General features: G+C 37.7%; 5 protein-coding genes and 1 pseudogene across 15 annotated transcripts; 3 read left to right on the top strand and 3 right to left on the bottom strand.

Annotated features, from left to right (window-relative positions):
• Positions 1–32,785: 32,785 nt before the first annotated feature.
• On the bottom strand, positions 32,786–227,727 carry ADAMTS20 (ADAM metallopeptidase with thrombospondin type 1 motif 20). The gene is made up of 39 exons (XM_065932168.1): positions 227,637–227,727; positions 226,695–227,056; positions 207,647–207,809; positions 181,391–181,650; positions 167,737–167,820; positions 167,092–167,216; positions 165,725–165,765; positions 155,033–155,138; positions 153,063–153,209; positions 151,058–151,199; positions 148,842–148,946; positions 140,509–140,654; positions 139,185–139,366; positions 138,952–139,088; positions 135,419–135,536; positions 132,799–132,894; positions 129,714–129,880; positions 129,426–129,555; positions 124,528–124,654; positions 122,732–122,942; positions 122,429–122,593; positions 121,551–121,715; positions 119,137–119,256; positions 118,426–118,533; positions 117,524–117,688; positions 117,138–117,428; positions 116,183–116,344; positions 114,452–114,628; positions 83,892–84,059; positions 75,385–75,558; positions 75,139–75,309; positions 68,124–68,324; positions 67,328–67,457; positions 67,025–67,119; positions 66,843–66,937; positions 66,182–66,315; positions 58,384–58,475; positions 37,511–37,615; positions 32,786–34,299 (listed from the first exon to the last, which is right to left on the bottom strand). The coding sequence occupies exons 1-39, from the start codon at positions 227,725–227,727 to the stop codon at positions 34,210–34,212; spliced, it is 5,748 nt and encodes a 1,915-aa protein (XP_065788240.1). The 3' UTR covers positions 32,786–34,209.
• Positions 197,625–198,624, top strand: LOC136167201 (nicotinamide/nicotinic acid mononucleotide adenylyltransferase 1 pseudogene; annotated as a pseudogene).
• Positions 227,728–377,223: 149,496 nt separating the features above from the next.
• PUS7L (pseudouridine synthase 7 like) lies at positions 377,224–400,584 on the bottom strand. Of its 5 annotated transcripts, none has more exons than XM_065934585.1 (9): positions 400,462–400,584; positions 396,043–396,968; positions 393,206–393,365; positions 391,405–391,597; positions 388,624–388,722; positions 387,439–387,520; positions 385,642–385,922; positions 381,377–381,430; positions 377,224–380,200 (listed from the first exon to the last, which is right to left on the bottom strand). In XM_065934585.1, exons 2-9 carry the CDS (start codon positions 396,953–396,955, stop codon positions 379,874–379,876), a joined length of 2,109 nt encoding a protein of 702 aa, XP_065790657.1. In that variant the 5' UTR covers positions 396,956–396,968; positions 400,462–400,584; the 3' UTR covers positions 377,224–379,873. The 5 variants fall into 5 exon arrangements, with proteins under 5 accessions (XP_065790657.1, XP_065790655.1, XP_065790656.1 ...); XM_065934583.1 differs by lacking the exon at positions 400,462–400,584 and adding an exon at positions 400,195–400,327; XM_065934584.1 differs by lacking the exon at positions 400,462–400,584 and adding an exon at positions 399,707–399,860.
• On the top strand, positions 400,412–426,200 carry IRAK4 (interleukin 1 receptor associated kinase 4). 3 transcript variants are annotated; one of them, XM_065934586.1, is made up of 12 exons: positions 400,412–400,512; positions 406,338–406,507; positions 408,890–409,035; positions 409,687–409,869; positions 410,259–410,419; positions 411,624–411,688; positions 415,266–415,380; positions 415,817–415,926; positions 419,275–419,458; positions 420,580–420,642; positions 424,781–424,939; positions 425,055–426,200. In XM_065934586.1, the coding sequence occupies exons 2-12, from the start codon at positions 406,347–406,349 to the stop codon at positions 425,088–425,090; spliced, it is 1,383 nt and encodes a 460-aa protein (XP_065790658.1). In that variant the 5' UTR covers positions 400,412–400,512; positions 406,338–406,346; the 3' UTR covers positions 425,091–426,200. The 3 variants fall into 3 exon arrangements, with proteins under 3 accessions (XP_065790658.1, XP_065790659.1, XP_065790660.1); XM_065934587.1 differs by having other exon boundaries at positions 400,495–400,628; XM_065934588.1 differs by lacking the exons at positions 400,412–400,512; positions 408,890–409,035 and having other exon boundaries at positions 406,379–406,507.
• A 14,866-nt stretch (positions 426,201–441,066) lies between these two features.
• TWF1 (twinfilin actin binding protein 1) lies at positions 441,067–453,969 on the bottom strand. The gene is made up of 9 exons (XM_065934579.1): positions 453,850–453,969; positions 451,928–452,005; positions 449,730–449,908; positions 448,135–448,230; positions 446,922–447,026; positions 445,147–445,272; positions 444,752–444,902; positions 444,453–444,574; positions 441,067–443,157 (listed from the first exon to the last, which is right to left on the bottom strand). Exons 1-9 carry the CDS (start codon positions 453,872–453,874, stop codon positions 442,987–442,989), a joined length of 1,053 nt encoding a protein of 350 aa, XP_065790651.1. The 5' UTR covers positions 453,875–453,969; the 3' UTR covers positions 441,067–442,986.
• Positions 453,970–454,087: 118 nt separating this feature from the next.
• Positions 454,088–1,050,746, top strand: TMEM117 (transmembrane protein 117). Of its 5 annotated transcripts, XM_065934575.1 has the most exons (10): positions 454,088–454,368; positions 455,704–455,747; positions 479,920–480,080; positions 501,977–502,281; positions 589,980–590,112; positions 780,573–780,672; positions 856,108–856,205; positions 936,419–936,578; positions 1,036,124–1,036,253; positions 1,049,017–1,050,746. In XM_065934575.1, exons 4-10 carry the CDS (start codon positions 502,005–502,007, stop codon positions 1,049,661–1,049,663), a joined length of 1,545 nt encoding a protein of 514 aa, XP_065790647.1. In that variant the 5' UTR covers positions 454,088–454,368; positions 455,704–455,747; positions 479,920–480,080; positions 501,977–502,004; the 3' UTR covers positions 1,049,664–1,050,746. The 5 variants fall into 5 exon arrangements, with proteins under 5 accessions (XP_065790647.1, XP_065790648.1, XP_065790649.1 ...); XM_065934576.1 differs by lacking the exon at positions 455,704–455,747; XM_065934577.1 differs by lacking the exon at positions 454,088–454,368 and having other exon boundaries at positions 455,072–455,747.
• The last annotated feature ends 102,687 nt before the right edge of the window (positions 1,050,747–1,153,433 follow it).

Below are 1,153,433 nucleotides of genomic sequence, written 5' to 3'. Positions count from 1 at the left end.
CCAAAAAATTAATAAGGAACCACAAGTTTAAAATGACACATTAGAACAGATGAACCTAATTGATATCTTTAGACATTCTATCCAAATGCAGAAGAATACACTTTCTTCTCAAGTGCACGTGGAGTTCTCTCCAGGATAGATAACATCTTGGGTCACAAATCAAGCCTTGGTAAATTTAAGAAATTGAAATTATATCAGAAATCTTTTCTGACCACAACACTATGAGACTAAATAAAAATTACAGGAAAAAAAAAATCTATAAAAGCACAAACATATGGAGATAAAATCATATGTTTCTAAATAACCAACAGGTTATTGAAAAAAATCAAAGAGGAAATAAAAAAATCTGGAAACAAGTGACAGTGAAAAACATGTTGACTCAAAACCTATGGGATGAAGCAAAAGCAGTTCTGAGAGGGACATTTATAGCAATATATCCTATCTCAAAAAACAATAAAAACATTGAATAGACAACCTAGCTTATATCTAAAGCAACTAGAAAAAGGAGAGAAAACGCTGAAATTAGTAGAATGAAAGAATTTGTAAAGATCAGAGTAGAAATAAATGAAAAAGAAATGAAGAAAATGATAGCAAAAATCTATAAAACTAAAAGCTGGTTCTTTGAGAAAATAAACAAAATTGACAAATCATTCACCAGATTTATCAAGGAAAAAGGGGAGAAGACTCATTCAACAAAATTAGAAATGAAAAAGGAGAGGTTGTAACAAACAATGCAGAAATACAAAGCATCATAACAGACTATTATGAGCAACTATATATCAATAAAATGGACAACCTGGGGGGAAAATGGACAGATTCTTAGAAAAGTTCAACTTCCAAGACTGAAGCAGGGAGAAATAGAAATTATGAACAAGCCCATCAGAAGCACTGAAATGAAAAGTGTGATAAAAAAATCTTCTGAGACACAAAAGCCCAAGATCAGATGGCTTCATAGGTGAAATCTATCAAATGGTTAGAGACGAGCTAACATCTATCCTTCTCAAACTCTCCCAAACAATTGCAGAGTAAGGAACATTTTCAAATTCATCCTACAAGGCTACTATCACCCTGATACCAAAACCAAACAAGGAAAACCCAAAAAAAGAAAATTACAGGCCAATATCACTGATGAACATAGATGCAAAAATCCTCAACAAAATTCTACCAATAGAATCCAACAACACATTAAAAGGATCATACACCATAATGAAGTCAGGTTTATTCAAAGTATGAAAGAGGTTTTCAACATATGCAAATCAATCCATGTGATACACCATATTAATAAAAAAAGATAAAAGTCATATGATAATCTTGAGAGGCAGAAAAAGCTTTTGACAAAATACAGCACCCATTTATGATTAAAAAAGAAAACTCTTCAGAAAATTGACATAGAAGGAATCTACCTCATCATAATAAAGGCCATATATGATAAGCCCACAGCAAAAATTATTCTCAATGGTGAAAAATTGAAAGCATTTCTTCTAAGATCAGGAAAAAGGCAGGGGTGCCCACTCTGGCCACTATTATTCAACAGAGTTTTAGAAGTCCTAGTCTCAGCAATCAAAGGAGAAAAAGAAATAAGAGGAATTCAAATTGGAAAAGAAGATTTAAAACTCTCACTGTTTGCAGATGACATGATTCTATACATACAAAACCCTAAAGATACTATCAGAAATTACTAGAGCTAATCAGGAAATTTAGTAAAGTCACAGGATATAAAATCAGTACACAGAAATTCCTTGCATTCCAACACACTAACAATGAAAAATCAGAAAGAAAAATTAAGGAATCAATCCCATTTACCATTTCAGCAAAAAGAATAAAATACCTAGGGAAAAACCTACATAAGGAGACAAAAGAGCTGTATACAGAAACTTATAATACACTGACGAAAGAAACCAAAAATGACATAAACAGATGGAGAGATACACCATGTGCTTGGATTGGAAGAATCTATATTGTGAAAATGACTATACTATCCAAAGCAATTTACAGATTCAGTGCAATCCCTATCAAATTACTAATGGCAATTTCCACAGAACAAGAACAAAGTATTTCACAATTTGTATGAAAACACAAAAGATGCTAAATAGCCACAGAAATCTTGAGAAAGCAAAAGGGAGCTGGAGGAATGGACCTTCCCAGCTTCAGACTATACTACAAGGTACAGTCATCAAGATAGTATGGTATTGGCACAAAAACAGAAATATAGATCAATGGAACAATATAGAAAGTTCAGAGATAAACCCATATAACTATGGGAAACTTATTTTTGACAACAGAGGCAAGAATATACAATGGGCAAAAAACAGTCTTTTCATTAAATGGTGCTGGAAAAACGGGATAGCTATGTGTAAAATAATAAACTTAGAACACTTCTTAATGCCATTCACAATGATAAACTCAAAACAGATTAAAAGCCTAAATGTAAGATCAGAAACTATAAAACTCTTAAAGGAAAATATAGGCAGAGCACTGTATGACATAAATCATAGTTATATCCTCAATTACCCACCTCCTAGAGTAATGGAAATAAAAACAAAAATAAACAAATGTGACCTAATTAAACTTAAAAACTCTTGCACAGCAAAGGAAACCACAAATAAGATGAAAAGACAACCCTCAGAATGGGAGAAAATAATAGCAAATTAAACAATTGACAAAGGGTTAATCTCCAAAATATACAAGCAGCTCGTGTAGCTCTAACCAGAAAAACAAACAATTCAATCAAAAACTGGGCAGAAGACCTAAAAGAACATTTCTTCAAAGAAGACATACAGATGGCCAACAGACACATGAAAATATGCTCAACATTGTTCATTATTAGAGAAATGCAAATTAAAATGAGATCCTCACAAAAGTCAGAAAGGCCATCATCAAAAAATTTACAAACAATAAATGCTGGAGAGGATGTGGAGAAACAGTTGGTGTCAATGTAAATTGATATAGCCACTAGGGAAAACAGTATGGAGATATCTTTAAAAACTAGGAATAAAACTACCATATGACCTAGCAATTCCTCTGCTGGGTATGTACTCTGAGGAAACCACAATTCTAACAGACTCATATACCCCAATGTTCATTGCAGTATTATGTACAATAGCTAGGACATGGAAGCAATCTAGATGTCCATCAACAGATGAATGGATAAAGAAGTTATGGTACACATACATACAATCGAATATTACTCAGCCATGAAAAGCAACGAATTTGAGTCAGTTCCAGTGAGGTGGATGGACCTAGAGTCTGTTATACAGAGTGAGGAGAGTCAGAAAGATAAAAGCAAATATTGACACATATAAAGGGCAGCAACAGAAACAAAAACATAGAGAACAGACCTGTGGGCCACAGTAGGGGAAGGAGATAGCTGGATTGAGAGAGTAGCATTGAAAGATATATACTATCATATGTGAAAAATAGACAGCCAATGGGAATTTGCTATATAATGCAGGAAACTCACCTCATTCTGTGACAACCTAGAGGGGCGGGATGGGGTAGGAGGTGGGAGGGAGGTTTAAGAGGGAGGGCATATATGTATACTTATGGCTGATTCATGCTGATATGTGGCAGGAACCAATACAACATTGTAAAGCAATTATGCTCCAATTAAAAATAAATATTTTTTAAAAGATTAAAATAAATTAAGTTTTTAAATAAAATAAATACAACTTTAAAAATAATTTTTTAATTAAAGATAAATTTAAAAATAAATAAAATTTTTAAAATGATACCAAGATTCTATACAACTCTGAATATTCATCTGAATAATTTATAAAAAAGTTATTTCAACAAAAATGAATCTTGAAGTGAACATATGCATACAGATTTATTCTATTAACAGTTGGAATGAAACACAATAACTATTCATTTTAATTATTAAAATGTTGTCTGATACAGAAAAATATAATGAGCTTATCTCAATTTGTGTGAAAAATTACATCAAATATATACATATATTTTTTGAAAAAGGAACAAGTTGCTTAGATTTACTGAATCAATTGTAAAAGTTACAACCACAAGAAGGAAACTTTGTGAAATATACAAGTCACATATTTTGTTCCTAAATTACTGATACAGTGATGGCAAAGAGCCAAACAAAGAAGGAGGTAGTGAACAGGAAGTGAAATATTAAATCTACTGATTTATGTTTCATTAAGATGTTATCTAAAAACATATTGTCAATTGTTAACTGACAATATTTGTTAAATAGGCTTAGACCTTCCCTTTTACTTGTATATTATTAAATTATATCAATATATTATTAGCGATGGCAATAGCAATAAAAACTACATCTTATCAAGCTTAATATTTGTATGAAGTGTCAATAGTGTACAGATGATATACTATACATAAAATACATACATTATATAACAAATGTATAGTTTTCTTGACAATCCTTTAAGGTAGGTTTTCAAGGGGGGTTTTTGTTTGGTGTTTTTTTATTTTGTTGTAGTTCTGTTTCATCTTATGGTTTAGGAAATTGAAGTTTAGAAGGGTTAAGAACATTTTTCAAAGTTACCCAACTAATAATAAATGGCAGATTCAAATCCAAACCTATGATATTCTAAAGTAAGAGTGCCAAATTTAACCGATACATGTGTGACAGCCAGTTATTTTGAATTTCAGATAAACAACTAATAATATTTAAATACAAGTAAATCCAATGTAGAATTTGGGACCTACATGTGCTAATTATTTGTTGCTTATCCAAACCTTACATTTATCTGGGAATCCTGTTTTCATGGGAAACACTACTCTAAAACTAATTCAGAGTCTTAATCTGTTATTTTGATCTCAAAAATTAGGAAGTCTGTCATGGATGAACAGCCATTATTTTGCTTGTCTAGACAAGTGAAGGGCAGTGATCTGGGTCTAGCTGCCCTTTCACCATCATCGAGTAGTTCATTGTTTCCCAAATTTTAGTGGATGTAAGTACCATCTAATGCGCATATTTTAAGTCCACATTCTCCAGCAGCCTTTGGCCTGTATACTCCTAGAAGTAAAATTTTAACAAGACTCCAGATGTTTCTGATGTAGGCAGTCCTTGGCCTATTGCTTGAGAAACAGTGAAATAGCTGGTTTACTCGAGAAAAATATAATGACATTGGAAAATGTGTTAGAAAAAGTAAAAATCATTTTTAAGGGCAAGGTGAGACACCCTATGAAGTCTGACTAAAATTATTAGAAGTGCAGTTTGAAAACATATAAGCTGAGAAAAAAATCTAATTGAATGTCATGCTATCATGACACCCAGAGGTCAATAATATTTCTTAATGGAGTAACCAATTAAATTCAATGTTCCTTTGATAGGCTACTAACTCCAGTACTCTTGCCTGGAAAATCCCATGGACGGAGGAGCCTGGTAGGCTGTGATCCATGGGGTTGCTAAGTCGGACACGACTGAGCAACTTCACTTTCCCTTTTCACTTTCATGCATCAGAGAAGGAAATGGCAACCCACTCCAGTGTTCTTGCCTGAAGAATCCCAGGGACGGGGGAGCCTGGTGGGCTGCATCTATGTGGTCGCACAGTCGGACACGACTGACACGACTTAGCAACAACAGCAGCAGCAACATTCTTCTGGATCCTGGCCATGGGAATTAAGGTTGATATTCTTGAAAGTGCAATATACATCAAAATTTAATGTTTCCTTTTCTTCACTGCAAAATTACTCATTCCCATGACAAAGTCTACTTTTACTATTTAGGTTGACCATTCAGGGCAGAGATGATTCAATCAATCTGACCTTCTTCCAGATTATTAATTACTTTGTGATCCTGAGAATCTTCATGTAGATTAAGAAATTAAAATGAGAACCAATTTAAATAAATGAGTGAAACTAATTGTTTTTCTGCTAAATGGTATAAAGGAGCCCAAATCCCAAGAAATCTTAGGAAGATATCATTAAATTACCTTGAAGTTTTATCTCTCCATATTCTTTCAAATGCTGCCTGCAGGCATTCTAGCATCTGTGCTTTTAACCCTTTTTGCTCTTTCAGTAAGGTAACGAAAATGAGGGCAAGAACCAGGGGAGATATGCTAAACACAGAGATGAAGAGTAAATACTAAAGACATTTTAATGTTAGAATGAATAGAACTTGGAAATTTATTCAGTATGTAGAATGAGAATAATATCAATTTTTCTTTACTGTCATCATAATGATCATTTTATTAGTAATTCTTTCTAAGTCATATGATGTCAATTTTGGTATCTATTGGACTGTGAACAATTCAGTTTCTTTTTTCTTTAATTAGAGGATGGCCTGATGATGGCTATTCTTTTAAAATGTCCACTTTCAGCAACAGTCTCACTTCCCCTGTTTTGCTCTTTTCTCCCTCCTAAGAAGAACTGAAAGCCACTGGCAGGTGACAGTTGATCAAGACATTTACATTAATAATCTTAATTTTCTACATTTTCCAAAGAGTTTTCACAAGTTGTGTATACTTAAAGACAATGCTGGATAGGTTTTGACTTGCAGTTAATCTCAGAGCCGAGGCTCAGTTAACTAGGCACCATGAGCTTCAGAGAGGTAATGACATGTGAATTATTTTCAGCCATAATAGACACTGAAACCCTTTTTTCTGAGGTTCCTGTCATGGACCTGATGTTCCATCAAATACACTTGCACAGACATACTCACTTAAAACTGTGTATTTTATTTATGTTAACAAATTTTGGACTTACAGCAGGAGACTTGCATAGGCATTTTATTCCTCCATGAAGATATTTTGTTGTATGTCACTACTCTTTCTGGATAGTTGAGTTGTTGGGTAAATGAGATCATTCTGTCCTTGTTAGGAATTATAGATTCCCATCAGTAGATAACACGTGTAACCCCACCAATCTAAAGAATTCTGGGTTCTTTGCCTTTCCACATGAATTTTTTAGTTGGCTTATCAATTAAAAAAAAAATAGTTACTCAGATTTTGAGAAAGATTGCATCAAATCTATAGATTGATTTAGGAAAGATGGCCAGCTTACCAAATTGAATCTTCCAATTCATGAACATGGTCTTGCAATTTATGAAAATATTCCTCTACTTGTTTAAGTCATCTTTATTTCATAAAGTTTATTTTTAAGTTCTAGAGTTTCCATTTGGTTCTTTTTTTTTTTTTTTTTCAGCTGAATTTTCATTTCTCTTTTGAGAGTTTTATCCACTGAAAACATGTCTTTTGGGTTTTTTTTTTTTTTTTTTTTCCTTTCTGTTTGGTGTTTCGTTTTACTTTATTGAGAAGAGTTATAATATTACTTTAAAATCCTTGTCTGATAGTTTCAATGTATAGTTCATGTTAGGTTCAGAATGGATGATGTTTTTTTCTCTTGAAAATGTTTCTTTTTCTTGGTTTTTCCTATGTTGGGTAATCTTCAGTTGTATCCTGGGCTTGATGAATTTTAAGTTATGAGGATTCTAGATTCTGTTCTTTTGCTGTGATAAGCATTTGCTTTTAGCAAGCAATTTTCTCCCCTGATCTTGAACTACAAACTGCTGAATTTCTTGAATGACTTCTTTCATCTCGGTTCAGGTCTTTTGCCTTTACCTGGGTTGCTTGACTCTGCTTCATGCATGCATTGTTCAGGTGTCAGTCAAAAGTGTAGGCAGATAGAAGTTAAGGATTCATATTTTGGCTCTTACCCTTATGAGGTTTATCTGCTCTCCTCAGTGGATCACATTTTGGGGATATATGTTTCTAATTTCACTGGCCAGAATGTCTGGATCTTTCCACAGGAGCCCCTACTCTTTCTCTGTTTATTCCCTGGAGTGCACTTAGCCCAGGATAAGAGCTGCTGAGAGGGGAATGTATTTAAAGAGAATGTCCCCTGTTTGCTCCTTCAAGCGAGCATAGACTCCCCATCAGTCTATCTTCTCCTCACTGTCTAGTACCTTCAGGTAACTGTTTTATGTGTTACTTCCAAGTTTTAAATTATTTTCTGCCGATTTTTCTTCCTAGTAGTGTCTTAATCCATCGATCTAAGAAATGAAACCCTCTACATAAAAATCTGTTCTTCCAAACTACAGAAACACCATTGAATCCATGAATTCCTCTTGGAGTTGTTTGAAATACCATCTCTATCCCACTAAAAACAACTCCCTAAAATTCTGTTGAGTCCAACATGACTATATTCTCTCAATTATTTAGTAATGGCCATTCTTTAACATCTAGTTTCCAGTAATAATTCATGTTACGGTGATATTACATTCTTTCTTTCATCAGTATGGTCATCAAATGGCAAAAATTTCAAAGCAATAAACTCCTGGTCTTTGTTTTCAGAAGACTTTAAAAAAAAATAGGAGAGATGCTGTATAGTTTTGACTTCTGTGAGATTTAGAAGTTCCATAGGAACTTCACGCTGTCCTTCATGCTTAGCTCTGTTCTAGGTGTACTACCGTGTTCTACCGTTTCTTCTTGACACCAGTTTTAATATCTCTTTTTATGCATAGGATTCACCAATTTACTCATTGCATATTTATTTTCTAAACTTTAGCTTCCTTCTCCTAATTGCATTTTTTTCTCTACTACTTATCTGTTTCCCCTGTTTTCTTCTCTTTTAATGGGCCACCCACAAAGCCAGTACCCTACCTTTGCTATAATTTTTAACTGAGCAGTTTTTGTATCATTCTTCCATTCTCAAATCTCTACCCATTATGACAGAGACTGGTTGCAAAAGTCTGTATTTCTTTCCTTCCTTGACATTGTCCATTTCCCCCCAACAACTGACTTAGAGTTGTTCTTGGAATAGTGTAAATATTTGCTTAGGATTTTATCCTAATATCCCACGCTGTGAGACATCCATGCTGATAATACAGCAGAGATATGTCACAGAGAATTTTTGACATTCTACAACTTAAACTTAATGGGATCATTCTTTAATTAAAAATTTTTATCTTATTTCTGCTCATAAACAGCACTGAATTTCTCAGGTCCCTTATTTGCATTTTTCATTTCCTTTATAGTTATCATGTCTTGAGGTCTTGACTAGACATCATCAGAAAAGTCATTTTCACTTGAGTATGAGTAACAAATGGAACATCTCTCTTTGGCATACTCTAGGTTTCTCAACAGTTTCAGAACAGAGCAGATCACTGTCAGGGCCATTATCCTTGAGTATCCAAAATCACACAGGTCTGGACATGTAATCAGAGAGGTCAGACAGATATAAACCAGCTATCAATAATTATTTTAAAAGTATTTTTTACCTGTAGGTTAAAAAAAAAGATAATGTATAGTTCTATATGGATAGAAAATAGTTCTGCAGTACTTACAAAGGAAAACCTAATAGTAAGTTGTAATTAAAAACATTAGCTGTTTTAGTAAAGTCTGGGAATTAGTGATGTAGGGCTGGTGAGATGGCAGAATTAAAATATTCTTACAGTTTTGCTCTGTCAACAAACAAGTGTGGGCAAGTAACAATGTGCAAGGTCTTATCTTGGTGAGGAGACACGAAGCTGGGAACAAAAACGACTTCATGTGGTGGGCAGTGGGTGAGTGTCTTCTACAGAAGAGTGGAGAAATATGTATTTGATTACAAGCATCAAAAAAAGAAGGGTGTTTCTGGGAAATTGACCTCCGCTGCAGGCATGTAGCCAGAATCTGCAGAACAGGCTGGTCAGAGAGGGTGGTGGGCGTTCAGGGCTCAACCCTTTACAAATCATCTGGGAACAGCAAAAAGGAATTTCTCACACCTGGTGGGAGCCTTGCGCTCTGTGGGTGGTATGGTCCACAGCTGTACATAATCTAAATATGCTAGCATCTTTTATGAGCTGCCTGTGGTGGAACACAAGAACATAAAAATATTGTGACCTAAAGAAATTGCCCTGCTTTGAACTCTGGGAAAAGTTGTAAACATTGCTGACATTTCTTGATGTCAATTGGATTGTAGTTTCTAGCATTCTTTCTTAATTGATTTTGACTTGACTGAGACATACTGATAACTACAGTATCCTTAAGAGTTATATCTACAACTGTTCAAAAGTCTTTAAGAAACTAGAGCACAGTACTAACACTGCTTGAGATAAAAGTGTAAAAATGACTTTAATAATCATGAACATAAATAGCCTGAAGGAGAGACTTTTAGGCAAAATCTGAAGATTTTTATTTGTCTCTAATGTCCATTGCCTATTGAACTGGATGCTGTCTGAGCCATCATGCATTCTGTGCTTGCTTGCTGTTTGGAGTGCCCTTGGAGAGGGTTGGGATTTCCTTTCTACTTTTCATACAAAATTAGCACACTTAATAGAGACAGCATGCCTATATTCAACTCCAAGGTCATTGAAAAGGGCAATGAATAGTTCAAAACAAGGAAAAACACTAATTTGAACACATTGTTTGATATGTCTATTTTAGGATAGTATACTAAATCTAGTGAAAAGAGGGGGGGAATGTATTAATAAGCTATTATATTCGAGCAAAGTAAAAAAGACACTTATTTGAATTGGAAGTAGCAGCATGACTTATGACCTTCTGGGGAAAGGGAGGCAATTGGAATAGGTTGAGCTTGGGACAGGCTACATATCTATGAGGATGCTTGACAAAGACAAAAAATATTAAGCATGCTAGAGAAAAGTTGTACCTACTGATAGGAGTCAAAGGATCAATGTCCAATGTCTGCTAAAAATTGAGAAGATTTAGAGAACAAGCCATTCTATTAATAACAAGGATCAAATATTTTGATATGTTTAATTGATACATCCTCTTTCCTATAACTCTGATTGGGAAGTGAAAAATATTAAGGAAACAACCAAAGAAATAAAGAAAGAAGCATGAAAAGAAAGAAAGAGAAGGAAAGAGCTGAGTTGACACAGATGGCAGTTGGGATCCTGGAATGGGAAAATAAAAGCAGTCTTCAGACAAACTGAAGCCTCAATTCACTGAGGAGTACTCTGGGCTTTAGGAAATTGATCTTTGTTTTGCCCAATATCTCAGTAAACATTCTGGAATGTACTGGAATTGTTTATATGAGCCACTTGCTTCTGATGAGTGGGCCAGTCCTCAAAACAGCCAGATGTGAAGGAGATCAAGGAAGAAAGCCCTGTGAGAATTACAAAGAGCTTCTTCTGGCCTGGTAGAATCCTCACTCCTGCGAGTGAGTGATATCACTCACATCCCATAGCTTTTGTTACTGAAAACATTTTGCATCCTCGTCTGCTGGCATCTGTCAGTAACACCATTACCTCATTGTAACAAAAGATAAATTCTAACTACTAGTAGAGGAGATAGCAGAATTCCCTTCTAAGTTAGCAAGTGGAAATTTTTTTAGGCAGCAAAGTCACATATACAGGAATATAAAGAGAGCAGAAATAAAATCAAATGTATTAATGTATTAATATAACTAAAAGATGCATTAATATTACAAAATTGCAATTAATTACAAAATTAATTACAAAATTAAAAGTGATCAAGATTAATTCCCTTCTTAAATGATTTTTGAGATTAGGTTAAAAAATCAGAAAATATTTTTTAGGTTAAGTGTACTAAAAACTAGGTAATAATAAATAGATACACACAATGGAATGGGCAAAAAGTGAAAAGCAAAATGATAATATTAATAACAGAGAAGGTATTATTTAAGAAAATTACAAAATAGGGTAATGATATCATATACTAACTAAAAGTCATAACTCATATACATCAAATAAAAAGAAGATAAATATGCAAAACAAAAATAACATAAATCCATATGGAACTTGATTAAAAACTTAACCTACAGTGTCAGATTTAGTACAACTCCTTCAGAATCAGACATACTTGGTAGAATACATAAAAGAAAGAAATATTTTTTAAAAACCAATATACTCCATTATTTCTCCACAAACAAGCCTAGATGAAATAAAAAATAGTAGAACTTTTACAGGCTACATTTTTTTTCATCATAAATCAAATAAAATATAAAAAGGTAATGGGAAGTCTTGATATATGGAGCTACCTGAAAATTAGGAATTATCTTTCTAAAGAACCTCTAAATAACAAGCTAAAACCAAAAATTATAGAACTATATACAGAAAAAAAAGAAAGCATTATACCAAAATCTCAGATACAGCTAAAACTGGAATGCCTTCAAATTTAAGGAAGGAATACACTGTAAAACCTAAGACTGGCAGAATTAACCAAAAAGCTACATGGACAAAAATCAAATACGAAATTTCACAGCTGATTTTTCTCTACTCTTAAGAACAGATAATCTCAGGATATATTGGATCTTTACCTGACTATAGTAAAAGGATATAAATATTCTTAGTTTATTTTATCAAACCAGACACCTCAATACCAAAGCCTGATATGTATGCTCTGTGCTTAGTCATTCAGTCCCGTCCAACTTTTTGTGACCCTGTGGACTGTAGCCCACCAGGCTTCTCTGTCCATGGGCATTCTCCAGGCAAGACTACTGAAGTGGGTTGCCTTGCCCTCTTCCAAGGGATCTTTCCAACCCAGGGATCAAACTCATGTCTCCTGCATTGCAGGCAGATTCTTTACCATCTGAGCCACCAGGGAAGCCCTGATATAGTACCAATAAAAGAGGAAGAGAGAGACAGAGACAGTGAAAGAGATATAAATAGAGACATAGAGAAAAAAGCGAGAGAAGAGAGAAAACTATTGACCAATCTCTAAATACAATATTAGTTTAAAAATCTGATTTGTAACTCAAAAACTGACCATTCTATGACCAAGAACAGTTTATCAAGGAATGCAATGTTAGTTCAATACTTTCTTCTGCTTCTGGCATACCCATTCGATGTTTATTAGACTGGTAACATCCTACAGCATTTGAATGTTCTGTTCTACTCTTTTCACTCTTTTTTCTCTTTGTGTTTCAGTTTGGGTAATATTTTTTGACCTCTCTTCATGCTCACTTGTACTTTGCTTAGCTTATTGCATCTACCCGTGGGCCCATCAAAGGCATTCTTCTTTTCTGTTAACACACTTTAGATTGTTAGCATTTCCACTTGATTTTGTTTGAACAAATGTATCATGCATCCCTGAAAAAGATGAGCTTATGTTCTTGTTGGGGGTTGTGTTCTATGTATGTTAATTACTCCTTCTGCATTTTCCATATTCAGTTGAGAAAGGTGTATTACAGTCTTCACTAAGATAGTAAATTTGTCTCTTCCTTTCTTTATAAACTGTTATTGGATGCATACAGATTTATGATTTAGGTATCTTTCTACTGGAAGAGATCATTATGTAATGTTCTTCCTAATCTTCAATAATGCTCTGAGCTTTAAAGTCTATATTTTCTATTGTAAGAATAGTCACATCAGCTTTACTTTGGGGAGTGTTTGCATGTTATAGTTCTTTTTTTTCTTTCATTTTCTCTTTTTTAATTTATTTTTTAATTGGAGGAAAATTGCTTTACAATGTTATGCTGGTTTCTGCCATAAAACAATGTGAGCCAGTCATAACTTTATATATGTATATATATGTGTGTGCATATATATATAAAATATATATAGCCTCCTTCTTGATATTCCGTCCCCTCCTCACAACTCACCTCTCTAGGTCATCACACAGCACCAAGCTGGGCTCCGTGAGTTATACAACAACTTCCCACTAGCTATTTAATTTGCACATAATATTGTACATACATCAAGGCTACTTTCTCAGTCTGTCCCAACTTCTCTTTCCCCACTGTGTCCACAAGTCAGTTCTCTACATCTGCATCTCCATTACTTTCCTGCAAATATGTTCGTCTGCACATTTTTCTAGCAACCACTATATGCATTAATATACTATAAATTAATATACTATATTTGTTTTTCTCTTTCTAACTTCACTCTGTATGACAAGCTCTAGATTCATCCACATCACTACAAAAGACTCAAATTAGTCTCTTTCTATGGCCAGGTAATATTCCATTGTATATATGTACCCATCTTCTTTATCCATTTATCTGTCAATGGACATCAAGATTGCTTCCATGTCCTGGCTATTGTAAATAGTGCTGCAATGAGCACTGGGGTACATGTGTCTTTTAAAATTATGGTTTTCACAGGGTATATGTCCAATAGTGGGATTACTAGGTCATATGATCACTTCATTCCTAGTTTTTTAAGGACTCTCCATATAATTCTCCATAGTGACTGTATTTCTTTTTAAACTTTCTGTGTATTTATATTTAAGGGGTCTCTAGTAAGCTGCCTGTAATAATCTTTTGGCCCGTCATCCATCTGACAATCTTATTTTTTTTTTAACTATTTAGTCCATTTACTGATAGACAGGTAGATGTATTTCCCACATCTTTAAGACAGAGGCCTGTCACCCTGCGACAGGAAGCATTACCAGAAGAATGACTTTCAGCAACAGCTCCCTCAGGGCCTGCCTCCGTCGCAGGGGACAGTTCACCTCATTTCCCTGCTCTGTCCAGGGCTGCAGCATTTGGAGATTGAGCTGGTTATAAATGCCTGGCCATTTCAACACAACCTAGGACAACTCTGAGGGCAATACCTGCCTCAAGAGCTCCCTGCCAAGTTGGCAAAGAATGTGTTGCACCTGAATTTCATTTTCACCTATTGCTCTGCCCAATTCTCCTCCCTTCTCCATTGTTAAGCACCGTTCTCATGATACTAGTTTTCAGCTAGAAGTTTTCCTTGGCTTTTTGCTGTAATTGAATGTCAAATTTTTATCCCAAGATATTTCTTGTTTTATGATTCCTATTGCTTATGCTTCACTCAAACCAGACTCTTTAGCGCCCCATTAATGCATCCCCTGGAGAAGGAAATGGCAACCCACTCTAGTATTCTTGCCTGGAGAATCCCATGGAGGGAGGAGCCTGGTGGGCTACAGTCCACGGGGTCACAGAGAGTCGGACACGATTGAGTGACTTCATTTTACTTTACTTTACTTTAATGTATCCCCAAAATCACCACTACTTCCCATTTTCCACATTATATTCAGCCATTTTCTCTCTAAACATTTGCTTTAGAAATCCTACCTGTTATCAAAGTCACTATTTAAGTATTACTTCTGTTATGAAAATTTCGTTTATGCTCCAGCAAGATCTCATGAGTTTGCTTGCCTCTACATCTTCCTGTTGTGTGTGTGTGTGTTTAGTCGCTCAGTCTTTGAGACAGCATGCAGTGGCCTCTGTCTATGGAATTTTCCAGGCAAGAATACTAGAGTGGGTAGTCATTCCCTTCTCCAGGTGATCTTCCTGACCCAGGGATCAAAACCAGGTCTTCTGCATTGCAGGAAGACATTGTAGGAAGATTTTTTTTACCAGCTGAGCCACCAGGAAAACCCCATCTTCCTGTTATATAGCTTTAACTTGTCCTTTGGTGCTTAGTAAATTCTGTCCAACATTATACTGACGTGTATATCTCTACTACCAAAATGTAAAATTTAGAAGTCAGGTACTATCTGGTAAAATATATACATTCATTAATCACATTTTACTCAACAAAGAATAATAAACATTGGTAAATGAATAAAAGAGTGAGTCACGTAAGTATTCAAAAATAAACTGATGTCAAATTGTATAGAGATTTTCTAGTGTGGGAGCCTATTCTCTCCCCCTTAAACTTTGCTTTTCACTATATCTCTGCAATCTTGGGGGTGGGGCTATTCAGACTACCTGTAGTTATTGCTTGGACCAAGGTCAACCTCTTCCTTGCCTCTTCTGTTTTAGCCTAACCACCTTCAAACCCATCGCACAGACAGAGATGATTTGGAGCAAGTACAAAACATTTCGCAAAGCAAGATAGTATGTTTGTTTTAATTTACAGCCAACCTTAAAGTTTAAAAATTCAGTATTTATCCACAAAGTGCTTTCAGCACCTCAGAAGGATAACATAACTCAAATCCAAAGTTCCATTATGTTGTTATCTTCAGTTTCTCGGGTTATGAGGTCATGTTTATTACTCATGTAGTTGGATACTTTACATTTAACAAATACTTCCCAGAAACAGTCCCACCCTAAATAAAATTGTTCAAAGTAAAGACCCTTAGTTTTAAAGTATAAATAAATAAATGATGAAACTTGGTAAAATGGTCTTTTAAACCCTATTTGAAACAAAAGAAGGTCAATGAAAAGCTTTATAAATGATGCAGAGAAACATTTATTTCTGCATCAGCTAAATTCCTTTCTCTTTCACCTGTGAAGGATCAATTGTCATGTTCTACAAAACTATATGAGTCATGAGTTTCCAACAAGTACTTGTCATTACCCATCATCAGCTTATGTGGACTTGGAGTTGAAGAAAACAAGTACAAGAGTCTCAAACTTGAAACACTAATAATACAGTTGAGATTATAGCAGGAGATCTCTCTCCCATTACTGGATAATCTGATAAAAGCTATTTGGGTTGTATTTACATAAGAAAAATAAAACTATTTAATTCAGCAAATCTGATTTTTGAAATGGGTAAATTAATAGCTAATTGATGATGTGCAGCCTGTATTTAACACATATAAATCATGTAAATAAAACAACATATATGTTGTGATAGGTATAATTTTAAGCACTCCTGCCTCTACATTCCACTAGTAAATTGAAAAGTAGCTAAGGATGAACATCAAGGTCAAGAGTGAGAACTCTGAAACCAGACTGTCTAGATTCAAATGCCAGCTCCCAAATTAACTATGTGGTCTTAAGCAAATTAGTTAAAATAAAGGTTCCTATATATTGCTTACCTTGATTGGAGAGTTGGTTACTGGATGTAAAAATTTATCAAATTCCATTTAACTGAACATTTAAAATGAGTGGATTTTACTTTGTATAAATTATATCTCAATTAAGAAGAACAAAACTGGTTAAAAATCAGCATTCCTGTAAGAAGTGGGGGGGGAAAAATCACAGTAGTTATCACATAGGTTTGTTTCATGGATTAAATAAGATAATGCATTCAAAAATTCCCATCAAATCATAACTGTTATCCTTTGAATAAGTCATCAAAATTTTGCAAGGTAAAATTTGTTTTGAACTAGTGAGGAAACAGTCCCAGAAATGTGTACTAACTTGCCAGAGATTTGAAACAGAGCATTAAATCGTGGTCTGCTGAAGGCCAGAGTTTTCTGCACTCTAAGAGAAAATTACAGTGTGGATGTTTTAAAGGAAGTTTAAAATTAGATTGAATGAGCAGTTAAGCGGAGATTCCGGTTTTTCTTGCAGTTTCACCATGAGAAAAGAACTCAAAGATTCAAATGTTTTAGTTTAAAATATTCTGCTTGCAATAAATTTTAGTTTAAAAGTTTACAATTGAAAATCTTATAGTAGTAGCAGTGTTAATTGCTCAGTCATCTCCGACTCTGTGATTCCAGAGACTGCCGACCGACAGGCTCCTCTGTTCTTGGGATTTTTCAGGCAAGAATACTGGAGTGGGTTGCCATTCCTTTTTCCAGGGAATCTCCCTAACTCAGGGATCAAACCTAGGTTTCCTGCATTGCAGGCAGATTCTTTACCATCTGAGCCACCAGGGAACGAGATATAATAGAAAGGAATAGTAATATTAGGGAAGATAGGAACTTCATTCTTGCTTTCTGCTAGCTACTAAAGGACTATTTCTTTGTCTCAAGTATGTTTAGAACTGGTAATTTTCATACTGGCAGCCTAATGGATGATACTACAGAACAGATAAAGAGGCTCTATTTCCTCATCAGGCATATGGAGAGATATACATAAACATATGAAATTGGCTGCAAACATATTGGTTTTATGGTCTGAAAAAAGAAAACCACTATGAAATATATGGTTTGTCTACATAAGCATATCTCCAAATGACACTGTGTAGGTTATGAAATATCTAAAATTACTTATCATTCCTATATTTAAAAGTTTTCAAATTTCTGCTAAACTACAGATGAAGCTAGCTCCACTGTTTAGCTCATCACCTTTTGCCATATGATGAGCATGATCTTGGGAATTAAGCAACACTTTAAATACTAAGTTATAATCTTTGATTCTATGTAAGTATTATGAACTCATTTATATATTATTATTCATTCTAAGTTTTGTAATTCTAACAGCTTTTAAGTTTTTTTATATAGACCATTTTTTAAAGTCTTTATTGAATTTGTTACAATATTGTTTCTGTTTTATATTTTGGTTATTTGGCCAAGAGGCATGTGGGATCTTAGCTCTTGGAACAGGAATCAGTCTCACCCCCTGCATTGGAAGCTGCAGTCTTAACCACTGGACCACCAGGGAGGTCCCTGAAATTCCAACATTATAAAGAACTTATTTAAAAGATTTGACTATTTTTTAGAAACCTTATTTAAAATGATTTTTATAACGCTTTGTTCAGTTGCTGTCGTGTTCAACTCTTTTCAACCTCATGGATTGCAGCACACCAGGCTCCTCTGTCCCCCGCTATCCCTTGCAATTTATTCAAACTCATGTCCAACTGAGTCAGTGATGCTATCTAACCATCTCATCCTCTGTCGCCCCCTTCTCCTTTTGCCTTCAGTCTTTCCCAGGGTCTTTCCAATGAGTCAGCTCTTCGCATCAGGGGGCCAAAGTTTTGGAGCTTCAGGTTCAGCAACAGTTTTTCCAAAGAATATTCAAGGTTGATTTCCCTTAGGATTGACTGGTTTGATCTTCTTGAGATTCAAGGGATTCAAGAGTCTTCTCCAGCACCACAATTCGAAAGCATTGATTCATTGGCACTCAGCCTTCTTTATGGTTCAACTCTCACATCTATACAAGACTACTGGAAAAACCATAGCTTTGAGTAGATGGACCTTTCTCAGCAAAGTGATGTCTCTGCTTTTTAATACTCTGTATAGGTTTGTCATAGCTTTACTTCCGAGAAGAAAACATCTTTTAATTTTGTGGCTGCAGTCACCATCCACAGTGATTTTGGAGCCTGAGAAAATAAATCTGTCACTGCTTCATTCTTTATCCTTCTATTTTGCCATGAAGAGATGGGACTGATGCCATGATCTTATTTTTTTGAATGTTGAATTTCAAGTCAGCTTTTTCAATTTCCTCTTTGACCCTTGTCAAGAGACTCTTCAGTTCCTCTTCACTTTCTGCCATTAGATTGGCATCATCTGCTTATCTTAGGCTGCTGATATTGCTCCTGGCAATCTTGATTCCAGCTTATGATTCATCCAGCCCAGCATTTTACATGATATATTCTGCATATAAGTTAAATAAGCAGCGTGACATAATAGAGCCTTGTTGTACTCCTTTTTCAATTTATATAGCAGCATCTTAATATAAAAAAATCACTATGTTTCCTTTATTCATCCATTAAATAGCACTAGTAATCACATTCAGAAAGAAAATACCTGTACTGAGTTTGGTATACAAAGGCATCTTCAATGAACTTTCAGTTTAGCGAGGGGAAATCAAATTTATGCTGAAGGGACTATGATAAAAATCAATGACATCATTTAACCCAAGACCCGTGGGAACAAAGCAAGAAGATATTTAGGAAAAGGCAATTTATTCTGAATAGAGAAAGTTTGTATGTGAAAATCTTATCTTTGATACAATAAGAATACAGTAAAGAGTATAACTGAGGATGATCTGAAAAGAGGAATCAAAATAAGCAGGTGACACAAGAACAGAGATTCAAGAGGAGAAAAATAAATAAGAAGATTAATAGCAATTGGTATAGCTAAACATTTCGGGTAGTAGAGAAGTGAGAGATAAGTACTTGAAAGGATGGTTGGAATCAGAATTTGAAGGTCTGAGAATGCTAAGATAAAGAATTTGCACTTTTATTTTTATTCTCCAGCCTCTGAAATCCCCGCTTTATCTTTAGTCAAAGCAGTGGTTCTTTTTATTTTCATTTATTTTTATTAAAAGCAGTATTCTCAAAGTGTTGTCTAGGAAACATCGGAGCCTCCATGAGGTTTTCAGAATCCATGAAACTATCTTCATAATAATACTAAGATATTCATAGCCATTGTCACTCTCATTGTCCCACAGGTTTACTGTGGAGTTTCCCATGATGTGGGACATCACAAAAGATTAAAGGGACAAGCTGATGTAAGAATCCATGTGTCTTCTCTTAAGGCAGACATTAAAGACATTTATAAAGCAAAAACACATGCCATTTTTCTTGACAAGTGTATTTTGTTTTGGAGAATATAGTTAATTTTTATAAAAATATATAATTCACATCAACATGTATTGGCTTATTCAAGTTAATTTATAATAAACTAATAAATGTTTTTGAAGTTATCAGTTTTATTTCATATATATATATGTATATACATATACCTATATCAATGTAGATGTAACTCAGCTGAACCAAAACTCTTTGGAGTCTTCACCAATTTTTAAGAACTTAAAGAGTTCCTGAAACAGAAAGTTAGAGAACTGTTGCTGTAACAGTAACTTGGCCTTGGTACAATTCTATCATGGCCTCTAGAGGGTACATCCAGCCATTTTGTAAACATGGGAAAAATTGATTCAGTCACCAAAATAAAAGAACATAATTAAAAAATTTTAATAAGCTCATATATCTAAAAGTATAATTTTGACATGTAATCAATGTAAAACGAGATATAATGAATTCAAAAGAACATCATTTGAAATCCCACTTATCAATTCTTCTTGAGATTTCAGTGAAAAAGCTTTTCTGCCAGAGGTACCAAATCCAAGTTCAGCTCATTTGGCTCAGACCCAGGTCTCTTGAGGCCTCCCTGCTTCAAATCACCTGAGCAGCTGTCTTCAAAGGAAGATTCCTAGGTCTTACCAGAACTTCCAATCATCTCTTATGGAAGATCCCATATACATTCAATCAAGAGTTGCACATTGTTCTTACAAACACTGCCATTTAAAATTCTTGTTTTAGGATATTTGTGGTGTACTTAAAGATTTGACACACACAAAAAAAAAATCACAAAAAGGTGGTTAAATCATGCATGGTGTCAGACATTTCACTTAACTGGAATTTCAGTTACCACAGATACAGGTGTTTTTCTACTAGAAGGTATCTCATTGTCAGGCAACAGTTGAGAACCCTGACCTTTACAGAACTTGTTCAGAGAAAAATAGTTACTCATGGGTCCCTGAAAGTGAAAGTGTTAGTCACTCAGTCCTGTTCAACTCTTTGCATCCCCATGGACTGTAGCCCATCAGGTTCCCCCGTCCATAGAATTCTCCAGTAAGAATACTGGAGTGAGTTGCCATTCTCTCCTCCAGGGAATCTTCCTGACCCAGGGATTGAACCCAGTTTTGTATTGCCAGATTCTTACCATCTGAGCCACCAGGATAGCCTATGGGACCCTAGTGAGACATAAATGCATCAGACATCACTCTGCCCTCACGGAAAAAGAAAGTGTGGATAAAACCTGAGCTTTTGAGAATTTAAGGTATACAAGAGAATCACCAAAGATTACAAAGCCAATATTTACTATATGATCATTTACAAAAAAAAATTGCTGTTTCCTGCTCTAAATAAATACTTCTTAAACGTTAACAAATTAATCTTTCAGGACTCTTGTTAAAATGCAGGTTCAGTGGATCTGGAATCAAGATTCTTATTTCTAATCAGCTCCCAGGAGATGCTACTGGCCCACTGGCCACCTCAGAGCAGGTGTGAAAGGCAAGACTTCAGGCCAACTTCAGTCCTACTGAACTGGAAGCTGTTCTTCACCGGGATCCATGGATAAACCTCATGCCCACTAACAACTAAACCAGAACTGACATAGATTACAAAAAATGGTGTGACCCTTGACTTCAGACAAAGCAGAACCAGAATCCCTCCTTATTAGTCAGGGGGTACATGTGTGCATGCAAAGTCACTTTAGTCATGTCCAACTCTTTGCAACCCTATGAACTTTAACCCACCAGGCTATTCTGTCCATAGGATTCTCCAGGCAAGAATACTGGAGTGGGTTGCTGTGCCCTCCTCCAGGGGATCTTTCTGACCCAAGGATCTAACCTGCATCTCTTATGTCTACCTGCATTGGCAAGTGGGTTCTTTACCACTAGCAACACCTGGGGAGCCCAGGCATGGGGATGTCTGCATGCAGCTCAAACTCTCCAAGCCCCCATTTTTTCCACTTCTAAAGTGGGGACAAGAAAACTTTGTTCACCCACCTCATAACTATTGTGAAAATCAAATATGACAATGGAAACAATTTATAAATAACACTAAAACATATTGAAGCTTTACTATATCCAAGCTACTATGGAAATTAATTTACAAATAAAGAGATTGAGTATCAGCGAGGCAAAACAACTTGTCAGGATTCACACTGCAAACCAGAGAAGAGTTAAACTGATATTCAGTCCCAACCAGTAGTTACCTGCTCCCACACTTTTTATGACCATATGATTGTGCAACTTTGAAGTTCTTTCAGCCCTATTCCAGTGTCTGTGTTGATGACTTCTATTTTTTTTTTGCAATCGTACTCCAAAATATATCTCCATGAATAAATGAAAGAAATGTACAATCTGGGGAATAGGGAAAATGCTGCAAACCATATTGCACACATTTGACCTTGCCAAGAAGTCAAAAAACAATGAAATAAATCAAATTGTCTGAACCCATATATTACATCAGAGCAACTTTGCTAATTAAGATCAAGCTTCCAGAAATCCAGGAATGGTCAACTGTTAGGCTGACTAAATCGTATATTGAAGGAAATAGCGGTATACACATGCCTCAATTATACAGTCTCCTGATCTTTGAAATCACCTTTGAGCATTACTCTCAGGACAGTTTTTGGCAGCAAAGCCTCCATCTGCTTATAATTTCCCTTGCATTTTCATGGCCTTTTCAGTCCTTGCTGCTTTACCCAGCAGGAAGTCAAATTGAGTGAATCATTTTCACCAGGCAATCCCCATCTCTGCAACTCACTTTCATTTTCCCTTCATGCGCTTAGTAGAGGGTCATAGCCCTGGAAAACTGTCTTTGAAAGAGGAGCAACAGCATCCTCTACTGACTGTGGGTTACAACGTCAAAGGGGCACGAATTCACTTCAGTATTTCAGTGTGATTTGCATCATTCTTCTCTAGTGCCCTTATCAGTGTTTTTTATGTCTTTATTTTAGGCTGTTTAAGAATGAAAATAAAACCTTGGTATTTAACTTTTAAAGCCACTTTATTGAGGTATATAACTGACATGGAAAAAACTGTACATATTTAATATATACAACTTGTTGAGCCTGGAGATAAGACTAAAATCATCACCACAATTTATACCGTAAACATACAAATCAGGTCACAAAGTTGCCTTCTACTCTCTATTATTATTATTATTATTATTTATGATAATAATGCTTAACATAAGATCTGTTCTCCTGAACACTATTGGTGGGAACATAAATTGGTAGAGCCACTGTTGAGAACAGTATGGAGGTTTCTCAATAAACTAAGAATAGAACTACCATATGAACCAGCAATTCCACTCCTGGAGATATATATATATACCAAAAACACTGATTCAAAAAGATACCTGCACCCCAAAATTCATAGCAGCATTATTTACAATTACCAAGACATGCAAGCAACCTAAGTGTCAATCAACAGATGAATGGATATGGATAAATAAGATATGGTTTATTTATATATAATGAACTATTTAGCATAAAAAAGAAAGAAATTTTGCCATTTGCAGTAATATAGAGAGCCTCAGAAGGCATTAGGAGAAGAAAATGGCAACCCACTCCAGTATTCTTGCCTAGAGAATCCCATGGACAGAGTGGCCTGGTGGGCTGCTGTCCATAGGGTCGCACAGAGTTGGATACAACTGAAGCGACTTAGCATTCATACATGCATTGGAGAAGGAAATGGCAACCCACTCCAGTATTCTTGCCTGGAAAATCCTATGGACAGAAGAGCCTGGTGGGCTGCCATCTATGGGGTCGCACAGAGTCGGGCAGGACTAAAGCGACTTACACGTGGAATCTAAAACATACAACAAAGAAGAAGCAGACTCACAGATATAGAGAACAAAGTAGTGGTTACCAATAGGCAGGTGAGAGGAGCAATATAGAGGTGGGCAAATGGGAAGTACAAGCTATTGGGTGTAAGATGGCTCAAGGATGTATTGTACAACACAGGGAATACAGCTAACATTTTGTAATAACTGTAAATGGAAAGTAACTTTTAAAAGTGAGTCCCTGGTAGCTTAGCTGGTAAAAAATCTGCCTGCAATGCAGGAGACCCCGGTTTGATTCTGGGTCGGGAAGATCTGCTGGAGAAGGGATAGGCTACTCACTCCAGTATTCTTGGGCTTACCTGATGGCTCAGCTGGTAAAGAATCTGCCTGCAATTCAGGAGACCTGGGTTTGATCCCTGGGTTGGGAAGATCCCCCAGAGAAGGGAGCAGCTACCCACTCCAGTATTCTGGTCTGGAAAATTCCATGGGCTGTAGAGTCCATGGGATTGCAAAGAGTCAGACACAACTGAATGACTCACTTCACTTCACTTCAACTTTTAAAAATTGAATTAATTTTTTTTTGTTTTTTTTTAGATTTTAAAGTAAACAGTCTCTCTACTATCCCTGAGACTCTAGGTTTCCAAAGAGGTACACACCCAATCTCTTTATACATATAACATGTTTGTATACTGTGAAACTAGTTCACAAAAGCATTATCCATGATCCCCTAGATCATGATAAAAGTACTAATGACAGTTAACACTTTAAACATTTATTGGAGAGAGAACTCTAGGAAATTGGTGTAGTAAGAATCATCAAGAATCTGTTTTCCCACTTAGAAAACAATTGTACTGGCAGAACCTGTCTGATATAACCATTTTAGATCTCTGGCACCTACTGAAGCTTTGCAACTTCCAGGGGATAGCGTGGACAGTAAATTGTGATCAATTTCAGTCAATTTGGGGGCTTCCCTGGTGACTCAGATGGTAAACAGTCTGTCTAAAATGCAGGAGATCTGAGTTTGATCCAAGGGTTAGGAAGATCTCCTGGAGAAGAGAATGGTAATTCACTACAGTATTCTTACCTGGAGAATTTCATGGACAGAAGAGCCTGGTGGGCTACAGTCCATGGGGTCATATAGAGTTGGACATGACTGAGTGACTATCACACATACTCAATTTCAGATTTAACTCAACAGCATACCCATATTCCCTCCCCGTTCCCAAGGAAGACAGTCATGATATGTTCCTGGAGCAGCTTGCACATAGCTTGAGGAATCAGGGTGAGCAATAAGGACCTGTCCTGAAAATGTGGAGGACATATGTTTTGTTCACTATGAGCTGCTTATGATCATGACAATACAGATATGGAGACAGGCAGTTGCTATGAAACACATCCCCACATACACACCCACTGTTGCAATCCCCTCACCCTCAGCCTAAAGAAACTTCCAGGAGATTTAAAGGGCAAGATCTTTTTCCCTCCTTTGCTTTTCTCTTTTGCCCCTATTGGGAGTCAGACATTAATGACCAAGACATTCAAAAGCAATTGTATTTGAATTTAGAAAGTCACTGTGCATGGTTTGGAAAAGAGGCAGACTCAAAAAAGATCTGAGAATAATTTACACTTACATCCAAGTTGACTGTTGGCTCAGAGACAGCCTATAACTGTCCAAACCAAGAGAGAAACAACAAAAAGCAAATCTTTTTTGAAAAAGAGACTCTGATTGCCAGAATTTCTACATAATTAAATTTAAATGTTCTATTTTCAACAAGATGTCACAAGCGAAGCCGCTCAGTCATGTCTGACTCTTTGCGACCCCATGGACTATAGCCTATGAGGCTCCTCTGTCCATGGAATTTTCCAGGCAAGAATACTAGAGTGGGTAGACATATAAAAAAAACATGAAAGTACAGACCATTCGTTGGGAAAAAATAAACCAACAAAACAAAAACGCCCCTGAAAAAAGACTAGATGGCAGACCTACTAGATAAAGATTTTAAGAAGATGCTCAAAGAACTGAAGGAAGACTTAGAGAACGTTAAGAAAATGGAAATAAACAGAAATAGCAGTAAAGGCATAGAAAACTTGTAAAGAAATTTTTAAAAACTATAATTGAAAAGTAAAATACACTATGGAAATTCAAAGGAAGGCTTGAGTGGCAAGATAACCTGTTAACTTGAAGACAGGATAATTTAAATTATCAAGTCTGAGAAACAGGAAGAAAAACAATTGTAAAAACAAATGTGAATAGAGCCTAAGGGACCTGTGCCACATCATCAAACAGACCATCATATTAATTGGGGGAATCCCAGAAGGAGAAGAGAGAAAGGGACAGAGAAGTTATTTAAAGAAATAATGACCAGGAACTTTGCAAATCTGATGAAAGACATGAACAAAAGTGTACAGTAAGCTCAGTGAACTCCAAGTAAGATGAACTAAAAGAAACCCAAACTGACACACATTAAAATCAAACTGTCTAAATTCAAAAAGAAGGAGAATATTGGAAGCAGCAAGAGAGAATCAACCCACCACATTCAAGTGATCCTTAATAAGATTTAGGACAGATTTGTCACCAGAAACTTTGGAGTTCAAAAGGCAGTGAGCTAATACATTCAAAGTGTTCAGAGGGAAAAAAAATCAACCAAGAATCCTATATCTGGCAAAACCAGACATAGGTTAAGACATTTCCAGATAAACAAAAGATGAGGGAGCTTATTACCACTAGTCCTGCCCTGCAGAAAATGCTACAAGTAGTCCTGAAATTTGAAATGAAAGAACACTAGCTGGTAATTTAGCTATAATAAGAAATAAAGATGTCAATAAAGGTAAATAAATGACTCATTATAAAAGCTAATATTATTGTAAAATTGGTTTGCAGCTCTCATTTTGTTTTCTACATGATTTAAGAGAATAATGCATTATGAAAATCAATTACTGATTTATGTTTTAGATCACATAATGTATAAAGCTATACTCTTGTGACATCAATAACTGAAAAACATGGGAAGGAGCTGTAAAAAAATGCTTGTGTGTTTTTGAGGTTAAGCTGGTATAAATTCAAATTTGAATATTGTAACTTTAGAATATTAAATGTAATCCCCATGGTAACCACAAAGAAAATAATTATAGAATATCACAAAAGGCAATAAAAGTGGAATTAAAATACTTTACTAAAAGTTATTGACTAAATACAAAAGAAGACAATAATTCAGGAAATGAGGTACCAAAAAAGCACCATAAGGCATACAGAATATAAACAGCAAATAACAGAAGTCCTTATCAGTATTTACTCAAAATGTAAGAGAATTAAACTCTCTAATTAAAAGATAGAGATTGGAATAATAGATAAAAATATGATATGCTGTTATGTTAATTATATGCTGTTTATAAGAGACTCACTTTAGTTCAAAGACAAAAATAGGTTGGAAGAATGGAAAATAATATTTCATGCAGATGCTAAACAAGAGACAGCAGGAGAAGCTATACTAATAAACAAAATGACTTTAAATCAAAAAAAGGTATAAGACAAAGAAAGACATCATATATAAGTAAGAGTTTCAACACAGCAGGAAGATAAAATAATTAGAAGCACTTACACACCCAATAACAGATGACAAACATACATGAAATACAAATGGACAAAATTGAAGAAAGAAATAGACATTTCTGCAATAATAACTGGTGACACCAATGCTCTACTGTCAATAGTGGATAGAGCAATCAGACAGACGTAAGGAAATAGAGAACTCGTAACACAATAAACCAATTAAATCTAACAGACATACACAGAACACTGTAACAACAACAGAACACACATTCTTCTCAACTGAACAGTGGACATTTTCCAGCAAGGACTATATGTTAGGCCACAAATTAAGTCCTAATAGATTTAATAAGACAGATATCATACAGAGTATTTTTATTTTCATTTAACGATCAAGTTAGAAAACAAAATAGAACTAAAACTGGAAAATGCACAAATTTGTAGAAATTAGACAACACACTCTTAAACAACAAATGCATCAATGAAGAAATCACAAGGGAAATTAGAAAATACTTAAGAGATTAATACATTGAAAATTATGTGAGTGCAGTCTCATCTGACTCTTTGAGACCCTATGGACTATAGCCTTCCAGTTTCTCCTGTCCATGGGATTCTCTAAGCAAGAATACTGGAGTAGGTTGCCATGCACTCCTCCAGGGGATCCCATCCCAGGACCTAACCTGTATTTCTTGCATTGGTAGGTGGGTTATTTACCACTAGCACCATCTGGGAACATAACAAAAACAGTGCTAACCAGGCAATTTATTGTTACAAGCACATTAAAAAAGAAGAGATATCTCAAATCAACAAACTAAATTTGCAACTTAAAGAACTAGAAAAGAACCAACTAAAAATAAAACTAGCAGAAGGAAGAAAATAATAAGGATTAGAGATAAATGAAACAACAGAAAAATAATAGAGAAAAATCAATAAAACCAAAAGTTGATTCTTTGAAAATATGAACAAAATTGAAAACCTTTATTTGGCCTAAGAGAAGAGAGAGTAGCACTGAATAACTAAAATAAAAAATGGAAGTGGAGACATTACAATCAATAATAAATATAGACAACAAAAAGGATTATAAAGAGCAAGATGAATAACTTTGTGCCATCACATTGGATAATTTAGATGAAATGGACAAATCTGAGGAACAAAAAACCAATCAAGATTGAGTCACAGAGATACAGAAAACATGATTAAACTGATAACTAGTTAGGAGGTTGAATCAGAAATCAAAAGCATTCCAACAAAATTCCTGAACTTAATGGCTTCACTTGTGAATTCCACTGAACATTTAAGGAAAAACTAACACCAATTTCTCTCAAACTTTAAAAAAATAATTTGAAGGTGAGAGAACACTTTCTAACTTCAAATTTCTCATTCTCTGAGGTCAGCATTCCTCTAACACCAAAGCCACTGACCAACACCCTTATGAACATTGATGCGAACTATGCAACAGAAAATATATACTTGCATATAAAGGACTAATATCCAGAATAAAACCCAACAATAACAGCAAAACTAAACAGCCTAATTTAAAAATGGACAAATAACTTGAATAGACATTTTTACAAAGAAGATATATGAATGACCAATGAGCACATAAAAATGCCAAATTTATTAATCATTAGTAAAATGTAAATCAAAACCACAATGAGATATTACCTTGTATCCATTAGTGTGGCTACTATCGAAAACATGAAAAATAACCACTGTCAATGAAGATATGGAGAAATTGGATCTGTTCATGGGATTATAAAATGGAGCAACCACTTTGGAAAACAGCATGAAGCAGTATGGTGGGCCCTCAAAAAAATAAACACAGAACAACCATATTATCAATAATTCCACTTCTGGGTAAACACCCAAAAGAAAAGAGACCAGAGTCTCAAAGAAATTCTTGTACATCCATCTTGACAGAGCATTATTCACAATAGCTAAAACATGAAAGTAACCCAAATGTCCACTGACAGTTGAATGGATAAGCAATAGATGGTGTGCACAATGGAATATTATTAGCCTTAAAAATAGAAGGAAATTCTGATACATGCTACAATATGGATGAACATTAAGTAGGGAATTATTGTTTAATGGCACAATGTTTCAGATTTCCAAAATGAAGAGTTCTGAAGATGGATGGTGGCAATGGCTGAACAAATAATTAATGTACTGAATATCCCTAAACTGAGTTTTTTTTAATGGGTAAGGTGGTAAATATCATGTAATGCATATCTTACCACAATAAAAATGTTTAAGGAAAAATAATTTTTAACCTAACTTATGAACCTGACCTAGTGCCAAATTTTTATAGATTAATATTTCAGCTACAAAGTGAGAAAGATACTCCTAACAGCTCACATGTATAGTTACAACCATAATGTTCATAAAAAGTTTGTGATTTTCCCAAGGTCATAGAGCTTACATAAGCAGCAGAACTGGAGTGTAGAGCTTCAGAACCTGCTGTTTGTTCACCATAGGCCTTTGGGGATTATTTTCTATGTCTAGCATTAAAGAATATAGCTAAGTTAGCACTTTCTACCATTCAAGGCATATTCACAAACTATAGCCCATTTAATCTCATAATTTATATATTAGGTGGGCAAGCAGTGAAATTTTTCTTCCCACCATTTTACAATTTACAACATTGAGGTTAAAGTTGTGTGTTTATTATGAGACCCAAAAGATAGAAAATGCAAAATACATCAAAAACTCAGGCAGACTTAACTAAGAAACACTGTGAATGAAATCTTTTTGCTTTGTTTGGTAAACTGAACAGGTTTTGTGCATTAAAAGTGCTGATCTACTCCATTCCAGGACTGGAATTAAATACACAGTTAAATACTAAATAGTTTTGTTTCTTCTGGTTCAAAATGGCGGAGTAGAAGGACAGGCACTCATCTCCTGCTAGAGGATCAAAATCACAACTAACTGTTGAACAACCATCAACAGGAGGATGCTGGAACCTACTAAAAGACAAAGAATAAGCCTCAGCAAGATGGTAGGAGGGGGTAATCATGATAAAATCAAATCCCATACCTGCTGGATGGGTGACCCACAAACTGGAGAACAATAACACCAAAGAAGTCCTCCCACTGTTGTGAAGGTTTGGAACCACATGTCAGGCTTCCTAGCCTGGGGAAGGGACTGACAAGGCCGCTGGGAAACCCCAGGGAAGCTGACCTTGAAGGGCAAAGGGATTTGATTACAAAACTCCCACAGGACTGGGGCAAACAAAGACTCAAGTCTTGGAGGGCACAAACAAAACCTTGTGCACATCAAGACCCAGAGGAACGGAGCAATGACTGCTCAGGAGACCGAACCAAAACTACCAGCTAGTGTTGGAGGGTCTCCCGTGGAAGCCTGGGTCAGCAGGGACCCACCACAGGAACGGAAGGACTGGCAGCGGCTTTCTGGGAAGGTCCCCTTTGGCATAAACCCTGTTGGAGGTCACCATTACCCGACCATACAACCCTTAGATCCAAGAGCTGGGTTGCCTCAGACCAAAAAACTACTAGGGAGGCAGCTCAACCACACTCATCAGCAGATAACTGGATTGAGTTTTACTTGATTAAGTTTTCATTGTGAGTTTTACTATATAAGGCCCTCTCAACAGTTCAGTTCAGCCTCTCAGTCCTGTGAGGCTCTTTGCAACTCCATGGACTGCAACACTCCCGGAGCTTACTCTAACTCATGTCCATCGAGTCGGTGATGCCATCCAACCATCTCATCCTCTGTCGTCCCCTTCTCCTCCTGCCTTCAATCTTTCCCAGCATCAGGGTCTTTTCCAGTGAGTCAGTTCTTCCCATCAGGTGGCCAAAGTATTGGAGTTTCAGCTTCAGCATCAGTCCTTCCAATGAATATTCAAGACTGATTTCGCTTAGGATTGATTGGTTTGATCTGCTTGCAGTCCAAGGGACTCTCAAGAGTCTTCTCCAACGCCACAGTTCAAAAGCATCAGTTCTTTGGCACTCAGCCTTCTTTATGGTCCAATTCTCACATCCATACATGACTACTGGAAAAACCATAGCTTTGACTAGACAGATCTTTGTTGGCAAAGTAATGCCTCTGCTTTTTAATATGCTGTCTAGGTTGGTCATAGCTTTTCTTCCAAGGAGCAAGTGTCTTTTAATTCCATGGCTGCAGTCACCATCTGCAGTGATTTTTGAGCCCAAGTAAGTAAAGTCTGTCACTGTTTCCATTGTTTACCCGTCTATGTGCCATGAAATGATGGGACCAGATGCCATGATCTGTTTTTTGAATGTTGAATTTTAACACAGCTTTTTCACGATCCTCTTTCACTTTCATCAAGAGGCTCTTTAGTTCCTCTTTGATTATTGCCATAAAGGCAGTGTCATCTGCATGTCTAATGTTATTGCTATTTCTCCCAGCAATCTTGATTTCAGCTTGTGCTTCATCCAGCACAGCGTTTCTCATGATGTACTCTGCATATAAGTTAAATAAGCAGGGTGACAATATACAGCCTTGACGTACTCCTTTCCCGATTTGGAACCAGTCTGTTGTTCCTTGTCCGGTTCTAACTGTTGCTTCTTGACTTACATACAGATTTCTCAGGAGGCAGGTAAGGTGGTCTGGTATCCCCATCTCTTGAAGAATTTTCCACAGTTTGTTGTGATCCACATAGTCGAAGGCTTTATTGTAGCCAGTGAAGCAGAAATAGATGTTTTTTGGAACTCTCCTGCTTTTTCAATGATCCGATGGATGTTGGCAATTTGATCTCTGGTTCCTCTGCCTTTTCTAAAACCAACTTGAACATCTGGAAGTTCACGGTTCACATAGCGTTGAAGCCTGGCTTGGGGAATTTTGAGCATTACTTTGCTAGTGTGTGAGATGAGTGCAGTTTTGGTAGATAAATATAAATTCAAACAGTTGACTACTACTCTCTACCCCATCAGATAAAAAAAAAAAAGTTGACATGTCACTGAGTATGTAGATATTCTAATATTTGTACACAGAGGCAGTGATAATTTACATTTATTCCACCCCTTTAGAAAGCAGTACTTCGGCAATTTCTGATAAAGTTGAAGACAGGTGGACATAAAATCTTACTGTTCCCAAGGATCTTCTCCCTCCCTTAGGAGAAGATTGTGAGTCCTCATTCATTTCCATATATCTGGCCATCCTACCCTGTAGGGGAAGTATATTTCCCTGTCCCATTGCCTAGGATTTGGTCATGTGATTTAATCTGGCCAACTGAATATGAGTATACATGGTATCCCTTCTATAAACAGAAGCTTTTAAAGTCATCGCAAATTTCTGTCAGCCCCATGCCCACATTTCCATAAGGGTGTACAGTAGGCTGGAGCTATTTCCATCGAAACTGCAACAATTATAGTAAAATGTTTCAGAATTTCTGAAGTGATTTTCGAGTTATAGGCTTTTTTTGGTGAAGAATTCTATTTTTTCTTTTTTTTACATGTAAGGAAAATGAAAGCAAAGTCCCAATGTATCACACAAATATCTTTATTATTCAGATGCTTATAAATTATATGATTTTACTTATGAATAAAAACATTTCTAGAACATGTTATACATTTCATAATAATGTTTGAACTGGTTTCAGGCACATAGTGCAAAATACTTCTTTTCTGATACAGAGATCCCTAAATGTTTATTTAACCACATTGGTACAAAATTGCTTTAGTACCTTATATGGTACATCACACCCCTAATAGTTTGAAAAAGAAAAACTTTGTGGGTAAAACTATACACTACTATTTACTGGCAAAAAATTTATTATTAGATTCAGTTTTCTTGGTTTATAAAGTAGGTTGTCATAGAAAAATATTATCTATGATTCTTTTAAAATCAAATGGTTGTATAATACACAATTAAATTATTCGCCTAAAAAAGTCTCTTAATACCTGAGCATTTACTCATGAATAGTTAATTTTTATACTATCTTTCATGTTCTGGATTTGAGAGACCTCAGATATAAAATAATTTGAACACTCTAGTAGAAATTTTGCATATGTAAATATCATTTTATGTTTACCAAAATAGGCTCTTCCAAATGTCAATTTTTCTTAATCTTCTACTTGATTAATAAAATACAGTACAAAACTTTGAAAAAATAATTTTTTTAAGAGTAGACATATAGGCATATAAGTTATAAAGACATGATACAATATAAACATTTTAAAAACAATGTATTGCTCTTATAAGTACAATCAAATTAGAGGTAGGTGTTTTTAAGTGAAATTCTACTATATCATATCTTATTCTGTATTATACCCACAAAATTTCATGTTTACTATTTAACCCAACTACATACTTTAATTACAAAACTATACTATATTTTAGGATGATTTTTTGAAGCACCATAATGCACAATTAAAAATTAAAGGAAACATAAAACAAGGTATCTAAGCTGTATCAGTAGAAAGTATAATGGCTATGTACTTTTTTGATGTGACTATTGATTTGCTATTCTCCTGACAAATTCAATAATGTTTATGATTTAAGTTTGCTTTCCTAATTTTTACTTGCTCCATTTTAACAAGTAGAATAAACATTTCATTGTACAGTAGGATGTGAGCAGAGATTTACATGTGTGCTTACAGGCATAACATAATTCTGGTCCAGTGTAATCTGTTACCAGCAGTATTATCTTAGCACAATTCAAACATCCCTGTATGCCCAACCATAAATTATTTCATCCTTTTAAGGATCCTGACTAGAACCATGTATCGTTTGGTTTATTTCAAACGCCTTGAAAAATTAAGCAGTGACTGATTCCTCATGAGCATCCTAGAAAAAAGGCACAAATATTTTAGACATAAATCTCAGGAAGGAATAAAGAAACAAGCACCAGCTATTTGCAAGTTCCAGAGAATGTCTCCTCTTTGGGACACACTTTCCTTCTGAATGTTCACACTACTTGAATTGGGAGACCAGTAGTCATGTGAGGAATACACTTCCCACAGAACCCTCCACATCTGCCATAGACTTTGGTTCCATCCTGAAAATAGAAGAGGCAGAGATACAGGAGAATCTGTTACATGCTGGTATCTGTGTGTACAAGGCAGAAAAGCAAACACTTTGAACCATGTGGCTGAAATAATCAGCCAAGGTTTCCTATAACAATTACACTTGAGGTCAAAGATCATGCCATTTCAGGATTAGTTGAAATCTGTGGTCACAGGAATTAGAGAACCCGAGATTCATATTATCCACTTGATGATTATAAACCACACTCTATGTTAGACAATTCATTTCAATCCACATATTTTTCATCAAGGTATCTATTTGCTTCAGTGAGTTTATTAAAACCTCTCCCAACTTGTTGTCCAGTGTTTATCATCGACTGAATGAAAGAAAAGTACTTATGATTTGCCACTTCTGGGCATACACACTGAGGAAACCAGATCTGAAAGAGACACGTGCACCCCAATGTTCATCGCAGCACTGTTTATAATAGCCAGGACATGGAAGCAACCTAGATGCCCATCAGCATGGATAAGGAAGCTGTGGTACATATACACCATGGAATATTACTCAGCCATTAAAAAGAATTCATTTGAATCAGTTCTAATGAGATGGATGAAACTGGAGCCCATTATACAGAGTGAAGTAAGCCAGAAAGATAAAGACCAATACAGTATACTAACACATATATATGGAATTTAGAAAGATGGTATCAATAACCCTATATGCAAAACAGAAAAAGAGACACAGATGTACAGAACAGACTTTTGGACTCTGTAGGAGAACGCAAGGGTGGGATGTTCTGAGAGAATAGCATTGAAACAAGTATACTATCAAGGGTGAAACAGATCACCAGCCCAGGTTGGATGCATGAGACAAGTGCTTGGGGCTGGTGCACTGGGAAGACCCAGAGGGATCAGGTGGAGAGGCAGGTGGGAGCGGGGATCGGGATGGGGAACACATGTAAATCCATGGCTGATTCGTGTCAATGTATGGCAAAAACCGCTACAATATTGTAAAGTGATTAGCCTCCAACTAATAAAAATAAATGGAAAAAAAAAGAAAAAAAAATGAAACAAAACAAAACAAAAACTTATATGAGATTAGAAAGAAAAGATTCTCATAGACTAAATAAAAGAAGGATTTTATGCAAACTTGACCTTAACTTCAAACATTCTCCTGGAAGCATTAGAAACACAGCTTGAAGAAAATATAAAAGGTGATAGAATGGAGGGAAAAAACTGGATTGAAAGTAATAATTATAATTAGACACAGAGACAGACACAACTTAACGACTAAACAACAACAAAAAGGAGATTCTTCTTTTATTTTTGAAAAGCAGAGCTGCTAACTGAGGAATGGGTGGGCAGAGGCTGGTGGAGGAAGTGATGAGAACAGGATAGATTTTCTCTCCAGACTGTCTTCCACCTTTAGGTCCAAAAGTCAAAAGGCCTTTTGATCGGATGAAACAAAAATAGTTTGAACTCCTATGGTTTCTGAAGAAGATAAGTTTTGCTTTATTTATGTTTTTGTTTTTTTAATCTAAGGAGGGAGGATAGAAAAGGAAACTGGGTTCCTGAAACTTTTGAGGATAAAGAATGTTTTGAGATCAGGGGCTTTTGAAGTTGCCTCTTCTTTCAGAGGCTTTCTATACTCTAGAGAATCTGAGTAAACAAAGAGGATGGCAGTAAAAATTCCAATTTATATACATTCCTGTTCTCAAATGGATTAAGTAAACCCCTAATCTTGTTTAAATTTACTAGGAAATGAAAATATGTGTTCATTTCCATAAGTACATTTGGGTTTCATAAGTCAGAGTTTCACACCATGCATCAGATCTCAGGAAATACCTTCATGCGCAAAATCTTTGATTGAGGGAGAAATTCTCAATTAAGTAAACAAATAGTCTTTACAATAAAACTTAAATAGACATGAAAGGAATGGTTGTACTAAATATTCATTTTTACTGCTGCCCGTGGCCAGCTGTCATTTAACCAGAAGATACCTAACAACTAGATAAAGTTAGAATATCTCATTGCACTAAATTTTATGCCTGCTCAGAACACATTTTAACTAAGTAATTGATTTATTTCCATTCTTCTACCCAAAAGGATGAGACCTAAATTTGCCAAATAAATATTTAGAAATAAATAGCCATTTTAAAAGCCTACTGTTTACCCATGTGATAGAAATAATAAAAATCGAAATTCTTTAATTATTAAACACAATTTCATAATAGTCAGAAATAAACTATTTTAAGGTCTGCAAATATCAGAAAATTGAATTTCATTTACAAGTAGTATTCATATATAGGAATGAAGTCACTTTTAGCAAAAGAAAGAAAAATTATAAAACCTTGGAGTAGACAGGGACTGTTGATGGTACTGATTTAAATGGTGCAATATAGATGAGAACACAAATTATAACACAGATTCTGATTTAATGTAGATAGAGTCATGCTATCTAAGGTGTGGTGATTCTAAGTACCAGGAGCCATCTCATAAATTTTATGTGCTAGCACACTACACCAGCACCAAAATTAGGAGGATAATACATTAGATAATACATGTGCTATAGGTAAAAATAAAATCCCAGTGCACTAACCCTGATTGCCCTGAATCATGCATCGAACGTGGATTGGCGAACTATTTCACACATGGTAGTATACATATTTCAATGCTATTCTCTCAAATCATGACAATGTTTTCTAAATAATGATAGATAAGGAAAATATTCATACAACCATAAAAATATTCCTAATTCTTGAAGAAACTATAAAGGATGTTTGTTAAATGACAAATGACTCCATCACTAAATCACTAAATCAAAGCAGTGAGGTAAATAAACCAAAAATTTACCTTTCACTTTGAAGTATTAAAACATAAAAGTCTTTAATAATTAGAGTATAGCTAAAAAGACTACCTCTTTGTGAAGCTCCATGTTTCAAGCCATTAGCCCCAAACTTGAACTACTTAAATCTATATGCTCTGGCACTTGATTTCATGTACAGATACCTATAGCCTAAACATGAATGTGAATATATATAAAACCTCCATAAGCACATGAATAAAAATGAACCCCATTCCATAATTTCATTAGTTATACCTCGTCATAATGTAACATACTGCATTATACGAAAATTAGTCATTAACTTCATATAATTCTGAATTTAAGGTAGAGGAATTTAACAGTACTTCACAGCACAGAAGTATTTCAGACAGGCTTTTTGGTCCAGCAGGACTTACCTGTGATCTGTGAATGATCACAGAGGCATAACTGCCCTGAGCCAGCCACTTTGCTGTACTGGATATCTTCATCCCAGTTCCTGCCAAATTAATGCTGAACTGTCCCTGGATTATAAATAAAAAATAAAAATAAAAAAGACCAGATGGAATTAGCATAAAATATTTAAGCATGTACTTGGTTGGAAACACATGAATTGGCATGATCTAAAAAACTTGCTTTCCTAGATTCTTTAGAAAATGAAAGAAGATTGATACAAACCATACACTTTCTTACACTAAAGGAATGAACAAGCTAAAGAGTTTTTAAACTGACTACAAATAAATCTTTTCAATTACGAGGGACAACTGAAATAAAGCCAGATAGTGTTATTTGTTGAAAAGTGATTCTGTCCAGTCCTAGGACTCTAGTGATTGACAGTTAGAGCTTATATTCCTGTCGCATCAGCAACAGCAAGTCTAGACAGAAAGGGCGTCATAGGGACTGGTACCAGACTAGCACTTATCCAGTTTCAATTTTTGACTCCTCACTGCTAACTTCCCTATTTAATGTATTTCCTTCTGTTACTGTGGCCTTACATCTATCACACAAAAGCTATTGAATATGGTATTGTGGTCCCAGCTATCACATCCTTTTAAGTCCCCAAAAGTGTTATGCAGATGTGTGATGCCACATGAATTACAGACATAGTGTGTGAGCCCCCTAGTGGCATTATGATCTAATTATTTTCAAGACACAAGAACCATTTTATGTCAAAATATTCTAGACTATCACTGCTAAAAACTACACTTTAAATATCTGTTAAGTAAGAGAGTGCATGACTAAAATGGGTAAAATTTGTGGCATTTATGTATATGATCTCACAGTACAGAATCACAAAAGGAAAAGCTGAAGTATCTAATGAATGCTAATTAAGCCTATACCAATGTTCAATATACATATAGATTTAAAGCAATATTAGGACAATCTTAGATCATATCACAATATTCCATGGCCTAGGGCACAGGAATCTTGAACAAAACTGTGACAAAACATTAAGGGTTATGTTACGTGACTGGAAATATTATTTTTCATGAAAGCAAAAGTAAAATAGATTTCACGTATATTTGTAATATAAATTACTACAATTGCTAAAAATTATGCATCAATTCAGTTTATTAAGTTATATTTCTTATCAATCACATACTTATTTAAAAATCAAAATAGATTCAAATGTATTTATAATACAATGATAATATATGCAAAATTTTCCCCAAAACAGAAATAATTTGTTCTAGATAAATTCTAAAGAAAGTTTATTATTATATACATCATTTGGTTATGGAATTTAAAATACCTATAAGTTTGCTTCTCTGATGTAATCCTAGAGTTCAAAAGAAGACCTAGGAACCCAGTGTGTGTGAGCACAACTCAGTCATGTCCAGCTCTTTGCAACCCCATGGAGTATAGCCGTCCAGACTCCTCTGTCCATGGGGATTCTCCAGGCAAGAATCCTGGAATGAGCTGCCATGCCCTTCTCCAGGGGATCTTCCCAACCCAGGAATAGAACCCAGGTCTCCTGCATTGCACGCAGAATCTTTACTGTCTGAGCCATCAGGAAGGCCCATTCAGGTACTCAGTAAGTGTTTTTAAATGGATGAATTAAGCGTAACATTATAAATATTAAATTTTAGCATCATAAAAGTTAATATATAAATACATATCTAAACCCTTTATACTTGTGATAATGAATGACGTTAACACTAGACACATCAGAAGTTTATATTAGTAAATATTTAAATTAAAACTAATTCTAAGGATATATTCTACTATTTTATACTTACTCATCTGATACAGATTTTGGACTAAATACTTAATCCCACATTAACTCATAAGTCAGCTTCTTACCAAATAAAAGAAAAGGAAATATATTCTGTGAAGTAGCTTTCCTGTAACTAATCATTTATGGCACTCTCGTTGTGTTATGCAGTATTTTCACATCTTAATATACATCATTTACCTCCCTGCTCAGTGTTGCTGGGAAGCATTCAAATGTATATACACTGGAAGTGAAAGGAAAAAAATTCAACTGAGTAATGAGAGATTCAAGTGGTCATTAGCACAATCAGTTGGGTCTAGAAATATCTATTGCTTCATTTCTCCAGATTAATTTTCAAGAGCTTTGTTTACGTCTTTAGTCCTTCTTCAAAAGTTACATAATTATATCAAGAAGTAGAAAAACAGTTCATCTGAAACTGGGGATGATATCAATTGAGGTAAAAATACATTTCACTCATTTGTTCAAACCTGAGTGGCAGACTTGGTGTCAAGTAGCCACAGGAGTGGAAAGGTCATTCCTTATCCCCATTCCCAAGAAGGGCAGTACTAAAGAATGTTCAAACCACTAAACAATTGCACTCATCTCCCATGCTAGTCAGGTTATGCTTAAAATCCTGCATGCTAGGCTTCAGCATTATGTGCACCAAGAACTTCCAGATGTTCAAGCTGGGTTTAGAAAAGGCAGAGGAACCAGAGACCAAATTGCCAACATTTGCTGGATCACAGAGAAAGCAAGGGAATTCTAGAAAAACATCTACCTCTGTTTCATTGACTACACTAAAGCCTTCAACTGTGTGGATAATAGCAAACTGGAAAACTCTTAAAGAGACAGGAATACCAGACCATCTTACCTGTCTCCTGAGAAACCTGTATGCTGGTCAAGAAGCAACAGTTCGAATCTTGTACAGAACAACTGACTGGTTCAAGATTGAGAAAGGAGTATGACAAGACCTATTTACTGTCACCTTGTTTATTTAACTTATAAGCTAAGCACATGTGAGAAATGCTGGGTTGGATGAGTTACAAGCTGAAATCAAGATTGCCAGGAGAAATATCAACAATCTCAGATATGCAGATGACACCACTCTAATAGCAGAAAGTGAAGAGGAACTAAACAATCTCTTGATGAGGGTGAAGGAGAAGAGTGAAAAGGCTGGCTTAAAATGAAATATATAAAAAACTAAGATCATAGCAACCGGCCCATCACTTCATGGCAAACAGAAGGGGAAAAGGTGGAAGCAGTGACTGATTTCCTCTTCTTAGGCTCTAAAATCACTGCAGACGGTGACTGAAGCCATGAAATCAGAAGACAGCTGCTTCTTGGCAGGAAAGCTATGATAAACCTAGCCAGTGTATTAAAAAGCATAGACACCACTTTGTCAACAAAGGTTCATACAGTCAAGACTATGGTCTTTCTAGTAGTCATATATGGTTGTGAGAGCTGGACCATAAGGAAGGCAGAGTTTCGAAGAATTGATGTTTTTGAACTGTGGTGCTGGAGAAGATTTGAGAGTATCTTGGACAGCAAGGAGAACAAACCAGTCAATATTAAAGGAAATAAACCCTGAATACTCATTGGAAAAGACCCTGATGCTTGGAAAGATTTAAGGCAGAAGGAGAAGAGGGCGACAGGATGAGATGGTTGGATGGATCACCAATGTGATGGACATGAACGTGGGAAAATTCTGGGAGATGCTGACGGACAAGCAAGCCTGATGTGCTGCAGTCCATGGGGTCGCAAAGAGTCAGACACAACTTGGGGACTGAACAACAACAACTATGGGAGTACAGAGAAAGGTCTTAGTCTTGATCTGAGAAGGGAAGCATAGATTGGTGGTTGCCAGAGGTAGAAATCAAGGGGAAGGGAAGTGTGTGAGGGTGGACAAAAAAGAAAACCTTCTAGTGACAAGATAAATCACAAGTGGAAGGTAAGGTGATTCAAAAGAACTAAGAATTCAACAAAAAGGAATGTCTTCCTTGAATAATTAACATCAAAAAGGAAAATATACTTATGGATACAGAGGGAAAGCATAGAAATAGATGCAAGCTTTAAAGTTCCACTTCTTTGACTGACTGCTTGGTTCGTATGTCCCCATTATGTCATTAGGTTTTACATTTTAAAGTTTGTTCCACCTGTTTTACTATGAAAGGGGTCTATAAATCTAACGCAATTCCAAAAAGAGAACTGATTCTAAAATTTATGTAAATTTATATTTATATTTCTTTTATAAAGAAACTAAAACAAGTTTGAAAAAAAAGAATAAAGTTAAAGGACCCATACTACCTTGTTTTAACATTTAGTATAAAGCTATCACTGAAGAAGGGCATGGCAACCCACTTTAGGATTCTTGCGTGGAGAACCCCAAGGACAGCCTGGGGGGCTTCAGTCCATACGGATGCAAAGAGCCAGACACAGTTGAGCCAGACATAACTTAGCACACATGTGAACATAAAGCTGTCACAGGTGGTGCTAGTGTTAAAGAACCTGCCTGCCAATGCAGGAGATAGAAGAGATGTGGGTTTAACCCCTGGGTCAGGAAGATCTCCTGGAGGAAGAAACAGCAACACGCTCCAGTATTCTTGCCTGGAAAATTCTATGGACAGAGGAGCCTGGCAGGCTATGGTCCATGGGGCCAAAGAGTCGGATGCAACTGAGCACACACACACATCCACACACAAACATAAAGCTCTCATCACCAAGACAGTGCTGTGATGGTGGAGAGACATATGTCGCTCAATGGATCAGAACAGAGTCAGAAATAGACTCACACAAATACATCCAATTGACTTCTTTTGGCCACACCACACGGCAAGTGGAATCTTAATTCCCTAAGATTGAACCTGTATCCACTGCATTGGAAGCACAGATTCTTAACCACTGAACCCCCAAGGAAGTCCCCTCCAATTGATTTTTGACAAAGGTGGAAAGGAGAGAAATAACTGCCTTCTCAACAAATGATATTAGGAGAACCGGATGTCTATAGGCAAAACTCTTCCAACTTTATTCAAAACTAGTTCAAAATCAATCATAGGTCTAGATGTAAAACATACAACTATAAACTTTTTTAAGAAAACACAGCAGAAGATCTTTGTAACTTGGACTAAGTCAAAGAGTTCTTAAATATGACATTAAATGTCATAAAGGGAAAAAACGGTAAATTTGAATTCATTAAACTTTAAAACCTCCACTTTGTGTAAGACACATAAGAAAAAGAAGAGATAAGGTCCAGACCATGAGCGAAACATTTGCAAACATTATACACAACAAAAGATTTGTATCCAGACTATATACAGAACTCTCAGGACTTCACTGGTAGTACAATGGATAAGAATCTGCCTGCCAAAGCAGATGTAGAAAGATTCGATCCTTGGTGTAGGAAGATCCCACACGCCGTGGGGCAACAAAGCCCATGCACTTAGAGCCCATACTCCACGACAAGAGAAACCACTGCAATGGGAGGAACACACACCACAACTAGAGAGGAGACCCTGTCCCCACAGCTAGAGAAAGCTGGTGAGCAGCAAGAAAGACCCAGGGAAGCCAAAAATTAATTAACTAATTTTAAATAGGAACTGTCAAAACCATAAACATTAATGAACAATTAGGAAACAAAAAACTCAATTTTCTAGATGAGAAAAGACTTGAATATACACTTCACCAAAGAGGATACTCAGACGACAAATAAGCACATGAAAGATGCTGAACATTATTAGTGAAATATAAATTAAAACTACAAAAAAGATATCACTGCAGATGCGGAAACAAAAAACTTCACAATACTAAGTGCTGACAAAGAAGAAAAACAACTAGAAATTTAATCTTTGCTGATGGGAATTAAAAAATGGTACAGTCACTATATCAAACAGTTTGGATGGGGGCGGGTAGGGGGGAGGTCCAAGAGGGCAGGGATATATGTATACTCATGACTGATTCACATGGCTGTACAGAGGAAAACAATACAACATTGTAGAGCAGTTATTCTCCAATTAAAAATAAATTAAAACAACAAAAATAGTTTCCTATAAAGTTAAACATCCATACAGCATATGACTCTACAGTCTCACTCATAGGCATTTCTCCCAGAGAAATGAAAATACATGCTCACACAAAAACCTGTACACAAATGTGCATATCCGCTCTATCCATAATTTCCAAAATCTATAAACAACCCATTTTCTTCCAACAAATGAACACTATAGGATAACTGTATGCCATCTGAGTGATGGAACCATGCTTAGCAATGAAAAAGAACAAAGTACTGACACATGCAGCATGCAAAAAGACAGATGGACCTCAAAAGCATTACGGTGACCGATGTAATGAGAAGGAGGCCAATCTCAATAGGTTACACACCGTGTGACTTCATTTCTATGACATTTCTATGTCATCCCAGAAAATGCAAAACTAAAGCAATGGAGAAAAGATCAGTGTTTACCAGGAGGTACGTGGGAGGGAGGAACTGACTCCATGGAGGAAGTATGAGGGAGTTGTTCTATATTCAGATCATGGTGATAACAACATGAATTTGCATATATGTTTAAAACTGTATACTAATAAAGGCAATTTTACTATTATCTTTTTTCAACTTAAAATGTGAATGGGTATAACATCTAAAGAAAAAAAAAATTCCAGTTGACTTGAAAACAAAACCCAACTACATTCTATAGGTAAGAAACACATTTCAAACAGAGGGACTCAGAAAAGCCAAAATTAAAAGTATGTGCGGCAGTGAAGAGAGGAGTCAACTGTGTTGACTTAAGGTGATCGTCTTTAAAAACAATTAAGATAAATTAATTAAATTTTTAAAAAGTATGTGCAAGACTATAAGGACTTCCCAAGTGGTGCCAGAGCTAAAGAACCTGCCTGCCAATGCAGAGAGACATAAGAGACGTGGGTTCAATCCTTGGGTTGAGAAGATACCCTGGAAAAGGGCATGGCAACCCACTCCAGTAGTCTTGTGTGGAAAATCCCATGGACAGAGGAGCCTGGTGGGTTCCAGTCCATAGGTTGCAAAGAGTTGCACACGACAAGGTGACTTTGCACACACACCTGCATGCAAGAGTATACCTGGAAAATGGGCATAAAAAGAGAGCAAGTGTAGCAAATACTGATAATGTAAAATAGAATTCAAGTCTGAAATCAGGAAAACATGACAAACAAGTGCTAAAAACCATGATCCACAATGAAGATATAACACATGAATATTATACATCAAGTAACACAGCTACTTTTATGAAACAAAACTACAGGAGATGAAAGGAGACATAGGCAGAAACACCCTAATAAGAGAAAATTATAATATACCACTTTTAGCAACAAGATAGATCAAGAGGACAAGAATAAGCAGAAAGAGGACCTAAGCAATATAATCAAAAGGGTAAGCAAATATATCTAACTCGACACATTATAATAAAGAATACACATTCAAAATATTTAAAAACTGGTTCCAAATACTCAAAACGTATGCTGGCCATGATCCTTTGGCACTGGGTATTTCTCCTGCTCTTGTGTAATCAATATTAATTACAAAATAGATAAAGAGATACACATTGGGGATTTCTCTTTTTTGTGACTCTGTGAAAAGTACTAAACATTTTACTTCACTTCACTTTTGATATGTGTATTCTATAGTCACATCACACTCCTTAACTTCATCTTATATTACAACATGGCAAAGTTTATTTTCTCTAAAGATTGCCATGTGTGTCCATTCTCTTTTTAACATTTATGTCCTGGGGTGCCCCTATCATATGCAAACACAGAGGATGTGGTTTTGATGAATGCTAAACAACAGAATAAGTTCTTTCTGTGACATGAAACATCTGGAGAGTATTCATGAAAATGTTGTATAAATTAACACAGAATCTGGTTTATATATTTGACAGAATATCTTCAAGAATACTGGGCAGTTTGTATTCTTAGTAACAGTAACTTCAAGCAATTGCATACAGACTGGAAAAAAAAAACAATGGGCATATCTTTCTTTGACAGCACATACCTATGCCTAATAACATCTAATTTTGGAAATAAAGCTTTGTGTTCCAGAAATGCCTAGAGAACTCTGTGGGGAAGACATCTCACCTTGATGAACAGGAGGAGCATTTTATTACTATAATGATTCTGCCTTTGACTTTCTCTAGGATCTTAGACAGGTTGTTGACAGAGAATGTTTCTTTCTCCAACTGTAAACTGGGGTTACCTAGTTTATAACTACAAAACTTTCTCAAGATATTGTATGGGAAAATGACCATTTATTACTTATTTGTGTATCAGTCTCCTGTGAATTTTATTGATGTCTCATTGACCAGGGGCTTCCGAGGTGGTGCAGGGGTTAAGAATCTGCAAGAGATGCAAGAGACAAGGGTTCAGTATCTGAGTTGAGAAGATCCCTGGAGAAGGAAATGACAACTCAATCCAACATTCTTTCCTGGAAAATCCCATGGACAGAGGAGCCTGGCAGGGTATAGTCCATGGGATCACAAAGAGTCGGACACAACTGAGCGACTGAGCACAGCTATAAAGGTTGGTTTACAACTCTCTGTGTGAACATACATCATACATCTTCTCATTTGCCAGACCTTATTCAATTCAACATGTTATAAAAAGGACCAGATTTCCAGAACTTCATGATCTTCCCAAAATGATGGTACCTTGTAGCAGACTCTTCACATCTCTAGGAGTCATCTTCAATTTCCTTCTCTCTGATCATATCAAGTATATTACTGGAAGGAAGAGACTAGAAGGAAAATGGATTATTGGACAAAGCTGACCAGTCTTGACGTGACTTGATCATTAGAGAATGAATAATCTCCATTTAAAAGAGTCAAAATGGAAATGTTATTTAAAAATACGTATGTGAGGGAAAAGATTGTTTAGAGCAGTAAAAGTTTTAGATTGCACATCCTTGACCTTAGAACAGGTGTTCAAAGAGATGCAATATAAAACTTCAGAAGGGGAAGTTCATCAGGGGAAACAGTCCTGGGAAGAGAACTAAATAAAAGGTGTAGGTCAGAGAGTCATCGTCTTGGAGGGAGACCAACTGTTTGGTAGACCAACATGAGTGAAGGAGAGAAAGAGAAGAATGGACATGAATCAAGCTAACCAGGCTCAAAGATTGAGTGAGAACTTGAGATTCCTCTGAAAAGTTATCTACCTTAAAAAATAGACCCAAGAGAGGGAGCACTTTTGGAATGGCAATTTGAAGAGACCTGTGGACTAAAGAGTGAAACATAGGGAACCATAGGAATAGAGGGGAATTTCCTCAACTCAACTTGATAAAGAGCACATACCAAAAATCGGTAGCCAACAATACAGTTAATGATGGAAGTTTGAATGCTTTCCCCCTAAGATCAGAAACAATAAAAGCATATTCACTATCGCCACTCTTCAAAATGCTAGAAGTTACAGACATATGTACTAATATAATTCTACCTATATAATAGACCAAAAAAGACAAAAACTATGGAAAGGAAGACTAGATTAGTGGTTGCTAGGGGATAAGGTGAAGCTGGCGGTGCAAGGGGAGTAGTTGTCATTATAAAAGTCCTTGTGATGAAAATGTTCTGTATCTTGATGTAGTGATGTCAACATCCTAGTTGCAATATTATACTATAATCCTATAAGATGTTACCATTTGGCAATACTGGGTACATGGGATCCCTGAATTATTCCTTAGAGCCACATGTCAACAGTTATCTCAAAACAAAATGTTTCATTTCAAGCATTAAAAAATTATAAAATACAACAACCATTTAAATTCTCTTGAAATTGTCCTAAGGTTATGCAACAATTGGAGAAACATTTATTTAAGAAAATCTATGAAATCTAGGTTAGAAGAGTAAGCATCTATGACATTTGAACCATGACCTGTCTATGACCTGTCCTCTCTTTCCCCCACCTCAGCAAGATGATAGCTCCACTCTTCATGGGTACAGCTAAGAACAGAGGACTTTATTTCCCCCAGCTAGCTGTTAGGGATAAGCTTTCTCCCAGGGCAGCAGGGGGCAGCTGAGACACCAGCACTCATCTCACACAGCTCTGTGCTACAGAAGCTGAATCAGAGGTAAGAACTACAGAGATCTGAAGCTCCTTTCCGTCACTCAGTCCTAACTCATAGATCAGGAGATCTGCCCCAGGTATGGTAGGCCAAGAACTCAAGGCCTGAATCATTCCCACTTAAAATCACCGGTAGGGTACAGGTTTCATGCTGAGCAGTACAAGCCAAGAAGACCAGGGAATAATGTCAAGACCCAGCATTCTGCTTATAGACTAGGGATGATATTCTGCAAAGTGGGATCTGCCCACTCAACCCACAGAATGGGTGCAAAGGCTCTTCCTCGGGGAAAAATCAAGTTGCAAGAACATAAAGTTTCACAGATTTTCCTAAGTAACCTGAGTATTTGGGACAGAAAATGGGGAAGTTCAAGCCTAAAGGTGCTATTGAAAAAAAAAAATTTAGTGGTGTGTAGTTAAGAGGAGCATGGTGATAACTGGAGGAGAGCAACAAGCAAAATAGTAGGCCAGATCTCAGTTTAACAGAGAAAACCAGGGAAAGAGATAGCTAAGAATGTCTCTTTTTGAGGTTTTGCTGACCTGACCTCAAAGACTGACCTATAAGCCTACGCTGGCCCTGGGGCTTGAGTTTAATTGGCTCAGACCATAGAGTAATTTACGCCTCCAGGATGTTATTGAAAGAACAGAGCCATCATCTACCAATTAGTAGTGGGTAAGAGTAGAGTGTGATATCAGTAGAGGCAGACCAGCTAGAAACTCCATCAAAGAGAGCCCGGCTAAAAACAGTTATCCCAGAAGGATTGGGGGACTGTGTACATGTCCAAGGCTGAGCCCTCTGACACTAAAGGCTACGTATCACATGGGAAATAGATGTCACTGAAATAGCCCAGTCAGGAGCCAAACAAATAAACATCTAAGCAAACAACAAATCCTAAAGGGGAAGGAAAACTTAGCATCCACTGTTGCTGAAATATACTATCTAAAATGATCCGTTTTCAACAAAAAATTGTGACACATACAAAGAAATTGGAAAGGATGACTCATATAACAAGGGAAAGGCAGCAAAACTGCCTTTGAGAGGTTTCAGATGTCAGACTGTGCAGATAAAGATTCAAAGCAGCTATTAAAATATGTCCAAAGAACTAAAGAAAACCCATGCTTAAAAAAGTAAGAAAAGTATGATAATAATGTCTCATCAAAAGAGACAATCAATAAAGAGAGAAAAATTATATTTATAAAAAGATCTAAAGGATAATTCTGGAGCTGAAAAGTACAATAACCAAAATAAAAATTCACTAGAGGGGATCAATCAGCAGATTGGAGCTGGCAGAAGAAACAGCAAACTTGAAAAGAAACCAATAGTGATGATACAATCTGAAAAAATAGCAAAAAAAAAAAAAAAAAAAAAAAAAAAGAGGAAAAATGAATAGAGCCTCAGAGAAATGAAGGGACACCATTAGTACACCAAACCATGTATGATGGAAGTACCAAAAGGACCAGATAATATATCTGAAGAAATCCTGGCTGAAAATTTTCTAAGTTTGGTGAAACTACATTAATCTACACATCTAAGAAGTCAAAGACTTCAAGTGAGTAGACACAAAGAGATCCACATCCAAATATATGACAAGAAAGATGCTGAAAGTCAAAAACAAAGGAAATAATCTGAGAGCATCTAGAGAAAAATAAGCACATATATGGGAATCTCAGTAAGATAAATCACTGAGTTCTGTTGTTCATCTAGAAGCCAGAGGAGAGTGGGATGGCATATTTAGACTCACAGACTTAGGGAATGATCTTACAGCTGCCATAGAGGTAAAACATACAAGTAAAGATAATTTTATTAATAGCAACTATAAAAGACATTATAATTGTATGTTTCTTTTTATTTATTCTCAACTTATTTAAAAGTAGTTGTATAAACCAGCATGTATGTAATTATACCATTGACCAGCAATATACAGAAATGTGGGCTTCCCAGGTGGCGCTAGTGGTAAAGAACCCACCTGCCAAAGCAGGAGATGTAAGAGACACTGATTTGATCTCTGGGTGGGGAAGATCCCCTGGAGAAAGGCATGGCAATCTACTCCAGTATACTTGCCTGGAGAATGCCACAGACAGAGAAGTCTGCCGGCTGTGGTCCATAGGCTGCAAAGAGTCAGAGATGACTGAAGCGACTTAGCACACATGCATACAGAAATGCAATATACTTGAGAAGATTGCCACAAATGAAGCAGGTGGGACCAAAGACGTTTGGGAATAATTAAATGAAAGCAGCTGATAACTGCAATCCACAGGAAGAAATGAAGAGAATCAAAAAGTTTCATACAAAAAAAAAAAAAAAAACCTCTATGAAATTTAAGTTCTCTCATTTCTTACCTCTAAAAGATATAATATTATATAGTGAAAGTCACTCAGTTGTGTCTGTCTCTTGGCGACCCCATGGACTATACAGTCCATGGAATTCTCTAGGCAAGAATACTGGAGTGGGTAGTCTTTCCCTTCTCCAGGGGATCTTCCCAACCCAGGGATCAAACCCAGGTCTCCTGCGTGGCAGGTAGATTCTTTACTAGCTGAGTCACAAGGAAAATCAAAAACCCAAAAATTATATAAAGTAATATTATAAAAATGTATTGTATGTTTGTTATATATATAGATGGTATATGCATTACAAATATAACAAAAAAGGGAAGGGGAAAAAGTATATGTAGGAGTAATACTTCTATGTCACTGCAATTAGGTAATATAAATCTGAGTAAATTCTATTAAGATGTACATTGTAAGCCCTAGAGCAACTATTAAGAAAGCAATTTAAAATATAGTGAGAAAATTATTAAAGATATTAAAATGTTACACTTGAAAACATTCACTGAATTTTTAAAAAACAGTGAAAATGGGACAGAAAATCAGAAATGATATGACATATAAAAAACAAAATGGCAAATGGCAAAGATAAATTCAGATATATCAATCATAACATTAAACAGTCTAGTCAAATGGCAGAGATTCAACAAAATGTTCTCTGTAGGAGACACTCTTAAGAGTCAAAAATATATAAGTCAAAAATAAATGGGAGGAAATACATACACCACGTACTATAAAAAAGTTGAGCTGCCACTATAATATCAGATAAATTAGACTTTAAAACAAAAAATGATACTACAGATAAAAGGGAACATTTGATAATGACAAAAGTGTCTATACATCAGGAAATTATGACAATTATAGACATACAATCATGTGCAATAAAAATCTCAAAGTAAATAAATTACATACAAAGTAAATGAAACGAAAGGATTGATGTGAGAAGTAGATAATTCAGCAATAATAGCTGCAGTTTCAATAGATAAAATAACTAGGCAGAAGATCAACAAGGAAATGGAAGGGTTGAACAATACTTTAAACCAACTAGCCCTGACAGACATCCAGAGAACACTTCACCCAACAACAACAGAACACACATTCTTTCCAAGCACACACTGCACATTTTCCAGGATAGCCATATGCTATGCTATAAAACAAACCTCAACAAATTTCAAAAGATTGAATAATACAAAGTGTATTTTCCAACCACAATGGAATGAAAGTAGAAATCAAAAACAGAAGGAAATGTGGGAAATTCACAACAGAGGTTAAGAAGGTTAGATAGCATCACTGAGTCAATGGACATGAATTTGAGCAAACTGCGGGAGATAGTGAAGGACAGATAAGCCCGGTGTGCTGCAGTCCATGGGGTCGCAAAGAGTCAGACAAGACTCAGTAATGCCAGAACAAAAACACTACACTCTTAGATAACCAGTGAGTCAAATAAGACATCACAAATGATAAGAGAAAACACTCAAGATGAATGAAAATGAACGCACAACACCAAAACTTCAGGAATGCTGCAGAAGAAGTGTTTAAAGGGAAATTTATAGTTTTAAATGCCCATACTAAAAGATAAAAAGGCTCTCATGCCAATGACCTAAACTTCTACCTTAAGCACTGAAAAAAAGGAGAGCAAATTAAATCTAAAGCAAGAGAAGGAAAGAAATGATAATGAGTGGAAACTGAAGAAACAGATGAGAAAAATTACAGAGAAAATCAGCAAAATCAAGAGTTGGTCTTTTGAAAAGAACAAAATTAACAAAATCAAGAAAAGATGGGAGATTAAAATCACTGAAATCAGAAACAACTGTGAATCTTACAGGAATATAAAGGATTATAATGCAATACTATGGACAATTGTAAGCCAACAATTTAGATAACTTTGACGAAGTGGACAAATTCCTAGGGAAAAAAAACTACCAAAACAGACTTAAGAGCTAGAAAATCTGGAAAAATCCACAATAAATAAAGTGATTGAATTAGTAAATAAAACAAAATTCACAAAGGAAAGTCCAAGCTCAGATGGCTTTGCTGGTGAATCCCACCAAACATTACTTTTTCACAAACTTTTCCAAAAAACTAGAAGGGGAGGGGGGTACTTACCAATTTATTCTATGAAGCTAGTACTTCCCTGATATCAAAACCAGACAAGGACATCACAAAAAAAGAAAATGATAGGCCAATATCTTTTCTGTAAACAGACAAAAAATTCTCAACAAAGCATACCAAATCTAGTGACATACAAAATGGATTAGATATCATCAAGGATTTCCCCCAGGAATGCAAAATTGTTTCAACACACAAAAATCAGTGTGATACACCATTTCACTATCACTACAGTAATGAACAGTAAACTCAGGATTATCTAAACAGATGCAGATGAAGCATTTGATAAAATCCAACATTCACGATGGCTCAGCAGTAAAGAATCTGCCTGTCAATGCAGGAGAAGCAAGAGACACAGGAGATGGGTTTGATCAGGTCAGGAAGATACCCTGGAGGAGGAAACGGCAACCAATTCCAGTGTTCTTGCCAGGAAAATCCCCAAAACAAAAAAAGCCTGGTGGGCTACAGTCCATAGGGGGTCACAAAAGAGTCAGACACAACTGAACACACACACACAACATTTATGATAAAACCACTTAAATTAGGAATAGAAGAGCACTTCCTCAAATTGATCAAAGGCATCTACAAAACACTCATAACTAACACAATAAATGATAAAGGACTTAATGCTTTTCCTCTGCAATCAAGAATAAGACAAGGATGTCCACTGTAGCCACTTTGATTCAACAGTATACTGAAAGTTTTAGACAGTGCAGAGGCAAGATAAAGAAATTTTAAAAATATCCAGACTGCAAAGGAAGAAGTAAAACTATTTGTAGATAACATTCCTCTGTACACAGAAAATGCTAAGAAATCCAACAAAAAATTATTACAACTAATAAATGAATTTGGCAGGCTTGCAGAATACAAGATCAATTTACAAAAATATGGACAAAAATTAGTGATTTACTGAGGCCTCCGATTTTGCAGAGTGTCTCCTTACTGGAAAACTCTGACAAAAGTCTTCTTTACCTTAAAGTGGAGTCTTCTGTCTCATTAATATCTCCTTAAGTAACACATACTGATGCCACTGCTCTCTCATGGCACTCTCTACATATTTAATGATAGTTATCATAACCTCTCTCTCTTTTCCTGGCTACCTTCTTCATTTTCTTTACGTACCATGACTTAAACCTTCCCCCTTTCTCCCTGATTCTACTCCTAGATAGATTAAAATTTTATCTTTCTCAGACAGAAAATTTTAAATTAGTATAATATTCCAGTGCCAAGTACAAATAAATCTTCTGGTCTCGACATTGTGTTTTGGTACCTTACAATTACACTGCGCAGTTTAGACATTACTACGTGGTCTATATGAGTCATATTGAACTCAGGGTGGTTGAATAAAAAAACCTAAGTCACTTTCATATCACTTTGCTGTGTGCTATGCTTAGTCGCTCAGTCGTGTCCAACTCTTGGAGACCCCATAGACTGTAGCCAGCCAGGCTTTTCTAACCATGGGATTCTTCAGGCAAGAATACTGGAGTGGGTTGCCATGCCCTCCTCCAGGGGATCTTCCCAACCCAGGGATCAAACCCAGGTGTCCCGCACTGCAGGTGGATTCTTTACCTACTGAGCCACCAGGAAAGCCTAAGAATACTGGAGTGTGTAGCCTATCCCTTCTTCAGGGGAACTTTTCGAGCCAGGAATTAAATCTGGGTCTCCAGCATTGCAGGTCGATTCCTGAACAGCTGAGCTACCAGTTCAGTTCAGTTCAGTTCAGTCATTCAGTCATGTCCAAGTCTTTGTGACCCCATGGATTGCAGCACATCAGGCTTCTCTGTTGGGCACCAACTCCTGGAGCCTGCTCAAACTTATGTTTCCATCGAGTTGGTGATGCCATCCAACCATCTCATCCTGTCATCCCCTTTTCCTCCTGACTTCAATATTTCCTACAATCAGGGTCTTTTCCAATGAGTCAGCTCTTCACATCAGGTGGCCAAAGTATTGGAGCTTCAGCTTCAGCATTAGTCCTTCCAATGAATATTCAGGACTGATTTCCTTCAGGAACCCCCAGGGAATCTGACTTTGGAGGCCAGTGGGATTTGATTACAGAACGTCCACAGGACTGGGGAAACAGACTCTTGGAGGGCACAAACCAAACCTTGTGTGCACCAGGACCCAGGAAAAAGGAGCAATGACCCTACAAGAGCCTGAGCCAGACTTGCCTGCGAGTGTCCTGGAGTAGCCAGTGAAGGTGTGGGTCGACAGTGGCCTGCCATGGGGTCAGGGCACTGAATAAAACAACCCTGGCGTAAGTCCTTTTGAAGGACGTCGCCGTTATCACCATTTGGTTGAGTTGCTAAGCTGTGTCCGACTCTTGTAACCCCATGGACTGTAGCCTGACTGGTTCCTGTCAGGACTTTTTACTGACTGAGCTAAGGGAAGCCCATTACGCCATCATAGTTTGGCCTCAGGCCAAACTACAGGCAGGGAACACAGCCCCACCCATCAACCGAAAAGTGGATTAAAGATTTACTGAGCATGGCCCCACCTACCAGATCCCCCCACAGTCATTCCCTCCAATCAGGAAGCTTCCACAAGCCTCTTATCCTTATCCATCAGAGGGCAGACAACTAACCAAACTGATCACTTAGATCACAGCGCTGTATAACTCAACGAAACTATGAGCCATGTCACGCAGGGCCACCAAAGACAGATGGGTCATGGTAGACAGTACTGAGGAAACGTGGTCCACTGGAGAAGGGAATGGCAAACCACTTCAGTATCCTTGCCTTGAGAACCCCATGAACAGTATGAAAAGGCAAAAAGATACGACACTGAAAGATGAACTCCCCAGGCAAGTAGGTAGTATGCAATATGCTACTGGAGAGGAGTGGAGAAATAGCTCCAGAAAGAATGAAGAGGCTGAGCTGAAGTGAAAACAGTGCCCAGTTGTGGAGCAACTGGTGATGGAAATAAGGTCCTCTACTATAAAGAACAATACTGCATAGGAACCTGGAATGGAAGGCCCATGAATCAAGGCAAATTGGAAATGGTCAAACAGGAGATGGCAAGAGTAAACATCGACTTTTTAGGAATCAGTGAACTAAAATGGATTCCAGACGAACTACTTCAAATCCTAAAAGATGATGCTATTAAAGTGCAGCACTCAATATGCCAGCAAATTTGGAAAACTCAGCAGTGGCCACAGGACTGGAAAAGGTCAGTTTTCATTCCAATCCTAAAGAAAGGCAATGCCAAAGAACATTCAATCTACCACACAACTGCACTCATCTCACCTGCAATCAAAGTAATGCTAAAAATTCTCTAAGCTAGGCTACAATAGTATGTGAACTGAGAACTTCCAGATGTTCAAGCTGGATTTAGACAAGGCAGAGGAACCAGAGATCAAATTGTCAACATCTGTTGGATCCTAGAAAAAATAAGAGAATTCCAGGAAAACATCTCAGTTCAGTCACTCAGTCGTGTCCAACACTTTGTGACCCCATGGACTATAGCATGCCAGACCTCCCTGTCTATAATCAACTCCCAGAGTTTTCTCAAAACTTATGATCTGAGCATTTCCTTTGCCTAGATTCGTGCTTGTACAGGACTGAATGCATTTTTGTGGGGAAAGAAAATGAACACAGGCCACATCTTCATTAAACACAGTGGAGGATGGATAATTAGTATTACAAAAGATGCTCTTTTCAATCACTTACTCAGTAAAGGAATTTTCCTGCTTGGTATCTGGCATTTGTGTTTCTCTACAAACCATTAAGGTACAGTATGCCAAATTAATATCAGTTCAGTTCAATCGCTTGGTCGTGTCCAACTCCTTGTGAACCCATTGACTGCAGCATGCCAGGCTTCCCTGTCCATCACCAACTTATGGAGCTTACTCAAACTCATGTCCATCAAGTCAGTGATGTCATCCAACCATCTCATCCTCTGTCCTCCCCTTCTCCTGCCTTCAATCTTTCCCAGCATCAGGGTCTTTTCTAGTGAGTCAATTCTTTGCATCAGGAGGCCAAAGTATTGAAGTTTCAGCCTCAGCATCAGTCCTTCCAATGAATATTCAGGACTGATTTTCTTTAGGGTAGACTGATTGGATCTCCTTGCAGTCCAAGGGAATCTCCAGAGTCTTCTCCAACACTACAGTTAAAAAGCATCAATTCTTCAGCACTCAGCTTTATAGCTCAACTCTCACATCCATACATGACTACTGAAAAAAACCATAGCTTTGACTAGACAGACCTTTGTTGGTAAAGCAATGTCTCTGCTTTTTAACATGCTGTCTAGGTTGGTGATAATTTTTCTTCCAATGATCAAGAATCTTTTGATTTCATGGCTGCAGTCACCATCTGCAGTGATTTTGGAGCCCCCAAAAATAAAGTCTGCCATATTTCCACTGTTTCCCCATCTATGTACCATGAAGTGATGGGACCAGATGGCATGAACTTAGTTTTCTGAATGTTGAGTTTCAAGCCAACTTTTTCCCTCTCCTCTTTTCACTTTCATCAAGAGGCTCTTTAGTTCTTCACTTTCTGCCATAAGGATGGTGTCATCTGTATATCTGAGGTTATTGATATTTCTCCCGGCAATCTTGATTCCAGCTTGTGCTTCATCCAGTTCATCATTTTTCATGATGTACTCTGCATATAAGTTAAATAAGCAGGGTGACTATACAGCCTTGAAATACTCCTTTCCTGATTTGGAACCAGTCTGTTGTTCCAGAAAGGAGTAAAACATGGTTGTATATTGTCACCCTGCTTCGTTAATTTATATGCAGAGTATATCATGGAAAATGCCAAATTGGATGGAACACAAGTTGAAATCAAGATTGCTTGGGGAAATATCAATAACCTCAGATATGCAGATGACACCACCCTTATGGCAGAAAGTGAAGAAGAACTAAGGAGCCTCTTGATGAAAGTGAAAGAAGAGAGTGAAAAAGCTGGCTTAAGGCTCAACCTTCAAAACACTAAGACCATGGCTTCCGGTCCCATCACTTCATGGCAAATAGATGAAGAAACAATGGAAACAGTGTCAGACTATTTCCTTCGGCTCCAAAATCACTGCAGATGGTGACTGCAGCCATGAAATTAAAAGATGCTTGCTCCTTGGAAGAAAATCTATGACCAACCTAGGCAGCATATTAAAAGGCAGAGACATTACTTTGTCGACAAAGGTCCGTTTAATCAAAGCTATGGTTTTTCCAGTAGTCATGTATGGATGTGAGAGTTGGACTATAAAGAAAGCTGAGTGCCAAAGAATTGATGGTTTTGAACTGTAGTGTTGGAGAAGACTCTTGAGAGTCCCTTGGACTGCAAGGAGATCAAACCAGTCAATCCTAAAGGAAATCAGTCTTGAATATTCATTGGAAGGATCGATGCTGAAGATAAAGCTCCAATACTTTGGTCACCTGATTCAAAGAGCTGACTCTTTGGAAAAAGCCTTGATGCTGGGAAAGACCAAATGCAGGAGGAGAAGGAGATGACAGAGGATGAGATGGTTTAATGGCATCACCAACTTGATGGACTTTAATCTGAGCAAGCTCAGGAAGTTGATGATGGACAGTAGAGCCTGGCATGCTTCATTCCATGGGTCACAAAGAGTCAGACATGACTGAGTGACTGAATTGAACTGACTAAAATGTACTGAAATGAGCTACCAGGGTAGCCCTCATATGCCTTTACCAGGTTTTATTTGTATTTCTGAATCTAAAATTTATATATTTACTCAGTTAACTTTTTTCACATTCATTTGAGCCTATAATTCTAGTGACCACCTTTAAGTGCACTTCTCTAATACAGAAAAAATCCTCTTTTTTTTAACATCAAGCATATCTTCCATGCCATTTGATGGAAATTGTGAATATGAAATTCCTAGAAGAGACAACACTAGCAAACTATTGACTACTTCTCTTCAAAATGATATCAATATTATAATTAGTCTTCCTGTGCATGATTTTTTAATTTTCTATAAATCTACCCAATGATGCTGTATTCATCTAGATTTTATCTCTCCAACTTATTATAAAAATATTGCTCACTCATAACAACTTTGTAAAATCCTTTATTAAAAATGAGATAGTAAATTTCTTCCAGGAAACACACTTTGTACTAAAAATCTCAAAGGAGACATAAAAAAATATATGAAGAGAACCTTGGAAAAGAAAGAGTAAAACCAAGAAGACATGGAAATATATTACTTCGCAAATAATAGAAAATTATTCTGAGAATGTTACAGGCCCAGGCAGCTAAAATAACTGATGTTAGTAGCAGTGTAATGAAAATCACATGCTTGTGATGCATTTCTTTACCTTGTAATGTATGTCTATTCATTTCTAGGAACTAAGTGGAAAGATTAAAACTAATAAAGCATTGTGGAAGGAGAAACAGGATCTAAACTATTTTAAATTCTCATATTATACCTTTCAAATAAATGCAATATTAGCAAAGATGCTTTTCTTCTAAAGTTTCTCTATAAACTTTGCAAATAAACTTCATCTAAGAAGTTAACATTTTCTATTTACTTGTTTTTTGCAGTACTGTGGTCAAGAAAATAAATGAGAAATATTATTAATTTTTTTCAGAGAGAAAATAATAAACAAATATGAAATACCTGTGGGCATCTGGCAGCACTGTAGCAATCTCCAGCTGTGGCAAATGGAACTGCATTTCCAAATATTGTCTGGGCAAAAAGAAGGTCTGTAGCTAGAAAATAATAAATGAAACTCTTCAGCACTGAGACACTGTATTCAAATCTTCATTGACTACAAAGCACATGGTCTTCACATTATATTCTTAAATACATTCATATAATTAATCCAAAACTTTAAGCAAAAATGTTGTACAATTGTTGTACATAACATAGATCAGGCTCTCAAATTTTTATTTAATATAAAAATATTCATCTCAAAAACTGCCCTAGAAATGGCAGGGACATCTATAACTAATCCAGATGTTTTAAAAGCTAAATATATGCTCTATTGTATTTTATATCACAGTGAATATCTAAAATAGATAAAGTGGGGTCAAGGAAAAAAATTAGAAGCAGCATTATTTAAAGATAAATAGGTGTGGAGGCATGGGTTGGCAGGGGCTTACTACAGGGACGGTGGCACTGGAAGGTCCCCTGGTGTAACCTCCCTTGGAGTTCACCATTAACCCTACCATAGAGTCTGTAGACCCCAGGCTGGGTCACCTCAGGCCAAACAACTACCAGGGAGGGAGCGCAGACCCACCCATCAGCAGATAATTGAATTAAAGCCTTACTGAGCAAGGCCCTGCCCACCAGGGCAAGACCCAGTTTTTACCATCACCATTCCCTCCAATCAAGAAGCTTACATAAACCTCTTAGCCTCATCCATCAGAGGGCAAATAGGAAGAAGCAAGAATCATAGTCTCAAAGCAGCCAAAACAAAAACCACATTAAATAAAATTAATCATGATGAAAAAGCATAAAATTATGTCCCAGATGAAGGGACAAGATAAAACCCTAGAAAAATAAGTAAATGAAGTGGAGATAGGCAATATCCCCAAAAAAGAATTCATAATAACGGTAGTGAAGATGATCCAGGATCTTGGGAAAAGAATGGAGGCAAAGGCAGAAGGTGAAAGAAATGCTTAGCAAAGACCTAGAACTAAAGAACAAACAAACAGACATAAATAGTACATTAGATGGAAACAACAGCAGAATAACTGAGGCAGAAGAAAAGATAAACGACCTGGAGGACAGAACGGTGGAAATCTCTGCCACAGAACAGAATATAGAAAAAAGAATGAACAGAAATGAAGACAGGCTAAGAGACCTCGGGGACAACATGAAATGCACCAATATTTGCATTATAGGAGTTCCAGAAGGAGAAGAGAGCGAGAAGGGACCTGAGAAAATATTTGAAGAGATAATAGCTGAAAACTTCCTGAACATGGGAAAGGAAATAGTCAACCAAGTCCAGGAAGCACAGAGAGTCCCAGGAAGGATAAACCAAGGGGGACACATACTAAAGAGAAATAGGAAATTCCAGTGATTAGGACTCAGAGCTTTCACTGCCCAATGGCCCAGGTTCAATCCCTGATCTAGGAACTAAGATTCCACAAACTGTGTGGTGTGACCAAAAAAACAAAAAAATTTTTAAAAAGATAAATTATGACAAAGCAATACGCGAGTGCTTATAGAGAGAGTACACATATCAATTCATTTAGGGAATTCAAAAGCACCCAGCTAAAAAGTATGCTATTTCTTTGACTTCTTATATTATTGCATTATATTATTATTTAATTCCTTTCTATTTTATTTTTGCTAATGGTGTTAACAAAATTTCTTGATTGGCACAAACGCTGGGGATTCTACATGAAGTATCAAAAAAGTAGAGATCTTGGCTCAAAAATAGGAGAAACCCTGAAGATAAGCTGGCCCAATCACTTTTTCATGCTTAAATCACTAAATAATATTCCAACTAATGTTCATTCAGTCTGTGGCTCTCACCTCTGCTAATGTTGTTTGAAATACTTTTCAAGAAGACTGCAAGACCATTGCATGCCCTAGTGATGATGCCAGTCCCCTAGAGGCTATCCCCAAAGGTAGCATTTCTGGAAATATTTATCATATCTCTAAGGGCAGTTTCCAAACCCAGGAGGCCTTCCGTGGTGTGCCAGGTCAGCTTGTACCCAATCATGAGAACAAGTTGGGTGTCTCTTTTCCTACCTGCATGCAAAATGAGCTCATGTTAGTAGCTTAAAATTGGTCACGGTGGGAATATATATGCCAAGAAACTGACAAATACTACAAATCAAACTTTTTTCCTGGTTTTTAAGAGTTGGTTGTTGGACATTTACCCATTGCTTACGCATGGCACTTAGGGTTAGGCTGAGGCAAACAGACAGTTTTCAAATCATCCTTTGCTATGGTCTCCTACACCATTACCTGGATAACCCAAAAATAGCTTTCACTAAAAGGGTCCAAAGAAAGATGAAAGCCGAAAAATTGATGCTTTTGAACTGTGGTGTTGGAGAAGACTCTTGAGAGTCCCTTGGACTGCAAGGAGATCAAACTAGTCAATCCTAAAAGAAATAAATCTTGAATGTTCATTGGAGGGACTGATGCTAAGGTTGAATTTCCAGTACTTTGGCCACCTGATGCAAAGAACTGACTCACTGAAAAACTTACTGATGCTGGGAAACACTGAAGGCAGGAGGAGAAGGGGACAACAGAAGACAAGATGGTTGGATGGCATCAACAGTTCAGTGAACATGAGCTTGAGCAAACTCCAGGAGAAGGTGAAGGACAGGAAAGTTTGGCATGCTACAGTCCATGGGGTTGCTAAGAGTCGGACACAACTGAGTGACTGAACAATAACAGGCCCCAAGCTAAATGCAATTATCCTTTCATGCCACGATTAACATTTCATGCCACCAACCCCCCATATTCTGCTAGAAAATCACAGAGTGTGCCTCTTTAATATTCCTCTCAGGTTCTCAGGCTCTCTGTCTTAAACCTCGTCCTTAATAACTTAGACCCTCATCACTTTCTGTCTGAACTATTATATTACTAATAATATTCGCTTTCTAATCATCTTCATGGATAAAATTTGTTTTCCCTCCTACTAAATCTGTTTCATCCTTTGTTTATACTTTTACCCCAAAAGTCCTCATAACTTATAAGATAAATTCAATTTATAGTTTAGTAAACATTGTTCATGATCTTCTTTATGGGAAATTCTTTAACAAGCTGCTACAAACATCCATTCAATTTATGCTTAGGCAAAATTGGAGGACTTAATCTCTGATGGAACCAAGATGCTTCACCATCCCATGCTGTGTTCAAGATGTCTCTGCCTCCTGAAACTCCATTTTCTCTCTTTGGTTAATACAAATTTGGCTTCAAGATTTCCTCAAGATAGCTTCTTGAGGAAAGTTGACTCATTCAGCAAATATTTCTTTTTTGTTTGTTTGTTTTTTATTCTTGTGGATTTTTTTTATTATTATTTTTTTTATTAGTTGGAGGCTAATTACTTCACAACATTTCAGTGGGTTTTGTCATACATTGATATGAATCAGCCATAGAGTTACACGTATTCCCCATCCCGATCCCCCCTCCCACCTCTGTCTCCACCCGATTCCTCTGGGTCTTCCCAGTGCACCAGGCCCGAGCACTTGTCTCATGCATCCCACCTGGGCTGGTGATCTGTTTCACCATAGATAATATTTCTATAGAACATATTATGTATTGGGCATTATTATAAGTACTGCAAGTGAATGAAATAGGGCCTGGTGGACCCTGAGTGCTACCAAAGAGAGAGATAAGTAACAGAGGAGATACTATCATATGTTATAGGTGATTATTGCTCTAGGAAAAATAAATAACCAGGAAAAAGACAGGGGAAAAGGAAGTTTAGGCATAAGAGGGTCTGGGATGCATTCATTGGGAAAGTGTATTTAAGCAGAGACCCAAAAAACATTAAGAGGTAAGTCCAACATATAACTGTGGGTCAGTCATTCTAGGCAGATAGAACAGAAAGTGCAAAGGCTTTAAAGAGGGATGGGGTAGATGCTTTGCAAGGAACAGCAAAGGGACAAGTGTGTCTGAAGCAGTTCATGCACAGGAGGAATGTGGAGGGAAGGAGCAGAAAGGTAATGGGTTGGGAAGGTCATGTTGAGTTTCACTGGCCACTGGCAAGGTTTTTATTTTACAGGTTAGATGGCAGATGTTTGGAGAATTTTGAGCAAAGGTTGGAGTTGTTAAAAAGATGAAATGAGATCATGTGTGAGGCATGACATGGCTTATGTTTTATGGATCACTCTGATTCTCTGCTGAGAAGAGAATCTAGGTCAGGAGTAGGAGGAAAGGTGAAAAGGAACTTGAGTGCTACCAGAGTAATGGGATGCCAGAGGGATGCCATTCCATAGGCATAACAATTCAGGTGGAAAAAATAATATAGACCTCCATCAAGGTGGTAGCTAAGGAGGTAATGTCAAAGTGGGACTTGGTGTGTGTCTTAGCTCAAGCTGCCCTAACAAATTCATAGATTGGGTGTCTTAACAGAAACATATTTCTTCCAGTTCTAGAACCTAAGGTCAGGTGCCAACATCATCAGGGTCTGATGAAAGGCCCCTACCTGGCTCGTAGAACTTGGTAATGGATGGCATGCAGGTGTGAGAGAAAGGGGGGAGTTAAAGATGCTGCTGTGTTTCAACAAGAGTAACTAGAAGATTATAGCTGCCATTTATTGAAATGATAAAAATTAGGGGTAGAAGGAGTGGTTGTGAAGAAACACTGAAAGTTGAGTTGTGGATACCTTGTCAGATGCCTGTTAGATGTAGGTATGCTGAGAAAGGAGTTGAATCTTGAAATTCAGGGCAGCAGTCCAAATTGGAACTATACATTTGAGACTGTCATTTACTAGATGGTGTTTGAAATCTGTAAGTTGAAAGAGACCTCTAAGGAAATGATGGAGTCCTGAATTGCTTCAATATTCATTGTTGTAGAAGATAAAGAACCAAGTTGAGAAACAGTGAGAAAAATGGAAGAAAGAGTGACCAAGACAGGCACCAAATGATGAGTGTGTGAACTCCTGGAAGCCAAATGCTGCTGATGGATTAAGTGAAATGAAAACTAAGAATTTGTCATTGGATTTAGAGAAATGGAGGGAAAACTGGTGATGTAAGAGAGAAAGGAAAGCTTGCTGAAATAATGTTCTGGAATTGGTTCAAAGCAAGAAACCCAGAGCACAAGTAGAAAGGGCTGCCTCAGATGGGAGCGGGAACAGTTCATCCACAGTAACCAGGAGAGAAGGCAAAGTCTATAGGTCAAGGTTTAGGTGGGTTAGTAGTTTGTGATGTTACCAAAAGTGGGATCCATCTGCTTGCCACTCTAAAGCCAATAAAGAGTCAAGGGTGGTGAAAAAGAAATATTGCTTATTTCAGAGGCCACCAACCAGAGGAGTGGGCAGGCTCCTATCCACAAACCAATTCCCCCACCACTGACAGTCAGTGGGCAAAAGCTTTTATAGACAGAGGGAGGGGTGACAGTCAGAAACAGCACAGTCAGCTCTCAGAGTGGAATTAGTCGTGCAGTAGTCTGATCAAAGTTATCTTGATTGTTTTAAGCACAGTTAGTCTTTAGTTCCAGGCTTTCCAGGTGGTGCTAGTGGTAAAGAACCTGCCTGCCAAGGCAGGAGACATAAGAAACTCGGGTTGGATCCCTGGGTCAAGAGGATCCCGTGAAGGAGGAAATGGTAACCCACTCCAGTATTCTTGCATGGAAAATTCCATAGACAGAGGAGCCTGGAGGTCTGAAGTCCATGGGGTCCAAAGAGTCACACATGTCATACACACACACATACACACACACACAGTCTTTAGTTCCAGGATCAGCTTCTTCCCATTTCTTTGAGGCCAGTTCTCAAAATTGTGGCAGCTTATGTGACAGCTACAGTCTGATGATCATCATGTAGTTATCTTCTTCAACCTGGTGGGAGTTTCAGTATCTATAAGACACCTGAAAGGATATGGCTCAGAATATTATCTGTAGCCCTTGGGAAGGAACTGAAGATCCTTGACTTTGCTTAATGACTATTGGTCTCCTTTGACTGTTTTCCTTTGTTTCTGCATTTTCTCACTTCTCTGATTAAACTTACTCTTCGGCTAAAGTTTCTCTACAGACAGAAGGCAGGCTGAGGACATGAAGGGCAAGGACTAGACAGGGTCCTGCTCCATTTCAGTGGTACTTTGCAGAAACTCCATTCTCGTTGTTCTTAGTTTCTCAGTGAGAGAGGAAAGGAGATCATCAGCAAAGATGGACTAGATGGAGGTATCAGAAATTTCAGAAGCTTGAAGCTGGAGAAGACGCTGTGAGTTAAACATTGAGAGGAGTGGGGAAGGAATGGAGTAGAGTCCATGCAAGCTCAGGAGTCAGCATTTAAAGTATATCAGTCAGGAGCCTGTGTATTATTTGCCATACACAGATTTCATGGTGCAGATGCAGAGCAGGTAGAAGGTTTAATTTAATCAAGCCTGGGGTTTTGGCACACCAGTTTGAGGAAGGACAAAAGAAAGCAAGTGGAAAGTGATTACATTTAATATTGTATCTTCACAGCCCAGCCCAATGCCTGGCAAAATGGCAGGTTTGTTAGACAAATGAATGAAAAATAAAAAGTTAATGAACAGCAAAAAAGTTCCTAAATGTCCATTATTTACTCAGCAATGCTGACACAACATATATTATTAAATAATAAAATTATTTATGGCGCACTTACTAACTACAGGGAATTTACTAGGTATGTTGCAAGTATTATCTCAATTCTATCCAAAAACAAAAAATAAATAAATAAAAGAAGGAAAGAAAACATAAAAAGAAAGAAAAAGCTTGAGAGGCATCTTACTTTAGAAAACAGGGGATTGAGGCTTAGAGAGAGATGCCCAGGGTCACAGACTAGTAAGCGGATGAAGAGAGCTTACACTCAGGAGGCTAACTTCAGATTATGATCATATCCAAAGCAGCATAATACTTCCCCACTACAGTAACGGTGGGTGTTTAGCAAATGGTAGCCACTATTACTGACAGTAATAGTTCACCATCATATGACTGCAAGTTAGAGATTACCTATTCATGCATTCACTGTCTCAACAAACTTTTTTTGTTTCTTTTTATGATTTAGGGACTATGCTAGACTTTGGTGATTTAACTTTGATTTAAAGTTTCTGCTTCTGAAATGAACTTTGCCTTTTCATGTCACTATGTAATATCCAGGAGGGTAGACTGTCTGCCGGTCAGTGTATGTCACGGTTCATAAATATACTTAAATGTTTTTTACTGTCCTATAAATTGCTTCCTAGAAAGGCAGCAGGTCCATAATCTGGGGTGGGTAGGAGGGACTTTATCTCTGCAATGCCAGTTACTAACTCCAAGAAGTGGGGCAAGTCACTTAATTCTGCAAGTGCATCTTAATTTTATCACTTGCAACAACATGATGAAATACTGCCTTATCTAGTATAAGGTTGTTTAAAAAAATCAAAGGAGACAAAGTATAAGAAAATATTAGACAAATTGTCACCTGAAACTAATGTTAATTATTACTTTAAACCTTTGCAGAAAGCTTATACGACTACATCTAAAATATTGATTTCCTTATTTTTAATGTAATTTGGAATTTTAGGGTGGAGGGTTATATCTTGGAAGGTGATATCTTTACTACCACAATATCTTTATTAATAACAGTGTCATTACCACATTTTTATTAAGAATCCCCAAGGTCCATGTTATTGCATTGAAGTATGTAGCTAATAATATTTTTTTTTAATTTTAAGTAATTATTGTACAATGCTAGACCCCAGTTACTACATACACCATATAGTATATTGTTAAACTTGCAGTAGCAAATAAATGTTTCTCATTTTACAACTAGAGATTCAGTACTTACTTTTAATTTGCATGGAAGTAAGATCAATTCTTATTTTGCTAAAAACAGTGTGTCCAGCAGCCAGATAGTCATTTTTACATTCACAGTCTTGCCTCCTACTTCCATTAAAAGGACATTCATATGGATTTCGTAGTCTATAACAACATTAGAATATTTTAGTGTTAGGTACAGTTATTAGACCATAATGTAAATAGTAGCTTTGGAAGTGGAAGGGATAAAAGAAACCCTCTTCAATATTTTTTGTGTCAACAAGCTAAATGTGAAAGAAGTAAAAATCACTCAAGGTTAACATACAAAATGATCAATGGGAAATTCAAGACCAGTTTGTAGAAAAATAATTCAGCTGTAGTTCTCCTAGCTTTTGTTACCAGAATCAACTTGATTTCTATGAAAACATACACAGGTCTTAAATTCTACTCTCTGTTGTCCCATTGCTCACCCACAGCATCCTTCTTATTCAGTCTTTCTGTGAGTACATGTTAATACCCAAAGTTTAATTACTGAACAGGCATGGACAACATCTGGCTTATGTCCTAATATATCCACCTGCTCTTAAATTACTTGTCCCACTGCGAGCTATTCAACTACCACTCCGAACTCTGGAACTTCTAATTCTCTTGGACCATAAAAATGCACAGAGAAGGCAAAATACAGCTCATACCTAAAACCATACACTTCAGAAAAGTTGTCTTCTTCACCTTTGACCAATGATATATATTCCTTAGGGTTCTGCAAGTGCATGCCAGCACAATAGATCTAAAGGGAAAATGCAAAGATCTGGAAAAGCTTGCTTCAAAGTCAATGGTCAGTGTTAAAATCAAATAGGAACTGTTAACATAATACCTTTGTTATTCTTCCTTTAATGTTAAGGTAATAGTCACCATCCTTGGTGATGTTGTTTTTCACTTGTATTTCTTTACAGCTGGTAAATGTTTTACCTTCAAGGATAAGTACAACTTATCAACAATGAACATATTACAGACACAACCTGAATTTAACTTAATTACACCAATATTGTTATATTCTGAAAAAAGAAACCTTAATTTCGTGGAGTGTATGACTACTCTAATTTTTTTTTTCAAATTTGCATTAAAACTTCTTTAGAACACCTAGTTTCTAAATAGATTTTTTGAAGTCTTTACTTACAGTCACTGACATAACATTTCTTTTGAGCATCTGGTTTTAAATGCTTTAAACATAAATCACTGGACAGACCATTATCGGCCATGCATTCCACTCTTCTCTCCATCATCCCAACTCCACAAGTCACAGAGCACTGTGAATAGAGTAAAATTGGAAGGTAAACTATAAGACGGATAATAAGGCCACTAAATACACATCTCCTCCTCCCTGACTAGGTCTTTTTGGAACAAACTGATGATCAGTAATGGCCAGGAGGCTGGAGAGTCACAGGGAGTCTAATCCTTAAGAGACTGAATCTATTCTTTCCCAGTTACTGACTTCTTTCCCTTCATTTTGTATAGTTACCTCAGCAGTATGTTGTAAACACTTGATAAATATTATTTAATGATGGTTATTCAAACTCCTGAGTTTTTACTCAGTGATACATGTTAAGTTTGCATAGCAATATTTACCTGCTTACAATCAATTAAATTGGAAATGGAACAGGGTACAAATAACCTGTATTATTCATGTGTTAAATTTATTTACTTTTTCATTGAACTAAAAAATACTGCTTAAGTATCTGCTCAAAATGTAAGTCACTGTGCCAAGCTCTCTGAGGAACAGACACAAGGATTAGTTATAAAGCAAGTTATAGGAAACACAGAGACTAAATATTTGTCAAATAACTGACATAGTGATTGTTAGAAAATAGGGGGATGAGACAACTCTGATATCTAGATAGATGTGCAGATAACCATGCACCCCACAACTAGAAAGTCTCATTCATAAGATTTTAAATTCATAATTACATACTGACCTTGCTCCATTTTCCAACTTTCCAAGTGGCCATATGCAAACAGGTCCTAAAATTGCATTTGTAAACCTGAGGGGAAGGCATCACAGGACACACTCGATAGTCTATAGGCCACAGCTCATGAAGCTTATGTTTCTCAGTAGATTGGACCCCAACGCAATACGTAATCCTTTGTCGATAACTAAATCCACAGTTACCTGCACACTGAAAAATACAGTGTTACAAGGGGTGGAGAAGATGCCTTTAAACTTAACCAGGGTTCACTACTTAGGGTTTCCCCACACAATCCTATTTATTAGCCTCATTTACAGATGGGTAAACAAAGGTTCAGAGACAGTAGGCAACTTTCCCAGTAAATGGAAAGGATCCAGATTCAGGACTGACTGTCTATTTGTACTGCCTATGTTTTTTGCTTGTTTGGGTTCTTTTTTTCTTTGCTTATTTTTCTTGTTGATATTTAAGAATAGCTTAACTGAATGTAAAGTTATCTCCTGATAAGCACAGATTTGGAAAAATGAAACATCAATGGTTCTTAACTGAAATAAAGGACATTTATTAGTCTTAACACACTTGTAACTCTATATAAGTTTAGCATACATCTATCTTCATAGACACAATGTGATGTATATCGCCACTGACTAGAATAGGTAAGTGATTTAGATATAAATGAAAGATCCAGAGCAAAAATGGGCAAATAGATTTCTGACTCCAGAAAAAAGGAACAACAAGGAATAGAGTTACCATCTAATCTAAAACAACAGAAACACCTGGGCAAAATATATAAAACAATAGCTCTTAAGACATTGGATATTAGGCAGTAAAGGACAGTGATCCCTGGGAGGTGGAAACAAAGTGACCCTGTAATTCCTCCAGCTTCCTGCCTTGAGAGAGCACCCAGCTTTGGGGACAAGGAAAGGGACGCCAATGGGACAGCTTGTTCAGACTAGTGTAAACATGTGAGGACACCAACTGAGGCCAAGGGTGGACTGATTAAAAACTCATGAATCACTGTATCTGACACTCACACAGGACCAGATATAGTGTCAGTTCCCCTCATTCAGACTGTAAAACCTTATATACATGCAGTAATAGGTACCATTTTCAAAATGGTCTTGTGGCACAGTAGAGGGAAATAGCTAACCTTAGACTAAGCAAGGCACTGTGCAAGCATGTTAAGTCACTTCAGTCATGTCTGACTCTTTGTGACCCCATGGACTTAACCCACCAGGTTCCTCTGTCCATGGGATTCTCCAGGCAAGAATACTGGAATGGTTTGCCATGCCCTCCTCCAGGGGATCTTCCTGACCCAGGGATCAAATCTTAGGTCTCCTGCATTACAGCCAAATTCTTCACCATCTGAGCCACCAGCGAAGCCCTAGCCAATGCTTTGGGATTTTTTTATGTAAGATCAGTGTCACAACACACTTGTCTCACATAAAAAAATTGTAAGAGCTAGACAAGAGCAAATTGCTTACAAACAAAATAACTACATTCTGGAACAAAGTTCAAAATATACATACAGATACAGATACAGGAATAAAAACTATCTAGTAACCAACACAATAAAAATCAAAATTCATACTAAAAAATAACTGGCATGGAAATAGACAGGAAAATATAGACTATGATGAGAAAAATCCATCTATCAAAGCAGACTCCGAGGGGTGAGTGACATCAGTGAAAATAGCAGAGCAAGGATGTCTGAAAATATTCTCTTCTATAAAGGCAGTCAGAAAACTGGCAAAACAAAAACTTGTGAAAATCAACTTTTTCTGAGCTCTGTAAACTAACCAAAGGCTTGTAGCAATCCTGAAAGCATTTATTAAAGAAATAAAGCTAAATTTTGGTAAGAAGAGTTTTGTATGTTTTAGTTTGCCCTATTCCCATTTCCTCTCTTCAGCCCTATCGTGGCCTTAAAAATCAATATCTCTGCAAACATAGTGAGGAACAAAAGTCTGGAAGCCACCAGAGGAACTGAACTGTCTAAGCCTCATTTCCAGAAAACTATCATTATTTGAACTGTTTGGTGGTTTTCTGAAAGACCTCCCTTGCAAGTCTCTCTTTATTTGACTTTACTCAGCACTTGCCCAGTGCCTTCTCCTTGGGGGTATTCTTGGACACAATTAAAGGCTATGTTTAACTTTGCAACTTCCACAGGAGGTGGATAAGCAGGCAATCAATGGGCAACCCAAAAAAACTTAAAGGCAAAAGCTGGGAAAAGAAATGTCCACAGGGCTTTAAAGGCTCCAGCAGAGTCATAAACAACTAGGAGGCCATGGACATCCACAAGTTTATCCAGGGCTGTCGCAAATTTAGGAAATAACTGAGAAGTGTCTACACTCGGACTCCTGACTGATGTCAAGGTTCTGCATAAGCAGGAAGTAAAGTTAAGGAATAGTTGTCTGTTGAAGGTGCTCACACATGTACACAGAGCCCCTTGGCAAAGACTGGAGATTATTGGCTCCAAATAACTCAGAAAATAATTATCCAGTCATAAGTTTAAAACTAATCACACAGAGACTTTAGTGACCACATGTGACAAAGAAAACAGACATTACAGCTAGTTCAGAAAAGTCACAAACAACAACAAATAGTAGTAAACAAACTATTGGGAGATGGGAGAACATGTAAAGAAAGCCATGTAGACCCATAAACAAGTAAATACGTTTAATTAATATCAAAAAATTTCATGCAACCAAAAATCCAGGACTAGAGGCTTCATTGGTGAATTACCCCAAATGTAGAGAGAAGAATTAACACCAACTCTTCCAAAACACAGAATAGAAAAGAACACTTCCTAATGAGACCAGTATTTCCCTCACGCCAAAACTAGATGAAGATATATCAAGGAAGAAATACTACAGACCAATATCTCTTATGAATATAGATGCAAAAATGCTCAAGAATACACTAACAATCCCAGAAGCAAATAAAAAGGATTGTACATCAAGACAAAGTGAGATTTATCCCAGGAATGTAATATTGTTTCAATATATGAAAATCAATCAATAGACTACATCATAGGAATAGACTCCTATACAAAGATCACAGAAGTATCGCAATAGATGCAGAAAAAGCATTTAACAAAATCTAACACATTTTTATGATATAAACACTAAGAAAACTAGATATATAAGGACATGATAACAGAATCTACAAAAAAATTCATAGCTAACATATTTAATTATGAAAATTAAAAGAAAATTTCCCTCAAAAGAGGAAGGTGTCTGTTTTTACCATGTCTGCTCAACAGATTTGGAGTTTCTAGCCAGGGAAACTAGGCAAGAAAAAGAAGTAAAAAGCATCCATATTTAAAGGAAGAAGTAAAACTATCTGAATTTGCAAACGATATACTTCTGCATATAGAAAAGTAATCTACACACAAAAAGAACTGGCCTCCATAAATGTGTTTTAACATACAAAATTAATAATATTTCTGCACATTATACATGGATAAGCAGAAAATGAAAAGAGTATAATTCCATTTTCAGAAGCATAAAAAATTAATAAAATTCTTAGGAACAAAATTAATCACAGACGTGTAAGGTCTGCACAATGAAAATTATAAACTTTAAAGCATCCTTGAGAGAAATTAATAAGACTAAATAAATGGAAAGACAGGTCATGTTCATGGATTAGAAGACATAATTAAGATGGCAATATTCCTCAGCTTGATCATGATTCAGTGATGCTGAAGTTTACACACAATATAATAAGTTGATCCTAAAATTTACATAGGAATGTAAGGGATACAGCATAAGCAAATAATCCTGAAAAAGAAAAGCAAAATTTGTTCTCTCCAGTTCCTGATTTCAAAACTTACTATAAAACTACCTTACTATAAAACCATGATTATGTGGAACCAATATAAGGATAGACACATAGATCAGGTAACTGAATTGAGAGTTCAGAAATAACTCTTCAATGACAGATAATTCAATGCAGAAAGAATAATTTTTCCAAAAATTGTGTTGAAACATCTGGATAGCCACATGCAAAAGGATAAAGTTGGATCCTACTTTACATCATATACAAAAAAATAATACAAAGTGGATCACAGACCTAAATATAACAGCTAAAGTTATAAAATTCTTAGAAGAAAAAGCTTTGTAACCTTATTTTCTTAGATATGATACCTAAAGTATAAGTGAACAAAAATAAATCTGACTTCATCAAATTAGATACATTTGTACGTGAAAAGACACTAAGAAAATGAAAACACAGGATGAAAATTTACAACTGACATCACAGAAATACAAGTATCATAAATGATTACTGCAAACAATCATATACCAACTAATTAAACAACCTAGAAGACATGGATGGATAAATCGATAAATTTCTAGAAATGCACAGTCTCCCAAAACTGAACCAGGAAAAAACAAAATATATGAACAGACTGATTACCAGTAATGCAATTATATCAGTATTAAAGCTACTCTTAAAAAACAACAATCCAGGACCAGACTGCTTCACAGGTAAATCCTACCAAACATTTAGAGAAGAGTTAACATCTATCAATTCAAAATATCTATCTATTCAAAATATCCAAAAAAATTGATAAAGGAGCACTTTCCAATTCATTCTACAAGGCCAGCATTACCTTGATACCAAAACTTACAAAAACTAGACAAATATCTCACACACACATACACACATACATACACACAAATACAGGTCAATATCACTGATGAACATAGATGCAAAAATCCTCAACAAAATATTAGCAAACCAAATTCAAGTGAAGTTTAGTCCAGGGATGCAAGACTGTTTCAATATCCACTAATCAACATGCATGATACACCATATTAAGAAAATGAAGGATAAAAATCATATGACTATCTCAATAGTACAGGCAACATACCTAAATATATTAATAACAAAAATTATATATGATAAACCCATAGTTAACATCACACTTAATGATGAAAAGTTGAAAACTTTTCCTCTCAGAACAGGAGCAAGTCAAGAATTCCCACTCATCACTTTTATTCAACCTAGTTTTAGAAGTTATAGCCATAGTGGTCAGATAAAAAAAGAGACAAAAGGCATTCAAATTGGAAAGGAAGAAGCAAAATTTTCACTCTTTGCAGAGGACAAGATATTATATATAGAAAACTCTAAAGACTCCACCAAAAAACTATTAGAACTAATAAATGAATTCAGTAAAGTTGTGGAATACAAAGTAAATGTACAGAAATCTATTGCATTTCTATACATTAATAATGAACTGCCATAAAGAGAAAAAAAATTTAATTCCATTTATAGTCTCCTTTAAAAGAAAAAATATCTAGAAATATATTTAACCAGTAAAGTGAAAGACTTGTACTTTGCAAACTATAAGACATTGGTGAAACAAACAAAATAAGACACATAAAAACAGAAAGATATAGCATGCGCATTTGGACTGGAAGAACTAATATGTTAAAATGTCCATACTACACAAAGCCATCTACAGATGTAATGCAATCCCTATCAAAATATCAGTGGAATTTTTCACAGAAGTAAAACAAAGAATCCTAAAATTTGAGTTGAATCATTAAATGCCTGGAATAGCCACAGCAGTCTTGAGGGAAAACAAAAAAAGTTGGAGGTACCAAACTCTTTGCTTTCAAACTATAATATAAAGCTACAGTAATCAAAACTCTATGACATTGGCACAAAAACAGACACATACATGAATGGTCCAGAACAGAAAGCCCCCAGATAAATTTACACTTATGTGGTCAATCAAACAACAAAAAAGCTAAGAATATACAACGGAGAATAGACAGTCTTATCAATAAATGGCATTGGGGAAACTGGACCGCTACATGCAAAAGAATGAAACTGGACAACTTTCTTACAACTTATACAAAAATAAACTTAAAATGACTAGAGATTTAAATATAGTGCCTGAAACCATCAAACTCCCAGAAGAAAACATAGGTAACATATTCTTTCACACCAGGTTTAGCAGCGTTTTTTCTTTTTTTGTATATATCTCTTTAGGCAAGGGTAACAAGAGCAAAAGCAAATAAATGGCTCCTCAGCACATTAAAAATCTTTTACATAGCTAAAGAAACTATGAACAAAATGAAAAGACAGTCTACTGAATGGGACAATATATTTGCAAATAATGCATCTGATAAGAAAACACCAAAAATAAATACATCTAGACAACTCAGTATCAAAAAAAAAAAAAAAGCAAAAATTCCAGCTACAAAATGGGCAGAGACTCTGAATAGATACATTTCCAAGGAAGACATACAGATGGCCAACAGACACATGCAAAAATGTTCAGCATTATTAATCATCAAGGAAATTCAAGTCAAAACCATGATATCACCTCATACTTGTCAGAATGACTATAATCAAAAAGATAATAAAAAAAATACAAGAGTTGGCAAGGATGTGGAAAAAAGGTAACCCCCATGCACTTCTGGTGGAGATATAAATTGATACAGTCACTGTGGAAAATATCATAGAGTTTCCTCAAAAAATTGTAAGTAGAATTACCATATGATTCAGGAGTTCAATTTCTGGATATTTTTCTGAAGCAAATGAAAACACTAACTCAAAAAGATATATGCACCCCAATATTCATAGCACCGTTAATTCTAACATCCAAGATATGACAGCAATCTAATTTTCCATAAATAAATAAATAAAGTATATACTTCATATATACACCTTAAACTTGTACAGTGCTGTGGGTCAATTATACCTCAATAAAACTGGAAGAAAAAAAAATTTTTAAGCAGCCAACTAGGCAGGGCCAGCTGCCAAACAATTCCAAGTAGTTGATTTCACAATTATCACCAATTGACACTTCAGAAATGCACCAGAGTTTAACAAGCATGTGACTATTCCTGTAAGTGCACCATCTAATCTCCCAGCGCTTTTAATCCTTAGGTTAATATACACACTGTTACCTGCTCCCATGTTCAAATTCAGACCCAGTTTCAACTGTATCAAAGTTGAGACTCAATTTTACTTTCTAAGAGTGAAAATCCTCAACTTCCTTTCTTGGCCTTACCTGCGATGAGTCTCCTGTTACCACGATATACTTGCAGGGAGAGTTTCTGCACTTTTTCATCGTGAGAGGTCTGGCTGCGAGGTCACAGAAACTCTCACTCACTTGAACGTTTTGTGCATCCATGCACTTGACTTGCCGATATGTCTCTCTCTTCTTACACGATATTGAGCACTAGAAATACAATGATGAAGTGAAGAACACTCTCTCACGGAACGGCTGGGTGAAAGTTTACTTGACTATACTCACATCAAACCACTCTCCTGCCACCCAGCGGTACGGCATGCAGTCCCGATGCAAACACTCTCTCTGAAAATAAGGCCGAGTGGACGGATCACACTTAGCTTCCGCCACTCGACCAACTCCTCTCTGTCTGCAGTACACATCCCTTTGCTGAACTCCGGAGCCGCAGGTCACAGAGCACTGTGAAGAAGCCCAAACGATTTAAATAATCAACTAACAAATATCAAATTATGTAAAAAAAAATCACAAAATAGAGTCATGACCTATTTTCTTGTTTCTTTTAACATAGCCTGATATTATGAGTAAGAAAATACATGCAGGAAGTATTTTTAACATTGTCTTGTCTGGAGCAGCTATTCGAATACACAAATAGATGTTCTTTATTTTGCAATACTTATTCAAGTTGTATAGAAAGTTTGACCTGATACTCCATCCGAATTGGTAATTCTCTTCTGACTTAAACATGCTTAACATCTACAAAATTTGCCACAACATTCAAACTATTGTACTATTACATTAATGTTGAAAATTATTTAAATCCTTACACAGTATGCATAATTTCCCTCAAAGCAACAATAATTTCCAAGTTTGGGTTCCATTCATCTTTATACCTACGGTAGGTACCATAGCTTGGGAGTCCAAATATTTGTTGACTCATGATTATATTTCAGTAGAGAGGTGTTTGAGGAAACTGCCTCAGCTTACAGTTTACCTAGGTAACCTTGCCTTAACCTCTCCAGGTCTCATTTGCCTTATCTGCACAAAGAAGATTTTGCATTGTTTGTAAAATTTCATAGAACTCGTCCCACGCATTTATTCCTGACAGTAGATGTCCAAAGAAGTACCAGGACTGAAGTCCTGAGACTCAGAGATGTTAAGTCATTTGCCTGAGCTGCTGCCTGGAGTCACTGGTGAAGCAGATTTAAGCTCACTTCTTTCCAAACTCCAGACTTTGAGCTGTCTTGAGAACAAGACAGCTTGTGCTGCCTCCAGGGAACGGAGGACTTGGCAGCATCTCAGGGCTTTTTCAGCTCCACAAGGCCAAGCCATAAAACAACAGAGCTTGACCACAACCAAGAGCTGTGATGCCAACAGTAATAAAGTATGGACAATGCCTAAGGGTATTTATTTAATTTGTGAGCTTGGTTTTTATACTCTTTGTTATTCCAGAAGGGATTGGAGGTCATATTGAGTGTTATGTGGGGCCTTATCATTGTTCCCAACTGTGATAGTATCAGGGCAAAAATTCAGATTTTTCATTAAGGTCTTTATTTCTACAAGATTCCCAGAGTCATTGATCTCTCTTTCCTAACAGTAAATATTTATCTGCAGAATATGGTTTCATCATGAATTTTAAAAAAGATTTAAAGCCCCAAATGCTAAAAAATTTAGTTTACTTGATAGATTCAAATTTCTCTTATAGACTCTTATAGCAGTTTTACTCTAGAGGCCCCTTTAAATTTAGTTTTTTGTGATGTGTCTGTAAATAGCAACCACTGACTCAAAAGAGAATTTTTATATTATTTTTTAACTTACGAAGAATATTCTGCATATCTTATACATGCATGCTAAGTTGCTTTAGTTTTGTCTGAATCTTCATGATCCCATGGACAATAGCCCACCAGACTCATCTGTCTGTGAGATTCTCCAGGCCCTCCTCCAGGGGATCTTCCTGACCCAGGGATTGAACTCTTGTTTCTTATGTCTCCTGCATTGGCAGGCTGGTTCTTTACCACTAGCACCACCTGGGAAGGCCGTAGGTTACTTATACTAACCCTCAATTAATGCTTTGGCAGCTGAATTTTGCCAACTTATTGAATGTTTTATAAAAAAAAAAAAAAAAAAAGACATGACTCCTTTGTATGCAGATAATAATCACATATTATTTTGTGTATTTTGTCCAGGTACAATTTTAAGCCCATGAAGATGTTGGGATGTGGTTTTGCTTATTTGAACCTCTGGTGAAAATGTTTAGCCTATAAAATAAGACTCCTGCAAACATTTTCCAGCAATAGTTACAGACATATAAACTATATTTAGAAAACTTTCTACTTCTAAACCTGAAAAAAAAAATTCCTGAAAAAGAAATTCACAAAAGGCAGCTTAGTAAAAGCTTGTCAGACAAATATAATATTGTGTTATTCAATAATCCAAGTTTCTGATTGATCCTGACTGACCATGGCACAGGTTTAGAAGGCATCTACTGAGGCAATGAGTAACTACTATTGTGGAGCTCATCCTCAAGGGAAACAAACCAACAAACAAAAAAATGAAAAAACTGGACTACTGGACTACTGCTTGCTTTTCTTTTCTTTCTTTTTTTTTTAAGAGAGAAGAATATAAAAGGGCAAACTGATGTAGTTCAGATTTGAACAGAGAAGAGAATCCATTGCTTAAATGAAATATTTCTTAGCGTAGTGTCATCCATAACCCTAACTGCCATGTCCAGCAAAAACTTTTCATGTCTTTTCTTAGTTAATCTCACTGACACATTCTGCACCACTAACCATGTTCTGTTGAGCCATTCTGGCTTCAATCCTATCTTGTCCCAGGTATTCTCCTCTTGGAGTCCTTAATTGACCCTATTTTCTTTGTTTAGCCTTTAAATGTTAGTGTTTCCCAGGGTCTATAACTTGCTTCTCTTTATATGTTCTGAGACCTCTCTGAGCAATTTCTTCTATATACCAATAATTTCTAAATCTGTTCTCTCTAGCTGGAATGGCAACCCACTCCATAATTCTTGCCTGGAGAATTCAATCGACAGAGGAGCCTGGAGGGCTACAATCCATGGGAATGCAAAGAACTGGACACAGCTGAACAACTAACACTACTTTTTACACTTTTTTATGTATTGACAAGATTTTCATGTGTATTCTACATAGATTTGTCAAAGGCACCTCAAATCCAACATTTCCAAAGGAGAACTTACGGCCTTTGCCCATCAGCTCCTCTTCCAGTTGTAAATGCTGTAAAGATATGATAACTCACTCTTAAGTTCAGCAATGTATTACTATTAGAATGACCTCCCAAGGTATACCCCTAACTCCAAAATAGGCACATTTATTCAGCAGCTGTATAGAGCCACATATTTATAAGCATGTTAAATTTTGTCTTTCTTTAAAAATCCAAGTAACTCATATGAAGGCAATTTGAGGCTATTATTACAAGTATGACAAAATAACTGATTTAAGGCACTAACTCGCCAACACAGTATAATTTAATTCAGAAAGGAAAAGTCTGCCAAATTTCCTACCTATGCATAAATGTACTACAATACTACAACTGTCCAACACAAGCCTGGATAGTGGAAGTGTAGAAGATAGATTTTAGCCAGTCCACAGGTAAAATAGCCACGTTAGCTACTACAGAACAGAGATGAAGAAATGTTAGAACATGCTTTGCCAAAATGGGTTCATTAATGCTAATTCACTCTGTCATTTACTAAACAATCATTTAAAATATAATAGTAAACTCCTTCCTTGGTGCATTATTTATAATTTCTTGTTAATGGAATAAGATTTTGATTTTATTATAGTCAGTTATTGGAATTATTATAGTCAGTTATTGAATCAGTATTGGAGCAATAGTAGAGGATTTTGAATTAAAAAAGACTGTAGAAATATCTAATTCCAATTTCTCTTCAATACTGAAATCTATTTTACAGTAGTGGCAAATGAATGAACATCAAATCCATCCAGACTTCCATAGCGTCAATATAGGTACATTCACTATATCCTGAAAGCATTCTGATTTTGGTTTGGCTGACTCTGAAGTTAACAAATTCGCTCCTATATTGAGCTGAAATATTCTTCCTTAAACTTTTACTCACTGTGTAGAATCTGTCCTCCCCACCAACATAGAACAAATACATACTGACTTCCATGTGAGAAAGTATAAAGATGTGAGGCCTGGAACTGTGGCAGCTATTTTATGACCATTAGCAGTTGATCAACAGAACTACAGAAATCTCAATCCAGCACACTTGCCATTGTAGAACTCCAGAATCTAACTTAAATCTAGTGACTTTCTGATTTTATTATGTAAAGAATAAAAGTCTTTGAGTTCAAGCCACTAATAATCAGGGCTTTTCCTGCTTGCAACAGAATACAATGGGACTTATACAGAATAGTTACAATTCAATTGTGCTTCTCTGGGGATTTGGTAATTTGCTAAGACTCTTCTTTTAGTGCAGATCTCAGAATAGGTACTACTCCAAAAATCTGAGCAGAATTTATTAGTGCAAAGATATGAACACTTTATCTATTAATGTAATCTAATATGTTGCTAGTGATTTAATACATGATCAGTAGAACCTTCAGTTGTTTACCTATGATGTGTGGCATCCATGTATACCTTAAATTGATGCAACAGACTTTATTATATATAAATAAGCATGTAATGAACTCAACACAACATAGAAATTACATTTCTCTTGAATGCATTATTATGTGTAGCCCGGTGACATTCTGCAATTGTTGACTTTAGATGCTTTGTAAGATGAGCAATAGGTTGCTAAGGAAGTAAAAGACGTTGCTAAGAAAATATAAAGACAAGCTAAGGTAACATAAAAATAAAATAATTATGGCAGCAATTACAGTAGGGAAAACTCAGACCAGTATTCAAATGCTTGCCTCCTCCCCATCACTTCCTGCCAGTGACCTGCACAAGCTACTTAAACCATTTAAGCCTTATTTTCTCATATACATAATGAATAATACCTACAATTGTGAGGAATATAGAAGTCTCTCACATAGTGTTAGGAGGTCACTGACCCTTGCTGCTTCCTTCCTATTCCCATTTTTTTCACTTTTCTTACAGAGATACAATTATCCCTGCCTTGAAAAGTTTCTCAACACATGCCTCAAACCAAAGAGTATTAGTCATCTCAGCTCACTTAAAGACTATCTTAAGTATCAAGAAAGATGATAAAGGAAGAGATTTAACAGGCAGCAGACAAATGCAAAAACAGAATTGCTGGCACTAGCTAGAAAAGATTGAGAAGCATATTCACCCAGTCCCAGAACAAAGAGACATCCTCCTTCACCTTGGGCTCCAAGCTGTCTTCCTGGAAGAAACACTCAACCTGGGTATAAAGATGAGGGGGCCTGTGGGAGCTTAAGGCTTACTATCTTTTTGGATTATAAAAGACATATATGTATACAGTGGAACTTTTTCAAGTATGACTATATACATATGTGCGTGTGTGTGTGTATTTTGGAAATATAGAAAATATGGAATTGCAGAAATACCAAATCACTTAAACATGCCAGCATTTAGCAGAGAGTTTCCAAAAAAGTTTTTTCCAGATCAGGGGATTTGGGAAAGGGGACACTAACCAATAGATCTGTGAGATTTGGGGAACTCATATCACCTTTGGATCCAGCTCTGATCTTAAAATACTAGAAAGAAAATGATGGGTCTCTAAGAAGGGGAACCAAGTAAGTGAATGCAGTCACAAGGCTTTTGATTCAATAGCACGCCTGAGATTAGGTCCTTTCTCAGCTGTCCAACAGGTTTCCCTTGTTCAAGGGGAGGGGAGAATTCTGAACAACTGTTTTCTGAGCGTGTAAACTATGTTTGTATGGCACTGAACTAACCATGAGACATGAGGAATCTAACACTAGTCTAGCCTTAAAAACTTGAATTTATAAGTAAAGCTGGTACTCTCAAATGGATAAAATTAGGTGAAAACATAAACCAAAAATGTCTGGTTCCTTAAAGAAGAGGATGAGCCTTCTTTTTTTTCTTTTTAAATGATTCTAGTATTTCTGTTGCATCTAATGGCATACATCTGGACCTAGGAGACAAAGAACTCTATGCAGTAATGTTTGTTCCTGTTTGGTTGCAGTCATTAAAATGCATTGGTAAATCCTTTCGTTAAAAAAAAAGGATATCAAATACCAAATCAGAAGTGTTAACTTCAAAACTCATTAAGCACCGCTGTGGTCACAATTTGCCAAACGAATCTTTCCATTAGAGGTATAGTGTAAAATAGTAATAAAATGAAATTATTTTCTAGTGAGTACTATTAAAGCAATGTTACAATTTATGCAGTAAGAGCAAAGTAGCAACCAGCAATTATCTCTTAACTACCTCTGAAATTACGCTTCTGTTAAATATATTATTACATGTAGTGCAGCGACAGCCTGCGATTGTTAACTCCATGTGAGTACTTTTTATAGAATAAATCAAAAACCAACGACTTCACAAGTGGTCATTTGTTTCTAGCAGAGTTTTGGGTTCTGTGTGGGTGTATGAAGCTAATTTCTATGACAGGAAAACCAATTCAAAGAGAAGAAGGTTGACTCTGTACAAAAGCATCTGTATTTTTTATAGTCTTTACATATTCATATCTGTATCTTAGAAACCCCTGGAATATGTTCCTTTAGTGAATCTTATATAATTTCAGACTTGGTGGCAAGCCAAGGCCAAGTTGTTAGCACCAGTGATTGATTCACTATTGCGGGACTGGAGGTCAAGGGTCAGGAAGAGTCCCTCATGAATAGCAACCACAGCAGCTGCACGGCAGCGAAAGAGTCCTGGGGATTACCAGGGATACTGGTGGCCAAAAGGGGCGTCTTTCCCACTCCCGTCCCCCAGCATCTCCCACCTGACATCAGAATTGAAAGGTTTCTGCCACGTGCTGGGTGCAGTGCCTTTGAAATGTTTCTCTCTCCAGTGGAAAGCGGCTTTGTCATTACCCTGCCACATCTTGGTCCAGATAAAATAAAGCATACCCCTGCTTTAAGCAAAACCGCAACATGACAAATATATGAATTAAGACATGGCAGGTCCTTTTTTTTTTTTTTGCTACTGAAATATAGAATTCAAACTAAGAAGTCTCTAGTTCCATACTAAGCTGGGCACTTAGTGAAAAAGATATCCATTGTATCTAAGATTTCGAGGCCTGTGATAATGCTGAAGAAATAGGCATGGTTAGATTAGTGGTAAAGAACCTGCCTGCCAGTGCAGGAGACACAGGTTCACTCCTTGGATTGGGAAGATCCCCAGGAGGAGGAAACGGCAGCCCAGGCCAGTATTTTTGCCTGAAAACACCCAAGGACAGAGGAGCCTGGAGGGCTACAGTCCCTGGGGTTGCAAAGAGTCGGACACAACTGAGCACGCACTAACAAAGACTTTAAGTCATAGAAGGATTAAGACTTCTTCCAGAGCTCATGCTATATGTAAGTAAATAATGGCAAAAAAATATGTTAAGAGGTCACCTGGAAACAGATGATGATGAACTAGACTGGGGTGATTGCCATGGAACTCAAGAGTGACTCTGATGGAAGAATGGAAAGGAGCTGGGGAGTAACTAATTCTGGGGTCAAGGGAAACAGGATAGACCCAGTGTTTCTTGAACAACTTAGCGGGTAGTAGTGGCATTCACTAAATAGAACAGACTGATGTGAAATCTTTTAAATCATGAACTCTGCTAAACCACGAAAAATAATTTCATTTACTGGGTGTTCATGCTCAGTCACTTGGACATGCTCATGTCCGAGTCTTTGCGACCCCATGGACTGTAGCCCACCAGAATCCTCCATCCATGGATTTTCCAGGCAAGAATACTGGAGTGGGTTGCCATGCCCTCCTCCAGGGCAATCTTCCTAACTCAGGGATCGAACCCTTGTCTCTTGAGTCTCCTGCATTGACAGGTGGATTCTTTCCCAGCAGTACCACCTGGGAAGCTCCAATCTCAAGGAGTGAAGGATAAAACTTAGGGGCCCAGGGGAACCCCACTTCCAGCTCCTGTCTGAGCCCCTATCTTCCTAATGTAGCTCCTACATCAGACAGAGACAAGGAAGTTCCATCAACATAAGATGGGTTTCTTTTTCCCATGGCAGGACTAGCTCTTTTAAGAGATGGATACATACCTTGAAATACAGCAGCAAGCAGCCAGGTAGCTTTGCTGAAAGCATAGCCCCACTGAAATCAAGGCTCAGGAAATTATTCTGGTTAACATTTCTGGCCTCATTTATGTTTTTCTCCTCTTTGATTTTGCTGAGTCTTCCCAAGTGTGTCCACTCTGGCCTTAGACCAGCCAGGCCCCCTGGTTCCATCATGTCCCTAACTCTCAAACCATCTCCAATTACAATCCATCTGGAACTTACCAGTCCCTTTTCCAAGTTGCTACCTCAGTTCAAATCCCAGACTTTAGTGTGGTAACAAGGCCGTTACTAAATACCTCAACATATGTATTTTACTGTTAGACCACCTGGAATAATGTTATAATCATTGGTAGCCTCCCTAGTATTCAGTAACAGAATTTTTTGTAAAGTTTATAGCCCCAAAAATAATCAAGACTAATTTTTTTATTAAACTATGAACTTAGCAAACGTGTTAACACTGTATAGTATCAATTCAGAGCATAGTGCAAAAAAAAATGTGTAATAGAATAAAACACATTTAGTGGCATAAAAGTTTCAAGGTTATTGAAAGCATACAGAATGAATTAAGATTTTCTTTTTAAATGCAAGAATACATATATAACCATAAAACACCTTACATACCTCCTTCCATCTGTTGGCTTTCCATGAAGGGCATCGGACAGATCTACAAGCTATATGTGTTCGAGGTTTCCGTAGATGACTGCAATATTTTTCTTCTAATTTCCCATGGAATTGGTCAATGCAAAGCACCTCGCGGTATTTTAAACCTTTACCACAGGAAGCTGAGCACTGGAAGATAAATATGAATGCCCTTGATTCATTTTACCTTGACTGGTTTATCTATAAGAAGCGGGAAATGAAACAATCAAAACATCATTGCTTTGATATTTTCATCAAATTATACTTTGATATTTTCAAGAAGAGAAATTAAAATTTGCCAGTCTGCCCTAGACCATAAATTGATGTTGGTATCATAAGGTAATCATTTATTTTATAAAAAGTATTGATTATCTACCATACACCAAGCACTCTTCTGGCACATAAATGCTTTAGATCTTTTAAGGTTAAAGACTATCTGCAACTACCTACCATTACCACGCATATTCCAATAAAAAACTTGCTTTCAATTTTGTACAGTCATGTCCTATTCTATTTTTAACCCTATATGTCTTGCCCCAGTGCAAACTATGTTTTGAATGTTAAAAAAAACTCTCAATGTAGGAAAATATGAGAAAGCAGAAATTTTTTTTCAATGCATTAATTTATTTGGCAGCATTGGGTCTCAATTGTGGCACGTGGGACCTTCCATTGCAGTGCACAGACTCTAGTTACAACACACGACTCTCCAGTTATGGCAAGAGGGGTTAGTTGTTTCATAACGTGTGGGTCTTAGTTCCATGACCAGGGATTGAACCTGCATCTGCTGCATTGGAAGGCAGATTCTTAACCACCGGACCACCAGGAAAATCCTCCAAATTTATTTTTTTTAAGCATGATTCAGTTGATTTTTTTTCTTTTAATCAATCTGGCAATGGTATCATTCCAACACAAACCCTCCAACTCTCAGGATGTTGATAATTCTCAGCATGATATATGCACCAGGGAAGAGTTAAGCTAAGAAGACATGGATTCCAGATAACTCCTGTCATTCTTCTGGGATAGCTGGTCACATATGGTTTCATTTAGAAACATATACTGAGTTCTGAGAACATTAGATAATATATTATGCATTTTATGTGTGAGTTCAAAGACTGTATATCTAATATAGACTATAAGTTGCCTAAATATTTTAAATTAAAAAACGAATAGTTTGAGGATAATTTACCTTTATTAAATTTGCAATGCTATTTCCCATTTGAATAGGCAATTAATTGAACTTGTTGCCTTGATTATTAAGGCTTATTACCATGTCTGAGATGTTCTCTTTCCATTAACACCTACACCCTTATGTGTGACTTAAAACATTCTTAATTCTGTGTGAATTGCTAATGGATCTTCATAAATTGTATTGTGTTCATTCTTTCTTGCTATTGACCTTCTCTTTCATATCTACCTTTTTTTATGATGTACTTCTCCTGGCTGTTTATCTTAGCCACTTCTCTGTCTGCTTCTTGACTTCAGTGTTTATTTTTTCAAAGAACATAACATATTTTATACTTTAGTATAAAGTATGCTAAACTTTTAGTATAAAGTATACTAAACTTTTAAAAATCACGTACTGTTGAATACCAGGCATATATTATCAGGGAGTATACATACATGTTCACAAATAGTACAGAGAACTATATTCAAAATTCTGTATTAACCTATAAAGGAAAAGAATCTGAAAAATAATAGATATACATGTATGTATAACTGAATCACTGTGCTTTACACCTGAAACAAATACAGCATTGTAAATCAACTATACTTCAATTAAAAATATATTAAGCTGTGTTGTAACACACACACACACACAAAGAAAGTTTTTCTTCTCAGGTTCATATTATGTTTTCTAACTTTTCAACTGTGACCTTTTGAACAAAAGAGCATTCATGACTCTTCCCTGAATGTCCCTTTTAAACAGTAATCATTTGTGAATATTCATGATATGAATGCAGCAATACTTATGGAAGATGGGAAAACATTTATTATTTTATTCTCTCTATGAATATTATTGAGTTTCTATCATGTACCAAAAGTAGCATATAAATATAGACTCATTAAACAACTCTTGCCTTTGAGTTATCCTCAAAGTGCTTATAATCCAGATGACACATATCACCTATTAAATGAATAATGCCAGAGTACATCTTAAATAATATTACTCAGTAAAGATCAGAATAAAAATACAAGACAGTAAAAAACCATTAAAATAATACAATAAAATTTATGATTAAATTAAGACAATCATGAAAAATAGCCATTTCTTTATGGGATATTTGGTAAGAACTCAGGAAGGCGTGATATTTAAACTCAGCCTTGAAGATGTAGGTTTATTGATGGGCAAAGGAGGATGGTCTTATATATTTGTTTGATGTGTCTTATCTAGACATTGCCCTTGTGTCTCCGTTTTTCAGCATTCTCATAGTTCTTTTATCAGTGCAAAGAATCCAAGAATCTCACAGTAAACATGCAGTAAGTTGTTGATATTTCTTATAAGAATGACCAATTCACTTATGAAACTATGTAACACAAGAGGAGACATTCAGCCAAAGATACTACTTTAGAATGAACAATGCATTTCCTCTATAAGCAACACCTTTGTATGGAACATAAACTGTGACACTCTAGTTCACTACTAAAGTGAAGACCGACTTCTCCTCCTCTAACTCAAAGTCTCCTTTGATTCTTTCTCTTCCTTGTTATTCTAATCTGTAACGAAGACTATTGTTAAACATAATTTTAAGCATACTGCTTTTTTTCTTTGCTCAAGAACTGACAATGCATCCTTATTGTCTTTAATAGTAAGCCAAATTTACACTCTTTGCCTTCTTGATCCACCGAATGTCAGTCAACATCCAACCTCGTATTCTGTTTCTTTTCAACACACAACCTTTGCTCTAAGTGGGCATAATATGATTACCTTCCCTTTAAGGTGACATCACTCACAACAATGCCTGATTGATATTATTTCCTTTTACCTGGACTACTCACTTGCCCTGGTGTTCTAAATAGTATTTACCTTTAAAGCTTAAAGTCAACTCTATGGACACATATCATTCACTTCCTTGAACTCTTCTGTCTCACTCTGCTTTTAGCACTTCATCATTTTCTATTTTTGTCACATCCTTTATCTACCCAAAGTTCTACAGGTCAAGGACCTTTTAGATCACCCAGGTGACCCACAACTGGTAGGTACAATAAATATCAGCTGATTAATTGATGTTGACCCTGGGTGCAAGCAGTTCTTTGTTTTTATTAAACTCTAAAATGATTTATTAAAACAGCTTATATTTCATGAAATATATTCATTGGTATTAAACTCAAGGTCTTCTAGGAAAGATAGACAAAAAATATAAAATCAAAGAAGTGCTAAGTAAATTATGCTTCAATAACACTTTTAAAGAACTCTTTCCCCAGGATCTGAAATGGAATACGTATATTATTTTGTCATGTCTGATGAATTTCATGTGGGGATTTAAGTAAGAGAATATGTTACACAAAGAGTCATGTTTTAGTTGGAATGAGGCAGTCACACTGTAAATAGGTAGTGAAATATTACTTTCTTTCTCTCAAACCACAATACATTCCGAGTTGTAAAGATTCTAAAAAAATAGCTTATTTGGTAGAAAGACTCAACTTGGCCATTCTTTTCTCTGGGATCCAGTAATTCTTTTCATTGCTTTTCTCTGTTTTATGTCCCTGATACAATTTTATCTCCTTGAAGATATATTAACACTGTATAATTCATTTCCAGCATGCTTCTCAGAATTTTTTCGTAAAAATCACCTCTACACCTTTGACAGATAATCTCCTTCCGAGATTTTTCTGTAAATACTGTAGAGGAGTAGTTACAGGAAGTGGTGACATTAAATACAAGTAACCTGAATTGACTATTCTTATAAGTTAGGTGAAGACATGTGCCTATTTAATGAAAACAGAACATTTGAAACAAATGTAGAATTTGCAAGCCCTAAAAATGCAATGAATATCCAGAATTGTGCAGGCTGGATGGCACATTCAATACCAAAATGGACAGTTGGAATTAATGAGCCCATTCTCACATGATTAACTTTGGAACAAGTCTAGTTTTTCAAGTGAAGTTGTATATAATTACAGAATAAGATTCCTTCCAATATTATAAATGTGGATTATTGCTCTGTTTGTTTACATATAAGGATACTATAGAAAAATAAATAGACAATTTGTGAGAAACTTTTTGATTAATTCTACAAACTTAAAGTGCAAGACAAAATAAAGTAAGGAAATTAAGTTCATCTAACTCCAGTTCTAGGAAATGGAAAACCATGGGGTCTGTGTGTGTGTGTGTGCACACACATTAGACTTTCATAAATTTTAATGGTGATCTAGGTCTCTATCATCTCTGAAAGAAGTGGGAAACAGACTGATACTGGGTTGATTAGTTTGTATCCTAATTAGAAAAAAAAAAATAACCCTGAAAAGTAACTATTACACTGTACATTAGCCATGTGTAAATTGCCTTCTATTGACCACAAACTGGATGACTTTAGGTAATTTTTAAAATCTCATTCAACCTCTATTTTTCATATGTAATATTAGTAAAAGAATAACTATTTCATATAAAGTCTGGGTAAAGGTAAGGAATGGAGGAGGAAATGGCAACCCACTCCATTATTCTTGCCTGCAAACTTCCACAAGACAGAGAAGCCTGGCAGGCTACATACAGCCCATAGGGTCACAGAGAGTCGAACACAACTGAACACATGTCATGACATGACACAAAGGTGAGGAGAAAGGGATTTTTTACATAAGAGAAATGGCCAAACGCAGAAAACTCTAAAGAATTTATAAAGCTATAGCAAAATGCAAAAGTAAATTAAAATTAATAAAGAATCCTGCAAAATATAATGTTGATTACATGAAGGACAACCTTGAAAATGTCTCTCATAATGTAAAAGAGAATGGGAAGATGACATAAAGAATATCACTTCCTAGAAAATGCTTTAGTCGTCCCCAGATCAGGACCTTTGTACATGTCATTTCCTCTGATCTTAACACCTTTCTTCCATTGCAGCCCTATAAATTTTTCAGTGCTAAATTTTAAATCGCATTCCTCCTCTCCTTTCCTGATATCAGAGCCCAGACTAGATTAGGTGTGGCTGTTACACAGCTTTTATACCTCAATACTCAATTACCTGTTCCATGTCTCATTTACCTGCTAGACTATAAATTCTCCTAGGAACAGACCTACTGTAGGAAATCATGAAAAATAGAAAGAACCCAGAATCACTTGTTTCTAACTAAATGTGTTATGAACTATTCTTCTCAAAGGAAGAAGTTAATTCCTGTGTACCATGAACCATAGGTCTTCTAAAATAATAGCTATTTCACTGGTGGTACATGAGCTGATTTAGATGATATGTTTTAAATTTAATGCTTATTTTACATAGCAATGGTCACCCTCAACTTTAACTAAGTAGATTTAAAAAAAAAGAACGTAAAGTTTGGCCTACTGAATAACAAGCAAAGTCAAAGTTAAGTGTATGAATTAATTATTAATTATTTTAATTAAGTTTGACTAGAAGGAGCCTGGCAGACTACAGGCAATGGGGTTGCAAAGAGTCAGACAAGACAGAGTGACTAACATACAATTTATAAATACATTTAGAAAAGTATCTAGACTAGAAATTTGCCTAGAAATGTTTATTTCATTGCTCCTGCATAGTGTTCTCTATGAACGAAGGAATATATTATTGTTTCTATGTTCCTTATATAAACTTTAGCTAAATAACTCTAAGGATAAGTATTAAAACTGACATTTAATTCTTCATATTTGAAAATTATTATTATTTTTAAATTTTTAAAATTATTATTATTATTAAAAAATTATTATTATAAATACCTAATATTAGAAAAGAGCTCTAACATCAACTGCAAGTTCTACATTAAATATTTTTAATAACTATCAAGATAAGCAACCAATCAGTGAAAGTACAGATTTTAAAGAAAAACAGCAATTCATATAGATTCTTGATTTTCAATTTAAAATTTCTAAATTAATTTGATATATAACCTAAATAATTTCCAGTTTTCTAAATGGACTTCAGTCAGTAAATTTGGTGATGACCCCATTTTTAAAGTGAGCAGAGTTAGTCATTCATGGTCAATTCATCATAACTAGAAGTATCTTGTAACAATAAAAGTACAGCTTCCTTAATGCTCTTCTTCAATTGCTGATAAGGAAAATATTGAACTATTATCAAAATTTGACAGTACTATTGTAAACATTTTATTCAATATTGCACTTTTTCACAAACTATTTCAGGGATGGTTTAAGTTATGGCATTTGGTTTTTCAGCTGTCAGAAATACCTTGACTTTAGTTTTATAATGATGTTATACAAAAAATGATTAACAAGAAAATATAAAACTGAATATAAATAAGTTGAAAGTGAAAGTGTTAGTCACTTAGTCGCGTCTGACTCTTTGCGACCACATGGACCGTAGCTTGCCAGGCTCCTCTCTCTATGGCATTCTCCAGGCAAGAATACTAGAGTAGGTAGCCTTTCCCTTCTCTGGGGGATCTCCCCAATCCAGGAATCGAACCCAGGTCTCCCACATTGCAGGCAGATTCTTTACCATCTGAGTCACAAGGGAAGCCCTATTAATCAATTTATCTTTGCTTTTCAAAATTTTTGGACTTTTCTGATTGTTTTTCGAAACTAATTCTTAAGTCATCAGGCAATCTGATGAAGAAACAATTGTTTTACTTTATTTCTTCTAGATATTGCATCATCTCTTTGTATCATATACAGCAAGGTTCACAGTTGTTAGTTGAAAAAGTAAAAGCTCACAGCCAGATGACTGGATGTCATGTCTACCTGATTGCTTATGGTGTGGCAGATATTAGCTAATTTCTTCAGACAACCGAGAAAAATCTGCTACCAAGTGACAAAGGGGTTCACACAGAGTCTGTTTTAGGAGAGCTAAACTCACAGATATGCAATCATTCAATACACCTTCTTACTACAAACCCAAAATGCTTTCCATCAAGACAAGTGCAACTGAATGAAAAGCATCAATTTACAAGGAATAAAATGGAGTGATGTAGATTCAAACACAAACATATCGTAGTAGCGAAAAACATAATCAGGTATTTGAAGTGTCTTTCTTGAAACAATTTGAAAGGATTAGTTGTGTTTTTCTTAGTCCTTGTGGCAACTCCAAAAGTATCAATGGATTTCTCACTGTAAGAACATTATTATTTATCTTTGTTTTGTACTTTTCAAAATTAAACTATCATATACTTCTGTAGCAAAGCTAAATTTAAAAACTTTTTCATGGAATATTTTTGATCATTATTTTTCTAGAGAACTTTTTAGAATGACATTTTGGTGATCATGTTAAATGTCTCTGTAACATTTATGAAACAAACGATTTGTCTATGAAATGACATATTACAAAGGGAAATAATAGAGCTTCATGTTAAACAGACCAGAAATTAGATATCCTGCTGAATAAAACACTATATATGTTTCATTTTTTCCTTATGATTTTTAAGAACAAAGAAGCTAAACAAACAAATAACAACAACAAAAACAGGCCAAACCTAAACCCAGGAGCAGCGTGGTTTTTGAAATTTCAGGAAGCCAATGATAACTATCTCCCTAAGAGAAAAGCCCCACTACAGAAAAATTGCGGGTTTCCCAGGTGGCACTAGTAAAAAAAAAAAAAAAAAAAAATCTCTGCTACCAATCCAGGAGACACAAGAGACATGGATTTGATCCCTGTGGCAGGAAGATCCCCTGGAGGAGGGCATGGCAATACACTCCAGCATTCCTGCCTGGAGAATCCCGTGGACAGAGGAGCCTGGGGCTACAGTCCATAGTGTTACACAGAGTGGGACATAACTGAAGCAACTTAGCACTCATGCATGCACAGAAAAATGCTAGATGTGAATTTTGTACAACTACTTTGTAATTAAGAGCATTCCCTACAATGGTAGAATACTATTTAAAATTGAGCGCCTAAATTATTAGAGAAGTAAAACATTAACATAGCAAGAAACAGCCAAAGTATAGTAGAGCATCTCTGTGTTTAAACAGAAGCACACACAAAAAAGTCAAAATATGCATATTAAATGTAGTGTCAACTCTATAAAATAGTACTGCTACTATTCCTTTAATTCAATGCATATGTGCAGTAAGGAGTAAGATACTAAATCTATCAACAGGGACCCCATTCACAGTATTTCCTGAAAGATTATACTTAGAGTTTTAAAGTTTAATGGAGTCTGAAAATTTCCTTTTTAACCTGTTACAGACACCCTTTGACTATGTAGCTTTAACAACCTAAGACAGCATTTGGTTTCAAAACATGTACTACTGAAATATTTTATTCAGTTGTACTGCATCTGATTATATTTAAAATTTGCAAATTCAGACATCTAAAATATTTCAGGTCAGGTTTATTTGCAAAGATGTTTGAGCTTCAACTTAAAGGACAAAGAAACATATGCTTAATAAGAAACATATCCAATAAATTTTCACTACACTTATATCATCATAAAATTAGAACATTTACATTTCTATTTCATGTTCTAAAATTTTATTTTTGAGTATACATGTATATATTTATGTACACACACAAAATACATTTACAGTTCAAAGCTAATCAATGCAACATGATTATCATGCATCATTTGGCTAATTCAATCGTAAGTAATGTTTAAAGATAATTTACTATATATGGAAAAGTTTTGTGATTATTTTCATTTTTAAATGTAAAACCCAAAGCAAAATTGCATTAACTCAAGCAAGTACTTTATACAGAAATTTTCACTTATCATACATTATTTTCCACACACAAATATTAGAAAATCAGAATGAAAAATCATCCCAGTAAATGATAACTAAAATATTCAATAATTGGATTCATTTTCTTCAGCAATAAGACTTGGTAAACAATCATTACAAACCCAGAAACATAAGTTACTGAACTCAGGTTTATTGCATTAGAAGCAGCAGTAAATGTAATTCTAATTCAAAATGTAAGCACTAGCAAAAAATTATCAAGAAAAACTGCTATTAATATAAAGCTTATAGTTTATTGTTTTAACTTTCTAATAGTATGGTTTGTGTGTATTACAAAGGAATAATGCACACTTCAGACTCTATAAAATCTGCTTAGCAAGTGGAACTCATCTAAAGAGTTCCTGTTCAGAGATTTTTATCAACTCTCTGAGTAACACAAATCCTTACAATTATATGGCCACAGGACTGAAAAATGTCAGTTTTCATTCCAATCCCTAAGAAAGGCAACGTCAAAGAATGCTCAAACTACAGCACAACTGCACTCATCTCACGCTAGTAAAGTAATGCTCAAAATTCTCCAAGCCAGGCTCCAGGCTCCAACAGTACGTGAACTGTGAACTTCCACATGTTCAAGCTGTATTTAGAAAAGGCAGAGATCGAATTGCTAAAATCTGTTGGATCATCGAAAAAGCAAGAGAGCTCCAGAAAGACATCTATTTCTGCTTTATTGACTATGTCAAAGCCTTTGACTGTGTGGATCACAACAAACTGTGGAAAATTCTTCAAGAGATGGGAATAACAAACCACTGGACTTGCCTCATGAGAAATCTGTATGCAGATCAGAAAGCAACAGTTAGAACTGGACATGGAACAACAGACTTGTTCCAAATCAAAAAAAGGAGTGTGTCAAGGCTGTATATTGTCACCCTGCTTATTTAACTTATATGCAGAATACTAGAGAAACACTGGGCTGGATGAAACACAAGCTGGAATCAAGATTTCCGGGAGAAATATCAGTAACCTCAGGTATGCAGATGACACCACCCTTATGGCAGAAAGCGAAGAAGAACTAAAGAGCCTCTTGATGAAAGTGAAAGAGGAGAGTGAAAAAGTTGGCTTAAAACTCAACATTCAGAAAATTAAGATCATGGCATCTGGTCCAATTATGTCATGGCAAATAAATGGGTAACAGTGGAAACAGTGGCAGAGACTTTATTTTTTTGGACTCCAAAATCACTGCAGATGGTGATTGCAGCCATGAAATTAAAAGACACTTACTCTTGGAAAGAAAAGTGATGACCAATCTAGACAGTATATTAAAAAGCAGAGACATTACTTTGCCAACAGAGGTTCATCTGGTTTTTCCAGGAGTCATGTATGGATGTGAGAATTGGACTATAAAGAAAGCTGAGCACCGAAGAATTGATGTTTTTGAACTGTGCTGTTGGAGAAGATTCTTGAGAGTCCATTGGACTGCAAGGAGTTCCAACCTGTCAATCCTGAAGGAAATCAGTCCTGAATATTCATTGGAAGGACTGATGCTGAAACTGAAACTCCAATACTTTGGCCACCTGGTGTGAAGAACTGACTCACTGGAAAAGACCCTGATGCTGGGAAAGATTGAAGGCAGGAAGAGAAGGGGGCGACAGAGGATAAGATGGTTGGATGGCATCACTGAGTCAATGGACATGAGTTTGAGTAAACTCTGGGAATTGGTGATGGACAGGGAGGCCTGGCATGGTGCAGTCCTTGGGGTCCCAAATAGTCAGACACTACTGAGTGACTACACTGAATTGAGGGAAGAAAAAAAAAAATGTTATTGTCAATATGAGAATAATATAAATCTTGTCTATTTTTAACAATTTGTTACGGGCCATTATTGTGCATTTACTTTTTCTCCATGTTTTTATACAAATGACAACAACTGGGACATTACTTTTGTTAGATGGTATGGCACATTCCATGATGCAAACCCACTCCTATTTTATCCCCTGTGAGCTTACATTCAGAACCATGAGCATCTGCTTTCCTGAATGGAACAAAGCAGAAAACTATTCAGTGTGGGTGGACCATAAAAAGTTAAGGAGATCAGAAAAATATCAGAAAAACACTAACTGATACCTTTAAAAATATATTGACTTTCAAGGCATTACTTACTATGGTAACATTTACAAAATTCTTAAAATCAACTGCTAACAAAATAGCAGGATTTACCATTTCAAGTTTCTTCAAATGTTTTGCACTAGCTGTGGGAATTAACAGAAGTCAAGCCAAGAAGTTTGCTTTCCAGTAGGGGTATAAGGGTCTGAAAAGGAATATGTACCAAGAACTCTCCCATGAGACATAAAAAATGAGCTCTGTGAAGGCTTTGATAAGGGAAACGTCAAAGTTAAGTTGAAATTAAAGGAAGAATACCCACAGCACCTATTTATGTCTATTTGTGATATGCAATAAAACTTGTGAGAGAGTGTTATAGGGATTAATTCTGAGTGATGTTAAGCTAATTTTAAAATTATCTTAATCAGATAAAAGTAAATTATTTATGTTCAAATTTAAAGTTGTGTTTTATAGTTTTTACCATTGTGGTGTGGAAAATGGAATAATAAAAAAGATATGAGATTAGAATCACAGACCTACACTTGAACCTCAACTGTCAGCTGTTGAACAGCCTTGGGCTAGATGCTTAACCTTGCTGGCCCTCAGTTTTCTCAGCATAAAGCGGCAATAACAGCACCTATACCTCAGGGTGGTTGTGAGGTTAAAGGTGATAATGGATGAATGAATCTAAAACAGTGCTTGACACAATACTCTAAAGTCATATTAAATCTCTTTTCCCCTGTCAGGAAATATAAACTAGGTCATGAAAATACAATCTATGGTGTAGGTTTCTCTATTAAACACTTGAATGGAACAGCTGCATTGTTCAATGCTCTTATATTTTACAACCCATTCATAGGTGAGAGAAGGAGGGTATCACTTCAAGTGAATTTCAGGAAGACCCTATCTTATTTTTCCTGTAAAATAATTCTGTTTACCAAGATACTAAAAAACACATCAGACACACCTCAAGTTATTTCAGAGTGGAGAGAAAGAAGAGAAAGGGCAATAGAAAGAGAATAGACATACGGTCAAAAAACCATAATCAATTTCAGTTAAAAATGGTGGAGTGACCATATGTATTCATTTCCCCTCCCTGATCGATTTTCTTTTTCAACCCACAATATCAAAGTAAATAAGCTAGATTTGGAAGATGCAAGAAGAGAAAAGAAGACCAACGTGAAGCGATACAACCTTGTACCATCAGGACCAGAGTGGCTCAGTACCTGGATGCACCAAGGAAAGCTGCAACTCCTCCGCTCCTCTTTAGGCAAGGAGTGAAAATCACTCAATCCTGTCTGACTCTGCAACCCCACGGACTATACAGTCCATGGTATTCCCCAGGCCAGAATACTGGAGCGGGTAACCTTTCCCTTCCCCAGGGGATCTTCCCAACTCAGGGATCAAACCAGCTCTCCCACACTGCAGGTGGATTCTTTACCAGCTAAGCCACAAGGGAAGCCCAAGAGTACTGGAGTGGGTAGCCTATCCCGCTACCCACCAGCGGATCTTCCGACCCATGATTCAAACCAGGGTCTCCTACATTGCAGGTGGGTTCTTTACCAAATGACCTATGAGGGTAGATTAGGGGTTTATTCTACAGAGAAGTTAAACATGGGAGCCCCAGAGCTGAGGATGCTGGAGGACAAATAAGGGAATTCTGCACATTGAATTCTTGACCCTTGGTCTCTCAGCGCATAGTACTCTTGCTCACAGGCAAGCCATTCTAGGGTCCTTCTTTGAGAAACAGGAGTCTCCAAGAGAAAAGATCTAAAATACTGACTTAGAGGGAAAATCACCAGCCTCTAAACTCTATCCAAATGCAGTTTTATATCAATTCTCTATTGCCTAACTCTTAAGTAAGAATGAGCTGCAGAGGATTATCAACTTTAGGGGGGAAAAAAAAAAAAAAAACAACTTCCTTAGGAAAACCAGAAAACCACTTCCACTCTTACCCTGAAAAAAAGGGTCCAAAGGATAAAGAGACAATTAAGAAAGACTCTTCCTTCTAAAAACAGTTATTAACGAGAGGTAGACTAGTGTTATATGGACAAAAGTATAAACTAGTATGACCCCAAACAATGAGAAGGCGAGAAAAGATTTTGAATAATTAAACATGTAATAACATTAATAGTTCAAGAGATGGCTTAGACATTGACAAAGTTACCGATTAAGTAAAACCAAATGATAGAGATAGAAAATAAGGTAATGAAAACAATGAAACTGGAGTCCATTATACAGAGTGAAGTAAGCCAGAAAGATAAAGACCAATACAGTATACTAACACATATATATGGAATTTAGAAAGATGGCAATGATAACCCTATATGCAAAACAGAAAAAGAGACACAGATGTATAGAACAGACTTTTGGACTCTGTGGGAGAAGGCGAGGGTGGGATGTTTCGAGAGAACAGCATCGAAACATGTATATTATCTAGAGTGAAACAGATCACCAGCCCAGGCTGGATGCATGAGACAAGTGCTCAGGGCTGGTGCACTGGGAAGACCCAGAGGGATGGGATGGAGAGGGAGGTGGGAGGGGCAATCGGGATGGGGAACACATGTAAATCCATGGTTGATTCATGTCAATGTATGGCAAAAACCACTACAAGATTGTAAAGTAATTAGCCTCCAACTAATAAAAATAAATGAACAAAAAAATAAGATAATAAAAACAAGAGAACTAGAGGATCAATTCAAAAACTCTAATATTCAATGAGAAAGAGTTGAAGAAAAGAAAAACAAAGAAAATAGTTGCATAGATATTCCAAAAGAAATAATAGAATTGATTTTCTCAGCACAAATCTCCTTAATGAAAAGGACTATAGAATGCCCATGGATTTCCCTAGTGGCTCAGATGGTAAAGAATTCACCTGCAATGCGGGAGACCTGGGTTCAATCCCTGGGTGGGGAAGATCCCCAGAGAAAGGAATGGCAACCCACTCCAGTATTCTTGCCTGGAGAAATTCCATGGACAGAGGAGCCTGGTGAGATACAGTCCGTGGGGTCGCAGAGTCGGACACGACCGCGTGATTAAGCTCAGCACATAGCATAGCACAGAGTGCCAAACAAACTGAATTTTAAACACACACACCCTGAGCCACCTCACGCAAAGCAGAACAAGGACAAGGATACCACAAGTTTCAGTGGCACAGGCACGGAGTCAAAGGCACTTACAACAAGGATTCAGAATCACCAGATTTCTCAGAAGGCTAAAGAATCAGGTAATGCCTTAAAATTCTCAGGGAAATTATTTTTCTGCTAGAATTCTATAACTGGCCAAGTTATCAAGGAACTATGAGGACTGACTAAAAACATTTTCAGATTTGCACAATGGGAAAAATGAATCTCCCACTTTTCATCTTTTAAGAAGATACAGGGAAAAGTGTTTTCATATAAAAGAGCAAATAAAAGAAAGTATATGAGATGCAAGAAAAAGTCATCAAATAGAAATTGAGTGAGAAGACTTCACAGGATGAGAGAATGATCAGCAAGTTTAGTTCATCCTAACCAGATCAGAGGGAAAAGATCAGGGTTTGGGGGTGGGTGGCTCTGGGAGGAGTTTAGGAAAGACAAACTATCTGAGCATTTAGGGAAAAAAAAATTCATAAAAGTTTTATATAACTGTTCAAGCTTGAGAGAAAAAATAATAATTGGAATGTTAAAAAAAAGCTAAGCAAATTTTTAAAGGAGGCAATTATTAACTCTAGGAAAATCAAAGAGTTATTCAAGAAAGGAGCAGTGCTTCAAAGTACACTACTTGACTTCACAGTGACATGAGAAAAACTAACTATTGACTGAATCAAAATTCATTTGGGGTACTTCCCTGGTGGTCCAGTGGTCAAGAATCTGCTTTACAACGCAGGGGACATGGGTTTGATCCCTGGTCAGGGAACTAAGATCCATGTGCCATGGAGCAACTAAACCCCCATGCCATAACTACTGAGTCTGCATGGAGAACACTATTTATTACTTTATGAAAACATGAAAAGCATGCTTCCCAATTTACTTCTGACATAAAATTAGAAGGATTTATTTAACTGACAAAGGCTTATTCTCCAAAATACACAAGCAGTTCGTGCAACTCAATATCAAAAATACAAACAACCCAAGCAAAAAATAGGTGGAAGACCTAAATAGACATTTCTCCAAAGAAGACATACAGATGGCCAACATGAAAAGATGTTCAACATCACTCATTATTAGAAAAATGCAAATCAAAATTACAAAGAGGTATCACCTCACCCAGTCAGAATGGCCATCATCAAAAAATCTACAAACCATAAATGCTGGAGAGGGTATGGAGTAGAGAACTCTCCTACACTATTGGTGGGAATGTAAATTGGCATGGTCACCATGAAGAACAGTATAGATGTTCCTTAAAAAGCTACAAATAGTACTACTATATGACCCACTAATTGCACTGCTGGGTTCATAAGCTGAGAAAACCATAATTGAAAGAGATATGTGTACCCCAATGCTCATTGCAGCACTATTTACAAAAGCCAGGATGTGGAAGCAACCTAAATGCTCATCAATAGATGAAAGGATAAAGAAGTCGTGGTACATCTATACAATGGAATAATACTCAGCCATAAAAAGAAATGAGTTGGGATCATTGGTAGTGATGTGGATGGACCTAGAGTCCGTCACACAGAATGAAGTATGTCAGAAAGAGAAAAACAAGTATCAGATATTAACGCATACAGGTGGAGTGGAGAAAAGCAGTACAGATGAACGTATTTGCAGGACAGGAATAGAGATGCAGATGTGGAGAATGGACATGTGGATACAAAGGGAGGGAGAAGGGGAGGGATACATTGGGAGAGTAACATTGACAGATACACACTGCCATGTGTAATACAGAGAGATAATGGAAAGTTTTGTATAACACAAGGAGCTCAGATAGAGCTCTGCGATGATCTAGAGGAACGGCATGGGGCGGACGAGGCTCAAGAGGGAGGGGATATGTGTATACTTATAGCTGGTTCACCCTGCCATACAGAAAAACTTACACAACATTGTAAAGCAATTATACTCCAATAATAAAATTTTTAAAATAAATAAAATGAATCCTGTCACTGGAAAAAAATCAAAAAATAAAATTCAGATATAAGAATTTAAAAAGATATGTGAACCCAACATATTACAGAAAAATAGACGTTCTGTACTTGTGCTTAAAAATATCTACTGCTATGGATAAATAAAATGATTCATAACCCTATCATATACTGATGTAAGACTAGTATAAAAAAAGGACTAGGTGACTACTAGGAACTGAATTTTGATGCAGTATTGATTATATTGGGCACAGTGTTCATATCAAAGGCAGCAATATTCTTTCTAGCTATATTCTTAACAGACCATTTTTGCCAATGAATGAAATTCTAGATGTTAGATTTTGCAAGAGTAATGATAAGGCAATTGTGATGATTGAAGAGTTGAACATAATAGATATATTTAATGAGGAAAACAGAAAAATAGCTGCCTTCAAAATTTGCCCTGTGGAATCTCTTTAACAAGTGGTGCTGGGAAAACTGGTTAACCACTTGTAAAAGAATGAAACTAGAACACTTCCTAACACCATACACAAAAATAAACTCAAAATGGATTAAAGATCTAAATGTAAGACCAGAAACTATAAAACTCCTAGAGGAGAACATAGGCAAAACACTCTCCGACATAAATCACAGCAAGATCTTCTATGACCCACCTCCCAGAATATTGGAAATAAAAGCAAAAATAAACAAATGGGACTTAATGAAAATTAAAAGCTTTTGCACAACAAAGGAAACTATAAGTAAGGTGAAAAGACAGCCCTCAGATTGGGAGAAAATAATAACAAATGAGGAAACAGACAAAGGATTAATCTCAAAAATATACAAGCAACTCCTGAAGCTCAATTCCAGAAAAATAAACGACCCAATCAAAAAATGGGCCAAAGAACTAAACAGACATTTCTCCAAAGAAGACATACAGATGGCTAACAAACACATGAAAAGATGCTCAACATCACTCATCATCAGAGAAATGCAAATCAAAACCACAATGAGGTACCATTACACGCCAGTCAGGATGGCTGCTATCCAAAAGTCTACAAACAATAAATGCTGGAGAGGGTGTGGAGAAAAGGGAACCCTCTTACACTGTTGGTGGGAATGCAAACTAGTACAGCCACTATGGAAAACAGTGTGGAGATTTCTTAAAAAACTGGAAATAGAACTGCCATATGACCCAGCAATCCCACTTCTAGCCATACACACTGAGGAATCCAGATCTGAAAGAGACACGTGCACCCCAATGTTCATCGCAGCACTGTTTATAATAGCCAGGACATGGAAGCAACCTAGATGCCCATCAGCAGATGAATGGATAAGGAAGCTGTGGTACATATACACCATGGAATATTACTCAGCCGTTAAAAAGAATTCATTTGAATCAGTTCTAATGAGATGGATGAAACTGGAGCCCATTATACAGAGTGAAGTAAGTCAGAAAGATAAAGAACATTACAGTATACTAACACATATATACGGAATTTAGATAGATGGTGGCGATAACCCTATATGCAAAACAGAAAAAGAGACACAGAAGTACAGAACAGACTTTTGAACTCTGGGGGAGAACGTGAGGGTGGGATGTTTTGAAAGAACAGCATGTATATTATCTATGGTGAAACGGACCACCAGCCCAGGTGGGATACATGAGTCAGGTGCTCGGGCCTGGTGCACTGGGAGGACCCTGAGGAGTCGGGTGGGGAGGGAGGTGGGAGGGGGGATCGGGATGGGGAATACATGTAACTATATGGCTGATTCATGTCAATGTATGACAAAACCCACTGAAATGTTGTGGGGTGATTGGCCTCCAACTAATAAAATAATATTAAAAAAAAAAAAAAAAAAAAAAAAAAAAATTTGCCCTGTGGAGGAGGAATTTGATGTATTCTTACTTCAGGGTGCAGAATGAGAGTTACAGATGGATATTTCATATATATCAATTTCAGCTCAAAATACAGAACAGAAATCACATAATTTTCCTAGAAAGAAGTGGGTTATGTTGTGTTATGTAGTTATGTAGTCTCCAACCTTTAGAAATGTTTGTCAATAGAGAAACTGTGTATAATTCAGATGAGGAACTTACTAATGTATGCTTTCTGTAGTAGGATAGGAAAGAGGAAATTGCAAGTCTTTTCCAATTTTAAAGATATAATACCCAAAAGTGTAAGAAAACAGTATTTTTAAAATATTTCAAATATTACAATAATCTCTTTAGATATATGTACTTAGGGGTTTATTTTAAAAATTGTATTATTTACTAAAATGAGAAAATGCAAATTCAGTACATGTGAATTATAGGACATCCTTTGGTTGGAGAACATGCCATCCTTTAATTCTTAAGAATTTCAAATCAATTTTATAGTTTTATGTTGCCTTATTTACTATGACATAGGTATCAAATGAAATCCTGAAGTTATTCCCAGACTTTTAAATTTTAATTTCTGATAAAGTAGTTTTTAAAAAATAATCTGCTTTTTATCACAACAGACATAAAATAAAAACATTCCAACTAATTTCTCATTTAATACATTTTCTAGAAATTTCCTAAGCACTCTATATGGAAACATTTTCCCTATAGATAAGGAAGTGAGTTTTATTTACAAGGTTTCTATATATTTTGACTTTAAAAGTAACTATAAAGAAATCCTCATAGTTTGATAGTGACCCAGTCAAAAAAAACTTGAAAGTGAAAGTCATTCAGTCGTATCTGACTCTTTGCGGCCCCATGGACTATCCATCCATGGAATTCTCCAGACCAGAATACTGGAGTGGGTAGATTTTCCCTTCTCCAGGGGAATCTTCCCATCCCAGGGATCGAACCCAGGTCTCCCTCATTGCAGGCGGATTCTTAACTTGAAGAAAATATTTAATTTCATAAAATACAAAAAAAAATCTCCAGAGCTCTTCTCAAGATAACCATAATCTTAAATGGCCTATTTAATATATCTAAATAAATACCATATCCTTCTTAGCACAATAGAAATTTAAATATTAGGATGATTTTCATGTTTAAATTAGGCATCAACAAAAATAACTAGACTTTCTATCAAAGTATGCATACACATTAAAGGTGCTGAAATAAAGAATAAATGAGAATTCTAAACTTTAAATAAAGTCAGAAACCATATCTATAAGTGTTTACTGAATAAATGCTATATAGAAAAAATGTATGAGCAAATACACACAAAGATTATTTAAATATGAAGTTTATGTTATCTGAATGAGGTAGAGTTGGATGAACTTTAGTTCCATAAAACTTATACAGAAAGGAAAGCTTCATCTAATTTAGATCTCTTTCCTCAAGATTTTTGATGTTGTTGTTCTGATTCTATGGGGTACCCTGTGGGTCAGCAGAGATGAGAAGAATGCAATCTTCTGGTTGCATCTAAAATTAAGATCTTGCAGCAAAATGCTGACTTGGAAACACGAGCCCATATGAACTCCTATTGTTCTTTGGAGCTTGGACACTGATGTGGGAGAAGTCAAACCTGGTTATCTTCCCTATTCCGAGATGTGAAAATGCTCCAAAGGCCTAAGAATAAATAGTAAACAAGTTTCCCTTAGATAGAAGGGTGCAACCTTTGGCGGTAGAATATGGAATATGTTTTATTCCATCTGAATGAATATGAAAATATGAAATATGTTTTACTAGTGTGGCAGTAAAAATTTCCTTTTATTCTTTCATTCTCCTATAAAGACTATATTCTCACAGAGCACACATCACCATTTATACAGTATAATTTGCACATTTTAATTCTCACACTATATCTAAGATATCCCATAGTGAATAATCTTTAATCACAGAAAATGATTTTTGGTTCTACCTGTCGAATATTATTATATTTCAGTTTGTTTATGATGGGTAAAACCTACAATAAGAAAGAAACTTTTGTGAATCCTTATATTGTTGTTTAGTTGCTAAGTTGCATTTAACTCTTCTGAGACCCTTTGGACTGTAGCCCACCTGGCTCCTCTGTCCATGGGATTTTCTAGGCAAGAATACCAGAGTGGATTGCCATTTCCTTCTCCATGGGAATCTTCTCAACCCAGGGATCAAATCTGTGTCTCCTAGATTGCAGGTGGATGGTTTACCACTGAGCCACAAGGGAAGCCTGAATATGTCTATACCCTGAAAAAAATTACAGCCTATAAACAAAAATAGTTCTACTGTGGATGAGCCTTTTTCTGGCAATCTTAATAACTGGACCAAATTCCCCATAAATCTGATTACTTGTCACAGTATTTCCAATTCTGTTTTTATTTAGATTTTGGAACTAGGTTGAAAACTGGCCTTGAAAAGGTCAGTTTTCATTCCAATCCCAAAGAAAGGCAATGCCAAAGAATGCTCAAACTATTGAACAATTGCACTCATCTCACACGCTAGCAAAGTAATGCTCAAAATTCTCCAAGCCAGGCTTCAACAGTACGTGAACCGTGAACTTCCAGATGTTTAAGTTGGTTTCAGAAAAGGCAGAGGAACCAGAGATCAAACTGCCAACATCTGTTGGATTATCAAAAAAGCAAGAGAGTTCCAGAAAAACATCTATTTCTGCTTTATTGACTATGCCAAAGCCTTTGACTGTGTGGATCACAAAAAACTGTGGAAAATTCTGAAAGAGATGGGAATACCAGACCACCTTACCTGCCTCTTGAGAAATCTGTATGCAGGTCAGGAAGCAACAGTTAGAACTGAACATGGAACAACAGACTGGTTCCAAATAGAGAAAAGAGTACATCAAGGCTGTATATTGTCACCCTGCTTATTTAACTTATATGCAGAGTACATCATGAGAAATGCTGGGCTAGATGAAGCACAAGCTGGAATCAAGATTGCCAGGAGAAATATCAATAACCTCAGATATGCAGATGACACCACCCTTATGGCAGAAAGTGAAGAGGAACTAAAGAGCCTCTTGATGAAAGTCAAACAGGAGAGTGAAAAAGTTGGTTTAAAACTCAACATTCAGAAAACTAAGATCATGGCATCTGGTCCCATCACTTCATGGCAAATAGATGGGGAAACAATGGAAACAGTGTCAGACTTTATTTTTGGGGGCTCCAAAATCACTGCAGATGGTGACTGCAGCCATGAAATTAAGACGCTTACTCCTTGGAAGAAAAGTTATGACCAACATAGACAGCATATTAAAAAGCAGAGACATTACTCTGCCAACAAAGGTCCATCTAGTCAAGGTTAGGGCTTTTCCAGTAGTCATGTATGGATGTGAGATTTGGACCATAAAGAAAGCTGAGCACCAAAGAATTGATGCTTTTGAACTGTGGTGCTGGAGAAGACACTTGAGAGTCCATTGGCCTGCAAGGAGATCCAACCAGTCCATCCTAAGGGAAATCAGTCCTGAATATTCATTGGAAGGACTGATGCTGAAGCTAAAGCTCCAATACTTTGGCCACCTGATGGGAAGAACTGACTCATTGGAAAAGACCCTTTGGCTTGGAAAGACTGAAGGCGGGAGGAGAAGGGGACAACAGAGGATGAGATGGTTGGATGGCATCAGCAACTCAATGGACATGAGTTGAGTTAACTCCGGGAGTTTGTGACGGACAGGGAAGCCTGATGTGCTGCAGTCCGTGAGGTCACATTAGAGCCTGATACGACTGAGTGACTGAACTGAACTGAACTGGAACTAGGTTAGAGTTATATTTCCTGCTGTTGATAAATTACACATTAAAAGAAACATTTGTCTCAAAATTATGAGAGTTATAATTAAATGTATGATTTGTGTAGCTTTAGTCTTTTCTTAACCAGTTGTAATATGTACTATCTTCTATCTCTTGATACATTTGTATTTTTACCCTCCACATATAGTGCTGTATCACTAACACATTCTAACTGCTACATAAATATCCAGTACTTCTTAGTAGATCCATGATAATACAAATCAAAATATATGAAATCTTTAAGTAATGAGCCCTATGTCAACCACTTTACCTATTGTTCCTTTTAATACTAAAAAATGTCCTCTTTAGATAGGCACTATTTTATACTTTAAGAAACAAAATCTTAGAAATGTTAAGAAACTTTTCAAAAGTTACTCTGCTAAACAATAGCAATTTCAACCCAAACCTAGGCGGTGCTACCATAACTAATCTCAAGATGTAGGAGAGACTTAATATTTAAAGATTCAGTAGGTTTAAGAATAATAGTATTGCTTGAAACCTTTTTTGGTAAATGAAAAATTATATTTCTCTTGGTGAAATCAAGATTATATTCTCTTACATGAAACTAATACCAAGCTACACACCATCAAATGGGCTCTTCAATCTGCAGTTTGTAATCTTAATACTCAAGTCCTTGACTCATTGCCCCAAATGTTTACTCTCTCCAAACCCAAACTTAATTGATCTGATAATTACCAACCATGACTTTTCTCAGCTTTATTATCTTGACAATAAAGTACTTGACAAGGTTTTCTCTTATACATCTTTTCCTCCCATTTGTGAAGTCCAGTAGTTCTGTGAATCTCTCCCCTACCGGCTTCATCTACTCCACTACAGTTTGAGTGCTTTGAGTCATCTGTAAATATGTGATAATAACTGAATGGTCCCTAAATTTTTAGAAGAGTCATGTCCTGGATTTCTCTAGTCTCTCATGTTCTGAATGTTTTCATGATGAGAAATGACTATTATAAATCTTCCTAAAACACCACTATGATCCTACTCCAAAAAATTCAATGGCATATAAAAAAACTTACAGAATTTTTGATTTTTAAAACTCTCAAGTATAATACTCATTGCTCCTCCTTGCTGCGGCCCAACTCATATTTCTAACTTTATTCCTGCCCCTTGTCTCTCACAAACCAACTGACACCAGTCAAACGAAACTACTTTTTTGGCCTCTGGCTTTGCTCAGAGTGGTCTCCAATCTGGTACCTCTTTTCCCATTTAAATCCTCTCTATCAGGGCTCATGCCTTCTTCAGAAAGTCTTACGTTTCTCCAACTGGATACATAATATTTTCTGACTTTCCATGACATTTATTTCTGCCTTGTTGCAGTTACTTGTGTATTTATTTTTCCCTGAACTGCGAGTCCCTTGAATACAGTATGTCATTCTTATTCATCTCTAACTTTAAGGATGGACTCTTCTTGAATGAATTGATGGGAGATTTTTTGGCAGCTCAGAAGCCACCATTCCCTTCATAGTTACTTCCAAAGTCTCAGTTTTCCTGGGTCACAACTGCAAAATGTCAAAAGTTCAAGAAGATTGAAAATAGCTCAGAGTGGTCTTAGAGGGTCACCTTAGAGCACAGTTACAACTGGTATAGAAGAATTTGTTGTGATCTACCAAAAACTTTGTAGTCTTTCATTGAACTATCACAAATATATGAATATAATATGATATATATAATTATATATGATATATATATATATATATATGATATATATAATTATATCACATGATACCAGTTTTAGGACATCATAGAGTAACTTCCTACTGGATTTAGGCACATTGGTGTGTTTAAGTACAATCTTAGGGGTGGGGGAGTACAACCAGGAAGCAGATGATAGCGTCTATGAAAACAAATTACATAATTACAGTCTTTACTCTGTAGTGTTTGAGATTTTAGAGATGTTACTGAACCTTTAAGTTTTAAGTGTATCTCAGAGACAAGGTGATTCAATGGAGTACCCAAAACATTTTTAATAATTTCTGTTCACATTTGTTTTTACCTAAAATAAGAAAACAAGCTTTACTATATGGAGTTATATGTCAGCCTGATATGTCAAGCATATATACATCAGGTATCCTGGAAGGGAGATCATCACTTGCAACTCACCTTCAGGGTACTCACCAGATGTCACACACGCCCACTGAGAAAGATGAATGGTTATAGTTACACATTTATACATTTGTAACACTCTAATGAGATGAGTGTCATGAGACACTGCTGCTTTTTTCTCTGTTTTAGGCCCAGTGTGCTAAATCACTTCAGTCATGTCCAACTCTGTGTGACTCTATGGACTGCAGCCTGTCAGGCTTCTCTGTCCATGGGATTCTCCAGGCAAGAATCCTGGAGTGGGTTGCCATGCCCTTCTCCAGAGTTTTACACATTGTATTCAAAGTACCAAATGGGCTCATGAAGATGAATTAATTACTAACTCTATTACAAAAAGAGGTTTGTCCAAAATTTGCTGAATTTTTTCTGTGATAATGATAAAAATGTGATACCTGTCACTTAAACAAATAGACTCATAATCTCTCTTTAAGGTAAAGGAGACATTTAACACTGGATGAGAAAACAGTGCTTCTGGGGGACTCCCCTGGTGGTCTGGTGGTTAAAAGTGAAATCCCAATGCAGAGGATCTGGGTTCAATCCCTGGTCAGGGAACTAGAGCCCTCATGCCTCAATTAAGAGTTTGCATACCACAGCTAAGACCTGGTGCAGCAAAAATAATAATAATAACTGCTTCTTTAAAATCCTTCTTCTACGGAGAGAACATTTTGAAATGCTTGGAAGTATTTCTAGTTTTATGGGATTTGTTACCATAAATATACCAACTATAAAAAGTCTCCATTGTATATTTTTAAAACTTTGGAGCAAAATTTTCTAATATGTTTAAATTGTTTCCAAATCATTCAAAGTTTCACTGAGTTTTAACACTATTTGTTAAAATACAAAGATATAACTACTTTTGGTATAATACTTTTCAAGAAGTAAATGACAGAATGGAAAATTGAAATTTGTAAAATTTCAATAATTTTTTTTCAATAACTAGAATATTGGATTTAAATTGAATTACTACCTTACAACAGGAACATTCAGTGGTAATGCTACAGAGAGATACGCACTTTTGCAAAAGTAATTTTTTCAGCTATGGAAGCTATTGAAATCACATATTGGAATAAACCAGACTTTTGAGCCACTAACTGTGCTGAACAAAGATTTCAAACTAATGAAAATAATGAAACATTCTACCACTTTTTAAAAATGAGATGACGATAACAATAGCTCACTATTGAAAAAAGAGAAAAATATTATTATCCATAAAATAAAAAATATATTAAATATTCTTCTTATCCTCTTAAATTATTTGTATCTATTCTATAGATTACATTTATATATTAGTTTATGCTTATAATGTATAGATATATAATAATATATAAGGGTATATGATCAAACTATTTTACTGAGAAATATACATGTAAATAAAAAATTAGAAATTGCCAAGGAATGTCAAATAGACTTTTAAAAATATTAATGTTTGACTTTGTTGTTAATTATATAGGCACTAAATCTTATTCTCAAGCTACTAAAAGTTGATACAAAATTATAACAAAAATTCAGAGTATCTAATAGATATGCTAATAATGCCTATATACCATATATATAGTCTTATATAGCACATAGATATTGTAGAATACTGAGACTATGTTCTTCTAAAACATCCAAAAATCTATTTCCAGAGATTCTTAAATATTCTGAAGCACTATGCCTGGAAAAATAGAATTACAACAGAAACATGATTCTATATTTTTTAATATTAAGAAAAATACATATATCATAATTTAATGATATAGTTAATTTTAGTAACTACAAACTATAGTTAACTATAAAATATATAAAATTTTAGTTAACTATAAACTATAATGATAAAGTTAACTTTTTAGTTATTTCAAATTACATTCTAACTTCACTCAACCAAACACACATACAAATGTCTTTTTTACATTCTCATCATTAGATTGTCTCCTTCAATTTTGCCTAGAACGCACATGTCAAACCTGCAAGGCCCATTTGTGCCTCCAAAACTGTTTTCAAAGCATCACAGCTATGGAAAACTATAAATCAGTCCACATCCTCCCTTTTGATTATTCATGAAATCTACGCACACACAAAAAAGAGAAAAAGATGTTGCAATTACACAAAAACTAAAGTATTCTTCTAGCATAGAGACTTCAACACCACTCATCTCTTGCCAGGTTGTAATGGAATATATCATACTAGTTTAGGCTTTCTAGAAGGATTTGTTGGAAGAATAATTATGTTGTCAAGTACAATACTTATTACAAATTATTGAATAATTATAGTCTATTAAGCCCCTAATATTATGAGTCTTCAATATCATAAATCACAAGATTGTTACTGAAAAGAGATAGGCATCCCATTCTGCTTCTGATCATCTGTTTATTTAGTACATTCACCACTAAACTGCAAACTCCTTGTACACAGAGATTGTGCCCGACTTACTTCTAGTGACTAACACAATGCCTATAAAATGTAGCGAATGCTCAGAATTTAGGGGAGTTACTGAATGTACCATAGAATGGTACGGCAATATAACAAATAGAAACATTATTTCAGTAGATTTCCATGATAAATTGGTAATGAAGTAGATTTCCAGCCCTTTGCTATACTTATATGTGTCTTCTCCAAATTTAAGAAAATAACCAGTTACTATGGTTTTACTGAACACTGCCCTTTACAAAGAATTGACAGCTTCTTGAAACCATCTCCCCACACATTACCTTGTTCCCCTGGCTGCTGCTGGACTTAGGAGCAATGGAGGCGGTAACAAGTTCCTTTCTGAGTGCATTCCACCTTGAGCGGGAGCCCACCCACTCCGCTCAGACCCTCAAGGTTCTTTTGTAACACAAAACTGTTAAACAGACAAACTGCACATTTACTAGGTGTGTGCAGTTATCCCATGCTCATTTCCGAAAGTGTTTTTATTTGTCACATTCCATTGCATCTTAATGGAAATTCAGTCACACACACACACACACACACACACACACACACGTATACATATATATGTTTTAACACAATGTTACAGGAGGGTACTATTTTAAAAAGAATTGCTTTTGGAAAAGCACTAGGATCAAGAGGGTTCAAGTACCAAGCTTTCATCTTTTTAAAAAATATTTTCTTAATTCTAGAAGAAAAAACAATCTTAAATGAAAAAATGACTCTTTACTTCTGTTGGATCATCATTAACTCCAGAAAACAAAGGAATGCACATTATTTTCTTACCAAATATGAACTGATTTTATGTACAGAATGAAAACATTATAGGAAAATGAACCACTTAAATGAGGCCTACGGGGAAATATAGAAAAATTAATATAAATTTATTTAAAGAGGATTTGCTAAAATAGTTTATGTTACATGTAGTGCCGCTCACTTTATAAAAGAAAAATAAAAATTTTACTCACCTTTTAAAGACTATCCTGGGCATGAGTACATCTATTAATTTACTAAGTTTGCTTACACCATAAATTTTTATTTATTTATAATATATGAATATTAAAATTCCTAGTATTTAAAAATTGATAGCTCAACAATAAATCTTATTTTTAAAAACCAATGTTAGTTTCTAATAGGGTTATATAAAAATAGCAGTAGCTTATATACATACTCAGTAAAATTATGAAAACATATACTATTCAACAATTAAATGTTTAATAAGAAAAATTAACAATTTGTTATTTAAAAAAACCATCAAAAGAAAAGAGGCATTCTTTACAATACAGAATCGGTTCAGTGATTTAAAACATTTTAGGTATTGGTTCAAGGAATAAAAATACAACATACATGTGAACTAAGAAAAGCACAAGGCCAACAACACATCATTAATAAGCAAGGGTTAAAATACAATCATTTCACATTGACTAGTCACAAAAATGCAGTCATTAACAGATATATGTTAAGCGTTCTTTCTTTCTTTAATCATGCTTATAAATTGTTACAACACAAAGTTTCCAATATGGAGAAAATTTAAATGTATATTTACAACTTTATTCCTAGCTACATTTTAATTATTTAGCAATTGGTATTTTAATTTTCCTTCAAAATGAAAAGTGTTTAAAATTTCATGTCATTCGTATATGTATACTTATATACATATACACATATTTTCTTACTTTTCTAACCTAGTAAATAGGATCTTCTGAAATTAAAGTTATGCATTAAAGAATATTAATATTCTGATATGTTAATAAGAGGTATTCTGAAATCTGGCTAACACATAGCAACACTGAAAGAGGTAAATTAAAAGGTTATAACTGGTTTTAACAATAAAACTTCAGATCCCTTAATCCCTTTTAATATAAAAGGCTAATTTAAGGATTAAAATTCTTCATATAATAAGAAATCCAGGAACTTTAATGATATATATTTACTTTATTAAAAGTTAATAAATAAAATTATTGTAATTTTTTAAATTATCTTCAATTTATCAAAAAATTTACAGTTCTTTACTAGTGCAAAGACTGAATTAATCAATGAACTCCTTTGTGGAACAGGCATGTAATAAACAATGAAGAATTATATACTCCTATTTTACTATTTTGTAATTTGAAATTATTGTTTTCTTGGTCACTTGTTTTTGTGAGGTTGACAAAGTTATCTCTGCAAAGGGTCTTCAGTGAACATGCAGATTTTTCACTTATGACATACCAAAACACATCATGATATAAATTATTGGAGTATAGCATTTGATGCATTCCAACACAATCAAAATTGTGTGAGGTTGTACACTTTAAACTTATACAATATGACTACATACCTCAATAAAGCTGGGGCAAAATTATGTAAATACTATAGTGAATATGTAGAAAAGATTGATAAACCTTAAAATATTTGAAAATATTAAACAAAGGATGAAAAAATCTAAAATTGACCCCAAATGAATATTTGCAATTCCAACATGCTATAAATTTAGGTATGTCAAATTTTTAAAGTTTCATGATGTTTATTAAATAGAATAGGAATCAACAAACTTTCCCCAGAAAGACCAAGTAGTAAATATCTCGGGCTTTCCAGGCCAATCTCTATTGTAAAAGAAAATCTCTTTTGAGTCTAAGAAAGTCTCAAAAGCAGCCATAGATAATACATAAAAAATGTGCATGACTGTGTTCCAATAAAAGTTGTTTATAAAAATAGACAATGGGCCAGGTTTGATAATTTGCTGATCCCTGATATAGAAGATCTGATTCAAACCATTTAATTTTAGGAACTTCAATATATAACACAAAGCAGAAGCCATGAGTAAATGTTTAATGCTTTGTGAATGAATGAATTCATGAATGAATAGGGAAAATAAAACCTTTATGTCTGCTGTCCTAATTGAGGCAAATTCCAAGAAGGCAATCTATGGGTTAAGTCTTATTAACGACTAGGCTTATAATTAAACCAATAAAACAAAAGAAAATGTAACAGATATAGTACAGAGAAAGTGAATTTCCAACCAAAAACGACTAACAAAAAAAATCTATAGTGACTTTTTACAGGACTTCAAATCTCTCCAATTAGATTGTAAACTACATAGGGTAACAAATATGTCTTTATATTATCATGACAGTATAGTCCCTAGGATATAGCAGATGGTCAGTGAACATTTTAAGTACGTATATGAATGCCTTCCATAGAAAAATGCTTTTGTTAGTTCCCCAAAAGTTATGTCTCTCTAATTCCAATGCAGCAATTTAAGATCTTCCCATAAAGTTAAAATGCTCTGCTGTTTTGTATTAGTCATAGGGACTAAAAAGATGAATTTAGTCTGAACTAGAACTTGACATGTTCTTCAAATAGTGTGAATTGAAACAGGTTTACATTTTACTGTAAAACTTTGACCTGGGTGAAGCAAAACAAGTGTATACATCAGGTTTGGATATAAAACCAGAGTTAATTATTTTCCAAATAAAGAACTGTTTAACTTTATAATCTTAATTATAAATTAATTTAATTTAATAAATTTATTATAAAGTATAGACTCCAATCATTTTATCACCTGAAAGAAGTATACTTGGTTGTATGTGATTTGAAATATCAAAATTGACCAAAATGCTAGTTTCAATATATCTATATATTAATTATTCTTCAAAACCTGGGTAGTTGAAAAATACTAGAAGAAATTAATCATTCATGAATATTTATGAATTTTTGTCTATGGCTTCAAAAAATAAAAAATTAAAACAGCCCACAACACAGTAACTCCACACAGTGGAAGATATATGAACATTCATATAAATTACTATATAAATCATACTTTTTCATGATGTATGTAACAAATTGTAAACAATTAATTTACTTTGTATAAGTAAATTTCTCTTTTTTAATACAATATTTTCACATTTCCAAATAAAATATTAAAGTTTAACAATGATAAAAATGTCATTTGCTTTTAGATCAGTTACTGGACATTGACAGACAAAAGCCACAAACAGTTATACACTCAAACAAGACACAGCCTTAACTTGCCATTGTTACAAGCACAATGTTAACATTATGTACAAATGCAAATAGTAAAGCATTTTCAATTAATTTGTGGCAAGCCAAAAGTGTACTGGAGAAACACACTTTCATTAGATTAGTGCTATGGTTCAAAATTCACTTATAAAAAATAAATACATATAAAACTATTATATATATATGTATATATTACAGTACTTGAATGAATTCTCTTTCAAACTATCAAATTTAATGACACAAGCCAAGATGTCCAATGTTCTGCTTTAAAAAAAATTGTAAGATAAAATGTGTGCATCACAATTTATAAAGAGAGAAAATTAAAGTAAAAGGGACAGAATAAAACAAAACAGAAAGATAAAAATAAGAGTACTATCGTACCGATTTCCATGGTCCCCGATGCCATGATACATCATCAGGGCAAGATTGTACCTGACACTGTACCACACTAGGTGGCTTGTTCAACATTTCACAGTTTTGCTCTTGTGACAGTTGGCCATTGGGAAACTGACATATTACAAATCTTGATTTTATTCCTCCTCCACATGTTTGTGTACACTAAAAATAAAAAGGAAGATAAAGACTATGTGGCTTCAAAGAGAATATTATGTTGGTTTATTCAGTGATGAGTACACAATCAGAACGGCTAAAGCTTAAAGGTTATCCTTTCTTCATAACTCTCAACATTTCTTCAAAAATAAATCAAAGTTGCAGTTACATCCTTTTTTTTTAAAAGACAAAATTTTGAAAATTAATACTGTAATAGGTAATAACTACATAATGTATGATATCCTATCAAAAGATGACTATGTATCCATGAAGGGAAATCTAAATTTATAAAGACAGAAAGATGTTCGGTATATCTATTACATGAGAACAGCAGGTGGCAAAGCAACATTATAATTAATGAACCGATTTCTGAAACCCACACAGAACTAAAGTCTGGCAGGAAATGTATCAAATGTTAAAAGTTCATATCTTTTCACAATGTTTCAAATTATTTGAATTTTCACAAGAATTAACTCACAACTGAAAAAGTTACTTTCATTTTGGAAAATAGTAAAAGTATATTTTAAAGACATACTTTTATATTTGTTAACACCTGATCAGAAGTGTATCTTTAAACAATGATTTCCAAATTCCCTATGGAGAGAAAATAGGTACTGAAAATCATTAAATAGGGGACTTCCCTGGTGGTGCAGTGGATAGGAAACCTCCTGCCAACACAGGGGACAGGGTTTTGATCCCTGGTTCGGGAAGATTCCACATACTGCAGAGCAACAAAGTCTGTGCATCACAATTACTGAGCCTGAGCTCTATAGCCTATGAGCCGCAACTGCTGAGCTTGCGTGTTGCGAACTACTAAAGCCCATGCACCTAGAGCCTGTTCTCTGCAACAAGAGAAGCCACTGCAATGAGAAGTCTGAGCATCGCAATAAAGAGGAACCCCAGTTTGCTGCAACTAAGGAAAGCCCGAGCGCAGCAACAGAGACCCAGTGCAATCAAAAATAAATGAATTAATTTTTTAAAAATCATTAAACACAAATATTTGACTAATTAAATTAGGTGGCTTGTTTTATTTATCCAAAGCCAATGTAAGTCTTTCCTCTATCTCATGCATAATATAGGTGGAATTAGTATTCATTGCAACCATTTAAAAAATTATCCTCATAATCCCAGTGCCTAAAAGGTCAGGATGTGAAGAAAGTGCTCAATAATTGATAGCTATTCATTTTAGATTCATCAAGTGAATGGTTCCATAATTAGGATATTAACTTGGCCTACATATCACTATTTTTCTGTCTTTATATCAGTCTAATTTTCTAAGAAATTAAAACAATAATATATTATAGAGAGGTATTAGGAAGTCAACTACTGACTAGCACATAGGATTCTGAAAAAAAGCTGAAGTATGTATTTCCTATCATAAATGAGTGATTTATACCATGACACAATGTTTATTAAAAGATTATAGCTTTACTGACTCAATTTTTTAAAAATCTGTCTAGTATAGTGAAGTAAGATTATTCAACAGGAAGGGTATGAAGTGCTGAACTTTCGGTCTTAGGGGATGTCACAATTTCCGCAAGCTTAGGAGAGAGTAGGACTTACTTCTCCCCAGCTACCATAGTTCCACTGTGGACAAGGTCCTGAATCACAGTGCGCTGACTCTGGGGGTTTGGACGCTGCATCGCAGTAGCTGGCACTTTGTCCATTTTCGTCCTGGCAGACCACAGCTCTGCGCTGAACGCCTCCAGCACAGCTGCTAGAGCACTGGAAGGACGGAACACGGGAACTCACAAACTGAAGACTCCACGTCACAAAATTACATCATAAGACACTAGAGCAAAAGAAAACCGCTTCTCTGACTCAACTTCAAGCTCTCTAAATTAACCCCCCCCCCCACCTTTGGCATCATAATTTGAATAACGAATATCTGTCCAAAAAACCTGGGTATTACTAGGGGTTTCATTAAAATTTATTGATAGGAAGGTAAAGCTTTAAAGTTTGCCATAAAAAATTCACCCTTGTCCTAGGTGTTAACTAAAAAGGAATTCAAGTTTTCAGGTCTCACTAGAAAGGAAAAAAAACAAAACCAAAGATAATGTTATGTTTCTCAACTATCACATTGTTTTTCTTTATTTGGTATAATTAATCTCATACAAAATACGAACCACAATTGTACTTTTTTGTACAAAGTAATCATGGTTTTACACCAGCTTACTGCACTGCTATCATAGTAATTTCTGGGTTTGACTTTTTTTCTTCACAGACATTGGTAAGTTTAAGACTTAAAAGATTTCATTTTTACTATAATGTACTCTTAAGATTTTTTTCAAATGGATTCCTCTGTAATCATAATATCACATTAGTGTATAATTCAATTAGAACTCTAGAGATTTGCAATCTGCATCAAAAATTGCTTAATCTTTTTAAGATTTAAACTACTGATCTTCAGAAATAATAAGCATTAAAAGCCTCTGATGTCATTAGGTACATATCTGTTAAAAGGCCATATAACATAACAAAATTACAGAATTAGTATAACTCAATAAAGAGGGCTTACTGATCCCCATGGTCCTGTTCTCCACTGGTTTCCTCTGATTGATGGATGGACTCCCTGATTTTGATTATCCTCTGGTTTGTGAGTTAATGGAAAATTCCTGCCTGGAAAATGGCTTGGCTGCTCAGAGGAACTCGGAAAGTGGCTGTACGTGGGAGGGCAGGCTGCCAGATTACATTCTTGTTCTATCACAGGGCGGACTTCAGGATCACAGTAATTCTCATTAACTGGCTGATGATAGTTGATGCATAAAACTTGTCGAGTCATTTTTCCACGGCCACAGGAAGCTGAACACTGATCACAAATTTAGCCAATAAACTGCATTACCTCAAAGTTCAAATATTATACTTAAATTTCTCATTTCACTTTTTTTGCATAAAAGTACTTACAGGTGACCAATTCCCTGTTTGCCACTCTCCACAAGGGCTAAAACAGACAGCTATTTCAGCTGGTCGGGGTAAGTGGGCACAAAATGATTCATCTGCTATTCCATCGTGAGCATCACGACAACTTACATAGCGGGCTTGAGCTCCTCTTCCACAAGACACGGAGCACTGAAAAATCAAATCATACCAAAGCATTATATAGGACACTCCCGCATCCCTTACACTTGGTTGTTGTTCAAATTTCTGAACCTCAAGATTCTTGAAAAAATTTAATTTATAAATATTATCATTTCTGAGTCAAAGACAGGGCAGTGAGTATTCCAATGAGTTTAAAAAATAAACTTCACAAATCAGATGCTTGTGATAATAAAACAAAACACTCAACCTTTCAGAACAGTGATTAGATATTTGTCAAAATTAAAGAAACAGAAAAGATTATAGATAAGAGAATCTTAAGATAACATTTAAGACAACTCTGAAAGACCTAGGTAATAGAGAAGATAGGATCTCATAGTTAAAATATTCAGAGAATATATGAAACTTAAAAATATATCTTTCATGTAAGACTAAAGCAAGTTTATATTCCAAATCTAATAAAAGTCTAATATCACATCTGCTTCTCATAACAGCCTGTGACATAAATATTATCATCCTCATTTGGTAGGATTAGAAAACAGACCTAGAAAACTTAAATTCTTGCCCATGGAAACAGAGCTCTTGAAAGACAGAACAGGATTTAGTCATTAAATTACCTAATTCTAAACCCTATGCTCTTTCAATACCATCTCCATCAAAATACCTAAGAATGAATGCATATATTAATTTGGCAAATCTGGAGCAACTATTTTGTGGATGCCTGAAAGCCTCCATAGTAGAAATACTGTCTCTTAAAGAAATTCACTTACTGGGGTCCAAGAACCATATCGCCATTGTGCTATCTTTCTCATGGGAACAGCTGGCAAGGAAGTGGCCCCAATTTTAGGGATAACTGGGCAAGGTGTAACAATACAATCCTGTTCAAAAGAAAAATGGACCTCATAAAACATTAATGAATTAACCACTCTGATTGATACTAAATCCTATACTTCTTCTTTCAATTATGTAAGTCAAGAACAGCTGTAGAGTAAACTACAAATAAGCGATATAAAGGTTTTTATTTTCCAAAAATACAAAGTACTATCAAGGGCTAGAAGCGGATAGTATGACTCTGAAGGCTAAAGTTTGGATCATTCTGCCTGATGATTTAAAAAGAAAAGAGTATAATAGTCTTTCAAAAATAGCACTAAGCTGAAACCTTCTGAATGAACACAGATCACTACCTTAAGCAACACCACACACTTGAGAAGTTCATTGTACTCCTAATAACGCATCATCCTTCTGTAGTTCAAAGGATGGAAACATAAGTTATACAAGTTATCCAATATCAGATAAAGAGTAAAAACAAATCCTTCAATAAAGCTGGCAAAACCAAGAGCAATAAACTCTCTGATGCCCACATACATTTTTAAGGCATATACGATTAAGTGGAAAAATACATATGGAAATAATTTTGACACACCAATAATCTTCCTATATCAAACCTTGTTGGTTATAATCCATGGAGAGGTGTCGTTTACCTGCCTGTCACTCGGGCGACCAGCTCCATGGCACTGTCTGTCATCTAGCATTGCACTATGTAGCTCGTTGACACATTTCACAGCACGCATCTGGTAGCCCTGTCCACACGTGGCTGTGCACTGAAGAATATAAGCAGATGCCAAACACCATTGCTCAGACATTACACAAACTTAATTTTCTTAACATGTACACAGTTAAGAATCTTATTTTCAGTAGATATTTTTATTAGTCCTTTATTCCAGATTCTAGATTTAAACTGAGCAAATTTAATCAATATACATCTTTATTCAAATTTATATAGATACTAATAAAATAGGCAATACCAAAGAATGCTCACTACCGCACAATTGCACTCATCTCACACGCTAGTAAAGTAATGCTCAAAATTCTCCAAGCCAGGCCTCAGCAATATGTGGACTGTGAATTGTTCACGTTTTCAAAGTGGTTTTAGAAAAGGCAGAGGAACCAGAGATCAAATTGCCAACATCCACTGGATCATCAAAAAAGCAAGAGAGTTCCAGAAAAACATCTATTTCTGCTTTATTGACTATGCCAAAGCCTTTGGCTGTGTGTATCACAATAAACTGTGGAAAATTCTGAAAGAGACGGGAATACCAGACCACCTGACCTGCCTCTTGAGAAATCTGTAGGCAGGTCAGAAGGCAACAGTTAGAACTGGACATGGAACAACAGACTGGTTCCAAATAGGAAAAGGAGTATGTCAAGGCTGTATATTGTCACCTTGTTTATTTAACTTATATGCAGAGTACATCATGAGAAACGCTGGGCTGATTGAAGCACAAACTGGAATCAAGACTGCCAGGAGAAATATCAATAACCTCAGATATGCAGATGACACCTCCCTTATGGCAGAAAGCAAAGAAGAACTAAAGAGACTCTTGATGAAAGTGAAAGAGGAGAGTGAAAAACTTGGCTTAAAGCGCAACATTCAGAAAACTAAGATCATGGCATCCAGTCCCATCACTTCATGGCAAATAGATGGGGAAACAGTGGAAACAGTGGCTGACTTTATTTTGGGGGGCTCCAAAATCACTGAAGATGGTGATTGCAGCCACTAAATTAAAAGATGCTTACTCCTTGGAAGGAAAGTTATGACCAATCTAGACAGCATATTAAAAAGCAGAGACATTCCTTTGCCAACAAAGGTCCATCTAGTCAAGGCTATGACTTTTTCAGTGGTCATGTATGGATGTGAGAGTTGGACTATAAAGAAACTTGAGCGCAGAAGAATTGATACTTTTGAACTGTGGTGTTGAGAAGACTCTTGAGAGTCCCTTGGACTGCAAGGAGATTCAACCAGTCCATCTCAAAGGAGATGAGTCCTGAGTGTTCATTGGAAGGACTGACGTTGAAGCTGAAACTCCAATACTTTGGCCACCTGATGAGAAGAGCTGACTCATTTGAAAAGACCCTGATGTTGAGAAAGATTGAGGGCAGGAGGAAAAGGGGACAACAGAGGTTGAGATGGCTGGATGGCATCATTGACTCAATGGACATGAGTTTGGGTAAACTCCAGGAGTTGGTGATGGATGGTGATGGACAGGGAGACCTGGCGTGCTGTGGTCCATGGGGTCGCAAAGAGTCAGACATGACTGAGCGACTGAACTGAACTGAAAATAGTGAAATTGAAATGGCAATTATTCTTGTATCTTTAAAAAGTTATCATGTAAATCTCTCAATAGAAGCTTCATATTTTGGTGGCAGAGTCAATGCAGTTTAGGAAAACTAACTAGTTTTCAAAATTGACCTGGTGTGTGCATGTCACTTAATATACTAAGTAAATTTTGAAGAGATAAAGAAAAAAAGAACAGAACAGTGTTAAAGGGTAGATGAGAGCAGGTTTCCTGACAAGTGTGGCAATCTGCACAGAATACTAAACTGCCCACAACTCATCCATCAGATTATCTCCTAGCCACCTGTTTGGCAAAACTTCCCAACAACACCTACTCTAAGTACAGTATACAGAATAATTTAGGATGTGAAAATGCTTATAGTTTACATAAAGTTGATGGAAGCATAAGTTGTTCACTGAAGTATAGTTGATTAACAGTGTTATGCTCATTTCTGCTGTATAGCAAAGTGATTCAGTTATTCATATATATATTCTTTTTCATATTCTTTTCTACTATGGTTTATGACAGGATACTGAATACAGAAATTTTTGGTATTGTGGTTAACAAAAGTAAGTTAAAAGTCAAAGCTAGAACATTTACCACAGCAAAATTAGCAGGACTGAAAAAATTGTATAGGTACGGATTTACATTTCAGGAATCTTTCTCCAAAAGCCACCCCAAAATTAGATGGAGCCACTAAAAGACTGAATATACTATAATTCTGTGCTATTCTGTAATGATGGATCAGAGCAGAAATCCATATACTGTCATATACTCACAGAACCCCAAGGTCCTACTTGCCAGGAAGTACATGCATGAAGCTCACAGGGTCTCTGAGACTCAGGCTTGGTGCTTGGGTCACAGAAGCCATCACTCAAGTGATCTTCATTCAGTTGACACCATACCTGCCGCTGTTTTGTTCCTTTTCCACAGGTAACCAGACACTGGAAAAATACAACTGACCATTACTTTCAGTATTAGTCAACACAAATACCCCCAAAAAATGTAATGAGCAATTTGTATATTCAAATACAGCTAAAGATCATTCTTAAGGACATTTTCTCTCCACACCTCAGAAAAGCCAGAGATATTCATGGGGTAAAACCAGCCACCCCAAACTTCTGCTGCCCAAATCCCAGCACAACATCTATTTGTTCCAGAATTAAAGGTACAAAACTGACCTTAGAACAAGTATGTATCTCAGCCTACTGTGCACACCATGAAAAAGTACTTAGTCACTCAGTCATGTCTGACTTTTTGTGGCCCCATGGACTGTAGCCTGCCAGGCTCCTCTGTCCATGGGGATTCTCCAGACAAGAATACTGGAGTGGGTTACCATGCCCTTCTCCAGGGAATCTTCCCAACCCAGGGATCGATCCCAGGTCTCCCACATTGCAGGTGGATTCTTTACCATTGGAGCCACCAGGAAAGCCCACTATGAAAATGGTTACAGATTAAACACCAATTATGTCATTGTTGGCCAGACATTGTAAATAGCTTAAGGATAAAACATTTTTAAATTTTACTACCTTGATAATACAGTTATTTACCAAATGATAAAGCAAATTGAAATATTTTTTGAATTACATAGCCTTCCATTACAAAGATCTCTTGTACAATGTTATAATAGTTCTAAGCCTCAAGTGTTTAATGTTACCTCACTCCACTCACTAGTGGCCCAACTGGGACAGGAAAATTCATTGCAATTCTCTATTGTCACTCGGGGAAGTTCCTGGCATTCTCTGTCAGCAAGACGGTGGCCAAAGTTATTTATACAGTAAGATTCTCGAGACCTCTCCCCTCCTCCACAACTTCTGGAACACTGATTAAAAAAAGAAAAGTGGTGAAAAATGGACACAAAATAAAAATTTTAATAAAACGCTACTCTGAAGTGACAAATATTTAATTAGAAGGAAAATGAAGGAGCAGCTTTTCTTAAGCTATACTTTTTTCTTTGTACCTGAGACCATTCTAAATAATGCCACCTTGTTAAGACACAATCACCACGGCAGGGTTCTCGGGTTGGAGGTTTAAGCTGGTCACCGCAGTAGTGGTCATCTACTGGAACAGTCTGTCCTTTATGAATGGAATACTTCATACAGTGGACGTCCAATGACTTGTATCCTTGACCACAAAGGGTTGAACATTCACTTTTGCCAATGATGTGCCACCTACAAAAAGCGATGTTATCATGCTTAGGAGGTATGCTGATGAACACAATTTAAAACATGGATTCAGAAAAATTCACACATATTATTCAATTTTAAAAATTATGTTAGAATTTATGGACAAGCCACAATAAAAAATATTTGATATATCATTGATTTAGTGATGAAAACTTCTTAGAGATCATAGAGTCCAAACTTTCATTATATAGATGAGAGAATGAAGCCCAGTGATGCTGTGCATTCAAATGGTATATATGCTTGGCTTCTGTCAGAAATTTTACTTTTCTCTAAAGAAAATTTAACATTTACTCCAAACCCATAAAAATGGAGCTGTCTGGTAAAAGCTGGAGGTAGGGAACTAGCACTACACCCAGGCATTAGGAGGAACCCCAAGCCTCACCCTAGAGGAACCCCAAGGAAATATGGGTTCTCTTCCTAGGAATCCCAAGCCTCTCCCAAGACTTTTGAAAACAATTGGTTGAGATTAAGATTGAGATTAAGGTTACTTAGTAGCAGATCTAAAACTACAACCAAATATATCTGACCTGTAACCAGGTGGTGTCTCCCTATGCAACATCTTTATTTGACTGAGGATCAGAAAACATCTGGGAACATGACTACATCAAAAGCCTTTAAAAGTTGGTAAACTTGTCTTTATAAAGCATATCACATTTTCTCATTAACTCATATAATCTACTTTTAGACATGCTTTCAGAGAGAACATTTTTTTCCCACAAGTAAAATCTGCCAGCATTAGCCAAATTATCCCAATTACAGTCTAGCAATCTCTCAGACAATATGAGTGCAGCAGTACTGCAAAGAAAAGAATTCATGGAGCTTCTTTCCATCTGAAAAGCATCTCAAGGATTTCATTGCACTTCACTCTTCTGCAAGGCAGTAGATGCAACTTGTACATGCCGTTCTACCACTAGCCTTCTACCTTATGTCTCCAAACACCACCACAAATACATAAAAACTCTCATCCTCGCTGAGTAAAGGAGATTCTGGTCATCCATGAATGTTGGCTGTCACCTGCTAGATGGGGTTATTGCTCTTAGCTTCACTGTAAGACCCACCACAAGAAAACAAATGACAAGAATTTTAGAAGGAAAAACTTGCCTGCCATGATCTAGGATCTCGTTACTTACTGTTTAATGGACAAAATGCTGATAAGATAGACAAATAAATATATTTTTGATTCTCTAATCCTCAAACTTTAAAAGTTTATTGGTCATGACTTCAGTGGGAATTAGAGGATCAAGCTATTAAATGTATTGTTCCAGAGCTTTAAATCATAGGTTTTCAGATTAGAGTTTTTCTGTATTTATTTTACAGACAAATTTGTTTCCATTTCTTACAAAAATATCAAGGTCTCTATACTGAAATTAAGCAAATACTATGAATAAAAATCTCAAACCCAATTGTTGAGTTTCACAATAAATTAGCAGGTCTAAAGTTTTTTAAGGGAATGGGAAAGGACAGATATTAATTACATGTCCACCTTATACCAGGCAGTAGATTCTTTATATCTTATCTCAGTTATTGATTTTTATCTGGTTACATTATACATTATTTCTCTTTTACTTACCTTAGTTCACAATCTGTATTGCACCTTTCAGTCACCAGCAATGGAAGTGGTAAGTGGTCACAGCTTTGATCAGACATGACCGTATGATCACTCTTACGTATACAAGTAATTTTTCTTCTATGAAGACCTTGGCCAAAGTCAAATGAAAATTAAAAATTAAAGGAAAACTCACATAAGGATATGTTCCATAATAATTTACTTCTGCTAACAGCTTGAAGGATGCAGCTAAGAAAGCAAAAACAATTCCAACATAGGATACAAATAGGCAAGCATATTGAACTAGTCAGGAATGACTTTCTACAATAAGCAAGCTGAATCCTGAAACATTGAGGAGTCTGCTGAGTAAGGACATGTAAGGAAGGTGGGACAAGTGTGTGAAGTAGGAAGAAATTTATTACAGCTGGATGGAAGGGTTGCTCGTGGAGCACTGAGTGGTCAGGGGCCATGCTAATATGATACAGTATGCTACTGCTCCCATTATTTGCTTGCCTTTTTGCTGTAACAAAATCACACATCTCTATTTGCTACAACATTTCTATAACTTTCTGGGGGAAGAGCAAACTTCCCTGCCCATTGACAGCAGGTTTGTGCCAACCACCTGGAAGGGAATGTGACTATTCCAGTTCCAAGCAGAAGTTCTAAAAGTCTTTTCTTGCTTCTGCAAACTTTTTTCTCTGTTTCCAAAACACCTTCTCCCGATGGGGCTGATCTTTCAGCCTGAAATCATGAATGAAAAGGTAGCATGGTCAGACTTCAGTTGATAATAATGGAGCAACTGGAATAAATGTGCCACATGAATGCAAGATGGTAATAATAGGGGAACTGGGGAGGGAGGGGTTGTGGAAGAAGAGAGAATGTGAGAATTTTTTATAGTTTTTGCTCAACTTTTCTATAAACCTAGTGTGAAAGTGAAAGTCGCTTAGTGGTGTCTGACTATTTGTGACTAACTACAGCCTGCCAGGCTCCTCTGTCCATGGAATTCTCCAGGCAAGGATATTGGAGTGGGCAGCTGTTCCCTTCTCCAGGGGACTTTCCCAACCCAGGGATTGAACCCAAACCTAAAACTCCTCTAAAAAAAATAAAGTCTATTAATTTGTTTGAAAATGACATGGATGCAGATAACAAGCTGAAGAAGAGTCAGAACCAATTAGCAGCCACCACACAGTATAAGCAAGAAATAAACATTTGTTGTTCTAAGTCATTGAGATTTAGCAGTTGTTTATATGGTACATAACCACAGTCAAGGAAACTTAGAGAAATCAGAGAGGCCAGAGTAGACTGAACTTTGCACTTTTTGCAATGAAGAGAAAGGGAAAAGTTCAAGCTGTCAGTGGCATGATCAAATTTCTGTTTTCTCCAAGTTCAACTGTATACTTTCAGTTGGCGAAACATGAACATGCATGTTTATCTCTGCATGCATACCATCTGAAATAACTATAAAGAATTTTGAAAAGGCAAAAACCTGAAAGAACAAAAAGAATAAAAGAGGAAACAGTAGGCAGGAAAAGGGAATTTTAAATATGAAAAGAAGATGGAAATTACTATTTTAACAGAGCCAAGGAAGCTGAAACCTGAGCCTGTGGAGGAAGAAAGTAAGAAACAAACCATTCATGCCACAGAATCCAAGCAAAGCCCAGGAATCAAAAACACCTTCAGGTTCCTCTGAAGAGGTGAATGTGTGAGGCAGAGGCCTGAAAAAATGGAGAAGTGATCGAAAAGTAGTCATGAAGAACAGCCAGACTTCCACCTAAGAGTCAACAGTAGCGCCATCTAATAAAAACAATGTGAACCACATGTAATTTTCCATTGTCTTGTGGTGACATGAAAAAGTAAAAAGATACAAATATCCAAATAGGATCATTTCCACACAGGGTCAACAGAAACACTATCAATGATATATTTCACATTCTTTCTTCATACTAAGTCATACATACTTCAATGGGCTAGCCACACGTGTCTAGTAACTACCATTCTGGATAGCACAGCTCCAGAGCAGGTGAATTTGGGGGCACAGACACAGCAGCTGAGGGAAGCTGGGGAAGCACTGTACTGAAAAGAGAGGGACTCAATAAAAGTCTCCATACTGAAATGATGAGATTCAGGCCCACTGGGCTCACCCTCCACTTCCCTCTGGCTCCAAGCCAATTTTTATAGTTTCTCCAGTCCCCTCACTGGCCAGCAGAAGATGGGAGAATTCCTTTCTTGGAAAACTCTTTAGCGCAAGAAAAAAAGATTAAATGACAGCGACATTTGAGCCTTTCCCCCAAAGACATAGTAAAAAACTATAAGAAGACTTATTTAACCCACACAGGACTTTCAATTAGCATTTTAGTCCTAAATATGAACAAACATCAAAGGATCAGTAGGCAATTTAGGAAAGACACTCACACAAAAGAGACCAAAATAAGCAGAAACAGAATTAAGAGGAAACACATATGTCAGGGAGCAGAAGAAAGTTCCAAAACTACAGTCAATACTCTCACAGACACAGGTATTGCATCCATGAAACAAAAGCAAGCTGTTGATGAGAAACACTAAGAAAAAAATGTACATTTGGAGAGAAAATCATGAGATAAGAGATCAGACCAGGAGACTATATATCCAGACAATATAAATTTTATAAGATAGAAGAGAAATTTTAATGTGAAGAAATTATCAAAGATATCATACATAAAACTTCTCAGATCAAAGAATCTGTGTTTCCAGTTTGGAAGGCGTCCTAATTACCAGGAAAATAGAGGAAAGGAAAAGCCAAGCCAACACACATTGTCCTGACATTTCTCACTCCCAGAATTTAGGAGGGGAGACACAAAATTTCCATACCAGGAAGTATCACATCCAAGCACTGGAAATTGGAAAACAAGATTTTCAGCATTCTAAAGGAAAATAATCTATCTCAGAAGTTTATACGAGCCAAGCTATCAATCAAGGGTGAGGACAGAATAATGCCATTTTCAGACAGGAAAGGTCTCAAAAACCTGCCTTGCTTTCTCAGGAAATTTCCGACAGATACGTTATCCTCCGTGGAGGAAACAAAGAGAGGAATTCACAGAATTTGGGACGCAGGGAATCCAACACAGAAGAAAGTTAAAGAGACCTCCCAGGATGATGAAGAAGGGAAAGTGTGTGATGACAGCCGTGTCACAAGCCTGAAAAGCAACATGGCCAGGTTAGAGCGGAGAGAAGAGAGCCAAGGGAGCAACAGGCAAGAAAAAGGAAAGGAAAGCTGAAACCAATTGCACTGAATACAGAGCTCCAAAACATTAACACAAAATTTACAGCGTTCACAAAACGTTTGTAGCCTGATCATTTTCAGTGACAGGGAAACAAGAAAACAAAACTAAAGAAACTTCACTTTAGAGAAACCCAAAGTGATACAGGTACAAAAGGAACTATGAGCATAGTATATTCTTTGTGGCAACCAAATTACTAGCTCCTTTCCCTCTATGGGAAAGAGATCTTTCCTGGTCCAGACTCTCAAACTATCTCAAAATGCCTTTTCAAGCCTTTCATTTTGGATCTTGCTATGTGTTTATTTGGTGTGTCCCCCAAATTTTAGAATGTTCCTTCATTCAGCTATGTATTTAGATTTCTTCTAGCTCCCCATATCTACTGCCACAGACCAGTTTACCCAGTTACGCTGGAATGCTAGTCCCAGATGCCCAAACCACTTCCATATGCTCTTCTATAAAGCACATTCAGATTCTTTTTGTCAAAATGAATGCCTCCGCCGTCTGTGTTACCAAAGCTTTGTTCCTACTTGCAGTGTTTGCTCCAGTCAGCCTGGCATCATCTACTTCAGTCTCCTTCCCCGGAGACCCTGTTCAAACAGGAATGCCTGTTTCCACACCAGCATCCGGGCACTGCTGTCCTAGACCCACAGGACCAAGTCTGTGCCTTTTGCTGGGATGGGATACCTCCACGCCTTTGGTACCTTGGGGTCAGTTTGTTAACACGTCCTTCAAGCTCCCATCTGTGATTACTGCCTCTGCCACCTGCCTTCTCTCAGCTCATTTCTGTACTGTTCTGAGCTGCTTCTCCTCTGACTCACTGCTCCCCTAATTCCCAGACCTTGTCTCTTGTGCCCCTGGGAATACTTTTCCACTCTGCACCAATTTCTATCTTCCCATTTCACCTCCTCAAACTGCTCACTCCATCTTTCCCGGGGTCTCCTCGATGCATACTTGTGGCATGGCTTTTATCATTTAAAATTAAGAAAATTTACTCATTCTTCTGTTTCATCCACTAGACTTTAAAACTTGAATGCAAAATCAGGGTCCTAATAATCCAAAACAAAATAGTCTGTTGATAAACATTTACTGATTCAAACAAACGTAGCCTCACACAGCCAGGTATTCATAGTTATAGATTGCCCAAAGATACCAGTCTCTTCATTTGCTTTTCTACTCTAACTGCACAGCTTTTTCATCCCCGCTGTACTCTTTTTAGTTATTCATCCATCAGTACAAACACATTTCCCTGGGGTCAGAGAAGGGAAATAAGACAATGAGAGAATGTTGACCCCACAAGACTAAAAGAAGGAAATAGGTGTCTGGGAAAGTGGATGGAAGGAAAAGTACAAGAAGGTGAGCATTTCACTAGAAAACAGTGTCACGGTAAGGGACCCTTTCTGTAACTGCAAGAAAGAGATTGAGGACGTGGTAGGAAAGGAGCTGTGATGGAAAATGTTGAAAAGGGTTGAGATAAGAGAGGCTGTTAAGCATAAGAAGCCCAGAATGAGTGGAGAGAAAAGCAGACAGAGAACAAAGATGGGAAATCTTTGTAAGTCTGTGTAGTGTAAGTATGTGGGTTCCACAAGCAGCCAGACTCAAGAGCACCCCAAATTATACCAGCATGCCACAGCTGAACTTATGTCCTTTTATTTAATTCTAGTGTACCTTGACACATTTTTGTACAGTCTTGCCATGGTCCATATGGGTCCCATGTGAATAGATCACTCTTCTCTTCCACGGGGATATTGAAGGAATAGCGTACATCAGGGTTGTATAGATTACCCACACACAAAACCTCAATAAAAATACAAAGGGGCATACAATCAATTCATAAAAGATATATTCTTAAAAGACATCACTTTATGTTTAATAACAAATACAAAACACTTACTGAAGCATCATATTTTACTAATATGATTAAAACTGTCTTAGTAACAACTACTAAGAATTTACCTGCAAAACAAGTTCTTCTTCCAGTCGATCAGTACTATTAATCCTTTCAATTGAGTTGTTTGAACCACTGTATTCAAAAATAGCTCCTTGTACGTTGATTTCCCTTTTGGACATACTTACAACAAAATTCCCATTCAAAAGAAAATTCCCTTGAGTGTCCGATAATGCTGTAAAAGGACAGTGCTCATGAAACAGCAAAACCAGTCAACGGTCCAGAAACAGTTTTAACTTTTACAATTCACACTCTTTTCTTCTGCAGTTAGAGAATATAAATATAAATTAATATGGAGGAAATAAACTTTATTTTACTATAAAGTGGTATCTAACCCATAAGCAGCAAAACTGCAGCATATTAGCCAAACCCATGAAAATACATTCACTCTATAATTTTTCTTTCTGAGAAGGTCATCGTCCACAAAGCATGCAGCACCAGGAGAGACACACAGGAAGTGGAAAAACAGAGAGAAGTCATGCAGACAGATCAGCTAAATCAATCTTGGTCATCCACGGGGAGGAAAGAAAGGGCAGCCAGGCTGCTGTAGAGTTCTGTTTACCTTGGAAAACATGCACAAAGCTTCGACATCCTAGGGTCAATATTTCAAAAGCCCATGCCTCTCCACTCCTCCCTCCGTAAACATCTGGATCTTTTTCATGGGAGGCACTCATCATTGCTCACGCCTGTGTGAGTGGCTACTTTTTCAGAACCCTCCCACCGCCCCCTCTGTTCTTGCCCCTGGTGATTCTTGCTCTTTCCCATGGATAGGTATTAACATCAGCCTATCAATTAAGTATATGTGTGTCTCTCTATATACTAATATTTGCATGTGTATGTGAGTATGGAACAGAGTATGTATTCATAATTTGTTACTTTTGTAAATACAAAACTGCATGCTCTCCACAGTGTTGTGTTAGTAAAAAGAACACAGGACTTAGTACAGTTGATTTAAATTCAAATTGTTCCAATTAACTACTATGTGATCTTGGATAAACTACTTGCTTTTTAATTGCATTATAGGAATAATAAAAATTCCCAACTCACAGGGTTTTAATTTGAATCAAATTTGGAAAATGTTTTTAAAGCACATAAATTGTAAAGCACTGTGCTGTTAGTTTAAATTTTCGAGAGGGTGTCTAATATTTTAAATTTTACACTTATAAAACCCCCATGTTAATTAAATACATCTTTGCTGATTTACTATACTTCTCAATGAAATAATCTTTTTGGAAAACACTTATTTGGTCTTCCAAGAAATCTTACCCAAAGCACACAAGTTACCATGACTAAACTTAAATACTACACACCTTGAACCAATGCTAAAGGAAATACTACCAAATATGTCTGGTGATTCTGTGTCTATGTAGACTATTGTGATTGTCTTTATACACTACACTGAATTCAGGGAAGAACCAACAAAATGAAAATCACTCTGTAAATTTGCACATTATCAGAAGTAGACAGGCTTGTTTAAAGGACTGCCTAGTACACTAAAACTAAGGGAAATAAAACTTTACTGAGAAAAACTACATTTCATCATTTTTAGTTACCAAAGCAAATCACAAGTCCTTTCTAAACACTCCACACATGTATTTTGCTCCCCTATTTAGATTTTGATTTTTCCATTAGTATTTCTTTTACAAAGTATACTGATATTTTAGTAGTAAACATTTCTAATCTTTAAACTTAAGCAGAACCAAATACCTACATTTGGATCCTAACAGAGACATAATAAATTATCTATAATACATATGGCATATGTCTATACCATATGATATACATGGCATATATCTATGTATATGCAAAAGAAAAAGAAGTGCAATTAAATGTAAACAGTTAAAACATTCACGTTTGATTTTCCTTAGGAATTTTTTTTGGTTTTTTTTTTATAGAGGTGAAATTAACAAAACCAGAATTAACCATTTTAAATTGAACAGCTTGATGGCATATAGTACATTCACAATGTTGTGCAACCTCTACTAGTTTTCTAAATTTTTCATCACCCTGGAAGGAAAATCTGCATCCATTCAGCAGTTGTTCTTTCTACAATTGACTTTATAAGGCCAAAGATAATTTCTGAAATGGGCTGTTCATTATAGATTCAGATTCCCAGTCAATTCAAAGCATTGATTACTTGAGCCAATATTTCACATTTCATTAATTTGAGGCAAGTGTTTTTTCAGTATCAGCTTTATATCACCTGCTTAGTGAATTACATGTAAGTCAATATTAAGGTAAAGTAATGTAAGACAATATGTAAGTCAATAATTAGAAACAAAGATTTGTAAAGCATTCTTTTCATCTCTGGGCCTAAGTGAAATGCTTTAAACTATAAGTCAATTTCGAAAAAGTAAATAACAACTGAAATGTACACTCTAGAAATAGCTAAAAGACAATATATTAGGACTATGTTCATTAACATCTAAAAATATGAAACTATAGTTCTCTTTCTGTAATATAAGAGCAATAAAAACACAATCACAATAAAAATTGTATTTAAAGACTTGTGCTACATGGTGAAGACATTTAAGAAAACAAATTAAAAACATTCCCTTTCCCTGGTGGCTCAGATGGTAAAGCGTCTGCCTACAATGTGGGAGACCCAGGTTCAATCCCTGGGTTAGGAAGATCCTCTGCAGAAGGCAATGGCAACCCACTCCAGTATTCTTGCCTGGAAAATCCCATGGACAGAGGAGCATGGTAGGTTACAGTCCATGGGGTCACAAAGAGTTGGACACGATTGAGCAACTTCTTTCTTAAAACCATTTAACTCCAATGAGGGTTACAACTAGAGAACTGTTTTCTAAATACACACACAACTTTAACTGAATATAACCTCTAGTTATCTAAAACACCCTCATGGGGAAAAAAGCTTAATTTGTCTTCCAGAATTTAATTCAGTATCTTTAAAATAGGATATGGTATGTAATTCAAAAAGAGAACACATATATGTGTTCTCAGATGACTTGGCTTAGTCTGAGCTGAAATTGCATGTTTATTCAAGGGGCTCTTCTTGCCTTCCAAGAATTTACAACCACAGACCTCCATGAAGCTGCACATACTGGCTGCCATTTAACTAAAAATGCTTACCCAGGTAATTGTCATCTTCTGGTTTTCCAGAATAGCTGTGCTGAAGAATATCAATGTTTGTTGCTCCTGGGGGAATCTTTACAACGACATTATAACCTGCAATATAATTTTATACATGTTAACTTTCACAAAAAGCAGATGGCCCAGAGGCTAGTACTGCTGAGTGAAAAATCTGAATAGTATAGTCAGACTTAATTTCATTTTATCTCTGAAAGATGATATGTGCTTATTCTTTTTGAATCACTGTCTTATACAAATTACTAAGGATTAAGAAAAAGTAGTTCTTGTCTAGAAATACACAGTTTGGGATTCTTAAGGTGCACTTCCTAATTTCTCTTACTTTTAAAATTCTGAATATAGAATACAAATAAATCTAGTAGTTTAGCTCCTGAACTACTTAACACACATTAATTTTTAAATGTGACCAATTCTTTTACATTTTATACTTCCTAATGGGGAAAAATACAGGATTCCAAATGCTATTCACAAATCCGGGAGATATAAAAATAGTTGATCATTGCTAGATGTTTACACAGACTCAGTGAGCAGCAAAATAGTGAACATTAAAGAGAAATATTTTTTCTTAAGCTTTCAGGTTCCAGTGTAAGCAGAAATCTCCACAGCCATTCCCCAAATTTTACATTATTTTTAAAAGTCTACTAACAAATTGTCAAGAGAAAAGTAAAAAGTTTACTCTAGAGAAATGTTTTATGAGGCCAAATTCAATAACACTGGCACTTCTCAAAATATGAGGAAACACTATATCAAATATACATTACATTACATATACAAATATACATTAAACAAGAAACATTTTTCCTGCACTAAAACCACTCATGTCACATCGTTTTCCAAATACTCTCAGGTTTTAAGTCAACAATTAATTCTGCTCTAGCGATATTATTCTAACATTTTCCTTTCTCTTATTAGGATTTTCCTCTTTCATTTAATATAAAAACAAAAAGAGTTGAAACTTTTCATATACATTAACTTTTATAAATATGAAGTTAACTTTAGAAGAGGAAGTTTTAAAAGAGGTCAAGTCTCATATGAGATTATTTCGCGTTTTCAGAGCAGCCTTATTTATTTATATCTCTTTAAGATATCACATTTAAATATAAGGTGATAAATGGTATGATTATTCTGTATACATTAAACGCTGACTTAGATTATAAGCCAACAAAAATAATTTGACTCATGATTCTTTTTCACTAGAAAATGTTCCTACTAGCTCCACTATTTGTCTTTGCTATGCTTTTCAAGAAAGTATTCCAAGGCATTGCAAAGGTGACAAGATGAAAGCTGTCACTAGGGGGCAGTAATGTGACAAATGCTGTTCAGAACCTGCACATGAATTTACCCTTTTTCCATTTGCAAGCTGATTAATTCATAGCAGAATTTTAGCAAGGTTAAATTCTGATTTGGTGCATTCGGCTTTATATAGCAAAAATACTTTCAGTGAATACAGACCAGACTTTGATAAATGTGTGCCACTGGTGATAAAAAGGAATCAAATATATATAGGTCCCAAGAAATAAAGAATCATAACAACTAGAAAAATAGCATCAAATCATAACAACTAGAAAAATAATGTCAAATAATCTACAACCAGTATGCGTTTAATGTATACAGAATAATCATACCATTTATTACCTTATATTTAAATGTGATATCTTAAAGAAATATAAATAAATAAGGCTGCTCTGAAAACACAAGATAATCTCATATGAGACTTAACCTCTTTTAAAATCAAATAATGTCAAATAATGTTAAAAATAATGTCAAATAATGTCAAGTAACTTAGATGCATAATCATGACCAAAGTAGTAAATGTTCTACACTTTTCATATAAATATAGTGTTCTAAATGACACTGCTTTAATTGAAGCAATTCTTACTAACTTAAACAACTCTGTTCAAAAACATGTGAATACAATTTGAAGCCGAACAATAAAACTGTAAAACACACATCATTTATTTTGCAAAGAAAGTTTTAAAGGGTTGCTTTTATTACCATAAAAATAAAAAACGTTTCTCAGAAAATTTAATGGAAAATATCTGATATATTCTCATAAAAAATTTCGAGAAAAATGAAGCCATGGCCAAATAGCAATTATATCTGTAATCCAAACTTCCTGAAAAATCAAATATAATGATAATTCCAAATTAACATTTAAGTTAATGGCTTCATCCTTCACCTTCAATCAGTTTCAATATATCATCAATAAAAAACAACAGATAGGCCAGGTCACACAGAAAACATGTGGTTCAGATGATTAAAAATAATTGAAAGCAAATTTCCTGGAAAGATTATAAACATATACAATATAGATTACAGAAGCAGTAGTAAAAACACTTCATTAACTGGTACGACAGGGGGGCTATTTACACATCATTGTACTGGATTTATTCTAACAAATGCACCTAAATTTTTTTTAAGAATTAAACTTATCTTAAGCAGGTAAATTCATTAATTCAATCCTACAACTTGTACAAGATTTAATTAATCATTTTGAACTAAAATACAGAATAAACAAAACAAACCAACACTATTATTCTGTAATGATATAGTCCCATTATTATATCCAAAGAGAAAATTGGAAAAAAAATGCAAAGCTCACCATAATGTGCACTGTTGAAGACACCTGCCATTGTCCTGCAAGAGGAGTTATCCCCACCACACACGCCACATTTGTCTCTCCTGGCCTTGGAGTTCAACACATGATCACAGCCAGCTTGCTTCAAAATACAATAATTACAGTCAAGATTATTAAAATGACCAGCGAAACACTAATGGGGCTTTACAAAGTTCTTTCCAAAAATATTCTTTCAATTAACAGGAAATTCAATACAACAGGATTTTTTCAGGATATCTAATGGTCTTGTTATATGTACACCAGTATTTTCACACAGCTGTTCAGAGTTGAAAAAGCACTGTTTTTTAAAGGATCATCTACATACTTCCTGCATCAAAATCACCTGGTGTGGGATTTAAAGATAGATTCTCAGATGTTTTTAAAAATCCCTGGAGGTAAAAAACTAAGTCCACATGGTAACAAATATTGACAGTGATTCCTATTTCCATTATTTGAGAGTAATTCTTTAAGGACATGTGATTCAAATGGGACAAAAAGTAACACACTATAGTAACTTCAAAAAGAGGTCGTTCATGATTTACATTTTTTTTTAACTTATGACCTTAGAACTCTGGGGATAAACAACATATCTGACAGAAATAACTTATTTCTATAAAATTAATATCAAATTAATATCAAATAATATCAAATATTCATTTGAATCAGTTCTAATGAGACGGATGAAACTGGAGCCCATTATACAGAGTGAAGTAAGCCAGAAAGATAAAGACCATTACAGCATACTAACACATATATATGGAATTTAGAAAGATGGTAATGATAACCCTACATGCAAAACAGAAAAAGAGACACAGATGTACAGAACAGACTTTTGGACTCTGTGGGAGAAGGTGAGGGTGGGATGTTTTGAGAGAACAGCATGTATATTATCTATAGTGAAACAGATCACCAGCCCAGGTTAGATGCATGAGACAAGTGCTCGGGCCTGGTGGCACTGGGAAGACCCAGAGGGATCAGGTAGAGAGGGAGGTGGGAGGGGGGATCGGGATGGGGAATACATGTAAATCCATGGTTGATTCATGTCAATGTATGACAAAACCCACTACAATACAGTAAAGTAATTAGCCTCCAACTAATAAAAATAAATTTAAAAAAATAATAAAAAAATAAAACTCAAAAAAAATTAATATCCAGCATAATAAAGTGTTTAAGAAAAAAATGAGTAAATAACTAAAGGTGAGAGTACAGTGTGACCCAAGGCTTGGAAAGAACAAATGCAGCTCTTTTCCACACAGACGGTGCCCTCTGCATACACTGCAGTAACATTTAGTTCTTTGGAATACTCCTTAAGTTTAGTGATCAGGAGAGTAAGAAAAATTCATAAGCCTCATGATTTTGTATTTACAAGGTAAATGTTTCCAAAATGAAAATTTCATCCAGATATTTTCTGAAAGTAATAGGCATCTTTATGTTCAGACACGTCATATTTTCTCATTATATCTGACTCTCCGGGGTTAGCTTAGATAAAACAAGTTTTCAGGCACCAAGTGCCCTTTTTCTCACATTCAAAAGTCAAACGAAGTGAAGTGAAAGTCACTCAGTCGTGTCCAACTCTTTGCAACCCCATGAACTAGCCCATGTATTCTCCAGGCCAGAATACTAGAGTGGGTAGCCTTTCCCTTCTCCAGGGGATCTTCCCAACCCAGGAATCGAACCCAGGTCTCCCACATTGTAGGTGGATTCTCTACCAGCTGAGCCACAACGGAAGCCCAAGAATACTGGGGTGGGTAGCCTATCCCTCTCCAGGTGACCTTCCTGACCCAGGAATCAAACCTGGGTCTTCTGCATTGCAGGCAGATCATTTACCAATTGAACTACCAGGAAAGTCCAAAGCTATTTCCAATCTGTAAGTTATTTTCAGTTTCTCTAAACATCTCATTAGCCCTTTGAGTGCAAGGCCTTTATCACCTAGGTAATAGATGTTTGGTTATAGGGAGAAGAACTAGTCCTATAAAGTTCCACTTAAGGAATGACTTCACAAGATGATACTTATATTCTTTAGACAACATTCAATATCCTAGTTCTCAAACTCACCATCCATGTTTAGGATTGCCATCTGCAACTTGCAAACTTTAATTCAGGGGCTCATCTGCTCTCACCTAGCATCCTGCCTGCGTGCATGAGTGCTAAGTTGCTTCAGTCATGCCCAACTCTGTGCAATCCTTTGGACCGCAGCCTGCCACACTCCTCTGTCCATGGAATCCTCCAGGAAAGAATACCAGAGTGGGTTGCCATGATCTCCTCCAGGGGATCTCCCCGACCCAGGGATCGAACCTGCATCTCTTACATCTCCTGCATTGGCAGGCCAGCTCTTTACCACTAGCACCACCTGGGAAGCCCCACTAAATGGCCTACCTAACTCCAGTTTTCTAGCAACCCAGTACATTCTGAAGACTTTAATATGCAAATCAAATCACATCTCTTGCTTAACTCCAAATCCCTGGATCTTCAAGGACTTTAGGAAAACACTTTCACATAACATCAGCTGGTGGCCACCTCCAACCTGGGTCCTTTACTTCTTCACCTTTCTAAAACTTTCTTATCCTAATAATTAGATCCAGACTCACACCCTGCATGAGCCTTCCCCAAATCCTTTACCCACTTCCCCATAGACTAAGATGCTCCATCGACAACGTCCACAGGCCACCCTGCAGATAACCCCACAGCCCTGTGTGTGCCCATAGCCCCCACAGATCTACCACTGTGTCAGAGGCAGCAGTTCTTGTCTATCCTTACTTCTCGGTGACTGGAACAATAAGTTGCATTCAGAGTGTGTGCGTGTGTGTGCGTGTGTGTGTGTGTGTGTGTGTGTGTGTGTGTGTGTGCGCGCTCAGTCATGCCTGACTCTTTTCAACCCCGAGGACTGTAGCCCTCCAGGCTCCTCTGTCCATGGGATTCTTCAGGCAAGAATACTGGAGTGTCCATGGGATTCTTCAGGCAAGAATACTGGAGTGAGTTGCGATTTCCTACTCCCAGGGATATTCCTGACCCAGGGATCAAACCTGTGTCTCTGTGTCTCCTGCATTGGCAGGTAGATTCTTTACCACTAGGGCCACCTGGGAAGCCCACACAGAAATTTGGTAAAAGTTTGTCGAATGCATACAAGAAGTAGGAGAATGGACAGAGGGTGGGAGGATATCACTGCTTCCAACACAGAGAGAAAAAGCGTCACCACAGAAGGTCATGTTCAAAGTAGCAAAAGGACTTTGCATTCTTCGGGTCCTGAGACATCTTAGGAAGTTGACTTCATCCCTCATCTTGATTTTGAGCGCCATAGGCAAAATGAAAACAGCAAACTCTTCTTACTGCTTCGTGAGTCACTCCTGATGACAAAGAATAGCTCCTAACCATGTTCCTACAGACAGCAGGGTAGCAACAAGGATGCTGCACTGAAATTCATGAGAATGTACATCAAGTTGCAGAAGTAATATCTGGCTAGAAAAATAGAAGGAAAACAGTATTCTGAAAGTCATTTTAAACGCAGTAGTTTTACTTACCCGACACAGGCCTTGAACACAGATGTCATTTGTTTCAGTTCCACAAGGAGTACCATCGGCAACCCTGTCCTTCAATTGGTAGAAGTTAGTGGTCCCAGCCACCCGACAATAGAGTTTACAACGGTCTTTTATGGCAACTGTAAGAAAAAGTCAAATTTGGGTGGACAAGAACACAGCTGTGTGTTCCTTTGTCTCAAAACTGTTTACAGCAATAAAATATTCTAATTACTTACTCCCACTGTACTTTGGAAGCCACCTCACGTTAGGGGAGAGACCATTGATGTTGAAATGTTTACCATCAAAATCAGAACACTGCTTCTCACGGAAGTCTTGCTTGCCTTTTGGACATGAATCAGTGTTACATGATCGAAATTTCATCCTGCGGCCCACACAGTACTTGCCTCCGTTTCTTGGCCTAGTCAAATTCATTACAGTTTAAAGCGCATCAGTACAAGGTTATTTCTGCCATTTCATTCTAAAACTGTTCCATCCCTTTCCAGGATCTGGAAAACCACTGACGTCCCACTAACACTTTTTGTTTTTAACAGAAGTATGTAACATGGTTGGGAAGCAACTCTGTGGTTAATGAACTATAGAAAATCCATTTTAACATGGATATTGTGGCCCAGAGGGCAGAAATGATGTCTTATTCACAACTAGATTAACTAACAAGGAACTAATGGTGGGGATGTGTTTACTCATTTTAGAGGCAGAGAGACATATAGAGTGAGCCAAAGATGATAACAAAGGAAGATGACACCATGTTAAAACTAACAAGAAGTATATATGACTCTTTGTTGTGTATATCCTACGTATCACTCAGTTCAAAGAATTTCATGGTATCAATCTATAGACATCCAACTCCATTTCAATTTATGTTGGAAGATTAAAAACATATGAAGACTTTCAGCATAATTCAACTATTTTAAAATTCAAATAAACTAAGTCATATTGTATTCATATTATGTCATATTTCTGTATTAAAAACTCTTTCCTTATATCTATAATAAGAGAACCATTTTCTAAAATTCTTATGGAATCCCTAAATTCTTTTAAGTATTTTGGTGAGCAGGATCTGTGCCTCAGTACTTATTCAAGCTAAAGACACTGAAGCAACTATAAGATGAAAATAAGAAAAAGAAAATATGACATGACAAATTATACCAAACAGTAAGAAACGGTAACAAAACTACCTATTTTACCCAGGAAAACCAAAGCACAGTTGAAAGGGGCCCGGCTCTTTCAACAAAAGCACAGTAAAAGTAAAAATGCCATTATATTACTGTCGTTATTTGCAACTATTTCTCAAATTTACACTAAATCAAAAAACAAAAGAAAATGACTGTCTTAACTCAAATTCTTAAAAGTATTTTACTTTTTTTTTTTAAGGTCTGAATCTACCAAGATAGAAAGTAATATGGCTTAAAGTATTCCAGAAGTTTTCTGAATCTCAGAAACTTACAGACTGACCTCCAGTTTTAGAAGTGAATGAAACTGATGTTTACTTTCTGGTGCCTTGAGATAATCTTAATTTACAGTGACATAAAAAAGACATACTCGGGGCGATTACAGAGCCTGCTTGTGCTTTTGATTCCACCTCCACATGTTCTTGAACAAGAACTGTAAGGTCCCCATGGTCCCCAATCGCCATCTACAGGACGTGTTTCCATCTCTTTATTTACACATAGCCCATGGTGGCAATGCTATAAAGTGACACAAAAAGAAATGATTCATGTGTTATCTAGTTAGGACATCACAGTAACAATAACAACAGCAGAAAGACCAGTCGAAGAAAATGCATACTTTAAGCCGAATGCTATCAGTTCAGAAATGAAATTACATTTGATACCACTTTGTGACTATTTCCTCAGTATATACTGAGTAACTGTAAACAGAGCAACATAATGCAAAAAAGAACAGGAAATTTACTCTGCTTATGAGAGCTAGAGTCTCACTGGAGAGGGAAGACCTATACCTATGGGGAAAACTTAATAATGAAAAGTATTTTTTAAAAAGAAGCAAACAAATATTTGATTAATATGGTATATAACCATGCTTCTACCTTTTATGCAAAGGTATCTATCACTCTCCTACTCTTTTAGCTAACTTTCTACCCTATCTTATTCAAAGTCTCAAAGATCACTTTGTTTCTTGTTTTCATCAAGAAAGTGGAAATCTACAAAAGAATGTGTCCAAAATCTCCCACAACCTCGTCTACCCTCCCAACACCCAAAATCTCCCACCATCCCTTCTGCCCAGTATTCAGCCTTCCTGCCCATTAGTAGACATGAAAAATCCAAAATCAGTCCCTCCATCGTGCAGCTAATCTCATCTCTTCTCACCACTCCAGCAATTCTCCCATCTCTCCTACATCATCACTGTTCCAGTCGCCACACTATATGAAAGCTAATCAAACTGCAGTCCATGCACAGATGCTGGTCTTTGAACTAGTCACTGTCAACTGGGAGAAAATGAGTTACAGAAGATGAAAGTAAGCATTTAGAAACTTTCAGAAGACTTAGAAGATTTTGACAGATTGATTTTGTTTATTAAAGCTAATAATTATAAAATCAGCTTATATTTGCTTTATTTTTTAATATTTCTTTATTCATTTATTTTTGGCTGTGCTGGGTCTTTGCTGCTGGTCGTGGCCACTCTCTAGTTGTGGCAAGCAGAGTCTACTCTTTGTTGCAGTGTGTGGGCTTCTCATCGCAGTGATTTCCTTGTTGGAGAGCACAGGATCCAGGCAAGCAGGCTCAGTTGCCCTAAGGCATGTGGATTCTTTCCTGACCAGGGATCGAAACTATGTCCCTGTGTTGGCAGGCGGATTCTTAACCCCTGGACCACCAGAGAAGCCCTATTCTATTTTTAATTGTGGTAAAATTCACACAACAAAATGCACTCTCTTAGCCATTTGTAAATGTAGAGTTCAGTGGCATTAAGAACATTCACATTGTTGTGCAACCGTCACATAGAACTCTTTGTCTTCCCAAATGGAAACTCTGCACCCATTAAACCTGACAACCACCATTCTACTGTTACTATGAATTTCATATAACTGAAATCATACGGTATTTGTCTTTCTGCACACGTGCTAAGTCATTTCAGTCATGTCTGACTCTGTGTGACCCTATAGACTGTAGCCCACCAGGCTCCTCTATCCATGGGATTCTCCAGGCAAGAATACTGGAGTGGGTTGCCATGCCCTTCTCCAGGGGATTTTTCCCAAACCAGGGATCAAACCCTGTCTCTTGAGTCTCCTGCATTAGCAGGCAGGTTCTTTATCACTAGTGCCACCTGGGAAGCCCATTTGTCTGTCTAGGACTGGCTTATTTCACTTAGCAATATGTTCTCAAAATTAATCCATGTTCCAGCATGTGTCAGAATTTCATTCCTCTAACAATTGAAAAATATTCCATTGTATGTATATATCACATTTTCTTTATCCATATATCCGCTGATGGACACGGGTTGCTTCCACTTCTTGGCTATTGTGAATAATGCAATTCTTTGGGATATATACCAAGAAATTTTTGTGTTAGGTTACATGTTTCTTTTTTAATCTTTTTGAGGAACCACCATTTTGTTTTCCTTTTGTTTTGACTTACACTTGGAATGTCTTTTTTCATTTCATTTTTACCATTTTGTACAATAGCATGTTTATAAATGACCAGAAATATTTAAAAAAGAATACTGGTCCTTTACGAGAGACAGTTTGAGAAGTACCCCACTCATTCTTTTTAAACAAAAATATTAGACTCATTTCCTTCACCAGTTATTGTCCTACTTTTCCTCGAAAGAGTTGTCTTTGTTCATGGTCTAACGCTCTCCACCTCTTCTCTCTCATTACCCAGAGGCTTTCACATCCCACCTTCCACGAATCTGCTCATGTGTGCATCACAAATGGCCTCCCGGACACCATGACCAGTGGCTAGTTCTGTCTCTGCCTTCTTTGGCTTCTATGACATAGTGTGTGACTAGCTAATCATTCTTCTTCTTTGATACACTTTTTTTTCTCTTGGTTTCCAGGACTCCACACACTCTTGGTTTTCTCTTCTCTTTAATGATTTCTCTTTTGCAGTTTCTTCTTCCTTCTAACCTCTTAACGTCTCTGGGCTCAGACCATGGTCCTTTAACCATCTGTTTCATCGATCACTCCCAGTCCAGATCTCTTTCCTGAACTCCAGACTCTATGGACAGCTGCTTCCTCGTTTTCATTTCAATGTCTAAGATAAGGATAGCATATCCAAAGTGGATATGTTTTCATTTCAATGTCTAAGATAAGGATAGCATATCCAAAGTGGAAGCTGCCCCCTCAAAATCTGCTGAGTTGATCTCAGTTATCAGCCAAATACATAGTCATCCTATCTCTTCCTCCTCTAATATTCCATGGCTAATACATTAGCAAATGCTCTAGTTCCTTCAAAAACATATATAAAGTTGACTTTTAATCATCACCTGACTTGAGCCACCAATATCTATTTTACTCCAACAGCTCCCTGAGTACATCTCCTCCTCGTCTACTCTTGGCCCTTAGAGTTTAGCCTCAAAAGTTGTCAGAACAGCCATGATCCTTTTTTAACTTAGTTTAAAAATTAAATTAGGTGACTCCTCTGTCAAGTCTTTCAATTACATCACTTTGAGTAACACAAAATTCTCATAAAACCTGAAAGTTTTTCTAGTAATTCCCAAATACATCTCTCTCTCTCTTCATTCCACTCCAGTCAAAATGTCATCTTTGCTCTTCCCTGAACACTCTAGGAAAATTCCAGATTTAGAAGTCTGGTTGTTCCCTTTGCCTGGAGCCCAACTCCCCTGTAATGTCCTCATAGCAAACTCCCTCACTTCCTTTAAAACAGCTCATTAGGCAACTTCCCATAAGATCACCCTTGACCATCATATTTTAAATTGCAATCTGCCCTCTCCTACCACACAACATCTAATCCCTTTTCTACTCTATTTCTCTTATTCATGGTGCCATTATATTGTTTGTAATACTGCAGTATCCAACTAGAACATAAGCTCCAGGACAGGGGCAGGGATCTTTCTTCTTTTGTTCACTGATATACGAGCACCTAGAATAGTATCTGACATGTAGGAGGCCCTTGACAAATTTTTGTTGAATGAATTAATCCTATAACCAAGTTTATTAGCAGGAAAAAAATGCCTTGTGTCCTCCATTAGAACAAGTCATTTAATATGAGAAAGCCATACTAGAAGTGAACAAAAACAAAATCTCAAAATAGATCTCAAAATAGAATATACTGTGTGCATGTAAATTTTGTGGGCATCTTCCAGAAATGTTTAAATAATCCTGGCACATTCCCTTTTTATTTATTTATTTCTGAGGGAACAGAACATGAAAAAGAATGTTATGTTGTTCATCGTGTAGTAAAATTAACTCATTGTCAGATGGGTTCAGCATGTCTACATGCAAACAGATTTACTACAAAAAGCGTTTAACAGACATCACCCATGTAAGATAGTCACAAGATAAAAGAACTAAGGGAAAAATTATAGGATATTTGTTTAAACTTTCCTTGAATAACAGGACCTCTTAATACTTAATATGGCTAATGCATAGGGGTTCACTATTTTCAGTTAATGTTTTAAAGGTAATTTATACCTAGCATGATTCACATTTTATGCCAAATATCACCTCTACTTTTAATCTACATGGGTTTTAAAGTAGGTCTCAGTATCTCACCATATTTACCTGGATTTCAACAAACCCATGCTCCATACTGTCTTACTGGGGAAATAGTCAAGTGAGCTAATAAAAAAAAGAAGCTCAAAATTGATAATAATTAGGACAATACAAGTCAAAATAAGGATTAAATTCTATTTTGCACCCCCTAGAATAGCTAAAAGTTTGTTAAGGCTAACAAAATAAAAAATTGGCAGGGAATGCAGAACAATTCAAACTTTCTTATATTGGTTGGTGAGTCTAAAATGGTTCACATCCTTTGGAAAATAGTTTGGTACTTTCTTATGAAGTTAAACACACACCTACCCTATAACCTAACAATTTACTCAAGAGAAATACAAACATATGGCCACAAGAAGATTTATATAAGGATGCTCACAGTGGCTTTATACATAAAAGCCCCAAACTTGAAATGACCCAAATACCTATCAACAGAAGAACGGTAAACAATTATAGCACAGCTGAATTAAACTGCAATATAAAGGAAGAAGTACTGATGCACACAATGATGTGAATAAAATTCAGAAACATCATGTTGAACAAAAGAAGCTTGACCCACTAGCTCCTAGCCAAGAGACAGTATACTAGATAGTTTCATTTACTTTAAAATAAAGAACAGACAGGTGATGGGGCAAAGACAGCAGACCCTGAGTTCACCTCCTCCTAAGGATACACAAAAATTACAACTATTTATAGAGCAACTATCAATGAGAGTGACCTGAAGACCCAAAGAAAAGACTATAATTAAGGATATAAAGAAGAGATCACAACAAGATGGGTAGGAGGGAACATTGTATAGTTAAGACCCATACTCCTGGGTAGGCAACCCACAATCAAAAGAATAATTAGAATTGCAGAGGTTCTCCCCAAGGACTCAGAGGTCTAAACCTCACAGCAGGCTCCCCAGGCTGGGAGTCCTGCACCAGGAACACGAGCCTCACAGTGTTTGGCTCTGAATGCCAGCAAGGTTTACTTTCAGGAAAGTCAGAAAAATATAGGAAACAGAGACTCCACTCTTAAAAGGCACACACACACACACACACACACACACACACACACACAAAATATCACATGCTTCAAGACCCAGAGAAGATGCAGAAATTTGAAAGAAGCCTAGGTTCAGACCCATTTGCTGATCTTGGAGAGCTTCCCAAAAAGAAAGAAAGCATCTGGGACTCACCCTGGTAACACAGAAGCTGACAGAAGGCATTTTCGGGAGCTCATCCCACCACGAGGACACGGCTACTGGCAAGTACCACTTTCACTCCTTATTAGCATCAGGACCTGGCCGCACTCACTAGCGTGCTGGCACACATCTTGGGTCACCCCATGCCAAGCAGTTACCTGGGAGGGAACACAGACCCATCTTCCAGCCAGCCAGTTGCCATAGAACCCACTGAGACTCCAGCCACTCCAAAAGCCGGTCTTGCCCACCAGAAGGCCCAGGACCCAGCCCCCAACCACCTGTGGGTCATCACTAACCCCAAGGTTCCAAGGGATTTGCAGCCAGCCATCAGAGAAGACTCCACCCAGCAGGGGGCAGGTACCAGCCCTGGTAACCCCTGGGCTCCAGCCATACCATCTGCTGGTCCCACTGACTCTGGGACCAGCAGGGCCCTGAAGCCAGGATCCCAGACCAGACTCAGCCACCAGTGGACCAGCATCAGTCTTAGGGCTTCCTGGGCCTTAGCCTACCCACCAGGAAACTAACACCTGCTCCAGGACATCCCAGGTACCCAGGGACCCCAGAACCCAGCTCCATTCGCCATGGGCCACCACTAGCTCTGAGGCCAGATTCAGCCACTAGTGGGCAGGGACAAGCGCCTGGACTCCCTGGACCCCACAGACACCATCCCTCGGAGTACCATGGCTCCAGAGCCAGCTGTGTAAAGGCCTGGCCCACCAATCAGGAGGTCAGCACAGTCTGGGACACCCTTGGCCATCAGCAGGCTGGCACTAGCTCTGGGACCTCTTGGGAACCTCAGTCAACTGCCCTGGAATTGAGGTCCAACCACCACTAAGCCGGCACCAAGACCAAGCCTCCACTGACCATGCAGCCAGCCACATCAGTACCCCATCAAATGTGCAAGGGACCAGCTGTCTCCGCACAAGAATCTGGCAACCAATAAAACCAAGAAGGCTGAAATCATATCGAGCATCTTTTCTGACCACAGTCCTATGAAACCTGAAATCAACTACAAGAAAAGTTTTGCAAAGAAAAAAATAAAACAGTGTGAAAACTAAACATTGTGCTACTAAACAACCAATAGGTCACGAAAATAATAAAAAAAAAATACCTGGAGACAAATAAAAACACAGCAATCTAAAATCTATGTAATGAAAGCAAATGCAGTTCTATGAGGAACATTTGTAGCAACACACGCCTACCTCAGGAAAGAAGAAAAATCTCAAGTAAAACTTATACCTAAACCTTATACCTAAAGGAACTAGAATTAAAAGAACCAACGAAACTCAGTGTTGGTAGAAGGAAAGAAATTATAAAGATCAGAAAGAGAAAAAATTAATAAAATAGATACCAAAAAGAGTAGAAAAGAAACTAAGAAACTAAGATCAAAGAAACTAAGAGCTGATACTTGAAAAGATAAACAAAACTGATTATTTAGACCCATCAAGAAAATAAGGGAAGGCTAAAATCTGGTGACTCAGTGGTAAAGAATCTGCCTGCAGTGGTGGAGATCTGGTTCAATCCCTGGGTCAGGAAGATCCCCTGAAGGACGGCATGGCAACCTGCTCCAGTATTCTTGCCTAGGAAACTCCATGGACAGAGGAGACTGGCAGGCTGCAGTCAATAGGGTCTCACAGAGTCAGACACGACTGAAGTGCCTAAGCAGCAGCAAATCAATGAAATAAAAAATGAAAAAGAAGTTACAACTGCCACCACAGACACACAAAGGATCCTAGGAGATCATGATGAACAATTAATTACATGCCAATAAAATGGACAACCCAGAAGAAATGGATGAATTCCTAGAAATGTACAATTTTACCTGATTGAATCAGGAAGAAAATATAAAAATAACCAGTTTATGAAGTTCACTAGTAATGAAATTGAATCAATAATTTTAAAACCTCCCAACTCTTGAAAGTCCAGAACCAGATGGTTTCCCAAGTGAATTCTAACCAACATTTAGAGAACAGTAACACTTACTTTTCTGAAAGTTGTGAAAGTCGCTCGGTCATGTCTGACTCTTTGCGACCCCATGGACTATATAAGTCCGTGGAATTCTCCAGGCCAGAATACTGGAGTGGATAGCCTTTCCCTTCCCCAGGGGATTTCCCAACCCAGGGGTCAAACCCAGGTCTCCTGCATTGCAGGCAGACTCTTTACCAGCTGAGCCACCAGGGAAGCCCATTCTTCTCAAACTATTCCAAAAAATTACAGAGGAAGGAATTCTCTGGAATTCATTCTACAAAGCCAGCATCACCCTGACAATGAAACCAGACAAAGGTATCACAAGAAGGAAAATTACAGACCAGTGTCACTGATGAACATAGATGCAAAAATCTTCAACAAAATATTAGCAAACTGAATTCAACAATACATTAAAAAGATCATACACTATGATTAAGTGGGATGTACTGTTCAAAATCCACAAATTAATATATGCAATAGATCACATTTCATTATCATGGTGAACCCAGTCACTTCACATCATGTTGGCAGATTTACATAAGTTTATCACTGATGCTAGAATGGAAAAGATACAGTATGATTGACAGGTTTGTCTTAGAGATACAATGTATTCAAAAACACTAAAACCAATAAAGTTCTGAAGAAACCACTTAAAACTTTCATTTATATTTCTCTGAATTTTTTAGGAGAAATATATACAATGGTAAATCCTTAAATTTGGGAGCATTTCAGATATTTGCTGACCTACTTACGGCTAGACACATTTTTAATAACAAGACTATAATATGCTTAGATAAGCAAATGTCCACATAATTACGTAACTATAATATCCATCTGCTTTATCTTGAAAACAGGATAAAATTTAAATTCTAATTCACTTGAAAACATACATCAAACAAATACAGCAAAAACATTAATTCAACTAGCAGAAGAAAATATGATGGTGAATAATGAAGCGTGCTGAAACACAGAGCAATCACATCCTTGGATAATCTCTTGATACAAAACTCACCCTTGGAGAAAACCTACCATCCCAGGACCACAGTTTGTTCCATCTGCCAGTGGCATGTGTTGAGTGCGACAGCCCTTATGGACTCCTTCTGCACTGGTACACCAGAGACGCCTGCATTGTTTCTGCAGAGTAAGAAAAGGCAGGCAAGCAAGAGTAAAAATAACACTACGACCCCCAGATCAGGTCAGTATCATGCATTGATCTATAAACTGATCCTAGATACTTCCTGGTTTCATGGTCAGATAAGAAAATAATCAGTAATAATCTTTTACTAGGGCTTCACTGGTGTCTCAGATGTTAAAGAATCTGCCTGCAGTGTGGGAGACCTGGGTTTGATCCCTGGCTCAGAAAGATCCCCTAGAGAAGGGAATGGCTACCCACTCCAGTATTACTGCCTGGCAAATTCCATGGACTGAGGAACCTGGTGGGCTACAGCCCGTGGAGTTGCAAAGAATCAGACACGACTGAACAACTAACACAGATACACATAATAATCTTTACTAAGTCAGTCTTGGAAATCAATTTTCCTCTAAACACATAAAAGGGCAACATTTAGTTCTTAAAAAATTGGATTATCATCAAACACTGAACAATGGAAGAGATGACTTGGAGCGGAAGCATTCAAAATTACTGAGACACTTTACTCTCTTTGCAAGACATTTTTCTAAAGGATTTTTTGTTGTTAAATGTTATTCACAAGGAGTTTCCAAAAGTCCCTTTTGATCCAACAGTGGAATGTATGAATAATGTGCATAGAAAAACTGTATAATGTATACTGGTTTCCTATTTTGTAAATATAATGCATACTTTCAATTCTTGAACAAAGGGTTCTGAAGTCTTCACAATATATGAAAATCCACAGAGGCTCACAGGAGCTATGTCCAAGATAATCCCTTTCTTTGAATTTAAATTCAAAGTTCATTCAGTGTCCAAGTCAGTAGGAAAAAAATGCATTTTTTTTAATAAAAAATAATTGAGGTAAATCTTCCCCTCTTCATAGTGGATATTTAAAGACATAAAAATTTGTTATTTTAAATTTAAGATTTTAGGAATAATATTCATTATATTCATTATGGTTTGTCCATCCCTATGCTCACTGTTAAGTACCTTTCATTTATTCATCCATCCATTCATTCATTCATACATCATTCATGTATTCACTCATTCAACATTCACTAAACATTTCTATTTTTGGCTCCTATTATATGGCAGATCTGAACTAAATCCTGGGAATACATCTTTATTTATAATGAATGAACAAGGTGAGATTCCTGGTTCAATGATCTTCACAATCTAGTAGTATAGTAAGCAATTTGGCAAAGGTCTGTACAGGATTGAAGAAAATGAAATGCATATTCTGCTTGGAAAAGTAAGGCATGGATTCACCAAAGTACTGACATTTATTCGAACTAAATCCTAAATTCACCCCCAAAAGAAGACAAAATCTTGGCTACAGATTCAATAAAAATGTCAACTCAACTTTTTCAGTGGAATTTTAAAGAATCTAACCTATGAAAAATCCTTGAAACCAATTATAAAGTAATGATTAAAGAATACTAAACAATAGGCTCCAAATTTCATTCCTTTGGATTCAAGTCTGTATAAAGGAAAATATTGTCTATGACATTCTTGGGGTCTTTAATACAATTCATTATCAAAGCACTTGTATTATCTCTCCCACCCACAAAACAACATCATTTGAAAATAACTATTTGAATGCTTTTGATTTTCATTAACTTGTATGTGACTCTGTTTTCTGACTGAGGATATTTCATAGGATTTTGTGAGAGTTAAAGATAATTTTTAAGTATCTAACAGAGTGAAAGTGAAAGTGAGTCACTCAGTTGTGACTAACAAAGAGTGACTCTTTGCGATCCCACCAGGCTCCTCTGTCCATGGGATTCTCCAGGCAAGAACACTGGAGTGGGTAGGCATTCCCTTCTCTTGGGGATCTTCCCAACCCAGGGATCGAACCTGGGTCTCCCACATTGCAGGCAGATTCTTTACCATCTGAGCCACCAGGAAAGTCCACCTGGTGTATAATATGTATTCAATAAATTATAGTTTCCCTTTTTTAAAAACCTCTTTCTGACAAACACCAGATTTTTCTAATATTTAAAAATCAAGATAAATTCAGCATACTACCTGTCCAAGAGAATAAAGTACATTTTGAAATATATCTTAACTATAACTTTATGGTAGTTTTCAAACAAAAGAATATAATTTTCCTTACTAAATAGGGACACACTTGTGATCCAGGACCAAACATAAGTTCACATTGCTTGTTTACATCATACATTAATCCAGGAAGCTGTGAAGATAGATCGTATATTCTTCCATTTGGTTTGTCAAGGAGGCATTCCCCATGACCAGTGCTGCAACAACGACAGGGAACAAAATGTTGTGAATACACATGGATGTACTTCAGTAGAAGATTCTTTACCACATTTTTCTGTAGCTCTGCACTTTCAAATAGAACATCAGTATTTTTTCATAATTTAAAAACCAACTCACATCAAAGTCAATAAGAAAATCTCACAGTTTATAAAGGACTTATTCTATGTGTTTGTTCTCATTTAATCCCCACAACCGCCTTAAAGGTAAAATTTTTTTAAAAGAATAATGAAAAATAAACAAAAATTCATCAAATATAACATTTAAAACATGCATTCCTATGTTGATCACACTACACTTTTGGTCTGCTTTACTATCCAACAGGAATGTCCTATATCTAATGTCCAATCTGTCAAAATGCAAAAAGTAACATTTTCAGATCATCTGAGAAAGTTCGTTTATAGTTGACAACAAAATAAAGGAATTTCAGAAAGTGCTATGCTGTCTCTGTCTCAAAGAGATTTTCTTAGGAAAAGAATGTAATGCAGAGTAAAGAATGCCAGCTCTGGGACTTTGCATTTGGGTGTCACCACTTTCTGAATTGCATGGTGTGGACAAGTTAGTTAGTCTCCCCTGAGTCTAAGACTTCTCAACTACAAACTGAGAGCAGAAATGGCTGCCTTGCAAGTTTCTATTAAAGTGCATGATTTAATATCTTTAAAGGAGTTTGCAAAATAGTAGATAGTGGCAAAAAAGTGTATTTGCTACTCCTAGTTTGTCAAGTAATATATAGTGTATAGAAGACTGAAAATGTTCAGCCATTCCAACTCAGTTAAAAGCAACCATTTGTTCAACTTGAAATAATTAGAAGAAATATTTTGGGGGGAATTTTTTACTGGCTAGAGGGCAGAATAAATTTTGCCCAAAAAAATGAACATGTAACTTTTAAAATACCCATTGGCAAGAATCATAGCACCCCCTTCCAAAAATAAGCATACCTACTGGTATTTTTAATCAGTGCTTCAGTCAGCAATTGAACAAAGCTATATGCCACCATGTACAGATCAGCAACTATGTGCTGTGCTTTTAAATCAGTTCCCATACAAGGATAAATAGCCATTGCTAATCATAATTAAGGGATACATTTATAAATATATATTCCAAAAGATGGTTTCATTCATTCCCATAGTTCTCATAGAGATAGGGAAGTGAAACTGTATAAATTGGTGATTAGAATATGTAGAAGAAAAAAATCAAACAATATTGTGTTTATACCAAAAGACTACCTGGAAAGAGTTTGGCCTTGCTTTTAGAATGAGTATCATTAACTAGGATAGAAACACCATTTGGATAAGTTGGGAAGCAGAGAAATGTAGGAGATGAAGAGGCAAGGCCAGAACAATCTGAATCTGAGCTAGCAGTAGCCTCCAAAGGACAGGTAAACCCAGAGACTCCACATCTCTTTAGGGAACTATTTGAAACATTCATAATTTGACTTTAGCTATTTTCTGTCCTTCAAGGACACCTCAAACTTGAGCCACTAAAACTCCTCTCAAAATATTACTTAGCAGCTTCTGAAGAAATACACAAGGAAATACACAAGGAAGCTTTGATTCCCATTAAGCATCCGCCTAAGAAGGAGTTTTTATCATAACAGGAACCCAAATTTAAAAAAAAAAAAAAATGATAGCTCTGAATTAAATCCCCCACCAAAAAAATATAGTTAAGAATGAAATAATAAAACTCTTTGTCTTTAAACACCCATTTGTACAGTGGAAGAAAACTTAAATTTAAGTAATAAAAAACTCAACAGAGATTGAACAATTCTAAAAGAATACATGTTTCAAACTTTATAATCTAATAAATGTTCAATTATGTAACTAAAGTAACACGAAATTACTTACTCTAGGAATTCAGTGATATATTTCTGACTACATTTTGACCAGGTCCAAGGACTTGTGTGGTAATTTAAAGTTGGAGCCATGACATGATACTGATGTTTAATTCCAGTTTCCTTACATTTAAAACTATCATCGTGTGGAACATTAAATCTAAAAATAAAAATAAACACTTAAAAAAGAATAATAAAATGTACACAACATTTGAAACAGATCTCTTATTTTATAATATAATCTAAAATGCAGATCAATCTAATTATATCAGGATATGTACTCTTGATCTCTTCATAAAGTACTGAAATGCTAGGATTACCTTCATGTCTAGAAGTACATGATGTTTAAGAAATAGTCGATTATAACTCTGATCAATAGCACAGTCTGTTGCTTTGGTATGTCAGTTTCAACAATCAAACTATTTGGATTCTGACTCAGCTCATCACAATATCAACAAAGCAGTCATATAAAAACAATTATAATTTCCAACATGCATACCCGAGGCAATGTGTGTGGGAAGATTAGGTAAAGGCTCTACCACAGTAACTTCCAGACTACTGACTATCACTACAGAATTAAAAAACAAAAAAACTTCTTTAATTCTTAATTCCATCTCACTTTATGCTTCCCACCTATTTCACATGAAACAGCTTAACTGTTCTTTCTGGTTTATAATCTTAAAGCGAGGACTGACAGAACTGGAATAATAAAAATATTCCCAAATGGCAACCAAATCTTTACAAGGGCAAAGACATTAAATGATCAGCTGGCCAGCAACAGATTCTACATATTTTTTGAGGACCCCAGTAAAAATTACATTTAGAAGGAATATTGAAACCACTTGATTCAGTCCTTACCTGTCAAAATTTGTACTTAATATCAGTGTTTTAATTAAACTACTTACTGATATTCTAAACACACCTAAAGTTTCTCAGGAAGAAAATAAAAGGTAGTATCCTTTGCAAGAACACTGTACTAGTTAAGACTCGTGGTAACCAGCAAACACTGCCTTCGGGATGTTACCGCAATGCATGGTATACCTCGGGCATGCTGCTAAACCTGCTCTACTTCAGCAAACAACGTAAAAATCTGAGTGTGCATTTGGTGGTTGGTCATTAGATAGAACTATGTTACAGGGAACTGAAGAGGAACTAGCTTAATAAAAATTATCTCTGCCTGAAATTATTCCAGTTGAATACTCTAAGGATGTCAAGGCATGACCAGGAATAGACAATGCAGTTCAAGAGAAGCAGCTCCAGCTTCAATTCCTTATTAGCAAATAACCAAAAAATCAAAGGAGCACTGCGGGTACATAGGGAATCATTTTTCAGAGGATGAATTTCTAGGGGTTTCTGACTTTCTATGGGAGCTTTACGGGTATCATGGGAAATCATGGCCTCCACATTCTTAGAGCATAATACCCCAGTAGAATTTTTAACAATACAGGAACAGTTAGGAGTATTCCAAATGTTTACCAAAAAAAAAAAACAAAAACTACGGATCTGGGAGAAAAAGTTTTAAGAAAATATTTCAGTGATTAAGAAATTCCCACAGACCACATACTCTGTTGGGGCTCTGAGCAATAAGAACAAAAAATTAATTGATACTACAAATATTTGGGGGAGTTCCCTAGAACCAGGGGACCCTACAGGCCCTCCCATAAGACGGTAGAGCACAGTACCTGGTCATGCATAGGATAACAAGGGATAGAGGCCAGAAGTGCTGGTCATATAATCCAATACAGTAAATGAAAGAAAAGAGTTCCAAAGTTCTAGTTCTTTGCTTAGTCTGTTGATCTGTGTAGCCTGTCTGACCTAACATAGATCACAAAAGAGCCAGAGTTAGCATTTCAGGGGTTAACATTACACCACTAATATTTTGTAAAGATATAAAGATGCTAATTACTCAGTTAAAGACAAAACTGTAGACATCATGCAATGCTATGTCGAAGGCTCACTACTGGGGTGACACAAGATACTTACACATGGCCAAGTTCATGGGCTATGGTGAAGGCAGCACTGAGTCCATTTTCTTCACTAATAGAGCAGCTCCGCAAAGGGTCACACAGGGTACCTAGCTCTGCTAAACCTGAAAAATGTCATATTTGTATTTCAACAAAATGGGGAACAGCAGAATCACAAAGAAAGCACTAAGCATTTATCATGTGGCATTACTACTTAGAAATAAATGCAGAGTCAACTGTTAATACTGCACAGATGTTTTATAAGGCAAAGAAAAAAAAAAGAACAGAATGATTTATCTGTAGCTGAAACCATATACTTTTACTGAAGAAGATAATCCAAAATGTGGGATAAGCAAACAATTTTTTAAAAGACAGGAAAAACAAAAGGCCACAGGAAGAATGAAATTTTAGGCCACATTAATGTTATTAGTAGGAAAGGTAATGAATGTCTAAACTGGTAACAGTACTAATAAAGAAAACAGTCCAGAACAATATAAATTATAAAATTTAATTTTTTAAAGCTTTGAAGCAGCATACACTTATTCAATTGCCATATAATAATTAAATGACTAAAAGTATGTTAAATACTTAGAATAGTGCCTGGAGTTAATAGATGTTAAATAAGGCATGATAATGACATAATCATTGGAAGCACTTGATTTTGTAACCATTTCAGCAGTGGAAAACGTATCACACATCAAGATCTAGCCACTCATTTAAACAGCAACTTGCAACTGGAATTGCTGCCGAAAGATGATGACAGTATGAACTGGCTGGACACCAAAGAAAATAGTTACAACTGATATAGTCTTTTAATCTAGGATAAGAAATATAAAATAAATGCTCATAACAATATTCCATATTTCATCATCAAGTTAGCATTCCATTTTACTTTTTAAAATAACACCATGGCTTTTACTATTGTTATCCTTCAACATTTGCTTACAAATTTATCTTCTCTCTTATGATGATTCCTTTGATTAAAAAAAAGATTTTCATATATACAGTAACCAGTTTCTTACTGTAAAAATTTTGCCTTTAGAAATTTCTTAATATAAAATAAACAGACATATTAGCTACTGTGTTTTAGGTCTTTCCTATCACATGTGCCTAAAAAAAGAAATAGAAGCTAACTAAATAATCTAAAAATATGGGGAAAAAGTCAGACTGAGTTCACTCACCAATACATTCTTAACAAAAATAAAAGATGCCCTCTTTCTGACTCTAATGCCAAAAAGCCTTGCTTGGGCAAAGTCCCCCCCAAAAGAACTTTTCCTTAGTTAGAATCAAGACCAAAGCAAGAAGGAAAAAAAGAAAGATATTCTTTCTTTAATAGTCCTCTGAGAAAGAATGAGAGAATTATTATTTTCTTTAAGATTTTAAAATTCATACCATATGGGCAATTTTTAGTCAATTTCATATTTCTCCTTTGTCAAAATAAGTTAAACACTACACATTGCTTTTTAAGAATATGTGCTGTTCCCTTGCTCTCACTAATATTTTCAATTTGCTTAGTGGCTCAGTCCCAGTTGTACTATTCACTTACAGTGCTGGGTATTTGAAATACAATATTGACTCCATTGGGTTTCCATGGTGGCTCAGACCATAAAGAATCTGCCTGCAATGTAGGAGACACGGGTGCAATCCCTGGGTTGGGAAGATCCCCTGGAGAAGGGAATATACCCACTCCAGTATTCTTGCCTGGAGAATTCCATAAACAGAGAAGCCTGGCAGGCCATTGCCCATGGAGTAGCAGAGAGACATGACTGAGTGACTAACACTTCCACTTTTCACTTTGTTCATTGACTCCATTACCACCCAAACTTTGCTTCATGCTTAAAGATGGGTGGGACTTCCCCATAGCTCAGATGGTAAAGAATCTGCCTGCAATGTAAGAGTCCCAGGTTCAACTCCTAGGTCAGGAAGATCCCCTAGAGGAAGAAATGGCAACTCCTTCCAGCTTAAAGATGGATATATTCTAAGTTGAAAATTTTAGTCACATGACATATCTGTAAAAATTAGCATTGCATATGATTAAAGATCAAGCTCAAGCATCTCCATTAGATAAACAAGACTAACAAAAATCAAAATGAATGTATAGCCTCACAGTACCAAGCAGTTAGCTGAGAATTTATGCCTAGATTCACTCATTCTGATTCAGGGCTCTCTAAAACTTGGCAGAGATATTAATAGAATAAACTAGCACAGCCCAAATTTGACACAGATTCCCTGTATTTGAAAGTGCAAGAAGCTGCACAGAGTCACCAATCTATCATCTTGAAGAATAACGACAATTTTTAACTTACTTTGTAAAATATGCCCAGAGACTAAGACAACAAAACTTGCAAAAGGAGATATAAGCAGGAAACCTAGTAATTATTGCCAGTATCTTGTATTTGTTATTAAGAACTATTCTTAGTTATTTTTCCACATATTTTAGAAGGGAAACTAAAATACTAAAACTTGGGTTAATACAAGTTGTGTAGCCTTGGGCAAATTATTTACCTCATTTGTAAAATTGGAAAAATAGGTCTTCATAGGTTTGTTGTAAAGATTAAATCAGTAGTGTAGTGTTTGATACAAAAGCACTCAAATATATCAACTATCATTATAGTCACTGCTACTCTTGATTTCAAGGATAACAGGACTACTTTGATTTGCATAGTCTATGTTTCTAGACATCAGTATGATTTATGTGCACAGGAGTAGCTGAAAACTGCAAAAAATGAATGGGGAGTGAATAACCCAAAACGTCTAGCATTAAATCATTTTTTAAAAATATAGCAAATATATTCATATTAACTTTTAGTATAAATATGTGAAAACAAGGAAAAGATAATCTAAGAAATATAGAACATATATATCTGAGTACCAAGTCACTTCAGTTGTGTTCAACTCTTTGCGACCATATGGACTATAGCCTGCCAGGCTCCTCTGTCCATGGGGTTCTCCAGGCAATAATATTGGAGTGGATTGCAGTACCCTCCTCCAGGGGATCTTCCTGACTCAGGGATCAAAGCGCGTCTCTTATTGTCTCCTGCATGGCAGGTGGGCTCTTTACCACAAGCACCACCTGGGAAGCCTAGATATATAGAATAATACATCTAGATATATAAATATATCTAATTATATAGAATATGTCTACAAAGTTAGAGAATAGCTTGCAAGGAGAAGAGAATGAGGTCTGTTGTAAAAATTAGAGTGGCAGGTGCCTACTTCCACATTTGTGGAAGATTAACTTCTAGACAGTCCTTCTACCACAAAGAAACTCATCCAGTAATAAAAACTACTTTTTAAATGAATACTGAGCTCATGATGTATGAGAACTATCAAAGCCCCACACCTCCAAAACCTAAGATATATTCTCTCCCTGCCCATCTCATACCTAATAATGCATGCATATATACATATAAACAATTATATCATGTGAATGAAAGTCGCTCGTTGTGTCCAACTCTTTGTGACCCCATGGACTATACAGTCCATGGAAGTCTCCAGGCCAGAATACTGGAGTGGGTAGCCTTTCCCTTCTCATGGGGCTCTTCCCAACCCAGGGATCGGACCCAGGTCTCCCGCATTGCAGGCGGATTCTTTACCAGCTGAGTCACAAGGGAAGCCACACATGCTTTATACCATGTGCTAAATCCTAAATGGCAAGCAAGGAAGAGTAAGGATAGGAGTTACTCTGAGAGCAAATACTGATAAAAGCAATATGATGCAGAGAATAAGAGGTTGCTAGAGGAAGCTTCAAAGTAGAGGATCTGATTCTGAAGTCTCTGCCTTAAGTCAGGGACCTTGGTTATTAACACCCTTCAGATGATAGAAAAAACAACTGAAAATCTCTCTAGAGGAAAGAACACTTTTTAAGCAGTCCACCACTAACCTTATGGATGATTTTTATAAAAATATGAACTTACACTTAGAGATCATGAAACATACAAACAAGTAAGCATAGGAGAAAACGAGCAGACACCACATATTTTGCTATCAGATGTTTAGAATATTGGAACTGTCAAAGATGGAATATAAAATTACTCCAAATACAATGTTTCAGTAAATATGAAAGGCAATGAGAAATATGAGCAAATATAAAAAGAGTATGAACAAAATAAGTAGGCAGATTTTGAATAACAACTAAGGAGAATATTTGAAATTGCAAAACATGTTGAAATGGAAAATTCAGAAGATGAATGAAATACCAAATTAGATACAGCCAAAGAAAAAAACAATAAAATACACATTAGAGATAAAGCATGAAGGTAAAAAGAAATAAAAGGGTGGAAAACAATTATAATAAATGCAAATGGATTAACTTTGGTAGTAACAAAGATTATTATGGATATAATTTTTAAAATCCAATTATATGATGGATGTATCTAAAGAAATGAGACTCTGAAAAACTGAAACAAAAGATATATCCAGCAAATATTAAACAAGAAAAAGTTGGACTGGTTATAGTATTGCCAGACATAGTATTACAAAAATAAAATTATAATGACTACATTTTCTTTAAAAAGCATTATTAGAGATAAAAAGTCATGATACAACTGCACATAGTTCAAATCAAACTTATATGCGCCTAATAGGTTAGCCCAAAAATAGATGAAACAAAGTATCTGAATACTGTAACTGAAGAAATTTTAATGTCAAATTAAAAATAAACAGTAACAAAGATATATTCATGTTTCAGGTAAGTGTCCTACTAAGCAAAAAAAAAAAATAGTAAATACATAGCTGATTTGGACAGCATAACTTGATTTGACAGACACAGTTAAGAATACACATTCTGTTTGAACATCCACAAACATTTTTTAATTGACCACATAATAGATCATACAGTTGAAGTCTAGCATGGAGGATTTTGAGCATGACCTTGCTAGCATGCGAAATGAGAGCACTTGTGTAGTAGTTTGAACATTCCTTGACATTGCCCTTCTTTGGGATTGGAATGACAACTGACCTTTTCCAGTCGTGTGGCCACTGCTGAGTTTTCCAATTTGCTGACATATTTAGTGCAGCACTTTCACAGCATCATCTTTTAGGATTTGAAATAGCTCAGCTGGAATTTCATCACCTCCACTAGCTTTGTTGCTAGTGATGTTTCCTAAGGTCCACTTGACTTTGCATTCCAGGATGTCTGGCTTGAGGTGAGTGATCACACCATTGTAGTTATCTGGATCATTAAGACCTTTTTTGTATAGTTCTTATGTGTATTTTTGCCACCTCTTCTTAATATCTTCTGCTTCTGTTAGGTTCATACCATTTCTGTCCTTTATTATGTCTGACTTTGCATTAAATGTTCCCTTGGTATCTCTAATTTTCTTGAAAAGAACTCTAGTCTTTCCCATTCTATTGCTTTCCTCTATTTTTTTTTTTTTTTTTTTTTTTTTTTTGCATTGTTCACTTAGGAAGGCTTTCTTATCCCTCCTTGCTATTCTCTGGAACTCTGCATTCAGATGGGTATATCTTTCCTTTTCTCCTTTGCATTTTTTCTCTTCTTTTCTCAGATATTTGTAAGGCCTCCTCAGACAACCATTCGCCTTTTTGTATTTCTTTTTCTTGGGGATGGTCTTGATCACTGCCTTCTGTACAATGCTATGAACCTCTGTCCATAGTTCTTCAGGAGCTCTATCAGATCTAGTCCCTTGAATCTTATTTGTCACTTCCACTATGTAATCGAAAGGTATTTGATTTAGGTCATACCTGAATGACTTAGTGGTTTTCCCTACTTTCTTCAATTTACGTCTGAATTTTGCAATAAGGAGTCCGTGATCTGAGCCTCAATGAGCTTCTGGTCCTGTTTTTGCTGACTATATAGAGCTTCTCCATCTTATATACACATAGAGAGAGCTTACATAGAAAACTTCCAGATGTACAAACTGGATTTAGAAAAGGTAGAGGAACCAAAGATCAAATTGGCAACATCCACTGGCTCACAGAAAAAGCAAGAGAATTCCAGAAAAACATTCACTTCTGCTTTATTGAATATACTAAAGCCTTTGACTGTGTGGATCACAACAAACTGTGGAAAATTCTTAAAGAATGGAAATGAGACTACCTTACCTGTCTCTTGAGAAACCTGTATGCAGGTAAAATAGAAACAGCTAGAACCGGATATAGAATAACAGACTGATTCAAAATTGAGACAAGAGTACGTCAAGGCTGTGTATTGTCACCCTGCTTATTCAACTGATATGCAGAGTACAGCATGAGAAATGGTGCGCTGGATGAAGCACAAGCTGGAATCAAGACTGCTGGGAGAAATATCAATAACCTCAGATATGCAGATGACATCACCCTTATGGCAGAAAGCAAAGAAGAAATAAAGAGCCTCTTGATGAAAGTGAAAGAAGAGAGTGAAAAAACTGGCTTAAAACTCAACATTCAAAACGCTAAGCACATGGCATCTGGTCCCATCACTTCATGGCAAATAGATGAGGAAACAATGGAAACAGTGACAGACTTTATTCTCTTGGGCTCCAAAATCACTGCAGATGGTGACTGCAGCCTTGAAATTAAAAGATACTTGCTCCTTGAAAGAAAAGCTATGACAAACCTAGACAGCATTTCAAGAAGCAGAGACATTATTTTACTGACAAAGGTCCATCTACACCAAGCAATGATTTTTCCAGTAGTCATGTATGGATGTGACAGTTGTACCACAAAGAAAGCTGAGCACCTAAGAACTGATGGTTTTGAACTGTGGTGTTGGAGAAGACTCTTGAGAGACCCTTGGATTACAAGATCAAGCTAGTCAAACCTAAAGGAAATCAGTCCTGAGTATTCATTGGAAGGGCTGATGCTGAAGCTGAAGTTCCAATACTTTGCCCACCTGATGCGAAAAGCCAACTTATTGGAAAAGACCCTGATGCTTGGAAATACAGAGGCAAGAGGAGAAGGGGATGACAGAGGATGAGATGGTTGTATGGCATCACCAACTCAATGGACATGAGTTTGAGCAAGCTCTGGGAGATGGTGAAGGACGGGGAAGCCTGTTGTGCTGCAGCGGGCATGACTGAGTGACTGAACAATAGACCAACAGGTGACATCAAAAGACTTCAAAGAATGGGCATCATATAGATCATGTTCTGCAGCTACAATGCAATTCAATAAAAAATAGTAAATCTCGGTACATTTGTAAAATTTCAAATGCATTTCTAAATTAATAAGTCTAGTTAATAAGTGAAGAAATCATGATGGATTTATATATACTTAGAATTTTTAAATTTTAAATGTCATTGAAAATATCTATAAAAACATGTAGGATATAGCAAAATGATACCTTGACATAAACAGGGAGTCTTAGACAACAAAATTAGAAAAGAAAAACTTGGGGGGAGCTAAGCAAACATAAGCAAACTGGGGAAATATGAGAGAGAGAAAGCAGAAATTAAAGAAATAAAAATGAAATTAAAAGAAAGAGTTGATCCTCTAAAAAACTACAAATGTAATAGACAATTTTTCATTGAAATTTATCCATTTAAAGAAGTTCAAAAAATATCAGAAATAAAATGAGGCTTGTAGACAGCTATAGATGAGAGTTTAAAAGAAAATGCTATGAGAATAAGTTATAAATTTTACTACTGAAAGAAATGGTGTAATATCTAGAAAAAAACGTTTTTAATTCAAAAAGATTTTTTTTAAGTCTGATTATCCTTGGAGAAATTAAATGGCAAAGTATATTTCCACACAGGAAAGATAAAACCCAGATGGTTTTCTAGGTGTGATCTTCCAAGCTTTCAAGGTACAGATCACTCCAACACTACATAAAACCTTCCAGAGAATGGGAAAAGAAACAATATACTCCCAACAAATTTGGCCTGGTGGATAAAACTTTGGTATCTGTGTCGCTGTTCCTACTCTTGACACCAACTGTCTCACTGTTCACACTGTCCGCACTTTTCGCTGAACCCAGGCTAGACAAGGCGTGAGCTAAGAGGCTAGAAGGAGCCGTAGGAACGACAGACACGTTTATTCTCTCCTGGCTGCCACAGCAGCCATAACACAGCCACTCTCCTGACTCACGCGGCAGTCGGAGCAGCAGCCACAACATAACCATAATGCAGCGGTAATATAGCCATGACATAGCCTCATATAACATAACCATGATGCCACGCCAACGTAGCCCCAATGCCATAGCAGCTAGGGCTTTTATGGTGAAGCTCTCATGGGCATGAGGCATAACGCAGCTTGTGACCAAGTGATGCCCATGTGCAGTGCTAGAAGTGATCTCAGCTGTTACATAGTTATTATTCACAAAACCTGCCATGAGAGAGCCTGATCAGGCCATCTTGGCTAATTTGCTCTCTCCTCACAGTATCAAAATCAGACAAATACAGTCAAAGGAAGGTCATTTCACTCCTGAAAATATATGCATGGAATGAAATCTAGTGGTGTGTTTAGAAACAAAAAAAAGAAAGAAAAAAAACCTTAATCAAGATTGACTTAGTGTTACAAAACTCATAAAAGGAATTCATAAGATTAAAATAATCATATCATTTCTAGGTCTGCAAATTTTTTTAATAAAAAATAAACATTTTCTAAGTTTCAGAAAACTATGATAAGTTTATCAGCCAAGAAGATCCTGTGGCAAATATTGCTCCTAATGGTGAAACTTTACAAACTTTACAAACTCCCTTTAAAATCCAGGAAAAAAAGGCTATCATCATCATTTCTATTCAACATTCAACAAGGTTTTTCTCTTACTAAAAGACAAGAAAAAAAAAACAAGGAAAAGAAAAAGACTAAAAAAAAAAAGGAAAGAATACTATAAGGATTAAAGAAGGGGAAGAACAACAACCATGATTCACAATGATATAAATTCCCACGGGTAAATTATGAGATTAATTAATGAATCAGTTGTCTCTATTTAAAATCAATAATGCAAATAATTTGTCGTATTTCTATCAATCAACATCACACACCAATATACTAATAAAAGAGGTAAATGAAAGTTGGGCATGATAAACTCTGAAAGAAAATAATACATACTACTAAAAAATATTTTAAAAGACCTTCATAAACAGATAATTGTTCCATAATGACTTAACATACTGGCATAAAATTTTTATAGGAGATCATAGGTCCAAGAATAGCCACAAGCTATTGAAGAAAAATAGATGGAGTTATATACTTTATGAATTATGATGATTTATTATAGAGCTATATAATTTGAATTTATGGAATTGGTAGATGAACTAAATAAAAAGTATTGATTAATGAAATAGCAGGATGTTTGCACATGCCAGTACAAATAGAAATTTTATATGTGGCATTGCAGATTCTAAGGAAAGGCATTGCAAATTCTAGGAAACTAATAAAAACATGATCTCAGGAAACTGGATATCCACACAGAAAAGAATCTTACAAAACTGGAGCCTTATTTGATACCATATCAAAAGAAACTCAAATAGTATAGAGATTTAAATGTGAAAGGACAAATTTTTAAATCCTTATAAGGATACAGAATAATACATTCAGATTTTGCACTACAGAAGACTTAGAAGGCTATAATTTCATCAATAAGACATAAAATTTCTAACTCTAAAATTATAAATTCATCTACAGTATACATTTTCATACAAACACAACAATAATCACTAAGGAACTAATCATTAAGAGATATTTACAATACATATAATCCAAAAAGGGTTTGGTATCAAGAAGTTATAAAGAACACTAAAAGGCATAAGAAAATGAAAAGTACTACAGCAGAAAAACAGGCAATTTTTTTTCATTTATTTCATTCCTCTCAGAAAAGATATATAAATGGCTAGTAAATATATTAAAAAGATGTCCAGACTCATTAGTGACCAGAGAACTGAAAATTACTACTATCATGAAATACATTAAATTTAGATTGGCAAAAATGAGAAATTTGAAGATTCTTGTATTGATAAGAATATAATCAAAAGGAATGATTATACACTATTGATAAAAAATGCAAATTGGTACCACTTTAGAAAATAACTTGGTGTATCTTATAAACAACATGAGCACCCTTAATGACATGAAATTCTAATCTTAGGAAAATACCTTAGGGTCCTATAATAAAGTTCCTAATAGAAAAAAGATGGAATCAGCCCAAATATTCACTGACAGAATAAAGACATGTGAAGCGTGGTTGAAATATTGTGTAATAGTGAAAATGCATGAACTAAAGCTCAAAAATAAGCATAATCAAGCCATTTCTTTTAAGAATACATACAAGTACTATAAAACTATTTTTCAAAAAAATGGAAGGAACTGGCACATACAAAATGTATGCAACTGGTTATCTCTTGGGGAAATGCAAGGGCTAGAATAAGGACTTAGCACAGGCCATAGAACAGTACTGCTAAATTTCTAATTCTTAAACCTAATTCATAAATCTGATAGTGGATTCATGGCTATTCACTTTCTTTTTCTTGCTTTAAATTTGCATATAAGTTGTTATGTACTATTTCGTATGGATCAAATGATACACAATAAAATACTTTAATTTAAATATGTCAAGCTTTGCACAGCACTTAATATTTAGTCATTGTTATATAAATAGTAGTTCCTAATATTCTTTAAAACTTATAGAAGCAAAAATCAAATAATAGTGACACTATAATCATTAATCAAGACAACTAAACAAAATGATTAATATAAATTAAAAGATAATCTAAACATCATCCTAAATAATTCAGTAAACAATTACATAAGCTGTATTTACAAAATAACTTACCTAACGTGTCGCATTTCTCTCTAGCTCCACAAATGTCTTCCCTTAAAACAAAAGATTTTGAAGCATTTTCAGAAAATATTTTTGCAACAAGCCAAAGCAAAGATAAAAAAGCTTTAATTTTGACATGTCTATTGCCCTAAACTGACATAAGATCCAGTTCTCTCAAGCTCTCAATAAGTTTAAGTCTAGAGTAATTCACCATTTTTGCACACCAATAAGCCAATAGGTACAGTATGAAAGTGCTATAAACAGCTGGAGCTTAATCAATTTCAATGAAAAGCTTTCTTAATGTATTTTTCACCTCTCTGCCTTTACCTTTGCAGTAGTATATGTAATACTCTTTTCTTGATGTTTCAATATCATTATGAACTTCAGCTATTATTCTCTGCTGCAAAATAATGATGTTCTCAAATGTTACCAAGTTGCTTAAACTTTTTGCTTCTGCATTACTCAGTCTCTAACCATTCAATACGACAGTTCTCTAGTCTCTTTCCCCGTGGTCTCCTCTTAGAGCCCTTTTCTTCCCTCCCATTTTAATCTGTTATCTCTGGCCATAACCTAGGGCATTAGAATACAGTGTATAAATGTGAGTCAATTCTGCTTTAGTTTGGAAAACAGATAAAGCACATGCACTGCGTCAGTTGTTTTACATTGACTAAAGGTTTTCATTTCAGGGTTCTAGAAAGTCAAAATTTCTGAGTCTGACCTTCAAGTAAAAGATTTTTTCCCGCTTTGGCCAACCAACCAAGCAAAACAAACTACAAACCTGGGATTCTTATACCATGACGGTTGCTAAAACAACAGTGTGAATTAACAATGTACTTGTAAAATAATCATTTTATAATAATAGCAGCTCTTTCATATAAATAAACAGGGTTGAGAAAAAGCCTAGCAAAAGCAGCCTGGTAATTAGATACACACTAAGCAACAAAACCGGAGCAGATAGATTTTTTTTCTTAAAGTATAAGGAGTCCAAAATAAACTCAGAGGCTTTCTTTACCAAGCGACTGGAAGGTCAAATAGGGAAGAAACAAAATGCATTCTCAGTTCCATAACTATGTTAATTTTCAAATAATTTTCCTAATTCTGTTATTTTGTCACTAACATAATAAGGAAATCATTTTGTTTAGGTCAAGCCATTACTTAGCAACCTACTGCTGCTAATTTCCTAAGGAAATCAGGCCAGTGCTCTGGTCTGAAAGAAACAGAAGAATGCTTTCATTCAAGGGTATCTTTCATAATACAAGTTCTCATAGAACACTACTATGTACTACTGAGAGAGAATTAAGGTAACAGGAAGTACTAGTGACCATGCAGGAGAGAAAGGGTAAGCAATTTCAAAGGAAGGGCTGTTTCTAGAATCATACCTTGTGATAAGCACAGCAGTGTCATGGTGGGATGGGTGGGCATCGTCAAGAACGTTCTGAGTTTGTTGCCATAAACAGAAATTGCGTAACGTGGTCGCTGCATTAAAACTGATGACTGGTCCTTCCTACACACGAAAAAAATCAGCAATTCAATATTACATCAAAACATTCATGCCCTCTCCCTTCCAAACTTGTCAGTGTTTATGCAAGTCATTAAATAGCATTTTTATAGGCAAATGAAGAAGTCACTTCATTGCTCCCTCATACCTCAAACATATTTTAGCAATCCTTAAGCCGCTGTGATCAAAACAGAATTGAATTAGATGCTCCTCAACGTAAGCATCCAAAATGTTGGATCAAAAAATAACTTCTAAAAATTATCATATTTTAAATCTAACAGTAGAATTATAAAAAGTGAATACCTGATTGTTATCAACCTTAACTTTTTAAATTGTTTATTACTTTCTGTGACTTCCTCTGTTGTCATTTCATTTCCATCATGATGGAAAAAGTCAACCTCATTCCTTTCTGAATCAAGATTTTTAACATGTATTTTTCAATTATCCCATTTCATGATCTACATACATATGTTCCTGCTAAGAGCCTACTACAACTAGGAATATTAGTTTTAGAACTGTTTCTTACCTGTTCATCATGAATTATAACTAATTTTACAATTACTATGTTTATAAGATTTCCAATACTTGAGTCCTTGTAGATTGCTGCAACCTGCAAGGAAAAAGTATAAGATTTGATGCCTACAATCAATATTTTTTTTCTCAAAAGGAAATTAAAAGCAATCTGACAGCCTCAATTCTCCAATTCAGTTGCTTACTGGAATCTCCTAGGGAGCTTTTCACAAACCTTAAAGTTCAGGCCACATCCCCCCTTATCAACTAAATCAGAATCTCTAGGGTTGAGACCCAGGCATCAGTATCTTTTAAAACTCCCTGGCATTTTTCTGATTCCAGCAGTGAAGCCAAGTTTGAGAAACAGTATCCTAGATCTTGTTACTGAGATTAATGCATTGATCAGCCGCATCCATATCACCTAGAACTGATTAGAAATACAAACTCTCAGGCCCCACCTGGACAAGTGAGTCAGAATCTTTAGTTTAATAAGATCTTCAAGGCATCTGAATATGCACTGGGGCTTGGAAATACTGTTCTAGATGATTCGCCAAAATATTCACTCTATTCTGTGTCACAATTCACAATTTATGTGTTCAAAATATTCCATAAAAATAAACACATAAATTTTACCTATTCTTCGGCAGTTTTACCTAATCTTTCTTGCCATGGTTGGATATTTTCAATTCTGAATATGCTTATGGTTTTTAATTGCTTAGCACCATTAGAAGCCATGGAGACAAATTCATCAAGAATCACAAAGAGTCATCAGTTCAGTTTAAGCACTCAGTTGTGTCCAACTCTTTGTGACCCCATGGACTATGGCACACCAGGCTTCCCTATATATTACCAACTCCTGGAGCTTGCTCAGACTCATGTCCATCGAGTCAGCAAAGAGCCACAGAAGAAGTCACAATCTGGTCTTCCACTCTCAAAAATTGGAGAGTGCAATTCTACAAGGGACTCTGCATGGGCTCAGTTTGTGACTCATAGTGAAAGTGTAGTACAATTCATCAATTAAAATCCTCCTCCTACAGCCACCATGGAGGCTGTCAGATAGCAAGAGTGTATTCCATGACCAACACCTCTGCCTAGGATTTCTGTAGGGACACACCTTTCTGAAGCTGGGCCACCCATGCCATGAAAATTGCTTCTGAATGTGGATCACCATCTCCTGGACCGCTGCCCAAACCAAGACAGCAATTCCTTCAGGAGGTGCTACTTCTTTCATTTATTTAATTAATATTCAGCAACTATTCCTTCCTTTGTTGGCTACAGACCCAAAGACGGGGAAGAGAAGATGGTCCCTGACCTTGTGGAGCTTACAGTTTCCTAGAAGTACCAGTAATAGAGCCCTGATCCTATCAGCCAAAGTTGCTTCAACATAATGAATAACATGAGAACCATCAGAACCAGACCCAAAAGCATCTCTGGAAATGCTGACCCTGTAGGTCAGCATGAACTTAAATAAACTTTCTAGCATTTTTCCTATTGTTTTAGCTATACAACCACAAATACAGATTAACCATTTTACCTGCAGTGATGTCTTTTGTTCTAGCATTTTTTGGTAAGGGTGATGGTCACCCCAGTGGAGTTAAGTGTCCAGTTAAACAGAGACAGGAAGATGACTGGCAATTTCAAACTGATGGGCTAGTATTGCAGTATTGCTCACTTTAAAATGGCAGCTGTGGAAAAATCTATGGCTGAACTAATATATAGAAGGTTACATGGAAAATGAGCATCTATTATAAAAAACAAAGTATATCCATATGTGTGCCTCTGAGTTATCCTCTGATCATGTGAGGTTAAAAGTAGATGCTTCCCTAAGTCAAACTAGAAGGTAAACAAAGCACCTCAAATGTAGGCACAAAGGCTCTTTTAATGAAAGCCAATTGCAAAGACTTGTCACTGGCCAACATGCATTCCTGGTCCTCCAGAGAAAAAAGCTTAGGCACTGTGAAGTATCTAAATGAGTAATTGATCTATGCATTGCCTGAAATGTGCTGCCTACAAATGACAATCTGATATTTAATATAAACTATAAAATAACCACAAAAATGTTTTCAGTTTCAGAAGGAAACAGATGTGGCTCCTTGATTGAAAAGTGACCAACCAACCAGCTAGAATTTAGAAACACATCCCCAGTGTTCTGACACTACGTTTTTAAATATATTACTTCAGCAAAATTTCTTTTAAAATTTAATTTTGGGAAAAAAGATAATTCAAGTAATTATGCAATATGGTCAATGTTATGAGGCAGAGTCCTTTTAATTCAAATTTTAACTGCCACTTGTTGATAACACCTAATGACCAGGCTGCTATAAAGATTAAATGAGATGGTGTACAAAAAGCATTTAGGTCACCAGAAAAATAGCACTGATGAGCCTATTCTCAGGGCAGGAATAGAGACACAGACATAGAGAAGGGACCTGTGGATATCGGTGGGGGGGAGGGGAATGGAGAGGAGAAGGTGAGACAAATTAAGACAGCAGCACGGACATGCAATCACTACGTGCAAAACACACAGCTAGTGGCAAGCTGCTGTCTAGCACAAGGAGCTCAGATCCAAGCTCTGTGATGACCTCATGCGCAGGAGGGAGCAGTGGGAGGAGGCTCAAGAGGGAGGGGATATATGCATACATATAGCCCATTCACTTCAATATACAGCAGAAACTAACAAAACATCGGAAAGCAATTATACTCCAATTAAAAACAAACAAAAGCAACAATACTAAAGAATAAAGAACACTAGTTATTTTAAAGAAAAGCATTTAGGTCAGGGTCAACCTCAGATATGCAGATGATACCACCCTTACGGCAGAAAGTGAAGAGGAACTAAAGAGCCTCTTTTTTTTTTTTTTTTTTAATATTATTTTATTAGTTGGAGGCCAATCACTTTACAACATTTCAGTGGGTTTTGTCATACATTGACATGAATCAGCCATATAGTTACATGTATTCCCCATCCCGATCCCCCCTCCCACCTCCCTCCCCACCCGACTCCTCAGGGTCCTCCCAGTGCACCAGGCCCGAGCACCTGACTCATGTATCCCACCTGGGCTGGTGGTCCGTTTCACCATAGATAATATACATGCTGTTCTTTCAAAACATCCCACCCTCACGTTCTCCCCCAGAGTTCAAAAGTCTGTTCTGTATTTCTGTGTCTCTTTTTCTGTTTTGCATATAGGGTTATCGCCACCATCTATCTAAATTCCGTATATATGTGTTAGTATACTGTAATGTTCTTTATCTTTCTGACTTACTTCACTCTGTATAATGGGCTCCAGTTTCATCCATCTCATTAGAACTGATTCAAATGAATTCTTTTTAACGGCTGAGTAATATTCCATGGTGTATATGTACCACAGCTTCCTTATCCATTCATCTGCTGATGGGCATCTAGGTTGCTTCCATGTCCTGGCTATTATAAACAGTGCTGCGATGAACATTGGGGTGCACGTGTCTCTTTCAGATCTGGATTCCTCAGTGTGTATGCCCAGAAGTGGTATTGCTGGGTCATATGGCAGTTCTATTTCCAGTTTTTTAAGAAATCTCCACACTGTTCTCCATAGTGGCTGTACTAGTTTGCATTCCCACCAACAGTGTAAGAGGGTTCCCTTTTCTCCACACCCTCTCCAGCATTTATTGCTTGTAGACTTTTGGATAGCAGCCATCCTGACTGGCGTGTAATGGTACCTCATTGTGGTTTTGATTTGCATTTCTCTGATGATGAGTGATGTTGAGCATCTTTTCATGTGTTTGTTAGCCATCTGTATGTCTTCTTTGGAGAAATGTCTGTTTAGTTCTTTGGCCCATTTTTTGATTGGGTCGTTTATTTTTCTGGAATTGAGCTTCAGGACTTGCTTGTATATTTTTGAGATTAATCCTTTGTCTGTTTCCTCATTTGTTATTATTTTCTCCCAATCTGAGGGCTGTCTTTTCACCTTACTTATAGTTTCCTTTGTTGTGCAAAAGCTTTTAATTTTCATTAAGTCCCATTTGTTTATTTTTGCTTTTATTTCCAATATTCTGGGAGGTGGGTCATAGAAGATCTTGCTGTGATTTATGTCGGAGAGTGTTTTGCCTATGTTCTCCTCTAGGAGTTTTATAGTTTCTGGTCTTACATTTAGATCTTTAATCCATTTTGAGTTTATTTTTGTGTATGGTGTTAGGAAGTGTTCTAGTTTCATTCTTTTACAAGTGGTTAACCAGTTTTCCCAGCACCACTTGTTAAAGAGATTGTCTTTTTTCCATTGTATATCCTTGCCTCCTTTGTCAAAGATAAGCTGTCCATAGGTTCGTGGATTTATCTCTGGGCTTTCTATTCTGTTCCATTGATCTATATTTCTGTCTTTGTGCCAGTACCATACTGTCTTGATGACTGTGGCTTTGTAGTAGAGTCTGAAGTCAGGCAGGTTGATTCCTCCAGTTCCATTCTTCTTTCTCAAGATTACTTTGGCTATTCGAGGTTTTTTGTATTTCCATACAAATTGTGAAATTATTTGTTCTAATTCTGTGAAAAATACCGTTGGTAGCTTGATAGGGATTGCATTGAATCTATAGATTGCTTTGGGTAGAATAGCCATTTTGACAATATTGATTCTTCCAATCCATGAACACGGTATGTTTCTCCACCTGTTTGTGTCCTCTTTGATTTCTTTCATCAGTGTTTTATAGTTTTCTATGTATAGGTCTTTTGTTTCTTTAGGTAGATATACTCCTAAGTATTTTATTCTTTTTGTTGCAATGGTGAATGGTATTGTTTCCTTAATTTCTCTTTCTGTTTTTTCATTGTTAGTGTATAGGAATGCAAGGGATTTCTGTGTGTTAATTTTATATCCTGCAACTTTACTATATTCATTAATTAGCTCTAGTAATTTTCTGGTAGAGTCTTTAGGGTTTTCTATGTAGAGGATCATGTCATCTGCAAACAGCGAGAGTTTCACTTCTTCTTTTCCTATCTGGATTCCTTTTATGTCTTTTTCTGCTCTGATTGCTGTGGCCAAAACTTCCAACACTATGTTGAATAGTAGTGGTGAGAGTGGGCATCCTTGTCTTGTTCCTGATTTCAGAGGAAATGCTTTCATCTTAACAGAGCCATCACAAGCAAGGAAATCGAAACTGTAATCAGAAATCTTCCAGCAAACAAAAGCCCAGGACCAGATGGCTTCACAGCTGAATTCTACCAAAAATTTAGAGAAGAGCTAACACCTATCTTACTCAAACTCTTCCAGAAAATTGCAGAAGAAGGTAAACTTCCAAACTCATTCTATGAGGCCACCATCACCCTAATTCCAAAACCAGACAAAGATGCCACAAAAAAAGAAAACTACAGGCCAATATCACTGATGAACATAGATGCAAAAATCCTTAACAAAATTCTAGCAAACAGAATCCAACAACATATTAAAAAAATCATACACCATGACCAAGTGGGCTTTATCCCAGGAATGCAAGGATTCTTTAATATCCGCAAATCGATCAACGTAATACACCACATTAACAAATTGAAAGATAAAAAACATATGATTATCTCAATAGATGCAGAGAAAGCCTTTGACAAAATTCAACACTCATTTATGATTAAAACTCTCCAGAAAGCAGGAATAGAAGGAACATACCTCAACATAATAAAGAGCCTCTTGATGAAAGTGAAAGAGCAGAGTGAAAAAGTTGGCTTAAAACTCAACATTCAGAAAACTAAGATCATGGCTCTGGTCCCATTACTTCATGAGAAATAAATGGGGAAACAGTGGAAACAGCATCAGACTTTATTTTGGGGGGCTCCAAAATCATTGCAGATGGTGATTGCAGCCACAAAATTAAAACACGCTTGCTCCTTGGAAGGAAAGTTATGACTAACCTAGATAGCATATTAAAAAGCAGAGACATTACTTTACCAACAGAGGTCCGTCTAGTCAAGGCTATGGTTTTCCAGTGGTCATGAATGGATGTGAGAGTTGGACTGTGAAGAAAGCTGAGCACTGAAGAACTGATGCTTTTGAACTGTGGTGTTGGAGAAGACTCTTGAGAGTCCCTTGGACTGCAAGGAGATCCAACCAGTCCATCCTAAAGGAGATCAGTCCTGGGATGTTCATTGGAAGGACTGATGCTAAAGCTGAAACTCCAATACTTTGGCCACCTCATGCGTAGAGCTGACTCATTGGAAAAGACCCTGATGCTGGGAGGGATTGGGGGCAGGAGGAGAAGGGGACAACAGAGGATGAGATGGTTGGATGGCATCACTGACACAATGGACATGGATTTGGGTGGACTCCGGGAGTTGGTGATGGACGAGGAGGCCTGGCGTGCTGTGATTCATGGGGTCACAGAGTCGGACATGACTGAGCGACTGAACTGAACTGGGTCACAGTGATCAATGACAGCTATTTTTACTACATTCAGAAGAAAAGGCATATGCTATATATAATGTTTATCCTAGTTCATGTGTTTCAAATTAGTTATCATAGAATGGCAAATTGAAAGCAAAGGATCCAAAAGCTTCACAGTTTTATCTCTTTCAAAATTTATTAAATATCTACTGGCTTACCTAATACCATTAAAAATTCGGTCTTCCAGGGGTAAAAGACACAGATGGTTCAACTTAAATAATTATTCATATATACCTCCCAAAAAATCCTCAGGATGGTATTTTGTTTTTACACTAAAATGCCATGTTTTTATATACACTACCATGTGTAAAACAGATGAGCTAGTGGGAAGAGGCTTTGTAGCATACAGTTCAGCTCAGTGCTCTGTGACAACCTAGAGGAGTGGGACGGCGGGGGTTGGGAGGGAGGCTGAAGAGGGAGGGGATATACGTATACAGATAGTTGGTTCGCACTGTTGCATAACAGAAACTTACCCAACAGTGTAAAGCAAGTACACTCCAATAAAAATTAATTAATTAAAATTAAATGGCACATCTCTTCAAGGTCATTTTGCTTATTTAATTGTAGACACTTACTTCTTGCTGTTTTATGCACTGACGTTTATAATCTATGTGCTCACACTCCATACATATATATATTTTACAGTATTTGGATATTTAGAGGTACTTTTATTTAATAACTGTTCAATTAAGCTGAATGGTGAATCAAGCAGGTAAATGATCAGAAGGCCTACTTGTTATTTCAGAAGCCTTTCTAATTATCATGACAACATGCTTCTCTTATCCCTAAAACTGCCACCCCATAATAGGCCACCGTAATGATAGGGTATCATGTTTGCAACTTCCTCATAAATACATAACTAGAAATAATATTTATTGAATATTTACTGTGTATCAGATGTGATCTAAGTTTTAAATGTATTAATTCATTTAATAATTCTCACAAAAAATTTCATGAGCTGGAAACTATTTTGTGTCCATTTTACGTATAAGAAAATCAAGGTACAGAGAAATTCATAACACACTCAAGGTTAGGTAGCTGGAAGCAACAGTGTGATTTCCACCCGAGGCAGTCTAGCTTCAGCTCTGACTACTTTTGTCTGATCTTATGAAATTTCAGCACTCTATCCTAAGTACTTCCTAAATAGCTCTTGGCACAGAAGTTATTTCAGACCCGGATGTGATTCATGCCCTACCCCGAGACACTATCCTGCTACAGTCACGTGACCACGGCCTCAGAAGTCCTACACTGACAGCAGACCTAGAATTCAGTTCTGGCTCTTACTAGTTACAAGCCAGTTGGCCAGCTCTGGAAATAGATTTGTCTACTTTTTGTCTCTATACCCCCCACCACACTGAACACCAAAAACCCTTGGTCACAATGCCCTGGTGTATTGGATTAGTATTCACCAGAAGCTGTTGAGAAAAGGGTGTGAGAACATTTGTTTTAAAGAAAAAAATTGAAACTTCCCTGCTGGCCCAGTGGTTAAGACTCTGAGCTCCCAATGCAGGGGCCCCAGGTTCGATCCCTGGTCAGGGAATTAGATCCCACATGCTGCAACTAAGACCTGGTACAGCCAAATAAATGAATAAATATTTTTTTTTAAATAAAGAAAAAAATTATTCCACAGTTGGAGAAAAGTTGAGTAAAAAGATATCTTCATGGAGTCTTGACTAGGCTAATATACATACATAAATATTAAATCTACAAGAGAGGTATTTATTATATGCAGCGTCTCACTCAACTGCCTGGCCAAATTCTCTTTTCCCCTCCATGAACAAGCTTCAGGACTAGTATCCCACCCCACAGACTATACTGAAGAAAACACTAGATCAGATTTCTAAGGTATCTTTTCTGTTCTATAAAACCATGTAATATTACTATATATAACTGTAATCACTCCATTTTAGAGTGTTATGCATTAGAACTTTTATTGATCCAATTAAAATGTGTTCAATCTTTTATTCTGTGTTTTTTTCCCCGGCATATAGAATTCATATTGCTTTGCAGGCCTCATAAAATAGTAAACATTGCTTTATAGATTGCAAAAGGAAAATAAATGCTATAAATTGCTTAAATATTTTAAAGAAAATCTCAGGCAACATACAGTTCGTGCAAAGCATGAAGCAAATTATATCTCTATTAACTGACCAACTATTTTGAAACAGAGCTTCAGCAAATGTTCATATATAGCATGTTTACAGACCATGGTTTTTTGAAAGCCATTTAAGAAAACTAAGACAATTGACATGTATCAGTGTATTAGTTTCAGGCATACAATGATTTGATATGTGTGTGTGTGTGTGTGTGTGTGTGTGTGTGTGTGTGTATGTATTGCAAATGACCACTAAAATAAGTTTAGTTAACATCCATCACCATATATAGTTGTAGTTTTTTTTTCTAATAAGGACTTTTTAAATCAATCTCTTAGCAACTTTCGAATACAAAACACAGCATTGCTAACTACAGTCACCACGCTGTACATTGCATCCCCAGGAGTAATTTATCTTATAACTGGATATTTGTACCTTCTGATCACCTTCACCTTTGAAATTATCTATAAAAAAACTGATTTTAACAAAGTGAACAGATTTTTTTACAAAGATCCTTGCTCGTCAGAAAGATATTATTGTTTTTAAGTTAGAAAATGACATTCCACATATGTCCAAAGAAAATATATGCAAAGAATGAAGAACTGGTAGAGCACTGAGTTGAAGGAAAAGGTAACATAAAATGGTTGAACGTGATATACAAAAGCAAATCATTAGTTTTTATTCTAATGTGGTTGAAAATTTTCCCCATCCTAAATAACATCAGTAAAGACAACTCAAAGAATTGAAAGCAATGATATTAAGTAAGTGTAATGTAGGTGAAACTTTCTAGTTGATAAATGCCTCTAATAGCAACTGCGTTTTTAAAAATAGGGCTAATGCCTGACAAATGATGCTCTTGAAATTTACATTATTAAATCTGTAACAAGGTGAATATTATCACATCAAACTTTGTAAACAAAAGGAGTGTGGAGGCTTCTGACAATATTTCCAAGGTTTATTAAACAGTAAGTCATTGCATATCAAAATAAATCTGTTGAGAAAAGTAATTTTCCTAATTTAAATACATGTTAATAGTTTAATAATGAATTTAAAACGACATTTTAACCTGATAATATCACCCAAATTCTCTAAGGAAAAATTTTAGAGTAGTGAAAAACTGAACATCTCTGTTCATTTAACACATACTTGTTTCATTAGGTACACTATACACACAAATGTGCTTTTCCCAGCTAATTTTAATGTTATTTCTAGAAACTCTTTGAATGGAGATCACTAAGCTATTTTTACAACATGAGTAAAACGCTCTAAAAGGTGAATTAAATCACACATTATCTCTATATCCACTGCAGTCAGATATTGTTAAACTGTTGAAAGAAAAGGAAAAGTTTGAGAAGACAGCAGAATTGTTTACTTTGTATGGGATGAGTAAAGCTAGATAATCCCCTCTCTAACGTATGTATACAATCCATCAGCTCAACGCTGAAAGCATTCAGCCATCTCCCCCACTATATCTGGAGCTCAACACAAAATCTCTTTCATCACTTTGAACTTTTCTTTAAATGACTCTCAATCATATTCCAGGTCTAAATCACATGTTCTCATCTTTTTCCTAAATTACTATGACCAAAAAATATTAGCAATACGCCAAGTGTGTCTGAATAAGTACAGTTAATGTCTCTTTAAAAATTAGGACACACACAAAACTTGAATGGCTTCTTCTTCAACTGGCAACATTTGGGGACAGTTTTGGGGAGACAGCATTCCTCTTACTTCTTTAGAGCAATCTGGAAATGGACTTCACAAGTGCAGATAAAACAAGCTGGATTATATTTGACGAGTCTCCATGTAGTGTGACCAACTGTCCCTGTCTGCTCAGCACTCAGGGATTTCCAGGGATAAAGACTTTTAATACTAAAACTAAGAAACTCCCAAGCAAAACAAGTCTGTTGACTCTTTCTCCAAGTTTCTTTTTACCTTTAATATGGTTTACATCTACAAACATAGCTATAACCACTATTGTTATCTAATAAAATAACAATGCATGTCCAAAATCATAAAGTCTGCTGACTTTCCTATATTCTTATTTAAACATTTAATGAAAGAAAAAAGGAATAGAGAAAACAAAAAACCCAGGTAATCTGAAGTCATCCGAAATCAGACCTCTGAAGAGGAAAGAAAGCATGTACAAAACCAAAACTACCTCAAAAGGGAGATTTATCCTCCTAAATTTTTCCTCCTATAGTCCATGGGGTTGCAAAAGAGTCGGACATGACTTCGTAACTAAACAACAACATCTATATTTGGAATATCCCCCCATTCCTCAACTGTGGCAGTATTTCCCTGTGAAAGAAAGCTAAACACAAGCTAACTGACAGAATCTACGAACATTTCATCTTAACTGAAACGGGCTCTCCTAATGGGATTAAACACCGAGGGAATGGTACGTGCATGCATTCGTCTTCGGTTTCAAGCAATCTCAGACCAGATTTACCTTCCATGATGTCAGGAGGTTGACTTTGTCACTGATGAATTCTGATTTTAAAGCCCCCATGGACAACTTCACAAGGTACATCACAGTATCTTTTATTGATACTGTGATTATAATGATTTTTATCATAAAATACATATGACAAAACTTTTCTGAGGATGGCACCATCCCCAAAACTGTAAGTAACTATTCAAAAATTACTCTTGTGTTCCTTTACCTCTTAGAGTCAGTATTTCCAAAGCACTGATATGGGAGTGGTCACTTAACATCAAAACCTGTTGTACTTATAAAATCTAATATTTTTCTTCAGTATCTCTATCACCTTCCCAGTTTTCTTAATGAATATCTTCTTCAACCATATAAAATTTCCAAGTTTAACCCACACTATTCCATATAAATGATATAGTTTCTTATAAATCAATCAGCATCCTTCATGTCAATGTTCTCACTAGAATCCCTTCACAATGAACATGCGACACCAGTATCTAAATAATTACACATCTAGATAATTATACAGCTAGATAGTTACTTCACATTCAGAGGTTAAAAGGTAATCAACATAAATCTGTATGTAGAGCTGTGTTGTCACTTTAAAAATTCAATTCAAGTAAATAAAACACATCTACACTGCACAAATTTCAAAAAAATCATTTTAGATGATACCTGTTTGTTGCCCATCATAACGTCACTTATTCTGAAAAAAGCATTACCTTAATCATTTATTTACTTATTCTTTTACTAACTATTGAGTGCTCATTTCATATCAGATACTTTGTTTAGGCAGCAGAAGCAATGTATTCCTAGCACTTATAAGAGTTTAAAATAAAATGCTATATGTAAGGAAAATAACAAGGTCTTAGGGTCTTTCCATTCACAATGAAGTTGATGGGAGAGTTCTTGCTAAGTGAAATTTATAATAGATGTGTCCTGGTCCCATCTTTTCAGCCAAGCAGACATGAATTCCCTCCCTGTGAATATAACATATGATCCAATACCCTGAATGTGTATAAACAGAGGAAACTATAAATTTCATCAGCTAAACCAAGATACTCCTGAGCATGAAAGAGCTGCTTTTAGCAATTACTTCAAAAGAACAGGACTTAATCCAGGAAAGTCGCAGACAGTAGGTATATGTGTGTATATATTTGTGTGTGTGTGTGTTAGTCGCTCAGTTGTGTCCAACTCTTTGTGACCCCATGGATTGTAGCCCACCAGGCTCCTCTGTCCATGGAATTCTCCAGGCAAGAATACCGGAGTGGGTAGCCATTCCCTTCTCCAGGGGATCTTCTCCAAGAGATCCTTCCCACCCAGAAATCAAACCTGGGTCTCCTGCATGGAGGCAGATTCTTCACCACCTGAGCCACCAGGGAAGCCCATACATGTGTACATGTGTGCCTATGTCCGTTTATGTATATAGAGAGCTACCACTAACACAGAACTGGTGTTCTTCACTGGCACTGGAAATCTGTTCATATGCCACCACCACTGCTCAACAGAGACGTTAACATCAGATCAAAAGTTCTTACAGCTACTGTGATCTGATTCTTCATTGCTGTTGTTCAGTCACTAAATGACTGACTGACTCTGCCTGACTCTTGTGTCTGACTCTAAGACCCCACGGACTCGAGCACGCCAGGCTTCCCTGTCCTTCACTATCTCCCTGAGTTTGCTCAAACTCATGACCGTTGAGTCTATGATGCCATCCAACCATCTCATCTTCTATCACTCCCTTTTCCTCTGGCCCTCAATCTTTCTCAGCATCAGGGTCTTTTCCAACAAGTTGGCTCTTCACATCAGGTGGCCAAAGTACTGGGGCTTCAGCTTCAGCATGTCCTTCCAATGAATATTCAGGGTTAATTTCCTTTAGGATGGACGGGTTTCATCCCCTTGCTATCCAAGGGACTCTCTAGAGTCTTCTCCAGCACCACAGTTTGAAAGCATCAATTCTTCAGCACTCAGCCTACTTTACAGTCCAACTCTCACATTCATACATGACTACTGGAAAACCATAGCTATGACTTTATGGACTTTCGTTAGCAAACTGATGTCTCTGCTTTTTAATACACTGTCTAAGTCTGTCATCTTAGACAGACTTATGTCATCTGTCATTTTCTTCTAAGAAGCAAATGTCTTTTAATTTCAAGGCTGCAGTCACAATCCAGTGATTTTGGAGTTCAAGAAAATAAAATCTGCCACTGTTTCCATTTTCCCCTACTATTTGCCATGAAGTGATGGGATCGAATGCCACGATCTCAAGATTCTGTGGTCTTACATCCCAAGTTTGTTAAAGCAGCTCTATTAATAATAAAGTTCCTTTTATTACCATAAATACTTTTATAACTTAAAAGATGTGTCCCAATTTGATTTGGTGAATGCAGTAGTAGTAAAATTAGTATCCCCTTCATCTATACAGAAACAAGATTAAAAAATTCAGATTCAAAGGGCAAAAGATCAGTTCTGTCACTAGGGGGCAGAAGTCATTCACATGATGAAGTCAAGATTGGAGCACTTTCTCTAAGTGGTTTGTTCAAAAGGTTTTTAGATTTTTTTAAAAGTTGTCCAAGTAACAGAATGGAATACTTGCTATAAACAGCTATTTAAATTTCATTAAGATATTTTGGCTTAAATATAAACAATTTGCTTACATCTAAAGTTTGGGGAAATTGTCAATATATGTGAAAAAAATATTATGTAAAACATTTTAGAAAATACAAAGGACCCGTTAGGTTTACTTACAATTGACATCAGAGTTAGTACGTAGTGCTGCAAGTTCTGTCCATGATGATGAACCATTTTAGAGTCAGCTGTAACCATAACTTCCACGTATCTTGGATATGATAAAAAACGTTTTTTCCTGGAATGCAACTGACTTCTTTCATCTTCCAAAGATATATTTTTTGAAGTGTATCCTAAAACTCTTTCATCCTTTATATTGAGATTTTCATTCATGTTGCTGTAGTTATGAAAGGGTAAAATGGTTTTCTTTATTTCACTTTCTGGTGGGGAAAGAATATAATAATGTAGAGTCATTAAATTGGATGTGACTCAAAATACTGCACAGACTAGAAGGGCCAAAAATATTTAATACTTTTACATCTGCTTGCAATGTGAAATATAAGGACAAAAAATTTATTTTAAAGTCTTATACTGCATTACCATAAGCATTACTATTACTCATAGTAATATAATCCTCACATTTTCATAGATTGCACTAACAAAACCATATATAAGTCTTACTTTAACAGCTATGACTATTCAAAATGTGTATTAATCCCTGGGGAGAAAATAAAAACAAATAAAGGAGAACTTAGGCTTTTTTCAGTAGGTAAATTGGGTCCTCAAGCCACTGACTGCATCTAATCTCATTACAGAGAAATTATATTTTATAGGATAAAGCTTCATAAAGTACAGAAAACAAATATATTTTTTGTTATGCAATATCTAAAGAGCAGCAAAAGAAAATGAATCCATATAACAATAGATGGCATTCAAACCCAGAAATTCAAATGTTGATGTAAATTTTGTAATACTTGATTATATAAAATACCTGATTACTTTGACTATGTTTGTTTATATATAAATACAGCATTAAAATTGCTAAAACATTAGGGATTATTACGGCAACCACTTTAAGTCCTTCTATAAAAGTCACTTCTAAATTCACGATATTTGTGCTAATGGGAAAAACTTCATAGGCAGCTTGAGTGTTTTATTTCCTTCTTCAATTTATTCCTCTACTCTCTTTCTTATTTTTCTCTGCTAATTTTTCTGATAATTGTTTGGTGAAAGTATTTAGAACAGCAAAGTGGATCAAAGAAAACAGGTAAGAAGAAATAAAAGGTTCTGGATAGTTCATAAGTCAAATCATCAATACTACAACAATCAAGATTTAGCTGTATTACAAAGATTAGACAGAATATAAACCTGTATTACAAAAATAATTCATTTCCTTTAAAATTAGTAGCAACTCAATGGTTGTAAAAAATGAAACTAAAGTCCTTGAACAATGTTTCTACAGATGAACTGCTTCTCCTAATTTCTAAAACTATCCTGCCTTTTAATGTTACTACACTGTTAAGTTTTAAAATATAGTTCAATGGGAGACTATGGGCATCTGGCGAACTGAATATAGATTCCTAACACTTTGTCCTGCCATATTTTTCCTAAGGTGAGTCAGCCACCAAAATGTGCTGCGCTGTGCTAAGTCACTTCAGTCATGTCTGCAAGGCTCCTCTGCCTATGGGATTCTCCAGGCAAGAATACTACAGTGGATTGCCATGACCTTCTCCAGGAGATCCTCCCAACCCAGGGACTGAAACTGCTCACTTACGTCTCCTGCATTGGCAGGCAGGTTCTTTACCACTGGTGCCACCTGAGAAGCCCACCCACCAAAATATTCATGACTAATTATTTGACTCTGGAGAAGATCCTAGATATATCTGACGCATACAAATCCCAGAGTTATCAGGAAAAAGGTAAATATGCATGTTTTAATTATTTGTTCACTCATTTCATTCATTCAAAATAAACTTTCATTGCTTACATGCTCAATGTCAGCAAATATCAGAAATCAAGTAGCAAATAGCATCTAATAAAGTTTATACTCTAGTGGGAAGAGTAAAAAAAATGAACATATCGAAGGACCTAAAGTTATCTCAAATTAATCCTTAAATAACAATTCAATCAAAAGATTTTAAAAAGTGACTCTACCTTAACAAAATGGCTAAAACTTAAAAGACTGATAATACCAAGTATTGTTTCAGCCACTTCAGAATACTATCTGGCAATTTTTAAATTACACATATACCTATCCTATGACCCTGCAATTACAATCCTGATACCTAAAAGAAGGAAAACATATGTCCAGAAAACACTTGCATAAGAATGTCCATAGCATGACCTGCATAAATACCAATGGAATAAAGAACCAAGAAAGAAACCCTTACGTATATGGTCAAATGATGTTTGACAAGTGTGCTAAGGACAGCCCATGAAGAATGAATAGGTTCTGCAACAAATGGTGTTGGGACAACTAGATATGCCCATACAAAAGAGTGAAATTGGACTTCGTCTTACATCATATATAAAAGTTAACTCAAAATGGATTAAGATCTAAAACTTTAAGATTAAGTTTAGATTAAGATCTAAAAATTAAGATCTAAAACAAAGATTTAAAACTTTGAAACTCCTAAAAGAAAACAGAGGAAAAGCTCCATGACAGAGGGTTTGACAATGATTATTTGGATATGACACCAAAGTACAGGCAATAAATGCAAAAAAAAACCAGACAAATGTAACTGCAAACTTAAAAATGTATGTGCATTAAAGAGTGAAATGCAATGGGAGAAAATACTTGCAAATCATATCTGATGAGGAGCTAAGAAGGTAAAACCCACTACATATACATATGTACACATATACAAATATATATGTATATATTCGTATAACTCAATAAGGGCTTCCCTGATAGCTCAATTGGTAAAAAATCCACCTGTACTGCAGGAGACCCCAGTTTGATTCCTGGGCTAGAAAGATCCCCTGGAGAAGGAATAGGCTACCCATGGGGCTTCCCTTGTGATTCAGCTGGTAAAGAATCCACCTGCAATTTCAGGAGACCTGAGTTTGATCCCTGGCTTGGGAAGATTCCCTGGAGAAGAAACGACTACCCATTCCAGTATTCTGATCCATGGGGTCACAAAGAGTCAGACAAGACTAAGTGACTTTCACTTTGATGACAATAAAAATAACCTGATTTTTTAAGTGGGAAAAGGACTTGAATAGACCTTTTACCAAAGGTAAAAAAAATGGAAACAGCATATAAACAGATGGTCAATGTTACTTATCATTAGAGATATGCAAATCAAAACTACAATGATATATCTTTTCAAATCCATTAGGATGGCTAGTATTAAAAAGAACAGAATATAATAAGTGTTGATGAGGATGTGGAGAAATTCTTCATGAACTGATGGTAGGATTATAAAACGGGGTGCAACCACTATGGGAAATAGTATAAAAGCACCTCAAAATCTACATACAGAACTACCATATGATCCAGCAATTCTATGTCTCAGTATATATCCAAAAGAATTAAAAGCAGAGTCTTGAGGTAATATTTGCCCACTCATGTTCACTGCAGCATTATTTACAATAACCAAAAGGTGGAAGCAACTCAAATATCTGTTGATAGATAAACAGATAAATGAAACATGGTATATGTATAAAATGGATTATTCATCTTTAAAAAAAGAAACTGTTACATGCTCTGGTATGAATGAATCTCGAGGATAGTATGATAACTAACTATGAGCCAGCCACAAAAGTATAAATCCTATTTGATTCTCCTTATTAGCTATCTAAAACCGTCAAAAATCATAGAAACAAAATTGAATGGCTGGTTACCACGGCTTGTCAATATCTCTACTAAGATAGTCCCAAAGTTCTGTCTAGCCTGGGTGCTACAAAATTAAACATCTCACTGGTTAATAGTAACCTAAATAAGAACACAATCAAGGAAGTACTGTGGCTTGAAGGAGTCAGATTGATAGTAAGTTAGAATAGGTGACTCTGTGTAGGCTGAAATAATGAAAGAAAGAAAGATTAATTCCAAACTGGAATGAAAACATTGGATAAACAATATACACAGTAAAAAAAAAAAAAAAAAAAGAAGAAGAAAAAAAAGAATCCCTAGAATAATATACAAATTCAAATTTAAAGTTCAATTCTGGAGTAATTGTTTAAAAAAGGGAAAAAAAACACTAAGAAGATATTATAAACAACTTGATGCAAACAAATTAAGAAATGTTGTCTAGGACATTTCTGAAGAAAACACAACTTACCAAAACTGACCCATGAAGAATTAGAAAATCTAACAGCCACAAAACTTAAAAAACTTGAACTCTAATCAATTCTTCCCCAAAAACCCAGTCTCAAAGTGCTTCACCAGCAAACATGCCTAAGCATTTAAAGAAGAAATAGCACTACTTTCTCAAAACTTTTCTAAGAACTTTAAAAAAGGAAAAGATCTCAAAAATGTTTCATCTGTCTTTTAAATGATGATATATCAGAATATATTCATAATCTTGGTTTTTGTTTGAGAAAGGACTTTAGGACACAAAAAATACTAACCAAAAAGACTATTCATCTGAGTAAACTAAGACTTCGAACTGTGTTCACCAAACAAAATTATTATGGGAAAAGGAAGAGGTATCTGGAATAAATACAAACAAAGGACTTATATACAGATTATATCATTAACCACTGCAAATAAGAAATAAGATAATAATAAAAATAAGGGAGACTTGAATACTTCACAAAAGGCAAAATTCAAAGGCATAAACACAGGAAACAGTACCAGAAATTACCAATAATCTGGGAAACGCACATTAAAACACAATGAAATTTAACTGTATAGCCTCCCAAATGACTAAAATGAAACATATTGAAAATAACTAGGCATGGTAATATAATGTGGGACTCCTGAACCTCTCATATACTGCTGGAGACAGTGAAAAGTGGAATAATCACTTTGGAAAATTTCAGTGGGATAAGAAGGAACTGGGATATGTCACATAGCTTAGTGCAAAAAGGGATATAGTTATTATATTCCTTTAAAATCAGTAAGTATCAGGGGTGGGAGGGGGGATTGGGATGGGGAATACATGTAACTCCATGGTTGATTCATGTCAATTTATGACAAAACCCACTACAATGTTGTGAAGTAATTAGCCTCCAATTAATAAACATAATTGAAAAAAAAATCAGTAAGTATAGGTATGCGTATACACTGCTGTTAAAATAAGCACATTATCAAAGAAAAAATATACTCAGTACAAATTCTAATTTCAAAGTGTTGTGGGGAAGTACCGAACAGACTTTTGAACTCTGTAGGAGAAGGTGAGGGTGGGATGTTTTGAAAGAACAGCATGTATATTATCTATGGTGAAACAGACCACCAGCCCAGGTGGGATGCATGAGTCAAGTGCTTGGGCCTGGTGCACTGGGAGGACCCAGAGGAATCGGGTGGAGAGGGAGGTGGGAGGGGGGATCGGGATGGGGAATACGTGTAACTCCATGGCTGATTCATGTCAATGTATGACAAAACCCACTGAAATGTTGTGAAGTAATTGGCCTCCAACTAATAAAATAATATTAAAAAAAAAAAAAACAAAGTGTTGTGGGATAACTTAAGAACAGAAAAATCAGCAAAAGTAAGGAAATAGAAAAAAAAGAAACAGAATAAAATTAATATGAAACACAAACAACACAACATATATTGCCTATTATAAATCAAGTAGAGATAATCCTTGAACAACATGGGTTTCAACTGTGTGGGTCGACTTATACATAGATGTTTTTCAATAAATATGTACTATAGGACTATGATCTGCAGATCTGAAGATGCAGAACCACAGATACGGAGAGCTGGCTATAAAGGTACATGCACATTTTACACTGAACGGGGGGTCAGCACCTCAAACTCCTTCCGCGTTTGTGGGTCAACTTTTCATTTCTAAGAAATTTGTTTATTTACATTAACTCATTTAATTTTTGTTAAATCACTAAGTCACATCCCACTCTTTTGTGACCCCATGGACTGTAGCCCACCAGGCTCCTCTGTTCATGGGATCTTCCACACAAAAAGGCTGGAGTGGGTTGCCATTTCCTTTTCCAGGGGATCTTCCTGACTCATGAACGGAAACCACAGCTCCTGCACTGGCCGGCAGCTTCTTTACCACTGAGCCACCAGGGCAGCCCAACTTATTTAACAGGGGCATATAAAGCAAGTGCTATTATTAATCCCACTTTATAGATGAGTATCCACAATAGACAGAGACTAAGGAGTTCCTATACACAGTTAATTAAATCTCTATGCAGGTCAGGAAGCAACAGTTAGAACTGAACATGGAACAACAGACTGGCTCCAAATTAGGAAAGGAGTACATCAAGGCTGTATATTGTCACCCTGCTTATTTAACTTATATGCAGAGTACATCATGAGAAACGCTGAGCTGGATGAAGCATAAGCTGGAATCAAGATTGCTGGAAGATCAAAAAAAAAAAAAAAAGATTGCTGGAAGAAATATCAATAACCTCAGATACGCAGATGACACCACTCTTATGGCAGAAAGTGAAGAAGAACTAAAGAGTCTCTTGATAAAGTGAAAGAAGTCAGTGAAAAAGTTGGCTTGAAACTCAACATTCAGGAAACTAAGATCATGGCATCGGGTCCCATCACTTCGTGGCAAACAGATAGGGTAACAGTGACAGACTTTATTTTTTGGGCTCCAAAATCACTGCAGATGGTGACTGCTGCCATGAAATTAAAAGACGCTTACTCCTTGAAGGAAAAGTTATGACCAACCTAGACAGCATACTAAAAAGCAGAGACATTACTTTGACAACAAAGATCTGTCTAGTCAAAGCTACGGTTTTTTCAGTAGTCATGTATGGATATGAGAGTTGGACTATAAAGAAAGCTGAGCACCGCAGAATTGATGCTTTTGAACTGTGGTGTTGGAGAAGACTCTTGAGAGTCCCTTGGACTGCAAGGAGATCCAACCAGTCCATTCTAAAGGAGATCAGTCCTGACTCTTCATTGGAAGGACTAAGGCTGAAGCTGAAACTCCAATACTTTGGCCATCTGATGTGAAGAACTGACTCATTTGAAAAGACCCTGATGCTGGGAAAGATTGAAGGTGGGAGGAGAAGGGGATGACAGAGGATGAGATGGTTGGATGGCATCACCAACTCAATGGACATGAGTTTGTGAGTAAACTCTGGGAGTTGGTGATGGACAGGGAGATCTGGCATGCTGCAGTCCATGGGGCCAAAAAGTTGGACAGGACTGAGCAACTGAACTGACTGAGCTGAAGATGAAAACAAATAACTGGTTCATTTCAAAACCCAGAAAAAAAAGTAACTGGTTCATATACAAATAAAGGTAGTTTAAATTTGTCTATCAAAAAGCAAAAGCTTTATAGAATTATATTACTAAAATTCAGCCATATTTAAGTAATAAGTAGCACATCTGAGATTGAAATCCTAGATATCTGGCTCCAAAGTCAGCAATTTTAACCATTAAAACATATTGCTTGACAATGAAGGTTAAAGGAAAAAAGAAAAAAAAACAGTAATTTAACAATAAATACACTGTCACCAATACAGATATCAAGACTTTAATCTCTATAGAAAATGAAATAATGATAAGAATATTGTACAGACTTTGTCAAAAGTCTGTTTGAATGATTTGGAAGAAATCTGATTTTATGCTTTAACACACAATGATATGAGTGAATTTTGTTAACTACAAGTGACAAAAATGAAAAAAATTAAATCCAACACATTTTTATGTAGCTTAAAAAAAAAATAAAGATTTAAGACATATGTATGGATGCAGTAACACTACATAAAAAGCAGGGAGATGACATTTAGAATGATCGGGTGAGGGGAGGTAGGTGGACCTAGGGGAGGGTGGGTGCAAGAAAAATTGTGTGGCCATATACGGGCTGTTGTCCAAATGCTGCATTTCATATTGGTTTATATATTCATGACTTTCATTATTAACAAGTTCTTAGCAAACAGTAATTTACAAAACCAACTCCTATTAAAATAACAGGACAGCTCTGATCACTATCATACAGTAGTTCTGGAAACGCTAAACGTTAGGTAAGAAATGCTGAATATTAGAGAGAAAGTTTTTTTGCTAATGTTTTGATTCTGCAAATCTAATTTTGCAAAGACAAATGGCTTTGGTAACTAAAATAACCAAGAGGCCACATTTAAAACTTTTAAAACAAACAATCCTCAGCAAAGGAATAATTCAACAATGGAATGCTATGCAGATATGGGAAAAAAAATGAATGAGGTCTATGTGTTTTCATAAGAAAGGATGTTCATGATGCATTTTTAAGTAAAAAGTGTAAGTGGCAAAATAATATGAATGATAGTATGATCTCATTTTTGTGAAAACAAACTTTTACAAAATATACAGATTCATAAAAACTTATATGACGAGCCAAAAATACATGGAAGTATATACCTCAGACTTTTAGCACTGGTCAGAAGGAGAGGTGTGACTAGACAACTACTAAATTATTTCATTAATATCTCAGTCTCTTTTAAATCATTACAATGAATTTGTTTACTGGTTTCTAAATTATAGTATTATTTTTGAAAACAGTATCTGTAACGATCTTACAGGCTAAACATTTTATCTCATTACCTTTGTCTGATATTTATGCTTAGGCACTATAATAAATGATCATAAAAATGACCTTTCCAAATACCCTAAATAAATGAGCATTATGCAAAGCTCTTTGCCAATTCAATTACGTCATTTCTATGCAATGCTCGTCTTTCAATGTTCCATTAACGCAAATGTTTAAACAATGTCTTGTCCTTTATTAATAGCAAGTGTATTATGACCCAAAACTAATTTAGACCAAAGCACTACATCTCAAACATCATGTAACAATGATAATCTGCTTACTAGAACATAAAAACACTTAAAATTACAAAAGCAAAAATAACTCTTGCAACAGCATACTATATTCTAGAATGCAAGGTGATTAAATAATCTATGCAAATATAAACTACTAAAAAGTTTGTCAAACAATAATGCAATTATCCGTAATTTGACTTGAATGTTCTACTGACATCTCATATTCAAAGCATATAAAAATGAGTTTTCTTTTGCCATCCTGAGTTTCCCTTTTTCTATTAATGTGGGCAATAACTTCCAAATACTATATTGAAACTAAACTGTATACCACAATTGGGCTCTTCCTATCTTTCCTTCAACTTTTGTATCTGGTCACCAAGTTTTGCCACTTCTTCACATCTTTCCTGGTATTGCTCCTGTTGTCAATATTATTGCTCTAAATTCATTCAGAGCTTTCTCACTTAAGAGCAACATTGTTGGAATCAGTTCAGTTCAGTTGCTCAGTCATGTCCGACTCTTTGCAACCCCATGGACTGCAGCACCCCAGCCCTCCCTACCCATCACCAACCCCCGAAGTTTACTCAAAATCATGTCTATTGAGTTGGTGATGCCATCCAACCATCTCATCCTTTGCCGTCCCTTTCTCCTTCTGCCTCCAATCTTCCCAGCATCAGGGTCTTTCAAATGAGTCAGCTCTTCACATCAGGAGGCCAAAGTATTGGAGTTTCAGGTTTAGCATCAGTCCTTCCGATGACCACTCAGGGCTGATTTCCTTTAGCATGGACTGGCTGGATCTCCTTGCAGTCCAAGGGACTCTCAAGAGTCTTCTCCAACACCACAGTTCAAAAGCATCAGTTCTTCAGTGCTCAGTTTTCTTTATAGTCCAACTCTCACACACATACATGGCTACTGGAAAAACCATAGCCTTGACTAGACGGACCTTTGTTGTCAAAGTAATGTCTCTGCTTTATAATATGCTGTCTTGGTTGGTTGTAACTTTTCTTCCAAGGAGCAAGCATCTTTTAATTTCATGGCTGCGATCACCATCTGCAGTGATTTTGAAGCCCAAAAAATAAAGTCTCTCACTGATTCCATTGCTTCCCCATCTATTCACCATAAAGTGATGGGACCAGATGCCATGATCTTAGTTTTCTGAATGTTGAACTTTAAGTCAACTTTTTCACTCTCTTCTTTCACTTTCATCAAGAGGCTCTTTAGTTCTTCTTCACTTTCTGCCATAAGGGTGGTGTCATCTGCGTATCTGAGGTTATTGATATTTCTCCTAGCAACCCTGATTCCAGCTTGTGCTTCATCCAGCCTGGCATTTTGCATGATGTACTCTGCATGTAAGTTAAATAAGCAGAATAACAATATACAGCCTTGACGTACTCCTTTCCCAATTTGGAACCAGTCCTTTGTTCCATGTCCAGTTCTAACTGTTGCTTCTCGACCTGCACACGGGTTTCTCAGAGGGAAGGTCTGGTGGTCTGGTATTCCCCCCATCTCTTTAAGAATTTTCCACAGTTCGTTGTGATCCACACAGTCAAGGGCTCTGGCATAGTCAGTAAAGCAAAAGTAGATGTTTTTCTGGAGCTCTCTTGCTTTTTTGATGATCCAATGGATGTTGGCAATTTGATTTCTGGTTCCTCTGCCTTTTCTAAGTCCAGCTTGAACATCTGGAAGTTCATGGTTCATGTACCGTTGAAGCATGGCTTGGAGAATTTTGAGCATTACTTTACTAGCGTGTGAGATGAGTGCAATTGCGCAGTAGTTTGAGCATTCTTTGGCATTGCCTTTCTTTGAGATTGGAATGAAAACTGACCTTTTCCAGTCCTATGGCCACTGCTGAGTTTTCCAAATTTACTGGCATATTGAGTGCAGCACTTTCACAGCATCAACTGTTAGGATTTGTAATAGCTCAACTATTCCCATCACGTCCACTAGCTTTGTTCAAAGTGATGCTTCTTAAGGCCCACTTGAATAGCAAATTAAAATAAGACACAAACTATCTCTTGAATGATCCCACTATCATCAGTCTCTTTTCCCTCCCATTCACCCTTCATTTGTATCCAAAATGATTCATTTTTAGGACTATCCCTTTCATCCTTTCATCTCATCCTTATTCAAGAAATTACAATGGATCTTCATTGCTGATAAGATGAAGTCCCGGCCCCTCCCCATCAATCTACCACTAATTAGTCATCCCCACTGCCATTGAGCAACACGCTCTGTAAGGCCTGAGAACACTGCTGGGCAATATGTTCTGCCCTTTGGATATGCTTAATAAATGTTCATGGAGAGAAAGTAAAAGGAGAAGGATGAAGAAAGTGAGGATGACAAAGTTGGAAGTGAGGCAGAAAAAAGGAAGACAGAAGGAGGGAGATGGAAGAGAGGAATATAATGAGGAACAAGACAATAAATTTATCAGACGAGCATGTCAGAGCAGGGGTCATACAATCAGTTGTCAGCTGCTTCGTGTGCAAATGGTTTCACCCATTCTGACAGCTGTCTTTTTGTCTTGTTTATGGTTTCCTTTGCTGTAAAAAAGCTTTTAAGTTTAATTAGGTCCCATTTGTTTATTTTTGTTTTTATGTTTATTACTCTAGGAGGTGGGTCAAAAAGAATCTTGCTGTGATTTCTGTCAAAGAGTATGTAAAACAGTAACTAGTGAGAACCTTCTGGGCACAGGGAGCCCAGCTTGGTGCTCTCTGATGACCTAAGGGAGTGGGTGGGAGGGAGGTTCAAGAGGGGGAGATAAATATATACAGAAAGTTGATCCACTTTACTGTAGGCAGAAACTCATACAACATTGTAAGGCAATTATACCTGAATTAAAAAAAAAAACCTATCAAGTACAACATTCATTCTGGTCTCTGGGCTGAGGCTGGAATTGATACTCCTGCTCTGTATTTAACCAGATGAGTTAACAAACTTTACATTCTCCAACAGCACGTAATCATCCATTTTAAAAACTAGCATGAAATCACATGAAGCTCATTCTAGACCTTCAATATTTCAAACTACTTCTTAAATACCAATAGGACTCTCAGCTCAAAGAACTGAGTGTGCCTTGAAATAAAGGATGATCATATCAGATAGACTGTGAAATCTCAATTATATTTTCTCATGACTTAAATTGCTTTCTGGATCTAGTATATGTCCTATATTACAACCCTATTGAGTTTTCTTATTAATACTACTAGCAACGATAATGGCAAACATAATATCCAATGAATGCCTACTATGTATCAGGTACTTGGAAATTACCTCATTATTAACAACTTTATAAGGTAGGTATTTTGATTACCTTTATTTGAAGAAAGTGAGGAACAGGAGGGTCAAATAAACTGTACATGCTAACATAGCTTATAAATATAATTCCAGAACATATTTTTTCAAACAGTAGTATTCCGTAACATAAAAATTCATAAAAATCTATAGTTCTCTGATTTGTCACTATTAGAAATATCAACCACTGTTAGAGAATTTGCTTAAAAAAAAGAATTTGCTTATAAAGGATTTGCTTTATAATTCTTTATTTCAAAGAGGTTCACAAGTTAATAATTAGAACCCCATCTATTAGTGATAAATGTGCAGAACATCATGGACTTGCCTGTGGCCAGCTGAAACATGAAATATAAAAGCATTATTACATCATTAGTCCTCATTACATCCCTGAATCAGCTACTATTATGGTGTACTTTTTAAAACAGAGACATGTGACACCAGTTACATAAAATTTCAACAGCCACCAAAAATAAGTGGCATAACAAAAAGATGAATTCATATTTTCTCAATATCAATTATTACATCTGAATTCCACATCACATGACCCTTTTAAAGGTCATGTGCGGGTAATACATGCAGAATGTTAAGAATTTAGTAATTAGGGTTATAATGGAAAATCCTGCCTCCTACAAAATTAAAAGAGGAGTTAGTCATGTGCATGAAAATATGGGGTCTTGTCTTCTTCGCATTACAGAACCACAGAGTTGAGCTAAAATTCTGATATAAATGGGTTTAGCTTGACCTTTTACTTTACTTTTTACTTTAGTGGCCCTCAGGGAGAAAAAAAGGGGGGGCACTGGAAACCCCCAAATTACTCCCATTAATCCTACATACAGCAAGAAATTCTAGTTTCTTCTGCTATATGTTCTCACAGGGCAAAGGGCACACTGGTAAATATTACAGAGTAAATATCCTTTCTTCCACATTCTCAAAAGTCAACCCTTGGGGCTAGCTCTGAAGATGTACAAGACAATTTCTCTAATAAGTTGAATCAAGGATTCTTGCATAAATTAAGAGTTAAAAACAAGCATACATTCATTCATAAATTCAAAACCTTTAAGATTTTTTAAATGGAGAGGAATACACATCCATTGTCTCCTATCAGCTTTTGGCACCCCAACCTCCATAGAATAGGTACATTTACATTGCCTTTCACATTTTAGGAAGTGCCTTTTCAGGTCTTAAAATCCTATCTCTTTTCAGAAATTCTAAGAAAAGTGAAACTAGGACAAACTAACCAAATGATACAAATGTAAGAAGAGTTTGGATGTACAATTACATATATTGATATAACAATGTTATATTGTATATTAATAATAACAACTGCTTGAAAAGATGCTGAAAATCTTATCAATGAGTTAAATTTATATCCTTAGCAACTAAACATGTAAATGAAATGTGACATTTCATTCTTTAAAGAAAAGTCAGTTAAGAATTCAAGCTGAACACTACATATCTCATTAATATGTAGTGAACTTATTTTGCAAGAGTGAATGACTGCTGAAATTAGAACACAGCATAACACTATTAAAATAGACACCAATTGAGAATTCTACCTCATTAATCTTGTCTTCCTATTTTCAGATGAGCTTTCATGGCAAGCCACTCTTGAACCATAGCCACTTACTATTACTTAATAGTAGATAAAATAACTCCCTCTGCTTTTCAAACTTTCCATGACTTGCTCCGAGAGCTCCATTTCCCCATATTATCTGACAATCTGCCTCATGTGGAATCATTCCAGAACTGCCTTGAGATAATTTTTAGTGCTAAGCATCCTAAAACACCTCCCAAAGTATAAAGTTAGTTCTAAGTAGGCATTTATAAGCATTACACACTACTTGGGTCTTCCCTGATGGCTCAGCAGTAAAGAATCCACCCTCAATGCAGGAGATGCAGGAGATTCCCGTTTGATCCCTATGTCTAGGAAGATCCCCTGGAGGAGGAAATGGCAACCCACTGCAGTATTCTTGCCTAGAAAATCCCATGGAGAGAGGAGCCAGGTAAGCTACACTCCAAGGGTTGCAAAGAGTCGGACACAACTGAGCATGCACACACATCCTATTTTCTCTATCCCTGAACTGATAAACTATTTTTCCACACTATTACTAAGTAACTCTTTAAAATCTTACACTTCCTGTAGTGTTATTAACTATGATTTATGTCTCGGATTTTTTGGAAAATAAAGTTATAACTCATAAAAATATAAAATGTAACACAAAGATATACTTTAACTTATTCTTTATTCCAATGTTACTGTAGTCATTACAATTTATTTCTTAAACTATATATGTACTCTTCCTGACTCTAAAATTCCTGAAACAGCTTTGGCTGAAAATAGACTTCTTATATGAAATATTCTTTGAAACTTCAATATTTGCTTAAAAAAATTTTTTAAAGAAATATTAAAGGTATTTCCCAAAGTAAATATAACAGTGAAAAACTTAGAGAGCTAATTAAAAGACAATCATTAAATGAACATAAAATGTTAAAAATTAAAACTTTATGCAATATCTTAACAGTAATTAACATCTTTATTATAGACTAAATTTTTATTTACATTGCTTTTGTAAAGGCTTTTATTAAGTCCCGTTATTTTAGTTGCTGACAAAAGTGGGGGAAAAAATCAAACTCTGAAATCACTGATAGATCAAATTCTTATTTGCAAGCAGGTATTTTGTTTATTTTATGCTACACTTCAGAATTTAACAAATTACCACTTTCTAAAAGAATATTTTTGTCAATTGTACACAAGGAAGTTATTTTATATCTAGGTACATCTGTATTTAGGAAAAAGAAGTTGCAAACTGCAGATCAGATTAGAGTGGGAAGGGAGTTTTTCTCTTCAGTTTTCTGGCTCTCTTCCAAGGAAGAAAAGCCCAGGGAAGAAGCCTCCTTAGGGAGGTCCAGAGATCTGGATGCTCTCCACATGAAACAGATGTCTGTCGCTGACCTGACCACTGGCCCAGCTCTCACTCTACCAGTAATGATCCTCACAAAGAATGGAACACCAGCAGGGACTAGCCAAGAACCTGGCCCATCCTTGTGCAATTTTCTCCATTTGTACTCATTGTAAAAGTAGACAGTCTCATGTCTTGATGTCTTTAAACAGAGCTGCTTTTGAATGCTGCAATTCTGAATTAGACTTTAATTGCAAATAATTAGAATCTTGCATCTTCTTCATGAGGAAAGCATCACGCAACTCAATACTGGCGATCAAAGATTAAAATTTACTTCACTAGCATTTGCAGTTAAGTCATGTGTTGGAAGACCAAAAGAAAACTATAAAATGAACAATCTGGCTGATTAGTAAACTAATACTTTACATAGAAAATTTTACATGTATTGCTCTCCAAAAATCTATTGAATTATTTACTTCTTTACTTTTTGAGTAATTCTAAAAGAATATCAAGTGTATAAGACAAAAATGACTATATAGCTTATATTTCATAGTCCATCATTTTAATCATTCTTTTCTATAGTCCTTCATCTTCCTTGCTCTTTTCTATGCAATAAGGGAAAAATTACAAACCAAATCCATTCATAAACATAGACATAGAAACTCTAAAGAAAATATTACCAAAACTGGTCTGATAAGAACTTAAGCCAGATTTGCCATTTGAGAATCAAATAACTGAACAAAGGGTGAAAATATGATCATCTTGGTACATGAAGGAAAAAATGTTTTGATAAAATTCAATATCCATTCATAATAAAAGTTCTTTATGAAGCAGGAGTTTAGGGGAACTTTCTTAATCAGATAAAAATAGATTTTTCTTCCTAAGAAAGGCCTGCAACATTTTGTTGTAGATATTGTGCACATCAGAAAACATCAAAAGCTTTCATTCCAAAACTGGTAATGAGGCAAGAATTTTCATCACTTCAATTTCCATTCAACATTGTTCTAGAAACCCTAGTCAGTGCAATAAGGCAAGAAAAGAAATAAAATATGGAAATAATCTTTCAAAGAAAGAAATAAAACTGTCTTATATTTTCATATACAAAACCCAACAGTACCCTGAGAATCCATCTCTGGCCGAGGCAGCCCAGGATTCCTTTTCAAAACCCCTAGCACAGATGAGTCCAAGATGTTGGGCTCTTTGAGGGTCAAACACAACTGTCCCTGAAGCAAGATCACATTCAAGTTTGGGACAAGGAGTCTTGCCCCTTCATTTTTTTCAGCTTCTCTCCGTGGAACCAAAACCCTCAGGTTACAGTTTGTATGTGAAACCACTGTTCCAAGTTCAACTTAGAAAAGACTGTTGACACACAAGTTGGAATGGTTCCAATAGCCTACTTTGCAAAACGCTTTGGATTCACAGAACTTCCATTGTAAAAGCAATAAGAGATGTGTCAGAGTTTTCCATTTAGATCAACAACTTCAAATTCTCAGCATGGAGAACTCAGAGAAGACAGAAGTAGTTCTCCTTGCTTGTGGGTCCTTTAATCCTATCACCAACATGCACCTCAGGCTGTTTGAGCTGGCCAAGGCCAACATGAATGGAACAGGAAAATATAAAGTTATCAAAGGCATAATTTCTCCAGTCAGCGATGCATATAAGAAGAAAGGACTCATCTCTGCCCATCACCAAGTTATCATGGCAGAACTTGCTACCAAGAACTCAAAATGGGTAGAAGTTGATACATGGGAAAGTCTTCAGAAAGAGTGGACAGAGACAGCCAAGGTGCTAAGACACCATCAAGAGAAGCTGGAGGCCAGTATCTGTGATCTCCAGCAGAACTCACCTGTGCTGGAAAAGCCTGGACGGAAGACAAAGTGGGCTGAACCAAAACAAGATTTCAGTGAAAAGAAATCCCTAGAGCAAACAAAAATGAAAGGTGTGCCAAAGGTGAAGCTGCTGTGCAGAGCAGATTTTTTGGAGTCCTTTGGTGTGCCCAATCTATAGAAGAGTGAGGATATCACCAAAATCGTGGGAGACTATGGGCTCATTTGTATTACTCGGGCTGGGAATGATGCTCAGAAGTTCATCTAGGAATCCGAAGTGCTATGGAAACACCAGAACAACATTCACCTGGTGAATGAATGGATCACCAATGACATCTCCTCCACGAAGATCCGGCGAGCCCTTAGAAGGGGCCAGAGCATTCACTACTTGGTACCCGATCTTTCCAAGAATATATTGAAAAGCATAATCTGTATAGCTCTGGGAGTGAGGAGAGGAATGTTGGAGTGGTCCTGGCTCCTTTGCAGAGAAACACTACAGAAGTTAAGGCATAAGAAATTCTACAGCATGGTATTTTAGACTTCTTTTTTGGGAATTTGAAACCATGTGGGTGGTAGTAACTAGGGGAAGAAACTGTTATCCTCTTTAATAAAGTTTAACAGTTTGGTAAAATCAGTAGTAAATTAAAGTAAGGTTTATCTTTTGAAAAAAAAAAAAACCAGTATAAACAGATAAACAGAATACAAAAGCAGAACAAGATCAATATAAAAATTCGCCTGCATTTTTATGCATAATAATTAGAAAATGAAATTGTTATATATAAATTTATACATTTTATGTATAATAATTAGAAGATAAAATTTAACTATATCATTTACAATAGTGTCAAAGCTGGCTAAATACGCAGGAAGAATCCAAATATACAAGACCTCTACAAAGAAATCTAGAAGACATTAAATGAGAAATTAAGCAGGACTTTATGGATATGTCATATGGATAGATTAGAAGATAATACTAGAAAGATATCCATGCTTCAAATTGATCTATTAATCCATTTAAATCCAATAAAAATCCATTTTATTCTTTTGCGGAAATCAACAATATGTATATCAAGAATAGTCAAAACTATCTTGAACAAATTTTGAATAAAATCAAGGATATGTTGTACCACATTTCAAGACTTATAACAGACCTATAATATTTTTAGGACTGCTTTTAGCTTTTCTTGTCTTGGCACAATATCATAACCAGGCCAATGGAAGAAAAAAAATATATCTAAAACAGATCCACATATATGCACACTTTTCAAAATAAACGTTATGCTAAATGTTTTAAATTCGTATGAAATATCTCAATTGATTTACATGAAATAAACTTATTTACACTGCTTTCAAAAGCTTTATTAACTTCACTATTCCTGGATTTTGACAAAAGGAATAAATCAAAGTTTGAAATGGATAAATTGAGCTCTTAATTTCAAAGATATAGTTTATTTTATGCTGCATTCCAAAGCTTAATGTATCACCTTTTCTCCAAAAGGTTTCACCATTGACAGGATTAGTCCTCTCAAAGCCTAAAGATAGTTAATCTAAGTCTCCTTCATAATACCTTAATTTTATGAATTTTATTCCCGAAAATATTCTGGAACCCATTCTAATTAGCACAATACTTAGGGTCACCAATCATCTCTACTTTGCAAAATCCAATAATCAGTTCTAAACCTTCATGTTCTTTGAATTCTCAGCACCATTTAGCCAACTAGTCTTACCTTTGAAAAATCTTTTATCACTTAGATTGGGACACTAATTCCTCAGCTTTTTTATTATCTCCCTATTTTTCAGTCTTAGTTTTCTCTTCATCTCCACAACTGCTAAAAATCAACATGCCTCATTATTCAGTCCTTGGACTTTTTCTCTTCTGCATCTAATCCATTCTGTATGCAATATTATACAAACTTATCTTAAAACATCATTTATGGTCTGGCTCCAAAATTATTATCCCAAGCTGAGACTCCTTACTGATCTTCCAAATCATATATTCCATTGCCTACCTGACTATTCTCCTTTTGGATGTCTAATTAGCACCTTAAATTCAAAATATCTAAAGGCTAATTTCTTGATATTCTCTTCTAATCCATGGTTTCCACAGACTTCCCCATCTTGGTAAATGACAATTCTATCCTTCCATTTGTTCAGGAAAAACAAACAAATATAAAACTTATAAATAATATGTGACAATTTTTACTTTCAACCCCCACCTTCACTCCATTAAGATGTACACAGTATCTGTGTGTAATTTCATGACTATTGCCCCAATTCAAGACATCATTTATCAACATGATTACTGCAATATCCTCTTAACTTTCCTTGCTTCTGCTCTCCTGCTAGCTTTGCAGCATTCCTTACAACAATCTGAGTGATATCTTTAAAAATCAGGGTGATCAGGTCACTCCTACATTCAAAATCCTACAGTGGCTGCCAGTGTTGAAGTTATAGCCAAAGCCATTATTGTGTCTTACAATGTTCTACATGTTGAGGCGGGTTCACCATGAATCTAAAATAGCTTAATTTTCAATCTCTCACTTACAAAGTCCCTCTCAAAGACCTTGAGGGAAACCTAGAAGCTTTTGTACTCATAATTTATTTATTGTTTTTCTTAAAGAAGCTCCCCCTTGTATAATCTCCAGGTCCCACAACCTGGATTCACCTACATCTAGGATCTAGCCTCCATCACCATGTTTACTTAATCTGCTACCCTCTCACCCTGCTCACAGCAACTGTACTTGTAAGGCTGGTCATGGGATGGCTTATACAGCCCCAGCACCTCTGTAACATCAGTGAAGGAGGTGATCAAATATATATATTATAAATGAATGAACAAATGAATAAACAAATCCATGTTAGGGTCAAATTGACACCTCATCCTCCAGAGTTACTGATGCAGAACAAGAACCAGAGTCTCCTCTGAGCAGTCAGCTCTTTTCTCCACTTATTCAATTCAAGCTCACCCCAGAACATGGAGCAGAGGAAAACTGCACACACATTTCACCACTGGACTCTTCTTGCGTCCCTTCTTCACTCTTCTTCTAGCACACCACAAGATGGACAGGCTTTTTATTTATTGACCCTACATCATATATTTTCTCCTTCATGCTGAATGCTATAAATGGAGTCCCCTAGGGCTAGTAGTGAATGTACTACTATAGTAAAGGAGAAAGAATTCAGAAATTTCTTCCATTTTCTTGTGGCACAAATTTAAAAGTCATAACCTGAATATCATCTTGGTCTTTCTATCTGCATTCTCTCCATCACCAAAATAAAAAACTGAGAGGTGGTCATGAAATCCAAATTTGCTAGCATGCATGCAAAAGTATTGAATACCATGACAGCAGAAAAAAATGAATTGACCGAAAATTCTGGACAGTGTTACACTAAGAACAAAATTGCTAGTTCTCTTACTTTTACCATAGCTTGTATTTTAGTTATTAATATCTCAGTCCTCTACTCACTCTGTATATTTCAGCACAAAGTTCAGCTACTAATCTTTTAATGTCAGAAATATTATCTTCATTCTATATTTACCAGTTGTTGGCATTTTCTTTTGCCCGTGCTCAATTTTTATAACACCAATATTAAAACTGCCCATCTTGGGTTTCTGCACAGTTTCCCCTCTCCAGCATTTATTCACTTAACTTCTCACAACAGTCCCCAGTTTCTCTTTGGGTATCTACCCCCATCTATTCACTTAGTCAATAGTTCCAGTTACACTCACCTGACCCTACCAGCAGAGTGATGTGGCTGATTACATCCCTGTCTCCCAATAACAGCAATTAATTCAGACCAAGTCAGGCCAAACAACATGATCAGACCCCATATCAGGATCTTTGTTTGACCTACTTGAGGAGATGACTTTCAATATCTATGGGATCAGTGTTGAGGTAAAGCCCAAACTCCTAATCCAATTATACTGACCTTCATGACCTTTCCCTTGTTTATCTCCCCAGTATTAGGTCATCCTGCTTCTGTATGAAATGCTTCTCACCCTCTCCCCGTCTAATCCCTACTCTTCTTCTGGGTTTCAGATAATGAGTTATTTTCTCAAGCAAGCTTCTACAACTTTCATATCTGAGTTAGACTCTCTTTGTATGATGCCCCAAATTATCTTCTAAATGAACCTCATCTTCCATACCTATCTGTAAGCAGTACAGTTATTTTAGTACTAACAATTTCTCAACTATTTACACAGCATGTATTATAAGCATAACATAGTATTAGTTGCTGTGAGGAATATAAAAAATTAAATAAAATATACCCTTTTGGTTTAAGGAGCAGAAACAAAGAATCTTAAAACTGAGATATAGGATAACAGAGCACATAAGAAATTTTAAAACAAGATAGTGTTAATTATGTGCAGAATAAATAGAGCAACCCCTAAATCATGAGATATTACAGAACCAGAAATTCAAAAGTCCATGATCTTAATCTGACAAAATCATGAGCAGGTACATTAACCACAGGAGAATAAGTAAGATGCTAATTACAATTAAAATGAATAGGAACTTTTAGTAGAGTAAGAAACTATACTAAGATACAGTTAGTAAAAGAGCTAAAAGCTAATAACCTCATTCACATTTTTATCTCTATAAGTGAAGAGCATCTTAAATATCTAAATAAACTTATATTTAGAGCAAAGGGATTTTATAAAAATTTGAGGAGACACCTCTCACTGTAGAGAAAACACTAAGGAGAAATTTTTTTAAAGAACAAGTGACTAAGAGTATGAAAGAAGCCAAAGGAAATATATGATGGAGACAGGGCACTGAAGAACAAGTACTGCTACAATAAAGGGTAAATGGAGATGTATTCAATTCTAACGGTGAGGCTTATATTACCGTCAAGTTAAAACACATAGAAACTTAACCAAGTTGCAAAGTGACTAAGAACACTACAAAAGAAATTTCAAAACAGGAAGTGTACCAATCTAAAACAAAGACAGAAAAATTCTTAATGGAGGTGGAAGAGAAACACAGACGCACAGTGCATTTTAAAGAAGGATTAAGAATTTCAATCTCACCTCAACAGAGATTTGATGAACACATGAACCAGAACAAGTTGACATCAGAACGCCTAGCAACAAAAAAAAGCTGCAATTTTACAGCAAGAGATAAGCAAATCTTCAACAGAAACATAAGAAGTGGTTTGGCACTATTATATTTAAGACACAGGTGTAGTTTACTTTTCAATTAGGGGTTATAATTATGATCGTTTCTTTTATACCTCGAGAAGCACAATTCTCCCCATGAATTCCCAAGTTAGTACAAAGACAACATCAAGAAAAAGACTACGCTTCAAAACTAGAAGAATGGATCATTATTCCTACCAGCGAAACATTCTCCAGTTTAAAGACAGAGTATGAAATATATCATTCCAATATAGAGGAAGGAAGATTTTTAAAAACTGTTAAATTTTGAAGAGTGGGTAGTCTTCAGGTAGTCCTTCCTGGAAAGAACTGTTGTTACTACAGTTGAAATATGAAGGATCACAGTGACTTTCCATGATACATATTTTCAAAATGCACCTGTCAGACTGGATAAACATATCCTCTGGTTCCCAACATGTGGGTTCCCTTCTTCATATCCCATTTAAAACACAATTCACCCAATGGGAATCATTAACTTCATTACAAGTAAAACTAGATAATACAAGACTTCGCAAATAAAATAGGACTTCAAAGTGCTGGGAACTGCCACAGGCATAATAACGACAACACAAAGTAAGTATCAAAAATGGCAGACTGATCCTTCTCTTTGGAATGGATTACTTAACATATGCACATTTCACTATTACAGCAAGCAGAACACACAACTGGCAAAACAGGTCAGCTAATAAAATAATGCTATACGCATAGAACAAATAATTGTCACAGCAACAGTAGGTCTTCCCCTCCCAGAAAACATGCATGAGCCAAAGATGACTACAGCTCAGGATTACTCTAAGGAACGGTGACACATGACTATAAGGAGTGCTTTGAAAAGTATAGATCCATGTATATATACAACGGGCTTCCCTGGGGGCTCAGCAGTAAAGAATCCGCCTGCCAATGTAGAAAACGCAGGTTTGATCCCCGGGTTGGGAAGATCCCCTGGAGAAGGAAATAGCAACCCACTCCAGTATTCTTGCCTGGGAAATCCCATGGACACAGGAGCCTGGCGGGCTACAGTCCATAGGGTCACAAAAAGTCAGACATGACTGAGTGACTAAACAACAAGATAGATATATATTTATTCCATGGCATTCACAGTCTCAAATCTTAATAGGTTGGTCAAATTTCACAGTTTGGGATTTTTCTTTTCTTGGGATGAAACTGAATGTAAGAACATTGCTAGTACAATAAGATGAAGAATAGCCGCTTAAGCAAATAAACTACTTTTATGAACTTTAGAATGCTGATTAACAAATCAAAAAAGAAAACCTGAAGATTGAGGCAAATAATCTGTTATTCAAATAGAAATCAATCTTGTCTAGTTAACTCAGGACTTTATTTTATTTTATTTTTCTGAACAGGACTTTAAAAAGTAATACTTGTTAAGTTTGCATCATATAGTATACACTTAATTTCAACAGAAATTTGAACACCAAAAACATGCAGGCTTCTTTTTGGGAGTGCAGGTAAAAAGGGAGATGGGAAAGAGAGTAACTTTGGATTCAGATGTACTGAATTTAAGATGCCCTGGGACATCCAAGAAAACACTGGCATGCAGCAGTTGTAACCCTGAGATTTCTTCTTAGGACAAGCTGAAGATGAACATATTTTAAGTTCTGTATCATTTAAATTAGTAGCTAAAAATTAGAGAAATACAAAGAAAATCACATAGATTACATAAGAAGTGGCATAAAGTGGTGGCCAAGAAGTGCACTTTTAAAAAATGTTTAACTTAGAAGATGGGAAAGCAATAACAACCAAGAAGAGGATGGGAAGAAAGATAAGAAAGAAAAGGACTCTGAGAAGAGACAGACAGAGCAGGATGGCAGAATGGGAATAAGACTCACCCAGCCTCCCGAGGAACACAGACCAGCTCTGATCTGCCTTGAAGAGTAAGTAATGGCAGAACCACACTTAACAGAATCCAGAGGGTTGTTTTCAATCCTATCAATCTTTTCAGGGTTTCCCTCCCCCTTGAGTTTTAATTTTGTTACTGCGTGGTTATTTGTTCTGTTCATCTCATGGGTTTTATGAGCTTATTTTGCCATTTCCACTGGATTTTACTTCTAATATGTCTGATATCTACCTGGAACCTGGCATCCACAATGGCTAAGGTTCAGCTACCAAACATAACTCATATGGCCACATGATGAGATCTGATGTAAAAAACAATTTAATCCATCAAGACTGAAGCGACTATGAATTATAGCATTTTAGAATTTTAAATAAACTTAAATCAATAGAAATATGGGAAAAAATGGCTTTTTCTTTTCCAATTAATTCTTTTAGTTCATAAGTTAAAGCTTTAGGCCTACCTACTTGAAGAATTCCCCTCAATGAGGGTTCACCTTTAGAATATATAAGATCCTGCAGGTATTACAGAACAGCAGTGTGTGAACTGGGGACGAAGAAAAAAACCTTTGATAACATTTTACTGATGACATTTACAACTCTCCATTTTACTAACAGGATGATGATTAGCAGCTAATTATTTAGGCCATTAATTGATTGCCTTTTTAGTGATTAAAAATATGTATGTTAATTATACCTAAAAATGTAGGTAATTTAAGAATTGAAAAGAATGATACTACTTTAGCATTTTAGTAGATAAACGTTTTGGGGAAATATATCGTGATTAAAAGAAAACTAAAACTCATAGCTTTCTATTTTCTTGTTATTTGTAGTTTTTATAATAAATCTAATTTAGTACAAGCTTTTTTTTTTAAATTTTTTAAACAAAAGGGCCTGGCTTTTCTTGAACCATTCTCTTTCTGATAATGAACAGATTGTGAATGCAAAACCCTGCATATCATTATGTGAAACATTTATGCATTCAGAGTGTCTACTTGGTGGCTTTCTTCTTAAGAAGCTAAACAATTCATTAAACAAGCTGCTCGTGAATGGTGGATCAGAACAAGCATAAGCTGTCTTCCGTAGAAGTCTATTGTGGAGCTGTACCCATTTGTGTTTTCTTTGAAGCCATAAAAATGAAACCCTTATGCTCATATTAAAACCATAAGAAAGGCATCTATTATGTCAATAGATTTAAAACACGGCCTTAGACACAGTGAGAACCACTCCAAAATGGCACTCATATAATAGCAAAGGTTAAGAAGTGCATTCCCAGGGAAAACCATCAAAGGCCTACATATCATTATATCCCAAAACAGATGGCAATGCAGTGTTTGGAACCATAGTTCACGGACACCTACAACCTCAAATAAATCCTTTCTAATCCCACTCTTGTCTAGATTTTATACTTTGATGGTAAGTGCAGGTGCATTTCACCATTCTTCATAGAGTGACATAAAATGATATGAGGAAGATCCATGTATATTATAAGGACACAGCTCTTAATACAACTTCTGTGCAATATACAAGTATTCTGCTAGCAACAGACTTACATTTTATAGAAACCATCAATTCCTAAATTCTAAACCATGAATAATCTTCATTAGTTTGAATTTTACAGGAAAAAAAGAGGAACATACTTCTCTCATATATTGCTGGAAATAAAAATTGATTTAAAAAAACACTTTGCAAAATAATGTAGAATTATCTAGTATCAATGTGTATACTCTGGATGGACTCAAACACAGGAGATGAGGATGAGAATTTTCACAGCAACATTTTTTTATAGTAGCAAAAAACTGCAAATAACCCATAAGCTCATTGACAGGAAGATGGATATGTGAACTGTGATATACACCCTGCAATGAAAATGAACAGCTGCTACATGTACCAACATGGACAACCCTTAGAAACAATGCTGAGCAAAAAAGTCCCAGAAAACTATCTGAAATATTTCCTTTATACAAATTTTAAAGTATGTAAAGTTGAGCAACATGTTATTGTTACTAAGGTTCAGATTTTTCAATCACTTAAATTCTGCTGAGAAAAATCATACTACTGTCACTAACAGATTAAAGTAAAAAATTTCTGATTCTTTGTTACAAATCTCAAGTACAGTGGACTCTGAACACAGCTTAGAATTGCACAGGTCCACTTTTATGTGAGTTTTTCTCACTAAATACATACTACAGTACTATGCAATTTATGATTGATTGAATCCATGGGTGTGGAGCTGCATATAAGGAGCATTAACTGCAAAGTTATACATGAATTTTCAGCTGGGCAAGGGATCAGTAACCCTCACGTTTTTCAATGGCCAACTCTACTGAATACTTTTTTGAATGTAAACTTAATGTACAACAAAATTGCCTATAGATAATTTCTAATGGATCCCTCAGGTCAAGAAAATTTGTTTAAAATATCACATATATCAAAATTTAAAGAAAATACATAAATTCTAAATTAAAAAAGATAAAAATAATATTGCGATTTTACCATAAAGAGTTTTACTTCACAGTTTACCTGAAACATCACAAGGCTTGTGAGACTGCAGAAAATAGTTCCTCTTTAATTCCTGTCTGTATATAAGATGTGGCTTGTTATGATCATCTTCATGTTCACTCCCATCTGCCTTCATTATAGGTTCTAAGAAATATTCACCATCATGTGCTTTAAATGTTCCCATCTGGAAATAAAGAAAATAAAAATGAATTTTCTTCTGTCACTAAGTAGAAAAAGTGTGCTGTCCCACAGGTTAAAATGAGGACACAGAACAGGATAGCCAGGAGTTCATTCACTAAAGTCATCAACTGAACATAATGTTTCCTTTCCTGGCTCACGTCTTCTTCTTATGTATAAGTCACAGAGAATGAATAATATTCCAATAAACAGAGTTGAAATGACAGGCATTCCAGCTATAAAGAATAACATAGGCAACAGCATCAAAATGGCCAAAAGCTTAGCACATTCTAGAAGTGAGAAAGCCTGTTTGACTTGGTCTATGTAAGGTAATAGTGTGAGACAAGACTTAAAAGGAAGGCTAGGGTCAGATAAAAGATCTTGAGTGTGATGCTAGCAATTTAAAATTCGTGAGAAGTTGAGAGTCAATGAAGAGTTTTCACAAAGACCTGTCTCCTGAACTCCAGAATGCAATATCCAACTTGCGTTTTGACATCTCCACTTAGGTCAACAGTAGCATTCTCAACCTCAGCATGTCCAAATCAAACTCTTTATTTTCTGTCCAAACCTGCTATTCTTCAATGCGCCCTCTTTCAGTAGATGGCAACAGTATTATTCAGATTGCTTCAGACAAAAGTCCTTAAAGAAAAATGAAGGATGGCTCTCTCTCAAATCTCACATTCAATTCATCTGCAAATCCAAATGGCTCAACCTTCAAGCTATAATTGAAATCTAACCACTTCTCCCAAATTTTACCACTATATCCATGAACTAACCTAACTTTCTCTCCTTCCTGAACCAAATCAATAGCCCTCTACCGTCTCTACAGAGGAGCCACAATAATTTGTCTTTAGTCGAGAACATGTTGCTCTCAAATGAGAATAAAAACAAAAAAAAAGTATTATAACTTTTCAAACCACTCAGTAAGACCCAAATTCCTTATCATGGTCCACAATGTCCTGCACGATCTTCCCACTCCTTCCCACCACCCCATCCCTCCAAATACACAGACAACCAAGAGCTCTGACTTCATCTTCTGCTCTTCCACCTTGGCTCACTCTTGAGCTCCATTCCTGATGTCTTTGCTATTCTTTAAACATGACAAGTATTCTCCTAGCTCAGGACCTATGACTTACTAAACCTGCCTCAAGCACTTTTCCCAGCTGGCTCCCTCTATGACTTATTTCAGGTCCCTGCTCAGCACTCATGACCCCATATATTAAAATGTTACCCAGCCTCCTATGTCCATCCCCACTATCCAGTTTTATTTTTCTTCATAATGCTTATCACTACCTGATAGATTACTATTTATAGGTGTTACTTGTCTGACACCATCCACCAAAATATAAGTCCATAAGAGTAGAACTTTGTCTATCTTCTCTGCATGCCTGACAGGCCTGCCACATAGCATTTTGGATAATATATATTAAAGGAATGAATAACACTGTAGGCAATAAAATTTAGTCTAGTGACACTGTGTGTTAAAATACTAGAATTTATAAGGTAGAAGCTATAGCCCAGAAGGAAGGTAACAAAATCTAAATTACGGTGACAGTGATGGTACAGCAGCTGGAAGAGAAAGACTACATGATGTCAGTGCCTAAGGAAAGCAGAAAAACAGACAGTGAGAGGAAGAATTTATGACAGAGATAATTTTCTGGGAAAATATTATTTACCAAAATGACTTCAGAAATGGTAAAAATCCAACAAACCTCTTTACTACCAAACAATAGAAAAAGGTATCAGAGTTACATCATAGAAACTCCTAGCCTTGATAATTTCATAGAGGAATCCCACCAAACCTAGCAAGAGCAGATAATTCCACTGTTATTTTCACCGTTTCAAAATATGAAAAAAAACACTAGTTATTTTTATGAATAGTGCAAACACATGGTAAAACCTAGTAAGGCAGCACAAAATCAAAACATCTACAAAAAAAGCCAAAACAAATATAGGACAAGCTCATATATGACTATCAAGCTAAAAATCCTAAATTATATAAGCAAACAAAAGTCAGTAACATGGGAAAATGACCAGATGGAGTTTATCATAAGAATATAACTATGGTTCAACACTGGAAATCTTAATTCATCATAGCCACTTACACAAATGTGAAAAAAAATCACAAGCTTTTTGAAAAAAGTCAACATGCTTGATTTTAAAAACATCAATAAAATATAAATAGATAGATGCTCCCTAAACAAGATAAATTCTATCAGAGCCCAAAGACAGTATCATGAATAACAAGGATATACGCAAGGCACTCCCACTTAGCTCAGGAATACAAGGATGCCCAGTATCACCTGTTCTAGATAACAGAATTAGATAAAAGATTAGAAACAAAAAATTGGAAGAGTTAAAACTGTCTTCATCAATGTACACCTTAACAACTAAAAACCGAAAAACTACTATAAAAACTAAATGAATTTAGTGACAGAATATACAGATTACATAGTATTCACATATATAAAAAACAATGAGAAGATATTATGGAAGAAGCAATCCAAATTACAAATGAAATATGATCCAGAAACACCACCACTGAGCATATACTCTGAAAAAAACATCAAAAAAGACACACGTACCCCAGTGCTCATAGCAGCACTACCTATAGTGGTCAAGACATGGAAACAACCTAAAAGGCCATCAACAGATCAGTGGATAAAAAAGATGTGGTACGTGTGTATAATGGCATATTATTCAGCCATAAAAAGAAATGAATTTGAGTCAATTCTAGTGAGGTGGATTAACCTAGAGCCTGCTATGCAGAGTAAAGAAGTCAGAAAGAGAAAAACAAATACAGTGTATTAACACATATGTACAGAATCTAGGAAAATGGTCTTGATGAAGCCATTTGCAGGGAAGGAATGGACATAGAGATGTAGAGAATGGCCTTGTAGACGTAGTGGGGGAGGGAAACAGATCTCTTTCTCTAGTTTGGTGAGGCTAAATCATAGAGAACAGGCATTTATTACAGTCTCAGTAGCTAACTCTGAAATATACAGCAGATATCATTCATATACATTCATCATTTATTTCTACCTACCAATAACTCTGAGGCAAGTTGTTATTATCCCTACTTTCCAGGTGAGACAAAGGAGGAACAGTGAGGTTAAGCACCTTGTCCAGGTCTCACACCTAGTAAGGAACAGGATCATGGTATGAACCCAGGTAGCCTGGCTCCATAGTGGGTGCCTTAATACAGTGCACTGTGTTCGTGATCGGACATCAATTCTGATAAACCCGCAAAACAGCTGACAAATATTTAAAGAGCAGGCAGAGGTCGAGGGACTAAACATATAGAGGTCAATGTGACAAAATCTCTTTCAAAGAATTCATACTTATATGGGAAAATCCAGATTAAAAAATGCAGTATGCCTGGCGTTGATAAGTGCAATAAAGAAAATAAAATCAGGCGGGGAGATAGAATCCCAGACGGTGTGGGGATGGAGGCACTCTGGGCTGAAGCTGGAATAATGAGGAGCAGCCAAGGAAAGCTCTGGGAGAACACTGAACACAGAAGAACAGTGACTGAAAGGCCCAGCGACGGGGAAAAGCTTGGCAGGTTCAAGGGACAGAGAAGAGTGAGGCTGAAGATCTGCAAACAAGGGGATACACAGCAGAAGCTCAACAGGCAGGAGCCAGCTGTACTCGTTACATCTGACAGTGAAAAGCACTCGGCGCGCCTCCAAAGACACAAATATACATTTACCTAATGTAAAACTTGGCAAATTTCTGCTTAGAAAAGCATATTTCTGGGAAGAGCCAATTTAGAAATGAATTACAGAATTATGGATGCTATGACAACTACCGTTTTAGTGAATGAGGCTTCATTTCCATTTCTTAATTAGAATATCCTTAAATTATTTAGGGATAATAACTTTGAAATTGTTGCTTTAAATTTCATTGTTAATAACATTTTTAAGTCACTATTTTAACCGAATAGTCACTCAAAGCTATTTAAATGATTCAGGCAATTATAGTCATAAGTTCTTCTCTACATTCATAATTATTACCACACAAAAGTAACCAAGTCTTTACTATTTCTACAGTTCCAAAATCTAAACCATTGCCTGAGACATAGCAGGCACTCAACACATATCTATAGAAATAAACATTTTTGTAACATGATAATGTACCTGATTTCCCCACACCATATATACACATTACTGATCTTTTATTTTTTTCTTACAATTTTCTTAAAATTTTCAAAAAATTGTAACTTATACTTTTAAGTTCCAATAGTTTAGGGACTTGGCTGAGATATAGCATGATTTCTTTCAATGTTAAAAATTTAAATGTTCAGGCATTCTTGGTAACATAATGCACAAATATATTAGGAATACATATTTTAAAGGCTTAATATAAATGAAATTTCATCAGATATATGGACATTCTATAAGTAGAAAAGATACATAGGTATATATATAACAAATTCATCTATTTCTTAGTATATTATATTCTAGCATATTTCGTTCATTCTACCAGTGCTTTTTTTCAAACACAACTACAAATCACTTATTTTCAACACATACCAGAATTCTAGCATTCTTTGCCTTCCCAGAAAAATAATTAACTATACTTAGAAGTAACAGACTATTTCTGAAACCTGAGTAAATGGACCCATAATGAAAAATCACTTTCTGCCTATTTTAAAAAGCATGCTGAGGAGGGAAAATGTGATAGCATCCTGGTAAAAGATACAAATAGACATGAGGCGGCTTGTTACTCATCCCAGAAGTGTTTTGAATAATGTCACATTTTTCTCAAGCAATGCTGAAAATATCTATATCTTGGAAACTATTTTATATTCCTTTTGGATCAAAATTTTAGTCTGGGGTACTTTAGTGGTAATGTTCAAATAAACCCACACACAGGTCCAACTTTCATTCTCATGTGAAAGGTGAATATGGTTGTATCAAGTCCATTAGTACCTCCTGGAGTCATGCTAGAACACTCTAAAAGTAGAAGTGTTAGTTGCTCAGTCATGTCTGACTCTTTGCAACCCCATGGACTATAGCCCACCAGCGTCCTCTGTCCATGAATTATCCAGGCAAGAATACTGGAGTGGGTAGCCATTCCCTTCTCCAGGGAATCCTCCCAATCCAGGGATGGAACCCGGTCTCCGGCACTGCAGGCTGTTTCCTTACCAACTGAGCCACTAGGAAAGCCCCTAGAACACTACCCTGCTAATAACAATACTGACTTTACAACTCAAACGTCTTTTCTTCAACAAAGTTTCATGTTTTAAAAGTATTAGTTCAAGAAAAAAATAATTGTCCTCAAAGGGGGTTACCCGTATTTATCAGTGAAGGAAGTATTTTGCTTCCAACAATTTTCCTATAAACCACTCCACTGCAGACGACTTTCTGCACAAAGAATAAAAATATCAAGAGCTTTGCCTAAAGGCTCCTAATGAAGCACTTAATTTTTTTTTAAACTTGGAAAGGAACCTGGTAAGGCATTGGAAGACTTAACAAAACAGGTGGCTCATAGAATTATATTTAGAGCATGCTGTATTTTTAGCAACTGCCTATGTACAGAGAGTCACTGCAACTTGATTCATGAGAAATGCCAATCAAATTCCAAACTCTTCCTTTTGATGACCATTAAAAGCAGAATAACTAGCTTTCACTTGAGCAAGGGCGGTCCAAATTTCTTGAAGCAATAATCTGCTACTTGCCACACTGTTTTGAAAGGCAGTAAGTGATTATACAACAAGTTTTAATTTGCTCTCACAGGCCAAAATTTTTATGTTTAGAAGATTATCACACAATTGTTTTTCCAAAATGTTTCTATTTCACTATTTTCACATTCACTCATACATATTTTTTTCTAATAACATGGCAAGCACATGTACTGCGGCCACAAACAATAACGTACTCTCAGATTTTATTAAAGGGTAAAAACAACAAGCACAAAATATAAACCATTTGGACTCTTTTCCCAAAAACTTACAGCTAATCACATTAACATTGGCAACTATAGAACTAGTTCAAAATGAGGTATTATTGAACAAGACAATTAGAGCCAATATTGAGAATAAATTTTAGTAACAAACTGCTCCCAACTATTAAAAAAAATTGGATTTTTATTTAAGGATTGAATCACTGGTAATTAATACCATGAAGTCAAAATGTTTAGTTTCTCAATCTTTAATCATTAAGTCATGTGAAAATCACTTTGACCCTATTTGTAATAAGGAAGTCTGAATCCTCGCTTTGCACTCATGGAATCTTGGGCAAGCCACTTCATAGCTCAAACCTCAGTTCCACAACTTATAAAACAAACAAATAATTCTATCTGTCTAACTTCCTTAGAAAGGCAATGTGTGTTAAAATGATGTCACTGGGCTTTCCAGGTGGCACTAGAGGTAAAGAACCACCTGTCAATGCAAGAGACATAAGAGACGTGGGTTTGATCCCTGGGTCTCAGGAAGATCCCCTGGAGGAGGGCATGACAACCCACTCCAGTATTCCTCCCTGGAGAACCCCTTGGACAGAAGTGCCTGGAGGGCTAAGGCCATAGGGTTGCAAAGAGGCACCACGACTAAAGAAACTTACCATGGCCCGGCACCTAACTTCCTTAGAAAGGCAGTATGTGTTAAAATAATGTCAATAACTGTTTTGAAAGTGAGTCAATTTGATACAGGACGGAAAACTCTACACTAAAACCACAAATGTTACAGCCACTCTTTTTTACTCTAAACGAAGTATAAGTGTTATATAATAAAAGATGATAAAGATTAACTCTGAGATTTATCTTTACTTTAGGGTGCTCTGTTCAATGCAAAAGAATTTTTCCCCTGACAGCTCCTCACTATTACACCACTAATCACGCCTAGGAAATGGTGTATTATACACAAGCACACACTGAATGAATGAACAGATGACAGAAAAAACATGTGAGTGGCCCCAGGAGCCTATAGCAGAAAATTCATTGCAAAGTTTTTGAAAAGATGGGTCTTCTCTCCTCTGGTTCAGTTCAGTTCAGTTCAGTCACTCAGTCGTGTCCAACTTTTGCGACCCCATGAACTACAGCATGCCCCGGCTCCCTGTCCATCACCAACTCCCAGAGCCCACCCAAACTCACGTCCATTGAGTCGGAGATGCCATCCAACTATCTCACCCTCTGTCGTCCCCTTCTCCTGCTGCCCTCAATCCCTCCTAGCATGAGGGTCTTCTCCAATGAGTCAACTCTTCGCATGAGGTGGCCAAAATATTGGAGTTTCAGCTGCAGCATCAGTCCTTCCAATGAACACCCAGGACTAATCGCCTTTAGGATGGACTGGTTGGATTTCCTTGCAGTCAAAGGGACTCTCAGAGTCTTCTGCAACACCATAGTACAAAAGCATCAATTCTTCAGTGATCAGCTTTCTTTATAGTCCAACTCTCACATCCATATATGACTACTGGAAAAACCATAGCCTTGACTAGACAGACCTTTGCTGGCAAAGTAATGTCTCTGCTTTTTAAATGCTGTCTAGGTTGGTCATAACTTTCCTTCCAAGGAGTAAGCATCTTTTAATTTTATGGCAGCAGTCACCATCTGCAGTGATTTTGGAGTCCAAAAAAATAAAGTCTGACACAGTTTCCACTGTTTCCCCATCTATTTGCCATGAAGTGATGAGACCGGAAGCCATGATCTTAGTTTTTTGAATGTTGAGTTTTAAGCCAACTTTTTCACTCTCCTCTTTCACTTTCATCAAGAGGCTTTTTAGTTCTTCTTCACTTTCTGCCATAAGGGTGGTGTCATTTGCATATCTGAAGTTATTGATATTTCTCCCGGCAATCTTAATTCCAGCTTGTGCTTCTTCCAACCCAGTGTTTCTCATGATGTACTCTGCATAGAAGTTAAATAAGCAGGGTGACAATATACAGCCTCACATACTCCTTTACCTATTTGGAATCAGTCTGTTGTTCCATGTCCAGTTCTAACTGTTGTTTCCTGACCTGCATACAGGTTTCTCAAGAGGCAGGTCAGGTGGTCTGGTTCTCCCATCTCTTAAAGAATTTTCCACAGTGTATTGTGATCAACACAGTCAAAGGCTTTGGCATAGACAATAAAGCAGAAATAGATGTTTTTTTGGAACTCTCTTGCATTTTCGATGATCCAGCAGATGTTGGCAATTTGATGTCTGGTTCCTCTGTCTTTTTTTAAAACTAGCTTGAACATCTGGAAGTTCACAATTCATGTATTGCTGAAGCCTGGCTTGGAGAATTTTGAGCATTACTTTACTACTGTGTGAGATGAGAGCAATTGTGCGATAGTTTGAGCATTCTTTGGGATTGCCTTTCTTTGGGATTGGAATGAAAACTGACCTTTTCCAGTCCTGTGGCCACTGCTGAGTTTTCCAAATTTGTTGACATATTGAGTGCAGCACTTTCACAACATATCATTTAGGATTTGAAATAGCTCAACTGGAATTCCATCACCTCCACTAGCTTTGTTCGTAGTGATGCTTCCTAAGGCCCACTTGAATTCACTTTCCAGGATGTCTGGCTCTAGGTGAGTGAGCACACCATTGTGATTAACTGGGTCATGAAGATCTTTTTTGTACAGTTCTTCTGTGTATTCTTGCCACCTCTTAATATCTTCTGCTTCTGTCAGGTCCATACGATTTCTGTTCTTTATTGAGCCCATTTTGCATGAAATATTCCCTTGGTATCTTTAATTTTCTTGAAGAGACCTCTAGTCTTTCCCATTCTATTGTTTTCCTCCATTTCTTTGCATTGATTGCTGAAGAAGGCTTTCTTATCTTTCCTTGCTATTCTTTGGAACTCTGCATTCAAATGGGTATATCTTTCCTTTTCCCCTTTGCTTTTCACTTATCTTCTTTTCATAGCTATTTGTAAGGCCTCCTCAGACAGCCATTTTGTTTTTCGGCAGTTCTTTTTCTTGGGGATGGTGTTGAATCCTGTTTCCTGTACAATGTCAGGAACCTCTGTCCATAGTTCATCAGGCACTTTGTCTATCAGATCTAGTCCCTTAAATCTATTTCTCACATTCACTGTATAGTCATAAGGGATTTGATTTAGGTCATACCTGAATGGTTTAGTGGTTTTCCCTACTTTCTTCAATTTAATTCTGAATTTGGCAATAAGGAGATCATGATCTGAGCCACAGTCAGCTTCCAGTCTTGTTTTTGCTGACTGTATAGATCTTCTCCATCTTTGGCTGCAAACAATGTAATCAATCTGATTTTGGTGTTGACCATCTGGTGATGTCCATGTGTAGAGTCTTCTCTTGTGTTGTTGGAAGAGGGTGTTTGCTATGACTAGTGCGTTCTCTTGGCAAAACTCTATTAGACTTTGCCCTGCTTCATTCCGTACTCCAAGGTCAAATTTGCCTGTTACTCCAGGTGTTTCTTGACTTACTACTTTTGCATTCCAGTCCCGTATAATGAAAATGACATCTTTTTTTGGGTATTAGTTCTAAAAGGTCTTGTAGGTCTTCATAGAACTGTTCAACTTCAGCTTCTTCAGCGTTACTGGTTGGGGCATAGACTTGGATTACTGTGATATTGAATGGTTTGCCTTGGAAATGAACAGAGATCATTCTGTCGTTTTTGAGATTGCATCCAAGTACTACATTTCGGACTCTTTTGTTGACCATGATGGCTACTCCATTTCTTCTAAGGGATTCCTGCCCACAGTAGTAGATATAATGGTCATCTGAGTTAAATTCACCCATTCCAGTCCATTTTAGTTTGGTGATTCCTAGAATGTCGACATTCACTCTTGTCATCTCCTATTTGACCACTTCCAATTTGCCTTGATTCACGGACCTAACATTCCAGGTTCCTATGCAATATTGCTCTTCACAGCATTGGACCTTGCTTCTATGACCAGTCACATCCACAACTAGGTGTTGTTTTTGCTTTGACTCCATCCCTTCATTCTTTTTGAAGTTATTTCTCCACTGATCTCTAGTAGCATATTGGGCACCTACTGACCTGGGGAGTTCATCTTTCAGTGTCCTATCATTTTGCCTTTTCATACTGTTAATGGGGTTCTCAAGGCAAGAATACTGAAGTGGTTTGCCATTCCCTTCTCCAGTGGACCACATTCTGTCAGACCTCTCCACCATGACCTGTCCGTCTTGGGTGGCCCCACATGGCATGGCCTAGTTTCATTGAGTTAGATGAGTCTGTGGTCCATGTGATCAGATTGGCTAGTTTTCTGCTGGCATTCTTTATTCCCCACTCGACAGGACAATTACAGATCTCCAGTGTGAACATGAGATACTCATCAGTGTGAACTGCTGATACTCACCGAAAAAGACAATGCTCTCACCACATCCTGACCCATGAGGATTAAGAATATAAGACAGACTCTGGCCTCCATCTACCCAAGATTCATGCAGTCAAATGACTCAGCTATATAAACAGTATCCCAGTGACATCACTAACAAGGCGGAAATTCTGTAACATTTCTCTTTCCTGGAGGCACTAAGATGTGTTTGAAGTCACGTGGACTCACTAGAAGCAGAGAGAACTGTCAAAGAAATGGCCATACTCTTGTGGGGTCTGGGTAGTGGTCCTCAGAAAAGTCTCTCCCAACCTCTTACTAAAATATCTGTGAAGACATAAGGCCTAAAGTCATTATAACAAATTATAAATTACAACAATAAGAAATGATTAAGAACTACTCCATAGATGTATAATGGAAAGATGTTCATGGTCTACCATCAAAACATTATAAAGTAGTATTACTTAACAAAGATTTATATGTAAGTATTATATATATAATAGCTAGAAGGACACATATCGTATACCTGCCAGACCATCTGTCATATTTACAGCATATATTTTCCTAGTTTCACTTTAAATTTTCAATTTCTTTACAATTATTCTGACATATGGTACTCTTCCATTATTAAGCAAATATCATATTTATCACTCGTTATGTCTCCCTTTACATTTTTCTCTAACAATTATAATATACAGTAAGTTTATTCTACCAATACTTCTTTAATACAGTTGGAATTTGGTTTACCAGTAAGATGAGAATTCAGTATTTTGCTTCTCTTCATAGAAAAGTCTTGGAGTTCACAGATTTAATGTAAATGCCTTTTAGGTTTTGGTAACTGTCATAGGAAACTAATTGGAAGCAATTATCAAAACTTGACTTCCCATCAGAAGTCAACCTGGTTTTCGAGATTACATTGTCCAAGATACATGAGCCTAGACTAAAGAAGCCCTGGACACTTTCATTGTAGAATAATCTACAGACCCTCAGAATTACCCCAACATTCTGTAGGAAGTTAAAATTTGAATTACAGTCATGCTATATATTGTGTTGGGGGTGGTGAAGATAATTTACCTTTTAATTCAGTAATTGCTAAACCACAAGGAGCCACATCTGAACTTTATGGCCAAGACCGTGCATTACCCAGAGATCCTGCATATGAGCAGAAATAGTGCCCCTGAAGGCTTGTCTCCTTATAGACAATATAAACACATTTGAAGTGTAAGAAGAGAAAAGCAAAGATATACTTGGTGTACAGAAAAACAGCTTACAGTGAAAAGTGTTGGTGATCACAAGAATCTACTCTCCTCTCTTCCTCATAGGCATAGCACCGTTGCTCATTTTCTAGCCCCTGACATCTAGGCAGAGCCAGGCAACAAGTTTTCATCAACAAAATGTACACAGAAGTGGTGTGTGTCACCTCTGGACTGAGGGAATCAAGAGGTTAGGTATGCCTTTCCAATTCTGTTACTATGGTAATAAAGCATTTATGTAACTCGTGAGTATTTTTAATTAATAGATTTACTGCTGTTGTAATGAGGACACGACTGTATGTCATATATAACAGTGCTGGTACATTAGAAAGGGCTGATAAGGATCGTTTGAAAAGAATGATCTATTTCTTCCTCTAAATATTAGTATGAAATGGACAGCTTAATTAACATTATATTATGGGAAACAGCAGTTACAAGATAAACAGAAATAAAGCCACAAGTAACAAAGGTGCAGTGTAAGCCCATATAAGTGTTAGTGTTTCAGTCAAGCCCGACTCTTTGTGACCCCATGGACTGCAGCCCATCAGGCTCCTCTGTCCGTGGGATTTTCCAGGCAAGGATACTGGAGTGGGTTGCCATTTCCTTCTCCAAGCCATATAAATGAAGTAATAAATGGAACACAATTGACTTGGATATCTGAAAAAGTTTCTATCCATATGAAAAAAATTTTAAATATGTCCAAGTATTTCAACTAGAATTGATAAAATAATTTTCTCGCAATGAATTCCAGAAAACAGCTAACCGAATTACCTGGAACATATAAATAAAAGTTGCTTTAGATCATTCATTCAAGTGCTGAACAATTTCTATATGCTATACTGGGTGCTAAAGTAAACAGAACTCTCATTCTCTTACTTAAAATCTATAAATGACAGAAATGTGGACAGATAACCACAATTCCATATATGATGATTATAAGGTCTGGTGGTGGAATGACGGTAGGCCTGGTCAGCTCTTCCAAGAGAAGATCAGGGCAAAGAAAGGAAGGCTTGGGATGGCTCTAGTAAAATGAGTAGGAGTTTTAGGAAAAGGACATGCTAGACAAAGAGAAGAGTAAATATGAACTCAAATCCTTCTGAAGATTAAACCTATGGTAAAATCAAACATGTTTCTCGAATAAGTATCTCTTTCTTGCCACCTCCTCCTGGTATTGACTTTCTTGGTTAATGGCTATAGGATCACTCAGTCATTTAAGTCACGAGACACTAGAACCATATATTTTGACTGCTCTTCTGGTCCAAAATTCTAATAGGTCTCCTTCAAGGTTGCGTAACTTCAGCACCATTGACATTTTGGTATGCTTCCTTGTTCTGGGCATCGTGGGATGTTTGGCAACATATCTGGCCTCTCTGCACTGGATGCCACTAGCTTCCCCTGCCCCCTGCCCAGCTGTGACACCAGCTGTTTCCCCAGACACTGCCAATGTTCCCTAGGGGACAGAACTGCCCCAGCTGAGAAACACTGGTCTCCATGTGCACTGCCCACAGGGACCCACGCTTCTCGCCACTGCAACCACATTACTTCCAGCGGCTCCCCTCCCCTGCCCACACAGGGGTCGTCCTTCCACAACGGAGGTCTTCTCAGGGCCTCTGCTCCCTGCACAATGCGCATAAGGGGAGACCACTTCTAACACACTGGACTAACATACCACCCACAGTTCAAGCCCTCACTCTCTCATAATACATTCCAAGCCTTAATCTGAACTTAACCTTAATTTTCTCCCTTACTCCACAAGCCACTCTGCGCTTCAGCAGCAGAGACCCACAAGCAGCCCTTGAATTTTCACATCCCCAAGTGTTTAGTCATCCCTCCAAATCCAGCTGAGAAGCCTCCTACAGCCTAGGTCTTATAACACTCTTACTCGCGCCTTTCTCAAAGTTCACCCAGCACTTTTGTATGCCTCTGTTAACAGCATTTAACAGACTATTTCACTGAGTGGATGTGTGTGTGCGTGTGTGTGTGTGTGTGCCTGATGTCACTACGTGGTGGCCAAGAAGGCTGAGCATAATTAGCTAAGGACTCCCACGGTAGGCTTTGAAATCCATCATGCTTGTGCCCCAGCAATATCTCCCATGCACCCATTCAGTCAGTAACCAAATGTGGCCTGGCTATGGCGAGGAAACTTCCTCTTAGGAGGCAAGGGATTCCTCTGCCAGACAAAGAGTCTTGAGGGGGAGCTTTGCTGAACCTTGCTTAGACTGCCCTGCAGCCTGGGGTACTTCTATCCAACACTGCTATCCTCTCTTCACCGGTTTCAGACTCCACTCCTCTCTCCCTTTCTCTAACACAGACCCTTCCCCAGTTAACCCCACCTTGCCATCTGAGGACCTAGGCTAAGACTACAATGTTAAAGGCAGAGCCATAAGAAATTCTCCCTATTGTTGTTTATTTAACTGAGTATGCGGATAAATAAAAGGGGTCCTTGTGAATTTTACCAACAAAAAAATACAGAATAGCATGTGTAATGATCTAAGGCTATATGGCTTCTGAGCAAATAGAAACTTTAGAAAATAAAAGTTTTACAAGAAGACAGAACACAGTAAAGACACTATTGATAGTTTCCATGCAGTTATTTCCTGTCTGAACAAGGAGTGACTACAGCACCTCAATAATCAGTCATCAGAGGGCATTAGTGTCTGACATGCTGCAGAATGGTTCACATGAGAAACTTCAGAAAAGTACACACAGACGCTGCAAGCTACTCCGTGAGAATACTGTAAAAGCCAGATGCAACGTCTGGTTTTATGACATCTGGAAACTGTTTCTTTCAACCAAAAAGACTGCATCGCTTCAAATCCCACCAAGAAACAGTGAAGTTAATTGTCTAGGCAGTCGGGTTAGTCCCTGAGGGCCTCTGGAAGAAGGGGACCCACCAGGTAATGTAAGAGAGCTGGTAGAGAGACAGGGGTTGTCAGGAACATCTCTGTACAATTTACAGATGCCATCCTGACAAGGATATGCCCCGAATATTATATATTATGGAATACTGACCTCTACTTTGGAAACTGTGTATCAACATTATGAGAAGATAGATAATATGACCATGAAAAAAAAAATCTGGAGTTGAATCTAGGGGCATTAAGGCCTGATAACTATATAGTCTGTGACTTTATCAATGAACTAAAAACAGAGTTTGATTAGCCATTATATTGCTTATAGATAACTTTATGATTTGTCTCTATTTTCATATCTACTATAGATTTTAGAAACATCAAAATAGTCAGAAATGTTTGAGTATGTGATAAATCCTTATACTTATGAGAAAGAAAGATTACAGGGAAGGTAAGGTTAGAAAAGCAAAAGTTATACCCACATGAAACAAAGAAAATTTCTGGCAGACTCATAGCCCCTTCTGGTTCTTGGGCCCAAAACACTTAAGAAAACTAAACAATACAAGTTATGGTTCAGCGGTTTAGTGAAAAAGAAAACATGTAAAACCTAAGACTTCCAGAAGTAGGGGAAATATAGCTATATAGAAATTAAAAGAAAGCTTTAGTTCATATATCTGAGTTGCAACACCAGCAACTAAAAGGAATCAATAAATATGTTGTGGTGTCAATTTTTTTAAAGGTTGTATGTTCAGAGGTGTTTGGAAAATAGTAATTTGTTTTTTATTCCCTTTCTCGAAAAGTCAAGTTCCTCAGCAGCCACCAGAGAAAGGAAGGGCAGATGCTACTTCAAGTGAGAAGATGGAAGGGGAACAAATCAAGTGAATGAGACATGAAAGGAGAACTTAGTGGATTCCAGGAAGAAAAGAAGGATTGGTGCAAAGGAAACAGTTGGAAGGAGGCGTGTGCGCTGACTCTTCTACTGGGGGGTTAAGGTCTGGAGGCAGAAGGTGAGTTAGATGGTCCAGGGGGACTGCCAAGATAAGTGCTTCAGCGTGCTACACAGGATTCGGGGAGGGATTTCTCTCTGCAAGGCCCTCTCACATACACACTGAACTAAGAGGCATGGCAGAGTCTGGCAAGGGAAGGAATCAAGTCCCCATGCCCTGGAGGGTCTCAGACCCTTAGTGGGATCTGGAAAATTACCGATAGCATCACCAAACCACCTTACATGGGGACAGCACTGCACAGGAGTTAAGTGACCCTGAGAGCTGCACAATGCACCAGGCAGACAAGAAATCAAACAGGTGTTGCAGCCAGAACTCAGGGATACACAGCACTAGAGAGAACCCAGGAGGGAATGAGTCAGTGAAACCCAACTGAACAAAGAAAAGCCAGAAGTTCTCAGGCTCAGGATATAGCTGCTGGTGTCAGAAAAATGCAGAGAGACCAAGGCACAAAGGACATTGGAGGCCAGAGGAACTAGAGGACAATATGATTTTCCCACCCTCCTCTCAAGCAATACATAGGCCTCAGAACACTTTATGACCCTGTATGAGGTCATTTTCATCAATGGTCAATATTTGCCTGAATCCAGCAATGTTCAAGATAATGAACATCAGTGGGGGAAAAAAAATGAGGAAGTCTCACTCATTCAAGATATTTAGGAAAAGCATTTGATTAAGTACAACATCTATTCTTGATTAAAAGCAAAACTAAAAGCAAAGAGCAACCACAAAAAGAGAACCTCAGTAAGACTCGCTCTAAATATCCTTCAGTAAATCTCAACTTTAGCCATTAATGGACTGACAGAGATCAAAGCTGGATCATTGCAGCAGCACACAGACAAAGTTAGAGATGAGCTGGGAAGCGAGCAGGAGCGGAGCATTACTGACAACCTGGACATTGCCTCAAGGTGGATCTGCAAAAACTCAGCTGGTTCAGGTTGTGGGTAATGCAACTTTATCTGGATCTAAAGACTAATCTGAGATTGAAAAAAGAAATCTGGTGTTATAACAAATGGACTCTAAAGCCTATAGATTTACTACCAGAAACCTGCCATGGTCAATATGTTTTCTTGATTTAGTATTTAAGGCATGGAAAAAAGTCCAGATGGGAAACGTTATTAGGAATGTTGATTCATTCATGTTGATTCATAATGTTGGTGTAGTTCAGATTATTTTTCAGCATCTCCTTTTTGAAAATGTTTTTAAGTCTTAACAGAAGTTCACCCTTTCCTATCATTTCATCAATTTGGACACAGTTGTCTAGTTATCCTGCGTTATTAATTTGATTTATGTATGTACTTTGCTTTTGATAGACGTATTGATATTATCAGAGTTAAATTTGATTTAACATTTAAAAACATATTTTTCATACCTACATAACTCAGCTTTATCTCACTTTCTTTTTCTGTGTGGAAGACATCAGTCATGGCAGAGATAGAAAATTTCCAGTAACACAGCAAATAACTAGCGGTACCAGGATCTAAAAATCTTTTAGAAATGTGATGAGGACCAATTATAAGTATGAATCACTAATGAGATTAGTGACATTTCTTTGATTTTTTTCACTTATGATATTAGTACTATAGCAGATATTAGCTATTATTTTGGGCTTCCCTTGTGGCTCAGCTGGTAAAGAATCCATCTGCAATGTGAGAGACCGGGGTTCGACCCCTGGGTTGGGAAGATCCCCAGAGAATAGAAATTTATCTATTTATATAGATAAATTTACATTTATCTATAGCAGGAAAGAAAACTGTTGAAGGCATTCCTTGTATGATCTTGAGATATATATATGTAATATCATATATATACACACACACACTAAGATAATAGCAGGGAAAGAACAAACAGACATTCCAAATCTACTTAGTAATAACCAATACTCACACCCAGAAAGACATCTTACATCAATTAACCTGAAAGGAAGTATTACATTTGGCCTAGAGGGAACTGTTACCAATTTTCTACTTCATCAAAAAGTAAATAATGTTGATGTTCTGAAACTCTTCTAAATTTTGACCAACAAAAGCCAGAATACTTGGAGAGAATCCTGTAGCCAAATTATTAGTGTCTTCTTGAACACAAACTTACATGAAGTAAGTTCATGTATGTTTTAACATTAAGCGTTCACAACTAAAGGTTCTGTGAACTAGGGTAGAAAAGTGTTACATCTTTATTTCCCCTAACCTCTGATACTTAGCCTTTCCTTCAATTATGATTGCAGGGGAAACTACAGACATTGTGACTCTGTTAGCAACAAAATAATAGCTGTGCATTGGCGCTCAGCTGCTTCAGACGTGTCTGACCCTTTGTAACCCCATGGGTGATAGTTCTCTAGGCTCCTCTGTCCATGGATTCTCCAGGCAAGAATACTGGAGTGGGTTGCCATGCCCTTCTCCAGGGAATCTTTCCAACCCAAGGATGGAACCCTCATCTCTTGTGTCTCTTGTATTGGAGGTGGAATCTTTACCACTGAGCCACCAGGGAAGCCCCAAAACAATAGCTACTTCAACACTAAAATACTGCAATATGAAACGATCTGGATAATTTATTCTCCTTACCACCACAAAAGTATAGAAGTAGGTAGTCTTCTCCCCAATAGATATTACTTAATGCATTAATAAAGAAGAAAGTATTATGACATCACAAATTCTAATACTTATAACATTTTGCTTATTGTTAGTATTTAAAAGGGAGCCAATTAAAGAACATGTATGCTACTTTACAGTAAAATTATGCTGACAGGAGGATCTGGGTTTCCTCTAGAATGCTGAAAAAGTTGATGGGGGGAAAAAAAGAAGGTTTAGAATCTCTGTTTTGGACGGAGAAAAACAAATAAAACACAGAATCCAATATTTCATTTTATTTCCTCTCTCTACAATGAGATTTTTACAAAATCCACATATTTTACTCTTGTCATTCTAATAATCATTTCTCATTTGCTGGCACCAGATCTTTGTAGATGCTCTACATTTTTAAGTGTACATTTTAAACAGACAGATTCAACCTTTTCCCTATCCTGTAATTCACAAATTAATGATTATCCCCACACTAGCAAAAAAAAAAAAAAAAAAAAAAAAACCAACTCTTTTCAAACCCTATATTCATTCTCTTTTTCTTCTATCATTCTTCATTCAAAGAACATACTTAAGTAAATTCAGGGGAGTTGGCCTCAACAGAGAGTCCAGCATGGATGTGTAAGTGAAACAGCCTGCCCTCCTGCTGGAAACCGCACTTCAAGTCAGGGCAGAGAGCCCTGCCTGCCTCCCCGACTAGCTCAGCATCTGACACTTTTTCTCACAGCTTTGCAAAAAAGGGTCAGTTGTGCCCAGCAGGGAGGGACAGGCTGATCCTCCATACCCTTCTCCCCCTGCAGGAAGGAGCGGCCTCTGGCTTGGGTTCATCTAGGTGTTAACCCCTCTGGAGGCGCACTCTGATAGCTTGGGTCCACCAACCGCGCACTCGGGAAAAGCCAATGCCCTGCTTACTGAACTGGATCCCAGGAAAACGCTAAGGGACCCCAGGGCGCTTACCAAGCCTCCACAGAGGCTGAAGACGGCTGTGTGGTCCTCGCGAGCATTGACCTGGCCGCGGTAGAAGCAGTGGCGCAGGTCTGGGGGCGCCGCGCTGCGCTCCTCCGCCCGGTGCGCAGGGGTGCCCAAGTGCACCTCGGTGTACCCCGCAGCCAGGAAGGCCGCGTCGGCGCTCAGGTTCAGCTGGAAGAGCTGCCCGTAGGCGCGGATTCGGTAGTGGGTTCTGAACGGTGTGGGCTCCAGACTCTCCGAGCTGCGCTTCCTCCGGCTGAAGTGGTGGCTCTGCGGGAACACTTCGCCGAACTCATTGACCCGCGCGGGGGTCACCACTTCGTAGGAGGCCAGCGTCCTCACTAAGGCTTCTGCAATCACAGCGATACGGCCTTTGAGCCCCCATCCGTTTCCAACTTCCCAGCCTCGAGCTTCTCCAACCAGACTTCCTTTCCAAAGAGCCGAGGCCCCAGGTCCCCATAGCCCCGGCCGGGCGCGACAAATGGACACACGCTGGCCAGCGCGCGCGCGCACACACACGTGCGCTCTGTGAGTGTGCCTGCCTGCTTTCCCACACCCCCGATTCTCTCCACCCTCCCCAAGCAGGGACGCTGACATTCAGGGTCCTCAGCAGCCACCTCCTTCCCGCGTCCCTCTTCTCCTCCCTGTGGCCGCCAACTCGTGCCCCGCTGGCGCGCTCGCCATCCTGCCCCACGCGCCCCCGCCGCGTGGTCCCCGAAGGGAGACGTGGTCCCTGCGCGCGCGATTCCTAGAAACTCCGCACAGCCGCAACCTCCGGGGATGCTTCGGGCTGACGGATCCCAGAGTGCCGAGAGTCCCGGCAGGGCTACGGCCCCCCAGAGGACAGAGTCGCTGCCCCCGCCTCCGTCCTCCCGCCCCCTCTGGCCCGCGCCCCACCTCGCTGCTGAAGGCGCCCCGCGGTGACCTTACCCTGCCTGGGGTGGAAGTGAACTTCCCAAGACCTGGTGATGAAGAGCGAGAGCTGGTAGAGCAGCCCCGTCAGCCACTTGACCACCCGCATGGTTCCACCGGGGGGATCCCGACCGGGGAGGCCAACGCGAGCCGCCCGCCGTCCCGCCGGCTTCTCAGCGCTCCGCTGCCTCTCCTCCCTCTCGCCCGCCGCTCTCCGCGCCGGCCGCCGCGGCGTCTCAGCAGCCTCCGGAGCAGCAGCCTCGGCCCCGGGCCGGCCCGTCGCGCCACACTGCCAGTCTTCGCTCCCTGAGCCGCTGCTTCATCTCACTGCAGCTCCGCAGCCCCCGGCTCGCTCTCCGCAGCCTCGCTTCGCTTCCTGCGCCCGCACCGCCCTCAGAAGCCCTCCACACCAGTCCAGCCCAGCGCGAGGAAGCCAGCCGACCTAGCAGGAACGGTGCCAAGATAGCCACCCCGGGCCGGGCTAGCGCGGGGGAGAGCCCGCCCCCAGGGGCCGCGCCGGGCCAATCAGCGGGAGGCGCGGCCCGGGCTCGCCCTCCAGCGAGCGGCCCGCCCCCAGCTCCCAGCCGCACGCGGAGTGCGGTCCCTGCGGGCTCCCGCTGTGGGCGCGCAGCGTGCTGAGTCGCCCAAGGCCCAATTGGACACCATCCAGTACCCGTAAAGCCTAGGACTCAAGTTGCGCGGCCGAGGTCCAGATAGGGGATAGGTGTGTGAGGTTTTAGTTCTTACAATGAAATGGCAAGCATCAGATGAAAAGTCTCTGTTACTTAAGTGTCATGGTAATGTTAGGCGTCTCAAACAAGATAAAGTGAACTACAGCGGGAAAATCTTGTAGGCAGAGGATGCTACCAATGAAGCTTAATGGCCAGGCCTCATTTGCAAGGCCTTTTGTGCACCCGAGGAATTATTGAGAGTTTCAGTATTAGAGTGGAAAGCAAAGGCGCAATCTACAAACACTTCTGGGGGAGAATTCCTGAGAATCACCTAAAGAAATTCAACAACAAAAACAAGGATCGCAGTCTCCAAAGTTAGGGTAGTCATCGTTATTTTTTTTTTCATTTCACTATTCATTTTTGTACCTAATTTTCATAAAGGGCCTCACCAAATTATGTGAATATCAGCCACCACAAAATTTGGATCTACCCCTGTCTGTGGGCCATTGTTTTTATGAGACTTTCTGCAGGTAGTTTCACAGTATTCATATGCCCTTTGTTTATAAATACCCAAGGAGCCCCATGTATTCACAATTATCTTCCTCAGCATTTATTGTAGCTCTGAATCCAGCTGTGTCATCGTGTGGCTTGTTAAGTTGGATAAAGCTCAGTGGCAGCAAAAAGTGTCATCATTTCAGAACTCCTTTCTCATTACCCAAATCCACCTGTTTAATTTGCAGGTTCCATATTGCTCCTCTCAAAAACCAATATGAACAAAAAAAAGAAGAGGAAGCGGTCAGATATTCTCCAAATCCAACCAAGAGAGAGAAAAAGTATGAGTATAAAAAATAAAGGAATTAGATGAATAAATCTTCACAAACATAAAGAAATACACTGTCAATTGAGTCCCTGGCTGTCCTTTCTCCTCTGTGCTCTCAACAATGAAAATACTGTTCACTCTGAGTTGACCTCTTATGACAAGCCTCTGTTGCATGCCCTTGGTCCATCTGTTCACCACAAATGTGGAAGTCTTGTCCAAGGAAGATTTTCTTACTTTTGCCAAGGAAATTACCCAGTTTGATGATGGTAATTCTTCCACAATCCATCCCCTTCTCATCTACCCCTTGCTCACAAGTGTCATTTTTATTCATCACAGAATTACAGACTCCTCATGGTGTTTTTCTAAATTAATCCTACTGTTACTCTAAACAAAGCAAAAATGGACTTGACCCACAACTATTTGGTGGTTACCTTTAGTATACTGTAATTTAGAGTCATTCCAATTGCCCTGCAGCTCTGAATGCATCTTTACCTTAGGAGCCACGCCTGTGTGTGCATGCTAAATCACTTCAGTCATATGACTCTGTGCAATCCTATGGACTGTAGCCCACCAGGTTCCTCTGTCCATGGGATTCTGCAAAAAAGAATACTGGAGTGGATTGTCAGGCCCTCTGCCAGGGGGTCTTTCCAACCCTAGGATTGAACCTGCATCTCTTACATCTCCTGCATTGGCAGGCAGGTTCTTTACCACTAGCGCCACCTGGGAAGCCTAGGTGCCATGCCTACCTTCATACAAATAACAGAAAATAGAACGGAACCTGTTTAACTGACTATCTGACTGCCAACTGCAGGCAAAATAGATATTTCATTTTCATCACAGAATGTTTGTCATTCAAAGTAGTATTTGCAGTGAAGCATTTGATTTTTTTCCATCTGCTTTAAGTTTTTGGAAACAATGTCCTAGGAACAGCACTGTTTTTTTCTGGTTTTAAAGAAGCAGGAAGATGTATGGGATATGTATTTTATGTCATTATAATCTGCACAGTGTTTAGTAAAGAGCATTATTTCTTTCCTTTTATAAAAGATAAATGTTACACAGTATCTAAGTAACAAACTGGATTTCTACAAACCCTGACACCAGAGTTTTTTCATTATTCCAGATTAGAACTGTTGTGATGAATATCACAACATTTATTTATCTCTCTTTATTATCTCACATTGTTTGTCTCTCTTCCTTTCTCCTTTCCTAATGGTGAATATGTCATGAATAAACTAATCTATGCCATCTAAATCAGGCATTTCTCCATGTGGACAATTATAGCTACCACTTCTGGAATTCCTTTGACATACCAAACACTATACAAGGGACTTTAGAAAGGTTACCTTATTTATTTATGCATTTCCCCCCATGAGACTTAGAAAAATTAGGTAATTCAACCCAGATCACATATCAAGTTAGACTCAAATCTCTTTGGTTTCAAATTCCATACTTTTTAAAAGAAGACAGTTATAGAGTTGCTGCCCTGTACATTTTAGAATGTTCATCAGTATCCTTGCCCTCTATGCATTCAATGCCAGGAGTCTCTCAACCCTGTTGTGACAACCCCAGATATTTCTAGACATTGTCAAATGTGCCCCCAGAGAAACAAATTGGCTCCAGTTGAGAACTGACCTAACAGGGAGAGAAAGTTGGAAAATGGTAAATGCTCAGAAAATGGGTTTGCCAAGAGACTCCCCATAGTTGCTGTTTAATTTTTTATTATAAAGGAACAATTGTTTAATAGAAACTCTTTATTATGTTGTAGCAGATGAGGAAATTTTTCATTATTGTAGTTAAAATAGTACAAGCTGTGGCCATTGAATTAATAACTTTCAAACCATTTTTATTTGCAGTATTCATATACAGGTATACAGAAAAAGACAAGCTCCACTTCCCAAGGATTTATTAAGCTATGTTCTAATTGTCTATTTACTTGTCTGCAAACAAAACTAGATTATAAGCATCACGTGAAGAAGAACTATAAACAGACTATTTGAGGAAGTATCCCCCATCACCAAATGCTGTGTAAGTACTAATATTAAAATTTCTACAACCCAGGACAACTAGTGGAGAAGGCAATAGCACCCCATTCCAGTACTCTTGCCTGGAAAATCCCATGGATGGAGGAGCCTGGTGGGCTGCAGTCCATGGGGTCGCTAGAAATCGGACATGACTGGGCGACTTCACTTTCACTTTTCACTTTCATGCATTGGAGAAGGAAATGGCAACCCACTCCAGTGTTCTTGCCTGGAGAATCCCAGGGATGGGGGAGCCTGGTGGGCTGCTGTCTATGGGGTCGCACAGAGTCGGACACAACTGAAGCAACTTAGCAGCAGCAGCAGCAGCAGCAGCAAGACAATTAGGGAAAATTACCAGTCAATCTTACAACAGACTGGTTCCAAATAGGGAAAGGAAGGAGTATGTCAAGGCTGTATATTGTCACCCTGCTCTTTTAACTTATATGCAGAGTATTTCATGAGAAACACTGGGCTGGCTGAAGCACAAGCTGGAATCAAGATTGCTGGGAGAAATATCAATAACCTCAGATATGCAGATGACACCACCCTTATGGCAGAAAGCAAAAAACTAAAGAGCCTCTTGATGAAAGTAAAAGAGGAGAGTGAAAAAGTTGACTTAAAGTTCAACATTCAGAAAACTAAGATCATGGCATCCGATCCCATCAGTTCGTGGCAAATAGATTGGGAAACAGTGGACACAGTGACAAATTTATTTGGGGGGCTCCAAAATCACTGCAGATGGTGACTGCAGCCATGAAATTAAAAGACACTTACTCCTTGGAAGGAAAGTTATGACCAACCAAGACAGCATATTAAAAAGCAGAGACATTACTTTGTCAACAAAGACCGTCTAGTAAAGGTGATGGTTTTTCCAGTAGTCATGTATGGATGTGAGAGTTGGACTATAAAGAAAGCTGAGTGCTGAAGAATTGATGCTTTTGCACTGTGGTGTTGGAGAAGACTCTTGAAAGACACTTGGACTGCAAGGAGATCAAACCAGTCCATCCTAAAGGAAATCAGTCCTGAGTGTTCATTGGAAGGACTGATGCTGAGGCTGAAATTCCAATACTTTGGCCACCTGATACAAAGAACTGACTCATTTGAAAAGCCCCTGATGTTAGGAAAGATTGAAGGTGGGAGGAGAAGGGGACAACAGAGGATCAGATGGCTGGATGGCATCACCAACTCGATGGATATGAGTTTGAGTAAACTCCAGGAGTTGGTGATGGACAGGGAGGCCTGGCATGCTGCAGTCAATGGGGGAACAAAGAGTCAGACACAACTAAGTGAGTGAACTGAACTGAAGTGATCAACCAATCTTATCATCTCTCTTTTAATTATGATATTTATGCCATTTATACATAATTATATGTTTACCTTCAAGTCTGTTATCCTACTATTTGTTTCCTATTCCCTTCTCTCTTTTTTTCTGGTAATAGTAGTCTCAGTTGAGGTTTTTTTTTTTCTCTTTCATAATTTAGAGATTTTGATCTATTGTCTTATTCCTTGAGTGTTTTGCCAATAAAGATATGTCATCCTTATCTTCTGTATATAGGTATCTTTGTAATGACTGTTTTTATGATTTTCTCTCTCAATCACTATTGTTGTGTGAATTGTTTATGATGTACCCTGAGATGATTTTGTTCTGTGTCTTGTTTTTGGAGTTCATTGAATTTTGAGGACGGCAAGTTTATCATTTTCATCAAATGTGCTAACTTGGGAGCCATTTTTTTTTCAAATGTATTTTTTTATTTTTCCTTCTTCTCCTTTAAGGGTTCTAATTATATGTGTATGAAATTGAATGAAATTGTCTTACAGCTGCTTAAGGCTCAGTTCTTTAAATACTATTTCTTCCTTTCTGTGTTTCATTTTGGTTTATTTTTTTGCTGTCTTCAAATTCACTTGTCTTTTCTTCTGCAATGCCTAATTTTACAGTAATCCTATTCAATGTATCTTTTGTCTCACAAGCTATAGTTTAGACCTTTAGCTTGGGTCTTTTTTTGTAGTTTGCATGCCTCTGCTCAACTTTTTGAACATATGGAATGCAGTTGCAATCATTCTTTTGATGTATGTTTTTAACATATAAGCAAAATTCTTAGTCAAGTTTTGACAAATTGATTTTTTACCCTCAGTATTGGTCATACTTTCCTGCATCTTTGAGTGCTTGATAATTTTTGATTGGATGTGAATATTACATTTGTGAATATTGTGAATATTACCTTTTGGGGTGCTACATATGTTTGTATTCCTATAAATCTTCTTGAGCTTTGTTCTGGGATGCAGTTAGATCCTTTCTGATTCTACTTTTAAAATGCATTAAGCAACAGTGAAGCAGTGCTTAATATAGGGATAATTATTCCCCTTATTTATTATTATTAATGATAATTATTTAGAGACAAGACCTGCCTGTGTACATCAATGCTTATGAATGGGAAGGTTTTCCTGTCTGTTTAGTGGGAACAGACACAATTTCTAATCATCTAAGAGTGAAGGGCACTATTACTTCTGATTCTTTTGGGTCATTCTTTCCTTATTCTTGTAGAATTTCTCACATGCATATGCACTATTTTTAAAGACTGGCATAGTTCATATTGTTCATTTATGGAGGAAAAGTCAACTGAAAAGATGAACTTTGCTGCATAAATTTGGATAATTCGCCTTCTTCTGGAAATTCCTTTAAAAAACAAAGGTTAATGGTAACTCCAAGCTTATAGAACAGTTACCACAAACCAATAAATAAAGGAAAGGAATAAATAACATATTCACAAAGAAAAAAAAAAAAGGCTTGGCAGGCACCTATATCAAGTAATATGAGGGAAAAATACACTTTCTCAAGATGAGTATTCACCCTGTTTTTTTAAAGTTATAGACCTTGTATGAAGCACTGAAAGTTGAGTATGTGAGCAGGTTCATCAGCAGTTCTCCTAGACCATGTTGTGTCAAGACAAGCAGAGGAACTGGGCTATGCAAACAATGAAAAGGAAGCCAGAGCTACAGGAAGCTTTGTGATGAGACAGAAAGTAACTGGAAAGCTACTGCACCTCTCAACCCCAACAAGTAAGTAGCTGAGCTGGTCCAGAAAAATTCAGTTAGTTCAAAGATGGTTTTTCTTTGTAAGGACTGCCCACAATAAATGTAAATATACTCTAAGAAGCAAGCTGGGAAAGAGGATCAAAATTTACCTACCACTGGAAAAAAGAATGTCAGAGAAATCTGGTTATGGAGCAGATAGAAATTGTGACCAAATATTTTAGAATTAAGTATAAAACAATGAAGAGTTTTCTTTTGAAATTAGACCTCAAATCTACAGGATTTGAGAAATACAGGAAATCAGGGACAGTATAGAAAGATAAAAGGAAGAAATCAAATATATTCTAGCAAAACTTAGAAAAGAAGTGGGGGGAGCATCACAACTGAAACAAAATTTAAAACAGTTTAAGAGAAAATTGAGGGAAGTGACCATGTTGAAATGGAAATTGTGGCAGAAAAGAAAAGAAGGAAAGAATAATGGATAGATTAGGGAGGAAAAGATAAAAAGATATGTATTAGAAATCAACATGCATGTATTTTGAGTCATCCCTGAAGACAAAAAAAAAAAAAGAAGAACAGAAAAAAAGTTGTTAAAGTCACGATTCAAGGGAGCTTTTGTTGAAATAGAACACCTGAATCAATGTATCTAGAAAGACACACTGGCTATAAAGGAATTGACAAAAAAGGTCAACATCAAGACATTTCCTAATGAAGTTATTGGGCTTTAAAACAAAGAGAAATTTTTTTACCCAATCAGATAAAATAAATATTATTTATGAGAATAAATTAAATAGGTTATACTCACATTCTCCACAGTGACAGTCAACATCTCAAGACAGTGGAATGATATCCTTAATATACATACTTGAGGAAAAAAAACATGAGCCAAGGATTGTATCCACCCAAACTATCCTTTAAGTACAGACAATAGACAAACAATTTTGAATACAGAAGAACTCAGAGAATATTTTTCTGGCATCCAAAATTCAAAGAGAGGATAGGTAAATGATGGCAAAATGAATGATAGTTTTGAATAATTTTAAGTTGAAGCTAAGGTTGAAACAAATGTTGAGTAACAGAACAAAATGAAAATTGTATCGAGTAAGATGATTTTGAACTGTAATGTTGGAGAAGACTCTTGAGAGTCTCTTGGACTGTAAGGAGATCAAACCAGTCAATCCTAAAGGAAATCAACACTGAATATTCATTGGAAGGACTGATGCTGAAGCTGAAGCTCCAGTACTTGGGCCACCTGATGCGAAGAGCTGACTCATTGGAAAAGACCCTGATGCAGGGAAAGATTGAGGGCAGCAGAAGAAGGGGATGACAGAGAATGCGATGGTTGGATGGCATCACCAACTCAATGGACATGAGTTTGAGCAAGCTCCGGAAGCTAGTGAAAGACAGGGAAGCCTTACTTGCTGCAGTCCATGGGGTCGCAAACAGTTGGACATGACTAAGCGACTGAGCAACAAAGATGAAAAATAAAACACAAATACATCACAATTTTAAATATAAAACCATATTGCATAGAAACAATCACCACATAGTAGAAATTGAATTAAAAGGAGATATAAGAAAGAACAGATTAATTGCAGGAGTTTTTAAAACACATCCATCAGTTCATGACATAGCAGAGGGCAAGAACATAAGTGAGAATAGAGAAGACCTAAATAATGTAATAAAATAGTTGTATCTTGAAATATGACTTTTGTATAAGCAGGTAACATGAATAAATTCCAAGAAATAAAAATAGTTCTGACAGCAACAGCATTCTCTGATCACAGTCTAATAAAATAAAAAAATAACAAAAGCAGGAAAATGAAAGGTGCTTTTAGAGAGAGTTTTAAAATAATTCTTAGGTCAAAAAGAAAACATGTACTAAAAATTTCTAGAAGATTGTTTTAGAAAATCAGCAATAATAAAAAGCTGAACATAGGGATAAAGTAAAACAAGACTCAAAAGAAATTTATTTTATAATTTTAAAATTTCAGATAACTTTAAAAAATAAAGGAAAAATTAATTTAGCAAGTAATTCAAATATTATTTTAAAATTAAAGGAAAACAGAATGAAGAAATTAATAAAGATGCAAGCAGAATAAAATACTAGAAAACAAACTGTAGGCTCTTAAATTATACTAAAGATAATGTGTCTAAAGGACTGGTGGAAGAAAATTGCCACAAAAGGAGAACTCAAAAGTCTCCATGAGAAATTAGTCTGTAAACATGTGTAGCTTAAATAGTGTAGTTACATTATCCTAGTGACAAACTTTTTTTGATTTGTTTTGTTTTTTGTCATGGGTAATAAGGGAGAGGTTCCAAGAAAGAGAAAAACAAAAAACTAGACATCTTATTTCTGGTTCATAAATAAGAGGAAAAATATAATAATAACTTTTACAACAGTATCACTAAGTAATAAAACTAAAAAATGATAGCAAAAGAAGTATGTGGAAAGATACTCACTAGTGTCAGTGATGGTATTCTAGGATGGTAGAGCATAATTAATATGTACTCTTAATTTTAGCTACAAAGGGCATGTATCCATTAAGTAGTAATAAAAGAGGATTCTCTATCTCATAGCAGACCCAAAAATCAACTCCAGATTTACTGCATATCTATATGTGAAAGATAAAGCAGTAGACTTTCAAACAAAACATAATATATATGTGACCTTGGGATAAGCAAAACTTTCTTTAAAAGGATTCCACTTATATGTGTTAATATAGAATATTTGTTTTTCTCTTTCTGACTTACTTGACAGCCTCTAGTTCCATCCACATCTCTACAAATGACCCAGTCTTGTTCCCTTTTATGGCTGAATAGTATTCCATTATATGCATGTACCACATATTCTTTGTTCCTCTGTTGATGAACATTTATGTTGCTTCCGTGTCCTGGTTACTATAAATAGTGCTGCAAAGAACCCTGGGGTGTATGTGTCTTTCTGAATCATGGCTTTCCCAGGGTATAAGCCTAGTAATGAGATTGCTGGGTCCTATGATAGTTCTATTTTTAGATTTTTAAGGAACCTCCATACTGTCCTCCATAGTGATTGTATCAATTTACACTCCTACTAACAGTGCAGTAGGTGTCCCTTTTCTCCACATCCTCTCCAGCATGTATGGTTTGTAAATTTTTTGATGATGGCCATTCTGACTGGGGTGAGGTGATATCACACTGTAATTTTTATTTGCATTTCTCTAGTAAATAGTGACATTGAGCGTGTTTTCATGTACCTCTTGGCCATCTGTATGTCTTCTCTGGAGAAATGTCTATTTAGATCTTCAACCCATTTTTGGACTGGGTGGTTTGTTTTTTAATATTGAACTGCATGAGCTGTTTGTATATTTTGGTGCTTAATCCCTTGTCATTTGTTTCATTTGCAAATACTTTCTCCCATTCTGAGGGTTGTCTTTTCTTCTTGTTTATTGTTTCCTTTGCTGTGCAAAATCTTTTAAGTTTGATTAGGTCCTATTTATTTTTTTTTTTTCCATTACTCTAGGAGGTGGGTCAAAAAAATTTTTGCTGTGATTTATGTCAAAGAGTATTCTTCCCATGTGGAATCTAGAAAAATGGTATAGATGAACCTATTTGCAGGCAGGAATAGACACACAGATGTAGAGAATAGACATGTGGACACGACAGAGGTGGTGGGATGAATTGGAAGATTGGAGTTGACACTAGGCTCCTCCGTCCATGGGATTCTCCAGGTAAGAATACTGGACTGGGTTGCCATTTCCTTCTCCAGGAAATCTTCCCAACCCAGGGATCGAACCCAGGTCTCCCGCATTGCAGGCAGGCGCTTTATTAACCTCTGAGCCACCAGGGAAGCCCACATATACACTACTATGTGTAAAATAGATAACTAATGGGAAGTTGTTGTATAGCACAGTGCTCTGTGATGACCTGAAAGGGTGGGGCTGGGGTGGTGGGTGGGAAGCCCAAGAAGGAGGGGATAGTGGTAGTGTTAGTGGCTCAGTCATGTCTGACTCTTTGTGACCCCATGTCCTGTAGCCCACCTTTGTGGGAGGGACAGAATCTTCTGTCCATGGGATTCTCCAGGCAAGAATACCAGAGTGGATTTGTCATTACCTTCTCCAGGGGATCTTCCCAACCCAGGGATTGAACCCAGGTCTCCTGCATTGCTAGCAGATTCTTTACTATCTGAGCTAGAGGGAAGATGCATACTTTGCAGAGTGACATCCAAATCATTTGGAAAGCTAATCTGATTTATATGTCTCATTATCACCAGGCAATTGTTCTGACTTTTAAGGAAAACACATGCTGCTTCTAAGAGCTTCCTCTGTTATTTTCTTTCTTCATCCTCCTAACACAGTCTGTAGATCTTGTCAAGAAGGATTTACAGTAAGCAGAGTCTGTTGCATAAGACCGTATTGATAATAATATTTGTATTTCAGAAAATACTGTTTCTTTCACTTAGCTTGTTTGAAACTGAGACAGGTCTGAAAAGGTGGTTGAGGTATAAAACAAAGTCATCCTAGGTGTCCAAAAGTTTCCCAGCTGTTTTTTGAGAATAGGGAAAGGAGTGAAACAAGAAAGGAAGGTGATCATAAGAGAATTACTGAGAGGAAAATGAATAGTGGGATATATGTGCATATATAGCTGATTCACGTCGCTATACAGCAGAAATTAACACAAAATTGTAAACCAACTATACCCCAACTTTTTTTTACAAAGGATACAAAAGTGTCAATCAAAAATGACTGTAGTAAAGTTAAGAACCTTCATTAATCAAAAGATACCACTAGGAAAATAATGTGGAAGACATGCTTTGCAAATCACGTATGTGACAAAGGACTTGTTCTAAATATATACAGGTAAAAATTTTGCTTGGAATTACAATAAAATTAAGAACTCCTGTTGGAGACACTATTAAAAGAATGAAAAGTATGGAAGAAATGACTTATAGTACTTTTATCTGGCAAAAATTTGTAACCAGAATATATTAGAAAAACTTGATATAAAAAAAGACAACCAAATCTAAAAATAATCAAAATATTTTAAAAATATTTGGTTAAACAGTATATCAAAATAGCCAATAAATGTAGGAAAATGTGCTCAACGTCACTAGTCACCAAGAAAATACCAATTAAAAGAGAAAAACACACAATTTTAAAATTACATATTTTATCACATACCCACAGAATGGAAAGATTTAAAAGATGAAAAGTACCAAATGGTGATAATGACTTGATCTACTCAGACACTGCTGGGGGTGCAAAGCCCTATGACCATTTTAGAAAGTACTGAACATATGCATAGTATATAACTCTTGAGTATATTCTCACAAGAAATGCATTAGTGAGTTCAAGAAGAGACATAAGAGACATGTACAAGAATGTTCACAACAGCACTGTTTTTGCAATAGCCAAAAATGAGAAAATACCACAAAATCAATCAACAGTAAAATAGATCAACAGATTGTGATATATGTGCCTAGTGGAATGCTAGACAGAATGAGGATGTATAATCTATAACTATATGCAATAACACAAATGAATTTCACCAAAAAAATATTATTTAAAGAAAGACTTAGAGCCCCCTCCTCCAAAAAAAATAGTGCATACAAAATTATTCAATCTATTTGCAATATACAAAAGCAGACAAACTAGTCAATTTTATTGAAGTGGCTAATTTTCAGGATGGGGAGAATAAAGATTGAAGTAAAGATGCATGAGGTTCTAATATGCTGGTGCCTTTTTATTTCTTGATCTTTGTTCTAGTTGTACAGGTAGTTTGTGAAATTTCATATATCTGCAATCTTGTGTATTTTCATATCATAATGACATGTATCATTTTTCTGTGTATATGTGATGCAATACATTCTATATAGACATTTTTAGAGTAACATGTTACTATAAAGAAACTTCACTATTTTTTTGCTATCTGGAAAAAAATTTGAAAGAACTTCAGGTAATTAAATATTAAAATAATCTTTTAAGATAAATATTTAATTCCAGACACAGTGTAATCCAAAACTAAAGTCATAACTAGAAATCTCACAAGCCAAAATTGTCAGGAAAATTCTGATAAAAATAACTTCTGTTGGTTGTATAAACATTATAGGATTATTTGATAGAAGTATTTTGGGCACAATGAACTCATATTGAATACATTAACTGAGTTTCTATAGAGACAAATAATAATAGTCCGTGAAAAATGAAATATAATTGGAAGCATCAACTGCTTTAAAAGGATGTAAGTTTTTCAAAACAATTGCACAATTGTTTCTGTTTAAATGGCCTTTATAATTGGAATTCTGCAAAGTATTATGAATTGATGTGTCTTGCTCCTGAAAGTTGGTCTTTTGGTGGAAAATTATTGAACGCAAGTTCTTAATTGTTTATAGTATAAAGATACATATAAACAAAATGTTTCCTTCTGGACTTAAGTAATATATTGTTCATTTCATTTTGCTAATGAGACAAAATTTGAGCAATCTATTAGGGATAGAAAACGTCAGGAAAAATTATTTTCACTAAGCTTTATTTAAAATCCTACAGTAGAGAGCAAAGATATACTACATTTAGAAAAAGTAAAAATAGCTTTCCTCTAAGGCGATGTTAAATTGGAAATGAGCACTGTGGCATACAACCAGTAGTTTTTCACCAGAGAAAATAATGGCCAAAGATCAGAAAACACAGGAGCCATTCTTGACGTTTACCCCGGTGACATGATTAAATGCCAAAGAAGCTGAAATGCCACCCGGATGGAGTGAAAATAAGGCAAGGAACCTTCAGCAAACCAATGAAGGAAAGGATGTTATCTTCCCAAGGGCAGAAGAAGAAAGAGTGCTCTTACCCAGCCCACCTTGAATTACAAAACTCTGGAAGCAAGGGAGGAGCTAATAATACAACTCCGTTCTAGCTGGGGAGGTGCCTGGAAACCGATCAGGCTAACAAGATGATGACCGAGTGTTTAAATATAAGACTGTACCAGTGTGTTTGCAAAAAGCCAAGTATAAGCCTTGCACTCAGGAGAAAATGACTCTGAGCAAAAATCCATCCAGGCATTTCATTTCAACATACATTGTCACATTTTTCAAAAATTATAACCATTTATTTTATAAAAATGTGGACTAGTTAGACAGATACTCAAGGACAATGTCACAAAAAAAGAGCAAACATGTCAAATCTCTTTACTTAGCCTTTTGAGGTCTCAGTGTATTTTCTTACCAATAAATTATGAAGACAGGATTGGATAATTTTGGTGGCCATTTACAAGCCCAACATTTTATGTCTCTGTAATTTTATGACTTAAAATATAAAAAACACACAATCACCAGGGAGTGAAAGAGTTTGTGGGCTGAAATAAGTTAATATGGATATTAGATCTTCATTTTAAAGGAAGGGTAGCAAAAATGGACAGTGCATTTGAGGATATAATACAGGAACTTGAAGAAATTCTTTACTCCTTTGTGAAACAAAGCTAAAACCAATATTTCACCATCCAGTGCAGGTCTGTGCAGCTCAGATGAATTACACGTAGTCAACCGAGTTTCACAAACTCACTGAAGTGAAAAGAATGTATTTCACAACCATTTTTGTGATGTTTTATAGAAATAAGATTCCTGTACACTGATTTTTTTAGTTCCATCCTTTTACACTGCACACAAATATAGAAGGAACTCCTTTAACTATAAGGGTAATAAAAACTGAAACAGACTCAACAGAATTGCAGGATCTCTGTTACTTCATATACTCATCTGTGTAAACTGAGACAGAAAATGTATTTCATGTAAAAGCATGATGTTTTTACAGAAAAGTTAAGAAAGACATTATGAAGCAAGTATAATTCTATATTATTTTCTGGTTGTTTGCTTTTTCCTAATTTTGTCTGCAAGTGCCAGAAAAATGCTTGGAAAAGTGTACATTTCAGAGCCCAGTTACGAGTCATATAAGAAAATCACTTTACCTGTTTTATTGCTACATACATTTTATTAACCCATTGCCCAAGTTACATATTTTACCAGACTTACTCTCAGTTGAGTAGTGAATGTATTGGAAATTCAAATACATGTTATGGCCTCCATTGGGGACCTTAAAATTTCTTTTGTAGTGGCTCCAAGAAAAATTCTTTAAAAATTATTTCAATCTGTTTTAAGAAACAGTAATAGTCCCTATCACATAGTGCAGTAAAAGCAAATATGTTTTGCTTAATATTTTAGGTGAAAATATTCTTATTTTTAGAACTGTGAGCATAACTTATCTATCTATCTACCACATAATCTGCTTGACCAAAATTATCCAATGTATATAATTAAAAGATAAAACCATCTTCTGTCAAGCACAGCTAAATTAAATGAACTCTTAGAAATCACGCTGAACATATATCTTCCTAAGCGATTCTTTGTATAGCTTTTTTCACTTATGTGGCTTTAGGTAAATACAAATAGGCGCTATTCTAATTTTCCATTATCTTTAAGGTAATGCTGAGAACACACAAAGTTTGTAGTATCCAGAACAGAAATGCTGCTGAAACGCAAACCAGATATCATTTCTTACCATTGTATTCTCCCTTCTTTCAGAAGTAAACAAGTTTTCTAACATGCCTGCTGTGCTTGAGCCATATGAAGTTAGAAATTTGGAAAATACCTAGATTCCTATTTCCTTGAATGAATACAAAGTAAGGAATGGTAAGCTAAGTTACATATTTTTGACAGTGGTTTTCCACAATCTGGATCAGAGCTTAAAGCACTGAAATATTTGTTAATTATTCTTGGTAGTGCTTTGCCTCATTTAATGTAAGCCAGAATGAAGATAGGAGGAGCAGGGTGGTGAGCTCTGCCTATCTGTGAAATCACCATGGAAACCACATCTATGACTAACCAGTAAGAACAGGCAGGCATGATTCTGCACTTATTATTACAAAGCCCCACATGTGAACTTATTTAAATTCCCTCTCACTTTGTCTCTCTTTTGAGTTAAAACAATACACAGGGTTTTATTTTTTCCAGAGTAGTGCCTGAGTGCCGTGTAACCAGAGATCCCCAGCAAACTCTTCTCTCAAAATCTGGCCCAACATTTCTCAAAGCATATTGAAAACATCTATCACCTCTCACCCTCTGTCTCTCTTTCCCTCTCCCAATCTCTTTGTTTCACTCTGCTCTGCCACCATATCTTTTTTTTTAAATATAGTAACAAGCATAGAGATATGCCCACCTCGGTATGTTTGGTTCATCACAGTTGGAATTGGAATAAAGAGCTATTGGAATGGTTCAAACTGCTGTCTTAAAATATCAGGACATAATGTTGAAATATGATTCAAAATTAGATTACTTAAGAACCAAAGTATTTCCAGAAGGACAGGTGTAGTCAAGGAAGAAGGTCAACTAAAATGAGCACTGATAAATATCTATTGAATTTCACAGAAAGGAAATCATCAATGACCTTCATGGAGTCACTGATGTAAAACTGGAGTAGGATTAATGTGGAGGAGGGGTGAGGAGGTGCAGACAGTGAGTGCAGAATGAAGTTTAAATAACTTCTTTGCAAAGAGAGAATGGCATCTGAGAGATGTATGCTTGAAAAGGGCTTTGTTTTCTAAACGTTTTAAAGGCAGAAGTGTCTTGAGTATGTTCAAACACTAACAGGGTGGAGCTAGTAGAGAGCAAACAGTTGAAGACAGAGAAGTCAGAGGCGGGAGGGGATAGTATCCTGGGAAGAAGCAGATGGACTGGCTGTGGGCAGAAAGAGATACCCAGCTGGTAAAGGGTAGGTTATAACCCAAATTAACATCTCAGTGTGGTGGTAGGAAGTTAAGGGAATTCTACATTCAGACCTAGACTTTCACCCTAAGGTAAGTAACCAAGTCACCTTCTGAAAAGGACAGTCAAGAAGCAGATGAGAGGTGTCAGGTAAGTTGAGAAAGTCTGAAAGGTTTTAGTCCTAATGAGGGCACAGAAGGAGAATCTGGGGGAGATATTCAAGGATGGCCAAGAAGCACCAAGAAGCCACCTAAGGCTGGAAAGGAGTCTATGGTGATACCAAACCCATGTTTAGGCCACTTTCTTCAGCAGGACCTGGTCACCTAGTAGAAAAAAATATTGGGTGGGTGCTAAGTCGCTTCAGTTGTGTCCAACTCTGTGCGACCCTATGGACTATAGCCCACCAGACTGCTCTCCATGGGATTCTCCAGGCAAGAATACTGGAGTGGGGTTGCCATGCCCTCCTCCAGGGAATCTTCCCAGCCCAGGGATCGAACCTGTGTCTGTTATGTCTCCTGAATTGGCAGGTGGGTTCTTAACCACTAGAATCAATTGAGGAAAAGTAAAGTGGCCTTCTAAAATAGTCCTAAGATTATATCGCCTGTTGGAAATTATTTTTACCAGCCTTAAAGACCTATTTAAATACATGCATACACAACCTTTTGAAAGGCACACCAAATTTCTCATATTTCTAGGAATTAATCACTGTAAGTCTATTTGAGGCCAGAGATATGCCTTTCTGACACTGTGCCCCAGGATCTAACAGGGCCAAGCACATAGCAGACAATAAATGTTGATAAATATTTATTTAGATCACTGCTATGGGTTTTGCCATGGGATGGGTTTCTTCAATATACTGTGAAAACAAAACACTAGTCACTTGCCTTCAAGACCAAAAGAAATCAGTATAAAGCATCAGTGTAAAAAGATCAGAATAAAATATCAGTGTAAAGTGCCTTCCCTGGTAGCTCAGACAGTAAAGAATCTACCTGCAATGTGGGAGACCTGGGTTTGATCCCTGGGTTGGGACGATCCCCTGGAGGAGGGCATGGCAACCCACTCCAGTATTCTTGCCTGGAGAATCCCATGGACAGAGAAGCCTGGCAGGCTACAGTCCATGTGGTTGCACAGAGTCAGATGCAATTGAATGACTAAGCATGCACACATATCAGTGTGAAGTAAAAAAAGGGTAGATTACTTACTGGCAAATTGCATGTGGAAAGACATACATGTACTTTTAGTTTATTGCTAAAGAACATGATTTAAAAGAGATCCAGGTGCACTTACTAAAAGGAGATCATCATATTTAACTATTGTGTCAGGAGAAAGTAGGAGACAGTAGCCAAATGACAGAGGGCTGGCCTCAGGGAATGCAATCAGTATAGATACAAATTTCACATCCTCAGTTGATGATCTATGGACTTAATCATGAAACCAGAAATAACAGTAATTAGTCATTATTAAAATAACATTCTGGGATATGTATTATGTGCCATGTTCTGGGCTCAGCACTTTAGATGAACTCTCTAATCTTTACAACAACCATGGGAGACAGGCATATTAGCACCCTCTTTTTGTACAAAGGGAACTATACTTAGAGAGATGAAATAGCTTGCTAATGAGTACAGATTTGATAAGGGTCAGGGTCATATTGATTTAGCTCTTTCTGTCACCAGAGTCTACTCTCTTCCCCATGCTGTCCTCTTGTCTAGTGCAACCGTTCATTTGTCTAATGTGGAAACCAAGGCCTGGGGAATAAAGTGAGTTGTCTGTATTCACACACTTTGTTAATCATAGACCTATGAATAGAACTCAGGTCTCTTCATCCCTAGCCCAGCAATCTCTTTTCCATTCTTGAAAGCCATAAACCCTGATACATTAATTCCATATTAATGTAATTTCATTAATTTAAAATACCATAATTTCAAATACCACCTCATTCCAATTCATTGACTCAATGAACAAAATTTACCCTTAGCTAAGTGGCTGGATCCATTTTTTATCTTAACAATTTTGACCAAACTGAAATGGATCTATTGTAATTCATAACTTAGGAACATATTTTTAACTCAGTTGAGAGAAATTCTATCATGATAATCTTTGCTGTTATTCCATTATTGTAATGTGAGAGCAGCAAGAAACAAAGACCACTATAAGAAGAATGTGGGAGAATACCAAAAATAGAAAAAAGCAACAGTGGGTCCTATCACTTCACAGCAAATAGGAGGAAAAGTAGAAGCCGTGACAGATTTCGTTTTCTTGGATTCCAAAATCACTGGAGTCTGCTATCACAGTGGCTGTAACCATGATGCTTGCTCTTTGTAAGGAAAGTTATGACAAACAGTATATTAAAAAGCAGAGGCATCACTTTGCTGACAAAGGTCTGTGCAGTCAAAGCTATGGCTTTTCCTATAGTCATGTACAGATATGAGAGTTGGATGATAAAGAAGGCTGAGTGCCAAAGAATTGATGCTGTCGAACTGTAGTGCTGGAGAAGACTCTTGAGAGTCCCTTGGACAGCCAGGAGATCAAACCAGTCAATCCTAAAGGAATTCAACCCTGAATATTCTTCAGAAGGATTGATGCTGAACCTCAAATACTTTGGCCACTTGATGCAAAGAGCTGACTCATTGGTAAAGAGCCTCATGCTGGGAAAGATTTCAGGCAAAAGGAGAAGGGGGTGGCAGAGGATGAGATGGTTAGATAGCATCACTGACTCAACGGACACAAATTTGAGTAAACTCTGGGAGATAGTGAAGGACTGGGAAGCCTGGCATGCTGCAGTCCATGAGGTCACAAAGAGTGGGACATGACTTAGCAACTGAACAACAATAGTAGCTAATATTACTATGGTCAAGCAATAACCTAAGCTCTTTAAATTTATTGTTCATTTATTTATTTTTTAATTTTATTTATTCATTTTTTACATGACTTTGATGGGTAGTTCCAAGCAAATTACTCAGAGAGAAATTAGGAGAAATGGCTGAGAACTCATCTTGAATATATCCATTCTAAATTTAGAATGGTTTTTAGGATGTAGGAAAGATTAACAGGAATGCAGAAATATTAAAAACATTCATAAAAGTAAGTCTGAATATGTGTGCCTTGGGTCTTCAGAGTAGAAGAGAATTAAGAATACTCTGATATAAATTTATAAATATATATATATATAAAACCCTAACCCTAACTATATATATATATATATATATATATATATATATATATATATATATATATATATATATAATCTCACAATATTGTCTCACAGAAGATGGGAAAAAATAGCACTCCATTTTGCAGTTCAAGGAAGTGAAGTACTGGGTGTTCCCGTCATATATCTAAGAAACGGCAGACTCTGAATTTGGATCTTGCCTCTCTGGCTCCAGAGCCCACACTCTGGAAAACATTTCACTCATATTCATATTTAGGCATGTGCTAATTATGCTTGTTCATTCAGTCATGTCCAACTCTATGTGACCTCATGGACTGTAGCCTGCCAGGCTCCTCTGTCCATGGGATTCTCTAGGCAAGTTTACTGGAGTGTGTTGCCATTTCCTTCTCCAACATAATGTGCTTATTTTCATATAAACATAATTTAGGCATATATTTAGCTATATAAAAGAGTAGTAAATAAGCCTTCTACAGCATTCTTGAGTCTTCAGCTGAGGTCCTAAATCTGAGGTCAATGGATAAAAAGTACTATGCCTCTGATCTAGAAGACTCAACATAACAGTACTTACCATAGCTATTCTGGAAGTCATCACTTCTAAAAATCTGTGGAAGATCAGGATAGAGTTTCATTAGAAATTCCCTAGGGGTTTTAGCAAGATGAATTCCTAGCGATGGGAGCAAAGAACAATCATTAGATAGACTGATGGAGGTGGCATCAGTTCAGTTCAGTCCCTCAGTCGCGTGTCCAACTCTTTGCAACCCCATGGACTGCAGCACACCAGGCTTCCCTGTCCATCACCAACTCCCAGAGCTTACCTAACCTCATGTCCATCAAGTTGGTGATTCCCTCCTACCATGTCATCCTCTGTCATTCCCTTCTCTTCCCACCTTCAATCATTCCCAGCATCAGGGTCTTTTTCAATGAGTCAGTTCTTCACATCAGGTGGCCAAAGTATTGGAGTTTTAGCTTCAGCATCAGTCCTTCCAATGAATATTCAGAACTGATTTCCTTTAGGATTGACAGGTTGGATCTCCTTGCAATCCAAGGGACTCTCAAAAGTATTCTCCAACACCATAGTTCAAAAGCATCAATTCTTCAGTTCTCACATCCATACATGACTACTGGAAAAACCATAGCTTTGAGTAGACGGACCTTTGTTGGCAAAGTAATGTCTCTGCTTTTTAATAAGCTGTCTAGGTTGGTCATAGATTTTCTGCCAAGGAGCAAGTATCTTTTAATTTCATGGCTGCAGTCACCATCTGCAGTGATTTTGGAGCCCCCAAAAAATAGTCTATCACTGTTTCCATGGCTTTCCCATGTATTTGCCATGAAGTAATGGGATCTGATGTCATGATCTGAGTTTTCTGAATGTTGAGTTTTAAGCCAACTTTTTCACTCTCCTCTTTCACTTTCGTCAAGAGGCTCTCTAGTTCTTCGCTTTCTGCCATAAGGGTGGTGTCATCTGCATATCTGAGGCTACTGATATTTCTCCCAACAGTCTTGATTCCAGCTTGTGCTTCCTCCAGCCTGGCATTTCACATGATGTACTCTGCATATAAGTTAAATATGTAGGATGATAAATACAGCCTTGACCTCCTCCTCCTTTCCCAATTTGGAACCAGTCCATTGTTCCATGTCCAGTTCTAACCATTGCTTCTTGACCTGCATACAGATTTCTTAGGAGGCAGATCAGGTGGTCTGGTATTCCCATCTCTTAAAGAATTTTCCACAGTTTTCTGTGAGACACACAGTCAAAGGCTTTGGCATAGTCAATAAAGCAGAAGTAGATGGTTTTTCTGGAACTCTCTTGCTTTTTCAATGATTCAACGGATGTTGGCAATCTGATCTCTGGTTCCTATGCCTTTTCTAAATCCAGCTTGAATATCTGGACGTTCATGGTTCACGTGCTGTAGAACCTGGCTTGGAGAATTTTGAGCATTACTTTGCTAGCATGTGAGATGAGTGCAATTGTGTGGTAGTTTGAACATTTTTTGGAGGTGGCATACTCATAAGGAAAGGTAAACAGACATCTCATTATCCCATTGTATGCCTCTTTCTAAGTGGATAAAGCCCTTAATTCATCCTGGTATAATACAAGAGTGAAGTAGAAGAGTCCTTGAGAGAATCTAGTGAATCCCTGGAGTTCAGAGGGCAGAGAGCCGATGTATGAGATGTACCCCTGGAGCAATGTGGCAGTGGTATCTGGTGCAATCTCCTTGCAATCTCCTTGGCAGCTAGGTGAGTAGAGAGAAGGGGGTGGGGTAGTAGGAGAGACCAACTTGTGTTTCCAGAGTTTGATAGAACCCTGATGCCGAGCCCAGCTCTGGTGGACCAAACAAATGTCACTGAAGTAAGCCGGATCCTAACCTAAGAGAGTTGTCTGGTTAGGGGCTGGGAGTCCAGCAGAGAAAGACTATGTCAGCTCTACCTCCAGAACAGAGCTTGAAAAGCTGAACATTGCCCTGAAAGATAAGCTGGAGAAAGTATCACCCGTGACAGGGGATGTTACAATATGGAGGTCCTGAGACCATTGGGGGTGGGTCTCAGAGGAGCCACAAAAGAGCCTCCAAGAGAGGAAAAGAAGCATTCAGGCATCTCCTACAGGAAGCCCAGGTCTTTTCCCCACTTTTTGATTGGGCTGTTTGTTTTTCTGGCATTGAGTTGTATGAGCTGCTTGTATATTTTGGAAGTTAATCCTTCATCAAGTGTTTCATTTGCTATTATTTTCTCCCATTCTGAGAGTTGTCTTTTCACCTTGCTTATAGTTTCCTTTGCTGGGCAAAAGCTTTTAAGTTTAACCAGGTCCCACTTGTTTACTTTTGTTTTTATTTCCGTTACTCTAAGAGGTGGGTCATAGAGGATCTTGCTTTGATTTATGTCATCGAGTGTTCTGCTTATGTTTTTCTCTAAGAGTTTTATAGTTTCTGGTCTTACATTTAGGTCTTTAATCCATTTTGAGTTTATCTTTGTGTATGATGTTAGGAAGTGTTCTAATTTCATTCTCTTAAACATAGCTGTCCAGTTTTCCCAGCACCATTTATGGAAAAGGCTGTCTTTGCCCCATTGTATAATCTTGCCTCCTTTGTCAAAAATAAGGTACCCATAAGTGTATGGGTTTATTTCTGTTCTTTCTATCTTGTTCCATTGGTCTATAATTCTGTTTTTGTGCCAGTCTCATACTATCTTGATGACCATGGCTTTGTAGTATAATTTGAAGTCAGGAAGACTAATTCCTCAAGCTCCATTCTTCTTTCTCAAGACTACTTTGACTATTCAGGGTCTTTTGTGTTTCCATAAGAATTGTGTAATTTTTTGTTCTAGTTCTGTGGAAAATGTCATTGGTAATTTGATAGGGGTCGCACTGAATCTGTAGATTGCATTTGGTAATATAGTCATTTTCACAATATTGATTCTTCCTACCCAGTAACATGGAATATCTCTTCATCTGTTTATGTCGTCTTTGATTTCTTTCATCAGTGTCTTATAATTTTTGTGTACAGTTCTTTTGTCTCCTTAGGTAAATTTATCCCTAGATATTTAATTCTTTTTGTTGCAGTGGTGAATAGGATTGATTCCTTAATTTCTCTTTCTGATTTTTCATTGTTAGTATATAGAAATACAATTGATTTCTGTGTACTGATTTTGTATCCTGCAACTTTGCTAAATTCACTGATTGACTCTAGTAATTTTCCGATACTATCTTTAGGGTTTTCTATGTACAGTATCTGCAAACAGTGAGAGCTTTACTTCTTTTCCGATCAGGATTCCTTTTATTTGTCTTCTCTGATTGCTATAACTAGGACTTCCAGAACTATGTTGAATAATAGTGGTGAAAGTGGACAACCTTGTCTTATTCCTGATCTAACGGGGAATGTTTTCAGATTTTCACCACTGAGAATAATGTTTGCTGTAGGCTTATCATATGTGGCCTTTACTATGTTGAGGTAGGTTCCTTCTATGCCCATTTTTTGAAGAGTTTTAAATGGGTGCTGAATTTTGTCAAAGGGTTTTTCTGCATATATTGAGGTTATCATATGGTTTTTATCTTTTAAGTTGTTAATATAGTATATCACATTGATTGATTTGTGTATATTGAAGAATCCTTGCTTTCCTGGAATAAACCCAACTTGATCATGGTCTTTGAGCTTTTTGATGTGTTGCTGAATTTTGTTTGCTAAAATTTTGTTGAGGATTTTTGCGTCTATGTTCATTGGTGATATTGCACTGTAATTTTCTTTTTTTGTGTTGTCTTTGTGTGGTTTTGGTATCAGGGTGATGGTGGCCTCATAGAATGAGTTTGGAAGTGTTCCTTCCTCTGCAATTTTTTTGAGAGAGTTTTAGGAGGATAGGCATTAGCTTTTCTCTAAATGTTTGATAGAATTCTCCTGTGAAGCCATCTGGTCCTGGGCTTTCGTTTTTTGGGGAGATTTTTGATCACAGCTTCAATTTCAATGCTTATAAGTGGGTAGTTCATAATTTCTATTTCTTCCTGGTTCTGGTTCAGTCTTAGAAGATTGAACTTTTCTAAGAATCTGTCCGTTTCTTCCAGGTTATCTATTTTATTGCCATATAGTTGATAATAATAGTCTCTTATAATCCTTTGCATTTCTGCATTGTCTGTTGTAACCTCTCCTTTTTTATTTCTAATTTTGTTGATTTGATTCTTCTCTCTTTTTTTCTTGATGACTCTCGCTAAAAACTTGTAAATTTTGTTTATCTTCTCAAAGAACCAGCTTTTAGTTTTATTAATCTTTACTACTGTTTCTTCCATTTCTTTTTCATTTATTTCTGCTCAGATTTTTATGATTTCTTTCCTTCTACTAATGTTGGGGTTTTTTGTTCTTCTTTTTCCAGTTGTTTTAAGTGTAAAGTTAGATTGTCTGTTTGATCTTTTTCTTGTTTCTTTAGATTTGATTGCATTGCTATAAACCTCCTTCTTAGAACTGTTTTCTCTGCATCCCATAGGTTTTGAGTTGTCATATTTCCATTGTCATTTGTTTCTAGAATTTTTTTTAAACTTTCCTTTTGATTTCCTCAGTAACCTGTTGGTTATTTAGAAACGTGTTGTTTAATTTCCATGTGTTTGTGCTTCTTACAGATTTTTTAAGTGTAATTGATATCTAGTCTCATAGTGTTGTGGTCAGCAAAGATGCTTGATATGATTTCAGTTTTCTTAAATTTACTGAGGTTTGATTTGTGACCCAAGGTGTGGTATATCCTGGAGAATGTTCCATGTGCACTTAAAAAGAAGGTGTATTCTTCTGCATTTGGATGGAATGCCCTGAAGATATCAAAGAGATCCATCTCATTCTAAAGTATCATTTAAGACTTGTGTTTCCATATTAATTTTCTGTTTTTATGATCTGTCCATTGGTGTGAAAGTGAAGTCACTCAGTCATGTCTGACTCTTTGCAGTTGCAGAGAGTCGGACATGACTGAGAGACTGAAATGACTGACTGACTGAGCGTTAGTTCCTTGGCTGTCTAGGGTCTTGGAGTCAGTGCTCCCACTCCAAAGGCTCAGGGCCTGATCTCTCTCCAAAGATCAGCCTAGGTCCAATTTACCAAAAGGAATTTCACCCGAAATGAAAGGGCCTTTACTTGAGTTCCAGAAGCCGATGTACAAGAACAGGACAGAGATATCTGATTCAGCTTAAACTTGGTATTTCCTGCCACATGAACAGGCCTCGTTGGACTGCAACAGATGACTAGAGGGTTTCCTCTGTAGTTTCTTAACTGGTCACCTTATCTTCAGTCTAGCAGTTCTTTATCCAGCATTTACATTGCTTTCAAAAGTACTTTTCCAAAGGAAATATTACTTCCTTGCTCTGAGCCTTTTTTTTAATGCTTGCTCCCTCCCAGTTAAGATTGAATTCTTCAGTATTCATGGAAGGGATTCAAAAATCTATTTTCTGTATTCATTTTCCAACATATAAGTATTTTGGTGTGTATTTGGACCCACTATGAAGAGGAAAATTTTAATGGATCTCTAAGAATACATTTTGGCACCACAAAGTTCTGCGGATCTGGACTTTTATTTCCCCAAACTTAGGAATGTCACAACACTGTCTCTCAAGCTGAAATGCTTCCATAACCCCAATCAAAATCCAACCACCCTTCAAAGTTCAGCTCAAATATCACCTTTTCTTAAATGTTACCTGATTCCCCCAGTTGGAATCAGTTAGTCCCTGGTCTGTATTCTCCTGACCTTTTCTGTATTCTTTTCATTTTGATCTTGTTTCATTCTGTTTCATATTATAGTTAGCCATGTAGAAAGGGTGCAAGACAAAAGCCCCAAATGTACATTCACTCCCAATTTTCAATTTATCAAGAAATAAAAAGATGAATTTATCAGATTCCAGTTACAAGAAGATGCAAAGAGTCTGCTTGAACGAGCAGTGACTGACACCTTTGAACAAGTTCAGGGTCAAGCAAATCTAGTTACCTATGAGGAGTGTGGCCTTCAGATGAACCTGAGTGAACAGTGTGGAGGTGGTAAGAGTCAGTCATGAAGTACCGGCAGACATGCACCAGTTACAAATCCGAAAGATCCATAATAAATGGCACCAGTTCCCAACACCTGGGTTTAGAAACCTCAGGAGAAGAATTTAAGAAACTGAACCTATGAAAGGATTTTTATCTCTAGGGCACTGCAATGATGTTATTTTGGAACCAGTTAAGAGTTTTTTCATATGGTTTCCACGGGGGGAAGTATAGGGGAAGGGATAGAGTTTGGGAGTTTGGGATTGACATGTACACACTGCTGTATTTAAAATGGATAACCAATATGGATCTACTGTAGAGGACATCGGACTCTGCTTAATGTTATGTGGTAGCCTGGGTGGGAGGGAAGTTTGGGGAAGAATGGATACATGTATATGTATAGCTGAGATCCTTTGCTGTCCATCTGAAACTATCACAATTGTTACTTGGCTACACTCCAACATAAAATAAAAAGTTTTTAAAAATTATTTCACTGGAGGGAAGAAAGTTATTTCTTATTTCAGCTGAAGGTGAGAGTGGTCAGGGACAAAAAGAAAGTACTGAAAAGCATGAGGATATGGACATGATATCCGAGGGAAGATGACAAACCCTGAATTGTGATTTGGTCTGTCCATATGGGTGCCATGAGAGGCCGAGCAACAAGTGTGTGGGCTCAGTGTGTGAACAGGCACAGAGGAAAGGACGTCAACAGACCACACGTGACTGTGATACCATGACATATGAGTAGCAGTGGCCTCTGACAAATTACAGAATTACTTTGGAGTTAGAGAAACAACCTCTTATGGCTATAGGGGGACACCCTAATGTGACAAGACGCTTGAGTAAGTCACTCCACCAGGGAAAGGGATTTGCATTTGAGTTTCACCTACTGCTCACTCCTATATTCCAAGACAGGAGAAACTGAATGTCAAGGGTTACAGTTGGAGACACTTAATAAATGTCCATTAAATAAATAATAAGGATGTTGTCATGTTCTGTGGAAGATCTCACTATAAGTTCTTGCAAAACAGTGTGTCTGGCAATTCTCTTTGTATCCTTAATTTTCTGTAGAGGGTTTCCCCTCTACAGAATGACTCAGATAATGACTCAGACAGTAAAGAATCCACCGCAATGTAGGAGACCTGGGTTTGCCCCTGAGTTGAGGAGATCCCCTGGAGAATGGAACGGCAACCCACTCCAGTATTCTTACCTGGAAAATTTCATGGACAGAGGAGCCTTGCAGGTTATAGCCTTGCAAGAGTTGAACTTGACTGAATGACTAACGCTTTTAACCACTGGTGGTCCAGTTGTTAAGACTCCACGCTTCCACTGCAGGGGAGACAGGTTATATCCCTGGTTGGGGAGTAAAAATCCCATATGCCTCAAGGTGCAACAAAAAAATAATTAAATTTGGTATTTTGGGCTTCCCTGGTGGCTCAGATGATGAAGAATCTGCCTGCAATGTAGGAGACCTGGGTTCAATCCCTCAGTCTGGAAGATACCCTGGAGAAAGGAATGGCTATCCACTCCAGTATTCTTGCCTGGAGAGTCCCATGGACAGAGAAGCCTGGTGGGTTACAGTTTATGGAGTCTCAAAGAGTCAGATATGACTGAGCAACTGACACTTTCACTCTCACTTTCAGCCACTTGTATCTTTACCTGCTGAACATGCCCCTTTCCCCTTCCTCAAGTAAATGCAGTTCTTCTTTGATGGACCTGATCCTCCTTGCTCTAAGTTTCGATATTAGTGAGGCTGCTAGTCGTGGGCACATGAACCAAGCTTGCCATTCAAATGGTTCCACTGTTTTAGCAACAGAGACTGGTAAGAAGAATTGACACAAGACTCAAATTTTGGTTGATCAGCACTTTTCTATAGAAATGTCATATGCAGAAGCAGGGACCCTAGCTTTCCCCACAGTAACAAAACTACCATGTTAACAACATTGGAGCTGCGGCTCCCAGCCATGTTCACGATCATGTGGAGAAAAAGCCAGCATGGAGGAGAAGAGAATGAAGGCCAGCAAAGATAAGCGCAGAGATGTGTGTGTGTGTGTGTGTGTGTGTGTGTGTGTGTGTGTGTGTGTCTAAGAGAGAGAGAGGCAGAGACAGTAGAGAAAATTTTTATTAAGAAAATAGTAATTATATTTTCAGTGTACATTTTCTTCATTAAACATTTTCCTGCTGTTTAAACAAAAATTGTTTTTTGAAGTCAGAAGAAAATACAAACGTATATAATAAAACACATATTGGGAGGACACATGTGAATGTTTATCATCCTTTAGCTGATCTAGCCTCTCCAGACTTGGCTGTTTTAGACTGTTTATTTCCACTCTGTCACCATGTGTGACAGTAATGAAGATTCTGGCTTTATAGTCCATATGCTAGAAGCTGCATTGTTTTTGGTAACACTCTGGGACCCCACTATAAATATTTAAAGCATGTCAAGCTTGTTATCTACAAAGGAGATTCCGGGTAAGAACTGAGCTCTAAAGCTCTCCTAGAACATTAGCATGGGTTGAGAGAGTCATTATAAATCCATAAAGCTTTGTAAAATTCAGGCTGACTTCTTATTTTAGAAGTTGTCTTTGATTTTTCTCATATATCTTTCTTTGTATATCCTGTTTCTGACTCAATAGCCTTGCTTAATATTTATAAAGGAGATCATCACACTGATTCTTAAAATCAAAGAACTTAAGGAAGAGGAATTTTAAAAAACCAACAACTGGGGATGAAAACTAAGCATAAAATAAAATGTTAGGGAAAAGTAAATCAAAATTATCATGAACCACCAACAGATTTGAAATTTGAATTATTCAAAGCGGCACATTTTCTGGATTCCAGCTCTATGCTGCAAGAATTGGAAACAGAAAACAGGGGCATTGTTATACACTTTTCACTGCCAGCCTTCTACTGCCACCACAAAGCACCCCAGTTCCTGTCCTGACTGCCAGTCGGCAAGAACCTTGCATGGAAATTAACAAGCAGAGTCCTGGTTTGTTTTTTTTTTTTTTTAAGTGATACAGGTTCACATTTAGATTTCTTCAGAAAGTCTACTCCATCCAAAATTTTACCCAGCAAATTTGTCTGATAATCTATCAGGGAAGACTTGCTTTAATCATTTGCTTTAACATTGGGCACAACTGCAAATATAAAGAAAGACTGAATATAATAAAGCAGTTAATTTTCAAAAGGTGAATACAGATCCTATCATTTCTGTCCAACTTGTGATCTTTAAATTGACATTGCAGCATTTATCCTAAGATCATGTAAGTAATAGACCATCCCCAACTTTATTACAACTCCATATATTTTTTGATAAAAGACTTCAGCAAAACACTGCAGTCATTCTTTTTCTTCTTCCCTTCTTTTCAAATAAACTTAAAACAATTTTTTTTTTTTTTTACCTTCACTTCCATAGGACTATTCATGGGATTTATTTCTTCATGAAAGCAGAGTAGTCTCTGTGTGGTTTGAAGAGCCTTGCCCACAATACTTTTTTTTTTCTCTTCTCAGACTACTTTCTGTTAAGTCCTGAATCTCTGGAAAGCCACAGTAAGGCTGTTGAACAATGCCTGAAAGGAAAAGAGGAAGAGAGAAAGCTGGAGTGGGTTAGTCACTGTCTTGGAAGGGCAGGCTCAAAAAGGGAGTGTCATGGTGATGTCCAGCAAAGGAACACCTGAAAAGATGTAGCAAAGGAGAGGTGAATTTTGTTGCAGACAGATGAAGTTTTAAGTCAACTTTTTCACTCTCCTCTTTCACTTTCATCAAGAGGCTCTCTAGTTCTTCTTCGCTTTCTGCCATAAGAGTGGTGTCATCTGCATATCTGAGGTTATTGATATTTCTCCCAGCAATCTTGATACCAGCTTTTTCATCCAGTCCTGCATTTCTCAAGATGTACTCTGCATATAAGTTAAATAAGCAGGGTGACAATATATAGTCTTGATGTACTCCTTTCCCGATTTGGAACCAGTCTGTTGCTCCATGTCCAGTTCTAACTGTTGCTTCTTGACCTGCATACAGATTTCTCAGGAGGCGGGTCAGGAGGTCTGGTATTCCCATCTCTTGAAGAATTTTCCATCATTTGTGGTGATCCACACAAAGGCTTTGGCATAGTCAATAAAGCAGAAGTAGATGTTTTTCTGGAACTCTCTTGCTTTTTCTAGGATCCAACGGATGATGGCAATTTGATCTCCGGTTCCTCTGCCTTTTCTAATCCACCTTGAACAGCTGGAAGTTCATGGTTCATGTACTGTTGAAGCCTAGTTTGGAGAATTTTGAGCATTACTTTGCTAGAGTGTGAGATGAGTGCAGTTGTGCAGTAGTTTGAGCATTCTTTGGGGATTGCCTTTCTTTGGGATTGGAATGAAAACTGACCTTTTCCAGTCCTGTGGGCACTGCTGAGTTTCCCAAATTTGATGCTTTTAAACTGTGGTTTTGGAGAAGACTCTTGAAAGACACTTGGACTGCAAGGAGATCCAACCAGTCCATCCTAAAGGAAGTCAGCCCTGAATATTCACTGGAAGGACTGATGCTGAAGCTGAAATTCCAATACTTTGGCCACCTGATGCAGAGAGCTGACTCATTGGAAAAGACCCTGATGCTGGGAAAGATCGAAGGCTTTAGGAGAAGGGGATGACAGAGGATGAGATGGTTGGATGGCATCACCGACTCAATGGACATGAGTTTGAGTAAACTCTGGGAGTTGGTGATGGACAGGGAGGCCTGGCGTGCTGCAGCCCATGGGGTCACAAAGAGGCCGACACGACTGAGCAACTGAACTGAGCTGAACTGAACTAGGTGATGTAGGGATTCCCGGTAGTTCAACTGGTAAAGAAAGTGAAAGTCGCTCAGTGGTGTCTGACTCTTTGTGACCCCATGGATTATACAGTACTTGGAATTCTCCAGGCCAGAATACTGAAGTGGGTAGCCTTTCCCTTCTCCAGGGGGTCTTCCCAACCCAAGGATCGAACCCAGGTCACCCACATTGCAGGCAGATTCTTTACCAGCTGAGCCACAAGAGAAACCCAAGAGTACTGGAGTGGGTAGCCTTTCCCTTCTCCACAGGATCTTCTCCACCCAGGAATGGAACAGGGGTCTCTTGCATTGTAGGCAGATTCTTTACCAACTGAGCTATGAGGGAAGCTGAAACTGGTAAAGAAACTGCCTGCAGTGCAGGACACCCCGGTTTGATTCCTAGGCTGGGAAGATCCCCCAGAGAAGAGCTACCCTTTCCAGTATTCTGGCCTGGAGGAATCCACGGACTGTATAGTCCATGGGGTCACAAAGAGTCAGACATGACTGAGCAACTTCCCCTTTACTAGATGATCTAGCCTAGGAGAAAGCATTACCTCGCAGCTTGGCAGAAAGAGCTTTTGTATAGTGTCCCCTTTTCTGCCCTTATTCCTGGTTGTCCATGTAACGGAGAACTAGCCCGATGGGGGACATAGCCAAGATCCACCCCCTCAGAAGACTAAATGTCCACGTTTCCAGTTTCCAACAGATCAGATGTAAGCTAACTCAATACTATGCTTGTCCTAAATAATGCATGTCTAATGAAATAAGTTTGGAAGGACTAAAAGTTCCCACTCTATCTCTCAGCTAAAATTGCATACAGATGCTGCTCCGTGCCTGTATTAACTTGTAACTGTGAACAAATTATAAGGTTTTAAGATCACAGAAAAGTTTTTGAAGTTGAAAATAACCACCATTACAGACAAAATAACCTGTCACTTCTTTTCGAGTTCAGGGAAATAAAATGTTGGTAAGAAAATAAAACATTCTGGCTCCATGCCAGAACATAACATTATACTCTCATGCACTTCTAGAGTGCTTATCTTAAGTGTCAGCAAGTGGTTGTTTGTTGAAATCCATATTCCTTAAGCATATTTAAGATCTTTTTGATTGACAACACTGAGTGTCTGTTATACATAAGATTATATGTTAACTTTGCTCTAAAGAAATAACATCCAAACCTTTATTTCATCTGATTCAAACTTATATTTATTTCAAAACCATCCACAAATCACGGAAAGACAAATATTTAATATATTTCATGAAAGAAATAACTGTATTTCAACTCTGTAATGTCATTATCATTTCCTAGTTTTGATTATTTGAAACAAATAATACATACAGTTTAGAATCTGACTAGGAAAATTTTATATTTCTGTCTGGACACTAAATCTAATAATAATAATAAGGTTTTTAAGACATGTGTAAGTTCGTAAAAATGAGGCTTAATTATAATTTTATGCTGTGGTTTTGATGGTTTAATCATAGTGGTTAATCATAATGGTTTAATTATAAAGAATAAATAACCAATATGAAATTTAAAGGGAAGTGGTTTTTACCAACACTCTGGTTAATCAGAAAATGTGCAATGTTAGGTCTCAAAAAGGAGAAAACCCTTTTCTCTTGAGACTTCTCTTCTGCAGCTGTATTATACAGAGGTCTAAAAATCACTGAACTGAATTGCCCCAAGGCTCAATCCAAGCTTTTTGTTTGAAGGGTACACTGAGGGTAAATTTTTGAGCCTAATTATTATGCCACTTCAAATACACTCCTCCAGCGGGATCAGTGGAACAGAGCCATCCACAGACAGGTTGAACATCTCAAACGTCTATCCTTCTGACCCTTTTTAGATCCTCTTCCTGCAAGCCGAGCTATTCTGGCTTTTATTTTCTTTTTTCATCTTTCCTACATTCAAAGAGAAAAAATGAATGTGAAAGAAACTGAGCCACAGTACCAAGTTCTTGGGCATATATACATAAGCAGGTAGATAGACTCTCTCATACTGAGATTTTTAAACTCTGTGTGTAGTTTGTTTCAAATCAGGGAAATAACTTTTCACTTTCAGTAGCAATATAGGGCCTATATGACATGTCATACATGCCAGGGAATTCAGTGTCTGACAGCACCTTCTGAACAGTAGAATCGATACATCAGACCATTTATCAAACATGTTATAATTTAATTCTGCCTTTATGTTCATAGGTCTAATGTTTTTGGCTAATTTCGTATTAACTGGTCTAAAGGTCAGGAATTCTAAATTCTACCCCGCCTTTAGAACTCTTTGCTACCTTGAGAAATTCATGTAAATGACCTGTTCTAAATCATTTGTTCCCTCATCTGTGAAGTAAGGAAGTTGTATCAAGTTAGTTTCTAACCTGTGGGTCAAAAACTTATTAAGGGCAATGAAGTTACTAAAAAGGTTCAGATAAATCAAATGTACAACTGAATAAACCCTACTATGACACTAACACATGTATTATTAATGTTTCAAATGTATGCATATACTGTTGCTTTTAATAGAATATAAATTTATTTAAAAGGCTTACCAAATTCAGAAAAGCATTTTGTTATTTTGCATTTTGTATTAATCATCTAACAGTAAAATTACAACTGAAATTATGTGAGAGGTCCTACTAAAGTATCTGGTGAAATCTGAGATTATGCCAACCCTGAAATGTTAAAAATCCTTGAAAAAAATTCCATGGAAAATTCTTAGGCTGCTCTCTGGAAGGGTTATAGTAATATAAAAATAGAGCTATTGGGCTCCTCTTTATCCTGTTTTCTGCCTCACTATTAAGGTGACTCTTTCTGTGTATATGGTTGTCGATTCTAACCACAGTACCTTCAGACTCCAGCTTAAACGAGGAATACCAAAGACCGGAAACATGTCTATTTCTTTTTTTCCAGGAAGATAATCTAGCCTGTAACAACTGCAACATTCTTCTTTGAACACAAAGCTTAGGCTGTGAAATTCCATATTAGAAAGTAGTTTTGAGACTTGACATGAGAAAAATGAAGTAATTCCTTCAGAATAAAAAAAAGAGATAACATACTTTGTTGGAGAGATAATATACCACAGAAACAGGAAAAACTGTATACTATATTCATTGTAATGCTTTGGACATAATACACGTATTATATAAACGTAAGTTTTTTTTTCCTTTTGTTTTCTTTCATTAGTCTTATAATATATGTATCTAAAACTGAAAGTGAGCTAAAGTTCTTACTAGGGATACCAACTGATCAGTTATCAAGATAATCAGAGTAAATCTTTCCTTCTTTAGTTGATTCTTCCATACTCTTTATCTCTGTTGCCTATATACCCTCACAATCCTTTCAATGGAATTTTCTGTTGTTTACATCTTGGCAAATATCAGAGCACGGGGATTCCTCTGAAAGCTGGTATTTACCTACTGTCTACACTCTGATATCCCACAGGTAGAGTTCACTATGTCCCAGTGAAACCACAAATCCCTACTACTGATTGATTCCAGGTCTCTTCCTACACAAGTCCGTTCTACTCTGCCATCAAAATTGTTTTTCTGAAATGGATTTGCTTACATTAACAGCTGCACCCAAGTTTTGAAACCCCATTATCATAAAGAGACATTCTGCCCTACTTAATCTAGCCTACAAAGTTTCACAATCCGGATGTGAACCTCCTTTTTAGCCACATCTTGAACCAGCTAAATCTTAATATTACACTATGATTTTTTGTAACTCATTGTATTTACTATTATACTTAGCGGATCTAAATTATTCTGTTTCTAAAGTCTCCCCGATCCTGTGTCCCTACCTGTCAAGCTTTCATTCTTCAATATCCAGAGTAAATATTCACTTTTTTGCAGCTTTATGTTACTCCTTTCCCCTTGGGAGAATGAACTGAACACTTCGTGCAATAATAACTGAACATCTATGTGTGATATCATACCAGATACTTGGGTACCAATGTTTATAATGAGACAAACTCTTGCCTTCAGTGAGCTTTCAGACTAGTAAGGGATACAGTTCTGAAAGAAAGAAATGCCACTTAGTGCATCAGTTCTATGACAAAAATCTGTACTCAGAATGGTTGAACACAAAGAAGAAGGTGATCAGTTCTAGAAGGGGGCAAAGGGGGCAAGGAAGAATAGGTCCAAAAAAACATCATAGAGAAGATAGTTCCTGAGCTGAATCTTGAAAACATCAATGGGCATACAACAGGGGATAAATAATAATCCAGAGGAAAGGGAGAGTCTATATATGCAGTCATTCAGTTGTTCATTCAGCCATTTATTGAGTGACCATGATATGTCAAGCACTGCACTAAGGGTTGAAAACATAAAAATAAATTAAAATACATTCTTATCTTATAAAAGGCAAGCAAGTAAAATAAGCAATCATATGATAATGGATACAGTAGACAGCCTCTAAAATAGCCTCATGGAACAAGGAATCTGACTTCAATCTCATTTTGCTCTTTGATTCCTGACACCTCTCATGTCCTATTTTCCCCCTTTCCCTTCCACCCATATCAGAGCAAGACAGTGAGAAAGCCTTGGGGCTCCATCCACTGGTTCCAGTGGAAAAGTTTAAACTATCCAAACTCCTTTCCCGTGGGAACTCTGACCAAGGCCCCACCTCCTCACTATAATAAAAACTAAAGCCACTGTCTTCTCTCTTCTCTCAAGACATTCCAGACTGGCTTTTATGCCTGCCCTATTTTCTTCAGAAAGACCCCATTATGTGAGAAATAAACATTTTTGTACCATCTTGGTGCATGTGCGGTGTCATCAGTCTGGACATGCCAACCAATTATAGGTGGGGTTTATTTATTGCTGCCACAGGACAATCACAGAACATCCTCAACGATCCCGGCCTGGGCGTTCCAGGTCTTGTATAATCCCCTGCATCTGAATGTGCGCTGAGCCTAGTGACTTGTTTCTAACAAGTGTATCCTGTCACTTTAAAGAAGTTGTACGCCTCTGTACTAACCATGTCTGATGCTCCGACTTTGCAACCCCAAGGACAATATCCCACCAGGCTCTTCTGTCCTTGGAATTTTCCAGGCAAGAATACTGGAGTAGGTTGCTGTTTCCTCCTCCAGGGGATATTCCCAACCCGGGGACTGAACCCTCATCTCCTGCATTGGCAGATGGATTCTTTACCACTGAGCCACTTGAGAAGTCCCTTTAAAGAAGTTAAAGTAATCCTCTGTGATTAGAATGCAAAAGACTTTTTTGCCCCTGCTCATCCTCTCCTGCCATCTTCCTCAGTCTGATGGAGACCAGTTATCATGCTGTGAGTTACCTATGAGGTCCACATAACGTAGAACTGAAGGAGGCCGGTGTCGGAAGCCAGTGAAGAACTAAGGCCCTCAGTCCCTCAGCCTATGTGGAACTGAACTGGCCAAGAGCAAGGTCAGTGAGCTTCAAAGTGGATCGTCCCGTTATTGAACCTTCATGTGAGACCACTGCTCTGATCAACACCTCTTACAACCTTGTAAGAGACCCTGGATAAAGAACCCAGCCAAGCCATGACCAGATTCCTGACCCACAGAAATTATGGTCCAGTAAGTCGCCTACATACGAGCCTTCAAGTTGTGAACCTTCAAAGATGGAAGCACGCTTTCCATCAAAGTCAGGTGTGAGTGAGATTGCAGTTTGCCCTCCATCTTCAATTGCTGACAGTCCTTCAGCCCTACCATCTCCCACCTCCTCTCCCTTCTCCAGTCAGTAGCTCTTCTTGCCTTTTCATTTGATGCCAGCTCCTGTGTGCCAGCTTTTGTACCATACTACTGTCCTTTTCAAGGTACTGTGCTGGGAGATTAAAAGTGTTTTTTTGTGTGTGTGTTTGTTTTCTATATATTGATGTTATTTGTGTGAAAATTATTATAAACCTATTACAGTATGGTACTATATAGTCAATTGTGTTTGTTGGGTACTTAGTTGGACTTACAAATAAATTGGACTTAAGAATGCATTCTTGGATCAGAACTCATTCATATGTAAGAGGTTTACTGTATAATAAATATTCATTGCTTTAAGTCACTAGGTTTGGAGACGATTTACTAAACCTCAATAGGTAACTCATACAAAAGACTATTAATTACAGTGGTGAAAATACATAAAGAAAATATGCTACTTCTGGGCATAACAGGTAAAGCATGCAGACATGAGAAGCTTGGCAAATGTATGAAATGTGTTGCTTAAAGTAATTCAGCATCACTAGACTAGAGAGTCTGGAGAAGGTAATGGCACCCCACTCCAGTACCCTTGCCTGGAAATTCCCATGGACGGTGGAGCCTGGTAGGCTGCAGTCCACGGGGTCACTAGGAGTCAGACATGACTGGGCGAATTCACTTTCACTTTTCACTTCCATGCATTGGAGAAGGAAATGGCAACCCACTCCAGTGTTCCTGCCTGGAGAATCCCAGGGATGGGGGAGCCTGGTGGGCTGCCGTCTATGGGGTCGCACAGAGTTGGACACGACTGAAGCGACTTAGCAGCAGCAGCAGCAGACTAGAGAGTCAGGGTAGGGTTTGTCTCCAGCTGAGCCCAGAGAGAGGAACTAAACCCCGATAGGAGAGTGCACTGTGAGGTCATGGAAAGTGGAGAGAAAAGAGGCATTGAAGAATTTTAAACAGCAGGGCAACACGATCATATTTATGTAACTTGAGCCTGTGCGGTTTTCTTCCTCAGATTCAGATATGTCTGGACAGGTTTTTGAGGACTGAGTGGTGCAGACCCTCAGCAGTCTGTTTTCATGAGTGATCAAGAAACATCCTGGAAAATAAGTCAATCTATAAGAAGCAAGAGTTCCTAGGACTCAGAGTCAGTGATAGAAGAGCAGTGCTTTAAGCTTAGCAACGCAATGTCTGCAGCTCTGATTATCCTTAATTCCTGTCCCTGTAGATTGATGCCTGAGGTTCAAGAAGAAAGAACTGTAGTGACGAGCGAGGAATCTATAAAACTATTTCAGAAACTTCCCTGGTGGTCCAGTGGTTAGGACTCCAGGCTTCTACTGTAGAGGGAATGGGTTCCAACTCGGCCTAGGGGAAAGATCCCACATGCTGTGTGGTGTGGGGGGAGAAAAAAAAACTACAATTAAAAATAAAATAAATACACTTTAAATTTTTTCAAAAAAATAAACAAAAGGACTGTTTCACAAGATTCCCATGAGAATCTCAGATCCCAAGACAATATCATCAAATCAACAGCAGTGGAGTCAGTAGATTTGGCAGGACGAAAGGTACTGGCTGCTTTGCAAGGACATTGGAGCCTTAAACTTTGGACACCATCATTGGCATCAGTGCCCTGGCGAGGACTCCAGATCTTTCAGCAGAAAACATTATTCTCTTTTTTCTTTAGGAGGTAGAACAAGGGAGAAGGAAAATAATGAATGACCAAAAGACCACATACTTCAGAGTATACACGGAATGCCACCAGCCGCCCCCCCACCAGGCTCCCACATTTGGAGAAGAATTTGAGAGATCTACAGGTTTCTCAATGGGGAGGGGTCAGTGAAATATAGAGAGGAATACTATTTTTTATTAATAAACTTTATTCTTCATAACAGTTTAAATTTATAGAAAAACTGAGCAGATAGTAGAGAGTTTTCACTGCTTTCCCCTATTATTAACATCTTACATCAATAAGGTACATATATTGCAATTAATTAAACAATGCTGATATATGATTATTAACAAAAGCCCATAGTTTATTCAGATTTCCTTAGTAGTTACCGTATGTCCTTTTTCTGCTCTATGGTCTTATCCAGGACACCATCTAGAATTACATTTAGTTGTCACATCTCCTTAAGCTCCTCTGAGCTGTGACATTTTGTCAGACTTTCCTTTTTTCAATGACCTTAACAGTTTTGAGGAGGACTAGCCAGGTAGATTATAGGACTCTCCTTTATTGGAATTTTCCTGATATTTTCACATGATCAGACTGAATTTGGGGGAGGAGAAAAACTATTTTGATATTGATGTTGTGCATATATTTATCTCTACTGCTTTGGCCTGGGAAATGTAAAATGTATCATATTTGTATTTCAAAAAATCACTACTATAGAAGAAGCATGGAGTAGGGTCAAGAAACTAAACAGTATGACCAATTTGAAGACTATTGCAATGATTCAGATAAAATACAATAAGGATCTGGGCCAAGGAAACTTTGTAGGAAAAGAGAAGAAGGGAAAAATATGAGATGTGGACAGAATGTTGAAATAATAGAATTCTCTAGCCAACTGTATATGAATAGGAGGATCCTGCAAAAGGGACTGAGAAGAAATCGTTCAAAATGGGACAAAGAACCAAAAAGAGCAGAGTGCAAAAGTCAAAGAAAGAAAGTTTCAGGAAAGATGTAGTAAGTCAAAATAAAGAGGACTGATTTGATCGTTAGACTTGAAAATTAATAGGGTTTTTGAAGTCAAGGCAGCAGCATGGTTGAAAGGGCTCAGAGTGAAATGAAACTGAAAGTGAAAGTCACTCAGTCATGTCCAGCTCTTTGTGACCCCATGGACTATACAGTCCATGGAATTCTCCACGCCAGAATACCGGAGTGGTTAGCCTAGCCCTTCTCTAGGGGATCTTCCCAACCCAGAAATGGAACCGGGGTCTCCTGCATTGCAGGAGGATTCTTTACCAACTAAGCTATCAGGGAAGCCCTGAATTGAATATAAGGAAATAAAAAAATAGTGTCAATATTCTAAGTGTTCTGATCCTAAAGGAAAGGAGAATGACCAGAGTAGAAGCTAGAGAAATACATAGAATGGAGGACATTTATTGATGAATGAGACAGGAGCATTTATTTGTAGACTGTATGGGGTAGAAGGAACAAATAAAAAAGATCAAAAGTATAGCAAAATGAAAAACTGGTCTTATAGCAGATGAAAAGATGGGGTCGTTCATGATAATAACAATTATACGTACTGAGTATTTACCTAACCATTCCAGGCACTAGGGTAGGGCTTCAAAGCATTTTTTGTATTAACCTTAACAACACTCCTAAGAGGTAAATGTTGTGATTATCCTCATTTTCTGGATGAAAACACTTAAGCAGACAGCAGTGTGAGTCAAGACTTGAACTCAGGCAGATTAACTCCACCCTCTGCTGTCCATGGAGTCACACAGAGTTGGACACAACTGAAGCGACTTAGCATGCATGCATGCATTGGAGAAGGAAATGGCAACCCACTCCAGTATTCTTGCCTGGAGAATCCCAGGGGCAGAGGAGCCTCTGGTGGACTGCCATCCATGGGGTCGCACTGAATCAGACACGACTGAAGAGACTTAGCAGCAGCAGCAGCCTAATCACTCTTATATACTGCATCCCCAAAGCCAAGGTGGTAGAAGAGGTGTCTGTACCATGGGGGAAAGCAGCATATGTGGGTGGCATATGGTGGTTGTGTAATAAATATTTGTAGAATGAACGGAAGAATAACAGAGTGCAAATATAAATACATAGCTATCGGGGCAGGAAGTTGATGGGGGTCACACTTTACAATGCTGATTACATCAGCATTGATGAATTTGTAACACTTCATACATAAACAGTATAGCACTTGTTTCATTATATTACAAATCTGTATTTCACCTCTGTGTCCTCACTTACCTGAATCACACCTCCTCAGCAAGAGAGTGGGTGGGGCTGATCTATCCCTTGGATTCCCTAGGGCAGAACTGGAAAAGGCTTCAGAAGATGTCAGAGGCAAGGAAGAAGCAGAGCACAATGAGAAATTGAAATCCAATGAGTTGAAAATTGGCGGTCTCCAAACAGATGGGAGGAGCAGAAGCAGGTTTGGAATCCAACAGTGTGTCGCTAGGGATTTGGAATCCTGGGAGTCAAGAGCCAGAGCGGAGGCCTGGAAAAATGATTTCAACAGATGTGGCTTTCTTTCAGTCTTACTTTCAGCTGTCAGTCACAGTAATGAATGCCCAAATTGGCTAGTTTAAAGGGCTATGTCTTTGTTATGCATAATTATGTCCCTTGCATACAGTGCCTGGCATAGTGAATGTGGTTTGAAGCTGATAGGATATGTGGAGGGACTGATCAAGAACTAGGAGAACTAGAACTTAATTGATAATTATTGTTGATGCGTGTCAGTATTTCTCAATCTCTTCCTATTTCTGGACATACAGAATCATTATCTCTTGAACTTAATCAAAATTATCTGACTTGCTTTGATCAGTAAAATAGGAGTGGTAGCATTTAAAAAAAAAAAAACTGAATAAGATGGAACACTAATCATCTGTAAGTTTAAGCTAGAAATTTTAGCTGGAGTTCTTAGTGAATATTTAAATAAGCATATTTGAATTTGAACTTGATAATTATGCTGTAATGTCACTTGGATTTTCAGTATGTCCCTGGCTTATCCTTGGACACTATTGACATATAATATATAGCCCTATTTAAAATGATAAATGATTACCCTTCAAAAGGAACGATAATAGAACTGTGATTCCTAAGTGTATTAATCATTCTCTCTAATTGCAGGTATTCACAGTATTTCCAAACATTTTTATTGAGAACATATGCAACCCAGATGCCTCTCTCTAGTCTTCAGATTTCCTCAAGTGTATCGGTTAGCATTTGATCAGGGAAGTGAAAATGCTATAACTGACATAGAATAAGGGATTTTTTAAACTAGGGATTGGTCCTTAAGAAATTGTGGGAGCTGATGGAGAATTTAATGGAAGATACTTGTGCACCTGATGATGGGTCTGAAGTGCCAGCAGGTCAACAGTGCCCACAGTCTGGGTGTGAAATGGGAATATATGTGAGGGCAAAATGGGCAAAAGGACAAACTGGAAGCCACAAGTACAAAGTAGATCCCACATCTGTCTCCCAACGTCTGCAAACTTGAGATGTGGATGACCTGAAGAAAGGGCTCGTCGTCCCCTTCTCCATGGCGCTGCACACCCTCCTGGCCCAGGACACTAAGAAGCTAAAGGGAGAGTTGGGGCGAGCTGCGGGGCTGCAGGCCAGTGGTGGCCCAACACCAGCACATTGGGCCCCAGATCAGCAACAATGAACTGACACCCTCCACTGACCAGAGCGTGGTCGCCGCTGCTTCATGAGTGCCTTCCGGCTTCTCCCTGGCCAATCCTAACCTCAAAACATGCTGAGAAGGAGTTCTTAGGAATGTTATTTTATAGAAGCTGAGTTGATACAACAGAAAAGCACCACATTAAGCAATGCTAGTGTGTTCTGCAAATCTGTGTCTCCCCTCACACAGGACCTCCCCTGCTCCAGAGCTTTGCAGGTCACCTCCTTTTGCCTCCCAAGTATTCTGCGAGGTTGTTCTCTTAGTATCCTGTTCCCACTCTCAGGTAGGCACGGCTAAGTCACTACTGAAATTATCGATACCCTAGAGTAATGGAAGTATGTGTGACCCAACACTAGAAGTGGCTGAGGCCACCATGCTTCCTTTTATTTCCACCCAGCAATGGGAAACTAGATGTCAACATCACCTCTGGTTCCTAGATCAACCACCCAGAGTACTAGACGAAGGAAGAAGAGTTCAAATTCCAAACTCCATATGGCTCACACACAGCTTCTGTTTCTGCCTCGGCCTCCCCCTCTCTCAAAGCTCCCATGGGTACATAACAGTGAGAACACACACTTCTTCAGGGAGAAAACCCTCTCCTGCACTCACCCAGTGTGCTAGGGCCCCGTGGCCCAGAGAAGGGAACAAGAGTGGGCACCCCAGCAGGGTTCTCAAAGACAGCTAAATCCGCCTTAATGAACACTGTGTGGATTACCAAAGTGAAGCCAGGTTAGCTTGCCCTGCACAAAGAAGAAGAAATCAGGTCTGTACTTTTCTGCTAGAGTCTAGTCTTACAGACCTTGTAACAGCAATGTTTAGGCAAGAAGAAAATTCTCTCTCTCTCTCTCTTTTCCCCCAAGAATTATCAGTAATTTTAGGCATTTGGAAACTTAAAAGTAGATTTGGTGGGAGGGAGGAGAGATTCTGTCTTCAGTGTGGAATGGTCCTGCTGAAAGTGTCAAGTGTTTAGTACTGAATAGAAGCCCTAACATCTCAGTGGAAGCATTATCTTTCAAGTTCATGGTTGGGTCACCATTTCTTCCAGGAACATTAGGGGATATGTGTCTTATACTTGTGTAAGTTAAACTTGGCTTCTGGTGGTTCCCACAACCTCCACCACCAAATCAAAATCTCTTCCACTGGTGAACTGTCAGCTCCACCTCCAGATGGAGAAAATTGTGAACAACGTGTAAAGGATTCTTTCCTAGTTAAAAAAATTAAAAGTTCAAATATTCCATTGCCTTTTCAATGCACCTCCCAATGGAGGAGATCTCTTAGCCTCGATTTATGAAATACTTTTCTTGAAAGAGAATTATAAGAAATAAATGAGACGTTGTCTCTTAGCAAAACTTTCCATATAATAAGTATTATATTAGTATTATAAGTATTAGTATTACATATTACTCATAATATTCAATTCATATGCATGTATGTATACAAACATATATGTGTATATATGAATACATATCCTTATATATCATTACTTACATATATCAGGAAGAAATAATTAGTTTCCATATTGAGCACATATGTAAAAAGGAAAGAAATTCATCTCTCCAGGGAGTGGGAAGGAGAATGGAAAAGATAAAGAAGTATTGAGTGTGGAAAATTTCAGTGAAATAAAACAAACACTCTATAAATTAACTGTAGCAAAATCTCACTTATATTCCAATTTTGGATCTACCAACAGACATCCTTGAATAGTCTATATTATCTCAAATAAACTGAAATAAACATCCCTTGACCTTTATTCCTACTGTAAAAATTACTAAAACTTTTGAGGACAATGAGTTCTACCAGTTTTCCAAGGTTTTTCATAAGAACAGATGGTTGTGTGCTAATTTTTCACCTTATTTTGAGCTGTTAAATCATAGTATGTGTTTATTATGCTTACATGTGTAAAGTTGAAACAATGTTAATTTTTTTCTTGGCATTTCATATGCTTCAAATGTATTTATTGTTTTCCTAAATAAGACTATTTCAGTCATATGGAGGAATCTCTGTATTTACCAAGTTTTTCACATTCAGCAAATTAGTACAGATAATAAATCATTTGCTTCATATCGCTAATGAATTCCTTCATGTACCCATGACTCACTGATTAATTTTTGAGATCATACTGAGTGCCAGGTACTGTTCTAGATCCTGAAGAAACAGAAACAAATCTTAGTTTCTGAATCAAACAGATTTATTGAGTCTGTTACCAGAGTAGACATTTTTTCAATCACTATACAACATAATCAGAGGTAAATGTAAAATACTGTGTGGTAAGGAAGTAACAAGTGTTCTGTGGAGAACAGAGAGAAGTTAGAAAATCGTGGCACGATAGAGGTGATATTTTAACTGGGTATTAAAGGAGAGGTTTACACAGAAATAGTGGAAGCCGGTTTTGAGCAGAGAATAAAACACAATAAGTGTCAGGGAGAGTGGAAAAAATCAGGTGAGCTGCTGGGTTATGGCAAACAAGGCCCAGGGGAGAGAATGAGTTGCAGAGGGAAGGCAACCCCGCAGGTACCTTTGGAAAGGCATTCTGAAGAATTTTCACTTGGTCCTGTTAGCACAAGGCCCCTTAAGGACTGACATAGTTCAAATATTCAAAAAGTGAAAATCAAAGAAAATGATATAGAACTGATATTTTCCTTGGTATTTCTTATTGAATTTTAACTGGACATCACATTATACTAGGTTTCCAATCAGTTTGGAAAAGGTCTGTTAATAAACTATATGACAAAGTTTCAAAATCAAGAAAGTTTAACTGATGCGAGTCTGGGAGAAAGCTCAGAATAGGGTGCTACTTCCAGGTTAAAGTTCTCTCTTTCTGTAGTTACAGTGTGGAAAGTCTTAGTCCTTACACTGTGGAAAGAATTTGACCTGAAATATTCCCTTACCTCCTGGAATATTCAGGAGACTTTCTTCCAGGTTACCTATCATCAGTGATCGTAAGCTATCTGTAAAAATATATTTATAATGACTCATCACTGTAAACAATGCAAATTAATATTTTAAAAGCATATAAGAGCAATATATCTCTTTGGGGGATGGTATCTGCATAGGAAAGATAGAAGAAATAACAGACAGGATTTCAAGGAGACTGACTTATCAGAAGACATGAGAAGTTTTGTGTGTGGACATTTATAGTGTGATACAAAGTCTTTGAATAAATAACAAATAACTCTAAGCAATGTTTAAATTAATACCAGAAGCTAACACTATCTAAAAAGAAGCAAGAAACAGAATTTCTAAGAGCTAAAATTAGAATGATCCTTTATTAATTTTAATTTTATAGAAAAAGTCAAATCTATTTCAACTTATAACCATTTACAGCCATTGACTATTATTAATTGGCATAGATATGGTGCACATAGTTGTTATTAGACAGTATACTCAAATTTGTATCTTCATTCACCAGTTCTTTGTATATGTATATTCGTACACAGTAGTCTAATTACTATAATGTATTATAATTAGGATCTCTACTTGAACCAATTGGAGAAGTAATTTCTACCATTTCCATCTAAAAAATCACCACCATTCATGATCAAGTTCAATTGCATTTGAAAGTACACTAGACCAGGAATTAAGAAACCATATTTTAGTACCCGCTGTACTATTGATAATCCCAAGTAGATTGCTATAAGCTATTTCATCTCCTTCAAACTCCATTTTTCCAACTATTAAATAAAACAGAAGAAAGATGCAGGTATCTTCCAGACTCCAGAGGCAGATCCTGATATAGCATTCATTCATTCATTTATTCATTTATTTATCCATTCAACTGATATTTACTGGGTATCTTGTCTGTGTCAGTGCTGGAGATATAGCAGCTGGGATACAGCAATGTGAAAGACCATCTGAAGTCCCTACTCTCCTGGAATTTACATATTCATGATAGGAGATAAAAAATAAATCAACAAATAAATGCAGTAATTTCAGATAGTTATAAATGCTGGTAATATGTTTAAGAATATCTGATGAGGAGCAAGGATTTGGTTTAGGTATTGCGTACAAACTGATGTACAATGCGTGATGTACCTTACCCCACACTACTTCATATTTGAATAATAATGTTTCTTGCAGTTAAATCTTTGTACCCAGTGGTATAAATAGCAAAAATAGCGTATAGACATCTTATATATTGTTCTTTATAGATTAGCTGCCGAATTTAGTTTTATGTTCAGTCATGTTCAGTTCTTTGTGATCCCATGGATAGTAGCCTACCAGATAGTAGCCCTCTGTCCATGGAATTCTCCAGGCAAGAATACTGGAGTGGGTTGCTATTCGCTTTGATCCCTTTTGACACAGGGATCAAAACCGAGTTCCCTGCATTGCAGGCAAATTCTTTACCTACTGAGCCACCAAAAGTCTCTTTTAAAACATGATTATAATCTGGAGCATTTAGACAGATATTACCATGGAAGTAAAAAGATATTAAAGTGAAAAGGATATGAGAAGAAGGTCATTCAGTTCTTCATCCTTGGGGCACCATGATAGATCAGGAGGTGGTTAATATTTGCCATGTCCAGAGGGCAGCACAAAGCTAGAATCAACACAACTGTGAGTATCAGGCTTATTGATATGTTTTGCATGGATTATGCACACTTATGTTTCCATTTTTCTTTTATTAAATGATAAATATATTTCCCTTTCTATTTTATATAGGAGACATAAAGACAAATTTATCATTTCCTTTCATTTGAAATGCTGCTTGCTACCATGTGCATATTGAGTTTACAAAAAACATGTTCATCACTGAAGGAATCAGTATGTGCGGTAACAGTCAAGTAGAGCTTCGTTAGGATGGGTTTTGAAAGCATTCATAATGTCACCACACAGTGATTGTTGTTTTTTTTTTTAATTCAAGTCTATGCTTTAGGTCATAAATAATCCTTAGAGATGTTTTTCTTTTAGCTGATTTGGTGAACACATTCTGTATTTTCCAAACAGGTCATATATAAACTACTACAAATAGTACACTGCAAAACGGAACAGAATTGCAAAATAATGGACCGGTAGGTCAAACTATGGATAATGAATGATAATGATGTATTTGTTCACATAAGAGATTTGGAAAACAATGTTAAATATGCCCCAGAATTCCAGAGAGGAGTGGATGAGGACCTTCCCTTTACACAGACATCACATCCAATGTAAAAAAATTAATAGGCCAAATTGTCCCTCCTTTAGAACAAAGATGGATAAGACTCAGAATGCTAATCACATCAATTTCTCAGCAGAACATCTGCTGCCTGAAGATGTTCTGTGCAGTGCAGTAAGACAGGAGGAATAAGCTGGAATTGGCCAGAGAACTATAGCAATGTAACTGCATGGGAAAAAAAACCACTCAGTTTCCAAAAGTGACAGAATACTTTGAGAAAGTACCTCAAAGTAAAATCAGAGTTGAAGATACTACCCCTACTTATTTAGACCTAAAATTTCTCTTTCACAGTATGAAAATAACATAGACACATTTAAAGCATTTTAGATTAGATTGATTTACTTGTGCAAAGAGTTTTTATCTCAAGATACATATTTTTCAATCTGTTTAAAACAGTACATAATGGCCCACTGCAGTCCATGGGGTCTCAAAGATTCAGACACGACTGAGCAACTGAACTGAACTGCACACAGAAGCCTATCAATCTTTGAAACAATTATTTGGTAATTATAAGTGCTATGAAAATAAAAGAAAATGTACTGTAAGGTAAAAGCTTCCAGTCATACTAAGTATCCTGAGATACAACAGGAAAACTTATTCCATCGTAAAAAAATACATGTGACACTCAGAAGTGTCACACTGGCTAAGTCATTAGCTACGCATTCTTTCTAAGAGCATTGTTCCGGGTGCCATCGTCCACATAGCCCCATGACAGGTTTGGCGTAACTGTGTTGTGACGTCCCAGCTTTAAAACAAGAAGTTTGTGAGCAAGTGTTCCTTTTCTTTCAGTCCTTTGCTCTTTGCTCGAGGTACATAAGCCCAGCTGTCACAGCACAAAGCTGCAGACAGGAAAATGGCCTGGATAACGTCAAGTCAGCCATGCTATGACCAAAGATGGGGGAAAGAGCTGTCCAGGCACAGACGCCTTGTGACTTGACTATGATCCTTTTCAGACTGATGCTGAAGCTGAAGCTCCAGTACTTTGGACACCTGATGCGAAGAACTGACTCATTAGCAAAGATTCTGATGCTGGGAAAGATTGACAGCAGGAGGAGAAGGGGACGACAGAGGATGAGATTGTTGGGTGGCATCACTGACTCGATGGACATAAGTTTAGCAAGCTCCAGGAGTTGGTGATGGACAGAGAAGCCTGGTGTGCTGCAATTCATGGGGTCACAAAGAGTCAGACACAACTGGGCAACCAACTGAACTGACAATCCTTTTCCCTCTTGGATCAAGAGTCAATTTGTATCTTGTTTTTTAGATTAAGTATGGAGTATGAATTTATTCAGGTGACACACCACTTCTGCTTCCAATCTGAGAGAATGCATTTTGCTCTAGTGGTCCTGTGAGCCTTCAAATTGATGTGAATGGCTATAATTCTGTGCACAGCAGTGATCCTCAGTATATGGCAATAAGAGGCTACAGTGTATTCTTCCCCAAAAGTGGATGTAAAATAAACAAATTGTCCTTCTAATCTTAAAATAATATCCTGTTTCACTGGCATGCAATAGCAGATAAACAGAGACAATAGCAGAGACCTGACCTCCAACTGCATAAAATCTACAGAGCAAACAGAACACTTAAAATATTTCTAAAATATGAGAGAAATATGTCTTAACTCTCAGGGTATAGCGAAATAATACTTGATGGTTGACATAGTGCAACTTTACTTACTCTTTTTTCTTTTAATTTACTCCCACTGTCTTTCCCCTCTTACCCATTATCTTTTTTAAAGTATTCTAAACAAAGTGTTCACAGGGATCTAACAGTGACTCAGCTTATATGCTTCCTTAAAAACAGCATAATTGCTTTTAACTCATAGCAACCCTTATTACTTTTAACTCTGTTGCTGCAGGTCAATGAATATCTTATAATTGCTACATGTCCTTGAAATATTTTTTGTTAAATGTTCAAAGACAGAGCACCAATAAAGAGTGAAAGAAGGAAGAATGAAGTCATGTGTTTGGGTGAAGAAAGCCAGCTGTGTGCAAGTCCAGAATCAGCTTGCCTGATTGCTGCTTTGACACCTGCTGTAGAGACATCACTAGCCTAATGAGATAAGAGTCCACATACACATGTCGCCAATTTGGGTTATTATTATCTTAGAAAAACCCTAATTCCAATTTCTTTATCCTTATGGACTCAAGAAGAGCTCATTTAATAGCCTAATGAAAATTCGTTTTAATGCTGAGTTCCTTTGTTAGTCTGGACAAATTTTGTATGGCTCTATCAGCTTATAGAACTTGTCATTTTGGCCACATCCAGGTTAGGAAAAACTCAAGCCTGTAACAATTAATGATATTCAGACTTTTTTTTTCCTCATGAGTTTTGTCTTTCTTATTTTTTTTCCTTTCTTCTTTCATTCCTTCCTATTATCCTCCCAATTACTTCTAAACCATTAATACAGTATCTGTTTGTTTAGAACCATTGTGCAATCTACACACTGAGGAGGTATAATGTCAGAAGTTCCTTTGTACTTTCTTCAAGACTGGTGACCAATATCCTAAGAAAAGATGACTCTAATTTTCCTTGTATCTGATGAAATGAGTTGGGACTAATGAATGTCAAAGGGTAAGGATCAAGGGACAGAATATCCATTTGCCAGAATCATTGTAGGAGTTTTCAAAGGGCAAATCTTTGTGTTGGACCCAACATCCATTCATAAGAAACAGTAGACATCTTTTGTTGTTGTTGTTGATGATGATCTAATGGTGGAAATTCCCTGCATACTTGCCAACAGTGAAGAAATGTTGCTTCAAGCAGGATTACTGATGCCTTTCCATTATAACACATAAGACTGCCAATGAAAAAACTTAGCTCAAATTTCCTCACCCCCCAAAAAGGAGAGATCATGTGTCTTGAGAGCAAGTAAAGAGCCTTAACTACAAGCTGGGGACTCAGAAAGCTAGTTCTGGGCTCTGCAACTAGCTTCATGTCCCAAACCCTCATTTCTTCATCTGTGAAGTGAGAATATTGGATTAGATGATCCTTAAAGCCCCTTCTGAGGCGGGCATGGCAACCCACTCTAGTATTCTTGCCTGGAGAATCCCATGAACAGAGAAGCCTCAGTTCAGTTCAGTCGCTCAGTTGTGTCCGACTATTTGCGACCCCATGAATCGCAGCACATCAGGCCTCCCTGTCCATCACCAGCTCCCGGAATTTACTCAAACTCATGTCCATCGAGTTGGTGATGCCATCCAGCCATCTCTTCCTCTGTCGTAGTGGGTTACAATTCATGCGGTCACAAATAGTTGGACACAACTGAAGTGACTTAACAAACCCCTTATACCTCTAACACCCTTTGTTCCATAATTCACCATGAAAACGATTTCAAAGAAAAAATAACAGTGGGGTTTAAATAAAAGAAATGAATAAAACAATGAGGAATATGAAGGATAGAGTGAAAAGTATGATGAAATAGTTCCAAACTCCTTGACTGAATAAATACAGTCTTTTAAAAAATGAATAAATGAAATCGATTTAACTGACATATTCCTGCAATGCTTATATTCTACGAGTGTTCTAAGTAAGGAGGTATTTTCCCACTGTAGATCAGAACCTCCTCTGGTAATGAGGCTGAATTTCAGCAGTGAACTTGAGATTCCACAGAACATAAAGGATGTGTTTTAGGGAGATAACGTGGACTCCTAGGAGGATTTGCTAGAGAAGCAAATATTCCCTCTTCTGTTTCACAGAAGCTGCTTGGCACTAAATCCACAGGCCCTAAGCTTACCACTTGCCTTTCCTCATACTCTCTCCATGAATGAAGGGAGCCAAAGAAATAAAAAGTACCAGTGAGAGAGTTCTGTTACTCACCCCAAACTAGAGGCTTATAGCTTGATAGAAAAATGTAGTTTTTAATTTTATAATCTCATTCCTTGAGTCTCAGGAAAATGAAAATTGAATGGGAAGGGTGTTTCTTCTCATTTTTTTCTTTCAGTGTAATCATTTTAGGAAAGTTACTTTGCAATGCCAATTTTAAAACTTTCCCACTTAACTGTTCTTTCATTTCTGCAGTGCCTAAGCAACTCCCAAAGTTCAAAGATCACAGTCCTTTACAAGGCAGCTCAGTATAACGACTATGTTCACACAGAGCAATGAACTGCAGTATTTCACGCTCTTTCAGAGTGGTAACTGTTGGCAGGGCAAAACTATTGGTAATCCTTTCCACAGCTGCAAAATCGCCTCTGTGTATCATATCACTAGATCTAATGGCAATCAAAATGCACACTACCTTAACAAATCGATGTTAAATTGTATTGAGACTCAAAAATTCAAGATGACCGAAATTTTACATCCTAGCATCAAAAGATCTTTATTTATTTATAGTGGGTGTTAAATTTGTTTGCAACCTTGCATGAAATATGCATTAAATTTAACTAGTTTCATCTGACAGTAGTTTATTTGGCTAGGATGCACAGTACGATGTATGTGCCAGGAAGATTGCTATTTAATAAGTGGAAAAAAATGGAGCTCATAAATGTTTGTGGAGGACTGGAATGTTCTACACTAAGACTAAATTTCAGTGATGCATTATTTAAAAATTATAACAGCACTTTGGAATTTGAAGTGTCTGATGTACTGTGTAATATAAAACTGTGTACAAATACCCTCTGTTTTGAGACAAATCCATTAGCTTCAGCCTCTCCACTGCCACCCAGAGGAGTTAAAAATCAACAAACAACAGGAAACATTTCTCCTGAGTCAGTTAGGAGGAGAAACTGAGTTTCTTCAGGAGTTTGTTTTTGGAGAACATCAGCCAAAAGATAATAACAACAACAACAAAACTTTAGGGGAAGATTTCAAGTGACCAAGAGATCATCAACTGGAATTCAGACTTAACAAATGTGCAGGGGCATAGGGTTTCAAGTCACAGCCCGACACAGGTTTTCCTGGTGTAGGGCAGAAAATAGAGCATCTCTAAGCATGACCCATTACTTAAATGCATAAAAGCACTGACTGGAACAGCTGAGTTTTTTCAAAGCTTTTACCCTTCAGTTAGTCTGGATAAAGTAACTTGTTTTAAAGTTAATTGTAGGTTACTTTTAAATACAGTGTGAGGGGTCTCCAATTTATGATTCTCCTTTTCATTTATTGCAAAGATAAAAGTGGAGTGTGTGCGTGTGTGTGCGTTTCAGTTGAAAGGCTTTATAAATTTATGTCCTGAGAGTACCCTGATGGTCTTCTTAGCAGAGATATATTTTTGTTTTCTTGATACATTTCTGGGTAATTTTCCATTCTTTCTTCATCTTAATATGTTTTATGCATTTTTGGTCTTTTTGACACTCTTCAGTAGATCTTAAATAGGAAAGGTGGGATAAACTGCCCCAACTTTTCTAAATAAAAAGGCATTAAAATTCCATTACTGTCTCTGTTCCAGGTCAACGGAAGACAGAGATACAAATGTTATGGTTAATTCTTACCTTCCATGAAGCTTATGATTTAATGTATACAATAAATATTAAACACGTATTTCTTTATATACATGCTATATGTATTTAGTATACTTCCCTAAAATTAATATTTTAGCATCAAATTCTAGTTTTTTTTTTTAAGGGAGAAACAAGTTTTGCTTTTGTTTGTTATAGAGTTACAGGGAATGTCCACTGATATTGTTTCATTTTATAATTAAGGTATATAAGTGAGGTAAATCTTCATATATTTAAAGTCTATAGTTTGATTAGTTTTGACATAGTAACTGGTTCCATGGTAAAGAATCTGCCTGCCACTGCAGGAAGTGCCAGAGACGCGTGTTTGATCCCTGGGTCAGGAAAATGCCCTGGAGAAGGAAATGGCAACCCGCTCCAGTATTCTTGCCTGGCAAATCCCATGGAGAAAGGAGCCTGGTGGGCTACAGTCCATAGGATCGCAAAGAGTCGACACAACTGAGTGAGCCCACACGCACATACACCTGTGAACACCACAATAAAAAAAAAAAATTTCCATCACCTTCAAAAGTTATCATGTGACCCTTGGTAATCCATCCCTCCCTTCACGCAGTCTCCAAGCAATCATTGGTCTTTCTGCCCCTATAAATGAGCTTGCATTTTCTAGGGTATTATGCAAGTGGAATTATAGACCATGTGCTCTCTTTTATCCAGATTTCTTTCACGCAGCATAACCATTTTGTGATTCACTATTTATGTGTATTGATAATATCTTCCCATTTTATAATTTTATTTATTTACTTTTGGTTGTGCTGGGTCTTCTTTGCCGTGGGCAGGCTTTCTCTAGGTGCCGTGAGTGGGGGCTACCCTTCCTTGCAGTGCATGGACTTCTTGTTGCAGTGGCTTCTCTTGTTGCAGAGCATAGGCTGTAGGCACAAATAGTTGTGACACGTGGGCTCAGCAGCTGTGGTCCCGGGGCTCTAGAGCACAAGCATAGGCTCAGTAGTTGTGGCAGCATGCGGGGCAACTTAGTTGCTTTGCAGCATGCGGGATCTTCTCGGGCCAGGGATTGAACCCGTGCCCCCTGCATTGCCAGGCAGACTCTTTACCACTGAGCCACCAGGGAAGCCCCCAAATATCTTCCTTTTTACTGATGAATAGTATTCATTGTCTGACTATACAAAAACTTCTGGATTTATTCTTTGGATGGGCGTTTGGGTTGGTTCCAGTTTGGGTCAGTTCTTCAAATCTTAGACATTATTTTGTGTGAGTTCTCATTGTGGTTTTAATTTGTATGTATTTCCCTGATGATTAACAACTTTTAGCATATCATCTTCCATTAAAATGTTTGTCTATTGTTTATTTGAAACAGTTCTTTATATATTCTGGATACAGGTTAATGTTTTCATCTACATTTTCTTATAGAAATTTTGTCATTTTAGATTAGATCATTTAGACTGTTTTTAAACTAATGTTTATGTATGGTGTATATAGTAAGGGTTGATTATTTTTCCCATTCAAACTCCTGCTTTGTTCTGCTTGTGAATGTGTCTATTTTATCATCAATAGCAAACTAACTTTACAGTAAGCCTGGAAATTTACTAGGGTAAATCCTCCAACTTTCTTTTTTATGGCTTTGTTTATTCTAGCTCCTTTGCATTTCCATGAAAGTTCTTTGAAAATGTGTTTTTACAAAAAAAAAAATTAAAAACTGGAATTTTGATTGGGATTGCATTGATTTTATAAATCAGTTTGTGGATCTTAAGAATATTTGCCATCTGAAGATATTTTCTTGAAGATTTTTAAAGTATTCATCAATGATACTGGCCTGTCATTTTGGGTTTTTTTTTTTTTTTTTGTAGTGTCTTTGTCTGGGTTTGGTATCAGGATAATAGTGGCCTAATAGAATGAATGTGGGAGTGTTCCAACCTCTGCAATATTTTGGAATTGTTTGAGAAAGATAGGTATTCGTTCTTCTTTATATGTTTGGTAGAATTCCCCTGTGAAGCTCCTCTTCACTTTCTCTGCCTCTATGAATTTAGGTGAAATAGTTGCCTATTTCAGTTCTTAAAGGGATGTCTTCCCGTGGGAGTGTTCTACAGGCTGTGTGTGCTCAGTGGGTGGGAGGCTGGATTTGATGTGGACACCAGTTATGGCTTTTTCCAATTTCTGCAGGCAGCTATCACCGTGGGGTGTGGCTGGGGTGGGGGGCTAGCCCTTGTGCGGGGTGTGAAGCCGGACTTCCTCTATGCTTATTGGCCATCACCACCCTCCAGGGTGGAGTCTGAGCCCAGCTGTTGGAGCAGAAGCCCTGAGCGTCAGGCTTAGCTTTGTTCCCTTTAAGTTTGGGTTTTCCCTTCCCCATACCAGGACCTCTGCCCCAGAGGAGGGGAGTGCTGAATCCAGTGCACCCCGCCCCGCACAGACAGAGCTCCAGTGTACTTCTTGTGTAGGCATCTGGAGCTCCATTCATATGCAGCCCCGGGTATAAGCCTCTTTTGTCTCCCATCGCTGCTGGTCACTGCCCCTGCCTCTGCCACCCCCACCCTTTTGTGAAAGTGCTTCGCGGGGCTGGCAGGGACCCGCGTGAAGTCTCAGCATGTGTCAGGAGGTTAGCTGGGGGAGAATGGCTGCCATCAGAGATTTTGGCAGCTTCTGTGGTGCTGCATAAGCACCAAAAAGTGGCTTCTGCTCTACCCCAACTCCACCCCGGAGGCCAGGTCGCCTCTGCAGCCCGCAGTCAAGTCGTTGCCCTGGTTCTAGCCCCAGATCTAGTGCCGCACTGTGGCTTGGGAAGAGTGGGATTCGCTCCGCTGGAGCTAAGGTGTGCAGAGTGGAAGTCACAGGAAACCCAGCAACTGTTGTGGAAGACCTCTCTCCTAGGAGCAGAGTCCAGCTTTCTCCAGCCTTTCTAATGACCCCGCAGTCCTTCAACCAGACAAGGGGACTTGTCCCTAGACGTTGGACCCCAGGATTAGGATACCCAGACTGTGGTTCAACTCAGCCACACCCCATAATGGGTGTCTGCTCATGCAGTCTCCATTTTCCTACCAGGGGCATAGGTCCCTATCTGATTACTTTTCTTCCCTTCAGACACAATTTTGTGAGCATCTTTCTTCCTTTATTTCTTTGTAGTTTTTACTTATTTATTTGTGGCTGGCTGTGCTGGGTCTTTGTTGTTGATCATGGGCTTTGTCTAATTCAGGTGAGTGGGGGATACTCTTCACTGTGGTTCAGGGGCTTCTCTTGTTGAAAGCGCAGAGAAGGGCTTCAGTAGTTGTAGCTCATGGGCTCTAGAGTGCTAGCACAATAGTTGTGATGCACAGGTTGAGTAGCTCTGCAACATGTAGGATCCGCCTGGACCAGGGATGGAACCCATGTCCCCTACATTGCCCAGTGGATTCTTTACCCCTGAACCACCAGGGAAGCCCAGGTGTATCATTCTTAAAGCCTTGGTTGTATAAGAGTTCTGCCAGTTTGGGGATGGTTTGCAGTGAGAATTGTTCCACTTGGAGATACATTTGTGATATGTTTGTGTGGGAAGGTGAACTCTACATTTTCTTATTCTGCCAGTTTGATGTCCACTTTTGCATATTTTTAATCACAGTGTTTTCTTTATCAGATGTTTCTTTTGCAAATAGTTTCTCCCAGTCCCAGGCCTGTCTTCTAATTATCTTTGTATCATTTTATGCAGAGCAGAAGATTTTATTTTCAGAGTCCAATTGATCAATTATTTCTTTCATGAATTATGTCTTTGGTATTGTATCATAAAAGATCATCTAGATATTCTCCTATATTATCTTCTAGAAGTTTTATAGTTTCGCATTTTGCATTTAGGTCTATGATCCATTTTGAGCTAATTTTTATGAAGTGTGTAATGTTTGTATCTAGATTGACTTTTTGTATGTGGATATTCCGAAGTTCCAGTACCATTTGTTGAAGGACTATTTTTGTTCCTTTTTTTTTTTTTTTAACCTTTGCTTCTTTGTCAGATCTCAGTTGACTATATTTAAAGGAGTTTGTTTCCTTGTTCTCTGTTCTCTTCCATAGATCTATTTACTTACCCTTTTGCCAACACAACACTGTCCTGATTACTGTAACTTTATTGTAAGTTTTGAAGTTTCATAGTGGCAGATCTCTGCTTCAAAATTGAGTTGACTGTCCTGGATTTTTGCCTCTCCATGCAGACTTTTAGAATCATTGTGTATATAGCCACAAAATAACTCGCTGGAATTTTGACTGAGCTAATGTTGAATTTAGAGCTCAACTTAGTAAGAACTGACATCTTGACAATAGTATGTTCTACTATCCATGACCATGGAATATCTCTCCATTTATTTAAGTTTTTCTTTGATATATTTCATCAGCTTTATAGTCTTCCTCATATAGATCTTATACATATTTTGTTAGGTTTATACCTAAATTATCATTTTGGGGAAAGCTAATGTAAACAGTAGTGTGTTTTTAATCCAAAATTCCGCTTGTTCCTGACTGATATTTAGAAAACTGATTGACTTTTGTACATTAACCTTTTATCTATACCTTTGCTATAATCACTTATTTGTTCCAGCATTTGTTTTGCTTTGCTGTTTTTAATCATTTCTTTCGAATTTTCTACTTAAACAATCATGTCATCTACAAAGACAGTTTTATTTCTTCTTCCCATTCTGTATAGCTTTTATGTCTTTTTTTTTTTTTTTTTTTTTTTTGTAACTTATTGCATTAGCTAGGACTTCCAGTGTGATATTGAAATGCAGTGATGTTAGGGAACACCTGGCTTTCCTCTTGATCTTAGCAGGAAAGACTCACATTTTGCCCTGTTAAATGTGATGTTAGCTACAGTGGAATTTTGTAGGTATTCTTTTTAAGGTAGAAGTTTTCCTCTATTCCTATTTTGTTGAAAGGTTTTTTTTTTTTAACCATAAATGGTTTTCAGATTTTCCTGTTTTTTCTGCATCTATTCCATGTAACCATGTGATTTTTCTTTTTTAGTCAGTTACATGATGAATTTCTTTTCAAATGTTAAACTAAACTTGCATACCTGGGATAAATCCCCCTTGTTTGTGATATATAATCCTTTTAATATGTTAGATTAATCTGTTAATGTTCTTGAGGGCTTTGAACTACTATTGGGTTACTGTAAATTTCTTCCTTCATGTTTGTGAATATTTACTTTATGTATTTAGGTGTCTTTATGTTGGTTGCATATATGTTGTAGTCTTTGTTTTCAAGTCTATTTTATCTGATATAAGTAACATTACCTTTGCTTTGTTTTTGTTTTTACCTGCATAGAATACCCTTTTCTATCCCCTCACTTTCAGTCTGTATCCATTCAGCTATCTTTTGATTGGAGCACTTAGTCCATTAACATTTAATATAGCTATTGATACATATTCACATGTTTCCATTTTGTTAATTGTTTGTGGGTTGTTGTTATAGTTCTTTTTTTTGTTCATTTCTTCTGTTGCTCTCTTCTTGTGATTTGATGACTCTCTTTATGTTTGGATTCCTTTCTCTTCCTTGTGTTTGTATCTGTTATAGATTTTTGGTTTGTGGTTACCATGAAGGGTGTGAGTGTGTGTGTGTGTGTGTGTGTATCTTAAGTTTGAAAGTATTCTAACAACCATGAATTTTCCTCCCCTTCCATTTACTGTTTTTCACATCATATTTTGCATATTTCCATTTTGTACATCCCTAACTACTTATTGTGGATAGATAAGATTTTATTCCTTTTGTCTTTTAACCTTCCTAGTAACTTTACTACTGGTTGATCTATGACTTTTACAATATGTTCACCTTTACCAGTGAGATTTTTCTTTTGGAATTTTAATATTCCTATGTCTGTGATTTCCTCTGTTTATACAAGTCCTTTTTAACATTGTTATAAAGCAGGTTTTGTGTTATTGAATTCAGTTAGCTTTTGCTTGTCTATAAAACTTTTTATCTCTTCTTCAAATCTGAATAATAGCCTTACCAGATAGAGTATTCTTGGTTGTGAGTTTTTCCCTTTCATTAATTTAAATATAGCATGCCACTCCATTCTGACCTGCAGAGTTTCTGCTGAAATGTCAGTTGATAGCCTTATGGAGGTTCCCTTGCATGTAATTTGTTGTTTTCCCTCTCTATATTTAATTTTGTCATTTTAATTGCAATATATCTTGATGTGATAATCTTTGGGTTCTTTCTGTTTGGGACTCTCTGTACATCTTGAACCAGGATGTCTATTTTCTTTGCTAGGTTAGGAAATTTTTTAGCTATTATGTCTTAAAATAAGTTCTCTGCCCCCTTTTCTCTATCTTCTCCTTCTGGGACCCATATAATGTAAATGTTAGTACTCTTGATGCTGTCCTTAAGGTCTCTTAAAGTATCTTCAATTTTTTAAATTCTTTTTTCTATTCAGATGCAGTGATTTCCACTACTCTGTCTTCCAGTTTGCTGATCTCTTCCTCTGTATTATCTAAATCTACTGCTGATTCTTTCTAGTGTATTTTTATTTCAGCTATTATATCTTCAGCTCTATTTGGTTCCTTATATTTTCTCTTTGTTAAACTTCTCACTTTTTGTGAGTGGTAGTTCAAATCTTAGTTCAGTTCTAAAAAATACATTCTATGTTTGTTTGAGCCTGTCTACAGTAAAAAAAAATATATATATATGAGCCCAAGATATCTGCAAATTTATACACAGAGTTAAAGTATCTCTTCTCTGGCTCTCTTTGCTTTGAGACTATCTCCTCATTCTCCAGTCCCCAGAGCCTCTTTTGCTAGTTTTTCTGATTATAAGGATGGACATTCTATTGAAGATTTAGCCCCTCATGTATCCACTCCATTATATGCTGCTCTGTGACTGGGATCTACCCTTGCAGCAAAGCATAGGAGAAAAAAAAGTGGGAGATATACCTTGTGTCTTCAGTTTTCAGTCCATTCCTCAAAAAATAAACTTTCAGAGTTCTCAGATAGTATTTTTTCCCCTGATATTTTAGCTGTAATTAGTAGAAAATATGGCTATAGTTGGCTTACATAATCATGCTGGACACAGAAATTCCATCCTTATTGTTTAAATCAATGTTTCTCAAATTGTGGATCGTGACCACTTGTCAGTCATATACTAAGTTTAGTGGATGTTGATTCACATTTTAAAAATTAAGTGTGTTAGCAACTTGTCTAGATGATATCAGATTGTATCACATGTAGTAAAACTAACTTATCTCATAAAATTTTTACTTGCTTTTTATTCAACAAGAATTTATTGAACACCAGCCAAGTGTCAAAAACTGTTTTTGATCACGGGGAGTATAGTAGTGAACATAATGCACAGATATGCATTTAAAAGTTGTTTTATTTATTAGATTGGGCTGGGTCTTCATTGCTGTGCATTGACTTTCTCCAGTTGTGGCAAGAGGGGGCTGCTCTCTAATTGTGATGCATGGGTTTCTCTTTGTGGTGGCTTCTTCTGTTGTGGAGTATGGGCTCTAGAGCACATCGACTTTCGTAGCTGTGACTCCTGGGTTCAGTGGTTGTGGAGCACAGGCTTAGCTGCTCTGTGGCATGTGGAATCATCCCGGACCAGGGACCAGACCTGTGTCCCCTGCATCTGCAGGTGGATTCTTAACCACTGAACCACCAGGGAAGTCCCAATGCATACTTATTTTTAAATGGGTTTGAGGAAAAAGTATTTCTTAAAAGTTAGTTCACTCTATAGTAGTCAGACAAATAAAAGAAAAAAGTCCACCTTACCTGTCTAGTCTTGTCTGAAGGAATTCTTTGGGGAAAGTGGAAATTGTACCCTATCACAAGAAACAGAAATCTAAGCTTCCTAGGAGGTGATCTGCAATAATGTGGACCAAATAAGGCCTAAGAGCAATTTTATAATAGCACAGTATAGGGTTTTGTGGGTTTGGTTTTTTTTAACAGAGCTTACATAAACAAGCATCTTTTCCTCCAAAATGTTTACAGTGATTGTTTTACAGTGTTTATGAACATAAAGATAGAAGAGCTTACATTATGTCATAGAATGGAAACCTAGAACCATTGTTGTTAAAAATTCTACTGCCGCAGAATAAGGAATCCCCTATTAACTACATTTAAGTTGCAGGCCCCCAACATGGTGCCTGATCTCTCTCTTTCCTCTCTCCCGTATTATCTTCTCTGCTACTCACCATCATCACATTCCTGCTTATTTCTTATACAAGACGGTGTCAATTTTCCTTTCTTTAACTTCTTGTCTTTAACTTCTTGCCTCAGATCTGATAATATGTCAACCTCAGAACCCATTCTACAGCCTCTTATCACTCTACCCTCCTTAAGCTAGAAAGGCTATTTTTCCTTTGCATCTGGAGTCTTATTATATTATTAGGAGTTTTATTTTGGATCTGTACTTGGGAATGGAGCAACAGAAGGGCCTATTGTCCTCATATCCAAATAGTCCCCTTGAGTGAAAGTAAGAGAATGAGAGTATGCCTTTCCCACTTCAAAAGCCTCTGGTAACTTATTGGATAGTCTATATGTAAGTGGATCAGAGATTCATATGCAGTCATGCATGAGAGTATATATCAATACATAGAGTCATACATGCTTTATCCTATTCAAATTTTGTTTGTTACAGACATGCTTGTTTTTAGTAGAAATGTTCTTCATCTATTTCTGATATGGCATTAATATTGGGATGGGAGGCATAGCACCCATTCCATACGTACAGCAGAGATCACTAAGGAACAGTTCCCTATATCCCACTTCCTTCACTCTTAATTTTTTTCTCAAAACAGCCCTGAGTCAGCCACTGCCGATCAAACCATATTGAAACAGGAGATAGATTATATAGTCCCTCTCTTCTTTTGTTGCTGTTCAGTTGTGTCTGACTCTTTGCAACCTCATGGACCACAGCATGCCAGGCTTCCCTGTCCTTTCCCATCTCCCGGGTTTGCCCAAACTCATAACAACAACAAAAACTTTCCCAGAAAGTTGTGTTTTTGCCTATTTTCACAAATAAATTTGCATTCCTGTAAGGTAATTGCAGAGAGCAATGTCCTTTCTAACTTGTTCCAGTTTCTCTAGGCACCATTTTCAACCAAAAGAAAATTAACTGAGCATACATAGCTAAAGAAAATGCACATTTAGACAAACACAGTGATTCTTTTTAAAGAACAAATATTTCTTTCTAGTCTGCTTCTTAAAATAAAAAAGTGCAGATCTGGAAGCAATTTGGTAAATTTACTGCATGTAAATTATAATTAGCTTTAGACAGAAATCATTTGTTTTCCTGAAAAGAGGTAGATAAACTCAAGGACAAGGAGATCAGGTTCAAATCTTAATCCCAGAGTTAAGTGAGGCAGAAAGAGACCCAATGTGCAATGTCAACTATAAATGTATGCTAGGCTCTTTGAATTACTATGTTACTGTCTACAGTGTTGCATTACTATTTTGCTATAAAGAAATCTTACACATTTATGGCTTTGACTACACAGAGACTTTGTGAATATGATTACTTTAGTTCAATATGCTTGCATATAAAATTAGAATGAATTAGAGGTTATATACCATAAGCACCAAACCTGAAAATGCAATATCAAAGTTGGTTAATTTGAGTGTTAGTGAATTTAAAAAGGACACTGTTCAAGGAGTAAAATAAATGAGTTGAAGCAGATATTTAAATTCTGCTTTACAAAAACGGTGCTGTGGAATGTCTATTCTATCAGACTCTCCCCAGGAGGATCTTCTGTCTCTCACAACTTTTACCGGGTAAACAATGGACCGCATGCTTTTAACTCTTCACACCACAGATAGCTAGATAGGTGTCAGCAAGTAACACTAAGGTAATCCAACATTAAGTCCACCGAAGTCTATAACATGATTTGGTATGAAAGACTACACAGGAAAAGTAGAGCTAAGTCAATCAGATTTACCGTGTCAAGCTGAAAATAACAGATATGGAAGAGAATGCCAGTTGGTGGTGAGCTGTGAAGCTGGAAGGTTAAGTAGACTCAAGACTAGAATGTGCATTTGGACAATGAAAAATAACCAAAGTTAAATTTTGAGAGGAGGAAAGAGAGGGAAAAGAAGAAGAAGAAAAGCATAGAGAAAAGCAGATAATTGAGCAACACTTAAAATAGAAAAACTAGTTGTGCCCCTCTGTCCATCAATGTGTCTGAGATATTGACTTTTCCTGGAGACATCCCTCAAGGATGAGGTTTTGAAAATTGTATTAAAACATACCTGAGCTGGGCAGTGGATAAGGTTCAAAGAAGTTGTTGCCACTGGCGACTACACTGGCTATATCAGCCTGGGAGTTAAGTGCTCTGAGGAGGTGACCACAGCCACCCATGGAACAATCATCCTGCCCAAGATTTCCACTGTTCCCTTTTCTACTGTATTTTCATATATTCACTTCATAAATACAGCACTTTGCTTGGAGAAGGTCCAAAGTACCTCTTTCCTCCTATTCTGGGACCCACTCCCTTGTGTCCCCTTAGACCTAATTGCCTTATCAGATATGCAGCTCTTCACTCTTTTCACTCAGCCTAAATATCAATATATCACCAAATCTCTCATCTTAGCTCTGCATCAGCACTGCATATTCATAAAGCTAAGACTTGTCTTTTCCCTTCCTTTCTCAGTTAAGCAAACCCCTCAGCCTACTGTGAGCTGGCTTCTCAAATTGCCAAATATAATCATCTTTTTTAAAACCTGAGAGGAATATTCTTTACCCCAGCAGATTTACTCTCCACTCTTTCCCATTTTGCTTGTTGCTCAAGGAAGCTGACCTAGATGAACCTCCTCGACTGCTCTTCTTTTTTCTTTTGGCAACCCGTTGAGTTTTGTCAGTGAGAGTCCCTATAGGAGACCAGAATATGTGTGGGAGGTCTATGTCAGGGGGTTCTTTTCTACAGCACAGTCTCAATCTCTCTCTCTCAGACACACACATACATACTTGTTAATTATCCCATTTGAAGGAGCCAGTTTTTTCCTGGTGAAACTCTGACTGATGCAAGTCCTTAAAGTCTTTATCAAAATTGTCTTACAGTGGAATTTGGTACTCTTAAACATCTCTTCCTTCTAGATAATCACCAGTTTTTGAATTCTTAATTTTTGACTGCTCATTCTCAACCCACTTTATCCATTCCTCTCTCGATACTGCTTCTGCTGCTGCTGCTGCTGCTGCTGCTAAGTCGCTTCAGTCGTGTCCGACCCTGTGCGACCCCAAAGACGGCAGCCCACCAGGCTCCCCCGTCCCTGGGATTCTCCAGGCAAGAACACTGGAGTGGGTTGCCATTTCCTTCTCCAATGCAGGAAAGTGAAAAGTGAAAGTGAAATCGCTCAGTCGTGTCCGACTCTTAGCGACCCCATGGACTGCAGCCTACCAGGCTCCTCCATCCAAGGGATTTTCCAGGCAAGAGTACTGGAGTGGGGTGCCATTGCCTTCTCCGGCTCTCTATGCTACTCTTTTTATATTGGTGTTTCCCAGAGCCCATTATATTTATTTCACATTTTCACTAGGATAACCCAATCCAATCCCTTAGCTTTAATACTCACCAAAACACAGTGTTTGGTTTCTAGTAGGCACCCAATTCATACTTGCTATGTGAGTGAGTGAACATTTACACTGATGACTACCAGATCTTATGTCTACTCCTGATCTCTCCCTTAATCTTCTTAATATGTATTATTAGTCTCTACTAAATGTCACCATTTGGATACCTTCACAAACATCAAAACCTCAACATGTTCAAAACAGGATTAATTATCTTTACCTACAAATCTTAGTTTTTGTGTCCCCTATCTTATTTAATGCAAACCTATCCACCCAATTGCTCAACTCATAGATAAAGGTGTCATCTAAATAACCACCTAATTCCACACTTTGCTCCCTAAATCTAGTCAATCCCACCATATTAAGTCCTCTCTTCTTCACACTTTGTTCTCCATCTGCTACAATCTTCATCAAGGACCTCATGGTCTCTCATCTGACTAGTGCAATGTTTTCTTATCTGTGTCTCTTTGATTCCTGCTTTATTCCTTTCCAAGTTATCCTGGAAACAGCCTTCAAGGGGATCCTTTTATGTTACTTCTCTACTTAAAATGACTCAGTGGTTCTCATTTACATGAACTTCTTGGTCATGGTAGGCTTCCTATCTAATTTTCAAGCTTTTTATCTTTTACTTTCAACATGTACTTTACATTAAGGAAGTTGACAATACTCAAAATAACTCATTGTTCTTTTGGTTCGAATTTTCTCCTCAATTTTATCTTCTAAGCGTCTTCATATCATCTAAAACCTAAAGTGATCACCTCTCTGATGCCTTTCTTCATTCCTCATTCTTTTTACCTCTCTCTTCTTCTTGTCTTAGCTAATTCTTTGAAAAGTATTATTATAGCTCTGAATAAATTATGTTGTCATTACCTATCTATCTGTCTCACCCAAGAGACTGTAAGACCCTTGAAGATATCTTTACTTAGTTTGATGTATTGAATATAAGGCTTTCTTAAATAAAAAATGCAAAAAGATAAAGGAAAACAATAGAATTGGAAAGACTAGAGATCTTTTCAGAAAAATTGGAGATATCAAGGGAACGTTTCTGCAAGGATGACATGATCAAGGACAGAAAATCAAGGACCAAACAGAAGCAGAAGAGATTAAGAAGAAGTGGCAATCGCTTCTTGGCCTTTGGCTTAGATCTTTTCAGAAAAATTGGAGATATCAAGGGAACGTTTCTGCAAGGATGACATGATCAAGGACAGAAAATCAAGGACCAAACAGAAGCAGAAGAGATTAAGAAGAAGTGGCAATCGCTTCTTGGCCTTTGGCTTAGAGCTGGCAAGAATACACAGAACAACTACATAAGAAAGGCCTTAATGACCAGGATAACCATGATGGTGTGGTCACTCACCTCAAGCCAGACATCCTGGAGTGTGAAGTCAAGCGGGCCTTAAGAAACATTACTAAGAACAAAACTAGTAGAGATATTAGAATTCCAGCTGAGCTCTTTTAAATCCTAAAAGATGATGCTGTTTAAAGTGCTACATTCAATAAGTCAGCAAATTTGGAAAATTCAGCAGTGGCCACAAGACTGGAAAAGTCATTTTTTCATTTTAGTTGCAAAGAAGAGTAATGTTAAAGAATATTTAACCTACTGTATAATTGCATGCTCATCTCACATGCTAGCAAGGTTATGCTCAAAATCCTTCAAGTGAGCTTTCAGCAGTACATGAACTGAGAACTTCAAGATGTACAAGCTGGGTTTCAAAGAGGCAGAAGAACCAGAGATCAAATTGCCAGCATCCATTGGATCATGGAGAAAGTAAAGAAGCTCCAGAAAAGCATCTCTTTCTGCTTCATTGACTATGCTAAAGCCTTTGACAGTGTGGATCACAGAAAACTGTGCAAAATTCTTAAAGAGATAGGGGTACCAGTCCACCTTACCTGCCTCCTGAGAAACCTGTATAAAGGTCAAGAATCAACAGTTAGAATCATACATGGAACAATTGACAGGTTCAAAATTGGTAAAAGGGTATGTCAAGGCTGAATATTGTCACCCTGATTATTTAACATATGCAGAGTATATCGTGGGAAATGCTAAGCTGGAGAAATGACAAGCCAGAATCAAGATTGCTGGGAGAAATATTAACAACCTCAGATATGTAGATGATACCACTCTAATGGCAGAAAGTAAAGGGGAACTAAAGAGCTTCTTGATGAGGGTAAAAGAGGAAAATGGAAAAGGCTGGCTTAAACTCAACATTCAAAACACTAAGATCATGACACGTGGTCCCATCATTACATGGCAAATAGTAGGGGAAAAAGTGGAAGCAAAGACAGATTTTATTTTCCCGGGCTAAAAAATCACTGCGGATGGTGACTGAAGCAGTGAAATTAAAAGATGTTTGCTCCTTGGAAGGAAAGTGATGAGAAAACTAGACAGCACATTAAAAATCACAGACATCACTTTGCTGACAAAGTTTCATATTGTCAAAGCTATGTTTTTCCAGTAGTCATGTACAGATGTGAGAGTTGGACCACAAAGAAGGCTGAGTGCTGAAGAATTGATGCTTTTTAATTGTGGTGCTAGAGAAGACTCTTGAGAGTTCCATGGACATCAAGGAGATTAAACAAGTCAATCCTAAAGGAAATCAACCCTGAACATTCATTGGAAGGACTGATGCTGAAGCTGAAGCTCCAATAATTTGTCCACCTGATTTTAAGAGCCAGCTCATTGGGAAACACCTTGTTGCTGGGAAAGATTGACTGCATAGGAGAAAAGGGTGGCAGATGATGAGATGGTTAGATAGCATCACCAACTCAATGGACATGAATTTGAGCAAATTCCAGGAGATAGTGGAGGACAGAGGAGCCTGGTGTGCTACAGTCCATGAGATTGTAGAGAGTGGGACATGACTTAGCAACTGAACAACAGCAACAATATGAATGGAATTCAATAATGGAATTCAATGAATTCTTCTTTCAATTTCTGCTATTCTTATCCAAGGTTTTCACGGAAATTGTCTTATGGGTTAAATGGTTTCCCCATCAAAATACCTAATCCCCAGACTTTAGAATGTGACCTTATTGGGAGACTGAACCTTTACATAGGTAATCAAGTTAAAATGAGATCATTAGTAGGGGCACTAGTCCATAAGACTCAGTTCATTAGTGCAGCCGAGTCCAACTCTTTGCGGCCCCATGGACTGCAGCACACCATGCCTCCCTGTCCATCACCAACACCCAGAGTCTACTCAAACTCATGCCCATTGAGTCCATAATGTCACCCAGCCATCTCATCCTCTGTCATCCCCTTCTCATCATGCCCTCCATCTTTCCCAGCATCAGGGTCTTTTCAAATCAGTCTGCTCTTCGCATCAGGTGGCCAAAGTATTGGAGTTTCAGCTTCAGCATCAGTCCCTCCAGTGCATATTCAGGACTGATTTCCTTTAGGATGGACTGGTTGGATCTCCTGGCAGTCCAAGGGACTCTCAAGAGTCTTCTCTAACACCACAGTTCAAAAGCATCAATTCTTTGGTGCTCAGTTTTCTTTATAGTCCAACTCTCACATCCATACATGACCACTGGAAAAAACAGAGCTTTGATTAGATGGACCTTAGTAAGCTTTTTAATATGCTGTCTAGATTGGTCATAACTTTTCTTCCAAGGAGTGAGTGTCTTTTAATTTCATGGCTGCAGTCACCATCTGCAGTGATTTTGGAGCCCCAAAAAATAAAGTCTGCCACTGTTTCCACTCTTTCTCCATTTATTTGACATGCAGTGATAGGATCGGATGCCATGAACTTAGTTTTCTGAATGTTGAGCTTTAAGCCAACTTTTTCACTCTCCTCTTTCACTTTCATCAGGAGGCTATTTAGTTCTTAGTCACTTTCTGGCAAAAGCTTTAGCATAGTAAATAAAGCAAAGGTAGATGTCTTTCTGGAACTCTCTTGATTTTTCAATGATCCAATGGATGTTGGCAATTTGATCTCTGATTCCTCTGCCTTTTCTAAATCCAACTTGAACTTCACATTTCACATACTGTTGAAGCCTGGCTTGGAGAATTTTGAGCTTTGCTAGTGTGTGAGATGAGTGCAATTGTGTGATAGTTTGAACGTTCTTTGGCATTGCCTTTCTTTGGGATAGGAATGAAAACTGATCTTTTCCAGTCCTGTGGTCACTGCGGAGTTTTCCAGATCTTCTGGCATATTGAATGTAGCACTTTCACAGCATCATCTTTTAGGATTTGAAATAGCTCAACTGGAATTCCATCACCTCCACTAGCTTTGTTTGTAGTGATGCTTCTCAAGGCCCACTTGACTTCACATTCCAGAGTGTCTGGCTCTAGGTGAGTGATCACACCATCGTGGTTATCTGGGTCCTGAAGATCTTTTTTGTATATATAGTCCTTCTGTGTATTCTTGCCACCTCTTCTTAATATCTTCTGTTTCTGTCAGGTCCATACTATTTCTCTCCTTTATTGTGCTCATCTTTGTATGAAATGTTCCCTTGGTACCTATAATGTTCTTGAAGAAATCTCTAGTCTTTCCCAATCTATTGCTTTCCTCTGTTTCTTTGCATTGATCACTGAAGAATGCTTTCTTATCTCTACTTGTTATTCTTTGGAATTCTGCATTCAAATGGGTATATATTTCCTTTCCTCCTTTGCCTTTAGCTTCTCTTCTTTTCTCAGCTATTTGTAAGGCCTCATCAGGCAACCATTTTCTTGGGGATGTTCTTGATCACTGCCTCCTGTACAATGTCATGAGCCTCTGTCCATAGTTTTTCAGGCACTCTGTCTATCAGATCTAATCCCTTGAATCTATTTGTCCCTTCTACTGTATAATCATAAGGGATTTGATTTAGGTCATATCTGAATGGTCTAGTGGTTTTCCATACTTTCTCCAATTTAAATCTGAATTTGGCAATAAGGAGTTCATGATCTGTGTCACAGTCAGCTCCTGGTCTTGTTTTTGCTGACTGTGTAGAGTTTCTCCATCTTTGGCTGCAAAGAATATAATCAATCTGATTTTGGTATTGACCATTTGGTGATGTCCATGTGTAGAGTCTTCTCTTGTGTTGTTGGAAGAGGGTATTTACTATGACCAGTGCATTCTCTTGTCAAAACTCTGTTAGTGTTTGACCTGCTTCATTTTGTACCCCAAAGCCTAATTTGCCTGTTACTCTAGGTAGCTCTTGACTTCCTACTTTTGCATTCCAGTCCCATATAAAGAAGAGGACATCTTTTTTGGGTGTTAGTTCTAGCTAGAAGTTCTTGTATGTCTTCACAGAACCATTCAACTTCAGCTTCTTTCACATTAGTGATTGGGGCATAGACTTGGATTGTGATATTGAATGGTTTGCCTTGGTATCAAACAGAGATCATTCTGTTGTTTTTGAGATTGCATCCAAGTACTGCATTCTTGACTCTTTTGTTAGCTATGATGGCTACTCCATTTCTTCTAAGGGATTCTTGCCCACAGTAGTAGATATAATGGCCATCTGAGTTAAGTTTACCCATTCCAGTCCATTTTTAGTTCACTGATTCCTAAAATATCAGTGTTCACTCTTGCCACCTCCTGTTTGGCCACTTCCAACTTTCCTTGATTCATGGACCTACCATTTAAGGTTCCTATGCTATATCGCTCTTTACAACATTGGACTTTACTTCCATCACCAGCCACATCCATAACTGGGTGTTGTTTTTTCTTTGGCTCCATCTCTTCATTCTTTCTGGAGCTATTTCTCCACTCTTCTCCAGTAGCATATTGGGCACCTACCGACTTGGGGAGTTCATCTTCCAGTGTCATACCTTTTTGCCTTTTCATACTTTTTATGGGGTTCTCAAGGCAAGAATACCAATAAGACTAGTGCTTAAAAAGACTAGACCATAAAAAGAGAAATTTTGGATACAGATACACAGATGGCCAAAAGATGAAGTGAAGAGCTGACTAACTACAAGCCAAGAAGAGAGGCCTGGACACATCCCTCCTCACAGCCTTCAGAAGGTACCCACCCTGCCAGCACCCAGACTTTGGACACAGTAAATCTGTTGTCTCAGCCACCTAGTCTGTGGTTCTTTGTTATGACAGTCATAGCAAACTAATACACATTGCAATTCAGCAGTTATTTCTATGCAAGTTTGTCTATATGTTTTTAATTTGCCACTTCTATTCAATCTTTAATACCATTCCTGGATGCTGAACAATTTACACTGAGCTTGGAGTTGGCAGTGTTTTCATTATTAAATGTTAATGCTATTCAGTTAACTGAATATCTTTTTAACTTAGCGAGTTAACATGCAGCTACTAATGTATTCTTGTTATGTGGTGGTGGTTTAGTCACTAAGTCATGCCCAACTCTTATGACCCAATGGGCTGTAGTTTGCCAGGTTCTTCTGTTCATGGAAACATATCTCTTGTTATACTTCTCCTATAAAACTTCCAATGGATCTTGAAAATATTTCATTGCATTTAAATTCATAACTATATTACCTGAAGTTTATTTTGCATTGCTCTGACTCTACTAGTCTTTTCACCATATAGTACTTTCCTCTTAGATGTTTCCCCTCAAGTTAACCAGTAGATGTATACCACATAACCTCCTCTCTCTGAAACCATATTATTGACTCATTTCTCAGATACTGATTGAGACCTTAAAAGTTTCAACAAATTGTCCAAAGTACTGAGGGTGGTAGAAGAATAGGGCATCACAAGGGGGGTGAGGGAGTGGGAGAGGGATGGATTGGGAGTTTGGGGTTAGTGGATGCAAAATATTATATGTAGGATGTATAGAAAATAAGGTCTTACTGTATAGGACAGAGAACTATGTTCAATATCCTGTGATAAACCATAATGGAAAAGAATACACACACACACACACACACACACATATACATACTACTATAAACTAAATTTTAAAAAATAAATAAAATTTAGATAGTAAAACAAAAAAAGAAAAATAGAGCCATCAAATGAAGCCTTGACTACAAAAAGCATGCAAACTAGTATAAAGGACAAAATAAATAAAATAGATCTCGAAATTATTACACATGTGCCCAAAGACATTCGTAATCTCCAAATACCAGCATATAATTTCAATAGTGACTCCTAGTTAAAATTGATATAATGATACAAGAATTGCAGGGTTGTTTTGACAATTAAATGAAATAAGATATCACAGAGAGTACTGTTGCCCTGAAGTCCGCAGATTCTGCGTGTCTGTCTAGACTTTCTTACCTGATCTATGACTCATGCTCACACATCAGCCTTGAAGCACTCACAATTCAAAATGATACCTCAGCAAATATATGTCACAGACTTCTGTTTTCTTAAAATTGCTCAGATGCCAAGAGTTTGCCCTATTCAAATGGCCACCATTTAAGCAACAAGGAGGGATTCAGAGGAAGGAGAAATCACACCTGATTGCATTAGAAGATCCTGGGTTAAGTAAAATAAAATAGCTATTCATACAGGAATGTCATAAGTTTTAATGCATGAATATGAATTATTAATACCTCAGAAGAGTTAAGTATTATAGAATTTTCCCAATGTATATGATCACTAAAGAGTTGGACATGACTTAGCAACTAAACAACAAACAACAAATATGATCACAAAGACCTTTTTCATGGAAGAAAACATGGGAAACTATTGCTCATAGAACTCCAGCCTGGCAGTTTTGGCTTATAAAATAAATCTGAAATTCCTGAGCATAAAAATCTTTTCAATTTTGCTCAATTCTGTCTTTTTATTATTGTCTCAGTATCTTATTTTGATTATCTTCGCTCTAGGTTTGTAACCCTCTCTGTATTTCCACAATTTGTTTTTTGCTACACTGTACAGCTCCTGGGATCTTTGTTCTCTGACTAGAGATCAAACCTGGGCCCATGGCAATGAAAACATTGAGTCCTAATTACTGAACCACCAAAGGATTCCCTCTATATTTTATGTTCTTATTCATGAAACTCAGCCTGCCTTTCCTCCTCTCTGCACACCCCCAATCTTTGGAGCACATGAGAAAATATTTTTTATCAGTCAAGACACTGAAAAAAAGATCATACTTCTTTTTCTCTCTGAAAACTTCCTACTTCCTGTACACTCAGGCAGAATTATTTTTGCTCTTTATGTTTTTGTTGTTCAGTTGCTAAGCCATGTCCAACTCTGCAACCCCACTGGCTGCAGCACCCCAGGCTCTGCTGTCCTTCACCATCTCCTGGAGTTTGCTCAATTCATGTCCACTGAGTCAGTGATGCTGTCTAACCATCTCATGCTCTGCTCCCCTTCTCCTTTTGCCTTCAGTCTTTCCCAGCATCAGGGGCTTTTCCAACAAGTCGGCTCTTCACAGCAGGTGGCCAAAGTATTAGGACTTTAGCTTCAACATCAGTCCTTCCAATGAATATTCAGGGTTGATTTCCTTTAGGATTGACTGGTTTGATCTTGCAGTCCAAGGAGCTCTCAAGAGTCTTCTCCAACACCACAATTCAAAAGCATCAATTTTTCAGTGCTAAACCTTCTTTATGGCCCAACTGTCACATCCATACATAACTACTAGAAAAACCATAGCTTTGACTATTGAAATTTCCTACATTCCAGCATATTTCATGGGTAGAAAATTATTTGCTTGTGACTATTTTTCCTTATTAGGTTGCTACCTCCTTAGAGACAAGAACTGAATTGAATTCCTCTTTCCATAGCTAGGACTCAGCACATTTGCTGGCCCATGTAGTATCTCCTCAATCCTTACAAATGAAACAATTAGATAATTGAAGCTAAATAATACAAGTGCATAGAATTCATCAGTCAGGTTTTGACTGTCAATAATTACCACCTAGCAAGTGGAAACTAAAAAAAGGGAAAGTTAAGATCTGAGTGGGAATTGTAGAGAAGTTGTAAATGTCTGACTGAAATAGCTGGCCATAGGAAGCAATCTATAAAAAGAAAGATGGAATTAAAGAGATGATGAAATGAGAGAATTAAGGGAAGCAAAAAGATTCAAGAATCAATGGGTACTCAATGCAGGTTTAGTAGGTCCCAAAATTAGAAAGATAAAGCACTTCAAATCAGAAACGTTATTTTTAGAGCTTAAGATTTAGAAATGAAGATAGAAATGCAACCGAATGCTTGCCTCTTTACAGAATGTGTAAAAGTTTGAAGAAGCTGCAAAAGTTAGGATTGATCAGTGAAAATTACAGGAGAGGCAATTTCCAACTTCACTGTAAGTTGCCAATGAAGAATTATTCAAGCAAGAATTATTCAAGCTCTGTGTAGCTGGATGGGGAAAGTAGGATGGACATGTAAAATACTGGAGATGGTGAGACTCCAATGTAATATATATAAAATGGAGATAAGTACGCTGTGATCTAACTACTTATGAAAGAAGAGAGGTTGTCCTAGAAGTTAATAGATGGTGTTATAGACAATATGAAACTGAAAGTCGCTCAGTCCAACTATTTATGACTCTCGTGGGCTGTATTGTCCATGGAATTCTCCAGGGCAGAATACTGGAATGGGTAACCTTTCCCTTCTCCAATGGATCTTCCCAACCCAGCAATCAAATTAGGGTCTCCTGCATCTCAGGCAGACTCTTTACCAGCTGAGCTACCAGGGAAGCCCATCAATATGAAGACAGTAATAAAAGAAAACGGTATAAACCTCAAAAAAAGAGAAAGATTGTTTATTGATAGTGGCAAAGAGAATGTTGTTTTATTCTTCAGGCCTGAAGAATTACATGGAAGAGAAAAATAATTCAGTTCAAGGGTCAAGGACAAAAGAAGCTTATTAATGAGGCTTCTCCGAGGAAGTGAGAATTGTCAATGGAAAGAAAACATGCAAATATACATAGCAAAATATTAGCAGGTTTGTGTGCATTGACAATGGTAGATTTACTTAGGTGAAGCTGGAAATATTTTGTTATTGTGTATTAGAATGAAGAACTTAGAAGTGAATCTTTGCCTGTAAATGCACAGTGCAAAATATCAGAAAAAGTATTCAAATACTTAATAGTAAACTTTAATAATTTTTGTTTATAAGTTACCTTTTGGTGTCTTGTCTTAAAGTCAAAGTACTTAGGTCCCTTAAAATATCTGAGGTTATCCAAAAATCTGTTATAAAAGCATTTATCATAAATTTAGAAGGGACACTGACAAACTGGGAAGTGTTTCTGGTAAATGTGACTAGGTTGAAAGGATCCAGGAATCAATGCTACATGAAAAATGATTTTGAAGTATCAATGCATAGTCTAGAAAAGTCTGAAGCAGAGGCATAATATGTCCCTTCACACACTTAAAGGACCTTTCAGAAGATAGAAAAAATATTGATCTATAGTAGTATCATTCCTTTAGGCAGACTGGAATTTGAAAAAGAAAACAAACTAACTAAAATTTTTAATTTTTTTTTAAGAAGAAAAACTAGAAAGTAGCCAATAACAAATTGGCTATCTTGTAGGGTAGCTGGCTTCCTGAAGGGAGAATCGTCCAACAAAAAAGTCAAAACATGAGGATTACATTACTATATGTTATTACATGGTTCTTGCATTGGAAGACAGTTAGATTAGATGACGGCTGGAGATTCATGACATTGTACAAGAGACAGGAATTAAGACCATCCCCAAGAAAAGGAAATTAAAAAAAGCAAAATGGCTGTCTGAGGAAGCCTTACAAATAGCTTGAAAGAGAAGAGAAGCAAAAATCAAAGGAGAAAAGCAAAGATATACCCACTTGAATGCAGAGTTTCAAAGAATAGCAAGGAGAGATAAGAAAGCCTTCCTTAGTGATCAACACAAAGAAATAGAGGAAAAGAATAGAATAGGAAAGACTAGAGATCTCTTCAAGAAAATTAGAGATACCAAGGGAATATTTCATGCCAAGATGGACTCAATAAAGAACAGAAATGGTATGGACCTAACAGAAACAGAAGATATTAAGAAGAGGTGGCAAGAATACACAGAAGAACTGTACAAAAAAAGATCTTCATGACCCAGATAACCATGATGGTGTGATCACTCACACTCACCTAGAGTCAGACATCCTGGAATGTAAAGTCAAGTGGGCCTTAGGAAGCATCACTACAAACAAAGATAGTGAAGGTGATGGAATTCCAGTTGAGCTATTTCAAATCCTAAAAGATGATGCTGTGAAAGTGCTGCACTCAATATGCCAGAAGATCTGGAAAACTCAGCAGTGGCCACAGGACTGGAAGAGTTCCGTTTTCATTCCTATCTCAAAGAAAGGCAATGCCAAAGAATGTTCAAACTATCGCACAATTGCACTCATCTCACACACTAGCAAAGCTCAAAATTCTCCAAGCCAGGCTTCAACAGTATGTGAAATGTGAAGTTCAAGTTGGATTTAGCAAAGGCAGAGGAATCAGAGATCAAATTGCCAACATCCATTGGATCATAGAAAAAGCAAGAGAGTTCCAGAAAAACATCTATTTCTGCTTTATTGACTATGCCAAAGCCTTTGACTGTGTGGATCACAATAAACTGTGGAAAGTTCTGAAGGAGATGGGAATACCAGACCACCTGACCTGCCTCTTGAGAAACCTGTATGCAGGTCAGGAAGCAACAGTTAGAACTAGACATGAAACAACAGACTGGTTCCAAATAGGAAAAGGAGTATGTCAAGGCTGTATATTGTCACCCTGCTTATTTAACTTATATGCAGAATACATCATGAGAAATGCTGGACTGGAAGAAGCACAAGCTGGAATCAAGATTGCCGAGAGAAATATCAATAACCTCAGACATGTAGATGACATCACCCTTATGGCAGAAAGTGAAGAATAACTAAAGAGCCTCGTGATGAAAGTGAAAGAGGAGAGTGAAAAAGTTGGCTTAAAACTCAATATTCAGAAAACTAAGACCATGGCATCTGGTCCCATCACTTCAGGGCAAATAGATGGGGAATCAGGGGCTGACTTTATTTTTTTAGGCTCCAAATCACTGCAGATGGTGACTGTAGCCAGGAAATTAAAAGATGCTCACTCCTTGGAAGAAAAGTTATGACCAACCTAGACAGCATATTAAAAAGCAGAGACATTATTTTGTCAAACAAAGGTCCGTCTATTCAAGGCTATGGTCTTTCCAGTAGTAATGTATGGATGTGAGAGTTGGACTATAAAGAAAGCTGAGCACCGAAGAATTGGTGCTTTTGAACTGTGGTGTTAGAGAAGACTCTTGAGAGTCCCTTGAACTGCAAGAAGATCCAACTGGTCCAATCCTAAAGGATCTCAGTCCTGAGTGTTCATTGGAAGGACTGATGTTGAAGCTGAAACTCCAATACTTTAGCCACCTGATGCTGACTCATTTGAAAATACCCTGATGCTGGGAAAGATGGAGGGCATGATGAGAAGGGGACAACAGAGGATGAGATGGTTGGATGGCATCACCTACTCAATGGACATTAGTTTGGGTAGACTCTGGCGGTTGATGATGGACAGGGAGGCCTGGCACGCTGCAGTTCATAGGGTTGCAAAGAGTTGAACTCAACTGAGTGAATGAACTGAACTGAACTGAACTGAAAGTTCCTTTTAAGCTCAACTTCCCGGTTCAATAGTACTATATGTTTAGAAATCTATTTTACATTTTAAGCAAAATTAAATTAAGTCAAGTACCTTACGGAACCAAGTACGTATTTTACAAACTCCATTTTACTTTAGTGAAATATTTAAGCAGGTTGAAATATAAATAAGTGTTTTTAAAACACACTTGGTTTTTAAAAGAATATTTTTTCAACCATCGCTGTTTTGTAAAAGAAGGAAAAATATTAGTGACTTGGGTTTATTAAATGGATTTGAAGGACAGTAACTCATGATTCACTTAAGTAAATTCAAAGAGGTTGACTAATGTTTTTATACTTCTGTCTAGACTAGAAGCTTAAAAAACACACCTGTGACTCCCCAAGCCTTTGCTAAATGATGTCTGGTAAGACAGTTTTGTAAGAAGAAGAAAAACTCTTCACTCACAATACCCACAAGTATGAATCTATAGATGGGAAGCCGAGAGTCATCATTGCATGTGACTTCAGCAGAGCTTCCCAAAAGCTTTTGGCCTTTGTGCAAATATGCAGAATGAATATTCCAGCAGGAGCTCAGGGAGGGCTGATTGTGGGAAGGAAAAAAAGTGTGAACCATCTGTTAGTTTCCACTCCATAAATTCTCACCACCCTTCTTCATAAATCAACTCCAAGGGCCTTGAGTCTTTCTCTCCCCTGACACTCCCAACATTTGAGGGTCTCTCTTTCTCCCAATTTAACATCTGAGAAAGACTGGTGTTCAACCAATAATGCTGAGTGTATTCATTGTGTTTTAAGCTAAAATGCAATAGATTTCTTTTATTTTATCTGATTGGATAACTACTGATTTATTAATCATTGAAAACTATTGGTTCCAAGATTGCCACATGATAGAAATGAGTAAAATAATCCTTTCAGTCATTAAAAATATTGGTAGCAGTTTTTCAGCTTTGGTCTTCAGAGGCTGAACAGTTATATCCAAGAAATTGTACTGGTTCTTCCCAATTACAACTGTAAAAGGGGTCTGAAGTCCATTTACACCACTTACCTTTAAATCACCCATTAGTTCCAGAGGCATCTCTGTGACTTAATAAATGAGGCAGACATGCAAATAACTAATACAATAGAAGACAATACAATAAAATCTATTGGGAGCATTTGAACAAATACCACAAAGAATTAGCATTTGCATTGTACATTAAAATCAAACAGGGTTTTGGCAGAAAATGTGAAAGGAAAAGGAGGGCAAGAAGGTAAGTGAAGGAAAAGTTGAAAGAAAATTCACAGAAGCTTAGAAGTAGAAACATGTTTTAAGAACAAGTCCCAGAATGTAGACTCTTTGTTCTTGGTTTCCTACAAGTTTTTTTGTTTCTCTCTCCCTCAGGAATTGTTCAGCTAGGATGGACACAGCATTGCACAGAATAAGTCTGCAGGATCTAGAAAAGGCTTTTCCTCTGCTGGAAATAAGCTTGTCATCCAAAGGGGAGCATGAGACAAGGGTATTAAATACGATCAATGTTAATATAGATTTCTGAGCACTTACCACTGATTCCAAGAGTCATTCAGAGGTAGCAAACTTCCTCAGTTTGATTTGCCCATTCTTCTTTTACCATTTCTACTCTCCTAGTCCCTGAAATTTTCTCAAATTGATAAGTTCAGAGGGAACAAAAGATACAATCAGATCGCAGTTCACTAAAGCTATTTTTGCCTCTCAAGTAAAATGAAGGGGTTGGCATAGAAGGTCAGGAACATTCTTTCGGGTTGTAATCTGTTGGATGCTACAAGTACAAATGTAGTCAGCACTTAATCCATCTCTCTCCTTTCCTCCCTCCTATTCTCTCTTTCTTTCTCAGTCATAGATGTTTATTTTGTACAGTAAAAATGACATATATTTTTGACAATGATTTTTAAAAACTACTTAATCTTTAGGCTAGTCTGACATTTTTATACAGAGGCATTTTATCCCTAAGTGGATATTCTTATAGTATATTTACATATTTAGCCTACTAATCTATATAAAAATATATGTCATGTATATAGGTGTGTGTGTATCATGATACACATATAAATCAGTTGTGAAGAGTCTATATAAAAAAGTGAAAGTGAAACTCGCTTAGTCATGTCCGACTCTTCACACCCCATCGACTATAGTCCATGGAATTCTCCAGGCCAGAATACTCAAGTGGATAGCCTTTCCTTTCTCCAGGGGATCTTCCCAACCCAGGGGTCGAACCCAGGTCTCCCGCACTGCATGTGCATTCTTTACCAGTTGAGCCACCAGGGAAGTCCCTAATACAAAATGGTTAATGTCAAATGTGATCAACATCCCCATTCAACCCAGAAAGAATATGAGAGTTTGCTCTGAGAAAGGAAAGTCTAATAGTTAATCATTTCAGTAGCATTCCTAAGTCTCATCAGAACTCTTCTTGCCTCCAGGACTGTGATTCAGAGCAGTGGTTAGATCAAGTGTAGGGATTTTATTCTAATGGACACTGATCATTAGACTGACACTGACCGTTAGATTAATACTTTAACATAACACTTGCTCAGTCTTCATAGAAAAATTAAATAAATTTTTAGCACCCTTGAAGAAGTGGCAATCCTGAATCCAGAGTCCACAAGGGCTCCATGAAACTTTCAGAACTGGTTTCAGCAGAGTTGAGAACAGGTAAGTATAGTATAAACCCAGGCCCAGGCACTCTACTTCCAATTAGAAGTCCAAATACTCACTTCTGGGAGGTTGGACTCCACACTCTCAAAAGAATTCTGATTTGTGCTGCTTCTTAAATGCTGACTGTTTGGAAGGAAGGTGAGAATTGAACTATGCAAAAGTGAATATGCTGATCTAGCCCATTAAGTAGAAACACCCTGGAAGGTTGGGAAAGCACAGGCAATAATCAGTTAAACAAGTCATACAAAATTAACCTCAAATAATTTTGTATTTCATACAAGTAAGGACATTTCTCTCAATCATGTTAAATGTAATCAAGAGTACTGGAGTGGGTTGCATTCCCTTCTCCAGGGGATCTTCCCAAACCAGGAATCGAACCTGGGTCTCCCGCACTGCAGGCAAACGCTTTATCGTCTGAGCCACCAGGGAAGCCCTGTTAAATGTAACTAACTCATTAAAACTATTTGGATAATATGGTGAGAATATTTGGATAATATGAGAATTAATAGCAGCAGACTAGACTGTCACAAAATGAACCCTTACAAAAAGGTACAGGATAATCTGTTTATAGGAAATTTCATAAACTGCAAGAAAGATTCATTTAGTAATGTCTGTACCACTGTAGAAAAAAATCATATGGAAATCCTCATTCAGCAAATCTCAGTAGTCCAAATATTTGTAGATATATTAAATTTTCTGACTCTTTGAGAGTTTTAGCAAACTTTGCCTTACATTCTAACATCTTGTATGTAGGTTAATAATATATATTCCTGGGAGAGAGATTTAATTTTCACTAGAGCACAGCAAAAAATGATTTTCTAATCAAACAAACCACACTATAAACATACCCTTGAAATTAAACTGAGCAAATTTTATAGACTTATTGGATTAGACTAGCCTTTAATTAGAACTTTACTTCTCTGATGATTAAATTATGAGTTGTCAGCATTTCCTTACATTTAATAATTAATAACTTGATCAGGAAATTTTACTTTCAGCTAAGGCTTGAAAAGGAAAGGCCATAATTTAATTATAACAGCAGTAACAACCTCATCGAAGATACAACCAAAATTCCTAGAATTTTCCAGGAATTCAGTTTTTATACCTTTTTTAATGTTATCCATTTCAGGCTCATATTGATTAATTTTAGGTTGTTAGTACTTGATACAGGCTTCTCCAGCACTTCTGTGGCACTAAAGAACCCAAATTCAACACACTAAATGCAGGAGACTTCAATCTGATCCCTAGGTTGGGAAGATCCCCTGGAGGGAGGTCATGGCAACCCATTCCAGTATTTTTGCCTGGAGAATCCCATGGACAGAGGAGCCTGATGGGCTACAGTCCACAGGGTCTCCAAGAGTCAGACACGACTGAAACAGCTGAGTATGAGCGCACAGAACATAATTCAAGCTGTGCTCATGTCATTCATATTAAAAATCAACTTTAATACAGCTTCAAAAATAAGATTTTTATGTTTCCATTAACATTCTGTACACAGAAATGGTTAATAGTGACAAAGTAAAACTACTAAAACTATATTATACATAGTGATTATGGAAAATAATAGATTATCAATTTGGCATTTCAAAGTCACAACCAACGTACTATTTCCATCTGTTGGATCGTTTATTTGATGAAACAATTGACTTTTGAGCTTTTGTTTTAAAAAAAAGCATAATCATATGACAAAGTCAACATGATATTTGGAACACATTACTGTAATTTTTAAGGCAAGACTAATTTTAAACTTTAAATTACAAAATTCTTTCGAACCATTTGAATTTCTAGGAAATATATTTTTTGAATTGCTTGTGAGTATGTGATAAATTACATATTCTCCCAGAGAGCAATTGAAGTATTAGCTACATGTTTTAAACTAGTTTCCATAAGGATCAGATTAAACACTGAATAATAGAGGAAGGACTTCCCTGGTAGCTCAGCCGGTAAAGCATCTTTCTACAATGTGGGAGACCTGGGTTCAATCCCTGGGTCAGGAAGGTCTCCTGGAGAAGGAAATGGCAACCCACTCTAGGATTCTTGCCTGGAAAATCCCATAGACAGAGGAGCCTGGTAGGCTACAGTCCATGGGGTTGCAAAGAGTCGGACACGACTAAGCGACTTCACTTTCACTTTCAATAGAAGAATGATTTTATGTCCAAAGGTAAGGAAAATTATTTTTCAACTTCTCTCCTTTAATACTATAGTGAAAGTGAGTGTCTTAAATATTATTAAGTACTGTCTTACAGAAATATCAACTGTCTTACAGTTATATTTATTCTGTCCCACAGTTACTTTAAGAGGGTTTTCCAGGCTGCTCAGTGGTAAAAGAATCCACCTCCCAGGGCAGGAGATGCAGGAGATTCCAGTTCAATCCCTAAGTTGGGCAGATCCTCTGTAGGAGGAAGTGGCAACCCACTCCAGCATTCTTGCCTGGAGAATCCTGTGAACAGAAGAGCCTGGCGGGCTATAGTCCATAGGGTTACAAAGTGTCGGACACGACTGAGCGACTGGACACGCACAGATGATAACTCCAAGATGGTGACTTAAATATCTAAATCTTAAAAGTTTGTGGTTAAAATTTAACTATGGTTGCCCTAAATTCTGAAACTATAGTTATTTCAGACAATTGAGTGAATTGCCCCAAATCAGTCATTGAATGGTCCCATGTATATGGAAATGAGGTACAGAATTCATGCTCTCTTCCCAAAGTTTGCAAACGTTTCTTGATTACGTAATTCAATTACTTAGCAATTTGGAGGATTAAGATGGTAAAGAGAAGCCCCAGGAAGATACTTAAAAATATCCCATGCTAAAAAGATTATGTGCTTTAGGCTTGACAAATGTGAAGTGACATCTGCCGACCCTTTTGTAGAAAAAGATAAAGGAACTGGTTCATCAAGGAAAAAAAAGAATTCTTACCAGGAACCAGTGAGAAGAATAACGCATCATCAAAAAGAAGCAGAGCTAAGCAAGTGATACTGCTTTAGGAGATGAAAGGCAATGGTTTTTAATGGTTTTTAATTCATTTTATTAATACGTAGACCACAGATAAAGAATCTTCTAGATCAAAGCCTAGAGACATAATGGAAACTAGTTGAATACAACTAGATCTAAAAACATCTGTCAAGGGCTTAATGTGCAAAAATGAAATACTTTGGTTCTACTAGATGATCTTTAAAAACTCTTTCAGCTCTATTGTCATGTAATATTATATTATGAAACAAAAACCAAGAAGACATGTATCCTTTCATGCTAGTACTTTTTAATGTTGGGAAAAGAAAGTGTGCCTTGCCTAGCCATGCAAAACTGGGCTCTGGCAAATGGCTGTAGTATAAGAACTTTAAATTACACAAGATTTTTGAATGCTGTTTCACTTTCAGGCAAGACTGCCTAAATTTTAACATTCAAATGTGACAATTATCAGAGAAAATGTTCACTACTTTAATATTAATTGGATCATTGATCATCTATTAAAATTTGTCAACTAAATTAAAGCTACCAGGCTCATATCTCTGTAATACTTTTTTCTCTGTGTTAAAATTGTTTTACACATATAGCAAAGAATCCTATTAGTGGTTGTTACCCACCACAGAATGAATAGGTAACTTTCTTTAGTGAAGACTCACTTAAGTGTGGGGGCCATGGGCCCCATTATCCTATCCAAAGGATAAGTTACTTGAAAGAGATAGAGCTTCCTTATTCTGTGGAGAATCACTTACACCATCTCCCTTAGTTAGGTAAACGTTTGCCTAGCAGTGCCATGGTCCTGTCAGAAATATATAATAAAAGCATTTTTGGCTCTGAGGAGTTTTCTTAAAAGCATGAACGTGTGCTAAGTCACTTTAGTTGTGTCCGACTCTCTGTGACTCTATTGACTGTAGCCCGCCAGGCTCCTCTGTCCATGGGATTCTCCAGGCAAGAATACTGGAGTGGGTTGCCGAGCCCTCCTCCAGGGGATCTTCCCCACCCAGGGACTGAACCTTTGTCTTTTACATCTCCTGCATTGATAGGCAGGTTCTTCACCACTATTGCCACCTAGGAAAAACTGCCCCACTCACGTGTGGGAACAAGTGAGTTATGTGGGGAGATCTGGCCTTCGAGGAGGCCCCAGGATACTTGTAGAACCAGAAGACTCCAGAACTATGCTAAGAAGGAACTGGAGCCTTGGAGAGGGAAAGCTTGATCCTTTGCACTTCCTTCTTAAAGGAGCTAAAATACTACAGCCTGGGGACAGGCTGGAGAACGTTCTTTATAGCTCAGGAGGAGAAGAGTATGTATGACAAGCTCGGAGGCCTAGGGATGCTAGATGTGTATATGACCTGAGTGATGAGCACTGAGCAGCCTATCTATATACAAACGGGCAGATGCTTATTTTTGCCAAAGGAAGTGTTTTCACTGAGAATTGTCAGCCTTTCTGACTTTTTTCAGAAAACCCAGGAATATTCATGTGAAAACTCTGTTTTCAAATGAAGCCAATGAATTTATGATTTTATTAAAACATTGTGAAAAAACAAAAACAAAAAACAATGTGAAGGGCCATACAAAGCAAGTCTACAGGTGGATTGAACTCTGAGTGGGGACAGGGTGGAGGGTGTTGGTCTCTAATGAAATCAAGTCAAAACAAGTAAGAACAGAAGTCAGTGAGAGTGTGGCCTGAAAACAGCCACCTTTATATGGAAAGCTTTAGCTTAAAAAATTACCTCCCCTGAGATCATTTCCACTTCCAAGGTCAGTCCACATGATCTTAGTTGCTGCTGCTGCTGCTAAGTCACTTCAGTCATGTCCGACTCTGTGCGACCCCATAGACAGCAGCCCACCAGGCTCCCCCGTCCCTGGGATTCTCCAGGCAAGAACACTGCAATGGGTTGCCATTTCCTTCTCCAATGTGTGAAAGTGAAAATGAAAGTGAAGTCACTCAGTCATGTGTGACTCTTAGCTACCCCATGGACTGCAGCCTACCAGGTTCCTCTGTCCATGGGATTTTCCAGGCAAGAGTACTGGAGTGGGGTGCCATTTCTTACTCCAGGGGGTCTTCCCAATCCAGGGATTGAACCTAAGTCTCTTGCCTCCATTAGCAGGCAGATTCTTTACCACTAGCGCCACCTGGGAAGCCCCACGGTCAGTTCACATCCAATGACTAATCTACAAAGAATATAAAGATCTAGCCTCCTTGTGCCAACTCCGGATAATTGAAGAACCACTTTAGTTCCAGACCCTCCCCTGAGACTATTACTGGGGCCATAACATAGCTCAACTTGTTTCTCTGCCCACTTCTGCTTCTGTCACCTCCTTTTTCCCTAGAAGAATACTCACTAATACTTATCCCATATACTAATATCTTTTGAGTTCCTGGGGAACTCATTCTGAGATATAGATAGAAATAAGAATGATTAATTTTTGTGGGTTTCATAGGCTCTTTTTTTTTACATTCCTGAGAAAATACTACTTAGGGAAAATTTTATAATACAAGTTAAGATGACAATTTTAGAAATTGGTTTTGCAGTCTGAAGACTATTTGGTTTAGATTTAAATGATTCTAAAAGGAATTTTGGAAGATGAAAACAATTAGATTATTATTTTCAATAATTCTAGATATAGAATACTGAGTTCGATTCCTGGGACAGGAAGATCTCCTGGAGAAGGGAGATCTCCCCACTCCAGTATTCTTCTCTGGGTAATCCCAGGGACAGAGGAGCCTGGTGGGCTATAGTCCATTGGGTCCCAAAGAATTGGACACAATTTGAGCAACTAAGCATGGACAAAGACATTGGTATGAGAGTATAAGGTTGACTTTTCAAAGGACACATTACAAATTTGAGGTTATGTCATAGAGCAATTTTGTCTAATGTACCAAGGAAAGGAAGAAATTTGCCTAGCCTTTTTATTTCCAATAATCTGTAATTTTACAAATAGACTTAATTGTATAAACTTATAATTGGACACACTTCTTGGATTTATGTTTAATTGGAGTTTTATAGGAGAAACTGATAATTAGGCAACTTAAATATAATTTCCTGAAATACTTTAAGTTTGTTTTTGCATCCTGGCAGTTTGAATGACCTTTGGTCAGATGGTATTTTCCTCAGGAACTTCCCAGAAATACTTTCTTTGAAAGAAATTGAATCTATCCACTAATTGTGTCATTTAAATTTAATTCTTGATTTGTGGAAACAGTTTTTGAAATTTTATGAAATGATGTTCACTTCCATAGCTCCTAGAAATGCATACTTTTTTTCTAAAATATTAAGTTCTGTCTGCAATATACATTTAAAAATACAAAAAAAAAAAAATGCCCTTAAAATCATGTCTGCATTATCAGTTTAATGTTGATTTTAATTGTAATGTCTAATCATGCATCCATTCTTCTAATTAAAATAATGATTAAAACATGTTCTGAAAAATGTATTTTTATACTTTGGTTTAGAGCAGTAAAGGTATGACTTTCTTAAAATATGGTGATTGAACTCTGTACTATTTACATATTTGGAATATTTATGATTAATTCAGGTGAGATTGAATAATAAAATGAACTCCACAGTGGAGTTAAATTTTTATCACAACTTTGGATATACCATCCCATAAAAGAGAGTGAGAGTGCTGGTGTGTCATGGAGAACACATGGATTTTACTACTTAATAGCTTTCTGAATGTCGGCAATTTACTTCAATTCTAAACCTCAACTTCTTTATACAGAGACTCTAGCTCACAATGATGGTGAGATTAATTGGGATAATATTGATATAAGGAAAACGCTTAGCACATAGAAAATACCTGGCCCAAAGTCAAGATTTTAAAAATTATAGTAATCATTAACATTTTCATCAGAACACCTGGATTCCTGTCTCTATCATTAGCTATGAGTCCTAAATCCTCTAACTTGGATTTTTGTCATGAGGAATATGAGGAATTGATAATACCTGGCCTTCTGTACAAGGTTGTCTTGAGGATTAAATGAGATAGTAGATATGGAAGTGAAATGTTAATCACAATGATCCTAATTTTCCAGATGAGGAAACTAAAGGCTAATTATTGGAAGCAAACTGTCAAAGGCTACATTGCTAGCAAGTATTAGAGCCCAGATTTGAAACCAAACCTTCAGTCCCTGAACCCAGGACTTGGTTCAGCTCATTTTATCACACAGGTGCTTCACATAAAGTTTTTTAGCACTTTCTTTGCAAAGGCCAGATTATTCCCAGTGCCTGGGGTAGGATTAAGCCAAAAAAAGAAGTGACAGAGCCTCAGCTGCTGGGGTGAAAGGGCACAGGAGTGGAGAGTAGGGACAGCTAATATACTAACCATTCTGTTAATAGTCAGTTCTATTAATAATAGAACTAATAATAGTTCTCCCAGTATCCTGAAATCAATGCTCTGAAGTCAATCTTTGACTTTCCCTTCATCACCCACAGTTGTGTTTCCAAATCCAGCCATTTCTTCTTTTAAAATGACTCTATTATCCATCTTTTTCTCCCCATTTCCACTGCTACCATTTCTACATATTGCTTTATGCCTAGATCACAACATACAGCCAGAATAACTTCCTCTGCCAAATTACCCTCAGCAATATTGCTAGACAACTCTTACAAAGACTTCACGTTTAAGAATTGTGAGAACTGGGATTATACAGGGATGGGCTGGAGCTGGCACAAACCAGCTGGCAAGACCAGACTGTGCACATTTCAATTCTGAATTCAGTGTGAGTAGCTTGAAGCTGGCTATGGTGGGAGTATTTATGCCTCAGAAATCAGTGAATATTACTAATCAGGGCCCATTTCCCCCCAGACAGCCAGTTGTTAAGCATTTAGCAGCCCTGACTACATCTGACATATCCACTCCTTATAGACCCTCTGCATAGTACTAATAAATACATATACTAAAGAAATTAAGGGCTTCCTTGGTGGCTTAGACAGTAAAGAATCTGCCTGCAATGTGGGAGATCCAGGTTTGATCCCTGGCTCAGGAAGAAGAAGGAAAAGGCTACCTGCTCCAATATTTTTGCCTGGAGAATTCCATGGACAGAGGAGCCTGGCGGGCTACAGTTCATAGCATCACAAAGAGTCAGACACGACTGAGCAACTAACACACAAAGAAATTAAGTAAAATCACTCGGCTCCTCAAAAATATATACATGTTCATTCCTCACAGTCCATAGTCTAACTCTGCTGCCTAACTTTCTAGACCTGTTTAATTTGGTTCTTTCTTACATGGCTAACATTTTTTATTCTTCTCTAAGACCCATTCCACTTACACTGGTGAGCCCCCACTGGCATTGGCATGATCTATGATGAGCCCAATCCTTGGTGCCAGTACCATGCTCTGACTCCCACATGGAAAAATTTCTCTTTCTCCTACTTTTCCAACTTTCTATTATTCTCAAACCTTTTGATCTCTATAGAGTTTGTTCACTTATTTGGCATGTATTTCTTTTGTATTCTTTCACTCCTGCTAGTTTTATTTCTGGAGCTATAGCACAAATGGTTTGCAAGCAGTGTCTATGTGGTTGTTTGTATTTCCAGAATCAGGTAACTTGTAGTCCAACTCAAGAAGCTTAGCTAGCCCAGTGGTTTCCAAACACTTTTCTGTGGTCTGATATTATTGTTCTGGTTCAAAACACTCTTCCAAGATGAATGCTGGGCTTCTCATTTTTGAAGCAGTTGGTGCCCCCATCGCGCTCACAGTCCTCATGTGAAGAGAACCAGTGAACCCCCTTCCTGCAGCCCTCAGTGGCCAGTCACCCCAGCAGGTAACTAAAAGTATGGTGTGGACTGCCTAAGTTTTTCCAGAATATTCCTAATAAAGTAAAATTGATTTTTTTTCTATTTTTGGTCAGCATTCTCATGTGAAATAATATTTTCTAAGTTTAACTGTGAAAAAACTACATAATATAGGAAAAAAGATTGGAAGAATAAGTTCTACTTCGTAATACATAATAAAAAAATAGATTCCCAAATTGACAGCTGTTCAAAAAATAATTACAGATAGGAATGCCTTAGATATGTTATTATATTATATATTTATCCATTTTAATAATATTTGCCCTCTGTGTGCCACATATACAATGTGAGTGACACCTCCTGTCTCAGTTCAGGGCAATATGAGGTTTATAAGGAAGGACTAGTAATTCATCTGCAAATAAGACTCTATTTAGACTGTAAATGGTTGAATGCTTACAGTGTGGTTTGCTAAAAACTCAAAGGATACAAAGATATTGGTTTGGCCGAAAAGTTTGCTTGGGTTTTTCCATAACATCTTACAGAAAAACCCAAATCAATTTTTTGGCTAACCTAATAGATCAGATAATGTTCTTTCCTCACACGTTTTACCACCTAAGGAGGGAGACAGGCCAGGAGGCTACATGCTAACTGTAAAGTGAAGAGCTACACGCTAACTGTAAAGTGAAGAGTTCTTTCCTGTAAACTAAAGAACTATAAGTTCAGATTCACCAGGCCATCATTTTTTTTTCCACTCAAAATAATCAATAAACTCACCATCATTTATGGAGATGGAGCACAATTAGGCAGTTAGGAACACAGATGGAAAAGCTGGAATTTCAGCTCCATTGCTAGAGGGTTTGTGAACTTTGCCAAGTTTTCTTAGCCTCTCAAATACCTACATTTCCTCCTGCGGAAACTGTGGGAAATAACAGTTATCTACTTCGCAGGGGTGTTTGTTGTTGCTCTTTAGTTGTAGGAGTCTTGCTGCTGCTGCTAAGTCGCTTCAGTCATGTCTGACTCTGTGCGACCCCATAGACGGCAGCCCACCAGGCTCCCCCATCCCTGGGATTCTCCAGGCAAGAACACTGGAGTGGGTTGCCATTTCCTTCTCCAATGCAGGAAAGTGAAAAGTGAAAGTGAAATCGCTCAGTCGTGTCCGACTCTTAGTGACCCCATGGACTGCAGCCTACCAGGCTCCTCCATCCATGGGATTTTCCAGGCAAGAGTACTGGAGTGGGGTGCCGTTGCCTTTTCGGCGTAGGAGTGTTAGGAGGTTCTAAATAAGTTAACACTTGAAAATGTTTAGCACAAGGTCTGGCACATGGTAAGTGCTAGATAAATGTTGATTAAGTACCTACTGTGGTGCTTAGAGATTTTTTTTTTTGTCCTGTTTGGTTTATCATTCTTAACATATTTCATCTATTTAGAAGAGTTTGGTCAGTTTATATTTTTTGGGTTCCTTTGGGGATTGGATAAAGGAATATGGAGGAGGGAAAACCATCTATATTTGTGTCATTGCTTTTCTTCACCATCAGAATGAAAATGACCTCAGGATACAGAGTTTCTGGTTCTGGAAAAAGTGTAACAGACACTGGAGGCCCTTCACTTTCTGGAAACAACCACATGCAAACATTTTTTTAATTGAAATGAAAATGAAATCATTTCAGTCATGAATTTAAAAACTCTTAACCAACAGATGAGGAAATCAAAGCCAAATTTAAAATTAGGTGGGAAAAGGCTTGAATTACAATCAAAATTCCATTTGTTTCTACTGGATTAGGTGATTTACAACAAAAACTGGAAATTTCAGTGTCTCATAAACAATATAAAATCAAGGTTTCAGTGTATCTCATAATTATCTTCTGCAGTCCAAACACATTGACAGAATAGATAGGTACAAATACTTTTAGAAATTGCCCAGACTCTAAAGGGAAAAAGTATTGGAACAAAAAAGACTTCAGTGTTTGCTGCATTGTCCTTATACTAACAGAGAAAACAAGAACCAAGATACACTAATTATGTATTCACCTCTGACATATTTAAAGGAGCAATTGACCCTTTATATGTTGAGATAGCTACATGCACATTATTCCATAATTATTTATTCAGGCATAACATAATGGTTATTTTGACTTCTTTTTGTTTACTTTTTTATCCTATTGATTTGAGGAAGACTTTTCCTGTAAAAGGAATGCTAATCTTGAGCCACTGGCAACAATCAAGCAGTTATAATCTCCTCTCACTTTCAAGATTAAATCTGCATATTTAACTTCTGCCACAACTCCCTACCTGTTGGAAATGATTCTTTTGAAATGTGATCCAAAAAATAACTTTTATTGATTTCATGTGAAGGTACTAGAAAATGCTGTAATAAACTGTCTAAAATAAGTTCTCAGAAACTCTGAGCAAAATAGACAGCTTTATTTTTACAAAAGTCATTTTAAAATACAGGAAAAAGAAAAAGTGATTCCATGGAAGTACATGAGGTATAAAGTGAGTCTATCTCTCATTTTTTTGCTTCTTACCTGCTGAGATTTTTTTTTTAATGAAATAATAATAGCAATTACATGATTAACCCTAAGGAAAGACTAAAGGGCTAATAAAACACAGGAAAATAAATAAAAATATATTTAAGCTAAATATACCAATAATTAACAATGTAAAAGAACTAAATATTGCAATTATAACTCAAAGATCACTAGAATGAATTAAATAACAACTACTGATTCCAGAATCACTGTGGATGGTGACTGCAGCCACGAATTCAAAGATGCTTGCTCCTTGGAAGGAAAGCTATGACAAATCTGACAGCGTATTAGAAAGCAGAGACATCACTTTGCAGTGAACAACATATGTTTACAAGAGAAACATCAAAAAACACATAAACATCCAAAAATGGCTTTTTAAAGTAGATAATATTATACCACATAGATATAAACTGTAAGAAGCAATATACTTGCATTACTATACTTATGTAGCTGAATCAGACAGAATAAACTTTAAGGCAGAAACTTTACTAGAAATAGAGACATTTCATTATGGTGGAAGTGTAAGTCCACCAAAAAAAAAATGTAAAATTCAAATTTGTTATGCACATAGTAACATAGCCTCAAAGTATATAAAGTAAAATTTGACAAAAATTAAAAGGACAAAGAGACAAATATGTAATCATAAGGGTAGATTTTAATACACTTAGCAACTGATGAACAAGGACATACACAGTGAAGTCATAGACAATTTGAATGAGACATTTATCAAACTGACCTATTAGCATAACACCTCACCTCGAACTTCAGAATATACATTATTTTTATGTATATAAAACATTTACCAGAACTGACAATATGCTAAGTAACAAAGCAAATCACAATAATTTTATTTATTTTTTTATTTTTTTTAATTGTTTTTATTAGTTGGAGGCTAATTACTTCACAACATTTCAGTGGGTTTTGTCACACATTGATATGAATCAGCCATAGAGTTACACGTATTCCCCATCCCGATCCCCCCTCCCACCTCCCTCTCCACCCGATTCCTCTGGGTCTTCCCAGTGCACCAGGCCCGAGCACTTGTCTCCTGCATCCCACCTGGGCTGGTGGTCTGTTTCACCCTAGATAATATACATGCTGTTCTTTCGAAACATCCCACCCTCACCTTCTCCCACAGAGTTCAAAAGTCTGTTCTGTACTTCTGTGTCTCTTTTTCTGTTTTGCATATAGGGCCATCGTTACCATCTTTCTAAATTCCATATATATGTGTTAGTATGCTGTAATGTTCTTTATCTTTCTGGCTTACTTCACTCTGTATAATGGGCTCCAGTTTCACCCATCTCATTAGAACTGATTCAAATGAATTCTTTTTAATGGCTGAGTAATATTCCATGGTGTATATGTACCACAGCTTCCTTATCCATTCATCTGCTGATGGGCATCTAGGTTGCTTCCATGTCCTGGCTATTATAAACAGTGCTGCGATGAACATTGGGGTGCACGTGTCTCTTTCAGGATGGCTGCTATCCAAAATTCTACAAGCAATAAATGCTGGAGAGGGTGTGGAGAAAAGGGAACCCTCTTACACTGTTGGTGGGAATGCAAACTAGTACAGCCACTATGGAAAACAGTGTGGAGATTTCTTAAAAATCATAACAATTTTAAAATAATTGAGTTCTATAGGACTAAGCTAGAAATCAATACCAAATTTACCATTTTTAAAACCCCAGATACTTTGCACTTGGGAATACACTTCTAAATAGCCCATGAGTTGAACATGAAATATATATATTTTAAAAATATTTTGAGCTGAATCATAATGGATGTATGATATTTCAAATCTTGTGTTATGCAAGTAGTGCGTGAGTGCTCAGTCGCTCGACTCTGCCACGCTATGGGCTGTAGCCCGCCAGGCTCCTCTGTCCGTGGGATTCTCCAGGCAAGAATATTGGAGTGGGTCACCATGACCTCCTCCAGGGCATCTTAGCAACGCAGGGATCAAACCCAGATCTCTTAGGGTTCATGCATTGACAGACAGGTTCTTTACCACTGCCACCACCTGGGAAGCCCCATTATGCAGGTAGAACTGTGCTTCCAGGAAAGTTTGTTGTTAAGTGCTTATATTAGAAAAAAAGACTAAAATAGATTATCTAGGTATCCATCTTAGGAAGTTGGGAAAAAGAATAACAAACCCAAAGAAAGTAGAAGAAAAGAAATAATAAAAATAAGAGCAGAAATCAATGAAATATAATAAGCAAAGCCTAAAGTTTGTTCTTTGAAAAGACTAATAAAATTTGTAAATCTCTGAGAAGATTGACCAAGGAAAAAGAGAAAAAGATACAAATTGCCAATAAAAGGAATGATTTATATTTCCTTCCAGTATTTGAAGGCAATATAAATCATCAAAATATTTATGCCAATTAGCTTAAAATTTTAAATGAAATAGACAAATTTCTAGGAAAACACAACTTATCAACACCGACAAAGAAGTAGAAACTTAGAGTCCTATATTTCTAAATATATGTATTTCTACATCATTACACGAATTGAATAATAATAAAAATCCTCTCACAAAGAAAAAGGAGGGAGAAGTGAACTGGTGAACTGGTGAATTTTACTAAAACATTTAAGAAATATTAAACTTATCTAAGGCCTTCCCTGATGGCTCAGTTGGTAAAGAATCTACCTGCAATATAGGAGACCCAGGTTTGATCTCTGGGTCTGGAAGATCCCCTGGAGAAGGAAATGGCAACCCACTGTACTATTCCTGCCTAGAAAATCCCATGGACAGAGGAACCTGGTGGGTTATAGTACATGGCATCACAAGAGTCAGATGCAGCTTAGCGAATAAACCACTACCAACAAAAACTTTATCCAAACTCTTCTCCAAAATAGGAAATAGGAAATACTTCCCAACTAAATGAAATTTGATTAAAAAAAAAAAAAAGAATGATGAAAATATTTTAAAAAATAGCTTGGGAAAGTATGCATCTTCAGTAAACTTTAGATATAAACACACTTTTATGGGTTTTAGAAATTATTTTTCCTTGTCCTAATTTTGAATTTTAAACAGTTCAAAAAGAAACTGCTTCTTGGTGTAACTCCATTTGTATTAATGGAATAAAGGAATTCAGGTCTTCTAAGTATTTGTTTTTTATTTCAATACTTCAATAAGTATTTATTTTTATTATTTATCTCCTTTCTTTTTACCTTCCCTTCTGAAGGTGGGCTTTTCTCTCCTGTGTACAAAACACTCAGTTACCTTCATCCCTAAAATTCCCCCTCAGCCCTATAAATTCCTGGTTCCCTAGCCTGCCTTTAACCAACTAGATTTGAAAAATGAACCCAATCTTCCGTCTCTAATTTTTCATATTCCATTTTGTCTTTCAGTCTCAGCAGCCTGATTTCCAACTGCACCATTCCACTCAAATTGCTTTCAGAAAAGTCACCAATAAACTCCAAATTGCTGAATGAAATGCAATCTTTCTGTCTTCATTTTTTTCTGGATCTTTCTGCTTCATTAACTCTGCTCACTTCCACAGCTTCTCGACTTTTCTCCCTTGACAATAACCGCTTCTGGCTTTCTAATCACTATGTTTCTTTGGTGCCTTCCTCCTCTGACAATATATTTCTAAATAGATGCTCTGTTCCACTTTTTAACATATGCAATATTCTTATTTATCAAAATAATTTGCATATCCACAATTGCTATGCTAAAGCTTCAAAGAAACATTGTATTTTTTAAATTGGTTGAATATTGCCTACTATTTTTACTGCAAACATTCTTTTTTTTTTTTAATATTATTTTATTAGTTGGAGGCCAATCACTTCACAACATTTCAGTGGGTTTTGTCATACATTGACATGAATCAGCCATATTCTTATTACCAAAAATTTAAGTAGTCTGTAAAGCTAATGTATGTTAGTATGTTATCACAAATTCTAATTCAGTGAATTTACCTGAAAATGAATTAATTAAAATTGCTGCCAACTCCACCTTCCATTAAGTTGAAACATTCTAAGGAATTTTGATGCATCTTAATGAGTTGTGTTTTGAAAGCAGAGATAGCTACAAATTTAACGCCTATCTTGCTCATCTTTTAAAAATGCGGGATCACCTTTTTGCCTTCAAGATAAATCACAATTTTCAGATTTTAGAAAATGAGTGACAAGGCTAGTAAGCTATTACTTTCTCTCAAACCCATGAAGAGAAACTTGCTAATCCCTACAGCTTCAACCTCATATACAACATAGAGACTGGGATAGCTTCTTTCTAGAAAAAATTCACAATTGGCCCTTTCTACACCAATAAGAACAAGATAGTAATCTTCGCCTAATAGCCCAAAGCCTTTCCTTTGTAGTCACTTTGGTCTGAATTAAACAACATATGAATATACAAATCAATAATTGGAGCTTGAGTACCACGAGAGTCCTGAAAGATGGTAGAAAATTAGGGCTTTTCTACAGGAAAGTATTTAAATTAACTTGTCCCTTTGGGTCAAAAAGTTGAGGAGCAGTTTTTGCATTTGTCAAACACTTGTCTTGGATTATAGTGAGCTATTCACCTCACTGTAAACTGTCAGTACATTTTAAAGTCTAAATGTATTCTCAGATTAAGAAGAAAATGTAATATGCTAATTACCATCTGTTACCAAACCAAACTTGGGTTTACTTGCTCAGCTTGCAGCAAAGCCAGTTTACTGATCCTAGGTTGTAATGAAGGAAAGTACAACATTTATTGTAAATTCAAGCAAGGAGAACAGACAGCTAGTGCTCAGAATACTCAAACTCCTAGATGGCTTTCAGGGAAAGCTTTATAAAGGCAAGGTGAGGAAGTGTTTAGGGTACCTGATCAGTCCGTGGACATTCTTCTGATTGGTTGGTAGTGAGGTAACAGGGTGGTATTTTGGGAGTCAATCCTTGACTCCATTCAGTCTGGTTTTATGTATTCATTGTCATCATGGAGTTAGCTTATTCCACCTGGTATGATTTAAATATCTGCAAAACAACCCAAGGATTTGGCTCAGGACATTGCCTATAGCCCTTCTTGAGGAGGAACCAAAGGTCCTTGATTTTGTTTTATGGCTGAACTATTACTGTTTTGTCTTTCTTGTCTGCTTTCCCTTGTTTCTTCATTTTCCACTTCTGTGATTAAATTTGCTCTTTGGAGCTTGGAGACAGCCTAGGAGTCTAAAGCCTTTCTGCAAACAAGATACAGAGGACACAAAGGTTTGCCCCCATGAAGTGTCCTGCTCTGGTAAATTCCCTGAAATCATCATTTATAATCAAACTGTAGAAATTTACAAAATAGTAACACACATGTTGAATTAACCCAAATAAATCATTTCAATTACTATTTGTCTTTGTCTATGAATTATAATCCCACAGGGGCATTCATTGACTCGTCCCATAATTTGCAGCCTACTGGTTAATGATCTAGTCTACAAAATCAGAGAACACCAACCATTAAAATATAGAATACTTGTTTTAAATTATCAAATCTTTCTAAAAATAATTTAAAGATGTTGTCTAATGAAAAAGTATATTCTTTAATCTTTAGCTGAATTTCTCTCTAATTCTTATATAATCCTATCATTGAGTGAATATAAATCATTAAGGTATGGAAATTTTCTAAGTAGGAAAGAAGTCATGAATGAAAAAGAATTTGTGTGGAAAAGTTATTCTACTTGCAAAGGTAAAGTTAAGCTTTTAAATAAAACTTCATGTTTTAAAGGACCTATTATTAAATTGAAATAGAATCTGTAATTCCTTCATTGCATTTCAATTTAGATAAAATTTATTCACCAAATATGAGGTCTTTTAATAAAGAATTCTCTCTCCCTATGTAAAATACCCAGCAGCCCCTTAAGCCCTTTAAGTTACTGTAAAAGAATGGATCTATGAGTCCAAATTCGATGCATGAAACAGGGCACTCAAAGCCGGTGCACTGGGACAGCCCAGAGGGATGGGAAGGGGAGGGAGGTGCGAGGGGGTTCGGAATGGGAGACACATGTACGCCTGTGGCTGATTCATGTCAATGCATGGCAAAAACTGCCACAATAGTGTAAAGTAATTAGCCTTCAATTAAAATAAATAAATTGATTTAAAGAAAAGAAAGGGAAAAACAAACAAAAAAGAATGGGTCTGTGAAGGGCAAATACATGCAGTGGCACATAACCAGATCCTAGGAAGGAACTCAGTAATTCCAATTCAGATAAGTCTTAGTAGAATGAAGCATGTTTTTAAAATGCTGTTACCTTTTGAAAGGTCCACATCTCAAAGATAAAGATAGAATAAAGGATGCCATAACAGTGCTTACGATGTCTGCCTAAGGTAGATTTGAGCATTTACAAGGGGTTTTTGGACTATCTGCTTCCCATTAGTGATAGAGCAAAGCCCAAGAGGCAGTACCACCTCTGCCTCCCTACCCACTTCAGTTCACCTCTGTCAATCTTCTCCGCAACACATCGCTCTCCTAACTGACATGAACAGGAGGGCTCCACTATGAAACCCTATCTTTTGACAATGGCTTTCTGCAAATCAAGCAGAACCAGGATAAGATGAATGAGGCAGGAAAGAAAATTGAATCAGAGTATCATTTTGCTAACCCTAGCCTTGCCTTCTTACCAGCCCAGGTTTCTTGTCTGGCCCTGAGCACAGAAGAGAAGGGGCTATACGTGTCTAGGGTTTCTTTTCATACCCTTTCAACTCCCACATTCTTCTCTCGCCCCATCTTACTAGTCACTGCGCCACACCTCCCTTCAAGGCAAATCCCTGTTTCCCATTAAAAAAGACTTTCTCAGGTTTTGACTACCAACAAACTCTGAATTCTTCCAAAATGGCTAAATTGAAGTAATAACTGTAATAAATTAATCCATTCTAATGGAAATGGATAGAAAAGCCTGAAATCGCCTTCCATCCTCCTCAAATAAACACATTTTAGTAATAATTTGGAATAGTAAAAGATACTTTCTGGCCAAATAAAAAAGGAAAAGATCAGGGAATTACACGGAACATGAATATCTTCTCCTCTTTTCTCCTCTTATAATATAACTTACATCTTTTCTGTTAAGGTAGGCATGCTGTTGTAGAGAAGCTAAATACTAACTTTTTTTTTCCTTTTTTTCATTTATTTTCATTAGTTGGATAGAGAAGCTAAATACTAGAATTTGAAACCCTCTCTGTAACTCACAAAGTATATTTCCTAGAACAAATCCTTATTCTTAAAACTTCAGTTCATCAACTATAAATGGAGTTTAAAAATTATCTAATCATAGAATTGTGTGGATCAGGTTGGTTTTATGTAAATCTAACAAATCTTATAAAAATAAAAACTTTTTTTGTAATTTAAATAGTCTTATCAGAAACCCCACTGGTGCCATTATCTGTGTCTGACTTATGGGACATAAGGATATTTTTTCTAGTTTTAACCAGTAAGCAATAAGATTCTTCACTGCCACATTTTAAAATTTATTACAGTTTTCACTCTTTACAACTGAAAGCATTTCCCTAATGACTACATGTGATACATGGTTTATAATAAATAACCAGGCAAGAATAACTAAAAGCAAAATCTTGGCATGTGGCCAAGCTGTCATCATTGAAACTGGGTTTAGCTTATGTGAAGAGAAATGGTTGAATTTCCAGACAGTCCAAGAGCAGATATACATTGTCCATATGCCAGGCAGGCAGCAAAGAAATTAAAGCTTAGTAATAATATACCTGCAACCTCTGGCATAACTGTGGGAAACAAGGAAGAAATAGAGCAGATGCACTAATTCCAGGAAAGCTATTAGAAAAGAGGTTAACACTAAATAAAATGTTGGAAAGTCATAATGTGGAAACATAAAATCATGAATAGTGAGTGATCAAATCTCTCAGTAGTCACAGTAGTGGCCCATGGTTAACACTTGACATGTAGCTACTATGAAAGGCATACAGGCATAAACTGACCAATACAGCAACATTTACTAAGTATAATTACCTATTTTATTTTAAAGTCTCTGGCAATCATTTCTTCTCACTGATTATTAATCTAAATAGTTTCTTAGGCAAGAAAAAAAAGCACAGTGGCTGGTTAGCTCAAGGGAACACAATCCTAAAAAAAACAACTAAAAAACAGATATCTTGTAACCATTTTTGATATTGCTAAAAGAGATAAGGATAATTGTATCCCCTTCAAACATCTTTTTTGTTTGGAACACATTCTTCACATTAATTTAAACATCTGTAATCATGTTAGATGCTGACCTCTGGCTTAAAAAAAATCTATTATAGAAAAACATGATTCCATTCAAACGTTAAAGTAGATGAAAATTTATTTTTGAAATAAGATCTCCTTCACTATCTCTTATTTCCATGGTAAAATCACTTATCTTGAAAGGTCATGAACTCTTTTTATAAGAAAAAAGTTCATGAGGATTCATGTCATCATCTGTGACCCATTATCTTTCTGAAAACATAATGACAACTTTGCTTTGACTATGAGAGATCATATCAACTATTGTGAAAGGATAAAAACTATAAGGCTAGATTAATGAAAAATGTGTGTATAAAAAAGTTTCTTATAGCCCTTTTATAAAAAACAGATTGTGTTTAGATAATATAAATCTTACTTTTATATCTTATATCCAACAACTTCAATGTTAAAAATTATTGATTTTTTTTTCCTTCTTATTTCTTCAGGTGGAACATGCTTTTACCTGAGGCCAAAGGATCTCTTCCATGCTTATTTCTGCTCTTTGAGCTATGAATACTGTTATACTTATTGTGGGAAATGGTTGTGTTCTTCTACTGTGAAATTTTAGGTTAATTATTTAAGTGCATTAAAAAACTAATGATTTACCAAAAATAGTGATTTTCTCCCAATACATAAGAAATATATCTCTTCAAATCTTGAAAATATACAATAAATTTGCAGATGTCTCAGGGAGAGAGAAAAGCTGACCTGGTGGATTATAAAGCAGAACATCTATGAGATTTGGATAGGATGACAGAGTTTAAAAAAATAGAATTAAGAAACAAGAAAATCAATAATGACACCACATCAAGTAAATATGCATTATTCAAAAATTCCTAGGATATTAGAACAGTGCAAATGTGGCCAAATAAAAAGCCAGTGGTCATCAAACACTCTTCCAACAACACAAGAGAAGACTCTACACATGGACATCACCAGATGGTCAATACCAAAATCAGATTGATTATATTCTTTGCAGTCAAGGAGGGAGAGGCTCTGTACAGTCAGCAAAAAAAAAAAACAAAAAAACAAACAAACAAAAAAAACCTGGAGCTGACTGTGTCTCAGATCATGGACTCCTTATTGCCAAATTCAGATTTTAATTGAAGACCATTAAACCATTTGGGTATGACCTAAATCAAATTCCTTACAATTATACAGTGGAAGTGACAAACAGATTCAAGGGATTAGACCTGATTGACGAGAGCCTGAAGAACTATGGACGGAGGTTCATACCATTGCACAGGAGGCAGTGATCAAGAACATCCCCCCAAAAAAGAAAAGCAAAATGGTTGTCTGATGAGGCCTTACAAATAGCTGAGAAAAGAAGAGAAGCTAAAGGCAAAGGAGAAAAGGAAAGATATACCCATTTGAATACAGAGTTCCAAAGAATAGCAAGGAGAGATAAGAAAGCCTTCCTCTGTGTTCAATGCAAAGAAACAGAGAAAAACAATAGAATAGGAAAGACTAGAGATTTCTTCAAGAAAATTAGAGGTACCAAGGGAACATTTCATGCAAAGATGGGCATAATAAAGGACAGAGATGGTATGGACCTAACAGAAGCCGAAGATATTAAGAAGAGGTGGCAAGAATACACAGAAGAACTATACAAAAAAGATCTTCATGACCCAGATAACCACGAGGGTGTGATCACTCACCTAGAGCCAGACACCCTGGAATGCCAAGTCAAGTGGGCCTTAGGAAGCATCACTACAAACAAAGCTAGTGGAGGTGATGGAATTCCAGTTGAGCTATTTCAAATCCTAAAAGGTGATGCTGTGAAAGTGCTGCACTCAATATGCCAGAAGATCTGGAAAACTCCGCAGTGGCCACAGGACTGGAAAAGATCAGTTTTCATTCCAATCCCCAAAAAACGGCAATGCAAAAGAATGTTCAAACTACTGCACAACTGCATTCATCTCAAATGCTAGCAAAGTAATGCTCAAAATTCTCCAAGCCAGGCTTCAACAGTATGTGAACAGGAATTTCCAGATGTTCAAGCTAAATTTAGTAAAAGCAGAGGAACCAGAGATCAAATTGCCAGCATCCATTGGATCATCAAAAAAGCAAGAGAGTTCCAGAAAAACATCTACTTCTGCTTTATTGACTATGCCAAAGTCTTTGACTATGTGGATCACAACAAACTATGGAAAATTCTTCAAGATTTGGGAATACCAGACCACCTGACCTGCCTCCTGAGAAATCTGTATGCAGGTCAAGAAGCAACAGTTAAAACTGGACATGAACAACAGACTCGTTCCAAATTGGGAAAGGAGTATGTCAAGGCTGTATATTGTCACCCTGCTTATTTAACTTATATGCAGAGTACATCATGCAAAATTCTGGGTTGAATGAAGTTCAAACTGGAATCAAGATTGCTGGGAGAAGTACCAATAACCTCGGATATGCAGATGACACCAACCTTATGACAGAAAGTGAAGAACTAAAGAGCCTCTTCATGAAAGTGAAAAAGGAGAGTGAAAAAGTTGGCTTAAAACTCAACATTCAGAAAACTAAGATCATGGCATCTGGTCCCATTACTTCATGGGAAATAGATAGGGAAATAACGGAAACAGTGAGAGACTTAATTTTGGGGGGCTCCAAAATCACTGCAGATGGTGACTGCAGCCATGAAATTAAAAGATGCTTGCTCCTTGGAAGAAAAACTATGACCAATCTAGGCAGCATATTAAATAGCAGAGACATTACTTTACCAACAAAGGTCTGTCTAGTCAAAGCTATGGTTTTTCCAGTATTCATGTATAGATGTGAGAGTTGGACTATAAAGAAAGCTGAGTGCCGAAGAATTGATGCTTTTGAGCTATGGTGTTGGAGAAGACTCTTGAGAGTCCCTTGGAAATGCAAGGAGATCCAATCGGTCCATCCTAAAAGAAATCAGCCCTGAATATTAATTGAAAGGACTGATGCTGAAGCTGAAACTCCAATAGCTAGGCCATCTGATGTGAAGAACCAACTCATTGGAAAAGACCCTGATGCTGGGAAAGATTGAAGGCAGGAGGAGAAGGGGACAGCAGAGGATGAGATGTTTGGATGGCATTACCGACGCGATGGATATGAGTTTGAGTAGGCTCCGGGAGTTGGTGCTGGATGGGAAGCCTGGCGTGCTGCAGTCCATGGGGTTACAAAGAGTCAGACAGGACTGAGCAATTGAACTGAACTGAACTGAACTGAGAATGCAGTAAACCTTTTGTCTTTTTAGGAAGGTCAGATTAAAAATATATCTAAGGCCAAAAAAAAAATTACAAATTACAATTACACTCTACATTGTTAAAGGAGATTTAGCCTGATATGTCCTTACCTTTGTGACACTGATATAGAAAACTGTCAAGACTATGTGGCAGAGGAGATCTGACACAGAGATTTCTAAATGCATTTTAATGGAAGCTGTTATATCACAATTATGATATTAGAGGTAACTTGTTATAGGTTAATAGAGCATTTTTTGGCAGTCAATAGATGTACGAGTTTTAAATCTTAAAAATAAAAGTCTGATAGATATTACAGTCAAGAAGTATGAAATGTCCAAGATTTTACCCTACTTGAAGCTAATAAATCAGTCTGTCACATTTTCCTGGATGCTTGTGAAAGACAGAAGTCTCTGGAGTAAAAGACGAAGTCACTGCTAACAGCAATAGCAGCGGGCTATATATCAAACTTTTTCCTGTGTCCCTGAGCCCCATCTACGTAGGGTGATGTACAGAGAGCCAGTGATGTCTGCACATGTGGTAGGTTACATTCCAGGACTGAAATCCTGAGCTTAGGGAATTCAAATCTATCATAATGGGCAGTAAGCCTATCTGACCTTCTACCAAAGAAATAACATATTCTTACACTGACAACAAAGAAATCTGCCTTTGCTTTGAGGGAGATACTGTTTCTATCTCTAAGGCTATTTGCTGCACTAGGTGTCAGCAAATTTTTTTGTAAAGAAAACGGGTAGTAAATATGTTAGGCTTTGCAGACCATCTGGTCTCTGTTGCAATTACTCTACTGTTGTTATTATAGTATGAAAGCAGAAATAGACAATATGTAAATAAATTGATGTGAGTTATAATAAAACTTTATTTACAACAACAGATGGTGGACCAAATTGATCCATGGGCCACATCTGGTGTAAAAGCATCCTTCAAAATTAAACAAAGTCCAATCATATTAAACAAAGGCCAATCAGTGTCTCTGCTCACAAGTTATACAAAAAAATTGAAAGCCTCCCAATGTTATGAAGCAGTTCTCAGCTCTAGTTTAAGGCTAGATATTTTAACTATAATAATTCCCCTACATACAAACCTTCAGGTTGCAAACTTTAAAAGATGTGAACATGTATACCAGCCCTTGCATGCCATACTGTTGTACGGTATTACTATACTTTTAAGTAACTGTATCACAAAACTAAAAATGTTTTCTTTATTTTTTGTAATTTTATGTACGTATTATTTGTGTGTAACATATTATAAACCTATTATGGTACTGTTAGCTGATTGTGTTAGTTGGGTACCTAGGCTAACTTGTTGGACTTATGAACAAATTGGATTTACAAATGCATTCACAGAATGGAACTCATTCACAAGTAGGAGATTTACTATATTTATATATCTTGTGATACACACACACCCAAAGATAATAATATATCAGAGAAAATATCACCGAAAATGACTGTATTAGCTGACCAGTCAAACAAATGTATTCAGTAACCATATACTGAGCATCTCCTATATGTCAGATTTTACTCTATGTGCTGAGACGCAAATGTGAACAAATCAATAGAATTTCTATTATAATTGCAGGAAAGAGGTTTTGAACAAGTGAACAATTTAGGTGTAAACAAGTGCTCTGGAGAAGGCACTTAATGTGTAGAATGACTTAATATAAAATTTATCTCACTATATAGAATTAAGACAAAATAAATAGACTTATGCATATAAAATAAACTGCTACATAACAGAAGAAACAAATGGAGAAAGTGTGGTTGTGTTAATATGCATCATTTGAAAATTGGCAAACAAAATGGAAAATAAAACTAATTTTATCTCAATAATATGTATGTCTAGATTAATAATTTGAAAAAAATGTAAGATATCTGAGAACATGAATTATATATGTCAGGTTATAGGGAAAGCTCTTCTTTCATACACTTTCAGTAGTATATGTCCATACTGAAGGATGTCTGTATGAGGATATTGTATATAGCAGCAAAAATTAGAAATAAGTTAAATATCCATAAATAATAGGATAGATAAAATGTGGTACATATTAAAGATGAAATGCTGTAATTTAACAAAATAGTGTTTTTAAAATTATATCAATGCAACTTCATCCCCAAAATTTTTAGTAAAAATAAGCCAAGTTGCAAAAATGATCAGAATAGCTTTTTAACATTTTGGGGCTTACACACAAAAAGGTCCTACATTTTCTATGGATGTATATGTATGGAAAGGTAAAAGGTTCTTAAAAGGATAACAAACTAAACATGGTTGACTTCTAAGGGAATGTAGAAAGGGCTGGAATTGGGGGCAAACATCACATGGGATTTTAACTTTATCAACAACATCATAAATTTTAACTTAAATTGTCTATATACTCATGTGGGTCATAGGTTGAACATGCCCCCCAACCAAAGATATCAGATTTTAATCCCAGAACCTATAAATATTCTCTTATATGAAAAGATACTGAAGGTGTGAATTAACTGAGAATTCTGAGATGAACAGATTATCTTGGATTATCTGGATGAGTTCTAAACGCAATTATAAGTGTGTTTATAGGAACTTTCCTGACAGTACAGTAGATAAGAATCCACCTGTCAATGCAGGGGACACAGGTTCAATCCCTGGCCCAGGAAGATTCCGCAGCCACAGAACAACGAAGCCCATGAGCCCGCATGCTGCAACTACTGAAGCCCATGTGCCTAGCGCCCATGCTCCGCAACAAAAGAAGCCATCACAATTAGAAACCCACACACCACAACTAGAGAGCAGCCCTCACTCTCCACAAGTAGAGAAAGCCTGCAGGCAGCAATGACCCCGCACAACCATAAACAAAATTAATTAATTAATTTTTCAGTGGCTAGACCATTTTATTTAAAAAAAGAAAAGCATGTTTATGACAGAGAGGTAGAAGAGATTTGACACAGACACCCAGAGATGGAGGCAAGAAGAAGATAGAACAGAGGTTTGAAGATGCTGACTTTGAAGACTGGAGAGACACAGCCAGAAGCCAAGAAATAGCAGCCGCCACCAGAAACTAGACGAGGCAAGGAGCGGACTGTCACCAAGAACATCCGAAGGGAGCACAGACCGCAAACGACCTTGTGGTTTTGGCCCGGTGGAACATGTTTCAGACATAGGTTCTGGAGAACTAAGATAGAATAAGTTTCTGTCGTTTTACGTCACCCAGTTTCTGCTGACTTGTTACAGGAGCCACGGGAAACTAAAACTAAATACATAAAGGGAAAAGACCAAAAAAAAAAAAAAAAAAAAAAAATCCCTAAAAGGCAAAATGTTAACGGCTATCAGTTCTGGGTCATAGGTTAAGAGTAATTATTCATTTCTTCCTTCTCTGAATTTTTAAAACTAAAAAAAGATACTGATAAATATCAAGACAAGGAAAATGCAAATCAACTCACTCTGAGAAACTGTCAGAGGATTAGAGCATTTAGAAAATTTTACTTTGGAGCCAAATTTTTCAATTAGGGTTTTACCTGTAGGAAATCAGTTTAAAGATTACAAAAATGAATTAACGTCACTCAATCTATGGCATAGCCTCTAAATTAATGTAGTTCATTCACAGTTTCAAAGCCTCTGGTATACCTCGAAGAAAATCTAGGTTCTCTGGAATATTCTCCAGGTCTCTTGGTTATTTCCAGATACCTTCAAGTTAGCATTCTGCAGGCAACAAGCTCAGTCTAACAGAGAGCCTGAGGCTTGAGCTAAGCTTATACTTCTATATGCCCTACCTATTCTGGAGGCTGCTGTCTCTCCTTGGCTCATAGCATCATCACTGCAATCTTCATAGATATTTTTTAAATAATTGGTTACAAAAGGACTCCACAATGTCCCAAGACTCTACCTGAGAAAGTGCCTTTCATAAAAATGCAAGTTTTTTCTTGCCCATAGCCCCTTTCATGATAGCCATTTTCCTCTTTATAAGGGAAAACATAATTCTCATCCATCCTGAGTCTCATTATAATATATTGTTTCAGGAAATACATTTAACATGGATAATTATCTATGGACACAAACTAATTAGTAGAGCTAGCAAAATTTCCATCTCATTAAGAGATACATTACCAATAAAAGTTTATTTTTGTATTTACTATTCATTATCAAAACATATGTACTTTATCAATTTTATATTCATAATAATCCTAATGAAAACTTAAACTATTTTTACTTAAAAGTTGTATGGTCACAGGACATAAAAATCTAAATTCCAATATATATACATATTTTTATGGCAAATAAGTATGAGAGGGGAGTGTTAGTTTGGGTCTACAAACCAGGAGCTTGAAGAAACCAAGAGCTTTTACTGTTGTTTAGTCACTCAGTCGTGTCCGACTCTTTATGACACTACAGACTGTAGCCCACCATGTCCATGGAATTTTCCAGGCAAGATTACTGGAGTGGGTTGCATTTTGTTCCCCAGGGGATCTTTGTGATTGAGGGATCAAACCTGAGTTTCCATGTCTTCTGCATTTCAGGTGGATTCTTTAACACTGAGCTACTCTGGAAGCTCATAAAACTTGGCATTTATTTATAAAAATTAGTTGCATTCACAGAGAAAAATTCAAACTTTATAAGCTTGATATAAAATGTTACTCGCTTTTCTTATTTGAGAAAAACAGATCAAATCAAAAAGGTCTCATTTTCATAATACCCTCATCAGTTCAGTTCAGTTCAGCTCAGTCGCTCAGTCATGTCTGACTCTTTGCGACACCATGAATCACAGCACACCAGGCCTCCCTGTTCATCACCAACTCCCGGAGTTTACTCAAACTCATGTCCATCGAGTCTGTGATGCCATCCAGCCATCTCATCTTCTGTCATCCCCTTCTCCTCCTGCCCCCAATCCCTCCCAGCATCAGGGTCTTTTGCAATGAGTCAACTCTTCATATCAGGTGGCCAAAGTATTGGAATTTCAGCTTCAGCATCAGTCCTTCCAATGAACACCCAGGACTGATCTCCTTTAGGATGGACTGGTTGGATCTCCTTGCAGTCCAAGGGACTCTCAAGAGTCTTCTCCAACACCACAGTTCAAAAGCATCAATTTTTCGGCACTCGGCTTTCCTCACAGTCCAACTCTCACATTCATACATGACCAATGGAAAAATCATAGCCTTGACTAGACAAACCTTTGTTGGCATATTAATGTCTCTACTTTTTAATATGCTATCTAGGTTGGTCATAACTTTCCTTCCAAGGAGTAAGCATCTTTTAATTTCATGGCTGCAATCACCATCTGCAGTGATTTTGGAGCCCAAAAATATAAAGTCTGACACTGCTTACACTGTTTCCCCATCTATTTGCCATGACATGTTGGGACCAGATGCCATGATCTTAGTTTTCTGAATGTTGAGTTTTAAGCCAACTTTTTCACTCTCCTCTTTTACTTTCATCAAGAGGCTTTTTAGTTCCTCTTCACTTTCTGCCATAAGGGTGGTGTCATCTGCATATCTGAGGTTATTGATATTTCTCCCGGCAATCTTGACTCCAGCTTGTGCTTCTTCCAGCCCAGCATTTCTCATAATACACTCTGCATATAAGTTAAATAAGCAGGGTGACAATATACAGCCTTGACGTACTCCTTTTCCTATTTGGAACCAGTCTGTTATACATAGCAAATTATCGGACACATCTGTACATATGGGTACACTATATTCTTAGAATATTTTTACAAGTAACTTAAAATCTGATTTGGCAAATCATTCAACTGAAAAGTATAGAAGAGCTATAATTCCATATGATTGTAATTATTCTTCATATATTCTAAATATTTACCCCTTCTCTTACATGCTGGTGATATAGTCACTAAGTCGTGTCTGACTCTTGTGACCCCATGGAATGTAACCTGCCAGGCTCCACTGTCCATGGGATTTCCCAGGCAAGAACACTAGAGTGGATTGCCATTTCCTTCCCAACCAGGGGATCCTCCCAACCCAGGAACTGAAACTGGATCTCCTGCATTGCAGGCGGACTCCTGTGCCACAGGCAGACTTTACCAACTGAGCTATAAGGGAAGCCCTTATCTTACATAGGATTTACAAATATTTTCTATCATTCCATAGGTTACCTTTCAATCTGTTGATTGTGTCATTTGATGAACACGTGTTTTGAAATATTGATATATTCCCATTTGTCTATTTTTATCAAATAAAATCAGTCACCGGTGATGACAATGATTTTTTTTTTTTAATTTGGCACTAAAAGTAAAAGCAACAATAGTGAAAAGAAACAAAAGGGACCATTTAAACTAAAAAGCAGATTTTCACAGCAAGGAAAATCAACCTGGAGAAATGTTTACGAACCTGTTTTCTGATATGGGCTTTCTACCCAAAATATATCAGCACCTCATGAAACTCAATAGCCAAAACACAAAAATATTAAAAACTGGATGGTGGAACTGAACAGACACTTTCCCAAAGACACAAAATGGCCAACAGGAATATGAAAATATGCTTTAACAAGGACTAAAAATCCAAATTATTGGGAGAAAAAGAAGAAAGAAGGAGAGAAGGAGAATGAGAAAGGGGCAGGTGGGCTGGATTGGTTGTGCCCAATCCTGAGAAGACACAGGATCAGTAGAGTTCAGCTCAATCGCTCAGTCATGTCTGACTCTCGGTGACCCCATAGACTGCAGCATGCCACGCCTGCCTGTCCATCACCAACCCCTGAAGCTTGCTCAGGCTCATGTCCATTGAGTCGGTGATACCATCCAACCATCTCACCCTGTCGTCCCCTTCTCCTCCTGTCTTCAGTCTTTTCAAGCATCAGGGTCTTTTCTAAAGAGTAAGTTCATCACATCAGGTAGCCAAAGTATTGGAGCTTCAGCTTCAGCATCAGTCCTTCCAAAGAATATTCAGGACTGCTTTTTGGAATTTCAGGAGTGGTTTGATCTCCTGGCTGTCCAAGGGACGCTCAAGAGTTTTCTCCAACACCACAGTTCTAAAGTATCAGTTCTTCGGCACTCACCTTCTTTATGGTACAACTCTCACATCCATACATGACTGCTGGAAAAACCATAACTTTGACCAAATGGACCTTTGTCGGCAAAGCAATGTCTCTACATATTTAATATGCTGTCTAGGTTTGCCATAGCTTTTCTTCTAATGAGTAAGTATCTTTTAATTTCTTGGCTGCACTCACCATTTGCAGTGATTTTTGGATCCCCCAAAAGTAGAGTCTCTCACTGTTTACATTGTTTCCCCATCTACTTACCATGAAGTGATGGGACTGGATGCCATGATCTTAGTTTTCTGAATGTTGAGTTTTAAACCAACTTTTCCACTCTCTTCTTTCTGTCCTAAGGGTGGTGTCCTCTGCCTATCTGAGGTTATTGGTATTTCTCCTGGCAATCCTGATTCCAGCTTGTGCTTCATCCATCCTGGCATTTCGCAAGATGTACTATGCATATAAGTTAAATAAGCAGGGTGACAATATACAGCCTTGATGCATTCCTTTCCCAATTTGGAACCAGTCCTTTGTTCCATGTCCAGTTCTAGCTGTTGCTTCTTGACCTGCATACAGATTTCTCAGGAGGCAGGTGAGGTGGTCTGGTATTTCCATCTCTTGAAGAACTTTCCACAGTTTCTTGTGATCCACACAAAGGCTTTAGCATAGTCAATGAAGCAAAAGTAGATGTTTTTCTGGAATTCACTTGCTTTTTCTATGATTCAACGAATGTTGGCTTTTTGGTCTCTCTCTCTGGTTCTTCTGCCTTTTCTAAATCTAGCTTGAACATCTGGAAGTTCTTGGTTCACATACTATTGAAGCCTGTCTTGGAGAATTTTGAGCATTACTTAGCTAGCATGTGAGATGAGTGCAATGTGCGGTAGTTTGAACATTCTTTGGCATTGCCTTTCTTTGGGATTGGAATGAAAACTGACCTTCTCCAATCTTGTGGCTACTGCTGGTTTTCCAAATTTGCTGGCATATTAATTCAACAACCTTGACTATATGAAAGCAAAACTGTACATGTACTGGCAAAAGGGCTGAGTTCTCCCAGCATCAAGAGAACTGACCTTAGATTTTTTTAGCTATTCATTTCAATTTTCTATTGCTTAGGCACACAGGTCTCTCTGTTTGCCTTTCTTATTTGATATATTTGCTATTCTAAAAAAAAAAAAAAACCCTCAGAAAAGAAATGTAGATCTAGTTTTAATTTTGCTCTTGCAAAATAGCTCATCCTCCAGACTTTATACTTCGATACTATAGTCAAACTTCTCTGTCTTTAGGAGAACAAACAAACCAAATTTACAGCCTTATGGATGTTTAAGACTTTAGGAATACTGAGTGTTTCATTAATCCTAAACACTGCATTCAAGTATCCAAACATCTTGAGTTATAAAGGGCATTTTTAACAGGAAGACAAATAATTACATTACTTTTAGTCTGGGCATTTGATCAAGAAGTTTCCTGTCACATTTAGGCAGGAATTTCTATTTAGATTACTAGTCAGATAGATGCCCTATCATCTTTTTAATCAAGCTAACAACTTTTCAATCAAGGTTTCAATGAAATCAAAACACATATAGGAACACACATTTTATAAATAGGAAAAATGCAGGTCATGACACAGTACAATTAACTGTTTGCTATTAGGGAAAAGGCTCTCATTTTTTCTTTAATAAAATTTAAAAAGTAAATTAAAAACCACTGTAATTCATTTCAGGTGTATCTTTCAGGCATACAGCAACATGGTACTAGTCTATAAAGTAATTCACAATCTATACATATTTGATAATAAAACTTTCTAAGTACTCTTGCATGTTTTTTTAAATGATACCCTCTCACCTTTAGCTGCATGGATTCTCTTTTTTTCCCCAAAGTGCTCCATCTATGAAATTTTATACTCAAAGTCAAATTACATAAATCATGTATTTCTAGCAGTAACTAGTCAGAATATAGCTAATCTTTTAGCTCTCCCACTGCTAGACCATGGCAATAACTGATTAAAAATATAATATAAAATAAAGGCCTTCCCTTCTTGAAGATTGTCCCTAGCTTCACAGCTGCTGGACAGGGAGTTTGAGATAGAAGTGCTTTCAGGTAAATGGAAGAGTGAAATAATGCTAATTTTGGTGTTTCTCTAAATGTATCAACACTCTCGCATCAAGAGATAGCCCAGGGTGTGTTTCCCTACCTCTTAACCCTTAACTAATTCTTAGCGCCAAGGATCCTGTGGCCTGGTTTCTATTGAAAAGTTGTTTAAAAATCCAGAGAGATGAAGTGTTTTCTTTTCTGGATAAAATGTTTAAATTTTTATTTAAAAAAATATCATTATTCTCTAATTTAAATAAACAGGTAATTCTTAACTTTGAAAAGAAATTTAATTATCAAGGACAAAAGCTCCCTCTTTTTGTTGAAAAGCTGAACAAGTTTTCTACTGTTTCTTTTTAAGTGGAGGCCTCTCATAATGTTCCACCCTCAATAAGAAAACTCTGGGGTAGACCCATCAGCTCTGGGGACATCATTATTTTTCAGGATGATTGGTGATTAACAAATGCATTATATCATCAACTTGCATTTATTAAGTGCCCAAATGAACATAATGTTATGCTGCATGCTGTATGAGGCAAGTTAAATACACAGTCTCTACCCTCTAGAAGGAAATTATTTCTATTTATCAGATAGCAGCATGATGTAATCCATGGGGCATTGAATGAGAGCAGATTTTATTCATGAGAGTATCACTAACTGAAATATATCCTTTAGCTACTCCTTAGGCAAAAAAATGAAGAATTAGAAGAATTACTCCTGTTTTTTGTCTAGGTGTTCTAATAATGACTCTAAATCTCTGCTTCATGTCACAAAGGGATAACCTAGCTACCTTAAAATAAAATTTAGGAAAATTTCTATTTTATCCAGTATATTAAGGTGGTTATAGCAGAGATTCCCAAAGAGTAGAAAATTTGTCATTGTCTAGAAAGAATTTTAGGGAGTACAAAAAAAACATTTTAATAATAAGAAATTTATAGCAATACATATTAGAAGTGATTTATGTATTTGTTCCCTAAATCTTTGACACAAAATTTCCTTTTAGATAAATTTATTTAAGTTTAAAAAGTGATTTTTTTTTAAATAAATTAAATGCGATGGAGATATGACAAGAGTCATGAAGGCAGAAAGGAAGATGATGAAGTTTGGGATACATTGGGTTAAAGTATGAACTTAGCATGTAAGTAGCAACAGAACAATGCCAAAATAGTCTGTCTGGCCTTTCACATAAAATTGTCTTGTTCAAAGTTGTGATATCATTTTTTTTTCATAGAAGCATAACAGTTAAAATATCATGCAATACAAACCCATCAAAACTGTTCATCAAATAATTCACAATTAACACACTGAGAAAATAGATACTATTCCAACTATAATATTATAAAAATTATAAAATACTTAGGATAAGAAATAACAAAGGAAAAGCAAGAGGTGTTCTGAATACAAGAAAACACCATTGAGACATATTAAAGACCTAAAAAATTAGAAAAGTACCCATTGTTCATAGATTGGAAGACTTAATATTGTCAAGATGCAATATGCCCCAATTGATCTATAGATTGAATGTAATTTTGGGAAATTCCGCAGTTGACTCTATGGAATAAGTAGACAAGCTAATTCTACATGGAAATTAGAAATTAGAAAATTTACATGGAAATTTTAGAGACCCAGGATAGTCAAAACAATCTTGGAAAAGAAAAAACAAGTTGGAGAACCCACATTTCCTGACTAAAATTACTACAAATTTACAATGATCAAGACAATGTGGTGCTGGCATAGCTAGATGTATACCATTGGAATAGAATTCAGAGTCCAGAAATAAACCCTTACATGGACTGATTTTTGGCAAAGGTGCCACGAAAACTCAATGGCAAAAAAGCAGCATTTTCAAAAAGTTTTGCTGGGACAAATGCAGATCCACATGTAAAAGAATGAAGTTAGACCCACCCTGTGGTGGTGGTGGTAGTTTAGTCGGTAAGTTGTGTCTGACTCTTGCGACCCCACGGACTGTAGCCTGCCAGGCTCCTCTGTCCATGGGATTCTCCAGGCAAGAATACTAGAGCAGGTTGCCACTTCTGACTCACTTCATATCATATTCAAAAATTAACTCAAAATTCACCAAAGAACCAAATGTAAGCACTAAAACCATAAAACTCTTAGAAGAAAACATAAGCACGAATCATTGTGACCTTGATTTAGGCATTGGCTTTTTAGATATGACAGGCTTCCCTGGTAGCTCAGCTGGTTAAGAACCCACCTGCAATGCAGAGACCCCAGTCCAATTCCTGGGTTGGGAAGACCCACTAGAGAAGGGATAGGCTACCCACTATGGTATTCTTGGGCTTCCCTGGTGGCTCAGCTGGTAAGGATTCTGCCTGCAATGCGAGAGACCTAGTTGTGACCCCTGGGTTGGGAAGATCTCCTGGAGAAGGGAATGGCTACCCACTCCAGTATCCTGGCCTGGAGCATTCCATGGACTCCATAGTCCCTGGGGTCGCAAAGAGTCGGACACAACTGCGACTTTTACTTTCACTTTTAGATATGACACCAAAAGTACAAGCAACAAAAGAAAACCAAAGATATATTAGACTTCACCAAAGTTAAAAACTTTTACACTAAAAAAAAAGAAAAAGAAAGTTAAAAGATGACCCATAGAATGAAAGAAAATATTTGTAAAGCGTATATCTGATAAGAAATTTGTGTCTAGAATATAAAGAATACTTACACTTCAAAATTTCTCAGCAGGTTAGTTAGACGTTGCTATAGATTGAAATTTGTCCCTTCTCTCAAACAAACAAACAGGAGAAAAAAAAAAAAAAATAAAAAGACAAACCACCCAATAAAAAAAAATAGCCAAGTAATTTGAATAGACATTTCACTAAAGAAAACATATAAATGGTCAACAAGTAGATGGAATACTGGTCAACGTCATTAATCATGAGAGAAATGCAAATTGGAACCACAATGAAATGCCACATCATACTATAGAATAGCTATCAAATAGAGAGATAATAAGTATTGGCAAAGATGCAGAGAAATCAAACCCTCATACATTGCTAGTGGAAATATGAAATGATGCAGTTACTTTAGAAAAGTTTCACATTTCTTCAAAAATTTAAGTTACCATATGCTCCAGCAACTCCAATCTTAAGTATACAACCAAGAGAAATGAAATAATATGTCCACATAAAAACTTACAGATGAATGTTATAGAACCTAATAACCAAATAGTATAACTAATCCAAGTGTCAGCTGATGAAGGAATAAACAAAATGTGGTATATCTATACAATGAAATATTATTCAACCACATAAAAAGGTGAATTATGAAACTGAAATACACTACTTGTTTAAATACATTGAAACCTTGAAAGCATTATGCTAAGTGAAAGAAGCCAGAGACAAAAATACACATATTGCTTGACTCAATATATCAAATGTTTGAAAAGGCAAATTCATACAGGCAAAAAGTAGACTAGTGATTGCCAAGGGTTGGGATAAGGGACTGATTGGGAGTGATGGCTAATGGGAATATGATGATGATAATATTCTGGAATTTGATAGTGGTAATGGTTCTATAACTTTCTTAATATATGTAACAAAGTATATTTTGTATTTTATATTTTAAAAGAGTGAATTTTATGGCGTATGAATTATCAGTTCAGTTCAGTTGCTCAGTCATGTCCGACTCTTTGTGACTCCATGGACTGCAGCATGCCTCTTTAAACAGTATATGTTACTAAACTAGTAGCATTAGTTTCCATTTTTAAAAATATGCATTAGCTTTGTTTCTTGTTTCCCTAGAATGTTGTTCAAAAAATAAAAATAAGCCAGAGTCAAGTACCATGAATATATAACTAGTCCTTATTAGTTTCTTACAGCTGCTATAACAAATTACCAGAAACTTTATGGCTTAAGATAGTCAAAATTTATTCTCTCATAGTTTCAGAGCCTAGAATTTCTAAATGAACATTTTAGGGAGACCATATTCCCTCAGGAGGCTCTAGGGGAGAATCCTTTCTCTTCTGCAGTATCTGGTGACTGACTATGCTCCTTGACTTGTGGCCACATAATTCTAATCTTTGCCTCCAGGGCCACACTGCTTTCTCCTCTTCTGTGTCTAAGATTCTCCCGCCTCTCTCTTACTGGTCACTTGTGATGACATTTAGAGCCTATCAAGATAAAGCAGGATAACCTCCCTATTTCCCTTTTTCCATAGAAGGCAACACTCGCAAGTTCCAGGCCTTACCACATGATATGTTTGGGAGAAATTATTCCATTCATTCTACTTCCAGTACATTGCAGCATTGATAAGTTTTAGTGACTCAATGTACATGAATCTGACCAAACTCCAGGAGATGGTGAAGCACAGGGAAGCCTGGTGTGCTGCAGTCCATAGGGTCACAAAGAGTCAGACATGACTTAACTACTGAACAACAACAATAATATAATCTACCTGCTGTTATGCTATATGAGAGTATTACTTTAAAAATTAATCCTTTTTGGAATCTAGACTGCAAAAGAAGTAAGCCTCTCACTGTTTGCAGATGACGTGATACTATACATAGAAAGCCTTAAAGATGCCACTAGAAAATTACTAGAGCCAATCAATTAATTTAGTAAAGTTGCAGGATATAAAATTAACATGTAGAAATTCCTGGCATTCCTATATACTAACAATGAAAAATCAGAAAGGGAAATTAGGGAATCAATCCCATTCACCATTGCAACAAAAAGAATAAAATATCTAGGAATAAACCTACTTAAGGAGACAAAAGACCTGTACACAGAAAACTATAAGACACTGCTGAAAGAGATTAAAGAGGACACAAACAGATGGAGGGATGTATCGTGTTCCTGGATTGGAAGAATCAATATTGTGAAAATGACTATACTACCCAAAGAAACCTACAGATCCAATGCAATCCCTGCCAAGTTGCCAGTGGCATTTTTTCACATAACTAGAACAAAAAAATTCACAATTTGTATGGAAAGGCAAACGATCCCAAATAACCAAAGCAATTTTGAGAAAGAAGAGTGGAGCTGGAGGAATCAACCTTCCTGACTTCAGACTATACTACAAAGCTACAGTCATCAAGACAGTATGGCACTGGTACATAACAGAAATACAGATCAATGGAACAAGATAAAAACCCCAGAGATAAACCCACACATATGGGCACCTTATCTTTGACAAAGGAGGCAAGAATATACAATGAAGAAAAGACAGCCTCTTCAATAGGTGATGCTGGGAAAACTGAACAGCTATGTATAAAAGAATGAAATTAGAACACTTCCTAACACCATACACAAAAATAAACTCAAAGTGGATTAAAGACCTACATGTAAGGCCAGATACTATAAAGCAGAGGAAAACAGAGGCAAAACACACTTTGATAAAAATCACAGTAATATCCTCTTTGACCCACCTCCTAGAGTAATGCAAGTAAAAACAAAAATAAGCAAGTGGGGCATATTTAAACTCAAAAGCTTTTTCACAGCAAAGGGAACTATAAACAAGATGAAAAGATAACCCTCAGAATGGGAGAAAATAATTACAGATGAAGCAACTAAAAAATGATTAATTTTCATAATATGCAAGCAGTTCATGCAGCTCAATACCAGAAAAACAAACAACTCAATCAAAAAGTGGGCAGAAGATCTAAACAGACATTTCTCCAAAGAAGACACAGAGATAGAAAACAAACTCATGAAAAAATTCTCAGCATCACTTGTTTTTAGAGAAATGCAAATCAAAACTACAATGAAGTATCACCTCACACTGGTCAGAATGGCCAGTATCAAGAAACTACCAATAATAAATGCTGGAGAGTATGTGGAGAAAAGGGCACTCTCTTGCACTGTTGGTAGAAACTGATACAGTCACTATGGAGAACAGTATGGAGAGTCCTTAAAAAATTAGTAATAAAACTATCATATGACACAGTAATCCCACTACTTGGCATATACCCTGAGAAAACCATAGTTGAAAAAAGACACATGTACCCCAATATTCATTGCAGCACTATTTACAATAGCTAGGACATGGAAGCAACTTAGATGTCCATCAGCAGATGAATGGATAAAGTTGTAGTACATATATACAATGGAATATTACTCAGCCATAAAAAGGAATACCTTTGGGTAAGTTCTAGTGAGATGGATGAATCTGGAGCCTGTTAAACAGTGTAAATAAGTCAGAAAGAAAAAACAAATTTCATATATTAATGCATATATATGAAATCTAGAAAAATAGTACTGATGAACCTATTTGCAGGGCAGAAATAGAGACAGACACAGAGAACAGACTTTGGACACAGAAGGGGAAGGAGAGGGTGGGACAAATTGAGAGAGTAGCACTGAAACATATACATTCAGTTCAGTTTAGTTGCTCAGTTGTGTCTGACTCTGCGACCCCATGGACAACAGCATGCCAGGCTTCCCTGTCCATCACCAACTCCCGGAGCTTGCTTAAACTCAAGTCCATCAAGTCGGTGATGCCATCCAGCCACCTCATCCTCTGTCTTCCCCTTCTCCTCCTGCCTTCAATCTTTCCCAGCATCAGGGTCTTTTCAAATGAGTCAGTTCTTCACATCAGGTGGCCAAAGTACTGGAGTTTCAGCTTCAACATCAGTCCTTTTAATGAATATTCAGGACTGATTTCTTTTAGGATGGACTGGCTGGATCTCCTTGCAGTCCAAGGGACTCTCAAGAGTCTTCGCCAACACCACAGTTGAAAAACATCAATTCTTCAGTGCTCAGCTTTCTTCATAGTCCAACTCTCACAACCATACATCAATACTGGAAAACACATAGCTTTGACTAGACAGACGTTTGTCAGCAAAGTAATGTCTCTGCTTTTTAATATGCTGTCTAGGTTGGTCATAGTTTTTCTTTTAAGGAGCAAGTGTCTTTTAATTTCATGGCTGAAGTCACCATCTGCAGTGATTTTGGAGCCCCCAAAAATAAAATTTCTCACTGTTTCCATTATTTCCCCATCTATTTGCCATGAAGTGATGGGACCAGATGCCATGATCTTAGTTTTCTGAATGTTGAGTTTTAGCCAACTTTCTGACTCTCCTCTTTCCCTTTCATGAAAAGACTCTTTAGTTCTTCTTCACTTTCTGCCATAAGGTTGGTGTCATCTGCATATCTGAGGTTATTGATATTTTTCCCAACAATCTTGATTCCAGCTTGTGCTTCATCCAGGCTGGCATTTCACATGATGTTCTCTGCATATAGGTTAAATAAATAGGATGACAATATACATTACCATATGTAAAATAGATAGCCAATGGGAAGTTGCTATATAATACTGGGAGCTCAACCTGGCACTCTGTGACAACCTAGAGGGGTGGGATGAGGTGGGAGGTTGGGAGGAAGGCTCAAGAGGGAGGGGACATATGTGTATTTATAACTGATTCACATTGATGTATGGCAGAAGCCAACACAATATTGTAAAGCAATTATCCTCCAATTAAAAATTTTTTTTTAAATTCTTTTTAACAGTCATAGCAACATTTACTTATTCAGGCAAAAGCTGTTTTTGTAAAAGTGGTCCTCTTGGAGGCAGTACACTCATTACCACTCTACTGCTCTTGATCACTGTATTTTGGGACCATTTCTTGGGAATGTCTTTAGGACCACTTTATAAGTCACCAGGAAAATCAACCTTACTATTGTATAAAATTACACTCAGTATAGCATTATCTGCCTTATCCATACTACTTACCCCTAGATAACTTCCAGCTCTTTTAAAATATTAAATTTCTCTGATATTGTATAGCTCTGTTGATTTTATGTATTCATAGTAGAAAAAAAATTTAAGGAAAATTATTTCTCATCCTAGTCAAAAATGAGCTGCTTGGTATAATACATATCCACACATTTTTCTATGCAAGAATATATAAAAATATTATCAGTCACACATAGTCTTCTGTCACAAATAGGACAAACTATTTAAGTGTAAGTTATCATTATTATTGCTAATTGAATTATAACTTACTTTTTAATTTAAATATGAACATGTTTCCATGCTAATATTAGTATACTAATATATAAAAATATTAATGCAAATTAATATTAGTGGTTGCATAATTTCCATTCTTGATTTTACCACAATTTATTTAATCAGTGCCTTGTTAGAAATTTGTGTGGTCCAGATTTTCTTCTACTGTTATCACTATGAAGTAATAAGCCACCTCAATTGTAAATCTTTATAAAATTATGCAGTTATTTCTTTTAAAATACTTGTGGAATCTAAAGAACAATACAAATAAACTTATCTACAAAACAGAAGAAACTTCAGAGATGTAGAAAACAAACTTATGATTACAAAGGGGAAGAGGAGGAGGAATAAAGTAGGAGTTTGGGATTAACAGAAACACATTTCATATAGGAAATAGACACATATATAAACAAAGATTTATTGTATAGCACAAGGAAATATATTTAATATCTCATAATATCCTATCAGGGCTTCCCTGGTGGCTCAAGAATCTGCTTGCAATGTGGGAGACCTGGGTTAGATCCCTGGGTTGGGAGGATCCCCTGGAGGAGAGCATGGTAATCCACTCCAGTATTCTTGCCTGGAGAATTCCCATGAATAGAGGAGCCTGGCGGGCTACAGTCCAAGGGGTTGTAAAGAGTCGGACTCAACTGGGCAACTAAGGACAGCACAACGTTGCAATATTCTATCATGAAAAAGAATCAAATATATATAAAACTAAATTACTTTGTTCTTCACCTGAAATAATACTTTATTCTTCCCCTAACTCAATATTATACATGAACTACAACAACAAAAAAAATGTTGTTAAGTTTGTAGAAAAGAAATTGCTGAGACAAAGTTTGAAATTTTATACATCTTCCCAAATGGCCATCTATATTTATCCCTCAAATACTGAGTGCCAAGCATGTCCCTAGCTCTAGAAATAGTGTTCTAAGAATGTATGTGTTGTATATGGTATGATAAAGTCAGTGCAGCCACAAGAAGAAACAAAATGAGGCTTGGAAGGAAGTATATTATATTCACAGAGAGCAGGGTTACCAAATGCCTCTAGAGTCACAGGAGGAAGTACCAGTGTCAGTCAGGACAGGGGTCCCCAACCCCTGAGCCATGGACTGATACCATCTGGGCCACACAGCAGGAGGCGAGTGGTGGGTGAGTGAGCAAAGCTTCATCTGTATTTGCAGCTCCTCCCCATTACTTGTATTACAGACTGAGCTCCGCCCCCTATCAGACCAGTGGCCACATTAGATTCTTACAGAAGTGCAAACTCTACAGTGAACCACATATGTGAGGAATCTAGGTTGTGAGCTCCTTAAGAGAATGTAATGCCTGATTATCTGATTCTTCATTATGTTGAATTGTACAATTATTTCATTATGTTTCACAATGCAATAATACTAGAAATGAAGTGCACAATAAACATAATGCAGTTGAATCATCCCCAAACAATCCTCACTCACCAGTCTATGGAAAAATTGTCTTTCACAAAACTTGTTCCTGGTGCTCAAAAGTTTGGGGACCACTGGGTCAGGAAACAAAAACACAAAAGGAAGTGTTGGCTAGAGGCTTTATTGGGATTTTCTTGGGACAGGCAAGATGTGTACAAGATTGCCAAGATGACTGTACTCAGATAATCTACCCTCTGTTAGAATGGATACACTTTAGACAAATAAATAAAAGTATGGTTTGTGTTTAAGAGAGGAAGTACAGGGTGTTTTGGTGGCCTAGAAAAGGAGGCTCTCACCATCTAGGGTTTCCAGGAATGCCCCACTGAAAGGTGTTTAAATTAAGATCTTGAATAGTAAGGATTATGCAGGAAGATTGGAAATGATACAGATGATGGAACAGGGGCAAAGTAGGAAATAATTGGATTTCCATTTTGTAGGAAACAAATGGATTTGAATAAGACTATTGTATATATAACAAATAAAGGTTAATATCTTTAATATGGGTAGAATTCTTACAAATAAATAAGCAAAGCTGACCATATCAGGGGGATCAGACAATTTACCAAAAAAGGAACTGAAATGTGAACTATTTTAGAAGTAATCAGTAAATAAAGATTGCAATTTAAAAAGTGAAAAAAATCTTAAAAATTACTTTCCATGTTGTACTAGAAATGCTTTAAAATAACTAGGATTTATAATTGGAAAGGGGTACTGCGGGTAATTTGCAACCCGCTCCAGTGTTCTTGCCTGGAGAAGCTCATGGGCAGAGGAGCGTGACGGGCTACAGACCACAGGGTCACAAGGAGTCAGACATGACTGGGCGACTGAGCACAGATACCCTCACTCACTGTGGGTGATGATGCACGGTGCCTAGAAGCTTGGGCTGGGAGCTATATTGCCTGGGTTCAAAACTCACCTCTCACTTATCACCTGTATGATCTTTGGCAAGTTTAATCTTTCTTAGTTTCAACATATATAAAATAGTTCCAGTACAACCTCATAAGGTTATTGTGAGGTGAGGATTAAATATTAAATAACATGTATCAAGTGATTAAAGCAGCAGCTGGTGCCCAGTAAATTGCTGTTGTTATTTTGTGACGCTACCCAGTGGTTTTATGTGGTACTGAATCCAAATACTGAATCGTAACAGATATCTGGGCTCGTTTCCCATCGACTTGTCTAGTCTTATACCATACAATAGCACTTAATTTCATAATGCATATTCATATAATACATGTTAATTGCTGAAGACTTATGTTAATATGTTAAGATATATGTTAATGGTAGGATAAATTCTCTGGTTATCATTCTAATTTTGAAAACTTTCCTGGCTATTTTTGCATGATTTTTTTTTTCCTAAATGTCCTTTAAAATCTTTGTAAATTTTTCAAATTCCAAAGTAAAATGCTCCAAAAACAAGGCATGGAATGCACTTAATTATAGATGAATGTGGAGAGAGTCCTCCTATCTATGTATGTGCTATTTTTCTTTATTTTACTCTTTCATCTTCCCAGATGAATACAACCACGATAGTATGATTTTGTACATTTTTTCACATAAGTCAAAGAAACAAAGCTCTATGTGCATGCATGTGTGTTACTGTATATGTATATACACATATATACTTATACACGAACACAATGTATTTATAAAATAAATTCTATAGGAAATTCCAAAACAAGTATTTCAATAATGTAGGAATAAGCATATTACTTCCAAAAATAACTCCATTAAAGGGGAAAAGTATTTATTTTAAAGAGTCTATTTATCTAAAAATTAATCCCATTTCTTTATAATTAAACTGTATTTCAATAACCTATATGTATAAAGTGCTAAGAAATTCTGTTTTTGAGTGAAAAGCCTTGCCAGTTAATCTGACAAATTATCATATATATCCACACACATCAACACACCCAACTTTGTATTTCTTAATCCAGCTGTGCGTGCTCACATGTTGTACATGGTTCTAGTCATTACATTTCATGGCATTTGAATTTCTATATACTTGAAATATTCTGTTTAATCAATACATACAGAATGAAGGGACACAATTATGATGGTTCTTTACAATGGGAAAATTATCCATTAATCATTCTCCTTCCAAAAAATCAGAGTCAAAAACACCTTACAATCTCTTATTATAGAGAAAACAAAAGGGCAGTTTCTAGATTCCAATATATGGACCAAAACAGGCTCTTCAGCAAGAGTCCTAAGCCTGGGCCAGACTGCCAAACTTCTATTCTGTGAAATAACAAATTCAACACTTAGCCCAAAAAGTTCATTAAGTCAAATAGAGGACCAGGTGAGGTATAACACAAATCAGTGGCAAAAACAGCACAAAGTATAATACATACTATAAACAGCCCTGTGGACAAGCAAAGGCAAACTTACCACGAAGCTGAAGACACTTCAGGGCCTTGCCCTTGCACTGGCCAACTCCAAGACCCCAGAAGCTGCCGAATCAATGTGGTTATATGTTCACTTGTTTTATTTATATTTTTTAAACTTTTAATTATTTCTTTAATTTTCTTTTTGACTGTGCTTGGTCTTCGTTGCTGCACATTTGGGCTTTTCTACAGCTGTGGTGTGCAGGCTTCTCATTGCAGTGGCTTCTCTCGTTGCAGGGCATGGGCTCTAGAGTGTGTGGGCATCCATAGTTGTGGCACGTGGGCCCTAGAGCACGTGGCATGGGCTTAGTTACCCCATGGCATTGGGGAATCTTCCCAAGCCAGAAATCAAACCCACGCCCCCTGCATTGACAGGCAGATTCTTAACTACTGGACCACCAAGAAAATCCTATTCACTTGTTTTAAACTTATAAAGGTATTTTGCCTTTTGATTCTTAAAGAACCCCCTCCTTCTCCTACTGAATATCCATTTTAGGGAATTCCCTGGCGGTCCAGTGATTAAGACGCTTTGTAATAACATGAAAACTCCAGTATTCTTGCCTGGAGAATTCAATGGACAGAAGAGACTGGTAGGCTCTAGTCCGTGGGGTCGCAAATGGTCAGACACGACTGAGCAACTAACAGCCTTAATTTAGGGAATTCCCAGGCAGTCCAGTGATTAGGGCTTGGTACTTTTTCACTGAGGAGGGCCTGGGTTCAATTCCTGTTGGGGAACTAAGATCCCACAAGTTTATATATATATATATATTCTTATATATATTCTTTTTATTTATTTATTTATTTTGGAGACTCTTCTCCCCTAAGTGTAGAGGGCCTTCACTCTCTTGGCTTTGTTAACACCTCATCACTCTTGGACACATGCATCTTGTCCACTCCAACCCCGGTACCCAAACAAAAGGAGAAGCGAAGGATAAATTACTTTTAACTCATTTAAACTTCTGCTCAAAAAGGAATAGTTTGGAGAGAAGCGAATTTTAGTACACAAAATGTCAGTGACCAACAAATAACACTTGTGTACTACAAAACACATATCAACTTTTTAAATTCCTACCGATGGTAGAGAAAGAGACCAAGAAAGCCCTCTTTGTATTATCGTTCCCTCCTTGTTTTAAGACAAGGATGCTTCCAGAGGCAAAGAAAGGGAAAGAATGGGCAGTAGACGCTTCAAACTGTCCATAAAGTTTTATTTTGGTTACATTTTCATTGCAGGACAGATGAGAAAAATGTTAAGATTAATAAGGAAACATAACCATTTAATAAATGACATCTGTTGGAAAATAGCCTTTGAAAATTCAGTCTTTTCAAGTGAAAAAAACATTAAAAATCCTCTAAGCTTCCCTCCCCAGAGTAAAATATAAATCAAGCAGAGCATTTCTGGGGGAAAAAGGTGTAGCACATTTTTCACATTTTGCAAATGCAAGTGCAAAAGTAAAGGAAGGCTGCGGAAAACAGGGTACTAGTAGTGAAGTAAGAGGTCACCAAAGTTGAAACATTCTTGAATTAATATTCTCTTTACACGTAGAACATAAGTTACTGGACATTTCTTCCTCATTTCATAATTTATTCATCATAATATGCAAATACTAAATAAATGCAAAATCTAACATTGTTACAGTCAGTATTTGTTGTAAATATTTGTCTGCAACACATTTACATCTTCCTAATTCTTTGAGTTTTTTCAATTGAGGTATAGTTGATTCACAATTATTAGTTTCAGGTGTACAACACAGTGACTCAAAATTTTTATAGATTAAACTCCACTTAAAGTTTTTATAAAGTATTGGCTATATTCCCTGTGCTGTACAATATATACTTGTAGCTTATTTATTTTGCACATAGCAGTCTTCACTCTTAATCCCTTACTCCTATCTTGCCCCCTCTTGCCTTCTTCTCACCACTGATAATCATTAATTTGCTCTTTATATCTCTGAGTCAGTTTCTTTTTTCTTATATTCACTAGATGGTTTTATTTTTTAGATTCCACATAGAAGTAATGATGTACAATATTTTTTTTCTCTGTCTGATTTATTTCACTAAGCATAAAACCCTCCAGGGTCACCCATACAGGTACAAAGGGCAAATTTTCATTTTTAATGACTGAATAAGTATTCCACTGTACATATATATACCATACTTCTGATTCTCTTTGATGCTAGCCCACTAGCCCCTAGCCCACTAGCCCCTAGCTAGTTAAATGGTATTCATCCAAATCTCTAGTTCATCTGATCAGCTTCAGGCAACTGTTTGTTCTCTTTGTTTTTCCCCCATACTCAAAGCAATAATGTAGAAATATAAAATTACTAAAATGTTACTGTACTATGAAGAGTTATTTTAACTTCAGATAACTTTGAGCATTACTTGACCTAGTTTGGTATACTAACAATTAGAAGTTTTAGCTAATGTTAGTCTTTTCACTTATTTTTTGTATGTTTAATTCCAAGTATATTTTAATTGCAAAATTGACATAATGCGTAGTAGGTTATAATATATAGTCTTATTGTGATTTTCATATTAAAATTTTATGACTTCTTTGTAATAATCCCTAAATGACTAATCAAAGAAATTAAATATTTCAATTTTTATTGTTTCCAGAGAACCCTTAACCTAAAGTAACTCATACATGGTGGCAGAGATTCCTCCTTGCCTATTTACTCTCCTCTCCTCGTTGTTCAGTTGATAAGTCGTGTCCGACTCTTGCAAACTCATGAACTGCAGCATGCCAGGCTTCCCTCTCCTTCACTATCTCTCAGAGTTTGCTCAAACTCATGTACATTGAATCGATGATGCTTCTCCTACTGTCCTCAATATTTCCCCAAATCTGGGTCTTTTCCAGTGAATTGACTCTCTGCCTCAGGTAGCAAAAGTATTGGAACTTCAGTTTCAGCATCAGTCCTTCCAGTGAATATTCAGTGTTTGTTTCCTTTATTGGCTGGTTTGATCTCCTTTCTGTGCAAGGGACTCTCCCAAAAGTCTTCTCCAGTACCACAGTTCAAAAGCACAAATGCTTTAGCGCTCAGCCTTCTTTATGGTCCAACTCTCACATCTGTTTATGACTATTGGAAAAGCCATTGCTTTGACTGTATGAACTTTTGTCACAAAGTGATGTCTCTGCTTTTTAATACACAGTCCAGTTTTGTCATAGCTTTCCTTTCAAGGAGCAAGTGTTTTTAACTTCATGGCTGCAGTCACTGTCTGCAGTGATTTTGGAGCCCAAGAAAAGAAAATCTGTCACTACTTCCATTTTTCCCACTTCTACTTGCCATGAAGTGATAGGACTAGATTCCATGATCTTAGCTTTTTGAATGTTGAGTTTTATGCCAGGTTTTTACTCTCCTCTTTCACCTTCATCAAGAGGCTCTTTAGTTCCTCCTCACTTTCTGCCATTAGACTGGTATCAACTGCATATCTGAGGTTGTTGATATGGTTCATGTACTGCTGAAGCCTAGCTTGAAGAATTTTGAGCATTACCTTGCTGCTTGTGAACTGAGAGCAATTGTGTGTTAGTTTGAACATTCTTTGGCATTGCCTTCTTTGGGATTGGAATGAAAACTGACCTTTTCCTGTGGCCACTGCTTAGTTTTCCAAATTTGCTTGAATATTGAGTGTAGCACTTTAACAGCATCATCTTTTAGGATTTGAAATAGCTCAGCTGGAATTCCATCATCTCTACTAGCTTTGTTCATAGTAATGCTTTCTAAGGCCCACTTGACTTTACACTCCAGTATGTCTGGCTATATGTGGGTGATCACACCATTGTGGTTATCTGGGTCACTAAGGCTTTTTTTTTTTTAATGATTCTCCTGTGTATTCTTGCCACTTCTTCTTAACCTCTTCTGCTTCTTTTAGGTTCTTGCTGTATCTGTCCTTTTTGTGAGATCTTTGCATGAAATTTTTCCTTTGCATGAAAAATCTCCAGTTTTCTTGAAGAGACCTTTAGTCTTTTCCATTTTTTTGTTTTCCTCTATTTACTCATATTGTTCACTTATGCTTTCTTATCTCTCCTTGCTATTGTCTGGAAATCTGCATTCAGTTGGGTATATCTTTCCCTTTCTCCCTTGCCTTTTGCTTCTCTTCTTTCCTCATCTATTTGTAAAGCCTCCTCAGACAACTGCTTGCCTTCTTGCATTTCTTTTTCTTTGGGATGGTTTTGGTCATTGCCTCCTGTTCAGTGTTTTGAACCTCCGTCCATAGTTGTTCAGGCACACTACCTATCGTATCTAATCCCTTGAATCTATTCATCACCTCCACTATATAATCATAAGGGATTTAATTTAGGTCATACCTGATTGGCTTAGTGGTTCTCTCTATTTTCTTCAATTTAAACCTGAGTTTTGCAGTTCGGAGCTCATGATCTGAGCCACAGTCAGCTCCAGGTCTTATCTTTGCGGAATATGTAGAGCTTCTCCATCTTCGTCTGCAACGAGTATAATCAATCTGATTTCAATACTGACCATCTGGTGTGTAGCGTCATCTCTTGTGTTTTTGGAAGAGGATGTTTGGCATGACTGGTGTGTTCTCTCGGCAAATTTCTGTTACTCTTTTCCCTGCTTCATTTTGTATTCCAAGGCCAAATTTGCCTGTTATTCCAGGTATCCTTTGACTTTCTATTTTTGCATCCCAGTCCCCTATGACGAAAAGACATCTTTTTTGGTGTTAGCTCTAAAATGTCTTGTAGGTCTTCATAGAACTGTTCACCTTCAGCTTCCACAGCATTAATCACTGGGACATAGACTTGGATTACCGTGATATTGAATTGTTTGTCTTGGAAATGAACAGAGATCATTTTGTTGTATTTGAGATTGCACCCAAGTACTGCATTTTGGACTCTTTTACTGACTGTGAGGGCTACTCCACTTCTTCTGAGGAATTCTTGCCCACATTAGTAGATATAATGGTCATCTGAATTAAATTCTCCCATTCCGGTCCATTTTAGTTCACTGATTCCAAAAATGTTGATGTTCACTCTTGCCATCTCCTGCTTTCCCAGGTACAATTTACCTTGGTTCACGAACCTAACATTTCAGGTTCCTAAGCAATATTGTTCTTTACAGCATCAGACTTTACTGTTACCACCAGACACAAGTACAGCTGAGCTTCATTTCTCCTTTGGCTCAGCCTCTTCATTCTTTCTGGAGCTATTTCTCCACTGTTCCCCAGTAGCATATTGGACATACTGACCTGGGGGCTCATCTTTAGTGTCATATCTTTTTGCCTCTGCATGTTGTTCATGGAGTCTTCTCCTTCTCCATAACTAAAGAGCTTTTGACATTTTGGTTGGACTTAAGGATGCCCAGAATATGAACCATATTTCCTGGTCTCAGTTGCTCAGTGGGCAAGTGACTGAATTCTAGCTAATAACATGTAAGTTTCTTTAAAAATATTAGGCCATACATTTTGATCTTCTCTTGGTCCCTTTTTTCCTTTCTGCCTTGAAAACATTTGTATAGCAGCCAATTTGGATAATAAGCAAACCTTGGGAATGGAAATCTGTGTATTACAAAGCAAGATAGAAGGCATCTGGTTCCCAAACACCTTGCAGGATAAATCTCTTCTACAGCATTGCACTGCCCATTTTAGAATTTTACTTGAGAAGTAAATTAATTACTTTCTTATTTAAACCATTGTTATTTGGGTTTTCTGATACTGGCAACTGCACATTAGCATATCCGACATTGGCTATTGCACCAACTAATTTTCTTGGATATTAGTGTTAAGTGCTGAGATCTCTCTCTACCATGTATGGGCTATTAAAAATATCAGTGCGAGGTGCTAAGTCATCTTGAGAGGGACAGCATTTCTCCTCACACATAATGTGCAAGTTGTAGAATGACTAACTGGAGTACTTAGCCACAGTTTAGATAGAAATAAAAAAGGTGGAGTTTGTAGAGACAGAACTAGAAATGTGGTCATAAGAGTCATCAAGACTGTGACTAAAGAAGATCTAAGCAGACAAAGATCCAGGTCAACAAAATTAGCAAAGGTAGACTGGAGTTGGCAAGTACTAGGACCCTGATTAGAAATCAGTAGATCAGGAATCTGGGAGGATTTGAAGACACACTAGAAGAATGAGACCTAAGATTAGAGATCCTGGGCCATAGAAGATCAGAAACTCACATCAAAGAACCTAGCACAGCAGACTTTGCTGTTGTTTAGTTGCTAAATCATGTCCAACTGTTTTGCAACGGCATGGTCTGTGGCCTACCAGGCTCCTCTGTCCATGGGATTTCCCAGGCAAGAATGCTGGAGAGGGTTGCCATCTTCTCCCTAAAGGGCTTAGGTTTCCATTAGAAGGCTTTAAGCAAACAGTCATGGATAATCAACAGTAAAAATGAGGTCTATTATTGAACTGAGGAGTCTGTAATTTTAGGGCTCCCCATATGTTTAAACACAGGGCTAGAATTTATCTCATAACAAGCGACTGATCTGAAACTTCAGATACCCTTGACTGGGAAGAAGGTGTAAAAGAATTAAAGAATAAAGAAATTCTTGATACAGGGATCCAAACTCTAGGTATGTTAGACTTTCTTGAGCTAATTTATGAGCATGATAGGAATTTATGAAATACAAGATCACAATAGTTTTTCATGAAAATGTAGCCTCTCAATCATGTCTGACTACTTATGACACCATGGATTGTAGCCTGCCAGGCTCCTCTGTAGCCATACTCCAGGCAATACTGGAGTGGGTAGCCATTCTCCTCTAGGTCATCATCCCGACCTGTGTATCAAAGTCAGGTCTTTTACATTGCAGGAAGATTCTTTATTCTTTCAGCCATCAGGGAATAGGATCCCTTAAAGTCAAGAGAATTTAGTGAAGACCATGGTGTGACTCTCTCACTCTGGTAGGATTAAGTATTACTGACTAGTCTTGCATTTTCTCAAGCATAATGCATAAACTATATATATCCTACATGGGAGCATGAAATAAGAAAATTTGGTTTCATATGTAAGAATGTGGAGTTGTTTGTTTGTTTTCCTTTTTGGCTCTAGGCCTGATAACTAAACCCTGAAACTGGAATAATCTAAGAAAGAGGTTTAGGCAACTTGGATCATCACATCCACCATGTTTTCATGCTGCTATGAGAAAAAAAAGCAATCAACACACAGAGATAGGCAATATCCTGATTTTCCTACAGAGATTAAGAGACAGAGATAGAGAGAGACCAGCAGAGAAAGAGACAGAGGCTCAAATCTTTAATAGATACTGAGCCCCACATTTACACCAAAATCCGCTTATTTATTTTGATGCAATCTGTCCAAGTCTTCACAGAAATTTCTACCTTACCCAAATTTTACCTACTCCTGAAATTCTATCATATTTAAAACAGAATGAAATCCTAGTTTTTAAACTTTAGGTTGATAAAAAATGAAGAGGCAGAGATAGGGTTATTTTTCAATCCATATGGTTACAGAGTGAACTCTAATTAACAATATGTGTGTGATTAACAGATAAATTTCAACTCCTTTTGCTACAGTGAGAAGAAAAAAATTGCAAAATTTGAACAAACAGTAGATATAGAGATAATACTATAAGAAAACCAACAGAACAAGATTCCTAAAGAGAAGAAAGAGAGAGAAGAAATCTAAAGTAAAGGGGTAAAATTACAAATGGGCTTTCAGACAAGCTCCAGGCAATGAAGGATGATTGAAGACTGGAATTAAAAACAGATTCAAACAACAAGAAACATATTTTGTACAGAGGGACATATGTAATGACTCAGGGGGAAGAAAGGAAGCAAGCGATGGAGCAGTGAACATGAAAGAGTGATTCACTCTGCAGTCACAGCAAGGTGATCAAGAGATGAGGTTAGAAAGCACAAAGTGACTTTTCAGGTCAAGCAGGAAATTTCAAATTAATTTCAGGGTCCGATTAGACGTAGTGAAATGGTAGCTGATACAAAACTAATCCTCTCCTGTTCTTGAAAGTCTTGAAGTAGCAAGAGGGAAGTTTGTAGGGAAATGAATAGGGAGAAGTTCAAAGATATTAACAGCTATTTACATGTAAGAAATGCCCAAGTAGGAAAAAATTTTTAGCAAGAGACAACTCATCAATCACCTAATTTAATACTATCAGTGTGCAAAGTACTGTGGTCTAGATAAATGCCCTAAGGTTCAAGGCTTGGTTCCACCTCTTACATTATCATCTTATGCAACATTCTTGTTTCTTTGAATGAGAGGATCTTTGTCTATAAAATGAGGATAATAATGTATATTTAATAGAATATTATCAAGATTAAACCCAATAAATTGTGCTCAACTGCTATGTAAATAGTACATATTATTGAAAAATAGAAGTGGACATTTACTTTACAGTGGTTTTAAGCAGCAGAGGAAACAACTTAGAGAAGCTGTCTTTTGCTGACAGGGAAATAGAGTGCAGGGACCCACTCAAAGCAATGTAACTAAAAAGTCTGTGATCCTAAAGTACTTAGCTCTACGGCCTCAGTCCCGGATCTCAGGGACTCTGCAATCTAGTTGAGGGGGAAATATGTGGAATGTTAAATAGTGAGACAATAGAAAAAGAACTATCACAAAGAAACCCATAATTCATATTAGATGAGTGTTAGAGATACAGAGGTTTATACTGGAACATTCTTAGAAGAACTTCCTGGAAGAGAAAAGACTTGAGCCACGCTTTTAGAATGATTGGAATTGACTGATCAAATGAGGAATAAGAAAAGAAGAAAATGGCAAAATAATAAGGCTAGAAATATAAAGCATAGATAGTCAGATTACTTAGCCAGTCTATGTTAGAGAAAGAGGTAAAAAATTTAAATGTAATAGAGATGTTAAATGTTGCTTACATGTCATTGAAACAGAGGAAAATAGCTGCAAATAATAATTTAACTCCAAGATATAGAAATGTTAGATATAGAACATATAGAATAATATAAAATAATTTTCTATTAATTATTAATTAATAATTAATTAATAATAATAATTAATTCTATAATTATATTAAAATAAATGTCTACGGGAGGAAAAGGGGATGACAGAGGATGAGAAGGTTGGATGGCATCACTGACTCAACGGACATGAGTTTGAGTAAGCCTTGGAAGATGGTGAAGGACAGGGAAGCCTGCATGCTGCAGTCCATGGGGTCGCAGAGTCGGACATGACTGAGCGACTGAACTACAACAAGAGGATATACCAAACAGAAACCAAAAAACAATAAAAGAAAATGTAAGCCAAAACGAACACAACCATAATCTTTATAAAGGCTGTATTTATTTAGACAAAATTTATTGATTTAGGCAAAATAATACTATAACACTAAAAAATAACCTTATTTTAAAATATTACTTCCGAATTTTAATGCTTATTTCAGATTTAAGGTTTAATAAATTATGTCCAGTCTCATAAGTGCTTGTTATCATTGGCCTTAAAAAAAGAGAAGTTAGAAAGAGAAAAATTGAATCTTAGGACTTTTTTTACATACTATTGAAAAAATTGATAAATCTTATCACAACATGGTCTTACAAACTATGAAAACTGCATTGCGTCATCGACTCATTTTGAAAGCTCTAAGTTGAAACTCAAAAAGTAGAAACACAAATGTAACATGTGAGAGAAAAGGAAAATGTGCTTAAGTTACAAGGTGCTTCTAGGGAGCATGGAACTTAGAACAATTCCTGCTCTCTTCATCTCCCTTCATCCCTCTTCTTCACCCTTTTGGCTCCTGCTGAAACTGTCACAGGGAATGCTGCTGCGTTAGAAATGTGAACAAAGCTGGTTAAGTGGTCCCTGGGCAACTTTGGGGTGAGACTTTACCACATTGTTACCAAAACATTTTTTCCACTAAAGCGTTTCTTATGAAAATGCAAACAGTCTCTGGCGGGAGTGATACATTCCACTATTAAAACTGATGAGCATTTCATTAGCAGCTTGGCTATCTGTTTTTCTAGTAGGATTTGTAGTCCTAGAGGATTTATTTGCAGGGATGGGAAGGGAGGAAGACCCTGGCATGGCTTGTATATTATTTAGGATTCTTTAGTAACAAGCAACAGAAACCAAACCTGGCTAAATTAAGTCAAAAGAAAATAATGATATGAGTAGCATACATACCCTTAGGGAAAGCTGAACAAGGTCGGAAAAGTGGAAGCAGACAACCCCAGAAGGTCTTCCCAATCCCATGTGACCATAAATGCTCAAACATAAACAAGTTTTTTCTATCTCTCATTACCGCACTCAAGTACTCTGTTCCCTGGACAGCAACTGATTAGTCGTATTAAGACGCTTACCTTACTCTTGACACTACTGGGGAAGCTTGGAGAAAGTGTTTGGCAGGAACAGCCAATGAACTTCTTTGTTTTCTGTAGGAACTAATCAAGCACTTGGGTTTCCATCATGGCAATACTTCACACAACAAAAGGTGGCTAATGTGAAAAGAGCAAATCAGAGTGCTATTAGGAAAGGGTAATAGAGTCTGGCAGCCAAAAAAAAAGAAAGAATCAAATACTGAGTGGCTACAACAGAAAATTTCTGTGGAGGTTTTTCAAGTGAAGCAATCCTATAAACCAAATGGTCTAGAAAGAAATAACAGCTTCAAATGCATGTTCACTCAATACGTAGAAAATAAGTTATTAAAACAACTCAATAATTGCTATTTGAGTATTGGCAAAAATGATTGAATATAAAAAACACTTAAAAATCAAAACCCAGTAAAAATGGAATGCCAAATAAAGATAAAAGCTAACTAAAAAGAAGTTTAATGGATACTCTATACTTTAAAAAAAAATACTACCTTTAAACACAAACTCTGGAACTAGCCTGATTTTATGACTCTGAAGGAGCTACTGTATCTCAAATAAATTGTATAACTTTGTATGCCACAAATTGTTTTGATCCCACAACCAAGCCAAAATTCTAGTGGCATATGTAACATTTACAAATTGCCATGTAGACTTGGGGCACCTGCATGGGGTCACTTCTCCTATATTTTTCAATTAATTCCTTAAGCCCACATCTGCCTCTTCAGTAGTGCAGCATCTCTCTTTGGGATCCTTCTTTCCCCTGAACTCTCCAAAAAACCCTGGCTTTACCCAGTAAAAAAGGGTATCTTCCACTCTGAAGCAGAGAGCCGGTTCTGTTCTCGTTTCTTTATGCTACCTGATGCTACTGCTGAAATCTAGCGCAATAGACAGACTGTGTTCATATGATGCACACCCCTGTTCAGGTAGCCTCAGGTCAGGGAAAAAGTATGAGCTTTTCACCCAGGGAAAACCCCACAAAGTTTCCCCACACTTGATTCCTGAGTCATACAGGGCTGTTTCCATTCTTTATCACATAAAGGACCAGAATCACTCTCCTTTTTCTTTTCCTTAAGTTGTGGAGGTATTTTGTTTTTAAATTCTACAAACTCAAAAACTCTTATTATGTTCTATTCCTCCTGACAAGAAGTCTTCTCAAAAATTGTCCTAAGGACAGAAAAAGAGACACAGAAGTATAGAACAGACTTCTGGACTCTATGGGAGAAGGCGAGGGTGGGAAGATCTGAAAGAACAGCATCGAAGTATGTATATTATCAAGTGTGAAACAGATCACCAGTCCAGGTTGGATGCATGAGACAAGCGCTTGGGGCTGGTGCACTGGGAAGACCCAGAGGGATCGGGTGGAGATGGAGGTGGGAGAGGGGTTCAGGATGGGGAACATATGTAAATCCATGGCTGATTCATGTCAATATATGGCAAAAACCACTACAATATTGTAAAGTAATTAGCCTCCAACTAATAAAAATAATTGGGGGAAAAAATAATTAAAAAAATTAAAAGAGCATAAAAAAAATTGTCCTAAGGAATGATATGCTCAGGTCTCTGGGGCATTTCCACCCCTTCCCCTAGCCCCACTCCACCCACCCCACCCACACACACACACATACACACACACAGTTCTGAAAGAGACCACTTTTAATGTCTGCAAAGCAATTCATCAACCTAAGGGAAACTACCCAGCTGATTATAATCACTTTCAGCTTCTCTATTGAGCCTATGTTTTCTTTGAAATCAGATTTAACCACAATTTCCTTACTTTATATTTGCTAAGAAATCTTCAACTGTGAATACCCATGCTAAGTTAGTTATATGAATTCCCATTAACTGAATTCTCAATGCATGCAGAATAGATTCATGGTCTGTAGGGTCTTATATGATCTGACTCATATCATCCTGAATCTTAACTCATACCATGTAACCCATAGCCCCAATAATATCAGCATTTTTCCCCCTTGAATATGCTAAGCTCATTCATATCCTGCTCAATGCCTTCCACTCCGCCTTTCCTATGAAGGCTTTCTTTTCCATGACTCTTCAAATGTCCTATCTAACTCCTACCTTGTTAATTTCAGTGTCACTGCCTCAGAGAGTCCTCTCCTAAAGTCCCTCGGTTCACTAATTCCACCGCTTGATCATTTCTTGTCATACTAAAGTTATTAAAATTTGCTTTTTTACTTCTCTATGGTTTGCAACCTCCCAACTAGAAGTGTCCTTCTCTGTCTTGTTTATTGCATTTCCAGACCCTAGAAAAGTTCCTGAAATACAGTAGGCATTCAATAAATATTTTTTAAATAAAATGAACTAATTTACATGAAACATGACTTTTTTATAGCTGTTCCTTTGTTTGTGAAATGGAGATGAGATCTGTGCTTTGAGGACTGAATAAGAAAAGAGCTTATGAGTACTGGTACAGTACTGCTACAAATGCATAATTAGAGTTGTACATACAATATTAGAAAGGGAATTGAGAATTTCTTAAGCAGTTACCTACCAGGTTGTGAGCTCCTCAAGGGCAGGAATTCTATCTATTCCTGCTATCACTGTATATTTCATGCTTAGCATAGTGTTTGCCAACTAAAGAAATATTTGTTGAATGAAGAGATGACTCAATTAAGTGAGCACAGCTTCTCTCTGTTTCCAGAAAGACTTGCATCCAGAAAGAATAAATTTAGCTGTAATCCTTGAGAAGGAATGATGCCAATATTATTGTGCTCTGTTCTTCATTTATTCCTTCATAAGAATCACTGAGGACCTACTATGTGCCACACACTGTGTGTAAGATATGAAGGATTCAATGATACAAGTAAGCCAACCAATCAACCAAAAAATAATGCTCCTGCCCTCATGGATGCCATTATATGATGAGACATTAATCAAATAATCACAGAAATAAACTTAGAGCTTCAAATGAGATAAATGCCGGGAGTGGACTTGAATTACCTTGGAAATATGCATAGCTATTTAAAACAGATGTTACAAAAGTTTCTCAGACAGAATATATATTTTGAATATTAAAGAAGGTAACTTTTTGAAGAGAGAGCTGGATCCAAGAATATACAATGTAAATTAAAATTTTTGTCTCGTCTACAAAGTTTACTAAATTAACTATAGAATGATTTGCATGTTCAAATATTTGTTTACAAGGAAAATTTCACCTAACTCTCTTCATCCTTAAGTTTGTCAGTTGCCTTTAAAAATTACCTTCATCCAGAATGCCTCCTTGTGCTGTAAAAATGAAAATTTCCTCTTCTTAATGTTTTGAATGCCTAACTTGATATTAAGATTATGACTTCAATTTGATATTAAAATCATGACTTCTTCTTTCTGTTTGCATTTGGCTTTGTTCACAACTTTATATTCAACCATTAAAAACATTTGTTTTAGGTGAGCCTGTTGCATATAACATAAAAGCACAAAGAGTGATATCTTTCCAAAAAAAACTTTTCTGGGATTAAGCCAATATAAATGTACTGATAAATGTTTTGGGCCTCATTTCTATTCCAGATTACTGTTTAATTGAAAGTTTGTGTCCAAAACTAAGATGGAGTTAGACATGCAAGAGATCGCCAAGGATACTGTCTCTGAAAGCTAAGGTGAGAGGAAACAGAAATAGACTAGAAAAGCTTTTCACCATGGTTCAGGTCAGAAAATTGAGAAAAGAGGAGAAAGGAAGGACAGCTGATTAGGAAAGAGCCTCAGGCTAACACAGCTCCCTGAAAACATTATGACCAGTCCAGAGAAAGAGTCTTCAGAGAGACTGCCCATTGAGGGGTCTCTGCTATCCATGCCATCCAAGCCGCTGGCTGCAGTTGCAGACAGAACATGTCAGCTCCAGCGCATCAGCACGTTCTGAAGATGCTGCAGCTGGAGGTGATAGGCTAATAGCTTGCCACACGGCAGGGTCACTTTTGAAGGGATAGCTGAGTGAAAGAGTTCAGTGACTGTCACAGACGTGCTAGTTTACTCAAGTACCATCTACATACTTAAATGTAATCCACATACTTAAATCTTAAATGTATACAGTCTAAGGAGCTTTAACAAATTTATAAATCCCATTTATCCCATCCCAAATAAGATTTAGAAGATTTCCTTTACACAAAAATATTCTCTCCTGGCCTTAGATCCAACCTCCCTCCCTTCTGCCTCCACCACACACACATACACACCGAAACACCAACTGTTCTGAGTTTTATTACCACAGTTCATTTTGCATTCTTTGAACTTCATATACATGGAATCACAGCACATGTTCTCTTTTGTTCCTGGCTTCCCTCATGCAATACAATACTTTTGATATTCATAAATGCCTTTGCATGTATCCTAAAGTTTTCCTTTTATTGTCTGAATACACCACCATTTCTTTATCCATTTTCCTTGTATAGATGTTTGGGTTGTTTCCAATTGCTGACTATTATAAACTAAGTCACTGTGAACATTTTTGTACAACATTTTGTAAAATTTTGTGGATGTATATTTTCATTAATCTTTGATAAATATTTAGGAATTGGACTGCTGACTCATATGATAGGATATGTTTAAATATATGAAAAATTGCCATATAGGACTCCAAATTATTTGTGGCATCTTTTACACAGCTGGCTGTGTTTTGATTATTTCATTAAATATACATACCAATTTGGGATGATCTGACTTCTTAACAAAATTGAGTCTTCCACTCAATGAATATCATATCTATCTTCATTTTCTTAGTTTTTATCCTCTCAGAAATATTCCCTTGTTAATGATATAGAGGACATGGAAGCCTTTGTTAAACATATTTCTAAATATTTCATGTTTTCATGCTATTGTAAATAGTGCTGTTTCTAAAATACCACTGCTCAATTATTCATCACTACTATATGGAAAAAATTTTTATTTTTGTACTTTGAGTTTGTGGTTTGTGAACCAGCTAAAATCATTTATTAGTTCCAGCTATTTTTTTTTCTTATATATTTCTTTGTATTTTCTTATATAAAACCATATTGCCTTCCAAAGATAAAACTTTAATTTTTCCTTTCCAAATTTTATGCATTTCTTTTCCTTGCTTTATCTATCGGCTAGGATGTCTAGTATAACAAAAGTGATGAGTGTAGATATATTACCATTTTTTTCTGATCTTAACAGAAACTATAATATTTCACCACTAAGTTTATTCTTAATTATGACTCATATTTTCTGGCTTCATTGACTGTTTTATTTTTTAAAATTTCATCCCCAGTGTTAAGTATAAAGGATCATCAGTATTTTTTAGATAATTTCCCAAACAGTACAAGTTCCTTCCTAATTTGGCTGTTGGAAAGAAAGGCTGTTTATTCTGAATCTTCCTGGGGCTTGAGTTGTTCTGAGGATAGCCCACAGTTTAATTAGAGTGGGTTTACTTACCCTCAGATATGGAAATAACATGGCTCTCTACTATCTATTAAGAACTCATCTCACTCCAGTACTAAGTTCATCACACTTCCTGGCATACAGAACTCTTTTGTAATTCCCTAGAAAAGCATAAGTTTTATTTTGTCCCAGATTTTCTTGTCATCAAAAACATAAAGGTTTTGGGCATCTTAACCACTAATATTTTGTCATTTCTGTGTGTATGTAAGTCTTCAAAAATTTAGGAGAGTTCAATTTCATTCTCCTTACCTTTTTTGTCCCTTATATTCTTCTACTTGTCTACTGTTTTTGATACTTGCTTCAATTTCATCTTCATTTCTCTGGTGGTTTTGTTTTTGTCTTCTGCACCTTTTTTGAAATCTGCTGTCTCAGGTTTCTTCTCATCCTCCATTTATCATGTCTTCTATTACCTATGTTCTTTTCTTTCTTCTTCCATTTCTTTTAATTTTTTGGCCACACCACATGGCATGTGGAATCTTAAGTTTCCCAACTAGGGATTGAACCAGCACCCCCTGCACTGTAAGCATGAAGTCTTAGCCACTGACAGGGAAATTCCTTACATCTGTTTTTGGTCTTCTTTCATAGAAGTGATTGCTTTACCAAAAAATAAAAGTATGTGTCACAGTTTTTATCTTCTTTAAGGTCACTCTTTTGCAGGCTGTTAGTAAATTTTGCTTCTCTTTTCTACACACTTATCTTTTTTCCCCCACATATTCATCTTTGTACTGAGACTGTGACAGTTTTCTTTGTTACTCAGTATTGAATGACTTGAATTTTCCTGGGCCAGTTATTTGCAGGAGGTTCTTGTTTAGGAGGGTAAGGCCAGGATAATCTTCCTTGATTTATGACTCAAAGATTCTCTCTTCTGCTTCCTACAAATATTGATACAACAACATTATTTGAGATGATTTTTTTAGCCTCAAACCAGGTTTGGCAGTATATTTGCCACCAGCCTACCTACCGAATTTTTCTCTTTAGGGTACAACCCTCCTATTTAGAAAAAGCATTTCTTGCTGTGTTTGAGATCTGCTGTTACTGAACTCTCTTGTCACTTTTTCCCCCCACTTCCTACTGTGCAACTTTTTTCAAGTCTGCTGCTCTTGGCAGTATTTACATGCACTTTAAATTTGCTTATCATATTGTTTGCTGATTTTAAAAAATGCTATTTTCCTTATTGCATATTGCTATGATTTCCGTTCAGGAGAAGGGTGAAAAAGCCCAGTTACACAACCACATTCATATCACGAGTCACCTGAAGGTGTTTTGGCAGAGACTTAATGACTTATAAGACTTAATGTCTCTTGGATGACATTAAACCCAATTATAAAAACAGTAACTGAAGATTTAATTGTTAAGTTCTCTAATTTGCCATATTAAACACATGTGAAATATTTCCTAATAGCTCCAACTAGGAGAAATTCTATTCCACTGCAATTATTAGAGCAATTAAGCTGATTATCAAATTACTTTACTTGATTTGTCACCTAGAAAGTGGCTGCGTGATAAAAGTAAACATTCTAACACTTCAGAAACAGGCAGAGAAAATTCTGAAATAGTTCCCAGCTTTCCTTAGAGCACTGAAACACGGAGAATACTTAGTAGAGTTAGATGAGTGACGAAGGGGTTATAAGTACTAGGATATATTTCACTGTGAAATCAGAGCAGGCATTGAAGTTGAAGGCTGTCTCCTACCGAGTTTTCTTCTGGGAATACTAAGAAACCATCAGTACAAAGGTCACAGAAGTATCTTATGAAGCCAACGACATGACTTTTTGTGGCTATGGAACTGATCAAGTCAGTTGTCAAGTGTAGACTGAGAGCATGGGGGCATGAACCAAAGAGAAAGAAAAGTAAAGGAGAAACACAAGGAAATAACTATGAGTAGTCATATTTATAGACATATATTTTCTAATATTTTTTGTTTTTAACATAGCCTTTAAAAGGCAGAATGATCATACACTCCTCTGCTTTCTCTGGCTCTATATAATATAGTGTTACCAGTCTCTTTCATACATAGAAAATATTTGTACCACACTAAAGTAGGCTAGAAAGAATTCAAGAGTATGAATTAATGAAAAAAAATTATTTTCTTTATATAAATATAAGAAAAATAAAATACACCTACTGTGGAAGACAGTAAGTATTGAAAATATATAAAGGTTAAAAATATTTTCAAAATTTTAATAAAGAATTTGACCTTGCTTCTCTAATCATGTCTTAATCATGGATTTTGTGTGTGAAATAGCAACATGCACACACTTCCTGGTCAAACTTATGATTAAGAGAATAATAAGTGACAGTGTATAGAAATAGTGAATACTACATATATATACATACATTTTGTGGGAAAATTTTAAATATTTTTAAATCTTTTACAATCATTCAAACTTTCAGTTCACTCAGTCATGTCCAACTCTTTGCAACCCCATGGACTGCAGGATGACAGGCCTCCCAATCTATCATCAACTCCCAGAGCTTGCTCAAACTCATGTCCATCAAGTTGGTGATGCCATCCAACCATCTCATCCTCTGTCATCCCATTCTCCTCCCACCTCCAATCTTTCCCTGCATCAGGGTCTTTTCCAATGATTCAGTTCTTCACATCAGGTGGCCAAAGTATTGGAGTTTCAACTTTAACATCAGTCCTTCCAATGAATATTCAGGACTCATTTCCTTTAGGATTGACTAGTTTGATCTCCTTGCTGTCAAAGGGACTCTCAAGAGTCTTCTCCAACACCACAATTCAAAAGCATCAATTTGGTGCTCAGCTTTCTTTATGGTCCAACTCTCATATCCATACATGACTACTGGATAATCCATAGCTTTGACTAGACGGACATTTGTCAGCAAAGTAATGTCTCTGTTTTTTAACATGCTGTCTAGGTTGGTCAGAGCTTCTCTTCCAAGGAGCAAGCATCTTTTAATTTCATGGCTGCAGTCACCATCTGCAGTGATTTTGGAACCCAAGAAGATAAAGCCTCTCATTGTTTCCATTGTTTCCCCATCTATTTGAAGTGAAGTGATGGGACCAGATGCCGTGATCTTAGTTTTCTGAATGTTGAGTTTTAAGCCAACTTTTTCACTCTCCTCTTTCACTTTCATCAAGAGGATCTTTAGTTCCTCTTCACTTTCTGCCATAAGGGTGGTGTCAACTGCATATCTGAGATTATTGATTTTTCTCCCGGCAATCTTGATTCCAGCTTGTGCTTCATCTAGTCATGATGTACTCTGATATAAGTTAAATAAGCAAGGTGACAATATACAGCCTTGATATACTCCTTTCCCAATTTGGAACCAGTCCATTGTTCTATCATATATTCAAAGTTTAAAATGCTTGAAATCATGTGTCAAGGAATTAACTCTTTCCATTTTTCTTGAAAAATTCAATGTTAAGATTTTTCATGACAATAGAAATGATTCTTGAATCTAATCAAATGTCTCTTATCAACTAATCACACAGCTCTAATCTGAGGAGCACACATTGCTAGAGCAGTCCTCCAGCACCTAGTCTGGATGTTATGACTGTTTTTTATTCTTTTAGTGATCATCATAGACATTATACCACATCTTTCCAATTTATCAAAAATTAAAGTTAATCAATATATTTATCCATTTTTACAGATAAACTTACACTGTTGGTACATTTTAGTTCCCTCCCAGGTGATATGTTTTAATTTATCATCTTTTTTAACCTCAAAGATATTATAGACAGCAGCATTTTGTCAAGTCAATGCTTGGTTTTATTTAACTTAACTACATATTTACCACATTTTTTGTTCATCACTTGTTGCTCTACCTTAGGCTTTTGACTTGGGATATTCTATCTTCTGCTTGAGGATTATTCTTAATTTCTTCTGGTGATAAGCTTTCTGAGTTATTTTAATATATTTCATTGCTACTCTGGAGTTAGCTATCATACCCTGAGAATAATCTTTACCTGGATGTTTTTAAGATTTCTTTTTATTACTTATATACTACATATTAACTATTATGTATCTCAAAGTGGCTTTATTTTTACTATTTGGGATTTATTGGACTTCTTAAATCTGTATTTTACTGTCACATTAGCTCCAGACAATTCTCAGTCACTATCTGTTGAAGTGTTGTCTTTACCTTATTCTTTCTTTTTTCAGATTCAATTCCTTCAGATTCCAATTAAATGCATTTTGATTTTCTCACTGTAACCTTCATGTCTTAACTCTGCACTTTTTTGTTGTTTTGTTAACCTCATTGTTCCATTCTGGATTTCTTCAGGCCTATATTTCAGTTTACTATTTTGCTATTTCATATCCTAAAGATGAGCTGTGAAAGTTGCACTCAATATGCCAGCAAATTTGGAAAACTCAGCAGTGGTCACAGGACTGGAAAAGGCCAGTTTTCATTCCAATCCCAAAGAAAGGCAATGAAAAAGAATGTTCAAACTACCGCCCATTACACTTATCTCAGACGCTAGCAAAGTAATGCTCAAAGTTCTCCAAGCCAGGCTTCAGCAATACGTGAACCATGAGCTTCCAGATGTTCAAGTTGGATTTAGAAAAGGCAGAGGAACCAGAGATCAAATTGCCATCATCTGTTGGATCCTAGAAAAAGCAAGGGAATTCCAGGAAAAAACTACTTCTGCTTCATTGACTACACTAAAGCCTTTGACTTTTTGGATCATAACAAACTGTGGAAAATTCTTAGAGATGGAAACACCAGACCACCTTACCTGCCTCCTGAGAAATCTGTATGCGGGTCAGGAAGCAACAGTTAGAACCAGACACAGAATAACAGACTGTTCCAAATTGGGAAAGGAGTACATCAAGGCTATAGATTGTCATCCTGTTTATTTAACTTATGTGCAGAGTACATCTTGCAAAATGCTAGGGTGGATGAAGCACAAGCTGGAACCAAAATTGCCAGGAGAAAAATCAATAACCTCAGATACGCAGATGATACCACCCTTATGGCAGAAAGTGAAGGAGAACTAAAGAGCCTCTTGATGAAAGTGAAAGAGGAGAGTGAAAAAGCTGGCTTAAAACTCAACATTCAGAAAACTAAGATCACGGCATCTGGTCCCATCACTTCACTTCAAATAGATGGGGAAACAATGGAAACAGCGAGAGGCTTTATCTTCTTGGGCTCCAAAATCACTGCAGATGGTGACAGCAGCCATGAAATTAAAAGATGCTTGCTCCTTGGAAGAAAAGGTATGACCAATCTAGACAGCATATTAAAAAGCAGAGCCATTATTTGCCAGCAAAGGTCTGTCTAGTCAAAGCTGTTTTTTCCAGTAGTCACATATGGATGTGAGAGCTGGACTATAAAGAAAGCTAAGCACTGAAGAATTGATGCTTTTGAACTGTGGTGTTGGAGAAGACTCTTGAGAGTCCTCTGGACTGCAAGAGATCAAATCAGTCAATCCTAAAGGAAATCAGCCCTGAGGATTCATTGGAGGGACTGATGCTAAAGCTGAAACTCCAATACTTTGGCCACCTGATAGGAAGAACTTACTCATTTGAAAAGATTCTGATGCTACGAAAGATTGAAGGCGGGAGAAGGGGATAAGAGAGGATGAGATGGTTGGATGGCATCACCAACTTGAGGGACATGAGTTTGAGTTTGAGCAGGCTCCAGGAGTTGGTGATGGACAGGGAATCCTGGCACGCTGCAGTTCATGGGGTCACAAAGAGTCAGACATGACTGAGTGACTGAACTAACTGAACTGATTTTGCTTTCGATTTTGTGTACTGTTATTAAGCTCATTTTATTACATTTTTCACTTCTAGAAAGTATATTGGTTCTTTTTCAAATATGCCAGATAGTATTTTAATTTTCTTGTTTCCTGCCTATTTTCAAGCTTGAGTCTTACTGCTTTAAAAGTAGTCAACATGAAGCCCACGTCCAGAATTTTGAAGGTCTATTTATACAATCTTTTGCTTCTGCTGACACTCATGCATGATGTATTGCTTCTTCTTCTTCTTTTTTTTTCCTCTGTGCTGCTTAGTGTCTGAACATAAATGGGAAACCTGGGATAAGTTTCTTCAAGAGAACATTTGTGCTAGCTTCTATGACATGGAGTCACTATCACTTGAGTTCAAACCAAGTTCATGGCTTAAGAGTCTCTGGATTCTATAAGAAAAAGTATCTGGGCTTCAGCTTTGGCTCCATGTTCTACCCTTCTCAAGTTTCTTAATTGCGCTCTATCTCTGTGCCCTCATCTATAAAACAAAAATAACAGTACTTAACCCACAGGTAAGCACTTACTGGTAAGATGTAAAATGTTAAACACATAGTGCTCAGTGATTAAAATCCCATTATCATTATATTCCCCCAGCTTGCTTTAATGTCATAAAGTATTAGAAATATGCATGCAAATTCAGAAATGGGAAGAAATTAATCACTAGTCAATAAGCAAAGTGCACTGAGGCACTTTGCACTAGGAACCAGCAGAGCAAAGTACTTATCATCATGGGCTTGAAAACAAGGAGAGCTACAGCAAATATTCTTTGAAAACTAGGGTAAGTTACTTAACCTCTTCAAGCCCTAGAATCTTCACTTGTAAAATGAGAATGGTTAAATTCCCTGAAAGCTGGTTCTGAGTCGTGAGTGAAATTCTGCAATGCATTTAATATTTAAATGAAAAGTGGTCATTTTATAAGTAGTGATGACAAAGATGAAGAGATTAAAATTATTTTGGCAATTCACGTAGAAGTGGAAAGTCATTATAAGGAGTTTCAATTCTAATACTCTAAATTTTCTGTGAGGATAAAAGACTATTTTAGAATTTTCCTGAGATACATATACTTACCAAGTAAATTTACCTAGGTGTAAATTTTTAAGCCTGCTACATGTGAGGCACGGATGGGTACCTGAGATATAAAAATGAATGCCCTTGAACACTTAGTATAGATGACCAGATATTCACTCAAATAAGTATAACGTGATGTAGGACTGTTGTAAGGACACAGATTTCACAGATGAGACATTTATTTAGCCTAAGCAGAGAGGAATGGGGAGGTTGAGAGGCAAAACATGAGAAAACTTGCTATATTTAGCAAGGAACAAACAGAACTGAACCAAAAGGTATGTTTCACAGAATAGGAGGCAGATGACACTTGAAAGATAATCTGAAGCCATACTGTGCAGGTCTACATGTGCTGTGTTTAGGAATTTGGATTTTCATTCCATTAATACTGGGAAGCCACAGAAATGTTATATGGTCTCAACACAATGACAGGATCAGATTTCTACTTTTCAGGCGGGGGAGGAGGGTAACTGACATTAGTATACAAAGATACACCAGTTAGAGTGAAGAATGGGGGCAGTCAGTTAGAAAATTATAACAACAATCAAAACGAGAGACAATATGTACATTAAAAACACAAATCATCAAATGCTTCATATGAAATTCGTTTTCTCTTTCAATGTCTTGGAAGAATGCTCTTAGAATAGCTGCTTCTGTTTGTCCATTGGTTTCTAAATGTAAAAAGTGCATTGTTATTATTTACATATCATAAAATCTATTAATTTCTCTTAAGATATTTCATGGAAAAACTAGTTTCCTTTTGAAAATCATTTGCAAAAAACCCAGTACATTTTATCATAGCCTCAGGAAATTATAAAGTTTCTGTTAATAGAAAGAGTCTTAACCTTCCCTTTTCAGAAACAAACACTAGCCCTTTATGACCAGGGCTGGGGGTGGAAACAATAAATCATCTAAGATTAAAACCCTATTGTAGTGAAAAATTCAGAATTCTGACTTAAAGAGTCTAAGAAAATGCCAGTAAGGCTTACCAGAAAAGGGTGACTTGGAATCAAAGCAGAAAGAATCGAGTCCCTAACCCTCTCCACTCCCCACTCATCTTGTTGCTCAAACACTCTCAGCTGAGGAGTGACCAGTTCTTTGTTCTCTTCCCCCTAAACACAACCAAATGGCTCTTGTTTTGACTCCATGATTCAATTTCTCCTTTGTAACAGAAAATATCAGTAATTGAGTTTTTAGTAAGGAAACTGATAAAGGAAAGGCAATTTAATGTTTCTTTTATTTTGCCCTAATTTCCAATGTCTAAATATAAATAATGTCATGGGTATCGTGACTTTTCTCCAGAAGTAAAATTTTCCTTTAGTAAGATAGGGTCTGTGTACACAGGCAGAGTAAATTAGCTCCTGCCTCCCAGTTGCTGAGAAAATGAATTGATTAAGAAGATTAGAGTCATTTTCTTTACTTAAAAGTATTCCTGATAGCCCACACTGAAATTACACAAGATTAACTCTATTAACACCATTTTCCATTCTTTAAACTAGTAGCTTTCTAGAAGCAGCATCTAGACTGAATAGTTCAAAGCATATTTTAAGAGAGGATCTCACAATGCTCAGAAATGCTAATATAAGTATCATTTAAGGATTCAGAATGTGGTGCTGAGAGGTCAAGAAGCCTATTATTGGTCCTACAGTGAGCCGGAAGTGATATACAGACACCGCTTGTTTCTCTCTTTGCCTTCTAGTGGTCTGCATACTCATTTTGCAGATGGCGTTTCAAATCAAATGATATTGTCAAGGATATCCTTGAAAGGCAGGGATATTACTGATTTGTCTTTCCCCATTGCATCTTACAGAGTGCTGTGAATTTAGGGGCATGTTTTGTGGCCTATCAAAAATAGGCAAAGGGAGAAGGGCTTAGGAAAATAGATTAAAACAGTACCATGAGACACCAAGCTATCCTTAAGATTCTCTCTGAATTTGAAAGCAAAATCTATAGCACAGGTACTACATTTTAAACTATTTGTATTGGGAAATCCCTGGCAGTCCAGTAGTTGGGATTTCACGATCTCACTGCCGAGGGCCTGGGCTTGATCCCTGACCCAGGAACTAAGATTCCCACAAGCCATATGGCATGGCCAAATAAACAACTAAATAGATAAATTAATTAATAAACTATTTACATCAACCACCATTAGTATCGTGAAAAGGTACAATGCATAAATTTCTGTCTCTCTAGTGATATGTTGGCTTGAGCAACCAGATCATTCTGAAAAAATGCAATCATAATCCCTCAATTTCCTCACCTTACACTTGCTGAAATTTCAGTACTCTTTAAGTATCCTTCAATTTCAGAAGTAAATAAAGAAAAAATATGACAAGTCCTATTTTTCTTCCTCTCCATATCTCCCTCCGACCTCTTCTCCTATCCCAATATTAATGCAAGAAAATTTTCCATTGTTATATGCAGCTTCATTTCTTCTTTGTCTCTTAAGGGTAGTTCTCAGGTGGAAAATATTGAAGAACACTGACCCAGATAGTTCTTAAAGATCTAAATTTGAAGGAACTGCTGAATTCCCAGATTTAGAAATATGTAATTCTTTCTACTTATAAAAAATAAATAAATCTAAATGTGTGTTGAATTATAATCACTTTATGCTAAGACAGAGTCAGATCAGATCTCAAGGGAAATACATTAGCCATTCAATTATAAAACTTTCAACAGAGAGCCCAGTAATGTAATATTAACTAAAATAACACTAGTTACATTTATCAAGAATTTGCTAGGTGCTAGACACTGTTCTTAGTGTTTCATAAGATTTTCTAAAAGAAAATCCCTATCAGTACAATTTTAAGATACGACATGTGATCATTAGTACTTGTGCTTATAATATATTGAATTTGTGTATCTTTCATTATTTTGTTTGATGCTATACTGTCCTGGACTGGGAAATGATTACTAACATTATTTCACATCTGACATCACAACAGAGAAAGTCAGTGGGTTACTAAAGTTACCACACTAACACAGTGACAGGCCCTCTCTGAGTTCAGGTACTCTATTTCCCAAACTTCAATCACTCATGTATTGCTGTTTTAATTACTACTATATCTATACTAGTAGTTGCTTATTACCTTTACATTGATTTCCTCTTTTTAAAATTAAACTTATTTTTCAAAGAAACATAAAAAAAGTGGAAAACCAATATTCTTTGCCATAAAAAAATATGTACCTAGAAAAATAAAGTCAATAAAACACAGCAGTATTATGAAATTCTCATTAGATATTATGGCCTAGTGGTACGCCTGGGCTTAGGGCCTGCACTTACTCTGTTAAAAAAGTAAACCCAGCAAGTGAGATGTAAAGGTGAAACAGTCACCTTTCTCCTTGTCTTAAACAGAACGGTTGATGAAAAGGTTGGAAGAGTACTGAGAAAGCAAAGCACATTTTCTCACTGTACTTTTTCAATGAAATGTAATATTGTACCAGGTATCATCTAAAGAAACTTTCAATAGCCTATAATGGTGTTGCCTATCATTCAGATACAAGTCCCCAAATATTCTAGAAAACACCCCAAAGTGATTTGGAAGTTCCCTAAATGGTCTCTGGGGTTGCACAGAGTCGGACACGACTGAAGCGACTTAGCAGCAGCAAATGATCTCCTATTACTTTTATTTTGTTCTCAGAATCTCAAAAGTAATTTTCTTTCTCTCAAGACATGCCCCAACATGCCTATTAATCAATATCAAGAAATATTAAGTTGGTAGAAATAGAAATTATTATTAACCAAAAATTTGTTTTCAGAAGGCAAATATTAAGGGGATGAAGGCAGTACTGATCTAGAAGCATAATAAAGTTCAATCAAATACCATCTTGCTTGAACTTGAACAGTTCAGTAAACCACTCAGATATTTTCTCATTTGCAAAAACAGGGAAAACACTACCCACCTACAGGGTGGAAACATGGATTACAACAAGAGGAGTGGAAGTGCCTGTCACAACACTCAGCAAATGTTACTTGGATCAAAGTTGCATATGACTTTGTTTATTATAACTTAAAAAAAATCCAAGTGTTTTTATCTTAATAAAAGACCTAAATTTGTTTTACCTTAGTAAGCCTGAGTCACTATTGCTGTTTCAAATATTACATTGAAGATTAAAGCTAATCCGAAGATTCTTCTGCGAGCCTAAAATGCTCCAGAAAAACTGCAAAACCCTATGTGACTACTCTTCATTTGATCCAAAGTCTATTCAAGTCCTTACTGGGAAAAAAAAAAAATAGAAATTAACATGGCAAATATTATAATATATTAAATAATTTTCCACTTGAACATTATCTGAATACATTTTATGGTAACTTGAAATAAGTTTAGTGATCCTTTCTTTACAAAGGGCCAAAGTGCTTAAATAGATAGCTAAAATTATAGTGCCACCTAGAGGCAAAGAAAATACTGCCAATGATGGCACACAATGCTTTCATATTTTCTAATTGCTACCCAATGTTTAAAAGAAAATTGGGATTTAATTATTTAGCAATTCACTTTCAGATTATATTTACAAGATATAATTTATCATATAAAAGTTAAAACATTACTTCTAATTTTTTTTTACTACTTAATACAGCATCATTTCATTTTCAATGAACATTAGGTAATAAAGGTAATTTTGAAAATCCACAGTACAACAATCTGCAATTTTTGTGTCCTGAATTTATTAATTACTAAAATATATAAAGACAAAACAGGAACCTTCTAGTATTAAAAAAGTCCCAAACATTCTATGATCTTAACAGAATGACCTTTTCATTTCTTTCTGTTCCCTTCCAAACTTGGATTTGTGGACATTTATTTAACAGCAACTAAGTGCTAGGCACTTTTCTAAGCTGCTTTACATACATTAACTCAGAAAATCATCACAATAATCCTAAGAGGTATGTTTATTACCATCCCTGTTTTTATAGAAGTTGAAACTGAAACACACACTCGTAAGGCCCCACTGCTGTAAGTGGCAGAGCCAAGCTTCAAACCAGGAGTTTGTTTCCAGTATCCATGCTTTTAAGCACTATTCTGAAGTGCCACCCCTGTGTAAAAGCTGAATTTAGTGTATACACTCCATTTGTGTTTTACATATACTTTTGAAGGGCAATATTTTCTCACATACATAAAACCTTCGTTTTTAATGCCTACGTGTTTTGCAATCAACTGTTCCATCTCATTTTACTTTAGGTTAGCTAATGCTGGACTTTCAAACTGATTCTTTCTATATATAAAAATGTTACACTAAGCAAATTCACATTGCATATAGTTTTTTTCTTTTGAATTTTATTTCCTTATGTTAATATATCCAAAATGGTTTGACTGACTTAAATATGAAAAAGTCCCACATTACTAACATATAATACTCTCTACAGTATTTTAAATTTAAATCATTATGTAATGCTACCAGCAATAAAAGAATGCTCAGATTTTTCCAATCAGTATGTTCCATTTCCTCCCAAATTCAACTGATATAAAGTGGTTATAGAGATTTATGACATGGAATAGTTAAACTAACAAATATTTAGAATTGAAAAAGACACAGTACCCCAATGTTCATTGCGGCACTATTTACAATAGCTAGGACATGGAATCAACCTAGATGTCCATCGGGAGATGAATAGATAACACAGTTGTGGTACATACACACATGGAATATTACTCAGCTATAGAAAAGAATGCACTGGAGTCAGTTCTAATGAGGTGGATGAAACTGGATCCTATTATACAGTGAGGTATGTCAGAAAGAGAAACACAAAGACAGTATATTAACGTACATTTATGGAATTTAGAAAGATGGTGATGATGACCCTATATGCGAGACAGGGAAAGAGACACAGATGTAAAGAACAGACTTTTGGACTCTGTGGGAGAAGGCGAGGATGGGATGATTTGAGAGAATAGCATTGAAACATGTATATTACCATATGTAAAACAGATGACCAGTGCAAGTTCATTGCATGAAGCAGGGCACCCAAAGCCAGTGCTGTGGGGCAATCCAGAGGGATGAAGTGAGGAGGGAGGGGGTTCAAGATGGGGGGGACACACATGTACACCCACGGCTGATTCATGTCAATGTATGGCAAAAACTATCACAATATTATAAAGTAATTATCCTCCAATTAAAATAAATAAATGAATAAATTTAAGACATATTTAAATTTCAGAATGGGTAAAATGTTTTCTTCCTCTAGAAACATTAAAAAGGTGGAGATAATTCTATTAGTTGTTGTTTATGAGGTTGGTGCCATCTTGATTCCTTAAATGAGCCTCAGAAAGAATCAATAACACTCAGTCACTAGTAAGTGTCAGAGCTGGAGTCTGAGCACAGATCTGACTCTAAAAATTTATGTTCTAGATGATAGAACAAAAATTACAAAAAAGTGGGGGGTCAGTATATGTCAAAATAAAGAAACTATATAAAAATGTATTTCAATGTTCATTAAAGATCATTTATTTCATAAAGGGGATATCATACTAATACTACCCTGGGATCAGTTCAGTTCAGCTCAGTTCAGTCGCTCAGTCGTGTCTGACTCTTTGTGACCCCATGGACCTCAGCACGCCAGGCCTCCCTGTCCATCACCAACTCCCAGAGTCCACCCAAACCCATGTCCATTGAGTTGGTGATGCCATCCAACCATCTCATCCTCTGTCGTCCCCTTCCTCTCCTGCCATCAGTCTTTCCCAGTATCAGGGTCTTTTCAAATGAGTCAGCTCTTCCCATCAGGTGGCCAAAGTACTGGAGTTTCAGCTTCAACATCAGTCCTTCCAATGAACACCCAGGACAGATCTCCTTTAGGATGGACTAGCTGGATCTCCTTGCATATCATATTATTAAATAGAGAGAATAACATTTTCCTGAAGTACTGTTCTGATCAATACTTTCAAAAATAGAAAAGAATGGCACTAATAAACAAAATGCTTCATCTCTCTCTCCATCCATATGTTTTCACTACAACTTAGTTTAATCTACATTAAGCAAGGAGTCTGGGGATATAAACATTACTCCAAAAGTTTTTCTTTAATGTTACCTTCTTTAATGCTATCTTGCAGTATGCTCCTAATAGTCCAGAAAGATTTTAAATTTTATAGCACAGATTAAAGGTCATCGAGACATTAGATAATAGAAAAAAACAAAGGCTTTGGAGTCTTAAGTTCAGATCTTGCCACTTACTAGCTATATGTCCTCTTCAAATTCCTACTTCATTGGGATGGTGTGTAATTAAAGGAGATAACAATGATAAAGCTCCTAGAACATGGTAGACACTCAAGAAGTTTTAGCTCCCTTTTCACTTTCCTTTAAAAAGTGGCACACACATGACTATATCAAAGGTATCAGTTTTAAAAGTCATGCTTCATTATTTCCCTCAGACAAACTGTAGCATAACATGAAGCATCAAGATCAAAAGATATCAAAAGGGATAAAGTTGCTTCATCGATGTGAGAACCTCCCTTCTTGACATCAATACCATGGTCTTCCATCAGCTGGTATGAGAGATTACAGGGATGTTTCAAAATCTTCCTATAGCACCCTGGAACATTCAGTTTCAGGGTAGGTATTTTAAATTTGCATGTCTGTAGTCCATCTCTGCTGAGTACTTCCTGGTACCACTGCCCTAATTTGTTTTTCGGGTACTGAATATTGTATCCAAGCACTGGAAGAACCACCTATGCAAGGGAAAGGGGGAAAAAAGGTACATGAAACAGCCTTCAGAAAAATATATGATCATTTCTCTTTTTTTTGGCCACCCTGCACAGCACATGGGATCTTACTTCCTTAACAAAGGATTGAACCCGCACCCCCTGCAGTGGAAGTATGGAGTCTTGAACATTGGACTGCCAGGGAAGTCCATATGCAATCACATTTTACATTTACTTCTATGACTGGGACTTGACAATGTAAAAACACACTCAGAATACAAACATCACAATCGGTCTAAAACAGGCTACTGAATACTACACTATTTTGATTCTTTTTAATGCTGCCAGGCAAAAAGAAGAGCTAACTGAAATCAAGAAGGACTCTTAGTTAACAAGGTAACCAACTCAAGTCAGATATTATTTGACAAATTGCTGTTAAGGTATAAGAAATGGAACAAGAAGTTGAGGTACATCTAATTACCCAACAGATTTAATCTTTGTGCAGTCACACAATGCTAAAAGCATATTCTTTCTGGAACAAAAAGAATAATCTATACTGCTCCATCACATAAAACTTGACAATTTTACATTTTCCTTGGTTACTTACTAATAAAAACATGAAAGCGCACAAGAAGCTGCAAAATTAATTTCTATTTTCTCAGCTGCTCATGAGTAAACTACATTTTGTGGAGGTTTCCTCCTTTGCTGATGACTTCTAGATATTTTTCCTTTAACTGGAACCAACATGTAGTCAGGAAAAGGCACAAGGTAAAAAACTCAATTACACACAACATGAAAATTTCAAATTCATTATGCTCATTGGAAGAAGCCAGACACAAAAAATCACATATACTTTATGAATCCATTTCCATGGCCTTCTTTCAAAGGCAAAACTATAGGACAGAAAATAGCTGAGTTGGGGCTGGGGCAGGGGTGAGAGGTGACTACAAAGGGTCACAGGAAGTTTGATGTAGACAGGAAACTGTTCTTTATCTTGATTCTTGTGGTGGTCATATGATTGTCTACATTTACCAAAACTCATAGAACTATAAACTAAGAAGTGAATTTTATTATATATAAAGTATATCTGAATAAAAAGTGGTAGAAAAAAGGAGACGGGGAGGAGAAATGGTTAGTATACTATCTTTTCAGCACAATGTCTACATTTAAATCTAAATGATACTAATTTTTAAGCAAGTTTACCTGATGTATCGCATATGTGTTTGCTGATTCCTCTTCTTTGGTTACTAGATGAACCTATTTTTTAAAAACATGATGAAAATACAGATGATTCTCAAATGTTCCAAATTCCCTCAACTTTTCCTAACTCTGTTATGTATAATAAAACTGAATATACTCATACTCAAATAAGATCTTTTTACAGCTTGTTTCTATAGGAGCAGACTACTTAAAAATGAGAATGATTCTGCTTGCTTTAACCCGATAACTGCAGGGGAAACAGACTGGGCCAGCTTATCACTCTGAAGCAACACCTTCACCTCAGTCACCAATCATCTTTTTCTAAATCACAAAGTATTTTTTTTTTATTACACTGAATCAAAAATCTGTTTCCATGAAATCCCCCTCCAACCTCTGTCCCCAACAGGTATCACTACGAGAACTAGTGTTTCTCAAAATGTGTTTCATAGACTAGTAATAATTGTCACACGTACACGAGAAAAAAAAGAAGTGAATGATAAGTTTGAGAAATGTTGCTCTAGGATGCAGAACAAATAATTTTGATTTCTCTGAGACATGAAAGCTCAAAAGTATAAAGGCAGCTACCATCACTCCATGAGGATTAACACAGTCTCATTTTCCTAAAGCATTCACCATATAATGCCTAGATCTTCTCTAAACTTGCTCGCTTTCCCAATTCTCCCTACTCAGATCAATAATATCCCTCCATTTTGGTTTTTCATTTGGGGTTTATTTGTTTGTTTACATGTTAATTACCCAATTTAACTGCTGAATTCAGAAATGGACCTAATACTCTAGATGTGATCTGACCAAAATACATGGGGCTATGATCTCTCTTGCATCATCAATTCCAGCTCTTTGCCTTTCACAAATTCATAACCATTCCTAAAATACTACAATTTAAGCAATTTGTGAAAATACTGAACAAACATTTTCAAGTACAAAACACTGTAGCTCTCTTTAAAGAGCTCCCTCCATGCTGATATCAACTGATGAATTAACCATTCTTTTCTCATATGGCAGCTCCACAAAGATGAATTCACCTGATTTTCTCATTGTGTAATTCACATTTCTCCATCTTACTCACAAAAAAATTATGAGAATCTGCCAAGTCACCTGAAATTAAGCTACATCTGTAGGCCTAGTACCCTTGCCTGGAAAACCCCATGGACGGAGGAGCCTGGTGGGCTGCAGTCCATGGGCCCACTAAGAGTCGGACAAGACTGAGCGACTTCACTTTCACGTTTCACTTTCATGCATTGGAGAAGGAAATGGCAACCCACTCCAGTGTTCTTGCCTGGAGAATCCCAGGGATGGGGGAGCCTGGTGGGCTGCCGTCTATGGGGTTGCACAGAGTCAGACATGACTGAAGCGACTTAGCAGCAGCAGCAGCAGCAGGCCTAGTAATTCTATCAAAAAGGGACTCAGATTAGTTTCCTATAGTTTCCTACAATTTTTAATGTAGATGCACAACACGAAATATTCTACAAATATTAATTTGTCTTTTCCTTTTCTGTATTTTCCATATTTTATGTCCTGAGCCTCCAATTCTTGCCTCTTCTTTTCTCAGTGCTAATTAATAAAGTATAAATAATCGATTTTAAAAATACAGATATCTTTTGCTGCTAATAAAAGGAAACTCTGTAAAATGTGAAAGAGAAAATGTATTCTTTTCTCCTATATCTCCTGAAGGTAAAGCAGACAAAATCCTGATCACAAAAATATCCTTGCAAATGTTATCTGAGATAAAGTCTTATAGACACATGCATTATGAGACACATAGATTATAGCTATATCTTGTCAAAGTAAACTTGAACTTCTGAAAATCTGAATTAGAAATGGCTGACTTACTAAATAATGTGTTGCCAAGAAATTAAAAGGACATGTTTTCTGAAAGGTATTAAAAATGGAAACAACTGACATAGCTCTTCTTCCATTTATATGAGGTAAAATAAAACCTAAGCTGCTGCTAGATTTCTTTTTACGCAGCTTCAGAATCTGTGTCTCAGTTAAATGACCATTCTTAATGAAGCTCCTAGTGATCCCTTTTTTTTTCTCTCAATTTTTCTTAGATTTTATTGTTTGACTGTGCCGGGTCTTACTTATGGCACGCCAAGATCTTCGATCTTGTTGCAGCTAGCAGGATCTTTATTGTGGCATGAGAACTCCTAGTTGCAGTATGTAGAATCTAATTCCCTGACGAGGGATGGAACCCAGGCCCCCTGCCTTGGGAGCACAGGGTCTTAGACCCTGGATCACCAGGGAAGTCCCTCACTTTCTTATCTAAATATTCACAAGCCATTCATTTAATAGAATAGTAAAGCAGATCTCTTTGTTCTGGCTCACTCATCACTCAGCCTTGACTCCTTTTCTGATAGTGTATCTGCAATTTTCTGGGAGCTTCCCTCCCAGTTCTTGATTGTGGTTTGGGTGGGATGGTTGCAGGAAGGAGTTCTTGGAACATAGGCTTTGCCAATCACACACTGCAGTTCACGGTAACTGGTCTGGGGACATGGAATACAAACTAAGCCATTCTGAGACTCAATTCCATGGCTTTGACTGAAACTGTTAGGAAATAAAGGACTTCTTTTCTGAAGAAGAAACAGAATGGATCTAACAGAGAGGAAAGAAGAGCGGAAAGATGAAGAAAATGAGATGGATGACTTAGGACACTGTTTTAGCCCCTTGATACTGCTGTACCTGAATCAATCATGGACTTTCAGTTATGAGGGCCAAGAAATTCTTGTCTGCTTTCCTTAAGTTAGTCTGAGGTAGGCTTCTATCACTTGAAACAAACAAACAACAACAACAAAAAATCCTAACTTATACATCTAAAATTCTGCTGTTAATTTAGATAAATCATCCTTTATGGTAAATTCAGAGTCTATTTTTTCTCCATTTTTGAGAAATAGGACCATGCCCTATCTCCACATGCTGACACTTTTCTATACCCCATGATTTCTCTAGTACAGACCAAGCTGGGCTAGGAATCAGACAACTAGGTCTTCTGAATTCTGCTACCTACACCACTTAACCTGTCTCCTCTCCAGCCTGGGTCTCAATTTTCATTTCTATGAAATGGGAATTAGAAAAGAAGTGTCTAAAATATTTTTCTCCCCTAAAGTTCAATGATTTTATGATGTTATATACAAAAGCACTACTCAAATTCCTTCATTAATTTTTAAAATATATTTTTGAGATATAATTAAGATAATGATGAATAGTCTCCTCTTTTGGCATTACAATGCTATGAAATGAATTTCTTTATGTGATTTACGGAATTCAATTTCATTATTTAGGTCAAATCCACAGAGATTAAAATACCATAAAAATACTAGTTGGAAATACCAATATCCAAAATACCATGGAGGAAATGGAAGGATCAATTTTATAAGACAAATTATATTTCATTAATATAAATGTCTCTAAGATACTGTTAAGAGAGAAAAAGACAAATTGTAAAACCACACTTATATAAAATAAATGACATTTCATATCCTATAGAGCATTATTATAGAAATTTTATTCTTTTTCCTTTTCATAGTTTGACTTTCGAGTCTCAAAATTCTGTATGTTTTTTTCATTGTTAACGAACAATAAAAATCCACTTTCTGTGGATATTTATGGGAAAGCATAGAAAATGGTCTAGAAGGAAATATGCCAAAAGAGATTGATTTTCTGACAGTGGCAAAGGAAATCACAATAAAGTGTTGGCAGGAATGACATCTCCATCTGCACTGTTTTGATTTTGATTTTTAAGGAGCCTGTTCCATGCATTGGGTGGGTGCTCAGTTGTTCAGTCTTATCTGACTCTTTGCAACCCCACCTTCTGTAGCCCACCAGGCTCCTCTGTCCATGCAATTCTCCAGGCAAGAAAACTGGAGTGGGCTGCCATTTCTTCCTCCAGGGGATCTTCCCAACCTGGGGATGGAATCTGTGTCTACTGCATCTCCTGCATTGGCAGGCAGATGCTTTTACCAATGAGCCACTTGGGAAGCCTGATTCAAGAACTGCTTGTGTAATTATCTAAAGAATGTGTTCTTTTAAGGAAGGCTTACTATCTTTATAACTCTCACTTCATACCACTGACCATTTTTATACTTCTATTTAATGGCATGTTAAGTGTCAGCTGTCAGCAGAGTAGAAGCCGATGAGCAAATATAAGTTTTTAAAAAAAAGCACGTTTAGTTTTAAATTTTTTCTAAAATAAGAGTTTCTGAAAATAAGTGCTCCTGGTACATAACTACTCTTGATGAAATGATACTTACTTTACTACTCGGTAATTGCTCATTGTCAACATCTTCATCCAAACAGACCAAGTCACCCTCCACAACTCTTGAGCCGTAAGTTGCAAGTCTGTAAGACACTGCCTCATTCCAGATCTTGCTGCTGTATGCATGAACGTAGAATATGCGCATAGAGTGGGGGAAGGAGAACCACGCCTGGATGCAGCCCTCCTCTGCCATGCCAAAGCGGTGCAGTGACTCTAGCAGTGCTCTCTCCCGAACTTTGAATTCGGGCATCAGTGAAAGGGTGCCTTTAGCATCCTCTGAAACAAAGAGATCAATCAGTTCCTTTCATTCAAATGCCAGTTATTAAGAGCTTTACCACACTCTCTAAATGAATTGAGCTATCCTGGGAACCTGAATATGAAGATGAGGCTCAGCACCAACTATAAACCAGAGCTACATTTGAAGAGGTTTTTTGTTTGTTAAAAATCGTTACTCTTAGTTCATTTACTTTCCCTGCTTTAAAAAGAGCATATTAGTAACTCCAACTTCAAGATGGAGATGAACTAATTTGCAGTTATTTAGAACACTTTTTTAAAAAGCATTATATAAGTCCCTGAGCTGAGATTTTAAAGAGCTATTATGGACATTTTACAGAATTATTTGAATAAGAAAGGGTTGACATCTGGATCCTTCAAGTATACCATTCAGTCATTCTACTATTCAGCATGCTTTTTAAAATTTGATTACTGGACTCCATGGCAAAGCTGCTTATTCAGGTAGGGCCTTGGAGTAAGCGTTTTAACAAATGCACCAGGTTTCTTGCACACACTAAAGTTTAACAATCACTGCCATAAGGAAATTATTTTCTCAGGACCCCACAATAGATGTAATTTTGAACTTTGTTTTAGTATTACTTAGATTATTCATAACAATGTGAAATGCTCATATGGTTTACAGATTTGGGAGTGGCATAAAATATTTTTCACCTATTAAACATTATATATATAATATGTACATAATTAAAAATAATGGAGATATTAGAAACTGATGTCCTTTATTTCTATGCAAGTGAAATTTAATATGCACATATATGTTGATCATATATTTAATGAATCTAAAATCTTATGGTTGCGGTTACTACTTACATACACATAATATTTATTCGGTATTCAGAATAAGCCAGGCACTATTTTAAGAGCATTAAATCTATTATTTTATTTAAATATTAACAGTCTTTTAGGTATCATTATTAGCTTCAATTTGCAGATGAAGAAACTAAAACAATGAGGCTAAATCACTTGCATGAGACTATATGCTGGGAAGTACTAAAGTTGATTATTAAACCCATGTAGACTAACTCTAGAACCACACTCATAACAAATTTTTTTTAGTGCTTCTCATTAAGTATTCTACATATACTGAGCTAAAGTTTTCAAAATTAGCAATCAGGGCTAAATGGAGACTAGATCAAAAACAATGCACAAAGTATCAGATGTAACAAATGTACTTTTACTTAGTTTATTTTTCAGTCTCCAGATTGCAGTGAATTATACTTCTATCAATGCCAGTTTAGAATTGGGAACTCTATCTTTTTTGAGGACTTAGGCCAAGAAAAACTCATAAAGCATCTTTCCCCTCACCCAACCCCGAAGCAAGAGTTATACAAAAGTCCCATAAAAATGGAGTACCTAGGGCACATAATAAAAATGCTTAATATATAATATATTACAGTCTATTTCTTATCACATTTATGTTGTAATGAATGCTATCCTGATGATATAACACTTGTATATCTGCCTAGCTATACATGAGGTAAAAAAACTTTTAAAGTACCAGTCTGAAGAAAATATTTCTTTGCTCTATTTACAGGATCATCCAAATCTTCTGGTGTAAAAAACAATTTTACAGCCTTCACCTTTAAAGACCAAACAAGCAAATATGTGTTAGACGAAAATGACAAATTACTTACTTAAAAAAAAAAAGGATAGAATAGGCATTTAACATGATATTTGACATGGCAATTCTATCTTTAAGCATTCATAAGCTAAACAATTTAGAATTAACCTCCAGTGCAAGGCAACCTAATACACAGATTTAAAATCTTATGGACTGGAAAAGTGGTCGACACAACTTCCATAGATCTTATTCTGTCATTTTTTGCCTCTATCATAGAAGTAAGAACACATATTAACTGGTGACATAAAACTCAGGCTGATCCAACACACACAACAAAAAAAGGGGAGAGAACAAGCATAGGCAAGTGGCAACCCACTAATTTCATTTGTGTTCTCAAGTTTCAGAACTCTTTGTCTTTGGTCTTAAAAATAAATTTTTTAAAAATAAATGTAAATAAAAGTTTTAAAAATTCCCAACTTTAATATTTTCTTTTAAAACATAAACAGATTAAAAGATGTTCCTTTTTAAAAAAAAGATATCTACTAGTTCCTATATTTTATCACTGTTTCCAGAGAAGGTGATGGCACCCCACTCCAGTACTCTTGCCTGGAAAATCCCATGGACGGAGGAGCCTGGTAGGCTGCAGTCCATGGGGTCGCGAAGAGTCAGACATGACTGAGCGACTTCCCTTTCACTTTTCACTTTCATGCATTGGAGAAGGAAATGGCAACCCACTCCTGTGTTCTTGCCTGGAGAATCCCAGGGATGGGGTCGCAGAGAGTTGGACTTGACTGAAGTGACTTAGCAGCCAGTACTACAACTTATTTCTGAGTATGCATCTTAGAGTAGGAAAGGATCTTAAAACAGGGCATTCAGTCTAGCCTCCAACTCATTCTTCTTTTACACTATTCATTCATTCAAACAGATATTATTCAGCATCTGCTTTGCTAAATAGTGATATCATGAACATAGTGGCTGCTCAATAAACATGATGTAATGTACAGTACACATATATGGGGGTATACATGCATTTATATGCTGGGTTAAGAAAGCAATGAGCTGGCTCATGTAGTAAGTTCATCTGACAAAACAGTTAAGTTCATATCTTTTCAGAATCCATACCGTTTCACTCTTCAGCAAAGCCAATCCAATTTGGTCTGTGTGAACTTTCCTTCCCATCCCAAATCTCTGTGGTCCATAGTAATTCACAAACCCTTTATTCTATAAACACACAAAAAATCAGTTAACTAAAAATATATTACTATAGACTCATGTCTGTGTCCTCCCAAAAGTCACATGTTGAAACCCTAACCTCCAGTGTGATGGTATCTGGAGGTGGGGACTTGAAGAGATAATTAGATCATGAGGATAGCGGCTTCATGAAGAGGATAAGAACTCTTTATAAGAAAAGGTGGCGGAGCTAGCCAACTCTCTTTCTACCACATGTGAATACAATAGGAAGACCAGGCAGGTATCCTGATCTCAGGCTTCTAGTCTCCAGAATTATGCTAAGTATTTTTCTCTTGTTTAAAAATCACCTTGCCTATGGTTCTTTGTTACAGTCTCAAACTAATATAAATAAATACAATTATTGTGTCAAAATATGTAACCAAGTCTTTGTCTTTATTGTAATAAAAGAACCCTGTAATTGGCAATACACACATGGATACCAAGTGGGCTGAGAAACACTATATGGTTAAAGAATACAAAGGAAAAAAATAAATGATTGAAAATTAGAAAATAAGTGAAAAAACTTCAAAAATATGTGACTTTTCATTCCCATTACTGAGGCATTTTCTAGCACGTGGGACTCTTGATGCTAAAATCAGGAAAGTTCTGGGAAAACTGGGATGAATTGGTTACCTAGTACTGTATCTGTTCTGATCCCTGAAGCTCCTTCTGATTTCAGGGATTCGGCTGTCTGCAGATGCTTGAAATATGAAGCAGGTTTATTTTCAAACCCAGCAAGTCCTGGCTTTTCTGTGTATAATGGTTGGTTTTTTGATTATCTCAGTTTCTGAAAGTCTGGGCCAAGACAATGGCACAGCATCACTTCAGTAGGAACAGAAAATTGGTATTTACTACTGCAACCATTGAGGACAAAGGTCGGTGGTTAAACATGTCCTCACAAAGCAAACAGGCCCATATGGTTTCCTGAAAGACAAAAGAGCTCTCTACACTCAATCTATGGGGGGAATATATTAATATATTCATTCAATGATGATTATCGAGCACCAACTTCAGGACTGTTCAATAAATGATGCAAATAAAAGATAATCTGTAATCAGCATGCTACACAAGGAATTGCATCCTGACCTCATGCCACTAAGATCAACTGCAGATAGAATAAGTACCCCCTGTATTAAGTCTCACAGTTAAATACTTTTAACTATTTCAAATTTGGAAAAATAACATTAAACAATATCCTAAAAACACCAGAAGAGTTTTAAGTACCCCTGCCAAGTTATTCAGGGTTGATTACAATAAAATGTTTATAGCAATCTGAGTTATAACCCTTTAAAATAAAACTCCAAAGATTTCTTATTTTCAGGACTTCTCAGCTCGCTTCCCCTCATCATGAGAACTAAAGGACAGTTGGCTAAATCTAAGATTATTCCTATGGAGATTTAAAAATGTATATGAATAGGTACCAAATGAAAGATGGGCAATAAATGACATCAGAGTTCAGAAAGACCCACTCCCTTTTATAAGACACATCTTTCTAATAGTTTAACAGGGGGAAAAGGGGAAAAAAAAAAGAATCTTAGGTAGGTCTAGAGAAAAGGAAAAAATAACTATCTGAGGATTTTAAATATCTTTGAGGAAAATATTTTCCTGACTGTTAGGTATAATAGTGATTAAAATCTGGTTTCTGTTTGTTTTCCTGTTGGAGAGGCATACAACTGTATGAAAAGGTCTTTGTGGTCAGAAACTTGCAGCAGTTTCTCAATGTTAGTTGTGGAGTAGAATCACTTAGGGAGATTTTTTAAAATGCTAATGCCTAAGCTACATCCCCAAATTTTCTTATTCCATTAGTCTGGGAGAAAAAACAGATTATTGAAATTTTAAAAAAACACCCTAGGTTGAGAATTTCTGGTCCAGATCAGGAGTTGGCAAGCTATTTAACTGGCCCACAAATCAAATCTGGCCCTGTAACCACTGTTTTTGTATATAAAGTTTTATTGGAAGACGGCCATGCTCATTCATTTATGTATAGTTCATGGATGCTTCCACACAATAGCACTAGAGGAGCTGCAACAGAGACCATTTGTCTACAAAACACGAACATTTCTTTTCTGGCCCTTCACAGAGAAAAGTTTGCTGGCCCACAGTCTATATGATCAGAATGAAGGCTATGGCTATATGTGCACATTTAGATGCCCAGCAAATATCATTTTAAAACTTACAGTAAGTAATTTTTTTACTGTATGAATAATAAAATGTATATGATCTGCCATTGGCATACATTGAAACAAAATTCAAAATTAGATTGAAAAGAAAAAACATTTTGCAAAGTAATATAAAAACTATTTATCAAAGATTTCTGAAAAGAAATGCTGAACAAAGTCTCCTCCCAAATTAATCTCTCTGCCTGTAAAACTACTCTAAATGGCAGACGCTTAAAAAAAAAAAAACAATCTGTCCTTTTAAACAGATAGATTTTACCTTTCCAACTGGGGGAGTCTATACAATACTTTAATTACACTAAAGCTTTCTTTTTTTCAATACAAAGATAAATACTAAGAAGAAAAATTAAAAATAAGTAAAATAGACTCAATTATCATTTTTTAAAAATAATTATACATACACATAAAAAGAAAATATACAAAAGAAAAAATTTCCCTTCATATCTCAATGTAAATAAAGATTTTCCTAAAATACTCTACAGTGCAGTTTTCTTACCTTAACATTTTCTATTGCCTCCAAAATTCTCTCTCTCAGGTTTGCAGAATCATTTATTTGATTTTTTAAATTTCTGATGACAATATCAAAGTGATTTCCTTTGAGCTGACCAAGTCTAAGGGAATCCTCTACAGACCGAATGTTAAACACATTCATTCTTTTCTTTTCAACTTCTTTTTCAATATTTTTCAACCTATAAATGATAAATCATTTATCATTTAGATTCAGTTAACTCTTACATTTAAAAAATGGTTTGTGTTTAAACTAATGTTAAAAATTATTAAATGTTCAAAATGTTAAAAATGTCAAAAATTAATTTAAAATAAAGTTTAAATGACAGATGGCAGACAACCACTTATACTGGAATACTGAAAACCTGGGGGGATTATTTCAAAAACACACCTTTCATTTATTTCAACAAATGTGCACTAAAAATCCTTTATCATAGAATTATATTAACAGAGTTATTCTAATAACTGGAACACATATTCCTAATGCTATCACTCTTTGTAGCTTCTGACTTCTCCTTAGTTCAAGTGATAGAACCTCTTAGCTGTTCTTTGCTCTTCTGTCCTTAGACTTTGCTCTTTTCCTCCTCAGTTTTTCGCCAATGTTACCAAAAAACCACAAGCGCCAGAGGACTTTCCTAAAATTCTGTTCTGAACACTTCTTTACTCAAATTTTCAGTTCTTCACCAATATTAGATTCCAATTGTCTTATCCTAGCTTTTAAGATCCTATAAGAACTGATGTAAATTTTTTCTTTACATCTATATTTTCTGTAGTCCTTAAAGGAACCATCTGCTTTATCAGGCAGACTGTTTAGCTTACAGGCCCTCCAAAATATCTTCAGATTTTCTGCATCTGCTAAAATCTTACTATTGGCAAAGGGTAATTAAAATTCCATACCCATAAGCCAAATCAAACTACTCTTTCCTCCTAGAAACTAATAAAATATTTTGGTTTTGGTAGTTAAAAAACAGTTTTTAACATCTAACTACCTTTCAACATCTAAAGTCATTCCTTCTTAGTACAGTACACTTCTTGACCACAAAGAAAAAATCATAAACATTTTTCTGCCCCTCATATAAGAACTTAAAAATATCTACCAGAAAATAGGACTTAAATATCTGATGACTAAAGATTAATATATTTTGAATATGTCAAGTTAGGCAGAATTTTAGTCCAATGATTCAACTTTTTTAAACTTTACCCTAAGGAAAGCATCCACAAGGCACAGATTTAAGTGTAATAAAATTAATCACAGTAGTATTTATAGTGAAAATTGGGACAAATTTCTATATCCCAAAATAGGGGAAAGTTAAACAAATTAGTCCATATAATGAATATGACTTTGAAATATTTCATGACAAAAATTTTCATTAAAAATACTATTTTATTTTTATATGTAAAATACAAATTACATATACAGTACGATTTTCACATATATAAAAAAGGCCTCTGTAGCATCTGCATATATCATAGTCTCTGAAAAATGTCTGAAACAGACCAAAATGTTTTTGTGGTTATTTCTGTGTAAGAGAAATTTTAGTGACATTTAATATATTTTTATATTTTTCTAAATCTTCTACAATAAACATGTATTACTTTTATAATAATAAAAGTCTATTTAGAAGATAATTATACAATTAATGCAGAATATGCTGCTCAATAAGCCTATAATCAATTACTATTGATAGTGAGGTTAATATGCTCCCAGCATTATTCTCAGTTTTTAATCTAGTATTTATTTATTTGATGCAATAAGAAAATAAAATTCTATCCTTTAAACATCTTATTACCTCTCTGGTGTCACTTTTCTAACCACCATCGCTTGATAAGTGATGGCTTTCTTGTCTTTAAGTCCTGCATAACTAAAATCCGAAGGAATCACACCAAGTTTGACAGCTAAAAAATCAACTGCTTCAAACATTTCTAGATTTTCTTTTCGTAGGGTAAAAGCTGAAACAAACAAAAAATCCTCAATTACAAAAAAAGGCAGCTAAATACATCATTTACATTCTTAGCAAACTGACAGATCATTATAGTGAATCAAATCATTAATTTAGATGAGTATTTTTTAATCAAAATAGACTCAGTAAAATACAAACCTCGCAGATTTCAGCTCTCGTTTTTAAAATGCTAGTTGGTTCACTAAAGGCTTACAGAAAAAAAAAAATCCACATTCCCAGATTAGGCATTCATATTGGCCCTAATCCACCCTTCCAGTCTGCACTTGGGTTATCTTATATATCCTATAATTGTACCCCAGAGAGCTTGTCACAATCCTTGGATGAACTGCTGTGGACTTGTGTGCATTGAGGTCCCTTGTCTAAAACACACACTCCCTCCATTTATTATTTGCCATATTTCTTTTCATGCTTCAAGATCCAAGGGCCACAGCAATTTTCCCTCAAATTCCTTCCAGGTCCTCAAGGCTGAATGCTCCCAAAGTAGTGATCATGTTTGTTTTATTGACCATTACACCCTCAGGCTAACACATAGTAAGTGTTCAAACATTTGTTGAATAGATGAAAACACGCACGTTACAAGGAGTTGATTACTTAAACCTACATGTCTTCACAAGCTGTCATTATCTACATCATGACACTGAACACCATGCCATAATTTCTCTCTGTAAGTTTATGTACCCCGTAGACTGGGAGTTCCAGGCCAGGAAATCAGTAAATAAAACAGAGCTTGTTGCCTCATGGTAGATCCTTCAAATGTCTATGAGATGAGAAGGTGAGAATGTGATCGCAAAAGTGGAAGGAGGAACAAGCCCAGTAATAATTACCACCAAGCACTACCCCCCACCCCCGCCAACTTGTCAGCCTATATAACCTGCCAACATTGACAGTAAGAAAATATCTCAGTCCTCGCTGCACCATAAACATATAAGACACTTCAAAGGACTGCCCTCTTCCCTCAGATCATGGAAAGGAAATTCAAAGTATTCTGCAGAATAATCTCTATTTTGTTCAACTCCTGTAACCATCATCAGGAGCTACAAGAGTCTCTCTGAAAAGCACCCTAAGAAAAATGAACGTTTAACATAAGCCTGACTCAGGAAGTAGAAGGGTATGAAATCTATCTATCTCTGAATAAATGAAATAGCTAAACAAAAGCTTATAATATCTGTTATTTAGAAATCATGTTTAAAACAAAAGAAAAGAAAGATCTATATGTTCTTTATATCTCTCTATGAAGAATCTCTAAAAACATGTAAACAGCAAGTTGCAAAAATATGCAGGGTGTATATTATTTATGAAAAGTTTTTAAAATCTGCAATAATGATTTGATATTTGAACATATTATAAAATGACCACCACAATAAGTCTAGTCAACATTTATCACCACACATAATTACAAATTTTTTTCCTGTGATGACAACTTTTAAGATCTATTTTCTGCAACTTTCAAATATACAATACAATATCATTGACTATAGTCACCATGCTATACAGGCTTCCTGATGGCTCGGTGGTAAAGAATCCACAGGTTTGATTCCTGGGTTGGGAAGATCCCCTGGGGAAGGAAATGGCAACCCAATCCAGTATTCCTGCCTGGGAAATCCCATGGACAGAGGAGTCTGGCGGGCCATAGCCCATGGGGTCCCAAGGAGTAAGACACGACTTAGCAGGCCACAGCCAGATGGATTGCAGGGCTGGAAACGACTTAGAGACAAAACAATAACAATCATGCTGTCTGTACACTATATTCTAGGACTTATTTATTTTATAACTGGGAGTGTGTACCTTTTGACCACCTTCATCGATAAACATAAATTCATATTTTTAAAAATTCATTTTAAATTGCCAATAAGTTAAACACAAGCAAACATAAGCAAAATAAACATAAACAACATAAGCAAAACCTGTTTGAGATTCATAATAATTTATAACAACTATCCTAGTCCTGGAGCCAAAACTTTGAGTAACAATAATGTGAAAAAAAAACTAATAGTATTTTAAATATACCAAACCTATGGAACTAGACAGACATCACTAAAATATCTTAAAAGTTTAGGAACAGCCTGGCTAGGAACTGCAAACTGTGAAAAACAGACCAAGAAAGTGTATTACATAGAGTAAATATCAGAAACTGATGATAACAGGACTCAGAAATCTCTCAACAAGCCCTTTTGATGATTATAATGAATGCAAAATTTCAAGAATCTCTTCTTTAAAAAATGGACAGGGTCAAACGAAGGAACTCCCTGAAAATCTGCAGGATTCTTTCCATCAGCTATGAAGTCTGGCTGTTCTAGATTACAAGGTATTCTCTTCACTTCCCCAAGTACAGCAAACATATTTTCCTTCTCTCCAAATACTTAAGATAACTTTCAAAATATGAAATCAAGATTCACCACCATGAGATTTATTGAACAAAGTAATTCTTTAACTTTATACATTTGTGACTACATTAACTATAAACATGTGTTAATCACACTTTCATCAATAAGGTTAATATTTTACAACTAGTATATTTTGAAAGGCTTATCTTCCATTTCAAAAAGGACCCATATAATGTTTTCAGTATCCCTCTGGACATGTCTATTTAATTCATTTGAAATTACACAGATTTCGCGCAATTTTATCTAAGTTTACCTAAGAAAATGGTAACGATATTAAGTTACCTGTGTATATATCTTTTCTTCCCTGGCATTCACGAAGAGACCTCTTCCAGTGTTTGTGTGCTTTTACCCGAAATCTTACAGTTATCACTACATTTGGATTATCGGCACTGTAATTCAGTTCAGGAAAGGATTTGGTTTCCACTAGATTTCCAAACTTTTTGTTGACAAAATGGTGGACAGCTTTCCTGTGTTCTTTGTTTGTATCAGGTTTAAAGGTAAATTTGGAATTTTCTTTCTTTGCATCCAAATATTTAAAAAAGTCAAATGCTTCCTCTTCAGATACCAAGTGACAAAGTTCTTTATACTCAAGATTTGGTCTTACAACAATTTCACTGTTTTTTCCTACAGTTATTAAAAAAGGAAATTTCTGCCTAATAGCGCTATGCAAGGTAGCCCTCTGGTTCTTGTCAAGGATTCTGCCTAACGAGAATTCAGGAGATGGTCCAATTAGCTCAGTTTGAGAGTCCCACTTCTCTTTTATATCACAGGCAAACTGATTCAGTAATTCATTAGTTTTTTCATCCAACAAGGAGCCTAATACATCAACATTTTCTTCTTCACCTTTGGAAGTTCTATCTCTGACAGTATCTTCCTTTTCTGAACAAGGCACAAAATTGTGGTCATCACTGGAGCTCCCAGCCAAAGTACTGACTTCTTGATTGCTTGTCTCTTCAAAAGATAAAATCTGAAGATCTAGTTTTGCTTTTTTAGCTAAATTATTTGGCTCAGGTAGTACTTTACTAACATTGTAAACAGGTTTGTCACTGGCTTTATTAACTAACTCTCCCTGTTCATCAATCTCAATAACAATGAAGTCACTTGGTGAGCTTTTTATGGTGCCATGAAAACCAACATGATCAGTTATGAAACACAGAGAACTAAATCTGATTCTGAAATCTGTATCCTCTTCCATTCTTGAACAATGCCTACAAAAGAAACAGAGGTGATCAATTACCAGGAAGAAAAAAAATCTGGATAACAAAAAAAGAAATAGGTTTGCAGGATTTATTTAATTCTGCTTCTCTCTCTCCCTTCCAATTCTGAGTCCCCTTAAATAACATTACTAATTTATTTCTATATATCATGTGTATTTTGACTCTCCTTATACCAAGATGGCATGTCTGGTGATTTGCATCTTGACTCTTTACCCACTCCAGGCTTTCATCTATTAAAATTCCAGGATTAAAATGGGTTAGTTTCAAGTTCGCTTTTAAAATGTCATTGGTAGACCAACAAAGAAGAGACTAGAACATACACTTTTTTTTACAATGATTTGTCTGAACTCCATCCCTGAAACCTAAAATTTCCAGTTAATTTCAGAGAATCTGTGACTAGCTACTTATATAAGGAGGGATAGGGGTAGGGGAAAGGCTGAGGAGAAGACAGGAAAAAAACATTCCACACTGACATATAATGACGTTCTAAAAACAATCTGCAGGATTTCCATGGTGGTCCAGTGGTTAAGACTCCAAGCTTTCAATGCTGCGGGCACAGGCTTGACCCCTGGTCAGGGAATCATGCCCAGGGATCTGCTGGGCATGATTCCGAGGCACATGGCCAAAAAAAATAAACCAACATGCAATGTGATTAGGCTTCAAGGAAGCCTTATGGTAACCTTGGACCTTAAAACTTCATGAAAGCTCAGATACAAACTTTTTCAGTTGACCCGTAAGAAAATTACAACCATCTCTCTCTGGCATCAGAGAGAAGACACATTTACAGAGCTTCTTGAAGTAACCTTCACTCTTCGCACAACCCATGGCTACCCCATGGAGTTTCAGGAAAGATAAAATGCCCAAGGAACTGGTACTGCTCCATTCTTTGTGTTCATCACGTTCTCCAGGTAATACATCATCTGGACCTGCATCCTATTTCTACAGTGTACTCTATTCATCTGAACCAATTTAGAAAACCACTTCTACTCCATCCTTTCTGTCATGTGGAACTCACAGAAATTTCCTAATATTCTACTTTCCTAGGAAATAAATAGGATATATTTATTTTTCCTCATCTGTTAATTTCCTACAGTTTCTACATAGACTCCTCAGTTTCTTGCCTGAACTGAAACCTGGCTATTCCCCTCGGGCTGCTTCTTCCGTAGTCCTTCAATGTGACAGCTACTTTTCCTTTCATATCCATCTGGGGACCTGGAGGTTGTAAATATTTTCCTTGTTTGCTACTGCTCCTTCCAAACCACTTCTTCCTCCTCTAGCTCCTCAAATCCCATTTCCTTTGAAGTTCATGCCATCAGGCTGTACTGTTTGCTGCCACCCTCTCTCTGGTCCCAGGACAATTCTTCTTCACTCACTAATGACTTTAATACCTAGCTTAAAACCTACTATCCAGCATCACCTCCACGACATCCGTATGGATGATCCATTTAACATCACCATCCCTCAGTTTCTTAATCTCAACCTCAAACCTTCCACTTTGTCTCGATCTTAGCTTTGATTTTCTCATCACCAAAAGTTGCATCACCTTTAAGCATCTGGCTGTCTGAGTACTCCTACGGCCCTTTCATCACCTCTATTTTAATATGTCCATTCCAGAAATTCTTATACACTGTGAAGGCCTCTCATCTCTGCTTCTATTAGTAGTCCACCATAATCAATTTTCCACATGGTAGCCAGAATGATGATTTAAAAAGGTAAATTAAATCATATCACAACCCCATTTAAACCCTTTAATCACATTTATAATAAAATCCAAATTACCCACCCTGGCTTCCAAAGACTTCTAAGATTCTGAACTCTGTTCTCCAAATTTATCCTGTACCCTTTCCCCATTATCCACTATACTCCAGCTACACTGGTCTTCTTCAGTTCCTTTATGCCAACTGTTCCCCTTAATTAAATCAGTCCCTCTTCAATAATATCCTTAAAGAGATCTTCCTTGACCAATAATCGGAAGAAACCAGCGAGTCACTATTTTTCATAAAATCTTATTTAATTTTCTGCATATCATTTCTATTTAATCATTTTACTTCACTACTTACTATATACCTACTCCAACCAGAATGTTTGTTCTATGAAAGCAAGAACCCTGTCTGCCTTATTCACTGATTATCTCACATTAGAACAGAATCAAGCACATAGTAGGCACACAATCAAAACTGATTATTGAATAAATAAAATGACTAGTACAAAATAAGATCAGTAAGAGTGAAGAAGAAGAAAGAGGGGTCACTTTTGCCTAGAATAATCCGTAAAGCATAATGCAAGAAGTGGCCACATTTTCAAAACAGTTCAGGAGACAGAAATGAGGCAAAGGCATAAGCAAACTATGCAACGTGTTAAGAAAAAACTGAACAGCCCAGATACAGAGCAGGAGGAAAAAGTGTTTTCTAGCACAGTTCTGGAAAATATGGCCGGATTAGTGCCGAACTAGGTAAAACACTTAATGCCCTGTCAGGGGCTTAGAATCCATTGAGTGGTTAATCGATGGCCACTGGAGGTGTCTGAGCAGAAAAATAACACAATCCTAAAAGATGATTTAGTAAGATGACTGATAGTACTGAGCAGGACGAATCTAGTTGAACAGTTAGAGGAGATCGAAAGCAACAAGAGGTGATCAAGAGTTCAGCTGTAGGAAGAAGATATGAAAACATTCTGAGCTAGTGGCACAGGAGAACAATTTGAGAATACAACGACGAGGGAATTACAACCGAGCATCTTAGTAGGAGTGGAACCGTGTGAAGGGCAGCAAGGAATCCACACAAAGTTGAGTTCCCATGCAACAGATGTGTCGATAAGCCTGCCGGGCGGACATGGAGAAGGCAGTTTGGCTGACCCAAGGCTTGGGAATTCGGGTTGTGGCTAAGGGCAGAGTCTAGAAGGATGTTAAAAAAGGACAGTAGCTCCTCCTGTTCCTTCCACCGCCAATGCTCCACCTAATTCACTCCTACTTCCTATTTCTGCCACCAACCGGCAGGACTGTCTCCTGCAGCACAGACTTGAGGCGCTTTCAAAAGCACCCCGACACAGCCATTGGCTCCACGGGCGTCTTCTCCTCCCCCATCCCCGCCTAACTCAAGGCGCGATACTAGCTCACGTCGCGCTCCTCTTGGGGACAGAGGGTCAGGGTCTCAATGCCAATGCTGTCACCGCCCCCTGCACAAGCCCACGTGGCGCCAAGAAGCTCAGCCCGCTCTACCTCAAGTCCGGCTGAAGGGTTTCCTCCGCACCTCGCCGTGCGCATGCCCGGAAGCCATAAAATAGCTAGTCTCCGACAGAGAATATTTAAAGGGACAGGCTCCCACTTAAAGAAGCGCCTTTCTGGGATTTTTCATGCATGGAGCGGCCAGGAGGAAGCACTAAGAGGAAGGGGGCGGAGCCGGGGCGGGGCATGGGCTTGGGGCGGGGCATGGGCAGGAGGGGGCGGGACCTGACGGATTGGGCACGCCCCGGCCCTTCGTAGTACCTGGGTCCTGAGGTCGCTGGCTCAGCCCCACGGCGCCTCGCGCCGGGACAGGTAAGGGGTCCCGGACTTGCGCGCCACCTTCTCCGCGAAGTGTCCGAGGTCTGCGCCCTGGCCTCAGGGTTGTGGAGGGACTGCTCGGAAGGAAAATCGACTTCTCTTCGGCCCAAGTGAGAAAAGTTAGAGGGGAAGTAGGTTGCATGAGCAGCGCCTGCTCCAGGATCAAGACTTGGGTGGGTTCCTAGGGATTAGAAAATTGGTGGGATCCCTGGAGGACCGTGGGGCGAAGAGAGGCGTCACTCGGTGGTTCTGTCAGACCTCGCCCCGAGTTTCTCAACTCCCGGGCTATGTGTTCCGAGAACCCCGTTTACGAAATGAAATCTCTTTTCCTGAAAACCAGGAAGTAGGACCAGCACCCAACAAAGATGCTGTGCGCGTGGAAAGCATTCTGAACCCCCACAAAATTCTAATTAGCTGGTTTCTCAGGCTTCCAGGAAATTAGAAGGTGGAGCGGCATTGTCAGCACGTTATCTGATGGGGAAAGTGTACCGACAGCCTGGAAACAGAGGGAACAAGGGATGAAAAGCAGCCTCAGAAAGCATTTTATTCATTTAGGATGGGATGCTGGGAAAGGTTGAAGGCAAAAGAAGGGGTGGCAGAGGAAGAGCTGATTGGATAGCATCACCAACTCGGTGGACATGAATTTGAGCAAATTCCCAGAGATAGTGGAGGATAGAGGAGCCTGGTGGGCTATTTGGGGTCGCAAAGAGTGGGATGGGACTTAGCAACTGAACAAGTGCCTCAAAAACGTCTCTGCCTAAAGAGCTGAGAGCAGAGAATATTCAGATTTGCCTTTTCCCTTTCTGGGGGTAATCCTTGAAGAGACCTGTCAGAAAGTTAAGATTTCTTTTTTCTTTTGTTTGCATGCTAAACGTTCATTTGACGTTTGCTTACCCCTGTCCAAACAAATCCTGAACTTCCAGGCTAAACATGCTCCTTTCACAGTCTTCTCCATCTTATTGTAAAGGTCAGGAAGCTTGTTCAAGCCAGAAACCTTGGTGCCAACTTCTCACCCTTCATAGCAGCATGCAGGATTCTGTGTGATTTCTGAGGTTTCTACCTCAGAAAATATCCATCATCCTAGGAAGTCTGCCTGCTTTGCTACCACTCTGATGGAAGCCACAAGCACCTCCCACCTGGATTATTGATGTACTGACTTAATTGATCTCTTCCTGCTTCTCTGCCCTCATTTTAATATATAGTTTATTCAACAATAATTTAAACAGTGATTAAACAACAATGATTTTCAGCAGCAGTCCCCAATGTCCTTTTAAGACACGAGTATAGAGCATGTCTGTCCTCTTCTGAAAATCTTCCCTATCTTCTCATCTCCCTCAGAAGATAAAAATGAAGTAGGACCTTAGGGGACCTGGCCCCATTACCCCTCTCTTCTATTCTGCCTTCCTGCTCCCTATTCTCCAGTCTTACTGTCCCCTTTATGGTTTCTCAGTGAGCCCATCCCAGACCCTTACATTCTCTATTCCTTTTGCCCAGAAACTTTTACCACAGATATCCCAGTGGCTAGCTTTCTCATTCCCTTAAACCTTTAATCCCATGGCACCTTATTGAGGCCTACTCTGAGTACTCTATTTACAATTAAAACCCCTTCTCAAGGCGAGGGTGGGATGTTTCGAGAGAACAGCATCGAAACATGTATGTTATCTAGGGTGAAATAGATCATCAGCCCAGGCTGGATGCATGAGACAAGTGCTCGGGCCTGGTGTACTGGGAAGACCCAGAGGAATAGGGTGGAGGGAGGTGGGAGGGGGGATCGGGATGGGGAATACATGTAACTGCATGGCTGATTCATGTCAATGTATGACAAAAATCACTACAATATTGTAAAGTAATTAGCCTCCAACTAATAAAAATAAATGGGAAAAAAAGAGAGAAAGAGAAAAAAAACCCTTTTCAGTTTTTTTTTTTTTTCCTTTTCATTTGGCATCATATAAAGACTTCCCAGTGGTGCTAGTGGTAAAGGACCCATCTGCTAATGCAGGAGACATAAGAGACCCAGGTTCGATCCCTGGGTCGGGAAGATCCCCTGGAGAAGGAAATGGCAATCCACTCCAGTATCCTTGCCTGGAATATCCCATGGACAGAGGAGCCTAGTGAGCTACAGACCATGGGGTCACAAAAGAGTCAGACATGACTGTAACGCACAATGTACTGTAGAGTAAATGCTTATTGCCCATCTTCATCTATTAGAATACAATCCCATGAATTCAGTTAATTTTTTTTCTTATTTTCCTAATGCTTTTATCTCCAGGGACCTGGATCAATATCCAGCACAAAATAGAGATTCAGTAAATATTCATAAATGAATAATATTTTGGTTTTTAAAAAATATATCCAAAATGTTTCAGATTACTTACCATTAAGTTAAATTGATTTTTGAGGATGGTATTCATATATTATGTTTAATTTATGGCATATTAGCAAACATCCCAATTTGAGAAGGGCAGCCCTGTATAACTTATTAGGTCTGGAAGGTATCACAGGCTTTTGTTCATAATGATGGTGTTGGGTTGTCCAAAAACGGACAACCACTTTTGATCTAGGTAAATGGTTATCTACAATACTTTACTGAAGAAAGCATGGGAGTGAATAATGTATTTTGGGAAGATTATAAGCATATTAAGGATACTATGCTTAGTAACATGACTGTCACCATGAAAAGCTTAGCTGTGTTCTCAGACCTCTTATTTCCGCTTCCTCTCCTTCAGTTGCCTTTCACTGCTGTTTTGAAATTGAGCTTAAATAAAACGCTGCACATTTTTTTTAATGTGACATAAGAATAACTTCTGCCTTGCAATAATCATCACTACATTTTCTTTGATCACTTATTATTGATAGGATTAGGCATCTTTTGATTTTTAATCTATACAGAAACTCTTAGATGTGACCATCTCCGGATTTCAGATGAAGAAGCCGAAGTCCAGAGAAACTGAGTTATTGACACTAGTCACAGTTGGCTTGTGGAAGAGCTACATTAGAACCCAAAGTCTTCTTGGGAAATGTATTTCTACCATGCACTCATTGCTCCACCAAAACTGTTCTTAAGTCACCCAGAGGCCTTTTGGTTTCCATATTGAGCACACCATCAGTATTTATCTCATCTCTCAGGGACTTTTATACCAATCTATACTCCATTCTAGAAATCTCTGGTATGCTACTCTCCTGGTTTTCTTAACTTCCATGACTTATCAATACTTTTTTTTAAAGTTTCTTTTTTTTCCTCTTCATTCCTCACAGCCTTTGTATTCCTAGTAGGCAGGCCCATATTTCTTGTTGCTTCAGCCAACTATTCATATATGAATATGTGAGAATGCTCATACGTGAGGATTCATTACCAAAACTTCTACCCTAATCTCCAGGCTGTATATTTAGCTACTTAGTGCCAGCTTCCCCAGATGGTGCTAGAGGTAGATATTTCACATTTAACGTTGACCAGAATTGAACACGGGGCAACCCACTCCAGTATTCTTGCCAGAAAAATCCCGTGGACAGAGGAGCCTGGCGGGCTATAGTCTGTAGGTTGCAAGCTTCTGAGCGAGCACGCATGCAGAACTGGACACATTATTTCCTCTATCATCTGCATAATTACCCAAGCCAAAAAAGTTAGGAATCAGCTTGTTTTCCTTAGTCTCCCGTCTTTCTAATGTCGTGATTTTCCTCCAAAATTTTTGAAGCTGTTTCTTCTTCATTCCCTGACTGAATGCTTTCTTAAGACTTTCATTTCTAGATTATTGTAAAGTTTTCAAACTGGTCTCTTTCCTTAATATGCACCCCTTCAAGTTTTATCCAGAGGAATCCAGTTAACCAAATAAGATCACTTCCCACCTTTCCTTAAATCATGCAGTGGCTCCCCTGTACCTTTTAGTATGAAGTTTAAATCTCCCATTGTAGTATATGAGGGGCATGATGACTTGGCCCTGCCTACCTCTCCAACTTCATATTTTACTGCTTAATGACATGTATCCTAGGGTCCAGCCATAGCAAGCTCCTGGCCTTAGCCTAACCGGCGCTTTCCCATGCTAATCCTGCTGCCTGGAATTCCCTTTGGGGTTTAACCTCATTCCTTCCAACTACCCACCCACCCAAATCTGTCTTCAGACTTCAGACTCTTTAGACTTCCTTCAATTGATGCTTCTCCTCTGGGCCCCATTAACACCCCTAACACTTCTTGTAACATTTATACTGAGTGTAAATAGTTCTATCCCCCATTAGACTGAGAAGCTTGAAAACAAAGATTTTCTCTTCTCTGTAGTTCCCGTCACTTAATGCAAAGCCTGACATATATCTTTATTAAGTGTATGAATGAATGAGAGGAGATGACTGGTCTTTCTAGAAAAGAGAATGACATGAACAATGAATTGAATTAGAGAAACAGGGATATATGGCATGAATGTGGAGTCAGACATGGGTTTAAGAACTAACTTTCACTTACTACTTTCATGAAATAGAGATGCCAACCCTGCCTTAGTCACTGTGAAGATCAAGTGAAATATATAAGTCACCTAGCATGGGCAATAAATTCATTCATTTGTAATACTGAATACCAATTTCTGGGGTATGCTAGTAATTAGTTATATATCAGTGAATAAAATGAACATTACCTCTGAATTCATGGAGCTTATAGTCTAATGGCGGAGACCATTATAAGCAGCTAAACAAATAAATATATGATTACAAACACATTGTGCAGGGATGAAAGGTAATTAGGTTGAGAGTAGGTGGATCTACCTAGATGTGATCAAAGAAGGCCGCAGAGAAGAGACTGCCAATATAGAGCCTAAGACACAGGAGGACTTCTTTCTTCTTACCCTTTTGTAGCATCTGAATTTCATACCACATGAATCTAGTGTTTACTCCCAAATTAATTATATTGCACTTTTAAAACAAAAATATGTAAGGGAGCAGGAGAGTAATTGATAGGAGAATATTTAAATCTACTTGTTTTGATTCATTAGAAGGAAAGACCACTGGCCTGCTGAGAATGAGTGAGGTAGAAATCAAATAAATTATGGGGAGAGCTAAAGGTGTGAAATAGTCACTCGGGAGGATGAGCAAAGGCAAGTGAAAGGATAAACAGCAGTGTTGAAAAGGGGTCCCCTAAATTTGTATTCACACCAGTCTGCTCAGTTACTGGGTTCTCCACAGCTACATTCAGCAGTGCTGGTGTACAAGAAAAATTGTGAGGTTTGTCCCTAGCTACAGCTCTCCAGGATGGAGTAGAAGAATAGGGGACTGAGCAAATAAAGAGTAGTTAGGTGGTAAACCACAGGGTTCACCTTAGTAGGGAATGAATTATAATCAGGCAAGTCTGATGAACTCAAAAATTGTGGCAGAGTCAAGGAAGAACATGTTACATAAAAAGGTAGTGAATAGACCATCTTTGAATGCAATACAAATTATTTCAGGACTTTTTTTTTTTTTACTTCTACCAAAGAATGTTGCATAAATATTTACTAGTAAATAAATACCAAAATATTTTAAATTGAAAAATATTTTTCATAATACATTTGATTCCTGAATATGTCTACACGAATTTTTTTAAAAAGTACACGTTTTGCACCTTTTTGTAAATTTCACTTAGAAAATATCAATGATAGAAAAAAATAATCCTGTCGTTTTAAATTAATATTTAGAGGTGGAGAGAGACTAAAATATCAATGTCTTGACCTTGGAGTTTTTCTTTATTACAGTGTAATAAGTTGCCAGCATTTCCTATGTTAGAGCAAAGTGTGATGTATAAGCTTATACATGTCATCACTAAAGCTACTGTAAAATTTTAATGAGAATTTTTCATATTTTAGGAATAAAAGATGAACAAACCCATAACAGCATCAACATATGTGCGCTACCTCAGTCTTGGACTAATTAGAAAGCTGTCCGATTTTCTTGATCCTCAAGAAGGATGGAAGAAGTTAGCAGTCGCTATTAAAAAACCATCTGGTGATGATAGATACAATCAGTTTCACATAAGGTAACATAAAAATCTTTCTCTTTTTAAAGTCTTACATCACAATTTAGAATGATTAATAGGTACAAATACTGTCTAATGCTGCAGTTCAGAAAATAAACCTCTCTCTAGGGGAGGTAATGGTAATAAATCCCCCCTCTTTTTTTTTTTTTTTTCTTTTTTTTTGGTGACTTTTGCTTCATTCTCCAATATATCAGCCAGGTCAATACTGTGATCTTGCAAGCAAGTTTTTACGGTTAAATTCATGTATGAGTCTATAATGCACTTAAATGGCATATTTGGGAAATTCTTCGAATTTATGTTTTAAAGTTGCTTGTACATGTATACATCTGTAAATCGACTTCTTAGTTCTTATCCTGGATTTTTCAACACTATCTTCAGAAAAATTCCATTCTATTTGTCTCTACTTGATTCAGTGTGAGATATAAGTACAAATTTTGTTTTTGTCAGTTATTCCAGCCCAAACTTATGTCAAAATATGTCTCTGGAAGCAAAGGGAAATAAATTTATTTGTGACTTTCAGCATTAACCTGAAAAAAATCTGAAACTTTAGTTTTCATTATTAGTCCATCCAGGAAATGTTTTCTCATGTGAAGGATGAGCATCTTAAATTATTTGGTGGAAGCTTAAGTTTAAACCTCAACCATTTTTATAGACAGTTTGTTGATATTAACTATTAAAGACCTTGGGAGAAGGGACTTCCTTGGTGGTCCAGTGGTTAAGAATCTGCCTTCCAAAGCAGGGGACGTGGGTTTGATCCCTGGTCGGGGAACTAAGGTCACACATAGCAGGCATGGGGTAGTTAAGCATGCGTTCAGCAACTACTAAGCTCGTGTGCTCTAGAGCCTGTTCACTGCACCTGGAGAAGTCTGAGCATTGTGATACAGCACAGCCAAAAAACAAAAGAGCATTGAGAGCATAGTTGAGGGAATGAGGAGAAAAGACTCTTCTTTACAAAATAATGGCAGCAAATATTGAAAGAATGAGAGAACTAAAAAATTACCAGTTTACAAGTACCAGTGAGTAATTGATGATGGAGGGCTCATCAGTGAGTGCTGAAACGCCAAAGCAAAAGAGTGTTGATGAGCAAGATACCCACATGATTTCAAAGTGTATTCCACAGATGATTTATGAATTGCAAAGGGGAAAGGTGCTTTTGCAGAGAAAAAATCTGCAGTACACCTCCTTAACCAAGTAATCCGACTGGTGTCATCAGTATTGAGACAGACTGCCATTATGTGCCCCTGGATGTGATGCAGTGTAAAGGACACATTGTCATCTATGCGATGTTCTTACCAACAGTTTTTCAGCTGAATTTAATCATGAGAGAGTCGTCAGACAAACCTAGCCTGTGAGAGTTCTACTACACATCTGGTCTAAGTTCTGTAAAGTGAGCACCCAGACAGATGAAGAGGGAGAGGGCGAAAGTGCAAACATGGTTAAACGTTAACTGGTCATTCAGTGAATCCAGATGGTTGCATGGTATTTTCCTTTCAACTTTTCTGTAGGTTTGAAATTTTTTGAAATAAACAAATTTTCAGGAAAAAACAGGGAGAGCTAAGTTGTTTAGGTTTTTAAATATTACTTTCAAAACTATTGATAGTTATTTTCTTTTTTATGTTTTTTTTAATTTTTACAGTGTTGTGTTGGTTTCTGCCATACAACGCAAATCAGTCATAATTATACATATATCCCCTCTCTCTTGAGCCTCCCTTCCTTTCCCCTATCCCTCCCCTCTAGGTCATCACAGAGTACCAGACTGGTCTCCCTATGTTATGCAGCAACTTCTCACCAACTGTTTAAAGACATTTTTCATGAAAAACTGATCTGTTTTTCCCTCAGTTGAAATGGAATATAGTTAAGATCCAAGGAATAATTCTCCAAGTGTATGTATTTTCTATTTCTTTAAGCAGCCTGCTTTATTAAAAATCACATGGCTAACAGTGTTCATAAGTCATGTAGGGAACTAGTATAGCTTAGCATGTTGAGAGTACACCTGTGTATTCAGTGAGATAGCAGTTTGAATCTCAGTTTGTCTGCAGGTTTGTTGGCTGTATGACTGTGGACTGCTTACCTCTCACGCCTTCTCTTTAGTACATTAGCATGACATTCACAGTGTCTTTGAGAATTATATGAGTTCATGTTTTTCATCCTGTATGCCACTGTAAGTACTGAGTATCTGTCAACTTATCATCACCTTCAGCATCTTTTCTTCCTTCTGCCCGTCTTTCCTGTTGTCTAATTCTTGCTGACTCTCTTTCTGCCCCTTTCTTTTTTTTATCATAGGAAGTGCTGTGGACAAGAGGGGGACTGAGGGAAATAATACCTACTTATGTGTTAACTCTGCTTACATACTCATCTTATTTCTCTGTTACTTGCTTTAAGGAGATTTGAAGCATTACTGCAAACTGGGAAAAGCCCCACCTGTGAGTTACTGTTTGACTGGGGCACCACAAATTGCACAGTTGGTGATCTTGTGGATATTTTGGTCCAAAATGAGTTTTTTGCCCCTGCAAGTCTTTTGCTACCAGGTAAACTGAGTGTGTCTACGGTATCAGTGACTGGGATGGAAAGACAAGTGACAGAAATAGGCATGTTTCTTCTCTTACTTTTTTATCAGAGTAGATGAACCTTACCTTTAAGAGTCTTCATTCTTTCAACTCTCCCCAACTCTTTAACAAGCACCCCAGATGCTGCAAACTTGCTGCTGAGAAAATCCTGAAGCTGGTAAGACTTCAGGATTTAGTCTAAATGTGCAGTTAAAATCAGGTAGTTTTATGCCAATAGGAAGTTTGCTTTTTCCCTTTGATGCTATTTACACCAGTAGTTCTCACCCTTCAGAGGGCATAAGAATCACCTGGAGTTCTTGATAAACATGTAACTTCCCAGGCTTTACTCCAGACCTCATTATCAGAATTCTTGAATTAAGTTCAAGATCAGTATGTTAAAACAGGTGCTTCAGTGCTTCTGCTGCCGGTGGCTTATAGGCCACTATTTGGAAACACTGCCTTGCCCATCCTTATCGAAATTTACAGATTCTTACTAGGTAAATTCTTATGAGTGCTGTGAAAATATGGGGCTAATGGGTAGAAACTAGAATGATATTAAGTAAATTGAGTTTCTAATTTAACTTCTTCATGGGCACTTTGTAACAACAACTTATATCTTATTTCACTTGTTAGATGCTGTACCCAAAAATGCTAATACACTTCCTTCTAAAGTCACTGTAACAGTTCAGCAGAAACCGAAGCCCCTCTCTGGCAAAGACAGGACATCTGTGATATCTGATGAGATTCTTGAACAAAACTATGTGCTACCTGACTCCTCAAGTCCAGAAAATACAAGTTTAGAATTTAGTGATACACGTAAGTAATATTTACCATGCTTTCTGCTAGTGAGTTTGTCATAAGACCATCACTGCTTTAAAATAAAGCTCTTCTTTTGTCTATATACTCTGGCAATAGCTCTTCTGTGGTCTTGTTTTCCTCCTAATTTATTAGGCGGCGTCTTCATTGTTTTAGTGTATAGATGAGTAGATGTAATAGGACATTTACATATGAACAACCACAGAAGCTGTGAAAAAAAAAGTAAATATTGACATAGTTTGAAAGGATCATTTTATAAAGAAAATAAGTGACTAGAGTTTAAATATTTGCATAGGTATGAGATATCCAAATTGAGAAAATACTGGAATTACGAAAACCAATTTCTTTTTTAATGAAGCACTCTTTTTCTTATTCTATTGACATTACAGGTTTTCACAGTTTTTCATTTTTTGAATTGAAGGATGTCACAAATAACTTTGATGAGCGGCCCATTTCTGTCGGTGGTAACAAAATGGGAGAAGGAGGGTTTGGAGTTGTGTATAAAGGCTACGTGAACAACAGGACTGTAGCAGTGAAGAAGCTTGCAGCAGTAAGTTATATTTTCTGGAAGAGAAAAAATTACAGGAACAGTTGTTTCCTAGTGTGCTGTATGTGAGTGAGTGAAAGTTGCTCAGTCTTGTCTGACTCCTTGCGACCCCATGGACTATACAGTCCATGGAATTCTCTAGGCCAGAATACTGGAGTGGGTAGCCTTTCCCTTCTCCAGGGGATCTTCCCAACCCAGGGATCGAACCCAGGTCTCCTGCACTGCAGGCAAATTCTTTCCCAGCTGAGCCACAAGGGAAGCCCAAGAATACTGGAGTGGGTAACCTATCCCTTCTCCAGCGGATCTTCCCGACCCAGGAATCAAACAAGGGTTTCCTGCATTGCAGGCAGATTCTTTACCAACTAAGCTATGAGGGAATAATACATATTAAATTAATCTTTAGGAAACATATTATTTCAGTGTGTATTTTCTCTCAGTAAACATCATTCTAAATTGGCTGTTCTTAACATTTAAAACCTTGTTGAAAGCTACAGACACTCTCTACAAGAATGTAGTTATATTCACGTACATACAATTATACACATAATTTGGGGAGATTCATAAAATAGAGAAGCCAAACTCTACACAATGCTCCATGTATAATCAATATTAAAGCACTAAGATTCTAAGAAAATTTTATAAAAATATCTTCCTTGTTTACTTTTCTCATTTAAAAATAAAGTTTAGAAAATATTGCAATAAAAATTTTTTTAAATTCTCATCTGCACCCTTTGTTCACATTTCTATTAGAATATCTTATATTTTAAATCTATTATTATTCTAAAATATCAGTACAATGCATTTTTTTATAATAAAGATCCCTTTGTCATATATGTTGCAAATACTTTTACACGTTCTGCTTTTCTTTTCGCCTTCAAAATTGCTTGTGTTTTCTGACACACTGAATTTTTTTTCAGAATGTTTATACAGTAAAGTCTCATTATTTCATTTAGTTCCCGTAATGACTCACTGAAGTATATGTAGTTACATGAGTTATATGGTTTTCTTCCTTCCACTTAACCAGCCATGAGACCTTGAGCAAATTACTAATATTTCTAGTTCTCAGTTGCTTATAAAATGGGGAGAATGATGACTTACATATTTTAAAAAAGCAGGATCTGCCAGATGATCTCATGTACCCCTTCTAACTTTAGGAGCCTCTGGGTTATTGTATGGTATTATATTGTATATTATTTTATATTTTTAGATGGTTGACATTAGTACTGAAGAACTGAAACAACAATTTGATCAAGAAATAAAAGTAATGGCAAAGTAAGTTACTTTGGCAGTATATGGTACCATGGAAGAGAGCAGGACAAGAATGGACCTATTTCTTTCCCAGAGTGTGCCATGAACTGGTGATATTTTCAAATATAGTCTAAAATAGTTTAATGAACTCGACAGAACTTTGACCCTACAATTCTATGGCTACATATACTCACTCATATGTGTGTAGATTAAATAGCAGTCGTTATTCTAAATCATGGCAAAATTATATGGAGTTTCAACTATCTGAATAGTTGATAATGGAACTATCATTCCATTATCATGTTTTCTGTTCTCCAAATTTATGAGCGGTAAATGATAGTATATTATATATACACATGTGTGTATAAATACATATTTATATATTAATATATACATGGCAAATAGTCCATTTGATATGTTAACACCATAAACCAGGGAAGTGTTATATGCAAGAATGTTGAGAAGCCATGGACTCAGTATGTTTGAAAATTGTCAGAAAGAGAAGGAAAAACAAATTGGGAAATTTATTCTAATAATTATAGTGATTGATACTTGAGTATAAGTTGTTCAGTCGCCAAATCGTGTCTGACTCTGTGACCCAATGAACTGCAGCACACCAGGCTTCCCTGTCCTTCACTATCTCCCTGAATTTGCTCAGACTCATGTGTATTGCGTCAGTGATGCCATCCAACCATCTCAGCCTCTTGCCCTCTTCTCCTCTTGCCCCTAATCTTTCCTAGATCAGGGTCTTTTCCAGTGAGTCAGCTCTTCACATCAGGTGGCCAAATATTGGAGCTTCAGCTTCAGCATCAGTCCTTCCAGTGAACATTCAGAGTTCATTTCCTTTAGGATGGACTGGCTTGATCTCCTTGCTTGATCTCCCTCAAGGGACTTTCAAGAGACTTCTCCAGCACCACAGTTTGAAAGCATCAATTCTTCAGCACTCAGCCTTCTTTATAGTTCAACTCTCACCTCCAGACATGATTACTGGAAAAACCATAGCTTTGACTATATAGACCTTTGTCAGCAAAGTGATGTCTCTGCTTTTTAATATGCTGTCTAGGTTTGTCATAGTTTTCCTTCCAAGAAGCAAGCATCTTTTAATTTCATGGCTGCAGTCACCGTCCACAGTGATTTTGGAGAAAATGAAGAAAATGAAGTCTGTCACTGTTTCCATTGTTTCCCCATCTATTTGCCATGAAGTGATGGGACCAGATGACATAATCTTAGTTTTTTTAATGTTGAGTTTTAAGCCAGCTTTTTTACTCCTCTTTTTCACCTTCTATACAATAGACCAAAAACTGTAATGCATTAACCAATTGTTATAACCACAGTTGTTGTAACCACCCCCAATACACACACTTTTTTTTTCCACTGAGATACAGAAACATTAAATAACTTTATCCAAGGTCACTTAAACATAAATATGTGGGTTTCAAATCCAGATCTGTCTGACTCCAGAACTTGCGTTTTTGAAATAAATAGAATTTACCAATTTATTCTCATTAGACCCATTGTTATAAATTACCAACTCTAGTTGCTTAACTTCAAGAAAGAAAGAATAGATTGGAATTAATTTTTTCAGTAAAAATAATATACACTGAAAAAAATAGAAAGACTGTTCAGGATTTGTTCTTTCTACCCCTACCTCTACTCTCCAGTCCTAAAAGTAATTTGTTCAAAATAGATAATCTGGAAAATACAGGAAAATATTCATCCCTTGAATATATCACTCAGAGATAACCACTGCTAGTATTTTGATGTACTTGCTTCATGATGAGTGTGTGGCATTTTTTCCGTGTTGAAACATTTTAAATTATTGCATAGCATTCTAGCATATATACAAATTATGTTTTATTTAATCATTACCCTTCCATTTATATTTCTAATTTTCAGTATTACAAATTAAAACGCCTTTAAATCTCTTTGTACATAAATATTTAAGCACAAATCTGCTTTTTTCATCAGGAGACAGTCCTGGAAGAATTACTGGTTCTGAATGCAACAACTTTTTAAAGACTTTCTGAGTATTTGTCTAAATGACTTTGTAGTTGTTATAATAATTTGGTGGCTCAGATGGTAAAGAATCTGCCTGCAATGCAGGAGACCCGGGTTCAATCCCGGGGTCTGGAAGATCTCCTGGAGAAGGGCATGGCAATCCACTCCAGTATTCTTGCCTGGAGAATCCCCATGGACAGAGCAATCTGGTGAACTATAGTCCATGGGGTCACAAAGAGTCAGACATGACTGCGTGACTTTCACTTCACATACTTCTACCAGCAGTTTATTGCAATTTCACAACTGCTACCACACTACCGTTAAGTATTATTGCTGTTTTTAAAATAAATATCAATCTCTGGCCCTTACTAGCAGAATGACCTCAACCGAGTTTCTTAATTGTCTGTTTTTTCATCTGTAAAATGGGATAGTTGTTTTAATAATAAAATGTTTCATTAAGTTATTTTAAGGATTAAGTAAAACAAAGCAGGTCAATCGAGTACCACATGCCTTGTTAGTATAAACTCAGCAAATGTCATCTACTCATTTTTAAAGTGTGCCAATTTGGTGGAAAATGGAATACTTGCTGTTCTAATTTGCACTTCATAGAATATATTCTGGGCTCTCATATTTGTTGCTGTTTAGTCACTAAGTCTTATCTGACTCTTTTGTGACCTCCATAGACTATAGCCTACTAGGCTCCTTTGTCCATGGGATTCTCCAGGCAAAAATGACCGGAGTGGGTTGATGTTTGCTTCTTCCGGGGATCTTCCTGGCCTAGGGATCAAACCTGCATGTCCTGCTTGGCAGGCTGACTCTTTACCACTGAGCCACCAGGGAAGCCAGAGGGCTCTCATATATATTTGCTCATTTAATTCTCACGGCATGTATCTTACATAATAGGCATTGTTCCACTCATTTTCCAGGGAAAGTTGCCAAGGCTCAATGAGGCTGTTAACTTGTGAAAGGTCACATTTCCAGGAGGTGGCAGAGCTGTACTTTAAACTTAGGACTCTGAGCCCAGATTTCTTTGTACTTACTGTCCCATAGATGCCTGCGGTTTTCTTATGCTTCACCTTATTTAGTCTTATTACTCTCAAATATATAAAGAAACTCAAATTAGGTTATAAATAATCAGATACTAGTAAAGATAAAAAATGTAAAAATTAGATGTAATTGAAAATCAGATATCTGTAAATCAGTGCTTTGAATGTATTTGAGAATTCTTGAAAGGTTGTTGTACACATTTCAATACACTTCTTGAAATTTTGTTTGTACTATCTTTAAAAATTATGTGAAACAAAGGTAAACACCTTCCTAGTTCTTAACCAAACTATTATATGTGAATTATTGAGCTTTAATTTTAAAATCAAAATTATGCTGATTAATATTGACTCAAAGGGAACTGTTTACAGAAAATTATAAACAGTTGTAATAAACATATATAAAGATTTAGAAACATACCTATCACATTGCAATAATGTATAGCATATAATTATTTCTTTCTCTTTTTTCTTTTAAAGCTCTAAATTGAATAACATAACCTTCAGGTAAACGTGTATATATATCATAATAACTTTGGATGGAAAATTATTTGCCACAGGTGTCAACATGAAAACTTGGTAGAACTACTTGGCTTCTCAAGTGATGGAGATGATCTCTGCTTAGTATATGTTTACATGCCCAATGGTTCATTGCTGGACAGACTGTCTTGCTTGGTAAGATGTTTTTTTATTATATTGTTTGGCTTCTTGTTTCTGTGTTGAAATTCTAGTATTTTCTCTGTGACAGATTCTTTTAAACTGTATTAATATCCTACTTTGTGAAAACTATACAGTTGTTATGTAAACAATTGGAATTCCCTTTCTTTCAGATGATAATCTAAAATGTAAAATTATCAGTCAAGGCTAGACTTTGAAGATGCTTTCATATATTTTTATTGTTTGATAGGAAATGCTAACTTCCATTTGATCTTATTTAGCAGCAGCAGCGATTATTGTTTAACAACTTAAAAAGTGGTAGTTCTAAATTCTTAGCAATGTAATAATGTGGTCAGTAGCTGCTTAGAAGAAATGTTCTGTTATATATTTTCTATAGATTTTTTTTTTTATTCTCCACTTTTATTTTTAATTGGCTTGTTTCTTACTTCGTAAGGATGGTACTCCCCCACTCTCTTGGTACATGAGATGCAAGATTGCCCAGGGTGCAGCTAATGGCCTCAGTTATTTACATGAAAACCATCATATTCATAGAGATATTAAAAGGTAAATGCTGCCTTTAAAAAAGCTTTTGGAGAACTGTCTTTAAAGAGTAATTTTCTCTCTTTCTATTCACTATTGACATGAACCTCTTAACCTGGAACATGCCATGAAAGCTTGTCTCACTAAGGACGTCTATAATCTCCCTTATTTCAAACTCAGTGACCTATTCTAGTACTCATCTTAAGTAACCTGTGTGTTTTTTTTGTTTGTTTTTCACAGTATGTTATTCTGTTCTTCTTGTCAGAATTATTTTCTTATTTTCTGGATCATCACTCTTTTTTGAATCACTTTTGTTCTTCATGAGTACATTTCGGTTTTCTTCCTTGTTATGTGTTTATTTAGTTAACAAATATTAATTGAGCATCCACTATACAACAGTACTATGGATGATATAGTTAGCAAAAGTAGCATTTGTAGCATCTGTCAGCAATCAGATAATCACAAAATAATAGTAGAACTTTAGTGTATAATCTATAGGATTAATATAAAAAAGAGTTCCCTGAGAAAATTATACTTAAGCAGAGATCCGAAGAATGAACAGGACATGAGTGAGTACAATTTGAAGACAGCTGTAGAATATGGGGAAAGAGTATTCTAGGAATAAAGGAAGCACATTTGTGAGACCAATGTTCAGAGGGAGCATGATCGGTTGCAGGAGGTTAAATAAATGACTGAAGTGCAGAAATTGAAGGAGTGATTGACAGATAAATAAGATAAAATTATAAAATAGGCAGAGAGCTAAGCCCTTGTAGAACCTAATAGACCAAGATAAGAGCTGTAATTTTATCATAAGTATAATCAAATGCTATTGAATAATTATAAGGAGGAATGTGGCATCATAGTTAAGTTTTGAGAAGATCACTTTGGCTTGAGAATAGACTCATTTGTAGGAAAGGGTAGCTTGGAGCCTGTCATAGAAGATTTGGTGGTAGTAGTTTACATGAAGAAACGTGGACAGATTCTTGCTTATTCTTGGCTGCAGGGTGGGTGGGTGGCACCCAGGAAGAGGGACACGTCAGGAATGACACAGGATTTATGGCTCCCAGAACCTCATTCTGGAATCATGGTGGCATGAGTCACTTGCAGAGAAAGCAATGAAAGAGGACAAGGTTGGGAGTGGAATATGTGAGCTCTCTTTCGTGCATGTTGTGTTAGAGGTTCCTTTAAGATACAGAATTGAGTGGAGATGTTAATCAGTGTGGCGTGCATGTTGGAGCTGAAAGAAGTCTGAGCTGAAGATATCTATTTGTGTGTGACTTACGTATAGGTGTTAATTGAAGAGCTAGCATATAGTTGTCTTAACTTTTAAAAAGATGTAGATTAAGAAAAGGTTCCAAGATTTGTCCTGAGGAACTTTCAGACTTAATGGCCAAGTAGAACAAAATGAGTCTAAAAAGTAATCTAAGAAAATATGCAAGGAAGCTGAAAACCAGGAGAGTGTGGTATCCCTGAGAACAAGGAAAGAGAGTTGCGTGAGAAGGATTAGTCAAAATTTTCAGTTGCTTTTTAGAAGTCAGAATGAAGGCTGAAAAATGACCCATTTAAAAAAATATTTAAATGAGGCATTTGATTAGTGCCATGAAGGTCATTAGTGACCTTTGGGAGATCTGTTTCCATGTAGTAATTGGGTCAGAATTCAGGTGGTAGTGAGGAGAAAGTGAAATGTGAGTATAGACAAGTCTGATGAGATGCTTATTTAGCCCATGAAGGGGGATAGCTGAAAATCAATGTGTCATTCTGCAGACTTTTTTTTTTTTAAGATGGCAGAGACCAAAGCATGCTTTTATGCCTGTGGGAAGAGGGATGTGATAGAACAGAAGAGAAAAGTGAGATAGTTTATAGAATAAGGTTCCTGGGAATGTAGAAAGGAGTCCAAGTAGAGGGATCGGGCTTAGGAAAGAGAAGATACACCATCTCCCATCCATTACTCGTTGGTGTATTCTAACTGATGTGTATTCTAATTGAGTCCTACCTCATTGTCGCTTCTGTTAATCCTACATATTCTTGCTGAGGGTATGTTGACTTCAACTGCTACCTCCGTGCGGGTGACTCAGATCTGTATCATTAGCCTCCAGTCCTATGTTTTCAGTGTCTGCAGACCAAATCACCCTACCACAATACAATGTTCCATAGCAGTTCCTGAGTCAACATGTTGAAAGTCAAATTCATTTCTCTTCCAACCCAAATTCTTCCCTCTGTGTTTCTTTCCTAATCAAGTGAAGTCAGTATTCATCCCGTCTTCCAAGCTAAAGACTTCCTCATTCCCCATACCATACAAATTACAAGGTTCTATTGAGTGTACCTCAAAATTTGCACCTCCTTTTCTCCCCAGCCTTCATTTACACTTTCACTATCTCTTATTTGCTTTTTTTACAAACTTTCCTGGTCATCCTTTAACTGGTCTGTGCCAGTTCTTGTCTATGCTCTAATATACTGCCTGGTTGTGATTCTAAAAATCAAGTTTGATAACATCAGTTCCCCACTATAAAACATTTAGCTGGCGTCCTGTTGCTCCCAGGATAAAGTTCAAGTTCTCCTCACATTCTATTGACACCAGTTACTTCAAATTGATCATATGTGTTTTTGTTTTCATCACTGTGTCCATGCTGTTCCATTTACCTGAAATGCATTTCTTTGCCTCAGTAACCTCAACTTCTAATAATCCTTCAAGACTACACCCACTTTTCACCTTCTCCTTGGAGTTTTCTGCAGTTCTTCTGCACACACAGTTGTTCTCTCAGCATTTTGTACCTAATATCACCATTAGGAATTTTTAAAAATTATTTCTATACCTTTGTCACAGACAAGATTCTAAAATTGTCCCCATGCCCAGCACTGAGCTTAAATACTGTAACACGTTGCGGGTCTTCAATAAAGTTTTGTTGAATGAAAGTATGATTGTATGAGCAAATGCATAAAATAAATGAATTAAGATCTTTTAGCCATATTCTTTCCTCTTCAAAAGATTTCAGAGAGAGTACCCCCTAAGAAATAATACAGTTGAGATACTCTGGTTGGAAGTTTGTTTTTAAATGAACTGAGAAATTTTAGGGGAGGAATTAAGAAGGGTGCTTTAGCATACTTTGAGGGAAGGTACCCCATAATAAATTATTTGTAATAAAAATATCACAAATGTGAAGAGTTTTACTTCACTTTTTTTTCAAATTTTCCTTACAGAAACAAAAAGGAAGTCTTATTCTTCTTTAGCGATAATCCTTAATCCAGATTTATTTACATAAATTCAAGCTTCTATGATGTGTATTATAAAATGGAATACTCTGTAAATACATACAGTGATACACCTTCCTAAGGAACTGTTTGATTTGTTTAAAAAGAAAAACTGTTTTTCAGTGCAAATATCTTACTAGATGAAGACTTTACAGCCAAAATATCTGACTTTGGGCTTGCACGGGCTTCTGAGAAGTTTGCACAGACAGTCATGACTAGCAGAATTGTGGGAACAACAGCTTATATGGCACCTGAAGCTTTGCGAGGAGAAATTACACCCAAATCTGACATCTACAGCTTTGGGGTGGTAAGTTTCATATAAATGTATTTATGTATACATGTAATGGGATTCCCAGGTGGTACTAGTGGTCAAGAACCTGCCTGCCAGCGCAGGGGCTATAAGATATCGGTTTGATCCCTGGGTCAGGAAGATTCCCTGGAGGAGGATATGGCAACTCACTCCAATGTTCTTCCCTGGAGAATCCCATGGACAGAGGAGCCTGGTGGGCTACAGTCCATGGGGTCGCAAAGAGTCAGACACGACTGAAGCAACTTAGCATGCATGCACACACACTTGTAATATGTTATATTTTACTATATATATAATTAGTAACAATAATCATTCTGGTTGTACTTGTGAAATTGAAATAGAATATTTTGAATGCACCTATGTTGCTTAGCTCTCGTATGTAAAGATGTAAATTGCTCACTTTATCCTCTAGTTAAATGAGAAAGGGATAAAAACTTCTCTGAATTTGTAAGGCTTTTAAATTGATTTCTGAAATTACTGTAAGAAATAATTTTTTTGCCACATGAATTAGCATGAAACTTAGTATATAAATTGTGTCCTGTAGTATGCATTTTAGTGTCATATTTTAGAGAGGAAATTTTTGAAGGAAATATATTGTGGCATTTTCCGATCTATCAGTTTGATAATAACCTTTTATGCTGGCGTAAGGAGTGGGGTGGGAGTGGTTGAGAATTGGAAAATCCTTTATCTTTTACACTCAGATGTGTTTCCTTTATGAATGTCTACTGTCATAACACTGTGAAGTTAAGGCACACGTTCCTAGGATATGCCTGAGGTTTAGAAAATAGTATTCTCCTAAAAGCCAGAGAAAGTTATACTTGTGAAGTATCTTCTGCAAGGCAGAAAAAGAGTATGTCCAGAACACATCTTTAGGGGGCTGATTGTTTAGTAAGTTGCCAGGATTAAAGAACTGCGTGTGGAGTTGGGTGGGTTCTGAGGTGTCAGGGAGGAAAGGGTGGTAAGAAATGACCACAGCTTGTGTTCTTTCCACTGTCATGCCTAAAAGGCATAATGCGGTGTGTGGAAATGGTTCATCAGATTTCATAATCAAGTGCCATGTTCCTTCCAGTTTCTATATGTTGTCTTGAGTCTTACTTTGAGTTTTACTTTCTTCTTAGGTTTTACTGGAAATAATAACCGGACTTCCAGCTGTGGATGAACACCGTGAACCTCAGTTACTGGTAATCGAAAGATTTCACTTTTCTAGTTCTTGTCTCTTTCCTTTATAAGCTAAATTTATGTGGATAAATTTGGCATCTGGAAATGTCATTTTCTATTGGCAATCTTTCTGTTGGCAATTACATAGTGGCATATGGAAAAAGCATCAATTATTTCTAATCTCGGCTCTGCCATGAAATATTTGTTAAGCTTGGAAAAGGCACTGATATATTCTATGTTCTAGTTTCTTTGTAGCTAAAATAACAATGAAGCTGTATGATTTCTGAGATCTCCTCTAGTGTATTTTTATTTTGTTACTTTCATGGTGATTACTAACACCATTTTCAGCTTAGAGAGGAAAAACAACATTGCTTCCTTTGAAATTTGTGTCAGACTAGAATTGCTAATAAAATTCTTTCTCCATTGCTCTTGTGGAATATTTTTTAATAAAGTTATTATAGAAAATTTTACCTGTGTATTATATAGGGATTCATTGACAATTATATAAATAGACTAACTGAATGCTATAACTACAGGAAAGTTATGCCATGCCTCATTTTCCTGTATAATAAATTTTAAGAATTTACAGGCCCTTATAAAATAAAAAACTTACATAAATACTACCACATATGTTTTTCATAAAATTATTAAAATACCTCAATTCAGTTCAGTCGCTCAGTTGTGTCCAACTCCTTGCAACCCCATGGACTGCAGCACTCCAGGCTTCCCTGTCAATCACCATCTCCCGGAGCCTACTCAAACTCATGTCCATCGCATCGGTGATGCCATCCAACCATCTCATACTCTGTTGTCCGCTTTTCCTCCTGCCTTCAACCTTTCCCAGCATTAGGTTCGTTTCCAATGAGTCAGTTCTTCACATCAGGTGGCCAAAATATTGGAGGTAAAGCTTCAGCATCAGTCCTTCCAATGAACACCCAGGACTGATCTCCTTTAGGATTGACTGGTTGGATCTCCTTGCAGTCCAAGGGACTCTCAAGAGTCTTCTCTGACACCACAGTTCAGAAGCATCAATTCTTCGGCTCTCAGCTTTCTTTATAGTCCAACTCTCACATCCATACATGACTACTGGAAAAACCACAGCTTTGACTAGATGGACCTTTGTTGGTAAAGTAATGTCTCTGCTTTTTAATATGCTGTCTAGGTTGGCCATAGCTTTTCTTCCAAGGAGCAAGCATCTTTTAATTTCATGGCTGCAGTCACCATCTGCAGTGGTTTTGGTGTTGAAGAAAATAAAGTCCCTCACTGTTTCCATTGTTTCCCTGTCTATTTGCCATGAAGTGATGGGACTGGATGCCATGATCTTAGTTTTCTGAATATTGAGCTTTAAGCCAACTTTTTCACTCTCTTTCACTTTCATCAAGAGGCTCTTTAGTTCTTTGTCACTTTTTGCCAAAAGCTTTGGTGTAGTCAATAAATCAAAAGTAGATGTCTTCTGGAACTCTCTTGCTTTTTCAGTGATCCAGCGAATGTTGGCAATTTGATCTCTGGTTCCTCTGCCTTTTCTAAATCCATCTTGAACATATGGAAGTTCACAGTTCACGTTCTGTTGAAGCCTGGCTTAGAGAATTTTGAGCATTACTTTGCTAGTGTGTGAGATGACTGCAGTTGTGCAGTAGTTTGAATATTCTTTGGCACTGCCTTTCTTTGGGATTGGAATGAAAACTGACCTTTTACAGTCCTGTGGCCACTGCTGAGTTTTCCAGATTTTCTGGCATATTGAGTGCAGCACTTTCACAGCATCATCTTTCAGGATTTAAAATAGCTCAACTGGAATTCCATCACCTCCACTAACTTTGTTCGTAGTGATACTTCCTAAGGCCCACTTGACTTCGCATTCCAGGATGTCTGGCTCTAGGTGAATGATCATACCTTTGTGGTTATCTGGGTCATGAAGATCTTTTTTGTATAGTTCTGTGTATTCTTGCCACCTCTTCTTAATATCTTCTGCTCTGTTAGGTCCATACCATTCCTGTCCTTAATTGTGCCCATCTTTGCATGAAATGTTCCCTTGGTATCTCTGGTCTTCCCCATTCAATTGGTTTTCTCTATTTCTTTGCATTGATCGCTGAGGAAGGCTTTCTTATCTCTCCTTGCTATTCTTTGGAACTCTGCATTCAAATCGGTATATCTTCCCTTTTCTCCTTTGCCTTTAGTTTCTCTACTTTTCTCATCTATTTGTAAGGTCTACACTGACTGTATTCTAATTTCTGTGTTCTAATGGGACAAACCACTCTGACAAATTCAGACATGTGTATACCAGATTATTTCCCTAGAACAAGGATTAGAAAGTCAAAAGGTATAATATATTTTCTCAAAGGCTTCATGCCATATTTTTAAGAAAAACCATTAATGTAATATCTCTATATTATAATATTGCTACAGATGTCCCTTATATAAGTATATAATATTTAGCTATATAATATAAAGCTTTCCATCGGTTCTTGGATAGGTATAATGAATATTGAAAAGTGAAGGTGAAAGTCGCTCTGTCATGTCCAACTCTGCAACCCCATGAAGTATATGGTCCATGAAATTCTCCAGGCCAGAATACTAGAGGAGGCAGCCTTTCCCTTCTCCAGGGGATCGTCCCAACCCAGGGATCGAACCCAGGTCTTCCACATTGCAAGCAGATTTTTTATCAGCTGAGCCACAAGGGAAGCCTAAGAATACAGGACTGGGTAGCCTATCTCTTCTCCAATGAATCTTCCCAACCCAGGAATCGAATTGAGGTCTCCTGCATTGCAGGCGGATTCTTTACCAGTTGCATATTACATGGTATCTAATATTTTACAGTAAAGTATATATATAAAGCCTCCAATTATTGTGAGAAGTTAATATTTTCATAATATTTCATAATATTTTATACACTGTGAGTCCATGCTCAGTCATGTCTAACTCTTTGCAACCCCATGGACTGTTAACCCACCAGGCTTCTCTGTAGCATGTAGTGAAATTTTGTCTTTATCAAAGAAATAAATCCTCTGTTCCATTGGTTATTGGAGGTCAGGAAAGAAGCCTGGGCTGGAGTTACAGTTTTTGAGCCATTCATGTAAAGGCATACATAAAGCTTTGGATGTTGATTGTATTATACAGAGAAAGTGTATAGATTAAAAATATAGGAGGGAAAAAGATTACCACCACAAAAATAGGACTTTCAATGACAGGTTTACTCTCTCATAGTTCTGGAAACCAGAAGTTGAAATCAGTTTTGTCCAGGCACCATTCCCTCTGGATACTTTAGGGAGCAGTCTTCCCTTGCCTCTTCCAGCGTCCAGTGGCTGTTGACACTCCTTGACTTGTAGCCACATCCCTCCAGTGTCTGCCCCTGTGATCACATTGTCTTCCCCGCAGCGTGTGTGTGTGTGTGTGTGTGTGTGTGTGTGTGTGTTTCTTTCTTACACAGATGTTTATCATTGGATTTAGGGCCTCCCTGGGTAATCCAGGATGATCTCATCTCAAATTGCTTAACATAATTACATCTGCAAAGACCTTTTTCTCCAAATATAGTTACAGTCATAAGTTCTGGGGACCAGGACTTGGACATTTCTTTTGCGGGAGCACCGCTCAATCACTACAGCATTCTCGTTCTCCACCTCTCTCCTTATTCGTTACCTTTTCATCATGGCCTTGCCCCCTTTTTCCTCCTCCCTCTTTGTCTTGATTCAACAATGTGAGTACCCATAGAGCAGTGTGCTTGAGGAGAGAGGAGGGTCTACATTCAGAGTTGGAAGTGCGCCGTTGGGAGCGCAGCAGAGGAGCAGACCTCACTGTGCCGGAAGCTTGGTAAGGGCTGCCAATGAGCATACACAGAATACACAGAAACACAAAAGTCAAGAGGCAGATGGCTGAACGTTTCTAGGAAGGAGATATGTATGGATGTATTAATGTAAGTAAGTAAGTAAATAAGTAGAGTTTGTCCTAGATGTCCTTAGTTCTTAATAAGGTTACAACAGCAGACAGTAAATATAAGTAAATGTTATTATAATATAGATTAAATAATTAAAATGTATTATTTTATAGCATAGTGATATTAATTCATTATACATATAATTTATATTTACTTACAAATACATTTATGAATTTACCTGATTTGTTTCTCTTTTATTTGAAACTTTTAAAGTTTTAATTTTTGCCTTAAAGCTAGATATTAAAGAAGAAATTGAAGATGAAGAAAAGACAATTGAAGATTATATTGATAAGAAGATGAATGACATTGATTCCGCTTCCATTGAAACTATGTACTCTGTTGCCAGTCAATGTCTGCATGAAAAGAAAAATAAGAGACCAGACATTAAGAAGGTATTAATTTTTACATGTATTTAAAAAGTCAAGGAGGTGGGGTTTGTCATTTTTTCCCATGTGTACATTTCCAATCAATTATTTCAAGTATTTGTTTTCTCTTTCTTTATAAAAGGTTCAACAGCTGCTAGAAGAAATGACAGTTTCTTGAAACTTTACTGGAATAGACTCTTGGATTTTTATATACAGTTATCTAAATCATTTTTTAAACTAAAGTTGTTTTTTTTGTAAGTATTCTTTATCTTTTATAAGGCAGCGTGGTGAAATGCAGTGGTTATTAAAGCTTTTGTAGAACTCACATATAGAGGACAAACAATAGTAGAACCACTGTTGCAACACTTAACCCAACTTTCTTAGAGTCACTCTGAGCTCTTACAGTAATCCCTGAGATAACTCCTCGGAATCTCAGCAAACACAGTTTGAAAACTCAGAATTAGCTAAACAGAGGATAGGACTATAGGGTGAAAAGACCCTGGGCTGAAGGCTGACTCTACTGCTAATTTTCTGTAAAGATTTGGGAAATGTCTTAGCTGCTTTGAACCTTATTTTTTTCACCTGTACTGTTGAATTAATATCTACTGTGCCTCTCTGACAGGTAGTCATGATGCAGAGTATGTACAAGCACTTTGTAACTTGTAAAGGGATATAAAATTTAATGTTTATATAAATAATTATAAAATCCTATTATAGTTTTCATTTGTTTATAGGGTCATGTTCACAGTGTGCTATTAGCAGTTATTCACCATAAGCCAATTATGCCCTGATGATACTCCCATGATAATGTGGCCATTATTAGATAATGTTATGTAGCAAATTTGAAGGTGTTTTGAGATGCGGTTAAGGTCCCTCATCTGCTGACTTTGAGTTTCAGTAAGAAGATACTGTTTTGGGGGCCTGACCTAATAAGTTTAGCTCTTACAAGAAGTCTGAGCGATCCTCATGTGGATCTTGAGGTAAACTATCATGTTGTAGGAAGGCTACATTGGCTATAATCTACTGGTAGCCTCTAGGAGATGAGAGCTACCTTCCAGCTATCAGTCAGCAAGAAAAATCTGGAACCTTGGTTGTGTAACACCAAGAAACTCAATTTTCCAAAAACCTGAATTTGCTTAGAAGAGTACTTCAAATTTCAGATATTACCATAGCCCCTGTTGACACCTAAATTTCAGCCTTGTGAGACCCTCAGCAGCAAACATGGATTTCTGTGCCTGGACTTGTGACATACAAAATTGTGAGATAATAAATGAGTTCCTATAAGCTACTAAGTCTGTGATATATTTTTATGCAGCAATAGAAAATGAATATAGATATCCCCATGATTCTCCCATGGGGACATTCCACCATGTTCATAGGTTATGTCCACAATACCAGGTATCTGGAATTACTCATTCACTCAGTAATCTTGATATCATTAGTTCTTTCATTAACCCTCTCAAAAGAAGAATGGGCAAAGTGAGCTATAGTAGAAGATGATTGTCCTCTATATTATTTAGACTTTCCTAAATGCTTTCTTGAGAAACAAAGATAGTACACTTTTCAAATCACCTTTATAAACTAAGCATTTAAGCAAAAAGAAATGTTTGCTAGTGGAAAAGGAAAATAAATAAAATCACTTGATAACAGTCTCACTAGGAACCCACATAATTTGAGGTACAGTATGACTTATAACTGAAAATTATGCTGTTTGAAAATATAATGAGAATTTAATTATTTCTTGAAATAAAAAGGTAAACGAGGAGCCAGGTTTCAAACCCACTCTCATATTTAAGTCTATGCTGTTAACCCCTCAGCTTTCTCTCTTTCTCCTCACCCTTCCCCCACCTCTCAGCTAACTTATCTCATGGTTAATGGGGTCCCAATGGTGCAATCAGTTTCCTACTAACTATACAGATGCTTTCTCACATTGATTTTTTTCATGATCACTTTTTTACACAATTGAGTCTATTCTTAACTGAATTGGTTGGTCATCTTTTGCTGGTAACTTTAATTTTTATTCATGTCATCATACCAAGCTGACTAGGTATCATTTTAGATAATATCTTCCCTAACATCAAGCTTCTATGCAATAGTCTCATTTGGCCTTTGTCTAACCACCTCATACACTCTTTAGTGAATTTTCCTCTGTATCTTTGACAATTTATGGATAAACAAAGATATAAAAGAAACAGGATGTGTCTGAGTTTATTTATCCTGCCTTTGGCAAAGGAGTCTTTGTCTGCAAAATCAAAGTGGTTAGAAAGCAAAAATAGGATTTTAAAAAAAAAAAGAAAAGAGGATGCCTACAGTATAGATGTAGCAAGCTCTGTGTTGTATGCAGCTGAGATTTCCCACACCACTGAGACCTTAAGGACTGTGAGATGGGTTGTTTGAGAGGTGGGGGAGGCGTGAGAAGGAAAGACAGAAAATGATGCTCTACCCTTCAGTTTCACCGTAAAGAAATTGTCCATTAAACCTGGGATCTGGGTTGTTCACTAACCACCTCTGCAAAGCATGCGTTTGCTCAGGAAATGGGCTTTCAGAGAGAAGAGAAGGATGTGCGTTATTAGCTAAGACCCTGTCTCTCCCCAGGGAAAGAGCCAAAAGGTAGCAGAAATTATGTTCTTAGTTCCATAAGATTGCACAGGGTACCTGATCTGCTCCATCACACTCAATCTCTTTTAAGTTGGCTTCCTCCACTGTGTTCTCTGAGAGCTCTCGTGTGACAGGTTACCTTCCCTTTACCCTCTTTATCAGTCAAATAATTTCATAAGCATCTACTTTGTACTCAGCATTTTCTTTATATACAGACCAGTTGCCTGATGTGGCTCGGTTGATGTTTCAGGAAGTTTTCTTTGTTGTTGACACTGTGCTTAATGCTCTCCCTGGATGATCTGCTTCCATATCCAGAACAGTCTTACAAGAAAGAGTCTATTAGCTGTGATTTACAAAAGAAAAAGCAGGCAGAGAGAGGAGAAATGACTTGTTAAAAAACACACAACTAATCAAGGGGCAGAGCGGGGATGCTCACCCCACTTCCTCAAATTCTAAAGCCTATACATTTTATGACTATCAAATAGCAGGAAAGTGAATAGAAACTCCTCTGCCACTGTTCTTCCCATGAACAAAGTGGATTCTGTTGAGGAAAGGTAAACAAAGAAGAAAATTGCTTGGTCAAATAAAAACAAATGTTGCTTGGTTAAATAAAGACAAATGTTATTACTAATCAGGTGAGCAGTATCTCCAATGCTGCTGGGGAAAAAAAGTCAGTAAATCATTTATTTTCAGAAAAACACTAACTACACAGATATAAATTCTTCTGAGTAAAAATGCCAAGAACACTAGTGTTGTCTTCATCTTAAATAGGCCTTTTCTAGTTTGGCTGGCATTGAAATATTAGAATTTGATCTTCAGTCCTCCAGAAAAAAAACAAACAAAAAAGCATATGTATAAAATAGCATGTATGTAGTTGTTATGGATTGTGTCCACACTATATTAAAAATTTTTAAATGAGTAACCCATTTCACTGATTTTGAAATTTTCACAGTATAATTTGGTAGATATTTCTATTCCATTAAATGGAATTGATATCAGACTTACCAAAATTAGATATGACTTCTCTTTTAGGACATGACTATATCTTAACTATTTTGAAAGCAGCAGTATAGTAAATCCAAGATTCCAAAGCAAGATTCCACACTGTTTCATGGCCGATGGTTATGTGCTGTATGATGGACCTCTGAGTTTGTGTGACTCAACTCTGGGAATGAATGACAGAGAGGTTGCCCTCAACTTGCAGCTGAACAGGACTTGACTTAAGTTCTGAGAACAATGTAATGTACAAGCTCTTTTAACTGTTTCCTCAAGGCAGAATTTAATGGCCTGTAGTGATATCTAGTCGAAGCATTTTCTTAACTGCCTTTGGAATATGCTTCCCCCTAATCTTTTATAGAAACAAAAAATCAGACAGATTTTTGAAAGAACTGTTTGGTGGAGACTTTGATGTGAACTTTTCATGTTGCCTCCAACAACTGGTTGTGCAAACCAATAAGTAATGAGAGCAGGGTTGAGAACCAGTGGCCTGCCCCATTACCAGAAAGAAAAATTGTTTTTTTCCCTGTATTTTTGACCCATTGAATTTTGCCAACTAGCCAGCTAAATTTTTAATTCTAAATTCCTCTAGGTTCTATGAGGAACAAGCAGATAATAGAAAAAAAATAGTCAATGTTTTTCTTTACTTTTCCTGACATATAATTAAGACCGATTTAAGACATTCTGAAGTATTTATTGGACTTCCCTGGTGGCTCAGTTGATAAAGATCTACTTGCAATGCAGGAAACGTAGGTTCGATCCCTGGGTTGGGAAGGTCCCCTGGAGGAGGGAAAGGCTACCCACCCCAGGCAGTATCCTTGCCTGGAGAATCCCAGGGACAGAGGACCCTGGCGGACTGTGGTCCATGTCATCGCAAAAGTCAGACCCAACTGACAGACTAAGCAAACACAAAGCATTTATTGCTCTGTTCACCTTTTGGTTCTATAGCTATATAAAATGATTATAGGTCCCAGCTATCTATAATTCCTTCTTTCACTTTCAGAATAAGCATCAGTTCAGTTCAGTCACTCAGTCGTGTCTGACTCTTTGCAACCCCACGGACTGCAGCACTCCAGGCTTCCCTGTCCATCACCAATTCCCGGAGCTTATTCAAACTCATGTCCATTGAGTCGGTGATGCCATCCAACCGTCTTATCCTATGTCATTCCCTCCTCCTCCTGCCCTCAATCTTTCCCAGTATCAGGGTCTTTTCCAATGAGTCAACTCTTGACATGAGGTGGCCAAATTATTGGAGTTTCAGCTTCAACATCAGTCCTTCCAATGAACACCCAGGACTGATCTCTTTTAGGATGGACTGGTTGGATCTCTTTGATGTCCAAGGGACTCTCAAGAGTCTTCTCCAACACCACAGTTCAGAAGCATCAATCTTCGGCTCTCAGCTTTCTTTATAGTCCAACTCTCACATCCATACATGACTACTGGAAAAGCCATAGCCTTGACTAGACGAACCATTGTTGGCAAAGTAATGTCTCTGCTTTTTAATATGCTGTCTAGGTTGGTCATAGCTTTTCGTCCAAGGATCAAGCATCTTTTAATTTCATGGCTGCAGTCACCATCTGCAACGATTTTGAAGCCCAAGAAAATAAAGTCTCTCACTTTATTTCCCCATCTATTTGCCATGAAGTGATGGGTCTGATGGCATGATCTTAGTTTTCTGAGTGTTGAGTTTTATGCCAACTTAAATAAGCAACAAAATAAGCATATATTCTATTTTTTTCCAACTTTATGGCAGTATAGTTGAAAAAATTGTGTATACTTAAGGTGTCCAACATGATGCTTTGATATACAGCCCTCAGTATCCCCAAGGCATTGGTCCCATGGCCCAGTGGATACCAAAATCCATAGATTCTCAAGTCCTTTCTATAAAATGATGTAGTATTTGCATATAACCTATATACATCCTCCTGTATACTTTAAATTGTCTTTAGATTACTTATAACATCTAGTACAATGTAAACATGATGTCAATAGCTGTAAATACAAAGTAAATAGGTAGGTAGTTGCCAGTGTGGCAAATTCATTTTGCTTTTTTGACACTTCTGGAATTTTTTTTTTCCCAAATATTTTCACTTCATAGATGCAGAACCCATGGATAGAGGGGCCCAACTGTTCATTGTGAAATGATAACCACAGTCAAGCTAATTAACACATCTACCACCTCACATGGTAACCTTTTTAGTTATTTTGGTGTGGTGAGAATAATTCAGATCTAATATTTTAGCAAATTTCAAGTATATAATGCAGTATTACTAACTTTAGTCACCATGCTGTACTTTAGAGCACCCAGACTTACTTATTTTATAGTCAAAACTTTAACCTTTTGACCAACCTCTCCCCATACTCCTTCTAAAGTTTGTATTGTCCTACTATAAGAATGGACACAGGTAGGATTGGCTTTTTAATCACTCAAATTCTAGTCTCAAAAATAGTATGGAGGCAACCGTAATGAATCTCCAAAGTTAATGCTCAGATGAAATTAGGAAAACATGAAATATTCTCACCTAAAACAAAAATCATTAAATTCAACAAGTATTGATTGTTTTCTGTGGTACAGACACTTTAAAAAACAATGTATATATCCAAAGTCCTTGTTCTCAAGAGAAACTTTTTGTTCAGATAATGATAACATACAAGTAAATAAATAAAACAGCATCAGGTAATGAGAACTGTTAAGGAAACATTAACATTATGGGTTGTCATATACTCTCTTCACAAGGAATATTTAACAACACCCAAGCTTAAAAAAAAAAAAAAGGAAAGAGAGAAAGAAAGGAGACTACCAGTGTAAGTCTCAGAAGTTACTAGAATGTACTGTAACTTTAAAAAAGAAAATTAAAAAACCTAAACTGAATCAGTTTTTTTGTATGTTACTCTGTGTTATCAGAGACCTCTGGGTCTCAGTAAGCCAAGAAGACTTTGTTATAAAGTTTCTACTACTAAAAAAAAATAAAATAAAAAAATAAAGTTTCTACTACTAATACTATCCTGGGAAAAGGAATACTGTGTTTCAGATTATGTCAGATGTTTTCCTCTACTGGCTATTTCTGCATCAAGGGAATTTGGAGGAGATAGTGGTTAAGGTCATCTAATCTGTATGCGTGTGTGCTCAGTTGTTCAGTTATGTCCGAGTCTTTGCAATCCCATGGTCTGTAGCCTGCCAGGCTCTTCTGTCTATGGGATTTTCTGGGCAAGAAATACTGAAGTGGATTGTCATTTCCTCCCCCCAGGGGACCTTCTTAACCCAGGGATCGAACCCATGTCTCCTGCATCTCCTGCACTGGCAGGAGAATTCTTTACCATTGAGCCACCTGGGAATCCTTTGCTTTGCATGAATGCCATGTTTATCTGGCAGCCTTTGATTTTGATTTTTTGGTCTGGGTTCACCTTTTGGAAGATAATGTACAGTGACAAAGACTGTTGTAATCTACATATGTTTCTACTGTGGAATGATTTTTTTTTTTTTTAATTTAGTTTGTTTATTTATTTTGGTTGCACTGGGTCTTAGTTGCTGTGAGCTGCCCTTCTCTAGTTGTGGTGAGCGGGGTCTGCTCTTTGTATTGGTGCACTGGCTTCTCAATGCGATGGCTTCTCTTATTGCAGAGCACAAGCTCTAAGCACACGGGCTTCAGTAGTTGCAGCATGTGGGTTCAGTAGTTGTGGAACACAGGCTTAGTTGCTCTGCGGCACATAGAATCTTCCCGGAACCGGGATCAAACCCGTGTCCCCTGCATTGACAAATGGATTCATATCTTTTGTGCCACCAGGGATGTCCAGAATGTATTTTTATGATTAGGAAAATCACATTCTAGTTTATAATGAAGTATTTTGAAAATTTAGGTAGTATGAATTAAATCTTCAGAGACTGATCATCTCAGGCTATTCCACAATACTGATATCTAAACTCTAGATTGTGACAGGCCCCTTCTTCTGCTACAGACATTCTAACAGCCAGATAGTGTCTTTAAAACTCTTTTAAGAATTAGAGAGGAGCTAGCAGTATGGTGGTAATCATTTTGCAAGATGTAAGTGTATCAAATCACCATGTTATACACCTTAAACTTACACAGTGTAATGTGCCAACTTTATCTCAGTAAACCTGGAAAATGAATTAAAAAGTTAAAAGGAGACCTCATTCTTAGCCCATCCTCTCCTTTATAAAATGTGTAAATAATGATAAAACTTTTATTGTCAAGAAATCATATCCCATTATATATTTTAGACAAAGACTAACATCCTTTATAACCATAACAGAGTTTGACTATTATAAGTTAATGAATATTGACCTTAAAAATATTGACATGCTAACCAATATCTGTTTAAAAATAATATCACTTCCATTGTTGGCATTCATTGGTCAAATATTCTTAAATCAATTTGTACGTTAGTGAGGGGAACATGCTATTACTTACTCTGTTAAGCATATTAGGAAGCCCTGCCATACCAACATTAGTCTTTTGCCAAGAAAGATTAATAATAGCATCAGCCCTTGAATATTCAGGCCTAGAAAATGGCAAAGGAGCTTTAAAAATTCTTCTCTTCATAAAAAAAATAAAGGCCAGCAAAAATTGTCAAAATTGACTTTTTCAGAACTGGAAATTAATGAAAGGCTTGCAGCAGCCCCATGAGCAGTTGTTCAAGGAAAACAGTTGAATCTCAATAAAGACAACAAACTTTGTGGCATTTTAATTTACCCTACTCCCATCCCCTGCTTCCTAGCTCAGCAGTAACTTTAAAAAAAAATAGCCCACATTTTTGGTACCAGAGGGAACAGAACAGAACTGAAGTTCTTCACAACCTGAATCTGAGAGAACTACAATTGTTTAACGTGGCTGGCGGTTCCCTGGAAGGCTCTATTCAAAGGTTCATCTCTATTTGATGTGACTAAAGTTAACATATTACTAAAAGCTTTTATGTGGAGTCATTGTCAAAACCATTTATTGGGAAATTTATATATCAATGTAGTATATTTTATTTATTTTTTTGGAATGTAATTACTTTACAATGTTGTATTAGTTTCTGCTCTACAACATCATGAATTAGCAATAACATATGCCCTGTCTGTTAAGCCTCTCTTCCGCCTTCCCATTCTACCCCTCTAGGTCATCACAGAAGATCAAACTGAGCTCCCTGTACTTATACAGCAGTTACAGGGGAGGAAGGGGGTGGGGGATGAATTGAGGGAGTAGCATTGATTGATATATATATACAGTTTAGTTGCCAAGTTTAGTTTGCAACTAAGTCATGTCTGACTCTTGCGACCCTGTGGACTATAGCCTGCCAGGCTCCTCTGTCTAAATCAGGTAGCTGGCAAATGTTTTAATCACAGCTGCCTGAAGTGATGAATAACCACTGGTGCAGACAATAGGCTAAAATGCTTGAAAGGAAAAACTGAGGGAGAAGACCTCCATTATGGCTTTGAAAGGTCTTCAACACATTCTTAGGGATGCAGCAAGCCATGCACGTGTAGAAAGGTCATGTGCATGCTCAAAACATCTGTGATGGCCTAAACTCTAACCTCTGGCTGACCTTCAGGCTCTGGACAAGCAGGAAGTGAAAACTAAAGCAGAGTCTAAACTGCCTGGCTGAGTGTGGATGATGTGTCTCAAGGTGCGCACGGAGCCTGTGGCAAAAACTGGGGGATTTGTCAGTGTCAGACATTAAGCAGTCTTTATCCATTCATCAGCTGATGACTAAGCTGAGTTGAGATTTCTGTGGCCACATATCATGAAGAATACAAACTTTGCAAAATTAGCTCATAAAGTCACTAAATAAACAACAACTCAAACAATTAGCAACAACAACAAACCTTGGGGGGGGAGGCAATGTCCAGAGTTTCCACACTATATTAAATTCCCAGCTTTCAATAAAAATATACTAGACATGCAAGGAAACAGCAAAGTATGATTCATATCTGGGGAAAAATAGTCACTCGAAACTGTACTTAAGGAACCCAGATATTGTGCTTACTAGACAAAGACTTTAAATCAGCTATTTTAAATATGTTCAAGAGCTAAAGGAAACCATGTATAATGAATTAAAGGAGAATGTGAGAACAATGTCCTACCGAATACATGACATCAATGAAGAGATATAAATTATGAAAAGAGGTTTCAGGTGGAAGCTGAGGTCATTGACATCTTTTTTTAAATAGATATTTAGTGCTAGAGATTTCTGTCTCTAATAGAGATGTCCCACAAATTCTGATACATTGCATTTCCATTTAGCTCAAAATAGTTCCTAATTATTCTTTGATCCAGAGGTGTGTTATTCATTTTCTAAGTATTTATGAATTTTACAAGAATCTTTTTGTTAACGATTTCTAATATAATTCCACTGTGATCAGAAAACATATTTTGTATGACTTGAATCCTTTTTATCGAGACTTGTTTTATGGCCAAGAATATGATCTTAAGACTATGTATCCTCCTGGTGTTACGTGGAATAGTCTGTAAATGTCAATATTCTATAAATGTCAAGTTGGTTGATAGTGTTGTTCCAGTTTAATTCTGGCTGATTATTTTTCTGCTTGTTTTATCAATTATTCACAGTAGTATTGAAATCTTTGACTAAAACTGTGATTGTTTTTTCTTACAGTTGTATCCATTAAAAAAAATTTTTTTTTCATTTAAAAAAAAAAAATAAATAAATTATGAAAAGAAGGCAAAGTAGACATCCCAAAGTCGAAAAGTACAATAACTGGAATGACAAATCCATGAGAGGGCCTAACTAGATTTGAGCAGGCAAAAAACAAAGAATCATCAATCTTGAAGAGAAATCAGTTGAGGAACAGAAAGAAAAAGAATGAAGAAAAATGAGCAGATCCTCATAAATCTGTGGGGCAGCTTCAAGGTGACCAAAGTATGTATAGTGAGAGTTCCAGAAGGAGAGGTGTGAAAGTGCTAGAAAGAATATTGGAAGAAAGAAAGGTTAAAAACTTACTAAACTTGATGAAAAACGTTAGGCCACTCAACCAAGAAAATAAGAACTGCCAAGTAGGATCAACTCAAAGAGATCTTACTCCCAGATATATCATAATAAAGACAATCGTGAGAGCAGCAAGAAGCAAGAGATTTAGCAGATATAAGGGATCCTCAAAAAGATCTTTATCTAATTCTTCAGCGGAAAACACAGACTTTCAAGGACTGAAAGAGTGTCAACCAGTAATTCTAACAAAACAATTCTAAAGTACTGAAGAAAATAAGACATTGATAGATAAACAAATGTTGAGAGAATTTATCAGAAGAAAATCTGCCCTTCGAGAAAAGAAGAAATTCTTCAAGTTGAAATAAGAGAATACTAGAGACTAGCTACAATCCACAGGAAATAAATAGAAATAAGAACACCAGTAAAGGCATTATACACATAAATGTAAGAGGCATCACAAATGTATTGTGTGTGTGACTAAACCAAATGATTATAAATGTCATAAAGCAATAATTATAAATCTGTGTTGGTAGACACACAGTGCATAAAGATGTAATTTATATGACAATAATAGTTCAAAGAAGGGGGCTGGTACAGATCCACACAGGAACAAAGTTTCTGTATATTATTGAAATCAGGTTTATATTACTTGAAACTAGATTTTTGTGTAAGTTAAGATGTTAATTGTAATCCCCAGGATACCACTAAGAGAATGACTTAAAAAATATGCTAAAAGAAATGACAAGGAAATTAAAATATTATCCAGGATATACATAAATATGTGTGTGTATATGTGTATATATAGTCCTTCAGTTCCTCCACTAATGCTTTTGTGTTAAATATATATTTATATATAGGATAATATATATTATATATAATATACATCATATATAGTAATGTTAATATTATATTGATATATAATAGTCACAATAAATATATATTATCCCTAATATTATATTATAATACATAATAAGTATATGCTTTCCAGGTGGCTCAGTGGTAAACAATCTGACTGTCAGTGCAGGAGACTTGGGTTCGCTCTCTGGTTGGGAAGATCCCCTGGAAAAGGAAATGGCAACCCACTCCAGTATCCTTGCCTGGAAAATCTCATGGACAGAGAAGCCAGGTGGGTTACAGTCTGTGGGGTCTCTAAGAGTTAGACAGGACTGAGCGACTTCACTTTCACTTGAGCAACTAAACAACAACAATCCTCATAACAATCCTATAAATTTGATAATATTATCCACATTTTATAAATGAGGGGATTGAAGTAAAGTAACTTGCCCAACATTACACAGCTAGTAAATTGCAGAGCTGGAATTTTAACTCAGACATCTGACATTGTTCTGTGTACTTTCCTATGCTGTTTGTCATCATATTGATCATAATCGTCTTCCCTGTCATTTGTTGAGAGCTAACTGTTGTGCCAACATCCGTTGGATCATTGAAAAAGTCAGAGAGTTCCAGAAAAACATCCATTTCTGCTTTATTGACTATGCCAAATTGTTTGACTGTGGGATCACAACAAACTGTGGAAAATTCTTAAAGAAATGGGAATACCAGACCACCTGACCTGCCTCTTGAGAAATCTGTATTCAGGTTAAGAAGCAACGGTTAGAACTGGACATGGAACAACAGACTGGTTCCAAGTAGGAAAAGGAGTATGTCAAGGCTGCATATTGTCACCCTGCTTACTTAACTTATATGCAGAGTACATCACGCTAAATGCTGGGCTGGATGAAGCACAAGCTGGAATCAAGATTGCCGGGAGAAATATCAATAACCTCAGCTATGCAGATGACACCACCCTTATGGCAGAGAGTGAAGAAGAACTAAAGAGCCTCTCTTGATGACAGTGAAAGAGGAGAGTGAAAAAGCTGGCTTAAAACTCAACATTCAGAAAACTAAGATCATGGCATCTGGTCCCATCTGCTAAGTCACTTCAGTCGTGTCCGACTCTGTGCAACCCCATCCCTGGGATTCTCCAGGCAAGAACACTGGAGTGGGTTGCCATTTCCTTCTCCAATGCATAGAAGTGAAAAGTGAAAGTGAAGTTGCTCAATCATGTCCGACTCTTCGCGACCCCATGGACTGCAGTCTACCAGGCTCCTCCGTCCATGGGATTTTCCAGGCAAGAGCACTGGAGTGGGGTGCCATTGCCTTCTCCATCTGGTCCCATCACTTCGTGGTAAATAGATGGGGAGACAGTGACAGACTTTATTTTTGGGGGCTCCAAAATCACTGTAAATGGTGACCGCAGCCATGATATTAAAAGACGCTTACTCCTTGGAAGGAAAGTTATGACCAACCTAGACAGCATATTAAAAAGCAGAGACATTACTTTGTCAACAAACATCTGTCTAGTCAAAGCTATGGTTTTTCCAGTAGTCATGTATGGATGTGAGAGTTGGACTATAAAGAAAGCTGAGCACCAAAGATGCTTTTGAACTGTGGTGTTGGAGAAGACTCTTGAGATTTCCTTGGACTGCAAGGAGATCCAACCAGTCAATCCTAAAGGAGATCAGTCCTGAATATTCATTGGAAGGACTGATGCTGAAGCTGAAACTCCAACATTTTGGCCATCTGATGCAAAGAACTGACTCATTGAAAAAGACCCTGATGCTGGGAAAGATTGAAGACAGGAGGAGAATGGGATGACAGAGGATGAATGGTTGGATGGCATCACCGACTCAATGGACATGAGTTTGAGTAAACTCCGGGAGTTGGTGATGGACAGGGAGGCCTGGCATGCTGCACTCCGTGGGGTTGCAAAGAGTTGGATACAACTGAGTGACTGAACTAAACTGAACTAGTATGCCAAGCATTATGTCTACAGCAGGATCACATTTAATAGCTCTATAATGTAGGTCCTATTTTGTTTTCTTATTGAGAAAATTGATGCCCCCAAGTTTAAGTAATTTCTCACTCATTTTCATTGCATTAGATAGCAATTCTCCAGTCTTCCCTAGACCCACGCCCTTTGCAATATACTTCTGAAATTCTTCCCATCAAGAGGTGAATTTCATGTCTCCAGTCCTCGGATTCAGAATGGCCTTGTAACTTGCAGTGGCTAATAGACTGTGGACAAAGTGATGTATCAGTTCTGATCCTGGGTCTCCAGAGCCCCTGTGCACTACTTTTCTCTTTTCTGTCTCTTGAATCGTTGTCCGCTGCCATGAGAACACGCCAGGGCTAACAGGCTGCTGCTGAGACCGTACTGAGCAAAGACATCTCAGATGACATCATTCTAGACCAGCCAACCTGCAGCAGACCCCAGCTGTGAGAGAGGTCAGCCAACCAGGAGACTTGTGGAAAATAATTGCTATTTTAAACCACTCCATCTGGGGGTAGTTGTAGCTACCATTAGTATGGTAGCAATACATAACTGATGCAGTCATGTAGCCAGATGTGACAGCATCTCTCTCTCACACAAATACACACACAAAGACATGACCTGTGTGCTCCGATCCATGCAGCTTGATAATTGGAGACTAAGAAATTAATTTAACCCCACCTCCATTCATGAAGCCATGAATGTGGAGGGGGCACAAGGAGACCCCCTTGCCCTAGCATCAGAATTGGTCGAGTAAAAAAAAGAAAGAATTGGTCAAGTAGGAGGGAAGAGAAGGGGAGGGCCTCAGAGAACTTTCCAGCCTCTTCAAGCTAAGAGACATCTCTGCTGCCCCATCTCAGTTCCTTTTTTAAGAGACCCACCCCTCAGCCTGTCCCCCTTCCTTCCCCTCCCTCACCCAGACCTGGCGGATCCTTCAGACCTCTTCCTCTTTCACTTTGCTGGTGCGGGTGCTATTTGTATGTGGAGAGTAGATCTTTGAAGTTCCTGTTCTTTTCCTTCCCAAGTCTCTGGGAGTGGAAAGGTGGAAGGGATACCAGTTAACAGATTTTTAAAATATAAATAAAGGTTTATAAGATACTACAGTCTGAATTCTAGCAAACACAGGTGTAATGGATCAGCACTAGCTGTTGAGTAGAAATTGGTCTCTGGTCTTCACAGAGCAGCCCACTCGGGAATGGGTCAATACTGGAGTTTCCTGGGGTAGAAACTGTGGTCTTCTGAAGGCAAGAGGCCGGGTCAGTGCTAGTGACATTTGCCCTGCCCAGAAATACAGCAGAGGAGGCCAGTGCCCTTGTGCGGAACCTATCACTGCTTCAATTGCTCCTTTCCCCACTGTCCAAGGAAAGACAAAATCTCATTTTGTTTATTCAACAAACGAAGTGTCCACTATGTCCGAGATACTGTTCCAGGTGCTGAGGATATATCAGTGTAAAACCCATCAAACTTGTATTTTAGTGGAGACAAGCAACATAGATACATATTTCTTAAGTGCTTTGAGGAAAAATAAAGCAGGATTAAGGTGTGAGGACAGGAAGTACAGTCAGACTTGGGAGGTCAGGGAAGACCTTTCTAGACAGGTGACACTTGAACAGAGGCCTGCATTAATTGAGGGAGGAAGGCACATAGATCCTGGGAGAGAGAGGGTGAGGAACAGCAGTTTTCTTGGGGTAGCAGCCACGTGCTTGGTCCTTCGGCAGTCCTGCCAGCAGCTGAGCCGATGGGACTGATCAAGGGATGTGGAGAGAGCCATGGGCCAATTATCACCATTAATCGTAACCACTATAGACCAATAGGTAGGAAGATTTTGTGGACTGGAAGGAAACATTCAATTTATATCATTTAAGGCAAACTGTATCCCGGTCATGGCTACCCATGAATCATTTGTGGAACTGTGATTCCTGGGCCCACCTACTCTTTATCAAAATCTCTGAAGATGAAGCCCTAGAATCAGTGTGTTTTTTTTTTTTTAAAGAAACAAAACTCCTCCAATCTTTCTAATGTATGATCGTATATGCAAAGAAAACACGTGAAAGGATGTATATACCAAATTACAGTATAGGAATCTCAGGCATAAATGAGCAGAAATGCCTCTAAGAATTTAACTTTTTAAAACAGTTCTCAAAATTAGCCCTTTTAATGAAATTCTGTCTTGGTAAAACTGCTACCAAAGACATCCAGTTTGTAATATAGCCCAAATAAAAAGGACCATTTTGATCCTTTATTGCAAACCAGAATGCACTCAGTATTTGTTGGATGAATGTCTCATAACAGCTTACTATCAAGTCTGTTGGTCACCTTACCCTACTGGGTGGCTGCTATCACAGTAGAAACCAATAATGGCATTTATTATTGCTGCAGTAGTGGGAAAGTTCTCATCTATTAAGCACTCTATTGATACAACCTGCTTAGGTTTCAAATTAGTTAAAATCCTTTTTGATTTAGATAGGTTAATTAACAAACAGATGAATGGATTTCTAACCCATCAACAGGTATCGCATTATTTGAGTGAAAGTTGCTCACTCATGTCCGACTCTTTGCAACTCCGTGGACTATACAGTCCATGGAATTCTATAGGCTAGAATGCTGGAGTGGGTAGCCATTCCCTTCTCCAGGGGCTCTTCCCAACCCAGGGATCAAACCCAGGTCTCCCGCATTGTAGGTGGATTCTTTACCACCTGAGCTACCAGGGAAGCCAATTGCATTATGTAGACTTATCCAAACATTAAGAAAGGTTATACTAGAAAACCAACTTAGGACGCAATTTAAAGAGAAAAATTTTATTGCAATATAAAACGCACTTATAAAATGTCCACAGAAGGCATTCTTCACTGCTATATAAATTTACTGGGAATACTTTATTCACTTTCTATTGTGATGACATCATCTAAAACATAAATGATGAGTTATACTCTATAACAAATGCATCATTGATTTTCAACAATCATTGGTTTAATAATTAGTTTAAGATTATATAATCACATCTATATTCTGGAATGTCCACTTTCATGTAGTGTAATAGAGTTTAAGAGTATAATTGCACATGGATGGTATAGAAAAACATTCACTACTAAATTATTTTATACCATTATGACAGGTTAACATTCTTCCTGACCGAAAATAAGAGCTTCAGCAGCTTGGTCTATATTCAGCACAGTTCCAGGTTTCTTAATGCAGTAGTGTGCGTATGTGTGTGTGTGCACCCACCGAAAAACTTAACTCTTTCGTGAAAAAGTGCAACATTACTGTCAATTATTTTGCATGTTTAAATATGCAAATATGATTATTTGTAAACAAACAAAACTCCACACAAATACTCTTAATTCTAGGAAAAAAAAATCTGTCAACTCATAATTATTCTAACATGCTTTAGTTGAACACACATTGGATTTCTGAAAGGTGCATATATTACCTTAGATAATAAAGTGTAAAAATGACTTTATTTCATACTATGAAATGTGGATGTCTGATATTTGCTTTATGCAGCATTAAGTTTAGATTAAGAAATTCTAAATCCTGGATCCCCACAATTCACTTAGAAAAGTCCTCAAAATTATGGCTCTTGCAGCAGGTTTATCAGATTATACATGATGAAGTGTTCTAGCTCCCTCTATTTCAAGTATTGAAGAAAATGAGGCTCAAAATCTCTGGAGGTTGTAACTAAAAATGTAAAGCTTTAGAAAACAGTTAAATGTTTTTGAAATAAGATATAAATTGAAACAATTTATCTGTGTTAGGCTGATGAGTACTAGGACTTTAATTTTATTAAATCTGAACATTCACTCAAAAATGATAAAGAACACAATTTGCCTATTAGTGTATGGTTTTAGAGAAATCAATCATGATGTTTAAAATGTTTTCAATATTGTTGACATCAGTTTTGTTTCCTTTTGAATATTAACTTGATATTCAATTAAACATAAATATTTTGCCTCACACTACATATAATGAAATGACTTTTGAAATGGAAAAGATTTTATAGCACTAGAATGAGAATTTAACTAAAGTTATTTAAACATGTCTTTCAACATCATCAGAAGTCCTACAGTATAGAAAATATCTAGTACCCTTAAGGTTTCAGAGTGAGCTGATCTTCTGCAATTTTAAAGCCATTTAAAAAACCAGAAAGTCAAATAGAAAAGACTGCTGCAATAAAGCACTGTTTCTAAACATTGCAGATATGACCCCACGGTCTGAGTGAGCACTGCTCTTCAGAGCAAGCAACTTTCCACTTTTCCCTAGGCACATGAAGTTTTCAGCTTAGAAAATAACCTAACCTGGTCCTTAACATATTCATTAAGTGGAATGAATATTTTAAGGTCTTTCTCCCTTTAAAAAAAAATAAGTATCAACAAACAGTAATAAGACTTGCATCTTACTTTTAGACATTAGCCTTTTCTGGAATTGGCCCAACTGTATAAAATTTTAACAATTATATGAAAAGTGTGGAATAGTCACTCTATGAAAACTGTGATGAAATTAAACATCATTATATTGAACTCTTTCCTAGATTTAATTCAGAAATCATAAGTCTTCTTTAACATTAATATTATAAACATACAGAAGTGAAAAGTGCTAATTTTCAAAAAGTACAATTTTCCCCTCTACTATATATCAACATGGAATGATTTCAGTTCTCCTGTACTAAAAGCTGGACTTTTAAAAAACTAGTGTTATAATAATTTTAATCAGTAGTAGCTTCAGTTTCAGCTGGACCCCTAATTATTCTTCGAATTCCTCTTTTTCCTGAAGGGCCTTTTGGTTTTGCAAAACTTTGTTTATGTGCATGCTGCTTGGGATGTACTTCTTCATAAAGGAAGTCTGCAGTCAACTCATCCCCATTGTCTATCTCGATCTGTAAGAGGTGAAATTAGCAAAGTGTGATGCAGTATGAAAAAACACAACATTCAAAACCTAATACAAACAACGTTTGCAGGTGTGAATGCTCACAGATAAATACATAATACCCATTCCAGCAAGAATGAACTCAGGACCATATAAAAATAGTTCACTTGAATATTTTTTGGGGGGAGGAGGTGGGAGCTAAATGGAGTTGCCTGAATATATAATCCACTATATTTATTTTCTATTTGGTTCTTTCTTCTCCAGTTTAACGTTTAAAAGTAGTATAGTAGGAATCACCACTCAAGTTGTTCTGCTTTAGTACACTATATATCTTCCAGAAACATTACTAATGGCCCCTTCATCACTTGGGTCACTTGAAATAACTCTGTTACACAGGTTGGCAAACTGTGGCCTGCAGGACAAATCTAGTTCAAGTTGCGAGTGTGTTTTATATTTCTAAAGGGTTGTAAAAAACAAATAAAATAATAAAACAAAAATATATGACAAAGACCATATGTGGCCTGGCAAAGCCTAAATACTTACTATCTGGTCCTCTGGTAGAAAAACTCGGCCAGCCCCTGCTATAGAAGGTGATTCCTAAGAACTTTAAAAGCTCTTAAAATGCTCAGTACCTAAAACACTGGTAATTTGTAAGGACCTGTGTTTTAAGAGTTGAAGGCCTCAAGAATAAACCATATCTCACCTGCATTTAAGAAAACTTGTAACTTAGTTCCCCAAATTTATGTTATGCCCATTCTCTCCTTTCCCAACAACTGGAAAGATTCTCAACATCCCATGACTCAGTCATAAACGAAGACTGTGGTTTCTTACTAATAAAGTCTTGAGAAGATCAGAAATATGCAGCTTGAGTAGCACTGTCCAGCAGAACTTCCTGCAATGTGGACTTATTCTCGAAATTCGGCGCCAAATACAGGGCCACCAGCCACATGTAGCTAAAATGAGCACCTGAAATGGGGCTAGTGTTTCTAAGGAACTGAAATTTAAATTTCATTTAATTTTTATTTATATTTAAATAGCCACATGTACCTTGTGGCTAAACATTAGATCTACAGGGAGGCTGGGATCATAATAGACCATCCCCAAGGACTTAAGAGGATTTCCTAAGGATTCATGATGAGAACAAGAAAAAAAAAAAAAAACTTTTCATTTACAAATTACAATACATCATGAATTATATGAAAAACAATAAAAATGTAATAAAAATTGAAGAATTTTAAATAGGTATTAAATATATCAATAAGATAAACTAGGTAAAATAAATTAGATAAATAATTAGGTAATTACCTTTCTGATGACATCCATTTGTAGTTGTCTTTCTACAATCTCTAGCAGGGGGCTCTTGCAGCTAGAATACAGCATTCGTTCTCTTATACTGCATGTGTATCCAGGCATTGAATAAATAAAAACTGTAAATTAAAATAATAATAAATCAATTAGCAGCATGTCAATTAAAGCAAATACTAAATCTTGTAAAACTACAACTAAGCCCTCTGGCCAAGAAATAAGAAAAAATATAGTGACGAAATGCCAATCAGCAACCAAAAAGCAACATGTTAAAAAAAAAAAAGAAAAGCACCATATACCTATAGACTCCAAATAGTCTCCTTCATGGGAATGTTTATACAGAAAGAAATGATAACGTGCTGCATCTTTGGGAATCCTCTTTGGCAAATCTTTTAGTTCTGTGTTTATTGTGTTGGCCAAAATTATAATTTCATTTTTTATATCTATTTCCTGTTAACAGAAACAAAATACTTATTAAAATATACACAGAAATTTAAAATTTATAATAAAAAAAACAAGGAGATAAGGAGAAAGTCAATAATTTCACTTTTTCCAATGAAGATATTTGCTTTTGTAAGTTTAAAAACAATGAATAAAAAATAAAGATTTAAAATCCATTAAGAACAAACCTTATATTAATATAAGCCAAAGGTACCAAAGAGAGAAGCCACTTCATAATAATCATGTCTCTTACCAACTGCACATAGTTCAGCTGCCTGTTATTCAATTTTTCCAAAGCTTGAAAAGCTTCTCGAGAAATAGGAAACGCTACTCCTTGCAGTGTTTGATGCTTAGTGTCCACACTCACGTCGCTCTGTACCTAGTGTGACAGTCAATTTCCTGATGAATTTGAGCATTAAGCAGTGTCAGATGGCAAAGAAAACCTAAACGCTACAGAGTAAGGCCATTCCACCCTTTTAATAGAATTAATTCTGCCCATTTTAATATAATCAAAAGTAACACTTAAAACACTATGAAGTTAAAAGGGCAAACTGTTCACATTTGTTTCAGGTTCTGCTAGCACTGTGTCAACATGCAGAAGTGTATGCCACATTTTGATGAAAATGCCAAAAGTGAACACTTGAGTGAGTGTGCAATGTCAGCAGGGCTTTGTTTATATGTTTGGTCTGGCACAACTGCCACGAGCTACACAAGCTCTTTGAAGTATCTTCAGATTATACTTTTAATTATGACATTTTACTTGATAAAACTTATGACCACTGTGATATAAACACAATATGTGTAAACTTTGTTCCGCTAGACATAAAGTGCAACACAAACGCCATGCAGAGTTGAAAGGAGTACAAACAATGTACAAAGACGCAACATAGCTTAACAGCTGTACTACTGCAGAAGTTCCAGACTCAAGAGCTTGCATTCCTAAGGACGTGGTGTGCACGTACTGGAAGAAGAGTACTTCAAGAAAGCTTTCAATGCACGTATTTAAGATTTTTATACTCAATAAATGACATTTTAGTATAGGGTCTCATTTGCAGTGTTGCAACAAAGTCAAAATTCAAAGTTTACTTAAAAAAAAAAAATGAATGGAGATTCTACAGCATAAATGGCATTGGATAATGAAAACATTATAGAACATATGCAAATGCATACCCCAATAAGATCCTCTGGGTTCTGATTGCAAGGAATAAAACAAACTATCAAACTTGTTAAAAAAAAATCATATAAAAATCCATACTCCAATAACTTGAGTTAAAATAATAATGATAGATCCTTGCTATCAGGTCAATATAATTAATATTCATTTTCCATGATTCTTAATAGTCTGTTACTCAGACAAGTGAACAGTAGTTTCTGCTACTTGTTCTTTTCTGTAAAACTCCAGTAGAACTACAGTAGCTATTCTAACTTAAAATTGCTGCAGTAAACACATTAAAGTGATAAATTATAATATGGATAAAATTTATTGATTCATATGCTAAACAAGTACTCCTATAACCATCTCCCATATGTATATATTTTATGTGCACACACCCATCCAGGCAGTGCCCATAGACAACTTACAGAGCCTCTAGAAATCCTACACACACTATAGCATATATGTTTTACTCTCCTTAGTCATTAGTATTCTCTGAAATAACAAAACAAACCTTCCTCAGGTAACCTTATTAGATATTATCTCCCTCACACTATGTAAGTAACATATACTTTTCCCATTTATTTAGTATTCAAAGTATAAAATTAAGAAGAGCTGTACTTCTAACAGGAGGATTACTAATCTAACCCATACGTTATAAGACAGGAGAAAGCTATTTATGAATTTGACATGAAATTTAATATTCACTTCCAACTTCTTCCTAAAAACCCATTGAACACAGTCTTGTCTCTAAACAGAACAGAATGTTAGCTATTCAACTTATTTATTCTCTAGTTACCTCTTCATCTATTAATTAAAAATTACAATACTTTTAAGCACTTAAAATCTTGCAAGATTTCAAAATGGTAACATACCTCATTAATTTTAATCTGTCGTAATTCTTCTTCAGCTGCAGTCAGCGGGGCAGGAGAAGACTGTGACAGCAAGTATTTTTTATACCCATGTAATGATACATCTTCCTGTAAGCACAGAAATTGTTACTAGTTGTGAGGCTACTTTAGGAAAAACAAAATTATTAATTTAACAAAAAAATATTTTAATTGACAATAAATGGTAACAAGAATCTTACTACTCTATTTTTTAAAATATTCTATTCTACAGTTTTCAAAAAGTTTTAAGGGGAGTAATTATGCTTCATTTCCTAAAGCTTTGTAATTACTACTCTTTTGTATGAGTGTAGTGGTGGAGACACATGATGAACCTGATCATGCTTCAAGTCTACAGGACAATTACTACTAGCCTTCTGGGGAAGCCTTCCCCATAATTATTTAATAATCAACATCCTCAGATTATGAATTCTGTACTATAATGACATATAATTATTTATAGAAAATAATTATAGTTCTTATTTAAAAGAAAATTACTTCAAATAAACTTACTTCTCATCAACATTTTGTGGTTTGGAAGAAACAAGAATTGAGAAACCAGACCACCGCACAATTAATGTGAATAAGCAAGTCTTGTGCTCTAACCATCAGAATGTATTACTCACTGAATCACAATAAAAGCTCTGAATAACAAAAAATTTTTTCAAAAAATAAACTGTAATTTTCTTAATTTGGGGGTATATGTAAAAATACATGTATTTACCATACAAATTTTAAAATGAAAAAAATTCTTAATCATAACACATGTATTAATCAACAATTACCCCAATCATCAATTTACCTCTCAATATTCTAGTTTAAATAATAGTTATTGCTTCCATATTACGAGTATTAATGTCCAAAATACCTAAAAACTACATTTCTTTTAAGTAGTCTCTCATTTTTTCTGAGCCTATTACCTTGTCCTTAAAATGAAAAGGCTGAACTAAATGAGGGGGTTGAACTAAACGATCTCTAAGAGACAATCTAGCCTTTGAAGACTGAGGTGTCAACATATTTTAAAAGGGTGAGTATTGTATGATGTCTCAGTTAATGTGTACATCATATCAAACAATGTTTTCTTTAATTCTTATGTTTACAGATTTACTAATCAGAATTCACATGAATTAACCCATTACCTAGAAGTTCTTTAAGCGTTTTAACTGCAACACACAGACTCCATATAAAATATGTTTTATACCTTTACTGTTCCAAACACTTCATCTTTAATGTGGCCACCTCCAAACTCCTTTTTCAGAGTTGCTCTTGTTGCTGCATACAACATTTTTTGACGAACCTAGTAATTGTGAAAGTTTACTTGTAACTTTACAGGTGAAAACTATCATTACAAAGATAGCATTTAATGAATGTATTGAAACCGTCAAGCACATTAAAAATAAACTGTGACAATGCCCATCAAGTGTAACATGCTAAAATGTGTGTATACAGATAGGCATAACTTTGGCATCTAAAACATCAATAGCTACTAAAGTAGATATCAACTTATAAGTCATTTTTCAAAAAGTAGAAAAAGCTAAATTTTACAAAATCCTTCATTTTTTCAAAGTATAAAATGAGTTCAAGAATTAAAAGAAGCTACTTAAAACACTACTTTAAAGTCATTGAGATAAAGTAATCTTGATAGTGACATTTTACTCAAAGCAAGTCTAGGTGAGATATTACTAATTAAAAATCAAATATTCACGGCATAACTATAGCATAAAACATTCTATGAAGGATAAAGATGAAAAAAATTACAAAATATACTATTATTAATGAGTCTGATATTTATAGCATCTATGGGAAACTACTAAAGATAACTGCCAACCAATAGAAATCATTTCATAATTCTGCACTGTCAAATCCAGTATTTCTTTCAGATAAGATATACAGAGTTAAATAGGATGGGATGACTTTTGAGAATGATATCTACAAAACTTTAAAAATTATTATTTTTCTATTAGAAGAGAGAATCAAGTCTTTAAAATATTGGGCTGTATCCATATATTAATTTTTTTGTTCTACACTTAAGGGCTTCCCACATAGCTCAGTTGGTAAAGAATCTGCCTGCCATGCAAGAGACCCGGGTTCGATCCCTGGGTCGGGAAGATCCCCTGGAGAAGGAAATGGCAAACCACTCCAGTATTCTTGCCTAGAGAATCCCATAGACAGAGGAACCTGGCAGGCTATAGTCAATGGGGTTGCAAGAGTCCAAGAGTCAGACATGACTTAGTGACTAAACCACCATCACTCAACTTTCCTAAAAGAAATACTTATCTGTACGTATGCTCATCACCTGAATGGTAGCTATTAAGAATATTTCATATAATGTTCTACATATATTTTACATATAATGTAAAAATTATGTTATTATGCTCAGAGCAAAATAGTAACCTTTATTCCTCAGAGGTCCAGAGAGTCATTTATAATAGCCAAAAATTTTTTAATTTAAAATCAATAATAATTCTTCTGATTTCAATCAAGGTCAAGATTTCTGAATCTCAGTAAATTATCCCTGGTTCTACATTACCAATCCAGGGATTTTTTTCCATCGTCATTCCTTTCTATGAGAAAGACTGTTGCTTCTTAACTTTTTCTTGGCCTAGGAATATTTCAGAAAAATTTTTCTAGCTTTTAATGTTAAAGTGAAAGTGAAGTCACTCAGTCGTCTCCGACTCTTTGAGACCCCATGGACTAGGCTCCTCTGTCCATGGGATTTTCCAGGCATGAATACTGGAGTGGGTTGCCATTTCCTTCTCCATTTAATGTTAAACAAGTTACCAAAAAATTACTTACATGAGAATGATCAGGAGACCAGGCAATGAATATCCATTCATATCCTTGGGCATTCTGAGAATCTAACCTGAATAATACATAGCATGGTTGTTTGTCCTCCAACAGGGGTAAAACAAAGGAATCATAATCCTGATCCCAGGAGTCTGAAGGCTCCCTACACGACCCAATCACAAGTTTCTCTGTGAAGAACAATTTTTAAGACACATAAATGGTTTGAAATACCAAATGGTAGAATAATGAAAAATAGAAGAATAAATTAATATGTAATTAATTATTAATTGCTCTAGTCACATCAATATATGAAAAGGACCTTGGCAGTAACAATACAATATATAGTAGTATATAATATAATAGTAGTATATATGAAAATATAATATAAAGTAGTATTAAAAACATGTAAAAATTATGACCAGCACAGGTAAAATAATGTTATGAAAAACACAAGAAAGGAACATACAAAAATGATTGTAAATAGCTGAGATGGATGGTTGAAGAAAGGGTAGTTATAGTCTACTTTCCAAATGTTTGTTATAAAGTATCAACAGAATGTATTTAACTAAGCATCCTACCACTGGAAGGTGTAATATCTGAAATTAACATTGAATTCCACAGTTAAGAAATACTAGATAAAGACAGGTTTAGCTCCTACTTGTCCACAGTACTACAAATTTAAAAATCTGTCCACAAGCATAAATTGGTAGAGTCACCTTGAGACATTATTGGGAGAATCGAGACTGTACTCTGCATAGAGAATCTCTTGCACATATACAAAGGTATTCACTGCAGCACTATAAAATAACAGTGGAAACTGAAAATAGCCCATATGTTCATCAGTAAGAGAATGGACATAAAATATGTGGCAGTCATAAGATAAAATTCTATTCATATTTAAAAAGAATTAATAAGCCTCTATAAAACTAATTATAAAAATAATATTTATAGAAAAAGAAAAAAAAATAATATTTACAGAAAAAGGAATGATGCAGAAAAAGACGTCAGTTCATGTGAACTTAAAAACTCAAACACAGCACTATATGTTATTTAGGGATTGCACACACAAAAGAAGTTCCTAATATAGTTTCCTCAGAAGGTCGGAAAGTACAGTGTTTAAACATCAAATTACAAAGAGTTTAAAGCAAATATGATAAAATGTTAGCAGTTATTAATTTAAGAAGAGATGGAAGCATTTGTCATTTATTCTTCATAATTTCCTCATTTAAAATTTTTTCTCAAAACAAAAAAAACAGAGAAGTGACAGACAAAATATTGTCATTTTCCTGTTGTAGAGATGTGAGTTATATCAACTTTTCCATTTTACTTACTTAAGTAAGCCAATTAGAAAGTGGTAACACTTAAAAAATTTCAGTTCAATAGTTCTAAAACAGGCTACTTTACAGTGTATGTTTATTCTCATTGCCTGTATTAACATATGTAGAACTGCATATTTTTCAAACTATTTTAGTATTTTTAACATATAAGAGAAACTGGAAACCAAATTAAATTTACTTCCAGTTTATGAAAGAACAAGGTATTTTTCCAAAGCAAAATATTTCAAGGTAATTAAGAAATTAGGCCAATGGGATGTTTTAACATATCCATTTGAGATTAAGTAATTATAATTTAATTATTCACATTCAAACCAGCCAAATTAAAAGACTCTCCCACCCAATTAATTTCCCTGCTTACAGCTTTATTTTGAAAGGATCAAGTTACAGTTTGTTATATTCTCAGAACTTTTTCCCATAACGAGAAAAGGGAATCATTTCTACAGCACACATTACAATCAAGTTGAGAAAACAGGCAGTTTAAAACCCTTTCTTTCTACTTCAAACTAACTTTATTGAAAAATAATTCACAAATAACTGTTTATTTTTCAGATAATCGGCTGTTACTGATTTTCATTCCAGAGATGCAAGCACTGACATTAGATACAGAGCAATACAAAAGTGAGACACAAAAAAGTGAAAGAGGAAGATGTCACACCAAAACCAACATCTTTTTGTTTCCCTGATGGTCAACTACAGAATTCAGAAGGTAAGCAGGGGCCTTCAGGAAATGCCCAAAATATAGAGGATCCAGGTTAACCAAAGGCAAGCTCTGAACCTGCTTCACATTTATTAATAGGCCAAATCACTGACAATGACTTAGCTTTAAAACATAACACCCAACAATTCAAGAACAAAAAATGTTTAACTAACCGTTTTCAATAGATATCTTCAGAAGTCTGTATTTTCCATTTCTTGCTCTGGCAAAGATATCTTTAACATCTTCAGTTGCTGTGCAAAAAGATACAGAAAAGTAATATTTATGCATTAATACTTTCTAATGCTACAATAATAATGCTAGTTGAATAAGGAAAACATGAAAAAGAAAAAATCTTGAGTATGCAATATTTTCTTATTAACAGTCATTTAAATTATAAAACTTAAAAGGTATACCAGATACTGAACACAGCTTTTGTTGTTGCTGCTGTTGTTCGGTCGCTAACTCACGCCATGTCCAACTCTCCTGCGATCTCCTGTTCCGTAGCCCGCCAGGCACCTCTGTCCACGAGATTTTCCAGGCACCATACCAGAGTGGGTTGCCATTCCCTTCTCCAGGGGATCTTCCCTATCCAGGGGTCAAACCTGCATCTCCTGCACTGGCAGATCGGTTCTTTAAAAGCCACTGAGCCACCAGGGAAGCCCCATATACAGCTAAGAGAGATAAGTATGTTTTAAAAGTAAAAGTATATTAATTCTAACCTGCTCTAGCTATGTTAGAATTGGGAATGAATATATTACAGTTTCTCAAACCCAATAATGAACAAATTACAAATCTGAGAAATACCTTATTGACTGAAAAATGCTGAAAATCTGCTTTCATTCTCTTCTGGTCCAATTTCAAGTTTATGATAAATAAAAACACCTTCTTCATCAATTCATTTTCTACATTTTCATGTTTAAAGATGACAATAAACGTCAAATGCCTTATCCTGATTGGAGTCAATAAAATTCTTTGAAGTTTACTTCTGGTCACACTTTTCTGACTCGTATTTCTCAAAAAGCTGGAGTAATCTCACTGAGCAAATGTATACTAAATAACCTATCCCTTGTGCTATTAAAACTTCAATTTCGTTCTGACTTTGTTCTTGGGGTGTATATTGACAGCAAGAACCACGTTTACTAGTGCTTGCTATTAGACTCAAGCATCAAAGTCAATAATTAGATATCCATGCATCAGAACTAACGCAAATAAAAGAGTGCTTTTAGATTTGAGATTATTTTGCTTTTCTTTGTGTGTGCAGGAGGAGGTATGGGGTGGTGTCAAAAACTTACGAACAAAACACAATTAGATGTTCATTTGGGGAAAAGATTCGTTGTCTATTAACAGGAAGACCTTGCATTTATACTAGAACTCGTTAAGTGATCGCGAGTAACCCCGGGACATATTATTTGATTCTGATGAGGTGAGAGCTTTCAGACTGCCCATTTGCAAACCAGGAAATAACACAGGTCAATTAAAATTGCACATTCAACTGCTTGAATGGGATAATTACACGATGCCACACAGATCAGACTTTTCAGTTCCCTGAGGATTACCTAACAACGACCGAGACGCCTCCTACTCAGGATACATACAACGGTGCGGATGTTCCCATTTTGGAAGAAAGCGCGGAAGAGTTTGGGAAGCATTTAGTAGAAATGAAAAAGATTCCCGCATCTTTCTTTTTATAATTCAAATACTGTAACAACTCTTCTGGACCGTGAGAAACAAAATTCGCCTGTCACTCGACAATAAAAGGACCCCAGTGGCCTCCACGGCTCCAGGTCTTCCTAACCCGTAAAGTTGGGTTAAGGGCGGCTGCGGCTGCAGGCACGCCCCCTTCACCCCGGCCGCCGCCGGACCCACTTCCTTCGCTCGGCGAATGTCGGGTCCGTCCGCAACGTGGCGGCGGCCGGGCCCCGGCAGGGAGGGAGGCAGGCCGAGAGCGCCCGGGACACCGGAGCGCAGAGAGACTCGGAGGCCCGGCTCGCCCCCGACACCTATTCCCAGTGCTTCGGGCCCGACTCCGGCCCCGCCCGGCCTGCCCGGGGCCCCCGGGGAGCCCCTTCCCCAAGGGCAGCGCCGGCGCCGTTACCTTGGATGCCGGTCTGGTGGGACATGGCGGCGGCCGCGGGCTCCCGGCTCCAGCGCTGAGTGCAGCGAGCGGCCCCGGCCGGCGGCTCCAGGAAGTGGCCGCTCCTCCGCCGGCCCCGGCGCGTCATCGGCCTGCGACCCACCGCCGCCCCGCCCCGCTAGGCCCTCGGCGTCCTCGCGCGCCCCCGGCGCTCCCGCCGCCTCCGGTCACCCGGACGAGCTGCGGGACTCAGGTCCACGCCTTCGGCCCTCAACTCCCGCTCCTCCAGCTTTCTGCCGGGGGCACTGTCTCCGGGGTCTGCCGCCGCTTCTCCGGCGTCTGCCGCCGCTTCTCCGGCTCCACCACCGTGAAGCACCTCAGGACTGGCAAGATAGCTTTCCCTTGTGGGGTCTACCCTGCCAACGCCTTTCTGGGGTTCCTCAAAAGGATGCTCAAAAACGGAAACGAACGTTTTACTGAACACATGTTTTCAGCTTTAAAAAGATGTGCAAGATATCCTTCTTGGTTTACGCTTTTGCTGTGTGTACAATTTAATGTAAAGGGTCCCGCTCCTCCCCATTTTTAAAAAAGAATTAATAGGCAGTTTCCCATCAAAATTTGCAAGGCTTTTAAATTAATTTCAGACTTACCTTTTCTTTCTTTAGTTGGGCACATTTACAGACAAGGTTTTCCGTTCTCTTCATTCCAAAAAGAAACAACCAGTGAGAGTAAAAAGATGAGCTGACTTGAGTACTCCTCTGTGGTCAGGTCCATCATTCCAAACTAATACTGCTCTGCTTTTTATTGGTCCTTTATTAAGGTGATTATTCAAGATTTATTTGGGAGGATAAAGTTGTAGCATATTATTAAAAACTATTTTCCATTCTGTGCTTTTATGAGCATGGGATTCCATTTCTAAGGATAATTTATTTATTTTTTAAATTCCTGGCTGTACTGGGTCTTTGTTGCTGCCCACGGGCTTTCTCTAGCTGTGGTGAGCAGGGGCGGCGGGGGCTATGCGTAGCTTAGTTGGGGTGCACAGACTTCTCATTGTGTTGGCTTCTCTTGCTGTGAAGCACAGGCTCTACGGCGCATGAGCTTCAGTAGTTGCAGCATGCGGGCTCTAGGGTGCTCAGGCCCCAGTAGTTGTGGCTCGTGGGCTCTAGATTGTGAGCTCAGTAGTTGTGATATGCAAGCTATAGTTGTCCACAGCATGTGGAACCTTCTTGGACAGGGATCGAACCCCTTTCACCAGCACTGGCAGACAGATTCTTATCCACTGTACCACCAGCGAAGTCCCTTTAAGGATCATCTTTGTAGTTACTTTTGTGCTACTTTTCTAGGACTCCTGGATTGTAATTTTCTAGGTAGAAAGCTAGATCTTTTATTTTTAGGGCCTTGAACTGACAAGTATAAAAACGCACAATCTGATTATCAACAAATACTTTGTACAGACCAATAGTATAAGTACAAGTTAACAAAATCACTATTGAAATGTGACATATTTTTAATTAGCAGGTAGGTAATTGCTTTGCTTAATGGGGTTCACAGCAAAAAAAGATTGCTGTGTTCTGTTCCTTGTTTTTTAGGCTCTATTTCTCAAACACATCGTCATATTTTGGAATAAGCAAAATTTAATCTGAGCTTTAGAAATTGTTTGGATTTAAGAAATGTAAGGAGGAGTTCCATTCTAACCAAATTCTTCCTGACACGACAGTTCACCCTGATTTACCAGTTTTCATAGCATTGTTGAACACAGAGTGCCTCTGTAATTTTCTGACTCATGTTCTGGCGAGTAGGGAAAATTGCTTAAGGAGGTTGACATTACTCAAATGTACAGATGAGAAAAATTAATTTTCCCATATTGATCCTTAGAAAAGATCCCTCTATGTTCAACCCTGAAGAGGAGGAAAGTCCAGGTAGGTTGGATAAGACCACCACAGCATCTGCCAGATAATGCTTTCTTTTCTGCCAGTACAGTAGTTTGAGTTAAAACTGCAAGGAACTTGTCTGCATTGTTTATTAAACAACAAAGTTCCTCTAGCAAAACAGGAAATCTGAGGAGGGAAGATGTTTGTTAAGATGTGAACAGCATGGCCAAAATGATTTTTTGTTTTTAACTGTCCATCAGCGTTTCTACATGTAGTCAGATAATTTCCTTAGCAAATGGATTCTTGATGCCTTCATTGGATGTTGTTTTATGAAAATGTTTCTGGTCAATATTGACAGTACACTTAAATTTCATAGTTTATTATGTCTCCTGTTCATTTCAGGTTAGGTTATTGTACTAACTTTAGAGAAACAGTTTATTGAGTATGTAGAGTGCTAGTGGTACTTGTATTTTACCTATTTAAGAGATGAGATTATAATAGAAATCTTGTTTGGTTAATCTCTCTTGCTTGCATCTTTAATGTGATACCAGTTACATGACTTCTCACCTTATCTTTTTTAAAAAATTGTGATAAAATACACAAAATTTACCATCATAACGATTTTTAAATGTTCAATTCAGTCATGTTAAATACGGTCGCCTGTTATGCAACCAATTTCCAAAATTCTTTGCCTGTTGCAAAATTAAAACTTTATATCAACATTAAATAACTTACCATTCCAACTCATCCTCCAGGCTCTGGCTTACATCATTCTATGTCTGTTTCTATGAATTTGACTATTCTTAGTACCTCATATAATTGGAATCATACAGTAACTGTCTTATTGTGATTGGCTTATTTCACTTACCAAACTGCCCTCAACTTTCATCCATGTGTAGCATGTAGAATTCCTTCCTTTTAAAGGCTAGATAATACTTTAGTGTGTGTATATACCATGTTTTGTTTGTCCATTCATCCATTATGTCTTTCTTCTTGTTAGAAAAATCAATTGTATTATTCTCAGATATTTTTATCAGTTTCCTGTAGCTACTAATTAACAAATTAGCCCAAAGTAGATGGCCTTACACAACAGAAATTTATCCTGCCACAGTTTTAAAGGCCAGAAATCCAAAATCATAGCTGCCGGCCCCTCTTGAGGCTCTAGGGGAGAATCTTTCCTTACTTCCTCTAGCTTCTGGTGGCTGGTGGCATTTTTGTGGCCCCATCACTCTAATCTCTGCCTCTGTGGTCACATTGATTTCCTCCTCGTCTAGGGTATCAAATCTTCCCCTGCTTTACTTTCATAAGGACACCTGCCATTGGATTTAAGACCCACTCCAGTACTCTTGCCTGGAAAATCCCATGAACAGAGGAGCCTGGTGGGCTGTAGTCCATGAGGTCGCTAAGAGTCGGACATGACTGAGCGACTTCACTTTCACTTTTCACTTTCATGCATTGGAGAAGGAAATGGCAACCCACTGCAGTGTTCTGGCCTGGAAAATCCCAGGGACAGAGGAGCGTAGTGGGCTGCCGTCTATGGGGTTGCACAGAGTCGGACATGACTGAAGTGACTTAGCAGCAGCAGCAGCAGCAGATAATCCAGGATGATTTCTTCATTTCAATAAACTTAATTGCTACATCTGCAGAGATCCCTTTTCCAAATAAAGTAACGTTCACAGGTTCTAAAATTAGGATGTGGGCATATATTTTGGAGTGTTGTAATTCAGCCATCAGTCCACTATAGATCTCTGAGGCTTCTGATACCCTTGATTGCTTCTTCTTGATATACTCCTTTTTCTCTTCTTTGACACTGCACTTAACTGATCTTCTTCTTAATTTGGCTGGGCCACAGTATCCAGAGTATTATTGTCATACTTTAGTCTGTATGTTACTGTGAGGATGTTTTGGGGATGAGATTAACATTTAAGAAGGTAGACTTTGATAAAGCTGATAGTCTTTCGTAATGTGATGGGCCTCATCCAATGAGTTGAAGACCTTATTATAACAAAAACTGAACTCTAGAGCAAGAAGAATTTCTGCCACTCTGACTGCCTTTGGACTTGTATGGAAACTTCCCCCTGAATCTCCAGTCTGTGGGATTACCTCATCAGAAATTTTTGTACTCGTCAAGTCTCCACCATTGCCTAAGCCTTTGGCTAAAAATAAATATCTCCTTTCATGTATACATACATCCTGTTGATTCTGTTTCTCTGGAGAACCCTAATACCCTTTAACTCCTCTGTCTTCTTTACCTCCTTTGTCAATATTTGTGAAAAATGAATTAATTATATCTTCATCAAACTAGCCCTACTCTAGACTTCAGTACTTCTCAATGTGATATCATCACTTAAAAGCAGGTCCTTCTAACCTGCCACACAGCTGCCTCCAGACCTTGGAGACCTTGCTTATAATAAGCACATCGCAGGTATCACACACAAAATTAACGTAGTTGTTATTTAGTCCCTGAGTCATGTCCGACTCTTGTGACCCCATGGACTGGAGCCTCCCAGGCGCCTCTGTCCATGGAATTTCTCAGGCAAGCATACTGGAGTGGGTAGCCATTTCCTGCTCCAGGGGATCTTCCTGACCCAGGGACTGAACCCAGGTCTCCTGCATTGTAGCCAGATTCTTTACCAACTGAACCATCAGGGAATCTCTCACTTATACATCTTTCAACTTGTCACATCCAATTATTTTCCAGTTCTTACAGACTCAGCTGGTTTTGCTCCTGAAAGCAGAACCCATTTTTAAGTTCCCTTTTTGTTTGTTTGGATTCCTTTTTTTGTGTCTTGTTGCTCTACTCTTCTTACCTTCCCTTGTTTTCTATATTGGCCCTATATGAACAAATCCACACTCAATTGTCAAGTTCATTTTCTGAAATGCTTTTCTGACTGGTCAGTCTCCCACATGCTGATTTTCATTGCCTCTCACTGCTTACAGAACATGGTCCAAACTCCTCATCTTGGTACCCAAGGCTCTCTGCAGTGTCTTTCTTAACAGTGTCCTATGGCCCACATTACATGTTGTTTTCTGCTGTTTTACTAATCTGGAAGACAACCCCTCACTCTCTAGCTATACGCCCAGTTTCCGCTGTCTCTACGTTTTAAAAGTTAACCCACACTTTGGAGTCCTATCAACCTCCGTGAAGCCGTTTTTCAATCTCTAATATGTAAGAAGTCTTGTGTCTTCAAATACCTTTAGCATTTCATGTGTCTTTTCTAGCACCTCTCTTACACTTTTCCTATAGTCACAGATATATGTGAACTGACCCCAGTCTTCCTATTAGACCATGTAGTCCAAGGACTTTATCTTGCTGCTTTTTGCATCTCACATGTATCTGTTACTCATTCATTCAATTGTCCTTTCATTCACTACATTGTTTCTGAAATTGGGGATGTAATCATGATCACTGTGTTCTGTAAACATTTCTGGAATTTAAAAAATCTTGATGCTTTTCATTTTACATGTGGAAGTGAATGTTGCTAAGTCACTGATCCTCAGTGGAATTGCAAAATGTGAGTGCTGAGCAGTTTCTCAGGGATGTTCTTTTAGGTTATCAAATCATGTGATTCTTTGGTAATTAAAACGATTGTATATCTACTCAGTAAAACAACTGTTTGGAGACAGTTCCACTTAGTTCATGCAATTTAATGAAATTTCTTTTGAAAAATCTGTATTGTAATATTTTTCTTTTAAAAACCTTTATTTTTATGGTAATTATGTTTTCAGCAGTGACTACTCAGACAGTTAGAAAAATTGCATACTCTAATACTACCTCTTTCTTTAGAAACTAACTGATATAAAACAGTGGCACCTTATTGTTGGCCCTGTCAAATTATGTGTTCTTATTATTTATATATATGAATCCTCTGCTCTAACCATGAATATTTTCCCACTTTTTCTCATCTATTTTGTCTCCAGTTGTTTAACATTTATCAGAACTGTCATGATACTAGATTTGTATAACGGTTTAAAGTTTTAAGGGGCTTCCCTGGTGCCTCAGACAGTAAAGAAACTTCATGCAATGCAGGAGATCCAGGTTTGATCCCGGGGTTAAGAAGGAATCCCTTCACCACTGGAGAAGGAAATGGCAACCCACTCCAGTATTCCTGCCCTAAGAATTCCATGAACAGAGGAGCCTGGCGGGCTACAGTCTGTGGGGTTGCAGAGTCGGACACGACTGAGCGACTAATGCTTTGACACTTAAAGTTTTGAAAGAAAACAAATAGCCTTGTTTGAGCACTGAAATAATCCTGTCTGACAGGCTGAATGATGTATTCTCAGGTTTTATTTTTTAACTTTCAGAGATTTGAAAATTGAAGCATAGAGAGAGGAAGTCAGCAATTTTCAAGATGAGGGCAAATGTTTCTGAGAGACAGAAACCATTTAAGACAATGTATGCAAATAACAAGATTTATTATAAGAATACAGGGCCTGGCTTCATTTCTGCTTCTCTCTTTTTCTCTCTCTTTCCTAATGGGATCTCTCTATGCACTCAGTGATAGAGTATGGCCACCTTACCCTTTCCAATTGCCAGTCACAGTTCTAGCCACATGCAGAGATTAAATAGTTCCTTCTAAGTTCCAGATTCCTAGGGGAGCATATGATTGAGCCTGCTTGGCTCAGGCATCAAATCATCCGGGCCAAGTTGGCTAATTTAGCCAATATACACTGTTCATGAATGAAATGCAATTACTATAAGAGGGGAGATGCATCTTGGATTTGACAGTCTTAGAATTTCTGCTTTTTAAAATTTGGTGGAGCTGGTGCTTAGAACCTCAGTTAGAAGTCACAAACTCATAGCATCCCAAGGACAGTTAAATAACATAAATGAATAAACCTGACAGATGGAGGCTGCAGGACCCAGATGGAGCACTGGCTCCATTGAAAGGGAGCTGCGACTACTCAGTTTCAACTGACTGATGCTCAATGGGAGTCTGGGCCCAGATAACCAATCTTCTGATTTTCAAGTAAACTCAGAAATTGGGATTTTATATAAAGTTCCTGTTTAAATTTTTTAAATCCCAAATGAGTGAGAAAACAAAAGCAAACCAAAATCCATGACTGCAGGTCATAGCTGACCTATCTGCCGGTAGTTTAGGACTTCTGACCTAGATCTGTCTGGTCAGTTGTCACATAATGATGTGTAAGCTCTCACATCCTCCATGAAGTTTTTATGCAATGAAAGCGAAAACAATGTGTACATCATTAATGTGTATAGTCCACGCGTTTGTGTATGCTGGGTATACAAATAAAGCATAAAGCATCTTTCATCTACCTTGTCTCTGAATGAGAAACTTGATGAAAGCATATCTTCACTTTGTGAGATAATTTATTATAAAGAGTTGCACTATTTGCTTTAGGCTTTCCTAAGAAAAAGATGATGCTGTGAAAGTGCTGCACTCAACAGGCCAGCAAATTTGGAAAACAGAGCAGTGGTCACAGGACTGGAAAAGGTCAGTTTTCATTCCAGTCCCAAAGAAAGGCAATGCTAAAGAATGCTCAAACTACCACACAGTTGCACTCATCTCTACGCTAGCAAAGTAATACTCAAAATTCTCCAAGCCAGGATTCAACAGTCTGTGAACTGTGACCTTCCAGATGTTCAAGCTGGTTTTAGAAAAGACAGAGGAACCAGAGGTCAAATTGTCAACATCCGTTGGATTATTGTAAAAGCAAGAGACTTCCAGAAAAACATCTATTCTGCTTTATTGACTATGCCAAAGCCTTTGACTGTGTGGATCACCACAAACTGTGGAAAATTCTGAAAGAGATGGGAATACCAGACCACTTGACCTGCCTCTTGAGAAATCTGTATGCAGGTCAGGAAGGAACAGTTAGAACTGTACATGGAACAACAGATTGGTTTCAAATCGGGAAAGGAGTATGTCAAGGCTGTATATTGTCACCCTGCTTATTTAACTTACATATGGAGTACATCATGAGAAATGCTGTGCTGGATGAAGTGCAAGCTGAAATCAAGATTGCTGGGAGAAATATCAATAACCTCAGATATGCAGATGACACCACCCTTATGGCAGAAAGCAAAGAAGAACTAAAGAGCCTCTTGATGAAAATGAAAGGGAAGAGTGAAAAAGTTGGTTTAAAACTCAACATTCAGAAAACTAAGATCATGGCATCTGGTCCCATCACTTCATGGCAAATAGATGGGGAAGCAATGGAAATAGTGAGAGACTTTATTTTGGGGGCTCCAAAATCACTGCAGATGATGATTGTAGCCATGAAATTAAAAGATGCTTACTTCTTGGAAGGATAGTTATGACCAACCTAGACAGCATATTAAAAAGCAGAGGCATTACTTTGCCAACAAAGGTCTGTTTAGTCAAGGCTATGGTTTTTCCAGTAGTCATGTATGGATGTGAGACTTGGACTATAAGGAAAGCTGAGCACTGAAGAATTGATGCTTTTGAACAGTGGTGTTGGAGAAGACTCTTGAGAGTTCCTTGGACTGCAAGGAGATCCAGCCAGTCCATCCTAAAGGAGATCAGTCCTGGGTGTTCATTGGAAGGACTGATGCTGAAGCTGAAACTCCAGTACTTTGACCACCTGATGTGAAGAACAGACTCATTGGAAAAGATCCTGATGCTGGGAAAGATTGAAGGTGGGAGGAGAAGGGGACAACAGAGGATGATATGGTTGCAGGCCTCACCGACTCAATGGACATAAGTTTGAGTAAACTCCAGGTATTGGTGATGGACAGGGAGACCTGCCGTGTTGCAGTCCATGGGGTTGCAAAGAGTTGGACACGACTGAGCAACTGAACTGAACTTCCTAGAGAACAAAACTTGTTTTAGGAGAAAAAAGTCATGCAGATCTGTATGTCCCTGAACAAAATTTGTAACTTGAACCTCATTTTTCTCTTACGCCAATATCAATGTCTCATGATTGTCATGGATATATGCTTTTATAAAGCTTTTGACATATTAGGTGCTCAACATATGTTAGGCTTCATATCTGCTAGTTGGAATTAAGTTCAACACAGTACTTATTTTTAAAGCATACAGTATGAAACATGCTGTAGTTTCAAAATAATGTGATTAAAAACAGGGCAAGTAAAGTTATACTGAATTTTCAAACATCAAAAGCACTGACCCAGTGTCGGTTTCTTATGAGTGCTGCTCAGTCACTTCAGTCATGTCTGACTCTTTGTAACGCTATGGGCTTAGTCTGTCAGGCTTCTCTGTCCATGGCATTCTCCAGGTAAGAATACTGGAGTGGGCTGCCATGCCCTCCTCCTGAGGATCTTCCCAACACAAGGATTGAACCTGTGTCTCCTGCACTGCAGGTGGTTTCTTTACCCACTGATCCACCGTATTTTCTTATACAGGTCCATAAAACCACAGTATCACAAACTGCTTTGTCTTATTTATATTTCCTTAGAGTTATACAGCATCAAATAAGAAAAAGAAAAACTTATTAAAAAAAATAAGGGTTAGGCATTAAGCAACTTTTTCATGCATGTAATTATAACCCCCTACAATCTGTAATAAATACCTGGCAAGATTGCTAAAACTTTGAACACAATAGAGTATATTACAGAAGATTCTTCCGTTTCAGTGGGGCTCTGTGTTTGAATGAGTCACCAAGGAAACAGAATAGTTTGGGTTAAAGATCAGTTCAAGCAAATAATATCTCTTTGTCAGTCTCCCTGAGTGAAATCTAGGCTGAAGTAATCTTACGCAGTTTGTAATGAAAGAAACAGTGAACACTCAGGTCCAAAAGAGCTGTTTATAATGATAAGGATCCATATTGGAATCAAAGTGCAGGAAAGCACAAAGCATCCAGCTTCTTAATGCATTATTTATAGGGGATTTTCACCCCGGTTTGAAGAAGTGCCTTAGCAACGGGATCTTGAACCTCATTCTCATTATCTCTAATGTCTTTATGTGGGTAGGATGGTTTAAATGGCTAATGGGAGTATTTGCAGACTCCTTTGAAAATAAAGTGCTCTCTCTTTCTTTCCCTATTTCTCTGTCTTTTCTAGTGATTCTAATTAACCCCTAAAAGCTCGTCTAACATTTAGCTTTCCAACATGAGAAAACCTGTCTAATACTAATTTCAAGATGGGGGACAACCATCTATGTCCTTCCAAGTACTTTGGTAGTCACAACAAGAGGCAACTTCATTTCCATATTAGAGGAATTTAGGGCTGGAATCTGCAGTCCGGCTAGAAAGCAGTGCAAGGCATTGTGAAGTTGAGCTTACTTAGCAGTCGGTTTTATGCTTGTGTATGTTTATCTGTGTGTGAAATAAATTTGAGAAAACTGTTCATATCAAGTAATTGGGGGAAGGGTGGAGGTGGAGCTGAGCAAGATTATGGGAGAATTAAGGCCTCCTCACCCACGTCCTTAACTACCCTTTGGAGGTGTGTGAAAACCATAGTTTCCTGGTTGGAATCCAAATGGATTAACCTTTTACTAAGTACAGTTGCATAGCAAAGACTGTATACTAAAGCTTCAGTGCATCTATTCTGTTTTTTAGTGGTAGACTAAGTCCCATGTGGTGGCTTTATTTAGGGATGTTAGGGCATTAACTAACATTTTATATGTTAATGATGGGAACAGTCATACAATGAATTCCAGGAAAAGGATTGTTCAAAAGTCATTAAAAGAATGATATTGGATCATATGTATTTTTAATGCATTAATAATATATTTTGGTGAGACTGGTGGGTATTAGACAATATTCTTCCTTAAAGTTCAAATTTTATTGACATGGCTAGGTATCCAGATAAAATTTGCATTTCCATCTCCCTTGCAGCTTGATGTGACTTTGTGATTAAATTCTGGCCAATGAGATAGAAAAGCTATTGGGTGAGTCTTGACAGGCTTCTTAAACCAAAGCTAAATAGCTGGTGATAACCCTTTTTAATTTCCTACTTCCTCCTGTTTCCTGCTAGAATAAGAATATGATAACTGAAGTTTTAGCTGCTGTATTGTACCTGAGGTAACCTTGATGAGAATAGCCACAGATTTGGAGAGCTGAAAAGAAAGAGAGGAGCCTGGGTTCCTGTTGACTGGGGATTTCTCATATCAGACCTAGAATGCCTACCTTCAGACTTCCTTTACGTGTAAGAATATTTAAGCCACTGTTATTGCCAGTCTTCATTATTAGCAGCCAAATATATTTCATAAGTGAGACAGTTCGCTTCACCAAAACTATTTCATTTAGTTCACTGAGACCCAGGATAGCAGGTCTGTAAAGTGAGAGGTGTTGTTGTCCAAATTCCTTTGGTTCCTGAATTTTGGATAACAATTAGTGAGAATTTGGAAAGCAAGGGATACAAGTAGTTTTAAAGTGATATTATCGCTAGTTGGTATTCTACATGCTCTGTAACCACAAGATGCGTCTGTGTGTTAATCATTCAGTCATGTCCAACTCTTTGCAACCCCGTGAACTGTAGCTCGCCAGGCTCCTCTGTCCATTGGATTCTCCAGGCAAGAATACCAGAGTGGGTAGCCATTCCCTTCTCCAGCCAGGGGAGTCTTCCTGACCCACGGATTGAACCTGGGTCTCCTGCATTGCAGGCAGAATTGAGTGGAATGGGACCGAGGACTCCTCAGAGACATGAGGATTCATCCTTTTTCTTTCTCTTTACTCACTGCCATGCAGCACATTTTAATACAAGTCAGGTGTACCTTGGATTTAATACAGTAAAAGGAAAGTGAAGGGTAGATTGGTATACCAGAGGTGTACCAGCTATACTTTCTCTGGTATACCAGAGAAAGAAATGGCAAGTTCTTACTTTTGTGCTTGCTATTCAATTATTAGGTTGGCCAAGGTTTCACTGGTTAATAGATCCTTCCATGTACTTCTCATTCCTACCTGCCAGTCCGTCACTAGCCCTTTTACTTTTTTGTGGTTATTTTGGCTACGCTGTGCAGCTTGTGGGATCTTAGTTCCCTGATCAGGGATTGAGCCCTTGGTAGTGAGAGCGTGGAGTACTAACCTTTGGACCACCAGGAGATTCCCTGATGAATCTTATTTAAATTGGTTTGCTTTGATCCTAGGGCTGGGCTGGTCTCCCATTAAGAAGAAGCTGACTCTGCCACTTGATTCCCAGGTCCGGTTTCATTCAGCTTCGCTGTAGAACTGTTCTACTTGGAGTCACATGAGTCACTGGCTCAATGTCCATCCCTGAGCCGACACAAAATACTTTTACCAGCCTTCCCGACGATGCTGGGTTTCATTCAGGCTTTCTGAACTGGTTTTCCTTCTCACCTTTCATATCCTGAATTTTTTTTTTTCCTGCCTCAGAAATAACATCCCAGCTTATTTCTTCATACTGTAGCCCTTTGCCGTGGCAGCTCACATGAGCCCACAGCAGTTCCATTTCTCCTGTCAGGGTTCATTAGACTCCCTCTCAGAGAAGCTCATTTCACAGCCCTCATTCACTAGCTGTTGTTTCTTCCTGAACCATTCTTTCACAGGATGACAGGACAGGTCCAGTTAAGTCACAGTTCACTTTGGCTCTAGACACAGTAACCTCCAACCCACTTTAACTTTGATCCTGTTCATTTGTTAAAGTTGGTTTTCCTCCCTCCTTCTAGCCTTTCACCCCATCTGCTTTCCTTCCCTTACTTCCTCCTACAGCCGTTGTCAGGGCCCTGATGTTTTCATGTCACTATCCTAGCTTGTTAACAGTGAAGAGAAATAGAGATTCCCCAGCGAATCCCCTGGTAGATTCTTATTGTCGCGGCACATCTTAGATGTTCATTATGGCGCTAGAATGAGTGTTGTGCACTGCAAGCCCCATCCTTGCTCAGCCTGAAGACTGAAGGGCCTAGACTCAGTGAAAGAGCCGAGTTTCACGAGTAGCGGGAGCTTACGTGTCAGAGGTGAGGTCCTGGAGTAACATCCACCACAGACAGCAGTCTGGATATGCTGGCAGTCTTTGCTACCAGGGCGGGATGAAGTTCTGGGGGAACTGACATCAAGTTGACTCTTCAGTTACCAGGAAAACCAGTAGAGGAGCAGGCCCCTCACCCCCGCCTTTGATAAGCTATCATGGTGGAGACGTTCTGATCTAAAGATAGAAATACCTCTAGCTGGGGCCAAGAGCAAGTATGTTTACTAATTAGGCTTTATGGTTAAAGAGGAAAGGTCATCCCTGTGAGTAGGGTGTAGGTGAGGTAAGGTCTGGTCAAGCAGGAATGTACAAAGAGCAAGAAAACAGCCCTTGGGTAATCTAATTATATGGTGTTCAAGAGGATATAGATCTTTCTGTTCTACGATTCAAGTCCAGAAGAGAAACACATTGAGATAATGGTAATGGGCATGAGAAAAATACAGCTCAAAGTGAGGTAAATTGCATTTTAAGAATTTAAAGTCTGAATGTGCATGTGGGAGACTGTATTTCCCAGAGGGGAAAGCTCTGGTTTTAAGCTCTCATCCATGACTGCCTCACTGTGTGATGGCAGTGAGACATTGTAGCTGTTCAAGACATTGAGAAAGTGAGACAGCGAAGCAGGTAAGGAAGGATGATCGCCCTGGAGCTTTGAGCTACCACAGAGCCCCAAGTTGTTTTGGTACTTTCTTATTTTTGCTGGTTTTTTTTTCCCTTCTTGTTCTCACTGCCGTCCTCTAACACTGCAGTAATTTTGTGATTCTCCCCTGGTTTCTCCGGAGGGTCTCATGCGAGCCTGCTGGTGCTGGGCCCTCTGCTCTGGCCCGCACCACTCCTTCCTCCTACCCAGCGAACTTGGCCAGCCTGTCGCTCGTTCACAATACTTGCCAGGTAACCGGAAGCCAGTCCGGTAAAGTAATTCACAGCAAGGTACTCGTTCACAGGTTCATTAAACATTTACAGAGCAGCCCAGCTCCTGGGCTCAGCGTGAATGACTGACCAGGGATTTTCAGCTGCATTATCAATGTATCCTGTGGCAGCCTTGGGCTTTGGATCAATTAGTCCTGGGTTTGAATCACATCCTGTCACTTGCTAGCTATCATCCTGAAAAAATTTACTTAGCCCTTCTGGAAGTCTCACTTTCCTCATCTGTATAATAGATATAAGACTATGATAACTCCTTGCAGGAATTTTGGGGTTTTAAGGACAATTATATACAGTGGCTAGCTCAGAGTAGATTTTAAAGAAATAGTGACTTTTATGATATTACTGGTTATCCTTTCCAGATATCATTTATGGGGACCTTTAACACTTTAACTTTGGATGTAAATTGACAGTGCCTTAGCAATAATGAGAATTATAAGTCATATAACAGGTTGTGAGAGACATTTAGGGAGTCAGAAGTCTTTCCCTGCCTCCCACCCACACCAGTTGTCTCAGTTCTGACACTAGAATACCCAAGTATCAGCTGTCTGAGGAACTGAAGTGGAGTGGATTGCTGAAGACAGGAGAGGTGTTATAAGGATACACAGAAGTATGTTTTCTAATGAGGCAGTCTGGCTCTAAAATGCCCGGAAACAGCAACAGCAGATGATGAAGTGAAAAATAGGTCACTTGTTTGGAGTCAAGGTGTCAGGTAGCATGCAAGGTGAAGAGCCCAAAGCCATAAACAGTAACAGGCTGTGAAAATTGCTACCGCAGCCGTAAACCAAATGGCTGCCTTCCCACATACACCTGATGGGTAGAACTGCTGGTCATGCAGTGTGTTTTTGCCACACTTGCACACATTCAAAACAACACCATCAGCCATCCGCAGCATCATTTTGAACAGAGGACAATGCTAAATCAAGAGACCAAACAGCTGGTTATGCAAAAGGGCAGGAGGGCAGAGCAAAAGAAAGTGGGAGTAAAGCTCTCCATTTATTTGGTTTGCCACCTAAATGTGTGTTGTACTTTTTAACTGTTTATGGCTTCAAGCTATAGTGTGTCAAATTTCAGGATGCCTAAATGAGACATCTGCTTGTTTGCAGATTCTTAGTACATTGAGTAAGCCTTCTACTGTTGTAGGATGCTTCTGTGTTGTGAAAAAATTTATAAATACTTATTCTGTATGCAGGTTGTAAAGGATTTTAAACTCAGACCTGGGGGCTGCCACTTCAGATGGCATTTAAGCAGTCATCTGGGATTGTCAGCTTTGGGGGAAGAGAGGAGGTAAACAAAATGCTGTTTGGATGGTGAGGGATAACACTGGGCTGTGCGTTCTGCCCCATTACATGCACCATCATCCCACAGTTCTCTCTTATACAGTATTCACCTCCTGCGCATTACCCATGACAGCCTAAAACTCTGGGGAGATGACTGAGATAAGAGTAGTTGAGGGAACAGCGATTTTGGTGAACCCTGGATTTAGAAGTTAGTTGCAAAGAAAGAAAAGACTTAGCTATCACATGGCCAGTGTCTTGCAAATTCTCCAAATTTCTTAAGCTTCTGAAACTAGCTACATTATGATTATTACTTTTTAAAAGTGAGTTACGTATCATGAACTAAAGAGTTATTTAAAGTAACATATTAATATTGTTGAGCTTGTGCCTCAGCCCTGTCTGACTCTTTGCAACCCTTTGGACGGTAGCCCACCAGGCTCCTTTGTCCATGGATTTTTCAGGCAAGAATATTTGGAATAGGTTGCCATTTCCTCCTCCAGGGTAATGTTGCTGAAATTACTGAAAATAAATTTTATGAAACCCAAACTGTGGTATGGTGTTAGGATTATTTTCTCTGATGTCTGATATATATTAATATTAATTTTATTGCAAAAAGGTATAACTGAAATTTCACAAAACCTAAATTCATGAAGAGTTTAAAATAAATTAAAGTTATCTAGAAGCTAAGGACTGTGAAAGGATACAGAAATATCCTAACTTCCCTAACCCTTTCAGTTGTCAAGGAGCACACTGGATTCTGGAGCATTTGAGCAGATAAAGGGCCTTTGAAAAGTCAATAAGTAAATGAATATAAATATTGGTTCAAATATGCTCTTTAAAAATAAGACTAGTTGATTCAATTGAATAAAAATTCATATAACTTTAAGTTGCTGGAAAAAGCAATTTGTGTAGACAGTGTAACTGTTAACCTACTCTCAGCAAGTAATTTTAATGGATCTCTATCAAAGGCATTGGCTTTACCTGAAAGGATAACAAGCTGATAAGGGAAATATATTCCTGTTAGAGTTATGTTTAAAAAGTAAGTATTGAATAAAAATTCTTCTTGGAAGAAGACTCGAGGGTGGTTTAGGAGATACTCCCTTTGTTGTATGATAGAGAAGAATATGTACATGTGTTTATTTCCTTTTGAAGTCCTGACTTGACAAGGGCAAAATTTGAGTATATGGTCTTAAAGGACTGGAATGGGCTTAGGATTTTCATGAATTTAGACAGCAACTAAGGAAGGCTTTCACTCCTCCTGAAGGCAATGGAAACTATTTAAATAATTTAGAGTCAATGGACAAGTACTACATCATTCTTTTAAGTTTTTTTTAAAGTTACTTTTCAGACTATAAATTACGTTAGTATATGAAGACAATTGTCTTGGGGTATTTTGGATGGAACACTCCTTAAATTGTTTGATTCTGCTTAGCACCAGTGCAGAATTTATAAAAGCACCGTTTTTCCTAAACTCAGGCTGAATGCTGAATTATTTCTTTATTTCCCATTAGCATAAAATTTACTTATATCAGCTATATTAATGCAAACATAAGAGTTTTATTCTTCAGAGAGGTTAGTTTTGTGATCTAAATTTAGAGCTGCTTCTCAGTTTATCTCATGAGTGATGATGTTATTTAAAAAAACATAGAAGCAATGAAACTTTATGGCCACTTTGCCTTATCTTCTTAAAGATGTGTACTTAGAGAACAGGTATATGCTTGCATTTAATTAGCAGCTCAAAAATGGGGGAGAAGAAGGTCTTGCTTTTCAAAGATGCCTCTTTAATGAATTTGTAGAATCTGAAGTCCACCTTAAGAGTGCACTTAGGACTTAGATTTTTTCCTTACTTGCATTTTAAAACTTGCAGATAAGGTTATACAAATAGATTCTCACTTCTACCCATTTATGCATGATTAGTTCTAGATATTTGAGTGAATCAAAATTTGTGTGGGGAATAAAAGTACATAAAAGTATGTGCTGACATTTTTCAACATTACATACTGAAAAAAAAATGAACTTTTAAACAAATGTTTTCTAATTTGTAAGGAATCTGCGCTCCCTCCTCTCCACCTTCAGTTCAGTTCAGTTCAGTTGCTCAGTCGTGTCTGACTCTGCGACGCCATGAATCGCAGCACATCAGGTCTCCCTGTCCATCACCAACTCCCGGAGCTTACTCAAACTCATGCCCATCGAGTCGGTGATGCCATCCAGCCATCTCATCCTCAGTTGTCCCCTTCTCCTCCTGCCCCCAATCCCTCCCAGCATCAGGGTCTTTTCCAATGAGTCAACTCTTCACATCAGGTGGCCAAAGTATTGGAGTTTCAGCTTCAGCATCAGTCCTTCCAAGGAACACCCAGGACTGATCTCCTTTAGGATGGACTGGTTGGATCTCCTTGCAGTCCAAGGGACTCTCAAGAGTCTTCTCCAACACCATAATTCAAAAACATCCATTTCTAGGCTCTCAGCTTTCTTCACAGTCCAACTCTCACATCCATACATGCCCACTGGAAAAACCATAGCCTTGACCAAACGGACTTTTGTTGGCAAAGTAATGTCTCTGCTTTTTAATATGTTGTCTAAGTTGGTCATAACTTTCCTTCCAAGGAGTAAGCGTCTTTTAATTTCATGGTTGTTGTCACCATCTGCAGTGATTTTGGAGCCCCCCAAAATAAAGTCTGACACTGTGTCCACAGTTTCCCCATCTATTTCCCATTAAGTAATGGAACCAGATGCCATGATCTTAGTTTTCTGAATGTTGAGCTTTAAGACAACTTTTTCACTCTCCTCTTTCACTTTCATCAAGACGCTCTTTAGTTCCTCTTCACTTTCTGCCATAAGGATGGTGTCATCTGCATATCTGAGGTTATTGATATTTCTCCCGGCAATCTTGATTCCAGCTTGTGCTTCTTCCAGCCCAGCATTTCTCATGATGTACTCTGCATAGAAGTTAAATAAGCAGGGTGACAATATACAGCCTTGACGTACTCCATTTCCTATTTGGAACCAGTCTGTTGGTTAGCCTTCTCTTTTTAATTTTTTATCAGTTCTCTTAATCTGTTTAACATTTTAATACCACGTTGGTGGGCTCAGTTCAGATTTTGATTTATTTTTTAATGGAGTGAGAAATAGAAATCAGAGGGATGTATATGTCCATGATATTTTAAAGAACTACATATCTTCATAATACCTCTCCATTCTTTATTTTTTTCCATCACTTTCCCTTTCCTGCCTTGTCATTTGTTCTTTCAACTTGAATTACCTCTCAGTATGGAGTTTCCTTAATTCCCCATAATGAACCACATACATTGAGAACACAAGGGTAACATTAAGCCAAAGCCTGAATTGTAGTGGGAGAGGCAGCACTAGGTCACGGCCACTGATTAAGTCACTAAACAAGTTGGGGGAGGAGTCTTTGTTGAACCAGTTTGTTGACCTAATCATTCACTTTCTATGAAGTGGTGTAGACACAGTCTATGCCATGCTTTTACTTGTTTTTTTCTTAACTTTAGTGAAGGAAAAAAGAATACGGGCCTCTACCTGTCTCTGAGTCTCTCTACTGTATGCAGGTTTTTCTGATTTTCAATTCTAAAGCTTGATTGGTGGCAGACTCCACTGTAAGACGAACTTCCCTATCTTGTTTCTTGGAATAGTGTTGCATTTCCCCTTATAGTATTTCAGAAGGCATGTTTGATCCAACAGCATTGATTTTTCTCTATTATCCTAGTTGTGACTAGGCGGTTAAATTGAAATATGCGTCATTACAGCACGTAACTCTTTAGGCTGATGGGGACTTCTAGAAAGAGTAGTATTATCATTCTAATCATTTTGTGGTCCTTTTCTATATGGAAGCGATCTAAGCTTATATTTCCCAGATAAAGGCAGTTGCATAAATATAGTAAGATAAAATTAGAAAAAGAAGAAAAAGCCTATGTTTATCCATTGCATATTTTTCAGATATTCTAGCTCTCTGGTTCTTATGAGCATGTAATTAAAGGAATCAATGTAGAATCAGTGCACTGCTGTAGAAAAATAAGGAACAAGCATTCTTTATTTTGTAGATGTGCAATTTCATGCATCTTGCCCATGTTATTGTCCTCATAATCAAAAATCACTGGGAGGAAGAGCACTGCTCTTCCATAAATATAAGACAAATTAACCTCAAATACACAGAGACAAATAAATGATTTAAATCTTTACTAACCTGTCTGTCTATGAGATGTTTAAAAAACAAAATGAATAAAATTTGCATTTATTACCACTTGGTATAAATTATTTAGAACTATAGAATCTTACAGATTCAATAAGCTCAATTGTCTGTGTGTCCAATACCCCTATTGTTCACATGAAGAAATCTTGTGTATGTATGTTAGTAAAAGTGCACATAAGTACATGGAATTCCAAACCTGGGTGTCGTGAGGTCCTAAGGCACAGAGATTTATGAATTTATCCATGGTGATATAGATTGGCAGATCTGTATTGGCAGAGCTGACTAAACCCACCTTTCTTGGCTCCCTTCCTTTCTTTTTTTTTTAAAGGGATGTATCTTTAAAAAATTTTTTTGTTTATTTATTTGGCTGCACTGGGTCTTAGTTGCTACAAGTGGAATATTTAATTGTGGTTTGTGGGATCTAGTTCTCTGATCAGGGATTGAACCCAGACCCCCTGCATCATAAGGAAAGTCCCCTGACTCCCCTTTTAATTCTCCTTTGTCATACTTCAAATGTGATTATTTGCAAGACTACTGAATTATTAAATCACTGTGTTTCATTAGTGGGGAAGGACAGGAATTTGGACCTCCTCAAGGAAGATAAATTTTTCTAGTAATTTATTTTGTGTATTTCTTAAATGTCAGCCATGAGGTTATAGAAGAAGACCATGGTGGGTGAACTAGATGTGGGTGTCCCCATGTGGGTGTGGGCTTAGCATGATTCTCTTTGTCTCTTTCATGGGGACAACTACAAAGAAGTAAAAGATGATGAGCCTCATAAAGTTCCATAAACTTTAAGAGAGCTGGGCATTTGTGGGTATGGAACTGATACTCAAGAATTCAAGACTTCCCTCTGAGCACACAAGATTCAGCCCACATGCTTATGTGTATCTTGGTTGTTGTTTAGTCACTAAGCTATGTTCAACTCTTTTGAGACCCCATAGACTGTAACCCGCTAGCCTCCTCTATCCATGGGATTTCACAGCCAAGAATACTGGAGTGGGTTGCCATTTTTTCCTCCAGGGAATCTTCGCAAGCCAGGGATTGAACCTGTGTCTCCTCCTTTGGCAGGTGGATTCTTTACCACTGAGCAACCAGGGAAACCCCTTGTGTATCTTTACGAAGGGACAAATGTGAACTGATTTCTATGAGAGGCCAGCTGTGGAAAGATAGCCATATAGCTGTCTGGGTTGTGTGAACCCAGATAATCACCCACACCCACATTAAAACAAGATTTTTCTTTTCTTGCTGTTAAGTCCTACAGAGAAATTCATATGAAGTAATAAAAACTTTGGTTTTGTAGATTCGGGTAAATTCATGATTACTGCTTGTTCAGTAGTGATAATATTGTAACATAAGTCAGTTGCATGATAAAACTGACTTTCATAATTTTAAAAATGGCTATAATTAATATTTATAAAATTCTTAAAGGTCTAAAGAGCACTGTAACATTTTTTATTATGTTTAACAAATATTTTATGAAAAAGTTATATGGTATGATAGTTTGGAAATAGAATCTTTTTTATAAGTTCCCTGGATTTACCTCTCTTAAATGCAGTAAATCTATTTAGGGACAAGGCATTCATACACAAAGCAACCTATGGGTTCACAGAAAAGAAAACAAATTAATATAAAATAATGTGCAAGTAAAATATTATTAAAATATTCTCTATTTGTAATGATAAAATTCTTTACATAGTAATCTTGTAATGTCACCTGTTACTACTTCTGTGAGTCCTATGTCTCTAGGCAAAGCTAGTGGTTCATAGACTACTCATTCCTCAGGTTCTATGTTGTAATAGAATGATAATAATACTGATCTTTTTCTTTAAAAGATGAGCTTCTTATGTAATACATCTTATGTAAGATAATGCTATCTTAGTTGTTTCTACAGTACACAGTAAATGCTTGCTAGAAGAATGAATTAAAATATTGAAGTGGTGATCCATTGAAATTTGACAATCATTTTATGTACAGAGAATTCTTTTCATTGGTGGTAATTATAACAATATTAGACCTATTGCACAAATGAACTCATAAAATATATTAGAGAAACTGAGTAAAAGTCATGGACCCCAAGGGGTTGATGAACTTTTCTACTAAAATTTTGGTGAGATATTCATATAGGAATTTTATTGTAAAAATGTGAGACCTTTCATGAGATCTGTTATCCCTAGAAATGAAACTTAAAAAGAAGATAATGGATGTACCAGAATATGCCAGATATTTTATTATTTTGTTTAAGTCACTGTGTTCCATAACTTACATATTATTAGCTAAATATTTTAGATAAGAATATCTGTTTTAGATAGAGGATATAGCAAAAATAAGATTTGAACTCAGGCCTGTCTATCTATTAATAACTCCAAAACTTCTACTAATCTTTTCTTCATTATACCTATTTACTCAAGGTAGGAGATGAGATGGTCAAAAACACTATTTTGAGTAAGGCAGAAAACTATCTCAACCAAAATTGTATGAGTAAGTTTTATTTTGAAAAATAAATATTTAAAACAAAATTTATTTTTTGTGTACCGATGACAAAATAGTTGAAACACTTTCCACATCAGCTTGAATGCTAATTTTCAAGTTTTTCCCTGTTATTGCAGATAGAAAACAGTTTGTGCCAGCTTAGCAGTTTTAAGTGACAAATTAATTATATTAATATATATATCCTCCCAGCACTAAAACACTAAAAATTATATGCAGATGTCCAGTACTGCTATTTTCAAAAATAGTGTCTAATTCATTAGCTGGTATTTGTGTATTTAAGGGAAACAAGAGATTTGAGGAAGTTCATTATCACAGAGCAGGCCATGCTTCTCAAATTTCTCTTACCGAATCCAGCCTTCCAGGGACCTAAGGAAGCTTTCTGGTTCCAAACCAGCGCTGCTCCATCCCAAAGAAGAGTGATTTACTGAGGGAGGGTTCATTCCGGGGAACCCAGGTGTCGCTGATTTGCGGTGGCAAGGAGCCTGGCCTTGCTGTAGAAGGCAGTGGTATCAGTGTCGGTGTCAGACTTCACCTTGGCCTGCGGTGCGTGCTGCTCCCAGGACAGCTGCCCCACTTCTCTCCATGTGACCTGAGATGTTGGTGACTCCAGCTCCAGGAAGTGGCCTGTGAAGCAGAGGTTAAACCAGAAGGTGAGGGAGGGCCTGTTTTATGTGATTTTCCTGTCTCTGTGCCATGCTCAGGGGGGCTGGGGTCAGTGACAAGAGGTACTTGGAATTCGAGGGGACTGGTATGCAGAGGGTGGGGAAAACAGAGGATAAAGCCCCTTGATAGAGTATATTATAGGACTCAAAATGACTTCAGAGTTCAGGGGTCCAGGGAGGTAACTCAAATGACTAGAGAAGGTCATTTTGGAGCAGCTGTTTTGCCTTTTAAGTATATAGGTACAGCAAGGCCAGTGCTTCTGACAAGTTTTCTGACAAGATAGGCATTCATTTTTTCAAATGTGAAATCTATTTGTTTTTAAATATTTGCAACTAAGTTAGAATTTTTTGTTTTTTTGACCTCCTTATGTGGCATGCAGGATCTTAGTTCCCTGACCAGGGATGAATCTGAGCCCTATGCTGATGGAAGCACAGGGTCCTAGTTACTGGCCCCCAAGTTAGAGTTTTAGAGTAGTGTGAGGTCAAAGAAAATAATTTAACAGGCCTAATTGTTCACCAATTTGCAAGCTTTGATATAGAGGGCAACTGTTTGGGACTCTGGAGGGAAAGGACCTGCCACATTCCCTCTGATAGAGGGATTTCATTGGTCTGGAATGAGTCCCAAGCATCAGATTACCCAAATGTGAAATTGAGGTTGAGCCCTACTCACTTAATAGGTGGAATGAAGTGATGGAATTCCAGGTGCTGCAAGGCTGTATCAACAAGGCTTCCCTGGCTGGCTTTTCTCCTACATTCTCTTATGCAACTTCATCAACAGAGCTATAACTTCAATAATTCCCTCTACCTATGTTTCTCCAACTTAAATTGTACATAAGAATCACTCAGGAGCTTATTAAAATAGAGATTACTAAACACACTGCAGGAGATTCTGATTCAGTAGGTGGGTTCTGGAATTTGCTCTTAACACTCACATTAGTTTACTGTAACACAGATGGTCTGGAGACCACACTTTAGAAACACTGACTCATAATGGTTACTGTTGGCTGGCACATCTGTTATTTCAGTCTGAGTTTCTTGCCTAAGTTATAGGTCTGCACACACAACTGCCTGCTGGAAATCTCCATCATCTTTATCTGGATGTCTCAAACTTATTGTCTGAATCCAAATGTATTAGTTTTCTAAAGCTTGCATGCACATTTATTTTTTTATTTCCTAAAATGTGTCATCATCAACATAGTTGCCCAAGCTAGAAATCTGCATTTGTGCCTTTGGTGGGTAGGGACTAGCATTCAGGATGCAAGGGTATATGGTGGCAGCAGCATGCTCACCAATCAGCTGCTTTCCTATCCAGTTCTTTGCCTTGTCTGCTAACTATCCTCCTGTGGCTTTCTAAGTGTAACCTAGTTCTTCTGGGACAAGCCAATAACAATAACAACTTTATTTATTGAGGTTTACTGTGTGCCAAGCACTATTCTAAGTGTTTCATATGTATTAACGCAATCTTTTCTTGAAGCCACCGAATTCTGTCTAGTTTTTGGCAGCTCCATAACGCCATGAGACTAAATCTGCTCCCCATCTAACCAGTTGCCAACTGGGACCTTCTGCTTCAAAATAGATATTTTTCATCTTCCCACAATCGTACCACTCACCTAACTACAGATCCCAGGATCTAGGATTCCTGCTAGGGATTCCCCTAGGATCTAGGATTCCAGGGATATTGATGGCTGCCTGAATTGAAATCATTTTTAACTATGGTGTAGTAAATCAGGTTGCCATGTCCTCTAAAACAGTGCAGTGCTAGAGTCGGGAAGGCATTCAGAGATTGTCCAGTGCAATTTCCTGATATTGCAGACTTGGAAACTGAGGCTTAGGAGCTTATAGTGGCTTTCTAAGGGTAAGGAAGATGTAGGAGAGCTGGAGATCAAACCCCAGGTTTCTGTTTCTGTGTCGAATGCTAGAATGCAAGTTCCCATCATTCTAGGGGAGTTACATAATACAGGGGAGTTTTGCTGTGTATTATCTGTATCTGCCTATATGTAGAATAGTGCCTGGAACAGTGCAGTGATTGCAAATATATACACCACAGATGTATTGATCTATGCTAGATTGGCAACACAGAAAACCGCTTTGACATGAAGAACCGCCGCTATGTTGCAGGAGTATTATGTTTAATGGAGTATGTGGATTACTTAGCACCTCTAGCAAAAATGCAATGAAGGAAATAGACAGAAGGTTGTGGCAGCAAGGACCTACCTTAATTATTCTGCACAAATGTCCCTCAAGAGAAATCTGCCCTGGCCACCCTTTCTAAAATTTCCATACTTTCTCCATGCTCTGATTCTGCCTGTCTTTCTTTTTTTTTCCATTGAAGTGTAGTGGACTTACAATATTGTATTAGTTTCTGATGTACAGTGCTGTGATTCAGTATGTTTACAGATTATACTCCATTAAAAGTTATTACCAAGATAATGGCTATAATTCCTTGTGCTATGCAGTTATCTTCTTGTTGCTTATCTATTTTATATATAGTAGTGTGTATCTCTTAATCCCATACCCCTAATTTGGCCCTCCCACCTCTACCTACTTTTCTTAATAGCATTTCTCACTACCTGAAGTTGTATCATTATGCCTTTTCTGTTTACCACCTATATACTCACTAAAACAAGCTATATGAGAGCATAAGCTTTGTTTTTTTCACCACCACATCAACAGAAGTATCTGACACAGTAGAATTTCCTGAAAATGATGGTTTTACATTTTGGAATGGAAACTTAAATAACATTCAGCACTTTGGCATTTAGAGGCATAATGCTGCTAAGTCACTTCAGTCGTGCCCGACTGTATGTAACCCCATAGACGGCAACCCACCAGGCTCTCCCGTCCCTGGGATTCTCCAGGTATGAACACTGGAGTGGGTTGCCATTTCCTTCTCCAATGCATGAAAGTGAAACGTGAAAGTGAAGTCACTCAGTTGTGTCCGACTCTTAGCAACCCCATGGACTTCAGCCCACCAGGCTCCTCCGACTGTGGGATTTTCCAGACAAGAGTACTGGAGTGGGGTGCCATTGTCTTCTCCAAGAGGCATACTATACCTCTCCAAATAGAAGCAAAAAAGACGCAGGGCTGTACAATGCTGGAGTCATAATGTGAGAGATTGGATAACATTATTCAGAGGGATATTTACAAAGAATACTTTATCATTAAGTAAATGACTTCTCCCATGTATTTTTACCCTATATTGGAGGAATAACCCAGTACTGCAAGTAAAACTATGACATTTGGACAGGGGATACTTGCTTATTTGTGAATACAAACGTAATAGATTGAATTCCTCCAAGATTCAGATTCACTTGGTAACTCAGAAGTGATTATATTTGAAACTAAGGTATTTATAGTTGTAATTAGTTAAGGATCTTGAAATGAAATCATGCTGGATTTGGGGCAGGTCCTAAATTCAATGACTGTATATGATTTATTTATATTTTAAAAAGTTTTTCATCTTATATTGGAGTATAGCTGATTAACAATGTTGTAATAGTTCAGGTGAATAGCAAAGGGTCTCAGCTATATATATATATGTATATATATAATATGTATGTATACATGTATGCATTCTCCCCCAAACCCTCCTGCCATCTGGGCTGCCACATAACATTGAGCAGAGTTTCATGTACTATTCAGTAGGACCCCACTGGTTATCCATTTCATGGAGAACATATATACATGTTGATTCCCTATCTCTCCCCCCGGCAACCGTAAGTTCATTTTCCAACCCTGTGAGTCTGTTTCTGTTTTGTAAATAAGTTCATTTTGTATCATTTCTTTCTAGATTTCATTTATAAGGATCCAATGACTGTATCTTTATACGAGAAAAGAGAGGAAGATTTAGACACAAAGACACAGAAGAGAAGATGCCATGAAGATGGAGGCAGAGATCAGAGTAATAGAGCTGACAAGCTGAGGGACGCCGGGAACCACTAGAAGTTTCAGGTAAGAGAACATTCTCTCCTAGAGTCTTTGGAGAGAGAAGACCCTGATGGCACCTTGACTTCAGAGTGCTGGGCCCTAGAACTGTGAGAAAATAAGTATCTGTTGTTTTAAACCACCATTTGTGGTAATTTGTCACAGCAGCCTAAGAAATGAATACAATGAAGACAAGAGATAATTTGCTTACTTGTAGATAGAAGGATGTGAATTGTACCATATAAATTAGTCTACAATATTTTGAAGTTAAGTATCATAATACCTAATTCACTAAGTGAAGATAATACTCTCTGTGAGACTTATCCTTTTTAAAAAAATTAATTAACTTTTATTGAAATATAGTTGATTTACAATATTACGTTAGTTTAATGTGCACAGCATAGTGATTCAGTATTTTTGCAGATTATACTCCATTGTAGGTTATTACAAGATAATGATTATAATTCCCTGTGCTATAAAATATGTCCTCGTTGCTTATGTTTTTTGTATAATAGTTTGTATGTTAACCTCATACTCGTAATTCGTCCTTTCTCCTCCCCTCTTCTCTTTGGTAACCACAAGTTTGTCTTCCATGCCTGTGGGTCTGTTTCCATTTTGCATATACATTCATTTGTATTTTTTAATCCACATGTGAGTTATATCACACAGTCTCTGTCTTTCCCTGTCTGACCTATTTCACTGAGTATAGTATTACCTTAAAGTCTAACCTCTAAGGCTCCAGCATTCTCTTCTGCAGTGTACAGGCCCATGTCAGGGATGTGTGTTCTCAGTCTCTCAGTGGTGTCCACCTCTGAGACTATAGCCCACCAGACTCCCCTGTCCATGGGATTTTCCAGGCAAGAATACTGGAATGGGTTGCCATTTCCTACTCCAGAGGATCTTCCCTACCCAGTGATGGAACCTACATCTCCATCCACATTGCTGCAAATGGCATAATTTCATTCTTTTTATGGCTAAAATTCCATTGTGTACATATACCATATATTCTTATCCATGTGAATTTTAGGATTATTTATTATAGTTCTGTTAAAGATGTCATGGATATTTTGATAGGGATTGCATTAAATTTGTGGATTGCTTAGGGAAATATGGCCATTTTAGCAATATTAATTCTTCCAATCCAATAGCATAGGTTATCTTCCATTTTTTATATCATTTTTGAAATCCTTCATAAGTGTTTTATCATTTTCAGAGTATAGATCTTTCACCTCCTTGGTTTATTCCTAGATATTTTATTCTTTTTTTTTTTTTTTTTTTTTTAATATTATTTTATTAGTTGGAGGCCAATCACTTTACAACATTTCAGTGGGTTTTGTCATACATTGACATGAATCAGCCATATAGTTACATGTATTCCCCATCCCGATCCCCCCTCCCACCTCCCTCCCCACCCGACTCCTCAGGGTCCTCCCAGTGCACCAGGCCCGAGCACCTGACTCATGTATCCCACCTGGGCTGGTGGTCCGTTTCACCATAGATAATATACATGCTGTTCTTTCAAAACATCCCACCCTCACGTTCTCCCCCAGAGTTCAAAAGTCTGTTCTGTATTTCTGTGTCTCTTTTTCTGTTTTGCATATAGGGTTATCGCCACCATCTATCTAAATTCCGTATATATGTGTTAGTATACTGTAATGTTCTTTATCTTTCTGACTTACTTCACTCTGTATAATGGGCTCCAGTTTCATCCATCTCATTAGAACTGATTCAAATGAATTCTTTTTAACGGCTGAGTAATATTCCATGGTGTATATGTACCACAGCTTCCTTATCCATTCATCTGCTGATGGGCATCTAGGTTGCTTCCATGTCCTGGCTATTATAAACAGTGCTGCGATGAACATTGGGGTGCACGTGTCTCTTTCAGATCTGGATTCCTCAGTGTGTATGCCCAGAAGTGGTATTGCTGGGTCATATGGCAGTTCTATTTCCAGTTTTTTAAGAAATCTCCACACTGTTTTCCATAGTGGCTGTACTAGTTTGCATTCCCACCAACAGTGTAAGAGGGTTCCCTTTTCTCCACACCCTCTCCAGCATTTATTGCTTGTAGACTTTTGGATAGCAGCCATCCTGACTGGCGTGTAATGGTACCTCATTGTGGTTTTGATTTGCATTTCTCTGATGATGAGTGATGTTGAGCATCTTTTCATGTGTTTGTTAGCCATCTGTATGTCTTCTTTGGAGAAATGTCTGTTTAGTTCTTTGGCCCATTTTTTGATTGGGTCGTTTATTTTTCTGGAATTGAGCTTCAGGAGTTGCTTGTATATTTTTGAGATTAATCCTTTGTCTGTTTCCTCATTTGTTATTATTTTCTCCCAATCTGAGGGCTGTCTTTTCACCTTACTTATAGTTTCCTTTGTTGTGCAAAAGCTTTTAATTTTCATTAAGTCCCATTTGTTTATTTTTGCTTTTATTTCCAATATTCTGGGAGGTGGGTCATAGAAGATCTTGCTGTGATTTATGTCGGAGAGTGTTTTGCCTATGTTCTCCTCTAGGAGTTTTATAGTTTCTGGTCTTACATTTAGATCTTTAATCCATTTTGAGTTTATTTTTGTGTATGGTGTTAGGAAGTGTTCTAGTTTCATTCTTTTACAAGTGGTTAACCAGTTTTCCCAGCACCACTTGTTAAAGAGATTGTCTTTTTTCCATTGTATATCCTTGCCTCCTTTGTCAAAGATAAGCTGTCCATAGGTTCGTGGATTTATCTCTGGGCTTTCTATTCTGTTCCATTGATCTATATTTCTGTCTTTGTGCCAGTACCATACTGTCTTGATGACTGTGGCTTTGTAGTAGAGTCTGAAGTCAGGCAGGTTGATTCCTCCAGTTCCATTCTTCTTTCTCAAGATTACTTTGGCTATTCGAGGTTTTTTGTATTTCCATACAAATTGTGAAATTATTTGTTCTAATTCTGTGAAAAATACCGTTGGTAGCTTGATAGGGATTGCATTGAATCTATAGATTGCTTTGGGTAGAATAGCCATTTTGACAATATTGATTCTTCCAATCCATGAACACGGTATGTTTCTCCAACTGTTTGTGTCCTCTTTGATTTCTTTCATCAGTGTTTTATAGTTTTCTATGTATAGGTCTTTTGTTTCTTTAGGTAGATATACTCCTAAGTATTTTATTCTTTTTGTTGCAATGGTGAATGGTATTGTTTCCTTAATTTCTCTTTCTGTTTTTTCATTGTTAGTGTATAGGAATGCAAGGGATTTCTGTGTGTTAATTTTATAACCTGCAACTTTACTATATTCATTAATTAGCTCTAGTAATTTTCTGGTAGAGTCTTTAGGGTTTTCTATGTAGAGGATCATGTCATCTGCAAACAGCGAGAGTTTCACTTCTTCTTTTCCTATCTGGATTCCTTTTATGTCTTTTTCTGCTCTGATTGCTGTGGCCAAAACTTCCAACACTATGTTGAATAGTAGTGGTGAGAGTGGGCATCCTTGTCTTGTTCCTGATTTCAGAGGAAATGCTTTCAATTTTTCACCATTGAGGGTGATGCTTGCTGTGGGTTTGTCATATATAGCTTTTATTATGTTGAGGTATGTTCCTTCTATTCCTGCTTTCTGGAGAGTTTTAATCATAAATGAGTGTTGAATTTTGTCAAAGGCTTTCTCTGCATCTATTGAGATAATCATATGTTTTTTATCTTTCAATTTGTTAATGTGGTGTATTACGTTGATCGATTTGCGGATATTAAAGAATCCTTGCATTCCTGGGATAAAGCCCACTTGGTCATGGTGTATGATTTTTTTAATATGTTGTTGGATTCTGTTTGCTAGAATTTTGTTAAGGATTTTTGCATCTATGTTCATCAGTGATATTGGCCTGTAGTTTTCTTTTTTTGTGGCATCTTTGTCTGGTTTTGGAATTAGGGTGATTCTTTTTGATGTGATTTAAAAAAAAATTTTTTTTTAAATTTTCTCATTCTGATATTACATTATTGGTATAGAGAAATTCACGCTTCCCAGGTGGTGCTAGTGGTAAAGAAGCCAGTTGCCAATGCAGGAGAGTTCAATCCCTGGGTAGGGAAGATTCCCCTGGAGAAGGAAATGGCAACCCACTCCACTATTTCTCCCTGGGAAATCCTATGGACAGAGGAGCCTGGTGGGCCACAGTCCAAATGGTCGCGAAGAGTCAGACATAACTGAAGTGCCTGAGCACATACACACATACAGAAATTCAACAGATTACTATAGATTAATCTTGTATCCTGCAACCTTACTGAATTCATTTACTCTAATAGTTTCTGGGTGGAGATTTTAGGGTTCTCTACATGGAATATTATGTCATCCTTAAATAGTGACACTTTTACCTGTCATTGTTTGCACAGACTTATCTTTTTATTTTATTTATTTATTTATTTTTTTTTTCAGACTTATCTTTTTAATGATATTCCAAAACTCGGAGGAGTGGGCCAGGCAGGCCTCTGGGCTGAGCAGCTATGATGGAAGAGAGGACCTAGGCACTGAAAAAAAGGCTTGCAAAGCCCCTCCTTACCTTTCCAAAAGTTGAGACAGTCGAGGGTGGCGGGGATGGCTCCCCTTAACCCTTAAGGGAGGCAGGGAGAACAACCCTTCTAGTCTATGGGTAGAGTTAAGCTTCTGTTTTTCATTTCATGGCTACATGAACACATGGCTCTTGTCTTAAAATACAGAAGTAAATCATTTTCAATTCTTAATTTTAAAAATTCCTGCTACTAATTATTTCTCTTATCTTTTGTTTTACTCTCCCACATCCTATCTTCCTGCCCTGAGGCTCTTAGCGCTAAAATAACTGGAACTGAAAAGTCCCTTTTCAACAAACTGGCTTTCCCTACTTCTTCAAAGACTTTATTCAGTACCGCATACAACCTGTTCCTGGCAATGGGCCATAACATTCCTGATTCTTCCAGCTTCTTCTCCATATCCCTTCTTCTCACTTTCTCTCCTACTGATCTTTTCTCTCTTTCTCCCCTGCTTCAGTGTGTACTGACTGAAACCCTTATGAGTAATGAGCATTGTTTCTGTGTATTCCCCTTTGCCTGGAATTTCTTCTTTCTCCCTTCTCTGCTTATCTAAATTCTTTTTATCCTTCATTGTTTGCTTCAAACATCTTCTTCCATCTGGTGTGATACAGCAATTCCTAAGGATGGCTTTTTTCTCCATTTCAAATTTCTATAGACCTTATGGTCAGTTAAATGCATTTGGCCTTCATCACATGTCTCCTTTCATTAGTATTTATGGTGATTTTAATCCATCTCTTGTCTGCTTATATACATCCTGAGTTTCCTGAGGAAACAGACGTGCTGTGTTTATCTTTGAAACCTCAGCACCTTGCAGTGCTTTAATGGACTAGTTGCTTTGGATAGGTTTATAGATTGGGTGGTGTATTTGATACTTTACATGAAATCAAGAGGGTTTTTTTTTTCTAATTTTTTTCTCTTTCTTTTGTATTTTTTTAAATTATGATAACACATTTACAGGAGACTTGGAAAATACAGAACATAGTCACATATTCCACTATATGTTACCATTATTTTTAAGTAGATAAATTAAGATTTTTAGTTGGAGTTTCAATATCAAACTCAAAAATTAACAGAATGAATATTTGGAAAAGTAGAAGGATATAGTAGATCTGAAAGGCACTATGAACCAATTCAACATAGTTAAGATTTATACAATTTTCACACAAGAGTAGGATACAAATTCTGTTCAAGTTCCCACAGACCATAAACCAGGAGACATTGGAACATCTCTAGGGACATAAAACAAGGTGCAAAAATTTCAGGCTCTAAAGGTATTGAAATCAAACAGAAACTGTTCTCTTATCACTGTGGAATTTTGTTAGAAATCAATATCAAAAGATATTTGAAAATAACCCACATATTTTCAAGTGCAATGTGACAGTTACCAAGAGAGATCTTTGATTTAACTATTGAAAGCCTCAATAAAGTTAGAAGGCTGAAAAAACACAGAGGGTGATTGCGGGGAAGAAAACATTTAAATGAGAAATTAGTATCAAAATGAGAAATTAATATCAAGGATACTTAAAAAAAAACATGTATTTGGAAATTAAATATCCACTCTAAAATGATAGGTGTATCTAGAAGCTATAACAAGGAAAATTAGAAAATATTTTAACAGAATAAAAAAGAAAAGAGAATTTATCAGAATTTGTTGCATGCAGCTGAAGCTACTAATCAAGAGTTTTGAAGTCCCTCAAATCTAGTCTCTCCCCCTTGGGCTGTCTATGAAACCTGTCTAAGTGGATCTACTGGAAACAGTTTGAAGAAGAAAAAAAAAAGGTCATTTGTTTTATGAGAAATGAAGCAGGAAGAAAGTGAAGGTTAGCTCAAAACTTCCCAAAGGCAAATTTGCCATTTAAAACCAGCAGTCACATTCTTGTGGATGAAGTTGTCCCCAACCTCAGTCAAACGCTGCTTCCTGGAAGTGAAGGGCTGGTCAGTTCTTAGGGCCTCTGTATATGTAAGAGTGAGTGTGAGGCAGAGGGGAGAGATTAAGAAGCGGCAGTAAAAACAACGAAAGTGAGTGGGCAGTGAAACAACTGACCCTCTCTGTCATCATAGCAGAAATGGCTCTTTGAAGGAATTGCTGCATTTGTGCAGATTCTTCAGGATGGGCGTGAGACAGGGCAGATGCTGGTCAGCAAGCAGGTGACAGCTCTAGTCTTCCTATGACTGCTAGTCTACACGTTGTTTGCATGACTCTTTTGTTTTAAAACCTGTACAGAAAAATCCCTTTATAGGCTAAAGTGGGGGCTAGGTGAATTAGTCATTTGGTAAAAGAAACTCCATGGAAATATAAGCAGGGCAGGGAGGAGATAAATAATTATGATAATAAGATCATTTATGGAAAACTTAATATGAACCAGGGCAAATGTTAAAAGTGTAAGACACATTATTTAATCCCTCTAACAACCTATGAGGCAAGTACTACTAATGTATAGAGGTTCAGGAATTTGCTTATTATCACATTGCCACTCTCTGGGCAGAACCAGGATCCCACAGCAAAGGCTGTAATGGTCCAAGCAGTAGATATGTGATGATCATCTTTCCCCAAGCAAAATTCAGGACATGCGGACTAACTAAAATATATCAGAGTACACTGGGTACCATGGGGATAGACATTCACAGTTAGGATTGCTGAGAAGAATCCTGGCAATAGAGTCACTGGCCTTTAAATATCAGAAGAAAATTATGGATCAGCTTCAAACTTCTCTTCTTGCCTCTTTGGCAATAAAGAAATTATGCTGTTTATGTTTGGAGTGTGCCATTAATATCATCCTGACTGATCTATTGGAGCTTAAAAATAGTTTTGCTTGGAGTTCATCAAATCATTGATGAAAGGATTTCCAGATACACTTGGTATGGATTACAGATGCTTCCTCCTATAGTTTCCTTTTGGTTTCAAAGGTCCATTTAGAGAGGATCATTTGGTCTGATAAAAAGTTTTCACCAAATTTTGAAATGTATATTGAATTTGTCTTTTTTTTTTTTTTTCAAATGGAGTATAGCTCTATTGTTAGTCTAATGGGATGAGGTAAACAGTAAAACATCATCTCATGTGGTTATTTCTAATTTCTGCACTCAGTTGATTTTTACAAAGAAATTATATGTAAACAAGACACATTTTAAGCCTGTCTATTGGCAAGGTTGACTCTGCTTGAGGAGGTGGAGTAGGCAGATGATTGGAGAGTTTTCATTTGAGAGTTTCCTACTTCCACTATTTCTATCATTGCCCAGACATTGTCTGAAACTGGGGTCAGTTTGCTGCCTGTAAAGACAAGAAATGGAGTAGTTTGGTTAAAATATGGATGGGCTAATGGGAGATACATAGCCCTATCTTGGCTTCTTTCTGGGGCTTGTAGCTATACCATTTTCAAACACTGCTGGCCAACACTAGAGAAATGATTAATTTCTATGAGTAAGCAATCATCATCTGTGTACTGGACCAATAGACTCTGACCTGAAAAAAGGTTTTCATAGCACAATAAAGTTTGATGGGAAGGAAGAATGGCCTTTATTGAGCACCCATTATGTAACTGGTATTGTATAGGTGTCTTATACAAACTAAGGCATTTAAAACTCCCAATAGGTCTGTGTGGTAGATAGCAACTGGGATGGTTAGTGACTAGAGAATAAGGATAACAGTAACCTAATGATGAAGAAAAGAAGCCCTAGGGATTCTTATTGTAATTTTATAGTAGCAATTTGCTCAGGGTGTGGCTAGGGTTGTAGTGGAACCAGATTCAACACCAATAGTCCCTATTCCAGATCTCCTAACTGTAAAAACCCATATCCCTTTTGAGGTACACAGGAGGAAGTATACGATGAGAGGCTGAAATGTGGGCTGATGCGATCCGTTGACTGGTTTCTGATCCTGACCCCACCACTCAGACTAGTCATGAGATCTAGTGTGAACTGCGCAATCTCTGTGTGTCTCTTTCCTCAAAGGCAACATGGAAGGGAAACTAACAGCAGCTATCTATCTCACAGGCCTGTTGCAGAGATTTCAACATTTTAATACATGAAATGGGTGTGGTGCACAATAAGCCTTCCATAAATCAAGCTTTTATTGTTGCATGTTAGTGAGAAAGATCAAATGTAGAGGCTATTGCCCTGTCTGGTTGTTAGGGCTGAACTGGAGATCCTGGGTGGCTTACCAAAGCAAAGGACACAAGCCTCCTGATCAGTGGTAAAAAGGGAACATTGTTATTGAAGAAAATTCTGCTCATTTCAATATTTTGCCTTGAAGTGATTCTGGAGAACTGTATTGTTTAAAGCTTGAGACCTTTCAGTTAAGATCAACTAGTAAGCATTGGTTAAACTTATTCTTAAAATTATTATTAAAGGAAGCCAGACCATATGTTAAGAAGATAGGGCTCTAAAGGTAGGGTAACAGCACCATGTAAAAGAGGCCAGACATTTCAGTTCTGATTAACTGAAGTTCATTCTAGTAGACACCTGTGTAATGCAACCAGTCATAGAGTGGAGCAAGTTCTGTCTCTCAAGTAATCTGAAGAGAAGTTGCTCAATGATTTTCACCCCATTATCCTCTGAAATGCAATGTGTTGTACACTCTGTCTTTCAGGGATAGGAAAAGTGCCTTTTGTTTTCATTTGGCTTGTTTTTGGGGGTGGGATAGTTAGTAAACCACAGGCCTCAGTATTATGCTGCACAGTTCTTGAAGTTTTAAGATTTTCCAGTTTTAATTGATTAAAGACTTCTTGCTCTAAATGAAGATGTAAGGGAAATATAACACATGGTGAAGATAAGGAGAAAAGGGAACTCTATTACACTGTGGGTGGGAATGTAAATCAGTACAGCTACTATAGTAAACAGTTCCTCAAAAAAAAAAAAAAACAACCTAAAAGGAAAATTAGCATATGATCCATTAATCCCACTCCTGGGTATATATCTGAAGAAAGCAAAAACATGGATTCAAAAAGTTACATATACCCCAGTGTTCATGTGCATGCTTAGTCGCTCAGTCGTGTCCAACTCTCTGTGATCCCATGGACTGCAGCCTGCCAGGATCCTCTGTCCTTGGGGATTCTCCAGGCAAGAATCCTGGAGTGGGTTGCCATGCCCTCCTCCAGGGGACCTTCCCAACCCAGGGATCGAACCCAGGTCTCCCACACTGCAGGTAGATCCTTTATGGTCTGAGCCACCAGGGAAACCCAATGTTCATAGCAGCCTTATTTACAATAGCCAAGACATATATGGAAGCAACCCAAGTATCCATCAATAGATAAAGAAGATGTGGTATATAGTTACAACAGTAAACTACTCAGCTATAAAAAAAAGAATAAATTTCTGCCATTTGCAACAGCGTGGGTGGACCTAGAAGGATATTACACTTAGTGAAATAAGTCAAACAAAAGCAAATATTGTATGTTGTCACCCCTACATGGAGTGGAATCTAAAAAATAAAGCAAACAGATGAAGGCAACAATGACTCAAAGATACAGAGAAAAAACTAGTGGTTACCAGTAGGGAGAGGGGTGGAGGGAGGGGCAACATTGGGTAGGGAATTAAGAGGTATAAACTAGTATGTATAAAATAAATAAGCTACAAATATATATTGTACAGCACAGAGAAATATAGCCCTTAGTTTATAACAACTTTAAATAATCTATAAAAATATTGAATCACTACACTGCACATCTGAAACTAATATAATATTGTAAATCAACTATAGCTAAAATATAGGACTTTCCTGCTGGTACAGTGGCACATATATATATATGGCATATGGTGTGTGTGTGCGCTCACTTGTTCAGTCATATCTGACTCTTTGCAGCCCCATGCACTGTAGCCCACCAGGCTACTCGGTCCATGGAATTTCCCAGGTGAGAATATTGGAATGGGTTGCCATTTCCTACTTCAGGAGATTTTCCTGCCCCAGGAATCAAACCCACATTTCTTGTGTCTCCTGCATTGGCAGGAGGATTCTTTGCCTCTTTGCCACCTGGGAAGCACCATATACAGCATATGGAGCTCATGTTAATTAGTTACATGGATTAACAAGTTTTTTTAAAATATGAAAGGATGGTAGACTCGAATGGTTCAACTGTGGAATTAATCTGCTATTTATTGAACCATTACCATAACTCAGTATGTTCAGTATTGAGGATGCAGTGGTAAGATTTAGTCTCTGCCCTCAAAAGCATTTATAGCTTAATGGGGGAGGAAAAGACATAAAAAAGTACAGCAAATGTAAAAAATGTCACAGTAAAATGTACAAAGTGCAAGCATAGGAAACAGCTCTTCCTGGGAAAACATGTGAAAGCTTCACTATGCTGAGAGTTCAATAAGATGATCACAAACTGACTGCAGTGGGGATTTATGTGGTCCTTCTCAGAAGCAGAACAAATGTCAAACAGTGAGAAGTATGGCAGTGGACGCCCAGCGAACCCTGTGTACACTACCTACACTGCAGGACTTGGGAATGGCTCTCTCTAGCCCATTTCAAAATCTGCTGACATCTCAGCTCTCCCTCTTGCTGCCCAATCCATTCCTGAATCATGCTGATAGTCCAGGAGAGAGGCTATTCTCCTCCCAAGTTTGCTACTGGAAGTAACTATAAATTGTCTCATTTTCCATTTGACTAGACAAACTAGTGATCACTTCCATTAGCATGGAGTATCAGTAACCCTGACAGCAGCTTTTAATACATTATAAGCAACCTGTAAACTGAGGCAGCAGTCGTCATTGAGCAGGGAGAGAAACAAAGGCCACACATACATACAGTAGGAAAGATGGTAAATCAGGAAGAAAGGAACCGGTCAAATGTGGTCAGAGGGTCTTCCTCCTGCATGCTGCAGGTGAATCATTTAAGCACCACAGAATGTCAGTTTTCTGAGCTTCAGGCTGCAAAAGTATGTGTATACACATATACATACACATATACGTATATGTATATACTGGAGAAGGCAATGGCACCCCACTCCAGTACTCTTGTCTGGAAAATCCCACAGTCGGAGGAGCTTGGTGGGCTGCAGTCCATAGGGTCGCGCAGAGTCAGACATGACTGAGCAACTTCACTTTCACTTTTCATTTTCATGCATTGGAGAAGGAAATGGCAACCCACTCCAGTGTTCTTGCCTGGGGAACCCCAGGGACGGGGGAGCCTGGTGGGCTGCCGTCTATGGGGTCGCACAGAGTCGGACACGACTGAAGCGACTTAGCAGCAGCAGCAGCATATGTATATACACATATACTTCTGTATACAGGTGTGTGTAAATGTACCATTGCATTTATATGTGTATATATTAATATATATGTATGCATGTGTACATTTATCTGTTCATTTCTATGTATGTATGAATGTGTGGGTGCTTATAAACGTGTATACATGTGTGAATATATTGCGTGTGTGTGTGTAAGCGAGAGAGAGAGAGCAAGAGAGAAACCACACAAGCTGGAAAGTAAGTTTAAGACTTTCACATCCTCTGGTCTCTGTCTCTCCCCATCCCCACTCCTCCACATCAATAGACAAAAGCAGAAAGGATGCCCTGTGACCTGACTGCATTAGAAAGTTTGCAGCTCTTAAGAGGACGTTCCACCTGGGAACCTCATTGGTTCCCCGCAGGATGGTGGGTTTTATAAGAAATCTCCGATTCCCCCGGGAAGGGACTGCTGCTGACAGGCTGGACTGGAGCGCGGCCGCCCTCGGCCGCCACCCCCACTGCTCTGGGTACCAAAGTCGGCCCCCGCTCGCCGCCGCGCGCTCTGCAGAGGAGGGCCGGGCCGGGCAGCTCGGCCCCGGCGCTCGGCCCGCGGCGCGGGCGCTAGGGGAGGGAGCGGGAGGGGAGGGCGGGGGCAGGGGCGGCGGGAGGCCATGCCTCCAGCTGCGGAGGCTGCCGCACAGCTGGGGCCGGCGCGGTCAGCGGCGCGGCGCCGTCGCCCTCGCGCGCCAGCTCTCGCTGCTCGGCCCGCGGCCGGCGGACTTTGCGGAGGGCGCCCGGCGTAGGCGGCGGCGGGTGTGGGCCGAGCCGGTATTTATAGCTCGGTGACAGCAGCCGCGGCAGCGACGCCGCTGGCCCGTCTCGCCGCGCTTCCCAGAGAGGCCGCGGGCGCGGCAGAGGGCTTCGCTCCCCCGGGTCTCCCGAGTGCGGACGCCCAGAGTCCGCGCGGCCCCCTCGGTGAGTACGCGGCCCGGGCGCCCGGCGCGCCCACCCCGCCTCTCGGTCCCGCCGCGGCGAAGCCCTCCCGGCCCGGCCGCCCGCAGCCGCGCCGCCGCCTCGTCCCTGCGCGCGACTGCGGCCCCGGCCGCGGCCCCCGGCCGGCTGCCCTGCGCCGCCTCTCCTTCCTTCCCGGGGCCGGCGCGCCGAGGGGTCGGCGAAGTGGCCGGGAGGGGAGCGCGCACCTGCCCTCCTGAGAAAGGGCGGAGGCGGCTCGGGGGAGGGCTGGGGCGGGGGTACCCTCCAACTCCGGGCTCCGGGGGGTGAGGGACGTCACCGGGGTGCACGGCGAACTTTCCTCGCTCCAGTGATTCCTAGGATGCGGGCAGAGTGAAAGCCCCAGTATTGTGCGTTAATTAAATTAACAGGTTGTAGTTCGGAACTGTTCTCCTTAAAAACAACCCCCCACCCCCAGACCGCACAAAACTTGAGCGCTTTTGCGTGTTTACTGCCTTCATCATGATTAATGAAGCTGTTTATCTATCCCTGCTTTTGACAGTGCCAGAGGCCCACAAGTGTGTTTGACCCATGTGGGTCCACTTTGGCTCCCTTATTCATTCTACCCGCTGTGGAACAATAGGCGAGTGTGTGGGTATGAGGGATGCTAGTAAACATCACATGCTTGTTTTAGTATTTATGTGTAGATAGAAGTCTCATGATTGACCAGTGTTTTTTTTGAGTTAAAGTACATTGAATACATGTGTTTTCCCTCTAGTTATAAATGATACGTTGTTTGAAATCCAGAGAAAGACTTCTAGGAAGATTTCGGGGTTTGGTTTTGTCTTCAGAATAAAGTTCTTCCAGTTTTTTGAATGTAAAGTGTAGTAAGAGTCCCTGTAAGAGCTATTTCTGTTGTGAAACACTCAATTTTTGTCATGCTTATACTCTCTAACTCCATTTCCTTCCCCAATCTTTGTATTTTAAAGGTAATTATGGATTTTGACATTTTGGCTCAGATACTTATTCTCACCCCACTCCACCTTCATCTGAGCCTTGTATTCAAAAACCAGTACTTGTTTATTGTATTTAATTTACTTCTTCAAATTGTCAGTCAGTTAAAAAGCAATTTCAGATATGAGCAAATTTTATTTTATTCATTAACTCTTGCTTTTTTTGGTGTTGTGTCTGGAATATGATCATATTAATTCTTTATCAACACATGTCTCTGAAGAGAAAATATGAATATTTTAAAAGAATTAATTGTTTATTATTTTTTGACTTAGGACTTGAGAAGGCTGTTTTGATGGGAAGATTGGCTAATGTCATGTTTAGAGGGAACCCCAGACCTGCTCTGCTTTCAGGTTTTTCTATTTTAAAAACTTGCATTGGTTCAGTGCTTTGTTATCCCAAAGACTGGAGGGTAGTAACAAGGAAAAAAAGTAATTTAAAAATTGGAACACTGTGAAGGGAAAGTGTAGGAAGTGATTTATGGATGTGATCCTCTAAATTACCTAGGGTACCACAAGTACAGATCTGATATCTGTGCAAAGCCACTTATAGTGGTTTCATTGATTGACTTAAAAGGTTGCTTTTTATTTAAAAGGCTGTGTGGTCTCTTGTATTGGACTAAAAATGAGAAGTTCCAACTTTACTTCTGTTGTTACTGCTGTTTGTATTTTTAAAACCTGTATTAAGCACTTGCATTACGTAAAATACTATGTCATTTCCTCATGCTTGCCTTTTCATCTAACAATTCAAATAGTAAACTAAGACCTGTTCCTACCTCACGACTGGTCCAGGCAAATATATATATTTGGTTTTCTCACCTCTGCCATTTCTCTTTTTACAGACTTGGATATCACATTATCAAGAGTCTGCTCTGTCTGGTATAGAATCTTCAGTGCTTTTTTTTTCCTCACACAAGTTTGGTCTGTTACCCAATTGTCATCCACACATTTACTTTTTCACTTATTCATCCATCAGCAAAGATTTTTTGAGTGCCCCGTAGGTGTAAGTCACCACCTAGTTCCTACCCTTGCTTCCTTCCCATAGGTAGTTTTTAGGTTATCCTTTTCAGTGTAGCGAATACACAATAATTAAGAGTATTGACTTTGGGGTCATAAAGAGGTGGTTCTGCCTGCTTCCCCCAGTTGGGAGCTGTATGACCTTGGACAGATAACCTTTTAAAAACTCTGTTTCTTCACTGGTAAATCCAAAAGTTAGGTCTAAGGGCTGATTGAGATAATGCATGAAAAGTACTTGCCAAGAGCCCCAAATATAAAAAGCACTCCAAAATGTTAGTCATTATGTCACCTATATCTGCTCCAGAGGTATTCATCTCAGGAAATGCATTCCCTATCTCAGGAAATGGCAAATCCATTCTGGGGTTTGTCAGGCCATGTCCACATCCGGTCCATCAGTACATCTTGTCATCTCTTCTTTTTTTAATGCATCCAGAATCTGGTGCATTTCCAAGCATCAGGCAGAGTGGTCAGATTGTGTCACTCTTCTGTCCCCCGTTTGCACAGAGTGAAGCCCATGTGGTAGGATGGCCTCAAGGTCTGATCAGGTCCTGCCTCCCAGATCTCTAGTCCTTGCATGCTCCCCTGCACCCACATGCTGTCCAGTCACTAGTCTCCTGGCTTTCCCTTAAATGCTCTAATCATGTGCAGCACAGGCCTTTCCCTTTGTCTGGATCATTCTTTCCTCAGATGTCTGCTTGCCTAACGTCCTTCTTACACGTCTGCAATTGTCACCTGATAGTGAGACCTTTTTAACTTCCCTGACACCCCATGTGAACTTTTCCTTTTCTCCATCAACTTGTAACTTTCTAAAATACTGTCTGTTCCATTTTTCTCTGTTTAATGTCTTTTTCTCTCAATCTAGATCCTAAAGTTCAAAGCAACAGGGGTGTGGTTTGTTAGTAACCTTCATGTGTAGGCCAGTGCTTGTCACAAATATGCAACAGTGAACATGTGAATAGTGACTAGTGAACAAATGAATGATGAAATTATGGAATTAGTATGGAATTAGCAGGTCTGGACTTCACCGCTTTCTATGTGCGATTTTGGACAAGTAGCTTGAGCTTTCTGAGCCTCGTTTTCAATATTTGTAAAGTAGGATGATATTCATCCTTTGTGTTGTTATGGTAAAATCCCGAGACACTGAGAATAGCATATAAAAACCACTCAGTAAATGTAATATATAGTTGATGTTATTTCCATGCTCATGTTTCATGGGAATGACCAGGAGTCATTTGCATTTTAATAGTGGTCCTCAGGTAAGGAAGTGTCTGAAAGTGACCAGGCACTTACAAATGAAATCCTCTTTGGTCTCCACTGCCACCCTGTGAGGAAAGTATTTTCGTTAGGATTCTGCTGGTGAAGAAGTAGGATCTCAGAGTGGTTAGGGATTTGCTCAAGGTCACTGAGGTAGTGAGTAGCAGGTAGAAATTTCAGGTAGAAATGGACCATATTTCGCCCATCACCATTTGTTTTGCCTTCCTGATGCTTTTGATCATTTGGGTAAAGATATTCTAATGATGTGATTTCACCCAATAAAAACACTAAGAGGTAAAATGTGATATAAACATAGGCTGTTGTTATTTATCTTTTAAGGAAATAGTATTAAATAATTTAAAGCTCTATCTGCCCTTTTGATAGACAATTTTTGAAGTGATTATTTCCCAGGGAGTAAATGAAATGATTGTATCAATAAATAGTGTTCTGTCAACTGCGAAGAGCTTTACATACATTAATATAATACTATATAGCTAGGTAACTGAAGAAAATAATCTTTAACTTTGTCTTGTACTAAAACAGCCAAGAAGTATCCCAAACACAGCTGTTTGCAGCACAAACTGCATACCACAAAAAACAAAGTACAAGGAGTCTTTTTAACAATTATTTTTCAAGAAATTAGATTCAAGGTGCTGAAATAAAGTTCACACTTTTGGCAGAGTACAGACATGGTTATCTTTAATAAGCCCTTTGACAAGAGCTAAGAAGGATTTCAGGTGAATTTTCAGACACAGATACCAAGGAGCTTCAAAACATTTGGAGAAATTCTTTTTTTAATCCTAGCACAGTGCTGCACAGTGCAAATGATGTTCATTTTACCTGGTTAGGTATCACTAGATGCTAAGACCTGCATTAGCAGAGCTGGACTTTGGGGGCACTTGGCTAGTGATAATGTCTTTTGTATAGCATAATTTTTTAGTTCATCAAGGACTTTGCCACATGAACTCATACTTTTTTTTTTTTAATGGAAGTGATACACTCCATCTTGCTCATACTTGTCATTATGCATAAAGCATCACCCGAGCCAGGGTTCCTGCTGAGGGAAACATGAAATTTGTACTCTTGAAGTCCTTGAGAGTTTCACTTATTTGGAAAAACCCCAGTAAGTAAAGAAGGCAGGGTGCTTTCATTACGAATCAGGTAAATGATTAAAACAATTATCAGGGCTTTGATGTTCTCCTGGTCCAGTACTTGATTATCTTTAATGTAAACTGTTGGAGCTGCCTCCCAGCGAGTGTTGCCGTTTTCATCATGCCTCTTACCAGTTTGTCATTTTCCAAGTAGGCGGAGAAATCTTTCAAAATCCTGCTGCAAGCAATTGTACTGCTCTTCTGCTTTGAAGACTGATTCTGTAGTCTCTAATCAGTAAAATAAAGAACACTACTTTTGCGTAATCTTCCTTAAAATAGCCCCAGATTATCCTTAACTATCTAACGGTGCCCCCAAGTGCTGTGTGTTCCAGCCACACAGAACTACTGATAGATCTCTCTGTCCCAGACGTCCTTTCCTGTGCCTTTGCTGAGCTCCTCCTCCCAACTTGCATGTAATTACCTACTTTCCACTTTTCCATTCTTAGCTGTTAGTACCAGGTAAAATGGGGCTTCCCTGGTGGCTCAGCTGGTAAAGAATCTGCCTGCAATGCAGGTGACCCAGGTTCAATCCCTGGATTGAGAAGGAAATGACTACCTACCTCAGGATTCTTGCCTGGAGAATTCCATAGACAGAGGAGCCTAGTGGGTTACAGTTCACGGGATCCAAAGAGTCGTACACAGCTGAGCAACTGACATTTGCACTTTACTTCACCAGGTAAAATACTGGCTTGTAGTAAAATGCATGACATTTCTGATACCTACACTAAATACCAGTCTCTCTAGAATATAAACCATGACTGAAGGCCTATGGATTATCAGGCAGGGTGTAAAGTTTCAGCCTGTCACTGCTGTTATGTGAAAGCAGCGGCTTCCAAGATTCTGATGGTGGCATCTATCTCATGATTTTATTATTATGAGAGGAAATTGAATAGTGTGAATTAGTCTAGTTCTCAGAGGTGCAGTGTTCTGTATAAGTAGAGTTGGAAAATCCGAATGAATGTCAGTGATGCATTGCAAAAGGACAATCAGATCAACTCAACTACTTATACTGATGCTCAAAGGAGAAGGGAAAAAATTAGAGCAATCCTGGTCAGTCACATGATCCCAGTGCTTTCCAATCATGGTGTCAAGTCAGTTTGAATAGTAATAGTAGATTCATTTATCTTAGAAGTACTATGAATCTTTAATATCAATTGGCCTTATTATTAGGAACTTTCTAAACAACATGAAAAAGGCATGATTTTGGAATCTATGTCTTTGTGTGGGGAAGATGGAGTATAGAATGTTGAAGGCATGTGGCTTGAATTTGAATCCTGGCTTTGGCGGAGGTTTGTTCTGTTCTTTGATGCAAGCTACTAAACTCAGTTTAAACATTGCTTCCAATAGAGTATCTCTTCATTAGGTTGCTATGAAATTTGAATGAGATGTTTGTAAAGCCCTTTAGCATAGTGTCTGCGAAATGGTAAGTCTTTAGTAAGTGTTAACCTTAGCAATAATGAGAACAGTGCAGAAACTGGTGCTGAAATGGGATGGTAGCTGTCGGGATGGGGTTGAGGGTGTATCAGTGCTTGTTACTGGCCCATCATTCTTGCAGTCTTTAGATTCAGCTGCTCTTCTCTTTCCTTAGTGGGAGGAATGGCAGGTTGCTCTGCCTTCTTCTAATCTCATTTATACAAGGGGGCTTCTCTTTTGTAGTTCCACTCAGTTTATCCAGTTTATTAATTGCCCACTATGAGGCCAGCACTGTGCTATGCCCTGAAAGTAAACAGCCCTTTCCCTGGGGACTTTGTGATCTAGGGAGGAAGACAAATACATAAACATATAATTTCACTATGATCTGCTAAGAGCTAAGATAAAAACACATTTACTTAAGATAAAAGCTCAATATGGAAGCAGAATTGAATTTTAAAAAAATTAAAAAATGTTTTTAGACTATGTATACCATGTGGCATAGTCAGTTTGAACAGCCTCAATCCTGGGTTAACAGTACAGTCACCGAACGTTTGTACTGATTATCAGAATGCTTTATGGGAAGTACAGAGGGGAAAGCAGTTTTGGTGGTCTGGACAACAGGCTGATATCACTAGGCAAACTTTTGTCAACCTCCTCGTGTAGGGAGTCAGGAAGCGGAGATGAGCGCTGTTGTTGTTCAGGTTATGTAAATTTTGAAATTTGGGGCCTACTAGGATACATTGATTCCACTGTGGAGTATGAGGCAAGAATATATAAACATGTTTACCATAAAAGAAAAAGACCAGATGATCCCATTCACTCGGCTAGTGTCGAAGTCACTGAGTCTGTTAGGGGAGATGAAGACGAAGCTGTAAACATGATTGGAGATATTTTTGGAAACACTTCCAGATTTTTTTGGGTGTGTTAGAGAGCTCAAGGGCCAGGGATGGCTTTTGATTCAAGTTCTGGCTCTTCTGCTCATGGATCTGTTAATTAAATAGGCAGCATCTGCCCTGCTCCTGTGTTTTCTTTTATCATTATTATTATATGAGTTTATTTGTGGCGGCCCTGGGTCTTGGTGGCTGGGCACAGCCTCTCTCTAGTTAAGAGAGAGGTAAGGCAGGCTGCTCTTCATTGCAGTGCGCAGGCTTCTAGTTGGGGTGGCTTCTCTTCTCGCAGAGCACAGGCTCCAGGCACACAGGCTTCAGTAGTTGTGGCTCATGGGCTTGGTTGTGGGATCTTCCCAGACCGGGGATGTAAGCCATGTCCCCTGCATTGGCTGGTGGACTCCCAGCCACTGGAGCACCAGGCAAGTCCCTGCTTTGTTTTCTTACCATTCATAAGGGCGTGGTAGTGGCATGCATTGTTTGGCTGTGGGAGTTAGGACCTGTACTAAGGCGGGATTGTTGCTCAGTGTCACAGCTCTCTCTTGAAACAATATAAATATTGGAGAGGAAGAGCTACCTTCAGATTTTTTTGAATGTTGTAACTCAGTTTGGACATGTGGAAGTGACAGAGCCCACAAAGCAAGATTCTGAAGTTAAAAACAACAACAATAAAATAAATATATGTCTGCTTTCCACAAAACACTTATTTAAAAGTGAATCAGAGTTATATGTATTTAGTCGTCTACATCCGGCTGCCTTGCTTGTGTGTGGGCGGCGAAGGGAGTTGATGGGGGAACCACACCAGAATTCTTCACTGGTAGGAGAAGTTTCAGAGAAACTAACTTCTTAACTGACGGCCCTGTCCAGTTCTGATGGGCATGTAGCAACTATTTCTGCTTCAGTACTCATTGGCCTTGAGGTGTTTCTGTGTATTCTCTTCTAAAACTGGTCTTTGAACACTTCCAAAGATTTTGCATGAAATCGAGTTGACAGCTGGCCCCTTCTGGCATTCTTGCGTATTGAATACTGTGAAAATGCATGATGTTTGTCTTTGTTCTTAACTACTTTTATCTGCTTTCTTTGGTGTAACAACAATGTAGGTCTGTAACTGGGTGATGAACCTCACATTAAAAAAAAAAAATTGCCATCTGTTAGTGATCTGAGCTCCAGCCCCTAAGAACAGATATTTCAGAGTATTTATGAGGAAGGAAATTGCTTAGAAGTTTTATGAATACAAGGCACAATGACTGTTTGTGTTGCTAAATTTTCCTGCCAGTCTTTTTGTGTGTTTCCATAACTTTTCTAAATAATTAAGCCAAGTCTTCATTAGCTTTGATTGTGGTCTTAATTGATATTCATCAGCCCAGAATGTTGGACTGGAACTTGGGAGGCAGCCTTGGAGCCTATTCTCAGATCTTCTGTTGACTTCAAGTTAATTCAGGCTTGTGACTTGATCTTTGTATCTTTAGCTACATGTAAAATGAGAATTTCATTATTATAAATTTAATCAGTTTTATTGCTGGATAAGAAAAGAGTTACAACTTAGTCTGAGCACCAAATGGGCTCACCAAGACTGAACCCCAGAATTAGATAAATTAGTCATCCAGTTCCAGCCCTGGAGGACCCAGAAAGGCTTTTGTTCTTATGGGCAGACTGGCCCCCAAAGAGGAAAGAGAGAGGAGCTGAGCAAGACTTAGGGGTGGGACCGGGTATCAGCATTTTAAGAAAGCTTCTGTACTTGAAGTGCACATCTGTGTTAGGGCCTAGCTCTTTAGGCATGTTACATATTTTGCAATGCCTCTGGACCCTTGCATAAACCTAGGTTAAGCATCTGTGCATTCTTTGGTGGGAAAAAAAGTCTATCGATCTTCCAAACTCCAATTTGAGTATGTCCTCCACTGTGAAATCTTTGCCTTCCTTCTCAGTTCGCACAGACAGAGTTGCCCAAGTTCTCCTACGTGCAACTATTCTGCCATAGACTTAGCTATTTCATGAAACTTATTCTGTGCTGAAATTATTTGACAAATAAGACTGAACATTTTTACAAAAGTCTGTACATGTGCACACATTTTTCAGTGTAAAGAAAAAAGATCTGAAAGTATATGGCACAAAATCATTAAGGGATCTTAACTCCAAGGAGAAGGATTTGGGCAGAAGAGGATGTTTATTTTTTGTTAGTTTGTGATCAGTTTACCTCTGTGTTTAATTTTTAAATGATCTGTTTTATGATTAAACCATAAAAATGATAATCTAAAATAGGAAGAGTCATCATTCCAATGTCAGACCACATTCTGCCCTCTGATATCCGTTTCTGTCTCCCTACTCTTGTACTTCGCTAAGTCCTCATAGGATCAGAAGTCCGATGAGATAACAGGGAAGGGACAGTATTTTCTGTTCAGTCTCAGACTTGTCTTGGTAGCATAACCAGGAATTGGTCTTTTCCAAAGCCCTCTTTATTGAGTTGTTGTAAATCTGAAGAGGTAACAGAAAGAGAGGGGCTACTTGTTTTTTTGCTCTAACCCTGTGTGTCTTTTCTCGTGCAGGTAACCTGTGGAAGTGAAGTCGTGAAGGATGGGTAAAGACTTTCGCTATTACTTCCAGCACCCCTGGTCTCGCATGATCGTGGCTTACTTGGTGATCTTCTTTAACTTCTTAATATTCGCGGAGGACCCAGTTTCTCATAGCCAGACAGAAGCCAATGTTATTGTTGTTGGAAACTGTTTTTCATTTGTAACAAATAAATATCCTCGAGGAGTTGGCTGGAGGCTTCTGAAGGTGCTTCTATGGCTACTTGCCATTCTCATAGGACTAATAGCTGGCAAATTTCTGTTCCATCAGCGTTTGTTTGGTAAGTACCCATGAAATGTAATGTAGGTAATTATTAAATTCTATTCTCCAACATAGAGCTTTGTTATTTCCAAATGCCAGTTTAGAATGCATTTCATTTGCCTTCCAGCGTTAATTTGCTGTGTGCTGTGGTAGCTCTGGCTCTCCAGGTATTCTCTGTTGAATGGTATACTTGTCTATGGCCTGAGGAATATTAGCATGCAGTAAAATTAGTTCTAAACTTAATTAAAAAAAAAAAAAGGTGTTACATCTAAAATGAATGTGTATGAAATCTTACTTAAGGAAGACGTGTAAATAGCTCTCTTCCCGGAAGTAGTACCTAAGTGTGATGTCATAAAGGGTTTGTAAATCATAAACATAATGTTCCATATCATTAAAGTAGGCTCACCATTGCCCATATATTTACACCTATTGTTCATTCAGGGAATTAGAATGGGAACTCTAACTTGTTACTTCCATTTCTTTCCTTTTTGTTTTTATAATTTTGAATATTGGTTCTAGATGTTTATTTTGAGCCTTCTGGTCAACCAGAGACCAGTACCATAGTAAGGAATCTCTTGGTAGTAAGCAACAGAATAAGAGACTAAATTAATTTATGTTTAAAAATAACTTACTATTTGGATTTTGGGATATTTCACAGAGACCAGGGATAGAATTTGTTTTGATAATTGCGATAAATGGAAACAGGGGCTTGAATTCTATCTGGATGATGAGACAAAGGATGTTCTTTGTCTCAACTTCTCTATCATATTTGATTTGTTCTCCTTTCACCCTGAAATTTATTCACCTTTCATCCACTTAGAGTGTCTTGACTCTTATTCCGGAGTTTAAACTCTTAGGTTTAAACAAAGTTGCCTCAGTTTGGGTGTGGTTCCTACCTCTGGCCCAAACTATTTTGGCCAGGAGGTGGGTACTATTTATTCAACAAATTCATTGGTTACTTATTATGCCAGGCACTATTCTAGACTCTGAATAAAAAACGCAGGGTATCTACTCTCATAAACACATCCTACAGGAGGGAGAAAGGTTCTTATCAACTAAATGTATAAAATTAGAAGAGGTGGTAAGTGCTGTGGGGGAAAAGAAAGTTTTAAATGCTCCTGGGTCAATTAGGAAGAGAATTTAGCAATGAAACTGAACTTAGTAATTATAAGATCATGGGTAACTTAGTGTGGGTATTTTCAGTCTGAAGGTTTGGTTAGAAACAGATGGCAGTGGTTTAGGAAATAAACAAAAATATATGTACCTACATACACATAATGTTACATATTATATTCTTCTCAATCTCTGCTCCTCAAACTGTAGCCATCTGTCTCTATTACATAAACATAGAAAATGTACATCTTTTATATTTATTATAAAATATGTGGTTTCAAGAAATTTGATGAGGAAATGGGAAGTAGCTAAAACTGGAAAAGGGGCCAAGGGGAGATTTTGTTGTTATTTCAGGTGATGGTGGTTTTATTTGAGAGGTGAGATTAATTGATCTGCATGTCATTGTGGGGGAAGAAGTTAGACTGAAGCACAGGTAAAGATATAGAAGGAAGACAGTATCTCTGAAGGTTTCTTTGGTTTGTGACTTAGGACCCAGGCACAAATAGTGGTCTTAGGACAGTAAGAGAGACTTGGTTCCTCAGAGAGAGTCATGAGTGAGATCAAGGTTGGTACTCTAGTAGGTACATTTGAGGCGGAGGAGTGGAGAGGTGACTGTCCTCCCACCTGGAGATTTCTGTTTCACTGTGAGGAAGGAAGAGCTTAAGATAAAGATGCAGGGATTGATGAGCAAGGGGCTTAAGAAAGTGTTTTTCTTTTTTTTTTTTTTAAGATATCTTATTTATTTATTTGGCTGCATCAGGTCTTAGTGCATGGGCTTCTCTCTAGTTGTTGCTCATGAGCTTAGTTACCCTGAGGCATGTAGAATTCTGGTTGCCTGACCAGGGATCAAACCCATGTCCCATGCATTGGAAGGTGGATTCTTATCCCAGAAAGTAGTCAACGTTCGAAAGAGTTTCAGTAGAGAATGTGGATGTGAACTGACTAGGACAAGGGTTACTGATGATTGCCAAGGGGTGTGGCGGTTAGTCACTATACATCTGAATGACAGCAGTCTGAATAGTGGAGCAACTTTCTCTGTGAGAGCTCTGTCACCTGGAACAGAATTTGAGTGATTCATCTGTTTGGGGAATGCTCAGACTTGCTGTATTAGAAACAAATGATGGAAAACAAATGGAGAGTTCTAGGGAAAGAGTTATTGATATGATTAGCAGAGGGTTCTGGCTGGACGTGGAAAGGAGGTGGGGAAGACAATGGTTTGGGAGGAGTGGACAGGGGCCTGAAGATGTGGATGAAACCTAACTGATGAACAGGTATTCCTGTTCAGAGAAGGGGAAGCACTTGATGGGTGTGGTTAGATGGCATGTTGTAACAGAAGTATAGCTGTTCTTTAGTGGTGGTTCCCAACTAGGGTGTGTTCTGAAGATAGTGGGTGCTAAAGTTAAATGGAGAGATGGGTCATTGACATGAAGGATAACTTGGAATTGGATATGTGCTGGGCCATCCACTGAACATTGAGCAGGTGTGGTGTTATGATACTAATCACATGGATATAAGAGGTCAAGAGGAAGGGTAAGCAGGAGATGATCAGTTTTCAAAGATGGGTGAAAAGTGCTGGACAGACAGAAGAATAGATGTCAGTTATAAGCAATGGCTGGATGTATCTGTAACCCATTCCATAAATTTGCTCAATATGGAAAACTAATGCAAATTCAGACCAGAATATCCAGTTTTGTCTGGATTATCTGCCTATATTATAAAAGATTGAATGAAAATCATAAGGTGAAAAAAAAGAGAAAATTATAGGTGAAGATAATGGTTTTAATAATACAGGCAGATAATTTGGCTTTGTAATTATTGTTAAGTTACTATATTGCAGTCTTATGTCTAATACTAAAATTACATTTAGTTATGACTTTTTAATTCTCTTACTGATATAATTGACCCCTGAAAAAAAATCACTCTAGAGTTCATGTAGTTTATTGACTACAAATTATTTTAAAATAATGCAAAAGTGTGTCCTCGTTTTTTTTTTTGTTTGTTTTGTTTTTTTTGCTTACAGTAGATAAGATTTTATAGAATAGTCAGCTTTATCACTTCTCTTTGGTAAGTTACTTTGTTCTTTTCTCCCCTTATTAAAAGTCTATGAAATTATGTGGGGTATTAGAAAAGGGATAATAATCTTCAGCAACTCTTGGTGATTACTGGATAAGATAACTGGGCACCTGATTTAATTTTTTAATGAACTCCAGTCTCCTCTTTTTCTCCATGGCTGTTGTTTCTTCCTTCACTCACAAATTCTTATTGGTCATTTGCTCCTAATAGTTCTCTCTTCCTTCAACTCATTCTGGATTTTGCTACTAGAATGAATATATATATGTGCATACATGTATATTTATTTTACGTGGGTAAATGGCTCCTATCAACTACAGAAAAAAATCGGAACTTCAAAGCACATCATTGTCTGCTCTTGCCTGACTTGTAACTGGTCTCTTTCCACGTGCCCTGGGTCGGTTTGCTGGTTCTCAGACCTGCTGTCTGCTCTCAGCTCTCTGTCCCTTTGCATGTGTGCTCTCCTCTGCTCATCATACTTGTCCCCTTCTTGTTAATTTGGCCAATTTCTATTTTTCCTTCATATCCAAGTTCAAACATTATGTTCTCTGTGAAACTCTCTCTGACTCCCTCCTATGAGATGAAGCTGTTTTCTCCCCAGCTCCCACTGTGTCCACTGGCACCAAAGCACAGGAGGATACTCTGGAACCGAAAGCCAGGCAGCCCTGTGGCAAGAGCCCACATTTTAATGCAGGCACACTCGTTGTCCTCATGGGTTTGGAATGTGATGAATGTTTTCATCTTTGTTCCCCTTTGTACATAATTCATTTTTTAAAAAGGCCATATTTAAACCTTTAACAATTTGTAGATGCAAGCTTGTGGTAGGTGGTGGTAATGGTGATGATGGTTGATGTATCTTAAGAGGTATGGGATTGTTCAGTATAAGCACAGACACTTTTGTTATAGAAGTGGGAATGCTTTACAAAATAATCAAAATATTGTTGACCAAGTAAACAGTTTCTTTTTTTGTAATTCTCTAATGAAATAAAAATAATAAATAGAACGTCACTATCCCTTTCATTTCACTCATTTGTTGAATTTTCCCTCATTTATTTTGTTATGAAAAGTCTCCTCTTAGTATATTTCAGAAGGTCAGCACACTATTGCCATTTTAAAGTGTGTGTGAGGAAGAGTGAATGATGGTATGAGCACACAATTTAATCCAGTTCATTGGTTATAAATCTTATTTTTATGAGACATGAAAATTATAAGCAATTTAGTTCATAACATGAAACCCTGTCATGATTTATAGTTTGTAGTGGGATTTGTCCTAAATAAAAATACCGACTCTTGCAAATTGGAAACTGCTTTTTATCAGAGACAGAGATGATTACATGCATTTAAAACTGTCCCCTCTCACCTGTGCTGTGTGACTGGAATAAAATGAGAGAGTTGGTTTTCCTGCATATTAGCACTAAACTTGTAAGATTTCAGACTGGTCACAAATGCCAAATTTCCCAGATGTAGAATATAAGAGTACATGTGAAATCAGAATTAATACATTTCAATTAAATTTCTTTAGGTTTAACACAATCTTGTTGAGGTATTATATTAGGATTTTCAAAAATTGGATTTCATTGGACTATCAGTTTGTACTTTTCCAGTGCCTCTGTTTTCCATTTTTCTGGATGATGCCATTGTTTAAAAAACTAAGCATGAATTTAAATAATGCCTTTTATAGGATTGTACATTTGAAATATCCATGAATAGAGAAACCTAAAATTATTATGCCGGTAAGACTTATTATGCCCCAAACTCGGGGAGATGTGAAGGACAGGGAAGTCTGGTGTGCTGCAGTCCATGGAGTTGCAAAGAGTTGGACACGACTGAGCAACTGAATAACAACAAGAAGACATGTAAAAAGGGGAACTTGATTTTTTAAACTTATCCAAGAAAGTTTTTTATTCCAAAAAAAGGCACTGAAATGATTTACAAAGCATTTATGTTTAGCACATGTGTTTTTAGAATAGAGAATCATTCCATAGAATCAAATATGTTTTGATTTCATGAGTTTTGCTACATTGTAGGTTTTGTGCTTTCTTAGAGGCTGGACACAACTGAAGCGACTTAGCAGCAGCAGCAGGAGAGGCTGGGCAAAAGGGAGTGTGTGACACATTACGTAGCTTTCGATATCAGAAATGATGCAAATTGCATTTCATAGGGGAATTTTTCTGTGCAGTAATTTCTGGAATTTCTTGCCCTAAATTCTAGCAAGGAGGTTTTTTTTTTTCGTTTTATTTTTTTGTTAGTTTGTTTTTATAGAAAATACTGAGTGATGAGGTGGCAAGTACAGAAATAGATTTCATATTGTGTTTTTTGTTTTTTTTTTGTTTTTTTTATAGCCACCCTTTAATTTAGATTCTTTTGGAATACAGGCCATTACAGAGTATTGAGTAGAGTTCCCTGTTGTATACATATTGTGTTTTAAAACGAACTTCCTTAAAAGTTTAGAGTATCACTTTTAAGCATAAAAGCAGTTCTATGATATTGTATTCCCTGAAAGGAATTCTATGAAAGGCAAAAGTGAGATCAGTCTAAGTAATGCCTTCTGGTTGAATAGCTGTATCTAGGGATGGATATTAAAACAACAAGATTGTGACAGACTTATGCCTCAAATAAACTACTCCTGCTGTTTTCTATTCCTTTGTTTCTTTTTGTTTTCTGACATCTGCAGAGAGCCTCTCTATTAGTTGCAATTTTCTTTTTAATTTGGATGAAGGGCAGGCAAAGTGGATGAAGGGAAGGTCTGCTAAGAATGAACTGATGGTATAGTGTATAAAAGTGACTCTGGGCCTGTTAATATTGTGTAGTTCCTTTCTTCAAACATACATATACATAATTATTTGTATAAATTATTTATTAATTTTTTATTTCCTAGCCATACCATAAGCCTCACAAGGTCAAGACTTACGCTTTTGTTGCTTATCATTTAATCCTCAGTGCCTGAAACAATGCCTGGAACATAGTATTATTTGATACATTTGAATGAATAAATACATTATTTTTTTTGTCTTTTACATGTTATCTTTGCCAGTGTTGCCTTTTTGTTGTAAGCTATAGAAGAGTATTCATTTGTTCTAAGATATCAGACATGGTGCCTGCTCTCAGGGAATTTAAAATCTGGTTAAAGATAACATGCATATGCATGAAAAATTAATTACTCTGATAATACAGGAAATATATATCAGGTATCAAATGAATAGAACAGATAGTGAGAGCTGTGGGAATTCAAAAAGGGAGGTCACAGTGGACCAACAAGGGGAAAGAAAATTGCTGCCAGTGTGAGATTTAAGGGAGACTGAAACATGAGTGAGTTTAAAATGATCAAATATGAAGCCTAGGATTCATTACAGATTTCAGGTCACGAGGTAGATGGTGTAGGCAGAAGAGATGAGAACTCTTTTTTAGAGTGGAGGAAAACTGAGGAGGTCATAACTTATTTTGACCGGAGTGAACGGTTTGTGTTAGGAAAGAACAGGAGATGCAGTGGAAGACTTTATCACTGCAATATTTGAATCAAGGAAAGTATCCGAACAAGATGGGAGATGATGACAGGATTAATCTTGAAACAGAATCTACTGGAAATTGGAGAGGGAGAGATTAGGGGAGTAGAAAGGAGTAGGAGAAGAATTGATGCTTTTGAACTGTGGTGTTGGAGAAGACTCTTGAGAGTCCCTTGGACTGCAAGGAGATCCAACCAGTCCATCCTGAAGGAGATCAGTCCTGGGTGTTCATTGGAAGGACTGATGCTGAAGCTGAAACTCCAATACTTTGGCCACCTGATGCGAAGAACTGACTCATTGGAAAAGACCCTCATGTTGGGAAAGATTGAAGGCGAGAGGAGAAGGGGATGACAGAGGATGAGATGGTTGTATGGCATCACCGACTCAATGGACCTGAATTTGAGTAAACTCTGGGAGTTGGTGATGGACAGGGAGGCCTGGCATGCTGCAGTCCATGGGGTCGCAAAGAGTCGGACACAACTGAGTGACTGAATTGAACTGAAAGGATTAAGAAAGTATTTTGGGAGCCTCGTGTTTGAGACTTCTCACTCCGGCCAGTTTGGCATAGGGGTGAGATAGTGGGCAACAGAGTGGGAGGTACTGGAACCTTTTGCAGCTTCCATAGCTAATGAGATGTGAGGAGGTGAGAGTAAGGGTGAGGTAATGGGGATCTAGGAAGGTTGGGACGGTTAACTAAGGGCGTGATAATCTTATTAGAAAAAGAAAGTCATCAGGAGAATCCAGTTAGAGATAATGAGTTCAGTAAATGATAGGTTCAGGTAATGAGGACAAAGGTGAAAGCTAACTTACCTTGACTGCTACTCAGTCAGCACAGATTGGATTCACTTATCTTAATGCAGGCCCATCACTGCTTACCCAAACCTGGAGACCAGATGTGTTTAAGATTTCAGTGTTTGTACTTATGTTAATATTTAGTAGGTTCCCCTACGGGACTGAAGAAATACTCCATCATCAAATACATCAATATATCTGTAGTGAATGTATATATGTAGTCACATGAGGTGGTATAAACGCCATAAACACCCTCAGATCAGCACAGGTTCGGTTTTGCTGCTAAGTTTGCTACTAAGTGAATTCAATCAACAGGTTGAAGGCAAAAGGAAAAGGGGGCAGCAGAGGATGAGGTGGTTAATTAGCATCACCAACTCAATGGACATGAATTTGAGCAAACTCTGGGAGATAGTAGAGGACAGAGGAGCCTGGAGTGCTACAGTCTATGAGGTGGCTGAGAGTCGGATGCAACTTAGCAACTGACCAGCAACAGGAATTCAGATTTGGTCAGGTCTTGCCAGTAAATCAGTTGCAAAGATAGAGACTTTTGGTTTTAAGAATTACAAAAATTGGATAATGGATCTGTACTTGACTATAAGCAGTTTCATATAAATCTTTGTTTTCCTCAAGATATCTATCTGCATAGAAATCACGATTCTTTTTTCAAAGGCTGTGACGAAAAAAGTAATGATTTGACTGATAAGAAACAAAAGAAAAATACACGTTGAAGGTTTCTTTTTCTTGTGTTTATATTATGCAAAATATTAAGAGTTTGCTGTCTTCTGTGTACCTAGGTCTGTTTTAGTTTTAAACAGGAAGTTCTAAATAAAGCATTCTCAAAACATCTAGAAATTTGAGGAGACAAATTCTAGGAATTTTTTTCCTTTCATTTTATTTAAACAAAAGTCTGTCACCTATAAAGTACCAAGTAACTCAACAATGTTTTGTCACTTAATGGATTTAATAAAGGTAAAAGCTTGTTTATTTTCTGTTGTTTTGGCTTTAAGTCTAGTTTGAAATTTTTTTCTTTGTATTTGAGTTATGCATATGATTTTATCATTTCAAAATAGAAAATATTCAGACATTTTAGAAAGTGTGCATAAGATAGTCCTCAGGATGCAGGAATGTCAAGACATGAAGGAACAGATTTAATCAGATATCTCGTAAGGAAAAATTATTATTATTATTTTTTTTCTTTTTTATTTTTCAGTGGGTTTTGTCATACATTGATATGAATCAGCCATAGAGTTACACGTATTCCCCATCCCGGTCCCCCATCCCACCTCCCTCTCCACCCGATTCCTCTGGGTCTTCCCAGCCCACCAGGCCCGAGCACTTGACTCATGCCTCCCACCTGGCCTGGTGGTCTGTTTCACCACAGATAATATACATGCTGTTCTTTTGAAACATCCCACCCTCACCTTCTCCCACAGAGTTCAAAAGTCTGTTCTGTACTTCTGCGTCTCTTCTTCTGCCCTGCATATAGGGCCATCGTTACCATCTTTCTAAATTCCGTATATATGTGTTAGTATACTGTAATGTTCTTTATCTTTCTGGCTTACTTCACTCTGTATAATGGGCTCCAGTTTCATCCATCTCATTAGAACTGATTCAAATGAATTCTTTTTAATGGCTGAGTAATATTCCATGGTGTATATGTACCACAGCTTCCTTATCCATTCATCTGCTGATGGGCATCTAGGTTGCTTCCATGTCCTGGCTATTATAAAATGCAATGATATGAGTATGATCTAATCTCTTTTGTGCTAATTTGAGATCTCAGTAGCTGAATGGTATAAACGACCCTGAAAGTTGATAATAACTATCCTGATAGTTTATAGTATATTAAAAATATGTGTATTTGTTATTACCCAAAGTGATTGTCTGATTGACTTATTTTTAGTATTGCATTCTCAAGATGCTAGGTCCTTCATTTTGGAGGAGAACAAATGCCATATATGTAGCCAAATGCTACTTACATAGAATATCTAAAGTTTTAAACTTTGTCTTCTCAAGATACAAGATCATGTTTGCTACTCATGATAGATACTGTTTAAATGTTTATCACCATCTTTGTTCTCAACAAGTGTATACACAATGCCAGAGTCTTCATTTTTCTAGAGACTTGAATTGTCAGCACATAATTTCCTTTTGCAGAGTAAAATAATTGTAGAGTCAGAGTGACCACAGAGTTCATATTGAAGAAAATGTTACACCATTGTGTGGAGTGGCATTTAATATGGGAGGAAAAAAGCAAGGTTTTTGATATGTGAAGTTAGGAAATGTGAGCTGGGAAAATGATTGACATTTAGCATTAAAATAACCCCCAAAAAACTCCCGTCTTCATGGGGGAATTTGATGTTTGAGAGTTATTAAACTTGGCAGCCCTTTCCAAAAAACTTCTCCTATTACTTTAATGTTCTTCTCTGTCTTTGAGCAGGAAAGGAAGGTGAGGCTGGAGATTGCAAGCCTGTGGCCATTTCTTCCCACACCTGCTTCTTAGGTGCCTTCCCGTAGTTTGCAGTTTAGCCAGCTGTGCATCCATTAGCACCAAAGGGCCATCAGCTGCAGCTTCCAGTGTGTTAGGATCCTCTGGCTGCTCTGCGTCCCATAGGACAGAGGATACAAACAGTATAAAAGAGACCTCAAGGACTTAACTAAAACTCATTCAGATTAGGACATGGTAATTAAGCAATTATTAACCGAGTACCTTTCTAGGTACTTTTTTTACTGTACTTGGTAGAGATGAGTCATTCAGGGGCCAAGGCACTCTTTCCTTTCCAGAGTCAATAGTGACCTCCACTTTCTCTTCTCATTTCTTGCTTATGGGAGGTAATGGTAGAAATTTCTTATGAAAGCAACTATCAAATGGAATCGATTGCTGCAGAGAGACCCCCCCCCACACACACACGTGTTGTTAAGAGAAACTGCTTCCACTGATGAGCGAAATATAACTAGCCAGTTAAACAATAGTTAGTAAAATTTGAATTGCAGAATGCTTGATCACTTTTCATTTAGAATGACATTGCTGAGGTTTTGTTTTTCAGATAGTAAAATAGTCCTGGGTGGGAGAGGAATGTGATTTGAAAGAGTACTGACAAATAAAAGTTTTCCCTCATTTGTTTCTTTTCTCTTTTATTAATACCTGTACCTTAGAATCATTTCTTGAATTTTTTTTTTTTTTAACTGGGTTGAATTGTTATGCTACTTGGGAGGGTGATGAACTAACAGAGATGTTAGCAGTTGACTTCCTTGGGAGATCTAGGTTCCAAGGATAAGTGCTGGTGGATGGGAGAATGCTGGAGAGTGTTCTGATGTGGTAGGTGGGTTGCTGTGCAGAATTCCAGGTAGAAGAGGAGAAGAAAACCCATTAGAAGAACTGGAGGAACACAGGGAATCAGAGTGGAACATGAGGTGCACAGCCTTGCCAAAGATAAACTGTAGTAGCTCTCAGTGGTAGACCTGAAGCTGCACATTTGATTTTGAATATCAGTGGTGGTTGAAGTAGTCCTGTTGTTCTCGGTATTTTTCTCATGGCTGAGACCCAAACTTATTGCTGATGGATAAACAGAAATGTTCAGGTTGATTAGCTTGGCTCCAAGGTCACAACAATAGCCAGCTGTAAAATTGGAACATAAACTGAAGTCTCCTGGTGCCCGGACAGGCGCCTATTCAGGTTCCCAGATGGTGGACTGACAGCCTCGCCTGCCTCAGGACTGGTTTTTGCAGGGCCACTCCCCATGGCTTCGCTCCACTCTGCCCGTGTGCAGGGATCTTTCCTGGCACCTCCTTCTGCCTGACCAGCCCTCTCTTTTGGACAAAAAATGTCTGATCCCGCAGAATGTCATGCAGTTTCCAGGGAAGAGCCTGTGGTTGGTGCTGACCTGGAAGATCTGAGCACGATGCTGTCTGCTCATGCAGCCATCAGTAATCTCACAGCCTTGCAGGACTTCACTTCCCCAGATTCCAGAGGAATGTGATCACATGTCAGGATTTCCCTCGGCTTGTCTGTGCTTGTGTGATTCTTTGTGTGTTCTTCAGAACATGCCCACTGAAATGGAGAGACTCGCTAAGAGTAAGTGTGTGAGCAGACATGTAAACTTGGGAGAGTGAGTCAGAACTTCCCTTCCACCAGCCCCGGAGTGTTTGCATTGTGAGTTGAATGTTTGTTTGTAAATTTTAAACTTCACATTCTCCTGCTGCTGCCACGTTCCTGCAAACACTTGACCCACGTGACCAGGGGCACCAGGGTGAGGAGGCTGGCCTCTGCCACAAGGCCCTCTTCTTGACCTCCCTGGACTGTGACCTGGTGACATTCAGTGAATGCATGCTCAGTTGCTAAATCGTGTTTGACTCTTTGCGACCCCGGGACTGTAGCCCACCAGGCTCCTCTGTCCATGAGATTCTCCAGGCAAGAATACTAGAATGGGGTGCCATTTCCTCCTCTAGGGGATCTTCCCGACCCAGGAATCGAATCTGTATATCTCTTATTGGCAGGCGGATTCTTTATCACTGAGCCACCTGGGAAGCCCTAGTGGCATTCAAACACACCAGTAAAATCCATCACGCGTTTTGTGTACCTGACCCTGACCCCCTGTAAAGGTGCTTGCCCGTGGGTCCTTACTCTCCGCTCCCTGCCTGGCTGGTTGAGCCTGGTCCCTTGGCCGCCCATGCCCCTGTCCTTTTGTGGCCCTCTTGTGGCATGCGGTGACTGTCCCTCTGGAACATGTGAGTATAATGTTTTCCTGTGTCTCTCCTTGTGTTTCCTCTTGTGACTGCATCTGGCTGACCATCTCATGGGAGAATATAAAATGGTGTTTCTTGCAGCTTCTTGACCTATCCGCTCTTTCTTCCTGTATGAACTGTACCATTTTTCAGCATCATCAGTAATAAACATCATTTGCAAAGGACACTGCTAGATGCCACGAGACGTTGTCTTTTAGGAGGTTGCAATGAGCTAAGAGATTAGACACATATATGAAAATATAGCTGTACTATAATGGCAGTGCCAGCATGTAAAAATTGCCACGTAAGCAAGATGGGCAGTCTGTTTTGAGGGGTCTGTTCTAAACAGAACAGTCTATTCTAAACAGAAATGGTTAAAAAAAGTCTGTAATAGAATTCAAAATTCACAGGAACCATAGAATCTTAGTGTGAATGGACTTAATGAGAGCATCCTTTTTATATTTTCAGCCAGCATTTGAGCATCTCTAATAGTGGCAAACTCACCATCTCTCAGGAAGTGTGTTATCTGACCACATTTGTACAACAGTTCTCGATTCTGAATCTTAGTTTTCCCTTGCTCTTCCGGTAGAATTCTACTGGATGGAGGAGGGCATTCCAAGCTGGGAATGGTTTTGATAGAGTGAGAATCTGCAGCAGCAGATGTGAGTTGACTGGAGGCAGGAAAGGGAAGTTGCAAGTTGCCAGTTGTGGAGAGTATTGAATTTAAAGTTCAGGAACTTAAAATTTACTTTGGAAACATAACAAGTCATGGAGCATGTTCAGCCCATTTTAATTTTAAATTACAAAAGTAGTATAGTATCGTAGTGAGGAAAAACCCCAACCCCCAAAATATGTGAAATCAAAAAAGGAAATCAAACATTTTGATGACAAGATGACAAGGTGAAGGTACTGTTGTAGGAAGATGAACACAGGATCAGTTGGCCCTGAGGCAGGAGGTATGCTGCAAGGGCTCGGGTCCACCTGACCTCAGATAAGCAAGGCTTGGTTTAGAAGTGGCAATGAAGATGGAGTATCAGGGAAGGAAGGAAGAGAGGGTGTGAGGGAAGTCCTAGCACGTTCACTCTTCTTTTCCTTTTAAAAATAAAATCTTCATTTTAAGTACTTCTGTTTCCTGAGTCCATGCCCCATCATTTATTGAACATAAAACATATTGGTCTACTTCTAAGATTGAAACTTAAATTATCATTAGATCACCCTACCTTCTTTTCTCAGTTTGCTGAAAGAAATGAATGTATTTTTTCTGGTTATTTGTAACACTGGAAGACCTTTAGGGAAAAGTAGATTTATGGTTTTATATATATGTGTGTGTGTATATATATATATATATATATATATATATATATGTATGAAGCTGTGAAGACACTTACAGCATTGAATTTCTGTTTTGAAGCTTAGTGTTTGCCTACTCTTGTCTATCTTTTTGAATCATGCTCTTTGATTTGTCTCAATTCACTTGAAAAGTATAGCAGCCTTAATTATTTAGGGCTTGATTTTGTTCGTTCAGTAAATGCTTGCCGAGCATTCCCTTGGCTCTGGGGATCCAGCGTTGAGCAATACAAAGTCCTTGCCCTGGCTGAGTTTACATTCTAGGGGGAAAAATGTACAATAAGCAAGTTATTACATATTGTGTCAGACGGCAGTAAATTCTGTGGCAACAAATAAAGCAGGAGAACTTTAGGGAGAGGCCTGGGAAGTTGCTGAAATTCCCTCTCTGTAAAGGTGGCATTTCGGCAAAGGCCTGAAACAGATGAATGAGAAGCCCAAGTAGCTTTCTGGGGAGCAAACTAAAAAAGAAGAGAGCAGAGCAAGCCCCAAGGCAGGAGATTATTTTGAGTGTTTGATGAACAGCAAAGATGCTGAGCAGTGTGAGCAGAAAATAGGAGTGGGGTTGACATGTGCTGACAAGATTACAGTCATTTCATTGTAAACAGTCCTTCTCCCTTAAGTAAAAGGGAAATGCTAATAAGCAGATACATCAGTGTAGCTTTAAGAATTTAGTTCCTAATATAGTTATACTGTATTTAAAATCGGTATTTTAATGAAACTCTTGAGCCCTGCTGCTTGTTTACTCTGAAATACTGCACAACCAATGACTTTTATTCTGTCAATTTCTTTACTCTTCTGAACTCCCCATTTTGCTCCTTTATGGGGGTACCCACCCCCCTCCAGTGGGATATAGAAAAGAAGAAAGCTGCTTTTTTAAAAGGATGGGTGAGTTTTTAAGTAATTTTAAAGGCACTCTACTCTGCCTGGCGTGCTGCAGTCCATAGGGTTGCAGAGTCGGACGTGTCTTAGCCGCTCAATAACACCAGCCCTATGCCTGTTCGTATGCCTCTGCCAGCAGTGTTACCTCTGTGGTAGTGTTTTTAGCAGTACAGGGGGAAAGATATTACTGAAGGCATCAGTTGTGGGGCAGTCCCAACTGTCTGTCCTAACTCTCATATTTCCCCCATAGAGTAAGAAAAAGCATCTTTTTTTTTCTCTCTTGGGATGAATAGATGTTCTGTGCATATTAGGGGGTGGGGTGTTGTTAAGCTGGAGGTTCACAGCCCTTCCCAGTTTTTTTCTGCTTTATAACCCCAGCCATAAGTCTGTTGGTTTAGTCACATGAAAAATGACCCTACTCATTTATTCATAGGTTTTCTTGCTTCTATTGACAGCCTAAACAGATCACTGAATTTTGTAAACATAAGCGTTTGTTTAAACCAAGACAGAGAATTTATTTAACAGCCAAATTCTAGATGGTAGATCAAATTGAAAATGAAAGAAGACTATTTTTACTCTTTCTCAGAAAACTACCAGCAGTGGGTGGAGGAAGATTTTCAGACAGAATACTTTGAGCAAATCTAGATTTTCCAGCCTTAGATAACCAAGAAAGATTAATAAAAGATATTCCTAGGGTACCTGTTACATGGGAGACCCACGTCTAGGCACTGGGGATACAATGGTGAGAAATCAAGATTGTTTTTCTCATACGTCATATACTCTGGTGGAGTTTAAACAATTGTGGTCTTTCATACAGTTCATCAGATGTTTCTGTCTCACCCTTCTCCGTTGGGATTGTACTTTGTAGTCTTGTGATTAACTCTGTGATCACGCTTGTTATTAACGCTGACTAGTTAGTTGTAAGCAGGCATGGTGTGTAGCACTTCTGATCTAGAGCATTTGATTGCACGTGCAAGACCCTCCAGCTTTGTTTCCTCATTTCCTGAGCAAGCAGCAGTCTTCCAGGTGGCTGCTGCTCAGAGTCCCAGAGTGAAGGCAGTGTGGAATAGAGCTCTTAGCTTTCCCATAGTGGACATGTAATTTGGGAAAGGAATAAACATTTGTTGTTTAAAGCCATTGAAATTTTGAAGTTGTTTGTTGTCATTGCATAACTTGACTGATATAGTAATTTAAAAATAAACCTAATTTTACAAAGAGATAATTTCAAATAATGCTAATTATATAAAGAAGACAAGGCAGAGAGCTGATGGAAAATGCTTGGGGTGTGTGTGGAGCCTGCTTTAAATAGAGTGGTCAAATTAGCTCCCTTTGACTAGGTTAGATTGGAACTAAGACCTGAAGGGTGAGAGGGAACTAGCCAAGGGAAATCTTGAAGCAGTGCACTTCAAATTAAAGGAACAGCAAATAAAAAATCAAAAATTGAAAAAAATCTCTTTTGGTATGCTTGAGAAACATCAAAGATGTTCAAGAAGGCTGAAGAGGGAGGAGGAAGAAGTAGGTAAGAGCTAATGTTGTAGGACTTGGCAGGTCATAGTAAAGAAATTTTATTTCACTTTAAGACTAAGCCAGCATAGGGCTTTGAGCAGAGAAATTGCATTACCTGACTTGGGTTTTTCTAGTGACTATTTGGATTGCTCTGAAAAGGATTGCTTTATGGACGAAAGAATGAAAGCAGAGAGACTAACTTCTAACTGGTAGGCAGGTGATTGCTTGCTGTATTGGTCCTCATGAGAAAATATGCTGGTTTGATTCAGGACAGTAGTATGGAGATAGAGAGAAGTGGATGGGATTAGGATGCATTTTGGAGGTTGATTCTGTATGATTTGATGATAGATTGAATGTGGGTGATACTCATAAGATTTAAAGAGGGATCGTGTGTGTGTGTGTGTGTGTGTGTGTGTGTGTGTGTGTGTACATTTTTGAGCAACTGGATAGATTGTGTTGCTACTTAATAAGGTAGGGAGATTAGGGGAATAAAATATTTGGATATGAAAAATCATGTCTCTGTTTTGGACACACTGATTTTGAAATTCCTATCTGTAATCATATTTATTCAATACACATTGGTTGTGTTTGAGATTCCAGTTCTAGTAATATGCAGTAGCTTATATCAGACTAACTTCCCTGCAGATAGAAATTCTAACTTTTTATGCTTCCTCCTCCCCCAATACTGCTATTTTAAGGCACTGGAGAATTACCAAAAGAAGGCAGAAACAGCAGAGGATTTAATCATGATAAAAGGGAGCCATACTGGTGAGATCCATGTATATATAGCTTTAATGCTGAAGGTATTTCTCAGTCTGTTAAGTGGGGGAAGAGCAATAACTCTGGTAGAAACACACAGTTCTTTGGATTTGAGGATTCAGAATATGCCATTCAGGGCTGATAGAGCAGTTGCAATGTAATGAGGGAAATCCTGGGAAAGTCATATCCACAGAGTGGCATGCCCTGTATTTTATGTGTAAACTATGCTTGAATGTACTCTGAGCTGTACATTCTGGAGGAATCTTCAAAAATCCCAATAAAAGCACTATAGCTGGTGGGTTGAAGAGCTGGATGGAGATTTTACTGACTGTCCACCACTGGACAAAAAGTTTGGAATTTGAGTCCTGCTAAGTTAGAAGAAAAGAAATGCAAAAGAGCAAAATGGCTATGTGAGGAGGGCCTACAAATAGCTGTGAAAAGAAGAGAAGTGAAAAGCAAAGGAGAAAAGGAAAGATATTCCCAGTTGAATGCAGAGTTCCAAAGAATAGCAAGGAGAGATAAGAAAGCCTTCTTCAGTGATCAATGCAAAGAAATAGAGGAAAACAACAGAATGGGAAGACTAGAGATCTCCTCAAGAAAATTAGAGATACCAAGGGAACATTTCATGCAAAGATAGGTTCAATAAAGGACAGAAATGGTGTGGACCTAACAGAAGCAGAAGATATTAAGAAGAGGTGGCAAGAATATACAGAAGAACTGTACAAAAAAGATCTTCATGACCCAGATAATCACGATGGTGTGATCACTCACCTAGAGCCAGACATATTGGAATGTGAAGTCAAGTGGGCCTTAGAAAGAATCACTACGAACAAAGCTAGTGGAGGTGATGGAATTCCGGTTGAGCTATTTCAAATCCTGGAAGATGATGCTGTGAAAGTGCTGCACTCAATCTGCCAGCAAATTTGGAAAACTCAGCAGTGGCCACAAGACTGGAAAAGGTCAGTTTTCATTCCAATCCCAAAGAGAGGCAATCCCAAAGAATGCTCAAACTACAGCACAGTTGCACTCATCTCACATGCTAGTAAAGTAATGCTCAAAATTCTCCAAGCCAGGCTTCAGCAATACATGAACCGTGAACTCCCATATGTTCAAGCTGGTGTTAGAAAAGGCAGAGGAACCAGAGAGCAAATTGCCAACATCTGCTGGATCATCGAAAAAGCAAGAGAGTTCCAGAAAAACATCTATTTCTGCTTTATTGACTATGCCAAAGCCTTTCACTGTGTGGACTACAATAAACTGTGGAAAATTCTTTAAGAGATGGGAGTACCAGACCACCTGACCTGCCTCTTGAGAAACCTGTATGCAGGTCAGGAAGCAACAGTTAGAACTGTACGGGGAACAACAGACTGATTCCAAATAGGAAAAGGAGTGTATCAAGGCTGTATATTGTCACCCTGCTTATTTAACTTATATGCAGTGTACATCATGAGAAACGCTGGGATAGATGAAGCACAAGCTGGAATCAAGATTGCCGGGAGAAATATCAATAACTTCAGGTATGCAGATGACACTACCCTTATGACAGAAAGTGAAGAGGAACTAAAGAGCCTCTTGATGAAAGTGAAAGAGGAGAGTGAAAAAGTTGGCTTAAAGCTCAACATTCAGAAAACTAAGATCATGGCATCTGGTTCCATTACTTAATGGGAAATAGATGGGGATACAGTGGAAACAGTGGCTGACTTTATTTTTTTTTGGCTCCAGAATCACTGCAGATGGTGATTGCAGCCATGAAATTAAAAGACGCTTACTCCTTGGAAAGTTATGACCCACCTAGATAGCATATTAAAAGACAGAAACATTACTTTGCCAACAAAGGTCTGTCTAGTCAAGGCTATGGTTTTTCCAGTGGGCGTGTATGGATGTGAGAGTTGGACTGTGAAGAAAGCTGAGCGTCAAAGAATTGGTGCTTTTGAAGTGTGGTGTTGGAGAAGACTCTTGAGAGTCCTTGGACTGCAAGGAGATCGAACCAGTCCATCCTAAAGGAGATCAGTCCTGGGTGTTCCTTGGAAGGACTGATGCTGAAGCTGAAACTCCAATACTTTAGCCACCTCATGCAAAGAGTTGACTCATTGGAAAAACCCTGATGCTGGGAGGGATTGGGGGCAGGAGGAGAAGGGGATGACAGAGGATGAGATGGCTGGATGGCATCACCGACTCGATGGGCATGAGTTTGAGTAAACTCTGGGAGTTCGTGATGGACATGGAGGCCTAGCGTGCTGCGTGCGATTCATGGGGTCGCAAAGAGTCGGACACGACTGAGCGACTGAACTGAACTGAACTGAAGTTAGACAAATCGGTAAACATCTTGGGCTTTCCACTGAAACTTCAGAAGGGCTGCCCCTTAGAAGGCTGTATCCTAGGGCTATGCAATTTCTCCAGACCTGAGGAGGAAACCAACATAGATGTATTCTATCCAAGTATAAAATCAAACCTACAGAAGTTCAAGATAATTAGTCAATAATTTAAGTAAATGGTTGAACAGGAAATCAATACACTTTAGAGAAAGATAGCAGTATGCAGAGTCTCTACAATGTATCTGTATAATGTCCAGTAAAAATAAAAATTGATTTTATTTACAAAACCAAAACCAAAACCCCAGCACAGTTTTACCCATAGTCCAAAGAAAAAGTAGTTAATAGAAACAGATACCTAGATTACCTAGAACTCAGTTAGCAGACAAGGACTTCAAAGCAGTGTTTATGGATTGTTGGTTGGCAGGTAGGATAATACAAAGAAGATCACTAGGAAGTTCATAATCAAACTGTTAAAACCAAAGATAAATTGTTAATCTGGAAAGCAGCTGGCGAATAAAGTCATATTTTATGTAGGGGAATAATGGTATGAATGATAGCTAACTTCTTGTTTCAAACAAGACCAGATAATATCTTTAAAGTACTGAAATAAAAATTTCAATCCAGAATTCTACATCCAGCCAACATACATTTCCAAAATGGAGGTAAATAAAGACATTTCTCTCTAGCAGACCTTCACTATAAGAAGTGCTTAAGAAGCTTCTTTAACCTGGGAAGCAGTGAGAGCAGACAGACACTGAAGTCCATGGGAGACTGAAGAGCACTAGAAATCACAAATATGGGGATAGATTGGAAGACTGATTTTTTAACTTTTCTTAATTTCTTTAAAACTGGATGTATAAAGGAAAAAATACAATATTATGAAATTTTGTAAAATATATGGCAGTAATAACACAAAGGATGGTAGTAAATGAAACTATACTGTAGTGAGATTCTCATATTTTACATGAGTTGGCACCGTGTTAATCTTAGACTACGGTAAGTTAAGGATTCATGTTGCAATCTTTAGAACAATCACTGAAAAATAATACAAAGAGGGTAGGTGAGAATTCTAAATAGGAAGTAAATGAAAATTAAAAATTTTTGATTATGTTAGAAGAAGACAGGAAAGAAGTAGCAAAGTATACAGGTGGGGTAAGGATAAATCAAATAGCAGAGTGGTAGACCTATACCCAGTGATATCTATAATTAGATTCTATGCAAAAAGGCTAAACATTCCAATTAAAAGTCAGAGATTGTCATTACTGAATTTAAAAAGCTTTATCCAAGCATGTGTTCACTTTTTGTAAGAGATGTACTTTAAGTATGAAGGCATAGACAATTGAGGTTGACAGGATGGAAAATGAATATATCATCTAAACAATATATGAAAACTGGTGTGAATGTCTTACTATCAGACAGAGTAACCAAGGCATACATTTCAAAATGATGAATGGATCAATTCATCCAGAAGATACAGCAAGTATATATGCACCCAAATATAGAGATTCAAAACACCAGAAACAAAAACTAACAGAATTAAAGGGAGAAAAGCAAAACTATAAATATAATTGTATAGATTTATTGTTCTTTTCATAATTTATAGAATTAAGTTAGATTATTTAATAAAAATATAAGCTATTTTAAAACTAATATCAAGCATCAAACAAAAGCCATCAGAATATACATTCTCTTCAAGTGAAATGGAATATTCACCAAGATTTATTCTTCTCTAAGGAAAAGGGAGAATCAAGGAATTTTTATTTATTTAATTTATTTACTACTTGGAATATTCAACAGGTTCAAGTTAATTTCAGAAGATACTATTACAGAGTATGTTTTCTGATCACAATGGAATTATAATTAGAAATAAACAAAAACACATAGCATTTAATGCAGACACAGGAAATCAGAAGAGATTTGGAAATTTAAAAACATGCTTTAAATACCTGTGATCAAAGAAAAGAATTTAGAAGGGAAATTAGCAAATATTTCTAACTGAATGATGATGTAAATATAACATCAAAGTTATAATAAAAGTTATAATAAAAGTAATGCTTAGAGGTAAATTTATATTTTAAATGCTTATATTAGAAAAAAACAAAGATTTTTAATCATTCCATTAAGTTCCCGTCTTCAGAGGTTAGGAAAAGAAAAACAAAAAATAATTAGAAAGGAGAAAATAGTGAAGATAAGAGCAGAAAAGAAAGAGAGGACAAACAATGGACAAAATTAACAAAGCCAAAGGTTGATTATCTTGAAAAAATAAGACTTGAAGTTATACTAAGATTGATCAAGAAGCAAAGATAGAAAACAGTTTACCAATATCAAGAATTAAAGAGGGAATGTCACTACAATTTCTAAACATGTTAAAATACAGGGAATATCAATTTATTTATGCCAATAAACTTCCCCCAACCCCCACAAAAGCAATGGATAAATTTCTTAATAGACTTAGTTTAACAAAACTGAAGTAAGGATAAATAATCTGAATAACTTTTATATCGATATAATACATTGAATTCATTATCAAAAGTCTATCCACAAAGAAATTTCTTGGGTTAAATGTTCCCATTTCTTGTGGCCTTGAGGACTTGGTGTTATTCTCTACGCAAAAGAGAGATTCAAGGATTTATTCATTCATTTATTTAATACTTGTATAGTAGTTATGTGCCTGGCATTGTTCCAAGCACTTTACAAATGAGAACAAAATGTCAGATGTTTGTGGTGGTAAGGACATGGAGAGATGATGGAGAATTTCAGGAATTCTACAAATTCTACCTCCTATAAATGTGCTGTATAACGTAACAGAACCTGGCTGTTTTCTTTCCCCAAGTGACAGACACTTGTGGGCAAACTGAATCATGCTTTCCAATGTCTACTCTGATACTGTGTTCAGTTGGTCACTGTCTTATTCTCATTTTCTTTCTGCATGCAGAATAAAACACAATAGGTTAAAGTCTGAAATATGAGGCCCAATGGTCTTGCTTTCTGTTCCCTGTTCTTGCCTCCTCATTTTCTGCCTTTCAAAGTCATGCTGTCTGTTCCCTTACATCTCTACATGTCAAACCTTATCTGTTCATCACAGTTTATTTCAAATGTTGCCTCCTTCCTGATTTGTCTTTGTTAAACCCTTTGCATATTGCACATTGTAGGGATTTAATAAGCATTTCTTGAAGCACATAAATAGATGAGTGAATGAAGGCAGGTGTCTATTATGTTAGATGTTTCAAAGAAGCAACCTTCTCATTGTGGCTTCATCCTCATTGGTATCGTGCTTTAAGACTAAAAATTAACTCTGAATAAAATGTCTAGTTTGGCTGCACAACAGTGACTAGTGTTTAATATAGCTGTTTAAGCTGTTACAGAGCAATTTTGCAACACTTGAGAGCAGGTTGACTTGATATTGATTTGATTTGATAATTGATGTATGTCAGCAAGAAGTTAATGTTTCATGAAACCTTAGTTAGAGGTATTTTTCTAAGCATTTATGAAGGATAAGTTTTCCCTGTATTCAGAGTACAGTACTAGGTCTTATTGGATCTTCAGCAATTCATTCAGGTGTTGTTCTGATAGTAAAAAGCACTGTATCAGCTTTCTCGGTCCTATCTTAATTCCTTAGTCAACATATTTGTTTATTATTAAATATGTAATTGGGATTAAATCATAAGTGGTAATTTCTTAAAGACTTGATGTAAATGAGTATAACAGTCTTTGCTATTTCATGGGGTGAGTTGTGACTAAGGCTTTTCAAAGTTCCCTATCTTCAGAACCACCTACTACGTATACAAACCACAGGCTCATCATTTTCCATTTTTGGCTTACATCCTATAGTAATCAAGGATTGGCTTGAAAACAGTATTGGCACAGACCATCTTTATGAGCACAGATACCATTCTAAAAATAAATGAAAAAATTGTCGTAGAAAACCTGTGACTAAGGCATTGTACCTATTTGGCCAGTGGAGAACAGTGACACAGCAGGTATTAAGAAGTAAGAAAATTCTTTTAGGCATCTAATTTGCTAATTTTTAGTTGAAAATTCCAAATACTTCTCATCTACCGTGTATGAGTGTTTTAATGTTACCAGAGAACTAGCTTACTCAAGAATGAAAGATTATAAATCATTATATGACCTACTTGAAGGGGTTGAGCATGATTTGTTGACAGTCCCCCAGTTGCAAAGGTATTTTTGAATCTTTCCATCTTTAAATTATGACATTTAAGATAATAATGAGTTTCCCTACTCTACCATCAAGTGTTATAGTGTGACTTGCTCCATGATGCAAAGAAATAATGTCATGAAGTAAATTTAGCCATCTTTGGATTCTTAATATCCTTGCAAGCATTCTGCAGTTTCTGTAATATCCATAGATTATAACCTACTTTTCTTCTTGTGGTTCTTTTTTGGCAAAGAGAAAGAAGGAAACAAATGACGATACAATTGAGGTATTTTACTGCATTGGAAAATATATTGAAATAGAAGATCATAAAGTCAGAGTCTAAAATGTAGGGGCAGTAGCTGAAGAGGGTGGAGGAAGACCAGTAGAGAATTCTTCAAAGATGCCATGGGAAACAAACATTTAAGACGTGGGTGCTCAGTAGAGATGGATGCTTAAAGAAAGCAGAAGATGTCACAAATAGAGTCGTTAAATGTGCTGATAGTTTAAAATAGAGACAGTGTTTGTTATCAAAACTGCTTCTATTTTATCCTTTTTATAGAATGCTAATGCTTTATAGATTTGAATTCTTAGAGTGTTATCCTTCAGTTTAAAAATGGAAGAAAATCTTACATTTCTTTTTAAAGAAGCTTCTTAGTACAGTATAAGCTGGCACATTTAGCAAGGGCTGTGTAGCATAGGAATTATTTAGAAAGTTAATTATTTAAGGATCTGCTTTAATCAAAACCTTTCATATATGAGAGTATATCTATATATTTCTGAAATCTGTTAACTCTACTGTGTAATATGAAGGAATCAAGCTCATCCAATACATTCAGATGTTCACAATTTTGATGAAGCTCTAATTTATCAGTTATTTTTCATATCAAATTTAATAAAAAATTTGAATCTGCTCTTGTTTTTGCTTGTCATGGATATTAACTAAAATCAGACTTACATTAAAGCAGGAAAACATTTTGGTTAGTTTTATGTCATTAAAAAGAAGCTGCTCATTTTCATTTTAATCTTTTAAAGGTTTTTTCTTGCTTTACTTTTCTACTCATTTTTACGGTATTCTTTTTTTTGTTAGCTTTTATTCCTTACCTTTTCTCGTCACTTCCTGTTTCATTCTGAGAGTTTGTCTCTTCTTGCCTTTTACCAAGATCAGTCCTTGAGTTTCTGCTATTTTGCTTTTGTTTCTTGCATGCTTTTTATTCTGCTTTAAAGTTATCTGCATATACTTGCTTTCACTTTTATTTCTTTTTATTCTTTCAATAATTTTTCCTTATTTATCATTACAGCCAGTAATGAGTTATCATTGTTTTTGTAGTAGCTTACTTTTACTCTGAAGTGAAAATTCCATGCATATCTTCACTCACTGTCCTTTCATCTGTTTTGACTTCTTTTCATTTCTTTATTTTACTCTTGTTTTCCTATCCTGGTTTCTCTCACTTTAGTACTTGTTGGTGTTTTTTCCTTTGGACTAATGGACTAAACTTTCTTAGTTCATAATTCTGTAGGAGGGAATGAAAATACTAAAGATCTGAGAAACTTAGTGAAGACTAAAGAAAACCTTCTGCTTTTCTGCCACAGTAAATAAGAAGGTATTATGGACTTTGTCTCTTCAGGGGTGAGAGGCCAGAAAGACTTATCAGCAGTAGTAAATCCTGGAAGATAGCCTCATCTTGTCTGTTTCTCCAATCTCTTTTCCCTCTTCTTGTTTTTAATCTAAGCAAGTTTTTAGATAGTTGATCCTGCACTCTTCGTGTTCTTTTTAATTTGACTTGTTCTTCAGTTTAAGTCCTTTGTTAGTAATCGGCACACAAATAACACACTGGGCATATCAGTTGAGTTAATTTGAGCTACTGTCTAATGTACTGGCTTTGTCACCATCTAAATACACACTCAAACCTCTAATTTCTGGAAGGGTAATGATGATACCAAATTGGATCTTGTGGGATGGAGTGATGCCAGGATGGCCTAAACTCTCTGGGGATCCAGGAGGGAATTATGTTTTCTCACTAGTAAATAACATTTGATATTTGATAAGTTTTCTTCCCTGGTTTCTCAAGTAATGGAAGATCCCCAAGGGAGCTGGACTGGTTAGTACCAACTGTGTTAATTCTCCTCTGTGAAAAACAAGTTATCCTCAATCATTTATTAGATACAAGTTTCACCAAAGTATTATATAAATGATGTAGTTTTTAAAAAAGAAATACAAATAGTTTATTTGTATCATTTGCTAAACCCCAGGACAACAGATTGAAAGGAATGATGGGGAAGAATACGTGGATGTGTATATGTGGAGTGTTTGTGGTATGGTGTACAAGGTGTACATAAACAGAGTTAGAGTCTAGTAGGGCGAGAGGATAAGCCGAAAGGGCTAATCTAAGGTTTCTAGGAGATCCAGTAGCTGTGTGTCTCGTATTAGACATAGACCTGGGTGCTCAGACCTGTGGTCCAGATGTAACTGAGTTTTAACTGGAAATCCACATCTTTTCTTCTGAGATATGTTACTGCTTTATGCTTCAGTAGCTCAGGCAATTCAATTTGGTTTCTGTGTTTCTCATTTCCATTCTAAAAGTCATGCTGGATTGTGTCTAATAGAGTTTCTTTCATAATTCATGTCTCAGTCTCTTTATTTGCTCTTTCCCTTGACTGTGATTTTCTCTGGATTGATCATCTAGCTGCTTAAAATTCAAAGAATCTAATTTGGGACAGGGCCTAGAACAAAAGCATTTTGGGCTGCTTTATACATTGTTGAAAAGAAGAGTGACAAATTATCATACCATTACTGAGTTTGGGTAACAATGGGCAAGGGAAAAAACTGTGAGGAGGGCATTTTGCCTTATCTTCATGTCTCGTTCTTTTTTCTTTCCCTTATGTATTACTTTTTCAGAATGATGTGCGTCCACAGACCCAATCCACTGGAGCCTCTGCCTTTAGTCTCATTTGGTAAACTTACTTATGTGGAATAATTTAAACAGCTTAAACTTTTAGTCTGTTCAAATTCAAATACCTTGTTGGGGTAGTTTTGATTGACTTGGTCCCTTTGGGTAAACTCATTATTTCCGATTTCCTCTCCCTCTCCAAAATGTCATCTTGAATTATGATAGAAGAGCATGCCTTTCATGATCTGCATGGTGTCCAGTGGCTCATCCTATCTCCGTGGCCTTGTCCCTTTCTTTCTGGTTCTTGTTTGTCTTGCATGTATGGTAAAGATTAGCAGCTGATAAAACTCATGGTTTGGTTTCTCTTAGATTATTCAGGTGTGGCTGATTGGGCTCTCTGGGTCTTTGACTGGTTCATCTGCTGGCTCCTACTCAAAGCGTTCCACCTCTTCCTCACCATGGCTGGCCTCAGCCGGGTTTGGTCTGTCCACTCAGTTTCCTTCGGTGGTGTTCTGTCATCTCTAGGGTCATTCAGGAACTTAGGCTGATCTTCAGCATATGGTTCTCAAGGGCACTCCTTTCACTTATATCCAGCTGTCAGATAGAGGACAAGAGGATGGAAAAGGCATGCTGTATTGTGCATATTTGCTCATTCATGTCCGACTCTTTGTGACCCCATAGACTGTAGCCCGCCAGGCTCCTCTGTCCATGAAATTCTCCAGGCAAGAATACTGGAGTGGGTAGCCATGCCCTCCTCCAGGGGATCTTCCCAACCCAGGAATCAAACCCAGGTCTCCTGCATTGCAGGCAGATTCTTTACCAGTTGAGCTACCAAGTAAGCCCCTGGAAAAGGCATACTTATTTTCAACTACCTCTGCTTGAAAGTGGCACAGATTATTTCTGGTTATATTCTATTGGTGAGAATATTGGAATCTTAAGATCTGTCCTGTTTGTCCTATAAATTTGATTTTCAACTTAAAGTATGTTTATTAAAAAACAGCTGTACTCTTTGACCTATTGATTGGAAGAATCTATTCACTGATGTCTCAGATGGTAAAGACTGCCTGCAATGTAGGTGACCTGGGGTCAGTCCCTGGGTCAGGAAGATCCCCTGGAGAAAGGAGTGGCTACCGGCTCCAGTATTCTTGCCTGGAAAATCCCATGGACAGAGGAACCTGACAGGCTATAGTTCATGGGATCACAAAGAGTTGGACATGACTGAATGACTAACACTTCCAATTTCACACTTTATACTTCAGAAATAAAACTGGCTTTATGTAAACATATGTTTGAACATTTATGGGACTTGTAGCAACAAATAGCTGAAATCAATGTGAATGACAACAAATAAGAAAAAGTTGAATAAAATGTGGACTACCCATGTTACATAGTGTTATGTAGTCATTAAAATTATATCTGTTGACCCACAGTGATGTCCATGATGCTAAGGGAGAAATACAAGTTCCAGAATAATGTACGTGTAATTTTGTGTTTATAAAACTAAAAAGCACACATACATATATATACATATAATCACTTTGTGCTGTGCTTAGTCGCTTAGTTGTGTCCGACTCTTTATGACCCCATGGACTATAGCCTGCCTGGCTCCTCTGTCCATGGGGATTCTCCAGGAAAGAACACTGGAATGGGTTGCCACGCCCTCCTCTAGGAATCACACTTTATATGTATATGTTTAAAATTTGTTTGAACATAGAGTTGTGAAAAGATACACTCAGCTTTTAAAACGTTATCTTTTTGTCTCATGTTACAATAGGGGGATCTTACTTTTGTAATAAAAAGTTAAAAATCAGGAAAAACATCACAGCTGTGAGAAACCACTGTAACTTTTATGCAAACTGCTTTCTAGACTAGAGAGCTTCTTGCAGTCCCTAGAGGAATTTCAAAGCTTTGAAGAGTGTGCCCTGAAGTCGGGATGACTTTTATAGTTAACTTAATTGTTATATTATTTTACACAGGAAAACAGTTAAACTGTTGGGATTTATCCAGTTATTGATGTTCTCAGAAAGACTGCTGAAAAAACCTGCTTACATCCTGGCCTGGTTCATGTCAAGCAACCAGTTTTTCAGAAGTGGAAATAGTGGATGAAATAGCAAAAGTGTATCAATTTAGGAAGTTCTTAGAATTAATCTATAATTTTTGGTAGATAAGTGGGAGGAACAAATTTTGTAGCAGCTAAAAATATGAGAATCAAATAGGGTGGAAACAATAAGATGTAGCTAAATTTGTGTTTTTGGTAACTCACTAGGTTTATGAGATTTTGATTGAAATTTTATTTTTACATAGGAAAATAGTAAACAGTTAAAAGGGAAAATTTTTTGTATGTTTTAGAAATTTTAAAGCATGGTATTGTAGAAAAATCATTTTCAAATGAGACATTTTAGTAATTTAAAGGACAAACATAAAGTACCTACTTTATTTAAAAAATAAAATTGGTTATTGCTCATGGATAAGAGTTTGATAATTGAAAGTCCCTGAAGATACAGCACAGTGACTTATATATAATAGTGACTTAATATAGTAGATGATCAGTTTAGAAATGCGTACCAGTGATACTCGGAAAGTATCTATAGAAATGGGTCCCGGGAAAGCTGTGCTTATTCTTGATTAGCCAAAACAAAATATATCTGAGCTGAATTATAAGTGATGATCATAAATGCTAGTCATACATACTGACTCATGAATAAGTTTGTCAAACATTATTAGATTAGGGATCCAAACCCTAGAAAGTGAAAAGTGAAAGTGAAATCTCTCAGTCGTGTCCGACTCTTTGCGGCCCTGTAGACTGTAGCCTACCAGGCTCCTCTGTTCATGGGATTCTCCAGGCAAAAATACTGGAGTGGGTTGCCATTTCCTTCTCCAACCAAACACTACCACTACATTATTTTAATATGGTTGTGTTTCAGATGCACATATAAATAGATTTATCCAAGGTATATGTTGAAATTATTCCTCTCCTGTAAGAGTTTCAGAATTTAAACTCTAATTGAACCCTGGTCTCCCACATTGCAGGTGGATTCTTTACATTCTGAGCCACTAGGGAAACTCAAGAATACTGGAGTGGGTAACCTATCCCTTCTCCAGCCGGTCTTCCCAACCCAGGAATCGAACCCAGGTCTCCTGATTGCAGGTGGATTCTTTACCAGCTGAGCTACTAGGGAAGCCCCCATATGAGACATAACATAGGTTAAATGAATAAGGCAGAGTTTTATCTTATATTTTGTAAAACTTTTTTGTTCATTTATTTTTATTAATAGGAGGCTAATTACTTTACAACATTGCAGTGGGTTTTGTCATACATTGACATGAATCAGCCATGGATTTACATGTGTTCCCCATCCCGATCCCCCCTCCCAACCTCCCTCTCCACCCGATTCCTCTGGGTCTTCCCAGTGCACCAGCCCCGAGCACTTGTCTCATGCATTCAGCCTGGACTGGTGATCTGTTTCACCCTAGATAATATACATGTTTCGGTGCTGTTCTCTTGAAATATTCCACCCTTGCCATCTCCCACAGAGTCCACAATTCTGTTCTGTACATCTGTGTCTCTTTTTCTGTTTTGCATATAGGGTTGTCATTACCATCTTTCTAAATTTCATATATATGTGTTAGTATACTGTATTGGTCTTTATCTTTCTGTCTTACTTCAATCTGTATAATGGTCTCCAGTTTCATCCATCTCGTAAAACTTTATAACCAATAAACTTTAAAGCATTTTTATTCAATAATTTTAAGGCATTTATAAAACTTTATGAACAAAAAATTTAAAGTACTCAATGAAATTGGTAAAATGGAAATTAAAATCTTCCATGGTAGTTATTGGTGACACCATATATATCAGTATATAATTCTATCTATAATCCCATTGCTAGCTCCTCACATTGGTGAGGTCAGTGAGGGTAACACATCTCTCTGAAGCAAACTTTTACAAGCTGGACCAGTACAGGACCCCAAGCAGGAAATAAGTTAGTTTTGATATTTGGTGAGGCAAGTGTATCTGCAGTTAACATGCAGAGAGGGGCAGTTCTTACCTGTTCCTCATTACAGGTCTGATGTGGGCTATGGCTTTTCCATAGAGAGGCTGGATTCTGAATCATTATCTTTCACCCATTTGCTGTATTTTAAGGAGATCCCCGACTCCTCTCTGCAGATTTCATCAATGTATATTTTATCAGTATGCACAGGTTAAAACATTCACTTATTCAAGTTGATCTAATTCAGCTAACTGTTAATTTGTTCCTACTGCATTCAGGGTAATCTATCCCCAGGCCTTTCTGTGTTATCTTGAATAATTGAGAGCCTGCTGGTACACAGAGCCACTTTGCTATAGAAGCTGCTGCTGAACCTCCATGGCTCGATTGAGAGTGATTGTGGCTGGCTGGAAAAATTGTACATGAAGGTTGTAATAGACCTTGAGAAAGGAAATCCGTTTTACCAGAACAGAAGAATAATTCATATATAAGGAAAATAAATGAAAACTTCCTTCAAGTCACTGGAGTGCCTCCCTCTAGTGTCTGTAACATTTTTCAAGTGGCATTTTATTTTTTACATTTCTTATTTCATCAGCTTTCAGTAGGAGACTTTCTGAGTCTTAGTTTTCTCATTTATAAACTGAAGTAATAACTGCCTTCAGTTCTACAGTTTTGTGAAGATTAAGTAGTTAGAGGAATGTAAAAGCTCCTATAAATTTGTATACCACTGTAAGGCATTATTTTATCAGTTTTTTTTTTCTTTTTATTACTTTGATAACTTCCTGAACTATATATTGATACTACTACTTGAATATAACATATAACTAACCATGTTACATGGTTAGAGGATTATTAAAAATTTAATTTCTCACTAACTTGAATTTTTATCTTTTATTTTTTTCTGTGCATAAAGAAAATCAGCCTGCAGTCACTGATTTCCAATTTCAAAATTGTCTTGTAAAATTAAGTAGCTGAGGCTTTGCAGAAGCTTGGGGAGCATGAGGAACTGCAGATGAATGCCCACTCGTTCTGGGTGTTCAGATCCTAATGAAAAAGTAGTATTGCCCAATTTCAGCTAGTTATGTCTTGGAACTGGCTCAGAGGGCCCCTGAAGACTTGTCTGCAGGCCCAGAGGCAGTTCTTTCCTTCAGGCACTTTTCCATTGAGCCACAATGTGTGACCTCTTGCTGCTGCAGGTTCTCAAAGAGATTGTATTTCACTGTGCTCATAAACCCATCTTGTAAAAGAAACAAGGTTGTCTTTTAAACTTGTCTCCTGTTGACAAGGAAAATAAAACCCAGCCTACTTTCAGGCAGGACTTTAGGTCCTTAAAAGGATTCTTAGCAAAAGTGAACAGTTTCAACTTCTCTTATGTCCTAATGAGAAATCAATCCTTTTCATTTTTGTTGAGAATACTTTTGTATCAACTTCCCATTCTTCATGTAGAAGTGCAGCCTGTTATGAAAAAAAAAAAAAAAAAAAAAGAATCAGGATTGATAAATAGGCTATTTGTGCTTTTTTTTCTGTCTGGAACTAGAAAGTTCCAACTATCAGGGCTGGTTAAATAGAGAGTTCTACAACCCATAATGAAAAGATGCTTGTTAAATTTGCTTTTTAATCCTTGATCTTTGTTTTTATTATTATTATAGGCATGACATGTAATACTCATCTTATGTGTGTGTAAATTTTCAACTATTTGCTCTGTCATATCTTCCTAAATATTTTATACCTGGCTATGTCAGTAACAGATATTATTAGATAAGGGTAGGATCTATTTTGGGCTTCCCAGGTGGCCTTAGTGGTAAAGAACCTGTCTGCCAATGCAGGAGACATAAGATATATGGGTTTGCTCCCTGGGTCAGGAAGATCCCCTGGAGGAAGGCATGGCAAGCCACTCCAGTATTCTTGCCTGGAGAATCTCATGGACAGTGGAGCCTGGCGGGCCACGGTCCATCAGGCGTGGTGTCGGACACGACTTAAACAACTTAGTGTGCACAAGTTAGTCTTCAGTTCAAAGCTTATGGAGATGAGGGAATTTAGATCAATTATTTTTATATCATATATAAGAAGAAAGCATTTGTGAATTTCTTTGTGTAAGTAGTGAGGGTAAGAAATAATCTATTTGCATTTTTGCTTGTATATATTATTTGACCCTCAAAAATAGGCTGAATGTTTAACTTTTTAATTGTAAATTGTTGGTTAGATTCTCTCTCTCTCTTTTTTAGAGCAGAGAAAGGTTTATTGCAGGGCCACGCGAGGAGAATTGGTGGCTTATGGCTCATGTCAAAAAAGCTGAACTCTCGGATGATTTTCAGGGAATAATTCTTTTGGAAAAGATTTGGGGTGAGGGCTGCAGGGTATGTGACATTTTTCGGATTGGTGGTGAGGTAATAGGGCAGTGTTATGGGAATCTTGTGCTCAGTCTGTAGTTACACTCACTCACCTGGGTGGGGGCATTAGTAGCTGCATGTGACAGTTGAACATCTGAAGTGAGGCTGGTACAAGCTGAGATGTGTTGGATGTTGTAAAGTGCACACCAAAATGAGCACAGAAAAGATATAAAATATTTCACTAATAATTTTTACGTTGATTGCATCTTGGAATGATATTTCAGATAAATTAAGTAAGATATAGTATTACAATCAATTTCACTCTTAATTTTTTTGATTGTGATTGCTAAAACATTTACGATTGCATATAACATTCTTGAAATGGTGACATTACAGAGATGGATAACAGGTTAGTGGTTGCCAGGGGGTGTGTATTCCCTTCAAAGTAAAAGTTATTTAAAATTTCTCAGGGGACTTAAAGTTGTCCTATACAGCAAATTAATTTTTTGGTTCAGTAAATGTTTGAGAAAATCTTTTGTTTGCATCATATTATTTTGATACAGGGGATACTCAATCCTTGCTTTGAGAAATTCACTAAAATGCCACATAGGAAGCCTCTCATTATATGGAATTATATGTTAAGCCATTTGGTGGGGAAAATGACCCACCATGTATGTCTCAAAGAGAGACAGGATATAAAAATATAAAATAAAATTACACGTGAGACTCTCATACTTCTATTGCACAGTACTGCTCTAAATAGTTTTGATATAGTTGTATTATGTTTAGCTCCTTCTCTTCACTGAGTTCCCTCATTTTACCCCTGAATTTGAAAGCAATTTAGGGAGATGGGCACTTTCCAAAGGCAATAATTTTCATTGTTTCACATCAAGAATTGTATTATTTCAAGGGGTTACTCTTTTCTTAGAGGTTTCATTTGTAAAAAGTCGACTTTCAATTCGCTTTGGGTCAGAGAGCAGGAGCGTTCTATAGTTCATTCAGCTGTGTACAGAAAGGAGGCTCTTCTTAGGGACAGGGCACCGTCTTGTGGAATGTACTGGGTATAGCAGCTTATTTCAGCCATCAGTTGTAGATTGGAAGATCCTGGAATAGTCAAGTAATTTATTTCAGACATTTGGAGAAAGAAACTAAGACCAACAATAAAGATGTCCGCTTCTCTGTAGCATCTTCATTCATAACTAGGGCTTATTAAAGTTCTGGGACTGATTTTTCTTAGTTATGTGATACTGAAGTTGAGACAGGATAATAGCATTCTGATTTGGTGTGCTTTTTAAAAATATAAAGCTCTCATTCAAGTTCTTGAGCTATTTTTTCCTTTATCAAATCTCCAACTGAGATTTTGTATCTTATTATAAAAAGAGTTCTATATTTTTGCCCTTTTTATTTGCAAAACAAAGAGTGTTTAAATTATTTAATGCAAATAAGTAAGCACTGTTGGATAATGGAGGGAGAAAAGATTCAAACAATTTATATTAAATTCTCTGAAACTGATTTTAATTATTTGTAGACGTGAATTTTAAAAAGGGAAGCTATTGAAAGAGTCTGGTTCATATGTTTATTATTTTTTAATGTTTCTTCTTGATGTATCATGTGTACATATAAAGATTAATTATTCAGTTTATATCTCTCATCATCCCATTTCATATTCAAAGCCTGTCAAAAATAACTGCCAGATCACTGAGATATTAATACTGAGAACAGAATAGATTTCTTATGATTCAAAATTATAACCAAGTCTAGCAGAACAATTAGTAGATGAGGCGACATCCAGCCATTCAGCTAACCAAAATTCTCCAAAGCTTTTATTGCCTTTTTAAGTTGGTGTAAGAGAAACTACATATAAAGAGTGGCTAGGAGGGAATGGGTCATTTTGATTTTCCTTTCATTTGGAGACCCTAGCAGCCTGTTTCTAAAATTTGCTTGTTTTATACATATTACATTTTTTGGAACCCAACAATTATATGAAAAACCATTCTGATTATGAAAATCTAACACAGATACCAGGACAATTCAAAACCAAGGAACTAGCCAACCAAATATGTCATAGAAAGGAAGCATAAGGTTGGCCTTGCCACATTAGAGAATGGAGACGAAAGTTACCCAAATTGACAACAAGGAGCTGAAATAATTGTTCCATTCTTATGAAAATATTATTGCCATTTATTGCTTTATTAATTAAAAAGCCTTCCTAAATTTCAATGTGGGAACAGACTTTAAAATCACTATTTAATATTACATAGTATTTATTTACTAGATGGATCAGTTCTCAATGGAATAAGAATTTCATTTAAGCTCACTTTCCCCAAAAAATCAGTTTTTAAATTTACAATATTAGTTTTAATGATGACCATTGTTCAGTTCTGTCTAGCGTTTCCAGAAATCTATGCTTGTTTCGTAGCCTCTAGTAAAAGTTTCTGTTGATGAGAGACCTTGACCCATGTCCTTTCAGGAGAACTATATATATATATTTTTTTGTAAAATATCCATTTCAGTGGAATCTTCCAAGCAACTGTTTCCACCATCTCCCATGTTCTTGCTTCTTTCCTACTGTTTTTGTTTTTCTATCCCATCTCCTTTGTGAAAGCAAGGCAGTGAGCTAACAGACACCTCATGGATTAGTAGCAATCTCGGTCACTTGAGCGCAGGGTGGCTGGCTGGCCTCTTTTGGTGTGCACAATTCAGCTCTGTGTGTGTTGGTCCTAGTTAGGGCGGGCTCTGTAAGGACACTGTTTGAGATCAAGGTGCCCCATGCCCAGATAGACTTGTTGTCAACACGTGAGTGCATCAAAGAGAACAGGATGCAGCTTCCCCTCACTGTTCTCTTGCTCTTGATAGAGATGGAAGGGACTCACCTATTTTCAGTGAGGTGTTGAATGGTTGCCCCTGCTCTCGTTCTCTGGCATGACAGAAAGTCAGGACTACTGCTTGAAACAAAGCTAGAATCCAGTTCTTAGGAGGAGATTTCCTAGGAGAAAGTGTTATTTGGTATCTTGTAAATAACTGTTCTCTAGGGAGAGTAATGATTAGTGCAGGCTAAGAATAAAGAGTGTACTTTTCTGCCTGCTATTTTCTGCAATGTATACAAAATTGATTAAAACAGATTGTTGCAGGTTGCTGTTTCATGGTGCATGAAAGCATCATGAAAATTTGAACAGTTGGAAGGCAACCTTTGGTGACAAATATAGGGGCTTTTTACAAGAAACTAAACTAAATCTGCTCTTTAAAAAGGTGTGACTGGAGTCTGTTTAGTGTTCGGTCTGCTTTGTGACCAGGACTTTGAACCAGTGTAGACATGGGAGCTCACAACAGGGGCCCTCGCAGTTCTGATCCCACCAGATCTAATGTGCTGCCTCTCACTGCCAGACCTGGAGGGCCAGAAGGAATAGCAGAAATTACACTCATTTGGGATCAGAGTGAGGGCTGCTGTAGCCTCACTGCACTACAATGCCCAGATAAAGGTCAGTCTGCTCAAGGATGACAGGGCGAGAAGACAGATTCCATGGACTAAGCATGGAAGCAAAGGGAATGTGGGACTGAAGAGCAGAGTGAAGAGCAAATTGGGGATTAAGGATTCCTTCTTTCTGCTCTGCAGGCTGTGGTCTCCAAGATGACTCTGTCTTTGTATTGCAGGTATGCCGGAGATCTGTATGGGGCAAATCTGTAGAAGAAGAGTAAAGCTAAAGAGATCTTACAGATTAATATAAATATCCATATGCAGGAAAACTAAGTTAAATATTGATTCTACTTCTTAACAAATGGGTAATCTTGAACAATTTACTTACTTTCTCTAAGCATCATCAGTTTCATATTGCCAAAGGGCATAATACCTACCTCATAGTGTCTTTTTTTTTGAAGATTAAATATAGTATGTAAAAACAATCCAAACTGTACCTGCCATTTTGTAAATGCTCAGTAAGTGCTAAGTGACTATTATATATCAGATTCTATATAGTATGAATATACTTTCTCATACCTTAATGATCAGCTGTATTATCCATGAACTATGCACATGATTCGTAGTTGCATGCTCTTAATTATTAGGAGTTTGTATCATCGGCGTAAATGCATGGCTGTTAAGGGGAAGCAACTGTGAGCTCCTGCCCCTTTGCTAATGAGCGGAGAGAAGGGAAGGGGGATTTGTCCAGCTCTTACTATGTACTTTTGTGTACATCCCCTTAGTTTACCTACGCAACAATTTGATGAGATAGGTGCTATTATCTTTTTTGTTTATAGTGAAGAAACTGGGATTCAAAGCGTTTAAGTTGTCCAAGCTCACATGGATTAATGGTGGAACTGAAATAGTGGTTTTGAAAGTCAGGTGTATGCTTTTGCACCTTAATCATATTTAATTTTTTTTAATGAAAGAAATTTAGGAGGTGGATATACTTTAATAACCACTTTGATAAAATTGTTTAAAAAAAAGTAATACATAGATTCTATTTACATTTCATTCTTAGAATGACAGGTAAATCATTCACCTTCCAGGCAACCATTGAATGAGAATGGGGAAGGGAGCAATTCCCTGGGTGAGGTAGCTCTTCATCAAAGGACCATTCTTCGAGAGGGTTGAGAGTTGGAGCTGGTGGCTGACAGCATTCCCAGCAGCTTGGAAAACAGATCCTTCAGTTTTGAAGGGGAATCTGGTAGGTTTTCCTAGCATCCATGACACTTCTGGTGACATGTAACTTAGAAAAAGGAGACAAGTAGCATTTAATATGGGCTTCCCTGGTAACTCAGTGGTAAAGAATGCCCCTGCTAATGCAGAAGACACAAGAGATGTGGTTTTGATCCCTGAGTCAGGAAGATCCCCTAGAGTAGGAAATGACAACCCACTCCAGTATTCTTGCTTGGGAAATCCCATGGACAGAAGGGCCTGGTGACTACAGTCCATGGAGTCACAAAGAGTCAGACACAACTGAGTGACTGAGTACACACACATGGAATTATTTCCTATGTTGTTTCCCTACCAGTTATAAACTGTTTGAAGCTTAATTTCCTTTGTTTCCCTTTCAAATGGTAACAGTTCCCTTTGCAACTTCTATCCTAGGTTGACTGTTTCCACACGTTTAGTTTTGCTTTGAAGACCATTGTTGAAAATCTGTTAATAAATCTCAGGCCAAGTAGTGTAAAATTGTTTTCCTCTCCAGGTTAAATGAAGGTCATTTGTATGTCCAGCCATTCTGGATGGATTTAAGATAAAATTAGTGTCTTTTTTCCATCAGGTTTTAGGCCTAGGGATAAGGACTTTAAGGATTATTTTATTATGAATATTATTAAATAAGGCTGTGATTCAGTTCAGCCCAATTAGATATTATGTTACATATATTCTAAGAGTATTTTAGATTCATGTTTTTTTTTTTATCTGAAGAGGAAATCTGGGTAGAATGAAAGTACTTCTAGTTACTCTCATTGATTTCTTAATGACTTTCCCGGAGAGTTGATCATGGACCTTACCTCTTCTCTTCCTGGGCCATCCTCCTCTAAACCTAGCAGCCTCTTACTGTTCTGAGAGGTATGAGATAATCATATTTGATGTCTCTCCATCCTCCCATATTTCACGCTTTGTGTGTTTCTCGTATGACCTCTCATCTTTCTTGAGTAGAAGAGTACATACCTTGTGTTAGGTTCTCTTCTAGATGCTCAGAATATGCCAAAGAACAAACACTCTGAAGTCCCTGCCCTCACTGAGCTCATAGAATAACTTATATTTGTACTAAATAAGTCCTTATTTCCATTCTTAATTCCATCTCTTAAATATTTTCTTTGGAAAATACCTATTGCATCTTCAAGCTTTCTACATATATACTGATATCCACTTTAATATACATAAGTATATATGTATGTATGTGTGTGTATATATATATGTATATATATATATTTATATTACAGTCAGGCTACCCTAAAACCGCAGTACTTTTTTAATTTTCCCTCCATTGTCTGAGTAGTTTGCATCTAGTATCCCATTTTCCTTAGTTCTCCATTCCCAGTAATCTTGTAATCTAATACCTTATCTTAAAAGTTTGCAGTTTTTTTCTGGGAAGCTATACTCACATGTTAATCTCTTTTAGCTTCCACCGCTGCCACCTTGCCTTTTTCTTGGACCACTGAAGCAGATTCTTTCCTACCTGGCCTCTTTGTCAACAGTTACTTCAGTCCTCAAGTCCAGTTTATAAGCTGCTGGCAGAATATTCTTCGTTGGGAAGTTCCCCGACACCAGCTCCAGTTTTGATGATTCACCAGGACTCAGAGGCCACAGTGTGTACTACTCAATGGCTGTGATTGTCAAAAGGATACAAAGCAAAATCCAGGAGAGGAAAGGCTACGTGAGGCACAAACCTGGGAAACCAGGCACAAGCTTCCAGAGTTCTTTCCCAGTGAAGGCATGCAGAACACACACAATTCTTCCAGAAAGGAGTTGTAACAACCATGTGAAGTGTTGCCAATCAGGGAAGCACATTAGAGACTCAGTGCCCTGAGTTTTAATTGAGGGCTGGTCACGTAGGCACCCTCTGCCTCTGGCGCATATCTGAATTCCAGACTCCCAAAAGGAAAGCAGGCTTTTAGCATAGTCATATTATTTATGCAAACAGTTTATGATGAGACAGGCTTATTAGTTATAGGTGATGGGAACTCTTCCAACATCCAAATTCCCATGTGTCAGCCCAGGGCCGGCTTTGTCAGCTGACCTTTCTAAAGATTGCTGTTCACGACTGCTATGTTAACGCTTTTCTGCACTCCTCCTAAAGAGTAGCTGTGATGTCAGTCATTCACTAAAAGCTTAGTAAATATCTGAAATGCATTATGTACAGTGTTAGGTATTGGAGATGCGGTGGTGAGCAAAATAGATAAAGTTCCTATTTTGGGTAACACAGTCTCAGGTGGTAATCAAGGTTATGAAATACAATAAAGCAGCTTAATGAGATATAAAGACCAATGAGATAGAGTGGGTGCTGTTTTAGATGGAGTCACAAGGGAAGGCCTGTCTGAAGAAGTGAAATTTTAGTAGAGACTCAAAAGAACATCTAGGCAGAGAGAATAGCCAGTGAAATGCCTAGAATGAAACCACCATGATTAATGTAGCTGGAGCGGAATGTGAAAGGTGAGAGAATAGAAGGAGTTAAGTTTGAAGATAGAGTAACTGGATTATATGGGCTCTTTTCAGAGACCATGGTAAGAAGCTTGAATTTTATTCTAACTCTGATGGAAATTTCTTAAAGCTTTTGGAACAGTGAATAACATAATCTAACTTATATTTTTAAATGATCGTATTGGTTGCTGTCAAAAACTAAGGCAAGAGTGGAAGGACACTCAGTTCTAAAAGTCTTAAGATGTCTTGGAGAGTTGGACTAGAGAGGGAGCTGTGGAGTGATGAGAAGATATTACGACACTTTACTTCTTAGGAACTGCAGCCACCCAGTGGCTACAATATGCAGTTCTGATATCTTACTTTGGCCTTCAACACATTTTTTATCTTGAACCAGTCTTATTCCCACTAAAAATTTCTCAAAATTTCCTCTTATATATTCAATGTTTATTTCAGCATAAGTCTCTGCCTGTTAATTAAATATGATGCATTTCCCCTCACTTTCATGATTGATTTTATACTCAAGTCTTCTTATGAAAAGTTACGGTCCCCTTTAACTGTTCTTTTGCATCCACATGTTACTTATTCTTCAAAACTCCTTTTCTATGAATGCTTCCCTATTTTCCTTTTTGGAATTGATTTTCTACTTTATTTATTTATTTTTTTCACTACTTTATTGCTACCTAAAAATCTAACCTCATCTTGGTGACTTAAAATACCAGTTTTACTTTGCTCGTGATTTGTGGGCCAGAAATGCAGAAAGGGCTCTGCTACATCATTCACCTGGTGTGCCGTCAGCGAGAGTTGTTGGGACTCGAGGATCCATTTCCAAGATGACTAGTTGACTCCCTCAGTGCTTCTTGGCTCTTTTCCATCTCCACATCCTTCACCCTTCAGCAGGGGCATCCGTTTTTAGGTCTGATCCTTATAACCGTGTCTGAGGTGTATGGAGAGAACTTGCCGTCCTCATATTACAGATGAGGACCAGTCAAGAGAACTCCTGGCAGATATAGGCCTGTAATCTGTCCTGTTTATTTCCAGGGCAATGATACACCATGCTGAGGTTTAATGCCTAGGCCCTCCATAGTATAGTCATAAATCTACCCTTCCATTTATACCTCTAACTACGCTTTTAACTGGAGTGGCTCAGATGGTAAAGAATCTGCCTGCAATGCAGGAGACCCGAGTTCAATCCTTGGGTTGGGAAGATCCCCTGGAGAAGAGAATGGCAACCCACTCCAGTATTCTTGCCTGGAGAATGCCATGGACAGAGGAGCCTGGTGGGCTACAGTCCAGGGGGTCGCAAAGAGTTGGACATGACTAAGTGACTATGCTTTCACTTTTCACATGTTAGGTACTACATATTCTTCTCTTATCAATAGACGGAAAAACTTTCTCACAGTTTTGCTGATATTTCACTCTAGTTTCTTTTTATTTATACTCATATTAAAATGCTAATATAGATTGAGATGCTACTTTGTGAGGTACAAGGCACTAGAGATATAAAGGTGAGTGGGAAATGTTCCTCACCCTCAAGGGATTCTCATACTAGCATTTAGAGATGGTGTCTCCTAGGTGGGGCCTCATCTCTCTTTCACTTCCTTTTCCCATCTCTTGTTAAAATCCTACTCATTTTTCAGATGTCAGAAAAAAATGTCACCTCTATGAAGTCATTTTTGTTTCTCTGGTCATCTTGTCATTTTTATATCGTACGTTTTGTATTGCTCACAGTTTGTAATTGTATGGTTGTCTACAACTTCTTTGGGTCTCCTACTCTATTGATATTCAGCAAGAAGCAAAATTTGGGTTCAGTTTATAGTACCTAGTATATATGCATCCCCTACCTGTTGGAACACTGATGACTTCCAGTTTGCCAGAAACAAACATATCATTTTTGGTCCCTGCCTCCTACACAGGAGAATTCTGCCTCAGCCGTGGCCTCTGCTGAAGGCCCTGCTGACTATGATTGTCTCCAGGGCCTGTGATCATTGTCACCTGTGACTTCCCCTTGCTGCAGTTGTTTGGACTAGGAAAAGTGCGCATGACCCCAGGCTGATGAACTCATTAGCTGAACTGCAGCTTATCAGCCTTTCAGATTTTCTAATGAGTTTGCAATTAGACTGGAAAGTTTCCATTTGTGGTAGATGTTTGCCCTATAATTTAATATGCTTTTGAGTCAAATGACCATATTGGTCTGTGCCCAAAGAGAGAGACAACAATTGGAGACTCTGAGAGTGTGGTTTTGGTTATAGTTGTTCCACAGTTCAATTTCCTCTAAGTCTGAACTTCACTTTATAGTTTTTTTCTTTATGAGATTGCCTCTCAGATGACCATTGAGATCTTGATCTCATGGTCTTGATCTCATGCATTCACTTGAGTATGTTTTGCAACCCAAAATGCTTTGCCCAAAACATTGCCAGATTCAATCTTTTTTCAATCCACATTTTTCTGTCTCTCACTACATTTTAAAACTGATGGACCACATTCTGAAAAATGTTATGTTTTCCTTGGCTTTTAAAACATTGATTATTTTGATTCCTCCCTCACATGACATCTCCTTCTGTGCTTGCCTTTCTTTTTGTCCTATGAAATACAGGCATTCCCAGTGGTTTTTCTTTTGGGCTTTGTTTTCTTTGCTCATACTTTTCTCTTATTCTTGTCTGTTCCCGTGGTATCAGCTGTCATCTCTATGAAGGTGACTATTAAATATACTTCATACACACATGCACACAGCCTTCATAGTCTTGACTTCTACATTCCACTGTTTGCTTATTGGCATATGAAACATAACTAGTCAAAACAGAATTCTTAACCCTTCCCTCCAGATGAGTTCAGACAGCTACTGGATAATTTTAAAATTAATCCTATGAATTTGAGTCCTCATGACTTTCTTATTTTCTCTTAATAGTGTTATGTCTCTCTTAGTAACATAGCAAGAATGTTATTTATACATATCTACATTTTCAGTGTTAATCTAGACTTTCAGAATACATTATGATTAAGAATGATTGACAACAGACCCTACTTGAGTCATAATTAATAAGAGTAGACCCTACCTGAGGTTCACCTTTCTAGACCTGGCCTTTATCTGTCTACTGAGTGGGAGGCTATTTTCATCTCACCTGTCATCCATTGTAGATGTCTGGGATGTAGGAAAATAGTGACTGCAGAGTCACAGCAGTGAGTTGATCTTGTTGACCTGATACAGTGTCCGCCGGCAGTTCTGTGTGGGTGAGAGCGCCTTGTGATGTTGGTATTGAATGACTGACTTCACAGCGTCCAGCACAGTAGTTGTTTGTGCTCTACCAGACTGCTTCTCTTATACAACACTCCTCTTGAAACTCAACTCCTGAACTGATTTGTTAACTTTTGCAGTAGAACCAGACAGTCTGAGACCTGCAGAAGGTAGGATTGACTTTAAGATGAAAGCAGCTTTACAGGTAGTTGGGAAAGCAACCTATCTGACTAATTCAGGAACTTCCAGATTCTTAGACCTGCCAAAGAAGACAGCATTCCTCTTCTGCTTGGCATGGAGCAGCTGTCAGTGAATGAGTATCAATCAAATATATGTGATAACTAAGCATTATATCTGTTATCAAAAAGATCTTGAGAATGAAGCCTCTGCCCCCATACATGAACCTTTCAGACTAATGAGAATTCAATGCAAGGCCTAATTCAACCACATGAGAGGGCTGATGATAGTGCTGTTTTTTGAAACTCATATTACTTGAAGTCTGGTGCCGAGTATGTTTAATTAAGAAACTGAAAATATTTTCTTTAGCTCCAGTTGAAGCCATCCTAATAGTAATGAACTTTGTAAGGGTGAAGAGAAAGTTGGATTGTATACAGCACAGTTTCCTGAATGTCTTTACTGATGGGTCCTCTGTCTAGACCACAGTGGCAATTTCATGATTTGTGAAAGATTCCAAACTGTCTCCTGGACTATCAAGAGACAAACTTACTTTCAGTGTATGTTAGAGAATTTTATTATGTAACACATTGGTAGTCTATATTTGCATTTTGAAGTAGCAGTACGAAACAGCCTTATTTTCTGATCATTCTGAATAAACAGAAATGTACCACATAGTGAATTTTGCATATTGGACTCGTGTGGAAAACTGTTTTGCAATGAATAGAGGCTAATTTAATGAATAGAAGGCCTTTGAAATTCATTTTAGGCATATTTTTACCACATTTTAATTCTTTTTGAAGTGAGAATGTACAAAAATCACTAACTTCCAGCGGCTGTAAAAATAACTATCATTATCGAGCACTTTGCCCAGCACCTAGCACAGTTCAAGGTACTTTATAGTTGTTCTATCTCGAATTAGTAGACTCATTAACTAAGTAGTATATTAGAAAGAAAATGAGCTTTGGGGGCCATCAGAGCTGGATTTATCACTGTATAGATTTGTAACCATATACAGCTGTTTTTCTTCTCTCTGGAGAGGTTTGTCATACCATTCATGTGTACTTGTTTTATCCTCATATGTATGTTCATATAGAGCTGATCAAAATCAACAGCACTCAGTAAGTGTTTATATTAATCCCTGGGGTGAGAATTGAATGTGAGTTTTTATTTTGAAATTTGGAGCCCACCTACAGTTTTCTCAATCTGTTCTCAAGTTGTTTGATTTCTTCTAATAGCAGTAAAAATCTAAAAAATCTACTGGTGGGATTAGACAGCTGGAGCTTGTTACATTGTATTACATTTGAATAAGGTATTTAGATACAGTGTTTTTGGTGTATTTGTTTGCTTGCCCGCTTTTTTTCTTAAGATCCTTAAGATCTTGGGGGGCCTTAGAGTTCTAAGGATAGGAGCAGGTAATATACAGAGGCAGATTAAGAAGTTACAGCATTGAGTGGCTCTTTTTGGGAAACCATCCCTGTTAACAAATGAAAAAGAAAAGTCAATTAGATTCTTTATTATACTTGAAGATACTCTCATGCTTTAAAAATATTTTGTATTCTTTATATTTTTCTAGGTTAAGAGCAATACTTAGTATAGAACTTTTGATATCTATAGAACCAAATGTGCATGCAAGAGAGAGAGAGAGGAAAGAAAATTAAATTCATTTACCATTCTACCCTGTTGCTGGGAAAGATTGAAGACAAAAGGAGACGAGGGCAGCAGAGGATGAAGTGGTTAGATAATATCACCAACTCAATGGGCATGAATTTGAGCAAACTCCAGGACATAGTGACGGACAGGGAAGCCTGTCACGCTGCAGTCCATGGGGTCGCAGAGTTGGACACACAACTTAGCGACTGAACAACCATTCCACCAGTCTTGCCTAACCAGAATACAATTTGGATTCTGATTTTTTTCCATTTTATTTTTATAAGATAACAATTTAAAAAGACTATATGGTTTCCTATCATATAGCTATCCTGTAATTTATTGAGCCAAATTTCATTGATTACATAGGTCATTTTTTTCTGTTGATATAAATGAGGCGTTTCTATATAAATCTTTGACTGAATGTCAAAGTATAGTATAAAAGTCAAAGTATAAATCTTTGACTGAATGTCTAACATTTTAAGGGAAGACTCTTAGGGAATTATTTGAGTCAAAATAATGAATTTTTTTAAAATTCTGAAAACAAATCATACAATAGCTTTTTGAAAAGAATGGAACAAGTTGCATTTCTGCCAGTAGCATAGTAGAGTTGTTTTTTTTTTCCCCCAGATGCCTTCCTTTTTAACAGTATGTTGGTGAATTTACAGTTGGTTTTGTGTATCTTGAGACAGAGTCCGGCATGGGGATGCTCACTCCGTTGGACCAGAGGAAGTTTGGGGAGTCTGAAAGTTGGAACTAGACATGCCCTTGAGTGGAGGAGGTTGAGGCTGGGATGGGATATGGGACCTGGACATAACTACAGACGCTGGGAGGAAGTCCATTCAGGAAGGTGCTCTGTTGTATACAGAGCGCAGACATAATGGTTTTGTCAGGACAGAGAACCAGACACAGAAGGATGTGAGCAAGAGACCCAGTTACCACATCTAAAGGATCATTTGGGACTAGGTTTCAGGAACAAGCCAGCAGTCTCATTGTTAAAACTTTGCCAAAGGATCAGTTATCAGAGTTGGACTAAGAGTAAGTTTGACTTGATATCTAGTGCCCTACATTGAGCCAGAGTTTGTCTCACAGGGATGCTATTGGTCCAAAGCCTAAGATAAGACTGAACATCCAGGAGAGATTAAGTGGCTCCCACTCTGCAGAAAGGAGCTATGGGGTTGGAGCATATTGGAAGCAGGCAGACCACAGTAATATCACTAAAGGTGACTATCAATGTTTTAGAAGACGTTAGAGAGATATATGGTGATCTAAAGGGGCCAGACCTAGATATAGTGCTATTTAACACTTCTCTTAAATTGATAAATTAGAGAACAAGCCATTCACTATTCAAATGACATTAAATAAAAATAGTAGCTTGTAATTTGGGAAATTAGATTTCAATATTATCTTGAAAAACTGGGTAAATGATTAAAACCCAGCAGTAGCTTGGCAAGGACAAATGTCCAACAATACCTATAAATAGAAAAACAAGTGCTACCAATAAATTATTTCTACTCAATTACAGACTAAAGGATTGAAGACCTTTATTTTCTAGTTGACCTTTTCTGGAAAACTCATGAGCTATTAATGGAATTTTTAAATTGAGACATTAGTAACTTTAGTCTTAGCAGTTTTAATATCTCCTGAAATGTACTGGATTTTGTAGTGTTCGGTTACATTTAGAACAAGAATAAAATATGTATCAGACCTCTCTTTGGTGCCAATTGGCAGGTACTTTTTAGAATAAGTATTGTATTTTTTTGGTTCCAAGTCAAAAGAAAGTGGATACCATGAAATTATGAAAAGGAAAATCTGGTTTCTCTAGTGCTGGATGGGAAAAGGTCACTAAACAGTACCGATTACTGTTTCTGCTGCTGTTTTAATAAAAACTTCTTAAGAAATTGAGTGTTGAGGACCTGAGGTCAATTGAGTACAAAAGGGAGTTATTGAATATAGAGCAGAGAAAAATACAAATTAGCTGAGGAGACCCTGGAATGAGTCATCCCAGTTTTTATAAATGGAAATATCAGTACAGCAGGAAATTTTATTAGGATGATTTTTATGTGTTGCACTAATATGTGCTTTCAGTTTCATTTAAAAATTTTATAATACTTGAAAGATATAACCCACTGATGTAGATTTTTAGATAAAGATGAAAAGGTTAGTGGTAAGGGAATGAGGGGACATATATAGCCTGAGATACAGGCTTTTCAGGAGTCCTAACATTACAGAAAATGTAAAAATGTCTGATATAACTGTGCTTTTAAAACCAGTTTCTGCCAGGGGGCTCTTTTACTTGCAGGTGATTCAAGCCAAGCAACCCTCTTTCTGGCAGCTCAGCTCAGCCCAGGCCACTTATATGCCTAGCCATGGGTATCTGGTTGTCTGACCTCTTGAAACAGGACTCCTATCCTTTTTAGCCTTTCTGCACCAAGAGTGGTTGAACGAGTGTTAACCTCTGCCTCAGTGTCTCCTTTATGTACTCAAGTGCCATTCTTCTGTTGTCTTAACTTCTCTTCCACAAAAGTTCAGTTCTTTAATCACTATTATATTTAATAATTATGCATTTACAGAGTATTGTGTTTTATCTAAGTGAATGCATGATCATCTTGCCAAGTAATATAATTTAAGAAAAGAAGCAATTCAGGTTTTCTGAAATCAGTTTACCTGAGCGATTTAGCATCCTCACAGATTAGAAAGGATTATTTGAAATTGTTTTTTCAAAATCATAGACTAAACCAGATTCTTTAAGTTGTTCACTGAAAGAAATTTTATTTCCTTAAAAACAACTTTTTAATTTAAAATCCTTTGTGATATTAGTGTTTTAAATGATATTTTCATCTTTTAAATGGGAATTTCTCAGTATACCCTGGATTGCTGGCAACTATTAATAATGTGGACAATTAGTTTTTAAAAGATTCAGAAAATGTCCCTTTCATTTGTGAGTGAAACAAGTGTTGAAATTAGTGGGAAAAGTCATGGTTAGACAGAGAAGGCATTATTCTGTTTCTAAATCTAGATGGCAGAGCAGAATGTGTTTGAATCAGAGAGATTTTTGATGATGACTTGATTTTAGAGTTGCCACTGAATCTCCATGGCCTGAAGAAAAATCTTTACTCACCAGGGAATTGTTTTTCATTCCACCTCCATATATTAACCTACATTTAACTTCAGGCCTAAAGATTGCATGAGTGCATTAGATTACCTGTGAGGTGAAGTGAAGTGAAGTTGCTCAGTTGTGTCCGACTCTTTGCGACCCTGTATACTGTAGCCCGCCAGGCTCCTCTGTCCATGGGATTCTCCAGGCAAGAATATTGGAGTGGGTTGCCATTTCCTTCTCCAGGGGATCTTCCCAACCCAGGGATCGAACCTGGGTCTCCTGCATTGCGGGCAGACACTATCCTCTGAGCCACCAGGGAAGCCTATAGATTACCTATAGCATGTATTAAAATAGATTTTGATAGTTCTAGTCCTAGAGTCCTCACCGTGCCCTTTCATAGGAGAGGTCCTGGCCAACTCTTTTGTACCATTTTGTCATCCCAGGTGAGTGTCTTAGCTTCCATCTCTCTGATCCTTTACCCATCTGAAATGGAAAAGTAATCATACAACTAATACTCTCTGTATCCAAGAAAACCAACTTCTCTTTGTCATTATACCAAGCAGGTTAGTCCCTTTATTATTCTAATTTCTTCATTCCTAAAATAGCATTTGCTTCAGTATTTGCATATCAAAGTCTGTTTTTTAAGCCTCTGTCTCTGTGTGTGTGTGTATCCAGTCTCAAGATTTCTAGCTCCCTAAAATTTGCAGTGAAAGCTTTGAAATGGTGGCTTCAGTTGATAGGCATCACATGAGTTTCTTAGTACTCACATGAGAATACTTGTCCTTTTTCTCATCCCCAGTATGTACCCAGTTGAGTTTTTGAGGCATGTGATGGGAGGGTTTGATCCTGTAAAGAGCAATATTGCATAGGAACCTGGAATGTTAGGTCCATGAATCAAGGCAAATTGGAAGTGGTCAAACAGGAGATGACAAGAGAGACCATTGACATTCTAGGAATCAGTGAACCAAAATGGACTGGAATGGGTGAATTTAACTCAGATGACCATTATATCTACTACTGTGGGCAGGAATCCCTTAGAAAAAATGGAGTAGCCATCATGGTCTACAAAAGAGTCTGAAATACAGTACTTTGATGCAATCTCAAAAACAACAGAATGATCTCTGTTCATTTCCAAGGCAAACCATTCAGTATCAAAGTAATCTAAGTCTATGCCCCGACCAGTAATGCTGAAGAAGCTGAAGTTGAACAGTTTTATGAAGACCTACAAGACCTTCTAGAACTGACACCCAAAAAAGATGTCCTTTTCATTATAGGGGACTGAAATGCAAAAGTAGGAAGTCAAGAAACACCTGGAGTAATAGGCAAATTTCACCTTGGAGTACAGAATGTAGCAGGGCAGAGGCTAATAGAGTTCTTCCAAGAGAAGGCACTGGTCATAGCAAACACCCTCTTTCAACAACACAAGAGAAGACTCTACACATGTCCATCACCAGATGGTTGACACCGAAATCAGATTGATTATATTCTTGCAGCCAAAGATGGAGAAGCTCTATACAGTCAGCAAAAACAAGACTGGGAGCTGACTATGGCTCAGATCATGAACTCCTTATTACCAAATCCAGACGTAAATTGAAGAAAGTAGGGAAAACCACTAGAACATTCAGGTATGACCTAAATCAAATCCTTTATGACCATACAGTGGAAGTGAGAAAAAGATTTAAAGAACTAGATCTGATAGACTGCCTGATGAACTATGGACGGAGGTTCATGACATTCTACAGGAGACAGGAATCAAGACCATCCCAAAGAAAAAGAAATGCAAAAAAGCAAAATGGCTGCCTGAGGAGGCCTTAGAAATAGCTGTGAAAAGAAGAGAAGTGAAAAGCAAAGGAGAAAAGGAAAGATATACCCATTTGAATGCAGAGTTCCAAAGAATAGCAAGGAGAGATAAGAAAGCCTTCCTCAGTGATCAATGCAAAGAAATAGAGGAAAACAATAGAATGGGAAAGACTAGAGACCTCTTCAAGAAATTTAGAGATACCAAGGGAATATTTCATGCAAAGATGGGCTCAATAAAGGACAGAAATGGTAGGGACCTAACAGAAGCAGAAGATATTAAGAAGAGGTGGCAAGAATACAAACAAGAACTGTACAAAAAAGATCTTTATGACCCAGATAATCACCATGGTGTGATCACTCACATAGAGCCAGACATTCTGGAATGTGAAGACAAGTGGGCCTTAGGAAGCATCACTATGAACAAAGCTAGTGGAGGTGATGGAATTCCAGTTGAACTATTTCAAATCCTAAAAGATGATGCTGTGAAAGTGTTGCTCTCAATATGCCAGCAAATTTGGAAAACTCAGCAGTGGCCACAGGACTGGAAAAGGTCCGTTTTCATTCCAATCCAAAAGAAAGGAAATGCCAAAGAATGCTCAAACTACCACACAATTGCACTCATTCCACATGATAGTAAAGTGATGCTTATAATTTTCCAAGCCAGGCTCCAGCAATACGTGAACCGTGAACTTCCAGTTGTTCCAGCTGGTTTTAGAAAAGGCAGAGGAACCAGAGATCAAATTGCCAACATCCGCTGGATCATAAAAAAACAAGAGAGTTCCAGAAAAACATCTATTTCTGCTTTATTGACTATGCCAAAGTCTTTGACTGTGTGGATCACAATAAACTGTGGAAAATTCTGAAAGAGATGGGAATACCAGACCACCTGACCTGCCCCTTGAGAAACGTGTATGCAGGTCAGGAAGCAACAGTTAGAACTGCACATGGAACAACAGACTGGTTCCAAATAGGAAAAGGAGTACGTCAAGGCTGTATATTGTCACCTTGCTTATTTAACTTATATGCAGAGTACATCATGAGAAACGCTGGGCTGGAAGAAGCACAAGCTGGAATCAAGATTGCTGGGAGAAATATCAATAACCTCAGATATGCAGATGACACCACCCTTATGGCAGAAAGTGAAGAAGAACTAAAAAGCTTCTGGATGAAAGTGAAAGAGGAGAGTGAAAAAGTTGACTTAAAGCTCAACATTCAGAAAACTAAGATCATGACATCAGGTCCCATCAGTTCATGGCAAATAGATGGAGAAACAGTGGCTGATTTTTCTGGGCTCCAAAATCACTGCAGATGGTGATTGCAGCCGTGAAATTAAAAGATGCTTACTCCTTGGAAGGAAAGTTATGACCAACCTAGACAGCATATTAAAAAGCAGAGACATTACTTTGTCAACAAAGGTCTGCCTAGTCAAGGATATGGTTTTTCCAGTAGTCGTGTATGGATGTGAGAGTTGGACTATAAAGAAAGCTGAGCGTCAAAAAATTGATGCTTTTGAACTGTGGTGTTGGAGAAGACTCTTGAGAGTCCCTTGAACTGCAAGGAGATCCAGCCAGTCCATTCTAAAGGAGATCAGTCCTGGGTGTTCATTGGAAGGACTGATGTTGAAGCTGAAACTCCAATACTTTGGCCACCTGATGTGAAGAACTGACTCATTTGAAAAGACCCTGACGCTGGGAAAGATTGAGGGCAGGAGGAGAAGGGGACGACAGAGGATGAGATGGTTTGATGGCATCACCGACTCAATGGACATGGGGTTGCAAAGAGTTGGACATGACTGAGGAACTGAACTGACTGATAGGAGGGTAGGAGGCAGTCCTGATGAGGAGTGGGGAGCCAGATCATCTCCCTTCTCTTTCTCACAGACTCCATGGGTCTAGACTTTTCTCCCATTACAGTGCTCTTGTTACAGTAACTGTTAAATCAATTCACATATACTTTTAAAACCACTTGTAATTTTTTATTCAAGTGTGTGTGTAAGCATAATATCAGAAAAATGCCATGTCTCTACTTTTTCTATGTAGTGTAAGTAAGTGTGTTAGAAATAACCTGAAGTGTTCAAATAAAGAAGGATGAAGACTAATTTGTCCGTTTAATTTACTGAAGTTACTTAGGCTTGGAGCAAAAACTTTCATTTTCCATGAACATTTCCATGAACTCCTGGGTCTAGCTCTAACATCTTATTCTTTATAGAGAAGGGAGTGAACTCTGTCCCTAGCCTGTTCTTGTTGACAGCATTGTTTTTTGTTCTTTGCATGTTTTCTTATGATCCTCTGCTCCCAAATCCCTAAAATTTTTTCTGTTGCTTTTGTTCAGATCAGATGAGTGAATATAGTTAAGAAAATATACTTTCTTAGCATTATCATGCTCATAATATCATTTATTTCTTTATTTTCATGTTGTGATTACAATGATTCTGTTCATTTTTACCCAGTATTTTTACTAGCATGTTAAGCATTACATTGTATTTTGAAACTACCTTTCTACCTAAACCTTTTCTTTATAACATATTTTCTTTTTATTTCTATTTTATTTCTATTAATACTTATTTGTAGTTGATCAGTGCATGCTGTTGTTATTCTGCTGCTAAATCATGTCCAACTCTTTGTGACCCTGTGAACTGCAGCTCGCCAGGCTTCCGTGTCCTTCACTGTCTCCTGGATTGCTCAAACTCTTGTCCATTGAGTCAGTGATACTATCCAACCATCTCATCCTCTGTCATCCCCATCTCCTTCTGCCTTCAGTTTTTCCCAGCATCAGGGTCTTTTCCAGTGAGTTGGCTCTTTGAGTCAGGTGGCCAAATATTGGAGGTTTATTTTCAGCATCAGTCCTTCAATGAATATTCAAGGTTGATTTCCTTTAGTATTGACTGAGCCCAGGGGACTCTGAAGAGTCTTCTCCAGCCCCACAGTTTGAAAGCATCAGTTCTTTGGTGCTCAGCCTTCTTTATGGTCCAACTCTCACATCCCTACATGACTACTGGAAAAACCGTAGTTCGACTATACAGACATTTGTTGGAAAAGTGATGTCTCTGCTGATCAGTACACGTTAGATGAATTATTAAATAAAGATGGTAGAATGGAAGCTCCATGAAGACTAGGATTTTTGTCTGTATTTTTTGTCTATATTTTCAGCATTTACAAGAATGCTCAGCACATGGTAGACACTCAGTAAATATTTGTTCAATGAATTAAAAAATGTGATTCCCCCCTGCCCTCCTTGGTTAATATTATCCTTAAGGTGCTGAGGTTTTGGGGGCTTCCCCAGTGGCTCAGCAGTAAAGAATCCCAATGCAGGAAATGCAAGAGATGCAGATTCGATTCCTGGGTCTGGAAGATCCCCTGGAGAAAGAAATGGCAACCCACTTCAGTATGCTTGCCTGGAGAATTCCATGGACAGTGGAGCCTGGCAGTTTACAGTCCATGGGCTTGCAGAGAGTTGGTGAGACTAAGCACATGCATTGATGTTTTAATGGCGTTTTTCCATGTGATTTTCAGTTAATATGTAGCCTTTCATCTCCTGTATGTCCTCCAAGGAAATTAGTCTCATTTCTTTATATTTTCACTTCAACCAGAAATAAAATTCACAGTTTAAGTATTTACCAATCATTGTTTTTCACTATGATTTTGAACAACTTATCTTTCCCTACTCCAAGGAAAACTTGGCATCATTGAAATTATTCACAAAAGATGTCCTAGGCTTTGAAACATTCCAAAAGAAAAGTTCAAAAAATGTTTTGAGCAACTGGAAATGTTTTGAGAGATGGAATTCTTTTTAAAAGCTCCAAGTTTGTCATTCTTAACCTCACTGGGGCCACCAATCCTTTTGAAAATTTGCTATCTATCAAACATCTGACCCTGCCAAATGGACATATCAACATTTAACACACACACAGTGTGTTTGCCTTAATAAGCCTCTGAAAGCTTATTTGTTGCTCAGATGGTAAAGAATCCACCTGCAATGCAGGTGACCTGGATTCGAAAGCTTATTCATGAACTGTCTGTGGGTTCTTGGACTCTGGTTAGATAACCTGACTTCAAGGGCATAACTGTAATACTAGACTTCAAATCTTTGAGCTCAGTGTCATTCTGATTCATCTTACACCACAGAAAAGTGCTTTATGCTTAATAAATACTAAGTGAAATGGTGTCTAGTGATAAAAAGGTCATAGTTTTATGATCGTATTTTAAACTTTTTACTATCAACTTGTTTACAAACGTTAATAAAATTTGTCTTGGGTATTTGTCCAGTCATGTTGTAGTATAAAGGACCTAATGATGTCCAAGGGGAAGGGCGCTTACAGAAGGACTTTTCTTTATGGAGAGCTGGGACTATCTAAATGGCATTTGCATGGGAACTGGACACAGAGGAGCAGAAGCAGTTAGAGGTATATTTGACCATGTGCAACTGTTACTTTAAATCTAAGACCCAGTTGTTCTCTTAAGTTTATGAATCTTACCCATTTTTGCCACTGTGTGACAAGTTGCCATGACTACTCGACTATATTATCTCTAGGAAATCAATATAAATTGGATTTGTGCAAGGCACAGAGTCACACAATATACTTTGATATGAGAATAAAGGAAACTCTTGACTTCTGTTTTTCATTAAGCACTTTGTTCACTTCCATCATGGCAAAAAGAATAATAGTTATTTGTTTATAGAAATACAATTGAGAGTAGCAGTATTGCAAGTAAGAATATTAAATATATCTTGTCAAATAAGATAAAAGGTATCATGAAATCTTCTATTTATACTGATGCATTTCAATAGACTTAATTTTAATTCTCCTGTGTTTTGAGGATGTTAGGTATAAATACCCAGATGTGAAAGGTAGAAATGCTTTATCCTTTTCATTGTTTCTCTGGTGCAACCTGGGGTAGACAGGGGAACACAGGAGAAGTTTTGGGCTACATTCAATTTAGTGCAAACACAGATCCTGCAACCTGATGTATAATTGATGTGTGGGAGAGTTGGAGCCAAGAAGGAGGGTAAGGAAAAGATTGGTTTGGAGGGCTTGATGCTAGCAACACTTACCTACAGAGAAAAATTGGAGTTAGTAAACTTGTTCTGACTCTGATTTGGCTTTACTCCTCTTCTTCTCCATAAGTCTTTTATTCCCCTTTTCCTACCTGCAGGTCTCTTAAGAATCGCAATGAAAATGAACACACTCCTCATTCTTCCTTGAGACTGTGATCACTTCTTATCCTTCCTTGCTTCAAGTATGATATGGTGATTACATGAACTAACTCATTCATTTCTCAAATCACCATGGAGCTCCTACTGTGTGTCAAGAACTGTGCTAGGTATTCAGTGGAGAACAGAAAAGACACAGTTCCTGCCACTGGAGCTCTAGGCCTCTGGTTAAATGCATGATAGAGAGAAACATGGGGAACAATGTGTTACCCTTACAGTCTCAAACTGATAAATCTCCATGTGGAAGGGTGCCAGGATTGATGAAACTGGGCAGTAGTAGTGGCTCATCTTTATTCTTCTTGCACTCATTCTTGAAATCAACTCAATTTTAAATTGGTTGGCTCTGTCTAAAAAAAATTGGGGTATATGGGAATGTTGGGATCAAAAGAAGAGGAAGCTGAAAGCTTCAGATAGTAGGAATTTGATCTTATTTGACTTTTTTATAATGTAACAGTTATGGATCACTTGATAATACTCAGTGATGTAACTTCACTCCCCCCTGAAAATATAAATTAAAACCAATTATACATCTGCGTATCAGAAGGTATACAGCATCTCTTTGGAGATTTCCTTCTCCTCCTGAGTTGCCGAAGAGCCCCAGAAGCTTATACTGTAAAACAATGGTCTGATTGACTTTCATCCCCAAAGCAAAGCATTGATACCTGAACAGTGTTATTGCCATTTCTTTTTCTGCTCTCAGGCCCACAGGTAGCCCTGTTCTGCACCGCCCTCAGGGTGCATGCCCTCCGCATTGTCCTAAGAATGAGGTTTTGCCCACCCCGCGGTGACCTTTACTGAAGGAACTCCACACTTAGGGTTCCACTTAGGTTAATGCTCCCGTGACCAGCCGTTGCCCCCGGGGGTCCAAGCACTGTGACCGGTGGCTGGAAGTGGAGGACAGAATCACTCCTCTTCTAGAGACCCTGGACATCTTTGGTTTATCAGCCCACAGCTCTCTCTGCCTCACCGTAATTTTGTTTTCTATAGCTTTATTGCTCTTTTTGGTCCCCTGACCAATTAATCTCTGTAACTTCAAATTTCATTAGTTTTTTATACTAATTAATGTACATTCCGATCAATGATAACTTTGCATAGCCAGACACTCTTGCTTGATCACAAAAGGATTTATTGCCCTTAGTCCTAGGATACTGGCTGTCTACTAGCCCTAGAATTGCCTAATTAGAGGATTGCTCAGGCAAGGGGGCATAAAGAATTGTTCACTTTCATTATTAAAAGAAAGAAAAAAGAAGGAAGAAGAGGAAAGAGGAAAGGAGGGAGGAAGAGAGGAAGGAAGGAAGAAGGAGGGGAGGAAGGAACAGAGGAAGGGAAAAGGAAGGAGAGAAAAATCCAGTAATGTTTATTGAGTATATATTATCTTCACATAGAAGGGGAAGTGAGGGTAAGGAAAAAGTTTTTTAAATGGGAGAATATGACCACAATTCACTGTTGCTACTACAGACATTGTTACTTCCTGCCCCCAGCACTAACAATTCTATTTGATCTAGAGAAAGAACTGCCATGCCCATTATGGTGAATAGTGTCAGGGAAAGGATGAGGACTGGGTAAGGAAACAGGGAGGCTAAATTCATAGCTACTACTAACTCATTTTTCTCTCTCCAGCTATATTTTGAGGCAGCCTGATTGTACTGATCTCTTTGGCCATCAGAAGAGGGAAAGCCTGGAGGGAGAAAGGTTCAAGGGGAAATGGAGATGTGAGGGGGGATTCCCTGTCCCAGCTGTTTGCTCTTCACTGCCAAATGTTTTCAGTGACTTTAACGCAAACTATGTTAAACTTTTTATTTTCTTAAGAAAATTGCTTAAATTATTAAGCTAAAGTAAGACTATTGTATAGAATTTAGAAACTGTAGCAAGATTCAGAGAAGAAAATTTCTCTTGTAATCCTTTCATCTAGAGACCACCTGTGTTAATATTTTGACATGTTTTCTCTGAATAAGCATGCACTTAGACTGTCTCTTCAATATTTATCATAGTCCTACCTGTTCCAGGCCATTAAACTTCATTTTTACACCCACCTTAATGGCTGCATGATTTTGTCACTTTATTGCACCCTGATATTGGTTGAACATTTAGGATGTTCATGAGATGTCACCTTTTTAAACTAGTTACATCACTGCAATGTGAACATCTTAGCCCATACATTTTTCTACATTGTTAGAAAGGCGAACCTAGTGAAGTGTTTGGCATCATTGCTGCTGGAATATGTAACTTCTGAGTCCTGGTGGGGCTCTCCCTACAGTTCCTGGGTCTGAAAAATCAAAGTTTATCTGTAGTAATTTTCCCACTCCCTCACAGGACTCATATGTTCCCTAGGGCTGAAGGGGCTAAACCATAAGCCAGGTAGATATACTGGGTAGAGCCTTTCCTTCCTTCTGATTTCTTGTTGTCCTAAGATAGATACAGGCTTCTTCTGGCCGATACAATTTCAGTGTTATGCCCAATGCTTCTTGCCTGAGAATCCCATGGACAGAGGAGCCTGGTGGGCTACAATCCATGGGTTGCAAAGAGTCGGACACGACTGAGGCGACATAGTATACCTGCATCCAATGCTTATGCTTCCCTCTGCAGCTCCTCCTAGTGGCCCATCCTTCTTTGCTGCTGTAATTAGATCCAAGTTAGGGTTGGAGCTTCCCAGAGCATATTCATATTATCTGAAACCACTTTTTTTTTTCATTTATTTTTATTAGTTGGAGGCTAATTACTTTACAATATTGTAGTGGGTTTTGTCATACATTGACATGAATCAGCCATGGATTTACATGTATTCCCCATCCCGATCCCCCCTCCCACCTCCCTCTCTACCCGATTCCTCTGGGTCTTCCCAGTGCTCCAGTCCCAAGCATTTGTCTCATGCATCCAACCTGGGCTGGTGATCTGTTTCACTATAGATGATATTCTTGTTTTGATGCTGTTCTCTGGAAACATCCCACCCTTGCCTTCTCCCACAGAGTCCAAAAGTCTGCTGAAACCACTTTTAAGACCTGTCTATGCCTAGTTGTAAATGTGGTGAGTTGCATGCAGAGATTGAATGTGATTCACTGATGTACAGATAAAATAATAACTCACCTTGAGCTCATGCCATGTATCAGGTACTAGCAATCCTATGATACGGTTAATATTATTACCCTCATTTGGCATATGAAGACCCAGAGGTGGGGTGGGGTTACGTAGCTGGCTGTAGGTCATCCCAGTGGGCAGTAAGTAAACCAGAATTCAAGCCTTTGTGGTCTGTTTCTTGAGCCCTCACCCTTACTCATCAGTTCAGTTCAGTTGCTCAGTCGTGTCTGACTCTTTGCAGACTGCAGTCCGCCAGGCCCCCCTGTCCATCACCAACTCCCAGAGTTTACTCAAACTAATGTCCACTGAGTCGGTGATGCCATCCAACCATCTCATCCTCTGTTGTCCCCTTCTCCTGCCTTCAATGTTTCCCAGCATCAGGGTCTTTTCCAATGAGTCAACTCTTCGCATGATGTGGCCAAAATATTGGAGTTTCAGCTTCAGCATCAGTCCTTCCAATGAACACCCAGGACTGATCTCCTTTAGGATGGACTGGTTGGATCTCCTTGCAGTCCAAGGGACTCTTAAGAGTCTTCTCCAACACCACAGTTCAAAAGCATCAATTCTTTGGCGCTGAGCTTTCTTTACAGTCCACTTCTCACATCCGTACATGACTACTGGAAAAAACATAGCCTTCACTAGATGGACCTTTGTTGGCAAATTAATGCCTCTGCTTTTTAATATGCTGTCTAGGTTGGTCATAGCTTTTCTTCCAAGGAGCAAGTGTCTTTTAATTTCATGGCTGCAGTCACCATCTGCAGTGATTTTGGAGTCCCCCAAAATAAAGTCTCTCACTGTTTCCCCATCTATTTGCCATGAAGTGATGAGACCAGATGCCATAATCTTAGTTTTCTGAATGTTGAGCATTAAGACAACTTTTTCACCCTCCTCTTTCACTTTCATCAAGAGGCTCTTTAGTTCTTCACTTTCTGCCGTAAGGGTGGTGTCATCTGCATATCTGAGGTTATTGATATTTCTTACTCTTTGTGATATATTCATCATGTATATCATAAATATATGTGTATACTTTTTAGTTTAATTTACCTTTTTAAAAATTCATAGGCTAAAATAAAGCCAGGACATTTCATAATTCTTACCTGAATTTTTAAGCCAATTATTTTACTTGCTTCTAATATTAGGTTTCTTTTAAGACTTTTATCAGGCAAAAAAGCAAAAAGTTTCACGAGGACTTCTAAACTCATAGAATGTTTCAGCTTGAGTAAAGAGTCTCAGCAATGCTCTTGTCCTGTTGTCTGGTTGTGATTTTAGACCTTGGCTGGTTGAGGTTGATTTAGACTTCTGCTCTGATCTCTATTCCAGTCTCTTGGTCTGTGGCACTGAGTCATCCTCACTGGTTTGATAAGTATCTTACTCTTCTCTAGTGGGGAGGGGAATCCTTCAGTTTCCATTTCTGCTCCACCAGAATACTCTTTTCAAGGACACAGCCTGTGATAGAACATACCTGGCAGACACACTCACATTGTTTGACAGAATTATGGCCTCCATAGCGCTATAGAACCCCTGGCAAATCATAGACCTTACCAGAGACATCATTCTGCCCTTGCTCAAGCATTTCTTTTTTATTTTGATAATAAGTGACTGTGCCCTTTTTGTTTATGCAGGCTCCATCTGGTGTAGTCTGATGGAGGTTGATGGTTATTTTTATGTCATCAGCAATCATATTTTTTGTTCCATTTTTAGAACGTCTCTTGCAGGCATTTTGAAAAAAAATCTCTCTTTTTTAACTTGTCACCAAATTCCTGCAAAGGTTGACAGCAAATTTTTTCAGCACCAACCTCACTTAAGAATTAATCACTGCCTAAACAAAAGGTTATTTCACCATGCCAATCCTTTTGTTTGGCTTTGTATACTCGAGTAGTTAATTAGAAGCTGTTTCTGATTCTGTATTTCAAGATAAATGCTTTCTGGACTCTAGACCTGTTCTTGGATTTTTTTTTTTCCCCTCCCTTCTCCCATTCTGTGTCTCTCTCCCTCTCCTTCCTTCCTTCCCCACCTTTTCTTTCTTCTTTTTTTAAACTAATTTTGATACTTGCTTGGTGCAGTCCTTCATGTGGGTTTGTTTGCTCTTGATTCTGTGTCAGCCTCCTGTACACAATTTTTTTTTTCTTTTGACTGATCCACATGGCTTGAAGAATCTTAGTTCCCAGACCAGGAGTTGAAACCGCATCCTCAGCAGTGAAAGCACAGAATCCTGACCACTGGATGGCCAGGAACACTGGGGATTAATTATCCTGTGTTCTGTTGAGCTCATAGCTATCTGCCTTAGCCAACACTCAAAGCCACTGCATCATTCTCACCCTGCTTCTGGAAATGCTTTCTTCAGTCTCAGATGACTATCTTCACACCAAATCCTCTTTCTTATCTTCATGCTTTTTAATTTCTACAAAATTCGATACTGTTCACCATACTCTCCTTGATATTTCCTTGTTTGATTTCCATAGTGAATGTTATCTACTGTATTACTCTGCTTTTTCTTCTTTTTTGTCTCCATTTTTTTTCTTATCTTCCAGTTTCCTATAAGTACTAAGGGAACTGGATGACATAGCTGCTTCTGTGATTCGAAAACTCAAGCTTCTATGATTCAGACACTGGAGAGCATGCTGTTTCCCTGGCCCTCCTTTCCATTCTTTTCTTCTTTCCTCAACGGATGCTCTCTCTTTCAGTAACTTTATTTACTCTGTAGAATTCACTGATTGGCTCTGGCTTGATGAAGTTCAAGTTTATATCTTTAGGTCCAATGGCACGCATGTTATTTCTATCTCTTTTAGGACCTCTCCATTCTGAGATTTTTACTAGAACTCTGGGTTTCTCTCTGACAGCTGTCCATCTCTGCATCTTTCTCCTGCCACTGCCATTACCATTTCCCAGGTTCCTGAATTTGAAATGCTGAAGCCACTCTCTGACCTCTGTCTCCTTTATACTTAATGTTATCAGTTGCCAAATTTTTTAGATTTTATCCCTTAAATGTTCTGTGCCTCTTCCTACCCCCTCCTTTTTTTTTTTCTTTTTGCCATCATAGCAATTCAAACCTGTACTCTTTCAATAGCATCTTAAAATCTATTCTTTACAATGTGGATAACTTTGTATGAATGTATCTTCTGAAGCATAACTCAGAGAATGCCTCTTCTCTTTTTGGAAACCCAGTTATTCACTGTGTTTAAAATGAAACTTAGATAAAATAATACTTAGATATTTGAAGTCTCCCACAGCCTGGCTCCAGTTCCCTTTCTGCTTTCCCTCCTGTGGCCTGCTTCCTTTATCTCATACTGCATTTAGACTATTGTTTTTGTTAGTCACTGATCTGTACTTGCTTTACGTATCTTTTACTCCTGGTGTCATTCATAACTGGGGTCTTTGACTCCTGTTATAATAAACCTGCCCACTTTCCCATCTTTTATTATGCTTTAGTTGGTTCTCTTAAAATAATGTCTCTATCCTTATTGGAACTGTATAGAATTTTATGGGTTTTTTTGTGCTTTTCTTACTTAGCTCTGCATTATTTCCATTTGTTGATCTGTCAGTCTCTCTTTACTCAACTACCTATCAATAGCCTAGAAGCTTCAAAAATGTAGCACATTGTTTTCTTTCTGACCATTTCCCCACAGCACATGCATACTTCAACAGAGAAGGCAGTTAATAAATATTTGGTGGATGCATAGATGAATGAATTATATTTTTCTCATTTTCCAGTGCTTGGTTTTCTTTATATATAGTTTCTTATGTTGAAAAATTATTGTTTTAAAAGAGAAAGAGATTTGTAATCTGATTGAACTAGCTTTAGATTACAGATATCTGATTTCTACTTGCATGATCTGGGACAATTTATGTAATTTTTCTGAGCCTTTACTTTCTTATCTGTTATTGGGGAAGAATCATATGTGGTGCTCACTATGACATTTGAGTGAGATACTATGTGAAAGACCTTGGCAAAGAGAAGAATCAGTAAAAGTTTTACTTTCCCCACTCTCTTCAATTCTTTCTTCTTTTTTTCTCTATTATCATATTATCATGTTACTGTTTGTCTCATCTCCCCAACTAAATGTCAGGTACCTTGAGGGAAGGAACAGTTTTTATATTCATATCAGTTAAGACTAGGCTCTATGTAGAGAGTTGCTCAATAAATATTCATTGGATAAATGAGGTTTACCTCTTTACTCAGTTGACATTCTTTCCATTCAATGACTTTTTTATATTGACTGCTTCTCCATCTTTCCCCCTGTTTGGCCTCTTTCCTCTTGTTATTCACACATCTCCCAGATCACACACTCATGCTTTTAAGGTAAGCTTTCTTCCTGAACTCTGCTGTTGTTTTATTATTCAGTTGCCAAGTTGTATCCGACTCTTTGTGACCCCATGGACTGCAGCTTGCCAGGCCTTCTGTCCCTCACCATTACCCGGAGTTTGCCCAAGTTCATGTCCATTGAATCAGTGATGTTATCTAACCATCTCATCCTCTGCTGTCCTCTTCTCCTTTAGCCTTCAGTCTTTCCCAGCATCAGGGTCTTTTCCAATGAGTTGGCTGTTTGCATCAGGTGGCCAAAGTGTTGGAGCTTCAGCTTTAGCATCATTCCTTCCAATGAGTGTTCAGAGTTAATTTCCCTTAGGATTGACTGGTTTGATCTCCTGTCCAAGGGACTCTCAATAGTCTCTACTGTACCTAGTCCTAAATCTTTCTTTCTCCAAAGTGCCTATACTAGAACACCTCTTGTGAGCAGGACCAGAGAAAAGCACAATATGGAGTCTTTTTGTTGGATTTAACACTGAATCAAATATATCTCACAAACTTTGGTTTCTCTCAACATTTACCTAGTTATTCCTTTTCTCTGGTGTTAGAAAGCAGTATGCTTGGAATGGATTCTGTCAATAGGAAGGACTGTATATTTAGAGAATGGCGGATTAACTTCATTATCTGTAGCCATATGAGCCTAATTCTTTCGAATTTTTGTTTGAACTTAAGGACTTTCTTGATAATTTCCTGATGGTGATGGAAAATAGAGAATGTTACAGAAATTAACATGCAGGCAAATCTAGCCTTATTTTTGCCTCTGGTTTAATTATACTTAATCATTTAAATGTCTGTGGGATTTTTTTAAGTAAAGGCATTACAATAAAGTGATGAATTTGGTGGATTTATGTTAGTGTGACATCATCTTAATATTATGTTTCAGTTGGTCTAGAAATCAGCTTTGCTTTGAAGTTTTCTTGGTTAAACCATGATTTATTAACCTCCCCTTTGCTTAAATTCTCTGAATCTTGTTATTGTAACTCAAACTACTGAGGTAGTTTACATTAGTATAAAAGTTGGAATTCATGAAAATATTGGTTGGTGTCTGAATGGTTTTATTTTGTCATTTTGTAGGGTATTTAGTTATTCTAATCACTGATGTTTTTAAATTCTTTAGAAGATCCAGGAAGAAACACCCCTCATCTCTGCCCAAGTTCCAAATCAATTAAGAAGTAAGACATAAATATTATGGTGATCAAGATATTATTTCTATCCTGGAATGCTGTAAACTGGAGAGTATGTGTAGCTTGAATCTGCAGGCAAGGGGACTTCTCAACACTTAACTCTAGAGTTAAGCAGGCTCCCCAGTCCCAGGCAGTACCGCACTGACATATCTCCCCTGGAGGAGCGGAGCAGAATTTGTTGTGCTCTTCAGGAGAAAGCAGATCTCTAGAGAAAAGGCAGTAAACAATATATGCCAATTTTCTTCTTCCAAAATGATCAGGCAGATAAGTCATTTCTGCCCTGTAAGTGGAGACAGGTTAGAAGTGGTGTAGCCAGTGGAGCATTCTCTACCTGGAAGGAAACAACCTGGGGTAGGGAACAGACATTCCCTCAACAGTGTTAATCATCTTGTGATAATTTGGTGGTTAGGAAAAATGGTATGGACAATGAAAATATATTTGTCTTGGAATATTTAATAAAAGGAATAGCCAAGAGTTCATGTATTACTTTGCATTTAACAACTACCTAAAAATATTTTTTTTTCATGTATTTGATGTGCAAATTAGGGTGACATCTGGTCACACATTTGCAATTACACAAATGATTCCCAATATGCTCCTGTAATAGGTATCACTGTTTTATCTAAGTCTTAATGATAAACCACAGTAGCATCTAGCCTGTTACAATATCAGTATTCATCATCACCAACACGTCGTAAGTTATTACTTCCCCTAGACACTGAGAAATAACTATTTTCAAGTCTGTACAAGAGACTAACTCAAAAGAGCTATTTGGAAAGATTTTCCTACCAGTATCTCTGAAACTGTTGGTTTGCATACTTGATTAAAAACAAAATTTCCTGTCATAATTTCAAGTTGATATGCCACAAATATAGTCAGTTTCATTTTGTATAGTCATGGAACTGCTTTGAGGACAAACAGTTCTTTGAATTGAAAGTATCAAGATATATACTAATATTCTAACCACAGATTTTCATGCCTTCACATACAGAAAAAAAGTGTCAGTAATATTCTACAGTGATTAAGTCATAGAAACAGTTGTGATGTTCAGGATGGGAAATAAATTTGCATATACAATTTTGCATATACATTAATATTTAATATACAAATATTAAATATTAAATAATCTCCATCAAACCTTATAATAAAGCTACATAAATAACTCTTTAATAAAATACCTATAACACAGCCTTGAAGTCCATAACACTATGTATGCATCCACATATTATATAAGAACTAAATAAAAAGTGAATTCTGTGGAAGTAGGACTTCAAACAAGAATGGAGCAGTGGATTCTAATGGGTTGTATATGTTTAGCTCTTTTCTATAAAATGCATTTTGTTGGCTATCCAGAGTGTGATGTGGTTCCTTATTTGTTTTGCTTGTTTATTCTTTTTATATCAGAGATAAATTGTGAACATTACCAAATTAAAACTTGAAAGCAATTTTGCTTCCATGCTCAAAGATGAAAAAGTACCCTAACAGCTAAATTATAATGTATTATTATTCATTCAGTTTGCATGGACACTGAATGAATAGGTCCTTTAAAATAGCTAATCCTCTAAAATAATAACAATGAATAGATCCTCTAAAATATAGACACACATAGATCCTTTAAAATAGCTCCTATCTTTTTTATTTTATTGGTAATATATGAATCAAAACACTGACTAAAAACTTATAAAATATGGTAAGAAAATGACACATCATGTGAATTATAGTAGCGATCAAAAGAAAATATCATTAGTGACATTTTCTACACAAAGGTTGCCCTTTAAAATCACTGAATTATTTCAAGACTTTCATGCTGTGAAGATTCTTTCCACAAAGTTTCTTTTGCTCTGTCATAATGTCAAACAATTTATTAAGGTAAAGTAAGCATTATTTTCTACTTTGTGATATTAGATCTTTCATCATAAAATCAAATATCTTATTAGGTTTTGTTACTTCATGCTTCAGATTCTCAAGTGGCTCCTATTAGCTGTCAGAGCTTAATTACAGAGCTTAAGAGTTTTTATTGCTAGGTAACAAACTATCCCAAAATTCAAAGGCTTAAGTCAATAATAAATATTTTTGATGTCACAGTTTATCTGGGTTAGGAATTTGGGAGGAGTTTGGCTGGTTATACCTTGAGATCTCTTGCGAGGTTGTGTGACTGTTTCAGCCAGGGCTACAGGCATGCATGTGCCTTGAAAGTTCTCTTCCAAGATGACTGTCTCAAGTGGATGGCGAGTTGGTGCAAGCTGTTGGCTGGAGCGCTCAGCTCCTTACCACTTGACTGTCCCCGAGACATGACAGCTGATCCCCCTAGAGTGAGCAATTCAAGAGAGAGACCAAGGTGGAAACTGCAGTGTCTTTCAAACCTGGTCTTGGAAGTCACTTATTGTCGCTTCAACAATTTATCACCTGTCATACAAGCCAGTCACAGTTCAGTGCGGGAAGATTCTTCACAAGGGAAAACTGGCAAGAGCGGAGACTCGGGAGGAGTCATCTTGGAGTTTGCTGTCACAACTTACAAATGTTTGCTTTGGTTAAAAGTATTAAACTGGGTTAGAGGGTCACATGTATACACTCTGGGAAACAGTGAAGGACAGGGAAGTTGGCGTGCTGCAGTCCATGGGGTCGCAAAGAGTCGGACACAGCTGAGCGACTGAACAACAACAGAGGGTCATATTTATATGCATAAAACAATTTCACTGAGTCTTTGAAACCTCTAATTTCTAAGCTTCTTTTTGCACACTTTTTATTTTGCATTTACAAAATACAAGTACTGTGTATTAGCAATGTGATTAACAGTGCTCTGGTAGTTTCAGGTGAAGAGTGAGGGGACTCAGCCGTGCGTAGACGTCTGTCCATTCTAGCCTCCTTCTGAATCTCAAACTTTGATTTCTTACAGCCCCCGGGGCATATCATAGAGGCTGAAGAATCCACATTCTGTCTTAGTGCCTTCCGTGGATGTCCATTGCCTGGAGGTGGGGTGGGCTTGGGGCTGGCAGAGGCTGGTGCTTCTGTTGCTATGGCTTCATGTTGTAACCTACTCAGTTTGAGATCCATGCCTATCCTCTGGTTTCCTAGTGCTTCCAACATTATAATCTCTCAAACTGCTAAAATAAGGAGGAACTCCATGAAATCCTTCCTCTTGCAGATTTGTACCAATTTCCACCCAAGAATGGAAAAAATGTTTCTATTTGCATCTCTGAATTGCATATTATTTTATTCCTAAGTGCCTGAAGAGCATGATGCTTCTGTGTCTCACAGGGCTTATGCTTGGATTCATGGGCAGAGCTTCATGGTAGTGTGTACCATGATGCTTTATAAGCAGTGTTGTCTTGCCTATTTCTTTTTATACTCAGCTGGAATATTTCAAGAATATGAAGTTATTTATTAGAATTTTTTCCTTTAAATTCATCAGACGTCTCTGAATCCCAGCTTTAGGCTCAAACTAGTCACCTGCCGCAATCCAAACAACATGGTATGTGTTAAACAAATGTATCCCCAGTACTTTTAGGAGCTGCATAAATAATATTTTTGGAAAAAATACTGAAATTAGAAGATTGTTAACCTATGTGCTATGCTCTGCTAAATTGATTCAGTCATGTCTGACTCTTTGCAACCTTACAGGCTTTAGCCTGTCAGTCTCTTCTGTCCATGGGGACTCTCCAGACAGAAAGACTGCAGTGATTGCTGCGCCCTCCTCCAGGGGATCTTCCTGACCCAGGGACCGAACTTGCATCTCTTATATCTCCTGCACTGGCAGATGGGTTCTTCACCACTAGCACCACCTGGGAAGCCCTTGTTGATCTTTGTGGTCCTTAAATATACGTTGAGAAAAATGAGATTTGGCTTTGTATGTCTTGGAATTATTCATTGGAAACACCTGTCAAGGTATCTTTGGTACTATAATGAAATATTTCCATTTAAAATGGGCAGCGTGAAATTCTTACCTAAACTCAGGAAAAAGCACCCTGGCATATCCCTCCCAAATATGGACAATTGATTTTTCTTACGTTTTATATAAAGTGCTGTGTAACTATAGATTCAGCCCTCTTTTCCCCTTATCTTTTTTTTTTTTCCCGAGTAATCAAGATAGCTTTGTATTGACAGAAAAAAACAAAACAAAACAAAAAACCAGACACATAGACCAGGGGAATACAATAGAAAACCCTGAGTTTGACTCATCCTAACACATCCAACTGGTCTTTTTTTTTTTTTTTTAATTTTTTTATTTTTCAGTGGGTTTTGTCATACACTGATATGAATCAGCCATAGAGTTACACGTATTCCCCATCCTGGTCCCCCATCCCACCTCCCTCTCCACCCGATTTCTTTTCCCCTTTTCCAACTGGATGTTTGTACCAAACTTGTAGCCTATATGATTTCAGGAACTGCAGTGCTTAAGTTCTTCTGAGAAATTTTGTCATAAGCTATGTAATATGTCTGAGAAAAAACAACAACATCTAAATTTCCAGTTTAAATTAACATTAGCCATCTTAGTCAATATTTACTTTTTAAAATAGATATTTTAATGAATTATAAAGTCCTAGAGGAAAGAGTTTTGGAAAGATTGAAATTAATTGTTATTTGAATGTTTAAAAGAGCTCCTTGTCAAACTGTCTGGATATGACATTCTCTTTATAGAAAGATATTTGAACTACTGGAGAATCTTTTTCATGGTTTTAGAATAATTCAAATTTTATGCTTCTTTAATCAGTTTTGGCACATTAAATATTTTTCAAAAAGTTTGTTCATTTTGTATCCCATTTTTTTGGTGTTTGTGACTGTGTACCTTTTTCGTTTCTAGTACTTTTTTCAGCCATCTTCCTTTTTTATTCATTAACTGGTAAGAGAGTTGTCTGTTTTATAAAATGTCAACGTTTTTGGTTTTGTGGATTCTTTGTATTTTATTTTTACCTCCAATTTAATTATTATTTGTTCTTGTCTTTGATATCACCTTCCAGGTATATTCTTTTTTCTTTAAGTTGAATATTTAGTTTATAAATGTTCAGGCCTCAGTTCAGTTCAGTTGGGTCACTCAGTCATGTCCGACTCTTTGCGACTCCATGAACTGCAGCACTCTAGGCCTCCCTGTCCATCACCAACTCCCGGAGTTCACCCAAATTCATGTCCATTGAGTTAGTGATGCCATCCAACCATCTCATCCTCTGTCGTCCCCTTCTCCTCCTGCCCTCAATCTTTCCCAGCATCAGGATCTTTTCAAATGAGTCAGTTCTTCACATCAGGTGGCCAAAGTATTGGAGTTTCAGCTTCAACATCAGTCCTTCCAATGAACACCCAGGACTGATGTCCTTTAGGATGGACTGGTTGGATCTCCTTGCAGTCTAAGGGCCGCTCAAGAGTCTTCTCCAACACCACAGTTCAAAAGCATCAATTCTTCAGCACTCAGCTTTCTTTATAGTCCAACTCTCACATTCATACATGACTACTGGAAAAATCATACTCCTGGCTAGACGAACCTTTGTTGGCAAAGTAATGTTTCTGCTTTTTAATATGCTGTTTAGGTGGGTTCAGGCGTTCTTTTGCAATATAAGCAATTGGTGACTAAATTTCCCATTTTGTAATGCTTTTTTTTGGTATTCTACATATTTGGTATGGAATTTTTTGGAAAGGAATCCTAGTGTAATTTAAATATTTGAAAACTGCCTTTTGATGTAATCGCTTATCTGTGTTTTTCTGGGAAAATGTTTTAATACCAGGGCTGCTGAATTGTTTTCTCTTGTGGAGATTTTTTTTTAAATCTCCTAAGTTGTGTAAAAGTTGTACTGCATTTTAGGTTACTGGATAAACTTAAAACACAGCATTGTAGAAAGCTTATTCAAAGCTATCCTATGTCTTCAAATATTATAGAAAATGGAAAATGTACAAGTAAATTCTGTTGAAAAAAATTGTTCAATTCTAAATATTTCTCCACTTTGGTTAGAATTTTTGTTTTATGAGTGAATTATTTTGAAATATGTTTTAAAATTTTCTGGACTGTGAGATATAAAAATCATTAACTTTTTTTATAGATTGCTAATTAATTATATTGTGTTTGGAACTGTGGTCTGTGTGATATCTAATCTTTGAATTTTGCTAAGATTTCTTTTGTAACATAATACATGATCAACTTGTAAAGTTTCAGTTCATGTTAGAAGAGTATGCATTCTCTAATTGCTATATGCAGAGTTCAATGTGTCTATTAATTCAAGTTTTAATTTTATTATTCAAATATTCTGTCTGTTTGTTAAAGTTTGTTGTCTACATGACCTATCAATAAATAACAGAGGGATGTTCAAATCTCATACTGTGTAGTAGTTTTCTTAATTTCTCCGTCTAGTTCTATCAGATTTTGTTTTATATATTATGAATTTATCTTACATGATGTACTATGCTGGCTTGAAGATTATTGTATTTACCTGGAGAATTTAATTTTTGTCACTATGTAATATCCTCTTTAGTCCTAATATTATTTTTTCACTTAGAATCTATTTGTCTAGAATTCATACCCAATCTAGCTTTCTTTTGGTTAGTTTTGTCTGATAAACAATTTTACACCTGTTGCTTTCAACCTTACTATATTCTCATGTCTCTCTTGCAAGCATTCATCTTTGATTTCATTTTTCTGTCAGTTTTCTATCTTCTAGCAATTATTATACTATATATGACCAATATATTTCTTTTATATTGTGATCTGATTCTCCCACTTTTTTGTGTTTTTTCTATTATGTAACTTTTCCTTCTTTTTGTCCTTTTTTGTGAAGGGAGGATAAACAAATTTTGTCCATTTTTCTGTTTCTTTCTCTTTTCTATCCCTCCTCTACTCCTCCTTTGGTTTATAAATTATACTTTCAATACCTACCCTTTTAGTGTCTACCCTTGAAATATCACTATTTCAAGTAAAATTTAAAAACCTAGCAACTGTACAGCTAATCAATATTTTAAGCACCTCCACAATGATAAAAACTACTAGAATGTTTGAACTAAAGTCAACAGTTTCTCGTATGGGATTGTTGTTGAGTATTCTGGTTCTTTTTTTAATTCCATGAAATAGGCATTAATATTTTTATTATACAAACATTGTTTAGATTTGATATGTGTTGATCAGTTTCTTTTCTCACCGTTCTTTCTTGTCTCAGATATTTCTTTCTATGGAAATGAAGTCATTCCCAGAGTCAGGTTCATTTTCCTTGAAGTACAACCTTTACAAACTTTTTGAAGGTCTGTAGAAGATAAATGCTCTCAATTTTTATTTTTCCTTCAGTTTTTAAATCCTTATGACAGTTGTCTTTTAATTACAATTTTAGTGCATTTGCCCTCATGTAATTACCAATATATGCATGTTTAAATTTATCATTTTGCTACAAACTAGCTTTTTGTCTAATATTTTCTAAGTTCTTTTTTTCTTCCTCTTTGCTTTCCTTTAAATAAATGAAATAATTTTTGTATTTTATTTCTTCTCATTCTATTTCTTTGTTTATTATGCATATTTTATTCTTTTAGTGATCACCCTGCAGTGTAAATACATAATTGACTTATCAGAGTCTATCTTTGATTAATATTGCCAATACTTTACATGACCTTTATAGCTTTTAACTCCATTTATCCCCTCTGCCTTTAGACATATTTTTGTCATAAGTTCCACATATGTGTTAAACCTAAATGGTTGTATAATTGTTGTTTTATTTAATTAATTAGTTTATTTATTTTGGCTGCACTGCATGGCATGTGGGATCATAGTTCCCTGACTAGGGATCGAACCTGTGCCCCCTGAAGTGGAAGTATGGATTCTAAACCAATGAACCTTCAAGGAAGTCCCTTGTTGTTTTATTTTAAAACAATATTATTAAGGTATAATTAGAATACAATAAAGAACATGTGTGTAAGTGTACAGTTTGGTAAGTTTTGACATATGTGTACATCTGTGAAACTGTCACCACAGTCAAGATAAATGTTTCTTCATGCGCTTTTGTAATTACTTTTTCTGATCCCTTCAAACCTCAAGTAACTACTCTTCTGCCTAGTTTGCATTTTCTAGAAACTTATATAAATGGGATTATACAATGTGTACATATCTGCCTGCTGTTTAATTGATATATTGGTTTTTAATTTTAGTCATTAATTTTTAGTTTTTGACCTTCTAGTTGATTTCAAAAATAGATGCCAGTTCTTTGATAAAATTCATAATCTTTTAATCTATTCTCTTGAGTATATTAATTACAGTTATTTTTATTTCTATGTGCATCATTAACCACTTTATATTATCTGTCTTTTCCTATTGGGTTTTAAGTAATTTTCCTCATCTTATTTTCCTGTGTACCTATTTTTTTAAAAAATTGAATGTCAAAGCTATTATGTGAACAATTATATAGATTCATGAAGATATAATCCTACTAGGGAAGACTAATTTTCTTCTTGAATGCAGATAGAAAATGAGTTTTAGACCTTGGACTGGTCTGTTTCTGGTTTGTCGTCTTGTGTTATAGTCCTTTATGTACCACATCTGATATCCTGGACTGCACCCAGAGTTCCTGGTGTATTCTGATTTGGTGTATCCTGAATTCCAGCTTTTGTTTCATCAGCATTATGAGACTACTAGAACCTGTATTTAGGGATTTTCTTGTATCAGTTATTCTTCACTTGGTCTTTCCTCTGTCGACTTAAAAAATGTACAACGTGAAAGTTGAGAGCTAAGTTTTCTTTGGGGCAAAATGAGGACTGCAGTCTGGGAGGCAGCACCTCAGATAGTGCTGGGAAACCGTCCCAATGAGGTATGGGGGGAGGACAGTAGATACGTGATTTTGGTGAAGGCGGAACACGTGCAATCAAGCATTTATTTTTCGTGAAGTTTTCTACTAGTCTTGTGAAATTTTGCTGGTCATGAGGAACAGTTGTCACCATGAAGGATTTTAGAGCTTTTGTAGATGCGGAGATATAAGTATTGGGCTCATAAAATCAACTCCTGAAAATATGTAACTATCTGAAGGCCTGTCTTGCCAGTTTTTCTCTGAGCACAGAATGCCTCATCTCTGTTCTCAACCCTAAACTCCTTTCAAGGGTTGTGAAAATCCGAAGCTGCAGCAGCACGTGATTTAATCCTTGTAGAGGTAGATGGCAAGTGCCCATGGCAAGTGCCAGTTTGTAGTTGATGCTTCTCATCTACATAGTTTAGGTGTCAGCAAATACTCTACAGGAAATTGTGCTAAAATTTGGGGCTTACTTTCTGAGTCTTTCTTTTTCTGGTGGTTGGTCCCTTGTGTTTTAGTAGTATTGGTAGCCAGAAATTCAATTTCTGTCTCACCCAGTGATTGCCCCAGATTATAAGCCACAGTGTTCCATATGGTCCCTGAAAATCAGAAAATCTCACAAGAGGAAAAGACAGCAATAAGAGAGGAGCACAGAGAAATGACTTCAGAGATTTGCAGATCTCTTTTAAGTCTTCAATTGAGTCATAATGAGCACATACCTGTGAGGAAACCACTCAGGGTAGGGAAGGAACCACTCAAAAGGATCAGGGGTAAAATCCTTGGCTCTCATACAGGGCCAAGAATAGTTTGTGTCCCCACAAGTCCAAGAGGCAGAGCCTTGGAATTTATGGTTCATCAGGTAGAGTGGAGGGGTGAGAGTGGGACGAAGTTAGCCCTAGATTAAAGGCTTCTTTGATTCTACCTAACAAAGCCGAAAAACTAGGCTCAATAGGATCAAATGACTTCCAGGTAACTTAAATACATCTCAGAACAAAACCCGAAAGTACTTAATGAGAATACAAATATATCTAGCAGTTAATAAGATGAAAATTCATAATGTCTGGATTTCAGTAAAAAAAATTATCAAGCATGCAAAGATGCAAGAATATATGACCCATGATGAGAAGAAAAATTAACTAATAGAACAAAGCCAGAATTGACACTGTCAGCATAATTAGTTAACAAAGGTATTAAAAATTATTACTGTAATTCATATGTTTAAGAATATAGAGGATGCTAGCATGTGTTGAGGCAGCCAATTTTAGATACTTTATGTTTGGTAATCCCAAAATATGAAGTCCTTGTGTGGTCTAAATATTCTATTTGCTGTTTCTGTCAACTCATGCATGGTAACATTTCTTTTTGTATTTGGCGAATATTAACTCTGAACTCACATTTTAATAATATGATCTATGGGAATTCTGAGGATTTAAATTAGGCTTGTTTTCCTGTAGAATACATTTGGGTTTGCCAAGTTTGGAGTCCAGGAGACACTATTCTTTTAGGACAACTGTAGACTCTTTGGAGGATCCTGTTTTACTGTAGAGATGCAAGTTCAGTTCCTAATATGTAGTATCTCAACGCTTAGCTTCATTTTCTTAGCTCTCTTATGGGCCATGACCCTGAAGGAATACCAGATTTTAAATGTGCTCACTAGTACCTTTAAATTTTAGCTTACTAGACTTCTTGCTTCCTGGTCCCTTTGCAATACATGAAAATGTACGTTTGTTGTGTTTTCACAATTATATTTATATTACATTATATTTATAGTACATAACATAGCCAGACACATAGTAGGTGCTCAACAAATGTGTAAAAAATATTTTTATTGTGAAAAAATATTACCAAGAAAATGAAGAATTTTCCATATGAACTACTAACATGAACATCAAGACCTGTTTTTGTCTTTGAGTATGCCTTGTAATTTTTTTTAATAGCTGGACATGATGTACCAGGTACGCATAGACCTTTGGTAATATGGCAGTAAGATGTGGAGGGAAGGAGGCATTTTATGGTTCTGTCATTAGGTCTCACTCTTCAGTGAGCCTGTGCCCCTGGACTGAACCTCCATGTGCTTCTTAGTTATCCCACGGGTCCCTAAGCAGGGAGAGGATAGCTTGAGAGGCCTGGAGTTGGGCATTGCCTTTCCTCCAGATCAGTTAGATTCTGATTGAAATTCAGCACGTTGGGTGAGGTGAAGCAGCTTCTCCTGAGGGCAGTCCTTGTGAAGAAGAATAGAGTGTTCTGGAGCATTTTAAAAATGAGCCTCCCTCCCACCCCTGCCATGGCTAGGTGCCTGGAGTTTTTAACTTTCAGTCACGCACACACTGAGTATTCTTGCCTGGAAAATCCCATGGACAGAGGAGCCTGGCGGGCTATGGTACCTAGTGTCACAAAGAATCAGATACAGCTGAAGTGACTTAGCACAGCACAGCACTTGTACCCACTGAGCCTGCAGCATTAATTACCGTTCAGGTTTTCCTCTGCCAGCACTGCCTGGTTTCCAAGGCAGTTTTTTTTTGTGTGTGTTTTTTTTTTTTTAATAAGTTTTTGCTGTAATCAGCTGTGACTCTCTGTACTCACCTGTCTGCCTCTATAATGGTTTGACCTCGCCTGTGTTACAGGTCTTAGAAAAGTTATTGAGTTTTCAGTCTGTTAAGCTTTTTGCTTAAGTGGCTACTTCCAAGCTTCTTATATCTGGAATTGATAACCTGTTAATAAATTTTAACACCATTATTTAATTAATCTGTAAGTGGAATGGGTAGAAAAATAATAAGTTTGCAAGTACAAGGAGTCAGTCTCAACAAGTTAGAGGACTTGTGAATGAAAGAGGAAATCTTTGAATGAAAACCAATTTCAGAATAGAAGGCAGAAGTCATGTATCAGTTCACTTCAGTTCAGTTGCTCAGTCGTGTCTTCGTGTCTGACTCTTTGAGACCCCATGGACTGCAGCATGCCACACTTCCCTGTCCATCACCAACTCCCAAAGCATACTCAAGCTCATGTCCATTGAGTTGGTGATGCCATCCAACCATCTCATCCTCTGTTGTCTCGTTTCCTCCTGCCTTCAATCTTTCCCAGCATGAGGGTCTTTTCAAATGAGTCAGGTCTTTGCAGCAGGTGGCCAAAGTATTGGAGGTAAAGCTTTGGCATCAGTCCTTCCAATGAATACTCAGGACTGATTTCCTTTAAGGGTGGACTGGTTGGATCTCCTTGCAGTCTAAGGGCCGCTCAAGAGTCTTCTCCAACAACACAGCTCAAAAGCATCAATTCATTGGTGCTCAGCTTTCTTTATAGTCCAGTTCTCATATCCATACATGACCACTGGAAAAACCATAGCTTTGACTAGATGGACCTTTGCTGGCAAAGTAATGCCTCTGCTTTTTAATATGCTGTCTAGGTTGGTCATAACTTTTCTTCCAAGAAGCAAATGTCTTTTAATTTCATGGCTGCAGTCACCATCTGCAGTGATTTTGGAGCCCAAGAAAGTAAAATCTCTCACTGTTTCAATTGTTTCCCCATCTATTTTCCGTGAAATGGTGGGACCAGATGCCATGATCTTAGTTTTCTGAATGTTGAGCTTTAAGCTAACTTTTTCACTCTCCTCTTTCACTTTCATTAAGAGGCTCTTTAGTTCTTTTTCACTTTCTGCCATAAGGGTGGTGTCATCTGCATATCTGAGGTTATTGATATTTCTCCCAGTGATCTTGATTCCAGCTTGTGCTTCATTCAGTCCAGCATTTCTCATGATGTACTCTGCATATAAGTTAAATAAGCAGGGTGACAATATGCAGCCTTGACATACTCCTTTCCTTATTTGGGACCAGTCTGTTGTTCCATATCCAGCTCTAACTGTTGCTTCTTGACCTGCATACAGGTTTCTCAAGAGGCAGGTCAGGTGATCTGGTATTCCCATCTCTTTTAAGAATTTTCCACTGTTTGTTGTGATGAAGTCATGTATGCTGCTGCTGCTGCTAAGTTGCTGCAGTCGTGTCTGACTCTGTGCGACCCCATAGACGGCAGCCCACCAGGCTCCCCCATCCCTGGGATTCTTTAGGCAAGAACACTGGAGTGGGTTGCCATTTCCTCTAATGCATGAAAGTGAAAAGTGAAAGTGAAGTCGCTCAGTCGTGCTTGACTCTTAGCAATCCCATGGACTGCAGCCCACCAGACTCCTCCATCCATGGGATTTTCCAGGCAAGTATACATGGATACAAATAATAGAAAACTTGGGGGACATGGTAGAATTTTGGCTCTTGGTTTTATTTTGGCTTCCCAACCTTCCCAATAGGTATGGTTGTAGGAGGGCCAGTCCCTCCTGTCCCATCACCACCTATGATCAGGGAGCCAATGTCTGAGCCTCATATTGATCAGGATTGCTTGGAAAAATGGATCAGCCTTCAGGGGATTAGTCTTTTGACAGTTTAACCTTTCTTTTTCAGTTGGATCAATAGAATGCCCAACACTAAATTAAAACCTAGTTTGAAAGTATAAATGTTATTTTTTTTCAAAGCTGGTGTCCATATAATAATGATGATGCAAAAAATTTAATAATAGAGATGATATTGTCATTCCAAAAGGAAATGAATATTCATTGGAGGGACTGAAGCAAAAGCTTAAGCTCCAATGCTTTGGCCACCTGATGCGAAGAGCTGACTCATTGGAAAAGACTCTGATGCTGGGAAAGATTGAAGGAAAGAGGAGAAGGAGTAAGCAGAGGAAGAGATGGTTAGGTAGCATCACTGATTCAATGCACATGAATTTGAGCAAACTCTGGGAGATGATGGAGGACGTGGTTTGATTCTCCTTTCTTTCTAGAACCTTTTGAAATGTACATTATAATGCATATTACAATACACATGCTATACTTATAATGCATATTATGATTTTTAGTTTCATATGCAATTATGTTTCAACTCACCATATTTGATTTTCTGTCAAACTCAATGAATCACAAATATTTTCTGTGTAAACACCTACTTCTAATAAGGAATGATAGCCATCTGTTCAATGTTTTTAAATTCTTAGTACACTGAAGTAAGAAGATTTGATCTAAATATTAATGAAATGGTGTCCTCAGGGTAGAAAAGTTTCATCATTTTGTACTTATTATATAAAATTATGTTTGCCTAACTAGAATAGCCTTCATGCTTAATGATGTTCTGGTGTGTTTTGTTGTATAATTTTCTTTGTCGGAGTCCTATCCATGGACTGAGTCTCTAGTTGTTGTTATTTTTATTCTGTTAGCATTTTAAAATTAATAAATCTTCAAATATCATTTTCTTATAAACTGTACATTTGTACAAACTAGTCATGAATTCTTCATATACTTATTTTAATCTTATTAGAAGTGAAGTTCAATTAATTTTAAGTCTCTGATCCATTTTCATTTTACACTTTATCCTCTTCTAGACCTAAGAAATAGAACATATTAATTGTCAAGTATGCTAATATTTAAAATGTTAAATATTAATGTTAAAGAATCTTATCAGTGTGTTACTTTGGGTTCATTTTATATTTTAGAGAGGCATGCAATAATGGATAAAATAGAAGAAGTAACACTTTGTCTCTTAACGAGTAAGATTAATTCCTTTTTGTAAGCTAAAGACTTTTGAGTTCGCAGACTTTGAACTAATCTCTCATTTAACAAAACAGTCCTCAAGATAAAAGTCATGTAACCCAACCCTTTACACTGTGCTTGACCATCACTGCATGCATTGTCTTCACTGGAGGGAAATTATCACCTCCTGTGAGAATCAATCCTGTAAGCTCTTATGGCTATTACTCCAATATATGAAATGTTTGACAATGAAGGAGATTTCCTAGAGAAGATCATGTCTGACCTTAATTTTAAGGTCCACAGGAAATATAGGTGTTATTCAAGTGATGGAGGAAGAAGAGTACCCCCAGCAGAGTGTTCAGCATGAATGTAGGAAACTGATGTCTGTTTAGTGTTGATGGGGCTAGAGGGAAAGCTGGTGAGAGAGGAGAGATGAGCCTGAGTCAAGTCAAGCAGTGCCTTCTATACCATGGTAAGGAACTTGAGTTTTATTCTTTAGGTGAGGAGTGGTCACTGAAAGATTTTTAAAGTGAAGGGGTAATATGACCATAGTTATGTTTTGGTTAGCTCTATTGTGGGTGGATTGAGATGGAAAAAGAGGCTGGAGTAAGGGAGACCAGTCAGATTTTTGCCACAGTCCCGCTGCAACAAATTATGGGAGAAGCGCATGCATGGAAGTTTATAAACTAATAAGACTGTTGATGGAAATGGAAGGTGTGCAGGAATCAAGAATCGAGAATGAATCTAACCTTGTCATTTTGAAAATGCTAAGATGATGAAGTCAGAAGTAGGGGTGGATTTAGGGATGGGAAAGATCAGATTGGAGTCATAGGTAAACGGTGTGCTGGGACAAGAGGTGGAAATTTTGAATTCTTTTGTTTTTTAATTAACTTATTTATTTTTTGTCCGTGCTGGGTCTTTGTTGCCGTGCTCAGACTTCCTCTAGTTGCAGCAGGCGGGGGCTACTCTTCTGTGGTGCGCAAGCTTCCCAGTTGCAGTGGCTCCTCTCCTTGCAGAGCACAGGCTGGAGATGAGGGAGCATCAGTGGTGCTGGTGCATGGGCTCGGTATTTGTGCATGGGGGCTCAGTAGTTGTGATGCTTGGGTTTAGTTGCCCCGTGGCATGTGAAATCTTTCCAGACTGGGGATTGAATCCGTGTCCCCTGCATTGGCAGGCAGATCCTTAGCCACTGGCCCACCACGGCATCCTGGATTCTTTCTTGTATGCTAAGTTTGAATCGACAGTAGGGCATCCAGGAATACAGCAGGTAGGTTGTTCTTCCAGTCTGAAGCTCAGGAGGAAAAGTCTATGCTGGAGATACTGGGTATTAAACCCACAGAGTGAATGAGACTCTACAGGGATATGACAAAGAGAAAGACTGAGGACAGACCGTGGGGAATATTGTTGTTTATGTGACAAGCGGAAGAGATGCCCCACAAATGGATGAGAATAAACAAGAAAGTAGAAAAAGCGCAAGGAATATTTGGTGGTAGGGAAACCAAAGAAGTAGAGTATCAGAAAGGACAGAGTGGATCACTGCTGTGTCAGATGTAGCCTGTAAGTTAAAGGCCAGTTTATTTCTACTATATTTGGCAGTGGTGAGGACCATTAACATTTGCCAGAACAATTTAAATAGCGCTTGCGTTGTATGTAAGATCTCATGGTGGGGACTGATGAAGATTACTCTCTTGAAGTCTGGATGAGAAGTCTTGTATGGATGGTAGTTCAGGGACATGAGGTCAAGAAAGCACTGTTTTTAGGATGGACTTAAGAAGCTTAAGAGGCAGAGGGAAGAGAACCCAGAGAGAGAGCGATTGGACAGAAGGAGAGAAAAGATGGTTGGTGAAACAAGGCACCTAAACAGGGGAGGCTGTGGTTTTAAAAGCACATGTGATGTTTTTGCAGGAAAAGCACAGAGAAAAACAAAAGAAGACAGTAGGAATAGCAGAGAAAGCAGATAAATGGATGGATGGATGTGAGTGGGAAGAAAGTTGAAGGAAGTCATATTAAGTGGTAGCAAAATTTGCTTGAGGTTGAGACTAAGGCCACATTCTGAGAGTGAAGGTGGCTTAGTAGGAGCTCTGAGGTGTAATTTAAAATGGATGTATTGATGTGCAGTGCTGTGGTAACAGCAGAAGTTGGGGATCTTGATTATGTAGTAGTGCATCAACCCATTGGTGTAGCTTTTCCCGCAGAAGTTTACTGAAATTGGAGAAAGCAAATTGTAGCTCTGAGTCAGAGTTGGGGTTTTGTTGGGCAAATATAAAATAAATCTAGGGTGCACACAAAACAAGGGTGCTGGGGAGAAGAAAGTATGATGAGGAAACAGCAGTTTAGTGCTGGATAGGAGGGAACGGATCTCAGGACATGGTTAATTGGGATCTCAGGACATGGTTAATTGCTGGGGAGAAAATGGGGAGGAGGTGAAGCTTAAGGACCTACAGGGCTCCACAGGGTTCAAAAGGTGGGTGTAGTTTAGACACCAGATTTACAATGACGGGGGTTTTTAGTTGTATAGTGGAATATTGTTTATTCATTTGTTTCTGTGTCCCTTCCTTTTTTAATCTATTGGACAAATATTTATTATTTGAAACGTGCCGTGTGTCAGCGCCATGGAGACACCAGTGGTGAGGAAGACAAGCATGGTCCTCACTGTTTTGCAGCTTATACACAGGTGTGGTGCCTGCACCGCAGGCGGTAAGCTTCACAGTCTTGGGCATTAGGTTTTCTGAGGTTGAATTATCTGAGAGATGACTACATCATCACCAACAAGATGCATTTCCCTGCATATTGTAGAATTTTTTGGAAGACTTGAGGGCAGGTCTTATTTTTTCTTCCAGAATCTGCCCATCAGTATTTCATCCAATAAAAATATTTTACTGTGTGTTCTGCTGAATACTGGGGACATAAAGAAAGATAAGAAATAAAGATTCCACAACTTGGACCATTATAAACCCCATTCATTCTTTCTTACCTTCTCAGAACCTTTGATTTACTGATCATCTTGTATCTGGTAAGACAACACTAGCTGCAGTAATAAAATCCTACAAAATATAGAATGACTATATCTCACTTGAATGTCTCACTCATATAAAGCCCCAAACATGGCAGATACTTCTGTCTGAAGCAGTGATTCAGGGACCCACGGACTTTTCATCGTAGGGCTCCACCTTTTTCAACTTGTTTGCAATACTTGCCTTGCATTTGTGGATCAGTGTGATGCTAGGGAACTAATTTTGTCTGGCTCTGGGAGTGAAGCATGTAACATAGGCTTAGCTAATCATTGCTTTTCATAATTCTGGCTATGGTGATTGGTTCAGGATCCAAACAAGCCCAGGTAGAGTTAATCACATGACTTTCTTGAGAAATGCTCCCACAAATCATTTCTCTCTAGACAAAAATGAAGACACATTCCTCCGGATTGCTACAGTCATTTTAAGATTACAAAAATTATGTGCAAATGTGTGGAAGGAGCTGGTTAAGATGGGACCCCACCCTGAAGAATGAACTGGGAAACAGAGATAAATCAAGCCTTGGTTCATATTGTTTGAGTAGGGGATCAAGCCTTTCTTGAAGTCATATTATTGTTTAGTTAAACTAAATCTACACTATTTTCTAAACATTTATAGTAAGGAGAAAATTATTTTTTGTTCAGGGAACAAATACCTTTTTTTTTTCAGAAAATATGAGAAACCATAAAGATCAACTTATTATAATTTAAGCTGATACTAGTTTTCTGTTTTATTTATTTAAATTTTACAATGGTATCTATTTAACATATTTTTTTCTTTTTTTTCCATTTATTTTTATTAGTTGGAGGCTAATTACTTTACAATATTGTGTAACACCATTTTTGGAGTACATCAGAAGCCCAAGTATTCCGTAGTGATTAAAAAGCAAGGGTTTGGAACCATTGTTTTTGTTATTGGCAACACAGAATATTCTTACTGGCATGTAGATTGTCTGCTGTGCTGACTTTGATTGAGTTTTGACTGCAGAAAATTAAATATATTCCTTTAAATAACTGCAAATTATGTATATCTGTATGTACATAATTATATACATATTATGTACACAATGTATATTATGTATATGTATACTTAATGTATGTATACATTATATGTATATCATATGTATACATTATATGTATGTATACATTAAGTAGTTGCACATATAAATTATGCATGTGATTGACACATTGTATATAGGAGATTTTGGAGCAGAAGACGTTATGAATAGTAGTGTTAGCTTCAGCTTGGCATCTTCTTGAGGAAAGTGCCTCCTTTCATATTTCCTGGTCAGGATAGTATATGTAATGCCACATTTTCTCCTCTAAATTAAATATCTTGCTCAGACTTCCTACTTACTGAGGTGAACAGAGAGTACAAAACTGGTAATTTTTAGAGCATCTTTTTTATCTCTAAAATTTAAAGCAGTCCCAAGGCTTGTTGAGTCCTGGAAATAAACTCTTGAGTCTGCATTCACCTGTCCTTCCCCTCTCCTGTTGCTGCTTCGGTGATGGTCTTTGGCACAATGATGCCATCTGAAGGAGTGTAGGTTTGCAACCTCAGGAACTTGCTGGTGAAATCTGAAACTGGCTCTGTACAAGGAGGGAAGGAACAGACCAAAGCATGAAGCAGACTGCTCCAGATTGGTAGGCTTAGCAAGCAAAGGAACTTATGTGTGAGGCTTATCTCGAGTCGTCGCAAGACAGTAGATTTCTGCATCTACACACCAGAATCAGAGGTTTATACAGAGCTCTTCAGTGGGTTCAGTCATACAGTCCATCCTGATGGTCTCAAAAACACGTTTACTCTCTTAAGACTGCGTTCTTGGAAATGGTTTCCATTAGGGGAACAGTGTGGGCTTCCCCAGTGGTTCAACAGTAAAGAGTCTGCCTGCAATGCAGGAGCCGAAGGAGATGCAAGTTCAATCCCTGGGCTGCGAAGACCCTTTGGAGGAGGAAATGGCAACACACTCGGTATTCCTGCCTGGAGACTCCCATGGACAGAGGAGCCTGACGGGTTGCAGTCTGTGGGGTCGCAAAGAGTTGGACACGACTGAAGCGACTTAGCCTACAAGCACAGGGAAACAGTGGGCAGCGTATATCCCAAGTCCAGGAATGGGGGCGAGGAAACTCTCGTTGCCCGGGTTCTGTTCCTGGGTCAGCCAGCTGTCATGTCCTCTCGATGACCTCCACCAACAGACTGCTGGAATCCTACCCGGGTTGCTGTGTTCCTAATGAAAGTGGGTGACTGCTCTAGTGGTTGCTCTTCCCTTGAGGCCAGCTCGGTCTCTTTACTTGAATTCCAAGGCCATGGCCCTTGATACTTCGACCTTTACCAGCAACTATGGACTCAAACCCAAGTGAGGTTCTGCCACCTTGGAGACCAGAATCTTTGTATCCTCTCTGAATCTAGAAGCCCTCTACTCAACCTTGCTTCAACAACTTCCCAGGCGTACCCCCATCTCTTAACTGGAAGCACAAATGCTTCTAGTCCTTCTCCTCTGAGGTTGTTTAGTTTATTTCTTTGTTCAAGGTCTCCTGCTGAAAACTGCTTCTAAAGAAAAGGGACCCAGAACTTAGCATACAAGTCTGGCTGTGAGGTAAACAGCAAATGTTCCTTTCTGTTCTTTTGCTGATGAGAACACAGCAGTAAAAAAAGCCAAGAAACAAAGTAGTTTCTCCCTAATTCTCTTACACCTACCTACTTCCATCTTCCACAATTCATGTGAGCTCATCATACATTTTAAAATTAGCTTTTAGGTCATTATCCTTGTTAAAATCTTAATGATTCTTAGTGGTTCTAAACCTACTGTATCTCCAGGAAAGATTCTGAGATTCTAGGCTATTTCGGTACTTTAACACAACATTTGTGACAATTAATCACTGTACCCTCCAACCCTCTCTTCTAACGCATAGACTTGTGTACCACTTTAATGCTGCCGATCGTTTTAAGATTTGTTTTCCAATTACCTTGACCATATCAAAGGTGATGGCCCATACAGTCCAAGACACATTTTATTAGTAACATAAACATACAGTAAGATTTACAAATATACATATGATTAAAAGTCATTTATCACCTTGTCAGTGATGTATCCCTCTTAGTGATGTCTTATTTCAGTTGACTGTTTTCACTCAGGTGTCTCCTGAATCTCCTCTAAAGAAGAGTGTCAAAAAATTCTGAATTATTTTACCTATATGAAAGGTGGCATATAACTTACTGTCCAAACCGATACACTTCAGAAAGGAAGGGGACACTCTTAATAATTATGCCAGGACAAGAGTCACAAGCCACTGCTGTCCCAGGGAAACCAGATGCGTGGTCACACCACAGGGTGGAGATAGGTTACTTTCATGTGACGTCCTTAGGTAACTCTGAGGTTCCTGGTTTGATTAAATTGATGGGGAGTCAACTGATGACAGTCTGTGTGTACATATTTCTAGCATTAGGATGGTCACTCAATGAGTTAACCTTGAAGTAGGTTATGGGAAATTTTTTTTTTTTAAATATGATTTGACTCAACATTTGGGTCACTCTGGTTCTGCCCTTAATATATTGAAGCTCTTTTATTGTGTGTTTCAAGTGAATTGCAAGTCATATTAGCCTGCCATTTTGTTATAATGGCTGTAATGACTGAAATTAGTGCCAGGCAATGAGTTCGGCAATGACAGCATAAATGATCCTGTCACATCTCTCGTTTTACTAACTCTTTATTATTTCAGTTGGCATGTACAGTTAACCCACTGTATTTTATTTGCAAAGCACTCTTGAGTCTTTGACTTTTAAAGTGTATCCATTAGTGAAATTTTTGACATATGCATATGTTAAGAAAGAAATTCACATTTTAATTTCAAAGAACTCTAATTTCTGGTCTTAGCAGTTCTTCAACATATCAACTGCTGAATTAAATAAATAGATCAAGGCTGAAAGACTTGCAGCAAAGGGAACACTGAGTCCATCAGTCTAAAATAAGATCACGTTTTCATTAACTGCTCAAATGATGGCTGGCTTTGAACATCTTCCTGACCTGCTCACAGCTGTACCTCTAGCCCCTTGATCTGCAGCTGGCATGTAAGAAACACACATTCAATATTTGTTCAAAGAATGGATGATATTCTTTGCAGTTTGCTTTAAGATATTTGTGGCATGGATTTTTCACTCTCAAGCATTCTCTGTTTAATATCTATTTTTAATATTCCTGACAAGGTGTTGTGTGGAGACTTGCAATTCCCTGGATTTCTATAATTATTGATTCAATTATCACAAGTTGTGTAAGGCTGTAATTTGCAGCATCAGTATCCTTTGCTTCAGTAGAACATTTTCCACATTCTTCTCTCAGTTATAATTCACTTTCCCTCTGACCTTCAGATTTGTCCTTTCCTTCTCTTGTACAGGCCAAGAAACCAGATGAGGTAACCAAATCTCCCATATTTGCTCCATTTAAAGTTGTAGCTGGGGTAATGTTTCTATTAGCCTGGTTTCCAAATGAAATCTAAAGTGCTCTTTTAGTAAAAGAAAGGGATGAGGGGAAATTGGTTAAATCTTAAAAGATGATTTATTCCTATGCTCAGAAACCTATGTGAGAGCTACTGTCTGTCCCTAGAGAGATATTTTCCAGATGGAAATATATATATATTTTCCCATAGCTTTGACATATCATCAAAAAGAAATATTTTCTCTCATGAAAAATTTTACTGTAAGATTTCAGATCTACCCTATTTTAATTGTAGTTCCTATATGTGCATCATCTCCTTTTTCATTATTTGGATAAACTTTCTCTTAGAAGAAACCAGGATGGCCTATGTTTATTTTTTCTTAATCTTGTTTGTTTTTTTAAATCTTCCTCACCTTTCAGGATACTAGTGCTCTCAGTTCTCTTTATCATAAATCAGAATATTTATCTGGCCTATTTATGATACCAGTAATTATTACTTTAATATTCGTCCTAATACATGCTCCTCCTTGAAGTATTTGCATTTTAACATGTTCTCTTTTTTTATTGAAGTGTGGTTCATGTAGAGTGTTATAGGTATAAAATGTAGTGTTTCACAGTGTTTAAAGGTTATGCTCCACTTACAGATGTTATAAAATATTGGGTATTCCTTGTGTTGTACAGTGTACCCTGTAGCTTATTTTATACATAATAGTTTGTACCTCTTAATCCCTATATTGCCCCTTTCCTTCTTCTCACTGGTAACTACTGGTTGGTTCTCTCTATCTGTGGGTCTGCTTTTTTCATTGTTATTATGTTTACTAGATTGTTTTATTTTTTAGACTCTACATATAACATATCATACAGTATTTATCTTTTGGTCTGACTCTTATTTAGCATAACACCCTCCAAATTCATCCATGAAATAGCAAAATTTCATTCTCCATTATGGCCTTATTCCTTATGTATGTGTGTGTGTGTGTATTCATATGCTGATAGACACTTTTGTTGTTTCCATATCTTAACAATTGCAAATAATGTTACTATGAACATTGGGATTCATGTATGTTTTTGAAGTAGTGTTTTTTGGCTCATTTGGTTATATATCCCGGAGTGGAATTGCTGAGTCAAATGGTAGCGCTATGTTTAGTTTTTTGAGAAACCTCCATAGTGTTTTCCATAGTGGCTGTGCCAGTTTACCTTCCCACCTGTAGTGTAAAGGGGTTCCCTTTTCTCCACATCCCTGCCAACATTTGTTATTTGTGTTCTTTTTAATAACAGCCATTGTGATAGATGTGAGATGATATCGCATTTTAGTTTTGACTTCCATTCCCTGATGATAAGTGATACTGAGCATTTTTTCATGTGTCTCTTGGCTATCTGCATGTCTTCTTTGGAAAAATATCTATTCAGGTCTTCCGCCTGCTTTTCAATCAGGTTATTTATTTATTTATTTGATGTCCACTTGTTTGACCTATTTATGTATTTTGGATATTAACTCATTGTCAGTCATATCATTTGCAAATGTTTTCTCCCAAGTTGTCATTTTGTTTTGTTGATGGTTACCTTTGGCTCAGTCAGTTAAGATTCCACCTGTAATGCAGGAGATCTAGATTCGATCCCTGGGTCTGGAAGATCCCCTGAAGAAGGAAACAGCAGCCCATTCCAGTATTCTTGCCTGGGGAATCCCAGGGACAGAGGAGCCTAACAGGCTATGGGGTCACAAGAGTCGGACACGACATAGTGAGTGCACCACTCCCACCTTTTCTCTGTGCAAAAGCTTTTAACTTTAATTAGGTCCCATTTTTTATTTTTGCTTTTATTTCCTTCAATTTAAGAGACAGATCCAAAATTGCTACAATTTTAGTGAGACAGTATTCTGCTTGTGCTTTCCTTTAGGAGTTTTGTGGTTTCCAGCTCTACATATTGATCTTTAATCCATTTTGAGTTTATTTTTGTGTATGGTGTTAGGGAGTGTTTTGATTTCATTCTTTTATGTGTCGCTGTCCAGTTTTCCAAGCACCGCTTATTGAAGAGACTGTCTTTTCTCCATTGTGTGCTCTGACCTCCTTCGCCATAGATTAATGACCATTCTCTCCATTTTTAGTAATTATCTTTGTAAATGGATATTAGGCATGATCAGAAATCATGTTTTGCTGGGAACCACACTGACTGCATAACACATGTGCATGCTGCCAGACCCCACACACTTGTGCACCAGCCTGTGTGTGGAATGGATATTTTAGCTACGAGTAAGCCTAGTAAGCCTTCTGACTCTTATGATAGAGACTTCATTTTTACTGTTCACATTTTCATGTGCTTTAATATAAGGGAAATTTACCTATCATTTGACCAGTACTGGGAATGGGCCTGTGGGAGCAAAAGGGAATTAAGAATTTATGCAACATGTTTACCATTTGCCTTACTTAAGTAGTTTCAGTAAATGAACCAAAAACATATTTCTGAAATAAAAAATATAAGGTAAGTGTTCTGATTCATCTTATTTTCATGCCAGTATAATGAGTGCTCTCTGTACACTAGATTTTCATGCTAGTATTTGCTCTAGGATGATGTGGAGATTGTCTTGGACTTCATCATCTATTTACAAAAGAGCAATAAGGACTTTAGGTAGTTTCTCTGTAAGACAAGTGCTAGGGTCTAAGACTTCAGAATATTAGTGAGATAAAAGAAATTAACTAAAACATGTATGTATTTTGAGTTGCAATATGTACACTGATGTCCAATAATAATTATATTGCAGGTCAGTTGCTCCGGTTAAAAATGTTTCGTGAGGATCATGGATCATGGATGACAATGTTCTTCAGCACAATTCTCTTTCTCTTCATCTTTTCTCACATATACAACACGATTCTTCTAATGGATGGGACAATGGGGTAGGTTATCTTTCCCCTTTCTCCTGTGGTGAGTGTTATATTTGAAACTCGTAAGAAGTCAGTAATTTTTTAGTTTGTGGTAGCCTGAGTCTTCATTACAAATATTCTATCTTAAAAGATATTTATGAATTTTTCTTATGTAAGACATGTAGAGTCTTTTCTCCAAGAAGCTTATAGCATTTTATAATACTTACATTGTGTTCCTTATTCTTTAGGTCTTCTCTTGGGGTGGTTTGAGAGCAGGCAGTAATCTTACTATAGTGACAGAATATGAGAATCAGGAAATCTTGACTTGTTTATAGTCACACAATCAGTAGAACTGTGCTGAAATGAAGGTCTCCACGTTTACAATTTCACTGCTCTACAATGCATGGCTAAAAAAAGTTTTTTTTATACTGGTGGCATGTTTTTTTTTTTTTTTTTAAACTCTCTGGCAGTTCCAACAGAGAGACCTTTGTTATAAATGGGCCATTTTAAAAGTGGGCCACCGTGTATTAAGTCCAGGGTTGTAATCTATACTTATCAAATCACTAATCAAATCACCATGGCATGAAGATGTGCTAACAAGTAGATTGTAGATTTTTTTAAACTTCTCCAGTTATTGGTTTGCTCTTTTTAAGTTTTAAGGGCACAATACAAGGAAAATGGCTTAATTTACAGTGTTAAGAATTCGATTAGTGACAATAAGTAACCACCTTAGATATTTGTTGTGCACTGAAACAGTTCCTAAGGAAAGTTTTGATCTATTTTCCCCAATAGATTGGAAAGCCAGCTAATACCCTTTTCTTCTAAATGTAGTAAAAACACTTCTGTCGACCAGTTCTATAGTGCAATTGTTTTGATGTTATATATAGATTTTAGCTACCACTGTTCAATGCTGAGAGGGATAGCTCAATTAAAACTTTATTAGTTTTTCCCCGCACCATTAAAGGAGATGAATAGTCAAGGAAAAGCAGGTATTTCACAAGATTTATACTTCAGTCTGTACTCACAAGCGGTGAATTCAAGAACGTGATTGTTTAATAGATCAAACATTCAGACTTTAGGAAGCTATTAAAACCCATCATCTGTTAGTTATTTCTTGGGTTTCAAATGATGCCATTCATACTGGGTCTATTTTTAAATAGTGGAATTGCAGATTCTAACCCATGGCTAGTCAGAATAAGCCTCAGCCTTAGAACAGTACCTGTGTAATGAAACGGGTAATGGTGTTCTTGGAATTACCCAACCCAGTTGAAAGTCTCAGAATGGATACATGTCTATGTGTGGCTGAGTCCCTTCACTGTTCTGAAACTATCACAGTACTGTTAGTTAATTGGCTATACCCCACTACAAAATAAGTTTTAAAAAAAAAAGTCTCAGGAGAATTGTACATTCTCACCCCTGGGACCAGAAGTGGAGGGGATCCATGTAAAACTTACTTTTTCTAAGCTGTTGCTGGAAATAAAATTTTAAATACTGTTTGTATATAAAATATATCATTTGCTTAGAGGTTGACCTTTCATTTGATTCTACTCTTTTTTTTTTTTAAATGGAACTAAATGAGGTCTGTGATAAACAGAAGTGCTTATTCTGAAGAAAGAAGCAGATTTAAAAGCAATAAATGCAGCAATGCAGATTCCCTGGCACATTGTAAAGCACTCACAGCTAATAATAAAGCTAATTTTAGTGAGAACTAGCAAGAATCGACCACTCAGTAACAGACCTGAATTGTTTCAGACCTCACAAGACCCCTCTAAAATAGGTATTTTTATTATCTCCATTTTACAGATCAAGAAACTGAGGACCAGAGAGGTTTCATCACTCAAGCAATAATAGAGAAGGTGTTGAGCCATTAACTAGTGAATTCTAGTAATACAGCCTGCCCGAAGGTTAGCACACATTTGAGGGATGGTTGATCCTGTTGTTCCAACACCATATGGAACCTTTCTTTGTACTTTTATCCTTCAAACTGAATTTGAAAATTGAAAGAAGTAGTAGGTATGTGCAGGAAGAGAATAGTTTAGAATTTTTATGTGTATCTTAAGTACAATGGAAGGTGATTGTCTTTTATTCTCAGGCTAAATATAGTATTTCATATTCTTTTATAATTCTTGAACTCTTTACCAATAGGTTGCATCTTTGTTGAAAAGGATCTTTTCTTGAGAGGACATTTTTAATGGTACCACTGAAAAAAAAATCCACCCAAAGGAAAAATGGTTTAGTTCTGCAGATTAAAAAATTAAATCTCCATTTATACAAGACGTATTATTAATTATTTTAACACATGTCATTTGAACTAGTGAGCACTTTAATGTAGGACTGCAAACCTTGAGGAAAATCAGTTCTCAGAGCAGGTGGATACCACTGAGCCTTTGAGGTAGATGTTCCATGTTATCTGAGGCATTGCTTCTCCTGTTTAAGGCAGGGAGTGATGGAGCCAGAAGGTACAGAAAGGATAGCAGGCTCACAGATATCATGATTGACAGATTTTCTATCAGAGGGTTGGTAGTGGTAGAGAGGAATTCAGGATTCTTTACCCTGTATCTGATTTGCATTGAGGATTCTTATGTGTACTGTAGATCTTTCTAGGAATATTGGTCTAGAACCGTTCCAAAGAGGACTTCAAGGATTTTCTATGATGGCTAAGCTTTTGTTGATGTAGTTTAGAACTCCTTTCTAGAACAGAATCTGTTAGGCCTACAAATAGTGAATTTAGGATTTAAGACAGGAAAAAAAGATGTTTCCCTAGAATGATTTGCCTTTTTCCTCCACCCTGCACCCCAATTTTAGAATTGATTGTAAATCTAGGCTGAACCAGAGTCCCTTGATCCCTTGTTACCAGGAACAAAATCCCTAGATTTATCTGATCAGAACCTCAATAGTTTTAGCCACAGCTTACTTGATAGTCAAGTTGCCTGCTCCTAGAGTTCTCTTTGCAATGAATTTCTTGAGATATATACTCACTCATGGCTTCAGCTGCCTGTGGGGAGCTAAGCTGAGAGGCAATGAGATGAAGGGGGTAAGAAGAGAATTAGAGGTGGGCTTAAGGGACCCAGGTTCAGACAATCCCTGTTCCTCTCATCTTTGATTCTGCTTCCACTGCTCCATATCTCCTGCCACCGAAGTGCTGCTGTCATAACCTCTTTTTTCTTTAAGTCACCAAGATGAAACTAAATTCGTCTTCCATTAATGTGTGAGGTTGCAGGTGAGGGTTCTGCTGCAGAGAAGGCTCTCAGCCTGGGCAGAGTTTTACATCTAGACATTTTATAAACAACTTCCTTTTTACAAGGTGGCTGACTAGCTAACCTGAAGCCTCTCCTCCTAAAAGACATTTAGAGATGCTTAAAAATACAGTACAGCCTTAGACTTTTCCCCCTCTCGTTTCATATTATTTGTTTATTTTTATTTTTTATATGTGATTAACACTGACTGACTGAAATATAGTTGGCGGATAATATTATGTCAGTTTCAGATGTACTGTATAAGTGATTTGGCATTTGCGTACATTATGAAATGATGACCATGATAAGTCTAGTAACATCTGTCCCCATACAGAGTTATTACAGTATTATTGACCACATTCCTTATGCTTTATATTACATACTTGTGGCTTATTTATTTTATAACTGGAAGCTTGTACCTCTTAGTCTTCTTCATCTATTTCACCCCCATCACCTCCCTCCCTTCTGACAAACACCTGCTGTTTTTCTGTGACTGTCTTCATTTTATTTTCTTGTGCCTTTGTTTTGTTTTTCAGATTGCACATAAAAGTGACATCATACAGTGTTTGTCTTTCTCTGACTTATTTCCGTTAGTGCAATACCCTCTAGATCCATCCATTCTGTTGTAGTGGCAAAGTTCCATTTATTTTATTAAGATTAACATTCCATTGTATATGTAATACCACATCTTCTTTATCCATTCATATATGGATGGATATTTAGGTTCTTTCCATATATTGGCTGTTATAAATAATGTTGGGCAGTGAACATAGGGGTGCATATATCTTTTCAAATTAGTGTTTTTATTTTTGGGGTATAGATACCCAGAAGTAAAAATGCTAGATCATATGGTAGTTCTATTTTAATTTTTTTTGAGGAATCTGCATACTGTTTTCCATTGTGGCATCAATGTACATTCCTACCAACAGTGTACAAGGGTTCCCTTTTCTTCACTTCCTCATCAACACTTGTTTTTTATTGTCTTTTTGATGATAGCCATTATGACAGGTGTGAGATGATATCTCACTGTGGTTTTTATTTGTGTTTCTCTGATGGTTAGTGATGACGAGCATCTTTTCAAGTGCCTATTGGTCATCTGTGTGTCTTTGGAGACCACATGTGTATTCTGGTCCTTTGCCCATTGTTAAATCTTATTTTTTAATGTTGAGTTATGTGAGATCTTTGTATATTTTGAATATTGACCCTTTATCAAATATATTGTTTGCACATATTTTCTCCTATTCAGTAGGTGGCCTTTTCATTTTGTTGTTAGTTTCCTTCCTGTACAAAAGTTTTTATAGTTTGATGTAGTTCAAATATTGCTAAGACTTATATAAAAGAACATACTGCCTATGTTTTCTCCTGGGAGTTTTATGGTCTCAGGTCTTACACTTAAGTCTTTAATCCATTTTGAGTTCTTGTGTATGGTTTGGGAAAGTAGTCCAGTTTTATTTTTTTGCTTGTAGCTGTCCAGGGTTCCCCACATCCTGATAGACTCCTTATAAATGCATAGTTGCGCTTAACCAAAGATCAAGAAAAACCCTGAGGCCAATAATGAAGAAGGATCTGAACACCAAGACAGTGAGTCTGTGAAGTGACACTGAGGCAGTGACTTAAGGACTTGAGTTTTAACTTTCACGTTGGGATTAGAAACAAGGAACTTGGGTCCTATAAGTGAGAAGCTGAACTGGAAGCCTCTGCATTAGATGGTCCTGCAAGCTGCCTCTGAGAAAAAGGTGGGCTGGGAGCACATGGCCACTGGCACAAGGAGCATCTCGGAAATTTGATTTAGAGAGGGCCTTGGGTGGAACACAGATCTGCCAAGAACTCATAGCCACAGGGGTGACTTATGGTTTTCACATACATTTTCTTTTGGATTTAGAACACCCGCCAAATCTTCCTGACTGCTCTTTTCTCCCAATTTGAAGTTTCTGCTTCTCCCTGGAGAAGCAGATAACTTCCAGAATGCTTCTGTTTGCTTATACAGAGCGATTTAGTTCCCTCTCTCTTCTCAAATTGTGTCCACTTTGATTTACTGGGGCTTTTCGTTTCATAACCAAAATCATACTGCTACATGTTCCAATCAAGAGAACCAGTACTCTTAAGATGAATGCTGTCGTTCTCAGAAATGAAGGGGCTGCGGACATGGCATTTTGTTGTGCTTTAAAAATAGCAATTATCCTTTCTCCTTTCATTCAACTGTGTATTTAATTAACTTTCTCTTGGGAGAGAAACACGAAGATGCTCAAAGATAAAGGGGGGCAAAGCAATCAACCAAGTTAAAATTAAGGTTGTGTAGTAATCACAGTCCATAGCATGCTGCCTTGTTTACATAAAAGACTGAAGCCTCACGGCAGTGAGGCATAAATGGGAAAGAAACAGGAAACCCTTTTCTCCTATAGTTATAGGACTTGATTAAAAATGATTCCAAATGAATCTCTCTCCAGTTTTTTAAATTATGTGTGTTCATTAGGTATGTCAAAGCCAATCTATTAGAAATTCTCTGTGGGCAAAAATGGACGGCTCTGCTCCGAGTCCAGACTGAGGGTCTCACTAATAGAAACCGAGTGAGTCACGTAGGGCTGGGAAGGGTTTTCGGTGTCTGGACACTTCAAACCCCTTTAACGTTGTCTTTCTGAAGAGATTCTTACGCTTGGAATTTTTTTAGAATTGGAAGTATTAAGCCCTAATTTAGGGAATGCTTACCTGGTCTTTTCAGACCCCTCAAAGGCTAACACACATGGTGGTGTTCATTTGCTCAGTTCTACTCTTTGTGACCCCTTGGACTGCAGCATGCCAGGCTTCCCTGTCCTTCACTATCTCCCAGAGTTTGCTCAGACTCATGTCCATTGAGTTGGTGATGCCATCCAACCATCTCATCGTCTGTCACCCCTTTCTCCTCTTGCCCTCAATCTTTTCCAGCATCAGGGTCTTTTCAAATGAGTCAGTTCTGTGCATCAGGTGGCTGAAGTATTGGAGCTTCAGCATCAGTGCTTCCAATGAATATTCCAGACTGATCTCCTTTAGGATTGATTGGTTTGATGTCCTTGCAGTCCAAGGGAATCTCAAGAGTCTTCTCCAGCAACACAGTTTAAAAGCATCAATTCTTTGGCACTTAGCCTTCTTTATTTTTTTTTTCCATTTATTTTTATTAGTTGGATCTCTCATATCTGTACATGACTACTGGAAAAACCGTAGCTTTGACTATATGAACCTTTGTCTATAAAGTGATGTCTCTGCTTTTAATACGCTGTCTAGGTTTGCCATAGCTTTTCTTCCACATGTGTAATGTGTGAAAAATGAACTGGTGGGAAAGCAAAACATTTGTACCAAGATTGAGGATTATATTTTTTTGGGCTCCAAAAATCACTGCAGATGGTGACTGCAGCCATGAAATTAAAAGACGCTTGCTCCTTGGAGGAAAAGCTATGACCAACCTCGACAGAATATTAAAAAGCAGAGGCATTACTTTGCCAGCAAAGGTCAGTCTAGTCAGAGCTATGGTTTTTCCAGTAGTCATGTATGGTTGTGAGAGTTGGACTATAAAGAAAGCTGAGCACTGAAGAATTGATGCTTTTGAACTGTAGTGTTGAAAAAGACTCTTGAGAGTCCCTTAGACTGCAAGGAGATCCAACCAGTCCATCTTAAAGGAAATAAGTCCTGAACATTCATTGGAATGATCATTCATTGATGATCCAATGAACATTCATTGATGTTGAAGCTGAAACTCTAATACTTAGGCCACTTGATGCGAAGAAGTGACTCATTTGAAAAACCCTGATGCTGGGAAAGAATGAAGGCGGGAGGAGAAGGGGACGACAGAGAATGAGATGTTGGATGGCATCACTGACTCTGTGGACATGAGTTTGAGTAAGCTCTGGGAATTGGTGATGGACAGGGAGGCCTGGTGTGCTGCAGTCCATGGTGTTGCCAAGAGTCAGACACAACCGAGTGACTGAACTGAGCTAAACTAAGGCTTATATATAAAAAGATTCCGAAAAGGACCACTTGATGGCAGCAAAGGGCACGTTTTCATCACTCACTGCCAGTTTTCAATGTATCACAGGCAGGCTTACTCCTTTGAAAAGAAGTCTCTTCTCTCTTCTGAAGTTTTGAAACTTGGTGTTGAAATATTTGCCCTCTCAGTGGTTAATGGCCATTTTAAGAAATCCACATAGTGAGCGCTCTAATAAGTACCTGTTTTGTGATGTGTTTGGCCCCTTTTATGTTCTAAAGCAGGTTTAAATATAGTGTATATAAACATCTCTATGCAACATACACTTCTATGTTTATGGACTTATGCCAGTGTTACAAGGATAAATATTGTGTTAGGACTGAAGAAATGAGACACTTGACTCACTGATAAAAAATTCCTCCATGAACTAGAATAAGTGTCCGAAGAGTACATGGTATTTAGGGCAGGATATGAAGAAGCTGATGTTTTCTAGTGTTAATCATAAAGAGATGTTTTATTTTTCCTGATAGCCTTTTCCAGGGGAGTTTTATAAATATTAATTAATATGTTAATATGTGTTGAGTATTACAATGACAGAATTTGAGAAATAAGACACAGTAATTCAGGAAATTTTGAAAATGGAGGTAAGAACTAGGTGGTGGGTGTGATGCCAGTGGAAGAGACTGTCTCTCTCTTCTGTTTTCTTTCTTTACATTTTAATAAGAAGTTGTCTGGAGCACTCACTGAATGAGCACGGTGAGCACTGTCCGTGAGGGTTTGTGGTCAGGACAGTTGGTTGAGGGGAGTCGACAGGAGGGAATATTTGAAATGGACACTGTTTTAAAATCTAAGATGCATGGCTTGTATGTATAGAGGGGGCAGCAGAAGCAAGCAAGGATGAATCAGAGAAACAAGTGAGAGGCTGGCCTAGACTTGTCTGTAGGTTGCATGAAATCATTCAAGATCTAATAATGCTTTGTAAAGTCCACATGTGCAGCTGCCCAAGGCCTTTGCCTGTCACCCTCTTATCCTTATTTTTTTTTTTTTTTTTTTTTAAAACAATGACCATACTCTGGTTCATCAGGGTGTGCATACACTGTATCAGAAAAGACTCAGCTTCTGTTGCCAGGGATGTAGTTTGCAGCCCAATATAAGAAACCGGGGTGAAATTTTTTACTCCAGGCAGTACTTTTTTCTTTGCTAAATTCACTATTTTTAAAACCTTCACTAAAGCTTTAGTTTCCTTGATCAGACTTCTTTCTAGTCACCAGTAGTCTAGAAGTAGGAGCCCTGCTACATGTTTTTATTGTTAAGAACTGTGGTTTTCATTTGCCTCTCAAATACAAAGTTGGGAGACCTACTGGTAGCTGCATGCTATGGAAGGAGTATTTTTGTGAGTTTGTTTATCTGTTTTGAAAGATGATTAATTTATTTTGATAAAATGACAAGAAAAAATTTAAATAGTCTTTACTAATGTTAAACAATACAGTTTTCCTATAACCTAAACTGACAAAACTATTAAGTGCAAAGCTGTCCATTTAAACTGTAGTAAATGAAAAAGGGCCCTGAGACTCCTTTCAGTGGAATGTAATAAAACATTGAATTTAGGGATGGGTAAAGGATGGAGGCCTGGTGTAAGGTTCAGGAGCTGGGGCGGGGAGAAAGCCTAGCTGTATGAGGCTTTTAAGGAAGCCTGGAAGTGCTTGAATCAATAGCTGAAAAGCCTGATTGGCTACTAATATAAGGCTGAATGCAAATTCTGCTGGAGTGGTGCTTTAGATAATTTGTTGGCTTCACTCTTAATTAGGCTAAACATTGACTTGCTTGTACATTTAATTCACAATAATAGCACAATTAATTACTAAGGCTGGGAGGGAGGCACAGAGCTGGTTGCCTGGAATGGACTGGTGAGAAGAAAAGCTGCAAATGAAGACTGAGTCAGTCAAGGGGGCTGACCTAGGGAGGGAGGCTGGTGAGAGAGACAGACAGGGAGAAAGGGAGGGAGGTTGAGAGAGAGAGAGACAGACTTATTTAGCCAGAGGCAGTGTAGTAACAAGGCTCAAGTGGCTGCTTTTAACACTATTGGTTGCACATTACTTAGTTTTGATGGTATTAATATAAAGGTAAAATAGTGCAGTATGTCTAAATTGTCACAGGTTTACTTCTAGTGTTGGTTAAATTGATAAAATTTTAAAACATTAATGAAAACCACATTCAATTTTGCATCCTTATTCAGCTCAGTTCAGTCACTCAGTCGTGTCTGACTCTTTGAGACCCCATGGAAGCATGCCAGGCTTCCCTGTCCATCACCAACTCCCGGAGCTTATTCAAACTCATGTCCATTGAGTTGGTGATGCCAACTTGCCATCTCATCCTCTGTCATCCCATTCTCCTCCCACCTTCAATCTTTCCCAGCATAAGGGACTTTTCTAGTGAGTCAGTTCTTCGCATCAGGTGGCCAAAGTTTTGGAGGTGAAGCTTCAGCATCAGTCCTTCCAATGAATATTCCGGACAGATTTCCTTTAGGATTGACTGGTTTGATCTCCTTATTATTCTGTTGCATCCTTATTACTCTATGGAAATGCGTTATCATCTGTCTAGAATTGACACTGATTTGACACACAGGTGTTCTGTGATCATTGTTCATAGTTGCTTATTTCAACTCTCTTGTTAGTTTATCAGCTTGTTATTCTTGTTGTTTTTGTTATTCAGTAGTTCAGTCATGTCTGACTCTTCATGATCCCATGGACTGTAGCATGCCAGGCCTCCTTGTCCCTCACCATCTCCTGGATTTTGCCCCAGTTCATGTCCATTGCATCAGTAATGCCATTCAGCCATGTCATCCTCAGCTTGTTACTGGGGAAGAATTCTGACCCAGCAATCAGATATCTGGATTGTACCCCATCTTAGCTACTTACTGGCAAAAGTAACTCAAAAAAGTTAGTTTCCTTTTTTTTTCTTTTTTTTTTATAAATAGGTTGTTGTGAGAGGGTTTTTATTATATTACTGTTATCACCTTCCTCATTATTATTATTAATCTGGGGGAAACGCATGCTTCTAAATTGGAGTAACAAGCTAAATTAAACATGAGATTGCCAGAAATCTTGGTTGCCTTTAGTTTTGCTTGGTATAGAAGGCAATGTGGTGTAGTAGAAAGAGCATGGACTTTTGTCCTGACACCCTTTAACTATGTCACCTTAGGTAAACTTTACTTTCTGAGCCTGAGTTCCTCCAACATAAAATGGGGATATGTGTACCTACCTTTTGTTGCTGTGACAATCGGAGATAACAAAACAATTGATGTGGTGCCTGCTATCTGATGAGCTCCTGATAAATGCAAGTTGCTGTTAGAATAATTGAAAACATAACACTTTAGTTTTTCAAATCTTTAGCTCTCATTAAATATCAGTTGTTATAATAACAGCAAGTACTTTGGTTAATATAATGAAGTGATATACTTTATGGCAATGATCTTATTACATTATCATCAATTATAATAATTACTATCAATTTCATAAAAAATACCCAAATCAATTTTTGGCACCTGTAGGTTTTCAATAAATATTAGTTTTCTATGTCATAAAACATCACACATAATCATAAACTTAGTTGATTTAGAAGTGAAATCAATGCATGTAATACATAGCACCTCGCTCAAATGCTTTTGGAACACATCTTTATGAATGCAATAAGCTATTCTTTTCTTTGTTTCTCATCAGTGATGCTCAAAGACCAGTCCTGATTTAAGCAACATATTAAATGAATGCTCTTACCCAGTTAAAAAAATACTGTATTGCATCATTTATAATAAAAGATCAATAAAATAAAAAAATTTGAAGAAAGTAAAGGGGTATTAGATTTTAACTTATATTTTGTATCCTAATATTTTAATTATCTCTCCTTAAAAATACATATTTTAAAAAATTAGGAGGATGGTTCCTAGGTATGTTGAGAAGTGTAAAATATTCAACATCATGTGCAGTTAATAGTAAAAAATATATATTACGTATAAAATGATTGTATTCTTCTAGCAAAAAAATTAACAGATTTGTTTGATTAATCTCTTCATATATATTTTTAATGTATATTATGTTATTGTAATATATTTGAAAATATACATTATGTATAATAGATATTATTCAATATACTTATATACATATGTGTATATATATAAATGTTAATTATTAGATAATCAAATCTATTTATTAGTTAAGCCATTTACTTTTATTAGAAAATTTGATGTGCAAACTTTTCAAATTAAGCACCTAAAATAATTCACTGATGATAAAGTTATGAGTAACTACCCAGGGAAGAGAAATTGTAGTAGTATGTATGTAATGAACCTTACAACTATCCAGGGAGAAGAAATTGCAGCGGTATGTATAAAATGAGCCTTCCAAAGTCATCTTAATTGAATATGTGTATGTACATAAAACTGAGGAATAATTAAGATTTTGTAGGTGTTAAGTGAGCAACAGATGTGATATTTATGTGGGGATTATGTCAAGTTAATGCACATACAAGGTTCAGAAGAAAGGAGAAAGCTAAGTCAGCATCTTAATTTAAGTGTCTGGAGAAGATGGTGTTGATTATCATTTCACTACACTATCTATAGGTGAGTCAGCTTAGGGTAAATTTATGAAAATTCAATAACCTAAACTAGTGAAGAAGCTAAATTTGTGCACCCATCTGGTGAATTGCTTCCAGGAAATTGGCTTATTACTTAGACCCTCAACCTGTGGGACAGTTCTTAATTAAAATTCACAATAGCCATTTCTCTTTGTTTCTTAGGAACAGGGTCTTAGACAAAACCAGATTATTGACATTGTTAATTTTCCTGAACTTGGCCTCATTGATTTAAAAATAAACTAGTACAGCCACTATGGAAAACAGTGTGGAGATTTCTTAAAAAACTGGAAATAGAACTGCCATATGACCCAGCAATACCACTTCTAGGCATACACACTGAGGAATCCAGATCTGAAAGAGACACGTGCACCCCAATGTTCATCGCAGCACTGTTTATAATAGCCAGGACATGGAAGCTACCCAGATGCCCATCAGCAGATGAATGGATAAGGAAGCTGTGGTACATATACACCATGGAATATTACTCAGCCGTTAAAAAGAATTCATTTGAATCAGTTCTAATGAGATGGATGAAACTGGAGCCCATTATACAGAGTGAAGTAAGCCAGAAAGATAAAGAACATTACAGTATACTAACACATATATACGGAATTTAGATAGATGGTGGCGATAACCCTATATGCAAAACAGAAAAAGAGACACAGAAGTACAGAACAGACTTTTGAACTCTGGGGGAGAACGTGAGGGTGGGATGTTTTGAAAGAACAGCATGTATACTATCTATGGTGAAACGGACCACCAGCCCAGGTGGGATACATGAGTCAGGTGCTCGGGCCTGGTGCACTGGGAGGACCCTGAGGAGTCGGGTGGGGAGGGAGGTGGGAGGGGGGATCGGGTTGGGGAATACGTGTAACTATATGGCTGATTCATGTCAATGTATGACAAAACCCACTGAAACGTTGTAAAGTGATTGGCCTCCAACTAATAAAATAATATTTAAAAAAAAAAAAAAAAAAAAAAATATACTTTTTGAGAACTTCCTTATAGTCCAGGAGGTAGTAAAGAGTTCGACATGACTAAGCGACGATCACTCACTCACTCACTTTGAGTAACCAATCACCAATTATAGAGGTTGATCTCCCTGGGATCAAAGAAGTTTCTAGAACTGGTTCAGGAAGCAGGTTATAGGCACATTTAATCATGGCCAGACAATGGGTGATGATGTATTACAAAGATAAGGTAAGAATCTTGGACTAGGAGAGCCAAGTCAAGGTCAGTAACAAGAGATAACCTGTTGTGGTTGTAGACTAAATGTGTAGATTACTTAAGAATCAGCAACAATTTTTTAAAATAATCTGCAACAAGATAGAGCTGATATCAGGAGTTTTGGGGAATCCAATGATCACTGTGGACTCTCTTCCCCAGAGTCTCAAATTTTGTGTATAATATGAGGAAGTTTATGGACTTCATTCTGAAAGCCATTGAAGTATGTGTCTCAGAATTAGGAGACTAGATAGGAAACTCCAAGGAAAAGATCTTAAAGCTAAGAAGTATCAGTCAGGGTAGATTAGTGTCTGTATTAGTAACAAATAAATTCTACTTAGTAACAAATATATCGCATTTATCCTTCCTATATGAAGTGCCTTTAATAGACTTCTCCATCTTCTAACGCAGCATCTTTCTTCCTGTGAAGGGAATAGATATAAAATGATTAAAAAGTCATTATCTTTAATTTGACATAAAAGGCATAGATGAATTTCTCATCAAAATCTAATACTCATTTGTATATGGTGATAATATTAGATGGTCAGTCAGGTTGTTAATGATTGATTGGAAGAGAAATCTATTTGATAGCAGGAAGGAATGGTACCAAGGTTCATTAGACTGATGGTAGCATGCCCTTGGTTCAGTTCTTCTTACAACTAGCATACGTGCCAATTTGGTGAATACATCCATTCTGAATGATACTTCTCTTGCTATGTCTGTTCTAAACACTTTGAATATCATCCCTGGTTAATAGAAATAAATGAGGTAAGTTAGTAAATTCAGGAGAAAAGACACAGGTCAGTGAGATCTTAGGAAGATATTGATAAAATATATAATAGATCAGAGGTATCATGGATTTTTTTTTTTACATTTTAGGTGTACAGAATTGAGATGAGTCAAAAACACAGCTTGAATTCGATTAGTTAGTATACAGGAGCCAACTGAGGCTGAACTTAAGCACTCTGGTTTCCCTGGCAACAGGGCCCCTTCCCAAGCAAGTAATATTTTAGTGTGACTGAAGTATTAACTGGAAGTAGAAAAATATGTGTTCACGTCAACGCCTACTTCTGGGAAGGTTAGGGGAGGAGTTTGCTGAAGGCAAAGGATGAGGTCATGAGAGCGGAAGAATTTAAATTAAAAAATAAAAAAAAAAAAATTAAGCTTGAGCTTGAAAGCTTCTGGACATAGCACTGCACATAGCAGTGCTTCTTCCCTGACTTTGGTTGAAGCCAGGGTAGATAGTAAATCACATGGTTGCATATGTAATATATTATCTCTTCCATCATAGCCCAGAGAAAGTACTGGGCTGAGAAATGGTGACCTGTGTAAATTGGCTTGGATTGGAGCCATCTGCTGTATGGATTTCTCTGCCTGCTTTTATATGTACTTACCCAGGAAGTTCTCATTTGCCCAGATGGATCAAAAGGCAGTCAAAACAGATTTGCCCATATATTTCTGTGAATTTAGTTTACTTTGTTTTAATGTTTCCATAAAGTGCTATTTTTCTTGCCAAATGTATCTTTTCAAATTCTGCTCAATGGTCTGAACCTTTTCTGCTTTTGTTAAATACCAGTTGAATTTGTAGCACTGCTTGGAGAACTGAGAGCCTGGGAAGAGTCCACAGTGGGAACCTCACTGAATTCTATTTTTTCTTCTCTCTTCCAGAGGAAAGTCTTGGCCTTGATGTGTACATTGAGTATTCCTGGTTGGAACTTATTTTCAGCCAAGTTCTTGGGCTTCCCTTGTGGCTCAACTGGTAAAGAATCCATTGCAATGTGGGAGACCTGGATTTGACCCCTGGGTTGGGAAGATCCCCTGGAGAAGGGAAAGGCTGTCCACTTCAGCATTCTGGCCTGGAGAATTCCATGGACTCTATAGCCCTTGGGGTCACAAAGAGTTGGACACTACTGAGTGACTTTCACTCTCTGTTATAATAAGGACTGTGAGATAATTTTAAGATTAAAGATCTCATTGCTCTTTTCCAGGAATAAGTGGGTATCAGGTTAAAATGTTGTAAGAATGAGTTCATAGGCAATAAATGAAGTGATAGGGGTCCATATTCACAGTGAAGCCTCAGAAAGGGTCTTAGTGATTGGCAAAAAAAAGGCCATGGTTAAGGGTTGACAGACAAATTTGATTCCATTTTCTTCACCCATGGCTGTAGTTTACGGAAGTTAAAATCAGTTCCATTTTGCTTCGGGCAGTATTATGAAGCCCCATTTTTTTTCTTTTTTGTTTTAAAGATTTTTTGATGTGAACCATTTTTAAAGTTTTTTATTAAATTTGTTACAATATTGCTTCTGTTTTATGTCTTGTTTTTTTGGCCACAAGGCATGTGGGATCTTAGCTCCCCAATCAGTTATTGAACCTTCACCCCCTGCACTGGAAGGTGAAGTTTTAACCACTTGCTGGACTGCCAGGGAACTCCCGAAGCCCCATTTTCTCCTCCCAGATCCCAATAATAGTAAATAAGTGTCCATGTCGTATAAGAATATGATTGTAGCTGCGTGTGGAATCAGCAGTCTCTGACATGGTCCCAGTGATGCTCCTCCTCGTATTCAAGCCCTTGTGTTCTTCTCCCCTTAAGTGTAGGTTGAATCTAGCGGCTCACTTCTAATGAATTGAGTATGTAAAAATGATGGGTTGTTAATTCCAAGATTAGACTTCTATATTCCCTCCTCTCCCCTTCCTGCTCCTCCCCCATCTGCTCTTTTCCATCCAGTCCTTACTCTGGGGAACAAACTGCCCCATTGAGAGTTGTCTTATGGAGAAGCCCATCTGGCAAGGAGCTCTGCCAACAGCAGGCAGCAAGGACCTGAGGCCTGCCCGTAACTACATGAGTGAGCTTGCAAAACAGATCCTCCCCATATCAGGCCTGGAGAAGATTCTAGGCTCAGCTAATATGGTGATTATAACCTGGGAGAGACCCTCAGCCAGAAGACCCAGGTAAACTGTGCTCAGATCCCTGAGCCACAGAAACGGTGAGATAATAATTATTTGCTATTTTTAAATTGCCACATTTTGGAATAATTTGCTTTCCTCAGTAGATAATACACTGTTTAAAACAGAGAGTTATATGTGATGAAAACATTCAGAAAGAACACTATATACACCCATGAATGCATGCTCAGTCGTTCAGTCATGTCCAACTCTTTGAGATCCCATGGAGTGTAGCCTACCAGGTTCCTCTGTCCGTGGAATTTACCAGTCAAGAGTCCTGGAGTGGGTTGCTATTTCCTTCTCTGGGGGATCTTCCCAGCCCAGGAATCACACCCGCATCTCTTGCACCCCCTGTATTGGCAGGTGGATTTTTTACCACACACACACATCCAGAAGAGCCACAAAATCACTGTGAATGTATGGTAGCTGTGAGTTTTTTCTATGCTTTCCTCCATTTTACCTTTCTCTGCACTAATTTTATTTTCAGCTATGTTTTTTTGACTGTCTTCTTCCAAGTTGATGGTAGGGAGATTTTAGAACAGTCCCAAAGAAATTAGCAAATAATTAATGGATAATATCAGGCACAGTATGAACAGTGTGAAAAGGTAAAAAGATAGGACACTGAAAGATGAACTCCCCAGGTCAGTAGGTGCCCAGTATGCTACTGGAGATCAGTGGAGAAATAACTCCAGAAAGAATGAAGAGACAGAGCCAAAGCAAAAACAACACCCAGTTGTGGATGTGACTGGTGATGGAAATAAAGTCTGATGCTGTAAAGAACAATGTTGCATAGGCACCTGGAATCTTAGGTCCATGAATCAAGGCAAATTGGAAGTGGTCAAACAGGAGATGGCAAAAGTAAGCATCAACATTTTAGGAATCAGTGAACTAAAATGGACTGGAATGGGTGAATTTAACTCAGATGACCATTGTATCTATTACTGTGGACAGGAATCCCTTAGAAGAAATGGAGTAGCCATCACTGTCAACAAAGAGAGTCCGAAATGCAGTACTTGGATGCAATCTCAAAAAAGGACAGAATGATCTCTGCTCATTTCCGAGGCCAACCATTCAATACTACAGTAATCCAAGTCTATTCCCTGACCAGTAATGCTGAAGAAGCTGAAGTTAAACAGTTCTATGAAGACCTACAGGGCCTTCTAAAACTAACACCCAAAAAAGATGTCCTTTTCATTATAGGGAACTGGAATTCACAAGTAGGAAGTCAAGAGATACCTGGAGTAACAGGCAAGTTTGACCTTAGAGTACAGAATGAAGCAGGTCAAAGGCTAACAGTTTTGCCAAGAGAATGCACTGGTTGTAGCAAACACCCTCTTCCAACAACACAAGAGAAGACTCTACACATGGACATCACCAGATGGTCAGGATCTAAATCAGATTAATTATATTCTTTGCAGCCAAAGATGGAGAAGCTCTATAGAGTCAGTGAAAATAAGACCAGGAGCTGCCTGTGGCTCAGATCATGAACACCTTATTGCCAAATTCAGACTTAAATTGAAGAAAGTAAAACCACTAGACCATTCAGGTATGACCTAAATCAAATATATGGTGGAAGTGAGAAATAGATTTAAGGGATTAGTTCTCTCTCTTTTTTTTTTTAAGGGATTAATTCTTATAGACAGAGTGCCTGAAGAACTATGGATGGAGGTTTGTGACATTGTACAGGAGGCAGTGATCAAGACTATCCCCAAGAAAAAGAAATGCAAAAGTGCAAAATGGTTGTCTGAGGAGGCCTCACAAATAGCCGAGAAAAGAAGCTAAAGGCAAAGGAGAAAAGGAAAGATATACCTAATTGAATGCAAAGTTCCAAAGAATAGCAAGGAGAGATAAGAAAGCTTTCCTCAGTGATCAAAGCAAAGAAATGGAAAAAATAGAATGGGAAAGACTAGAGACCTCTTCAAGAAAGTTAGAGATGCCAAGGGAACATTTCATGCAAAGATGGGCACAATTAAGGACAGGAATGGTATGGACCTAACAGAAGAGGAAGATATTAAGAAGAGGTGGCAAGCATACAGAGAACTATACAAAAGAAGATCTTCATGACCCAGATAACCACAATAGTGTGATCACTCACCTAGAGCCAGACATCCTGGAATGCGAACTCAAGTGGGCCTTAGGAAGCATCACTGTGAACACAGCTAGTGGAGGTGATGGAATTTCACATTAGCTATTTTAGATCCTAAAAGATGATGCTGTAAAAGTGCTGCACTCAATATGCCAGAAAATCTGGAAAACTCAGCAGTGGCCACAGGACTGGAAGAGGTCAGTTTTATTCCAATCCCAAAGAAAGGCAATGCCAAAGGATGCTTAAACTACTGCACAATTGCACTCACTCATCTCACACGCTAACAAAGTAATGCTCAAGATTCTCCAAGTCAGGCTTCAGCAGTACACGAATTGTGAACTTCCAGATGTTCAAAGTTGTTTTAGAAAAGACAGAGGAACAGGAGATCAAATTGCCAACATCCATTGGATATTGAAAAAGTGAGAGAGTTTCAGAAAAACATCTACTTCTGCTTTATTGACTATGCCAAAGCCTTTGATCACAACAAACTATGGAAAATTCTTCAAGAGATGGGAATACCAGACCACCTGACCTCCCTTCTGAGAAATCTGTATGCAGGTCAAGAAGCAACAGTTAGAACTGGACATGGAACAACAGACTGGTTCCAAATCAGGAAAGGAGTTCATCAAGGCTTATTGTCACCCTGCTTATTTAATTTATATGCAGAGTACATCAGGCAAAATGCCAGGCTGGATGAAATACAAGCTGGAATCAAGATTGCTGGGAGAAATACCAGTAACTTCAGATATGCAGATGACACCACCATTATGGCAGAAGAAGAAGAACTAAAGAGCCTCTTGATGAAAATGAAAGAGGAAAGTGAAGAAATTGTTTTAAAAGTCAGCATTCAGAAAACTAAGATCATGACATCTGGTCCCATCACTTCATGGCAAGTAGATGGGGAAACAATTGAAACAGTGAGATACTTTAATTTCGGGGGTTGCAAAATCACTGCAGATGGTGACTGCAGCCATGAAATTAAAAGACACTTGCTCCTTGGAAGAAAAGCTATGACCAACCTAGAAAGCATATTAAAAAGCAGAGACATTACCTTGCTAACAAACACTCATCTAGTCAAAGCTGTGGTTTTTCCTATAGTCATGTATGGACATGAGATTTGGACCAGAAAAGAAGCTGAGCACCGAAGAATTGATGCTTTTGACCTGTGGTGTTGAAGACTTTGAGAGCTCTTTGGACTGCAAGGAGATCCAACCAGTGCATCCTAAAGGAAATCAGTTCTGAATATTCATTGGAAGGACTGATGCTGAAGCTTCACCTCCAATACTTTGGCCACCTGTACAAAGAACGACTCATTGGAAAAGACCCTGATGCTGGGAAAATTTGAAGGCAGGAGGAGAGGGGGACAACAGAGGGTGAGATGGTTGGATGGCATCACCGTCTTGATGGCGATAAGTTTGAGTAAGCTCCGGGAGTTGGTGATGGACAGGGAAGCTTAGCATGCAGCAGTCCATGGGTTCACAGAGAGCCATAAATAACTGAGTGACTGAACTGAACTGATCAGGTACAGAGACTGTATAGTGTATCATATGTTGGATTTTAGAGGCACTATTCATCTTCTTATGGAAGTCAGAGATAATTTTTCTATGAATTGTCGTAGAGAAGACCCTCAGTGATCTTCTTAGTAATTTTCTTACAGTAACTAGAATAATGAATTTTAGTGAGCTGATTCTTCCCCAGTGTCTCAGTATGGTCTTTATTTCCAGTCTTAAGGACTAATCTCATTGTAGGTGTGGCATCCAAGTGGAAGTCATTAGTTTCCAAGGAGAGCTTATTACCTATTGGGCTTTTTCAACAATATCAAGCATCATGGCCAAATTTTTTTTCTGCAGATGGATGGTTTCTTTTAGACATAAAGTTCTACTTGTAATCAAGGAAAAAGCAATTGTCAGGTAATATCTTAAAGTTTTCCAGTTTTGTAATTCCATGATTTGTTGTTAGACCACCTATTTTTTAAGTGTTTGTCACTAAAAAGGTGTATATTTGGCTTGAAAACCTGGTGAAGGAAGGTTAATTCAAGGCAACTTCTCATTCTCTTCTGACTATAGGGGTAGCTAAAACTCTGCAGGACTTCTCTGTTTCTTTCTTTAAGCAGTGTAAATTCTTTGAGTCATCAGATTCCAGGTGCCATATAGCACTTTAATTTAGAGTAATTGTGTAATGCTCTTTAAGTTAGGCATGAGAAAGTACCTGTATTTAAAACTATTTCCAGACTTGGCAGTTTTTACTGCAGCCTGCACTTGAGCAAATAATTCTTAACTAAAATCACCTAATACTTCCTCGTGAGCATTGTGTGACACATTGATATATATGTATATCCTTTTAGCTGGAAATGAGTTTGAATTTTACTTCAGGAAGTGAGAATTATATTATAAGCAGAGATATGAAAAGATATGATGCAATACTTTCAGCTAGTAATGTCATAGCATCCCTAATCAGAGAACACACAACAGAACCATGGGAATATCCTTTTACTTTGCAGAATGAAGTAGAAAATTCATGTAATGGTGAATCAGGTAAAGATGGGAGCAGATACTCTTCATGATAGATGTCTGTTAGTAGGCTGCAATTTATTATCATGCCTTTAAAAATTAATTTAAAGTTATACCCTGCCCTCATATAAAACCCCCATGAGGCTTCTGGCACGCACTTTGGAATTCTTCCAACCTGTCATCCAGCAACTTGCTGACTATTCTCTCTCACTCATGTGAAAGGCTTTAGCACCCATCTCATGGGCTTGCTGTCTGCTGTAAGTCTTGCCCTTGTTCTGGGTGTGTCTAAAATCCACACCATCACCTATCACCTCCTGTCAAACCATCTAATGGATGCTTCTTAGTCTTTATCTTACTTGACCTCTTCCTCCAGCACTTGGCACTTAGGATCATTTCTGCTTTTTTGAGATGCTATATATTCTTGGTTTCTATGTCCATATACTCCCCTCTTCTTTTTATTCTCTCCTCTCAATTACTGCTTTTTAGTTTTTCTTTCGGCTCTCATCAACCTTCTCGTATGAGACCCATCCTCTTGACTTGATTGACAGTTCTTACGTCAGTAGTTCTAGAATATTTATCCCTTATTTTTCTTGTGGGATGCATATCATTTTAACTGCCGTAAGTATCCACTCAAGCATCTCAACAATATTTGCCCTTGATAAATCACAAGCTGAACTCAACTCAAATCCCGCGCTGCAGCTCTGCTTTGTTCCGTACAGTGAACGGCACTAGTATCTAACCAGTTGCTGAGTCCAAACACTTAGGTACTGTTCACTCTTTCTTGTCTTTGCTTATTTTATACATGCAACAAGTCACAAAGGTTCTTTGATTATATCTGCTAAATACTTCTCAAATGGATCTACTTAGGTCTGTCCTTACTGCTACTCCCTTATGGTTTCTTCCTTGGATTCTGCAACTACCCCTTCCAATTCATTCTCCACATCATGGTGATTCCTCTTAAAATGCAGACATTCCTGCTTACAGTTCTTCAGTTTTCATTGTCTTCATAATAAAGTCCAACTTCTTCCATGGCTTAAAGGCTCAAAACAATATGGCCCCAGCTTACCTTGTCATTATGCTCTTTTGTTACTTTTGCCCAAAGACTAAGTTCTATCCAAAGTGAACTTTTAGTTCTATAAATAGAACGTTATCTTTTTCACCTCAGGCTAACTCTATCTATTCAGGTCTCTGCTTAGATATCACTTCCTCTTAGAAAATCTTCCTAACACTTAAAGTTCAGGTAAAATGGCCCTTCTTTATATTTGCATACCTCTGCGCATCATCCACATCATAACATATTTACCACACTGTGTTTTAATTGCCTTTTTACTTGTATATATTTTCCATCAAATTACGAGTTTTATGAGGCTGGTAGTTTTTAAAAAATTTTTTTTAGTTGAAAATGCACTTTATTGGCATTTGTGTTTATTATGAAATGATCATCATTATAAGTCTAGTAATCAACTGTCCCCATACAATGTTATTACAGTATTATTGATCATATTGCTTATGCTATAAATTGCATCCTCATTACCTTTAAAATTTTATAACTAGGTGTTTGTGCCTCTTAATCCCCTATACTTATTTGCATCCTCCCTTCTCCTATGGGAGCCAACTGTTTGATTCTGTTTTAATTTTTTGTTTGCTTGATTTGGTTTTTAGATTCCACATGTAAGTGAGGTCATATGACATTTGTCTTTCTCTGTTTAACTTACTTCACTTATCATAGTACCCTCTAGATCCATTCATGCTATGACAAATGGAAATATTTTATCTTTTAATGGCTGAATATGGTTTCATTGTGTATGTAGATATCACATCTTCTTTATTCTTTTATGTGTGAACACTTAGGTTGCTTCCCAGAAGTGAAATTGCTGGATCATGTGGAAGTTCTATTTTTCAATTTTTGAGGAACCTCCATACTGTTTTCCATACCAGCTGTAATTTACATTCCCACCAACAGGGGGCAGTTTTTCTCTATGTTTTCACCGAGATGTTATTTGTTACCTTTTGGGTAACAGCCATTCTGACAGATGTGAGGTGGTATCTCATTATGATTTTGATTTGAATTTCCCAAATGATTGCTGATTGCTAACTGAGCATCTTTTCATGTGACTATTGGCCATCTGTTTGTCTTCTTTGGGAAAAAAGTATATTCAGGTCCTATGCCCAATTTTTAATCAGTTTTGTTTTTTTTTAAATGTTGAGTTGTATGAGTTCTTTGAGTGTTTTGGACTTAATTCCTTATTGACCATATCATTTGGGAAATACCACCTCCCATTCAGTACGTTGTCTTTTGGTCTTGCTAATAGTTTCCCTCACTGTGCAAAAGATTTTTAGTTCAATGTAATCCCGTTTGTTTATTTTTGCTTTTTCTTCCCTTGCCTGAGGAGACAGATCACCAAAAATATTACTAAGATTGATGTCAAAGAGTTTACTGCCTAGCTTTTCTTCTGTGGTTTGAGGTCTTACATTAAAGTGTTCAATCTATTTTGTGTTTATTTTTGTATATGGTATGAGAAAGTAGTCTGGTTTGATTTTTTTGCACAAAGCTATTCACTTTTACCAGCATGTATATTTAAGAGGTTATCTTTTTCCCATTGTACATTCCTGTCTCCTTTGTTGTAAATTAATTGACCGTGTAGTTTTGCTTTATTTCTGGGTTCTCTACTCTGTCCTACTGATCTGTTTTTGTTCTAGTACCAGAGAGTACAGGTGATATCAGGAGCACGGTACCTCTGATTTTTCTTTCTTTAGTTTGCTTTGGCAATTCAGGGTCTTTTGTGGCTCTGTTTCCATACAAATTTTAGAATACTTTGTTCTAGTTCTGTGAAAAATGCCTCTGGTATTTGATAGCGATTGCACTGAATCTGTAACTTGCCTTGGGTAGTATTATCATTTTATCAATATTAATTCTTCCAACCCATGGGTAGAGTATATCTTATCATTTGTATGTATTGTGTTCAATTTTTCTCATCAGTGTCTTATAATTTTCAGAGTATAGGTCTTTAACCTACTTTTTGTTATAGTTGTTCCTAGGTATTTTCCTTTTTGCTACAATTGTAAATGGGTCTGTTTTCTTATTTTTGTCTTTCTGATAGTTTATTATTAGTGTATAGAGATGCAACTTATTTTTGTATATTAATTTTGCATTCTGCAAATTTACTGAATTAATTGATTAGTTCTAATAGTTTTTTGGTGATGTCTAGGATTTTCTATGTATAGTATCATGTCATCTATGAACAGTGACAGTTTTACCTCTTCCTTTTTAATTTGGATTTCTTTTATTTCTTTTTCTTGTCTGATTGTTGTGGCTAGGACTTTCTATACTGTGTTGCATAAAAGTGGCAAGAGTGGGCACCTTTGTCGTGTTCCTGATGTTAGAGTAGAGGCTTTTAGATGGCTTTGTCATATATAGCTTTATCACATTATGTTCTATATCCACTGTATTGAGTGTTTTTACCATAAATGGGTGTTGAATTTTGTAACAAGCTCTTTTTCTGCATCCGCTGAGATGACTGTATGATATTTATTCTTTATTTGTAAATTCGATGTATCGTATTGATTGATTTGTAGATATGGAACCATCATTGCATCCCTGGGAAAAGTCCAACTTGATTATGGTATATGATCCGTTTAATGTATTGTTGGATTTGATTTGCTAATATTTTGTTGAGGATTTTTGTATCTATGTTCATGAATGGTACTGGCTTGTAAGTGTGTGTGGATATGTATATGTGTATCTTTGTTTTGTTTTACTTTTGGCCTGATGCTTTGAAGGTGACTTCAGTAGCATTCTTTCCTCTTTAATTTTTTTGAATTGTTTGGTAAACATATTAACTCTTCTTTAAATGTTTTTTAGACTTCTTCTCTGTAAAAGAAGTCCTGAACTGTTTGGATGTTTTTTAATTACTGATTCAATTTCATTACTGGTAAATGGTCTCTTCATATTTTCTGTTTTTCTTTTCCTTCTGATTCAGTCTTGGAAGATTGTCCATTTCTAGAAACTGCTCATTTTTTCTAGATTGTCTATTTTATTGGCATATATAGCTGTTTGTATTAATTTCATATGATCCTTTGTACTTTGGGGTTGGTTTTCATGTCTCCTATGTCATTTCTGATTTTATTTCTTTGAATTCTCTCTCTCTTTTTCTGTTGGTAAGTTTGGCTGAAGGTTTATCAGTTTTGTCTCTTCAAAGAACACAGCTCTTAGTTTCATTGAATGTTCTATTTTTAAAAATTCTCTATTTTATTTCCTCTTTGATCTTTATTATTTCTTTCCTTCTATTAGCTTTGGGTTTTGTTTTTCTTCTTTTTCTAGTTCCTTTAGATGTAAGTTTAGTTTGTTTATTCAAGATTTTTCTTGTTTCAGAGGTAGGCTTATAATGCTAAAACTGTCCTTCTTAGAACTTCCTTTACTGTGTCCCATAGATTTTAGAATGTTGTGTTTTCATTTTCATTTGTTTCCAGCTATTTCTTGATTTTCTTTTGATTTCTTAAGTGATCCATTGGTTGTTTGTTAGCATGCTGTTTAAATTACATGTATTTGGAGATTTTTTTTCTAGTTTTTACATGCAGTTGATTTCTAGTTTTATACCATAGTGGTTAGAAAAGCTACTTTATAAGATTTTAATCTTTTTAATTTATCAAGGCTTTTAAAAATTAGCATGCTCTCTATCCTGGGGAATGTTCTATGTATTGAAAAGGATGTGTGATCTGTTGTTGTAGAATGGAATGTTCTGTAAATATACCTATTAATTCAGTCCAGTCTAATGTATCATTAAAGCCAATGTTCTGCCTATTTTCTTTGCTGCGATATTGACAGCACCTAGTGAGATGTCGACTGAAGTGACTTAGCAGCAGCAGCAGCAGTGAGATGTCTGCCTCTTGAGAAACCTGTATGCAGGTCAGGAAGCAACAGTTAGAACTGGATATGGAACAACAGACTGATTCCAAATAGGAAAAGGAGTATGTCAAGGCTGTATATTGTCACCCTGCTTATTTAACTTATATGCAGAGTGCATTATGAGAATTGCTGGGCTGGAAGAAGCACAGGCTGGAATCAAGATTGCTGGCAGAAATATCAACAATCTCAGATATGCAGATGACATTACCCTTATGGCAGAAAGGGAAGAGGAACTAAAAAACCTCTTGATGAAAGTGAAAGAGGAGAGTGAAAAAGTTGGCTTAAAACTCAACATTCAGAAAACTAAGATCATGGCATCTGGTCCCATCACTTCATGGGAAATAGATGGGAAACAGTGGAAACAGTGTCAGACTTTATTTTTGGGGGCTCCAAAATCACTGCAGATGGTGACTGCAGCCATGAAACTAAAAGATGCTTACTCCTTGGAAGGAAAGTTATGACCAACCTAGACATCATATTAAAAAGCAGAGACATTACTTTGTCAACAAAGTTCTGTCTAGTCAAGGCTATGGTTCCTCCAGTTCCATTCTTCTTTCTCAAGATTACTTTGGCTATTCGAGGTTTTTTGTATTTCCATACAAATTGTGAAATTATTTGTTCTAGTTCTGTGAAAAATACCGTTGGTAGCTTGATAGGGATTGCATTGAATCTATAGATTGCTTTGGGTAGAATAGCCATTTTGACAATATTGATTCTTCCAATCCATGAACACGGTATGTTTCTCCAACTGTTTGTGTCCTCTTTGATTTCTTTCATCAGTGTTTTATAGTTTTCTATGTATAGGTCTTTTGTTTCTTTAGGTAGATATACTCCTAAGTATTTTATTCTTTTTGTTGCAATGGTGAATGGTATTGTTTCCTTAATTTCTCTTTCTGTTTTTTCATTGTTAGTGTATAGGAATGCAAGGGATTTCTGTGTGTTAATTTTATATCCTGCAACTTTACTATATTCATTAATTAGCTCTAGTAATTTTCTGGTAGAGTCTTTAGGGTTTTCTATGTAGAGGATCATTTCATCTGCAAACAGCGAGAGTTTCACTTCTTCTTTTCCTATCTGGATTCCTTTTATGTCTTTTTCTGCTCTGATTGCTGTGGCCAAAACTTCCAACACTATGTTGAATAGTAGTGGTGAGAGTGGGCATCCTTGTCTTGTTCCTGATTTCAGAGGAAATGCTTTCAATTTTTCACCATTGAGGGTGATGCTTGCTGTGGGTTTGTCATATATAGCTTTTATTATGTTGAGGTATGTTCCTTCTATTCCTGCTTTCTGGAGAGTTTTAATCATAAATGAGTGTTGAATTTTGTCAAAGGCTTTCTCTGCATCTATTGAGATAATCATATGTTTTTTATCTTTCAATTTGTTAATGTGGTGTATTACGTTGATCGATTTGCGGATATTAAAGAATCCTTGCATTCCTGGGATAAAGCCCACTTGGTCATGGTGTATGATTTTTTTAATATGTTGTTGGATTCTGTTTGCTAGAATTTTGTTAAGGATTTTTGCATCTATGTTCATCAGTGATATTGGCCTGTAGTTTTCTTTTTTTGTGGCATCTTTGTCTGGTTTTGGAATTAGGGTGATGGTGGCCTCATAGAATGAGTTTGGAAGCTTACCTTCTTCTGCAATTTTCTGGAAGAGTTTGAGTAAGATAGGTGTTAGCTCTTCTCTAAATTTTTGGTAGAATTCAGCTGTGAAGCCATCTGGTCCTGGGCTTTTGTTTGCTGGAAGATTTCTGATTACAGTTTCGATTTCCTTGCTTGTGATGGCTCTGTTAAGATCTTCTATTTCTTCCTGGTTCAGTTTTGGAAAGTTATACTTTTCTAAGAATTTGTCCATTTCATCCAAGTTGTCCATTTTATTGGCATAGAGCTGCTGGTAGTAGTCTCTTATGATCCTTTGTATTTCAGTGTTGTCTGTTGTGATCTCACCCTTTTCATTTCTTATTTTGTTAATTTGGTTCTTCTCTCTTTGTTTCTTAATGAGTCTTGCTAATGGTTTGTCAATTTTGTTTATTTTTTCAAAAAACCAGCTTTTAGCTTTGTTGATTTTTGCTATGGTCTCTTTAGTTTCTTTTGCATTTATTTCTGCCCTAATTTTTTTTTTTTTTTTTTTTTTTTTTTAATATTATTTTATTAGTTGGAGGCCAATCACTTTACAACATTTCAGTGGGTTTTGTCATACATTGACATGAATCAGCCATATAGTTACATGTATTCCCCATCCCGATCCCCCCTCCCACCTCCCTCCCCACCCGACTCCTCAGGGTCCTCCCAGTGCACCAGGCCCGAGCACCTGACTCTTGTATCCCACCTGGGCTGGTGGTCCGTTTCACCATAGATAATATACATGCTGTTCTTTCAAAACATCCCACCCTCACGTTCTCCCCCAGAGTTCAAAAGTCTGTTCTGTATTTCTGTGTCTCTTTTTCTGTTTTGCATATAGGGTTATCGCCACCATCTATCTAAATTCCGTATATATGTGTTAGTATATTGTAATGTTCTTTATCTTTCTGACTTACTTCACTCTGTATAATGGGCTCCAGTTTCATCCATCTCATTAGAACTGATTCAAATGAATTCTTTTTAACGGCTGAGTAATATTCCATGGTGTATATGTACCACAGCTTCCTTATCCATTCATCTGCTGATGGGCATCTAGGTTGCTTCCATGTCCTGGCTATTATAAACAGTGCTGCGATGAACATTGGGGTGCACGTGTCTCTTTCAGATCTGGATTCCTCAGTGTGTATGCCCAGAAGTGGTATTGCTGGGTCATATGGCAGTTCTATTTCCAGTTTTTTAAGAAATCTCCACACTGTTTTCCATAGTGGCTGTACTAGTTTGCATTCCCACCAACAGTGTAAGAGGGTTCCCTTTTCTCCACACCCTCTCCAGCATTTATTGCTTGTAGACTTTTGGATAGCAGCCATCCTGACTGGCGTGTAATGGTACCTCATTGTGGTTTTGATTTGCATTTCTCTGATGATGAGTGATGTTGAGCATCTTTTCATGTGTTTGTTAGCCATCTGTATGTCTTCTTTGGAGAAATGTCTGTTTAGTTCTTTGGCCCATTTTTTGATTGGGTCGTTTATTTTTCTGGAATTGAGCTTCAGGAGTTGCTTGTATATTTTTGAGATTAATCCTTTGTCTGTTTCCTCATTTGTTATTATTTTCTCCCAATCTGAGGGCTGTCTTTTCACCTTACTTATAGTTTCCTTTGTTGTGCAAAAGCTTTTAATTTTCATTAGGTCCCATTTGTTTATTTTTGCTTTTATTTCCAATATTCTGGGAGGTGGGTCATAGAAGATCTTGCTGTGATTTATGTCGGAGAGTGTTTTGCCTATGTTCTCCTCTAGGAGTTTTATAGTTTCTGGTCTTACATTTAGATCTTTAATCCATTTTGAGTTTATTTTTGTGTATGGTGTTAGAAAGTGTTCTAGTTTCATTCTTTTACAAGTGGTTGACCAGTTTTCCCAGCACCACTTGTTAAAGAGATTGTCTTTTTTCCATTGTATATCCTTGCCTCCTTTGTCAAAGATAAGCTGTCCATAGGTTCGTGGATTTATCTCTGGGCTTTCTATTCTGTTCCATTGATCTATATTTCTGTCTTTGTGCCAGTACCATACTGTCTTGATGACTGTGGCTTTGTAGTAGAGTCTGAAGTCAGGCAGGTTGATTCCTCCAGTTCCATTCTTCTTTCTCAAGATTACTTTGGCTATTCGAGGTTTTTTGTATTTCCATACAAATTGTGAAATTATTTGTTCTAGTTCTGTGAAAAATACCGTTGGTAGCTTGATAGGGATTGCATTGAATCTATAGATTGCTTTGGGTAGAATAGCCATTTTGACAATATTGATTCTTCCAATCCATGAACACGGTATGTTTCTCCAACTGTTTGTGTCCTCTTTGATTTCTTTCATCAGTGTTTTATAGTTTTCTATGTATAGGTCTTTTGTTTCTTTAGGTAGATATACTCCTAAGTATTTTATTCTTTTTGTTGCAATGGTGAATGGTATTGTTTCCTTAATTTCTCTTTCTGTTTTTTCATTGTTAGTGTATAGGAATGCAAGGGATTTCTGTGTGTTAATTTTATATCCTGCAACTTTACTATATTCATTAATTAGCTCTAGTAATTTTCTGGTAGAGTCTTTAGGGTTTTCTATGTAGAGGATCATGTCATCTGCAAACAGCGAGAGTTTCACTTCTTCTTTTCCTATCTGGATTCCTTTTATGTCTTTTTCTGCTCTGATTGCTGTGGCCAAAACTTCCAACACTATGTTGAATAGTAGTGGTGAGAGTGGGCATCCTTGTCTTGTTCCTGATTTCAGAGGAAATGCTTTCAATTTTTCACCATTGAGGGTGATGCTTGCTGTGGGTTTGTCATATATAGCTTTTATTATGTTGAGGTATGTTCCTTCTATTCCTGCTTTCTGGAGAGTTTTAATCATAAATGAGTGTTGAATTTTGTCAAAGGCTTTCTCTGCATCTATTGAGATAATCATATGTTTTTTATCTTTCAATTTGTTAATGTGGTGTATTACGTTGATCGATTTGCGGATATTAAAGAATCCTTGCATTCCTGGGATAAAGCCCACTTGGTCATGGTGTATGATTTTTTTAATATGTTGTTGGATTCTGTTTGCTAGAATTTTGTTAAGGATTTTTGCATCTATGTTCATCAGTGATATTGGCCTGTAGTTTTCTTTTTTTGTGGCATCTTTGTCTGGTTTTGGAATTAGGGTGATGGTGGCCTCATAGAATGAGTTTGGAAGCTTACCTTCTTCTGCAATTTTCTGGAAGAGTTTGAGTAAGATAGGTGTTAGCTCTTCTCTAAATTTTTGGTAGAATTCAGCTGTGAAGCCATCTGGTCCTGGGCTTTTGTTTGCTGGAAGATTTCTGATTACAGTTTCGATTTCCTTGCTTGTGATGGCTCTGTTAAGATCTTCTATTTCTTCCTGGTTCAGTTTTGGAAAGTTATACTTTTCTAAGAATTTGTCCATTTCATCCAAGTTGTCCATTTTATTGGCATAGAGCTGCTGGTAGTAGTCTCTTATGATCCTTTGTATTTCAGTGTTGTCTGTTGTGATCTCACCCTTTTCATTTCTTATTTTGTTAATTTGGTTCTTCTCTCTTTGTTTCTTAATGAGTCTTGCTAATGGTTTGTCAATTTTGTTTATTTTTTCAAAAAACCAGCTTTTAGCTTTGTTGATTTTTGCTATGGTCTCTTTAGTTTCTTTTGCATTTATTTCTGCCCTAATTTTTTTTTTTTTTTTTTTTTTTTTAATATTATTTTATTAGTTGGAGGCCAATCACTTTACAACATTTCAGTGGGTTTTGTCATACATTGACATGAATCAGCCATATAGTTACATGTATTCCCCATCCCGATCCCCCCTCCCACCTCCCTCCCCACCCGACTCCTCAGGGTCCTCCCAGTGCACCAGGCCCGAGCACCTGACTCTTGTATCCCACCTGGGCTGGTGGTCCGTTTCACCATAGATAATATACATGCTGTTCTTTCAAAACATCCCACCCTCACGTTCTCCCCCAGAGTTCAAAAGTCTGTTCTGTATTTCTGTGTCTCTTTTTCTGTTTTGCATATAGGGTTATCGCCACCATCTATCTAAATTCCGTATATATGTGTTAGTATATTGTAATGTTCTTTATCTTTCTGACTTACTTCACTCTGTATAATGGGCTCCAGTTTCATCCATCTCATTAGAACTGATTCAAATGAATTCTTTTTAACGGCTGAGTAATATTCCATGGTGTATATGTACCACAGCTTCCTTATCCATTCATCTGCTGATGGGCATCTAGGTTGCTTCCATGTCCTGGCTATTATAAACAGTGCTGCGATGAACATTGGGGTGCACGTGTCTCTTTCAGATCTGGATTCCTCAGTGTGTATGCCCAGAAGTGGTATTGCTGGGTCATATGGCAGTTCTATTTCCAGTTTTTTAAGAAATCTCCACACTGTTTTCCATAGTGGCTGTACTAGTTTGCATTCCCACCAACAGTGTAAGAGGGTTCCCTTTTCTCCACACCCTCTCCAGCATTTATTGCTTGTAGACTTTTGGATAGCAGCCATCCTGACTGGCGTGTAATGGTACCTCATTGTGGTTTTGATTTGCATTTCTCTGATGATGAGTGATGTTGAGCATCTTTTCATGTGTTTGTTAGCCATCTGTATGTCTTCTTTGGAGAAATGTCTGTTTAGTTCTTTGGCCCATTTTTTGATTGGGTCGTTTATTTTTCTGGAATTGAGCTTCAGGAGTTGCTTGTATATTTTTGAGATTAATCCTTTGTCTGTTTCCTCATTTGTTATTATTTTCTCCCAATCTGAGGGCTGTCTTTTCACCTTACTTATAGTTTCCTTTGTTGTGCAAAAGCTTTTAATTTTCATTAGGTCCCATTTGTTTATTTTTGCTTTTATTTCCAATATTCTGGGAGGTGGGTCATAGAAGATCTTGCTGTGATTTATGTCGGAGAGTGTTTTGCCTATGTTCTCCTCTAGGAGTTTTATAGTTTCTGGTCTTACATTTAGATCTTTAATCCATTTTGAGTTTATTTTTGTGTATGGTGTTAGAAAGTGTTCTAGTTTCATTCTTTTACAAGTGGTTGACCAGTTTTCCCAGCACCACTTGTTAAAGAGATTGTCTTTTTTCCATTGTATATCCTTGCCTCCTTTGTCAAAGATAAGCTGTCCATAGGTTCGTGGATTTATCTCTGGGCTTTCTATTCTGTTCCATTGATCTATATTTCTGTCTTTGTGCCAGTACCATACTGTCTTGATGACTGTGGCTTTGTAGTAGAGTCTGAAGTCAGGCAGGTTGATTCCTCCAGTTCCATTCTTCTTTCTCAAGATTACTTTGGCTATTCGAGGTTTTTTGTATTTCCATACAAATTGTGAAATTATTTGTTCTAGTTCTGTGAAAAATACCGTTGGTAGCTTGATAGGGATTGCATTGAATCTATAGATTGCTTTGGGTAGAATAGCCATTTTGACAATATTGATTCTTCCAATCCATGAACACGGTATGTTTCTCCAACTGTTTGTGTCCTCTTTGATTTCTTTCATCAGTGTTTTATAGTTTTCTATGTATAGGTCTTTTGTTTCTTTAGGTAGATATACTCCTAAGTATTTTATTCTTTTTGTTGCAATGGTGAATGGTATTGTTTCCTTAATTTCTCTTTCTGTTTTTTCATTGTTAGTGTATAGGAATGCAAGGGATTTCTGTGTGTTAATTTTATATCCTGCAACTTTACTATATTCATTAATTAGCTCTAGTAATTTTCTGGTAGAGTCTTTAGGGTTTTCTATGTAGAGGATCATGTCATCTGCAAACAGCGAGAGTTTCACTTCTTCTTTTCCTATCTGGATTCCTTTTATGTCTTTTTCTGCTCTGATTGCTGTGGCCAAAACTTCCAACACTATGTTGAATAGTAGTGGTGAGAGTGGGCATCCTTGTCTTGTTCCTGATTTCAGAGGAAATGCTTTCAATTTTTCACCATTGAGGGTGATGCTTGCTGTGGGTTTGTCATATATAGCTTTTATTATGTTGAGGTATGTTCCTTCTATTCCTGCTTTCTGGAGAGTTTTAATCATAAATGAGTGTTGAATTTTGTCAAAGGCTTTCTCTGCATCTATTGAGATAATCATATGTTTTTTATCTTTCAATTTGTTAATGTGGTGTATTACGTTGATCGATTTGCGGATATTAAAGAATCCTTGCATTCCTGGGATAAAGCCCACTTGGTCATGGTGTATGATTTTTTTAATATGTTGTTGGATTCTGTTTGCTAGAATTTTGTTAAGGATTTTTGCATCTATGTTCATCAGTGATATTGGCCTGTAGTTTTCTTTTTTTGTGGCATCTTTGTCTGGTTTTGGAATTAGGGTGATGGTGGCCTCATAGAATGAGTTTGGAAGCTTACCTTCTTCTGCAATTTTCTGGAAGAGTTTGAGTAAGATAGGTGTTAGCTCTTCTCTAAATTTTTGGTAGAATTCAGCTGTGAAGCCATCTGGTCCTGGGCTTTTGTTTGCTGGAAGATTTCTGATTACAGTTTCGATTTCCTTGCTTGTGATGGCTCTGTTAAGATCTTCTATTTCTTCCTGGTTCAGTTTTGGAAAGTTATACTTTTCTAAGAATTTGTCCATTTCATCCAAGTTGTCCATTTTATTGGCATAGAGCTGCTGGTAGTAGTCTCTTATGATCCTTTGTATTTCAGTGTTGTCTGTTGTGATCTCACCCTTTTCATTTCTTATTTTGTTAATTTGGTTCTTCTCTCTTTGTTTCTTAATGAGTCTTGCTAATGGTTTGTCAATTTTGTTTATTTTTTCAAAAAACCAGCTTTTAGCTTTGTTGATTTTTGCTATGGTCTCTTTAGTTTCTTTTGCATTTATTTCTGCCCTAATTTTTAAGATTTCTTTCCTTCTGCTAACCCTGGGGTTCTTCATTTCTTCCTTCTCTAATTGTTTTAGGTGTAGAGTTAGGTTATTTATTTGGCTTTTTTCTTGTTTCTTGATGTGTGCCTGTAATGCTATGAACCTTCCCCTTAGCACTGCTTTTACAGTGTCCCATAGGTTTTGGGTTGTTGTGTTTTCATTTTCATTTATTTCTGTACATACTTTGATTTCTTTTTTGATTTCTTCTATGATTTGTTGGTTATTCAGAAGCGTGTTATTTAGCCTCCATATGTTGGAATTTTTAACAATTTTTTTCCTGTAATTGAGATCTAATCTTACTGCACTGTGGTCAGAAAAGATGACTGGAATGATTTCAATTTTTTTGAATTTTCCAAGACCAGATTTATGGCCCAGGATGTGATCTATTCTGGAGAAGGTTCCGTGTGCACTTGAGAAAAAGGTGAAGTTGATTGTTTTGGGGTGAAATGTCCTATAGATATCAATTAGGTCTAGCTGGTCCATTGTATCATTTAAGGTTTGTGTTTCCTTGTTGATTTTCTGTTTAGTTGATCTATCCATGGTTGTGAGTGGGGTATTAAAGTCTCCCACTATTATTGTGTTACTATTAATTTCCTCTTTCATACTCGTTAGTGTTTGCCGTACATATTGTGGTGCTCCTATGTTGGGTGCATATATATTTATAATTGTTATATCTTCTTCTTGGATTGATCCTTTGATCATTATGTAGTGACCTTCTTTGTCTCTTTTCACATCCTTTATTTGAAAGTCTATTTTATCTGATATGAGTATTGCGACTCCTGCTTTCTTTTGGTCTCCGTTTGCGTGAAATATGAAAACCCACTGAAATGTTGTGGAGTGATTGGCCTCCAACTAATAAAATAATATTAAAAAAAAAAAAAAAAAAAGGCTATGGTTTTTCCAGTGATCATGTATGGATGTGAGAGTTGGACTATAAAGAAAGCTGAGCGCCAAAGAATTGATGCTTTTGAACTGTGGTGTTGGAGAAGACTCTTGAGAGTCCCTTGGACTGCAAAGAGATCCAACCAGTTCATCCTAAAAGAGATCAGTCCTGGGTGTTCATTGGAAGGACTGATGCTGAGGCTGAAACTCCAATACTTTGGCCACCTGATGTGAAGAGTTGACTCACTGGAAAAGACCCTGATTCTGGGAAGGATTGGGGGCAGGAAGAGAAGGGGAAGACAGAGGATGAGATGGCTGGATGGCATCACCGACTCGATGGACATGAGTTTGAGTAAACTCCGGGAGTTGGTGATGGACAGGGAGGCCTGGCATGCTGCGATTCATGGGGTTGCAAAGAGTCGGACACAACTGAGTGACAGAACTGAACTGAACTGAGTGAGATGTTTACCTGGCACATAACAAGTACTCAGTGAGCATTTGTTGATTGAATGGATTACTGAATTTTCTTTCTAAAAGATTTATTATTAAACAGGCTATAAAGGTGACAGAATCACAGACAGCTCCCCAGGTGGCACAGCGATGAAGAATCTGCCTGCACTGCAGGAGATAGGCATTTGATCCGTGGGTCAGGAAGATCCCCTGGAGTAGGAAATGGAACCCACTCCAGTAGGAACCCACTCCAGTATTCTTGCCTGGAGAATTCCATGGACCGACGAGCCCAGCAGGCTATAGTCCATAGGGTCACAAAGAGTCAGAGATGACTGAAGCATGCACAAATGTGACATTTTAAATGATACTACAGTGAATGGAAAACATAATTCTCAATTGCCTAAATTGCTACCAGAGAACGACTGTCCAACATACAGGAAATCTTATGAAAAGTCAGTGGCATAATACTGTGGCATTAATTTACTCATCAAAAAGTAATATGCTGATCATATGTTAATGAAATAATGTGTTTTGAATGATTTTTTTCCAGGAGTGATGTGTCTATAGCACTACTGTGTTTACTACTGGCATTTTACTTATTTAGTTCTTTAGATTTAGTAAACCTTTCAAAACTTTTCAACTCGTCATATTTTGTCAGCTTTCCTCCATGACTGGGAGTTTATAGATAGGATGAAAATATGAAGCTGCTTTTCAGCCAAAAGTTTTTATTCCAGGTTAAGTGATGGATGCACACTTTTTCTTTTTACAACATTGATTTTTTTTTAAAATTTCACTTCTTTATACCTTGATATCTGTCTGAAGGTGCCAGATGCAAACATGGCTGTGTGAAACCAATTTTTAATTTTGATTCCTGTGTGATTTTAGCTTGCTTGATCATGGATGGTGTTAATGTGTGCAGGGCAAAATTTGAAACCTTGTGTGAGTCAGATAATTACAGTTAGTACTCCTCACTGAAGCAGTTCAAAAGAGGATTTGTTTGTGGCCATTTTGATCACCATGAGCACAAATAGGGCATGTACTCTGATATATTTTCTGTGGTGATTCTAGATTTCTAACCATTTCGTTGGGCTCTCTTGTATTTTTTTTTCCTTCATGGAGAAATATAATTTTTGTTATAGATAAACATGTTTGGGAAGTATTACATTTTTCTTCATGTATTTTTTGCTCTTTTTAGAAAGTGAAAGCGTACATAGAGAAACTGAGCAGATAAGACTTTGGAGCTGAAATAATGGACAGTGGTTGCAGGTTTAGGGGATTTGGAGACAAAGTGACTGTAACTGGGCAAATGTAAGTTTTTCAGTAAGTCGGCGGAGCTTTGAGTTTTGGCTCTGTTTATTAGTTGTCAGAGCTTATGCAAATTGTTTAAGTCTTTAAGCCTCAATGTACATATCTGTAGACTACCTTTTAGACTTGTTTTGAGAAGCATAAGAGATGATGATGGATTTGAAAGTGTTCATGTAATGGAGAGTGAGGTAACCCTTTAAGTGATGATATTTTGTTGTTGGCAATTTGTTTTTCACTACGTCTTGTTGTTGTTTAGTCACTAAGTCGTTTCCGACTCTGTGACCCCATGGACTGCAGCACAGCAGACTTCCCTGTCCTTCACTGTCTTCTGGGGTTTGCTCAAACTTGTGTCCATTGAGTTGATCATGCCATCCAACCATCTCATCCTCTGTTGCTCCCTTCTCCTCTTGCTCTCAATCTTTCCCAGCATTAGGATCTTTTCCAACAAGTCAGCTCTTTGCATCAGGTGGCCCAATGTATTGGAGCTTCAACTTCAGCATCAGCCCTGCCAATGAATATTCAGGGTTTATTTCCTTTGGGATCAACTATTTTGATCTCCTTTCAGTCCACGGGATTCTCCAGAGTCTTCTCCAGCTCCACATTTTGAAATCATTTCTCCACATTATAAAATAGTTAATACTTTGGAGTGCATCAAGAGTGAAAATCAGAAACAAGACCAGCAACCTTTTGCAATGGCATGTACTTTGGGACTGCCGTATGCTTACTGCTGCAGAGCTTTTCATTCAAGCCTACTCAGGCAACCTTGGGTCCTTGGTTTGGGATTAGTTTCTGAGATGGCATTATTCTTATTGAGATACTTCTTTGGATGCCTGGCATTTAAAGGATATTGCAGGTGAATTGCTTAAACTATTCCTAAATCAAGATTATGTTCCATTTTTATATGCCATAATTTTATGAATTCTAATGTTAAAATAGTGATATTTGCTTGAGTACTGAGGCACCTGTGAAGCCAAAAAAAGATAGTTTTGTATAATTTTGTCAGTTTAGGTATATTGAGCAAGAATTCTTATGGATTATAGAAGAATTCTGTGTGACCTAGTCTTTTCCACAGAACCATTCTAGTTGTCAGGCAAGAGAAATAACGGTTTAATTAAACAGAATAAAGTAACTTTTTCTATACCCTTCAGTCATTTGAGTTGAAGCCACAATTGGAGGAATTTTCTACCTTTGTTATACTCTAGAAAGATCCCTCTGTGTCATCCTGTCTGACATCATCTGAGACAGAACTGTGGCATTTCACCATCTTTTGTCATTAATCTCAGTGTCTAGAGAAGACCTGATTGAACATTTCTGGTTGAGTCCCAGTATTAAAGACTTTAAGTAAGCTTCAGAATTTTAAAATTTGATTTTATTCAGAAACCTTTTTATTCTACAGGAGAATATTGATGTTATTGTTTGTTTATTGTTTTTGTTTTGTTTTAACATAAATTTATTTATTTTACTTGGAAGCGAATTACTTTACAATATTGTAGTGGTTTTGCCATACATTGACATGAATCTGCCACGGGTGCACATGTGTTCCCATCCTGAACCCCCCTCCCACCTCCCTCCCCATCCCATCCCTCTGGGTCATTCCAGTGCACCAGCCCCGAGCACCCTGTCTCATGCATCAAATCTGAACTGGCGATTCGTTTCACATATGATAATATACATGTTTCAAGGCCATTCTCCCCAATCATCCCACCTTTGCCCTCTCCCAGAGTCCAAAAGACTTCTATACATCTGTGTCTCTTTTGCTGTCTCGCATACAGGGTTATCGTTACCATCTTTCTAAACTCCATATATATGCGTTAGTATACCATATTGGTGTTTTTCTTTCTGGCTTACTTCACTCTGTATAATAGGCTCCAGTTTCATCCACCTCATTAGGACTGGTTCAAATGTATTCTTTTAATGGCTGAGTAATATTGCATTGTGTATATGTACCACAGCTTTCTTATTCATTCATCTGCTGATGGATATCTAGGTTGCTTCCATGTCCTGGCTATTATAAACAGTGCTGTGATGAACATTGGGGTGCACGTGTCTCTTTCAATTCTGGTTTTCTCAGTGTGTATGCCCAGGAGTGGGATTGCTGGGTCATATGGCAGTTCTATTTCCAGTTGTTTATGGAATCTCCACACTGTTCTCCATAGTGGCTGTACTAGTTTGCATTCCCACCAACAGTGTAAGAGGGTTCCATTTTCTCCACACCCTCGCCAGCATTTATTGCTTAGACTTTTGGATAGCAGCCATCCTGACTGGCGTGTAATGGTACCTCATTGTGGTTTTGATTTGCATTTCTCTGATAATGAGTGATGTTGAGCATCTTTTCGTGTGTTTGTTAGCCATCTGTATGTCTTCTTTGGAGAAATGTCTGTTTAGTTCTTTGGCCCATTTTTTGATTGGGTCATTTATTTTTCTGGAATTGAGCTGCAGGAGTTGCTTGTATATTTTTGAGATTAATTCTTTGTCAGTTGCTTCATTTGCTATTATTTTCTCCCATTCTGAAGGCTGTGTTTTCACCTTGCTTATAATTTCCTTTGTTGTCCTATTGTTTGTTTAAAATGAAAGAATATGAAACTGGAATTATTCTTTGGAAAGTAAACTTTATGATGAACTTACTGTATTTCTGAGTTCTTGATTCTTTAACATATTTTTAAGAGTGCTTAAATAGACATTAGACTGACTGATACCTGATAGTAGAAGAATGCTTCTTTCTGTTTTCTTGAAAGAACTGAATTCTGTTCTTAATTCTCTTTGTCTTCCTCATTGAGTAACTAAGATAAGCAAATTTTTGATCTCTCCCTCTGTCTTACCTTACCTTGTTCCAGATGAACATTTTTGTTGTCTTTTATCCCAGTTATCATGTATTTAATACAGCCTCCTCAACTTTATTACAACATAGAAATAGATATTTCTTTTACTAGAAAACCTAAAAGTAAACAATTGTGTATTTGTGTATCTTTATATTCTTCCTCCCAGCTTTACTTAGATGTAACTGACAGAAGTTGTATTATATTTAATGTGTACAATGTGATAATTTGATATACATAAACACTCTGAAGTGATTACTAATATCAAATCAATTAGCATATCTATCATCTTACATAGTTACCTTTTATTTGTGGTGAGAATCTTTAAGATCTACTGTTTTAGCAAATTTCAAATGTATTATATAGTCTTATTAATTTTGGAGAAGGAGATGGCTACCCAGTCCAGTACTCTTGCCTGGCAAGTCCAATGGACAGAGGAGCCCTGTAGACTACAGTCCATTAGTCACCATGATACATGTAGATCTCTAGGATTTCTTCATCTTGCATAACTGAAACTTTATGCTTTTTGACCAATGTCTCCCATTCCTCATCCTCCACCCACTGTCTCCAAACCGCTGGTAATCACCATCCTACTCTCTGCTTCTATGAGGTCAACATTTTAGATCCACATATTGGTGAGACTGGGCTTCCCTGGTGACCTTGATGGTAAAGAATCTGCCTGCAATGCAGGAGACCTGGGTTCAATCCCTGGGTCGGGAAGATCCCCTGGAGAAGGGAACGGCAACCCACTCCAGTTTTCTTGCCTGGAGAATTCCATGGACAGAGCAGCCTGGTGGGCTCCGGTCCATGGGGTCACAGAGTCAGATAAAACAGCAACTAACACATAGCTGAGGTTATGCAGTACTTGTTTTTCTGTTAGTGGCTTATTTCACTTAGCCTGTTGTCCTCAGAGTTCACCCCATTGTTGCATATGACAGAATTTCTATCTTTTTAAAGACTGAATAATGTTCCACTGTATGTGTGATGTATATACATATACACACATATTTATATGTCCTTTATTCATTCATCATTCTACGGATACAATTTGGTTGTTTCCATATCTTGGTTACTGTGAATAACACTGAAATGAACATAGGTATTTCTTTAAGATAATGATTTCCTTACCTTTAGGTACATACTCAGTGATGGAATTACTGAATCATTAATGGTAGTTCTATTTTTAATTTTTTGAGGAACCTCCATACTGTTTTCTGTAATGGCTGCACCAATTTACATTCCTAACAACAGTTTACGAAGGTTCCTTTTCTTCCATATCCTCAGCAACACTTGTTATCTTGTGTCTTTTTGATGACAGCCATTCTAAGAGATGTGAGGTGATATCTCATTGTGATTTTGATTTGTGCTTCCCTGTTGATTAGTGATGTTGAATGTTCAAAAATATATATTGTTGAAGATTTGTGTGTCTTCTTTTGAGATTTTTATCCTTAGTAATATTGATATGTTAGTTAATATTATGTCATACTAATGAATAATGAATTTAATGCATAATGCATAATTAATGTATCTTCCTAACCTTTAGATCTCTAGACTGTATTCATCATGCATAACTGAAATTTTATGTCCTTTGACAAATATCCCTCATTTCTCATCCTATAATAATAATAGACTCCCATAATAAATTTAGGGGTAGTCTAAGGCCCAGGAAGGTTAGAGAGGTCATGAAAATTTATGGTAACCCAAAAAATAAAAATGCCACCCAGCATTTGCCCTCAAATACTTAATAGCAGAGGAATTGTTGCTGCCTCCTGAGTGTCCCGGTTGGAGCTACTGCTTGTCTACGCCGTAACTCATCTCGAGCTTGTGACCTAGTTCTTCGGTTCAGTTCCTCATTTGTGTCCGACTCTTTGCAGTCCCACGGACTGCAGCACGCCGGGCCTCCCTGTCCATCACCAGCTCCCAGAGTCTTCAAACTCATGTCCACTGAGTCAGTGATGCCATCCAACTGTCTCATCCTCTATGGTCCCTTTCTCCCACCTTCAATCTTTCCCAACATCAGTATCTTTCAAATGAGTCAGTTCTTTGCATCAGGTGGTCAAAGTATTGGAGTTTCAGCTTCAGAATCGGTCCTTCCAATTAATATTCAGGGATGATTTCCTTTAGGATGGACTGACTGCATCTCCTTGCAGTCCAAGGGTCTCTCAAGGGTCTTCTCCAACACCACAGTTCAAAAGCATCAATTTTTGTGCTCAGCTTTCTTTATAGTCGAACTCTCACATCCATACATGACAACTGGAAAAACCAGAGCCTTGACTAGACAGACTTTTGTTGGCAAAGTAATGGCTGCTTTTTAATATGCTGTCTAGGTTGGTCATAGTTTTTATTCTAAGGAGCAGGCATGTTTTAATTTCATGGCTGTGGTCACCATCTGCAGTGATTTTGGAGTCCCCAAAAATAAAGTCTGCCACTTTTTTTCACTGTTTCCCCATCTATTTGCCATGAAGTGATGGGACCAGATATCATGATTTTAGTTTTCTGAATGTTGAGTTTTAAGCCAACTTTTTCCCTCTCCTCTTTCACTTTCATCAAGAGGTTTTTTAGTTCTTCTTCACTTTCTGCCATAAGGGTGGTGTCATCTGCATATCTGAGGTGATTGATATTTCTCCCAGCAATCTTGATTCCAACTTGTGCTTCATCCAGCCCAGCATTTCTCTTATACTCTGCATATAAGTTAAATAAGCAGGGTGACAATATACAGCCTTGATGTACTCCTTTCCTGTTTTGGAACCAGTCTGTTGTTCCATGTCCAGTTCTAACTGTTGCGTCCTGACCTGCATACAGATTTCTCAAGAGGCAGGTCAGGTGGTCTGGTATTCCCATCTCTTTAAGAATTTTCCACAGTTTGTTGTGATCCACACAGTCAAAGGCTTTGGCATAGTAAGTGAAGCAGAAGTAGATGTTTTTCTAGAATTCTCTTGGTTTTTCAATGATCCAGGAGATGTTGGCAATTTAATCTCTGATTCCTCTGCCTAGACCTTAGCCTGGTTTTTATCCTTAAGTTGTCACTATACAATCTCTAAGTAGGCTATGTCTTTGGTTCCATTATTTCTCCTACCAGACCCAAAATCCTATTTTTATTTTCTATGACATCAAATGATAGGATCAGGAAGACTGGTTGTATTTTCTAAGAAGAAAAAAAATTAGTTCTATGTGTCCTTGACTAGGCATATTTGTAGTAGCTTTGAGGTCAAGCTCTGCTTCAAATCCTGCCTCTGACACTTTTCTATCTCTCTTTTCTTTGGCTATAATAATTATAGATAATGCTTATTAAGACTTTACTATTTTCCAAGTGCTGTGTTACATGATTTCTATGTATCATTTTATTTAATGCTCATGAAAATCTTAGAATAAGAGTTGGCTAGCAAAGGTTAAGTAGCTAATATTGTATTGGACACAGTCAGAATTCAAATGCAGGTTTTCTGACTCCAGAGAACCTGCAGTTTTAACCACTTTGAGTTTTCCCAGCTATAAAATAAAAATAATAATACCTGCTTTATAGGATTCATTTGGTGATTATTAATATAATGTATGAATGTATTTATTTTTTAAAGATTTAAACAGAAAGCATTATAGCAGACTATCATGGTACACTGCATTCTCAACTAAACAAAGATGATTATTGCCAGAAACCCAGTGCCTTTATGATAGCAATTCGTTATCTTACACTGAAAAAAGTACATAGAGTGTTTTGGTTTTAGGATTACAGGGAGAAACACATGTTAAAAAGACCAGTAGCCAGATGACCCTTCGCAATCCTAGTGGTGTGCTACGGGGCTCTGGGTCTTCCCCTGGCCTGTCAGCCTAGCAGTAGTGTGGATGATGGTAACGAGGCTGAGAAACAACCAAATTAAGAATCCTTGGGCTTCCCATGTGGTGCAGGTGGTAAAGAATCCTCTGCCAATGGAGGAGACCCAGATTCGCTGGGTTGGGACAACTCCCTGGAGAAAGAAATGGCAACCCACTCCAGTATTTTTTGCCTGGAAAAGTCCCTGGACAGAGGAGCCTGGCAGACTACCATCCATGGGGTGGCAGACTCAGACACAGCTGAGCATGCACATACCATGTACCCACAGACTCGAGTAATGGGTTGAAAGTAACAAGAGGAAAATTAGAGACAACTTGAGCTCCTACACTTGGATTCTACCAGAAAAATACAGGCTGTACTTTTAAATTTTAAATTTATTTATTTTTTTAAATTGAAGGATAATTGCTTCACAGAATTGTGTTGGTTTCTGCCAGACATCAACATGTATCAGCTACAGGTATACATATATCCCCTCCCTTTTGAACCTCCCTCCCACCTCCTCCCCATCCATCCCTCTAGGTTGTTCCAGAGCCCTGTTTTGAGTTCCCTGAGTCATATAACAAATTCCCATTGACTGTGTATTTTACATATGGTAGTGTCAGTTTCCATGTTTCTCTCTCCGTTCATCCCACCCTCTCCTTCCTCCCCCATCCACTGTGTCTGTAAGTCTGTTCTCTAGATCTGTGTCTCCATTGGTGCCTGCAAATAATTTCATCAGTACCAGGCTGTACGTTTAATGAAAGCTTGTTTAGTAAAGCTCTTAAGGTTTTAGCTGACTGGAGGCTGAATGGGAATCACTAGTGTGAAATGACTATTAGGAGAGCTCATGCCATAATACGTAGAGCTGTTTTCCAAAATAAGGAAAAGAATCATACTCAAGCAGGAGCAGGCTGCGTCTCATACATTTTGATCAGGTCTCATTTCATATACTAAAAAGTTAATCAGCCATCTGCTTGTACTTGGAGACCAGACCAAACTAATAAAGAATTTTCTGACTGTTTGATTCAAGGAACTGTTAAATCTGGATTTTTGTCCCGGGAATGTTATCTCTGTCTTCAAATACTTGAAGAGCTGTCATGTACAGTTGGGAGTAGTCTTAATCTTTGAAGTGCCAGAGGGACAGAAAAGAGAAAAGATGAATGAATCACAGTTATAGAGCATCAGTGGGTTTAATATAAGAAAGAGCTTTTAAACTATTAAAGCCATTTGAAACTAAAGGGACTGTTTTACTTGGTAGAACAATGAGTTAGTTCCCTGTCAGGGTTCAAACAGCTATTAGTAAACCACTTGTCAGGGAGAATACTGAAAAAATTTTTTCTTTGGGTGACTGGTTAATCCTGATGACCTCTCAGGTCATTTCTAAGTCCAGAATCTTTTATTGTTATGAAAAAAAGGAGACATTAATGTTTGCAACAGAGCAAAACATTGCCTCATAAAATGACATCTAAAGGAGGAGGAATATGAGTTCTACTATGGAAATTACCTTTTCAGGAGAATTAGCTTTTAATTTTTAAAATTTGTACAATTTTAAAATTTATTTTATATGTAGTTTTACTTGTACTAGGTCACTTCAGTTCTTTTCAGTCGCTCAGTCGTGTCCAACTCTTTGTGACCCCATGGACTGCAGCATGTCAGGCCTCCCTGTTCATCACCAACTCCCAGAATTTACTCAAACTCATGTCCATTGAGTCTGTGATGCCATCCAACCATCTTATCCTCTGTCTTCCCCTTTTCCTCCCACCTTCAATCTTTCCCAGCATCACAGTCTTTTCAAATGAGTCAGCTGTTCGCATCAGGTAGCCAAAGTATTGGAGTTTCAGCTTCAACATCAGTCCTCCCAATGAATATTCAGGAATGATCTCCTTTAGGATGGTCTGGTTGGATCTCCCTGCAGTCCAAGGGACTCTCAAGAGCCTTCTCCAACACCACAGTTTAAAAACTTCAATTCTTCAGTGCTCAGCTTTCTTTATATAAACAGTACTTTTAAAAAATCTACAAGTAGGAATTTGAGGACAGAACTACAAATGTCAGGAAAATTGGGTCAGCTTAAATAGTTTTCCTGAAGAATACAATATTGAATTCAAATTGTCAGAAGGATCTAGGGTGAGTGTGCACCTGAGCAAAGGGGAGTAGGTGCACAACTGTTTACTTACATCGGTTCTAATGCCTCCATCTCCACAAAAGGAAGAGGTTGCTAGACAGACTCAGAAGCCCATGAACAGTTCATGGACCCCATGAACAGTGTGAAAAGGCAGACTCAGAAGACCCATTGACTTGACAGGTGCCCTCTTTACTAGGCATAGAAAAAAACAGGTCTTACCAAGAAACCCACACTCTTATTTTCTGACCATTTCCCTTCTAATTTAATACATTTAAAAGATGGTACCTTGGATCAAGTTATAGTTAAATTCAGTAGGCTTGTAGTTAGTTATTTTAAGATAATTTTATTTTTGCTTGAACCCTCTATGTATGCTTTATTGCCCAGATTTCTCTTTCTCATGAAGTACATTATTATGACCCATTCTTTAAATTTTTTTTAATTAGTTAAAAATTACAGTATAATTGATTTACAATGTTGTATTAGTTTCTGATATATAACAATGTGATTCAGTTATATGTGTGTGTGTGTGTGTATATATATATATATATATATAAACTTTTTCAGATTCTTTTCCATTATAACTTATTATAAGATATTGTGTATGGTTCCCTGTGCTATACAGTAGGACCTTGTTTATCTATTTTATATATAGTAGTTTGTATCTGTTAATCTGAAACTCCTAATTTATCCCTCCCCTCACCCCTTCCCCCTTTGTTTTCTGTATCCCACCCTAAATTTGTTTCTGTGTCTTTGCATCTATTTCTGTTTTGTAAATAAGTTCATTTGTATAATTATTTTTTGGATTCCACATATAAGTGTGACCCATCTTTTTAAACTGCCTATTTTGATCAGGTTTCTATAAAGTATTCAAGAAGCCCAGAGTGAAGTCTCTTTTTAAATTAATGGTGAACTTACAGACTTCGAGACTGAGCTTATGGTTGCTGGGAGGCTGAAGGATGGGAGGAAAGGCTAGTTAGGGAGTTTGGGATGGGCATGTGCACACTGTGTTTAAAATCGGTAACCAGAAACAAGGGCCTGCGGTATGGCACGTGGAGTCTGCTCCATGTCGTGTGGCCACTTGGATGGAAAGGTGGTTTGGGAAGGAATGGATACACATCTACATATGACTGAATCCCTTCACTCTTCACCCAAAGCTATCACAGCATTGTTAGCTGGCTATACCCCAGTACAAAATAAAAAGTTAAAAAAATTAATAGTGAACTTATTATGATTTAATTTTTTACATCAGTAAAATTTTTTCCCTACAAATACTTGACAAGTTCTTGAAATGCCTTTGTAATGTGTTTTCACTTTGCTCATACTAGGGAAAGTTCTCTATTTTCTTTTAAAAATTACTTTGTCTGCCAAGTTTCTTCAGGAAAAATCACATCACAAATTCCTCAGCTGCAGTCTCTCCTGGAAGTAACCTGGAAATAAAATAATCTTTCTTTTACTTCTCTTGTGATATCACCAGTCAGAAAATAGAGAGTATTTACATATTATTAATATATATTTTGTTTAGGAGCTCAGCCATCAAAAACTTGAGCTGCATAAATTCTTGGAAAAAAATAACATTCTTTGACCCCATTTCCCCTGGTTAAGGGTTTCCTAATGTGTATCTTTTCAAGCAAGTTCTTATTTTTAAAATCTTACTATAAAAAAGAGAACTATGCAGTTGAAAAAGCTGCACAATAAACCACCCTAAAATTGAGTGGCTTAAAGCCAACTTATTTAATAGTTGCTTAAATGAAATAGCCATTTTATTTGTTTCTGTATCTATGTGTCAGCAATTCAGGGTGGATATTCCTTTGCCCATCTCATTCAGCTGTAGTCTGACATGCTTTAGGATGACCTTACTCATATATTTGTTCATTTCTGCTGTCCTCTGGACCACAAGTCTGCAGCCGACTTGTACAGGCTTGTTCACATGGTGGCAGCATTTCAAAAGTTGCAAGAGAGAGTTCCCAGAGCAGGAAGAAAAGTCTGATGAAAAAGCAATTTTTAAGCCTCTGTTTGTGTCACATTTGCTTAAATCTCATTGGCCAAAAGAAGGCATATGTTGGTAAGGAAGTGGATGATGCAGAGTCATGGATGCAAGGAGATGTGATTAATTAAGTTGTTTCTATAGCCAGATATCATATTTGTGTGTACATTTATTTTAATTTTTGATGCATTTTAATTTTTTATTTTTGTCAATGTAATATGAGTGTAGACTCTAAAGAAAGTAAAAGTGTGGTGTGGACAGGAGGGAATAAAACATTAATACATTGAGAGTTCATGGTCCTAAGAACTTCACATACTTTATCTCATTTAATTTTGTGAGTTGGAGTGAAAAACTAAATTAAGAAAGACAAGATTAAAATCCTTGTGTAAGGTCACAGTTAACACGTCTATGGTCTCAAAAAGCATTTTTTAAAAAAAGAATAGAAAATATTAGTTATGATACATATTAAGGATAGGCACTCTTTTTTTTTTTTTTTTTTTTTTTTAGGATAGGCACTCTTTTATAAACTGTATTTATTCTTATGTGTTGGTTCACAATGCATAATAACATTCTTGTAATGGATAGGTTTTTAAAAAGCTTTCAAGCCACTCTATTAGCCCATATGGCCTCCCTTGAGTGTATGAAACCAGAACGCTCATAACCAGGGGGATTTAAAAATATACTACTATTTCCCATTCCTGCTTTATCTGAAAGGTGTACCTTGACTACTATATTACATTGACATAGTGTTTTAATCAGGTGACGAGCACCTGACCTTTTCCACTGCAGTTAATCTCTTTTTATCAGCATCTACCAACATTTCTTTGAGACTTAAACAAAATCATGACCTTAGGAAAGATTTGATGTTCCAGAGTGGAGGAGATTAGAACATAAATTTTCCTTATTGATAAACCCTTTTAGAAACCAATAAAGAACAAAAGAGGCATTGAAATAGTTTGGATGCAATACTGTGGTTTGAACTGAAACATTTGTTACTCAGATTGGGTGTCTGAAAGAGGTCGGGGAGAACCTCCTATCACAATCTATTACTATTTCTTTGTTAATCTCAGTTTTCTTCAATCGTACAAGATGAAATGTTCATTTTAAAATCAGCACACATACCAAAATGTCTTCTTTTATTTGCAAAATGGAACCTTTCTGTTAAACATGGGAAGAGAAAGAGACTTTTAAGGAAATTAAGAGCATTTCTATTAGAAGTTTCTTGATCTGAAATAAGTTTCTGCTCGATGAGTTTATTTGAAGCTTCTCCCTTTGAGATTATTTTTTTCATACTTATCCAACATGAGTAAAAATTGCAAATTAATAAACTGGAAATCATTTGACAGAAAACAATAGAAAGAACATGTTCATAAATTCCTACAAATCTCTGCGTGCAAAGAATTCAAACAGTAACTTGAAATTCTCAAGAGTGCTTTAGAGATTGATTAGAGATTTTTTAGAGCCATCATCTTCTGTGCCCTCCAAGTAAAGTGTGGGCTGGAAAGTTATTTTAAAGTCATTTAATTGCAAGGAAAACAGCAGGATTCTTCCAGAGCCCAAATGCTAGTAAAATTGCAATGAAACATTGAAAATTACAAGGTCAAATCTTTATATTTATATGAAAGCAATATTCAGACAAAAAAGGTGATATTTTTCTAAAATGTGGCATATTCCAAAGAGACGTGCTGTGTGTGTGCTAAGTTGCTTCAGTTGTGTCTGACTCTTTGTGACCCTATGGACCATAGCTGTCCACGCTCCTCTGTCCATTGGGTTCTCTGGGCAAGAACACTGGAGTAGGTTGCCATGCCCTGCTCCAAGGGATCTTCCTGACCCAGGGATCGAACCCATGTTTCTTATGTCTCTTGCATTGGCAGGCAGGTTCTTTATCCCTGGAACCTCCTGGGAATCTGCACATTTTGATAATTACCCCCAATTTAAGAAATACTAATGAAGAACATTATTTTAAAGACATGACATTTTTTCATTTTAAAAATGCTTGTGAAATGTAATCGTGGTATGATTATTTCTTATTGAGTTTGTTTTCAGATACTGCTTTGTATTTGGAGTATTGTTTTGGAAGGAAAGAGTCAGCAATGACAATCAGCCTGTAATTAGTGCCAGGTATGTCAAAATATTTTTAGCAAACAAATGATAGAAACTGAAAATGAAGGTGATTAAAAGAAGGTAATTTCCCAAACAGAGCAAGATTAACTGAGTATATAACCCCGGCAGGATTCCTGTTTTGGCTCCTTGGGCCACATTTTTGACTGCTGATAAAATAGGCTCATCTGTGCTGGACCCTGGAGAAGGAAATGGCAACCCACTCCAGTATTCTTGCCTGGAGAATCCCATAGACAGAGGAACCTGGCGGGCTGCAGTGCCTGGGGTTGCAAAAGAGTTGGACATGACTGAAGTGGCTAAACAAACAACAATCTATGCGGGAAGAGGGCTGTGCAGGGGGCTCAGTGGTAAAGAATCTGCCTGCCACTGCATGAGACACAGGAGTTGCAGATTCCTGCCGAGCAATGAAGATCCCCTGGAGGAGGAAATGGCAACCTGCTCCAGTATTCTTGCCTGGAGAATCCCATAGACAGAGGAACCTGGCGGGCTGCAGTGCCTGGGGTTGCAAAAGAGTTGGACATGACTGAAGTGGCTAAACAAACAACAATCTATGCGGGAAGAGGGCTGTGCAGGGGGCTCAGTGGTAAAGAATCTTGCTGCCACTGCATGAGACACAGGAGTTGCGGATTCCTGCCGAGCAACGAAGATCCCCTGGAGGAGGAAATGGCAACCTGCTCCAATATTCTTGCCTGGAAAATCCCATGGACAGAGGAGCCTGGTAGGCTACAGCCCATAACACAGGGTTGCAAAAGAATCAGACACAACTGAGCGACTTGAGCACATGGTAGGAGAACAAACCCCTGGAAGAGATCCAGGGTGGCCACTCCAAATTGAAGGTTCTATAATTTGTTGGTTTAGGCCTCCCTGGTGGCTGGGCTGGTAAAGAATGTGCCTGCAGTGGGGGAGACCTGGGTGCAATCCCTGGGTTGGGAAGGTCCCCTGGAGACGGGGATGGCTACCCACTCCAGTATTCTGGCCTGGAGAATTCCATGGACTGTATAGTCCATAGGGTCGCAAAGAGCTGGAAATGACTAAGTGACTTTCACCTTCATAATTTGTTAGTTTAAAATATTTTGTTATACAATGTTACAAATCCATTACACTTGAATTGCAACTCACTCTCCCACTTATCTTCAGTTGTCATTTTGGGGTAACAGATTTCATCAGATAAGAGTAAGAGCCTTTGAATGAATACTTACACGTTTAGGTTCTTTTTCTACTTTGTGAAATTGTGCTTTTCTTATAAGTACCTTTACTGTTTGCAAAGTTATACCAAACAGTAAACAACCCAATACAAACCCCCCCTTGACTGTCCATCATTTAAGCATAAGTGATTCAGTTTTCTATTAATCCATTAGGCATTTTTTTATCTGATGTATAGTGGATGTACAATATTATGCTAGTTTCAGGTGTACAACATAGTGATTTGACATTTGAATATACTATGATATGATCCCCACAATAAATGTAGTCACCACCTACACATTTATTATTAAAGTATTGTTAACTATATTCCTTATGCCCTTTATTACATCCCTGTGGCTTATTTATTTTATAACTGGAAGCGTGTACCTCTTAATCCCCTTCACCTATTTCACCCAATCCCCAAACTCCCTCTGCTCTGATGAATACCAGTTAGTTCACCCTATCTATGAGTTTGTTTTGTTTTTTCATTTGTTTTATTTTTTAGCTTGCACATAAAAGTGAAATCATATGGTAATTTGTCCTTCTTTGTGTGATTTATTTCACTTATCATAATACCCTCTATATCATCCATGTAACCATAAATGCAAATGGTAAGATTTCTTTTTAATGCCGAAGTAATATTCCATTGTGTGTATGTATATACATATACATGCACATCACATTTTCTTTATCCATTCTTCTATTAATGAACATTTAGGTTGTTTCTATATCTTGGCTGTTGTCAATAATGCTGCAGTAAACAGTGATGAAATTATTTTTAAAATTACTGTCTTTGTTTTCTTTGGGTAGATATCCAGACACGGAATTGCTGGATCCTGTGGCAACTCTATTTTCAATTTTTTGAGGAAACTTTATGATTTTTCATTGTGGTTATACCAATTTACATTCCCAACAACAGTGCATGAGGTTTCCCTTTCTCCACATCCTTGCCAGCTATTGTTATTTGTTGTCTTTTTGATGATGGCCATTCTGATAGGTGTGAGGTGATATATCATTATTATTTTGATTTGCATTTCCCTGATAATTAGTGATATTAAGCATTTTTTTCACATGTCTGGTGACCATCTATGTTTTTTTATTGAAGAAATGTCTATTCAGGTCCTCTGCCCATTTTAAAATCAGATTATCTCTTTGATATGGGGTTTTGTGAGTTCTTTGTATTAATATATTTTAGATTTTAACCTCTCAACATATGCATCTTGCAGATATCTTCTCCCATTAAGTAGGTGGCCTTTTCGTTTTTTAATGGTTTCCTTCCATATGCAAAAGGTTTTTAATTTGATATAGTCCTATTTATTTTTGCATTTGTTTCCCTTGCCTGAGGAGACAGATCACCCAAAACGATTACTGAGATTGATATCAAAGAACTTACTGCCTGTGGTTTCTTCTAGGAGTTATATGACTTTAGGTCTTGCCTTTAAGTCTTTAATCCATTTTTAAAATGTATTTGCTTGTTATTATTTTTATCTTAAGCTGTGTTGGATCTTTGTTGCTGTGCACGGGCTTTCTCTAGTTGCAGTGAGCAGCAGCTGCTATGTTTGTTGCAGGGTGTGGGCTTCTCATTGCAGTGACTTCTCCTGTCGTGGAGCACCGCCTCTAGCCTCGTGGGCTGCAGAAGCTGCAGCACGGGGACTCAGTTGTTGCAGAGTGCAGACTGCAGTGCGTGGGCTCCATAGGTGTGTGGCAGGGCCTTAGTTACTCTGTGGCGCGTGAAATCCTTCTGGGCCAGAGATCAAACCTGTGTCCCATCAATCGGCTAGCAGATTCTTATCCACTGTGCCACCAGGGAAGTCTGTCTTTAATCCACTTTGAGTTTACTTTTGTATATGGTGTAAGAAAGAGATCCAGTTTAATTCTTTTGCATGAGGCTTTACAGTTTTCCCAGCAGCATTTACTGAAGAGGCTGCCTTTCTCCCCACTGTATGTTCTCACCTTCTTTGCTGTAGGTTTAGTGACCATATGAACATGGATTTACTTGTGGGTTCTTTATTCTGTTGCATTGGTCTTTATGACTGTTTTTGTGCCAGTACCATATTGTTTTCACTACTAAAGCTTTGCACTATAGTTTGAATCCAGAGAGTGTGATCCTTCCAGATTTGTTCTTCGTTTTCAAGATTGCCTTTTCTATTCAGGGTTTTTTGTTTTTCTATACACATTTTTGAATTATTCATTCTAGTTCTGTGACAGTTGCCATCAGTATTTTGATAGGACTGCATTGAATCTGCCTTGGTTAGCTGGCCATCTTAACAATGTTAATTCTTCCAAACCATGAGCATGGAATATATTTCCATTTATTTGTGTTGTCTTCATTTTCTGTCATAATTATCTGATAGTTTTCAGAGTACAGGTCTTTCACCTTGTGTATTACTTGTATTCCTAGATATTTTATTCTTTTGATACAATTGTAAATTGTTTTGATGATTTCTGTTTCTGATAGATTGTTATTAGTATGTGGAAATGCAATGTATTTCTGCACATTTTATATCCTGCAACTTTGCTGAATTCATTAATGAATCTAGTAGTCTTTTGGAGGCATCTTTAGATTTTCTATATATAGTATCATGCCCTCTCCGAGTAGTGATTGTTTTACTCCTTCCTTTCCGATTTTGATACTTTTTTTTGCCTGATTGTTGTGGATAGGGCTTTCAATACTACGTTGAATAAAAGTGGCAAGAGAGGGCATCCTTGTCTTGTTTCTTATGTTAGAGGAAACACTTTCAGCTTTTCACTGTTGAGTGTTATTTTAGCCTTAAGTTTGTGTAAATGACCTTTATTATGTTGAGCTATGCTCCTTCTATACCCATTTGTAGAGAGTTTTTAGTATAAACAGATGTTTAATTTTTTTTCAAAAGGTATTTCTGCATCTGCTTGAAAGATGCTTCTTATTCTTCATTTTGTTAGTATGGTGTACCACATTGATTGATTGGCAGATATTGAACCATCTTTGCACCTGGATAAATCCCACTTGATCATGATACATGATCCTTTTAATGCATTGTTGAATTTGGCTTGCTAATATTAATGTTTTGTTGAAGATTTTTGCATATATTCAGTGATATTGGCCTGTAAGTTTCTTTCTTTCTTTTTATTTTTTCCTCTTTTTTTTTGGTGATGTCTTTGGTTTTGTTATCAGACTGACGCTGAACTTTTAGGATGAGTTTGAAAGCATTTCTTATTCATGAGGTTTTTCTACTCTGAGAAGGATGACTTTTAACTCTTATTTAAACGTTTCGTAGACAGCATCTGTGAATCTGTGTGGTTCTGGGTTTCTTGAGGGTTTTTGAATATGGATTCAACTTATTAGTAATTAGTCTGTTCACATTTTCTATTTCTTCCTGATTCAGTCTTAGAAGATTGTATGCTTTTCAGAATTTATCCATTTCTTCTAGTTTGTCCATTTTGTTGGCATATAATTGTTCATAGTAGTCTCTTATGATCCTTTGTATTTCTGTGGTGTCAGTTGTAACTTATCTTTCATTTCTGATTTTATTTATTTATTTTTTTTAATGAGTCTGGCTAAAAGCTTGTCAATTTGGTTTATATTCAAAGAACCAGCTCTTAGTTTCATTGATCATTTCTACTGTTTTTTAGTCTTCATGTATTTCTGTTCTGATCATTACTTTTTTCTTCTTTCTACTAACTTTGACTTTCATTTGTTCTTCTTTTTCTAGCTCTGTTTGATGTAAGCTTAGATTGTTTATTTAAGATTTTTCTTGTGTCCTGAGGTAGGTCTTTATGTCTGTAAACATCCCTCTTAGAACTGCCTTTGCTGTATCCCATAGATTTTGGAATTGTGTTTTTATTTTCATTTGCCCCCTGGTATTTTTTTTAACTTTCTCTTTTATTTCTTCAGTGATCCATAGTTTGTTTAGTATTATATTGTTTATATTCCACATTACTGTATTTTTTTTGCCATTTTTTCTTGTAGTTGATTTCAAGTTTCATAGCATAGTGGTTGGAAAGCTGCTTGATATAATTTCAGTCTTCTTAAATTCTTAAATCTTCTTAAGGCAGGAAGAGAAGGGGGAAACTAAGGGGTGAGATGGTTGGATGGCATCACTGAATCAATGGACATGAGTTTGAGCAACATCAGAGAGATAGTGAAGGACAAGGAAGCCTGACATGCTGCATTTCATGGGGTCACAATTAGTCAGACAATGACAGTGATTGAACAATGACACCAAATAATATTCATCCTGGGGAATGTTCCATGTGCCCTTGAAAAGAATGTTTATTCTGCTTTTGGTTGTAACATTCTGTATATGTCTAATAAGTTGATCTATGTGTCATTTAAGCTTAATGTTTTATTTTTGATTTTCTGTCTGAATGATCTGTCCATTCATTTAGGGAGGTATTAAACTCCCCTACTACTATTTTGTTATTATCAAGTTTTCCACTATGTCAGTAAATATTTGCATTACATGGTTAGGTGCTTGTTTCTCTTTTTCTTCTCCCAACTGGCTTCATTAAGTCTGGGTTTGCATTCTCTGGTGTATAGGGGCCTCTCAAATAGTTTCTGAATTTCTCACAAAAGTAATTTTTCTGAAAATTGTTGCTGAATTAGCGTGTTTGGTGGTGGTTGGTGGTAGGATGAGCCAGCTTACAGTTTTTAATTAGTTTCCTGGGAGTCTTGTGTGCCCAGGTCAGTTTAAAGAATAATAATCCAATGGACAAAAGTTGAATCTCATTTTAATTTGTTTTACTTTAGGTACTAATGAGTTAGAACTTTTAATACACTTAGTGACAGGTGTCGCTAGTGGTAAAGAACCTGTCTGCTAATGCAGGAGATGTAACAGACAGGGATTCAGTCCCTGGGTGGGGAAGATCCTCTGGAGAAGGAAATGGCAACCTACTCCGGTATTCTCGCCTGGCGAATTCCATGGACAGAGGAGCCTGGCAGGCTACACTCGGTCGGATCACAGATTCAGACGTGACTGAAGTGACTTAGAGTGGCATAACATTGGCTACATGTATTTCTTCTTTTGTAAAGTTAGGGTGAGTATACATATTATCTTTTGAAAGCAAAGTGAGTTCATTTATCAGCCTACATTCTCTGATGATTCAGGGTTAGCTATTTCTGAGTACTGTCATATCTGCAAGTTACGTCTTTGTTCGCCTCCTCCAGAAAGTAGAAAATTAAAATTCATTTCTATACTTGGCAGGAAAACACATAGGTGTTTGAAAATGAGGTGGAATCTTGGTTTTAACTGTCTTTAATACCTGCAGTTAATCATAGAAAACCACCAATTTCAATCTCTCAGTAGACTGTACCATATTCTAATTTTATAACAACTAAAATAGTATACTCCTTTTCCATTAAAACTCCTTTAGAATCTTAGTCTTAGGAAAAGTATTAGGTGCTTTGGAAAACATGAACTCTTGAAATGTAATGGAAAAAGTTTCAGTTAAATATCATCTTATAAATGAATAAAATAAGATACTCTGTGATAATAGATCACAAAAGGGCACGTAAGACTCACTTGTTGATTAAAAAATATAGAAGATGCCTGACAGTATTTGCAAAAGTGAGATACAGGTTTATATGCCTGTGTTATTTAACCCTTGGTTTAGAATTACTCTTCACAAGAGATAAAAGAGTGTGAGTTACAAGGTTTAGCATATATAAATTCCATATATGTCACATATTTTTCAATTTTTAATGACTGAAAATTGTCAGTGTCATAATTTATGATTATACTATACTAATATATTAGTGTTTTATTTGTTGTTGTTTTTAGGAAAGCTATTGCTAAATTGCTATAGATTTGACTGAAAGCCTTAAGATTTGATGAAGTATGATACATTATAATGCCTTTAGAAGTTCTATAGAGCACTACACTAAATATTTAACAATAGCTTCCAGTGGAATTACATGGGACATAGGCTGGGAGGTCAATTAGAAATTGCTCAGGCATTTTTTCAAAACTGTTGTACGTATTTTAGTGTTTGTTAAGTGTGATACATAAGTGAAAAATCATTCCATTTTTTACTTATAAGCAACTTTTTTTTCCATTGAGTTTATAAGTTGGGCATGGGAAATAGATGTCACCCCAGAACCAATGTCACTTGATAGGTAGTAACTATGTGAGGATGATGTTTTCAAGAGGATTCAAATACCTTCTCTAAGCAAAGATGTTCAGTGGAAGGTATCATTTTCCAACAGTGTGGGGTGTTTACTGACCCTTCTGCAGGTGCTAATAAGATAGCAAATGTTACATCCAATTTTTCATTATTTGGTCCTCATAAAATATTTTGAAAATAGATTTACAGATGGCAAATTTACTGCTGCCAACTTTATTTTCATATTTCTGGGATGGGTTTTCAGAATTTGTTATTCTTTGGCATATGATTGTTTTATTCATTGCTTTCCGGTCACCGCTCTGATTCAGACCTCACTGGAATTGTAATCGGGCCGATGGCACCTTTGCAGTTACGCTTTCCTAGTAACTCATTTGTACTTGAAATTTAGTTTTGGGTTCACAAGTGTAAGGTCTAGAATCTCTCTACTGCTATATTTTCTTTAACTGTAATTTTATTCAATATTCTACAGTTTATTCTACCCATGGTTGGTCTGTCTATCCTTTTTCAAAGCCTGGTTGATTATCTGTGAATGGAGCTTAACATTTGGGTATTGGAGATTTCAGCTCTCACTTAGAAGATTCCAGTCAGATTGATGACCTCCTTTAATTTGAATATATGTATATTTTCTGGACAGTTGTCCTCTCTGTTAGGGGATTCTGCACTTAGCTGCTTAAGTCTTCTAAAATGTCAAACTCTTTTTAGCAAATGCCAGCTCCATCGAATGTGTTCCTCTATTTCTCAAGTAGTAGTAGTAATAATAATAACAATTATTATAATCATTTTGATTTCCACCTAAGATTTTATTCTTAAAAGTCAACATGGAATGATTTACCTACATTTATAAGCTTAGATATTAAAATCTCTTTTATCTTCACCATCAGTAGCATTTCCTGACTCCCAAAGAAAGAGATTTTTATTTCTGTATTATATCTGAATACCTTAAAGGCAATATGTTTGAATGAGATAATGGCTATATTATATACTTGCTCTCAGATAGCATTTTAGGCTGTATCTCCAAAATGAGAAACATGCCCTTCGGTAAGACTTAACCTAGTATATAAATCAAGGCCAGTATATCCTAATGTAGAAGCTGATCTGTCTTAGGAAATGTTAATTGTAAGAAAAATGATTAAAAAAATCCAACACCACAAAACACCCTCTTAAAGGCAGTTCTTGGAATGAAGGGTGTTAGAGCAACGGATCATCACCCACTCAGTCTACAACTCTAGCTTTCCTGGCAGTTGTTAGCCATTTGCCTACTTTAAAAACACATGACATAAGTAGACAAATGTAGGTATTGAGGGTCAAGCAAATATGAGGTCTTTTCTTGTGCAGTTTCAGAAATTGGATTTGTAAACTATTTATCATCCAAAAATGACTTCAAGGTAACTCCTTATTTCCTTTTAAAATACTGTCATGAGATATTCCACTATCTTCTGGAGTTTTAGAAGGTGAAATTTAGATGAGTGCTTTTAATTTAAAAGGTGAGAACATTTAGAAAATGATCTTGTATTTAAATGTTTTTATACCTCAGACTGTAAGTTTTGTATAATGCTGTATATTACATTAATTCATTTGTATGAGTCTTTAGTTCATTTAAATTAGTTAGACTTTAATCTGCTAGATCTTTGATTCAAAAATCTCAAAGTATCTTGCCTGTCTGTATGAGCTTATTATTTTTTCAGTATATCCTGGTGAGGTAGTGGTTAAGCATTAGTCCTTATTTTACAAATTAGGTACAAATGAAGCTGAGAGAGGCTTAAGGGACTTGCTTAAAATCCCAGAGCAAGTTAATAGCAGAAAAGCAATAAAGGCATAGTTCCCTGACTTGAGAAATTTCCCATCTTTCCTCAAAATATATCCCTAATTCCACTCTAAAATGCTACATTGTCTATGAAAATTAGCATATTATTACATGCCTAGTGCTTTAAGAAATTAAAATGTACCTAAGAGGAATTTAATATTGATAAAATATCTCTTTCTCTCTATTACACTTTGATAGGATTTCCAAAGAAATACGTGTGATGTAAGTATCCTCATGTACACTAGTACAGTAAGATATTTTCTTTCATCCAGTCATATGAGGAGCACTGACAAAAGGCATCAGAAACAGTAACCAGAGGAGAAAATGGTGCCTGTAAGTGTGTTTGAAATTAATGGTAATTTTTCTTACTAATGGAGAGTCTTAAAAGCTCAGTTATTTTTTTGTTAACTAGCAGGTGTTTGTCCTTCAAACTCACTGAATCATACAGACATTGAAATGTTAGTACTATTGGGGGCTTTAGAATTTTCTGGAAGCTTACATAGAAAGCAGGATTTTGTTCTAAAACATGCTTGACAAGTCATCACACAGGCTCCGTTTGAGCACTTTGGGAGATGAAAACTTACCTCTTTTTAAAAAACATTGTTTCACTAGTGAATAATTGTAATACCCAATGCACAAATATTTATTGGGCACCATATATATATATATATTAACCTGTATACAAATTTATTTTATATATGTTACATAATGAAATAAATAGAAGATAATGTCTGATTTTGAGGATCTTGGCCAAGTTAGTTTCTGAACCTCATTTTCCTTCTCTGAACCTCAAATTCCTCATCTGAACCTCAAATTCCTCATGATGAAGAATTGTTCTGAAGACAAAAATGAGTCAAACATAAAACATATGGGAGAGCGCCTGCTCCATATAGTAAGTGCTCAATAAATCTCAATTCTTATTGTTCTTTGAAGAGAAACCAGAGTATCTAGATAGCATATTAGGAAGCAGAGACATCATTTTGCCAACAAAAATCCATATAGTCAAAGCTATGGTTTCTCCAGTAGTCATGTATGGATGTGAGAGTTGGACCACATGTTGATGTATGACAGAAACCATCCCAATATTATAATTATCCACAAATTAAAATAAGTAATATTTTAAAAAGTAAGGCTGAGTACTGAAGAATTAATGCTTTCAAACTGTGGTACTAGAGAAGACTCTTGAGAGTCACTTGGATAGCAAGGAGATAAAATAGTCAATCCTAAAGGAAATCAGATGATAATTGCAGCCTTGAATTTAAAAGACGCTTACTCCTTGGAAGGAAAGTTATGACCAACCTAGACAGCATTTTAAAAAACAGAGACATTACTTTGTCAACAAAGGTCCATCTAGTCAAGGCTATGGTTTTTTCAGTAGTCATGTATGGATGTGAGAGTTGGTCTATAAAGCAAGCTGAGCACAGAAGAATTGATACTTTTGAACTGTGGTGTTGAAGAAGACTCTTGAGAGTCCCTTAGACTGCAAGGAGATCCAACCAGTCCATCCTAAAAGAGCTTAGTCCTGGGTGTTCATTGGAAGGACTGATGTTGAAGCTGAAACTCCAATACTTTGGCCACCTGATGTGAAGAGCTGACCCATTTGAAAAGACACTGATGCTGGGAAAGATTGAGGGCAGGAGGAGAAGGGGACGACAGAGGATGAGATGGTTGGATGGCATCAGTGACTCGGTGGACATGGGTTTGGGTGGACTCCGGCAGTTGGTGATGGAGAGGGAGGCCTGGCGTGCTGTGGTTCATGGGGTCACAAAGAGTTGGACACGACTGAGCTACTGAACTGAACTGAAAGGAAATCAGTCCTGAGTATTCATTGGAAAGACTGATGCTGAAGCTGAAGCTCCAGTACTTTGGCCACCTGATGTGAAGAGCTGACTCGTTGGAACAGACCCTGATGCTGGGAAAGACTGAGGGGAGAATGAGAAGGGGAAGACAGAGGATGAGAAGGTTGGAGAGCTTCACCAACTCAATGGACGTGAGTCTGAGCGACCTCTGGGAAACAGTGAAGGACAGGGAAGCCTGGCATGCTATAGTCCATGGAGTCACAAAGAGTCCGACATGACTTATGGATGGTATGACAATTGTTTTCTATGTATAAGATGACAGAGAGAGAGAGTTATTTATTATTATTCTCCACTCCATTGCCTTAAGTCAGCCCCTCATCACTTCTCACTGGAACTACTGAAGTAGCCTCTGCACTATCTCCCTGTTTCTAGCCTCTACCTTTGCAGTCCATTTTCCTACATAGAAACAAAAGAGAAATTAAAATGCAAACTGAGCATGTTAATCACCATCTTAATAGTCACTGCTCTGCATATACTTCAGTATGAACTGGCTTATATGACTGAGAGTGTCCTTGATCCAGCCCCTAACTGCTTCTTCAGATTTATCTATACTACATCTGTCCTCTAACATATTCCACATTCTGAAATTTAGACGATATGTCTGCTCTCCATGCTCTCCCAGGTCTGCAGTTCTCCAGGTCTCCAGGTCTGGCCTGAGCCTCCATTCTATCCCTTGTCTGAGCTGCAATATCATTCCCATCACCTGACCCTGTTTACTTCCTTCCCTAAGGCGTTGTTCCTACTCTCCTGTCAAGGTTCAATTTATTCACCTCCACCAATAAGTAATGTGATCTGTAAAGTGCTCTCAGAGACTTTTATTCCTACATTCCTACCTACTTACCACGTGGGGCTACAGTATCCTTTTTGTCACTTCCTGCCTCTAAACTCAAGAGCCTGGAGATCAGGGACCATGTTTTATTTACTTGTCTTTCTCTAGGGTCCTTTTCTTGGCACATGGTAGATACTCAGTAAGTGTATGTCGAATGAACAATAGACAACAGAGTGAAACTGTTGCTTCAAAAAGAGTGTGATAAAAGTTACAGAAGGGGAAGACTGTGCCCTGACTTGTAGGCAGAGAAAGGAGCACAGAGATGAAAGTACTTGAGCTGGAAGATTTTTCTTTCCGGAGTGAAAGGCATTCAAATAAAACTCCAGGGCATCAGTTAGTCAAACTGTAGTCCTTGTGCCAGAATGTAATCCCTACTCATCTACTTCCTACCTACTTCCTGTCAGACATTATACATCTATACAATGGATATTATAATGATATCTATTACTATCAGTATTATATACCACAGCTCAATTACATATATTTTAACTCTTTTGAGAGCTAGATTAAGGAGATGTACATTGTCTTCCTAAGCCTGATGGTTGGGAACTCATATGAGTTTTGTATATCATTGAGTTTTGTTATTTTTGAGGACCAGAGGTTGGAAAGCAAGCAAACAGGCCTACACATAAGCAACAACTAGTAAAGTCCAGGATTTTGGAGATCAGCAATAGCTACATGGTCCTGCCATCTCATTTATTTATTTCTTTTTTCTCTAGTAGTACATTTCAGTGCTCCTTTTCCTGTTCAATGAATTGAAAGGCTTCTGTTTGCCTTTGTCAGCAGGAATATATGTGTTCAAAGGAAATCACATTTTGTATTTACTTATCTGACATATGATTGTTAGGAAGTGGCCTTTGTTAGGACTGGGAGAGAAGAAGAGAAGGAGAGGGGCTGGGATGGGGCTTGAAGGAGGAAAATGGAGTTTTGATTCGTGCCTGGTGTGTCCCAGTCCATATGTATATTGCAGGCTTTAGCTCATTTATTTCGTATAGCAGTCCTGTTGTATATTAGGAGCAGCATCTTTGTTATAAGTGAGAAAATTGAGGCTTCAGAAATTAAGGAATTTGCCGAAGGTCTCACGGCTTGCAAAATTGGCCTTTAACCTCATGTTTGACTCTGAAGCCTCTAAGGCTTTTGTTTAACCCCCATGAGATAACCATTTTTGAAAACTGGTGTCTTCTAAAGGTTTTTTTTTTAGATGCCCTAGTGTTTTTAAAGTACCATCACTAGATAAACTGAAGCTATTTTCCCACACTCTTTGAAGAGCTGGAATAGCCTTCAGAGAGGAAAGCAGCCCCAGTAGTTAGTGGTCTTCTCATTAGCTAGTCTAGCTGGTACTCTGGACTGTAGAATACTGAGTGATCCTGAGTCCCAGGCTGTTAACTCAAAAATCACCGAAGCACTAATGGTAACAGTACACAGCCAGATTATGACATTAGCAACCTATGGGATTTTAATGGGTCATCTCTGAAAACTTCATCTTGTAGGTCTCTCTTTAAATAAGTACATGTTCTCCAGATAATTTCACGAATCCTATAGAAGGCACAAGAGAGTTAATAAAACTTCTGTCTCAGGCTCTAGGGTTGTTACTAGGGTGATAAACTAACTGGATATGAACGTGTCTTAGATACAGCAGAATTTAATCTGAAACATGTATGGTATAGATGATATTAAAACAGCAATAATAATAACAGAAATCTTTTATTGTTTGCCCTCTGTGAAAGTAAGTCCTCTTTAAGAAAAAATGTAGTACAGTAAAACATTTTTATGAAAATGAAAATTATGATTCTGTTATCTATGAAAAACACTGTTAATATTTTAGTGCATTTTTTTTACAGTGATTTTAGTATATATTGTCTTCTAAAATCTAGATTGTGCTATATATACAATTTTATAACCATTTTTACTTAAATTTAATGTATTCCTTTTCACTGAAACATATCATTAAAATTTTAAAAACATTATTTTGTAATTATTATTTTTATATTTAAGGGGTTTGAAAATATAAATCTATGGGGTTTCCCTGGTGGTCCAGTGAATAAGACTCAGTGTTCTCAATGCAGGGGGCCCTAGTTCGATCCTTGTTCTGTGAATTAGGTCCTACATGCCACAACTTTAAAAAAAATTTCCACATGGTGCAACACAGTTTGAAGATCCTACATGTGGCCCCTAAGACCTGGTTTAGGCAAATATATATATATTATATATATATATATGTATATAAACATATAAATTTAGTGGGTATCTGTGAGATTTTCCTCCTAGCATCATCTTGTCTCCTATTCCCAGCCCCCCACTGGTGTAGGAGAAACCACATTCTTATTTAATTATATCCCATTGGCTTATTTGGTTCGATTGGGGGTATGCACTGGCTGAACTCAGCTAATTGGAGTGCTTCCCCAGGAAATTTTTAGACTTGGAATTGCTCTGGTAGCTGAAACCCTGTCAGCTCTCATTGGCTTTGTTTGTTGGGTCCTGTGTACATTGGGTGTGCACAGTCGCTTAGCTGTGTCTGACTCTTTCTGACCCCATGAACTATAGCCCACCAGGTTCCTCTGTCCATGGGATTCTCCAGGCAATAACACTGGAGTGGGCTGCCATTTCCTACTCCAGGGGATCTTCCTGACCCATGGATCAAACCCTACATTGGCAGGAAGATTCTTTACCACTGCACCGTTGTTGGTCTTAGTAAGAAAAAGTTAAATTGACAATGCAGAGAGCAGATACAAGAGTCAGAAAAAAGGACCCCACCAGTATCTGTAGTTTTACTTGTTCTTGAAACTCATCTTTATTTTTGACTTCCCATGGCTCATATGTTCTAACTTTCTATTGATACCCTGAGCTCATTTAAGCTGGGTTTCTCTTGCTTTCTACAAAATATTTTGACGAGCACATTAACCTTGGAGGTTATAGATGAGACAACTTAGGCTGAGAGAGCTTAGGTAAGCTGGAAAATGGTAGAATTGTGATGGCATTCAAATATATTTGACTCCAAGGTTTGCACACTCAACAATTAACATTCATATTCCTGGAGCGGAGATTTTCTGGAACTTCTTATTTCCATGTGTTTCTCTCCAACCAAAATAGCAGCAAGAAAAGGAGAAATGATACATAGGCACCTGTTAATTTTAGTTTAGTTTTAATTTTTTATTTTTTTCTTTTCTGGTACAGGGACAAAGAACTGAATATGAAACAGTGAAGAAAAAGTGCCTTTGTGTTTGTGTTTCCCACCTACTCTGTTAATGTCAGCTTCCCAGGTGGCTTTAGTGGTGAAGAACCTGCTTGACAATGCAGGAGACGTAAGAGACATGGGTTCTATCCCTGGGTTCTCCAATATTCTTGCCTGGAGAATCCCATGGACAGAGGAGCCTGGTGGACCATGATCTACAGGGTCACAAGGAGTCAGACATGACTGAATGATTTAGCATAGCAGCTCACAGCACTGTCAATATATGCCCTGCCAGGAATGACCAGATTACTTCTCACCCAGCTGGGACTAGTTGTCAACTGCTTTATTAAAAATACTTGGTTTCTTGTTTCTTCCTTTGCCCTCCCCATTTCCCCATAACTCTGAAGTTTTAAAGATAAGATCATCTACATGGACCCTGTGATGTTTCATCATCATCATCACTACATCATCACTGGTGTTAATATTTGCTGAGTGATTGTCAGGAGTAATTTAGGCACTTGATGTTATTTTCTCATTTAATTTTTACTAATGAGACTTTTTAGGTATTTCTACCATTACTCTTCTAATTGATGCTGTTGCTATTGTTTTCTCCGTTTTACATATGAGAAATCTCTTAAAAGATACCTTTTTGAAGGTCGCATACATAACTGATGGAGCCCAGATCTGAATTTGACTCTGTCTTCTCTGCAAGTCCATGCTCATACTTGCTCTAATACTACTGCTTACAACCTGACTCATTTGAAAAGACTCTGATGCTGGGAAAGATGGAGGGCAGGAGGAGAAGGGGACGACAGAGGATGAAATGGTTGGATAGCATCACTGACACAATGGACATGGGTTTGGGTGGACTCTCGGAGTTGGTGATGGACAGGGAGGCCTGGCATGCTGCGGTCATGGGGTTGCAGAGTTGGGCATGGCTAAGCGACTGAACTAAACTGAATTGAACTGACAACATATTCAGTGGTAGGCATGGTTCCCTCAACTTGTACTGGGAAAGACAGGGTGATAAGGAGACTGCATTCTTTTTAGTAAGGGCTTCCCTGGTGGTGGTTAAGAATCCACCTGCAATATGGAAATATGAGTTTGATCCTTAGGTTGAGAAGATCTCCTGGAGAAGGCCATGGCTACCCACTCCAGTATTCTTGCCTGGGAAATCCCATGGACAGAGGAGCCTGGCGGGCTACAGTTCATGGGGTCACAAAGAGTTGTTTAGACTTAGCGACTAAACAACAACATTCTTTTTAGTAGTGGGACTCACTGCTGGGCCAAAGGGGTCAGTGTTTAAAAGGGTTGTGGAATCCAGTAGTCAAGATAAGATCGAAGATAAAAATCCATCTCAACTGGTACAATATTCAGATCACTTTCAAGGAGCATAGTGGTTCTGCTCTAAATATAGGGTGTAAATTACTGCTTGAGAATTACAGAGACAAGGTTATCCAGACATTGGAAGAGAGAAAGGCAAGGACTGGAAAGGTGGTCAGAGCTCCAGCCAAGAGTATAGCTGTCACCGCAAATCTCTGGGCTTCCCAGTTGGTGCAGTGGTGAAGAATCTGCTTACCAGTGCAGGAGACTCAGGAGATGCTTGTTTGATCCCTGGGTCAGGAAGATCCTCTGGGGTAGGAAATAGCAACCCATTCCAGTATTCTTGCCTGGGAAATCCCATGGGCAGAGAAGTCTGGCGGGCTACAGTCCATGGGGTCGCAGAGAGTCAGATACGACCACGCATGCACACAGATCTCTAGATTCAGTCAAAGAATTGAAATGCATTAGAAAACAAAGTGTGGTTGTAGAAACTGACTGATCCCAAGGAGGGCTGAATGGGAAAGTTGGAGAAGTGTGTCTGTGGGAGCTGTGGTGTCACTGCAGATGTGTTAGCATGTAGGTATGCTGTATTAGCCAGGGTTCTTCAAAGAAGCAGAACCAATAGGAAATACATACATATATATATACACACACATATGAGAAAACATAAAAACTAGGTATAATATATGTGATAAAACATATATATATATATGTAAAAATGAGATTCGTTTTAAGGAATTGGCTCATGCGATTATGAGGCTAGGAGGTTTTATGGTCTACTCTCTATAAGCTGGGAAGCCTTCTGTGTGAATTCCAGTCCTGACCCAAAGGCCTGAGAACCAGCAGGGCTGATGGTGCACGTCTCAACCCAAGAGTACCAGCCCGATGCCCCAGCTGAAGCGGTCAGGCTGGGAGAAGAGATTCTCCCTTCCTCTGCTGTTTTCATTCTATTCAGACCTTCAACAGACTGGATGGTGTCCATCTGCATAGGGGAGGGCCATCTGCTTGACTGAGGCCAGCAGTTCTGATGCTAGTCTCATCAGGAAACAGCCTCATAGACACATTCAGGAATAACGTTTAAACTGAGCACCCCATGACATAGTCAAGTTGGTACATAAAATTATGCCAGACAGCAGCCGCTAGAAAGACTAATTTTAGAGTATATCAGCCAATGGGCAAGACCACCGATTTGGAGATTAGCCGACGTTTGCTTGCTGCTTGCTGACTGAACTTTAGCAAATTATTTCACCTCTCTAAGCTTGAATTCCCTTATCTGCAAACTGAGGATAAAAGTATCTATCATATACAGTAGCTAGGATGCCTGATCAACTTATAATTTGCATGTAATAGAAGGCTATTTTCAAATATTAAAATGAAAATTCTTTGGTTTAAAGAAGTGAGAGTAGGAGGAGAAATATGTTAGTCAGGGTTCTCCATAGAAACAGAACCAGTGGGGGATGGAGTGAATGCACACACATGTACACGCACATACCACACATACATGCCACACACACACACACACACACACCACACACACATATACCCCACATACACATACTGCAAATATACCACATACACATACCACAAACCCATATACACACCACAAACATACACACACACACACACTCATGCATATACATTACACACATACCACAAACACCACACACACCACACACACACATGTACCCCACATACACATAGCACAAATATACCACACACACACACCACAAACCCATATACACACCACAGACATACCACACACACCACACACACACGTGCACACACACACCACACACATATATCACACACACCACACACACTACACACACACCCCTGTACGCTACACACCACCACACATACTCAACCCAGGATTTTCTCATGTGACTGTGAGTTTGAAATCTGTAGAGTAGGCCAGCAGGCTGGAAAGTCTTAGGCAAGAGCTGATGCTGCTGTCAAGAAATATAATTTATTCTTCTTCAGCAAAACGTCTATGTTGCATTCAAGGCCTTGAAGAAGAATGCATTAGATGAAGCCCCCATACAATATTGAGACTAAGGCAACTGATTTTAGACGCTAATTATGTCTACATCTACAAAACACCCTCACAGCAACACCTAGAATAGTGTGTGAGTAACTGGGTTATTCAGATTGACTCAGAGAACTAACCATCACTGGAAGTGAGACAGTAAGACATCTGCGGATGATGGCCACTGAGAATACCCAGGAGGCTTTGAAGGGGCATAGCACAGGAAGAAATGTCTCCTGAAACACACTCGAGGACCTTGAAGAAGGGGAGCCCTATGTATTACTCATTGTGTACAGCCTGGGAGGTGGGAATCCATGCTCATTAGCCTCTTCGTTCCTAGAACATGGTGGTCGCAGAACAGAAATTGTTGCAGGTAGATGGGTCAAGGCAAGTGAATGGACAGACAACCTTATGGACTTCCAGTGGGAACTCTGATGCAGAGAATAACAAATTCCTTTCTGCCCTTGCCTCTGACAGTGATGTGGACATGTTCCCTCCACAGGTCAGGTGAGATGGGGAGGATGAGAAGATAAGAAAGATGAGCAGAAGACCTTAGACCTGGGCCATTGAGGAACTGCATTTATCAGGACTAATATGAAGTTTCTGCTTCCAGGGAGAATATGGGTTAGAGGTGGGAATTTCTATCACAGCAAAAATAAAGTGGAATTTTGCACACATGAGACTATAGACTAAAGCATTGTAAGCACAGTACTTGGCATAGTGCCTGTCATGTAATGAGCTCTCAATCAAGCCGCACTAACCGTAGGAGTAACAGTGTAGCGGTGAGCGGTGCTAATAGAGAAGTGGGCTGCTGGAGACGGTGATGGTACTAGTGACGCTGGTGCCTGGATTACCAGTCTCAGGGTGGGCTCAGAGGCTAGATGGACCGGGGGCGGGTGGTGGTGGTGAGCAGTGGCCGTGACGTTACAGCTTGTCTTGCTCTCGGATATGTCAGGGTTCTATGTGGAATTTTTCAGAATACTCATCTACCCTTACCCTCCACCTGCAGCCTCATACAATGTCCTAGTGAACCTCTGATAGTGACGGACACGTGTCCTTTCTTTCGGGTGTGTAGATGTCAGCTGGAAGTCTGAGAGCTACACAGATTTCCCCTTATTTATTTACCTTGTTAAAGGTTGAGGCAACTGTCCCTAAGGGCTCAGGGTAAAATTAATTGCTGGCACTGAACCCAGGCCCTCTGCTACCCAGTAGTATTTCTACCATACCCCTCACTTCTCCTCAGGAGAAACACACAGCCACTTATGGCATGTAAAGGGCACATCTGTATATGCATTGTAGGAAATCAAAATAATGAAAAAATATGTAGAAATATACCATTGGAAGAATACGAGGTTCACTTTCTAAAGCTCAGCTCCATGAAACTTAAGCATAAAATATGAACTTTTCATAATGATGTCTACATTTGGTGAACAGCATCCTTCAGGAAGTCTTGAATATCTAGGAAGGGAAACTTCATAGGAAATTCTGTTTTTAGTGTGGTGGTGATGATAAGCTGCATTCCAGGGAATCAGATTAATGACTAGCAAAGTAGTCATGGTGAAACGGACTCTAACATTACTGTTTAGGTTTCACAGAAGATGATATTTTGATGTCCTGGGGAAATATATGTCGGGTTTAGTGATCCTTGTTTCTCAGACTTTTAGGAAATTGGTAGAAGTGACTTTCAGCAATAATCTCCAGGTTTTCTTGAAACAAGAACCTGAGAAAAAACAGTCAGGACCACTGTTCTCCAATAATTGAGACCAATCCCCTGTGTAGATTCACTTTACACAGCACATAGCAAAGAGCTGGATAAGACAAAGGGTGATGATGAATCAGGCACCGAGTGGACACAGAAACCATCTGTTAGTGCTTGGGTCTCTTCTCTGACATCCCTACTAAGCCTTCTTCATGTCTTTGCTCAAATGTCACTTAGCCACTGAGGTCTGTTTTGGCCTTATTTAAATTCTGTCCTGACTCAACTCCTGTGCTCCCGAACCCAAATATCCTGCTTGATTTTTTTGTTTAGCATGCTTTATCTTCTAACTTACTGAGAATTCCTTCATTTAACGCATGTTATGGGTTAGATTGTGTCTTCTTCATAAAAGATGTGGTGGAGTCTTAATCTGCAAAAGGATTAAGACCTCAGAAGGTAACCACTTGGAGAGAGGGTCTTTATAGAGGTAATTGAGTTCAATGAGATCAGTGGGCAGACAAAATCCAGTATAACTGGTACCTGTGTCACAAGAAGGGAAGAAAGAGACACAGAGATAGGCATGCATGGAAGGACGGTGATTGAGAGACACAGGGAAGAGACAGCTGTCTGCAAACCCAGGAGAGAGGCCGGGAACTGACGCCTGCCTCACGGTTCTCAGAAGGAACCGCCCTGCTGACAGCTAGGTTTCAGACCTCCAACCTCTAATTGTGGACAATCCATTTCTGTTCTATAACCCATCCAGTTTGTGGTACTTTGTGATGGCAGCCCTGGGAAACTAATATAATATGTTTACTATTTAAGGTGTGTTTTATTCCACTGGAATTATAAACTCTAGGAAAGAGATTTTTCACTCTTTTGTTCATTGATAGATCCCAAGCATCTATAGAGAACAGTTGTTGAAACATAGTAGATGCTCAATCAGTGTTTAAAAATACGAATGAATGGGTAATTAGACTTAAGCACGAGTAGTCTTAAGGAGCTTGCTACCTGTATCATCAGGTGGATATTACCGTCTTCTTTACAAAGGTGAGGAAACGGATGCCTAAGATCAGGCTGCTCAGAATCATCACAAAACTTAATACAGGTTTTCTGAATTTCGCTTCCGATTAAGGTCAGTATTTGATCTGCTGTCACAGTGGCTCTCAGCTGTCGTTTGCATCAGAATCACCTGCAAGGTGTGTGAAGACCTAGATATTTAGATGGAGACAGTGTGGGGGGTGGGGCCCGAGAATTTCTAACGAGTTCCCAGATGATATTGGTGCTGGTTCTGGGGGAGCACTCTGGAAACCAAAGTACTATGTAATAGCCAACTTCCTAACCTTATGACTTTGTAAGTATAAGTAGCTCAATGCATAATCAAAGGCTATGATACATTACCCATTACCATGGGTTGTGTATCTTCTGAAACTTGATTAATCACCTAGATGTTGCAAGGAAAATAAACACTTGTGTTTCCATTCTTGGTTATTACTGTTTTTTCTTTCTTTAATGTTGTGCTTTCATGTTGGCTCTCTTCTTTTTTCCCTCATTTTCTTTGTTCTCTTTACTGTGATCTTTCTTTTGAAACCCTATTTGTTGTATTGTATCCTGTGAAATACAGTGATAAGTATGTGAAAATAATATAATTTAATTAAGCTTAAGATAAATTATCTCTCATTTAGCCTGAGGACAGCACAAAGCCTGCCATAATTTCTATTATTAACTTCACTTCGGAGGTTTTATTTGTTGAGGGGTAGCTGAAAAACCATGGAGACTCAGTTCAGAAAAAAAGCAAATTGGGCGACTGCAGTAATAATGTTTAAATCAGAGATCTGAGATTTTAGACACAGGTGATGAAGTTATCATGGAAAACATTTTTCCCCTTTGGCTGTTATTACTCTGTAACTAGCTTTAACATTTGTATGGGAATAGTGCACCATTCGGAAGAAAGGAAACTGGACTTCAAAAAAACAGAAAATAGAAAATTCAAACCAGAAAAAAAATCTGTCTTAAACTGCTTGTTGTGTCCATACTGATGTTCTTAATTAAATAGAACAAAACCAAGGGAGACCTAGATTAATTCCTCAAATAACATATTTTTGTGTCATGATCAAGTGAACAGTGATCAAATTTTGAGTGTATAATAAATTCAAATGATATTTACTGGTATTTCTCAGATATGAAATTCTTAAGATTGTATGGTTCTGAGATTTCTAAATATAGCCATTTCAAATATGGGGAAGGGTTTGCTCAGAGAACTTTTTCATTTTTTTTTGGTGCGTGTTGAAATGGCAATTAAAACCACTAGAGGGCAGTGTGGATAAACACTTGTACCAAAGAGATCTGTTCAGGAGATTCAACTTTTCTGAATTTGGTAGTGCAGGAAGTCTTCAATTACCCACATGTACTGTTCCAAGATTCTGTTTTTAAATTACTACTTTGGAACTCAGAATGCATTTTTCTCATAGAATCAATAAAAAGAGTAGTGATATGTTCCTAAGTTAACCCCTAATAGTCCATTGAATACACATTGTAATTGAGATTTGTTGGCTGTACAAAAGTAAAAATAACAAAACAACAGAAAAGCCCCAGTAAAATTATACAACTCATTTATACGTCATGGGGTTAAGAAAAACTGAATGTAGAAGTTTTTGAGGGGCGAGGGGTCAATTTAATTAGAGAAGCCCGCTGGCTTAGAAATATTACAAAGCTGCAATCTCGGCTCCTTCCGAAATGATGGAACAGAAATCGTCAGCAGTGAGCTGCTAATCTGCTGGTGCCCCCACTAGCTAGACAGCTAGCACTAGCCCGCTCTTCCCTTCTGTTGTGGCTGAGGGTGGGGTTGGCTGTGTTCTGCTTCACTGGGAGCCAGATTAGCTACTTTGCTTTCTGATGACCACTACTTATGGGCCCTCTGCATCCCCACCTGGTATTCTTCAGGAGCATTTCTTCCTTTTTTTTTCCCTCTATGTTAAGAGTCAGCCATCTGTCCAGCCAGCTGCATGCGTGCAGCTATTTCCTCTTGGCCTCAAGCTAGCGAGGGTGATTTCTTTTAGCACCTGTCCTGGATCTAGTTTCAGGAATTCATTCAGCGCACTTCCCAGGAGGGCATGGGGCCACCCCCTTGGCTGCAGCAGTCTCCCCTCTGTCCCTCTGTCCCCTGCACTGGGAATGGTTCCCTCTGCCACTTTTGTCCCCTAACTTAATGACTATTTCTCTAATATCCAGTTTTCTTTTCTCTAGGGCTTTCACTCCATTAGTCTACATTTCAATCAGTGAATATTCTAACCTAGACGGGAAACAGCACCATTCATCCCTCTCCTCAGAGTTGAAAATCAGTTTTCTTTATTCTCTTCAGAGCTCATGGGGATGAAGATGGAGGAAAAGGGTGAGCAAAATGTCTGAAGATGTGTGGGTGAAAGGCTCTTCCTCCCTGGATGGTAAACACCATAACCGCCCTCCAAATTTAGGTTGTGTCAGTATCACCTGGGAGTGCTCATCAAAAATGCAAGTTCCCAGAGGTGTGGAGGGAGAGCCAGGAAGCATCCTCAATGATTCTGTGTGATCCTGAGGAGGGTGGTATTCAGGCCACACGCTGATAAATTATGCAACAGACCCTCCATCCTCAAGCCTCTTTCTGGCGAATGTGTTGTGATTTTAGAGTGCAATCTTTTGTTTATGGGTTTTTGTTTTAGGGCAGCACATGTGTCACTATCACCAAGGAGACAGGAAAGGTATTTAGTTGGTTTGTTTGGTGAGGTTATGAAAAAATAATGTTTAGTGAAGATGGGCATCGATCTGATCTGCCCATTTAGGAGTATGCGTGTAGCATTTCCACTACACTTTCTACAAAAGGGGAAAACATTATTCATGAAACCTTCTCCATGTATGTTCTTTTTAGATGATAAATAATTGAAAGTAAAGGTTGGCATCAGTATGCCATCTCAGGCTTTTCTTTTCCTTCTTTTTTTTAAGGGTAATGAGGAGACAGATGGTGTTTTTTTCTATAAAAGCCAAATAAAAAGAAAAGAAAAAAAAAAACCACCCCTCCCAAATCTCACAGTTGTGGAAGCAAGTCTTACAGTTTCCAAAAGCAGATCTCAGATCCTGCTGGCCCCACCTTAGCCCCCAAGGACAGTGAATTTCAGGAACGGTAGATTTACATATTCTGAATATATGTTGCTGAATTGACTAAATAGAGGGGGTTTTGGTTGAAACCAGGTCTTTCTAAGTACACAGAAAATAAACATCTAAGAAGTGAGAACCAGCTGTGTCCAGGTGAATAGTAGTGGCTACATTTCAAATATGCTGAAGTTTAAATGAGTAATGAAAATTACACTACCCCCCTATACAAACATCAAAATGCTGTTTCATTTTAGTGCTTATAGCCTTTCACAACATCAAAAGTAACATTATTACTTAAATGGAAGGAAGAAATCATTTTGTTTTGACGAGACAGATGATGGCAAAAAAATTCCAACTCTACTGCATCATTTTTAAATAGATCATTGAAATGACAGCACTTTGATTTTTTCAGTGTTCTTTTTAACATTTGACAAGTCTAAGCGCTTCTATCTACATAAGTCACATACTAATTAGCAATTAACCACTGTTATTTAATTAGACTATCTAGCTGGTGGATCACGCATTAATCACTCCCAATTTGTTGTGTGCTGGCTGTTGTGGTGGCGAGACCGTTCTGCTGGGCTTCGTTTCATGCTGTGAGAGGCAGCTGTGCCCAGACACAACCTCTTTCTGCCTTTGTCTTGAATTTACAGAAGCAACATCACAATGTGTGGAATTGTGCTAACCCTAGCTAGTCAAGTAGACTTCCAGAAATGGTTACAAAAGACAAAAAGGAGAATCTGCTGATTGAATAAAGGAAGAGCCGTTTCACTGAAGAGATTCATTATGTTTTCGTCGTTCCTAAGAGTTGGATTTTCTCTCAGATCATCTGAAAATGACATGTATGCTTTAAGGAAGGGTCAAAATTGTATCTTACACCTACTGAATTTGTGGAACTATCTGTACAATAAAAACTCAAATTTTCAACACTTTTCTAAAGCTTTTGGTGAATAGGGTATATTGGATGAAATGTATTTGAAAGAATTTTAATTAGAAATGGCCAGAGTAATTTAGAGACACTTATTTTAAGAAAAATGTTATGATTAGACTAACTCTTTGTATGTTTTATTCTATTGGTTGTTATATAAATGGGGACTTCTGCTATTATGAATTCTTTCAACAGCATATAATATGTCTTGAAAAATAGCTCCTAGGGCCTTATCAATTATTTTATCCAGAAAATACTCTTGATAATTAACTCTCCCCTCTTGTAGCTGCACTTAACGAGGAGTAGAATTCATCTAAGTCGGTGGTTCCCAGCTCTGGGCAAAGGTCAAGGAAGAAGATGATTTATGTATCCTAGTTACCTGTGGAGTTTTTTGCTTGTTTAATTGTGTTTCTATATGAAAGACTGTTGTTTCTGGTGGGGCTTTATCATGAAAGGCAGTCATTTTTTCCCCCAGATGGTGGTACAGGCTCATCTGGAGTGACGAGACTCGTTCCCCCAGAATGTGAAACATGCCAAAACCTAAGGCGACCATCATTTCAGGCGGATCTGACAGCACTCTGACTTCCCTGAGTGACTGCAGTTCTCAGCTGGGAGATCCATTATATTTCCCAAGCATGCGCACCTGCAGCACCCCTGAGAGGGAGGCAGCGCAGAAACCAAAGCTTTGAGAAGGTGTTGACTCATTCATGTTTGCACGGTTAAAAAGCCCTGGAATCAGGACCAGGACCCAGTTTTTTCCTACTAGTCTGGAGGTCTCTTCACTGTATATTTCTCTACCTTCTCCTCATCTTCCGTTTCTTCCTCTTTTATCTTCTTCAGGATAAAGGCATTTAAACAAAAAAATTCAAGTTTAGTGTGGCCATTATTTTAAGTTTTATGTAATGATTTGGTTCATAAGCATAATTTTGTGTTAACTTTTATTTCTTTAAAATGGCAGGTTCATCAATCCGCTTAAATATGTATAGATTATCAACTAGTCAAATGTTACCTTTTATGCTGCATGCATTCCTAATTATTGAAAAGTGGAATTATATCTCTGGAAGTATTTTAATAAAGGTTCTGTAATCATGAATAATGAATCCCCCTAGCTGCTTTGACTTTTCTCTTTCCATGTATAACCCTCAACTTCAGGAAAAAAAGCTTCTTTGGAACAGAGTGAAGCCTCTCTTCTGTAAGCAGAATGAGTGCTGTCACATTGTGATAGAAGTTGATTGGTGATAATACTCAGCAAATAGAAATCCTTCCTCCTCTACCACTCTGTAGCACAGGAAATATTTTAGTTGCTAATAAAATTTCCTTATAAATTTGCATTTATTAGCTATACTAATTAAACATAAATTTAGAATTAAGAACAAACTGGGATTAAAGAATTCCAGGTCTTTTGGACAAATCCAGTGATCAGATCTATGATATATTTGATAAGAGAAACAGCTTACCTCTTTTTAAAAAAGATTTAATGCAATTTTTAAAGGTTGCTTTCCATTTACAGTTATTACAAAACATTGATTATAGTCTCCACGTTGTATGTGTAGTACATCCTTGAGCCTGTTTTACACCCAGTAGTTTGTATCTATAACTCTCCTACCTCTATATTGCCCTTCCCCCCCATTGGTAACCACTAATTTATTCTCTGTGGGTCCGCGGCTTGACTCTTTTAGTGAACATTCAAGCTTCTGTGTTAGCAGTATTCAGGTATCATGATCAATGAATCAGTTACTTCATGTTTTTAATTTACATGGAGCCCAATCTGACAAGAATCCATATTCTCGAAAGAACACATGGTGTTATGCTTCATACTACTTTTTATATATTCTTCCTCTGCTCAAAGACCAGCTGTGAGATTTATAAAGTAGTAGCATGGCATAGTAGAACTCAATAACTCATTTTGAATTCAAGATTCCTGACTTCTAGTCTATAATTGGTTACCATCTTGTGTTGTGATTTGGGGACATCATTAACTCCCATCTGTAAATGGAAGGAATTGGCCTAACATTAACATTTATGCCTTTTAATCCTAAAGTTTTATGTGAATATTTAAGCAAATATGCTTCAAACTCTGGGCAAACTCCCAGGCTATGAATGCTGATTGAAATCTGGGACTAGGGAGTTTCCATTTAAACTCTAATGATTTTACAAACATTCTTGAGTTCTCAATAGTCAGGGTATTTTATGGATATTTTTAAGGAGCTGGCAGTTTGCTAAAATTAGCTAGCAGCTAGAACTCAGCCTACAATCTCTGCTGTGTTTAGGAGAATGCTGAAAACAGAACAGAGGCTACGATACATAGAAATGACAAAATCCAAAATTGTTCTTCAGTTTACTCATCCGTTTGTTAAACCAAAAATGTATGCCATGATTTCTAGTGATAACTGAGGTTGGTGATAGAAATTACAAAGCTTGAAAAACCTAGACGTTTCTTTTTTTCTACTCAGAGTCTGAAATCAGAGCAAAACTTATCAACTCGTTTGTTAAAAATATAAACAGGAGGAGAACTCATGTGTTTAAGTATTATTCTTTTCCACTGTACAAAGTAAATGACATTTAGTCTTTCAAGCGGAGATTTGTGTATTATTATGTAAATGACCCAAAGACGGCATCTGTGTACATATTAGCCTAACAAGGCCTCTATGTTCACATCATAGTAGGCGGAGATGCTAGCTGGCATCAAACTCAAATTCGCGTACGTTGGGTTGTTTTACTCCGTGTCCTGTGTGTTCCTCCTTGGGTTTATCCTGCCTGGGACTCTACACTTCCTGGACTTGGGTGACTGTTTACTTTCCCACATTAAGGAAGTTTTCAGCTATCATCTCTTCAAATATTTTCTTAGGTACTTTCTTTCTTTGTCCTTCTGGGATGGATACCTATAATGCAAATGTTGGTGCATTTAATATCCCAGACGTCTCTTAGACTGTCTTCATTTCTTTTTATTCTTTTTTCTTTATTCTGTTCCGGGGCAGTGTTTTTCACCATTCTGCCTTCCGGTTCACTTTATTTATTCTTCTGCCTCAGTTTTTCTGCTATTGATTCCTTCTAGTGTATTTTTCATTTCAATTATTGTATTGTTAATGTTTGTTTTTTCTTTAGTTCTTCTAGGTCTTTGTTAAATAGTTTTTGCATCTTGTTAATCCTTGTCTCCATTTTTTTTTTTTTCTGATATCTTGGATCAGTTTTATTATTATTATTTTGAATTCTTTTTCTGGTAGTTTGGCTATTTCTAATCCACTTAGTTGTTCTGGGGTTTCATCTTGGTCTTTCCTATGAGACATATTCCTCTGCGGTTTCATTGTGCCTAACTTTCGGTGATTGTGGTTTCAGTTTCAAAGGCTGCAGGATTATAGTTCCTCTTGCTTCTGCTGTCTACCCTCTGGTGGATAAGGTTGTCTAAGAGTACTCTTGCCTGGAAAATCCCATGGATGGAGGATCCTGGTAGGCTGTGGTCCATGGGGTCACTAAGAGTCAGACCTGACTAAGTGACTTCACTTTCAATTTTCACTTTCATGCATTGGAGAAGGAAATGGCAACCCATTCCAGTGTTCTTGCCTGGAGAATCCCAGGGACAGGGGAGCCTCGTGGGCTGCCGTCTATGAGACTGCACAGAGTCGGACACGACTGAAGTGACTTAGCAGTAGCAGTAAGAGGCTTGTGCAGGGTTCCTGACAGGAGGGATTCCACTGTTGGGTGGAGCTGTGTCTTATCTCTCTGATGGACAGGACCATCATCAGGAAGACTTTAAGCAGCCATCTGCTGGTGGGTGGGGCTCCCTGTTGTTTGACCTGATTCATCTCAGCTCTGGAGCTACAGATTGTGAGGTGGGGCTAATGGCAGCCTCTAGGAGGGCTCATGCCAGTGAATATGCCCCAGAATTGCTGCTGCCACCGTCTTTGTCCCTGCAATTAACCACAGTCACCCTCTGCCTCCACATGAGACCCTCAATACTGGAAGATAGGCCTGCCCAAGTCTCATGAGGTCACTGCTTTTACCCCCCTGGATTTTGGTGTGTGCCCTCCAGGACTGGAATCTCTGTTGAGGAATGTGAGCATATTCTAGAAGCAAAGTGTTTCAGAGTAGACGATTCTCAGTTCTAAAAAGGCCATTAGGACTTTGGGAATAACTTTGCATTTATATGAAAGACAACTCTGAAAGTAAATAGTGTGAAATATTAAAAAATATAATATTCAAAAATAAAAATCCCTCTAATGATCAAAATAATTCTCATATGTCCATTTTTTATGGTTCATGTAAATGTAGTCTTCACATATATTATACTCATACCACGAAAATGTTACCCAAGTACAGAGATGAATTTATAAAAACCTAGGAGGCTTCTTGTTTTAATTTAATTTCTAGACAATGAATTGCGTCAATGGGTTCTAGTATCTAGTAAAAACTACAAAAGAAGAAACAGATTAATTATAAGATTACAGTTCACTGGCTCAAACGTGATGCTGACTTTCGTGCTTTAATTCATGTTGGTTTGACAAACTGAATCCTCTTAACAGAAACAACAGACTGTGCTTGAACACCAACAGTAAGGTGGCTTAGTTTTTCAAAAGCTGTCCTCATGAGGACAGGAAGCCCTTTCCAGAAGATTAGCATGCTAAAGTGGGATCAGAAAGCACAATGAACTGTTGACATTTACTGTTTGTGAACCAACGCACAATACTGCTAAGTGCAGCTATCAGGAGATGTGTGCAGTTGGTCTAGCGCATGGCTTTAAAGGGGTTACAACAAAGATACAGCAACTAAAATAAAGAAGTTAATTTGTACATCTACTTAGACTATATGCTGAGCCATAGAAATGCCAGTGATGGAAAATGAAGTCAAATAAAATAGGGTGACCTGGAAAATGTATCCAATAAAAATATTATTGCTGGATAGGCAGATGTGAAAGAGATCACTCCTCAACCTTGCAGTGTTGATTTCTGTGATGAATGATTTAGAGAGCATGGATTGACCCTATGCACTGATAAAAGCAAATTATTAAGGAAAAAGCAAGGAGATTATTTAATGTCTATTATATGATACACATAATCTTTTGGGGGAAGAAAGCAGGATACAGCTGAACAAATGCAAGGAAGGGAAGGAGGGAGAGAAGGGTAGAGAGAGGGAGGAAGAAAGTGAAGGGGGGAAAACAAATAACAAATGAAAAGAAGTCAAGATATTACGGTGATTGAGAGGCAAATTTACCCAAACGTTTCTTACTAGACTTTTCTTAACATATGGAAAATTAACCATCAGTCAGTGTAGGTATAAAATATATACATACACATATATGTATATTTTTGGATATATATATATTTATATATGTGTGTGTGTATTATATATATATATGTATATATGGCTTCCTTGGTGGCTCAATTGGCAAAGAAACTGCCTGCAATGAAGGAGACATGGGTTCGATCCCTGGGTCAGAAAGTTCCCCTAGAGAAGAAAATGACACCCCACTCCAGTATTCTTGCCTGGAAAATTCCATGAATAGAGGAGCCTGGTGGGCTATAGTTCACGGGGATGGAGACATGACTTAGTGACTAAACCACCACTCTCTCTCTCTTGCTCTCTCTCTCTCTGTGAATATATATATATATAGACAGATTAGTTAAATTTCTGTTATAGCTAAAAGATGACTAGTTTGCTCCACCGCTTATATAATAGGACTCTACATAGTAACAAAATGAGTGAATGACCTTAGATAAATAAGTTGATTTTACTAGGCTCTACTTTCCTCTTGTATAGAATGGGGATTGTAACTCTTAAATGGCTGTATGGAGTAGATGAAAAAATGCCTGTAAAATTTGACGTACATTAAAGATTTAATTTTTCATCAACATTAGCACACAATGAGGGAGAAGGCAGTTGAGCAGATACAATTTAGGAGCATTTGATCGTCATAAGCAAGGAATATACAACTGTGTAGATTCATGCAATGCTGGTTTTCATTTAGGAAGGAACTAGAAAAGTTGAGATTTGTTTAACTTTTCATAAATATTCATCCTCGTTAGGCTTCTCCTTCTGAGAAGAAGGAAGCCTAACATAAAAATAGGCAGAGTTGAGACTTTAACTCATGTGTAAATTTAGGAAAACAAACTATGTGGGTAAATGAAAGGTACGGAGAAATGAGTAAATGTTAAAATTGAATTCACTTATTTAAAGATAGAAAACAAAGATGAAGAGAGAAATTCCTCTTTTTTTTCATTTCTCTATTGATATGTGTTAAAAAGGACTTTTCATGAGTTTAGGAACATTTAGTAATGAAATACTGGGACAATTTGTGAATTCAGATGTTGTATTTTAGGAAAAAAGATGATGCTGGCAGCCTCAATGATGCTGGAACATCTCATTTTTTATTCTACAAAATTTGTATTAAAGAATCTTCTTTCTTTGAGAAAGGAACATTTCTAGATTTCTGAAGTTTAAATATGGTAACAGATGGTGTTTCAAATCTTCTGTCAATTATGTATGTGATATAATTCCAAATTTAGATTCATTACACAGCTGCAATTCTGACTGAAATATTATAAAATTCAGGTTCAGTCAGAGGGATATCCATTCCCACATGGACCACTTATATATATGTTTGGAGGAAATTTCAGATTGCTCAGGTCACCCGTCCTTTTTTTGAAGGATGATTCCCAGAGTGGTTACTCTTTAGTTGCCAACACAAATCAGTGTGAGACCAAAAACCTTGTCCACCCTTTGAATGATAAAGCATATTGATTAGTGTGAGGCTGTAGGTGACCCTGTTAGCCTATGACTTATCACTTCTTGGCTTGTGATTTTTCTGACTCTTTCACTTGAATGAGAAGCACTGGCTTTTTCCTTACTCAGGCTGTTTTCTAGATGTCTATGATGGTATTCCTTTGTTTGAAGCTTGCCCATATGCCCAAAGTAATACCATAGGCTATTCTGATTTTATACTTCTGCTGCTTTGGTTCCCTGCTGCCGCATTTTTCTTTCTGTCTTTGCTTATAGGTTTAGAGTGTAATCAAAAACCTGAGACCACTTCATGACCTTAGCACATGCTGTCCCATATGCCTCGGGTGCTTTTCCTGAGGTTTCCATGTGTCTCTACTTATATGTTCCATTTTCAGAAAGACATTCCCTGTCCTTTATATCATTAGTTCCCACTGATGGTTCCCACTGGTTCCCACTTGCTTCTGTTATTTTTTTTCTAAGTATTGTGGTTTTTGTAGCACTTATCACAGTTTATAATTGTTGTTGCTGTTGTCTAGTGGCTCTTTGTGACCCTATGGACTGGCGCATGCCAGGCTCTTCTGTCCTCCACTATCTCCCAGAGTTTGCTCACATTCATGCCCATTCAGTCAGTGATGCCATCCAACCAACTCATCCTCTGCTGCTCCTTTCTCCTCCTCCCCTCAATCTTTCCCAGCATCAGGGTCTTTACAGTGAGTCAGCCATTCGTATCAGGTGGCCAAAGTATTGGAGCTTTAGCTTTAGCACCAGTCCTTCCAATGAATATTCAAGGTTGATTTCCTTTAGGATTGACTGGTTTGATCTCCTTGCTGTCAAAGGGACACCCAAGAGTCTTCTCTAATACCATGGTTCAAAAGCATCAATTCTTTGTCTCTCAGCCTTCTTTATGGTCCAACTCTCACACCCATACATGACTATTGGAGAAACCATAGCTTTGACATAATTTATAATCATTTATTACATATGTTACTTAAAAAATCTTTCTTCTCTACAGTATTAAGGTGGGTACCATGTCTACCTGGAACATTTTTATATTCTCAGATCCTTGAATAAGATATCCAGTTATTTTCTTTTCAATTTATTTGACATGCTTTAAAGCTTGTAAAGAAATTACAAAATAGTAGAACTCCCAGATATCTAGATTCACTATTAATATGTTTGCTGTATTTGCCCTATCATTTTATCTTCATATATACCCATTGTTATTATATATAGACCTCCAAATACGTTGACTTACTTTCTAAAAATGTCTCCTTTAAACACTTTTTTGTTGTTTATAAACATAAGACAATTATAAAAATCGGGTCACTTAACACTGATATGATGTTAATGGTTAATCCACGGTTCACATCCAAATTTTGACATCAGTTCCATTAACATCTCTCATGGCAATTGTTTTATGAGTCCAGGACGCAAGTCTTGATCATGCATTGCATTTAGATGCCACATCTCTCTATTCTCCTTTCATATCAAGTCCTTAGCTTTTTAAAACCTTGGCATTTCAAGAAGGGATAGTTCAGTAGTATTGTTGAGTATCTGTAAATTTGGTTTATCTGATGGTTCCTCATGATTGGATTCATCTTTGTCAGGAATGTTACCTGGGAGGTGTTTCTGGCTCACTGCATCGTATGGTGAGGCACATGATGTCAAACTCTATGTTTTGCTCAAATTTCTTTTTTTTTTTTGAAAACAGTTAAGTTCTAGTCTCTTAGCAAATTTCAACTATACCACCAATGTTATCAACTGTAATCACCAAAATTATATATTAGATCCTCAGATCTTATTCATCTTATAGTTGAACATTTGCACCCTTTTACCAACCTATTTCCCTCACTCTCTGGCCCTTGGCAACCACTTTTCTACTTTTTGTTCGTGTTTGTTTGACTTTTCTTTCTTTTTTAAGATAATAAATATTGCCATGCAGTAATTTTTATCACTCTGGCTTGTCACATGCATGTATGCATGCTAAGTCACTTTAGTCATGTCTGACTCTTCACAACCCCATGGACTATAGCCCTCCAGGCTCCTCTGTCCATGGGATTCTCCAGGCAAGAATACTGGAGTGAGTTGCCAGGCCCTTCTCCAAGGGATCTTCCCGACCCAGGGATTGAACCTGTGTCTCCTGTCACTCCTTCATTGTAGGCGGATTCTTTACCTCTGAGCCACCAGGGAAGCACCTTGGCTTATTTACACTTGCATCAAATTTCTTAACAGTGAATGGTAGAGAGTTACATTCTAGAACTCCGGACATACTGTTTGTCAGTATGCCTTACAAGTGGTATTCATGAAATTGTTCAAAACTAGAGATGACCGATGTGTGAATCCAGGCCTCTGGGCCCTCTGTCAAGTCTGAGTTAGATGTTACACACTATTAGCTTTTCTTTTTGCATTTGAAGTGTACCCTTGTTATTTACTGTCAGTAAGCTGTGTGATGAGATATGCTGCTGTGAAGTCACTCAGTCCTGTCCAACTGTTTGTGACCCCGTGGACTGTAACCTGCCAGACTCCTCCTTCCATGGGATTCTCCAGGCAAGGATACTGGAGTGGGTTGCCATTGCCTACTCCAATGATGAGGTATAGGTTATTGTTATTTTAAAAAACACATATTTCCATGCATGTGTCTATGTCTAGAACATAGGCATGAGGTAGATTAATCAATGAACCAGTGAATCAGTGTTCAAGGTTAGATTTATGCCATGATATTATGCCAGTTCTGAAAATCGGCCCTCTGATTGTCTCCATAATATGTCCTTGGTAGAACCATACCATGTCATGTCATTAGGGCATTTCCTGATTTTCCTCACACATTTTTCAGTAACAGGTGAAATAGCTGAGTTCTTAAAACTATGGAGTGGTTTGCTCAAGGTCATATACTGATGTGATTGGGATTTGAACATTTCTTTAACAATGACTTCCATATTTGGGGGTAATTCTCTTAATCTCTTCAACAGAAAGCATTTTCTAAATGTAGAAGCATATTTTGACATTGGTTTCTAGGTTTCTTCTTTCTCCTTCAAGGATGACTGAATAGAATCTAATAAAAATGCTTTTAATGTAACTCTTCTTGATTGGAGATGGGTAATGGACTAGATGGGGTTCTGCCAAATAGATGTACTCAACTTGCCTTCAGCTTAAGGATGCTGGTGATTTTCTCAGGATGGAGTCAAACACCATTAATAGAACTTGATGTTTTCTTCAGTTCAGTGGAGAAAGAGATGTACTGATTTTGCTTTTTATTCTCATCTACCTTGTCAACAGCAAAAATCATTTGTTTCATTATTGTATTATTCATTCGTTCTCTGATGCTGTTAATCTTAGAGCACTGTGTGCATTTTAAAATCCCTCAACCAAAGAAAGATAAGAAAAATAAGGAGATGGAAAATTCATTCTTTCTTAGGAAAGGGGTTATACAGCTATTTCTGCTTTTCTGAAGTTTGCTTTACACCACTTCACTTTAATCAAAGACCGACATCAGTACTTGTTTTCACTAACCAAAAGAAATCTTGCTTTTGTGAGGAAGGTGAAAGTGAAAATAGGGTTTAGGTTTGTTCTGTTGCGCTGTCATTATGGAGACAGCACACCCCGCATCATCATGAGAGCCGCTTCCGGACTCCTTCCCTGGGAACCATGGGCAGCATCTCAGCATCAAGCTGCCATAGCTTTGAGACGTGTTTCTGGGCATCGGTGCTTTTATTTTTTTTTTTTTAATTGTTTTGTCCATCCATTAGCAAAATATGTCCTCAGGTAACTGCTTCTTCACTTTGCATTTTTTCAGCTTTTGAAAGGTTTCATAGGAACTCTACTTTTAGATAGTGGGATAAACCTGTACTTCCACTTATTACATTATGATAGATTTTACATGAGAAATCCTCCTGTTACAAATGTCTAGAAATGCTGGATAAGATACAGCAAACAACATTACTAATGTAATTAGTAAGAAAGTAAAAGAAATTCACAGGGACCAAACATTGAGAGTGATGAAAACAGGGGCTCAGGCCTTGCTTTTAGTGATCTCGTGGGTAAATCAGTGACATTTGGCTTTGCATAGTATAGTATTGGTATTAGATTTGAATTCTGATAGGTATTAATAATAAAATGATGATTTAATCAACATAAATAGTAGTTGTTAAATTAGTCCAAATAAATTAAAATATATGTGTGACTTTTAGTGCATTAAGTTTATGATGACTGCTCCTAAAGTCATGCAGATGCAGAATTTTAAGTTTTTGGTAGCTATGGTAGGTTGTAGTCTCAGACTGCAGAACGTTGCTAAGAAAGAGGGCTCACATCACATTTTAGTGATTGAAAACCTACCAGAGCTGTTGACTCCACAAATCACACTCAAGTAAAATTAAAATTAAAAAATCAAAATGAATGATTATTTTACATTTTGGAAAACCTAAAAAATAAAGAGAATTCCAGGAAAAAAATCTACTTCTGCTTCATAATTGTTTGCTTTTCCTTATATATTATCATATATATATCCTTTTTGATGAATATATTATTTATTTTTGCATTTATGGAACTTAATATGGATAATGTATGTCTTAAAACTTGCTTTATTTCACTTAACTATTTGTCTGAGATGTATCTATATTGTTGTTCATGACTAAGTTCTGTTCATTTTCACTGCTGTATTACATTGAGAAAAATACACACATAATTTGTCCTTTCTGCTCTTAGTAGAAATTTTGGTTGCTTGTAGCCCTTTTGCCATTTCAAACTTGGTTGATAAGAATATTTTTGTATGTGTCTGTTTGTGTACATGTATACAACTAGAAAATACTGTTGCTGTTGTTCAGTCATATCTGACTCTATGCGACTCCCATCAACTGTTGCACACCAGGCTTCTCTGTCCTCTGCTATCTCCCGGAGTTTGCCCAAATTCATGTCCATTGAGTTGGTGATGCTATCTAACCATCTCATCCTCTGCCACCCTCTTCCCCTTTTGCTTTCAATCTTTCCCAGCATCAGAGACTTTCCCAAAGAGCCAACTCTTCACATCAGGTCCTAAATTATTGGAGCTGCAGCATCAGTCCCTCCAGTGAATATTCAGGGTTGGTTTCCTTTAGGATTGATTGGTTTCACCTCCTTGCAGTCCAAGGGGCTCTCAACAGTCTTCTCTAGCACCACAATTCAAAAATATCCATTCTTCTGTGCCCAGTCTTCTTTATGGAGCAACTCTCAACATCTGTACTTGACTACTGGAAAAACCATAGCTTTGACTCTACGGACCTTCATAAGCAAAGTGATGTATCTGCCTTTTAATATGCTGTTTAGGTTTATCATAACTTTTCTTCCAAGGAGGAAACGTCTTTTAATTCCATGGCCACAGTCACCATCTGCAGTGATTTTGGAGCCCAAGAAAATAAAACCTGTCCCTGTTTCCACTTTTTCCCCTTCTATTTGTCATAAAGTAATGGGAATGGATGCCGTGATCTTAGTTTTTTGAGTGTTGAATTTCAAACCAGCTTTTTCACTCTCCTCTTATCATGAGGCTCTTAAGTAGGAATCAAATTGTAGGTTGTAGGTTATGTGTATTTCCACTTTGTCAGATACCGCCAAATTATTCTCTAAATTGCCTGTTCCAATTTACACGTCTATCAGCTGTGGATCAACTTTTATTTACTCACCTTCTCATCAAACTTGTAAACTTTTTCCCATCTCGTAGATATAATATGATACCTCCTTGGGGTTTTAATTTTCATTCCCTTGACTATAGATGGAGTTGAGTGTCTTTTTATGCTTAGTGATGTTTCATATTCTTCTGTGGAAAATATATTTGTTGCCCCTACTCCACATTTTTGCCATTGAACTCATTATCTTATTAAATTTTTTATGAGTTCTTCAAGTGCTTTGGAGGTTAATCTTTTTTTCTAGGTATATGTGTCATTAATAATTTCTTTAAATTTATAGTCTTTTAGATATTTTATTATGAGACATTTCAAACATAGCAAAACTAGAGATTAGTGCCCTGAGCATGGGTACCATTGCTTTGCTACAATAGTATCAATTTTCTCTTGGTGTATGCTGTCTAGTTTGATCATAAATTTTCTTCCAAGCAGTAAGCATCTTTTAATTTCATGGCTGCAATCACCATCTTCAGTGATTTTGGAGCCCAAAAATATAAAGTCTGCCAGTTTCCACTGTTTCCCCGTCTATTTGCCATGAAGTGATGGGACTGGATGCCATGATCTTTGTTTTCTGAATGTTGAGCTTTAAGTCAACTTTTTCACTCTCCTCTTTCACTTTCATCAAGAGGTTCTTTAGTTCTTCTTTACTTTCTGCTATAAGGGTGGCATCATCTGCATATCTGAGGTTATTGATATTTCTCCCAGAAGTTTTGATTCTAGCTTGTTCTTCCTCCAGCCCAGTGTTTCTCATGATATACTCTGCATATAAATTAAATAAACATGGTGACAATATACAGCCTTGACATACTCCTTTTCCTATTTGGAACCAGTCTGTTGTTCCACGGCCAGTTCTAACTGTTGCTTCCTGACCTGTGTACAGATTTCTCAGGAGGCAGGTCAGGTGGTCTGGTATTCCCATCTCTTGAAGAATTTTCCACAGTTTGTTGTGATCCACACAGTCAAAGGCTTTGGTGTAGTCAATAAAGCAGAAATAGATGTTTTTCTGGAACTCTCTTGGTTTTTCAATAATCCAGCACATGTTGGCAATTTGATATCTGGTTCCTCTGCCTTTTCTAAAACCAGCTTGATTATCTGGAAGTTACTGGTTTATGTACTGTTGAAGCCTGACTTGGAGAATTTTGAGCATTACTTTACTAGCATGTGAGATGAGTGCAGTTGTGTGGTATCCATTGTTGGCTATCCATTTTAAACATAGCGTGTTACATGCCCATCCCAAACTCCCTAACTTTCCCTTCCTTCCATCCTTCACCCAGGCAAGTCATAAGCTCCTTCTTAAAGTCAGTGAGTCTGTTTCTGTGTTGTAAGTTCATTTGTATCATTTCTTTTTAGATTCTCTTGTAGCTTGTTTTTCACATTTTTGGTTGTTCTGTTGATACATAAAAGGTTTTAATTTAATGTAGTTGATTTTATTAGCTATTTTTCTCCACAGATTAGTGTGTTTATTGTTCTTGTTTAAGAAATCCTTTGTAGCTGAGATCATGAAAACATTCTCCTATCTTTTAAATATTTTAAAGCTTTCTTTTTTCACATTTAAGTTCTTATTCAATTTGAATTAAATGTTTATGTATGGTATGAGATGTAGGCCTGATTTTCTTTGTTCATTCATTTTCTTTTTAAAGAATGACTGTTTGTCTAGTAATACTAGGTCCCTTATACTCTTCCCATCCAATCTTTAATGCTATCACTAGTATATATCAATCCTCCAAATTTGTGAAGATGTATTTCCAGGTTCTTTATTCTAACGTGGTCATGTTATCTTAATTACTATAACTTTATAATAAATTAACATTAGTAAAGCAAAAGCTCTCAACCTTGCTCTCCTTCAAGAATCTTGACTATTCTTGGAGCTTTACTCTGTCTTGTAAATTTTAGAGTTAGATTATTAGGTTCTGCCAAAAACTTTTGAGCTGTTTATTGGCATCACAATCCACGTATAGAAAGATTGGTGGTGAAATTATATATTTCAAATTTGGAGGTTGAAAACATGAATGTGTTATATTATTCCATTTGTTTAGTTTTTTTTTCCTCTCTTTATTCTTTTCTTTAATTTTTTCCTTCACAATGAGGTTTCAGTTCAGTTCAGTCGCTCAGTTGTGTCCGACTCTTTGCGACCCCATGAATCGCAGCATGCCAGGCCTCCCTGTCCATCACCAACTCCTGGAGTTTATTCAGTGAAGTTTAGCCTACTTAAAATTGTAATCCTCTTTTACTTGCATAGTGTTTAACCCCATATTACAAATTGCTAGAAGTGAGAGAAGACTTTTATCTGTTTGGTTATTTTCTAAAGATACACAGTAGGTACTCAATAAATTAATTTTTATAATATCCACCATAAATAGCATTTATATCTTTTGATAGATTCATTCCTTGGTTCAGTGATTTCCTGGTAAATGTTTCACAGTAGATTTTCTGAGCTTAGGGGAGAAGAGGAATGGTTTTTAGAGATTGCTGATATTCATGGTATAAATTATCCTACCATGGCCAATTTCAGGCTATGGGGTTGGGTACAAAGTTCCTTCAGTTTTTAAGTAAAAATAAAAGACCCATTTTTCACTTTCACCCAGAACTTTATTGAACAATGTATTCACCATTTTCTCCCCCAACTTCTGCCATTTTTCAAGCAATTTCATAATTGTATGTCTTCAAAACTTTTTCACTCTCTGAGCAAAGAATGTGCCTGGGAGCTTTTTACAGTCTTCCAGAGAATTGATTATTTTTCCATTAAGAAACTTTTGTAAAGACTGAAATAAATGGAAATCCAAAGGTAAAATGTCTGGTGAACAGGTGAATGAATGAGAATTTCCCAGCCTCGTTGGAACAGTTTTTGCCCAATCATGTAAGAAACATGTGGTCTTGTGTTATCCTGATGGAAGATTATGTGTTTTCTGTTGACTAATTCTGGACACTTCATCAAGTGTTGTTTTCAGTTGTTCTAATTGGGAGCAGTACTTGTTGGAATTAATCGTTTGTTTTTCTGGAAGGAGCTCGTAATAGAGGACTCCTTTCCAATCCTGTTGGGCTTCCCAGGTGGTGCAGTGATAAAGAATCTGCCTGCAATGTAGGAGACCAAGGTTCACCCTCTTGGTAGAGAAGATCCTTTGGAGAGGGAATGGTTACCCATTCCAGTATTCTTGGCTAGAGAATTCCATGGACAGAGAAGCCTGGTGGGGCTACAGTCCATGGGGTTGTAGAGTCGGATGTGACTGAGTGACTAACACTACTACCCTTCCAACCCTACCATATACACTCCATCACCTTCTTTGGATGAATACCAGACTTTGCTATGGTTGAAGTGAAGTGTTAGTCGGTCAGTCATGTCTGACTCTTTGCCACTCTATGGACTGTAGCCTGCCACAAGTTCTTCTCTCATGGAATTTTCAAGGCAAGAATAGTGGAGTGGGTAGCCATTCCCTTCTCCAGGGGATCTTCGCAACTGTGGGTCTCCTAAATTGCAGGCAGATTCTTTACCATCTGAGCCATGCATGGTTGGTGGTGGTTTATTTCACTTCTCTTCTCCCCACAATCTCTTCCATTACACATTATTGTATAATATCCACTTGACATCACCCAGCACAGTTTGTTTTTAAAACAAAATATTTTTGTTATGTTTAAGTAGAGAATTGCATGCAGAAATATGGTCAAGAAAGTTTTTTTGCTCAACTTACATAGAACTCAAACATCAAAGCAACAAATATAACCAAGCTGGTGCAAATGAGTTTTGAAACTTGATTTGGATATTTTTAATATGTCAGCTATCTCCTGCATGGTACAATGTTGATTGTTCTGAATTAATGTCTCAGTTTGTTAGCTATCAACTTCAACTGGTCTGCCTGACTGTGGAGCATCATCTAGTTAGAAATCTCCAGGACAAAACTTTGCAAACTACTTCTGACGTGTTTAATCAGTCATAGCACCTTCTCCATACACTGAACAAATGCGTTTTTGCATTTCAGTTGCATTTTAACCTTTCTTGAAATAATAAAGCATAATATGCCAAAATGTTGCTTCTTTCCTTCCATCTTCAATGTTAAAATGGCTACACAAAGATTCACCAATTTTGAGAATTTCTTTAATGCATACTGATATGACAGCTGTCACAATACAATCTAACAAATTTATTTCAAGTGAAATTAAAGGCAACTAAGCTCTACTAGAGCCAGGTTATGGAAAAACCTGAATGAACTTTTTGTCCGGCCCAATATTAATGTGAATGTAGAACTGGAAAGAGATGTGAAGTAACACACTATTTTGTAGTAGTACACCAAACAGAAATAGTAGATGTAAATAAACTCAAAGTCACAAATAATTGCAAAATGTAATAATGCAGCTAGGTATTTAATGGTATGTTTATATATTTTAACAATGGCTTTAACAGTTGACTTGCACAATTCTTGAAAATTTAGCAATGAATTTTTGCAAGCTGTACATAGTGACTGCAGACTACCACTGTCAAGATTCTTTATGTTTCATGCGACTGTTCTAGATATCTTTTCTCACTTTGTAAAATTAAGTTTTCTGATACTTTTTTGTTGGTATATGTGAATGCAATTAAGTTTTATGTAATGTCCTTATATTTGGCAAACTGATTATAATCTATTCTCAACTGGAATAATTTATATGTGCATTCTTCTAGGCTTCTTTGTAGACAATCTTATCATCTATAAATAATGACAGCTTTATTTCTTCATTTCCAGTCCTTATACATTTTATACCTTATTGCTCTATTATTTCATTGATGTGAACCTCCAGGACCTTTTTGTGGTAATGGGAAGTTTTTTCCTTCTGATTTTCAATGAGTACTATAAGATTTTCTTTCTTTTTGATATCTTCTTAGACAAAAGCTTTGTTATTATTCATAGTTAGATAAGAATTTGTTTCCTTTTTTCATTAGTCATATTAAATTTTATATGATTATTCTGTATCTATTGAGATGACCATTACATCAATACTATGTAACAAAAAATGTTTAACCTGCTAGTAGTATTTTGTCACATACCTAGTAACACAGTATCACAATACAGGGAACAATGGCAGAAGTAAAAGGAGACATGGAAAGATAAGTACACAGAAAAAATAAATGTATGTGAACATTATTACATACTTGATCTATTGGAAGAAAATGGAGCACTCCATTGAATAATATAAAAATACAGAATATTCTCAAGTCACATGGAATATTTACAAAATTGGTCACTTGATAGGTCAGCTATAAAGCAAGTCTCAGAAAACTTCACAGATTCTATATCATGCAAGCAATTTTCTTTGACCACACTAAGCTTCTTAACTACCTTTGAGTAACATCTTCTTATTTATATTCCATTTCACTCATTCTCCTTTCAGCCACATGTAACCTGACTTTTAGTTTATTCTTTTTTTTTGCATTTATCATTGTAGTTTTTAAGTCCTAAAGTTCTATTAGATTTTTCAGGAAATCTGCCAAAGTTTGTTTACTTATATTTAATGATCTCTTAAAATCTTGGGAAAAAATTATTCAAATATCATTAAACATAGTTATTTTATATTAGATTACATGCTGAATATAATTTCAACATTTTTTGTATGGTTTTATTGTTGTTTTCTTATTTCTATATTCTGGTTGCTTATTTCCTCATGTTAGTATAATATAGACTCTTGAACTTAGAATCGATGGAAGTTTTTGAGTTTTGCATTTAAAGTGCTTTACTGCAGAGAGAAGGTGAGTTTGCTTCATGCATTAACTATAGCCTCTAGCAACCTTGTATTACTTGATATTAATATCTTGACTTGAGATTTTTTTTCATTTATTTTTATTAGTTGGAGGCTAATTACTTTACAATATTGTAGTGGTTTTTGCCATACATTGGCATGAATCAGCCATGGATTTACTTGTGTTCCCCATCCTGATCCACATAAATATTGTGAATTCAGTCTCCAAATCCCTTACCTCTGTCTGTATTCAAGACAATTTTTTTTTCTCTCATTTCCCTCTGTAGGGTGTATTTTATTTTCTAACTCATTATTTTGTAGAGAGTACTGTTGTTGTTGCTTAGTCGCTCAGTCATGCCTGACTGTTTGTGACCCCATGGACTGCAGCATGCCAGGCTTCCCTGTCCTTCATCATCTCCCAGAGTTTGCTCAAATTCATGTCTATTGAGTCGGTGATGCCATCCAGCCATCTCATTCTCTGTCATCCCCTTCTCCTCCTGCCTTCAATCTTTCCTAGCATTAGGGCCTTTTCCAACAAGTCAGCTCTTCGCATCAGGTGGTCTATAAGTATTGGAGCTTCCACATCGGTCCTTACAATGATTATTCAGAATTTATTTCCTTTAGGATTGATTGGTTTGATCTCCTTGCTGTCCAAGGGACTCTCAAGAGTCTTCAGTCTTTCCCAGCATCAGGATCTTTTCTGATGAGTAGGCTCTTCACATCAGGTGGCCAAAATATTGGAGCGTCAGCTTCAGCATCAGGCCTTCCAATGAATTTTCAGGGTCGACTTCTTTTAGGATTGACTGATTTGATCCCCTTGCTGTCCAAAGGACTCTCAAGAGAGTATTACTTTTTCAAAATTTTCGCTTTGTTCAGGAGTCTCTAGTTTTACTGGCTAATTTTCATACTCCATAGGCTTTGTCTACAATTCCTTACATGATTATACACTGTAAAACCCAAAGTGCTAGGCTTTTAGGGAAAAAATCTAAATTGATCAAAGTGTACCATTACTGGGTATAGTTGACATATTTTGCTTAGAATATTTGCATTTTTGTCCATAGGTGAAACTGACTTCTGATTTTTCTTTTGCATCTATTTCTTATCAGAATTTAATATCAGTGTTATGCTGACCTAAAATAAGTTGAGCAAAGTTCCCTTTTTACCTATTCTCTGGAAGAGTTTGTAAAATGATTTTTTTTCTCTTAATGTTAGTGGTATTCCTCTTTCTCTTTTGTATTCTGCTTTCTATTTTGTATACATTAAAGGCTGTACATATTCTTACACACTTATACAACAGCTGTAGAAGAATCTGACAAATTTTGGTGTATATTGTCACTTGCAAATCTTTTTTTTTTCCTGCTGTTACAGATTAAAACTGTTTTCATAGCATAAAATACAGGGTAAAAATAGAGGTCACAGTTAAATGAACAATAAGTGTTTCAAAGCGTCTTCTACTCCTGGCAAGGTAGTGTGCTCATTGGTTAAGAAAATTTTTAACATGGTAAAATCATACCAGTTGGCCAAAATTGTGCAAAGTGTATTTGTCCACACTAGCTGTTAATGGCTGTGAGTATGAACATTCAAAGCATGGGAAATATAAATACACACCATTTGGGGTGGTTTTTTTCTGGAAAAAATAACAGTTCCAAAATAAATAGTATTATAACCAATCAGAATTTCATAGGAATGGTGTCTAATGATGTAATGATGTTTGCCTTTATATTCTTTACAGCTCTTGGCACAGTACTGATATTTGAATGAACAGTATTAGAAAATGTATATTAAACAGTGGATAATTCCATCCTAATTTTAATGGTAGTTGGAGAATCCCTGTGTTAGGCCCTATCCATGTCTTTATTTCTTTGCTTGTGAGAAGTTATATGTGAGTACTAATAGACAAGTGTATATGTATTCATGCATAAAACAATGGCCTTAAAATTACTTTACAAAATTATTCATCTAAAATTTCACATTGCTTGTAAAAATAATGTTTACCCACAACACACATTCAGGTATAATTTGAAGAATTAAATAATAAATAAGTGATTACAGTTTTGCAGAGTATTATTGTGGGATTCAGACTAGAAAGAGTATAAATACCTGACATTTTTATATTTTTAAGGATTAATCAAAACATTGTGTTCAAAAATTATATATTATAAAACACAATTAAAACTATGGGAAACATAAAGGAAACTAAAACAAAATTTGTTTTAAATATAGTTATACCATTTAAGAAATGTTAGCGTATAATCATTTGTACCCTCATATAAAATGAAAGGCAAAAAAATTAACTTTTGATTTTTGTTACCTTGTAAATAAAAAACATTCCAGAGCAAATGATGATCAATGCTCAGTGAATAATAAAGCTTTATTAGGCAAGTTTTACAAAAAAAAGTTAACTGAAGTCAACATTTGATCAGCCAGAGGGATAGAGGGACAGGTAAGTCAAAGCAATCATTAATTCACGGTTCTACTGCAGAATGGAGGGAGGTAAGGTGTAGAGTTGGAGTGAACAATTGTGGAGGCCCTGAAAAGCTAGGAACCCAGCAGGGGCAGAGCTGCTGGGTAGGTGGGGAAAACAGACTGCAGCCTGTGTTTGCTGGATGGGACTTTCCAAAGGGCAGCTGAAGCAGTGAGAACTTAGAGCAGGTCAGTCTACCTTGCTGACTTTAGGTACTGAGAAGTTGATATGTAGATAAACCTCTGTCCTGATTGTCTCCACCAGCTCTTTGTCCCCATCTCTCTGAATTTGTTTTTGCCTCTCCTTTAAAAATCTTTTTAAAATCTAATATTGATGGCACAAGCCTATTTTGAGGCACTGTGCTTGCTAGGTACATTATCTCAAGGAACTTTCAGTCTGGTAAGAGAACCCTTCAGAGATCTGCTGCTTAATAATATAGCTCTAAAGAGTAATTTCTTAAACCATTTTTATCTGTCACCTTTTGTTTCACAAAGGATGTCTTATATTCCCTTGAGTTAAGAATTTACATCAGTAAAGAGTGAAGATTTAATCTTGCTGACAGCCCCAGGACATTCAAGGGCGATATCACCCATGTTCTGGGAAGTTTAGGAGTGAGAGTGATGGCATGTATTAAAGACATTCAGATTGCTACTTCTTCTCAATGAAAATTTATTATTTCATTATTCCTGAGCTTTTATTTATTACTATCCTTGGGATTTGAGATAATTGAAGACAACAATAATAATCCCTTTATGTGTTATATACTGTGGAGTAGAAGGATTCCCAAGTGTATTGCAGACTTCATGTAAAGTCCAGGGTGGGGAGATCTGAAATGGTGAAAGAAATGCACACACACACACACACACACACACACACACACACACACGGATGCCCTTGATGTCCTGAGGGGAACTTGCACTTTTAAAATATGGTAAACCCTGTGGAATGTTAGAAGTGTCGAAAACCCTCCCCCCAGCTAACAGTAGCTATAGCAATTTGATGCTAGAGGAAGGATAATAACAATGATGATGATAATAACAGATAATATCCACATTTGTTCTAATGAACAACAGTAGCAAAAGCTATGCTATACATATATATATATATATATATATATATATATATATATATACATACTCACACACACACACACACACACACATATATTCAAGGAATGTCAAACCTCTTTTCATTTCTCAGGAATAAATGAATAATAAAGTAAACTGGAAGCCTGGAAGTTTAATAATTAAAAATTATTGTAAAACTGGACCCTGGGAGAACTAATGTTGTAAGAGGAAATTTGAGCATTATGTATTCTTTCGCTACATATTTCCCTTCCTGTCAAGTGGAAAATCAGGTGACCACTTAGAAGCATCTATGATATTTGGATTTTCTATAATCAAGTTACTTGACAATAGAAATCATATCATCTTGATAAAGAAGTTGAAATCCATAAAATGGTAACTAGTGACTGGGTGAATGGGAGCCGTGGTGAGATAGAGTTGGGGATAATGTTGGGGGCATTAGTTGCTGAATGGCCATGTCCCATGTGTTCCCCACTTATTATTCAAGTTAATAGAGAAGCAACTAACCTGAATATGTAGTAGCAACTTTAAAAGAAATCATATGGACTTAATCATTATCTGCTTCATCAGTATGTTTTTAAAAATTGGCATTCAATTGGCAAGCTAATGTGATACAGTAATGAATGGCACCATCACAGCTGTCAAAATAATCTGGATTCAGATACCAGCTCTACCCCAAGTCGATATGGAATACTGGTAAATTATTTCATTTTCCCAAGTTTCAGTTTCCTTATCAAATATAAAGATGAAAATAATATTACCTATAGTTCATAGAGTTATCGTGTAGATAAAATGTGGGTGGCACATAATAAAGCAGTACATATTAGCAATGCTGGTAAAGTTATATAGGAAGACATTTATATCACTGAGTGATTCATTTCCTTCAATATGTTCGAGGCATTTTGGGGGCAAGGTTCTATGGGATTTGTTCACCCTTTCCAATCCCTTGTGATGAAACTGAGCCCATATCACATGACTTTTCTGGCATCTTTTAAAAAATAAATTCATTTGGCTACTTCTAGCCCTCCTTGAAGCAGGCTCATTGGGTCAGGGGCAATAATCAGACCTCCCACTGTGCTTAGTGGAAAGCCTCTCTCCTTCTGCCTCGGGTTGCTTCAGGCCGACTGTGGGAAATAGGCAGTGGTTGGCCTCTGTGCTTCATCACCTAGCACTCTGATTTCTTTTCCCGATTTTCTCAGCGGCCTCTGGCTCCTCCGGCAAAGGAAGGGCAGAGAGGTAGGAAAGTCATACTCGACTCTGACTGTCACGGCAGGCTCTGTTGGCACACGCTGGGTGGTCATGAGTGCGCTGTGGTTCCTTGAAGACCCTGATGCTGCATTCTTGGGAATTTCTCCCTTGTAGTTCCCTTGATGTGGATTTCTCTTTGTATCAATTCTGGTTCCACCCTCATTTCCCAGACACTTCTGGTCTCTCCATTCTGTCCCAAGGACTTTCTTGGCTAGAATCTAAGACACCTCTTGTTGGCCCTCTGAAGCATGTCCTTTATCTGACCCAGGGCAAAGAGCTACAAAGCCTTTAGCTTAGCTCATTCTGCAGCTGCCGTCTGTCCTCAGTGCAAGGAGCACTCTCAGCGAGGCTGTCGAGTCAGGTAGCCAGAGTCTCTTCCTTGTTAGATTTCTCAGGTGTAGACTGTCTGTGTCATCTTAGTTCTGGAAAACAGGTATGAATCTCTCAGATTCTGCTTTCCCAGGACTTAACATTCGAGAACATCACTCCCTGATCTCAAGGAAAACAAAGAAAGAGCTCTTGTAATTTGCAGCCTCTCATCTCAATCTCTCCTGCCTTAGATGTGGGTATCCAGTTCTGGATTGTTGAAGAGGTTTTTGATCACCTCCTTTGACAGGTTTCTTTAGTGGTCTCAAACACTAACTGGGCATCCTACAATTTAATTCAATTCAATTACTAACTATCCTATTTAGCACAGGCCCTACAACTTAAGGGTCTGAATTACACATGACTGGTCACATTTGAAATGCTAGCTGCAAGTCCTCCATTCCAATGCTGTCTGCACTTCTGTCCAATTTGGTTACAAATTCAGGAATTTCAACACTCCCCCTTCAGGTTTGAAAATCCAGTAGAATGACCCAGAACTCAGGAAGGTGCTATACTTACAGAGACTATTTTATTATAAAGGATACAAATGAGCAGTCAGGTAACTTGATACTTAAGAGTAGCAAGTTCTAGAAAGCTCCTGAGCACAGAGCTTCCAGGCCCTCTCCAGGCACATACCTACAGAACACATCAGTATGTTCACCAAGATCTCAGTGTTGAGAGCTGTCATCTAGATTTTAGTTCATTGATGTGATTAATTCATTGGCAATGTTATTGAACTAAGTTTCTAGTCTCCTTCCCCTCCCTGGAGGTTGTGGGGTGTGGTTGAAAGTTCTAACCCTCTAATCCTGCAGTTGGTTTCTCTGGCAACCAGCCTTTCCATCCAGAAGCTACCTGGCCACACCCCTTCTCCCCCACCACCATGGGTCACTTTGCTAGCGTAAACTTCATATGGCCCAGAGTGGCTTGTATGAGAAACAAGAGACTTAGGAAACCCAAAGATTTTTGAAGCTTTGTGTCTAGAGCCTGAGATAAAGACCAATTTTTTTTTTTTTTAATTACACTATCACCTTGAAATTTGGGAGTGATTGGTGCCTATTGTTTAAAGCCCCAACCAGAAGTGAGACACGAAGAATCCCATTTTACGTTCTGTTAACAGTGAAAGTGCAGCAGAACTATGCTGATGTAAATGTTCGTTCATATAGCAGTGTGACCTTTACATTTGGGTGAGACCACTTTCAATGTTTTTGGAATTTTGTAATCATAAGTGAAAGAAATGATTTAGAACAAAGCACTTGCTGAAAAATGACATCCTTGATAACTAGTGACATGTTTTTAATGTTTGATATAAACACCATGAAGGTTCTACATTTGGTGAACCAATTTGAATAGAGATTCCCTGGGTACCAAAGCATATATTGAGAAGGATATTTTATTATTTTGAAAGGTTTGTATTTAGAAAGAATCTATGTGCCTGTAAATCTTAATCAAGGATTAGAAAGGAATAATTTATTTGGTAATTTGTAAATTTTCAAACATATCTGAGGGAACTAGACTGTGTTGACTTTGAAGAACGCCTTGGGGTCATATTGAGACTTCTCAAAAGGCTGCCCTTTTCCATAATCTGAAAATTGATTTTCTTGCAAATCTCCCTGAATATATGAACAATCAGTTTTGAAATTCAACTGAACTGCATCAAAGGGTTGGTTATTATAATTGTGAAAGCTGCATAGAGAGGTTATCTTAAAAACCATATGTCATCTTTCAAAAAAGATGTCATAATATAATTTAGAAACTGGAATTCTTTGCAAGAAATGTTTAAAGATCAGAAGTACCTGTTATCACTTGGAGCACAAAAGTTCTGTTAGCTTTTAGGCTTATGAGTTAGACTGTGTGATGAATGATATTTTAGATAACAAAAAGATTGTTGAGGTAGACCTGTCCTATCCTGTATGCCCTTAAATACCAGCATAGTCTGTAGACCAGCCGCACCGTGAGCTAGCCTGTGTGAACCCTGCTTAAATATTTAGCAGAGAGCCACATGTAAAACTGATGGTGATTGTCAGTCAAATCCATTTCATCTGCCTTCACTCATCAGTGTTGTTTTAATTGTTGCTACAAAAGACTTGCATGTCCTCAAACTGGCACGTCACCTACATAAGAAGGTGTTTACCTGAATTGTTTTCAAGCAACTTGGAGTCAGCTATGTCTAGTTTGAACTGAGCTGGTTAAGACTGGATAGGATCTTTGACCCTCCAGATGGGCACGAGTGAGTGTCTGCTCAGTGACCTTTTGAAGTCATGGGGCCAAAAACTCCACCCTCAGATCTTGCTAGTAAGCACCTCCTTTTTTGAACGTGTAGAGACCTGTCACTTAGCTATACCACCACAGAATGACAATTATTGCACCCGTTTCCAGTCACTTTTCCCCATACTCCCCACATTCCCCACACTTTAAACCTATTTCTTTATTCTTTATCCCATAAATACCCCAAGCGCCTTGCTTTCAGGGAGGCAGATATGAGACTTGTTCTCCTATCTCCTGGCATGACTGTCTTGTGAATAAACCCTCTTTGCTGCAAACCTTGGCATCTCAGCCATTTGACCTGCTGCATATCAGGAAAATCAAGCCTGGTTTGTTAACATATTTATTACTCTGTTTATAATAGGTAGACAATGGTATGGTTTAAATTCATGCAGTTAACCTAGAAAACAACTTAGATGAAGGCAAGTATAAATCTATGATACAGACTAGTTTACAAAGTTAGCAGGAAGCTTATTTTGTTAAGTAAAGACAGAAAAATTCAAATTAGACACATGATTAAAAAATAAAAATTTTTAAAATCTCTACTGATTATTTACATCTATGACATCTTTTTTTTCATGAAAATAAAAGCACACTTTGGGAAAGAATAAACATTTAGCTGTTGAGAACAGTTTTTCTACAAATAACAGAAATTCACTGTAGAAAAATTTTAAATATGGATAGTCAAAGATCAGTTTTAGGAAAAAAGTCTAGTGAAAAGAGCATGGATGTTGGAGCAGAACCCTTGAGTTCAAATTGTGGCGTGTCCACTTACTAACTGTGTGATGCCAGGGGGACTTGCTAACCTCTTGTGTTTGATGTTCCTCATTTGTAAAGTGGTAACAATAATAAGAACGTTCTTATAGGGTAGATATGAATATAAATTAGTTGATATCTGTAAAGTGTTTAGAACAGTGTCTGAAATAAATTGTGTGTGTGTGGGCTATGTTACTTCAGTCGTGTCCAACTCTTTGTGACCCTATGGACTCTAGTCCGCCAGGTTCCTCTGTTCATGGGATTTTCCAGGCAAGAATACTGGAGTGGGTTGCAATCCCCGTCCTCCAGGCGTTCTTTCTGACTCAGAGATCAAAGCCATGTCTCTATGTCTCCTGCATTGGCAGACGGATTCTTTACTACTAGAACCACCTGGATATTGACTGCTTATATAAATGTGTTTTAAATAAGTTACATATTAATACACATGTTCTTTGAGCAAAAATTTTGTCCTACTGTATATCTTGATCCTGTTTTTTTCATGTATGTTACCATTGCAAAAATTTTGTCCTACTGTATATCTTGATCCTGTTTTTTTCATGTATGTTACCATTTTCACATTTTAATTATTTTATGCAGTTCAATTATTAAAGAACAATTTATCACACATTTAATCCAAAAAGTATATTACCTATTATTATACTTTTAGCTTTGTTGACTGAAAGAAAACAGACAGTATAAAAGCTGTGAGTCAAGTCTATTGAGTGTCTTAGTGAGGACTGTAGCCCAGGAGACAGGCTCTCAGAGAGCGCTGAGAAACTGGTCAGAAGAAGTGAGGGGTGAGGCCAGTCTGCTTGGGGATTTTGGTGAAGGGGGTCTGTGCAACCGTGCACACATGCCAGTGGAAGATTGCTGCTGGTCATGAGTAATAGATGTCTTAGTTAATGATTTTAGTGCTTTTCTAAGTATGGGAAGGTGCAAGAATCAGGTTCCTAAAAATTTCCTCCTGAAAACTATCTGAAGACCTGTTCTGCCAGCTTTCCCAGAGCACAGAATGCCTTATTCCGGATCACTAGCCTGAAGCTGCTTCCAGTGTGTGTTGAAGGTCAGCAGCTACAGTAGCTGATGACTGACCTTGTTTGGAACCACATGACAAGTGACATTCTTTTGTTGGCAGCTTGTTTCCAGAATTTTATTTTTTAAAACAAAATCATAATCTAAATTAGTGGCAGTCATGATTTACAGGTGGCATGGTTGGTAAAGAATCTCTCTGTCAATCCAGGAGATGCCAGAGACGCGGGTTCCATCCCTAGGTTGGTAAGATCCTTTGGGAAGGGAATGGTAACCCACTGCAATATTCTTGCCTGGAAATTCCATGGACGGAGGAACCTGGCTGGCTGTAGTCCATGGGTTTGCAGATAATTGGACACGAGTGAGCACCCATGCACTGATTTTAGGATAAGTTGTAAGAAGTGGAATTATAGATGCATACATTAAAACACATATGTGAGCATTTTAAAATACATTAAAAAATTGTTTTTTAAATGTCCCACTGATTTTCTTCCCAGAATCAGAGAATGAGGTTATTGCTACCCCCTTTGAAACTTCAGTTCTCAAACTACCTGTTTATGTCATGTTGGGAAAGATGTTTCCAACACAAACTTTATCATTTGTCAAACTAACATTTTAGGTTAAATTTTGACCTCTTTTCCTTCTAGAGATTAAATTTTTAAAGTTTTAATTACACTTACTTGAACAGAGAATTGGAAAAAAATTTGGAATTTTAAGCAGTTGTTGGTGTTAGAATACAGCTTTTAAAAAGTATATGTGTGGCAACTTTAGCAGATAGTAGGGACTTGAGCTTGATTGTCTCTTTTGTATTTTAACAAATTTATTCTTAAAAGACAGCTGTAGAAAAGTGCATGACACAGGAGGAAAAATGAACAATAGGTTGTCCATTCAACCTGATAACAACAACTAACACTTGGGCCAGGCACTAACTGATGTGTATGTATGAATAAGTATAACTATAAATATACATAGCACATGTATTTTACATAATCTCAAGTCTTCATAGCTTTCTGGGACAAGCTGTATTATTATCCCAGTTTTGAAGACCAACAAACTGAGCTACAGAGAGGTTTTGTAACTTGCTCACGTTTCCATAGTTATAAGTGATGGAGTCTCACAATTTAAACCAGGGATTCTGGTTCAGACTCTATGCTCAACACATAATACCTTTCCAAATCCCTTAAACCAGGAATCAAAGACAAGAAGGAAGCCACAAAATTTGAAGTTTGGGGAAAATTGCCTTCAGAAAGTGGAGCTACAAATGGAGCCTATGATTTCAAGGATTGAGAAATAGCAGCCTTGTTTAGGTGACCTACGGCTCAATGAGTCAAGTATGGAATAAGGCTTGGATTTCTCTTGTGGCTAAGCTGATAAAGAATCTACCTGCAGTGCGGGAGACCTGGGTTCGATCCCTGGGTTGGGAAGATCTCCTAGAGTGGGAAAAGTCTACCCACTCCAGGATTCTGGCCTGGAGAATTCCATGGACTATATAGTCCTTGGGGTCACAAAGAGTCAGACACGACTGAGCAACTTTCACTTTCCCTTCACTTTCATGGAGTGAGGCTTGGGTTGCTCTTAAGGTTGGCATGAGCTGTTACACAGAGCAGACACGAGCAGGTGCCTCGTGTAGGGTGGAGGAATGGATGCCTCAGCTTGATCAAAGCCAAGTCTCGGGACTGTGAGTTATCTCAGACTCTCCAAGGGAAAGCCAGAGAGAGCCTGTGCCTAGGAATATAGAAGGAAAAGGCTTTAAATGATGATTCTTCCATTTATACAGCTTAAGAATTCGTATATCACTTTGAAGTGTTAAATGTGGTTGCTGTATTATGTGACCCCCTGACTCCATTAGAAATGTAAGCTACATGTCTAAATTACCAAGTTGGTAAGGGTGTTTTCTGAATGAATCACTTATTCAACAAAAAGTTTCTTGGTCACCTACTATGTACCAGTTACAGTCCTGCTGCAGTTCTGGAGATTCATGCCTAAATAAAACAAATGTAAACCTTGCTTTTAAGGAACTTCTAGTGGGAGGCAAATCATATGCAAATACACAAGATAATGACAGACCAGACAGGGAGTAAGTCGTTTCAGGAGTTAACAAGGGGCTATCATCGAAACAATGCCATGTGAACTCCCCGGACACAAACTGCTTGTGTACAACACTCATATCTTGAAAGAGAGTAAAAGATGTTCTCCTCTAAATCAGCATATGGTGTCAGATAATGTCACAGAGGTTCTGAGAGAAAATTTGCCATAAAAAGTCAGTGCTAGGACTTCCCTAGCGGTCCAGTGGTTAAGACTTCACCTTCCCGTGCAGGGATGCGGGTTCAGTCCCTGGTTGGAGAGACGAGATCCCACATGCCTCATGACCAAGAAACTAAAATATAAAACAGAAATAACAATGTAACAGATTCAGCAAAGACTTTAAAAATGATCCACATATGTGCTACAACTTTTTTATCCATTCATCTGTCAGTGGACATCTAGGTTGCTTGATGTCCTTGCTATTTACAATGAACATTGGGGTATGTGTGTCTCATTCAGTTATTGGTTTTCTCAGGGAGTATTCCCAGTAGTGGCATTGTGGGTCATCTGGTAGTTCTATTCCTAGCTTTTTAAGGAATCTCCATACAGTTGCCCTTAGTGGCTGGACCAATTTACATTTCCACCAGCAGTGCAAGAGGGTTCCTTTTCTCCACACCCTTTCCAGCATTTATTGTTTGTAGATTTTTTGATGATGGTCATTCTGATCCGTGTAAGATGATACCTCAATGTAGTTTTGATTTGCATGTCTCTAATAATGAATGATGTTGAGCATCTTTTCATGTGTTTATTAGCCATCTATATGATGTATGGCAGAAACCAACACAATATGTAAAGCGATTATCCTCCATTCAAAATAAATTTTTAAAAAATGACCCACATAAAAAAATCTTTAAAAAAAGTCTATTAAAAAAAGTCAATACTATGATTATGTGTTTTGGGTAAAAAGGTAAAATATACATGGCCAGCTAATAGATTAGAAAACTGAATATTTGTCAAAAAAATAAGACAATTGCAATGTAAATTATTGAGGGCAACCTGAAGAACACTCTTCAGAGTGACTAGAGATCTAGACTCTGGGCCAAACTCTGCCATTGATGAGCTGTGTGACTGCAAGGTAATCCATGAACTTCTCTATTTCTTGGTTTGTTTATCTAGAAATAAAATTATAAAATATATATCAAGATAAAACTGAATAACAAAGCTTGCATGAAGCTGATTTGTTTGACATTAAATGGTGTCAGTGTTTTAAGCAGTAGTGGCTGAATCTGGTCTATCTAATGCCTTTATAGGCTTCAATTCATGATGTCAGGATTTCACCAGTTTTTCCAATTTTGTTTAACCAAGGTTGTTCTATGTAAAAATAAATCATTGCTGAAACATTTATTTTATTCCAGTTGTGTTGATAATAAGCCATTTGAGAGCAGCTGTGTTTCATTGTTTATTTTGATTCAATATTTAATTTGGAGAAAACCAACAATATAAAGATGTAGGAAATAGAGGTGCTCTTTTCTAGAGCAGTCATCGTACTTGTTATTGACATCATTTACTGGACAATTTTAACTTGCTCAAAATAATATATTCACTAAGAATCTCAGCAGCCTCTAGTCAAAAATAAAAGCTCACTTATACAACAAGAGATAGTCAAATCAGTGTGACAAAATCTGAAACCTATATTTTCTCACTGAACATGATCTTCTATAATCACAACAGAAAGCTATTTCACCAGGTATTACCCAGGAAGGCACTGGTAGGTAATATTACCTGAATCAGTTTTTCTATGCTGTGAATACCAATGTAATCACTTTCTTGGGTTTTTGCATTTTTCTCCACTATCCATTTAAAGATGAACCAAGCACTGGTTCTTATTTTCAGGGTACTTCTTCCTTTACATTGTTTCAAGCAGTTGGCAAATTCATGTATTGAAGGAGTAAAAGTTGTCATGGTGATTTAAAAAAAAAAATCCACATAGCTACATTCATTCTAAAAAGTGTTCCTTCTTTGGCAGGGGATTGGTTTCTGTGATGTGCATACAGTTATTGCAGTAAACTGCAGTTGTGGACGCGAAGCTGTGTAAATTCAAATGCATTCGGCTTTTAGATCTTTTCTTCAACTTTTCTTGGTTCACTGTATTGCCAATGTATTTTATACATTCTCCTTTGTCAGTTTTGCAGATCAGAGAAATCTTTGTATGAACTAAAGAAGGAAATAATGTATTTCAGTTTATTCAGAGCATCTACAGTTTAGAAAGAAATTAGAATAACAGATACATTTATAAGGAAATGGCTTATTGATACCCACCTTCTTATCACTTTATCAAAATCTCTTTAAGATAAAGATAAAACATACAAATAGCTGTGGAAGAGTTATATATCAAATTTTTTTCCAAAGTCCCCATTATTCTGAGGAGAGAAGCTCATCGTTTACGACAATTCTGTCAATCTTTGTGCTAGCAAATGTATTTCAGCAGTTCAGAAACATGTGATAACCTTGCTCTTTCCATTTGGGGAGGTCCTTACTTAAAAAAAAGAGTTTAAATGAGTCATGGCATCGTTTTGTAAGTCATTTGCAAAAGTTTGCACCATTTTGTCTCTTGTCACATTGAAGAAATAAGGCATATTTTCCGTGTTGTCAGCAAATCACTCTGTGACAGGCAAGTACCTACATAGTGTATACAGCAACCTTCTCTAATGGATTGCATGCCCCACATAAGAACTTGCAGTGTGCTCATTAAAATTACAGCAACAGAAAAAGCAGAATAAATTGCCCCCAAGTATTTGACTATGACATTTATGTGTATTTCTTCCTGACGTGCCTATGGGCATGTCACTGTAAATTGTCCATGAGGATGGTAGTGACAGCTTTATGGACTAAAGTTGCAGACCCATCCTCTCACTCGGCTAAATGGTGACAGTCTAAATAAGAAGAACATAATGAGAATAGCTTATATGTTGCTACACAATTCTGTTATGGCACATTTTAACAAGGGCTATCCCAAGTAACTTGGGGATCTGAGACATGAGAAAGTAAGCATCATCAAATGATTTCCAATTATGACAAATATGAAGGCTCCTAGCCCTGAAACAATTACAGGTGCAACAATGGTGTCTACTTTTTAGGATTGTTGAGAGGATTAGTGAAAACTCCTAGCCCAGTGACTAAGATATAAGAGAGACTTCATAAATATTTCATACTTTCTTCTTTTCTGGCATTGTCCCTCTTTTCCTTTAACAAACTATGTAAGGGAACTCATATGAGGTGCAAAAGCGTGGTATCAACAACATCCGGAGCAGTCATTCAGGGGGAAAGTTGGAGCAACTGAAGAAGAGTCAAGGGAGAGGCAGTCTAGTATTTGAAGGGACTGGGTATGTAAGTTAAAGTTGGGGGAAATGCAGAGATTATTCTGACAAGAGGCCCTGCAAGAGCAAGAACTGCACAGCAGGGGTTCACTTGATGTTTCTGACAGTGGAGGAAGAGCTGAGATTGGAGGCTAAAGGCAGAGGGCTTCAGCCTGATATACCCAGAAAACTGTGGACTTCATCTTCTAGCCATTGGGGAAGTAGTTGAATAATTTTACTTGCTAGAACAGTGGTGACATTTATAGAGAAACGTTTGTCTGAAGAGGAGCTGTTTTCAAAGATAGGAGGATTATTCACTTTTAGACATAGGAGATTTTAAGAGAAGAAGGAGGCACAGTAGAAAGTGTAGGGCTGTATATATCAAAGCCATTTAGTTAGTTTTTAGAGACATACACAGCGATAGAGAGACACACATACATAAAGAAACACGGAGAGAGGTACAGAAAGGGAGGGAGGGATGGTCAGAGGGAGAGAAAGACACAGAGGCTGACAGGCAGAAGAGGAGGAGGAGGACAGGACGAAGAGGGGAACGTACAAGGGCTTAACTAACTTTGGCATATGCTCACATTTAGCAGATGAGAAGAGGCAACACCAGTAAAAGAGAGTGAAAGAATGGTCACTGAGGGAAAAGGAGAAAGAAAAGCAGAAAATTGTCTACTGTGCTGGGAGAGATGACTTTCTTTTTACTAGGTTCAGTCACTGTATGGGTGACTTTAACTCACTTTATTTTTATAACAACCCAATGAAACACTATCACCAAATTCCAGAACAGGAAAAGAAGCCTTTATAATAAGGAGGTTGGTAAATAAGGCCATCCACGCACTTTTTAAGTGGCAAAGTTGGATTTGCACCAGGGATTATCTGACTACGAGCTCTGCTTTTATGATCACATCCCCAAGGCAAGAGTTCAAAGAGGAAGGTTTTTAGTGGTTCTGAGAAGATACCCAAAAGAAGAAAATTAGAGAAACCCGTTGGCTTTGTTTGTTAAGAGACCTTTAATGAAGGTCAAGGAAATAGTTTCAATTGAGAACTGAAAAGATTCATTGCATGGGAAATAAGGAGGAGTTCATGTTTAAAAACCAAAGGCTGAGGTCCTCTATTCTCTGGGGAAAGTGGGCAGTGCAGGAGAGAAATATGATAGGTCTTTGGTGTCTGGAGTCAGAGGAAGGTTTTGGGTAGTGACATGAGAGCATGTTATCATCTTAGCAGCTCATATAAGACCATCTTTGTAAGACAGGAAGAACTTCTCTGAGAAGATGATTGAGAGAAAGCTTCTGGAGCTTGGCTGGGCTATGTTTTATATTGAAGTAAAAAAAAAAAAAAGTACTCTGCAAGATAAATTAGGGAGAAAGAGGAAAAGCTTAGTCTCAGCTCTTTCTAGTTGGTGGATTTCCTGGCAAGGTATGATGCTTGGCCAGGGTCAAGAAAAGAGACTGAGAAAAAAGTGTGTTTAATGGAGATTTTATTTTTTAGTGGAAAATCTATGCTTCATATGACATGACACCTCCTGTTATCCTTACACATGTCAGTAAAACTACAAAATTCAAAATATACTTGCTACTATTAGTTGTTTTTGTTTTCTTGTAAGATTTACATCACTGTTTGTAAAGTACTGAAGTAGTCATTTCATAAGGAGGAGGGCCCATATTTCATGAGCATTTCATTTGTTATGGTTGTTTCATATTGCTTTTAGATTAGTCGAACTAATAAACTTCTGGGATAGAAGAAGGAAGTGGTAGAGAGAAGAGATCAAAGATGTAGTGTGAGATTAGATGGACTCAAACAGGTGTGAGGAAGCAAAGTTGAATGTTGGACTTTGAGGAAGGCAAAAGTTTTGGCCCAGAGTAAACAAGTGAATAAAATTGTTGCTAAGGAACAGAGAAAGATAGTTTCCAAGGCTATTGCATTAGTTTTATAAATTTTTCTAGCAATGTTGCCTTTTGAAGTGCAAATGGATAAAGTCTAGGGGTATATTTAGGTAAGGACTATATGTTTCCTTCAATTGTATCAGGAAGGTATATGACCGTTTTATTAAAAAAGAAATTTCCACTAAATGTAAGTGTCTTAGGGCACCTAATAATTTAAGTGTCTATGTAGGTGTCCATATCATTTAAGAAATACCTCCATTTTTTGCTTCTGAGACTCTACCCTTGGTGGAATAATCCAAATGTCATCCACCCTCTGTATTGACTACTTCACAATTTTGCTCTTATGGACTGTATTACATATGTTTCTTGTCATTTTCTCTACCCATTGACCCTTAGAAGGTGAACTTTCATGTTTAAAGTTCCACTGAAAGGATGGACCTGGGAGGCATGGTTTTAACCAGATTGAATCTTCTCTGGACTTCAGCTGATTGGAATACGGGAGTCCCCTGACAATGCGACAGCTAAGCTGTACTTACTTGGTGACTTATGATCCATGGCCTAGCAAGAAAAGATGAGCTGGGCTGATATGTTTCTCTCTCTAGAGAGTATTATTTGATAAATGCTGTGACAAAAAGCTTCAAAAGGTTACTGAAATTCAGGAAAGAATGGCCTGAAATTTACTTGTGGCCATAAGGGTGGGGTAATCATTATTTTAGGTCCAGTTTCTAAAAGGGCTTTAAGATGTGACCCTAAAATATGATTTTAATAGTTTGTTTTTAAAAACCATTAACTCTCCAACTCATGGATCAAAGGGTGCAGTGCATCTTGCTCTCCAAGCTCTGATGTCTTCTCCCTTGAACAGTTGGAACATATACCTGAAACTGAAAGAGTATGGCCCCACTTCCAACAGAAGTGACTGTTCTCAGAATTAGCAAAGAGACTCAGACTGCAAATACTGTCTCCAAGAATCTTTGATCATTTTATTCACTAAAATATGAGGACTGTTTATTAGTATTTCTTCAGTATAGATGTATTTCTATTTTGAAGCAAGAGGAGATTTTTAAGAGTATGAAAGAATGCTAAAAATCCATTAAATCCCTCATTGACAGTTTGTTGTCTCGGCATAACCTTGAATATTTTATTAGCAAGGCCAGTTTGCTTTCAAAATGCAGTCTTAACTGCTCAGAGTAATCTCTCATAGACTAGCCAGTTTAAAAAAATAGTTGCTATGCAGTTAAAGAGGACAAAAAATTGTCACTTCTGGTTTTATTTCTTCACTCTGTATATTGTTCTTACTTCATTTCAGTTTTGGGAAATATAATAAGGCCAATTAAAATTCTGTGCAATTTTCTGATGTTGTAAAGGATGCATGACTCTAAGGGAAGAAAGTGGCTAAAGATGGTTGCTAGGAGCAACCAAAGAAGAGGCTGTAAATTAATAGGCTTGCTCCTTTCAAATGTGGCATTAGTCAGAAGGAAGGAGGGAAATTTAAAATAATTTCTTAAAGGAAAAACTGTGTGGTAGGGAGATTAGTAATATATCTGTATGCCAAGATGAATTTATGGGCCTCTTCGGGGCCTCTTCGAAGGGATTATTGGGTGACATTTCTGAAGAGAGACCTGTGAATTACTTGCTGAATCAAAAAAGAAAACCACAGAGCTTGAGGTGATTCTCTAAAAAGAGAGCTGATGACGAACTTCTGGAATGAAGCCAAAATTAGATATTGGGTGAAGGTTTTTCCTTGAGGCCATGGAGACAATGTCAATCAGTTGGCATTATTTCTGTTTTGCTTTGGAAAAGTTTTAAAGAGTTTCTGCTTAAAATTGATGCTGATTTTAAGTTAATTTAAACATTAACTATTTGCATAACATATGTTTTTCACTGGAGAAGTGTTTGGAAGCTCATGCTAATTCATCATTTCAGTAAAGTTTAGGACTCGTGATTTAAGTCAAAAACAAATCCATGATTCTGCTACTAACTGGTGCTAACGTTACTCAATTGCAAGAGTATTTTGTCAAATGGCTCTTTGAAGAAGCTGTGTGCATGTTCTGCAAGTCTATTGGTGAAGATTTCTATGAAATGTGTTGTAATTCATAGGTATAATGACTCAGGTGATGAATCCATTTTTAAAGCAGTGTTTTCTCTCCTGAGTGGTATGATTTCCAGTGGGATATAACAAACTACTCATTCTCTCTTCAGTTTTAAGCAGTAGTAGGCTTATGCTTAGTTGAGTGCACAGCTACAAAATCCCTGTCATCTTAGTTTTAGTAATATAACCTGATGAAGATTAAAATTAATAGTAAACTATAAACTCCATGGATCTTCCCTGGTAACTCAGCTGGTAAAGAATCCGCCTGCAATGCAGGAGACCCTGGTTTGATTCCCGGGTCAGGAAGATCCCCTGGAGAAGGGATAGACCACCCCCTCCGGTATTCTTGGGCTCCCCTGGACGCTCAGATGGTAAAGAATCTGCCTGCAATTCGGGAGACCTGGGTTCAATCCCTGGGTTGGGAAGATCCCCTGGGGGAGGGTGTGGCAACCCACTCGAGTATTCTTGCCTGGAGAGTCCCTGTAGACAGAGGAGCCTGGCAGGCTGCAGTCCATGGGATTGCAGAGTCAGACATCTCTGAGCGACTAAGCTTAGCACATAAACTCCTTGAAGCAGAGGCTTTGGTTATTTTCACCATTATCCTCAGTGCCCAGAATAGTTTCTGGATGTTTTTTTTGAGTCCAATGCATGTTTATTTACTTTTTAAAATGTAATTGACCTACAACAGTTATGTTAGTTCCTGGTATCCAACATCATGATTCCATATTTCTATACATTACAAAGTGATCAACATGATAAGTATAGTTACCATCTGTCACCATACAAAATTGTTACAATATTGCTGACTATGTTCCTCATGTTGTACATTTCATCCCTGTAATTCATTTGTTTCATGGCTAGAATTTTGTACCTCTTAATCTTTCTCACTTATTTCACTCAAGTCCCAATCCTCCTCTATTCTGGCAACCACCTGTTTGTTCTCTGTATCTAGAAGTCTGTTTCCTTCCTGTTGGTTCACTTGTTTTGTATTTTAGAATCCACATATAAGTGAAATCATCAGGCACTTGTGTTTTTCTGTCTAACTTATTTCACTTAACATAATACCCTCTAGGTCCATTCATGTTGTCCAAAATGGCAATATTGCATTCTTTAGGTGGTGGAGAAATATATACACTATGTCTTCTTTGACCATTCATCTACAGCTGGATATTTAGATTGCTTCCATATCTTGACTATTGTAAATAATGTTGCAGTGAACATAGGGATGTGTAGATCTTTTCAAAGCAGTGTTTGTGTCTTCAAAAAATGTCCAGAAGTGCAACTAATATTAATGAAACTCTGTACTGTTTTTCATAGTGGCTATACCAGTTTACAGTCCCAGATGCAGTGCACAAGTGTTCCGTCTCTCCACACCCTTACCGACACTTATTATTTGTTGTCTTTTGATAATAGCTATTCTTATGGGAGGCCTGGCGTTCTGCAATTCATGGGGTCACAAAGAGTCGGACACGACTGAGCGACTGAACTGAACTTAACTGATTCTTATGGGTGTGAAGTGGTATCTCATTGTGATTTTGATTATATTCACCTGATGATTAGTGATTTGAGCATGTTTTCATGTATCTTCAGGGCGTCTGTGTGACTCTGAGAAAAAGGACCTATTCAGGTCCTTTTTTAATCTGGTAGTTGTTTTTTTTTTTTTTTCAAGTTAAGTTTTATGAGTTCTCTGTATATTTTAAATATTAACTCCTTATCATATAGATTGTTTACAAATATCTTTTTTTGTTTAGCAGGCTGCCTTTTCATTTTGTTGGTGGTTTCATTCATTATGTACAAGCTTTTTAATGTAGTCCCATTTGTTTATTTTCAGTTTTGTTTCTTTTGTCTGAGCAGACAGATCCACAAAAATATTGCTAAGACTAGTATCAAAGTGTACTGCCTGTGTTATCTTATAGGAGTTTTATGATCTCAGGATTTACATTTAGGCCTTTAGTCCATTTTGTGTTTATTTTTGTATATGTTGTGGAAAGTGGTCCAGTTTTGTTCTTTCCCATGTTAAGCTGCCCAGTTTTCCCAACACCATTTGTTGAAGAGATTGTCTTATTCTCATTGTATATTCTTGGCTCTTGGTCAGTTGACTGTGTAACTGTAGGTTTACTTCTGAAATTTCTATTCTGTTTCATTGGTCTACCTGGCTGTTTCTGTGCCTGTACTATACTTTTCTTGATTATTTTAACTTTGTAGTATACTCTGAAGTTAGGGTTCAGGATACCTCCCACTTTGTTTTTTTCCTAAATGTTTTCATTATTTGGGGTCTTTTGTGTTGCTGTAGCTATTTTAGAATCATTTGTTGAATTTGGTTTCTTAATATTTTGTTGAGGATTTTTGCATCTATGTTCATCAGTGTTATTGATCTATGATTTTTCTTTTTACTGGTATATTTGCCTGATTTTGTTGTCAGGATGCAGCTGGCCACATAAAGTGAATATGGAAGCATTCCTTCCTCTTCAGTATTTTTGGAATAGTTTGAAACGTATGGGTGTTAACTCTTCCTTAAATGTTTAGTAAAATTCACATGTGAAGTTGTCTCATTCTGTTTTTGGAAAGATTTTGATTATTGATTCACTTTCATTACTGGTAATTTGTTTGTTGTTTTTCTCCTAATTCTTCATGTTTCAGTCTTAGAAATTGTACATTTCTCTTGAGTTGTCCATTTTATTGACATACAATTTTTCATAGTAGCCTATGGTGATCCTTTGTATTTCTGTGGTGTCAGTTGTACCTTCTCTTTCATTTCTAATTTTATTTACTTCTGGCTAAAGGTTTATCAAATTTGTTTATCTTTTCAAAGAAGCAGATCTTTGTTTTGTTGCTAGTTCATTTTTAAAGTGTCTATTTCATTATTCTCACTCTGATCTTTATTACTTATTTGCTTTTCCTAACTTTCAGTCAGTTTTGTAATGTTTGGCATCATTGTTTACGTCTTTTTGTCTTATGTGTCCCTTAACTACTTATTGTGGATATAGATGATTTTACTACATTTGTCTTTTAACATTCTTTCTAGCTTTGTATGTGGTTGATCTACTACCTTCCTGTATGTTTGTCTTTACCAGTGAGATGTTTCCTTCCACAATTTTCATATTTCTAGTGGTTTTCTTTTCTGATTAGAGAATTTACTTGTAAAGCTGATTTAGTAGTGCTAAACTTGTTTAACTTTTCCTTCTCTGTAAAACTCTGTATCTCTCCTCCAAATCTGAATGATAGCCTTACCTGGTATAGTGTTCTTGATTGTAGATTTTTTTTCCCCTTTCATCATTTAAACTGTATCATGCCACTTCCTTCTAGCCTGCAGAATTTCTGCTGAAAAGTCAACTGATGGATTTATGGGAATTCCTTTATGGATAACTAACTACTTTTCTCTTAGTTCTTTCAAGTTTCTCCTTTTGTCTTTAATATTTGCCACTTTAATCACAATGAGTCTTGGTGTGAATCTCTGTGTTTCCTGCATGTGGATATCTGTCTCCTTCCTCTAGTTAGAGAAGTTTTTAGAGAACTTCAAAAATCCTCCTCTCTTTTCTCTCTTTTTCTTCTCCTTCTGGGATCCCTATAATGCAAATATTTTTATGCTTGATGTTGTGCTTAAAATCCCTTAAAATTTCCTCATTTTAAAGAACTTTGTTTTGTTGTTCAACTTGGGTGTCTTCCACTACTCTATTCTCCAAATTGCTGATTTGTTCCTCCATATTTTTTTGGTTATTGTATTCTTCAGCTCTGTTTGGTTCTTCTTTACATTTTTTCTCTGTTGAACTTCTCACCATATTCATCCATTTTCTCCCAAGTTTGTTGAGCATTTTGTTTTCATTACTTTGAAGTCTCTAACAGATAGCTTATTTTCATTTAACTTTGTTCTGTTGGGATTTTAGCTTGTTTCTTTGGAGTGTCCTCATTTTGTCAAAATTCTGTTTTTAATTCTATATTTTATGTAGATTGGTTATGTTTTCTGATCTCATAGAAGTTGCCTCATGTAGCGGACAGCCTCTGGGGCTCAGGAGCACATTCACTCCGGTCATCAGAGCTCTGGGGTGTCCCTGTGTGGATTGTGTGGACTTTCTGCTGTGGTGGGGCTGATGACTGTGGGCACACTGGTTAGTGAGACTGGGCTCCTGCCGGATTGGCTGTCAGACCCTATCTCACGTGGTAGTTCCTGTCCTTCTGGTGGGCAAGGCTTGGTCCCAGTACATCTGGCTGCAAAACCTGGAAGCCTCAGGGCTGGAAGTCAGCCAGCTGCTGAGCAGATCTGAATCCTAGTTTGATGGTGACATGGACCAGCATGTCCTGGGACTGGTGCTGGCCTGGTGGTGGGTGGACCAGGTCCTACAGCAGCTACCAGCAGTTCCCAGGGGGCTCAGAGATGTTGCCAGCTTGCTGATGAGCAGAGCTGACTCCCTGCAAGACTGGCTGCTCAGCCCTGGGGAGTCTCAAGACTGGTGCCAGCTGGCTGGTGGGTGGGTAAGCCCCTGCACTGATAGACTAGAGGGAAGACTTCCAGCACCAGTGTTCTTATGGTGGAAGGAGTTCCCCAAAATGGCCATTGCCAGGTCTGTGTCCCCATGAGGAGTCCCAGTTTCCTCCTTCATCTCCGTGAGGCTCTCTAAGATCAGTTGGTGGGTCTAACCCAAGTTCCATACGAATTACTGCATATGCACTGGTTCTCAGAGTGTGTGAGATTTCTTATGCACTCTTTAATGACAGAGCCTCTGTTTCCTATAGCCCCCTGGCTCTCCTCTACAAAAGTTCCTACTGGCTTTCAAAGCCAGGTGTCTTCCTATTTAACATCACCAGGCTGGTGAGCCCAGTGTGGGCTCCTGGCATCTTGAGGAGAACCTCTGCAATTGTGCCTGTCCTCCTGTTCATGTGTTGCCTGCTATACTGGGTCTTGATTATATTGGGGTGCAGGTCTTGATTATCCCAGATCTTTGTCCCTCCTACCATCTTATTGTGCTTCTTTTTTGAATCTTTGGTTGTAGAAAATCTTTTCTAATATTCAAGTCATTCTCATCAATAGTTGTTCTGTAAATATTGTTAATTTTGGTGTGCTTGTGAGAGGAGGTTAACTTAGCGTCTTATTACTGTACTTCTTGGCCACCCAGTAGTTATTTCTTGAAAAAAAAGGATTGATAGTTCATAGAGAAATGTATATATATGATTATATTTTTATTTAGATTAAAGTTAAAACTTCAAAAAATTTATAAATCTTATTTTGTAAAAATCTATGTAAATCATTCAGGGTAGGGGACTTCATAAAACCTTTTGAACTGAAATTTTCCTTAAAACCAAGAAAGAGTTTATGTGGCAAGCAGTAGAAATGAGATGAAGAAATCCCACTCTTGCATAGATAAACAATTATAGCTGAAATTCAGTAAAGTTGTTACTGAGTCCAAGTTCATAGTGCTCACCTTCTGATAGGCTAGTAAAGTGAGAAACAAGTTGTTAGGGCAAAGAATAGTGACTTCATGTGGAAAGTCAGCACACTGGGAAGATGGTGGACTAATGTCCCAAAGAACCATCTTACCTAGTTAGAATTCAGGCTTCTTTTATACTAAAAGGGGAGGCAAGTAGTTGGTTGTTACGAACTTCTTGGTGTCAGAATCCTTTGTTCTTGCGTCTGTCTAGGCTCATAAGGTCATGATGTTCCTGTAAACCTCTGAGATGACAAATACTATTCTCTGTTCTGCAACTCTTTGTTGTTCAGTTGCTCAGTCTTGTCCAGCTCTTTGTGACCCTGTGGACTGCAGCACACCAGGCTTCCCTGTCCTTCACCATCTCCCTGAGCTTGCTCAAACTCATGTCCATTACTCAATGGATGGTGATCCACTACTCAGTGATGCCATCCAACCATCGCGTCCTGTCATCCCCTTCTCCTCCCACTTTCAATCTTTCCCAGCATCAGGGTCTTTTCTAATGAGTCAGCTCTTTGCATCAGATGGCCAAAGTATTGAAGCTTCAGCTTCAGCATCAGCCTTCCAATGAATATTCAGGATGGTTTTCCTTTAGGATTGACTGGTTTGATTTCCTTACAGTTTAAGGAACTCTCAAGAGTCTTTTCCAACACCTGAGTTCAAAAGCATCAGTTCTTGGGCATTTAGCCTTCTTTATGATCCACCTCTCACATCCGTACATGACTACTGCAACTCTTTATATAAATGGAAAAGTGTTACTCCTTTAAAGGTCAGAGCCTTGAGAATGGACTATCCTTTATACTTTCAGACTGTAAGCAATATTCTTAACTTATAGCAATAACAATAGTATACAAAGGTTAAAATCAAAGAAATGGACCCAAAACAGAGTCAGATATATTCATCCCTATTACAAGGTGGGGCAGCAATATACATTGTTACCTTTGTTACATGGGCCCTCTCTCCATGTTAATGAGGCTATAAAGAAAACATCACATGCAAATGAAGTAAACAGTAAATAAGTTTTGAGATCCAGTTAGCATCTTTGAGAATGATGGGGGCAGAGTCTGGCAAGGGTTTGGGGGACAAGTAAGTGAGATTATGGGAATGGGCCTTAACTTTAGAAGCAAAAGATGGTTTTCTAAGCATTCTCTGGAACTGTTGATCTTCCTACTCACTTGGTGAATCAGCATAAACAAGCTAACTATTTTGAGTCACTTGTGTCACTCGTTCTGATTTGAAGCCATTGCTTAATTGAAGGCAACCCCAGGCCTTGAAGAATATGGACTGTAAATATTTAGTGCAAACAGTTTTGTAAATTGACGTGAGTATCTAACATGTAAATTGGCATGACAGCCAGTTGTCACAGTTGTTTTTCTTGATTCTTACCAGGGAGTTTGAGCCCACCCAAAGGATTTAAAATAAGTAAAATGGGGAATCACCATTTAAATTTCTATTCCTTATGACTTTTAATAATGCTTATTTATGTAATGGTTTACTATGTATGTGACTTGTTTTCTAAAGTACCTCAATTTTTTTTGGATGTCATTATGGCATAAATAATAATTTTTTTTAAATGTTAATCTTTTTACATTTCAGAAAAGAATAAACCCTCAAGTATTAAATCAACTTTTTGAGTGAAACCTATTGTTTTTGGGAAATATACGAATTTGTATTAATTTTAAACATTACGTGGTTAAGTAAAACAAGGCGAGGCAGTGGAATTTTTTGCAATTTGGGCAGCAGAAAGGCCTTACTTAAAGGTAATAACATTTTAACAGAGACCTGGCAGAAGAAAGGGAATGAGCCTGGCAGATACCGATGCGAGGAACGTTCAGGCTGAGAAAACAGTTAAAAAAAAAAAAAAAAGTCTTGAGGTAATAAAAATGTACTGCTGTGTTGAGTCAATACCAAAGAGTAGAACAACTCAGAGGAAGATGGCCAGCAATGAGATCCATGAGTTCAAAGGGCAGGGTGGGTAGGGCTTTTTTGGGCTTTGGGTAACATCCCTTTGGGCCTTTGGTGATAGATTATGGCTTCCCTGATAGCTCAGTTGGTAAAGAATCCACCTGTAATGCAGGAGACCCAGGTTTGATTCCTGGATTGGGAAGATACACTGGAGAAGGGATAGGCTACCCACTCCAGTATTCCTGGGTTTCCCTCATGGCTCAGCTGGTAAAGAATCCACCTGTAATGTAGGAGGCCTGGGTTCAATCCCTGGGTTGGGAAGATCCCCTGGAGAAGGCAAAGGCTACCCACACAGTATTCTGGCCTGGAGAATTCCATGGACGGTATAGTCCATGGGGATCACAAAGAGTCTGACACGACTGAGCGACTCTCACTTTCACTGTGGACAAGAATCGAGTAGGAGATGGTAACCCATTCCAGTATTCTTGTCTAGAAAATGCCATGGACAGAGGAGCCTGGCAGGCTACAGTCCATGGGGTCCAAAGAGTCAGACATGACCAAGCGGCTGAGCACACACACATGGACAACAAAAGATGTCACTGACTCTCACTCATTCTTTCTGGCACCTAGGTTTATTTTTTTTTTCATTTATTTTTATTAGTTGGAGGCTAATTACTTTACAATATTGGATGCATGAGGCACCTAAGTTTAGAATCGTCGTGAGACGCCTGGCTTCTCTTCCCTGGGTGATGCACTGCTATATGCATCCAGCCTCTTCCAGTGAGACACTGCTGAAGGGCATCTGCTCTCGCTGAAGGGTTGTGGACTGTAGTCACTCTGTAGCTTTTTTCCCCCTTGGTTACACAAGATCTGAGCTCCCTAGGGCAATGCAGAAAGTTAAGGAGTATGGAAAAGCATTATTCTATGGACAGAAGAGGCAGAGTCAGTCTCCTGGTCTGTGACACAGTGGGAGAGTTGCTGAAAATTCACGGATAGAATGTTTTTTTGGAAGAAACGTTTAACATGCACCAGGAGAACTTTTTGTAAAGGCAGTACCTTCTTATTAATTTTGTGAATTACATGGTTATTTTATAAAGATAACAATTGCCCTTTGTCTTTGACTAAGTCTGTGGTTTTCTCTTGCTATAAGATGTGCTTGATGCTGGGTTTCACAGTGGTTCTGAGAAGCGGAGCAGCCGCTCTCTGTGTCAGAAAAACATTTTTCCTCCTGTCTCAGAGTGGACGTAGTTGGCAGGGGCTCATGTAGCTCTTCAGCCTTAGATCCATCTTCTGTCCAGGTGTGCATTCACCCTTCCCTTTCACAAGGCTGATGCTTTATCTGAGAGACCTTGGAACTGAAATAATTAATGACCCAAGGCTCCAACTTGGCTAAAAAAGAACAGCAAGGCCCTCATATTAGATATAAGGAATAAAAATGTAAAAAACTATAAGGAATGGAAATTTCAACTTATTTATAATATTGAGAAAGCAAACTGCATTTAAACCTTTCAACAATGTGTGAGATGTTACTATGTTTTACTACTATTTGTGTTTTACAGGTAAAGAAACTAAACCATACAGATGATTACATTGCTTAAAGTTATAACCAATAAGCAACCAAAAACTGAGTTTTGGATGCAAGCATATTTTACTCATTTAAATACTAACAGTTTTCTGTGTCCTAAACACTCTGGCTGAAATAAACAAATGAAATGACTCTAGAGAAAAATTAGAAAAGGTGGTAAAATTCAAGGAAGTCTCAGGGACCAAATTCAGAAATAGGTAATCCTATAATTATCCTATAAATGAGACTTGTCATGGCCTGTTTTAAGGTCAGTGTGGTTGGGTCACAAATATCTATGAGCTTAAAAATCATTTAAGGAGTTTCTTTTAAGATGCAGATTTCTGGACTGTAACCCAGAGCCTCTGGTTAAGTGGGGGTGAGGCAGAGTCTGGAAATCCCCACTTGGTAAGTATCCAGATAATGTTGATGCAGATTCTCTGCAAAAACATTCTGAGAAATATTGCTCAAAGTGGAAATTCTCTAGTCAGAACAGCACCAAGAAATCAGGAGGCTTCCAGTCTTACATCCAGGAATTGAGAGAAAACAGACCGATGCACTGCTCACAGATGAAGATAAACAGGTTTCCTCCAATAGAGACTTTTCTCATTTATTCCAATCTGACTTTGAGAATAAGAGAAGGTATGGAAGAAGTAAAGTAACTCCCTTTTCAGGTAAGATTACAGAAATTTAAAACAAATGCAGAAGAGGAAAATGTACAAGATATTTATTATTTCCTCCCTTATTTTCATTCTGTAATTTTTTATTTCACTTACACAGCCCGACACACTAGAAGAGATTCTCAGAGGAAGTTAAAAATACTGCTCTTGTCACTAACAGACTTCACATTCCTGTTGCTTCTTTTTTTTCCTGAATCCTTAGTAGAGAATGGTATCTTTTGTCTCGTGCCTTTTTTCTGACAAAAATTAGGTTTCTGGGCTCTGCATTACTTTTGTGATAGATTCTTGTCTCTCTGGCTAAATTCACTAGATCTGCATTGAGGCCAATAGTTTAGGTCCCCGGGATGTCACTCAGGCCTGTCATTGGGCTCAGGTTGAGCAAGGGCTTTGTTTTAAATAGGGAGCTCAACCTGGCAACACAAAGAGTAAAAGAGAACAAAAGTCCCGAGGCTGTAGTCTTGAACATAAGTTTGTTCCGTCATTCAACAAATGTCTATTGAGTGTTTATTGTCTGTCGGATATGTGCTGGGTGTTAAGCTGAGGAATAATTTACGGTTAAAAGAACTGATTTAGAAAACCTCATTGTCTTTGGTTTCCTGTTGAAAAACCTTTAAAATTTGTTTATCTATTCTGTATTATAAGCTTATCTAAACATATGATTAAATTACCTTTGAGCATTTATGATGCCTGTTATCTGGAAAATTCTATTTTCTGTGCCTGGAGAACTCTATGTATTTTGGGGTCATGTAAAGAAGAACAGTACTAAGACCATAGACTTAAAGAGTCAAACCAACTCTGGGTCATATCTTGCTTTTGATTCCTGTTAGCAGGGTGAACCCAGCTGAGTTATTCTTCCCTCTGAGCCTCATTTTTGAAAAATAATCAGTAAAAATTTAGAGGCTTTGAAGAGTAAATAAAGAATATAAAGGATTTGGCACATATTTAGTAGTTAATACATTTCAATTACTATTATTATTGGGGCTTCCCTTGTGGCTCAGGTGGTAAAGAATCTGCCTACAATGCAGGAGACCCGGGTTCAATCCCTGGGTTAAGAAGATCCCCTGGAGAAGGGAATGGCTACCCACTCCAGTATTCTTGCCTGGAGAATCCCATGGACAGAGGAGCCCGGTGGGCTACAGTCCATGGGGTTGCAAAGAGTCAGACACGACTGAGCAACTCACGTTAACACTATTGAGATTTTCCTAAAATCCATGAGGAGCCTATGGTATAGAGAGGGACACAGATACGTCTTTAAGGGCGAAAAGCAAGGCTCTGCAATGAGCACCAGGTGGGTCGGGGCGGCACCATGTGCTGTGGAGACGGTGGCTAGGAGAGGTGTTGGGAGCAGCCTCCTAGAGCCAGTCCCCACCATGTGGTGTGGACACAGCATGATGCCACCCTCTGGCTCTGTATTCAAATCGATCTTTAGTGTGCAGTTCTTTATTTCGAGCTACACAAATTGAGAAATATTAAAAAAGCAAATAATAGAAGAAAAAGAACAATTATTTTTGTAAGGGAAAATTAAAGGATGTGTGATTATTTTAATCTAGGAACATGGTTCTTAATAAAGTTTCTGGTATATGAACTATTTGCAAAGGCAAGAAAAAAACAAGACAAGAAGAAATCTAATGATAGAACTTCTGTTTTTCATTTTTATTGCCTTCTCATGCCTCACGAAGGGATTACAGGAAGCAGGTGCCAATTAAGCGTGTGTTGATGAATGAATGTTATTTCCCTCTTTTCTGACTGATTTTTGCATCCAAAGCCATTAAACAAGAACAATTTTTGTTAAATACAGCTTATCTGGAATGAGAGGACTGGTAACTTTTGAAGTTATACCAGTTGCATTATAGCCAGAGTGATCAAAACATCTGTCATTCAGAAGGGGATACTTTTGAGAATAAAAAGGGATTCTTTATTAATATCTAAGCTGAGATGCATGTCAACTGGGCTTATCCTGGGTAAATTGAATAGGCAGCATAATGATAGTTTTTATTTATTAAATATCCATCATTAGTTGTTTCCTAATTAATATCAGAAATAAATTCATAGATCCTACAAAACTAAGCTTAAAAAAGCTCAGTCATGCAAACGCTATGAGAAAAGTTAAATGTTTAACATGAAGGAAAGAAATGAAGATGAATAGTTATTGAATGATTATTTATTAGGCATCATCTCACTCAATCATAGATATAACGCCCAGAGAGACAGGTAAATTCCTCAAGGTTTCATTGCTAGTAAGTAATAGATATAAATGAAGTTTTAATTTCAAATCTCTCTGACTTGGGATTTTATCAAAAACTACATCAGCAGTTTTTGTCTTAAAGCAGAAAGATGTTTAATAGCTGCATTTAAGTAAAACTTGTGATTCTTAAAATAATTCACAGTGTCTCAGAAACAGCAATATAATTTCAGAGGAAGAGGTAAATTGAATCTTTCTATGAAGGTTAGCGTCTCTCTTCCTGGAATCCTTCAGAACATGGGAGCACCCCTAATTGTGAGGTAATTTTAAAAAGGATATAGAAAGGGATGCAAGCTACTTTCCATGTACACTGATGCATTATTTTTTCCTAGTCCATTTCTTCTGTACTCCAAATGTCCGTGCAGTTTTCCCAGAAACTGAGTATTTTTAATTTACCCTTGCCTTGTGCTTTTTCCTTGGCACTAAGTGCCAAGTTCTTAAACTGGCTCACTGGTGAACTTGTCTCTATGTAAGAAAGCAGACCAAGGTTACTTTGTGATTCCCATCTTGAACCTGAGCTGTGCTGTCACATCTGAAGGATAATGGTGATACTGCAAGAGGAATAGAGATTCCCGTGACCTTGAATCTGGGCACTTAATGCTGGCTATAGTCAGACCTCTGTTTTCAAATCTCTGTGTTCAGGCATGCAGTAGCTGTGTGGGTTTGAGTAAGTTGCTTCACTTCTCTGTGCAGGGCTGGCTTCAAGGATGTGTAGTCTGCACTTACCCAGGGCCTGGTCTCAGGAGGACTCCTTTGTTCTTGTTCAGTGGCTACGTCATGTCCAAGTCTTTGTGACCCCATGGACTGCAGCACGCCAAACTCCTCTGTCCTCCACTATCTCCTGGTTGCTCAGACTCATGTCCATTGAGTTGGTGATGCTATCTAACCATCCCATTCTCTGCCACCCCCTTCTCCTTTTACCTTCAGTCATTCCCAGCATCAGGGTTTATTTATTTATTTATTTTTTTTTTACAGTGAATCAGCTCTTCTCATCAAATGGCCAAAGTATTGGAGCTTCAGCTTCAGCATCGGTTCTTCCAATGAATATTCAGGGTTGATTTCCTTTAGAATTAACTGGTTTGATCTCCTTGCAGTCCAAGGAACTCTCAAGAGTCTTCTCCAGTACCACAATTTAAAAGCATCAATTCTTTGGTGCTCAGCCTTCTTTAAAGAGGACTCTGTCCTTGGTTTAATTCTTTGCTGTCTCTATCTTGAAATTTGTAGTATTTTTCAAACACAGACCTTGTGCAGTTTCATTTGGCACCAGATCTCACAAATTATGTAGTAGATCTTGTTTTTAACCCTTATTTTATTATTTTGTAAATTTATAAAATTTTTTTAATAATTTATAAAACGGATAGTTTTCTTCATATTAGGGTGCATGGACTCCTCCTAGGAAAGGGCATGCCAATGGGAAGGTAGAGTCAGGCAGTGAGCTTAATCCAAACTCTTTAATTTATTAAGGAGGAAGGTTGAACTTGATCATCACCTGATGTTCACTGCTCTCAGTGTCTTTTGGTTTAGCCAGCTGTGGGCATGCACCATGGGTGGGAGCAAATAAAAGTGCTTTTTTAAATGAGAGTATCTAGAAGACAGTAGAAGCATAAGGCAAAGATGCATGGAACCATGGTCAGGTAGTATGGCATGATAATTAGGGAGAGTGTTTCTCTTTATGTCAGCAAAATTGGGCTGTGGTCCCACCATGTTGGTGCTGGCATCATGGCATCAGGGTCATAGCTTAGGGGACTGGCATTGGCCAAGTGCCAGGGGCAGTGCTGACAGTGGTGATAAAGTTTCCTTTGAGGTTTTAAAGGGCCTCAAAGAGCAAGCAGCCAATACACTCACAGCCACTACCACCATGAAAATGAACTGACATTATCCTGGGAGGAAGTGGAGGAGAATAGCAGATGTCAGGTGCTTGCTTAGGCACTGTATGAAAAACACGGGTGAAAAATATTCTGCACATGCTAAGAAATAATTGGAATGGATTTTGTAAGGGGCTAGAGGTACTTTAAAAGCTAATGAGGAAATGGCATCAGAGAAAGGTGGGTTGTTGAGAAAATTAAGACCCTATTCTGAGTTATTGTGGTCTGTGACATATAGGTTACTTTGACAAATGAGCCTCCTTTATTTTGTTAATTAATGTTGGGAATAATTATATTTCAATTATATATTTAAGGCAATGTAAGTGAAAGTGTTAGACATTCAGTATGTCTGACTCTTTGCAACTCCATGGACTGTAGCCCTCCAGGCTTCTCTGTCCATGAAAGTCTCCAGGCAAGAATCCTGGAGTGGGTAGCCATTTTCTCTTCTCCAGGGAATCTTTCCAACACAGGGATCAAACCCAGGTCACCTGCATTGCAGACGGATTGTTTACTGTCTGAGTCACTAGGGAAGTCCAATAAGGCCATGTAACATTCTAGCAAATCATAATCTGAACACCAAAAGCAAGGGAAAATAAACCTCAGTAGAAATGTTACTAATGCATCCCTTCTTTATAAAAAATGATAATGGATTGTTACTGTGGTGTTTAGGAAGGTTTTTATTTCTTGCTAACACCTCACAGCTCATGAAGTTAAAGGCCATTTAGTATGCAAGTGGTTGCTCAGATGGTAAAGAATCTGCCTGCAGTGCAGGAGACCCTGATTTGAATGTTCTGGATCTGGAAAATCCCCTGCAGAAGGAAATGGCAACCCACCCTAGTATTCTTGCCTGGAGAATTTCATGGACCGAGGAGCCTGGTGGGCTTCAGTCCGTGGAGTCGCAATCACACACGACTGGGTGACTAATATGCAAGTGAAGTGACTAATATGCAAGTATGCAAGTGAAGAAATTCTGTTTATAATCCTACATTTATACCGTGGAATTAAATATGGATAGCAAATCAGCACATATTCCCAGGTAGCCAATACTGCTATATAGTTGAGTAAGCAGTGTCCACAAAAATATCTTAATTTCTGGTAATGCATAGATTAAAACAGTTGTCTTCTTAATAGATGAACTTTGTGATTGAGAGCAATGAGGATGAAGAGCTGATCATGGAAGACAGTACTTTCAGAGATTATTTCTATATTTCATTAATGTGTCAACATTCGAATTATAGGGGTCCCAGAAGAAGAAGAAAGAGGGAAAGGGCCTGAGAAAATATTTGAAGAGATCATAGTCAAAAACTTCCCCGACTTGGGAAAGAAAATACTCAGGAAGTGCAGAGAGTCACATACAGGATATACCCAAGGAGGAATAAATACACCAAGACACATATTAATCAAACTAACAAAAATTATTTAATGATTACAAGGAAAGAGCTGACCGTGGATTCACTTGCCCAATGGAAGAGAGAAAAACAACAGAAACAAAAGCCACCACCCATTTCTAGGAAGGAAAGTAAGGACAGGACTTAAACTATTGGTTCGATACTTGGTACAGTGTATTTAAAAAAATGTAATACTGAGAAGCAGATTTCTCAGCCTGCAGTGCCTGCCATGGAGAAGAAATATGCCATTTAGCAAGTACCTCGCCCAGGTGTTTTTGCTCCTACCAGCTGGCAACTACAGAATATAACACCATCTTATACTCACCAGGAGACACTACAACAAGTTCCTGGGGAGTTAACAAATAGAAAATATCCAGGCATGCTCAGCAGGAATGAAGCTTTAATATTCTTAACCTGCTGAAGGCAGTGGAAAGTGTTCATTAGAACAGTTGCTTAAATAAGTCACATTTATATCGCCCTCTAACCTATTTCTTTGCTGAACTATTCTGAAGCTGGCATTTCCACAGGTATAACAACTTGCTGCAAACAGGTCAAGAACTCTGCTCTGAATTTTTGTAAAATTTAGAGATTTTGTGTGCATTTAATGTTTGAACCGTTTTGGTTGATAGCCTATGTGAGAGTATTTGCCAGAAAACTTTTTGGGGGGCTTACTTTGGAATGGTCTGAGCTAAATTTATCACTTAGAAACATTAAACAGTAGCTCGAACTCTATACTTTCTAGTCCCCAAAGTGACCAGATACAGTGTCATACTTTAGTCCCGAGCTTTGTTAATTCACTGCTTCTTTATGTTGATTTGAAGAGAATGACTCCTGGCGGATTTTGTTCTCATTTTGAAATATCATCTGCTAAATTGCCAAACTGTGCTATAAACATTTTTTTTAAAATGAAGATTACCTTCTAAGAACAATTTCGAAACATTAAGATAATTTCACTTGTAGTTGTGACCTTGAAAAAGTTGCAAAATGTTACTGCTTCATGATTTTGGCAGAGTATTTCAAACCAAACTAATGATTCCACCAGCACTATTTTATTATTCAGTTTGCTAACAATTCCAGGTTCCTGCTACATATCTAAATTTTCTTATTCATAAAAAGTATTTTCTTCTCATAGACATAGCTTTAGAAATTTTCTGATACTGAAATATGTTGTTAAAATACACAAACTCAAAAGAAATTTGAGGGACAAAGCTAGTAATTCAAAAGAAATGTAAAATCAAGAGACAAAATTCAGAAGAGAAAATTGTAGGAATTAAATTACTGTAACTTCTGTGTTGATAAAAACTCAGAGAAAAGAAATGTTGTAATTACTTGAAATGTTTAACTTTAATAAAGGGAACACCATTTGTTTAAAAGACATTTTCATACTGTTAGCCCCCTTATTTCCCTTCAAGGAATGTTTTGCCAGAGCATTCCTTTGGAGCAGAGAGATGCTCCAACTATCCATAAATATTTAAGATCTCACAGAATTATCTGATTTCTTGTAGCAGTTAATAAAACTGTATCAAATAATTTAAAGTAGATAAGCTGGCTGAGAATAGATGCCATGCAGCACGTATGAAAGAACTATTTAGCATTCTAGGAAAGTGGCTCTCTCAGCTGGATGTTCCATTTTGACACTGTTTATCACACACAGCTGGTTCATCCATGGTGGGTCATTTGTGATGTGCTCAGTGGGCAACTCAAGAATGTATGCATGATTGGATGAACTACAGGGAAGGCACTTTGACCAACTTACAATATATTTGCTTCTACATGTTTCATTTCTAGTGTTTGAAGATATATCAAGATACTTTGGATAAGGCAGATCTGATGAACTCAACATCAGATTTTATAAGACCAAAGGGAGACATTGCAATATTCATCATCCTCAGAGAGGTACTTTTAAAAATGAATTCAAATTAAATGCAACAAAGGAGTTTTTCTTGGAAGAATATTGAGGTTTGGTAATTCTATCCAAAGTACCATTTTAGAACTTTTAAAGTCATATAGGAAAGACAGTTTTTTTTCAATGTCATCCAAATGCTGATAATTTTTGGAAAGAGGCTTTTCTTAAAGAATAACTTTATATCTAAGCCAGGTTCAGTAAACGATGGCTCATGGATCAAATTCTGCCTAGTGTGGTATGACCCATGAGCTAAGAATGGTTTTCACATTTATTTAAAGTTAACATTTATTGAATAGGTATTCCATACCAGGTGCTACATGTCTTAGCTCCTTTAATCTTCCCTATCCTTTAATGAGTTTAGCATTAATTATCATAGTCCACACTTGCCCATGCGGAAACTGAAACGGAGAGAGCCAGAGTCACCCAGCTAATAAGGGTCAGAGCCAGGAGATGGCAGTTTGACTCCAGAATCTGTGCTTTCAACCTTCATGCTAGAACACCTCTGAAATACAAACTCCCCGATCTGTGCCCTTTTACCAGTTGCTTTGTCCTTATTTCTCCATAGTTCACTCCAGACGTCTTTGGCTCTAGACAAAGTCTTTTCCATTCCTAATGTATCTTCTAATCCATGCAGGCTGTGGATTGTCACTGAAATTTTCCTTCTTCACTGAAATACTCTTAACCCATCTCTGCTTTCCAAGTCCTGCCTGCCCTTTAAGAACTGTCACTAGTAATAAGCAACTGGAAAATGCTCTTTTTATTAACACCAAAACGTTTAGCAACCAACTAAACAGAGGAGATATTTACAGAATCACAGGAGAAAATTTGAATAATTTGACTGGTATTCATGTATTTAAATGGTTGGAAAAAGAGAAAAATAATATTTCATGACATGTAGAGATTATGGGAATGCAATTTCAGTGCCCATAAATAGTGTTACTGCACTATAGCTATGCTCATTCATTTATGTATTGTCCATTATATATTTTTTGTTGTGTATGGTTGCTTTTATGCTGAAATAGTGGAGTAGGGCTTCCCAGGTGGCCTAGTGGTAAAGAACCAACCTGACAATGGAGGAAGGAGATGGAAGAGACGTGAGCTCGATCCCTGGGGTGGGAAGATCCCCTGGAGGAGGGCCTGGCAACCCACTCCAGTGTTCTTGCCTGGAGGATTCCATGGACAGAGGAGCCTGATGGGCTACGATCCATGGGGTTGCAGAGTCAGACACAACTAAAGTGACTTAACACCCACTTGTGCACAGTTGTTGCCACAGGGACAATCTGTCCAAAGCCTAAAATATTTACTATTTGGCTCTTTACAGAAAAATTTGCCAACTCCTGTTCTACATTAGTTTCTGATTTTGATCTACAATGGTATACTGAAAAAGTACATAGTTTTTAATAAATTTGACTTTATGGCATAATTATTTTGTCATAATTATTTATGAGCTAACATTGTGAATGGATAATCATAACATGTTTGATTGCACTAGCATTTGCATGACATGTAGTAGGTTCCCAGTAAATACATAGTTTTGAAGACATGTTTAATTTAGTCTTATTTGTCATCTCCCTGAAGCCATTAATTGCCATAAATTTGAAAACAATACATTTGTGAAATCACAAACCATATTTGTGTCTGATTTAACTCAGCTAAATGTAATCCTAATTAGATGCATGGTGTTCTAGCGTTTCTTGTTTCCAATTCATTTTTTATGGTTCCTCTGCGCCATGCAGTATTAAAAATATATGCAAATCTCTGTGACTGTTCTCACTGAGAGACAGAATTTTCTGTGATCTGTACTCGTCTATTTCTACATAAAGAAATTGATTTGTAAAGAATCAATAATTAGATGGCCTTGTAATATAAATCTTAGCTTTCTGCTGTAGAATGGCTTTCTTCTGGTTGACACTTCTCTAGATTCTGAGTCTGAGCCTTCCACAATTATTGATTATAATTATTTTTAAAGTTACTGACTCTCTTGTGACTTCTTTCAAGGCTGGAGTAAGTCCAAAATGCAAAACTTCTGAGGGAGTTAATAAACAAATAAATCTCTAATCCTATCAAGCAGGTGCTTTACTGGAAGTTGTGCTTATTAGAAACAGTGTCTCACAATTCCATTAATAAAATCACATCAGCATAACCCAATAAGTCACATGTACCACAGTGAGGTTTTGGAACCAGAACCAGTGTTACCATGAGAGGGAGTGAGTGGTATAAATCTTAATCTGAGAAACTATTAAAAACCTTTTAGAACAGACAGGGATATGAGAAAAAGTTTCCTAGGTAAAGAGTGACTTCTCTTTATGAAATAGTAAGCTGTATGTTTGAAATATAAGATTGTTTGGACAAAAAATGACTCTTTGCTTATATGTAAAATAAGTAGAATAATTCTCTTAGAAGGACATTGAACTATATTAATCTTTATTTCCACTGATACAAAATAAAAGCTATATTCATGCTATTTATTTTGTCTCCGATAGTGTAGAAAATTTGAGTAAGAGTTAGAAATGAACTCAGCAGTTAGCATTTTTAAGTCTCTTAGTCTAAAATCAGTTTTTTCACTAGGAAAATTTGAAATATAATTGGTACTTCTGATCACTTTACATGATCTCTAAGTGTGTATGAAGAAAATGTTTTCTATAGGTTCTGTAGCTACTGTCTCCCATAGGGTTTTCTTTTTTCAAGTTAATCTGTCTGTCACTGACTCAATGGACATGAGTTTGAGCAAGCTCTGGGAGATGGTGAAGGACAGGGAAGCCTGGCGTGCTTCCTGGCGTGTAGTACATGGGGCCACAAAGACTCGGACAATACTGAGTGACTGAACAACAATGAAATGATAATTATGTAACATGGTGTTACATGTAAATCTTTAAAGAGTTTTAAATATACCAATTTGCAAATACAAAATAATGCATGTAACATGCAGGTATGTAATATGGCACAATGATATAATGAACACCACTGCCCACATCAAGAATCAGAACACTAGTATCCTGGATTCCTTCAGACATTATTTTGAATTTTGTGTTTGTTATTCCCATGCTTTTATTTTAAAATAGTTTTACGGGGAATTCCTTGACGATCCAGTGGTTAGGACTCAGCACTGTAACTTCTGAGAGCTTGGGTTCTATCTCTGGCTGGGGAACAAAGATCCCACAAGCCATGGCTCAACCAACAGAAAAAAAAAAAACAGTTTCATGTATCATAACTCTCTCCCCCCAACTATTGTCAATATTGCTTATCTTTAAACTTTTTTTATAATTTATGTTTTCTATCCCTGATACTGTATCTGGCACTCTTTTATTCATTTTCTCTGCAGTAAAATATTCCACTGTGTGAATATACCACAAGCTGTTTGTTCATTATTCTATCTTTGGACATTTGGGCAGTTTGTTTTCTGCCTTATTTGTCACTGTGCTGCTACTAATATTAGTGTAAGTGTCTTCTGACATTTGCAAAATTTCTTTGTGGCATATAATGAAGAGTAGTTTGAGCATGGAAGGTCATAGTTTATCCAAATAATGACTTTACTATATAGTGCCAAATTATTTTATTTTATTTTGCACATTGTTTTAAAAATGCATATACAGATCTATTACCAGCAACATTTGATTTGATCTGCATCCTCACTAGCGCTTGGTATTGTCAGAATTCTTAATTTGTGCCAATCTATTGTGTGTAAAATGATATCATTATAGTCTTGATTTTCATTTCCCTAATTACTAATAAGAATGAATATCTTTATATTTTTATTACTTTTTCATATTTCTTCTTTTATGTGTCTTATCATGCCTTTTGTCCATTTTCCCCCTCTCTATTGGGTTATTTGTCTTTTTCTTATTGATTTTTATTAAAATCCAATTTAAAATTATGATCTCCACCAAAAGAATGCTTATTTCTGATTAAATGTTCTGTTGAAAGGTGGTTACCAGACTAAACCATATATATATATTATATAGATAGTAACCTATATATATATATATATACATATATATATATACACACATATATGTATTAGCTAGAAATATGTTTATGTTTTTCAAGCCCAGAGCTAAAGGTGAACTTTCATCCTAAAGCCTTTTAATTCTAATATGTCTATTATTGGGACAAGCTGAGTACTAAACTTGGCTTGACACTTTTATTTTATGCTAATCAATTATCATTTATATTATACCTGGTACTTTGAAAAGTCTTCCAATATTCATTGAATTAAAAAGTTCATCATGATAATTATCTAGGTCATTGCTATCATATCTGTAGGTCATTTTTATTTTTAAAGCCCTTCCTGGTATATGTCCTTATGCCATTGTCAGTGATAACATTGTATCAATATAAAAGCTACTTAAACATCATTGTTAATTATTGTATCTATTTAAAATGCAACTTTAAAGCCAAATTGTGCTTTAAAGTGATATTTCAAATATAAGAGGAGAATCTATTCCTTGAAGTATGAGCTTTCCCTGGTAGGGGTTTTTCATTCTTTTCTTCATCCTTATCGGAAAAGGTCACTATCTGAAGATAATTATTCACTTCGTCTTTCCTACCTAATGTGATGACTTGAATTCCCAAATGTCTTTTCTTTTTAGAGCTCCTCACTGTACCTCAGGCCCCCCATGCTAAGTCTAATTTAGTCGTTAACTTCGTATGTTTTTAGTAGCATAACAATGACTGTGTTGAATTACATGCTGAATATATTCTCCATGCTGTTGCTTTCTGTATAAAAGAGAACTCAGCTGGTATCATCAGACATTTAAACCAATGTTCCCCAGGTAGGATGAGACTTCATCTTAAATCCAGTTTCTGAGAAGTAAGGATAAGCTGGAATCAAGGTTGCCAGGAGAAATAACAACAACCTCAGATATGCAGATGATATCACTCTAATGGCAGAAAGTGAAGAGGAACTCAAGAGCGTCTTGATGAGAGTGAAAGAGGAAAGTGAAAAAGCTGGCTAAAACTCAGCATTTAAAAAACTAAGATCATGGCATCTGGTACCATCACTTCATGGCAAACAGAAGGGGAAAAAGTGGAAGAAGTCACAGATTTTATTTTCTTGGACTCCAAAATCACTGCGGACTATTACTGCAGCCATGAAATTAAAAGATTCATGCTCCTTGGAAGGAGAGCTATGACAAACCTAAACAGCATATTAAGAAACAGAGACGTCACTTTGCCGACAAATGTCTCTATTGTCAAAGCTATGGTTTTTCCAGTAGTCATGTATAGAAGTGGGAGTTGGACCATAAAGAAGGCTGAGCACCAAAGATTTGGCGCCTTTGAACTGTGGTGCTGGAGAAGACTCTTGAGAGTCCCTTGGGCAGCAAGGAGATCAAACCAGTCAATCCTAAAGGAAATCAACCTTGAATATTCACTGGAATGACTGATGCTGAAGCTGAAGCTCCAGTACTTTGGCCACGTGATGTGAAGAACCAACCCACTGAAAGAGGCCCTGATGCTGAGAAAGATTGAAGGCAAAAGGGGAAGAGGACAGCAGAGGATGAGATGGTTAGATAGCATCACCAACTCAATGGACATGAGTTTGAGCAAACTCCAGGAGATGGTGAAGAATAGGGAAGCCTGGCATGCTGCAGTCCATGGGGTTGGAAAAAGTCGGACACGATTTAAAAACTCAACAATAACAAAGGAAACCTTATATGAGATAACTTCTCTGAGACTTTTGCTTCTGTTACTATCTAATAATAGCAGAACTTCTGAAAATTACATTCAGTAGTTGCTGTCTGTGGGATGAATACATGCCATGTGTAAGGTACCAGGAAAGATATATGGAATACAAAGAATGATAAGGGGCCCCCTGGACAATACTTTAGAAACTGCTTGTATAAAATGTGAAGTGGTAATAAATATTTATAAATTATTAAACTTCACGAATTATTATGAAGTTTGCAATGCAGTTTAACAAATATTTTCCATTTGACTTCCCCGCCAATAATACTGTGAGATGTCATTGTGCAGGTAGGGGAAAAAAATTACATTCAGGAAAATTAAGTGATTGGCTCAAGGGAGCTCAGAGTAAAATTAAATTCAGTCCTTGCAATTGCAGAGCCTATGCGTTTTTCATTATAACATATTTCCTTTCATACTTGTATAACCTGAAAATTCTCCATGAAACTAGGTTAGTTGAGTTCAATCAGGTTCCAACACACTCTCTAGAGCATCATTCGGTTGGAAGCAGACCTGAATTCTCCATGTAACTTTAGAGGTATCCTGTGATACCTGATTTAGCTATTGCTGGGTGACACTTGAGAGGTGGATTTTGTTCATGGGTAACCCACAGATTTGGAGGTCTTTCTTATATGGATCCTGGGGTTGCATCCATCATGAATTTTTACCTCTGAATGTACATGTATATATACATTTCAGAGAGGCCTGATAGGCATAAATAGTAATTGGCCACTACTCAAGAGTCAGTGGATACTTCAACAGACTTGTTAAACTTTCCCTAGGCCGACCTGTAGCCCTGGCCCTAGACTCAAATGGCTGATGGCCAGGAGCAAAAGTATCAAATACCATTTCCCTGGGAGCTGACCCTGGTGTATTTATCTCTTTGGAGGACTGCACTTTCTGTGCTGTCTTTAAGCTTTAACCTTTGAGCAAATCAAAACAACACCATACACCCTGTAAATCCAAAAGGATGGGGTCAAAGACCATTCTTTATCTCTGTTGCTGCTTGGGGCTTTGATTCTTCGAGTAATAAACATGAAGAAAATATGGATCACAGGTGTAAGGAACACAAGTGTGTCCTTGGTAAGAAACTATACATAACAATGTTAAATTTTCTTTGAAATGAATGGAAAGGAAGGATAGATTTATAGAAATGGTGTAAAAAGCTCATGGTTTTCCTTTCTCTGCAGTAAATTTATCTAGTTATATGAAAAATAATGACTGCTTTATTGAGATTAAAAAATGGTAATATATTCTTGACTATGTCTTCCATTTGATTTACTTATCTGCTAAAACAAAGCAAAACACATGGTAATACCTATCATAATAAAGCCCCTTTCTCCCGACTGTGAAGAGAAAGTCCTCATTTCTCCACTTGGCATTTAGGTGCTTTGTTATTCTTGTACCCAAGTCAAAGCCACCATTTCCACGTGGTCAGCACTTCTTCAACCAATCACCCTACCACGAGGGGGATCTCTCTATTACACCAACCCACAGATGCCCACCTCTGTACTTTTGTTTGTTTGGTTGTCTCAGCTCAGAGTATTCCTCCCTCATTCCTTCCTTCACTGGCTTCTGCTCATACTTTGAACCCTTCTTGGCCAGCGCAAAGCAATCTAGAAGAGTATTGACAGACTTGTTCAGTAGACAGTAAATATGGTAGGTTTGGTGGGCCATAAGGCCTCTGTTGTAAATACTCAATTCTGCTATTGTAGCACAAAAGCAGTTTTAGATAGTATTTTTAAAAGTGAGCATGGCTATGTTCCAATAAAATCACATACAAATAATTTATAATAATTATTTATATAAGGAAGCCATAGTTTGCAAACTCTTGTCCTAAACATCTGTTGTGATTTGCAGTCATTTGTCATGCACTTTCTTTTTTTCTTACTTTTTCATGTGTTTATCCGATACTTATCCAGCTAGACCATAAGCTCTATGAAGACAGTCTTATCATTCTTTGTTTTCCATACATCTTTCCTGGTACCTTAAATATGGCATATATTCAGATATTTGTGGCTTATTTTAACACCCTTTTAAATTGAGTAAAATGCTTGATTCTGTCTTTACTTGCATTCTGTTGCCTTTTTGTGTGTGTGTACTCTTGGCTCAGAAGGAAAGAATTCACCTGCAAAGCAGGAGACACAGGTTCAGTCCCTGGGTCAGGAAGATCCCCTGGCAGAGGAAAGAGCAACCCACTCCAGTATTCTTGCCCGGAAAATCCCATGGACTCAGGAGCCTGGTGGGCTACAGTCTATGGGCTCACAAGAGTCGGACACAACTTAGAGACTAAACTATTACCATCACCACCACTGAGTTTTGATACTGCAATTATGTGTTGGTTCTTTGCTGTGTGCAGGCACCACCCCATGCTGAGATGTATTGTATTGCCTCTCTATGGTACAACATGTATTACAGATCAGGATAAATGCTTTGACATGTATTCTAAGAAAAGATTTTATGACTTATTTGCTGACAGAAAGGTTATGATGAGACCTTTTGCCTAGCTTGCCAATACAGCCCTAATTTCTTAGGAGAACAGAGTATCACAGGTTGGCCTCCTGATAGAAAGCCTGCTGAGTTTCACCATTTAATGAAATAGAGTACACAGTGCAATTTGTACAATGTCAAACTTCAGAGAACAATTTATAACAATAATGTTTCTATTTACAGCATGCCACTAAGGAAGGGACAATAAAATGTCAAGTTTGACAATGCCCACTGATTGATGTTAAGGTCAGAAAGGAAAAGATTTCTGTTCTCAGCATCGCAGAGTCAGTTGGCACAAAAGAGGGCAGAATACAATCACCTTTGTGTTCTTTTCAGAATTCAAGGCTTTGGGAAGGACAGCAGTCAAGATGTTATTTACCCAAGAGAAACTTGAGTAGAAAAACCAGAAACAATTGAACATTGCATAGCACACGGTTTTTCCCCTCTGTGCAAACCTATAAAAAGTTCTGATAAATGTAGTCCAGTCATCAGTTTTTATCCATACTATGCTGTAACCATCTATTTGGATATGTTAGCTGATCCTTGCAAATGCTACACCCACATTTTCTGGCAACAAAGATGGGGCCTGAGAAGATTAATTATAAGCCATGAGATTTGTAGAACTGATGAGGGGGCAAATACAACCGCCCCAAGTGACAGGGAATACTGAGCTTAGATGACTCATCTTGGAATATGAATTAGCATGATTCACTAGTAGCAAAGAATGGTTGGGCTGATCACAGTGAAGTATCTGATACATGTCAGCTACCTCTCTTTATAATAAAACGGTCCAAAGCTAAGTATAGTAGTAAGTCCTTCTCATACCACAGTTTGTAGGATTAAGTACTCAACGTTGTGTAGGCTGTTATTGCATTCTGGATTCTTTGCATACTGATAAAATTGTAGAATTTCTGAAAGTTTATTTCTCAATCACATCTCTTATCAAAATGTTGCTGTTTCAACCTATGGTACAGCTCAGGGAACTCTAATCAGTGCTGTGCGGTGACCTAAATGAGAAGGAAATCCAAAAAAGAGGGGATATATGTATGCATAGCGCTGATTCACTTTGCTGTATAGTAGAAATTAACACGACATCAGAGAGCAACTATACTTCAATGAGAATTAATTTTTTTTTAAAAGGGTGTTGCTGTCTCAGAGTGACCCAGTGAGCAGTGGAGCTCGGCACTGTGGCCCAAGTACCAGGCAGGGCATGGAACCTGGAACTGGAGGTTTTCCTGAGTGACTGGTGATGAAATCAACTCGCCTAGGAGGTGGAGGAGGATGTCCCGTAATGCTGCCTTCTGCAGATGACATTACTTTGTCAGCACCTAGGGAACACGCAGAGGCATTGCAGTTTCATCACCTTTTACCCCACACTTAAGAGTGTGGTACTGCCAAAGGAATAGCCATTGTGGAAGCCAACTCTTGGAACAAGAAGTACTGAAATCATTCAAAAGTAGGCAGGCCGCATAGAGAACCAGACAACTCAAGCTGTGTGGAAGAGCTTCAGCAATATCCACATAGAGATTGAGAGACTGAGTATTAGTTACTCATTTTTTTTTTTTTTTTCCTGTTAATAGCTGCTGAGCTTGAATGCTGTGCCAGGGGACAGACGTGAACAGAATCAGACAGATATTACCTCTGGGTGCTTCCCAGGTGGCTCAATGGTAAAGAACTCACCTGCCAATGGAGGGGGCTCAGGTTCATTCCCTGGGTCAGGGAGATCCCCCGGACAAAAAAAATGGCAACCCACTCCAGTATTCTTGCCTGGAAATTTCCATGGACAGAGGGGTCTGGAGGGCTACTGCCCAAGGGGTCACAAAAGGGTCAGACATGACTGAGCAACTGAAACCAACAAAACCATGTGCACATGGAACATGTATTACAATCAAGTAGCTTTGTGATTATATTTCCAGGTGCTGCAGAAGAGTAAGGGTACTCTGAAGGTCTGTGATAAGGGGAATTGACCTGACCTAGTGTGAAGAAGGGTTGGGGGCAGGAAAGTTCCACTGAAGCAATGACATTTACAAGTTGTAATCTGAAAGACGATTAGAAGTTAGACTGCAATGGGGGTAAGAAGAGAGGACAAGTGTTCCAGAGAGAGGGAGAGCCTATGAAAGTTCAAGGTGAGCATGATCAAGTTCTGGATCTACAAAAATGCTGGTATGGCTTCGAGCTGGATTAGGCTAAATTGCTTTTTTCTGAAGAAGGAATAACAACAGATTTTCTCATATTTTTCAAATTAAATTAATGATTCCCAATGTCCTAAAGTATCAAGTCAGAAAATTCTTTTCTTTATCATTTTAGTATTCTAATTGTTACCACTTTCATCAATTTCATTTTTATCATAAATCCTGTAATTGTATAGTTTTTATTAAGTTTATCAAGTGTTTTTACATATAGCATTCAATTATCACAATTATTATGAGTCATAGAGACCAGGATACTTTTCATTTTTTAAAAAACTTATTTATTTTAATTGGAGACTAGTTACTTTACAATATTGTAGTGGTTTTTGCCAAACATTGACATGAATCACCCATGGGTGCACATGTGTTCCCCATCCTGAACGCCCCTCCAACCTCCCACCCCATCCCATCCCTCAGGGTCATCCCAGTGTACCGACCCTGAGCACCCTGTCTCATGCATCAAACCGGACCAGCGATCTGCTTCACATATGATAATATACATGTTTCAATGTTACCCTCTCAAATCATCCACCCTTGCCTTCTCCCAAAGAGTCCAAAAGACTTCTTTTCATCTGTGTCTCTTTTGCTGTTTCACATATAGGGTCATTGTTACCATCTTTCTAAATTCCATATATATGTGTTAGTATACGGTATTGGTGCTTTTCTTTCTGACTTACTTCACTCTGTATAATAGGCTCCAGTTTCATCCACCTCATTCAGTTCAGTTCAGTCATTCAGTCATGTCTGACACTTTGCGACCCCATGAACTGCAGCATACCAGGCCTTCCTGTCCATCACCAACTCCTGGAGTCTACCCAAACCCATGTCCATTGAGTTGGTGATGCCATTCAACCATCTCATCCTCTGTCATCCCCTTCTCCTCCTGCCCTCAATCTTTCCCAGCATCAGGGTCTTTTCAAATGAGTCACCTGTTTGCATCAAGTGGCCAAAGTATTGGAGTTTCAGCTTCAGCATCAGTCCTTCCAATGAACACCCAGGACTGATCACCTTTAGGATGGACTGGTTGGATCTCCTTGCAGTCCAAGGGACTCTCAAGAGTCTTCTCCAACACCACAGTTCAAAAGCATCAATTCTTCTGCACTCAGCTTTCTTTATAGTCCAACTCTCACATTCATACATGACCACTGGAAAAACCATAGCCTTGACTAGAAGAACCTTTGTTGACAAAGCAATGTCTCTACTTTTTAATATGCTGTCTAGGTTGGTCATAACTTTCCTTCCAAGGAGTAAGCGTCTTTTAATTTCATGGCTGCAGTCACCATCTGCAGTGATTTGCCAGCCCAGAAAAATAAAGTCAGCCACTGTTTCCCCATCTATTTGCCATGAAGTGATGGGACCCGATGTCATGATCTTAGTTTTCTGAATGTTGAGCTTTAAGCCAACTTTTTCAGTCTCCTGTTTCACTTTCATCAAGAGGCTCTTTAGTTCTTTTTCGCTTTCTGCCATAAGGTGGTGTCATCTGCATATCCAAGGTTATTGATATTTCTCCCAACAATCTTGATTCCAGCTTGTGCTTCCTCCAGCCCAGCGTTTCTCATGGTGTACTCTGCATATAAGTTAAATAAGCAGGGTGACAATATACAGCCTTGATGTACTTCTTTTCCTATTTGGAACCAGTCTGTTGTTCCATGTCCAGTTGTAACTGTTGCTTCTTGACCTGCATACAGGTTTCTCAAGAGGTGGGTCAGGTGGTCTGGTATTCCCATCTCTTTCAGAATTTTCCACAGTTTATTGTGATCCACACAATAGAAGGCTTGGCGTAGTCAATAAAGCGGAAATAGATGTTTTTCTGGAACTCTGTTGCTTTTTTGATGATCCAGTGGATATTGGCAATTTGATCTCTGGTTCCTCTGCCTTTTCTAAAACCAGCTTGAACAACTGGAAGTTCATGATTCACGTATTGCTGAAGCCTGGCTTGGAGAATTATAAGCATCACTTTACTAGCGTGTGAGATGAATGCAATTGTGTGGTAGTTTGAGCATTCTTTCTTTAGGATTGGAATGAAACTGATTCAAATGCATTCTTTTTAATGGCTGAGTAATATTCCATTGTGTATGTGTGCCACAGCTTTCTTATCCATTCGTCTACCGATGGATATCTAGGTTGCTTCCGTATCCTGGGTATTATAAACAGTGCTGCAATGAACATTGAGGTACACGAGTCTCTTTCAGTTCTGAGACCAGGATACTTTTCTAGGAAAATAGAGGGTGTCAGCACAGACCTCACAGTTTCGTTTTAGGTCAATTCTGATATTTACAGTGAAAGTCAGGCAGATATGTACAAAAATCGATTCTGATTTTTCAGCTCAACTATAAGAGGTTCTTGATTTTTTTCTGGGGAGTTATAAATCAACCCCATCATCATTTTTTTCATTGAACATGATCTTTTAAACATGTCACTTCTTTGATGATTAGTGATATTGAACATTTGTTTTCATTTACTCTTGACTATTTTTATGTCTTTTTCAGAGAAACATCTGTTCATGTCTTTTGCCTCTTTTTTTCCTCCAGCTTTATTGAGATATAGTTGATATTTAACATTAGGTAAGTTGAAGGTATACAACATACTGATGTGATACACTTTATATGTTAACAAATGATTAGCATCATAGTGTTTGCCCTTTTAAAATTAGGTTTTATTCTGCTTTACTGTAAGAGTTGCTTATATGTTTTGAATATTAACCTCTCATCAGATATATGGTTTCTGAATTTTTTAAAAATTGATTTGTTTTTAATTGAAGGATAATTGCTTTACAGTGCTGTGTTGGTTTCTGCCATACATCAACATGGACCAGCCATAGGTAAACATATGTCCTCTCCTCTTGAACCTTCCTCCCACCTCCTACCCCACCCCACCCCTCCTGGTTGTCACAGAGCCCTGGTTTAAGTTTCCTTGCATCCTACAGCAAATCCCCACTGCCTTGTTTTGTGAATTTCTTCCCCATTCCTTGGGTGCCTTTTCACTCTGTTGATTGTTTCCTTTATTGTGCAGAAGCTTTTTTGTTTGATGTAGTCTCACTTGTCTATTTTTGCGTTTGTTGCTTGTGCTTTTGGTGTCATATCTAAGATACTATTGCCAAGATCTATGTCATGAAGATTTTTGCCTCTGTTTTCTTCTAGGATTTTTACAGTTTCAGGTGTTAAGTTTCAGTTTTAATCTCTTTTGAGTTGATTTTTGTATATGATGGGTACTTTTCTTTCTTTCTTTTTTTTTTTTTTTTTGCATGTAGAAATTCAGTTTTACCTGCACCACCTGTTGACCTGTTGATGAGCCTATCCTTTCCCCATTGTGACCTTGTTGAAGATCAGTTGACCATATATATGTAGATTTATTTCTGGGCTCTCTATTCTCTATATATTTCATTTATTTTCATTTCTCTAGATGTTTCATTTGAGCTCTATGTCTGTTTTTTTATGACAATTCTATTCTGTAAGACCATAGTGAGATGTCACCTCATAGTGAGATGTCACCTCGTCACAGTGAGGACAACCATTATCAAAAAACAAGAAAAAGCAAGTGTTGGTGAGGATGTGAAGAAAATGGAAAACTGTGCGCTGCTTGTGGAATGTAAAATGCAGGAGCCACTATGAAAACAGTTTGGAGGCTTCTCAGAAAATTAAAACTACAACTTATCATATGTTTCAGCAGTTCTACTTCTGGATATATATCCAAAAGAATCAAAATCAGGATCTGGAAGAGATTTGCCTTCTCATTCATTGTAGCGTTTTTCACAGTAGCTAAAATGTAAACCTAAGATTGATGTCCATCGGTAGATGCATGGGTAAAGAAAACGTGAGATACATGCACAGATACATGCACCCCCCACCCCCCTCCCCCCACACACTGGGCTTTTCTGGTGGCTCAGTGGTAAAAGAATCTGCCTGCCAAGTAGGAGACAGAGATTCAGTCCCTGTGTTGGGAAAATTCCCTGGAGAAGGAAATGGCAACCCACTCTAGTATTCTTGCCTGGGACATCCCATGGAGGGAGGAGGCTGGCAGACTTCATTCCATGGGGTCTCAGAGAGTTTGGCATTGATATGTACACACACATGCGCATGTGCGCGTGTGCACACACACACACACACAGGAGTTCTATTTAGCCTTAAAAAATGAAATCCTATCATATGCAGCAATATGGATGGATCTTGAAGGAATTACGCCATGTGAAGTAAGCTAGTCACAGAAGGGAAAATACTATATGAGTCCAACTATATGAGATACATAAAATAGTCAAAGCAGAAAGTAAGATGGTGATTATAGAGACTAGGGGCAGGTAGAGAGGGAATGGTAGTTGGTGTTCAATGAGTGTAAAGTTTCAGTTATGCAAGATGAAGATATTCTAGAGATCTGTACAGCATCGTGCTCATAGTTAAGAATACTGTATTATACAGTGAACAATTTGTTAAGAGTGTAGATCTCATACTATATGGTTTTTTTTTTACTCAAATGTTTGAAAAAAGAAATATAATTAACTCATTACTTTATATTGGATGCTGTGTGTGTGTGTATGTGTGTGTGTTAGTCACTCAGTAGTGTGGAACTCTTTGCAACCCCACGGACTGTAGCCCACCCGTCTCCTCTGTCCATGGCATTCTCTAGGCAAGAATACTGGACTGGGTAGCCATTCCCTTCTCCAGGGAATCTTCCTGACCCAGGGTTGTACCCAGGTTTCCGGCATTACAGGTGGATTGTTTACCATCTGCCCCACGAGGGAAGTGGATATTGGATGCCACTAAGAGACAAAACCATCTGAGGGACAGAGATGTGGAATACATGTGAGAAAATGAATTCTTCCTGAAAGAGGGCTTATAGACTGGATGACCACTTAAGATTCCTTTAGCTATGGGTTTCTATGATATAAGAACACTTCTGTTTGAAGAAGTGTGAAGTGGCTTGCATATCATTAAGAATGCTGTCTCTAGTATAGGGATAATTTAGTAATGCTAATTTACTAATTAATATACTAATGGTGGTATTTCAAGTGCTGTGGATTAAAATAAAATAAGGAGACTGAAAAGCAAAGCGTAAAAGGATCTGCTTTAGCTCTGTGGCATTTATGATGTATTATGGCCCTTGTTTGATACATGACTGTAATAAAGCATTGCCATTCAATTAGAGTAAGTTAAGTTTAAAATTAATATTGTGCCTATGTTTGATTCCATTTAAAGGGCTGGCAAAAGGGAAGAGGATTTTGCACCATTCACTATGCATTAGCTTCAATGGCAGACTATAAATCATAGTAAGTCATGGGCCTCTGCCCAGTTGTGATCACTGTGTGGTACATGTCAATGTCAAACTTTAAAAATGTGCACCTCAGTTAGAACGGCATGCATTTAGTAATTGGACAGAAGTAAGTGGAATGAATAGGAGGTTAAAATCTGGCCCTTTGGAAATGTTTTGACACTTCACCCAGGAGCCTGCATTTATTAATAGTAATGGTTTCTAAATTTTTATTTTGGCCAGCTTGCTGATTATATAGAAAGCCCTAGAAGAGTGATGAAGGAAATACATTAGTAAAAAGTATTAAAAATTATCTTTGACATCTCCAGCATAAGGAGCAAGATCAGATGGTTGATGAAAGAGCTTAATTCAATCAATAGGAACATCCATTTTAGATTTTTTTCTTTCTTGTTCGATATTTAATTCTTCCTATTCGTGTTATGAAGATACATCACGCATTCCATTATTACTAAGAAAATTCATCCTGTGGGCATACATTTTGAGCTTTGAATTTTGAACTTTCTCAAAATTCACTTATTAACAATTAATGAACAGAAGAAATTAGAGTAATAAAATACACACCTGTGTAAGTTTATGTATATAGTATATACTCAATTGAAGAGAAAAACTTTGAGAAAGAATTAAAATTTCAAAATTCCTACTGTGTCAGAGATTCTGTTAGACTGTAACTAATTGGTAAACAACCAACAAGTATTATTTGCTTGAGAATATATGACATTCTTTAATATTCATATACCCTCACATTTTATATTAGTTGTATGATATCATCAAGATTGGTTAATTAATTAGTTACATTATTGCCATGCTGATCAGCTTTTTTATTTGGTGGATGATGATAAGACAAAAAATACATTATTCAGGCATTGAAGTCAGGCATTGGATTCACTACATCACTACAGCTTGTTCTTTCTGCGTCTGCAATATGGTAAGCGACATAAAGGAGCAGCATTTGCCTATTGTATACATACCTATCCCACCACATATTACACAGTCACATACCAGCCTTTTAATAAGAGTCTGAGCCTGAAACATCAACATATTGATTTGCTTTATTCAGTTTAATATTTTTTTCTGGTATTTTGTATATGGAATCTTCAAGTCAGACAATGCCTTGGCAAGAACTTTGAGAAAAAATAAGCAAACTCATCCAGTGATGAGGATTGGGAAGTCATCTTGCATAAAATTTGCATTGAAGATGGTTTTGAATGAGGGGATGAATGATATACAGATAGAAATTTGATGGGACAACATGGCAATAAGTAGGAACATGAGATGAGAGATAGAAATTATTTATTAGAAATAGAGTGGAATGGAGGTTGGATAGTGAGTATATGTCAGTACAGGAGTAGAAATGAGAATTTAAAATGGGCTCTTAGATACAAAGGAAAGTTGAAGAAAAGCAGCACTGGGGATGAAGAGGAAAGAGAGAAGAAAAGACTCAATCCCACAGTTCCCACTTACTTCCAGTGTACGTATTAATTCCCATGACTCAAAGATGGCTTCTAGATCTTCACTAGTGGCCATACTGGAATTATGTAAACCAGAAATAATCTGGAATAGGTCAGAGTGAGTGCTTATGATGCTTGGGGACAGTTCAGATATGCATCCATAATGAATTTTGACATAAAGAATATAAGCTATCCCTCCTAAGAGTTCATATTTAATAGATCAGAGCAGATATGGGTAAAGTCATATTTAGAATAAAATTTCCCTGGGTCAGCAAGTTCTACAATAACCTGATTGGATATTAGCGTATTTGAAAATAGAATGTTTATTGGCTAGCCTTGCAAACATAGAAAAAGTTGAGTTAATAAAAAAAAAAAAAAGAAAAAGTTGAATTGAGTTCATTCAGCCCACAAATCTAGATTGAATGCCTACCAGACACCAGATACAGGACATAGTGATGGACAAGAAGACAATGGCCATACCCCCGCATAGGACTTATAGTCATTGAAGTCACTGTTGGAATGATGTGGCTGAGCCTTGTCCAGGAGAGAGGATGTCAGTGATAGCCCTTTTTCATTGCCCAGAGCACCTCTCCTTTGAAGACAGAAGCAGCAGGTACTTTTGTTTTTTATTACTGGAGAACTGAATTATCTAACTGATGTTGCTTGAGTTCATGTTAACCATACAGGTTTCAGGTCATAATTTTGTTTCCCAGATGTGTCTGCTGATAGGGAAAGAATACACTAGTTGAACAAACATGAGGACTTTGGTCCTTGTGATATTTGTATTTCCCTTTTAAGATGTGGACATTAGCATTATCTGTATTATTAACATATTATAATGTTAATATAATGGAGCCCTTCTTAGACTGCTACCAAAATCAGGTTGTTGAGTCTTGAAGGCTGGGGGCCAGACCGTATACTATCACCAGTCTCTCGGTCTCTTGAGAAATAGCCGGATTGGCTACTTGGTGACATCCAATATTTCTGGTTAGCTATTCTTGTTCGCTCTTAACATTTCTGGAAGGAATGGATCTTGTTCAGTTTCTTCAAGTAATACAGAGCATGGGTTTGAGAAATGTTACTTTTAAATTAGCCATGGAATAGGTAAGCTCGTCTTTTCTTGCTTCCTCTTAGTGGTTCCTGGGGTCATTCCTTGATCTCACCTTATCCCAGGCATTTCCTGCCTCAGGGGTGGCTGGCAAAGGGCCAGCCCGTTGTCTTATGTGTGTTTCTGCTGCTCAGGGATCAGAGTGGTGTCTTGATGTGTTAATTTGCTTTACCTTGTTTCTGGTCCATCTGCCTAGAAATCCGCTGTTATTTAGTTATAGGCAAAGCCAGCTTCAGGCTATATATTTTAAAAAGACAGAAAAGAAAACCTGAAATTACCTGCCCTTTTTTAAGGAGATTGTAAGTAGAGCAGCCACTAATTATCCTTTAACAAAATGTCTTGTTCTGGTATCAGCATTTTTCTTTCCTTCTTACTTTTTAGAACTTTCCAGCACAAAATACTTAAATAGGTTTGTGCCTGATGACTATATCTGTTTTTACCATTGTCCTGTGCAGATCTCAGTGATATTTTGCTTTTATTAACCTAAATATTATTATAGTTCACAGTGGACTTGGTTGAAAAGATTGCTATTAGCACTGTACTTTTTTCATCCAAATTTGAAATGGGAACATGAATACTTTTCTTTTATGGTATATGTATTGGGGTATTTGTTTAATTATTTGTCATTACTTAGGTTTGTGAAAAACAGTGACATAACAGGATGTTTAAAAGTTTAAAAATCATTTGATTTTGATTTTTTTTTCCAAACTAGTAGTAAACTTTCTTTCCATGAAATATGGTGAACCTGATAAACAGAGATAGACTCTAGCTGAAGCCTGGAAGGGCAGATGAATTTGGTGGAATCCTGGCTTAGAACTCCATACAACACAGTTTTGAAATCTAGAGGTCAGAATTTCAGTATCAGATGTTATTGATGGAGACAAAGAATATTACTTTGCCATATGTATATGGAACAGAACTTTGAAAAAGTCCACCAAGAAAAACTGGTATCAGTAGAAAGTCTAAAATGAACCTAAAAGCCGTTGCAAATTGGGAGCAAAGGAAGAATGTGCCATGAGATGAGGGCCGTGAGATGAGATGACACTGCATTAAGGGGAATGCAAGTTACAGATTGTAGGAGAACATTGGAATGCAGACTGTAGAAGCTTTCAGGAACTGTTTAATACTGTATTAAAATTTGAAAGATTCTTTTTGAGCGCAGCAGTCAGGCATAGCAGGTCTCCAAAAATAGCGACAGAGTTCAGCTCAATACATTTATCCTCTATAATGGGCCAGACACAGTGCTAGGTACCTTCATATTATATGGTGTACTGAAAATAATGTTGAAGCTAAAAACTAAAAACATGGGTTATTTCATACCTCATAAACATGCCAGATGGGAATCACTAGCATTCTATTACCTGCTAATATATGGAGTAATGATATATAGTGACCAGTAGTGTTAGAACTGAGATTTATTCTTTGTATTTGTAGCACTGGTCATTTTTTTCTGCATGGGCAATGCTAGTTAGAGTTTGGAATATATAAAAATATCTATACATGCCAAGACAAATAAATTCCATTTAAATATCTAATCATCTCAGATTTATTGCACATATTAATGCTTAGATACAGCATACCATAGGAGTGTTTAGTGCCAATTCATTCTATTTTTAGCTAAGGCTCCCTCATTGCCAAGTTCTGATGTGTTTTCATCCATAAAAATGTAATGCTTGATGATACTTCGCTCATGTTTTGCTTTTTCTCTTCGACCTGTAACTTTTCCCAGAGCAAAACTCCTCTGACCCTTCAGTTTCCCTCAGTTACCCTCACCATCACCGTGAGACTCCCAGATTGGATAGTTTTTCTCTCTTTTTCCTTCTGACTCAGCCCACTGCAGTTTGTTTGGGCTCCCACTGCTCAGAACAGGCAGCCCCTTGGGTCACCACGGCAACCCGCCAAGCGCAGGCCCTAGAGCTTCTTGGTGGCCCCAGGGCCACGCTTCCCGTTCTCCTCCAGCTTCTTTGACTGCTTGGTCTCAGTCTGTTTCATGGGTTCTCCTCCCTCTGTTCGTTAATGGCCCTTGCATGTGGATTCACGTCTTCCATTTCTATAGCATTTGCCTTGATTTGGGACTCATCACCTCTCACCTAGTGTGTTTCGGGAAACACTGAAAGTCCTAATTATTGGGCACAAGCCTCTCCCACCAACTCCAGATCAGACCATAACAGTGGCCAGAATAGTCACCCTTTAAGACAAGCCTAATTCTCCACTCTATCAAAACATACATTGCCCAGTGAAGAAAACGAAAGTCCTCACCAAGGCACACATAAGCCCTCTTGGGAGGAGGATAGGCAGTCTGTCTATCAGATCTAATCCCTTAAATCTATTTCTCACTTCCACTGTATAATCATAAGGAATTTGATTTAGGTCATACCTGAATGGTCTAGTGGTTTTCCCTACTTTCTTCAATTTAAGTCTGAATTTTACAATAAGGAGTTCACGATCTGAGCCACAGTCAGCTCCCAGTCTTGTTTTGCTGACTGTATAAAGCTTCTTCATCCTTGACTGCAAAAGGTCTGTCTAGTTAAAGCTATGGTTTTTCCAGTTGTCATGTATGGATGTGAGAGTTGGACTATAAAGAAAGCTGAGTGCTTAAAAATTGATGCTTTTGAACTGTGGTGTGGGAGAAGACACTTGAGAGTCCCTTGGATTGCAAGGAGATCACACCAGTCAATCGTGATACTGGAAAAGATTGAAAGCAGGAGGAGAAGGGGATGACAGAGGATGAGATGGTTGGATGGCATCACCAACTCAATGGACATGAGTTTGAGCAGGCTCCGGGAGTTGGTGATGGACAGGGAAGCCTGGCGTGCTGCAGTCCATGGGGTTGCAAAGAGTCAGACAGGACTGAGCAACTTTATTGAACTGAACCGAAGGCACACGAGCCTCCTGAGTCAGGCTTCCCTTCTCCGTCCCTGCCTCATGTCCCTTCTCTCTCCTCTCTGTCGGAGGCTGACACCTCTGAACTCCTGCTCCTGCGCATGTATCTGTCCACTTACCAGCCTGAGTCTCCAGTAGCTTTAATCTCTTTATGCCCTTTTCCCCATCAATGACAGTAAGGGTAACTGCAAAGTCTGCATTAAGAGGAGATTGTGATGGCCAAAGGAAATGTGGCCTGTGTAACTGGTGAATTTCCTCCAAGCATGGTCTGTACCTGTTCATTGTGGCTCTTGTTTTTAGATCACTCTGAGGTGGGCTTGAACGGATTGGCAGAGAATGCTCAGGAAACCAATAAGGATAATTAAAAAGCTTAGAAAATTAGAACCATGGAAAATAGGTAAAAGAATAATTATTCAGCCAAGAGAAAAAAAAAGCCTAAGGGGAGATATAAGAGTGAAAAATTATTTCCTAGAGAATAAACACAGACCATCCTCCATTAATATTGAGAAGAAAACACAGCAAAGCATGTAGGATTTATATTTGCCATAGGAAATTTGTATTTCCCAGATAAGGGGTTGACTATGTAGAATTGTTTATTCCTGAAACTCCCCAAATTTGTTTTTCTATAGATCTAAAAAGATATATTTACTTCCATCTAACCACTTTAGGCATGAAGTGGCCTGCATGCAGAGAAGTAACTTAGGGATCTTGTACAGTCCCTTTTCTCTCAGTAATCTGTCTCTTTTTGCCCCTATTCATCTCTCTGAATGTCTCTCTCTGGCTTTCTGTCTCTCTATTTCCATTTCTTGTCTGTTTTTCTATCTCTTTGTTCTCTCCTCGTTTTCTCTCTACCTGCCAATATCTCTGTCCCATCCTCCAGCCCCAATATGCAGTATAAGCAAATGTTTTTCAGAAATGGTCCAAACACTACTATTCTACTCTTCTTATCTCAAATTCATTGTGGGTTTTGGTTGGCATTATAATATTTGGGGTTAGAGGAAAATTTCTATTTCTGTAATGAGTTGAGGGCTAAAGAATCTGCCTGCCAAGTGGGTGATGAGGGTCTGATTCCTGGGTCAGGAAGATCCCCTGAAGAAGGAAATGGCAACTCACTCCAGTATTCTTGCCTGGAGAACCCTATGGACAGAGGAGCCTGGCGGGCTACAGTCCACAGGGTGGCAAAGAGTCATACACGACTTAGCAACTAAACAATAGCAGCGATGAGTTGAGGACAGAAAAGTTTTATGACCACTTTCTTTGAAACTTTCTGTTGCCACTTTTTTTGGATAAAAGTTTTATGATTACTTTCTCTGAGATCTTCTTTTTCCTGCCATATAGTTACTTCCTTTAGCAAACTTCATATCTTTTCCTTTTGAGAAGTTTTTTTTCTACAAATTTTGAACAGAGCATTTGACCAGAGAAGTTCCTGTATTGCCTGATATTGGAAGTCCAAGGGAAGGGGTATTAATCATGGAACTGATCTGAGAAACACAGAGCCCTGCTCACCTTTGACCAAGAGTTTTGCAGGTCCCGTCTCTAACCTCTGGGATTTCATAGATTGTAGCTATTACAGTGTCTTTCTTATGTGTGGGTGTCCTTTCTTTCTTTTATTGATGCTTGTGTTTTTTGTCTTTCAATAATGTCACCTCATATTTATTCCCTATGATTTTTTTCTATTCTCTTTCCTTTTTTAGTTTTCAGCCTTTGGGACAGATTTCCCCTTAGCTTTTTATGAGATTGACTCTTCATGGATTGACTTCACTAGAATCCTATCACTTGGCAGGCCAATGGATCCCACCACCTACTTCTAGAATCCACATAGCAATGAGGTGACAGATGTTAATGTTTGTGTTATTTGTGAGAGTCATATGGCTGAATTGATACAACTGTTTTTCTTTTGTCCTGAGCCAAGACAGTATTTCATCCTTGACTTTTTAAAAAATCTGGTATTTACCAGATTTTAGAAGTTAAAAGGTAATTTAATTTTGTTCCTTTTTTTTTTCAAACTAATTCATGTCATAGTTGAAGAGAACAATCTAGTGTCCAACATCACAGGTACACTGTGACCCAGCAAATCCCAGAAGTTGAGCTTTGTAATATAAACTATAGGAAGAAGAGTGAAATTGGCGCTGCTCTTAAAGTGTAGAAAAGAAGAAATTAAGACAAAAGAAAGGATTGGTGGTCACTGTATGCCAAATGTGCAGTTGCCAGTGTATGAATAACCACTCGGGACTGCTATTTCAACAGGTGCTACCAAATGATAACTGCCCTGGAACGGTTATTGGGAACTGAGTGTGAATAATGCTGCTATAAGGTAGAATTCTTAGTTAGTAATATTATCTGTAACTGCAAAATTAAGTCACTTAAATTATAGCTTTGGGTTCCCGCCCTCCATTTCTCTCTTCCTTTACTTTTAAAATTATTTTGAGCACACACAATCAGTTTAATCAAAATTATATTATTTAAATGTTTTCAATTAAGTAGTGTTTAGGTTGCATTTTTTATGTGTGTGCCACAAACATTTATTGAGCCAGTATCCTTTGCTAGGTGTTACTAAAATATCTTATTTATTTATTCATTTAAACCCCACAAAGGCCCTATGGTTTATATTATCTTAATTTTAAATCTTAATTTTAAATGTATGAAAGCAGACACAATTTTCTAAGAGGGTGAATAACTTGCTTTACGTCAGACATGACTATTATTGACAGAGACTAAGATTTTTGGGAACTGGACTCCAGTTTTCTTTCTGTTATACCTTCAGTTCAGTTCAGTCACTCAGTCATGTCTGACTCTTTGCGACCCCATGGACTGCAGCACGCCAGGCCTCCCTGTCCATCACCAACTCCCAGAGTTTACTCAAACTCATGTCCATTGAGTCGGCGATGCCATCCAACTATCTCACCCTCTGTCGTCCCCTTCTCTTCCCGCCTTCAGTCTTTCCCAGCATCAGCGTCTTTTCAAATGAGTCAATTCTTTGCATCAGGTGGCCAAAGTATTGGAGTTTCAGCCTCAGCATCAGTCCTTCCAATGAACTATTCAGGACTGATTTCCTTTAGGATGTTCTGGTTGGATCTCCTTGCAGTCCAAGGGACTCTCAAGAGTCTTCTCCAACACCACAGTTTAAAAGCATCAATTCTTAGGCACCCAACTTTCTTTATAGTCCAACTCTCACATTCATACATGACTACTGGAAAAACCATAGCTTTGACTAGATGGACCTTGGTTGGCAAAGTAATGTCTCTGCTTTTTAATATACTGCCTAGGTTTATCATAACTTTTCTTCCAAGGAGCAAGTGTCTTAATTTCATGGCTGCAGTCACCATCTGCAGTATTTTGGAGCCCCCCAAAATAAAGTCTGTCACTATTTCCCCATCTGTTTGCCATGGAGTGATGGGACTGGATGCCATGGTCTTAGTTTTCTGGATGTTGAATTTTAAGCCAATTTTTTCACTCTTTCACTTTCATCAAGAGGCTCTTTAGTTCTTCTTCACTTTCTGCCATAAGTGGGTTAGCTGTTCCAATTGGTCTTTTGTATCGAATGACAATTATATATTGTTACAATGTTGAGTAACAATTTATAGAATATATATCTGGATAATACAATGGAAATAAGGAAAATTTCTTCTCTTATTTATATAATCCAAATTAATACTTGACATCAAATTAATCATTGACAGAGTGATATTGAGTATTTTACTTGAGGAATAAAAGATGAGAGTTCCAATTATAGATAGAATATTTCCTTTATCAGATTTTGAGGCTGTTTAGTCCCATTCATAGAAAGGTAGACTTTCTTTTGTGAAACAGAACTTATACAGTATTTTACTTATTATGCTATATCCCTTTTCTCTTTTTTAGGCTATTTGACTACAATCATTGCACTGATCACTTAAGGTATCTTCCTTAGATGGCAGTCAGAATGAATGATTATGTGTCTACCTATCAATAAAGTATAATAAATTTATGATGGTATAATAAAACACTAACAACAGCAGACATACCACGTTTAATGAATATATTTTAGGAGTCAGATAAGAAGCAAACTTTCCCCTGTTCCTCAGGGATAGTAAGATGTAGAGTGAGAATTTGAATCTGGATTTGCATGCCTCCAGAGCTCAGAGTATTAACAGCTACCAAAAAAATAAGGAAAAAAGTCATTTTAGGAAATACAAAATTTTTTTTAATTTAATTTAAAAAATACTAAAAACTCAAGAACTCTTTGGACATCTGCTCAATCCACATAGTTTCTTTGAAAAAACATTAATATTAAAATTAAAATGAACTTTTATAGAACAGTCTTATTTTCTTTGTGAACAGATGGCCAGAATTATATCTATGAAACATTTTCTTTTTTCATATTCTGGAGACATGATATGCAGTGGTTGTAGCACAGAGCTTATAAGAGTTCTCAGTTCCTACACTGAACCAATTTAATAATATGACAAAATGTCATTAGTGTCTGAGTTGACTTTTAGGGGCCAAATAGGCCTTTCAGTATTTATTTGAGTCTATAACTTTATTTATTTTTCATTCTGACACTTCATAGAAAAATAAGTAAGATTTCAACAGTATAAAATGGACAAAAATCTTCATTCACAGATGTGTTTGTTGAACTGTGATCAATGCATTGACCAGATAGAATTTAAAAGGAGTAGTTGATCCTTTCTTTCTCTTTATTTGTCCCACTAATCACTTTTGCCAAAGGGGACATATTTATTTAGTTGTTTCTATTTTAAAGAAAAACAGCAACTTCCTCTTCCATATTTCCTTCTTCTTCCTCTGCATAATGGCAGTCAGGAATTAAGCAGTTGCTAGTGGTTGCAGATGAGCCGCTATGCAAATTGCACTGCTTTGTGGCAAGATAAAACTCATAGAGGGCTCATCTCTGCATCTAGGACTGTTTTTTTTTTTTTTTTTTAGCAATGTATTGGATGAACACAGTAACTCAGAGGATTCAAGAGTACAACTTGAAGAGTACAACTCTTGTTTTCAAGAGGACAACTCTTGAATAGTTGAGCATATGCCTAAATCAGGTCTTGAATCTGCTTGACCAAAGAAACTGTTCTCACATCCACTTCTGGTTCACTCAGTAGCCTCTGAAAGTAATTTACTCTATACTTTGTTTCCCCTCTAGTCAGTAAGGCTAATCATGCTTACGACACACCTCCTTCACAGCAGTCTTCTGAGATTAATAAAAGAGTGTCTACTGAGCATCATGGATGCTGAAAAGTTACTGCCTGAGCAGTACTAGTAGATGGTGTAAAGGGTAGAGGTGGGAACACATTACATTCTTCTAAGTATTATATAATAAAGCAAACACTATTATTTGCTATTAAATGCTGCTTCTCCCAGATTCCTACATGGAGACTTGTAGCCACGCTAGTTTGGTTTTTATAAAAAAAAGAATCTGAAACAAGTCATGCATAAAATATCTCTCTAGCCTTCAACTCACTGTAGGATTTTCTTTTTAAAACTTTATTCTGAATAAATCTTCAGAAAAATAAAATGAATCACATCTTCTCTTACCTTGCAGAGCCGGGTGCGTGAGCTGTTTTGGGGTTCATGAATAATGTAGCACATGTGTCACCCACTCCTCCTTTTGCACACATAGCAGACACTGCTAATCCCATAAAGTCCACCCCTACCTGAGTAAAGAAGACCCTTGAGACTTCTGCATAACTCAGTGCTGTGACCAGTCTGTCAGACTTGGGGGGTGAATCAAAACCTTTATCATTCCTCATCAGATTATTGGAATTTTTTAAACTAAAGTCATGCAACTTTTTTTTGGTGTCAGATGAACTAAATCTCAGATGTACGTGTCCCCCTTCCAGTTTTATTGGAAGTGACATTGGGTTGTTTCTATAATTTTTAAGTCTGGGTGTACTTCTAATACAATATTCTTTATATTCTTCACATTCTTTCTGATTGATTGCCTCTTTCATCTACTCACTGATTAAGTAACATTTGTTGACCCACTGCCACATCTGAGTTAGTGCCTCTGCAGTAAAGCAACTTAGAGAAAAAAAGCCATGTACAAAAATAGCCATGAGGCAGGATAACGTGAATTCTGATTCACTTCCCTCCATTTGAAACACAATTGTGTGTCTCTCCTTAAGCCTATGAGGCCTAATTATCAGTTTGTCTTTCTGTCCCTTTATAGCCAGGCTTTTGGAATTAAAGTGAATGCCTGTACTCATGGTTTCTTTTTAATTTCTTCCTAAATGTGATCAGACTCACTATATTCTAATATTTGCCTCTATTCAACCAATGGCATATTTCTGTTGAGGTCAACAATGATCTGAATGTTAAATGTAACAGTTATATTTCAACTCTTAATTTCTCACCTCACTTAAGTATTTCATACTGTCAATTATTTTCTCTTTTTAAAATTTCTTATTTTGTCCCATTGTCTTGAATTTCTTGTTATATTTCATTGTACTTAGTCACTCAGTCATGTCCGACTCTTTGTGACCCCATTGACTGTAGCCTGCCAGGATCCACTGTCCATGGGGATTCTCCAGGCAAGAATCCTGAAGTGGGTAGCCTCCAAGGGATCTTCTCAACCCAGGGATCGAACCCAGGTCTCCCACATTGCAGGTGGATTCTCTAACATCTGAGCCACTAGGGAAGCCCAGGAATAGTGGAGTGGGTAGCCTCTCCCTTCTCCAGGGAACTTCCTGACCCAGGAATTGAACTGGGGTCCTCTGCATTGCAGACAGATTCTTTACCAGCTGACTCAGGAAACCCTATATTTCATTAGTATATGCCAAAGTTTTTCTGTTTCTGGACAGATTCTGTCTCTGGGTCAGTCTTCTCTTTAGGCAGCATGGATTATTTTTCCACTTCCAATTGTTTTGAGGTTGATATTCTTGGGATTCTCACCTCAGTTCCTTTTTCTTTTCTTTATGGAGTTTTACCCATTTTTATAACTGTGAAGAACAAACTGTACCTCTAACCTAAGTGCTCTTACATCCTTCTCTGCATTCCAGTACAGACTTATATATACAGCTACCTGTTTTGCGTGTCTCCAGTGTTCCACGGGCAGATAAATCTCAGCTTTTCCAATACTGAATGTATCTCATTTTTCACATGTGCTTCTCTTCCTGTATTTTCTAATTTGATGAATGGCACCACTGCCTGCTCAGTTGCTGAAATAGAAATACAAAAGTTTCTCTTAAGTCCATCCTTTCTCTTAGCATCATCAACCTGCAAATGAGGAAATTGTCGGTTCTTGTTCCTTGTTAGCTTTGACTGTGTCTCTACCTCCTCCTCTCTGCTGCTGGTTCGTTAATCAGGCCTGTCTTTCAACTGACTCATTTTAGCAGTCTCCTGACTAGTCACATTGCGCCTCACTGTGGCCTTATCAATCAAGTCTCCATGCTACTGTCAGCTTAGTATCAATAGAGTACAAATTGACATCTGATGTACAAGCCCAGGCTCAGTGAGAGCCCCCTTTACATTCAGAATTAAATGCAAACAATTCTTTCTTCAGGATCTAGCTGCTACCTGCATTTCCATCTTCATCTGTCATCACTCTGATCCTCTCTATGAATTAGCCCTTGGTTTGGGCTTCAGTTTCCTAGCACTTGGAGCTCCTTGAATGCATCATGACCTTTCTTGCCTAGTTATTCTTGCACCTGAAATTCCCCCTGTTCCTCTTGGCTTCCTTAAATTGACTCATACATTAAATTTAAATTCTGATACCATTTCTGCATTAAAGCCTTCCTTGAGTTATAGCTTATTTTTTAAAAATTATTGCACTTTCTGCATAGCATTGTAATTGTCCTCTCTAATCTTTAGCTGTCTATCTCAGTGCCTTTTACTATTCATAACACATGAGTTGAATCAATTGCACCATAATTGGTTCTGTCCCCAATATCTATCCACTCTGTCCCAGGGCTTCTGGACGTACCCTTGACAGAGTTCCTCTGCCTGGGTTTGCTGGTGCATTGGCTAGTGGTAAACAATATGCAGTATCTGATCCTGAAGTCACTAGGAGTTTGAGATAAAACCAGGCTGTTTTGCTTTTGATTAGTGAAGGAGAGAAAGATAAGAAAACTATGAAATAACTTCCCACTTAATTTAGAGCATCATTTTAATGTCATCTATATTGGGCATGCAAATCTTTTATCTTTGTGGTCAGTAATTACTATTCACTTTACCATGAAAAATATCAGAATGATACTGTTTGACTTGTTCAAGTACTTCCTGCTTCTTCAAGTCAAGAGATATTATCAGTAAAATGTCTTACTATATCTTTGCATTATACATTTGTTGGGGCGTATTGATTATCAGTTGTCTTCTTTGAAATCATTGTATAATTTATTTTTATAAATTATTATCCATCTAGTTATCTATCATCTCTCTAATCTTCTGCCACATTTTATCCTTACCCACATCTTAATATTTTTATTTAGAAAATATGTAGAAAATATATTGGAAGGAAGTTGTAATAGTTGTTGTGAATAATGAAATGTCAGATCATATCTTCCCTCCAATCTTTAATGCTTTTTGTTTTAATAGTGAACCTTTTTTTACCTTTATGATTAAAAAAACAGGAAGAAAATCAACAAAATAAAGGGAACATATATATATGAAAAATAATAACATTTTATATTCAGACCAGTCCCTTTCTCAGAGAATAATGACCCAAATTCCTTTTTAAGACTTACTTAACCAACAACAGCTTATGAAGTGCCTTAACCAAGGGGAAAAGTGCTGTGATTTAGAAGACAGAAAACCCAACTCTGCTTTAGAAGCTAGAAGAAGAAGACAAGGAAGAGAAACTGATACTGGAGCTTTATTTCAAGAGATAGGCAAGAGTTGGCTGCTGAAAAGATAAAGGAAGCTATTTCAGGCATAGGGAGTAACCTTGTGCAAAATCTCACAGAACTAGAAAAGCAAGGAGGAGTCAGTTTGGCTGGAGATTACTATGCATATGAGCCGGAGAAGACTAGAAAGATAGTTTGCCAGGTAATTTTGTTCACCCATAGATTTTGGTAGGTATTGATGAAAGGAAAATACTTTTTCTTTTTTTGGAACTTAATTTTTTTATTTGAAGGATAATTTCTTTACAGAATTTTGTTTTCTGTCATACATCAAAATCAGCTATAGGTACACCCATGTCCCCTCCCTCCCGAACCTCCCTCCCATCTCCTTTCCCATCCCACCCTTCTAGATTGTCACAGAGCCCCTGTTTGAGTTCCATGAGTAATACAGCAAATTCCCATTGGCTGTCTATTTTACATATGGTACTGTAACTTTCCATGTTACTCTCTCCATACATCTCACCATCTCCCTCGTCCCCTCCCCCCATGTCCATAAGTCTGTTCTCTATGTCTGTTTCTCCATTGCTACCCTGAAAATAAAATCATCAGTGCCATCTTTCTAGATTCCATATGTATGCATCGGTGTACGATATTTATATTTCTCTTTCTGACTTACTTCACTCTGTTTAACAGGCTCTAGGTTCATCCACCTCATTAGAACTGACTCAAAAGCATTCCTTTTTATGGATGAGTAGTATTTCATTGTGTGTATGTACCATAGCTGCTTTATCCATTCATCTGTTCATGGATATATAGTTTGCTTCCATGTTCTAGCTATTGTAAATAGTGCTGTAATGTGTTTTGGGGTACATGTGTCTTTTTCAATTTTAGTTGCCTCAGGGTATATGGTAGTTTTATTCCTAGTTTTTTAAGGAATCTTCGTACTGTCTTCCATAGTGGCTGTATCAGTTTACATTCCCACTAGCAGTGAAAGAGTGTTCACGTTTCTCCACACTCTCTCCAGCATTTACTGTTTGTAGACTTTTTGATGATGGCCAACCATTCTGACTGGTGTGAGGTGGTAGTCATTGTAGTTTTGATTTGCATTTCTCTGATAATGAGCAGTGTTGAGCATCTTTTCATGTGTTTGTTAGCTATCTGTATGTCTTCTTTGGAGAAATGTCTGTTTAGGTCTTTTTCCCACTTTTTGATTGGGTTGTTTGTTTTTCTGGTATTGAGTTCTATGAGCTGCTTGTATATTTTGGAAATTAATTCTTTGTCAGTTGTTTCTTTTGCTATTATTTTCTCCCATTCTGAGGGTTGTCTTTCACCTTGTTTGTAGTTTCCATTGCTGTGAAAAAGCTTTTAAGTTTAATCAGGTCCCACTTGTTTATTTTTGTTTTATTTCCATTACTCTAGGAGGTGGGTCGTAGGAGATCTTGCTTTGATTTATGTCATTGAGTATTCTGCCTGTTTTCCTGTTTCTGCTCTTACATTTAGGTCTTTATTCTATTTTAGAGTTTATATTTGTGTATGGTATTAAGAAGTGTTCTAATTTCATTCTTTTGCACATAACTGTCCAGTTTTCCCAGCACCACTTATTGAAGAGGGTATCTTTGCCCTATTATATATTCTTGCCTCCTGTGTCAAAAAACCCACAGGTGCATGGGTTTATCTCTGGACTTTGTATCTTGTTCCAGTTGATCTATATTTCTGTCTTTGTGCCAGTACCATATTGTCTTAATGACTGCAGCTTTGTAATATAGTCTGAAGTCAGGAAGGTTGATTCCTCCAGCTCCATTCTTCTCTCTCATGACTGCTTTGGCTATTTGGAATCTTTTATATTTCCATATGAATTGTGAATTTTTTTGTTCTAGTTCTATGAAAAATGCCAATGGTAATTTGATAGGAATTGCACTGAATCTGTAGATTGCATTTGGTAGTATAGTCATTTTCACAATATTGATTCTTCCTACTCAGGAACATGGACTATCTCTCTGCTCATGTCATCTTTAATTTCTTTCATCAGTGTCTTATAATTTTCTGTATACAGTTCTTTTGTCTCCTTGAGGATTCCCTGGTGGCTCAGCTAGTAAAGCGTCTGCCTGCAATGTGAGAGACCTGGGTTCAATTCCTGGGTCGGGAAGATCCTCTGGAGAAGGAAATGGCAACCCACTCCAGTACCTTTGCCTGAAAAATCCCATGGATGGAGGAGCCTGGTATGCTACAGTCCTTGGGGTCGCAAAAAGTTGGACACTTTAGGTAGGTTTATTCCTAAATATTTTATTCTTTTCATTACAAAGGTGAATGGGATTGATTTCTTAATTTCTCTTTCTTATTTTTCACTATTATATCATATAGGTATGCATGTGATTTCTGTGTATTGACCTTATATCCTGTGACTTTGCTGAATTCACTGATTAATTCACTTAGTAATTTTCTGATAGTATCTTTAGGGTTTTCTATGTATACTACCATGAGATGGTTGGATGGTATCACTGACTCAATGGACATGAATTTGAGCTAGATCTGAGTGTTGGTGATGGATGGGGAAGCCTGGTGTGCTGCAGTCCAGGGGGTTGCAAAGAGTCAGACACGACTGAGTGACTGAACTGAGCTGATCATGTCATCGGCAAACAGTGAGAGTTTTACTTCTTTGCCAATCTGGATCCCTTTTATTTCTTTTTTTTTTTCTCTCTAATTGCTATAGTTAGGACCTTTAAAAATATGTTGAATAATAGTGGTGAGAGTAGACATCCTTGTCTTGATCCTGATCTTAGATTGAATGCTTTTAGTTTTACATCATTGAGGATAATGTTTGCTGTTGGCTTATCATACCTGGCTTTTACTATGTTGAGGAAGGTTCCTTCTATGCCCATATTTTGAAGCGTTTTTATCATGAATGGTGCTGAATTTTGTCAAAGGCTTTTTCTGCTTCTATTGAGATGATCTTATGGTTTTTATCTTTAAAGTTGTTAATCTGGTATATCACATTGACTGATTTGTGGATACTGAAAAATCCTTGCATCCCTGGAATAAACCCTACTTGATCATGGTGTATGAACTTTTTAATGTGCTGTTGAATTCTGTTTGCTAGAATTTTCTTGAGGATTTTTACATCTATGTTCATCAGTGATATTGGCTTGTAATTTTCTTTTTTGTGTGTTGTCTTTGTCTGGTTTTGGTGTCAGGGTGATTGTGGTCTTTTAGAAGGAGTTTGGAAGTGTTTCTTCTGCAATTTTTAGGAAGAGTTTCAGAAAAGTAGGCTTTAGTTCTTCTCTAAATGTTTAATAGAATTCTCCTCTGAAGCTCTCTGGGGTTTTGTTTTTCGCGAGGCTTTTGATCACAGTTTCAATTTCAGTGTTTGTAATTGGGTTGTTCATAATTTCTATTTCTTCCAGGTTCATTCTTGGGAGGCTGAACTTTTCTAAGAATCTGTCCATTTCCTCTAGGTCGTCCATTTTATTAGCATTTAGTTGCTCATAATATTATCTTATGATCTATTGTATTTCTGTCTTGTCTGTTATAACCTCTCCTTTTTTTATTTCTAATTTTGTTGATTTGATTTTTCTCCCTTTTTTTCTTGATAAGTCTGGCTAAAAGAGAAGGGAGGGAAAAACAAAAAGGAGGGGGTGGAAAAGAAGGTGACAAAAAAGAGAGAAAGAGAGTAAAGGAAAAATAGAAAAGCAAAGATAAATAGACATATGTGAAAAAGATTTATATATATTCAGCAACAGCTACCGCTAGTAAAGAACTATAAGAAAGGCAGTTGAATATATCAAAACACAATCAGAAAAATCAGCAAAAAAAAAAGGGTGAAAAAGAAAAAAGAAATCTTTTTGAAATCTTTTTTTTTTTAATGAATTTTTTTTAAACAAGAAAAAACAAAGAGGAAAACTCCATAGCATTGCAAAAGGCTAATGTGGAGGTAGAAATATATAGGGGGAATAAGCAGTGTGATTTATAAGAAAAAAAATGTTCTCCAGGTCTTACTTCTTCTTGGTTGTGGAGTCTGCCCCTGAGGATGGGGTTGGGTTAGTGTTCTGTGATGTTTTCCTGGTTGGGGGAGCTGATGCCTGTGTTCTGGCTGATGGAGCTGGATCTTGTCTCTCTGAAGGGCAGTGCAGTGTCCAGGGTAGGTTTTGGACTGTCTGTGGGTTCAGCGTGCCTGTGGGCTATGCTTCTGGCTTTGGCAGTGTGAGACACTTCTATTTCCACAGCCGCTTCAAAGTGGCCCTCCCAGCATGTTTTCACTGCTGCCAGCCCACTACTTATCCCTGGCATCATTGCCAGTGCTTCTGTTCCCTGATCCTGCCCTTTGCTACTGGCTGAAGCTTGCTAGGTAGGGACTTGTGTGGATCTTTTCTTGTCTCCCTGACCGTGCCCTCTGCATCGTGGAGACTTGTGTGGGCTTCGCTCAGCTCCCTGAGCCCTCCCACTGCGTCGCGAGGCTAATGTGCACTTGGCTCGGGCTCACGGGCCTGCCCTCTGCACCGCACAATCTGTGTGCACTGCAGAGGTTGGTATGCCACCCCTCTCTCGGCATGCCAGCCTGCCCTCTGTGCCGCAAGGGTTGCGTGTGCTGGAGAAGTTTATATGCCTCCCCGCTCTTGGCACCGCAGGCTGCAGGGCTTCTATGGGCTTCTCCCCATCCCCTGAGCCTACCATCTGGTTGGGTCCACAGTCTGTGAGCTGTTCATGGGCTGAAAAGTGCAGCTTTTCTCTGTTTTCTGCCCTCTAAGTCCCTGCTTTGCTTGGTTTTCCAAGACTCCACAGTTTTCCCCCTTGGGCCCACCTGCAAGGGAGCTTCCCAGTGCATAGGAACTCCTCCTGTTTCAGGACTCCCTCCTTCCCTCGTGGCACAAGGTCCCAGCCAGGATTTCTCCATCTTTTTCCCTTTTTATGTCTCCATCCTCTTTCCTACCTCATTTCAGGGGGCTTAACCCGCTCCCCTGGAGGCATGGGGTCTTCTGCTGTCACCTAGAGGTTGCTTTGTAGTAGTTCTTCCATATCTTGATGAGTGTTTGATGTATTTGTGGGGAGGCTGGTGATCTCCCTGTCTTACTCCTTGGCCATCTTCTTCTGTCTTCTTTTTCTTTCTTAGTTAGCCCTAAGTAAGTATATCATATGCAGTATATCATTTTATGCAATATATAGTTTTGTTAAAATTAATATGTATTGAATTTTTTTCTTCAGCCTTTATTTTCCAGGTATTAGTACTATTTTTTAAATTAATTTTTATTGGAGTAAGTATTTTGGCCTGGAAAAATCTCCTGGACAGAACAGCCTGGCAGTCTGCAGTCCATGCGGTTGCAAAGATTCAGATATGACTTAGCGACTGAGCATGCATCTGTAGTTGCTTTAAGTATAAAATGGATAACTAATCAGAACCTTTCCACTTCTTTAAACTTATCACAGTTTATTTGTATAACCCCCTTTGGACGAATCTCGTTTTATTTTTGTTTTATCACAAGTAGTTTCATTTTTGTCTGTAGTTCTAAAGCACAATTCTTGCATTTTATTTTTCCCATTTTCAGGCATCATTGGGGAATATAAAGCAGCCATTAACAGAGTGACTCTAACGTTTCTAAAGAACCTAAAATAATATTAAACTGCTCATCTTGACTCATAATTCATGTTTGTTCCATAGTTAATCTAATGGGAAAACTTAACTCCAAAGTGAATAAGAGCAGTTAGGGCAGGGCTATATTAATTTCTTTTACTCTACTTTGAATGTAGTGGTACCAGGCACATCCCCTTATGATCACAGCTCATTTCAACCAGAAGGTTTCTAATTTAATAAATTCTGGTTTTGTTAATCATCAAAGGTATAAAATCATGTCATCATATGCTGTGTGCTTTTAAATCAGTGATTCTGAAGCAGATTGTTCTTTGATATTTCCATCATTTTTTCATGAACTGGCCTCAGGAACTTTGGCAGCTAAAAGAATTCAAGCACTCTGAGCAGAGTTTAGATGTCTCCTGATAGTGGGATAGTCACAGTTATTCTGAATGAGATTGACTATTATTCTGAATGAGATTGGTGAGCACTCAATCTAATAAATAAATGAGGGCCTTATTTGAAGTCAGGAGGTTGTAAATGTTTCCTTTTCTTAAGCTCCAGCTTTGATCATTTTTCATCTGTCCAAGTGTAATTAAATGTGTCATTTTGTGCTTATAACTCTTAGGGAGCTTACAATTTTTAGAATATAGCTTGCTTTACAGGGGTCCTTTGTAGTGACCCCCAAGAACCTTTGTAGATCAATGTGGTCTTGATGCTTGCCCGAAATTGCCTTCCCGACCACCAGGAGTAGTATAAAGAGGCCTTAGCTACAGTGGTGGTTTCCAAGTCTGACTGAGTGTTAGCATGTCCAGGAAATTTTAAAAAATGCTGATGTCTGCAGCCTACACCAGTTTAAGTCAGACTCTGTTGGAAAGGAGTCCAGACAATGATGTTTCTTAAAAGCTCCTGGGGGGAGTCTAGGTGTCACAGAGACTGAGGATGAGTTGAGCATGGTCAAAACTAAAGAGTGGAATGGGCATGCTCACCTATTAGCCATGGTGAAGGACCTGGGAACCAATGTCAGTCTGGGCAGAGAGGAAGAGGCAGGCATAAAGTCAATATATTGATGACTAGAGGGCTTGAAGAGGGAACACTCAAAGCAGATGGTAGGAGAAGGGGGCCATGCGTTACCTGGTTCCCTTGACGCTGTGTTCACAGATCAGATAAAATTGTATTGCAAAGAGACAAGTTCGGGGAAAAGGGACAATTAGTTAAAAAGATAACAAATACTTGAAATTTGTAGAAATAGTAGTTTTTCTCTCTGCTGTCTTCTGTTCTCAATTTTGAGGGCAGCTGATTTGCATGTGGATTGTTAGACTAACTAAAGCCACTGACAACTTTGTCAATGCAATGTTAAGTAAAAGGTCCATGTGCTTGGTTTTCCTTACAAGTGTGCACTTAATGCATTGCCTATTAAATCAGGTAAGGTTCACCAGGCTCCGATACTGATTATCTATTTGGAGATCTCCCTGGGGCCTGTTCTTCTGCTCATCTGAAGCGCTCCTAGCATGCCCTCACTCTTGCTACAGGAGCTAGATGAAAAGCTAACCGTATGTGTAACCAGAGGGTCTACTTTTCATCTCAGGCATTGCTCCCAGCTTCCCTTGTGCCTGCCTACGGACATGGTCTGGTTTTGTACGTTGGTGACCATGTTTCTATTAAATCTCCTCCCTGGAGCTGCTGATTTGATTTTTTTCAATTGACTGAGCAACTTTAAATAGACCTTAGTTATCTGTTAATCCTTGATTTAGAAACCCAGTTCAGACTCTGACTGCTCAGCTCACTTCCTGGATTCTGGTTGTTGGGACACACACATGGCAACCAGTACTAAGAGGCTGAGAGGTGTGTCCCATGCCCTCTTCTGCCCTGTAACCAACCAGTTCGCAAGGACTCTGTAAAGATGTCTAGAAGCATATTTTTGAGCATGAATAATACTCAAATGGAACTCATTATAGATTAAGGTACAGGTCTGGGTTCTTGGAAACTGAATTAAAATGTCAGAACTACTGTACTATTTCAGTATTTATTCAATATTTTTGAATGATAAAATATTAAGGTTTAGCTAAATCAGTATGGACTTCTCAGAGTATTGATGAGAAGTATCATCTATATTTCATGAGATTCTATTTATATTTTTGTGTGTATGTGTGCTAGGGAGAGTACAGGCAATGCTACAAGGATTCTGTGTTAAATTCTAAATTTACAATTATAGAGATTTTAAAATGTTGTATCAGATGTTGATGGAAGTTATATTTTTGAACATAAAAACAAGTTCATCTATAAAAATTGGGAATATGACTTCCATGCTGGTTTGTTTTATGTGTCAACTCAGGTAAGCTCTAGTACCCAGCTTTTGAATCCATACAAATCTAGGTGTTGCCATTAAGGTCTTTTGTAGATGTGGTAAATGACTACAATCAGTTGACTTGCAGTAAAGGAGCATACTTTCCAGAATGTGGGAATCCCCATGAAATCAATTGAAAGGCCTTAAGAGCAAAAACATCTGGAAGTTCACGGTTCACCTATTGCTGAAGCCTGGCTTGGAGAATTTTGAGTATCACTTTGCTAGCTTGTGAGATGAGTTTTTGTGTGGTAGTTTGAGCATTCTTAGGCATTGCCTTTCATTGGGATTGGAATGAAAACTGACCTTTTCCAGTCCTGTGGCCACTGCTGAGTTTTCCAGATATGCTGGCATATTGAGTGCCATACTTTCACAGCATCATCTTTTAGGATTTGAAATAGCTCAACTGGAATTCCATTACCTCCACTAGCTTTGTTTGTAGTGATGCTTCCTAAGGCCCACTTGACTTCACATTCCAGGATGTCTTGCTTTAGGTTAGTGATCACACCATCATGATTATTTGGGTAGTGAGGATCTTTTTTGTACAGTTCTTTTATGTATTCTTGCCACCTCTTCTTAATATCTTTTGCATCTGTTAGGTCCATACCATTTTCTGTCCTTTATTGAGCCCATCCTTGAATGAAATGTTCCCTTTGTATCTCTAATTTTCTTGAAGAGATCTCTAGTCTTTTCCATTCTATTTTTTCCCTTTATTTCTTTGCACTGATCACTGAGGAAGGCTTTCTTATCTCTCCTTGCTATTCTTTGGAACTCTGCACTATCTTTCCTTTTCTCCTTTGCTTTTCACTTCTCTTCTTTTCACAGCTATTTGTGAGGCCTCCTCAGACAGCAATTTTGCTTCTTTTAATTTATTTTTCTTGGGGATTGTCTTGATCCCTGTCTCCTGTACAGTGTCATGAATCTCCATCCATAGTTCATCAGGCACTCTATCATATCTAGTCCCTTAAATATATTTCTCACTTCCACTGTATAAGAGATCTGATTTAGGTCATACCTGAATGGTCTAGTGGTTTTCCCCACTTTCTTCAATTTAAGTCTGAATTTGGCAATAAGGAATTCATGATCTGAGCCACAGTCAACTCCTGGTCTTTTTTTTGTTGACTATATAGAGCTTCTCCATCTTTGGCTGCAAAGAATATAATCAATCTGATTTTGGAGTTGGCCGTCTGGTGATGTCCATGTGTAGAGTCTTCTCTTGTGTTGTTGGAAGAGGGTGTTTGCTATGACTAGTGCGTACTCGTGGCAAAACTCTATTAGCCTTTGCCCTGCTTCATTCTGTGCTCCAAGGCCAAATTTGCCTGTTACTTCAGGTGTTTCTTGACTTCCTACTTGTAAATTCCAGTCCCCTATAATGAAAAGGACATCTTTTTGGGGTGTTAGTTCTAAAAAGTCTTGTAGGTTTTCATGGAACCATTCAACTTCAGCTTCTTCAGTGTTCCTGGTTGGGGCATAGACTTGGATTACCATGATATTGAATGGTTGGCCTTGAAAATGAACAGAGATCATTCTGTTGTTTCAGAGATTGCATCGAAGTACTGCGTTTCAAACTCTTTTGTTGACTATGATGGCTACTCCATTTCTTCTAAGGGTTTCCTGCCCACAGTAGTAGATATAATGGTCATCTGAGTTAAATTCACCCATTCCAGTTCATTTTAGTTCACTGATTCCTAAAATGTAAGTGTTCACTCTTGCCATCTCCTGTTTAACCACTTCCAAGTTGCCTTGATTCATGGACCTAACATTCCAGGTTCTGCACAATATTGCTCTTTATAGCATCGACCATGCTTCTATCACCAGTCTCATCCACAACTGGGTGTTGTTATTGCTTTGCTCCCTCCCTTCATTCTTTCTGGAGTTATTTCTCCACTGATCTCCAGTAGCATATTGGGTACCTACCGACCTGGGGAGTTCATCTTTCAGTGTCCTATCTTTTTGCCTTTTCATGCTATTCATGGGGTTCTCAAGGCAAGGCTACTGAAGTGGTTTGCCATTCCCTTCTCCACATTCTGTCAGACCTCTCTGGCATGACCCATCCGTCCTGGGTGGCCCCATATGGCATGGCTTAGTTTCATTGAGTTAGACAAGACTGTGGTCATGTGATCAGACTGGCTAGTTTTCTGTGATTGTGGTTTCAGTCTGTCTGCCCTCTGATGCCCTCTCTTAGCGCCTACTGTCTTACTAGGGTTTCTCTTACCTTGGACAGAGGGTATCTCTTCACAGCTGCTCCAGCAAAGCGCAGCCACCGCTCCTTAACCTGGGTGTGGTGTGTCTCCTCACAGCCGCCGCTCCTGACCTCGGGTGTCAAGCTCACAATTTTTAATTAAAATGAAAGAAAAGCAGGAGCTTCTAATTTGCATCCACTGAATCATCGAAGAAGCAAGAGAATTCCGGAAAAACATCTATTTCTGCTTTATTGACTGTGCCAAAGCCTCTGACTGTATGGATCACAATAAACTCTGGAAAATACTGAAAGAGATGGGAATACCAGACCACCTGACCTGCCTCTTGAGAAACCTGTATGCAGGTCAGGAAACAACAGTTAGAACTGGACATGGAACAACAGACTGGTTCCAAATAGGAAAAGGAGTACATCAAAGTTGTATATTGTCATCCTGCTTATTTAACTTATATATAGAGTACCTCATGAGAAATGCTGGGCTGGAGGAAGCATAAGCTGGAATCAAGATTGCTGGGAGAAAGATCAGTAACCTCAGATATGTAGATGACACCACCCTTATGGTAGAAAGTGAAGAAGAACTAAAGAGCCTCTTGATGAAAATGAAAGAGGAGAGTGAAAAAGTTGGCTTAAAGCTCAACATTCAGAAAACTAAGATCATGGCATCTGGTCCCGTCACTTCATGGCAAATAGATGGGTAAACAGTGGAATAGTGACTGACTATTGTTTTGGATTCCAAAATTACTGCAGATTGTGATTGCAGCCATGAAATTAAAAGATGCTTATTCCTTGGAAGGAAAGTTATGACCAACCTAGACAGCATATTATAAAGCAGAGATGTTACTTTTTCAACAAATGTCCGTCTAGTCAAGGCTATGGTTTTTCCAGTAGTCATGTATGGATGTGAGAGTTGGACTATAAAGAAAGCTGAGTGCCAAAGAATTGATGCTTTTGAACTGTGGTGTTGGAGAAGACTCTTGAGAGACCCTTGGACTGCAAGGAGATCCAACCAGTCCATCTTAAAGGAGATCATTTCGGGTGTTCATTGGAAGGACTGATGCTGAAGCTGAAACTCCAATACTTTGGCCGCTTGATGCAAACAGGTGACTCATTTGAAAAGACCCTGATGCTGGGAAAGATTGAGGGCAGGAGGAGAAGGGGATGACAGAGGATGAGATGGTTGGATGGCATTACCAACTCAATAGAAATGAGTTTGGGTAAACTCCAGGAGTTGGTGATGGACAGGGAGGCCTGGCATGCTGCAGTTCATGGGGTTGCAAAGAGTTGGACATGGCTGAGTGACTGAACTGCCTGAACTGACTGAAGAGCAAAAACGGGCTTCCCGAAGAAACAAGAAATTCTTCCTGATGATTGCAGCACCAATTCCTTCCCAAGGAGTTCCACCCTACTGGCCTGCCCTGCAGACCTAGGCTTTCCAGTCCCCGCAATTGCACAGGCCAGTTCCTTGAAAGAAATCTTTTTGTTTATGTTTATTTGTATGTGCGTGTGTATGTGTGCATGTCTGTCTTTCTAAGTCTTTTTATCTGCTGTCTGTCTATCTATCTGTTTTATCTATCTATCATCTCCTACTGGTCTATTTCTCTGGAGAACCGTGACTGATAACAGTTTCCCACATGGAAAGCATTTTAAAGACATGAAGTAGATAACATCCAGGTAAATGCTAGGATACAGAAGTTGGAGATTATCGTTCTGATGCTCCCGTTTCAGTAAAGTATTTTAAGAAGCAGATGGTGAAGGCTGTGCAGAGCCTTCTGTGATACAGCCCTGGCTTCCTGGCCTCCCTTCCTGCCTCACTGTGTATCCAGCAGCAGCCCTGAGTGGCCCTTGCTGCTCCCTTTAACACGCTCGCTGCTTTCAATTCTCTCTGTCTTTGTACATCTGCTTCCTTCTACTTCAAATGCATCCTCCCCGCTCTGTCCCTCTTCTGTGAAGCCTGCTCTTCCCTGGCCCCTCTCTCTCACACCAGCAGAATTGGGAGCCTCTCATCTCTGCCTCTCCTCTGGTGTGCAGCATTGTCCACATAGGACTCTCTTGACTTATTTGCATGTTTTTTCTTCATTTGCTGAATGGTAATGACCATTTCTTGTTCATATTTGTATTCCCAGCACCTCACACAGTTCTAGGCATACGGGAGGTGTTCAGTCAATATTGCCCAAAGAATGAATAAGTAGCTGACCCTCTCTTTCAAGTTAAATTGCAGCCTGGGAGGCATTTTTAGTAGCTATTTTTTTAGGGTTGGATATGCCCCTTTTATCTGAAGAGGCTGAAGAGAAGTCTCTAGGCAGATAGACCTTTAATTCCTACCCAAAGCCTATGCGTTTAGTGTTTGTGGAGGATGATATATACACCAAGCAGATTTAAGCTGATTGGGCAGAAATCTCTGGCATTGTATATTGGTGGCATGAATGCTTCACAAACTCAAGAGTACAACTTTGGTCCTGATTTATTTTAACTTTTCAAATTTATGACTTGAGACTCTTTCTGCATTCATTAGCAAGGAGTCCAGTCTCCCTTTTAAAATTGAACCTACCCAGTTCAGTTCAGTCACTCAGTCGTGTCTGACTCTTTTTAACCCCATGGACTGCAGCACACCAGGCCTCCCTGTCCATCACTAACTCCTGGAGCTTGCTTAAACTCATGTCCATTGAGTCGGTGATTCCATGCAACCATCTCATCCTATGTCACCCCCTTCTCCTCCTGCCTTCAGTGTATCCCAGCATCAGGGTCTTTTCCAATGAGTCAGTTCTTTGCATGAGGTGGCCAAATTATTGGAGCTTCAGCTTCGGCATCAGTCCTTCCAATGAATATTCAGGATTGATTTCCTTTAGGATTGAGTGGTCTAATCTTCTTGCAGTCCAAGGGACTCTCAAGAGTCTTCTCCATTACCACAGTTCCAAAGGATCAATTCTTTGGTGCTCAGCTTTCTTTCCGTACCCAGTTGACCTTAAATTTTGTGCCTTACCTGATCCAATGTGCGGTCCCTGGAGTCTTTTTCAAATGTGAGCCATCAAGGAAGCTATTGATTATTCTTCTACTGCTCTTGGGTCTGGCTGCCATGTAGTATGTCATTTGAAGCTTGCACCCACATCATTAAACACACTCCTGTCCACTATGCCCTGGAGTCCACCCTGGCCCAGACCCCACCTGGGCCATGAGCATATCCCCCTTCAGAATGTTTAGAAGTTTAGAAGAGCTCCCATCAGTCACACTTTGCTGGCAGGTTTGGTTTGGGGAGGCCTCAGGATTCCATCCTACCCCTGGGCAGCAGTTACATTCTTCGCAAGCCTGTGTCCCTCTCCTCTTGAGGAGTAGATGGACCCATTTCCTCCCCAGTGACCAGCTCTGCATGTCAGGGATCTTGGAGAATTTTTGCAAGAGTCTCAGATGTTAAATACGCTCTTTCCTACTTCCTTCCCCAGTAAGTTTCTTATCCTAGTATGTGGAACTTCTGGGAAATTACCAGCATGATTCTTCCTGGAACCGAGAGAACACATGCTTTGAGGTGACTTTCTGCTTCATCCCTTGAAATCAGTGGAGCAGATCTCCTTGTTTATGAGTCTTTCAAGTGGCACTTGATTTAATCTCTACCTTATCAGGCATTATGGATGGCAAAATGGTAGTCCTTGCATTTGATAAGGCTATATCACCACTTTTCCATTAAGAGATACCAAGAAACATGGTTAGTTAAAAAGCAGAAAGCTGTTTAAAATGCAGTGCCTTGTGGAAGAAACTCAAAACAGTCTAAATTCCAAATGTGAATTGTCCACAGGCTCTGGAACAGGGAGTAAATTACCTTGTGGGTACTCCATGTCCTTTCCCACATCATTAATTTTCAGCTTCATCTTTATGATTCCTTTATATTGTGCTTGCTCTAGCCAAGATAGTTCACTACTTGCACTGCTCCAATACACGCAGACTTGCTCATATTTCAGGAATTTTCTCTTGTTCTTCCTCTTCCCTTTGTGGGACCTTCCAATTCAACCTAAAACTAATTTTTCTTTTGCTAGCCCAGTGTTTCTTCTATGACAGTAATAGCAACCATTTCTTAATCTTTTCTATAATAACAAGTACTTTCTTTTTGGTAAGATTTCTTTAAATATAGAAATAACATACCTACATAAAAGCATATAGAACACACACATATGTAACTTAATTATTGCCTGCATGCATGCTAAGTTGCTTCAGTCATGTCTGACTGTGTGATCCTATGGACTGTAGGTCGCCAGGCTTCTCTGTCCATGGGATTCTCCAGGCAAGAGTCCTGGAGTGGGTTGCTATACCCTCCTCCAGGGGATCTTCCCCACCCATGTATCGAATCCAAGTCTCCTGTATCTCCTGCATTGCAGGAGATTCTTTACCACTGAGTCACCTAGAATCCCAACTTTTATGAATTATCAAATATTTTTAAGTGACACCCATGTTACCCATGTTATTACCATTTGTATTAAACAACAACAACAACAAAAATTGCCAGCACCCCAGAAACCCTCTGACTGCCTTTCCTAATAATAAACCTCTGTTTCTCCAAAGTAACCCATATTTCACTTGTATGCTCTTTGCTTTTTTGCTTTTCTTTGTAGTTTTACCACTTAGAATACTTCCCTAATCACTGTAATTTCATTTTTCCTGTGTTTTGAGCTTTATATACTCATAATCATACAACATGTTCTCTTTCATTTTTGTCTGGCTACTTTTATATAAGTTTCTGAGCTCCTTCCAGGCTTTCTATAGTAGTAATTTGTTCATTTTTGTTGTTGAATAGTCTCCATTGTATGACTGTGCTGTAATATATTTATCCATTCTTCTGCTGATAGACATTCATGCTGTTTCCAGTTTCAGGCTATTGTAAATAATGATACTATAAACATTACTGCTCATTTCTCTCGGTGCCCATGTACACATCTGGGCCTGGAATTTTCCTGTGGAAAACTTTCTAATTATAAATTCAATTTTGTGAATAGATCTATTTTTTAAAATTCTTTTTTTTTGTTCCTATGTACATTTTGGGTGTTTGTTTAAGTGTTTCTCTGCTGTGTTGATTTCATCTAAATTTCATAAAATGCCCTCTTATTATTTGTTTAATATCTACAGGATCTGTAACAATGCCCCTTTTTCATTTGTGACATGTTTACTTTTCAGAAATCTTTATCTTTACCTTCTCTGTTTATATTTGACCCATCTTGCTAGAGAGTTATCAATTTTATGTCTTTTCACAGGACCAACTTCGCTCATCTTATCTATTGTATATTTCCATTTTTTCTTCCATTTAAATTCTAATTTTAGAATTTTTTAAATTATTTTTATCTTTTGGGGGTTTGTTTTACTACTTTAATTTCTTGAGAAATATTTTTAATTCATTAACTTTTAGCATTTTTTCTTTTTTAATATATTTGTTTAAAATTGAAAATTTAAGCATGGCTTTAGGTGTATCTCACGATATTTTGTATTACTTTCCAGCTCAAGATATTTTCTCTGTCCCACTGAGATTTTGATTTTGACTTATATATTACTTGGATGTGTATTTCTTAGTTTCCAAAGATCTGGGGATTGTCAAATTATCTTTTTATTGTTGATTTATGGTCTAGTTACATTATGGTCAAAGAATATCCTCTATGTGATTCAGTCACTTAAGAATTTTGAGATTTGCTTTGTAGTCTTGTTTATTTTCGTTTTCTTTTTGAAAATGTTTGCCTTACTTATTTTCAATATGTTTAATATTCTTTGTTGCATTAAAAGATTGTATATTTTGGACTTATGTGTGTGTGTGTGTGTGTGTGTGTGTGTATTTGTGTGTGTGAATGTGTCTGTTTTTTCTTGCCACTATATTAATTTACTTTAATTCCTAAATTTTGATGGCACATTGTATCTTCCTGATGGGTTTAATTTTTTGTCATTAGTAAGGCTCCCTCTTAATTTACAATAATATTTTTGCCTTAATTGATGTTACTATAGCTATACCAGATTTCTTTTTGTTATTGTTTGCATGTTGCTTTCTAAACATTTTTGCTATTTTTCTTTGAACACTTATGTAGTCTTAGTTGTACTTTTTGTTTGTTTGGTTGGTTGAGTTCTTTTTGGCATCTGAGACCTTAGTTCCCTACATGTGTGCACACATGCTGTCGCTTCCGCTGTGTCTGACTTTTTGCGTCCCCACTGACTGTAACCCACCAGGCTCTTCTGTCCATGAGATTCTCCAGGCAAGGACACTGGAGTGGACTGCCATGCCCTCTTTCACGGGATCTTACAGACCCAGGGGTTGAACCCACGTTTCTTGTGGCTCCTGCATTGCAGTCAGATTCTTTACTGCTGAGTCACAGAGGAAGCCCCTATCCCTGACCAGGGATCACGTCTGTGTCCCCTGCATTCAAAGTGTGGAGTCTTAACCACTGGGCCACTAGGGAAGTCCTGCTGTGCTTAGGTGCTCAGTCATGTCCAACTCTTTGCAACCCCATGGACTGTAGTTCACCAGGCTCCTCTGTCCATGAGATTCTCCAGACAAGAATACTGGATTAGGTTGCCATTCATAGACAGCATATAATTGAATTTTTACTTTGCATATCAGGAAAGTATTTTTATTCTATCTGTACACTTTTTCTCTGCTTTTTCTATTGTCTATTTCCTCTAAGTACCTCATTTTTATTTAGTTTTGAGCTTTTTTGTTGTTAAAAATTTACCTCAAATACATGGTAATGTGTGAAGTGTGTTCATTCTCAGTAGTGGGCAATAAAAGATGATTGGAAAGTCTCTGTGCATAGACAGGCTTGTGACCAGTAAGACTCGAGTAGAAGGGGATTGTGGTCTATGGGAATTGGCTTATCTGATTGGGTGATCTTCAGCTGTTAATGACTGTTGGGGGAAGGGCAGAACTGGTCAATTTTTTTGAGATGAAACTTTGTCTTTAACCCATATAAATAGTATTTTAGGTAATGGGACTCACTGTTTAGTATTAAAAAATATAAATTTTTGGCTTCTATTTTCATTAACATGTCTAACTCTGCTTGAATTTCTCCAGATATTGCTAGCAAATGTCCTTCTTAGCTAGGTGAGACACAAGTAATTTTCTGCATTTATTGGCTGGAAGAAAGTAAATAAACTACTTATCATGCAGGATTTCCAATCCTATTTTAAGTTCCATCCTTTCCCTCTCTCACATCCAGAAATACTGAACCTCCTCCAGTCCCTGAGTATTGTCAAGGTTCAAGAACAGAATTAGGTTCTTCCTTAATATCCCCAAAGAATTTCATACTACAGGGCAAGTTGAAGCCATCATCATCTCTCAATCTGCTTTATAAAAACTTTATTAATATTTCTCATTTTCTGTTATCTCTTCTCCCACTTTGCATGTTTATTCTTCTCTTCCTATACTGTCATATCGTTTGAGTTTGGTGAGGAGAAGCACATCTTCTCACTCCACCAAGTTCACATTCTATCCTGCCTCTGAAGTACTGTTATGTATGGCACCAAAGAGCCTCCTGAAAAATAACACTGAATAAACAGTTAAAACAAGGATATCTTGCTTAAGGACAATGGGCAAGTGTTGAAATGGAAGGAATTATGTGAAAAAATCATAACATATTTTATTCCTGTCCCCATGGATTTACATGTGAACCCTAAGGTGAGAGAAAATAATTGCAAACCATCGATACAATAATTTCTCTGATGATTAGTGATGGTGAGCATTTTTTCATGTACCTATTAGGCATTTGTATGTCTTGTTTGGAAAAATGTCTATTTTAGTCTTCTGCCTATTTTTAATTGGTTGTTTGCTTTTTTGATATGGAGTTGGATGAGCTATTTATATATTTTGGATATTAGCCTTTTGTTAGATGTATAATTTGCAAATATTTTATCCCATTTAATAGGTTATCTTTTTGCTTTATCAGTGGTTTGCTTTGCTATGCAAAAATTTAAGTTTAATTAGGTTTCATTTGTTTATTTTGCTTTTGTTTCTTTTGCTTTAAGAAATGAACTTAAAAAAATATTGCTGCAATATTATGTCAAAAAGTGTTCTACCCGAATTCTCTACTAGGAATTTAATGGCTTCTGCTCTGATATTTAGGTCTTCAATCCATTTTGAGTCCATTTTTGTTTATGATGTGAGAAAAATCTTCTAATTTCATTATTCTACTTGTTAAACAGACTGGCTTTTCTTCATTGTATATTCCCACTTCCTTTGTCATAGATTAACTAATCATGAGCATGCATGCGTACTATGAGTGCTAAGTTGCTCAGTTGTGTCTGACTCTTTGCAACACCATGGACTGTAGCCTGCCGGGCTCCTCTGTCTATGGGATTCTCCAGGCATGAATACTGGAGTGGGTTGCCATTTCTTTCTCCAGAGGATCTTCCTGACCCAGGGATCAAACCAGCATATCCTATATCTCCTGCATTGGCAGGCAGGTTCTTTACTACTAGTGTCACCTAGGAAGCCCATCAATCATGTGTTGGGTTTATTTTTAGGCTCCTTTTATGTTGTTGTTGGTCTGTCAATCTGTGTCAGTTTTTGTGCCAGTACTCTGTTGTTTTGATTACTGTCATTCTTGTTGTTGTTTAGTCACTAAGTTGTGTCCAACTCTTTTATGATTCCCTGGCCTGTAGCCCACCAGGCTTCTCTGGCAATGAAATTTCCCAGGCAAGTATACTGGAGTGGGCTGCCATTTCCCTTTCCAGGGATCTTCCTGACCCAGGGATAGAACCTGTGTCTCCTATATTGGTAGGAGGATTCTTTACCACTGAGCCACCAGGGATAGCTTTGAAGTATTGTCTGAAGTTAGGGAACATGATATCTCCACCTTTGTTCTTTCTTTCTCAATATAGTTTTGGCAATTTGGGGGCTTTTGTGGTTCCACATAAATTTTAGGATCACTTGTTTTTGTTTTGTGAAAAATGTCATGGGCATTTTTATAGGGATTGCATTAAATCTGTAGATTGCTCTGGATAGTATGGGCATTTTAACAATATTAATTCTTCCAACCCAAGAGCATGAGATAGCTTTCTGTTTCTTTTTGTCATTTTTTAATTCCCTTCATCAAATCTTTTATAATTTTTAGAATATAGGTCTTTCACCTCGTTTATTCCTGGGTACATTATTCACTTTGATGTGATAGTAAATGGGATTGTTTTCTTGCTTTCTATTTCTGATAGTTCCTTATTAGGGTATAGAAAAGCAAAAGATTTCTGTATACTAATCTTGTATCCCACAATTTTTCTGAATTCCTTTATTAGATCTAACAGTCTTTTTAGTGGAGTTTTTCAGGTCTTCATGGAGAAGGAAATGGCAACCCACTCCAATATCCTTACTGGAAAATCCCATGGATGGAGGAGCCTGGTAGGTTACAGTCCATGGGGTCGAAAAGAGTTGGACATGACTGAGTGACTTCACTTTCACTTTTCACTTTCAGGTCTTCTATATATATATATATAGCATCATGTCATCTTCAAATAGTGACAGTTTTACTTCTTCCCTTCCAATTTGGATACCTTTTATTTCTTTTTCTTGTCTTATTGCTGTGGCCAAAAAAATTCAATACTGTGTTAAATAGAAGTGTTGAGAGTAGACATCTTTGTCTTTTTCCTGATTTTAGAGGGTAGGTTTTCAGGTTTTCACCATTGAGTATGATGTTAGCTGTGGATTTGTCTTAAATGGATTTTGTTACGTTGAGATATGTTCCCTCTACCTAAACTTTGAGGAGGATTTTTATCACGAATGAATGTTGAATTTTGCCAAATGGTTTTTCTACATCTAGGTATATGGTCATTTAATTTTTATCCTTCCTTCTGTTAATATGATGCATGCATGCTCAGTTGCTTCAGTCATGTCTGACTCTTTGCGACCCTATGAACAGTAGTGCACTAGGCTCCTCTGTCCACGGGACTCTTCAGGCAAGTATACTGGAGTGGGTTGCCATGCCCTCCTTGAGGAGATCTTCCCAACCCAGAGACTGAACCCATGTCTCCTGTGTCTCCTGCATTGCAGGCAGATTCTTTACCACCAAGCCACCAGGGAAGAAGTCCTATTAATGTGGTATATCACAGTATTTGATTTGTGTTTACTGGACCACTCCTGCATCTCTGGAATAAGTTGCACTTGATCATGGTGTATGAACCTTCTTACATATTATTTAATTTGATTACCAATATTTTGTTAAGAATTTTTATCTATACTCATCAGAGTTATTGGCTGGTAATTTTCTTATCTTTCTTTCTTTTTTGTTTTTTAATTCTTGGTAGTGCCTCTGTCTGATTTGGTATTAGGCCTCCTACAATGAATTTGGGAACGTTCCATGCTTCCCTATTTTGGGGAATAGTTTGGGAAGAATTGGTACTAGTTCTTTATATGTTTGGCAGAATTCTCCAGAAACTAAAATTTTGGTGGTGACCATGCTGTAGTGTATACAGAAATTGAAATATAATGTTGTACTCATGAAAATTATATAATGTTATAACCCAGTGTTAATTAAAATAATAAATACTAAGCATTTTTCCATATTCTCTGTGGGTGTTTGAAGCTTTAGGGTATCAGCAGCATTGTTGATATTAGGACGTGTTGGGATAGAAATAAGGTAATAATGTGGGTACATTGATGACTGATCTCAGAATTGGGGAAGGTGGCATAGGGCACAATGACAGAATTACAGTGTACCTTTGGGTCTTGACACACACATTAACAATATGAATAGTTGTGGTAACAGCTTTAGTGGACATCAGTAAAAGAGAGGATACCTTTGGTACCATCTTTGACATCTGTATCACCTGGAAAAAAGTTGCTAAGGGTACTAGTTCTAAAAGCACAAATGAAACTCTATGAAAACTCTTTGAATTATTTGGGAGAAAATTGGATGGACTTGAAATGTTCACAAGTGGGTGAAAGTGTGGCCTTATTTCCTTTTCTTGTTACCGTAGGCTGGGGTGGTATAGCCTGTGAAGCAAACATTGTAAAAATCAGAAAATGAAATTCTTTATTGTTAAATCAAAAGAAGTTATATAATTAGTGAAATTGCAGAGCAAATTTATAGAGCAATAAGATTGATCTCCCTTCTAATTTGAAGCACATTTGATAATAATTGGGCATCCATAATTAGGCTGAAGAGATGCCCCATGAGTGAGCCTGCCTCTTAGACTGAGGGTCCAGGCCCAGAGATGCTTGAGGGCAAAAGTGTGTGCTAGTTGACACATCAGTAGGGTTTAACATCTGGAAAATATTTAAGAGCCCTGTATTTGCTACCCTCAATCACCCATACTGTTGGCAAACTCAATTCTAGACTCCTCTCACAAGCTTTTGAGAAACTTTCTCAGCTCTGTCTTCTTTACTATGATGTCTACTTAAGCCTATCTTTTTATTACCTTCTTCTGACACTTTGTAGGAGACTTGTGAAAATCTTTGATCTGTCAGAGATGCAGCCTTTGCTCTAAGCTACACTTTCTCTGTCTTTGTTTAGTCTTTTGTCAACATGTTTTATTTAAAAATCAAGCTCCCTTTACATTAGCAGTCTACATTAGCAACCTCTTATCTACTTTTAATCTGTTAAACACACAGATACTCTCTGTCACTCAGTTGACACCCTCTCATTGTGTGTCCTGCATCTCAATGAGACACATTCAACATACTGGTTTTAACTAAAATATGTATATACATTATTTTTAACTGGGGAGAGGAATCTTATTTTAAACTTTAGCACATTTAGAAAATATGTATATGTAAATAGTACATTGACATTTAAACAAAGCTCTCCTCATTGTCTGGAACAGCATCATAAAGAGTGGGCATAATACATTTGTCTTTGTTCTTTTTATGAGGAGTCTGGAAACTAACCTAAGTCTATCAGCCAAACTGATGATCCTTTGCCTGCAGCACATTTAGTGGCATTCCTTTCTAAAAGGAAAAAAAAAGTATTGTTAAAACTGAACAAAATATTCAAAACTGCATTTTTAAGCTCTAAATTTTTTACTTGGAGAATAGTTAAGGGCTTCCAAGTGGAGCAATGGTGAAAAATTCGCCTGCCAGTGCAGGAGATGCAGGAATCATGAGTTTGATCCCTGGATCAAGAAGATCCCCTGGAGTAGGAAATGGCAACCCACTCCAGTATTCTAGCTTGGGGAACCCCATGAACAGTATGGAAAGGCAAAAAATATGACAGCAGTATATGAGCTGACCAGGTCAGAAGGTGTCTAATATGTTACTGGGGAATAGTGGAGGGCAGTTACTAACAGTTCCAGAAAAAAGACTGAAGCTGCTGGGTCAAGCAGAAATGGTGTACAAGTGTCTGGTGGTCAAAGTAAAGTCTGATGATATAAAGAACAGTATTGCATAGGCGCCTGGAACGTTAGGTACATGAATCAAGATAAGTTGGACGTGGTGAGGCAGGAGATGGCAAGACTGAACATCAGCATTTTAGGAGTCAGTGAAATAAAATGGATAGGAATGGGTGAATTTAATTCAGATGACCATTATATCTTCTACTGTGGACAAGAATCCCTTAAAAGAGATGGAGTAGCCCTCTTCTACAAAGCTACTCTAGAAAGAGTAGAAAGCTGAGTGCCGAAGAATTAATTCTTTTGAACTGTGGAATTGGAGAAGACTTTTGAGAGTCCCTTGGACTGCAAGGAGATCAAAATGCAAGGAACCAATCATAAAGGAAACCAGTCCTGAATATTCATTTGAAGGACTGATGCTGAAGCTGAAACTTCAATACTTTGGCCACCTGATGCAAAGAACTGACTCATTGGAAAAGACCCTGATGCTGGGAAGGTTGAAGGCAGGAGGAGAAGAGAGTGAAATGACAGAGAATGAGATGGCTGGATGGCATCACTGACTTAATGGACATGAATCTGAGCAAGCTCCGGGAGTTGGTGATAGACAGGGAAGCCGGGCAGATTGCAGTCCATGGGGTCACAAAGAGTCAGACACGACTGAGTAACTGAACTGAACTGAGCCCTCATAGTCAACAGAAGAGTCTAAAATGCAGTATTTGGGTACAGTTTCAAAAACAACAGAATGATCTTGGTTCATTTCCAAGGCAAACCATTCAACATCCTAGCAATACAAGTCTATGCCCCAACCATTGAAGCCAAAGAATCTGAAGTTGACTGGTTCTATGAAGACCTACAAGACCTTCTAGAACTAACACCAGAAAAAAAAGATGTCATTTTCATCATAGTGGATTGGGATGCAAACGTGGGAAATCAAGACATGCAGAATAACAACGGAGGTGACGAATAGATTGAAGTTTGGCCTTGGATTACAACATGAAGCAGGGTAAAGGCTAACAGAGTTTTGTCAAGAGACTAGGCTGGTCATAGAAAACATCCGCTACCAACAACACAAGAGATGACTCTACATATGGACATTACCAGATAGTCAATAGCAAAATCAGATTGATTATATTCTTTGCAGCTGAAGATGGAGAAACTCTATACAGTCAGCAAAAACAAGACTGGAAGCTGTGGCTCATATCATGAGCTCCTTACTGCAAAACTCAGGTTTCAGTTGAAAGTAGGGAAAACCACTAGGCCATTCAGGTATGACCTAAATCAAATCCCTTATGATTATACAGTTGAGGTTGTTAGTTGCTCAGTTGTGTCCGACTCTTTGTGACCCCATGGACTGTAGCCCACCAGGCTCCTCTGTCTGTGGAATTCTCCAGGGAAGAATACTGGAGTGGGTTCCCATGTCCTTCTCCAGGGGATCCTCCCAACTCAGAGATTGAGCCTGGCTCTCCTGCATTGCAGGCAGATTATACAGTGGAGGTGATTAATAGATTCAAGTGATTGGATCTTACAGACAGAATTCCTAAAGAACTATGATTGAAGGGTCATAACGTTGTACAGGAGGCAGTGACCAAAACCATCCCCAAGAATAAGAAATCCAAGAAGGCAAAGTAGTTGCCTGAGGAGGCTTTACAAATAGCTGAGGAAAGAATATAATCAAAAGGTAAGGGAGAAAAAGAAACATATCCTAACTCAATGCAGAGTTCCATAGAATAGCAGAGAGAGATAACATGACCTTCTTAAATGAACAGTGCAAAGAAATAGAGAAAATAGTCAAAGCTATGGTTTTTCTAATAGTCACATATGGCTATGAGAGTTGGAGGCAAGGTGCCAAAGAACTGATGCTTTTGAACTGTAGTGCCAGAGAAGACTCTTGAGAGTCTCTTAGACTTCAAGGAGATCAAATCAGTCAATCCTAAAGAAAATCAATCCTGAATATTCATTGGCAGGACTGATGCTAAAGGTGAAACTCTAATACTTTGGCCACCTGATACAAAGGGTTGACTCACTGGAAGAGCCCCTGATGCTGGGAAAGATTGAAGGCAAAAGTAGAAGGGAGCAGCAGAGGATGAATTGATTGGATAGCATCGCCAACTTAATCAACATGAATTTGAGCAAACTCTGGGAGGACAGAGGAGCCTGGCATGCTGCAGTCCATGAAGTCACAAGGAGCAACTGAGCAACAAGAACAACTCTCAGATGATAGAATGTCATCACCAGTAATCACTGGGCTTTTCTCCGTTCAGCCTCCTGGAAAGAGATTTCCTCTTTCTCTCTTTGAGTCTTGATTCTAAATTACCAGGAAAGGGAAAAATAGGATATCAGCAAATTTGGTTATGACAGTATGTGGGTGCCTACTAGGTCGCTTCAGTCATGTCTGACTCTGTGTGACCCTATGCACTGCGGCCTGCCAGGCTTCTCTTCCATGGGATTCGCCAGGCAAGGATACTGGAGTGGATTGCCATGGTTTACTCTTATTACAGTGTATCTATGTTCAAAGCCTGCCCCTGTGACTCTGTGGACTGCGGAAATGTGATAATGGGTTGAAGAAATTATTAGACAAGAGGTGCTGGATGATAATCCAGGAAGTGATACCTAACTTTGGGATGCTATTTCTTTCCTCTTGGAAACTTTTGAGTTTACAAATATTGGGTCCATGATCCAGCAAATAGGGAGACTATATGGATTTACTTAGTGAGTAATGAACTATGTCAATTTACTTAGTGAATATGAGCTATGCTTTGGAGAAGGAAATGGCAACCCACTCCAGTATTCTTGCCTGGAAAATCGCATGGACTGAGGATCCTGGTAGGCTCCAGTCCATGGGGTTGGCTGAGCGACTTCACTTCACTTCACTTCATGAGCTATGCTTATGTAATATAAATTCACGTTCTATAAGAAGGGCTCTTCTTGTGTCTCAGATGTCAAAGAATCTGACTGCAGTGAAGGAGATCTAGGTTCAATCCCTGGGTCAGGAAGATCCCCTGAGAAGGGATGGCTACCCATTCCAGTATGCTTGCCTAGAGAATTCCATGGACTGAGAAGCCAGTGGGCTATAGACCATGGGGTCACAAAGAGTTGGGCATGACTGAATGACTAAGCGCACACACAGCACATCATAACTGTTTCATAATAGATATGCAAATAAAGGATAGATCTCTGACCTACTAGCTCCTTTTTCCAAAATAATATAGTGGTCCAGAGAAGTAGGAAGCAGAACTTGCCTCTCTTCACAGAAACGGTAAAAATATATCTACAAGTGGAATGAATCACACAGAACAGCTACTAAGCACCAACAGAAGACCTCAGATGCACAAGAAGATAAGAAAATCCTCACATAACTGGGTAGGACAAAAGCAAAAGAAGGAATCAGAGTGGGGCCTGTGCCCTAGGGGGAAGCTTTATATTCCTTATTTCATGTAATCCTCAAGAAATCCTTGTGAGGGAAAGATATACTTATTCTCATTCTACAGATAAAGGAATGGATTATTATCAAGCTAATCATTTATCCCAGGTCACAGAGTGGGAAGGTAGTTTGCCAAACCAATACTTTCTGGTTCTAGGACTCCTGCTCTTCTAGTATACCAATTTAATTCCCCAGAATTTACCATAGTGGCAGTGAAGAATCTATAATAAGATGAGGATGATCACAGGGAAACAGGCGGCTATTGTGTAATTCAGATTAGAGATGGTTATGAACAGAGTTAAGATATTGGTAGCAGTGATGACAGAAAAACAACATAGTTTGAGGACCTATTAGAAGTAGCCTTATGAAAGGTTACATTTGATTAACCAAATGTTGAGGGTAAAAGAGAGGAAGGAATTGATGTTATACTAAGGTTTCTGTATCTACTACAAATGAATTTCACTGAGTAGGCTTAAGCAAGACAAGGAATGAAAGGAAGAGTTGATGTAATATGAGTGTGCCAGCAGTCAGGGTGGGTTTGTCCAATAAATACGCCATCTGCAATCTTATATGTCTTCTGTGTAGAAATTAGAGATAATGAATAGCTAAAGTTGGGGAATTTGAGTTGGAACTTTACTTGTAAACGTTTTTAGGTCAGTTTTAGTCACTCTAGACTCTTCCCTGGTGGCTCAGTTGGTAAAGAATCCACCTGCGATACAAGAGACCTGGGTCCGATCTCTGGGTTGGGAAGATCCCCTGGAGGAGGGCATGGCAACCCACTCCAGTATTCTTGCCTGGAGAATCCCGTGGAAAGAGGAGCCTGGTGGGCTGCAGTCCTTGGGGTCGCAAAGAGTCGGACACATGTCTGAGCAACTAAGCACAGAACTCAGTCTCCTTCTGACAATTGTCTGCAACGGTTGTCACCTTCCAGTGAATTTTGCTCCATAGCGTCACACCCTGGGTCTTCCCTGGAAAATTCATACACATGTACTGATCTCCTGCTAAGTTTTTCAATAATCAAGAAGTAGAAATTTTGAGAAGAAATACTAAAATGTGGTTATTTGGATAATAGTTGAACAAGTGGCTGGATTAAAGACTTTTAATCATTTCATTACAAACAAAAAAATTAAGAAAGGCTAATATCATAATGCGTTTAATTTCTGGCATTTTATGTGGACAGATTTTCACCTTAAGCCTTAAGAACACTTAGAGTTTTTAGTTGAGGTTCATTGTGTTTAATACAGGTCTGTACTCATGTTAAGTCAACTCCTTATCCATGATTTACTTGTTTGTGAAGCCCCCAATCTTGTTTATGTTGCCCAAACATGGCTGAGTGAGACAGCTGTGACATTATGAATCCAGCTGGCCACAGATGGATCTTCAGTGAAGCATGAATCCATTTTGGGTTGGTGATCTATGTTTACTGCCTCTTGTTAAACTTTCAGAGATTCAGCTCCTAAATCACCTGGCATTGACTGAATCCACTTATGTGTAAGTAATAGACTGAAGTAAGCTGGAGCCTTTGTTACTTGTGCTCAAGACTCTCACCTGTAGGGCCAATTCTTTACATTTTCATTTTATTGACTAGTTAGTCCATGTTAGAGTCTGTTTAGTTTATGGCCATTTAGCGCATTAGTCTCATTAGGTGTAATAAGCTTAGTAGCTCATGTTTTGAGGTTACGATGATTATGAGCCTTTCCAAGATTTTGTTGACACTTCCACATTTATGTTATGGATTTGACAGTTAAACTTGAAATCTCAAGGAGGGGGGAATGAAGTTGTAACCTGAAAAGAAATTCTTTTAGAATTTTTAGAGAAAATATCAGTGATAAATGTTAACCTGCAAGGCTGATAGGAGTGCAGGCTTTTTTAGATCTATGCACGGATAACCAGTTAAAGCACAAACAAAACAAAGATGTATGATAGTTGAAATAATTAGCTAAAACTGAACAAAACTAAACTGTAACAGTGGCTTCTAGCAAACAAAATTTAATTTTGAATCAGTATCCAAAAACTCTTGAGTGTATAAGCTCCATAACTTCACTTTTTCATAGTCCAATGTGATATTCAAACTGGCCAGAATTGCTAGTATAAATATATGCACGCTGTGTCCTTTACAACCTGAGTAGGAAATACTATTAAATGTTAATAGATATGCAAATCAGTGAACTCATGGTTGAAAGTTTTTATGGCAGGTCTGCCTGTTTGTAATTCTTCTTTACATTTGTCCAGAGCAGCAAAATTTAGAATAACTGCTAAATTTTTTGATACAATATATTCTTCTTTAAAAAAAGCTTCTCTTGTGTCTCAGTGGTAAAGAAGCTGCCTGCAATGCAGGAGACACAGGAGATGCGGGTTCAATCCCTGGGCCAGGATGATCCCCTCAAGGAGGAAATGGCAATTCACTCCAGTATTGCCTGGGAAATCCCATGGACCGAAGAGCCTGGAGATTTTTAAAATTTTGTATCAGGCATTAGCTGATTTATAGTATTGTTAGTTTCAGGAGTACAACAAAGTGATTCAGTTATACATACATCACTTCCTTTTCAAATTCTTTTTCCATTTAAGTTATTACAGATTTTTGAGCAGAATTCCCTGTGCTGTACAGTAGGTCCTTGTTGTTTATCTGGTTTAGATATTGTAGTGTGTATATGTCAATTCTAAATTCCCAATTTATCCCACCCTCTCTGCCTCTTATCCTTGGTAACCATAAATTTGTTTTTACATGTGTGGCTCTACTTCTGTCTTGTAAATAAGTTCATTCATATCAGTTTTTCTTTTAGATTCTGTATATAAGCCGTATCCTATGATATTTGTCTTTCTCTGTCTGACTTTACTTAATGTAATAACCTCCAGGTCCATCCCTGTTGTTGCAAATGACATTATTTCATTCTCTTTAATGACTGAGTAGTATTCCACTATATAATATGTACCACATCGTTTTTATCCATTCATTTGTCAATGGACATTTAGGTGGCTTCCTTATCTTGGATACTGTCAACAGCACTGCAATGAATATTGGGGTGCTTATATCCTTTCAAACCATGTTTTCTCCAGATATATGCCTCGGAGTGGGATTACTGCATTTTATGGTAACTATATTTTTAGCCTTTTAAGGAAACTCCATATCGTTCTCCATAGTGGCTGTACCAATTTACACTCCCACCAAAGTGTAGGAGGATTTTTTCCCATACTCTGTTTATCATTTATTGTTTGTAGACTTTTTGATGATAGCCATTCTGACTGATGTGCGATGATATCTCTAGGTAGTTTTGAGTTTTATTTCTCTAATATGATTAGCAATGATGAGCATCTTTTCTTACACCTGTTTGTCATCTGTGTGTCTTCTTTGGAGAAATGTCTAGAATAACTAATAATTTTAAATATCACTCTTCACTTTTAAATAATTAATTTATTCTTAATTAAATTCTTTTGTGCTATCTCCTCTGCTTTATCATGGCGTCCAGTACTCACCATGTGCCCACAGCCACAGAGGAGGGACATTCTCCTGTTTTATGCTGTTGTATCTTTCTACATGAATATAGGATAGTTATTCTGCCATCAAGGAGACACAAATGTAGTTGGAGAAGTGAAGTAAACACAGACAACAATTTGAAAACATGTAATAGTTCTTCATGTCAATCTTATTTTATTGCTATTTCTAGGGTTTAGTATATATAGGTTTACTTGTGTAATATACCAATAAATATGAATAACTTGGGTCACTTTATTAATTCATAAATTAAGCAGATGTTTACTGATTACTTACCACTTGTAGGCAGTGCTCTAGGCTCTGGGGTATCAACAGTGAAAAGAATAGATAAAAATGACTTGCAGTCCTCCTGGAACTTATGGTCTAGTTTTAGCTATTGTTTACTCTCTTGGTTTTCAGGATCTTGATAGGATCTTGTTTCTTGACATTCTAGTAACTTTTGATTGAATGATGGATTTTATAAATAAAAATAGATGGTATTTTATTCTTCCTGAAAAAGTTCAGTTTTTCATCTGTTAATTGCAAAGAATAGAAGCTGATCACCTTAATTCAATCATGAAATGGACTGGATAAGTGTTGATTTACAGTTTCAACAAGGACCCATACATCACGGGTTTTCTTTAGTCTTTCATACCGTTGTATATCCTGGGTCGTTCTCTCAGAATGTTCTGAACTATAATAGTTTCCTCAGCATGAAGTAGCCAGACCTCTGCTATACTTTACAGAGAGTTTCTCCCACCCAAGTCCTAACCAGGCCCAACCCTGCTTAGCTTCTGAGATCAGACAAGAGGCACGTTCAGGAAAGTATGACCATAGACTATAGAGACTTTCTGCTTGGTCTCTCAGCATTCCTCGTTGACAAGTTCATAATCTGGCAAGTCTTTGAAGACTGGCTGTGTATCTTACTCTCTTCTCAACATCTCCTTTCTCATAAGAATCTTGGCTCCTTAAACTTCAAACATTGCTTCTTTAACCCATTGAGACTCTTCTCTGCCCAGGCAAAATCCAAGTTCTTGTCTTCTTGCCTTGCATGTCGAATCAGCTAATGTCCCCAGAGAAAATACAGTTAACTTTTCCATAATGCTCGCCAATCTTGTATCTTGGTTTTTCTTCTCTTCAATGCTTCATCAGCTCTTAGATGACTTTAAGCAGATTTGGGGAGTTATTTTTATGTTTTGTTTAGTTTTTTTAGGGTTTATTTTTTTTGCTGAATCATTGGTCTGTTGCATACTTACTATCTCATCCTTGTTTTCAGAAACTGAAATAGAAGAATTATACCTTCTCTTACATACATCTGTACAATCACAAAGAATGTAGCCAGGAATTTCTATCCTAGCCCAATGTATTCTGGAATTAATTGGCAGAGTGAACAGGTAGAAATGTAACATTGAACAAAATCTTCAAAGCAAGTGTCATTGAAAAAGCTGGACAATTAACAGAGCTAGTATTCTTTAGTACCCTGAGTCCAATGACCAAGAGCTGCTTAGATGGGTGAACTCAGTATAAGTGGGAATGTAGAAGTGCTGATGGTAGCTCTAGGGAGTTGTAGCTTCTGGATGCTTCTCTTGGCTTCTTATTATGAATTATCCCCACAGAAAGTAATCCTTGATTGTCACTGTCTTATTAAAATACTGGAGAACAAAGATGTTCTTTGTGCTTTTTATATCTCCACTGACAGTTGTAGGAAGAAGGAATAGCACAGTAGTTAAGTACATGGATTTGGGAGTCAATCAAATGTATATTCAAATCTTGTCCATTTATTGGATGCTCAAACTTGAGAAAGTTGCAAAAACTCTCTAAAGCCTTAATTCCATATCTTTGAAATGGGAATAACAATACATTTCATTGTTCTGATATGAAAGTTGATGGGACTGTGTTTTTAAAATGCTAATAACAATCTCTGGCACATTGCTAGCATGCAGTTTTTGGTAGCTAAAGTTTTTTTTTTTTTTTTTGGCTACTATGGAAACTATGGGTCTGGAATAAGACCCAGAATTTTGAGATGAGACCTTAAGATATTTACATAACCCCTCCAAAGTAAGTAGATGAAGCACATGGGAAAAGAGTTGTTTTAAGAATTCATGTTTGTTTTTTGTTGTTAAATATCTGTGTATTTAAATATCAGATTTAAAAAACTATCTTAAATAACTCCAGAAAAAATAACTGAATTGGAAGCAGCTTTACTCTCAATGACTTAAAAAATGTGCTTCTTTATAGTTTCAATAGATAACTAATGAATTTTTATCTACTGCATATTGTTTTAAAGTTAATCTAAGAAGAATTATGTTCAATGGGTACTCTAAGTTGTATAGGTATTATCATGTTTAAGAAAAGGAACAAAATTTAAAGTAAAAGAAAACTGAGTAAAAAAAATACTTAGAATTAAAAAATATATACAGAGAAATTTGGCTCCTAGGTACCATTCATTAGTTAGGTGGTATTGATTGGGCAGGGTAAGTGATATTTTTGAATCCCAGTTTTCTTAGTGAAATTACAAATGGGAAAAATGATATTTATGATTTTCTTGACTATCAAATGAGAAAATAAAGATGCTTAATAAGCAATAAGCATGATCTTATTACCTGTTTTTAATAGTCGGGTGTATCTTTGAACCTTTCTTTGAGCTGTGAGGAATACAAACTTGTGTTTAATAGCAAGCAAACAATAACTAGTTATGCCAAAAGAGTGATGAAGTGGAATCTGGCCATTGCTATTAAATAATAATTTAAGTCATACGTATTTAAGTAAAATTTTACATCACTTCCCTATGTGGAAATTTTTTCTCAAATCTTAACTTTCTTCTGAACATTATTCAGACATGACATTATACTTAAAACTTACTCCCAGCATCTTTTCAATAGTTCTTACTTTGAGAAGACAGAACTGGAGGAAAGTAAGCTCTTCTCTTCGTTTCTAGTTACTCTAATTCAGGAATTGTTTCTGCTCCCCTCATACTTGAGTGAGCATGGAATGATGCCTTTGCTGAGTATTTCTGTTTGATTTTCCAAAAGCTGTTGTCAGTCCTACAGCTCAAAAATGAAAGGCACATGGTAATTGGTTTAGCCATAGTCAGTTTTCAAATCTAATTGGAACTGACCCAGACACCCTCAGAGCTCCTCTTAGCCTTTCAGATTTATAAGCACATCTGGTGAGACAAAAGCAAGAAAGTTTGTTAAAAGGGGGAAAATTCCCTTTTGAGTGTTGCTGAACCAGAAAGCTTTGACTGTATGGTTCTCTGAGTCTGGACAATGTCTTGTGTGTTTGTTTCCACAGAGCATATATCATTACAGACTATATGGGCATCCGAAATGAAAGTTTCATGAAATTAGCTGCAGTAGGGACCTGGATGGGGGACTTTGTCACAGCTTGGATGGTAAGAAATTTTAACTTCACCCACTTCAAATATCAGATGGAAGACATGCTCATAATGTTATACACACTATTTTTCTTTTTAAACCAATAGCCTCATGAATTATTTTATTTCATGTTATATTTCAAATAACATTCCAAAGTGAAAAAAGAAGGATCTTGTTTTCATGGTTAGCATTATTGCATTTGTGCAAAGCCCTCAAACATGAGAAAGTCTCATTTATTTCACCAAATTTAAATAGTCATTTCAGTAACAGGCTTGTTAGATAATCCAAGTCCAGTTATCCCTAGTTTTCCAATCAGCAAGTCACTGGAAATGCTGAGCTCTCATTGTTGATCTTTCTGTCAGCCCAGCCCCTTTTGAATATAGCAGTGCTGTTTATTTTGTTACATCACTCCTCTGTCCTCCCAAGGGTTAAAGATACAGTTTTATTTTCTCAACTAATGTGAATTGGATTTTATGCAATACACACTATTTTTCATGGTTTAGGACAGAAGTTATCTTGCTTGCAAGGGGAACAAATTCATGAGAAAGACAAATCTAGAGATTATATACAATATCCATTTGCCTCAGGAAAAAACATCAATACAATTATAGTACTAATGATGACAGTCTGCTGAGATATATTTATATATAATGTATGTATATATGTGTGTATATGTATATGGATAGACATGTATGTATGTGTGTATATATATGTGTATATATATATACATGTGTGTGGGACATACACATTCATCAAATTAATGAAAAACTCTTCTGGGAGATTTTAAATAATCTTATAAGGATTGTTTGCTTGATTTTGACATGTACACTTTTAAAGTAAGAAATACTGTTCAGGCTGTCTGATAAGACATATGAATATCTTTAAGGACTTTAAAAGTGATTTTCTGCATTTCTTTTCCTCACTGAACCTGCTAACTTAATGGTAACTAAGGAGTTTTGAGAGTTATCTGTTTTAGTCTCTTTTGTGCCTTATCAGTCTTTATGTCTGCAGCAATTAGACAAACCATGTTTCATGCTGGGCTCATCTGCCAGGAGAGTAATTTCTGTATTTAACCACTGAGTTAATTAAAGACACTATGTAGCTTAAAGGCTCTGGGTGCTATAAGTTTGTAAGAGTCTCAGAATGCAAAGAGCATTGTTGTTATTGTTTAGTCTCTAAGTCTTGTCTGACTCTTTGTGACTCCATGGACTGTAACCCACCAGGCTCCTCTGTCCATGGCCTTCTCCAGGCAAGAATACTGGAGTGGGTTGCCATTTCCTTCTCCAGAGATTTTCCTGATCCAGGGATTGAACCTGTGTCTCCTGCTTGACAGGCGGACTCTTTACCATTGAGCCACCTGGGCTTATAAAAATGGAACACTTTAGCATTCACTGACATTTTTCATAATTGTATTTAGCCCTAATTAGCTTTATTCAAATTCATTCACTTAAAAATGAGAGGACCTACCAAAAGAAAGATCATGCCCAAGTTAAACACAGCTTGGCAGGGACATGCCCTATAGGTGTGTTCCTGATACTGCAGGGAGATTGTCACAACTGTTACTGCCATTTCTGTTAATAGCTTTGCTTCTTACCTGAAATAGGTGTTTTCAGGGTACAGGAAGCAGTTATTTCTTAATAGCAACTGCTGTCATCATTTTGCAAGTGACCAAAAGAGTTTGCCTAGCCTGTTTTTGAACTTCCTCCCTCCTCTATTTAATTTTAGAATGTTATCAGAACCCATTACCAGATGCTCTCCACTTTATTAACTTTAAAATTGAAATTTGAAAACATTATTTGTTTGTAATCACTAGAAATAGGAATGAGAATAAGCTAGACATTAAGACCAGGCAGTCTCATCTGTTTCCACTGGGAAAAACTATTTAAAATGAAAGATCAACTTTAAACTCATAATTTCCTTAAAATCTGAGGTGATGCCTTTTGGAAATTTTTGCATTAATTGCAGATTATGATTTTGATTCATTTTAAGATGGCTGCTTAATAAAATGCAAAAGAGAACTGGATCAGTTCAGAAACTTGGATTCTCTAATCTTGCCACCTATGGTTTGACCTTCCACAAATAATATACAATCCTTTGAGCCTTAGTTTGCACATGTCTTGAAAAGGATTAATAGTTCCTATTGGTGCTCCTGGTTTTTTTGTGAAGATTATGTGTGGTTCTGGGACCAGACTTAAAATGCTGATGTGTAAGGGAGATATAAATGCTTTATTGTTATCGTCCATGTTTTTGAACCCCCATCCTCTTGACTGGTCCCAGTCCCTTGAAGTAATGCAAAGGAAGGTCATCGATCCAAACCTTAGGCTTTGGAGACTTTCTATTCCTCCTGTGAAGCTCCAGGAGCATAAGAATCCCACCTTATCTCAGACCTGGGGTCCAGGCATTTGAAATTTTCTACCTATGGCCCATGCTAGAGCAGATGAAAACAATAATATGGTACATTTCCTTTTCACCTCTGCCTGACACTGCTCCTTACCAAAGGCAGGGGGGAAGCCACAGACTAACGAGACATAAGATCTGCTTTGAAGTTTGCAGGCTCAAGTCAGCCATTCGACACATAAACCATTTTCTTTTCCATGATGACACCGTTATTTATTTGTGACCCAATTCCACCCAACTTCTCAGACTTTCCCACAAAATAGTGTTTCCTAGGCCATATAGGGGTTTCCCAGTAGTACAGTGGTAAAGAATCTACCAGCAATGCAGGAGATGTAGGTTCCATCTCTGGGTCAGGAAGATCCCCTAGAGAAGGAAATGGCTACCTGCTTCAGTATTTTTGCCTGGAAAATTCCATGGACAGAGGAATCTGGCAGTCTGCAATCCATGGGGTCACAACGAGTCGGACACAACTGAGCGACTGAGCACACACACACATACACAGGCTATATATGGCTCTGCCCGTATTTACTGGTTATGTTATTTTTATAATTAAGCTATTTTGCTTTGGAATCATAAGGTCGGGTGCAATGTCCGGGCAGCAGTGAGAGGCAAATGCAGGGTACGACTTTGACCAAAGACCTTTAACCCTTCCTGATTGGATTTCTACCAGGCAGTCTTCTGCCCTACTCTTGTGGTTTAAGGGAATACCAATAATTCCACAGTTCAATCTGTAGACTTTCTCTCCATCATCCGGATTATCTTCAGAGTTTCTCTTAAATTTACTACTTTAATTTCTTTTTTTTCTACTAGCTAACCTTATAACTTTTTACCCTTTCCTATGCTGTAGATTAAGACTAGATTGAGAGTCAAGAAAACTGTGTTACAGGTTTAAGCCAGCAAACCTTCTGAGACCTCTCATCTATTCCTTTCTGTAAAGCAAGGAAGAATCAAAATCCCTTTCTGCTTATGTTATCTGAAAAACTGACCTTTCCCCATTAGTCACAGGGACAGAGATGGGGGAAAAAAAAGTTTTCTCCTGATTTGAGAGTTCAGTCACACAGAGAGGATTCCCAGAGCACATCATTTCTATTCCCATTTCTATTCACTGACTAGGCAGTACGTTTCCATATAAATATTTATATGTCTACATATGTGTGCATTGATAACATTTAAAAAAATAATAGTTTTCCTCATGAGAGGAGCCTATGGAAGCTTTGACCTTCATTTGTTCAAAGAATTCTCATCATGAAATGAATACCAATGATGAAGGTGACTTGTGGAAAAGCAAGTGGTTATTTACATTTCCGATAAAAGTATGCCTTTCAATATACTTTAAAAATAGAGAATTTTTCTCCAGTGGAAATAATTCAAAAGTTTTCCTTGGTTTTAAAAGGCACATCAGAACTGACGTAATCCACAGGGAGGCCAAGATGAACCAATCCGGCAAAAATCTTTGGCCCTTACACTAGTGAGTGTCAGGCTCTGCTCGGTTCAATTCCCTGGCGGTCCTGGCTATTCCGGGCTCTGTGGTATGCCTTGGGCAGAGGACAATGTGTCAGGGCTAAAGTTGCTATTTTTTTTAATTAGGATAAAAGAAGCATATAAAATGACCAGTTATTTAATTCAGCATTGAGCCGGCCCTTTATGTTAATAGTTGCAGAGACACAAAAGCAAAACCACAGGACGTGTCGTCTGTGACACCGTGGCCATCTCTCCCCGTATTTGCCCACACTCTGTGCCATTTAGCAAGGCGTTGAGGAGGGTCAGACAGCCCCACAGCACATGGCTTTAGCTTGATCACCTCCCTCTTTGAAAGGCAGGTCACAGCTCTGCTGAGGTGTAAAGTGACGGTGATGGCACCTGCTTCTGTCCCTCACCAGAAGAAAAATTACTTCCTGTCTGTCCATACCTCAGTCATCATCCTTGCCCTCCGCCCCTGGTACCTCCTGCTCTGGTGGCTTTCTTTTACAGCAGTAGGTGGTACTTCGCTCATGATAGTGACAGGGACATCACATTCTCGGTTTGAAGTTCATGGCTGTGGGGAGGTGCTTGGGTGGGTGCTAAGTCGCTTCAGTCATATTCGACTCTTTGGGACCATGTGGCTCCTCTGTCTATGGGATTTCCCAGGCAAGAATACTGGAGTGGATTGCCAATTCTTTCTCCGGGGGATCTTCCCAACCCAGGGATTGAACCCAAGTCTCTTCATCTCCTACACTGGCAGATAGAATTTTACCACCTGTAGAGAGGTGAAGAAGGATAAAAATAAAGTGAAGACAGTTGTGATGGTAAACACTAATGTCATGATAAAGCACCCTACATCATAAAACCACATACTGTGTATATGGGCATTAAAAAAGGTACTCAACAGCAACCAGAGCAGAAAAAGACATAAAAGGAATCCAGATAGGAAAAGAAGAAGTGAAACTCTCGCTGTTTGGAGATGACATGATCCTCTACATAGAAAACCCTAAAGACTCTTCCAGAAAATTACTAGAGCTAATTAATGAATATAGTAAAGTTGCAGGATATAAAATTAACACACAGAAATCCCTTGCATTCCTATACACTAACAATGAAAAAACAGAAAGAGAAATTAAGGAAACAATACCATTCACCATTGCAACAAAAAGAATAAAATACTTAGGAGTATATCTACCTAAAGAAACAAAAGACCTATACATAGAAAACTATAAAACACTGATGAAAGAAATCAAAGAGGACACAAACAGTTGGAGAAACATACCGTGTTCATGGATTGGAAGAATCAGTATTGTCAAAATGGCTATTCTACCCAAAGCAATCTATAGATTTAATGCAATCCCTATCAAGCTACCAACGGTATTCTTCACAGAACTAGAACAAATAATTTCACAATTTGTATGGAAATACAAAAAACCTCAAATAGCCAAAGTAATCTTGAGAAAGAAGAATGGAACTGGAGGAATCAACCTGCCTGACTTCAGACTCTACTACAAAGCCACAGTCATCAAGACAGTATGGTACTGGCACAAAGACAGAAATATAGATCAATGGAACAGAATAGAAAACCCAGAGATAAATCCACGAACCTATGGACAGCTTATCTTTGACAAAGGAGGCAAGGATATACAATGGAAAAAAGACAATCTCTTTAACAAGTTGTGCTGGGAAAACTGGTCAACCACTTGTAAAAGAATGAAACTAGAACACTTCCTAACACCATACACAAAAATAAACTCAAAATGGATTAAAGATCTAAATGTAAGACCAGAAACTATAAAACTCCTAGAGGAGAACATAGGCAAAACACTCTCTGACATAAATCACAGCAAGATCTTCTATGACCCACCTCCCAGAATATTGGAAATAAAAGCAAAAATAAACAAATGGGACCTAATGAAAATTAAAAGCTTTTGCACAACAAAGGAAACTATAAGTAAGGTGAAAAGACAGCCCTCAGATTGGGAGAAAATAATAATAAATGAGGAAACAGACAAAGGATTAATCTCAAAAATATACAAGCAACTCCTGAAGCTCAATTCCAGAAAAATAAACGACCCAATCAAAAAATGGGCCAAAGAACTAAACAGACATTTCTCCAAAGAAGACAAACAGATGGCTAACAAACACATGAAAAGATGCTCAACATCACTCATTATCAGAGAAATGCAAATCAAAACCACAATGAGGTACCATTACACGCCAGTCAGGATGGCTGCTATCCAAAAGTCTACAAGCAATAAATGCTGGAGAGGGTGTGGAGAAAAGGGAACCCTCTTACACTGTTGGTGGGAATGCAAACTAGTACAGCCACTATGGAAAACAGTGTGGAGATTTCTTAAAAAACTGGAAATAGAACTGCCATATGACCCAGCAATACCACTTCTGGGCATACACACTGAGAAAACCAGATCTGAAAGAGACACGTGCACCCCAATGTTCATCGCAGCACTGTTTATAATAGCCAGGACATGGAAGCAACCTAGATGCCCATCAGCAGATGAATGGATAAGGAAGCTGTGGTACATATACACCATGGAATATTACTCAGCCGTTAAAAAGAATTCATTTGAATCAGTTTTAATGAGATGGATGAAACTGGAGCCCATTATACAGAGTGAAGTAAGCCAGAAAGATAAAGAACATTACAGTATACTAACATATATATATGGAATTTAGATAGATGGTAGCGATAACCCTATATGCAAAACAGAAAAAGAGACACAGAAGTACAGAACAGACTTTTGAACTCTGGGGGAGAACGTGAGGGTGGGATGTTTTGAAAGAACAGCATGTATATTATCTATGGTGAAACAGACCACCAGCCCAGGTGGGATGCATGAGTCCAGTGCTCGGGCCTGGTGCACTGGGAGGACCCTGAGGAGTCGGGTGGAGAGGGAGGTGGGAGGGGGGATCGGGATGGGGAATACGTGTAACTCTATGGCTGATTCATGTCAATGTATGACAAAACCCACTGAAATGTTGTGAAGTGATTGGCCTCCAACTAATAAAATAATATTAAAAAAAAAAAAGAAAAAAAAATGAAAATTAAATTTTTTAAATAAAAATTGTCAAATAAGAACTCACTGAAGGAAAATCTTCAGATTAAGGGAAAAAAAAAAAAGGTGCTCAAGAAATATTTATTGTGGAAATAAGGAGATAGATTATAAGAACAGATAGCAGTAACTTCTTTATCTTCTTTTCTTGTTCAGTTTTGCCACTTTGTGTTATAAAATGGGCATTGTAAAGATTGTGAAGGTGGAGGGGTGAGAGCTGTGCTGTTTGGGGCACTTTCATATACCAGCTCCCTTCCCGCCTTCCGACAATAAGGCTGTGCACTTCCTCCTGCTGACCTGTTTCCATAACCAGGGGGACATGAGCTAGGAAACACCCTTGAATGGAAGTAATCAATTGTTTTTAAAATTTTTATTGGAACATAGTTGATTTACAAGGTTGTGGTAGCTGTAAGTATACATATAGCAAAGTGCATGTTACACATATATCACTCATTTTTTAAATTCTATTTCCATATAGGCTGTTACCTATTTTCTATATAGTAGTCTGTATATGTCAACCCCGATCTCCCAATTTCCACCCCCACCCCCGCCCCTTACCCCCTTGGTTTATTTTCTACATCTGTAGCTCTATTTCTGTTTTATAGATAAGTTCATTTATATCTTTTTTTTAGATTCCACATATAAGTGATGTCATCAAATTTGTCTTTCTGTGACTCACTTCACTCAGTATGACATACATACATACATATATATATGTATGTTCTTTTTAAGATTCTTTTCCATTATACGTTATTACAAGATATTGGTTGCAGTTCTCTGTGCTATGCAGTAGGTCCTTGTTGGCTGTCTCTTTCATAGAGCATGTGCTTAGTCGATCAGTTGTGTCTGACTCTTTTGCAGCCCTATGAGGGTCCTCTGTCTGTGAAATTTTCCAGGCAAGAACCCTGGAGTGGGTTGCCGTTTCCTCCTCTAGCGGATCTTACCAACCCAGGGATTGAACCAGCGTCACTTGCATTTCCTGCATTAGCAGATGGGTTCTTTCCCACTGTTACCACCTGGGAAGCCTCCAGTAGGGGTTTGCTAATCCCAAATGCTTCGTGTATCCCTCACCCTTTGCCCCTTTGGTGACTATGTTTGTTCTCCATGTCTTCCAGTCTCTCTGTTTTGTAAATAAGTTCAAGTGTATCATTCTTCTGAATGGTGATGTAACCTTTTATACAATACACAGTCTTTGCCAATATAAAGATTGAACTTCTCAGATCCCACCAGAAGGTTTCTGGAGTGGTCCTTGTTGCTTTCAGGGGCATAGTTCTGCTCCTGGGGGCAATGGAAGAAAACTAGGTTGAGAAATATCCCTTCAACCACTTAAGCAGAGAGCTTTTACTGTACTATATAAGACAGAAAATTGGTTAAACTTCATTGGGCAGAGGCAGGAATAATTAAAGAGTGGTATATACTTGAAAATAATTTATCCTTTGGGATTACTATTTATTTAAAAATCTAGAGCAGAATAGAGATGACAAATATCTTCGCAGCATTCAACAGTAAAGTATTCTTTCTAGCTTAAACATAGAAAATATGAAATAATTTTTGTAATTATGAATACATACCTGAAACTTGGTGAGTTTTTCTATTGTCCCATGTTTATTGCATGCTTACTAAGGAAAGGGTGTGAATATATATACTATTTTCATTTCACCAAATTAGTCATAGTTTATTTAGTTCAAATTTTTCTGTTATATACACATCATTATTTTGAGAACTAAGTTTGTCAGTGAATACTAATCTGGAATATAACTAACATCACATCTAGCTTGTTATTCTTTTTGAAATTGAGTTTATTAATTTGCATTATGATCAATGCCAGTTTTCTAGTTATTTCTTTACACTGATATTCCAAAATGACAGAATAAAGAGTATAATTGAATTGATTTAATATCTAAAATTAAGTAGCAATAATAGCTTTACTGAACTTCAAAATAAGAGAATTTAAACTGTGAAGCATTGAATAGAAGGACCACAGTCAGCAAACTCATTGAACAAGTACATATGAAGACTGAAGGGAAAAATCAGAAACCTGTGTGCAGATTTAGAAGCAGCAGAACTGGACATGGAAAAACGGACTGGTTCAAGATTGGGAAAGGAGTATGTCAAGGCTGTATATTGTCACCTTGGTTATTTAACTTATATGCAAAATGCTGGGCTGGATGAATCACAAGCTGGAATCAAGATTGTGGAGAGAAATATCAACAAACTCAGATATGCAAATGATACCACTCTAATGATAAAAAGTGAAGAGGAACCAAAGAACCTCTTGATGAGGGTTAAACAATGAAAAAACTGGCTTAAAACTCAGCATTCAAAAAACTAAGATCATGGCATCCAGTCCTATTACTTCACAGCAAATAGATGGAGAAAAATGGAAACAGTGGCAGATTTTATTTTCTTGGGCTCCAAAAGTCACTGGATGGTGACTGCAGTCATGAAATTAAGAGATACTTGCTCCTTGGGAGAAAAGCTATGACAAACCTAGACAGTGTATTAAAAAGTAGAGACATCACTTTTTTGACAAAGATCTGCATAGTCAAAGCTATGGTTTTTCCAGTAGACATGTACAAATTTGAGAGTTGGACCATAAAGAAGGCTGAGTACCAAAGAATTAATGCTTTGAATTGTAATGCTGGAGAAGACTCTTTAGAGTCCCTTGGACAGCAAGGAGATCAAACCAATCAATCCTAAAGGGAAGCAGCCCTGAATATTCATTAGAAGGACTGATGCTGAAACTGACGCTCCAGTATTTTGGCCACCTCATGGGAAGAACTGACTCACTCGAAAAGACCCTGATGCTGTGGAAGATTGAGAGCAGGAGAAGAAGGGTGTGACAGAGGACAAGATGGTTGAATGGCATAACTGACTCAATGGAGACTTACAGCAGAGACAATGGATATCCTGGAGATAGTGAAGGGCAGTGAAGCCTGGTGTGCTGCAGTTCATGGGGTTGCAGAAAATCAGACATGGCTTAGTGACAGAACAACTGTTGGAGCTGGACCCACAAGCCCAGCATCACTCTGAGATTTTTCTCTTTTGTTCTCTCTGCCTGTTCATTGAGGCTATTTCATGACTGTAATGTACTCCATGCTTGGTAAATATACATTGCTTTTCATTATTTTATACAGTAAAATTGGAAACTGGATCAATCATTTAAATAAGTAATACGCTATCTTTCTATGAAGATTCTCTCTTAAGTGAGATACCACAGTACATGGTATGCCAGTGGATTTGGAAGCACATTGAGGAAATGCTCTTCAGGGAAATCTATAAAGAGATGAGAGAAGCAAGGGAGAGCTGGGGAAGGAGGTGAGCAAAGATGTGGTCGTAGTCCTGGGTAGTCTATCCTTGACTCGAACCGCTGGGCAGGTTTTGTGTTCCTGGGGATTGGAGTCTACCAGTAGGTGAAGGGGACGTGGGTGGGACACACCATTGACTCCAACACAAAAAAACCCAAGAACATTATACTGAATGGCACCCATAACTGTCAAAAAACATCGTCAGCTCATTTGATTATTTGATTGAAATGAAAAACCTAAGAGAAGAAATATTTTTTTACATTTCCATTTTATTCTTTAGAAAATTTAGAGGGAACCAAATATGGTCATTTTGACTTTGCATGTATAAATATTTTAATGTGTCTATAAATATTTTAGCATTGTGTTTCATGTTCCTTCAAAATAATAGGTTCTTACTAAAAAATTGATAAGACTGGAGAGTCTAACCTCCTATTTTCTGATAGCATCACAAATGGTGATCAAGAGTCTTTTACTTTTTAGGGTTCTTGGATTTTTAAAGTACTAACAGAATATGATGTAAAAAAAAAGGGATTTCTGAGTAAAATAGATTGTAGTATAGAATATAGATGTTTAAGAATAGAGGCACAAAGTCCGTCTCTGCTGTAACTCTCCTAAGCTCAATATCTATCAGAAATTCCATAGTATGTTATAATACGTATGTAATTTATATTTATTTATTAAAAATTTATGGAATATATTATTCTAAGCATATGAAAGGTACCAGGAAAGTGCGCTGGATTGAACTATATTAAGATGTGAAAGACGCTGTGTACATCTCTTACAGAGTGACACTCCCACTAGAGCCAGGAGATGCTCACATTCATCTTTTCCATCCCTAGCTAGTTTCAGCATCTTTTCTTTATACTATATTTCTATTACTTGGTTTGTACTTCCTCAAGGCAGGGGTCCTTTTTGTCTGCACATTTATTGTGATTTTTCTAACTCAATATTCTACACCTTTTAGAGCACCATTTATCAATCATTTGCCTGAGGTTTAAATTAAAGCTAGGAGACACTGATATTTTTCCTCTGAAAGTCCATTATATAGTGAAATGAATGCTGATTATTAATATTAACTCAGAACCCTCAAAAAAGAAGCTGTGTGCTTCTTTATGTAGTAGTTTTGAAAGTAGTTGGATTATTCCTCTTTTACATTTTTTTTTAGTTTAGTGCCTTTCCTGTGGGTCAAGCACTATGTTGTGCATGTGTGTGTAAAATTTCAATTAGTTCTCAATGCTTTCAGTCACTATACTATCCCGTCAAGTGTAATACATTTCTTGAGGGTATTTAATCATAAACACTAACAAGACATGGAATATAGCTTTTGTTGATTTGATACTTTTTTTCTGCTAATGTGTCAATAAAATTTGTTTAATTTCGTCATTAGTTGGGAGAGGGGAGTGTGTATCTTTTTAGTTACTAAGTGATAAGTACATCACATCTCAGTCAAGCTAATACTTTTAAACTTTAGAAAACACAGACATTTTTCCTGTTCCCTCTTAATAAATATAGATGCTTGAAAGCATCTTATTTCTGAGACTGGAAGAAAGTAGAATAGTAGTTTTATGTGATATTTTTAAGATAGATAATTCAGTTCCTGATTTTTTAAGTCCCAAGTGTTTTGTTTACATAAAATTGTTATCCTATAGCAGTTGTTTGCCCCAAGGATTTTTTGAGCAGTAAAGATTTTTTATGTTCATAGTGTATGTTGCATTTATAGTTAAATGTTCTATAAACATCAAAATGAAATTTATAGCAATGAAGTGCTAGTACTTATGTTTCATTGCTGTTGTTTATAAAAGCTCATACATCATATTTCAAGAGACTGAAGTAGTTGAGTGAGCAGAGGGAATATTTTGATAACGAATGATTAAGTAAAACCATGTTTGCCATATATTCTTCTCTGTTCTTATATATCTGAAATCTGACTGGGAAATAAAGAACTTCCTTTTGCTCTTTATCCCAGACCTGAGCTTGACTCCAGTATCCTTCACTAGACTACCAGTTGATCAAAGAAACACCTTATGTAGCTTTCTGAACATGCTACTGCGCAAGGAAAGGACTCAACTGTGTATATGATACTAATGGAACTTATCAGTTAAGTATAATATAAAATAAATGACCTTTGACATTCATGAAGATATTAAATGGAACAGAAGATTAAGTTCACATCAGTTGTTCCTTTAATGCTAAATACCAGGGATCACAGAAAGTCAGGACACCACCCATACCAACGTAAAATTTCCAAATTATTCTTCACTATTTTGCTGAGAATATATTTGATAACTATTACCTAAATGAGTCAAGTAGTTGAGATGAAATAGGAAACCTGGAGAGTAGCCTTCCATTTTCATTGAAAAGAATAGCGCCTCTCATAAAGGTTTTAAAATACATCATGAAAAAGATGCTGTGAACCTGTAACTATTGAAGAAAAATGAAAGCCAATAATTTTCAAGATCTGAGTACTTTTTCCCTTGACTTGTCATATAATTATCCTAATTTCTATTTGACATTTTCAGTTTCAACTAGAGGTGACAAAATCAATGAAAGATTTTTGACAAATCCAAGTGCAGATTCAAAAAACCATAATGCATCTTATTTTGCTTCAATAAAGATTAGCAGAATGAATCAACTTTCTGTCTAACCATATGCTAGATATCTAAGTTCATTTATTCATTAAATGAGTATTTATATAGTGACTTAGTACTTTACTGTGACTGCATGTTCAGTCGCTTCCGTCGTGTTTCACTCTTTGCGACCCCGTGGACTATAGACCACCAGGCTCCTCTGTTCATGGAATTCTCCAGGCAAGAATGCTGGAGAGGCTTGCTATGCCCTCCTCCAGGGGATCTTTCTGACCCAGGACTGGAACCCATGTCTCCTGTATCTTCTGCATTGCAGGTGGATTATTTACCCCCTGAGTCACCTGAGGAGCCCATAGTTTACAACCTTATTATATAATGCTTTTGAGTGTTAAAAGGGAACTAAGGATAATTAAAATTATAAAATTGTTGAAATATTCTTTTTACCAACAAACTGGATTTACTCTTTTGGTAGAGATATAAAATGTCTTGTCAAAGACCATTTAAAAAAATTTTTTTTCTAAAATACAAAAATAACATATATTCGTGTATAGTAAAGCAAATATATATTTTATAAACCTTTTATTTTGATTATATGAACACTTAAAATACAAGCAGAATTATTATTCTTGGTACCTATTCACATATTTTACTTTCTTAATCTTGAAAGTCTCTAAACTCTCTGTCCTATGGACAGAGTCTGGCGGGCCACAGTCCATAGGATTGCAAAGACATGGATGCAACTAAAGTGGCTTAGCATACATGTGCATAGATCATATTTTTGAGAAAATATGTTTTCTAGTGTCAAAAGCCCTGTGAAACTAAGAATGTATTCTACTAAACAGAGGATTGTGCAATTTTATTTTAAGCACTATTTTAGCCTGAACATTTCCACAGACACCATATTTTTGCTACATTCCTACTATCTTTTTATTTTTACAAACATTTTTACATGATAAAACTCATGAACTAAGTTGTCTCTAAGTGTAATTTTAAAATAGTTTACCAAATTTTGATGCTGCAAAGTAACCTAAAACACTGCATTCCTTATTCGTTAATCTCACCTATTAAATACATATTAATAGTAAGCAACTACAGGGGTTTCCCTGGTGGCTCAGTGGTAAGGAATCCACCTGCCAACGTAGGAGATGTGGATTTGATCCCTGATCTAGAAAGATCCCTTGGAGAAGAAAATGACACCCATTTCAGTATTCTTCCCTGGAAAATCGCCATGGACAGAGGAACCTATGGGTTAAAGTCCATGGGGTTGCAAAGGGTCAGAAATGACTTAGCAATTGAACAACAAAATCACCTACAGAGTAATAACAAGTGAGTGATGAAGTAAACAGAATATATTAAATATTATAAAATGGAGTTCTAATATCATTGCATTTAGTGTTAACCTCCTCTTATTAAAGGAATCTCCTCAGTGCCTTGCCCCAGCCAGCCCTTCACAAGACTTGCTGTTGGTGGGTATTCATGCTGTGTAGGAATTGTTGTCCTACACCATCTCTTAGTCTATTCAGATCTTCCCCACCTTCTTTCAGTATCCTGAGTCATCAGTTTGGGGTGAAGTTTCAGTGAGTGACAGTGGCTTTCTGTGTTAAACTTGCATAAATAATAAATACTGGAGTTTCAACTTCAAATGCTCTGGGGGCCAGGCCACTCGAGTACAGTGTGAAATATCTGGTATGAGATAAAAGGATATGCAGTAGCAGGGTGGAGGAGAAGCTATGTCGAGCCAGAGAGCATATTTCCACAAAGAGACAAAAAAATTCAGTTTACTGCAAAAATACCAGGAATGAGGAGGCTGTAACTTCAGCACAAATTCTACCCACTTGCCACCTGCTTCTTGCTTTCTTGAAACTGCAGACTGACACATGACATGAACACAGAGAGACGGGTATGAGAAGTGAACTCTGGGCAGGTGCCATTTTGGAACATCTCAATCACACCTCCTAAAGTGATCCATCCTCTAAGGGCTGGTTCCCCCTGTTTGGTGATGGACCACTGACATGTAGGGGCCTCAGGAAGTGCCTATGCTCTGATCACAGCTGATGAGAACAACCCAAGTCCTTGTACCACTTAGCGCTCATCTCACCCAAACAGTGAAGGCTCAAGTAGGCAAAAACAGTTTCCCAGTAACACTTTCTCAAGTGTTAATGAAACGCTTGTTATTGGGGTCAGGCTCACCATTACCAGCATGGGTGCCAAGAGACCTAGCAGTCTTGCTGGATTTGTTGACTGACTGACTAGCTTTGACTCATCGCAGGGAAACAGTGTGCGGGTGGGTACCTAATGAAAATGCATTGTGCAGATCTTAAGTGAATGTAACTATCATTAAGGTGTCAATATCTACAAAGCTCTGAGGCAGTTTCTAAATACCTACAATGAACCATGCTTACTGTTTAATTGGTAGCCCAATCAGTTTTTTTATCTGCGTTTCACAAGGCAGTGTTTCCCAAATTTGTCTTTACTTTGGAGTCTCCTGGAGTGCTTCAAAGACCACTGATGTCTGTGTTGACACGAAGGGGGCTTAAATTGTCTGGATTGTAATCTGGTGTGGGATTCCTCCAGGTCTAATGTACAGGCACATTTGGGACCATTTCTCTTAGGTGATTCCAGTAAGTTTGATATGGGAGTATTTTGATATATTCTTTGGGGTCATAACCATATGATATTAAGGCTGAAGGGAGTCAAAGTAAGGAATCTTGTGTTGCTGCTGGGAGACTGTCCAAGACCGGGATGAAGCAGGGAATGAAGGCAGGATGGGTGAGAAGAGGGCTGGTCTTATTGAGTTGCAGCACCCCAGAGGCACACACATTGTCACAAGGTTATGTAAGTGCTCAGTACATTTCCCCTCCCCTCCAGTGGTGTGTGTCTAGAACTTGATTTAGGCTTCTTACAGAGCAACTTTGACTTCCTTCTGATACACACAGCAGACTGTCCTGAATATACACCAGCTTTGCTAAAAAGTTAACCAGTAGCATCTGCCTTGGCTTTGGAACAAATTATTCAAGAAGTCTGCCTCTCCAGAGGGGACAGGCATCCCCCACCTCCTCCCAGTTCACAAGATGGAGAAGGATAGTCATGTCATCATTTTGCCTATTCTTATAGAGTATCTTCTACATAAAGTTCCTTTTAGCCCACACTCCCACCAGCAATTGACCCACTCCCCCAATTCTCTTTGTGCTTTAATTTGATTATTTACTTCTCATTAAATGTTACTAAGTATTGTTGCATTAAGTATTGTTGCCATTTGCTCAGAGGGTGGGTTACTTTTAATAATTATTGCTTAGAGAATATGACTGTGAACTGCTGTGAGATAAAGATGAAGCACGTGGAATTATGACTGTTCATATTGTGTTACTTAATTTAAAAATTATAGTGTTTCATAAATGAGAACATCTTAAAATATAGTCTACAATTTGCATTTTCTGAATGAAGACTTTTTTTTTTTTTTTACTAATTTTAACATCTTTTTATTTTTACTATACTGTACTGTCATTCCCACAACTAAGCTAAACTGAACTAACATCAAGATTGTATATTCACTATTTTACACTTTTTTTTAAATGAGGTCAGCCTTAAGTAGCTCACTCTAAATTGTAAATATGCATGATGCTAATGTTATATCATTTGCTAGAATCTCCTTTGCTTATAGGAATTAAGATATGAATTGCATGAAATATATTTAATGATGAAAGCTCCCACTGAAAGGCTTATATTCTTTAACAAATACTTGTCTGTCAGCTAAACTTTCCAAATGATGATAGGACTATCTTGGGTAAATAAGAGTTCATATTTACTGAAATAAGTGATTAAAAAGTAGCACTGAAGAATGCTGAATCTTAAAGTATAATCTTGATGCAAAGTAGATGATTTAAAACTTTAACTGCCATCAAACTTAATCTTATAATTTTTCCCTCCTGATGGGCTCTTATTTCCAATAGTATTGGAATTCCTCTCTCAAGATTAGAGGCAAAAATACACTCATTTTAAAAGATTTCTTGCCATATATTTTTAGTCCTGTTTATTTTAGTAGGGTCCAGGTTGCAGATTTTATGAAAATACTAATTTTATAGTCTCTAAAATGGATTATATGTTTAAAAAAATTATGAAGGGAGGAAGTTTGGGCTAAATATGCCACTCAGGAAGCAACTTGAGAAGCAGATGCATAAAGATGACATTTTCCTAGTCAATGACAATTATCAAGAGCCTCTCATCTGATTTTCCTGCCACATTATGTTTCCACAACAGTTCATTGACTTGTCTATAAAAGTAAAGCTTGGAGTCAATTAAGGTGTGACAACAAAGGAATTCAATAGAAAACCCAGGGGAATCAAAAGATAAGGTAAGTGTAGATTTTAATTCGGAAGATTTGAGACAACAGCTGCGCAAGAACAACAGCTTTTGATGCGAAGTGGATCTTGACAGAAGCTCAGATCCCTGATATTTCAGTCCTGTTCATTTGTCAACATAAAGGCGAGAGAGAGTCTTATGGGATTAAGCAAACTCCATGGCTAAAAATATGGTTTGACATTTCTTGAATACACTTGACAAGACTCCACATAAAATTATATCAGCATTCTTTCCAGCTAAGAGAAGATTTTTAAGGGAGGCCAACTTTTTAAATTCAAATTCAAGTTTCATCTTTGGTTGCCATGACATCTTAAGAAGTTTAATCCTATATTGTTCAGTATTAAATGTTGCGTATAGGGTGTTTGAGTATAGGTGAAAAATAAACTTTTAAAATGTTATTGTAAAAATTAAATTGCATTTGGACACTTTTAAAAGAATGAGCAAAGCCTGAAAAAGTCAATTACAGAGATTCTACATGATAGGAAAAGCGATTATTGACTGTATTGTCAATAGCTGCCTGTGACTACCCTGCTCTCTGGTTTCCTTGCTGCGGTACATCTGCTGACAGATTGTGGCTTATGTGCAAGCAGAGAAGAAAGGTGGTGAGGAGGAGCTAGGGTTGCAGGATATAGGATGCCAGCAGTCTGAGAGACGGGCCGATGCCTATGTGATGGCCAGCGCAGGGGAAGGGAGAGGATCTGTGGTGAAATTCTGTCGTGATTGGGGTGATTGGAAGTCAGGGGTGAATGAAAAATATTTAATGGAAAGCAGGTACCTGTAGAGCCTCAAATTGCTAAGAGCTTCTCTTCATATATATTTACCGTCTTACGTTACTGCCTTAAAATCTCTGCCTTCTTCAATTGTCCATCCCTTCAGAAAATATTATTTGTCAGCTTGTTAGACTTGAGGTCTTGTTCTCTTTTCCTGCAGGAACAACATATTGCAGTGTCCAATCACATTATTTACTTTAAAAAAACCTTTCTCTTTCTCTCTCTCTCTTTATTATTTTAAGAAACAAAAGCAAAGTCAGATGGTTTAGTTTTCTAAAATGAATGCAAAGGTGTGAATAGTTAATCAGGCTGAAACAATTGCAGAGCTGTGCTTTTGAAAGATTACCAAACGTTAGCCCCACTTTCAATGTTAGCATTTTTTTCCCCCTAAACAGTGGGTCCATAATTTTTAATGAAGGCTTTACCCATTCATCCTTGAAATTCATAAGTATAATGTGCAGCCAGATAATCACGAGATTTGGTATCAAACTGTGAGTCATGTAATTTCTGCATGCCTATGAATTAGCACTTGAAACCCTCAAATTTCAGTGTATTTCCTGTTTTCCCTAAACATACCATTAAAAGTAAAAATGCTGCCAAAATTATTATTCAATTACTCGTAGATCTGTTGCAGTCATCAAAAAAATGAACTTAATTGAGATGATTCTTGAGATATTAAAAGTGACTTGGAAAAAGAATCCAAGCTACCAGATTGCCTGGTGAGAAACAAAATGCTGATGTGGAGATGGCAGAGAAGGTACAGAAATGAATGTAGGCGATTTAGAATAATGTGCATCTCCACCCGGGTTCCTAGTTTCAAATCAGAGAGCAGATGAGAGCACAAAAACCCTGGCCAATGGAAGACTGCGAGAGAAGCGGCAGATTGTAAATTAGCAGGACCCGGCCACTAACCTGAAAAACAACATGACATTTCCTGAAGGTGTTCCAAGGATAAAAATAAAGGCTGAGCGTGTGTAAATATCCAGGCTACTCCCTGGAATAAGGCTCATGCATTTGCAAACAGCATTAACTCTTTTAAATCACCGAATCAGTTAGCATCTTAGTGAGCATTTAAGTTATTTTGATCATGTACTTCTCTCTCTCTCTCTCTCTCTCTCTCTCTCTCTATATATATATATATATATATATACTATATATATAGTATATATATGTATATAGTGAATATATATATATTCATATACATATATATATATATATATATATATATAGTGAAAAGTAAAATATTAGTTGTTCAGTCATTTCTGACTCTTTGCAATCCCTTAGACTGTAGCCCACCAGGGTCTTCTGTCCATGGGATTTTCCTGGCAAGAATACTGGAATGGGTAGCCATTCCCTTTTTCAGGGGCTCTCCTGCATTACAGGCAGATTCTTTACTGTCTGAGCCTCCAGAGAAGCCTCCAAATGAGTGATAAATATATTGGGCTTCATCCCCAGTTCCTGGGTAAATTTGAATTAATCCCGAGTTGGAGCACTGGAAACTGTTATTTGCAAATACTACAGTTACCATTTAGAAATATGTATACGACCTAAGTTTTCTTTTGAAAAAAACTACCTACCTATATTTAAAAAAAAAACTGCCTTGACAAAAACAGTCCTTGTTTGACTAATCATTTTGTTTCTTTAAGTGATGAACATATGCAACGTTGGACCCTTGATGAGTCAGCGTTTTTCTGTGGATACATATCTATGTTTATGCGCTGTTAGAATAGAAGTCATTGTATATAGGAATGTTGCTTTGAAGCAATATTTGCAAAACATGCAAACTTCTGTATCTGTATTTGGGAAAAAAAAAACAGGTTTTTTATTGCTAATATATACATACTATATATATATAGATATATATATATCTTCCCAGCTTCCCAGGTGGCTCAATGGTAAGGAATCCACCTGGCAATGCAGAAGATGCAGGAGACGCAGATTCAGTTCCTGGGTCGGGAAGATCCCATGGAAGAAGTTATGGCAACCCACTCCAGTATTCTTTCCTGGAGAATCCCATGGACGGAGGAGCCTGGTGGGCTGTAATCTGTGGGGCCACAAAAAGAATCGGACACAAAACTTAGTGACTAAATAACAACAGTGTGTGTGTGTGTGTGTGTGTGTGTGTGTGTGTACGTAATTCATTTTAGAGGAAAGATAATATATAAAAATCCAAGTTTCTTCATTCTCCCTTACTTTAAAAATTTTTCATTTTGGAAAATAAATTATAAAAGGAAATGATTGGTTAAAGTGCAAAATAATCCATCAGTGAGTATTATTTTAATGAAAACTGTTAACGATATTCAAAAATTTTGAGTTGTACATAATTTTCTATGAATACAACCACTGACTAATATTGGATTTTATTGTGCTGTTTATGAAGCTCTTCTGTCAGCTCTCTGATTCTAATTGGTGATTCCAAAGAAATTATTGTAGTTGCCATAGTAACAACAAACACATGTAAAACTTACTGCGCTCATGTACCGGAGCCCTTTCTAAATGATTTCATTGAAAGTCTCTTAGTCATGTCCAACTCTTTGCAACCCCTTGGACTATACTGTTCATGGATGTCTCCAGGCCAGAACACTGGAGTGGGTAGCCTTCACCTTCTCCAGGGGATCTTCCCAACCCAAGGATCGAACATTACATATCCCCTTTCATCAACCTGATCATCTCCCCATTGTTGGTAAATTAAGGTAACTTAACGTGAAAGTCACTCAGTTGTGTCCGACTCTGCAACTCCGTTGACTATACAGTCCATGAAATGTTCCAGGTCAGAATATTGGAGTAGGCAGCTGTTTCCTTCTCCAGGGCATCTTCCCATCCCAGGGTTCAACTAGGTCTCCCACACTGCAGGGGGATTCTTTACCAGCTGAGCCAACTGGGAGGCCCATGAATATTGGAGTGGGTAGTAACCCTTCTTCAGCAGATCTTCCTGACCCAGGAATCAAACTGAGATCTCTTGCATTGCAGATGGATTCTGTACCAGCTGAGCTACCAGGGAAGCCCAAAATGTTTTAAATCTATTGATTTATTTAAAACCAGTGCTAAAATGTATATGTATTATTACTCCCATTTTACAGTTGAAAAAATGGAGGCATTGTATGCCAAAGATTACACAGTTATTAAGTGATTACAACCAAGAAGTTTCATGAGCCTTGGGCAATGGGATAATTATGGATATTGAGTAACATCTCATTTACTTGACACCAAAAATAGTTTTCTCCCACTTAATATTTAATGCAAATAAAAGTTAATTCCTGGAGGTTTGTGATTATAATTGTGCTTTGATGAAAATGTTTCTGAATATCTCTGTCTTAATAAAAAATGATAGAGATAAGTTAACACTTTTTATTCATAGTGAAAATATTGTTGAGTTTGCCTAGGGCTGGGTTTGGATCTCAATCCTATTACTTAGGTGTTACATGATATGAGACTCAGTTTCTGTATTAGTAAAATGAACTGATACCTACATCCTTGTAAAACAATTAGCATGGAACTTGGGCCATCATAAATACTAGCTGTTATTTTTATTGCCTTAAAAAGTTCATTTCCTTAAAAGGAAAGTGAGTGTAATGTCTACTTTGTAGGGGTTTTGTGAATTAAATCAATAAAATTGTATATGCTATCATTTCTAAGAGCTTCATTTCTAAGTGCATACGTGTGTGATATACTCTAGTACAGTGCTTCACAGTTAAAATTCAATAAGCATATAGATTAAATGGGTTAATGCAGACAAAGCACTTAGAAAAATGCCTAGTACATATGGCATATAGGAAGTACTTACTGCCTATTAGTTATTGTTATTGCCATGGTATCATTTAGCTTCCATCCTTTAGTTTGTGCTCCTGTTATATTTATTCCCTATTCTCTGTTGATGTGTGGTTGCTGCTGCTGCTGCTGCTAAGTCGCTTCAGTCGTGTCTGACTCTGTGCAACCCCATAGACGGCAGCCCACCTGGTTCCCCCATCCCTGGGATTCTCCAGTCAAGAATACTAGAGTGGGTTGCCATTTCCTCCTCCAATGCATGAAAGTGAAAAGTGAAAGTGAAGTTCCTCTGTCGTGTCTGACTCCTAGCGACCCCCACTCCTCCGTCCATGGGATTTTCCAGGCAAGAGTACTGGAGTGGGGTGCCATTGCCTTCTCCGTGATCTATGGTTAGGATAGATTAATTCATTCACAAAATTTTGTTATTTGTTTTCATTTGCTAAGTCATGTCCTACTCTTTGTGACCCCATGGACTATATCACGTCAGGCTTCCCTAACCTTCACTATCTCCTGGAGTTTGCTTAAATTCATGTCCATTGGATTGGTGATGCTATCTAACCATCTCATCCTCTGTTGCCCACTTCTCCTTTTCATTCAATCTTTCCCAGCATCAGGATCTTTTCCAATGAGTCAGCTCTTCACATCAGGTGGCCAAAGTATTGGAGCTTCAGCATCAGTCCTTCTAATGAATATTCAGGGTTGATTTCCTTTAGGATTGACTGATTTGATCTCTTTGCAGTCCAAGAAACGCTCAAGAGTCTTCTCCAGCACCACAATTCAAAGGCATCAGTTCTTCAGGCCTCAGCCTTCTCTGTGGCCCAACTCTCACATCTGTACATGACTACTGGAAAAACCATAGCTTTGACTATAGGGATCTTTGTTGGCAAAGTGATGTCTCTGCTTTTTAACATGCTCTCTAAGTTTGTCATAGCTTTCCTTCCAAGGAGCAAGCATCTTTTAATTTCATGGCTGTAGTCACTATCCACAGTGATTTTGGAGCTCAAGAAAATAAAATCTGTCACTTCTTTCACTTTCCCCCCTTCTATTAGCCATGAAGTGATGGGACAATATGCCATGATCTTAGTTTTTTGAATGTTGAGTTTAAAACCAGCTTTTTTCACTCTCCTCTTTCACTCTCATCAAGAGACTCTTTAGTTCCTCTTCAGTTTCTGTCCTTAAAATGGTGTCATCTGCATATCTGAGCTGTTGATATTTTTCCTGTAAATCTTGATTTCAGCTTGTGATTCATCCAGCCTGGCATTTTGCATGATGTACTCTACATAGAAGTTTAAAAAGCAGGTGAAAATATACAGCCTTGTCATACCCTTTCCCAATTTTGAACCAGTCAGTTGTTCTGTATCCAGTTCTAACTGTTGTTTCTTGACTGGCACATAGGTTTCTTAGGAGGCAAGTACGGTGGTCTGATAGTCCCATCTCTTTAGGAATTTTCCACAGTTTGTTGTGATTCACACTTGTTCCAGATGATGTGTTAGATCCTTATCACCAAGATCCATAATTCAAGAAGGTGAGAATTAAGTGGTGAGGAAGGTATTGAGATCTGCTGTTCATTTGAGGTGTCTATGGGACAGTCAGGTACAGGAGTGAGTCAGCAGTTGAATATAGAAATTAAATTGGGCTCTAAACAGCTCTTTGGGAGTCATCAGAATTTGCCTATTATTTGAAACATGAAAGAGAATTTAAAGAATAAGAAAAGGAGTATGCTGTATTTGAGCTCCAGAAAAATAGACTTTGTTTTCCACTTGTTATTTGTTGTATTAAGATGGAGTGAATAGATGATGTTCTGATAGTCCTCACACTGCATAAATGCTGATCACTCAGAGACCTGAGGACCTGTTCCATTTAAAACATCTCTGATGTCATCTTGCCTCTGTTTCATAAATGGAGAATAATGTGCATCTAGTTGTGAGGTCATCACCATGGGTATTATAGACTTGCCGTTCGCAAAATTGAGCATTGAATCATAGCTTAAAAACAAACAGCCTTTTCCAAGTTATTTTTGTACCCTAGGGAAATCTTCACTGATGCTATCTGTATATTTTGACTGGCCAGCAGCACTGGATAAATACATGTAGTTAATTTCTGCTTTGCCATTTTATGGATTAAAGACACTTCCTGGCCAGCCTCAGCCCTCTCTTCTGGCTCACTTACATTCTTACAGAGGACCAGTTGAAGAAATAAGTTAGAAAACTTTCGATATGGCTTGCTACAAAGTTTACATGTTGCTCTTGGGAGAAAAAGAGAGCAATTTAGCAAATTCATAAGGTTTGCATTTAAACAGAAGTCTAGATACCAACACATTTAAGAAATAAAATTAAAATTCTTCAACAGTATGGGCATCATTTTTGAATTGCTCACCAAGGCTTTTCAAACATCCTTAATACCTATGTCTACAAGATGATTCCATGACATAACATCTAGGGATATGGAGAGCTTAAAAAATGCTCTAAGATCATTTTTTTTTTAAAGAAAGAGCTCTACATTTATCTAGTAATAGAATAGAATTTCTGTCTTTAGTGGAGTCTGCATTTCTGAAATGATCTTTCATGGAAATTTCAAGAAGGTAATAGAATCAGTCTGTAAATAAGCTCTTATCTTTGCGTGCTTTGCTTTAGAAGCAATAGGTAAATGTGTGACACCTTTGAGAGTACAGTGATAAAGATTTTTGGTAGTCATCAGTTTTGTGAGCATTTATAGCATTGAGCATGAAAAGAGAAAACCTGTCTTTATTTTACTTAAACTAGAATGATGATTAAAAATACTATTTCATGACTCCACCCAGAAGGAAATGATGAGCATCATTAAGCTATATTAATTTCAAACATTGTTGGATTGCCATTGATTAGCTAGTATTCAGAAATGGGAGCTCTAAAATGTAACATTCTCTGTAGCATCGTGATTACTTTTATGTTTTAAGACAGATCTTCTAATGGTATTTAGCATCATTGAAGTCACTCATCATAATTCACCAAGTCACCTGGATTTGTTTCTGAAGCATTTTCTTATTTTCACTTAGCATTGAGCCCTAGATTGGAACAGCCTCTTGTTTTCCTCCCTTCCCAAATGAGAAGAATCCCAAGTTAATTGAATTGACTCCCAAGACTCCTGGGGGCGTGAGCAGGAGCTAGGGTGGGTTTGGGCATAATGTCTCCTCCGTTGTCCTTGGAATCCACATGGAATGGGGGAGATTAGAGAGATCTCAGGACCAAGGGGTCAAAATGTAAAGCAAAGCCACAGATTCATACCATTCTGAGCAAAGGGGCAAAAGCCCTTGTCAAAGACAATGGGATGGAAATGTAGAATAATAGTTTTGACATGGAAAGAGTAACCTAAGAAAATTCCTTAACAAAGAGATTTCTGAATTAAGAGACTGGCAATTTCAGCTGTGATTGAGTGAGCACTTAGAGCAGCAGATATGAATACAGTGACCCTGTCTGTATTCTGAGAATTGCTTAAGCTAAGCAATTCTGGATGTTACATTAAACCACCTTCATGGTTAGTAGCACTAAGAACTTCAGTTGAGCTTTTTTTTTTTTTAAGTGAATCTATAAAAATGAATATTTAGGAGAGGTATATCAGTAAATTTTGTGGAAGAAGTGAAGCTTCATATTGTCTTTGGACCAGAGTCAACTTGAATCTCCTTACTGAGAATAGTCTACTGAGGAATACCAGCCTAAACATTGAAAATGCTTGCATTTGGGCAAGTTGTCTGTATGGGGTGAATTACACAAGACCCCTTGGTTTCTAGATGGACAAATCAAATTATCTGAAGTAAACATGTTATACTACTTAAGTGGTCATGCTGCTATAAGCCTTGCAGTTAAAAAATTATTAGCCCTCTAGTCAGACTATGTTCACACAGATTTAAGCATTCTGCAAAACCTTCCTTATTGAGTGGTTAAGAGCAGTTTCTACACAGAATTCTCCAGGTTGTCTGTCTTTGAAATTAGCCTTCTTAGCCAAATTTACAAGGCTTGTTATCAACCTTAGAAATAGCTTAAAATATACCCACAGTCTATCAAAACTTAAAGCTATAATTTTTTATTTCATAGTAGTATTGTATCTAGCCCACTGTAGTTGACTGATAAATGCTTGTTGAAGAAACACTCTTCTTATAAAAATTGCCACATCTCTTGTAAGATTTTTGCACCTTTTCTTCTACTTGAGTTTCCCAGAAATTTGGGATCTGTACAATAGGATAGTTCCTAGAAGATTTTTTTGAATGGATTTTTATCTAAATTCATGTGCAGTAAAATGTACTTTGCTATACTAGACATGAATTTGTTGTACACCATAGGAAATATCTCCATGGATGATTCTGCTGTCAAATCCTCCAGCATAACAATACTGAATGCACTGTGGTCCTGCTGGATTATAAAACTTATTAAATTTTCCTCCCCTTAGAGACTAATACACTTTATTGATGTCTGGGTACACTCTTCTTGCCCCTATTGTATTTGATATTTACAGTGTAGAAAATTATAGACTCCGAAATCAGATAGTTGGAGTTCTTGCTGCAACTCTGCCACTTCCAGTTTGTGGGACACTGAGTAAGTTACATAGCCTTGTTGAATCCTAGTTTCTTTCCCAGTGGGGAAAGAATGTGATGTATACAGATACACATATCTGATATTGTATTACATAATACAGTTCATAGTATGCATAATACAGGTGTGTAGTTCAGAGCCCTACACAGTTGGAGCTAGAAGATAAATTATTTATCTCCTCTTGAAAATTCTAAACTGTCCTTTTATTTCCTAAATTCCTGTACTGTTAGGCCAGATTAAAAAAAAATCTCGGATCTGCAGCATCAATGGACCACCCTGTTTGCTGTCACAATTAACCACCTAAAGCATTTTATTTGTACAAGAAATATGTGGGTGTTACTGAAACAACGGAAAATAAAAAAGAAGAAAAAATTCACTCATATTCCTACTACCTGAGAAACCATGGTTAATATTTTATTTTAAAATTTTATGCCATTTTACATTATTATAATTACATTTCAGTGTTAATCACTTAGCACACTAACAATGTACATTTACTCAATGTTACCAAAATCTTTTCAATGACTGCAACATAACTCTGTGTGGTCATAATCTAGTTTGTTTACATTCTTTCTAGTGTTGTGCTATTCTAAATAATGATGCTTGTTTTGTGTGAAGCTTTTTCAATTTTTTCATGTTACTTTCTTAATTGAGATTCCCCAAATTAGAACTTTTGAACCCCCTACATATGTACTTAACTTTTTTATTGTGGTAATATATACATAACATAAAATTTGCCATTTGTTTTTAGTGACAGACCATCAAATTGCCAAGGCAGGGGCAAAGAGTCATAAAATCTAGTGTTGGCAGAGATATGTAGAAATGATAATTTTCATACATTATCAGGGATATGTCCATTTTTATGAACTTTTAAGAAAGCAACTGAGGCACATATCAAAATATTAAGTGCACTATTTTTTGATTCAGCAATTTCAATCCTAGAAATCAAGCCTTCAAAGATACTTGCACATTGCAAACAAGTATATATACTAAGAAATTCACTGCTCTGTTGAGTATATTAAGGGCCAAAAATTGAAACTAACCCAAGTGTATATCAGTAGAAAAAGAGTTAAATTATGATATGTTCAGATTTTATAATATAATACAACCATTAAAAAGAATAAATTAGGGATACATATGCCTTCATGGAAACTCTTCCATGATGGAGAATGTTAAAGCATATGAGCTAAAATATTAAAAGTTAACATTTTTTAGTTATACATTTCAGTGGTATTAATTCACATTTTTGTGGAACCATCACTACCCATTAATCTCCATCACTTCCTCATCTTTCCAGACTGAAACTATATATCCATTAAATAATAACTTCTGTTCTTTCCTTCACCCAGCCCTTGGCAAAAACCGTTCTACTGCTGTCTTTATGAATTTGACTACTCTAGGTTCCTCTTATAAGTAGGATCATATAATATTTGTCTTTTGTGACTAGTTTATTTTACCTAGCACAATGTCCTCAATGTTCATACATGTTGTAAGCATCCACTGGAGTTTCTTTCCTTTTTAAGGCTGAATAATATGTCACTGCATGTATATACTCTCTTTTGTATGTCTGTCCTCCCATTGATGGATATATGGGTTATTTCCACCTTTTGGCTAATCTGTGGCTGTGAATGTTGGTGTACAATACCTCTTCAAATCCCTTCTTTCAGATATTTCTCCAGAAGTGGAATGTCTGTATCATATCATAATTCTGTGTTTCATTTTTGACGAACCACCTTGCTGTTTTCTAAAGTAGGAATCTATTATTTTGCATTCCCACCAGCAATGCAGAAGGGCTCCATTATCGCCAACAGCTGTTATTTTCTGTTTTTTTCTTCTTCTTTTTTCTTTCTTTTTTTTTTTTTTAATTTTTTAGTAATAGTTATCCTATTGGATGTGAACTATTTCACCATGGTTTCTATTTACATTTCCCTAATGATTAGTGATGTTGGGGATCTTTTCCTGTGCTTATTGGCTATCTGATATCTTCTTTGGAGAAATGTCTGCTTATGTCCTTTAACCATGTTTAATCAGATCGTTTTCTGTTATTGGGGTTTGCCTGGTGACTCAGATGGTAAAGAATCTGCCTTGCAATGCAGGAGTCATGGGATTGATCCCTGGGTCAAGAAGATCCTCTGGAGAATAATACTCCAATATTCTTGCCTGAAGCCCATGGACAAAGGAGCCTGATGGGCTATAGTCCATGGGGTCACAAAGAGTCAGACAGGACTGAGTGACTTTCGCATGCACTTCCCTGTTATTAAGTTGCAGAAGTTCTTGATATGTTTTGGATATTAAACCATTGTAGACATATGTTGTGCAAATATTTTCTCCCATTCCATGAGTTTCCTTTTCACTGTTGATATTGTCCTTTTAATACACAAAAGTTTTTAATTATGATGAAGTACAATTGATCAGCTTTTTGTTTTGTTGTCTGTGCTTCAAGTGTCATAACCAAGAAATCATTGTCAAAGTCAATGTCATGAAGCTTTTCTCCTATTTTTTCCTCTAAAATTTTAATGTTTTAGCTCTTATATGTTTAGGATTTTTATTTATTTTGAGTTAATATTTGTATGTGATACAAGGAAAGGGTCTGACTTCACTCTTCTGCATATGATGTTTAGTTTTATCAACACTGTTTGTTGAAAAGACTGTCCTTTCGCTTTTAATGGTCTTGGCACTTTTTTCAAAAATCATTTGACCATATATGTGAGGTTTTATTTCTGAACTCTCTAGTCTATTCCATTGGTCTCTGTCTGTCTGTGTGACATTATTATATTATTTTAATTGCTATAGTTTTGTAGTAGTTTTTGAATCAGGAAATATAAGACTTTAACTCCATTTCTCTTTTTAAAATGAAGTTTTAACTGAATTTTTATATAGAAATATGCACATTCATTTCAGGCCAACAAGGTCTAAAAGAACCAAACATGATTCTTTCTACCTTCTGGAGGGAAAACCAGTAAAATTTATATCCTGATGGATCAATGCACTCTTTTCCCTGTGAGTTAATTTTTTTGTGTTTGTTTTAAACTATTTTTTTTTTTTAATAATTTTAGGCTGACAAAAGAGTTTCAAAAATAATACAGAGAGTACCTTTCTATCCTCCAATCTACTTCCCCTAATATTAATGTCTTATGTAACCATAATTCATTTATATGAAAGAGAAAATTGACATTAGTACAACATTATTAACTAAACACAGATCTTATTTGAATTTAATCAGTCTTTCTGCCAATGCCTCTTTCTGTTCTAAGATTTGATCCCAAATCCCACATTTTCTCTTTGTAATTGACAAAAAAAACAAAAAACTTTGAGGATATAACTTTGTTGTTGTTGTTCTACAGCACTAAGTCATGTCTGACTCTTTGCAACGCACTAGGTTTCCCTGTCCTTCACTATCTCTCAGAATTTGCTCAAACTCATGTTATTGAGTCAGTGATGCCATCCAACTATCTCATCCTCTGTCACCCTCTTCTTCTCGTGCCCTCAATCTTTCCCAGCATCGGGGTCTGTTTTCCAATGAGTCTGCTCTTTGCATCATGTGGCCAAAGTATTGGAGCTTCATCTTCAGCATCAGTCCTTCCAATGAGTGTTCAGTGTTTATTTCCTTTAGGACTGAGTGGTTTGATCTCCTTGCCATCCAAGGCACTCTCGAGAATCTTCTCCAGCACCACAATTCTAAAGCAACAATTCTTAAGCCTTCTTTATGGTTGAACTTTCACATCCATACATGACTACTGGAGAAATCATAGTTTTGACTATGTGGACCTTTGTCAGCAAAGTGATATCTTTGCTTTTTAATCCACTGTTGAGATTTATCATAGGTTTGCTTCCAAGGAGCAAGCATCTTTGAATTTCATGGCTCCAAAAATAACTTTAAGGCAATACAAATATTTCTATTTCTCTTCAAACTTTTGCCAAGTCTTTTAAGCATCCTTTAGTGGATTTTGCCTGAAGCAATTATTACTGTGGTATTTGCCTAGTGGTAATTTTATATTTCCCTCATTTCCTTTTACATTCATTGATTGGACTTCTTTCAAAAGGAAGAACTATCCCTTCTTCCCCCATTTATTTATTTAGATCACATTTTTTAAGCCTCTTAAAAAGAGGTACAGTTATCCAACTTGATTCCTAAGAGATTTCACCCAAATTATGCTTATTAGCAGTAATATTTAATATGTAATAAAACTGTTTTGCTCCTTCAGTGGGCTAACACGTCTCAGGACTCCCCCAATTCTCACATTCTCTGTTTTAAAAGTTGAGCGCTATGGTAGAGAATATCAGGGGATAGTAGCTTAGAGGTATTGGTCAGAGAGTAAAATATTTGCTCAGATCAGAAGTTTGAGGAAGAATCAGGCAGAGAGAAAATGGGGGAAAGAGTATTCCAAACAGAGGAAAGAGTGTACGCAAAGACCTGAAGCCGCTAAGTCACTGGTGGATTCGGTGAACTCAAGGAAGGCCAGCGTGGTTGGAGCATAGTGGGCAAGGCAGAGATGCTTAGGAGATGAAGTTGGGTGGTAAGCAGTGGCCACATCAGGCAGTCTTGAAGACTGTTTGAAAGGATGACTTTTGCACTAGAACAGTGGAAAACCATTGAGGGACAGTTTTCAGAGGTTGTTTCAGCATTGTGAATTCTGTTGCTAACTGTATTTATTTCATAGGGCTGCAATAACAAATAATTACAAAATAGAGGGTTTAAAAATAATTATTCTTCCACAATTTTGGAGGCTAGAAAACTGAAATCAACGTGTTAGCAGCACCATGTTCCCTTTGAAGACCTTAGGGTAGGATCTTGCCTTTTCCTAGCTTCTAGGGCTCTGGGCATTCTTTGGCTTGTGGCGTAATACTTTCTCATTTCTGCTTCCACCTTCACATGACTGACTTCTCCCCTTGTATCTTTATATCTTTATATAGTAGCCCTTCTCCATCACCCTGTGTCTCTTTCTTCTTCCTATAAGGATGTCAGTCATAATGCGTTAAGGGCTAACCAACCCTATTCCAGTGGAACATCTTAACTAACTACATATATGAAGATCCTATTTTCAAGTAAGGTGACATTCTAAATAAGGTACTAGGGGGAAGGATTTCAACATATCTTTTAGGGAGACATAATTCAACACATAATACTGCCAGTATTTCTTTTTCACTTTTGCATACCCACCTATATGGTAAATTTTTGTAATTTTCAAAATCTCTTTTGATCTTATATTATTAATGTAATAACTTCATGTATTTTGCTCAGGATACAAATTCAAAGTATTTTTGCAATGAAATTTTATAGTTGGGAGTTATTTACCCTGATGTTTAGTTTGATAGCCTTCTTTTGAGTAACAATGTGCATTTTTCCATACATTTGTGAGATATATGTAACTTCATGAATTGTCTGTTTTGACACTTATCCTTTGATCACTTAGAACACAAGAATTTTTCCTGTTATTATCTATAAGTACTTAATATGGAAATTATATTAATGTTTCATCTGTTGTATTTTCTGCACAAAACATGCCAATTTGGTTTTGGTACTTTAAATAATTTTTTTATAAAATGTTTTGTTTGGATTTTGTTATATGTTTCAGTGTTTTTCTTTGACATTTCTTTTCAAAATTCATAGACAAGAGCATAGAAAATCCTCGTTTATCAAGAGGTCAGATTGAATAAGCTCCCCGTATTTTCGTCTAGTTTTCTATGGGTGAATTTTCTTTAAATTTAAAGATCTTTAATGTTTATTTTTCCTAATTACTAAGATGATGCAATCCATATCTTCTTATAAATGTAAAATAAGTGGTTAGTGTTTAAGAAAATTTAGAGAAGTTTGAAGGAAAAACATCTTTCCATACTTTTATGACTTGCTGGTAACTGCTTTTAACATTCGACTTGTTTATTTTCAGGTTTTTTTCCATGCCTGTATTTTTAACCATATTGAATAAATCTCGGTGTAAAATTTGTAGAGTCTCAATTTTCTTAAAATTATGATCACAGCATGTTATTGAACATACTTTGTAAATATTTTTTAATCAGTTGGTTCATTGGCTCAGTCATGTCTGACTCTTTGTGACACCATGGGCTTCAGCACACCAGACTTCCCTGTCCATCACCAACTCCCGGAGCTTCCTCAAACTCATGTGCATCGAGTCGGTGATGCCATCCATCATCTTATCCTCTGTCATCCCCTTCTCCTCCTGCCTTCAAACTTTCCCAGCATCAAGGTCTTTCCCAATGAGTCAGTTCTTCCCATCAGGTAACCAAAGTATTGGAGTTTCAGCTTCAACATCAGTCCTTCCAATGAATATTCAGGACTGATTTCCTTTAGGATGGACTGGTTGGGTCTCCTTGCAGTCCAAAGAACTCTCAAGAGTCTTCTCCAACACCACAGTTCAAAAGCATCAATTCTTTGGTGCTCAGCTTTCTTTATAGTCCAACTCTCACATCCATACGTGACTACTGGAAAGACCATAGATTTGACTAGATGGACCTTTGTTGGCAAAGTAATGTCTCTGCTTTTTAATATGCTTGCTAGGTTTGTCATAGCCTTTATTCCAAGGAGCAAGCATCTTTTAATTTCATGACTGCAGTCATCAGCATCTGCAGGGATTTTGGGGCCACTCCCCCTGAAAAGTGTCTCATTGTTCCATTTTTTTCCCCATCTACTTGCCATGAAGTGATGGGGTCGGATGCCATGATCGTCATTTTCTGAATGTTGAGTTTTAAGCTAAGTTTACCACTTCTCTTTGACTTTCATCAAGAGGTTCTTTAGTTCTTCTTCACTTTCTGCCATTAATGGTGGTGTCATCTGAGTTTCTGAGGTTATTGATATTTCTCCTGGCAGTCTTGATGCCAGCTTGTGCTTCATCCAGCCCAGCATTTCTCATGATGTACTCTGCATATAAGTTAAATAAACAGAGTGACAATATACAGCCTTGATATATTCCTTTCCCAATTTGGAACCAGTCCATTGTTCCATGTCTGGTTCTAATTGTTGCTTCTTGACCTCCATACAGGTTTTTCAAGAGGCAGGCATGGTGGTCTGGTATTCATATCTCTTGAAGAATTTTCCACAATTTGTTGTGATGCACACAGTCAAAGGCTTTGGCATAGTCAATAAAGCAGAAGTAGATGTTTTTCTGGAACTCTCTTGCTCTTTCGATGATCCAGCAGATGTTGGCAATTTGATCTCTGGTTCCTCTGCCTTTTCTAAATACAGTTTGGACATCTGGAATTTCATGGTTCACATGTTGTTGAAGCCTGGTTTGGAGAATTTTGAGCATTACTTTGCTAGTGTATGAGATGAGTGCAGTTGTGTGGTAGTTTTAGCATTCTTTGACATAGGACATTCTTTGGGATTGGAATGAAAATGAACATTTCCTGTCCTGTGGCCACTGCTGAGTTTTCCAAATTTGCTGGCATATTGAATGCATCACTTTCACAGCATCATCTTTTAGAGTTTGAAACAGTTCAACTGGAGTTCCATCACCTCTACTAGCTTTTTCGTAGTGATGCTTCCTAAGGCCCACTTGACTTCACATTCCAGGATGTCTGGCTCTAGGTGAGTGATTACAGCATCATGGTTATCTGGGTCACAAAGATCTTCTTTGCATAGTTCTGTGTATTCTTGCCACCTCTTCTTAATATCTTCTGCTTCTGTTAGGTCCATACCATTTCTGTTCTTTATTGTGCCCATCTTTTCATGAAATGTTCTCTTGGTATCTCTAATTTTCTTGAAACTATCTCTAGTCTTTCCCATTCTAATGCTTTCCTCTATTTCTTTGCACTGATCACCGAGGAAGGCTTTCTTATCTCTCCTTGCTATTCTTTGGAACTCTGCATTCAGATGGATATATCTTTCCTTTTCTCCTTTGCCTTTTACTCCTCTTCTTTCCTCAGGTATTTGTAAGGCCTCCTCAGATAACCATTTTGCCGTTTTGCATTTCTTTTTCTTGGGCATGGTCTTGATCACTGCCTCCTGTATAATGTCACAAACCTTCATTCACAGTTCCTCAGGCACTCTATCAGATCTAATCTCCTGGTCTATTTGTCACTTCCACTGTACAATAGTAAGGGATTTGATTTAGGTCATACCTGATTGGTCTAGTGGTTTTCCCCACTTTCTTCAGTTTAAGTCTGAATTTGGCAATAAGGAGTTCATGGTCTGAGCCACACTCAGCTCCTGGTCTTTTTTTTGCTGACTGTATAGAGCTTCTCCATCTTTGACTGCAAAGAGTATAATCAATATGATTTCGGTGTCGACCATCTGGTGATGTCCATGTGTAGAGTCTTCTCTTGTGTTGTTGGAAGAGGGTGTTTGCTATGACCAGTGTGGTCTCTTGGCAAAACTCTGTTAGCCTTTGCCCTGCTTCATTTTGCACTCCAAGGCCAAATTTTCCTGTTACTCCAGGTATCTCTTGACTTCCTACTTTTGCATTCCAGTCCTCTATGGTGAAAGGCCACCTTTTTTGGCTGTTAGTTATAGAAGGTCTTGTAGGTCTTCAAAGAACTGGTAATCTTCAGCTTCTTCAGTATTGCTGATTGGGGCATAGACTTGGATTACTGTGATATTGAATGGTTTGCCTTGGAAATGAACAGTGATCATTCTGTTGTTTTTGAGATTGCACCCAAGTACTGCATTTTGGACTCTTTTGTTGACTATGAGGGCTACTCTATTTCTTCTAAGTGATTCTTTCCCACAGCAGTAGATATAATGGTCTTCTGAAATAAATTCTCCTGAAGCCCTCCCATTCCTTAAAGATTGCCAAATATACTGTTGTACAGATACTTTACTAAGGGAGTCAGAGAACTCTGGCCCGTCGGCCAAATCCACCCTACTGTTCATTTTTGTAAAGAAAGTTTTATTGGAATGTAGCCAAACTCATTTGTTTCCGTATCATGTGTGACTTTTTATGGTACCTTTGCAGAGTTGAGAAGTTATGACAAGTTATAAACACCAAAAATCTTAGGTGATTACTATCCCTTTCACAGAAAATGTTTCTAAACTCTGCTCTAATATACTTTACTATTCTTTGAGTTTTGCAACCTAAATTGTTTACTTCTTTTGACTTAATATATAGCATGGCAGTGAAATTTTGCCTATTACATTTTTATTTATCTTTAGTTTTTTTAGGTCGGAATATGAATAACTTTAATATAGTCATTTGTTTATTCTTTCCTTTATTCAACAAAGATATATTGAATGTATGTTTTATAACTAATGGTATATTAGTTTCTGGGGATACACTTACAAACAAGATATACATGATCTGTTCTTTAATAGAGTTTACAATTTAACAGAAACATATATATCAAAATGTGTTGAGCATTTAGACAAACATTTTGATAAGCATTATACAGAACTTATTTAATGAGATTATCACACATCAGAAAATCTTGGCTTAAACTGAGGAGATCAGGACACTTTTTTTTTTTTTAATGGTGGTATGTGAAGAATGAAAATCAGTCTTTGGGTGGAGGAATGGCATGGCAGCAAGAATATGGAACCTCAAGGAGAAGCAACAAAATGAAAAAATCCAAAGAGAGATTCAGAGAAGTATAAGGACCTTGAAGTCTCAGGATTCTGCCTGAAGTGCAGGAGTAAAAAGGAGAAAGAGCTGCAGGGATTGAAGGACCAGCTCTCAAAGGCTTTTTTTTAAGGCTATGGTAATTGTCTTGAATTGTAAGGGTATAAGAAACTATTTAAGCAGATTTGCTCACAACTTTAGCAGGAAAATGGAGACTGTTTTGGAGAAAATGAAGCATCAGTGCAGAAATATCAGGAGTTCAGGCCAGAGAAGATGGTGATTATGGTAGAGACAGAAAGATGGGCGCGTTATTTGAGAGGTAGGTTGGAGGCTGTGTTGAGAAAATGCTGTGATAACTAGCGGTGGGCCCTGAAAAGGGGGAAGAGCCAAGGATGACCCTGGTTTCTGGCTTATAAAACTGGGAAGATCTTCATGTCATTCAGACAGAGAGCACAGGAGAAGGAGGAATTTATTGGGAATGAGGATGGGGGTTATGATGCTGAGTTTGAGAGGGCTGAAAGATCCCTGCAGGCTCATTACTTGGCAAGAGTACGTTGTTGGAGATACCTATTCTGACATCTGTGGCCGACAGATGATTATAGATGTCATGGGGGTTGGTGGGCGTACTGAGCGTAAAGTGAGGTGAACATGATAGCTTAGGATAAAGGCCCAAGCAACATCAGGATTTAAGGCTAGTTCAAGAAGGTATAGTTATGAAAGATAGATTAATAAATGCTCCAACACAAATGAGAGTAAATCAGGAGAATAGTGTCATAAATCAAAGGACGGAGAACTTTAAAAGGAAGAAGTGACCAACAGTGAGAAATGTTGCTGAGAATCACGCAAGCAAAATACTGGAAGATGGATTACTGGTTCGATTGAAAAGGATGGTCTTTAGGGATACGTATGAAGTTAGTTCCGTTGAGTTATGATATAGAAATGACTTGGAGATAATTGGGCTAAGTGGGAGGTGAAGATAAGGAACAGTATGTGTATGCTTAGTTGATCAGTTGTATCCGACTCTTTGCAACCTCATGGACTGTAGCCCGGCAGGCTTCCCTGTCCATGGGGATTCTCCAGGCAAGAACACTGGAGTAGGTTCCCATGCCCTCCTCCAGCGGATCTTCCCTGGGATCGAACCCAGGTGGATTGCAAGTGGATTCCTTACTGCCTGAGCCACTTGGGAAGCCCAAGGAACAGTAAGTGGAAATAATTTATTAAGAAGTTTGTGCAAAAAGAGAGGTAACATGGAAGCTCAAGAATGAGGTGGAACTAAGGAAAGTTTTTGTCTGTTTGATTTTTAAGAAAGAAGAAATTTTATCTTATATGTGTTCCAAAATTTCTTCTTGAGCATTTTGCTAATGTGTGCTTCCACCACTGGCGTATGAAAGTGCTTGCCTCACTTGGGGCTAACTACAGTAGTAGAATTTAAGATCTGCTAGAGCATGGACTTTAAAAAAAAATCTTTTTGTTCTTAGCTGTACATGTAACACCTAGAATGTAATGTTTGGCGCATGGTATGTGTTCAATAAATTCATCTGTGGAATGACTAAATGAGTGAACCGCACATTGTTGTGAAACTGAGATGTGTAATTCGTATCTCATTTGTGCTTAAGTGTGGAAGTCTTAGTTAGCTAGTAATCCCATGCATAGACATCCCTATTCAACTGTGAACTCCTCAGTGGATCTATGCTTTGTTAATCTATGCATCCCCATCATCTTGTATGTAGTTTATCACCTGTTGTTGTTCACTCGCTAAGTCATGTCTGACTGTTTGCGACCCCATGGACTGTAGCACGCCAGGCTTCTCCGTCCTCCACTATCTCCCAGGATTTGCTTTAATTCATGTTCATTGAGTCAGTGATACTATCTAACCATCTAAAAGTTTATCACCCAATAGGCCTTAAGCATGTTAGTTCAAGTTCAGAATGACTAAATTTCTGCCTTACATTTGTTGGGTGGGAGGCGTGCAGAAGAGAGTTCAATGAACAACCTAGACTCCAAGGGACACTGAACAGAGAGCTTGTTTTCAGCATTTTAACCTTGGTTTACTAAACTAAAAGGAAGTGTTTTTTCCTTTAAAAGTAATTCTGTTGGAAGACTAAAACTGAGTGGTCTTTACTTTGCCTAAAAAGGTTTATCAAGTCAAAGCTATGGTTCTTCCAGTGGTCATGTATGGATGTGAGAGTTGGACTATAAAGAAAGCTAAGAGCTGAAGAATTGTTGCTTTTGAACTGTGGTGTTGGAGAAGGCTCTTGAGAGTTCCTTGGACTGCAAGATCAAACCAGTCCATCCTAAAGGAAATCAGTCCTGACTGTTCACTGCAAGCACTGATGCTGAAGCTGAAACCAATACTTTTGCTACCTGATGCAAAGAACTGACTGACTGGAAAAGACCCTGATGCTGGGAAAGATTGAAGGCAGGAGGAGAAGGGCATGACAGAAGATGAGATGGTTGGATGGTATCAGCAACTCAATGGACATGAGTTTGAGCATGCTTTGGGAGTTGGTGATGGACAGGGAAGCCTGGTGTGCTGCAGTCCATGGGGTCACAAAGAGTCAGACACAACTGAGCGACTGAACTGAGCTGATACTTGACTCCATAGTCATTTCACTTTCTGCCTTGTTTCACTACTGAAATTCTAGTTGGTGATGGAAAGAATATTATATAATGATCTCAACATAATTAAAATGCTGCCTTCAAAGAATTTTATAAAACAACATAGGAAGAGAGTGACCAAGTTAAGAAGGGAAAAAATGACTACTGTGAACTCTGGTACAGTGTAATGGAGGACCAGCTCAGAAAGCAAAGGGATCTAGTTAAGTGTGACTTGTAAAATACCTAAGGCTCATCTCATCACATAGCTCGTGTTGACAAACTTGTATCCCAGCTGCATTTCTCAGACTTAAAAGATTGAGTTATAAACCATTAAAGAGATGCAAATAGCATTTCCCATAAGAAAAGCCCACTCCTCATTGGCTTCTTGTAGAAGCATTGTTTATAATGCAGTACAGACCATTTTAGGAAGGAGGCAATGCTTTAGAACACAAAGATACCCAACTCTTGGGGGGCAAAATGGTCAGTTGTCTAAATCTGCAAATCTTGCTGGATGAACAGAAATATACTGGGCAAAATATTGAACGTCTGTCTTCCTTTTCTTCTTTACACCAAAGATTTACTGTTATAGATCATTTAAGGCTTAATACCAAATGAATAATCGCTTGGCAGTCCCATCACCTAAATCTTAAAGCAATCTACCCTTTCCACATGTATAATCACAAACCTTGAGTGTAACAGAAATGTTTATATATTTATAACTTATTTGTGTTCTACATTTGCCTGTGGCTGTGGTCCTGCAGGTAACGTGAAATTGACTGTTGCAAATTTAATTAATGGTTGCAAGCTGGGTATACGCAGTCAGAAACTCCTCGCACTTCTTTTTCTTAGATCTTTGTATCCCCTGACTCACCGTGCCTCAGGAAAGTTATTAATAATTCAGTATTCACACCTGATAAAGTGAAGACTGATTGAGCTATGAGTTGATTAAAATTTACACTTCTCCACTTAGTTGTGGTTTCTCAGTTTTTGGGTTGGTTTTTTTTTTTTTTTTTTTTTTTTGGTTTCTCAGTTTTGAAAGAGAATGTCATGATGATGTTATTGATTTTGATTATCACTGGATTATTGCCTACAACTTTGCCAATGAATTGTCTAGGATGGGCTTGGATGCCTCCAATGATGGAGTTCTCATTACCTCATGGGGAAACCCTTTCTAAATCTTGATAAGTCTGACTATTTGAAAACTTTTCCTTTTAGTGACCTGAAATCACTTCCCTTAAGCTTATATTTTTGGATTATTGCTCCAACTGTTGCGGACATACCAAAACTTCCTATTATATATTTAAAGGTACATGACATAATTCACCTAAACATTTTCTTCTCAGGGCAAACAGCTACAGCTCAAGTCATTTCTCAATTGACTTGACTTCAAGATGGCTTGATACCCCAGTCAGTATTTTGTCAATATCTGTCTTGAAATGTGGATTTTGCACTATAAATCATTGCTCCAGCTATGGCCCAGCCAACCCAGAAAATAACTATACTATCATCTTTCATGTTTTAGATACACTAGTAATTTAGGCCAAGATTACATTTGTTTTTAATAATCACATCAATTTATTCACTCATATTGAATGTACTGAAAATTATACTTTGTTACATAGGCTACTGTTAAGCCATGCCTCTCCCATTCTAGTTTGTTTATTGCCTATGATGATAGAAATTATATTTAACCTTATTTAATTCTAACTTGTAAAATCCAGGACATTTCTGCATTTTAAAAAATATATGCCTTGATCATTTTTTCTAATCTAGTCTGCTTATTCTGCCAATGCCCTGCCACCCGCTGGTTTGAATCATAGAACTGTACGTCATCCAGTTCCTTGACTGATATATTAAACTTCAGCATTCCCTCTAGGTGGGTGTCATTTCATTAATCAAACTCTTTGGATAAGGTCATTCAACCAATTTCAAGCCTGTAAGTACACATTGTTATGAGTATGTGTAGAAATGTGAGAAATCCTAAATAAGATTCTCAAACCTCCCATATAAAAGATGTAATATTTTAATTATCCTTGATAAATTATGCAGTTCTTCTATCATTGCTTGGCAAAATGCCTGGCACATAGTAAGCAGTCAGTTAAGACTGGGTAGCTTCCTCATTGTGTTATTTAGGGGAACATGTGCAGCAATACCAAGTAGCTCCAAGATTTTAGTCCCATATAACAGTCAATATGGGCCATGCTGGCTGGCAGGTCACTTTCTTCCATGTTATGATGCAGGACTTGGACTCTTTTCATTTGGGAAAAGATACCATTCCTTAAAAATCTCTTTGTCTTCTTTATCTAGGTAGAATATAAAAAGGAGGTGGAGAAAGCATACCCACTCATAACTACTGTCACCTAGAAGTGAAATAAATCACTTCAACTCACATTCCATTGAGAACTAATCAGATGCTTCACCCAGCTGCAGGAAGGGCTCAGGAAACGTGGCCTCTAGGTGAATGACCACTTCCTGGTATTAACTTAGCCCTGGGTAATACGCACAAGCACACATTTTTGATGAACAGGTTCCCAGCACTGCCTCAATTGCCACCTTATTATCATCAATATTCCCTCATTAAATCACATGCATCTCATGTCCCTCTATCTTATCTAGTAAGATCTGTCAGCAAAAATGACAGAAAGAACTGCCTGACATTTCACCATGTCCTCTCTATGTACTAAAAGGTTTTGAAGCGTGATAACATTATTACAAACCCAGAAAAGAGCCTGATAGATAATTCAGGCACACACACCCTGACATGCCTAGACATGCAGCTGTTTGAAGGTATCTCATAGCCTGGTTGCGCTGATTGGCAAAGGCTTGATGAGTTGGCCAGTGGCATCTCAATCTTACACATAGAAATAATTTCTTTTGGATGGGGAATACGTGTAACTCTATGGCTGATTCATATCAATGTATGACAAAACCCACTGGAAAAAAAAAAAGAATGGGACAAAAATGATGAAAAAAAAAAAAAAAAGACAAGGACATACCATTATACCCCTGATCAGATGGTTAATGTTAATAGAATGAAATTGTCAGGTGTTAGTTAGAATGTAAACAACAAATGCTCTCACACTTTACTGGTGAAAGTATAGACATGCACCCTACTTTGGAAACTTTAGTATCCTCTACTAAAATTGAAATGCACATATCCTATGACTCAGTAATAAATAATTTCATTCTTAGGTATAAGAAATGCATATATGCACCAAGAGCCAAGAGACATATGTTCACAGCACCGTTCTTCATAGTATCTCCAAAAATTAAATGATCTAAATGTCCATAAATAGTAGAATGCATGGTATATACAAGTGAATGAACACTATGCCATAATAAAAATGAATAAACCAAAGCTACAGTCAAAAACGTTTTGAATCCCACTAACACACTGTTGGGAAAAAAAAAAAAAAAGAAATAATTTCTTTTGATGTCTAATTAAACAAAAAAAAATCCTTTCTTCCTCCAAATGTTTACGTTAAAATAACTTTCTAGATCTATTAGTTGCCTACCCTATCTTATTATATACACTTACTTTTTTCATATTTAGGGTATTAAAAGACTCCTGTGGACATCATTATAACCATTTGTAATCAATTATTGTATGTTTTTTCCTATGTAGGCTTGTATGATTTAGTATACTCAGAAATATACAAATGAAAAAACAAAGCATTGCCAATAATCCTCAGGTAGAGACCGTAACAGTTTAAATTCTGGTGTGTTTATAATATTTTTCTCAGTCATATGAGAGAACTATTATTAATGACTATGTTACATTATTTGGTAAGTATAAATACGCAGTTGTTCATACAAGCATTCCCTGTTATTAGATGCATGTCCACATGGTTGTTGCATGTGCCATAGTATTGCAGTCTGTTTCCTGAAACAGGTAGAGGGTCTCTGCCCTGTGATATCATGGCTTTGGGGTCATTTATTTGTTGCCCACTTCTGTGTAACATGGTGCACAGGAGAAAAGAAGCTGATTGATGTTTGAGATTAATCAGTGTATAGGCTCTTTTGTTCATTCTCAGACCTACCCTAATATATACAGATAAGCTCCTATATTCTTACAGTGTTATTATTAGTGTCTTTCCTCACTTGCCACATATCAACCATTCTAGCAGACAGAAGAAATTTAAAAACAGGTCACCAGAAGGTTCTGCAGCAATATAAGCCAGATAATGATATGTATCCAATAAAATCTTCAAAGGGCATTTATGCAGGAAGAATAAGAATGATCAGCAGATGATTGGCCTAGAATCTCTGCCAAGACCTCCACTTTGTGAAAAGGGCCTTTGGGAGTTGTGATAACGAGGTGTGGTTAGGAGTTTGATGTCTGCTCTTACAATTATCATGGGAAGTCCTAGTCCTTCCAATACCAGCACTGACAGCTGAGTCAAGCAATCACTGTTGACTTGCCTTCCCACTGAACCTTATGCCTCAGTGAGAGTAATCGGAACATTCTCTCTTTCAGAGATGTAGGGTTGGCAAACACAGAAAAGTTAAATGAGAGCAGTGTTCTTCGCTTTACGACTTGTTTCTTTAATTGATAGCCAACTTAGCAAATTCTCTCTGAGCTGTTAAATGCTCATGAAAAGATATAGAGAGAGAGACATGTGTGTGTAAATTGCTTACCTTCAAACCTCCCCACACGCTGTGTCACACTTAACAAATTTTTCTGTGTAACAGGATAGGTGAAATGAGAATGATTCACTATCATAATAGCCTATTTTTATAAGAAACATATGTTTAAAAATCTAGTAATTTTCAAAACTCTGTGCAGTTTAACATAATTTTGAGTAGCCACCTTCTATATCGAGGAAGACTAATTTCACTGTCCCTAATAGAAGGACTACCTTAGCATCCTTCATTTTATAAAAACTCTGTGGTAGAAAACCAAAAGGAAGAAAGTTAAAAATATAAATAAAGAAGTAAAAAAAATATAAATAAATAATAATTCCACTAGAAAAGCAAAAGTAATTTCGTCTCCAGTCTCCCAAATCATTACTACTCTGTGCTCAGTGCTTCAGAAACACGTTAAATTTCAGTTCATGAGAGTAAGAAGCAGTAGTGGTTCTCTGGTGGAATGAAGGAATTACCATTTCTTTAAGCATGCCTGACATTCGCTTCAGGAGTGATTTGAAGTGAGAGAACCTGGGAGTATATAGAAAGTAATCTTATATTAAACCAGCAGTAATTTTATATTTAAGCATCCTCATTGAATTCTGAAGGCAGTCAAGTTTTCTAGTACATATTAGTTTCTTGCACAGATGGACTCTCACTGGGGAGGCTTCTTAAAACTCTTTAATGTATATGTGCTTTTTAATTGTATCCAGACTTCTATATTTGCATATTTATATTCCCCATATCAAGCTAATCTAGATGGACAGAAGTAAATAGGAAAAAATATAAAGGTCATTAGAATCTTTAATATTTTCTCTGGTTCCCTTAATCTATATGTTTGTTAAAGCAAAATTCTCATCTTTTTCTATTTTTCAAAAATACATTATTTTGTGTTATATGCTAAAAGAGGAATTTTGGCTATATATAGTTTCTCATATTATGCCCTTTAAAACTAATGTTGTTAGCCTAATATTTATATTATCATTTAATCATTTATCAAATATTTCAAAATCAATGAAAGGCAAGGGCCATATATTTATAATGTTTGGTCCTCAGTAATGTTTTTTTTTTAATTTATATTTTATATTAGAGTATAGCCACTGGAGAAGGGAATGATAAACCACTTTAGTACTCTTGCCTTGAGAACCCCATGAAAAGTATGAAAAGGCAAAAAGATATGACACTGAAAGATGACCTGCTCAGGTCAGTAGATGCCCAATATGCTACTGGAGATCAGTGGAGAAATAACTCTAGAAAGAATGAAGAGATGGAGCCAAAGTGAAAACAACACCCAACTGTGGATGTGACTGGTGATGGAAGTAAAGTCTGATGCTGTAAAGAACAGTAGTGCATAGGAACCTGGACTTTTCAGTCCATGGATCAAGGTAACTTGGAAGTGGTCAAATAGGAGATGGCAAGAGTGAACATTGACATTTTAGGAATCAATGAACTGAAATGGACTGAAATGGGCAAATTTAATTCAGATGACCTTTATATATTCTACTATGGGGAAGAATCCCTTAGAAGAAATGTCATAAATGGAGTAGCCCTCATAGTCAACAGAAGAGTCCAAAATGCAGTATTTGGGTGCAGTCTCAAAAAAGACAGAATGATCTCTGTTCATTTCCAAGGCAAACCATTCAATATCACAGTAATCCAAGTCTATGCCCCAACCAGTAATGTGAAAAAAGCTGAAGCTGAATGGTTCTGTGATGACCTACAGGACCTTCTGGAACTAGCACAAAAAAAAAAAAAAAAAAAAAAAAAAAGATGTCCTTTTGATCATAGGAGACTGGAATGCAAAATTAGGAAGTCAAGAGATACGTGGAGTAACAGGAAAATTTCACTGTGGAGTACAAAATGAAGCAAGGCAAAGGCTAACAGAGATTTGCCAAGAGAACACACTGGTCATAGCAAATGTCCTCTTCCAACAACACAAGTGATGATCCTACACATGGACTTCACCAAATGGTCAGTGCGGATTTCAGATTGATTATATTCTTTGCAACCAAAGATGGAGATGCTCTATACAGTCAGCAAAAACAAGACCAGGAGCTGAGTGTGGATCAAATCATGAACTCCTTATTGCAAAGTTCAGACTTAAATTGAAGAAAGTAGGGAAAACCACCTTACCATTCGGGTATGATCGAAATCAAATCCCTTACAATTATACAGTGGAAGTGACAAATAGATTCAAAGAAGTAGATCTGATAGAGTGCCTGAAGAACTATGAACGGAGGTTCCTGACGTTACACAGGAGGCGGTAATCAAAAGCATCCCCAAGAAAAAGAAATGCAAAAAAGCAAAATGGTTGTCTGAGGAGACCTTACAAACAGCTGTGAAAAGAGAAGTGAAAAGCAAAGGAGAAAAGGAAAGATATACCCATCTGAATGCAGAGTTCCAAAGGATAGCAAGGAGAGATAGGAAAGCCTTCCTCAGTAATCAGTGCAAAGAAATAGAGGAAAACAATAGAATGGAAAAACTAGAGATCACTTCAAGAACATTAGAGATACCAAGGGAACATTTCATGCAAAGATGGGCACAATAAAGGACAGAAATGGTACGGACCTAACAGAACCAGAAGATATTAAGAAGGAATGGCAAGAATACACAGAAGAACTATACAGAAAAGATTTTCATGACCCAGATAACCACAATGGTGTGATCACTCACCTATAGCCAGACAACCTGGAATGTGAAGTCAAGTGGGCCTTAGAAAGCATCACTACGAATAAAGCTAGTGGAGGTGTGGAATTCCAGTTGAGCTATTTCAAATCCTAAAAGATGATGCTGTGAAAGTGCTGCACTCAGTATGTCAGCAAATTTGGAAAACTCCGCAGTGGCCACAGGACTGGAAAAGGTCAGTTTTCATCCCAATCCTAAAAAAAGACAATGCCAAAGAATGTTCAAACTGCCACACGATTGCACTCATCTCACACGCTAACAAAATAATGCTCAATATTCTCCAAACTAGGCTTAAACAGTACATGACCTGAGAACTTCCAGATGTTCAAACAGGATTTAGGAAAGGCAGAGGAATCAGAGTTGACATACGCAACATCTGTTGGATCATTGAAAAAGCAAGAGTTCTAGAAAAACACCTACTTCTGCTTTATTGACTACACCAATTGTTGTGTGTATCACAACAAACTGTGGAAAAGTCATAAAGAGATGGGAATACCAGACCACTTTACCTGAGGCGCCTCCTGAGAAGTCTGTATGCAGGTCAAGAAGCAACAGTTAGAACTGGACATGGAACAATGGACTGATTCCAAATTGGGAAATGAGTATGACAAGGCTGTATATTGTCACCCTGCTTATTTAACTTATATGCAGACTTATATACATCATGTGAAATGCCAGGCTGGATGAAGCACAAGCTGGAATCAAAACTGCAGGGAAAGAAAAAAAACAAAACTGCTGGATATGCAAATGATACCACCCTTATGGAAGAAAGCGAAGAAGGACTAAAAAGCCTCTTGATGAAAGTGAAAGAGGAGAGTGAAAATGCTGTCTTAAAATTCAACATTCCAAAAATGAAGATCATGGCAAATCCAGTCCCATCAATTCATGGCAAATAGATGGGAAACAATGGAAACAGTGAGAGACTATTTTCTTTGTCTCCAAAATCACTGCAGATGGTGACTGCAGCCATGAAATTAAAAGACACTTGCTCCTTGGAGGAAAAGTTATGACTAATCTAGAGAGCATGTTAAAAAGCAGAGACATTACTTTGCTGACCAAAGTCCATCTAGTCAAAGCTATGATTTGTCCAGTAGTCATATATGGATGTGAGAGTTGGACTATAAAGAAACGAGCACTGAAGAATTGATGCTTTTGAACTGTGGTGTTGGAGAAGACTCTTGAGAGTCCCTTAGCCTGCAAGAAGATCAAACCAGTCAATCCTAAAGGAAATCAGTTCTGAATATTCACTGGAAGGACTGATGCTGAAGCTGAAGTTCCAGTACTTTGGCCACCTGATGCGAAGAACTGACTCATTGGAATAGACCTTGATGCTGGGAAAGTTTGAACACATGAGAAAAGGGGACAGCAGAGGATGAGACAGTTGGATGGCATCATTTACTCAATGGCCTTGAGTTTGAGCAAGCCCCAGGAGCTTGTGATTGACAGGGAAGCCTGGTGAACTGCTGTCATTGGGGTCGCTCAGACACAACTGAGCACTTAAACGGAACAGAACTGAACTGAATATCCAGTTAACAGTATTGCGATAGTTTCAGGTGGAGAGCAAAGGGGCTCAGGCATACATATTCATTTATCCATATTCCTCCAAATCCCACTCCCATCCATGCTGCCCCATGACATTAAGCAGAGTTCCCTGTGCTATATAGTAGGTCTTTGTTAGTTATCCACTTTAAATACAGTAGTGTGTACCTGTCCATCCTGAACTCCCTAACTATCCCTTCCTCCCACCCTTCTCCTCTGGTAACCATGAGATCATTCTTGGCCAAAACGCACGTGAAATGGTGTTGAACATCACTAACTATTAGAGAAATGCAAGTCAGAACTACAGTGAAATATCACCTTACACCAGTCAGAATGGCTATCATCAAAAAATTAAAAAAGTCCACAACAATGAATGCTGGAGAGGGTGTGGTGAAAAAGAACCCTCCTACACTGTGGTAGAAATGTAAATTGGTACAGCCACTGTGGAAAACAGTATGGAGGTTCCTTAAAACACTAAAAATAGAGCTATCATATGACACCGCAACCTTACTCTTGGGCATATATCTGGAGAAAAACATGGTCTGAAAGGATGCATGCACCCTAATGTTCATTGCAGCTCTGTTTACAACAGCCAAGATATGGAAACAATCCAGATGTCCATCAACAGAGGAATGAATACAGAAAATGTGGTACAGATACACAATGAAATATTACTCACCCATTGGAAAGAAAGAGATAATGTCATTTGCAGTAACATGTGTGGACCTAGAAATTGTCATACTGTGTGAAGTAAGTCAGGCAGAGGAAGAGAAATATCATATGATAACACTTATATGTGGGATCTGAAAATAAATGATACAGATGAACTTACTTATAAAGCAGAAACAGACCCAGAAATGTTTTTCAAAATAATACTATGTGCCAAGGAAAGTGTGAGGGGGTTCAGGTTGAACATATTGGGATCTGTAACTTAGAGGTGCTCATAGTCTAATGGGGGACATGGGCATATTGTATTTGTGTTGGATCTTGGGTCATAAATAGAATTAAACCAAACAAAGAAGTAGGCAGCTTCTCAGGCAAAGCACTATGTCTCAGTGTTTGAAAATCAGTTATCTGCTGCCCTTAAGAAACCACACTGGACCATTAGTATATGGTTTTTGAGAAGGCTGCTTCATGTAAGGGTGTAAATATGAATGTATTGAACAGAGAGATGCTTTGTGAGATCCTCACTGACTCATTATGGAGCTCTAACCAATGATTTACTTAGCATTGATCTGTCTGTCCATGAGGTCTAAGGAAGAATCAATATGCTAACTTTCTATTTCAAGAGGCAGCCGATAACATTAAATCCTTTTTTTAGGTGGATCTGAGAATTGCTTAAGAAATGAAGTAAAAAAAATCTAACCTAGTGTTTGGGGAAAGAACTTGTACATAATACCTCTTCCAGGACAAGTTTGAAAGGCATATTGTACAGTAAAATAATTATATGAGACACCTCATGAGTCAGGAAGGCTTACACTCAGGCCTTGAAGATCACATTAAATTGCTGGGACACTGAGAACTACTTACATCTCCATATGTAATTTTATTTCTTCCTGATTTGGGCTCCTCTTTTAGGCCCATGGTTCTGTTTTCTCTTGCAGTAACTTTAGTTACCTTCCATTTGAGCATCTAATAAACAACTTTGACTTTGCTTTTCTGCTGACCATTTGCTGCTAATCCTGATTCAGTTTTCCTTCTTGTTTTTCTGATACTGGTTTTCCATCTTACTGCATCTTAATGCTTAACTCATTCAAGGGCCCCTTAACTCAGTAAAGAGAATCTGAGAGTTATGAGTGTTATCATGGTTTCTAGAGCAACTCAGCCCCACTTGTGAAGTTTCTAACTGAGGAGACAGCAGACCTTACTGACGAGTCTCCTTGCCCCTGCTGCTCTCTGTTAAACATCATGCATTGGGTAGAATAGCCATTTCGAGGGAAACCAGATCTGAAAGAGACACATGCACCCCAATGTTCACCTCAGCACTGTCTATAATAGCCAGGACATGGAAGCAACCTAGATGTCCATCAGCAGACGAATGGATAAGGAAGCTGTGGTACATATACACCTTGGAATATTACTCAGCCATTAAAAAGAATACATTTGAATCAGTTTTAATGAGGTGGATGAAACTGGAGCCCATTATACAGAGTGAAGTAAGCCAGAAAGATAAAGAACATTACAGCATACTAACACATATATATGGAATTTAGAAAGATGGTAACGATGACCCTATATGCAAAACAGAAAAAGAGACACAGAAGTACAGAACAGACTTTTGAACTCTGTGGGAGAAGGTGAGGGTGGGATGTTTCGAAAGAACAGCATGTATATTATCTATGGTGAAACAGATCACCAGCCCAGGTGGGATGCATGAGTCAAGTGCTCGGGCCTGGTGCACTGGGAGGACCCAGAGGAATCGGGTGGAGAGGGAGGTGGGAGGGGGGATCGGGATGGGGAATACGTGTAACTCTATGGCTGATTCATGTCAATGTATGACAAAACCCACTGAAATGTTGTGAAGTAATTAGCCTCTTAAAAAAAAATTAATTAATTAATTAATTTTAAAAAAAGCATCATGCACCTTCTGTCCATTTTGCTTGCATGCCGCCGTCTCAATGAAGCCTGTCCTTTTCTCCCAAGTACAATTGCAACCATCCCCATCTTGGGCTGCTACTTGCCCCTGGCACACCCATCTGTCTTACATGCTTCTGTTTTTCTTTTTTCCATGTGGCTTATCACTTTATAATATGTAACTTTTTTATGTTTATTGTTTAAATGTTTCTCTCACTAGGAAAATTCCTAGGACAGAGGAACCTCAGGGCTACAGTCCATGGGGTCACAAAAGAGTCAAACAGGACTTAGCGACTAAACACCATGAGAATGTTAATACCATAATTTTTGTTTGTTTCATTGATGTAGCCCAAGAATCTAGAATAGTGTATTAGCACATTGATAATTCTTAATTCATGTTTATTGAATAAATGAGTGTGCGATTCCCATGTCCAATTCATTGCCATAATTAGGAATGGATTTATTTTACATTCTCAGTACTTATTTCAAATAGCTACTTGCTGGAATCTTCCTTTCAGTCAAGTGCTGCTACAGAAAATGGTTTTCCTCTGTATTGTATGAAAAGATTTGCTATCACTGTGAAAAATACATAAAGGTTTGTGAGAATGGTTTTGATAAGCTAGAGATGCCAAAAGAATGTTAGATTTTCTTCTATAGAACAGTATACTGTTGGAAATAAAGATATTTACCTTAGGCTCATGTTATCATGAGTATGAATTTTGTTGTTTGTAACATACAAAGGGATATGACAACATGCTATATCTGAAATAAAAATTAAAATATCATCTTATTACTCCTCAGAACAACAAAAGAAATCTCAGTAATCTGCAATGCTTAAATATCTCGTTTGTAAAAGGGAAAGGGAAAAAGGTTTAGAAACCTTAGATGGGCAAAGAAAAGCAGTAATATGCTGCTATTCTTCAACACAAGGAAAGAACTTAGAAATACTATCAAAATTAACTTCTCTGTATCACTATAAGATGATATAGAAGTGACTTTATTATTTATTTTTTTATTTTTTATATTTCAGTGGGTTTTGTCATACATTGATATGAATCAGCCATAGAGTTACACGTATTCCCCATCCCGATCCCCCCTCCCACCTCCCTCTCCACCCAATTCCTCTGGGTCTTCCCAGCTCACCAGGCCCGAGCACTTGACTCATGCATCCCACCTGGGCTGGTGATCTGTTTCACCATAGATAATATACATGCTGTTCTTTCGAAACATCCCACCCTCACCTTCTCCCACAGAGTTCAAAAGTCTGTTCTGTACTTCTGTGTCTCTTTTTCTGTTTTGCATATAGGGTTATCATTACCATCTTTCTAAATTCCATATATATGTGTTAGTATGCTGTAATGTTCTTTATCTTTCTGGCTTACTTCACTCTATATAATGGACTCCAGTTTCATCCATCTCATTAGAACTGATTCAAATGAATTCCTTTTAACGGCTGAGTAATATTCCATGGTGTATATGTACCACAGCTTCCTTATCCATTCATCTGCTGATGGGCATCTAGGTTGCTTCCATGTCCTGGCTATTATAAACAGTGCTGCGATGAACATTGGGGTGCACGTGTCTCTTTCAGATCTGGATTCCTCAGTGTGTATGCCCAGAAGTGGTATTGCTGGGTCATATGGCAGTTCTATTTCCAGTTTTTGAAGAAATCTAGGAGTGACTTTAGAAAAATTAGTTTTTATGAATAAAAATCAAGAGTTTAAGTAATTTCTTCTGAAAGAAAAAAGTGACATACTAGATAAGATGGCTGATAATGTGTAAAATTCTGGGGTTACCTGGGTTCTAAAATGAAAAGCAACCTAGCATGACTTTTTGACAGAGCTTCATAGAATTATGCCAAGAGCTGATTAAATTGCTCAATTAAAGGAACAGAGAAGACAAACAGGACCAGCTGTAGACCAAGCATTAGTCCACATCAGCTGTGTACACAGTGTGAACTACAGAAGTGTCCAGCTAGGGAAAGTAATAATAGATAATAGATAAGATGGCCACTCAAAACACAGAATTTAATGAAATGAACAACCCACTTTCATGATATTCTAATACTTCTAACATCTAGTATCCAAAATGCTTAAGTTTTGATTTTCAATTTTGGATTTGGGGAGTGGTTAACTTAATGTGAAGCATTCTTTTTTGTTGATTTTCTTAAGTTATTAAACAAGTATGCTCAGTCGTGACCTCATGAACTATAACCTGTCAGGCTCCTCTGTTCATGGAATTTTCCAGGCAAGAATCCTGGAGTGGGTTGCCATTCCATACTCCAGGAGATCTTTCCAATCCAGGGATCTAACATGTTTCTCTTATATCTCCTGCATTGGCAGGCAAATTCTTTACAACTAGCACCACCTGGGAAGCCCTAATTAAGTCAGATAGAAAGACATCACTTTGGTGGCAAAGGTTCATATAGTCAAAGCAATGGTTTTTGCAATAGTCACGTATGAATGTGAGAACTGGACCATAAAGAAGCTGAGTGCTGAAGAATTGTTGCTTTCGAGTTGTGGTCCTGGAGAAGGCTCTTGAGAGTTCCTTAGACAGCAGTGAGCACAAGCCAGTCAATCCTAGTGGAATCAGCCTTGAATATTGATTGGAAGGGATGATGCTGATCCTCCAATGCTTTGGCCACCTGATGTGAAGAGCCGACTCATTGGAAAAGACCCTGATGCTAGGACACATTGAGGGCAGGAGGAGACGGCGGTGACAGAGGATGAGATGGTTGGATGGCATCACCAGCTCAATCAATGGATGTGAGTTTGAGCAAACTCCAGGAGATAGTGAAGGACAGGGAAGCCTGGGTTGCAGGGAAGTGCTGCAGTCCATGAGGTTGCAGAGTCGGACACAATTTAGTGACTGAACAACAAAAGAGCAAAATTGTTGTCTTCAAAAATATTTGAAATCACGGCTCTCATAACACGGGTGTATGGAAAATCATTTGTAGACTTTGGAAAAGATACTCAGTCCTGGATTCTACTTCAGACAAATAGAATCTGAGTGCCCTGGGGTGAGACTCAGCAAGCCTGTGACAGGAACACTACTTAGGTGATTCTGACGCCTGTGTTTGGCTTCTGCCAGGAGGGGAGCCCATTTGTCTACATAAATCTTTGGAGAAATGAAAGGAATAAATTGAGTAAGAAATGGATGAGAAATACTTGTTTCAGTTGCACACTCCTGAGATTTATAACTCTTTATCTACAATTCCAAAATCTCAAAAGCTTTGAAAGCTAAAAAAGAAAAAAAAAGATTTTATAACTCACTTCATGGCAAAACCCACATTGCCTTCATTTTTTGGCAAAACCACATCTGAACTGACATGAGGCTCTTTGTGTCCTTTATTTACACCAACAGTTGTGAAGACTCATGTGTTTTGTTACAGAAACACAATATATTTTATTGTGGAAGTGATACCTGATATATCTACCTGATGGTAGACTGTATGTCTACCACATTTCCCTGCTAGAATCTGAAGAATTCTAAATTCTACAATATATCTGGCCCCAATAAATTTTAGATAAGAGATGATAGACTTGCAAGGGCCTCAGCTCAAATTTTGTTCTGTCCTGCAGTGAATCAATTTGAGTATATTTCTACTTCCTGGTTCTAATCTCCTTGAGGACAGGGACTCTGATATGCTTATTTTGTTCAATAATGACCTTAAGTATTGGATCACTTAATAGTATCTTTTCCTCAGAGCCTGTATTAGTCAAGACTCACCAGAGAAACAAAACTAATAGTAGATGTATATACACACATATACATATGTGTATGATATATGTCTGTGTGTATATGTATATATATAAACAAAACTAATAGGAGATGTATATATACACATATACATATGTGAAGATATATGTGTGTGTATATGTATGTATGTATATATATATATAGTAGATATATATACAGGTGATATATATATATATATATACACACACACATATATATACACACAGGTGATACATCTCTACACATAGGATATATATACACACACACACATACACACACTTAGGAGATATATGTGTGTATATATATATATAAATTCATGGCATCTGGTCCCATCACTTCATGGCAAATAGATGGGGAAACAATGAGTGAGAGACTTTTTTGGGGGCTCCAAAATCACTGCAGATGGTGACTGCAGCCATGAAATTAAAAGATGCTTGCTCCTTGGAAGAAAAGCTATGACCAATCTAGACAGCATATTAAAAAGCAGAGACATTACTTTGCCAACAAAAGTCCGTCTATTCAAGGCTATGGTTTTCCTAGTTGTCATGTGTGGCTGTGAGAGTTGGACTATAATGAAAGCTGAGCGCTGAAGAATTGATGCTTTTGAACTGTGGTGTTGAAGACTCTTGAGAGTCCCTTGAACTGCAAGGTGATCAAACCAGTCAATCCTAAATGAAATCAGTCCTGAATATTCATGGGAAGGACTGATGTGAAGCTGAAGTTCCAATAATTTGGCTACCTGATGCGAACTGACTCATTGGAAAAGACTCTGATGCTGGGAAAGATTGAAGGCAGGAGGAGAAGGGGACGACAGAGGATGAGATGTTTGGATGCCATCACTGACTGGATGGACATGAGTTTGAACAAGCTTCAGGAGTTGGTGATGGACAAGGAAGCCTGGTGTGCTGCAGTCCATGGGGTTGCAGAGTCAGATATGACTGAGCGACTGAACTGAACTGAACTGAACTGATAGGATATATACTGGTGTGGGTTGCCATTTCCTTCTCCAGGGGATCTTCCCAACCCAGGGATCGAACCCGGGTCTCCTGCATTGGAGGCAGACGCTTTAACCTCTGAACTACCGGGGGGGGGGAAATATATATATATATATGTGTGTATATATGTAGGATATAGGTGATATATATATATGCTCATAGATATATACACACACACATATGATATATATATTGGATATATGCATAGGATATAGGATATATATGTATGCATGTAGGAGATATATGTATATATATATATGTGAGAATATTTATTATAGGAATTGGTTCCTGAGATTTTGGAGGCCAAAAAATCCCATGATCTGCCATCTGCGAGCTGAAGAGCCAGGAAAGCGAGTGGTATAATTCAGTCTGAGTCTGAATGCCAGGGAGTCAGAGAGTCTGAAAGCCAGGGGTTCACTGGTGTAAGATGAAAGGCCTGAGAGCAGCGGGCTGTGGTATAAGTCCCAGTCCAAGTCCTGAAGGTCCAAGAACCAGGAGCACCAATGTCCAAAAACAGGGGAAGATAAATGTCCCAACAGGAGTAAAAAAAAAAAAGAAAAAATCACCTTTCTTCCATCTCATGGTCTATTCAAGGTTTCCATGGACTGGATGCTGCCCATCAATGGAAGGCTTATCTTCTTTACTCAGTCTACCAATTCAAATACTAATCTCTTTTGGAAGCACACTCACAGACACACTCATAAATAATGTTTCATCAGGTATCTGTATTCCTTAGCCCAGTCAAGTTAGCACATAAAATCACTCACCTCAAGGCTCACAACAATCTTGTGAGGGACACAGGGCTTATTATTCTCATTATTAGGATGAACAACTTGAAACAAGTCAGTGAACTATCATAGCGCTTAGTGGAAGCCACAGAGTTAATGATCAGTGAGTATTTAGTAAATTGAACATTGCTTTAGATTGAGTTGAAAAAGCAGCTGAATTGTTTTCCCGTATGTAAAGAAGTGCATCAGTGTGTGGTTGTCAAAATTTTAAAAAGGAAAAATTTAATAAATACTTGTAAAATATATAAACATTTTCCAAGTCTTGTGATGAAAAATAAATGAGTCAGTGGATACACATATTATTTTATTTATGATCAGAATCAGCTGTCACATAAAGAGGGATGTATAAGGGTGAGTTTGACACTAAATTGTGGCTCTAAAATGTTTCTTCCTAATTTTCAGATTTAATACATTAATCACCCCTCTTTTATACAATTTCCTCAAATCATATTTTCAGTTTTAGTGGACTAGACCAGTAAAAGTGTTAGTCACTCACTCATGTCCAACTCTATGTGACCGTGGACTATAGCCCGCCAGACTCCTCTGTCCATGGAATTCTCAAGGCAAGGAGTGTGTTGCCATTCCCTTCTCCAGGGATCTTCCCGACCCGGGGATCGAACCGGGGTCTACTGCATGGTAGGTGGATTCTTTACCATCTGAGCCACCAGGGAATGGGTTAAAAGGGAACAGATTATCATGTGTTGACGTCACTCTCTCTCCAGCAGTGGAGTCTTCAATACCAGAATCAGGGGCCACATATAGCATTCAAGATCCTTCGCAGTGAAGCTTGGGCCTGGGTTTCCTGCTCCGACTCTTTGTCTCTCATGGATATGGTGAATGTTCAGTATTTTCAGTCTTTTCTATAAAAGGGGATTGCCATTTTCCAAATGTTGAGTGTCAGGGAAGGGAGTAGATTGAGAATAAAATGGCTTACTTTGACTGTAATACTAAATCGTTCTGTGCATGTCATGAATCTTCTCTGTGTCTGCTTCCCCATTTGTTAAATGAAGAGTGTCAAACTATTGAATGGCTATGGACACGTGTGAACTGATGTTAATAAGAGTGCTCTGCAAATTATTGTATATTTAATGTAGGTGAAGTATTGCTTGAATGCATTGACTAAATATGCTTCTTACAAAAAATTCTAAAAATAGATGGTAAATTGTGTGTTGAAGTAAAACATCATTAATATTAATGAAGTAGACACAGGGCACACTTGCTAACAGCTTGGACTTCAGAATCGGACATGCTGACATTTAGTCTCCATCTCAGCTCTGCCACAGTGTGACTCTGGACCAGTTATCAAGCACCTTCTGCTCCCCATACTGGGAATATAGTAATGCCAAGATCATGGAGAAAATGTATCTTAATTGACTGTCAGAAAGCATATATTAAACTCCCAAAGATGTAAAGTGAAAACTTGATTAGCATTTTCTCTGCTTCATATCAATTAAGATAGAAATAAGGTATGTGTGGGAAGGGGAGGCATTTCTCCAGTGTCTCCAGCTTTGTACTTATAGACTTGAAAATAAAACAGAGAACCTATGAGTTTATTTGTCTTTGCACCTTTGAAAATTATTAAATATCTTTATTCATTCTAGAATTAATTATTTCTAGATGCTAGTTATACCTTTCTAGGATTAAAGATGAAAACTTGGAATCTTTTAAAATGTCATGTTCTATGTGAGGGTGATAGAAAAGGTGTGGAAAAATTAAATTGTTACTAGAAATATGGTGAGGCAGCTGAATAAACTAGGGAAAAGGCTAATATAGTTTTGCCAAGAGAATGCACTGGTCATAGTAAACACCCTCCTCCAACAACGCAAGAGAAGACTCTACACATGGACATCACCGGATGGCCAACACCAAAATCAGATTGATTATATTCTTTGCAGCCAAAGGTGGAGAAGCTCTATACAGTCAGCAAAAACAAGACTGGGAACTGAATGTGGTTCAGATCATGAACTCCTTACTGCAAAATTCATACTTAAATTGAAGAAAATAGGGAAAGCCACTAGACCATTCAGGTATGACCTAAATCAAATCCCTTACGATTATACAGTGGAAGTGACAAATAGATTTAAGGGACTAGATCTGATAGACAGAGTGCCTGATGAACTATGGATGGAAGTTTGTGACATTGTACAGGTGACAGGAATCAAGACCATCCCCAAGAAAAAGAAATGCAAAAAAGGAAAATGGCTATCTGAGGAGGCCTTACAAACAGCTGAGAAAAGAAGAGAAGTGAAAGGCAAAGGAGAAACAAAAGATATACCCATCTGAATGCAGAGTTCCAAATAAGACAGCTTATTAAATTTGCATCTCTAACATCTCCTGCATTACAAATGGATTCTTTACCTCTGAGTCACTGGGAAGACCCAAACTCTACCATGCAGTTAAAAATTACAAAAGACACAAAAAAACAAGTAACAGCAATAAACACAACTAGCAGAAACGGACTCATACAAAGTTTAGTTTTTAGACTTTTTTCCATATAGAATATAAAAAGATATTTTCCAGTAATACATTCAAATAAATAAAGAAGAAATTGAAAGTATAACTAAGGAATGAAAGACTGGATAATTTGAAAATGACCCAAACAGAAATTTTAGGACTAAAAATATATAATGATTGAAATGAAAATTTTAGTTGTTGAATTAAAGAGCCTATTAAAAAAAGATAATTATAATTATTAAAGTATAAAATACATCTGAAATATATTTTCCATAATGATGTACAGAGAAATAGAAAACATTTAAAAGAAGGTAAAAGGCATGAAGTAACAAGTTTTTATGTGCCTCTAATCAAAATTCCAGAATGTGAAATAGGATGGATGAAGTAATATTTGAAGGAAAAAAAGGTTTCAATTTTCCCTAATTGTTGAAATTATGAATTTTCAGCTTCCAAAATCACAACAAATTCAAAATTTTCATCCCTAGACAAGTGAGAGTGAAAATATATATTATCAAAGGAAAAAATATCCTTAGAAGTAACAAGAGAACAAAACAAGTTATCTGAAATGACAGATGGATGGTTTCTAACCAGCAACAAAGGAGTCCAGGAGAATATCTTCCATGTGTTAAAAGAAAATTAGAACAGCATGCATTGTAAAAGTTGTTTTGTAATGAAAGAGCCAAGTAGAAACTTTCCGAAAAAGTAAAGCAAACTTTATCTTTACAAAATCCTACTAAAGAAACTTCTCAAGGCAACATTATAATTAAGATGCAAGAAAAAATGATTTTTAAAGAAACAAACAGATGCTAGAAGGGATAATGGGCCAAAAAATGTTTAATATGCTTTTTTTTTATTTTTTATTTTTTATTTTTCAGTGGGTTTTGTCATACATTGATATGAATCAGCCATAGAGTTACACAAATTCCCCATCCCAGTCTCCCATCCCACCTCCCTCTCCACCCGACTCCTCTGGGTCCTCCCAGTGCACCAGGCCCGAGCACTTGACTTATGCCTCCCACCTGGGCTGGTGGTCTGTTTCACCACAGATAATATACATGCTGTTCTTTCGAAACATCCCACCCTCACCTTCTCCCACAGAGTTCAAAAGTCTGTTCTGTACTTCTGCGTCTCTTCTTCTGCCCTGCATATAGGGCCATCATTACCATCTTTCTAAATTCCGTATATATGTGTTAGTATGCTGTAATGTTCTTTATCTTTCTGGCTCACCTCACTCTGTATAATGGGCTCCAGTTTCATCCATCTCGTTAAAACTGATTCAAATGAATTCTTTTTAACAGCTGAGTAATATTCCATGGTATATATGTACCACAGCTTCCTTATCCATTCATCTGCTGATGAGCATAATATGCTTTTAAATATAAGCAAAAATGACTGTGAAAAAGTACCAAAATGACTTATTTGTTAAAAATAGACTGGTGATAATCAAAGCCAAATGAAACTAAGATTCTGAACAAATTAGCATCTAAGTGGGAAGGGGTGATCAGAGTTCAGTCACTGTAAGTTCATCGAATTGTTTGGGAGTAGAGTGGTGATATTGATTAACTATATTTTGCTTTTTTTCTAACCTTATTTTTAAATTTATTTTTAATTGGAGGATAATTGCTTTACAATGTTGTTGCTTTCAGCTGTACAACCGTGTGAATCGGCTATAAGTATACATATGTCGGCTCCCTCCTGAGCCTCTCTTCCCCCACGCCATCCCGCCTTTAAGTCATCATAGAACAGAGCGTGGAGCTGAATTCCCTGTTCTACAGAGCTGCTTCCCTCTACCTGTTTATTTTACACATGATAGTGTATATATGTCAGTGCAACTCTCAATTCATCCCACCCTTTCCTTCTTCCACTGTGTCCACAAGTACATTTTCTACATTTGTGTCTCTATCTCTGCCCTGCAAGTAGGTTCATCAGTACCATTCTTCTAGATTCCATATACATGTGTTAATATACAGTATTTGGTTTTCTTTTTCACTTACTTCACTCTGTATATCAGGCTGTAGGATCATCCACTTCAATACAACTGATTCAAATTCATTTTTTTTTGTGACTGAGTATTTTTGTATACAGGGTAAGCTTTCTAGGGCAAATTCCTAGTAAACAGAAATAAATACTATAGCATCCTAATCAATGGAGAAGAAAGAAAGGAAATACAAATAAAAACTCAATCAATCTGAAAGATGCTTTCAAATTATGGTGCTAGAAAAGACTCCTGAGAATCTCTTGGACTGCAAGGAGATCAAACATGTCAAGCCTAGGAAATCAATCCTGAGTATTCATTGGAAGGACTGATTCTGAAACTGAAGTTCCGATACATTGGCCACTTGATTTGAAGAGTTGACTCATTGGAAAAGACCCTGATGGTGGGAAAGATTGAAGGCAGAAGGAGAAGGGGGCAGCAGAGGATGACATCGTTACATAATGTCACCGACTGAATGGACATGAATTTGTGTAAACTCCAGGAGATGGTAGAGGACAGAAGAGCCTGGTTTGCTGCAGTCCACAGGGTCAGAAAGAGTTGGACATGACTTAGTAACTAAATGACAATAACAATCTGAAAAAAGGCAAAAATGAAGGAAAAAAAGAAAAGTTGAAGCAATAGAGGATCAAAAATGAAGTGGTAGATATAAATTATATTAGTAAGGACAATTAGTTTTTAAAGGGCAACACTGACAGATTAGGTTAAAGCAATTTTAAGCTATGTGTGTATATTAGTTTTCTGTTTCCACACAAGTCATCCCAAACTTAGCAGCTTAACACAAAATCACATTGCAGATTTCTAAAGGTAGGCATCTACATGAACTATACTGAGCTCTATGTTTCAGATCTCACAAGTCTGAAATCAAAGTATTGACCATCCTAAGCTCTTACCTGGAGGAGGTGGGGAAGAATCCACTTCCCAGCTCACTGAGTTTGTTGACAGAATTCTTTGGATCCAACAGGCAAGGATCACTGGGGATCATTCTTAGAATTCTCCCTTGCTGTTGTTCAGTTGCTCAGTCATGTCCAACTTTTGTGAATCCATGGACAACAACACACCAGGCTTCCCTATCCTTCATCATCTCTCAGAGCTTGCTCAACTCATGTCCATTGAGTTGGTGATACCATCCAACCATCTTGTCCTCTGTCATCCTCTTGTCTTCCTGCCTTCAATCTTGCCCAGCGTCATGGTCTTTTCTAATGAGTTAGTTCTTTGCATCAGGTGGCCAAAGTATTAGAGCTTCAGCTTCAGCATCAGTCTTTCCCATTAATATTCAGGACTGATTTCCTTTAGGACTGACTGGTTTGATCTCCTTGAAGTCCAAGGGACTCAGTTCAGAAGCACAATTCAGTTCAAAAGCATCAATTCTTTGGTGTCAGGCTTCTTTATAGTCCAACTCTTATACCCATACATGACTACTGGAAAAGCCATAGCTTTGATTAGATGGACCTTTGTTGGCAAAGCAGTGTCTTTGCTTTTTAATATGCTGTCTGGGTTGGTCAAATCTTTTCTTCCAGGGAGCAGGCATCTTTTTCATGGCTGCATTGATTTCGGAGCCCAAGGAAATAAAGTCTGTCACTGTTTCCCCATCTATTTACCATGAAGTGATGAGACCAGATGACATGATCTTTGTTTTTGGAAAGTTGAGTTTGAAGCCAATTTTTTCACTCTCCTCTTTCACTTTCATCAAGCGGCTCTTTAGTTCTTCACTTTCTCCCTTAAGGGTGGTGTCATCTGCATATCTGAGGTTATTGATATTTCTCCCAGAAATCTTAATTCCAGCTTGTGCTTCATCCAGCCTAGCATTTCACATGATGTATTCTGCATATAAATCAAATTAGGATGGTGGCAATATATAGCCTTCACACACTCTTTTCCCATTTTGGAACCAGTCTGTTGTTCCATGTCTGGTTCTAACTGTTCCTTCCTGACCTGCATACAGGTTTCTCAGCAGGCAGGTGAGGTGGCTTGGTATTCCTGTTTCTTTAAGAATTCTGTCTTCCACATGCTGTTTTCGAGACTCATGCCTCAAATATAAAGAAAGAGAAATTTTGAAAGTAAAGGAATGGAAAATATGTACTAGGGAAACACTATCCAAAATAAAATTGATATAATTGTGTCAATATCAAGTTAAATGGACGTTTGGGAGGGAAAATAAGGCATTTTTAGGATTGAGAAGAGTTATCACGTTGTGATGAATAAAATGAATTCACCAGGAACGTGTAACAATTTTAAACTAATATGTACCCTATAACACACCTTCAAAATTTATGAAGGAGAAATTGACAGAATTTAGTAACTGATACATCTACCATCATAATATCAATACATATGTTTAAAAAAGAGATACTGAAAATGAATAAGTATTCAGTATTAATAACTTAGGGTGATTAAAAACAGGAGAATCAGTTTTAAAAGATAAGGAAGAAATATATGAGCAGAGATTCATATAATAAAGACTAAGGTACTATAAGAGAAATTAAAGTAACCAAGAAAATTTTGAAAGCCTAATAAAATTAAAAAGTTTTTATGAGATTAATCAAAATTAAAAGAAAAAAGGTACAAATAAACCATATGAAAAATGAAAGATAAATGAGTAATAGAGATATAGTAAATATTGAAATATATTGAATAAATTGAATATTCAATATTGAATAAATATTGAAGTATAATATTGAAGATATAGTAAATATTGAAGTATTTATTCTAGATAAATATCAGCAAAATGAATGAAAAAAGCCAGATACAAGAAAAGCACGCTATATTATTCTGTTTATAAATGTAAAATATAGATAACTAAACAATATTTTATTATATTTATGGTTACAACCAGATGATGTAAAACCACAAAGAAAAACAGGAAAATGGGAATTATAAATGACAAAGTTTAGAACTGTGGTCACCCTAAGGTAATTTGACTAGGGATGAGTACCCAGAGGGCTTAAGAGTCTTTGTTTTTATTCTGTTTTTCCCAAGGTAAGTAGTGGGAACATGCTGTCCTGTGTCTTTGTATTCTTAATGCCATAATCTACATAATATGCTCTTTGATATAAATAAAATTTTTAATAATTTTAATTAAAGCATCTTAAATATGTAGCAGCATGTGACATATTAACAACAGAAAACAGCTGGGTTAAAGGATACTTCCTGGGTTTAATTTTAAAATACGCCCTAAAACCAATATTTTACTTGTATTAGAAATGAAAATACTTAGTTTTACTTTTAGACAATGAGTGCTGAAATAATAATCCTATTGCAAAGATGCATATTTAGGTCACTGCTTTTGAATTCTGAGCTTGCTGTTATGTCACCCCAACATTCAGTCCATCTGTCTTCAGGCAACAACGGAGCATAGAAATAATGCTTGCTTTAACTTATAAGGTGTGTTAACTCAGTGGCTGCCTTACTTGATAATCTCTCAAATTTATGGAAAATATGGACAACCGATGAAGATGGTTATGTCAGATGGTTGATATAAGTTCATTTTCTTGGACTTACTATTTACTAACAATAGAAATGTTAAGTCAACTGAACTTTTCAACCTACTGGTCTGGAGATTTGTCACCTATCAGAGTTGACTGAAATATTTTAATAAATTTTATGCAAGCAATTTGGCAGGCTATATAATGGTGCTGGGTTTGGGAGACTGAGCCAGCTGCATTAGAACTAGCTTGTCATAGACATATCATTCGGAAACTTGAGTGCTGAGGTCCTTAAAATGACTTTTATTTTCCCTTAGAGGAGATATTTGCTCTTTCTGTGATATAAGGGCTGTTGATGAATAATGATTTTTACAATCACATTTCTGAAAGCATCTTTTCTTTGTCTTTCTATCAGCCTTCCACTCATATGTCCAATTATAAAGCTATCGTAACATGGCCTATTTTGTATAATTAATTTCTCTAGTAACAATAATACCTATTTTTTAAAAATAAGGAAAGTCTGGAAACTGAAAGCTACTAATTCTTTCAAGTCACAAAACAAAAATAAATGCTTCACCATGTAATATTGAGCTACTGTCATTTAATAATTTAGCCACTCATAAGGAATAGCATGTCAGAAGATAGTGTAAATATTTTTCTGTTGGCTTCTTGCTTAGAAAAACCAGTAGTAATTTTCATTCTTCCCATTTTTTTCTAAATTATAATTCAGTGTGGTAGACAGCAACTTGTACTGGGGCGCATCATATTTATTTTGCATCTGTTAACACACTGTTGGGAACTCTGCAGACCTTGCCTGGAAAGGTACTTTTAGATTATCTCTATTTCTGTATTCAAGTTATTCAGGTATCGTTTTCTAAATGCTTCTATATTCTGAGACATGCCTAATTTCCTTACTTAATAATAAAACAGCCCATGACTCATTGTAAATCAGTAGGGATACAGCAATAAGGTGCAATACATCACAAAAGCAGTGCAGCTATCATTGGAGATAATAAGCAGTTGCATTAATATTCATGCTCTATGAAATCCTGGTTGTGCTTCTAAAAAGCTGTAGAATACATTCCAGGTTTAATGTTCACCAATAGATGTTTGCCAGTGATTTTCAGATATCTCTTGTAGCAATTCATTCAAGGCATCACTAGGTAATTTAGAAAACTTTCATCCTTGGTTTCCATTTACTTAATTGTATACTCAGCTCATGTACCTCGGCGAACATGCATAATGCTTCCTGGTTGGACTTTGGCTCTTTCTTTTTCTCAACTGGAAGTGCTGTTGTATAAGGCAGATTGTATGTGAGTATCTGTGTCTGCGTTATGGTGTGTGCGGTGGGGATCAGATGGCAGTGAAAGGGAGAAAACTGCATGCATTATCCTATACGGTACAGTATTTCCCTAGTGTCAAAGAAACACATTTAGACTTTGTTTCCATATGAAGTGACCTATGAGTGAGGATAAGAAAATAATACTTTGCTATATGGGATGCAGAGATACCAATAAAACAGGAATACCACATAAAAATACACAGGCTGGGCGCTCTCCATGTCCAGAGGCCACCACACACCACCCCCCGGATTACACAATGTAGCCACTCCGCAAATAAGGCACATGGAAGTGTACTCCTGTGCACCCTTTAAAGCAGATGATTAGCACATGTCCTTATTTAATTTATCTATAAATACATTTATAATAAACCAAATATATTATGCACATGGATAATGTTTGGTAGCATGCATCTTAGACTGAATAGCCTTCTTGTTTGCAATTGTTTTTTATTTCTTTATTTTTCCAGACATTGATAAAGATCTTTTCCACCTCTTTAGGAATCTTGACTATATATCTTCTGTATCTTCCTAGCTTCCCAAACACTGAAGGGACAGGGTTAGGAAGAAAAGGAATATTCTACCATCCAGAGAAGAGTGGATGGTGAGGCTTAAAAGTAGTCAGCAGTCAAACATCAAGCAAAAAAAAAAGAGTCAGACCCCTTACTCCAATTCTGATGATGGTGGGAGAAATTTGGGGATATATGGCTGCAGTATGAACATGGATTTCCCATCAATCTTCTTAGAAACATAGAAGTAAAATGAACATTTTTCAAGAAATACTGGAGCCTCGCTCACCATCTTTTCCTCCTGTCCAATTTAAGTGCTGACATTTCCTGGTTTGTGACCAATGACTTTTTACTCACTGCCATGCTCATGTTACTCATAATGATAAGCAGTCTTTCTTCTTGGCCTGGGTATGTGAAGATTCACTCATTTTGATGTTGGCTTTAGCTATTGGTAAATCAGTGTGTCTTGAACCATAATTCTGTGGGCAACTAAAGTCCTCAAAAATAGTTCCTTCAATATTACAAATTTATAGAACTTTGTAACTTCTCATCCTGTCCCTGAATGAACCACTGTAGGGAATTTCAAAGCACATGCCAAAATGTGGATTTGCTTGGTATTGAATATTTGGCATTAGTTGACTATTCATGCTTAGTAAGTACCAAATACTGGCTTCTCATAATTCCATCGAAAGAATTTTGTACAATTAGTGTGTACAAATTAATATGTGTGGTATACCTCAATCTAAATAAAAGTAGCATCAGTAAAGCCAGGGAAAGAATATTGCAGCTCTAGTGGATAATTATTACATTACTGATCATCTCAATTTACTTTCTTTCTTGGACAAGGAAGTAGAAATGAACAAACAAAAGACAAATCTTGGTCATAATAACAATTATACAAGGACATTTATTCAAGTGTTTAAGAAATAGTTGTAGAAATCCACGAAGATCCTCATGCCACATGCCGACATATGTGCTGCTCGGTCACTGCAGTTGTGTCCAGCTCTTTGTGACCCGTGGACTGTGGCCCACCAGGCTCCTCTGTCCTTGGGATTCTCTAGGCAAGAATACTGGAGTGGTTGCCTTGCTCTCTCCTAGGGCATCGTCCCAGCCCAGGGATCAAACCTGCATCTCCTGCATCCCCCGCTTGCAGGAGGATTCTTTACCCCGTGAGCCACTTTGGAAGTCCCTGCTGATGGCATATTTTGCTCTAATTTTCATGACATGAGAAAACTCCTGAAAAATGATTAGCATTATTATCTTTAAGAGATGAAAATTATTAATGCTCTTACAGAATGCTTATCATTCCATCAACTAAACACTTTTTCAAATTTCACTTATCTGATAGATGTAGGTAGCCAGATAGCCTAATTAGAATTTTGCTGCATATATACTATATTGAATATAAAGCAAAGCTTTTCTTCAAAATACTCTCTAAGAAAATCTTAACCTACTTTATGTTCAAATAACTATAAAATCACATATTGTGTTTAATTATTTTATTTTGAATAAAGTTGTATTTGGGGAAGGCATTAATCTAAAACAATGTTAAATAAAAGTGAGCTTTGAATGTTATTTAGGTCATCTGACAGATGCTATTAAAAAAGGAGACAAGTATATCACAGGTGTAGTAATTATTTTTGATGGTCTCAAAATTGCCAAAAATACATATCATTGTAAAGAAGCTTCTTAATAATCACTTTAAATAGTAATATAGAATTTTTATTTTAAAATAGAAGATGTAGACAGTGAACTCAAAATGTAGAGTATAAGTATCAAAGAGTCTAACTTTATCTTAAAGAGGAGTAAATCAGATGCTTGATCTGTGATGGAGGGTTGCCAAATGTAGTGACAGTCAGCCATGTTTCAAGACAGTGCTAAGTGGAGATGTGATGGCTCCTAATCTCAGGCTCAGATGGCAAAGGACAGTTCTCCAAGGTAGGTGGTACTCCCTGAAAGGCCTGGGATAATGGTAATAGCTTACTTTGAATGGTGTTGCTGGATTTGTGGTCTCCGAAGGAGATTTAACAGTGGGACCAAAGACAGGTCTCAGTCACTCAGAGCTTTGTGCAGCAACTAATAAAAATAAATGGAAAAAAAACAACTTTTATTTAAAGTGACAGGAGAGAAAACTTTTGACATAGACGCCAGAAGGACGTAGAGTCCCCACCCTCATTAGTTTAAGCAGCCCCCCCCCCTTTTTTTTTTAACTTGTGGGGGGGTCCTCACTGGCCTGCATGAGCCTTATATACTTCTCAGCTGGCTGCTGAGAATAGATTAAAAGAATACCTCGAGATTTGTAAAAATTCCACAGGTCCTTTCCCAGGGCATACATCAGATAATTTTGACACTAGATTAGCCAGGGAGAATGGGTTCTGGGTGAAAGTCTCTGGGTGAGATATACTGTTGCTGTGTAATCAGGGGGACAAGTCTTGAGAAGCAGGTTCCCAGGCAACATTTGTTACAATTAAAATCATTAGCATAGAGCCTAAGAAAAGCATTTCCATGAGTAAAGCATTGTGTTGTGTAGTCATTAGTTCTGGACCTAAGGAAAGGCCAGTTCTTGGACAGGATACATTGTGCATAAGGCTTAAGGAAAGCATGAGTGAGAATGTTCACTTCCTCCTCAAAGGCCTGGACCTCCTGCCTAAGCTTTAACTCTCTCCATGGGGATGGGTGTTTTGATTGGGAGAGGGCTCTGCCACCCCTCAACATGAGCCTCTTGCAGAATGCTAGTCTGGGAACAACTCACATCATTCAGATGGCAATCCATTCCAAAGGAACCAGTATGAGAATTCTGTTATTAAGAATAAAAAGGAAGAAAATAACAAGAAAGTCCAGTAATAGTTGCAACCCACTCCAGTACTCTTGCCTGGAAAATCTCATGGACAGAGAAGCCTGGTAGGTTACAGTCCATGGGGTCACAAACAGTTGGACACAACTAAGTGACTTCAATTTCACTTTTCACTTTCACTGAAATATGGGCTTCTCAGGTGGCACAGTGGTAAAGAATTGCCTGCCAGTGCAGGAGATGCAAGAGATTTAGGTTTGATCCCTAGGTTGAGAAAATCCCCTGGAGTAGGAAATGGTTACTCACGCCAGTATTCCTACGTGGAAAATTCCAAGGAAAGAGGAGTTTGGTGGGCTAAAGCCATTGGGGTCGCAAAGCATTGGACATGACTGAGTTACTGAGCAAAAACACATACACTACTGAAATATAAAAAGATTTCTATTTTTTCTGATTATTATCTTTATAATTAAACTTCCTTTAATAGATGTATTTTGTTATTTCTTTCAATGTTATTTACTCCCGACTACAGTGTTGATAAAATTATTTTTCTGATTATTCTCCCTCTGCTGTCTCCCCCTCCATCCCCTTATAGTACTTATTATCTTATTTTTCCTATTAACTTCTTGATTTGCAAAATATCCTAAATCCCTATTTTATTTATCATCTTTAAATGATATCTTTTCCCCTCATCTAAAACAGATGAGAACATCAGAATATTGTACTTTCTTACATCATATATCATTTCTATGTTGTTATGGTTTGGGAATACATGTACATTCTGATCTCTAATCAGAAGCCATGCAGTTTTTTTACCATAGTCCTGCAAACAAATTTCCTCAACAACCTTTCCAGCACTGTAGCTAGAGTTTTTCCACTATGTCCAATGCCTGAACTTTTTTCTACAATACATTCTTTGGGGAGGTTCATGAGAACAATGCAGCCTACAATCAAATTCTTTCTTTACATTTCAATTCAGTTCAGTCGCTCAGTCCTGTCCAACTCTTTGTGACCCCATGCATTGCAGAACACCAGGTTTCCCTGTCCATCACCAACCCCCGTAGCTTGCTCAAACTCATGTCCATCAAGTCAGTGATGCCACCCAACCATCTCATCCTCTGTCATCCCCTTCTTCTCCTGCCTTCAATCCTTCCCAGCACCAGGGTCTTTTTCAGTGAGTGAGTTCTTTGTATCAGGTGGCCAAAGTATTGGAGTTTCAGCTTCAGCATCAGTCCTTCCAATGAATATTCAGGACTGATTTCCTTTAGGATGGACTGGTTGGATCTCCTTGCAGTCCAAGGGACTCTCAAGAGTCTTCTCCAACACCACAGTTCAAAAGCATCAATTCTTTGGCACTCACCTTTCTTTAGGGTCCAACTCTCACATCCATACATGACGACTGGAAAACCCGTAGCTTTGACAACAGACGTTTGTTGGTAAAGAAATACCTCTGCTTTTTAATATGCTGTCTAGGTTGGTCAAATCTTTTCTTCCAAGGAGCAAGAGTCTTTTAATTTCATGGCTGCAGTCACCATCCACAGTGATTCTGGAGCCCAAGGAAATAAAGTCTGTCACTGTTTCCATTGTTTCCCCATCTATTTGCCATGAAGTGTGGGAACCACATGCCGTGATCTTAGACAAAGTCTAGCAGGCTACAGTTCGTGGGGTCACAAAGAATCGCACATGACTGAGCTACTAACACACACAGTAATTAGATGGAATATGAAGTTACTGAATCACAATTTTTTCCTTAGAACTGAGGGCATTGTTTTCTTATTTTTAATATTCATATGTGCTAAATTTTATCTTATTAGGCTGTGCTGGGTCTTCATCACTCTGAGCAGGCTTTCTCTACTTGTAGTGAGAGGGCCTACTCTTCGTCGAGGCGCTTGGGCTTGTCATTGCAGTGGCTTCTCTTGTTGCGGAGCACAGGTTCCAGGGCAGGCAGGTTTCAGCAGCTGTGATACATGGGCTCAGTGGTTGTGGCTCGTGGCCTCTAGAACATGGGCTGAGTAGCTGTGGTGAATGGGTTTGGTTGCTCTGCGGCATACAGAATCTTCCCGGACCAGCAATCAAACCCATGTCCCCTGCACTGACAGGTGGATTCTTATCTACTGCCACAATGGAAGTCCTAATTTGTATTTATTTTTCACTGGAGGATAATCGCTTACAAGATTGTGTTGAATTCTGCCATATAGCAACGTGAATCAGCCCTCAGTTCAGCCACTCAGTCATGTCTGATTCTTCGTGACCCTAACACTATTGAGTGATACCAAGGAGAAATATCAGAAAACTGGAGCCTGAATATTTTTTCCCCATTTTTTTTTTTTTTTGCAAGTGAATTGGATTTTTTTATTGCTTGGAAGCCTATAGTATTTATTCTTTTTATTTTTTAAGTGTAATAATTTTGCTAAGTTTTTGTTGTCTGTCTCTTTTCTAGACACAACTTGCCTTTTAAAAGTCTAAAGATTCAAGTCTGTCTTTATTCTATTAAGTCTTTGGTGCGTAGTTTTACTTTTTCTGTCTTTGATGTCTACACCTCTTTTCAATTTTACTCCCTCAGTCATATCCTGTACTTTGATTTTGGGTGTGTTGATGAATGTTTCTGGAGATTCCAATTTGACTTTCATTCTTCTACTTTTTCTCTTCTGCATGTCTTTCCTTGAGCCTATCATCTTTTATTTCATCTTCTATTGTCTTACACCACCCTCTCTAAATTCTCTTTTTTCCCTCTAAATGCTTGCTTTGAAACCTTATTTTATAAAGAAAATGATTTCTCTAATTTTATTAGTTCACTAAGATTTTTTTTTAATAAAAATTTTCCTCTGGTTTGTGGTATCATTTTTCTGGTGGTGGATCCTTCAACATTTCCTTCTCCACATATTTTAGTAGAACACTCATAAGATATAGGAGAGAAAAATAAAGGAAGAAATTATTTAAATAGCTTTGCATGTTCTGTTGTATAATATTCAAGGTATATGGTTAAATAGAGAAAAGTTTCAAATGAAAATGCCAAATTGTTTGTGTATATTTATTCATTAATACCCTTAATGTATATGCTTAATAGAACAGCACTATATCCCTTAAATAATACTTCACTGCATAACAGCTATATCAAGAGAGGCACCATGTAACTACAGTTATTGTTATTATGTTTTGATATTGTATCCCTAATAAATCAGTATTTTTAGGAATATCACATGCTAAACATAAAACTGTATGTAGTACCTACGTTTGGAGAAGGAAATGGCAACCCACTCCAGTGTTCTTGCCTGGAAAATCCCATGGACGGAGGAGTCTGGTAGGCTACAGTCCATAGTGTTGCAAGAGTAAGACATGACTTAACAACTAAACCACCACCACCACCTACATTTGAGAACCTGCATGTATAATTGGGCTAAGAAAATGAGACTGGAAAAGTTGGGGAATGTTAAAATGCAAATGAATGCTCAGTTATATTACACAAATCTTCCAGGAAACTGTCTTAGATTGTTGCAGCCTTTGGTTGCTGACCTCCATTGCCTTACTTTGTAACAGCAATTTTAAACTATAGCATATTTTTAACATTATAGGATATTTTTGTCATTTTCTAACACTTCAATATATGATAGTCTTGTCTTTATGGAAATGATGATTTGATTGTCAATCCCTTTGACTCCAAATCCAGTTATTCAGCACAGTCACAGGAAGCAGAATGATTGGGTAGAAGTTCCAGATGTCAATCACAAAGCATCAGTTATTATTATAACACCTGTTAATATGTATTATGTGCCCTTAGATAAAGAACAGTGGCTCAGATGGTAAAGGATCTGCCTACAATGCAAGAGATCTGAGGTCGACCCCTGGGTCAGAAAGATCCCCTGGAGAAGGAAATGGCCACCCACTTCGGTCTTCTTGTCTGGAAAATCCTATGGACAGAGGAGCCTGGCAGGTTACAGTCCATGGACTGTGCAGCTAACAGAGAAAATGAAAATGAAAGTGTTAAGTCGCTCAGTCATGTCTGACTCTTTGCGACCCATGCACGGTAGCCTGCCAGGCTCTTCTGTCCATGGGATTCTAAAGGCAATCATACAAGAGTGGGTTGTCATTTATCAAACCTTAAAATAAGCTTGTATTCTACTGAGTAAGACTACCTTCAAGGCATAATGCAATAAGGAACATAATGAAGTTCTAAATTTTGTGCCAAGACCTAGTAAAGAGGAAAGGGTAAGGGAATAATTGTGAAAATCAAAGAGTTAAAGAAATCTCTCTCAGCTTAGAAAGTCCCACAATTTCAAATTCTAATAATCTTCCTTAGATAGAAGCATCGGCAAGTTTTGCATTGTATTTATGTTACACTGTCCTCAGCGCCCCCTTTCCTGCATCTTTTCCCACAAAGACTGTCCTTGACCAACACAAGAAATGAATTTGATTTCTCTAATGCAGAAGGTAATTGGATTTTTCTTTATTGAATGCATCCCTTTAATGACTGTCTCTGCTCCTGCCAATTTAGCTGCAAGTGACCTGACATTGATCTGATGATATGACTTAAAATAAAGAGTTGGAGCTGGGGGTGAAAAAGACCAGCTGTCTGGCATCAGAAAAATGTTCTTTGCCTCATCTTGCCATTTTCCTGAAAAAAGCCTTTATCCTTGAATGTCATTTTTACAAAACATGCTGCTGTAATAATTGGTGTATATCAGCAGATTGCCTCCTTCTAGAAAATATAATAAGTATTTCCCAGAAAGTGCCCTGGAGAAAACATTGAAAATTGAATAAAATCCACCCAGTAATCATTCTGTACCTTGAAAATATTTATTATCATGCAGCCACTTTCTGAAACAGGATAAATATTGCTGAACAGAATTAATTAAATCTGTTACAAAACTGGTGAAACATGAGATATTTATTTAAGTATTTATTTACTTAACCTTGAGGTTTTGTAAAAAATAAAATTTGACAAGAGAATTGTTATTCAAGACGGTTATGAAGGAATAGTGGATGAAGTCATTATATTTGGAAGAATAGCAATTCTTTCCTCAAGGGGAGTTAAGATATAAAACTTTTTATGCCCAAGAATATATGGAATTTAAATGTCTCTGCTTTTGTCTTTACTCATTTTCTAGTAAGCATGTAACTCACTTGATTCATGGTTCGCTTTTATTTTATCATCTTCCCTTTGTTCATTCTGTTAAATATCATGAATCTTTTTTGATTGCAGATACAATCTATAGGTAGTAGTCTGAGTGAGAAAATAAAATCTTGTAATTGTAAAGTGTCATGAAGAAAATAAATAATAAATATTAAGTCATTAATAAATACGTTTCCTTTAAAAGTAGATGAAACAAGTGTTTTTCCTTTTGAATTCATAATATTACTTGCATTCACAATTATCAAAGTCATTAACAATTTAAAGAAATGAACTGAAAGTTTACATTAAGACTACTTATGCTTAAATCTTCAGATTCAGTAATAAAACCACATCACACACAGTTGGTATAAGCCCTGAGTTAGACAAAGGTATAATAAATTCAGTGTTACTCAGTGACAGTCCATGAACTTGCTTTGGTTCTCCTCAACCAAGAGAAGCTTGGGAGTTCTATCCAAGAAGTGATATTGAAAATAGACTATAAGGAAGAAATGAGTGAATATTTCCTGGACACTGGGCTCCTCACTGTCTGTTCTGATTGCATCTTACTCACTAGCATGCCGGTGAGTGTTTCTAGAGACCATTTCTTAGATATATAGTACGTCAAGATGGCCTTGCTTGAGCACTGGTGTGCCTTCCACAGAAATTCCAGTAGTGTTGAAGGGGTCACTGATCCAGAACATCCTCTCTCCACCCAGTCAAAATCTTTCATCATAAATGATTAAATCTCACCCATTCCATTCCAGTCAAATCATTGTTGGAAGTCACACTTAAATGTAATGTTAACACTTTAAAGAGCAAGAAAAAGTATATTTTAATGGATGATGAAAATTCTTCCTTACTCAATTCAGTAATTTCATCCTATATATTTTCTTAATTTTGAATTTGTTTTGTTTGAATTTGAACTCTATCAATTAAATATATAATTAATGAAATACTATTCTCTTAAAAGGAAGGTATATTTTGTGAAAAAAGGAACATGTGTGTGTACATACACAAATACATTTTCTTTTATTAGAAAAAGTAGATTCCCCATCTCTATAAGCTTTTTAAAAATACTTTTGTAGTAGGTTATTTGCTTATGATTATTTTTAATATTGGCTGAAACTATTAATAGGAGATGTGGCCAGTGAGCAGTTTACTTTGTTAATGCATTTTTGTGCTTTTTAAAATTGAAGTATAGTTGATTTGTAGTATTTTATTAGTTTCAGGTGTACAACATAATTCAGTATTTTATAAATTATACTCAATTTAAAGTTATTATAAAATATTGACTATATTCCCTGTGTTGTACAATATATCCTTTTAGCTTATTTATTTTATATATGGGAGTTTTTACCTCTTAACCTCTTACCCCAATCTTGCTGTTAATGCATTTGTAAAAACAAGCATGCATTTGTATCAATTGATTTCCTTGTATCTTTGAGCAAATATTTTGAAGTCTTTTATGTAAAAGATTCTTAGACATTAAAAGGGAAGCAAAGACAAATCTTCCCCTTCAAGAATTTTAAAATGTAGAGAAGAGAGGGGAAATAGTACATAAGTGAGTAAAATAGAAGGTGGAAAGGGGTATGTGATGTAAGAAGGACTGAAGAACCACAGCTGGAAGGAACAGGGAAAACATCACAGCGGTGATGTGACTTTACCCAAGATGTCAGGATCGGTGCGTGTGAGAAAAAGAGGCGGAACGTTTTTGAGAAAATGCTGGATAATTAGAATACATGTGCCATAAAAAGGGTTCAAGTCATGGGACTTCCCTGGTGGTCCATTTTTTAAGAATCCACTTCCCAAAGCAGAAGACATGGGTTTGGTCCCTGATCTGGGAACTAAGATCCCACATGCCTCGGGGCAACTAGCGCGTGTGCCACAATTAGAGGGGAGCGTGCATGTCACAAGGTCACACGTGCTGCTACTGAGACCCGAGGCAGCGAAATAGATGAGTAAATATATTTTTTAAAGGGTTTGTATCCTTGAAAGGGAAGAGGGAGAAAAAAGACGCCCTGTTTTGACTAGTAGTATAGGTAAAAATCTCAACACATCAGGAAATATTTTAATTTTGGAGTTTCTGATTTAGACACATTTTAAAAGAATATGGCATTTAATTTAAATATTGTGTTTCTGTTTGTATGGAGAAATTAGCAGTATCTTAAGATGCTTCTTTATATAAGATCATCTGGATGGATGTTTTTAAAAGAATATCACTATTTGATATGTTGAATGACCTTAAATATGCTCATTCATTATGTAAAGTCAAAAGAACTGTGAAAACTTTTAACTGAAGGACATATACCCTTGTAATTTTTGTCTCTGCATGTGTTCTAATGTTAAAATACATATTTTATTCTTAGCAAAATGTGGATTATATATATATATATATATCATTTATGTGTGTGTGTGTGTATATATATATATGTATATATATATATAAGCTGAATGGAAGATTTATGAAAGTGCCTAAAAAGTTTATTTCATTGTTGCAGGTCACGGATATGATGCTTCAGGACAAACCCTATCCTGATTGGGGAAAATCTGCAAGAGCTTTCTGGAAGAAAGGAAATGTTAGGATCATTTTATTCTGGTAAGAGACTGTTTCATTTACTGATTGTGCCTTGCCTCATTCACAAAGGACTTGAGTTGGATTTAGTTTTCTATACATATATAGAATTCTATCTAGAGAGGCATTTCTGGTTGACACTATACTCCATCATTAAAATGATGAAAACCATTATTCTAACTAATCACTTTGTGCCTACACATTGTTGCATATACCCATTTACAAGAGATACCTTTACTAATACAGTTAAGCAAATAAGATTTTATCAGGGGTAAGTAGGTTTTTGACTCAGTAAAAACAAGCTAGAATATTCAATGAAATCTGATATAAAATTCAGTAAATGCTGAATTTCCAGCTTTTTGACAGGATGTAATTTTGCTTTGAAGAAATCGTACAGGGAGGGAAATTCTCTACAGCTCGCATCTGGCTCATTGGCACTTCTTTATGTAATTTCCTTTAGTTGTCCAGCCCAATTATTGCAATGAGAAAACAATCCATGTCTTATGGAACTTTGATTTTTTGCAGAGTCAATGTTATTTATATATATTTGAACAAGCTTAGACAGAAATGGTAAGAATATAGAAACAGCAAGAAGGGCATTCACCAGTCTGTGTGACACTGCCCAAGCGCGGGGATTCAACCTGATGTGTGAAAAATTATCTACTCTGACACTCAGAAGCCTGGTAATTGATGATAATTTGAACTTCATAAATTGCATAAAGTGCATGCTGTTTACCTGCATTTCAAAAAGAAAAAATAAAATCTCTTTATTCTTGGATTTAATTCAGAGGGTTTATTTATTTATTTTTTTCATGTACAGACTACAAAAATCGTGGTCACTAAGTACTTGGAGGAAAGTATACACTCTAAGCTATCTTTATGCTTTAGCAATATTACTAAATGTTGCTTTAGATATATAGTATTTTGAATTCAATTATTAGCAAGTAAACAAATATAGATTTTTTAATAATATAAAAATGAATATGATTTTGTAGATGTTTATTCACAACTTGTCTTATGAGTCAAGTGTGGCCTATTTTTATGATGCATTTAACTTTATATCTTTTCCTATTTGTAAGCTCCCCATGTTGCTTGACCCGATAATATATAATATAATAATTATAGCATGTATCTACTGAAGGTATGTTTTGCTCCAGTCTCTGTGCTGAGTATTTATTCGTTTCATCCTGATAATCCTATAAGTAAGTGTTATTACTATACGTATAGGTCTCTGACTTTAAGGCTCCAGTTCTTAATCTTTACACTAGACTATCTCTAGAAAAACCAAGGATACATTGGTGTGCAAATTCCAAATGATTATCCTTAATCATTCTTTAGGTAATGGTGCTAAATAAGAGTGTGAAATTCTGGAAGATCATTCTACCCTATAGAATTCTGTACAGGGATTTTAAGAATCATGATTTAAAAGGAGATAAACTCAAATATCGAAAGTGTTTATGGGTTATGTCTCTTTTAAAATATCCATTTACTGTGGGGGATTTCCCTGGCAGTCCAGTGGTCAAGACTCCATGCTCCCATTGTAGGGCACGTGGGTTCAATCCCTGGTCAAGGAACTAAGATCCCACATGCCCCTTGGAGTGGCCAAAAATAAATAGCTAAGATAGATATTTATTTTTTTTAAATCCATTTACTGTGTTTACAGATATTTTGTATTATTAAATGTATCTTCAACGGCAGCCCGTTGATTATTTGCGGGCTGTGGTTGCAGAGTCAGACACAACTAAGCAACTAGCACACACTTTGTTTATTAGATAATATATTTGAGAGATGATTTTTCGTTGTTATGTTTCAGAGCATGGAGAGCATAAAACAACTGGAGGAAAATTTAAATAGCACTTTGAACATGTTTTTTCCTATTTTATCCATTATATACAGTCAGATTATCTTGACAACAGTATTCATGGTTTTTAAAAAGGAAAATCTGACGTAAAAAGGTGAATAAGGGAATTATGTGGGAAGCAAAGAAATATCCCTTTTTGCTTCTACTTTTCAGATAAAAGGGATTTAGCAAGTATAAAGAACATTTTTTTTTAGCTCTAGGAGATAAAAATATAGAAATCATTGGCAAGGTTTTAAATGAAATACAATATAGTTTTTACATACTCTGTGTTACCCATTCAAAAAGAGATTTTTTTTTTTTTTTGGTTTTTCCCTAGTTAAGAAGAGATGAATTTATGTAAAGAAAAGAAGAAATCTGTAGTAAAGAAATTTTGCAAAGGAAAGCCTTTATAAGTTGCAGTGTGACTATGTGCCAGAGTTTAAACATTACAAGATGCAATTATGTCGTGGTAAATTTACCTTTTACCTCTATGTAGCTGCTTTACCTCACATTTCTGAGTCTGTCAGAAAGTATACATTTGCAACTATGTGGCTAAGTTCTTCCTTGATTCTTAGTGATAGATGTTTCTACACCTGAGGAAATGGTTCTTCTTTCTTTCAGTAAATGTGCAAAGGTGTATTTCATGGGCCTTTAAGCCTTGCAGGAGATTCAACTGTGGTGGGTTTGAAAATACTAAATGCAAACGGACAGACTATAGAACTACCCTTCCAAAGCCCCATTCCCAGGCATTTTGTTAACTACAAAGAATAAAAATTTAAAATCTAAATCCTAAATTAATGCCATAATGTGTATGTGATCAGTTGTGTCTGATCTTTGCAACCTCATGGACTATAGCCTTCCAGGCTCCTCTGTCCATGGAATTCTCCAGGCAAGAATACTGGGGTGGATAGCCATTCCCTGATCCAGGGAATCTTCCTGATCCAGAAATTGAACCCGGGTCTCCTGCATTGCAAGATAATTCTTTACGTCTCAGCCATCAGGGAAGCCCCAAGTTAATGCCACATACTGTTCTATTTTCCAAGGGATACCCAAAGCCTATTTTCACTCACCTGTATCCGAAGTAAATGTGTACATAAACATGGACATAAAATAACAAGTAGTATAATATTTATGTTAGCTTCTATCTCCCTGCTTTATTTACACTCCGGAGACACAATTTATATGCTTTGAGAGAAAACAGGTTGCAAAGATATTTCCCAAAGTCTTATATTAAAAAATAAGGGAAGACCCTCTTCTGTAATTAGTAGGAGAATCAGTGGAAGAAGAAATTGGGAGAGCTGGTGGGTCATTCGGGCTTCACAGATACTTCAGTTCCTTGCCCTGGAGACACATTAAGAGGATTGCACTCTTCTGAGCCCTCTGATCACATGACTTGTTTTGACCAATTAAAATGTGAGTGAAAGAGGCATGCGTTACCTCTAAGTAGAAGCATTTAATTGCCAATGAGAAGCATTGCAAATGACTCCTTTCCTGGTAGCCAGTGTTGGACTTTGTGTCTAGCTGGAGCCCTTGTCATTCAGGCTCCATGAATGACCAGAATAGAGCCAGCATGCTTAACACGTGTAGTGTGAGTAAGGAATAGGTCTTTGCAGATGTTAAGCCACTGAGATTTGGGGATGTTTGATAGGGCAACAAAACCAGCGTGTCCTGATGTATGCTAAAAAGTGGATTGCTGTCACAGCAGAAAGTGAACATTTTTGTCTTAAGGGCTGGACAGAAAATGGCAAGGAAACCAATGATGGAGGCTAGAAAGCTGGCAGTGAGGATGTTATAGTGCCAAAGCATTTGGTAAAAACTGCGGCCTGTGGTTAGTTAGATGCTTAGACTTGAAAAGCATAGTGTGTGGCTGTGTGTGTCTGGGTATAACCGACCTCTTCCATTCTACTATGTTGCATAGAAGAGATTGCATTTCATTTTTTCTGTATTTAATGATTCAGCTCAGTTCAGTAACTCAGTCATGTCCGACTCCTTGTGACCCCATGAATCGCAGCACACCAGGCCTCCCTGTCTATCACCAACTCCCGGAGTCTACTCAAACCCATGTCCATTGAGTCGGTGATGCCATCCAGCCATCTCATCCTCTGTCATCCCCTTCTCCTCCTGCCCCCAATCCCTCCCAGCATCAGGGTCTTTTCCAATGAGAGAGCAGAATATGGACTGCTATAGTCTGAATGTTTGCATCCCTCCAAAATTCCTATGTTGAACTCTTGATGCCCTGTGTGATGGTGGGACCTTTGAGAGGTGCTTAGGTGGTGATGGTGGTGCCGGTAGAAATGGGACTAGTGCATTTATAAAAAAGACCATAGCCCATTCTACCATGTGAGGACACATTGAGAAGGCACCAGCTATAATGAGGAAGGAGGGCCTCACCAAACTTGACCGTGCTGATACCTTCATCTTGGACTTCCAGCCTCCAGAATTGTGAGAAATAAATGTCTGGTGTATATGTGTCACCCAGTGTGTGATACTTTGCCATTACAGCCCAAATGGACTAAGGTATGAGTTCATGAGTCTAAGTCCCATGAAACAGATTTAGGTCCAAGTATGAAAGAATGCCCTAATAACATGAGCCTCTGAGTGGTGAATGAGCCTGCCTGATGTACTGCTAAATTCCCCATCAGTGGAAGTATTCCTGCTAAGACTACATAATCCTTCAGGGATGCTATACAGGATTTTCACATTGAATGAGAAAAAAGGTAAATCACTTAAAATTTTCATCAAACTTCAAGATTCTCTGACTCTACATTTTTAACTAGAAAAGTACTGCATATTGATTTTTAATAGAGAGGATACTAATTATAATTTAATATGTTCTGTATAATTCCATCATCATTATAGCAAAATTTTTGCAGTAGACAATAATTCATGAAAAGTTCCAGGGGCAACTAGAGTATGCACAGTTTTTTGCCTCACTTCCCAAGTAATAAATTAGCCCATATCTTTTCTCAGGATGGATTTTGTCTTTTTGCCTTCAGCCTTCCTTCCACCTCAACATGTCTCTTTATGCAATTGTATATCTTTAATTAAAAGCTGCCTCTGTGAGGAAAAATAGAACATTTTTAGCCCAGGTCATGTAACTGTACCTATTGAATCAGTCACCTTCACTTTATACGCTACACTAAGTTAACAGGCTCCATTTAAATCTTCACAGTGGATGGATCCAAGGATATGCTTCACCTGATTTTCTTGCTAAATGTTGAGTTTCCTACTGCTGGATAAATAGATGATTGATGTTGCATTACTGTTTTGTCAGACTGATGTGTTATATCACTTGGTGATTTTCACGTAAAAAATAAATTTTATATTTATGCCTTAGGGATTTAACTCTCAATCATATATTTATGCCTGGGCATTAATACCCATGCCCTTTGAGACATAATTTTGCTGAATTAAGCAAAAGTCTTATTCTCATTAACTTATTTAAGTAAACGCTTAAGCACTGGGTGCAATATGGTTAGAAGTGGTTAGCAGCACAGCTGGAGCAGGTTGCCTGGCTTTCGGTCCTGGCTTCATTGCTCACCATTTTGTGTCAGTTGTTACCAGTTTTCTTTACCTGGTATGATGGTATGTTACGGAAACAATGGCAGCTTTTATCTTCTTGGGCTCCTAAATCGCTGGGGATGCTGACTGCAGCCATGAAATTAAAAGACACTTGCTCCTTGTAAGAAAAGTTATGACACACCTATGTATGCTCAGTTGCTCAGTCACGTCTGACTGTAGTCCACAGGCTCCTCTGTCCATGGAATTTTCCAGGCAAGAATACTGGAATGGTTGCCATTTATTTCTCCAAAGAAAAACCTAGACAGAGTGTTAAAAAGCAGAGACATCATGTTGCTGACAAAGGTCCCTATAGTCAAAACTATGGTTTTTCCAATAGTCATGTATAGATGTGAGAGTTGGACCATAAAGATGGCTGAGTGCCAAAGAACTGATGCCTTCAAATTGTGAGCTGGAGAAGACTCTTGAGAGTCCCTTGGAAAGCAATGAGATGAAACCATCCTATCCTGAAAAAAATCAACCCTGAATATTCACTGGAAGGACGGATGCTGAAACTGAAGCTACAATACTTTGGTCACCTAATGCAAACTGGTGACTCATTGGAAAAGACCTTGATGCTGGGAAGGATTGAGGGCAGGAGGAGAAGTGGGCAACAGAGGATGAGATAGTTGGATGGCATCACTGACTCAACAGACATGATTTTGAGCAAACTCTGGGAGATAGTGAAGGACAGGGAGGCCTGGTGTGCTGCAGTCCATGGGCTTGCAAAGAGTTGGACGCAAATGAGCGACTGAACAACAGCAGATGTTACAACTGGTGTTATGAGCACCAGGTGCTCTCTGTGATGCTGAGAATACAACTTTGAAAGAGAAAATAAGGACTCTGACAGCATACTGTTCTGTCCTGTGAGAAATATGGTGGTAGGAGGAAATACCTACCAAGGTGTAAGTGTTGTGATATAGTTTGAGGTGAGCTATAGGGATGGTTTACCTAGGAGTGAGATGTCATCCAGGATAAGGAGTAGCCAGAAACATGATGATTCGTTAGGTATGTGGATTGAGGTGAGGCAGAGGGAGTTCAGGGTATTGTTGAGTGGTTAGGCTTGAGCCACTGAAAAGGTAATTATGGTACTCACTGAGACAAGAGATCCTGGTGGAGGACTAAGTCTTAAGTAGAGGTATAGTGAATCTAGACTTGAGCATGTTGAACTTGATGTACCAATTGAGATACCTAGTATGCAGTTCTCTATATGGATATGAAGTAGGAGTGATGTCTGAGACAAAAATACAACTAACGTTTATATTTTGATTTACATTTTTATACTTTTGTAGATGTCATTATCTACATATATACAGTGTTTGAGTGGGTGTAGAATAAAAAGAGGGCTTCCCAGGTGACGCTAGAGGTAAAGAAGTGCCTGCTAAGGCAGGACTCGTAAGAGAATGGGTTCGATTCCTGGGTCAGGAAGATAACCTGGAGGAGGGCATAGCAACCCCCTCCAGTATTCTTACCTGGAGAATCCCATGGTTAGAGGAGCCTGGCAGGCTATGGTCCATAGGGTTTGCAAAGAGTAGGGCACAACTGAAGTGACTTTGTGCTGTGCATGCGCACGTGCACACACACACACACACACACACACACACACAGAGTGAAAAGATCCGCTAGAATAAACCTGCAAAGCTCTTTTATTTAGGAATAGGCAGAAGAGGCATCTGCAGAGAAGATAGAGAAAGAAGGGACAAAAAAGAATGAAAATTCAAAAAAAAGGTGTGTCATGGATGCCAAGAAAAGAGAATGTCAAGAGACAGTAATGTCAACAGTGAAATGTTGGTGATATATCAAATAATATCAAAATGCAAAGTGTCAATGGGACTTCACTCTAAAATTACCATCAGTGATGAGCTTGACAAGAATGGTTTCTGGAATGTTGCTGATAGATTCCAGACTTGCACCTCTCTTGTATCAAGGGTCAACCTGTGTTTACAAGTGGAGGAAAGAGGAACAATGAGGAGATTCAGAGGATGAGAGAGAAAACTAGAGGAACATTTATATTTAAACGTCAATATTTCCAAGGAAAATTTAAATGTAGTTTACTGGTTTGGTTATTAATGTATTTGTTTCATCCAGAGCATATTCATTTTTCCCCCAAGAGATAGAGCTCATTTCAAATTATTTGCTGCCCAGGTATTGAATGAAAATCTCTTACATTCTGTGGTGACAATTTACTGTTTGTTATTTTCATGTTTTAGTAGGAAGATAGAGAATAAATAGTTAATAGAGTTTTAAATTTAAAAAATCTTTAAAAGTTTAAAGAAATGCATTAAAGTCAAATGGTGACTCAGTTCTCTGCATATTTCTGCTCAGATCACATTACCTGAGGTCATAACAGCATCTTACCATGTCCCTAGGACTGTGTTCCTGGTACACAGTAAGCATTGAATATACCCTTGTCGTGTTGACTACTTTGGTGAGGACTGTCAAATCTATGATATTCTGTGACATTACTGAAAATTTCTTCAGACAGAAGACTTCATTGAAAATGATGAGGATAATTAGAAATATTTTGACTTTTTGATTAACTGATGTGTTTATAAGAAGACTGATAGTGCGTAGGAGTTTTTTTCTGAAAAATGTTTAGAAATGTTTATTTTCAGTTTTTAAAAAATCATCTTGGTTACAAATTATGTGCTTTACCTACACTAAGAAGTCAATTAAAATAGCATGGGATATGTTTCCAGAGTGATTTAACATTAGCCACACACTGACCCTGAAATTTTTAAATTTAGGATCTTTCCCTCATCTCTTAAAGGTGAGTTAAGTTTAAGGAAGAGGAATTCAATAAACTGGTGTTGTCTTACTTACTAGTACTTCCCTCTTATGGGAAGTACCCCAGGTGGCCCTAGGGGTAAAGAACCTGCCTGCCAGTGCAGGATAAGTAAGAGATGTGGGTTCTATCACTGAGTTGGGAAGATCCCCTGGAGGAGGGCATGGAAACCCACTCCAGTATTCTTGCCTGGAGAATCCTGTGGGTGGAGGAGCATGGCAGGCTACAGTCCATAAGGCTCACAAAGAGGCAGACACAACTGAAGCAACTTAGCACGCATGAACCTCCCTATTATCGGCCTTTATTTTAATTGCTAAGCCTGGAATAGCAACCTGAGTGAGCCCAGGAACAATCCTTTGACTCATAAATCTTTGAAAGAAAATGCCCTTTAATAGTGGGTTGGAAATACTGCATAGTTTTTCTGTGTAACAGTTATTGGTGGAACAGAATTATTCCTCTGCAGTTTTAAATTTACTGGTCAAATGGAGTGCTCCCCTGGACTGGGAGGCCTAAGTCATACTTATTACATTTCTAAAGTATAGGTCATGTTTTCTAAGGTCCTTGAGTTCACATATAATAGTATAAATGCACAAAATTAAAATAGAAACAATAGATTCTAGAAGAAAAAAAGGAGCATTTAGCCAAGTGTAGTGACTCAATTCATCTCAGCAGTATAGGAACCCTTGCCCGTCTTTTCCTTCCTTCTCATGAATGTGCCCCATCCCACTTTCTCTAATAGAATAAAAATGCAAGTCTTTCATATTAACAAAGCTCCAAGTATTTCTATGACTCTACCTATTAGAAAGCCCAAATATTATCTTCACTCTTGCTATTTCCCTAATAACTGTTAGTGGAATATTTTGAGGTGTTTATCTTCATCCTGTATATATATTTATATACAAAGTGCCATAGTACAAATGTCTTAAACTGTCTTTGCTAGCATAATAGTCCTCTTTTAAAAAAAAGTGTTTGTTTTTGTGGACTTTGGTCAAAACCTACCTGTTAGAATTAAAGTTTCCTATTCAGGAGATAATTAGCATGTCAGAAGAGCTGTCAATCTTTATTTAAATTGCTTCCATCATAACTGTCCGTCAGCTTTTTGCAGGCTGAACAGCACCAAAGTCCCAGTGTCACCAAGTATAGCTGGTTATTAGCACCCACGATTCATTTTGGTCCACATTCAGTGCTGAGATGGGCGAGCCACTCTTAGAAACTCACAATTGATTGGTTTTCAAACCAGGAATTGCTGCTAAATAATACTTCAACTTTCTCTGCAAGGCAGATCTTTTACTGTTATCAACTGGAAACGAATCATTGTTTATTTCATGAGCCACTGATCAGAACGAAGGCAGCTAAAGAATACAGGGCAAGGTTCACCCAAGACAAGCTGAGGCCTGTGACAGTCCCCACCCATGTTCAGTTTCTTTCTTTCTGAATTCCCCCCAGAAGTTCTGGCTCCTTAATGCCAGCTCTTGTTTTCAGAATATCCTTTCCCCACATTTTCCCCTGCTGGGCAGATCTCCCTGTACCTTCTCTCTTTAGAAGTAGGGATGGATGCATTAACCACGTTAAAGACTGAACTGCTTTGATGTTTGTTCTTGCACCTGGGAAGCTTTCTGATGAACTAGAGATAGCATATATAGGCGAGTGTTGGATCAGATGAGACTAAGTTTGTTCTCACATGTGTATTTTTGGCCTAAAGTGAAACTGAAAGTTGCTCAGTCATGTCTGATTCTTTGCGATCCCATGGATTTCTCCAGGTCATGGAATTCTCCAGGCCAGAATACTAGAGCGGGTAGCCTTTCCCTTCTCCAGGGAATCTTCCCAACCCAGGGATCAAACCCAGGTCTTCTGCATTGCTAGCAGAATCTTTACCAGCTGATCCACAAGGGAAGCCCAAGAATACTGGAGTGGTGGAGTGGGTAGCCTATCCCTTCTCCAGCGGATATTCCCGACCCAGGAATAGAACCAGGGTCTCCTGCATTGCAGGCAGATTCATTACCAACTGAACTATCAGGGAAGTCCTTTATTTACCCTAAAGGTTAAATAAAATCTGATCACAATGGCTGGGCATATGAGTGACCCACATTTCAGAAACCAAACAAGAACTAATGTCTCCATGTGTAAGATGAACAAAGCTTTGCTATGGAATGATCAACAAAACATGCAAGCTTGTTTCATTCATTTATTCATCAGACGGTAAAGAATCTGCCTGCAATGCAGGAGACCAAACCTGGGTTGGGAAGATACCCCGGAGAAGGGAATAGCAACCTACTCTAGTACTCTTGCCTGGAGAATTCCATGGACAGAGGAGCCTGGTGGGCTACAGTCTGTGGAGTCACAAAGAGTCGGGCATGACTGAGCGAATGACACACTATTGACTGTATTAAGCATTCTACTGGGACTGCAACACTGAACAGGAAACATACATAGTTCTTGTCTCACATGATTTGCTGTCTTTCTTACCAAGTAGATTATTGATTGGGTAGAAATAAATAAGCAAATAAAAATGATAAATAATGATAAGTTCTAAGAAGAAAACAAATACCAGGTATTGTAACCTTTTCCAACTCTCTCCCTCTTCAGCTCACATTTCTTGAAAGGATTGCCCACGTTTACTCTACACCTTGGGCTTCCCTGGTGGCTCAGTGGCAAAGAATCTGCCTGCAATGCCGGAGATTTGGTTCCCATCCCTGGGTCAGGAAGAACCCCTGGAGGAGGAAATGGCAGCCCACTCCAGTATTCTTGCCTGGGAAATCCCATGGATAGAGGAGTCTGGTGGACTATAGCCCCTAGGGTCAATAAGAGTCAGACATGACTGAAGTGACTTAGGACACGTACACTCTCTACCTTGCTATTTGCCAATTACACTGTCATCTCTGCGCTTCTTCTACTCCATGTTGCTTTCTTGTAATCAGTTCTCCTGAATTTCAGTTTTTATCAGATTTCACAAACCAGCACCATTTTGGAGGTTAACCAAGCACTTGTGACTTTGGCGGGCCATCCTTTATTTCACGGTGATCAATTATGGAAGGACATAGTTGAGAAGTAATATCTTGACTTTTTAAACATTCTTTGATTCAGATAAGGAAGGGGAACTTTTGCATATAGGTATTAGACATTATGTTGTTTTCTTAAATATAAAATGTCATTTAAAAAAACTTATACCAGTATTGTTGTTGTAGTTCATCTGCTAAGTTGTAGCCATCTCTTTGTGGTTCCATGTACTGCAACATGCCAGGCTTCCCTGTCCTTCATTATCTTTCAGAGTGTGATCAAACTCATGTCCATTGAGTCAGGATGTCATCCAACCATTCCATCTTCTGCTGCCCCCTTCTCCTCCCACCCTCAATCTTTCCCAGAATCAGGCTCTTTTCCAGTGAGTGGGCTCTTCACATGAGGTGGCCAAAGTGATCGTCAGCATCCAGTGAATATTCAGGGTTGACTCCCTTTAGGATTAACTAGTTTGATCTCCTTGCTGTCCAGGGGACTCTCAAGAGTCTTATCCAACACCACAATCTGAAAGCATCAAAGTGTCTTTGGGCCTCAGCCTTCTTTATAGTCCAGCTCCTACCTCCGTGCATGACTGCTGGAAAAGCCGTGTCTTTGACTATTCTTTTCATTGTTATTTAGAATAAGAATGAAACTCCAGAAAAGCACTTTCTCTTCTTTTTTAAAATTAGTATATATGTGTTGCATGGTCCCTCACTCTGTACAGGGTCTTGTATTTTAGTATTTACAAACTTCTGAGTTTTATAAATGGATTGAGGAGCTTTCATTTTCAGAGGATGTGTGTGGTTGGGGAGGAAAGATTTGGGATGCCTGAATGACACATCAAAATTTGGAACAAAATATACTTCAAAAGGTAAATAAGAATGTTAAGAGAGTTTAGAGGTAGGAGACAGATGCTACATAGGCATGTATTATAAACTGAATGCCTGTGTCTCTCCATAACTCATATGTTGAAACCTAATCACCAGTGTGATGGCATTTGGAGGGAGATCTTTGAGAGGGGTTTAGGTCATGAGAGTGGAGGCCTCATGAATGGGGTTAGTGCTCTTAATAAATAGGCCCTAGATTGCTCCCTCACCTCTTCCACTAAGTAAGGACAATGTAAGAAGCTGACTGGCATTGAGCCAGGAAGCAGGCTCTTCCCAGACTCTGCATCTGTGGCCGTCTTGATCTTGGATTCTCCAGGCTCCAGAACTGTGAGAAATACATTTCTGTTGTTTATAAGCCAGTCTATGGTATTTTGTGATAGCAAAGTCACTAAGACAGCATGTCCAACATAAACAATACTTGAAATATTTTGCTGATTTGAATTACAAATCTTATGTTTTTATTTTGAAATATTTTTAGCCTACAAAATTGGGAGAATAGTAAAAAGAATTCCTGCATACCTTTCATCCATGTTCCTCAACTGACAAATTTTAAAAACATTTGCTTTATCATTCTTTCTCACTTGCTATATAATTAGGTAAGGATAATGTATTGATATTAATTTCCTGATTTGGACAATTAGACAATGGTCATGTTAGAGAATGTCCTTCTTTCAGGAAAGGACAAGTACTCTATTGTATTTCCTAAAACTATTTTCTTTTAAGAAAGAGTAATATTTTATTTCCTAAAACAAGGATATTTTCTCACACAGTTCAGGTGTCAAAATCAGAAAATTAACATTGATACAATATTTTATAGGCCTTATTCCATATTCACCAATAGTCTCAATAATGTCCTTTGTATGAAGAGAGAGAGGGGGAGATAAAAAAATAAAAATTAAAAGATTGTTTTGTTTTCATCCGGTTTAGTACTCATTACAGAAATATGCAATATATTTATTTGTCAAACCTCTTTAGAATTCTTTAGGTGCATGTTCTTTTATGGATGCTGAAATAAAATATTTTTATTAATCTTTGAAGATTGATTAGAACTTTTCCAAGATTTGATGAGCTTTAGATAACACATCACATTTGAATATTTTCTTATAATATGTACATTTAGAAATTGAATGTATTCTTAGTATAACACATTTTCAGCTTGGTTCAGTGAACTTTTGAGAAGTAAATGCTGCTATCTGCCAATCTTCTTTAAACCTGTCCATATATTTGTTTTATGTAGTTCAGAATCAGCAGTACTTTAAGCAAGCATTCAATAAGCTGCTAAAATAGATTCCATGTTGGGCTCAAATTGTGGAAGAGAGAGAAAACTTGTATTGGATTTCAGCTCCCAAGATCCATGCAGTTGATTTGGACAAATCAAAACGCTAATACAATGATTGCAGGTCACATGAGATGGTTCATCAACAGAAATGATCTCATGCTGAGCATGAGTTCCATTTGGAAATAGAACATTACAAAAGAGGATTAAGGTTGTCACGGAAATAGTCCCAGAGGAAATTGAATCTACTTAGGCTCTTGAAGAAAGCAGAAGTCAAGAAGAAGCACAGAGAACCAGAACCTTCAGATCATGGAAGATTCAGCAAGAAGAAAAAAAGAGTACTTGTGAGAAAATTGGAATAGTTAGCATTCTTATGTCCAAATGGGTATCTGGCAAAAAGAAACATTTTTTGTATGTGAATAATCTTGTCATAGGGCTAGGGTTTCAGAGCAGGAACTGTCCACAGTTCTTAGAGGCACTGGGGCGAGCTACACCTAGTGACTGAGCCCGTGAGTTACACGCACACGTGGATTTACCTGAAAGGGTAAGGTGGACTCTCAGGAACTGCCAGAGGCCTGTTGACCATGACTAGGCTCCAAACTCAGAGCCAGACAAGCAGCAGCGTTGGCCTGATGCTGAGTCCCCGGGGGTTGAGTTGAAAATAATTAGAGGCCTCTAATCTCTAATGAGAGACAGGGATTCATAATTTAGACTTTTATTCCCACTTATGTTAAGAAAGTTGGCATTTTTTGTGGTTTTCTTACAATGTTCCTCTAACTGTGAGTTCAAGGAAGGGATCATGTTTTGTTTTGCTCAGTATTCCCAGGGCCTACTGACTATTTAATAAACATTTGTTCAGTATCTGATGCCAGAATAAATGAGTACAATTTTCTTTGGTAAACAAAACTAGGGCCTTCTTATATTTTTTTAGCAGAGAATTGCCCTGGAATGAGGACATCCTGGTCTAGGGGGGCTCATCTGTACAAGTAGCCCCAGTTTCATCCCTTGGGATCTTGCCCTTCCCTTGGGGTTCTCTCATTTATATTCTTGCCACCATCACCACAACCTTGGCCAAGCATAAGAAACACATTTTTCATTTCTCTTTGTCATGGTTAATGAGTCCAAAATGTTCCAGAAGACCAGTACAAAACATTAAAACAAAAAGTATTTTCAGAATGTGAAGATGTCATAAACACTAAACACAGTCTGGTATCCTACATACAGGTCTGTGATCCTCTACCATCTCCTCCATTCAGTTCAGTTCAGTCACTCAGTCATGTCTGACTCTTTGAGATCGCATGGTCTGCAGCACGCCAGCCCTCCCTGTCCATCACCAACTTCCGGAGTTTCCCCAAATTTGTGTCCACTGAGTTGGTGATGCCATCCAACCATCTCATCCTTTGTCATCCCCTTCTCCTCCCTCCTTCAATCTTTCCCAGCATCAGGGACTTTTCCAATGAGTCAGTTCTTTGCATCAGATGGCCAAAGTATTGGAGTTTCAGCTTCAACATCAGTCCTTCCAGTGAATATTCAGGACCGATTTCCTTTAGGATGGACTGGTTGGATCTCCTTGCTGTCCAAGGAACTCTCAAGAGTCTTCTCCAACACCACAGTTCAAAAGCATCAATTCTTCAGCACTCAGCTTTCTTTATAGTCCAACTCTCACATCCATACATAACTATTGAAAAAAAACATAGCTTTGACTAGATGAACCTATGTTGGCAAACTAATGCTTCTGCTTTTAAATATCCTGTCTAGGTTGATCATAGCTTTTCTTCCAAGAAGCAAAAGTCTTTTACTTTCATGGCTGCAGTCACCATCTGCAGTTATTTTGGAGCCCCCCCCAAAATGAAGTCTGTCACTGTTTCCATTGTTTCCCATCTATTTGCTATGAATTGATGGGACCAGATGCCATGATCTTAGTTTTCTGAGTGTTGAGTTTTAAGCCAACTTTTTCACTCTCCTCTTTCACTTTCATCAAGAGGCTCTTCAGTTCTTTTTCACTTTCTGCCATAAGTGTGGTGTCATTTGCATACCTCAGGTTATTGATATTTCTCCCAGCAATCTTGATTCCAGCTTGTGCTTCATCCAGTCCAGCATTTCTGATGATGTACTCTGCGTATAAGTTAAATAAGCAGGGTGATGATATAAAGCCTTGACGTACTCCTTTTCCTATTTGGAACCAATCTGTTGTTTCATGTCTAGTTCTAACTGTTGCTTCTTGACCTGCATACAGGTTTCTCAAGAGCCAGGTCAGGTGGTCTGGTATTCCCATCTCTTGAAGAATTTTCCACAGTTTGTGGTGATCCATACAGTCAAAGTCTTTGGTATAGTCAATAAAGCAGAAGTAAATGTTTATCTGGAACTCTCTTGCTTTATCAATCCAACGGTTGTTGGCAATTTGATCTCTAGTTCCTCTGCCTTTCCTAAATCCAGCTTGAACATTTAAAGTTCATGGTTCACGTACTGTTGAAGCCTGGCTTGGAGAATTTTGAGCATTACTTTGCTAGCATGTGCAATTGTCAGACATTTGTACAATTCAGAGACCTTTTACCTTTTCCATTTGATATTCTGCATGATTCTTTGTGGTTCAGGCCACCATATTTCTAACTGGTGTCTTCTGAATGAGTCTGGCACAGGGTTACAATTACTTTTCCAGTTATGAGTCTGAGTTATTGTCCGACTATGGTGATTGATCCAGGATTGGTCTCGACCTCCAAGTAGCTATTACCCTACCCAGAGTATTATATATGAACCATGACAGTGGTGATTTTGTCGTTAAGCCATGTCCAACTTTTGTGACTCCATGGACTGTAGCCTGCAAGGCTCTCTTATACTTGGGATTTCCCAGGCAAGAATACTGGAGTGGGGTTGCCATTTCCTCCTCCAGGAGATCTTCCTGACCCAAAGATTGAATCTGGGTCTCCTGTATTGCAGGCAGATTCTTTACCACTGAGCCACCAGGGAAGCCCATATATGAACCATACAGGAGTCCATACCTCCATAGGAAAATTAGCTCCAGCCACAGGGTTGCAAAGAGTCAGACATAACTGAGTGAGTTTCACTTTTTCAAGTCTTTTTTATATACTCTCAACCATGTAAACTTTTCTGTTATTACCTCGCTATTGAAATATCCTTAGAAATCTATTCCAAAATTATCAACATGTATTGAGTGTTTCCTATGTGGCCAGGATTGGGCGTTCACTGTCATCGTCTCGTTTAATCCACACCACCACTCTGAAAGGTAATTATCATCATTATCTGCACTATAAAGAAAATCTCTGTCTTCCAGAGGTAGTGTAGCTAGGGTTCAAGTGCAGGCTGGCTGATTTCAGAACTTGCACAAAATCACACTGAGCAGCCTCACTTAATCCAATATTTTAAGACGTTTAGCACAGTTAATAATTATTAGTCACATTTTCACAAATAAATTTTTGTAACCTTTTCTTTCTTCTTGCAAATGAATTTGGGTTGATAAATAAAGAGACAAGTCCAAGAATCCTTTGAATTTATCTACTTTTGTTCTAATACCCTCATATTATTGACAAAGAAATCAAAATAAAAATCAGTTCAGTGACCTGTCAAGGTAACAAAATTATTATCTCTATGCCAATGAACACTCAGGACTATTGGTTCCTTGTTTAATATACTTTTGTTTCCTATTTCACATTGCTTCTCTATATTATTTTTTAACTGATATAATTTAGACTAAAAGAACTTGCTGATGATTGGATATGTTAAGGCAACATGTTATATAAGCCAATAGTAATAATCAGAACATTCTGTGTAGTTTAAATTAGTGTAATTGTATATCATTTTTTCTCAATTATAGGAATTAGGCAAGAAGAAGATGTACAATATGTAGTTTAATATGCCAATAAAACATGATGTATTAACAGAACCTTCACTGAAGTGTTTATATGAAAAGGCAATTGCTGTTTTTCTTATTTTATCTTCAGGAATTTCAAGAACTTCATTTCTTTAAAACATATTTGCAAGGTTGAAAATAAAGATTACAGTTGATGTCCTAAAAGCTGGCACTAACAACTACAATAAAAATGCAGCATTTTACTAGGGGACACTAGAAGTGTGACGATATTAAATATTACAGCTAGTCAAAGGACTTTCTCCTTGGAAAATAGTGAATTTAATATTCCTGCAAAAAATATGCCAGAGAGAGAGAATAATTCAGCACTGACTGCAGGAATAAACTAGATGATATCCAAAGTTCTTGAGATTCTAAAACTCTATCATTCTATGTAGATGATTTCCTTATCTAAGCTTATCTATGTGTTTGGACAGACATGAAGAGTTCAGGATATTGATTAAAGCAACTCCAAGTAATATTGTAAGGAAATGTTCATTTTAGCATGCCTATTTTATGGAAAACTATCCAGCCATTAAAATCTGTGCTTTGGCAGAATATTTAATGACATGAAAGGTGGAGATGAATAAAAAAGATGCTGATCTAAGTAAATGTGGGAAACTGTTTTGATTGGGAACTGAAAACCAAGAGAAAGGAGCTAGAGATAAATAACTATTTATTTGGTAAAATTATTTCTCATGGGGATATGGGTTAGTAATTCTGAGCCTGCTTCACATGCATACTGGGGTTGACCAATGAATAAATGAATGGTGCATGGTTTTCAGCGGATTTCTAACTGTGGAATTGGAAAGTTAGAAATAAGCAAGGTGGGTGGGTGAGATTACAATGAGCAATGTGGTACTAGATTAGAGTCAGAAATGTCAGTATAAATTCATGTTTAGCTTAATATAAAGACAGATGTATACTTACAGAAATAATTTTAGGTACATTTGTATATATGGGTTAGAATATATACATATATTTCCTGTTCTGTACACTGAGAGGGCTTAAGCAGAGTGACACTCTAGTAGCAAAAAGTACACCTAGGGACCAAATCTTGGTTTTTAATGTTGTTCTTCAATGAAAGAAATCAGGGTACTTGGGAGAAATGGTTGACCCTAGATCTGGGTCAGAATATATGTAAAGTGATCCTAGATTATCCTGAAGTATACCAGAATTTAAAGTTAAACTGAAAGTGAAGTCGCTCAGTGGTGTCCGACTCTTTGCGACCCTGTGGATTGTAGCCTATCAGGCTCCTCCGTCCATGGAATTTTCTGGGCAAGAATACTGGAGTGGGTTTCCATTTCCTTCTCCAGGGGATCTTCCTGACCCAGGGATCGAACCCAGGTCTCCCACATTGCTGGCAGATAGTTTTACCATCTGAGCCACCTGGGAAGCCCTGGGAACCAGAAGTTAAGGAAGTAAAAACAAAATAAGAGGCATGTCAAAGGGACTCATGAGTCAATTTGAAAGAGCTTCTAATGACCAAAGTTAGAATAATTTGATCAGCAAAATAAATAAAATAGTACTGGGTTATGATTCAAAGTATCAAATAAGTATTCATGAGTCCATACCAATATTGAATAGACATAAATGATTGAATGGGCTTCCCCAGTGACTCAGTGGGTGAAGAATCAACCTGCAGTCCAGGAGAAACTGGAATCATGAGTTCAATCCCTGAGTTGGGAAGATCCCTTGGAGGAGAGGATGGCAACCCACCCGGTATCCCTGCCTGAAAAATCCCATGGAGAGAGGAGCCTGGCAGGCTACAATTCATAGGGTCACAAAGAGTCAGACACATCTGAGCAACTAAGCAAGCAATCAAGTGATTGAATAAATAACTGAAGAAGAAGATAGAAGTCTCCCATGTAGAAGAATTCTGAGTAATTTATGGAGAAACTCCTTCCTTCAAGATAGTGAAGCTCAGCTGCTCACTCATTGAATGCAGGCCAAAGTTTTTGTCTTGCTTCCAAAGGATAAAGTAAGAAAAGGGTGAAAAAAGTCACCTGCCAGTGGAAAACTCTGGCAAACATAACCCCAGCTCTGTGTTCAAGCTTAACGTCATCAGTGATGAGCCATGTTGGTAGAATATAGATTGACCCCATACATCTCTAAAATGCTATCCTGTTAAAAACATTTTATATTTACTTGGGCTTAGTTTTTAAACACTGTATCATCATAAGATCAGAAAGAAGAAAAGGCCATTTATCCCCTTTTCTAATATTTTGAGGGGCCTTCTACAAAATTGTTAAGTAAACTCAGTTGTTTATGGGAGAAGATGCCTCTTCTGGATGACCTCCTGGCTGTAGCAGCCACAGGCTTCATATGGCCAGTGTTCTAGCCTTACAATAAGATTCTAATTATGGACTTTCTGTTTTATTTACTGATCTCATTCCCATCTCAGTGTAGAGATATCTCAAACATATATATGTTATAGGTAGGTAAAGAAGTTAGAATATATTGTGATCTCTGTCATGCCTTCCTTATAAGCCTGCTTCCAGTTACTAGGATTTATAGGTTTGGGAGATCATAAAAAATTTTTTTAATTACTAATTATGATACTCCTGAGACTTTGAAGCTAAATGGTCACTTTTAGAGGACTCACTCTTACTTAAAAGTCTGTCTGTTTGGGGTTAATGTTCAATTTTTTGAGATCTCCTTTCCCCTCTAGACTTTCTTGCTTGACTTGATGATAGAGGAGAGGAAAGGCTCTGTATCTTTGCTGATCTCCACAGTAGAGTTGCTGATTTAGCTTTATCTGTGGACAGAGATGACTGACATACGATTAATTCTGTCTGACCTCTTAAGTCTTTTTCTACTTAGGGATTCCATGTGCTTTTTCCCACTCAAGTCTCAACAGCCCCTTTGTCTTGATTGCAAGCCTGTGCTGTCCTCTCCAGGAGGTATTTGGAGCAGGTTTAATCTCTTGTACATAGTCCTACCCCTCTATGGTGTCCGAAAGCTGTAACAGCATTCTTTTGTAAGAAAGACCTGCCACTTTCCTTGGACTACAGCCAGGGAAACCCTGATGTGCTTGAGTACTTTCTTTTTTATGTGGTCATTTCTACACATCACTGCTTTCTCCTTAAAGTGGACCCTGGTTGTATAGGGGGGTAGGATACTTGCTGTCTGGTCTTTTCATCTGTCTTCTATCTTTCTTTTACTTCTAATACTCATGACTGGAAAAGTCAATTTCTCCTATTTCCATTCATATTGTATCCATCGTGTATTATCTCTACTCCACTGTTCAAGACAACCAGGGCTCTTTATAGAGGAGCCCTGGTATAATAGAAACTAGGAATTGCCAAGGATGCCGAGGATTAAAGTATATTGGCTTAATCAGTTGGTGTTAGTTGCTCAGTCGTGTCTGACTCTTTGCAACCCCATGGACTGTAGCCCTCTAGGCTCCTCTGTCCATGGAATTCTCCAGGCAAGAATACTGGAGTGGGTTGCCATTCCCTTCTCCAGGGAATCTTCCCTGACCCAGGGATCGAACCCATATCTCCCACATTGCAGGCGGATTCTTTTACTGTCTGAGACTCCAGGGAAACCTCCGTAGTTTCAGAATATAATCCTCACTGCATCTCTGCCCTGGCCTTGCATGCATGCCCTATGCTACACTTCCTAGGAATTTAAATCTTTTCAGAGTACTTTATTCTGTAAATCATGTGTGGTGGTTGTGGATCCAAGAAGGTGCCGAAGCTATGAACTTTGGGGAAAAGTCATGAACTGCGAATTTGAAAATTCTCCTTGAACTTTCATTTAGTCCTCAGTCCCTGGGCCACTCCCTCGGAATTTCTTTATACTAAATTCTTCTTATTCCAGCATTATAATGCCAGCATTCCTGTAGATGACTTGGGCCCTTCAGCTGTGTTAAAGAACCCTCAGTCTCCACCCCAGACCTTCTCTTCTCATGGCGGGGAGGTCTACCTTGACCATCATTTGGCACTTGGTCCTTCAGTTTTTATGCATTTTTAAAAAACACGTATTTGAGTGTGTCTTTCTTACCACCAAAATGAATATTTACCTATGTTTTATACATGGTTGCAAACAAAGGCTATTAAAATATTCTATTTCTCTTCAACTTGGCACTTATTCTGCTGCTAAGAATATGCCACTCTTAAAATTTTTTTAATTAGAAGTTAATCACTTTACAATATTGTGATGCTTTTTGCCATACATCACCGTGAATCAGCAGTAGGTATCCAAAGTGCTCCCTTCCTCGCAAACCATGAGTTTCCCACAAGTTTTAGGGCTGTGCCTCCTACCATTCACACGAGTTTCACCTTAATTAACTAGCTCAGAAAGAAATACCGAGAAGCTTCTCGGTATGATTGCCTCCCTCACCCTGCCAGTTGGTTGGGCCTTTTCAGAAGATGAGGACTTCCTGGGATGTGATCCATCACCCTGGCTGTCAGCACACCTCCCTTGCATCTTACTAAATTTGTACTGTTTACAAAGCTTAGTGTTCATCTTTTTTTGATAAATATTCTTCTCCCCCTGACCTACCCCTTTTGCTTTTCTTCTTGTGCAAGGAAAGCACCTGCAACTTCATTCTGAAATCTATTACCTGCCTTTGCCTTAACTCCCTTATACATTACACACACAAGTACAACACCCCTGCATGTACACACATGCACACACACTTAGGTGCACACACATTCTTTGCACACACAGATGCACATAAACCCGCACATATGTATACTCACAGGCAGACACATATGAACATATATTGAATTGATCATAGTCCTTGGTCTATGAGAGTTTTATTATTGATTCATGCAATATCCTCTTTATTCTGCACAACTAGATAAAGTCAGTCTTAGACTTTATGGATTTCAATCATTGTCAGCCTGCCTGTGGTCTGCTGTCCTTAGTCGTTCAGTCGTGTCTGACTCTTTGCAACACCATGGACTGGAGCCCTCCAGGCTCCTCTGTCCACGGGGATTCTCCAGGCAAGAATACTGGAGCGGGTTGCCACGCCCTCCTCCCAGGGGATCTTCCCAACCCAGGAATTGAACCCAGGTCTCCTGCATTGCAGACAGTCAATCTACCTGAGAACCCACAAAGTACAATACTTTATATCGGACTCTTTTTCCATCTGCCTCAAATCTACATACTCTTTGACCACCTTTCTCTACCCAGCTTCATCTGTGCCACGTCCAGAACAATGGGCAGCCAAGAATCAGTAATTATTTTTAGAAATATTTGTTTTTTTAATAAAGTCTTAAGCTAAAAGGAAATTTCCTTTGGGAAAATTTCAAGTATTAGAAGGAACGTGAAGTAGGATTTGGAAGCCACTGGCAGCTTCATTTTTGCTTCTGAAACCCTACTGTGTAAGTGTGATCCCCCAGTCCCTTTGTGAAGCTGGCCTTTCTGCTGAATATTCTTTTAGTAACCAAACCATGCCAGAGGCTATGTGATTCCCTATGATAAATCAATGAGCGCAGCTGTCATTGTCGCAAAAGTGGAGAATTTGGAAAACGTCCCCATAGCTTTGTTCTCCACAGGCTCACTGCATTTCAGTCTTTCTCAGCTCTCCCAGGTCATATCTCCCCAACATGGTCTTCCAGAAGCTTAGGGCAGAGCAGCACCCGTACCACCAGGCTTCCACCTTCCCTGCATCCGTAAGGGATGGGAATGCCGAGCTCAATGCCCCAGGGTGTGCATGTTTCGCTCACATCTGCAGCTCTGATGAAGCAGAATCACTGCATGCTGTATGCTGTCAGCACAACATTGCCATGTGTCGGTGTGGAGTGCTAAATGTGCAGGAGGGAAGGGAACAGGAGCTGTATGTTGAAAGAAAAATACTCTACTCAAATGAGAAAGAGCACACCACTTTTAGGTTTCCCCTCACACTTCTGAAATGCTGGCTGAGATTCTCTTGTATTGTGAAGCAACTTAGTACTTAATGAAATGAAATTTGAGTATCAGAGAAAGGAAATGATAGGCCAAAACATTGCCATGAAACTGCATTAAAATGTACTTGGCGTACGTTTGAATTAGCCCAGTTGCATTGCAAAATAGTGCAGCAATAGAGTTACTAGAATTAAAAGAACAGAATGTTGCCAAGGTTGAAACTATCAACAGCAATTTAGTGTCTGTTTTTTTAATCCTCATGAATAAATGAGTTTATATTTTCTTTTGTACAAGGTATGTTTGTGTCTGTATGTGTGTGTGTGTGTATAAATCCTATACTCTTCAGCTGGATTCTAGTTTCACACAAATGTTACATGAAGAGTTTATTATTTGTTACCATTAAAGCAATTTTAGTATATAAATATCTTCATCAGTGATTTTACCATGGTGTAATTTTTTATGCAAAATATTGTGGTGCCAACTGAAGGTCTCTGAGGTTAATGAATTGCTCACTTAGCATCATTGCCTATAGTAAATCTGTCCTTGCTGTAGAAGACTCCAGTTAAGCGATCCCTGATTATTTATCTACACTGCAGCAATAGTCTTTAACAAAATTGTGTCCACAGTGGATTGAATTTACTGAACTGGATTGGGAGAAGGAGAAAGGATACTAATATCTCTGAGACCGTACTGCAGTTGCTGTTTTAAATATATTATCACACTGAAGTTTTGTGAAACCCAATGAGCTAGATGTTATTATCCTTGTTATACACAGGAAGAAACTCAGGCTTCTAACTAATGTCATAAAACAGTTTTAAAAACACATACTCATGTTTGTTTCGCCTTATCATGGTGCTTTGAGAGTTCCCTGGATAGCAAAGAGATCAAATCAGTCAATGCTAAAGGAAATCAATTCTGAATATTCATTGGAAGGACTGATGTGGAAGCTGAAGCTGAATGCTTTGGCACCTGATAAAAAGAATTGATTCATTGGAAAAGACCCTGGTGCTGGGAAAGATTGAGGACAGGAAGAGAAGGAGATGACAGAAGATGAGATGGCTGGATGGCATCATTGACTCAATGGATATGAGTCTGAGCAAACTCCGGGAGATAGTGAAGGACAGGGAAGCCTGGTGTCCTGCAGTCCATGAGGGTCACAAAGAGTCGGACACAACTAAGTGACTGAACAACAGCAATCATGGTACATATACATTCTATGTCTATACAGTGCTCTACATATTTAATGAAAGAAATAGAAGAATATGATGTAACCTCCTTCAAGAAGTCATTTTGTCCTTTGGGGGAACCTCCACATTTTCCCAGTCACGTGGAATCACTGCCAATGTTGGCTCAGAACTTACCCTTATACTTGCCCTACTTACTGTAGTTTGTTAGGATACCATGGCCATCTCCTCCATGTTGGTGGGCATTGGGCTAAGATATGGGCTCTGTTTCTGGATGAGAACAGGATGGAGGGCAGAGATAAAGATCACTGGAAATGCCCTTCAGTTCAGTTCAGTTCAGTCGCTCAGTCGTGTCCGACTCTTTGTGACCCAATGATTCGCAGCACGCCAGGCCTCCCTGTCCATCACCAAATCCTGGAGTTTACTCAAACTCATGCCCATTGAGTCGGTGATGCCATCCAGCCATCTCATCCTCTGTCGTCCCCTTCTCCTCCTGCCCCCAATCCCTCTCAGCATCAGGGTCTTTTCCAATGAATCAAATCTTCGCATGAGGTGGCCAAAGTACTGGAGTTGTGGCATAAATAGAATGAATTATTTCTTTCTGAACAAGTTATAAAGGCAACCAACAGACCCTCTGGCTTTAGTATGATCAGTTCAGTTCAGAGCTCAGTCATGTCTGATTAATACTTTAGTATCATACTAGTAGTATGATACTAATACTTTAGTATCATAGATTTTCTTCTGCCCTGAAGTGTGGAGAGTTTGCCTCACTTAAACTCCAGTGAAATCAGTATATATACTGAACTCAAAACATAGATATATAATATAGATAATGCATGTGTAATATATATATATATACAAATAGCATATACATGTTTATGGACTGAATATATCTCTCCAAATTCATAAGTACTAACCCCCAATACCTCAAAATTTGACTATAAATAATTTATAGTATTTAAGTTTAGTATTTAAGTTTAAATAGTTATCAAGTTTAAATTAATTCACTAGGATGGACCATATTCCAATATGACTTATGTCCCTATTAGAAGAGGAAATTAAGTCATAGATACATATAGGGTAGATCATGTGAAGACACAGGGAAAAGATAAAGGAGAGAGGCCTCAGAAGAAGCCATCCAACAGCTTTAGGGCTCCAGACTTGAGAGAAAATAAATTTCTGGTTTTCATGCCAGCTGGTCTGTAGTACTTTGGTATGGCAGCCCTAGCACATGCATAATATACATATAATAAAAAATTAGCCCAACTGATCCCAATCCCCAATGAATTTTATTAATAATAATAGTTAAATAATACAAAAATAATCTAATGTCATAGATTTTTGCAAAGGCAGTTTCTAAGGTCTTGATGCCGTTGGCTCATTCCATGTCGTGTCTAATCTCCCACGTGTTCAGTATTTGCATTACAGAGGCACAGCTATGGTTGATTTGCAGAAACATGACCCTGGGGCACTTTATTATTTGCAGCCATGGAAGAAAAGATTCAATCATGTTTAGTCTATTATACTTACAAAAGCAAGAAATGGATTATTAGATTTTTCAAATATTCACAAGTTGGAACAAAATGGCTTTGCAAGTTAGCTAGAAATTCAGTTTACTCAGACAGCTTTTTCTGCCTAATCATGTGTTCAGTTCAGTTCAGTTCAGTTGCTCAGTCGTGTCCGACTCCTTGCAACCCCATGGACTGCAGCACACCAGGCCTCCCTGTCCATCACCAACTCCCAGAGTTTACCCAAACTCATGTCCATTGAGTTGGTGATGCCATCCAACCATCTCATCCTCTGTCATCCCCTTCTCCTCCTGCCCCCAATCCCTCCCAACATCAGGGTCTTTTCCAATGAGTCAACTCTTCGCATGAGGTGGCCAAAATACTGGAGTTTCAGCTTCATTATCAGTCCTTCCAGTGAACACCCAGGGCTGATCTCCTTTAGGATGGAATGGTTGGATCTCCTTGCAGTCCAAGGGACTCTCAAGAGTCTTCTCTAATACCAGTGTTCAAAAAACATCAATTCTTCGGTGCTCAGCTTTCTTGATAGTCCAACTCTCACATCCATACATGATCACTGGAAAAACCATGTGTTAAGGAAGAGCAAACTTTCCTGAAAACAAACCTTTTACTTCCATCTATATTGAACAGTAAATCTAACATACATACTTTGTGTCTCTGGTGTGCTTTGCAACCTGTAAAGGACCTTTCAAGGATTGTCTCCTCTTCAGCCAAACTTTCCAGGGCTCTGTTTGATCTCATGGCACCCAGCTTTCCCTCTGTTACAGCTTTCATTGCACCATCACGTGGTCTGTTTACTCACATGTTGACCTCCAAAGCAGCAACTGAGCCTGTTCACATTTCCATTCCCAAGACCCAGCAAGGTTCTGACATATGGCAGGTGTCCAGTAAATAATTGTGAAGCTTTGTGAAGCTTCTTATGCCTTTTCAGAAACACTGATTTTACAGCTGAAGAACCTGACATTCAGAAAGTTTTATTGACTAGTCAGGTTAAGGAGAGACAAAAACCAGACATTGGGATGGGCAAGGTGATGATATTGGAGTCCTAGTGGGCAGTCAGAGCCTGAATCAGTTTAGGTGTTAAGATTTTGTTCTAAGGGAGATGGAAAGTCACTAGACACTTTTAAACAGATGCATGATATGATTTCATTTATATTTGTAAAGATTGCCCTAACTGCTAAAGGAAAGAAAGAGACCAATTAAAAGGACATTACAGGCATCCTTAAGAGAGACAGTGGTGGCTTCTCAGGAAGCAGCTGAGGTGAAAAGATATAGCTTGATTCAAGATGTATTTTGGAAGGAAAACTGTAAGGATTTGCAGACATATCAGACATGGGGAGGTTATTTATTAATTTGGTAAATATTTATTACCTGTTATATGTCAGTAACTGTTTTAGAAACTGAACAGATATAAGGAAAATCAGATAAGGTACCTGGTAAACCTGCAGTTTACATTCTGGTGAAGTTATACGGGTAAAACCGAACAAGCAAGCAAATAACTAAATAACCCATAATGGTTTTTGCCATAAAGAAGACAAAACAGGGTGATGACCCAAAGAGGCCACTTTGCACTGTATCATTAGGGAAATTCCCATGGGTCCTTAATTAGAGAACTTAGTGACAAGAAGGAGCCAGCCATATGAAGATCAGGAGAAAGCATTCCATGCATAGGAAATGGGTCATGCAACAGCCCTGAGATAGGAACAAGCATGCCCTGTTCTAAAAATAGAAAAAACCCAGTGAGGCTTGCAGGGAGAGAAAAGGTTGTGGAGAGTCCTTCAAAATTACATAACCCCAACAGGCAGTAGTGGACAAGATGTGGTTTGGAGTCTGAGGGTCAGAAGGCCACTGTGAAATTTCAGTCAATATTTAAAAATAGTCATTCTAGTTACTCTGTAGACAATGAATTGTAGGAAGGTAATATGAAAAACAGTGACCTGGGCAAGACCTGATATTGGCTTGCACCAAAAAAGGTAGTGGTAGAGATAGAGAGATGTTCATAGATTCAGAATACATCTTGGAGGAAAAATAGACATGAGGAGGCACAGAGAGAGATGATCCAAAGACGACTTGTAACTTGTATCCTTGAGCACCTGGGCAGATAATGATGCCATTTAGAGATGGGAAATTGGCAGAGAAGCAATTTGGAGAGGAGAATCAAGATTTCTTTTTAGATAGGTGTCTTTCAAACATCGAAGTTATTATGTCAAATAAGCTGAGGATCAGAGAAAGAAAAAGAAATGTTACTTCCAGAATTTTTGGAAGTGAGCAATACAATATTAAGTGTCAAGTTGAGATGTCCATTGAACATCATGTTGGAGATATTAGTGAGACATCCTAACTTATATAGACCATTCTACCTTAAACGAATCAATACCAAATAAAAGAAGAAACCCAAACTCTGTATTTATGAGTGATTGGAGCAACACCACCCTGACTTCTCATAGGTTGAGACAAGGTCATGGCTCCTAGTACATAGTAGTGAGAGAGGGACATGGACTTACTGAGCTCAGATGAATGTCCCGTGCTAGAGGAAGGGCATATCACACAGTTCATGCACGTTGCACAGGGATTCTAGAGTGGCTCACTTCTAAATTACTCCATCTCCCATTTTTCACTTTTTAGACACCATCTTTTGACTCCTCCTAGTCCCTGGGAGCCTTCCCCACACTTCTGCCTCCTGCCTTGTAAAGTTGGTAGAGACCATAGATATGCTTCTATATCCAGCAACTGCACTGTTTATAAGATTTTCTTTGGGAACTACAATTAGTGTTTCAACACCTAACAAATGTTCACTACACTGAAAAAAGTTTATTGTAATTATATGTGTGAGCATTGGGGGAAATGTTGCTCTTTATTTCAGTGCTTTTAATATGGAGCCACATTCACACAATAATTTCATAAATTAGTGGAAATGTTTACTTCTAAGGTTAACATAAACCAGACTAATTTTGTATTTTAAAAATCCTCATTTGTTTAATTTTGTGAGCTCTTAACTCTGCAGCTGCATGCATGTGCCAGTGATATGCTTTTCCATACATCATCTAAAAGCACCCTATAATTATCATTCCAGATTTAGATTTGGTGTCAAGCCACTCTTCTGACCTGAGCAAGGTGTTTTTATGCTACCTAATTGAATCACCACATCAATTCTGGAGAGTAGTAATGTCCAAGTTTCATAAAGGAGGGCATTCCTGATGGCTGATGTGGTAAAGAATTTGCCTGCAATGTGGGACAGCTGGTTCAATCCCTGGGTCAGGAAGAAACCCTGGGGAAGGAAATGGCAACCCACTCCAGTGTTCTTGCCTGTGGAATCCCACGGACAGAGGAGCCTGGCAGGCTACGGGCCATGGGATCGCAGAGTCAAACACGACTGAGCAAATACTTTCAACACTTGTACATGAGTAAACAAGAGTGGTCTGGTCTGTGAATTGTTTGATATCATATAGTGAGTAAGTAGAGGAGCTGACACTCATTTCTGCTTTTGAATAACGATCAGGTTAAATTGGTTTCAAATTAATTATGCCATCTTGTCCTATTATAATTAGTCTTTCAGTTTGCTGTTTGTCCAGTTTACTGAATCACATGGTATGGTTTTCTAGAAATATTTACTTTCACTCACTATTAATTTTCATATTCCCAAAATGCAAAGTATAAAGCAAATGATGGCTCCAGTTTCTCTCTTTCCACCTGGGTTTTACCTGAGATTCAGATTTATGAAAATACCATTAGAGCAGAGCCTCTATTGTTTCGCTTTTATATTCTCAGTGCCTGGAACAGTAGACATCCAATAAATATGCACCAAATGTGTGATTAACGCTGTTGCTTACTGAATATCTCATTTTTTAATATCCCAGAGTCTCCCAAAGGGAACTTTCTATTCTATTCTGCTCTTTTCTCCTCTCTTCCAGCCCACCTCCTGTCTTTCTGTCTCTCTCATTCTCTCTCTTTCTGTATCAGAATGGCACTATCATCAATTTACTTTTATTTTTCTACTCATCACCACTATATCCAATAATTCATCAAGTCCCCCAAATTCTTCCTTTTTGTAGCTGTGGAATCTGCCCAGTATTTGCTATCCTTTCTGCCATTTCCCTATTTCAGATCGTCACCCTTTTTCTTCTGAAATACTACCTAACTCTCCTTCCTGCCAATATCCTTGCTCACTCTTAATCCATTCCTCACTTAAAAGCCAGAATAAAATGTCTATTTTGTTTAAAGCCTTTCAATGGCTTCCACTTATGATAACTTCCAAAAATTTTAATAGGATTTTAAACTGAATCCAATAATACACTGAAATGATCATCCACCATGATCAAGAGGGATTTATCCAAAGGATGTAAGATTTCCTCAGTATCCATAAATCAATCAATGTGATACACCATAGTAACAAACTGAAGAATAAAAACCATATGATCATCTCAGTAGATGCAGAAAAAGCTTTTGACAAAATTCAACACCCATTTATAATAAGCGCTCTGCATAAAGTGGGAATAAAGGGAATTAAACATAATAAAGGCTGTATATGACAAACCACAGTTAACAAACACCATCCTCAACAGTGAAAAGCTGAAAGCACATTCCCTCTAAGATAAGGAACAAGGCAAGAAAGTCCATTTACACCACAGTTATTCAACATAGTTTTGGAATGGCAATCAGGGAAGAAAAAGAAATAAAAGGAATACAAATCAAAAAAGAAAAGTAAAACTGTCACTGTTTGCAGATGACATGATACTATTCATAGAGAATCTTAAAGACACCACCAAAAAACTATTTGAACTAATAAATGAATTCAGTAAACTCGCAGAATACAAAGTAAATATATAGAAATCTGTTGTATTTTGATACACTGATAGCAAAATATCAGAGAAATCAAGGAAACAATCCCATTTACATAGGTACCCCATAGCATCCAAAAGAATAAAATACCTTGGAATAAACCTACCTAAGGAGACAAAAGACCTTTACACTGAAAACTCTAAGAAGAAACTGGAGATGACACAAACAGATGGAAAGCTACACCATATTTTTGTGTTGGAATAATTAATATTGTAAATATGAATATACTACCATGGCAATCTATAGAGCCCATGCAATCCTTATCAAGTCACCAATGGCATTTTTCACAGAACTAAGACAAAAACTTTCACAATGTGTGTGGAAACACAAAAGACCCCAAGTAGCCAAAGCAGTGGTAATAAAAATGGAGCTGGAGGTTTCTTGACTTCAGACTATACCAGGATTTCAAAGTCAACTTTATGAAACTTATGTTTGACTCTAGCTTCATCCCTTGTCACTTCCCACCTGCCACTCCCTTGGCACTGTCCCCTCTATCTATGATGAATGTCTTTGATTTCCACATGACTTGATACTATCACTTGCCTTTGTATCTTTATACATTTTATCCCCTGTGCCTGGAGCACTTAAAACCATTTTTTTCTTTAAAATTATGAAATAAAACACACCCAGAGAAAAGACTTAAACATAATATATTATATAGTGAGTAATTATAAAGTGAACACCTGTGTATCCTCTACTAAGTCGAGAAAAAAAAATAATAATAACATCAACATCCCAGAAGCCCACCAATGATTGTTTCTTGTTAAAGCCTCCTCATCTTCTTCCTTCCACAGCCAAGTTAACCACTATTTGAATTTTATTCCCTTGCTTAAAAAAATAATAGTTTACCAATCACACATGAATTTCTAAACAGTCTGATTTAGTTCTTTCCCTTTTTAAGATTTATGTAATCATGCTCTATATTTTCCTTCTTTCACTCATAATTATGTTTGTAAGACTTAAACATGCCTTGGTGAGTGTCTCAACTTACATTCATGTGTCAGTTCTCTGCTTCCCACCAAAACTGAGATTTGTGGCTTAGATGATGGAGAATCTGCCTGCAATGCAGGAGACCTCAGTTCAGTCCCTGGATTCCCTGGATTCCCTGGAGAAGGGAACGTCTACCCACTCCCGTATTCTTGCCTGGATAATTCCATGGATAGAGGAGCCTGGCAGGCTACAGTCCATGGGGTCACAAAGAGTCAAATGACAGAGCAACTTTAACTTTTCACTGAAACTGTAGATCAATCTGTGAAGAATTCACATTGTGACCATTTTGAATTCCATTTCTTGAACATGGATACATTTTCCTTTACTTGGGTCTTTTTAAAATGCTTCTCAGTAAATAACACAATTTTGATATGTTACAAGGCACTTCCTGTTTTTGGATACTACTGTAAATTATGGTCTTTTTGATAGTTTCATTTTATTTTTTTTGTTGTACATGGAATAAAACTAGATTCTATATATTGATTTTGTGTCCACTTTGTATCCATCAAGCTTAATAAATTCTCTTGATAAATTTTAATGATTTATATGCAAGTTATCTGGGTTTTCATGAACAACAATAGTTTTTATGTTTACTTTTTTCAGTCCTTACACCTTTTATATCTTTTTTGTGCCTTACTTTGATGACTAAAGCCACCAATACAGCACTTGAATAGAAGTGAGAAGAGTTGAACTGTTATTGATTTCAATAACATCTTTATTAAATATGATAATTGCAGTAGGCTTATTTGTACTTTGCCTTTATTAGATTAGTAATTTTTTTTCTATTCTTAGTTTACTTAGAACTATATTATGTATGGATGTTGAATTTCATAAAATGATTTTCTGCACTTCTGAAGATAATCATTTGATTATATATTTTTTAGTTAACATGATCCATTACATTCATTGATTTTCTTATATTCTTTTCCTTAAAAGGTTTCTTGAACCTCAAGTACACAGAATTAGATTAATCATAATTCTTGAGTCAGGACACTGACATCTCTAGCTCTTTCATGCTCACCATAGGTATTTACATAATTATTTTAATTGAATTTTTAATAATGTAGTGTTTGTGTAGCACTGCCATGAAAAGCAGCACTGTTTCACTCACAAAAATTGACATTTACTTACAAGACCTGCTTCCATTTCCCCCCTTGCCCACCCAAGCAAAAAATAATTGTGAAATCTTTTATTTTCTTTTTGAAACATTTTATATCTTTTTTATTTGTATGAAAAAGATATCATGGTGACACTTTTTCACATAATATTTTATTGCTTAAGTTTACCCACATATTGCATGTATATATAATTATCTTTTTGGACTACTGAATGCAATATATTGTGTGAATATAGCATAATTTGTTTATTCTCACTTGGAAGAACATTTGAGGGTGCTCCAAGTTATTTTGCATTATTCACAGTGCTTTTATGAACATTCTTGTACATTGATTAATTTTCTAATATTAAACCAATCTGCATAATCTTGTATATATACAGCTTATAACAAAATTAATTATATATATATATGTGTATGTATATATTGCAATATATCCTTGTAGCTTTTTTATATCTAATAGTTTTTAGTTCTTAATCCTTTACCCCTGTGTCATCCTTTACTCTTCTCTCTCCCTGTTGATAACCACTAATTTTTTCTTTGTATCTGAGTCTGCTTCTTTTAAAAAAAAATATTCATTAGTTTGTTGTATTTGTTTAGATTCCACATAAAAGTGATATCATACACTATTTGTTGTTCTCTGTCTGATTTATTTCGCTTAGATAATGCCCTCCAAATTCATCCATGTTGCTGGAAAATTTCATTCTTTCTAATGGCTGAATAGTATTCACTTGTACAGTTTTACCACATGTTCTTTATCCATTCTTCTGTTGATGGATACTTAGGTTGCTTCCATATTTTGGCAACTGTAAGCAGTGTTGCTATGAGCATTGATTGAGGCGCATGGATCTTTTCAAATTATTGTTTTTGTTATTTTGGAAATATACCCAGGAGTGGGATTGCTGGATCATATAGTAGTTCTATTTTTAGTTTTTGGAACTTTCATACTGTTATCCATAGTAGTTTCATTAATTTATATCCCCATCAACAGTGTACAAGAGTTCCCTTTTCTCCATATCCTTGCCAACATTTATTCTTTCTGTTTTTTTGATGATGGCCACTCTGATAGGTATGAGATGATACATCACTGAATTCAATTGTTAATACTTCTTTAGGATTTCTGCATCTAAGTTTACACATATCATAGACCTCTATTTTTGTTTTCTTATACTGCCCTTGTGTATATATTCTGGTTATGCTGACATTGTAGAATAAGTTGGGGATTACATGCTCTCTTTCTATTCTCAGAAAGCATTTATATAAAACTAGAATTTTGTTCTTTTTAAATGATTTCATTTTAATTAAATAACAATTAATTTTAGTAAAATTAATTATTTTACTTCTTGAATATTTGACAGAACTCAGTGAAGGCATTTGAGTCTAGAGACTTTCCTGTGAAAATGTTTTCTTTGCATTAGTTGCTCAATCACGTCTGACTCTTTGCAACCCCATGGACTGAAGCCTGCCAGGTTCCTCTGCCCATGGAATTCTCCAGGCAAAAATACTGGGGTGGGTTGCCATTTCCTTCTCCAATATTTTCTTTGTAAATATTCATTTTCTTTTATTGTTACAGGCTGCTCTATAGTCACATTTTAAGTTTTGTCTTAAGTCTGTTATGATAAATTACGCCTATCTCAGCATTTATCCAGTTTGCCCTATGTTTTCAAATTTTGTCATAAACTTGTTCTTAATATTCTGCAAGATTTGTAGCTGTGATTCTTTTTCATTTCTGATATTACTTATGTGATTCTATTTTTCCCTTTATCGTTCTTTCCAGTTTCTGAATAGTAGTATCTTTTCAAAGAACTAACCTTGTCTTTGTTAATCCTCTGTTTTTACTACTGTATAGTTGTTATACAGTATTATGTTTCAGGAGTACAACATAGTGATTCGACAGTCAAATACATTATGAGAGTGTCACCATGATAAGTCTAGTAACCATCTGTCACCATACCAAATTATCATAATTCATTGACTATATTTCCTACTCTGTATATTGTGTCCTCCTGACTTATTATAACTGGAAGTTAGTATCTCTTAATCCTCCACCTTTTTCACATTCCTCTCTTGTAACCATCAGTTCATCTGTTTCCATTTTGTTTTTGTTTTTGTTTGGTTTGTTTTTAAGATTCCACATAGGAGTGAAGTCATACAATGCTTGTCTTTCTCTGTGTGACTAATTTCACTAAACATAGTACCCTCTAGCACCATCCATGTTGTCACAAATAACAAAATTTCATTATTTTTTTATGATTGGGTAATATTCCTATATATATATATATATGTACCACATCTTTAATCATTCATCTATGGAAGGGCATTTAGGCTGCTTCTATATCTTGGCTGCAGTGAACATAGAGGAGCACATGTCTTTTCAAATTAGTGTTTTTGTATTTTTTTAAATACCCAGAATTACTGGACTGTATGGTATTTTTATTTCTCATTTTTGAGGCATCTCTATACTGTTTTCCACAATGGCTGCACCAATTTACATTCCCACCAACAGCGTACGAGGTTTCTGTTTTCTCCATATCCTCACCAGTATTTGTTATCTTTTTGATGATAGTCATTCTGACAGATATGAGTTGGTAGCTCATTGTGGTTTGCATTTGCGTTTTCCTGATGAATGATGATGTTGAACATTTTTTCATGTATCTATCACCTATTTGTATGTCTTCTTTGAAAAAATGTCAATTCATGACCCTTGCCCGTTTGTAAACCAGTTTTTTTTTAATTGAGTTGTATAATTTCCTTATGTAATTTGAACACTAACTCTTTACCAGATAGATCATTGGCAAGTATCTTCTCCCATTCCCTGGGTTACCTTTTTGTTCTGATAGTTTTCTTCACTGTGCAAAGACTTTTTAGTCTGGTGTAGTTTCATCAGTATACTTCTGCTTTGTTTCCCTTGCCTGAGGAGACAGATCCAAAAACATATTGCTAAGACCAACATCAAATAGGACATCATCTATGTTTTCTTCCAGGAGTTTTATGGCTTCAGGTCTTCCGTTCAGTCTTCAACCCCTTCTAAGCTTATGTTCGTGAGTGGTGTGAGAGAGTAGGCTAGCTCATTCCTTTGGATGTGGTAGTTTAGTTTTCCCAATGCCACTTTGAGAAGAGACTGTCTTTCTGAGTGTGTTCTTTCCTCTTTTCGGCTGTAAATTAGTTGTCCTTGTATGGGTCAGTTTATTCCTGGGCTCTCACTTCTGTTCCATTGGTCTATCTGGCCGTTTTTCTCACACCGTACTATTTTGATTACTATAGCTTGAGGTGGGTATGGTAGGCTTCCCGGTGACTCTGTGGTAGAGAATCTGCATGCCTTGCAGGAGACACAGGCTTGATCGCTGGGTGGGGAATATCCCCTGGAGAAGGAAATGGCAATCCACTCTGGTATTCTTTTTTTTTTTTTCATTTATTTTTATTAGTTGGAGGCTAATTATTTTGCAATATTGTAGTGATTTTTGCCATACATTGACATGAATCAGTCTTGCCTGGAGAATCCCATAGACAGAGAAGGTCTGTGGGCTGCAGCCCTTGGGGTTGCAAAGAGTTGGACACAGCTGAGCACTCATAGCTTGAGGTAAAGTAATTTGAAGGCAGGAAGAATGATACTTCCAGCTTCGTTCTTTTCTCTCAGTGTTTCTTTGCTATTCCAGGTCTATTGTAGTTCTGTACAAATTTTAGGATCTTTTGTTTTATTTCTGTAAAAAGATTCATTGGGATTTTGATAGGGATTGTATTGAATCTGCAGATTGCTGTTGCTAATATGGACATTTTTTTTTTTTTTCCTATTTGAAGAACAGAAACTCTTTTATTTTTTTTTCAATTCTTTTTTTTTTTTTTAATTTTATTTTATTAGTTGGAGGCCAATTACTTCACAACATTTCAGTGGGTTTTGTCATACATTGACATGAATCAGCCATGGAGTTACACGTATTCCCCATCCCGATCCCCCCTCCCACCTCCCTCTCCACCCGACTCCTCTGGGTCCTCCCAGTGCACCAGGCCCGAGCACTTGTCTCATGCATCCCACCTGGGCTGGTGATCTGTTTCCCCATAGATAATATACATGCTGTTCTTTTGAAACATCCCACCCTCACCTTCTCCCACAGAGTTCAACAGTCTGTTCTGTACTTCTGTGTCTCTTTTTCTGTTTTGCATATAGGGTTATCATTACCATCTTTATGTATGGACATTTTAACAATGCTAATTCTTCTAACACATGAGCTCTTTCCATTTGTACCTTCTTCAATTGCTTTCAACAATGTCTTACAGTTTTCACAGTATAGGTCTTTCACTTCTTTGACTAAGTTTATTTCTATGTATTTTATTCTTTTGATGCAATTATAAATAAGATTGTTTTCTTAATTTTTCTTTCTGATCATTACTTGTGTTTAAAATACTGCATACATTTCTATATTAAGTTTTTATCCTGAAACTTTACTGAATTTATTTATGAATACTAATAGTTTTTTGGTAGAGTCTAGAGGATTTTCTATATGTAAGCATCATGTAACCTACAAACAGTGACACTTTTACTTCTTTTCCAATTCAAATGGCTTTTATTTCTTTTTCTTACTTGATTGCAGTGCTTAGGACTTTCAATACTATGTTGAATAAAAATGGCAAGAGTGTGCATCCATGTTTTGATCTTAATCTTAGCTGAAATGCTTTTAGTATAAACCTTTTAATGTATTGTTGAATTCAGCTTGCTAATATTTTGTGGAGGATTTTTACATCTATGTTCATCAGGGACATTGACCTATAACTTTATTAATTTTGCAGTGTCTTTTTCTGGTTTTGGTATCAGGGTAGTGACGACCTCAGAGAATAAATTTCCTCTACTTTATTTTTTTAAAATAGATTGAGAAGGATAAATGTTAATTTTATTTTGAATATTTGATTGAATTCACCCATGAAATCCTTTGTTCCTGGGCTTTTGTTTGTTGGGAGTTTCTTGATAACTGATTTGATTTCATTACTAATGAAATTGTTTATCTGTTAAAATTTCTGGGTCTTCCAGATTCTGTCTTGGACAGAATTTTCTGAATGTTGAGCTTCTGAATGTTGAGTTTTCTGAATGTTGAGCTTTAAGCCAGCTTTTTCACTCTCTTTCACTTTCATCAAGAGGCTCTTCGGTTCCTCTTTTCTTTCTGCCATAAGGGTGGTGTCATCTATATATCTGAGGTTACTGATGTTTCTCCCAGCAATCTTGATTCCAGCTTGTGTATTAGTCAGGATCTTGTAAACTCAGATTTACAGAAACCTAAGATTAGCAGTGGCTTGAAAGACTCCAGAAGTGAGCAATCCAGGGTCAGTACAATGATGCGTGATTTGCAGATTTTCAACCTTTTCACATTTTGCTCCACTGCTCTTTAGCATTGTAACTCATAAGCCAAGGTAGATACTAGAAATCCAGTTTGAACCTTCACATTTCAGTCTGTGGGTAGGGGAAGGGACTAAGTAAGCGCACGCATCTCTCTCTCTTCTTTTAATGGCATCTCCCCAAAATTGCACATATGCCTAATATTTACATCCAAACCGCCTAACTTTAATTACATGCCCACTCTCGGTTTGCCTGCCAAGTACATATGGAATAGTCACATGTTTATCCCTTTGGAAAAGGAGGGAACAGACTGCAACAACTTGTGACCTTTTCATCCTCTCCAGTCTCATCTCCCAGTCACTCAGTTCTCCTGGAATCTATTGCTAACTACATTTTGTATCATTTTAGAAACAATGTGTGTGAGTACATTTATATTTTATACATAGATACATGTATATATTTAATTGCTTTGTTTATTGTATACTAGTGTTATGAGAATATATTATCGACATTTGTTCATCACATGCTTTTTGTTTAATAATATATTTTTTATATATTTCCACATAGCATAGATGAACCATAATTTACTTAAACCACTCCCCTTTTCATACACATTTATATGTTTTCAAATGTTTGTAGTGAATATTTTCTTAACATATATTATTTCATATTTGTATGAAACAGTATATGTCACTAGAAATGTAATTATTGGGCTAAATGGCATATACACTTTTAATTTTAATAGGTTTAATGAATTTATTTTCTTGGAAGTTGTGCCAAATTGCACTACCACTGATAATGCATGAGATTATTTGATAGTTTGTATTTTATCAGACATTTTTACCAACATAGCATCTTATTGGAATTTTTAATCCATGTCTTTGTTAGGTTAAAAATGGTGATTCCTTTTAGTTTTGATTTTTATTCCTCTTAATTTGATGGTACTGATAATTTCCTTTTTATTTGGTAATGGTGGGCTTTTGTGGGTTTTGTGGTGGGTATTTTGCCTTGCAGAAGTATTTTATTTTTATGTAGTTTAACTTATCAGTATTCTATTTATCACTTCTAGGATTTGTATTACAATTAGAAAGTCTCTCCTGCTCTGAGATTATGAAGAAAGGTTTTCTTCCTTCTTCTGGTAGTTTTATGATTTCAGTTCTTTGTGCTTAAGCCTTTGATCAATCAGGAATTTCTCTTGTTTTAGACAATAAGTTAAGAGATCTACCATTATTTTTTAGGCTGAAAATCTTGTAGTCCTACCACTATCTGTTGACCAAGCCTTCTTTCTCTCACAGATATGAGCTACTTCAATACTTATAGTCTAATCTCTGAACTCTTAAATTTTCTTTAGTGATGCACATTTTTCTCTCTTCTATCAGTACTAAATTGATCAGGTTGTCCATTTTATTTACATATAGTTGCTTATAGTGGTCTTTTATGGTCCTATGTATTTCTGTGGTGTCCATTATAACTTCTCTTTTTTCATTTCTCACTTTCTTGATTTGGTACCTCTCCTGTTTTTCCTTGATGAGTCTGGCTAAAGGTTTGTCAATTTTGCTTATCTTTTCAAAGAACTGGATTTTAGTTTCATTGATATTTTCCACTGTTTAGTCTATATTTCATTTATTTATACTCTGAAAAAATAAGCTGTATTAGTTAGTGGAACTTTGTACTTTAATATCTATAGGAGTGGTCCACATTTGTTTTTCATTTTCTGAATTTTGATTGTTTTATCTACTTTAGATAAAATTAAAACAGATATTTTATTTTAGAGTGAGCTTATGATACTTAAAAATCCTATTCACATCTTTATTAAGAAATTGTTCTCTTTTTACCAGTGACTCTCTCCCTTCCTTGCTTTTCTTGTTTTGCATAGAGTACAGAAATCCCTTTTTTGATATCTTTAACATTCCCCTGAAGTCATCTAGTCACATTTTTTCAATCAATAGTAGATAATTGTAGAAATTAAAAGTCCTTAATATTCTTGTGTCGATCTTTGATTTTTAATTCATCTTGTGTCCTTTTGTTCATTGTCTTTTCAATACTGGCATTATCAGATATAGGTCATATTGGAAGTAATGTCTTCATAGAATATGCAGAAATAGCCTCTAGGTTACTTTCTTGTATAATTTAAAGCCGGGATCAATTAATTAGAAGGCCATGACTGAGAAACCCTGGAGAGGACTCTATTTGTCATTGCTATCTAAGAGTTTACATATTACATTGTCAGGTTAAAAATCAAATTAAATACTAAATATGAATGAATTCGAACCATTTATTCTTTAAATTTAATTATTTAAGGGAAAAATTGGGGGAAAACTAAGAAAGTACTACTGAGAACTCTGGATGTAAGAGGGCTAAAATGAGCACTTTTGGTAGACATGATTATTAGGCGAAAATGGTAGTAGGAACAGGAAAATGGGACTTTCTATAATCTCAATTTAGCTTACATTCTTAGATGGAAATGACCTTGTAAAAGAAATGCCTTACATGTGCACTGTGCATAGCATTTCTATAACTCCATATGTGCTGGGTCAAAAAAATCATTGCATCATTTTGTAGAAAGTGCTTTCACTCATTCTATGTTAGTCTAGAGGTTTAAGAATTTTAATTTGACCACAGTCTGTAGGATAGCAAAGAGGTGAATAAATATGAAAATTATAAGATCAGTTTCTCAAGTTGAACCACATAAAGTTAAAATTCATTAGTTCTACTTTATCCTAACAACATATATATGAAGGTATAAATTTTGCCCGGGGGGTAATGTACACTTCACCATTTTTAAGTCTGTTTATCAAAGAATGTTAAGAAACATTTAGCTTTCTTCCTTGAGTAGAACTAAATCATATTGATAAGATAGTCTGTGCTTCAGCTTTCTGTTTCTGAATACAAGAAATTTATGTTTTCCTTCTATAAATATATTTACCACATGAAGGAGAACTAGAAACTGGCAGAATAAGATATTAATATAGCCACAGTGTTTATTCCCTCTTTAAAGAAGACAGCGTGCTTTTGCATTGAAAAATCTATTATAGCTTTTTTCCCAGCCTCTGTAACTTTGTTTGCTGCACATTGTGTTTTAAAAAGTCAATTCAGACAAGATGTTTAGTGTCACCATTTCAACATGCCATTTTCTCCTGCTACAAGGAATTTAAATGACAGTCGTATATTTTGAGCAATTTCTGAAAACACACTTTTTCTTTTAATCTATACACAAACTCAATTAGCGTGCAGGTCAGTAAGTGGGAAGGCATTTATAGACGCAAATCATTTTGGGTTAAGGAGTAGACACCCTGAAAGCTTACTAATTAATGGAATGGAAATAATGCTTGGAACCTCTCCAAACAGTAACAGTCTCAATGGAGCAATTAAATATGTATGAAGAATGTTTGCTGAGAAGTTCAAAGACATCAACCGGGGGTTTAAATTTTTGGTTTAATTTATTCAGCACCTTCCAGAGAGCTGATGCTTGATGGTCTAAAGACGTTTCTGGGCCCCTGTGTACACTGTATCCTGCATGGAGCTTTGACTGACAATCAGTCAGAAACAATGTTTATTTTAATCATTTAAAGAAGTGCAAGAGAGAAGGGAAAATAGGAGTTTGGGATTAGCATTCAGGTACCTAGAACTGCCTCATGAATAAATTGGGCACTATTAAGAGTATGCCAGACAATCTTCAGCCCATTTAATTGAAAGTATTGGCATTAGCAAAACTCCCATTTCTGCTCACAGCAGTGGCATTTAGGCCTTCAAATTATAGCTCACTTATGTTATTGCTGTAATCTGTATCTTCAGATCATTACTCTTCCCTCTCACAAAGGGAAGTCTGTGTGGTAGTGACTAGCTGCATTTTATGTCCTTAGTGAGTAATGCAGCTATTGTAATATTACTGATTAAATCAACTATAAAAGAGATTTTTGCAAAAAAAAAAAAAAAAAAGGCAACAGAATGAGAAGGCAATATTTTCTTCTGTGCTCTAGTCTTTTTTTAATTGCCAGGAACATAAACATATTTAATAGAGAAAGGTTGCTTTGTTCATTTTCCTGGGGATTTCTGTTCAAATGTATGTGGGGCTATACTCATAATCTCTCATTGGGCATTGTTGCTCATTATTCTAGGCTGCAGGAATTGAAATTATCAAACAACTGCAATCCATATAATGGGCAAAATATCCAAAGAAGGTCAAGGTTTTGAGGGGATTCTCAGTGGCATGATCGCTCTGCTAGATGCCCCTACCATTTCCCCTTTACATATAATCTCATCCTGGGAAAATGGCTTTACAGGGACCAGAGCCACGCTCCAGAGTGAGTGACAACTCTGAGGAGGAGCCATGAAGCCCAGGCATTCGTCACTGAAATAGATTTACAACATTTATTTAAGGAAAAAGCTGAAGCATCACCATAATTTAACTGGATATAAAATGAAAACAGACCTTCCAAAATGAAAACCTGAAATCCCAGGGAGGCATTTAAACAGTGGTTACTGACAGTTCTGTCATGGCCAATTTATAAGCTATGCAAGTGCCCTGCTTTCAAAGCTTCTTTTAGAACCCTGGCATCTGGGGCCTATCAGCCATCAGTTGGATGCTTTTCTTACACTGAGGAAATCCTAAAGGTGCTTATAAGATAATAGATTCAGCTCCCCTGAGACCTGGCACTTAATGGTCTGTGATGGCAACATGAGACCAAGCATAGTCTGACCATTGTCGCAGATCACCGAGGAAATGGTTCATAGCTCTGTCACGTATATATAAAACTGTAATTAAATTATCGAATAATTATAACTATTGAATAATCTTATTCACTGACACTGAATCTATCAACACTCCTAACTAATCTTTTAGTCAGTGACTCTGTACTCTAGATGGTTAAAGAAAATGGTGTTAAAGATATTCGCCTGTAGGTAAGTCAAGCATGCATTTCTGAGGTCACAGACAAGTAAATGACAAAGGAAAGCATCTAGCACTAGCTTCTTAAAATGCTGACTGGACTCTCAGAAACCTTTACTCTCAAAATACTAATATGCCACCCAGAGATCCTCCCCACCCCAGGCTCACCACCCCCTGCCTTCAGCTTCATTACCAACAGCAACAAAAAACGCAGCTTCATAGCATAGTGTTCAAGGCTTTATCAGGCTCACCTCCATTTACTGTTTGCATCTTTGAGCATCTGTAAACCAGCTTACCTGCCACCTGCTCACAGGAACACAAGCTTTCCATGCTATCCTGGGAAGTGGGGGAAGTGGACCATGTTCCACTCTCCCTAGAGGGCCTTCCTCCCTTTTCCAGTTAGTCACCTTCATACATATCCAAAATTCATCTTAAGTGCCATTTTTTATGGAGTCCTGCTCCATCTCTGTTATTTAGGACTTCTTTTCATTTTCACATCTCTTGATTCGTCTTTACACTATAGTACTGCTTCCTAGTCTTTGAGTTGGGTGTTGATGGGGGCTTGGTTTACACTGAGATGAAATCCCTTTCTCAGTTGAAAGACTTAGAACACTTTGTTTAACCTTCTGAGCCTCACTTTTTCCACAGGGTTGTAGAAAGCATCTAAGGGTGTTCGACACTGGGTAGGCATTAAAGACTTTTAAGGAACTGTCAAACTCACCTACCCCTGTCCAAAAAAATATATCTGTTGTTCTTCAGCAAAATGAGAGCAATAAAGGTTATTGACTAGGATTTTATGGTTGTTGCTGTTGATAGTTGTTACTTAGCAAAAAGAAGATAACAATTAAGAAAGAGGAGAAAGAGAGAGAGAAGAAGGTGAAGGAGAAAGATAAGAATGCAGTCCTCTATTGAGCCTCTAATTAAAAATTAAAAAAAAAAATCAGTGCTTGTAACATAAATGTCAAGAGCCAATGCATATTTTAAATGTTTTTTATTGTGACAAAATATAAAATATAATGTAAAACACACTGTTTTAACCATACTTAACTGTACAGTTCAGTGGCACTAAATACATTCACATTGTTGTGCAACTCTCACCGTGACCTATCTCCCAAAGTTTTTACTTTCCTAAACTGAAGTTCTCCTGCCAGTAAACACTCACTCTCTATTCCTCCTTCCTACCCATCCCCTGGCTTCTGGCATCTACCAGTATACCTTCTGACTCTTTGAATTTGACTATTCTAGCTACCTGGTATAAGAGGAATCAAATAGTATTTATCTGCACCTAATGCATTTTTGAACTATGGTTTTAAATGGTATGTCTAATATTACATTTATATCTTTAAAAAATTACTCATCAAAATACAGGAAAGAAATAAATGAGAATTTTTTAAACTTATTTTTTATTGAGAAAATTATGGCATGTCATATTGTGTAAGTCTGAAGTATGCAATGTGTTGATGTGATACATTTGTTTATTGCAATATGGTTGCTTTTTCACATCAGTAACGAAACATTAACGAATAGGGTGAGTATCTGTGCATTAGAGAGGGCATATTTGACCCGATATATTATCTTTTTTCAATTATACCGTTAAAACATTCTCATATTAGCCCCAGAGTCTAAAAGCAGATGCAAATATTAGCATACACATTGCTGAAATTTTCACCGTATTTGGAAAGGATATTCAGGGTGATCAACTTAAAATGTGGGCTCCTATGGTTTATGCACAATTCATTCTGCCCTAAGGAGGCACCTTAAGGCAAGAAGCAGCCATCTTCTCAACACACTGAAGCTAGAAAACTAGAGAATAACCATGTTAAGGGATGGAAAAAGTCTGGAAATAGGGAATGAACCAGTTGCTATTAAACACTATGCTAAGAAGCCTGCAATTATTTTTCCTATAAATAATTAGACAGTGGGTGGTAAAGGTGGGAAGGCAGTAGACTTACATGAGCCTCTCCACACTCTAAGCCACAAGAACAGAATTGCTGAATTTCAAGTGTTGGTTGTAAGGAGTTCCTTTTCCTAAAGACAAATCTATGTAGTGGGCTCAAGGAGATTAGAAACTGCGATTGTTTGCATGACTCCATTAATTCAGCAGGAAGTTTGTATTCTCTAGGCACTTCATATGTTGACTTCATATCATTCTCATGGCGTCTGTGTGAGGCTGACATTGTTACCCACACGTAGGCCGTTTGAGCAGACAGATTAGGTAATTTATTTAAGGCCACACACTAGTAAGTGTAAGAGCCACAATATCCACTGTGATTTCAGAATGCATAAAAGCCATTATGCTATGCTGACACCTTCTACATGAACCCTTACAAATACACAGACACAATCAAAGAGAAGCATTACAAAAACGTGAATAAAGATCTTGTCAGTAGAGAATCTTCGAAAATGATCTTGGGGAAAAATTGTCTGATCCTCCTTTCTTTCCCTTTACCCCATTTTACCAAAAAGAAAAAAGAGAGAGAGGCAACAATTCAAGTAAGGTAATAGTAAAGTGAAGTCGCTCAATCGTGTCCAACTCCTTGTGACCCCCATGGACGGTAGCCTACCAGGCTCCTCCATCAGTAGGATTTTCCAGGCAAGAGTACTGGAGTGGGTTGCCATTTCTTTCTCCAGAGGATCTTCCTGACCCAGGGATCGAACCTGGGTCTTCTGCATTGCAGGGAGATATTTTACCATCTGAGCTACCAGGGAATCCCAAGGTAATAGTAACCATTATGAAACAAAAAATTAAAAGACATAGATTAGAATGGCTTATGAGTAGTTAAGTAAACTCAACAAATTTCTAATCATCAAAAGAAAGAAATCGTAAATCAAAAGACTGACATATTGACTAGATAATATATATCTGTGTATATTTGCTTATATATACATTTTCAATAGAAAATAGTTTTAAAACATTTTAAATGATTGATACACTGGGAACATATTTTCAAAGGAGATGATTAATATTCTTACTAAAGAATCAATCAATTTGAAGAACAGTGAAAATGAAGTTTATAGAAAATACATAAAAATAACAACATGTAAAATTAACAACTTGATTATTGAACACAGACATTCTAATGAAAACTACAGGATACCATCTTCACCCATCAAATTGGCCTAGATATTTTTTAAGTTTCTACTGTATAAGATAAAAATAGACACTCATACACTGCTGCTGGGGAGTGTAATTTGAGTCAACTTTCTAAGAAACAACTTTTAAAATACAGAAAGTACCCTTAAATAATCATAACTTTTGATTCAGTAATTATTCTGCTTGTAAAAGTATAAGTTAAGAAAATACTAGGTATTGACTAGGGTGTATAATACTGACATATTAGAAACAAATAGCAAGTCTAAATAAGCTAAATAATTTTTCGTCATGGAATATTATTTAACATTAGCTGTTTAGCTAAAATAATATTTTTGAAGAACATTAACATTTTCTGATAAAAATACCCACAGTGTAACAAGTTTAGTGTAAAATCAGGATACAAACTTGGAAATGGCTTAATCATAGTTTTGTAGCATACACATGTGGGCACATGCGTTTGGACATACATAGGTATGCACGTATAGCTACAAAAAAATACTGAAATGAAATACAATCAAAGAATTACAAAACACTAGCACAAAATCATCCATCAAATTATTATTGGAGTAATTTTATTTTCTATTATGTGCTTTTCTATAACTATGAGCATTAAAACACAATTTTAAGATGGAAAATAAGTTTTGGAAAACCATCCTTTCATATTTCAAAATGAGGATACATCACTGGATACTGATGATCACTGCAGCATTGTTATTAAGTGAAGTGTGCTATTGATCTCCTGACTTAGGGAGCCAATCCAGATAATACCTTAGATCCCCAAGGGCATTTGATATTACATTATTCATATCAGTCATTTATAACTCCAATTACATTGCTGAAAACACTACTTAGGGGCATCATTTGTGGTCAGCAGTTTTGAAAAACTTTGTTTTCAAATTTATGCATCACTTTGCTGGCAAAGGTCCATATAGTCAATGCTATGGTTCTCCAGTAGTCATGTGTAGATGTGAGAGTTGGACCATAAAGAAGGCTGAGCACCAAATTGACACTTTTGAACTGTGGTGCTGGAGAAGACTCTTGAAAGTCCAAATCAAACCAGTCAATCCTAAAGGAAATTAACCCTGAATATTCACTGAAAGGACTGATGCTAAAGCTTAAGCTCCAATACTCTGGCCACCTAATGTGAGGAGCTGACTCACTGGAAAAGACCCTGATGCTGGGGAAAATTGAGGGAGAAGGGGGCTACAGAGGGTGAGATGATTGGACGGCATCACCAACTCAATGGACACAAGTTTGAGCAAACTCAGGACAGGAAAGCTTGGTGTGTTGCAGTTCATGGGGTCACAAAGAATCTGACTTAACTAAACAACTGAACAACAACAATATACCCACATACTATGTGTACACCTATATGGACATATAAAGATAAGATACAATTTTTCTTATATATAAAATTTAATATATATTTGTATGTTCATATATAATAAGCAACATATATGTTTTGAAGAAATAGCATACCTTTTCTGGTTTTTTATTGCATTACTGCACTTTTAAAAATTGCAGCCACATGCAGCCATATTTAAAACTCTGTTGGTCAGTTATATAGAATCTCATTATTATACTTAAAAGAAGTTAGTATTGAATGTGGACCCAAAATATCATGTTTTAACCTTTTAAATATGAAAAAGGAAAGAAATATGCAATCACATATTTCAATAAGGCTAAATTTAATTTTCAGCCTCATCTCATTATTTATGATTTGATCAGAATCACAAGATGAAATTACTCTTATAAATAATACATGGGTATTTCATGTGGATTTTGATGTAGATTTATTCAATGTAGAATTTTAGTGCCTTATATTACCATGCATTCTTGCATTTTATACCAAAAGTTATGGCCAGTAGTAATATAATGCATTAGAATTTAGTATGATGTCACAAACACCAAAAAGAATTTACAGATACAATTAAAAAGTATAAAATAACATAGGCTTTTATTTTACTTGATTTCTGCTTCTGAAAATAGCATTATTTGGATTAATAAAATATCAATGCCTTTAAAGCATTTTCATTTTCTTTAAAAATGCACAATTTTTTTTCTACAAGTTATTGAGTTTTACCAGTCTCAGCATGTGATGATAATTTGTTTGGCATTAAGTCTTTTTCAAAAGGGTTTATAACTTGGACATTATTTGGATAAACAGCCCAGGTTTATGCATAGGTTTTTCCTATTTCCAACTCTGTGGCTGGCTCCTGTTGCCCCTGACAAATGGCCCCTATCCATCCTAGTTAACCCTTTCTCACATAAAAGAAAAGGCTTCCCAGATGGTACTAGTGGTAAAGAACATGCCTGCCATTGCAGGAGGCACGAGAGACTCAGGTTAGATCCCTGGTCGGGAAGATCCGCTGGAGGAGGGCACACTCCAGTCCCCTCAAAGAGCCCATGTTCTAGGTCTCTGGAAGAGAAGGGAAGGGAATGTTGAACACCCATGAGACTCTCTACTTTCTCAAACACCACTCCAGTCTGCACACCACTCGACTCTCAGTACAGTGGTTCTACTCAGTGACACAGAACACATCATTCAGGAGAGACTTGTTGTTTTGCATGTTCTTCTCAGAACAAAGAGTTATAATATGCAATAAGGGGGAAATCCATGAGAAAATGTGGTATTTCTATTTTCAATAAAGTATATATTGTGCACATATGTTTTTCAGTTGAGACAAAATTCTTTCTCCTATAACATTTCTTAACTTTCTTAACTCATTGCTGTTCAGTCATAACTTTGTTAATTTTCATACTTTTCTTTGGTATAATTTGTATCCCATAATCTTTAAAATAAGCAGATTCAGAAAACCTAGAGGTTATTAATGCTTCTTGTTGTCCAGTTACCCAGTTATGTCTGACTCTTCACGACCCCATGGACTGCAGCACATCAGGCCTTCCTGTTCCTCACCATCTCCTTGAGTTTGCCCAAGTTTATGTCCATTGCATGTTTATTTCCTTTAAATAAAGAGAAAACATAATTTGAAATGGAGGGGCATTGGTCAAAGGATACCGTGTTTCAGTTATGCAATATAAATATGTTCTGAAACTCTAATGTACAGCATGGTGACTATAGTTAATTTATTATTTTGAAATTTACTGAAACTCGGTCTTAAATTTTTTCATCACACAAAAAGAAGGCAACCATATGAGGTCAAGGATTTGTTAACTAGCTCACTTGTGGTAATCATTTCATAATACATGTGTTTATCAAAACATTACACTGCACACCATAAATATATACAATTTTTGTCAATGTGTTGCTTAATCACTAAGTCGTATATGACTCTTTTCTGACCCCATGGACTGTAACTCCCCAGGTTCCTCTGTTTGTGGGGTTTCCCAGGCAAGAATATTGGAGTGGGCTGCCACGTCTTTCTCCAGAGGATTTTCCCCACCCAGGGATCGAACATCTGTCTCCTGCTTTGGCAAGTGGATTCTTTACTTCTGAGTCACCAGGGGAGCCCTTTTGTCAATTGTTGGAAGAGGGTGTTTGTTATGACCAGTGCATTCTCTTGTGAAAACTCTATTAGCCTTTGTCCTGCTTCATTCTGTACTCCAAGTCCAAATTTGCCTGTTACTCCAGGTGTTTCTTGACGTCCTACTTTTGCATTCTAGTCCCCTATAATGAAAAGGACATCTTTTGGGTGTTAGTTCTAGACAGTCTTCTAGGTCTTCATAGAACCCTTCAACTTCAGCTTCTTCAGTGTTACTGGTTGGGGCATAGACTTGGATTGCTGTGACATTGAATGGTTTGCCTTGGAAACGAACAGAGATCATTCTGTCATTTTTGAGATTGCATCCAAGTACTGCATTTTGGACTGTTTTGTTGACTGTGATGGCTACTCCATTTCTTCTAAGGGATTCCTGTCCACAGTAGTAGATATAATGGTCATCTGAGTTAAATTCACCCATTCCAGTCCATCTTAGTTCGCTGATTCCTAGAATATCGACATTCAGTCTTGCCATCTCCTGTTTGACCAGTTCCAATTTGCCTTGATTCATGGACCTAACATTCCAGGTTCCTATGTAATATTGCTCTTTCCAGCATTGAACATTGCTTCTATCACCAGTCCCATCCGCAACTGGGTGGTGTTTTTGCTTTGGCTCCATCCCTTCATTCTTTCTGAAGTTATTTCTCTACTGATCTCCATAGCATATTGGGCACCTACTGACCTGGGGAGTTTATCTTTCATTGTCCTATCTTTTTGCCTTTTCATACTGTTCATGGGGTTCCCAAGGCAAGAATACTGAAGTGAAACTTCAGAATACCGATGGAAACTTAATTACCTTTTTACTAAGAATTTCTTGATTTAGCTTAGCTTTGATAGCAACTCAGTAGGTACTAAAGCATTAGGTAGACATTTGTGAACAAAATAAATCTGTGACATCATGTTTGATGTTAGACGGTAGTACAAACCTTTCCAAAGCTTAAAAGAAACTTCATATTCATTTCATTAAGTTTTTAAAAATACGTGTTTATATTTTTCCTTTGACATTAGCTCTTGTTACCTTAGGCAATTACTGTCTAATTGTCTACTGTCTAAAACCAAATAATATGAACAGACATGGCTTCATTGATAATGGTTGTTCTATTTCTTTGAATAGTTTGAAAGACTTGTGGCTCATATGGCTGATTATGAAGTTTCATTCACTTATGAAAAAAAATTTTCTTTCCTGATGACATATGGTGTGTATTCTAGGGAAATATTTTTAACATTAAGGCATCACCGGGAAAAAAAAAAAAAAGATTAGAGTGTTTTGACATTTCTTTTATTTAAACTCTTAGAGGAGAAAAATCAACCTTGTTAGATGAAAGAATCAATATTTATTCCAACCCTTTTGAAGAAACATTAAAGGTGGGTTCAAAACATTTGTAATTACGTTTTACCTTGGAAAGCTTTTCACAATCCAATAGTCAATGTTTCTTTTAAGGCATCTCGATGGAGAAGATAGATTTCCTCGAGAATTGCATATAAAAGAATTAACAAACACACAGCAGTGGCTGTGCTCAGAAGCTACTGGAATGTTGAGATGAGTATTGATCAGTTAAGTCTCTCGTCCGAGTGTTTCCTTAGTCTGCATTTTCCAGCATGGGGCCATCAGGAAGAAGTGGCCCCTGAGTTTGTGAAATAGGGCAGTCCGAACAGAGATGCGCAGTCAGTGTAAAGTATACCATGGATATAAAGGATTTAGTAAGGAAAAAAATGTGAAAAATCAACCCCCTAAGTTTGTCTTGATTATAGGTTGTAATGATAATGTTTAGATACATTGGAACTAAATGTATTATTAAAATAAATGTCACCAGACTTCTCTGGTGGCACAGTGTATGAGAATCTGCCTGAAATGCAGGGGATACAGGTTTGATCCCTGGTCCTGGAAGATTCCAAATGCTGTAGAGCAGCTAAGCCTGTGCTTAGTCGATCCTGTCTTCCAGGACCTATGAGCCCACAGCTACTGAGGCCGCAGCAGTAAATACTGAAGTGTAGCACCAGAGCCTGTGCTCCGCAAGGAGGCATGCATACCACGAGGAAGAGGAGTGCTGCAACTAGAGAAAGCCTGTCCAAAGCAACAAAGACCCAGAGCAGCCAAACATAAACAAATAAATAAAATTTAAAAACCAAAAAAAGCTTTTAAGAGTCACCTTTTCACTTCTTTAAATTTGTTTTTTAATTGAAAGATAGTTGCTTTACAATACTGTGTTGGTTTCTGCCATATATGAACATGAATCAGCCGTAGATAGACATCTGTCCCTCCTTCGTGAACCTCCCTCCCACCTCCCACCCCATCCCCGCCACTCCAGGTTGCCACAGAGCACTGGGTTTGAGCTCCCTGCGTCATCCAGCAAATTTCACTGGCTGGCTAATTTTGCATATGGTCATGTGTCTGTTTCAATGCTGCTCTCTCAGTTTGCCCCACTCTCTCCTCCCCCACTGTGTCCACGAGTCTCTTCACTGTGTCTATGTCTCTATTGCTGCCCTGCAAATAGGCTCATCAGTACTATCTTTCTAGATCCATGTATATACATTTATATACAATGTTTTTGTCTTTCTGACCTACTTCACTCTGTATAAGAGGCTCTAGGTTCATCCACCTCTTTAGGACTAACTCAAATGTGTTCCCTTTTATGGCTAAGTAATATTCCATTGTATATATGTACCACATCTTCTTTACCCATTCATCTGTTAACTGGCATCTAGGTTGCTTCCATGTCCTACCTATTGTATTATAAATAGTGCTGTGATGTACATTGGGGTATATGTGTCTTTTTAAATCATGGTTTCTTCAAGGTACTTTTCACTTTTTTTAATGTGGCTATTAGAAAATTAAATTTTGTGTATGTGCTCACAGTTGTGAGTTGTATTATATTTCTGCCTTTGTGTACAGAACATTTGAGTGAAAATATGCTTCCCTATTCATGTCCAAGTTATTTTCTTACTAAATTACATATGAGGAAGAACTGCTTTCTTAATAGCCTGAGCTGGGTCCTTCTATGAGGTGTCAAGCCTTATAGTCATTGTTCTAGTTATACAATAGGGCAGCCTACAATATGAATCCCCACAACATCCTGGGTGAGTTACATAAATTAACACATTTACTTTTCTCAACACACAATGATATAGTTATTAACTAATCCTAGGTTTAAATGAGGAAACTGAATCTGCGATGACTTAAAAACTCACGTGATATTATAGAGTGACTAAGTGTTTGAGTCAGGATTCAAAACTAAATTAGAGTCCTTATAGCCCTTTTTTGTGTGTGTGTGTGTGAACTGGTTTTCTTTTTCTATCTCAAGGCTTTCCAGGAAATCTACTAAGATATTGACTTGTATCAAGGTCTGATGCCAAAGAAGTCTGTTAATCTTTGGGGGTGGTGATCATGATTAGGATGATTATGGGCAACAGTTATACCAGATTTCTCCAACCTTAATTGCTCTACAATTTCTATGTAGTTAAATATGTAACTTCAGGAACAATAAATCATGGTGTTCACTGAGATGGGCACTTCGATATTTCTGTGCACATGTATCATTATAATGTTTAAATAATAACAGTGCTCATATTAAAAATTAACATTAGCATCTTGGAACTAAAATTATTTCTTAGAGAGAAAAATGCATTGGAAACTAAATATATACTATAAAAACTCATTAAACTGTTTATACCCTTGTCCACATCTAGTGTTACTAATATTTGATGAATAATGAAAATTTTTTCTTTATGAAAAAATTTTAAAAAAACTAACATGTAAATTAGGAGAAGGAGGCAACAGAGAATGAGATGGTTGGCTTGCATCACTGACTCGATGAACATGAGTCTGACCAAACTCCAGGAGATAGTGAAGGATAGGGAAGCCTGGTGTGCTGTAGTCCATGGGGTTGGAAAGAGCCAGACACAAAGTTAGCAACTAAACAACGACAACATGAAAATGATTACAGAGGTACATGACATTTGAGAACATTGAGAATGTTGTGTTGACTCTTGCGTCAGGTAGGTTATTCTGATTTGCTTTACTGGTCAGCATCGTCTGTGGGGCATCTTCCCGTATCAGCTTACCCGGCCAGGGTAGGGACTGATGGCCGGCTTCCCTGGTGGCGCTTGTGGTAAAGAACCCGCCTGCCAGTGCAGGCAGATGCAAGAGACACAGATTTGATCCCTGGGCCAGGAAGATCCCCTGGAGGAGGGCATGGCAACGCACTCCAGCATTCTTGCCGGGAGAATCCCATGGAGAGAGGAGTCTGGTGGGCTACAGCCCATAGGGTCGCAAAGAGTCGGATGTGACACAGGGACTAGTGGTACCTGATGTGCTTTTCCAAGGCACGCAGTGCTGTCCGGAAGACTGGCCTTGGCCTCCAAAATAATCCCACAGTTATCTATGGCTAGAGAAAGGTAAGAAAACACATTCTTAAGCAATTTGTAGTCATTGCTGTGTTTACAATGAGAACTCTTATGAAATGGTGCCTTATAAATTCACTTGTGATTTTCTGACTTCTCTTCTGGCTGGGAGAGGTCTAAACTTTCCCTCAGATCCTGCCTTGATCACCAGGTACACAGATATAAACTCCTTTAATATTAGATGAGATGCCGTGTGACATCAAAAGAAATTGTACCTTAAACATGCTATAATTGTTACTTATCAAAAAGAGGTCCTTAGTAAGAAAAAAAAATCCATTTGTAGGCACTATCTAATACTATTTTCAAACCATTGGTCATAGTATCTACTATTATCTCCTATAATAAATACAAAAAAACTGTACATTATTTTTTATGTGATGTTTGGGGAAAATACTATTCAGAGTGAATTCATTTTTAAGCTGGCTATATCGATGATGATTATTTGCCATGACAACATGTACTTCAGTTCAGTTCAGTTCAGTCTCTCAGTAGTGTCCGACTCTTTGCAACCCCATGGACTGCAGAAAACCAAACTTCCCCGTTCATCACCAACTCCCAGAGCTCACTCAAACTCATGTCCATTGAGTCAGTGATGCCATCCAACCATCTCATCCTCTGTTGTCCCCTTCTTCTTCCACCTTCAATCTTTCCCAGCATCAGGGTGTTTTCAAATGAGTCAGTTCTTCACATCAGGTGGCCAAAGTATTCGAGTTTCAGCTTCAGCATCAGTCCTCCAGCGAATATTCAGGACTGCTTTCCTTTAGAATGGATGATTGGACCTTGCAGTCCAAGGGACTCTCAGGCGTCTTCTCCAACACCACAGTTCAAAAAACATCAATTCTTCAGCGCTCAGCTTTCTTTATAGTCCAACTCTCACTTCCATTCATGACTACTGGAAAAACCATAGCTTTTACTATACAGACCATTGCCAGCAAAATAATGTCTCTGTTTTTTAATATGCTGTCTGGATTGGTCATAACTTTTCTTCCAAGGAGCAAGTGTCTTTTAATTTCATGGCTGCAATCACCATCTGCAGTGATTTTGGAGCCCCCAAAATAAAATCTCTCGCTGTTTCCATTGTTTCCTCATCTATTTGCCATGAAGTGATGGGACCAGATACCATGATCTTAGTTTTCTGTATGTTGAGTTTTAAGCCAGCTTTTTCACTTTCCTCTTTCACTTTTATCAAGAGGCTCTTTAGTTCTCCTTTACTTTCTGCCATAAGGGTGGTGTCATCTGCATATCTGAGGTTATTGATATTTCTGCCAGCAGTCTTGATTCCAGCTTGTGCTTCATCCAGTCCAGCATTTCTGATGATGTACCCTGCATATAAGTTAAATAAGCAGGGTGACGATATACAGCCTTGATGTACTCCTTTTCCTATTTGGAACCAGTCTGTTGCTCCGTATCTAGTTCTTACTGTTGCTTCTTGACCTGCATACAGTTTTCTCAGGAGGCAGGTCAGGTGGTCTGGTATTCCCATCTCTTGAAGAATTTTCCACAGTTTATTGTGATCCACATAGTCAAAGGCTTTGGCATAGTCAATAAAGCAGAAATAGATGTTTTTCTGGAACTCTCTTGCTTTTTTGATGATCCAACAGATGTTGGCAATTTGATCTCTGGTTCCTCTGCTTTTTCTAAAACCAACTTGAACATCTGGAAGTTCAAGGTTCATGTACTGTTGAAGCCTGGCTTGGAGAATTTTGAGCATTTTGAGATGAGTGCACTTGTGCAGTAGTTTGAACATTCTTTGGGATTGCCTTTCTTTGGGATTGGAATGAAAACTGACCTTTTCCAGTCCTTGGTCACTGCTGAGTTTTTCAAATTTGCTGGCATATTGAGTGCAGCACTTTCACAGAATCATCTTTCAGGATTTGAAATAGTTCAACTGGAATTCCATCACCTCTAACTAGGTTTGTTCATAGTGATGCTTCCTAAGGCCCTCTTGACTTCACATTCCAGGCTGTATGGTTTTAGGTGAATGATCACACCATCATGGTTATCTGTATCATGAAGATCTTTTTTGTATAGTTCTTCTGTGTATTCTTGCCACCTCATCTTAATATCTTCTGCTTCTGTTAGGTACTTCAGGCTACACAAATTTAGAAGGAAAAAAAAAGGACAAATATCACTTCGTGGATAGATTTTAGTTTAATTTTTTTTAAACTATCTTCCAATACTTCCTGACTTTCCACTACTTTTACAGTGAGAAACCATAGGCTAATTATAGCCCCATCTGCTGGAAGAGAAGCAGATGGGCATAAATCTTGAGGTTAAGCATCTTAATCAGACTCCACAAGTAAAAAGAAAAGATTTTAACAAGTTGCTTTAAATATATTCTGGTTTGTTTTTATGAGTTGCAGATTAGAATTTATATAGCATATACTTCAATATACTAGTACCTCTGTTAATTGGATGAATTGGGTTCTTCACAGTTTGTCGTGGAATTTTCATTTAGTAGTTATATACATGATTACAAAAGTATACTGTTTACTGTCCTTAAAATATAAATTTTAAAAATATAAAAGTACAAAAACTTACAAGTAGAACACATTGATATTATTTAGTAAAGTTGATCCACAGCCTTTACTATATATTTCCCTTTACTAGTGAGATTTTTTTCTTCCCTATAGATATTGATTTCTTACTGAAGACCCTTTAGCATTTCTTTTAAGGTGAGTTTAATAGACGTGAACTCTTTTTACATTTCATTTGTCTAAAAAATTCTTTCTCTCTCCTTCAGTTCTAAGTAATAAACTTGCTAAGTAGGGTATCCTAGGTTGCAAGGCCTTCCCTTTCAGCAATTTAATATAACATACACCTCCTAGGGGTGCAGGTCCCAACCTGATTGTTTCTCATGCCTCTCTGCTTGATTCTGTGTGTTTTTTGTTTTAACAAGAGTTTTTTTGTGTGTTGTGTTTTTTTTAGCAAGAGTTTTGGTTTTTTGTTGTCGTTGTTGTTGTTTTTAGCAAGTCAGTTTTCAGTGAGAACTGCTCCACATGTAGATGTATTTTTGATGTGTTCTTGGGGGCAGGTGGACTCCATGTCCTTTTAATCCACCATCTTGTTTTCCACCCACCATCCCCCAGGGAAATCAGGGTAGATATTATCTTTTTCTCACAGATGAAGACACTGGGGCTAGAAGAGGGTAAATAACTTGCTTATTATCACATAATTGGTAAGTAGTAGAGTTGTGATTAAATATGCTGCTGCTGCTGCTAAGTCATTCAGTCGTGTCCAACTCTGTGCGACCCCATGGACTGCCGCCCACCAGGCTTCTCCGCCCATGGGATTCTCCAGGCAAGAGTCCTGGAGTGGGGTGCCATTACCTTCTCTGGTGATTAAATATAGGTCTGGCTAATTTAGAAACTAATTTTCCATACCAACACCATTGACCAAAATATCAAAATATAATATGGAAAGTGCTTAAAATCTGAAGTTTTTGGTTCCTATAGAATCAAAATTCTGGAGTTTTGGTATCTTAGCTAGAAAGTCTTTTGATATCATTGAAGATTTGGCCTGTTTGGTACCACATTTACTTACGGCGTATATTTGAAAAACTTAATGCTGCAAATGTTTGTATTATTGTTATGCAAAAAAGTCATATAAAAAAGTAAAGCTTAAGGAAGCAGTCCAATTTAATCATAGGACATAGACAGAAGATACTGTGGTGTTCAATAACTCCTGCTGTTGATATTAAGCCATTTAACTGGTAAAAAAAAAACCACTGTAATTTTCCCAGTTGAGTAGTAAATTGAAAAGTAGGACTGTTTGAAAAACCTTAACATGTGCCAGCCTTTTGAATGGAATTTGGAACAAAGCCTTATAGTAAAGCTCAATTAAAAGCAAGCCCCTCTGAATGAAGTTCTGGAATAACATTTTTTTTTAACTTTGCACCCCGTGAAATTCACCTTATTGTAATTCTTTATTGATTTGAGTATAAATTACAAGATAATGACTTTTATTCAAAGTTGGAAAATTACCTTGTTTAATGAACTGGAATGTAAACAGCCAATGTTTTGCTATTAAAAGAAAATCCATAAGGGCTTTATGTAAAAGAGAAACCCATAAGGATTAATATAAGTGTGAGCCAACTTCTTCAGGCCTTTTCCCAAACATTTTTTATACTATAGGCAAGTGCTGTCTTAAAAGTAAAAAAATATTATACTGACTATAGTCAATATTCTAAAATTTGAATGTATCACAAATTTTTCAGTTTATCACACATGCATATATTATGTAATGTGTATGTATATGTGTTCCAATTTCTATAAATTTGAAAATGAACTTTATATTTTGTAACAGGAAATTATAATACTAAAGAAGTAAAAACTCAGTTTCCCTTTGGAAGTAGATGGCAGGGATTGAACCCAGGTCTCCCCCATTGCAGGCAAGATTCTTTACCAGCTGAGCCCCAAGGGAAGCCCAAGAACACCAGTGTGGGTAGCCTATCCCTTCTCCAGCGGATCTTCCCAACCCAGGAATCGAACCAGGGTCTCCTGCACTGCAGGTGGATTCTTTACCAATTGAGCTATCAGAGAAGCCCAAAGAGAAAGTGTTAGTCACTCAGTTATATCCGACTCTTTGCGACCACATGGACCATAGCCCGCCAGGCTCCTCTATCCTTGGAATTCTCCAGAGAAGAAGACTGGAGTGGGTTCCTGTTCCCTTCCCCAGAGGAACTTCCCAACCCAGGGATTGAACCTGGTCACCCGCATTGGAGGCAGATGCTTTACCCTCTGAACCACTAGGAAAGCCCTTTGTTCACTCAATGAGACTAAAAGAATAGAGAATTCTGTTCATTCCTGTTGCTTCCACAAATGTATATGCTTGAGGAAGATGAAAGAGGTAGCTTGTCTGAGGTACAAAGGTAACAGTTATGAATACTTTATAGCTCCCAGAGTAAAGTTTAATGTGGTTTGTGTTCCATTTTGTACAATTTTATAGCAATTAATATGATATACCACTATTTCCATGAAATGAGATTCATTTTTAATATTGCTCTCTTACTAAATGAAGCAGTTAACTTCAAGAATGGACGCTGGGAAAAATCTTCTTGACCAGAATTTGTGTTAATCCCTGCTCTGTTTTTTAAGTAGTATTTTTTATTGAAATTGTACTTTGTAGAAAGCTATGATTTGTGCTCTTTCACCGAGAGGTAGTGGCATTTATAAGTTAACACTTTAATTTAAATAGGCTGGTGTTTGAAATAGATAAAATACTTTCAATTTGGGAAGTTAATGATATGGTAAAATAAATTTAGAATTCTTTTATGCATATCGTAAAGTTTTTTTAGAAATGTAATATTTCTCTGTATGTTTGTTTAATATGATTTCTTATGCAGTTTAGAGAAGCATGAGATCAGTTCTGCATTTATGATTTTAAGCATTTCTTGAATGACATGGCACCTTTAAGGCAAGATATTGCCTTCTAGATAAGACGGCTAACCCTGGAGATAATTGGCCATTTCATTGAGCTGCCATCACTGGTACAATAGCTTTTTTGGACTTATTTGTCATTGTGCCTCTCGTAAGGAAAAAATAATGGAAAAACATGTTACTGTACATGAAAAGCATAAATGGAAAATGCACATATCCCTTCACTGGCTAAAACAAAATCGAGTAATAAGGCCATATTCTTGTAGTTCATAATTTATTTCACTGAAGGTGCATTTTACATCCTGGAGGATCACATTAGCATTTTCAAAGTAACTGAATTGTTTAATGTTTTACAGCATTTCAATTTTATAATTAGAATCCATGTTTTAGGCTCTAAAATGTTACTTACTCAATTTCATGGCTTTCTAAAGAATTTTCAGTATATCTACAAACAAGCTAACACTGACTGTCTATGTATATGAGTTATACATAGTTAATATGATATGATATGATGGTTAGTTAATATGATAGAGCTATCAGTTTAATGGGTGATTGATTGAAAGTGAAAATATTAATTGCTCAGTCATGTCCAGCTCTTTGCAACCTCATGGATCATAGCCTGCCAGGCTCCTCTGTCCATGAAATTCTCCAGACAGGAATACTGGAGTAGGTTGCCATTCCCTTCTCCAAGGGATCTTCCCCGACCCAGGGATTAAACCCCAGTCTTCCACATTGAGGACAGATTCTTTACATCTGAGCAACCAGAGAATTATGAGGTGGCATATTTTTCTTTCTGAATATATTATTTTTTGTCTGTTTCCTATTCATTGTTTCTGTCTCTTTTGTCTATCTGAAAGGTCTACCACCAGCCGGAAATTCAGAATTCATTCTCGATGTGGTCTCCCACCACCTTGATTTTGTCACTATTAATTAAACTTCACCCTTTGGCATTTGTTTTCTTCACAAATCACAAATGTGAACATTGAGCCATTTGCTTCAGAATGACCCACTAGCAGTGCTATTTCCCTGAATATCTGTTATCTTAACTCTAAGGCTCTGGGAACATGGGGCAGTGTTTCTGAGAGGAAGGGTTGTGTGTGTGTGTGTGTGTGTGTTGGTGGGGCCAGAGTGGAGAAGCCCACTCAGAGATCCCTCAGATGAGAATAACACTGAAGAGGAGATATCAGGGAAGTCATAGAAGAGAAGAGAATTCTCACCTCATTGTTGCAGAGGAAGTGAATGACGGCATGGCAACCTTTATTATTTAGTGTATATGTGTGTGGGCATTACTCAGAGAACAACAGAAATTTGACAGAACAGGTGATTTTCTAGCTAACATAAAACCAACAAAAGAACACATAAAGATGTACTTTGACTACATACTGTCCATTATATTTACATATTTGTAATATCGAATTTCACCATGTGCATGGATATTGACTGAAAGAACCTAAATAAATAGTAATAATAGTAACTAGCATATATTAAAACTAGCAATATTTTTAGCATTGTAAAAACATTACCTTGTTAAATCCTCACAACAACCTTATGAGTTATGTACAGATAATGTAAGTCGTTCCCAAAGTGACAGAGTTGGAGTTAGAAGTCAGGCAGTATAATTGCAGAAAATGTAAGATGGGGATAGTGGATGATGAACACACAGATGAAAAACAAGCAACAGAAAAAATATCAGCTTTGCAAAGATGTCTTCTTGAGAAGTAAAATAAGATGACATGAAAAAGAATACTTGGGTGACTATTTTTGATTGGGAGTTCAGGGAACACTTATCTGAGGTTTAAGCTGAATACTGTATGATAAGAAACCAGAAAAGCAGAGATGAGAACAGGAGTTCAAAGGCCGCAAAGCAGGAAGGAACTTGGTGTGTCTAGGAACACGGAATAGGCCAGAGTGAAAATGGTACCAGATGATATTGGAGATAGGAAAAGGTGAGATCTTGTAGATAGAAGGTACTGTTTTGGATTTCCTTCCAAGTATAATGAGACACCATTGGAGAAGTGAGTAATACAGCTTGGATTATGTTAACCAGGCCACTTTGGTGCTCTGTGCAACGTATCATAGAGTGAAGAACTACAAGCAGTAACTAAGCGTGTCTGTGTATCCAAGTGAAAGGGGACAGTTCTTTAGAGTGTGGGTAATGGACACGGAGACAAGTGGACACATTCAGGATATGTTTTTGTCTTTTTTCAACCTTTATTATTATTTTATTACTGAAGTGAAATTGACATAAAAATTTAATAATTTTTAAGTATACAGCCAGTAACATTTGGTATATTCAAAATGTACAATTATCACCACTATTCAGTTCCAAAACATTTGCATCACCCCAAAAGAAAAGCCTGTACTCATTAAGCAGTTACTCCTCATTTTTTCCTCCCTTAGAATCTCACCAATCTGTGTTCTGTCTGTATTTATTTACCTATTCTGGATATTTCATACAAATGGAACCATATATGTAGCCTTTTATGAATGATTTCTTTCACATACTATTTAGGTTTGTTTATGATGTACCATTTATTAATAATTTGTTACATTTTATTGTCAAAGAACATTCCATGTATGGACAAACACGTTTTATGGGGATGTCTTTGGCAGTCTAGTGGTTAAGACCTTGCCTCCCAATGCATGCAGCACAGGTTTGATCCCTGGTCAGGGAGCTAAGAATGCAAGATCCCACATGCCTCACGGCCAGAAAACCAAAACCTAAGCCAGAAGCAGTATTGTAACAAACACCAGGAAGATGTCAAACACACACACAGACACACACACATACACATTAGTCAACAGTTGACTGCCCTTCTCAACAATTTCCTTCATTCTGTGCTTTGGGTTTAGTGTTCTTCCTTTTCGAATTTCTGAACGTGCAAAGTTAACTTCCTTACTGGAGATCTTTTTAAACATAGGCATTTACAGCTCTTTTTCTCTAAATAGCCCATCTGATAAGATTTTATTTGCTGTGATTTGGGTTCATGCATTTTGAAATATTTTGCAGTTTCCCCTGCAGTTTTTTCTCTGATCCATTAGCTGTTTAGGAGTGTGTTGTTTAATTTCTACATATTTTGAATGTTGAGTTCTATGTGATTTGTATATATTCTTTTGCATCTTGCTGTTTTTACTCAGCGTTGCATCTCTGAGTTTCCTCTGTGTTGGTGCTCCGTGCTGCACGCTGTCACTCAGTCATGTCCTACTCTTTGTGACCCCACGGACTGTAGCCCTTCAGGATCCTCTGTCCATAGAATTTTCCAGGCAAGAATATTGAAGTGGGTCGCCATTTCCTACTCCAAGGCACCTTCCTGATCCAGGGACCAAACCTGCATCTCTTGCGTCTCCTGCATTGAGAGGTGGATTCTTTACCACTGAGCCACCTGGGAAGCCTGTGTTGTTGGTGTGTGCTATTTATTTTCATCACTGCAAATATTTATTTGCATTAATACAAGGTAGTTTACATATCCATAGAATTAGTGCTACCTCTAATTATCTTTTTGTTAGTCATTATGATCAATTATGCTAGAAATATTCTAGTGTCGTTGCAAGAACTGTGGCTTGTATACTATGGGCATTTTCAATTTTATTACATAGCAGTAAATGGTTTTCCAAAGTGGTGTAACAGTTTAAACAACATAATTCAGTTCAGACTGCTCCATATCCTCATTGATAACTTGGTATTGTCAGACTCACATTTTGTCAAACTAGTAGGTGTGTGGAAGTATTTCTTTGTGGTTTAAATTTTAATTTCCTTCAACTTTAATTAGTAAGAGCACAATTTCATAGTAAGATTGACCCACAGTTTTCCTTTTGTTTCTATCTTTATTAGACATTAAATGAATTGGGAAACTTTCTCCTATGTTATATAACTTTACGGAATATTAACTTTACGGAAGTCTGATGCCTCAGACATGATTTCTTCTGCTCTCTTGTCTGGCATTTAAACTAGAATGGTTTTGTGGTTTGTGATGTGATGTTTTATTGCCCTATAACTGATACATGCATTATGATAAAGATAAAAATTGAAGTGGCACCAAAAGACTTAAAATAAAAAGCACACCTTTACCACCTCTAACCCCACTCCTCACAGTGGCCATTTAAAACTCTCCCTGTGTTTAATTCTTCTGTTTTTTCTAATACTAAGCAATTGTATTGAAAGTGAAACAGTTAATCTGTCAGTCCTGTCAGACTCTTTGCAACCGCACGACCTGTAGCCCGCCAGGCTTCTCTGTCCATGGGATTCTCCAATCAAGAACACTGGAGTGGGTTGCCATTTCCTCCTCCAGGGAATCTTCTGGACCCAGGGATCAAACTCTGGTCTCCTGCACTGCAGGCAGATTCTTTTACCATCTGACCCATTTTTTAATTGTATCAACTTTAAACAATAATAACAACAAACTATCAAGACATAGCAAATTTACTCTCCTATACTTTCCTGGTGGCTCAGATGGTAAAAGCATCTGCCTACAATGTGGGAGACCCAGGTTCCATCCCTGGGTTGGGAAGATCCCCTGGAGAAGGAAATGGCACCCCACTCCAGTACTCTTGCCTGGAAAATCCCATGGATGGAGGAGCCTGGGAGGCTGCAGTCCATGGGGTCGCAAAGAGTTGGACACGGCTGAGCGACTTCACTTTCACTTTTTCACTGCCTTCTAATGCCCCTCCAGCGCACTCTGCAGTGTTTTGTATTTATTTTCTTAGTATTGGTTCTTCTATTTCTCTCCTTTAAATAATGGCCCCATGTTTCTCTCTACCTTTTTGCCCTTCCACACTCTTCAAACTTCTATCAGCTACATTATTTTTTTTATACTGTTGAGGTTAATTACACACTTGTCATTGGAACTGTAATTGCCTTCCACGTTTCTTCTATTGATTGAGACCAACATTTGTAAACCCATTAATGATTTTTAAATTATATGTTGTATTTTAAATTTGATTCCCTGAAGAATCAAATAAAATGACTGATTGTGCAATTAAGGCAATGACATTAAATCTGACATTCAGTGAAGACCATGTAACCAGTACCAATGTCAGACAGATTCTCTCTTTTGTACTCGAATAGCTGCCCAAAACCATGGATAGGAGGAGAAGAGAATAAAGAGAATTCTATCAGGCTTATTCCCACTGTACCTCTCTTCCTGTTTTTCATGCCTGCTGTCTCCTTGTTTTGAGCTCCCCGGAATGTTACTGAAACGAAGGCATACTAAGCCTCTGTCGGTGCTTCTGCTCCGGCTGCCTTCATTCTGAACCACACATATCCAAATGCAATTATCTTCTTCTGAAAATTTATCAAAATCTTTCTCCCTCATGTTCTCCTTGCTATTATGGATTTTCTTCCTTTTATGCTGCTGCTGCTGCTGCTAAGTCACTTCAGTCGTGTCCGACTCTGTGCGACCCCATAGACGGCAGCCCACCAGGCTCCTCTGTCCTTGGGACTCTGCAGGCAAGAACTGTGGAGTGGGTAGATCATCACTAAAACATCAATGGGATTTGAAGTGATTAACAAAAGAATGCAATTTATCGTCTTGATGTAAAATATGTTTATCTTTGAATATCCAAGAAACTACCTAAAATCTTTAATAAGTTTCTTAATTTTCAACTAGCTGGGGTTTAATATTTGCTAAAAGTCCATAACTACACCACCACAAAAAAGGTTATTGGTAGAAAAGGTAAAAATTAAATGTATGACTTTTGATCCTAAAATAGTTTTCCAAACCTATCTTTTCAAATAGCCTTAATCTATGCTTGTTTTTACATTTTAAAGGCAATAATCTAATCATTCTTTAGTCTTATTTCTCTAAATTATTCAACAGGTATTCAAGGATAAAGCTACTATATATATATACACAGATTTTTTTCAAGTTCTTTGCCATTATGGTTTATTTATTAGATGAGCCAGCAATCTTAGTTGCTTCAGTCATGTCCGGCTATTGGCAGCCCTATGGACTGTAGCCCATCAGGCTTCTCTGTCCTTGGGGTTTTCCAGGCAAGAATATTGGAGTACGTTGCCATTTCCTCCTCCAGGGGATCTTCTTGACCCAGGGATCAAAGCCTAGTCTCCCTCATGGCAGGCATGTTCCTTACCCCTGAGCCACCAGGGAAGCCCTATTTATAAGATATAGAATGTCATTCTTTGTACTATATAGCAGGACCTTGTTTATTTAATTTATACATATATGTATATATGTATGTGTATATATATATATATATATATATAAGTTTGTATCTGGTAATCTCAAACTCCTAATTCATCCCTCCCCACTCCCTTTCCCCTTTGGAAACCATAAATTTGTTTTCTATGTCTGTGAGTCTATTTCTGTTTTGTAAATAAATTCATTTGTATCAAATTATAGATTCCATGTATAAATGATATGGTAGTTGTCTTTTTCTAACTTACTTCACTTAGTATGATAATCTCTAGGTCCATCCATGTTGCTGCAGTGGCATTATTTCCTTCTTTTCTATGACTGAGTTTTTTGTCTCTGTATATTGTACTGTGCAGAGACATTACTTTGCCAACAAAGGTCCATCTAGTCAAGGCTATGGTTTTTCCAGTAGTCATGTATGGATGTGAGAGTTGGATTGTAAAGAAAGCTGAGCCCCAAAGAATTAATGCTTTTGAACTGTGGTGTCTCTTGGACTGCAAGGAGATCCAATCAGTCCATCCTAAAGGAGATCAGTCCTGGGTGTTCATTGGAAGGACTTATGTTGAAGCTGAAACTCCAGTACTTTGGCCACCTGATGCGAAGAGCTGACTCATTTGAAAAGACCCTGATGCTGGGAAAGATTGAAGGTGGGAGGAGAAGGGGATGACAGAAGATGAGATGGCTGGATGGCATCACCGACTCAATGGACATGAGTTTGGGTATGCTCTGGGAGTTGGTGATGGACAGGGAGGCCTGGTGTGCTGCAGTTCATGGGTCGCAAAGAGTCGGACACGACTGAGCGACTGAACTGAACTGAACTGATTGTACTGTATTTGAGCTTCAGCTCTATGGTAGCATTCCCCAATCCCACCTCCTCTGTACATCTCACCTCTTCTCAAAGTGGCCCATCTGGGGTCTGGAAGCGGGAAGAATGTAGGAAGAAAGAGTCCCCACTAGCTAGTACCAACATTTTAGCCTCCTATATCCCATAATGAACAATTTGAGCTATTATTGCAAACATAAGAAAAATAGAGATTTGACATTTCTTTTGAAGCTTCCCATCCATTGTACTATAATAGTGCTTATTGGGCTCATGCAGTCCCAACATATTGTTATCAAACACACAGTTAAATTCATGTGACATTGTCGGTGTTGAATGATCTATGCATGAGAAAAGAATATAACATCTAGCAGTGGAAATGAAGGAAAAGGGATGACCTTCTAAAATCTCTGAACTGGAAAGGAAGGCAGAATGGCACTAGAGCCTTTCTTTCTTAGATGAGGAATGGATGGTATTAGAGAGCTAAGTACCTAAACTGTAGCTTTAAGGAATGAGGACAGTAGACTGAGTAAAAGGCACAAGTTTGAACTGGATGAGTTCAGTTCATCCAAATTTTATTTATTAAAAAAAAAACTCTGCCTTTGAAAACTACCTACCAGAGACTCATGCATCTCAGAAATTATCATAATATGATGATAAGTTTTGAAAATCACCTAATTTCATTAGGTTAATGGATGATACTTTCCAAGTTTCCGTTGGGCCAAATCAGATATTTCTGTGCCTGTACAGGCCTGAACAGGCATACCACCAGTTCCAGAGTGGATGACCCTTTTATCTCATAATGCCACCAAACAAAGCACAGAAAATTATTACCAATGAGAAATATGGGTTTGTGTATTAAACACATCATCTCTAATTAAAAAAAAAAACATTTAAGTCTTATAATTCAAAAGAAAATTTCCTTAGCTATTTGAAAATGAGATAATATATAGTAGCTTTATCTTTGAATACCTGTTGAATAATCTGGAGAAATAAGACTAAAGAATGGTTGGATTATTGCCTTTAAAATGCAAAACAAAATATTTAAAATTTTCATTTATTGCACATATATCCCTCACAGCATTGTAAATAGATAAGCCAGGATAGCAAAATGGCTGAGAGCTTGGCATTGAAGTCAGAGATGTACCTGTATGCATGCTCAGTTGCTGCAGTCCTGTCCACTCTTTGGAGACCCTATGGTCTGTAGCTCGCCAGGCTCCTCTGTCCATGGGATTTTCAGTCAAGAATGCTGGAGTGTGTGGCCATGCCCTCCTCCAGGCGATCTTCCCGACCCAGGAATCAAACCTGCATCTCTTACATCTCCTGCATTGGCAGGCGGGTTCTTTACCACTAGCACCAATTGGGAAGCCCCTAAGTCAGAGATACCCCGATTTAAATCTAAGCTCCCTATTTGATTTAAATCTAAGCTTTGTGATCTTGGGCAGGTTACTTAATTTCTGAAAGTCTAGTGTTCCTTATGCAAAATGAGGTGATTAATAGTACTTACCTCATAGAATTGGTTATATGAGAATTGAGTGCAATAGTATACTATCTACTACATTATAACTGCTATCATTATCATTTACTTCTTCTTCATCATCATCATAAACATTGTCACCATTTCAGAGATAAGAAATTAACCCTTACTCCTGAGTACACATAAATAAGTACTCTAAGCTATGACCATTTTTTCTCTTTCCTTTGACAAGTTTTCTTTTTAATATATATGAAGAGCTTCTCTCATGGAGTAGATCCTGACTAATAACCTTTTAGAGCAAAGATAGTTAAATTTAACTAAGAGAAATTGCTTTCAGGTATTAGATGGCATTTTAACATGCTTGAATGCACTTTGAAAGCATCTTTCTTTCTTGTTACATTTTAAGAAAAGACATTGAAAGAACCTTCCCTCTACAATTATTTGTGCATTTGAAGACAAGTAGCTGAGCCAAGTTTTCTTCTAAGGCTAATTTTGTTTTTTTTTTAATTTAAGTGAGCATTTTCCTGTGAATAGATGTTCCATGGCAGCCTGAATTTATTTTCCAGATTGGATAGGTAATGATTTTGACTGATCTTAATTATGTCAGCTATCAAGAGCTAAGCATTTCTATTCTATATCTGGCCTGGAAATATTTCCAGTAAGCAATTATTTTAGGATTCCAAGAATGCTAAATTTCTACAGCTGTATTAGTTTTCTATTGCTTCATAACACATCACCACAAACTTAGTGTCTAAAAAAACAACGACATTTTTTTCTTCTTACAGTCTGTAGGTCAGGTCTGGTATTATGTGGCTGGATTCTCAGCTCAGGCTTTAGACAGGTTGTCAGCTGGCTTCTCATCTGGAGATAGGGTCTCCAAGCTCATTTCTGCTGTGGGCAACTTTCACTTCCTTGTGATTATAGGACTAGCATCCCTATTTTTGTGCTGTCTGCCAGGGTGCTTCCTGCTCCTAGACAAGAATGACGCCCTCCATTTCCACAACAGAGAAGCCTCCCTCTCACACTGCGGGAGCTCTCCATTTCCCATTACTGTCTCTAGTCTCTGCTCTGAAAGAGCTCATGTGGTTGGGTTAGGCCCACCCAGATAATCTCTCTTTTGGTTACCCCAAGGCCAAGTAATCAGTAATTGTCATTAAATATGCAAAAATCCCTTCTGATATGTAAAGTAATATAATCACAAGAATGATATCTCACAATATTCATAGGTTCTGCCCAGACTCAAAGGGAGGAGATTGTACAAGGCTAAGGATCACTGAAGGTCCTCTTAGATTTTGCCTGCTCCCAGCACCCAGCGAAATTTCAGAGGGAATATAGGTTTCTCTGGCTCTCTAAAGAAAGACAGCTCATAATCTGTTCTCACACCAACTTTCTTTCCATCTTCCCTATTTCATTAAGTATCATCCGGGTTTAGCATGAGTTCTATTAATTTTCCTTTCCAACATATATACATATATATTTTATCCTCTGTATCATTGTAACCATACCATGCATGCTTTACTGCAGTTGTCTATGTTCTATTCTTTTTCAGTCTGTGCTTCAATTTACCTCCAGGACTGAAGCTATTCAGCACAATGATGATTTTGCTTGAAGTATTTGAGTAAATGTCAATAAAATTGTCAATTACTGGTTAATTGCAACCAAATATCTTAAGTTGATTTTCCAGATAATTTCCTCAATTGTCTCTTCCTCTTTGCTAGTAGAGATCCTGGGAACAGAACACAAATTAGGCCCATGTCTGAGTTTACATCCAATTTTGCATTTTTCAAAGGAGCCTATATGTTAAAGAAAAAAAATGTCCTCAACAGTGGTCCATCTTCAGTCTTTATCCTGTAAAACCTCTACCTAGTATTTGGTGTTTTGACCACATATTCATTCTTGCTATCTTATCTTTGGCTGCCCTGGGTCTTCATCGTGGCCCTCTGGTTCTTCATTGCAACTCTCCGGCCTTTCTGATTGGGCTTCGCTGCCCTCTGTCTTGTAGGATCTGAACCTATGTCCTCTGCACTGGAAGGAGGATTTTTAACCACTGGACCCCCAGGGAAATCCCCTGAAGTATTGTTTTATTTTGGATTTTTTTGTATATCATGTCATATGTCAATGGCCTTCTCATCCTCCAACCTTTCTGGATATACCATAAAAAGAAATGATCCTCAAGATTCTGTCATTGACTTTCTTTTTATTCTTTTTCCTTTTGTTATGTGAAAAATCTTATTAAGCTTCATGTCTTTAACAATTATGGGTTCTTACATTGGCTCAGTGATAAAGAATCCACCTGCAATGCAGGAGATGTGTCAGGAACCATGAATCCAATCCCTGGGTGGAGAAAATCCCCTGGAGAAGGAAATGGCAACTCACTCCAGTATTCTTGCCTGGAAGCTCTCACTGTACAGAGGAGCCTGACAGTACATGGAGTCACAAAAGAGTTGGACATGACTCAGCAACTAAACACACATTTTAATAATTACTTGTATTTGAATTAACCAAAATCCAGGGCCTGATCTTTCCTTGGCCCAAATTCCTATTTCCAACTGACTATTGATCATTCCTATATGGATGTCCTACCAGTCCTTTAAACTCAACAAGGTGTTCAAAACAGGATACAAAATATTTCATTCCTGCTTTCTTTCATATTTCTCACTTCAGTGAATGACTTCACAATCTTTTTAGTCACACAGTCTAGAAACTTTGGAAGTATCTGTCACTCTTACTAAATGTTTCACTACTGCCCACTGCTACTATTTCTATATTTTCTTTCAAATTTGCCTTTTATATGCAATATCCATTCCACTATTGCAATCTACTCATTTTTAGGTCTAATTTCATTAAATGTCCTAGCTACTTTTCATACCTGAATAAAAATAAATCAAATATTCCTGAAAACTTCAATAGCAGCATGGTTTTTGCCTAACTTTGTATTTGTTTGTATATGTTGCCTTCCTTTAGCTGGTGATAAGTTCCTTAAAGGCAGAGATTATTCCTATGTCCCTTCACTTTATGTCTGTGCTTTACATGCTCAAATATTTCTTGAATTTTCTGTGTCCATGCATGTGTTACGATATGACTTTCTCATTCAAAAAGCAACACTATTTGTCATTCTTGTACATTACCTGAAATAGCATTATTTTCTTAGGGAGCTATTTAAGTTCTTGATAAAATTGCACTTTTACACAGCTTCAGAATTTTCCACTGAGTTGACCAGACAAGATGGATGACCTACTTTTCAAATGTCAGCAATCTACTGTTAATTAAATCAAATTTATAAGTTGGTTCTCTGATCACTAGTGCTGACATGCTCTTTCCCTCTTTTTTAGTGAAGTAGTTTTTTTTTTTTTTCTTTTTAGTTTGTCCTGAATTATTTATAAACAAATCAAAGATTCTTCACAGGTTCCCAAGAGAAAATAAATATATATCTGCAGTAATAAAGCTTTAGATGTTTTTAAAATCTTTTCCATTAGAATTCAAGAATGGAGCATGTCTCTTATGAATCCTAATATTAATTTTTTGATCTTCCATTTTGACATGACATAATTTCTTCTACATATTTTTGTAAGACTGTTGGGAATTTTCTATTCCTGTGGTCTATTTTGTCATCTTCTTTCATAGAAGTATTTTATGTTTGTAATATCTGCTTTCCTAGCTATTATAATGTGCCCAATGTCTTTGAAAAGATTCTTTCTTCCAGGGGTACTTAAGTCCTGAAAGCATTCTTCCCAGTGGACAGTCTCCTAATAATACGTCTTCTTCAAGAGATATTTGAAAAGATACTGAAAATATACTTTTGGCCTTGGCTTGACTTATGTAAACATCTTGGCTTCAACAAAGTCACATAATTTTACCTGAACCTCCATTTTTAACCCAGTATATAAATTCATTCTAGTTTTTAAATCAAATAAAGCATACTTGGGTTCTACTTACCCCATAAGATCCTAGTTTCTCTTCTTTTTTAAAAAGTAAATTTAACAGGAAAACATGCAACATGGTATGTTTAACTTAAAACTTCTGCTTGGCATTTTTAAAAGTCAAAAATATGTTTGGAATATCATAGCTCTTATTTTATTTTCATTAAACAAACAAACAGGGGTATAGTTCTTGTTGGCATTATCTGTAGTTAATAGGCATTTATGTATAGCTTTATCTTTATTACCACTTTCATTACTGATTTGTGGTAACATTTTATACCTGAGGTAACAATTAGTTGAGTATGTTTCACATGCTTTCTTCTGTTTGATTGGTGAATTATTTAGTATGTACATGATAATTCACTAGGAAGAAAAATTGAGTTGGTGAGTTTGCTAAGAGACAGAGAATTAGCATGCCCGTTAGGTCCATGGAACCTAATTTTGCATCGCACAGGCCTCTTCCTTTGCTCTGTAAATACTGGAGGAAGTACCATCAGTCGCAGAAGTATCTGAGCTTGGGGGAGGGTGGGGAATAAGTACTATTTACTCCACTCAGTTCAGGTCAGTTCAGTCGCTCAGCCATGTCCGACTCTTTGCAACCCCATGAACTGCAGCACGCCAGGCCTCCCTGTCCATCACCAACTCCCGGAGTCCACCCCAACTCATGTCCATTGAGTCAGTGATGCCATTCAACCATCTCATCCTCTGTCGTCCCCTTCTCCTCCTGCCCTCAATCTTTCCCAGCATCAGGGTCTTTTCAAATGAGTCAGCTCTTTGCATGAGGTGGCCAAAATATTGGAGTTTCAGCTTTAACATCAGTCCTTCCAATGAACACCCAGGACTGATTTCCTTTAGGATGGACTGGTTGGATCTCCTTGCAGTCCAGGGGACTCTCAAGAGTCTTCTCCAACACCACAGTTCAAAAGCATCAATTCTTCGGCGCTCAGCTTTCTTTATAGTCCAATTCTCACATCCATACATAACTACTGGAAAAACCATAGCCTTGACTAGATGGACCTTTTTTGACAAAGTAATGTCTCTGCTTTTTATATGCTGTCTAGTTTGGTCATAACTTTGCTTCCAAGAAGCAAGCGTCGTTTAATTTCATGGCTGCAGTCACCATCTGCAGTGATTTTGGAACTCAGAAAAATAAAGTCAGCCACTGTTTCCACTATTGCCCCATCTATTTGCCATGAAGTGATGGGACCAGATGTCATGATCTTAGTTTTCTGAATGTTGAACTTTACTAGATTAAATCAATTGATTTATTCTTACTTTTTAAAAAAATATCAGTAATGTGCCAGTCATTGATAATTAATAATGAATGACACAGCCCAAATCCAAAGAACTTTGCAGCATACTAAGTAATTTTTTCCTAAAACATGTGTTTTGTTCCACATCTAGAATTATGAAACACAAAGAAACTAAATTGATTTCTTCTGACCAAAGCTAACTATGCTCTGTATCAATAAGCTACTTTTAAGTACCTCTGAATAAACTGACATCACTCAGACACAGCTAGAGAAATTCAGGCCACTAAAAGGAATGTGGCCATTTCATTTGCTACCTCTAATGTCAAAATTGCCAACGACCAGGACTCCACATTAAGTTGCAATAATTGGACACCGCAGAACTCCAAGGGGCATTGTTTATGTAGACTAGCATGCCAGGACCCCATCCACATAAATTACAATCTGCATGACCAGATGACCCAACCCAGAGGTGCCTTTTTCAGCCACCTCCTTCATGCCCTATCAGAAACAAGAGTTGCTAAGTAGCTTCTTGGTTTCAACTTCTTCACTGCTTTTTGAGATCCTGCTGTATTCAGGGCACTTTTCTTCATGGAATAATAGAGAGATATAAAGATAAATAACACATGAACATATAGTTTAATGGATGACATTAAAGTCTAATGATTTACTTTACCATCTCCAAATCCCAATAGAGCCACAAACAAGGTAAGTTTAATAACTGCGTCTTGTTTCACAGGATCCTGTCTTAACACATGTGTTCAGGTTGGCCAAGAACTGACGATAGCATTTCCTTAAAGAAAGCCACATGAGAAGCTGTGCCCTTTCCTTAGGTCACTAAGCAAGCATCACCTTTGTGTTCCCTTGGTGCTTCTTGCTCCTAAGAGTGGAAAACAGGAAGGATACTAAAACCATTTCTTTACAGACTTCTCAGGAGCAATCTTGACTTCATTAGCTAGGTGATGGTGCTGAGTAAACCCATGAATTTCAGGATGAACTGGCTTGAGAACCCAAGTGGCGATTCTTTTACTCAGAGTTGCAGTGGTAACATTGATCATTAAAACAAGCAAAACGGAAAGTGTCAGGATTCTGTCATGGCCATCTCTCAAGTCACAACTTCTGTGTGCTGGTAGTTGGTGTTCCAAATAGAGCTGGATGTTTAAACTGGCTCACAGTTTTACAATGGAAAGTGAAGAAGAGTATTCTTCTGTTTATGCCTGCTTGTTTTATTTTCCCCTCTAAACAACATGGTGAGAAATAATGATTCTAAATCATTTTAAATTCTATTGGCATGTCACATTTCATTTTGTGTGTTTAGTACTTTAACATATGAAATCTTAATTGTAAGATTAAATTTGCTATCTTGATCCATGCATTCATTCTTTTTTATAGTGATAACATTAAAACTTTCATTTTTAATAAGAGTCACAGATTTTTATTTTCTTATGAGAAATTATAAAATACTATCTGACTTGTTCTGATTGAGCTCCAATGTTTTAACACAAGTACTATAGAAAAATTAAAGTGATTTTTACTTCTTTTAGCCATTATAGTAATTGTGCAACATAATCAGAAAAAAATATTATATTCATGACTGGAATAAAAGATGATAAACATTTTAAACATGAGTAATGGTTAATCTATTAAAACATATGAAAACATATTTATTATGTTGAATCACATGAAATTGCTATTTTTAGTAGTATAAAACATGATCAAATTTTGATGATTTTGTTTTACTCAACATATAATATATGAGTTAGGAGATTCTCTACATCCCTGCTGCCTGGTTTAGTCAAAATGAAATTGTGTGATGATTAACACTAAGTTAGCCCTCTGTGGATAATCCAAGCTCAATGCCAATTCTTCTCTCTCTTGATTTAATCTCTGATTTCAGGCTATTTAACTGTGCAATAAGTCTATCTTACAGTGGCTAGGAATGGAAGAGGGAAAGAAATGTTAACTAATTTAGTTACTTAAAATAGAAGTTCAGTAGTTTTTTAAAAATCAAGAAATTAGAGTGAAAGAATGGTTAAGACTATGAATTAAACCACTATTGGGGAATTATCTTGATTCATTTACATGCACTACTCCGTTTCCAATCAACATATGTAACAGATATTTGAGTAGATTATAAAGTATGTTTCCAGATGAGATCCAGATGATATTAAATTTCTTAGCATATCTACAGATTTTCAACCAAAGAGAGAAAGTAGTTTACTACAGGGCAAGTCCTGGTTCAGAGTCAGTTCTCATGGTAGTTCTGTCCCTGGCAGTCCGTGTGACATAAACAAGTTCCCTAACCTCTCTGGAAGCATTTAATTTTCTCATTTAACTGACAACTCATAGTGCACATATAAATTCACAATTCCATGGAATTGTGAATCCTGTGGTTCCCAGGAGCCCACCCCAAAGATTGGGAAGCAGTGAATTAGAAAAGCTCTTTTAACCCTTCTTGGTCTCACATTCTAATTCCTATTAATTTAAGAGGGGTTAGCAGCAATTGAGGAAAAGCAAACACACTGGAAATTTGAAAACACGTAAGTGAGATTAACCACTTTGACTGGTGGCCAGAAACCAGAGACAGTGGAATTGATGAGCCAGAATGTCCTGCTGCTGCTGGCTGCAGCTTGAAAGGAAGTAATCCAGATAATTGTTTAATTGGATGCTATTTAAAAAGAAAAGTTGGAACTCCCAAGAATCATGATCCAGAGTAAACATCTTTTCAACCATATTGGTTAAATAAAAACCAAAGGATGCTGAATTGATGGCTGGCATCCACGAGGTTCCATTTCCACTTCCATTTCCACTATATCCCTTTTTAACCATTTCCTGTCAGTTCTTGTTAGAGGCTCTGCCAGTTTTACTTTTCAATGTTAAGTATTCCTGGATGATAACCTTCCAACATTATACTTACATTAATAATAAAAGTGGAAAATGAGTGAGATCTTAGGTACAGATCTAGTAACAAGAGGGTAAAATCAAGTGCTTCAAATGAGAGGCAGTATGTACAACAGTTATGACACAGACTTTCATGAGTCAGCCTGGGTTTGAGTCATCTTATGTTTTTTATTTTATGTAGTTGATAAAATCCATAGCACAGGTTCAGTTAACTGAGCTTTCTCTGACTCAGTTTCTGCACTTGCAGTTTGGAGTTAGCCAATATTGGATTGTAGTAAGCATTATACACACACACACACATAAGAATTATACTAGTTAATTTGTGTAAAGCTCGTATACCAGTCCCTGGCACATTGCAGGTGGCATGACTGTAATTTTTTGTTGTTGTTTAGTCGCTAAGTTGTGTCCAACTCTTTTGTAACCCCATGGACTGTAACACACCAGGCTCCTCTGTCTATCAGATTTCCCAGGCAAGAATACTGGAGTGGGTTACCATTACCTTCTCCTGAGGATCTTTCCAACCCGGGGATCGAACCCACGTCTCCTGTACTGCAGGCAGATTCTTCACCACTGAGTCACCTGGGAAGCCCATGACTGTAATAGTAATTTGTTATTGCTACTGTTTCCTTCATAGAAGTTTCACATAAAAGTGACTATTTTTGTATAACCTAATAGAGTCATGGCTCTTTGAAACTGGTGCTTTAACTGAATTATCATAGCATGGTAAAATCTATCAATTTTATGAGGTGGCTCAGAAAAACAAACCACAAGCAATAGTTTTACTTCCACAAACTGTCTATATCTTATCTATATCTAGATAAGGCATTGAATGTAATTTTGGAGGTGGAATAACCAATTAATGTATTTTGATCCTCTTTTCCTTTTCTTTATTCCATCCTCTTGACTTTATTTTTAGAGCTCCTTCTCTGAGCTGTATGCATTCATATTTAATGATTGCCATTTTTATTCTTTTTGTAGTATTAAATATTAAATATCAGGCAGAATACTTCCTTTAATTTCTCTTTGGAGTAATAAAATATTATCAGTAACTTTCTCTTGAGATCTGCAGCAATACTCTTTATCAAAACAGAAGTAATTAATAAAACCAGGAAAGCATCTATGAAAAGCTCTTAGAAAGAGTATTATTATTTACTGGGTAAATAAAATATATCAAATAAACTAAACATCTAAGACATGAATTGGTATAGATTTGGTTTCAGGAAGCTCTGAGACATTCTGCTCTCAGGAAGTTCTGTAGAGCTCTGAAGCTCTACAACAGACATTATGATAAATTCTAATTACCAAAGAGTTTTAATGATTAATTTTAATGAGTTTATTCACAGTGATATTATTAGCATGAGTAAGAATGACTCCTTTGAACAGACTGTGGTTGACAAGGAAAAGGAGTATAGGGGAGGAATGAACGGGGAGTTCAGAATAAGCGATGCACAAATTTTATATAGAGTGGATAAACAACAAGGTCCTACTATATAGCACAGGGAACTGTATTCAGTACCCTGTGATAAACCATAATGGAAAATATGAAAAAGAATATATATGTATATGTGTGTGTGCGTGTGTGTGTGTGACTACATCCCTTGGCTGTACAACTGAAATTGACACAACATTGTAAATCAACAATTCTTCCATAAAATAAATTTTAAAAACAAAATAACTCCTTTGTGAATTTTGTAATAGGTGAGACTTGTGGTTACTCATCAAACACTTATTTCAAAATCTCAGATTTTGTCACGTAAAAATATGCCTCTGCATTAATATTTAATTTACAGTATCATACTTAGACCAATGAAGTAACAGTAAATATGAATTCCTATGTAGTCAACTGTCTTCACAAAAATAATATTTCAGATGTCTCTTGGGGAAAGTGCAGCAATGACATTAAAAATACTAACAAGTGCTCAGGGCTGGTGCACTGGGAAGACCCAGAGGGATGGGATGGGGAGGCAGGTGGGAGGGGGGTTCAGGATGGGGAACACATGTAAATCCATGGCTGATTCCTGTCAATGTATGGCAAAAACCACTACAATATTGTAAAGTATTTAGCCTCCAACTAATAAAAATAGATGGAAAAAAAAATTCTAACCTATCAATCATAGGCTCAGACCAATAGGATGGATGCTGGCCTTAGAGCTGCAGTAACCCTGTTTCACCAATACTTCACCCTCTAGTCCTGCATAACAGGAAGGTGGGGGAGCCTTGTGAAATAGGCAGAAAAGGATGAGCTTGCAAGAATTGGGATCCCAACCATTTACCAACCTGTATCAGACAGGGAAGCCTGGTATGCTGCAGTCTATGGGATCGCAAAGAGCTGGACAAGACTGAGTGACTGAACAATGGTCATACAGTGTATACTAAGAGGTATATATATTCATAGCATCCTTGTGAAGCACACATATAAAAAGCCAAGAGTGATGAGGAAATACCTTTATTACCAAAAAAGAGCTTCAAAAAATAGTATCTATCTATTCTTCATGAAAGTTGTCATATTCCTATTGACAAAAGAAATGGTAATTTAATTCAAATTTGCTTAGAGTTTCTCAAACTCAAGAAGACAAAAACAAATTGACTTAAAATTTGTTTAAAATTCCATTGTTCTTATGTTTGACTGTATGATATTTGCAGTTTCTTTCTGTTGTAGTTTAATAATTATTTAGGATTTGTCTCATGCTCATTTAATCCATTTGGATTTCAGGAAATGCTCAAAGATGTTCTAAACAGTAGCATAGATAATTTTTAATTTATACTTTGGAGATAACAAGTCAAGTTCTTTAGAATCTGCAATTTTAATAAATTTTAAGAAATTTTTATTTTCTAAAATTTAAAAAAATGTATCTTTTCTACTCATAGGGTAAAAATCTAAAGACAAGTTCATTACATTCATTTTCTCAAAATATAACCTGTTCCAAATAGAAAGTTGTAAAAAGGAAACTCCAAATTTCAGTTTAGAAATTTGTATTTTGTTCAATTGTTAAGAGAATTCTAGGATGGTTCATGTTATTCCATTTCTTTTCTCTGTTTTATTTATTCCTTTACATTAAAATTATTTTCAGAATATTTTTTATTTTTCATTTTTCTTCTTATAATTCAAAACAATATCTTTGTACAAAGGTCACTCTGAAAGCAGAGGCTCTATTACATTATGGACAATTCTCTGGCAGATTGCATTTTCACTGCCCACATTTCAGATTCACTTTGAATATCAATATTATAGACCAATTTAAGTATTTTCTCTAAAACTTTCTTTGATAATTGTTACAGTTTCAACAAATGTTCTTTGAACTCCATCTACATATAATTATGTAAGATTTTATGGAGGCTACAAAAATATGTAAAAGAAAAATCTCAGACCCCTAATATCTTATGGGCTTCCCTAGTAGCTCAGATGGTAAAGAATCCACCTACAATGTCAGTGACCTGGGTTTGATCCCTGGGTTGGGAAGATCCCCTGGAGAAAGGAATGGCTACCCACTCCAGTATTCTTGCTTGGAGAATCCCATGGACAGAAGAACCTGGGAGGCTACAGTCCATGAGGTCACAAAGTCGGATATAACTGAGCAACTAACACACACAGTATCTTATAACTAGGGATGGGGGAATCAGACGTTGTGTGACCTGGATAGGTCACTAGGCCCCAGGTGATCTATGATATGAGTCCCATTAGGAGAGGCCATGCATTCGGCATGTAGAAGTGGTTCCTCTACAGAGCTCGTCAGGCTTTGGGGATGATGAAGGAGACCCATCTATCTCTAGCCTCTCTTTTGTAGGATGATCATGGAAGTCAAGGACTTTCTTACCCATCTGCTTTATGTATGTCTGCCACCTTCAGTAAAACAATGTATATAATGAGAGTTACAACCAGTGCTCCCTTTGGAATATATAGTGCGCTAAGTTGGGCTTCCCTGGTGGCTCAGACGGTAAAGCGTCCGCCTACAATGCGGGAGACGCGGGTTCGATCCCTGGGTCGGGAAAATCCCCTGGAGAAGGAAATGGCAACCCACTCCAGTATTCATGCCTGGAAAATCCCATGGACTGAGAAGCCTGGGGGGGGGGGGGCAGTCCATGGGGTCGCAAAGAGTCAGACACGACTGAGCGACCTCAGCTCAGCTCTGCTCAGCAAGTAAGGTTATTTATATTATAATATTTTGTTGTAATTATTTGTATTATAATCAGTGCCTTGTTTTTCTTTAGGAAAAATCTTGAAAGAGATACTATCATACCTTTTTCTAATTGCTTTTCAAAGAAAGCTCAAGTTGCTTCTTTTTTCATCTTCCTTTTGGGGCCTATGCCTTAGGATAAGTACTTGGCGAAGGGTAGATGTTTAATACAGCAGATCATGTGCATGCCCCACTGTTTATATTATGACTCTAATGTTCTTTACTGTCGTGTTCCTTGCAGGACGGTTCTTTTTACTCTGACGTCTGTGGTTGTACTTGTCATTACAACTGACTGGATCAGCTGGGACAAGCTGAATCGGGGATTTTTGCCCAGTGATGAAGTTTCCAGAGCCTTTCTGGCTTCTTTCATCTTGGTCTTTGACCTCCTTATTGTAATGCAGGTGAGTATCTTTGTATTTTCTTCCTCTCCTGAAGCCACCCCAGGCGTTGTTCTCTGTATTATAAACATTATTCAGTGAAAGGCTCCATAAAGCTAGAGAAATGCATAGTTTACAGTTGCTATTAATGGAGCCTTCTCTGATCATATTTTCAGCACTTTTACTGGGAGTATAAGCCAAATGGGCTTTTATGAGAGGGGCACCAAAAAGTCATTGTATGACCCTTGCAAGGTGGCCCTGGAAACCATACAGAATGGTTTTGTTTTTTGCCCAAGCTTCAGGGGAAAAAAAAATAATCACTGTCATTTAGTAAATGGAAAGCTGCAGAGATGAGGATGATATAAAACCAACGAAGCCAGGATAAGCAATTGCCAAAGCAACTCGGGGTTTTAGAGCAGTTGAAATGGAATAATATAAAAATGCTTTTTCTGGTTATGGAAATTATCACTGTCTTTCAGTATTCACCGGAGATCATTCCATTTTTGTGTAAACAATATTTCTGCCCTGCTTAGCAACAGATTGTTCGAACAGTGGTTTTGTGCCAACCAGTGCTACTCATGTAATCTTCTGGTGTGAGTGCTTTGGGGTCTTAGGGATGTTCCTTGAGTCAAGCAGAAAGAGACATTAACTATTACTTGGCACTTTGTCTTGTTCATTAAATGTCCATCCACTTGCTAGACATTTTCTTACTGCTTTCATAAGGCATTTTTGTGTTTTCCTCTCCAGAGGCATCGTAAGTCACCAGAACAAAGGCTCCATTGCTGAAGGGGAAATAAACTTCATTATGTTCAGAATTTATGTGAGATTTCACAGGATACTAGACTGGTTTTTCTCATTTCTAGAGGCAAAGAGATGCCTTTATAAAAGATATTCTTTAGTGTTTTGAAAGAGAATAACAATCTGTTTTGCTTTGTGGGTTATTGTTGTTGTTTTTGAGGGGGGTTAGGTTTTTGTTTCTTTGTTTTGGTATATAACAGCCCAGACATGAGACTCAAGATGGTTCTTAGGATATATTAAAATTTTGTGCTGTGCTTAGTCACTCTGACTCTTTGCAACCCCATGGTCTGTACCCCACCAGCCTCCTACGTCCGTGGTGATATTCTGGGCAAGAATACTGGAGTGGGTTGCCATGGCCTCCTCCAGGCAATCTTCCCAACCCAAGGATCAAACCTAAGTCTCTTGCATGGCAGGAGTATTATTTACTGTCTGGGCCACCAGGAAATAGTATTATTTTAATGGATGAAAACTTAAAATACAGTATTGTTTTTAAAAATTCAATTGAATTATTGTCTCATCTAAAAATTAACATACCTCTCTTTTATTTCCTGTGTGATGGTTTAGCATAGTGAAAAAAGCCCTAGGGAAGCACTGGCAAGGTTCCCTGTCTCTCACTTGCTCTTGGACCTCCTCCGGATATTTATAATATTGAGTTTATAGCACTTACACAATAGTGTGTTATGCATTAGTTGTTTAAAGACTATTTTTATTTTCTTTCATCTAACACTCCTCTTAATGAATATGCTATCATTTGTGAAATATCGACTTTGCCCAAGTGGCCTACTGGTACCTCTTGAGCCCATCTTAGTGTCAGAAGTATCCATAGCCAAGTAGACCATTATGTTTTCATTTGTATATGTTATAAGCATAAATGTCTTGATTTTCTACTACCATCCACCACCTTTCACCCTCTTTTGTAGTTTTAATTATTCTTCCAATAGGTTCACTAAAATCAGGGATTGAAGTGGGAAAATGTAATGTTACAATTTACAGATGTTATGGGTCACTCAAAGAGTATTTAATACGAGAGAGATGGAAGGAAAGATAATCAGGATTTATGCATGCAGAGTCAGCAGGATTTGGAAGGGAAAGGCATTCTAGATGCAGGAAATGGCATGAAAGTGTAGAGTCAGTAAAGCTGAAGTGTTCAGAGTGGCCAGAACACCTTGACTGAAGATGGAGAATTTCTGGGGAGGAATGTATCAGTTTGGACTGTTTGAGCTACAAGTAACAATAACCTTGCCAAGCCAACTTCATCAAAGGGGAAAGGGGGAAATGTGTGGCTGCATGATGAGGCTGTCCTGCAGAATCAAAGAGGAGGTATGCAGCAGCATTTTAGTGGCACATGAAAGCAGAGACTAAAGTGGAACAGGAAGCCCAGACCAAGCTCTGATTCTCCAGCTCTCATCTTTTTTTTTCTTCACTTCTGCTTTCTTATTCTCTTTTGCTGTAAAGCAGCTTTTTCAGCTTTCCAGTTCACATGGAAGAAGATGGCCACAGTCAACACCTGAGAGAGAGACCGCTCTCTGGCTGTTGGGTCTGACTCTGGATTCCAGGGAAGGAGTAGCAGGGACTGCATCCACCTGTGTCCTGTTGGGAGTGAAGCAGTCCTAAAGAGAATGGGGGAGAAGTTGGGCCTCAAAAACCAGATTAATAAATATCTAACACAAAGAGGAGTCGAAGATGAGGCCCCCCAGAGGAAGTCTGATTAACTTCTTTGCCCTCTGCCTCAACCCTTAGTAAGCCAGCCAGGCATACTGATTCATCACTGGCTATGTCTCTTGCGGGGTTTCCCAGGTGGCTCAGTGGATAAAGAATCTGCCTGCAGTGGAAGAGACACGGGAGCTGAGGGTTCAATCCCTGGGTCAGGAAGACCCCCTGGAGGAGGGCATGGCCACCCACTCCAGAGCCCTTGCCTGGAGAATCCATGGACAGAGGAGCCTGGCGGGCTACAGTCCACAGACTCGCAAAGAGTTGAACATGACTGAAGTGGCTGAGCACGCGTGCCTCTTAACCTTATCTTTCCCTCTCATTCCTCTGCCACCATTCCAGTCCTGACTCCTCTGTACTATTGTAAACTAATCTCCAGTTGAACCTTCTGCCTCCAGATGTCTCTTTGGCCCATATGCCCTATACAACTCACCCTCCTAAGCTTCCAGTCTGAAACATCATGGTGTATATGTCAGTTTTCAACCAAAATATTGACAGTGACTCGCGTTGTCAAAGAGTGAAGTCCGGACTCCAGGCGCTCTCTTAGTGCCCTGTGTGGTCTGACCTTACCTATGTATTCTCTCACATCTCTGATCCGGCTCTGCTCCAGCCCCGAGGACTGCTGCCTGACCCCAGCAGCTTTATTCCAGGATGTCTGTGATCCTCTGTTTCTTTCCCAGATCACGTCTCTCTCTCCTGCTCTGCCTGTTTAGACTTGACCATTGAATACCATTCCAATGCCCCCTCATTAAAACCATGGGATGACTTCCTCCTTGCAACTCCTGAAGCACATTTTACCCAACCTGCAAATCAGCATTTCACCTTTTCCTGCTTGGTAGAGCATAAGCCGTTGCTTGTAACTATCTATCCCTGGAGCCTCTCTAGCACAGAGCCTTACATGTGCAGCGATAGACTCAGAGTAATAACTGTTTGATGAAGATAAAGTAGTGGCATTTTGGCACCAAGTTTCATGCAAACTTGGTCCCCCTCTGGGAGCATCATGTTGAAGTTCAAGGAACTAGTACATGTGGTGAGAGAGTGGATTTAAGGAATCAGAGCCTCAGAAGGCATATATATTCAAGCTTTTAAAAATATCTAACACAAACGTCCTAACAAGTCCATAACCAACTAAGCTCTGATCTAATCCACTTCATATCCACATATTTCTAACAAAAGAGAAATAGAAAAGTAGTAAAATTGCTGGAAATGGAGAAGTAGTTTTACTAAAAGGTTTTGCCTCATTAGAATTATTTAAGTGATTTAAAAGTAATCGATTCTAGGCTTTTATAATGGTAGGAAAATTCAACTTATACGATTGAAAGATATTTTAATGTTTGGTTAAAAAAAAGAAACCATTAGAATCTTATAGTATGGCTATAAAGATTTTATTTTAACAGAATTAGTAGGCCCATTCTGAATATTTTCAGAGAAAGTACAATTATTTATTTTTATGACTTTTAAATACACTTTTGTGAATACTATTTGTTGTATCACATTTTTCTGAGTTTTAGTAAATTCACTAGAACTAAGGCATAAACAGATGCCAATAAACTATAATATGACTCATATAAATCACACGTTACAGTAGAACACAAGAAGTAAATTGTAAAGAACCCTCCCTCTGAGGAAATCTTGTCTCAAATTTGTTTCTGTCATTTAACTTTTATGTACTCCTTGAATTCCTTCCTTAAGTATTTAATCTGCAGTTATATTCCACCTGGGATTCCCTGATAGCTCAGGTGGTAAAAAAAAAAAAAAAATCCACCTGCAATGCAGAAGACCTGGGTTCAATCCCTGGCTTGGGAAGATCCCCTGGTAGAGGGCATGACAACCCATTCCAGTATTCTTTCCTGGAAAATCCCCATGGACAAAGGAGCCTGACAGGCTACAGTCCATGGTGTCACAAAGAATTGGACACAACTGAGTGACTAAGCATGTATATCCCACCTACTCATCTTTTCTGCTAGATTGAAGAAAAGATATACCTAAGACATATAAGAATTAAAAACATATGTTGTCTGGTAAGCAAGGGCTTCCCAGGTGGTGCTAGTGGTAACGAACCCATTTGCCAATGCAAGAGAGATGAGATGTTGGTTTGATCCCTGTGTGGAGAAGATCCCCTGGAGGAGGGCATGGCAACCCACTCCAGTGTTCTTGCCTGGAGATCCCATGGACAGAGGAGCATGCTGGGCTACGGTCCATAGAGTTTCAAAGAGTCAGACACAACTGAAATAACTTAGCACACACACACACAGTAAGCAAAGAACAAAATGTGTCTTAGGGGTTCACCAAAAAAGAAAAATAAGTAAAAGAGAGATAGCAGTGTAGACAGAACAGTAGGGAGAAGCTTCAGAGAAGAGATTAAATTAAGACAGGCATCTTGAATTTTAGAAGTCAGAACAAGGAACAAGAAAAATTTTCCAACTAGGAGTAGTATCGTAGTCATCAATGTGAGAACTCAGTTTTGTTCCATTAAGATAAGGAAACAAAAAAACAAACAAACAAACAAAAAAGATAAGAAAACATTTAAAAATTCATTTCTAGTGTTCGTCTTACCAGGTGCTGGAGACAGAGGATGGGGGAAAGGAGATCAAAGATCAGTAACACAGTGCACAGGAGTCTGTAGCTGCAGAGAGGAATTCACAATTTAATGGAATAGATTTGAGTAGAAAAATAGAGACATTTGAAAAAGACTGTATTTAGATGAATTATTCAGGTTGAAAGTAAAAATTCCTGACTTGACACTTTTAAATTCAACTAACCCACCCTCCCAAGATCTAGTTGCTGATATGAAGGCTTTAGGAGAAGGAAATACCTCTTCATAAGCTAGAGAACATTCTCAGGTTTTTACTAGACAAGAAGAGAGACTGAGTGAAAGAAGGGAGAGAAAGGAAGAGAAGGAGGAGGAGAGGTGAGAGGCTAGAAAGATAGATATAGGCAGGAGTGAGTGGAGCAGCCAGTAAAATTTTCCAGTGTGTGTGAGTGTGTGGAGGTGGGCAGGAGTAGGCACTGGTGATAACCACAGAGGCCAATGATGCTGTCAGTTCAGTTCAGTCACTCGGTTCTGTCCAATTCTTGGCAACCCCTTGGACTGCAGCACACCAGGCTTTCCTGTCCATCACCAACTCCCAGAGTTTGCTCAAACTCATGTCCATCAAGTCAGTGATGGCATCCAACCATCTCATCCTCTGTCGACCCCTTCTCCTCCGGCCTTCAATCTTTCCCACAATCAGGGTCTTTTCAGATGAGTCAGTTCTTCGCGTCAAGTGGCCAAAGTATTGGAGTTTCAACTTCAGCATCAGTCCTTCCAATGAATATTCAGGACTGATTTCCTTTAGGATGGACTGGTTGGATCTCTTATAGTCCAAGGGACTCTCAAGAGTCTTCTCCAATACCACAGTTCAAAAACATCAATTCTTCGATGCTCAGCTTTCTTTATAGTCCAACTCTCACATCCATACATGACTACTGGAAAAACCATAGCTTTGACTAGATGGACCTTTGATGGCAGAGTAATGTCTCTGCTTTTCAATATATTGTCCCAGTGGGTCATAACTTTTCTTCCAAAGAGCAAGTGCCTTTTAATTTCATGGCTTTAGTCACCATCTGCAGTGACTTTGGAGTCCCAAAATATAAAGTTTGCCACTGTTTCCACTGTTTCCCCATCTATTTGCCACAAAATGATGGGACCAGATGCCATGATCTTAGTTTTCTGAGTGTTGAGTTTAAGCCAACTTTTTCACTCTCCTCTTTCACTTCCATCAAGAGGCTCTTTAGTTCTTCTTTGCTTTCTGCGATAAGGGTGGTATCATCTGCATATCTGAGGTTATTGATATTTCTCCCAACAATCTTGATTCCAACTTGTGCTTCATCCAGCCCAGCATTTCTCATGTACTCTGCATATAAGTTAAATGAGTAGGGTGGCAATATACATCCTTGACGTACTCCTTTTCCTATTTGGAACCAGTCTGTTTTTCCATGTCCAGTTCTAACTGTTGCTTCCTGACCTGCATACAAGTATCTCAAGAGGCAGATCAGGTGGTCTGGTATTCCCATCTGTTTCAGAATTTTCCACAGTTTGTGGTGATCCACATAGTCAAAGTCTTAGGCATAGTTGATAAAGCAGAAATAGATGTTCTTCTGGAACTCTCTTGCTTTTTTGATGATCCAACAGATTTTGACAATTTGATCTCTGGTTCCTCTGCCTTTTCTAAAACCACCTTGAACATCTGGAAGTTCACAGTTCACATATTGTTGAAGCCTGGCTTGGAGAATATTTAGTCATTACTTTGCTAGTGTGTGAGGTGATATATCTGTTGTTAAATTTTCATTTATTCTTAGTTTATCATAAATGCTTTGCATAACTGAACTCTGATGGATTGGTGTGGGAAGATTAAAAAACTTGAGCTTCACAGCTGGATTGGTATAGCCTAGCATCAAGATAGCTTCTGTTGAATAAAGTGCCCAGGAGGTGGAGGAAGTCATGAGTTAAATTGCTGGAATTTACAGGTAAATACGGGGAGGTTTTGAACACATATGTGTTTCCTTGAACTTTTCTTCTCTTTAACAGTGTGTCCTCTAGAAATCTTCTCTCTTCACCTTGTGTGATTCTTAGATATATATATATATGTGTGTGTGTGTATATATATATGTATGTATGTATATATATAAAATATGCATATAGATAGATAATATGGATTAAATATTCATTGTATATGTAATAGCTTTATGTATTTCAGGGTGATGGGAGAAATCTTTTAAAAGAGAGACTTTTAGAGGTAAAAAAGAAAGATTCAAGGATTATATTTTGGTGAATATGTTTGAAAACACTGTTGATGCATCTTTTCAATGCTTCTCTTTCTTGTAATTTATCTATGCACCTGCCTATTACTTTCATACTTACATACCTACTTTCCTCCTATAACATGTGAGCTCAAGGAGAGGAAATGTATTTTTTCATTTTCACAGCTAATTCATGTTCAGTAATGTTGCAGCTTTACCATAAATATTTTGCTGAATGAAAGAGTAAATAAAGGGATGAACATAACATTATTTCCAGAAAGTCAAAGAATATGAGATTTTTCAAGAAGTAAAATGTTTACGAACAGCAGGAGAATGAACCATCAATACTCTCAGATTAGGTCATTTCCACTGAAGTATGATCCTACAGTAATTAAATGTCCAAATAAAAATCTGAATTAAATGCTCAGTTAAATATTAAAAAGGACTCTTTGGTCTAGTTGGAAAGTGCTTAAAGAGAAGTAATATTTCCTGGAAAGTAATTATTAATGCACTGAAAAAATAATTATGAAGATTACACTCAACAATCATTTCACTGAATTACATTTACAAATCTAAATTGTATTTCTTTTCTGTCCCATGAATAATTGACTATTTAAAAAAATAGACATTGTATCTCTTGATAGACTTTATTTAAAAACTCCGTTCGCCTGACTTTAGTAGGGCACTTGTTTTGAGAGTGGAATCAGTTCCTTTAGAACATGGGGCAGAGCAACAAGCATGAAGCTATTTTAATTAAATAGCCATAGTGTTTTGACAAGTTGGCATATATTTTTAGGATGAGTTATTTCAACTGTTTTGTTTACAACTTACTTAGAAAGGGTTGTTTAAATGTCTGTCCTCCAGTTTTAGCATCTTCTTCAGCTTTGAGAATACTTTATATAACTTTCTTCAGAGTATTTAAAACTCCTCTTCACATTTGTTCTATATCTTTATTTTCCTTATACAATTTCTACACTCCAATTTGAAAACACAGTAAAGGTAATTTCTGAGATAGGTCGACATGATGACATGGAATAAGGATTTATCCTTTAAATAATACCTAGATTAACTAGAAATGCTGGTTCTCTTCATGATATGTGTCTAGGAGATCGAATCACAGCTTTATTGTCCCCATTTTGTGCTTCTGACATCATTGTTGGTCCAAGTGGATAATAGAGACATTCAAGTTGTAGCCCCATTTAAATACTTCAGACCCCGAGGTATTTTGTTTAAAAAGAAAAGTTAGAGGATAATCTCAGAGGGGAACCTCAATATGTTAATTAGTATTCCCAGAAACTGGTCTCCAAATAGCAGACAGACTTACCATAAGTCATGTCCATGCGGCATGACGGAGGCCAACCAAGCAGGCAGGAGGTGCCAGAGAACAGATTTTGGCAGAAGGTGATAGGTAAACTGGAAGCATTGGGGTTATCAGGCAAAATAAAATTTAGGATTCAATTACAGGTATATGACAAACACACTCACTCGAAAACAAAACTAATAGTCTGGTTAGCATATGAAATAGATTACAGTTTTGAAACAAGGAGGAAGGTCTATGAGGGATTATCGTAAGCAGGAAAGATCACGCAAGTCTTTTTGGATAATGTGGGGGAGAATGTAACTTGAAGGAATTATAAGATTTGTTTAAGCAAGTGGAAAATAGAGACATTCAAGTTGTAGCCCCCTTTAAATGCTTCAGACCCCGAGGTATTTTGTTTTTTTAAAAAAGAGCTAGAATATGATTTTTAAAAACTAGGGAGATATAAATTCTATGCTATTGCACTTAAGCAGTAATTTTTTCAAAGCCACACTGAGGCAGCAAAACAGAACTCTGTTAAATTAGTATTTTTCCAGTGGATACATTGTTTCCAGGTGCTGTGGAATGACCAGTGCTTGATCATCACTCCTAAAGAGTGTTCCAGCCTTGGACCCTACCCTATCTTTGTGCGTATGTATCATGGTTCTCCCTGGACCTCATGTATTGTGTTGCCACTTGTCATTGCATCAATTATACATGATAAAACAAAGTGTAATATTGAAGACTAGCACAGTCAGTCATTTCATCAGACCCTCAGCTTCACTGGGGCAAATTTCAAACTGGAAGTATTATACTACAGGTCCGAGTTTTATAGGTTTGTTGGAGGAGGTGATGAAGAGGATGTGACCCCACCAGTTGACCCACAGGTGGGATCTAGCACTTGAAACGCTCCTCTCTGCTCCTCTGTGTTTGTATATCTCCTGTTCACATCATTCCCATACTGCAAGCCATTTTCAAAGGAGCAGTCTTGAGAGAGCAAAGTGTAGTTGAGACCATGTGATAGGTAGTTTCTGAGTCAAAGGTCCATTAACTCTGGAGTTGGACATGCAAGATGAGCCTTGAGGAATACTGGGTGGAAACTAATATAAAAGGCTAGCATTCACTGAGCACTTACTATATTCTGGGCAAAGACCTGGATGCTTAGACACACAACATCTTATTTAATCTTCTCAACACCTCCTACAGGATTGATAGTGTTATTTGTTGTCTATAATTTAACAAATGAGAAAAGTGGGAACTGCCCAAGGTACACAGAGTTTGACTTCAGCAGAACTGGGATTTAAAAAAACACAACGGTTATGATTCCAAAGCCTATAGTTTTTTCAGATCTTGTAGTATTGTGCATATCAAATTAATTAATATACACAAATATGCTCCAGTAATGTCCAAAGCAAAGCCCTTGACATATAGCAGGAAGCTTCGTGAATGAAGGGAACACTCCTGCAACAGGCTAGAGGCAGGACTCTAAAGTGTGATCTTGGTTAAGTCACTTCATTTTTTCTCATCTGCAGCGTGACAATGTTTTCCTGACCCATGTTATTTTTATGATAGTCTTAAAAAGGTACTTGAAGTGTGATGTTTTTACATATTGAAATTATATAATCTGGTTAGAGGAAAATAATTTGGTTAAGAAGTATTTCAGAGTTATTTTGTGAATTACAATTAATCATTTAGGCTTCTTTTGATCTTAGTTACGTGGCTCAAGGGTAAATAATGTGCCTGCAATGCAGGAGAGTCAGGAGATGTAGGTTTGATCCCTGGGTTGGGAAGATTACCGGAGGAGGAAATGACAACCCACACTAGTATTCTTTTTTTTTTTTTTTTTTTTTTAATATTTATTTGTTGATTGGTTGATTTTCTAATTGCTTTACAGATTGTGTTGGTGTCTGCCAAACATTAACATGAATCAGCCATAGGTATACATATGTTCTCTTTCTTGAGCCTCCCTCCTATCTCCCTCCCTATTCCACCCCTCTCAGTTGTTACAGAGCCCTAGTTGGAGTTCCCCTAGTCATATAGCAAATTCCCATTGCTTATCTGTTTTACATATGGTAACATATGTTTCCATGTTACTCTCTACATATATCCCACCCATTCCATCCTCCCCCTGCAGCTGTGGTTTCTGAGTCAAATGTCCTTTCACTTTGGAGTTGAACATGCAAGATGAGCCTTGAGGAATATTGAGTAGATAGTGGCTCAAAGTCATCTAGTCTCGTTATCCTAGAGATTGGGTCCATTACCTGGAGCCCATAGTAAGAACCTTTCTTAGTGGAAATGACAAACAAGCTATGAAGAAGGGCAGAATTTGCAGTGTAAGCAAAACTGGGCTAAAAAGAAAAGAAGGATGAAGAGAGAAAAGGAAGCAGGGTAGCAGAAAGTGTCAATAAGCCTGTTCTCTATGTCTGTGTCTCCATTGCTGCCCTGAAAATAATTTCATCAGTGCCATCTTTCTAGATTCCATATATGTGTGTTAGTATACAGTATTTGTTTTTCTCTTTCTGACTCATTCCACTCTGTATAATGGGCTCTAGGTTTGTCCACAGCATTAGAACTGACTCAAATATGTTCTTTTTATGCTGAGTAATATTTCATCATATATATGTTACCACATCCACAACTTTTTTAACATTCATCTGTCGATGGACATCTAAGTTGTTTCCATGTTCTAGCTATTGTAAATAGTGCTGCAAGGAACATCGAGACACATGTGTCTTTTTCAATTTTGGTTTCCTCAGGGTATATGCCTAGTAGTAGGATTGCAGGGTCATATGTTGGTTTTGCTTCTAGTTTTTAAGGAATCCTCATACTGTCTTCCATAATGAATGTATCAATTTACATTCCCACCAACAGTGCAAGAGCGTTCCCTTTTCTCCACACTCTCTCCAGCATTTATTGTTTGTAGACTTTTTGATGATGGCCATTCTGACCAGTGTGAGGTGATATCTCAATGTAGTTTTGATTTGCATTTCTCTAATAATAAGCAATGTTGAAAATCTTTTCATGTGTTTGTTAGTCATCTGTAAGTCTTCTTTGGAGAAATGTCTGTTTAGGTCTTTTTCCCACATTTTGATTGGGTTGTTTGTTTTTCTGGTATTGACTCGTATAGCTGCTTGTATGTTTTGGAAATTAATCCTTTGTCAGTTGTTTCATTTGCTATTATTTTATCCCAATTTGAGGGTTGTCTTTTCACCTCATTTATAGTTTCCTTTGCAGTGCAAAAGCTTTTAAGTTTAATTAGATCCCACTTGTTTATTTTTGTTTCTATTTCCATTACTCTGGGAGGTGGATCATAGAGGATCTTGCTGGGATTTATATCATAAGAGTGTTCTGCCTGTGTTTTCCTCTATCTTATAGTTTCTAGTCTTGCATTTAGGTCTTTAATCCATTTTGAATTTATCTTTGCCACACTAGTAGTCTTTCCAGGAAAATTCCATGGACAGAAGAGCCTGAAAAGCTATAGTCCATAGGGTTGCAAAGCGTTGGACACGACTGAACTGCTGAGCACACATACACACAGAAAACTATAGTAATGTGCTAATATATAAAGAGGCTGAAGTCTCAGTGCATTGCCTCCATAATCTGCTAATAGAGATGTACACTAAGGGGATGATTGAAACCCTTACCTGTTTGGAAGAATCACCAAAACTTACAAAAGTGTGAATTCTCTGACTATAGGGAGATTGGCAGAAGTTTCTCATTTAGAAGTATACAGTGGGGCCGAGGGATCACTAGGCATTACAGATGATTCTTGTGACTCCAGTCACCTGGGAATCACTTAAAAATGCAGATTTTCAGGTCTTCTTGTAGCTAGAGGATTTGGCCTGTGAATATGAGTTTTTATTTGCTCAAATGGATTTCTCTGAAACTGATTGTTCTAAGGTAATGCCCTAGTTATAAGTGAATGTCTGTAGTTACTACCATTCAGATGGCTATACATAAAGTTACATAAAGGAACCCCAAGAAAATTCACATTGCCAGATGATACTCAGAATTTATCACATTTGATGAAGTTTGGGGAATTATTCTGAATTTTGCATTTCCCCTATAAAAATACATCATTCTTGTGGTGCATATTGTGAAAAGCTGAACAGTTAACATCAAATATGTATATGTTACATTTTTCTCTAATTTTTTATGAAAATATATTTCTTAAATATCCCTTTGCTAAAAAGTATATTTCTGAGATACTTACCATTTATTTGTTTAATATTTGTTTGATAGCTGAGTACATTTAATTGACAAGTTGAGAAGAATAAAATAGCATGAAACCAAAGAAGTATACATTTCTCAGTTTTATAACACATTTCTACATAAAAGTGTGCCTGGGGAAAGCAATGAAAATTGGTTGTTTATAATTATTTTCATTCCTTCTAAAGTGACTAGGTACCAAGGAATATCTTCTGTTTTAATGAATAGGATGATAATATGGATGCAAAATTAGGAAACTCAGGGACATAGAGGGGCTTCCTGCATATGCAGTAGGATGGTAGGAACCAGAAGCTTAGAAGGGGTTGTTGTGGGGAAAGATAGAGAGAAGACATAGAGATGGCAGCTTCTACAGGTAACAGAGCTTAGGAGAGAGAGAGGATTTTCTGGAAAGTTTGGTTCTATCATACGCAGTGTTATATCCAGCTTCTCAATGAAATTTCGAAATATATATAATATTCTCTAATCCTTTTGGCATTATTTTCCCCCAGTCCCATCCTCCTATTTTCAGTTCAAGATGGGCTTCTGGGCAAGATTCAAGGAAAGGACAAGGTCATGGAGGCCAAGGTATATTCTGATTATACACATATGAAAATTAGTGGGCCGTTACATGTAATGAGTAAGTGCAGAAATAAGATCTGATGGGGACATTCACTTTATCTTATGACTGCCTCTTAATTATTGAATATTTGAAATTCTTTCCTGTTTGATTTCCATGGGACTACCTATTAGCACAAAGACAAATTATATGTTTCTTTCCTCTCACGGCCTTGATATATCAGTATACCCTGAGGTTCTTCCCTAGCCTCTTTATCTTTTTTCCCAGATATTTTTCCAAGATAGTTTCCTCCCCATCATGGCATGAAGTCCTCCATTTAAGCTGGTCTTTCTCTAATCTTTCTCAAATCTAGATGCCTCTGCTGAATATCAGATTTGGATATCTAACTGCCCACTACCTATATACTCCTAGATGTTCCATGAACTTCTCTGGGTTATCATATTTAAAACAAACCAATCATGAATCCCTCAGACTACTATCAACTTAGTCACTCAAGTGAAAAAAAACCCAAAACTGGGAAATATAAAAGATGTTTCTCTCTCTCCTACCTTCCAACCAACAGTCAAGCTTAAGCCTTCTTTTTGCTAAACATCTCTTGAATTTGTTTTTCCTGTACACCCTTACATAAACCTCTGCTTCAGTTTGTGTGGTCAGTCACTTCAGTCGTGTCCAACTCTCTGCGACCCTATGGACTGTATCCTGCCAGACTCCTCAGTCCACGGAGTCTCCAGGCAAGAATACTAGAGTGAGTTGCTGTGCCCTCCTCCAGGGGAACGTCCCAACCCAGGGATTGAACCCTCAACCCTTGTGTCCTCTACACTTGTAGGCAGGTTCTTTACCACTAGTACCACCCGGGAAGCTCCTGCTTCAGTTGGGTTACCATCAACTTTCACTTATATGACTTCAATACCGTTTCTCTTTTTTTAGGCTTACTCCATTTCTCCAAAATAATCTTTTTCACATAAAAATTTGATCCTGAGAATTCTTCAAATTTTTCACACACTACTGGGCTTTTTATCATCTAATCCATGCCATGCTGCTGGCTTCTTCCTGGCCTTCACCTTCCCTTCCCTCCCATCCCCCACCATTTACAGCTTCAGTTCAGTTCAGTTCAGATCAGTCGCTCATTCGTGTCCCACTCTTTGCAACCCCATGAACCACAGCATGCAAGGCCCCCCTGTCCATCACCAACTCCCAAAGTCCACCCAAACCCATGTCCATTGAGTCGGTGATGCCATACAACCATCTCATCCTCTGCTGTCCCCTTCTCCTCCTGCCCTCAATCTTTCTGAGCATCAGGGTCTTTTCAAATGAGTTAGTTTTTCACATCAGGTGGCCAAAGTATTGGAGTTTCAGCTTCAATATCAGTTCTTCCAATGAACACCCAGGACTGATCTCCTTTAAGATGGACTGGTTGGATCTCCTTGCAGTCCAAGGGACTTTCAAGAGTCTTCTCCAACACCACAGTTCAAAAGCATCAATTCTTCAGCGCTCAGCTTTCTTTATAGTCCAACTCTCACATCCATACATGACCACTGGAAAAACCATAGCCTTGACTAGACGGACCTTTGTTGGCAAAGTAATGTCTCTGCTGTTTAATATGCTGTTCCTTTAATTCTTAAATACCTACTGGTTACCAAAACCATGATGTCTTTGTTCATGGTGCAGGCCTTTGTGTGTCCTCAGTGTGCATGTTTGGTTGCCCTTAGCCATCTTTCAATCCTCAGCTTAAATGCAGTCTTCTCTGTGAAGCCTCATCTGCCTCTCTCAGATAAACCTAAGTGGTTCTTTTCTTATATGTCCATGGCAATTTTTATAAATTTCAATTAGAATTACTCCCCTATTGCATTGTGTTTATTCATTTGTATGTATATAACTATCTCACTATTTCAAAAGTTGTGAGAATTACATGGCAGAGTTAAGTCAAATATAGAGAATATTCAAGAGGTGTTGGTTAAACTCAGACCAGCACCTAGATCAGTACATGACAAGTCACTGGGACTCATTAATTATGTTTTAAATGAAAAGTTTTACAATATTTACAAATGGAAGCGATTTTATTATCTTTTTAGGCTTTGGGGCCGGTGTACTTTTATGAGCTTCTTAAAAGTTTTCTACATGAGAACTATATTTCTATTGATCAAAAATCAAAATGTTTGTTTTTACAGGGCTTCTTTAAGGTCCTGTTGACATTATACAACTTATACATTAAATGTGGTGTGGGTTGTAGAAATATTTATCATCTGATATTTTGCAGGGCACAATCATTGTAGACCCAGAGTAGAGTCTTTGTTCTAACTTTACTGTGTTTTTCCCTGAGCCCATTTTTCGCTCAGGTAAACTCTTCTAGCTGAAACTGGTGTCCTCCATGACCACCATTAATATACCACTTCTAGACAGCTGGAAAAGAGGCTGAAAGAGTGGGAAAATGTGGTGCTATGATTGTTCCTCCCTGTTCTATGAAATAGGTTAGAAAAATTCAAATTCTGATTTAAAAGTCATCAGAGAGAGATTCTGAGCATGATAAACATTTTTTGTTTTTTATAATTCCTGGAAGAAGGAAAAGAGGTAAGAATATAATGACTGAGCCTTGACTTAGCAGAAGGGCTTTCTTAAGAATGGAGTGATAGATAAACAATGACTTGCTTTAACATTAGGAAAAAAATGTCTGCTATTGTGGGTGGGAAGACTACACAAAATGAATTAATGCTTAAAACTTTAAAAGCTCTTAATCCTAAGTATAGTCATAAAGAATCCATGATAATTTATTAATTTATAAAAATAACAATCATCTGTTTTCAACCCTTTACCCCATAATGTTAGTAATGACATCAGTCTGCTTGGTATTTAACATAGAATCACTCAAAGGTTCAAATTGAGTAACAAACATACCTTTAAATATATGTTTACTATATTTTATAATAAAATTATGCTATATTTATTTACAATAAAATTATATTATAATTGAAAAGTTATGGTTTATTTTAATGAAGAGAGGGAAAAATTGTAGATTTTAACAATGCAAAGTGGGAGAACTTGAAAAAGGAATTCTAATAAAATGAGATGTTCTAACTGGAAAAATATATAGCTGTGTAAGATAGAATATAATGAAATATAAAAAGATAATAATTTCATTAGAATATAATTACTTGCCGTTTAAGAGACAAGCTTTGTCATGGAGAAGACTCTAAACTTATCATCTTCAGCGTGGTCCAGATGTTAATTCTGTCTGCATTTGTATGATTAGCAGCTCAGAAACATTTTCTGTTTGACTGCTAGAATTCTCTTGTTAATACAATGTGTATTTTCTCAGATGGTCCCAAAAAGATAAATACCTAAATGAATAATGAAACTTCTCTAAAATTATTGATTCCCAGAGATCTAGAGTGTTGAAGCACTCTCACCTTTTGTGTTCAAATTCTTCAGACACTTTATCTCAACACTGAAATGGCTTTCTGATGCCCTCATCCCTCAGTAAGAATAAGTCTGATGTGTTTTTGAATGTTTTAGAAAATTATTCCCTTATCTGAATGATTGTAACTTGCTTTTGAGTCAGAAAGAGTAGATCATCAGCCCCCGAACTTGATGGAGGAGGGCCAGTGTAAATATTTTCTTTCTTTTGAGATCTGTTTTGAAGCTGTGCTTTAAAGGGAACTTGCAAATCTAATTAATATACAACTGTAGTCCCATGATGCACAGTAATCTACAGGGACATTTTAAAGTCAGTCGGCCAGAAAGATTATGATCATTTATACACCCCCAACAGTGACTAAAGATACCCGGTGTGCACCCCAGCGCACACACACACACACACACACAAAGATATCCACATCTTAATCCTTGGAACCTCCAAGTATGTTAAGGTATACAGCAAAGAGAAATTAAGTTTGCACTGGAATTAAGGTTTCTAATCAGCTGACCTTAAAATAGGGAGATTTTCCTAGCATACCCAGGAAGGCCCAATGTCATTACAAAGGTCTTTAAAAGAGGAAGGCAGAACCAGAAGGATAGCGGCTTGAAAGAGTTGGCCCGATACTGCTGGCTTTGCACATAAAGGAAAGGAGCCAGTAAGCCAAGGAATGCAGGCAGATTCTAGGATCAGAAAACAAGGAAGTGAATTTTTCCTAGAGCTTCCAGAACAAAGACAGGCCTGCCAACACCTTCATTTTAGCTCCATGAGAAAACCATTTTGAAATTTTGACTTCCAGAACTATAAGATAATACATTTGTATTGTTTTAAGGCATGAAGTTTGTAGTAGATTTTTAGTAAGTAGTGCTAGAAAACTAACATCTTTTTCCAATCTTTGCTAATATGGGATATTATTGTTCTTCGATATCTTTTTGCTAGTCCATAGGTCAAAAATACCTTATTGTGTTTCAGTTTTTTAAATTGTTAGACTGAGCTTATTTCCTTGTGCTAGATATTTGATCGATACTAAAATTGTTTTATGAACATCAAGCACATGAGCTGATACTATTCATTACTGAGGTTCTAGGTGTTTTTTTTTCCCTTACAGATTTGCTTGATCATTGTTTCATTTTTGCTGTTGGTGTCTAACACATTAAGAAAAGCGTTTGCTAAATTTTTAATCAGGAATCTGTGTGTGTGTGCACTAAATTGCTTTAGTCATGCCCGACTCTTTGCGACCCTATAGACTGTCACCCGCCAGACTCCTCTGTCCATGGGATTCTCCAGGCAAGAATACTGGAGTGGGTTCCTATGCTCTCCTCCAGGGGATCTTCTCAACCCAGGGATCGAACTCAAGCCTCTTATGTCTCCTGCATTGGTAGGCAGGTTCTTTACCACTGTGCCACCTGGGAAGCCCAGGAATTTATGGTGAATGTTTTATAAAATAAAGCAACTTTTCAACATCATAGAGGTGCTATTTCTTAGTATGTTTGTTAGTTTGCACTCTTAATGTAGTAAACCATGAGAATAGATTTCTTATTTTGACCCATCCTTACACCACTAGAGTTATTGCTCTTTGTGATACTGCATTATTTATAATATACTGCTGCAGTCAATTTTGCAAGTATATTTCTAAGTGAGATGTGTGTATCCTTTCCTTCCTACTAATTTTTATCTTGGATATGTTAGTCCTATAAATAAATTAAAAGTCTCTGACTTTTGTTGTGCTCTGGAATCATAAAGGAGCTATTTGTATTACACTCTATTGTTCCATGCCTTATTACTCCTCTTTCTGTACACGATTTTTGCATAAGGACAATAATCTCTATGTTTAGAGAGTAAAAAAAAAATACTCATATTATCAAACTACAATTTTGAGGTAGAACCTGTCTACCCCCATCTTTTAAAATTCGAGGGTTTTTTGTTTGTTTGTTTTTGTTTTTTTCCCCCCACATCTTTAAGCCATTCCTGTCATTATGGGAGGAAAAGGAGGTGAGACATGAGAAGCACTTCTCCCTGGAGAAGTGTTGTTGGCAGCATAGCTTCTGGTTGCCTGTAATTTCATTAGATTTATTTTCCTATGATGTTTTATTGTTATTACTATGACTGTCATTATCATGTGTTCATAGTTGCTCAGTCTTGTCCAATTCTTTCCAACCCCATGGCCTGATGCGCCAAACAACAAAGGACCCCAGGCAAGGAAGCCCTCTAAGTGCCTGCATGGGCAGAGCTAAGGAGAAACACTGGCCAAACAGGCCTTCTGATGGCCAGCTATAAGAGGCCCTAAAAAAGACTCTGATGGGGCCATAACTCCCGTGGTGGAAGCAGTCCCTACCCCTGCACACTTGCCTCCGTCAGGGTCCCCACAAGCCAAGCAGCTGCACCAGCTTCACACTCAACTCTCTCTGGGGCAGAGCTGCCACAGGCAAAAATAGCCTGACATCTATGCGTGCAGGGTCGCTTCGGTCCGACTCTTTGTGACACTGTAGACTGTGGCCTGCCAGGCGTCTCTGTTAGGGAGGGCGGTTCTCCAGGCAAGAATACTGGAGCGTATTGGCCAATACTGGTCGCCAGAAGGGAATCCTTCTAGAGCACTGCATTTCCTGCTGCCCTAGCCAACGGCTCCACCCCTGCGACCCAGGCAGCTGCACCACCTCCACAGCTGGCCCTCACAAGGGCAAACCCAAGTCCTCCAGGGCAGCCTCAGGGGCAAACCCCAGTGGATGACCCACATGCAGAGATGGAAGTAAAACCACAATTGAAACCCAGGGGCAGTGTGACTAAGGAAGAAGGCCCAGAACCTTCCCACCAGCTAATCTATAGTACAAGCTGTAGATTAAATTCACAGGATCAACTATTCAACTAGGCAGACTCTGTGCTTGTGGAATATATAAAAGGTCATTGAGAGCTCCCACAAAAGATGCACTAGTTCTGATGGCTGTGGACATTGGAGGCAAGAAGACACAGGAGAAGGACCAGATTAGAATCTGAGCTGCCCCCGAGCAGGTCCAGAGACCAGCAGTGTTGGAGGGCATCCTAGGGAGGTGAGGTGGACTGTGACTCTCAGCGAGGGAAAGGACTCTGACAGCAGAGACTCAAGAAAAACATTTATTATTCTTATGTTTTGACTTGTTCTGTAGAGTCTTTTGGATTTTTTTTTTTCTTTTTTCCCCTCAAGCCTCCCCCACCCCCGCCCTGCTGTTGTTGGAGTTGTCGATTTTATTGGCACTATGAAATCTAATTAAACTTTTGAGCTTTTTTTTTTCCCCTTTTTTTTCCTCAGTCACATTTTTTATTGTTTTTATAAACCTTTGCCTCTACATTGGGCTTTTGCAGATCTGGGGAGTTTTCCTTTTTTTCCCTGTTTTTCTTTCTTCTTCTGTTTTTCTTTTCTTTTCTCTTTTCTATAATTTAACTTTTAATTTTTTAAAATCTGTTATATTTTCTCTAGATTTATTCCCTTGTTTGCCTTTCCTACTGTTCTTTTCCCCTTGAGGTTAATCTTTAATGTATATAAATCTTCATCTACCTCTATTTAACTTTGCATATCTATTATTTTTGTTTTCTTTCTTTTCTGTCCTCTCAACATATTTGTTAGTTTTGTTTTCACTGCTTTACTCCCCACTTGGCACCTTGCTTTAGTTTTGTTTTCCAGTTTGTGCTTTAGTTACTTTTGTTCTTAACTGATAAATATAATTTTTTATTACCTTTGCTAGATCAATCTACTATGTTTTTGTTAGACTGTTTGACTTTGCTCATGAGTGTATATGTGTATGTGTATATCCCATTATTTTAATTCTCATTTGCCTGATTTTTTGAGTGCCATTTGTCTGGGGTTCATCTTTGGTTTCTCATTTTTGGTTATTTGTTTTAATTTCACTTAATGCCATAACAAACCACTTGTGGAGTCTTCTTTACTGACCAGAGATCAAGTCCTGAGCCTTTTGAGTGGAGTACTGACTCCAAGACCCTAGACTACCAGAGAACTAACCATATGGAGTATCGGATAGTGAGAACTCACACAAAGGAGCCATCAGAATACAAGACCCAGCATCACCCAACCTGCAGTAGCACCCTGTGCAGGACACCTTTACCTAAATAACAAACAAAACAAAAATACAAACAGTAGACAGGATTACTACTTCACTCAGACTTTCCCATCAGAGGAAAAACAACCAAACAAAAACTCTGCACAAATCTCACCCCTACGGGAAGCTTACACAAACACTGGACCAACCTTAGGAGGGCAGAAACCAAAAGGAAGAAAGAATTCTACCTTGCGGACTGGGAAAAGGAGACCTCAAACACAATAAGTTTAAAAAAATAATGAAAAGGCAGAGAAATACTACAGAAATGAAGGAACAAATAGAAACACGAAAGTTCAAACAAATGAAGAGAAAATAGGCAAACTAAGTGAAAAAGCATTCAGAATAATGATAGTAAAGATGATCAAAAACCCTGAAAACAAAATGGAGAAGATGCAAGAATTAATTAACAAAGACTTAGAAGAATTAAAGAATAAACATGGAAAGACAAACAACACAATTATTGAAATTAAAAATACTCTAAAAGGAATCAATAGCAGAATATCTAAGGCAGAAGACTGAATTAGTGAGCTGGAAGATAAAAAAAAGCTGGAAATAACTTCTGAAGAGCAGAATAAATTAAAAAGAATGAAAAGAACTGAGGATAGTCTCAAGAGACCTCTGGAACAATATCAAAAACACCAGCATTCAAATTATAGGGGTCCCAGAAGAAGAAGAGAAAAAGAAAGGGTATGAGAAAAATTTTGAAGAGATTATAGTTGAAAATTTCCCCAGCATGGAAGGGGACATAGTCAATCAAGTCCAAGAGACACAAAGAGTCCCATAAGGATAAACCCAAGGAGAAACATGCCAAGAAACATACTAATCAAACTAACAAAGGTTAAACACAAAGAAAGAATATGAAAAGCAGGAAGGGAGAAGCAACAAGTAACATACAAGGGACACCCCACACACTTAATAGCTGATCTTTCAGCAGAACCTCTGCAGGCCAGAAGGGAATGGCAGGATGTCCTTAAAGTACTGAAATGGAAAAATCTACAACCAAGGTTACTGTACTTGGCAGGGATCTCATTCAAAATTGATGGAGAAATAAAAAGCTTTTCAGACAAGCAGAAGTTAAGAGAATTCAGTACCACCAAACCAGCCTTACAACAAATGTTAAAGGGACTTATATAGTCAAGAAATACAAGAGAAGAAATTAGATCTACAAAATCAACCCCAAACAATTAAGTTTTCTTAATTTTTGCTATCTTTGGCAACAGGAACATATATATCAATAATTACTTTAAATGTAAATGGATTAAATGCTCCAATCAAAAGACACAGACTGGCTGAATGGATATAAAAACAAGATCCATATATATGCTGTCTACAAGAAACCCACTTCAGACCTAAAGACACATATAGTCTGAAAGTGAGAAGATGGAAAAATATATCCCATGCAAATGGGAAGCAAAAGAAAGCTGGAGTAGCAATCCTCATATCAGACAAAATAGACCTTAAAGTAAAGAAGATTATAAGAGATAAGGAAGGACACTGCCTAACAATCAAGGAGTCAATCCAAGAGGAAGACATAACAATTATAAATATCTATGTCAGAAACAACTGAGCGACTTCACTTTCACTTTTCACTTTCATGCATTGGAGAAGGAAATGGCAACCCATTCCAGTATTCTTGCCTGGAGAATGCCAGGGAAGGGGGAGCCTGGTGGGCTGCCATCTATGGGGTCGCACAGAGTCAGACACGACTGAAGCAATTTAGCAGCAGCATGCACCCAGCATAGGAGCATCTCAATACATAAGACAAACACTAATAGACATAAAAGGAAAAATATGCAGTAACACAATAATAGTAGAGGACTCTAACATGCCACTCACACCAATGGACGGATCATCAAAACAGACAATTAATAAGGAAACAGTTTTAAATGATACATTAAATGAGATGGATCTCATTGATATCTTCAGGACATTCCATCCAAATGCAGAAGAATACACCTTCTTCTCAAGTGCACATGGAACATTCTCCAGGACAGCCCACATCTTATGTCACAAATCAAACCTCAGTAAATTTAAGAAAATTGAAATTGTATCAAGCATCCTCTCTGACCACAACACTACAAGACCAGATATCAATTAAAAGAAAAAAGCTGTAAGAAAAACAAACATGTGGAGATTAAACAACACACTTCTAAATAACCAACAGGTTACTGAAGAAATCAAAAGGGAAATAAAAAAATTTCTAGAAACAAATGACAATGAAAACACAAGCCAAAACCTATGGGATGCAGCAAAAGCAGTTTTAAGAGGGAAGTTTATAGCAATACAATCCTACCTTAAGAAACAAGAAAATCATTAAATACACACCCTAACTTTATATCTAAAACAACTGGAAAAAGAGGAAAGAACCCCCAAAATTAGTAGAAGGAAAGAAATCATAAAGATCTGAGCAGAAATAAATGAAAAGGAAATGAAGTAAACAAGTAAAGATTAATAAAGCTAAAAGCTGGTTCTTTGAGAAGACAAAGTTGACAGACCTTTAGCCAGACTCATCACGAAAAAAAGAAGAATCAAACCAACAAAATTAGAAATGAAAAATGAGAGGTTACAACAGACAATGCAGAAATACAAAGGATTATAAGAGACTATTATGATCAACTCTATGGCAATAAAATGGATAACCTGGAAGGAATGGACAAATCCTTAGAAAAGCTCAATCTTCCAAGCTGAACTAGGAAGAAATAGAAATTATGAACAACCTAATTACAAGCACTGAAATTGAAGCTGTGATTTAAAAAATCTCCCAAAAAACAAAATCCCAGGACCAGATGGCTTCACAGGAAAATTCTATCAAACATTTAGAGAAGAGCTAATGTCTATCTTTCTAAAACTCTCAAAAAATTGCAGAGGAAGGAACACTTCCAAATTCATTCTACAAGGCCACCATAACCCTGATACCAAAACCAGTCAAAGACAACAACAACAAAAAGAAAACTACAGGCAAATATCACTGATGAACATAGATGCAAAAATCCTCAATAAAATTTTAGCGAACAGAATTCAGCAGCACATCAAAAAGCTCATATACCATGATCAAGTTGGGTTTGTTCCAGGAATGCAGGGATATGTGAATCAAACAATGTGATACACTATATTAACAAACTGAAAAATAAAAACTATGTGATAATTTCAATAGATACAGAAAAATTCTCTGACAAAATTCAGCACCTATTTATGATTAAAACTCAAAAAAATGGACATAGAAGGAACCTACCTCAACATAGTAAAGATCATATATAATAAGCATACAGCAAACATTATTCTCAATGGTGAAAAACTGAAAGCATTCCCCCTGAGATCAGGAACAAGACAAGGGTGTCCACTATCACCACTATTATTCAAAATAGTTCTGGAAGTCCCAGTTACAGCAACCAGAGAAGACAAAGAAATAAAAGGAATCCAGACTGGAAAAGAAGTAAAGCTCTCACTGTTTGCAGATGACATGATATTGTACATAGAAAACCCTAAAGATAGTATCAGAAGATTACCAGAGCTAATCAGTGAATTGAAAAATTGCAGGATACAAAATCAATGCACAGAAATCACTTGCATTTCTATATACTAATGAAAAATCAGAAAGAGAAATTAAGGAATCAATCCCATTCACCATTGCAACAAACAGAGTTAAATACCTAGAAATAAATTTACCTAAGGTGGCAAAAGAACTGTACACAGAAAATTATAAAACATTGATGAAAGAAATCAAAGATGACATTAACAAATGGGGAGATATTCCATGTTCCTGGGTAGGATGAATCAAGATTGTGAAAATGACTATACTACCAAATGCAACCTACAGATTCAATGTGATCCCTATCAAATTACCAATGACACTTCTCACAAAACTAGAGCAAAAAATTTCACAATTCATATGGAAACACAAAAGACCCCAAATAGTCAAAGCAGTCTTGAGAAAGAAGAATGGAACTGGAGGAATCAGCCTTCCTGATTTTAGACTATACTACAAAGCTACAGTCATCAAGACAGTATGATACTGGCACAAAAACAGAAATATAGACCAATGGAACAAGATAGAAAACCCAGCAATAAACCCATGCACCTATGGGTACCTTATTTTTGACAAAGGAGGCAAGAATATACAATGGGGTCAAAGACAGCCTCTTCATTAAATGGTGCTGGGAAAACTGGACAGCTACATGTAAAAGAATGAAATTAGAACACTTCCTAACACCATACACAAAGATAAACTCAAAATGGATTTAGGACCTAAATGTAAGACCAAAAACTATAAAACTCTTAGAGGAAAATGTAGGCACAACAATTAATGACATAAATCAAAGCAAGATCCTCTATGACCCACCTCCTAGAGTAATGGAAATAAAAGCAAAAGTAAACAAGTGGGACCTGGCTAAACTTAAAAGCTTTTGCACAGCCGAGGAAACTATAAGCAAGGTGAAAAGACAACCCTCAGAATGGGAGAAAATAATAGCAACTGAAACAACTGACAAAGGATTAATTTCCAAAATATGCAAATAGCTCATACAGCTCAATGCCAGAAAAACAAACAACCCAATCAAAATGTGGGGGAAAGACCTAAACAGACATTTCTCCAAAGACATACAGAAGGCTAACAAACACATGAAAAGATGCTCAACATCACTCATTATTAGAGAAATGCAAATCAAAACCACAATGAGATATCACCTCACACCAGTCAAAATGGCTATCATCAAAAAGTCTACAAACAATAAATGCTGGAGAGGGATAAAAGGATAAAAGGGAACACTCTGTCACTGTTGGTGGGAATGTAAATTGATACAGTCACTATGGAAGATGGTATGGAGATTCCTTAAAAAACTAAGGATAAAACCACCATATGACCCAGCAATCCCACACCTATGTGTATACACTGAGGAATCAAAAATTGAAAAAGACACATGTAACCCACTGTTCATTGTAGCACTATTTGTAATAGCTAGAACATGGAAGCAACCTAGATGTCCATCGACAGATGAATGGATAAAGAAGTTGTGGTATATATACACAGTGGAATATTACTCAGCCTTAAAAAAGGAATGCATTTGAGTCCATTCTGATGAGGTGGATGGACCTAGAACCTATTATACAGAGTGAAGTGAGTCAGAAAGAGAAAGAAAAACGTCGTATTCTAACACACATATATGGAATCTCGAAAAATGGTACTGAAGAATTTATTTACAGGGCAGCAATAGAGAAACAGACATGGAGAACAGACTTAAGAACATGGGGAGAGGAGAGAAGAGGGTGAGATGTATGGAAAGAGTAAGATGGAAACTTACATTACCATATATAAGCTAGATAGCCAACGGGAATTTGCTGTGTGGCTCAGGAAACTCAAACAGGGGCTCTGTTTCAACCTACAGGGGTTGGGATAGGGAGGGAGAGGGGAGGGAGGTTCAAAAGGGAGTGGGTATACGTATACCTATGGCTGATTCATGTTAAGGTTTGACAGAAAACCACAACATTCTGTAAAGCAATTATCCTTTAATAAAAAAATAAATTTTAAAAAATGTATTGACTTTATTCCATTGAAATACAATTGATTTACAGTATTGGGTTAGTGGAAAGAGGACTTTCAGCTTTTCATTTTTCAGTATTATGCTGACTGTGTGTTTGTCATTAAGGGCTTTTGTGTTGAGGTATGTTCCCACTATACCCACTGGGGAGAGTTTTTATCATGAATCACTGTTGAATTTTTTTTCAAATGCTTGCTTTTTCTGCATCTATTGAGATGATGTGCTGTTTGTCCTTTCTTTTGTTAATGTGCTGTATCAAGTTGGTTGATCTGGATATGTTGAATCATTTTGCAACTCTGGAATGAATCCCACTTGAACATGGTATATGATCCTTTTAATGTATTGTTGAATTCAGTTTGCTAATATTTTGTTGAATATTTTGGCATTTATATTCACCAAATATATTGGCCTGTGATTTTCTTTTTCGCAGTGGGTTTGTTTGGTTTTGATATCAGGGTGATGGTGGATTCATAGGATTATTTGGGGAGTATTCTCTCCTCTTCAGTATTTTCGGGTAGGTTGAGAAAGATAGATATATGTTCTTCTTTGTATATTTGGTACAATTTCCCAGTGAAGCCATCTGGTTCTGGAGGAGTTTTTCTTTACTATAGATTCTACTTCACTTCTAGCTATTAATATCTTCAAATTATCTGTTTCTTCTTGACTCAGTCTTGACAGAGTTCGTTTCTAGAAACTTGACCTCTCCTTTTAAAGCTGAAGCTTCAAGACTTTGGCCACCTGATGCAAAGACCCTGATGCTAGTAAATACTGAAAGCAAAAGGAAAAGGGGGTGTCAAATGAATATTCAGGGTTAATTGCCTTTGGAATTTACTGGTTTGATCTTCTTACTGTCCAAAGGACTCTCAAGAGTATTCTCAAGCACCACAATTCAAAAGCATCAGTTCTTCAGTACTCAGCCTTCTTTATGTTCAACTCACATCACTACATGGCTACTGAAAAAACCTTAGCTTTGACTATATAGACCTTTGTTGGCCAAATTTCTGCTTTTTAATATGCTGTCGAGGTTTGTAATATCTTTCCTTCCTTCTTAATTTCATGGCTACAGTCACAATCTTCAGTGATTCTGGAGCCCAAGAAAAGTAAATCTATCACTGTTTCCATTTTTCCTCCTTCTATTTGCCATGAAGCAATGAGAATGGATGTCATGATCTTAGGGTTTTTAATGTTGAGTTTTAAGCCAGCTTTTTCATGCTCTTCTTTCACTCTCATCAAGAGATTCTTTAGTTCCTCTTTATGTCATTAGAGTGGTATCATCTGCATATCTGAGGTTGTTGATATTTCTCCTGGCAATCTCGATTCAAGCCTGTGATTCATCGAGCCCAACATTTTACATTATGCATTCTGCATGTAAGTTAAATAAACAGAATGGCAATATATAGCTTATTGTATTTCTTTCCCAGTTTTAAATCAGTCCATTGTTCCATGTCTGGTTTTAACTGTTGCTCTTGACCTGCATACAGACTCTCAGGAGACAGGTAAAATATTCTGGTATTCCCATCTCTTTAAGGATTTTCCTTAGTTTATTGTGATCCATAAAGTCAAAGGCTTTAGCATAATCAATAAAGCAGAAGTATATTTTTTTTCTGGAATTCCCTTGCTTTTCTATGATCCAAAGAAAGTTGGCAATTTGATCTCTGGTTCCTCTTCCTTTTCTAAACCCAACTTGTATATCTGGATGTTCTTGGTTCATGTACTGCTAAAGCCTAGCTTGAAGGATTTTGAGCATAACCTGCTGGTATGTAAAATGAGTGCAATTGCATGGTAGTTTGAACTACCATGAAGAGGCAATGAAGAGGCATTGCCCTTCTCTGGGATTGAGGTGAAAACTGACCTTTTCCAGTCCTGTGGCCACTGCTGAGTTGTCCAAATTTGCTTACATATTGCATGCAGCCCTTTAGCAGCAGCATCTTTTAGGGTTTTAAAGAGCTCAGCTGGAGTTCCATCACCTCCACCTAGCTTTGTTTGTCATAATGCTTCCTACAAGGAAGTCAAGACCCACCTGACTTCACACTCCAAGATGTCTGGTTCTAGGTGTGTGACCACACCATTATGGTTATCCTGATCATTAAGAACTTTCTTGTATAGATCTGTGTATTCTTGCCACTTCTTAATCTCTTCTACTTCTGTTATATCTTTAATGTTCCTGTCCTTGATCATACCCATCCTTGCATGAAATGTTCCCTTGATATCTCCAATTTTCTTAAAGAGATCTCTCGTCTTTCCCATTCTATTATTTTCCTCTATTTCTTTGCATTGTTCATTTAAGAAGGCCTTCTAATCTCTCCTTGCTATTCTCTGGAACTCTGCATTCAGTTGATGTATCTTTCCCTTTCTCCCTTGCTTTTCACTTCCCTTCTTACCTCAGCTATTTGTAAAGCCTTCTCAACAGTCGTTTTACCTTCTTGCATTTCCTTTTCTTGGAGATGCTTTTGGTGACTGTCTCCTGTACAGTGTTATCAACCTCCATCCATAGTTTTCAGGCACTGTCTACCAGATCAAATCCCTTTGATCTAGTCATCACCTCCACTCTATACTCATGAGGGATTTGATATAGGTCATTATGACCTAGCGGTTTTCCCTACTTTCTTCAACTTAAACCTGAATTTTGCAATAAGGAGCTCATGATTTGAGCCCCAGTCAGTTCCAGGTCTTATTTGTGCTGACTGTATAGATCTTCTCCTTCTTCGGCTCCTAAGAATGTAATCAACTTGATTTCAGTATTAACCACCCGGTGATGTCCATGTATATAGTCATCCCTTGTCCTATTGGAAGAGGTTGTTTGCTATGACCAGTATGTTCTCTTAACAAAACTCAGTGTTTTCCCTGCTTCATTTTGTACTCCAAGGCCCAACTTGCCTGTTATTCCAGATATCTCTTGACTTCCTGCTTTTGCATTCCCATCCCTTATGATGTATAGGCTATCTTTTTGGTGTTAGTTCTGGAAGTCCTTGTAGGTCTTCACAGAGTTAGTCAACTTTAGCTTCTTTGGTATCAGTGAGTGGAACATAGACTTGAATGACTATGATTTGCCTTGGAAATGAACTGAAATCATTCTGTTGTTTTTGAAATTGCATCCCATTACTGCATTTTGGATTCTTTTGTTGACAATGAGGGCTACTCCATTTCTTCTAAGGCATTCTTGCCCACAGTAGTAGACATAATTGTCATCTGAATGAAATTGCCCCATCCCTGTCCATTTTAGTTCATTGACTCCTAAAATGTCTATGTTCATTTTTGGCATCTCCTACTTGACCATGTCCAATTTACCTTGACTCATGGACCTAACATTCCAGGTTCCTATGCAATATTATTCTTACAGCAGCAGACTTCACTTTCACCACCAGACATATCCACAACTGTGCAGAATTTTCTCTTTGGCCCAGCTGCTTCATTCTTTCTGAGATTGTTAGTAATTGCCCTCTGCTCTTCTCAGTAGTATATTGGACACCTTCCAACCTGGGGGGCTCATTTTCCGGTGTCATTTTCTTTTCTTTCTTTTTTTTTTTTTTTTAGCTTTTCATACTGTTCATGGGGTTCTCATGGCAAGAATACTGGAGCAGTTTGCAATTCCTTCTTCCAGTTGACCATGTTTTGTCAGAACTCTTCACTATGACCTGTCCATCTTGGGTGGCTCTGCATGACATGGTTCATAGCTTCATTGAGTTACATAAGTCCCTGTGCCATAAGAGGCTGTGAGATAGGAAGAGGATTTCTGTAATATTTATTATTTCCCCTCTTTCATTTCTTACTTTGTTTATTTTGGGTCCTATCTGTATGATTCTTGGTTAGCCTGGCTAGACATTTGTCAATTTTACTTTTCTTTTCAAAATATCAGCTCATGGTTTTGTTGATCTTTTCTATTGTTTTGTGTTCTCTATTTATCACTTCTCTGATCTTTATTAAATCCATCCTTTGCTGATCTGGGGCTCTGTTTGTTTCTCTTTTTCTAATTATTCTTGGTGGCAGATTAGGTTGTTTTTTGAAAATTTTCTTCTTTTTTAAGGAAATCCTTTTGTTGCTACAAACTTCCCTCTTCAAACTACTTTTGCTGGATGCCACAGATTTCATATCATTGTGTTTTCATGGTCATTTGTCTCAAGGTATTTTCTGATTTCCTCTTGGGTTTCATCATTGAAGCATTGATTTTTAGTAGAATGTTGTGTTATCTCTATGTAATCATTTTTTTCTTTTTCTTTCTGCAGTTGATGTCATTTCACATCATTGTGATCAGCAAAGACACTTGAAATAATTTCTATCTGCCTAAATTTGGTTTCCATTTGCATGAAATACCTTTTCCTATACCCTCACTTTCAATCTGTATGTGTCTTTCTCTCCAAAGTGAGTCTCCTGTAAGCAGCATATTACAGGTTCTTTTTTTTTTTTTTTTAATCCAATCTGCCACTCTATGTCTTTTGATTGGATCATTTTGTTCATGGGCATTTAAAGTAAATTTTAATAAACATATATTTCTTGTGATGTTAAACATTGTTTTCCAGGTGATTTTGTGGTTGTTATTTCTTTTTTTGCTTTTTTTTTTTCTTTTTGTGATTTGATGGTTTGTATTATGCTAAATTTCCTTTTAGGATTTTGTGAATCAATTGTATCTTTATGATTTGTGGTTACCCTGATTTTCAAATTTAACCCATAACTGTATCTACTTGCTTTAGGCTGATAGTCATATAAGTTGAAACACACTCTAAAAGATCTATATTTTTACTCCTTGCTTCCATATTTTGTGATTTTTGATGTCCTATTTTACATCTTCATGTTTATCCTTTTGATGTTAATTATGCTTATAAATGCTTTAAAATTCTTGATTGTCTTTCAATCTTTGCCTTGAAATTTAAGTGATCTTCAGTCCTTTTATATATTTTCCTTTCATATTGTCTAATGTGGGATCTTCCCTATAGATTCTTGTCTATTTTCTATTCAAGAAGACCTTTCAATATTTCTTTTAGAGTAGGTTTAGCATTGTTCTTTTAGTTTTTGTTTGTCTGAGAAATTTCTAGTTTCTCTTTGTATTCTAAATAATATTATTGCTGGATAGAGTATCTTAGGTGGCAAAATTTTCCCTTGCAGGACTTTGAGTATATTCTGCTACTTCCTTCTGGCCTGCAAAGTTTCTGTAGTGAAATAAGCACATAGCCTTATGGGAGCTCCCTTGTAACTGACTTTTTGTTTTCTCTTCCTACCTTTAGAATCTTTTCTCTCTTTTGTTTGTTTTTATTTTTTAATTTTCTATTTTATTTTGGAGTGTGGTTAATTTACAATGTTGTGTTAGTTCCAAGTGTATAGCAAAGTGATTGAGTTACACACATACACATATCTGTTCTTTTTCAGATTCTTTTTCCATATAGGTTGTTACAAAGCATTCAGGAGAGCTCCCTGTGCTATGTAGTAGGTATAGTAGGTCCTTGTAGAGTCCTCTTTATCTCTTACTTTTGCCATTTAATTATGATATGTTTTGGTGTGGGTCTGCTCGAGTTCATCTTATTTGGGACACTACATGCTTTCTGTAGGGCTTCCCAGGTGGCTCAATGGGTAAAGAATCCACCTGCAGTGCAGGAGATGCTGTTTGATCCCTGGGTCAGGAAGATCCCCTGGAGAAGGGCCTGGGAGCTCACTCCAGTATTCTTGCCTGGAGAATCCCATGGACAGAGGAGCCTGGTGACCTACAGTCCATAGGGTCTCAAAGAATCAAACACAAATGAAATGACTGACATGTCCACACATGCTTCCAGTACCTGAATATCAATTTCCTTCTTTGGGTTTGGTAAGTTTTCAGCCATAATTTCCTCAGATACATTTTTGATCCCCTTTTCTCTTTCTTCTCCTCCTGAAGCCCCTATCACACATAGGTTGGCACACTTTATATTGTCCTATAGATCTCATATGTTACTTTATTTTTTTGTCTTTCTGTCTGCTGCTGATTGGATGGTTTCCATTATTCCATGTTCCCAATTCATTCTTTTGCACTATTTAGTCTGCTATTTGTTGCTTTAAGCTCACTTTTTATCTTGGCAATTGGGTTGTCTAATTTTGATTGGTTTCTTTCTATAGTCTCTAGTTCCTTGTTACAGTGATCGGCATTTATGTCAAGAATCTTCCTTTAAAAAAAAAAAAAAAAAAAAACTTCCTTGATTCCTTTACCATTTTTATTACCTCCTTTTTAAACTTGGCATCTGGTAGACTGATGAGACCTATTTTACTCTTTTTTCTCTCAGGGAATTTCTCTTGTTCTTTTGATTGGGAGTAGTTTCTCTGCTTTTTCCATTTTACTTAAGTTTCTATGTCTCTGTGAGTTTAGGAGAAACAATTATCTAATATGGTCTTGAAGGACTGTTTTTATGTGGGAGCATCCCTCTGTAGGGGCTTCCCAGGTGGTGCTAGTGGTAAAAAACCTGACTGCCAGTGCAGGAGATATAAGAGGTGCAGGTTCAATCCCTGAGTCAGGAAGATCCCCTGGAGGAGGGTACAACAACCCACTCCAGTATTCTTGCCTGGAGAATCCCATGGACAGAGGAGCCTGATGAGCTAGGATCTCAAAGAGTTGGACACAACTGAAGCAACTTAGCATACAGGCACACACCCCTGCATAGACTGTGTGAGTCCAATATTTTTGACATGAGTATTGTTTTTGGTGTGGATGCCTGCTGTGTCTTTCCTCAGAGTATGCTGGCTGTTATCCCCTTGATAGGGGCTGTGATTGATTGGTGTATGGTGACTAGAGCCTGAACGGGATGTTGGGCAAGGTCTCCTCTTCATTCTGTGTCTGCCATAGGTCTGTTGGGGTTAGGGTTGGCTCCCCAGTTGGAATAGAAGCCCCCAGATCTGGCTCCAAGCTGCAGTGTGGGGTCAGTGGAACTGGAGTACCCCTGTAGGGAAAGGAGTGGCTGAGTACACCTCTACAGGGTCTGTCTCTAGGATGTGAAATTCTGTGATGCTGCCTACCACTTGGTGTGTACACCAACAAAATCTGCTACTGCTGGACCTGCCCTTGGATCCGTTCCCCCTAGCAGAGATGACGATTGGCTCAGATGTCAGCCCTGTTCCATCCTGTGTGTGCTCACAAAGCTTGCTGCCACTGGAGCCAGGCCTGGTGATCTTGCTGACAAAGGCGTTCACGGCAGACCCATGCCCTGTCCTGTGCCCAGTGATATTGGGGCTCCTACCGTGGTACTGCATCCCACTCTGCACACATTAACAAGGACGGCCCGGGACCACACTCTAGGCCCTTCTGGCTGTCTCTGTGCAACTAGACTGAGTCTTCTCCCAGGGACTATCCACTGAAGCCTGAGTTTCAGCGCCTAGCACCTGTGCATATCAGCAGTCACACCCATCTTTGGTTTCCAGTTTGGAAGTACAGTGACTGGCAGCCATCAGTGCCCGCCCATCCCTCAGGGCAAGCCAGCACTTGCACACCTCTGTGAGCAGATTCAGTCCCCACCAGGTTGTTATCTGTCCTTGGAGGCCTCTCACCTAACAGTGGGGGTTCCCTGAGCAAGGGAACATTTCCTCTTTCACAGATCTCTTCCACAGGCACAGGTCATATCATAATTAATGTCTTATAATTTTATCAGTGATGGTATTAACAGATTCCCTATTGTTAAACATTTGCTTCCATTTTATTACTATTTGTGGTGCTTCAATGAACATGACACAGTGATTATTTACTTGAGATAAGTTTTCAGAAGTTGAATTGCTAGGTAAAAAGTGTTGCATGTTATAATGACTTCTAATATGCTCAGCTAAATTCCCCTCTAGAAGTTATTTTCTTTATAATCCCATAATAAGCACCAGAAGGTGACCACTCACCTCAACAGCAAAGAATATTGGATTTGTATTAATAGTTTCCAATTTGATTGGCAAAAAGGAGTATTTTATTTTTATATACATTGCTTTAATTACATATGACCATGATCATTAATTCAACTCTTAAAACTTGAATTTCTTTTTGACTTTCAGCAAGATAATACAGAACTGTAGATTCTCCAACCACCTCAAGGGGCCTTAGGTAGCATAGTCAACTATAAACAAAAACATCCTTCTGCATCCCTCTGCAGTGAAACGTGAATATCCGCAAGGAGTACAACATACAGAGACCATCAATACCGTCTCTTCTTGACAGGTTTTACCACCAAATGAGCTCAAGTCAGATTAAATTTTACTGCTGTATCAATGCTGGAAAAAATCTTTATTTTCAGAGCTTTTCTACTTCCATATTGAATATAAGGGATGGTAGACATGTAGTCAGGATGGTCATTTTTTCCTTCTCAATTGGCTATTTATATTTATTCTTTTTATAATTTGGTTGTTCCCTTTTTTTAAGATACTATTTTCTTCATTGGCTGCATTTGCTATCTGCACATTGAAGATATTACCTCTTTTCTTGTTATATGTATCATAAATATTTGTCCTGAGTTTTATTATTAAGATTATTTGCAGGTGTTGTCAAGCTTGAATCTGCTCAAGACTCACCTAGTATATCTGCATGTGGTAAGGAGTGGCTGTGTGTGTGTATGCATGTGTGTGTGTGTGTGTGCACATACATGTTTGATGAAAGTTCCTGAGCACTGCTCATAGAAAATACAATATAAAATGTAAGGATAAGATTCTGGAGTCTGAATCTTAGAAGGCCCAAATATGATTCTGATGCAGGTAACCAGAGACTCACATTTTTGTTTGTGACTGAGTTTGTTCAATTTGCAGCTATTTTCACTTTAGGTCTGGTGAAATCTATCAATCTTTTCCTTTGTGGGTTCTGCCTTTCATGCTAAACTGTGGGTACTGTGTTTCAAGAGACATTGACAAACTAGAGAGCTTGCCCAAAGGTCAACAACCAGGATACTGAGAGAAGCAGAATGACAAAGGAATGATGGAAGGAATGGGATGTTTGGCTTAAAGCATAGAGTTTAGGAAGGAACATGCTGGTTATCTTCCACTGACAAGTGGAACAAAGCATGTAGCCATTCTCTGTTGTACCAGAAGGCTGTACGAAGAACAGCGTGCTGAAATTCATAGCATCAGATCCATCTCCCACCTTGAATTTCCTTTTACACAGCGTCTCTCATCATGTCACTTCTCTGGAATCTCTTAACAGTGCTGGTTGTCTTCAGGAGAACCCTCAGTGTCCTATGAGAGCCCTCCCAACCTCAGCCTCATCTGGCAGCCTCACACTTACTCCTGTGAGCCCTTTCCACAGTCATCAATGTGCTGCCCAAATAAGGGCTTAAATTTTCTCAAAAATATACACAGATTTGTGAGTCTTTCCTCCTTCTCAAACCTGAGTTTCACAAGTTATCTGATCTATTAACAGATAGATCTTCCCTTCCCTCTGCCCTGAGCCAGATGGCCCAGAATCCTTGGGATTTCATTTCTTACATGACCTTTTTCTGAAGTTTCACCACTATGACCCTCTCAGAAAAAAGTCATTGAAACACTCAAAGATGTGTTTATCTGCTCTTGCATATATTAATATGTAGTTATTATTTATTAGGTATAGGCTAGGTACTGGGGCTACAAAGATGAATAAAATACATATCATTTATTCTAAGATTCTCAGCATCTTTGAAAATAAGAATTAATGAAAATTAAATGGAAAAGTTCAGTGAATATTTAAAAATTGGAGAAAGGATCACAACTACATAATTCACATTTCCACAGTTACCGAAATTCAAGTGAATTTATAATGCATTGAGATATAAAACTGTGTTTAAGAGGATAAGTATAAAAGAAAATAATTAAATTTGCCTGACTTATATAGAAGAATAGCAGCATTCTTTTCTGAATCAAATGCATAATTTTTGCCAAGATGATTAAGTGGAAGATGTTTATGCTTCCGTTGGAAATTTGATTGGTGTTATACAGCATGTTAATTGAAAGACATGCTCATTTTTACTTGCTTAGGAATCCTTATAATGTTCAATAAAGCGACTGCATGTTTTTGCATAACAAAAGAGAATGTGCATACTTAATCACTGAATGTCTTGGGATAATGAGCATGTTACATATTTTAGCATCTGTTATATTTATATTTCATTGTGGCCATTAATGGATAATTTTCCTTTCTGCTGTATAGAAGAAAATTTTTTCTATTGTTGCACAGCAGTTTGAAGTAGGAGTTGTAGTTTTTCTAGAAGCAAATTACTCAAGCGTATTATTGTATTTGGAGTCAATCCTTTCAGATATCAGTGTGCTGTGCAGCTGAAGTTCCGAGTCAGTAAGAAACCCACAGTTGGGGGTCAGAAGCTCTCAATATTTTAATCCCATATCTCCACACTTTCAGAGTTGACTAGAGAGCTGTCATGAAATGCCCATTAAGGAAAGTGTATTCCTCAATATTATACACATGAGTTAATTAGCCAGACCCAAGATTGAACTTCTGGGAAAAGTTCTGTGAACTTCTGTGAGAAAAAAAAAATGTGGTTTTCTCTGTAAAGCAGTGAGCCAGCTAAATAATTTCTAAATAGTAGACTTCTCATCCTAATGCAGTTTGACATTATCTCTAGTTGATCAAAAACCCAAGCTTTTTCTCAAGGTGATTAAGAACCCTTTTATACTTTGACTATAGAATATCTTGAAAGCTGATACTAATTGTATTAGCTAAGGCTGATTTCCTTTGCAAGTTCCATAGCAGTGCAGCATGCACTAGAAGGCGGAAGCCATCATACTTAACTTAGAATCACCACCATTTGGCCAACGTGATGCAGTAAGAGTTCCCATAAATATGTATTGAGTTGAATTAACTTCATTTGCCATGGATTATGGAAACTACCAAGAATTTCAGCAAAACTAACACTGTCAGTTCTACGTAGAGTTTGAAGCTTTAAGGAACAGTGCATTTTATTCAGCCAGTAAGTAAATGTAGCTATGAGAAAACTATTAGCTCTTGTAGTTCATTCATTCAGCTACTTACGGAAAACTATTATCTCAGACCAGACATTCTAATACTAGCCAGGCAAATTCTAGCCAGGCAAAACAAATGTCATAATCAGTGTTATAATCCATAACTAAAAGATACCTTTGCTTGAGATATGAAACATTTTTCCCTAATGTGCATCTTGAATTTTTGCTACCACTTTAGCTCATTTTTTTTCAGTGAATTCTAGAATCTTCCTTTCACAGAAAGATCTTCTCATTACCAGGGAGTTCAGAGACCATTAAAAAACCCAGTGTTATGAGGTAAAGGAAAAGTCAGAAATAATTGTTAAAAGAAAGATTATAAACAAAGTCTATTGCATCCATGATGCCTTTCCTCAATGACTCTTGAAATCATAGTGAGTTGCTTAAGGAATTTGGGGAAATGATATGATGTCAGAAGTAAGAAAATATATCTTAATATACATAGACACAATTGCATTTCCAAAACTCTAGCTTCTGCAGATATGTCACAGAAGCTGCTGAGGGGAACACCAGGACCTTAAATCTGGTGGTAAATGGAAGTGGGACTATCCCCCTCAATCAGAACACCTTCCACTTTGTTGCAGATTCCTATACAGTATCTCTCAGAGTTTCACTGTTCAAAATATTTGAACACCACACCTCTAGAACGGTAGACAAACGTAATATTAAATTATTTATGAAGAAGTGTAAGGGTTTTGAAAAATCAAGCTGCAAACATACAGAATAGAGGCTTAGTAACAACTGGCATGAAAACATCTTATTGCTGAATATGAACCATCACCTTGCTATGGCTGCCCATAAACAAACAAACCAAAAAACGTAATAGGAACTAGGGCTAACAGAAATATCAGTTCAAATTTGACATGAGAAATTCAGTTCTAGTCTGAACTGCTCAGCTGACTTATCCATAATTGTGTTCAGAAAAATTCCTGTAAAACTGGAACATTTTCAGAAAACTTATCCAGGATAGTGAAGATAAATACGAAACCTGGAAGAGAAAGTTTTAAACCAAATTAATTTTCTTAAAATACTGAGACACTAATATAAGACAGAGATTTTTGTCTTAAAGACAAAGTCCTTATCCTTATTAAGAGATGGAATTGAAGTTTTTAAAATTCAGACTATGAGAAAAAGAGAAGAGAAGTCCATGATGGGTATGAGTCATAGCTTGGTTTTTTTGGTAATTTTTTTATTGTGGTAAAATAATGATGACATAAAATTGACCAGTTTAACCATTTAAGTGTACAGTTCTGTGGCTTTAACTATATTCACATTATTGTGCAATTGACAAAGACTCTCTCCGTGACCGGGTTCCCCATGACTAAGCGGTAAAGAATCCACCTGCAATTCAGGAGTCACAGGAGATGCAGATTCCATCCCTGGGGTTGGGAAGATCCCTGGAGGAGGGAGTGGCAACCCACTCCAGTATTCTTGTCTGGAGAACTCCACGGATAGAGGAGCCTGGTGGGTCACAAATAGGGTCACAAAGAGTCGGACACAACTGAAGTGACTTAGCATACACATAGCACCCACTCTCCTTGACCAGAGTCTAATCAGGCTTTTCTAAGAGCTCTCCTCTGCTAGACTTCCTGCCTTGGCCTTATCCTCAAACCTGCCTAGCCCTTTGTAGCAAAAATCCTACTATGTCATCTTAGAGTGACTGCTTGATCTTTATCTAATCACCCCTGGCTGCCTTCTTCAAGAATACTGTTAAGTTGGTTTAGTAAGAATTCCATATCCTTGATTCATTCTCTTAGTAATTTTCCATCCACTGACACCACCTCCCACCCTCTTATCCAACCACTCTGCTCCTTAGATATGAATCCCCATTGGTCTCTACTGTATTTAGAGTTGAGCCCAATATCTCTCCCCTATTACGGTGGTCTTGGCACCTACTGCAATAGTTTTGAATAAAGCTGCCCTTTTAATAGCATCAGAATATTTTTTTTGCTAACACAATCATCACCATGATCCATCTCCATAATTTTTTCATGTGAAAGACTGAAACTCTATATTCATTAAACAGTAACTCCTCATTCTCTCCTCACCTCAGTTCCTGGCAACCACTATGCTGCATTCTGTCTGTATGAACTTGACTACACTACATATTTCATAAAAGTAACATCATATGATATTTTACATTTTGTGACTGGTTATTTCACCTAATACAATATCTTCAAGGTTCATCCATCTTGTACCACATGTCAGAATTCCCTTCCTTTTTAAGACTGAATAATATTCCATAGAGAAGAATCAACTCATTGGAAAATAACCTGATGCTGGGAAAGATTGAGGGCAGGAGGAGAAGCAGGTGACAGAAGTTGAGATAATTGGATGTCATCACCCACTCAGTGGACTGAGGTTAAGCAAACTCTAGGAGATAGTGAAGGTCAGGGAAGCCTGGTGTGCTGCAGTCCATGGGGTCACAAAGAGTTGGACAGAGTTAGCTACTGAACTACAACAGTATTCCATTGTTTGGATATGCCACATTTGTTCATCCATTCATCCATCATAGAAACTTGAATTACTTCTACCTTTTGGTTACTGTGAATAGTGCTGTTGTGAACATGGGTGTACAAATATCTGCATGAGTCCTTTAAGTTATCTTGTATATATAACACAAGTGGAATTGCCATATCATATAGTAATTCTAATTTAATTTTTTGAGGAACTACCATATAAATTTCCATGGTGACTGTACCAGTTCCAGTTCTGACCGATAATGCCGAAGGGTTCCAGTTTCCCACATCTTCTCCAACATTTGCTATTTTCTGGGTTTTTTTTAATAATACTCCTTGTAATGGGTATAAAGTAGTTTTCATTTGCATTCCCTAATGATAACCCATTCTTGTTTTTCTTTAAAGTTATGAACATTTTTGTATCAGTATAAAGAAAAGCTTTATTTCTGAGTTATTTGGAGTTCTGCCTCCTAATAACCCTAGGATCTCTCTAACCTCCTAAGTTCCTATACTGTAAGATACCTCTGTCCAATAGAAATACAATGTGAATGATTTATATAATTTTAAGTTTTGTAGTAGCCATATTTTTTAAAAGAAACATATAAATTAATTTTAATAATATATTTGAATACAATATATCTAGAAAACTATCATTTTAGCTTGTAATCCATATAAAACTTAGGGTGTTTTATATTCCTTTTTCATGCTAAGTCATTAGTGTGTGGTTTCTACTAATTTGTTGTTGCTGTTCAGTTGCTCAGTCATGTTCAACTCTTTGCTACCCCATGGGCTGCAGCATGCCAATCTTCCTTGTCCTTCACCATCTCCTGGAGCTTGCTCAAACTCATGTCCATTGAGTCAGTGATGCCATCCACCCATCTCTTCTTCTGTCATCCCCTGCTCCTTCTGCCTTCAATCTTTCCCAGCATCAGTGTCTTTTCTAATGAGTCAGCCCTCTGCATCAAGCAAAGTATTGGAGCTTCAGCTTCAGCATCAGTCCTTCCAATGAATATTCAGGACTGATTTCCTTTAGGATTGACTGGTTGGATCTCCTTGCAATCCAAGGAACTCTCAGGAGTCTTCTGCAACACCACAGTTCAAAAGCATCAATTCTTTGGTGCTCAGCCTTCTTTCTTAGGTCTACTAATAGCACATTTCAATTCTTATTGTCCCCATTTCAAATACTCAATAGCCCCAAGAGTATTTGGGGCTATTAGCCCCCAGTAGCTAGTGGCTACATATTGCACAGATCTAAGCTCTTGATTCTAATTAAATACTCACTAAAGTTATGAAAAATTCAAAGACAAGACCAACTAGTTATCAATACATGGAAACAGTGAGAGACTTTATTTGGGGGGGTTCCCAAACTCACTGCAGATGGTGACTATAGTCATGAATTTAAAAGATGCTTGCCCCTTGGAAGAAAAGCTATGACCAACTTAGCATATTAAAAAGCAGAGACATTACTTTGCCAACCAAGGTCCATCTAGTCAAAGCTATGGTTTTTCCAGTAGTCATGTGTGGATATAAGAGTTGGATTATAAAGAAAGCCGAGCTCCAAAGAATTGGTGCTTTTGAACTGTAGCGTTGGAGAAGATTCTTGAAAGGCCATTGGACTGCAAGGAAATCCAAGCAGCCCATCCTAAAGGAAATCAGTCCTGAATATTCATTGGAAGGACTGATGTTCAAGCTAAAAATTCATTATTTGGGCCACTTGTGAAGAAACTGACTCATTGGAAAAGACCCTGATGCTGGGAAAGATTGAGGGCAGGGAAAGAAGGGGACAACAGAGGATGAGATGGTTGGATGGTATTATGGACTCAATGAACATGAGTTTGAGTAAACTCCAGGAGTTGGTGATGGACAGGAAAGCCTGGCATGCTGCAGTCCATGGGGTCACAAAGAGTCAGACACGACTGACTGAACTGAACTGAACTAATATACAGAAATCCTGTATACATGGGCAGCTCGTGGGTAGATGAGGACATATTGCCACCTCTCCACAATCCACATGCTGACCACACATATTCCTGCCTGCTGCCAGTCACAGATCGAAGGAAACCTCTTTCTGGACATAGCAGCCAGAGGGTCTCCATTTTGTTATGTTACTGTAAACTGACAGTACTATTTTATACTATTTTACATTTCTTTAAAACTCACAGGATCTCAACTAAGCTAAATTGTAAAATGTGGTTCAGCTAGTATGAACCACAAATACTTTGATTGCCCAGGAACCAGTATATAAACAAAGTTTGAAATCATACCATTTGTGAATTGGTAAGTTTCTCTATAGAGGTGACTTCTTCAGCATTTGATTTGTAGATCAAATAAAGGCTAAAGGCTAATTTTGCCCCTATTGGCATGCTTTTTAAATTTTCTCTTTCCTTTGGACAAATTTTAAAGTTTTTGCTGAATTTGCTACATTATTGCTTCTGTTTTATGTTTTGGTTTTTTGGCCATGAGGCATGTGGAATCTTAGCTCCACAACCAGGAATTAAACTGGCACCCCCTGTATTAGAAGGCGAAGTCTTAACCACTGGACTACCAAGAAGTCCTGGCATGCTTATTTTAAGTTTTTCCTTTCCTTTTTCTTTTTTTCCAGTAACCAGCGAGTCACAGAAGTGGTACCATTCAAATTTCTTGATTGTCTAGGTGTCTTTTTAATCTCTGCAGAAGCAAAGATACTATACTTTAAATACAGCTCCATGGGTGCCAAATCAGAAACTGTCACATGACATATTAGATCCTGCGAGATCCTTGTCAACTTTAATAATAGCAATATTTCATAAGCCAAGAGTCCCCTCTGGGGCCAGCCTAACACTAATAGCTGTTAAGTTCTAGCCCATTTCAGTGTTCCTCAGGGTTTCATATGTGTTTCTTCTATGTTCAGCCTGCATGCCAAACAGTTAAAGAGCTTTTAAACAATTAAGAAGGAACCTCTTGTCAATTTAAGCTTAACTGTTGACAGTTTGGATCACAGGGTAATTGTTCATGAATTAATGATGCAGTAAGGTTCATTGAAATTGAACAGACAGTATTGACTACCTTTCTATGCTTCCTATAGAAGTCAACATTTTTAACTACTCACAATGTCGGATACCCTTTCTTGTACACTGGATTTCTGCCTCCCATCCAGAGGGAAGCTGTCTGGGGACTAGATCCCAGCCTGCTGCCTCTCTTCTGTCCCTCAGGGCATTCAGCTCCACCACAATGCTCAGTGACACTTACCCATGGACTGACAAGGAAATTTTTCATCCTTATCACCTTGGGCACACGGGTTTATCTATGCTTCCAAAAATAGATTTAGCTCATTAAAGTCATATTAGTTCAATAATTAAATGAATGCCTACCAAGTATCAACTCTCTGCTGGAGAGATCACAGTTACTAACTTATCACATAAATCAGGCATTGATATTCTTCTGTTACACATATGTAAACTGAGGCCCAGTGAAGGCATACCCTGCATGGGTCACTTACCAGCCCTGGTGCAATGGATACGTATGGAACTTCTCTGGGCTCTGGCTTCCCTGATTTAAGTGATGGGATCAGCAACACTGCTACCAAGTGTTGCTGTAAGAAATAAATTATGTAATGTTTTATTTTAATCCCTTTTCTTCTTTTCTTCAGTTTGCAGAAATGGAATAGGTTTTTGCAGAGCATTTCACTTCTTAATAGAAGGTGAAAAAATATCTCCTCATTTAGACTAATGAGCCAGTCTTTCACTGTGTTATACCAGATTGTTCTGTATCAAAGAACTGGGCCAAATGAAACTAAAACTAAATGTGCTTATTTAAGGCTGTCTTTAAGTATTTTTTAATAATATGACCACTGATGAAATTATTCTGCAGAACCCTATTGTAGTCTAAGTTAAAATTTATGATCCCAGCATAATTCATATATAGGATCTAAGGCACTAATATAATCCTATGAAATTTCTTTTAGGCAGAATCGATTTATAGCTAAAGGTGTATAAAAATGATATTAAACTACATATACATAAATGTATGTACTTGGGCTTCCCTCATAGCTCAGTTGGTAAAGAATCTAACTGCATTGCAGGAGACCTGGGTTTGATCCCTGCATTGGGAAGATCCCCTGGAAGAGGAAATGGCAACCTACTCCAGTAGTCTTATCTGGAGAATCCCATGGACAGGGGAGCCTGGCAGGCTATAGTTCATGGGGCTGCAAGAGTCAAACACAACTTAGTGAATACACCACAGTTCAGTTCAGTCACTCAGTCGTGTCTGACTCTTTGTGACCCCATGAACCGCAGCACACCAGGCCTCCCTGTCCATCACCAACTACCGGAGTCCACCCAAACCCATGTCCATTGAGTCGGTGATGCTATCCAACCATCTCATCCTCTGTCGACCCTTTCTCCTCCTGCCCTCAATCTTTCCCAGCTTCAGGGTCTTTTCAAATGAGTCAGCTCTTCACATCAGGTGGTCAAGGTATTGGAGTTTCAGCTTCAATATCAGTCCTTCCAATGAACACCCAGGACTGATCTCCTTTAGGATGGACTGGTTGGATGTCCTTGCAGTCCAAGGGACTCTCAAGAGTCTTATTCAGTACCACAGTTCAAAAACATCAATTCTTCTGTGCTCAGCTTTCTTTATATTCCAACTATCACATCTATACATGACCACTGGAAAAGCCATAGCCTTGACTAGACATACCTTGGTTGGCAAACTAATGTCTCTGGTTTTTTACATGCTGTCTAGGTTGGTCATAACTTTCCTTCCAAGGAGTAAGCGTCTTTTAATTTCATGGCTGCAATCACCATCTGCAGTGATTTTGCAGCCCAGAAAAATAAAGTCAGCCACTGTTTCCACTGTTTCCCCATTTATTTGCCATGAAGTGATGGGACTGGATGCCATGATCTTAGTTTTCTGAATGTTGAGCTTTAAGCCAACTTTTTCACTCTCCTCTTTCACTTTCATCAAGAGGCTCTTTAGTTCTTTCCTTTCTGCCATAAGGGTGATGTCATCTGCATTTCTGAGGTTACTGATATTTCTCCTGGCAGTCTTGATTCCAGCTTGTGCTTCCTCCAGCCCAGCCTTTGTCATGATGTACTCTGCCTATAAGTTAAATAAGCAGGGTGACAATATACCGATTTGACGTACTCATTTTCCTATTTGGAAACAGTCTGTTGTTCCATGTCCAGTTCTCACTGTTGCTTCCCGACCTGCATGAAGATTTCTCAAGAGGCAGGTCAGGTGGTCTGGTATTCCCATCTCTTTCAGAATTTTCCACAGTTTATTGTGATCCACACAGTCAAAGGCTTGGCATAGTCAATAAAGCAGAAATAGATGTTTTTCTGGAACTCTCTTGCTTTTTCGATGATCCAGCAGATATTGGCAATTTGATCTCTGGTTCCTCTGCCTTTTCTAAAACCAGCTTGAACATCTGGAAGTCCATGGTTCATGTATTGCTGAAGCCTGACTTGGAGAATTTTAAGCATCACTTTACTAGCATGTGAAATGAGTGCAATTTTGCGGTAGTTTGAGCATTCTTTGGCATTGCCTTTCCTTCTTTGGGATTGCAATGAAAACTGACCTTTTCCAGTCCTGTGGCCACTGCTGAGTTTTCCAAATTTGCTGGCATATTGAGTGCAGCACTTTCACATCATCATCTTTCAGGATTTGATATAGCTCAACTGGAATTCCATCACCTCCACTAGCTTTGTTCATAGTGATACTTCCTAAGGCCCACTTGACTTCATATTCCAGGATGTCTGGCTCTGGGTGAGTGATCACACCATCATTATTATCTGGGTCATGAAGATATTTTTGTACAGTTCTGTGTATTCTTGCCACCTCTTCTTAATAACTTCTGCATCTGTTAGGTCCCTACCATTTCTGTCCTTTATTGAGCCCATCTTTGCATGAAATGTTGCCTTGGTATCTCTCATTTTCTTGAAGAGATTTCTAGTCTAGTTTCCCATTCTACTGTTTTCCTCTGTTTCTTTGCATTGATCATTGAGGAAGGCTTTCTTATCTCTCCTTGCTATTCTTTGGAACTCTGCATTCAAATGGGTATATCTTTCCGTTTCTCCTTTGCTTTTTGCTTCCCTTCTTTTCACAGCTATTTGTAAGACCTCCTCAGACAGATATTTTGCTTTTTTGCATTTCTTTTCCAAGGGGAAGTTCTTGATTCCTGTCTCCTGTCCAATGTCATGAACCTCCGTCCATAGTTCATCACGCACTGTCTATCAGATCTAGTCGCTTAAATCTATTTCTCACTTCCACTGTATAGTCATAAGGGATTTGATTTAGGTCATACCTAAATGGTCTAGTGCTTTTCTCCACTTTCTTCAATTTCAGTCTGAGTTTTGCATTAAGGAGTTCATGATCTGAGCCACAGTCAGCTCCCAGCCTTGTTTTTGCTGACTGTATAGAGCTTCTCCATCTTTCGTTACAAAGAATATAATCTGTCTGATTTTGGTGTTGACCATCTGGTGATGTCCATGTGTAGTCTTCTCTTGTGTTGTTGGAAGAGGGTGTTTGCTATGACCAGTGCGTTCTCTTGGCAAAATTCTATTAGACTTTGCCCTGCTTCATTCTGTACTCCAAGGCGAAATTTTCCTGTTACTACAGGTGTTTCTTGACTTCTACTTTTGCATTCCAGTTCTCTATAATGAAAAGGACATTTTTGGGGTATTAGCTCTAGGAGGTCTTGTAGGTCTTCATAGAACCGTTCCACTTCAGCCGCTTCAGCGTTATTGGTTGGGGCATAGACTTCAATTACCCTAATATTGAATGGTTTGCCTTGGAAATGAACAGAGATCATTCTGTTGTTTTTGAGATTGCTTCCGAGTACTGCATTTTGGACACTCTTGTTGACCGTGATGGCTACTCCATTTCTTCTAAGGGATTCCTGCCCACAGTAATAGATATAATGGTCATGAGGTAAATTCACCCATTCCAGTCCATCTTAGTTCACTGATTCCTAGAATGTCGACGTTCACTCTTGCCATCTCCTGCTTGACTATTTCCAATTTGTCTTGATTCATGGACCTAACATTCACAGGTTCCTATGCAATATTGCTCTTTACAGCATCGAATCTTGCTTCTATCACCAGTCCCATCCACAACTGGGTGTTGTTTTTGCTTTGGCTGCATCCGTTCCTTCTTTCTGGAGTTTTCTTCACTGATCACCAGTATCATTTTGACCACCTAACGACCTGGGAAGTTCATCTTTCAGTGTCCTATCTTTTTGCCTTTTTATGCTGTTCATGGGGTTCTCAAGTCATGAATACTGAAGTAGCTTGCCATTCCCTTCTCCAGTGGACCACATTCTGTCAGACCTCTCCACCATGACCCCTCCATCTTGGATGGCCAAACATGACATGACTTAGTTTCATTGAGTTAGACAAGGCTTTGATCCATGTGATCAGACTGGCTAGTTGTCTGTGATTGTGGTTTCTGTCTGTCTGCCCTCTGATGCCCTCTCTCAGTGCCTACCTTCTTACACCTTGGATGTGGGGTAGCTCCTCTCGGCTGTGCTTCTGCGCTGTCCGTCACAGCCGCTCTGCTTCTACGTAGTTCTGTGGTGACTACACCACCACTATACATCAATGTAGAATTATGTCACTATGGAAATATTGATATTCCATTTATATTGAATATGATTTATTTCTAGCCAGGCATTTGAGTGTGTGTATACATAGTTTTAACTATTATCAGAGGATTTTAAATATCTGTAACTTTAAATTATCTTAAAAATAATTTTGTGTAAAGGTATACCTTTTCAGTTGGAACTGATACTAGCAAATTTAAAATAGGTCTTTGTAATTGATATCTATAGGACATTTCACCCCAAAACAATCAACTTCACCTTTTTCTCAAGTGCACATGGAACCTTCTCCAGAATAGATCACATCCTGGGCCATAAATCTGGTCTTGGAAAATTCAAAAAAATTGAAATCATTCCAGTCATCTTTTCTGACCACAGTGCAGTAAGATTAGATCTCAATTACAGGGGAAAAAATTGTTAAAAATTCAAACATATGGAGGCTAAATAACACGCTTCTGAATAACCAACAAATCATAGAAGAAATCAAAAAAGAAATCAAAATATGTATAGAAACGAATGAAAATGAAAACACAACAGCCCAAAACCTATGGGACACTGTAAAAGCAGTGCTAAGGGGAAGGTTCATAGCATTACATGCTTACATCAAGAAACAAGAAAAAAGTCAAATAAATAACCTAACTCTACACCTAAAGCAATTAGAGAAGGAAGAAATGAAGAACCCCAGGGTTAGCAGAAGGAAAGAAATCTTAAAAATTAGGGCAAAAATAAATGCAAAAGAAACTAAAGAGACCATAGCAAAAATCAACAAAGCTAAAAGCTGGTTTTTTGAAAAAATAAACAAAATTGACAAACCATTAGCAAGACTCATTAAGAAACAAAGAGAGAAGAACCAAATTAACAAAATAAGAAATGAAAAAGGTGAGATCACAACAGACAACACTGAAATCCAAAGGATCATAAGAGACTACTACCAGCAGCTCTATGCCAATAAAATGGACAACTTGGATGAAATGGACAAATTCTTAGAAAAGTATAACTTTCCAAAACTGAACCAGGAAGAAATAGAAGATCTTAACAGAACCATCACAAGCAAGGAAATCGAAACTGTAATCAGAAATCTTCCAGCAAACAAAAGCCCAGGACCAGCTGGCTTCACAGCTGAATTCTACCAAAAATTTAGAGAAGAGCTAACACCTATCTTACTCAAACTCTTCCAGAAAATTGCAGATGAAGGTAAACTTCCAAACTCATTCTATGAGGCCACCATCACCCTAATTCCAAAACCAGACAAAGATGCCACAAAAAAAGAAAACTACAGGCCAATATCACTGATGAACATAGATGCAAAAATCCTTAACAAAATTCTAGCAAACAGAATCCAACAACATATTAAAAAAATCATACACCATGACCAAGTGGGCTTTATCGGAGGAATGCAAGGATTCTTTAATATCTGCAAATCAATCAACGTAATACACCACATTAACAAATTGGAAGATAAAAACCATATGATTATCTCAATAGATGCAGAGAAAGCCTTTGACAAAATTCAACACTCATTCATGATTAAAACTCTCCAGAAAGCAGGAATAGAAGGAACATACCTCAACAAAATAAAAGCTATATATGACAAACCCACAGCAAGCATCACCCTCAATGGTGAAAAATTGAAAGCATTTCCTCTGAAATCAGGAAGAAGACAAGGATGCCCACTCTCACCACTACTATTCAACATAGTGTTGGAAGTTTTGGCCACAGCAATCAGAGCAGAAAAAGAAGTAAAAGGAATCCAGATAGGAAAAGAAGAAGTGAAACTCTCGCTGTTTGCAGATGACATGATCCTCTACATAGAAAACCCTAAAGACTTTACCAGAAAATTACTAGAGCTAATCAATGAATATAGTAAAGTTGCAGGATATAAAATTAACACACAGAAATCCCTTGCATTCCTATATACTAACAATGAAAAAACAGAAAGAGAAATTAAGGGAAAATACCATTCACCTTTGCAACAAAAAGAATAAAATACTTAGGAGTATATCTACCTAAAGAAACAAAAGACCTATACACAGAAAACTATAAAACATTGATGAAAGAAATCAAAGAGGACACAAACAGATGGAGAAACATACCGTGTTCATGGATTGGAAGAATCAATATTGTCAAAATGGCTATTCTACCCAAAGCAATCTATAGATTCAATGCAATCCCTATCAAGCTACCAACGGTATTTTTCACAGAACTAGAACAAATAATTTCACAATTTGTATGGAAATACAAAAAACCTCGAATAGCCAAAGTAATCTTGAGAAAGAAGAATGGAACTGGAGGAATCAACCTGCCTGACTTCAGATTCTACTACAAAGCCACAGTCATCAAGACAGTATGGTACTGGCACAAAGACAGAAATATAGATCAATGGAACAGAATAGAAAGCCCAGAGGTAAATCCACGAACCTATGGACACCTTATCTTTGACAAAGGAGGTAAGGATATACAATGGAAAAAAGACAATCTCTTTAACAAGTGGTGCTGGGAAAACTGGTCAACCACTTGTAAAAGAATGAAACTAGAACACTTTCTAACATCATACACAAAAAGAAACTCAAAATGGATTAAAGATCTAAATGTAAGACCAGAAACTATAAAACTCCTAGAGGAGAACATAGGCAAAACACTCTCCGACATAAATCACAGCAAGATCTTCTATGACCCACCTCCCAGAATATTGGAAATAAAAGCAAAAATAAACGAATGGGACCTAATGAAAATTAAAAGCTTTTGCACAACAAAGGAAACTATAAGTAAGGTGAAAAGACAGCCCTCAGATTGGGAGAAAATAATAGCAAATGAGGAAACAGACAAAGGATTAATCTCAAAAATATACAAGCAACTCCTGAAGCTCAATTCCAGAAAAATAAACGACCCAATCAAAAAATGGGCCAAAGAACTAAACAGACATTTCTCCAAAGAAGACATACAGATGGTTAACAAACACATGAAAAGATGCTCAACATCACTCATTATCAGAGAAATGCAAATCAAAACCACAATGAGGTACCATTACACGCCAGTCAGGATGGCTGCTATCCAAAAGTCTACAAGCAATAAATGCTGGAGAGGGTGTGGAGAAAAGGGAACCCTCTTACACTGTTGGTGGGAATGCAAACTAGTACAGCTGCTATGGAGAACAGTGTGGAGATTCCTTAAAAAACTGGAAATAGAACTGCCATATGACCCAGCAATACCACTTCTGGGCATACACACTGAGGAATCCAGATCTGAAAGAAACACGTGAACCCCAATGTTCATCGCAGCACTGTTTATAATAGCCAGGACATGGAAGCAACCTAGATGCCCTTCAGCAGATGAATGGATAAGGAAGCTGTGGTACATATACACCATGGAATATTCCTCAGCTGTTAAAAAGAATTCATTTGAATCAGTTCTAATGAGATGGATGAATCTGGAGCCCATTATACAGAGTGAAGTAAGCCAGAAAGATAAAGAACATTACAGTATACTAACACATATATACGGAATTTAGAAAGATGGTAACGATGGCCCTATATGCAGGGCAGAAGAAGAGACGCAGAAGTACAGAACAGACTTTTGCACTCTGTGGGAGAAGGTGAGGGTGGGCTGTTTCGAGAGAACATCATGTATATTATCTGTGGTGAAACAGACCACCAGCCCAGGTGGGAGGCATGAGTCAAGTGCTCAGGCCTGGTGGGCTGGGAAGACCCAGAGGAATCGGGTGGAGAGGGAGGTGGGATGGGGGACCGGGATGGGGAATACGTGTAACTCTATGGCTGATTCATATCAATGTATGACAAAACCCACTGGAAAAAAAAAAAAAAATAGGTCTTTGTGTATTGACAGTTTGTTAAATCATGTTGTGTATATTTTTATTATAATTGATAAGTGTGATAGATTACTAAAGAGTGTTGCTTAATATTTTCAAACCAACAAACAACAATTGTGTTATCAAAAACAGCTCAGGCAACTTGCACATCTCTCACCTGTGTGAGACTGTGTTGTTCTTACTGGAAGTGTCTTTGATCAACCGCTCCCAAGTGTCTTGCTTTAGACAGCAGGGTATCAATATCACTTGCTTGACAAGTACCTATTAAATGCCAACAATATGCCAGGTCTGGGGCATTAAATGTGGTAGATAAAAATGGCATTGCCCCTTTGGAGCCTGGAATCTAGTGGCAGAACTAGGTATTAATCAATGAAGTATAGAAATATATACAAAAGAACAAACTATGGTGATTTTTCTTATGGAAAAGTACAAGAAGATATGAGAATATTGAAAGGGGGGACCTGGTATGGTCTGCGGAGCTTGATTACAGATTACCTCTCTGACCAATCAGCTAGGTGAAGAAGGTGCTATAGGGAAAGACATCGGACTTTGCATGGATATAAGCTTGATTTTCAAATATGTCTTCCTTGTCCTGAGGTAGGTTGCTGAAATTATCTGAAATCTCTATTTTCTCATTTATAAAAGGACTCTCTTGTATTTACCTCAGCACAGTTCTTGAAGACTGTAAACTAGATTTGTTACTGCCTGGCATACAGTGAGCACTTAGTAAATAATAGTAGTGTCCTTTCTCTCCATTGCTTCTTTAATGACAAACTTTTTCTTAACACCTAAAAAAATTTCATTCTTCTTCTTAAATATTCTTACAAATTCTATCCAAGTCAAAGACAGGTAATTACAATATAGAATTTTACCTGCAGTGGAAATACTGGTGTTCAATTTACCACATTTTATTTCAAGTCAAGTGTTTGACCAGGAGTGTAATTAAGGGAATGGATTCATTGACTTCAGGAAAATAGCATTATACATATCATTAGCTTGCCTGAGTAAAGTCATGTGTCTTAATGGAAAACCCACCAAACTAAGAGCTAGGAGAATGTGATTGCAAGTGAGATATTTGGAAAGTCAAGGTGCAGCTCTGGGCCTCAGGTCAATTCCAAATCCCTTTTAGCTCAATCATCATAGGAAGCTGAAAAATTAAATTAGGGCCTGTTTCACATGATTGACAGTTAGTCTTTCTGAGATTCTTAGCTTAAGGGTCACCTCCTCTGAGAAACCTGCTCTGACTGCCTAAGGTTTGGTCTATTGTCAGTTCCGTCCTGCTGCTGCTGCTGCTAAGTCACTTCAGTCGTGTTTGACTCCGTGCAACCCCATAGACGGCAGCCCACCAGGCTCCCCCGTCCCTGGGATTCTCCAGGCAAGAACACTGGAGTGGGTTGCCATTTCCTTCTCCAGTGCAGGAAAGTGAAAAGTGAGAGTGAAGTCGCTTGGTCATGTCCGACTCTCAGTGACCCCTTGGACTGCAGCTTACCAGGCTCCTCCATCCATGGGATTTTCCAGGCAAGAGTACTGGAGTGGGGTGCCATTGCCTTCTCCATGTCAGTCCCCTCGGCTCCCTTAAGAAAAGGCCACTGTTTACAGCATGTGTGTGCATAGGACTAAACCTTCCCACACTATGTTCTCTGTGAGTGGGTGAATAGTGCCCACCTCACATCTGAGCTTGACACAGTGCCCGACATTTAACAGGCACCATGCTGCTGAGACAGTATTTGGTTTATCACCTAAGACAGAAAAAAGACCACCGGTTGTATGCTTAGCACCATAAAAATGTTCTGAAAAACCACATCGACTGAACTTTCACCTTGAGGAAGTTATAGTTAAGTGAAGAGAGCAAGACTAAAACACAAACAAAAATCAGACTCTATAAGAAGGGCATTGTAGAATGAGGTATGTGCCATAAGTTCTTCATGGAGTCCAAGAATCGTCATGGGAAAGACGGAGTTTTGAAGACTGGAATAGAGTTGACTGAGGGGAAAAAGGAATAGCAGAACGCATGGGAAGATAATGAGTATGTCTAGCAGGATGCATGGGGGTTAGTGGTGGGAACTGAACCCTGAAGTCAAGTTATGAAGGGTCTTGAAAATCAAGAGGAGCCATCTACAATTTTTAGAAGTTTCATACAGATGATTTCATATAATCCCATAATAATCCTTTTTTAAAATCCTCTACTAACATTCCCCCCTCTTACTCTCCCCTCAGGGAACCACTAGTTTGTTCTCTGCATCTGTGAAGTCTGCTTCTTGTTTGTTTTCTTCACCTTTTTTTAGGTTCCATATAACATAAAGTGATTTCAAGTGATATTATAAATTGATTTATTTTACTTGTCATGAAAGTGAAAGAAAAGTGAAAGTGTTAGTCGCTCAGTCATGTCTGACTCTGTGACCCCATGGACTGTAACCCACCAGGCTCCTCTGTGCCCTCCAAGTCCATATATGTTGCTGCAAATGTCAAAATATCATTAGTTTTATGGATAAGTAGTATTCCATTGTGTGTACGTGTGTGTGTGTGTGTATGGATATATACTACATCTTTGTGCATATTTCTGTTGATGGACACTTAAAGTGCTTAAATACTTTGGCAACTGTAAATAACACTGCTATGAACATTGAGGTACATGTAACTTTTCAAATTAGTGTTTCTGGAGTTCTTTGGATATAAACTCAGGAGTGGAATTGCTAGGTCATATGGAAATTCTATTTTTACTTTTTGGAGAAACCTCCATAAAGTTTTCCACAGTGTCTGAACCAATTTACATTTTCACCAGCATGATAGGAGGGTTCCCTTTTCTCCATATCCTTACTAACATTCGTTATTTGTATTCTTTTTGATGATAGCCATTCTGACAGGTGTGAGGTAACATCTCATTGTGGTTTTGATTAGCATTTCCCTGCTGATTAGTGATGTTGAACATCTTTTCAAGTGCCTAGAATTTAAAGAATCTTTCATTCAAGAAAAAGAAAGTTCACAAAAACCATAATAAAGGCAAGTTAGGAGAAGGTTTAGAAGGAAAGTGATCACAATAAATCATGCGTCAGTTGAGTGGCCTCATCTTGTATCTAAGAAAAACTTTTGACAGAAAATTAAATAGGTGAGCATTACCTCAGTCAGCCATGTCTGACTCTTTGTGACCCCATGGACTGTGGCCCCACCAAGCTCCTTTGTTCATGGAATTCTCCAAGAAAAAGTCCTGGTGGGTAGCCATTCCCTTCTGCAGTGGATCTTCCTTACCCAAGGATTGAACCCGGGTCTCCTGCACTGCAGGCAGATTCTTTACTGTCTGAGCCATGAGGGAAGCCCCTTTGAGTGCAGCATGGGAACAAAAGAAAGTTGTTATTGTTCAATCGCTCAGTCATATCCAACTCTTTGAGACCCCATGGACTGCAGCATGCCAGGCTAGCCTGTCCTTCACCGTCTTCTGGAGTTTGCTCAAACTCTTATACATTGAGTCAGTGATGCCATCCACCCATCTCATCCTCTGTCATCCTCTTCTCCTCCTGCCTTCAATCTTTCCCACCATCAGGGTCTTTTCCAATGAGTCATCTCTTCGCATCAGGCGGCCAAAATATTGGAGTTTCAGCTTCAGCATCAGTCCTTCCAATGAATATTCAGGACTGATTTCCTTTAGGTTTGACAGGTTTGATCTTGCATTCCAAGGGACTCTCAAGAGTCTTCTCCAACACCACAGTTCAAAGGCATGAACTTTTCAGTGCCCAGCCTTCTTTATGGTCCAGCTCTCAAATCCATACATGACTACTGGAAAAACCATAGCTTTGACTATACAGACCTTTGTCAGCAAAGTAATGTGTTTGCTTTTTAATATGCTCTCTAGGTTTGCCATAGCTTTTCTTTCAAAGAACAAGCATCTTCTAATTTCATGGATGCAGTCACCATGTGCAGTGATTTTGGAGTCTAAAAAACTAAAGCCTGTCTCTGCTTCCTTTGTTTCCCCACCTATTTGCCATGAAGTGCTGGGACAAGATGCCATGATTGGTTTTTTGAATGTTGAGTTTTAAGCCAGCCTTTTCACTCTCTTCTTTCACCTTCATCAAAAGACTCTTTAGTACCTCTTCACTTTCTACCATAAGGGCAGTGTCATCTGCATATCTGAGGTTATTGATATTTCTCCCAGGATTCTTGATTCCAGCTTGTGCTTCCTCCAGCCTGGCATTTCATAGAATGTACTCTGCATATAAGTTAAATATGCAAGGTGACAATATACAGACTTGACGTACTCCTTTCCCAATTTTGAACCAGTCCAATGTTCCATGTCTGATTCTAGCTGTTGCTTCTTGACCTCCTTACAGGTTTCTCAGGAGACAGAAAAGGTGGTCTGAGATTCCCATCTCTTTAAGAATTTCTCACCATTTGTTGTGATCCACACAGTTAAAGGTTTTAGGGCAGTCAATGAAGCAGAAGTAGATGTTTTTCTAGGATTATCTTGCTTTTTCTATGATCTAGAGGATGTTGACAATTTGATCTCTGGTTCCCCTGCGTTTTCTAAATCTAGCTTGTACATCTGGGAGATCTTGGTTCACATACTAGCTTGGAGGATTTTGAGCATTACCTTGCCAGCATGTGAAATGAGTGCAATTGTGTGGTAGTTTGACCTTCTTTGGCATTGCCCTTCTTTGGGATTGGAATGAAAACTGACCTTTTCCAGTCCTGTGGCCACTGCTGAGTTTTCCAAATTTGCTGGCATATTGAGTGCAGCACTTTTACAGCATCATCTTTTAGGATTTGAAGTAGCTCAACTGGAACTCCATCACCTCCACTAGCTTTGTTCGTAGTGATTCTTCCTAAGACCTACTTGACTTCACATTCCAGGATGTCTGGCACTAGCTGAGTGATCACACCATTGTGGTTATCCAGGTCATTAAGATTTTTTTGAATAGTTCTTATGTGTATTCTTGCCACCTCTTCTTAATATCTTCTGTGTCTGTTGGGTCTGTATTGTTTCTGTCCTTTATTATGTTTTTTGCATGAAATGTTCCCTTGGTATTTCTAATTTTCTTGAAGAGATTTCTAGTCTAGTTTGCTCTAACCCTAAAAGAAAGTAGGGATTAGAAATACAAAGAGTTAAGGGATAGACGGAAACAAACAAACAAAAAAACCCACTCAATTGATTCAGAATTTATACCAGCTTTGGATTTAGACTTTTTTTTTTCTTTTTTACTTTACATCAGTTGTGTTTAAATATTTTAATAAAGAAAAAAAACTAGAGGCCCATACACTTGACGGGTTTGGTAATGTGGGCCTCTGGTGGCATTGAACGTGAAACTAACATGCTCATAATAAAGTTTCTAGAAACTTAGGATAGATTCTTAGGATAGTACATACATGCTAAGTCAACTCAATAGTGTCCAACTCTTTGTAACCCTGTGGACTGTAGCCTGCCAAACTCCTCTGCCCATGAGGATTCTCCAGAATACTAGAGTGGGTTGCCTTACCCTCCTCCAGGGGATCTTCCAAACCCAGAACTGAACCCATGTCTCTGAAGTCTCCTGCATTGGAGGGTGGATTCTTCACCACTAGTGCCTCTTGGGAAGCCCTCTTAGGATAGAACCAAATCTAAAAGAAGTAAGACAGTGTAACAAAGTCATTTTAGAATAATACTTTATATTTAAATCATGTTCTTATTATCTAACTCATGTGCATTTCTTTTATCTCATTGATCATCATAGCAGTTCAGGCAGGTAGAGTAGCATTTGCAGAAGAACAGATACTCAGAGAGAGTTAATGCAGACTCAGGATTAAAAGGAAGAATTTCTGAATTTCAAATCTGTGTCATTAAAGTTAAAACTAAAATTTATTAAATGGTAGCAGTGTTATGCGTGCATGCTCAGTCACTAAGTCATGTCCCACTCTTTTGTCACCTCACGAGGAGCCCGTCAGGTTCCTCTACCCATGGAATTTTCCAGACATGAATACTGGAGTGGGCTGCCATTTCCCCTTCCAGAGGATCTTCCCAACCCAGGGACTGAACCTGCATCTCTTGCATCTCCTGCATTGGCAGGCAGATTCTTTACCACTGCACCACCTGGGGATATATTTTCTATAAATAGAGTGAATTTAAGACATGGCAATCAACATGTTTAACTTAATTTCTTGAGTTAGCTGTTTCATAATTTTTGGCCAGAGAACAATGCATGTGATGATTTCTTGCTAAATACTTTAGGGTAGTCCATGTAGTATTTGTGCTGAAGAGGACTGATCCTGGGCTCAGATTTGCTGGGATAAACCGTGATTCCCATTTACTAATTTGTTATCGTATGCAAGTTTCTTAGCCTCTGTAAGTCCTATTGTCTTTGTCTATAAAAAGTGGATAATAATACTACTAAATTTTATGATTCTTTTAAAATAGGAGGGGAATAAATAAATGAATTGATGGTAAGGAATAAAAAGTTCTCATGCAAGCAAAACCACTGTTGTACATATATTTTATACATAGGTACAGACATACATGTATTTCCTATTTGCCATGAACTACTAATTTGTATTTTAGGACATGTATAATCCATTTCATTTTCTAACCATTCACCATAGAAATGACACAGTTAGTTTTTCAGGAAAATGGAATGCAAGCTTTTATGACATCTTACTGATTGTTAGTGATCTGTATTGATTAATGAAGCTTTATTGGAAACCAGAAGCAAATAATTCCTAGATTCCTGGTTTTAGGTTTTAAAGCACTCCATTAGGCATTGGAAAAGTGTCTGAAAGTTACATTTTAAAGGCTTTTCTTTTTAAACCAAAGCCTTTTCATTTTTCCAATAAGGTCTATATGTAAAACATGATATCACTCATGAGTAAGTACATGAGTAAGAGTACTTTATGACTGTACTTTATAAATGTTTAGATTTAGATATTTCTTCCTTGCCCTTCCTCCCCTCTCACACTGCACTCCACAGCTGTTACAAAATTATTTATTCAAAATAATGTGAGTAAACTTTAACAAGACCCACTGTTAGCTAGAGCAGTTTTTGCATGCCCAGAAATTGAAGCTGCTGACAGGAGTAGTGCTATGAATTTAAACACATGAGAAGCAAGATTGAGCTTTTAAATTATTATTTGAAACTCAATCCCTTCAGTAACTTCCACTCCTTTCTGCTGTGTATAATATTCATTTGTGGTTGTGGAAACTTGTAGAAAACACCTCGTGGAATCCAGTAAAATAAGAATGTGACAGAGCTGCTGGGAGGGGCTAAAGAGGTAGAAGGAGGTGGAGGGGGTGATCCCAGTTCTGATCAATCATAGCTTCCATCCTTGAGAGCCACCCTCTGCTATAGACTGGAAACCTGACTCCCTGTTTGGAAAGGACCAAATCACACATTTGTCTGAAAAGGAAAATAATGTATCTTATGAGGACAACCAGCCTTGCAAGAGATCCTTAGGAGTCAGAGTCACAGCGTGTATGCCATTCTAACACCCACATTTTCGCATCTAACTGCATCTCAAAAGCCAGTGGATACACTTAATACTTTATTCCTATATTCTCTTCATCATTAAAATGATTACTAAGTTGTTAGTACATCTTATAATTGAGTTTATGTATTTACTTTATGTGTAGATATATTTATTATATTTATTAGATATATGCTTTATATAGGTACATAGACATTCAAAATATTTTGGCATTGAGAAGTGCAAAATAGTTTGGACAAAATTGTATTAATTAAGTGTTGACAAATATATGTGCAGTCTAACAATATTTCATTCCTTTGCAACTGACAGAACAGAGAAGGAAGCAATGAATGATTAAGAACCACTGATCTATGATGGGGAATGTTGACAATATTTAAAGTAGATAAATTTTTTATTTTAAGGGATGCTATAGGTGTTACATTAGAACTGAGGTTTGTAGAAATTTGTTTTTAAAATATTTTTATAAGAAGTATTTTTTAAAATTTGTTGAAACAATTATTTTATGAAATGCTTCTTGACCTCCTAGGAAATTGTGAATTATTTGAGAAATTTAACACAACATCTTGATCTAAATTAAGGTGAAGAAATGTGGGGATAAATGTGAGCATAGTTTAGTGGGTTCAGAACTGATTGAAGATTGGACTTAATATTTTAATTAAAAAAATCAATGTTAGTCTTTAACGTGATTTCTAAAGGTTTGCAGCAGGCTTTTATTTTTAATCCTCTCCTATTTAACTTCTTTCTAAGTAAATTGCATTCTGGTCAAATTTACAGGTGAAACTAACTTGAAAGGTATAGATAATATATTGGATTATAAAACTTTAGGCCAAATCTAATAAGATGCAACTTAGCAGAAGTAAAAGGTGGCTTCTACTCTTTAAAAACACACATGTGTGTGTGCACACATGTGCACACAGACACACACATGAAAAAGATGGTGGAAAACAGGTTTTAAAGTAACATGTATCAATATAGAACATTTTTTTTTAAAACAGTGGATGAATAGTGGATATTTATTTACTATAAATTGGCTTTCAAAGTAGGAAGCTAAAGGAACTAAGGTGGAGAAAATAGACCATAAAATTATAAATGAGAAGAGCAAATAACCATGAATATAGAGCAAATTAAAGGAACAATTTCAAAAGTATTTCAAAAGCATTATGCAAATACATTTGTATATGTGCACATAGGCACACACATTTTCAAAAGCCAGCAACATACTTAATGACTAAATATTAGAATTCTAAATACATTTCCTTTAGGAACAAGATAAAGGTATTCTATCATTAGAATTGGCTGGCAGATAACAGAGCCATTCTAACTAAAAGTATTTAGATATGGTCACATGGCAGAAGTGATTATGAAGTGGTTTGAAAACTGTGGAGCAAGGTCTAGGCTTAGCTTGCAAGTCCGTCACCCAGAATTCCAGTCTAGAGCTGGCCTGCCGGGAGAGCTGCTGCCACCATTGGGATTGCGAATAGGGGAAATCCAGCAATCCCAACAGCTGGCTCCGTGACCACACCATCCCAGGCATGACCTATGGCAGCAAAGCGAGTGCTCTGCCCACCACCTCTCCACACCTACAAAAGAAGGCATTAGACACAGGGTCTCTGTGTGATTGAGGAAACCTCAGGACGCCTATGACGGTGCTCCTGGTTTATAGCATCAACAGACCAGAAGCATGGCCCAGTTTGCCTCACTCCCACCCTCCAAATCTCACGAGGAGACATTTTCTTCTTCTCAGTGTGAGCTAGATTATGGGTCGGATCTAAGCTTGAAGTGACCCTAGGAACTAAGCTGAGGTTTAGTCTCCTAGACTCTAACAAGCAATGAGTCATTTTAAAAAGAAAATGAAATGGCTATGATTGGAATGATCTAGAACATCTACCATACTATAATTCCGTTGCTCAGAAAATAGCAGCCAATGAAATTAACCAAGAGAAAGAAATCAGAAGTATAAAGAAGGAAGCAGAATTATGTTTTTAGTTAGTAGGGTCATATGCTCAGAAGCCAAGAAAATCAGCACAGACAATACTAGAAACAGTGTTAGAAATATATTGGTTTTAAAATTAACATAGAAATCAAATAGCTTTTCTGTAATCAGTAACCATTTAGACAATACAATAAAAGAAGTTATCCCATTTACAAGTGCAACCACCACAGCAAAAGATATACCAGCTCCCACAAAGTTAATAAAAATGTTTATGTGAAGAAGGTCTTGAAAATTCCTGCTAGAAATATATGTAACTATATATAACAAATATTAAAATTATGGTGATATTGAACCTTGCTATTCAAAGCAGAACATGATTTTATATTACTTTTTCTTATATATATTTATAAATTATATTTTGTATAAGCATATAATTATTAATATATTTATATATAATTAATAATACATATAGTATACAATCCCTATATAATTAATAATTATAATAATTATATTGATAATTATATAATTGTTTTTATAATATTTATATAATTATATATTAATATATAGTATTATGTAGTAACAATTATATAAATACATGTTTATATATTATAAATATATATAATAAGCATATAATAAACAGAATATAATGTATATAACCTATATAAATATAAAGATATATTTATAAATATATATAAGAAAAAACACATTCTGTTTTAAATAGCAAGGTTCAATATCACTAGTATTTTAATGTTTTTTAATCATATGTAAAATATATAAATATATAACACATGTTTTACAGTATATATATATATATTTTTTTTAACAGGACTTTTTTGGACCTGACGATTCTACATTTAAAATGAAAAAATACATGTGCAAAATTAGCTGTGACTATCTAAGCCAGATATTAAAATACATCATGAAACCATAGCTAGAATAGTTTCTGCATTAAGAAGTAACAGAAACTCAGTGGATTAAGGTAGAGATTTAGAACACATCTAAAAGATATATAGAAATAACCTAATGTATATGAAGTTGATATTTCACATCAGTGGGGAAAAAATAAATTATTCAATAACTGCTGAGGTAACAGGCTAGGTGGTTGCAAAAAAATAATAGAATTGGATCTCAACCTAAATATTTAATAACCAGAATCACTTCTAGGTGAAATAAATATATTAAGGAGAAAAATGAGTAAAAGACATAGTCGATAAATGTAAATGGGTAATAAACATTAAAGGAGATTCAACTTCACTCATAACTTAGAAAAAAAATTTAAAAAAAGATGATTCATTTTTTGCCTATCAGATATAAAGTCCATAGGACCTCATTTATGAACACTGTAATCTGGCTGTAATTTCTACTTTTCTGGAAAGGCTAGCCAGTATCACCACAACTCTATTTTAGCACATTTCCCTACTCACTTTTTAGCCAATTTCCAGCTATGCAAGGCCTTTCCTGTTAAAATATATGAGGCTTGAGGAAGAAACAGCTCAACCCTCTCATCTCTAGCCATTTAACTACTTAGCTGTGCATGTAAAGAATTTTTCTTAAGAGATACCATGTAGTTGCCTTTGGTGGGGGCGGGGTGGGGGGTGCGGGGGAGATGTGGGCTAGAGACTTTGGAGGAGGGGAAGGATTGTTTTTAAATTAGAGGCATCTAGATGCCTACAGGCTTCCCTGGTGGCTCATAGGTAGAGAATCCACCTACCAATGCAGGAGATGCAGGTTTAATCCTACATCTGGGAAGATCCCCTGGAGAAGGAAATGGCAACCCACTCCAGTGTTCTTGCTGGGATAATCCCATGGACAGAGGAGCCTAGTGGGCTACAGTCCATGGAGTTGCAAAAGTCAGACACAATTTAGCAACTAAACAGCCACCACCACATATGTCTATAGGCATGTTTGAATTTTTGACCATATGCACGTTTTAATATTTTAAAAGCGGCATAGCATCTAGAACAGGCTTGGTGTTTGTCACACTCTTTCCTGAGGGGATGAACTGGGTTGGCATTGGGTTCAGATATAGGCACTAGTTTCTAAGATTGGTCTGTGAGCTAGTCAGAACATGTTAGAAAAAGTAACCACGTCACAAAGGAATTTGCAGTCTTGCCAGAACAGGCATCAGGATATGTTATATAGTTAGTTGAATGAGGAACTGGGGTAGAAATTACAGCAGTGCTCATGAAAGAGAGTCTGGAAAAGGAATGAAAATGTGTTGGCTGTGGGCTCAAGGGATAGGATGGCGTTGGGGAGGATATTAAAGGAAATTGGACTGATGGAAGAAAGAAATGCTAAGTAGCAAGGCTCTCTGAGGAGGCTGCTGTGGTCAGTAGTGAATTCTCTCATTCAGAAAGCTCTTCAGGACTCAGCCTCCTGTCAGTCAGGTAAGGGGAGCCAAGGGATAGAGATCAAGCTTGGGATTCTACAGATTCACAGACATAGAGAACAGACTTGTCTTTGCCAAGGGGGTTGGGAGGTGCAGAATGGGGGGATTGGGAGTTTGGGATAAGCAGATACAGACTGTTATACACAGATTGGATGAACAGCAAGGTCCTACTCCATAGCCCAGGGAACCAATTCAATATCCTGTGATAAACCTTAATGAAAAAGAATATGAAAAAGAATGTATATATAGTATCTGTACATGTATATATATATGCATATATATATAGATATATATAGATATAGATATCTCTGAATCACTATGCTGTACAGAAGAAATTAACACCACATTGTAAATCATGACTATACTTCAATAAAATAATTTTAAACAACTCAGGATTCTTAGAGGTTATCCTAATCCTTCTGGTATTCACTGTTGGTAAGAGCCCTTAGATATTTTAAAAGATAAAAAAGTTCTATATAAGAAAACAAGCTTAAAATAGGTCGTAAATCTAGCAGTCAGCCAACTAGTCTCTCAAGAACTCTTCTGGGGAACCAGCTCTTTAAAGCAGAACCACAGCAGATTGCTAGTCATGTCTAAAGGCCACAGGACCACTTTTATCAACTTTTCCATTTGGCTTTGCTATTTTTTCTAGAGGTTAGCCAGCTTTACCACATCTTAACATCTTGGAAAATCCAGGGAACACTCCCTTCTTTTCAGCTTGCTCCCAGCTGATGGATTTGAGACAGCTGCTTGTAGGCAGCAAGAGGAGGTATGACCTTGGAGCAAAGGTGGTAAAGCAACTTTGGTCTCACCTTCCCTTCCTCAGACCACCAAGTCCTGAAAGTGAATGTTTAATACCCTTGGGAAGATTTCTGGCCTCTGTTCCAAACAATTACTGAACTAATCTAAATTACACAAACACAGACCATTTATCAAGGTCAGCCTGCAACGATTTGCATATCTAGGCAAAATATTCCCAGTACAAAGGGTGAGCAGGGGATAAATAAGGCAGAAATAAGGTGCTGATTCAGTTCAGTCGCTCAGTCCTGTCCAGCTCTTTGTGACCTCATGGAGTGCAGCGTGCCAGGCTTCCCTGTCCATCACCAACTCCTGGAGCCTGCTCAAACTCATGTCCGTCAAGTTGGTGATGCCATCTAACCATCTCATCTTCTGTCATCCCCTTCTCCGCCTGCTGATTAGTCAAAGAAAAAAAAAAGGTGCTGCCTAGTCAAAAAAAAAAAAAAAAAAAAATCATTACATACTTAACAATGGAAGAGTTAGCTGGTTACCTGAATGATATTTTATTAGTATGAGGCAAAAACATGCTTTTCTTCTTTTACAATAACCTAAGAAACAAAAACCTTTGCAATTTAGATGGAGACACTGACTTTGAAGGATGTTAACATTGTTGACAAATAAGGGAGAAGTGAAGAAAAAAGAGACAGCCAGCTTGAGGGAAGTGGTAAAAGAGACAATATTTGCAACCCAGAAATCAGCTCCAACTCTCCTTTTCAGGCCTTATTTCCTACAATGATAAGCAGATTCTCTAAAACTTAGTGGTTGTCTATTAATAGCCCCTAATTAGAACTGTGATTCTCCTCCAGTTCTACACATTCACCTAAAAATATTGTTGGTAGTGGTGAATTTCAGGTTCTTCCTTCATCTCAAAATAGTTGGGAGATGAAGCAGAGAGGTAAAGTAAAAATTTATTTAACCAAGGATACACTCTTAGAGGGAAAGCGGGCAGGCAGATGAGGAGCTGCCACATTGAGTTTCTTTGGTAAGCTAGTTATGAGGGGCATACAATGAAGGGACGGAATGCTCACTGGTGAAGGAGGAGTTTGGGGGTCGGCTTCCCTGATTTTCATCCCAGCTCCACTTTCCTGATGGGAGGAGGGATTTCTGCCCCCATTAGCGTAAATCAGAAATATCCTGGGCTTCCCTGGTGGCTCAGATGGTAATGAATCAGTCTGCAGTGTGGGAAACCTAGGTTCGATCCCCGGGTTGGATAGATCCCCTGGAGAAGGGAATGGCCACCCACTCCAGTATTCTAGCCTGGAAAATTCCGCGGATAGAGGAGCCTGGTGGGCAGCAGTCCATGGGATCCCAGACCATGGGATCACATAGTCTTGGACACAGCTGAGTGACTAACACACACAGAAGTGTCATGGTGTTGGTGCATCATGAGTAAGGTAAGGAGAGCACTGTGAGCAAAAGCTTACTTTTGGACTTGAGAGATTCCCACCTTCCCCCACCTTTCTTTGCTACTCAAAGCCTCATCACCCAATTTCCTGTCATTTCCTGCTTCCCTTTGTCTGCCTGTGGGCCCCAGTGTGTTATTTCCTGCCACCTGGCCCCTGCCCCCATTTCTCTGCAGGTATGTAACTATCTGCCGGCTGTGACAAATTCACATCAAAAGTTAATATCAAATAAGCCCATCCCCCCAAAAAAAGTGTTGTATTATATGTTTCACTTATGTGAGATACCCAGAGTAGTTAAATTTATAAGGGCAGAAAGTAGAATGGTGGTTGCCAAGGGCTCAGGGGGCAGGACATAAAATAGAGAGTTATTATTTTGTTAAAGACAAGAGTTTCAGTTTGGGCAGATAAAGTTCTGGAGATGGATGCGAATGAGGCTATGCACCAGTGTAAATGTACTTAACTCTACCGAACTGAAAAATGTTTTAGATGGTCAATTTTATGTTATTTTACCACAATTTAAAAGAAACAAAAAAAGTTAAAATCAGTAAATGATAATCAGTAAAAGACTCTTATAGTGACTGGCTTTAAATGTCCACAGTTTTGCATGTGCTGTGTCACCATCTCTCTGAAATAATATTTTTGGTGGGAAGAGCTTGGCACTAAACTGATCATCCTTGAGTGTGTTTGGTAGGCTGTGAGTCAGGACCATGTCCATGGCCTTGACAGGGAGTTTGAAAGCCTGATACAATCACACGGGGAGGGCGACCTGGATTGGGAGGTTGCCTGGCTTGGTCAGTGCTGAGCTCAAGGGCAATGAGGGGAAAATACTAAAACAGTGTTAAACTAAACTTTGTATGCTTATCTTTCACCTCCCTTTAGAAATGTACTACTTAGGGTATAAAGGCTGCGGTGAAAAATAAAATGCTGCCAGACCCTGCTGCACAAAAAAATAAAAAATAAAAAAAATAAAGCAGGTCTTAGTTTAGAAGTAAGTAGGAATAGGCAGGCTTGCTTTCAAAACCACATGGACAATGTCACAGAACTATAGGTAACTAATTAATGACAACTGAGAACCAAAAGTTACAATGAAAAGCACATGTCTGCTGCTCTACCTATTTTTAATAACAGAGGCAATGAGTGGTTTTCACATCCTCAGAGGAAAGCCAACTGGGAGTATGATTCTCACCACGTTGACTGAACAGGCCTCCGGAGTCAGCATCATGAGTGCAGTCTGCACAGTCACATGGGCCCTGTGCTCAGAGGATCTGCACTTGGTTGAAGGCTCTGCTTCGGGGGTCTTGAAATTTCTCGTACGTTTTGAACAAGGAATAATATTTCACTTTGTGCTGAGGTCCACAAATTACTTAACCGGTCCTTCTAGAACATCAAACTTCTACCTAGGTTAAAATATCACCAGTAATGCAAAGAGGTAGATGCACAAGCCTAATTTGGGCAGATAAAGGCATATCACCAAAAGGACTGATATTGGTACAGAGTCTGATGGGGTCAAATAAGGATCACAGACAGTAACTGTGTAGTATTATATATGTATGTGACTCGAAGCATGCTTATGTGGTCACTGCTAGGGACAGAGCCCTCATTACACAGTCAGGCAGTTGCACATTTCTTTTCCTTTATCTTCTACTCATGCCATCAGTACTTCATGAAGGAGATCCTGGATGCAAAAAGGCCAAGGTTCTGTCTCCTGCTCCCCTCGCTGTTAGGAGTCTAAGTATGCTCTGCTCACCTCACAATAGGCCAGTGAATCTGAGAGATGAGGTGTTGAGGCAAGGAATAGTGACTTTACTTGGAGAGCTGGCTGACCGAGAAGATGCCAAACTAATGTCTCAAAATAATCATCTTACCTGGGTCTGGATGCTGTGTTCTTTTATGGATCAGAGATAAGGGGAAGTAAGGAAACAAAAAAGCCATTAACCTTGCAAATACCTCCCAGAATAGCAAGCCTCAGGCAGGGGGGGTGTCAGTTGCTTCCTTCCTACCATCTACAGGTGACAGGGTTCTGAACAAAGGCACTTTAACAGTCAGGTAAAGGGGCAGGATTCTCTGAGGCAAGCCTTTATGTTTGATTATAACAAGAGTAACCAAAAGCAAGTTAAAGAGCCAATTCCAATATGGAGTCAGAATTGATCTCTCCCTGCAACACAGGGACTGTGAGTTGCTGGGTCCCCCGTACCTCCCACCAGGATGTCTTTTATTTACTTTACTCTTGCCTCTCATGCTATTATCTTTCACGTTAGCTCCCAGCAGAGCAGCCTGCCCAGATTGGGGTGCATTAAACCAGTCACTGGTGGGGGGCGGTGGGGGGGGAGGGTTGTCAGACCAAAGATTGCAACTAACTGGAAACTGGGAAGGGAAATGGGATTTCCAAGCTGCAGGCTGGGACTTCAGGGCTGGGTGAAGGGCAGAAGGAAGAGAGGCGGTACCTTGGGTGCCTGGTGCAGTGGGAAGGAAGATGGAGCCACGTCAAGGGCTGTCACCTGAGGAGGACGGCTGTGTAGGTGGTGTTCACTAAGCTATGTCGTCTGGAGGGAATTGTGTTAGCTCCGAATTTCAGCTCATTTCACCGGCTCCCCTTTCTTCAATGTGCGTTCTCCTCAGTTTCCTTTTTTATGTAGAATGGTGGAGAGAGCAGCACCTTGATTTCTGTCTGACCTCAACTCATTTTCCAGAATTGCCACAGAGCAGATGGAGCATTTTGAATATGTTATGTTACCTCTCAGATCTGTTTACATCTTCTGATTTTATAAAACAGATGAAACACACTTTCATAATATTACTGTGACAATTAAAGAACGTATGTCAAATGTAGAGCACAAAACGTATCCTAAATGACTTGTATTTATTATTGTCATTATCTGCATGATAATTGTCATACAGATAGTGAAGGACTGGACACAGACCAGACAGACTAGTACAAAAGTCTTTAAGGATTAAGGTGAACAGAGAGCTAATTGTGATTCATTTACATAGTCAACATATCATGATTATTACTTTATTTTCTGATTGTTAATGTTATTTTTCAATAAAGATGTAATTAATTTTACATTTTAAAATTGAAAGTACACTGAATAGTGAGCCTGGTACTGTTGATTGTCTCTTTTTTTTATGGTTCTGCAAATAAAATGACAATTAGGGACAATATAGCTTCTTATCTTCTACCAGATAATTTATCTCACTTGTAGAAAAACAGAATATTTTAAAGGTAAAAGGGACCTCACAGATCATCTACTAACTAAGGTTTCATCTTTTAACAAATGAAGAAATTTAGATCTGTGAAACTATGTCCTTTATAGCATGGAATTACTTTCTTCTAAAATTCTATCCATTCCATAAAAATAAAATCATTCTGTTTGTTTAATTCGATTACCTTTAAATAAGTTAACTTACATCATTTCGATCTAGGTCTTAGCTGGAAAGCAAGATTTCTATTATTTGTTCCCACTGCTCTCCTTCTAGTATGCTCTAGAAAAGATTATTTTGGACAAATGTTTGGCAGTGTATTTAATTTATAAATGGCATGTTGATTTAGTAATGGTGGATGCCACTTGCAGTATTCCATGTGGGTGGATCTAAATTATTTTAAGTGCACAACTTTTAGTTCCTACATAATGATGCCTGTACTGTGTCCTTCACTCTTTAAATGGATTAATAGGGTTTTGGTCATCCTCTGCATTCAAAAGGCAGAGTGTGGTTGTCCATAATCTCTTCTTCAAATACACAGGCAATGTGCAGCACACAAAATGCATGACAGAGCCTCTTCCCCTCCTCTCTCTTCCTCTTTTTCCTTTTCTCAGCAGTCAAAGGACTCATAAGTCTGTTTTTCTCTTAGACTCTTGCACACTGCATGATAGTTGAAGTTGGAGCAGCAGGACATGCTTTGTTCTGTTTTCCAGGCTGTGTCACTTCTGCATATGTTGCTGAGTTGCTCTTCATTGTGTCAAATGCAGCTTGACCAATTTCCTTCAAAACACAATTTGAGTCAGCAGAGTGATTTCAGAGTTGAGTGCCTATTCTAGCTGACAGTTTATGTGAATTTTAACTGAGTTTTCCAACACAGGGGGAAAGATGCAATAGGCCAAATGTAAGTAAAATCTTCAGTTCACTGAAGTGGTTGTCCCTTTGCAAATAGTTGTTTTAAGTAAGCATATCATTGAAAATAATGTCCCTCCAAAGGATGCGCTGTGAGAAGAGATCATTTTAGAAGCCAATGAATTAATTTTAATTGCTTTTTCTCTGATAAGGACATTGATTTGCCATTTCTTTAGACAACTGAATATAATTTGTTAATTTTATCTATCAAGATTTTTATTCAGTCTGTCTTTACACACACACAGACACACACACACACACACACAAACATAGTATGTGTATGTGTAATCTTGTAATTAAATCACTCTTACCTATCCTGTAATATTTTATTCCATGGTGAGTAGTTTTCTAAATTAAAAGTTTGAAATTTTCCCCATAGGTAACAGATTCTGGAAGGATTTCAAAGCCATGCATGTTAAACCTCAGATGTAGAAATAAATTTGAACTCCAGAAAACTCACAAATGTGATAGAATCATAAAAATCTCTGATGTGGACCCAAGAATACTCTTGGGCTCACAGGCACTTAAGTTTTAAGTATTCACAGAGGAAAAAGGTATTCGTGTCTCTGAATGATTCCTATCTTGCAGCATAACCTACAGTTTTGGTAGCATGCTTAAATATGTATTTAGTTGCAAAAGAAACTCTCCACATAAACCCCAAACCCTCCACGCATGAGCACAGGAGAGTTCTGAAGAGACAGTCATCAAGGTAATTAGTTAATTTTCTTATATCTGGCTCTGTTCCCAAAATAATTTAGGGTCGTAGCATTCTTCAAGTAAAATGTCACTTCCCTCTTAGGGAACTTGGTGTTTTGCTTAATAATAGAGATGATTTTTCTTACAAAAGTTACCAATCATTGAACCAAAGTGACAGGACAACATTTTTTAAAACTCAAAGAAATAGTAAAAAAAAAAATAAAAAATAAAAATAAGTACAAAAACAGTAGCTGTCCCTATCATTAGAATTTTTCTGTAAAATGTTTCTATAGTCAGTTCTAAGAGCAACGATTTCATATTAGATTGCATATTAGAATTTCCTGAGCTGTTAAAAAAAATACCTATATTTGAATCTCGCTGTAGAGTGATTGAGGTGCTAGTGGTAAAGAACCCATCTGCCAATGCAGGGGATATAAGAGACACAGCTTCGATCCCTGAGTCGGGAAGATCCCCGAAAGGAGGAAACGGCAACCCATTCCAGTATTCTTGCCAGGAACCTAGGATCCTGGCAGGCTACAGTCCATGGGATCACATAGACTTGTCCACAGCTGAAGTTAACTTGGCACACAAGCAGACAGAGTCACTGAAGTGACTGTCTAAGAGTAGTATCCAGTGAGTCAAGCCTGAGCATCATGGCCTCAGAGGGATATGTTTATGATTTAGTGAGAGGGTTAATCACAGACAGGGACCAACAGAGTAATAGAAAATACTTGACTCAGCTTCCAGTTAGAATCTTATATGGGCACTGTGTTTGAAAAACAAAAAGAGAGGGACCTTTGGGAGTTGTGTTTGGGAGGCTACAAAAAGTGTTTTTATGGAGATTTTCTTAAAAGACAAAAATATTTAACACTAAGGACATCTCAGAAATTACGAAAGCATAGTTTAAGATAGAACACAGGATAAAAAGTTCATAGTACCTAGTAGGTGATGGTATTAAGTAGTAATTACCACGTATATAAGTATATGCATTATATCTAACTTTGTATTTATTGAATTTATATCTCAATTATTTTCTTAAATTATCTTTGGACTGTTAATGCTAGACCTAGTTATATGAAAAAGAACAAAGGGGAAAGCATTTTGTTTCAACTATAGTTCTTGTTTTTAGATTAAGAAAAAGAGGCTTTTGTATCTTTGGGGTAATTTGTGCTGATGACAGCAAGGATCAAACTAAAAAAGAACCCAAAACACAGAAGGAAGCTTGAAGTAAAGCATTAGGATTATTACAATAGACTAGACCTCTTTTCCCGTCAAGCATTCATGTTTCTCTACAAGGCTCACTTTGTCATCCTTAAAGGGTGCTGCGTTTGCTAAGGAGCTGATTCCTTTACATCCTAGCTTGTATCTTTAGGTTTAAAGTCTTGTGCCAGTGATTTAATAAAAATTTGGGGGTGAAAGCCTTTCTTAATCACAGTGAGTACTGAAACTATATTATTATTATTAGTCAAGTATACATTGATAACAGAGATTCACTGGTATTTCTCCAAAGAAGACATACAGATGGCTAACAAACACATGAAAAGATGCTCAACATCACTCATCATCAGAGAAATGCAAGTCAAAACCACAATGAGGTACCATTACACGCCAGTCAGGATGGCTGCTATCCAAAAGTCTACAAGCAATAAATGCTGGAGAGGGTGTGGAGAAAAGGGAACCCTCTTACACTGTTGCTGGGAATGCAAACTAGTACAGCCACTATGGAGAACAGTGTGGAGATTTCTTAAAAAACTGGAAATAGAACTGCCATATGACCCAGCAATACCACTTCTGGGCATACACACTGAGGAATCCAGATCTGAAAGAGACACGTGCACCCCAATGTTCATCGCAGCACTGTTTATAATAGCCAGGACATGGAAGCAACCTAGATGCCCATCAGCAGACGAATGGATAAGGAAGCTGTGGTGCATATATACCATGGAATATTACTCACTGTTAAAAAAGAATTCATCTGAATCAGTTCTAATGAGATGGATGAAACTGGAGCCCATTATACAGAGTGAAGTAAGCCAGAAAGATGAAGACCATTACAGCATACTAACACATACATATGGAATTTAGAAAGATGGTAATGATAACCCTATATGCAAAACAGATAAAGAGACACAGAAGTACAGAACAGACTTTTGAACTCTGTGGGAGAAGGTGAGGGTGGAATGTTTCGAAAGAACAGCATGTATATTATCTATGGTGAAACAGATCACCAGCCCAGGTGGGATGCATGAGACAAGTGCTCGGGCCTGGTGCACTGGGAAGACCCAGAGGAATCGGGTGGAGAGGGAGGTGGGAGGGGGGATCGGGATGGGGAAAACATGTAACTCCATGGTTGATTCATGTCAATGTATGACAAAACCCACTGCAATGTTGTGAAGTAATTAGCCTCCAACTAATAAAAATAAATAGAAAAATATATATATATATATAAAAATTCAAACAAATTGTATTTTTGCCCCTCTTAAAATACTATAGACTAATATCAATGATCCGTCTCCTTACCACTTTCAAAGGCTTAGATCATAAAGTGTGATGGAATATCTTCAAACTTTTGCAAATCTATGTTTAATTTTTTTCCATGAAAGTTAGTAGATGATAGATCAATTTAACTTATTCCTCAGGCCCTCTGTTAGGCAAATTTTCTATTGTTTGTTTAAACAAACAATAAGTAAATTTAATTACAAAACATGCTAAAAAAAAGTCACATGTTCAGTAAAATATGAATAAGGTAGTTATTTTAACAACTATGAAAATGGAATCAGGTTGTCTGGGTGTTTTAGCAGAATTCATAATGGAGACCATTAAGCTCGTTTAGAATATGTTGGTTTAAGCTGTACAAGTTGTTTCTTTCCAGGTGCTTGTAGTATCCCTCCATTATTAACCACAGCCTGGCAACTGACATTCCTGTCAGATCAGAGCGCTGGGTGCTGTTCTATGTCTCGTTATGTGAGAATACATTCTAGAATCTACTTTTTAGGTTCCCAGAGAAGTGCTGAGCACTCTTTCGGAAGTAGCATCCTTCTCCCCCTGAGGACTTAATCTGTCATTTTTTTCCCTGACTTAGTAAAATGCAGCTGCCTTATGGAATAGATTCAGTCACTCACTCAATCATTCTTTCAATTGATTTTTTTATCCTCTCACTCTGTACTCAAAACTACATCAGGCATTAAGAACATATAAGATGAATAAGACCTAGTTCTTGCCTTCAAGTTATTACAATGTAGCAGAGGAGAAAGACCAAATCAGCGAACTTGGCATAGGCAGGGTGCTCCTAGTATGCAAGGTGCTTCAAATGGTCTTGGCTTCAAATGTCATTTTAAGGAAATGAAAGACAGGAAAGATAAAGTAGTCAATCAATGGGTTATGTTTCCGACTGACCCAGTTATATCCAAAGTGTATGCCCATATCACTGATACTTTCTTAAAAACTCTCAGTATCATTTTCTCTTTCTTCTAAAAATAGTTCATTTCTGGGAATAACCTATCTTCTTTAGGAAAGACTTGCCTGCCATACTTTTTAAAATCATTCAAGGCATACAAATAAATTCGGATTCTGGTACAGAAATCTGATATGAGTCACACAGGGAAAAAATAATTACATTTTACTTGTGGATTTTTAATAAAAATTAAAAATTAAAATCCAGCTATTGCTTTTGTCAAAATTCAAGTGAGTTTACAGCAATTAGAACATAGTTTGGAGTATTTTCTGACAGTTCATCCCAAGTGATTTCTAAAATCAGAACTGCTTTTAGAATGACGTTCCTATTCTCTACACAGCACTGAAATTGGTAGATATATCACCATGGCATAAAAAAAAAAAAAAAAAAAACCACTGAAATTGCATTTCCTAAGCAATCACCCTCAGTAAAGCCTTTTCTGCATTGGAGTCGTTTAGGAGACTAGTGAACAGATTTATCTTCTTTTCATTTTTATTTACTTTACTTGCCTTTTCCCCTTTTGTTTCTTAAGACAGATAAATATGCTTGATAACTAAAAGCTGAAAAAAGAACATTTTACTGAAAAGAAAGTTAAGCACTTTTAATTTAGGGAATAATTTTTAGTAGTATTAAGCTATAAAGACAAATAGTCATAGGAAGAAATTTTATGTCATCTCAGTTCTTTTGAAAATTCTACACAGAACCATGATCACTGGGAAAAGCATGAAATTAGAATTAATCTGACCAGCATGCTTATATAACTTTTTATTAGTATTAAAAATAATAAAATCAGCAGACCCAAAGTAAATGGACATACAGTGCTGTTTTTTGTTATTATTTCCAAAGGCCGAGGAAACTAAAATTTCATGGATGGTATTGTAAAACTTAAATGATGCACAATAGTTTGAAACATGACTTTTTCCTTATATAACTTGGCCTTTTCAGCTCTATATATTTGTTTAGAAATCTGTATCTTTTGGATTATATTGGTTTACAATGATCAAATTTGTGTTTGAATTTAGTAATGAGATAGTGTTTTGAATTTGTCAAAATGAATGTCTAAAACAAAAAGAGATTTAGTTGTGTTTTATCTGAAACTTCCTTTCCACTGGCTATTTGGAAATTACATAAACTCTACCTAGTTATTCTGTTTGAGACATGTGGCGTTACCCATGATCACCCAATCTGTGTTTCCCTTGAATCAGCTATGATCAGATACGTGTGGAGAGCCCTGAGGGACTGGCTTATGAGGAGTTCATTTGTATGATGGATTGGGGAGAACTGGGGGAATTATCCATCCTATGGGAGGAACAGAGGAACTTGATAGACCAGGCTATATATAGCACCACAAGAATGGAGTGCATAGAACAGAAAGAATGCCTGAAGCAGGAGGCTGGATCAGTCTGAGAAGAAGCAGAACTGAAAACATTTTAAACAGTTATTAGCAGGAGGCAAAGTCAGCAGTTCTAGAAATTCTAGGCTATTGAGAATCCTCAGTGTCTTTCCAGTATTTTCCTAGCAGGTTCATGAACATTATCTTCTGTGGTCGATGTCTGTTGTAAGTCAGGGGAAAAAAAAGAAAGAAATGGAAAAGGCAGGTGCCACTTGGTAAGAGAGAGAACCAAGTTCATGTGCAATTGTGAAACTCATTGGTCAACTTCCCAGTAATAATGTATGTGTGGTAGAGGGTGGGGGATAATGAGGCAATATTTTAAGAATAAAAGGTCTTGAAATGCCTCAACATCCTTTTCTTCTGGAGATGCCTTGGGGAAGACAAATGAGTAAGAAAAGAATGATAGTGACAAGATTACATGTAAAACAGATAAAGGAAAAGAACCACACTCGTCAAACAACAACAAAATTAAACCCAAATGTAAATTATAAAGGAGAAAAGTGTAGTTAAATTAAGCTCCTTTCATTCATTCCTCATGTACAGTATTGTCTTTTGAATGAGCTCATGGAGTCAGCAGAATTAGCAGAAGGGGTATCATCTCAGTGCCTCACTTGGTATTCAACTGAGTTCCTCTAAACAATTTTCTTTTGTTTATTTTATTTGGAATATTTTTTTCTAGTTTCTTTTCAACTTTGACCTCTTCCCCAAGCTGTAGACTGATAGACCGCTTGACTTCTGGACGCTGCCACTGAGTATCCCATACGAGTCTCATACTTGACATCAGAGCTTGTTTTATGGCCTTGCCGTTGTCCCCCAATTTGCTCTGCCTCCTGTATTTTGTGGTGGTTGTTAATGATGTCACCATCTATTCAGATTCGATTTTGTTTCTTCCATACCTTTGGTTCTTATATCCAATATATTGACATCAATACCAACATTAATTTTTCAAATCTCTCTCCCAACTTCCTATCATTGGCATCATCATGCCTTGCATAGACTTTTACAGTAACTTTTTAGTACAAGACTCTCCCCACTCTAATCATTACTCTTCCTACATTATTGCTACAGTCATCTTCTTAAGGACAGATTTGATCTCGTGATTCATCAGCTCCAGAATCTCTGTTGGCCCCACTGCATGTTACAGGAAGTCCAATCTTGGAAATGTTGGAAAATAAAGCCCTCAGCTGGTCCTCCATCCCCATCCCTACCACTCAGTTTCACCCACACTGAACTTCTCACCCTTCCCTTTACAAGCCTGGATCATTCACACCTATTTCTATGCTCTTTGACAATCGCTTTAGTTGACAGAATGTTAACCATCTTAGTCATCTTTTCAACAGAGGATAAAGATCACCTTCTCTGGGAAGCCTTTGTAAATGCTCTCAGGCAGGATACTCTGTCCTTTGGCATTTTACTTTCTACCCGCAACATGCTGCTGCTACTGCTGCTGCTAAGTCGCTTCAGTCGTGTCTGACTCTGTGCGACCCCATAGACGGCAGCCCACCAGGCTCCCCCGTCCCTGGGATTCTCCAGGCAAGAACACTGGAGTGGGTTGCCATTTCCTTCTCCAGTGCATGAAAGTGAAAAGTGAAAGTGAAGTCGTTCAGTCGTGTCCCACTCTTAGCGACCCCATGGACTGCAGCCTACCAGGCTCCTCCGTCCATGGGATTTTCCAGGCAAGAATACTGGAGTGGGGTGCCATTACCTTCTCCATAGCACTGCCGTATTTGATTATTTTTCTATCCTGGCATCTGTGTCCCATTAGACTGTGAGATCCTGTAGGAGAGAGAAGTATCAAACCTGTGTGTTCCCAGAGCCTCACAGGGAGTCTACACAATACCTGCGAAGTGTTGGCTAAACAAATGAATGAAGAAGCAAAGCGTAGTGAAATGACTTAAGTCAGAGGAAGGACACTTAGAGCAGTTTCAGAAAGCAGAATAATGGAGGGCAGGATCTAGTTAAATGCAGAGTAGAATATACTAAGTGTCGGAGCTTTTTTTAGAAAGTAAAAGTGTCCGTTTTCTACAAATGCTCAGAAAGTGATTGACCACTCCTGAGCAGCTGGCTAAGGGATTTGTACATGAGATAAGGGGTGGCTATACTAAATGACTTCTAATTCAGTTCAGAAGTTGTGTTATTCTTCCCTAGTAACAATGCCTCAGATCATCTGATGATTTCTAGTAATCAGTAACAGCTGAATTATAACCCTGGTTCTGGGAGCTTATTTCTCATAAATAATTGAGGATGCACTCAGTTGGAACTCAGCAGAGCCAGGGAGAACAGTATATTAAGCAAACACAAATGACACACTCTTTTTTAGAAGATTGTACATAAAAACCAAAGTATCGTGTTTTTAACATTGCAGGAGTGGGGTTTGCCTTTAGCATGCTCAGAGCAGGGAGCCACTTCCTCCCTCTCCTGCCTCGTAGGGATTGGCATTAAGGGACATTGTCTGGCCTGCATTTGGATTGAGTCCAACCCTGTCTGCTTGTGGTAAATTGTAGCTCTAATATCTCTGTGGGTTTTATAAAACATAAATAATTATAATGCATTGTTTTTATATAGCCTCTTTCTCTATGGAGTCTCAAGTGCTGCACGGATGTGTTATCTCATTAAATCTCACGGCACACTGGGGAGATTGGGAGAGTGCAGGTGATATTATATCCCCTTTGAACCCAGAGCTGAAAAAGAATTGCTTCAACCAAAAGTAAATAAAAGCGTGATTGAATAAAAGCAAGATTTATAAGACAATATAAGGTTAGAGTTTAAAGAAAGAAATTGACTATTAGAATTAAGGAGAGATTTTTTTTAAAAAAAGGAATTGCTCTGAAAAATGTGTGTCTAGAGTGTGCCTATAAATATTTCAGCTATGAAATTAAAATAAAATGTGAACACTTTAGAAATTTGAAAAGCAAGGGCTTTTTAAACCATCTGTAATTTTGCCACAATAACAGAACAAATTTGGTATATTATCTCCATATTGCTAGTTTTTAATTTGGATTTTTATTTACTGTATATAGGCAAGATTATACTTATAGTGCATATTCAATTTTATAAATTATGTATTTTTAACTTAACAATATGTCATAAAGTTTGCATAATTATAATTCTGAGAAGCTTATATAATTTTCCATGGAGTGATATGCCATAATTAGTTTTACTCTTCTATCTAAGTTTGTTTCTATTTTTTTCATTAGATTGAGTAATAATAAATTGAAACTATGCCCAAGGTTTTTTTATTTTAAGTTATTTCCTTAGTAGAAAGATTTGCACATGCAGAATTATCAGATTAATATGGATGTATAAGTATGTTATAACAAGTCTATATAAACATTCTCCAAAATTATCATGTAAGTCAGAAAAAGAAATAGTAAGAAAATAAATCTGTCTCAAGACTTACTATGTTTATAGGTTGGCAGAGCAGCCGCTTTAAAAGCGAAAAATCAATTTTTTGTCAACGTTCAAACAAGTGGTTTGATTTTATTTTCCGTCATGTCTTTATTTAATTTAATTACTTTGATAGTGTGAAACCAGATAGAAAAGAGAAAGTTGACTCAGAGAAAACACAAATTTGTACCAGATGGAGGAAAATAGATTTACTTGGATAGAACAGATAATTTCTCTGCCCTTTTAATTTACATGGCCAAATGTTCTCTGAAAATAATTAGGTGTGTATGTGAATACCAATACCTAACGTCCCATTTCAGAGAGGTAAATAAGATTGTGGTTTTCTTATTAATTATAGAGGCACTGGGGGAAATGATACGCACATAACTGTTTTCAGTGGTGAGTTTTTATATGGTTATCTGATTTATGCCATAGTCATTTACCAAAGTAATTATCTTGACTCAAGGATAAACAATATTGGCTTTGGTTAACGTAAACATTAAAAAGTGTTGAAATGTGATGTAAACACTGGTCAAGGAAACTGCCGGGCTTATGTTACTCTAAATAACCATCAATCTAAATGATAACTTGAGTATGAAATCAATACTAGCTTAAATATGGTTAAGGCATATAGCATTAACCATGGACTTGGGAATCCTGAGGTTTTAATCACTTTTCTCAGTATTCTTATGGATCTTAGCTCATATGCCCATGTTTAATTGTTTTATAGTTGAAAGCAATGTTAAAAATTGACTTAGGTTTATGTAGGACACCAAAAACATTTCTACTAGCTCACAGAAATTTTCAAAGCATTCGCATTTTTATAGCTTTAGCAATAGTGTTCAAATAATATGCATTGAACATTGTGGCAGCTCTATAGTTTGCATTTTTTATTTTACTACATATTCTAGTAAGAGGATCTATCTTGGGGAAAACAGAACTTGCATCAAAATGTTATAAGAAAAGAGGATCTGGTGAAGTGACCAAGATGGCAGAGTAGAAAGACCCTGAGCTCACCTCCTGCCCTTGACACCCCAAAATTACAACTGTTTAAAGAGAAATTATCTATGAGAGTGACCTGGAGAGAAGGAGAAAAGAACTTCTACAACTAAAGACAGAAAGGAGGAACCACAGTGAGATTGGAGGCGTGGAGACACAATATAGTCAAGACCCATCCCCCTCCCCAGTTAGGTAACACATAAATGAACATTATTACAATTGCAGAGGTTCTCCCCAAGAACTGAGGGGTCCAAGATCCACATCAGGTTCCCAATCCTATGGGTCCTACACTGGGAAGGCTGAACCCCTAGAACATTTGGCTCTAAAGACCAGTGGGGCTTACTTTCAGGAGAGCCAGGGGGCTATGAAAAATACAGACTGTATTCTTAAAGGGCTCACACAAAATCTCAATGCTCTATGACCCCAGGTAGACATAGTGATTTGAAAGCAAGCTGGGTAATACACACTCATTGGTCTTGGAAAGCCTTTTGGATAGGAAGGAAGCAATTCAAATACCCTGGAACATAGAAACTCACAGGAGCCATTTTTGGGAGCTCATCCTACTACAGAGACATGGGTGCCATTAAGCACCATTTTGGAATCTGCCTTCTAGCTTACTAGCTCCAGGAGCTGGCTCTGCCTACCAATACCAGTCCTAGGACCCGGCAGGTCTCACAGCTAGCTGGGCAGGGACATAGCCCCACCCATCAGCAAGCCAGCTGTCTTAAGACTTCTCAAGCCCCCAGTTGTCATAGGACCAGGTCTTACCCACCAGAGAGCCCAGACCTAGCCCTATCCACTTGCCAGCCAACAGTCACTCCAGGAGCCCCAGGATCCTGCAATCAGAGACCCTGGAACACAGCTCTGCCCACCAGTCACCTGGCACTAACCATAGAACTTCCTGGGCCCTAAAACTACTTACCAGCAGGCTTAAGTCAGCTCTGAAACCTCTGGGCCCTGTAGCCAGAGACCGTAGGACCCAGATCTGCCCACCTGTGGGCCAGTGTTAGCCCCAGGACTAAGCCTCAGCCACCAGCCCCAGGACTAGTGAAGCCCTACAGTCAGCCATGTCAACACATAGCCCATCCTCCAGCAGGCGGGTGCTACCAGGGATGCTGGTGCTACCAGGGCCTCAGCCCTACCCCCTAGCAGATTAACACCAATTCTGGAACACCCTGGAGCTCTTAGCAAGTCGTGTCAAGATCTGGCTTCACCAGCAGATCATCACCAGCTCTGTCATGTTGGACCCCTCCCCTTTCCCCACCTACCCCCCGTCCAACAGCAGGCAGACACCAACCATGCAACCCTTCCCCCACCATGGTCTCAGGACATCACAAATAGCAGTCATTCTAGGACCCACGTCCACCCATGAGTGGGTCAGCACTTGCCTTAGGACCCCCCAGCACTCCATAACCAGTTGCCTCTGGGCCAGCCTCAGGACCAGGATGCCCTTGACAGTGCAGCCAGATGCACCAGAACATATTCCTGCCCACCAGCAGCTGGCAGCCTCCACACAAGGCAAGGTCAGATAGGCAACAGACCAGTGGCCAGCTTTCCTACCACACAGCCCACAGTAGTCAGCCCACCACAGCAGAAAGACCCATATAACCCACATAGGAGGACCCCTAAAACATATAGCTCTGATGACCAGAGAGGAGTGTCCTGCTGGGCTCCATAGGACATTTCCTACATAATGTCATTCCTTCACATCAGGAGATAAAACTAACAGCAAATACAAAGAAATAAAAGCAGTGAATTAAGTAAAATGAGGTGACAGAGAAAAGTATGTTCCAAATGAAGGAGTGAGATAAAACCCCAGAAGAAGAATTAAACAAAATGGAGATGAGCAAAATACTTGAAAGACAGTTTAAGGTTATGATCATAAAGGTGCTCAAAGAATTCAAAGAAGAATGGATGAACAGAGTAAGAAGTTAGAAGTTTTTAACAGAGTTAGAAAGATGTGAAAAAGAACAAACAGAGCTGAAGAATAATTTAACTAAACGAAAAAAAGAAGAAATCAATAGTAGATTAAGTGATACAGACGAACAGATCAGTGAACAGAAAGAGTAGTGGAAATTACTCAAGCAGAATAACCAAAAAAAAAAAGAGAGAGAGAGAGAGAGTAGATATCAACTACAAGAAAAGAATTGCAAAAATACACATATGGAGGCTAAACAATATGCTCTAAACAACCAATGGGTCACTGAAGAAATCAAAGAGGAAATTTTTAAATGCCTGGAAACAAATGACATGAAAACAAAATAACCCAAAATCTCTGGGATACATCAAAATCAGTTCTAAGAGAGAAGATTATAGTGATAAAAACCTGCCTCAGGAAACAAGAAAAATCTCAAACAACTTAACCTAACACCTAATGAACTAGAAAAAGAAAAACAAATACAACCCAAAGTTAGTAGATGGAATGGAAATCATAAAGATCAAAGGAGAAATTAATGAAATGGCTACTAAAAAGCAATACATATGATTAATGAAACTAAAAGATGGTTCTTTGAAAAGATTGTATATCTTTAGCCAGACTCATCAAGAAAAAAAAGAGAAAGTGCCTGAAATCAGTAATGTCAGGAATGAAAGGGAAGTTACAACTGAAACCACAGAAATACAAAGGATAGCAAGAGATTATTATAAACAATTATACACCAATAAAATGAACAACCTGGAAGAATTGGACAAATACCTAGAAATGTACACTCTCCCAAGACTAGAAAAAGGAAGAAGTCGAAAGTATGAACAGACTAATTGCCAATAATGAAATTGAATCATTCATTTAAAAAAAAAAACCAACAAAAACAAGCCCAGGATCAGACATTTACAGGTTAATTTCAGCAAACATTTAGAGAAGAGTCAACCTCTGTCCTTTTCAAACTACTCCAGAAAATTGTAGTGGAAGGAGTACGTCCAAACTCATTCTACAAAACCAGCATCACCCTAGTAGTAAAACCAGACAAAGATATCACACACAAAAAAGAAAACTATGGGCCAGTAACACTAATGAACATATAGGCAAAAATGAACAACAAAATATTAGCAAACCAAATCTAACAATTAAGAGGTTCATACTCTGTGATCAAGTGGGATCACAGAGATGCAAGGATTTTTCAATATCAACAAATTAATCAGTGTGATACACTAGATTAACAAATTAAAGAGTAAAAATCATATGATCATCTCAATAGATGCAGAAAAACATCTGAAAATTTTCAACATTCATTTATGATAAAACCTCTCACAAAGTGAGTATAAAGGGAACATACCTTAACATAAAATCTATATATGACTAGCTTACAGCTAACATCATAGTCAATGGTAAAAAGCTAAAAGCAGTTTTTCAAGAGGAAGAACAGGCTAAAAATGCCCCTTATTGCCAGTTTTTATCTAACATAGTATTGGAAGTCCTAGCCACAAAAATGAGACAAGAAAAATATAAGTAATCAAAATTGGAAAAGAAGTAAAAGTGTCACAGCAGATAACATACTATATAAATAGAAAATCCTAAAGACACCAGTAAAAAAAACTATTAGAACTCACCAATGAATTTAATAAAATTGCAGGATATAAAATTAATATACAGAAATATGTGGTGTTTCTATACACTAAATTATCAGAAAGAAAAAAAATCTAGAAAGTCCCATTCACAAGTGCATCAAAAATAATAAAATACTTGGGAATAAAACTAACTAAGGAAGTAAAAGACCTGTACTTGGAAAACTGTAAGATAACTGATGAAAGGTATTGAAGGTAACACAAACAGATGGAAAGATACACTGTACTTCTAGATTGGGAGAACTGATATTGTTAAAATTATCATAATACCCAAGACAATCTTCTGCTCCAATGCAATCCCTATCAAAATACCAAGGAATTTTTCACAGAACCAGAACAAATAATTTTAAGACCTTGAATAGACAAGACAGTCTTGAGAAAGAGGAGGCTGAAAGAAGAGCAATTTCAAACTATAGTACAAGCTGATTTCAAACTATAGGACAAAACTATGGTAATGAAAACAGTATGGTACTGGCAGGAAAACAGACATACAGATCAGGGAAGTAGAATAGACAGCCCAGAAATTAATTCACACTTATAAAGGCAATTAGTCTTTGGCAAAGTAAACAAGAATATACAAAGGCAAAAAGACTCTTCACCAAATAGTCTTGAGAAAACTGGACAGTTACACGCAAGACTTACACTGGACTATGTTCTCATACCATATTCAAAGTAAATTCAAAACCAATTAAAGACTTAAATGTAAGGCATGAAACTATAAATCTTCTAGAAGGCATACAAAGTATGCTCTTTGACTTCAGTCTAAGCAATATTTTTTTGTATATTTCTCCTCAAGCTAGGGAAACAGCAGCAAAAATAAACAAATGGGACTGTAACAAACTAAAAATCTTCACAGAGAAGGAAACTATCAACGAAATGAAAGGGCCACCTACAGAATGAGAAAAGATACCTGCAAACAATATCTTAAACAAGGGGTTCTATTTCCATCATTATTTGATTCATGTCCAACTTGTTCACAAGCATCAATAAATTATAGTGTCCATAGACATTTTTTACACCACTGTATCCCAAGGACCAAGCAGAATACCCTCATTGAGCACTTGCTTTGCACAATATTCTCTTCTCTTTGTGTGGTTGGATCAATCCCATCCTCAGTTCTCAGATCAGGTCTCACCTCTTCCAGGATGCCTCCTGCGATGGCCTCTTTGTTATTCTCTTTCTCAATCTTCACTTTATTTCCTTCACAGCACTTACTAATTGTACCTCATTTCATCTAGTTGACTCTAGTTCTTTCATCTTTTGCTCTCTCTGTATGTGCTATCATGCTCAGTCGTGTCTGACTCTTTGCAACCCCATGGGCCCACCAGGCTCCTCTGTCTATGGGATTTTCAAGCCAAGAATACTGGAGCAGTTTGCCATTTCCTACTCCAGGGGATCTTCCCTTTACCCAGGGATAGAGCCCACATCTGCCACTGTGCCGCCTGGGAAGCCCTCTTGACTTAAGTTATTAAACTTGAGAGTGGCATCTCTGTTGGTCTGTTTTGTTCCCTGTTGCATCCATAGCATACATCACATTACCTGGTACCTTTCACTTGAGGGGTTTAATCTACCTAGAGATCTTCTCTAGCCCTACTTACAGTAACTTCTCCAGCCAATCATCCTAGCTTATTTTCTCTTTGGCACTAATCATTTTCTGAAGTTATTCTGTTTGTGTGTTTATGCTACATTCAAACTGTAAACCTCATGAAGGTAGAGCCTAGAACTAGATCAACTTGGAAATACTACTGTATGGCCAATGTGGAAAAGAGAGGCTGACACAACGAACTGCCGTGTGTACAAACATTTCGCCAATAAAAGATGATGTCATGAAAGGAAAAGACAAGCTACATTAAAAAAAAAAAAGCAATAGTTAAACCAAGACAGTAATAGGTCATTTAGAAGCAATATATGCTAAATTTCTACTCATCCTTCTAAATGAAGTTTAAAAAACAGCAGATATAAGACTGAGATGCCTGGGGCTTGGCTCCGACTTTTCCACTTATATATTACAGTAAGTCAGTCAAATACCTTTTCTGAACCTCAGTTTCCATAACTGCAAAATGGGAAAAGGAAAACTCACTTTGGATCATTATTTTAAAGATAAAAAAAAATAAGGAAATGTATGGAAGTAACTATGCTGGTGCAGAGCCTGTTTCATTAGCTCATTGGATAGTGGCTGTTTGTCCTAACAGTTCATGTCTCAGCGCCTGGCTGGAAGGATGGCAAGCAGAATGTTTAATAATAGTAGTAAAAGGAAATCCATTTCCTTACATTTAAATAACTTTAGAGGGCATATCTTTATTTTGGATCATAGAATGAGTAACCTATAGATCATGCTATATAATTGTCAGTGAAGGCATACTAAATCATAACCATTGACTTGAAAAAGAAAAATAGAAAAAATGTTAATTATGATCATGTATATTCTTTCTCATTGTATGTAATTGAGCCTCAGGAAGTACAATTGAGATCTTTCACTGATTCTGAGTTAATTAGTATCTCCTGCTTACATTATAACACCCAAGCATTCTTTGTCTGTATTTTTCCAAAAAAGAAATATGAAGAAGTCTGCATTTCTGGCTAACGCAATCATGTATCTATATTTAAAGGCAAATGATACCTGATTCTTTGAAGTTCTTAGTATGGGTATTTAGTTGTTAAAGAGTGGATTTATTATTTAAAAGAGAAATACAATTTTTAAAAACCTAGTATCTCTGAATTGAGAGTGGGAGTGGGGATCTGTCAGCAAGCTCTAACTTTGTAAAACAATTTGGAACCTTTATAAAACTAATTTCTGAAGATAGTCTATTACCTGGACAGTTTCATAATGATGTGGATTGGCCAACTTCTCTAGTGAGAAGTAATAAATCAAGTGCACCTGGATTTATATAGGAAAAATAACATGTTAATTGATTTATCTATATGTGTTACAGATATCCATAAAGCAAAGCCTTTGGCAACTGCAAAAGTAATAATTTCAAATTTGCCTATGACTCACCAAGTACAATTCAATGCTTGAAGGCAAAATTTTATGTTTTATGTTTAGTTTTTATGATTGCTTTCATGTAGCTTTTCTGTGCATTAAAAGTCAATTTTCAGAACCATAAGCTTACCAATTTTTACAAATAAAAATTTTATGAGATATTGTCCTGAGGTAGTATAAAATTATTTTCTGATAATTTTTGCCACTTTCCCAAAGTTCATTGTTACTTTGTTACCACAGGGTATTGTTTGTAATATTTCTAAATATGACACATTTCATTAGAAATCTAATATATTTCACAGAGATATTATATGGGGCTTCAAGCCCATAACATTAGTGATGTACTTTTCGATGTTGCTTGCACTGATAATTCTGTTTAAAATCAAATATCGAGACAGGCTTTAAATGGATTATTAATAACATTATATTTATAAAAATTGTGTCATCTTCTACCTATCATAATTATTAGCAAGAAGAATTAATCCTTGGAGAGGTTCCCAGAAACACAGTAACTTCAATGGCATATAGAACAAGGAAGACTTTAGATAAAATAGAACAGATTTTGTAGAGAGTTATGCAGAATATATATATTTTTATATTGTTGTTCAGCTTCTAAATCATGTCTGACTCTTTGCAACCCCATGGTCTGTAACACGCCAGGCTTCTCTGTCCTTCACTGTCTCCTGGAGTTTGCATAAACTCTGGTCCATTGAGTCAGTGATGCCCTCCAACCATCTCATCCTCTGTTGCCCCCTTCTCCTCCTGCCCTCAATCTTTCCCAGCATCAGGGTCTTTTCCAATGAGTCGGCTCTTTGCATCAGGTAATCAAAGGATTGGAGTTTCAGCTTTAGCATCAGTCCTTCCAATGAATATTGAGGGTTGATTTCCTTTAGGATTGACTGATTTGATCTCCTTGCTGTCCAAGGGACTCTCACGAGTCTTCTCCAACACCACAATTTGAAAGGATCGGTTCTTTGACACAGTCTTCTTTATACACATTACATAAAATCATAATATATATATATATATAACCATATTTATATATAAACACAAGAAAGAAAGCTATAAAGATAATATGTATTATGTGTGTTTTATTGTTCTTATAGTTATCTTTCTCATGTTTTTGTGCTACCTTGAGTCACCTACATAACACAAAATTTTTTCACTTCATGATATGTCAAGCCATAATGCATTAGTAGCACAAATCTCACTGTTACACAGCTTCCAAAGAAACATAAAAGTTGTGTCTTTTTAGGAAGTTGCAAAGTTTAATCGCCAACACTGAAGTGAAAGTGATAGGTGCTCATCATCATCCGACTTTTGTGACCCCGTGGACTGTAGCCTGCCAAGTTCCTCTGTCCATGGAATTCTCCAGGCAAGAATACTGGAGTGGGTAATTCCCTTCTCCAGAGGATCTTCCCAACCCAGGGATTGAGCCTGGGTCTCTCACATTGTAGGCAAATTCAGAGGCCCATCTGAGCCACTAGGGAAAAGTCAACACTAGTGGACAACAAATCGCCCCCAAATCCTGTTTTCTAGTGCAATGATACAGGAGTCTGCCATCAGAGTATGATGAAAATATCCTCAGGTGAGAAAACTGAAGTGCAAAGAAGTTGGGGAGAGAGTATTCATTACTAGAAGTATTCTAAGTTTAGAGCCAAATCTATGAATTGGCAGTAAAAATTCTAAGATGGCCATAAACCATTTTGGGGCTTCCCAGGTGGCTCAGCAAGTAAAGAACCTGCTTGCAATGCAGGAGACACCAGAGTCATGGGTTCGATTCCTGGGTTGGGAAGATCCCCCTAGAGGAGGGCATGCCTACGCACTCCAGTATTCTTGCCTGAAGAATCCCATGGACAGAGGAGCCTGGCGGGCTACAGTCCATAGGTGGCAAAGAGTCAGACACGACTGAAGCGACTGAGAACAGCCCAGCACAAACCATCCAGAGTTAAACGTGCACCTCAGCCTGCGTATTTTGCAGCTTTGTAAACAAAGAAACACTGCCATTCTTGGACTTTGCAATGGAAATGAGACAGGATTCCCTCCTCATGTGCTGCAGGTACCAGGATAATTCTAAGAAAATATTATTTCAAGATGAGCTACAACATACCACTAATGGGAAAGTTTTAATTACAGGTGTAAGTTCTAAGGGAAATACACACTGACATGACAATTGGCTTATAGGTGGGAAGATAGTTGCAATGTTAGAGCATAATGAAAAAAGTAATGAACAAGCTTGATACGATATAAAAAAAAATATCTCTGGAGTTAGACTGACCTGGGAACCAACCCTTTTGATACTGATTGTGCAGCACTGGGCAAGCTACTTGACTGTTCTCTGATCCTCAGTTTTATTCCCTTATAAAATGAGAAAAATTTTCCTTGCCACATGCATTTGCATGTGGTTTATTGTGGATCAAGTGCTTGATACAGAGCAAGTTTATGATAAATGTTGGTTTGCTTTTCTGAATATAGTATGAAAATACAATCTTTTTAACAGGATTTTTTTCCTGTTAAGTAGAATTCTTAATAAGGGGGATGCAGTGAAACACAGTGATACTGATTTAATTTCATCTAATCTTTTCTCTACCAGTTGTCTGTTGGACTATAATATGGGAGGAGTCTTGTGACATCACTGACCCTCATTGTCTATATCTGCAGAAGGAAGAGCATAGTTTATTTATTAATGCCATTTGATAGTCTTTGAGAATAAATGCATTGCATATAGTTGGTATTCAATAAGTGTTGAATTCATTGAATTGTATGATACAATTCAATTAATAGATACAATTCTATGTGGAAGTAGCATAAGTTACTAGGAATTTCTTGTATAGACTTCACATTCAGTCTAAAAGTGCTGAGTGGATTCTATAAACCAAGCCCACTATAGTCACCTCGGGCTTTTCTGAATGGAACATGTCAATATAAAGACAGGCAACTGCTGACATGCATGCAAGGCTTCTTTACCCCAGCTTGGAAACTTGTTTTTCAAAAGGACCCTGAGGGTGGTAGAATCACTCTCCTAGGTTTCCAACAAGTAAAACAATGTATTTTTGGTTTTTCTTGGCCAATGACCTCTGAACTAAAAATAGGTTCAGAAAAGTTAGATTCACTGAGGTATAATTCTCCAACAACAAAATGTATTTTGTTCTTTCCATCCCTCCAACCTGCCTCTATATATCTTGTTTTTCTAGTCTTTACTCTCTTACTTGAGGGTTGATAATTTTTCTCTAGAGCTCAGAGGATGAACACTCTTGACCTAAAACTCATTGAAGAAAGGCCTGGGATTTCTGGTAGTTCAAATCCATTGCTCTAAAGGTTTTACTTTCTGTTCATATTATTGCCAGGCAGTCCAGGGGGTCAGAGGCAGACACTCTGTGACTGTCTTCTCTGAGAAAGATGAAAACAGAGGGAAATCACATTAGTAGAGCAGCAAGGTTCCAGCCTATTGTTTCTAAAACTCCATTGCATTCTAGATACAGTAAACTTAGCCTAGTGTTGTTTTGTCTTATTTCAGAAAAGCAGCCCTCTTGACTTCACAAAGAGTGGTGGTCAGAATATTTAACTACTGATACAGTGAAGGTATTGATCAACCAGAGTAGACAGCAGCTGGAAACAACCAGTGCATCCATGCTGGTGCACACATTAGCCATTGCAGAAGTTGTTGAAAATATATAAAAAGGAAATTTCAGGTCTCACTCAGAGTCCCCTACTCAGTCCACATTGACTTTATTTTATAATAACACTAATTTATTTGAAATTAAAAGACTTGTAGTCTCTCTCTGGCCTCTCTCCTGCCTCTTTACTCTGCTCCTACTAAGAGCAAAGCTCCTCATAAGAGATCTATAATTATTGTCTCTACTTCTCACTTCCCATTTTCTCTTGAACCAGGCAGCCAGGCTTTTGTCTCCAGTTTTAGCTTCCTCTGGAGCTTGGAGATCTTCTCAAGATCAACAGTCCTGACATTGCTGCATCCTATGGTGAACTTTCAGTCTCCTCACTCAAACTTTCAGCTGCATTCAGTGAAGTCGACTACTTCTTTCAACACTTTTTTCACCTGGCTCCTAGGATGAACTTTCTTTTGTTCTTCTTATAACATATGGCATTCTTGTTCTGTTTTCCTTACTGGCTTCTCCTCTTCCAAATTCTAAATGTCAGTCTGCCTCAGTGTTCAGTTCCTGGTTATCTTCTTTGGGCTTTCTATACTCCCTTTCCAGATGATTTTACCCAGCTCTGTGGTTTTATATCATTGTGACTCCCACACCTACATCTCCAGTCTTTGTTATTTTTTCTTTTTTTTTTTTGGCCATGCCACATGGCCTGTAGGATCTTAGTTCACTAACCAGGGATAGGACTCGGGCCTCTGCATTGGAAGCTCGGAGCCTTAACCACTGGACTGCCAGGGAAGTACCTACATCTCCAGTCGTGGTTCCTCCCCTAAGTTTCCCAACTGCCTACACAATACCTCTACTCAATGTTTAATAGCATATTCTAAATAGATCTCTAGATTTCTTATCCACCTCCCTATCTTCCACAAGTTGATTGGTTCCCCAAATTCTACCTTCTCAGTAAATGACACTGTCATTTACCAGTTGCTGGAGCAAATGGTAAATTCAGAAGCTCGGTTGGTGCTAAGTCAAAATACATCTTGATCTGAACACCTGATCACCATTGTTGAACCGCCATCACCTTGCACCTAAATTTCGACAGTCATCCTGTGTGCTGTGCTTAGCTGCTCAGTCACGTCCGACTCTTTGCGACCCCGTGGACTGAAGTCTGCCAAGCTCCTCTGTCCATGGGATTCTCCAAGCAAGAATGCTGCAGTGGGTAGCCTTTCCCTTCTCCAGGGGATCTTCCCAACCTAGGAATCGAACCCAGGTCTCCCACATTGCAACTGGCCTTTATTCCTCCTGCAGCCAACCTACCACTTTCCACATCATTCACCTTCCTATCCGCCCCTTATATTCTTGCTGTTTCTTGAACATTTCCGGTTCATTTCCTCCTCAGGGCCATTGCATTAGCTCCTCCTTCTAGCTGATGCCCTCCTCCAAAGATGTGCAGAGCTGGTTCTTTCATATGAGTCAGCACTCCATACGAAGGTCACCCTCAAGGAAGCTTTCTTTTGACTAACTAAACTAGTACCCACCCCTAACTCACCATGCTCCATCCCCTTAGCCTGCTTTATTTTCTTTAGAGCATTTATCTCTATTTGATATCCTACTGTATTTCTATTTGCTGATCAGTCTCTCTTCTATTAGAATATATGCTCCATGAGACATTGTTGACAAAAAATTATGAAAAAGGAATCTATTGCAAGAAACACTAGAGCCCTTTATCTCAACCACACATCTGATATTTAGATCAACTTTATATCCTCTCTATTGCTTCTGAATATTTTTATATTGAGTTACATTTATCCACTGATCTCCACTATTATTATTTTTTCACAGAGAAAAATGACTTCAATATTAAATTAAAATTTTGCCAAGGGCAATATCTACTCTTTTGACAGTGTGCAATTAATTTTCCAATATAGCTTATAGAAGAAATTAGTCATTCAGACAATTGTATGTGACCATTCCTGGCAGCATGCATAGAGCCAGAACAGATAACTGGAGCAGTGACATTTTATACCAAATGTGCAAATACAATAAGGTACAAAATAAGCAAGGGCTGTTACTATTGAACTGCAGCCAGTGTCTGAAAAATAACATGAAAACGTGATGCTCAAAAACTTTCTTCCACCAGACTTCACATTTTCCTCTTTAGGAAAGGAGTTATTAGGTGCTCTCAATTTTAAAAATATCAACTTATTATATAGCTAGTATTCATTTATCTTAAGGGCAAAGTAAGTCAAGTTGTTGTTTGATGATGGATGGAAGATTTTATCCAAAAGGATCTATCATTGAGTTATGACACCATGTTTGTTTAGTCTTTGCATTAGCTTTAGTTTTCAGCAACTTCTCCTAGTCAATGGTTTGCCAGCTCCCTACCCCCTCACCCCCACACACGCATAGGAGTCTATAAAACGTCAAGCACTCTTTCGGTGCATATTGGTGAACTGTACTGCCCTGGTGAGGGATATTGATTTCCCATTATTCCTAGAGGCCACATGATGCATTTCTGTTAGCTGTAAACACTTACAAGAATGACTTTTATTTTGTCCTTTACCGCATCTGTCTGCCAGGGCAGGACATCTGTAAACGAGGCCTCATGCTTTTCATCAGACATTCTTCCACCTTGGTGCTTAAAGGAACGATGCCTTCAAGCTGTCTAGATATAATAAAACTTATCTTAAAAAACCCACCGCTGTGGTGCCAGAACCTCATGGTAGTCTCTTAAAAGTAACAAACTACACTCACTTCTCAAATCTACTTTGGGCTTGACTTATTTGCTTTCTCTGTGGGCGCTAAACTGTTACTTAAATCTCATTGATGTACGTTGGCTTCAAAATTAGCCAGGGAAATTCCTATTGGCCTTTGCAAGTGAGAAGGATTACTGATGAAGAAAATACATTAAACCACACTACAAAATATGCCTTTAGGATGAATTAGATTATGTGAACAACAATTCTGAGAGTTCATCCGTATCTTAGAATGTGTAAAAATCTTGAGTCAACTTCTTTCAACATTTTAGGTAAGGATTTACAGTTTGACTTGGATTTGTCTTAGTGATGAATGAGATCTGCTATCTCTTCTACTCATTGAAAAAAGCCTACTTCAATCAGAAAGACAAGATTTCTCCCAAAAACTTTTAAATCTTTTAAATAGCATAAGTGACTCCTGAGAGAGAACTCCAAAAGAGTATGGAATTCATTTGCCCAGAGGGGAAAAAAAATAATGAATATTAGGAGAAAATGAGAGTATAACTTATAAGAATAATTGTCAAAAGGTAGCTGATTCATGTCAATGTATGGCAAAAACCACTACAACATTGTAAAGTAATTAGCCTCCAACTAATAAAAATAAATTTAAAAAAAGAAGAAGAAAAACAAATTAACCTGCTGATCTTTCTCTTTTGTACACCCTTCATGTTTATTGCTAGGCACCTCTGATATTCATTGTTACCTTGATCACCTTCCTAGTGTCGCCCATTGTGGGAGGCGATCCTCCATTTTTTAATCACATGTTGGTTTACATTCTCTTTTCTTGTTCTCTGACTTGGTTGAACGTGTCTCATGAGCTTCTTTACACTTATATGGGAATTAAAAGGGTGTCTTGGATCATCGCAACGAGCATTTTTACTAATTCCCCAAATAGTAACTGCCTCATCTCACGGTATTTAAATTTGACCCCTTTCTTTCTCCCATTATATACTGTCTCCTTTCCTCTGTGATCTTTGGCAAATGACTTAATCTTTGGGTTAAAGGAATGATCTTTTAAGCTATCTAGATGTAATAAAACTTATCTTAAAAAACCCACTGCTATCATGCCAGAGCCTGATGGTAAAGTTTCTTAAAAGTAATTACTGTCTGTGTAATAGTAATACACCTTGTTTATAGGGGAGAAAAACATTTTTTTCATTATAATGAATCTCAGTTTGATGTGTAATATTATTTACAAAACCAGATATTTATTGCCCTGTTTACCTAAATTCCATTTACATGAAACCCAAAAGTAATTGCATATCTTTAACTTTCAAAGAGCTCCATTCATGAACTCATCAAGTATTTGAGTTCTTAGTATATACTACAGGTATGGGGAAATGTAACAGTGCACAAAACAGGAGAAAATTCCTTATGTTCCTTGGAGCTTACATTCCAATGGGAGAGGCAGGTAACAAATAAATAAGCAACATCTACTGTATGTCAAGGTTTCCAAGGATTTATTCAGCTAAGTGATGCCATAGCAGTTTTGCCAATTAGGAGACACGTACTGGTGCTGAAAGAAATCAGGCACTTGAGATTCTTAATAAGAAGCAAAAATATCTTCCAAAGCATGAGTACAATTCTTCAGGCCACCACTGTTCACTGTCATCTCAAATCTTGTTGCTAGGACACAGTAAGCATAGAAAAACCAAGGACACTTTACAAGCTGGGGACATTTTGGGTACAATAATGTTCTGATATTCACGGACCTATATTCAGTTCTGAAATAGGAAGAATGGAGGTTAACAAAGGGAAACAAGCAAATCTGTAAAGTTGAATTTTGAAATCATTTAAATCCTTATAATCTAAATGCCTATAAAGAGGAGATTTGCAAATTATTACACTGAAGAATGGTATTTTTAATCAGTATTTAGGAATCTATCGTCAATTCTATTCTAAATTGTTATCTATACTTTTGGCAAACTATTATCTAAATTGTGTCTTAAATTTCTCAAAAACCAAGTGGCCAGTCTTTAGTTCCTAAAATATGATTTTTGTTCTGATACCATGGTTTCATTTTTGCAAGGTAAAGTATTCACTGTTATTACATTTTCATCCTCTAATGCTTCTCTAAATAGAAGTGGGGGCCCCTTCATTTGATGTGGGAAATTGAATGCTAGTTGGGGAATTCAAAACCATGTTGGTTTCAAGCTTGAGTTCCTCTGCACAGTAGTACCAAGTGCTTTTCCTGGACCCCAGGGCATGTACCTCAATGAGAAAAGGTGAGGAAATGATGAATCCAGGATATCTTGAGACTATATATTGAACAGTGTCCTGAAAGTCTATCCAGATATGATCCATGAATAATAGAGCCACACTTGGATGGAATCACATTTGGACACATCAGTCCCAAATTACTTGTCCAAATGCAATTTGGACATCAGTGTTCAAATGTGATTTTTATAGCCATAAGCAAAAGTAAACCCTTGTATGTAAGAAATCTGAGTAGATCTATACCATGACATTTCTCATTTATTTTTATATAGGAAATATACCCAACTGAATAAAAATTAGCTGTTTCTTGAAGCGAGATACAAAGTTGGAAGTCTGTTCATTACCATAAACTGATCATAACTAGAGTAGGGTGAGCGACACAATGTACTTAAATCATTCTCACATCACTGAGCCACAAATGGGACAGACGGCTGCAGGCGTTGTTGGATTTGATAGGAGACCATAGTAAGGAAGCTTTGAATTACTGAATACTGATAGCATTCCTTAAAGAATAGAGTAAATGAACATTTTATAATATAAAATCACAGGACCAACCTGTCTCTACCCCAGTCTTGGTAGCTGAATGCATCTTGCTTCGTCCTTCTCTTAATTCAGTGTTTTAATCTGATGTTCAAAATATAATTTTTAATATGTATGCAGAAGAAAAGAACACCATGGCTCTCATAACATGTACATACAATCTGTGTGTGAAACTGCTATACATCCATGGTTTTGATGCCAAGAGAATCTCGGTAGCTGCTAGTAATCTCCTGTTGGTCAAATCTCCCTACTCAACAGTCTGATTGGAAATCAATGGCCTCTGGGACAGTTGATTAATGGAGAAAAAGTTACAGTTGATCTTCTTGGTCAAATTAGGGTTGGATAAAATATGAGAAACTTCTGGGGTTGGGGTGGAGAAATCATTTAAAGCCTCTCATGGAACTGACTTTTGGCGAGAGATGAACATGCAATAACTGTTTATCAGTGATTCTCAATAAGGACAGGTATAGTGTACATGCCCGTTCAGTGACTCAGTCATGTCTGACCCTTTGCGACCCCAGGGACTGTAGCCCACCAGGCTCCTCTGTCCATGAGATGATCCTGGCAAAAATACTGGAGCGGGTTGCCATTTTCTCCTCCAGGGGATCTTCCCAACCCAGGGATCGAACCCATGTCTCCTGTGTCTCCTGCATTAGCTGGTGGATTCGTTACCACTCTACCACCTGGGAAGCCCCCAGAACAGGTAATAGCAGGTATAGATAATTCTAGTAATGAGTCAAAAACAGTTAAGGGTCATCAGTTTTCATAGTTAGAGGCAGCATACCCAGCAGAAAATATGTATTCTTTTGCCTGTGCTCTGCCATATGACAGCTACTTCATTTTCTCAGAATTTAATCTCTCTGAAGCAAATTTTTCTTTTCTGTACAAATGAGTTAATAATAGCAAGATTTGGGGGTTATTTTGTATGTAAATATAAGCATGTAGCTTAGGAGATGCTAGAACATTGCCAGTGCTTGAACGTTTATGATCCAAGTGTCCTTGGGTTTCCTTGGCCTTTAGTTTCACGTGTTGCTAGGTGACCAGCTCCTGCTCCGTGGTAGCAGTGCCTCCCCCATCACAGGGAAAGTCTGCCACAGTTACTCCTGGAGGTCACTGCAGTGTGAGACACACATTGCACAAGAAACCAGTTTGCTCCTGTTCTTCTGTCCTCCACTGAGGTCACTCACGTGTCCCTTTGAGAGAAATGACCTTCCCTATGGTCCTGCTCCTGGGGCCCTCTGGGAGGACTCTGCTGTGACCAAAGTCCCATCAGAGACTCAGGAGGCCAGCACTGTGCAGTGGATGAGGGCAGGAGAAGGTGACCTTCGTCCTTTTCCACTTGGACCCTGAAGCAGCTTTGTGTGCGATTCATCTGAAAACAGCCCTATCTGCTGCCTCTGCTTTACTCTCAAGAACACTCTGACCTTGAATGATGCTGGGAAATCAGCCGTGCTTGTTGACTATTTCTCTGTCTCTTCCCTCTGTCTCCAGCAATGTGCTAGTTGCTGTCCAGGCATTATATCACCTTCCCAAGAAGTCTGTGGGATTTGGAGATGAAGGTGGGGATTGAGAATATCATTCTTCTTCCTCTTTTATCTCCTATTAAAAAAAAAAAAAAGTACTTGAGGTATCACTACCCTCCGATGCCTCCATTAAGATGAGCCCAAAATGTGTTGGAAGTGGTAGCAATGCTTATTATTACTATTCCATCTAAGTCAAGGTCAAACTTTACACTGATTCAACAATGTGTCTGCAGAAATATACAGAATAGGAACTGAACAAGGGGCTTCTCAGGTGAATCAGATGTTTAAGAATCTGCCTGCAATGCAGGAGACCCAGGTTTGATCCCTCAATCAGGAAGATGCTCTGAAGAAGGGAATGGCAACCCACTCCAGAATTCTTGCCTGGAGAATCCTATGGAGAGAGGAGCCTGGTGGGCTACAGTCCATGGGGTTGGAACGAGTCAGGACACGACTGAGGAACTAAACTACAAAAACACGAGTAGCAGGGAGAGGATGGAGGCAGGGAGTTAAAAGACTCAGGAAAACAGTGTTTAAAACCCAAATCTGGTAATTTTGTTTATTTATTGTTTGGCTGTACTGGGCCTTCCTTGCTGCAGGGGCTTTTCTCTAGTTGTGGCGACCAGCGGCTGCTCTGTAGTGGTGGTCTATGGGCTTCTCATTGCAGTGACTTCTCTTGTTGTGGAGCAGGACTGTGGGTGTACAGGCTTCAGAGGTCCTGGGCTCCAAAGCACAGGCTCAGTAGCTGTGATGCACAGGCTTAGCTGCTCTGAGGCATGTGGGATCTTCCCAGACCAGGGATCAAACCCATGTCTCCTGCATTGGCAAGCAGATGCTTTACCACTGAGCTTCCAGGGAAGCCCCTGGACACTATAAAGGGGGAATCTGAGAGACTTTATGTATCATCTCTTTTATTCGTTCTTTCTTTGTTTTTAATTTCTTAGATGGTGTAAGATACTATTCTCACATTTTCCCCCAAACTCTCTGCCTTCATCTCTTTAAAAAAAAAAAGAAAAGAAAAGAATGCCATCTTCTAGATGAAGAGGAAGACTTTCTCCTGTCCTCTAGTCTACTTTTGCTGAATGCCTCTTTCTATCTCCGAGTACATTTGGGATATAATTAAGGAACTATTTGGAGGTGGGGGTGAGGATTTGATCCCAGTCTACAGAAATCTCTAGAGATTACTTTCAAACTAAAATCAATTTCATACCCAGTAGAAAGTTTTCATTTCATGAGATGAAAAGCTAAACATAAACAGTCCAAGAACGTCTTTTCAAAAGAAAGTACACTTGCCCAATTGCTACCAAGAAGTATTCACTCCCCTCCTTTTTAATTTAATTGAAGTGTAGTTGATTTACAATGTTGTGTCAGTTTCACGTATACAGGAAAGTGATTCAGTGATTCTTTTCAGATTTTTTCCATTAACAAGGAATTAAATATAGTTCCCTGTGCTATACACACAGTAGGTCCTTATTGTGTGACTATTTTATATAGATAGTAGTCTGTATCTGTTAATGCTACATTCTTCCTTAAACCAAGAAGTAAGAAAGGGAATTGCCCTACTGGTAATGTTTTATATTTCTTATCCTGGACTAGTGAAAGATTATCTGGTTATCATTGCCAAGGATAATTTTTTATGGCAGATGTCAGTTATATTATAGCAAAGGACTAGATTCAATTTTAATTCTTTGCAAATGTCTTCTGAGTAACATAGAGCAAGATGATATCAATGGAAAAAAAAAGTGCACTTTAATAAAAGGCAGTAGTTCACAAGTATTATTCCAATCCATTTTCTACTAATATTTTAGATCAAAATATTCCAAATTCATCCAGCATCAGTGCTTTGGGTTTTCTGGATTTCCAAAATTACATGTCTGTTTGCTGCTGAAATCTGAAAAACCAGGAGTGGCAAGACCAACAAGATACTGGCATACACACCAATAGTAAAGGATGATATTGCATCATTTATTTTATACTTATATATTTATTTCTTATAACTGGCTTAAAGTTATCCATAGATCAAAAATTAATGAACATTGAAAATGTTCCTGATTACCACCACTCACATATTCTTCTTTCCTTTAACGTTTGTTCTCCCTTAATCAGAATTTGCTGCAAAGAGGGAAGAGGAATGGCTATGGAAACTCCTGAAGTATTCATGCACACTATTATCAGCACACCTCTATTAGCTTCATATAGAGAAATCTCAGAAAAATTTAACTTTTTATGTCAAAATAGTGGATTAAAATTTTAAAGTAATATTTTGTTATTTTTTCATCTCCAAGTTCTTTAGAAAATATTCACTAAATATAGAACTGTTTGTTAATTTAGTGATAATTTTATTACTGGAAATAAAAACATGGATTCAGCTTAAAGGTTTCTTCATTATTTAGTGTATTTCTTCTTCACATGCTAGTTATGGACTTTAATTTGGTGCTTCTATCCAAAAACCAAGAGCCGATGAGTCACCTAAAAATATCCTCATTTGCATCTTTTTTCCTTTCTTGTGAGAAGGAGGGTCATCCCACATGATTTTGCCTTGACAACAAGGAAATAACTAATGACAGTTTTGGAATTAATTCACTGTGCATCTCTCAGGCTAGCATGTCAGGCCCTCCATCATTTGGTTCAAATTGATGCTAAATTGCGAGAGAACAGGACAGAACATTTTGGCATTTTTCCATTCCATATAGTTGCTAGCACAGATGATTAATAAAACTCCCTTGATGTGGATTGAGGAACTTGGTTAAATGAATTAGATCCTCTTTGTCTTCTTACAGAAAATATGCTGGTATAAATTTCTTATTTTTAAAAAATAGTGGAACAAAAAATAACTAAATTACCCCATATTTATAAAATATGGATCACTTCCTTCCTATAAAAATTTAAGATCAGATCTCCATAATGAAAGAAAGAAACATATATTAATACACATCAATTCTGCATTGGTTTCTTATTATCACATTAAAGAGAAAATCTGAGGATATAAGTTATGACTTAATTTTGATTTTGATTGCATACTGCTACCTAATGTACATAAAACAACCATCACAGAACAAAACAGATACACCCAACAGCTGGCTGCATTTAAATGATTTTAAAATAAGTGCTTATAAAAAGTCAATTTTTGGTGTTTTGCTGCTTAGGAACGAAACAAATCACAGATATGTTGTCATGTTGGTTTTATCTGACAGGACTGGGAATTTCCACATTTCATGGGAGACGTTGATGTAAATCTTCCCGGTTTGCATACTCCTCATATGCAGTTCAAGATTCCTTTCTTCCAGAAGATCTTCAAGGAGGAATATCATATCCACATAACAGGTAAAATTTCGAACATGATTTGATTGTCTCCTAGTTAGAGTCATGCTGGCTGCTTTAAAAATGAGAATGGTAACAGTTTAGAAGCATCTGGCAATATAGTTGAGTTTTACTCACTTAGCAGCACAAGGTGGTTCCAGATCAGTGGGGGGCTCTGGACCATCATTCTGGACTTAAGTTCCTGGTGCTTTAACGATTTCAGCTTCAGCATCCAGTGGGCAAATGGGAATAAAGAGAATGGGGAAAATGACTGGGAGAGTTTGTCTGTTTCTTAACCACTTGGCCTGGAAACAGAACATGTCACCTCCACTCACATTCCATGAGGATAACCTAGTGAGATAGCCCCACCCAGAGTCAAGGAGAACAGAGAGACATGACCTGCCATTGAGCAGCCCCGTGGCATCAGGTCTTGTATTCTAGCCTGGGAATATCACTAGCTGTCTCTGCCACACTCCATAGGCCACTCTGCCTGGATTTTGATCATTAGGTGGGTTTCTTTTTCACAACATACAGCTCAGTGTATTTTTTCAACATGAATACTCTTTGTCCTTTCTTCTTCATTTGCTGCTGAGATCAAAACAATGGTACCCTACAGCTCCAGTCAGACCGCGTGCCTTTAGGGAGTTCAGGCCACTTCTTATTTGATTGAGTGAAACTTACTGCTGTGGCAAGGCTCATGTTTGCCTCAAGTCATTCTCTTGTGGATCCTTAGATTATTCCATTTTCAAATGTGTCCTGCTCTTGAAATGGCTTGAATATGATTTATTATAATATTCTTTCATGACATCTCAGTCATTCTCATCTAAAAAACAAGGCTTCTTGGAGTTATGTTTTTAATTCTTTTTTTTTTTTAGCAAGAATCAGTAAGCTACATAATCAAATAAAGAATGGCATTAGTTCTCAAGCTGTTCACATGCAGGTAGTGAATGAGTGTGTTTTAAGGACAATGGCCTAGGATCCTACACCTGCTATAATAAAAACTGCCAAAGAAATCTGTGCTTACACGACCGTCTGTGCTGCCGAATAAAAATAGCCTGAGCGCAGAGAACGTGAACATCTGAGTGCTGCAAAAAACCTTTGCTTCCCAACTTGAAGGCTGTTTTTTGCTTTGAGCATGAGGTGACCTTCCTAAATTGGAGAATGAGCTCATGAATAGGGAAGATATAGCAGGTTTCTTTTCCTATTCAAAATGAATGAGGCCCATCTATTAAATTTGCTGGGTAAATCAATCAATTTGAGTTCAGGTCACATAGTGTGGTTTCAGAGTCCCCACTTAATCTCTGCAGCACGCTGCCCTCTCAGACTTCTGAAACAGCCATCACACACATGGTATCATCATATCCCTTTGGGTGGGCTTTTGCCGGAACCATCTGTTCTTACTATCAGCTCTTGTCTCAGACCATCATGGCACTAATATTGTCTCTGACTATCAGAAGGCTTTTCAAAAATATCCTGTTTGGGTGCAGAACATCAAGTTTATAAAAAGCAGAGGAGAGGTGGGGAGGGAGGCTCAGAGAATCCATTGGCCAGAAAGGAAAATAAAACTGTTAAAAATATTTAATTCGGGGCTCTTATGCATAGCTTTGTCATATATGCTGTCATTTATAGACAGGGGTAGGGGCAAGTTTTCTGATGCCCAAATCTTACGTAATTTGGAATGTTCTACTTAAGAATGCATGTGTGTGTGCGCCAGTCACTTCAGCCATGTCTGACTCTGTGCGACCCTATGGACTGTAGCTCACCAGGCTCCTCTGTCCATGGGATTCTCCAGGCTGGAATACTGGGGTGGGTTGCCATGCCCTCCTCCAGGGGATCTTCCCGACCCAGGGAAACTGAAGAAAATCAGAACGTTCCCCATTTGGTTTTGTCTCTGTTGTTCTCTTTGTTCTGTGAATCTAAAGAGGTTGCTGAAGCCATTCTGGAGTACCACCCATCTCCCCTGAAAGGCCTTTGACTTTACTTGATATTGTAAAATAGTTGTTTCCGGGCAAACCCAGGTAAAATCTCTAAAACGTAGTGCACTGTGTTGTATTTTAATATGCTCAATCGTTAGTAGCCCATAAACGTCCAAGAGAACCACAAATGCTAGCTTGATAGCTTCCTCCAAGTTCTGCTTCTTGTTGTAGGGAGACCTTCATGCTTTCCTGGACAGTAAATAAAGAATCACCCCTGGGATCATTAAGCATGAAACACTCTCTGTCAATAGTTCGGAAGCTTTAGTTTGTATGGGAATCACCTGGAGAGCTTGTGTTTGTAAACGATCCATCAGCCACACACCCAGAGCCAGATGCCTCAGGTATGAGGTGGGGCTTGGAATCCGCCCTTCTCTGGAGCACCATCAGTGATGCCTATGCAGGTAGCCAGAGGACCATACTTTGAAAAATACAGCTACTGAGAAACATTTCCTGTAATCAGAATTCCTCTCATTTTTTTCTCAGCATTTATGTACTTTCTATAAGCCTTATCAAATAAAACCCAAGGGGCAGAATACACATTTCAATAGAAATGGAGTAGGGACATCCCTGGTGGTCCAGTGGTTAAGAATCTGCCTTGCGATGCAGAGGATCTGGGTTCGATCCCTGGTGGGAGAACTAGGATCCCACATGCCACAGGGTGCAATTCAGCCCATGTGCCACAACTACGGAGCCTATGAGCTCCAGAGCCCATGTACTACAACTAGGGACTCTGCGGGGCGACGAAAGATCCTACCGGACACAGCGAAGATCCTGCATGCCCCAACTGAGCCCTGATGCAGCCAAATAAATAAATAAAAATTTAAATGGGGTAGTCAGCAAGAAAGGCATATCTGAGAGGAGTTAGAAAGTTCAGAGCTGGGGCCAAAACAGAGGAGGTCCCAAAGCAAAGCATGACTGGAGAAAGGTCTAGAAGAAGTTGGAGACAGGGCTAGAAAAAATCCTACAGACTGCCAGACAGCTCTGTCTAATGGTTTCTCTGTGTTTGTTCTGCACCAGAAGAGCCTAGACAAGGATGGCTGGGATTCTTCCAGGGTCAAGGATGGCTTGATGGTCTCAATTATCATTTCTCTGTGATCTGGAAAAGACATTCAGTGCACGCTGAGGCAATGCAATGTAAAGATTTGGTGTGTAGATTCCAGCCCTGCTACTAACTGGTGGCAGGGCCCTTGTCAAGCTCTTTAACCTCTTAGAGGTTCAGTATTTTCATCTGTTAAATGGGGACAGTGATGGTACTTATCCCATAGGATTGCAGTGAGGATGAAATTAATTAATATGTACAAGGCACTTAAAACATCGCCTGCCATGAAACAAGCACTCAGTAAGTTCTCACTGTTTTTACCTAAACCTTTTCCTTTTATCCATTCAGAATCTGCTTCCCTATAATTCAAAAAATCCTAGGCAGCCTGAGAGAGGGCTCTCTTGATTATTTATCAACTATTCTGTGTTCTTTGCTGTTATGTAAGTAGCAGTTATGTTCTGAGTCCTCGAGAAAGACAAACCTAGGAATAAAAAAAAAAATCTCTCTCCCAATGAAATGCTCTAAATGTGAGGGTTATCTGACACTGATGAGTACAAATTGACATTTTAAAAGCCTTTAGGATTTGAGTATTTTTTAATCCTGATTCCTAGCTAGTTTTATTTATGCATGTCAGAAATAACTTGAATTGTTGCATCTGTTTAGCTCATCTGGATCCCCCCGACAGATGGTTTGCTGCAGTATGTATGAGCTTTCATTTTATAAGCTAAGCTACAGCTTATAAAAATAAATCATCTCTTTTCCAAGGCTGTGTTAAAATATTTTTTTCTGGGAATTTTGACTTCGGTAATAAAGGGGATAAATGGTTAGTGATTTGGTCACACTGGTGCCTTTAGCTCAAGTCCACTGTTCATTCTCCTAAAAGTAAATGCTAAATACAACCGTATACTTATCTCTTTCGCCCTCTTCCCTTTTCCCTATAAGGTAAGTGCAAAGATGGATTCAAAATATGATCTACTAAGTCTCTGGAGGCCAGAGAGGAATGGCCTCTCAATTCAGACTCAGAAGCTCCCCAAGTCCTATTAATGCCGATCCCGGTGGAAGCTCTGCCATCTGTCATCCCAGTCAGACAAAAGAAGTGTCCCATTGGTGGCCATCATCTGAGTAAATTAGGAGAGGGTTGGGGGAAAGACCAGAAGGAAGGCCTGTGCATCTGTGAGGAGAGAATTCACACTACTGGCACAATGATGCCCATGGGAACCTTTCGGCAAAAATGGGAAATGTGGCAGTAAACAAGCCTCCCTAGGTCTGTGTTCTATTTCAGTTTCCTGAGCAGTGTGAGGGCACAGGTGCTTCACAATGGCGAGAATGTAGAAAATAATGCATAAAAATAATGTCCTTCATTTTATTTCCATAGGTGCATGATTTCTGGCAAATGAGTTCCCAAGGATTGTTTTTTAAAGAGCTTTCCTGTGTCAGTCAGATCATGGAAAGTGCTGGCGAGGGCAGGCCAGTGGTCTGTCCAACAGAATATTCTGTCTGGCAAAATTAGCAAGGGACTTGTTATAGGGAAATGCAATGCATCTTCTTCACCATGACAGTCCCCAATGATCATGAATTTATCCAAAGCATACAAGGATCTCTTGCTAGTCTCTTAGTTATGAATTTTTCTGAACCTTTCCTGCAGCAATTTCCATTTCCAACACATTTATGAAGCTCTAGCATTAACTGTTTACTTCTACTTAAAGGAGCAATTCCTTCTATTGTCCCAAACTCATCTTCTTCAAGGCCATGGTTGCTCTGCCCATAGCCTGTCAGCTCTTGCTGCCCCTAAGCTGGTCTGTCCTGTCCAGACTGAGGTGTCCTGGGTTCATTTATGCATAGATCAGGGTTTTTGTAGTAAAACTCACATGCTTTTCAGATATTTCTCTTTATAGCCAGAAGACAGACTTGAAATATATAACTAATCATATTCTTTGAGACATAATTAGTTTGTTTTTCCCAATTTTCCAGACTTTATCTGATTTTAGCAGTATCTTAGAATTCACCAGATCATTGTGACAATGGCATTTGATTTGAAAGACTAGAACTTCACTCCTTGAAATTTTTCTGGACATAGTATTTCAGACTTTACTTATTGATTAATGGGCACTTTCTGACTTAACATTTGTCTAAAACTAAACTAGGATCGAGGGAATACAGAAATGAGCATAGCACAGTTCCCAGTCTCAAGAAAGTCAGAGTGTGATGGAAATCGAATTCAGTACAACTTCACATCCTTTTCTTTTGCTTTTCATTATCACAAGTTTCTACCTCTATTCATCATGTTGAATTATGTCCTAAAGGAGTAGTCTCCTACTTAAGAAAGTAACAATGGCATGAGAGGCATTTTGAGAAGCTGTATTCATTTGCTTTTAAGTCTTGAGATAATTTACTAACTCAGCTCTTATTAGTTCACAAACTTTTTAGTAAGTATCTTCAATTTGCTCAACCGTCTCCTCATGACCCAAGCGTTTAATGTGGTTTCTGGATATTCTTAAATTACCTGGTTGCAAGGGGGGTGGGGGGAGGTGGGGCCGGTGCTTAAAGAGCCACAGACTCAGAGTGCCCTGTTTACACTGATCAGGTCTGGAATGAGAGGATATTGAACATGGCCAGGAAACCTATTACAGCAAACTGTTATGTGTTTAACTATACAAACCTCATCTTCTTCAAGGTCAAGGTTTCCTGTGATCACATAATGGATGCTGGTGACTTTGTGGAGCATGACCCCTGGGCATAGAGTCCGCCCAAATGGTAACACCTCTTGCTATAGAGGTGCTAACAGCACAGCTCAACCTCAATGCTAACTGGCAACCCTACTGAGTAAAAGATTTTTTTTTTTATATTATAATTGCATATTTGAGTCATGAAAGGTTCATTATAGGTGGAAACATCAACACATATAGTAGTTTTTCTTAGTTGAAAAAAAAAACACTTTTCCCCAAACTCTTGTCATTTCCTATGCTAAAATGAGGCTGATATTTAATGAAGAATTCTTTTAAAATTAACTAGCCCAGGATTCTATAAGCTCCCACAAAGTAAAATGATAAAATTACCATCATAAAATCATTTTTGCCAATCAGTAAGATTCATTACAAGCACACAACACAGGACAGAAGCAATCCCACAACACCATGCAGGGATTTCTCATTAAAGGAGACAGTGAGGTATTTCGAGAAGGAGATTAATAGAAATAATGTATGGATTCTTACCCTTCCTCCTTGCTGATTTACATTATGCTGTGTAGTTGAAACAACAGGGGGAAATGCAAAAACTCTCATACAATTAATGCCAAAATACCAAACCTCTTGTTATGGTTGGTTGACTGTACATTCACAATAACACACATGAAAAAATGGCAATAGAAGCACTGTTAGTCTTTTTCTTTTCTGTGTCTTACATCTTTTCATGTGAGTCATTTCAGAGACTCAAATTTATTCTTTATGGTAAACAGCACTTCTGAGAATATACAGTCTTTTTTTTTTTTTAGGAAATCTTTCTCCATCTGAAAAATGTGTATTGCATCTTTTTTGCTCTAATGGTGAGATTTCCTGCTCCATCATAAAACATTAAGGTTTAGGTAGTGTTTATTTCATAGACTCATCAAGGAGACTTTTAGGACTAGGAAGAAATCTTGAGGGTTATATAACTCAACTCCTTCACTTCATAGACAAGTACACTAAGTTGAGTTGTCCCACTTGATTTTGCTTTCTAGTTTGTGGCATCTCATAAAAGTAATTTTTTAAAGAGGAAAGAACATTACGAAGGTAACAAAACACTGTGTAGGAAAATGGAAAAAAGGACTGTAGAGAACGATGGACATCCTTCCTCTATCCCGATGGGTAAGTGGAGCAGGAGTTATGTCAGGTGGGCAGGATGCAAAAAGTAAGAAGAGCCATTTCTTCTCTATTTTCAGCAGTTTCATTTTCAACTGAGCAACTACAACAGTGGGGGAAGGGCGAGGCTACATTCACAGAAGCAGAAAAGGAAATAAATCAATCGGAATCCTGCCTCATCTAATTCTCTCCCTTCTACACTTCCCCACCCCACGTGGTCTCTAGGCTGTGGAAATGGAGTGGCGGTATGGGGAGAATGTACACCCTGCTATTTAGCTTCACATTTTGTGTGCATTTCTCTGGACTAATACTACTGCAAGCTGTAGACAAATTATCAATTGCTCGGGATTTTTAACGTGTTAAATATGCTGATTCACAATGCATATTTACGTTAGATACACACTGGGGCCTCCGGTAATTAGTTCGTGAAAGTAAAACTGTTAGTCGCTCAATCCTGTCTGAGTGTAGCCCACCAGGCTCCTCTGTCCATTGAATTCTCCAGGCAAGAATACTGTAGTGGGTTGCCAATTCCTCCTCCAGGGGATCTTCCCACCCATGGATTGAACCCAGGCCTTCCACACTGGAGTAGATTCTTTACCATCTGAGCCAGCAGGGAAGCCCAATTGGTCCAGTGGTATCTACCTATTAATGTCACTGCTCAGTAATTCATTCTGTTTAATCCAAACTGACACACTGAGGGTATATCTTTGTTAGAAACCATTAACATTCTCTTCTCTCTACTTAGACCGTATATTAAGTGGATTGAAGAAGCAGAAAGAAGAAATTGTAGAAATAATAGTACCCTACATTTTGGGCAAACAATTTCAGAGAACTCTCAAATACCACTTCTCATTGTGCTTGCATGCATGCTAAGTTGCTTCAGTCATGTCCAACTCTGTGTGACCCAATGGACTGTAGCCTACCAGGCTCCTCTGAGCATGGGCTTCTCCAAGCAAAAATACTGGAGTGGGTTTCCATGACCTCCTCCAGAGGATCTTCCCAACCCAGGGTTTGAACTGGCATCTCTTACATCTTTTGAATTGGCAGGCAGGTTTGTTACCATTAGCATCACCTCACAGGTCCACAACTTTGCATTATATTCTGTGAAATGAAAACATCTCCTGCCATATTAATAAACAAGAAATGTCACAATCATCACCGATATCTGGCCTCCAAGTGTGAATGAGGACTCCCAAAACTGAGATCCAGCAGATGCTGCCACCCCCACAGTGATTGCTTAGGGGCTGGGGGAATGCAAGAAGCAAGGTGAACAAGGAAATAGGATTGGCTCCAGATAGCTGAAGTGCATATGAAAGGAATGAATTCAGTGAGCCCAGAGACTTGCATCTTCCCATACATACAATGCTAAATTCCTTACCTTGATACCTGATCTTTGATGTTCAAACTGCCTGCTCCCTTTATTGCAAACTTGTATATAGCCTGACTTCCCCCCCTGCCTCCTAAGAGCATTTTTCTCAGGGCTACTTCCCAGATTTAGAGTCTTAAACCTTCCCTCCAAATGAAACAGCTCTCTACTTTCAGGTTGTGACTATATTTTTTAGTCGGCAATCATAATAATTCTTTGAGGTGGTTTGAGGGGTGTCTGAATAACCTGTATGCAGGTCAGGAAGTAAATGTTAAAACCAGACATGGAGCAAGAGATGGGTTCAAAATTGGGACAGGAGTATGTCAAAGCTGTATATTGTCACCCTATTTATTTAACTTCTATGCAGAGTACATCATACAAAATACTGGGCTAGATGAAGCACAATTTGTAATCAAGACTGCCAGGAGAAGTATCAATAACCTCAGATATGCAGATGACACAACCTTAATGGCAGAAAGTGAAGAGGAACTAAAGAGCCTCTTGATGAAGGTGAAAGAAGAGAGTGAAAAGCTGGCTTAAAACTCAGCATTCAAAAAACTAAGATCATGGTATCCAGTCCCATCACTTCATGGCAAATAGATGGGGAAACAATGAGAGATTTTATTTTCTCGGGCTCCAAAATCACTGCAGATGATGACTGCAGCCATGAAATTAAAAGACACTTCCTCCTGGGAAGAAAAGCTATGACCAACCTAGATAGCATATTAAAAAGCAGAGACATCACTTTGCCAGCAAAGGTCCAGATAGTTGAAGCTATGGTTTTTCCAGTAGTCATGTATGGATGTGAGAGTTGGATCATAAAGAAGGAATTGATGCTTTTGAACTATGGTACTGGAGAAGACTCTTGAGAGTCCCTTGGACAGTAAGGAGATCAAACCAATCAGTCCTAAAGGAAACCAACCATGAATATTCATTGGAAAGACTGAGGTTGAAGCTGAAGCTCCAATACTTTGGCCACCTCATGTGAAGAGTTGATTCATTGGAAAATACCCTGATGCTGGAAAAGACTGAGGGCAGGAGGAGAAGGGGATGACAGAGGATGAGATGGTTGGGTGGCATCACTGACTCAATGGACATGAATTTGAGGAAACATGGGGAGATAGTGAAGGACAGGAAAGCCTGGCATGCCACAGTACATGGGGTCACAAAGAGTCAGACATGACCAAGTAACTGAACAACCCTGGTGTTATTCTCCATTTCATAGCACAAAAAATTGAATGTGCATAGTTAACATACAGAAGGGTTTGGGGGAAGAGGACAGAATCATAGAACTGGAAGGCATCTATTTCTGTTAACTCAATTTGAAATAAAATTGTTGAGATCTGGAGAGGTTAAACACGTTACCCACATTGTCTGAATATTTGATCCCCATCCGCTGGTATCCAGGCTGCAGTTTCTGTCCCTATGATTCCCCTCTCACAAATCAGTGAACATGTGTTAGAGCAGAGTAATGGTATCCATGTCAGGCAACACATTCTTAACTGGTGTCTCCTTCCTCCTGTCTTAATATATAGACACCAAGTCACTTGAGAAGTGACATAACATGATTTTTTAATGTGAATGTTTAGTGGTCAAGCTGACCCAGCACCATTCAACTTGGGTAGAGAAAATAATTTGAAAGTATGAAAAAAAAACTCTATCTGCAGGGTTCCTTCAGTTTGATCACTGTACATTCACGACCACTTTTATTCCCTGATTTTATTTTATTTTTTCCTTTTACTGTTATTCACTGAGCATCTTCTAGCCACCAGAAAAGCACCCCTCTCTAAGCTCCATGAGCACTCCTCTTTTTCCTTTCTGATTCTGTGGTGCTGCTCATGTTCAATTTCTGACATCATTACCCTAGAAACGGAAACCCCGTATGGGAGACTGCTCTTTTCATGAGTTGATAAATGTGATCTAAACAGGGTTTTTCCAACGGGCCTTTGTGAGCTCAGATGGTAAAGAATCTACCTGCAATGCAGGAAACCCGGGTTTCCTCACTTGGTCAGGAAGATCTCCCAAGAAGGGAATGGTTACCTCCTCCAGTATTCTTGCCAGGAGAATTCCATGGACAGAGGAGCCTGTTGAGCTACAATCCAAAGGGTTGGAAAGAGTCAGACATGACTGAGAAATTAGCACTCTCACTTTTTTCACTTTGTGAGTCAGGAAGTTGATGGCCTGTCATTCAGGTTGAAGGACCTCTTCCCCTCTCCATAGCCTCATAACCCATGTAGTTCCCAAAAGGAGAAGTATGGATCTCCTACAACAGAGAAGGACCCAAAACCCCTCTTCCAACTGCTTCAATCACGAAAGCTATAAACTTAGTGCCTCAGTGATACTGGATGAGAATCCCTGAACTTTTCATATCACCTATCTCTCATTTTGCTGTGCATTCTTTTCCTATGATATTCTCCATTCTTTCCCTTCTCTCTGTCCCCTCTCTTCCACATTAGCTGATCTTTTTCTGTACATTATTCTATCTGCAGCATAATAAAAACATATACTAAAAGAAACATAACATTTTCCAAATTGTTCCCTGTCCTCCTTTTCTTTCTCAACCACATAAATTGCTACTTCCTTCAAAATCCTTTCTGCAGAAGTTAGCACTCAATTTTTATTCCATTTTCTCAACATCTTCAGCTTTATGGTTTGTATCACTCCTTTGGCACCTCTTATATGTGGCCTCTTATTATTATTACTTATGTGTTGATGTCTCTGTTGTGTTTTCTCCCATAAGATGATAAGTTCCTTCCTTGAAGGCAGTGACATATGTCCTCAGGATCTACTAAGGTATCCTCCACAGAGTCTATTATGAATACAATAAATATCGGCAATGATGTCCGCCTTTGTATTTGGTGGAATTTCTCTGGCTTGACCTTTCTTAATTTATTTTATGGTTGATTCTGTTTTCATTTTGAAGATACAAGAGGGCAGGATTGGCTTGAGCTTAACAGTACAAGGTGTTATAAGCATCTTTTCATATCTGGAAATATTTCCAGTGTCTCCACTTAATTTATAGTTTGGGTGTGCCAAATTAATGATTCAGGCAAGAATTTTCATTACAAATATTGTAAACCCTGTATGGTTGAATGATTTTAGGACATTTCCCTTCCTGTGGTTTAAATAAATTCTCTTCATAGAGAAGTTGTACCTTTCCATGCAAATGAGGACATTATCATGACTTAGGCAAGGCTTTGATGATAATAATAGTGACAATTACTGAGTTCCTATTATATAGCAAATATTGTGCTTAGTATCTAATAATCTCATGAAATGTTAACCACTTTAGTAAGTATTGTTATTTTCTGCTTGTAAAGAAATTGGAGTTTGGAGAATTTAAGCAACTAACCCAAGTTAATGTAGCTAGTAGGTTTTGGAATCTAGACAAGGGTTTGGGAAAGCCCTCATATTTGCACCTAATAGGAGCTTGAAAATGTGTAATGATGATGATAAAATATTTTCCTAACCTCCTTTCCTTACCCAAGGTCATATTTAAGCTATGTGTTCTATTGAAGTATGTATTACAAAATACGTGTTTACCAGTTTTAGTAAGACGTTTTCCCAAGAGCCTAGCTCTCATGTGAGGCAGTAACTTAATAATGTTCAATATCATTATTTTTAAATACAAAATAATTTTGACATAATATATATAATAATTATAACTAAAGCTTTTAGAATCTGTAAATATATAACATTATTTGCGATAGCAAAACTATGAGGTGTTACTAAGCTAACACTTCATACTGTTAAATTTGGAACAAATAATAATAAAAATTGTAATGGAATATAGTATCCCTTCAAAGTTTTTCCATATTATCTCCATTTAAAGATGCAAAGATTTCACTAGATAATATGTCTCTAAATAATATCTTATTTATATAGGACTTTTAAATCCTACAAAGAAGTTGTAGTGGTTATAGTCTCTCCAAATCATATCATCTAAAGCTTTGGTTATATTTATATGTCTGATGAATGGATTCTGTTCAATGAGAATTTGATGCAATTATTTTTAAAGTCTTGAAATGAATGCTCAAGGATTATTGATCTGAACCACATCAACTAATAGTTTAATCAACAGGTCACCAACAAACAGCGATGTGAATTCAATTGATGCACTGTTGTGCTTACACTGCAAAATGGTTTATTTCTTTCCCAGACATAATTATAAAACCATAGGAGATATTCAATCATATGTTGGACTTTTCTAAGAATTTTATTAGAACTTGTTTTTAAACCTTAATTGAAATGTTCTAGAGAATAACCTACATGAAACCCAATTAGAGTACAGTGGTGGTGCCTTAAAAGCCAGGAGACTTTGTCTAGTTAGTGTAAATACCATAAATTACTGGCTCTGGGATCAAGAGTTACATTTTCACATGCTTAACATCCATTTAGGAAATTCCCTTTGCCAATTGACTTAATGGCAGCATAGCACTCTCAAAAAATTAACAGGTCTAAAACATTAACAGTTTATGCTATAATACCATTATCTCCATTTTATAGGAGAACACCCTATTGCAGTTTTACCAGTCTTTGACTAATACACAGTATTTCTTTTTTAATGCAGGTAAATGGTTTAACTATGGAATTATCTTTCTCGTCTTGATTTTGGATCTTAATATGTGGAAGAATCAGATATTTTATAAGCCTCATGAATATGGACAGTATATTGGCCCAGGACAGAAGATATATACAGTCAAAGACTCAGAGAGTCTAAAGGATTTGAACAGAACCAAGCTATCCTGGGAATGGCGGTCCAACCACACCAACCCTCGGACTAATAAAACCTATGTTGAGGGAGACATGTTCCTCCATAGCAGGTTCATAGGGGCAAGCCTCGACGTCAAGTGTCTGGCTTTTGTTCCAAGTTTAATAGCTTTTGTGTGGTTTGGATTCTTCATTTGGTTCTTTGGACGGTTTTTGAAAAATGAGCAAGGCATGGAGAATCAAGACAAAACTTACACTCGCATGAGAAGAAAATCCCCCTCCGAGCACAGCAAGGACATGGGAATCACAAGGGAAAATACCCAGGCCTCGGTGGAAGACCCGCTGAACGACCCCGCCTTGGTGTGCATCAGGTCTGACTTCAACGAGATCGTCTACAAGTCTTCCCACCTCACATCGGAGAACTTGAGCTCGCACTTGAATGAATCAACCAGCACCACTGAGGCTGACGGGGATCCAACGACTTCCAAAAGTACACCGACGAACTAGATCCACTTTTGGGGAAAGCACAAAGAGCAACCTGGAGTGTAACTTTCAGAAGTTAGTCTTTGCTTTCGTAAATGTGAGGTTTACATAGCGTTAGGTAAAGGAATACAAGTGATGCCACAACGGTGCTCAACATGCTTTTTCTAGGACTCATTTTTTTTTTCTATTTGTATTATTATGATACCTGTGCCTACAGTATATCTAACAGTCCTCTAGAGATTGCTTTTCACAGTTGCACAAGCTATTTACTGACTTTACAGCCTACTAGATTAGCTGGTTACCCGCGTATCCAATGTTCAACCATAGTGGTGCCTTGAGACATTAAACTTTTTAACTGTACCAGAAATGAATCTTGGAACAGTTCTCTAACCTACGTCACATGGGGTTTTTTTTGTATACAATTATTTTGATCTCCACTTGGTGTCTGAGCAGGAAACAGATATAGCCAAGATGTAGCAGTGGAGTTGGTGACTTTGACAGCTGGACTGCAGAGAAGCATAGTGATTACCTTTGAATTTTTATTGGCTTCCTGCCAAATACAAATACAGATGCAGAATTCAGTAATAGGAGAATGATAATTCAGCATGGGTCACTACTTGTGAAATGTGACTTTCTCCAACCAGTAATTGCAATTAGATGATAATATGTAATTATGTTTTCCTAATTACAGATAAATTGCTACCTGATTAAAAATCCTGCCCTTCACCTTTGGGACCAAAGGTTGAGAGGCACAGTTAGGTAAACTCTGAAGTTTATTGGCATTTACACAAAGCCCTAGAAAACCAAGGAACTGAAGTTTTAATCATGTGAGGGTTGTGCAGCCTACCATCTACAATATTTGTACATCTTTCTGTAAATATGGCTCTGGACAGTGAAAATTGAAAAATATATGCCAGCCTTGAGCAAGGGAACACCTCTAAAAAATCATGCCATGGAACTTTGTGAGGTAGAAAAGAAGATGCGCATGAAAAAGTCTGTTTATTGGCTTGTTTTGTGTGTGTGTGTTTGTGTTGTTTTCCTTTTTTTTTAAGAAATAAACATCGCACATTAATAAATCAGAATTATAAATCAGTAATTATGTGATCTAGTTGTTTGTTTATAATAGAAGGATCAATTGTATCTTAGTTTAACAACAGCCCTTTAAAAAAAAAACAACAACAACAACTCAAAGTCAGGCAAGCTATGAAATGGAACAATCCCAACTTGCTTTTAATTTTGTTCCATAAATTGTGGTTACATGTTTCTTGAGGGGGTTGAGGAGGATTCACTTTTAAGGCAAAATTATTTTCTTGTCACATACCAACATAGTTCTATTTTGTCTTTATGATTTTTTAAACCTCTTTTGTTTTGATCTATCTGCTTTTAAGCTTGCTGCATGTTGAAATTAGCATGCATAATAGAACTATGCATTTATCTGTCACTTGAGACTCAGCTTTAATAAACATCTTTCTACCATTGTTTGCTCAGAAATTGGAACCATGCCCCTGCTGTTTCTTTTACCTTTGCTAGCATGCATGGGGTACTTAGGAACATAAATATCTCTGACACTAAAATTGCAGAGATCAAGCTCACTATGGTAACCCATTGACCCTTCTGTGCAAAGGAACTTATCACATTATCCCTGATATGTAGGAACATTGGCCATTACCAAATCTCCATAGCATGGAGCATTCAACTTTTGGCTCTGGGACAAGTAGATAATGCCACTTAAGACTATATTTTTATTTTTTCTGAAAGTCATTGTCTTGTAGAATGAGGAAGAAATTGATTTAGAAAGCAGGTGTTATTATCTGTATGTAGTCGTTATTAAAATATTATTGGAGAATATTTACATGGCTCTTAAGGAAGAAGTACTTCATGAAGGAATCTTGTCAGCAGAGATAACATAAAAAACAAACCAATCCATCAACCTTAGAGCACTATGCTTACGTGATTTAGGGGGTTGACTGGAGAAACTGGATATCAGCTGATATGAAAATATGTCTTTAAAGTTTCCATGAATTTTAGTATAAAATGGAATAATTTCCAAGGATGACATTTTAAAATAGTCAAACAAGATTCAAGCCTTCAAAGACTTCCAGTATTCAGTTGTATAGACCACTCTTGACCTTTTCATCTGCACATGGGTCTCCCTCCTTTTGCCACTTCTTTTGTTGTATTGTACATTCCATTTGCACCTACTCCAGCTAAAGATTAGGAAATGAAATAAAGTCAAAGTCAAAATCACACCCATTCATGTTTAGTCTCAGATCTGGACTTGTATGTCACTGGGTTATGACTCCACAGAGTTTTATGGATACCAAAACTTTTGGACTATCAAGGACACTTTAAAAATGTGCAGTAAATTCAGAAAATGGAGAGTTTAAAGGAGAGGATTAAAAATCACTAACCACAATTCTAAAGAAAGCATAAGAAATGTGATGACTTAATTGCTGTGATGCTTAAGGACTATAAACAATTATATTTCTACTGTTCAGTAATTATAGTATTTTCTTCTGTGCAGTGTAGAAATTGTACTAATTTGACATGATTTTAGTATCCTATATCACAGTACTTCATTAGCAGTTTAAACTGAAAATTAAATAAACACTTGAATTTATTCCTTATAATATATTCCTAGACATAAATCTTATCATCACATACCCATTTAAATTATATAACCACAGTCAGTTATCTCATCTCCCCGTGGTGGCTCCTTATTGCATTCACTTATCTTCTTGCACAACTAAGATCATCAGTGACTCCTATTAGAAATGTTAAGAAGTATTTCTTCTTCATTTATTCTGAGAGTCCTCAGACACAAAATCCCCTGTCACCTTTATAGCATCAGACTTCACAAGCAGTGTCCAGTAGCACTACCAGCTAACAAGACAACAGAAAGTTGTTCAACACAGACACTCATATCTGAAAGTAAGAGTTGGTAGCACTGTCATATCTCATGACTGGGCTCTATGAGCAATTCTGTTACACTCTCTGGCTGTCTTCTGAGTCCCATGCATTCATGCTAAGTCACTTCAGTCATGTCTGACTCTCTGCAACCCTATTGACTATAGCCCATCAGGCTCCTCTGTCCAGGCAAGAACACTGGAGTGGGTTTCCATGCCCTCCTCCAGGGGATCCTGCCAACCCAAGGACTGAACCCACATCTCCTGTGGTATCCTGCTTTGCAAGCGAGTTCTTTACTATTGAGCACCTGGGGAAGATAGTTTATGATGCCAACTGTATTACCTGACAGCCAAAACCTCAGCACCCTCCCATTTCTTACCACTTACTTGTCCTCACTGCAAACTGACACTTCACTCTTGGGTTATCGTTGTTCTTCAGTCACTAAGTTGTTTCCGACTCTCTGCTACCCCATGGACTGTAGCCTGCCAGCCTCCTCTGTCCATGGGATTTCCCAGTCAAGAATACTGGTGTGGGTAGCTATTTCCTTCTCCAGGGGAAGCATCCCGACCCAGAGATCAAACCCACGTATCCTGCAGTGGCAGGCAGATTCTTTACCTCTGAGCCACCAGGGAAGTCCTCATTCTCGGATCTACTGCTGCTGCTGAGTCACTTCAGTCGTGTCCTACTCTGTGCGACCCCACAGACGGCAGCCCACCAGGCTCCCCCGTCCCTGGGTTTCTCCAGGCAAGAACACTGGAGTGGGTTGCCATTTCCTTCTCCAATGCAGGAAAGTGAAAAGTGAAAGCGAAGTCGCTCAGTTGTGTCCAACTCTTCGCAACCCCATGGACTGCAGCAAACCAGACTCCTCTGTCCATGGGATTTTCCAGTCAAGAGTATTGGAGTGGGATGCCATTGCCTTCTCCCATTCTCGGGCATGCAACCCCAATCTGGTATTGTGCTTTTATTGACTTTTCTCTCTCAGATGGAGCTGTGACTTCCTAATCTATCTGGCCTGATTTCCCCCAGCTTTGTTCCGCAGAACCAAACTCTATAATCTATTAACCACTTCTGCCCTTAGGAAGGAGAGAGCAATTGAATTAGTTTTGCAACAGATAAACTGGCACTTTTCTTCTTTATCCCTATTTTTATTTTTAAACATGTTTGTGTACATGTGTTTATGCTTAACGAGAACAAACATAGATAAGAGACCCAAGGTCAGGCATGTTTGGCTTGCTACCATTCAGGCTGGACCAGGCTGTACTGTAATTGAACAATTAGAGAAGTTGAGATGTAGCATTTGTGGCTTACAAGTCACTCTTGTTGAAGATAATTGGAAAATGACATGGATATTTATAACTGAAAGAGAAGGTTAGGCAGATGGTAGAGCATGGATGGAAACGCAGCAAGGAAGTCTTGGAAACGAAAAATGGCAGTTTTAGTGCAAATGGGCCTTGAAACTTCAGGGAATGGAGGGAGGCTGTTGTCAAAGGAACTTCAACATGAAGGTATCATGAGGGCAGTACTCCTGCCTGTTAGGCAGGAGACTCAGAAAGATGTTGAATACAACTGAGGGGGTGATGCAAATATTGGATGGTTTCCTAAGCATCCTTACACTCAAATGATGCCACATCTGCCCCACGGAGTGTGGTGAGACCCAAAAGTGGGGGTATGGGACCTTGGAAACAAACTACAGACACAGGTGTTGGTGGAGGGGGCAACACGAGAAGAGAAGGACGAAATCAACACGTAACAGTTGAAAGGCTGCAGCTTCCTTGGTGAGAGAACAGACATGAGGGCGAAGTCTGTCGTGTATTATTAGCATATAAAAGCTGGCATCTTGTGAACAAAAATATCTTGCAGATCCTTTGGGATAGACATTCTGAAAATTTTTAGTGAGAAACACTAAAAATTTAGTGAGAAACACTAAAAAAAGTTAGATAGTATTATTACTATTTTAACACATGTAAACTACCACTGATTTTGAGTGTTAAGTATCAGTTACTTTACTTCAGAGAATATGAAACACATCTAATATATTTCATAGGCTTATTTCTAAGCTCTGTCCTCTAACATAATTTTTCATATGGTTTCAAGTTTTTTAACACCATATAATTTTACTGCTAGGTTTTTTAAGGGTTTAACCTGCATGATTGAGAAGGACCACTATAATTTACAATTCAGAACTACAGTAACAAAACAAATTTATAGATGTTCCTCATCTTAAATATTTTGTTCTATCTAGATCTTTGTTCATTCTTCATATCAATATTATACCATTTTGATTATTTTCTATGTGCAAACAAATTATCCCATTTAATCTTCCCATTAACCATTAAGAGTAAGTATGGACCCCATAGACTGTAGCCCTCCAGGCTCCTCTGTCCATGGGATTCTCCAGGCAAGAATACTGTAGTGGGTTGCCATTTCCTCCTTTAGGGGATATTCCTGACCCAGGGATTGAACCTGCATCTCATGCATTGGCAAGTGGATTCTTTACCACTGGGAAGCCCTAATTTAATCTCATAGATGATGAAATAAGTTCAGAGAGGTTTATTAACTGGCCCAAGATAATAAAGCTAGCAAATACAGAGTTGAGATTTGAACCCAAATTTGCCTGCATCCAATGCTCCATGATTTTCCATTACAATCCTTCATAAAGATCCGTCTAAACTAGGGTATCTTTCAAACAGGATCTTTGGTGAGGATGACCTGAGAAGCAGTTGTAATACCATAAGATGCATGCTTTCTAGCAATTCTTCTCTCTCAAGAACCTAAATTAAATAATTTCAAACAGCTGTCTGGAAGCAATTTGCAAGTTAAATCATATGATTGAAACAGGTAAGTTTGAATTAAATGGCATTCATTGCCAGGTGTTCTGATTTAAGCTACATTTATAGAACCACAACACAGATTTGTCCTAATACAATCTCCAACATTGGAACTGGTTTCTTGCATGATTTCACTTTCCTGGTGGGAAAGGAAAGAATGGACCTCTGCATATTTTAAATGAACCCTCAGGCAGATGCCAGAGTAATAATACATAGTTATGAATATTTAAACTATAAAAAATGCTTAGTGATTGGCCAGTTTCAGAAAGCATAATTTGAACATGGACTCTGGAAACAACCATATTTTGAAGTAATCATCCATAATTTATCATTTAAAGTCTTTACCAAGGTGAGCAAACTGTATTGTAATAAACAACCACTGATCTTGAAAATATGACCCTTGAACACTATGAACTTTAGTTTCTCATCCATAAAATGGGAATAGCTCACAGAGATTTTGAAAAGAATAAGCTTAGACTGCATGCGAACACATCCTGTGAACAGCAACAAGCCGTGCAGGTGGGAGGTAATGTCCCAGGCCTGAGGTTCAGTTCCCTCCAGGGCTCATCTTTCAAGGGAGCTCAGGGGCTCTGCCTTCACCAGCAGCTCCAGACAGCATTGAACGTGGTTAGCCTGTTTGTTCCCAGTTTTCTGTCTCTCTGTAGTGGTTTTGAACTCTGCAAACTGCAATATAATCCCTTTTCACTTTTAACAGAAGTTCAGATTCCTTAGTTTGGAGCAAGTGGCTAAATTGTCTGAAATCAATGACCATAATCCCTTGGAGCTGCTGAGCCAAACTTATTCCTCAAGGTTTCCTCTGCTCTAGAGTTCTTCAATTATTTCCTTCCTTTTATGATTGCTTTACTAGCTTCTCCTATCGGGACTTTCTCATCGTGCCAGTAATCCACCACCTTTCATAAATCCTGAAGTGAAAGGGCTTGTGTCCTCACATTTAAACAAGAGCCAACACACACACCTGAGCCCCTGCCCTTCAGCATCTTCCGACTGTATTAGGATGCTGTCAAGGTAGCCATTTCTGAATCGGGGTGTTGCTCCAGCCTTGCCTTTCAGAAAAAGCCCAACTGCATATCCCATGGCATTAAGGCGATGCTTCAGCCAAGCCGTGGTGCTTCAAAGAATGATATTTAAAAACAGGATTGTGGTTTTCCATTCGGCTTAGAGGCATTTGCCTTGAATACATTATTTTATCTGGATAGTCCAGTTGACCTCAATCTAACCAACATGAGAAAAGATTTGTACTTAAAAATCACCCTTGAATGAAACAAAATGTGTTAAGATGGGAGAAGGAGCAATGGCCAAATCGAGAAAGACAACTCTAACAATTACTATTCAGATTTAACAATGATGAAATTATTATAAAACTATCTTTGAACAAATTATAATGTTCCTGAATTTTATGAGCAATATTTAAGAGTTTCAAATATGCCAGAAAGCCAGCAGATTCTGCCATTTACATATCCAAATGGTCTCCAGTGGGAATAGACTGCATTTCCTTTGTGTCTCATAGGTCTTCTCTCCTACTGTCTGTCATTGTCATTGACTGCCACACAGAGATCTCATTGTCTCTCCCCAGGATGGCTGCAGTGTTCTTCCCAGGGCTTGCCTTTATCCAGTGTAACCCATTTTCCACACATTAATGAAACAATCTTTCTAAATCTGGTCATATCACTTTACCTTTTCAGTGACCACTTATTGCTCAGTAGTAGTTTTTAATATTATTGTGCACAACTGCAAATTCCCCATGCCTACACATAATAGGATTTCATTTCTTGCTCGTGTTGCAACTGAATCAGGTGTCCACTGGGGGAACTTCCATTCAGCCATTTGGGGATCCAGACATATTCCAACAATGGTTCCTTGACTCTGGAGTTTTCTGTGTCTTTAAAATGATGTCTGGTGACAAAAGAGAGAAGGTGCGGAAAATCTCACAGTAAGTTTTGAGAACAGACCTAGAAGTGCCCCACCTCACTTTCAGCATGTGTGTGTGCTCAGTCACTCTGCTGTGTCCAACTCTTTGTGACCCTGTAGACTATAACCCACCAGGCTCCTCCATCCATGGGATTTCCCAGCCAACATTACCGAAGGGGGTTGCCATTTCCTCCTCCAGGGGATCTTGCTGACTTAGGAATTGAAGCCACATCTTCTGCCTGCATCTCCTGCATTGGCAGGCGAATTCTTTACCACTTGAGTCACCTGGAACCCCATGCCATTGGCCTAAATTCTGTTTCAGGGTCTGCCTAACTACAAGCGATTCTAGGAAACACCTTTTGCTCCCTGCTTACAAAGGACAGAAGCAGTTTGTGTAGTTTCTGGTTGAAGAAGCATTTACAAAATGTAAACCCAGTCATGTCTCACATCTAGGAGTTCAAACTCAGTGGCTTTAGGATAGAACTGCCGCTGAGCTGAGTTTTAAAAACTCCAAAAGGGATTGTCTCACAAACATCAATTCAGGGATCATTGCTAAAATGCAGAATTCTCTCTGGCACTAAAGACTGTCTCCGACTTCCATGCCCACAGGGTTCTGATCATCCATCCATGTTTAACTACTTACTACTCCCCTAGTGAACCACTGTATCACTCAACCCTGCTATTGCCAGTGTCTCCTGTTTGAAATACCCTTTTCCACCAAGAACTCTAGGATTAACTCAAGTGTCATCTCTTTAAGGCTTTCTTCACCTTCCAAACTGAAAATGACTCCCCATACATGGCCAGCTTTCATCTATCAAAGCGTCTTTAACATTCTCTTCCTTTATAGGTTTGCATGTCTGAATCTCCTATTCAATTATAAAGTCCTTGATCTTGCATATAGCAATGATTTGAGGAAAAATTTGGCTGAATGACTATATAGTGAAGCAGTATACTTGTACTTGGAACTGTCTCATTTGAGTAGCATAATATTCTCAAATTCTCTGACTCCCTTGATGACAAATGTTGTAGGGGAATGAACTCAGCCAAACAATTTCTTTAAGTTAGGTGGGAAACAGGATACATTTTTGCATTTGAAATGGGGAGTGAGAGGTATACTCTCTACAGAAACAGAACTAATGGGACATATAGATATAGAAGATGTACAGCTATGTGCATATAGATATGAAGATTAATTATGAGGAATTACCTCAAAAGATAGTGGAGGCAAAAAGGCCTACAGCTGCTCTCTGCAAGTTGAAGACCCAGGAAAGTGGTGATATAATTCAGAGCTCTAAAGCCTGAGAACCAGTGGAACAGATGCCACAAATCTCAGTACGAGGGCAGGAGAAGATGAGATGAGACGTTCAATCTCAATCAGCAAAGTAGGAAAAGAGAAGTGGACTGCTCCTTCCTCTGACTTTCCATTCTCTTCAAGCCCTAAGTGGATTGCCTGGTAGCAAACTCTGGGCAACCATGGCCCTGGTTTTCCCTGTTGGCTCAGTGGTAAAGAATCCACCTGCCAATTCAGGAGGCACAGGTTTGACCCCTGGGGTGGAAAGATCCCTGAGAGAGGGAAATGGTAACCCACTCCAGGGTCTTGTCTGGGAAACCCCAGAGGAGCCTGGTGGGCTACAGAGGAGCCTGGTGGGCTACTGTCCATGGGGTCGTAAAAGAGATTAAACTTAGTGACTGAACAATAGCAACAATGCATGGCCCCTCAAGTTGACACATAAAGTTAACCAAAGTCTCGTTGAAATGGAGTGTCACAATTGAGCCAGAAAATGTGTGCAAACTCTTCCTCGGGTAAAGGAGGCTCAAGACAGGCGCTGAGAACCAAACCAGCACAAAGCAGGAGAGGCAATTAAAACAAAGAGCAGCCAATCAGAGTGGCACCTGGAAGTCCATGTTCCAGTCCCTGAGACAGAGGTTCTACATCCTCACCTGAAGAGTCAGTTGCTTCTGCTACAGATTATCATGGATGGGTTTACTGTGACTGATTGCATAGGCAGTGACATGATGACTGAGCATGTATTCTGAGATGCTGGTTTTAGAAGAAAGGAAATACACCTACCTCATCCTACGTAGCATTGTGAGCAGTTCACAGCTCTCTGCAGACCCAAAGCACTCGGCGTCCATGGGAATGATACCACAGAGTGAAGAGAGATGATGAAACAGATTTGCAAGATTTTACATGTTGTTCTCTGGAAGCCAAAATTAGAAAACAAACATGAAGCAGGAGCTCTAGGACTCAAAGGAACAGTGATTATAGCAGTACTCTTATAACTTGTGTCTCAGAATTCCTTAGAAGACATTCACATATTGAAAACATCAATTATTCTTCCCATTTGAGATATTGTAGTTCTCATAATCAATTGCTTTGAGTCAATGTTTAGAATTATTCATGAAAGAGTTATATTTTAGTGGCATTTGATGAGAACCAGCAGCGGCATCCATTAATTTGATTAGTTTTGTAGGGGCTAGAAGAAAAAACTGGCACACAGCCCTAACTGAATCAATTGTGTGCAGTCTAAGTGTAAGTATCTCAGCCAGTCTCACCAGCCTGAGATCCAGGGGAATGACAACTGTGTGGGGAGAAAATCATCAGGGAGGAGATGGCTCATGTCTTCTCATTCTGCTGCCTCGGCATTTTATCATCAGTCACCTGTTAGTGAAAACAGTGACAGATTTTATTTTCTTGGGCTTCAAAATCACTGTGGATGGTGACTGCAGCCATGAAATTAAAAGATGCTTGCACCTGGAAAGAAAAGCTACGGCAAACCCAGACAGAGTTTTAAAAAGCAGATGTGTCACGGACAGAGGTCCACATAGTCAAAGCTATGGTTTTTCCAGTAGTCATGTATGATTTTGAGAGTTGGACCATAAAGAAGGCAGAGCACTGCAGAAGTGATGTTTTCAAGCTGTGGTGCTGGAGAAGACTTGAGAGTCCCTTGGACTGCAAGGAGACCAAACTAGTCAATCCTAAAGGAAATCAACCTTGAATATTCATTAGAAGGACTGATGTTGAAGCTGAAGCTCCAATACTTTGATCACCTGATGTGAAAAGCTAACTCATTGGAAAAGACCCTGTTGCTGGGAAAGATTAAGGGCAGGAGGAGAAAGGGGCGACAGAGGATGAGATGGTTGGATGGCATCACTGACTCAACGGACATGAGTTTGGGTAAACTCTGGTAGTTGGTGATGGACAGGGCGGCTTGGTGTGCTGCAGTCCATGGGTCACAAAGAGCCGGACACGACTTAGCAACTGAACAACAACAACCTTGTAATTCCAGGCTGTGAATGTATGCTGTATCTTGCTCCACCCCACCACCACCCCACTCCCTGTTGTCTTTTCTAAAGGACAGAGCAGAGAAGTCTTTTTCTGAAACCCAAGAGGTCAAGTATGTGTCAGAGCCCAAACCTGAAAGGCAAGGTAATGAATTGACATTGAGGAAATTGAGAGTCAGAACTGAGGGTTTCATTTCCCTTTGCAGTTCATCCATTTGAAAGGGCCAAGGAATGATCATTCAAGAAGGCAGAAAATGCTTTGTATCCAAGGGATCTAAGGTGAGGAGTGGCAGTGGAATCTGCTGAAGTTGGCACAGCGCTGTCACAGTTCCAGAGCAATCTGTCCAGCTTGAAGCAGGACGCTTCCCTAGGGGAGGCCCAAGCAGGGTTACAGGGATGGCTCAGGGCTTGCAGATTGGCCAGTTTGTGTTTGCTTGGGGCTCTTGGCCTCTATGCAGTGGTGTGGGATTTAAGGAAGGTTACCAGTAGAGCTGGCCAGCAGGTGACAGACCAGGCTATGTTCTGTCCCTGCCAACTGGACACAGCAAATATGAAGGGAAAAATTTCTTAATGCCTACCCTACCCCAAACAGGAGCTGGCTTATGAGAACACATCACACTGCTGAGGGTGGTTCTCCTGGGATATTGATAAATTTGGATAGGGGTCGCTCAACTGAACAAGGCTGAATCCACAGATGTGTCTGGGTTAGTTGTTTAGTTGCTAAATTTTGTCAGACTCTTTGCGACCCCATGGACTACAACATGCTAGGCTTCCCTGTCCACTATCTCCCATAGTTTGCTCAAACTCATGTCCATTGAGCTGGTGATACCATCCAACAATCTCACCCTCTGTTGTCCTCTTCTCCTCCTGCCTTCAATCATTCCCAGCATCAGGGTCTTTTCAAATGAGTCAGTTCTTTGCATCAGTTAGCCAACGTATTGGAGTTTCAGCTTCAGCATCAGTCCTTCCAATGAGTATTCAGAACTGATTTCCTTTAAGATTGTCTGGTTGTATAATAGGCCATTATTTTATACAGAGTGAAGTAAGCCAGAAAGATAAAGACCAATACAGTATACTAACACATATATATGGAATTTAAAAAGATGGTAACAGTAACCCTATATCCAAAACAGAAAAAGAGACACAGATGTACAGAACAGACTTTGGGACTCTGTGGGAGAAGGCGAGGGTGGGATGCTCTGAGAGAACAGCATTCAAACAAGTATACTATCAAGGGTGAAACAGATCACCAGCCCAAGTTGGATGCATGAGACAAGTGCTCAGGGCTGGTGCACTGGGAAGACCCAGAGGGATGGGATGTGGAGGGAGGCGGGAGGGGGGATAGGAATGGGGAACACATGTAAATCCATGGCTGATTCATGTCAATGTATGGCAAAAACCACTACAATATTGTAAAGTGATTAGCCTCCAACTAATAAAAATAAATGGAAAAAAAAAAAAAAAAGGAAAGAAAAAAAGATTGACTGGTTGGATCTCCTTGCAGCCCAAGGGATTCTCAAGAGTCTTCTCCAACACCACAGTTCAAAAGCGTCAATTCTTCGGTGCTCAGCTTTCTTTATAGTCCAACTCTCACATCCATACATGACAAATGGAAAAACCAAAGCTTTGATTAGACAGACCTTTGTTGGCAAAGTAATGTCTCTGCTTTTTAATATGTTGTCTATGTTGGTCATAACTTTTCTCCCAAGGAGCAAGTGTCTTTTAATTTCATGGCTGCAGTCACCATCTGCAGTGATTTTGGAGCCCCCAAAATAGTCTTCTCCAGCAGCACAGTTGAAAACATTGTCTGGGTTTACATACACAGATAACATGCAAGTGGAAAGGTTATCGTGTATCTTAGTTCTAGCTCTGGTCCACTCCTTAAAAGCAAAGCAAAACAACAAAGAACCTTGTTTCTGCAAATAGTTGTCCCCAAACACCAAAAATACCAATAACATCCTCTTAATGATTTGTGGTGAACTTGGAGATGAGCTGCCCAGATCAGCAGACATCTCCAACTGTCAGTTCCCCAGGCCAGTCTCCGCTGCAGACACTTTGCCTGGGGACTCAGCATTCCTGTAGCAAATCAAGTGCATTATTTTCTAAGTTAACCAAAAAGGAGCATCACAGCCTGGATGGGAGGGGCGTTTGGGGGAGAATGGATACATGTATGAGTATGGCTGAGTCCCTTTGCTGTCCACTGGAAACTGTCACAACATTCTTAATCAGCTATACTCCAGTGCAAAATTTAAAACAACTAAAAAGGAGTATCAGATTGCACTCACATGAATCAAACAGAAGTGCTTATTTACGGTGCTACCGGAGGAGAACTCTCTTACTCTTCATCAAAACATGGTCCAAAGAAATCTGGATCATTTAGACATCCTAGAGAACTTCATACTGACTCATTTTACCAATGCTATTCTATTTGCAGGGCCAAATGAGCAAAAAATAGCTAACATACAGAAGATCTTGGTAAGAGACATGTGTCCTATAGGATATGGGCCCTTAGAAAATACAAGTACCTGATATATTTGTAAAATTTTCAGGGTCCAGTGGTTGAGAACATACTGAGACATCCCCTTCAAAATTAGTGGATCTATCACCAAAAAGAAAAGAAGAATCACGATGCCTAATATGATTTCACATATAGTAACATAGCCCCAGTCCATATAGCAGGCAACATGAAAAGCTTCCAGGTTTAAGTGGATTTAAGCTTTGATTAAGAAAGGACTGCAGCAATTTTTTAGGTGAGGAACAAAAACCTCTGCCACCACTTGGACCATAAGATCAATAGGCCCTACAGTGCCGGAGGCATCAGTGATGTGAAAAGAGGCTGAGTGGCATTTGTGCCATGTCCTACTGAGAAAATCACAGCAGTTTTCCTGGGTTTCTGGAGCAAGGCCATGCCATCTGCAGCAGAGTATAAAATATGTGTGAAACAACTCTTGACATGGGACTAGGCCCTCAGAGAGATGGAATACCACTTAACCATATAGCTCAATTGCTTATAAGCCAACTATAGGTTGGATACACCCAGGAAGTGTTCACTGTAAGATAAAAGTGATACCTCTGGCTTCAGGCATAGGCAGGACCAGAGAGCATGTATATGGGTGAAAGAGGGTAAGCCAGACCCACCATGGCATCTGCTATGAACTGAAGGTTTGTATCTTCCCCAAATTCATATGTGGATGCTTAATCCCCAGTGTGACGGCACTAGAAGGTGGGGACTTGGGAGGCAACCAGGTTTGGATGAGGTTTTGGGAGTAGGGACCCAATGATGGGATATGTGCCCTTACAAGGAGATAAACATCCCAGAATGAAATCTCTCTGCCACGTGAGGATGTTGCAAGATGACAGCTGTCTCCGAAACTGGAGGCTGGCCCTCACCAGACACCAAGCTTGTTGGTAACTTGATCTTGAATTTCTCAACCTCCAGAAATGTAAGAAATAAATGTCTGTTGTTTAAGGCACTCCATCTATGAAATTTTGTTATAGCAGCCTGAACTAAGACAGTATCCGCTTCTATTATGATAGTATCCTTTCCTCATCTGTTTCTCGGATATGTGACAGATCCCAAATGACCAACTAAAAGGGAAAAAAAAAAAACTCAGGCTTGGTTTATGGATGGCTTGGCTTGGAATATGATGGTCAGCTGAACATCAAATCTAATATGGCTCATTAAGGAATGGCCTTGCAAAACATTGGAAAGAGAAATTCTTTCCAATGGGCAGTGCTGTGGTTGGTTTACCTGGTCATATATTTTGTGTACAAAGAAAAAGTAACCCATATTTGGAATGTATATAGACTTAAAGGTTGTGGCAAGTAGCCTGGCAAGCCAGTCAAGGGTTGTGGAGGCATATGTATAGACATAGGAGTGATAAAGTGTTAAGGTCTTTGTACCAAATGCTAATAATGCTCACAGAAAACATTCACTCTGAAAGAGAAATTAAACAACCAAATAGAAAAAATAACTCAGCAGTTGATGTCAGCCTCTATCATTGGACATCCCAGGTTAAGAAAAAAAAAGGATATATATATACACATATGTGTGAGTGTGTGTGTGTGTGTGTGCATATATATGACATATGCTGCTTTCAAATCTCCTGTTTGTGTATTTGGGAAATTGCTGAGGCTGAGTCATCATGGGGCAAAAAATTGACAAGGAATAAACTAGAACAAGTAAGCTGGATTGGCAGCTTCCACAGGAAGAAACCTGAACTGCCCACTGAAAACATATCATGTTATGAAAGATGTTTTGTCCGTCATAATCCAGAGAGGTTTTTCAGCAAAATCAGTTAGTTTGTGCTCGTTAAGGCAGCAAAAACAATCTGTCAGCCTGACCCTTCTCCACCATCTTCCTGTGAGCCTTGGGGCTGTCCAGAAGCTTTGGGGAGACCTGCCTACATGACAGTTGATTAGAATACTTCAGCGAGATGCTGCTATGAATAGGAATTCTTAAATAAGGCAGTGAGCTCCTTCCTCATTCTGCCTGGGTGCTCAAAGACTTTCTAAGGATATTGGGATGCTTTTTCAGAGAGTCTATTAATTAGGGAATATTGGGTCAGATGTCTTCTTCCATCCGAAGAACATGTTTATTCCAGCATTGTGAGGTCAAAAAGCAAAATATAGAAGATTAGCAAAGAAACAGACAGATACATAGATGCAGCCTTATTTTTACTGCACTATTAATAATATTCCCTTTATTGAACAGATGCAGAAATATTTGATAATCCACGAAAAGTGAAAGTCGCTCAGTCGTGTCCAACTCTCTGGGACCCAATGGACTGTAGCCTGCCAGAATACCGGAGTGGGTTGCTATTCCCTTCTCCAGGGGATCTTCCTGACCCAGGTATTGTGCACCCAGGTCTCCTGCATTGCAGGCAAATCCCCTCCCATCTGAGCCACCAAGAAAGCCAGGTGGGAATTCATTTATTCTAGTACTACAAAAGCTGATGTGTTAGGGTATGGATATTCATGAAAATGAGATGATTAGGCAAGCTGTCTTCATCATTACCTCCTCAGTGTGGGCATCAGAAGAAAAGGCAAGCAATGCTTCCTTAGGAGCCAATTATCTCCATAGACAGATGAGGAAGGTCCCACCCAGGGCATGCTTTCTAAGGCTTTCTTCTCCAAGTAGTGCGTTACAGAGCTTTTATTTTTTATTTTGTTTTGCAAAACAAACTTATACACCAAAATAGCAGTCACTACACTAAAACCAAGCAGACCAGCCTAAGTATTCTGTCCTCCCCTAAATCTATAAACACAAAACTTGCCAATCATGTGTGCACACACATGTACATACACACACAAAGTGAAATAATATAGCACAAAGTGATGATTTAGATTTTCAGATTATACAATGTTTCATTGGCAAAAGAGTAACAAATTTAACTTAATCATATTTTTTTTATGAGCTACTCTATGAAACCTGTCTGGTTGATTGGATTATTGACCCATCATAGCAAAAAACCATATCTTACAAAGCTGTCTATCTTAAAGAGCACCTTCAATAAATACATATTGATTGGATAAATAAATAAAGGAGTTAATGAATGAATAAGTGGATAGATGAATGGAAGGATTAATGAATGCAATGTAAGTGGTATAAGAGCTTTACCTAATATATGATAAAATCATATATTATGATTTTCATTTTCCTAACTAAAAAACTTGCTTGCCCAAATTATCCAGAATCCAGTAACACCTCTCTAAAGTGTTCTCACTTCAATTGTTAACCTAGGTCACTCAGTCCTGTCTGCATTTTAGAGAAATGCCAAGTCCATTTTCATTATTGATTCCTCGTTGCCATATGGAGTTGCTGTTGGAAATTGGTCCCTTTTAGTCACAGGAGTTGATTCACACTGCTAAGATGACACCCTTAGGAATTTACAGCCTTTAAAAAGAATAGGCTCAAGAGGAATCCCCCGCTCCTGTCTTTGAGTTCCCAAAGTAGAGCTCTTTAGTTTATTTATCCTCGGTGTAGGGCCATTTTTTATACAAAGCACAATGCAGTGGACAGGATGCTGGATTCTAAGAGTCCATCGGCCTTGGTGTCATGATGAACTGAAAGCAGTCCTGCCTCCAAAGCATTTTTAAACTTGGTATTGAACCTAGACTCTCCCTTTCCATGAGGCTCACACCCCTTTAGGGCCCACGTTGTTCCTTTTTGCCAGATAACTAACTAAAAGCGTGGGATAATATTGAATCTCAAAGAGGTGATGTAGATCTTTCTCCCTCCCAGGAGATTTCTGGGCCCCATATTTTGACTCTCCTTTACATATCAAGGGGAATTGAGAGGGAATTCCCTTGTCCATGACCAAATGGCTTGCTCCTTCTTCCTCAAGGGAAATCAGCCTTTACATAACTGAGAAGAACTACTCATCAGACTCCTATCTAAACACAAGAGAGCTGCCATAGCAAAGCGCCACAGCTGCTGCAAAAATTTCGAGTTCAGTCTCACCCAATACTGCACAGCCGTGCACACAGTGACGTGTGTTGAATCCTTTACTGTGAACCAGGCTCTTTTTAAAGCATGTCATACTCATTAGCTCATTTGATACCCAGGTAATCTCTGTGATAGACATAATCATTGTCTCCTTTTTACAGATTAAGAAACTGAGGCTGAGGGCAGTTCAGAAATGTGGTGGGTGATGTTGTAAAACTAGTAAGGAGTATAGCCAGATTCAAGTTTAAAGGCATATAAATTATCTATAGATACACAGTTATCACAGGCAAGCAAAGCTTGCTACCACAACATCTCTTTGGTTTGTGGATTATTTTGAGATGAAAACACTCTAGGTTCAAAAGACTTGGAGAAGAAACCTTGAGTTTTTAACTGCCTAAGAGAATTCAGGTAGAGGGTCTGTTGCCAGAATAAAGCTATCACAAGTAGCTGTTGTTCAGTTGCTAAGTCATGTGCGACTCTTTGCAACCCCATGAACCGCAAAACACCATGCTTCCTTCTCCTTCAGTATTTCCCGGAGTTTGCTCAAATTCACATCCATCAAGTTAGTGATGCCATCCAACCCTCTCATCCTCTGTTGTCCCCTTCGTTTCTTGCCTTCAGTCTTTCCCAGCATCAGGGTCTTTTCCAGTGAGTCAGTTCTTTGCATTAGGTGGCCAAATTACTGGAGCTTCAGCTTCAGCATCAGCCCTTCCAGTGAATATTCAGAGTTGATTTCCTTTAGGATCTACTGGTTTGATCTCCTTGCTGTCCATGGGACTCTCAAGAGTCTTCTCCAGTACCACAATTTCAAAGTATCAATTCTTTGGCACTCAGCCTTCTTTATGATCCAACTCTCTCACCTGGATGTGACTACTGGAAAAATCATAGCTTTGACTATAGAGACTTTTTTCAGCAAAGTGATGTCTTTGTTTTTTAATATGCTGTCTAGGTTTGTCATAGCTTTTCTTCCAAGGAGCAAGCATCTTTTAATTTCATGGCTGCAGAATACCACCAGAAATGTCTGCAAAGAATATGGGCTGGCTGTGGTGGAGGAAACTCCAGGCAGGGCCTAGAGATCAGAGTCCACTGTGTCTGTTGTCTCTGCCTGCCACAGCAAACATTTGCTTTTCCATCTCCCTGTGAATTGTCTTCTTCCACTTGGAGGTCTCAAACCACTCCTCCTAACATCCTCTTCTGTCTTTTGCTGAAGATGGTATTTAAGGTGAGGGCTTTGGCCATCTTGGGCAAGTTTCTCAGTTTTCCTGGGTCTCTACCATGTATACATGTCATTGAACTTCTGCTTGATTTTCTCCTGTCAACCTGTCTCATGTCAATTGAATTCTATGGTCAGCCAAAGAACCTAGAAAAATAGGTAACTTCTTCCTCCCCGACAATATGTGTAGCCTGCCCTGTGCTGTACACTGACTTCACACCAGTAGTGCAATGGGAAGACAGCAGGAGGCCTGCGAGGGAGAAATCAGAGATCCTAACAGAGTTTGACTCATTCTTTTTGCCTATGCCATTGTGTTCCACTGGTCACGTATGGATGTGAGAGTTGGACTGTGAAGAAAGCTGAGCACTGAAAAACTGATGCTTTTGAACTGTGGTGTTGGAGAAGACTCTTGAGAGTCCCTTGGATAGCGAGGAAATCCAACCAGTCCATCCTAAAGGAGATCAGTCCTGGGTGTTCATTCATGCTGAAGCTGAAACTCCAGTATTTTGGCCACCTGATGTGAAGAGCTGACTCACTGGAAAAGACCCTGATGCTGGGAGGGATTGGGGGCAGGAGGACAAGGGGATGACAGAGGATGAGATGGCTGAATGGCATCACTGACTCAATGGGCATGAGTCTGAGTAAACTCCAGGAGTTGGTGATGGACAGAGAGGCCTGGTGTGCTGCGGTTCATGGGGTCGCAAAGAGTCGGACACGACTGAGCGACTGAACTGAACTGAACTGAATTGTGTTCCTTTACCATGGCCCTACAAACAGAATTTATTTTTCGTGCTTCCCCTGCAACATGTAGAATTTAAAGTGGGGGAAGTCTCAGTACCATTGAATCAAATTTGATTACAGACATATTGTATGCTTCATTTTCTGCAACACTCAGAGAGAATTAACACACTTAAAATTCCTACATGTGGAAATGTGTCATTTCTTTGGCCAGTTTTGCTCTGATAGGATTTTTCTTTTTCACTTCTTTGGAAAACCAGTTTACTCAAATGCAGATCCCAGTGGGGGAAAAAATGGAAAACCGCTAGTGGAAAACCGCTTTTAGCTTTTGCTATATGCTTCTACTGGCAGAGGATTTTACATGATACCAAGGAAAAGCAAAGAATAAGTAAATTTGAAAAGGGATTGTTTCCAACGATCAAAATCCTCCTATTATGCATAGCTATATATTTTTGTAAAATGTCAGGATTTACATAAGCAAATTATTTTTCCTTAAAACCATCCCTCTTCTTGTATTACAGATCTTGCTGTTATGTAAAAATTAGTTTAAAATTCTTCAACACATGGTGATACAAAATGTGCATATTTGTTTAAAATATATTCTAGGCAGTAAGTGATCCTGATAGGAAATCTCATTTCTAGGGGAGTCAGCTAGCAAGCTAACATTAGATCAGAAAGGTTGCACTTCAAAATGCTTTCAACAGTGTTCCAGTTACGTTGATCTGAGCTGATCTTACTACACAGTATGATAAATGCCAGAAATTATCTCTTATTGGTGAAATCAGTAATATTTTAATAATATTTAAGTGATGAATATATTTTAATGATTCTTCTCACTTTTGGATGAATGCAGAATAAAAACCTCACACATCTGGTGAAAAGCACTCAGACAAGGCACTCAAAATTTAACCCCTACAGGACAGTTGAGATCCAGCTACCAAACCAGAGAATCCTTGTTTCCTGATGGTTACCAGAAAAGTGACCACATTCTGCCTCTAAAATATTGTTCAGTCTCCCCCAGGTGAATCTTTCATGCAAGTTGTTTTAAGTCACTTAAGAGAACAGAGAGATGGGATGTTGATAAGATTACAAGACAGATTGCATGCATTCTTTCATGCCTGTTTAGAAAATATCTAATAAATGTTGACGTGGGAGGTAGAATTTTATCTAAGATCTGTTTTCATTATGATATGCTGCCCTTGATGCATAATACATAATCTTCATTATCTCAAATTTTTAGAGACTACATTTATCTATAGAAACATCTATAGGGATGCCTCATTCAATTAACTTAAGTCTGTTTGCATTTGGTTATTGTTAACCATTCATCTACTTACAGAAGCCAGAAACCTTAGCATCAACTTTGATATTATTCAATTTTTTAAAAAAATCTATTGAAACTGGCAGCAAATCTAAACCTTTCTAAATATAGCTCAGATACCTTCTTCTCTACCTCCACTGCTACCCACCCATCTATCACTTAGATTATTGCCACAACCTCCCACCTGTTTTTCATCGTGATCTTGGCTTTCACATTTCTGCCATAATATTTCACAGTGTCATCTACTGTTTAGAAACCTTTAATAACACCCCCCATCCTTCTTACATTAGAATTCAAGGGCTGTCACCAGTTTATTGTCTGGTTTCATCTCATTCTCCAGTTCTCCCACAGTTGCACACGCCTGTCGGTCATTGCCAAGATCCTTGCTATTGCTCATGGAGTTCCCTCTGCATAGAACACACACTTTTCCTTCTTTAACTTTCAAAGCTTAAATGTAAATGTCACCCCCTCCACTAATCTTCCTGATCCCCTTACTCAGAAATAGTCTTTCCAGCTTCTGTTACCACATGTATCTAAGTTTAATAAGCACCATAATTCATCATTTTATTCTGCCTCCTCTACTAAATTTGAGTGTTTGAAGGCATGAATCACATCTTCATTTAATGTTCTTTATAGCACAGTGGTAGTATATATCCACCTGATACCTCTGAATTGCCTGCTATGCATTCAGGGCTTCTATGATAACTCAATTGGTAAAGAATCCACCTGCAATGCAGGAGACCCTGGTTCGATTCCTGGGTGGGGAAGATTCCTTGGAGAAGGGGATCCACCAGAGAAAGGATAGGCTACCCACTCCAGTATTCTTGGGCTTCCCTTGTGACTCAACTGGTAAAGAATCTGCCTGCAATGTGGGAGACCTGGATTCAATCCCTGGGTTGGGAAGATCCACTCAAACTCAGCTTTAAACTTAGTGGTTTCTTAAATGTTTAATGTAAAAGCAGTGGCATTAAGAATTTTTTAAATTAATAAATTTATTTTAATTGGATGATAATTAATTTACAATACCATGATGCTTTTTGCCATACAACAACATGAACTGGCCACAGGTACACATGTGTCCCCCCGACCCTGAACCACCCTCCTTCTTCCCCTCCCTGCCCCATCTCTCCAGGTTGCCTCAAAGCACAGACTCTGGGTGCCCTGCCTCATGCATCGACCTTGCACTGGTCATCTCTATTACATATGGTAATGTACCTGCTTCAGTGTTATTCTCTCAAATCAGCCCATCCTTGCCTTATCCCACTGAGTTCAAAGTCTGTTCTTTATGTCTGTGTCTCCTTTGCTGCCCTACATGTAGGATGATGACTACCATCTTTCTAAATTCCATATATATGTGTTAATATACAGCATTTGTCTTTCTGGCTTACTTCACTCTATAATAGTCTTCAGGTTTATCCACCTCATTAGAACTGACTCGAATGTGCTAAGTGAATGTAGGAACCATGGTGGTGGTGGTAGATGAGGAATAAGGAGTTGTAGTTTCAGATTCTACACCTCAAACCCCAAGGTCCTGACCTAGGATCTAGAGCAAGCACTTTAAAACACACAGCCCAGACTAATTTTGAAGCAGATGGTTTCAGGATCACATACTGGTATAGGAATGGGTGGCAGGGCATGAACAAGGAAATGTTAAAGTGAGTCCAAGAGAAGAACTCACAGGCACTGAGAAAGGAAACCTGGAGAGCTAGTGGGCAGAATGTCATTTTCTTTGGGTTCTGTGTCTCCACAGTTCAGCAATCAACCCAAATGGATGTTGTAGGGTTTCACTAAAGAGTGAAGTGATCTATGACCATATCCTTTCTTTTGAATTACTCTTAAAGGCCACCTGCAGGAATACATCAGTGTTGATTATTTCCTTATTTTGAACAGAACATGCCAGAAAGTAACAGACTTTGGTATTTTAAGTTGGCAAGTTGGCGGGTGGTTGGTAGAAGGAAAGTCTAACAAAATCCCATCACTGCAGGCTGAAATGGTTTTTAACCAATCAGTGGTTGTTCTTCTGCAATCATTAAATCAAGTGCTTAAGCCCAATTGCAGTATAATAAGCAAGTGAAACAAATAAGCAGTTGATCATTTAAATGGATTAATTTCTTGCCCCAGCTACAGCATGTAAAGAACTTGGAGGCTCCCATCTTTACACCATGAAAAAACTGAACTAACTGAAAATCAACAACTTTTCTGAGATATGTCAGAGAAATTGAGGCCACAGGGGCAAATTGTCACCCTGAGAGTGGGAAAGACAGGTGAATACAGAGGATCCCAGCCAAACACAGAGAATCATAGGCGACATCTGCTTATCTGGATTAGGAGCTACTAGAGCCAAAAACTGGTAGGAACACTTAAATGATAACTCTGGTACATTGCTAGAGTTTGAGTGTAGACTAGCTTTAAAGTGAGAACTCTTGAGGGTCCAGTCTTTAGGGCCCTCCACTCTTTCCTGGGTTCACCTTGTAGGATCCCCAAGTTCTAAGATGAACAGCTAAGAAAAAATTCCCCTATTTCTTGCAGGGAGAGTGGGAAAGAAATCATTTTGAGAAAAATCCATTCTTTATAATAAAAATCTAATCTCTGAGAAAAACAGCTTTACCAGATCCTTATCCACCTGAGGGAAGAGTAATTATCCAACTCCAGGTCCTTCTAGCCCTTCTGTCTCACCAACAGAGAGAAAAAAGTAACTTTAGAACATTTGTAAAAATCATAGGTCAGGAACACAGACCTACTAAATTGAGATTCAACCATAAAATTGTAGAATGTTTCTGGTCCCCCAAACCTCAGGATTGTATCAGTAGGGCTTCAGTATCCTTATAATGGATTACAGCTAAAAGATCTGCAAGATACAAATTCTATTTAAGAAGCAGTTCTTTGGGAAACCCAAGACAAGAGAAGAAATATAAACAAGGACATTAAAGGAAACTGAAAACTGAAGCCTCTGCCACCCACAACTACAATAAGCACTAAACATGACCCAAGTCCCAGTTAGATTAGCATAAAACTTCACACTAATTGCTGTATACCTCAATTCCCTTTATCCTATGCATATTCAGCTTTGAACAAAATATTACAAGGCATGTTAAGAGGCAAGAATAAAATGCAGTCTAAAGAGAAAAAAACAAGTATAATAACCATACTCAGAGATGGCATAGATTTTAGAATTATTGGTTAAAGAATATAAATACTATGATTAATATATCAAGGTCTCTATTGAAAATGTGCACAACATAGAACAGATGGGTACTATAAACAGAGACAAAACTCTACAAGGATAAACAGGAAATGCTAAAAATTAAAAACTGTAAATAAAATGAAGAATGCCTTGATGGGCTCATCAATAAACTAAACATAGCCAAGGAAAGAATAAATAAACTTGAAGATATGTCATTAGAAACTTTCTAAGTAAAATGCAAAAATAATAATAAAAATTTAAAAAGCTGAACATCCAGAACTGTGGGACAATTGCAAAAGATTCATGTACTTTTACACTTATGTAATTGGAATACAAGAATGAGAAAATAAAGCAGAAAAAAAGTTAAAACTTATAATATTTGAGAATTTTCCAAAATCAATGATTATGGGAAAATAAACAAGATGGCGCCAGTAGGGCTCCCTCACCCCATGGGCTCTTGCTCTTGCCCCATGTTTTGTAAATAATGATTATGTAGCAGCTGAGATCACACATAGCACTGTGTATGCGCGTCACGAGGTACTCACCTGGCCACGGGCTGCTTTGGGCAGTATGCCTGTGTGAGCTTCACCGTGAAAGCCCTGGCTCTTGCTGCACTGGGCTACACCGGAGCCATATCATGTTTTATGTTATATGAGGTTATGTTCCGGCTGTATTTTGGCTGCATTATGGTTATGTTGCGGCTGCTGCTACAGCTCTTGTTTCAGCCGGGAGAGAGACTGTGGTGAGGCTGCCATGCCAGCCAGGAGAGAATAAACATTCTGCAGGTCCTATTGTTCCCTGAGTCTCCTTGCAGCCTCTTTGCTGGTTCCTTGCCTATCCTGGGTTCAGCGAACAGTGCACACGGTGTGAGCAGCAAGACAATTGGTGTCACAAACAGGATCAGCAGTACAAGTGGCATAGTCAGTGGGATGAGAAGCAATACAATGATAGACACCAAACCACAGGTAAAGGAAGCTGAGAACACCAAGTACGATTAATAACAAATAATCAATACACAGACATGTCAAAGTCAAGCTGCAGAAAAATCAAAGAAAAAGAGAAAACTGCAAAAGAAGACAGAAAAAATATGCCTAACGCCAAAAGGAAGGAGGATAAAAGTTACATTGGACTCCTTGTCAGAAAACCATGCAGGCAATAAGAGAGTGAAATATTTAAAGAGTTGAAAAAAAATCAGCTTAGAATTATATACTGAGTTAAGTTATCATTTGCGAGAGTTGGACTGTGAAGAAAGCTGAGCGCCGAAAAATTGATGCTTTTAAACTGGTGTTGGAGAAGACTCTTGAGAGTCCCTTGGACTGCAAGGAGATCCAACCAGTCCATCCTAAAGGAGATCAGTCCTGGGTGTTCACTGGAAGAACTGATATTGAAGCTGAAACTCCAGTACTTCGGCCACTTCATGCAAAGAGTTGACTCATTGGAAAAGACCCTGATGCTGGGAGGGATTGGGGGCAGGAGGAGAAGGGGACGACAGAGGATGAGATGGCTGGATGGCATCACTGACTCGATAGACCTGAGTTTGAGTAAACTCTGGGAGATGGTGATGGACAGGGAGGCCTGGCGTGCTGCAATTCATGGGGTCGCAAAGAGTCGGACACAACTGAGCGACTGAACTGAACTGAACTGAACTGATCATTCAAAAAAGGAAATATAGAGTCTTTTTAAAACAAAAACTGAAGGAATTCATTTCTGGTAGACCTGTTCTATGAATGTTAGAAGTTCTTCAGAGAGCAGAAAAATTACATAGATGAGAATTTTAATCTATATAAAGAAACAGAGTTGGAGAAAGAATAAAAAAAGATAAAATATTTTACTTTTCTTCTTAAACAATGACATAAAACTCACTGTCAACAATACAATCATACTAACCAATATTTGGGGTGACTATGGCTTATGGATGAGTAAAATGAATGGTTTTACGGGATGCGAGGGTGGTGGTAATACTTGGCTATAAGGTAACCACACAGCATATAAAGCAAAACAGCAATATATGAAAGTAGACTATTAGTTGGCAGATACATTGCAGACCTGACAGCAAGCACTAAAAATAACCCTAAAAGAAGTATAATTCGTATGCTAAGAGAGGAGAGAAAATAGAATCATATTAAATGTTCATTTCAAACCAGTCAGAGAAGGCAGAAAAAGAGGGTAAGTTCTTTTTTAAAAGAAAAAAAGGAAATAATAGAAAGGACCAGTGGAACAAACAGAGAACCGTAACAAACATGGTAGATAATACATCAACTGTAACACCGTATTAATTGGCTCAGGCTTCCATAACAACATACCCTAGACGCAGAGGCTTAAACAGTAGAAGTTAATTTCACAGTTCTGGAAGTTAGACATTCAAGATGGAGGTTCTGCCTGACTCAGCTTCTCTTGAAGATTCTTGTCAATATTTGCAGACACTTTCATGCTATGTGTCCATACGGTCTTCCCTCAGTGCATGCTGAGATGAGAGACAGAGAGAGAGAGAGAGAGCATGAGGAAAGGAGGGAGAGGGAGAGATGCTGGGCCCTCTGGGGTCTCTTCTTGTCAGCGCACTAATCCTGTTGATCAGGGTCCCACCCTTATTACTTCCTTTAACCTTAATTACTCCCTGTGAGGAGAAGGAAATGGCAGCCCACTCCAGTGTTCTTACCTGGAGAATTCCATGGACAGAGGAGCCTGGCAGGCTACAGTCCATGGGGTCGCAAAGAGTCAATCCGCATCATCAAATACGGTCAACCTGAGGTTTATGTTCAAAATGCTTGTCTTATTTCTTTAAAAAAAATTATTTAAATAGAAAAACATAAGTATATAATACATGTTGCAGTATAGTTGTCTTGTTTATCAGATCGTAATGGAATTTCTGAAAGATATTAATTTATAGCGTATTACAGACAGGTGTGTCACAGATAGAGTTATATAAAGGATGCTTTAGCTGAGTCTTCCCACTTTCACTCTCTGACTGCATATAATAATTATAGTGGTGTTGCAGGAAGGAGAATCCCTTCCACGGCCTGAGAATGGACTCATCTAACACTCGGAAATGAATTATCCCAAGGAGACACATACGCTGACAAAGAAACAGACTTTGTTGGAAAGGGGCACCCAGTGGAGACAGGAGGGTAAAGGGACCCAGGAGACCTGCTTGGCCACGTGGCTCACAGTCTCTGGTTTTATGGTAATGGGGTTCGTTTCTGGGTTGTCTCTGCCAATTATTCTGACTCAGGGTTCTTCTTTTCTTTTTTTTTTTTTTTCATTTATTTTTATTCGTTGGAGGCTAATTACTTTACAATATTGTAGTGGTTTTTGCCATACATTGACATGAATCAGCCATGGATTTACATGTGTTCCCCATCCCGATCCCCATCCCACCTCCCTCCCCATCCCATCCCTCTGGGTCCTTCCTAGTGGCGCATGCATCACTCAGCCAAGGTGGATTCCAGCAAGAAGGATGCTTCCTGAACACTTAACTATGTTCTGTCACGGGACTATTAAAATCTCAGTAGCTATGGAATAGACAGGATGATAATCTTTAGTTTATTGTTGTTTAGTCACTAAGTCATGTCTGACTCTGAGACCCCATGGACTGTAGCCCACCAGCCTCCTCTCTGTCCATGGGAATCTCCAGGCAAGAGTGGTTGCTATTCCCTTCTCCAGGGGATCTTCCTGACCCAGGGATTGGACTCGAGTATCTTGCATTGCAGGCAGATTCTTTACCACTGCACCACCAAGGAAGCCCTAATCTTCCTTTTACAGGTGCGGAAATTAAGGCAGGGAAGGATGACATGATGGCCCCAAGTGTCCCAGTTGGCAAGGGTGAACCTGGCATCTGAACCCTGCTGGTCTATGTGTAAAACTCCAAATTCCATAGCCTCTGCCTCTATGCAGGTCCACGAAGTCCTCTTGGGAAAAAAAAAAAAAATTGTTAAAATTAAGGTTTCTCGTGAGTGTGAGATGCCAAACCTCATGCTCGCAGGCCCTAGCACAGCCACTAGAGGGGCCCCAGCCTGTGCGACCGCCTCAAGGAGAAGAAAGGCCACACAGCACTGGCAGCCAGATCTGTCCCCAGAGGAAAAGCCATTGGGATGTGCTTTCAGGGACCACGCAAAGAGTTCATAGCTGTGACCCGGGGCTGCCCTGTGACCTGAGACCCGGAACTATTTCTCTCTACCTTGAGGCCCCAGGAGAGCTGCAAGTTCAGTTCAAGACCTCGTGTGGCAGAGAGATGAGGACACACAGTCATCCCGAGAGACACAATCAATAAGGACTGTCTGGCAAGAGTTATTGTTCCTCAGGAGTACCTGACCTACTGGTGAGCCAAACTAATTTCCTTCCCTCATGGAGAGAATTAGACTTCACTATTTCCAGAGAGTTCCAAGTAGGATTATTCTTCTTGTCTGCCTTCTGCTTCAACTGCCACTTAGAAATGCTTCTTCCCAGTGATCACATTGTTTAATTAAGAAGCTTCATTAAGCCCTGAGACAAGGCTGGGCCTTCCAGGAGGAGACCATTTAGTTTTTATTTAGAGTAATTTGATTTTCTGTTTTAGAAATGAAAGAAAGAAAATCTCTATGCTTAACTGTTTAACTCACCTAGTAAAACCACCTCCCTTGTCTCCATTGCTAATAGAACTTCAACTTTTACTTTAGTGGCAAAAGGCACAGGCACTATATTGCTTTTTTTTTTTTTTTGGACTTATGTGATATTGGGGAAGTTACTTATTTGTGATTTGGTTCCTTCATCTACAATAACTAGAATAATAAGATTGCTGGGAGAACTATCAATAACCTCACTTAAGCAGATGACACCACCCTTGTGGCAGAAAGCAAAGAGGAACTAAAGAGACTCTTGATGAAGGTAAAAGACGAAAGTGAAAAAGCTGACTTAAAACTCAGTATTCAAAAAACTAAGATCAAGGTATCTGGTCCCATCACTTCATAGCAAATAGATGGGAAAACAATGGGAAAAGTGAGAGACTTTATTTGCTTAGGCTCCAAAATTGCTGCAGATGGTGACTGTGGCCATGAAATTAAAAGACACTTGCTCCTTGGAAGGAAAGCTATGACTAACCCAGACAGCATATTAAAAAGCAGACATTAATTTGCTAACAAAGGTCTGTAGAGTCAAAGCATGGCTTTTCATGTGTGGATGTGAGAGTTGGACCATAAAGAAGGCTGAGCACCAACGAATTGATGCTTTTGAATTGTGGTGTTGGAGAAGACTCTTGAGAGTCCCTTGGACTGCAAGGAGATCAAACCAGCCAATCCTAAAGAAAATAAATCCTGAATATTCATTGGAAGGACTGATGCTGAAGCTGAAACTCCAAAACTTTGGCCACCTGATGTGAAGAGTCGAATCACTGGAAAAACCCTGATGCTGGGAAAGATTGAAGGCAGGAGGAGAAAAGGATGACAGAAGACCAGATGATTGGATGGCATCACCCATTTAATGGACATGAGTTTGAGCAAGCTCTGGGAGATGGGGAAGGATAGGGAAGCCTGGCATGCTGCAGTCCATGGGTCACAAAGAGTCATACAAAACTGAGTGTCAGAACAACAACCATCTCACAGGGTTATTTGAGATTTATAAGTTAATACAAGGAATTAGTGCAGCCATTCTGATTATTATCCATGAGGAATGGAAGTCAAGAAATCCACACAGGGTTGATTATGCTAACAATTTTGTAGTTTATCTGTATACTGCTCCAGTTCAGTAAAGTTCAGTCGCTCAGTCATGTCCAACTCTTTGCAACCCCATGGACTGCAGCACACCAGGCCTCCCTGTTCATCACCAACTCCTGGAGTTTACTCAGACTCATGTTCATTGAGTCGGTGATGCCATCCAACTGTCTCATCCTCTGCTGTCCCCTTCTCCTCCCGCCTTCAATTTTTCCCAGCATCAGGGTATTTTCAAATGAGTTAGCTCTTCGTATCAGGTGGCCAAAGTATGGACTTTCAGTTTCAGCGTCAGTCCTTCCATGAGTATTCAGGACTGATCTGCTTGAGGATGGATTGGTTGGATCTCCTTGCAGTCCAAGGGACTCTCAAGTCTTCTCCAACACCACAGTGCAAAAGCGTCAATGCTTCTGTGCTCAGCTTTCTTTAGAGTCCAACTCTCATATCCATACATGACAACTGGAAAAACCATAGCTTTGAGTAGACAGACCTTTGTTGGCAAAGTAATGTCTCTGCTTTTTAATATGCTATCTAGGTTGGTCATAACTTTTCTTCCAAGGAGCAAGCATCTTTTAGTTTCACTCAGGCCTGTTCATTTCATCCTTCCTTTTCATCTATACGCTTTGTATTGATGACGGCTAATTCTACATTTCTAAGACCTTGCTCCTGAAATTTGGATTTAGATAGATAAAATGTACCTGCCAAATGTATATACTTGAACATCAGAAGCATTGAATTAATATGTTTAGTGTGTCTAAGACTTTCCCACCATCATCACCAACTCAATAGACATGAGTTTGAGCAAACTCATGGGAGATACTGAAGGACAAGGAAGCCTGGTGTGCTGCAGTTCATGCAGTCGCAAAGAGTCAGACAAAACTTAGCAACTGAGAAAAAACAAAGACTTTCACATGGGTCTTCCTATTTTATTGATAATCTACTTTAACCCCTTACATTAAAATTTTACTATACAAACAATGTGAAGTAGTTTTAAGTTTTAAACAGTTTTACTAGTTAATTTGATTCTATGCCCTAAGGGGATTTATTAGTATTAGAAGTATCTCATCAGACATCAAGCTTCAATCATTGTTACTAAACATTCGAATTACCATTATCAAAATCTAAGACCCTCAATTAAGTAATTAGTCTAAAGGATATTAGAACTTTAAAAAAATAACTATTAAAATATGAATGTGTTCAAGAAAAATGACTGGCTAGGAATGTTCTACAGTCTTCACCTGCAATAACAGGGAATAAGAACCCAGCAAGAGCAATGGACAGGGAGTCCTGGCGTGCTGCAGTCCATTGGGTCACAAAGAGTCAGACACAACTGAGCGACTGAACTGAACTGAAGAGCCTCTGGCTAACATGCCAACAAGGAGCATCTCCCTCTCCACACAGAACTCTGTAACCTAACCAGGCTAGAAAGCTGTCCGCCCCTTTTCTCAGAAAGCTCTGGAATCATTTATCCTACGCCTTTTCTGCACGGTGCTGGTCAGGTGGCCAATGCAGAGTGTGGCGCTATTCTTGTGTTGTTGTTCAGTTGCCAAGTCATGTCCAACTCTTCACGACCCCGTGGACTGCAGCACGCCAGGCTTCTCTGTCCCTCACCATCTCCCAGAGTTTGCCCAAGTTCAAGTCCATTGAATCAGTGATACCACCCAACCATCTCATCCTCTGTCGCCCTCTTCTCCTTCTACCTTCAATCTTTTCCAACATCAGGGTCTTTTTCAGTGAGTCAGCTGTTCATGTCAGCAGTCCTTGTGCCTTTTGGCTAGTCATGTTTGAGTTTTTAGTAGAATTTGACCTAAGACTGGCTTTCACAGTGGCATACCATCCAGTAGCAAATTTGTGGGTAAGAGAAAGCATAGACCCCCATCTACCACTGCTCCGCCAGAGGATACCGTATTTACCAAATAAGCTGTTGTCTTCTGCCCTGTCAAACTGGCTTCAAAACAGTTTGCATCCATTCCCTATTTGATGACTGGTCCTACAGTTCACCCAGATGCTCAAGTAATGAAAGAAGAAGTTATCCTAGATGATTTGCTTTCTCTGACTTCAGTTATTCCATCACTCCACATACCTAGTCTCTGCATCCAGTATGTCGCTTCAACTATATCCTTACCAAGCATGCCATATTTCAGAAGCTCCCTCTTTTTCCTGGAATTCTGAAAACACTTAACTTTCCCTCTCTTTTATCTTGCCATACCTTCTAACACATTCCACATGGCAGCCACTCCAATGTACTCACGAGTCTAACCTTATTCCTTATTCCACTGCCTTACACCACCAGCGTTCCTGGTTCTCCAGCTTACAGACAGCATATTATAGGACTTCTTGGCCTCCATTATCACCTGAGCCAATCCTGGTAATAAATATATATGGCAATATATTGCAACAACTTTGTTACATAGTCTTCTGTCTCCTAGACTGAGGGTTTTAGAGTTTGGTTTGGGGAGTTTTTTGAAGGTAGGGACAGCATCATCCTTGTCTATCAAGGCCTAAACACAGTCTCCACCATGCTCTACTTGCTCTTTGAAGTGTTATTTTCATCTACCAACCCCCTCTGCCTCCTCTCGAAATCATATCTTTCCTTTTCAAAGAGCATTCAGAGAAGAAAAAAGTGAAGATATTTATCATCCTGAACATTTTCTGACCTCAAACTGACACCACTTTAACCAAAAACAACTAGACATTTGTCACTTTTTCTAGCTGCCTTGATGATGCTGGGGTGAAAGAAGCACAGCTCCTTAGACCTTGCCCTGGACAGCTGGCAGGAGGAAATTGCTTACCAAGGCACAACAATTCAAGCTTATGCTAAAATCTTCAGCTAATGTCGTTCAGGAAGAAAAGGTTTCTGATGAATTTCTGCTGCCCAATTGATGCATAGAGAAATAAAGAACAGTAGCCAGTGTAATTAGCAAGCAGATTTTCCAGCGGCAGAATTTACACCTGGACATAAACATGTTCATTCTGGTTGGGATGAGCATTTGCTAAGGTAAATGCTCTTTGCAAAACTGTAAAGCTAATGATCTTGCACTGACAGCATAACCTTGAGCTTACTGCAGAATAGAATGCCAAGTGTAAACACTTAATGGAAGCAAACAAGCAATGATAATGGGCCTTCTTGTGACCTCCAGATTAGTGACACTTTGAGTGTTTTTGAGGTCAGTGGAAACACTTTCCTACTTGCTGGTAGTTTTTTTTATGCAGTTTTATGTATTTTATGATCTGACTTGATATGGATGAGAAGCACTTCATCAGTCAGTGCAAGATGTAATAATTGCTTCTCTTCCTCTGATTTCTTATACCCAGAAGTGGAAATGATCAGCCCTGAACTGCAGTAGGGGCTAGTTATTATTTTGAAATATCAATGAAGTCTATAGGTAAAATCATTGACACTTATTCTTCTGATTAGGGACATTTGTGGAATTTATCACGTGTCAAGGTAGGGAACAGGAACCCTGTGAAGAAAGTTGAACACACAAGAAACTTCCTCTCATTCAAAATTCCAGTAGCCAATCCTCACTGTTAACTAGTTGAATGGCATAGTGAAAGAAACACAGGATATAGAATGAAAGGACTTGGGGATGAATTCTATCGTCCAACCTCAAATAAGTTCAATCATTCTCAACTCCCAGTTGCCTTATCTCAAGAAAAGGTGGATAGTAATTTAGGGATTATAGGGTTGTTATTAGAATAAAGTGAAATAATAATATATGTGAAACTGATTTGTATAGTACCCGGAATAAAGAGTTCAATAAATGTTACTGGGCAAATGTGGATAATAAGCATTCATCCATGCTTTAAATTAAGTGATATCCATATTATAATACTTTTCTTTCTTTGTTTTTGCCTCCCCAACATCTTATTAGGTGATTATCACATACATTTTTATGTGATAAAGAGCCCAGTTAATTATTATAGGAGCCAAAATAGGAGATACACTCTCTACTTACTTCCAGAAAACCAGTAACAGGCACATCACCCTATTATATATTTTGCTTATTTATCAAATTTATCATTATTTTCTACACTTTCTTCAATACCATAAGCTTCATAAGAAAGAGCACTTTTATATATTTTGTTTGTGAGGAGATCCTCAGCACCTAGAATGTAGCTTGACACACTCAAAAAACTCAATGGATTAGATATTTCTGCCCAAAATATTGCATGTGTGCATGCTAAATTGCTTCAGTAATGTATAACTTTTTGTAACCCCATGGACTGTAGCCCACCAGGTGCCTCTGTCCATGGGATTTTCCAGGCAAGAAAATCTGAGTGGGTTGCCATTTCCTACGCCAGGGGATCTTCCCAACCCAGGGATCAAACACACATCTCTTATGTCTCCTGCATTAGAAAGTAGGTTCTTTGCCAAAAGTGCCAGCTGGGAATCCCTATAATATTGATTTATTAACAAATAATGCAGAAATTAAGGTACAGTTAAAATTCACACCAGTTGGTGAACCATAGATGTCAAGGTGTTCGGAGGAGGCACTCACCAGAGATGATGTCCACAAAAACCACTGCGCAAGCAGAGGAAGCATCATGCTAGAATCTTCAGTTTCCAGAGCCATCTAGGTTCCTGCCTGTTTACAAAGCCTGCTTTAGTAGATTCCCTTAAATCTTGCGAGCTACTCAATATCCTTTCTATTATTTATTTTACTATTATTTTCTAAATGATTATCTTTTTTGGCCATACTGCACAGCATGCAGCATGGGGAAGTTTTATTTCCCTGACCAGCAATTGATCCCACACCCACGACCAGGGAAGTATCAATATCCTTTCTACAAATCCATTTTTTCATAAAGCATATCTGATCCCTATTGCTTCCAACTGTGTGACTGATACTGAATTTATGCTTCTTTGGTGCCCATAGAGGAATGATTGCTAAGATCACAGTCAGTAGGAGCATTAGGACAGAAGCAATCCCATTTTGGTAGTGTCACATATGACTTGAGCTGACCACCCATATGTTTAATCATTAGCTGAACAACTGGGGTGACAATTAGCTACATTAGAGCCATGCTCTGCCAGTTTTAATAATTTTAAATTCAACAATCATATAACCATCACTGAATACCTACAAAAATTGCCTAGAATTAGAAATAATTCTTGACTATAAAATGGTGACATTAACATAAGCAGAGATTTTTTTAGACCATAAATAGTACTTACATAAAAGATATTTAAGTTTTTGCTCTTTAAAATATGATTTTAAGAAAATAAAAAGGCAAGCAACAATGGGAAAAATATTTGCAATTTCTAATAAATTATTTATATCCAGAATACATAAGTACATATGAAAATAAATTGATGTTAGTATAAATAATATATAAAACACTCTTACAACTCAACAATAAGAAGACAAGTCAGTTTTTTAAAAAAGTAAAAGCTTAAATAGATATTTTATAAAAGAAGATATAAGAATGCCAATAAGCACATGGAAAGATGCTCAACATCTTTAGTCATTAGGGAAACGCAAAATAAACTCTCATACATCACTGCTGGGAGTATAAATCATATAACCACTTTCAAAGACATGTAATTAATCTTTATATAGATAAACAATGCTTATAAAATCTACCTCTTTGACCCTGAGGTATTTACACAAAATAAATAAAATCTTATGTCCACAAAAGGCACCCACACAAAGGCTCACTGGGCCTGCATTCCAAACAGCCCAAACTGGAAATGACTAATGGTCCATCAATGAGTGAATGGATAAAGAAATGATGGTATATCTATATAATTGAACACTACTCAGCAATGAAAAAGAAGAAACTACTGATACACAAAACAGCATGGGTAAATTTCAAATAGTATACTGGGTAAAATCAATAAAATTCTAATGAGTTTGTATTATATGATTTATTCTAGCCCTATAATTGGCAAAGTAAGCTCTAACGATACGAATTTGATTAGTCATTACTTGATACAGCAATCAGTGGGGCAAGGGGGACTGACTGCCAAAGGGATGACAGATGTCCCTGCGGTAATGGAAATAGTCTATATTTTGATCGAGTTGGTGGCTGCATGGGGTACACATATGCCAACACCTCAAACTACACAGTTACAACATGTGTATTTTATTATATGCAAATTTTTATCTCAATAAAATTGATAAAAAAGATAATTGATAATTTAAATACACAAAGCATGAGGCAGGATGTGGTAGGTGCTACCATAACAATACAAAGTTAAATATGAAAGGAGAAAAGAAAAATTATTTTCACCTGGAGAAGTTAGGCAAGGCCTAATGGAAGACACAGCGTTTGAGTGAAGGTTTGGGTCTGGATGGCATTTCAATAGAATGGGGAGGGGGACACATGGATAGAGTATGCATAGGAGATGGCAAAGAATCAGGTGCAGCTGAGATGCCCATTGTATTTATTCATTAACTCAGCAAATATTTTATTGATGGCCTACTAGAACCAGAGACTCCCATGGTAGATGATATAAAGTTCCTGCTTTCATAGATCTTACATTCTAACACGGAGACATATATAAAAAACAAATAAATTTATAATATACCAGCTGTGCAAAATATATCTGAGAAAAGGAGAAAGAGAATATAGGGATGTGGATTTGGTAGCTCTGTTAGATGAGGTAGTCAGCAAGGATCTCTCTGAGAGGGTGACTTTTGAGCAGAATCATGAGTAAAGGACACTACAAATATCTGGAAATGGGCTTCCCAGGCGGCACTATTGGTAAAGAACCTGTCTGCCAATGCAGGTGATATAAAAGATGCGGGTTTGATTCCCGGATCAAGAAGATCCCCTGGAGGAGGAAATGGCAACCCACTCCAGTATTCTTCCTGGAAAGTTCCATGAACAGAGGAGCCTGACAGGCTACAGTCCATGCAAAGAGTCAGACACAATGGAAGCGACTTAGCACAGCAGGTGTCTGGAGGAAGTACATTTCAGACCGAAGGAGCAGTTAATGCAAAGACCTTGAAGATGAAGCCTGACAGATGCATTCAGAGAACAGCAATGAGCAAGGAAGGATGTAGTGATTCCAGGGCAGGACCAATGTGGAGCATGGCAAAAAGTGGTGGGGAGTGTGGGAGAGGGACAGAACTCAGAGGGCCTTTCTTCTCATTAGTGTGCATTATGAACAACCTGAAGATCTCATTAAATCTCTACATTTGGATTCAGTTGGTGTGGGGATAGGACCTGAGATTTTGCATTTCCAACAAGCTCATAGGTGATGCAATGATTGTTGGTCCACGGATCACTTTTAAATAGAAAATAGAGTAGCATTATCTGCCATTTGCATCTAGGGGGTCAAAAGCAGAGTCAGGAAAAAAAAGGAGACTACTGAAATACTTTTGGGGGATAATGGTGATTTGAACTAAAATAGCTATGGAAGAGTGACAAGAAGTGGTTGAATTCTTGATGTAGTTTTCAAATAAAGCTGAAAAGACTTTTACTGACAAATTAAAATTTTTATGTGCTGTAAGAGAGAAGTCAAAGATGACTCCAAGGATTTGGTCCTAGCAAATGAAGAATTATATGAATCTGTAGTTCAGGGGAAAGACAGACATGAATTTAGAAGCAGTGAGGACAGAGATGATACTTCTTGCCACGAGATGAGAGGAGATCATCAAGTGAAGACAGAGAGATATTCTAACACTGAGCCTGGGCATCCTCTGAAATTTAGAAGTCAGGAGATAGGTAGAACCAGTAAAGGAGATTAAGTGTAAATGGCCAGTGAGGTATGAGAATTGAGAGGATAATGTCCCAGAAGCCGAATCATGACAATTTTTCAAGAAAAGAGTGATCTCGACTTTCCTGGTGGTCTAGTGGTTAAGAACCTGCCTTGTGATACAGGGGACACCAGTTTGATCCCGGGGCCAGGAAGATCCCACATGCTGCTAAGCAACCGAGCCCATGCTCTAAAGTCCTTGAGCTGCAACCACTGAAGCCCACGCACCTTGAGCCTGTGTTCCACAATAAGCGAAGCCACCACAATGAGTAGCCCATACACCGCAATGGAGAATAGCACCTGCTCACGGCAACTAGAGAAAGCCTGCACAGCAACAAAGACCCACCACAGTCAAAAATATAAAAATCATCAATCAGTCAATCAACCTTTTTTTTTTTTTAAACAGTGATTCATGTGCTGAATCTGCCAATTAGTTGAGTAAGATGGAGACCGAGAATGGTCATTGGGTTTAGCAAGGTAGGGGCCACAGTTGATAAGAGCTATTTTATTGGAATGGTAAATTATAAAACCTGATTAAGGTGGGTTTTAGAAAGATTGAGAAAGGAGGAAGTGAAAACATTGAGTTTCTATGGCTCTATGGTGATCCCTTGGTAAAAGGGAGAACAGCAAAATGAGACATAGCTGGAAGAGAAAAAGCACCATGAGAAGAACTGTTATGAAGGAAATTATTACTTTACGCTATATGTTGCTAGGCATGACTCAGTAGAGAGAGAAGGATAAGGGATAATAAGGGAAAATTGCTAGATGTTCTCAGAGATGAGAGACTGAAGGAGTTAGAGCAAGGTGGAGAGTAACTCAGAGCCATGGAAACAGGTGGGAGGGCAGAGCATCAGTGCTCAGATCTACTGAGTAGGGAGCTACAGTGTGACCTTGTAGGTCTCCATGGAGTGGAAGGTCTTACTGGTTCAATTTTGGGGTTTTTTTCCCCCTCAATGAAAGAGAAAACATCATTAGGTAAGAGGGGATGAAAGGAGCTAGAATTCAGAAGGGAGAGGATAAGTTGTAACATACTTGTCTGAGAGGATGAAAGAAATGCTAGGAAACACTGTCAGATTGGCAGACTACACAATGGTTAGTTTTGAACTGAAGAATAAAAAGTCAAGATAGTTACTTGTTTTCCAACCATGACATAAACTGTGAGTACAGACCTCCAATAGGCAGAGAGTTGGCACTAACACACTTCAGTCAAACCAATATGTTGCAGGAGGAAAAGGCACGAAAGATAACAGTACACAAAAAGAAAAAATAGAGAGATGGAATATGGGATGTAGGCATATAAGGAAAGAGAGTACATAAAAAGATGAGAAATACTGTGAAGGTGACCATTTGGTTATATGCCTCTATGAACAGAGTCACAGAATTTTGAAATGTAGATAACAGAGAGAGTAAACCAGTTAATAGATTATAATCGCTTCCCTGGTGGCTCAGACAGGAAAGAATCTGCCTGCAATGTGGGAGACGTGGGTTTGATCCCTGGGTTGGGAAAACCCCCTGGAGGAGGGCATGGCAGCCCACTCTAGTATTCTTGCCTGGAGAATCCCCATGGGCGGAAGAGCCTGGTGGGCTACAGCCCTTGGGGTTGCAAAGAGTCAGACGTGACTGAGCAACTAAGCGCAGCACAGATTATAATCAGAGAGGAGTGTTGAAATCCATATTACCAAGGTTGTGCAGGCTTCTCAGGTGGTGCTAGCGGTAAAGAACCCGCTTGCCAATGCAGCAGATGTAAGAGAGTCAGGCTCTATTCCTGGGTGGAGAAGATCCCCTGGCGGGCATGGCAGTCCACTCCAGAATTCTTGCCTGGAGAATTCCGTGGACAGAGGATCCTGGTGGGCTACGGTCCATAAGATCACAAAGAGTCGAGCATGACTGAAGTGTCTTATTGGGCACACACATGTGCAGGGAAGGTTGTATAGTTATCAGTAGTAACATGTCCTAGGATTTTCCATGAGAGGGATGTGGCACAAGCACAGATAAAGATGAGAATATTGCAGAAGACATTAAGGAGCCTAGGGCCCACAGCATTGGAAAGGTCATCTATAGGACACTTAAATCCCCAAGATTTAGGACTAGATGGGAGAAACTCTCCCCAGTTTGGTTGACAATTTCAACAGTTGGTCATATATTTATGGCAAAGGTACCTTTGTGCTAACAGGGGGCCAAATACTAAAATAGTCATGAAATGGTGGTGGGGTATAGAGGACTACAGAAAAAAAAAAAAAAAAACATTGCAGGATATCACCTGGGATTTCTACAGATGTATGGAAGAAGGGGAAATGGTCCAGAAACAACAGTGAAGAGTAAGAAGGACACAGCATTTCTCTTGTCTGAAAGGGCTTCAAGGGAAGTGATGATTTAAGAGGAAACCTAAATTCAGTCAGAGCATGAAGGCCAAGAGAACATGCGAAGAAAAGGATGATGTGGAAGGGATTGGTAATTTGCTGAGGATTGACTAGAAATATGAAGCAGATTAATGCAAGATGGAAATGAAAATGTGAGTAAAGACCAATCATGGAGAACTGAAAATAAGAGAGAGTTTCAAACAGCTATCAGGGAATACTAGGAAAAATTTAGATACAATTATAGAAAACTACCCTGATGAATAATCCTCCTGCAATGCAGGAGACCCTGGTTCGATTCCTTGGGCTTCCCTGGTGGCTCAGTCTGTAAAGAATCCATCTGCAGTGTGGGAGACCTGGGTTCGAACCCTGGATTGGGAAGATCCCCTGGAGGAGGGCATGGCAACCCACTCCAGTATTTTTGCCTGGAGAATCCCCATGGACAGAGGACTGGTGGGCTATAGTCTATAGGGTTTCAAAGAGTTGGATGGGACTAAGCAACTAAGCCCAGCACAGCATCCTGGTAAAATACAAATTTTCAAAGTTAATCCCTTAAAAGAGTAAAGTAAATGATCAATTGCTCTGGAAAATTTTGGGGAATCATTAAAAAGGTACCATTAAAAGTTTACCAGAGACAAGAGGTTATTCAAACTGGAGTTCTTTCTTAAAGAAAGCAATATTTTTCCTAAGCTATTAAAAGATTTAGAGGAAAAAATAGAAAGCTCTCTAATTTCCTTTACTAAAACTGATTTTTTTAAGTCCAAAATGTTTAAACAAATATTAAGACTACATTTTAAAATATTATGACTGTATTTTAAAATCATATTTTATTTGTATTTCCAGTAAGGGTTTTAAAAATATATGTATGTAAAACTATTGTAAAACTCAGGTTTCACTGCTCACTCTTCAAAAACAAATACTCTAGAGGCAAGTATAGGAAAGGAAAAGGTTGCTTTTCTTTTCTTGAACTTGTGTCCTGGAACCAACTCTGAAGACTCCACTCAGCCATGAAAGATTTTAAAGGGAAAAAAGGAAAACGATCTCAGTTAATTCTTGAGGTAGGAGGTCAGATTCTTTACCATCTCCCAGTGCGTGCAGGCTTGTTAACTCCATGTGATCTTTTTTAAGATGCTATCTGTTCACACTATCTGCTCACAAGATTACTTAAAGGGAAGTTGGGGAAGTGATCTAGTCATCCATTAATTACGTATTTTTTATTTCTGCTTATTTAATGTAAGAAAAGAATCAACAGGTTAAGAGAGTCATCGTGTGATCAAAAGATTTGAAAGGTGTGCTTTGTTCAGAAGTCAGTTAAGCACAGGGTCACCTCGTATAAAGGTTAGTTAAAATATAGCTTTGCCAAAATGACAAGACAAAGGAACTTCTGCAAAGAGCTGCTTAGATTGCCATACATGATGCATTGTTGTCTTCATAAATAGTACTTTAACATTTTGCAATATCTTTGCTCTTTAGAGCTTTTAGCCTTAAATTCTCTTACCTGATACTGATATTGCCACTGTAACTTTATTAGAATCCTTTCATTTTCCATATGATATTACTTTGTTTTAAGGGTATTTCCTATAAGTAACAACACCTAAGTGTATTTTTTAAACCAAAGTGATCATTCCTGTCTGTATTTTTTATTTTATTAACCAATGAATCAACCTGGCTGTGTCAGGTCTTAGTTGAATCACGTGGATATTTCATTGTGGTGCACAAATTCTCCAGTGATAGTACGCAGGCCGAGTAGTTGTGTGGACAGGCTTAGTGCTCAGCAGCATGTGGGAACTTAGTTCCCCAACCAGGGACTGGACTCATGTCCCCTGCATTGCAAGGCACATTCTTAGCCACTGGACCACCAGGGAAGTCCCCATTCCTGTTTCTAACAGAATTTATCAGGCTAGCCCCATAGAGCGCTATCAGTAACAGTGTGGTCTTCTTTTAAGGGCAGCTGACGTGAGTGACCGCTACCGTGTTTTGGTTTCCTATCGCTGCTATAACAAATTGCCACAAACTTGGTGACTTAAAACAGCACAAAATTATTACCTAACTGTTCTGTTGGTTAGAAGTCTAACATAGATTTCAAAGGGTAAAAATCAACGCATCAGCAGGACTGTGTTCCTTTCTTAAGACTGGTGGCTCAGACAGCAAAGCGTCTGCCTGTAATGCGGGAGACCAGGGTTCAATCTCTGGGTCGGGAAGATCTCCTGGAGAAAGAAGTGGAAACCCACTCCAGTATTCTTGCCTGGAAAGTCCCATGAACGGTGGAGCCTGGGAGATTATAGTCCATGGGGTCACAAAGAGTTGGACACGACTGGGCGACTTTACTTCACTTTTAATGAAGGATACTTACTTTTTCCAGTTTCTGGAAGACCCGAATTCCTTGGCTTATGGAATTTTACTCCTTGAAAGTCAGTGCTGTGGCATATTTTTGACCATTCGTCTGTAGTAAAAACTTCCCCTGGCCATATCTTGGAAAGTTTCTATGGAAATGACTCATATGCTGAGACTGACAATCTAGAATCATTTTCCTATCTCAAGGTTCATCACTTAATCACATTTGCAAAGTCCCCTTTGCCATGTAACATAGCACATTCATGGGGATAAGAACATGGACATCTTTGGGAGGCTATTATTTTCCTCATCACACATCATTGAGGTGCTCTGGGTCACCCAAACTCTTAAGGACTGTCCCGATCGCAGGGTGTTCCTTCTTTTTAATTATTATTATCTAGTATTCCTTTCATGTGTCTCCAATCACTCTATTGTTAACTATTTAGATTTAACTATGCAGGTGCAGAACTAGTTGCTCAAAACTAATGCCTTTCCTCTTATACATCTCCTATCATGAAGTTTCTGTTTGGATCCATTTATGTCTATTCTTGAGTAATTTTTCTCTGATAGGGTGGTAGCATGCCATATTCTTAGAATTTGTGTATCCTCAAATTTTTCATCCTAACTAGTGGAGAACTGGAGAAGGAAATGGCAACCCACTCCAGTATTCTTGCCTGGAGTATCCCAGGGACAGAGGAGCTTGGTGGGCTGCCGTCTATGGGGTCACACAGAGTCAGACACGACTGAAGTGACTTAGCAGCAGCAGCAGCAGTGGGGAATATCATGCTCAGAGGTTCCTAGGTTGGAGTCATCTCTTCTCATCAGTCCTAAGGTTTTTTCCCACTGTTTCTAGCTTTTATTGCTGTTACTGAGAAGTCTGATACAAAATTGGTTTTCCTTTTGAAGAGTTTTCATTGTTATTGGAAACTTATATGTTTTCCTCTTCTTTTCAGAGTTCAAAAATTTTACCAGGATATCCCTAGGTACATGTGATGTGATTTTTTTTTTTTTTAATCTCAGCAAGGCCTTCTAATCTATTAATTCAAGTCATTCTTCAGCTTGGGTGAAATTTCTTCTCACTCCTCTTCCTTCTCTTCTTCTTTAAATTATAGCCTTTCTTTTCTATATACTCATTTACATTCTTCTGGAATTCCCATTAAATCTATGCTCTGTTTATTAAATCTGTCTTTCAAGTCTTTTACATATTCCCTGATGGTTTGCATACCTTTGTGTTTTTCCCCTGTATTTTGAAAAACTAAGTTCTCTCAAGCATTTTGGTTCTCAATAATTTCAATTCTTTTTAAATATTCATTTATTAAACATTTAAGTTGAAAATCAGTCCTTTGAGAGGCTATAACTGAATGTCTTTAAAGACACTGAATTTTCCTTACAGAAGTTAATATATTTTGTTGCCATACATAGATATATTTACAATAGGGTCTTTAAAAAACTTCTAGCTACTTCTTGAGCAGCAGTATTCCCTTGTGTGCTAGTGAGAGGATAGCAGTTTCTGTTGCTTTGGGCTAATCTGGAAAGTTGTCAGTCCCCTCTTGGGGTCCAAGAAGGACCGTGGCCTCTGTTCTCCCTCAAGCTATGAAGCCTCCTAGTTTCCAATTTCAGGAGCAGAGAGGGCTCAGCCCACTGTGAAACTCCCCTGGCTTAGAAGGTGAAGCTAATAGCACATCCTTAGAAGAACAATCAAGAAAAATGGTATTACTGTTGTTTTGTTAATTTTTTTTTGAAAATCTGTGAATCTCTATGGACCAAGATCATCCCAGGATCAAGAACCTCTTTTCTTTCTCTAAAATGTGAATAATATTTCTGAAAGGAAATTATACATGTAAAAATGCAAAAAATAAAGTTAGATGCCTTGTGAAAAATATATGCACTTGATAGATGAATTATGTTCCCATATGTTCCTCTTCCTCCCAGGTCAAGTTTAAAAAAGATTTATCTTCTAGTTTAAGGCAAGCAAATATACGCACTTTCATATATATGAATTTATTTTATTTCCACAAAAAGACTCATGAACAAGCAGTATTCTTTAGAGATAAAAATGTTAATCAAAGTTTCTATGAAGGTTTTACAAAATTCAGATTCAGACCTTTGATTCCAAGGCCAGTGTGTTTTCCACTATTCCACAGAATTGCCCTTACAATGTAATACCATGCCCTCTAGCTTCAAAGAACATCAATTTAAGGGCTGTCCATTTGGAATCCTTTATTAATATACGTCTTTTGCAAGTCATATCAGCTATTATTTAATGACATGCAATAAATTTATGCTTGACTTTAGTTTATGAAAAAAATTCTGTTGACTAGTTTAAATATTTTTTTCTGCCAGAATGTCAGTGCTACATAATTCTCCCATCTTCTTTTTTTTCTCTAATGCCAGAAAATTTAATTCAGTGAAATTAAGGTCTAATTATGGCAATCAAATCATCTTGAGTAACTAATAACACTGGATCCCTTTACTTCCTAAATTTAAGGAATCTTCTCTTACATTTTTTTCTTGAAAGCATCATCAAATAATTTTGAATAAATAATTTTTAAAATCCACAATAAATAAAAATGAGTTGTAACTTTCTGCAATTTTGACAGATATTTTAAGTGGCTCTAGGTCCAAAACTTACAGAACAGCCAGATTAGCTATGTAACTTGAGGGGCAATTTGGGTCATAGATGAGGAGTAAGACAAACAGATAACTAAGCTGCTCTCCTTAAGAAATTAAGGAAAATTTGCTAGGGTTGGAGAAAAGTGATTTGGGGAAGAGAGACAAGGGAGAGGAGATTGAATCAGAGGGAAAAATGTATAATAAACACTGGAAGTGTAGAGCTCAGATAGAAGAGATGAACAGTGAAAATCCCTCAGGAGGTCTCATACACACATTTAGTCCAATCACCCTTGATGCAGAGTTCAGAGACTGACATGAGTATACACTCGTCAGCCAGCATCCTTTAACTCTCCTTCTGCTCCTGTCCCTAGACTTATTAATATATGCCTTGGCTCTTCATTACTGAAGTCACATCAATACTGCCACCAGCCACCAGCCACAGCATCCCTCTGGAACATGGAAACTCCTGTCTCCTTGGCATTGTGATCTGTTACTTCTATTTTCTCCTTGCAGATACAGACTGTTCTAACTTCCTATCTGTTTTGTGCTGGTCTCAGCCTATCAATAACCAATGATGCGACTGGACCATCCTTAGGTTCTTATTTTAATTGCCACAAAATTTACCAATGTATCAGGAGCTCTAGAGCTGGGAGAGCCCTTTAGAGTTGCCCAAGGTTGGAACAAGGACTTGAACCCTGCACAAAGGGGTGATATCTTTGGGGGATCACTTCAGTTCAGTCACTCAGTCAAGTACCACTCTTTGCAACCCCAATGGACTGCAGTATGCCATGCTTCCCTGTTCATCACCAACTCCCAGAGCTTACACAAACTCATGCCCATTGAGTCGGTGATACCATCCAACCATCTCATCCTCTGCCGTCCCCTTCTCCTTCCACCTTCAATCTTTCCCAGCATCAGTTGAATGATGATGAATCAGTTTTCAAATGAATCAGTTCTTCACATCAGGTGGCCAAAGTATTGGAGTTTCAGCTTCAGCAACAGTTCTTTCAACGAATATTCAGGGCTGATTTCCTTTAGGATAAACTGGTTTGATCTCCTTGCAGTCCAAGGGACTCTCAAGAGTCTTCTCCAACACCACAGTTCAAAAGCATCAATTTTTCGGTGCTCAGCTTTCTTTATAGTCCAACTCTCACATCCATACACAACTACTGGAAAAACCATAGCTTTGACTAGACAGACTTTGGTTGGCAAAGTAATGTCTCTGTTTTTAATATGCTGTCTAGGTTGGTCATAGCTTTTCTCCCAAGGAGCAAGCATCTTTAAATTTGATGGCTGTAGTCACCATCTGCAGTGATTTTGGAGTCCAAGAAAATAAAGTCTCTCACTGTTTCCGCTGTTTCCCCATCTACTTGCCATGAAGTGATGGGACTGGATTCCATGATCTTAGTTTTCTGAATGTTGGGTTTTAAGCCAACTTTTTCACTTTCATCAAGAGGCTCTTTAGTTTTTCCCTTTCTGCCATAAGGGTGGTGTCACCTGCATATCTGAGGTTATTGATATCTCTCCCTACAATCTTGATTTCAGTTTGTGCTTCATTCAGCCCAGCATTTTGCATGATGTACTCTGTATATAAGTTAAATAATCAGGGTGACAATACACAGCCTTGATTTACTCCTTTCCTGATTTGGAACCAGTCTGTTGTTCCATGTCCCATTCTAACTGTTGCTTCTTGCTTTCTCATGAAGCAGGTAAGGTGGTCTGGCATTCCCATCTCTTTAAGAATTTTCCACAGTTTGTTGTGATCCATACAGTCAAAAGCTTTGGCATAGTCAATAAAGCAGAATTAGATGTTTTTCTGGAACTCTCTTGCTTTTTCTAAGATCCAACGGATGTTGGCAATTTGATCTCTGGTTTCTCTGCCTTTTCTAAAACCAGTTTGAACATCTGGAAGTTCACGGTTCACATACAGTTGAAGCCTGGCTTGGAGAATTTTGAGCATTACTTTGCTAGTGTGTGAGATGAATGCCGTTGTGCGGTAGTTTGAGCATTCTTTGGCATTGCCCTTTCTTTAGGATTGGAATGAAAGCTGACCTTTTCCAGTCCTGTTGCCCTGCTGAGTTTTCCAAATTTACAATGCCAAAGAATGTTCAAACTACTGCACAATTTCACTCATCTTTGGGGGATGAAGGAGGAGAAAGTGATAGAAGAATGAGTACCAATCATTTCAATACAGAACATCCACAATCTTTTTGCTCTATTGTCTTTGACTTGCTTTTTTCAATGGCAATTTCCATGTTATTTCCCCCAAATTTTAGTGGCAAAAAATAAAATATGCCATCCTAGGTAAGCCAAGCTGATTTCCTTCTGCAGTGCCACAAATAGGAAAGTACTCAAAAGGGATAGCAAAGTCAGAAAAGATCTTTAGTCAATGAAGATGACCTCCATATTGTAGAAGCATCATTCATTCTAATAGTCACAATCAAATGGTACATCCGCATTAACCCATAACAGAGGTTTTGAACTTATCACCTCCTCTTTCTCAAATTAGACCTTTGGAGACCTAAACAAATAATATAACAAATTGGAACTTAGTATAGAAAGTTGCTCTCAAAGAGCAGTATTGCATTCTCTGTTAAGATTTGCTCATTACTCCTAATTTAGAAATCTACACTTCATCTTCAAAGTCTGCACAGGCACAGACTACACCACAGAAATGGATATTACTGAAACAATATTTCCCTCCATAGCACATCGAGCACAGATTCACAGTAAAAGGCAGTCTTATTCAAATGATTTCTGGTAATGGCACTTTGAATTGCATGAATGCTTTTAAATCTGGGACAAGCTATGTAACTTTGAGCAAATCACTTTCCCCCTTGTCTCAGTTTATCTGTCTTAAAAGACACTGGGGGAAAGGGAGAAGCAGAAAGTTAATACCTGTTCTGTGCAACAACCAGGTTTGTTCTGAGGATGAACCGTGTTAAAGCAAACAAACAAACATAAAACCAAAATCTTATGTACATGATTTGCTCCATGGTACTATAGTATGATAGAGGGATTCTTAAACTGAGTGTGCATCGGAATTACTTGTAGTACTTACTTCAAATGAGATTTATAGGCTGTATTGCAAGAGATTCTGATTCAGTAATTCTGGGATAGAGCCCAGAAATCACCATTTGTAAAAACTACTCAGACAATTCAGATACAAGTAGTTCAGACCCACATGTGCAGAAATATTCAGAGCAGCATAATTGTGGCACCCATGTTGCCTTCCCCACTCTTGGCTATTGGCACATGGCCATGGAAAATGGTGCTCAATGATCCCGAGCCTCAGTTTCATCACTTGAACATCTGGAATTAAATGGATCTTACTTGAAAAAACTGCACTAAGAAATGAAATGGATATTCTTTTTGAGATGCAAACCATTCTGTAAATGATCGTTAGTAGAAATTTATGTCATTACACTGGGAAAAAGGGAGTTTACCAGGAATAGGTGGATATATGGTTAAAGTGATACAGCTCAGGAAATGTCGGTGAGAAAAAGGCAGAAAAAGAACATAGGTGACATTCTTCTTGGAAAGGTAAGAGTAAGTAGTGACACAGTGAACTAAAGCCTGGTTCTCCTCAAATCTGATTACTTCCAACAGTATTCATTTTAATAACATTCCAGGACTATTCCTATTTCTGTATAGGAGCCATGACTTAACAGAGATGCATCTTTCATGATAAGCAGCATAAAAAGTGCAGCTTTTGCTCCATTGTAAGTTTCCACTAGTATATTGTGCCTTAAGTTTAAGAGTAGCATAGCCATATACTCACCAGGACGAATCAATTATGATCAAGTGCAAAAAATGGCTTCCAGCTCTGATTAAATCAACACTCCATTATTCCTATCTCTGAAGTGAAGTGAAGTGAAAGTCGTTCAGTCATGTCCAACTCTTTGTGACCCCATGGACTATCTAGTCCATGGAATTCTATAGGTCAGAATACTGGAGTGGGTAGCCTTTCCCTTCTCCAGGGGATCTTCCCAACTCAGGGATCGAATCCAGGTCTCCCACATTGCAGGAAGATTCTTTACCAGCTGAACCACAAGGGAAGCCCATCCCTATCTCTAACAATCAGCAAGATTAAGTAAGTTAAAATTCATAATACATTTGGCAGTTATTTAAAATAAAAAACACAATCACTCTAACCTTGTACATTTTGCCATGTGGAGACTGTTCAGATTTCTCTTTGTTAAATCACTACCACCCAGTTTTGTAGGTGATGAATAGCTTTCTTCCAATTACTTAGGTAGCCTTAACATTTACTGAGCACATTCAAGGATAGAAAGCTCTATGGAATTGAACTTGGAAGGAAAGGGTGCTTACTCATAGCACCCTCAGTAAGGCCTTATAGAATCACAAGATCTAACCTTGAGAAGTTCTACAAAACTGTCAAATATGGCTTGTAAACTGTGCATCTAAATAAGAAAAACGTGTATTTCACTGTCAGGAGGATGCAAAACTTGACTGAGTCTCTTCCTGGACTTGTTAATCTCACTGAGGTTATAAATGGGCTGTTGATTTTTCTCCCTCCACACATTTAAAAATCTGTGTCCCAAATCTTATCTCAGGTTACTCTGTCTTTAAGGGCAGTGCTGGACTAGCATACCAACTATTAATAGTACTTCCTTCTCAGCAAATAATGACACCTTGAAAACATTCTTTCAGAAAATCACTGAAGAAAGTTGGATCATTTTTTAGGGGTACTGACATATAACTCTTTAGAAGAAAACAATATCATGATGCAGAGAAAAATTGAATTGTATATAAAGCCATTGTTGGTTCTAAAATTGTCATATTAAAAATTCAATCATTTTCTTTATACCAAAATCAGGAAACCAAGTCTTGTGTGTGAAGTGAATGTTAGTCACTCAATCATGTCCTACTCTTTGTGACCCCATGGACTGTAGCCCACCGGGCTGCTCTGTCCATGGGACTCTACAGGCAAGAATACTGGAGTGGGTTGCCATTTCCTTTCCCAGGGGATCTTCCCAAACCAAGGACTGAACCCTCATCTTCTGTGTCTTCTGAATTGGCAGGCAGATTCTTTACTGTCTGAGCTACTAAAGAACTTGTGCTTATTGAGGAGTAATTAAAACTGTGAAAGGACCCAATGCTTGGTAACTGGCACATGGTAGGAAATCAATCAGTAGTTCTGCACTCTAGAAATAAATTATTTTTTGCCTTTGATTTGTCAAATTGCCATATTTATAGTAATAGATCTGTTGAGACCTTGCACAAACAGCTAAATGTTATTAATTGGAATTAATTTAATAGGTCATAGTCAGCTGAATGGATCAAACAACTTCTAAAGGATGATGACAACCAGTGTTCAAACTCCAGGAGAGAAATCACAAAGCAAACTCAATTTCTCTCATGACCAAGTCATTGGATTGGTCTGAAAAAGTCCTTATTGTGTTATAAATTGAGAATTGTGCTTTATGTGAGCCTACATAAAAGTGTTTTTACAGATAATTTTTACAAACATTTACAATTTTTTTTCAAGAAACATTAGTCTGCAAATAAGTGTATGTAACCCATTAATTGCCCAAACTTCTTTAGCCTTCTTAATCATGAATGAGACATTAGAGTGAGGTGAGCTCTGGTTTCAGATTGCTGTGCTTAATTCTGGTTCTGCCCACTTACTAGTTGTAACACTTTGTAATGTTCATTTCGGCTAACTATGCCTCAGTTTCACCATCTGTAAAGTGGGCCTAATGAGAACACTGTTGAAAGGATTAATTATTTGTACTAGTTCATTAACTTAATTAATAACGTGGACTTCCCAGGTGGTGTTAGTGGTAAAGAACCCACCTGCCGATGCAGGAGACATGAGAGATGTGGGTTTGATCCCTCAATCAGGAAGATCCCCTGGAGAAGGGAATGGCAACTCACTCCAGCATTCTTGCCTAGAGAATCCCATGAACAGAGGAGCCTGGCAGGCTACAGTCCATAGGGTCACAGAGTCAGACATGACTGAAGCTGCTTAGCAAAATCGCATTCATGCTCAAAGTCTCTAAAAAGGGGAACAAAGTAAGCATTTATAAATGTTAGTTATTATGGTTATTCATGGTGATGGTGGTTTAGTTGCTAAGTTGGGTCTGAGTCTTGTGACCCCATGCACTGTAGCCCACTAGGCTCCTTTTCCCTTGGAATTCTCCAGGCAAGAATACTGGAGTGGGTAGCCCATTTCTTCTCCAGTGGATCTTCCAGACCCAAGGATCAAACTCAAGTCTCCTATTGTAGTTGGTCTTCTGCATTGCAGGTGGGTGTTTTACCACTAAGATAGTTATTCATGATTTATTTTAACACAGAAATAACTTGTTCCTCACATGAGCATATATATAATTGAAATAAATTGAGTGAAGGCAAGTCAAAATGTATATATGAATCCATGATCCGTAACTTGATTTTGATCAGTTCCACCTTTTGGTTTTCATTTTACTAGACTCTAAGTCTCAGAGACTTATTTTGGAAGAAAAACTTATTTTGAAGATACCTTTATTATATTTCAGAATGGTCAACCCATAGCTATATAGGGATTTTTGTGGGACCATTTGGGTTAACTGTTTGCCAATTTTCTGAGCTTATGAAGAGTGGTTTTTGCTCTTCTGGGTCATAAGTTCCCAATTCCCTTCAGAGTTAATGGTGCATCCAAGTGCTCAGTAGTCACCTTGATTCCCTCTCTTCCTCATATTCCACCTCTAATTCATTAACGTTGATACTTTTTTATTTCTGCTTCATCTATTAATACTTCCATCTCCCTCCAGAGCTACCATCTTCCTCCCAAGCTGATAATATCTCTTTCTCCTTTATCTCCAGTCATATTCACCTTCTAAATTCTTTAGATATTCAGGGCTTCTGTATTTGCTGTTCCTGTGTCTGGAATAATTTCTATTTGAACATCTCACAGGGTTGTCACTTTCTCAGCTATGCTGTGGGCTGAATTGCATCTCTCTAAAATTCATATGTTGAAGCCCTAGTTCCCAGTGTGATGGATTTGGACACCAGGCCTTTGAAAGACAATTAAATTTAAATTAAGATCACGAGAGTGGTGTCCTCATGATTGGTTTAGTGCCCTTATTAAAAAAAGCCACCAGAGAATTTGCTCTCTCTCTTTTCACACTACATGTTGCTATTGTTTGCTGTTTCTGTTGTTAAGTCGTGTCTGACTTTTTGTGACCTCATGGACTGTAGCCTGCCAGGCCAGGCTCCTCTATCTATAGGATTTCCCAGGCAAGAATACTGGAGTGTGCTGCCATTTCCTACTCCGGGGATCTTCCTGACCCACACATTGAACCTGTGTTTCCTGCATTGGCAGGCAGATTCTTTACCACTGAGCTGCCTGGGAAGCCCCTCCCCACCTTGTGAGGCCATAGCCAAAAAGCAGCCATCTGCAAGTCAGGAGCAGAGCTCTCAAGTGAAACTGACCATGCTAGCACGCTGATCTCAGATTTCCTGCCTCCAGAATCGTGAAGAAATAAATTCCTCTTAAGTCATCCAGTCCACGGTATTTTGTTATGACAGCTCAAGATGACTAAAACAATTTCCTATACAGCATATATCACAATCCAGATTTATCATGTTTATTTGTTCAGTAGATCTACCCTGAATATTCATTGGAGGGACTGATGCTGAAGCTGAAGCTCCAATAATTTGGCCACCTGATGTGAAGAGCCGACTCATTGGAAAAGACCCTGATATTGGGAAAGGTTGAGGACAGGAGGAGAAGGGGGTGACAGAGAATGAGATGGTTGGATGGCATCACCGACTCAATAGACATGAATTTGAGCAAACTTTGGGAGACAGTGAAGGACAGAGAAGCCTAGAATGCTACAATCCTATGGTAACAAAGATTTGGACACAACTTAACAACTGAAAAACATAAAGGCCAGAGCTTTGTCATCTTATTCACTGCTCTACCCAGCAGCTAGAACATTGATGGGCATGCACATAGTCAATACAAAAGAACAGTCTTTGAATAAATGAGCAAAGATGTGAAGATGAGACACTTTTCCAGATGTGACATCTTTCCTTCAAGGAACATTACTTGTGGGGTGAAATACCAAAGTTTCAGTGAAAATTTAGTTTATAACCTACTGAGTTACAGATTGTACCCCATTCCATTTCTAGGCAAAGAGAAACACACCTCAGACAACTAGTTGCATACTAAAACTGTCCTAAAGTATAGAATCTACACGTGAGTCTCAATACTCTGTGGCTAGGATATTATTCTTGGAGCAGGGAGGCCCAATTTGGCAGTGTAAGTCTTTTCATTTCCCTCTGGAATCCAGGCTTGACTAAATACTTCTGGAAGACTAATGAGAATAGGCATAACATCAGTTTACTTGCTTTGGGAACTGAGAGTAAAGTCCTTGGGGAAAATGTTAACCCAAGGGAATAGAAGACTGAGGTTCATAGTTTAGACGAAGGAAAAGCTAATGACAAAGGGAAGAGCCACTTGGGTGTTGGACATAAAGTTTCTAACCCTCTCTTAAGGACAAAGGAAAGGAGAACAGGTCAAAAATCCAAAGGTACCTTGAGGAGCTATTTCATTAATATACGGTGGAACATGTGTATCTTCCTGATAGCTGTTTCTTAGTGAAATACAGTAGAGACAGTGGGAGCAAAAGACAGCCCTTCTCTGTGGCCTGTGATGAGTGTGGTTTGTAGGACCATGAAGGCTGGATTTCCCGTTTGTAATTCTTGCTGGAGCACAGTGCAAATCCAGCGGTTCCACTGACCAGAAGAGCAAACATCCGAAGTGGAGATATCATTGTCTTGGTGACTTTACTCATCTTTGGCCTCAATGGCAGCAATCATTTCGTCAGTGCAGGGCAAGACACGGCAGCAGAGAAACAGTCCCCAAAGACTCTTGGATCATTGCAGGTTTAATTAAGGGGGCCTGTTAAGAATGGAGAATTGATTCTATTGTTGGAATTCTAATTTTCAGCTCCAGGCTATTGTAGTAGATATTGCATTTCTGGCACAAAACATCAATCTTCACTGGGACTTTGGTCCTAAGTCTTGGCAATACATGGCTGCTTAATAAATCAGCTCTGATATTCCATCTTACATGCTGACTACCCTAAAATTATTCATATAGTGCTTTAGAATGTACAAAGTCAATCCACTCAGCAACTCAGTAATAGGGGTAAATTTTGGGGTTTAGGGAAAGAATTCAGTAAGCTCAAGGAAAGAGCCATGAACTTCATTTTAATTCCTAGTTCTTCTTAATCAGACTGAGAAATTCAGTGCTTAAAGGCAAAATTTCTCATGGTGCTCAGAAAATGCAAATGATCTCACTCTCAGTTGTCTCCCCTACTGTCCTAGAGTACCATTCAAGACCTCAAGAGAAGACAATTCAGTGAGATACACTAGCATCAATGGGATGCTGTCCTCTGCCCCCACCCCCTGCAACATCCCTGTTTCATTCAGGCCTGGCCCCTGAGCAACCTTCAACAGGTCATTCTGAAGAACAAGCAGAAGCAAGCTGCAATTAGGCACAGAGGCCTTCTGTCAAAAAGAAACTATATTCAGGCTCAGGCTGTCTTATCTTGACTTTGTAAAAGTGATATAAAAATAAAATGTTAAACCAACCTGACCTTGATGTTCACATGTTACAGAGAGTATTATACAAAATATTGTTTTCATTCTGACACTAAAAAATTTTTTAAATACACATGTTTTCACTAATTGAAAGGAGGGAGTGAAAAATTATTATATATGTAGTTTTGCCCAAAGAGGAGAAGTGTAGCATCTAAGTCCATGGTTTTCTCCAATTTTATTAGGATCTTTCATTGTACAGATGAGAAAATTAAAGATAAAAGAGATTTTATACTCAATAAGTGACAAAACCAGGCCTCTAAATCCAGAATTATCTTCCTCATCTTAGGAGGGAGTTGATTTGGAACTCCAAGCTAGCTCACAATTATGTAGTTTTCCCTCAGACTCTTTTCTCCAAAGGAATATGACTAATAGGCATTGAGTTGCTCTCTTCTCAAATTGTCATTAATTTTTTTTTTTTAACTTAAGCATCAGAGCACCAACCGGCTTTTCAGTTATACTTGTCCATCAATGTGTTCTTATTTCTACGGCAAGGGTTTCATCTTTAGTCCAATCTATGTCTAGTGCTGACATTCTGATAAGTCTAGAATACTTGGGCATGGCACTGATGGAAGTCTCTTCACAGGGTCTGAGAAGCCTCCTGGAAATGTATTCATAAAAAGAGAAAAAGGAAGCAGGCATGACACACCTTAATAAAGCCTTTGTCATTGAAAGAGAATGAGCATCTTGAGTACATAGTGGCTGTCACTCAAATACATCTCCGGCCCGGATGCATGTCTAGAGAGAGAGAAAATGATAACTAAAAACTGAAGGAGCAGTTTTACATAAAAATTCTGGAAGTGCTGGTGTACAGGCAACGCCGCTTGGGGACCCCTCCAACAAATTCTAACACAAGGGAAGAGGCGTTCCAGCCCCTGCGCTTTTATCTACTGTGGACCAGAGAGCACTGGCAATGATGCCTGGGGGAGCAATGGAAGAGTTTACTAGAAGATTACTGTGCCCAGAGGGGTCTTTGGAACCTAATGGAGAAATAGCAGAGTCCCAAGGGGGCTTAATTGTCTGTGAGAACACATAGAGCAGTCCTTTGGGTTTCTTAGAACTACTTGAGGGTGAATATTGCAGGAATTGAATCTACAAGTGGGTAAGAGTCAATGAAATTCATTTATAATAATTATATTTTTAAGTGATTATAAACAAGAAAGTGTGTGTGTGCTCAGTTGCCCCAGTCGTGTCTGACTTTTTGTGACCCCATGGACTGTAGCCCACCAGGATCTTCTGCCCATGAAGTTCTCCAAGCAAGAATAACGGAGTGGGTTGCCATGTCCTTCTCCAGGGAATCTTCCCAACCCAGACATAGATCTTGTGTCTCCTGCATTGACAAGACGGTTTTTTTTGTTTTGTTTTGTTTTGTTTTTTTTATCACTAGCGCCACCTGTGGAAAACTTTCCCTACTTTAACTTCCATCTTCTGAGTATTTAGATGAAGGTGGAATGGGGGAAGGAGAGAGATCAGGGTAGAGATCAGAAATGAGGCACTTTGTACTCTGGAAAAACTGGCAGAACAGGCCTTCAGATAGATATTTTCAGAGGAAATTTTTTTATGAACCTGGTTTCTTGCATCTTCCCATACTGAGCAAAACACTAAAACCATTAACTAAGATTCCTGTTCCTCATGACTAGCAGCAACCATCTCCTGAGGTGTGAGCTTGGTTGCATGTATCTTTTTTGCCAAAATCACATATATATTGACCACCCCCTTGCCTCTTCTGAAGTTTTTCAGAGCTATGTAAAAGTTGTCTCCCAGGGAATCAGTTCAGTTTAGTTCAGTCACTCAGTCGTGTCCGACTCTTTGAGACTCCATGAGCTGCGGCACGCCAGACCTCCCTGTCCTTCACCAACTCCTGGAGTTTACTCAAACTCATGTCCATCGAGTCAGTCATGCCATCCAACCATCTCATCCTCTGTCATCCCCTTTTCCTCCTGCCCTCAATCTTTCCCAGCATCAGGGTCTTTTCCAATGAGTCAGCTCTTTGCATCAGTTGGCCAAAGTATTGGAGTTTCAGCTTCAACATCAGTCTTTCCAATGAACACCAAGGACTGATCTCCTTTGGGATGGATTGGTTGGATCTCTTTGCAGTCCAAGGGACTCTCAAGAGTCTTCTGCAACACCACAGTTCAAAAGCATCAATTCTGCTGTGCTCAGCTTTCTTTATAGTCCAACTCTCACATCCATACATGACTACTGGAAAAACCATAGCCTTGACTAGACAGACCTTTGTTGACAAAGTGATGTCTCTGCTTTTTAATATGCTGTCTATGTTGGTCATAACTTTCCTTCCAAGGAATAAGCGTCTTTTAATTTCATGGCTGCAATCACCATCTGCAGTGCTTTTGGAGCCCCAAAAGATAAAGTCAGCCACTGTATCCCCATCTTTTTGCCTTGAAGTGATGGGACTGGATGCCATGATCTTAGTTATCTGAATGTTGAGTTTTAAGCCAACTTTTTCACTCCCCTCTTTCACTTTCATCAAGAGGCCCTTTAGTTCTTCACTTTCTGTAATAAAGGTGGTGTCATCTGCATATCTGAGGTTATTGATATTTCTCCTGGCAATCTTGATTCCAGTTTGTGCTTCCTCCAGCCCAGCGTTTCTCATGATGTACTCTGCATAGAAGTTAAATAAGCAGGGTGACAATATATACGTACTCCTTTTCCTATTTGGAACCAGTCTGTTGTTCTATGTCCAGTTCTAACTGTTGCTTCCTGACCTGCATATAGGTTTCTTAAGAGGCAGGTCAGATGGTCTGGTATTCCCATCTCTTCCAGAATTTTCCAGAGTTTATTGTGATCCACACAGTTCAAGACTTCGGCATAGTCAATAAAACAGAAATAGATGTTTCTCTGGAACTCTCTTGCTTTTTCGATGATCCAGCGGATATTGGCAATTTGATCTCTGGTTCCTCTGCATTTTCTAAAACCAGCTTGAACATCTGAAAGTTCACGGTTCATGTATTGCTGAAGTCTGTCTTGGAGAATTTTGAACATTACTTTACCAGCATGTGAGATGAATGCAATTGTGCAGTAGTTTAAGCATTCTTGGGCACTGTCTTTCTTTGGGATTGGAATAAAAATTGACCTTTTCCAGTCCTGTGGCCACTGCTGAGTTTTCCAAATTTGCTGGCATATTGAGTGCAGCACTTTCACAGCATCATCTTTCAGGATTTGAAATAGCTCAACTGGAATTCCATCATTTCCACTAGCTTTGTTTGTAGTGATACTTCCTAAGGCCCACTTGACTTCACATTCCAGGATGTCTGGCTCTAGGTGAGTGATCGCACCATCGTGATTATCTGGGTCATGAAGATCTTTTTTGCATAGTTCTTCTGTGTATTCTTGCCACCTCTTCTTAATACCTTCTGCTTCTGTTTGGTCCCTACCATTTCTGTCCTTTATTGAGCCCACTTTGCATGAAATGTTCCCTTGGTATCTCTAATTTTCTTGAAGAGATCTCTAGGCATTCCCATTCTATTGTTTTCCTCTATTTCTTTGCATTGACCACTGAAGAAGGCTTTCTTATCTCTCCTTGCTATTCTTTGGTACTCTGCATTCAAATGGGTATATCTTTCCTTTTCTCCTTTGCTTTTCACTTCTCTTCTTTTCACAGCTATTTGTAAGGCCTCCTCCAGCAGCCATTTTGCTTTTTTGCATTTCTTTTTTGGGGGGGGGGGATGGTCTTGATTCTTGTCTCTTGTACAATGTCATGAACCTCCATCCGTATTTCATCACATAGTCTGCCTATCAGATCTAGTCCCTTAAATCTATTTCTCACCTCCACTGTTTCTCGTAGGAGCACAGAAGCTACAATGGCTCAGGATTGCGACTGGCCGAGAGGAGCTACCCTGGGTCCAAGGTCAGGGGCAGTGGCAGAGAGGAGCTACCACACCTCCAAGGTAAGGAGCAGCAGCTGTGCTTTGCTGGAGCAGCCATGAAGAGATACCCCACGTGCAAGGTAAGAGAAACCCAAATAAGACGGTAGGCACCGAGAGAGGGCATAAGAGGGCAGATAGACTGAATCCACAATCCCAGGCTATAGTAGTCAATTGTGGGTTGTTTTGTTCAACATCCTTTAAGGAGATAACACATCCCCAAGCCACTGTGGGTTCAAAACATCAGGACCTTCCCAGATAAAATCTGAAACTGGTCCTCATACCTGGTATGCAAAGAGAATCCCAAGAAAGAGACAGACCATTCCAGGTTTGGAGTTGGCAGGTTTGATAAGCAAGGTAGCTTACATATGAGACTGGTCCTGGGCAGCCAAGAGATGAACAGATTTCCACCCAGGTAGCTGCCAGAATTTTAAAGGTTTAGATAGAGGCCTTGGGATTCAGTCACATACACCATCGAGATAGTTTCAACAACGTGTTACTCCTAAAGTCTGCATCCTTGAAAATAGTTCCCACTGCGGGAACAGTGGGCAGAACATATCCTCCAATACCAGGAGATGAGGTGAGGGGCCCCTGATTGTCCAGCCAAGTCCAGCTCTTCAGTCAACTGGTGGTCATGCCCTCTCGATAACCTCCTTCTGCAGCCACAATCTTCTAAGATTTTTAAAAAGAATGTACTTTGGTCATCTGATATGAAGAGCTGACTTGTTAGAAAAAAACCCTGATTCTGGAAAAGACTGAAGGCAAGAGGAGAAAGGGACAACAGGGGATGAGATGGCTGGATGACATCACTGACTCAGTGGACATGAGTTTGAGCAATCTCCAGGAGATGGTGAAGGACCGGAAAGCTTGGCAAGCTGCAGTCCATGGGGTCGCAAAGAGTCAGACATGACTGAGCAACTGAACAACAATTGTAATATATGCAGTTGTCTATATCCACTGCATGTCCATGCAGTTTCAGGGTTCTGTGACACCTGCCAGTTCCCGAGCCCATTTCTTCTACTAGGGTTTTACCCAATTGTAGAAATGAGAATTAAATGTAAGTATAATAATAAAGCAATAGGTAGGAACCTAATTCAAAACATTCCATCTGATTCTAATCTCAGTTCAGTTCAGTTGCTCAGTCATGTCCGAATGTCTCAGCCACTGGAGAAGCCCTCCTCTAATCTATTACCAAGTAAATCAGCTAATATATTTCCCCTACCTAATGAGAAATGATGGAATCTTAGAGTATTCTTGGCATATTTATGTATGTTATGTTAATGTGTAGTGAAGTGAAAGTTCCTCAGTTGTGTCCAACTCTTTGCGACCTCATGGACTATACAGTCCATGGAATTCTCCAGATCAGAATACTGGAGTGGGTAGTCTTTCCCTTTTCCAGGGGATCTTCCCAACCCAGGGATTGAGTCTCCTGCATTGCAGGCAGATTCTTTGCCATCTGAGCCACAAGGAAGCGCAAAATTCAACATTCAAGAAATGAAGATCATGGCATCCACTCCCATCACTTTATGGCAAATAGATGAGGAAACAGTGAGAGACTTTCTTTTTGGGGGCTCCAAAATCACTGCCGATTGCGACTGCAGCCATGAAATTAAAAGACGCTTGCCCCTTGGAAGAAAAGCTATGACTAAGCTAAACAGCATATTAAAAAGCAGAGATATTACTTTACTGACATAGGTCTGTCTAATCAAAGCTATGGCTTTTCCAGTAGTTATGTATGGACGTGAGAGTTGGACTATAAACAATGCTGAGCACCGAAGAATTGATGCTTTAACTGTGGTATTGGAGAAGACTCTTAAGAGTCTCTTGGACTACAAGGAGATCAAACCAGTCAATTGTGAAGGAAATCAGTCCTGGGTGTTCATTGGAAGGACTGATGCTGAAGCTAAAGCTCCAATACTTTGGCCAACTGATGCAAAGGACTGACTCATTGGAAAAGACCCTGACGCTGGGAAAGGCGGGACGAGAAGGGGACAACAGAGGATGAGATGGTTGGATAGCATCACCAACTTGATGGACATGAGTTTGAGCAAGCTCTGGAAGTTGGTGAAGGACAGGGAAGCCTGGCATGCTGCAGTCCATAGGATTGCAAAGAGTTGAACGTGACTGAGCAACTGAACTGAACTGATGTTAATGTGTGTGTTTTATATATATATGTAATATATATATGTATATATGCAAAGTTATATATATTTTCATTAGTATATACATGCATATGTATTTTAATGTATTTTAAAGATCGTATCTCCATTTTCTCTATCAGTTCTCTCAACAGTGACCATATTTGACTCTTCAGAACTCTTTCCATGGAATGTTATTATCGGGTTTGGGGGGTTTTGTTTTTAATGGATATACCATTTTGGTCTTAGGTTAACGGAGCTCATGCTGTCCCACTGATTATTTTTTAAATTCACAAATCTATCAAGTTAGGAAATTTTAACATTATCAGAAAGAGGAAGAGAAATAGAGATCATGTGCTTGTTTAAAAAATAGCTTAGATTTAAAAACTAGTTTAGATTTAAATTTAAAAAATAGCTTTAGATTTTAGAAATTGCTTTTCAAAATGAAAAAATGCTTAGGTCTGGGCATTTATACAAGTACAAATGTGAAATTATAATGGGCAAGGTGAAATGGTTCAACATGGATGCATTAACAAAATCACAAGTCAAAATTACCTTTAGATTGTGTGATCCTTTTGTCTACTTTCAGGAAAGAAGCATTAGATAAGGACCCACATCTTATCTTAAAGGAGACATAAAAAACTTTGACCTATGGGTTGAAAATCTACATTAGAACAAAAATGTTCTATTCAAACCATTTAAAATATTCTGAGTTTTTCTGATTGGGTTTCAGAGGATTCTCTATTTGAGACTGTAATTGGTGGAGTCTTTAGGTTCATCTAACAGGGAGAGATGCTGGTATTCTCTTAGCCTCTGAAGATAGAGAAAAGAACAATGAGCTGAAAGGGAAAGAATATTTGCAGGCCAGACTCTGTCATCTGCTCAGGTAGCATAATCATGAAACATCTAATAGACATTTTACTCTGTAATTTTATGGCAAGTAAAGTTGGTGAATATTGGTGAGCATGTTGTAATAGTGGAAATTCAATTACTTAGTAACAGTTGACCTTGAGTTGGATACTTTGCTTTTCTGAGACTTAGTTTCTCATCAGTAAAGTGGGAAAAAAAAAAAAAAGCTATCTCTAAGTATCATTAAATTGTGAGGATTAAAGGAGAAAATGTTCATGCAAGTTCTCCTTTACACTCATGAAAGTTCAAGAGTATAAAATATCTTTGATGAAAGGTATGCTCAACAATCAGTGTATCCCCACACACAGACAAACAGAAAGGCTCAGAAACTTCCAATAAAGTAGCAATGAGGAAGGAAAAGATGGAGGGATGGATAGTAGCAAGAAAGAGAAGAAGACAGGAAAGAAGAAAGCTCAGAAACAGTGACCGGTACATCATTAGCATATTGGATAGGGCATTTTACACGTTGGAAGAAAAAGAATCCTGGAGAAACACCCCATCATGGATGGCAGAGGGCAGGCAAGACATGGCAGCCATCTGCTCTCAGGGGAAGCGGGAGGTTATCTGTTTTGAGGGAAACTGATGGCTGGTTGTCTCAGTGGTTACCAGCAAAGCCAGTGGGGGAGCACGTACCTTACTACCTCTTTGTAAAACTATCACAGTGGAGATATTCTGATCTGAACATTAGAACAGTCGCTAAATGTGCAGAGGGCAGGAAGGCAAGGAGGAAGTCCAGTCATGTGAGTAGGGTGTAAGTGAGGCAGGGGCTAGTTGAGCAGGGGATGTACAGAGAGCAAGAGAACAGCCATCTTGGGCGGCCTGATCATAGCAGAAGGAAGGAGGAGAGGTAAGATCGAAAAAAAAAAAAAAAGGAGGGAAGGGAAGGAACAAATCAGCCAGTCTAGCTGATGACACATGCACGCCTGCTCATGCATGTTCAGGCACTGTCATGTCCGACTCTTTGTGACCTAGGGGATGTAGCCCTCCAGGCTCCTCTGTCCAAGGGATTCTCCAGGCATACTGGAGTGGGTTGCCATTCCCTTCTCCACAGGATCTTCTTGACCCAGGAATCGAACCTGGGTCTCCTGCATTGCCAGCAAATTATTTACCAACTGAGCTATGAGGGAAGCCCAAAATAAGAACATTCTATTAATTCACTTGCCATGACTTTAGGATTTTTTAAAAACAAGCATAGATCTAGTTTGTTCTCTGTGGATGTATCTTTCTAAGAAAATGAATAATAAATATAAATGAGGTTACAGGTGAAAAAGAGTTTATGCCTCTTCAGAATAAACTTTTCAGGATGTCCTCAGGCTCTTCAGCAGTGTAAATAATTGACACCTAATTATAAATCATTTTGATCTGTTCAAAAGTAGGTCCCAAAGGGCTGCTGCTAAGCAATGTTTTTTTTTTGACTGCTTCCAATTATTGTATTAATTAAAATTTAATTGGACAACCAAGCTCACTTCAATTACTTAATTAATTAATCAGCTACCTAATATAACAGCAAACCAACAGCAAAACAGTACAATTTTACAATTAAAACAGACAATATCAGATTAGCTTCCTCGGGACTACAGTGGTGTTAAGGCAGTTGCATTTACGTTCATAGTTTAGGCCTTTAATTCTCAAATCTTTCACATTTGCAATCCTCCCACTTCTTATTTTCTGCTGCTGCTTAGTCTTTCGGTTTTGTCCAACTCTTTGCAACCCCATGGGCTATAGACCGCCAGGCCTGTCTGTCCATGGGATTTTTCAGGCAAGAATCCTGGAGTGGGCTGCCATTTCCTTCTCCAGGGGATCTTCCTGACCCAGAGATAGAACTCACATCCCCCGCATTGCAGGCAGATTCTTTATCTGCTGAGCCAACAGGGCAGATTACCTCTGTCAAATCACAACATTTATGTTTGTCTTCAGTTTCCTGGTGGCTTAGAGGGTAAAGCGCTTGCCCACAATGTGGGAGAACTGGGTTTGATTCCTGGGTCAGGAAGATCCCCTGAAGAAGGAAATGGCAACCCATTCCAGTACCCTTGCCTGGAAAATCTCATGAACGGAGGAGCCTGGTAGGCTACAGTCCATGGGGTCGCAAAGGGTCGGACACGACTGAGGGACTTCACTCACTCACTCAGTTTCCACATCCAAGCTCAAGGCATGTTTGTTCAATCAGCTTATTCATAAATGTTTGAACTTCACCAAGATATGTCATTTGGTTGAATTATTTACAATAGAGAGAAAGGCAAGAGACATTGTGACTTCCAGGCCTTATCCCTGATTTTAAGACACAAGAAGAACTAATATGAGGAGCCTGATTAATTTCCACAGCACTTGGCTAGTCTGTTTAACTTTCTGATTCTCTTTCAAACAGTAAATGTGCTTGGCCTAACAGTTACTTTCGTTCCAGGAGTCCCTTAAAAAAATCTAAGGTGTAAACAAAATTAGTGAGTTTGAACAATTTCATTTCTTTCTGGCTTTTCTTGAAAGCTTCTGATCTATTAAAATGTCAGGAACAGTTCTGTGTCTCATCCAGATCTCATTACAGATGCATCCATCTGAGCATCAGTCTCACTGTGATGTTTTGCTTTGGTCAGAGTGAGAGTATTACCAAGTCCAAGCCAAGTCTGCTCGCCAAATGACAGACCAATAATTGGGGGACAAGGTGTTGAGCAAGAAATAGTGACTTTATTCTGAAAGTCAGGCATCCGAGAAGATGGTGGACTAGAGTCCTAGAATACCATCTTATCCGGGTCTGGATGCCAGTTTTTATAGAACAGAGAAGTGGAGGAGGAGAGGAAATAAAGTAAAAAGGCAGTAAGTCTTGCAAAATATCTCCTGGTTTGACTAGCCTGGGGGAATGGGTGTGTTAATTTCTTCCTTCCTGCAGCCATTCACAAGTGGGCAGGGTCAGGGTATTTCCCTGTGAGCTGAACAAAGGCACTTTAGTTTAACATTCAGGCAGGCCATTATGTATACTTATAGCTATAGAGAATACCTTTTTAGTGATTATAGTGATTTAGTGATTATATCAAAAACAACAAAAAGCAAAGTTAAAGAAACAGATAAAACACAGAGTCAGATTTTGTTCTTTCCTGTTACAAGAGCAGAAATGAAGTAGGAGAAAGGGATTCTCATGCAGGGAATAGTCCTTCAATACAAAGAGAAAACACTGGAGTGGAAGCTAGGGCTTGGGATGACCTTGCAGACCAAGTTCCTTGCCCATCCCAGCCCAAACAGCACAGCAGCAAACTCTCCTCCCGTTATGCCAACTCTTTCTCATTTCCTTTCCCTGTGTGGTGTCCCAAGGAGGAAAGAACAGAAAAAAACAAACAAACAAACAAACCAAGGAGGGCCTTTGAATGCAGGAACACACAAAAAATAGATCCTTATCGTCCTTCCCTCTCCTGTTATAACATTTAATAGATTTCAGGTCCTCCTGAGCAGTATAACCTGTCTCCCTTCCTATCCCATAGGGAGAAGTCACTGGCCTTACTCTTGAATGGGGCCCCATCCAATCAGCAAATGACCCACAAAGACCTCTATCCCACTCCTGTACCCTAGGTATAAAAAAGGACTAAGGACCGCTGTTCAATATCGGTTCTCCCTTGAGCTTGGCCCGGCTGTTCTAACAGCACCTCCCATTCTAATAAACTTCAATCTCCTTTCATTTTGCCTCATGTCTGGAAATTCTTTTCCACCCTGCACATGCACCAAGACACCCCTGTCATTGCTCTCAGCAAATGGTCTTCTCTTGTTGCCATGAAGTGCTAATTTTGGGACCCACTCCAAATGTGTTTCTGCAGTGGAACAAATAAAACATTCTTGAATAAGTGTCAGAAAGTTTTGGAATATTCTTAGAGTAATTGTATATAAAGTGGTTGCTGAGAGGACAGGAACTATGGCTTTCTTTTTCAATTTTTCTTCCCATTTCCAGCATCCTTTATCATACCTGACACAATTTGGAGTTCTAATAAATGCTGGATGAATTAATGGATAAATAATCTTAAAGTCACCACAGAAAGAAGCTTTGTTCAGAGTCTGGCCATCACTCTTCCATTTCTTTTTGCCTGTTCACATATCCTACTGTTTCAATAAGTGCAGTCAATGTGGAAACTATGTAAATTACCACAGTGTTAATTCTAACTCACATTTTATCATAACCAAGATGAAAACAGATTCATAGGGAATTAAGACTGACTTGCATAGAAATTTAAATCTATTCTGAAGCTAAATCTATTCAATTTAATTCTGAAGTTCAGGAGGCACTTGGCTGAACTCTGAAATCTGATATTTTATTAACATTTCCTGGTAGCTTTCAAAATGTTACCCAGTAGTCAGGCAAGAATCCAAGATTCCTACTATGGCTAATTGAAAATCTGCCAAAGCCAGTGGTCACTCTTTTAAAGTTGTAAAATGCATTATCAGTTCAACATTGTGGTTTTCAAAATTTAGCAACCAGTAATGATAGACTAGGTAACTTGTATCAGCTCTGAGGATTGTCACTGAGAACAGCTAGGAAAGATGGACACAAGATTTAAAAAAAAGAGCTGCCTAAATGTTCAGAGAAATAACAGAGTGAGGAATATCAGGCCAACACTGGCAAGAGAAAGAGACCCCTAATGGCTGGTTCTGCCCTGGGAACATTTGCTGATCCTGGTGAGGCGACTGAAGACTAAACAAAATTTTCACTGCCTTAAATGTTCACAGAGCTATTACAAAACTAGATAGCATGTTAAATAGCAGAGACATCACTTTGCCAACAAGGGTTTGTATAGTCAAATCTATGGTTTTTCCAGTAGTCATGTGTGAATGTGAGAGTTGGACCATAAGGAAGGCTGAGCACCGAGGAACAGATGCTTTTGAACTGTGGTGTTGGAGAAGACTCTTGAAAGTCCCTCAGACAGCAAAGAGATAAAACCTGTCAATCCTAAAGGAAATCAACCCTGAATATTCATTGAAAGGATTGATGCTAAAGCTGAAGCTCCAATACTTTGGCCACTTGATGCAAAGAGTTGACTCATTGGAAAAGACCCTAATGCTGGGAAGGAGGGGAAGGGTGTAACAGAGAACGAGATGGTTAGATGGCATCACTGACTCAATGGACATGAGTTTGAGCAAACTCTGGGAGATAATGAAGGACAGGGAAGCCTGGTCCTGCAATCCATGGAGTTGGATGTGCTTAGTGACTGAACAAAACCAATCAGAAGAAAGCCACACACACACTACAGCCCTTATCCCAAATTTTGCCTATAAAAACTCCTCCTCCCAAAAGCACCAGGGAGTTCAGGGTTTTGAACATAACATGAACTACCTGTTCTTGCTTGGGGCTTCAAGAAACGTTTCTCTCCTCTAAAGTCCAATGTTTCAGTTTATTTGGATTCACTGCAAGTCAAGAACATGATCTTTTGTTTGGTAACAAAAACATCTATATCACTCAGAAAATCTAATTCTGAAATTGCAGTAAAATGATCCCTGAATATTGATGCCTCCAGGTACCTGTAGAGCAAATAAAAATTTTCCTGAAGGAATACATTGTTTCATACCTTGAATTTTTTTACAAGTAGTTTTTCAAATCAAAGTCACACACGGAGTCAAAGATAAAACAAAACAGTGAGGAGATAAGACAATGTGACTGAGATCAGCAGAACAGAATAGACAGGGGAACATTCTGAGACTCCAGAGAACATGTAGGAATGATCAGATACCTTGGATTTCAAAATCACTAAAGGTAATTTAGTAATAAAATTAATCTAATTTCAACAAAGAGTTGTGCAATAATCTTCTAGATAAATTTAGTAACATAAATACCAATAGTGCATAGCTCCTACTTTCAGAGAATTTACAGCTTAGTCATAGCAAATATGTACAGGCAGACTTGAAGATACTGCAGGTTACATTATAGACCACTGCAACAAAGCAAATATCTGAATAAAACCAGCCACATGAACTTTTGGTTTGCCCGTGCATACAAGAGATCCCCTGGAGGAGGGTATAGCAACCCACTCCAGTATTCTTGCCTGGAGAATCCTATGGACAGAGGAGCCTGGTGGGCTACAGTATATAGGATCAGAAAGAGTCAGACATGACTGAAGCGACTAGCATGCATGTGTTCATGCGTGTAGCCTGTGAAGTGTGCAATATAATTATGCCTTTAAAATTCCATCCTTTAATTTTAAAATATTTTATTGTTAAAAATGGCTAATTAGCATCTGAAGATGCAAGATTTTCACAGACCTACAATTTTTAAAAAGTTCAGTATTTGTGAAGGAGGCAATAGACGAAGCACAATAAAACAAGATATTTTTTTCTTTTTATTTATTAAGTATTTTTATGGAAGGAATGCTAGGCCCTAAAAATAGAATAGCACAAAAGAAAAGATGCAGGCAGTTTCCATCCTCATTAACCATCCATACACGTGTGGGAGAGCGCATTTATCAAAGAATGTCGATAATAAGTGCAAAACCAGTCCATGCCTCTCTGAAAAAGAGACAGATACTGCTATGTGGGTAAATGTTAGAAGCAGGAGAATTGACTGAGGTGAGGGAAGAGGAAGCTTAGTGAGAAAGTAATGACTGGGCTGTGGAAGAACAGTAGAATTTTACTGGTGTTATCTTTTCCAATGACAACTTGAGTACACATCTTCATGACTGAAAACCTTTAGCAACTCTGCATCCACGGTAAGATAAGCTCGATGTAACAGGCTTATCCAATGGATTGAATAAGATGATACATCCAATTTGCAGTACAGATGGAAAAACACGTCCACCCAGTCTGAGTTAAAATTTGAATTAAGGGGTCCTATAGCAGGAAAGGGATGGAGGAGCATGGTCTGTCTTTTATTTTTCTCGGATCCCTCCTCTCTTTCTCTTGCTTCTAGCTCTAGGCTATGGGCTGGTGAAAAGAGACTGAGAAAAACAAGAGGTCAGAGTTATTTAATCACAGAAGGAAGCCTGTCTTTCTTCACCAGCGGTACTCTCCAGTAGCAGCATCCAGATGCTGGCTTTCTTATGAAGCATTTTTGTGGGCTCCTCAGAGAGATCTCCACAGTGTACAGTTCTCACAGTGGGTGAAACATTCTCTTGGAAACCTGTTTCGGACTCTTCCATACCCCTCACCCACCTGCTTGACAGCACTTGTCCAGCAACTCAACACACGGTGTCTTATCCCTGAGGCATCCTCACCCTTCCTTGGGTGGACATCTGTGAGGCACATTTGACCACCCTGAGGCTGGGTGAGAAACCAGCCCTCATGTTCTCCTTGCTCCCGGCCTTGTTGCCTGAATGTGGAGCACTGCCCATCTTCTCATCTCCAGGGTTCTCTGGTCAGGAAATATCAATATATGCGGCCTGTAGGTCTGTGTATGTTTCCCAAGAATTCTTTCCCCTCCGCTGGAAAAAGCCTAAGAGTTTCTGTAGTTCAACAAGCATCAGCATAGGGGTAAAATGCTGGCTTCTTGAGGTCTTTTTTTTTTTTACTTTTAATTTATTTTTAGTTAGAAGATTAACTACTTTACAATATTATGATGTTTTCTGCCATATACCAATATGAATCAATCATAGATGTACTTATGTCCCCACCCTGTTGAACCTCCCTCCCAGCTTTCTCCCATTCTCACCCCTCTAGGTTATCGCAGATCACTGGTTTGGTGTTCCCTGTGTCATGCAGCAAATTCCCACTGGCTCTCTCCTTTCCATAGGGCAATATATATGTTTCAGTGCTATTCTTTCAAATCACCCCAACTTCTTTCTTCCCGACTGTGTCCAAAAGTCTGTTCTCTATGTCTGCATCTCCTTGGCTTCTGCTTTATGCTGGCACTCTCTGCCTCTCCGAATGTCTCTTGATCATTTATCCTGTCTCTCTCCACCTGTCTTGCTTTTTTCCTGTATGGGAAGAGGAAGAGAGGCAGGAAATGCAGCGCACCTTTCCTCTAAGCACACGATTGCCTGCCATTTCAGTCCTCTCTTCAATAAACTGAACTCTTATAGAATCTGAAAGGAGTGGGGTGGGGAGAAACAGAGCTTTGGACTCATCTTAATAAGATCTCACAAGGTCTCTATTGCTCCTCTTAACAACTGCCCTCAATTTTGAGCTTTAGACAAGATTGTAGAGAACAAGAATTACAGTCAACATTCTGATTTCCTAATTATGACTCAGAAGAAGTCAGTCTGATTCTCTGATGACTTCTCACACCTTTCCTCAAACTTCTACACTACCAGCATCCTTGACTTCTTGCCACGTCCCAAACATGGTTTGTTCTTTCATGCCTGCCCCAAACTACTGCCATCTCTGCTTGAAATCTCTGTTGTCTCCCATCTGGTCAGCCAAATTTCTACTGATCTTTCCAGAGAAAAGTAGGGGTCTCTTCTGTGAAAACAGTCTCTTTTGTTGTCCCATTGCTTCCCTATATGTATCTATCATGACAATATTAAATTAAAGAGTAAATATTGAAATCAACCAAACTTTACCAAGGGAAAATCTCTGTCCTTCTGGAGTTGAGACTCTCATTCCCATTAGTCTAGGAGCTCCAAGAGGGCAGAAGGCATATCTTAGTTAATGCATGTTCCCAGAGACAAGCGAAAAACCCTTAAGGATTGAATGGTAAGTGAACGAATTGGTGAAATAGGTGTTGTCAAAGGAAGAATACAGACATAAAGAAAACATAATGGGAACACCGAAGGGAGAGGGAATCTCACTGAAAGAATCAGGAAAGCATTTTGGAGAAAGTGACATTTGTTCTAGGCTTTGAAGGAAGGTACTATGGGTTGAACTGTATCCCCTAAAAATACATATGCTGAAGTCCTAACTCCCAGTGCTTCAGAACGCGCCCTTATTTGGATCTGAGTCATCGCAGATGTAATTAGTTAAGACGAGGTCATCCTGGAGTAGGATGGACGTGTGCTGTGCTGGGCTTAGTCGCTCAGTCCTGTCCGACTCTTTGTGATCCCGTGGACTGTAGCCCACCAGGCTCCTCTGCCCATGGGGATTCTCCAGGTAAGAATACTGGAGTGAGTTGCCATGCCCTTCTCCAGGGAATCTTCCCAACCCAGGGATCGAACCCAGGTCTCCCACATTGCAGGAGAATTCTTTACCATCTGAGCCACCAGGAAGGATGGATGGGCCCCACCTAATGTATATGACTGTGTGTGTGCTTAGTCACTCAATCCTGTCTGATTCTTTGCAACCTGATGAACTGTAGCCCACCAGGCTTCTCTGCCCATGGGGATTCTCCAGGTAAGAAAATGGAGCACGTTGCCATTACTTCCTCTGGGGGATCTTCTTGACCCAGGTATCAAACCCCAGTCTCCTATGTCTCCTGCATTGGCAGGTAGACCGTTTTACCGTTGAGCCACCAAGGAAGCCCCAATATATATGACTGATATCCTTATAAAAAGGGGAAATTTGGACACCGACATGCATCAGGGAAACACCAGAGAAGATAAAGGCAGAGATCAGAGCAGTATAGCAGAGGCCAAGGAATACCAAAGGCTGACAATAAACCACCAGAAACTAAGAAAGAGGAAGGAACAGGTCCTTCCTCAAAGCCTTCAGAAGAAGCCAATCCTGCGGACACATTATTTCAAACATACAGCCTCCATAACTCTGAGAAAGCAAATTTCTGTTGTTTGAGCCACTGAGTCTGTGATACTTGGTCATAGCAGCCTTAACAAAGTAATGCAGAAAGAGAATTTAATCAGGTAAATAAAGAAATGCACACTACCCCTGGAACAAAACTTAGAGGGAGAAGAATGCTGGGTGTATCCTCAGGAGTGGAGCTGATATTGCATGAGCCAGGAGGCAAATATACCGTGAAAGTTAAGACTGTATCAGGAGATGGGAGCCCAACTGCTGAAGGCCTGGAATGTTATATTGAAAAGTTGTGGGACTTGAAGGCTTGAGTGGGAGGTGTTGGTGGGATTTTTGTTCTGTTCTTACTTTTGTTTTGTTGGGTTTTTTATTTTATTTTGTTTGTTTTAAGTAATAGGGACATTTCACACATTGTTAAGTTAAAGAGAACTTTATCAACCACAATTCAATCACTCATTTAATCAATAAGCACCTGTTGAGTGACTGTCTCATTGCTCTGGGCACTGAGAATACAACAGAAGGAGAGAGATAAAAAACATACAGAACAAAGAGCTTTCTGAGGAACCTCCACACTGTCTTCCACAATGGCTGTGCCAACTTATCTTTGAGAGGAAAACAAGTACCGTATGATATCACTTACACGTGGAATCAAAAATATAACACAAATGAACCTCTCTATGAAATAGAACAGAATCACAGAGAACTGACCAGTGGTTGCCAGGAGATGGGGGTTGAGGGAGGGGTGGATGTTGGTGTCAGCAAATGTAAGCTTTTATGTATAGAATGGATAAACAGCAAGATCCTCTTGTATAGCACAGAGAAGCATATTCAATATCCTATGATAAACCATAATGGGAAAGGATATATTAAAAAAAATGTCTATATATGTACAACTGAATCACTTTGCCATACAGCAGTAATTACAACAACATTGTAAATCACTGTACTTCAATAAAAAAAAAAGTCAGTTTGAGATAGCGGTTGTGTGTAATAAGTTAGGGAAGAAAGATAAATATATGTCAAATAATATTATCAATTGAAGAGAATAAACCAGCTTGGAGAGATAGAGTTTGATAGTGAGGGAGGGGCCGGGGGAAGGGGATGATTGAGGCCGGTGCACAGGGAAGGTGTCTCTGAGAAGTGGCACTTGAGATCTGCAGGAAGTGGGAGCAAGCTGGGCAGCATTTGGAAGGTCAGCAGCCCAGCCCTTGGCGCAGGGGTGGGAGTGGTTGGCCTGTGCCTTATGCTGTCTGGGGAAACAAGAAAGCCAGCGTAGCTGCCACACAGTGAGCAGAGAAGAGAGTTTCATTTAATTTTTTTCCATTTATTTTTATTAGTTGGAGGCTAATTACTTTACAATATTGTAGGGGTTTTTACCATACACTGACTAGAATCAGTTTTAAGGGATGCAAGTCAGAAATCTTGGGAAGAAGTAAGCAATAACAGGGTATAATGATAAGAAATAACTAGAGCTTGCTAACACTTGGTTTTTGCTCTTGGAATTGCACATGAAAAGTTGTGGCCATTCTCTAAAGAAATTCTTAATCCTCGTTGCTTTTTATGCCTCACTTGCAATAGTTATTTCAATGACTTTTGAGATATACTATTTTTTTTTTAAAAAAAGAAGAAAACATGCTCAAAATCATTAGAAAAAATGCAAATTTTAGGCCCAGTGAGATGTCATAACACACCTTTAAATCTTTATTTGAAAAAAAAAAAACAGTGAGAACTAAGGCAGAAAGCACAAGTCAGTGCCAATTTGTAGAGGATCTTAACTGTCACATGGAGAAATTTGAACTTTATCCTTTAAGAAAATGTTTGAGAGTTTTTAGAAGGGTAATGACTTGATTTTAAAAAACAAAATTTTATGCGCAAAATGGTTAATTTAATAAAAATGATATAATACAAAAATTTAATTAAAATCATGATTTTTTTTTACTAGAATCATTTCTTCTTTTACTAGGGTGGAAGTTTTAAAGTCATTAAAAATATTGAAAGTAGGATAAATAAGCAAATCGAATTGCCCAACTGACATGTTTAAAAGCTGGACCAAATTTATCTTGCAGAAATTCCAGGAGTGTGTTCTATAGTTTGGATAATTCTACAGGACTTTCGCCTCAGTAACATTTTTACTTTGTATGCAACAAAGATTGGTGACAATTAGCTCCAGTATTAACACATAATCAAAGACAATAATTTTAAAAATGAAAAAGTATGACCATTCCAAACTGATGACTGAATTCAGTCAACACCCAGTGTTCAATTCCTGCCCTGGAATGGCTGCCACCCTACATGCTACTGCATGCAGAGACACTGAGGATTTGATGACACAGTCTGCTCTTCCAAGTTAACAAAAGCATTTCAATATCACTGGATGTATGGTTAGCACATCAAAATGTAACTGCTGGATTTTCACTCCAAAAGAATGCTGAATTATTAAAAAAGCACTCAACTTGATTCTCTTTTCCCTGCAACACATCTTTTCTCATAGCTTTTAATACAGAGGAAGCCTGGAAACTTAGCCAAATGTTATGTATACGAAATGTTCTCAACATCTTAAGAGTCAAGTCAGCAATAGAGGTGATTGGATATTTACATAATTAGAAAACATGGTCAGAATTTAAATAAATCATTATAGGCACTGTCTCCACTGAAGGCCCTAAAGCTCCCACTCAGCTTCTAATTAATGCAAAGGGAAGAATGTCATCAAATTACACACCAAACTCCAACTCTAATCAGTACTCAGAAATGTGGAAGAAAATGAAGCTGCTCAGCCGTGTCCTGCTCTTTGCCACCCCATAGACTGTAGCCTGCCAGGCTCCTCCGTCCAAGGGAAATCAGTACTCAGACCTAAGTCAATAACCTGGCCAATTCCAAATTAGAGAGAAACTATACTTTGCCAGTATCCATACCTATTATTTGATTAACATTTACAAATAAGAATGAGTTCATACAGTTCTCTGGTGCAGCATGAAACATTTTATTTTTCTCTCTTTGGAGGCAGAAAAATTTGTAAGAGGCACTTTAATATTTTTTCTTTCATGATTGTCCCCAAATTTTGGCTAAAGCAGGGAAAATTAAACTTGGTCTTATGCTCTAGTTGAAAGGACAATAATCCATTTCCAACTTCCCGGAGGTCTGAAATCTAGCCACGGTGGGAAGACTGACAAATTTTATCTAAATTGCCATTTTTCAAAAGCTTCCTGCAAATGTGGTAGGGGAAAGCTGTCCCCTCCCAGTTCTCACCCGTATATAAATAGAACATACTCTCATTAGGATTTCATTTTAGATTCATTGGAAAAGACTTGAGTTTCACTTTTGAAGTTTCTATCTAACCAGGTATAAAGAATATCCACAGGGAATTAGAAAATATTTTTGTAAAAAAGAAAATGAAACTAAATACTGCTTCAGTCTAGGTGTCATTAACATCAGCTTTTCTTTTTCTTTTCATGTCTTCTCTTGACTAGGGAAAGCAAATGATTTAAAACTCTTTATGACCATCATTCTCTCTTCTATGTATTAGAAGGCAGAATTCATCTGTTTGAATTAGAGAGATGGTACCACTGGAGAGGATCTTAGAGTTTATCTAGTTTAACCCCTTCACTTTAAGAACCATTGCCCAAGGAGCTAAACAGCTTGCCTTTGGTGACATAGTAAAAAGAGTTGCCCTGATAATAATACAATTCTGAGATCCTAATTTGAAATTTTCTGTTCAAAGTGAAATACTTAAGCTCTTAGGGACTGAACTGGGGCTTTCCTGGTGGCTCAAGTGGTAAAGAATCTGCCCTGGATCAGGAAAGAATTCCCCCTGGAGAAGAAAATGGCAACCCACTCCAATATTCTTGTCTGGAGAATTCCATGGACAGAGGAGCCTGGGGGGCTACAGTCCATGGGGGTCACAAACAGCCAGGCATGACTAAGCAACTAACAGTTTCACTTTAGGAACTGAACTACATGTCAAAACTCCCACAGCCTCATGGTCTCAATGAAGTAGGATAATAATGCCTTCAAGAGATCAAGTCTGAAATCTTTTAGCATGTAAGTATTTCATAGAAGTTTAACTATTATTGTCAAGAAATAGTTTCTGGATGCTCACACATATTAGCACTTACATGTCTCTATACTTATGATACAAAGATTCTTCAAAAGTTCAGTGCTAGGAGAAGAACAATTCCTTAGCTATAAAGCCACATGGAAATTTAAGAGCACAGAAAATATAATGTAACAACACAGCCTCATCATCCTCACTGACATTAAAACCAGAGTATCTGCCATCTCAGACATCATTTGCTGGCCTTTTTTAAGGATACCTGAGATTCTGGCTCAGACTGTGTTGCCAGGAGCTTCCCTGGGGACCGAGGCAGCCCAAAGCAGCCAATCATGTGGACACTCCTTAAGGACTCTGTGTGGAACTCCTTTCAAGGCGTTGGTCTGAGCCTGAGCTGAAGGCAAGGCACAACCTGATGCGTGCAAACACACAATACTACACTCTGTGCTTACCCAGTGGCTCAAGCAGTGAGCCTGTCAATGCAGGAGACTCAGGACACGCGGATTTGATCTCTGGGTCAGGAAGATCCCTTGAAGGAAGAAATGACAATTCACTCCAGTATTTTTGCTGGAAAACCTCATGATCAGAGGAGCCTGGTGGGCTATAGGGTCTCAAAGAGTTGGACACAACTCAGCAAATGTGCACGATGACAGCATCATGCTCTCTTCTTCTCTGTGAGTGCTTAATCGCTCAGTCATGTCCAACTCTTTGAGACCCTACGGACTGTAACCCTCCAGGCTCCTCTGTCCATGGGGATTCTCCAGGCAAGAATACTGGAGTGGAATGCCATGCCCTTCTCCAGGAGATCTTCCCAACCCGAGGATCGAACCTGTGTCTCTTATGTCTCCTGCATTGGTAGGCGGGTTCTTTAACACTAGTGCCACCTGGGAAGCCTTCTATTCTTCTCTTTTTGCCTAATTATATCAGATGTGGTACCCATAGCTGAAGGAGGAGGAGGAAAGAAGGAAGGGAGGCTATTTCTAGATCTGGACACCCTTCCTTTCCACTCCTTGGATTCTGTGTCTTCATAGCACACATCATGACAGTTATTAAGCAATCACTGATTTAAAGTCCAGAACTTGGACATGAAAATGCAGACCAGCTACTCGTTTAACTAACAGTCACATGCATTTCACTTCATTAAGTCCATTAAATGTGTTTCCTGCTTATTTTCCTACTGTTCATCTGGGATGCAAAGAGCTGACTCATTTGAAAAGACCCTGATGCTGTGAAAGACTGAAGGCAGGAGGAGGAGACAACAGAGGATGAGATGGTTGGATGGCATCACCGACTCAATGAGCATAAGTTTGGGTAAACTCCGGGAATTGGTGATGGACAGGGAGGCCTAGCGTGCTGCAGTCCATGGGGTCCCAAAGAGTCGGACACGACTGAGTGATTGAACGGAACTGAACTGACTTAAAGTCTATGGCTGTGCAAGGCTATGAGTTCCATAAGAATAAGAACTATGTCTGACGTTTGGTTTATTGCTTTTCCTCAGTGTCGAGCATAGTCCCTGACATATAGCAGTTCTCCAGGAATTGCTGTTGAGTGACCCGATGCATGCATGAATTCTCTCCGCTGATAACACATGGAGTGGCCTCAGGTCCTCTCCTTACAAACATGGAATGAAGGGGTAAAGTGGGTCGGAGGAGGAAAGTGAATGAATATTTATTGAGTATCCCTTTTGCTCTGTGCATTTTCCTATATTACTTCAGGAAAACCTTACCTTGTAAAGGGTGGACAAAAAAAATGCAAACCAGCTACTTGTTTAACTAACAGTCATATGCATTTCACTTCATTAAGTGCACTAAATGTGTTTCCTGCTTGCTTTTCCTACAGTTCATTTGGGAGTGCTCAAATTTGGAGTCATTTTAGTGAAGCACTAATTAACCAGTTAGCAACTGTCAACTTTCTTTCTCTCTCTTTCTCTCTCTCTTTTTTTTAAAGCTCTCCAGGATTCATGGATTCTTTTCTATGTCAAGTTTCTGTCTAGGAATTGGTTTATGTATGTGGACATCCTAGCTCTCTAAATTCAAGCAGAAAACTCTTTCTATTTCCTCCTGTTCCTTGAAATAGCAATCCCAACTGTGTCCCAAAGTCCTTTGTTCTCTTGTAGATGATAGTATGGGGCTTCCCACATGGCATTAGTGGTAAAGAACCCACTGGCCAGTGCAGGAGATGCAGGAGATGCTGGTTCGATCCCTGGGTCAGGAAGATCCCCTGGAAGAGGGCATGACAATCCACTCCAGTAATTCCATGGAAAGAGGAGCCTGGTGGGCTACAGTTCATAGGATCCCAAAGAGTAGGACACGACTGAAGTGACTTAGCACATACATAGCACAGATGATCCTATCCATCCCACTGGGGAAAAAAAAAGAAAGGTATAGGTAGACTGTATAAGAAAATAGAGAGAGAGAGGCAGAAACAGTTTCTAGTTTCTGTTCTGTTCTGTCCTATGATACATTTATACTGATGATAATAATAAAATTTAGCCAAAGATAGTTGAGCTGCAATTAAAATGGCAGAAGTGGGACTTCCCTGGTGGTCCACTGGTTAAGACTCTGAGCTTCCACTGCAGGGGGACAGGTTCCATCACTGATCAGGGAAGTAAGACACCACATGCCACTTGGCACAGCCAAAATAAAATGTCAGCAGTCATTTCTTGGGAGCTCAGAGCAGAGCACACATTGAGGAAGTATCTCATTACCCAGCTCATCTAGACAGACTTGGGTTCTGGGGACTCTGCCACGTATTGGGTCTGCAACACTAAAGAAGTTACTTAACCTCATTACACTTGATGCCTCATTTGTAAAATAAGGATAATAATAGTGGCAATTAAATTAGATAATGCATACAAATTGCTTTTCACAGTGCCTGGTATGAAGCTAAGTGCAAAATAGAAAGTAGCTCTTATAAGTATGTACTCAAAAAACATTTATTGGGCATTGTTATATAGGAGGCATTAAATTCAAAGTTGGGGGTGTAAACACTTATTTTTCTTCTAGACTTTAAGGCCATTTAGGCATAGAATTATTTTGAAAAAGAAGTACTCTAATTATTACACTGATGTCTCATATGTATGTCCCATAGGAAGGGCCTCTAATCCCACTTGGCCAGGATTCATAGACACATAGACACATCAGACTGTTATCATTTATCCAGTTAATCTAGGAGTGTATAAATCTAATGGATTCATCAAGATAGTGTGAAATTAAGCCAGAATAATTATCTAAATGAACTGGGAAATTGTTGACAATCCAAAGTGGATTTTTTGGATACCAACCGTTTGAATATCCCTCTGACTATGGGGAAGGCCCCTCTGTGCATTAAGTGCAGGATCTCCTGACTGGGGAAGAGCAAGGAGCCAGACACTGCCTCTTCTCACCCTCCAGCAACAAACATGTGACTTGGACTTTGAATCTTGAGAGAACTGGGCAAAAAGGCAGGGATAATTGATACCATATTTCTAGAAGGAAGGTTGTAAGTCTAAAGGGTCCAGTAGTGGTGGTGGCTGCATAAAATCTTTAACTGGACTGACCTATGGGACCACCAGTTTGTGTTTCTTGATGCCAAGTCTTCTTGATTCTCGTGTATTGTTCAAGCCTGATTTTCCATTTTTTTCCAAGGATTCTATGAGCTCCCCAAATCCTTACTATAACTTTTTTGTTTGTTTAAGTTAGCTAAAGTTGATTTCTGTTGCTCGCAACCAAAAGTCTAACGGAAATACTCTTCTTTTCTTTGACGAATAGTTCGTGGTGCTCTGCTCTGATCTGAAGCTAGGGAAAATCACCTTTTCTCCTGTCTTGGGAGTATCTACATATGCCTGGAGGGGAGACACTTGACGGGTTGCAGAAGATGCTTCTGATGAATGCAGGAGAAAAGAAAAAAAAAAGATAGACTGGGGATATAAGGTATTTTTTTAAGAAAACCAATAGTGATTTCTTTCAGGGCTTGAGTCCAAAGCAGTAATTGTATTTTCATGTCAGCTCTGATGACTTTGGGGCATAAACATGAAACTGCTTAAAAATACATACTCACACACCAGGAAAAGCCTCCAGGAAAAATTCTAGTTACTTAATACATTTAAATTTTAAAGTACAAATGAGTAGTTAAAGATGAAAATATAATTATATCAACTGATAGCCAGTAACAGCTATTAGTAGACCTGCAGATACCACATTTAATTTTTATAGCCTTCATCTTGGCTGTGTCTATTCTACCCTATATAATGGAGACATACCAGAATATGAGTTTAATTTCCTCAAGGCACAGATTAGACCCTTTTAAGAGTGATAGGGTGGCCAATTGTCAGCCTGCTATTTGTCTGGCCGTCCACCTTCAGGAATTTTCCTTAAGTACCTCTGAAAGAGAACATATCTTAAGCCCTATGAGCTACCCCATCTAATCTTAACAAGGTAGTATGTTGTGTGGGGGAGCAGAGCTATGAGCAGAACCTCACTCCAGTCAGCCCCATTGCCTCTCAAGGCCTCAGTTACTGCCCCAACTTCTGCCAGATGAAGAGATTTGCTCACTTATCTGGAAAGTCTCCTGCAGCTTTAGCTTTGCTAGAGATCATGTGCTACTTTAGCAGCTGAAATTAAGAATAGGGCTCAGAATTGGAGCAAGGAAACAGAGAAAGGAAGAAAAACAGGGACCCTGACAAGGAGGAAAATAGCTTTGGCATTGAACACGGCACGGCAGACAGACACAGGAAGTGCTAAAGAAGAGAAGTCCAAAGACATTGAAAAAGTCTTCCGTTCCAGTTCTCACCTGCTTCCCATCCTCACTCTGAGAACTCTCTGAGCTGCATTGGTGGGATCATGGATAGTGCTGTAACTACACTACTTCAGTCCTCCCCTCCCTAAAGCGACTCCGCAGAAACCAACAGCTTGTCTGAGCCCAGCTTGAGCACCTGAGATGCAGTGGAAGGAAGGACAGGCAAACCAAGGTGGTCAGCACCCAGGCTCTTCCACTGAAAATCTAATAGAATTTGATCAAATCATTTAAACTCTCTGAAGCCCTTGTTTCCTCATTGTAGTAAGAGGAAAATTACACTGCCCTGTAAAGTTGCAAAGATTAACAATATATTTTTTAAGTTGCCCAGTGTTGTAAAATGAGCAATCAGTAACCAAAATTATTGTAATGATTGCTATAACTGTAATAGTTATCGCTGTCATATCTGTCCTGCACGACCAAGGCAGTCCTTGGAATGGGAAGTCTCTGAAACCGATTTGTGGATGTGAACCTAGGTGACACAGAGAGATTACACAGAAAGGACTCCCAACTAATCCAATCGGAGTACTAATTGGAATAGAGACAGTTCCAGAGAGGAATGACTAGGCTCCAAATTGTCCCCAAAGAGTGCATCCTAAAAAAAGTAGTATGAAATCAATAGCTCAGCTCCAAAGACAGACGTGTACCACTCCGTGGTGAAGCACGGCTTGTCTCTCCTAATGCAGTCATCGTGGAAATGAATATTCTGTGAAGATGCTCTGTGGGAGGATCAAATGAGATAGTATATGAGAGGCACTTGAGATTCTAGAAACAGGGTTACCTGAATACAGCCTCCTTCTTCTTCTGAGCGACTCTGAGCTGTTTAGTTCCGTATTCAAGCAGCTGCCATAAGTTACTGGCAAGTAGGAATAAAGGGAGTCTTGAGTTCTGTTGTGGTCCTGGAAGAAAAAACCCAAGGCGCTTCCTCTCCTGTGGTCTGGGTAAGCAATTATTTAATGGCATGGAGCCAAAGAGTTAGTACTTCAGCCGATGAATACAGATTAAGATCTGTGTCTGGATCGCTAGGGTAAGGTCATGGCTGATCCTACCTTGCTGAAAAAGAACAATGGAACTTCCAAATAAGCAGGGAGCAAAAGATGGAATGAATAGCAAACTAAATAAAACAGCAATAGTTTTTAAAAAGGGAAAAAGCAAATTGTGAGAAAAAAGAACCAATAAATTAAAAGGAAGAAATAAAATCAGGTATATCAATTATTACCCTACATGCCAGTGAAAGATTTGAGGACAGAAATTGTTAGACTTCATGTATTTTATATATTATATTACTCACTGTTTATAACTAACATGCGTGTGTGTGTGGTGTGCGGGCTTCCCTGGTGACTCAGACTTTAAAGAATCTGCCTGCACTGCAGGAGATTTGGGTTCGATTCCCGAGTCCAGAAGATCCCCAGGAGAAGAGAATGGCAACCCACTCCGATACTCTTGCCTGGAGAATCCCATACTCAGAGGAGCCTGGTGAACTACAGTCCATGGGGTCACGAAGAGCCGGACACAGCTTAACACTTAATACTTGGACTTTTCATTGTTTATAAGTAACGTGTCATGGAGTCCATGACATGAGGTCACAAAGACGGACACAGCTTGACACTTAACACTTTGACTTTCCGTTGTTTATGAGTAACGTGCGTGTGTGTGTGCGCGCACGCGTAGTTACTTCAGTTGGGTCTGACTCTTTAAGACCCCGTGGCCTGGAGCCTGCCATGGGGTTTTGTCTGTCCCAGGTCTCCTCTGTCCATGGGATTTTCCAGGCAAGCACACTGGAATGGGTTGCCATGCCTTCCTACAAGGCATCTTCCTGACCCAAGGATTGAACCCATCTCTCTTACGTCTCCTGCAAGAGCAGGCGGGTTCTTTACCACTAGTACCCCTTGGGAAGCCCTACAAGTAACCTACATAAAATAAAATAATAATGCAATTATTTTATTAAAAAGGAACACAGATGGATAAAGAAATACCAGTCAGTTGCAAACAAAAAGAGCAGCAATATTAATGTCACTCAAAATGGAATTTAGGGTTGAAGGTGCTATGCAGATTAAAGAAAATAATTATTTCACTGAGTTTCAATAGGGAAGGACTAAGGGAATGGACAAGATGCAATATTTAAATAGATGATAGACAAGGATTTTCCAAAATTGATGAAAGATACTGAGCCACTCATTCAAGAACCCCCGTCAGAATAAATAGGAAACTACATAAAAGTCTATCACAATAAAACAGTTTAAAAACAAAGACAAGAGAACAGCATTTAGATAGCCAGGGCCGTATTTTGACTGCTTTTATATGACAGAGAAATGATAGAAGCCAGAAGACTATGAAGTGATATTTTTTCACATAAATAGAGTAATACACACACAACACAAATGTGAAGGGAGGGAAACAGATTAAAAGTTCTAAACTTGTAATATTACAGCTAGCTAGGGAAATGGGGAAAAGTAATCGTTTTTATTATATTGTAATAAGTCAAGTTTTCTCGCTGGTTATACAAGGATTTACTAGATATGTGCTTTAGACATAAGATTGACGACAAAAGGTAGGAAAGCAATCTATAATAGAGACACTTAAACCAGTGATGGGGTCCCCATCAGATGATGTTAAGATGGTTTAAAAAAAAAAAAAAAGGAGCATTATTAGAGATGAAGAGAGACAGTCCATAAAAAGAAAATAATAATTCACAAGAATATGTGAATCTAATAACATGGTGAGAATAGCCACTGACCCTCCTAATGGAGAACCTGGCTTCACCCCACCTAAGACCAGCTGATGGAACCAGGGCTAAGTATGGGGTATGGAATCTTACTGCTAGAGGTATTGCCCTCTCTGCCCCTAGCATGAGTTACTCTGACATCTGGGGGTTGACTAAAGATTATTATTGTGTTTATAGTGACTATTTCTTAATAGAGAGAAACTTGGGATGGAGGCTAAGAAACCCTGGGTGCTGACTTACACCATGTAGAGAAATTTTCAGTTGGTGATGGATATAGCCCACTGTTAAGGAGATGACACAAAAATCTCTTCTTTGCCTTCAAGCAGCTTACAGTCTGGGGAAGACCAGCTTGCAATGCCAGACATAGCATGATAAAAAATGGTAGATGTAAGAGCATGCAAGACATACGATGCTAAGTGTCACAAACAGAGTTAGAAATAAAGGCCAAGCTGAAGTATGAAAAATTGAATTAAAAGTCACTAATACATGTAACTCCATGGCTGATTCATGACAAAACCCACTACAATGTTGTGAAGTAATTAGCCTCCAACTAATAAAAATAAATTAAAAAAAAAAAAAATGCAGAGTGATATAAAGCCAGGTTTTTATTTCACATCAGGTGTCAGGATTGCATGAGTTTAAAGTGCAATAATACCATATCTCCATGGGGGCTATTAGTCAGCACATCACACATACTTGAGTCTTGCATTTAAAAATGATTTGAAATCTATTTCTTAAACTATGATTTAACAAAAAGAGATATGTGGAAGATTTAACTGTAAAAACTTGAAGTTCCTGTGAGACCCTTATTTCATGCAGTTTTCTATGGAAACCACCTTGTTTAGAGGAAGAGTCAATGCATACCTTCTCCCCTGAGCTTTCAGTAAGACTGCATCTCTTTGGAAGGGATGCAAACACAGGGCTCCCACTACTTTCAAAGGACTGACATGGAGTCAACTCAATAGGACAAAAAGAAAACAGTTGAGACAACCTGCAGCTTCCCAAATAGCATCCTGCAAGCCCCTCCATGTGAAAATTGCAGGGCAGAAATCCAAAGAAAGTATAGATCATTCAGAAAACAACTGGTAGAATAATCATTCTATTTAATTACCACAGTGCCTGATGTAAAATAGGACCAACTGATCCCAGCATTCTCCTTTCCCATCTACTGAATATAAACACAGCTCATGGCTCTCAGTTGAAGATTGTAGCCTTACATTCCCTGCAGAGGTGGCAGGCCAATTGAAATTCTTGCATAGCAAAAATTATACTCAGAATAAGACCAGGAACTTCCAGATGTTCAAGTTGGATTTAGAAAAGGCAGAGGAACCAGAGTGCAATTGTGAGGTGGTTTGAACATTCTTTGCACTCATCTCAAACACTAGCAAAATAACGCTCAAAATTCTCCAAGCCAGACTTCAACAATATGTGAACTGTGAACTTCCAGATGTTCAAACTGAATTTAGAAAAGTCAGAGGAACCAGATATCAAACTGCCAACATCCACTAGATCAACAAAAAAGCAAGGACTTCCAGAAAAACCTCTCCTTTTGCTTTATTGACTATGCTAAAGCCTTTGACTATGCTGATCACAACTGTGGAAAATTCTTCAAGAGGTGGGAATACCAGACCACCTTACTTGCCTCCTAAGAAATCTGTATGCAGGTCAAGAAGCAACAGTTAGAACTGGACATGGGACAACGGACTGATTCCAAATTGGGAAAAGATTATATCAAGGCTGTATATTGTTACCCTGCTTATTTAACTTATATTCAGATGGCATCATGCAAAATGCCGGGCTAGATAAAGCACAAGTTGGAATCAAGATTACCAGAAGAAATATCAATAACCTCAGATATTCAGATGACACCATCCTAATGGCATAAAGTGAAGAAGAACTAAAGAGCCTCTTGATGAAAGTGAAAGAGGAGAGTGAAAAAGTTGGCTTAAAACTCAACATTCAGAAAACTAAGATCATGGCATCCAGTCCCATCATTTCATGGCAAATAGATGGGGAAACAATGGAAATAGTGACAGACTTTATTTTTTGGTCTCCAAAATCACTGCAGATGGTGATTGCAGCCATGAAATTAAAAGCCGCTTACTCCTGGAACAAAAGTTATGACCAACCTAGACAGCATATTAAAAAGCAGAGACACTACTTTGCCAACAGAAGTCCATCTAGTCAAAACTAGCTTTTCCAGTAGTCATGTATGGATGTGAGAGCTGGACTATAAAGAAAGCTGAGCACTGAAGAATTGATGCTTTTGAACTGTGATGTTGGAGAAGACTCTTGAGAGTCCCCTTGGACAGCAAGGAGATTCAACCAGTCAATCCTAAAGGAACTCAGTCCTGAATATTCATTGGAAGTATTCATGCTGAAGCTGAAACTCCAATACTTTGGCCACCTGATGCAAAGAACTGACTCACTGGGAAAGACCAGAAAGGGATGACAGAGGATGAGATCATGGGTGGCATCACCGACTTGATAGGCATTAGTTTGAGCAAGCTCTGGAAGTTGGTGGTTGACACGGAAGCTCCATGTTCTGCAGTCCATGGGGTCACAAAGAGTCAGACACCACTGAGCGAATGAACTGAACTGAACTGAGAATACTGGAGTGGGTTGCCATGCCCTCCCCCCGGGGATCTTCCCAATCCAGGGATCAAACTGGGGCCTCCTGTGTTGGAGGCAATTCTTTACCATCTGAGCCACCAGAAAAGCCCATTACCCTGGTTATCCTGTGAAAAATAGACAAAAAGTAGATAAGAGCTGAGGTTGGGAGGCCAAAGATATAGGTTATTGCAATACTTGAGGCAAGAGGCAGTGGTAGCTTAAACAAGGGTTATAATGTATTTCGGTCACTCCATTGGATGTACCTCTGTCCAAAACTGATTTCAAATGTTAACCATGATTATCAGCCCACTTCTTCACCCCACCAACACACATTAAGAGTGGGCATGGAAAAGTTTATTACTTATATAACAAGGTTTGTGGAGAGAACTGAGTAGGCATCCCAAGATGGTCCAAAAATGGCTTAGAGCAGGAAAAGGACATTGCTTTAGGCTAGTCAGAGGGGGACTGAACTGAGGGTTCCCACATGTGGTTTGCCTCTTCCCTGGTGCCAAAGGAGGGAGAACTACCTGGGGAAGAAGGGCAAGAGGGAAGGGTAAGTAGTCAAACATCCAAAAATGGAGTCCAAATCTTTATTATTGATACCTAATGGGAGAGGCAGTAAGAGGAGATCAGATTCTGGGACTCCTTTTAAGACTGAGGTATAATATTTATACTTGGAATGGAACCTGGGATGTAAGGAAAAGAGAGAAGTTAAGGAGTTATTTGTCTCTCACTATATCTTAGCAAAAAACAAAATTGTTTTTTTTTTTTTAATTGGCAAGAAACTTATTTTATTTTGTTCATGGGGCACCCCCCCACCTCACTTCTATATTGAAGGATGTCCTTTACTTCCATTTAATCCTCTCCAACTCCCCCAACCATTTTCTCTGTAAAGTAAGACAGTGCTCTGCAAACAGGAATGTTTAAAACATACTTATGTCCTGGATTAAAAGAATCAATTTTGTGAAATGACTATGTTACTTTAAACAATTCAATGCAAGTTCTATCAAATTTACCAAGGGCATTTTTCACAGAATTAGAACAAAAAGTTTTACTATTTGTTTGGAAACACAAAAAAACCCTGAAGAGCTAAAGATATCATGAGAAAGAAAAATGGAGCTGGAAGAATCATGCTCCCTGGGGTCACACTAGACTACAAAGTTACAATTATTAACTCAGTACGGTGCTGGTGCAAAAAACAGAAATATAGATCAGTGGAACATGGTAGAAAGCCCAGAGATAAACCCACACAACTGTGGTCACTTATAATCTATGACAAAGGAGACAAGAATATACAATAGAGAAAAGGCAGCCTTTTCAATACATGGTGCTGGGAAAACCAGACAGCTACAGGTAAAAGAATGAAATTAGAATACTCCCTAATACCATACACAAAAATAAACTCAAAATGGATTGAAGATCCAAATGTAAGGCTAGATACTATAAAACTTAGAGGAAAACACAGGCAGAACACTCTTTGACAGAAATCACAGCAAGATCTACTTTGACCCACCTCCTGAAGTAATGAAATTGAAAACAAAATAAGCAAATGAGACCTAGAGAAACTTGGGAGCTTTTGCACAGCAAAGGTAATTATAAGCTAAATGAAAAGACAACCCTCACAATGAGACAAACTGACAAGGGATTAATCTCCAAAATATACAAAAGGCTCATGCAGCTCAATAGCAAAACAACAACAACTCAATCAAAAAATGGGTGGAAGACCTAGACATTTCACCAAAGAAGACATACAGATGGCCAATAAACACATGAAAAGATGCTCAACATCCTTCATTATTAGAGAAGTGCCAATCAAAACTGCAATCACCTCACACCAGTCAGAATGGCCATCATCAAAAAATCTACAAACAACAAAATCTGGAGAGGGTGTAAAGAAGACAGAATCTTCTTACCCTATCAGTGGGAATGTAAATTGATACAGCCGCTATGGAGAACAGTATGGAGGTTCCTCAAAACACTAAAAATAGAACTACCATATGACCCAGCAATCCAACTATTGGGCATATACCTTGAGAATACCATAATTCAAAAAGACATATGTACTCCTAGTGTTCATCACAGCACTATTAACAATAGCCAAACCTGAAAACAACTTAAACGTCCATCGTGGAATAATGGATAAAGATGTGGTACAGTTCAGTTCAGTTGAGTCTCAGGTGTGTCCCACTCTTTGTAGCCCCATGGACTGCAGCACACCAGACTTCCCTGTCCATCACCAACACCTGAGCCTACTCAAACTCATGTCCATCATGTCAGTGACGCCATCCAACCATCTCATCCTCCGTCATCCCCTTCTCCTCCTGCCTTCAATCTTTCCCAGCATCAAGGTCTTTTCCAATGAGTCGGTTCTTTGCATCAGTTAGCCAAAGTACTGGAGTTTAAGCTTCAGCATGAGTACTTCCAATGAATAGTCAGGACTGATTTCCTTTAGGATTGACTGGTTGGATCTCCTTGCTATCCAAGGGACTCTCAAGAGTCTTCTCCAACACCACAGTTCAAAAGCATCAGTTCTTCAGTGCTCAGCTTTCTTTAATAGACCAGCTCTCGCATCCATACATGACTACTGAAAAAGCTAGTTTTGACTAGATGGACTTTTGTTGGTAAAGTAATGCCTCTGCTTTTTAATATGCTGTCTAGGTTGGTCATAGCTTTTCTTCCAAGGAGAAAGTGTCTTAACTTCATGGCTGCAGTCACCACCTGCAGTGATTTTGGAGCCCCCCAAAATAAAGTCTCTCTCTATTTCCATTGTTTCCCCATCTATTTGCCATGAAGTGATGGGACTGGATGCCATGATCTTAGTTTTCTGAATGTTGAGTTTTAAGCCAACTTTTTCACTCTCCTCTTTCACTTTCATCAAGAGACTCTTTAGTTCTTTTTCACTTTCTGCCATAAAGATGGTGTCATCTGCATATCTGAGGTTATTGATATTTCTCCCAGCAAACTTGATTCCAACTAGTGATTTATCCAGTCCAGCATTTTGCAAGATGTGCCCTGCATATAAGTTAAATAAGCAGGGTGACAATACACAGTCTTGATGTACTCCTTTCCCGATTTGGAACCAGTCTGTTGTCCCATGTCCAGTTCTAACTGTTGCTTCTTGACCTGCATACAGATTTCTCAGGAGGCCGGTCAGATGGTTTGGCATTCCCCTCTCTTTAAGAATTTTCCACTGTCTATTGTGATCAACACAGTCAAAGGCTTTGGCATAGTCAATAAAGCAAAAGGAGATGTTTTTCTCAATGATCCAGCAGGGAATTTGATCTCTGGTTTGTCTGCCTTTTCTAAATTCAGCTTGAACATCTGGAAGTTCACCACTCATGTACTGTTGAAGCCTGGCTTGGAGAATTTTGAACGTTACCTTACTAGCATGAGAGATGAGTACAGTTGTGTGGTAGTTTAAGCATTCTTTGGCATTGTCTTTCTTTGGGATTGGAATGAAAGCTGACCTTTTCCAGTCCTGTGGCCACTGCTGAGTTTTACAGATTTGCTGGCACGTTGAGTCCAGCACTTTTACAGCATCATCTTCTAGGATTTGAAATAGCTCAGCTGGAATTCCATCACCTCCACTAGCTTTGTTCGTAGTGATGCTTCCTAAGGCCCACTTGACTTTAGACTCTAGGATGTCTGGCTCTAGGTGAGTGATCACACTATTGTGTTTATCTGAGTCATGAAGATCTTTTTTGTATTTTTTTTGTGTGTGTGTATTCTTGCCACCTCTTCTTAATATCTTCTGCTTCTGTTAGGTCCATAACATTTCTGTCCTTTATTGAGCCCATCTTTGCAGGAAATGTTCCCTTGGTATCTCTAGTGTTCTTGAAGAGATCTCAGTCTTTCCCATTCTATTGTTTTCCTCTATTTCTTTACATTGATTGCTGAGGAAGGCTTTCTTATCTCTCCTTGCTATTCTTTGGGAGTCTGCATGCAAATGGGTATCTTTCCTTTTCTCCTTTGCCTTTAGCTTCTCTTCATTTCACAGCTATTTGTAAGGCCTCCTCTGACAATCATTTTGCCTTTTTGCATTTCTTTTTCTTGGGGATAGTCTTGATCACTGCCTCCTGTACAATGTCACGAACCTCTGTCCATAGTTCTTCAGGCAATCTGTCTATCAGATCTAATGCCTTGAGTTTATTTGTCACTTACACTATATAATCATAAGGGATTTGATTTGGGTCATACCTGAATGGTCTAGTGTTTTTCCCTACTTTCTTCAATTTAAGCCTGAATTTTGCAATAAGGAGTTCATGATCTGAGCCACAGTCAGCCTCCAGTCTTGTTTTTGCTGATACAAAACACAAAAAGGAATGAAATAGTAGAATTTACAGAAACATGGATGGATCTAGGGACTGTCATTTAGAGTGAAGTAAGTCAGAAAATTAAAAACAAATATCATATTATACTGCTTATATGTAGAATCTGGAAAATCAATACAGATGAACTTATTTGCAAAGCAGAAATAAAGACACAGATGCAGAGAATGGATGAATGGATACCAGGGTGGGAGGGGGTCGGATAACCTGGGAGATTGGGGTTGACATTTACACACTGCTTGGTATAAAACAGGTAAAAACGTGAGAGCCTCCTGTTTCACATAGCGAACTATACTCAGTGCCCTTTGGTGACCTAAATGGGGAGGAAATCCAAAAAAGAGGGGCATGTAAAGCTGATTCACTTTGCTGTACAGCAGAAACTAACATAACTTTGTAAAGAAACTATACTTAAATAAAAATTAATTTTAAATGCTTATGGATTGAAAACACTGTAATATAGTATTAGGGTATTATGTTGACTTAAGATTAGATGCTACCTTGTTTATCACTCAAGTCAAACACTGATGTTAAACAAAATTTTCTTAGATATCCTAAATTAGAACATTGAGATTTTGTATCACTTTTTATCACAGATCTATTTAAATTTCTGGGATATAAAGAATTTTTTACTTATAACTTTTGTTTCAAAAGATACCTGTTATTATTTCATAACTAATTAAAGAAACAGCTGTGTTATAATAAAAGTGTCTTAAAATTCTGTGTTATATTCCCATTGTTGTCATAAATTAAGGAAGTATGTGGTCCTATGTACATCAGTTCTGTTTTCTGAATCTCATAAGGAAAACGAAGAAACAGGATTCAAAAATTCCCAGGATTCTTCAGTGATGTCATGTAAGTGTTGACAGCAAGTTTAAAAGTTTCAAAAACATTTAAACAGTTGTATGCAGCCTCACAATTACTTGTAACAAAACTCTTCACCTTTGTCTTGTGAAATACAAGTGAATGATTTTATGGTTCGAGAAACTGAGAGGAAATATTTAGCTCCCAAGTGAGGAACGTTTGTAAGAATTATTTTTAAATAAATTTCTTAATGAAATGAAAATATATGTAATATATGAAAAAAACATATTTAATGAAAATATATGTCTATTGTTGAAAATAAGAAAACCACTAAACAGTACAGAGAATATTTGATAAAAATTTGCAAACTGACTGCATTCTTTATTCTTGATCTCTAGAGATTTAGAAAGAATAAGGTCAGTAGAACCGTTGTTATTAAAATTTAACTTTCAAATACTTTGCATACCTATAGTCCAGTGTTTTATTGATAGGTTACTCATTTGAAATAAAAAAGATTATAAAAAACTTAAATGTAAGTTATCTAAAGTCACTGTGACCCTGGATTATTAATATTAAGTTAAAAAATATTGATATAACACTGTCAAAATTATGACTATACATTAATTATCCCTTGTCCAAAGAAAAGAAATTTTTGTACATAATTTAAAATAAAACAATAGAAAGATGGCCAAAGTCATATAAACCTTTAAGTCAACTCTTTTTTTTTGTTGACAGCCAAAGAACCACTTTCAAAATTGGTGTAATCTGATTTAGAAAACAACTCTATCTCAGATATTACAGTCCAGTCCTGCTGCAATTTAAATGTCACCAGTGGCTATTTGCTGTATCCAATGCTCTGTTCCATGAGAAGAATCTCAACCTTCATTTTTAAAAAACTTTTTTATTTTGTATTAAAGTATAACTGATTAACAATGTGATAGTTTCGGGTGGACCGCAGAAGGACTCAGCCGTACATGTACAAATATCAGCTCTCCCCCAAACTCCCTCCCATCCAAGCTTCTACATACACTGAGCAGAATTCCTGTGCTATACAGTAGGTCACTGTTGGTTATTCTTTTTAAATATAGCAGTGTATACCTGTCCATCCCAAACTCCCTGGCTATCCCTTCCCCAAATCCTTCCTTCTGGCAACCGTAAATTCATTCTCTGATTCTTTACTTCTGATTTTAAACCTTAATTTTTGCAAAACCTGCCATATTTGGTAATTATTTTGATAATTTAGTTCCCAATTTAATTGGTTTTTAGTTTATTTTGTGGCTCTGTCCATGGTACCACAGACAACTTTTTGATGGGAAAGGCAGTGCCACTCATGATTGTATGATTAGAACCTTGCATAAAGCTTGATACCTGTAAGGATTCCAACAAATGTTTGCTATTCAGACAGTGATTGGTAAGTTCAAACAATGGTTGGAAATCAAATCACAAAAATTAAGTCGTCTTTTGTTCTGATGTGTGCTAAGCAGTTCAGAAAGACTGTAGTGCATTGTGCATACTTGCTCAATCATGTCCGACTCTTTACCACCCTTTGGACTGTAGCCTGCTGGGTTCCTCAGTTCATGGGGTTTTGCAGGCAAGAACACTGTAGTGGGTTGCTATGCCCTTCTCCAGGGGATCTTCCCAACCAGGGGTCGAACCCACATCGTTTATGTCGCCCACATAATGTGTGAATTCTTTATCCACCAAGCCATCAGGGAAGCCAAACCTTAGAAAGACTAATTGAGTTGTGTAAGAGCAACTTTAATATTCACCAGAATAGAAGATTTGCTGCCAAAGTAAGAAGATGGGGAAATTTATCAGCATATCTGAGGACAGATGCATTCTGTTTCACAGAAATAAGAATGAATCAAAGAGAGCTGGAAGCCAACTTAGGTGAAAACATATCAGGCCTTTATGAAGGCTAGAAAGGAACTTTTTCTTAGGGAAATGTATAGTTTATATGTGGTTTATATTTTCTTTGTGTTTAATTTTATCTATCTTACAATCATAGGTCATTTTTTAAATGCCAATACAGCTCAGCTGTGCTGAAGGTTGTTGTTGTTGTTGTTGTTTCTCATTGGACCATGGTTTAAAGAGTAATATGGCAATGATAATGGAAGTGAGGGAATCCTCACAGAAAGATTTGAATCATTTGGCAAGACAAAATATCACTTGGGTATTCTTGTCTCAGAGCTTCCCTCTATTCAAACCTTGAGAAATTCATGCTTGATGATAAAGGTCAGAAAATGGGACTGATATAAATAAATAAAATAAAATTTTCTGCAGCAGAGTTTATATCAACTTGTATAACCTGCTTCTTATCTTAGCTCTTATATTTCAATGTCCACCACCAATCCTCAGCCATATAAAAGTTTCTTGGGATAATCTTGATCTTAGTCAAAAGGGATTTATGCACTAGCCCAGTGTTCTGGGCTTTAATTTTAAGTTACCTTATAGTAACTTGACACTAAATATGCATGCTGATTTTGATAATTTAAATTTTGTTCTTGTTACTAAGACCAGCTTTTACTTCAATACCCACTTAACTTACTTAATTGTAAGGGGCTTAGAAAATTAAAACCATGCAAAGCTAGGCTGTGTTCCAATAGAAAGTACCAGAGTCATTTCTAGGGCATAATTTGAGGGACTGTCTGTGACCAATACTAACTCAGAGCAACTTTGAAACACAGCATAGGGTCACAGAGTGGCCAGCCCAGTGGGCAAGGCAAAGAGGTGAAAATCATAGTATTCAGAGATTTAGGTTGGTAAATAAAATTCCAGGCTACTTATATCCAATGCTTGTTTCTACACCCTAAATGTTCCTTTTCTTTTTTAAGCCCTAGTATACCATCCAAATGGCTGTGAAAAGAAGAGAGGCAAAAAGCAAAGAAGAAAAGGAAAGATATTCCCATTTAAATGCAGAGTTCCAAAGAATAGCCAGGAGAGATAAGAAAGCCTTCCTCAGTGATCAATGCAAAGAAATAGAGGAAAACAACAGAATGGGAAAGACTAGAGATCTCTTCAAGAACATTAGAGATATCAAGGGAACATTTCATGCAAAAATGGGCTCAATAAAGGACAGAAATGGTATGGACCTAACAGAAGCAGAAGATATTAAGAAGAGGTGGCAAGAATGCACAGAAGAACTGTACAAAAAAGATATTCATGACCCAAATAATCACCATGGTGTGATCACTCACCTAGAGCCAGACATCCTGGAATGTGAAGTCAAGTGGGCCTTAGAAAACATCACTACGAACAAAGCTAGTGGAGGTGATGGAATTCCAGTTGAGCTATTTCAAATCCTGAAATGATGCTGTGAAAGTGCTGCACTCAGTATGCCAGTAAATTTGGAAAACTCAGCAGTGGCCACAGGACTGGAAAAGGTCAGTTTTCATTCCAATCCCAAAGAAAGGCAATGCCCAAGAATGCTTAAACTATCGCACATTTGCACTCATCTCACACGCTAGTAAAGTAATGCTCAAAATTCTCCAAGCCAGGCTTCAGCAATACCTGAACCGAGAACTTCCAGATGTTCACGTTTGTTTCAAAAAATGCAGAGGAACCAGAGATCAAATTGCCAATATCCGCTGGATCATCGAAAAAGCAAGAGAGTTCCAGAGAAACATCTATTTCTGCTTTATTGACTATGCCAAAGCCTTCGACTGTGTGGATCACAATAAACTGTGGAAAATTCCTCAAGAGATGGGAATACCAGACCTCCTGACCTGCCTCTTGAGAAACCTGTATGCAGGTCAGGAAGCAACAGTTAGAACTGGACATGGAACAACAGACTGGTTCCAAATAGGAAAAGGAGTACGTCACAGCTGTATATTGTCACCCTGCTTATTTAATTTATATGCAGAGTACATCATGAGAAACTCTGGGCTGGAAGAAGCACAGCTGGAATTAAGATTGCCAGGAGAAATATCAATAACCTCAGATATACAGATGAAACCAACCTTAAGGCAGAAAGTGAAGAGGAACTAAAAAGCCTCTTGATGAAAGTGAAAGAGGAGAGTGAAAAGTTGGCTTAAAGCTCAACATTCAGAAAACTAAGATCATGGCATCTGGTTCCATCACCTCATGGGAAATAGATGGGGAGACAGTGGAAACAGTGTCAGACTTTATTTTTGGGGGCTCCAAAATCACTGCAGATTGTGACTGCAGCCATGAAATTAAAAGAAGACATTTACTCCTTGGAAGGAAAGTTATGACCAACCTAGATAGCATAATAAAAAGCAGAGACATTACTTTGCCAGCAAAGGTCTGTCTAGTCAAAGGTATGGTTTTTCCAGTGGTCATGTATGGATGTGAGAGTTGGACTGTGAAGAAAGCTGAGCGCCAAAAAACTGATGCTTTTTGAACTGTGGTGTTGGAGAAGACTCTTGAGAGTCCCTTGTACTGCAAGGAGATCCAACCAGTCCATCCTGAAGAAGATAAGTCCTGGGTGTTTGTTGGAAGGACTGATGCTGAAGCTGAAGCTCCAATACTTTGGCCACCTCATGCGAAGTGTTGACTCATTGGAAAAGACCCTGATGCTTGGAGGGATTGGGGGCAGGAGGAGAAGGGGATGACAGAGGATGAGATGGCTGGATGGTATCACCGACTCGATGGGCATGAGTTTGAGTAAATTCCAGGAGTTGGTGTTGGACAGGGAGGCCTGGCGTGCTGTGATTCATGGGGCTGCAAAGAGTCAGACACAACTGAGCGACTGAACTGAACTGACCTCATACCATCCAAGCCTTGAAGAATGACAAGGCTCTGGAATTTTTACCTTGATAAAAAATAGTAACACCTTTTAGTGCTATACTAATTTATTGGGCTTCCCTGGTAGCTCAGCTGGTAAAGAATCCAAATCAGGAGACCCTGGTTTGATTCCTGGGTCCGGAAGATTCCCTGGAGGGGGACAGGCTTCCCATTCCAGTATCCTAGTGCTTCTCTGGTGGCTGGAGACTCCCCAGGGACAGAGGTGCCTGGTGGGCTACGGTCCATGGGGTGGCAAAGAGTTGGACGTGAGTGACTACACGCAGCATAGCATACTAATTCATTGTTCAACAAATCTTCACTGATGGTTCATTAGTTCATAAAATGGTTTATGTAATTATAATTGACTGCCAGGCACTGTTCTAGGTGTGATGAGTCTAACATTAAAAGAAAAACAGTCAAAATTATCTGCCCTTAAGAAGTTTATACTTGGATGGCCTTCCCATATCTATCAAATTTTCAGTTCTTCTAGTAAGGGTCTATGGTTTCTGCCTAATGGTGTTCTCTCAACCTGGAAGCAATGGTAAAAAGGTTTACTATGATCCTTGATCCTCTGATGTATGTGCTGGGAAGGGAGGTGGTGTAGGGAAGCAGCAGTCTAGCATACTTGCTGCCCAAATGTCAACCCAGGATCTCAAGGTCATCTTGATGCCATTAATGAATCGTCTCAGAAACACATCCCTGTACAGTGAGAAAAGAATGTTTCTAAGTGATAGAAACAATTGTACTGCTCTAGAACCCACTGCTGTGTGGTGCTAACATTGGTGTCCTATTCTTTATTAATCACAGTTGAGTTTAAGGAACAAAAACAGGATATTTAAGCAGGAACTGATGTGAGGCAGAGAATTAGATGCCTAGAAAATAATTAGATATTATATAAACAGATACTTTCCTGTTTGGGCCTCCAGTAGCATTCTAGAACTGTGGACTAGAATTTGATATTTCTCTGTGAATTATAATTCTCTGTGAATTATATAATTCTAGAACTAGTTCTAGAACGCTGGAACTGTTTCAGAAAAAAGGGACCCCCTATTACCTCAGAAACTCCCACTGTTCAACACACAGAAAACTGGGCAACAGAAAGTGAAATATTACCTGAGAAAACTCATGACCATAACTTTGCTTGAGAGCAGAAATAGCCGAAAAAAGGTGGAGAGATGTCTTCCACTTTGCTTTCACCCTCCAAATTTTCAGCAAGTTCATTTTAAATAGTGGAATAGTTTGCAGCCAGAACTCTAGCTACAAGTCTAAGAAGGCAAAATGCAGGCTGAGTGAACCCAATTCATATTATGCAACATCCACTTTAACCTCAAAGGTGAATTTGTGAAAGTACAGACTCTTAGACTTTCACTTGATCTAATTAATCAGTTTCTGGGTACCAAAACAGACATACTGAAGAACACTTACTTAGATATTCTCATATCTAGTAACATTGTGGGGGAAATTGATTAGAATGATCAGGATGAGACCTAGGATACATAATCATGTTAAACACATCTAGAAAATAGTTTTAAAAGATGTGATTTTAAAAGAAATGCTGAGCTTTGCTTATATGATTTAATTTTATTGGTCTGACTCTATTCTGAATCAGAAAGTGAGATACTCATCACCTCAGGTAATTGCTCACTTCACAATGCCAAATGGAAAAAAGAATTCTTTCCTTAGTGTTTTGCTTTCCCTAGTTCTCCATGCAATTGGACCAAATATTGACAATTTGGTGGCTGTATTCTATTACAGAAGTTTGCCTGATGCTCTCTCTGGGGGTATTTCAAAGTAATGTCCTATTCAGACCACAAAATGTATTCTTTTCTAGTTTGCAGGGAAGGAAAAGTTTAGCATCATTCCAAGGGATGAGGAATTCCTCATTTAGGACAGCAAAAAAGCATGTTCTTTCTTCATCTAAGTGAAGATTTCCATTGAACAAATGATACATTTGGCTTCTGATGATCAATTGATTTAAATGCATTGGATTACTCAGTTCAAAAATAAGTGGGAATTTATAATTCACAGAGAAATATCAAATCAACCTTGCATATAACCTTCCTCACAGTGCCTTGAACAATGTCGGCTGAATTAATGAAAGAAGAATTCCCTGTGCTGATTTAATTTGCTAAGATAATGCATCTGTAGCTTTTTCCCAAAGTGACTTAGTACTTCCTGGTAATTCTCATGGTTTCTGAGGTTTCCTTAAATGTGAATTTCAATCATATTTAAAAGGTTGTTTTAGTCATGGTAAGTAGCACTGGTTGTTGCAACAACCAACCCACAAACCTTGGTGGCTTACCACAGTGAAGGTTAATTTCTTATTCAGAGGTCCAGCTGAGTGTTGAGTGATCAGCTCACCATCTAGCGATTAGTATTCTAGTCTCCTGGTATCTGATAGCTCAACCTCTTCCATATCAAAGTAAAAAACATTTTCTTTGAAAGGCCAGAGAGTAAATATTTTAGGCCTTGCCAGTCAAGAGGAAAAATCAAAGATATTATATAGGTAATTTCCTGAGCAAGAGAGAAAATAAGTTTCAGCAATTATTGTCCTGATAAAATTCAAAATATAACTAAGTATAGTTCTTTGTAATACAAACCTCCCAATGAGAAAAATTGGATTATTTTGTTGAGGGATACAATTTTGCTTAATTGAGGCTTAAAATTACTTTTCCTATAATCAAAATAGTTGCAAACATGCTCCAGTTAATGCTACTCTGTATTAAGATATTTTTTCATATTTCATCTTTTCACATGACAAGTTCTGCCAATACTGATATCAATCCATGAGTGTATGATTTTAATTGGCCATATTCATATCTTGAAAGATAGATTTAGTATTCTATTAGATTCTTCTCTTGTCTTTTAACTTGTCATTACATTGCAAACTAATCACTTCTGATGAAGATTAGAAGGAAGCTCCTCAACTGATCAACTGTACAGATTTTGAAATGAGGAAATTTTTGTACTTGCATTGCGATATCAAAAATATTGCTGCTACAGGAGTCTGAGCTAGAAAAGTATATCACTGAAATTTATGTAGGAACGGAGATTTGATTTTTTGTTTTAAATTTACAGCACGGAAAGTGTATAAAGCAGCTTGACTAGGGTGTTATGGAAATGACTTCACAGTGTATGTGTTTCATACATAAGTGGCATTTTGCCTTCAAATTCTAGGTTGAATTCAGTAAACATTATCAATTCTGCAGAAAAAGTAGATTTCCAAAGTAATTTAATTTTTGACAATAGTGGCTGAACACTGCTTTTCTTATTCAGTAAAATTTCAATTTTGAATCTGTTTAATTTGGCAGTAAAATATTAACACTACTAAACCACCAAAGTACCATGTAGTAGGGAAATGTAAGAAACCCAGTTTCTATTCCTGACAAAAATTTATGGAAGTGATAATGAATAAATCCATGAGAGCAAATGGGATATATTGTTGATACTTCTGTTTCAACAACACATAATAGATTCAAATATTTTCTGCAAAGACGTTGCTCATAAATAAGACAATTAACAACCATAGGCTTTAAATACTTTTTCACTATCTTTGTTAATTTGTCCACAGAACCTTTGTCTGATCCACACATATTTTGACCATCATCAGTTGTAACACATCTTAGAAGATTCCACTTCTTGTTGTACTGAATTAATATCTTCTCAACTTCTCTGGAAAGATACTCACATGTATTTCTACTCAGATGATTCAGTATCTTAAAACGACATCCAATGAGCAACTGGTAGTACAGGTAGTACTTACTTATCAAGAATCAAGAACAAACCACTCAAAATCATCAATGTTGTTATTAATGTTTTTTTCAACTCTTGATGTTATTTCTGTAGGGTAAGGGAGTTAGAGAAGGCAAGGTTCAGAAAAACAACAAGACCAGCACTTTAGAGGAACAGATCACCTTTAATGAGGTGGGAAGGGGCAGTTGTCAGATTGGTGAGCAGTTGCACTAACCCAAGAAAAGAGTAAGTATATATAGCCATATATGTGGAAATCTACTATCTTAAGGGGGTCTGTTCTTCTCCAAGGTTGTTTGGGTTAGTTACCTCTTAAAACAGCTGGGGCAAAGAATTCTGGAGATAGGCCAGAGGCTGGGACCTGCTGGGAGTTGGATGTAATCAACCTTAATGTCCATTGTTTTTTCTTTGGGTGAGAGAGTTCTTTGTTTTGTATAGAATGGTGGGGAGGACCCAGAGGGGATTTTAATGCCAGGGTATTTTGACCCATGTAACTTTCCTTCAGTTTCCATCATCCTTAACTTTTTGAGCAACTGTTCTCATCGAAAGGGTAACAGCTTTGAATTATTTTTTTCTGGAAGCATTTTTTTCAGCCACAGTCAAACACAATTTAATTAACTCGACATAAGTAAACAGCTTTCTTGCTTGGCTAACAAATGAGCCATTGGAAAATTTATTTAGGTTGCAACCTAATTATTTTTTCTTTACTTTTGTGAAGAAACTCTACTGTGTTAAGGTATTTTGTTTTAAACTTTCCAAATTTTCTGGACAGTATTTTCCTGTCAGTTTGGAATATTTCAGTGTGTGCTCTGTCTGGTAATATCAAGACATACAATATCAGCTTCCTATTGCTGCTGTAACACCACAAACTTAGTGACTTAACACAACACAATTTATTATTTTACAGTTCTGGAGATTAAAAGTTCAAAGTGAGTCTAACTGGCTAAGATCAAAGTCTATGTTCCTTCCAAGGTTCTATGGGACAATCTAGTTGTCTGCCTTTCACAGCCTCTGTATGCATGCGTGCTAAATTGCTTCAGTCATGTCCAAATCTTTGCAACCCCATAGACTGTAGCTCACCAGGCTTCTCTGTTTGAGGCAAGAATACTGGAGTAAATTGCCATTCCCTTCTCCAGGGGATCTTCCTGATCCAGGGATTAAACCTGCATAGCAGGATTGCATAAAACCCTGGAACCTGCAATCCAGGATCTCCTGCATTGCAGGCAGACCTTCACAGCCTCTAGAGGATACCTTGGCTCGTGGGTCGTGGCCTCAGCCAGCAATTACATTACTCCAACATTTACTTTCATCATTCCATTTCCTCCTCTGACTGACTGTCTTGCCTCCCCTTTAGTAAGGACCATTGTGATTACCTTAGAACTACTAGGATAATAATGGTCTCAGTGTCTTTTTGGAATAATGAGATTCTGAACCAGACAGCCAGAACCACTGGAGGCCTTCCATTAAGGGATTTTAAACTGTGCATTTTTAACACTACAGGGAAATAATTTAAGATATTTTTTGTGTTCTTAGTATGAGAGGCTATTTTACATCACAAAATTGGCATAAATTGTTTTGTAAAAGGGAAAGTGTTTCTAACGGTGTTTCAGTGTTTGTATTGATACAAAGTAAGTTATTACTTTGTACTAGGTGGTTTGGCTACTGAGAGAATAGTGTATTGAAAAGGAAGCAATCTTATTTCTTAAGACAATAAACTTATATTTTAACAAGTTCTCCACTTCTGTTCACTGATTTCTAATTGACTTCATGTTTCAGGCTGGGAATTGAGAAGTTGTTTGAAGTAGGATAGGTAAACTTCAGCATATAATGCACTCAGCTCAGCTGCAGCATTTAAGTTATACATTTAAAATCCCTTTTTACAGACACCAAAGCAAAAAACATATCTTTCTGGGTTGTAAACCTGCATATAGTAATAGTGTGATATTGTAGAGTTAATGTTAAATAAAACCCAAAAGTGGGATGTGCAGAAAATAAGATTTGGTTAATTTGTGGACTCATTTATATCTTTACCTTTAGATTTTTTAAAAAATATTTTTTATTGAAGGATAATTGTTTTACAGAATTTTACTGTTTTCTGTCAAACCTCAACATGAATCAGCCATAGCTACACATATAACCCTCCCTTTTGAACCTCCCTCCCATCTCCCTCCCCATCCTATCCCTCTAGTTTGATACAGAGCCCCTGTTTGAGTTTCCTGAGGCATACAGCATATTCCGTTTGGCTATCTATTTTACATATGGTAATGTAAGTTTCCATGTTACTCTTTCCATACATCTCACCGTCTCCTCCCCTCTCCCCATGTCCATAACTCTATTCTCTATGTCTGTTTCTCCATTGCTGCCCTGTAAATAAATTCTTCAGTACCATTTTTCTAGATTCCGTATATATGTGTTGGAATACAATATTTATCTTTCTTTTTCTGACTTACTTCTCTCTGTATAATAGATTCTAGGTTCATCCATCTCATTAGAACTGACTCAAATGCATTCCTTTTTATGGCTGAGTAATATTCCATTGTGTATATGTACTGTACCTACTTTATCCATTCATCTGTCAATGGACCTCTAGGTTGCTTCCATGTTCTAGCTATCATAAATAGTGCTGCAATGAACAATGGGATACATGTGTCTTTTTCAATTTTGATTTCCTCAGGGTATATGCCTAGGATGGGATTGCTGGGTCATATGGTGGTTTTATTCTTAGTTTTTAAAGGAATCTTCATACCATCTTCCATAGTGGCTGTATCAATTTACATTCCCACCAACAGTGCAAGAGTGTTTCCTTTTCTCCACACTCTTTCCAGCATTTAAATTGTTTGTAGACTTCTTGATGATGGCCATTCTGACCAGTGTGAGGTGATAATTTCATTGTAGTTTTGATTTGCATTTCTCTAATAGTGAGCGATGTGAGCATCTTTCCATGTGTTTGTTAGCCATCTGTATGTCTTCTTTGGAGAAATGTCTGTTTAGTTCTTTTTCCCACTTTTTGGTTGGTTGTTTTTCTGGCATTGAATTGTATGAGCTGTTTGTATATTTTGGAAATTAATCCTTTGTCAGTTCTTTCATTTGCTATTATTTTCTCCCATTCTAAGGATTGTCTTTTCACCTTGTTTATAGTTTCCTTTGCTGTGCAAAAGCTTTTAAGTTTAATCAGGTCCCACTTGTTTACTTTTGTTTTTATTCCTGTTACTCTAGGAGGTGGGTCACAGAGGACCTTGCTTTGATTTATGTCATCAAGTGTTCTACCTATATTTTCCTCTAAGTGTTTCATAGTTTCTGGTCTGCCATTTAGGTCTTTAATCCATTTTGTGTTTATCTTTGTGTATGGTGTTAGGAAGTGTTCTAATTTCATTCTTTTACACGTAGCTGTCCAGTTTTCCATTTATTGAAAGGCTGTCCAGCACCATTTATTTAAAAGGCTGTCTTTGCCCCATTGTATATTCTTGCTCCATTTGTCAAAAATAAGGTACCCATAGGTGCATGGATTTATTTCTGGGTTTTCTGCCTTGTTCCATTGGTCTATATTTCTGTTTCTGTGCCAGTACATTACTGTCTTGATTACTGTAGCTTTGTAGTATAATCTGAAATCAGAAAGGTTGATTCCTCTTTCTCCATTCTTCTTTCTCAAGACTGCTTGGTTATTCTGGGTCTTTTGTGTGTCCATATGAATTGTGAAATTTTTTGTTCTAGTTCTGTGAAAAATGCCATTGGTAATTTGATAGGGATCACATTGAATCTGTAGATTGCATTTGGTAGCATAGTCATTTTCACAATATTGACTCTTCCTACCTAGGTACAAAGAATATTTCTCCATTTGTTTATGTCAACTTTGATTTCTTTCATTAGTGTCTTATAATTTTCTGTGTACAGTTCGTTTGTCTCCTTAGGTGAATTTATTTCTAGATATTTAATTCTTTTTGTTGCAATGGTGAATGAGATTGATTCCTTAATTTCTCTTTCTGATTTTTCATTGTTAATATATAGAAATGCAAGTGATTTCTGCTTTATAAAATGAGAATCCTAGAGCAGTTTGGTGCATTCTGTTAAAGAGTTAACAGCAATCTATTTTGCTTACACTGTTGCTTCCCAAGGGACTCCCCCAGGGACCCTGACTTGCTGATGTGTGTATATATTTGCAAAAACAAAAGAAAAAAGTTATCCACTGTGATACAAGGTAGCAGTCATGTAACTCAAGACTGTGGCTTATAGACATGCAGGTCCCTTATTTACAAAGAGTCTTGTTTTACTGACAGGATTTATTCACACCATTGTGCCCTTGATTTGATGTACAAAGTGCAGTTAATCTAAACATTTATAAATAAAGTCTTGAATAGAGATTAAATTTTAACTTACCTTTTGCAAGACACTTAAATTAGTTGCATCTGCAAAGTCCTTTTTCTCCCTTTTTAAAAAAAATTTTACTTTATGTCTGCAAAGTTCCTTTTGACATGTAAATAATAAATTCACATGTTCCAGGGATTAGGGTATGGATATCCAGGGGTTGACTTCCCTGACAGCTCAGTTGGTAAAGAATTTGCCTGCAAAACAGGAGACCCTGGTTTGATTCCTGGGTCAGGAAGATCCACTGGAGAAGAGATAGGCTACCCACTCCAGTATTCTTGGGCTTCCCTTATGGTTCAGCTGATAAAGAATCTGCCTGCAATGTGGGAGACCTGGGTTAGATCCTTGGATTGGGAAGATCCCCTGGAGAAGGGAAATGTTACCCACTCCAGTATTCTGGCCTGGAGAATTCCATGGGCTCTATAGTCTATGGGGTCACAGAGTCGGACATGACTGAACGACTTTCACTTCACATCTGGGGCTTGGGGGGGTGGGGATTTCTTTGCCTACCCAACTAAAAGGTCATTGGGGAAATACACAATGCTTTGGCACCTAATTTGATAATGACATAACCCATACTCCATTATGCCTTAAATATGCACCATATGAAGTCCATCAGTTTTGGCCTGATGAATATGCACTGTTAGTAAAAAAAAAAAAAAAGAAAGAAAAGAAAAGTTACAGTACAGTGATATAGATCGCTGTCAAAATGGTGTTGTTATAACTGCATCATTGTGATGTAGAATGCACTGAGACAGCCAACGGATTTGAACTGAGGGTACCACACATGGCCTCTGCTACAGATTCAACTCTGCTATAATATAAAAGCGGGCATTAAACAAGACAGAAATGAATGTGAATGTGTTCACTAAAACTTTGTTTATGAGCATCGCCATGTGTACGCTCAGTGTTGTCTGACTCTTTGTGACCCCATGGACTCTAGCCAGTCAGGCTTCTCTATGAGTGGATTTTTCCAGGCAAGA

Source organism: Muntiacus reevesi, chromosome 4 (assembly GCF_963930625.1).
Source record: "Muntiacus reevesi chromosome 4, mMunRee1.1, whole genome shotgun sequence".
Lineage (NCBI taxonomy): Eukaryota > Metazoa > Chordata > Mammalia > Artiodactyla > Cervidae > Muntiacus > Muntiacus reevesi.
Note: the sequence above shows the minus strand (reverse complement) of the source record. Positions and strands in the feature narration are given on the sequence as shown.

Excerpts from the sequence above, each read along its gene's own strand:
- ADAMTS20 (XM_065932168.1), bottom strand. The coding sequence starts at position 227,727 with ATGCGGGTGGTCAAGTGGCTGACGGGGCTGCTCTACCAGCTCTCGCTC. Across the intron at positions 151,200-153,062 it reads TATATCACTGAATTCCTAGA|CACTGGTCATGGGGAATGCC; the intron begins GTAAGTAATTTC and ends TCGTTGTTGCAG. Across the intron at positions 135,537-138,951 it reads GTGTTCAAGGCCTGTGTCGG|CAAGCTGGCTGTGATCATGT; the intron begins GTAAGTAAAACT and ends TGTATTTTGAAG.
- PUS7L (XM_065934580.1), bottom strand. The coding sequence starts at position 398,828 with ATGGGGAAAGGGTACAGGATAAATTTGGAGAACAGAGTTCAGAATCTT. Across the intron at positions 387,521-388,623 it reads CTTTGCTGAAGAGTGAAACG|GTGAAGGCTGTAAAATTGTT; the intron begins GTATGGATTCTG and ends TGGTCTTTAAAG. Across the intron at positions 380,201-381,376 it reads ACACATATGCGATACATCAG|GTGGTTCTTCCAGTGCTTGG; the intron begins GTAAACTTGCTT and ends TCCCTTGCATAG.
- IRAK4 (XM_065934586.1), top strand. The coding sequence starts at position 406,347 with ATGAACAAACCCATAACAGCATCAACATATGTGCGCTACCTCAGTCTT. Across the intron at positions 409,870-410,258 it reads TTTAGAATTTAGTGATACAC|GTTTTCACAGTTTTTCATTT; the intron begins GTAAGTAATATT and ends TTGACATTACAG. Across the intron at positions 411,689-415,265 it reads GAAATAAAAGTAATGGCAAA|GTGTCAACATGAAAACTTGG; the intron begins GTAAGTTACTTT and ends TATTTGCCACAG.
- TWF1 (XM_065934579.1), bottom strand. The coding sequence starts at position 453,874 with ATGTCCCACCAGACCGGCATCCAAG. Across the intron at positions 447,027-448,134 it reads AAGTGTTTGGAACAGTAAAG|GAAGATGTATCATTACATGG; the intron begins GTATAAAACATA and ends CTGTGCTTACAG. Across the intron at positions 443,158-444,452 it reads AAATGGATGTCATCAGAAAG|ATCGAGATAGACAATGGGGA; the intron begins GTAATTACCTAA and ends CACCTCTTACAG.
- TMEM117 (XM_065934576.1), top strand. The coding sequence starts at position 502,005 with ATGGGTAAAGACTTTCGCTATTACTTCCAGCACCCCTGGTCTCGCATG. Across the intron at positions 856,206-936,418 it reads GTTAGGATCATTTTATTCTG|GACGGTTCTTTTTACTCTGA; the intron begins GTAAGAGACTGT and ends TGTTCCTTGCAG. Across the intron at positions 1,036,254-1,049,016 it reads ATATCATATCCACATAACAG|GTAAATGGTTTAACTATGGA; the intron begins GTAAAATTTCGA and ends TTTTTAATGCAG.